We start from the raw sequence: 1057744 nt of genomic DNA on the forward strand, positions 1-1057744 counted from the left end.
GTTACCCCCTCCTCTATCAGACCCTTCAGTTCTGATTCCCTTATATCAAGGAACATGTAAGAAAGGTTGTTAAAAAAACGGTCAAGGCGTTTCGGAGTTATCGTCTTCCCCCCACCCTCTATTAGTCTCCCTTTGTCAACCCCCGGTGCTGACTGCCTGATGTTAAGGGACACGTGTGCCAAGTTTGATAAAGAACGGTCAAGGCGTTTCGGGGTTATGCCTTCCCCATTATTAGGGACCCTCCCCCCTTTCAGTAAAACTCCCTCCCTCGTTTTTTTAACCCCCCCAGTGCTGATTCTCTTATGCCAAGGAACAATTGTGCCAAGTTTGATGAATAACCGTCCGGGCATTTCGGAGTTATGGCCTCCCCCTCTGTTACGAACCCCTTCCCACATTTATTTCGGGGTTATGGACCCCCTGTTATAAGTTCCCCTCCCCCCTATGTCAACCCCGTGCTGATTCCCTGATGTCAAGGAACATGTGTGCCAAGTTTGATAAAGCACGGTCAAGGCATTTCGGAGTGATGCCCCCCACCCTATTAGGTGATCAGTGATGAATCTCTTATGTCAAGGAACATGTGTGCCAAGCTTGATGAATCACCGTCCAGGCATTTCGAAGTTTTGGCCTGCACTCTGTTGCGACCCCCCCCCCCTTTTGTCAACCCCCCAGTGCTGATTCTCTTATATCAAGGAATATGTGCGCCAAGTTTGGTGGAGATCGGTCAAGGCGTTCCGGAGTTATGGTGGAAAAACAAACATACTCACGCTCACTTTTATATATATAGATTCCGATTCATTTAAGATTTACAACCGCAAGTGAATAATGCATAGGATCAATAGGATGGTCCGTTTGCATTGAAGGCCAGTTTTTGATTCCTAATCAGCATTTCGTTTGTTTACTTCACTCTAAGCTTATCGATGCGGCAAAAGTTGAATGCTCTTTAAAAGCTCATTGATGTGGCGAAAATTTAACCCATTAAGCCCCACACTTTTCCCAGCAGGCATAGAAAGTTGAAACTTTCAGAAAAATTCTCTTTTAGGTCAACTAAGAAATAGCCGTTGACATGTATTTTTAATTTTGACACTGTGTCCCGCAATGCTACGTTGCAAAAACGCAACGCTGGGCGTTAAGGGTATACCGTTTTTGCATACCTTCATTATTATGCATATAAATGCTGCATACTTTTTTACCGTTAAATCAAATTTGGGATTTTTTTTGTGATTTTGAGTATTAATAAAGATTAAATGAACGACTTAGAGTATTACATGCTATGTTTTATGATAGAAATCGAAACATTTGGGTTGGAGACCGACTTTGCACTAGACGCATAGTATGCAGTTTGAATGCTAAATGCATGTCATCGCATATGATTAAATGCCTACCAATACGTTCCGGAAAGGTTGTAACATTAAATTTGGGTCCATGAAACTGTCGTTGCCATTACTCAATTACTCCAGATATTCCGGAGGCAAAGGTACTTTAACAATTTTATTACGCTCGTATCACAACAGCTTCTCCATCTGCCATCAGTGTTTGAAGCTGCGAATTCTATGTTATGTAAACTTTTATAATGTTTCCGGAATAATTTAAATTAGCGAAAGAGAAGATTTACATTCATTTGTTTACTAAAAAGCAACGATATCAAATGAAACTGCGCAGCGAACGAACGAAAACAAACGTTCCCGTTGCAAATTTTGAATATCGTTACTTCCTAGCGTTGCATTTTCGCAACGCAAAGCTTCAAACCTATCTTAAAATTACAAAAATAATCAAAATTATGAAACAAAGTGTTTTTTGGCAAGCAACCGATTCTTACTAACACTGACTGATAGCTCAGGCGTTAATAGAAATGACATCGAGTTTTATGAGCATTTTTCCTTAACAATCTGAAAAATAGTAAAACCTGTTGTTTTGTCACAGCTGTAATTATGTTACATGTAACATCTGACCTTTGAGCAAAAACAGGTCGATTAGATTTTTTTCCAATCTATCTTTGTTTCTCAGGGTCCCAGTTGATATCTTAAACCGGGCCTTCTCTAGAATCGAATGAAAGTGCGTTGCGTTTTCGCAACGCTGGGAGGAAATGGGTTAAGACCGTATTTTCGGAAATCGCTAGTGCAACGAAATATGTGCGCAACCAAATATCTATTAACTAATTCCAGATTACACGTTTTATGACCACGTAATGATCTATACAATCAGTTAAATTTATTTTTCATTAGCAATTATGTTTTGCTGAGCGTTTGTTGATATATAGCGGATCGATAAATGGAATGTTTTAGAATGAAAAGTTTTAGGAAATTATAACAGCACTGGAAGCACTAATTACGTGGCGAAAACGTGCTCTGTCAATACAGATGCATTTTTAAGGCACAAAACAATATATGCATCGAACGTAGCCATTTATCTAGCCATCTTTGAGCCATTTTCGGTTTCCCCTTGATAAGGTTTGCCTGAAAATCTACGTTGCTATGTTTTGTATGTAGCACTTAATTGCCAGTAGTCATCAGTGATTTATAAGTGAAGGCCCGTAGCACCAACAATGCGTCAGCCTACTGCGCTGCAAGCAACGCCTATCACACGTCATTTAAGATTTGTAGGTATAGACTGTTTCGGTCACTACTTTGCTAAGGTAGAACGAAACCAAGCGCTGGGTTGCAGTCTGGATTTATCTCACTGTTCGCGCAATACACCTGGTAACAGTTTTAGTTTGGCTACAGATTTATTCGAGAAAGTATTTCGACGGCTTGTTGTCTGCGTAGGAGCACGATAGGAAATCTAGAAAATAGTGTAAATTTTGTTGGCGCTGGGAGAAACTGGAAAGAGAAATGCGACAATTTAATGATAATGATTTAACTTCTCTTCTGCGCCCCATATGGGTGGGAATTGGGAGAGGATGGTACAATCAGTAAAGACAGCGTTAGGAGCATTACCTTCGTCGTGAAAGTTAGAAGACGAGTCTTTCATGACATTATTATCGGAAGCCGCTCACACGAAAAGCAGGAATCATTGACTCCAAACTACTTTCTCGTGCTTAGCTAGGGTGGTGTTGAACACAAAACAACAAAGATTACACTAATATTCCTTCTCCATTCCCACCTGATTGCAAGGGCGTAGCCGGCGCAATTATTGATCCATTACACACTGAAAATGATTGGCCACTCTCAACCCCATTCAGTTGATTCATGTCATGTGATGTTGAACAATTGATGAAGACTCCCATAGACGAAAGGGCAACCTTAATTGGAAGTTGGAAGTTCCAGCAACGATCTCCAGACGGACTAAGTAGTTCCAAGACGTGACTCCAATTAAAAACAAACGCTTTGGGTATTACGCCGTAGATGTGAAAACAACCTCTGGAGTTTCACAGAGACAAGTGCAGTTCTGGATATTTTTGAATCCATGATTTTATTTCTAAGCCCAAATAAATACCTTTGTTTTCTGCACAACATTTAAGATATATAAAGTGATAGGTACAATTCGTTGCAATATGGTTACGTCTTACCCGGAGCCTACGACATAGCACAGGCACATATATACTTACACTCCATTAGATGTACGAATCTACAGGTCGGACGCGTGCACATCGATCTATTAAAATCTTGGCACACCGGGAGGGTGTCCAGTAACTGTAACGGGGGGACAAGAAAGACAGACTTTCGATTAGTTTAGCTTTAATTTGCACTCGAGCCAGCGTGATGGAAGAGAAATGGTGATATATAGTGAACATAGATAGATAGATAGAGAGAGAGAGAACGAGATAGAGAGAGAGAGAGAGTCAGAGAGGTTATGTTTTTGGTTGTTGGTTCAATTATAAAGAAAAATAAAAAACAACAAAACAAAAAACGGAACGAACAAAACAAAGAAACAAAAGAGGAAGAAAAAAAACGGTTCAAGATGTGATGGTGTTTAACTCATGAGTAGGGATGCTGGGGACTGCGAAGGTCGGAGAGATAAAAGTGGATGAAAAAGTAGAGGAAATGCGATGGTGATTGAATAGTGATAGTGATTTAAATGCATTTTTCGTTTAATAGAACTTAAGGTTAAATTTTTTTTTTGGGGAGCAAGGATCGGTAGTAATCGATAGGGGATAGTTTTTGTTTCTGGCAATAGTGATTGTGATTTGGGGATAATCCACAGTGGTGTTTGCTGTTTTGTTTAGATCTCTCATAATTTTTGTTTTGGTAGGCAATTAGGAAACCGACATTATTGATTATTACAGTGGCTTGGCAGTCGTTTTTTTTCCTTCACAGTGTTTTCATTTTTTGACTACTGTCTAGCTTGAAAGATTTTCTCCCTATCATGGTGGACCTATCGAATGTTATACCGAGTTGGTTTTTACCGACAGAATCGATTAAACAAAAACACCTAAAATGATAAAAAGCCAGCATTGTTTTCTTTCCAAAAAAACAACTAAATAAGCACAGTTAGTACAAGAGAAGCTGATTTCCTCATGGTGTGTGAGATAATAGAATACTAAGCAGCAGGCAATCATTCTTTCAGCGGCAGCCCATCGAGTTGGAAATCGAAACTTTCCTGATATATGCTTGTTCTATAACAGAAAGCTGAAGGCAGTATTGAAAAGAGGTCACGTGAGATAGTAAGGGGGGTGGGAAAGGGCAGTGTGTGTGAGTGGTGTATCTATTGTTGTTTTTTCGAAATATCTATATTTAATATAAAAAAAACTCAATGGAAGTAAAAACTGTACTCAAGCAGTGCTGCTGCTGTTGCTGCCACCAAGCAAGCGGCCGAGATCACTGAAGATGCTAACAGAAAATAGAGTAAGTATACGTTTTTAAAGCTGCTGCGGCGCTGAGCGGGTTGTTTTGTTCTTTGAAAAAGCGCATTCATGTGGGTGGGTAGGTTCTGTTTTTGTATATTGGCGTGTGGGTTGCTGTGGGATGGTTTTGTTTTTGTTTAAAAAGCAGGGGGTTTGTGACACAGGGTCTGTTTGAGGGCGGCGGGTCTCTTGGCGTCCGGCGGTGATAGGCATTTCGAGTGGTTGCGCGTTGTTATTCATAGCTTTGAAGGAAATGGCTAACAACTTCAAGTTAAGTTATTGATCAAGTTTTATTAAAAAAAATTAAGATGAAACCTAATATTGAAGGGGTGCTCGAAACAAAAAAACGATTAGGTCATTAAAGGCTGTTTTCAGTACTTCGAGTGCCGTGTTAAAAGACAATCCAAGAGCAAAGTAAATCCAAAAATTATCGAGTACGGGTCCAAACCCCCCAAATAAATCCGATATTCTCGGACATCGCTTATTTTAAAAGTTCATATCTCAGAAACCAAGTATCGTAAAGCAGCCTAAAAGAAAAAATGATCTCGCTATGAAAACATAGTACCAAACCTTACGAATATTTCGAAAATACCACAAAAATTTCAAACAAAAAAAAGAGTATAGCTCGAAGCACCTACAGGGCCGTGAGACCGAGACCCCGCCGAGGAGGGGAAAGTGATTGCAAACTAATAAGCATAACGAAACCAAAAAATCAGAGTGTACTTCAAGGGAGTGTACCGGGGAGAGCTGGGGAAACGGGACAAGCAGTAGAACTAAAGAAAGTATACAGCAAAACTGTGTAGCCCCCATTCTATACTGTAATTATTATTGTTATTACTCTTATCGTTATAAACTAGAATGAAGTTTAACATAAGCTCGAAAACCTGTACCTGTCCATTGGCGTCGGTGTAGATTACGTAGGGAGCATTCAAAGGCATCGTAGGCGATGCTGGCGTTTGTTATTGTTTGGGTGGTTGGTTCGTTCGATAGAGCGGATAGAGTGAAAGGAGCGGGCGAAAGAGACACGATCGGTTTTTTTTTGTTCGGTTCGATACGCGGTTTCGATGCAACATTGCAGCAGGGTTTCGCGAAACCCGTGTGGTAGCGAGTGCAAGCCGATGCCGATGTTTATTTTTTATTACATTAACGATGGAAAGTAAACACGGAAAATGCAAGAGGCGTCAGAGCGTGGGGCGTATGAGCGTCGTGTCGAGCGCCGGTGATGAGCGGAGAGAGAGGGGGGGTTGTGTGGGGGATTTTTTTTCGGTTGTTTGTATTTTTGCAGGTGGGATCATTATTAGTGAAAGTTAGAGGGAACGACGTTGATTTTCGTGGTATTGATTCAGTACGAGTGCAGCCAATGGAAAACAGGAGCTTCCGGTTAATTGCATTTGGTCGTGGGAAGGATTTTTTACCCCGAGCCCCGGAGAAAAAGGGCAGGGTGTCGGAGCCGACAGCCGAGAGTGGAGTGATTGGCAGTTTTCCGGCAGTTGTGATAAACCAATTTGCGTGGGCGAGATAATGAGTTTTGAAAACACAATTATACCGTTGATTTTACACATTCGGTCGACGTGTGTAATTCGTTGATCGGTGCGGTTTTTCGTCCATCGTCGGAGGAAATTATATTTTTGTTCAATCAAATAAGGTCAACCAAACGGAAATCAATATTGCATAATCCGGTGAATCGATCGCAGGCGTGAAATAAAGTAATGAAAAATACACATTTAAAATTAAGTATTAATTTTAGAGACAAAAAGTTGAATCGAAAAAAATCTGCTGGGGACACTTAATTACATGTCAGAGTTCGGGGGCGGGGGAGTCATGCAAATGAAACTGAGATCTTAGCGGTTCGACGCCTGCGGAGAAAAAGGAGCAAAAGTAGGGGTATCACGCAAATTTACCATTGAAAGCAAGAAACAGAACACGGTTTAAAACACAAATGCAGAGTCAGAGCTGTGGTGGTGGTGGTGGTGGCTAGTCGGGTGCTGGTGATGACACTGCTACCTACAGTTTTGTATCATCGAAAAAGGGGAGTCCACAAGTCAACGACCGTGCGTCTCCACTGGATTGCAGATTGCTAGATGGAGACGGTCGCACTTCTTACTAACACACTACGAACAACGCGAAAGCCGAATGTATGTAGATGTAAGATCAACCAACGGTAAAACCGAACGAATAGAAACAACAAATTCTAGAACAACGGTCTAAGGGTCAACATTTTTCTAACATAAAAAAAACAATTCGTTAATAGGAATAGGGTAAGTGTTTGGGGGGGGTGTTAGCAAAATACCATCGTTTGGAGCTTTTAATCAATACGCGGTTGTACACTAAAGCCTGTGTGTATTTCTTTACCACTGCACTATCATTCATCTGTTCAATAGAAAGTATTACCAAATATATAGATGGGTAACAAAGATACTGAGCTGAAATACGAAAGTGGTTCTGTAGTGGGACGGTTAACGGTTCTAACTAATGTATATGTCTAGATTTTATGATTTATTGTTACGGTTTTTTTTTTATTTTGGTTGAAAAGCCACAGTCAATATGAAGCGGATATCGTAATCAATAGAGATACAGAGAGAGAGAGACAGAGAGCAAGATAGAAGTAGGCAAAGAGTGGAAAATGAGGCTGGGAATTTGGGGTCCAATACAATTTGCGATGAAGTTTATATAAACGAGAGAGAGAGAGAGAGTAGGAATGAAAAGATTTGTGGGTAATGGATTTGAGAGATAGTTGAAGGTCGATGAAGGCAAATTACATTGGCCGGTTGTTGGAAGGGTTGGAAGTTTGGTGCTGGGCGGAGATTGATGAAATGCTCTACGGTTCGGGCTGGTTGGGATGAACACAGAGAAGGACAATCGAGCGAACGATTATTATGAAGGGATTATGAATGAACAATTCGAATGATTGGGAAAGAGGTGTGAACAATTTTGAGCGTTAAAATGTGCTGAAAATAAAAATCAAAAATATACTGAAAATAAATATATAAATATATATATATAGAAAAGCGTTCAATACTCCAATGGTCTACAAGCAATCAAACCAAGACATTGTCATTTGCTGGTGTGTAGGTGTGTATGTGCGAATTGGCGATTACGGTTTTAGATGGTAGATTGTTTGTTGGTGGTTCGGGTGAATGGTTTTGACTAAAATTGAACTGTTGTGCGCAAAGTTTTGGCGTGGTGAGAAATTATTAAAGGCTATTGTTATAATGGTTAGCTTTTAGCGGTTGTGTGTGTACGGTGTCTGTAAATAAAACGCAAAAAGAAAATAATATGAATAATAAATCAAAAACATTAGTTTTTATTAGCGCTAAACTACAAGACAAAACAACCAAAGGACTGAGGGACGTGTCCGAGAATGGCCTCTCGTTCGGTCAGCCTCAACCTAATAGGCACACAAATAAAACTACTGGAATATGCAACGTGTGTCGAGAGTATTAGGGTTAAACTGAATGTGTGATGAAGTCTAAATAAATATAAGCAAATAGCAGTGCAAACTCTTACCTCCTATGCTCGCAACATCAGCCGAAGCGTTTTATATATAGAAATACGTTTATGGGTTGGCGTTGAATTTGAATTAGATACATTCTCAAATCAATAAGTAACAAGACAATTTTGATGTACTTTCCACACACTGGTCAACCGATTACAGAGACTCAATATAGACTAATAGATATAAAATGGCATATATGGTGAAATATATATGTAGGCGAAACGGTAGAGAAAATACGTTGCTATATTATATAGCCTAAGGAACAGGAATGCCTCGCTCGGGCAGCGGATGAAGGCAGTCTGATGGCGGTGTATATTTGTTTTTTTTTTTTTGTTTTTTTGTTTACTTTACTTTGCAGTTTGAAACAAGATCACACACCCCGCGCTTGGTCCGATAAAATAAACCAAACAACAAGTACAGACGATGAAATGTACAAAACTATCGATGAGTTTTGTCTGTGTGACACAAGGCAGAATCAGTACAAAAACGGAAAATGAGGCAGATGCATCTTGGCGCAGGTAACAAAAAAGAGCAATTAAAGTGTAAGTTATAGTAGTAGTAGGTGTAGTAGTAGCAGAAGAAGAAAAAAAATAAATGAAAGGATGGACATTCGATAGAATACTCAGACATGCAGTGGAATGTTGTTTGACTAGCGAGTAGTCTCATCAAAATATAACTAGTTTGCTTCGGCATTTGTTATCTACTCTGGCGAAAGCTAATCTTACTACAGCTAGTCAACATTGATAACTTCATGACAATTATATGATACTATCCCAATACCATTACACACCGTAACCATGCAGCTTATACTCTATAAATTAATCTACTTTTTGTGTTCACTCGAAACTGGGAACTTAGCGGAGCTGATGTGGGAGCGCCTTTTTGTGCACCTAAATTGTAGCATCTACAGTGTTATTTACATTGCATAACTTAATGATTTGTAGACTAAATCGTTATGTTTCGCGACATTTTAATCCATTTAGTATCGTTAGGCTCGCAAGTTTCACTTATAAATAACGATTGAATTGTGTTGATCAAATTGTTGAACTCAAATGTATAGTGCTATCAGAATCAACTTACTTATAATTAGAAAAAATCTCGCAATTACCTTACTTGTGCTTTAATTTTGTTTTCAGCTTTTTAAAGAAAAGCTCAACTGAAAGTATTAAAACGAAATATCAAGAAACTAGCTGTGATACACAATCAATACACGAAGGCTGCATACATAGACAAGAATTCTTTGCATTAGAAATGGCTCGTATAGCACAAATTTATGATATGTAAAACTAACAAACGATTGCACATCAAATAAAAATAATTGTATAAATCAAACACTCACTGGAGACCGTGCGCCTCCATTATGTACTTTTTGCGCATTGGCGTTCGCTTCAATCCAAGTAACACGATTCAGTTGTTCGGTTAATTTGACAACTAATCATTCGTATTGAATAAAAGAAGACGCTTAATTTTATTGTCAATTCATCTAGTCAATGATTTCTAATCAAACCTAGTCTAATTTATCATTAATAGAATCAAATCTAATATGCGAAAAATGATACAAAGTGAAATAGTTTTTCTTGTGAAAATCGTATGTTGCTTAAGGCAGTGTTGTCTGTAACCTCAGTCACTGATATCAAGTATTTTTCGGTTTATTAAGCTGTGATTGCTATAAAACCCAGTGTATGATGACGAATCATATCAGCAAGTAAGTATAGAAGTTATTCCTAGAGGCTATGAAAGACTATGCTGGTCTAACAAACCAGTCGTCGTTTGTTCGAATTTCGGCTATGCGGTGCTTGCTAGATAGAGCTGTAGGACCTTTGCACTAGCCCCATGGACCAGATTAATTCACGGCTTCCCTATATAAGCTCCAATCGCGAGGCATGAACTTATCCTTCTCGTTGGATAACAACAAATCAATAAAAGGGAGATCAAACTTCTTTATGTAGTTGACGTTAGATTGTTTAATTTTCTCATTTTTACTTTTGCCATGTCTTATTGATTATTTTTAGTACCATATACAGGGTGTTAGGTAGCTTAGTGCAGATATTTCAGGGGCTGTTAGAGGATCATATTTGACGAAAAAATCCTTCTACGCATATGGACAAATCTCAATCGTTACGGAGTTATTGAACATTTTTAGTTTTCGGTTCTGTTTACCTTAAACTAGCAGTGGTATAAAAACTGTGCTAGCTGGCTCGATTCTGTTAATTTCATTCGAAAACTGAGATTTTGTATTACAACATGGTTTTAAACCTCCTACTTCATGAGATTTAATAACTTTATAGAAGCAAAAAGCTTTGAAATACGTGTTTCTCAAGGCATTTTTATCGAATTTCTCCTAAAAATGTGTGATAAAACTGATAGCTGTTATCCACCAATTTAAAGCTCTAGTACCGTTCTACAATTCGTTCTTTGACGTAAAACGTCTATCTCTTTTAGTTTCGTTGCAATTTCATTTTAAACGTATGGTTTTGGGTGTTGAATTAGTATCTGAAAACTGCAAGAATTCATACATCACGCATAGCACACTAAATTACCGCGTGCGACGGACACGATTAAACGCATATCGAAAACAGTTTCGAAACTGACTTCTCGGGTCTCTCTGGGACGTTTCTGAAAACGATTACAGTATTGAACGCATTCTCAGTTTTTCTGATCGTCGGCTACCTAATGCAAGTAAGTGAACACAAATCCAGAAGTGTTCGTTTTGTTGCGCAATGATTTTAACTCCTGCACGTCTATGAAAACGCACCGTGCATCGCTTCCGAAAAGGAACGTTGCTTTCAATTAGGATTCGAGGGAAGCCTGAGACTCATCAGCAAGTGGCGTTACTGATTGACCATACAATTTTGCGAATCGTGGGAAATGATTTCAAGACAAGCACAAGGCAAATTGCGGCACAGTTCCTTGTCACCATGGAGGTGCGGAACGGGCTGAACCGGAAAAAACGCATCCTTTCCATACTACCGGTTCAAGAGCTGCTGCTAGCGAATAAACCTTAGCGGCTTGAGTTTTGCGGGATTATGCAAGCAAAAGTGGTAGCGAACCCTCACCCAAGTAACAATTTGGTCTTATGATGGCATTTAAGGCCAAAATTGGTCATGAAAACCGCCATAAGAGTATAATAAAACTCACATTGTTGCCTGGGTCACTTTATGAAAAACGTTGTTGTTTTTCATACGTGTCAGAATGTGTTCATCGCACGCGGTAATCTAGCGTGCTATGCGTGATGTATGAATTCTTGCTAATTCAACACCCAAAACTATACGTTTAAAATGAAATTGCAACGAAACTAAAAGAGATAGACGTTTTAGGTCAAAGAACGAATTGTTGAACGGTACTAGAGCTTTAAATTGGTGAACGAAAACAATTGATTTTATGACACCTTTTTAAGAGAAATTTGATAAAAACGCTTCGAGAAACACTTATTTCAAAGCCTTTTCCGTCTAAAAAGTTACTAAATCTCATGAAGTAGGAGGTTTAAGATCAATTTTCAGTACAAAATTTTCTCAGCTTTTGAATACCAAAATTGAGCTAGCTAGCATAGCGTTTGTACCAGAGCTAATTTAAGGGAAACAGAACCGAACACTAAAAATGTTCAATAACTCCGTAATGAATGAGATTTAGCCATATGCGTAGAAGGATTTTTTCGTCAAATATAATCCTCCATCACCCCCTGAAATATTTGCTCTAAGGTCTAAGCTACCTAACACACTGTATTTTTTAAAATCATTCTAGTTTTATAGCGAAATTAATTCTTTAATTCTCACCCACCCAACGGTCAATATCTGTTGTCACCAAATCCTATTATTTTATTCTTCTTGTATATCCGGGGATCTTGGCTTTAAAAACAAACTCGTTTTTTGGAAAGGAGGAAGTGTCTGATGCGAAGAATAATTAGTTGGATGAACTAGAAAATTTCAATATAGACCGAAAATATATCGGGGTGATGGCAGGTGGGGTTCGCAGACGCGATCTTTCAGTTGGTACCCGACTGTTTTTCTAATTAAACTACCGCCGTTTGCTATATTAGATAGTCTAACACCTAATGTTGTTTTATTCTCCCAATTCTGTCCCTCCCCGTATACGCGCTCACGCTTCCTCATACGATGATATTATTTGTATGACTGCTCTTTATTTTTACCACTGAGCAGATAGACTGTTATCTACTGGGTCAGTGTGATCTAAGACCATTGAAATTGGTTCGGTCGTTCAAAAGTTATCAACACACAGCATAACTTATGTCAGTAATTTTGCAAAATACAGTCCGAAATTTTAAAATGGTGCATGTTTTCAAATGAGGTATGTTGCTGCTTCGTTGTAATTGCCTATGCCTGTCCTGTCCAACACAAATTATTAAAAATATTAGCATTTTGATGTCACACAATCCAAAACTAGTCATTCCCTAATATTTTAGTTTGTTGTCTATCATACGCGATCAAACAAAGTAAGCTGAGATCTGTTTAAATGCTTTTTATCATTAAAGAAGTCCACATTTCCTACGTTTTTTCGTGCGACGAAGAAGACAATGTCGATTAATCGTTTTAATTTCCGTCATTCTTAGATGAAAATAACTCACGCAAGGCATTGTCGGAAAACTTTAAACCTGTTAGATTTTTTGGTCTATATATCGAACTTTTCCAAATTTTCACCTAAATAATTATTTTTAGTGTCATACATTTTCACCCTTTCCAAAAAAAGTTTACGTCATGACGCAAGAAAAAAAAACAAACACTGGTGGTGGTACATCACAAGACTTGCCGTGTGCGATGACGGCAACTGACTGCCATTTCTACCGCACCAACCGAGTAGTCAACCGTCTATTTTCTGCGCGGCAGAAACAATTCAAGAGTAACATGTGAAAAGGGTTTATGTGCCGGTTACGGTTATTAAAGAGGAGAGATATGGCTTACAAAGCGAAAAAAAACTTGGCGGCCATCTTTGATTTGGCCGCTATGTTGATTTTTATCAAAAAATCGGCGTTTTCGTTATGTTCCCCAAACCGATTCTAATTTCAAGACCACCATCGGAAAGTTGAGAAAAAGTGCTATAAGAATCATTCATCAAGTTAGGTGTGCAATGGCATTATCTAAATAAAACAATTAATTTTCTGTAGCAAGATATTCCATTATATGAGACTTGTAAACCTCGATACAGATAATTCATTGTTTCGTTTATTTAATGCCACTACACATGTAATTTGATGAAAGTTACTCATAGCATTTTTTCTCAGCTTTCCGATGGTGGTCTTTAAATTAAAATCGGTTGGGGGGATCATGGCGAAAGCGGCGATTTTTTTGATAAAAACCAACACGGCGGCCAAATCCAAGATGGCCGCTAATTTTTTTTCACTTTTTTTGCAAGCCATATCTCTCCTCTTTACATAACCGTGTCATTTGTAGTTTGTTTCATAGAAAATTTGGAAATATCACAATAATTATTTGAAAATTGTGAACCTTGCTACAAATAACTGGTTGTTTTATTCAGTTAATGCCATTGCACACCTAATTTAAAATGAAAATCGGTTGGGGGCTCATGGTGAAAACGCCAATTTTTTGATAAAATCCAATACGGCGACCAAATCCAAGCTGGCCGCCAAAAAATTTTTTACTCCATTTGAAAGCCCTGTTCGTCTTCGTTACAGAACCGTCCCATTTGTTAGTTGTTTCATGGCAAATTTATGAAATATCACATGATATAGATCTCAAGGTTTACTCAAAGTTTAACTTTTTTGAACCTGTTAGACCCCTTGGCGAACGAGGGGTACGCTATTTCGAAGTATCAAAAGTGCAATTCTTATTTTTTAACCGTTTTCAACCAATTAAGCGGAGAAGTTCCAAGTAATTACAAATTTGAGTTTGATCTAGAAAAAAATATATTAAAAATTCTTCATGCGTACCGGCTCTTTTTAGAAATTTTTCATCGCCGTGGAAAATTTTGTTGAAAAACTTTTGAGTGATAATTTTTTTCTCGGTCTGCTAAGAAAATTTTCTAATATTTTCGTTAGAAATGCTTAACGCTAATCAGGTCAAGAGTTGTAAAATATTGAAACTTATGATGTCAGTGAAAAAAAAATCATAGAAATTTTCGGAAAAATAGGAAATTTTGAAATTTTTTAATACTGTACCATCAGGACCAAACTGTACGATAATTTAGAAAACCCAAAAGATTCGTGTTAAAACGGTGTAAATTCCAAAGTTCACGGTAAAAAGAGCGCGTAAATTCTGTAATTCATAGGGCTCGTGCCAGGATCCTGTTGTTCTTTGTAGTCGCTCTCAGCCGAGATTTGTCTACGCGACGGTAAGATTGAAAATTTAAGTGGAATCTCGATTGAGATATGAGTTTAGTTTGCAAATAAGTTTGCCCAAGAGGAGCAATTTTGAATTATGAACGATCTTTCTATCGATGTAAACAATGGTTAAGGTGGTTCTAATTTGTCCAATAATTGCAAATCTATCTTTGGCTTATATTCTTCAGAAAAATTAAAGCGCAATTTACCCATAGAAAGGAATTATTCACTTATCATACATGTAAAGTATACAAGTAAAGTAAAACTTGTACTAAGGTCTAATGTGTTTTTTTAAATATAACTTTTTCAATTTCGGTTTCTCACGAAAATTGTCTTCAGTTAGCATTTAGAGTTTGTATGGACGCATATTTTTTCTGAAGCCCAAAACCGCGTAACTTTCCTACAAGAAAAGGTATGTATTCTTTTATTATAAATTAAGCATTTTTCAAATATATTTCTTTACGATGAGTTACATAACCAAAATAGACATTGAAATTCGAAATTGATCATCTTTAAGAACTGAAACGTATTCAAAATGTGCATAAACTCGCTGGATAATGAATTCATGCTCCTCAACCGAGAATGTACATTTCGGTGTTAAAAGCTTTAACGTACTATGGCAAAGTATTATTCTAATAATTAAGCACAATTTATATATATGATTGTCGCATATGTGTGTGCGTGTTACAGTCTTCATGCTTAAACCCTAAATTTGAGTTTCAAAAACATTTACCCATTTACCGCAGTAGTAGTATAACAAATTAGCTGGAAGCAAAGTTTTGGACCTAATTCTTCGGTGCAGCCATATGTATTGCTAACGATCATTAGAGTGTGCTCTGTACATTTCAGCGAAGCTAATTAAGCAAGGTTAAGGGTGTAATGGTATTGGTGCTTTAGTTTTCCACATTTGTTTTTGGAAATGCTCGGCTTTTTTATGCTTAAGTTAACTCTAATACGTAAAACCAAGGGCTTCATCAAGAAAACAACACTATTCGAAACAGATAAAACATTGTTTGTCGCTAATACTAGTTGCTAAAAACTAATCGTAACAGAGAAGGAGCTTTCGCTTACACGCGCGATATCGGCATTTTTGTCTGAGTATGTGTGAAACGGAACTTAGATTAGAATGAAATTAACAAAATAAAAAAAAAACGAAAATGAGAGGAAAGACTGGTAGATGGCGTAACATAAACGAAACGAAACTTTTAGAACACGATGATAGAAAGGTGAAAGAAGAAATATATAGATAATAGGCAGCGAATATATACGTGAGTCCAAATCTATTTACAAGCCACACTTTCATCAGGGAAACAAAATTTGTCATATATATGTAATATGTATATAGAAAAAGAAAAACCGAGTACAGCACTTGCGTTACGAAACCAAACCAAATGTCAAATAATATTGGCGTTTTTGTGTTTTCATTGAAATGTAAACAATTACTTTTTATTACATGCATTTTCTTTTTTTTAGTAATATAAACTAATGGTATAGTAATATTTTTAATGCTATATATCAATAATATAGTAATAGTTAATGGTTTGTTTTACAATTTTCAATAGTTTGCTTATCTCGAATACAAATTTTGTTTGTTGTCTAGTATTAGTTTTCAACTTACAAATACTGCCTACATTATCCAGTATGATTTTTACTTCGCTAGATTTATTTCCTTCCTCCTCATATCCCGTTATCACGTAAAATAGTTTCACAATCCTTATTGTTCGCACTTTATCCGAGAGAAAAACAAAAACAATTCCTAATCATTACAAATCATACGCATCTGACTTCTCAAGATTGTTGTTTACTTTCTCACAACTGGATTCAGAATCCTACGATTTATGTTTAAGTTCTAAAAGTGAGTTGTGAGTTACCTTCGGTCTGTCTGTTTTTATTTTTCGAGAACACCACAATACTGCACGGTTAACCTATATAGGAAACGTATTTTCTTTTTTTTATCGGAGATCCTAGCACTGTAAACGGTCCGCCCCGAACGTTAAGTAAAACTTAGATAGTTTTTTTCCTGTGTGTTTGGTGAAATTCCCGCTCGTAGAATTGAGTTCCGAGGCTGCACTAAGTATAGCGACACGGAACGCAATTCTACTTGCACGCGTGTGTCGGTGTGAGTGTGTTGCTTTTTTTAAAAAAAGCTTCGTTTCACCCTTTCGAATGTGTGTTGAAATGTTGTTGTCTGTTGTTTTTTTTCTTGTTCTGGTTATTAGGCACTTATTAAAAACACAATTTTATCGACATAAACATTTCGGTCTTCGCGACGATCGGATCAGATCAAGTTGTCTGTAGTTTTCCTTGCTTTCTATGTTATTTTTTTCTCTCTAAAAACTGAAAACTTTTCTGTGCTATTCACGGTTGGTAGAGAGGTGGTGTGGGCGGGGGGAAATTAGCTGTGTGGAAGGAATGTTGGAACGAACGGAAAACGGTAACTTTGGTTCCGAAATAAGTTGGTTGGTTTTTGACGTTCTTCGAACGAGCTTCTTCTGGTTAGCGTTTTCAATTAGACGAAACAACTACTTTGTTTGTTAAATTAACTATCAAAAATATGCTATTGCTCTATGTCCAATGTGACATTACTCTGATATGAACATACAAAATTAAAGATTTACACTAGATGTCATAACCGGATTATTGAGTTTGCTGACATTTACCTTACGTAGACATTGACGCGCGATTTGTTGATGCTGTTGGTAGATTTTGTACGTTTGTTATTGTTTTCGTTCCGGTAAAGAACCTACGGAGCGGGGGAAAACGATCAATTTTTAGGACTTAGCAATCCTAATGGAAGGATTACTGTTGACGTGGATTATGATATATGGTTTTTACATTTATTGAAAAGTTTGACGTTTGTTTAAGACTTAGATTCCGCACGTTATACTTACATAATCGCAAATTACTGTTTGGCGTACCTAAGTAATGAATAAGACGTATACAATTATTTGTTTTCAATAGCGCATGTTATGAATAGATTTTTACTGAATTTTTCGGCTTTCTAATCAAACAGGAAAAACCATTGACGTCGTCTTTTCTAAATGACACTGTTGTAACAAGCTTGATTTGTTGTGACATACGTTGTCTCTCATTTTGAAATTAAAAAAAAATATCACTGTAATATAAAAAACTATCATCAACATCAGCAAGAACATTTTTAATCTGGTTCGAAGAAACTGGCACATACAATAGAGGTTTTCCGTCAGATCATACTCCTCCTTTTCTTATTTTTCTCGAAAGTACTCCCAATACGAGTGACAATGATGCAAAAATATATTTTTTTCGTTGACTCTAGAATTTACTACGATTTTTTAAACAATGCAAATTACAAGAATGTTGAGTTTCTTTTCACCATATCACGAAAGTTGAGTTTTAAACAATTCGTTTCGACTGCACTGTTTATCAAAATTTTCAGATTTTCTGGCAGCATTGCACAACAGATTTTGGCATATGTGTATCAGGGGTTGAGTGAAAAGGACAAAACGGATGAAAAACTAATGATTACCTTCTTTTTCGTTTCGTGTGTTGCTTGCCACAAGAGTAAAGAGTGGCACAAATGGTTTCGAAGTGGTGAAAATAGAGGACACTGGTACAAAAAGGCATGTAATACATCCGAGAAGTGATGGGTTGAAATATACATATTCTAGTTTTTCATTTTTACAGTAGTTAGAGGCTTTATTAAAGAAAGTTTTATATGGGTATCATTTCTAAGAGTCAAAACCGAACATTGAATGAAGATAAAATTTGACGGAAAACCTCTATTAAAAACCTATTAAATGAACTTTGACAATGGTATTCTGAAATACGATCCGACCAGTAGACGTTCAGTCACAATCGTCATAATAACTTCCATAGTTGGAAACATGATCTAAACATTTCACTCTAGATTCAGGATAGCAATTTTAATTGGAAATGATCTGATTGAAAAGGTCTACTTAGAGATCAACCTAGCTTTCCACGAATGAGCATGATAGACAGTGCCAGCATGCTGTCAGTCGATTTTGACATTTCACGCAGGTGCAGTACACTAAATTCCACCATTAAAGTTGATGAACTTTCGATTTGGTTATGCAGTAGTAATACTAATGTAATCTCTGGGAAAGAGCGACTGAGAGCCGAGATAACTAATTTATATTTTTTCCAATAAAAACCCAATAAATTTGTAATAATCACTTTGTTTTGGAATATCAGTAGTCGCCGGCATGCTGGCATTCGTGGAAAACTGGATCGTTTTTCTTTTATGGTAACAAACAGGTCACGGTCGAAAGTGGTGGCCATCTTACTGTAATTCCGCGTCGGCTAATCTTGGTGAGTAGGTTTGTTTACATCTATAGAATATATGCACTAAAAAAGGTCAAAATGCACGCGGCTTCGGGGAACGTTTGTTTTTTCTACATTCAACCAACAAAAGGGCGTGAGAGTTTATGTCCCTTTTGTTGATTCAATCTAGAGCTGATGTGAGTGTATATGTATGTTAGTGTCAGTAACAAATTGTGTATTGTGCTGCGGGCAATAGTGGTTAGGGGGGTAGCATAGATGTAATTAAATCGAAAGTAATCAGACTGTCAATAAACAAATACAGCAGTTATGATGGAGTCTTGACTTTTTTGCAACAATTTTTTTTGCGAGATCTATACATGGTATTGAACATATGTATGATATTTATATAGATAGAAAGCGATAACAAATCTATACATAAACAGCAATTCTCTAGCTCAAATCCCATATACTTAACAAACAAAGCAGTTTTGTTTAACTTTTATTGCTAACCATCAACCATATTTTTGTTTAGAAGTTGGGTGTGTTTTTGTATAAAGCTCATTCGACTTTTTTGTTTGCGAAATGTGTAACGAAATATTCCAAAGGTACGATAGAAAAAAAGGGTAGCCAACAGTTGCGTTCAAATTCGGTTCAAAGCGGTTCTACCGAAAACTGTCTAATAAATATGCGATAATATTTAAATATAACTTATTTCTAGAACCAGGTTACTGTGGTGAGGCGAGGGGCGAGAGAATAGTATTAGTGATTGGTTGTTTGATTAAGCGTGGTAAGGGTGGTGGCAGCTTTTTCTGTCCTATAACGTTAAAAACAAACACCTCGATTGATTGTAGTACTTCGATACTGACAAAATTCTAGAACAAATGTTAAAAAGCGGCGCGTGACGGTTTGGTGTTGGGTGCGGGGAAGGGAGTTTAAGCAATTGATAGAATTTTCGAGCAATTTTGCAAAATGAAACTATTCAGATTCGTTTAGTGCTAGTAGTGGTGATTTTGGTGGTGGTGGTGGTGTTGGCAAAGGGGGATATGGTGCAAGAGGAATTCGCATCGTGAGAGGGCGAGAACAAGCTTTTTTAGGCGTTTTAGGCTACTTTAGAAATTCAATACTAGGCGAACGTTTAAGGCATAACAGAAAAAAAACTTACACTACACAACTAAGTGATACACAGTAAAAATACGCTCAAGTTAAGCAGGTTTTACTTTTAATTGTAATATTTTCGCGACGTTTTACATATGAGGCAAATAAACTTTCCGCAACCGTAAGATTTGAAAGTGACACATAGGCGAAAACAAAACAAAAACACTGGTCAAAAATCACTGTAGCATTCTTCGGTTCAATGGGTCAGATAAAAACAGCATAATTAAACAGAACAGAAGGAAAAGTTGAAATTGTGAACACGATATAGTTTCGTAGTATTTTTACTGTTACACATTTGTTTCAAATGCAGCGCAAAAGAGGAGTACAGTGAATTAGTGGTAGCATCCTAACGCTGAGCATTTTTTTACTTTGCAGATGTTGGTTTCTTGGTTTTAAACATTTATTTCTCTAGTCTGTACTACTAAACTATGCTCTTTGGCCGAACCGATTGGCTGGCGACCATTGATCTATGCAGCATTTTCAACCCTTTTCCATTTTCCGAATACACCTTCACGTGTTTACTCATGCAGTTTTGGTTTTTACCCATAATAGAGCAACGATTTACAATTTTGGGGAGGAGTAAAACTACTGTTATCATACTTTGTTTTGTTTTGTTGGTTTATTATCAATGCAAATAGTTTTCGTTCAATGATTGTTTTAGTTTTTTTCTTTTTCTTTTCTAGGTGAGTACAATTCTACAAAGTTTTTTGTTTGTTTAGCAATAGGACACTAGTGGGTTTAAACTACGATATTTTTTACTTTATCTGATAAAACACGCGTAAAATCAATTCTGCCTGGGAGTATGTATATGCTGAACGTGGTAGGCGTAGTATGTGTGTACGTGTACGTGCAGAAATTCTGGTTTATACTAAATTTTCTCAAACATGTACAAATATATACTATAATATGAAAATGTGTATGTGGGTGTGTTTGTTTTGTTACTGGTGAAGTAGGTAACTACTTGAGTCACTCTTTGCTAACACGACCGTATGTAACTCTGGCGATACTTTACAATATCCCACTGTTTCTTTATTTTTCTACACTTTTTTGACATCAGTAATAGTAGCAGCAGTAGTAGTTATAGTAGTAGTAATAGTAGTAGTAATAGCGTTGCTCGAGCTGTTCGTTTTTTTCTTGCTGGGTGAATTAAATTCACGGTTTATGGTTTTTACTCGTCAGTTTATTTTTCGTTTATAAAATTACTGTAGCAGCAGCAGTAGTAGCCGTTGTAGGTAATGATAGTAGTTTTAATAGCAGTAGTAATAGTGTTAATAGTCACTAAGCATCTCATTGGATTGGTTTTTTATCAGATTTATTTATTTTCTTTATTATTTACCAACAGTTGATTGGGGAAAAGTCGCATATGTGGTATGCCCATGGGACTTTAAAGCCATTTTTATTTATCTTTACGGATTCGTCTGAGTAGGCATTTTTTCTCCGTGCTTAGTCAACTGTTTATAGGGGATACACAACCTTTCGAATATTGTTACTCATATAATAATGTATTTTTCTCGGCGAGACGCCGATTCACTAATCCTACAATCTATGATGGATAGCAACGAACCGTGTAAGTATATTCTGCATAAAAATAGTAAGTGAATAAGTATCAAGGAACACTAAATCAATTCGAAGGTAGAAAACAATCTTATCACAACGACATTTTCATCGATCAATTCTCCAGCTATTTACAAATAATTATTCTATAAATCTACAATTCTGCCCATCTCATCCTGTCCTGGTGGGCTGCCTACCATAGAAATAATCTCCTAAAATCCTAGCTTATATCGAACTTAGCGAACTTCAAACAAAATCGTAAACAAAATAAACAAAATGCACTTCTAGGTTTGTTTTAAAAACTTCACTTTTTGCGTGAACCCAGTGCTGCTGCTGGCTGCTGGCTCAACCTACAATGACTACAATGTGTTCAAAATCTGATTTGTTACGTTAAAAGCTTACGTTTCTAAATTGTTCTCTACTAAATGTTATTCACTTTGCCATTAAACAAGACGCTATTCAGGAAGCTGTACAAGTCGTATAAATAGAGGAGTGACAAAAACAAAAAACAAAAACAAAACCAGCTAAAACGTAAACTACGATGACAGTTTAGAGTTCTGCGGCAACTCTGGCAGAACGTGTGCTGATTGCGTTGCGTTTCGTGTATGCGTGTGTTTTTTTTTCTTTGTATAAGTGCGATTTGAAGCCATCACTTCTTGCGCTTGCGTTGCTATGGTTGTTGTTGTTGCTTACAGTTTTTTTTAGCGCAGCATGTACTCGTGTGAAGCTATCACAGTTGTTTTTCATTTTGATTTTTCCTTGTTTACGCAGGAAAACCTCCAGTTTGAAACTTATTCGGCCGGTGACTATTAGTATTAGTACGTTTGTTTACGACAATCCGACGATCGCGATCGCGTATAGTAGTGGCACCTCCGCTGGTTTTCTTTTTCCTCCAAAACTACCCGTAACGTAACATAAATCTATCGAAAACAAAAATACGTAAATCGAGACGACTACAACGGTTCTTTTTTTTAAGGTTTATATAGGTAAACCGATTGTTTCGAAAATTAATTGCACTTAACATTCACTAATTTTTATCAGTACCCAAACGAGAAACGGAACGGAACGAAAAAAGAAACGAAACAAAAACAATGCTATTCTTCTTTCTCTAGACACAATGAGCTTAACCTTTTTGACCGGACAAGATTGTTCAACGTAAACCGTAGTGCGCTTCTTCCTCACTAAACCTAACCTTTGTATGCTTGATTGAACCTTACTTTGTGAGTGGGTGTATGTAAAATAACGGTATTGTTTTGTTTTGTTTTTTTTCTAGATAAAATGGTGTTACTCTCTGTTATTTGTTTTCATTTTTATATTCATGGTGATTTTACTTCCGTTACTTCCTCTCAAGTGTTTTTTTTTATATTCAGGCACTATCATCATTATTTTCTTATTGTATTAATACGATTTTCTGCTCTATTAGAGTGCGAGTTTTCTTTTTATCTTCGCTAAAACATGGCAACGAGTAGTGTGAGATGAATGCATTGGTGTTTGTGGATGAGTTTTGAGTTCGTGCGTGACTTTGACGGGCGCTTCTGTATTATTTATATGGCAATTGATGAGTTTGTATGGGTGTGTAGGTGTGTGTGTGCATGTGCGTACGGGGAATTCGTTAGCTGAGAGTTTGACAGCTTACGATGTTTTCATTTTTTTGTAGGGGTTTAGTACCATTGCACTGCCTGTTGTTGGATTGGTGGCAACTTGTTGCACTTGGGGGATTGCACCGGGAATTGCGGTAAGGTTAGCAGTCGGAATCGCCGTGTGGATTGGGCTTCCGAATTGGTAGCCCGCGGCAGCCTGGAAAGCAGGATACATCAGGCTTTGGCTCATGAGTTGCTGCTGAGCGACGGCGGCGGCAGCTGCGTACGGATTAGGAACCATGTTAGCGGGAACCTGAGGGCGGAGCATTTGTGTGTAGGCTGCCTGTGATAAAATGGGTGGAGGCGGACGTGTTAGGGCCGGTAGTAATGTTTGCTGTGGAGTTGCGGCAGCCATAGCAACAGCCGGAGTGCCAATGCGAGGTGGCGGATAAGCAGGAGCCGCGGCTGAAGGAGTGGCAACCCCTGTGGCACCAGCAGTAAGATACGATTGGCTTGGCTGAAGCATTGCCGATTTGTTCAGAGCTACTCCGGTATAGCTGAGGGCAGTTAGTGGTTTACCGGTGAGGGCACCCGATACAGCCGCCATTTTGAGAGCGTTAGCGTAGTTCTTTTGGGCGACCTCTTTGGCGAGATTAGCTGCCTCTGTGTAGTGTGCGGTGTACTGTGCGGAAGCGGCTGCAGCTTGGTTGGCCTGTGCTACGGCGGCAGCTTGGGCATGGGCGACTTGTACGGCTTGAGCCTGAGCCTGAGCCTGAGCCTGAGCTTGTGCTTGAGCTTGCATACTGGCGACGGCGGCATTGTAGCTGTTAATGTGCGCAGCAGAGGAGTAGGATAGCATGGTGCTTGTGATGGGAACTGGAACCGACTGGGTGGACGAGGTGGTTACAAGCGTTTGCGAAAGGGAACTGGCGGTCGAGGAGGTGGTCGGCGATGTTAGTAGCGAGCTGCCGTTGGCTTCGCTGGCGGACGAATCTTCCTTATCGCTGAGGTGGGTTTCGGTTTTAATGCTGAGATCGCTATCTGAGTGCATCGCCTGACCGTTGGACAGGTGATTTAGGCCCGTACCAACTGAGGCAACCGATTGCAACGAAAGTGATTTGACAAGAGTTGTGTTTTTGTTATTGACTTTGCTGTTGTTGTTGTTGTTGCTGCTATTATTGTTATTATTATTATTAACACTGTTACCACTGCTAGTATAGTAACTGCTGCTGGTCAAGTTGGTGCTTTGAGCACTATTACTACTACTGTTATTAGCAATTAGGGTTGCTGTGGATGTTTGTGGAATATAAGTAGCAGATGTTGCTGAAGGACTGGGTGTTGGGTACTCACATGATACTGGCACGAATGGCTGCTGGAGCTGCATCAGCTGCTGGTAGGTCGTTGCGCCGGGCTGGTAGACCGGGATTCCAGATTTGTCGGCGGCCGTTCGCTTGTACGGCACCATTCCCGGGAAAGCCTGTTCACATCGATTGCACACAACGTTTCATTGTTGTTGTTGTTTTTTGTGTTCACAGCGCAGTGCACAATGAGAAGAGAAGAAAAGAGGAAAAGCGATGTAAACAAGTGGATCAATTATTTACAACAATAGTTAGTTTTGTTCGCCGCTCGTTTTGTAAAAAAAAATAAACAATACAATGGAATGAAGTATACAAATCAGCACATTTTAGTCATACAGGGTCTTTCGGGGTACAGCGATGGAAAGTAAAGGAGATAGAGAGAGAGATAGTAGCTTTTCAAACTACAGCGTCTTGCATAAAGAGAGTGAGTTTTCTCGACTGCGCAGGTTATTCAAAACTTTAAGCCTTTAGCCAAGACACCAATCCTTAACGAGTCGTATTTCACTGATTCTATCTATCATCTACTGGTACAGCAGGAGATAAACCTGATAGTAAATGATAAGGAATGAACAAAACGTAGGATTCAATCGCACACACAATAGAGAATGCGCAAATTAAGAGTACAAACGTAAACGAACGGAAAAGGCAAAAGAAATGTAAAACGAAATAGGGAAATATGCATGGTTACTTACAAAGTTTTCATAGTAAAAAGATCCCATCGTTTTCATGTCCATCTGGTGGGTGCGAATGTGCAGTAGTAGTATTTGTAGTTGGGTAATAGTAGTAGTAGTAGTAGTTGTTGATGTTTTACAATGGCAAGCAGCACGCGGGCACGTGTTTGTGTGTGTATAAAAATGGGGGTGTGGGAAGGGCAGGGCGATAAACATACGGATTGGAGTTTGTTTTTTTTGTTCCCATGGTGAACCAGCGATAAACACACACACATATTTAATGTTTTAGCAGCACCAGTGCACAGTAGTAAATGAGTTTTGGGGGAAATTGTGTGATGATGTTGAAGTTTGTGTGTGTTTAGATTTATAGTTGTAGTTGTAATTGTTGTTGTTTTGTTGTGTTTGTGTATGTGGCGAGAAGAGAGAAAAAGCGAGAAAAATAAAACACATATTAGTCAGGTGTACAGATAGCGGCGCTAAACGATAATAATAGTTTAGTATATATTTGTACAATAAAATAAAGAAAAGAAAAGAAAAATAAGAGAATGAAACAAAATCAAAGATAATAGTATAAAAATAACTATTGGATGTTCAAGAATTCTGGTTGTTTGATTCGTTGCTCTGTGCAACGAATATTATCAATCCGATTCGGTATTAATAAACATCTTGCATGATTATCGTTTGCTTTTCAGATTAGTCAAGTTGCGAGGATGTTTGCTTCTGCTATGTCATATGTTTCTTCCTGCTGGTTTTGGTGAGTATAGTTTGGTAAATCACAGATTTTTTTTTCTGTAACTCTACCCTTGTTCTAGCAAATAGTATTATGATGAAAACAATCATATTTTTTTTGTATTTTGCCAAAACTAAAGATATAAATATGTAAAGAAATATTGAAAGGGAATACACTTTCACACACACGGTACTACCACAACCGAGGAGTTTGCCACGATTAGCGCATACATACACACTCACACTCACTTACCCGCTAGAAGCTCGTATGCGCAGAATGCGTGAACGATTCTGACCAGCTATAGATCATTTGCGTACAGTAAAACACTCGACAAAACTTGGTAGCGGCAACAAAAAAATATATACCAGGAAAAAAAGAGTATGCCCTAGATGTTCCGGTGTGTATGTGTTCATGTAGCATACATGCTAGCAACTTTGATCCAAAGTTCATACTTTATACACGGTAAGTTTTCTGCTTTGGTGCAAAAAACATCCATCGTTTTTTATCAGTTAAAAAGCAAACTTAATCTGAAGCATGCGAAAGCTACAGCAAGGATGAACGTTCAAAACAACGAACTAGATAAAACAGAAGAAAAAAGTTTTCTAACAGGAGGGAAAACACAAAATAAAAAACGGGGAATTGTGTTTAGAAAATTTAAACCAAAAAAGAAAAAAACAACGGAAAAACAAAGTTCTAGTTGAAACAGAATATCAGAGGGTTGGAATAGTTGAAAACAGAAAATGAAAGAACGTAACGTAAAACGTAACGCAAGTACCATTTGTATCATGTCATTATCGGCTGCACGCTTTTTACCAGCCTCCAGGGGAGTCTGGCCAATGGCAAGGGACGTCGAAGTGACAGCCCCGGATGGCGGTGGTGGCGGCGGCAGGGTGCCCATGGTAGCAGCGGCGGCGGCGGCAGCAGCGGCAACAGCGGCCGCAGCGGATACTGGTGCAGTCTAGAGATTCGGAGGTTGGTTTTTTTGTTTTTGGCGGGCGGGCGGGCGGCGTGGGTGTTTCATTTAGGGGTGATCGGGGGGAAATTCGGTGGGGTCAGAACAGATTGCGGGTGTGGTGGAGCGGAGTAATGGGATGCGTAAAAGGGGGGTTTGTTGTTGTTGTTTTGATATTGATTTTTTTTTGTTCAGTGTGGTAATGGTTCGAGAATAAGAAAAAGAAGCATAACAAGCATTTAATTTAATAAAGTTTTTATAAACGTAAATGAAAACGATACAAAGATATATAAGAAAGGAAAAGTATAATATTTATAATACATGTACTCCGTCAAACCGGAGATGAAAAGATGTAAGTGATTTGTTCAGTGGGATAATAAAAATCATAAGTGAATGGTTTTGATTAAGAAAGCGTATCTGCAAGTAAGAGCTCGATAAGAAGCTTCCAGCAGCACCTTATTTACACAGTCATTTGAGGATTTTTTTCATCTGGTAACGTTTGTTTTCATCATAATAATGTAAAAGCAGTATTCCTATTCTAGAATTTTTTTTTCGTGAGTTGCTCCGCAGATCATCGAGGTTTTCGATAGTGAATGGACGGTTTTTTATGTTTATTATAGTAAACTTACTGCTATACTTAACACTAAGTGCTTATAATTAAAATTTTTGTTTTCACTTTCAATAGTTTCAAGTTAGTATGCTGGAAAATAATATAGCCGACAATAATTCAAGCTTTCCCAGATACAGTTGATTAATATGGTTAACCAATTGAAACGCCATTGCAAAATTTGGTTTGCTTTTAAAATGTGTGAGTTAATCCAAGGGTAAAGTTTTTAGTGTTGATTAAATGGACTATTCGATTTGAGTTAAATACAGTGCACCTATGATCGTTGTTCTCAAACAAGTTATTTTCAAAACAATAAATAGAAGTTGAACGACAATGTGGATTGCTTGTTCCAAAATTACACAGAATATACAGTATTCATACTTGGAAACTAATCTGTGCTTGCAGCGCTATGATGTTTGGTGGTGGTGGCTTCAGGAAATAATCAGTCAATCATGTCAGTCCATTGGAATCCTGACGATACCGTGTAAAACCCTCATCGCTTATTACCAGAATGTCAGTGGATTACATACGAACATGAACATGTACGAGGTCGTTGTTGCGGTATATGTTAAAGAATATAACTTTTTCTTCTTGATTGAAGCTGAATAACAAAACTATATTCATGCAGGTATTTGTGCATGTCTACAATTTTTTTATAGAGACTGCCTATTTTGGCATTCGCCTCTGCCATGTACAATATATATACAGGAAGTACCGCATTCAAAAGTAGCTGTAGGGATACTATTAGATAGCATTTTTATTATGGAGAATTGTTATCATTCTTTTCCATGCTTGGTTTGGATTGACAACAACCTAAAGATTCTGCTAGTCCAAGCCGTCAGATTTCAAAATAAAACAGCTGAGCTTGACGAGAAACTGTATGAATTTAATGCTTGGCCTGTGTTATGTAGATGACATGGCCAATTAAGGTTCAATTTCAAATCCAATTTCATGTCCGGTATCGGATAATATTTCAACATCAATTTTGGGTTTATTTTAAACTCCGACTTTTTGTTAAATTTTAAGACCACTCTCACGTACGCTTTGAAGTCCAATTTCAACTTTAATTTTAAGTACATTTCATTCAAAGTCCAGCGTCAGGTAAAATTCAAATCCGGTGTCAAGTCCAGTTTCTAGCAGAGATGGCAAGAACTCAAAATCTTTTTCATAGCCAGAAGAACAAAACTCACTCATATTTCTTCCCGCTTGATCACATTCTGCTTTGATTCAACAGCTACCCGGAGCTGTGCACATATACATATAAATTCCTTGTTGAACAGCATAGGCATTCTCTCGTGCGATACGTAACTATGAGTGAGTGAATCTCTAAATAAATCGCAAAATTAGACTAAACACATTTAAATTACATGTTTATCTAATTCTTATTAAGCTTGTTACTTTCTAGTTAAGAAAATGTCGATTCCCGCGAAGGAAAAATGTAAATTCCACCAATATGTTTGCCATCTTAATTCATGAATGTGTGCTGCACTTTTCGCTGCTGATGTTTTCTGATGCTCTCTGGTTCGTTGTATGAAATGCCAGCTGTGGAAGAATGAAGCAAAATGCTCACAGCAGAATTTGGTTCACATCGCATAGCAACAGAGACATCGCGTATAATAGCGAGGGAAATTCATATGTGAGTTTCGCGCTTGTGGCGATCAAGGTTGAAATTTCATGTGCTTGAAATCTCATTGAGTTTTTTGCTGCTATGAATTTTTCAACACTGGTTTCCAGTTCAACCTAAAAGGGAAGCTCAAAGCCCAAAATCCGAATTGAACTCCAAGTTTAAATTAATTTCAAGTGCACTTTCATGTCCAATTTCAAGTTCAATTTTATGTACAATTGAAGTCCAATTTTTCATCTGTTTCAGCACAAACAGTATCGTCGATCTTCTTTTTTTTTGTTAGATTATAGTCACTTCAACCAGCTTGGGTCATTCGTCAATTGCAAATCTTCTCTCAACCATCAAGCAATGAAGCTTTGAATTCAACTGATATGGCTGCGATTCACTTCAAGGCTAGCTTCCATTAGTATCATTGAAGTCAGGAGTTTCCAATTCATCACAACGATCAACTTCAACCTTTTATTTGTACTTTTCTATCAAATATTGGACAAAAGGCAATTGGCCCCTTTAAGGTCTACATCGTTTTTAGCACAGTAAAATTTACTAAAATTGTTTTTCAATATTTTTTTCCCCAAATTTGGAAACATTTCTAAAGATCTTCAAATCTCACAATTTGTACAGATTACGACCATATGTCAGTTGGTCCCGGAGTTATTCCGGTGTTGCTTGGGGATCGTGACATGACTTTTTGATATAAGTTTATAGAGTTTTAGAAATATGTTTGAAACGTGCTGAACAAGTTGAAAGCGACTGTGATCATGCCAGTCATTTCGTTGCTGTTACCAGTTATTGAACGTGCCTGATCCAAGCCCGGTACGGATTGCAAATGAAATTTATCTGAGACCTGAAGCTGCACCTTAAGAGACGTGAAATGATTATCAAACGCTTTTTTGTTAAGAGCAGTTGAGCGGATATTTTATGACACATTTTACTAATACTAAAATGTCTTTGTATAAACCGGTTCCAGATTTTTAGCGTTCTCTGGGTTTAGATAGTGCGTATTATGGTTCGAAACTGCAGCAAAATGGTGTCAAACATAGATTTTTGGTTGAACACAGCTGTCAAGCTTTTCAAAATTGTCCATAATATATTGATAGTTTTTGAAACGGTGTTTCTACAATTGATGAAGGGACGGTACCGTGAATTCGGGTGAAATTGATCACTTTTTCGAGTATTTTTTAAATATCTTTGAATAGAAACATATTAAGGAAGATGATTCAATTTTAAAATAAGTACTGTAGTGCTGGCTACACGACAGTATCATCTATATCTTATATAAATAGTTTTATTTTAGATAAAACTTAATGTAATCGTGAAATTGAAAATTTACAAATAACGGGTGAAATTGATCACGTAGAAATCAAGACGATATTGCTATTAAACCATACGCTCTGACAGCAATAAGATAACGTGCAGTATAAAATCTGGCGTAATCGAGATATTGCCTGCATGTAGGCAACAATGTCGCGTACAGCAACTAGCACAAAAATCAAACAGTCAGCTCTACATTAGCATGGTTGATGCATCTGCTATATAAATAAGAACGATAGAAAAGATATTAAGTCAATTTTAGCATCGTAATCGTTTGTTTTTGTTTAAACATTGCTGTATATACGTGTAAATGTACGATTTACGTATACAATCTTCACCAATGTAGTGAAACAAATAATTTAATTCTCCTCATATACGGGAGCTTGACTGTCTCTTTGAATGTGTAGTTGCATTTCGCTATGTAAGCACAAACCGATCTCTTGCGCTCTCATGCAACTGCCATATGGAGCGTTTGTAAAATTTGTGCGAAGTATTGTCTATCTTTTGCACCCTTTTATAAATCTCCATTCTGCTTCACAGAAAGAATAAACTTTCGCAGGTGGCAGCTCCATTTCGCACCCATAGCGATCTAGAAATCTATGTTGCCTCAGTTCATGATGTTATCAATCGTTTTATTTCGTAAAAGGTCAAATTAAACAATTTCTGTCGCATTATTTCATTCATGAAAATTATCAAAGCACAGCCAGATAATTAGAGAATCGAACTAGTTCTATTAAAATTTCCTTCTGCAACGAAATTTGTGTTAACAGCAAGGAGTTTTATCGGGCATGTTGAAAATTGCGATTCGATCAAAATAGTAAATTTTAAAAAATCAAGCCATTTACAAGATCAATCTTGCTGAAAGCCAAGTGACTTTGACCTGTAACTCAATCTTTATATGGATGGGTGCATATTCAGCTTTATGAATCAGTATAAACGTAGAATAAAGAGTTTTTTACTCGTTGGTCTAAGGTGATCAATTTCACCCGACTGATCAATTTCGCCCGAATCGACGGTAGGTATTGGTAGCTACGCTTAACAAGTAGTCCTACCTTTTGTCCAATGCTGGAAGGGGCATGAGTCGAACCAAGCTATAATCTGAGATTATAACCGGATTCGAACCCACAACACCCGCCAGGGCATGAGGTTCGCTGGTACTTGTACCTTTGAACCACAGAGGCGCTGGACAAAAGGAGACTGCAAGACCCACTGATCAAGATAGCGACGCGTCTGGTTGGGTTCTAGACACAAATTGTGCCTCTTCCTCCGTCTATTGTAGATAACCGCCGACCGAGAAGTTTAAATCTAACTAGTTTTTACTAGCAGGACGACGACACCATGCAGGCCCTTACGACTTACAAGGTACTACACGTGACGTTGTTCGTCTGTCAGCGCGTTAGCCGCGATTCTCAGTGCGGGTGTTCGGGGGAAGGCCCCGTTAATATATTGTATAGTTATGCAAAACAATCAAAATAACGTAAAAAGTATAAGGACAGACACGCACGCAGGTTTTGAATATAACCGAGCAAAGTGGTTTCCATGACTATGAGCTGCACTAGAACCTTTGTGAACCTGACGACCACTATAAAACTGTCTTCTGAGCAAGTGGTTAATTCTTTAGAAGGTTTTTATACTCTCTTTAAGAGTCAGGCTGTAAGCCTAGTCTTATCACGCTCAAGCAGAAAGCAACAATACGACACTTTTCGCTGCTTTACGGCACCCGCTAGAACTTAATGAAGCTTTTCATTTTGTTTTACGGAGCTATAAAGCATAAGCTTGCTGTGGTAAAAAAGCTAAATCAGTCTGCCAGCTTTGTACACTTAAAAATATATAACCGTAGGAAGAAAAGCTAAGCGTTTACTGTCAGATTATCCTGATCGATTTGGTTTATAGCGACCATGATAAAATATCCGAAATAATAAATAATACATTTTTTGATAGTTTTCGTAGTAGTGCAGCATATGCGCAATAAGTTTTATCGTGCATATTGACAAAAATCAACGCGCCATCGAAATTTAGCAAATAAATATATTTAATTATTCAATCTCAATTTCTAGCAAAATCATTCTAGTTGGTTCCAGTGACTTTTAATTTTTTTTCTACAAATCACACTTTGGTTTGGTAAATGTTTGTTTGCGGGCTAAAAATATGCGGGCTAGAATATGGCAATATGGCCTCGTATGAAAAATATTTTCGGTATTGAATTCTGATTCTGCTTGGTCATGGTATTTTATTGCGGTTTGACAAGCGACCACAATAATACTAATTTTGTATTGCTGTGCCCTACTTATAGTATCAGCATCTTTGGCTCGAGCAGCACGTTCCTCACAATGGGAAATAAAGCGATTGCAATCGCAGAAAATGTATGGAGAAATTTAACCTCGAATCATCAGCTTTTAGTATTGAAAATCTTTCATACTTTTGTGATATTGGCCTAAATCTCACTTGTAGTTTAACCTGCGGTGTAGACGTGTAATTAATCGACTCACAAGAAAGTAAAGAAAATTTCTGTTCGATGGTAGTACACTACTTCATAAATAGTCAGTTGATTTTTGATCGTCGTAGAAGATATTATTAAAATGGTTTTATTCGTTGACTATGGCTGAAATTAGACGAATCCTAATTGCTGGGTAGTTACCGCTAAAGTTGGAGCTGAACTTCATGCAGTATTGTGCGAAGCACACCGGTGTATCCACCTCGGAAGTTTGCCCACGATGCACAGTGCGTTGAACGTATGGGACTGCGGGACAAAAATCAAAACTGCTAGTTTTAGACATTTTATGAAGCTAATAAAAGTAGTTTGTGATAATCGAAGCTAGTATTTGCTTAAATGTCTCAAAATATTTACATAATGGCAAAAATGTCCCAAACGCCAAATTTTTACGCAAGCATTGCAAAAGTTTTTCATCATTATATGGGTTACCGTCGGCTATATAACTACCAAAGTTGTTTGTGAAAGCAACATTTGTACTAGAAATACTTTAAATAAATTCAGCAATGCCATCTAGTGTTAGATTAAACAGCACTCGAAGATCAACCTTGGCTGCAATTTCGGTAATTGAAAAGTTTTCCTTCAGTGCATGAAAGCTTGGAAATGTTTATGGAAGACGTTTAAACAATTCTAAGCAAAATTTACTTTCGCACTAACAAATGTATATCTGTGAACAGAGCTAGTGTTTAAGTAATACTTAAGCCTTTTTTACCATTCTCAGCCGTAACGGAAAAGTAAACAATAATTTTCCGTGGCATAATTTGAGACAAAGTCTGCAACTCGACGTTCTGTTTTTGTTGGACAATTTTTGAAAACCTTTTAATTAAATCTACGAAACGAATTTCCAGCAAGAAAACCGTTATCATTGATTTTTCGTCATTATTATCAACCCGAGAAACGGGAAAAACGGCAGCCGGTATTAAGTTTATTAATTTTTTTAAAGAAAAATTTACCCGCTATATGAAATAAAATCGCTTTGAGTTTAATTTTGAACAGTAATAGCACAAAGCTTCATAAACAGTGGTTTCTTCTAACAGGGACACAAAGTATAGTAGAATCAACGAAAATCTGACGGTTTATCAGTGCTTGACGTTGATCTACAAATATTGAAATATCTTGCAGAGTTGCAGGTAGTTGCAGCCAAAACCTGTTCGATCTTGTAGAGGACACTTTAAACAATTATTCGGTGTATATTTTAGCTTGGAAGTCGGTGGAACATTTTTTAAATCAGTAATCAAAGTTAGAGTTCTGTTTTTTTAAAGGACAATATCTATGTCGTTTCTATGGGGCGATTTTTTAGGAGTGAGGCCAAAATGAATTCCTTCTATAACCAAAATTTATTCTACTAAACTTGATTGTTATTCTCCATTTTAAAGATATTGATTACACAAACTATGAAACTTTTACGAGCGTGATGAATAACCCTCAAAAATGAAAGCAAAATTTGTAAGTAAAATCCACTCTCCAACTTGACAGTTTGAACGCTTGTAATAGTAGTTGTGGCGCTTTCCCAAGCTAATACTAATACTTGTTTATATAGCAGAAGGCATCTATAAACAATTCTAAATACTTAGTATACCCGATTTAAAAAAAGTGAAAAACGATTTTTGTCTATGGCTCAACGCACTGTGCGATGTGGCGAAATCGAATTTCTATAAAATACCACTATATTGAGGCAGCTCCGGCAAAGCAACTACCGAAGTAACAACGGTAGCTGAATTGCGAGAGCAATGGCTGTTTACGGGTTGGTTTAAGGCGATCAAAGCTGCATAAAGTAAGCACTTAAATGATGTTTAAACAAGCGTTCAAGCTACTTTAAGTTTTTCAAACCAGTTCTCTCCCAAAAGCTGATAAACAAGCTTAATAGCGAATTTTTCTGCTAAACAAACTGCTCCTAAACAGCCATAAACAACAACCCGTTTTACGGCTGCTTAAAGGTGTTAAAGTGTAAAGTGGAAGCTTTCATTAGGCTCACAGCTTTCAAACTACTTTAAGGCTGCTTAAGGGTGTTGAGGTGGCTTTACAAACTTCTACCAAGTTTTCTTTCGGCTCACAGCACACATAGTGTCAGATAATAGAATTTCGCAATTTGGCTGACAGCAAAAGTTTGTCAGTTATCGACATTATCGACTACTTCACGCTAGGCGGGTTAGGTTTCAGGTGTAAAGATATTCTCAAATATGAGGCAAATGGGGCGGATCATACGGTGAGTGCTTATGGATCAAAAGATCAATGCCCGGAAAACAGATATGCATTTTTAATTAGCTAGCTTACTTATACGAATTAAAGTTATTCGAAATTAAAATTATCGCGTTCGATAATGTTTTCGGCAAAATAAAAATGACGCGTTCCATTTTTTTAAATTTAAACAGAGATTTTTTTGGCTGCATAGAGGTTGATGAGGCGTTGATTAAGCGACTGGAAAAGCAGATTGCAAAACTTTTTCTCGTTTTAAAAATAGAATTGACAGCATTGCGCAAATTGGCTATTTAAAAGTTTCTATTAAGCTTCATGGCAGCTTCGAAAGCAGCCATTAATTAGCCTGAATCTTGATAAAATCACCAGATTTAGATGTTTAAGAGCTGAAAAAAGGCTTTCATTTCCAAACTTAAACCATAGATCAGCCACAGGTTGATAAAATCAGCTATAAAAGCGTTTGATCAGCCTGAAATTGTTACTTGGGTAATGCCGCACAACCCAAATCTTTCCCGCATGCTGAATTCTATATTCACCCACAATGAAGCCTCTCGTTAGGGTAATTTTATCAAACCAGTACTGGCTAGAGGTGCGTAATGAATCCTCTTATCCATAGCCAAATTATTTACAACTTGTTCCTCTTCCTAGTTCTAGGAACGAAATTGGTGCTGCAAAGTAAGTTTCAAAGGAAAAACGCACATACACACCTCCTTTACCGACGATAAAGCCTCTAGTTGGGCCTAGTTAAAAGAATGGCCACTGACTCGAAGAGCGTAATGAAGCCTCTTGTTTAGAAAAACACTATAACTAGTCGCCGAATTTCGCAATTTGTTGAAAAGTAATAAAAATTGCAGAAGATAAAGGTGCAAAGTACCGACACTCAAGCACGGATAATAAGCAGTTACCCAGCTAGTATTTTTATATGCATATAAAAGTTAACAATCAGTTTTACGTACATATATACATGCTAATAATTCGTATATGATGCGCGAAATTGACATATCCGTGCTATTTTGGAGGCGATATACGTGATGAGGAATAAATATACGCGTTTCATCTTTATAAGCAATACGACAATATCCGATTAAGCCCGACCTGGTCCGTACTACTATGCAATTCTGTGCTGAATATTGTATGTATGTCAGCTATTATCATTATATACGACTGAAAATCAACTTGGGCGCATTTTATTATGCACTACTTACGATTCTAAATTTGTTAAGAGTTTTTTACGATAATTTTCGATTATTGATGTACGATTTGGTGCTACCTGGGCAGCTTAATTAAGTGTGGAATACAGAAAAAATCACCTGGACGATATCAATAGATCAAAGCACTGGTCGCAGTGACAATGTCCTTTAAAAAAGATTTATTAAGCAGGATTATCTGTTTTTATTCTGGCATTCTGGCGACCAGAGCTTTTTTTGCTCCAATTTCGACTTAGTATGTTTTGTTTCAATGACAGTTCAATGACGGTGTCCCCTGTACTCTGTCCCCTAATTCATGTCTTGTGCCGTCTTAGGAACACTATAAAACACATGCGTTTCATTAACTTCCTCGTAATGTTTTTGTCTCTCTTTCAATGTTTTTGTCTCTCTAATGTCTCTTTTTTCATTAGAAGGACTATTTATATAAAATATTCGAATGTCTGACTTCACTACAAGTCACGACAAAAAAGAAATGTGCTAGAATCTACACGCTCTTTGTTGGATAGCTAATGGCCCATGAAAAATTTATTATTTTTTGCTTACCAATTCTACAATTTGTTTTAAATTACTTCCGGTTTGACAAATAACCCATTCTCAATTATGTTAATCCAACTTTTTCACGCATATTTTTTTTGGAGATTTAGTGTCTGGCTTAGCATTGAGTGCCTATAAATATGTTGTATATAGGGTAATCGCTTCGCTAAAAACGACAACTAGTTTTCAGTATATAGTTGGTAACACAAACTCGAAGTTACACTAAATAACGATTTCAAAGGTTTTGTTTTAAAAATTTACTCTGACACTAGGGACAAAATTTGATAACAGCGATCATGGTGCACTGTAAACTAACTGTTAAAGTTCCATTCTGCTTCGAGAGTGAAACTTATAACGTCTTATTCTGTATTAAAACCTTACATCGAGAAAACAATTATTGATAACTGACAATATTGTTTGTTTTTTTTGGTATTATACTATATATCATACCAGTAGTGCAACAAATTGGTTAATTATACAACCCGCCGACGGGGAAACGTCGTTGGTCACTTTCGTAGCTGAACATAGGTAAATGAATTCTATTCTACAGGGTACTTAACAGAACGTCGGCCTATTGAACACTAAACTACGGGACTATACTACTAGATCTATCTCCTGAACTTCTGCCGATCGATCAGCACAGATCGGTTCCTGGGGCTCACCGATTATATCACGCGGTAACGGAATACCGGTAAGCAACAGAAAGCCGAACCGTGAGATTTCGGATTATACCGTACAGTCTAATGCGTAGGATGAGTGGTGATAAGATGAGGGCACACTTCAACGAGGATGATCTTTCGAAGAGTTTGAAGGTTATAGAACACAGAACAACATGCATGTTTTCCTTTGAGTTTTGGAAAGGGGAGCGGCGGGACTCGCAGAGGGAGGAGCTGAATACGAAAGTAGATGACACAACTTGCGACAAAACGAGAAAGAAAGAAAGGAAGTAGAAGGAGACAGCACTGACAGGAGAAAAGTGGTAATACAGAGAACGGTAAGCCGAAGAGCTTTGAATACTAAAACGCGACGAGCTTTAGTGAATTTTCAAACAAATATCTAACGTTGGATTTGACGTTGGCGGTATTTCAAACTGAACTAGCATTTAACTGCGGAAGGCAATAGCAGTAGCAGCAGGAGCAGTGGCAGCAGCAGCAGCAGTAGTAGCAACAGGAGCGATTCGCACTCGCTGACTGACGCGGTTGACTTGCTGATTGATTCTCAAGGTGAGGCGCCACCTGTGTGTCAAAGCGCTAAAAACAGAGCAAGCGTCGCTATTGGAACTACGTTGCTGGATGCTGTCGGGTGTAGATGTCTCTGGCTGCTTTTTGCGCGTGGAGGGAACTCGTGCTCAACTCTTGCTTTCTTTCTCATCTTGCTGTGTGCTGTGTGTATAATAATGACACTACAAACAGAGTTGGGACGGAATCTACTAAGTACGGTGTGTCAGTTGTTTTGGAACAAAATGGGGATTTCGTGATTCACAGCAGTTTGGTGACCGGTGAGGGGAAAAGTATACGATGGCATTACACGACAGGACTGTGAGTTTGGAGTGCGCGTGTGTTTCGTGTTAGTAGATAAAATATGAGGTAAGTTTAGACATTGGTTCGAAAAAACTGGTTTTCGAACGAAAAAGAAAAAAAAATCAAAAACACAAAAATCCAAAAACAAAAACTAAAAACAAACATTCGTTCGTTAACAAATGACAAAACAGGGTGATTAGAGAAATGAAAAGTAAAGGAAACGTGGAAGATAAGTAGGTGACGAGAGATTGTTAGTGATTTAGACGGGAAACTGAAAGTATGAGAGAAAAGAAACGAGACAAAAAGGAAAAAAATGTTTCTTTTTTTCTTGGTTTTGTATTAAAGGTAGCCATACCGCGGTTGCGCGTGACTGCGCTGCTTTTATTTGAGCCTGCAGGTGCAAAGGTGGATGGAAGTAGCGACAAGGTTCACGAGCGCATCTACCCTTCACGGCATCCATGCACACCGTGACGGAACCGTCTTCGTGTGTTGTAACGCTCTCCTGCGGATGAGCAAAACGGCATTCGGACTCCGCTCGCTTGCAGGCACCGCGCATGAATTCGCGACATACCTAAAGACATTATCTGCTAATTGATGTTTGTCTTCTTTGATTTTCAAAATGTTTTGCTAAGTTAAAAGGGTTGTGTTTACTAGTACGTTTTAAAATGGTAGTATTGCTTCATATGCAGTTTAGTAGCTTTTTTTTGGTTTGCAAAAAAGTACGCTAATTGAAAATTTTAGTTGCTTGCCAAAGAACGAAAACAAACAAATATCGAGAGGTAAAAAGTTGGCGGTTTTTAGTAGAATTATCAATAACTAATTGAAAGAAAAACACATCGATCACGGTTGCAGTGAATCGGTAAGAGATCTGGCAACAAACAAAAACTGTTTTGAAAGCGGTTCAGTAAAAAACATGTGGTTAAGTTAGTTAAAAAAACTGAAAAACTAAAATCATTTTGCAGATAATTGAGCGGTTTTAAACAGAAAAATTGCGAGCAAATATTTATAGTACGGTATCGATCTGCTGTAAGCGCAAAAGTCCTTCCGGGCCTTCGCAGCATAACCAGCCGAGCGGCGTAAACGTGGTTAGAGCGAGTGGCGCAACAAACAGAAAAAAGTAAGTTCAAGAAAATGAAAAATTCGTAGGCAGAGATGCAAAAATAATACCAACAAATGAGGAAATTCGAAAGCGCACGCAAAAAATGTTTGCAGCAGTGCTAAATTTTGATTGTGAATTTATTTTTGAAATTTGTTTTTTTCTGAGACAGTCACGTTGCTCAAGGGCTTTTAGTTTGTTTTTCTCACAGGGAGCGCGGTTTTTTGGATGGCTTTTGTTAACGCAGTAGGCGGTTCTGCCAGTTCTGCCTTCAGTGCTTATTTTTTATTGTTCGAAACGAGAAGTCATGCATTTGTGACGATACGAGAGCGATTACGAACGGTGGGATGCGTCAAGGATCCAGTTCGTGGTGGGTTTTTTAGGGGAAAAGTAACCAATAACAAAGAAGGGACAACAGTGATAAGTGGTGTTGAAGGTGGAAAATGACAAAGTATAGACAGTGGGGTTGAGGCTGAGGGGTTGGGGGGTTTGTCTCGTTGAATCAGGGAGCATAATCGAAAAATTGGTGTAGAGTAGTGTTTTCAGTGTAGCAAGTTTGAATGGAAGGACGAAACGAGAGCGGTTCTGTTTGCTGAAGTACGTGGTTTTTTGTCTAACCGTATGCAGAACAGATGAAAAGGCGGGTACGCAGAGGCATGAACTCTGTTGATCTCCTACGAATTTAGATGACCTTCGGGTCCGACGGAAGGAAAGCAAAAAAACTAGCCTTGCTTGTACGAAACTATCAATACATTGACTAATCTATTTAGGCTCGGCTCGGATTAAAAAAAAACTCATTTATATCATTCTACTACTGACTACTGGTTAGAAAATGCTTATTGCGATTGTCAGCTAATTGACACAACTGGAGATTCAGTTTGCTTCTGATGCTTGGTGTCTTCGCTATTCTAGCCAACGTTTGTTACGTCTCTGTTCGGAAGCGTTGCCGACGGTAAAGGGAATCAGTCCTCGAGCAAATTGTACTAGATTTTGACTCGTTTCAATTTGCACTCTGGGACGGTTCGTATTCATTGAGAGTCTGATCCACCCGACTTGTATCGAAATTTTGAGAACACTAATCCATTCTTAGTCGTAAATTGATGCTTAAATGACATTCAAATTTTGTCAATCAGACTAGCAACTTATTGGAAATGATAGTGTTAAATAGAAGCGGAAAGCCCTCAAGTGAACGAATATTGTCGCTGGTGTTATTACTGACCAAATAGAGTAAATTTAAAAATCAAAACAGAAAATTAGTTTCGTTTAGTTGTTATTGCTACGCACCAGCGATAATATTGACACAGTTCTGATTTGTAATACATATAATAATTGTAATCACTTCTAACCGAATGTATTTCAATCGAAGATCCCAAGTCGCTTACATAATACTGTTTTTGGTAATCAAAACATAGTTAGGACAACTTTTAAACTTATTTTAAAGGCGATTGTATTTTATTTTGGAAGTTGGTCACACATTTTTGGCCCAGTCTTTTTACGCTAAATGAGGAAAAGGTATTATTAAGCGGTACAGAAAGTTCAGGCTCGTTAAGAGTCAGTTTAAATTCGGCTAATTTATCTTAAAATTGGAACTACGTCGAAACGAGCTAACTTTGTACGATAACAGTACCAAGTTTCCAAGCAAAGCTTTCTGTTATTTGCATCTCAATTGTTTGAAAGTGGTAATTGAACCCAATTTTTCCAATCATTTTGGCAGTTTATTTTCACAAACCTGGTTACAGTTTGCAGGTTCCCCCCTCTCTGTCCGTTTCTACCTGTGCTGTGTGACTATGTTTAATTGAACAAATTGATTAAAATGGATCACTCGAATAATCCAGCTTTTAGTACGCTGTCAGCTATCGAGCTCTAATTCAGGAAAATCGAGCTTGCTGAAAACAAACGATTCCATTCATTCATTCGTCCATCCGTCGCGTCCGTCACATCCGTCCGCCGTTCGTCAGCTGCCGGCCGCCATGTTGATTCGCCATCGTCGAAGCATAGTTAATTGATGCACTTTCATGCAATTGCACTTTACGATCAATTTATCAACGAAACTTGCTATATTTTTCATCTGCTGACAGTGGCAATTTTCTGGATCTGGTTTCGAAACGATTGTATGAGCGGAAAATGTACACTGCATTTTCCGCCTCCCCTCCCGTCCAGCGATCTCCCGCAGGCTCCGACCGCCGTTCCGTTGCTGGCCGTGCTTTGTGAGTGGTGTGACAAAGAATCCTGTCAACCTGAACAAGCTACGTCGCTTCGAACTAGCAATGGCGGTGATGGCGATTCGACCCTGCCCGGCACTGTTTTGTTGGTAAACGAACGAACGAACGAACGGTAAAAAAAAACATCATCAAAAAGTCACATGCTCAACATCATTGGCGGGACGGCATGCAAACAAATTTGCACACACGGCGTGAAATATTGTGATAAACGAGCGTGCAGTGGCAGTGGCACACTGCACGATTGGTTGACTATAATACATGTACATATGCGGAATGAGCAGGTCGGTTTGGGGAAGCGTAAAATGCGGCCCATATTAAGGTAACAAATTACCCATCTCACTCACTCGCCGAAATCGAGCCGAGCACTCACTGCGGGGGTTTGATGCCGGATATCCATCCTGCTGAGCATCAAACGAATGGATCCATTAAAAATGAGGACAACAACCGGGAGCCAAACTGGTGGGCCAACAATAAGTTGATTTTCATTGAATTTCGAGAAAAGCGTTCGGAATGGATCCGGTTTGTATGGAACAACATCCGACTATGTATTTTGGTTGAAATTGTGCGCTACGGGACCGATTGAAACACATTGCGGATTTGCATAAATCTAGAATCTGATAAACATACTAATCTTCTAGCTGAAACGATTGCCGTAGACATACATTCCGAGAGTTGAACAAGTAAAACATATAATCAAATACTAGCAACTAACAGACGTGCGCTGAAGCGAACATTTCGGGCTTTTGGGCACAAGGGATCGGTCAGCCAGGTGTGTCTGTGTCTATAGTGTGTCTTCTTTTCGAGCTTTAATTTTCCACTGTACGAGAGAATCGAACGCGCACACGTCTGTTGGTCGAGACAGGTGACGACAGACGGATCCCTTGGCCTGACGGTACCGAACGGTTTTGGTTTTGTCAAAATCGATCATACGGATGCAACACAAGACACTGAGTTTGTTTACTGCTGTTTGTTTTTGGTTTGCTTATTTACTGGCGGCTAACGTTTTATTATTTGGAATTAAGTATAAGTAGATACTGAGCTGTCAGTCATTCCATTATGCGTTTTACGGGTTTCTGCCCTTCGAAGGCAAACAACAATACAATGGTACAATAGTTTCTAGATTACTTAACTAAATTATATACAGCGCAGTTTGGTTGGTTTGTTTATTGTGGTTGTTGCTAGAGGAACTCTCAAAATGCGGACAGCACAAGGGGGCTGCCCGGAGTAAATTGTTGTGGCTTTCTGTGTTATAGGGGTGTGTGAAGTCTATATATTTTAAAAACTTTGACAAATGATGGGTGAAATAAATAAGGTAGACACATTTTAAAGCGTAAACGGCTGCAAACGTAATATATAAGGCGCCTCCATCGATTCTGAAGAAAAAGGAGACGCTTGATTATTTTTGCACACCAAAAATGTGTAACATTTATAATCTACATCCACTTTCTTAGATCTTGTTCCAATTGGAGTGCAATGTGGTGAATAAATTAGTTTGACGTATTACTTTATTTGGCGTCCTTCTGAGCGAGGGTAAACCAAAAAAACATTTTTACCTATTTTAGCCCAAAGGCCAAAAGTAATGACATTCAAAACAACAAAACCAATTTAAATTATTTTTGTGTCATATAAAAAGTATTTTAATGAGCTATTTAGGAATAATATTGGATTGAAGCTTTAGAAACCATAAAAAAATTGTTTTTCTTGTGCTTCATGGTTTGAGACCTTGAGAAACAGAAAGAAACTCCAATTTTCAAACATTTTTCTAGAAAATATAACATCAGAAATAATAGTTCAATTTTTAGATTTAGATTCAATTTAGATTTAGTTTTAGATTCAATTGTTTAAAGAAATAAAGTTAAGACAATGCTATGGAGACGCATGGTGTGTTGTTTTTTACCTGTAAGGAAACGGAGATTTTAGTCAAACAGAATCTAGAATTAATTGAAAATGTCTAGAAACCAGAAACATCCTTGTCAAACGCAGTCGTTTTTTTGCAGGAGAAAAGAAAACACAATTAACCTTTTACAATTTAATTTCTATAAAAAATTAAAAATAAAGAAAAACATTTCTAAATTTTTGCTATATTATGTGAAAAAGTAACAGCTTTCTGGATATAAACAAGTATAAGAAATGACCCTAAAACCATAAGAACATGAAAATATACACATTTTTGCCTGAAATTAAAGGAAAAATCTTTTCAATTTTAATTTTAATTTGAAAAAAGTTTTTTCTTTTCTTTAACTTCAGGTTTCGTATTCTATTAAGATGCTCCAAAAGCTTCAGTCTCACATTTTTGATAGTTTTATAATTATGAAATGTTCAGCTTCAAGTTAACATTTTTTTCTGAGAAGCTCATTAAAATATCTTTTACCGAAGATAAATCGAGATAAATAGTAACGTGAAAAACTGCGTTAAAAGCAACTTCAGTTCCTCAAAGAAGCATTCCAGGTGCACATTTGTTACATTGCTGGAATATTTTCAACAATGAATTGTTGTGTATGAAGTTTGTTTGATGTCTCGGGAGGTTTACCCGCGACCTTGGAAATCGCATGTCCGCCGAGTGTGCCCGTAATAATAACAAATTAGATAAAACATATGATAAATAAGAATCTACACCGGAACTTCAGCTTCCTGAAGAGGTTCTTAAGACAGCGGTCTTTCGACACTTACTGGTTGTGGTTCAGTCAAAGAGTCGAGAAACTTCAATCAACCCGAATTGAACATACATCACTAATTACATAATAAAAGCAATGCTGCAAATCGAACTAGAAGCAAACCATATATACGCAGGTTAGAGTACGGGCCCTCGTAAGCTACCTCGTCGCTACCTCAACTGCTGAGTTGCTATGACGAGCGAGAGCGACGACCGTGGCTGGTAGCTAAATACACACTCGCAAAAACGAGAAAGCTCATTCAATTACACAGATCATACGGGTGCGGGCTTCTCAACACTGGAAAAAGTACCTGCTATCGAAATTTAAAGAGCTCCCTCTTTTTTAAAGAGCTAGGCTGATTTTCAGTACATAACCTTTCTAGCTGAATTTCGCATTATCGCAACGATGAAAGCTTTTTTAATAGCAAGTTTTAAAAGCGGTACTGTCTGAGTACCTCCTAGTTGGTCTCGAGGTGCGACGCTCTGTTCTAACAAACCCTAGTCGTCGTAGGGTCAAAGTCTCGACTGGGAAAGACTATAGTCTCACTTGCCGGTCGAGATAAATCAAAACCACGTAAATTTAAAATATTTGCCGTAAAATTAGTCACGTGAAAAACTGCGTATAAAGCAACTTCAGCGTACAAGAATAATTTTAGGTGTTCTTCAAAGAAGTATTCTAGGACCACTTTTGTTACATTGCTTAAATAATTTCTAGCAATGAATGGTGTTGATGTCTATGATGTTTGCTTGATGTCTTGGGAGTTTTTGTCCATGGCCTTGAAAACCACATGTCTACCGAGTGTTAACGTAATAATAACAAATTTGAAAAGGCCCTCAAAGAAGCGTTCTATCGCCATTTACCACTTGCAGTTTAGTCGAAGAATCGAGGAGCTTCGATCAAACCCGAGTCGAAGATACATCGATAATTCCATAATAACAGCAATGTTGTAAATGAAGCGAGAAGCAAACGATACTCACTCTTACGTGAGCGAGTGTGAGAAGCGTAGCATCCAACGCTTATTCCACTGATGAAAGGGTACGAGAAACAACCGCTGGGGTCATGTGCATATATTCTGCTGCCTATACAATTGCGAGCGCACAGCCTTGTAGCATCTAACTGCACAGCACGCACACGAGGCAAGCCAACGCCAACAGTTCGTAAGCGAAAGAGGCACACTAAAATCTATGGATACAGACTTTGCTTTACTCCCTCATTGATTCTTCATTTTCCGCCCTTGCTTACACACGCGGATAAGAGTACGGGCCCTCGCGAGCGATGAGATATAATCTTCTGTGTTGCAATAACGAACGAGAACAGAAAAGGCAGTAAATTTGTGATGAAATAAGGCAAATTCTAGTCCACAGTACAAGAAACAAAAATATGAATAAAATTTGAATTTAGGACACTTTTACTATTAGTTTATCATAAGTTTCAATGTCCACAATAAAAACTGTTGTAAACGCATTGTTCCTGCTATCAAAGTTTATTGTATTTTTTTTACTCGGGTTATGTTAATTCGAGATAAAATTATTAAAAAGATAGTGCAAAACTGGCATTAAGAGCCAGTTGATGTGCCCAGCCCGTTGTCGTTGAGAGCTTTGACAAATGCAGATCGTATATGTTGCCAGGATGGTCACCTACGTAAATCGATTTAAAAGAGCTTCTATGGCAGCTCTACCTTTATTATGGCAATGCTATTTTTCCACTTTGCTGTTTGTAATAGAGTATATTTAACCTCAAGGGGTCGATCGCGCCATTGTAGGTGCACTCCGTACTGGAAAGATCTCCATAAGTTTTCAATTGATGGAGACGCATGGTAATCCATTCACTGAGATTTAACTTCTCACTCATTATTGTGTATTTTTATTGGTTTAAATTTCAATCTCATTTCGTAATTTCGATTCGCTAGAAGTATATGACAAACTATCATTCATTCATAGGCAAAAATTTTCCATTGTTATATTAAAGTCATCTAACGAAACGCGTCTTGTCACACTTTCGACTGCAACACCCGTTCCCTGCCCTTTTGCACTGTATTTTGAAAGTTCCTCACACAACACTGCTTAGAAATATTAGGCATTTGTTATAATCTAAAAATTGTTAAAACATAGTTAAAGTCTATTCACAGCCAGAAAATTCATATACAAAAAGAAGTAATTAAAGTAGCGTTTTGGGTTTTGAATAAAATGTACATTTATAGAGACAATATATAGTAAGTACTGTAAACAAGTAGTGAGGTGCAGAAAGACAAAAAAAGTAGATACAGAGACCACAAAACATTGTCTCCTTTCTGTACAGTCAAAGCATTCGATCAATACATATGTATATAAAGGATAAAAACGAATTATCTTTTTTTTCGCTTTTTTTTTGTAGAGAAAAGAAAGAGTGTATAGTATAGGAAAACTATTGGCAGTTTAGACCAGCGGGTAGGATTGTGACCAGCTTACCTCGAGCCTGTCCGAGCGAGGGATCTTCTGTTGCTGTGCCGGGACTACGGCCTGCTGCACGACGGGCCCCAGCTGGGACACGCCGGACGGATCCGCGGGCCCCAGCAGCGTTGGCATTAGATGGCCGGGTGGAAAGTACGGACTGTACGTGCTAGCGGGCATGCCAGTCAGGTAAGGATTCGTTGCCTGTGTCGGTTGGGGAAAGAAAAGAGAGGAAAAGAAAGAAAAACGTACGATTATTATATGCGGTGAATGGTTTTTCGCGACGAACGCTGCCGGTAGATTCGGGAAAGGGAATTGCCGTGCCGTTCCTACTACACGACTGCTAGTGCTGCTTGAGCTAGACGCTTGCTTGCTGAAGGAAGATGAACGAGCTTCTTCCGGCGAGGTTGTAGCAAAAACAGCAATAGTCGCTTGCGGTTTGCGATGGCGCACTCTGTGGTTTTCTGTTTCTTCGCTGACACGGTGGGAAATTGCGGTTTAACATTAACATAAAAATGCAATTAAGCTCGACAGTCGTTCGCGGGCTTTGTGGAAAATAAATGTTCAAACAAAAATCGCTTGAAACTTTCCCGCTTAGCTTCTTCCTTGGGGGTAGCTTTCAAGCGACCGTTCGTTTGATATTGACGACGTTCGAAACGTAGAACTAGTGAAGAAGCAAGGCTTTAGGCACACAGTGGCAAACTAAATATATAGACAAAAGAACTTATGGTTTTCCACGGTAGAGAGGGAACAGGGTCATGAAAAATAAAACGAAGAAAATTATCATAAGATTAATGTACCATATAATGCAGTTGTGATGGAAAATCACGCTATACTGATTGATTCGGCCGATAGCCGGCTAACCGGGACGGCGCGGCGGCCGAATTTAAAGTTAAGCAAGTATACGCCGGGAAACGCAGTGGAAGGGATTCTACCGAGAAAGCTGGGCCTGGCAAACACAACTGAGGGCGACTGCACAAATCACGATCATGCTGCAAAATAAGATTTGTTTGCCTAGACTGAAGCGCAGAGACATTTAGGTAGCTACAACTTTTCCCCCTATTCCGCTATCATAAACGACCGATAGTGCCTGGGTACAGCTCGGAACATTCGACTGTCGTTTGCTAGGACACACGACATCCGCACGAGGAAACGGAAAGCTAGAGAGGATAACGTAAAGCGGATTCCAAAAGCTTCAAACCAAAGCAAGAGAATAACAACAGCGCCTATGTGGCTTCGGTTCCCTTGCCTCTGTTCAAATAGCACGTGCAGCTTTGTTGGTTTTCTGCTCAAATCTACTACAATCAGACTGCTAACACTGATTGATTGACGCAATTTAGTTAAAAGCTGAAGCATTTTTAGACTACACAGAGACATTTTTGTACGAACGATAAGCACAAGTGGCCAGCATATTTTTTCAAGCGACCGGCTGCATCGATTGCAAACCAAAAAAGTGTTCTATCATTAACAATGCTATCGATTTGTTCACTTCAATGCATAATAACTCGACGAAAGTATAAAGTAAAACACGCATTTAAAGTGTTTGGTTTGGCTCCAGCTGTTGCTGATGGGTGGAGTTGATTTTTGTTTAAACAACTTTTATTCATAAAATTTCATATAATTTTTCCTGACAAGTTCAATTTCTTAGGCAACTGATTTACTCAACAAAATAAGGTTTTTTTTCAATTCTACGAAACACACTTTCCGTATGTTGTTCTTACTAGTAACATTCGGATATTCAAACAATAGAAAACAACAAGCAATCAATCAAACAAACAATAATACAAGAATCTCAGCAATCAGTAAGAAAAATTGCACGTCTCTACACACTTTGCAACCAGGTCAATAGCTGCTAGAAAACCGACCTTCCGTCGGTCCGTTTGCTCAACAATCACGGAAGCAAAAGTCTCAATTAGGCGGTAAAAACGGTAAATTTCGCGTTGTCGAAAGGATTCAAATTAGGGCTAGGTATCGAGCAAAAATCAAAACCAAAAAAATCTGCAGGCAGCAAAATAGAGCAACACTTACAAAAAAAAAAAGAAAATCCGACAGACACTAATTAGAAAACCGTTCGCAATAATATATAGTGAGAGAAAAAGTGGGAATACTTGGGACTATTTACTTTGCAAGTGCCACCTTGACTACTGTTATTGGTGCTGATGTTATTGTTGTTATTGTGGCTGGGGGTGGTGGTGGTGCAGGTGTTACTGTTGTTGTTGTTGTTGTTGCTGTTGTTGGAGGTGGTAGTTAGACAACTGCTGGTTCCGTTCATGATGGCCGCCGCCGGAACACAGTTGGTACCGTTGCTGTGACTGACGACGTAGGTCGTGTAAGGCGGATGGTGCGTTCCCCAGGCGATCGTGAATCCAAGGGCTGCGGCTGCTGCCGTCGGCGGTACCCCCGCGGTTGCCACCGCCGTCGTCGTGGTTCCGTTCTGAACCGGACACATCCGTTGGCGCAAAGTGAAATGGGTTTTTTTGGTTTTAAAGTATGATTTTTTTTTGGTTGTTTTTCGAACAAAGGAAAGGAAAGATGAGAAAGAATCAAGGCAGATATCGTTTAGGCATCGGTTGCTTATCACAATCGGCGGGATTGGGTTGGTTGTAAGGGGTTTGAGTGTGTTTGATTAATCGTGGGCTATATGGGGGAGTTCGTTTGGTTGAAACTGAATCATATGGGTCGCCAAATGAGCGGTTTCGATAAAAAATAAAATAAATTAAAATATGTAAGCGGAAGTTTTGCTGATTAGATTGGCAAAGTTGTTCTGTCGATGGTATGATAATCGCAATCATGAATTTCGAATTTTCGAATTAACGCTGCCCGTGGTTTCATGACAAAAAGCTTAGGTTTTGAATTTTCAGCAAATTAAATCCACATGCATTAGGTTAGTTTCCTTAAAATGACTCCCATGGGAACTTGACCTTGATCCTTTTCATAGTTGTAGGGAGCGTTGAGCGAACTTGGAGGTATAGAATAAGGGTGACCCGTAACCGTAATATTAAAAGTATGTGATTGTGGATTTGTGTTACAGTAGAATCTGTTCGGTCGAGTAAAATCTGCACTGTCTTTGCTCCACATTCCAACAGAATTTGACCTTCGTTTTTTTCTGATCGATAGACTTGGCAGGCAACTGTTAGTGTACAGGACAATTGCGAGGCTAATGCTACGATCTTGCTGCCGCTAGCAGTCTACCATTTTAATGGAAGTAATGCTTAAATAATATCCATTTTGGTTAAAGATTTTTGTTCACTAAATTTAAAAAAAGGGTATAAAAAGTTATCTGGAATAACTTATTGTTCAGATTTGAATACACACAAAATTTGGTAGCAATAAAAGTTTAAATCGGGTTTGCACTCATGCCAAACCGGTGATTTTCCAATAAATTCCAATACGTCTACCAGATCCAAGATGATTCCCTAAAAATTTGAAAGCCATACCTTTTCCTTTTTTATAAAACCATGTCATTTGTTATTCGTATCATAGCAAATATAGGAAATATAGCATGATGAAGATTTTAAGGTTTGTTAAAAAATTATCTTTTTTGACTGCTACCTGCCCCGTTGGCGAACATCCACTTATCGAAGTATTCAAGTGTAGTTCTAATTTTCTGATTTTCAACCAATCAAGCCAATTTCAATATTGAAAGGCCTCCGTGTCAGTAGTGACCTGGTTTAAATGACAATTACTCATATTATTCTCCTTTTGATAATATTTCTGCATGAAAAAATTATTATTTTACTTATTCTTTCAATCAATTATACTAGTTGAGTACCCGGTCTGGCTCGGGATTTAAAACTGGGCTGAGCTCATGTGCTTAATGATGTTGGGAGAACTGAAAACGGATGTCGAATGTCATTTTGAAGTTCACAATTATGAACCGAATTGCAAGAAAGTTATGTAGGTTATGAAAGTAATGAAGGTTATGTTCGGCAGTGATAATTTTTATAGTGTTATAGCTAATTTGACCGTTCATTGATGGGGTGAGAAAAAAAAGACTGGTAACGATGGTGGCTAAACTAAAGCTTGGTAATAATAATGCATGAAAAACCAAAAACTTACGGCCTTTGTTCAGCTCGATAGTGAGGGAGTATGGTGTCCTTACTCGCTATCGCTCGTTCGGATTTAAAACCAAAAGTTCCTTACTTATGTTAATCTGGTTTCGGTATCGGAAAAACCGACAAAATTGTTGTTTGCACGGAACAGATCGCAAGAGAAACTATACCATTTTCCCTTATTTAGCCTTCCCCCATTATCAGATGCTACCCGCGCCCCCTTTGTCGACCACACAGTTACCGGAATGGTAACATGTTCATGTTAAAAAACACGTATACTAACTGTAGTGCAAATTAATGCGATAACAAAATTTTACAATTTTTATTTGCAAGTTAATAAAGGTAAGAAAATACGATGACCTCGCATAAAAAAATGAGTCTACCGATACCTTATTAGGCATACGGATGATAGGTTTACAGACGTCCTGGCTTAAATACGTTAGGTATAATGGACGATAGACATAATGAACGATAGGCATAATGGACGATAGATATAATGGACGATAGGCATAACGAACGATAGGGAATGGACGTACGGAAGGCATAATGTATAGTAGGCATAACGAACGTTAGGCGATCTGCCGTTGGCTTGCAGGCGGTTTAATCGACTCAGTTTAAAAATGTATTGAATATAGAGTGAGTTAGATTACATACGAATGGCCGAAACACAAATGGCCGTATCAGGAATGGCCAAAATTCAGCTGGACGAAATAACAAAAGGTGTATCAGATCTAACCTCCGAATCAAAATGGCCAAAACACGAATAGTCGTATCACAAATGATGACCGAAATGCACATGGCCGAATGTCATAGAAAATATTCGCGGCTTTCGACCTGTTCATAAATTATGCCCTGTCATAAATTATGCCTATCGTCCGTTATGCCCAAGTGTGCCTAATATCCGTATACCTATCATCCGTATGCCTAACCTCGCGCTTCCTAAAAAAATAATTTCGGTGCTGAACTCTAATATTCTTTATAATGGCAGCAATAAATCTGGTTGGTAAGAGTTTAAAAGCTGTTTAATAGCGTTTTAAACGTTTTAAATAGCGCGACAAACTGACAACTTTGATTGGTGCGCCATATTGTATTGCTAGGCCAACCTCGATATAAGACAACCTCGTTATAAAATAACCTCGATATAAGACAATTCGATATAAGACAATTTTTACCTCGATTTAACACAAATCCCTTTAACATATTTGGTGACGATACCAGAGCTAATTTTCCATTCCAAAATCAGCGCCATGGAGATGTTCATTTTTTCAAAATAACCCTAAAAATTGTAAAAAACTAATAGCTCAAACAGTAATAAATAGTGGGAGTAATAAATAGTTCAAAACACGTAAACACACAACACAGAGTAAAATTGGCGACTGCTAATCCAAAAATTGTTTGAAAAAATCATGTTTCTATATAAGACAATTTCGATATAAGATAACTTTTTGAAAAAAATCGAGGTAAGTTTATAAGTAGTAGTAAGTTTATAAGCGATGTATCGCAGCCAACCAGTTTCATCATGGATGTATAAACAAACACAATGATTTTGCTTAATCAACAGTTTTATTATAATTTTATGGCCTGCTACAAGTTGTTTTTGACTTCCTGAGAAAAAAATATCCATAATACGAAGATAAAAATTATTGTAACAGTAGGATACAAAATACAGTAAAAACAATAAAATTTATCGTCAAAAAAGGTAACCAAACCATCAAACTTATTGTAGTCTACCATAACTTTCATGGTTTTGAGAGATTCTACCATAAAAATGACGGGTTCCCGTAAAAAAATATACATTGAATTTTGTAGTAGAAACAATGCATTTACAACAGTTTTTATTGTGAACATTAAAAGTTAAGGTAAATTCAAATTTTATTGATGTTTTTGTTTCTTATTTTACGCTACAGAATTGGCCATATTTTGTCATAAATTTACTGTCTTTTTAAATTATATTTTGTTTTTTCGCCTAAAAAAATTACCATAAAAGGAGGATAACTTTTACTGTAAATGAAAATTTTTGTTCACCAAAAAATGGATTTTTTGTACTGTTAAGATACTTAACAACCAGGGAATCAAAATATCATTGTTCATACGCAGGACAAAGGAATGTCCCTTAACACCAGTGAGAATGATAACTTTCGGCGAGAATATATTTTGATACACACTCGGTCTCACAAACGCTTGTTGTTGGTGATGCAGGTATACAATAAAATGTCTTTGTCGCAAGTCGGCTGGTTAAAGACAACACTTTATCAGCAACTTGAATAAAAGGGACAAACAGCAAAAACCTTAAAAAAACGAGCTTGCTTTGATCCAAAGTCTGGCGTACAGAAGTTACCAACGTTGCCTTGGTAACTACCAAACACTGCCGCTGCCGACACAGTGTGACATGATTAGGATTGCTTTTGTTGCGTACAATACGTGTTGCATACAGCAGTTTGTCTTTTTCGCAGGCAACAACACAGTTGTCATGCAACATCTGTATTCACGATAAACAGCTACGATAACTTGTCTTTGTCCCAACTTCCATGCAATAGTGACAAACTTTCATAATACATTATCGCAATATTTTGAAGTAGGGACAATATCTTTGTCTCTTGTGCGTTCGTGATTTTTGATTCCCTGTTAACAACCCGTCATTTTTATGGTAGAATCTTTGACAACCATGAAAGTTATGGTCGATAACAATAAGTTTGATAGATTTCATTGTTTTTACTGCATTTTGTACCCTACTGTTACCGTAATTATTATCATCGTGTTATGGTTATTTTTTTCGGGTTGTTAGGTATTTTAACAATAAAAAAATCAATTTTTTCGCGAACAAAAATGTTCATTTACCGTAAAGGGTACCGTCCTTTTAAGGTATTTTTTTTAACCGGAAAGAACAATATATAATTGAAAAAGGCAGTAAATTTGTGATGAAATAGGACCATCAAATAAGCAACAAAAATATGAATAAAATTTGAATTTAGGGCACTTTTAGTATAAACCAGAAGTTTCATTGTACACAATAAAAACTGTTGTAGACGCATTGTTTCCACTACAAAATTTAATATAAATTTTTTTACGGGTTGTATCATCTTGGTATTGCGCAATACCATGAGAAAACCAGAGGTAATGGTTTATGCCGCAGTAAAACCTTTATAAAATTCAAATCAAACGGCTCTGGAATTGTTACTTGGGAGGTGGCGTCATTTTAATTATAAAGTGTGTGCAAGTTTAGCCTAGTAACAAAACAGATCAGCAGTTAGTAAATCTCTTTCAATATTTTTTGGGAAGCAAATTTTTACACAATTTTTTAAAGAAATAAAGCTATTTATATATAGGGTAATTGATCTTGAATGGACCTATTTAGCGCTTTTTAACACCACCACTCGCACTCCTGCTCAGTTTACTCGTCATTTATAAATAATATGTGGTGATGTTACTATTTGTTGGAAAGTACCACCTTTTTTCTACATTATCAGTACTTTAAAAATGTATAATTGATGAAACTTTTATTAAATATATCGTTTTTAGCCAAAGCCTATTTTTGATCTTGAATGGACCCAACATGATCTTGAATTGGACCTATTTTTGATTTTGAAATGGACCTAAATTTGGATTGTCATAGTTTCTTCCATGTAAATGAACAAAATAATAACAAAGAACTTTTTTTTAATAGTACAACTATACTACTGCTATTTATTAATAGGACACAAGGTTGAACAGCTTTTACCTTTCTTATACTCTGTTAGAAAGGTATGAAAGTCGGTTGAAAAATTTGAAATCAGTCACAGTCGCCGAGGGTCTTGTTTTTATGTCAGCCCAACAATTGAACAATATTTCAGTGACTTGATATGCACTATGTATGAATCTGTGTGTGACATTTGTATATTGGAAATTTATTATTACCTGTTGTTCAGATATGGTTGAAACGATTTCTACGTCATAAAAAAATTATGTCGCCTATTAGTTCCAAAAATTTAAACCATTCATTAAAAATATGTAATATAACTTGTATTAAACGTAGTTTATTAAGTACAGTGGGGTTCGAGTTTTTATTTAGTGACTACATAATTCGAAAGGTCAGACGTTTACTGACGTAGGACTACGTCTTACTGCAAAGTATCTAAAGGTTTGCGACAGCCCCTGTCGAACATTTTGAATATAAAACCGTTGCAATCGTGAAAAATTCGTTAATTAGTGGTAATTATTCAATTTTTGACACATTTATATGCAATTTTTTCAGTTAAAAAATGGTCTAGATTTTGCCACGGTTTCGATTTTGGCAACATAGGCGACACGCATTTGTTGTCAAATTCGAAATCATACTGTAAATGGTGCTTGAAAAAATTAGACTTGGTAATTCTACTAGGTTTAAAGGTAAGGTTATTAGGTTTTAATTAGGTTTTAATTAGTTTTAATTAGGTTTTAATTAGGTAGGTTTTAATTTTAAATGATAGTCGATGAAGAACTGTACCAGATAGAAAATAGGTGAACCTTCCTATTTTCTATCTGGTACAGTTGAATATTTTAGATCTCAGGGTCACTCAATTTCGGTGGACAAGGAGGTATTAATTTTGTCACAAGTCAGAGGGGAGAGGTGCTTAAAGAAAACTTTACATCCCCCAAGAAAAAAATCAGAGGGGTTGTGTATAAGATGCGACCACGGATGACGTAGTACAACGTTAGTCGGGTTGCATGATTTTGAATATTTTACTAAACTGATTTTTAATCGATCTGTCAATCGATCAAAAGGTGATGTGAAGTCAACCTGCTTACTTATCGGCGGAATATAAGGTCTTTGCCAAATATTTTTTAAGTTTTTGTCACCCCCCCTTTGGAAATTGGCTTGAAAAATCGAGGGGCTAAAAAAAATTTGTAGGCTATGAGTATAAAATCAATTGTCCGTATGCTCTACAGCCTGAAAAACTCGAAAAATGAGTGTACTTAACACTTCTAGCACGAAACAGAAATGGAAATTCGAATTCGTAGTTTCCGAAAATCGTCCAAAAAAATTCTCTCGTTTTTGTCTTCTTTTCGTACCTTTTTGCATGGAAAATAATAACGTATATATTAAAAGCAAGAACAGATTTGGCCCTTGCCCCTACGGCTCCTTGAAGATAGTCGTTCAAAAAAAACATGAATTGCGGTACCATGGATTGGCGCTGGGGGCTTATCTGAATTGAAAAATTCCAAAACGACATGAAAGAACATTTAATTATCTCGTGTTTGATCCATCCTTTTTTAGAATCCGAACACATAACAAAATGGCGACAATTAATACATAAAAGTATGGTTTTAAGCGAAAAAATTGACTTTAAACATTTCTAAAAAATACAAAAATTACAATATCAAGAAAAGGATGGGTCAAACACTAGATAATTGTGTTGGCTTTCAAACAAAAAAAGAATCATAAGAATTGCTTGAACCGTTCTTGAGATATTTATGGTACCGACTTTCAAAATCTGGTTTCGAGAAAAACGACGTTGAAGTTTTTACTCGTTGTTTAATCGCTCCAGACATGCGTGGTACAAATAGCTGTAACTTTGTCAATATTTGGAATTCATGCAAACGACTTCAAACACATATGGTCAAAATGTTAATCTTTCGAAATAATCAATCAAAAAATTTAGGTTTTAAAAAATTGAAAAGGTACTATGCCCCCTTAACAGAAGGCAGTTAGTATCCCTCTTATCTTTTGATCCATATTATCTTTTAATCAATGATGGTTAAAATTTTTGTACAATACCGATTTTGTACAAATTAAGTTTATATTATTTTAGGCATAAAATGACATATGTTAGCTAACTAATTAGGAAGACTTTTTAGTTTCAAAACTAGAGGCTACAATATACAAACACTATGAAGCACCTACGAAAAAGGATGAGTGATAGTTAGTTTTATCAATATAATTAAGTTTTTATTTAGGCTATAAATCAAGCCTACTTTCAATATCCCGTGCTTATAGATTAATTATAAACGGAGTTACTATAGTGACAACAAGCAGTTTTATGGAATATAGAACGGCGTGTTCGTTGGTGGTAGGCAATGATAGCTACCGTCAGTGATGTCTCGGAGCGCAAAACTAGGTCCATTCTAAAATCAATACTAGGTCCATTCAAGATCAAAAAAGGGGGTTAACATTTTTCAAGAATTTGAAGATTTTACTGGTTTTACTGAACTTTTAAATACCTAAGTTGAAATTACACATATTTTAGCATGATTTTAAGAGTATTGTTTTATTTCAAACCAGAAGGGTTCCGGGTAGTAACAGTTTGAAAATACTCTATGGTGACTGCCAAAACGCTGAAAAACAGCTACTTTTAAATACGCGGCAATAAAGTAGTTTTGGCTATAATTTTAATTTAATTTTAGTATATTTACGTTCAGAAATGATTAAAGATAAACATAAAAGCTAAATACAGTACAAAGAATTGATAATTATATCCTAAAATTCTTATTTAAAAATAGGTCCATTCAAGATCAGAATTCGACTAGGTCCATTTCAAAATCATTTACCCTAGTGTTTTTTGTGTTCACTTACAATGAAACTGATATTTCTGGCAAACATATGTAGTTTTTGTTTGTGTTTTTTAGAAATATCTGTTCGATTCCAGGTAAAACCAAAACACCATGCGTCTCCATTGGATTCTTGCAGTTTTCTGTTAAACTATTGTAACTCGTAAACTGAAAATTAAACATTTCTGAATTTTTGATAGTTTGTATGAATTTGCAGTTTTCCAAAAAATTGCTGGATATTTTCGATCTTCACATCACATAACACGATAAAACGAATAATATCGATGTTTATTTAATTATGAAAAATTCTACTTCAGCTCAAAGTATTTTTGAAAAGCTCATTGAAATAGCTTTCTCAAGCAGCACACTTTTGGCACTGTTAGTTGAAGAAACTTATTTACGACTGAAATTGGTTCTAAATCAGTTGCCATAACTGCTTTATAACAACTGTGCTATAGTAGGGTTTATTTGGTACTAAATAGTGGCCTCGTAATTAGCAAAAGCATTAATTAATTAGCTCGATTAATTTTTTTTGCGAGTGAACTCATCACTGCGACCAGTATAGTTGATCTACTGTAATATAGTCCGGGTGTATGCTGTATGACCTGCACTGCATTTCTTTATGCTATAGTCGCTAGTGAGTGAGCGATACTGATTAAATTTTATCCGTGCTTGCTTCAAAGCTTGATCAACTTTACCCACTTATTCCTCGTTGCCAGCACTATCCCATATTATAGCCGTCCATGGCGAGGACTCCTTCGTTCCTCTGACCAGTACACTTTACTATAAGGAGGGACTTTTGCACTGTCAAGAGGCTTCATCTATTCTTGCCTTTCTTATATACGTTATTATTTTCCATGCGAGAACCTTCCAAAATAGGGTCAAAATCATAAATTTTTTTTTTGCTGATTTTCGGAAATTACATTTTATTTACAATTACGTAAACTCTTTTTTTAGAATTCTTAAGGCTGTAAAAGCCACAAATAATAGATTTTATACCAAATTTTTTTACTCAAGTTTAGCTTATTTTTTTTTGCCTCCCGATTTTTAGAGCCAATTTTGAAGGGCGGGGCGATAAAAACTTAAAAAATAATTTGCAATGGCCTTATTATTATCAAAGAAAAAGACTGATTCTTAATTTTTTGTATATATCGTTATCAACGTATCGTTTTTTTAAATTATCGAAACGTTTGAAAATTTATTTTTGTAAACGAATTTATTTATATAGTCAGAAGAGTTACATTTTTGAGTATGTCAGTAGAATCTCAAATATGAGTCAATTGGAGGCTCGATGACAAGAAAGTTGAAATATTTTAAACAAATAAACTCTACTATAAATTTAATTCTGACTGAAAAATATGGTTCTCAAATTTAGGCCCAGAAATTTGGAAATTTCATGTCAATGCTGCGGCATTCTAGGCTAACTCTCTTGTTGAGCATTTTTGTATTCAATTCATAGCATTACATTTTAATTTACTGGCTATAGGTTCTTCCTTCGCCCCTAGAAAAAAATTATTTTATTGTTTGGAGTTACTTAGGATTGAATTCCACAATTATGGAATAATTACTGACAAATTGGATTGATGATTACTGGATACTGTAAAACTAGTGCTAATCTCATGTTGTAATTCATATAACAATTGATATGCAACTGGCAGAAACCAATTTTGGAGTGTAAAAAGGGCATCGAAAATGAGAGGTTAAAACAAAACATTGAAATTAGTGCTGTATAGATTTCTGATGAAAAAAATAGAGTAAAGTAACGAAATAATATGCCATTTTGCGTACGACTTAGTAACAGGTGGTGATTGATTTGTCACCGAGATCAAAAATTACTAAATTACCTAACCAAAAGGCTCAATACCTATTAACTATTGATTGTTTTTGCTGATTATACATTTTACATGGGTTATTTACTTAAACAAGTTGTTCAATTAGCAAACTATTATGTCTGGCTATACTGCTTTCTAGCATTCGATGAACTATAACCACACTCCCTCTGCAAAACACTCTCATCCTTCAGCAAGAATCAGGGCTATACTACGAAAGCATCGCGTCTTCAATTAAAATCACAAAAGCAGTTGGTAGGAAATCTTTCCCTTTCCTCCCGTTACTCATCGCAGCATGGCAGGAAACAACACTAGAGCTTGTAGCATTACGCCCTACAGTACTGGTTCCCGCTCAACCTTCTAGAAGCTGTTGGCATAGATACAATCCGGAACGGAACGGCCGGTTATGCTGCGGCTGCTGTTGCTTGCTGCTGCTGCTACTGTACGTATCGCCCCTCTTAGCACAAGCTGAAGCTCTCTGATGGGTCTTAAGGCAGGCAGGCAGTCAGGCAGGTTCTCTACTCTTTCGGTACACATTCTGGCTGCTATTCCCGCTGGCGATGCAATTCATGCTAAATAATAACAACACTTTTCTCACCTCAGAAATAAAAAAAACACCTCTCGAAACAGCCAACAGCACTCGAGGCAGTTTGTGCCTCTTTTACACTGCCTGTTCCCACGAAGGGCGGCCGCCTGCTTGCTTTCTGCTGCTGCAAAATCTCTCCCGGTTTGGTCGTCGGCGTCGGTACTTGTCCTCGCCGGTCGGTGGAGTGAAGCGGTCTTCTCGAAGCACCTTTTCTCGGCGCTCGACAAAGCTTAATAATAACTAAGGGTGTTGTTGTAAAAACTTTGCTGCACTGGCAGGATACTTGTTTGTTCGTCGCCGGGTGTGTTGATGGCGCGCGCGAATTCAGTCGCGTTCCCCCGCGACCGCTTGTTGGTAAAACGGGCGAAAACAACGAGGAAAGGAAAAAAGTTAATTTCATAACCGAAACGAAAGTTGACAATGACAATTTGCTCAACAGCCAACAGCCATCAGGAAACAGTGAGTGCAACAAAGCGGCACGTCATTCATTATTACAGCCGATGAAGTGCGGGCCGCGCGTCGCGTCAGGTGCCGCCTTTGGATGACGGAACAGATTTGTTCGCCCCGTGCGTTGTCTCTTCGGATGAATTTATGAACACAGGGATGTACGGGGTGAGTATGTTTGGATACCGGACGAGCTTAGCGGTAGGGTTTTTAGCCTCAATTGGATCGTCAACGTTTATTCAACGTTCCAGTTTAATCAATTGTGGTTTAGGGTAAAGTAAAATTCATCAAAAGAATCATAAATTCAAAAACTATGACGGAACACCTGTGCCACAATGTGACCGCTTTGATGGAAACGCGTGGTGCTTTACACTCGACAAACTAACATACATTTTCAGATTCCGTCTGCAGTTCCGTGTCGACTACATGCCTGACTTTTGGCAGTAAAAGGCTCGCGCGTTCCCCAGGTACGAACACCGGAATGCGAAAAAGCTCGCGCCCACCCTTCGATGCTCTCGAGAGGAAAAACTTTTCAATTGTTTCCCGGGCAAACCGAGCGGCGAAATGGTGTGGCCAGATTCACCGTTTGCTACACGGGCTCTAACAAGTTTGGAGTGGCGTTGACAGCTGCTGAAAATTTTCATTCCATTGGTGGGCCGGAACACAAGAACAAGAAGGCAAACGGCAAAACGCGCCTCGTTTTAATGGACATCAACTTTTAATTGTGCATCATCCAAAAGAGGTACTCTCAAGATTTCTACGCTACTAAGAGCCATAGTGCTGTGGTGGTACTGCAACTAGGTACTCGAAGCCGACGTTGCTGTCGCTGGGTTGGCATTGCTGCCGAAAGGTGGCAAACGACGCGAAGGGAACGAGAGAAAATTATTTTTCCTCGAGTGGCTTTAATTTGAGTTTTCCTTAATTAAGTTGGAATTAGTAGACATGACGCAGGATTTTGCTTGGAGTGAGACTTTTGAAAGTGTAGGCTCCGCGTGCGGTTGCACGCCCAAGCGGCCCGAAGTGATGGGGTCTGTTAGAATTTTCACGCTCGGTACTAGCAGAACTCGCGCAAAAGATGTTCGGCTGAGAAAAGACTGATTATGATTGAATGAGCAACGAAAATTAGGGTAGGCTTGGAGTGGACTGAGCAAAACACAAATATAAACCGAGGAAAACCTGCCAAAAAGCGCAACAATTAGAAGGAAAAACAATACAAGAAATTAGATGAAAATCTCGGACGCACAGGAAACTAAATAAAAAAAAAGTCGATGATAAACGGAAAAGAGTACGGAAACTAATTACTCTGTTTTTCTTCTCGAAAAAGCTTTTGTTTTTCGGGGGAAATGGTTTTGTTTTGTTTTCGGTGGAGCCCTTCCACCATCTGCTTGTTGGTTTATTGTTTCTGTTGATCTTTCTAATTGCAGGTGTTGGTTTAGGGTTCGGGTCGGGTTTGGGACTTTGGCATATACATACAGCGAGCTTTACGGAATGCAACTTACCACTGCGGGCACTTGACCGGGCAGCACCGGTTGTCCAGGTGAAATTCCCATCTGCTGCATAATGGCGTTCTTCAGGGCGAGATGGTTTCTTCCGTTTATCAGCAGTTGGTCTTTCAGATGCTGGGGTGGATGAAAGTATTTACACGGTGGTTTCTCACGATTACAGCGACCCTGTAGTTGTTTTTTGTTTTAACAGAAGGAAGAAACAGAGAACAGATAAATTACGGTTAGTTACCAGAGTTAAACACAATTGTTTAGAAAGTTTGGACGAAAGTTACGTAAAATATTGTTATTGCATCGAAAAGTACTACGTTTATATCAGGATAAGGTAGAACAGACAAATCAATGTCACTTCTAACGCTCTTTGGGATAAGGGTCCTTCATGTACTCTTTGTTCATAAACTTCATAAACACACGGCCGGTTCCTATCGTGTATTCAGTAAATGTGTAGTGAAATAATCCTGCCTGCCAAACGACATCTAGTAGTAGAATTAACTGTTCGATTTATTTGCCCACAGATGTCCTGTAAATAGCCCCGATGCAAAGAAATTTATTGTCACAAACGATTCCGTTGCAAGATTTGTCGACCTTGATACGAAACTGTGAAGCCCCCGATGGCTTAATGAACGGCCTTGCAACTAAGACGGCGGTGGCCTACTCCACCGGCGACGGAAGCGGTACAGGGACTGATTTACGTCTGTGATAAGCGACAATGTTGGGGCTGTACGAAGAAATATGTCGGCTGAAGTACGGAACAATCGGTTCAGTTGGTAATTTCCCAGGGTCGGCTGTACGAAATTATCCGTATAGGTAATAAAAGCAACTGGGCATCTAGTGAAAGTAGAATTTATTATTTTTTCATCCCCTGTGGGATTGCCAGCCAATGGACAGTATTCGCCAAATGCTGTCCATTGTTATCAGATGGAGAACGTTCAATGCGTTCGTGAAGGATTGCCGGGTCGTATGTGGTGTGATCAGTTCACACGGTATTTCCGTGTTCCGTGTAACGATGTGCCGTAGTCGAAGCGAACAATTTTCCACCTGAATCAGTTACTTACTGCTCAATTAACTATGGTATGTCGAATTAAAGTTTGAAATTTAATTGCCTCAATACTTCTCAAACTAATGGAGAAGAACAGGTAGAAGTGGTATAGATATGACAGGAAAATAGTGGTTCTGAAGATAATCAGTTTCTGTTATTTTCGACGGTGGTTTTCCTGCAGGATGTAGGTCGCTCACGTGGCCGGCTTGAATAAATAAGGTTCTGTTTCGAATCCAGTAACGTGTGCAATCAGAATAGATCTAATTTATCTATTCAGACGAAAAATACTGGCTGGAATTGACGTCTATTTCTTCAGATGTCTATGACGTGCAAATTTAAGTTGACTTGAATGGTCGTTACCGTTCCGTTCTCTGAGCGTGGATAAGATAAACGCCAATCATGGTTTAGTTTTGCGACTAGCAGGTCTATGATGCTCAATAGCACAAGCCAACCGAACTGTATAGCACGAAAAGTTTGTTTATTCTGAGCTATTAAAAATTCAATATCGTAATACATTGGTTGCTATTGAGCTATTAAACAATCAACATTGAAAAACATTGCTGACATATAAATTTCGCAGGGAAAAACAGGTAATATTCCTGAACAGCAACACAATAGTTGAAAATAATACTCCCACTATTTTTAAAATTCCTTAGGTAAAACAATTTTAAGTTTGAAAGAAATTGATAAGCTAAAAAGCGACACAAAACAGCTATATTTTTGGCCTCATATCAAAATTTCCCAGTCTCACCATTCTTCTCACCAAACGCTTGTCCGCTTTAATAAAAAATAGTTTCCAATAGATATTTTCTACTAATGGGACAAGACGTGAAACGGAATGAGCGGAAAATTAGATACCCTGGTGAGAGATTGTAGTTCGTTACTGTTTACAAAGCTACGTTGTTTATCAATTTTTGCTTGTGAACTAAGGTACGGCATGGGACTTTGCTATGGGCAGAATAGAACAAAACGATTTTTATAAGGAGAGCCTTATTGTCGTGATAAAAATCACCGCTCGCTCCTTACACACTTTGTACAAAACTAAAACTAATACATGTACCCAAACTACAGTTGATACGAGCATCTCATGAACCCTTTTTCATCGGGGGCAGGATTTGATGTGGCCCCGAAAAAGAAGAGGTCGCAAATCAGTGTTAAGAATTCATGATACAGCAATGTACAAAATCCCTACGCCACAGTCAGTGCTAGAAAAAATTGACAGCGCTGCATGAAGGCCAGTATAAAACGAATTTAGCGCTATTAGCCTGTAAACATGACTATTGAACTTCTGACAATGTTTGTCTTTCTCAGTTTCTACCCTACAAAGGAATTCATTCATGAATTACAGTGCTGAATGATTGCTCGGCTAATCTGTCAGTCAGTTTGCTTGCGTTTAGGGACTTATATCAGGTGGGGAACCTCCCCTTTTTTGGCTGTCAGGCAATGTTAGATACAAAATAAGTAACTTCTTAGTTTGACCATCAACCCTGGAGGTTGAGTGGTAGATGATCGGTTTTCGAGACTTTAGTTTAGTTGTAAGTTGGAAGAAATTTACACAAAACACAGGTTGTAATCTTCTTTTTTGAAAGTTTTTCCATCCTATTGTATCCAGATTTAAAATTGAGAAAAAAGCAAAGTGAACAATTGTAAACAAAATTTATAATGAATCATTCCAAACCAAGACACGTGTATCTGTGTCAAAATACGGAAACACTAAAAAAGCCAAAAGAAAATTTGAAACATCAAAACAATCAACTGAGAAATATAAAAAACAATTTAAAATTAGTAACTGATTACTAATAACCGACAAGGCAAATGACGTTAGATTAATGTTTTATGTAAAACAATTCCAAACTCAGATATGAATGAATGAAAACCACCTCACAAATTGGTTCAAAACGAAAAAGTTATGGGAACATTGTAATCTATACCTATAAAAAAGGATTTCTGTGTGTCTGTCTGTCCGTATGTTCCTTATAGAATCGAAAACTACTGAACCAATCGGCGTGAAAATGTTCATGTAGAGGTTTTTGGGGCCAGGAAAGGTTTTAGTGATGGTTAGAGACCCCTCCCCCACTAAGAGGGGGGGGCTCCCATACAAATGAAACACAAATTTCTGCATAACTCGAGAACTAATCAAGCAAATAGAACAAAATTTGGCATGTGGGTGTTTTTGGTGACAAAAATTTATTCTATGGTAAAATAAGACCCCTCCCCTCTTTATAAGGGGAATTATAAATCCTCTCTCCTTTAAGAGGGGGGGGGGGGGCTTCCATACAAATTTCCTCATAACTCGAGAACTAATCAAGCAAATGGAACCAAATTTGGCATGTGAAGGTTTTCGAGGGCAAGAAAATTTTCTATAGTGAATTAGGACCCCTCCCCACTTCCCCACTTTAAGAGGGGGGCTCCTGTACAAATGAAATACAATTTGCCTCATAACTCGAGAACTAATCAAGCAAATGGAACCAAATTTGGCATGTGTGTGTTTTTGGAGACAAAATTTTTTTCTATGATAAATTGGAACCCCTCCCCACTTTAGGAGGGGGGCTCCTATACAAACGAAATACAAATTTCCTCATAACTCGAGAACTAATCAAGCAAATGGAACCAAATTTGGCATGTAGGTGTTTTTGGAGGCAAGAATTTTTTCTATGATGAATTAGGACCCCTTACCTTTTTAGAAATACAAATTTCCTCATAACTCGAGAAGTAATCAAGTAAATGGAACCAAATTTGGCATGTGGGGGGTTTTGGAGGCAGGAATTTTTTTAATGATGGTTTGAGACCCCTCACCCCTGTGGTAGCGGGATAAGTACCCTCATACAAATAAAACAGAAATTTTTGCGTAACTCAAAAACTGATCGAACTCGAGAAGTTCAATAAAACATTAATCAATAACAAGACCACCAAAAACTATCAATAGTAACATTAGATAATTTAGCGCGAAATGGCCATAGGTCACGAGTGTTGCCGGTGACCTGTCGTCGGAAGCGCCGGCCACTGCGGGGGGCAGGCAGTGCTTTCCCAAGTCTTCTTCCATCGACTATCACCAATAGCCAATAGATTCGTGAGAAGTTATCAGGCCGGCATCATGGAGGGTCGGTCTACAACGGACCAAATATTCACCTTGCAAAGGTGCCGTGAATTCCAAGTCCCCACGAATCATCTGTTCATTGATTTCAAAGCCGCATATGATAGTATAAACCGACAAAAGCTATGGAAAATTCTGGACGAAAACGGCTACTACACTTATCATGGTTACGACGGATGGGATCCGCACGTGCGGTGATCGAAATGTGTGGCACGAATTTCAATAAATCCAGTCAATTTATCTGCTTTGCTGACGACGTGGATGCTGTCGGCAGAACATTTGAGGTGATGGAAGAGCAGTACACCAGACTAAAATGCGAAACAGAGATGATTGGGTTGAAGATAAATACGTCTAAAACGAAATATATGCTGGCGGGCGGGACCGAGCGCGACAGGGTCCGCTTAGGCAGTACCGTGGTAATAGATGGGGATGAGTTGAAAGTAGTCGACGAATTCGTATACCTTGGCTCACTGGCAACAGAGAACAACAATACCCGCCGTGAGATTAAAAGGCGAATTATACCCCGGGCCTGCTATGGACTCCACAAACACTTGCGATTGAACAATCTTAGTCCCGGTACAAAGTGCTCATTGTACAAAACGCTAATTAGACCGATTGTCCTCTACGGACATGAAACGTGGACATTGCTAGAAGGAGGAAATGGTTTTCGCATCGAACGCGTTTGAACAAGACGAAGAGGGGCACAGCGAGCAAAGGTGACAAGACCAGGTGCAACGAGATCTGGCGAACACTGGGTTCCCGCGGAATTGGAGACCAGCTGCCATGCACCGAATTAGATGGTGGAGTCATGCGACGCAAGCCTTGTCATAAGTCGTAAGACCAAGTAAGTAAGATACCTGATGATTAACTTAAGCGCTCTCTATAAGCCTACAAAAGCTTATGGCAGCGAAAAGGAGCGTACGCTCTACTGATAGAGATTGCTATTTTGTGGTTGTGGTTGGTTATTTCCACCAGTTTGAATAAAACCCTACAACAGCATAGTGGGGGAAATCAACAACAACTACAACAAATCGCTTGTGCGTAAGGGGTTTCTAGTACGGCGTATTAATTAGGTATGTAAGCATTGGCAATCAATACAATAATCAATATCAACGGTAATCTTAAATAATTATTGGTAATAATTAATTTTAAGTAATCACAAGAGCATGATTACCCAAATTAATGGAAATTAGGGCCTATCGGTATAGTAATCCAGGGTAAGTTTCCTGAAATTAAAGAAAAGAAGGAAACTTTTTCCAAACTAAATTCTACTATTAATATTTATTCCCGACAGATACGTATTTCGCCTACGATTTGCAGGCTTCATCAGTGTCTGTGCAGTGTCTGCAAGTCGTAGGCAAAATACGTACCTGTCGGGAATAAATTTTAATAGTGGCGTTTCCAAATTAAATGCTAAAAAGTTTTCTTCTTTTCTTTAATTTCAGGTTTCGTATTCTACTAAGACGCTAAAAAAACTTCATTTGAAGGTGAGTTGTTTACATTACTGTTGGAAACACCTTGCCTGTACGTATATGCGGCAACATATGTGTATGGTAACTCACAGCAATCTTTGTATTACTGATATAAAATGTTGCACGGGTGAAGCTAAACTCACTTCTTTAGTGGTTTGTTCACATGGATTTGGAAGATGAAATAAAATCACAGACAAATAGACAAAACACAGGAGTTAATTTCATCGTCCATGCAAAGGACACTCATTTTTAAAAAAGGCATATTTCGCAGCATGGTCACATCGTGGTACTTGAGTGTTGCTTCGAGTGATGAGTATAAAATCGTACAAATGTGAAAACCCGACAGTATAAAACCCTACAAATATAAGTTTCTCCGCAACATGCATAACAGAGGGTGTTATTGTTCAGGTGGAATGTGTAGGACGATGTTTTTAAAGGATTTTCTTCTGTGTGTAATGTCAATTCGTCAGTAGTAGAGATTTTGTTTTTATTTAGTTGAATAAAATCCAATCCGGGCGTTCCTCAGAGAACCCATTGTTGTTACACGTTATCAATGAACATCGGCTGTTTCCTACGAACGAATTTGAAACTTTGTACACCGTAGAGCTGCACACATATTATAAGGACATTTCGTACAAAGTCTCTCAGTGTCATTTACAGTGTCGCCTGAAAGCTAATCACAAAAATTCCTGGGACCATGTGAAGAAATAACGTGAATGCGACTTGAAAGTTCATGAATGGAATTACTCATCACTTTCATTTCATGGGACCAGTATTCTCACTCGACAAAACAGTAATTGATGAGATAATATACTTTAAATTTAGCGCTTTTTTGAAGAAATTATTCAACTTCAGTAAAATCGTTCATATCATTGTAACTATGCTCTTGTACTTATATTTTGGTACATGCTTGGTCAATGTTGTGCTAGTTTTTCCCGGAGCAAAAATGACTACATTTTGCAGCAATCAACAAACAATGCTAGTGAAACACGATAACGCAAACTCCACTGAACTATTTTTGTTTATTCGATGTTTTTGGTAGCATTTTAGTCGCTCAACAGAACCACTGTTTTCCTGGCTTTTTCGTGGATATTGATTTTCATTGAAACCGGAAATCATCCCAAATACCTCATAAATCATGTCTGTTTACCCACCGGGTATCGGCTGTCTCTTCCCATTGCTCTATGTAAGTACAATGAATTTTCATTTGCCTTATTACCGCAAAGCGGTTGGCAAGCAGCACGGGCGCTGCTGTTTTCCGATGTCGAGTAGGAATAGGAACAGAAAAAAAAATCGAGCGTAGAAAAACTTCACCTAGCATCATATCGATTGGAAAATGAGTTATTTCCTTTGAAGGATAGAGATTTCATTCGAAAATGGATTGGTGACATTACAGTAGCAGTGTGGGTAGGAAAATTAAATTTCCTCCTCAGTTCAAATGGTGCGCCAAGAGCAGTAAGTACACACACACAGCCATACAGAATGGGCACCGAGCTGTCATCTACTAGAAACCAGATTGGAAAACGTTCATTTGTGGCGAACGCAAGCGGGTAGAAAAAGTTTCTTCGAACTCGATTGGATTTCCCGTTTGCCGCACAAGGAGATCGATCCCGGCTCGGAACCGCTGCTGTGCTGCTGCCCGAAGCCCGAAGAGAGAACAGTCATCAATGTCACCGACATGTCATCATGGGACGCCAGCCAGCAACGTCGTTGCATTGAAAAGCAGCCTCAGCAGCAGCAGCGCAGCGGCGGCGGCACCAGCAGGATAGAAATGTCCAGATGTAGTCGAAAAATTGAATTTTGTGGCAGCGGCCATTGATTGCAATATTTTCCACCACACATAGCATTTTCTTCGACGTTGCGTTGATCGCGTTGGTCGTTTATATGATGGAGATTTTGACGTTTTGTCATTGACACATAGACCGGAACGACATGTGTACAGAGTTTTAATTATCACAGCCTTTTTGTTCGAACAGCAGTCAATGCCGAGATCGGAAGGGCAGCTTTGGTCAAACATCATTTAGCACTCACGGCAATTAGTGCTCTAAAAATAATCTTTCTCGAAAACCGTCCTTCAAAGTCAGTTGGAAACATGTTCTTGTGCGTTCAAAAACATTCGTTTCATGCCAGGCCGGAAAACTTTACTGGAAAACCTTTAGCGTTATGATACCTGGTTACATTTCTTCCGTTTCAAAGCAAGCGAAACTTTCCCCAGCAACCAACGGCTGCAGTACATGTTCCGCTAAGAGCTAATTTATGAGACAGCCTTTTAAATTTGTATCTCATTTTGCTTGCAAGGGAGGGTGTGTCAAAGTGGTTTGCGCCAAGTGGGCGGGTGGATGTTGAAAAAAGCAACACCACAAGTCATAGCCGCGTGCCGGTGGTTTTAGCACACTCTGCCAACCAGCCAGCCAGCCAGCGACGTCGGGACGTTTGTCACACCAATGTGACATTGATGGAATGCGGAAAAGTTGGCTAGTCCCTTTTGTTCTTTCCCCTGTTTTCATCGAGTCGCTCAGTTCCCTAATGGACCCCGCACAGTTAGGGCCGCATGCTGAAAGCACACTCAACAGCCATCCAACCACCGGCTGGCCACTGCCGGAACAAAAACGCGTAGCTAAGAGACTGATGATTGTCATAATCATAATGATAATGAATTTCGGTTTTATTTCGCCGCGAACGCGAACCACCCACAGCGGCTCACTTTCGGTCGACAATCGCTCGGGCATGTGAGGGAAGGGGTGCTTTCACTTTCACCGCCACTGAGCGTAAGCGTTCTCTTCAGGATCATAATGATGATTATCCTGGTATGGTGTGACGATACCGAGTAATGCAGCGCGGCGGAAAAAACGACTACCGGAGGACATGTTTCGGTTTTATTTTATTTTTCCATTAGCACGGCTCGGTGTCAGACTTTTCTTTCTTCCTTTTTTTGAGAAAAAAAAAGAAAAATTTTATCCGAGCGAACACATGCCAAAAAAGCTTATACAGAAAACACACTCGATGGTTTTATAGAGACACGCAAAGGGGATTGGGTTAACCTACTTTCGCAATATGAATTGGTATTTTTCGCGCTGGTTAGAATTATGTTTCTTCAAAGTGGTAGCTACAGTATTACGGTAAAAGGTAATAAAATCAAAAATAAACCAGGAAATATTTCGACTTTTGACGCATCTTTACCACGGGCACAGTGTAACATTAATGAATTTCCGTAAACTCCCAATAAAAGCGTATAAAGTTGGCAAATAAAACTTTGATCACACACATTTCACATTTCCCTGAATTGTGATTTCCCAGCGCCCTTTTTAATTAAACCTTCACCAGAAAAAGTTGTTCGTTTTACTGTGCGATTTTATAAGAAAACTTCCTACACCTAACGATTCAATATCGGGGCTTGTAATTAGTCTTACGATGATTTTCATGAGCTTTTATTTGTACTTGTCATGCTTTAGTACTGGAATAAAACACCTTTATGCGCTTTCGGTATTATTCAGATATGAGACATCGCTTCGTAAAATTTTGCCTGAAAATGGCAGAACAAAACTTTTTATTACCGGACCAATAAAATAAACTTTCGACACACAGCAAAAGTTATAAAAATAACCAGCCACAGTAGCGGCAGCACTGGGAAAAAAGCGCGAACAGGACGAGTTTTGTCACGTTGAAATTTCGGGTTGAGACGAGTTATATTGGAAATTCGTGTCTCAACATATAAACTGCATAGGGCTGACGGAGTCCCACACGCCATGCTCTCCTTCCGTCGGCCGCCCGTCGGATGTGCACGGAATGAAATTGCCCAAATAAAAGCAAAGGTAATCCGAGAACCCGAACCGAAACGGAACTCTGCTCTGCCGAATGGGACAATCCTAACATCGCCGTCGCCATCGGAATGGGCTCTCACGCCAGGCACTTCACTTTTATGTTGAAGGATTAATAGTACCATAAACAATATTAATATGACAGTTATGAAGGTTTTTCTTCTTCAGTTTATGCCGTAGATATTTGTTTTTTTTTTCACTGCATCTTCCGATTCCGGTTGGCTTGTTTTTGCCGGCGCTACTCCGAAGGAACCGCCGCCGTCGTTTGGAAATTTATTACGACATATGCCTCGGTGGACCCTTCGGTGGCGCGCACACCGTTCCGGGGCCGGGCTGCCAGTAACTCCAACGTCAAGTCAGATAGAAATGGTGGTGGTGGCCGTAACCGGCTTCTTCGATATACCGATAGAGCTCGGAACCTGATGTGCACTTTAAGCAGGGTACTTAATGTGAAATGTGAAAAGTAGTGCTCAAAAAAGCAAGAGCATTGTCGTACCGAAAAAAGATTCTGTACACCGATTTAACGATGGCTGCACGATTTATTCAGTACCTGTTTCTATTTTTACGACTTGTTCAAGATGATTGATTCAGCAAAAAAGTTTTATTTGCTATTGAATAGTTTAAAATTTTTCATTAAAATATCATTTGAAAATTTTACAACATTTTAACTGACATTTAGAATATCTACACTAGAGACAAATGTTATGAGCGTTACGTTTTGCTTATTAAACCTCATATTTAAAAAATGTGCAACATAATTTAATTTTTCGTCGTAGGACAACGTTATTCAGGAAGATAAGACTATAAAATCAAAATCTAACAGTGGAAAAGGGGTCAGATTATTGACGCTTATAACTCATTGATTTCTTGATGGAATAACAAAGATATCGTATAAATTTTCCATACATTTTTGCTACGATTTAGCAATTTTAGAACAATTTTCTTACGTTAAGTAATATAGAAGAGTTCATACAAATTTTCTTTTTTCGACATGGCGCCTTGACGGTTATACTTCAGGGATAAGAAAACGGAATGGACACCATGGAAATATCGGCGACAAATCCTTACCAATCATGAATAAGGAAGTCAACAGAACAGAACCCGTGCGGACGGGCCGGAATAAATTGTACAGCATTAAAGCGCTTATCTTGGTTTTGAAGATAGTCAGCGCGCAAATATACTTGCATTTGAAATTTCTTGAAGGTTTATTTGAAACTTTTTTTTGAAGAAAATCTCTTCCAATTTCGTTCTTTGCGAGGCCATAAGTGATACCAAAATCCTTACATAATCAACCTTTTCCATTACTTGACCGTTAATTCTCTACCCAGATAACACAAGGTCATAATAGAAAGTCCACATTAAGTCGTATGCATGTCAATTTTACATTGGAATTGCATAATGATTAGAGTATGTCAAATCGAAATGTACAATAAGTTGTTTTACAGTCGTGCGTGTCGTCATATACAATTTGTGGTTGTGAATTATAAAGCAGTATAGATGATTGCAATATTTAGTAATATTTCAATCGTATATTGAGGAGTATTAAGTTGCGTGTTTCAAAAACTGTTGTATAGAATGCAAGATAGAATTACAAATGCTTGTCAACATTTTGGCACGTATGTTGCCTCCACTTTGGTACTTACATGTTCTTATGTGGTGTGAAATATAACTTTGTCGGGCGGAAATGTTTTGGAACTCTGAGTTACAACCGAGATATGCAAACCAAATTGTTTGCTGGGTAAGGAAAGGTGACTTTTTTGTTGTTAGATTATAGTCACTTTAACAGCTTGGGTCATTCGTGACTTCTGCGGGGTTGGGATTTGAACCCGGGTCTTCGGCGTGAGCGGCGTGAATGCTAACCACTACGCCGGGACTGCCCCCTAAAATGTGGCTATTTGATACGGCGGAATGTAATTCCTTCGCATTTAGTAATACTAACAGCCAAACAGTTCAATTTATTCCAATTCACAAATGTGTCACAAAAGCATCTGAAAATGACAACAGTCCTCGATGTGAACGAATCGTCACGTAGATTTTAGTAAGCATCCGGATATACCAGACTGCTGCCAGTTCAAAGAGCCGAGGCTGCATCGCACAAGAATAAACTTAGCAAAAGCGGTCCTAAGCTACTCCCTTGAGGTACACCGGATTGATTTGTGAGGAATTGAAGTTGAAGCGATCGGGCGTGCTGGAGTAACCAGCCATTAGCTATGTTAGATATACATCTAGCACAATTCATTATTAGAATGAAATGCTGTTGGTATGTAAAAATAAAACTTATAACATACCTTTTCTAATGTGCTTAGATTACATAACGGGCAATTTTGTAACAATTTTGATGTGATGGATTGGTTTCAAATTACGGCGTACGTGTCTTATTGTTTTTTCTTTATTTCGTTATTTTTGTATCATTTTTTGAATCATTTTAGGTCATTTTTGTATACCTAATTTTGTGGTATTTTTGTATTGTATTTACTTTTATATCATCTCAATGACATTTTCGTATAATTTTTCTTGTTTATGTCAGTTTTATTGTAACAACCTTTTTTGGTGCATAATTTTTGTAGCATTATGAACGAAAATAGCTTTGCAAACTTTGAATGGATTTTGATGGTTTGAATATCAATCGATTCATAATAAATGTAGCAATCATGTGGTTTTTATTACAATATTTATTTTCTTTTGCCACATTGGCTTCATATTGTGCAAGAATTTGTTCGGAACGGTTGACTTGCATGGAAACAGGGCTGAAGAGATATTTGTGCATGTGACGTGACGCAGCAAATCTCAAAGCGAGAAAAATCAGCGACTGTCTTATCCGAGAATAGTCTTTGAGCATTTCATTTGCTGCTTTGCGTCAGTTAGTTGCTAGCAATTCTTTGCATAATTTCAATTGTATTTCTGTCAATTGCATACTTGACATAGCTAGCATAGCTGTAAACTAGAGTGACGAAAGGAACTAGTAAGATGCAGAGGACGTTAGCTAATTGATATCTAGCTGTCAACATGTTAGTTGTAAGACAATTATACTTCAAATCAATCTATCACAATGAATGGTGCTATCAACAATTTTGTAGAAATTGACGAATACGAATCAGTGTTATAAATGGTACCCCAGAATAGTTATTTAGTTTTTCGCACTTTTTGTGCCAGTCGCACTTTTAGACTGCGGTGTCCAGTAAGGTGCAAAATGCGGGATACAATACAGTAAATTATAAATTTGCATAACAAACTGCTGATCATTTTCAAATCGTCCAGCATTGTCGAATTGTATCCGCATTCGTAGTCCTTCGTGAAGTCTTTGTTCGTTCCCATAGACACATATCTTTATATGTTTTTATTTACTTTACTTTTATTTTTGTTCCATGTTTATTTTTGGTCTCATTTGGTATCGGCTTTCATTTTCGTGTACGATTTTTGTTCTTTTGGTATGTTTATGGAATTCTTTTAGCGTCTTGAAAATTTTTGTTTCATTATTGCGTTATTCTGGTACTATTTCTTGTATTATTGGTGACACTTTACGCATATTTCATTATTTATTCTGTTATTTTTGTACATTTTGGTGTTATTTTTATATTAGTCATTTCTGTGAGTCAACTTTTTTGTTAGTTTTGTGCCCCAAAAAAGGGTATGTTGTTGATGATGTTAGTTTTATTAAAAACCGTTTAGTTTTAAGTCACTCAGATCCACCAAAAAAGGGTATGATTGTTTCATCATTTTTCAATTATTGTGTATTGGTTCCAGTTTGGTTTTGTGTTTCTACTTTGTTTTTGTTGTTTTATCATTTTTTTATTTGGATTATACCGTTCTGATTCAAACTTCGAACATTTGAGCTATGTTGAAACTTTCTTCAAAGAAAAATGTTCGAAAACATCTTTATTCTACTCCCATAAATGGTTTATATAGCATGACAGTTTAATTATTTTCGTGTTAAAATTTTAAAAATGAGGGTAAAATGTTAATTTACATTGAAAAACACTAAAAAACTGCTGATCGGTTTTGATTCAAACTTCGAACACTTTCATGGTCGACACTCAAAGCTCGAATATTTCAGTCTCAGACATCGAACACATTACTTTGAAAAATATTAATGTTTTTAGTGTCATTTAACTTAAATAAGTGAAATTTCGTTCTTTTTCTAAACACTGTTTAACAGTATGATTTAAAATTTTCACACAATAATTAGTTTCAATCCGTACTTCTGTAGTCAATTGCTAATATTTTCAAACTCTATGTACCACATCTGAAGCAAGTTAACTTTGTACAGCTTTACAATGCAGATAATTCATTTTCCTGCAGAAAAATCCGGAAAAACCGGATATTATTCGTAGGTGTTCGAAGTTTGAATCACACCTCAAAACGTGATTCAAACTTCGAACACTTTTTATTTATCTAATATCTTTGAAATAATGCATAAAATATTGTATTTCAACTATGCTTTAGTACGTATACATCCACTTACCTAATCGCGAAGTGGGAAGGTAAATGTTCTAAAACTGGTAAAATAATGCAAACGAAAAAACAGCTACTTTTGCACGAAACGCTAAGAGTATGCGAACGAAGTTAAAATCTGAGTTCTCACTTTTTTTCAGCGCCTGCTTCTTACAAGGAGTCCTACAGTTCAATGTCATACCTCACCGGATAGAGGACATTCTAACGAACACGGTGGTGTACAATAAGCATAATATTTTATCATATTAGCGATACTATGAGCATTTTATTCTGAAGTGTTCGAAGTTTGAGACTATTCTAAGTTTGAATCAGAACGGTAATCTCTTTAACAACTTGAGCCATTCATGACTTTTGCGGGGTTGGAGTTTGAATCTAAGTCCTCGGCGGGAGGGACGGTAATGCTAACCATCGCACTGGTATAGATCTCTATCTTTTGTTGCTTCATTATAGTATTTATATTATTCGTTTTTTAAATTTTGTGTTATTTTGTATTATACCTGTCGTTTTAAATTATTCTTGTGTGTAATTTTTTAATCATTTCTGCATTATTCTTCACCCTTGTGTCAATTTTTTGTTAGTTTTGTGCAAGTTATCGCGTTATCGTACAAGAAAGAATATTTTTCACATGTGTTAATCTGTGTCATTTTCTCGGGTGCGCGACGTTGGACATACGGATATCAGGCATGATGAACGTTAGGCATAATGGACGATAGGCTTAATGTACATTAGGTATAATTCACAAAACTTCGCTTTCATATGAATACGCACTTGCACCCATGAAGTTATTTGGCATAAGGCTCTTTGGCGTAAATTTGTTTGCCCTAAAAACGTTGGCATAATCATAAGGGGTCATTCGGCATAAATACATTTCACATAACGACCATTTGGCATAATTTCGTCACAATACAATTAGAACAGGGGCTGTCCATTTAACATAAAATTATTTGGCATAATGCTGTTTGGCACGTTATGTTTGCCATAAAAACATAGACATAAGGGATCATTTTGCATAATTCTGTCAAAAATAATATATGACTTTTCATAAACGGTCCTAGCTAATTTTCTCTAATCCTCGCGTCGATTCGCCTGGCTGGTAACGAATGGCCGAAACACAAAGGTTACGAATATTTTCTGTGACATTCAGCCATTCGAGATTCGGCCATGTGTGTTTCGGTCATTTGTGACTCGACCGATTCGAGTTTCGACCATTTGGGTTTCGGCCATGCGATCCCTTACGGTATTTTTTATTTCGTTCATTTGTGTTTCGGTTATTTGTGATTCGGCCATTGGTGGTAGGTAATCCTACATTATCCCTATCATCCCTTATGCCTAACGTCCATTATGTCTAATGTATTTATGCCCAAAGTCTGTATGCCTAATGAGATACACTCCTATTTACTTATTATCCTGTATCATTTTTGTGCCATTTTTATCCTTATTAAATAATCGATTTTTGTGTATTCATGGTTTGTGGACTAGAAAGTACACGGGGTTTGCACGCAACGGAAACGCATGTTTTTTGTTTATTTTAGTTGCAGTTTAGTTCTGGCAAAGAGTTTTAGTTCCTTCAAAGAATTTACGGCTAATTGAACAGCAAAGAAGTATACAATAAATTGAACTTTAGAACAGTTCTACGGCACAATATTTGGCAAAAGTTCATTATTGTATAAAATAATAATTTTAATAGTTGTGAATCCTTTATCTCATTATTAACCCAAATTGGTTGTGATTAAGCACTTTTTTCAAAAGGACTAATTTATTCATTTATAAGAAACAAAACTGCAAGAAGCAATATTGAGAAACACAGTAAATAAACAGTTTGAATTAAACCAGTTCATAAGATTACAAATGCCTTCTAAGCTGAGCAAGTAATAACAAAGAATTCTAAACAACTCGCACTCTGTGGCAGTCGGTCTGAGCAAGCCATAATTTTCTACCGCGGTTGAAGTGATAAGATACTACTTTGCATCGAATTAAAAAATGTAACTTTTTTAACGTCATGCAAATGGCAGAGTAGAGAGCCATAGAAAGATTCAACCAAACCCCGTTAGGTAACAGTAAATTTACATACAAATTTACTACCACAGTACGTCCGTCCATGCATACGCAGTAGAGGAGATTGCAGCTATTGCGAATAATTTCTACAACTTTCCCGCAGACGCGAAACACAAAACGTTGTTCCTTCTTATACGTGCGCTCCAGTACAGACAACCCCGTCAGGACCGCCGCCAAAGGAGCAGCAGTAGCACCAGCAGCTTCGAGGTGGCATCCGGGATGGATCCCCGAGTATATAGCAATTTAGCAGTAATTAATAACAATTAAGCTCTCCTTTTTATGAACATCGCTGGAGTCCTGCCTGTGCTGCTTCTGTTGTTCCGATGTGGGGATGCGCTCTTTTTGCGTTCCATTAGTACACTGCCTCTGCAACCGGCGTAATCTTTCCCCCGCCGCCGCCGCCGGTGCTGGTGGTGGTGGCTGCTGTCACGGAAGTGCTACGGAATCCATGTTTTCACCAGGTACACATTTACACTCACGCGGTAAAAGAGACGAGAATATTTCTTTTTTTCCTCGCTTCGTTTCTAGTACCTATCTCCTGCGCCTCCTGCGGAGGATTTTGCCGATCAAAAGATCGTCACAGCTCCTTTACCACCCCCGGTTCGCCGGCAGATGACAACCCGGTGCCGGAATGTTACTTTCGCTTTGCCTTTTCATTTTGCACCGGATGGTGGTGGCGGTACACATTCATTCATCCTAGCGCCTAGCCAGGTGATTGTGCCGTAAACTGCGCTGCGGCGAGGCAGTGGAAAAACGAACGGAGGTTAGGAGTGTTATGTTTGCAGGAAATTATTTCCATTATTTGTTGATATCAGCACGCTATCGCCGCTGGTGGAATCGAAATAGTGAGGGTGTGCCGGCTTCATTTACAGGATGGAAAAGTTTTATTTGCAACTTTTTGCGATCGTTGTCGCAGCACACACAGTCATCTGAGTTGTACGTAGTGTGTGTGTATGTGTGTATGCGCTGTGGGTGGGTGTATTTTTTGCAATTTTCTCCCTGTAAATAACACACCTTGTTCATGCACCTACAAACAAACTATGGTTTGCTCGAGGCGAGCGTAATCTAGTTGATTAAATTATCCCTGCATGGGGGCCTTTCGCGTGATGTTTTGTTAACTAGATGAGTGAAGGCAATCATATCCAAACTTTTTACAGCCACACCGGTGCCGGTGCTGGTGGTGTTAAAAGTGGAAGTTATTTAATATCAAAGTTTTTTTTATAAACACAGGAGGGGTTTTAAATAAAGGTACACTTTATTTTCGACTATGGCTACGCACAGCCTGAATACCAGAGCACGTTTTAAATCATCCGTAGTGCAAATGAAGAATTCAATTCCTGTGTACATCAAAGTCAGTTATTTACAGAACCAGTCAATAACTCAATCGTCCGGAAACTGCCAACGAGTGCATTTAACAGTGCAGCATATTTCCAAAGTGCTCAACAGCTCTCGTTAAAGCTTGCAACCCCAGATGACAAACTAACCTCAATACACTCATCGGAGTAAATTCATCAACACGGATCATCACTCTTCAAATCTTTCACTCTGGCTGATATTTAGTTATCCAACAGCAGGGGCAGTTGTCCTCTTGTGGCTACTTCACTTCAGACCGAAGAATGGAATGGAGATTGAGAAGGATTCTTCCAATGGCCAAGTTTGCGTTACATCATGACACGATGAGAAACGGTCCGTTCCCTCCTTCCCGTCCGGTCCGTACGCTGTTTCCGGCCTTGGAACCGACTGAATGTAAGGATGCTTCCCTCACGGACTACGCAAACATTTGCTTATTTATTAAGCAGCAAGGAAAACATGAAAATTGTATCGTATTACCATGCGTTCTTCTTGTTCATTCGAAAGGGCGATCCGGTTTCGCTCCCCAAGCCAAGGATAGGATGACCCCCGCCCTCTCGATTTTCGTTCAGCAACATTTCAGCACGGTAAACGACAAAACTAGGAAAAGCTTCTTTGTCTGCACATTTGCCGCCTGTCGGTGGGTCGGCAGCCGGGCAGCAAAACTAGAACGAAACGAGAGTGGAGATGAATAAAAAACTAGCACCGAAGAGATGCAGTTTGCCGGTGCGGTGGTACAAATGGCGATGCTAAGGACACAACCAACAGGCAGGCACACTGTAGGTAGGTACATGCATACATGAATAACACAACGCAATACCTACTCGTATTTATGACGTCTCTGGAGGGCCATATGATTTCGGTTCGTTTGGTTCGTTTTCTAAGCACAGCCGCCCGCTCGTGTGGAAGCTGCCGTAGCGCTACTACCCGGTCCGGGCCGGGCGGTGTCGGTGTGCTGTTTGTTTTTCTTACGAATCAAAGAAAAGTCGTGCTATTGCTAAGGGAATTCGCACCGGTGGTGTGTGCGGTGTACAGTACCTACTACACGCAATCAACCAATAAAAGAGCAATCTTTTCAGCAATCACACTCAAAATGCTTGTGTTTTGAGAAAATTAATTTGTGATACAGTGCAATAGCAAGCACACATTGTCAACAAATTGTACAATTTTAGGTGCGGAATTTACGAAAAACCCATAGCCTTGCAAGATGTCAAACACATGTCAATGTAAATCCCGGCTTGTTAATGTAACAGCAGTCCTAAGTACGATCAAGAAAGTTTTCAAGAATTGAGCTTCAATGATTGTTTTTGCAATGAGCGAGGCACTAAAGCCAAGGATGCCGAATTGCCATATGGAACGACACTCAGTATATAAGCACCCGGTTATATATAAAAACAATCTGAATATTCGAAAATTTCCTAGTAAGGTCAGTAATAAGAAAAACTTTAATAAAAAATTCACTTATTGTTTATAAATTTAAAATATCAGTAGCATAAAAACATTCATATTTTGTTAGTTTATATCAGAAAATATCGTTCTGCGCAATGTTAAAATTTATTGTACCAGAAAATAAAAACAGGCACAGCGAAACCAACCAAAACAAAACCCCAGGTGTTACATTCCGTTTTAGAAACTTGACCTTGTACTTTAACTTTTATTTCTATAGACTTCACAGCTAAACCTCTCACCTCTTTAAATAAAACTTCTTCAAGAAATTTTTGAAAACAGCAATAAAACCAATTATATGTTCCGTTGCTTGACGGCAACCGTTATGATTTGATGAAACTGATCGCTTTGTTCGATAAAGCTATAAAACATTACGCTCGATTTGGTTTATGACCACCATAATAAAATATCAAATAGAATAAATAGTAAATTTTCAGCAGTCGCCGTAGTTGTGCAGCATATGTGCATTAAATTTTACCGTGAATATTGGCATGATAGGTGATAAAATCAACGTACCTTCGAAATTCAGCAATCTTTGAAAACCTATTGTTTTAACAAAATAATTATATTCAACTAATCAATCTCAATTTCAAGCAAAATCATTTTAGTTGCTCGCTGTGACATGAAACTCGATTGATAATAACTTTCTTTTTGCAACACACAGCTTGCTTTGATGAATTTTTGTTAAGGGTCTACAAAAATACTAAAATATGGCAATATGCTTAGCATACAAAATTCTTTTAGTGTTGAACTCTGGTGGTCTTATGATTGTAAATCATCATAATAGCAGCAAAAAATCTATTTGGTTATGGTGTTTTAATTTCAATAACACTATAAGACTAGCAGATTTCTTGCCGCTTGACAAACGACCATGATAAAATCAATTTTGTATTGATACGCCATATTGTATTACTACGCCTTCGCTTAAAGTATTTTACAAGACACATCTCTTGCTACAACCAACTAGTTTTATTTTGGTAATAAAGGTCACCACAATAAACATACTTTAATAACTGTTTTAGTATGGTTGAGCTAGCTATAAGTAATTTTTGACTTGTATTATTTTGGTATTGCATAGTTAATACCATGATAAAATCAGAGGTAATGACTAATACCGCAATTACACCTTTATAAAATTTAAATAAAACCAAGCAGCTTGGGAATTACTACTTGTTATTGCGTCCTATATACATACTATATAGTTATGAATTTGATAATGTTATGAATTTTCCGTAAAATTTTCTCATGATTTCCCAACTTCAAGGTATTTCTTTGAAAAAAATCGCATCAAATGTCGACATGGAAAGAAAGGTTATCATTTAAAGGGGATATTTCGGCATCTCACCAGTGGTAATTCGACTATGTCCACGTCTAAGTCTAAATCAAAAGCTAAATTCAAGTTCAAGTTAAAGTCAAATTTTAAACCCAAGTCCAAATCAAAGCTCAGGCCCAGGCCAAAGACCAAGTTCAGATCGAAGTCCATGTTCAGATCCAAATTCAGACCCAAGTCCAAGTCCCAGTTCAGACCCAAGTTTAAGTTCACATTCAAGTACAAGTTGATATGCAAGTCTAAGTTCCCAGTACAAGTTCAGATCAATGACCATTTTCCGTCCCAACTCCAAGTTTAGATCCAAGTATAGGCCCCAACACAAGCCCAATTTTAGACCCAAGCTCGATATAGACCAAAAATATAGTAAGTGGTCCAATGGTAGGTGGAGCTCACACGCACGCTTTTTCGGTTGGCACCCGAAAGTTTTACTCACTAAACTACTATCACGCGTTATATGAGGTAGTCTAATACTTAGTTTTGTTTGATTCTCCCAATTCTATCAGTCTTGTATACGCACCACGCTCTCCTATGCCACGTTATTAAATTTGTATAACTGTTTTTTGTTTCTACCGCCGAGAAGATAGATTGCTATCTACTCGGTCAGTGCAATAGAAACAAGCAGTGCGTTGCCGACAGTCGCTTCACGTTCAGATTCAAATGGAAATTCTGATCCATTTTCAAGTTCAGACTCAAGTCTAAGTTCTTATCCAGGTCCATATTCAGATCAAAATCTTAGTCCAAGTTCAGATTGAAGACCAAGCTTAAGTTCAGGTGCAAATCTAAGTTCACATCGAAGGACCAGTTCAGATGCAGGTCTAAATTTAGACCCAAGTTCAAGTGCCAAGTTCAAGTTCAGATCCAAAGCCAAGCTCAAGTTTTTACCCACGACTAAGCTGAAGTTTAGGTTAAAGTCCAAGTTCAAGTAAGTTCAAAACCAAATCTAAGTTCAGATTCACGGCCAAATGCAAATCTATCCGATCCAAATTCAGATTTAAGTTAAAATCCAAATTGATGTTTAGATCCTAGTCAACATTCAGATACAAACCCAAGTTCAGTCACAAGTCCAAGTTTATACCAAACTTCAGGCCTAAGCCCATATCCAAGTTCAGATTCAAGTCCAAGTTCAAATCTAAGTCCACATTCCGATAAAAGTGCAAGTTCAGAACTAAGTACAATTTCAGATCCAAGTCTATGTTCATATCCAAGTCCATACCCAGGTAACAAATTGGGTTTTATTACACTCTTATGATGGCATTTAAGACCAAAATTGGTCTTGAAAACCGCCATAAGAGTACAATAAAACTCACATTGTTTCTTGGGTATTTAGACCCAAATCCAAGTTTAAGTTCAGATTTAATTCCAAGTTCAAATCAAAGTTCAAAGGAAAGTCTAAATTCAGATTCATCTGTGCAGTGCAGTGCAGATCTAGGTCTAAATGCCGATCCAAATTCAGATTTAAGTTCAAATCCAAGTCCAAGTCCATATTCAAATCCAAATCATGGCCCATGTTCAGATTCAAATCCAATTCTAAGTTCAGATTTAAGTCTAAGTTCAGTTTCAAAACCAAGTTCAGATCCAGGTCTAAGTTCAGATCTAAGACCACGTTCATATCCAAATCCAAGTCTAAGTTCAAATCCAAGTTGACGTCCAGATCCAAGTCCAAGTTCAGATTCAAGTTCGAAGTCCATGCTCAGATCAAAGCCCAAATTTATATCCAGCATCTTTAGCTCAAGCAGCACGTTCCTCACAATCATGTGGAAGATTTGTGCCTTTAGCCAAGTACATACCCAAGTCTTGATCCAAATCCGAGCTCAAGATGAGATCCGAGTCCAATTTCAGATCCAAGTCCAAGTCCATATTCAGATTGAAATCCAAGTTCAAGTTCAGATTTAAGACCACCTTCATATCCAAATCCATATTCAAATCCAAATTCAAGTCGAAGTTCAGATTGAAGTCCAGGTCCAAGGTCAAATCCAAGTCCAAGATTGGATCCAAGTTCAATTTCAAATCCAAGTGTTAGTGCCGAGTCAAGTTCAAGTTCAGATCCAAGTCCCAGTTCAGATCCAAACCCAAGCTCAGTTCCTAGTCCATGTTTATATCTAAGAGCAGACCTAAGCCTTCCTTCAGGCCCAAGTCCAAGTTAAAATCCAAGTTCTATTTCATATCCAAGTCCAAGTTCATATCGAAGTCCATATTCAGATCCAAATCAAAGCCCATGTTCAGATTTAAGTCCAAGTTTAAGTTCAAACCCAAGTTGACGTTCAGAGTCAAGTCCAAGTACAGATTCAAGTTTCAATTCCATGTTCAGATCCAAGTCCAAGTTTATATCCAAGTCCAGACCCAAATCCGAGCCCAAGTTCAGATCCGAGTCCAAGTTCAGGTCCGAGTTCAAGTTCAGCTCCAAGCCCAAGTTTATAATCCACGACCAGGCACAAGTCCAAGTTCAGGCTCAAATCTAATTGCAGATCCAAGTCCAAGTTCATTTCCAAATCCATATTCAGATCCAAATTCAAGTCGAAGTTCAGATTGAAGTCCATGTCCAAGTTCAGACCCAAGTCCAAACTAAGATCCAAATCTTAGTTCAGACCCAAGGTCTTGTTCGGTTCCACGTCAAAGTTCAGGTGCAAGTTCAATTTCAAATTTAAGTGCGAGTGCCGAGTAAAGTCTTTCAAATTTCAGCCCAAGTCCCGTCGCAAAAATCTGTAGCACGTAGTACTGTTACTAGAGAGATTTTTCCCCAGAAAAACAGTTTGCGTTTGTATTGGCTTCTACAGCAAAGACGTTTAAATTCTAAAATGTTTGCATTTAAAATAGCGCTTAGCACATACTGAAAGCTATTCTTTCTATCCTATTTGCGTTGACTACTGAAGTACGCAGTTAATCGAAAATAGATCGAATGGGTGGTTGAATATATTGAATATTTAACGGGTACGGTCCGTAGACGGCGTTCGCTTTTTGAAAAATGAACTCAGAGTAGATTTCTTTACATTTTCGGCTATAAAATTACAGCATTCCTCACCATGTGTTCAAGAGTTACAATTTTTAGAAACAACAATTTAGAGAAAATGCGAAATAAACTATTCAGCCAATTTTGACACAACACAATGATTGACCTCAAACATTTGCTATGAGTAATTTACTCTTTATTTGAATTTTGAAATTTATCTGATTTGATTTTGTAATATAAACACCTGGGTGGAGCGTTGGACATGAAATATGAAGGTAAAAATTTATACTGTTTTCTACTTGACGCTTCTCCAGATAATTATCATAGCTTGAGCTACTTTTTACGGGTTCAGCTTCTTTGTTGGTTACATGAAAGATAGTCATTAGCTCGATGCGATCAGTTTTTACGATATTGCTCGTTAGAGGGTTAACAAGCGGTATGAAGAACAATGGTCCCAAATTACCCCCTTGTGGAACACCGAAGAGATGTATGTAATGCGGACGACTGTGTTTTATATCTTTATCTAGAGCATTCGATTTTACATATAGAAACGGAACCATCCTGTGAAGGTAGAGCCTACATCAAGTTTTGTAAATTTGGTTAGTAATGTACATTGTGTCCATCACATCTCTCGATCAACATTTTAAAAGGTTCAAAAATCCAAAATGTAAGCAAATTGTGTGATTGTTAGAATTTTCTGGACTAGCGTAGGAAAATGAACTCTCACTTGGTCTGTTTAGGATTGGTTAATTAGCTCGTTTCGGATGTTAGGCGAGACTTAGACCCATGTTTCGTAAGAAAGTTAGTTGCTATAAATTGAAAGAAAGAAAGTTGCTATAAATTGTAAAAGTATTTTGTAGTAGTAAAAAGTTTATGTAAAACCCAAACCCAAACTAATTATGCCTAATGGCATAATGCTTAATAAAGTGGTGAATACTTTTGGAATTTCATGTGAACGGTCAGAGAAAATTCTACATTGCATATTTTAGGCCACCTTGCGTGACGTAAATTTTGTAGGTGTTGAAACGCGCTCTAATGGCAAACAGCAACTGCGAACCAGAGAAATTTAATTTTGCAATTTACGGTACAAAAACATAGTTTATCAAACTTTTAACCTTGACGTTGTCTCGCCATGGTCGGTATAAATTCAACGTAATCCACTACAAGTATCACACCAATTTTTTTTGCCCCGACCAGAGCGGATACCTATCTACTCTGAAACGGGCAAACAAACACTTCCCGGAAAACTGGCTCCAGTATCACCATCATCGGTCGGTGCGATACCGCCATCATCATCAGGTACCATCGTCGCCATCATCGTCGTCGCCGTCATTCTCGTAAGATACTTCTCCGATGGTGTGCTGGCAGGAGCAGCCAGCGCCAGTAGTAGTGATGGCAAACTATCGCATCGCTGGCACATCGACCAAGGCAAGACGATACGGTGAAGGAGGTAAACAACAAATTTGATGACCGAGGAAAAACTATAGTTTTCCATCGCTCTCTAGCCCCACGAGAATCCTATTGTTCTCGACCGACCGGCTGGAAGAGGGGTGTGAGCAAGACAGTTTATTTAAGTTTATAAATATTTGCTCTTCTGGCTGGTCCAGTCCAGTCAGTCGCTCGCTCGCTAGCTAGCTGGCTGCGCAAGTGGCAGTCAGAGCAGCAGTTTGGCGGTCCGGGTGTAGTTATTTTTCCTGGGTCCACTTGTATCCGAGTTGTAATCTTCCGGACGGCAAGGGTTGCCCATAACTGTTTGTTCGTAACATGCAAACAAACTCATCCATGTGCATTGCATTGTTTGTATGATTGCGGTGATCCGGCGAATCGGACGGTTAGCGAATGTTGCGCTCGGTGGCGCCTGGGATCTCGCTTTCGATTCCGTTGTGGAAGGATACAGCAAACAGACAAAAAAATCACGGGATGAGGTGGGCAGTTTGTGCCACACCACCCGCACCTGGAGATGGGAAGGAAATATTAGGGAAATGAAAAATAACGAGACAATCTGGTGGGAGAGAAGAATGTTTCCGAACAACCAACGCAACGGGGTGGTTCTCGGAACCACCACGGGACTTCGGAAGTACTCGTTCGTTCGTTCGTTCGTCCCGACGCAAGCGGGCGAAAGTGTTGGCGCTGTTGAAGGCGGTATTTTAATGGGAATTTATGGCATTTCGGGTCTTTTGTTCTTCCTTCTTAAGCAGGAGAAATGCACTGAAAATGAGAGTTGATTATTTTGCTTCTGTAGTTTGAATGGGAGAAGCTTGATTGAAATGCGTTCAACCAGCGAGGAGAGATTGCTCTTTTATTGTTCGAATGGAATAATTGGTATGGAAAATTAAACAAGTACAGAGGGCTCCTCCGGGAACTGGAACTGAGTTGGTTAATCAGTAAAATTTAATATTTACGGCATACCGAAATTCATGCTGTCAGAATTCTGCTAGGATAGCCTCCGTGTTTTCGAAAGAAACAATTGCAACAAAAAAGTAAAATATGGTGACAACATTTGTATACATAGTTTTGAGCTATGCGAATAACCCTATTTCATCTAAACTGACACACTAGCTGCGGCGGAATTCCGTTGGTCGATCACTCCAGTCTAAGTCCATATGTGCATATAATGTCCCGCAGCATGATAGCTAGATGATTGCAGTGCACTGCCCTACGGAGCAGAAATACATACATTGCCAAGCTGCCTCTAACCGAGCAATGGTTAAAAGTTTTTCCAACGCTCCATTTGTGGTTTATGGCCAGCCGGCACCCCTAAAACGGCCTCCCGCAGCACCTCCGCAAACCTGCTCCGGGCCGGTAGCTTTGCGGTCTAAGCCCGTTTGAGGGCCTCCTGGAAAATATTGAACGTGGTTTACCGTTACGACGAATCCGTGTGCAGCGCTTTACGTATACGGCTCACGTTACAAACGTGATGCGGTCGGTAATGATGATTATCTTTTGGGGGAGTTTGGGCTTCCAACTGCTGGCTGGTCCGGTTAACTAGCTCGGTTGTGCTCTACTCTGCCGGCCATCGTCGTCGCTCGTCGCCGTTGTTCGAAAGGACATTCAAATAATCGGTCGAGGATGAGCAACCGGGTCGGAAGAGGTTCCCCAGCTGGACAGTGGAAAATTATATTAAACCGCAATGATATGTTTATACTGAGGGTGTTCATAGACAGATAAATATGTGTATTTTTCGAGCGGTTCAGTGAACTGGAACACTGCTAACTGTAATTTTGAGTTTGTTGGTGGTTGGTTTCGAGGAGAAAAGTTCCTATTTCTCCGTTCTCCGTTCTCCGTCGAGCTCGGAGGCGGGACAAACGACAACAAATTGGCAGTTGTCAAAGTATGGAAGCGCAAAGTCACCGACTTCTGACTACATGCCAATTTTGCTCGGGCATTGACAACGTTGAAATGTTCTAATTGCATTTTCCCATATCTGACCGCCTGTAAAGTGAAACGTAAAACCGATTACCTTGCACGGCCAGTACCCACCCTGCTGTCGAGTAATTTCCGTTGTTTAATGGAAAAATCAAACTGAAAAGGCTAATTTACTGCCAGCCACCAGCCTGGGCAACTTTCCGTTTCCAATCAGCTCGGCTATCGTGTACGGTTTCGTAACGAAATTTATCCACCTGAGAGTAATGCAGGAATATCGCTTCGAAATTTTTCGGAACCTTCATAGACTTCTGTGCTGAAACAGATTTTGTTTGGGTTGCCATGGCTTGTTGAGAGGTTTCGCGCTGTTGAACCTTGAACCACCCAGTGGCGTGCTCAGGGTGTAACACCAAATTTTCATTAAAAATTTACCTCTGTGTTGGAATAAATACATTTCCGATATTATAATGTTTGTGGTTTTGGAAAAGGTTCGTTTTTACTAATCGTTTTTACTCATTTTTATGTTTGGATGTCTACTGTTTCGTTTTGTTTGCAAGTTCTAAAAGAATAGTCGATCAAGCAGAAGATATTTCAATAGATTGTTAGGCCAGTTTTTAATTTTATTGACTTTAAAGGGTTGCAAGGGAGCGGAAAAATTATCTCCATATAAAACTTTTTTTTATTCTAAAATATGGTGTGGGTTTGTTGCATACCCGTAGACTTTCACATTACCGAGAAAAAACATTTGAAATCAGTCTTAAAACATGGTAGCAAACTCCCCTTATACCCTCTTAATTTCCAATCTCTTTCGCCCCAATTGTAGTACGATTGGATCCAAAATCGGTGTCATTAATATCTAGTTTCGCCTTAGTTTTGCTTGACTTGCCTTTATATTAGTTGGAATACAGCTTTCGCTGATTTTATTTAATTCGTTTTCATGTCATAATGCCACTAGAATGATTTTGCTAGAAATTAGGACTGACTGGTCGAATACTATTTTGACTGGTCGAATACATTTATTTTGTCTAAACAATTTGATTTCAAAAATTGCAAAATTTTGATGGCGCGTTAATTTTAGTCTCTTATCTTTTAATATGCACGATAAAATTTAATGCGCATATCCTGCACAACTACGGGAACTGCTGAATTTTATAAATCAAAACGATCAGGATGGTTTGACAGTAACACATTAACTTTTCTGCTCACGTCTATATATTTTCAAGTTAGTAAAGCTGTCTGGATGATTTAATTTTTTACGCAGCAAGCCGTATATGTACTTTATAGCTTGAAGCTTCATTAAATTATGGGGTTGCCGATAAGCAGCGAAAAACGTGATGCGTTTTATTGCTGCTTTCAGTGGAGCATTATAAACCTACCTGAGCTTACGGCTTGACTCTTTAAGAGCTTATAAAAACCTTCTGAAGAGTGAACAGAAGGCAGTATTAATAGCAGAGGCTCTAGTGGACATCATAGTTTTTTTTAGCAGTTTTATGAAATTGGTCATGAAAACTATAGAACTTAAACAATAATAGTAATAGTAATTGAATTTAAATTCCTACTTGGGAATTTGTTAACAAAATAGGAATAATCTGGCCATTTTAATTTAGAACGTTTAGAGCACAATTAGAGCACAATTAGAGCTAAATTTTGTCTAATTCATATTCAATTTCGTTTCATTTTTGTTTGATTTGTCATTATTTTGTCTTGCCTTGTCATTATTTTGCACGAACATTTTACTCACTTTTGTTTGATTTATGAAAATTATCAATTTATGAAAATCTGTTCCGATTTGTCAATAATATTTCCGTTTTATGTTATTATTTCTGAATATACTGGAAATACTTTTTATGCAAATTTTTAACGAATTTTTATCGGGGAATTTACATAGTTTGTTTATACAATTTTTGAAGTTTACGTGTTTCTACGTGATATTTTTTTAAATAATTTCTTCGAAATGATATGTATCTATCTCATCGATTTAATCACAAATACATAACTTATCCGATTATATTAATGACGCTTTTTTTTTTTGCAATCCATATATATATAAGAGGCTTGTCTGTACTGCCCATGGATTCATAGTTGACATAAAAGCCAAAATGACCAAAATGTACTTTTTCGGTCCTACGCATTCTTAACTATGTAATATAAAGGCCCACTGCTCAAATAACATTTGTTTGTTTAAAAATATTCGAGAAATTTGGGAAAATAGAGCTACTCTGCATAGTTGACGTAACTCCTCGCATATCATTTAGCATAGCAACCTGCTTTTCATGGGCTTCACGCCAAACTATGAGAATAAACAGTCTGTTTATTTGCATAAACTGGCGTATGCATTTTTTTGAATACAATGAATTCTACTAAATTGGATTATTTGATTGAAAAAGTATACAGTTAAGACTATATGGCCTTAAACATTTTTCACGATAAAAATGCGTTTTCTCAACAATGATGGTGTTGGTCGTTACTTCAACTGTGCATCCACGGGCAGTATAGCCAAATTCAGGTCTCTGACAGGACGTCATAAGAGGTTTATCGGTAACTAAAAACAGGCCCCTAACAGGACGTCATGCTTTCGTAGCAATGGGTTCTATTCTCAGTCACCTCACTGGTCGACTGCTGGACTGCTCGACTGGACTGATCAGTCAGTCGATTTGATTGCTCAACTGAACCACTCGACTGGACTGTTCGATTCGACTGCTCGATTGGATTGCTTGACTGGATAGCTTGATTGAAGTGCTTGACTCGATTGCTTGATTCGACTGCTCGACTCGATTGCTCATTTGAATCGGTTCGCAGCAGAAAATGGACGGTTCATAGCCACTCACTCAGAGCCATTTTGCCCACCTATAGAATCAACACAGGGGAGATGTTTTATTCAGTTAGCTAAAACCCAAATGCAAGCATAAAAACTATTTGTTTCAGTTTCAGGCTATGACTCTTTTACGTATAACATCATAGAGCTATTGTTATTGTAAATGTAAGATCTTCGCATGTCATTTTCATGACAGACATTCATATTTTCCGGATCGTAAAATTCGGGCTCAACTAGTAGTTAATAATCGTGTTTTTAGGATTCAGCATTACTTCGCACTCGTAGAACTGCTATCGGTCAAAATGCTGGACAAACGCAGCTCTTTTCGCTTATTTGGACATCCTCTTCATGTTTGAGATCACCTTCCTTATGTAAACCCTTTATTGCTAATTTCCTTATATCGAGGAACATCTCTACTAAATGGAGTGGAGAACGGTTCAGGCGTTCCGGACATATGGTATATCATACATACCTACATTCATATTCACGTTAACTGTTATATATTCAGATAACATCAAAAGGGATACTTAAACGAAAATTACAGCTTTTGGTAAAAAAATCAGATTTTATAACCCATATCCTACAATGTTACTCCGGCTGAACTTCTAAAAGCGGAGAGTGAGCGGCTAAACGACACAATCCACTTGAGCATTGACTGAAGTTTTAGGAGCGTCTTAGTAGAACATCGGACACTTGAGAAGTGGTCGGTTGGCTTCATTTCTCCTGTAAAAAGTGTTGTAAAAAGGACGTCGAATAGAGCGTAAAAAATATCTAGGCATAACAGCGCTCAGATCTTCTTAGAAGGTTCTCTCCCGCACCCTATTTCGTCTTAGTAGAACATCGGACACTTGAGAAGTGGTCGGTTGGCTTCATTTCTCCTGTAAAAAGTGTTGTAAAAAGGACGTCGAATAGAGTGTAAAAACCCGATTTAATCCACCTAGTGGTGAAAGGAACCTTTGTTATACGGTCTTACTTGCTATTTGAGATAGAAATCGACACGGCTTCGGAACATAATTCATCTATTGGTTATCGTTACGCAGTGCGTTGGTTTACATAAAATTTTTGAAAATTGAATAAGTTTACAAAATTTGATCAAAATAAGAACACTTTTAAATTTTGATAGATCCTTTTTTCATGAAATTGCTGAGTAAGGATAAGTAAGTTATTATTAATCTGTTGTTATTAATCTGAGTAAGTGCAAATAAAAGTAAGTTGTAAGAGGAAATCTTATTCTTTAACATATACATTGTTTAGTAAAGGTCTAGTTTATAGGTTTTTGAACTATGCATAGTTTCCTGTAATGCTATTCCACAGAGAACAGACATCCATTCACCAACAAATTTTTTGGGAATTGTTGGATAAAATTTCAAATTAAAATCACCTAATATGCTAGCGTCACCACCACTATAGTTTCCCAACTAAATGATTCTTTTGATTTGCACACTGACAACCTTTGGCTCCTCTGGCGCTAGTTTATATGGACTATAAGCGTTATGCTAGCGCCAGAAGCTAGCTGTCGTGAGTTTAGTGTAGAATTTTATGCGCCTTCAGCGACATCATCACTATAGTTTCCCAACTAATTTGACATAAGTTTTATCCAAGTGGGGACCTTTTGCTTGGATGTCTGTTCTCTGTAGCTATTCTATTTGAATCACATCAGTAGAGTTTTCTTGTATAATTTTCATCAATTTTTATTAACCTTCGGTTACTCACGCTGTTGTATTTGATACAACACGTGTAGGTTTTCCAATGCCATATTGTTATAAAGTTACAAAACGTTGTTTAACTAACGTATATTCTTCAACAAACTTATTGTGCGCAAAATGTCATAATTATTCAATGCATTAATAATTTAAACTGTTGGGAAAATGTAAGCAGCAAAACTATCAGCAAATGTAAAACGTTTAAAATGTATCCGTCTGCTGGTAGTCGAGTAATTCGGAGTCAAAATTGGGGCATTCTTTATAATCAAAGTTCTACAGTTCCTAAACAAGCAAACATACAGGTATACTATTTTCAGCAAAGCTGTGTATTTTTACTATTTGTACAATTTTGTAGTACATATAAAAGTTATACAACAATTACAAAAAGAGCAAAAATAGAAAAACTGATTTTACAAATTCATATACAATAAATAAGATTTTTCTATCTTCGCTGCAGAGATAGAAGGTTACAGTCTTCAACAAAATTTCTTGTAATAATATGTTCTATCACTTTGCAGAACACATCAATGTGTTATATTGACACTGAAGAAAAATAAATTTTTTATTTCACTTTTAGGGGGATTAATCAAAATTTAAATTCTACCAGACGATAGAGCTTTCAATTTCAAGAAACTCTTACAATGGTTTAATAAACTTAAAACCAAGTTTTCCCAGTCAAAACTCCCTTGCACACGTTTTCTTTGGTTTGGGACTATTTTGCGCGCGAGTAACTGTATTACAAAAGTTGGCGCGAGTGTTCGAGGGTTAATATCTTTTGACCTGGAAAACCAATTCTTATGAAATTTTGCATATATATTCGTAGTGTCAAAACCTCCCATTTGATATTAAAATAATTGAAATTAGGTAAATTATCTTGGTTAAAATCATTATAAATTATTGTTAAAATTGGTGTGGTCTATACGGTTGGTCATAACTTTCAAATTAAACATCCAATCAAAAAATCATTCAATAGTGATCTATTAGGATATATTATCTTTCAAATGAGATTAATAGCGCATAAATCGGTTTGGCCATCTCTAAGAAACAGGCGATAATTATTACCGTCCTAGTATACTGCCATGAGGAACTCAAGAATTGTTACTGAACCAGTAAGGTTGAGATGCATAACTAAACTGTCGTGCCAAAATAAGAGCACTTAAATTCAAACCTTGCAATCTACCTCCGAATCCGCATTAGTTTTCAATGAGTCTGTTAAATGTGGCCTCAGGTTCGTACCCCGCCTTCCTTCAAAATCTGGGCACGCCAGAGGGTCCGTCAGTGTACAATATCGATATGTTCAGAGCTTGAAAATGACGGCTCGCCATCTCACACGGGGGGGCGGAGGCGGCGATAATCATTGGCGCTATCAAGGATGCAATATTTTCCTGTCCCTGTCCTCGTGTGCGCCCCCCACCTCCGCGGTACGGGTGAGGCGGAAGAAAATGAGAAGCAGCAGCAGAAGGAACAGCCTATACGTGCTTCTCTCTCTCGGAATGGCTATCTTTCTCAGCTGCAAGCTGTAACTTTTTATGTGGCCAGACTTCCAGGTCCATGAACCGTTTCCCAGTTTCTTAACGATTATGTTTCTATTTGGGTGCCATTTGGACCGAAACGAACGTCAATGTCAGAGGAGGGAAAAAAAGCAGTCGTTAAAATAATAATGACAAACTCGCCGCATTGATAGCAGCGCATTGCCTGCCTGCCGCTTTTGAAGGATCATTGACGGAACAGAAATGTTCCACGACTTCCACCGTTGGTGCTGTCAATGCTGATGGTTGGGACGTGACGAGTTTTTAGCAGCCGTGAAGAGACGGTGGCGATGGTTTTTGGGTGAAAACAATAAAAATGAACACGATTAGATAAAGTTTCGCTAACGGTGTTTGTCATGTTGTTTGAGATCGTTTGCTGTTTTACATTTGGATTGAAGTATATTAAACCACTCTCGTCAGAGAGTATATGACACTATTTTCAGCAGCATCAGGATATTCGAGATTTTCGCTAAACATCTTTCGGCTGGGAAAAATTGATCCACCGTTGTCAGAGAAGCAATTTATGAAGCAATTGCGGACCGCAGCAGCAATTTCATTTTCCCATAAGCCAGAAAGTAAATCATTTACAGTGCGAACCAGGACCGGCGGTAATAAAGCACGATTTTTAATCGCTCCGTTGGCAAGCCAAAAAAAAGCTCTCCGGAACGAATGCAGGATTTATCGCTTAGTATAAAACGAGCACTCTTCAGTCCGCATATTGCGGCTATAAATTTTCCCATGCGAGAAAATGTGGTTACATTCTGGGATGATGACGTCCGGGCGGCGGAGGAAGTCGAAAGTCCAAAATATCAACTGACGAGATTTTAAGTCCCTGGTACACGCACACATGCTGCCTTGGCTCCGGAGGAATTTAATTAAAAAGAGCCCCTACTTTACGGGCATAGTTTTGGGCCTGTTCTTACCGATATTTACTACATAGAACTTTTCTTTTTGTTTTAGAATGAGCTAGGGGCTGAGTTGAGAGGCTGCCGTTTACCTGTAAGTAGAAGGAGAAGAAAAGAAAAAGATCGTTAGCATTTATGAGATTTCAAGCGCCACTTGTTTTAATTCAAATTGTAAGATGGACTGTTGAATCATCTCCATCGCTTCGGCCTGGCAGCCGGAGTACACTCTACAGGGAGAGGTAATTAATTCAGTTGATTACTCTTCTTTTCTTTTTCTTTTATATTCAGGTGAACCTTTTGATGGGTGGAAGCTGTATCGGCCTTGGTGTGGGGAAGTAAATTGTGAAGTAATAAAATTAAATTAGCCTAATTAGGTCTGCGAGGCCGCAGAAGGCGGCTACTGGAACTTTGGCCGTAGAGGCGATGCTTCAGTCGTCGCGTCGGTATTTGCTGTTGATTGACTCGGGGACAATTTTTTTCTTTTGCCAAAGCGGAACTAATCGTGTCTAAGGGCGGATGATAATTATACGGATGATGGATTTTTTATCCCGATAGTGACTGTGACCTTTGCAGGTCCAAAAAAAGTAACTAAATGTTTGAAAAACTCAAAACTTGGCTCTTCCAGTATAAAATGGGACATAACATTTAATTGTGCTCAATTATTTATTGGTCAGTCATTTTAAAAATAGCGTTAAAACAGACATAACCGCAGGCACACTGATTTATAAATAATCAAAAACCGTCATTCATCCAGACAGAGAAATTCAGTTGGATGTAGTCACTGGTGTAATTTATTTTAAACTCGTCTATTTCTAGTAGGTACTTAATCGGCTTCTGTCCCACAAATAATGCATTGCTGCTCTGTACTAAATACTTGATTATCCTGTCAACCAAAAACATACTTCGCATCAAATACGGTAGGTTTTTGTTCATCCGACCTAACCCCCGCGACAGCATGTTCTCGATACAAGGATCTATCACCCGTTGGTGTGCGTTTGTTTCGAAGCAAAAAACCGAAAATGAGCGACGATTGGCTGATGAATGGTAGGCGTTTTTGCGCCGACCATCCCCCTTTAATGATGATGCCATCCATCGGTATCAGTTTTCCCTATCTTGTTTTTTTTTGTCACCCAGTTCCTTTGGCTCCTGCCTGCGCCTGTAGCTAGCTACTATTGATAGTTCTTTATTTTTGTTTTGTTCCCAAGTGGCTGGGATTATCGTTTCGGTTTGATTCCACTCCACTGTGTACCGGCGGCGGCGGGAGAGAAAGATTCGGTTTCCATTAGACAATGTGACACTTCAGCATAGGAAACTTTGTTTTCCGATTGCGCTTACCCAGGCTACGTATTTGGTATTCTTTTGTTTTTCTTCCAATTAGACTTTGGGTTGTTTCGCTCTGTGTGTTTATTGGTTTGATAACAGAAAATAGAATCTGTTTTCTTACATTCAACAATGCGATTTTTTCAGTGAAAAAAGTTGTATCAATCTTAAATTTAATCAATTGTAGGATAATGTAACTGAAAATTAATTAAATATTTAAAGCAATACACACGAAGGTATGTTGTCCGAAAGCTGTCCACCGCAAAGTAACATTACTGAGTGCTAACTTTTGCACTTAATTTTAAATTTATCCCTTCTACAAGGCTAGTCATCCCACTTCAGTCAGTCATTAACAGTATTGCTGTTGACAACTGAAAAGCAAATGCCTTTCGACAGGCAACGACTGTCGATTCTCGGCAAGGAAAGCTATCTTCTTAGATCAGGGGTTCTAGATTCTACAATCTTCTTCTAGCGACACAACGATTTTATAACCTACAAGACTTAAATTAGTCATAAAAACCTTATTTTTATGGTTATGAGAATGATGCAGTAATGACTATCGCCGGCAAGCAAGGACACAATAAAGAGCTACTTGAGCCATATTACCTAAATAAACATTTTTTTTTTTTCCATGTGTGGACTCTCATTACTGCGACCAGTATAGTTGATCTATTGTAATATCGCCCGGGTGTTTGCTGTATGACCTGCACTGCATTTCTTTTTGCTATAATCGCTATTGAGTGAGCGATATGCTTATTAAATTTTATGCGTGCTTGCGTGTATTGGGGTTTACCCTTCCTTCAAAGCTTAATCTACTTTACCCACTTATTCCTCGCTGCCAGCACTATCCCATATTATAGCCATCCCTGGCGAGGACTCATTCGTACCTCTGACCAGTACACTTAACTATAGGAGGGACATTTGCACTGTTAAGAGGCTTCAGAGGGTAAATATAGAATTCAGCACGAAGGAAGGGTAAATGGAGGGGCCTGAGAATAAACCCATGCTAAAGTCACTTGACATCGAGAATGGCTTGATTCTACTAAGATTCGAACCCACGACCACTCGCTAAATAAACATTTAGGAAGGGAATATGCTCTATCTTGCCGTAAAACATTGCTTTGATAGATAAGTACAAAACATGGCGTATGTGGACCGTAAAGAACAGCAGTACCCAGTAGATATTTTGAGCGAAAATTTCACATTATCCTATATTTAGTGTTTAAGCTTTTAGGTATGATCCCGTTAATTTTAGGTTGCAAAGAAAACTTTTTTAAATGATATTTTTTAAGTCAAAAGCTTAAAACTGTATCATTAATAATTGGCCAGTGTTTTTGTTGTGTCAGTGCATCGTGAACCAAAATAGCAAAAAATTCAACTTTTTTCTTAGCGTCTTTAGTTTTTATACCAAACAAAGGTTAAATATCCGATAGCGTTACAAGGAAAGGTCCTAGAGATTTGCGACCCTTTGCAAAACCGGGTGTTTCGAGTGCTTCGATAATTATTCAGAACAATGTATTTTTTTAAAATGCTACTGACAAAAGTTAAGGATGTAAAACTGACGTTTAAGTAATTTCTAAAGAAAATGACCTATAATTCTGCATCCAGAGGCGATAGAAATGTAATTTGTTTCAAGCAAAGTTGCTTGCTTTTTTATTTTCTACAAATTTGTTAAAGTAAGCACGTCTCTATCTCCTCACACAAAAAAATGGATCAATTTCATAAAACCGCTAATAAAATTATTAGCTCCATTAGAACATTTTGATGATCGCTTTAAAACTGCGTCCTGACCGAGTGACTTACTCTTCAGAAGGTTTTCATAACCTCTTAAGAATCAGGTTATAAACTCAAGTAGCCTTATCACGCTCTGCTGAAAGCAATAAAATCGATTCGATTGCTTGACAGCCCCCGCTATAATTTGAAAATTTGAAGAAGCTTTTCGCTTTGTTCTACTTCTATAAAGTTATAAAGCATAAAGCATGCTTTGATTAAAGTCAGTCAGCTTGAAAATATTTATATCTGGCTCGAAAGAAAAGTTTAATACTGTCAGATCATCCTGATCGCTTCGGTTCATAGCGGTTGATTATAAAATATCCGAAAGAGTAAATAATATATTTTCAGTGGTTTCCGTAGTTGCGCAGCATATGCGCATTAAATTTTTTCGTGCATATTAGTGGCTAGAACCAACGCGCAGTCGGAGTTTTGCAATTTTTGAACACCAGTTGCTTATACAAAATAAACAAATTTAATAATTCTAATTTGCATTTGAAAATAATTCTAGTTGCATTCTGTGACATGAACATCGGTTGATAATAACTTCCCTTCTGCAACTCACGCTCTGCTTTGATGAATTTTTGTTTGCTGACTGGAAAAAATGCAAGAATACGGCATTATGGACTAACATAAATGTTTTCGGTGTTGAACTCTAGTATTCTTCATAATGATACGTCGTCTCAAAGAAACACTTATAGCAATTTGATAAGAGATGTGGCGCAGCGAACTAGTTTTACCATGGTCATATAAGCAACCACAATATATCTAGCCATCCCAAGCCCCTACCTAGCGCCTCCACGTGGCCATACCTGGAAATACTTCAATTTGTATAATTGAGTAGCCAAGTTAGGAGGTGCGGGGTCGTGCGGTTTTCAGTTCCTAACCTTACAAATGTAGTTTTAGGCAACCATTAAACCACACGACTTTATTTTCAAGTATTATATGATTTAAACTAATATTTTTGGCAAACTAATCTATTTTCAGAGAGCGAAATAAGGCGCTATATCCTTGGCCAATTGCAGCCTGGCTTCTGGTCTAAATACCATTAGTTCATCCCTGAGGGTCCGGAGTATCACTTAACCTTTATTAGCAAAGATACTCCCAACGATTGTAAATAAATCATTATCTATGTATACGGGAAGCGTTTGGTACGGGAGGTCCACGCTTTCTTCCTTCCCCTTGATTTCAAGGAGTTTAATGGAATTAGATATTTTTTCTGGTTCCACTTGATTCCTTGGAATTCTCTCTGCGGTACATGCTGCGTAGTTGGCCTGGCCGTTGACAAGAAAAATGATTGATTCAAGTAATCGTCATTTTCCAGGATGCCTTCAAGAATTGGCTGCGTTAGTGTGAGATTAGATTAGATTAGATTAGCTATCAGTAGTTTTTGACTCGTATCATCTTGGTATTGCATAATACCACAATAAAACCAAAGGTAATGAATTGAACCGCAACAAAACCTTTATAAAACTCAAATAAAACGAAGCGGCTTTAGAATTGTTTCTTGCAATATGCCAATGCATAATATTTTTGCCGATTTTTTGTTCATTTAAATAAATGTAAAGATGTAAGAATGTAAGATGAAGAAGGAAAGAAGAAGTTAAGCAAAATCTGTGTTGATACGTCCTGTGCATTGTCGCTCGCACTGTAGGCAGCTCACGATGTGATGGCTTTGTGAGCGGGCTGTGCAGAAAGACGCTACAATGCTGTACGCTCGAGAGTGGGCAGGTAGCAGAATGTAAGCACACAGGACCGGCGGTTGTTTATCGTACGCTTGCGTCAGTGGCATTAGCGTTGGATACTACGCTTCTCACACTCGTTGGATGTGAGTGGGCGTCGTTTGGAATCAAACAGTGAAAAAAATATTCGTTGCTAGATTGCAGAACTTCCGAGAGATTTCGCTCTCTGAATCGATTCCTTTTCATCGCTTTGTACAACGGGTTTTTTTGTACAACATACTGGAAATATAGAAACTTATATTTTTTGTTTTTGAGACTTTCTTTGAGGTTGTCTCGACTGTTCGAAAGCGGATATTTCTAGTAAAATGGAGTCGCATTTCTGATTTATTTATGCTAACACCATGCAACTCCATTGCATTATCGAAATTTCTTTAAAGAATTGCATCTCAAAAACGGCCAAAAAAATATTGCATAAATTTTTGTTTTTGCCCGATGACAACTCTTTAATGCATAATGTTGCAGTTTGCCAAAATATCAGAAAATCTGTTCTGAACACATATTTTATGAATTTCGTATGATAGCTCTGAGGCTCTAAAAACGAAAGCCGCGCTTAGACGGCCTTACCTGTTATAGTGTTAAAGTGAATCAGTTTAACAGTCAGTCACCGGAATCAACGGAACAGAACGTCATCAGTGAGGGTTGTATGCCTTTCAATGCTCGCATTCACACGAGTGGACAATATAAATTCACGAAACGTCAACGTTCCTACGTAAATGCGTGCAGTGAAAGTGTATGTAACTATAGTTGACGGTTCGATGATGTTTCGTTGATGACATTTATGTGGAAAGATTGTTTTAGCAAATATGTATTTGTATTTTATATATGTTTTCGACTAACATTTCGATGCAATAATTGTAACTCAAGAAAACCTAGGTGACTTGAGGCTAAAATTAATATGTTTTTGAATTTTCAATTTGTCTCACTTTACAACAATAAATTTACATGTTAAATAAATAAACTTTTCTTCGCTTAGTTGTAATATTCCTGCATGTAACTCAGCACAATTTTCGAAATAAGTAGGTAAATAAGTAAATAAATCAATACATCCTAACTATCACGCTTTGCGGCAAAATCGTCCCGACTTACTTTGTATTAAATTCTCATTTACCCAGTTTCAAATTAACTTCATTGCACCGGAATTTCCGTATTTGTTCCGGCTTTCCGCAATGAAGCTTGACCTAATCTGAATCTACATCCGGGTTTTACCCCGGGAAATACGACAACGGCCGGCGCCGCCTGTTTACTGTGGTTGGTATACATCTAATCTAGAATCCCATTTCAATTTAAAGTGAAGTAATTACCGAATGCCACCCGAAATTCTCCGGTCCCGGATCGGGCCGGGCCGGCAGCCAGCAGTGACAAATTATCCCATGTTGCCAAGATCAATAACATTAGTCTATCATCAAACCAGAGGGTTGTCGTCTTCCGCTCGTCCTTGCCTGTCCTGCCCGGTTTGCTAAAGTCGAAAGGCCAGACGGATTCGGCTTGACTTTTCTCCTCCTCGGGTATGTAATGTGACTTGGGATTGTTTCATATCAGTCCGGGGTGAGCGCGCGGAGAGGGGCATCATTAATCAACATCAAGCTTGTTCCCTTTTGTAGTAAAACGAACCCCCGCCTGCTTGCTACCGGGAGAGTTGAGTACAGCAGTGATATCAGAATGCGCTTTCCGTGACGAGGACGCTTGCCGGCTGTGTGGGTGCGAGCGTCTTACGGATGAGATATGTGGAGAATGTGGCATGCGATAATCGGGAAGCAGCATCTTGACTGTAACCATCAGTAGGTACCTAAGCGTAGAATCTAAGATGTTTGTGAAGTTCGCCGTACCCGTAGTTGCCTCGCCGACAAGCTTGCGCCGCCGCCGCAGGTTTCTTGCCATGCCAGGCAAGCGTTTGACGCTCGGTTCTCCTGATGCTGGTGCAACAGCTGCCTTCATCGGAGGAGACGCGTGTTATACACAGGAGTTAGTGGTTTACACCGGTTCGTACGGAAACGGGAATTTCTTGCGCAAGTAAGTGGTGATTATATGTTACTTGAAGGCTTGAGGTGCTATCCTGGCAGAGAGTGTTTTTGGAGGTCAATTCAGTGCGGAAGCTTTGCCCCCCAAGTGGCACATGAAGAGCACTTCACTGATATGACTTTGATTGGTTTACACCACTCCACTCGTAGCAGTATTCTACAGCAATTAAATCATATTGCATGTTTTGAGTAGATGCAATTAAAGTTCTCCCGCTTGCAGATGTACGTTTCCAGTAGGAGGAAGTGATTATCAACTGAATAATATTGCCGTGGGAACGAATGAATTATCTTTATCGCATTTTATTTCTGACAGGAACATGTTAAGATATTTACATTCGTTTTCATAATAGGTTTCACTTTGCAATATTCGATCCATAAATTGACCGAAACGTAATTTCAAGGGTTTTTGTGTGCTTAGGCTGTGTAGCAAGATAAGGCTTTGTCGACACAATCTACAGGAAAAAGGCGGTCTTAACCCACCTAACAGTCGATTGATGCATGCTTCATCCTTCGTAATATGTAGATCAGGTTACTACCCTCTAGTTACTCCGTTAGAAATGAATGTTTTGAGCTAAGCAATCAATTGAAAACTAACTCAATTAGCTCAGTACCAAAGCTAAGTTGATTAGCCTATTCAACTTTGTACTGAAAGCCCATTTTTGGAACGAAATCAGAGCCTTTTCCCAGCGAGGAAAGCAAAACCAATGCTCAAAGTCAAACAGAGACGCACATGGACGGGCACTCGCACATACATACAGAAACACCGGAAAGCCCCACCATCGCTTCGCTTCGCAACGGAATGGAAGTCTAACGAAAACATAATAAATACGATTTATTGAATACTGGGGATTTGTTCCGTGTGTAAGGAACGTGTACCAGAAAAATACCTCCCTTTGCAGGTGGCACATATTTTTCGGTATGTGGGTTTCCCTACTTGAACGCAAGCGGTTCGCAAGCGCTGCGAGTGAATGGAAGCGTCAGGAGGAGGGTAAGGTTGTTCTACTTATCTACCGTGGAAGTGATACCGCTCTGTAAATGGCAACAAATAACAACAACGGCCCAACAGGCGGTGTAGGTACAGGCAGTTTACGGCGTTTTTTTACTATTTTTATTTAGGATTTCTGCCGTACAGTGCCACCGAGGCTTTTGTTCGATTTTTTTTGCTACGTTAGGTATAGACAGTAATGGGATTATGGAAAATTCTGCACTCCTTCCGCTGCTATACTGTTGAAGGGCTACAATGTGTATGTACGTTGATTCAAATATGTGTCAGAATGTTTTGACGTCGGAAGGAGTTGATTGTGTCAGCAAAGTTTTACTTGCATATCAGTAGGTAATATATCTGGCAACATCGGATCCCGTTGATAATATTTCGTTGGCTTATAAATTATATATTGAAATGAATTTAAAGAACTTAATCTGGCAAATAGAAATTGTTTTAGTGCACTTGTGCAACGAGCTCAATTCTTTTGTTTTTTTTTAAATCGTTGTAACCATTGAGCCTTCAAACTTTTTCATGAAGTTAAATAAGATTTCAATGGACGCTGGATCGAGGAGGTGCTACAATATTTACCAGATTGTGCGTTGAGAAGCAGTCTTGGTTACTCAGATGATTGATTTGCTGTTGCGAGTCGATTTCACCGTATTAAGGATTCTTTAGTAGTTTCCACTATGTTAGTTCGTGGTAAGTTCGAGGAATCTTTTTCGATAGCCGTTCGCTCAAGTGGTTTTTCCCGTGAATCGGTTAAGTTGAACGGCTCATGAGCCTGTCACTCCTCCCTAAGGTAATAAGCAACTGTTAGAAAGATCCAGGAAACGATGCTGCGATCCAAAGAAAGTCGAAAAAATCGAAACTGTTAGAGCGGGTCAAACTTTACCTTACGGAGATCAAAACTACACTGAATCTCTCAGTTAGGAAACAGGAACATGAAGCAGTTCGTAAAACTTTGCCCAACAGCTCCAATATTATTCGATCTCAAATGAACAAAAGTCCAAATCTAAACTCCATTCAAAAACAATAATTTTATAACTATTTTTCGTAGTATATATTGAGTTTTGTTTTTTTGCTGTAGATCTTCTTTTATGTCGAAAAAGATTCAGTTTGGATGGTCCGATGGATGGATCTACGGAAGATCTACGGAAGGATCCGGAATACTTCTCTGTTCGGCATTTCGGAGGAGGTTTATCAATAGTTTGGATTGGGTTTTATTCTTTTGAGAAGTTGAATGAACTCGTGAGATAATATTAAAGTTTAACAGCTGCTTGCTTCCGTCTAAAGCGAAGCACATATCACTTTTTCCCTCGTCTTTTGCTTTCATTTCAGCAATATAGTGAAAATGTCAAGAGTTATAAGAAGAATAACTTTTTTGTGCTAGGAGATGGCGACATGATTTCTTCGGCAAAGTTGCAGAAATTGTAAAAATAAACAACTTTACTGAAGAAATGATATTTCTAAGTTCATCGGATGCAGAGTTATAGAGAATTTTCTTTGGAAGTATTCTAAAAATTAGTTTAACTTAGCATACTTCCATACATAGCTGAGAGCCAAAACAAGTTTTTCGGAAGGCCTCAAATCTCTACAAACTTATGTGGTTGCCTCTTGTCCCCAGCCACCTATATTAACACTACTGGTGTGCCCTGACTGGGGCACACTGCGGCACGTGCCCAACCTTCTCTAAAAAAATTAAGAGGATGTAGAAGTTTTGCGAGTTATTTCGTTTTTCGCGATGAGAAAAAATATTTGAAATGAGTCAAAAATATGGAGTAAAAACTCTTAATCCCCCTTAATATAGAACAAAATAATTCCTCGAAGAGTAACACGGGAGTCCGGAGTTGTCATTGTAATAGCTATCTTTTGTGATAAGTACATTAGCTGCGTAAAAGTACAGCCAGTCAGTCTACAATTTCAATTTCGTGTTCAAGTCCTAATTCTATTTGAAGTAGAACTGAGCAAAGCAAATTGATTCAAATTTAAGTCTAATTTCATACCAATTTCAATATCACTTTAAACTTCAATTTATAGATTAATTCGTAGTTTCAACCGTGATTTCAAGTCCACTAGATTAATCAGATTAGCTACATGATTGAACAGCTTTTTAGTTTAGTTTCGAGTTTAAGTTAATGTCTAACTTCAATTAAAATTTAAACTGCAGTTTCAAGTCCCCTTTTAAGTCCAATTTCGAGTATAATTTTAAGTACACTTTCATGTCATATTTCAGCTTCAATTTCAAGTCAAATTTAATCCTTACTTCAACTACGATTTACGGTCCAATTTCAAGTCCAATTGTACGTCGAATTTTAATCCAATTCCAACACCAATTGTAAGTCTAACATCAAGTGCAGTTTTTAGTTCAATTTAAGTCCAATTTCAAGTCGGATTAAATGTTCTATGTTAGTCCATTGTTCAAGTGCAATTTCAGACCCAATGAAAGTCCAATTTGAAGTCTAATTTATGGGTAAATTCTATATTGTATTTTAAGTCCAGCTCAAGCCGTTCTTCAAGCAATTCGTTCACAGAAGTTGATAAATATTGAAGCAATTTAAACTGCTTAAACGTATGCGTGCCGTACTCTGATATGGGTGGATTAGAGCATCAAGGTGAAGTGATTTTTGACTCCACACTTGCCCCATTCTACTCTTGGGAAGTTAAGTAAAAATAAAGCTTGAATATGTGACCACTTTGCAAGGAAAGGTCCTAGAGATTTGCAAGCTTCAACAAAGACGTGTGTTTTGAATGCTTCCATAATTGTTTGGAACAATATGTTCTTGTAAAATGCAACTCACGAAAGTTAAGTAAGAAAAAACAAATTTTGGGGAATAGACAAAGAAAATGCCTATAACTCTGCTTTTGTTGGAGCTATAAGTCTCAATTCTTCAGCGAAGTTGCTTGCTTTTACATTTGTTACAATTTTCCCAAAAGAAACCTTGTCTTTATTTCCCAGCACAAAGGAGCAATTTAACAGTATACATGTATTGAGCTTACGACGCAAGCAAAACAGATAAAACATATGCTTACCTTACTCTAAAATATGTGGGTGGGCACAAGCGGCATCTCTACGCGTTTGTAGTACTTGACTTAAGCTTCAAAGTAAAGCATCGATTTCTTGTTTCCATTTCTGTCGTTCTGTCTTACAGGGGAAGTAGAAGTTTGGAAAAAATAGAGCTTTAATACGCGGTAACTTTGCAAGGAAAGGTCCAAGTGATTTGCAGTTTTTTGTAAAACCGTGTGTTCTGAGTGCCTCGATAATTGCCTAGAACAATATATTTGTTTTAAATGCAGCTATCAAAAGTTATGTTTGAAAAATTAAGGAACTCCCAAAGTAAATGTTCTGTAATTCTGCACGCCATGGAGATACAAATCTATTTCTTCAGTAAAATTTTTTGCTTTTACATGTTATAAAACTTTGCCGAAGAAATCATGTCTCTAAATCGTCTAAAACAGAACAATTATTCTTTTGATTTTTATTACAGTAAGCCATGACTAACTTTTGACACTTTCGGATCATGGAGAGTTCTACGTAGCTACGTAGCTTTTGGGCAAACATATGCGTTGATTCACCGAATTCAAACAATTCCTTCTCCTTCGAATAAGTCCTTATGCATTCTATAATTGGCTCGTTACAACTGAGTGCAGTCCAGTGAAACTGTGTTTACAGTAATCCCGTTAAGAGGAACAGTCGTTGTAAGGCCCGGAAATCGAGCATGGATAGCAATGTTGGAGCGTCAACTTCGCCGTTGATAGTTATCAACCACAAATTTGGCCTCAAGTAATATCTGAGACGAGACGTGACAACTGGCTTCTTTGTCTTCTTTTCAGCAAACTTTCGATACTTTTCAAACGTTGCCAAGTAGTTTTTCCAAATTTATGAATATGTTGTTGTTGACAACACTGCTGAGTGTCATTTTTGTATTTTTTTATGCGTGCGAAGCAGTCTAAAGGCCCAAACACAATGCATACGGATTTTACTACGTTGCGGATATTTGACAGAAAACCCATGGAAAAACTGTCAAATTGCCGCAACGTAGTAAAATCCGTATGCATTGTGTCTGGGCCTTAATGCGAACAATCAGCGGCTGGTCCAAAAATCTGCTACAAGTTGACACGTCTCGTCTCAGGTTGCACTTTGCGTCTGCGTTCCAGTGTATCAAGTTCAAGTAAATGGCATCTATCTCCGTAAATAAGAAGGCCATGGAAGATGTCACAAAGCAAGTCGGACGAATCTTCTTTGCATGCGTTCAATCCATATGTTCCAGGGGTGCTGCTAAGGGAACCACATCGAACTACAATTACAGCGGCCAAAATTGGGCGCAATACAATGATTTTAGGCAGTGAGGATCCTCAAAATTTCGTCCAATCGTAAAGATGAATGCAAGCTGCCGAGATGTTTTAGATATAATTGGCTCACGATGTAAGTTAAGCGACAGTTTTGTGTCCAGTAAGACGCCAGGTTTACTAACTCGGTTCGCTTTGCGTAACTCAATATTATAAAATAGTGCAGTTGACGCAAATCGTATTTTTAAAGCGGTAAAAATTCATCAACTCGCGTTTGCCAATGCCCACAATGTGCCAGTTCAGGTTGCACCAGTCACCCAACAAATCGAGCAAATCTTGTAAGTGTTGCCGTACAGTAATTTGCAACCAATACCCAGCTGTAAAGCTACAAAGTTCAAGAATAACAAGAAAAGCAAAGGTCCCATGTTGCTACCATGGGGAACTCCAGACTTATTAATGAACATCAATGGAACATTCGATCCGAGTTCTACACACAATTTGATTTATCTGTCGAAACCAAGCTCCTGATCGGACGCAACACCTCATAGTTACAACATTAGAGGTACGTTTAGTCGTTTTGGTCCCGGTTTTTTTTCGCTAGAGTAAATCTAGGTTATCGCGTCAAAAGAGTGCTTTTTCACCGTAATCATTGAATATTAGTTTAGGCATCTGCAATTTTCTCTCAGTGAGACGCAAGATGACACACGTGAACTCCAGTGGTACAAATCAAGAGCGTTGCCTAATTAATTTTTGGCACGGCCATTAATGGTACTAATGTGGCCACATTACCGAAAGAATCTCACCGAATCAATTCACTTTACTGCAGTTTTTCTCGAAAAACATTGACTACTTTTTAACTGATAAATTACTAAACGTTTTATTACGCTTATCACGTAGAAATTCAACGAAATCTTAAGACCATTCGACACCTTTACAATCATAAAAACCTCCCAGTTGAACTGCTAAACTGAAACGTAAGCTACTCTCCCTCTCCCTCCACGCTATTGCACCAAACACATTGAGCGATATTGATTATCCTTGTTCCTATCAGTACGGTTTCAGGTTTTTTCCCCTCCGACCTGATTCCAACCGATTGAAGACCACTTCCTTCGTTCGTTCGTTCGTTCGTCCGTCCTCAACATTAACAGCTGAGCGGCATCGTATCATGCACACACCGCCGTCGTAGACTAGCGAAAAAATCCACACCCAGAACAAAAACAATCCTCTTCGAAAGACTGAGAAGCTAAGCAACTGGCGAGCAGCAAAATATTCGCGCTGTTTCTGGAAGAATGATAGGTATGCATTAGAGCCACCCGGGTATGACTGGACCATATCCGGGGCCCGTCATGGGTGCCGGTCGGTCGGTCGGTCGGTATGGAATGGATGGCGGATAACGGCGCAAAAAGCCGTGTCGAGAAGTGAATTATTGTTATCACTTTTTTTCCTGTTCTTGTCTGTTTGCGCAAATCTTTCGGTGGGGTGGTTCCTAAGGTGCGATGATTCGCTAGTCACTGCCATTTTCGAGCCGATCTACACCCTAACCAATCGGTATCGGCTGATAGAAAGTGAGCAAACAAATCTATAGAACGAAATAATCTCCAATCGATGAAGCTTTCAAGGAAAAAAACAACGTTTGTCTATTATTATTACTATTATTATTATTACAGTCAAAATCGATTGGAACGATCGAAAAAATCGGAGACAGAGGAAAGAAGGACCAGAAATAAAAGTTGTCAAGACATTCCATTTAATGGGCTGGAACTATGCCACTTGGCGACGGAAGTAAAGCTATTCCGAATAATTAATGATTATCGCCTTCTTAATTTTTCTGGATTAAGTGGTTGTTGGTATCAAAGTATTGAAGAACGAAATCCTCCTGATTTCGTTTCTGTTCGAATAAGATCTTTATCCTGACGATTGAAGGAAAGTTTATGTCAGTTGTTGACTACATACGTTAAAAGCCATGCACCCGAAATAAGCGAAAATAGAAACATAATACCTGACGTCAGCTTGCCGGCAGTGTTACGTTGAGTGACATGCCCAGCTCAGGTTTCCTATCAGACAATTTAACTGGAAAAAGATTGGAAAGCTTACGTGAGGCTTCGAGCACGCGCCTGCCCGGCATCCTGGCATCTATTCGGAGTTGAATGTGGTTTGCCAACTTCCGCCTTTTTTTCGAGTTCATATGCAGTTGGTACAGACTCTGACGCTGAAAGCAGATCCAACCAGACTCGAAAATAGCCGTAAATGCAACATTTTCTGATAGGGCACTCACTAGGTCGACAGCAACTGTCAGACATGATATTCTGTAGGATGGAATGAAAATTTAGTTCCAGCTCGGCAGAAGCGGCATCGTCACTAACACTGGCGTCATAAACAGATTCCGGCCGGGGTCCGTCATCATCGTCGCCGGCGTCGTCACCGAAGCTTTGGATTTTCACACAAAATCCGATACAACGATGCATTTGAAAGCAGCAGACGACAGTTGTTGTTCGATTATGAAAGGTGTTAACTTTCACCGTAAAATGATTGAATGGTGGGAAGTAAAATACAATTTTAGCTTTCCACCATTTTTCTCCGGCAAAAAAAGTAAATTTCCTTTGCTTGGAGTACTTCAAAATCCTTCTAGTTTAGTTGTAGTTAAATATTGATCCATTTGATCTAAGATTGGTCTGTTCATAATATAAATTATAATTAACGATGATTATTGAATACTATTAATGAAATCTCAGTACAAGGTACAAAAGACAAGTACTTACTTTATCGCCGGTGTCTTGACTTCGCTAGAAATTTCCAACCAATTTTCCAAACTCGTAACGCACAAAATAAGTTTTTTCCTTCGTCAGGACAAAAAAAAACTATCGGCAAAATGTACCGAGTCGAGGCAAATAAATTCGTGTTTATATCTCTAATAAAGTTCATGCTATAATAGAGCACATAAATACAGAAACGACCGATTGCGAGTTGTGCAAGTTTTCCGTCGGGGGCTTCGTCGTCCCCATCCCTGGCGCGGAGCTGAAGTCGGTAAACGCGAAACGGAAGTTTGTGGCCCCGCACAACCTACCGCAAGAAGAAAATTCCATCGCGCGAGCACGCGGAAGCGGACGCGGACGGCGGGGACGCGAGTGAGTTGCCTTCCCTGCTCGGTCAGAACAGGAAAAAATAACGAGAGAAAAGGCACGTACATGACTTTTGCTTCGGTGTGGTGCCGCCGCGAAGAGTTCCCCAAAGTCGAAATTGTAATCGAAAAAAAAAGTAATACAGCTTCGGGCCATTTCCCGGAAGATGCAGGCTGCAGCACGATGCTTACCGTGGCAGGTTCTACAAGCACATGCACATGGGCATGATTGTTTGAGGTTGGCCTGGAACAGCAGAGCACGCCAGGGAAAGCAATAAAATCGAACTGCGGTTTTTGTACTTTCGCGAAAGCGCCTTGCAGTGAGTGTGCACATTTTTTTACGACTTTACACGGGGGACTTCCGCTTGTTCTATTGACCTTTAACCCGTTCAGGGCATATTTATTGCTAAAGATAGATTCATAATAGCGTGCCATTTCTCTACGACTAACCTTGGACAATTCATATTTGATCCACCCGTCAAAAAGAAATGCTATTATTAAAGATACTTTTTATGTTCTTCTCCATTTTCATTGATTATGATTAAAGGTTGAAATCTCTTCTGAATCTGAGAATTTTACGTAAAAATGTAGTCGTACTAACTCTGATTCAAATCATCTTCATACCAAAGCAAATGCGTCGCTGCTTCGAATTTTTGGCCAATATAAATTCAATCTATATACAATATCTGCTATAAAACAATTGATAAATCACGTCGGTCTACTTTACATGGCTAGCGTTCGGAATGGGAGTCGGAAGGCTCGCCGAAAAGCGACACAGTTTTATTTTACATCATATTTGTCCCCATAAACTCGGCGAAATTCGGATGTATTTGGAGGTATGCCTGTCGCACTCCCCGTCGCGTCGCGGCCTGACGAACGGACCCAACCGAACAGGGGGGGAAGATCCCGTCGGTCCGTTGGGTTCGACCCGCCAAGTTATACCACTATTAACAATCCATAATATCATTTTTCTGGTTTGGTGCTCGTCGGGTGACTACGTCGGACGACGCCGTTTCGTAAGGAGAATTTCGGCTTCCATGGTGCACGACACGATAAATCATAAAATTTACTTATTTATTGCTGCTGTTGCTGCTGCTGGGGGCCGGGGAGTGACCCGCCGAGGCTACTGAGCACTACCGGATTCACCACACACCGACCGGGCAGCATTTAGCCGCCGATGGCAGTGTGGCTCGTCGTCTTCACCCGGGGTGTTTTGTCGTTCGATTATGTGTCCCGGAGCGGGAAGCTTGCAGTTGTTAAATTTTTCTGCTCCTTTACTATCCCGCACGGCACATTCCGAGTGCCGGTCGTTGATTGTGTGCCACACCGTATGGACTGTGAAGTGTATCTATGATCTGGCTTCAGTTACGGTGCAAGGGTTTCCTGGAGTCACACAGTCAGTGGCGTCGTCGTACTCGCAAAACTATTGCTGGCAGGCAGAACCGCTGCTGCTGTTGGAACTTTGGTGGACAAATTTCGTAGTGCTCTAGGCGAACTTTACTGTCATGCTATGAGCACTAGGAACGTTCGGCCACCGAGCACCGGGCGCATAAATCAAGCACTATGAAGTGAACATATAAACATTTAATAACATTGGCGCAACGTGACGAAAAATAACTACTGAACGATAAAAAACGGTAGTTTTTTTTGGGTGCGTAGTGACACCAACTCCATCCAACTCGATACCCGATACAACCAAGAGCTCAGCATTGCAAATAAATATAAACTCGGGGAATTTATCGGTCCTGTTTTGTTCTGAAGATATTCTGGCGAAACTTTATGTGTTAGAGAAAGTGGTGCTCAGGATTTCCATATTCACAGGGGTATCGAAGACCATTCGATACTAAAGTTTATTGTATAGTTTGTCGAAATTATTGTTGAAAACTACTAGAGAATGTACCCAAATTTTAGCACTCGATCTACTAAAGCTAACCTGTCAAATTTTACAATTTGGTTTATGGTCATTTACACGTTGTTCTAAATGTTGTCGTACCTTACTAATAAAATAAACAATCTGCGCTTCCATCCTGAAGGATTTGCAGCTCTCGCTAACCTTGATCTAAGTCAGATTTGACTCGACTTTTCTAATCTAGTTTTAATCTACCTAGTAGTAGTAGTAGTAAGGGGGAAATCCACCATCATTTCAAGGACTTGCCAGTGTATGTGGGTAGACTTACAGTAGATCCAAATTTGATTATCAAATGAATATCACACTAATGCTGTTATAGAAGGACCAAAAGGGGTTGGGCGGACCCACAAGCAGAGACACTTGTGCGCATTCCGGGGTTTTAAGATTTTCCTTCCAACATTAGGATCCTTCCATGTAATAATCAATTTCGCTGCACCAGCTTTAACCCACGTGATGGTTTGTTTGTGAGAAAAAGAACTTACATAATTGTTTCAGACCTTAAGGACTCCGGTTGGCAATCCACTCCATCATCCAGCCTTCCACAATTATGCTGTTCATGGCAATAATGTTTATATTGTAGTATATAGTAACGTTATAATAATATTCTGGTAATAGTTCAAGGTCATACCTGCATGTTTGAGTTTTACCTACATCCTTGATGTTTGAGTAATCTAGTTTTAATCTACCTCTGCTAAAACGTCCTTGCAGGTTCCAAATTACTTATTGATTTTAGTTGTGGTCTTCTGCTGTGAGTACGATGTCCATGGAATTCGTCATTCGAGGTCTAGCAGTGTGGTCAATAAACTCGAGTTGTGTACCTCAGGCATCGAATTTCCGAGGCTCTACGATGTGTCAAACTATTGATAGTTATATTCTCAGGCTGATGAAAGTAAAAGGCAAATGCTTTCAACAAGTTACCACCCTAACAACATCATCGTCTCCACCGCCTGCTCTTTGTGTACTGATTTTAGTTGTTTGACGGTATTACCTCAGCTAAGGCAAATTTTGAAAAGTTATGCATGGGGCATTTGCACAGGTGTCATATTGAAATATTATTTCACTCAAGCCGATAGTGTGCTCACATCTCATAGTATTTAGTTGACTTGACTGCTGCTTTCCATATGCCTCCAAAATGGGGACCACTTATTAGTTTGAGACACCAATGAAATCTTTCTGCCGCTAGTCAAGATTCGAATATATGACGAATGGCTTGTTTGACCAGTGTCGCATCAACTCAAAAGCAACTGGGAGGTTGGTTGACGATCACATCAGCTGCTGAATTGACTTTGGTTTCGTTCAGCGTTGGGTCCTCGTATAAGGTAGGAACCAACATGGAAAGTAAAACTAAAACAACCATCTCAAAACCAGTCTTGGTTTACTTGACTGGTACGCGTAGGCCGGTGCAGGTGCAACCATTTTACGCTAACCGATTAACAAGATATTGGAAATCTTCAACCCTCCATTACTTCTGCAGTTACCTAAATAAATAACCTACAAGACGATTTGAAAAACGTAACTTTCGTTTTGCTGGCATTGATTTTGAGGCAAATTGTACTAGATAGAAGGCGATAAATAGATGGGCTCTAAAAACTGTTAACGATCGCTGGTGCTCACCATGAACTTATGATGATGAGGAACGCGACCCGGGGTCGGGTAAAACCCGAATGCACGCGAAGGCCTCATACTGAGCTGCTTTGTCTGGAACTTTACGTCTTATGGCGTTATAGCGACCAGATTGTCGTGACCTGGTGGTAGGGGGTCAAAAACTTTCTCATTATCAATCAATAAAAAATCAAAGTTAATTACCGAGAGTCATCTTTTCGAACTTCCCTCTTCCTCCCGGTGTCCGGTAAGATCCATTTTCTCCTCTGACCATAGACCATCTATTAAGATTATTTTCGTGGCCTGGATCATGAACTTTTTCAGTGAAGAAGTTCTTTACAACAGGATCTTCCATTATTTTGCAACAATGTCCGAGTTGCTTCTCTCTGTTGAGTCCATGCCACATGTAGGCGGAGTTCTTCCACGAGGAGGTGGTGCTTAGGTTTGATTCAACAGATATGATCGATACCACGAAATTTCACGAAGATAGAACCTCTTAACCTTGCGAATAACGTGTTGCATGTGTGTTTGTATTAAAAAGTCTGAACCCCACCAATGGTAATCCTGCTTAGATATCGTTGCTGAAAACACATATAAGAAAGCTGAACAGTTTGGTTCTACTACATGACTTTGGACAAATCAAAATTATGATCCTCTTCGATTATGTCAACCATTACCCGTTTTTTTAATGTGTCTTTCTTGTTATTATCTTGTCCAGCCTCAATGAACGATGTCCGGACAACAACCGTTGCATAAGTTGTTGCGTTGAAAGTTCAATGCAAGAACTTCCGCAGTCGGCGCTAGGAAGCTTAGCTTTGAAGCTCCTCCTTTTCAAAGCAAGAACCTTTGAAAAAAGCGACGCATTTGTTTTTGCACACTTGAAACTGAGGCAAACATTTTTCTGATGTTTATGAATAATCTTCGGAAGTGCAGGAGTAAGAGCGTACACTAGAGATGGGCGAACGGCTCACGATCCGTTCAAATGAACCGGTTCACAAAAAAGAGCGTTCAAAAGAAACGGCTCTTGAAAAAGAACCACGGTTCCTCAAACGCACCCGAAGGCGACACGAAGTTTGGTTCGGGAATCGTAATTTACCGAACTGTCAATCTGCCGCTCATTTGAATCGGTTCGCAGCGGCAAATGAACGGTTCGGAACCGCTCACACAAAAGAGCCGTTTTGCCCACCTCTAGCGTACACGTGATGAAGCCTCTTTTTTACGTACAAAATTTGAATTACCGTCCTCTTCTTTTTACGACCGATTTTTTTACGACCCCCCAGTAGTGGACGTACAACGAGATTTGAGTGTACAACATAACGTGTCAATACTAATTTTATGTCTGAGTCCAAGTACAAGCTCAAACTCAAGTCCAAGCCTGAACTAGTGCCCAACCTCAAACCCAATCCCAAACCTAAGCCCAAGCCCGACGCCAAGCCCAAGATTAAGTCTAAGCCCAAGTCCAAGCCCAAGCCCAAGACCAAGCCCAAGCCAGAACCCAAGCCCAAGCCCGACGCCAAGTTTAAGCCCAAGTCTAAGCCCAAGTGCAAACCAAGCTTACGCCTAAGCCCAAGCCCAAACCCAAGCTCAAACCCAAGCCAAAGCCTAAGTCCAAGCCCAAACCCAAGGCCAAGCTCAAGCCCAAGCACAAACCCAAGTTCAAGCCTTATTCAAGACCTAGTCTAAACCCAAGCTTAGGCTCAGGCTTAAGCCAAAACTCAAGCCCAAGCTCTAGCGCATGCCTAAGTCCAAACCCAAGCCCAAGCCCTAGCCAAACCCCAAGCCCAAGCCCGATGCCAAGCTCAAGACCAAGACTAATCCCAAGTCCAAGCCAAGCTTACGCCTAAGCCCAAGCCCAAACCCAAGCTCAAGCCCAAGGCAAAGCCCATGGCCAAGCCCGAACCAGGTGCCTAGTCCAAAGCACAAGCGCAATCCCGAGGCCAAACCCAAGTCTAAACCCAAGCCCAAGCCTAAACCTAAACCCAAGCTCAAGCCTAAGTCCTAGCCCAAGTCCCAGCCCAAGCCCAAGCCCAAGACCGACGCCAAGCTCAAGTCTAAGCGCTAGTACAAGCCAAGCGTACGCGTAACCCCAAGCCCAAACCCAAGCCCGACGCCAAGCCCAAGCCCAAGTCCAAGCCAAGCTTACGCCTAAGCCCAAGCCAAAGCCCAAGTCCAAGCCCAAGACCAAACCCGAACCAGTGCCCAAGCCAAAGCTCAAGCGTAATCTCGAGGCCAGGCCCAAGCCCAAACCTAAACCCAAGCTCAAGCCTAAGTCCAAGCCGAAGTCCAAGCCCGAACCAGCGCCCAAGTCAAAGCCCAAGCGCAAGCCCAAGGCCAAGCTCAAGCCCAAACCAAAACCCAAGCTAAAGTCCAAGTCCAAGCCCAAGCTTAAGTCCAAATCCAAGTCCAAGCCCAAACTTAAGCCCAAGCCCATAGTTGGAGCGTGAATACCGCCGCTGCCCATCAGATGACATCCAGATCGTCATCGGGGATTTCTACGTTTAGTTCGGCCAGGAGAAGGTATACAAAGCGAACATTGGAGGATTCAGCGCACAGTAGATTATGGGCCCAAGATTTGTCGAAAATCTATGCCAGACTAAAAATGCAAGCTAGGAGGATTGGATTACAAATGAATGCGTCGAAAATCAAATATATGGTAGGAAGAGATTCCAGAGAAAACCACGTTCGCCTTCTACAGACAATAACTATGGAAGGTGATGAGTTCATATATTTGGGATCTCTGGTCACCGCCTACAACAATACGAGAGCTTCAACGACGCATTCAAGCTGGAAGCCAAGCCTACTTTTCCCGTCGCAAGACACATCGATTATGAAGGAAACGTTACCACACGAAGCTGATGATATACAAAACGCTAATTAGACCGGTAGTGCTCTACGGATTGTGACTTTGCTTACGGAAGAAATACGTGCACCCGCCATATTGGAACGAAAGATGTTGTGGATTATTTTTGGCGGAGTACTAACGGAAAGTGGAATGTAGGTGTATGAACCACGAGTTGGCGCCATTGTTTGAAGCGATTCCCATCGTACACCTAGCGAAAACTAGGAGACTACGATGGGCCAGCCACTTCGCAAAGATGCCGGGCGACTGTGCAGTGAAATCCGTTCTCCGCAAGAACCCCACCGGCACCGGGAATACAGGGGCCAATCGTGCTACATGGCTCGACCAGGTTAAAGCTGACTTATGTAGGTCGAAATGTTCAACGATTTGGCGACAAGTAGCTCAGGATCGAGCAGAGTGGAGAGGAATTCTTGATACGGTAAGAGCCACCTCGGCACTTCCAAGACATCATTAACGTCAGATCTCACCGAAGCGCTAACAACGACTTAGATCACTACCTAATGTGGTTAACTCTCCGTTAAGGTGCGTTTAGATTGGCAACATGTGGCATTCAACTTTTTCCAAACTGTTGCCCGATGTTTCCAAGCAACATAGCAACGTATAACAAATATTCAGGTGGCGCCAGAAGCAACGCTTACCAATAACTAGCAACATGTCGCATTCCGCATGTTGCATTCCACATGTTGCCAAGAAACTGCCCAGTCTAAACGCACCTTTATGTACAACATTCGGTATACCGACGCCAGTCTTAAATAAATCTCGTGCGACTGAAGCAGCCCAACATCGCCTCGACGTAAACTATGCGTATTCTCTCGAAGCTGCGCTTCAGGAAGAGGACTAGTTGGACGGAGTCCCTCTGGAGCAGTGCCATCAACACATAGTGGGATCATTTTGAAAAAAGACGGTCAAAAGTATTTTCTCGCTTTTCCTGACGTGGCTAAGTTTAGGTGTCTTCGGAGAAATTACTCAAAATACTCCTTTACATCTTTTCATTTTTTCTTACAATACGATATTAATATTCGATTGTTCAAGCGGTGTTGACTATAGCTGTCAGTAGGTGCCTATTAACGAAAATAGTTAAATTTTTGGTTGAAATCAGTTTATAAGGCAAATAGAGTAACTTACGATATTTATATCTTCTAGAAAGTTATGTATTTCGATGATACCAACAAGTTTGTAGAATATGTCAAACTAGTTAGATAAGGTTTTGTGTGCAAACAGGTTAATAAACTGATTTCAAGGGGTCACAACAGGAATACAATTAGGTATATCTCGCAAACTATACGACGTACATATACTAGGTATGTACGTCGTATAGTTTGCGAGATATAATTGTATTCCTGTTGTGACCCCTTGAAATCAGTTTATTAACCTGTTTGCACACAAAACCTGGGCACAAAAATTGGACAAAGTTTGATAAAATTTATAATTCAAGAACTTTGCTGAACACTTGAGCTTGCTATGTAAGTGTGGTATCCCCTTAATATCGAATTGTAAGAAAAAATGAATAGATGTAAAAGAGTATTTTAAGACCTCTAAGCTCAAAAACGTCAAGAAAGGCTAGAAAATACTGAAAAATAGCGACCAGACTCGTATGTCGATGGATGTATGAATATGGTGGATAAGGAAAACCATTAGAACGTGTAAAGATACAGATCGCAGCTACAAATCGAAGTAGAGGGGGGAAATAAAGCTATCTTGAGGAGGAAGAGTTTGAGGCAGCATTATCCTCAGGAAAAGCAGAAATTCTGCATTAAATTCAATGAAATACTCTAAGCTTTTATGTCGCGAGCCGAAATGTGCCTAAGACCTGTTAAAAACCTGTTTAAAAATGATTCTACCAAAAATCCAAATACATCAATAGCTTACTAAAAGCCATCCGAATACAACAATAGCCAATGTACATAATCGGATATACCAAGTATACTTGATTCACACTGAATAAAGCCATCTTTTCAACAATGATCGTTGAACAAAACCATATCAATGGTCGCATCAAGTAACTTTAATCGTCTGTAGACGATTCACTTTATTCAATATTGATCGCACTGAAGCATTTTACTTATAAATGGTCGTACCAAACCATTTAGTTCATCTATGGTCGTACCGAACCATACACTTCATTGAACAATGATCGTACCTAATCATTCAATTCAATGAACAATGATCGAATTGAATCATTAAATTCATCTATGGTCATACTAAACCATACACTTCACTCAAGAATGAACATATTGAGTCTCCTTTTTTTTAAATGGTCGTACCGAACCATATACTTGATGCACCAATGAACGTACTAAACCAACAGACGAGTAATAAAAACGATTTAAATCTACTTTGAACTCAGTATCCAAATAGTGATTAAAACTGGACAGATACCGTGGGCAGAGTATATTGTCAGAACTCCGGACAATTACTCTGCGCCGATGGCGTTTGCTTCAGATTCGGTAGGCAATAAAATGACTAGGAGCACAGTGAGCAAAAAGGTTAGACCAGCTAGAGCAAGATTTGACAACACGGAAAGAAATTTGATTCCGATACCATGAATGAAATCATGAAATGTGAATTCATGTCAAATCATGACTGAACTGCCATATCAGACAGCACAAAATCATGAATAATAGTTCATGGTTTTGCGTTGTGTTGTACTGCAAGAAGCTTGTGATATCATGATTTTAATTCATGGTGTATTTTCATAAATCATGAGCTAGAAACCAGGAATCATGAGTCATTTTGCTCGTTTTGGAGATCAAATTTCTACCCATGAAGTAGTCATGGTGTCCAATGCATTCGGGCTATATCGTGAGACTGGGAAAATGCGAGATTTGGCGAGCAACTTTTTCGGTACTAATATCTCAATACTCTGAAGCATGATGCTAATTGCTAATTTTCAATTTACCTTGCGTGTACATGAGAATAATTATTGTACATACCTGCAAAAAACAGAGAAAAAAAGACGAATTAGTCAAGTTAATCAATATATTAATGTGTTGCTTAGTTAAAATAGAGTTGTGACTGTATACTGTTGTTAACAAAAAATAAACAAATACCACAACTCTGTCACGTCGCTTCCTACAACAACGTGACCGACCTCGTGAGCTTTCGTGACAAAGCCAATGCGGGCAAAATAAACATTTTGAAGAATGAACGTACAGTCAGCAGCGCCGTCCGGAATCCATCTTCTCGCTCGCCGAGCTTCTTCTTGTGCTTGAGCTTCTCGAAAAATGGAACATAACATGGTCGCACACAGCAGGAAGTGTTCGTAAAGCACAACCGCCCCGCACCCCCCCCCCCCCTCCGCCTGACGCAACGAATAGTAATCACCTATGCAGATGAGTTGACAATATTTCCATTCCAACTTCATCAGCAGCGCCCGGCACTGCCTGCACTCCGTCCTGGCAGCTGAGTTGACTAACTGCTTGCCTAGCCTGTGCAGTGTCACCGGACCGAAAAAATGGTACCCAACAACGTCGTCGTTCTAAACCATGTTCAGTTCAAATAAATGGCACCGTATACCTGCAATCAGTCTGCGTGTTTGAAAAATTGCTCAGGTTGACGAGTTTTCACATTAACTGCCATGTTTGCACCGCATTGGATGTGTCACACGAGTGAGCGACCGAGCGGCGGCGGTGTCGCTAGTTGGTGTTTTTTTTCGCTCTCTATTTCTAGACAACATAAAAAACAGACCCGCAACAGTAGATTATTTTGGAATCATATATCACCACCGCCCAGTGTGCCCCTTGCCTGGCACCTCCCGGCAGCAAACTGACAGGTAAACTGACCAACAGAGGGTTGAAGAGCATCTAAAATACAAACATCCAGTCGTTCGGTGACACACAATTACAGGGTTGTTTGCTCGCCTGGTTGGTGTAAAATTGCACCGCGGTTTATGACATTTCAAATATGTGTGCTTGCAATGCAGTACCAGATGTATGTATTGATGGTTTTTTTTCGGATTTCATTAATTATAGCGATGGCGTGCATTTTTTCTGGCTTAACGAGATGTTTTCGGCTATTTTTATAATGAGGTTGCGTTTCTGAAAGTGACTGAATTACTACTAAATTGTGCTTACTTCCGAATTCAGTTTGACTTCACGAGGATTTAAAGAATTTTCAGTAAAAGTTTAAAATTGAAAAAGTGCTGTGTATAAATTGCGCGAGTGCTTTGCATCCTTTTATGCTCCGTATTTACGTTTAGGGGTATGAAATTCATCAGTGTACACAGAGCAAAGTGCAATGCGAAAATGTCATTTTTCATTCACCGAATGCCGAATGGTTTGCCTCCGGTTTTCATCATACCATCGTCAGTGTCAGCGGTGATGTGAGCGAGTATAAGTGAGTGCAACTATGCGTTCCCCCCGCCCAGCCGTTCCTTGCTACATACGCCGAACGCGCCGGTTGTCACTATAAGCCCGACGGAATTCATTCCGGTGGAAAATAACACTAAATGAGTTTAGTTGAGTGGAAAATATTTCCTTATTCTCCGGATGGTGCTTCTACGGTTCCGACTGTTGCTGCCTCTGCCGGGGCGGTGGTTGACGGTGCTGGTTGGAAGGTATCATTGAGTCTGCAGTGCAGAGAGCGTGCACTTTCGAATGTTTGCCGTAGAGTTTGTGTGGTGTATTTATCGGAACGACCGTATAAGGAAGAGAAACGAGGCAAACAGTCAAGGAATGGTGTTGAAGTTTCGATCTGCAGACAAATCTACCGGGAGTGGTTCCAAAGGATGCCACGGTTGTGTGTGAAAACGAGCGAGCGTACAAGCAAAGGGTACCAAATTCCTCGGCAGAAGATATTAAATTCGTGTGACAAGTCGTTATTGTTATTGTCGGCTTTCGTCTAGTCTTCCACACATGGCCATTTATTTTCCAAGATATGGTTTGTTAGAGTTTTTGGGATAACCAGAGAATTGTGCAAAGTTTGTCTCGAATTAAGATCGGGCGAATTCAGAATGCTGCTTTAAAAGAATACGATCTATTTCAAGTAGACAATTTGTTGGAAAATTCCAAATGCGGTTCAAAGGCGATTCAATTTGTCAAACTCTAGAGCAATTCAGACATTCGTTATTCCTATTCCATTTCACTGCATCGACCTTGAGCCAAACTACTTACCCACAAACCATGGAAGAAAAAAACCCCTTCACCAAGCGTCCTTATCTTTGCTTGTCAACAGAGCGGTCTCTTTCAGCTTCAGCTTCACGAGGAAATATTAATTTCAAATTATTGAGCTCAGTTTTCTCCGCAGCAATTCTCGGCATTCGCCATTGAAAAACCCAAACGAGTGGCGAAACAGTTTCCCGTTTGAAGAATAAAGCAGGAAAACAGCAATAATTATCTCCGTTGAGGGTTGGTCCAACCAGCCAGCGAGCGCACCGAGCACCACTGATGCCGCACAGCCAGCCAAATGACCATCGCCATCGTCGTCGCCGCCTGTGGAGTGTCAACGGAGAAGGCAACGAAAAACGAGGATTCGAACACGACACTCCTTGCAACCCCCTGGTCGCAATTGGAGTATCCCATTTTTCGAAACTGCTGCTCGTTCAGTTTGTTTTCGCCACCAACACTGTAGTCCTACTAGTGATACTGCTACAACCACTACTCCTGGTACAATCACCACTATAGAACTGTTCAGCTCCGGCCGATTCTGGTTCCGTCGTCGTTTGTCCGTCCGTTCGCCCGTCCATCCGTCGGTATTATTGCTCCAGGGGACAAATATTGAATTCAGCACCCTCTTCATCACGTTTTATTGTCTTTATTTCTTTTCCCGGGGTTTTCGAACGGGCATTTCAACTTATCGTTCACCCACTCCACTGCGTCTCCCCGAGGATTCGCTAAATTGCCTTTACTTCTTGGCACGGGAAAGGGACGCAATAATGACGGTATCAATGAAGAGAGAAAAGTTCTTCTGTGAATCTTTCAGGCGTTTTGAGCAGCGTTGGGGGAGGGAGGGGGTGGGGAACACGCTGATAAGAAGGAAAACTTCGGTTTGCTATATTTCTCACGGTAATAAGTATTTTTAATGAAAACTTTCTCACTCCTTCGGCGAAGGATTGTCGTTCCAGTCAGTGGCGCTAACTGGTGTGGTGAGTTTTGTTTCTTTTTTTTTTGTGTGGGTGTGTATGTGCCTTTGTTGGCGTGGCTGAAAAGAGCCCATCTTCGAGGCTGAACTCGCTATCGCGTTTCCCCCATCTTGGGCTCTCCTTTTTTGGGTTGGCATGTTGTGTGCCTTCCGGAAGCCCTTTTCTCAACAGATGGCGCCATCATTTAGTGATACTGTTTTCATTACGGGACTATGTCGTTTGTGTATCTGTATCTGTTGTATCTGGTGTGTTCCTTGTGTGTTTTTCGCTTCGAAACCATCAACAAGGAAGAACTCTTGGCGTTATTGCTTTGTTTTGCGACAGCCTTTTCGAACACTGTTGATACTTTGTGCTTGCTGCCATGTGTCTAGGCCGTTGATTAAAGTGCGATAGATTCGCAGCCGTATTCTTTGTTCGCTTTAATGGAGGCGCAGCTAGCTCGCAGGGTTGACCTATAATTTTCCTATCGATGAATTGTGTCTCCTTTGGATTTTGCCTATCCGTGGTCGATGGTGCGATAGAGTGGAGTAATGCGGCACATCGTTGCGCACTGAAAAGACGTGGGTTTAGGCTGTTCGAAGGGATTAAGGAGCCGTCCATTGGCTGATCGACGTTGACACGTGAGAATTTTGCCTTATGGTGTAGCCAGGATTAGCTGAGGCTGCAAAATGTCGGATGACTGTGACAGGTTTTGAAATTTATTTTTTTTAAATATTCTACTTCGGCTGTCTGATGGGTTTTAGTAGAGAGAAGTTGCAGTTTTGAACCATTTACAGTTTAGTAATTGGTTAATTGCCTATGGAAAACTTGTTACTTTCAATACATTTGAAAATGTTGATAGACTTGAGCATTGTAGTGGCAGAAAAGAAATTCACAATTCACGCTATATTCACTGATAAAAACAATCAAATACAGCACTTTGACGTAAAGTAGCATAGGAATTTGGTATGAACTGAAAGCTTGGATCAATCTTGCTCTGATTTTTTTCGTGAAGGGCATTACAGTTATAGGGTTGAGTCTGAGATACATGATCCTGTATGTTATTTTAAATTCATTTCTGACGAGTCATTGGCGCTGGTTAATGATCACTGATAGAAAACTGTTTATGGCAATAACGTGAGTTTAATTAAAGTTTTTGGACTGCTGCACTCGTTGAACTGGGGTGAGCGATGCCCAAAGTACAATTTTCACAGCTGTGATGGTACTTGGCGATTCGACTGCTGATGTTTTATAAAACTGAACGAACCAGTGTCTTTGCCAGTATCTCTCTCTTTCGCGTTCGTGGAATTTCGCACCTACTAAAAGGAAACTTATGTGGTAATTTTTCTATGGCAAATGCTTGCTTAGAAATGTTTAAGTTAATAACATATATTTGTGTTGTAATCTTTTGGAGTGGTGATAAGATCGATATTTATAGATTTATTTAAAAGCCTAGCAAAAGACAACCGTTGGGTGGTGTGTAATAATAGGCAAATTATCCTAATTGTCCGGTTGGCTACTGATATTTAATAAAAACCGAACGATTGAGCGTCATTAGGAGAACATTACCTTAAGGCAGCACAATGACGAATGCAGAACGTATTTTCGTAACTTTTATTTGAAATCTCTCTCTTTCTCTCTTTTGTCTTAACAGAATGCTTAGTTAAAATAATTTTCATAACTTCCAGTTGTAACAGACAGTTCTGTTATTCTATAAAACATAATTAGAGGGTCTTTCCGAGGCAACTTCAATTCACGGCAGTGCAGTGACAAATAAGGCAAAATTTTCTAATTAGGCCATTACAAATATTTAAAAAAGTTTTTGTCCCTCCGGTGTTGGGCCACTGAAGGGGGGGGGGCGAAAAAAAACAAAGGAAATTTTTGACGTAGGACTACGTCTTACGGCAAGTTTTGAGATAGGGTGTCATTCCAAAAAATCGAAAAATGTGAGCGTCACGAAAAATGAAAGGTTTTGAGCGCTAATAGCTCAGCGGTTTTCCGATCGATTTTCAATATTCTTACACCAATCGATCGGAAAATCTTCTAAGAATTAATCCAAATGAAGAAAAGTATGGATTCTTGAAGTTGAACTATTGAAAAACTGAAAATAATGAACCTATGTTTTACCAGAATTCTCGCTTTGTGATTGGTTGGAAGACTTTACGATGATCTAAACCTATACCAATTCGATATCTGTGTTTGGGAAGTAAGTCAAAACAAGTGACAAAGTTCCCTCATTTCAACAAGATTTCTTAACACCGCGGTTCAACCTAGACCATTTTGATGTCCTTGCTTGGGAAGTTTGCCAGAGAGAGTGACAAAGCCCCCTCGTGCCAACAGATTTCTTACGAACGTAATTAAACCTAGTCCAATTTGATGTCTGTGTTAGGGAAGTGTGCCAGAAAAAATGACACAAATTCGTTGTCCCAACAGAGCGCAAATTCTTTACTGCGAGACGATTAAACCTCGGCGAACTTGATATCTGTGTTGGAAAAATGTGCTACAGCTGTACTGTTCGGTTATAATACGACTCTGTATGAATACGCATGCTTGCCGTTTCATTAGAAGTGTAGTGAAAAGATGTGCTGTTGATAAAATAGGATTGAATTGATAAAATCGCTTCAACGTGGGAAACTTTGGATAATAAAATCAATCTTTAATTTCAGTAAGGTAGCAGGAAAGTAATAGTTTGTGTTCTAGATTTTGTTAAATTGTTTTCAAATGCACAACCTTTTGAGAATTGAACGTACGCAATGTTACTACTTTGATAAATGTTACATACAACGCATGTAGCATGTATATATGTTGCATATACCATGTATACGGCTGGTAAACGGCTGAATAATGCGTACCGTCGGTGCCTTGTGCACGTGTAGGCATAAAATAGACCCTACAGTGGTTCATAGCCTCTTATTCAGCAACTCCTATTCCTACCGCCTCGTGGTACCAGCCGGGATACGAGCAACTTTGGTGGAGATCGGGTAACCAACCCCGGTGGAAGCCAAGGTCGTATGCTGACAGGAAAGGAGGGCTCTTTCGAGCTTCGTTGGCCCTCCGGCGAAACAGGGGGTTGGTGTAGCAGGCTTTGCAAGCCGTCACCACGAAAAATATTAAAGCATGGAACGAAGAACAAATATATTCTTACTGGAACAATCGGAATAGACCCACGCGACGAAAAAGGACTATGGATTGGAAACTCGGGACGTGGAACTGCCGATCTCTCAACTTCCAAGGGAGCACTCGAGTGCTCTCCGACGTATTGAAGAGCCGCAAGTTCGACGTCGTAGCGCTGCAGGAGGTGTGCTGGAAGAGCTCAACGGTACGTACGTTCAGAGATGGACATACCATCTACCAGAGCTGCGGCAACACACACGAGCTGGGTACAGCTTTCATAGTGATGGGCGAGATGCGGAAACGGGTGATTGGGTGGTGGCCAATCAATCCTCGAATGTGCAGGTTGAGAATCAAGGGCCGATTCTTCAACATAAGCATCATCAACGTGCACAGCCCTCACCTCAGAAGTACCGATGACGACAAGGATGAATTCTACGCGCAGTTGGAGAGTGAATACGATCGCTGCCCAAAACATGATATCAAGATCGTCATCGGGGATTTCAATGCTCAGGTCGGCCAGGAGGATGAATACAAACCGGTGATTGGAAGGTTCAGTGCACACCAGCGAACCAATGAAATGGGCCTAAGACTTATCGACTTTGCCGCCTCCAAGAATATGGCCGTACGTAGTACCTTTTTCCAGCACAGAATCCACCATAAGTACACCTGGAGGTCACCAAATCAGACAGAATCACAGATCGACCACGTTTTGATCGACAGTCGGCACTTCTCAGACATTATCGACGTCAGATCCTATCGAAGCGCTAACGTTGACTCGGACCACTACCTAGTGATGGTTAAGATGCGCCCAAGACTCTCCGTTGTGAACAACATTCGGTACCGACGCCAGCCTCGGTTAGATCTCGCGCGGCTGAAGCAGCCAGACGTCGCCGCAAACTACGCGCATTCACTCGAAGCTGCACTGCCGGAAGAGGACGAGCTGGACGAAGCCCCTCTCGAGGACTGTTGGAACACTATCAAAACAGCCATCAGCAGTGTAGCGGAGAGCTCCATCGGGCATGTGGCCCGGAATCAGCGGAACGATTGGTTTGACGATGAATGTAGGAGGGTGATGGATGAGGAGAACGCTGCGCGGGCGGCCAAGATGCGCAGTGCCACACGTCAGAACGTGGAAAGACACAAACAGAAGAAGATGCAGCGAAACCAAATCTTTCGGGAGAAAAAGCGCAACCTGGAAGAGCAGGAATATGCGGAGTTGGAGCGGCTGCATCGTTCTCAGGAAACGCGGAAGTTCTACCAGAAACTGAACGGATCCCGCAAAGGCTTTGTGCCGCGAGCCGAAATGTGTCGGGATAAGACTGGCAGTATTCTGACGGACGATCGTGAGGTGACGGATAGGTGGAAGCAGCACTTCGACGAACACCTGAATGGCGCCCAGGCGGAAAACCATGGCGGCGGAGAAAGCGATTTCGACGGTGCAGCAAACGGGGAAGAGGTGCCAGCCCCAACGATAGGCGAAGTTAAGGAGGCCATCATGCAGCTAAAGAACAACAAGTCAGCTGGAAAAGATGGCATCGGAGCGGAGCTTATTAAAATGGGACCAGAAAAGCTGGCCGTTTGTCTACACCGACTAATTGTTAGAATTTGGGATACGGAACAGCTACCGGAGGAGTGGAAAGATGGGGTTATCTGCCCGATCTACAAAAAGGGCGACAAGTTGGACTGTGAGAACTATCGAGCGATCACCGTTCTCAATGCCGCTTATAAAGTGCTGTCCCAAATCATTTTCCGCCGTCTATCACCAATTGCGAATAGATTTGTGGGAACTTATCAAGCCGGCTTCGTCGAAGGTCGGTCTACAACGGATCAAATATTTACACTGCGGCAAATCCTCCAAAAGGGCCGTGAATACAGAGTTCCCACGCATCATTTATTCGTTGACTTCAAAGCCGCATATGATACCATCGACCGGAAAGAGCTATGGAAAATCATGGACGAGAACAGCTTCCCCAGGAAGCTCATCAAACTGATTAAATCTACGATGGATGGTACGCAGTGCTGTGTTCGGATTTCGGGTGGATTGTCAAGTTCATTCGAATCACATAGAGGGCTTCGTCAAGGTGATGGTCTTTCATGCCTGCTGTTCAACATAGCGCTACAAGGTGTTATGAACCGAGCGGATATCAACACGCGGGGCACTATATTCAACAAATCTAGTCAATTCGTCTGCTTTGCCGATGACATGGATATTATCGGCAGAACATCTGCGGCGGTGGCTGAACAGTACACCAGACTAAAGCGCGAAGCAGAAAAGATTGGGTTAAAGGTAAATACGTCTAAAACAAAGTACATGCTGGCCAGCGGAACCGAGGCCGAACGACACCGCTTGGGCAGTAGTATATTGATCGACGGCGATGAGTTTGAGGTAGTCGATGAATTTGTCTACCTTGGCTCACTGGTAACGGCGGACAATGATACCAGCCGTGAGATTCGGAGGCGTATTATCAGCGGAAGTCGTGCTTACTATGGGCTCCACAAGCAATTGCGGTCGAGCAGACTAAGTCCCCGTACAAAGTGCACCCTGTACAAGACGCTTATTAGACCGGTTGTTCTCTACGGGCATGAAACATGGACAATGCTCGAGGAGGACCTGCGAGTGCTCGGAGTTTTCGAACGACGAGTGCTAAGAACGATCTTCGGCGGCGTACAGGAGAACGGAGTATGGAGGCGGAGGATGAACCATGAACTCGCACAGCTCTTTGGCGAACCCAGTATCCAGAAGGTAGCTAAAGCTGGACGGATGCGATGGGCAGGGCATGTTGCAAGAATGCCGGACAACTGCCCTGCAAAGATGGTGTTCGCCTCAAATCCGGTAGGAACAAGACGACCAGGAGCGCAGCGAGCAAGATGGTTAGACCAGGTGGAGCGAGATCTGGCGGAGAGTACTCGGTGTCCGAGGAATTGGAGAGCGGTAGCCCTCAACCGAGTTACATGGAGAAATTTTGTTCAACAGGCTCTGTCTTAGGACGGCAAGCCACCTAAGTAAGTAAGTAAGTAAGTATACCATGTATACATGAAGAATCGAATGATTACAAGCATGAATACATGCTACTATCACTACAAAGAGACTTACGTAGTCCTGCGTAACCTATATATGCGGTCGTGTCCTGTACACAACCCCTCTGATTTTTTATTCGAGCAAAAAATATGGATTTTTGGCATTTTTACTTAAAGTTTACACGTGAAAACCAAATCTATTCTTGCTTTTAATAAATACGTTGTTATTTTTCATGCAAAAATCTACAAACAAAAAGACAAAAACGAACGAAAAATTTTTTGACCGATTTTACGGAAATTCCACTATTTGAACTTCCATTTCTATTTCGTGCTAGAAGCGTTAACTCAACTCGTACATTCATTTTTCGAGTTTTTCAGGCTATAGAGCCCACAGACAATTGATTTTATAAAAAAAATTAACTCATAACCAACAAATTATTTTTTTGCCCGCTTTTTCAACCCAATTTCCAAGGGGGGGGGGGGGGTGACAAAAATTATGAAAATGATTTGCAATGGCCTTATAGCCAGTGGACCAGCTGCTGGACTTTAATGAGACAAAACTGCTTGTATTGTAATGTTTTCAAGTTTAAATTCACCCTTTTTATAGTTCTAGCTTATGATAGCGTGGTAATAAGGCCATTGCAAATTAATCTTAAAGATTTTGTCCCCCCGCCCTTCAAAATTGGCTCTAAAAATCGGGGGCTAAAAAAAATTTGTCAAACTTCAGTAAATTTTTTTTCCATAAAATCTATTATTTGTGGGTTTTATAGCCTAAAGAACTCGAAAAACGATTAACGGAGTGTTAACGCTACTAGCATGAAACAAAAGTGGAAATACAAATAATGTAACTTCCGAAACCCGACAAAAAAATTTTTTTTTCGATTTTGACTCTATTTTGGAAGGTTTTTGCATGGAACATAATAACTTATATATGAAAAGCTAATATAGATTCTGGCTAGTATAGATTCGGGATTCGGGATTAAACTTCAATTCCTAAAAATTTTAATTTTTTTTGCGTGATCTCTTTGTTTTTTGCCACCTCCCCTTGAGTTGCCCAGCATCCGAAGGACAAAAACTTTAAAAAAAAATTGTAATTTGGCTTATATTACCGCACCCAGAACTATTGTGGAAATTTTCTTACCAATTAGATAGTTTTACTGAAACAATCTGCAGAATGTCTACCTCTCTTCTCGGCAGCATAATGCCGAATGCTGAAGATAAATTTTACTGTTTCTTCTTGTAATTTCCGCGTTAGCTGCAAATTGGGTGAATTATTTATTTTGGAGATGCATGACGCTTACTCTATTTTGGACATTTACGGCAAAAGCAAGTGGAAGTGTCCAAAATAGCGTACGTGTAACATCTGTCCAAAATACAGAAATCACCCTATGTAATGATGATAAATAAAAAATGCCAAAAAAGATTAAATTTGTGGGTGCATGACGTTAGGCACACGGGCGATAGAAACACGGTCGTTAAGCATACGGACATTAGGCATAATGTATGATAGGCATAATGGACGATAGGCATAATTTACAAAATTTCGCTTTCCTATGAATACGCACTTGAGTCAATCATCGCTGCGTCACAATAATTCGATGAGAACCGGGGCCGCCCATTTAACATAAATTCATTTGGCATAATGCTGCTTGGTATAATGTCGTTTGCCATAAAAATATGAACATAAACATAAGAGACAATTTGCCGGAAAAGCATTTGGCTTAACGGCCTTCTGGTATAATTTCGTGAAAAATATTTTATGACTTTTCATAGACGGTTCAGCGAGAGACGGGCGCCCAACATTTGAGCAGGTCGAGGTTTCGCGGCCCTCTCGCCCTGAATCGTCTAGGAAAGCGACCATTCTGTAGGATGACCATATCCGTACAACTAAAAATCACGACACTTTTCGCCCAAACATGCAATTTAAGATTTAGATCATACAAATTAATCAATCTACTCCCACCCCCTGCTTGGACTAAGTAATATTAAGGTTGGATATAAGGTGTATAATTCTAGATAAATACCAAGATCGTGATGGCTAACCTCTATCAGTCTATTCTACAATCTATTAAGTGGTTATCGTGATGACATCGTAGCAAGAGCAGATCCACCAGCAGCGTATCCCACTTTTTTCGAGTCTTTACCAATTTAAGAACAGAGCAAAAAAGTCGACCTATTCTGGAATAAATCTTGGGCACTGCTTGGATGTTGAAGCCCGCAAACAAATTTTCAACGCATGGTACGATTATGAAACCGAACGTGTAAAATCTGGCATCAAAATTTCTAAGAAGACGAGATAACTTGTTAATTGAGGGATTGATAGCACCCCACTAGCATAGGACTTTTAAACCATTTGTATGTCAACTCTTTCAGTAAAGCAGGATTGCGTTTGAAAATCACCATTTTTCGCTATAAATCAGGACAAGCCACGCGAAAACAGCAGAAGTCCTGACAAATAACAGCGTGTGGTCATCCTACCATCCGGTCTCAGAATAACTGGAAAAGTTTTCTTTTTAATTTTATTTCAGGCACAAAATGATGTATGAGGAATTATGCTAAATGACCGTTATGCCATATGGCAGTTGTGCCAAAAGGTATTATGCCAAATGACCCATCATTATGCCAAAGGAATTACGCCAATTGGCGTTATGCCAAATTGCATTATGCCAAATAGGTGGCCCCAATATTTTCTATGACATTCAGTCATGTGCGTTTCGGCCATTTGTGATTTGGCCACTCGATTTTGGCCATTTTGATTCGGCCATTAGATCTACTACACCATTTGTTGTTTCATCCAGTTGAGTTTCGGCCGTTCGTGTTACGGCGATTTGTGTTTCGACCATTCGTATGTAATCTGTCTCATCATACACGCAATGCAGTGTTGAATTAAGTCGATTAAACCGCTTGCAAGTTTAACAGCAGATTGCCCAACATCTGTTATGCCTACCATACATTATGCCTTCCGCGCGTCCATTTTCTATCGTTCATTATGCCTCTCGTTTATTACACTTATTGTCCATTGTGCTTAACATCCATTATGCCTATCGTCCATTATGTCAATTGTCCATTATGCCTAACGTATTTATGCTTAACGTCCATTATACCCAACGTCCGTATGCCTAATGGGGTATACTTGAAATTTGTGGCTAATAATCGTAGCTTACACGCCGGCAATGATTAATGCCAATGAAACACAAACTGCTTTAGTTTGAGATACATGAAGTTGTTTAACAAACATTAAGCAATTTCAAGCAGCAAAGTACTAACGAAATTTAAAAGTAGTCGGATATTGTACAACGTTTCAGATCTATATTCGACGCTTGGGGTGCCGTTTTCTGAGGAATGGTTAATCCATATCATCATTTTTTGCTTTTAAACCTTCTAAAAGAAAGTTCTTAACTTTCGAAAATCCATGACTTTTAAACCACAAAACCGATTTTAATAATTCTTGTATCAAGGCATTCTAATTCACTAGCGGGCAACATAGTAATATCATTGCGATTTAGCTAATGACTATTTTTTCATGAAAATACGCTTCAAAGAAGCACAAGTTTTGATTTCCATGGCAAAATAGTCATCTGGATGAGGGCCAGGCAAGAAATAGTCTCAAATACAAACTAATTTTGATGTCGATTGTTCGAACTGTCGTTTAACTTCAAATGTAAAAATGGCAAAATTCCTCGAAATATTTTTGTTAACAATTGTTATGAATTATTGTTTTTGAAAGATGATAACTCTTGGACGCAAGGACAGAGTGTAGTAATATTAGTACCAAAATGTAAAGAAATATTTTCTTAACATATTTCTCTTGTTGTCCATTGAAAACAAATTTCACATGTGGCTCTGTGTATCTAAAATTGAACGACGGCTGCGTACGGCATTACCCGTTAGACTTAGACGGTTAATGTGTTTTTCGAGAAAAAATAGTTTGAACCTTAAATTTTTTATAATTTTATAAAAAATATTGTTTTTTTATGTTTTACTACCTAGAGAAATTCTATTTTTTAATTTTATTGCATGTTTTTGGACACATTAAATTTATCGTTTGGGATAAAAATGGTCCTGAAATTAAATCATGCGCAAATGCTTTTGTTTAATTTCTCTATAGAAAACTAGGTTCTTTCGTCGTATCCAAAGAAAAAGTGGACGCGTGGTAGTTGTTTAACTTCAGTTAAAGGCGATCAACAATTTTAACTCCAGAGGTGGGAGTTAATAGTTAGGGGCCGAATTTACTATAATTTGAACGTAAAACCATACTTACGTTCAATAATATAGTTTATAAACTATTGTTCGACAATTATTCTATGTTCCTTTTCATTTTTGCCCTGTTTCGTGTACGTGTCTGTTACCGTCATCCGACTCCGAGTTGGCGTGTAGATTTTTTGTAGGATTTAGCAATAACGTGTACTAACTTTATACCTATCCTTCAATAAGATTTTCTGTATTCCGCCAGAAAAAAATATCGAACAGCCGAAGCAAATTTGCTTTTCACTGGTCGATCGTGGTTGAATCTTAAATCGGTATATTGTTAGCAAAAATTCGAATATTCAGCACTGCAAATCGGGTCGACTTACTTTTCTTAATTTCTGTTTGGAAAGTTTGCCATTTTTTTTATTCCGAACATTAATTAGCGAAACATCTGAAAGTGTTTGCGCAATGCTAAACGTGTTTATTATCCTAGATCATATACGTTTACTCTAATTATCATTTACCTAGTTGATTAGACTACTAATTTTCATCCAAAAGTTTTAACATGATTTTTAATTTTCTGCATTTGAATATAGTTGTCATACTCGAATAACAGAAGTTTTTTTTTGCTAATTCAAGTTGATTGGAAGCGCCAAGTTAGAAAACAACGAGATAAAAAAAGGCTTTCGTTTCCATCTCAATCGTATGTAGAAAACATCCCGCTTGATGCGGCACAGTGCGTACGCTTTGTTCTCGTTTCGACTATAGGTTTCACATACAGAACACACTCACACACGCTGCTGGTGGCTCCACATGGACATAAGCAGTCTACTTAGCAGAGCAAAGAAAATGAGCGTACAAAGCACCGCGCACCTCCACCAAGCGGAGTGGCCCACCCAGCGCCAAGTGAGTAGACCAGAAACAGAGTCAGGAAAGGAAGCTTAACGAGTTGGAAGAAACTTGTTCATTCATTTCATTTTAAATGCTCTTTGCCTTGGTGGCAACGACGCCGACGACGACGACGACGCCGGAGTCGGCGGCATTGTCTGCACTCACTTTCGACGCTAGGCTCCGGGAACTTTATGTGCGGCCGGGAACTGTTTCCTTGAGCAAGCGAAACACTGGCGAAAAAGAGGCAAAACTTTTGTGCTACTATAACAGATGCAATATGGTACGATTACGAGTGTTTACTAGCGCTTTTTTGTGCGCCCTGGCCTGACCCGAACGGAGGGGGGAGAGAGCGCGAAGCCCTGTGCTGTGCTGTGCGGTGCGGTGGTGGCGTGAAAGCGGAGATGCAATTTTATGCCGTTGGCTCCTTAAATTGTACAAGTTGCCACAACCGCCCGCGCACACGGTGTGGAGCGTTTTCCACAAAACGGAGCAGGAAATTAAAGTTTCTTTACCACGCAGGCAGCGCCTCCATCGGTTCGGTATTGCCTCTATTCGCTTAATGATTTTGATGAATCTACGTAAGGATTGTAGTTTGAGTCGGAGGAAAATAGTTTGATAATAATTCTTCTTTTATCGATGTTTAAGAAATTACCAGAACTTAAATGTTTCCGTCAGATTTAAACGTCCTGAGATGAAGGAAGGCCCGACTGCTCACGAGGAGAATTCATAACACGTGAGAATTAATTAAAAGCTGCAACTATATCCTATGCTTACCTATTCCCAATGAAATACACAACGAAGTTTATTCCAACAAGCAAATGTGTTCAATGTACCGAACCCCTTGTGACATTGCGAGGAAATGCTTTTCATTACGGTAGGAGATGCAGCCGATAACTTTGTTTGCATGTGTCGTCATTCATGGACATATCCGCCGTTAGACGTTGGTGTGCAATCGCCTGAAACGATCTCCACCTGCTTAGAGATGCAATTTACCAGCAAATCTTGTCCGATACTGGTTCAAGCTCATGTCGAACAAGATACAGATCCCCCATCGAATGCCCCATAAAACGGAGCGATACCTTTTTATTCTGTCCATTCTCACTTTCACTGGCGGTTCGGTCAGCACCATCAGCTTAACCAGTACCGGGCCGGGCTTCGGGCTTCCATTGAACCTTATGCCTTTGACACTGGCCATAATAAAAGCCCATAATGGTGGCAATTGCGAACCAACCGTCAGGATATGACATTGTTTGTCGCCGGTAGAGCTGTTATCATTCTCGTTTTTCTTCATTTCATCCACCTGTCTTTCGAAGTCACATTATGCCTTAACAACCTCCAACCCGATCCCGGGCTTCCAGCCTCACAGACACTTCATCCGTCGTCACCGAAATGAGACCAGCAGTCGTCGGAGAATCCAATGTCACCCAGCCAGCGAACAAATTGCCATCCGTCGAATGAAATTAGCTTTTCCGTCTTGCTAGTTTTACGATCCAGCGACGACAACATCTTGTCCTTGTATCCACATGTTCGGGGATGGGCGCGCACATGTTCCGCATACACACACACATACACACACATACCGACACCCACTAGTAGCAAACGCATGGAAACATCGTCGCCTTGCTAGGGCCTTACGGCTAAGGGACCAACGACGATAGCGACGACGCACAAATTGGCGTCAATTTTCCTTCGGCCATCAGAACGAGTGAACAGATTTGTGCCAAGACAATGGCAGCCGGCAGTCGATGCCGGGCCAGACCAAGCCAAGCCAAGTAGTCCATTCGCATCCGTTGTCCTTGGGCACCGTTCAATACCCTCCGGGGCGAGCTGAGCGGAACGGCAAATCAGTATCGAAAAATCAATTTATTATTTCATCTATTGCTCATTCGGAAATGATAAGTTTTATTTGCCGTCGTTTCCTCGTTCCTTCGTAAGATAAATAAAATTATCAGAGTTACCTACCACCAGCACCACCAACACCAGCTACCAACAACAGGGTGTGTAGTTTCAGTTCAGTTTGGTCCGCAAAACCGATATTGCGACAAACGATTTATACCGAGCGACAGTTTCGAGTTAAGTAGTAGAGAGAACTTTCGGTTCGGAGGAGAAAACTGTTTGTCTGCAAACAACTGTAATTGCCAATAGAAGTGTTCTATTTATTAGCACAGAGACAGAGTTTGATTTGGGTAGTCAAATGTTAGATGAAGTATCGGTTTGTACGTTTCAGTACTGGCACTGATGGAATAAATTTTAATCAATTGTTTAGAAAATTTACTACAAGTTTTTTTTTCTGATCATTAATGCAACACAATCTTGACCTGTCTTTGGAAAAGCAATTTAATGCTGATCTATTCCTTTAAGTATGATTATCTATTCCATCAAACATTTTTTGGCTGATTGAAATCAGTAGATGTTTACGTTTTTTGCAGATTTCGTATTTTAATATTTTGTCAATTTTCAGGTCATTTGAATTTAATCATTTACTTTTTTCTCTTAATAAGTATAATTTTGTCTCAACACCCCAGGGAAGTCACATTGGTCCTCTGTTGTTTACGTGGTAAAATTTGTTATCTGTTTGACATGCGAATTTGTGTTACGGGACGATATGCCAGGGCCCCGCCAATTACTAAAATGAAATCCTAATCTTGTTTTCAGCATTCCAACTATTGGTCGATAAAGTGTAAAGCATACCTACCCTCCTTAACGTGTGTACTAATAATTTGGATGTAGCTTAAACTTAATTGAAACTACTCATAACGACCTTAAAGTGAACAAATTCAAAATTTGAGTATAAAATTTAGTCAACTTCGGCTGAAATACTACTCAGAACTTGAGTATTTACTCTTTAAGGGCAAGCTCAATAGTTTTATTGAGTTTTTGGTTAATCCAATCTATTTATAGGTCAATACTATTAACGGTGTAGGACCGATGAAGCTCTAATATAACAACAGCAATTTACGTTTTATTACGTTCCACTGCTGGTTTTCATAACCAATTTCATAAAACCGCTAGTAAAACTATGAGCTCCACTAGAACATTCTGATGAACGCTATAAAACTGCCTTCCGGCCAAGTGGTCCACTCTCCACAAGGTTTTACTGTCAAATCCTTCTGGTTGATTTGGTTCATATACCATAATAAAATATCCAATAAAATAAATAATATCTAAAAATAAAAAATAAGAAAACTTATCCAATTTAATTCTACTATGTGTATTTTATTCAATGACAGATACGTATTTCGCCTACGACTTGCAGGCTTCCACAGACAGTTCGAAAACAGACAGTTCGAAAACAGACACTGAGGAAGCCTGCAAGTCGTAGGCGAAATACGTATCTGTCATTGAATAAAATACACATAGTAGAATTAAATTGGATAAGTTTTCTTATTTTTTATTTTTAGGTTTCGTATTCTACTAAGACGCTCCAAAAACTTCAGTCATAAATAATATATTTTCAACAATCTCCTTAGTTGTGCAGCATATGCCCATTAAATTTTATCATACATTTTGGTATAATAGGTGGGTAAAAATAACGCGCGATAGAAATTTTGCAATTTTTGAAAACTAGTTATAAACAAACAAAATAAATATACGCATTTATTTATTAAGATCAATAAGATCAACTGCCATAGTGTTGTGCTGCGTTCACCCATAGCCCCCAGCCAACTAATTTTATCGTGGAAATATGAGCAACCACAATAAATTTGCTTGAATATTAGTTTCATTACGGTATTATAGTTAACTAGAGGTGTGTTTTGACACGTATCATCCTGGTATTGCGTAATACCATAATAAAATCCGAGGTAATGATGTATAGCGTATAACTCCTCAACCCTGTGTTCAAAATTTCCTCCCGCATTTTATTTCATAGACTGAATCCGCTACAGCTCAAGTAACAATGCAAATTATATTACACACTTTTAACAGTTTTTACGACCAAAATTAGTCATAAAAACCTGCTTAAAAGTGCAATAAAACTCAAAAAGTTGCTTGTGAAGAATCGTTTATTGGCAAATACCAGTGCGGATTTCTGGAGGGATTAACCTGTGTTAACCTGTTGCGGCAGATCCTCGTCAAATTTCGAGAATTTAATTTGCAGACTCACAGTTTGTTCATAAACTTTAAGGCGGCGTACGATTCAATGAAGCAATGGCAGATTGTGTTTGAACATGGTTTTTCAACAAAACTGACTTGCTTGATACGTTTGTCTCCCCGGGATGGTTCAACGTCAAGCGAGAAGAATAGCGGGTGGTATATCGGATTCGTTCGTGACGTTAGATGTTTCGAAATAAGGCGTAATATCCTGTGAACAATTTCTTGGCGGTGGGGTCGTTAAAGGTACTGGTTGGTGACGCAAATGTGAAAACATTTGCGATTTTTTCTTGCGCCTAATAGTGCGGCATGTTTCTAGTACACAAGTACCGGAAAGAAATGCAAGAACAATGAAAATATCTGTTGTTCTTCGTGTCGTACACCCTTTGATGTGGTAGAGAACTTGTCTCCACTTGTAAGACACGGTTTTTAATAGTCTCTTTTGCTGTTGCGCACATAAGCATAATATTCAGCTTTCCCCCAAATAACGCGGTTTTAAATAAGAAGGTTTCCAATAACTTCGAGTAACAACTGCTCTTTATGCTATATCGCTTGTCCATACTATTCCAGCTAGAACTGTAAACAAATAGTAGCGAATGCGTGTCATTTCTATATGACATTTTTTGTGACTGGTCATCGCACATAAGAGAATGTTTGCTTACTATCATATACGTATTCGGGCTAGTTTCGACGCTAACAATTGATAGGCACTGTCGATACACAAACAGTGCGGAGCGATGGTATTCTTTAAGAGTCTGACATGGTATTGCAAGCTGGTAGCTTGGTTCTATAGAAAAAGTGTCAACAGTTTCAGTGCCTGCTTGGCGGCAAATAAAGAGAAGGTGTGTGGTACAGGCATTTGAATTACGGATTGCGGATATTGTAAACTGAATAAAATACGACAGTCTTGGTAAGCTCTCAGATTTTGTTGCGTCGTCTATCCCCAATACCAAGAGAATTCGTAGGGCAGTATCAGGCGGGCTTTATGGGGGCCCGTGCTTCTACGGATCAAAATTTTGCTCTCCGAGAAATCCTCCAGAAATGCTGGAAGTACAACGTGCCCACACATAATATTTTCGTGGATTTCAGAGCAGTATACGATACAGTTGAACGCGAACAGCTATGGTAGATAATGCACGAGTACGGTTTTCCAAAAAAACTGGCGCGGCTGATCAAAGCTACGTTGGAGCAAGTGATGTGCTACGTGCGCGTTTCGGGGACACTCTCGAGTCCTTTCGAATCGCGCAGAGGGTTACGGCACGGGGATGGATTGTCTTGTACGTTATTCAATATCGCTATTGAAGGTGTCATCCGGCGAGCGAGCATCGAAATGAGAGGAACGACCTTTGGCAAGAGTAGCCAACTCCTAGCCTTTGCAAACGACCTCGACATCATTACTAGAGACCTTGGGACGGCTGAGGCAATTTACGCCGGACTAAAAACGAAGGCTATGAAAATAGGGTTAGAAATCAATGCGTCGAAAACCAAATATATGGTAGGCAGCGGCTCCTGGGAAAGCAACGTTTGCCTCGCACGTACATTGACTATTGACGGTGATGAACTGAAAGTGGTTGATGAGTTCGTATATTTGGGATATCAGGTCACTGCTGACAATAATACGAGTAGGGAGATCCAACGCATCTGTCGCAGTGGTCTTTTAACCAAATACCCTTCTGACGTACAAAAAAGGAGATTCAACGCCACATTCGCCGTTGAAAATCGAGCCTACTTTTCCCTCCGCAAGACGCTTCGATTAAGGAGCATATGCCGCCGCACAAAGCTGACGATGTACAAAACGCTAATCAAACCGGTATAGTCCTCTACGGACTTGAGACAGTAACTATGCTTACGGAAGACATACGTGCAGGGATGGCACAATCACTTTGACTCAATTCACATTCATTTAACAGTATCGTCTCAGTCAAGCCGAATTTGAAAAAGTTATATATGAGAAAAACTAGTTATTATATGCCCCTTTTCTGCATAAAATTGGGCTGTATCTTTTGTAGTTACGGTGCTACAATGCTAGTAGCTCATTAGTAGCTAAGTGAACGTTCATGTATGATGGTTTGATCAAAATTCATCATAAGTACCACGATAAGAGTGGAATAAAAGAAAATCAAATTGTCACTTACCACAAAAGTTCATATCGCACTTTGTCTACAAAACCACTAAAAGAGTCCATTCAGAATTAGTTGCGGACTTATAGATCGAACGAATTGTGCAGGCTGTGAGATACTGTTTTGCTTGGTGACAAATGTTTACCTCGCTAACGGAACAATACAAACAACGGCATTTGAATCCACTCGATGGTACCACATTTTGGCGGCTTGTGGGAAGCGGCGATTCGATCGGCTAAATTTTTCCTTCTGCTTTAGGTGTTCTTGGAGGAAATACGATAGATTTTGAAAATTTGACACACAATTTGAACTCTGGACCCTTATCAGTATTATGAGATGATTCTACGGAACTTGAACCTTTAGCTCCAACGCACTCGTGTGTTGTGGTTTGCACCGTGGTTTAGTGACCTATGTGTTATATATTCAGTATATGAATCAAGAAACTGCAATGGTATTAATATTCTCAGCTTCTGATGATTTACTAATACACGAGTTCGAAAACAAGGTGTGAAAATTTTTAGTATTTATCAGATATTTTAACATTTGTTTCAAAAATCGGAAAAATATCTAAATATTTCTCATTGACTCAACACCGCAGTACAACCTATTCAGAACGTTTAACTTCTGTTGTAGCACGGAAATACAGATCTCGAACGACGAATCAAGGGTTCTTGTTGGTACCATTTTCCCACATACTCTGCGCTGAAAACCCTCGAAAAATTCCACTTCACCGCAACCTACTTTCCACCGAAAACCGCACCACATCGCACACCCCGCACCAGTGTTGACGCCCGCTGGACGTAGAAAAATCCGAAATAACGAAGACTAATGGCGGGCAGGCTACCGTGTAGCAGCAATCCGGAGCGGAGCAAAATTTTCAAGTGTGCATTATTGCAAAAGTTGAACCCATTCTTCCGGCCAGCGACGGTGCCTTCGGGGTTCGTTCGAACTCTTCTAACCGCCGCCATCACCGTCACCGCCACCACACCGGCAATCAGAGCTTATGCTCGGCGTTCGTTCGCTCGCTAGAACTGGGGACTTTTCCGGGTGGCGAACACTCACTGCTCACACAGTTGGATATACTTTTCTGCTGACACCAGCCCAACGCTGTTGGCTGTTATTTCTCGTTCACTTCTTCAAATGCTTTGGCTCGGCAGCGGCACACACAACGTGGAAAAGATGGCAACTGGAGGGGCAAATTCACCGAAACGGAAAGAAAACTCCGCACAGAACTTTAAATTCTCATCTGTCGGAAATAAATTCAAACTTTTCTATTCCAATTTCTCTAATCCTGCCGGTTGGTCAGAAACGAACGGAAACGAGTGGCTGTGTTCTACTTTCAACATTCGTTTTGGCAATAGTGAATGTCGACCCTCCGAACTATAGTACCAAATCCCACGTGAGTGATGCATACGATCGCAACTCACCGGTTTCCTGGTTCGGCGGCTGGTTGGGAGGACTCCGGCGATGATGAGCTTTCGAGAGCTTAGAAGACATGGCTGCTGGCGGTGGAACTAGCTGGCCGGCGCCGCCGTCGTCGTCGTCGTCATTTTGAAAGCGGGTGGAAAATGGTGATGAAGCTCACGGGTATCATCATGGTAATAAATAAGTTCAATGCTGAACATGGCGGTATGGAGCGTAGGTACGGTGTTGTACTTCGGTATAGGGCGCGCTACTCTAGCTCTAGCTCTAGAATCCTAGTAGTAGTTGCGGCGAACCTCTTCCGAACATTAAGTCCGGAAAAGAGGAGGCGAGCGGCGGCTAGCCCGGCGCGGAAGGTTCGCGTAACGGAATTCTCCGTGCTACGGGCCGGGCGTTGCGGATGCGATAATGTAGAATAGTGTGTTTGATATATCGCTGGGAACATCTAATTTTGTGGCATAATCGTGTTATTACAGAAAACGAATGGGTTTTCGGCGAGTTCCGTACGGTGAGGGTCGGAATAACGAAGAAATATTTTCAATTTTGTAGGTATTTTTATGTGTTTTATGATATGTGTTATGGAATGAAGCGATTTTCTTCGTAAAAGATTCATTCAGTAATAATAAATAATAATAACATACCAAACCTCCTTTGCTTAGGAACGCAGCTCTAAATTATATTTTTGCGGATTTCGCATAAAAAGAATATTCTGAACATATATGAAAAATAAAGTGAACTTATTTCTCATTGCATCGAACAAGAACAATCAATGTGGATGAAGCAATTCTACAAAAAAGAACATGTTCCTTAATTCTCTCCTCAAACAGTTTTCGATTTGGCATTCGGTTTAGTCTACCGGGCGTCTCTTTTCCCACATATATTCTAATCAAGCGTTTCTGGTCGAAAAAGGATGAAATTCTCTTCTTGCTGTCTGCTCTGATAGCATTAGATGTATTTGCTTTGGATAGACAATTCCACCAACCGAACCGGGTGGGAAGCTATGTGTAAATATTTGATGCTAGTCAAAGCATTCCGTTTCGTACGTATCTACTCCTAATGCTGGCGCTGGCTGGTGTTTTGTTTAGCTTCTAATTCTGGAAACAAGTGATTCCGGTTTATGGAAGGAAAAATGTGTCTGGCAAATAAATAAATTCCAATGACTTCAATACATTTTTAATGCACAGAATCGATGCAGGAAAATTGACTTTACCCCGTTTGTTTGTAGGTACTGGTTAGCTGTTCATTTTTATTTTTGTTTCGAACGTGTATTTCGCCAATTGCATGCTAGAAAATTACAATTTAAATATTTAAAACATCCCGGCTACTTAGCAGCGATGCCCCGTTTCTATTCGGCCAGACACAGCTCACTCGCCAATACAACAATCTTCCGTTTCATCAGCTGACGATGGCATCTGCAGAGAGATTATCATCCGGTACCGAAAATTAATCAATTGGAAAACCTATTAAAACTTCGTGGAAATTTGTGCTACCTTTTGTTGACTGCGAAACCGAGAAACGACTACCGAAACTGTCCCGGACCAATTCAAAAACTTTCCCCTAGAATTGCTCTCGCAGTGACTTGATACCTATATAATCGGCAAGTGATAGAATCCATTAGTTGCTGCTGCTGTGATCAGTTTTATTATGAAAAGTTTCCCTGCCCTCTCGATAAGTCGACGGAAAGCACGAAAGGATGGGGAATTGACTTTTTTAAACAATGACAAAAGCTCCACAGCAGTGCAGTTGCCTCAAACCGATATAAACTGAACCTAAGGCGAGTCAGAGTTCATTGATTGAATCTACGATAATGATGATAATATTGGTAGAACGAAAAAAAAAAAAATTCTTCGAGAGAAGTAAAAAATGTATAAAAAAAAACTTCTGCTGGGCCATATCTTTTCGTTTATGTTTCTCTCGCTCTGGACCGAAGCGGAACATTTACCGACGGGTTTCCGTCAGGTCCGTATTATTTTTCCTGTTAAGCGACTGTAGCCGATGTTGCCTCACTATCGAAGCAAATGATGCTCCCGCCCCGGTGCGTTGCGTGTAGGTAGTCTGCATCGATCGAATTCGGGTCGAAAGAAGGCTTTTGAAAAATTGTCCCCAATGTAGGTTTTTTTTTCTTTTTCTCAATTTTCACTGGCATTCGGCGACGTGACACGAATGTTTATCGATCATATTGGCAGCAATCGATGCGAACAGGAGAAGGGGACAAATTTTTTTTGTCCAAGTTTCCTGTCGGGTTTATACGCTACACGTAGAGTGGAAAAAAAGAAAGGGTAGAACGAGTCAAGCTCGTGAATTTTTGCGTATCACACCAGGCCACGCTGGTGAAGACAAAGGGAAATAAAAAAATATTTGAATGGGAGAGTTTTGGTGAGAAACAAAAAAATAACATCCAGATCTATAGAATGTGAGAGCTAATGGATCTGAAAAATTTATGATTCGATATGCCAGAAGTGATATCTGCGTCAGAAAGGATTGAGAAGGTATTAGGTGCAAACGGGTTACGCTAGTGCCTAGAGCCGCACGAGAATTTATGTTATTCGATGTCATACACAGCTTCAGTCTCTTAAAACGAGCAACAGCTTGAATTTATGAAGGTATGTTGTTCTTAACACAAGCTCCTTTTTGAATGCTTTAACCTAACGTTCAATCAGAAATAGTCCAAAAAAAATATAACATCCTTCAGTTTAGTTTCCTACCGCTACAGCAAACGAAATAAACATCAATGAGCTAAAAACACACTCCAATCTCAAGCGACTACTTTTTCCGCTGGCAGCGGAAAATGTCAACCCGTTTCCGAAAACCAACGACCCTCAGCGTCCATCAGCCCCAACGACACACCGTGCGTCTCCGCCGCCGCCATCGTACGGAGCAAGAGGAATAAGGAAAAGTTCGACACCAGCCAGCCCATCCAGACCGCATCAGGCCAGGAGACGACAACAACCAAGGTCGGAAAACTCGGAAGCAAGGACGGCGACGACGACGACGACGACGTGGAAAAAAAATCTCATCAAACTATCTTTGTGCTACAGCAGAGAGAGCATCTTCTTCAAAAGGATTCGGGATTCAGGTTTCACCTCTCGTCAAAGGGGTCGGTCGTTAGACCGTACCGTTCGTCGTCGACATTAGTCGTAGTCGGCCGAGTTACGAGAGCTACGGCAGATCTTTAAGTTATTTAAGGGCCAGCATTTTGGAGAAAGTTTTCCATTTTTTCTCGGGATTCTGGTTGATTGCTGGTTTGTGATGTAGTTGACCCAGGGGAAAAAATGACAATAGCAACAAAGTTATTCCAGTCTTCCTTACTTATCAGGGCTGGTATGGTAGAAATACGAATCTTCCAATTACTGTGAAAAATGTGTGCCACTGGAACCAAGTTGCAGATACTGATTGAACAGAATAATGATGGATTATCGCTAGTCAGGATATGTGACGTAATTCTAAGTGTTTGTGGTTGTCATATTGGTGTAAAAAAAATTGGAAAACGATTTAAAGCGTTCCTTTCAGTGCTTAGAAATTTTATATTTAATTTCTGCAATACTAATTGAGATCTAAAATATCAGTAAAAAGCAAGAAAATTGACTGACAGGTTAGTCGAGCAATCAGTCTGCAATTTACGAATGAATTGTTTTGAAAGCTAGACAACTGAGTAAGACAAACACTGTCAGCAGCTCAGTAGTCATGTCCATGGGCTGAGAGATTAAATAATACTACCAGAGGTAAAACTGTTTGCGCTGAAAACGTTTTATATTTGCCTTCATGCCTGGTTGTCAATTTTTTCGAGCAGTGGTTCCTTTGATGGTTATTAGCGAAGAATTATGCAGGAAGTTCTGCCACAAAAGACGATCATTAAGACTGTCACAGTGGCCTTTTAACCCAATGCCCTTCTGGCATACAAAAAAAAAAAAAAAAAATGCAGGAAGTTCAACACAATTTTATATTGCTGGACGAAGAGCAATAATTTAAAGATTATTTTTGCTTGATTATTTAATTATAGAAGTGTAATTTTAGTTTAATTTTTCTGTATTTTGCTCGTTTATTTGTTTGAAATTAAGTTTTACTTCGTGTTTTTAATATTTGCTTGTCAAAATTAAAGAATGTCGAAAAGACAGTTTGCACTCACAAGCAACCCAAGCAACAATGTGAGTTTTATTGTCCTCTTATGGTGGTCTTCAAGACCAATTTTGGTCTTGAATGCCATCATAAGAGTATAATAAAACCCAAATTGTTACTTGGGAATGCTTGTAGAGATTATAATCGTCAGTTATAGGCAGCTAGTCGTATATCAATGTACGAAAATTATCGTTAATAACCCCTAATAAATTCAGAATCGTAACCGAATAAAGTACAGTCAAGTTGGTTTTCAATCGAATACAATGATAATTACGGACACATATTGTAATTGTATAGCGGGACCGAGCGAGTCGCGCTTTATCGGATATTATCGTATATAACTACTTATATAGATGAAACGCGTATAAATATTCCTCATCACGTATATCGGCTCCAAAATAGTACGGATATGCCAATTATGCGCATCAAATACGATTGATTAGCATGTATATCTGTACGTAATGCTGATTTTTAACTTTTATATGCATATAGAAAGGCTACCTATGGGCTTCATTATTAGTCCTAGCGCCTATATCCACTACAATCATTCATATCTTCAATGAATAGCTACATTAACTATATTTTTAGCGCATATTGATTGTAGCATAGGATAGAAAAGCTCCTAGAAAATCGTTTATCATTGCAGATACAAATTGTTGTAGTGAAGGTAGGATCAATATAGTCAATAGGACTAATAATAATCACCCTACGAAACAAAATGAATCTCTTGTGATCAGAATGAATTTTGTCCTAGAAGATCTACTGTAACTAATGGGTATGAAATGGGGAAGGCAAATGAGGAGCGTCCAATATAGCTCTAGCCATCCCAAGCCCGTACCTAGCGCCTCCACGTGGCCATACCTGGTAATGCTCTTTTGAGTAGCCAAGCTTGGAGGTGCGATGCTGGGTGGTTCCCGGCTGCCTGATCTCAAAATCGAGGTTTTGGGCAGACGGTGGCTCCACACGACCTTGTTAATAGGTGAGCATAAAATAAATTATTTTAATTATTTTTTTCGTTTTAGCTTCTGAAGCACCTCCTGCTATATAAAACTTTGGCTAATACGAGTGTTAATACTGTACATGGATATTGGATACCAGAAGAGAAAATTAAATTAATTATTAGAAGCAGTTATGGAAACCAAAAGGCCGCAACTCTATTCCATTCCAAGGACTGCTGGTGAGATTGTTCTATTTTTACTCATATATACCACATTTCATAAATAAACTAGAATCGGGAAGAGGGAGGGACCATCAGAGCACTTGTTTGAAGCGGTGGGCCTAGGGAGAGTGAAACAGTCAACTTTCTAGGGTTAATCTTGGCCCGATTAACCACACATCGTGGATAATGAGCGGGCTCTTCTCCCCACCTGCTGGAGTCATTCTGCATTAAGTCGGTTTATTCAACGATTGACTCAGGCGACTTAGCCCTTGGAAGGAGATTCTCTAAATCCATGGTACGTGTAAGTGATGTTGCTTATCGACCAATTCCCTTTTGGCCCTTCATACAAGGGGTGGGAAGCATGACCAATCGTTGAATATCTTCAACTCTTTTTGACATGATAGACTCATTGCTATGAACGGATGTTCTGCTAAGGCAGGTGGTAGTACCTTATATTCATATTCATATATGAATATAAGGTACTCTCATAGATATGATTCGTATCATCAGATATGATTCATAGAAGATCTACTGTAACTAATCTTACGAAATTGACATCATATTGTATACGAAAAATAGAAAATGAGGTTCGAATCGACACAGTGTGCATTGACCCATGAAGCTACCTTTGACCGCGTGAATCACAGTCTGGTTGAGCTTCGAGATTGAAATTAAATTCAGTGTATCGCCGCCTCTCAGTAACACTAGTTCTTCTAGTGAATGTTGCTATCAATCCGGCGTGCCACAAGGAAGCAATCTTGGACCCCGACTGTTTTCAATATTTTACAACGTCGTATGTGCTGTGCTTCCCAGAGGATGCATATTGGTCTACGCTGATGGCCAAAAATATTGCGGTAAATAGCAATATCACCTTCAGCTTCCGGAAGCACTTCTCCTATACAATATGCAAGGCTAATCAATATTTTGGATTTCAAAAAAGATCACTATCGCTATTGTTTACGCGCTCTGTACTATTCTGGCGTGCTTTCTGTTCTAGAAAACGCTGCTGTAGTTTGGAACACTTACACTGGACTTTAGTCTTTCAGATCGGAAGCAGTCCAACGCAAATTTTACTGTACACATTGTTCCTTGACACGCCCCCTCTATTATTTTCGCTGTATCAAAACCACCGCAAACTACCCGATATGGAAACTCTTGCTAAAAGAAAAGTTATTTGTAGAATACTTTTCATCATAAAAGTTTTGTTCCTGGTGAAATATAAATGCTCGCCGTGCCTTTCAAAGCGTGAAATTTTCTCGGCCGAATTTCAGAAGAACCGATGCCGGACAAAATGAGTCAATTAGAGCTACGAATTGTATTATCAATCGTGTATATTATTTATAATGATAATCCTTACAATAGCGAAGTAAATAGTAGAAGACAGTATTGAAATTAAAGGTGTAAATAGTATCCTTAGGGTAGGACAAGACTTGAAGGGAAAAGAGAGGAAATTTAAATGATTGCAGAGCCATTTGAAGCACGCTTACTAGGTGTGTAGTTCGTAGTATGCTAAGTAATGAGTTCTCCGGATTAGAACTAGTTAATGATTCGAGCCGTTTAGCACCGGATTCGAACCCAATACCTTTAATGTGGCTTGCAAATAAGTTGGATTTTTGCTACACTACCTTCTTTTTTTATTTATTTTTTTATGCTTACTTAGACAATTGTTATGTCTTATTTGCATTCTTTCAAACGATTTTTTTAAGTTGTTTTGTAGTAAAGTTTAATAATAAACTCGTATTTTTGTTTTATTGAAAAAATCAAAGCAGTTTTCGAAACTTCGAACGAACGATGTTTCATAATCAAAGTATCAAAAGCATCTCAAAGACAATAATTGTCTATCGCAGCAGAGACTTCTGTATTCCCTAGACATACTACGCAGCCAGCTGTTAGAGTACACGACAATGGCGGCGCTAGTTCTACGATTCTATCAGCTGTTACAGCCTCTTCCAGTCCGACAACATGACCATGTAACTTATCGAAACTCTGGTTACTGTAGAGAAGCAATTGAGCATTTAATCATTTTGATACTCAGCTAGTTCTATTTGCACTGGAAGTACTATTTTTGGACATTGTGCTGCTAACTTTAAGTTAATGCTAGCAGAACATTATTTTTTCTTATAAAACACCAGAGCATTTAAAACGCCGTTAGTAACATTAATTAGCATCAATTGAGCATCAATTAATCGAATAGTTCAACTTAAGCTCTGCTAGCTTTGCACGGTTAGTTGAAAGAGACAGCTCAGAACCTTAATTCCGACGGATTTATCCTAAGTGCCAAATGAAAAATACGGTTCTAAAGATTTCCAGAAAACACAAGATTAAATACTCAGCGTTTCTCAATTATTTCCATTCTGTTTACTATTGTTAAACTGATAGCTGCCATTTTCAGTCAGTTTTTTCAGTCCTTAGAATCATTCAAATTTTTTCCACATATTTGTTGCTTGTTAGACGATTTCAATAACTTATTTTCTTATATTGACTAGTTTATCCATTAAGACCCAATTGTTTTCTATTTATTTTTAGTTTCTTTCACCTCTTGTTCGCTTGAATAGACGTAAAGACGTGAAGACGTAAACTTTTTTCGGAAAATGATGTATCTAGTGTGAGGAATGTTAAAATTGGATGAACTAGAAGGATAACAATTTAATGCAGTTAGGCAATCAAAAAGCTAATAAGGAGCAACATGCAGTATAATATGCCAGATATCCCAATAAGCGGTTGATTTACTGCTTATGTTGATTCTTATTGGTTACTTGGGTAGATCAAAAATATATTAAGTTATTCAATGACAGGTAGGACTCGCACCCACGCTCTTTCGGTTGCCGGTCGAATGTTTTACTAATTAAACTACTGCCTCACTCTTATTTAAGGTAGCCTAATAGCTAGTTTTATCCTCACAATTCTATCATTTCCACTCATGCGCCACACACTCGCTTCGGCATTTTTGTATGATTGCTTTTTATTTCTGCCGCCGAGAAGATAGATTGTTACTTTATTTTTATTTATTTATTCAAAATACTTGTAGAGTAAGGACTTCTCCTACTACTACTACTCGGTCAGTGTGATAGAAACAGGTACTCTGTTGCCGGACATCTCTAGGGAAAGTTCAGCGATTCTACCACTACCGGGTGTATTTTTTTTCTTTTTGACTTGTATTTGATCAACGGAATTAGGAACCGGAGCATGCCTACTCCTGTTATAAGCAACGACATGGAGGGGAACCTGATTACCGATAAATCGCGGATGACCATGCGTTGGAAATTACATTTCGATGAACTGTTGAATGGTGAACAAAATGCAGCTGTCAAAAGAAACAGGATAACGATTGAGGATGATGGACAAGCTGTGGATCCCTCAACTTTGGACGGGGTTAAAACAGCACCTACAGAACTGAAAAACGGACGGCATCCCGCCGAATTTTTGAAACTCGGGAGTGAACGGCTGTATTGTGCAATCCATCAGGTTATATTGAAAGTATGGAATGAGGAGAAACTACCTACGAACTGGTTGGAAGCTCTATGCCCTACTTACAAAAAGGGCCACCGACTCGAATGCAGCAATTATCGAGGCATTACTCCTCTCAATTCTGAACAAAACAAAGTTCTCTCCCGCATCCGGTTTCATAGACTGAGGCCTTTGCAAGATACCTTTTTTGGCGAATACCAGTGCAGTTTCCGAGAGGGACGCTTCACGATGGACCAAATGTTCACCTTGTGCCAAATACTCATTGAATTCAGAGAATTCAACCTGCAGACTCGCCATTTGTTTATAGACTTCAAGGCGGCGTACGATTCAGTTAAACGAACTGAGCTGTGGCAGATTATTTTTGCTTGTTAACCATTTTGTGCTCGAAAACAGCGTACGAATTATTTTAGATTTCACTTATTTTAAACCGTCTTAGAAATTAGCCATGCTAGCTTACCACTGTCTGTTATTTTCTTTCTTTTTCTCTCTGAGTACATAAAAAAGGATTCTTTTTTTCAAGGCATCATGACTGATAGACCGCAATAACCAAAACAACACATTGTATATTGCGTAAATGTATTTTCAATCATTACCAGATGCTTCGCTCAAGATTGACCGGTAATAAATAGGGAGAGATATGCTTTTCTTATCTTGCTTGCCACGTGAACGAAGATGCGAACAAACAACATACGAATATGCTCTGTTACTCCCCGAAGAAATCGCAGAAAAGTAAAACCGATGCACATTTCACCAAACTACGGAAGCGAGGACGACGTCGACGGTACTCCTTGTAGTGTAGAGCAATAGCAATAGAAAGTAGACTTGGTTGGTGATAAACTCAAGCAGGAAATTCTCACGCTCTCCAGACAGTTCCGGATGCTGTGTTGAACACGGCAGGCGGGGCGAGGTGACTGGCGCCTTAATGCGCATAAATATCGCAACGAAGAAAATAATTACGCTGAAATTTATAGTCTCTAATGATAATTACGACTTTCGAGTTTGGTTATAAATTTTACGTTTCGTTGCAAACGGCTGGAGCACAGAATCAGCTGAGAAATGGCAGCGAAGGTTCGTTCGGCATGGTAGGACATTAAAGTTTTACGGAAGTTACCGAGGGCTTATCTTGCTGGCAATGTTTCGCCTTCTGGCACGTGTTTCTTCCAGACGAAGACTTGACCGAATGGTTGAAGGGCGACGACACTGGCGGTGCCGGGCTGCCGGGGCGCGCGATTGGCTTCTCGTTGAGTTTCGGTGATGGTGCCTAATGGTGAAATGTTCGTTCTAATCTTTTTAAATAGCACGCGAAAAGCTTGCCGATAATATTTTATGGTTCGTTGTGAGGCCCGTAATTACCGTCATATCGTAAAGGTATTGCGTGCACCGTATGCTCCAAGGTCATGCACAAACAAATGCTTCAGTGCGTTTTGAGTTAAATATAAACATGTTGAATTTCAGTTTACATAGCAATAGAGCAATCCTCTAATTTGATTCCTTTGCAAATAAGGTCCAGTTTAGTAAAAACTGAAAAAAGACAACTGCAAGCTGAAACGATAGCTTCTCTAATGAAGTCAACTTCCAGACATTGTCCGATTGTTGTCCAATTATATGAAAATTTATGCCATGCAAACGACGCTGCGTGAAGAGCTCTAAAGCTGCACACACAAATTTTTGCGCACATGCAATTCTACATATGAATTGTGAATCGAGGAATTTCGTTGTCCATATCGGAGTAAATATTTTCCATTTGCACTGGCATTTTCCGTGCTAGTTAAATTGCGAATAAATTGGAACCCGTCGAGTCTGCCTCATTTCAAATTTGGCCTTCGCAGTCGAATGCTGATGATATGGTAATATTTATTCCAATAATCTAGAAAACACAGGCTGAACTATGCTCTGCAGATAGATAGGAATGAAGCTGGGGTATGTGAAAATTTTGAAGACCAAAAAAGCGGAAAGTCTTCTGTTCTTCTGCAGTTCTGCCAGACCACTCGCTGGCTGCTGCGCTGCTATCATCGGCATGAAACAGAGTCACTCTCGCTTTTTCCCATTCACAGTGCGGCTCAGAAATGGAAAGCGTATGGCACTTCAGAGGGAAAGAATATGTGGGCGTGTGTGCCTTTTGTCGCACTTTAGCCTTGGCAACTCGCAGCCTTGTAGGCAGTCAGTGGAAGTGACGTAGCGTAAAGCTCTTTCTCTGTCTGTCTCTCTCTCTCTCGCAATGGTTCACCTCTTCCTGTGTTAATGAACCGGTCGGGCGCCAGACCAGAAGTGTGCTTCATTACACGAGGAATCAAGAGTGCAGGCAAAGTGTGCGAACAGGCGAACCGGGAACAGGCAGGATTGGAGTCCGTAAGTGTGTTATGTCGTAATGAATGACATTTGGGTGGGTCAAACAGGGAAAAAATAACAGCACAATAATGGTTGTTTCGCAATGTTTTTCGTGCGGTTTATTGCCCGGTGTTGCGGCACAAAAAGCGAGAAAGTTGAGCATCGATATGGAGGGGCGCAAAGAATTATGTAGTGTACTTTATTGTAGTAGCGATACAGGTTAATGCATATCTGCAGTGGTGGCCTGGTAGTGGCGCTGGGTTGGTTGGGAATCAGTGCGAAATTGTTGATTGTAGCTGTTTTTTGTAACACCGAAAAGAGTGTTAAGTTTAACACGTTATACTGATATACAATGGAGGGGATTATTTTTTGATCTCATGAAAATACATTTTTATTTGATCTGGATCGCAAAAGTAATGTTTGAAATGGATTTTTTTGCCGCGTAGAACCACCTTAAATTCTAACAAAAACCTTAATCAGATAGACTTTAAATGCAACAGAAGAAGGCAAATTATTGATATTATAAATCAGGTGGACTTAAACTGTGCATGAAAAAAAAATCTCATTTTATTTTAAATTATAAATAAGATTTATAAACAAATGAATGGACCACCTATGGGGAACCCTCGTTCACTTTGTTCATGTGAACCTTTTGGAACAAACATAGGAAATATATTGAATGATAAAAATCTCGGTTTAAAATTGGGTTTGAAATTACAATTATTATCAAAGTTGAAAATGGAATTAAATTTAGTTTGGAATTGACTTTAAAATGGGACTTGAAATTAGATCTCAATTGACTTTCAAATTGTACCTAAAATTGTGCTTGAAATTTCACTTCAAATAAATATTGATATTACACTTGAAGTTCAATTGAAATTGAATTAGATATGAAATTGGACTTAAAATGGAACATTACATTGGGCTTAAAATTAGACTTACATTGAACTTACGATCGGTGGTAAAAATTGAATTAAATTAGGCTCGGAATTGGACTTAAAATTAAATTTAAATTGAACCTAAAATTTGACCTCAGTGAGATTTGAATTTGTACTTGAAATAGGGTTTATTTCTAATTCCCGTCGTAGTAAGTAAAGCCATTCCAATTTTCATCATTTGTTGGATGGATTTAATTAATACTCCAAAAGTTCTTGTGCTGATTTGACTAAAACACACTTACCTTCCGATCCGTGAACTTTGAAATCGCTGAAAAACGATTATTGAAGCATATTGTTAAAATTACGCAACTGACTTTATTTCTTGAATTCGTCGTACTGTTTTAAAATCCGTCCATCAAAATTTTTCATCGTCCGAACTAAAAGTCACAACAATGTTTACGAAGCTAACGCGCATTTATTTGTGTAGGACGGCATGACAAATGTTATTCTGCAAAATTTCTGCAGGTCAGGCAAGTTGTCCTGGCTGTAGAATAACGACAATGCCTTGCGTGAGTCATTTTCATTTATGAATGACGGAAATTAAAACGATTAGTCGACATTTTCTTCTTCGTCGCACGAAAAAACGTAGGAAATTTGGCTGGTAGGACTTCTTAATGATAAAAAGCATTTAAATAGATCTCAGCTCACTTTGATTGATCGCGTAGGATACACAACAAACTAAAATATTAGGGAATAACTAGTTTTGCATTGTGTGTCATGAAAATGCTGATATTTTTAACAATTTGTGTTGGATAGGACGGAAATAGGCATTTACGACGAAGCAGCAACATACTCTAAGTTGGAAATAGAAATTTAATTAGATTAGAAATTGGCATTAAAATGGGATTTTGAAATTGGACTTCAAACTGCGCTCGAACTAAACTTGAATTTGGCCTTAAAAGCAGACATTAAATTGGCCTTGAAATTGTACCAAAAATCAGAGAAACTAAATTAGATTTAAAATGGGACATTGAATTGGACTTGAGATCTGAGGTGACATTGAAATTAAGTTAAACTTAAAATAGGCTATAACATGGGACATTGAAATTGAACGTAAAAAAGGCTTCGAATTTATCTTAAGATCGGAGATTACTTTGCCCTTGAAATTGGCCCTGGAATTGGAATTAAACTAAATTTGAAGTTGGACTTAAAATGGTACACTAAATTGGGCCTAAAATTAGACAATCAATGGTAAAATTGACATTAAATTAGACTTAGAATTGGACGCAAAATTTGATTTAAATTAGATTTTTTTGTTTGATTATAGTCACTTTAACTGCTTAGGTCATTCGTGACTTGTGAGAAAGAATTTAATTAGATTAGAAATTGGTTTTAAAATGGAACATTGAAATTGGACCTCAATTGGATTTCAAATAGCACTTTGAATTATAATTCTAATTGGCATTAAAATTAGTCATTAAATTGCATTTGAAATGGAACCCAAAATCGGAGCTAAAATTGAAACTAAATTGGATATGAAATCGGGCCTAAATTGGACATGAAATCGGATCTTAAAATGAAATTTGACTTGAAATCGATGTTGAAATTAAAATAAAATTAGACTAGAAATTGGCTTCAAAATGGGACATTGAAGTTGGAGTTCAACTGGACTTGAAGCACTTGAAAATAGACATGAATTTGGCCTTAAAAAGGATATTAAAGTGTTCTTGAAATTGTACCTTAAATCGGAGGAACAAAATTAGACTTGAAATCGGACCTAAAATGGGACATTAAATTGGACTTAAAATCGAAGGCAACATTGAACTGAAATATGGACTTCAAACTGGACCTAAATTGCAAGATAATTAAACTTGTAATTGAACTTTGAGTCAAACATTATTTGGAATTGAATTAGATTAGAAATTGGACTTAATGTTGAACTCTGGTTAGATTTGAAATTGTATTTGAAATCAGACTTGAAATTAGAAATGAATTTGATGTAAATCACACTTAACAGTCTATATAAAATTGATTTCGAAATTAAAATTGAAATCGGAGTTGAAAATGGAACTAAATTTGGCTTGGAATTAGCTTTAAAATGGGACAGTACATTGGACTTGTAAGAGAACCTCAATTAAACTTCAAATTGTACTTAAAATTGCGCTTGAAATTCAACTCCAACTAAATCTTGATAATGGACTTTACAACTTTGGAATTAAATTAGGGATGATATTGGACTTAAAACCCTCCTAGTTGGTCTCGAGGTATGATGCTGGCCCAATAAGCCAGTCGTCGTATGTTCGAATCTCGGCTGGGAGAGGTTGTTGGAATCAATAGGATCTAAGCAACTGGCCCTGCAATTGTCCTGTATTCCAGCTGGCTACGAAGTCTGTCGTATAAAAACAGAAGGTCAAGTTTCGATAACGGAATGTCGCACCTAGGCTTCGCTTTGCTTTTATTAGACTTAAAATGGGACATTTGTTGTATTGTTGTATTGTTCTTGAATTGGATTGAAATTACGATCGGAGGTGAAATGGGCATTAAATTAGAGTTAGAATTGGACCTAAAATTGGACGTAAATTTGATTTGAAATTTGATGTCAATATGATTTGAATTTGTACTTGAAATTGGCGGTGAAATTGAATTTAATAGGACTATTGGCTTTAAAACGGGACATTGAAATTGGACCTCAATTGGCTTTCAAATAGCACTTTGAATTAGAATTCTAATTGGCCTTAAAATTGGCCATTGCATTGCATTTTAAATGAAACCTAAAATTGGAGCTGAAATTGAAACTAAATTGGATATGAAATCGAGCTCAAATTGCATATGAAATTGGACTTGAATAAAATTAGACTAGAAATTGGCTTAAAAATGGGACATTGAAGTTGGACCTCAACTGGACTTCAAATTGCACTTGAAAACAGACATGAATTTGGCCTTAAAAGAGGACATTAAAGTGTTCCTGAAATTGTACCTGAAATCGGAGGAACTAAATTATGCTTGAAATGGGACATTAAATTGAATAGAATAGAAAATTCGACTTCAAACTAGACCTGAATTGCAAGTTAATTAAACAAGTAATTGGAGTTTGAGTCGTACATTAATTGGAATTAAATTAGATTAAAAATTTGACTTGATGTTGAAAGCAAGTTGGACTTTAAATTGTATGTAAAATCACACTTGAAATTAGAAATGAATTTGACTTAAAATTGGAATTGAAATTAAAATTTAAATCGAGTTTAAAAATGGAACTAAATTTAGCTTGGCATTAGCTTTAAAATGGGACAGTACATTGGACATGAAGTTGAACTTTAAAATGGATTTGAATTGGACTCGAAATTTGACCTCAATAGGATTGGTATTTATACTTGAAATTGGTGGTAAAATTAATTCAATTAAACTAAAAATTGGCTTTAAAATGGGACGTTATATTGGTCTTCAATTAGACAGATTAGACTTAAATTCAACTTACGATCGGAAGTAAAATTGGCATTAGATTAGACTTGGAATTTGATCTAAGTTGAACTTGAAATTTGACCTCAATGAGATTGGAATTTGCCCTTAAAATCTGTGGAGAAATTGAATTTAATTGACTAGAAATTGGCTTTTAAATAGAACATTGAAGTTTGACCTCAATTGGAGTTGAAATTGCACTTGAAACTAGCTATAAATATGGCCTTAAGCGCGGACATTAAACTGCTCTTTAAATTGTGCCTAAAATCGGAGAAACCTAATTAGACTTACAATCGGACTTAAAATGGGACACTGAATAGAGCTTGAGATGGAGATGGAGATGGAGCTTGGAAGCGACATTGGAATTAAATTAAACTTGAAATTGACTCTAAAATGGGACATTGAAATTGAACTTCAACTGATCTCCAAGTTACACGTAAATTAAGACTTCAAATTGGCCATGAAATCGAACATTATATGGCATTTGAAAGTGACCCAAAAATCGAAGGTGAAATTGAAATTAAATTAAATTTGTTGTTGGACTGAAAATGGGACATTAAATTGAATTTGTGATTGAATGTAAAAATGGTTTTGGAGAGAGGGGAGGAGAGAAAAAAGAGATGAGAGAGAGCGAGAGAGAGCGAGAGACCGAGAGCGAGAGAGAGAGAGAGAGAGAGAGAGAGAGAGAGAGAGAGAGAGAGAGAGAGAGAGAGAGAGAGAGAGAGAGAGGCAACTGATGGACGCGTTTCCAGTCATAACCAGAAGGATGGATCCCGTGTTTTGCAAAATGTTATCAAAAATTGAATTTGAAATTGCTACTTGCATCAGCCATACACATGAAATTGAGCTGGAAGTTGAACTTTAAATTGAACCTATATTTGAACTCGAAGTTGGACATGAATTTCAATTTCTAATTAGACAGGAATGGGGCTTTAGTATGACTTGGTGGACCAATGTTTGGCTTGGGGACCAATTTTTTAATAAAATTAAGTTTCGGTAATGCAATGGAGACGCATGGTGTTTGCAAAGAAATAAACATGTTTGGTTTAGGTTTGCTGGAAATAACCGTTTTCTTTCCACGAAAATCATTATACAATGTATGAATAGCATCGAGCTCAACTTCAAACCATTTTCACAACCCACATTTGACACAGGAAGGTTTAGAAATAATCTCAATTTATGCTTGTTACTGTACTGTTCTTCGTAAATCGTTCCCATCCTGAACCGATTCGCTTTATCGACGATCGTATGTAACGGCAAGTACAGCAAATGTGCCCACAGATGCTGCGACACCATCTCATTTTCGATTCGTTTGCCGTACTGTGGCGCTTACCATTCTTTACCAATTGATTTAAACCAGGGATTTGATTCGATTTATCTGCAATCCGTCCAGATTACAGCACATATTCTCCCGTCTCTTCCCGATGAAGCCGTATCAAACTTTATCCGTAAACATCTACCACTTGCGTTCGATGGATGTACTACGTCGGGTGATGTCAATTTTGCGGATGGGGGGGGGGTTGTGGTACCTTTTGATGATAAGACCTCTGATAGAGACAACTTTTACCCCGGCCACAGCCCCTTTTCTGTTTGGTGGCAAATCAAGGGTGGTTGACGAGCACAAAAAAGCTCGTGAAATTCGATATGAAAAACTTTTTTATTTATTTAATATTCTCTGTTTATCATCGGTTGCGGATTGCTTTCTTGGTTAGGATTGTGGCGGAAAAGAATAATAAAAAGAAACCAAAATCTCATCCTAGCGAGAGGGAGCGAGAGAGAGAAAGGAAACTGTCTTTATGGCAAAATTGGTCTTTGTGTATCATTTCTTTGTTTGCAGCCGCCGGTCGTGTGCTTGTGCTTTCCACAAGCCATACAAATATCCTTTTCCGATTGCTGACCCAGGAAAAGGCTGCCGGCTTATCGATGGGGACAAGCTTGATAGAGCGGATGCGTTTTTTTTGCGGATCTGTTGGTTGAAAGTTGTGTAATTTGGCCTGAGAAAACTCAATGGCTTTCTTCTAGTAACGAGTAATTCTTTCGACAGAGCTGAATAGTTTTAATCGTGCTGCGAATAAATGTACTTTCGAGATAAAATTAACTTACTCTACACGTACACTATTCGCTTGACAGTTTTCCGTCAATACCTTCGTCCGCCGGTCAGCCTCTGCAGAAGGGTTTTGTTGTTAGCGTTAAGTGGAATGTGAAACTTTTCCGACGAATCGATTTATATCGATACTGTGCGAGACGAGCTTCGTCTCGTCGGTGCTGATGCTGCAGTGGCAGAAGGCTTACCACTGCAGCACAGATAAACTCTCAAATTCCCGGAAGTCAAAGTTATCACACATCGAGGAATTCCAAATGGGAATCGATTTGAACTGCAGCAGCAGCAGCATCGTTTCGAATCAGAAAGGTCCAATAATGCTTTCACCCTTGCAGTTCCTGTACAGAGGAGAGAAAAAAAGGAAACCCAACGTTTTCGCTTCAGTTCCAGACGATCCGATAGTAAAACAATGGAAATCTCTTTGGTATACGGTTGAATGAAATATTTAATTCTACCTAAGGTTTACTTATTTCGATGGATGGGGGGCTTGGTAAATTTCGCTTGTATGCAAACACCGGTATGTCTGGAGGGTGATGTCCTAGAAGTGACAACATTCCTGCATAACATTCCCCTCGAATTGTTAAGTGTATTTTTGTAGCACAATTTGCTAGCTCAAAATAAGAATTAAAATCATAATCCAATTTCAACTGTAGAAAATTTCCTACTGACCAACACTTCAGAACAACAACCACGAAAATTCAGTATACACATCGCTCTACTAGGAAATCCGACTGCCAATTTCGAAGGCGCCAATTTTTACACTCAATTACCAGAACCGGTGCCGTCGACGATTCGTCGAGAATCCGGTGTGGTGGCGAGAGCGCGGCTGCTGTTGCTGCTGCTGCTGTAATGGTTGTGATCCTCACGCCAGCAGACAAAAGAAAAACGTCGAGTTTCTTTAATTTATCTTCGAGAGTACTTGTGCAAAGTTACTCCTCGCATTGCTGCTGCTGCTTTTCCAGCACAGCAAAAGCAAGTGAGGAAAAAATCGACCGCAGTCAAAAGTCACGAAATGAGCTTGTTGCTGATGCTACTGCTGCTGCTGCTGCTGCTGCGGTTCGTTGGCGGGAAAAGTGTGTGATGCTATCAGTGAATCGAAGGTAGCAAGCATGCGGACGGTAGGTAGGTATCGGGGAAAAAATGGGAAAAATTGTCTGATCAACAATTGGCTAACGATGATAGTGCTCGCGTTTGGCCGAGTCAGGACCGGTTCCTGGAGGACGTTTCCGTCAGCTGGCTGGCAGGGACGGCTTGGGGGGGATGGGAAAAACAATCTATTTCTCGACTGCAGAAGAGTAGTTCGCGGAAGAATCGAGCATCGACAGCAGGACCCGGAGTTCTCGTTCATTTTCTGGAAGCGTAAATTTTCCATGTGCACTCACCCACGGTTGGCGGATTCGGAAGCGGTCAGATGATGACGGCGCTGCTGCAGGGGAAAGCGTTTCACGTACCACTTCCGAGCTCGTTCCGAGCGTTGATTGCGAATCGAGAAAAATTTTGTTCGCATGAATGCTTACCTAGAAAGGGAGAAACGGAGAAAAAAAGGAAAACGTGTGATTATTATCAATGTTTTCGAGGGCAATGGTGATTTTGTGTTTGTGTATGTGTCTGTGTGTGTGAATGTGTCGATGCTATTGACTGCTCGGAACGGAGGCTGGTTGAAATTGAAGGAAAACCTCAAAGGAGATAAATTTTCTCATTATCATTCGTGCTGGCACTGCTGCCGGAGTTCGAAGAAAACGGCAGTGGCAGATTGGAAATTGGAGCTTGCGTGTGGAAAGAGTTCAATCAGGGGCTAGGGTGCATCAGAAGGAAAAGTAGGGAAAAAAACTGCAAATCATTCCTTCTATTGATTCGATAAAATCTTCTCTTGACTTTTACATGTTATCAACTTTTTACTGTCGGGGAACGTATCTGCGGATGGGCTACTAGGGTTGGAGTGTTAAATTGTCAAGTGAAACTTGACTTACAATTAATCAAGAAAAAGCAGGTGCGCGAATTGCATCATTTGTTGAATATGTAGTTGGTTTCAATAATTAATCATATTTTTAAGGGAACATTTACTGCCGCTACCTTTCGAGTTCAATCAGTTTATGATACATTAGAGATTTTACCTAAATTATTTAAGGACGCTTAGCTTGACATTCATTTCAAATCTTTCATCAGTCTTGTTTTGTCTTTGTTTTTTCACCTTTCATCTTTTATTTATCGTCTTCTGGTCGTTTTTTGTCTATTGTCTTTAACTTATTGTCTTCATTTGTTGGGTGTACTCTATCTCCGTTTACTGTCGTCTTATTGGCGTTTTTTGCTGTCTATTTGACGTTTGTTAGTAGTTTTTCGGTCATTTTCTTGTAACTTCTGGCTTTCTTGCATCTTTACATGACCTGCTTATTTCTTTGTGGTGGTTTGTTGTCATTTTTGTATTGCCATTTGTGCCATTTTTGGTTTGACAGCGTCTTTTTATCGTCGCTTGTAGTCTTTTTTGATATTTTGTGGCGTCTTTTTGTCGTTATTTGTAGTGTATTTTGACTTGTCTTTTTATCCTCTCTTTATCGCCTTTTCTAAATCTCTTAATACCTAGTCTTTCTGTCGTTTTTATTGTCTATTTTTGGTATTTTTAGTCGCTTTTTTAGTTTTTCTGGGTCGTTTTTCGGAGTCTTTTCATGGTATATATGCCACCTTTCATCTTTTTTTCAGTCTTTCCGTCTATTTGTCATTACTTTTTCGCTACCTTTCCGTCAACTTTTCGCAGTTTTTTCATCGTCCTTTTGTCGTTTATTTGCTGCCATTTCGTAATTCTTTCGTCTTCTTTTCTTCATCTTGTTGTTTTTTTTTCAACGCTTTTAAGTCGTCTTCTGTTAGTCTTTTTGTCCTCTCCTGTTGTCTTTTCAACATATTCGCTGTTTCGTACGTCATCTTTCAGTCACATTTTTATCGTTTTTCTTTTCTTATTAGATTTAAATTGACTCTTTTCGGTGAATTATTGAAATAACAGTATTGTTAACGTTCCCGCTTACTTTATTCAGCCATCGTCAGAAATTTATGACAAACAACTTATAATTTAAATTCAAACTTGAACGTTTGTCGCCGCTATCGTTTTACTGTTTACGTTTTTCTTTTATTATAAATGTCGTTTTGGTCGTGTTTTTGGCGTCTTTTCTTGTTTCTTTGGCAACTTTTTATCATCGTTTCGCCGTTTTTTTTTTGTAGTCTTTTCCTCACTTTTTGCCATTCGCCTGTTGTTTTTTATCAAAACACCAAAACGTTTATCTTTTTACCGTCTTTTCGTCATTCCTCCGTTGTCCATCTCTGTGATATATTCGTCAACTTTTCGCGGTCCGTCTTAGCGTATTTGTCGCCTTTTTGACACTTTTTAAACAAAAACTTTTTTGTCGTATTTTTTTTCTTTTCTTAGGCCATTACAAATATATTAAAAAGTTTTCGTCCCCCGGTGTTGGGCCACGGAAAGGGGGGGTCGCGAAAAAAACAAAGAGAATTTTTTAATCAAGCAAAAAAAATGGATTTTAGGTATTTTTACTTAAAGTTTAAACTTGAAAACCAAATCCTTTCTTGCTTGTATATATACGTTATTATTTTCCATGCAAAAATCTACGAAAAAAAAGACAAAAACGAAAGAAATTTTTTCTTTTACCCGTTTTTGATGTTTTGGCGTCTTTTCTTGTTTTTATGTCATCTTTTCATCGTCGTTTCGCCGTTTTTTATGTGTTTTTGTCACTTTTTGCCATTTTTTTGTCATTTTGTTTGACAACAAAAATCTTTTCGATTATCTTTTCGTTTTATCTGTTTTTCATTCGTCAACTCTTCACGGTCCTTCTTTACGTATTTTTCCGCCTCAAAACTTTATAAATATTTTTTTCTCGTGTTGTGTTTTGTTTTTTATTGTCGATGTTGGGTGTTTTCATCGTACTTTATTATTGTTTTCGTCGTATTTTTGTGGTCTTTTGTCCTCTTTTCGTCAACTTTTCATCGTAATTTTGCTATCGTTTCATCGCTGTTTCGTCATTTTTTCATCGTATTTTCGTCGTCTCTACGGCGTTATTCCGTCGTCTTTTCGTTCCCTTTTCTTCATGTGTTGACCATCGCCTTTTTGTTGTGTTTTCTGAATGTTTTTTTCGGCTGTCACCTTTCATTTTTCGTCGTTTGGTATTTTCGTCTGTTGTTTTTAATTCATTACCTTTTTTTCCTGGGTGTACTCTGTCGTCCTTTGCTGTCGTCTTCTGGTAGTTTTCTGTTGTCTTTTTGACGTCTGTCAGTAGTTTTTCGCCTTCTTTGCCTTTTAGCATCTGGCTTTCTTGCTTCTTTAAATCATTTGTTTGCTCTTTTCAGCGGTCTGCTGTCATTTTTTATAGTCTGTAGTGCCATTCTTGGTTCGATAGCGTCTTTTTGTCGTCGTTTATAGACTTTTTTGACATTTCGTGGCGTCTTTTTCCCGTCATTTGTAGTTTACTTTGGCCTGCCTATTAATAGTCTTTTCGACGTTTTTTATTGTCTTATTTTGGCATTTTTAGTCGCACTTTTGGTGTATTTTGGCGTCGTTTCGTCGTAATTTTATCTTTTTATCATCGTTTTTTCATCTACTTAGGCCATTACAAATATTTTTTAAAGTTTTTGTCCTTCGGATGCTGGGCAACTGAAGCGGGGGGCGAAAAAATCAAAGAGATTTTTTTAATCACGCAAAAAAATTGAGATTTTTAGCAATTTTTACTTGAAGGTTAATCGTGAAAACCCGAAAACTCTTCATACCCAGTAAACCATTTGGTTTGTATATCTCGATTGCAACTGAGATATAAGAAATCATATCTGAACGAAAAAGTTATATTTCACGCCATATAAGAACATATATGTACCAAAGTGGAGGAGATATACGTGCGAAAGCTTTGACAATTATTTGTAATTCTTTTTTGCGTAGTTTTTATAACACGCAACTAAATACTCCTGAATATATGATTAAGATATAATCAAATATTGCAACTGTCTATCCTGCTTTATAATTCACAGTCATGAATTGTATATGAAGGCACGCACGACTGCAAAACAACTTATTGTTCACTTCGATTTGACATACTCTAATTATTATACAATTCCAATGTGAAATTGACATGAAAACGATTTATTATGAACTTTCTATTACGATTTTGTGTTATCTGGGTACATACGTTATCATTTTCCATGCCTAAACTTTTTGTCGATTTTCGAAAATTACAGTATTTGTACTTCCACTTTTGTTTCGTACTAGAAGCGTTAACACTCCGTAAACTCTTTTTTCGAGTTCGCTAGGCTGTAAAACCTCCAAATAATAGATTTTATACAAAAAAAATACTCAAGTTTTACAAAATTTTTTTGCCCCCCGATTTTTAGAGCCAATTTTGAAGGGCGGGGGGACAAAAACTTTCAAAATAATTTGCAACGGGCTTATCTTAAACTTTTTCGTCATCTTTCCGTCAACTTTTCGTTGTCTTTTTGCCGTCTATTTGCTGTCTTTTCGTTTTTCTTTCGTCGTTTTTTTAGTCATTTTATTGTTTTCTTTTCAACGCCTTTCAGCCGTCTTTTTTACGTTTCCTCGTGTGTTTTCTACGTATTTATCACCTATTTGTAATCTCTCGGCCAAATTTTTAGGTAATTTCATGGTCATTTTGCCATCTTTTAGTCGCATTTTCGTCGGCCGTTGATAGGCATTAGTTTTTGGCAGTTTTGCCGTTTTTTCCAGCGTCTTTTACCCGTGCTTTTCGTCTTATTGGGGCTGTTTTGGCGTCTTTCCCTAATTTGTTATTTTTTCAACGTCTTTTGTCGTCGTATTACCGTTTTTCTGTTATTTTTTTTTTCACTTTTGGACCTTTTTCGTCATCCAATTTGTTGCCAAGAAAACAAAAGTGTTAGTTTTACATTATTTTTGTCGTTTTTTCCGCCATCTTTGTGTCATTTATTCATCATATTTTGGTGATTCTTCTTATGATACTTTTTGTCGTTTTTAGGATTTTTTTGTCACTGTGTTTTTTCGTCGCCATTTCATCGTATTTTATTATTATGTATTTCCGTCGTCTTTAGCCGTCCTTGCGGCAACTTTTCATTGTATTTTCTTCATCTTGTCATCACTTTTTCGTGATCTTTTCATCGTATTTTCGTCATCTTTTCGCAGTCTCTGCATTATGATCACCTTTTTGTTGTGTTTTATTTAAGCCGTCAGATAAATGTTTAACAATTTCTAATTATCGCGTAAAAGAGTAAAGCTAAAAAATGCTACCAGCATAAGAATTCCTACTACTTGGTTTTAAAGCATAACCTTATTTGTATAACAGTATTAACGGATCTTGCTAATTCTACTATAACATTACTACGAGTAGAAAAAGAAACGAAAATATTTCGCTTTTTCCTGCACTACAACCAGGAAAATTCTATCTGATCCACAGGTCCATAAAAAAATTGAAAACCTGGAGAACTTCGGATAAACCTTAGAACTTGCATCACTGATTCACAGTCGACCAATGTTCTTCAATATTTTAGCATCAGGGTATTGGTCGGATCCCACTCCTTGGGAACTACAGTGACGCCATTGGCTTTGTACCACTTGTCAAATGAGTTTCCGAAATCGGAGTTGAGTTTTTCTCTATTTCCAACGAGGTAATACGATGGTAAGATGCAAAGTTTCCCAAAACAGTAAGCTGCTAACACTTTATCAGGCAACTGCCTATGGCTATAAGGCACGAAAAATATTTGCTGCATCCAACTTTGTGCTGCCGTGAAGAGAGCTTTACACAGTGATACATTTTGAATTCATTTTAGGAATATTATTTTCGGTATTCGGCATTGTGATTCCAACAAATTGTATGATTGTCCTATTGAATTTCAGCATGATGCACGGCCTTTTGAATATTAAAAAAGAAAACTGAGAAAACATGTTGCCTTCGTCTCTACGGTTAAAAGGTAACACAAAGTTAAATAGTTCCATTGTAAAATAAACTAAGATAGCTCAAAATATGTTTTCGTGCAGAAAATGATTCAAAACGCAATTAAATATATTACTGAGTATCTTTTTGCAGCCTTGAAAATTTTTCTTCTTCATACCATGTATAACAATCATTTCTCGCTTCGTTGGACTTCGCCATCGCAGCGTACCACACAGTCCCGGCATGAATAATTCAACTATTCTTATTTCACCTAATGGCATCATTATTCCTAGATTACTACACAATCAATTTCCGATGACATGTGATCTGCGTTTGTTCTTCGTTTTGGTGTTTGGCGTTTGGCAGAAATGGCAAAAATAGCGTGCGACAGTCGCAGTTTGACCCGGCACACTAAAACGAAGTGTTTCGTTTATCAGAAACCCCGCCCCATCCGCCCCATTCTGATCCGGAGGTGGTTCGTTGAGGATGATATTCAAATTTGTTTGTTGGATCGATTCCATCTAAAATTTTGCCCCAAAGTCGCTGAGCTCAAATGAAAGCAGTCAAAAACACGGAGACACGGTGCGGCATTTTTTTTGCTGTTGTTGTTTTTACTTTCGTGCTAACGGGGAAACTGAGGAGAACATGTTCCGCTCATTGACTACCACACTATGCACTCCGAAAGGAAACGACGAGTAACTTTGTCAAGTATCACTAATATTGAAACTTTTCAAGTACTTTACGCTCTGGTACGTATGGCAAAAGCCAGCAGAAACCTCCAAGGACTTCCAATTTTAAAGTACCTGCCAGACAACAACGACTAAGAATGAAGGGAAAATGATGATGATGATGACGATGATGATGATGATGAGGAAAACGATGGCGGTGAAGTTGATGATGATGTTGCTGCTTATTTCGGAGTGTCGTCTTCCTACGTGCGGCGGCAGAAGCAGCGCAAAACTTTTCGATCTTGTAAATCTTTTCTAAAATGTTTGCGAAAGCACCCCTCGAATTCCACAGCTGCCACCATGCATTCCCACTAGTCGACAAGTACGACGACGACGACGACGACGATTCGTGTGCACCATCACCGGTTGGGTGATAGGAAAATAAGAAAATGCACATCCAGCACGGCTCAACCCACGGATGGGTGTGGAAGGAATGTGTTTCTCAAGAATGTGGAATTGTCTCTCGAGAAAAGTCGAAATTTGTCGTTGTCTCATATAAAGCGGAAAACAAAGAGCACTCGTTTTCCCGACCGCAAATAATCGCGCCCAAGATAAGGATTGCTTCGTTCGCGTCTGCCGGGACAGGATCAGGACGATTCCGTTCGGCTTGAGTGGGAATGCTTGCCAAGTGGGTACACTTGTGGGTTACCCTTCCCGACGAACTGAACGACCGACCAGCGCGCAGCGGGGGCTGTTGCTGGTAGTTCCTCCGTGGCAAAGGTTGAGGTTTGCAATTGTTGTTTGCTTTTCTTTCGGTTGACAGGATGTTCCTGCAGCCCAGCAGCATCATCCTGCACGAGTGGAGAGTTTTATTATGCCATTGCGATGTGACCAACCCTTCCTCGGCCCAACAGGCTCCGCCCCAGTGGCGGCGCGATACAAAGATCGGTCGGTAATGTTTGTTGGGGCCAAAATGGCAAATAAAAATTGATTTCGTTTGTTTGTCATAGAAGGAAACAATAGCGATCAGCAGAATGCAGCTGGTTAGGATGGGATGGGGCTGGCAGTGATTTGGAATCCGCCAAACAGCCAACTGCACTAGATATAAAATGTTCGTGTGCTTGCAGTCGTTGAGCTGAAGAATCTTATTTTTGCACCATGATTGTAGCATCCATTGTCGAGGCGCTGTCAAATAACAATTTGAATTGAGGATGAATCAAATTTGTTTGTTATGATTTTGAACAGATTGAACGTTGCTGTTCGTGTCGTAAATGCACTTCCATTTGCGGTTATCATAGGTAACCAATTTTCATCTAGTAAGTACTCATGAAAGTTAGAAATTAATTAAGCTGTACTACAAATCAGTAAGCAAACGTTTGATTAAATCAAGGATATTTATACACCACTAATTCAAGTTCGTTCGCATTGCACGATTAGGTAGGAATTTTATTTGTTTTTTTTTCATCGTCTAACGCTCTAAAAAAACGCAAAAAACTTTTCCATTACCAACTTTTTTCTCGGCTAAACTTTGATTACGCGTAAACCAGACCGGTTCAGGCTCTACTTTGTTTGCGTGACAAAGGACCCTCCAACAGCAGCAGCAGCAGCAGCAGCAGCAGACAGTGGCGACCGTTAAGGTCGTAATTAACGTCCCCGCAGCTCAGTTTCATTTTTAATGCAGGAAGCCGCCAACCGACTCCAATCACGAGTTCATGCTGGTCGTCAATCTTGTTATTTAAACTAAAATTAACATTATGCCGCGGACTGCTCGTTTGGTATCCTCATTACCGCCCTCGCTGCTCGCTCGTAGCCTAATATAATTCGTATTAGCAAATATTCCAATGAGCTAGCTACTGGGTGTCCATCGTGAACGCGAGCTGAGAGGGAGAAAGCAAAAAAAAGTTTCACATTTTTCTTTCTCACTAAGACCAGACCAGCAAATGCAAGGTCCACTCAAGCAGGGGTAGAAAACTCATTTGTCATCGTCACCTGGCTATCTATCCGCACTGCCGAGTTATTCTTTCCGGCTACTTTTCAACTTTTCTTTTAACCACCTTCGGCTGCTCCCGACCAGGGTGCGGTGGATTCGGCCTTTTTTTTTTGCTCTCATAGTTCCGGTGAGCCTACCGTCCTGGAAGATCAAAGTATGGCAAAAAAAGTTCGGTTGCCTTTCCGGACCTAACGAATTTAAATTAAGTGATAGCGGGGAAATGCTAAGCATGACTCCAAATCGCGGCACAGTGCGGAAGGTGATGGACAAAAAATGTTGTGAAGTGATTTGGCTATAGAGTTGTTATAAAGTTAGGTAACTGAAATTGTTAATCAAAGGAAATTTCAGAAAATTCTTGAGAAAAATCGGGAACTTTTTTACCAAGGCAAATTTTGACAAATTTATGTGAAATAAACATAGTGCTGACCGAATAAAGTTCTCGCTTTAAAAAAAAACTTCCTTGGCTGCCAATTGTCCAACCCAGTCCGGGTTGGGAGGGGTAAATTATGCAATTTATCCTGAACAGCATCTAACTTTTGATATTGGGGAAGTACCGGGGTCCGTACAGCATTCTGACCAAGTTTAGAAAGTTTGGTTAACCCGAAAAAACATTGACATGATGGTTGTTATTATCCCTAAAAAGTTTTGTTAGCACTGAAGATTGTACAGCGACAAAGTCACACTTAGGGTAAGGAATTGTCAGCGTTACAGCAAAAAATTGTGAAACAAAGGCAACATCAAGATTGCCGACATACGCGGACAGCATGAAGACTGATCTGCTTAAACGAACAATTGACTTCTCCGTTTCTCGGCCTCTGATTGAAAAAAAAAAAAAACAGTTTAATAGGATTTAATAGGGTTTTAATCCAAACTCTATGAAAATTGAGACTGGAAATGTAAATGGGTGTTAACCGCACTAAAACTGCCGCTACTCGCATAACAGTCCCATTTTATATGGAGTTCGTTTATAAATGGGACTGTTATGCGAGTAGCGTCAGAAAAGGTATGGGGGAAATATTAAAAATAATTGATTGTTGCGTATTATGGATCCTAAATTGCAATTTTACAACCCAAAATTTTTTTATGTATGAGTATCGAGATACCTGCCAATTTTATTTTCAACTTTCTTGTTCATTTACTGTGTACAAAATGGCGAATTTTCTGAATTACTTTTTGTCTTATTTTAACAACTTCCTCAGCGGAGTTCATTATGACGTAGATCATTTGTGCTTAATAGTTTCAGAACATTCCAAAAACTTCCTCATTTTTTGGAAATATTCTGCAAAAAACTACAACGCTCGAATGTGACAAAACTAATGTGAATAAGAAAGAAAACAGCCAATTCAACGCATTCCAAACAGGGATGACAAACAAACGTCAAATTCATATGCCTACTGACTCAGTAGTACTGAGTAATTGGTCCGCCTGATGTTTTGATCTAACTAATAGCTCCTCCTTCTTGTCTATTAGCTCAGTGCCGAGGGACCTCAGACTGTATCAAAAACTTGTCTCCACTGTACTCGATGTTGGCTTATTTGTCGCCAATTTGTTGAAGGTCTCGACACTCGCAAGTCGACTTCAACCTCGTCGCGCCATTTAGCACGACGGGTCTCTCTATTCCTGGTTCTGATGGGGTTCTAGTACGGTGCAGTATAGTAACTTTCGTTCAAATACGGCGAGTATACCTTTGGTAAGCATCTTTCACCATGAAAAGTTTCTAGAAATGATGTCTAGAAAAGATCCTCTGCAAAGGCTACGAGTCGGTTACTTTTGCTGAAGATTGTTCTCCTCATTTCGATGTTCGCTCATCGGATAATATCGTTACTCGCTCCAAAGTAACTTTGATTAGCCGCGTTAGTCTATTCGCAAATCCTTTTGCGTGCGCCATAGCTGTATGCACTCGACTGTATCGGATGCTGCCTAGAAATCCACGAAAATGTTGTACACGTTGTACTACCGTTTGTGGAACATTTGTCGCACTGTGAAAATTTAATCTGTAGTAGTCCGGTTGCTTATAAAGTCCACCCAAAACTGCCCTAGGAAATCTATTACTATTGGGGATAGACGACGGAACAAGATCTGAGAGAGCATCTAGTTGGCGTTAACCAGCGTAGTGTCGCGGTAATTACACTAATCGAGCCTCTTGCTCTTTCCATCTATTCCTCCAGTAGTTTTTCTTCTTCCCAAATCCAGGAAATTTAATCCATGTTACTGGGTGTTTCAGACCATGTTTGTAGAGTTTTACTGAAAGTCGGTCCTTTTTAGCGGTTCTAGTAGTCTTCAGTAGTTCGATTCCTCGCCGAATCTCTTTAAGATCGGGAGTCGGGACGTTGTTATCGTTTGTAGGCAATCCTAGGCTAACTTCCGTTCGACCTCCTTCTGTTATATCGACATTGAGATACTCAACGAAGAACTGCTTCCACCTGTCGACTACCCCGAGCTCCTTGGCGATAAGGTTTCCCTCCTTGTCCCTGAATACATCAGGCTTTGGTATTTACTCAGATAGGAGATTGGTTCACCTTCTCATAGAACGTGCTCGTCTCATTAGCCCAGAAAAGTTGTTTTAGCTCTTCGCGTGTTTTGCGATCCTTCTGGCACTTTTTCGAGCTATAGATCGCGATCAACTCATTCCGCGCTCGACTATGCTCCTTCTGGCGCTTTTACGAGGTGCGCGATGTTAGGCATACTGATGATAGGCATACGCATAATAGGCATACGGACATCAAGCATAATGGATGATAGGCCTAATGGACAAAATATATTCTATCGACTGGTGTCTGTTTGATGTTAATTTTTACTTTTAATATTAGCCTCGATAAAACACACAAACATCCATCGGAAATACAGATTCCCTCCCACTCTAGCCCTCAGTTAGAATACCACAGCCACAGTGCAAAAAAGTAGTGTGTCGAATTGCTTCCAAGTATGAAAATAATTCAAACGTTCAATAGGTTTTTATTAAGAAATAATGACATTAAGTTTCTTATAAACGTATACCTCTTGTAGACGACAGATATGCAACAAAAACCAACAGAAGACATTTGATTCCTTAACACTAAAGACAAACGACAAAGAACGGACAACATTGTAAGTACAATCCAAAATAATAACTTACAAGACACATTGTAGCAATCCTTGAAAAAGGCTTAAATACAAGCCGAAACGTCGGAAATAATTTAAAAATCTGATCTGATTTCTACAAAAGACTGAAAAGCCGGACAAAAAGTGAAAACTAACGGCATAATGAACGGTAGGTATAATGGACGCGAATCATAATGGCGGGAAGCATAATGGATATTAGGCATAACTCACAATACTTAGCTTTTTTATTAATACGCACATGAGCCAATTATCGCTCCTTCATAATACAACAAGAACCGGGGCCGCCTATTTAACATAAATTTATTTCGCATAATGCTGTTTAGCATAACGTCGCTTACCATAAAAATATTAGCACAAAGATAAGTGTCCATGTGAAAGAAAAACATTTGGCATAAAGCAAAGCCTAGGTGCTAAATTCCGTTATCGAAACTTGACCTTCTGTTTTTATACGACAGACTTCGCAACCAACTGTTATAGTCTAGGACAATTGCAGGGCCAGTTGCTACGATCCTAATGAATCTAACAGCCCCTCCCAGCCGAGATTCGAACATACGATGACGGGTTTATTAGGCCAGCGTCATACCTCGAAGCCAACTGGGAGGCAGGACATTTGGCATAACGGGAAGCTAATGACAAAGTGCCTATGCCTTTATGCCTACTGTTATGGCTACCACACATTATAACTTCCGCACAATATACCTATCGTCCATTATGCCTGCCATCCATTTTGCCTAAAGTCCAATATGCCTAATGTATTTATGCCTAATGTACATTATGTCTAACGTCCGTATGCTTAACATCCGTATGCCTATCGTCCGAACGCCCGTATTAACACATCTTTGGCGTCAGTTCCTATCAAAGTTCTAACGTTGACTCGGACTACCATCAAATAGTGGTTAAGATTCGCCCAAAACTCTCCGTTGTGAACAACATTCGGTATCGACGCCAGCCTCGGTAAGATCTCGCGCGGCTGAAGCCGCCAGACGTCGCGTCGCCGCAAATTAAGCGCATTCACTCGAAGTTGCGCTGCCGGAAAAGGACGAGCTCGACAAAGCCCCTCTCAAGGACTGTTGGATCACCATCAAAACAGCCATCAACAGCGTAGCGGAGAGCTCAATCGGGCATGTGGCCCGAAATCAGCGGTAGGATTGGTTTGACGATGAATGTAGGATGGTAATAGATTAGAAGACCGTTGTGTGGCCGACCAGGATGCGCAGTGCCACACGTCAGAACGTGGAAAGAGACAAACAGAAGAAGTTGCAGCGAAACAAAATCTTCCGGGAGAACAAGCGTTACCTGGAAGAGCAGAGTTGGAGCGACTGCATCGTTCTCAGAAAACGCGAAAGTTCTACCGGAAACTGAACGGAGTCCGCAAAGGCTTTGTGCCGCGAGCCGAAATGTGTCGGGATAAGGATGGCAGTATTTTGATGGACGATCGTGAAGTGACCCAAAAGTGGAAGCAGCACTTCGATGAATACCTGAAGGCAGGCGAAGAGCCGTGGCGGCGCGAAAAGCAAATGGACGGCGCCATCCCCAACGATAGGCGAAGTCAAGGAGGCCTTCATGTAGCTAAAGAACCATAAATCGGCTGGGAAAGATGGCATCGGAGTGGAGCTTATTAAAATGTGACTAGAAAAGCTGGCCACTTGTCTACATCGGCGAATTGTTAGATTTTCGGATACAGAACAGCTACCGGAGGAGTGGAAAGATGGGGTTATCTATCTGATCTGCAAGAAGGCCGTCAGATTGGACTGTGAGAACTATTGAGTGATCATCGTTATCAATGCCGCCTACAAAGTGCTCTCCCAAATCATTTTCTGTAGTTTATCAGCGAACAGATTTGTGGGAATTTATCAAACCGGTTTCGTTGAAAGACGGACAACAACGGATCAAATACTTACACTGCGACAGCTCCTCCAAAAAGGGCCGTGAATACAGAGTTCCAACGCATCATTTGTTCGTTGACTTCAAAGCTGCATATGATAACATCGACCGAAAAGAGCTATGGAAAATCATGGACTAGTTTCTCCAGGTAGCTCATCAAACTGTTTCAATCTACGACGGATGGTACACCGTGCTGTGTTAGCATTTAGGATTATCGAGTTAATTCGAATCATACAAAGGGCTTCGTCAAGGTCAAGGCCATGCCTGGTTGAACTGTCCACCATACTGAAGCACGAAGCTGAAGAGATTGGATTAAAGCTTGCGTTTTTCGCAAGGTCGAGTTAGTTGCTTACTCTGTTCCTGGTAAAGGACAGTTGGTTTTCTTCACTGCAGATTAACACCGTCAACATAGAAAATTTTAATGAAAATTAGAGAAACCAATAACCTACAAAAGTTGGTACAGTACATCGGAAAGCAGATGACTTCCGGGGTAGAACTGTAGAGTGCTATGTAACCGATAAGTACGCTTCTTGGGGACTAATGGACGTAGAGTTGAAGCTGGAATCGAAACTCAACGGAATATTGTTGGATGTTGGAGCTTCTGCTTCATCTATGGTTCTAAATACGTCACCGGGAACTAAGGAGCTGTACGGATTAGCTTCCCGATCGGACGACGCAGTCTGAAGCTAAACCGGCAAACTGCAATCTCTGGCGTCTCAGTCGAGCTATTCTCTTCCACGAAGGCAGACGTAGTGTGTCAACAGGGTTACTTTCGCGGTGGGGCCTAAATACTCCTTTTTGGCTCCCGGATTGGTAGAAGTCGGACTTCTACTTTAATATGGACACAGCAAACCCATTAAAGTTTATTAAAAGAACAACTGATTGCCGTCGGCAATTCCTGCCACAATGATACTCGAGCTCCAGTTGAATGGAATATGGCAGCAAGTGACCTGTAATGCAGGATCACGAATAAGTATTCCTCAAACTGCCCGATAAACATGGATAAAGTTAGTAATGATTGTTTAAAACATTTCCGCCCGGGCACAAACAATGAAACATTAACGAATTTCCTCCAAGGATAGGCATTATCATCGACTACCTGCCCATGCTCGGTCAGAATACCAACCGGAGGCATTTTATGGTGCGCTGTCCACTGTGCGATGATTTGACGAGGGACCGGGTGGCCAGCGGCCAGCAGCGGTCGGGCCTTTACCGTTGGGTCCGGCAATATAAAAAACAGCCATACTTTTGGGGCTTTGCCGTCGTTAGTTTCGAGTTGGGGCAAATGTAATAAAAGCGAACGAAAACCCAACCACTCGAACGTGCATCTTTTTGCATCGTCATCATCAACAAACGAGCACACGAGACTGCACGTACTTTTTAAAATTGAAAAATTTCTTCGTCCACACCCAACAGAGCATTGCAGAGCAGCGCACCGGGCTCGAAGCGGCCTGGAGAACCAACCGATGGAGGTGCGCAAGGATGAAAGATTCCAATTTCCCTCAAGTGCGGTCACATTGGTTCACCCCAAAAGCGAGACGACGGCTCGGAGCAAGGGTCGCTTCGACAACGAGTATTGGGCATAGAGTAGGAAACTCTCTTGCTTCGGAGCAATCGTTATTGCTAAAACATAAAGCTCTTTATTAGTATTCAAAAGGCATTTTTCAAATATCTGCTTCCCGTGTGTCTGTGTCTCTCTGGCGGCATCGTTCCAGGGCACGAAAGTTTCCAGCAAGTTTCGAGAGCCACGTCCTTCACTATGTGCGCTCCGAAAGGAGACAGTGAGCTTCAGTCAGCGACTGCCCATTGAAAGACCCGGGACGCTTTTCCGGAAGGAAGGAAAAGTCATTTTGTGGCTGGATCGTTTTTGCGTCCCCCTCCCTCCAGCCTGCCGGTGTGTCGGTGTTGACGACGGTGACGACGACGACGATGATGATGATGATGATGATGCAGACACGACCCAGTTGGGGAATTTTCGAAAAAGAACTGGAAGCTTCTTCGGAAAAATTCTGCAATATGACACGAGCGGGAGAAAAAGATTAAATGAAATCCTCTGGAGAAAATTGGCACCGAGAATCGATGAACGCAACGGCGGGCTAAATCGTTAATATCGTAACAACAGCGTCGGCATGTATAATAAATGGATTAGACACCAACCTTGGGAGTTGAGAGTTCACAAAGTTGATATTCTAATTAGATATTTTTTCTGGGTTCCGCTGTGGGTGTATTTCGTGTTTGGTAAAATTCAACAAGAAAAGACTTGCTTGTTAGTCACTCAATTAGAAATAAATTGGACCACGAAAAAAGAAGATTTGCTAAACACAAAAAATGGTCGTTTTCTTTCCAATTATCAGCACGTGATTGTGATTGAAACATTGATTTTTTCTTATCACATTCAATGAAAAAGAACTGAACAATGTCTTCCAACATAAAAAAGAACAGCTTCTGAGCGAGGAAAGATTTTTTTTAACATGTCATTAGTTCGTTCGCTTGGAAACCACCCATCCATGAGGACACAATGCTGCCGGCTTTACACTTATCGCGTGGCTTCTGCTTGTTGGATGCAAATATGCGCACACATCGTGCCGCATTCCTCGACTGACATTTCCGTGTAATAGATTGAATTTTTAACTCGTGGCTCAAATTAAGCTCGAATTTCCACGTAAAGCTTACGGCACCCGGTAGGAGTACTCTGCTAATTTCATTCGTTTTTCTCCTCTCCCCGGCTACCGACCTCCGGTCGGGGAAATAATGCAGCAAAACCAGTTTTACTGCAGTAATTTAGAAAAACGTATTCCAGAATTTCTTCCATGGGATTTATCTTCACTTTCTACCCTTCCTTGGTCCGTTTCTCCATTCTCCCACACCCTCGAAAAAAGGGGTGGTTTCCACTATGCTGAACTTTATGGTTTTCTGAACGTCACGAAACCAGCAGCAGAAGAATACAGTGCTGCAGCAGCAGCACCAGCAATCGTACCTGCGCCAGTCGCCATTGCTGTCGGACCTCCGCCACTTACTTTATTGTTTCTTCTGGCTGTTCCGAGGTGGAGGAGGAAGGTGAAATAAATTCATTTATTTTATTAAATTACAAATGAATTCCATTGTAATAAGTTATTTGCTTTAAGTTTGCCTTTTCCGGAGGAGGGCAGGGGAGGATTCGCACAATGACAGAGTTTCCGAGCTGTCGCAGCAAAATCGGAAAACATTCGCTTTCAGGTGGGATGGTGTCGGAACCTGTAGAGAAGGTTAATGCAATTAGAAGGTGACGCCAACTGGTTGTGCGCCGAGAACGGAACGGCAGGCTCGCTGCAAGGAGTAGTAGATCAACCCGGTAGAGTTGGCTGGTTCCATTGGCACGAGTGGTCCCGGCTGCACGTATGAGTATGCTGCTGTCGGTACGGAAGGGGGTTTTTTAGGGACGCCGGCGGTAGATGTCCGGACCTTTAATTGTCGAAGTGAGCGAGTAAAGATAGAACCCCGGGAAGCAACGACCGACCGACCGACCGGTGTGAACTGCAGTACCAGAAAGGTGAAAGGTTTTGTTTTCATTCATTCGCGCGTTCCGCAGTGCCACGGTCGGTCTCCATTAAATTGGTCGAATAAATTACAAAGACTGGGCCAACAAAGCGACTACGAGCTCTGTTTGCAGATTTGATTAATTTATTACTTCAATTAGGTTTGCTTTGTCTCGCTAGCTGGCTGGCTGGCTGGCTACTGTGTGGGGGCGGGGGGCTGATAGGCGTATTATTCGGAAGCTCGAGCCGTGTCCGTATGGAACTTGGCGTAAAACGAGGATTTATTGCGACTGGGATGAAGCCGGGCTTTAAAGCTGGTTACATCGGCTGGCTGCGTTGTAATTCGTTTGAGTAGGAATGCGATGATTTGTTATTTCTTCATTAAAGTAGAGGACGATTGTGCGGAAATTAGCCCCACTTGATACCGGAACAATGGGAGAAGTGGGATTCGGGCTTCATACGGCTAATGAATAGCTGATTTTGCCTACATATTTTCGCCTTTAGATTGGATGGAAACTTTGTGTGACCTTATTTTGCTATCAGATGATAACAATTGTACAATACAGACTCACATTAAAAGCCTCTAGCACGGCAGCACGCAATTGAAACACAGGTGTTTGGCATATCAGGGTTTGCATTTTAACGCTGGACTACGTCCTACGGCAAAGTTTACGATAGGATGTCATTCCGAAATATCAAAAAATGCGAGCGTCACGAAAAAATGGAAGCATTTACGCTAGCAGCCCTGCCAATTATGACTGGCTTTTGATGGTATGAGTAGCAAGCGATTTTTAATAAATGTAGCAGTTATGTGGTTTTTATTACAATTTTTATTTTCAATTTCTAATATAAGTGAAAATTAACAAAAAGTTTCATGGTCAAATTTCCCCACACATTTTTCTCATAATTACCTTGCATCGCAGGTTGGGACGACAGTTGAACACACCATCTGTTTAGTGTGGTTTCTTTTTACAAAAAGTAACAAAACTCCTAAGTCCCAGCAGGTCGAAGATTCTTTACAACGTTTAAAGCTATACCATTTTGATATCTGTGCTTGGGAAGTACGCAAGAGTGTTTGCAGAAACCCTTTTCTTCAACCGATTGCATCGTTTGAACATTTAACCTAGTTCAATTTGATGTCCAGAAAGTAAACACTTTTGTTAAAGAGTAAAACCACGCCTTACCTTCAGCCGATTTTATCTTTAAACATTGAATGTAGTCTAATTTGATGTCCTAAAAGTGAAAAGTCATAGAAAAGTGAGCGGGCAACCTTGCCTTTTGCCAGATTACATCCACATACTGCAAGATTTTTTTCGGAGCTGCTGTTTTGCACGGAAACAGGACTGGAGGGATATTTGTGCATGAGATGTGACACAGCAATTCTCAAAACGAGGAAAATCAGTGACCGTCTTATCCGGAAATAGTTTTTGAGCGTTTCATGTGCTGTTTTGCGTCAGTTAGTTGCTTGAAATTCTTTACATAATTATAATTGTATTTCTGTCAAATATGCAAATAGTTGTAAAGTAGAGTGTCGAAAGGAAGGAGTGAGTGTAGAGTAAGTTAGCTAATTTGGCATCTCGTACGGTCTGACAACAGAGAAACCAACAAAATCAATCTTTTATATTGACAGCACAACGTCGAATGCATGTTTAATGAAAAATAGAACCAACAATATGCTCAATATGCTGCGAAACGATATCGTTTACAAATAAGACCATTGCATATTTACGACGCTCTTTTAATGATTGTATATTTATAAGCATGCAGCGTGCTTCGTATGATGGAAGAGGAAATGTTGTCCAACCTAATTTACGAAGGGCATATAAGAGAAATTGTTTTTGTACTGATTCAATTCTCTCTTCGTGCGTGATGGAAAACGGTGACCATACAATGCTGCAGTATTCCAGTATTGACCTTACATAGGCAATGTATAATGTTTTGATTGTGTATGGATCCAAAAAATGTAGCTAAAACGTTTAATGAAACCTAGCATGTTATTTGCCTTGTGTATTATTGCGTTATAATGGTCGATAAAATTTAGCTTGGAGTCTAAGATAATTCCTAAATCCCTAACTTTTTCACATTTTTCTACTGTTTGATTTCCTAATCTGATTGAGAGTTCTGGTGTAGTTCTTTTTCTGGTAAATGTTATTAGATTGCATTTTTTTACATTGAGTTCTAATAGGCTTTTTTTACACCATGTGTAGAATATGTGTATTTCATTCTGGAATACATTGATGTCTTCTTCATTTTTTACTTCCAAAAAGAGCTTCATGTCATCGGCATATATTAGCACTTTAAGTTTCTTGAGAATGAAGGAAATGTCGTTTACATACAAAATGAAAAGAAGAGGTCCCAAATGAGAGCCTTGAGGGACCCCAGAAGTGACTTGAATTGGATTCGAGTTCTTTCCGTTAAATTTAATTATTTGTTGGCGATTAGATAAATACGATTCAAGCCATTTCAGGAGCCCTGGTTGAATTCCAATTTTTTGCAATTTGAAATGCAGCATTGGTATGTCAATGCGATCAAATGCTTTGCTAAAGTCCGTATAAAGTGCTTCTACATGGTTTCCATTATCCATTGCATTCAATGAATAGTCAATAAATTCCAGTAAATTTGTCGTAGTCGAGCGTCCTTTGAAGAAACCGTGTTGCATTTCTGTAATTCTGTTTTTAATTTGCAGGAATAATTTTTCATTAATAATTGCTTCGAAAAGTTTTGGAATGCAAGAGATTATGGCAATACCACGATAATTACGTACGTCAGATTTCCTACCTGATTTAAAGACAGGTACTAGAAAAGAGCTTTTCCATATTTTTGGAAAGATTCCGGATTCCAGTGATAAGTTAAAAAGCCAAAACAAAGGAGCTGTAAACTCCATTGCAAGATTTTTTATGAAAACTGGAGGGATTCCGTCGGGTCCAGGGCCTTTTGAGGCATCTAAATTTTTTAAGGCCTGCAAAATGTCCTGGGCATGAAGTTGGTTGACACCTATGTCCACTGAAAATTCCGGATAAAATGCAAAATAGTCGCGATCGCGATCTTCTTCAGGAAATGTTGTATAGATTTCTTGAAAAAATTTTGCAAACAGATTACAAATCTTTTCCGAGTTATCCCCAACACTTTCATCAAGATGCATTATGGATGGAAAGTTGTCAGATTTTAGTTTGGTTTTCACGTAATTAAAGAAGTTTTTAGGACTGGACTTTATTTCAAGTTCAATTTTTGAGTTGTACTCTTCAAATGCATTGCTGATTGCTAAATTAAGCTGGTTGCATATGTCCAAGTATATTGCTAAATTTTCACTATTGGCGTGTTTTATGGGCTTTTTGTTTGCGATTTTTTAGATTCTTAATTTGGCTGTTATACCAGACTGGGCTTTTTGAATTTTTGTGACGTCTTCTTTTCTTTGACGGTATGTTCTATATCATTATTTCTAACAAAATTTTATAAAATATGTCTACAGCAGTGTCGACATTTTCTTCATTCTTGAGAATATGTTTCCAATTAACACAGTTTAATCTACCTCTAATACTTTCATAGTTAGCTTTATCGTATTCAAAAACTTCTTCATATTCGCAATCGTTGGGTCTTTGGTATTGGTGTATAAATAAAGAATATTCAATTGCTGTGTGAAATGCCTCATTTTTCCAAAGTGGGTTTAATGATTCAGTCACACAGAAGTCTTCGTAAATGTTTGTGAACAAAAAGTCTAGATAGCAATTTTGTTGGTTTTTAATTTTATTAATTTGGTTCAGACCCAAATTAGCAGTTTTGTCAAAAATGAACTGCAAGGTTTCTTTTTCCTCAACGATTGGAAGTAAGATACATTCATTTTCAGAGTCCGGATTTCCCATGGGCGCTCTTTCGATTTGTTCATAAAAGTATTTTTTACTTTTACTTTTACTGAAACAAAAAAAATAAAATTAAGTCGTTCAAGACGGAGTTAGTATCGTTCGCCCTTAAAGTTTGCCTTTTCAAGTGTTTTTGCTCTGCTGGGAGGAGTATTGAAGGAGACAATGGGTTTCGTGCACTGGAACATTAAGGAAAAACGCTTCGTCGTAATTGCCTATTCCCGTCCTATCCAACACAAATTATTAAAAATATCAGCGATTTTTATGACACACAATGCAAAATTAGTTTTTCCCTAATAGTTATTTCGAAGCTTTTCTCTTATTAATTGCGTCAAATAATTTTAAGTCTACATTCATTTTCGATTCGAAAATAGGCGAAAAATTGCTGGTAACTTAATGGCTTTTATTGCATCCGAAGTACTGTTTAATTGTTCTGTAAACATGACTGAGATGCTGTTTTAAATCAACTATAACTTTTGAGGATACAAACAAATACAGTCAATTGTAACTTGCTTTTACAGGTTTTTTGTTGTACTTTTAAGTAGGAGTTGTTTGATCTGCCACCATTTGCCACCTTGGAAAATATTTAAGCTCAAAGAAGTACTATTTTTCACCAAAAAAGCTCAATATCTCCGAAACTTTAGAAAATAACATATAATAATGTTCCACAGAAACAACAAGGTAAACAACTTTCTAGAACACTATGAACACGTAAAAATTGACCAGAATAAGTCAGGGTTTAAAAACTGTTTTAAAGTTTGTCCTCGAATAACGCTTCATAGATAATATCTATGAAGAGGTACAAGTATAGTGTCTTTGACAAGGTTGTTTGTATTAATTATTACTACAACTTTGCCGAAAGTACCAAACCTGTGTCTCGAATATAAGAGAAAATAAATTTCGTATCTCACTTTTAAGGGAATTACTCACCTAAATATTTCTCTTACAAGAAGGGGCTTGTTATACCAAGAAATGTTCCTGAAGACACTACACGCGAAAACTTCATGTTTCGGCGCAATTTCACACAAGCACGAAAAAAACGTGACAAAAACTGGACTAACAGGTCAGAAACTTGGGAGAGAAAAGAACAAAAACTGGCATGAAAAAAACGAAAGAAAATTCGTAACAGAATAAGAGCAAAAACGAGGCAATAGCGAGAAAAAAGTGGATGACGAGAAAACGGGAGAGTAAGCGAGGCAAAAAAAGAGGAGACTGGAAAGAAAAAGATCAAAATCGAAAAGAATAAGAAAAATATAAGAGAAACGAAGAAAGAACCCTAAAGAAAAGAGGATAAATTGGACGGAAAAAGTGAAACAATGGGATAAAAAAGGAGAAGCAGGAAACGGAAGGAATATAAAAGAAAAGGAGAAAATACGGTACCAGCAGAATACAGAAATAAGAACAGGAAAAGAGGAAAAACAGGATGGAAATGAAAATAAAATGGAAAGAAAAACTGTCAATGGAAGACAAGAGGGATGAAACGGAAAAGAAAATCAGAAGCTGACAGAAAAAAAGGAAAAGCAGGACATAATTAGAGGAAGAACGAAACAGGCTAACGAACAACGGGATGGAAAAGGAGTTGAAACAGCGACGACGAAAATAAGATGCAAACTTCGCAATAAAGAATAAAGTCGAAAGAAGACAGAAAATGACCAAAACGAAACAGGAAAAGAAGAGAAACGGGCATGAAAATGAAAATAAAAAACGGAAGAGAAGAGAAGAAAACGGTGAAGAGAAGAAGAGAAAAGAAAAAGAGAAAGAGAAAACAGTGGCAGAAAAAAGGAAAAACGAGACAAGAAAAGGGGTGAAAGAAGAGAAGGAAAGGTAACAGTAAACAACAGTAATCAAATGGGAAAAGAAAAATAACACGAGAAACAAAAATAATAAGGAAACGAGAAATGTGGTAAAAAGAGGTATATAAATGGGAAAATATGCGACAAAAACCGGAAAATGGGATAGAAAAAGAAGAAAAACCAGGAAAAACAGACTAAAGAAAAAGGTAAAATGGAAGAGAAAAAGACAAAAAACAGTAAACAAAAAGGAAAGCCAGGGAGGAAAGGAAAAGAAGGCAGTCAACAGAATAAAAAGACAGGAAAAAAACAAAGAATGGGACATCAAAAAGAGGACAAGGGTATAGACGATGACGAAAACCGAGAAGAAACGGAGATAGATAGAGTTAGAAAGTAAGGAGTAAGGAGAAGACAAAACATTGAAAACTGAAACATAGGACTGAAAATAAGAAAAAATGAAACCGGTGAAATGGGACAGAAAAAGGAAAACGAGACTTTTTCTCTCGGAGCGGATGGAAAGTGGGTGCAAAAACCAAGGAAACGGTACAGTAAAGGATAAAAAATGGAACACGCAAAGGAAAAACTGGACTGGAAAAGTGGAAGAGCGGAACTGAAAAGAGGTAAAACGTGTGAGACAATAAGGCGATGAATGTCAGTTTTAATTTTAAGTAGAACTTTGTGATGATTTCAAGTCCACTTTCAAGTACAATATAAACTTCAATTTCAATTCCAATTTCGATCTTAATTTCTATAAAATAGCATACTATTGAACTGAAATTGGTACGGCTAGGCATGCAGTAAAAATGCCAGAAGAGATACGCGCAATAAACACCCAAATTACAATTAGCATGTTATGGAACACTGAGCTTGTTTAACTTTGGGTTAAAATTTGTTTGTCTCAGTGACCAATATTGGTCAGTATCCTTGGTATCCTAAAGGTAATGAAATTGTTGTTTGAATCTGAAGGAGGTAAGATTTTCCGGATTCTGATAGGATTAGCCAAATTAATGTTATAATTAGTCTTGTCATGTGTAGCAAATAATACTCTAATTGGTAGCTTTACGCTGTGGTCAATTTCATTCAAATTGTAACTGTGAACATTGCAATTTGAAGTGCCTAATCAGCAGATTTCCCACCGAAGATTAAGCCTTCAGCGAAATACAATCATTCTTCGAAAGCCCAATTCAACAGCCGTCAAGCTGGCAGTAATATTTCAGTTGTAGTAAGGCCCGGAGCATCAATGAGCAGACCAGCAGATTGACCGGCGTTAGAATCTGCGATACGGCAAAGCGGCAAAGCAGCACAAGCAGCAGCAGCCAGCCAGCAGATATGCTAATCATGCAATATTACGATAATAACTATATCATGTTTCAAAATTAAATGCACATAATCTTGAATCACATGCTCCGGGCGTATTGTCCTACATGAACTACCACGAGCAAGGTGAAAGTGGCACCCCTTCAATCATCTTTCGTCTAAACGTAAACGTACCTTTATACCACACACCACCGCACCGACAGACACTTGGCGCGTTGGCGCTGTTTTCCACTGCCTAGAGCAAGGAAACCAACCAACCGACGGACGGTGGTGTTATTTTCTTTGTTCTAAATAGATCCAACTTGACGCTCTGGCTGCCACTCCCCCCCGGGTTCGTGCTATCCGACACGTCGGGCGGGCAGAAACCCATGAAAGGATGGAACAAATCATGGCGCGGATAATTATCTTTCCTTTCTCTGTTTTACGAGCTTCGTATCCCAGTGTATAAACCTCGCCTCCAGTTAGTTGGAAGATGTTCTACTACCTTCGACGTTGGACGCAGCCGTGGCAAATATATCCGCAGCTCGATCGTAAAGTTCATCCGCAAGTCGTAAACAAGTCTCTGGTTATCTAGGATCCACGGACGAGGTGCTTCCGCCGATTCGCACGAAAGAACGGACTCGAGAAATGGCTCGTACGCAAGCCGCAGACTTAGACGCACTGCCACTATAACGCAAAGCCGGTCTCGGGGGATACTCAACGGGAGTTGAATTCGAGCCTGTGTTAATGATGTTGGAGTAAGCAAGTTGTAAATTGTGACCTTCGCTAGGGTTTTGGCGAGGGTAGCTTTGAACTGTAGATTGTTGATCAAAGATTCAAGGATAGCCAGCGGTTTATTTAGAACTTCTACATTATGCATAAATGTAATTCGAAATAGAATATAAAACATATTCACTATCTAGATTAAGACCGCAGGAACGATGAACTTTTAAAAGGTTTCCATATGTTTTAACGTCTGGCCTTCGGCCCACAGAATCTTCGGTATTCCAAAGGCCGCCCCCTAGAACCATCAAATCACTCTCACTTGGCGGTAAACAAGATTGACCTTTTTCTCCTGAACGTAATTTTATTTTATTTCCCTTTCACATGAGATTACTTTCTTCTGCCCGACCAGAACAAAGCTCGTAGACTGTTTTTCCACTCCTCAATCAGGTACAGCTATTTCTGTTATTTGATTAGTCTCGCTCAAAGCTAGTCCATCTGGCGCAATAAAACACACCAATATATTTCTTCATGCATGAGGGATTCTCACACACAACAGACAAACACGTATCCAGCAGTGGAATAACAATAGTGAAACAAGTGGAGAACGTGCGGTTGTTTTTTTTCACGAGGTTCTCTACATTTTCGACACACTGTTAAAAATTCAGTTCCTTAGTGCGGTACCTCAATCCCGCCGTCAACAGTGGGCTCAAGCGCTCGCTGCGGTAGGTACCAACCAACCAAACTAGACGACTGAAACATTAAATTACTGGTCGTAATTAATCTCGTGCAAAATATGTAAAATATTACAAATTTTCAACCGGGGAAAACCCCAACCGACACTAATTGCAGTTTTCGCTTTTTTCGGATGGTGGCAGTAAATTACCACTCGGGTACCACCCACCGGTGCGGTGCTGGTGCCGGTGCCGGTGCCGGTGGTGCAGTGCTTGTTGGTTGCGAACTCAACCCGAAGGCAGCCGGCCAGCCAGCCAGCCAGCCAGCGCAGCGCCAGCAGCAGCGGTATGCTGGATGCAGTTGCTATAGAGAAAAAAAAATGGACAGGCAGCTTTCTATTTTGTTCATTAGAATTGATTGGAAAGATTTAGCCGTTCTGGGAGGATCATATTCCCTAGCAGTTTTGAAATCTTTATGAAACTGGTTTACCAAATGACGCTAAAAAGTAAAGTTTTTACTACATAAACATTTCGGAGGCAACTTTTTTAAACAAACGATAGGAGTTCCAATGGGGAATCCCCTATCATCATTCTTATGTGAATTATTTATGACTGTGGTGTATTGAAAACTTTGACACTATCTTGGAAATAATCAATAATCTTTATTTTTACAAAATTGTTATGTGTGTGAGCAACGAGCCTAGTATGCACTGCCTGTAGAGCTCGAAAACAAACTTCGAAAATAGAGTTTATTCGCTGTTTATTTCGATGAAAATACCGTTACCGCAAATTTGACTGCCCGCTGCCTCAGCGTACGTGTTATCGAGTGTGATTGCATCGTAATTTGGAAGAATTTCGTAGTGAAACATTTTCGTTCGGCATCGCTAGTGCTTATTGTGATCTGTTACTTTGTTTGGCAATCCACACATACCGATATTCAGAAGCTTTAATTGTTCTCCACACTCGCTCAACGATGTCCAAGGTAGTGAGAACACCCCCTGGAGCTGAGCATGTCAAAACACCTGCTACCAAAAGATCTCGGGTTGAAAACGAAACCAATGCACTTTCTCTCGATTCTGCTGTACAAATGCTGATGAATCAGTTTGCCGAAACCAAGGGAATGATCGATGAACTAAGAAGTGATATGCACAGGAAAATCGATGCTGTTAAATCGGAGCTGGATGGTAAACTTGATGCTGTATCGCAAGATATACACTCGCTTAGAGAGCAATGCAGCACCAAGTTTAATACGTACGATGGCGCTGTGAACACGTTAAATGAGAGAATAGACAGAATTTCGGCAGCAGTTGACAATTTGGAAAACCGAAATGATTTGATCATTAGTGGTATACCGTACATGAGCGGCGAGGATTTATGCGCTTATTTTAAAGCGATATGCAAGCAACTCGGTTTCAGTGAATCTGCTACTCCACAAGTCGACGTGAGACGCATGCAATCAAGAACAAAACAGGATGGGATGGAGAGCTTGGTTGTTCTTCAGTTTGCGTTGAGGAATGAACGTGATCATTTCTACGGTGCCTATCTACGTAGACGGAACCTACAGTTAAACCACATAGGAATGAATTCATCGCGTCGAATATATGTGAATGAAAATCTGACTGTGGCTGCTCGTAAGGTGAAGACTGCTGCGTTGCGCTTGAAAAAGGCTGGCAAGATTTCTTCGGTGTTCAGTAGACTGGGGATTGTGTACATCAAAACAACAGCGGACGGTCCAAATGTAGCCGTACACTCCGAAGAACAACTGCACGTTTACTCGTAAACAAATTCTTTAAAATTCTTTTACTCTGTTTTTGAAGTTTGTTAATTATTTGTAATGGTAGTCTATTTAAAATGAATATTTATTGTATGACGCAGAATGTAAAGTTTTATATATTGATCCCATCGCAGCCCTCTAAAAAATGCTTCTTGTCTCTCAATGGCCCAACCTAGAGTTAGTAATCACATCACTACAACAGCGAATATTCCAGGAGCGGTAATGAATGCCGTTCTGCTTTCTGGATCATTGAATATTGTTCACGGCAATGCTCAGAGTCTTTGTGCACGCAGATTCAATAAGTTTGAGGAAGTTAAGCTTGCACTGCAAAGTTCCAAAATTGGGATTGCCTGCTTCACGGAAACTTGGCTGACTGAAAGGAAAAGTGACACCTGTATATCTGTTCCGGGATATTCTATGTTTCGCAACGATCGCAGTTACAGACGTGGAGGGGGTATAATCGTGTACTTTCGCTCTTATTTACACTGCACCAAATTGTTTTCTACTGAACTCACATGTGATGCGGAAGATAAAACGGAATGTTTGGCCCTTGATGTTAAAGTGAACAACGGAAAGATATTACTGTTAGTGATTTACAACCCGCCTGAGAATGATTGCTCTCGATTCATCGCTGATAAGTTGTGTATGTTTTCAGACTCTTACGAGAATGTTGTTTTAATTGGTGATCTTAATACTGATCTGTTGCGGTCGAGCAGAAGGCAGGAAAATCTAACATCGGTATTTCAATCATTTTCTATGACAAGTACAGGCGAAGAACCTACTTTTTTCCACGACTCTGGCTGCTCGCAGCTGGACTTGCTTGTCACGAACGACTGCTCGAAAATTCTTCGTTTCAGCCAGGTTGGCTTCTCCGGGCTTTCACAGCACGATTTGATATTTGCTTCCTTGGACTTCGTGGTTACCAGAGAAGAGCAGAAAATCACTTTCAGAGACTATGTGAACTTTGACGCGCAAGCCGTGTCCAATGCAGTTCTGTCGGTTCCATGGAATGAATTTTACGTTTTGACAGAAGTTAACCAGCTAGCAAGTTTTTTCACTCACCAGATGAAAACGATTCACGACGAGTATATACCGCTTCGAGAAGCAAAGGCTAACAAAAGATCTAATCCTTGGTTCAACGCTGATGTACGACGTTCTATCTTGGAACGGGAGCTAGCATATAAAGAATGGCAACAATCTCCTTCATACTTGAAACATGCAAAACACCAGCACTTCAAAACACTGAGAAATCGTACCAATTTATTAATCCGGCGAGCAAAAGAAGCTTACTTCGAGCGATTTTTGGGCGATTATGGGAATATTGGAAACTTGTGGAAACGGGTGAAAAGCCTAGGTGTCTGTCGCAAAGTGTCATCAGCCGAGTGCAATTTTGATCCTGACGAAGTGAATAATACGTTTTTGTCTAACTGTACACCTGTACAGCACCTGTACCAGCAAGCAACCGTTGGTGCATCTCCGGCGGAAGCATTTCGGTTCAAACATATTGAAACATGGGAAGTAATTAATGCTGTCTGGGACAGTACGTCAAATGCTGTTGGGTCTGATGGTATTCCAATAAAATTCATCAAGATTCTTCTTCCGCTGGTCGTCGAGCAGATCTGTTTCCTGTTTAACAGAGTTATTGAAACTGCAACCTACCCTGATGTCTGGAAGCAAATAACCGTGCTGCCGCTTCGGAAAAAATCGCACCTGAATTCGCTAACTAATCTTCGACCAATTTCTATCCTGTGCGCTCTTTCTAAAGTTTTCGAGAAACTTATTGGACAACAAATTTCTGCTTTTCTCAAGGATAATAAATTATTATCCGAGCATCAGGCTGGATTTCAAAAAGGACAAAGTGTGAAAACTGCGGTTTTAAAGGTCACAGACGACATTGGCCGCAAACTGGACAAGAAATGCGTAGGATTACTGCTGCTACTGGACTTCTCAAAAGCATTTGACACGGTTTCCCATTTTACACTGTGTAAGAAGTTAATTACCCAGTTCGCATTTTCTGCCGAGGCTGTAAGCCTTATTGCATCATATCTTTCGAAACGTATGCAAACTGTATCATGTGCGGGTCGATTCTCACGATGTGCTGAAGTTTGTTCCGGAATTCCACAAGGATCTGTGCTTGGCCCTATGCTGTTTTGCTGTTATATCAACGACCTTCCTAATGTGCTCAAGTACTGCTCCATCCAAATGTATGCCGATGACGTTCAGCTGTACGTTCTCCGAAATGGTGTTCCTGCAGCAGAAATTGTTAGTATTGTTAACGATGATTTGTGCCGTATATCTGCGTGGTCTAGAAAAAACGACTTGCATATAAATAACTCCAAGAGTAGCGCGCTGTGGATGAGATATCATAGAAATAATCGTTTGAATTCATCGGAAATACCTCCGGTAATCATCGATGGCCAGCCGATCCAATTTGCTGCTAGTGCGATGAACTTAGGGTATCTCTTTCGTGAAGATCTTTCCTGGGATAGCATGATTAATCAGCAATGTGGTAAGATTTATGCTGCTCTGCGAACATTGCGTTGCACCACTGCTGCAGCACCGACTGCTACCAAGATGAAATTATTCAAGGCGCTAATCTTGCCGCATCTACTTTTCGGTGATGTAGTGCATGTAAAACCAAGCGCCGCTGCCATGAATAAACTGCACGTGGCATTGAACAGTTGTGTACGATATGTATACGGCTTGAATCGCTACTCTTCCGTCACCCATCTTCAGCGAAACCTCCTCGGATGTCCTTTGGACCGGCTCTTCATTCATCGTTCGTGTCTGTTTTTACACAAGCTCATCATCTCGCAATATCCTGCACCGCTTTACCAGAAGTTAAGTTTTCTTCGAGGACAACGGCATCAAAATTTAGTAGTTCCTGCGCACACTACCTCTGGTTACTCTAACTCGCTGTTTGTATTTGGTGTGGTTAAATGGAATATTCTTCCTAGATCAGTAAAGCAAATACCGTCAGAAGCATTTTTTAAGAGGGGCTCTCTAGATTATTGGAACCGACATTAGTTTATTACAAACAAATACAAATTAGTTTATTAGTATTAGATATAATAATAGAAAACTGTACAATACTGATATAGTAAGATCGGAGATAGTAGATTTAAAAAAGGCTTGCCTTACGCTATCGGACAATAAAAGAATTGAATTGAATTGAATTGTTATAAGAAATTCTACAAGTTTTGAGTTTGATATTTTTAAGAAATACCCTCCCAGTTGGGTTCGAGGTATGATGCTGGTCTAATAAGCCAGTCGTCGTATGTTCGAATCTCGACTAGGAGAGGCTGTTAGAGTCAATAGGATCGTAGCAACTGGCCCTGCAATTGTCCTGCACTCTAACAGCTGGCTGCGAAGTCTGTCGTATAAAAATAGAAGATCAAGTTTCGATAACGGAATGTAGCACCTAGGCTTTGCTTTGCTTTATTTTTAGGAAATACCAATACCAATACGGGTGATATCTACCACTCTTTTCAAGACAAAGTGGCCTCTTTGAAAAGCACCTCAAAAGAAATTGAATTAAAATATATTTCCGAAATCGCTGGAAACCATTTGAATGAAAAAGGAAAATACTATACAGAAATTTACACTAACTTCATACGAAATTTAAAAAATATTGGATGGATATTGTTTATAGTAGTAGAAATACCAAGCTCCAATCACGATTAGGGTCCACAAAAGATTCTATTGATAAATTAGGCGAGGCAGAAGTCTACAAAATGTCGTGTAGTCACTATACTAAAATCTGTATTTGTAAAACGAGAATTTTAGAGAATTTTAGGAATTTTAGAAGAAAGAGCATATTTTAGAAGTAACAGAAGCGAAGAGAGGAGAAAGAATTTTACCATTTGAAATCCAATGTAGTCGAGCACATTTTTATGGCAGAATAATCCCATTTCTTCTGAAAACATCAACCCTTACAGCTGGATGTTGTTTTGTGGCAGTTAAAAAAATGGCTGACGGTTGTTACGTTACTACAATCATAATATTTTTGTTAATTTCAAGGCAGCATACGATAAAGTTGAACGAAAGCAGCTTTGGCAGACATTGCACGAACAAGGATTTCTGAAAAAACTTATCGCGGCTGTGCAAAGTTACTTTGAAATGTGTTTTTTATTACGTACGCGTTTCGGGGTGATTCTCACATCCTTTCAAATCACGAAGAGGGTTAAGACAAGGGGATTTAATATCCCAAGTGTCTTTAACATGAGGGCGTCATTCGGCTAGTGAGTTTTGAAACGACCAACACCTATTTCAACAAGTGTAACCTCTAGATTTTATAGACGACTGCCACGTTATTACAAGAAACTTTGGGACGACAGAGGCAGTCTACGCCAGACTCCAAGTAGAAGCAAGGAGGATTGGGCAGTGAAAATTAACGGTAACGAACTTGAAATAGTTGATGAGTTCATATACTTGAGATCTCTAGTCACCACCCACAATACCATGAGTAAGAAAACTTAACGACACTTGTAAACTGGAAATTGAGCCTTTGCTTTGCCCTCCGCAAGCCACTTCGATCAAGGAGTGCCACCGTACAAAGCGGACGATGGACAAACAGTCCGGTATTTAGTCATCTATGAACTTGAGACTGCAATTTTGCTTATGGAAGACATACGTGACTTGCCGTATTTGAACAAAAGATGTTGCGGATTATTTTTGGCGGAGTACAAACGAATCATGAGCTATAGCCACAACTTGGAGGGATTCCCACTGAGTACTTGAAGAAAGTCGGGAGGTCACAGTCAGAGCCGTGGCGTGACACTATGACGCCCTTGGCGAAGACCCGATTTAGCACTCTCTCGTTTCTTAAATCTGTGTTCCTTTCAAGTTTATTATCTGAACCTACGCTAAATTTTTGATCACATTTTCTGTTAGATTTTGTTTCAAATTTTGTACTTGGACTAGATTCCACCAACCAGATTTTGGATCGGGTTTTGAATCAGATTGCGGACCTGGACCATATTTTTGACCTGGACTAGATTAGGTACTGCATTTTTTTAATCAACTTTGTTTGAGATTTCGGACCACATTTGGGCTAGATTCTGGACCAAATTTTTAGCAACAGTTTTGGTCATATTTTTAACCAGCTTTTAAATCAGACTTTGGAAAAAATTTGGACCCAGATTCTAAACCCGGCCTGGACTACATTCTGGATCTGTAACAGATTCTAGACCGCATTTTCATCAGATTTGCACCAGACTTTGAATATGATTTTGGACCACATTTCTGACCAGATTTGGCACCACGTTTTTATCAGATGTGTACCAGATTTTGGACAATAGTTTGTGATCAAATCAAATTTTGGACCAGATTCTAGACTTTGAATAGATTTTTACCAGATTTTGGACCAGATATTATAAACCAGATTTTGGGCCATATTTTTAATCAGTTTTCAAACCACCAACCAGATTCAGAACCAGCGCTAAATTCTGGACCACATTTTTCATTCCATTTTGGGCCAACTTTTTTTAATCAGTTTTTAAACCACCAACCTGATCTTGAATCAGGTTTTGAACCAGATTCCGGACCTGAACTAAAATTACGAACCGCATTTTTTTTATCAATTTTGTATGAGATTTTGGAACAGACCTGGATTAGATTCTGGAACAAACATTAAATCACATTTTTGATCAGATTTTTGACCAGGTTTCAAATTAGACTTTGATTTAAACTTTGGATCCAGATTCTAGATCTGGCTTGGACCACATTCTGGATCTGCATTAGATTCTGGACCAAATTTTTGTCACATTGTTATCAGATTTGGACCAGATCGTGAATGAGATTTTGAACCCCATTTTTATCAGATTTGGACCAGATTTTGGAAAATATTTTGGACCACATTTTTCATTTAATTTTGGACCAGTTTCTAGATCTGAACCAGACTGTGAACCTACTCCGAATCCGGACCATATTTTTAAGCAGATTTTAGACTGGATTCTGCATCAAATTTGAGTCCAGATTCTGGAACCGGACCGGAATAAAAGCCAGATTTTGGGCCACATTTTTGATTAGATTTTACACTGCTAACCCGATTTTGGACCAAAATTTTGAACCAGATTATGAACCTGGACTCGAGATTTTGTATCAAATTTTGAAAAAGATTTGAATTGAATTCTGGACCAGATTTTGGACTACATTTTTGTGTTGTTGTAACTTACGCGTATTGTGTTTTTAATTAGATTTTGGATCAAATTTTGAACTACATTACCCAAGCAGCAATGTGAGTTTTATTGTACTCTTATGGTGGTCTTCAAGATTAATTTTGGTCTTAAATGCCATCATAAGAGTGTAATAAAACCCAAATTGTTACTTGGGTATGGACCTGGACTAGATATTGTATCAAATTTTAGAAGTCATTTGAACTAGATTCTGGATTACTAGATTAACCGCCCAGTTAGCTTCAAGGTACGATGCTGGTCTTACAAGCCAGTCGTCGTATGTTCGAATCTTGGCTAGGTGGTGCTGCTAGATAGAGTCAATAGAATAGTTGCAATAGCCCGGTAACTGTCCTGTACTGTAACAGCCGGCTGTGAAGTCTGTCGATAAAGAAGGGTCAAGTCTTACATAGACGTTTAAGCCCAAGGCTTTGCTTTGCTGGGCCAGATTTTGGACCACATTTTTGTGTTGTGTTTTAATTAGATTTTGGCTATATTTTGGACCAGATTCTGGTCTTGAATCAAATGTTGCAACTCCGTCAGATTCTGAGCCAGACTTTGGACCACATTTTTATCAAATTTGGACTAGCAATTGGATCATATTTTGGACCACTTTTGTGGTCAGATTTCAGTTCAGATCTGAGACCAGATTTTGAGCCACATACTGGACTAAGACCAGATTTGGATCCTGGTAATGACTCTGGAGCACATTTTTTATCAGATTTTGGTTGTGGTTTTGGATCAAACCAGATTCTCAACCTGGGTTTGATTATAAACCAGATTTCAGCCCATATGTTTGACCTGATTTTAAACCTGCAACCAGATTCTGGACCTAGAACGGGACTTTCATACATGAATCGTACAACTCTCTTTATCCAGTACATCGCTTCAATCGAGCGTGCCTACTGAGGCACAGGCCTATTTTTGGCGCCCCCGAGAGCTAACGTATTTGGTGGGGGCCAGGCTGGTCAACTACAGGCTACGGCGTCGGTTACAGTATGCCAGGCACGTCGCGAGGGTGACGGGGAACAGTGCGACAAAAACTATTCTTTTCCACAGGGTTCCTCTGACTCCAAGAATAGAGCGGCCCAACGTGCTAAGTGGTTCGATTAGAGGTAACTAAGTTTTGGTGGTGTCTGTCAGTCATAAAGGTGTCGAGCTGTCCAAAGAATTAGCTACGAGTAGCTAAGTATCGTGGAGTGGAATGGAGATGAGATATTGATACAGCACGAACCACCTCAGCTGTAAGTTGCTAAAAAGAAGAGGAATAATCGTCCATCAGAGTAATTAACTGAAACAACCATGGACCGTTTGCACACTACTTTTACTCTACTACGTATCATACGGATCGTCAGGGACGGTGTACAGTACGTACTGGAGAAGCCATTGCCCTTGTATGCTGAACAGACATAATTTTTGGAAGAAAGTCCTGCAAAAAATATCATCGCGCACATTTTGGCAGATGCACACTGTCACCATCTATGATCGATTTTCCCAAAAAAAAAATTTACACCTTGCTTAAGTAAAGGTTTTGCAAATGTCCTTGCACTCTTTTCGTTAAAAAACACCACTATAACGAATACAGAGACATTCCCAACCAAAATCAATTTCGGAAAGACTGTTACAGTGAACGAAAAACGAAACAGTGAGTGTTATGTCTTTTTGTCTGTGACGTATTGTTGGTGAAGGTCCAAATGATGTCGACCAGAACGTAATAGTTTCCGATTACCGCTACAGGGGCATGATTACAGACTTTTTAGTACCGTAATTGAATGCCTTTTAATGTGGAAGAGTTGTGGTTTCAGCAAGACGGCATAACATGCCGCACCACACGTGCCACAATTGATTTATTAAAAAACACGTTCGATAAACGAATAATCTTGCAAATTAACTTTCAAAGTTATGCGATTTAGCTCCACTGGACTACTTTTCGGGGCCTCCGGTCGAGTCGCAAACGTTTGATGCCTTGAAAGTTATCATTCGCCACATTATTACTGATTTAAGGACTACATTGCCGCAAAATGCGATCGAAAATTAGACGTCCTGCACCTCCGTGTAACCAACCGAGGTAACCGAAAAAAACAAAATTGATTTCACCATAATTCCAACGTTTTGCGCACCGTGGTCAAACCATCAGGACGCGAACAGGGACTCGTGTGTATTGTGTACGTCGGTAAGCTTAACGTATGGGCAACTAACAAAACAACACTATACGTATGCACACGTAGAGCGCTTGAAAGCTGTACGTTGAATAACTTCCGGTCGTTCCCATTCGCCAGGCGCTGGCATGGCGATGCGATGAAGCGGTAAGCGGCGACGACGACGACGATGACTACGCGACGCGACGGCAACGGAACGAAATCGTGAAACAAAAAGCATATTTTCGACCGTCGAGGCCGGCAACATCCTCCGGCCCTCCGGTTTGTCCGCTGCAGCAGTCCAGAAGGTGGACTCGTGGTTTGTTCGTTAGTAATAAATATCCAATAAAATAAACTCATAAAATCTAATATAGTGGTTTCCTCTTCATCGCGTTCGGTAGAGATTCATTGAGTGCAGGTGGGTGTGACGCGAGAGTTTAGGCGATGTGAACGGAATGTTATGTGCAGTTTCACTTGCGCCCATTGCAGAGTCTCTGTTTACAATAGAATACCATATAGCGATACTAATTTGCGATGGTTTTACATTGATGTTAACAACCACGTTCTGTTGTTGTTTAAACTGTAAATCAAATGACGCTACTTTAATAACGGAAAAACTTTCAATTCTTCTGGCTAACCGCAACAAAAACCAGCGCTGAAATCCTTTGAAGGCAAAAGCCAAGAAGTGGAAATTATATGCAATTTATCACCCGGTTATCTCACATTTCACTCAGTCTAAGCTAGAGCCCCCCGGGCAGTCGGAAACAGCTACAAAGGGTGTACACTCGTCCACCTTGTTGATAGCCCCACTTAGGGTTAGTGCTGCCCTACTTCGCTCCCGATCCAGAAGCCATACTGCGCTTGACATTTTTTCCGAGGTTTGTTTAAGGAACGTGTCCTTCGACTGCTTCCAGCAAGAGTCAAAACAGTTTTTCTTTTAATCTTTTTTCTTCCTTCCCTGAACTGTCACAAAACCGACTCGAGGCCGGTGTCGCGGTGCCACGGCAGTGCGGGGCGCAGAAGAAAATGTTGATGCAAAACCGTATTGCGGAAGCCATTTTTTGCTGCTATACTGCTACTATTTTGCTTCGAGAAGCCCAGCGAAGCTCGGCTCGTGCGGGATGGAGTTCTGTGCGGAGTGGAGCGCGGCGGGTGAGTAAAATCCAGTGCGACAGGAAGGCAAAATAAAGAAGCGGAAAATGATAAATACCGCCGTCCCAAAATAAGCAGCGAGAAAATGGCACATAACATTTGAATAATTTATTGCCTACCTGATAAACATGTGGCTGGGGTGTGTAGTGTTTGGCTTTTTCGTCGCCCACTCAACCACCCACCATGTCAGTTGCGGGCGACACTTTGTTCTATTCTTCACCGTCGTCGTCCTCGTCGTCCTCGTCGTAGCGGGCTCGTTTCGGAACACCGGAAGAGCGCTTTGCGCTCAGTGGAGAGAAGAAAAAAATCCGATCGTCAAATGCATAAGCGCATGGTAATGCTTCTTGACATTCATATATGCTCGGGAAAGTAAACGAAAAGTACCTTTACCGGGCTGGAAGCTGATACTTTCACTCTAGTCGTCGACTGCAGGATTGTACTCCGGTGAAGTGGGTGGGGGGTTGGTAAATCTCGACAAAAAAGACACCCGAGTCTGCCGAGTCGAACAGGAGAATGATCCTTAGGGTGGTCTTACGAAATCGAAAACATGTTAATATGTTTCATAGGAATATTGTGTAAAAAAAATCATTACTCGGAGATTTTGGTTAAACTTCCGTTCGGTGGTTTTGTTTGGGCCACCTTCCCCAAATGTCACTGCAGTCATACGACGCGGATCGGCGGAAAATGGAGACATGTCCGGATCGGATTGAAGTGCCATTCTTTTGCCTCACTGCAGAATGAATTTACACTCGGGCTTGGCTCGAGTGACACTTAACGAGAAAATTTGGCCTGGTGTAGTGAAATATGCAGCGAAGAATGCTGCTGCTGCTGCTGCTCCAGAGCAATCTGTCAGAATTGCAACGGTGACGGGTGAAAGCCGACTGGAAATGCATTCAATATTTATCGAGCGCATACACCCCACATCCACTGCAGCTTGGATGCGTTAAGATTTGTTAAATAAATCTAGATTCAAACAGAATGCATATGTTTAGCGAATAATTTTTTGAACAACTTTTTATTTTAGATTTTGTCTGTCATCTGGCTAAAATTGCAAGGCCAGGCAATTGTAATTCCACTCGAAACGATATCAATCCCCAAAATTTGACATCCTGAACAGTCCCCTAGAACGAACGTCACACTGGAAATGCACAGAACTTATGCTGAACGAACTTCAGTCGAACTTATGCGGCATATCGCTGCTTATAACTGCAGTTTTGCGAAAGTTGCCGATTTAATATAGCTTGACAGTTTGTACAACCATTTAATTTCATCCTTCTCGCCGCTTCCAGCCACCTGGCGGCGCGTTCGCTCCCCTGCTGGCTGCTGCAGTATTGACTTTGTGGTTTCCGTTTAGCAAGCGGGCATCAAGGGAACGCGCGCATTTGGCAGCTTCGCTTTTGGCGATACTTTAGTTATTAAAGTTTCTTTGTCAAATATACCGAGCGACACTTGGTAATAATGTTTTTCCTGTGTTTTCCGCCGTTTCTCCCATGCGCTCGCTCGTTGACAGCTAAAGATGGCTTTAACGGAAACCGAGAGTGGGGCGGAAAGTGCGGAGAGCATCATCACCCGATATGGTTTCATAATTAGAAAAGTTTGCCTCCCAATAGTGGTAGTAGTAACGAAGATGATGTTGATGATGATGGCTAATTCAATCTTGTACACGCTGCTGTTGCTCTGCTTATGCTGCCAGATTCTGGCGCCGCGTCGTTGATGCTATGACATCGCATCGTCGTCCCTTCACGTCGTTCGCATAGTGCATGTGGTGTTGAATGTAAGTTACATGTAGCGACGTTATGTTTTCCCACTTTATTACAGTCTTCAAAAAAGTGCTATAAACTTCGCGTCTGTTCGGAGCCATTCTGGACGACGAAAATGTTAGGATTGTTCAAATTTTGTTGATTGTTGTTTAAAAAGAAAATCATTGAACGTACAAAATTTTTCCGAATAGGAAAGAAAAACTAACAGCAACTTCCATCAACCGTCCACGTATTGAATCATATCTTGCCAGTGGAGCATCGCAATACTTTCCGAGCACCCGGGACCGGGAGCCCGCAGAACAACTTTTTTTCGGAACCTAGGGGTTGTTTTCCTGTACAAACTTCTATAACCGGGTCTCCCACACCCGCTTTTTCGATGGAAACGATTTTTCGTTCCTGTTACATTTTCGCTTGATGTAATTTTCTAACAAACTTCCTTCGTGCTCTCCTTCGACACCTCGGTTGCATTCACTCCGATCTCGGTGCGAAACTGTTGCTGTTTGTTGCCGGCGTTGGTTTAGCTGCTGTGCTGGAAGCAGAAATAAAAACCTGGGTACTACCCTTTTCCATCGTCGCGCTTCGTGTCCTATCCCCGCATATATGAATTATTGAATTAGCCTTAATAGTCTAACGAAGCGTGATATGTACGAACAAACACAACACTCACTGGCTGGCAGAAAACAAGACTTAACACGACGTAGAGCGATGAGAAGAACGAACTGAGGAGCTGAGGTCGGAAGAGGAAAAACGGCGGAAAAGCGGAAGCAAATCAACGACGATGTTAAGGCGAAACACAAGGGTGCAAAAAAAAATTTGGGTTCAAGGAGCTTGTTGTTCCAAACGGCAGCAATATTTGACGTTGCCTTCATGATGCTGAGCGTTCCAAAGCACAGAGGGAGAGAGCGCATAACAAAAAAGTTGAAAAAAAGAAAACAAGAAAACGACCAGAGATCGGTGCCATTTCTGCACTTTCGGAGAAAAGCACCATGGTGCATGCACACACACCCACATCCAGCGGAGAAAAGAAAGAAAGCGTCGGCGAAATCCACAGGGAAGGGTAGATAAATAAAAAATTTATGTAATCTGGAAGAGATACGAAACTTCTTTTATATTTTTTAACGCTAGAAGGCTGCTGCTGCTGCTGCCTTCGTCTGGTGCCTGGATTCGAGCAGCACTGTCGGTACTATTTGTTTCCGCAGGAAACATTGGTAAATGGAGGTGTGCGCTGCTTTAATATTCAAATTATAGCCGTAATCCTTTCAAATATTAAAATCTTCATTTCTTTGCGTACGCTGGTGGAAAATTGTATTGCAGGAAAACTGGACCTGGACTGTATCATTGGATAAGCGAAATGGTGTTGAACCGGTCTGGGGTTTACAATGGCGCAAGAAAAAACAATAATAAAACAAATTATAATCTCAGATACATACCTACCTGTGAAATCATTAAACAACAATTTAATGGCCAGGAAAAGTTGAACTTTCTGTTGCTTGGGAAGCAGTGGAAATTAGAGCTATCATATTAATAGTTTTGGAATTGTTTGTTGGCAGTGGTCGACCGCCAAATAGTTTTGTTAATTGTCGTAATAGTGATTTTTCATAATTTTCATGAATTCTTAGTTTTGAAAAATGATAACTCCTGAACGCATGGTCAGAATGTTGCCACATTAATATCAAAATGTCAAAAAATCTGTTCTGACTACAGTTTTCATATTGTTAAATCAAAACAAATTTGGTATGTGGTTTGTTACTTGGAAAGAATTGAATAATTGCTGATAGTTTCGAAATAAAAATATTTCTGGTAGGGCATGTTGCTGCTTCGTCGTAATTGCCTATTCCCGTCCTATTCAAGACAAATTATTAAAAATATCAGCATTTTTATGACACACAATGCAAAACTAGTTATTACCTAATATTTTAGTTTGTTGCCTATCATACGCGATCAATCAAAGTAAGCTGAGATCTATTGAAATGCTTTTTATCATTAAAGAAGTCCTACCAGCCAAATTTCCTACGTTTTTTTCGTGCGACGAAGAAGAAAATGTCGACTAATCGTTTTAATTTCCGTCATTCATAAATGTAAATAACTCACGCAAGGCATTGTCGTTATTCTACAGCCAGGAAAACTTGCCTGACCTGCAGAAATTTTGTAGAATAACATTTTTGATGCCATCCTGCACAAATATATACGCATTAGCTTCGTAAACATTGTTGTGATTTTCAGTCCGTTCGATGAAAAATTTTGATGAACGGGTTTTAAAACGGTACGACGAATTTAAGAAATAAAATCAGTTGCGTAATTTCAATATGCTTTAATAATCACTTTTCAGTGATTTCAAAGTTCACGGATCGGAAGGTAAGTGTGTTTTAGTCAAATCAGCACAAGAACTTTTGGAGTATTCATTAAATCCATCCAACAAATGATGAAAATTAGAATGGCTTTACTTACTACGACGGGAATTAGAAATAAACCCTGTTTAAAATAGATTCTTTTCGGTGCAAGATTTTAATTTACTATATTGAATGTTTTGTTAGGTTTTGTTGGAAAATCGTAGAAGGTAAGGATCTATTATTCATTTTTTGCGTCTTCATTTTTGTGAAAACAATCATGGAGTTCGAATGAAAGTATAAGTTACTAAATCTAGTACATAGGGGTAAGGGGTCCCAGTATAAATTACTTTCTCTGCGCTACTGAACATTAAAATCGGCCGATCGGTTTCTATGAACCTATACTATTGCAAAAGAAGGTAAGCATCACAAGTAACATGAAGAAATCATCTCATCGGATCTATTATCGCATTCTGCTACGGAAACTGCATCGTTTGGGTGCTTCGCAGCCTGGCTTGACTTAATTAATATTTTCGCGATAGAGTTTTGTTGCACGTCAAGTTAGAATCTACTGTTTCATTTACAAATAAGTCTGGTGTTTCTCAAGGAAGCGTTATGAGCTTCTTGCTGTTTATATTATTCATCAACGATGTAGTTATGCTATTGCAGACACCTGATGCGTACTTACCTACAGCAGTACAGTGAGTACAGCAAAATCTTATCTTCTCTTACTCTAGGGCACCTTTACCGTTTTCCACTAAACTTGGCATACATGTAAAGGGGGGAGCCTCTTACAAGAAGGGTAGTTTTGCATATAGGTCGATAGCAGTTGTACAAGTGACTGAAAAACAAGGGCGGTTCTTCATCAAACTTGGCAAACGTGTTGCTTAAAAATAGAAAATCGGCACAGTTTGGTTTGACAAAACGGGGTGTCCTCAGCAAAGTGAAGAGGCCCAAATAAGGAAAAAAAGGCTTTGTTTGTCTTGCATTTCCGCATCGGAAACAGATGTATAACAGGCGGGAGACAAGAAGAGATTCCGACAAGAATAGAGACGGAATGACCATTGACAAGGGGCAGGCTCAAAGGAAACAAACGCGCATCTTCCACGGACGGTAACCGTTGACGACGACGAACTAGAAGTGGTAGAGGAGTTCGTGTATTTGGGATCGCTGGTGACCGCGGACAACAACACTAGTAAGGAGCTCCAGCGGCGCATCCAAGCGGGAAATCGGGCCTACTTTGCCCTTCGTAAAACGCTACGATCAGGAAGCGTACGCCATGTACAAAACTCTTATTAGACCGGTAGTTCTTTATGGACTTGAAGCCGTGACGTTGCTCACGGAGGACTTACGCGCCCTTGCCGTGTTCGAGCGGAAAGTGCTGCGGACGATATTTAGCGGAGTACAAACTGAAAGCGGAGAGTGGCGGAGGCGTATGTATCACAAGCTTGGGGCTTGGCACTGCTTGGGGAGACTTCCATCGTACATCTAGCTAAAGTTAGCAGACCATGGAGGGCCGGACACGTCGTAAGGATGCCGGACGACAATGCGACGAAAATAGTCCTCTTCAACAACCCCACCGGCACCAGGAACAAGGGGGCCCAACGTGCACGATGGCTCGACCAGGTCGAAAGCAATTTGCGACTTCTGAGACGACTAGGAAATTGGCAACGAGTGGCCCAAGACCGAGTTGAATGGAGACGAGTGCTTGAAACAGCACGAGACACCCCGGCTCTATGCTGAAGATGAAGAAGGGGGAGGATCAAATAGTTCTTTTTAAAATTTTTAAAAAATTTTAAAATTTTTGCGGAAAAAATCATATACAGAAGCCTTGGAGACAAAGGAAAGGATCTGATACGTGGAGAGGGACGCCCAAATGAGCAAAAAGTGTTTTGTTTCTTGTATCTTGGGAATTTCCACTACTAAAACAGAGGTGTAAGAGGGGACTGGGAAACAAAAGGATCCCAAGTAAGATCAGGCACTCATCTAGTTTTTTATAAAGGCGCCCTCAGAATTACAGTTGCTATTTCGGAATCATCTACACTGAAGTCTTTTTTACACTGTTTATTTTTACGATTTTCGAATCGACGCGGTTTTTTTCGACGAATTTTGGACCGAAAATAGTTTTTTCAGGATTTTTAAACGATTTTCTTTTACACACCACGTATCCCCCGTGTATTAATTTATTGAAACGTTGCTCGAGAGGTTAGCTCCTCCGAACTCACGGAAAGCGTTTTCAGCATATGCCTCACAAAAATGGACTGATTTTTGGTGATTTTTCATACTATTACACTGCCACCGGATGGTAAATTCTCCTATTCATCGCCAATCATAGCAACTCTGTTGTGCAAATCAAAAATTTGGCAGTGCTATTAGTTGATTTGCAGCAGCCAGGTCAAGAACAGTAAAGTAACTACGCTCTATACTTTGTTCGTACTGTCAGCTCCCCCTCGGAGCGAAGGTGTGGGACTTCATGAGGCCCTTCGTGACTGCCGGCCGGTCCGGTATTTATAACATCCTCTCCCATCTGGAGAATGGCGAGAGCGTCGAACGGTAGCCTGGTTCTGGCCACCAGATGATTCTGCGCGACCGTAAAGTGTAGCAAAAACTGAAGAGGAAGGCCGAGAGTAAGGTAGCCTCAACGTTCCGCGCCTTGGATTGTGAAGTTGAAGCAACCGGATAAGCGCCCAAGCAACAATGTGAGCTTTATTGTACTCTTATAGTGATTTTCAAGACTAATTTTGGTCTTAAATGCCATCATAAGAGTGTAATAAAACCAAAATTGTCACTTGAAGTACCCGGCCAAAATTATGTCATTTTTATGTGGAAGCGTCAGTCGAAGGCGACTGTGTCTGAGTGGCAGGCAATCATTCAGAAGGATGTAGCAGATCTTTCAGGCGACGCCTTGTTCATAATGGGTGACGAAACCTACCGCCCGCTAGACAGCTACGACCGGTTGGGAACCGATTACTTTACGCCCACTCTAAGAAGATAAGCGAAGATGTCAAATATATCAAGTGTACTGCATTAGGCATACTGACGATAGAGATAATGGATGTTAGGCATAAATGAATTAAGCATAATAGACGTTAGGTATAATGAACGATAGGCATAATGGACGATAGGCACAGTGTGCAGAACGTGCGTAACGTATGGCAGGCATAATTAACGTTAGGTAATTCGCCGTTAGCTTGCAAGAGGTCTAATCGACTCAGTAAAAAAAACTTTGCATATAGGGTGAGTTGTACTCGGTACCAGCCCGGTGAGTCAATGCAATGGCTAGAAAAACAACTAAAAAGGGTCGTTAGACCTAGGAAAGTGTATAAACCTATAAAGGTGGGCAACATTCCGCAATGGACGGCATATCCGACAATGGGTCGGCGACAAAACTCGCGGGCCGCGGACGTCTCATAAAAAGGTCATTAAATATTTATACGGCATTATGCCGAAAGATCGTAATGCCAAATATTTTTTACCAAATGGTCGCTTATGTTTATGCCAATGTTTTTATGGCAAACCAAGTTATGCCAAATAGCATTATACCAAATGGACTTCTGTCAAATGGGCGGCCCAGCTTCTAATTGTATTGCGATAGAATGGTGATTGGCCCAAATGCGTATTCATAGGAAAGCGAAGTTTTTTAAATTAAGCCTGTCGTCAATTATGCCTACCGTTCATTATGTCTATCATCTACTATGCCTAGCGTTCATTACACCTAACGTCTATTGTCATTGTACCTAATGCCCGTATGCCCCTACTAACACAGTTGTTAGAAAGTAATTGTGGCAACCGATTTATGACTAACTCTGGTCATAAATAAGTTTATGTAACTAAAAGTGCTAAAATTGTACTGCTTGGACCTAACGTCGCGTAACCAAAACAAATCTTCCTACTGAAGTTTCCGAAGAAGGTCCTTCTATGTCCAACCCGCTATTCTTTGCTTTGCAATGATATTAAAATTATCATTGAAATTCGTTCCTCGACATTCCGTTGGTTTCTGGCACGTGCCGCCAGCAAGGAACTGTTTTATAGAAAGTATCTTTACGCCTAGCTGCGAAATGGATAATAACCACTAATGTAAAAAATATTTTCAAATATACCTTAACCAATAACTAAAATACCCTAACGCTTAACTTCATTTCCAACCTCCGAAAAAAATTTACGAAAATCCGTTATTTTTCGATCCCCCTTAATAAACGTAGCACTTAAAGTAAATTTGTTCCATTGAATTATCTTTTGTAGGTTTTTACTTCATCGCCATCCGAAATTAGTCCAGTTTCTTAATGCAAGCATTATTTTTCAATATTTTGTTGCTTTTCTCTTTGTCTGCTATTAGCTTTTATTTTTCCTTTCTGTGTTTTATACAGCATTTTACCGAATGCATGCTCTCAAAGTTTAAAGGAGCTAACAAATTTATCTCTTATCGTATCTTATCTCACACTAATGCAGCCAATACTGGAAGGCATACTGGAAAATGACGATTACTTGAATCAATCATTTTTCTTATCAACGGCCAGGCCAACTACGCAGCATGTACCACGGAGGGAATTCCAAAGAATCATATGGAATTAGAAATTATACTTAATTCCATTCAACTCTTTGAAATCGAGAGGAAGGAAGAAAGCGTGGACCTCCCGTACCAAACGCTGCCCTTGAAGATATTGATTTATTTACAGTTTACATTATGCAGTATGCAATCGTTAGGAGTATCTTTGCTAATAAAGGTTAAATGATACTCCGGACCCTCGGGGGCGAACTTAGGGGTTTTAGGCCAAAAACCAGGCTGCGCTTCAGTTCGCCCTCTGAAAAGAGATGTAACAAAAAAACAAGCAAACAAACCAACTGCAGAAATATGGTATAAAGTAATCTAACTAACTATAAATTTATAAACATTTTTTTAAACGAAAAATTGAGTTAATTCCCAGCTAGTTTGCTTTAAACCTAATGACGATTGGAACACATCAAACCAGTTAAAAAATTAATAGAAAATAAAGCAAATATTGCATGAAAAATGTCAATGCCTACTGAAATATCTTGAAAACAAGGGTTCATGACATTTTTTATACTTATTACAAATACGATTGCTTTCAGGTAAAAATTAAAGCAACAAGAAAGTTTTGGGAATTTCAGAAAGTATTCGTATCTTCTCTGTTTTCAAACGCCTGGCCTAAAAGTTTCACAAACAAATCCCATTTGTCTAAACATTGTCTGTACTTTAAATGATTAAAAAATTCAAAATTAAAAAAGGTCCCCGGGAAATATACAGAGAAGATAATGGTTCCATTCGGTGTGGCAGCTTTGTTACCGGGTATTCCAGTGAATGAAACCACTTTCGGCATACGACGCTCGTGTGTGTAATCGTAATGCCACCGCAGTAAATTATTTTTTAATGTAGTTTGTGAAAACATTAATCTTTAAAATGTAAATTATGAAATAATAGATCCCCTATTTAAAAAATGGCTTGTTTCTGACCACAGTGATAGTATAGTAGTCAATAAATATATGCAGTGAGTCAAATTATGTATGGGAAAAAAATTTCACATTTAGGAGGAAATTATATAAACAAACGTGGGGAGCACCCATGGGAAACCAGAGAGCAGAGGTTTATTAAATTGTTTGTAGGCACTGGGAAAAAGTTTACATTGGACAAACTAGAGGAAATTTACGTATCCATCGTCTCTGAAGTAATCAAAGTAATCATAGAAGTGGATAAACGGATACCTCACCATTTTAGGTTCAAAGCAACAACGCATATCGTTAATGAAGATCATTCAAAGTTTTAGGAATTGCGATCTTTTAAATTTCATTGTATTTGGTTACTGCGTAAAAATCTTTAACCGAAACACTAAAAAATGTACGACGAATCAGACCTGATTGTTTCCAATATTACTGGAGGTCATCGCTCATTCGACTGACAGAAATCGACTGTCAGCTTTGACACAAAAACTAGTTTAAGTCTACAATAGTCCCCTAAAAGTGGTTTTAATTAGAATGTAAATACCAATCACATCTTTTCACCTGCCTCTGCTGGAAGTTGGCATTTCTTTAAATATTTCTGATGTGTGTGAAAGTTTCAAACAGCTACCAATTTTATATATTTTAAGTAGAAATAAAAGGGGAAGTCATCGACTCAAAACTACATAAAGGACCCCATATCCGGTCGACTTTGGTTTACTTGCTACCTATTTATGAATACTATAAATTTTATGAAATCATTTGCAAAAAATTAATTTTTCAAAATTGGCGCATCAAATATCGAAGCAAAGTAGATTGAACTGCTATGATTAATAGGAATTTCATCTAGGTAGGAGTAATATTTCTCGAAAAGCAAAAAAACATCTCCGGTTTCAAGTGAATTTCCCAACTAAATCTGTACTGCCGACAAAAGCAATGTTACAATGTTGCGTACACAAAAACACAAATCTATTGATCAACCAAAAATGCGTCGTCTTGCTACCAGCTTGTACACAATAAAAGAACACACAATTCCCAAAGTGCCAATCGGGCGAACAATTCCGCTGCGCCTTCGAAGGAATTGCAAACGCTGCTACTTGCTTGTCTTCACCAACCTACAACTGAAGATTACTGCGGTGTTCGTTTGCTTTTAATCAAGCCAATCGGGCAAAAGTGAAACAGAAGTGGCAAATATTGCACTGATTAACCCCTTCCGGAGGCACGCCGTGCCGTAAGCAGTAGCAGCCGGAGCAGCAGCAGGGAAGAGTAGGAAAGGCTTTGTCAATTTCCGACGCAAAAATCAGAACATAATTTTCTCCGTTGCCCGGAGGAGTACGAACCGAAAGCGAAGAGAACGGTTAGGAATTGGTTCGAAAGTGAAAAGTCTTTGGTGCACGGTACGGACTACGGGGATTTTTTGGCTAAGCTTTCCGAAGCGTGAAACTGAGCGAGAGAAGGGGATTAATTTAAAATCCAATTCGTTGGATACTCTCGGTCTCGGGTATCATAATTTGGCGTGGGCGGGGAGGGAAACCGGCGCGCGAGCTGCTGCTGCGGCGTGGTGGAATTGGTGGTGATTCAATAAAATCGTGAAGGAAATTAGGCAAGAAGATTGTGCTGTCTTTAACGATTTTTAATTTAGACAGCCAGTCGGAATTATAAATCGTTAAATTAGACACAAACCAGCACGCTTTTGAAGGGTGTTAACAGGGGTAATTTTTCCTAGAAACAGAAGCGAATTTCGAGCTTGAAGGAGGAAGGCAAACGATCGCGCCACTGAGAGTTTTCTTTTATTAAATTTTAGCCGTTGGTTATTGATGCTTGCTTACGACTTGTTTGCTGGAATTTGTTATTCCAACGCGCCATAAATTAACATTGGTTGATCGATGGAAATGCTCACACTGTGTTTGTTGAGACGACAGAAGAAGAACTTGATCTGAATGTGATAACTCACAAACTAATGAAAATGTTTGTTTAAATTATGACACATAATTATTTTAAGAAAAACTTCTATAGCATTGAATTAACGAGCGTGCAGAATTGAGTAACATTTTTTTTATTCTACCCCCCTTTCATATCTAGAAAAAAAAACTTTTGTTATACCCTAGCAATCAAGTACAACTTTGTACATCTCAATTACACAAACTAGGCATTTATCTAATGTAATATAAATTAAAAATATTATAATCTTTCCGTCGCCCCCTCTTCTAACTGCATGCCATCAACATTCCGGTTCATTCAGAAAAAGACTCATTTCTTTCCGTCCGGTTTGTATTAAGATAATTGGCTTACCAGAGTTTTCTCGTCCATTTTATTCCTTCTGGTTGTTGTGTTTTTTTTCTCTACTTGTTGTCCTGTCCTGTGTACTCTCACTAGCTTTCCCGTGCACACCGCACAGATCGAGATACGGCGCGAGGAGCGAAAAAAAAGTGGAAACAACTAGTTCACTTTTTCCCCTGCTGCTCTCCAAGTTTCACTTAAATCTTGGAAACAATCTCACTTCATGAAACTTGAGCACAGTACAACAGATCGCACTGGGAGTGGGTTCATGAATGGGGCCGACGAAGAAGGGGTGAAAAAATGCACCGCGAATGGGGCGGCGGACAGGGCACAAAACAGCTTATCTCCGGCTACTACTGTGGTGTTTGGTCAGCGGTTCTCCACTACTGCTGGCACCATAGAAACTACCTAACAGTATAGCTTTTTGTTGAGCTTAGCTTGCCGAAGCCGAAACAGAAATGCGCTTCTACTTTCTTTCTTTCTTATCCTTATCGGGGTAATTCACTTTTCCAACCGACTTTTTCCCCGTTTTTCTTGGCGGCGGCGTGTTCCAGTGTGTGTTTAATTTAATTTCCTGTCAGAGCAGTTTGGTTCATCAGGGTTGCTTACCTGTGAGGGAGAGAAAGAAAAAATACAAATTAGATTGGTTGATTGTTTCTGAGGTCGGATTAGATCCAACTGTAATCAGACTTGATTGGAATATGCGCAGAAATTGAATGCGACAGCCGTGGAGGAAAGTTTCAACGATTTTGATTGGTTGGTAAAGTTATGTGCAAGCAACAAAATTGCTGCAAATTGTTCGTTCCGTCGACATTAACTTCATCAAGAGACTTCGGCATAAATTGTTCTGAAACTGTCTGAATAGTCCTTGTTGTCAGTGAGTTTATCGACGATTTGGAACCGAGATTCTATTGGCACAATTTGCATGCTACTAGTCGATAATAATTGATTTGTTCCAAGGAATCAACACAGTACCTACATGATGGGTACATGCGTGGGTTGGGCATGTTTTGGGCGGGGAGTACCTACTACGGTATCATGGGGTATTGCTTTTCGAAATAGTGCTTTTGCAAGCAAACAACATAAAAACGAGACTGCATACCATTACTGCGAAATGCGATGCAAAGCCTGAAGCGGAGAAGATAAAAAAATGCGCGGCAAGTTTGATAAAAACAAAAACCCATTCTTCACTGTGAGCAGCAGCAGCCAGTTAGCTGAAATAGTTCGATCAAACCTGGAAGAGCGTTCTCGTGTAGGTATATGTGCCAGAATATGGAAGGGTTGAAGGTTGTGACTTTCTGCAGTTGAAAACTAACTTTTTTGACTTTTTCAAAAGTCAAAATTTAATAGTTTGGGAAACCAATGAAGCTGAGTACCTGTCGATTTATTAATACTAACTAATCGAAGAGTCCACCCAAAAGAACCCGAATTCGTAAAACTTATAAGAACTTAGAACTTATTAATTGCTGGGAATCTTGTAGTGTTCAAATAATTAAGGATGTATTGTTCGAGAATACCATAGCATAGTTTAACCGCCCGTGAGTTCCTTGCGATTGGTCTAGATCAGCTGAAATTGCACAAAGAACCATCTGAATGATCATTCTCAGTATGTACTTTCTGGTGATCCAATTCTTTGTAATGATCAATAGCAAATTGGCCACGTCCAACGCAGATCAATTTGGGAGGGAGCTGCTACTAGAGACCGAGCAGAATCCCCTGCATTATCCACAAGTGTCACAGGAAGGAGTTGTTGTTAGTGGAAAAGAATTGATCTACGCCCACCGAGACAGGAGGTGCGATCACTGGTTAAAAATGAAAATGGTTTAATCTGACAAGGAACCTATCGATCGTACTGTTGTTGAGGTTATGTTGCATCTGACGGGTTGTCCTGTATAACGCTCACAGATTGCCGAGTATTCGATTTTGTACTGTTTGGGTCCGGTGACCAAGCTGAAGAACGTGTGAAACACCGAATGCTTTTCGCCACGTGGGTTTTTCCTCTTCCTTACACTGAAACACCGCGTGAGACTTCGATGATAACACGCTTTACGTTATAACTCACGAGCTTTGCACGACGGTTTTATCTTTTTCATGTCTTTCCGTCAACGTAACTAACGGGATCTTTCAGGTACTTATCACTCCTGACTACTTGAGTTCAGAACACCCGTTTACTGGCACAACTAGCAAAGAAGAGAACGTCGATAACCACGTTGGTCGGTGCGAGTGTAAATCCAAACGTCAAAAGGATGGTAGTTTTTCGTGTTTCTTATGTTTGCGTATTTCGCTGCGTACACGCTAATTCCGATTAGCGCAAAGTACTTTGTTTCATGTGTTAGGAAGTAGCGTTAGCGCGTGTCTTGTATTTTGTATTTGACGTTACGTATTTAGATTCTTACTGTCTATGGTGAGCTGTACAAGTGTACAATGCTATTGTCGGCTAATTTGAGCATAAGACTTAACACGTCGCAAGATAGAAGATTCAGTAGGTTCAACGTTCAAATTCAAGAATAACAACTTTAAAGATTTAGAGATTTTAGAGATGGCAAATAGGCCTTTAACTTTGCAGAATACCACAAGCAATATGCTGTAGTGAGTTGTTCAAATGCAATCGCTGAACCAACAAAAGGAAAAAGTTTGGGAATGGTACATGCAAATATGGCATTCGGGCTCTATTTTCATATCGAGTAGAATTTGTTTGACATACTCTTTTTACTTCCTTCATTTTTACTGAATTAGCACCAGGAACATTTCGTTAGTATACTTGTTCAATTAGATCGCTGAACCAACGCACAGAGGGACCATTCTGAAAAAAGACGGTCAAAAGTATTTTTTAGCCATCCCTGACGTTTTAGAGCTAAGATGTCTTCGAAGAAGTTACTTAAAACACTCTTTTACATCTTTTCGTTTTTTCTTACAATTCAATATTGAGGTGATGTCACACTTGAAAAAATTAACTTTTTGTAGAAACTAGGTAGCAAGTTCATACGTTCAGCAAAATGGCAGAACTATAAATTTTATCTAACTTTGCCGAATATACTAGGTATCTACGTCGAATGGTTTGCGAGTTATAATTGGCTTTCTGTTGTGATCCTTTAAAATCAGTTTATTAACCTTTTTGCACACTAAACTTTATCTAACTGGTTTGACATATTCTATAAACTTTTTGATATCTTCGAAATACATAACTTTCTAGAAGATACAAATATACTTGCATCGTATGTTGCTTTATTTGCTGTATAAACTGATTCCAAGCAAAAATTTTATCATTTTTACAAGTAACTTTTTTCGTTAATAGGCACTGACTGACTGGCGCTTCAACCGCCTTAGAATATAGTAGGCCGCCGCGCAGGCGCCTTACAATATAGAATATAGAAGGAAGGGAATTTAATCACAAATGAGCGCGAGGTGGTCGACAGATGGAAGCAGTTCTTCGATGAACACCTCAATGACGAAGTACCAGAAGGAGGCGGAACGGAAATTAACCTAGGAGCGCCCATGGAATATAGCAATGTCCTAGCACCTGATCTCCAAGAAGTCAAACGAGAAATCAGGCTGCTGAAGACCAATAAAGCCGCTGGGAAGAACCGCCTACCGGCAGAGCTATATAAACATGGCGGAGAACCGCTAACAAAGGCTCTACACTGGGTTATTTCGAGGATTTGGGAGGAGGAAAAGTTGGAGGAATGGATGGAAGGAGTGGTTTGTCCCATCTACAAAAAGGGTGATCGACTAGACTGCTGCAACTATCGCGGCATTACGCTGGCAAATGCCGCCAACAAGGTACTCTCCCAGATCCTGTTACGCCGGTTATCACCGATAGCACAAGGTTTCGTAGGGAATTATCAGGGGGGGTTTCATGGGGGCTCGCGGAACAACGGACCAAATTTTTGCTATCCGACAGATCTTGCAAAAATGTCAGGAGTGCAACGTACCCACGCATCACATCTTTATTGATTTCAAAGCAGCATACGATACAATCGATCGAGACAAGCTATGGCAGATAATGCACGAATACGGTTTTCCGGATAAACTGACGCGACTGATCAGAGCTACATTGGATCGAGTGATGTGTTTCGTACGCATCTCTGGGACACTCTCGAGTCCCTTCGAGACGCGACGAGGGTTGAGACAAGGTGACGGTCTATCCTGCATGCTGTTCAACATCGCTCTTGAGGGGGTGATCCGACGAGCGGGCATCGAAACGAGAGGCACGATTTTTACCAAGAGTAGCCAACTTCTAGGCTTTGCAGATGACTTCGATATCATTGCCAGGAACTTTGCGACGGCGGAGGCAATCTACGCCAGACTGAAAGCGGAGTCTAGGAGAATTGGGCTAAAAATAAATGCATCGAAGACCAAATACATTAAAGAAAGAGGCCTAAAGGAAACAAACGCGCGTCTCCCACGGACGGTAACCGTTGACGGCGACGAACTAGAAGTGGTAGAGGCGTTCGTGTGTTTGGAATCGCTGATGAACGCGGACAACAACACTAGTAAGGAGATCCAGCGGCGCATTCAAGCAGCAAATCGGGCCGACTTTGCCCTTCGTAAAACGCTACGATCAGAAAGCATACGCCGCCGCACGAAGCTAACAATGTACAAAATTATTAGACCGGTAGTTCTTTATGGACTTGAAGACGTGACGTGCTCACGGAGGACATCCGCGCCCATGCCGTGTTCGAGCGGAAAGTGCAGCGGACGATATTTGGCGGAGTACAAACTGAAAGCGGAGAGTGACGGAGGCGTAGGAATCACGAGCTACAGGCACTGTTTGGGGAGACTCCCATCGTACGTCTAGCGAAAGTTAGCAGGCTACGGTGGTCCGGACACGTCGTAAGGATGCCGGACGACAGTGCGACGAAAATAGTCCTCTTCAACAACCCCTGTTCCGGTACCAGGAACAGGGGGGCCCAACGTGCACGATGGCTCGACCAGGTCCAAAGCGATTTGCGACTTCTGAGACGACAAGGAAATTGGCGACGATTGGCCCAAGACCGAGTTGAATGGAGACGAGTGCTTGAAACAGCACGAGCCACCCCGGCTCTATGCAGAAGAAGAAGAAGAAGAAGAAGAAAGTAAATAGTCACAAAAATAAGACGGTTGCGTTGCATAAATATTAATTTTAAGGGTATTTTGTATTAAATATATCCATAACATTTGTCTTAAATCAGTCTAATCTTTCTCCCTTTTCTTTAATTACCAGTCGCAATCGTTGCTGAAAAACGTGCTGAAGCACGATATCCTGAGCAATTGCATCCCAATTTCCTAACGTTGCTTGAAACTGTCCACAGGCAATCCTTTGGTGCTCCTCAGTTTGCCTAGCATCTAACCCCATGCATAGAAGTCAAGAGGATTCAAATCAGGCGAAGGGGCAGGCCGCACTCTTTCGAAAAAATATAATACGGAAAATTGTTCTCACACCAAGCGTGTGTAGTTTTCGCCTGGTGAGACGGCGCAGAAACTTGTTGGAAGCAGTGCGGTGCCTTCTTGTAGTGTTTTTTCACGATGGGAAGCAAATGGTTCTTCAAAATATTATCGATGTAATATTTAGTATTGATTTTAACACCAGGTTTAATGAACAGTAACGGAACCATCAAATTTTTGGAGAAACATCTCCATACCATCATCCTGGAAACATTCTGGGACCTTTGAATAGCTAGTTTGTCCCGAGGAATCGAACCCAAAAGAAAGGCGAACGCATGGTTGCTCACGTAACTTGAATTTCAACAATTTTACTTCAATTCTGATAAACTTTTGTTAATTACTCTAATATGATGTAAAACCTTCACGAATGCAGATTTAAGATCTGATAACACGTTACGCTATTTTTTTCTTTGCTGAAATTAGTAAATGTTAGAAAAATAACGCTTAAAATGCTTCGTCATATTAAATGACGACGCAAGCGATTTTTATGCTAATTGATCTGCAGATTTGATTAAATTAGAAACATTTAAAGTTTCCAACAAAACATTCAACACAGAGTGTGATACTGCCAGCCAAACTTTTAATTGTCTTCCACGGAATCAACCCTGATCCCGACGGACGTGGCACACTATTGATGCTCGTGAATTTTTCCACTTGCTACTGTTCTACCACCCGCCATCCTCATTCGTTGGCTGATCGGCTGGCCGATGCGATGACCGATTGGACTTGCCTGCCTGGACATGCTCTGCTGCCTATCCGTAGTCGTCGTCGTCGTTAGATGCGCACCATAGTTGATGCAAATGAAGGAATAAAGGCTAGTAGTACCAGTTGTAGTTGCAGCAGCATCAACCGGCCAGCCGGATGGAGCCAGTAGAACGTGTTGTGGCAGATCCATGTGTTGCCCTTTGCCGGAACGAGCCGGAAGCGCACCCGGGAATAGCGTGAGGTGCGCGCGTTGGCACGGTTAAGTGTTAGGGGCGTATGTTTTAAGCCTATAAATTTCCATGTTTGTCAAATAGGTTAGGCACATGAGGGAGAGAATGATGTACCGATGTTTTACTTTTTTCCTATGGAAAGGTTTTTAAAGTTGCAGATTTCTGTATAAAATTTTAATTTTGAAAAATCTTTTTTCAATACATTATGTTTTAAAAATTATTTATACTTTAATTAGGTATGTTGTAAAAATTAATAGAAAGGTCAGGCAACCATAGTAGGGCAACCAAAGCGTGCTCCGTCTGATGTTTTTACCGATTCGGTACGATAGTGAGAGTCAAAGAACCAGCATCAACGGTCGCAGAAACACACGGTTGCTACACTGCTGCCTAGCGGAGGTGGTGTAGTGACCGATGGCTTCTTTTTTCCCATCGGTAGGTACTCCAGTGTTTGAGGGTTCGCATCCGCGTGTGCTTCCGGCTGGGATGCACGGGCTTTTGATGCACGATGCCTCGCTGCACGGATGCTGGTTGGGAAATGTTTTGTGTTTATTCGGGGCGGCGGCAACGATTCGGATGCTCTAGCGCGTGTGTGTAAACCAGTATTTGAATAATCAATCGATATCCATTTAGGCACACGCGATGCCTGCGTCGCGACGTAGGAATGCATTGCCAGTGGCACTGGTAGTAAGCAGGATTGTCGACTTTCTAGATAGATGTACACACAACTAAATGGTTAGTGTTGAAGTTTACTGTTAAGTGTCAATGTGCCAGAGTAGTCTATTTGCTGAATCGGCTTATGTACTCTGCCGGGGTGCGGTGGATGGAAACTGTTTCCACCTGCTATGGAACGCATGGAACTAAACCCATTCGAAAGCGAGCAGGAAAATCAATGCAAATAAATGGTGATGAAAAGTCTGCTCTAATTTTAAAATTGCCGTGCCACCATCAGGATGCTCTGCTATTTCATGTTGGATCGTTATGTTATCATGATAAGAGTAGGTTATCCAGGTCATTCTAATATTGTATCGTTGTGAAAAGTCGGTGAAAACTTTATTTTGAGGGTTTACTCGAAACAGATTAGAAACTGAAGCCCACCCAGAAGGTAAGTAGATAATGGGATAGAACAAGTAGAAGTTGGCAACCTTATTGCGGTTTAATCATCAAAACTGTTTCTAAACATAGGATTAATTTACCCAAACAAAATTATTCAACCGGCTGCATGTTGCTTATTAATCGTGACTTCATAAGCCCTTAAATACCAATCCAATCTAAATGCTGTATCATAGCAAAAAGCCACCTGTCAAATTAAATCCACTTGGCAACGTTCAAATAAATCACTTTCAATCAATTTTAACTCTGTTTTTCCTGGCTAGCTGGCTGGCTGGTGTGATGTATATGCTCGGAAAAGATACCAGGGAATTGTGCAAGAAAAAGAACCACATCAACAGTGACAGTAAGTTCTTAGTACTTGAACGTTTTTCACCGCCCCGTTCCAGACTGAGTTACTGTCTGTCTGTTGACTGGAGAGCCAACGAGCGTTTCGTCGGCCACACGCGTTCAAACCAAGCATATACCAAGGGAATAACGACAACGAAATGAAACGACGAGGTGACAGACGCTGTTTCATACAAAACGAACGAACGGAGGAACGATGATCGGTGCAGAGTGGGCAGAGGCGGCGTTGATGGGAGCGTTTCATTCCTGTAGATAGAAGGGTGACAGCGATAATGAGGATTATGAAGAGGATGATTAATCTACACACATACACACACACTCACTTCTCGTGTGTGGATATCCAGTTGGAACGGAGCTGGATTTGATAAACAGGGAACAGTGATGCAGGTACAAATCCGGCGAAGGCAGTGAACGGCCATCGAGGAGGGTGGAAAAACGTGCGGTGAGAACCAGGATATTTTTTGTACCTTTCATACGCTTGCGGTATTGATGCTGCTGCTGCGGTGTGAAGTGAAGAGTCTAAACGGTGAGACTGTGGATATTCTTGGGCAGTATGATAAAGCGATAAGTGATGAAGCTCACCGAAGAGCACTTGCCGGTGCTGTGCTGTGATGGATAACTGATTAAATATATCGCGTTGCCACATACCGGGGGGTTGTTTATAGGAAACGATGAATCTGAGCAATCCGATTACGGGAAAGCAATGATTAGCGGAGTTTATTGAGTGTTTTTATCTTACTCAATGACGATTTAGGTTATTTTAAGTCGCAAGTAAATTGAGCGAGCCTTACCAAAACGTGTTCAATGGGTGGCTTTCGAAATTTTGTTAAAAGAATTTTGAAGCACAGTCCCGGCAAAATGTCGTCATTTATGTTATTTTCTGATTCACCAGCAGTAGTTAGAGGATATCCTAAGCAATCAATAAGCACTGTTGTCGGTATCGCTTCATTGTAGTATGACATTTCCATTCCTTTTTCAGAGTATCTATGTTTGTAAGTATAATCGAAACATCGAAACTCAGTAGCTATAGTAGCTATAGGAAGCCGGTTTTTACAACAATTTTTATTTTCAAAAATTTACACGGTTGCATTCAGTTTTTTTATTCACTTGTAGCGATTGCTACAATTCAATACAATGTGCATTCTGTTTCGACCAAGATAGAGGCGAGTCAAGTGAAAACGCGTGGAAAATTGTGTACGCTCATATGGAAACTCCGGAGCTATCCCATCGTGTGTTAGGAATGTAGATGTAGATCTCTGATTCAACCATCTCAAGAGTATCGATAAGGTTCAAGGTTCGATTGATATTAGATCACAAACCATGGGCCGGAAGAAAACTAAGAGCAGCGTGCAGGAAAACGGAGGGAAAGGTCATAGTTTATTTCTCTCTAAATCCCAATATTTCACCACGTGATGTTGCCAAGAAGATCAGCGTTTCACAAAGCTTCGTCCACAATGTCAAGGTAAAAGCTGGATTGCATGCCTATAAGGTTTAAAACTTTCCAAATCGGGATGAACGCCAGCAAACTGTTGTCAAAGCCCGCGCTAGAAAGCTCTACACGGAGCTGTTGATCAGATACAGCTGCTGTGTGATGAATGACCATCAAATCCCGGGATAGGAGCTTTACACGGGAAAAGATAAGTTCGAAGTGGTTTATCGTCTCAAAAAGAAGAAAATGACGAAATTCGTATCTTATTTGGCAGGCTATCTGCACCATAAAAAGGCACCCCCAATGGAGAAATTTACAAGATTGAGTACCTCCAAAACGTCTTTAGCCATTTTTGGAGCAGCACATTGAAAATTTCCTGTTTTAGCCGGATTTAGTTTCATGTCATTATGCTAAAAGTGTGTTGGAATGCTATGAGGCTAATACGGTGCATATTGTCTTCAAGGACATGAACCTACCGAACTGCCCTGAACTACGTCCAATTGAAACCTATTGGGCCAAGGAGAAAGTAAAAAATCCAAAGAACATGCAACATGGAAAAAATGAGAAAAAGGTGCCGAACACGAAGGTACAAACTATTAAGTACGGCGTGAAGCAAAAGTGTGGAGAATGGTTGTGTTTTTTATCGACTGGATTCAATTGTAACTGTTAATATTCGGCAGGGCAGTCTTCGGAGAAATTTATGAAGACTGAAGTTTGATGTTTTCCCGACGTTTCAGCAAAGTGAAATTTATGTAAGCAACTTAAAAATAACAATAAAAATGTATTTTACCATAGTACCCCTTGAAAAAGACACCAACAAAGTGTCGAAACGTCGGGAAAACATCAAATTTCAGTCTTGATAAATTTCTCCGAAGACTGTCCTGCCGAATATTAACAGTTACAGTGTGGAGAATTTTACCAAACTGCTAAAAAATGGCAAGAAAATCTTTACATTAAACATGCGCCCATAAAAGTGTCATTTAGATTGAATCGTTTCCATATCTTCGGTGCACTTTTCCGTTATATTTCATGCAATAAGTGCGCCGAAGACACCGAAACGATTCAAGCTAAAATAGCTCTTTTATGAGCGATTGCGCACTTTTAAAAACTATTTTTTGTAATCTGCAATACGAAAATTGATCCTTATGCAATACAAACGGCCCTACAAATTTAGTTTTAATCTGATAAATACAAGACAATTGAAAGTAAATTTACTGTGTTGCAGTAATTTCGTGTTAGCCCTTTACAAATAAAAATATTTAGGATTTAGCATTCGCCAAAGAAGGTCTACATTATCGTGTTATTAGTTGTTCCTCCTCGGACTAAGCTAGATATTTAATATAATTACATTATGCGCCTGGAAGGATGGAGGTGGATCAGTCAGCGCATAGCTCAGGTTATGTGCACGTATTAGTCTCAGTTGAAAATAAAATCCAATTTCAAGCCTAAGTCCAAGCCCTAACCCAGGCCACACCCAAGTTCAAGCTCAATTTTAAGCCCAAGATCAAGTCTAAGCCCCAGTTCAAACCAAAGCCGAAGCTAAAGACCAAGCAATAGATCAAATTCAAGTCCAAGTCCAAGTCCAAGTCCGAGTCCATGTCCGAGTCCAAGTCCAAATCCAAGTCTAGCACCAAGTCCAAGTCCAAGTCCTAGTGCAAGTCCAAACCCAAGGCCAAGTGAACGTCCAAAACTCAGTCCAGCGCCAAGCTCAAGTCCAATTTCAGTTTACACAATGCCAATACACATGATTGTGAAGAACATGCTGCTCGAGCCAAAGATGCACAAGTCTAAGTCTAAGTCTATGTCAAAGTCCAAAACCAAATCCAAGTCCAAGCCCTAGTCCTAGCCCAAGTTTAAGTCCAGATCCGAATCCAAGGCCAAGTCCAAATCCGCCAAGTTCAACGCAAAGTCCTAGTCCAACTCCAAGTCCAAGTCAAACGCAAAGTTCAAACCCAACTCCCCCAAGTCCAACTTCATGACCAAGTCCAACTCCATCTCCAAGTCCCAGTACAAGCCTAAGTCCTAGTGAGCCCAAGTCGAAGTGTAAGTCCAAGTCCAAGTCGAAGTCCAAGTTCAATCCCAAGGCCAAGTCCACGTCCAAATCCCAGTCCAGCGCCAAGCTCAAGTCTAATGTCAGTTCACACAATGCCAATACACATGATTGTGAGGAACGTGCTGCTCGAGCCAAAGATGCAGATGTCTAAGTCGAAGTCTATGACCAAGTCCAAAACCACATCCAAGTCCGAATCCAAGGCCAAGTCATAATCCAAGTCCTACGCCAAGTCCAACGCAAAGTCCAAGTCCAAGTTCAACACTAAGTACAACGCCAAGTCCAAGTCTAAGTCCAACGGCAATTCCAAATTCAAGTCCAACTTCATAGCCAAGTCCAACTTTAAGGCCAAGTCCAGCTCGAATTCCTAGTCCCAGTACAAGTCTAAGTCCTAGGGCAAGCCCAAGTCGGAGTGTAAGCCCAAGTCCAACTCCAGGTCCAAGTCCAAGTCCAAGTCCAAGTCCAAGTCCAAGTCCAAGTCCAAGTCCAAGTCCAGGTTCAAGTCCAAGTCCAAGTCCAAGTCCAAGTCCAAGTCCAAGTCCAAGTCCAAGTCCAAGTCCAAGTCCAAGTCCAAGTCCAAGTACAAGTCCAAGTCCAAGTTCAAGTCCAAGTCCCAGTCCAAGTCCAAGTCCAGGTTCAAGTCCAAGTCCAAGTCCAAGTTCAAGTCCAAGTCCAAGTCCAAGTCCAAGTCCAAGTTCAAGTCCAAGTTCAAGTCCAAGTCCAAGTCCAAGTCCAAGTCCCAGTCCAAGTCCAAGTCCCAGTCCAAGTCCAAGTCCAAGTCCAGGTCCAAGTCCAAATCCAAATCCAAGTCTAGCACTAAGCCCAAGTCCAAGTCCCAGTCCAAGTCCAAGTTCAAGTCAAGGTCCAAGTCCAAACCCAAGTCCAAGTCCAAACCCAAGGCCAAGTCCAAATCTGATTTCAGTGCCAAGTCACACAATGCCAATACACAAGATTGTGAGGAACGTGCTGCTCAAGCCAAAGATGCTGAAGTCGTAGTCCAAGTCCAAATCCAAGTCCAGGTCTAGGTTCAAGTCCAGGTCCAAGTCCAAGTCCAATGCCAAGTCATACAATGCCAATACGTATACATAATTGTGAGGAACATGCTGCTCGAGCCAAAGATGCTGAAGTCCCAGTCCAAGTCTATGTCCAAATCCAAGGTCAAAACCAAATCCAAACTCAAGTCCTAGTCCAAGTTTAAGTCCAAGTCCAAATCCAAGTTCTACGCCAAGTCCAACGCAAAGTCCAAGTTCAACACCAAGTACAACGCCAAGTCCAAGTCCAACACCAAGTCTAAGTCCAACGCCAATTGCAAGTACTGATCTAAGGATATTAGTAACAAGACAAATACCACTGCTTTTCAGTTGCGTTTTACAATATAAGCGACGGTTCAAGGCGAGGACTCGAAAAACACAGGACAGGAGGTCAGTAGACTTGGGAAAACGCACAAACCGGTTGATAGATGTGATTTCTGTGGGGGCTTCTGTGGCCTGTGGCTGTTTTACACTGAATCATCTATACAGTGTTTGCGACATCGATTTTCCCACAGTTATTTATGTGATTAATGAGAGGTGAGAAATGAAAAATGAGTAGTGAGTACTCTCAAGTCTCGTTTTACGCTCACTATTGGGAAGATGTAAGAAAACCGGTCGTAAAAAAAGAGGACGTAATTCTAATTTTGGACGTAAAACGAGTGGACATTAGTTCGAATTTTGGACGTAAAAAGAAACGAGCTGATTTCGTTTCTTGACATAATCTCATGTATTTAACGAGGACGTTGCTTCAAAATTCGGACGAAAAGAAGTGAATCTATACCTATAAAGAAGGATTTCTGTCTGTCTGTCTGTCCGTACGTTCCTTATAGAATCGAAAACTACTGAACCAATCGGCATGAAAATATGCATGTAGAGATTTTTTGGGGCCAGGAAAGGTTTTAGTGATGGTTAGAAACCCCTCCCCCCACTAAGAGGGGGGGCTCCCATACAAATGAAACACAAATTTCTGCATAACTCGACAACTAATCAAGCAAATAGAACAAAATTTGGCATGTGGGTGTTTTCGGTGACAAGAATTTATTCTATGGTAAATTGAGACCCCTCCCCTCTTTATAAGGGGAATTATAACTCCTCTCCTCTTTAAAAGGGGGGGCTTCCATACAAATTTCCTCATAACTCGAGAACTAATCAAGCAAATGGAACCAAATTTGGCATGTGAAGGTTTTCGAGGGCAAGAATATTTTCTATAGTAAATTAGGACCCCTCCCCACTTTACGAGGGGGGCTCCTTTACCAAAGAAACACAATTTTCTTCATAACTCGAGAAGTAATTAAGCAAATGGAAACAAATTTGGCATGTGGGTGTTTTTGGAGACAAAAATTTTTTCTATGATGAATTGGGACCCCTCCCCGTTTTAGGAGGGGGGGGATCCTATACACATGAAATACAAATTTCCTCATAACTGAAGAACTAATCAAGCAAATGGAACAAAATTTGGCATGTGAAGGTTTTCGAGGGCAAGAATATTTTCTATGGTAAATAAGGACTCCTCCCCACTTTAAGAGGGTGGGCTCCTATACAAACGAAATACAAATTTCCTCATAACTCGAGAACTAATCAAGCAAATGGAACAAAATTTGGCACGTGGGTGTGTTTGGAGACAAAATTTTTTTCTATGATGAATTGGGACCCCTCCCCACTTTAGGAAGGGGGGCTCCTATACAAATGAAATGCAAATTTCCTCATAACTCGAGAATTAATCAAGCAAATGGAACCAAATTTGGCATGTGAAAGTTTTCTAGGGAATGAATATTTTCTATGAATTAGAACCCCTCCCCACTTTAAGAGGGGGGGCTTCTTTACAAACGAAATACAAATTTCCTCATAACTCGAGAACTAATCAAGCAAATGGAACCAAATTTGGCATGTGGGAGATTTTGGAGTCTTGAATTTATTTTACGATAGTTAGAGACCTCTCACCCCTGTGGTATGGGGAAATGGACTCTCATACAAATAAAACAGAAATTTTTGCGAAACTCAAAAACTAATCGAACTCGAGAAATTCGAGACTCTTCCATAAAACATTAGTCAATACAAGACCACAAAAACTATCTATAGTAACACTAGATCATTCAGGACGAGACGGTCGCGAGTGTTGCCGGTGACCCGCCGTCGGAAGCGCCGCCCACTGGGGGGCTTGCAAAACTCGAGATTGTGACAAAGATCATCCGAGATTCATGATTTATGTACAACACAGGTTAATTTGTGGCAATACGAAGTTTGTCGGGTCAGCTAGTGTTAAAATAAATCACGTGAAAAGAATGCACGTAAAAAACTAGTGTATTAAGAAGTGAGGAAATGAGTGACAAAAGAGAAGAGTGAAATGAGCTGTGAGAAATAAGACATAAAAAATGAGAAGTGGGAAATGGGAAATGGGAAAAAAGGGAAGTGAAAGATGAGAAGCGAAAAATGAGAAGTTAAATACAAGTAGTGAGATGCATGTAGTGAGATGCAAATAGTGATATGTAAGTAGTGAGATTCGAGTAATGGGATTCAAGTAGTGAGTTTCAAGCAGTGAGGTTCAAGTAATGAGAAGTAAGAAGAAAAAAGTAAGAAGTAAGAAGTAAAGTGGTTCAATACCACTTGGTATCATGGCCTTATCCATTCGGCTACACGGTTATTTTCAGGTTCATTCGTATAGATTTTCGATACGGGAGTCATCGACCATAAAACGACCACATCAAATTTCTTTATAATCTTTTTTACCAGAAATTAAGAAATTTACATATGTAACTTTGCACATATCAAATCATTCATTGCAGCTTAAGACACAAGAAAACTCCTCCTTTGGATAATTAACAAAGGACAACCAAACCGTTCTCATGATATTTAAGGATTCCATACCGAGAAACAGAGAGGATCGCAAACCGAATTCCGTGAAAAGGTCCCGTTATACATTTCCGTTTCGCTTTTCATTATCTCGGGCTGACGACGATTTACGGTGTATATTTCTGTTTTCTTTTCTTTTTTTGTTTCGCCGAATCTCTTATCAAACCGACCGACCCATCCCCGATTCCATCAGAACCGTTTTCTTTCGACGACGACGACGACGACGACGCCTGTGACGGTTTGAATAGCCTCGGAAGGGAAGGGAGATTAAATATTTTACTATCTTTATTACATCAACTGACGACATTTACGCTGCCGGTTTCTGGGTTGCAACGAAATTTGGTTGCCGAAAAGTATTTTATGTGGTACCCCGGTTGTAGATGCGGTTAAGAAATTTTAAATTTTTATCACTTTGTTTGTTTCCACCCTGAGCTGCCGGGGAATTACGGTTGCCGTTGAAGTGAGAGAACCCACCGGCTACCTACCGCCGAATGGGAAAATCGCTACCCTTTACCCCCGTGCAAATATTGTTTCAGTCGAAAGATGTTTGGCGCTGTTTCAAAATGCCTTCATTTGCTCTAGTCTTCGGTTGCGTTCATTCAAAACGGCACTGACTTACGACGGTTAGCTGCGCTGTGCAAATACCTACTCATATCCGGGGTTGGATTTCACAAATCAGCAAACAGCAAACTGTTTTGCAGGACCAACTTCAGCATGTTTTCGAGTTGGGAAAAATAAATAAGTCGAGCGCTTCGTTTATGACTCTTTAAGAAGCTACTGAAAAATGAGAACACGTGACAACAGAGTTATAAATTTTACCGGTACCTCCTTTCGGAAACACACTGTCCATGGTACGTGACGTGTGTCTGTCTCGCGCACCACTGGCTTCCTATTTGGTCCGAGTTCCTATACTAAAGCATAGCACCCACGGATCCGGTTATCAACAGTAGCAATTTGTTATCTTGGCCGGCTACTCGATGGCTTGTTTTTCCGCCGAGTAGGCACTTAATTCCAACTTTTAATCAACATACCCCATAATTTTCGCGGTCGCAACACGATCCTTACCTGGCTCAAACCCATTCCGCTTTTTTTGGGGGGAAAGGACCTTGATTACCAGTGACTGTGTAAATGAGAGGTTTTTAGGATACGCGATAACCAGTGCAGGGTTGCTGGCTGGTGATGAATGTGCGCTCCAATTTTCGTTCGTTTAAGTGCAACTTTTGGCACGTAGTTCAGCGAGGAGCCAGCACCAAAAAAAAAATCCTTAACGACCTATGGCAAGTCGAAATGGTAGTTTCAGCTATCGAAGCATGTCGACGGTGTGCATGGTCTCTACGAGCGGCAAGGGAAGCAAATAATGTGCATTAAATGTGCTCATAAATTTTATTTCATAATATTGTGTGTGTTCTCGTGTTGTTTAATTAGATCTGTGCACAGGAACGATGACAGCGCTCGAGCTTGGCAAAGATAAATACGTGGGAAAGGAAGAATACAACAGAAGCCAGTCTCTGCTTGTTACCGCCGGTAATCATGCAATAGTTTCCTCTCTCAAGCATCCTAACGAAGATGTTCTCCGTGACAAACACGCGTGCTGCTGCAGTAAGGAAACGGAGCTTCCGAGTCGTGTTGATAGTCCGGGTTCTTCGTGTTGTAATACCTACATATTCTTTCGGTCCAATTCTTCACCGAGTACCTACGGCCTAGGGCCGTTAGTACTTTGCTATCCTGTTATCACTTTTGCACCTAGAGAAGAACCGCACGAGTGGGTCGTTGTGTGGTCTCGGAAATTTAATACCTGTTTATATTGTGCCTATAGTTAAGGTTAGATACTAAATTGTTTTGTCGCACAGCAACATCAGACACACACACACACGCGCACTCACGGAACACAGGTTATTACTGATTTTATTCGTTCAATAAGATTATGATCTTATTATATATGGCAGCCTTTCACTGGTGATGTAGAGATACGGGTCTTCGTGATGGTTGTAAACTGAGTATAAATCTCGGAACTAGCATCCGATTATACGCTATAGTACCAACAACCAACCGGATTGAAGTGCTAACTTTATTGCTTTATTAGAGCGGAATTACTTTAGCACATCATCAACGGACGATATATTACAGGCGCCGTCAGCAAATTTCGTGCTATTACGCAAGACTTATGGTTGTTCGTGAATTATTGGGCTTGAATAATGCTGTACTGTGTAGAGGAACAATTAAATGACTTTTGTGCCAACTCGCGACAAGTCAGTGGTTGCACTTTGCGAAGTTCTGGTAGATGAGAAGACGGAAAAGTTGGCCAAATAAAAAGCTAGTTTTTCCTCCCTTTTTTATATTTTTTAAATGGTTTTCATGAGGCATTTTGTAAAAAAAAGTTATGGGGAATATCTAAGGCATGACATCATGGTTGACGTAGAACTACAAAAGCATCGAGTTTGATTCTGTAGCTTGATTTTGCAGTATGATGTTTTTAGCCCGGACCGGCTACTGATGTTCACAGCAGGTGGCAGGAAAGTTCGAAGCTGGAAATAAGTTCCTGATTTTAGTTGCTGGACCGGCTATTGATGTTAGATGACAGCAAGTATATTATCCTCCCGATACGGTAGCACAATGCCGAATAAATTGAAATAAAAACAAACCAGGGGATCGTAAAATTGTTTTAATTGTAGCTGCCACAGAAAATTCAATGGCACATTCTTCTCAAAGTAGATACTAATTTGATACGAAGGTTGTCACCTTCAAATTCATATCCCCTGGACTCGGCTTCTGTCGGCAATGGCAATTCAAATAAGCTAAGATTCCGTGTGTATGGATAACAATGGATTGCGTCCTTATCCCGGTTAACAAGCAACCAATTTTCCATCCAACCAACCAGAGCGCAGCGGCATCACGTTGACACCATTATCCACCGCTCTCCGGACACAAAAGTTAAACCAACAAATGTATATCGCACAAACCGCGAGGTTATTGTTATGCAGCAGTTGTGAAACAAAAGTTCCGTAACAATAACCACTCTCCAAGAATCGCAAAAATACCCGCCATGCAAACCGACGACTGGTTGATTCTGGTCGTCAGTGTCAGGACTTCCTCCGATTTCTCATCCTTCCCATTCCCTTTCCCCAGTCACAACACTTCCGATCCGACTCACACTGGACTCAGACCGGGGGAATAAACGGATAACAAAAAAAAATGCAAGTGACAATATCAAGTCACAGAAACTCTCCTCGTGTCGTGGCAGCCAGCATTGTCGACATAATTCCTGCCGCGTGCTTTGACACAGCCGGTTGCATTTACAATCTCGTGCACCATCCCCATTCAGCCCCCCACAATCAACCGAAAGAGCCGAACAGAAGGAGATGAATCTACATATCCTGGGCCCGCACAGGAAGCCTCTCGAAATGTTTTTAGCCTCTCAAGTGCACTCGCAGTTACTTGTCCTGTTGTTTTGGCTCCATCATACCCTTGCCGGTGGGACTGTGGCAGTCTACTTAGAAGCGAGCGTGGATTCTTCACCCCTTCCCACCCACCGTCGTCGACGTCGTCGTTGTCGGCGGAAATGATTCCAATATCCTTTCCCGGGCGAGCAAATGCAAACATTCGCAGGAATCTCAGCAAGAAAAAATCCGCTTTCGCAATTGTTTACTTCTCCCGGCATTCGGCGTGCAACGTGGGGACATGCTTCAACAAAAGATGACACGAGGTGGGCGGGGGAGGGGGTGGGGGTGTGTACGAAGTATTGTTTTGCGATCATTTAAATACGATTCAACCGGGTAACATTTCAACTTGTGCTGCAGAAGAATGGAAAGAAAGGGAAAAAAGCAACGGAAGTGAAAAAAAAGTAAAAGCCTTTATCACACTCGCAACCGACAAGTCGGTGGCTGTTGACAGCTGAATGCTGAAAGAAAGTCAAAGATTACTTAAGAGATAAAATATGCAAAGTACTTGCTATTTACTTGCTAGAGCTAGGATTCGTTCGGTTTGGAACGCCTCCGGATGAAGTGCCGTGTAAGTAAACAACCCCTTTCGGGGTTTAAAAATATTCCGTTTCACGCCTCGTTCCACCTATTGACACTGCATGATTAAAAGGCACTTCAGTGTCAAATTTTCGATGTTTGTCGACACGAGGTTGATTGATAGTAGCAGATTATTTTTGTATCCGGGTGAAATCGTGCTCTGCCGCATGGCACTACTACCTGAAAAACTCACAGCAAAACCAGACTTTCACCCTAAGCCTTGGAGATTACAATAACTGTTTCAGCTGGACATTTGGATACATTCGTTCGAATCTCCCCGAACGCAGAAACTTATACGTGATTACCTCGAACGTATCAAATAAAATGAAATCAAACGCAAGCATCCAGATAGAACAAAAGGTTGCATAGGCAAAAAGTCCGGTCCATCGCAGCGAGAACGCGCGCTCAGCATCAAAGGTCACTTGAGAAAACAAAGGACTTCGCTAAACGGCAGTACGTGTGCACAGTGACCACTGCTGCAGGACCGTCCGGACCCGTTACTGGACAGGAAAGTCCTAGCTTTTTTGGTCATTCAAGCAGGAAAGAAAAAAAAAGTATCGAAACGATTGCCCTCTACCCATTCGGCCATTTCGATTGGGAGATCTCTATAAAACCCCGAATTGAGAGATCGAAAAGAATGCCTTTCGGAGCCGGAAAAAACGGACAAAACATGTTGCAAATTCCGACCACCGCACACGAATTCGTACGCTCCATTGTGGGACCACTTCTTTTGGTCTGCCGCTGGCTGACTGTGTCTCTCTCTCTCTTTCTCTACTTTCACATCAGGATTTAATACGATCCGGACTGATTGTGCGATGTTTATGCTGCCCGGGGGCAACTACAATTCTGCCGGCTGACTGCGGATGCTGCTGCTGCTGCGGCTGCTACTGTGGAACGTCCGAACGTCGATGATGATGATAATGATTATGGTGATGATGGTGATGATGATGATTATGCTCGGTCAAGCGCAGCGAACCGTTCGTAATCTCATAAAGGAATCGTAGAATCGGAAAACATACCCGGGGACCGCGCTGCCCAATTTTTCCTTTTCGGTGGAATCGTCCTGCCGTGCACGGCACGGTCGGTCTTCTTGGATACGTGAATGGAAGTGAATTTTGGTTGAATGAAAAAAAAAACGCAGAGAGAGAGAGACAGAAATGAAAAAGAAAAAAAGAAATCCCCCAAATCCGGTGATCACAAGGGGTGAGAAAATTGCTTTCATCTGATAAGCATCGGACCGAAAGGGTGGGTGAACGCAAAAAAGGGTCAAAATATGTTTTTATTGTTATCGATGTGTGCCGGATGCGCTGTGCAGTTGTTGTTGTTATTGTCTAAATTGTAGGAATTTTTTTCCCTATTCGTAGATGTAAGCACTGCTGGATTGGATTTATTATTTTTTGATAGAGGTAATTACGTTTATGCGAGATGGAAGTTCTGATATTTAAATCATCTACATGACTGTGATCTTATTCGATAAGTGAATTGCTTTTGTCTGGATTTGAGACGGACAGCCATGTTTTACACAACACTACGCTGGACGTTATTTTAAAATTAAGATTCACATAAGTGGGCAGAATTAAATGGAATTTTCTACTAACTTTCCGGTTGATTCGGGACTTCAAGAATAATATATAATTATTTTGTCTTTCCTAGTTTTTTTTTCGTCATGTTCCATTTAATGTACAACTATATCATTTAGGTTATTTAAAGGAAAACACCTGCAAATTGGATGCAAGTATAGCTGCAAAATAAACGGGAAGTGTGAATACTAAGTGACTTGTACGCTTATTCGTACGACACAACTGTAGCGTTCGAAGAACCTGCCTAATTTAGTGAAAAATTAATTGAAAATTATGCTGGTGAAATCTTACCCTATAGACGTTTTCCTGACGATGTACCAGTAAAAAACCAAAATAGTAATAGCAATAGAATTCATTGGCAGTATTAGGCGGGTTTTTAGGGATCCGTGTTGCTATGGATAAAATTTTTACTCTCCGACAAAACTTCAAATGTCGAAAGTACAACGAACCCACACATCATATCATTTGTGGATTTCAAGGCTGCATACGATACAGTCGAGCGCGAGCAGCTATGGCAGATAATACACGAGAATGATTTGCCGGACAAACTGACGCGACTGATCAAAGCTATTCTGGAACGAGTGATGTGCTACTGGCGTATTTCGGGGACACTATCGAGTCACTTCCGCATCACGTAGAGAGGGTTGCATGATGCCCTATATGATATTCAGCACCGCCATTGAACGTGTGGTCCGGCGAACGGACAGCGAAACGAGAGGAGCATTTCTCGCCGTTAGTAGCTAAGGCTTAGCCTTCGCAGATGACCTTGACGTCATCTAGAGATCATGGTACGGCCGGCGGTGGAAGTTTGAAGAATTTAATAATCCTATCCAAAGCGTCGAAAACAAAATATATATAGTAGGTAGAGGCTCCAGAGAAAACAATTTGCGTCTCCCACGGACAGTGACTATTGATAGCGATGAGCTGAAAGTGGTTGATGAGGTCATACATTTGGTATCCCTTGTCACCACCGACAATAATACTAGTGAGCAGACGTATTCGACTCGGAAGTATGACCTGCTTTTCCCTCGGCAAAGCGCTTCGATCAAGGAGCGTACACCGCCGCATGAATCTGATGATGTACAAAACGCTAATCAGACCGCTAATCCTCTACGGACTTGAGACAGTAACTTTACTTACGAAGACATACATGCACTTGCCGTATTTGAACGAAAAGTGTTACGGACTACCAACGGAAAGCAGGGAGTGGCGGAGGCGTATGAATCATGAGCTGCAGGCCAAACTGCGAGAGGGTACTACGGTGGCCGGTAACGTCGCAAGGATACCGGATGCCGATGCAGTGAAATCTGTTCTCTTCAAGAGCCCCATCGACACCACGAATCAAGGGCTCCAACCCCAAGCAGCAATTTAAATTTCATTACGTTCCTCTAGTGGTTTTCAAGACCATTTACATAAAACCGGTAATAAAACTATGAGCTCCACTATAACCATCTGATGACCGCTATAAAACTTCCTTCCGACAAGAAGGTTTATTACGCTCTGCTGAAAGCAGAAATTAACTGATATCACAGACTAACAGACGTAACACTGAAGCCTCATTCCATCGTCAATAAAAACGATCATTTCAAATTCTTGCTTAAGCCGAGACTCAAACAACAGTCGCTGCGCGAGAACGCCGCTCGCCTGTGCAGGCGCTGTTGTCAGATAATATACAAGTAAATTTATAGCAATGCTAAATTTATAGCAACCTACTCTGGCGTAGCACGAAGACGGCACCAGGTGATGCTAGTGTTTTTTCCATGTTTTAGGGGTGTCATTGAAACGATGTTTTGTTAGAAAATTTGTTCGAAGTGTTACGTCTGTTAGTCTGTGCTGATATTTTTCGCTGCTTGACGGCAACCGTCATATGAAGCATAAAACTTGTTACGTAAAACGCTATGCCGTGAGCACAAAAGGTAAAGTGTTACTGTCAAATCATCCTGATCGATTTGATTTACAGCGACCATAATAAAATATCCGATAAAACAAATAATAAATTTTCAGCAGTTTTTGTAGTTGTACAGCATATGCGCACTAAATTTTATCGTGCATTTTGGAATGACAAGTGGCGGTTGTCTAAACAAAATAAATATATTCGATGAATTAATCTTAAAAGCAAAGCCTTGGGTTTAAACGTCTTTCTAAGACTCAACTTTATCGACAGACTTCACAGCATACTACTAGAGTACAGGACAATTACGGGGCTAGTACAATAATCTTAGTGATTCTAAAAAGCAGCACCGCTTAACCGAGATTCGAACATACGACGACTGGCTTGTTAGACCAGCATCGTACCTCAAAACCAACTGAGTTAGTCAATCTTAGTTTCTAGCAAAAAAATGTATTTTCCCTACTTTCCTCGGAGTACAGTACTGATCTTTTCTCACCACAAGAAAGCTATTTTCAAGTGGACTGCCGTGGAAGGATGTTCGATCGCGGAAAGATGAGTAATTTAACCCTAATGTGCTCAACTAATGTCACGAAAATAACCAAAATCGGTGTACTAAGAGCAGGACAACCCTATGGGAAGCTGAGAAATAATGGGGAAACTAATTCCAAAGAAAACTTTAAAAAATTAAAAAAGCTCTCCAAAAAGAATTTCAAGTAAATCCTTAGAAAGTTTCACGTAAATCTTCAATAATATTCAAATAACTGCATTAAGTCAACATTACGATGCTGGCCTAACAAGCCTGTCGTCGTATGTTCAAATTTTGGATGGGTGGGCCTGCTGGAGTCAGTAGGATCGTTGCACTATCCCCGTAATTGTCCTGTACTCTAATGACCGGCTGTGATAAAAGTCGATAAGGAAGGGTCAAGTCTTAATGACGTTTATAATCCAAAACTTTTGTTCCAAAAGCGAACTGTTTTTTCTCATTTTTATAGTAGTTTTATTAGAGCATTACAGAGTCTATCAGGTTTTATAATGATTTTCTTCAATTTGAGTTCTGAATTATGATTGAATATCACTAAGAACACTTGAATAAACATCCATGAAACTGCATTATCAATAAGTGAATTCACCTTACAGGCCGTTTTAGAAGAATACTTGATTTCGTTTTAGAAACGAGATTGATTCCGTTTTCTGAAGATGGATTTATCTTAGCAATGCTGCCAGAAAACTCCCTTAAAATCGTATATTCTTGAAAAAGAAATCATACTCTTAAGAAAGAACATTCTAACGGGTGGCAACTAAAATTTTGAAATTTTTTCGCAGCCCCTATACTCAACAACATAGGAGCTCAGAGAGAAATGAGAGTATGTATACTCTCTCTCTCTCTCTCTCTCTCTCTCTCTCTCTCTCTCTCTCTCTCTCTCTCTCTCTCTCTCTCTCTCTCTCTCTCTCTCCGTGTCTCTCTCCTGTTTTTGTCAATATTTTTTGTTTTGTTTATGCTTGACCAGTTTTGCTTAAAATGGCATCGAAACAAGAAGCATGTCGGGAGCGCGTTGTACACTTCTACGACCTGCCACAGAAATCTCGACAAAAAGTATACAGTACTACTTTTAAAAAGCAAATATGTTGCGATTTCAACTGTTTACCATATCCTAAGATGCCCAACAACTATTCGCAAGCAAGGTTGTGGAAGATCAGCCAAAATTATGGACGCAGAAGGACATCGTTCTCTTTCTCGTGCCTTCAACAACAAGCCCTCTGGTTTGGCTATCAATTAAGATGCACCAGACGAATGTTTGAAGGAAACTTTGATCCCGTTTCTACAAAAACATCATGCAGATGGATAATACGTGTTTTGGCCGAAAAAAACCAAACGCTCCTGAATACCCATTCGATCCCATTTGTACCGAAAAACCAAAGTTGACACGACGGCCGTACAACGCTCCTGTTCCGACATCAAACGGAAGCTTCGCGGACCGTTTTCAAATGTACACTAATTTTTTTTTTCAACAATGGATTATGTATCTTTAATTTCGGTAAATCATATCTTCTTTGTCTTTTTTTTTGACAGCTTACGAAAACAAAAATCCAAAATTTTAGTTGCCACCCGTTGCACTATGGGCAAAAACGAGAGAAAAAACGGACGCAATTAAGATACGGCCTGCAGGCTTATAAAATATAGGCGATCTTATGTAAACTTTTCCGGAGAATCGCGTGGTGCCCACCCCTTTCCTGTTTGTCATCGGGAAGTGCCCCATTTTGCACATTTTCCCCTATTTTTAACATTTTTCACCCTTATTGCATTATTCCATCTCTTAATAGCGAAAAACATAGGGTAAAATGCCTTTCTGGCATAGCCTGTTAAAAACAGTTCCGTGAACAAGTAATCTTTATAAGAAAATATCGCTCTTTTGACGTTACAAGATTAAATCTAGCTCTGCGGCGTTTAAAAATATTGAGATACAGGAATTAATCGCAAACCAACATTTAAACAAACACGCCAGTGATGCGGCACACTATGGAATGAACCCCAAATCTAGGTGGACAAAAGTAATTACGCTAAAACCGTTGGTCCTAGGTATATAGTATCTTCGGAGAAAATTTGTAATTTTAACTTTCGCATTTTTTGATGTATTTGACATTAGGGTGAAAAAATATAAAAAAAGGGTCGACCTGGACCGATGCGATCTCAATTAATTTAGGTGGTCAATATATCACTAAACATCTATACAAAATTTGATTAGCTGCTTTTGAGCAATTTTTACGTTATTGGCATTTGAAAAATGCATATTTTTTTAGAAAAAATGCCAATAGCTACAGAATCGAAGGAGTTAGCGACTTGATTCCTTCATACAAAATGTGCGTTTTCATTGGATGTGAAAATCCTCAGAAGGCACGATTTGTGAGAAATGAACACGAAAGGAGATATTAAGAAAAACCGGATTTTTTAGGTTCACCCCGTCCACAAAAAACTTTAAATTGCTCCATCCTATCAACCATAAGAGATAGGACTTTCATTTCTTTAACAAAGTACCGAACCCCCACTTGGTTTATTACATAGAATCGTCAAACAAAACTTGTAACACTTATGTTACTTTATCAGTTCGACTGTTGCCACCTGAAATATTTGGATTATACATTCTTGCGGAATATTATATAAATCACTTCACAGCATTTACATTCTTTTACACCCTGAAGAAAATTATTTTAACATATTGTTCATAATTTGTTAGCACATATGGTATTGCTTACCTCCCAGTTGGTTTCGAGGTATAAGGCTGGCCTAATAAGCCAGTCGTCGTATGTTCGAATCTCGACTGGAAGAGGCTGTTAGAGTCAATAGGATTGTAGCAACTTTTGCGTCAGCGATTCTTCACGAGCGAATAGGATAAGAGAGTGTTATCAACTGTTAAAATTTAAATCACTAATGAGATGGCGACGAGCAATCATCGCGATGAAAATTGAAAAGCAGCATTGGAAAGAAGTATCTTACATCTATACTTTACTGTTTGTACTACAAATGATTACCAAAATATCATTAAGAGCGAATCGGAGTACATATCCTATTTTTATATTATTTTCACGAAAAACTCTTTTTTGTTGTAATAATTTAGATTATCTATAACAGAGTTAACCATATCTATGAAATGAAACTACGTTACTGACGCTTGTTTTAGGTGGAATTTGGCATAATTTGCTTAAATTTATAAACTGATTTGGCACTGGTTATTATGGTGCTGGGATTTTAACCAGGGCACTTGATATCTGTGCATCATTGTACCACGAATATTGTATTGTTTAACCTCAATTACAGATTTGTGCTAACGTAAGAACTGGTATGAATGTTAAGCGAATAGGACACTTTGCTTTTTGTCCTTACAGTAAGCATAAATTACCTCTTTGCCCCCTTATTGTAGGAATAAAAAGTAAAGTTTCCTATTTGCTTGATTGTAACGTTTGTAACAAGATTGTAACGTTTGTAATATTAATTTCTTTTTCGAGCCCACAGCTGTAGTTACTTGTTGCACACGTATTAGTTTCAACTATCTGTAAAGTATTTTGGAAGCAAGGTGCGATTCTAGTTACAAAAACATGACGTTCTGTCAGGGGTCTGGCTTTAGTTACAGACAGAATAAGGCACCAACGGGTGGCAACTAAAATTTTGGAATTTTTTCGCGGCCCTTATGCTCAACAACAAACAAGCTCAGAGAGAAATGAGAGAATGTATGTGTTACCGTTTTTGAATGTACACTAATTTTTTTTCAACAATGGATAATGTATCTTTAATTTCGGTAAATCAGCTCTTCTTCATGTATCTTTGTCTTTTTTTGACAGCCTGAGAAAAAAATTCCAAAATTTTAGTTGCCACCCGTTAAAACACACAAAAATAGCTTTGAATTATTTTGATAACAGGTTAACAAGCTTAGTATTGTCCCCCTTAAAACGCTATTTTCATCAAAATTACTCGAGAAAATAGTTTTCGGCGAGATTTAGCCAAGTAGGGGTTCGGCCTTTCGTGTTTTGGCTGTTTGTAGTTGTAGACCGAATAGTACATTTGTTATTCGGCCAAATACAATTTCGGTCTTCGGTACCAGCCCGGTGAGTCGATAAGAAACTAGCAAGAGTTGGTACAACAAGAGAGCGTATATGAACCTAGTCATGTCGGGCAGCCCTCCACAACGGTAAATGGTCGCATATGTTTATGCCAATGTTTTTATGGCAGACCACGTCCATTATGCCTCACGTCTATTATGCTTAATGACTGTATGTGTGCGGTTGGTTGGTAAAATTTATTAGAGACACTTTACACCGGGCATTTCGGTGCATTCGTGTATGTACGCGATATATGCCAAATAAACTTTTTATTTCAGTTTTTTCGACTGGATATATTTGACGGCCCTGAAAAGAGTCGTTTTGAATCATGCCACCAAATTGGATTGCTTTTACTCGTCTCGTCTAAATACAAAGTTTGAAAGTGTAAGAAACGTGTGCAAATTTTTATCTAACTCGAAGATGCTCGCATGTAATAGATCCACAATTTGATGTCGAGTTCCTTCTTGGAGTATTAAAAATGTCGAATGCTGGCGCTGTCAATCCCCTAAATAAGTAGATTGTCAGAGGATAAATATTCGTCGAGGAAGACCCTATTGGGGACCCTCTAGACTAGAGTAAATCACCATTATTGTAAGTTGTGAGACAAACAGACTGATTTTTTCTCAAAAACCGCGATTTTTAAAATACGCTTTTTTATTACTAATAGTGTAAAATGAATAAAAGTATTGTATTTAGATTGAAGGAATATTTTGTTTCCGAAGTATTAAAATCGCGTGAACTCCAAAATGCAAATAAAAGTTACATAAAATGCTACTCTAGCAAGCAGTACACAAAGCTTTGATTTAATAAGCATTTAGTTTGACTTTGGGATGAAGTGTAGTGGTCATGTAGGCTTCGGAAGCTAGCCGATTTTCTGTCTTGTATCCAACTTTGGTAGTAATCCGAAATAGACGTCAGTATAGTGAATAAAAACAGTGCAATGGGATCTCCGGAGAAACAACACCGAAAATCCGAAAATTGCATCAAAAAAGAGAAAATCAACAGAACTTTCCAAGACACAAAAATCTTCTGGAAAGCGTCGAAAAATATGGTCTATGTTGTAAAGTACCGTGTGCCCAAAAAAGTTTTTTTTTCTGGCATCGTAAAATTTTCAATTTCTGATCAACTATGAACAATCCAATTTGAAAAAAATAATAATTTTTAACTTACGATGTCGCTCTTTATGAATAGCAAATCGATATAAGAACCCACTAGGCCATACGGATAAAACAGTTTGTTTTTTTCCGTGTAAGCCTTATGGCAGAAGTAAAGCAAACTGATTTATTCATACGACCTAATATTTAGTACTGGTTCAGTGATCAAGTCAACTGCACCAATGATCACAGCATAGGTACTCTGATCCTGTTATCGTTATCGTTCCACCGCACCAGATTCACCTCGACTCGGTTATCATAATTTCCCGTTTTTCCCATCACTCACAGCGAAGAAACTGAATTAACTCCGGCACCCCTCCTCCCGTTCCCGTACCGATCAACCGCATATTCTCGCGATGCGAAATCACTCTTGATTAAGAGCTGATGCGGCGCATGAAAATTTTTCCCGTGGCTTTCCGATGCGACACCTTTCCTTACCGTCGCGTCATCGTCGTTGTCTTCATCTTCGTCATCTGCTACCACCAACTTTCGACAGCATAACGACTTACCTCGGAAGTGGAAGTCAAACGGTGTACAAAGTCTACAGTTCCACTGTACTCTCTATATGTACTCTACTCTACTCTACTCAATCTAAACTTTTCTTTTTGGCCCATCATGAATTTTTCAGTCCGGCCGTCTTGGCATGGATCACTTGCAGCAGCATCGGCAGCAGCGACAGCACAGAGTGAGTAAGTGTCTGAGGTGGCGAGGAAGAATTTCATTAAAGTTGAAAAACCTTTCAGTATGATTTCGACAGGCAGCCGGTAGTCGAACAGCCGAACTGGAGCACAGTTGAAGCGACATCAGCCAGCGAAGCTTTCCTGCATTATTCATGACGAGTTTTTCCTACTTTCAACCCATCTTCGGAAGGTTTAAATTTTGCTCTGTTTTCCTTCCCATCCATTATTGGAGCATACTTGCGCGGGGGTAGTCATCAACGGAATATTGAAAAGAGATCAGTTTTCCTGGTGGCGGAACATGAAGGTGCGAAAATGTACCGAAAATCTGGCAGAATTCCTAAATAACTGTGCGGGCGGGAAATCGAACTCCTTTACGGCGGCGTTCCGCGAAAGCACGACCGTTTGAAGGAAATGTTCTTCTCGCAGTTCTCGGTGTATAGTGTCGATATGGTTCCGAGCGAAAGCCAACCAAGCTGTGGCGGAAGTGACTAAGTGCGAGGGTGTCCCATCAGTGGGGTGTGTGGTACACGTGTGATATGGGGAAACGGCAGCAGCAGTAGAAAGGGTAACCGTACACATGCGGAGCACGATTATGATGATGATGACGTTCATCTTCTACCTCCAGCAGTGTGTGACAACAGTGCTGAACGGCGGAAAATGGTGATGCGATGTGCCATTGGAAAATGTCGTAGAAAATTGCCATAAAAGTATGAGCGTCTGTTTGGGCTGCTCCTAGCAGCTAGAGTGCAGGCAGATAGATAGAGAGAGCGTGTGTCAGCCGGTGTTTCATTGAATTGAACCGTTTGGCTTTCGTTTGTTCGATATCGGGTCGAGACTCGATCCGGTTGGAGAAGGTGACTTTCCGATTGAAATGCGGAGAAAACAAATTGTTTCGATTTGGAAAAATTTGAAGTCCTTTGGGTTGTATGGAAATTGGCAGTGCGAATTTTCATGTGAAAATAGTAAAAATTTAGTTGATCCACTTTTCCACCATCTTAAATATTAAAGCTATCAAACTAAAACGTGAAAGCATCCTGCTGCCGAGAGGATTTCGCACTGCCAATAGTCTTTATCAAACTTGCTGGAGCTGCTGCAGGTACTTATAATTTCGTTACACGCATGTAATAGAGCTTGTTAACTTGCACAGTGGGATTCCCTTTTGGGGTTGAATCTTTCAAATCTCCCATTGAACCGAAGCCAGTAACTGGAAATGGAACGATCAGTGGATGGGAAAACTTTGTCCACCAACCTGCCAAGTTTTCGGCATCCTGCTGGGAGCCAGCAAGCTCAAACATATCGCAGTTAGACTTTGTACGCCGAAACTCTTCCGTGTGCTTGTTGAACTCGAGCAAAGTGTCGCATGCGACCCCTGCTCCGACATTAACTTATTCCACTTGACTTGCGCTGACTCCGGCGTTTATTTGCCGGAGCTTTAGCACAGCGGTGGCTTATGCTTTCGGCGTAACTTCTGTCTCATCTTTTTTGTCGTCGGAAATTTAATTCTTGCTCCGAATCGTAAATAAGCCTAATTATTACGTCACTCGTCGGTGCAGATCCGGAAGTTCTTACTCGGTTCAGTGTTTATCCACGGGATTTAACTGCAGAGCAGTCAGCCGCGCTGAACATAGAAAGGGTAGATACAAAAGCGAGGACCGAGGACTGTATTTTATCAAGGTCGCTCGGTGCGCCATCCTTTAAGTCGTGGCTTCTAAAGTGCCTTTATTATTCGCAAGCACAAATGTGGCAAAGAACGCCTTTGTTCGCTGTCAAGTTTACAATAAACAGTTCTGTCGTGAAAATAGGTTTCATTGAATTTAATTTTTCATTATACAGTTATATGTTTTCAACATGGGAGGAGAAATTCAATGCGATTAAAAAATAATTGAAACCATGAAGCTCCTTGCTAAGGCACACGGCTGAAGTTAGATTCTGAAAGGCACCAACCAACGTAAATTAAAGTGCCGTGTAAAACACACGTTCACGGTGGGCGTCAATTGCTAACAATAACCGTTAACATATACGCGAGGCGCGAGGGAAATTGGCACGTTAATGCTGTTTCTTTCGCTTCCTTCCTTCCTTCCTGGTCCTGGGTGATGAAGGCGCCGCCGTATATCGCGCCCGCCGTCGGTAACCGAATAGAGGAATATATTGCTGCGGGAAATAACATCGCGCTCTTATCGCACCGAAATGCGACGACCCGGCTCTTTTGTTGAACGCTTTTTTGGCTTTTCACGCAGACGGTGACTGTTTTTTCTTTCTCTGCTACTTACACATTTGTGTACATAATCGGCGGATAAAGTAACCCTTTTGTACTGATTTTCGCGCGGAGATTGCAAAAGATGAAAGTTGAGAAAAGCGCTTGAGAAAACGAAAAGTCACACTCATTTAGAGCTTTGAATTGTGGGGTTTTGAGGTGGGCTTTATCCTGCCAAATTGTGTTTGATTTGGCAGAAATCCTTTCATGAGCGGTTTAGTATTTAGAACGTTGTAAATTAAAAAGTAGAAAAGGGAAAGATTATCTTGCTTTTAATGCCAAGTTATATTTAGAATTTATATCTGCAGCAGAAAAAAAAATTAATAAATAAGGCCATTACAAATATTTTAAAAAGTTTTTGTCCCTCCGGTGTTGAGCCACTGAAGGGGGGAGGCGAAAAAAAACAACGAGAATTTTTGAATCGAGCAAAAAAAATACGGATTTTGGGGATTTTTATTTTAAGTTTAAACGTGAAAACCAAATCTATTCTTGCTTTTAATATATACGTTGTTAATTTCCATGCAAAAATCTGCGAAAAAAAGACAAAAACGAAAGAAAACTTTTTTGGCCGATTTTCGGAAATTCCGCTGTTTGAATTTTCATTTCTATTTCATGCTAGAAGCGTTAACTCTACTCGTGCACTCATTCGAGTACTATTTCGGTACACTCATTCGAGTTTTTCAGTCTGTAGAGCCCACAGACAATTGATTTTATAAAAAAAAATGTAGATCATATCCCACAAATTATTTTTTTGCCCCCCGATTTTTCAAGCCAATTTCCAAGGGGGGGGGGGGGTGACAAAAACTTTTAAAATGATTTGCAATGGCCTAATAGACCCCATACCGATGTTAGAAATTTGGCTATTTATAATTGAATTCACAAACATTGTCAGCTGTATGATGTTCGATCGATTTAATTTTACAATATTTAGGGTAGAGGATCCATATTTCGCCAGGAGCCATATTTTGTCAGTTTGATTAATCTAAAGCTTTTAAACATATTTTTGGTAGACTTAAATGAAATTATCTGTCGAATTGGTAACAATAAGGTCATGTACTACCAAAAATAATTAATATCTTTGACTTATTACTAATTTATCAGGTATTACTTAAAATTCTGGAATTACCCTCTCATATTAAGTGTATATTTTTTACAAAATCAAACCGAGCGGCAAAAATACTATTGGGGAAATATGTAATAAAACTGTTTCATTATTTAATTATTCTTGACTAATATGATTCTATATTCAATATTTCAACTAATTTTACACCGATTTCATTTTAACCTTTGGATAATTTTGGAAAAATTCATCAAAATTAAAGTGGCGAAATATGGTATCCATTTTTAGTCATGGATCCAAATTTCGCCACTTGAATTGTTTTGAAGCTGTTTTCGTTGGGTGGTCTCTAGTTACGTCATCTATACCTATAAAGAAGGATTTCTGTCTGTCTGTCCGTATGTTCCTTATAGAATCGAAAACTACTGAACCAATCGGCATGAAAATATGCATGTAGAGGTTTTTTGTGGCCAGAAAAGGTTTTAGTGATGGTTAGGAACCCCTCCCCCCACTAAGAGGGGGGGGGGGGGGGCTCCCATACAAATGAAACACAAATTTCTGCATAACTCGACAACTAATCAAGCAAATAGAACAAAATTTGGCATGTGACTGTTTTCGGTGACAAGAATTTATTCTATGGTAAATTGAGACCCCTCCCCTCTTTCTAAGGGGAATTATAACTCTTCTCCTCTTTAAAAGGGGGGGCTTCCATACAAATTTCCTCATAACTCGAGAACTAATCAAGCAAATGGAACCAAATTTGGCATGTGAAGGTTTTCGAGGACAAGAATATTTTGTATAGTAAATTAGGACCCCTCTCCACTTTAAGAGGGGGGGCTCCTGTACCAAAGAAACACAATTTTCCTCATAACTTGAGAAGTAATTAAGCAAATGGAACCAAATTTGGCATGTGGGTGTTTTGGGAGACAAAAATTTTTTCTATGATGAATTGGGACCCCTCCCTGTTTTAGGAGGGGGGGATCCTATACACATGAAATACAAATTTCCTCATAACTGAAGAACTAATCAAGCAAATGGAACAAAATTTGGCATGTGAAAGTTTTCGAGGACAAGAATATTTTCTATGGTGAATAAGGACCCCTCACCACTTTAAGAGGGGGGGCTCCTATACAAACGAAATACAAATTTCCTCATAACTCGAGAACTAATCAAGCAAATGGAACAAAATTTGGCACGTGGGTGTTTTTGGAGACAAATTTTTTTTCTATGATGAATAGGGACCCCTCCCCACTTTAGGAAGGGGGCTCCTATACAAATGAAATGCAAATTTCCTCATAACTCGAGAACTAATCAAGCAAATAGAACCAAATTTGGCATGTGGAGGTTTCTGGAGGCAAAAATATTTTCTATGGTGAATTAGGACCCCTCCCAACTTTAAGAGGGGGGGCTCCTATACAAACGAAATACAAATTTCCTAATAACTCGAGAACTAATCAAGCAAATGGAACCAAATTTGGCACGTGGGTGTTTTTGGAGACAAAAATTTTTTCTATGATGAATTGGGACCCCTACCCACTTTAAGAGGGGGTGCTTCTACACAAATAAAATACAAATTTCCTCATAATTCGAGAACTAATCAAGCAAATGGAACCATATTTGGCATGTGGGTGTTTTTGGAGGCAACCATTTTTTCTATGATGAATAGGGACCCCTCCCCACTTTAGGAAGGGGGCTCCTATACAAATGAAATGCAAATTTCCTCATAACTCGAGAACTAATCAAGCAAATAGAACCAAATTTGGCATGTGGAGGTTTCTGGAGGCAAAAATATTTTCTATGGTGAATAAGGACCCCTCACCACTTTAAGAGGGGGGGCTCCTATACAAACGAAATACAAATTTCCTCATAACTCGAGAACTAATCAAGCAAATGGAACAAAATTTGGCACGTGGGTGTTTTTGGAGACAAATTTTTTTTCTATGATGAATAGGGACCCCTCCCCACTTTAGGAAGGGGGCTCCTATACAAATGAAATGCAAATTTCCTCATAACTCGAGAACTAATCAAGCAAATAGAACCAAATTTGGCATGTGGAGGTTTCTGGAGGCAAAAATATTTTCTATGGTGAATTAGGACCCCTCCCAACTTTAAGAGGGGGGGCTCCTATACAAACGAAATACAAATTTCCTAATAACTCGAGAACTAATCAAGCAAATGGAACCAAATTTGGCACGTGGGTGTTTTTGGAGACAAAAATTTTTTCTATGATGAATTGGGACCCCTACCCACTTTAAGAGGGGGTGCTTCTACACAAATAAAATACAAATTTCCTCATAATTCGAGAACTAATCAAGCAAATGGAACCAAATTTATCATGTGGGTGTTTTTGTAGGCAAGAATATTTTCTATGGTATATTTTCTATGGATTTCCCCACTTTAAGAGGGGGGGGGGCTCCTATACAAATGAAAAACAAATTTCCTCATAACTCGAGAACTAATCAAGCAAATGGAACCAAATTTGACATGTAAGTGGTTTTGGACGCAAGATTTTTTTCTATGGTGAATTGAGACCCCTCTCTTCTTTAGAAAGCGAGTTATGGCCCATCTCCCCTTTAAGAGGGTGGGCTCCCATGCAAATGAAATGCAAATGTCCTCTTATCTCGAGAACTAATCAATCAAATGGAACCAAATTTGGCATGTGGGACTTTTAGATGGCAGAAATTTTTTCTATGGTGAATTACCACCCGTTCCCCTTTTAAGAGGGGAGCTCCCATACAAATGAAATTCAAATTTCCTTATAACTTGAGAACTAATCAAGCAAATGGAACCAAATTTGGCATGTGGAAGATTTTGGAGTAGGTGTAGGTGTGGTAGGGGGATATGGACTCTCATACAAATAAAACAGAAATTTTTGCGAAACTCAAAAACTAATCGAATTCGAGAAATTCGAGACTCTTCCATAAAACATTAGTCAATACAAGACCACAAAAACTATCTATAGTAACACTAGATCATTCAGGACGAGACGGTCGCGAGTGTTGCCGGTGACCCGCCGTCGGAAGCGCCGCCCACTGGGGGGCTTGCAAAACTCGAGATTGTGACAAAGATCATCCGAGATTCATGATTTATGTACAACACAGGTTAATTTGTGGCAATACGATGTTTGTCGGGTCAGCTAGTTTCTCTTATAAAATGCAGAAATCAAAGCAAAATCAATAAAAAAAGTTACTAAACTAAATATCGATCATATCTTGAATATTGCAGTTTCCTTAAAAAAGGTTTTAAAAATTGATTAAGAGTTTTATTACTTCATCAGTTGGACGTCATCAGTTTATTGACTCCACGAAATTCATTGCTAATTGAATCGCCAAAGAGACAAGTGAAATATTGTTGTGGAATTTTTGAAAATACAAAACACGTTTTCAAAATTAGACGAAGAGTTTCATAGGAAATATCGTGACTGAATAAAGAGCAATTGAAGTCGGCGAAGTTTGTAACAGACAATTTAATGGCGATTTCGTATAATTAAAAAGGAAGTGCTTTTCGAGATTTTACAGAGTTTGCAGATTCCAGAAATTTGTATTACAATTGGAAATAGCAAAAAGAAGAAGACATAGTTTTGTGTGTGCCATTCTTAACCAGCATTAATACAATGATGCCATTTGGCATCACTTGACACATTTTATGCTTCCCGCAATATATAAAATAAAAGAAATTAATACAGTAATGTTCCGATTTTGTCAGCTCCCGATTTTGTCTACCCCCGATTTTATCAGCTTTTTAACCCGATTTTGTCAGCCTGTAACTATGTTTAACTTTTGTGCTTTTAAACATTGATTTATAAAACTTCAGCCTGCTTAAAACTATTCTGATTCTCTGGGAAGAGTTTAAAATGATGCCTTCTTGCGAGTAATTCGGGGTCAAAATTAGGGTATTTTTATTGTAAAAGTTCTATAGTTCCTAAACAAGCAAAGATAGAGGTATACTATATTCAGCAATGTTGTGTATTTGTACTATTTGTACAACTTTGTAAAACATGAAAAAGTCATACAATAACTATAAAAACAGTTAAAATAGAAAAACTGATTTTAACGATTTTTCATTTATGAGAAATAGGATTTTTCTATCTTTGCTGAAGAGATAGAAGGTTACTGTCTTCAGTAAAATTTCTTGTAATAAAATGCTGTAAAACTTTGCAGAACACATCAATTTGTTATATTGAAATTAAAGAAAAATAAATTATTTATTGCAGTTTTAGGGGGCTTAATCAAAATTTGAATTCCGCTGGACGATAGAACATTTAATTTTAAGAAAGTCTTAGAAAGGTTCCATAAACCTAAAACCAATTTTTCCCGCTCAAAACTAATGCGCACCAAAAAAGGTTCTGGACCAGTGTGCTGTGCTCGGTTCATTAAGCTTTTGGTTGACTAATTGAGGGTTAAAATTTAATTTTTAGTAGAAGTCTTCGATATTGCAAGGTCTATTGCAAGTATTGAATTTGAAAAAAATTTCGAAAAAAAATTCCCGCTTTTGTCAGTTTCTCTGTTTTGTCAGCCCAAAATTCATTATGGGGCTGACCAAATCGGAACATTACTGTATTACCGTTTAGTTAACATTTTTTCGAAGGATAATTAATGCAATTTGACAGAAAATATTACATCAAATATTATTGATTTTTGTCCATTGATGAAATAGCATCTCCAAGATGAAAATTGGACTGATTTTACGAGTTAATCCTGGGCTGATTCGGGTTAAGGTACAAATATGCGTTATTCATTTCAAGGATTTCAAAAACAGTCCTTATGCTTAAAAAAAGTTATATTCATGAAACTGCACTCACTTCAGTCTTTCTGTCTATCAGATCACGCACAATCAATATACTTTCGTCAACATAACGCTTGTTTTAAGCATAAAAACTTTAAACCGTTACATCCAAGAAAACGTTAGCGTGGCTAACTTTCTCAGTCAAGTAATGGGTACGGAATAATTACAAAATAAAACAAAATTTCTTGCTTTAGCATAAAACAATTACACAAGAAAATGAACTCAAGGACTATGGCCATTTAGAAATGAATAAATACAGTGGTTTCTTTTAAAGCAACGCAAAGCCATGGGTTTAATCGTTCTTCAGAACTTGACCCTTCTTTATCGACAGACTTCGCAGTCGGTTATTAGATTACAGGAAAATTACGGGATTAGTGCAAAGATCCTCGTAACTCTATGGCGGCACCGCCCAGTCGAGATTGGAACATACGACAACTGGCTTGTTAAGGGGACAGGAACGACTGAAAATTTTGAAAAAATAATTATTTTTTTATTTCAGATTTTAATTCTGCGGTCTTTTCCGCTTATTTTGATACTGAATTTGTAATGATCCGACTACGGGAAGTGGCCGAAAAACGATCATACACATAAACATTCCAGTGCAGCGTGGAACAACTTCGGCAGAATAAAACACCCCTCCTGGAAAACCACGATTTTCAAACTTTATGTACCTTTTTCTCAGAAACTACACAACGTATTGGAACAAACTTTGTTTTGTTTTGTTGGTAGTAGCTTGGCAAAGACTTTTATAACTCTATAATTTTTTTATAATTTATTTTTTTTAATTATAATTTTGTGTAGTTTCGGAGAAAAAGTTACATAAAGTTTGAAAATCGTGGTTTTTCAGGAGCGGCGTTTTATTCCGTCGAGGTTGTTCCACGCCGCACTGGAATGCTTATGTGTATGTATGATCGTTTTTCGGCAAAAATATTTCTCCAATTGTTGTGCCTTTCATTGGTTTATTTGTGGTTTTATTGGTATTTTTTATTGGTTTTCAAAAACGTTTCATAAGCAATCACTTGAAAACGAAGCAAAGTCTATTTAACAACTGAATTTATTAAGAGTAAAGAGAATTCATTTATAAATTTAACATTAAAATCTACTTAAATCAAGTTTTTCTAAAGCCGCGAAATTAGGGTCCTTAGGCTGGCGGAATTTGGCAATTGGGTGGCGAAATTGGGGCTCAGAATATACATTTTTTCTCTTTTATTATCGAGATTTTCAGCCGTGGGCTGGTTCATCTCGTTGAGAATATACATTAAAATAATCAATATAACGAGAAAAATACACAATTCAGTATGAATATGATGATTGAATCAGTAAAAGAAATGTCCGAAGTATAATGTTCTCATGTTATCAATTATCTGAACTTACAGAACCTTGATCTATTTCGTTTCATGTAAATTTTTTAGATAAAGGTAGCGAAATATGGGTCCGTCACCCTATTCTACGTAAAACATATGAAGTGCCGTTGAATCCGAATATTTAACTTAAAACCATGCAACACTGAAACTTGTCTAAAGAGCAAAGCCTACCGAATCATTATTATCATTAAAGTTCATGCCCATCCTCCTTGCAGCTCATTATGTTGTGCACAACTAACTAACGCATCTAACGTTTGGATAGCTAACGACCCGTATCAACTCGACGACCATCCCTGGTCCCTGAAGGCGTCCTCGTCGGGGAACACAGTAAGCAACACCACACCGGAAATCAAGTGGCTAAAAGTGAAAGCCTTTCTAGCCTCTTCTCCTAGCTCCTAGCCGAGCGACAAGAATCGGGGAAAGGTCCAATAATAAATATGTACCAACACAACAATCGGACTACCTGACAAAGATTCGATGTTGGGTTCGTTCGTGCCGGTCTGGTTGGGCTGTCGGGAGGGATCGGAACCGACAGATGAGCCCGGATAGTTTCCGATCCCAAGAGGGTGATAGACAATTTGACATTGTTTTGAGGCTTTGCATAATTTGACTTTTCTATAGTGCGGTTACCATATAGTACAGCAAAAGGAACAACGTAGCACAATTTTCATCATCATTATCGTTAGAGCTGAGTAATGCTACACTCCTTGGGACGAATTTCTCGGGACTGTCTTCCGAATCAAACCAATCGAAGAGATTGCTTTTCTTACCAGCCCGCCGTTGGAAGACGAGAGGGTGAAAAGGCCGTATCCGTACTCGATTCGTTCCACAAGTGAATATCAGTCCCAACCTCAATGGCAATCACCGGCTCAGGAAGGGATGCCACTCCCATTCGGGACCTTTGCGAGTGAGGGGCTCGAAGTGCACCGCAATCAAGTGTAATCGTTGAGAAGGATCCAAACACACAGTTTCTGTGGCAGAGCAAGACCGAACACCGAACGATTCGAACACGTGCTCTGAAAGTACTGTTTTCGTTTCGTCTTTACAACCCTAATAATAAAGGAACAAGCAAAAAAAATCAAAAGACGATTACACCAATTGGTGTGAAGTGATTTCACTGTAGACGAATCGGCGCCGAAAAAAAAATGTGTGCTCTGAGAGGTGCCAACTTCGCATCCCCTGTTGGAACGGAACCTTTCACCTTTTCCTGCTGTGGCACCGTGTCGCCGCAAGTTAATTTCATTTCGCATCTTCTTTCCTCTCATGTCTCCATTTAGGGTGCGCAATAAATCGCTTATACCCGTGCCCAAGCACACCTAGGTATAGGTAGTACGGAATCCGGAAGAGCGTAAATTTAGAGGAACAGCCCATCCTAGAATGGTTTGACCCCATTAGGCACAAGGACCTGTGTGTCCGGAATAGGGATAGACGTCTTTTATTGGTGATTAAATTTTCCAGTTAGGATGATACCTGTTGGTTTACAGCCAATAATCGTACGTTTACGATTTCGAGGGGTAGAATAGTGACTCTAATTTGTTTGATGGATCCGGTAATGGTAGGGTCACTTGGGACAGGCTAGAGGTTGGCCGGACCGTCTGCTTTGAATACTCAGCAAAACCGAAAGTGCAGTTGAAATGAGTAATTTCAAACAACTAGCAAAATATTTTTAGCCTCAATTCCCATCGCGCGTGGGGTTTGATCGAAGATCATCAATACCGGTCAATCGGCACCACACCGAAACCCGAACCAAGATTGTCCCGTTTGTTCAATCACCAGTACGCCAGGCTGTTATTGACAAGGCACGTGGCCTTATCGAAATTCACTACGCCTAGCACAACTAAACATAACCGAAAAACAAGCCCAATTACTCTGTCAGTTATGTTGTCAAAATGCGTACATCAAGCAGTAACCCAACCCCGTGTTTCTTATCTAATGGCTGTCACGTGCTCGTCCCATTAAGGAATACCTCCATCGAGGCAGAGAGAAAAAGAGCGAGACACGAAACAGTAAAGATATCCTAATATTTGCCTTGAACATTGTGCGACACAAAAGAAAGTGACTGAATATCATTTGTCCTAACCCCGATGACTTTATATGTGTGTATGTATGTGTGCGAGGGTCTGTGTTAGTTTGTCTGTGAATTCTAAATGAATAACACCACAGTGCAATAGTGTGCTAATGGAACCGGAATTCCTCGGGGATATAAGGTTTCGCTGGTAGTACAAGTGCGAGGGGTTACCCCGGGAAAAAGGATATTGAAAATACTCAGGGGAAACACACATACGGGGCAACGTACTTTGGCAGGGACGAAAGAGTCCTGTTACTTTGTTAGTTTTTTTGTGTATTACTTCTGCTGTCACACTCAAACGTGTCGCAGTGTTTGTATACTCTCAACGGGCGATTATTCCTGTCGCGGAAGAAAGGTGTTCTTTCTAGCCAGGAAGAAAATAGAACATACTATGGTTGGTTGCATGTGGTGGCTGGGGTTGGGTGGTTCGTCCGAGGACGCACGGTACCGAGACTTTTAATGGGCTTGCTATAAATCAATTTGACGGCAGTTTAGGTAAAGTCTCCGTCGACGACGGCGGCGGCGGGTTTCGAGCCTCCAGTGGGAACACTTACAACTTTTGACATTGTCTCCGGGCGAAGGATGTCTTGGATGCCGACAGGCGGCGCCGACATTTCAGATGTTTCGGTTCGGTGCCAGCCAATGTAGGTCGGGGATTTAAGGTCCTTAAAGTAGCGGATGGTAGGTTACCATTGACGGTAGAATTTCTATGAAAAAAAATTCAACACAAAAAGTTTTGAAGAAACTCTCTAAAGTTTGATTAATAATTTAGTGCAAGCTATTCTGAGATTAAATTTCTGACGTGAGCTTTGAGTCACAAAGTGCTTGATGCAGACTAAAGTTGCTTCTGGCAAATTTTTAATGAAATAATTAACACTTTCATATTAGTTAAACGATTCGTGACAAATTCGCCATCATAAGTGATAAGTATCTTGAGTCAGATAATAGTTCGAAATTAGCAAAATAATACAGGCTGAGCCATTGTGTCACTTTCAAAATAATCATCAAAACAGTCGCTGTAGTTTTAATAACATATTGCAGATTTGGTCCTCTATAGAACCTTCAATTTAGATTAGTAAAGGTTAATTCCACTACCTCTCACCCTAATTATGTGGTGTTTTTGTCGTGAAAAACCTTTATAGCTTGCACGCACGGCATCTAGCAGTATTTTATTTTATATTTTTATCAAATATTTCCTATGCCACTGGTGTGCCTAGACTTTAATGGAAGGTTATATTTTTTTTAAAATGCTGCAGACTGTGTTATGTGATTTGTGTTGTATTATTTCAATAAAATTCTGAGAGGGACACAATCAAATTGTTGTTCCCATTTTTTGTATGTTTTATTTTAGCTCAAATAGATAATTTACTTTGCCATTTTCAGTTTTGTTTAAATATTTTTTAATTTTTTTTACTTTTTTGTCTTCATTAGTTTGTTCAATTGTTTCTAATTAGATTAAATTTGCTCAGTTGTTTCTAATTTGTAATGTTTAGACAAGTCAGGGATGATTCCTCCTCAGAATAAAAAAAGAGAAGAGAAAAATTCACACTTTACTCAGTCGCGATTTATGTTGCTCCGTTCTGTTTGAACTTTTCTCTTTTTTACTGATCGCGATTGCTCAGCAACCTGCTCATTGTTCTTCTCATTGAGGAATAAACTGAGCAACAAAGTGTTAATACACTTTTTGGCTGCCTATGATATGGCACAAAACAAACTGTTTAGATTTCTCGCAGCGGCAACAGTGCAAAAAATGTTGCATATGACGATGGTGGATGATAGATATGGCAACAATGTAATTCCCGTGCCGTTGCCTGCTCCAGTACGAGCGATTTCGAAAGTTTCTCATTTTTCGCACAATGAGAATCTGAAGTTTGTTTATATTTCTCTTTATTTTTGGTGTGTTTCTCATTGCGTGGATGTATTTCTCATTTGTGGCGGCAGTTCTGCTCATTGTGTTGAATGAAAAAAGTTGCACTTTTTGCCCAATGAGTGAGGAAATGGCAAGCCTGAGACAAGTTGTCGAATTTGGCAACAAATGTGTGTCGTTTGTGTTGCCAAAATCGAGACCCTTTTTTAACATGCAAAATTTAATGAAAATGGGTCAGAAATAAGCTAAATATAATCAATCAATGATTTTTCTACGATTCAGGTAGACGCAAGCAAGTTTTTGACACCTTGCGGTAAGACATAGTTCTACGTCAATAAAAATATTACCTTTCGAGATATTTTCTAACCACAAATTTTTTTCATGTTCGTACTGATGTCACCATTTTGAGTCATTTTGAACATGTATGCGGAAATTAAATGATGTTTAAGCATATTTTTTGGAAGCGAAATACTTCCCATGGCAAGCTTAAAATAAAATCGGTGAGTGCACTGGCGAAAAAGGCGATTTTCCGAAAAAAATCAATATGGTGGCCAAATTCACGATTGCCACATAAAATTTTCACTTCATTTAAAATCTTTACATCATCCCCTTTACAGAACCATGCCATTTGCTATTTATTTCATAACAAATTTAGGTCACATCACATGATAAAGATGACGAAGTTTGCTAAAAACGCAACTTTTATGACAATTGTCCCGCCCCTTGGCGAACGAGGGGTTCACTATTTCGAGGTATTGAAAGAGTAATTCTCATTTTTACCCAAATAAGAACAGTAGTTTTAATATTTCAAGACCTCGTGTCAGTAGTGGCTCCGTTTCAACAGTTTGATACAATTTACGAATCAACGAAAGTTAAAGGAACATTTTATTCAATTGTACTATAACTAATTTATAGCAGAAGTAAATAAAATTTTGCTATTTCTTGTTGATGATTCCATTTCTCTAACGCACCTTCAAGGGCAAAACAACGGTAACGCAGTTTCACGTTTTAACAAAAACTTTTAGTTTCATTATGACCAGTTGAGTTAAAAAAAAAGTTCGTCCCTAAGAAAAGGACGGTTTTCGCTAATTGATGAAACACTGTTACGGTTTTTGTCTTGGTTGTTTTTGGAAGAAAAAATGATTTGAATGTTCAATTATATACCACCTGCGACAGTGCAGTAGTAAGTCCAATCAGAAGTTTGCTCAATTGTTTGTCGTTGTGGGTGGCTAGCTGCAAACGACATAGGATGACTCAAGTCCAGGGATGCTTATCTCTGTACGGTTGATGACAAACAGTGATCATAAGATTGTGTTCTTGTATCAATTCTCAGCAGTCGATCACAGTGTTACATTTCGTCTTGCTGCGAGAAAGCAGGTTACTCATGTTGTTTGTATCGAGATCCACGCACTGCCGATCGTTTGTTATATTTGTTGATTGATCTTGTTTGATTTGTTTGTTGATCTCTGTTATATTTCGCAATCAAGAAATGAACCTGATGTGATATGAGTTGTGTCATAATCTGTACAGTTTGCTACAAAGTATTTGTCACTTACAAGTAGTGATATCAATGAAGCTGAAAAGCTCCTATGTTCTGATCGTTATAAGCGGTTTTTCCATTCCTGCTCAAGTCTACTTGTAGTCACGAGCGGCATAACCTGCCTGTTCCAAATACTTTATCACTAGGTAGACGGATGCACTAGCACTAATGGGCTCAGCATAATTTCCCTTTGCCAGCAATCGGTAAATACGACCTACCAGAAACTGGAGAACAGGACGACTCGTACTTTGTGACAACGAGCCAACCTCTTCTTCTTCTTCTTCTTCTTTTTTTTCTCGTTTGATTTCCCCTGGCTTACGGTTCCGTTCCGATGGTTTGCGGTCACTTGCTCCGCATCAACTGATAGCACCGCAAAGAGGTAGTCCTTGTTTTATTTCAACACATTTCAGGTACAATTTAAGTCCATCCCATTTTTAAACTTTTGCAATTCCATCACTTAAGCAGTCGAGCCTTTCATCGATTATTGCATTGCTAGGCTCCAACCTGGGCACCGGTTTAAAATTAGTATGAAATTGGGCTCATATTTTGGTCAATTTAGACGTGAAGCCTGACCTCAAATTTAACTGGAAATTGGAATTGGAATTGGAATTGAACTCAAAATCGAACCTGAATTAAGACTTCCTATAAAATTACATTTGACTTCAAATTGGACCTAAAACTAGATTTAAATTCGCTCTTGAAGTTGTTAAAACCAAAGCTGGGCATGAAATTAGTCATAAAATTTTATTCGTAATTGAACTTAAAACTTGGTTGAATACAAGACTTAAATTGGCATGAAAGTGGACCTAAATTTTAACCAATTTAAACAAGACGTGACAAACTTTTACTTGAAGGTTGGTAAACTTTCAATTGACCTTAAAATTGAATTTGAAATTGCACTTAAATTTGAACTTCAAAACTTCCCTACTTTGGACTCCGTAGGACGCTGCGATCGAACAAAATTCGCCACCGGACGAAGTTAACAATCTACAAGACGCTGATTAGACCGGTAGTCCTTTATGTTTACGGCCATGAGGCATGAACTATGCTCTATGTGTTGCGCACCATCTACGGCGGAGTGCGGATGGAAGACGGAACCTGGAGGAGGCGAACGAAGCATGAATTGCATCAGCTGCTTAGGGAACCACCCACGTCGTGAGGATGTCGGACGACAGCCCGGTTAAAAAAGTTCTCAATAACGATCAGTTCTGGAACGAGACGGCGGAGCGTGCAGCGAGCAAGATGGATCGATCAAGTGAAAGGCGATCTGCGGACCCTTCGCAGACTACGTGGCTGGCGAATTGCGGCCATGGACCGAGTGGAATGGAGACGACTTCTTCGTACAGCAGAGGAAACCTTGGCCTGGAGCTGATTAAGCTTAAAGTGAAATTAGCAGTCATGGATTCCGTCAATTTCAAAAGCAGTTTTTTCGTTTGAAACAAAAATTCTGTTCATGAAAATATATTTGCTGCGTTCATATTGGAAGAAGAATGCAGTATTTACATTTTTTGCAAACAGAACCCCGCTTTTGAGCCCAAAAACTGCTTCCGAAATTGGGCTCTCCGATGAAAAGTTAATGACTTCTAATTTCCCGTTAAGCTTGAACTTCAAATTGGTCTTGGAATTGGACTTGAATTGGACGTAAAATTCGTCTTGATTTGAAATTGCAATTTAAATGTAACTTAAAATTTTACTTGAAAATAGAATTAAATCAGACTTAAATTGAATTTAAATTTATTAGATTAGACTATTTTTAAGTTTTTTAGACTTAAAACCAAGACTCCTTTATCAAGGAGACTGGCAGTTCTGCTCATATTCGGGGGACATTGATTGTAGCTCGCTCTGCTGGCCAAGGTGATCGCTGCATGCATCTGTGTGAGTGAGTGCTAATATTCATACCACCATATCAACATACATAAACATACACCAATGCAGAATTCCGCAAAACGCACTAACACTCATAAAAAAATTACTACCTTTGTTAAAAGAACCGCGAAATAGACCTCTAGTATTTAATTAATTCTACAAAGCTTGGTCTGTAAAATGGCAACACGAGGGATCAGATATATTAAGAATAAATAATATTTAAAAAAAAGAACCGCGTCCAATAGTAACGCTTACCGTTTATATGAAAAAATAACAGAGATATCAGTCTTATTCTAGAGGTCTTCGGTTAATATTAGTCATGAGATTGGATTTGAAACAGGACATAACATAGAATTTGAATTTCGACATGATATCGGACATCAAGCTTAACTTGATATTGGATTTTACTTGAAATTGAATTTCTGGATCAATTACGATGATTAATGACAGGAACCCGAAATTTTCGATATAGACTACAAAAAATATTGTGTTCTGCAGTGACACGGGGGGCTAGTACCCAAGCGCACCCAGTTTTGGTTAATCAAAACAAAAAGCAGTCATACAAAAATAATATCGTTGCATAGAAGTGTGTGGTGGGTATACGGAATCATAGAATTGGAAGAATAAAACAAAATTAGGTATTAGACTACCTAATATAACGAGCGGCAGTAGTGTAGTAAGTAAAACATTCGGGTACCAACAGAAAGAGCGTAGATGCGAGCTCTACTTGTCATTGCACAATCCAATATATTGGTGGTCTACATCGAAATTTTCCAGTTCATCCAACTAATCATTCTTCGCATTAGACACTTCCTTGTCCTTGACACTTCCTTCCAAAACTTGTCATGCACTTCACCGCCATCATTGAGCATTTCTAGGTCAATCAGTTCTTAGTCATTGCAAAGTTAAACGACAGTTTCGAATCGAAAAATCATAGGGGACGCCTTTCAGTTACGAAAATTCATTCGATAAAAGTAGGAAAAAGTATTTTCACGTTTCTGACTTGCCGATTCCTAATTTATTTTGAAGTATTTTTTCTACAGTTGGTTGAAAATATTTTTATGAATTTATTGTAATACAGTAAATTGTAAATTTCTGCTGTAAGTTTTTGAGGAATTGGAAAATATTAGGCATTGTTTAGTAAGAAATAATTTCATTAAAGACTTTAACGTGCGTAGGTTGGTCAATAGTTAGGTGCTGCCCATTGGGTATTTTCTCTTGAAGATTTGAGTAGAAGTAGCGTAGAATGTATTGTTTACACTCTATTTTAATCGCGGTCAGTTTTCCGAAAATTGGAAAAAATGGCGTCACTCGAAAAGCAATGTCACGAATTTACTTTGCGCAAACACCTGGAAAAACCTCAACTCACTCATCATGAATGATGAAACTTACGTCAAGGCGGACTTTCGGCAGCTTCCGGGGCTACTGTACTTCATCGCCCAGTACAAGTTTGATGTTCCGCAGGAAGTAAGGATGCAGAAACTTTCAAAGTTTGCCAAGAAATATATGATTTGGTAAACCATCTGCTCATGTAGTAAACGGAGTGCACCGTTCGTGACTACCGGGACTGTAAACGGGCAGATCTACCTCAAGGGGTGTCTACAGAAGCGTCTGCTTCCTCTGTTGAAGCAACACGAGGGCCCTATGATCTTCTGGCCGGACCTAGCTTCGTGCCATTGTTCAAAAGATGTTCTAGAGTGGTACGAAGCCAACGGCGTCACTTTCGTACCCAAGGACATGAACACCCCAACGCACCTGAACTAAGGCCCATCGAAAAATCCTAAGCTATTATTAAGCAGGCACTACGTAACCATTCCAAGAAGTTCAAATCTGAGGAAGACATGAAGAAAAAGTGAGTTTCCGTACAGATGAAGCTGCAGGCAGGTTGTACAAAACTTTTTGAGTGTAGTTAAGCGTAAGGTGTGAGCATACGGTTATGGTATTGAAGTTAAATGAAATAAATTTGCCAAAAGCTATCCTTGAAAAAGACTAAAATAAATAGTCGAAACGTCGGAGTGAATTGAAAAAGCCTAAATTCCAAAAAGACTGAAAAGGCCAAAAAAGCACGGTAAAAATTAATATTTTTGCATTAAAATGTGAGTACAAAAGCATTCTTATATTTCTTATCCTTTGAAGGCCTGAAAAAGCTATATTTTTTACAAACAAAATTGCTTCGGTCGTTTCAACACTTCCTCCGTTTTAGAGTAGCTAATCTCATTTAACTAACCACCCAAAAATATGCCCCAGAGTCCTGATGCCCATACATACACAAGCTCACACTACGTTCGAAGCCTGATTCTCATCAACCGACTGTGGTTTCGCATTAGTTATGCGGCGTTGATGACGATCCTTCTTCGGTGGCCGACCCAATCGGACAAAAGCGAGTGCTAGCTAGCTAGCTAGCGAGTACACATATCCTGCCTTGATAGCCAGTAGGCAGTAGTTGGTTGGCAGGACATATTTAGCCGGAATCTAGTTCATCCCAGTGCCCATTCGAATGGGCCCCTGCCAGAGCCGACCGGTAATGAACGGAATAATATGGAAATGCTACCTGGCCAATTTATCTTCGGAGTAGCGACGCCGGTGACGCGACTGTTCCGAGCGATAGCCATCGGGGTCAAATGAGCGGACCGAGATACAGAACGAGCCAGCTGCTGAGTGAGAGAACGAGAAAGAGAGATGCAGCTCATCATTTGTCGTACGGTCGGTTAAGTGTGCTGGCTGGCAGGCTGACTGACTGGCTGGCTGGTGCGGATCGTGTCCGTGTGCGCATGTAAAACTGCCCATCAACCGCGTGGAGCATTCGTTTGCATTACAGGTTGGCAGCCTTCGGGTCGCCAGCGGATATGTTCTGGCAGCTGACATGTTTGAGTTGTTTTTGCACTCAATATACCTACCGGTTCTATTTCGAACGGTGTGTATGTGTCGCAATATGGGACATTCCAAAAATAACAAAGGAAAACTGATACAGAATTCATTCATATGTGTGCGGTGAATTCCGAAAATTTCAACACTTTCGCAAATCATGAAGGATTAGCCCACTATATGTGGGGGCTCGGTCGACTTCCTGACACGTTCAATGATTATTCATCATTAATTTATAATTAGCAGTGATTGAATTTAGTTATCAAGAAGGGACGAATTTGATCAAATGCGAACGGAAACGAGTGAGTTTTGATTAAAATTTATGGGTCTACGGTGGATGACCGACACCAGAGCAGAACCGGTCCTTCGCCTGGTCGCCTAACGATAATGTATGAAATGGTCAAAAAGGGACTACCCCGGCCGACCGACCGGAGGCCGGTTCGTAGGGGCATCTGATTGGTGTTATTCAACGAGCAGGCCAGCTGGTTAGCCGGTTGGCTTTCGGTGCTCGGTTCGTTCATCAAGCCAAAGATAGATGATCCTTGAAGACCGACGTTTGCTGTTCGGATGTGTTCTCTATCCAACAGCAGCATCAGCCAGCAGCAGCGGCCTGCTGGTTGGACATTTTATTGATGGTCAAGATTAAAAGCAGAGGCTTTGAAGGGGCATGAGTGTTCATTTGTGGGCCGGAACGGGAGGTGCGTGTGATGCCGCGTACGGCACTGTGTAGTAGTGATATATCAATTAGTTTCTAATCAGAGGATAACCTTCGGCCTCCCACGGATGATCGCTCGCTGATGGTGTGTGGCTTGCGAATCGGAATTCGAAGGTACTCTAGCGTGGAGTGTTTCGATGCAGTAAAGCGTTTGATTAATCGCCTTGATGATGGTGATAAATCGTCTATTAGGGGGTGGTGATCCGTTTGATCCCGCTCATCGAGCGGGGGTTCACCGACTCGGGCTGCGCGTTCAAGCGGATTGAAAAATTCAAAACTGTTTAAGTATATTTAAACAGAGTAATATTAGCCGAGTGCTTCAATTAATTTCAGGATTTGTCTCTGTATTGTCAATATTCAAATTTGTTCATTGACACAATTGTATATTTCTGTTGGCTATCTAAAGATTACATTGTCAGAACACTTTACATTTTCATTGATAGAATCAATCCAAAGTTTTAAAAGATTTTTAAATTAAACTTTACATTTGCTCACTTTCAACCAGCAGCATCACCACCACCGCTGAACATCGCCGGGGATTGAAACAACAATTTCAGAAACTAAGCCACCTTTTCAGCTTCGTCTGGCTGCCTTTAATCACTGCCCGAATGCATTAGCTTTAATCGCTCGAACACCTACACCGTGCTGCAGCAGCAGCAGCAGCAGCGTGGCAGGACCACACGAGCGTTTCTTATGTTATGTTATTACGTTCGCACTCCCATTCATCCCGATCATTAATGGCCGTTTTCACACCGGCAGTAGAGCCGTAAATTTCGACTTATAAATAACCCGTAGCATCAAAGACCCTGCAGTGGCGGACCGAAACCCGAAAACCATGCGCCATGTTTATGATACAATCTCACCGTGATTAATAAATGTTTAGATTAGTCGACCAGACGGGGCGAAAAAAAAGTTCAACCTTCCACAACTCGTCAGAGAATGGCTAGCACACAGGATACAGTAGCGAATATAAAACTCTGGAAGGTGCGAAAATCGTTTGCCAAAAATACTCACAGCACTATTTTACACTGTCCGGCTGGCCAAATAAAACACACTCGCGAAACGGTGAAGATCACTGGCAGCACTAAGCTCGAACCACTTTCTACTGACAGTTTTCCGAGTTTTCCTCTTCGGTGCGCGCGTACATCGCCGTACACAGACACTGAACCACCGCCACCGCGTCGCTCCGAGCTAGCTAAATGGTGAGAACGGCGGACTGAACAGAACAGAATAGGACAGTAGAAATGGATGCCACGAACAAAAAAAAAAATCGCGACTATTGGGTATCTATTTGAAATTGAGAATACAGGAGCAGCCCATCTAGAAACAACTATATCGAATGGATCTATCCGACACTGCGTTGCATTGGTTGAAAATTGTACACACATATGGAAAAAAACGCCCTTGCCGCCACGTTGTCGCCAACGGTCGCTGGAAACTGCTCCGCTTTTCGGGAAGCCATTTCTCTTCTTTCAATAGTTTTTTTATTCCTTCCTAGTCCTACAGGCTGGTGCGTCTTTACCACTCCAAGCCCCCGGGCCCTGCGGCTACCATTCGTGGATCTCCGTTCCGGTTCGAAGCCAACACCCACGCCATTGAATGGTTCGGGGGTTTAAAATAGAACCATCAGTTGGGGAAAATAAGTTGAATAACGGCGCTGGAGTTGTTCGCATTGCTGATTGATGTAGTTATCAAAGTTCGCAAAAGACCAAAGCAGGAAATTCTGCTGATTTCGACATTATCTGAAAACTATGCTGGTTGAGACCACCTCAAATGGTGCCGCATAAAAACTTTTTTTATTTTGATGTTGATCGAACGTCACCGATGCGTTTCTGAGAAACTGAAAATCATTGCTTTCCGGAGCATCCCCGGTAGGACACTCTTGCGGTTTCTCTGCAAGCCGATTCACCACAACGGTTTTCTTTCCTCCACAACCGCACCGGCTCCGCACCAGCACCGTTCAGCCCTCGTCACGGCGATGACAACTGTCTATGTGACCGATTTACAGAAGAACTAGAAATGCAAGTTGGTATTTTCTTCCAATGTGTCGGTTTTGTACTACTTCGTTTCCATTTCGCAGGAAACTGTCCCCGTGCCTCCACCATGGTCTCCATGGTGGTCCCCTTGCGATCCTCCATGTACCAGAAGACCAGAACTGCGCAGCGAGTGACCATCGTTGATTTATGTTAATTCAATTTGTCCCAGCAATTTTCGAGTTATGTCACACTCACCCGCTCGCTCGCTCGCTCGGAGAAAAGTCCTTCAGCACAGGGTGCCTCTGAGCTGAATTTAATATTCAAAGCATACTAACAAACAACTATTTGCAGCGCAGCACCTTGTGTGTTTAGCGTCAACTTGCACACAGGATGCACTCCCGGGGTCGGCTACTAATTAGAGGTGGTACGGGTTTTCGGTTACAAGGTGCTGTCATTAGCTTTTCGAATGGATGATGCGTCGAAAATTAGAAAACATTTTCGGTTCGGTTTAATAGCTTAACGGTCTCGGTTACAGTGCGACACAGAAAGTAGCCGGGAGGACGATGCCATCAAAAATAGAGCACCCTTTCTTAAATCTACCGTGGTTTATGGTGCAATGAAAATCAATCAGTAAGGAGATAAACTGTGCGAGTGCAGTAAAATGTGGCGCTGCGTTATGTTTGCGCAGTTGCTTGGCAACCAAATTATTAGACGGATCGAAATGTAAGCGAAAATTTATAGCAGGAAAACACTAGACATGCCAGAACATATTTGTGAAGAAAAAAAAACGATTTGAAGCAACGGCTAGAGGCGCTTGTAGGGTAGATGCTCCATTAGTTGCGCCACCAAGCACAATATAACTTCATTTTTCTTGTTTATTCAGGTATATGCTTCAATTAATGCTTGAGGGATATTAATTTATCAAATACAAGGTATTTGTCACAAGGCAAGACAATTGCTTTCGTTGTACGAGAAGCTTTATAAAGAAAAAATGAATTTTCCGATTCAATTATATTGTACCAACAGTTGCGCTAATGTTTCCTTAATTAAGTTTGATGTTCCTTTAATTATGTTATTCTATATACATTGCTAGGTTGCAAAGCGAAAAAACATCGTAGCAAAACTATAGAAATGAGAGCCTATAGTTGTGCGCCCCAACTGCGCGTATAGTTGCGTTAGATTTTGGAAAATTGGCATTTTAACTAATAATACTTGAATTTCAAATGGTGTAGTCTAACTACCAATACTTCTAAGAACCTGTTTTATATAATGAACGTAATTGTTTTATCTAAAATGCTACGGTGACGAAAATATGCATTAATAATTAATAGTAGCGCAACTATTGGTACTACCACAACTATTGGATCAACTACCCTATAAAGTCGATGTTGTGATTTATGAGCTAAAGCTTTTCCTGTAGTGGTTTGGCATTGTAGTAACAATTACTTAATCTTTTATTTAAAGCTATTTTATAATTTTTGAGCTAGTTTAAAACGTTATGGAAATTAGAATATTTTTTAAAAATATTTTAGCGGGGCAAAAGTGCGAAGCTCGAATCCATAAAATTAGCACAACAGCGGCTAATGAAACCATATTACCTCCAATCTGCGGTATGTTTTGGTAAGGAATATTCTCAATTTGCAATTTTCTATTTTGCGCTGGTATATTGAAGCCTCCGTCAGATCGGAACTTTTCCAAACGTTTGTTTTTTGTTTCATCAGCGAAAAAACATTGTTTTCCTTCGGCCAACATCTGTAGAGCACACCGTTTTCTGCAGATCTTCCATTTCTAGTATCTGTAATATTGTGCCTAAAGTTATACATAATTAGCTATACATTTTCGCCTCGTCAATGAATCGCACTTTTGTCCCGCCTGTGAATCGCACTTTTACCCCGCAAAGCGCTTGACGTGGTTAGATTAGATTACGGAAAAGCAAAATATATTTTGTAAATTCTTTTCACCGTATTTTCAAAACAGATATGTGAGTGATGTAAAACGCTGCTACAAATTTTCAACAAGTAATATCCTCCTGTTGATATCGTATTTGCCGTATAACGAAAAATTACGTCAAAACCGCCCTAAAATAAAATTTGCACATATCTCAGCAACTATGCTTCGAATGCAACCAAATTTTACGTTAGATTCAAGCTGTCTAAGTAGTCACTCATCCATGCCAATGTAGTTAATTTACTCGAAATCTGCACCGATAAATCATTGAATCGCACTTTCCCGTATCGCACCCCAAGTAACCAAAAGTTCCGATAAAAGGGGATTTTTTGGCTTAATCAGCCAACGAAATGATCATGAATAGAACTCTATTGAACTTCATTTTTAAGTAATTAACCGTACTTTCAAGTTCGTATTTGATGCTTATTCGAAGGGAATACAAAGTAACTTCTAACAGAACTAGAAAGTTCGCGAAAAGTTCACTTAACTCGCTATATAGAACACTGTTCAGCCCAAAAAGAAACTCCAATAATTTTCAAAATAAAAAAGATTGGGGGAATATTTTCCCACTTCTTCCTGTTTTGCAGATTCATGACATTTCTCATTAACTAAAGTATTTAATTTCGGTTAATAATCGACTGTTTTTTATAAATATTAATTTATTGTAACTTACCACACACCACTTGTAACTTACCAACATAAACCTTGGGGATTTGAACTCGAGTACTTCTTTTTCGGTGACTTAGACGCATACCACTGCTCCGTTGCTGGAATAAGCGATTTGCATCGTTTTTACTCGATGTGCTAATTTCTCAATTAGTACAGCCCCGAAACGAACTTACACTTAAGAACAACTCATCGGCAAAATTCATGTCACTAGCGGCGTCAGAGATGGCGCAATGCATCAGGATAGGCTTGCAACGAGGAACGCTCGGGTTCAAATCCAGTAGCGGTTGGTGTTAGTTAGGCTTTTTTTAAATGGTCTATCTTAATCGCATGAACCGAGTTTACAAAAGTTAGGAGGAAGCGGAAGTAGAAAACGGAAAAGTATAAAAATAAAACTACAAGTGCTGTTTTATAAACTTTTGCCAAAGTTTCTTCAGAAGCTGTTTAGCGCTCTATGCAGCGAACTCAAGGCAACTTTGAAGTTTGGTTAATTATATGTAAAGCTGCTTAGCAAGCTATAGCTCCATAGACATAAAGCTTGTTAACTTTCGTTAGACACCATTATCCGAACTCTAAGTTACTTTCAAGTTGTATGTTGAACTTTCAAGCTGCATGTTGGACTTTCAAGCTGCTACAGATATTAACGGTACTTTAATGAGAATGAAGTTCGGTTTACAAATGTAGTGTCTAGTTGTTCAGCAAGGAAGTTCTGCGGAACTAAATTTGAACCAAATATGAACTTTCAAGTTTGTTCCTTGAGTGAAATTCGAACTTTTGGTTGCTTGGGACATTTACCCCTCCTTACTCTATATACAAGGTGTTAGCAAACTCGGTGCAAATATTTTAGGCGATGATAGTGGACCAAATTTGATGAAAAAAATCCTTCTACGGCTATGGACAAATCTCAATTTATTACAGAGTTATTAAACATTTTTAGTTTTCGGTTTTGTTTACCTCAACTAAAATTAGCTCTAGTACAAAAAGTATGCCAACTAGCTCAATTCTGTTGATTGAATTCGAAAGCTGAGCAAATTTTGCACTGAAAATTGTTCCTAAATCTTCTACTTTATGAATTTCAGTAACTTTGCAGAAGCAAAATGCTTTGAAAGTAGTGTTACTCAAAGCGATTTCATCAAATTTCTCCTAAAAAAGTGCGATAAAGTTGATTACTTTTATCTACCAAATTAAAACTCAGGTATCGTTCTACAATTCGTACTTTGACGTGAAACGCCTATCTATTTTAGTTTCGTTGCAATTTAGCTTTAAACGTATCACTTTGGATGTTGAATTAGTATCTGAAAATTGCACGAATCCAAACATCACGCATAGTACACTAGATCGCCGCGTGCGACGAACACGTATGTTTGTATGTTCCGGCATAACTCCAGAACGCCTTGACGGTTCTCCACCAAACTCGGTGCACATGTTGTTTGACATAAGGGAATCAGCATCGGGTGGTGGGTTCTAAAAAGGATGGAGGGGAGCGGCATAACTCTAGACCGCTTTAATCGTTCTACGCCAAACTTGACACACATGTTCCTTGATAAAATGGAATTGACATTGGTGAGTTGACTGGCGAGGGGATGGTTTCTAACGAGGGGAGAGGGGGGAGTTAAAATAAGTAAAAGGGGTTGTGTTTCTTATGCCTTTAGACTGATCGCAGCTGCGCAAGTTGCAGGGAGACATAAAAAGGCGGGAGGTTATGCGGGTGGGGTTAGGAAGGGAGGGAACGATGAGGGATATTTAAAAAAAGGCCTTATTTCTCTTCCGTTATCAGGATTTTTCAAAGAGCAAATAGATGCGTAATTGGTCACGTGACAGAATGGGGAGTTAACAGGGGAGGGTACGACAAACGTGAGTATGAATGTATGTTCGGACATAACTCCGAAACTGCTGGACGGCTCTTCACCAAACTTGGCACACACGTTCTTTGACATAAATAACATAAAAGTGATCCCCAACAAGGGGGGGGGGTCCAAATAGGCAAAAGGGGTTAGGTTTCTCTTGCATTTAGACTGATTGCATTTATGCAAGTGACTGGTAGACAAGAAGGAGGGGTTATAGAGGGGGGGTCACGTAGTTGGGATATGTGAAAAAAAACCTTTGTTTCGCTTCCGTTACTAGGATTTTCAGAGAGTAAACTGGAAGCAAACTGACTGGGAAGGTCAATGTCAACACGGGAGAGACGAAGAACGTGAGTATGGATGTATTTTCCGCCATAACTCCGGAACGCCTGGACAGTCCTTCGTCAAACTTGACACACATGTTTTTTGCATAAAAGAATCAGCGCAGGGGGTTGACAAAAGAAAGAGGTGGTCTCTTGCAAGTAGGGAAGAACTTTCAAATGGGTAAAGGGGTGCGTTTCTCTGGCTTTTGAAATGATAACAGTTGTACAAGTGGCTAAACGACAAGAAAGGATATCTGAAAGAAGGAATAGGATGGCAATTGACAAGAGGAAAGTTCAAAAACGTAAAAAAAAGGTTTGTCTTACTTTATAGGGACTGCGAAGAAGAAGACAGATTTACGAGTGGCTGGGGGATAACAGAAGGGGGAGCTGACAAAGGATAGACACATTCAAATGAAGAAAAAGGGTTTTATTTCTTGCATTATGAGAATTACCGTTACAATAACTAATTTACAACTAGCTGAGAAACAAATGGCCTCCGAGTAAAATCGGTTAATCAACTAGTAGGGAATAAACTAAAATTAAATATTCTCCATTTGGTAAAAAAACTGTAGATTTGTGTTAAACTTGAGGTTGACCTTAAGCTTGGGCTTGGACTTAGGCTGAGGCTTGTGCTATGGCTTACTTAATTTATCATTATTTTGACGTAGGGCTACGTCTTGCACGGTTTTTAACGGAATAATAAGGTGTAAATTCTTCATACATTTTCGACAATTCGACCGTTTTCAATGGCTTTTCTGATTTTTTCAGTATTTTCGCTACATTGTCTATAGTTAATAGTCGAATTTGATCCCTACTAGCACAGTTGTTATAAACTAGTTGTGGTAACCGATTATTGACTAATTTCAGTCATAAATAGGTTGCAGCAACCAGAAGTGACAAAAGTGTGCTACTTGGGATAGTTTCGACTGTTCTTCCATTCAACTTTGGCATTCTGCTAAGATGCGCACAAAACAAACTCCAATTAAAGAATTTCAAGCCTCAGATCCATCAACGACTTTTGACTGAAGAATTTATCAAAATGCAAAATGCAAATATTAGCCGCTGTGAAAAGATAATGTGTAATATTTGGTTCAAATTTATTGAATCATTGGACATAGTTTATCCTGATATAACAAAAATATCAAAAAATCATATTTTGTGTTTCCATCATCCAACTTTTCTGATTCTCAATCAGATGTAGGTCACATTACAGTAAACGCAAATATACGTGTACCACCCTGTGCCGAGCAGTGTGCGCATTCGAATTTCCTGTTCGCGGAAAGCGTTTTTCGACAGACACGAAGTTGTTGGACGGACCGTCAGTTAGACATCTACTCACTTGTCATATGTGTGTACGGTTAATTATAGAAAATGAATATAGCTTCTCCGTTTTGGCCGAAAAATCAACAAAACAATATCAACACACGCGCTCGCGCGTTTTCTGCTGCATATCGCAGCAAGGGGACGAGCGAAGAGAAGACATTTCCCGTCCGTTCGGTCGGTGGGCTGTTGCCTACTTGACTTACATATGTGCGCTCGGGTGTTCACTTCGCTGCATCAACCAACCAACCACCCACCCACCCACCGCTCGTTAACGACGTGTGGGGGTCAAATGGGCAGTAAAATGACGCAGTTTTTTTCTGCTCACTCTACGGGGTGTGAGACACATGACGATGGAAGTAATTTTAACGAATTTTATTGCTCTCGTTAAAATTAAACACATGCGGAAATGAACTTCAAATTTGTGAGACGTTGTCAACGAACTTCGACTTGTTTTGAAAACAATTAAACGTCACAAAAATAATTTTTTTTTCAAATTTAAGTTCAAACCACGCTTGCCATCTTGTATCCCCTCTAAAAATTCAATCGTTTACCTTCCTCCATCGGAAACCATCATCATCGCTGGAAAACGGTTCAGTTTACCTGCAAGAAAGCGGAAAGAGAAAAATGAAAAATTAGTACCATCAGTGATGAAATCTACCGGAAAAATCAGGTTGATTGTTTAAATCAAGTGGAATAAAAGCCGTCCCCCCAGCCCGTTTCAGAAATCTGGACCGGACCGGACCAGACCAGACGAATCGACGTCGTTGGACGTCGACCGGACTGGTTGTGTGCTTTCGTTTGCCGAATTTAAGTCAAAAATCTGATTTATTACCGTTGTCGGCCCTTCCAGTTAGGGAAAGGCCCACTTTCCGACACTCACCACTCTGCAGTAGTGCACTGTGCTTCTGTGACGAGAAGAGTTTGATGAAGGCAACCAACGACGTTGCAACGACGACGGTTGTCGAAGCGAAACGGGAAGCCCTAGCATAAATATAACTGACACATATTTTTTACCATAAATTTTTTTTTCAAGGCAATTCTAGATTCCTTCGCTGCTTGTTTGAATGTTTACCCTTATTTCGGTCATCGTTTCGACTTGGACGGCGCTCCGCGCCGGTGGCAGAAGAGAAGAAATTGAAAACGTTTTCCCCTTTACAGGGTATACATATTATTGGCAATCGAAGGATAGGATCTAGGTACGACGGACGTGTTGATCCTACTTTCCTGACTGCTTTTGTTGTGGCAAACACAATAATAATAACAACAACAGCAACAACAAGAACCATTAAAGAGCGTAGGTCAAATGTAAACAAAATCCAGTGGGTTTCATATGGTCGGTAGGTATGTATGCGCTAGATTGATTTCTTTCCTTAGGATAAATTTGCGGATCAGAGAGCAATGGATGCCGGAAAGTGGTTCTTCGACAGCTTGATATTTATTGTCGTGCTGTTGTGATGCTGTTGATATTTCGGTTCGGAATGAGCGTTCTTATTTGGGGAGAAGCAACAAAAAAAAAGCGACGCTTGAGTTGGGTGAAAAAAATATTTGGGGAATTGGCTACAGAGGGAACTTGCGACATGAGGAGGTTGTTCGGGTGTGATTTGTGTTGAGACGGTCCAAGTTAACTGTTGAAGGTACTTAAGCAGCTGGAAAAAAATCACTATATTAGCCAAAAAACTCAGTCTTTTTTGGTAGGGGATTTCTGATTAAGAGTTAAATGATATAGTGGAGAAATAAAATTGTGATAACAGCGTATGATGTATGTATATGTGATCATTAGCGTAACAAGAACACGTTTTCCCTAATGCTATTTTCCACAACTACAATTGTTGAACCAGTAATGTTTCCTACTTTAAATTAGTTGCTTATTTTGGATTTCTATTCCGAACACTGTCGAAGATAAATTGTTTTCAAAAGATGTTATAGATATCTTACAGAAAATTGAAGCGGGAAAATATCTGAAACTGGTCAGGATAGTCTTAGATTGATGAGATTTTTGCATTGAGACAGTATTTCAATTGCTTCAGAAGCGAAATTTTATACAAAGTTGATTTTATCCGCCTATCATATCAATATGCACGATAAAATTTAATGCGCACATGCTGCAAACCATCGAAATTGTTTAAAATTTATGAAATATTCTATGGGTTTCGAAGTTTCGAAATCAAATCGATAAGAATAGCCTGACAGCAAAACTGTAACTTTGCTGCTCACGCATGCATTTGCAAATTGATAATGCTGGCGAACTTATTTAGCTTTCACCAGAGGCGAAAAGCGAAAAGCTTTATTAAAATAATGGCGATGGCTGTCAAGCAGCGAAAGCTTAAGCAATTTTATTGCTGCTTTCAGCGCAGCGCGATACGACTATTTGAGCTTATGACCCGATTCTTATAGCGATTATGAAAACCTTTTGAAGAGTGGGCCACTTAGTCAGAAGCAGGTTTAAAACGGTCATCAGAAAGTTCTGGTGGAGCTCATAGTTTTATAAGCGGTTTTATGAAATTAGTCATGAAAACCGCTATACAAACGTAATAAAACTTGGAATTGTTATTTGGGTAAGATACTTGAACTGGAACACTGGGACACTTAGATTGCGACACTAAGACATTTGTACTGGGATACTGAGACGCATGGACTAGGACATTGAGACACTTGGACTGAGACTCTGAGACACTTGGACTGGGACATTGAGACGCTAGAACTGGGACACTGAGACGCTTAGATCGGGACACTGAGACACTTGGATTGGGAAACTAAGACATTTGTACTGGGAAACTGAGACGCTTAGACTGGGACACTGAGACACTTGAACTGGGGCGCTGAGACACTTGGATTGTGACACTGAGACGCTTCGATTGGGACACTGAGACACTTTGACTAGGAAACTGACACACTTCGATTGGGACACTAAGACACTTGGATTGGGGCTGGGACTGGGACACTGAATCTGGGACACTGGGTCTGAGACACTGGGTCTGGGATGCTGGGTCTGAGACACTGGGACTGGGACTGAGACATTGGGGCTGGAACACTGGAACAGAGACTGGGAGTCTGGAACTGAGACACTAAAATTGGGACTCGGACTGGATTGGAAAATAAGTCTGAGGAACGAAAAAAAGTCTGCGAAACAAACAAAAGTCTGTGGAACAACAAAAGGTCCAAGATACAGAGTGGGATTTTTGCAATTAAAATGACACTTGAACATGAATTTCAAGTTTTTTTTTAAGTAATTCCGAAAAAGTTTGACAGCACAATTGTAAAAGTAAAACTTTTATTCGGGTACCTTAGTTAATTTGCCTAACACTGGCGTGCTCAGACCTAAAGAGAAGGTGAGGCACCAAACTTTCAGAAGCGCTGTTTTGGTCTAGAAAAATCATTGTACGCAATTTATTTTCTCATCGCAAAAGTAATGTTATTCGGCCGGAAAAATTCCAGTAAAACGGTCGATAAAATTTCGGAAATCACACTCCCGTGGTCTAATTTTCTCACACACGCGTAGTAATTCTAACGAACATGACAGCATAAGCACCCCTTTCGGACTCTCGTTCTTATTTATTCATACACTGCGACGAGTTTTTGCGAGTGTGTATTTTAGCTAATAGTTATATAAATAGCTTGCACTCCCGCACGTGAGTAGAATCGAGGGCGAAGATGAAGAAGAAAATAAAATAAATCCGGAGTGATTCGCGATAAGGGCGCAACTAACAAAGTGTAAACAATGAGGAATATCGCTGTGATAATTTGCCATTACATTTTCAAGTCTTAATTTAAATAAAAGTTACAAAAATCAAGTTTAAAGACATAAATTGGTGTAGAATAAATCAATCTTATAATTTCACAACAATACTGCATAAAATTTGTGCATTTGTGCAATTTGTGCCTCAAAATCCAAGTTTTATAGTTGAACCCCTTGGAATGAGCCTCAAAGCATTTTGACAATGAGATTCGCCCAGCCCTGTTTCGCCTTGTTTTGATTTTTTTATTTAGTTTCGCCTGTTTACAATGCACCTGTGTTTTGAGAACAACGCAGCTTCGCTCTTTACTATCGCCTGTTTACAAAACGATCTGCAAATAAGCCTGTCACTTCATAACAATGCAAGGGGCTAAACTGCAAATTGTCTTTTGTTTTTATTAAACACTTCTATCGCCCATTACTAAAAACTTGTTTTAAATAATTCTAACGATTAAAACAGAAGAAAGGATTCTTGCTAAGGATATTATCAGTCTTTTTAAGGCTGATGGTGTAATAAAACGATTTGTTTACAATTTGCCAGTTGAGCCCCAATCGCGAATCACTCCGAAAATAGTAATGCAAAATCGGTATCCCAGTTCGCCATTAGGCCTCACGGGTAGCTGGTTTCTCAAGAGCTATTTGACTCGGGAGTAAGCTATGAGAAAAGAATATATGAGGCTGTGCTTTCGCGGGTGAGTAGGTAGCAGAATGTCTGCACACAGCAACGGCGGCTGTTTGTTTTACGCTTACGTGAGCAGCGTAAGCGTTGAAAGCTATGCTTCTCATACTCTCTCGCGTGGAAGTAGGCATTCTCGAAGGCCAGTTGACTTCTCGCTCGATTTGCAACATCGATTCCAGATTGCACTAAATTCAAATTTCTAAATTGAACCAATTTTAGCCCATGATTAAGACTTCCAGTTTCACTTGAAATTATATAAGAAATAGGATTTGAAGGGACACATAATATTGGACTTGAAATAGGACTTCGAATTGGACTTGAAATTTTATTCGAAACTAGGCTTGAATGAGTTATCAAATTTGATGTAGAATTATACTTGAAGTTGTATTTGAAATTTTACTTGAAATCGGAATTAAAACGGACTTCAAATTGAATTCAAATTATCAAATTCAAACTAGACTTGAAATTAGACATGAACTTGGATTTGAAATAGAACTTCCAATAGAATTTGAATTTTTACTTGATATTGGAGTATTGGACGTAAAATTCGACTTGAAATTGTAAATCAAGTTAAATTTAAAATTTTACTTGAAATTGGACTTAAAATTTGCTTTGTGACTAGATCTATTTGTACGCAGTTAGTTCCCCGAAAAAATTTTACATTAAATTTTGAAGTAGAAACAGTGCGGCTAAGACAGTTTTTATTGTTATATATTGTTGTATAGTTTCATTTTATTCATATTCTTGTTTTTTATTTTAAGCAATAAAATTGGCCATATTTCATCATAAATTTATTGCACTGTTTAATCATATTTTGTTGTTTCGCTTTAAAAAATTACCATATAAGGACGATAACTTTCACTGTAAATGAAAATTTTTGTTCGCGAAATTTTTTGTTGTTGTTAAGATACTTAACAATCCGTCATTTTTATGAATTGGTTTGATGGTTTGTTTATCGTTTCTGACGATAAGTTTTATTGTTTTTACTATATTTTGTATCCTACTGTTACAATAACTCTTATCTTCGTGCTATGGTTATTTTTTCCGGGTTATTTATCACAAAAATGTTGTGCTGTAAAATTAGTCAAATTTTATAGGGAAGGCATGGCATAAATCTGAAGACACATTGGTTTGGGAGAAGTCCAATCGGCACAAGGACAATAATTGTATTTTTTTGCCAATCAGCATCAAAACCTGTGATATTTATTTTTCAGCCTAAAATGAATAATTCTCTCGAATTCGAGTAGGTGAATGACACGTTTGAACTTTTTTTCGGACACTTCTCGTGAATTGATGTAGTTATTTGATTAAAATTATTAAATTCAATTGGTTAGAGTATGTTAGTTAGCCTTGTTAGAGTATGTTAGTTTAGATTGGCAACACGTGGAATTCAACTTTTTCCAAACTGTTGCCAAGCAACACATCAATGTATAACAAATGTTCAGGTGGCAATAGAAGCAGCATTGAGTAACAACTAGCAACATGTCGCATACCAAATGTTGTATTTCACATGTTGCCAAAAAATTGCCCAGTTTAACCGAACCTTAACCTGTTACGAAATCTGTTGAATAAAAGCAGAACGTCAAGTTTCGTAAACGGATTGTAGCACCAGTACCCGAACAGGAGCGAAGAGCAAAATAATATCAAAATGTGCTATTGGAAATCGAATAACTCATATCAAAATTTGGTCTTGTTTTTGCTGACATAGTTGGTAAAATAACAAAAAATCATATCAAAATTTTACTCCTTTAAGGCCAAAAGAATAACTAGTTGTGATATTTGAATAACAAAGCAATAACATGATTGTATTCAGAGTTTATAATAACATATTTTAGTATTATTAAGGTATTGAATATCAAATGCAGTAGTATATGAGATATTAAAAAATCATTTTATAAAATAGTTATAATCAATAAAAAAAATTGTATGAAATATATCGAATGTCATTTTAAGACCAAAATAAGATATGAACAACATCAGTTATTAAATTCATCTTACAAACACTGTTTTAAATATCTACTCAATAACAACATGTGTTATCAATGTATCTCCATATCTATTCAATAACAAAATATACCATTATAACACAGTATGATATTGTTTTTAAATTATTTTGCTCTTCGCCCTGCTTGGGCAGGCTTTGCCATGCTTTGGATAATGCAAATTTGTCAGAAAATTGAATAGTTAAGCTTCGTAATAATTTCATTCCCTTGGGCTCTTCTTACTGGGCTCACAGTTACTTTCGAAGTGCTGCACAGTGTTTGTGTTTAAGTTCACACCATACGTACATTGGTTATGTTTTTCTTTCATTTGGCCTTCGTCATCAGGCCAATTGCGCTGATCTCGCTGTAAGCTTAAAATTATAGTCTTGTAGCTTCATTTCGATTCCATTTGATTATTGTTTTCTAGTTATAGAAATAGACCAAACTCGCGTTTTTAGTCTTTGACCTTGAAATGCGGTCAGGCAGTAATATTAGTACTTTTTTTGAAACGATGGTTTTACAATTGATGGAGGGACGGTAGGGGAAAGTAATGATTTTTTTGGGAATTGCGGGGAAGAGTGGAAAGGAAGGGGGGGAGGGGTAATAGGTAGCTACGCTTAACAAGTTGTCGTTGTGACTCCTACCTTTTGTCCAATGCTAGAAGGTGCATGGGTCGAAACAAGCTATAATCAGTGAGTATAACCGGATTTGAACCCACAACACCCGCCACACAGTGGGACGGTTTTAAAAATAGTGAGACATAAGTATTAGCATCGAAACCTTAAGACATAGCATAATAGTTGCTTCAGAAAAGTTTCTTCATTCAAAAAGCACTTTCTAATGGTGAAAAAATATTCGAACTTTAGGGTGTCCCTAATCAGATACAAAAAATATTTTCTCTATTTTAAGTCAGAAATGATTGTTACTTACAGAAAAGTTGTAGCTAAACTATTTTCAAGAAACTTTGTTGAATACTGAAGATTTATATCTCTTACATGAAAGAAGTTATAGAGCCAAACTCTTAGGGACACCCTTCTAAAGAGTTTTTTCGATCTAACTCTTTAATAGCGCTTCGCATGCTTTTCAAATGTTCTAAGAAATTATTAATCACATTAATTTGCATGTTTTCGTCGAAGACAGTAGAGCTCTATCTTTTTCCATTTAGCAGCTGTCACTGGTTTTTTAATTTTTACATGTAATCTTTAAGGGGGTGTATCTTGGGGGAGAGCAGCTAAAGCAGCTAATCTCACTTATCTTTTGTGAATCAATTTATGCTGTATCCCACCATGTACAACTTAGGGCGGAACACTGTGGAACATCTGAGAAAAGTTACCATGAAGGCAATCGCTTTTAAAGCTGAAAACTATGGAAACCATAGTTTTGTACCGCTTTCGCATGTTCTCTGAATTAAATTAGCAAATTTTGTAATGGTAATCTGGTGACCATATACAAAACTTGTTTAGTCAATTGTTTTTTTCGCGAAAAACTAGTGATCGTCAAAATATGTAACCTACGGCAAAATGTGTAACCCGCCAGCGCACACCGCATTTTAATCCATGAGGCAGCAATCGTAGAAGCTACCGTTCTTCCGATTAGTACATTGTCTCAAGATTGTCTCAAGAAAATGTGCAATTTAAGGTGATTAATAATTTCTTAGAACATTTGAAAAGCATACGAAGCGTTATTAAAGAGTTAGATCGAAAAAACTCTTTTGAAGGGTGATTTAAAATAGAGAAAATATTTATATATATCTAATTAGGGACACCCTAAAGTCCGAACATTTTTCACCACTAGAAAGTGCTTTTTGAATGAATAAACTTTTCTGAAGCAACTATTATGCTATGTCTTAAGATTTCGATGCTATTACTTATGTCTCACTATTTTTGAAGCTGTCCCACTGGGCGCCAGGGCGTGTGGCTCGCTGGTACCCGTATACCTTCGAACCATAGAGGCGCTGGACAAAAGGAGACTGCGCAACCCCCCTTATTGATGTAGCGACGTATCTGGTTGGGTTATTTTAAAACACAAAATTGTGCCTCGTCCTCCGTCTACTGTAGAAACCATCGACCGAGAAGTTTTAATTTAACTTGTTTTTACCTTCAGGACGACGACACTATGCAGGCCCTTATGACTTGCAAGGTACTACGTATGACGTTGTTCGTCTGTCAGCGTGTTAGCCGTGATTCTCAGCGCGGGTTTTCGGAGAAAACCGGCGTTCCTATGAAATTGACCACACTCGTGTTTTTATCTTTGACCTTGAAATGCGGAAGAAATATCTACGCTTAGTCGATGCAGCAGACATTTACTGTTCGAGAGAGAAGAGCTTCTGAAGAATAACAAATTTACGTTAATACGTGAGAAAAGATTATTCTCATTGATACAAAAAAATTTTTTTTTGCTTAATACCCGTAAAAGGTAATTCGACAGTACACTCAACTTTACATCCCTCCCCATAATCAATATCTGCAAGGACTATTTGGAAGGTTTTCAAATTTTATCCATTTCCACTTCCTTTCACTCGCCCCACATAAAATGCAATACCTTCTTCCTGGCCCGGAAGGCCACCGGAATAAATTTGTTTAAAATTCAAACTCTTAATTGTTTCCCAGAGAAAAAGCCGTAGGTACAATCTAGTTCCGTTTCTGCTGCAACGACGAAGACAACTATTCCGTTGAAGCAGAACCGATTAATTCAAATACACTGTAGACCAGCAGCACCACCGTAGACCGTAGACCAACCGCACTCTGGCATTTGTATATATGCTTGTTTCCGCAGGGGGCTGTTGATTCATTTGCATTTTGCGTGCACAACGACGATTACGACGACGACGACGGCTACGATGATGATGATGATGATGATGATGGTGATGCTGATCGGTGGCTCGGTTTTACTGGATTTTTATACCCACTGTTAGTTTGCTTTCGGGACCCCAGCGAGCGAACTAGCCAGCTGCTTCAATATGCCAAAACTATTTCATGGTCAGCAGGATGGAACAGCAGAAGTGACAGTTTTACTAACCTGCAATGAAACGATGAAAGCAGAGTTCGAGCCAATGCCGGTCCTTGTAACCCATATAAAGGTGTGCGCTGCTGCGAGGCGAGGGTCAAGTTCCAGTCACAATCGTAATACCTTCGGATGGGATGCGGGACATTGAAGTGTGAGGTGAAATTGCTACATTCTCCACATCCATCGGTACATGCTACACGTGTTTCTGTGCTGGTCCGCTACTGCCGCTACCGGAATGCTGCGCTGCGAGTCCTGTGACCATATTGGAAATGTTCTACATTTATTGATGTCCTACCGTAGCTGCTGATGATGGTACGACGACGACGACGACGATGGCGGCGGTAGTAACGGTTGGTACCGGTGGTCAATTTGCATTGCTTTGCGGTCAGCAGTACCTACCCGTATGTGTACTTGTATAAACGATACAGATCGTCTCTAATGGTCTTCTTCCATGGAAGGGGATTTTTCTGGACCTTCTTTGTTCATTCTAACAAAGCGATAAAAATCACATCCATGTAACATACTTTTCATTGTTGAAAAGAATGAAATCAATTTTATCTTGCTTGCTTATAATTCGGGTCAACATTTTAATACCAGGACACGGGCACGTTATGTTCTATTCAAATAGATCGGATTGGAACAATGCACTTACTTGCAAACAATGTACTTTACATACATGAGAATGTAACCAAAATAATCTCGTCGAGCGAGCAACAACCACGTAGTGCAGCACTACTGTTATAAACTCGCACATACGACGAAGCACATCCCACCCAAAGAGCAGCAACAGCAGCAGCCGGCTGATAATCCTCCAATTATTTTCAAGTAATCTTTACCGAAACCGAAAACCCAAGAGCCGCCACTCATCCAAGTAATGAATTCCTAATTTGTTGACGACGATCCTCCGACGCTCTCTCTCTTCCTAGTGGTGGCAACAAAACCCAGCGCAAAAATAGTGCACGTCGCTTCACCGCCACCAACGCCATCACCACCATCCGGCGGTGCTGCGGTGGTGAGTGGCATTGGAGCGAAAAATTGACATGTAAATCTTCGCTCTTTAACCTCCCATCCGAAGCCGAACCGGTGCGGAACGAGCAGTAATCCGCCCTGAAGACGTTTGCGAGTAATAAGTTGCCAGCTTTAAGTTCCTCTTAGAAGGAGTCCTTCAGCAAGGCGAGCACTCAGTCATCTTCTTTCGGGGTCTCGCTCCCGCTTCCGGTCCGACGGTAACGAGAGCTCTAGCCAGGACGAAGCAGAAGAACAGGATTCAATATAAATCAAACGAGTAGAAGCACCATATTAGAATATTAATCAGCTGGCGGGATCCTTCACACCCGGGAAAGAAAAAGAAAGAAAGCAAGACATAGTGTAAGGATGTGCTCGCTGCGGCAAGTGAAGCCACAGGAAAAAAAAAGAGCGAACAAAGAAGAAAAAACAAGTAGTAGACAAACTGATCCTGGATCCTTGCAACCCATCCGACGCCGTTAGTGTGTTCTGCCGCACAGAAGACGGAAATTATTTGCCGTACTCAGCCAGCCACACTGTATTATTTATGTTCCAGCTGAGGGGAGCTAAGGCAAGTCGGATCTTCGTCACGGAACCGGAACGGAACGGATGGGCTCACTCGTAGTGGAAGACTACGCCCGGCTACGGAGCTGGTGACAATAGCGGGCTGAGCCAGGAACCTTGCGATAATGTAATATGAAAATAGTCTCACATAAATTCATCTACGCTCGGCTGACAGTTGTGGAGGAGCTTGGCCGTATCGGAGCGTCGGCGGCGGCGGCTGCGGTGCATGTGAGTGCAGTGCAGCAACAGCGGTAGAGGAGGTGGCACGCACCGTAGCAGATATGTCTGTTGGGCCGATTTCCGAGGATCTGTGCGAAGTGCCAGGCGTATGTGTGTTCCGGTATTAAGGAATGTGTTTTTCGCATTTTCACTTTTTCGTCTGCACACTTGTGCGCATACACGATAAGATGTCGGAAAAGGAATGTCTTTTCCCCGGGATGGCGTATAAATCTTGGATGAGATAGGTTAGTCCCCGGGCTCGAATGAATGCGGGATTGATTTCGTTCCTTACGATTTGCAAATGCTGTGGTCAGGAGCAGTGCACATTTGAATGCAGTGCCATCTGTAACTGTGCAGATTAACATTTTCTGGCTTTTAAATAGGAACTAACCAACCTTCTCTTGCTCCTTTAGTGTTAGTCTCGGATTAAAATTCAAATTAAACACAATTTATACAATTTTGAGACCATAAATTTATTCACACCAAATTGACACGTAACTTGTGTTAACTTATTTGCTTTTCAGATTTTCAATAAATTAGTTATTTCATAGGAACAATGAAAGTTATTTTGCTTGCAATCAGTTCGGACGTTCAAGAAAATTAAATTCCAAGTGTGATTGGTAAAAGCAATCAAAGAATTGGTGTTTTTGCTTATTTGTCCATCACATCTTCGGTTATTCCACCTAGCTGAATCATAAATTCAACTCAACTCGAATTAGTAACAATTTATTGCTCATCAAAGACAAAGCAAAACACACCGTTCGGTTACTCCGGGCAATCCGATTTGCAAAGCAAAGTGCTTCTCTGCCAGATCGTCTATGTTTCTTGATTAAACCTAATTAATCCGAGCTTTCTCGTGCTCGGTAACCTTATTAACACCGAATCCGATTTAATCCAATTCATCGAAAATAATTCGAATTTATTCGAGCATCCGGTTCATTACTTTCAAGAAATCTTCCCCGGTGCTTCGCATCCTGTGTGTGATTGCGAGTGTCAGTGCACGCACTTTCGTACCAAAATCGCACCACCATACCATACCGTACCGGTTCACTGGCCGGCTCTTGTGTGTGACCCCTCGAACAACATCTTTGCAAAACATTTCCATTGTCCGATGAGACCCGTTGCAGCCTCTCCCGCTCCCCTTTTTATCGTCGTTTTCCCCGAATTCAGGTAAACCCTCGTGCATTCACATAATGCTACTACAGCTTGGACACTTTCTTACGATATGAAATCGAGCACAACAGTCCACTGTTGTCGGTCGAGCACAAACATATTGACCATCCTGCTAGAAACGCTCTCTGCGGGGCAGATGCAGGCAGGCCCTTAAGGCATGCCGACCGAATCGCAATCGAAATCGAAGCACACCTGGGGAGATACTATCCGTTATTGAATATTTGATTCTATTACTTTCCTACGATACGGCAGTTCTGCTGGCCTTCGGAGTTTCCCGCTTCGCCCGCTTTTGGGCCCGGGTTTTCTAGATCGCTCTGGTCTAGTTGGCGTCAGCAGGACGCACTTCCTGATGGGATTTTCTTCCCAGTTGCCGTTTTTCCCTTTTTTCCGCAGGTTCAGGAAATTTTCTTCTTTTCTTCTGCGAGCAGTAATGTGCTGCTACTGGCTGTGATGGCGGGTTTGTTTCTTTGTTTGTGGATTTCATGTTTGCTTAGAGGAGAGAATATATACGTCTTTAATGTACACTGAAGTGGACACTTTTCAGCGGTTCGAGTTTCGTTTTATGGTTCAGATAAGATGTGTTTACTGTGGGAAGAAGATACGACGACAACGGGGCCACGGTCAGCATACAAACGGAATACGGTGCCTTAGGGGGTGAAAGTTGATTACGGATTATTTCTTTGCTAGGGGGACGGCATTTTATCGATGTTTTCCAGCGGCTGTTGAATATTCTTCGAAGCTGAGTTAATTCTCTAGAAGAGTGCAATAGTTGAAAAACTAGTTTGATGAAGGCTGGATGCAATAGGCTTAAATTCTTGCTTTTAGAAGCGAAATGTTACTGCTTTAATTATTAGCACAGAAGGGGGGATCCAGAGATAAATAGTAGGTACAAAAACTTTAGTTTTCAAAACCTTATTTTTACATTTGACAACAAATTCCATATTCAATTTGTAGTCTTTAAACCGTAGAGCATTAATATTTTACAAGATTTGATGCTCTAGCATTAATAGTTTACTTTTTCCTATTATAGAATGATAGAAAATAAAACAACCCGTTGCTTTCCAAGAGATGGGCCTATTCTGGTGATGGTTAAAATGATTTTTTCATTAAAGTGGAGGAGTGTTTGGTAAGAAGAATAATAGACATGATGGAATTGCGAAACTTCGATATGAGGACAAAAATATATTGCGCAGTTCAAGTGGTAAGTGGGACTCTAACCCACAGTCTCTCGGATGGCGCCCGAGTGTTTTGACAATTAAATTATCACCACACGACACCCTATATTTTGTGCCTAAATTGTCCGACACTCAACCATTTTCTCAAATCGCAAGCTGTCCGAATCTGACCTGCCGGTATTTTGACCCGCTGACGGACAATGCCTTACTCAGCGTCTCGCTGGTGTATTTTTTAGTTTAGACCATGTACTTTGAAATAGCTCAGAGGGGATAGTCTATTGAATTTGCCTCTGATGATTTCGAGAGCCGGAACGATGTTTTTCAGTCATTCTTGGCTCGCTCGTGCTTTGTGAGACGGTGCCGAATTTTGTTGAAATGTCCATGGTCAACCATTATTTGTGACGGGTGCTGCTTCCTGGTAACAAACTAATGGCTCACATTCTCATTGGAACGTTCGGTCAAGTAAACTCATATCATATTGAGAGTTTCCGAATTATTTAATTGAAAATTTTTTAAACACGATGTTCGGAGATTTTCTGATTTCGACCAAGCGAAGCTGCTTCCGTGTAAGATCATGCGCCTTTTCGAACCGGAAGGTAGCTTGAACTTCAGCTCATTATTCAATATGCGTCGCGTGGCATCCTGGTGGTTTATACCATATTAGAGGATTTGCCTAGAGTGTGTAATGTGCATTGTTTACACATTATTTGGGTAGTTATTGGTAGCGTGTAACTGGGATAGGAAGAAAGTATCGAAGTTGGTTGACAGTATGATGAGTTACAGGATTTTACATTGGCGATCCATTGCCAAATTGAACTTTCGGGGTGAATTTGCAGGTGAGAAAAATCAAATATATTTTACAGTGTAATATATTGGTCATTCAGGTGCTATTCCGAATAGATTTGCGGATTTGCTTTTGCTGGCGTTTGTTTGGTGAAGTTGTGCGCACTAAGAGTTTTTTAGGCAGTGCTTATTAGAACATTTGGTGGCACAATTGCTGCTGGGCGGAGCAGTGTTGTGTTTATCGAACTTCGTACGTTTTGCGTGAAAAAGGGTAGAACAGTAAACGAAGAAGGCCGGACTCCATTCGTAATTAGAGTGATACAGGATAGAGGGAACTATCATTAGTTAGATTTGAACGTATATTAAGATTAAGCCGGGAAAGCGCATGACCAACGCGTATTAAAGTTGAACCAGGCAAGGCCAATGGCCAATTAGTATTTAATTTTGGCCGGCGAGAGAGCCTTGGCCAATGTATGATAAGCTTGAGCCAGGAAAAGCCCATGGTCATTGTATATTATGGCTGAGCCGGCAAAAATGCAATGACCAATGCATGCTAAGGTTCAGCCGTGCGCGAAGAACACATGGCCAACATATATTAAAATTTAGCTGGGAACAGCTCTTGGCCAATGTATATTAATTTCGAATGTTTGGATCACTGTTCAATTATATGTTTGGGTTTAGTTGATTTTTTTCCGGTGAAGGAATGAAACAGTATCAGATTTTCTGCGTTACGCGTTTCAGCCTACTATATTTCATTCAACCATCTTCGGACGCCTATTTAGAGGAAGAATTACAGAAATTATAAATCGTCAAGTATTACTAACTCAAACTTTAGATTTAACAAGAATCGTGGCAAGGAAAAAGTTCAAAATTTAATGTTAAATGTTGAATGAATGTTAAATAAATGGTTCATTTTACACAGGGGGAGGATGTGGCATCCTGGTATTTATTAGATTATCAGACCATATTAGAGGATTTGCCTGTAATGTGTAATATGTGTTGTTTACACTTTATTTTTGGCCTGAATTTTGAAAAGGTTATAACTGCAAATGAGAGATTCTCTTTGTGTCTCCGCTCTTACGTCTATCTCGACGCTGCAAATGACGGCATCTTTTTCGCACGATATGATTCTTGGCGTCATATGCTCAACTTGCTGCTTCACTTTTCGAACCATGTTGTAGTCTTTTTTGATGACCAGCTTTGTCACATGAGTAATTCTCGCTGAAACGGGGCCACTACTGACATGAGGTATTCAAATATTGGAACTTTTGCGCTTAATTGGTTAAAAATGGTTAAAAAATAAGAATAACACTTTTGATACCTCGAAATAGTGGACCCTTCGTTCGCCAAGGGGCCTAACAGTTTCAAAAAAAAGTTGATTTTTGAGCAAACCTTGAGATCTATATCATGTGATATTTCATAAATTTGCCATGAAACAACTAACAAATGGCCCGGTTCTGTAAAGAAGAAGAACAAGGCTTTCAAATGGAGTAAATTTTTTTTGGCGGCCATCTTGGATTTGGTCGCCAAGTTGGATTTTATCAAAAAATCGCCGTTTTCGCCATGATCCCCCCAACCGATTTTCATTTAAAGACCACCATTGGAAAACTGAGAAAAAATGCTATAAGAAACATTCATCAAATTAGGTGTGCAATGGCATTAACTGAATGAAACAACCAGTTATTTGTAGCAAGGTTCACAATTTTCATATAATTATTGTGATATTTCTAAAATTTGCTATGAAACAAACCACAAACGACACGGTTATATAAACAGGCAAGATAGGGTTTATAAACGAAGTGAAAAAAAATCGACAGCCATCTTGGATTTGGCCGCCAAGTTGGATTTTATCAAAAAATCGCTGTTTTCGCCATGATCCCCCAACCGATTTTAATTTTAAGACCACCATCGGAAAGCTGAGGAAAAATTCTATAAGAAACATTCATCAAATTACATTTGTAGTGGCCTTAAATAAACGAAACAATTTATTATCTGTATTAAGGTTTACAACTCTCATATAATGGAATATCTTGCTACAGAAAATTAATTGTTTTATTTAGTTAATGCCATTGCACACCTAACTTGATTAATGTTTCGAAATGAATGAAAAATGATTAACTATTTCGAAATATCAAAAGTGTAATTCTTATTTTGACGTAGGACTACGTCTATGTTTACTTTACTGGGACTGGTCGCACTTTGTGAAAACGAAAATAGAAGTGAAACGTTTGAATGAAAGACTTCAAGTGCTATTAACTACTAAACTACTGAACGAAACTAAACAATTTATATGTCGTTGGATAGATAAAATGACCAGCAATTTTATAGGGGGATAAGAGAACAATTTTAAGGAGGGTGTAGGAGGGGGGCTCGCATTCAAATGAAACACAAAATTTCTCAAAACTCGAGAACTGATTAAGCAAATGAGACTAAATTTGGCAAATGGAAGGCTTTAGAAGGCAGGATTTTTTTCTATGGTGTTCTAAGACCCCTTCCCCTTCTAAGAGGGGGGGCTCCCATACAAATGAAATACAAATTTCCTCATAACTCTAGAATTAATCAAGCAAATAGAACCAAATTTAACATGTGGGGGTTTCAGAAGGTAAGAATTTTGTCTATGGTGAATAGAGACCCCTCCCCTCTTTAGAAGGGGAGCTCCCATACAACTAATATAAAAATTTCTTCATAACTCGAGAATTAATCAGGTAAATGGAACCAAATTTGGCATGAGGGGGTTTTGGAGGCATAAATTTACTTTGAATTTATGGATGGTTTGAGACCTCTCACCCCTGTGGTAGGAGGATAAGGATTCACATACAAATAAAACAGAAATTGGTCATTCATTACCATTTCAACCTTTATGATGCAAACGAGTGATTTTTAAAAGAAATCTCTATATCTCAATGGTTGCTGGCGTTGTACTTATGAACCCCCATCCACGTATTTCAAAGTCACCATTGCATTCAATGAAGAATTGAATCTGAATTTTGTGCTCTTCTCTTTTAAACATTCACTTAAACAATGGCACTTACAGGTTCTTATAAACATATATGCCAGAAATGCAGTTTACATTAGTCTTTGATCTGATGATCTGATATAGTCCTACGTCACCCTTTCGTACAACCCTTAGGGCTGTATACCTTGTAGTTTTTTAACCATTGTCAACCAATTAAGCGCAAAAGTTCCAATATTTGAAGACCTCGTGTCAGTAGTGGCCCCATTTCAGCGACAATTACTCACATTTTGTAATGCTACCAGTATAATTATATCAAAATATGGTACGATAAACAAAAACTGTATTCACATTCAAGTTGTTTGAGCTCCTGATCAATCGCTGGTTGAGATTTTCTAGCTAAATTTTACACTTTTAAACAATACTTTTTTTTAGTAAATTTATTGACAATGTGACAGTTGCGATAACTGTCTATAGCTGGTGAGACTTCGAGAGACACACACTGTATTATTTCATCTTCTTCAAATGTTCTGATTATAAAACTCCTAACAGAAATTGAATCATTTACAGTACATCACTAATACTAACCCATAATGCTGAGTTACGAAAAGCAGAAAGGCCTCTTATTCAGTAGATTCTACATGATGTTTTCTCGGAGAATATCGAATGATTTTGATTACACAGGTCTACATCAAAAAAACTGCATAGGATTTTTCAACTGATTCTTATAGATTTTTGTCCACTGAATTCAGAAATAATAATAAAAATTGTCCATCACGTCATGCTTTCATGCAATACTTGTTGAATAATCTTGAAAGTTGGTTTTAGACATAAAGTAGTAGAAATATACCGGATGTAATTTATATTAAACAACTAATTTTTACATCAGAATTGTATTTTTTAATCTAAACCCTTTCATGTTTTGGAAGAAAACCGTATATGATGGAGAAACTACGGAGAATATTATTTTAAAGTAGATTTGGTGCGCTCAAATACACCCACTTGCGCTCAGTCGACTGTATTGCCTTATAGAAACAAATTCGGTAAAAGTCATGTATGAAACATTTGTAGATCTGAATACAATCTACAATCTTTCTGAATTGAGTATTCCATTATTTTTTGTATTTACGCAGTAATAATGTTGCAACTTTATCCATAGCCCAAACAAACGTTTTATTTATATAACAAGATTTAAAAGCCGTTTCTATTATTAATGGAACAAATAATGCACTACTCTATTCAGCAAAATTGTAGATTATATTCAGTTCTACAAATGCTTCATACATGTGAGGCACTGCAGTTGAATGTGCGTAAGTGAGCGTACGTGAGTGCACTAACCCTGTGTTGAAGACAAAAATAAATAGTAAAGATAAAATATTTCAGCCCAGTAGTACTTTTTCTGTGTTTATTAGGTAAAAATTTAAAAAATAATCAAAAAAAATCTTATTTAGGTTTTTTATGACGCATCTGTGATAATAATTTTCCACCTAATTTGTGACTTTTCCATATAAGAAGCATAATTTGCAAAAAATCTGTACGTGATAGAGAAACACGGAAATCAGTTTTGGATTCAGCACCCCAAAAAACATATAATTCACCTAAAATATCTCATGCACCTGAAAAAAAAATTTTTTTGCAGACCTGTGATATCAATGGGGCGAGTCCGTGTCACGTAATTTCTTAGCAAGGTGGATCAATCCAGATTTATCAACAATACGAGTTTTATAGGCATTGCGCCAGAAAAAACAAATCATCGAGCCCACTACGAAGAACTCATTTCGCCTCTAAAAAATGGCAGCAAGAAGTTGTAACCTGTGAGAAATTCAATGGCATTTCAACTGCACTTCGGTGGGCTATGGAAAGCTGCCGTTCGTTCAGCAAAATGCTACTTACTATCACTCTTATAACAAAATATGTTACTTGCAAAAAAATAGTGTAATTAATATGATTATTTCAACAGTAAATGAATTTCGTCGCATAACATTTATTGTATTTGTTAAAATATTTTTATTCACTGTCATATTTTTGAAATATCTGGAAATTTTGAAAAATAATTCTTAACAAAATGTGTTACAACCTGGATAAAACCATATCAAGGTCTGTTCGGAATCAGATATTGACTAGAATAAATTTTGTTAGAATTTTTGTTATTTTAACCACTAACCGTCGCTCATTTATATATCAACGGTTGTTATTATTTATCTAATTTATAACAACCGTTGTTAGAAAACTTGGTAACAAACTAGTCCATTGGTAACATAACTTGTTATAATTTTGTTAGCTCCTCCTGAACGGGTTATTATCTGAAAAAATCTAATAAGAAATCTAACAAAAATGGAAGCTAAATTCCAAACCTTCTACCTTTTACGGATACTTTACCAAGGAAACTGGCGGCAGATAGAGAGACTTTTTTCCACGAAAACACACGATTACATTTGAAAGCATGTAAATAGCACCGAAAGGAAGCGGGTGTTTTGCTCATGACATGACATTGGAGCTGTAACTTATTTCTTTCTTTGCGAAAGCCTTCCAAAAGATTATTATCTCATGTATCTCCCTCTTTAAAAGTGATTTCGAGTTATTACGCTCGGGTTATTTAAAAAACATCTTAATACTCCGAATCTCTCTGAAGCATGATTATTCCTATTTGCTAATTTTCAATTTACCTTGGTTCGCGTGATTATGTAAATAATTATATTACATACCTGCAAAGAAAAACAGAGAAAAAAACGGTTAGTCATGTCAATCAATCGAAAGGAAAAAATGTTCGCAGTTGCCATATCGCTTACTATGACAATGTTGAAATGATTTAAAAAATGCTGGAATGTCAAAAATTATAGGTATTAGATACTCAATGTGGTGTAGTTTTAAGCTGAATCGATCGCTGCAGCCGATGTCGATTGGTAGCATAAGATAACCTAATTTGCTAGCGTGGGATCTCTATTTATCAAATTCTATAAATTAAGCTAGGTAATACAAAATCATTGTGCGTGTGTTATTCCTTGTGGGACCCCTTAGGGACCATTACTTTTCTTATCACATTTAAAAAAAACCATTTTTTTTTTGTTCTAACCTTTCATTTATATTTAGATTTCAAAGAAAAATGCAACGAAACTCTTGCAAGTGTTTTCCAAAAACTAGAATTTGGTTATGCTTCCTGATCCTTGAAATCAGATCAAAGCATAATCGTCCATTTTTACTAATCATAATACAAATTAGAATGATTAGGAACTACTGTAAAGCACTACATCGGAACACAAAGCTAGTTAACATACTGAGCTGCTGAGTTACAACCGTTAAACGGCATCAATAAAGCGTCGAACAACAACAAAAAAAGGAATCAGTATCCAGTAATCGGTAATAATGCAAATTACAGCAAACATAGCACGAAGCTGTTATTTCGATACACGGACATCAATGACCTGATTGTGGTCATATAGCGAGCGAATGTGCAGTGCTGCAGTGCACGCGTGTGTTTGTGTATGCGTGTACGTGCGTGTGCAGACACAATGCCCGGCAGCTCTGTTGTTTCAATTTCGCAAATAAATTACATTTTAATTTTATTGGAACAGCGTGAATTCAATAACCATTCACTTCCAGACTTCTGGTGGGTTTGCAATAACTGTTACCCGGAGTGAAACAAACAAAAAAGCTGAACCAACAAACCACAGATAGACCGAAACAATGAACGCCTGCCCCCACCACCTGCACCATGCTCTCCCATCACGGTTCTTCTGCCTCCACTCCTTCACTATCCTCGGCACTTCTTCCGGCTGAAGGTGGCGTCCACGGCGTACTCTATTAACGGAATGGCAATTATCATAACGCAGGTAGCACAATCGCCCTTCTTCTTGTGGCTGCTTCGAGTCCGGGGCTTGTGTGTGTCCTGCCTGCCGGCAAACAGGACTGTTTGCGAGCTTCCTGTTCGGCCTGCTGCTGCAGTAGCAGAGAAAGTAACGAACAGCGATTGAAATAATCCGTAACACAAAAAGCGAAGCCAGCGGGCAGGGTTTGAGTCGTGGTCTTTGGCCACGCGGCGACGGCGGCGGCGGGTAGGAACTTAATTACGTTAATATTAAATTACACTTTTTTGCCTGTCCGCGTGTTTCCGCTTGTTTGGTCGAAAGCACGTACGCGGGGGCTCGAACCGGTCCGGAGCAGCACCCCATCATTCGGAAGGTTTGTCGATTGCCGGGGCGCAACATTGCAAAATTTTCGGCAGGCAGGCTGGCGTTTTGGTAAATGAAATAAAAATTCGAAACTGTTGGCCTTCGGCAGACGGTGGCCATAAATCATTATGAATTATGCTTAATCAAATATGTGTAGCTTCGGTTCGGGTTTTAATTTATAATGCAATTGAGAAGTGCAGATTGGACTGATCACGAGTCATGCTGGGCTTGAAGGCAACCCACACGCATCGCATGCGGCGAGATTTTCGGCTGGCTAAAGTCGATTGTAGAATTTTGGCAAACAGTTTGTGATTAATTTTTGTCACTCGTACTGATTACAAATGCACGGATGCTAAATTAAGAACCCCTAAAGCCGATCCCAGATCGTAAATCATCCTCGACTGGACTGGCCTCATACTCGTCAGAAGTTGCAAGCAAACACATAAATATACTCCAGTCCTATCTGCATTCAAAACCCCGGCGAACAGAAGCGTGTCCCTGTGCGTGAGTTTACAATTAAAAGCCTTCCAGGAGTTAATCATATTTACATTTGCAGGATTATGTTTTATTTATCGGATCAGTGCGTGAGGCCATTGAATCGCAATACACCCACCTACGGGCGCCCATAAATAACCGCTCTTGATTGTTAATATGTGAATGACATTCTTCTTTGACACTATCACTGACCGTCTACGGTCCTGCCGTTCCGGTTAGATGGCTTCAGGGTGCGCTCAACCGATAGACGCATCGGCACATGGACACAATGGGCACCATCGCCGTACCATAATCGCCGTTAGGCACCGAGATACAATTCTATCGGCTGCCAAAGCCCCTCTTTCCGGCACCACCGTTGGCTGCTAGCCGGAACCGAAGGATTTTCAAATTTATGCTTGACCATGAGGAATGGATACGGAGAAGGCTTTTGTTTCCATCGCTGCACTACCCTTTGTTGTGAACCGAATGCATACTGTACTTTACTGCGGATCCGTCCATCGTCCTCGGTAGGCGACAAGCAGCGTGCAGTATTAAGATGTAAATGATATCCTCTTTCATCTCGGTATGGCCTCAATATGTCCCGGAGGCAGCAACAACCACATCAATTTTCATCCGTCCCCCCCAGTGTGATGCCTGCTGCTGCGTACCTAGACGGTACGACGAGATGAAAACAGACCCCAGCGCCGCCGCTCATCGGACGGTGATGTCATGCTAATACTTCCGCCGTTTACTCCTTCGCTCCGGCTACGTCCTGATCCTGGCATGATGGCGGCGACGGTGTGACTGGAAGCGGTGGCAGCAAGTGTGGGTTGCATTATAAATGGATGAAGCACTTGTCACCGGGATGCATTTATTGGAGGAACGCATTCGGTACGTTTGTGCTGGCCTAAAGCGGTATTTATTTGCCATTGTTATCCAATCTACCCAACACCGATTACCAGTGGCGTGTGCATACGACGGTGCTGGAGGGTTTCCATTTGGTTGGCGTTAACGCACAATTAAGTATTTATTCGAAGGCAATAATCTTTTACGACTGTTCAACTATTATTGAATGAGTGTGTTTAGATGGTGAGGAGTTTCAGATGGCCTCTGTGTGTACTGAATATTGAAAGGAAAAGTTAGCTTCCAGTGCTGATATCCGACGAAACACATGTATTTAGTCAGCTACGTTGACAACAAAAATTATCCCGTCCTTCTCCTCAAGTCATTGTTAGATATTACGACCACAGACAAACTTACATAAAACCTTGAGGAAATCTCACAAAAATATCAACTAGCAATAAAAGTTTCCCTTGGATAAGTAAGTTTGTTTTAACTGGTCCTCTTTTATTTTTGTCGATTACGGAGTCATTCCCAACCAACACCAAATTTGAAATGATTGCCACACAGCATGTCAAACAATACGCAATGGAAAACCAAAAAGCTCGGAGTCAATCACGGTGTGGTGGTTAGCATTCACGCCGAGGACTTGGGTTCAAATCCCAACCCCGTAGAAAGTCACGAATGACTCTAGCTGTTAAAGTGACTATCATAATAAAAACACCAGACAAAATTCTGAAATAAGTGATCATATGTAGAAATTTCCGGAAAATCGCAGTGTATTCATCCTTTTCCTTAACCCATTTTGCAAATTGTTTGGTTTTAAACGTTTGAAGGCACAAGTTGTATTAGACCGAAATATGGAGAAAAATTAGGAGACACGGAAGGACACAAGGAAGCTCTACTACGTTTGGATGTGGTAGACTCTGTCGACCGTTAGTTTCTTAACTTTTACCGTGCTTTTTTGGCCTTTTCAGTCTTTTGCGGAATTTGGAACCGACTTTTTCAATTCACTCTGACGTTTCGACTATTTATTTTGGTCTTTTTCAAGGATAGCTACAGTATTTGGTCATGTTAGTTTTAGTTATAAATGCCTTTTGTTTAGATTGTACCTACAGTTGTCTCAGTTTCGTCATAAAAATCTTTAATTTTAAGAATGTAAATGTCTTCTTTAGTTGTTCTGTGCATATCTGCCGTCTGCAAAATATTAATATTTCTAGTCTTTCTCAGTTTAGTACAGTTTGTTGGTAAAAAAAACGTGTCCAACAACTTTGCTACTATTATAGTTGAACCTAATTTTTCAAAATTCACACACTAACTGTTCTCACCATTGCTATCTAATTGGGAGGGGTGGTAGGGAAATTGTATTTCTGAGTGGGTTTTATGGAGGTTAGTATCCCTGTATATGTATGGTTTAATCTATCTACGTCGCTCCATCTGTTGATCGTATTGGGTGTATTATAGATGTGGCACGTTTCTAATATTGGGAGATCTGTAACTGCGATCGACTATCTTGGTGTTGAGTAGATCAAATCTGTAGTTGTTATCTATGTAGTGTTCTACGAGGTAGACGAGTTAGTAAACAACGTAACCACAGACAAACAGACATAACACCCACTATTAGATCGTCTCGTACGCTGTAACAGTCGATTCAAATTTAATGTTGGTTAGGAGTGTCTCCGTATTCTTAACGACGGCACTGTGCCCTGCTTTAGCTTATAAAATACTTGCTTGGGTTAATATTTTGTAATATCGATCATAGCTGGCACTAGAGTTCAAACAAGGATTACTTGCGAATGGCTGAAAAACAAATGGCCGAATAACGAAAAGCCAAAATGCAAATGACCGAAATAACAAATGTCATAATAGATCTAATGGCCGAAACACGAGTATTCGGCCGAAAATATTCATGCCCTTCAACCTGCACAACTGTCCTTACTCGTTTGGACTCACCTCTGGGATAATCTCCGCTGACAAACCTAAGAAAATGCATTCAGCTAAATAGAAATAGTTTCTGCGGGGGAGTAAATGTAAATGCTCGCGAAATAAGCACCTAAAATTTTGCTTACGCGCAGCTGCGCTTTTAAGTGTAAAAAAAGTGTTTTTTTTTATTTTGAAGTAAATAGCTGCATTGCTTATTTAGTTTTTTTTTGTTCGTTTAAAGTTATTTGTTAACTCCTTTCAATTCCTGTTTTTCTATTGAATAGAACATTTTCTGTTGAATAGTTATTTAGGCATTCCGAGAAAATTCGTCTTTTGAAATTGAGCCTGTCGAGGTGGTGAGCGGTTCGGTTTTTCGTGATTCAGCCAAATATAATTTCGACCTTTTGTTGGAACAGTTGTTGGAATTCGGCCATTTGAATTTCGACTATTCGTTATATGGCCACTTGTGTTTCGACCATTCGGTATTTGCCCGTTTCCTGCGTGCGAAAATAAGTCTAGCGAAAGGAATGACAATTGCTTGTAAACAAACCAGGGGACTGTCAGGAACCCACATATCCGCACAGGTCGTATTTATTATTTATTTATTATATATATAATTCATCTGACCTTAAAATTGTCTACATGAATAAAATCTTATTCTAAATAAGCTCTACGCAATCTCTGTGCAAACAAGTGTGACGGTAAACCAAAGTCAAAAAGTTCCTCTACATTAGAAAAGGTCCTGATACATTCAGTTATCGGTTCGCTATATCCGAACGCCGTCCGATGAAACTGCGTTTGAACTAGTCCAGTTGATCGCAACGGTCGTTGTGATGCGCGAAAATTAATCATGGAAAGCAAGTTTGGAGAGTCGATTTCGCCATTGATAGTTTTTGCTACGAATATTGCTTGTTGCATCTTGCGTCGGTGTTCAAGGGTGTCCAAGTTGAGTAAACGGCACCTATCTACGTAAGCAGGTAAGATATCCGGATGTTCCCAGGGCAAGTGTCGCAATGCTAGTCGGATAAATCTCCGTTGCACACGTTCAATCCGAAGATTCCATGTTAGCTGTTTAGGAAACCAAACAAGAATTGAATACGAATACGTATTGAATACGGCTCAAAACGAACATTTTTCATTGCTGATTTTTGTGTTGTTTCGATCATGGTTGTGCGTTTAAGCTGCCATTTGAAACTGGCAGAACCGTCAAGTATCAAATCGGAAGCACAGAAAGGAGCAGGAACGTTTACTATGTTATGTTTTTATCGACATGTTAAATTCGAAAATATGGCTACCTCTCAGCTTCCTGAAACAAACCGAACAATTTCTATCCCATCAGTCAGGAAATTGAGTTAGGTTCGAGCTAGGATGTGCCAAAGTTACAATGCCGTAAAGCATCGTGAATAGTAGAAGTTGATCAGCAACAGCATGATCAGTTGTCGGTAGATGTGACATCTTATAATTCGCTATCTGTACGACTGATCACCGACCTTATTTACGCGGGAAACTGTTAACTAACTCCGACACTTTCTCTCTGTGCCCGTGAAACGCTACCAGTAACTACCCAAATAATGTGTAAAAAACGTACATTAAACATTACAGACATATCTTCTAATATGACATGAATACCAGAATGCAACATCCTCCCCATGCCTAAAATGAAGAATACAGTAAACACTATTTCAGGTCAATTCTAGATAATTTACATTGCTGGAACGGTCGTCAAATTATTCTTGCTTGTTATATTGAAAAACCTTACATTCCTAACGCAAACAGTCGTGATATCTATCCAACGTTTTAACGTTTTCAAAATTTTGGCCTAAGACTCATCCCGACTCAATTTTTACAGGTGTAGGCCTTAGGCTTTTCTCGACTCAACACTCAATCCGAAAGAATATTTTTCTAAATCAACCTCCAATTGCTTGGCTATTAACTTTTCCCGGCTTAACCTTTATATGGTTTGGCCCCCTCTTAATCTTAATTTGCATTGGCCATTCTCTCACTACACCTTTAATACGCTTCGGCTTAGGCGTTTTGTCGGCTCAACCTTAATATACATTGACCATGTTCTTTTCACGGCTCAATCATATTGTACAATGGCGATGACACCCTCTTTGGATCAACTTTGAAACCAAATCGCCTAATGCTTTTCCCAGCTCAATCTCAATATATCGTTGGTAATGGTGCTTTCGGTAGCTCAACCTTAATACGAATTGTGTAAGGACTTTTTCCGGCTCAATTTTAATAAACGTTCTCAGGAAAAAATAATCGTAACATGCAGATAAGAATTATTGTAACAGTAAACTACAAAAACTGTTAAAATTTTAATATTGATTGTCCAAAAAAATAACAATACCATCAAAGGTTTGAAATGGGAAAGGCAACTAGGAAAAAGCACCCAACGTAGCTCTAGCCATCCCAAGCCCCTACCTAGCGCCTCCACGTGGCCATACCTGGAAATACTTCAATTTTTATAATTAAGTAGCCAAACTAGGAGGCGCGGGGTCGTGCGGTTTTCAGTTCCTAACCTTACAAATGTAGTTTTAGGCAACCATTACACCACACGACTTTATTTTCAAGTATTATATGATTTAAAGTAATTTTTTTGGCAAACTAATCTATTTTCAGAGAGCGAAATAAGGCGCTATATCCTGGCCTTCTGGTCTAAATGCCTTTAGTTCATCCCTGAGGGTCCGGAGTATCATTTTATTAGCAAAGATACTCCCAACGACTGTGAATAAACGATTATCTACGTATATGGGAAGCGTTTGGTACGGGAGGTCCACGCTTTCTTCCTTCCCCTTGATTTGAAGGAGTTTAATGGAATTAGGTATTTTTTCTGATTCTACTTGATTCCTTGGAATTCTCTCTGCGGTACATGCTGCGCAGTTGTCCTGGCCGTTGACAAGAAAAATGATTGATTCAAGTAATCGTCATTTTCCAGGATTCCTTCCAAGATTGGCTGCGTTAGTGTGAGATCAGATTAGATTAGAAAAGATAACAATACCATCAAACCTATTGTTGTCCATTATAAGTTTTATAATTTTGAGAGATTCTACCATAAAAATGAAATGGTTTATTAAGTGTAATAACTATAAAATAAACCTTTCTGTTCGTAGACAAAAATTTTGTGGTATGGCAATTAGCAATAAAAACTATGTTAAATTTAAATTTAATGTAATTTCTTTTTCGGGTTGGCCATGGCCTTTCGCCGGCTCATCTTAAATACGTATTGACCCTGGGCTTTGCTCGGCTCAATCTTAAGTTTAACTCATTAGGTCCTAGCATATAAAATTTAATACGTGATTTTAATAGGCGCCAGGGCCGGGTCATAATGGATTAATACACATTCAAATCTACCCAATGACCATTTCCATTACCATAAACGCACCTAATTCTGCGCTCCGCATATTTTCCTTAAAAATCATAGCATCCTCAAAGGAATAGCTCTCACATATTTTCCTATTTGTGTTAAATAAGATAAAAATTTGCAGGAATTTGGAAGTTTTGACCCATGTTGCAAATCGAGCGAGAAGTCAATGATGCCTACACTCACGCGAGAGAGTATGAGCAGCATAGCTTTCTAAGCCGCTCACACAAGCGTAAAAAAACAACCGCCGTTGATGTTTGTAGAAATTCTGCTACATACACGCTCGCGAAAGCACAGCCTCATATCGTCTTTCTACATAGCTTAATCGCGATTCAAATAACTCGTGAGAAGTCAGCTAACCGTGACGGCTAGTGGCGCACTGGGATAGAGATTTCGCATTATTTTTTCTTTTCTTCCTCATCTTCGCCCTCGATTCTACTCACGGGCGGGGGAGGGCGAGCCCTCACGAGTAACCGGTATCAGTCGCTCGGATTGTAATGACGAACGAGAGTGACGACCGCAGCTGTTAGCTAAATACACACTCGCAAAAACTCGTCGCAATGCATGAATAAATAAGAGCAAGACTCTGGAAGGGATGATTTTGTCGGCGTGTACGTTAGCATGAGTACGCGTGTGGGAGAAAATTGGACAACATGAGTGTGCTATTCGCAAAACTGGTTTTGGCTGAAATGTGTGGTGCGCAGAATCAGGCACCATGCGCAGAACTAGGAGCGTTTACGGTATCATATATAGCTTTATTCCCAAATGAAGTCCGGCCAGTTTCGTTTGTTGTCGCAAATGCAATTATCTACCTCTTACCATGCAAAACGTTCGAAGCTAGAAGAGTACAACACTATTCTGCCCAGGAGCAATGCTGCTACCAAATCGTTTAATCAGCCCCAAAACTAAAAAAACTCGTACTGCGTTATTCGCAAAACAAACGTCAACCGAAGTAAATCCGTACTTGCTTTCAGAATTCCGTCCGAATGACCTATATATAACCCTACAAAATATTTTACATTTTTACTACCTCATATTTTGCCACTAAATTCACCACCAAAGCTCCATTTGGAAATAGATCGCCAATGTAAAATACTATAATTCGCCCTCTTCACGACTCATCACCGACCTTGTTTACGCGGAAAACTGTCAACTAACTCCGACACTTTCTCCCTGTGCCCGTTTCACGATACCGGTAGCTACCCAAATAGTGTATAAACAACACACATTATTCTTCAGAAATATTCTTTTGGAATGATTTTGGAAAATGAAATTTGCGTCCAACAACAGCAGCAACAAATCACATATCCCTGTATGTGGCGAAGTACACGTGAACGTGAGATAGCTTAGCAATCTGTATTGAGAATAGCGAGCGGTTCAATTCTGCTTTACGATGAGACACACACATTTACGCTTTATATCGTTGCTTACCTTAAATTGTTTCCCGAAGCGTATTATGAGAATTACATGCGTATTACACAATTTCAATTAGTTCAATCAATTCCCTGCTATAGGCAACTGAGTAAGCAGCTCATCCATTTCATGGTATTGTTGTGTACCAGGCGCTTCCATTTAAACTTGTTTTTATCGATAACATTTGAGCTACAAGCACGATCTCTAGGAAGCTCAGCAAACAGCTTCAGGACAATAACAAGTATTTACTTGTTTCTACCAACAACGAGTAAATCGACTGAGTCATTTCGGAGAAGCTTGTTTATTGTTGTTAAATGAAACTTCTCTGAAGTGTTAAGCTGCACTACAGTAAAAAAGTGAAATATAACACAAATAAGTTAACAAACTTGCAGCACTCCGGGTTAGCTCTTCACCTAAAAATCATACATCTAATTATTCCCGCTGCTATTACCATTAGCAGCTCCTCTTTTTACCATCTATTGGCTACGCCCCAGTCAAGCACGCCGCCGCTGGCGGTTTTCCGAACGGATATACTAGCAACGAATGGAAAACGCAAAAGCTGGCATATTTTCGCAACCAACACTGCACTGTAGTGCCGTGCCGTGCCGTGCCGCACCGAAGTCAGCAGGTCCATTCATTTTTCCGATGCCATCGAAAGTCACCCCGCGGGAAGCAAATTTGAGACCGCATGTAATCAATTGTAAATTGTATAAAATGAATCATTGTGAGAGCGTACCGGCCTGCGCTGGCCGTAGGAAGGCAGGCAGGACTCGCAAAGGGGATGATGACACCGCCGTGGCAAATTGGCGATTGTTTGTGCCACCAGTGGCAGTCAGGGTGTGTGTGTGGGTGCGTTTGTGCGATGCCGGATCGAGCGAGCTTAATCGACCGTTAAATTGGGTCCGAATGGTTTTGTCAGGATGGTAATTAGACCGGCTGGTTTGACGTGTCGGGTTGTTGCGGAATGCCATTTTTTTTATTCCGGTCTTAGATTGGAGCAAATTCCCCATCAAAATTTGCAACCAAAGCAATATTCAATTTCGCCATGATTTATGGGTCCGAGTTTTATTGAACTTTCCGACCAGCGATCCGTAACCGTTGAAAACTTCTCCCCCATTACTTTGTTATGATAATACGAACCATAATAAGATTTATACATTCAACTCTCCATCTTCGTCTGATTTATGTAATCGGTCGATGTGGGAGCAATCGATTCCCGGCAGCATTTCCAGCAGCAACCGCGCGCATTTTACCGCAGAAATAAAAACGATATTATAAAAGATTTTATTGTTCAACAGCATTATTGCGCTTTCTGGATGGGAGAAAATATGAACGCCAAAAAAGTCCGGTACGGGATAAGGGAAAAAAAAAAGAAAACTCCGGAAAAAGATTGCATCAATATAACTGAAACTTGTTTCCTGTTGCCACCACAAGGCTAAGATCAGCCACAATCGGTAGAGCAGGTTGGGGTAGAATATATTTCAACCGAACTCATCATCGTGAGCCATTCATCGAGGGGGGTGGTACATTTTACCCCTACATTTCTGCAACCAGGACCAACCCATGGAACTAAGTTTCCACCAAACTAGCATCGGTTATCACAATTTTGATATTTTTCCACTTTCCTTACAGCCAGCCTCATCCTCTTCGACAACATCATCATCGGCTTCCGTGCGATTGGCATCGCGAAGAGGATGTAGTTGGGGCGCGATGGTGACGCACAACCCGAGCCGGTTGCAACCCGGGGAAGGCAACGTTATTGCATCAGTTTCAATTTGAAAAGTTTTTCTTTTCCTGCCTCAAAATAACGCGGCATCGTTTTGGGCTACCCGTGTTTTCGTCGACTTCTTTCCGCTGACAGCTCGCCGTCCCGGTGTTTTCCCGAGTTCCAGCGAACGTTGTGCAGCAGTAGCAGCAGCGGCAGCCGCATTTCACAGGCTAATTTATGGGGTTCTGGTTGATTGCGAGGAAAATGAGATGAAAGCGAAACCTTTTTCTCCACCTGTGCGCGCTCGGACGAGTTTGGTTTGGATGGGGTGCTGCACAGTTTCACGGCGGGGACGAACGTACGAACGAACGAACGAACAGAGGAAGGCTCAGCCTGATAGAAAGTTGCCTTATTGATGTTGGTTGGAGTTTTTCCTCTCTTTACGATCAATCAGCACGAGTGGCGTATCGCTGTTTCAGAGTAATGACTTGTTTTCGCCGCCATGGCTGCATCGCACCGCACACAGTGCGCCGTTGCTGCAGAACTGCAGGCGAAGCACTTTGTCGTCGTCGTCGTCGTCGACGATGACGATGTCGCCGGTGGAAGTGGATAGGATTGGGTAAAGTAGCACAGTGCTGTCTTGCTTTCAGGATGTCGCATTTTTGCTTCAATAGTGTAGTCATTTTTTGTAGTTTAAGAATGAAGACTTTTATCTAAATGCCGATAACTCAGGTTTTAAAATTCTCGATTATTCTAAGAACTAATTGGTGGCATACACATTCCTCTATTCATGCACCCTAAACTACAAGAAAACGGACACGAATTGCCTACATGCAGGTGGGTGGTTTTCCCTTCACAGTTTTATGTGCAGAGCACATTAAAACCTCGAAAAATCTAATTCGTTCGGGTTTATTCAAATACGAACATTGTTCGTACTAGGAACGCCAAGCATGCAATTAACCCCCTCTAACTTGCTGAATTCCGAAACAAATTTTCGGAATTCAGCGTGCAACAAAGTGCCTATATTAGAAAATGCAACAGATTGACACTTTTGCACTTGCCGCTGATAGGTCAACGGAGCTGTCGGATTTAACCAATGCGTACGCCGTACGATGCTCAGAGCTCTCGCCTCGCCGGCTTGCCGGCATTTGGCCAATCCATCGCCACCGGCGACCGTCTCACAAGGCAGGGAACAACAATTTGTCACTCGTTAAGTTAATTCAATTTATTTTTAGCAAACCGGGAGAATGTCGCCTCGTGCCTTCACCATCACCTTCGGGTGTGGGCACTCGCATATCTGTAGCATTCTCAGTAGCAGCAGTGGTAGCGGCGCCGGCGGTGCGTCACCTCTGCCACTACTAAAGTCAGACTTTTGATTTGGCAAATACTTTAAAATAGACAAAGTTGCTCCAACCGTTTGAGGAACCGATTTGGGTTACGTAGCTGAATGTAGCTTATGTGCATGGTTAGCAGGGGGAGCATCTTTCGTCGCCACCTCGTAACCACGGGTGCCGATTGACTGCATGCCGATATGTACGGCGCGGCATGGTTGAGCTAAATTTAGCTGCGGAAATATTTTTACTACGACTGCACGAATACACACACCCATGGGCGGCGCGTTTTTCCAGGTTGAGTAAAATGAAGTAATTTCCCCAGTTGCAGATTCCCGAATGGAGCAAGCGGACGGGTCCCGGTGTGCGCTGTAGCGAATGTCGTCACACTTGTTTCGTCTCGATTGTGGGCAGCCTCCCCCCCCCCCCCCCCCCCCTATTTGCTGCTGCTCGGTCCGGGGTGGCAGCTGGCAGGGGCTGGAAAATATATGGCAAATTTATGAATTATGGATGTGTTACAACTGGCGCATTAAGTGCCGCATTTGATTCACCACGTCGTCGCGTCGGATGGAAAGGATTTCGGTAAACGTTTTCTTCATGTGGTAGCGTTTTGCCGTGCGCACCAAGGCGCATGTAGTTAAATGTGGGTGCTTATTTCGGGAGCTACAAATTGGGTGAATGAATTTATTTGATATCCACTTTGCGGAATGTCACTGCGGTTATTCATAGGTAAATTAGGACTGTTTGAGCGGAATATGGTGCGGTTCGCCATTGGGACAATTTATGCGCTGCTGACATAGATAACACATTAGGCAAACTGTTTATTTCTGCGGATTTGTGCTCCTGTGGCGGTACAGAGCAACAGAGATCCCCAAGGTTTATGACAATATGACTACTTTGTATGACTGTTTGTGATAGAACTGAAACTTTTCGTTAATGAATTTTTACGATAATGCCTCATTTTATAACAATTTGATCACACGAGTATCGGGGCGGCAGCTCAAAATTAGTGGCATTTTTATTCTGCATCTGATTTAATTTTGTTTCAAGATTTACATTCGACAGAGGGGTCGGTAGAAGAAAGTAATGTCTCTTCTTCACCTGTTACAGTCAATTCATCGGCGCTCTTTTCCCTTCACGCCTTGTCCCACTCTATTTGGATACTCTATAAGTACCTTTGTTTCATTATCTTTCTTCAACCGTCACTTCCACCGATTGTAAAAACTACCGGTATAAAAGATTAATTTAATGACTGATATCATCATAAAGGTCAACGCAAAAACATGAGTTTAGTCTATCATATATTGAATTGTTAATTTTACGCAGGGGGAAGATGTGGCTTCCAGGTATTTATACCATCATGGAGGATTGGCGTAGAATATGTAATGTGTGTTGTTTACACATCATTTCGGTAGTAGCCGGTAGCGTGCAACTGGCACAGAGAAAGTGACAGGAGTTTGGCTGACAGCTTCCCGCGAAACTAGGAGTGCGAGTTAGTCGCGCAGGATACCAAATCATGGAATTTTACAAATATTACCCCGATAACTCTCTTGAAAAAGCGCAAAAAGTCTCTAGAACGATTTAATCTAAATGATGTTAGGAGACTAACGACACGTTCAAAAATGTTCCCACGGCACTGGCATGATGTCAACAAGAAACTGTGAGTTGGAGTGACCTCAAATACGCCTGGGCCTGACGGAATATCTTCCTATGCGCCGACGTTTTCTGTGTGCTTTCAAGATACATGCTGAACGAAATCGGTTATATTCCCGGTACTAAAAAAGATGGTAAAAAGAGCATATCCATTTAATTAGTTACCGACCCTACTATATGCTGGAACAACCCAAGTAGCACACTTTAGGTCAATTTGGTTGAAGCAACCGGATTACGACTGAAATTAGTTACAATTCGGTTACTACAACTACTTTGTAACAACCGTGCTAGTAGAACTTTTTCGAGTTGCAAAACACTACACTTCTCATTTTGAGTGGTAGATCTACCGGCACCAATTTCGTCTAGTTCTCATCGCTTAATATACATGAATCACGCCAAGTTGATGTGATTTATACCGAACTAAAGCATTCGATAGAAGCAATCACCATATTATGCTTGAGAAAGTTCACCATCAGGATGTGTTATTAAACCCTATCTAGTGGTACAAATTGTACCTGACTGATTGTTAACTGAGCACCAAATTGGGATCAACTGAATCAAAAGAATTTCTCAACCGTTCAGGTGTCCCACAAGGCAGTAATTTAGGAGCAACTATGAATTATCAAAACTGCCACTGATTAACAGTTGCTGCGAATGGTTATCGGCAAGTTTCACGACTGGTGCAAACGCTACGTTAGGGTAATTAACGTAGCAAAAAGCTCGATAATAACGTTCACAAGGAAAAAGTATCTAATTGTATGGAGGTACAGCATACTAAATGAAGTCGTAGAAAGACCCGTTCTATACCATTTACATCGAAAAGGTGGCGAAACCCAGATGAGAAATCGCCTTACGAAGCAAGCACGTTGTCAACTCCTGGGAATGACCACTCTTGAAAAGTGACGAAACGTCCAAAGCATGACCTTCGTCTGCAAAATATTACTGGGAGATATCGATTCACCGTATCAAATCGTGAGCAAAATTGATCGAAAAGGGCTATATCTTTTCGAGTTTATCCACTTCAAATTTTAACATGAATTTTTTAAGAAGACTGTAATGAAACGAAGGTGTTTAAAGCATCTAAACAGATTAGGAGATTGGGACGATACGTGAAGGGGAAAGAAAAGAAAATTAGGTAAAAGAGGGTCTAGTGTTGATAAAATTACAGAAGCAAAAATCTCATTGAGAAATTTTAACCATGATTAGAAACACCAAACTCACATACGAATTTCTCTCGTCTCATACGCGGTGCTTCGGTCGCTACGCTAAATTCAACTGTGAACATTTTCCATTCTTCCACAACCGGCATTGCGGTAACAAACTGGAGAGCAAAGAAGTATCTCTCATGACAGGAAAAATCAGCAGCAAAAAATGCCGCACGTTTTCATTAGAGAAAATCCAACCAAGAGGATTGCCAAGGTATCTCAGTAACTTGAGACTCCCAAGTCGGAAGTGCTTGTTATTATTAAACCAACGACACGCTTTGACGACTGTTCTTTCTAACGAGTGTTCTAAAGAGTGTTGGTGGGTTAATAATGCTGGTACTTCTGGGGTATTGAGTTACCTTGACCATTCCCTTAACTGAATTTCTCTAGTTTTCATTAATTAAGATGGCAAACAAATTGACGGCGGGGTCAGTCCCGGCGTAGTGGTTAGCATTCACGCCTCTCACGCCGAGGACCCGGGTTCAATTTCCAACCCCACAGAAGTCACGAATGACCCAAGCTGTTAAAGTGACCATAATCTAACAAAAAAAAGTTGACGTTTTTCTTTCTTTATAGTTTAGTTCTTTTAGTGTTTTAGTTTAACTTTGCGATTTAGTTATAGATTCATTCTCTCACGCTCTCTCACAGCTACGTATCCCGGGAGAGAAAGCCTGTGCTGCTCAACATCGACTTTGTATATATGTGTGTATAGCACTGTCAGAAGTTGAAGCAAAGTAGAATATAATCAAGCTGGAAGAAATATGTAAGAGGCATGTGCCGACGACAGACGAACTCATGCGAGAGCTATTCTGCCATAGGATTTGGCAAGACATGATTCATAGTTAATTTTGATTTTTGATGAGTTTTCAGATTTTGAGATTTTACCATCACTAGGTGTATCATTAAAGCAACGCTTATCAAAAGTATATGTACCGTTCCTCTTTACCCAAGCTGGGGTATTCGCTGATCGAACCAAATTTTGATGGGAGCCAATTATAATCGGATTCGCACTCAACTTTTTCTCCCAGGACCCTTTGAAAAAAGACCAGGCCGTTCAGGGCCGCTAAATGTACTGGTTTGTGACACAAAAATTGTAGACATTTGCCATTTTTTTCCTGCGATTGCTCTTGCGGCAGGGTTCTAGTAGGGTATGTTGCTACATCGTCGTAATTGCCTATTCCCGTCCTATCCAACACAAATTATTAAAAATATCAGCATTTTTATGACACACAATGCAAAACTAGTTATTCCCTAATATTTTAGTTTGCTGTCCATCACATGCGATCAATCAAAGTGAGCTGAGATCTATTTAAATGCTTTTTATCATTAAAGAAGTCCTACCAACCAGCCAAATTTCCTACGTTTTTTCGTGCGACGAAGAAGACAATGTCGACTAATCGTTTTAATTTCCGTCATTCATAAATGAAAATAACTCACGCAAGGCATTGTCGTTATTCTACAACCAAGAAAACTTGCCTGACCTACAGAAATTTTGTAGAAAAACATTTGTCATGCCGTCCTACACAAATACATGCGCGTTAGCTTCGTAAACATTGTTGTGATTTTGTAGTTCGGACGATGAAAAATTTTGATGGACGGATTTTAAAACGGTACGACGAATTTTAGAAATAAAGTCAGTTGCGTAATTTCAATAATATGCTTTAATAGTCGCTTTTCAGTGATTTTAAAGTTAACGGATCGGAAGGTAAGTGTGTTCTAGTGTTCAAATTAGCACAAGAACTTTTGGAGTATTCATTAAATCTATCCAACAAATGATGAAAATTAGAATGGCTTTACTTAGTACGACGGGAATTAGAAAAAAAACCTACATACGCACCGTATCGTACACCCATTGATGCGGTAGAGAACTAGTCTTCACTAATACGAAACGGTTTTAATATCCTCTTTTGCTGTTGCGCACCTAAGCACAGCATATAGTTTCCCCTAAACAACACGGTTTTAAATAAGAACGCTCCCAATAAGAATGGGGGTATGAAATGGGAGAGGCAAATAGGAAAAGCGCCCAACATAGCTTTAGTCATTGTAAGCTTCCACGTGGCCACACCTGGAAATACTTCAATTTGTATAGCTAGGAGGTGCGGGGTTGCGTGGTTTTCAATTTCTAACCTTACAATTGTAATTTTAGGCAACCATTGAACCAGATGACTTTATTTTTAAGCGTTATATTGTTTAATCTGTTTAATTTTCTGTAGACTAATATATTTTCAAAGAGCGAAATAAAGCGCTATATCCTTGGCCAATTGCAGTCTGTCATCTGATCTAAGTGCCATAAGTTCAACCCCGAGGGTCCGGAGTGTCACTTAAGCTTTATTAGCAAAGATACTCCCAAAGATTGTAAATCTATCATTATCTTGATGGGAAGCGTTTGGTACGGGAGGTCCACGCTTTCTTTCTTCCCCGTAATTTCAATGAGTTTAATGGAATTTGACATTATTTCTGGTCCCACTGGATTACTTGGAATTCTCTCTGCGGTACATGCTGCGTAGTCGGCCTGGCCGTTGACAAGAAAAATTGATTCAAGTAACCGTCATTTTCCAGGGTGCTTTCAAGAATTGGCAGCGTTAGTGTGAGATTAGATTAGATTAGATTAGAACGCTCCCAATAAGGATGGCTTCGAGTAATAATTAAACTTTATCGTTTATCCATACTATTCCAGCTAGAACTGTAAACAAGAAGTGACGAATGCGTGTCATTTCCATATGACATTTTGTGTGACTGATCATCGCACATAAGAAAATGTTTGCTACATGATACATGATACTAGTACGTATTTGGACTAGTTTCGACGCTTACCAATGGTAGGCACTGTCAACACACAAACAGTACGGAGCGATGATATTGGTTAAGAGTCATGGCATTGCATGTATAGAAAAAGGGTCAACCGTTTCACGGACTGAAACTAAGGGTGCGCCTTCTAAGTTAGGGTGGGCTCGAAAGGCATCACTTTTGGTAACTCTTGCCTTTAGACTACTTTTTTTTATTAATTAGTAAGCTAAATTATTAGTCCGATATCGATAATTTTAATATTAAATGAGAGAAATTTTAAAAATGATTTTAGGAAAAATAATTTACTGATTGTTGACTAGGCCTAACTCAAAAGGGGGCAAGCGTCGAATAAAAAAAACCGGAACTAAAATTTCAGAAAAGAATCTAGTACCTAGTATCTAGTAAGTTTCAAACAAAATTGTAGCACGTTTATGAAATTAATGCATAATAATTGGTGTCGACATTAGTACACGACTGATAATGTGGATTTCGATTTGATTTTTTTCCGACACTATCTGCTGCAATCCTTCCGTGATAGTACGTCATCATCACACTCTAATAGTTTCAATCCATGATTACCAACACCTGGCACTAAACAAGCATCCTCCCCCAACTGTGGTTACCGGCGACCGTCCCGTTCTACCCATGAGCCCACCGAGGACAAATATCAATTTCTTATGTCCGCTCACACGTTGAAGATTTAGTCTCGAAACCTGCCGATGCCAGATGAGCCTAGCAGCAGCAGCACCAGCAGCAGTAGTCCATATTCCCGTTGCTCACATCCATGCTTACTTATTTATGACAGAGTCTCCCCGAGCAATCCTTCCCAGCAGTACGAGTCCACGGTCGCTTGGCTCTGCTGACATATCCGTGCCGTCCGTGGTAAATGGAATGGATTCACTCGTGTTCTCTCTATCTCTCGAGACTGGATCCGTTGCTTCTGTTGATGTATAAAAGCGCCGAGCAAAGCATAAAGTAAACGAAAATATATTGAGATGAAGGCTTTTTAATATTACAGAAAATCGTGACGTGAATACGGCAAATGCCGCATACACTCCGAAGGAACCAGTACTACAAGCGCACCGTATTATCCCGTTCGTTCGGTTTGCTTCGGATTGTTGAGCCTTTTCTCAAATTTCCGCATCTCGTCCGTAGACAAGCCGTCGGTAATGGCGTCTACCGTTTCGCAGTCGACAACGTGACGGTATGTTCGGGGACGATCGGTGTTGCGGAATTTGTACTGTTTCTTAGATCCCGGCATGCTTACCACGTGCACCAACCGAAAATAGCACCAAGCACACATATCGCCATCGACTGTATATCCTTTCGTTGTGGCGCTCACCAGAGGCCCATCGCAACCGAGCGGTGAAAAACGATAGAGTATACAAAAGGAATGCTGGTAAAGTAGCAACGATGTCTATCCGGAGTTCTGTGGAGACATTATTGACAGGCATCAGATGGATTGAATTGACGCTTGGTACACAAATTCAGCAAAGTTCGACATCAGAACCAAAAGCTGGGGCTCAGCATTACTGTACACACACCTGCAAATGGCCATCCTCGGGCGTAGTTTTACGAGCGTATTCCCATACATTAATTAAAGCAATCGGTTTAGGCTTTTAAGGTGTACCTCACGTCGTTGTCCTCTGTGGGCATCAGTCGAACGGTGGCTAGGTCTATAAAGTATCGGAGCTGCTTGATGCCACTCACTTACATCGTTTCTTTGCGAAAGTCAGAACATCGCATAAAATATTCATCTGTAACGAGAGCTTCTGCTCGCTCGCTCGCTCCTTATAGCATCGGATATAATGCCACAAGGGTACCCACTGAAGAAGGATTCATGACCATAGCATATCGGTTTGAAAAACGGTCACTTGAACTAGAGTACTCCGGAGCCATTGGCAATCCAATCGAACCGAGTGGAAAATGTGGAGTTGTAAAATTTCACCGATTTATTTTTAGATAAATTGGATTGGTTTGTTGCTCCTTTGAGCCAGCATCGGCTGGTGCCTTTCGGTGAACTGAATTCTACCGACAAAGGATGTGTTCAAAACATTTAGTTGTTTAATTAGTTACAATTAACGACGCAGTGAAATTTTGGTGAGCTTGTGGATATCGAAAACGATTGAAATTAGCCTAATTTTACGCCTTCGGCAGTAAAACCAAACTAATAATGAAAATCAATACGCATACTTACGTACTTAGTGCAGAAAAGGGCTTTAAGATCAGCCAGGCTAATGGGTGGCACAACAAAACCGGGTCGATTTGATTCTCGTTCCCCGAGGTTCAGCAGCCGGGAGTAGCGATCCGGCCTTTGCTAAAGCTGCCATAATCCAATTTATGCTGCAAAGTGGCTTTCTCGCAAGAAAGGTTTCCCGGCTGTTGCCGCCCCAGCCAACCATTCGCCCGGCTACGTCGAGGGGCCGCTATCGGTGGGATGAGATCGGGCGCGTTAACATGGATAACATCACATGAGGACGCGCTGAAAGGATACGCTGCTGTGTTTATGTGGGTTTGTTAGGCGTAGATGTTCAGTGTGAGTCAGAGAGAGAGACCGGTGCGGCGGCGGGCGACGCGCTACAACTGGCCTGGCAGGCGACGACGGTTGTTCGCGTTACACGAGATAGGATTAAGGCGACGAGATTTTCGTCTTTAATGCGATGAAAAATGGGCTGCCGGGGATGAGTGCTGGCGCTGCGCTGGCTGGTGGTGTCGAGCTCCGAGCTCGTTCGCTTGCTCATGCAGCGAAAAATAGCAACATGCTCGGTGGGTTTAAAGCCGGTTAACTGGATTAGCGAAGCATATCAAGTGGTTGCGATTTATGTTTTTCTCGCGTCATCCGGAATTTATTTTTCGGCCAAGAGTGCCGTTAATGAAGAGATTAGGATGCTGTTGGCTGGTGTGGTTTGAGCGATTATTGTCATGACTAAGTGGGTCAGGATTCAGCCTTTTGTCTGAAGGGCTTAAGCATGGAGCGTGATGCTGGAAGTTACTTTCAGAAAGAATGGTGAAGATAGCTACAATGAATGTACAGAAAATTCCCAAAATTTACTTGGTGTTAAGGGGCTATAATCCAATTACCCACTCTATTATGGTTATGAAACGATTACTGGGTTTGGTAATACGAGCGACTAACTAGATATACTGCTTTATTATTCGACCGATGCATACATTTGATTGAGCATAATGATAATTGATAATGATTTATTACTTTTTAAGGTTTACTACAAACAGCGTCCGGCCACAAAAAAGATTTTTTTCGTTTCAAAATATGTGAACTGGATGTTTGTAAGATACTGACAAATTCGAGGAATTCCAACCCACCAGAGAATATTTGATGCGTTCTTCATGGCTTTCAAAGGCCATTCCACTACCTCAAATTTATTGGATTTTCATTATTTACAGTGTTGGGTTCACCAGGGTTCCTACTTAGAGCCTCTCATATGCGAATTACATGTGTGATGTGAATGCAATTCTTCAATACAAAAGATATCATTTTCAGAATTACACATTTAAAATTTATTCTCTCAGTTCTTCCTTTATACCCTTGATCGTAAAACTCCAAAAATGAGAAAAGTTGTCAAAAATTCGTATGTTTAGAAAGAAAACCGTTTTTAAAGTTTAATTTTAAATTCGTATGGCGTTTTTGAATGCTTTGTTTGTTCAATCAATCATTTGTAACCACTGCCATTTGAAGAAGGATAGAAAAACACAAACACGAGAAGTCCTATGTTGCTACCTTGAGGAACGCCCAAGGTATTAGTATACAGAGAAGGGAAACAAGAGTCAAATCACCCACATGGAGCTTTGTTGCATTGGTAGGAATTGGCCTATTCAATAAAATTCCGAGATGTGCGAATTGTAAATTTGTTTCTCTGCTGCCTTACAGATAAATTACTAACATAACTGGACCCTACTAATGTGAACACCATTTTTTAAGACTAAGCGGGTTCGTCTATCCAACTTAACTATCAATTGTGTATGACGTTTAGTTACTTTAGAGTGGGGACGCACTCAAATTCGCTATTTTTTTAAACGTTAACAACTGCTAATCATTCAACAAGTTAATCATTCTGTATTTTTATTTTATGGTTATATGTAAAGGAAAATAACTGATATATAAATCGAGGTATCACTGATAGACATATCAACACAAATGACATCAAATCGTGACGCACCATAGAAAGCATTTCGGAAGCCTTCATCAACTTCAACTCAGTTGAGCTTATCGTTCATCTTACTCGTTTCGGATCTGTAAAATGGAGGTTTTCCATCTTGCTCGCACAGGTATACGGTAAGAGTTTGTCTCTGTGTGACCGTTTACACAGCACTCGAGCTACTACGTGCTCTACTCTTCAACGTCAACTTGGTTTAGTTGAACTTTCAATGACACAGACAGAAAGCAACAATCTGAGCATCAAGAACATCGAAGTCCTGCCGATGCGTGCAGCTTTTACTATCAAAATGTCAGAGGTTTACAAACAAAGATAGTCCATATTCCTGTTTCTGTTATTTCGGAGTTGTGGCCAAATAATTCGGTGTTCTTGAATATTTACCTGATTCAAGAATTCTTGTCTCATGAGCGATAAACAGTATGCTGTACGAGCAAACAGTTTCTTATGCAAAAAGAGCAAGGGGAAAAACTAGACAAAAACAGGACAAACGAAAAAGATAGAAGAAAAGCAAGAGATAGAAAACAAATGCGAGAGTGAAACGCTTAGCATAGTTATGATAAAAAAAACACGGGTGTTAAAATAAAAAAAAAAAACTAATATGAAAAAACGAAGAACAAAAGAAAAATCATGACACTATAAAAGGAGAAACTGTACAAAAAACATAAACAGTGGAAAATAAGAAAACCCGAGGTAAAGTAAGAGGAGACTGGACGGAAAAAGAGGAAGAACGTAACAGAAAAGAAAAAAAAATGCGAGAAAATGAGGCAGAACGATAAAGAAAAGGAGGAAAACGAGAAAGAAAATGAGGACAAACTGGACAGAAAAGGACAAAAAACGAAAGAAAAAAGGGAAACCCGGGATAGAAAAGGTGGATAGGCAAGGAGGCAAGGAGCCAATACAGGAGCTGGAAAATTGAGAAACGAGAACAGAAAACGAGGAAAATGGAGAGAATAAAATGAAAACAGAGAACAAACGGGATAAAACGCAAAGCAGAATGTTACATAAAGGGAGAAAAAGCAGTACACTCAAGTCGCTTTTTACGCGAAGGATACGTCCCGCGTAAATCAAAACCGCGTAAAAAACCGCGTAAATTCCGAAATTCGCGTATGAAAAACCCCCTACTAGCACGGTTGTTACAAAATTGTTATAGCAACCGAAATATGACTAATTTCAGTCGTAACCAGGTTGATTCAACTAAATGGACCTAAAATGTGCTACTTGGGCCGCGTATATTCCGAAATTCGCGTAAAAAAACCGCGTAAATTCCGAAATGCGCGTAAAAAAACGCGTAAATTCCAAAATTCGCTTAAAAAAACCAAAATTTCGCCACATCCGCGAAAGTTCTGAAAATCGCGTAAATTCCGAAAATCGCGTAAAAACCGCGTGAATTCCGAAAATCGCGTAAAAAACCGCGTAAATTCCGAAATTCGCGTAAAAAACCGCGTAAATTCCGAAATTCGCGTAAAAATAGTCGCGTAAAAAAACCGCGTAAAAAGCGACTTCAGTGCACATACTAAGAGGAGGAACCAATCAGATGAAAATGAAAAAAACAAAAGGAGCTTAAGGGGTAGAAAACAAAAAAGAGACTGAAAAAGTGGCCTAAAAATGGAAGAAAAAAGATAAAAAGTGGAGCAGAAAGATAAAAAAACAAGGAAAAAATGAGAGGCGAAAAACGGAATAGGAAAGGAACAGAAAGAAGAAACAAAAGGCAAAGCCTTGAGTATAACCGGCACAGCGACGGACAGCGACAGCGGGCAGTAAAACGATAAACGAAAGAGATAAGGAGGGAAAACGAGACAAATAGAGGAAAGACGAAATAGGAAAAGAAAAAAACGTGAATGAAAAAATTGGCAAAACGGGAAAGAAGGGGAGGCAAAACGAGACAAGAAAAGGAAAACGGAACAGAAAACAAGAAAAGCCTGAAGAATGACGAAGAAGAAAAATGAAAACTGATAGAGGATACGAGGGAAACGGGAAAAAGAGAATGAGGGATCAAGCGGGATATAGAAGGAGAAAGATGGGACGAAATGGAAACAGGAAATGAGACAGACAAAAGAAAAACAGGAGAAACGGACCAAAGAAAAATGTAAAACTGGAGAGAAAAAAACAACAAAAAACGGGATATAAAAAAGGAAAACTGGAAAGCAAAGGGAAAGTAAATAACCAAAAACGGAATAAAGCTGACAGAAAAGATGAAAAACGGGACATCTAAACGAGCAAAAAGAAAACGGAACAGATGGAGATGAAGACCGAGAAGGGGGAGAGTTAGAAAAACTGAAAATGAAAAAAGGCGAAGAGAGTGGCAAAAAGCCTGAAAACGGTAAAGAAAATTACAATAAAATGAGTGAAAACAAGATATAAAATAAAATTGCAAATTAAGAAAATGGGACAGAAAACGAAGAAAAACGAAACAATGAAACAGAAAACATGAGACAGAAAATAGAGCGAAAAAGGGGACAAACGGAAGGAAAAAGACGAAAAGTGAGAGCAAAAAGCAACAAAACGGTACAGAAAAGAAGAAAAAACGCAACAGAATGTGGAAAAATGGGACTGGATAAAGAGAAAAAAAAGAATAGAAACGCCGTAAAATGTTTGAGAGAGTAAGTAATTTTCGTATGTCAAACCTAATTTCAAATAAAACTTCGTGTCTAATTTCGTGTCCATGTCCAAATTCAAGTCTAATTTAATGTCCAATTTGAAATCAAATACAAACTCTATTTTCAAGTTTAATTTCTAGTAAAATTTGAATTCGAATTTCAAACCTTTGGCGAATTTGTGATAAGTAGAATTAAATGGAAAATTCTTTTCACTCATATTTGTGAAGTTTTACTAAGACGTTCAACAGTCAACACTAAAAATTTTGATTGTTTTCTAATTTCAAATGTAATTCCACGTCTAATCTCAAGTCCATTATAAATCCAATTTACGCCCAACTTAAACTCTAAGTTTTAAGTTCCATTTCAAGCATAATTTCGTATTCTTAAGACACTTCAAAAACTCATATATTTTCAAACCCAATTTCATGTTCAATTCTAAGTTTAATTCAAGTCCAATATCAAGTAATGTTTCAAATAAAAAATTCAAATTCTCATTTGAGTCCAAATGCAAGTAAAACTGCTAGTCCAAATTACTCCAAATTAAGTTCATTTTCAAATCCAATTTTAAGTTCAATTTCTGGTTCAATTTGAACCAAATCTTAAAACCCAAATTAGTCCAAATTCAAGTCAAATTTAATACCCCATGTAGACTCCGGTTTCAAGTGCAATTACAACTTTAATTTTTAGGACAAGTCTAATTTCGAGTCTAATTTTAACTTTGATTTTAAATCCAATTGCATCCAAAAGTCCAAAAATTTAACCTAATCAGCTGGTATTTTTGTGCTAAGTCGTAGTTATCTATTATAGCCATCTTAAGATTACTTGATTTTCTAGGCCAAAACATTTTTCTGAAAGGTCGGATGGCCCACCTCTTGATGTGTGCACAATTCGGAGAATCCGAACGTTTCTGTCACAAATGGTATCGATCAATCGTATAAATAATCAAAACATTCGGATCCAAAATCAATAAAAGCGTCGATGCACATTAAAATTTCACTGCATACAGAAAAGTAAAAATAGAATGTAGCAGCGAAACAGGCACACTTTTCCGCAAGATTGTTGCGAAATATTTACAACCGTTCGGTTCAAACGTGTTTGAACCATTTTTTTTTTTAAATATTTACACTTTGTGGTTTACACTGGTTTGACCCTCCTGCACCCTTTGATCTCGTTTCGGTTTCGATTCAATATTTATGCAAATCGTTAATTTCGATTAGACGTCTTTCCCCGTACATTTTAACCCACACAAACACGCCGTCCTAATTGAAGACACACACATATTGGTTGGAACTTGGAAAATCATACTGGATCAGCAAATCGATTCGCTCTTTCATGTGTAGATTCGCATCAGAAAGCGTGCTATCAAATTCCTTTCTCGGAAGCGCATAGTGGGGTAAATCAAGCATCAAATACGGTTTAATTTTTTCCTCTGAACTTGCAAACCGAGCAATTAGAAGAGTTTAGAACATTTCCTTCAAGTATTGTTCAAATCTACCCCACCGTGCTTGGCTTGTGATGTCGTTAATATGCGGGCATAAAATCATTGGTACGATGAGGAAATATCCTACCTCCCAACAACATCAGCATCATCACCATCATCATCATCTTGTACAACATCATCGGCATTCATGCTCGGTCGGATCGGACCATCCGAAGATCCGCAGGATATTATTTATCGGAGAGTGCGAATGTAGTAATGCGCGCTCGATGTAAATCATTTTTATAACTGTCAGCTGTGAGTGAGGAGAGGAGAACCGTTGCTGATGCTGCTGCTGCTGGTGAGCCGTCTTGCACGGAACGGATTCGCGCATGCAACGCCCGAAAACCCCAAACCGAAAGCATGTCTACTGATTTATTGGCGAACGGTGCAGAAAGTTCGTTCCGCCCGAATTTCGGAATGTGGAATGTAGCGGGAGTATTAAAATTTCTATTTAAAGCTGACATTTGCGAATATACAGAGAGAAGTTTGGTAGGTATAGGGAATTTATTTCCGAAATGTTCCGATTCAGGTTTCAAATTGGCGAAAGATAGCATGTTTTATGAGCGAAATTCGCGGTTGTGGGTAGACGGATTTTTTTTTCTTCGCTGATGGAGTCTGTTGGACTCGTATATCTTTGGTGTGCCGTATCGATTGAGGTAACATCTGCCGTTGCGCATATTCCATTACACGGTTGGAATTCCCTAATGCTTTTATGATCTTTATGGCAAAAAAGAGCGTTATCTTTGACATTACTCGATAGTTATTTCAACCCTTTTTTTCTGGTCTCGAAGAACCCTCTACAACTTGGTATTCAAAACCAACAACTTAAAAAAATCATATTTCTCCTGATGGCTTCCGGCACTTTACCGACGCCATTAAAAGCCTCCACCACCCCCCTCGGGTCCGGTCAGTGGCATTAAGGAATCACTGCCGCCGCATGTGACTTTACCGCTAATGAGTAAGCTTTCCACTCGGCCCGTTCTTTGGCCATAAACCAAAAGTTTCAAAATTCTGCGGGCTGCGGTCGAGTTTTATTGCTCTAATTTGCTGCTGCTTGGTGTACCGCGCGAACCGAGAGCAGTCCTATCCTTTCCCGTGAACGTGCCCGAGCAGGATGTAAAATTTGATACCTCCATTTTGCGGACGAGTACATGACAACGATCGGCCGGGGATAGCAGCTCAACCTCGAGCCAGAAAGCTACCTGCCGAGGTCGAGAGACTGGCAAACTGTCTAGAAATTGTAAACTTTTTAGCTCGGATTTGGTTTTACTGACTTTCTCCGGCTTCTTCCCCGGCTGGCCCGGGAATAACTAGCTCAGGTTTGCAGATTGTTAAAGACCAGTGCACTGGTAGTATGTATATTTCGTCGAAAGCGGAGAAAAATCTGTTTATTCCGCTCCTTTAGCTCTGACTGAAATTGGCTAAATAGTCAAAAAGTTGAAAGTACCCTGGCTGAATGGTTGGACGACCGGCTACCGGAATGATTTCTGTCTTTATAATCGGATTAAACTGGCAGTTGCCTCGGAGTTTTCCTTGGTACGTAGTTCCGGTCCCACTGGAACCACGGTGTGGAAACTGGGTGCAACCTGCCTCCGTCATGCTCTGTGCACCGCTAGATCGGAGAAGATGGTATTATTTATGGCTGATGATTGTACATTTTATTCCGCCTGTCGTCTTTTTCCGGAATGCATGCAAAACTTGGTTCTAGAATGCAGCGCTCAAAACCGATTCTCGGTTTCCCAGATACATTCACACCGAGACGAGGCGGCTTTTTCACTTGGAAACAGTCGAAAGGAAAACGAGTGCGAAGTGCCACGGTTTCTTTTTATTAAAGTAATAAATAATCGTTCCTTTTCTCCCCCCCCCCTCTCCGGCCCGGTTGTGGCGCGCTTAGGAGAAATTGTAGCTCAAAACCTCACCTACTTGGGTAGTGGGTAGATTTTCCACCCACTATATGCACACCGGCGCTGATAAGAAGCACTTTTCTCGGAAAGTTGGGGAAGGGATTACAGAGCGAAAGCTGTTTGCATGCAAAAATAATGCTGATTTAGTTGCGGAATTTATAAAAACAAAAATTTTGTGCACTGAAACGAAATGCGACTGGGGACTGCACTTTACACAGAATTGATTCAAGCATTATAAGATTTGGATCCTTTCATCTGTGAGGGGAATGTAATAGCATTTCACCAGTATTTATTAATTTTTTCTGGTACGACAATAGGTCCTATGATTCATCAATCACCGAAAATAATATCCTATTGTCGCTCTCAATTAAGGTATTTATTTGACGAACCATCGCTGATTGTCCTTTTTCTTTCTTTGTTCCCTTTCATTCCAGGTAAATGTTACTTGGAATTCAATCAACATGAACCGAAGCCGCCCGTGTGCTGTGGCACGTGATTCACAGCAAACAACTTACCGGGAAATAAATTCCCCTCCGCATTAACTCATCCGCAAAGGATGATGAAGGTGTACCGCAGCAATGAGTGTTATTTGATTTTCAAAAGGTTTCCACCTTTTGGGAACACATTTCAAATCACTCGCCGCAAACGCAAAGCAGTACATCGAATGGGCGTGTTTAATAAACTCTAGGAACGGACTTGGACAAGCGAGCAAGCAAGCAATGTGAGAAGTGGTTCACGTACAGTGAAGTAAGCCTTCAAGCTCAACTTTAGGCTTACAGTCGGAGCATCAGAGCCAGTGAACCACAACCACCCACCCAGCCAGCCAACCAGCTAGCCTGCCACGTCACTAGAGTAGACCACAGAAACCAAACACCTAAACGTGCACAACGTCTCAAGCGAATGTGGCAGTCACATACTTGCTACGGCACGGCCGGCTGGTTGGCACAGTTAGGAAGAAGTAATGTCCTTACGGGATAGCACGCCGCACCGGCCCCGGGCTGCAGGCACACCCAATCACGCCGCACCGCAAGCAGGTGTACATATTGACAGTCGAAATGACAACAACACTTGATGTGGGATTAAGGTTTTCCCTCCAGAGGACGGGAACACCGTACCCTCGGCAGACTATTATTTCAGCCTATACAAAGTGAGAGATTGTGATTAATTGCGTATGCAGATTGAATTTGAAACCCACCTACGGCGGACGGAGGCCGGCCAAACGCTTCCATTGCATTGATTTGTGGTTTGCGACGGTATAGTGGTCGGTTAGAGAAGCAACTCACCCTCTCTATTGCCGGCTGGTACATTCGTATATCCGGGGGTTCAGTCGGACCTGCTACCGAAAAGGTGTCGTGATTTGCGTTGCTTTTACGGAAATTGAATTCGTTTTAATGTGTTAAAATGTTTGAAAAAGAAAATCTCAAATCATTATGCGACTAAAAGACTGCCACATAATTTATGTTATTATTTATTTGAGTGTCAGATTAGATTTCCCAAACAAACAAAACCTAACTCAAAACATTTCAAATCCTCCTTCGAAACTGTGAGTAGTAAAGTATTTTAAAACTTTCCGTAAATCTTGCCAATAGCCCGCAAATCTACCGATCCACGTTGATAACTTAGAATTGCTGCCTAACGTTGAGGCCCTACCGCCGACCGCTGCCTTTAAAAAGAAATGATAAACTGTGTCGATGTAAATGTGCGGATCGTGAATGACCACCGATCAATTCCTTCCGGAATTAAAATCCGGGTTCAGATTATATTAAAGTAGGCCGTGTGGGGTAGGGGCACTACATCCCCCCCCCCCCTCTTGAACAGAACTGCATGTTATCTCAGAAGGAAGTTAGTTATTTCAGATCTCCAACTCCGGTCATCGGTTCAGGTCATCGACTCCATGGATTCCATGCGTATTCAGAGGTTGCTTCGGCTTTGATTGACTATGATGACGGTACATCACTCATCAACCGCTTCGACTTCATCGCCGTTTCTTTCTACTATTTTTTTCTTTGTAGGAAACTGAACCACTGCGCCCATTCTGAGAGATCTATTAAAGTATCACTCTTTCTACTATATATTTGGTTTCCAACCCATGCAGATCAATTCTCCTAACCAGTCCTCGAAAAAATTGAAAATGTGACCAGTCTTGGAGACACTGTTTTGTATTCTCTTTTTCTGCAGCGCACGTAAACCAGCTAAACATACAGCTTTCCCCCAAAAACTACGGTTTTAAATAAGAAGGTCACCCCAATACACCTTATTCTCTATTACTTCTACATACTATTCCAACTACAACTGCAAGCAAAAAGTGGCAAATACATGTCATTTCTGCACGACATTTTGTATGAATGGTCAGCTGACGTACGAAAATGTTTGCTTATAATCATGTACGTATTCGGGCTAGTCTCGACACTTAAAGATAGGCACTGTCGATACAGAAGCAGTACAAAGCGATGCTATTGGTTAAGAGTCTGACATGGTATTGTATGCTATTAAATGTATAGGAAAAGTGTAACCATTTCGGTCCCTGCCCTTGGTAGTATTGTTTTATCTGTCAGTCCATAGATATGACTACAGAGCTGCTGACAGTGTTTATCTCTCTCAGTTTTCTACCTTTCAATACAATTAATTCATGAATTGCAGTGCTGAATGACTGCTCGTCGAACTCGTCAGTCAATTTTCTTGCTCTTGACCGATATCTTCTTCTTCTTCAGCAGCATAGAGCCGGGGTGGCTCGTGCTGTTTCAAGCACTCGTCTCCATTCAACTCGGTCTTGGGCCACTCGTCGCCAATTTCGTAGTCGTCTCAGAAGTCGCAAATCGCTTTCGACCTGGTCGAGCCATCGTGCACGTTGGGCCCCCCTGTTCCTGGTGCCGGTGGGGTTGTTGAAGAGGACCGTTTTCGTCGCACTGTCGTCCGGCATCCTTACGACGTGTCCGGCCCACCGTAGCCTGCTAACTTTCGCTAGATGTACGATGGGAGCCTCCCCAAGCAGTGCCTGTAGCTCGTGATTCATACGCCTCCGCCACTCTCCGCTTTCAGTTTGTACTCCGCCAAATATCGTCCGCAGCACTTTCCGCTCAAACATGGCAAGGGCGCGTATGTCCTCCGTAAGCAGCGTCACGGCTTCAAGTCCATAAAGAACTACCGGTCTAATAATGGTTTTGTACATTGTTAGCTTCGTGCGGCGGCGTATGCTTCCTGATCGCAGCGTTTTACGAAGGGCAAAGTAGGCCCGATTTCCCGCTTGGATGCGCCGCTGGATCTCCTTACTAGTGTTGTTGTCCGCAGTCACCAGCGATCCCAAATACACGAACTCTTCTACCACTTCTAGTTCGTCGCCGTCAACGGTTACCGTCCGTGGGAGGCGCGCATTTGTTTCCTTTGAGCCTCTTCCTTTCATGTATTTGGTCTTCGACGCATTTATTTTGAGCCCAATTCTCCTAGACTCCGCTTTCAGTCTGGCGTAGATTGCCTCCGCCGTCGCAAAGTTCCTGGCTATGATATCGAAGTCATCTGCAAAGCCTAGAAGTTGGCTACTCTTGGTAAAAATCGTGCCTCTCGTTTCAATGCCCGCTCGTCGGATCACCCACTCAAGAGCGATGTTGAACAGCATGCAGGATAGACCGTCACCTTGTCTCAACCCTCGTCGCGTCTCGAAGGGACTTGAGAGTGTCCCAGAGATGTGTACGAAACACATCACTCGATCCAATGTAGCTCTGATCAGTCGCGTCAGTTTGTCCGGAAAACCGTATTCGTGCATTATCTGCCATAGCTTGTCTCGATCGACTGTATCGTATGCTGCTTTGAAATCGATAAAGATGTGATGCGTGGGCACGTTGTACTCCCGACATTTCTGCAAGATCTGTCGGATAGTAAACATTTGGTCCGTAGTTGCGCGAGCCCCCATGAAACCCGCCTGATAATTCCCTACGAAACCTTGTGCTATCGGTGACAGCCGGCGTAACAGGATCTGGGAGAGTACCTTGTAGGCGGCGTTTACCAGCGTAATACCACGATAGTTGCAGCAGTCTAGCCGATCACCCTTTTTGTAGATGGGACAAACCACTCCTTCCATCCATTCCTCCGGTAGCTTTTCCTCCTCCCAAATCCTCGAAATAACCCAGTGTAGAGCCTTTGCTAGCGTTTCCCCGCCATGTTTATAAAGCTCTGCCGGTAGGCGGTCCTTCCCAGCGGCTTTATTGGTCTTCAGCAGCCTGATTTCTCGTTTGACTTCTTGGAGATCAGGTGCTAGGACATCACTATCTTCCATGGGCGCTCCTAGGTTAATTTCCGTTCCGCCTCCTTCTGCGACTTCGCCATTGAGGTGTTCATCGAAGAACTGTTTCCACCTGTCGACCACCTCGCGCTCGTTTGTAATTAGATTCCCTCCCTCGTCCCTACACAAGTCAGGTTTCGGTGTGTAGCCCTTCCGAGTTTGGTTCACCTTCTCATAAAACTTGCGCGTGCCATTAGCTCGGAATAGTTGCTCTAATTCTTCACGATCTCTGTCCTCCTTTTAGCGCTTTTTTCTCCTCAGGATCGTGGTCAACTGGTTCCTAGCTCGTCGGTACTTGGCCAGGTTCTCTCTAGTGGCAATACTTAGATAATTTTTCCAAGCATTTTTTTCTCCTCCACCGCTTGTTGGCATTCCCCATCAAACCAATCATTTTGTGTACTCCGAGGTTCAATACCTAGTGCCGCGGTAGCGGCCTCTCCGATGGCCGAGCGTATTCTGCCCCAACCGTCTTCGAGGTTTGAAGCACCTAACTCCTCGGAAGAAGGCAGTGCCTCATTCAGTACTCGCGCGTAGTTCTCGGCAGCTTGTGGGTTATCTAGCTGCCTGATGTTCAGCCGAGGAGGGCGGCTTTGACGTGTCCGGTATACGGTGGACAGCTTTGAGCGCACATGTACTGCTACTAGGTAATGGTCAGAATCAATATCCGCACCCCGACGGGAGCGTACGTTCGTGATGTTAGAGAAGAACCGGCCCTCTATGAGAACGTGGTCAATTTGGTTCATTGTACGTTGGTCAGGTGATCTTCAGGCGGCTTTGTGGATATCCTTGCGCGGGAAAAAGGTGCTTCGGATCACCAGGCCTCGGGAAGCTGCGAAGTTTATACATCGTTGGCCGTTATCGTTTGTGTCGGTGTGCAGGCTATGGGGTCCTACCACCGGTCTATACATTTCTTCCCTACCGACCTGAGCGTTCATATCCCCGATGACGATCTTGATGTCCCGTGACGAGCAGCTGTCGTACGTTGCCTCCAGCCTCGCGTAGAACGCTTCTTTCTCATCGTCGGGTCTACCTTCGTGCAGGCAGTGCACGTTAATGATGCTATAATTGAAGAAACGGCCCTTTATCCTCAATACACACATTCTCTCGTTGATCGCCTTCCAATCTATCACGCGATCCTGCATTCCGCCCAGCACTACAAAGCCCGTTCCCAGTTCGTTGGTAGGGCCACCGCTCTGGTAAAACTGGGCCTTTCCGCCACGGATCTTCCATACCTTCTCTCCTTTGCGACACATTTCCTGCAGAGCTACGATGCCGAGTTTGCGGGGTTCCAGCTGTTCAATCAGCACCCGCTCGCAACCTGTGAAATTTAGCGATCTGCAGTTCCAAGTCCCGAGTCTCCATTCGTCGTCCTTATTTCGTCGCCTAGGTCGATGCCGAATATTCCGCTCCGAATATGCTTGAATGTTGTTAGTTTAAGTTTAGTTTAGGTGTGTAGCCGTACTGGGGCAACACTACCGAGTCTCGCGATGGGGCTGCCATCTCATAGTGCCGAGACGCACTATACCTCCTTCCCGGTTAATATACGACCTTAGTTTCCACCGGGGTTGGTTACCCGATCTCCGCTAAGGTTGCTCGTATTCCGGCTGGTACCACGAGGAGGTCGGGATCGGAGTTGCTGGATAAGAGGCTAACGACCACTATGGGGTCTATATTCCGCATTATCTAGCCGATTCTTGACCGATATCTTAGGTCTTAAAGTCTCTTCAAGACTCTCGACCGATATTTAAGGTCTTGTAAACTGCTTGCTTGGATGGTGAATGGTTGAACAATGCGCTCCAGAACCACTACGAAGTTCCATAGCCTCTTATTCAGCAACTTCTATGCCTACTTGCTAGTTATACCATCCGGCATACGATCCGTAGTGGAAATCGGACAACCGGTGGAAACTAGGGTCGTATGCGGACAGAGAAGGGGGCACTCATGCGAAGGCTGAGTGTAAACTCTACGCCTGCAGGACGGTTCTTGTAGGAACCAAAGCATAGGGTCCAAAGCCCCTAAAAGAGATGGTTTTAATAGCTGTTATCCATGGCTATTATGTAAAAACTTGAATGGATACCCTAATACAAGGTGTGACACGACCCGTGCCGAGGGATGAATGGTGGAGGGGGTTCTATAAATTCTCTCGCCGCAACGGAGCCTGTGGAGTACCAGGGCGCCCTCCACAGTAGTCTGCCCCCCCAAGTAACAATTTCGGTTTTGTTACACTCTTGTGATGGCATTCAAGACCAAAATTTGTCTTGAAGACCACCATAAGAGTACAATAAAACTCACATTGTTACTTGGGCTTGCTGCATCAAGCCGGTCACTGATGCAGTGGGCGATTTCTTACCGTGCATTCTCCCTCTGCCGAAAAAAAACAAAGTCACAATAGAGGTGGAGGGGAGAATAGGAGCATATGGGAGGAACATCTAGCCCTGTTCCTAGTCTATCCTCAATACATCGACTCGTAGTGAGTCGTAAGACGAGATGACTCCAACTCTGAAGGGTGAGCCGAACAGTCATGGCCAATTGGATGGCCGTACAATCGCTCAAACATTCTAACCATATATAGCGTCGAGTATTAAGGTACTCAAAAGTTGCTGAGTCTCAATAAGAGAGATATCAGCACGCTTACCGGTCTTGTGACAGGACATTGTCCGAGCAAATATTATGTTCGGAATCTTGGTTTCGTACAAGAATATTTAACCACGGAACACTTACTTTGCAATTGCGGAGCACAAATAGCACGCAGACTGCAATATCTCAAAAAGGGGAGATATGGTCTGCGTCGCCGATCAGGATAATAAGGTTCAAAACCAAGTCACCTCTGATTGTCACCTGCCTCGCGTCAGCTACCAGCCTATCACTTCCTTAATAAGTAATAGGTTAGCTTGAAGCGTACAGAATAAATAATAAACGGGGCATACCACAATAGTTCAAAATAATGGACGCAGTGGTAAGGGTGCTTTTCCCGTAATTTCGTGAAAATTATTTTGAGTGTATTGTAGTTTTGTTTGCCGTTGTTGGCAGTTCAAAATAAATAAATGATTCAAATTTGATTGCATTCACTATTGTCGAGAAAGAATTAATGTAGAAAACAACACGACACGAACATGGACGCAAGTGATTCACTCTAATCGTTGGTTTCAGGTTGGCAGTGCTGAGTTCATTTCATCTGTACTAGAAATAGCAAAGAATGAGCAGTATATTGCATCAATTCATGCGTATTGCCTAAATAGAATATGAGATTTCTAAGCACTGCTCCTAGCCTCCTAGTGCGATTAAAAACGAGTGCCCTCGAAACATGCATGTAGCACTCGCTCTAGGGTAGCCTAAATTAACCACGTCTGTTGATTAGGAAAACCGTTCTCGTGGTATCATGCTCTAGCTTTGTACCTTCTAAGGCAATGTTGAAAATCAGGTTGGAGAGCGCATCCCCTTACTTTAGGCCATCCAGCGTAACGAAAGTGGATGAAGGCCCTATTAGGGCGCATGATTCTGACCCAAACTTGCCCGTATGAATCAGTTACAGTAGCTTCGCCGGAAAACCATGATTTAGCACTATCTGCCACTACTTGTTCCGCTTGACTGAATCGTATGCTGCCTTAAAGTTAACAAACAGGTGATGAGCCTGCAAGCTGCATTGTCAGAAAAAAAGGGTGCTGGATGGGTTCGTCTACGGCGGGTCTTCGGTTTTCCAGACATATCGACAAGAAACCAGCATTAGAGTGGGGCGGGGTATAAGTGCGATGTTTGAAGTTGTCATCAATTTTCGTGAGATATAAAGAAGGACAACAACATAATATATTTTATAGTGATGTAGTAACTCAATGTCTTTACATTCAACTATAAATCATCTGCGGTAATAGTGTTCTGCAAAATAAATTCTTCTTTCTTCTGATCAAGTGCCGATTCGCACTTTTACCCCACTAGCGGGGCAAAAGTGCGAAACTCGAATCCATGAAATTAGCACAACAGTAGCTAACAAAACCATTTTATCTCCAATCTACGTTATGTTTCGGTAAGGAATATTTTCAATTTGCGCCTTTCCTATTTTGCGCTGGTGTATTGCAGCCACCGTTAGATCGAAACTTTTCCAAAGGCTTGTTTTTTGTTTCATCAGCGCAAAAACATTGTTTTCCTTCGGCCAACATCTGTAGAGCACACAGTTTTCTGAAGATCTTCCTTTTCTAGTATCAGTAATATTGTGCCTAAAGCTGTATATAATTAGCTATACATTTTTGCCTCGTCCATGAATCGCACTTTTGCCCCGTCCGTGAATCGAACTTTTACCTCGCTAAGCGCTTGGCGGGGTTAGATTAAATTACGGAAAAGCGAAATATATTTTGTAAATTCTTTTCACCGTATTTTCAAAACAGATATGTGAGTGACGTAAAACGCTGCTACAAATTTTCAACAAGTAATATCCTCCTGTTGATATCGTATTTGCCGTATAACGAAAAATTACATCAAAACCGCCCTAAAATAACATTTGCACATAACTCAGCAACTTTGCTTCCTAAGCAACAAAAGATTACGTTAGATTCAAACTGTCAAAGTAGTCACCCATCCATGCCAATGTAGTTAATTTACTCGGAATCTGCACCGATAAATCATTGAATCGAACTTTTACCCGCATCACACTTTTACCCCTCCTTACTCTATAACCAATTTCGATACGAATTACTGTCAAACCAACCTGGTATTGATATTTATGGATTGTCTCTTCGATATCAAGGAAAAGATTATGTTAGAAAATTACTATATTTCAATATTTGTTAAAAAAATAGAAATCCTCGTGGTCTACCAGTTTTGAGTGTGACGAAGAGAAGCTTGCATATGACGAAGAGTAACTACTTGAAATTTTGAGCTGTGCTTCAAACTATTTCCACTCTTTTTATAGTAGTTTATAGTTTATAGTAGTTGGGTAGCTCTTGGACACGGCTCAAAGAATACGTGCATAGATTTTTGCAAATAATTGCTGTCTGTCCATGATAAACGAAAGAAATCCTGTTAATGACGAAGTGAATTTTCGTTTGACGAACTCTCGCTGGAGCATGAAAAATTGTTCCTCTGAGAAATGTAAGTTCCGAAATATTTTTTCAGGCTAAATGGGTATTATACATGTACAGGCAAGATGTATCAGATTTAGCTGGTGCAAAAAACTTGAGTACTTCTGGATTCATTCTTATAAAAACTCGCAATAAAGTCTGGATCGTGTTTAGGTATGACGAAGAGTCATAAATGTCAGGTCATTCAGAACACCCAATATCGTCTCTTATAATTACCTAGTGGTATGTAAGATTCGCGCTTGGGCTTTCAAGCATAACAAATTCCAGCAGGCAGAAAACTATGCGGCTGAACATTCAGCGTCTATCGGCTCAGGGTGTGGCCACAGACTATGCCTAGAAGCTTGATGAGAGAATTGAACAACAAATGAGTGAAGACACTTTGGATGTGAGGTGGCGACTGGTGTTAAAAAGCACTGTGGTACTGCCCTACTAGCACAGTTGTTATAAACTAGTTGTGGTAACCGATTAATGACTGATTTCAGTCATAAATAGGTTGCAGCAACCAGAAGTGACAAAAGTGTGCTACTTATTTTGCCAGGAACGACGGGGAGTTTTTATGAAATAGTTAACAGTACGGCGAATAAGAGCATCCGGGTACCAGTGATGGGCAACGACAAGGATGGGAACCTGTTGACTGACGAGGGCATGGTGGCTGACAGGTCGAAAGAGCACTTTGAAGAGCTTCTAAATGGTACAGGTAATGAAGAAAGCGTCAGACACAGAATATCTGGATCTGGAAAAATCTGGATAGAAGAAGAAATGCCTTCAGACTGGCTTGATGGTCTCATTTCTCCGATACAAGAAGGGACTCGATTGTAGTAACTAGCGGACATAACACTTTTAAATTCCGCCTAAAAGGTACTCTCCCGGTATTCTGTTCAACAGATTGAGACCGTTATCAGAATCCTTTGTCTACGATTACCAGTGTGGTTTTCGAGAAGGAAGATCGACTACGGATCAATGTTCATCTTGCATCAAATCCTTGACAAATTTCGAGAATACAACTTGCGAACTCACCACCTGTTTATGGATTTTAAGGCAGCGTATGATTCAGTGAAAAGAAACAAATTATGGCAGATAATGTTCGAACACGGTTTTCCGACCAAGCTAATAAAACTGTGTTGTAAAACGCTAGACAAATCAAAATCAAGCGTCAGAATAGCTGGTGAAATATCAGATGCACTCGTGACGTTAGACGGATTGAAACAAGGCGATGCACGCTCTAACCTACTGTTTAATATTGTACTAGAAGGGGCGATACGAGGAGCAGGTGTGCAAAGGAATGGAACCATCATCACTAAATCGCACATGCATCTAGGCTTAGGGGATGACATCGACTTTATTGGAGTTGATCGTAGAGCTATTGTAGAGGCATTTGTTCCTTTCAAAAGAGCTGCTGTTCATAAACACTGCCAAAACGAAGTACATGGTTGCTTGCAGAGAGCGTGGAAGTCTGAATGATGTTGGATCTGAGGTGGAAATAGATGGGGAACGGTATGAGATTGTCGACGAATTCACATATCTGAGAACTCTAGTAACATGCGACAATGACGTCACTAAAGTCACGATGTTTGTGGACGCGTACAAAATTAGCTATGTAAAAAACATTGGCCCTCTACGGTCACCGGTTCAGAGAAGCAGATCGGCATATACTTGGTGTATTTGAACGAAAAACAGTGCGTTACAGTGGGCTGGACATGTAGCCCGAATGCCAGAAAAAAGGGTCATCGAAAATAGTGTCCAGCAGAGAACCTGGGCGAGGTCGATGGCTTCGAGGTAGACCACGCACTCGTTGGGTATGTCGAACGAGGAAGATGCACGCGCAACAGGAGTGCAGGGTGACTGGAGACTGGCAGTCCAAAACCGGATTCCTGGAAATCACTGAAACATTCGGCTAGGATCTGCCAATATGGTTCTAAGCCCCCAATCACGTTCGACTATACCCAGGTAACGAATAAGCATTAAAATAAGCAATAACTCAGCCGCTTATTAGCATATCTGATATTTTACACTGCACGTTGCTGTTTATTTGCTTTTTGACTGCCTAACTGCATTAAATTGGCATCCAAAATTCTATTCAAATTCTTCTTGTCGATAATCAGTTGCAAATAAGCATTGTTAGCACTATAAAAGGATTAGGAAGTAAAGTAGCCGTCAGAACTTAACCTTCTGGTATTCTGTTCGACAGATTTCTTAGCCATAAGGATCAATGCGTCTAAAACTACATATATGATAGGAAAAGAATCCAAGAAGAAAACAACAGTTGCCTTGTATTTGAACGAAAGGTGTTGCGGAGAGTGACGCAAGCGTAAATAGAGGGGTCTAAATGTACTAGATGGCTCGACCCGGATGAAGCTGACTAGCGAATGTCGAGCTGTTCAACGAATTGGCAACGAGCATCCCAGGATCGATTACAATAGAGATAAGTTTTTGATACAGTACCAGCTGCCTCGGCTCTAAGCTGTTGAAGGAGGAGGAGTAGGGAACTTTGCAGCCAGTTGTTAGAGTCACGACAATGGCGGGGCTAGGGCTGCGATTTTATTGACTCTAGCAGTTTCTCCCAGTTGAGATTAGACTGACCAGTAGTTGAGGTCAGCTGTGACCACAGAAGGAGACACCGTTATGATTCTGGATGAAAAGCTACCAAGGAACAGTTGGCTGAAAGGTCGTATGGCTCATACATGTCTCACCAAAGATGGACTTGATTAACGCGCAGTTGTGCAGACCAAACGTAGAGTTTTCGATAGGCTAGTGGTGAAACTTGCAGCGTTGGGTGTCTGTGCAAATATTTGTGCGTCGGATTATTGATCTCGAAATGCAGATACACCTTCTTGAGCATTACATTGGAACCGTAATCCGTAAGCGTAGTATTAACGAATCAGTGGATCTAAACTTAAGGTGATAAATGGCAGTGGAAGGAGGAAAAAACAACAACAACAACAAGCGCTTGTGAGCTAACGAAAATCTAACCCTCAAAATTAATAAAAGTTGGCAAAAACTTGATTTTCCAGAAGTTCCAAAATTGGGTATCTGTGAGGAAATTTGTATCTCTAATCAAAAACCCACTCGGCGGAAAATCCAACTACCATGGAAAACCATCAAGCCACTTTGAACTATTATCTGTTTCGAATCATTTGTGCTTACTGTTTGCCTTTCAGATTGACTGCCCAATTTAATTCGCCTAATGAAACCATCTGCAACGGGAATTTATTGAGCACTTTTCGAATCCTACCATGCAATGAAAATTTCCTCGAACCGCCATTCAGAGCACCATAACATAAACAAGCGCACGAATTTGATAGCTTCTTCCCATTTTCATAACCGTATCGAACGCTGTGCGATAGATCTTCTTTGCCACGGATGCGATGCTGCCGCCTTATGCCTCCCAGTATGTAGGTATGTACTTTAAAATACCGACGAATATTACACCCCATTTGAAATTGAACGCTCGTGTGCTTGCCGCATCGCTTCCAGCCCATAAGAATGCCGCAACCCTGCCCGGTATTACTCACGGGTGCATGGGTGTTAGTGAGCGATTGAGCGAAAAATAAAAAAGAAACGAAACACGCACCAAGCCACCGCACCGTGCCGATCCGATCCGATACGGCTCGACAGATTTTCCCTCCCATTAAACCACCGACGACGGAGACGACGACACAACCTGAGCAGAGCAGCCGGTTTCAGCCAAGCAACATTAGGTACGAGTGAAATTCCTCGCCGCCTGAAAGCGTCTTCTTTCACACGGAAGTACAAAGTCAATTTTCCTCCTCGCCCTTCTTTTCGCCGCGACTCGCAATCGTTGCTCGTTGGTCTGAATTTCGCTGGAAGATCGCTCATATTGCCGCATATTGTATAATCACACAGAACATGAGACTGACTTGCGTCTTGCGGGGTTCACCGCAGTCCTTGGCCTCTTCCGCAAGCACATAATCGGGCGCGCCAAACACCGTTGGATCCTTAGGGGATGGGCGAGGCAAGGATTCTTCCGGAGTGAAAAAACCGGTTCTCTAGATAAAACCTCACTGCCATGCATGCCAAGAAGCAGCGACAGTAGCAGCAGCACACGGATGCGTTACAGTCACGTTTCTTAATAAATCAGCATTAGAAAAGAATTTCCAGTTCCGTCGTAGCACGGCTTTTCCACTCGGTCCTTGGATGGGTTTCCATTTCACACCCACTATCAAGTGTTTGGATAGCGAAAGCGTTTTTTTTATTTTATGACGCCGTTAAAAAAAATTGAATGAATGTGTTTGGTGTTTTGAACATTCCGGAGAGCTCTATTTCATATCTAAAAACGATAGAGCAGCACAAAAAGAACTCGCTTCTGCTAGGTGGACAGACATTTATCCGCCACGGTCTGCCGGAGCCAGTCGGTGAAGAAACGATGGAGACACATGGTGGGTGGTTCATAAAACGTTTGGAAAACATTCTGAATCGCTGTGGCACACTTCAATAAAAAGAAGTGAAAAGGGAAACAAATTGAATAAATTTATGACTTTTATGACTTCATACCGGAGCAAGCAGGAGCAGCAGGAGCGGAGCAGAAAAGCGTATACATAGATTTCAATCGATGCTGCTGCAGTGCATGATTCGGTAACTCCCCGGCAAGGGAATGCAGATCGAATCGGGTATTATCCCCTTCGCGCATGAATATCGAATAGTGATTAATTTATTGAATGCGGTAATCGCTTGGCTGCGCGTATATGTGTGTCTTGAAGCTATCGGATTATGGTTGCAGAAGCTCACCAAAGCGGATGAACGGAAAAATAGCTCTAAACGGTGAGATGGGGACCGAGTGTACACGTGCGTCAATGACCGTGATTCAAATTACACCAGAATACGTGTCGCGTCAATATGTTCAATAAATTTACAGTTTAATCACACATCCAGTTAACTAGGCGCGACACATTATCCCCAATGCAACCACAAATACCGGCTACTTTCGAGTGTTGGAACGGGTGCCGGCTGGTAGGTTGGGAAACGGTGGCCGCGGGTATCCGTGTTGCAAACAAATTGAACAAATTAAGCAATTTCCCATCGATTTAATCCACAAAGCTTCATCATCATTATCAGCTCACCGATTCACCTGCGGATGCGAAATGCGCCCCGGCGCTAACGCTATTTGTGTTCCAGGACTCTGCGAGTTCACGCCGCTTTTTCGCCCGCACCCTAGCCCAGCCTAGCCCCGTTCTGTGGTAAGACTATCTCTTCCGGATAATTTCCGATCGAGTCGACGTCAGCCCGAGCGACCGAGCGGCCGACCGGTCGACTAACTGCCGGTAGGTATAACTATCCTTTTGATGCACCAGTATTGGAAAGGTGGGCGTGAAATTTCCGTAAATAAATAATACTCTGATGTGATATTTGAAGCGCCAGCAGCAGGGTTGAAATTGAGGTTCGAACTGGGCTGACTAACGTTCGAAGTGACACTTTTTGTTAGTGCAGTAAAAATTTCAACAAGCAGAACTCAGGTAAAGACTCTCAGATAAAACTGTACAAAGTCGATTGGTTGGGGTGTAACCGAAGGATCTCCCAACGTATTTTTTAACTTAATTAGGGTGTAGAAAGCACGAAAATATTCCTATTACCACAAACGACAATGACACCGTAGCCGCAGAGAAAACAGAGCAAACAGAGAGGGGAGAGAGCAGATAGTTAAAGGAAATAGAGAGATGAGAGAGGCCAAGAGGATGGAGAGAGCATTCTAGAGAGATCAAGAGGATAGAGAGCAAGAGGATAAACAGACCAAGAGGATAGAATAATCGAAAAGAGACTTCACCGTTGCAAGAACCGCCAACACTTTTATCGTGTTCTTGTGGAGGCGGAGAATAATTCTAACCTGCGCGACACAAGAAGCTACTTTATAACGATCAACGGGATCGATCAATTCTGGACCATGGTAACTTATGTTATGTGTAATGACAAAGGAGTGATTACCGAAATTTCGAAGGTGGCCAGGTGTACTCGATTAGGCATACGAACTTTAGGCATACGGGCGTTATGCATAGTGTACGGTAGCCATAATGGACGATAGGCATAATGGAAGGTATGGGCTATATCTAAAATATGGTCCAGGTTTATAATCTAGTAGAAAATCTGATCCAAAATCTAGTTGCTGGTTTAAATTCTGATCAAAAACTAGCTTGAGAATGTGGTCCAAAATTTGTTCCAAAATCTGATGTGGTATGTGGTTTAAAATGCAGTCCCACATCTGATCAAACATTTGATCGAAAATGTGGTCCAAAATATTATCCAAAACCTGGACCAAATGTGATAAAAATGTCGTCCGAAATCTGGCCCAGGATCTGATGTAGGTCCAAAAGCTGGTTCAGTTCCAGAATCTGGTATAAAATATGGCCAAAATCTAATTAAAAATATAGTTTAAAATATGGTCCAGAATCTAGTTCAAATCTGTTCCGAAATTTGTTACAAAATCTGGAATTGATAAAAACGAGATCCGCAATCTGATCCAGATCCAGAGTCTGGTTTAAAACCTGATCCAAAACCTGGTTGGTGGTTCAAAATGTGATCAAAAATGTGGCCCAAAATCTGGTTTACATTTCGGTTCAGTTCCAGAATCTGGACTTCGATGGAAAATCTGATCCAAAATCAGAAAAAAAATGTTGTCCACAATCTGGTCCAATATTTGATAAAAAATGTGGTCCAAAATATTATCCAAAATCTAGTCATCTGATAAAAAATATGGTCCAAAATCTGATCTAGCAACTGTTCCAACTCGAAGATCTTGTTCAGATCCAGGGTATGAATCAAAATTTTATAAAAACTGAGGTCCAAAATGTGGTCTAAAATGTTATTTAAAATCTGATCCAAACCTGATGCAGATCCAGAATGTGGTCCAGACCCGGTCTGGAATCTGGGTCCAGAATCTTATCCAAAGTCTGATTCAAAACCTGATCAAAAATCGGATTAAATATATGGTTCAAAATTTGGTCCAGAATCTAGTCAAAACCTGTTTCAAAACCTGTGTCAAAATCTAAAACAAATGTTGATAAAAAATGCAGTTCGCAAATCTAGTCCAGCTCCAAAATGTGGTCCAGGCTCAAAATCTGGTTCAAAACTTGATCCAAAATCTGGTTGGTGGTTTAAAAATTGATCAAAAAACGGTGGCCCGAAATCTGGCCCAAAATCTGGCCCAGAATCTGATGAAAAATGTGGTCCAAAATCTGATCCAAAATCTAGTACAGATCTGTTTCAAAATTTGTTTCAAAATTTGTTACAAAATTTGGAACAAAAAGTGGTCTAGAATTTAGTGCAGCTTCAGAATCTGATTGGAGGTTTAAAATTTTATCAAACACAATAAACATGGAAGGAAGAAACGAGAGAATTCGCCAAGGGCGCCACACAATGTCACGCTACGGCTCGGCGAGTCAGTAAACCTAGGGAAATGCACAGTGACTCTACAGTGACCGACGTTTCCGATGGCCATCTCGCCTTGAATCATGTAGGAAACGTTTGTCAATGAAAAGTAAATAGGTCTCGCAGTTTATAATGAGCGTAACTTATTTATTCTTTATTGATTTCAAAGCAGCATACGATGCAGTCGATCGAGCTATGGCAGATAATGCACGAACATGGATTTCCGGGCAAACTGACGCGACTGATCAGAGCTACCTTGGATCGAGTGATGTGTTTCGTACGCATCTCTGGGGCACTCTCGAGTCCCTTCGAGACGCGGCGGAGGTAAGACAAGGTGACGGTTTATGCTGCATGCTGTTCAACATCGCTCTTAAGGGGTGATCCGACGAGCGGGCATCGAAACGAGAGGCACGATTTTTACCAAGGGTAGTCAACTTCTAGGCTTTGCAGATGACTTCGATATCATTGTCAGGAACTTTGCGACGGCGGAGGCAATCTACGCCAGACTGAAAGCGGAGTCTAGGAGAATTGGGCTTAAAATAAATGCGTCGAAGACCTAACACATGAAAGAAAGAGGCTCAAAGGAAACAAACGCGCGTCTCCCACGGACGGTAACCGTTGACAGCGACGAACTAGAAGTGGTAGAGGAGTTCGTGTATTTGGGATCGCTGGTGACCATGGACAACAACACTAGTAAGGAGATCCAGCGGCGCATCCAAGCGGGAAATCGGGCCTACTTTGCCCTTCGTAAAACGGTACGATCAGGAAGCATACGCCATCGCACGAAGCTAACAATGTACAAAACTCTTATTAGACCGGTAGTTCTTTATGGACTTGAAGCCGTGACGCTGCTCACGGAGGACATACGCGCTTTTGCCGTGTTCGAGTGGAAAGTGCTGCGGACGATATTTGGCGGAGTACAAACTGAAAGCGGAGAGTGGCGGAGGCGTATGAATCACGCGCTACAGGCACTGCCTGGGGGGACTCCCATCGTACGTCTAGCGAAAGTTAGCAGGCTACGGTGGGCCGGACACGTCGTAAGGATGCCGGACGACAGTGCGACGAAAATAGTCCTCTTCAACAACCCCACCGGCACAAGGAACAGGGGGGACCAACGTGCACGAAGGCTCGACCAGTTCGAAAGCGATTTGCGACTTCTGAGGCGACTAGGAAATTGGCGACGAGTGGCCCAAGACCGAGTTGAATGGAGACGAGTGCTTGAAACAGCACGAGCCACCCCGGCTCTATGCCGAAGAAGAAGAACTTTTTTACGGGAAAGATAAAAGTATCAATCATATATTACTCTACTGTTTGTACTACTAATAAAATTATTAATGTAAAAATAAGGTGCAGAGATTTTCGTGAGACTAGACTGCCGTTTACGAATTGGTTTTTTTCTTCATTATTTGATGTGTTTAGCAAAGCACGGAAATATTTTTTTGATGATAGCTTAACCAACTTAATATTGGCCTTAAAGCATTATTTTTATCAATATTAGTCGAGAAAATAGTTTTCAACGAGAATCAGTCAAGTAGCAGTTCGGTCTTTTGTGATTTGTCCAAATATAGTTTCGGCCTTCTGTGACAGATGCTGTAATTCGGCCATTTGTGTTTTTCTGCCATTCAGTACCAGTCCGGTGGTGAGTGCGAGGGCTAGGGAAAACTCACTCGAGTGGGTAAACCTAGGAAAACGAATAAACCTAGACAAATGCGCGTTCTGCTGGGGGACTGCGCCCCGCAGTGGCTGGCGCTTCCAGCAGCGGGTCACCGGCTTATACTCACGGCTTGCATCCGTCTCGCCCTGAATCATTTATGAAAAGTCAAAAAATATTTTGACGGAATTATTCCAAATGGTGTCTAATGATTATGCCAATGTTTTTATGGTAAACGATGTTATGCCAAAAAACTACCTTACGCCAAAGAACGCCAAATTATGTTCCAGTATGCCTACCATCTATTATACCTAACGTCGATTATGCCTAAAGTCCGTATGCCTAACCTCTGTATGCCTGACATCGCGCATATATTATTTCAATATAAAAGCGTCAAGACAAGATTAACACCGTCACTTGAAACTTTTATTGGTGTGTACCAATACGTGCAGTTTACGAGATGTTCATTTTGTGACAAATTCCGTAAATCTGTAGACTTCAAAGCGGCGTACGATTCAGTTAAGCAAAAGTTTCAGGTTTAGTGATGGCGATTTATTTGCTTCTTGTGATCGGCGGTTTTCGGCGAAAATAAATATCAACTTAAGTGCCAGTTTGTCCGTACGTTTCGATATACTTACTGGCTTTCACTCATCATCTGCGGACAAAATTTTGTGACTTTACACTATACACTCTAAAGAGTAAAGAGATAGAGTGTATAGTATACGCGGGGGACCGAGACGAAGCGCTCAATGAGAGGAGAGGTAAGAAAAAAGCTTATGGAAATTTTATGGCTTATGGAAAGTGGCTGGAAGAGACAGAAAGGGGCAGGGGGTGACCTCTTTTTTATAAGGGGAGGTTAAGTCCCCCATTGAATTATTGTTGAATTGTCCATTGAATTGAACTTTTGATAGTAACTCTGGCTTTTTATAAGATGGGAGGTCATATTCAAGTACGGGAACTGGGGGTAAAATGAACACCCTTAGCAATTTCGCCGTTTGCTCCCCCAGGAACCAACCAAATGCTGAACGCACTACATGAATTGAAAGCTGGATTCATATTCCACGCAGCAAAATATAAAGATGTTTGAAAAGGACGATTTGTCATGAAAAATTCCTTATTTTCGAAAGCGTCATATTTGAGCCGTTTTTTTCGATGGTTTTTTTCGTGTGGGTAAAATGAACATGCAGTGAGGGCAAAATGAACATGTCATGGAAAACTAAAGTTAACATGCAGTTTGGATAAATTAAACATTATTTTACTTTATCATTGTTCTACATAAGCTGTAGATATTCAACAAGGCTGTTGGAATTAAAATAGGACTCCACAAAGTTAACATAATGTATCTTCGCCACGTTCATACAATGCTTGACTGTCAACTCGTTTCATCGGTCATTTTCCGACATTTTTCGAGATACTCGATCATTTTTATTGGTTGAATTGTAATTAGGTCGTGGTTGCTGATAAATGGAAAATAAAACATCATTATACACACTGTTCATTTTGCCCCCATAGTGAAGTAATCATTTTGCCCCCAAAACACCAATTGTTTTCAAGTGTTTATTATAAACAAACAGTTGATAAAAATATTTGAAATTTTCGACAGATCCGCAGGACACTGATAAGCAAGCAACACTAAGTGATACCAATATTCGAAATTTAATTTGTTTCGCCAAAAATTATATACTAATAGTGAAAATTACCATCGGCGTCAAATTTCAACAAATATTTTTTACTTTTTCATTTTTTTTCACATTAGAAAGCTTAGGATCACCACATATTGTCTCAAACAGCTTGAAATACTTCTAGGAGAAGATACTTATTGATCTGGAACAGATCTTAATCGGTTTACTGGGAATTTGGCTACCTGTTCATTTTACCCATCCTGTTCATTTTGCCCACAGTTCCCCTACCTATATAAAAGTGAATGTATGTTTGTATGTGTGCATTGGATTCACCACCACCCCTCTGGAACGCTTGGAAGACTCGTCATCCGTACATGTTCCTTTATATTCCTTCATGCTCCATTTTTTTCTAAATTTTGTCGTAGTTTTTTTTCAGATATAGAGCCGACAATCGTAAAAATGAAATAATTAGTTGAAGCTAAGTTTATAAATTCTAAAAGATTGTAATTGTGTTAATCGTGAAAACTATAGTAAAATATTATTTTTATTTTGAAATAAAGATTCTGAAGATGGCTGAATAGGAAATCAGTAAGCCGAAACGTAAAGAAAAGGGAATGTTTTTTCATCATATTCACCGAAAAATATCAATTTTAAATTGTACACACAATTTTGCTTCAGTTTTTAATTACTTTAATTGAAATTTGTTCTAAATTCATTTTAATTTATTATAATTTTCCCATAACTTATTTTTGATGCTATTTAAAAGTCATGTCTGCCGTAAAATTGAGCCAAAACAAAAAGGAAAATAAGGACAATGGCTATTTAATTGTTTATTCCTCGGAAAATGAAGATCATTTGTCCCTAAATGGTTTATCAAAATTAAATTCATCAGTAAAACAATTAAATTGTAGTACATATCATGGAGACAATGGAAGACCCGGTGCATCAAATTCGCTTGTTAACAGCTTGCAGGCAAATGGAGCTTGCGAAACTTGTCTGCGTCCGCTCAAAATACCTTAGCCATTAAACAACATTAAATATTGCTGATCATTCCGTGGAAGTTGACTTAAAGCATAACGAACAAAGTTTCGTTGTACGTTCTCTAGTCCACCGGTCCACATAAACTCGCACGGGTTCCAAACAATGATTGCAGACCCCCATGGTCACCTAGGGTCGAACGAGCAAAAAAAGCAGTGGACCGAGAGTACTACCTTGTGGTACACCAGAAGTTGTACAAAACGTGGCCTATCCATGAGGTATGTTTTCAACTATCTATCAAATGATTTGAAACATCGAAATTTGTCTGACTTTCTTAAAAGGATCACAAGGTTAACGACGTCAAAAGCACTCAAATACGTTACTCAGAATGGTAACTAAATTTGTTCCTACGGATCGTGAGGTAAGCATCTATGTTGCGCTGTGCTTATCTAATGCTAGCAGGCTGCAAATAAAATGTCTTTCATGATGGCCTTTAATCCCGTCTATTCAACATTAGTGTATATTTCTCTTATAGCTTATGAAGTTACATTCCTGTTTCCCCTTGATATACCTAGAGTGGAAACTTATTTTAATTAAAGGAAATACAAACAAAACGTCGAGGCCAACTGATAGGCTAATATTATTACAAGTGTTTAATTACAGTAATTATTCTGTCTTCTACGATATTTCAACATATGCGAACAAATTATATTATTTAAATTAACTTGCCAATTGGGTTTTGTTACATATGGTTTATAACCAGGATCGGTCATTAAAATCGCAATTAGACTATTATAAAATTCCAATTGTTATTTTAATTGTGCATTTCACATCAATCTAAAACTAGAATTTATGTGAATTAATTAATGCTTTAAATGAAAACTTGAGGTTTTTTTTGGCGTTAACCTTTTCTTTTTATACAAACATTTAGTTGAACGTTTTACAATACATACTTTACTGGTCATGAGTTTCAGATAGACATGGGTATATTATCGAAATTTGTAACCAAAAAAGGATATTTCAAAATAATCTCCCAGTTTCATCCCTTTCGCTGATAGAGGCGGGTACCGTACCGCCGGGGCAAAGCCAAAGGCGCGTTCGCTCTCTTCGTTTGATGCTCATTTATGAAAATCATCGTACAATCATCGTTGTCACAACTCGCGCGCATATTCTGGACGGGGGAAGAATCCATCCAGCCCCAAACCCGCCCGCACAATAAACCAACCAGGCCAGCAGGGCTGGGATCGGAATAGGAATCGTGCATTTTGTCGCGCGCAAAACCGAAGGGGCCGGAGTTAAATGACAATCACCCGCGCCCGCTGCGCCGCTCAGCCGAGGCAGTCCGGGTAGTTTGTTCAACGTTTTTGTCAGCATTACTATTGGAACTGCTGTCTGCTGCCAGGGGCCCGCTCCCAGCTGATGGGAAATGACTATACGCAAGCAAATGACAAAAGTGTAGTTCAATCGGTTTTCTGTGGTTTTTGATGGAATTCGGCCATTGCGTTGTGATGCTACAGCTGTCTAACGATGTACCAGGACGAATGGTTGCCTCCACTGACTGGAGACTTCTGCGTTAAATACCGGGAATTAGTTGAACGATTAGGTTTGCTGTATATCTACAAAACAGTAACCGAAAATGATGGGTGTGACTTTTGTCCTCAACCAGAAAGCGTCATAATTGCTGTTAATCATAAATGCGTTATAATTCATCAGTATCGAGGCCCATTAAGTGGTTACGACTTCTTTCCTGCTATTTCGTGACAACAGCCACTCCTAGCCAATTTGCGAAGGAACTTTGACAACATGGTTGTCCCATTCCAAGCGACTGAAATCAATTTTGCCGTAATCGTTCGAATTGAATTAATCTTTCCTGTGGGAGAAAGCTCTCTAGCTCTGCAACTGTCGCTCGAGTGACACCAGAACGCAGGATACAGCAAAACACTCCGAAAGCAATTCCATTATATGCGGAATCAGCAGCAGCGCTTTCGCAAAGCCAACTCGCTAAAAACGTTAAAAACCGAGATAAACTCGGGGCTCTGTCTAAAATGGAAGACAGTTTGCCCATCCGCTGCACAGACACATCATCCATCATCCTGTCGACCCAGGAGGGTTGCGAGTCGAGACGGCGGAGCGCGTAGGACGCTGCTGCAATCACTCCATTACGTCATCAGGAATTATGGCCCTATACCGACAGCTGAAGGTTGCCAGTTCGAGTATCGAGCCGATGACATTGATGCCTTGCATTAGCCGACAAAAGATGCTACTCTGTGCTGTTCGGAACGGAAAACGATTGCCGGATTTTGTCTGCTCCTTTAACCATCCGTAGCTCTTCGAGCAGTTACCGTTTTATGGGTGCTGCCTTTTAAATTCGTTTCGCCATCATAGAAGAAAATGAACCGAAGTTTTTCATTTAATGATAAATCATATCAATAACAATTTCATGGGTTCATCGAAGGATTCCCGTTAATTAAGACAAATTAGACGAAAGCAAATAACTGCTTTATCATTCGGAAAACATCAGTTCATCATTACGGCTTACCAGAAGTAATTACAAAGTTGAAATCTTTTCGAGACCAGTGAAAGATGGTGCCGTCGGCTTGTTTAATGCAACTTTGAGGTACTTTTGAAATAAAATTCATTTAATCTTCTTACGGAGCGTGCGGGCATCGGCAAATGGATGTAACAAGCGTAAACAAGTACGTGCAGTTGTCTTTTCCGAAGCAGGAGTGAGAGACAGAGAGAGCAAGGCTGGAAAATGAATAAATATTTTCTTAAGAGAATTATTAATTACGAAAATTTGTTTTAATTTAACTTTTTCCTTTTTCCGCCCCGAAGTCTCCACCGGATTCCAGCGGGAGCATTGTCACTAGGTGCCTTCGCAGGGCAAGCGCTAGTAGCAACGCGCCAGCTTCCGCCTGCGAGGGGTGGTTTTGCTTTCCGTCATGCCGCTTTTATCTTTTCTATCCTGCAAACCCACAACGGCCGTCAGAGCACTGGCAGGCAGACCTATCGTTGGACTTTTGAGCAGTGTCTGTTTCTCAAAACTCTTCCCCAACCCTGTGCGCTGTCGAACAAACGTTCTTTCGACCATCTTCGTTCGCCAGCAGCCAGAAGATCTGCTCATTTCGCAGGAATAGCGCAATAAGAAACAAATGTTTTGCGTACTTAAGCTGTAATTAAGCACAAATTATAGTATAATCGACCATCCGTCCCAGGCTTCGCGGTCGTCAGTGGCAGTCGCGACCGTTTATGGTGCGATCCGGTAGCAACCGGCTGCGAAACAGGATCCGATGGCACTCGCTTCACTGCAATAAATAAAAATGCGACTAACTTTTGTCGTTTTCCATTATATTTTTTTCTCTGCTGGCTGGTCCGGGAGATCCTGTTGCGCGTTGATATCAGCTACCGGACGCCACCGCCGTTCGAGGGGCGACTATCGGATACTGTACACCAGCCAGCCCAGCATAGGATGCCACAAGAGTACTCCACGCCACGTACCGGTTGATGACGGCGCGCGATGGCAGGAGTCACCGATGCGTCGACCGCTCTCGAAAGGCGATCCCATCCGGATGCTCGTTCGGGTGGGGATGGCTGGCTGCTAGTGCAACCGGTGCTGGCCGGACCTCGGACCGGTTCCGGTGGGGAATGGGGAAACGGGGAAAAGCCCGGACTGGGTGCGGCAAATACAATTATAATTTGCATAAGCTTTTACGAGCGTTTTATTACTGTTATTTTGCCCATCTATTTGGGTTGGTTTCTTACTTTTTGCTATTGTTTGGAAGTGTTAACGGGACTCGTTGCGTGATGGTAACGATTAGAATAGTTTATGTCATTTGCTGCTTTCTTATGCTTAAGCGAGGTTGACGTATTTTAGAAGGTGTTAAGAGGAGCAAAATTTGACGTTGTTGCCGGTAGAAGATCTGCTAGAAATTTTGAATATTATATTTGTTTAATGAGTTTACGAATAGAATTCGGAGTAAAACATTAAAAGTGACAGTTTTGTTTTCTCGGAAGGTTAGACCACTGCGACCATTATTTTGGTCTATTGTGGTCTTGACCGTGACAGCTCAAGTAACAATTTGGGTTTTATTACACTCTAATGATGGCATTACAGAAAAACTGGTCATGAAAACTGCAATAAAAATACAATAAAACACAATTGCTGCTTGAGAGTTCAAAGATACCTTATAAATTGAAGCATTGGAGAACATCTCAACATCATTCTTAACAATTTGAATGTCGATTAAATTATTTGGAAAAAACTAAACATGATACTAGTGTAATTTTGTTAATCTTTCCTGTGTTCAAGTTTTAAGCTCGCATTTGTAGAATCGTAGCAGCCACAGACTGATGCCTCTGAAATAAAAATTCTAATCTAATCTAAACTCACATTTTTTAAATAGGACGAACTAGGTGGCAATCGAAGGGAAGATAATAAAAATAAAAGCCTTTTTATCATTTTACAATTGTTTCCAAACATACATACAAAAATGTGGATGATCCTGGTCATAAAAAATATTAGATAAATTTGAAATATGCAGAATTTCTGCCCATTCAGTAAAGGCACAGTAAAGGTTCAGTGCAGCAAAGGCGTTAAAGAACGATATTATAGAGTGGTTCCAAGCTACTCCCTTGCGGGACAGCATATAATGAAGCAATGCTTTAAAAATTAAAAATCGTTTTCCCTTTATGGTGTGGTTGCTTTCTTGGTTTAAATTATACTTACTTTCAACAGATCAGATTCAGATACAATAGAAATGTTTATCTATTGTCTGGTAAATTTATTGCAGCTTACCTGAAAGTAAAAGAAAAAGTATTGTTAATAAACTTACTGCAATTAATAATAGAATAAAATGTTTGTTTATTTCTTTAACTCCATCAAGATCAATAGGTAAAATTACACTAAAACAACAGTTAATAAAATAGCTGAAAACTAGAAACTGAAAACTAACTTAACTTGAAATTGGAATCCAAATTGAATTTTAAATTGACTTTGGACTAATTTTAACTTGAAGTCCCACGAAATAAGACACATGAAATTAGAAATGACATTTTTCGTCTTATTCTCTCTCATGTCAAAGACGGGACAGAAGTCGTTTCTCTTTTCCAGTCCCTCTTTACACTTTTTGTTTCGGTTTTTCTCCTGACCTGTGCCGTTTTCATGGAGTTGCGCTTACTTTCTTTCCATTGTTCCTCTTTTTCTCTTGATAATAAAAAGTAATTTGTTTTGTTTTGTTTTTTGTTTCACTCGTCTGTTTTTCTTCGTTCCTAACCCATTTCTAATTATTTTCTGTCCTGTTGTACCTCATGTCTTTCACTCGTTTTTTGTTATTTTGTTTCTCGTTCCTCTTTTTTTAGGTTTTTGTGTTTGTCTTTTTTATAGCTCTGATCATCTCCTTTCCTTCTCGTTTTTCGTCTAGTCTGTTCCGTTTTTTCCTTATAATGCTCCATTTTCCCGTATCTTCTCTCACGGGAGGTTTTGGCTCCTTTTTTCCCTTTCATGTCTTTTTCTTTTTTTAATTACTATTTTTCGTCATATTCTAGTCCGTTTTAGTTCTAGGTTCAATCCGTTTTTCCTTCTTCTTTTTTCTGTTCCGTTCTTCCGTTGTTTTGTTCATCTTTCACCTTTTATATCCTGCTCGAATGGAGAAAAAACATTATCTCGTTTTTCGCCCTAGCTATTCTACTTCTTATTGTTGCACTTGCTCTTGTTTTCTGCTCCGTATCCCTTTCTCGTATTGGTTTTCTTCTTTTTCTTTTTCATTTTTCCTTTTTTCTGGTCGCTATATCCTCATTATCTGTTCCTTTTCTATTTTTTACCTATATAACTTTCGCCTTTATCCTGAGTCTTGATTTGCTTCTGTTCTTTTTGTTATTTTCTATCCCATTTGGATTTTTTTCTTTCTCCAGTACCGGTTTTCATCTTGTATTGTTTTAACTCCTTTATCATCCCGTTTTTAGTTTTCGTCTATTTCGCTCTTCTTCTTATTAGGTCCAGTTTTTCCTCTTTTTCTGTCACGTTTTATTTTCATTTACGGTTTATACATTTTAGTCTTCCAGTTTCCTCTTATTCTCTCCATTTCTTAATCTATCGTTTTATCTTTTTTTCTATCCTCGTTTCTTCATTTTGCTACTACCGCATCTTCTCCTTTTCTTTTCCTCTTTTTCTATCCCATTTTTTACTCGGTTTTCTCCTTTCCTGTGTAGTTTATTCTCGTTTTTTGGTTTTCTTGATGGTTTATTTCTATCTCAATGTTCTTGTTTCCTCTTCCGTTTGTCACATTTGTCTTTTGCCACGTTTTCACTTCTTTCGCTCCGGTTTTCTTCTTTCCCACTTGTTTTTCTCATGTAATGTTTCGTTTCCCTTGCTAGTGAGTGTCACTTGCTATTTCATTTTCTCTCTCTCTCTCTCTCGTACACACTCGCGCATACACACACACACCTACACACACACACACGTTTTCCTATCCCATTTGTCCAGTTTTCGTCATGTTTTCCGAAGTGCTTTTTTCCATTTTTTCCGGTCCATTTTTCCTTTTGTCTCATTTTCTTTTTGCCTCTATTACTGCAGAAGATGGCCTACCTTTAGATCCATCGGTAGTCCATCTGTGAGTATGCTAAGAAAATATGGAATAAATTCTGTGAATAGGTTAATTAGTGGATGAATTGGAATGATTTTCGTCGGAGAGCCCAATTTCATAAGCAGTTTTTGGGTCCAAAAGCGGGATTCTGATTGTAAAAATGTAAATACTGTACTTCTGTTGTTAATCTGAACACAGCGAATATATTTTCATGAACAAAATTTTTGTTTCAAACAAAAAAACTGCTTTGGAAATTGGCAGAATCGGTGACGACTAATTTCACCTTAATTGAGCGCACGGAATAGTTTCGTCATAGAACAAAAATATGCCTTGTTATGCAATGCCAGGTGGAGTTCGCACCCACGATCTTTCGATCGGTACTCGACTGTTTTACTGACGAAACTACTGGCGCCTGTTATATCAAGTAGTGCAATACCTAATTTTGTTACTGTTCTCCCGATTCAATCATCCCACATACGAATCACACATTCCTCTATGACGGTATTATTTTTTGTTTCTGCTGCCGAGAAGGTAAACTGCTATTTACTCTGTTAGTGCGATAGAAACTGTCAGTGCTGTTGCCGACGTCGTCACGGCAAGTCTCGTGTTTATCTTGCTGTTGCTGAATATCCGATCGCCTTGGTAAGTTAGCCTTACATTATCAGAGTCGACCCTAAGCGCAAGGACATACTATAGTACTTATAGCCGTGCTAACCATTTGAAAAGAGGCAAGTGTTGCCAACCCTCACCAGATCACCGATGGTGTTAATCGAGGTTTATGTTCTGATCGGTTCTCGACCGGACTGTAATAAAGGTGGGGCACGTATATATTCCAGGTTGCCACAGCTTGGACACGCCAATGGTTAAGACTAGAGACTAGAGACTAGACACTAAAGACCAGACACTAGAGACTGGACACTAAAGACTGGAGACTGAAGACAAGAGATTGGAGACTAGAGACTAGAGACTAGACACTAAACGCTGAAGATTTGAGACTGTATACTAAAGACTAGATGCAAGAGAGTAAAGAATAGAGACTAGAGGTTAGAGGCTGGAGACTGAAGACTAGAGACTGGAGACTAGAGGCTAGAGACTGGAGACCAGAGGCTAGAGACTGGAGACTAGACAATAAAGACTGGAGGCTTGAGGCTGCACACTTAAATTTTTTTACCGAACTCTGAGCAGCCGAACGTTCGGTAAAATTCAATGGTGCCAATCGACGTTTACGGATCATTAGTAATGTTTGGCATCATAAATTTTTTTTACCGAACGTTCTGCTGCTCAGAGTTCGGTAAAATTTACGATATTTTACCGAACTCGGTACTTTTTTTTAAGTGTGTGGAGACTAGAGACTGGAGACTAGACTGGAAACTAGAGACTGGAGATTACAGACTAGCGATTAGAGACTAGAGACTAGACATTAGACGCTAAAGACTGAAGACTAGAGACTGGAGACTAGAGGCTAGAGACTGGAGACTAGAGACTAGAAATTAGAGACTAGAGGCTAGAGACTGGAGACTAGACACTAAAGATGGGAGGCTAGAGGCTGGACACTAGACTGGAAACTAGAGAGTGGAGATTACAGACTAGCGATTAGAGCCTAGAGACTAGACATTAAACGCTAAAGACTGAAGATTCGAGACTAGAGAGTAAAGACTAGAGACTTGCGACTAAAGACTAGAGGCTAGAGACCGTAAACTAGAGACTAGAAATTAGAGACTAGAGGCTAGAGAGTGGAGACTAGACACTAAAGACTGGAGACTAGGCTGGAGACTAGACTGGAAACTAGAGACTGGAGATTACAGACTAGCGATTAGAGACTAGAGACTAGACATTAGACGCTAAAGACTGAAGATTAAAGACTAGAGACTAAAAGCTAGAGACTGGAGACTAGAGACTAGAAATTAGAGACTGGAGGCTAGAGACTGGAGACTAGACACTAAAGACTGGAGGCTAGAGGCTGGAGACTAGAGGCTGGAGACTAGACTGGAAACTAGAGACTGGAGATTACAGACTACCGATTAGAGACTAGAGACTAGACATTAGACGCTAAAGACTGAAGACTAGAGACTGGAGACTAGAGGCTAGAGACTGGAGACTAGAGACTAGAAATTAGAGGCTAGAGACTGGAGACTAGACACTAAAGATTGGAGGCTAGAGGCTGGAGACTAGACTGGAAACTAGAGAGTGGAGATTACAGACTAGCGATTAGAGCCTAGAGACTAGACATTAGACGCTAAAGACTGAAGATTCGAGACTAGAGAGTAAAGACTAGAGACTTGCGACTAAAGACTAGAGACTAGAGGCTAGAGACTGGAGACTAGAGACTAGAATTTAGATACTAGAAGCTAGAGACTGGAGACTAGACACTAAAGACTGTAGATTAGACTGGAAACTAGAGACTGGAGATTACAGACTAGCGATTAGAGACTAGAGACTAGACATTAGACGCTAAAGACTGAAGGTTAGAGACTGGAGACTAAAGACTAGAGACTACAGACTAGAGAGTAGAGGTTAGAGACTGGAGACTAGAGGCTAGAGACTGGAGACTAGAGACTGGAGACTAGAGACTGGAAACTGGCGACTAGAGACTAGATACTAGAGACTAGAAATTAGATACTAGAAGCTAGAGACTGAAGACTAGACACTAAAGACTGGAGACTAGAGGCTGGAGTTTCGACTGGAAACTAGAGACTGGAGATTACAGACTAGCGATTAGAGACTAGAGACTAGACATTAGACGCTAAAGACTGAAGATTAGAGACTGGAGACTAAAGACTAGGGACTACAGACTAGAGACTAGAGGTTAGAGACTGGAGACTAGAGACTGGAGACGAGAAACTAATGACTAGAGACTAAAGCCTAAAAACTAGAAACTGGAGATTAGAGACTGGGGACTAGAGACTGGAGATTAGAAACTAGCAACTAGAGACTAGAGACTATTTGTTTTTACTGGTACTGACTTTTTCGCGGTCAAACGTAAATTCTTTTTTGATTAGAGCAGAGGATTAAAGCAGAGGAGTGCTTTAATCAAAAAAGACTAGAAACTAGTAACTAGCGACTAGAGACTATAGTCTAGCGACTAGAGAATGGAGACTGCAGACTGGAGACTGCAGACTGAAGTCTAGAAACTAGAGACTATCGACTTGTGACCAGCGACTGGCGACTTGTGACCAGCGACTATTGGCGATCAGTGCAGGAGATAAGAGAATAGAGATTAGACACTAGAGATTGGAGATGAGAGACTAAAGACTAGAGACTAGCGACAGGAGACTAAAAATTAGACACTAAATACTAGACTTATTAAAACCCAGATATACGAGTCCGAACTGTAATGACAATAACAGAGCCGTCGCATGGTTGGACTTTACCAAAAGCTATAGAAGCTAACTAGGGTCGCAAACAGGAAACGAGAATCAAAATGACTGGTTGAAATCTGGCAGTCATTTTGTCTGATTGAGAGGTAGTTTTTGCGGAAACAATTCGAAGGTTTTACTAATCGTAAATGTAAAATTTTATTTTAAATGAAAGTTGATGGCCTCACTTTACGTACGACTTTATGTCTGTGTTTGGGAAGCTGATAAAATGTATAGAGCATTTGCATGTTCTCATCTATGAACGATTTTCGCTATTTAGCGATCAAAACGCAATTATTTTTCTTCCATTTAAACCAACTTGCGGAAAAATTTCTATTCAATAGTTGTTGTAAATTGTAATCCAAAGCTCTATTCAGATCCAGAGTTCAGAATAATCAGCTATAAATCTCATATTGTTGGCACTATAAAAGCATTAAAGTAGTCGTATATTTCGCCAAAGTAGTCTTTAAGCAGCATTTCACATGACCTATTGGCTTGCCGTTTTATTATATTGGTAATGCTTAAGCTTCTATCGATAACAATTTACCCACCAAGAGAAATAAGAGCTGCCACACAAAAACAACCTTGTCGCTGAGTAAGCAACAAAACTAGATATTAGACTACATAATAGAAGGATGTGGCGGTGGTGTACTTGACCGGCAAAAGAGAAACCCATCGGCCATCGGTTTCCAAAAAAGAATGCTTATTAGTTAGTTCTACATTACAGCAGAATAGTTATGTTTAGTTTATATTTGTTTAGGTAAGCCATCAAAGTTTGGGGTTTTTTAAATTTGCAAAATCACCCAAGGTGGGAGGGGTACGTTAAATCAGGGTCTTCGAAAAAGTTGTTTTTAATAACACACGCTGTTTTTAAGAGCAATCCTCCCAATAAAATGCTAATCTGGACCACCATAATGGTGTCAAAGCAGCATATGGGAATTGACTTTTTCAACATGGTCTCGTGATCCTAAGCATTCAGAGATATAGTGTCTTCGACAAAGTTGTTCAGTAGAGGCCTTTCGGATGGAGGATAGTAGCTCAAGATCTACTCGTTGCACGGTTGTAGTATATACGTAATATGCTTGTTTATGTTATACCTTGTGATGCCAGCCATATAGATTGATGTTTTGTATAGAAAATAGTCCTAGATTTTCTCGCTATGCGGCGCTAACGTAACTGTGAGCTTTTAAATACGCTATATTTTATGATGTTGCCCATCCAGCAAGTCGCTGTGTTTGGCACGAATGTTCAAGCAAATGCAACCTACCAGATAGTATGGTAATGCCTGCAAATGAAATAGTATTTATTCTGCTGTACAGAAAGTAGCGAACTCCTTATTATTTTGCACGTACCACTTGCCGGTTTCCATGAACATCATTCATTTAATTGAACATCGAAGTCCGGACCGACAAATTCGTAATTAGTTTTCGTTAGTAGATTCTAATGGTGACTGTCAGCCCGTTGACGATGGGCAGCTGATGTAACAAATTACAGAATCAGACAGAATTTTTATAGTCACACGCCACAAACATGAGGCCATGCCCCGAACACCACGTCGTCGTGATATTTATTTGGTAGATGTAAGGCCAAGGCAAAGAGATACATGAGATTAAATCGCAATAAAAACCGCCCAAGTAAATCTCGCTTGCATTTCATTATTTTTACTGTCGTGCATATTAAATAAATAATAATGCATTTCCCACAAAATATGATGCAGTTTAATTTGTTAAAAGTAATTTGAGTGAAATATACATATCACGCTTTCCTCAAGCAACAGCTGACTGCGAGTCTTAGGATTGATTTATGACGACAGTTAGTAATTATTAGTCCTAATATAAACATAACACACTGAATAATGCCGTTACTGCCTCACTGCGATTTAGTACGTTGTTATTCAAAACAGGTGTCATTATTTAAAGATCTATTCCATAAACTTAGAGTTATATGACATTTATTTAAATTATTTTTTCTTGGGTACCTGAAACTGTATATGCTATTAAATTCTATTAATAAAAATTTTTTATAGTTGCTAATCCTTGTGTGTCTATTAAATGATCTCAATTCATTGTTCATTTTTTGTTCAAATTTTTATAGTTGCTAATCCTTGTGTGTCTATTAAATGATCTCAATTCAGTGTTCATTTTTTGCGGACGTAATCAGAGAGTTGAAATTCCGCAAAGGGTTAAACTTCTGCCTTAAATTCCAGCGGGTGTGTTCTCTCGAGTGGAGAAAATCTGGTCACGCCCCCGTCGGATGACAAAGTGGAACTAATGTTGCCGGCCCATTAGTGATAGGTCCCAGGGTGAAAACCCTCCGCTGGTCGTCGATTTTCAGCCCAACAGCTGGAGATAAATCAACGAAAACTAAGCAAGAAAACATGAAAAAAGAAACCCTCTTAAGGGAACATTAGATTCGAACAGTCTCCGGTTGATTTGAAAAGTTACACACAAGCACACAATGGCAGTTGAAAATATGTCCTCCGTCTCCGGCTCTGTAGTCAATTTGCTGCTGCTCCTCAAAATCGCATCGCAAAGTGCCCCATCATCATCAGCCCAAAAGTATCGCAAGCCGCCGCCGGGCCGCCTTCACCGAGTTTGCGGGTTTGCCACCGGAACTTCAATTCTTTCGCCGGGACGGGCAAACTTTTCCTCAAGCTTTCAATCGTTGCAAACTCATTCAGTAACTTGTCAAAGCCATCCAATTTTAAAAATTCTCTCAGAGCTTCTTAGCAAAAGCTAAAAAGATGTCAGCAAGTAGAGAGGAAAATAAAACTTTGAGGAAAAATTGCACCAAGACACGTGACTTTATCAAGTACTTTCGTTAGCTTCTGCACCGTACAAAGGAGTGCTCTTCTCGATCCCATTCTTGGTGCGTCCTCTGTCGGGGTTTGCTGGCTGTAGGTAGTCACATCTTCGGACCGTGCAGTTAGGGAAAAGTTAGCCCGAATAGATTCCGATCACGTGCCGAGTAAATACAGCAAGTGACGGAACGAAAATTATATGACAGGATGCATCGGTCGCATTTTTTGTTCCGCTCCCGTTCGCCAACCAACCAACCAGCCAACCGGAGCAGTGCGTCGTACGGAGTGGTTTGGCCATCCTGGACAAAGCGGTATCTGCGATTTTTTCGCCAGCAGTTCAACGATCAGAGCTTGACGTTGAGCACGCTGGGAGTGATGCACGGAGAAAAAGGTCACTCAGCAAACCATCACCATCACCATCAGCAGCAGCAGCAGCAGTATCCAGGATCCAGCCAGCATCCGCCCGACTTCTATATGCAGCACGAAGTCGCAGGCTCTGACTGGAACTTTTCCAATTAGATTTCCTTGTGGTACGCAATTACGATGCTCTTTGGAAAATTTCCAGATATCTACTAAGCAGTCGGATAGGAGCAGCAGCAGCAGCAACAGCAATTGGTTCGATCTTTTGCCTCCCTGTTTATATGGCTATAACCTGTCTTCAGAGATAGAAACGGAATACCCAACCCCCGATAAGTGCCCTCCATGTCGTACAGTGCGCATAAGTTAAAAAGTGCAAGGCTTTTATTCCGGATTTTGTTATCCTCCTAGCATTCAGCCGCTGCTGCCAGCAGAGTTGGCAAAAGCGCTCGACTGTGCTGTGAAAGAAAAGGAAATTTTTATTCCCTCTTTAGTCCTACGACTTATGCTGGAATATGCTGGAAGCAATTAGTTTGTGATGAATAAAAAAAGTTTACTTAACACCTAAAATTACGCAATTTTTATTGCCACTACTAGCTAACCTCTAGCTGAGGCACTCGAACGATCTAAATCTTCGTGTTGAGCTGCGATTACCAAACGAAATCCACCTCGAAAATCAACATGCAAAAGACCTGGCACATCCCGTCGGGGAGCTGCATTGTCCTATCGCTCTAAGTGGCTTGTCGAAAAAATAAACCAGCAGGACTTTCGAAGTTTGGCTAAAACCATGTGTGCATGGCGTACCTACTACTTTCCATGACACCGACGGACCGACCGAACCGTGGAACAGAAGAACAGAACAGAAACGCAGAATCCGTTCCGCTAGAGTTATCGATGCTTGCGGCAGCGGAAAATCCCAACCGCTGCTATATCGATATGTCAAAATAGAGGACACGACATCGCGTTACTCTGCTTTCTACTGCCCCCTTCGGGGATAGACCGGACGACAACAAAATGCAAACGACGGACGGAGAGAAAAAAAACCTCCGAACAGCATTGCTGTGACGCATAAAGTGGAAAATAACTTCCAATCGATTCATTTCAACAGATGCATTCAGTCCGATCTGGTACAGAGCCGAATTAAGGATTTTTGAACCCCAACTTGGGAGAGCAATGACTTTTGTAATAGGATCCTCCTTGTCGTACGAGGAATTATTCCACTTAAGATAAAAATCATCATTTTCAACGTTGTTCCAAACACGTTAAAAAATCAAAATAGTCCTTCTTCTCCAGATTCAAATTTAAAACCACTTATCTCGTGTTACATTTTCAAGTAATTCACAAGCGTCCATAAAATCCAACGCACTTGGCAAAATAAAAAGCAAATGAATTTCGACCATTTACATTTTCGACCACCGGCACACAGTCCGCTCAGCTGCACTCGGACTCGGGGAGGAAAAAAAAGTTAAAACGAACTTTTGAATAATTAACCAGAAATAAATCAACTTTATGGGAATGAATTTGTTAAGCTGATAGTTCAATTATTTATTCAAACAGGTTGCGGATCCGGGTTTCCTCCTTGCTGCTGCAATTTTCCACCCCCAAGCACTTCACCGAGCGGGGCGTGTGACGGTGGGAGGGAGGGGGGGGGGTTGAGGTGGAACTTTGCCAACGGTTACCACATCGGTACTTTTCCCCCCGAAAGCAAACGGCATGCGAAAAAGTTTTCCACTTCCTGCCGTTTCTCAGTGGAACGGATTCAGTGACAATTTTGCATTTTACCTCTAATTGAATCAACATATTAATTTAAATGCTCTTTGATACCGCCATAACGAAGAATCAATACAGTCAAAATCCCAGCTTGTTGACTCGGAAATATTAATCCATCGTCAGAATGCAAAACCTAATATCATGATATAACAGAAGATAACCCGGGTGGCACGTTGAATTACTCTACTTTCCGTATGCATTTCTACCCAAATTTTTTTGTATTATTTTCATTCAAGCCACTGGTCCACTAACACTGGTACGAGCCACCGGCAAACCATTTTGCCCAAAATACCGGCTCTCTGCTTTACACGGTTTTCCACTTTTCCACTCTATTTAGCGCGCATCACTGGCCGCATCCCAGTAGTGTCACTGAGGGCGGTCCCCGGATCATTGGAACGCTCGTTGGGGGTATTACTATGATTTATCATTCGGCATTTCGTTGGCTTTTTTTTCTGCCCGTAGTTCGACGACGTAGTTGGAGACATTATCCGAAATCATTTGCCGTTTCATGGGCACATACCTAGTAGGATAACAACGCGGGTTTGCGCTTGCTGTGTAGCTGGTAGCTGGCAGAGCATAATGGATAAAATCAGCGCGCTCCGCTCGGAGGAAAAAGGTTCGCAGCCATTTCCGGGACCACTTTTCTACGTGGTTGACTTTTTATGAAACGATGCAGGATCAGATCATTTGCACCTAAGGCATCCAATCGAGATTAAGTGTTTTCTATAATGCTTTAGGTTTACTGATTGGGTTATCAGTGAATACGGAGTCTAAAGTTTATTGTTATTTTCGTTACGAAAAATTGCCTAGTCACTTTTACATTATTGATCATCAAGAATTTGTATTAGATTCTTCTTTAACGGTTATGCTACTGTTCTGAAAAATATCATTTTCATTAGAACCAACTAGACCAAATTTTCAAGTAATATTGGCAACAGTGTACGGTACTTGTGGTTGTCTGAGAGTTATAAGTAGCTTCTGTGTCGGAACTCATGGGAACAAACCGCGTTTGCTCTTGCGCTCCTTCTGAGCACGAAAAGTTCTCACGGGATCATTATGGCGAAATAGTTCGAAAAAGTGAAATTCAATAAATACCCTTAAGTAAGTCAATCCTAACTGATTTAGGATTCTTCGATTATTTTTTCTCACAAAAATTCACTTAAATCTAAGTGATTCAAAGACTCCGGTCTCTATTCGATTCTAAACTTGGAAGAAAACTAATAGTTTTTTTAGTGCCGGATCTTATTTTCTAGTGACAGTGGTGTGATACCGAAAATATCATAAAACTGAAGTCCACATAAACATTTCAATTTGTTCACAATTCTTGCATTGTCATAAAATGACAATAACAGCACGATCAATTACACTGACTGGGGAACGCGCCCCACTTTCCCAACCAAAAATAAAGAACAAAATAATTTCTGTAACTCAGAAGTCCGTAGTTTTTAATTTAATCGGCCACTAGTTTTGCGATTAGAAGATTAATTGCGTAAGAATAGTTCAAGTTTCAAGTCTAATTTTAGTTCCAGTTATAATTAAAATTCTGAATTTAGTTTCAAACCTAATTTAAGCTCATTTGCAAGTTCAAATTCAACACTAACGTCATGTCCAATTTCAACGTCGATTTCAAACCAAATTGTAAGTCTAATTCCAAATACTTTCCTGAAATCGAAAGTTTAATTTCGTGTCTATTTCTCAAGTCTAATTTCCACTTCTATTTTAGATCCGACTTTCAAATCCATTTCAAATCCATTTTCAAATCGAGTTTTAAGTCCAATTTAAAACCAAATCACTCCCATTTTATGTCCAATTTTAAGTTAAGTGATGGTGGAGAACTACAAAGAAAAGTTGGAAAATTATGGTTTTTTTCGGAAAAGGAATCAGTGTCTGATTGGAAGAATTATTAATTGAATGAACTGGAAAATTATTTTATTTTTACCGGTTGTCAGTCTTATTTAATCGGAACAGATTTTGTGCTTTCTCCGAAGTTTCGACAATATTTTATAGTCTTTATCAAGGATTTGATACTGTTTGAACAAAGACAATTGACAAAGGACAGACAGAATTAAATTCTTGATAAAGACTACAAAATATAGTCGAAACGTTGGAGAAAGTACAAAATCTGTTCTGATTTAATAAGACTGACAACCGATAAAAATAAAATAGTGAATTTCACAGTCGCCAAATCATACTCAATTAAGAAAGGAACTGGAAAATATAGACTAAAAATAAATTGGGTTGTGCAATGGTAGGAGGAACCCGAACCCACAAGCTCTCGGTTACTGGTCAACAACTGCTTTGCCTTTAAACTACCGCCGCACCCATCTATTTGGTAGCTCAATACTTAGTTTTGTTTCAATGTCCTAATTCTATCATTCTACACACGCACCTCACACTGCTCGGCGACGATATTATTTTTGAATAACTGTTCTCTGTTGCTGTCGCAGAGAAGATAGACTGTTATCTACTCGGTCAGCGCGATAGAATCAGGCAGTTGGATGTCGTTAGTAGCACCAGACACTTACTTCCTGTCCAAAAAGAGTTTACGCGCATGGAGCCATACACAAGGAAAAAAAGAAAAAAAACACACCAATTGGTAGTAAACTAGACTTGCCGGAGCGACTGACGGCAACGAACTGCCTGCTTCTATCGCATTGACCGAGTAGTTTTTTTTGAAAATTTAAGTAAATCTTAGCACATTCACAGATGGATTACCGAAAGATCGAGAGGTAGTTCGTCTCCTGCTGCTCTTCAGAAAAAGAAACAAAAATGGAAAAATGGGACAAAAAAGAAAATACTGGAAAGAGCATGAAAGAAAACGTGATAAAAACCAGATAAACGGCTTAGAAAAAGTGGTAAAACGTGAGAGAGAAAGAATAAAAACTGGTACGAAAAGAATGGAAAATCAAAAGAAAAAACGGGACAAAATGGGAGAAAAATCAGAGAGGTTGTGTACAAGACACCACCGCCTATATAGGTTACGCAGGACTACGTAACACGTAAGTCTCTTTGTAGTGATAGTAGCATGTATTCATGCTTGTAATCATTCGATTCTTCATGTATACATGCTATATGCAACATATATACATGCTACATGCGTTGTATGTAACGTTTATCAAAGTAGTAGCATTGCATACATTCAATTCTCAAAAGATTTGAATTTGAAAACAATTTAACAAAATCAAGAAAACAAACTATTACTTTCCTGCTACCTTACTGAAATTAAAGATTGTTTTTATTATCCATGGTTTCCCACGTTGAAGGGATTTTACCAATTCAATCCTATTTTATCAACAGCACATCTTTTCACTACACATCTAATGAAACGGCAAGCATGCGTATTCATACAGAGTCGTATTATAACCGAATACTACAGCTGTAGCACATTTTTCCAACACAGATATCAAATTCGCCGAGGTTTAATCGTCTCGCAGTAAAGAATTTGCGATCTGTTGGGACAACGAGCTTGTGTCATTTTTTCTGGCACACTTTCCTAACACAGACATCAGATTGGACTAGGTTTAATCGCGTTCGTAAGAAATCTGTTGGCTCGAGGGGGCTTTGTCACTCTCTCTGGCGTACTTCCCAAGCAAGGACATCAAAATTGTCTAGGTTGAACCGCGGTGTTAAGAAATCTTGTTGAAATGAGGAGACTTTGTCACTTGTTTTGGCTTACTTCCCAAGCACAGATATCAAATTGGCATAGGTTTAGATCATCGTAAAGAATCTTCCAACCAATCACGAAGCGAGAATTCTGGTAAAACATAGGTTCATTATTTTCAAATTTTCAATAGTTCAACATCAAGAATCTATACTTTTCTTCATTTGGGTCAATTCTTAGAAGATTTTCCGATCGATTGGTGTAAGAATATTGAAAAGCGATCGAAATACCGCTGAGCTATTAGTGTTCAAAACCTTTCATTTTTCGTGACGCTCGCATTTTTCGATTTTTTGGAATGACACCTTATTTCATAACCTGCCGTAAGACGTAGTCCTACGTCAAAAAACGGAGCCTAAAAAGTGAAAAAATAGTTGAAAAGAAGAAAACAGGAGGGAGAAAGAGGGAAAACAAGGCAAAAACGAGGAGACTGGACAAAAAATTGTGACGAACGGAAGTGAAAAGAATAAACATAAGAGAAAAGAAGGTAGAACCTAAAAGGAAACGATGGAAATGAGGATAAGTAGAAAGTGAGAATAATGGGACAAAAAAGAAGAAAAAAGGAATAGAAAAGTACGAAAAGAAAAGGAACAAACACGGGTGCTGAAGAATGGAAAAATGAGGACAGAAAAAGAAAAAAACGGGACAAGAAAAAACAAAATGGAAAGACAAAATATAGACCAACCTCGTGATTTTTGTATTGACCTTGAATGAGGTCATGAATGAATGAGTCTATAGGATTTAACAAATTGTGATCAGGAGTGGGGAAAAGGGGAAAGAGCGGAAGATGATCACTTTTTGTTTCATTACTTTCTTCTACCGTTCCCTCCGTAAATTGCAAAAAAACACCGTTTTAAAATCTTAAGAAAAAAATGAAATGAAAAGGAAACGGGAAAGAAAAATAGAATGACACAGAAAAGGAGGAAAAGCACGACATAATGAGGATGAAAAGAATAGACAAATGAACAAAAACAGGATAGAAAAGAAGTAAAACTGCCAAAACAAAAACGAAAAAAAGGAAAAAAGTCTAAAAGGAGTAGAAAACTGCAAAGAACGAGGCATGAGACATGACAAAGAGAGAGATGAAACGGGCTTGAAAACGGGGAAAGACCGAAGAAGAAAAATGAAAAACGGAATAGAGGAAATTTAGGACCCAGAAAAAGGGCGATAAATCGGACAGAAAATAAGAGAAAAGGAAGGTAAGGAAAACGAAAGGGAAAAGAGGAAAAGCTACGAACAGAAAACTTGGGAAACCAAAAAGAAAAATAGAAATAAGAGAGGAAAAAGAAAACCGATAGGAGAAAAACTGTAAAAAAGTATATAAAACAGGATAGAAAAGGAAAAATGTGACTCAGAATTCGGGTAAATGGAACAGAAAAAGAAGAAAAGTAAAACAAGAGAAAAAGATAAAACGGAAGGGAATTAGAGGAAAAAAAGTCGGAGGGAAAAGGGAAAAAAGGGAGCCAAAAACAGAATATGAAGACAGCTAAGACGGAAAACCGGGGTATTCAATAGAGAAGAATGGATCAAACGAAGACGGAAAACGAGAAGGAAAGGAGAAAAAAATGTTAGAAAAGTACGAATACAGGAATTGCAAGAAAAGGAAAACGAGAAGAAAAAAATACTGAAAATGGGTAAACAGATAACAAAAAATGAGTGAAAAACGGGACTAAAAATAGGAAAAATTAACTGGAAACGAAAAAAGAAAAACCGTAGCGAAACGGGGGAAAAGAGAGCCAAAAACAGAATAAAAAGACAGCAAAGACGGAAAACCGTGGCCATCAATAGAGAAAAATGGCTCATACGAAGACGTAAAACAAGAAGAAAAGGAGAGAAAAGAGTAATGGAACAAAAAAAGTACTAAAAAAAGGAAAAAGAGAAGATAAAATACTGTAAACGGGAAAGATGATAACACAAACCGAGTGACTAACTGGACTGAAAAAAGGAAAAAGATCCGGAACCGAGGAAAAACGGAACAATGAAACAAGAAACATGAAACAGAGAAAACGAAAATGAGAGAAAGGGGGGAAAATGGTTATAAAGTGAGAGCCAAGAAAACCAATCGAAAGTTACAGAACAGAAAAGAAAACGGAACAAAAGGTGGAAATACAGGACCGGAAAAGAGAAAAAACAGAATAAAAAAATTGGTAAACGTGTGAGAGAATAAGATGAAAAATGAAAGTTATGATTTAAAGTAAAACTTCGTGTCTAATTTCGTGTCCGTGCTTGGTTTGAAGCCAAATTTCAAGTTCAAATTAGATCAAATTCAAGTTTAATTTAATGTCCAAGTTCAATTGCATGTCCAATTTCAAGTCCAATTTGAAGTCCAGTTTTAATAATTCCTATATTAAGTTCAATTTATGAGTCAAATTTCAAGTACAATTTGAATTCCAAATTCTAGTCTAATATTAAATCTTATTCCAAGTCTGATCTCAAGTAGAATTTACACCTAATTTTTGTCCAATTTCAAGAACAATTCCGATTCCAATTTTAAGTTCAGTTTCGGTCAGGTTCGGTTTAACAAAAAGGTCAGTACGGGGATCTCTGATAATTAATAGATGAATGTTTCTCGGGGTCATCCCTATTTATCACTAATAGCTGCGAAAAATGTCGAATTGATTGGACCGGCCGGGGGCTTAGGGTTAGTAAGGAGATGTAAGCGGGATACCAGACCTGGTTAGAATGCCGAAGGAGCATTTTACAATGATTATGTGCATTGATAAAAGTGCTAAGATAGCATTGGAAAAATTAAGTGAATTCTTATACAGTCAAATTTCGTTAATTGGGCTAAGCTTATCACCGATTTTCACAAAAACTTTCAACAATTGGGCTGTGCTGTGATAGGTAACAGTTCAATTGATGTTCATGTCATCTTTATTAGATCAGCCCGATTAAGGAAAGTTTTTCTCAAAATCGGCGATATCCTTAGCCCAATTAACGAAATTTGACAGTACTATATTGAATTTAGTTCACAATAATAATATTGCTAGCGGTTGATTTTTGGGGTTTGGTGACGGATTTTCATTATAAATACTGTGCACTAGCTCTTTGGTCTCGAGGGTTGGGGGGCGAGCGCGACTCTATGAGTTAAAGCTTCTATCAACTACCGCGAACGCCCTGGTCGTGCTGCGCTCAATTTACTTTGTAGACCTGTAGAGGGCAAAGCACATTTACATCTATCATTTTACCTCATCATCATCATTATCATCATCATCATCATCATCATCATCATCATCATCATCATCATCATCATCATCATCATCATCATCATCATCATCATCATCATCATCATCATCATCATCATCATCATCATCATCATCATCATCATCATCATCATCATCATCATCATCATCATCATCATCATCATCATCATCATCATCATCATCATCATCATCATCATCATCATCATCATCATCATCATCATCATCATCATCATCATCATCATCATCATCATCATCATCGTCGTCGTCGTCGTCGTCGTCATTATTATATTTAAAACATAACCTTCCGTCCTTTGGCAGGAAGATCTCAAAGTCAGCTCGTGGAGTCCGCATGCTTCCGCCTTCGGGCATAGGCGCGTCGGTTATGCTTGGGGCTCCTTTTGATGTGACTAGGAACGAATTTTGACGTAGGACTACGTCTTTGTTTACTATACTGGGACTGGGTAGCACTTTGTGAAAACGAAAATAGAAGTGTAACGTTTGAATGAAAGATTTCAAATGCTAATAACTACTAAACTACTGAACGAAACTAAACAATTTATATGTCGTTGGATAGATAAAATGACCAGTAATTTTTTATGGGGGTAATAGAGCAAGTTTAACGGGGGGGTAAAAGGGGGCTCCCATACAAATGAAATACAAATTTCTTCATAACTCTAGAACTAAACAAGCAAATGGCACCAAATTGGGCGTGTGGGGTTTTTTGGAGGCATTAATTTATTTTGAAATTATTTATTTTATGATGCTTTGAGACCCCTCACCCCTATGGTAGGAGGATAATTCATTACCATTTCTACCTTTATGATGCACACAAGTGATTTTTAAAAGAAATTTTTATGTCTCAAAGGTTGTAGGCATTGTACTCATGAACCCCCGTCCACGTATTTTCAAAGCCACCATTGCATTGAATGAAGAATTGAATCTGAATATTTCGCTCTTCTCTTTTAAACATTCACTTATACAATGGCACTCACAGTTTCTGATAAACATACATATGCCAGAAATGCAGTTTACATTAGTCTTTGATCTGGTGATCTGATATAGTCCTACGTCACCCTTTCGTACAACCCTTAGGGCTGTATACCTTGTAGTTTTTTTAAATATACCTGGTGCTCAATTCAAATCATAACTTTCAATCGAACATATACAATAATTAAACAATTAAAGTTTAAACCAATTAAAGTTTAACTAATTCTACTTTCAAAAGGATTTTAAATTTTTGTGATGAGATCTGTGGAAATGCTACTGAAAATAACTTTTTAAAAACAACAATTTTGCAAGAGAAAATATACTTTCCCCTGAAATAATGTATCAATAGAACATACAATTGCTTCCATATTTCATCCTCGCGAAAATACCACGCCTATGTTTCTCACAAATCGAAGCACACTCACACGGAACCAAACAACTGACTTCCAGCCTAATGAACCATCGGCAGTTGGGAAAATTTATTCATACCCTTTGAAATAATAAATTCATTAACATTAAATAATAATTATTACAACAATTAGCCACAATATGGAATTTCGCCCACCGGAGGGCCCCATTTGCTGCTGGTCTCATCACGTACCTCTCCGTTGCGTTGCGTTGGATTGGTTGGAAAATTTGAATTCCATGCATAACGCATGGACCACCCATTTTCGGCAATAGTCGCTGCCGTGCATAATATTTTACCCCACATTCGCCGCTGCCGCGCTGCTGCTGCTGTTCGCTCGCAATGATAATGTGTTCGGTGATCGCGATGACACCACACGGTCCGTGATGGCTCGTATTTCGTGCACGTTAATAGACTGCCGGTCGACCGGGTGCTTCGCCGCTCGGAAAACCAATGGCGGCCAAGCTCGGACATGCATCCCCCCTCGAGAGACCGACGGCGGGAAGCGCGGTCCGCTGAAGTGGCGCAGTGGACATTCAAAATCCGCGGTCAAATTAATTTATGTCCATTTGATACTGTGCGACCGAAATGGCCACACAACAGCCAACTCATTTTTGCCTCTTGATGTAGTTAAGCGTGCAGGTTTGATTAAAATATACGTTAGAGCGGTGCAGAATATCGATCCGACCGGGGCAGTGGTTGCATCGAGCGGACCGTTCTACTGCAGCCGGGCAGCCCCCGCGGGTTGAGTGATTGCTAGCAATTATCTCATGCAGATTATTTCATGTGATTATTTCTAATCAGTTTTCTTGTTTCCGACAGAAAGCTTGATGAGTGAATGTCATTTAATCTTTGTTTTATGCTTTTTTTGCAAATGTTGACAACTCTTCGATTTAATTACTTCTTCAAATAGTGACTGTTTTAGCTTTTCGATTCCGTGAGCATTCAACACTTATGAACCGTTCTAAAACTTCTGCACACATACAGCTGGCTCTGACCAACCTAGCACTAGCATCGGGCACGAAAAATGACCTATTCTAGCTAAATTTGTTGACGTGGTTTTTCGCCGTTCACAATGGTTGATGCTTGCGAAAAACAAACACCATCGTTTTATCTATTTCCGTAATCATCATTAAAACCCCTTCTCATTATGTCGGCATGAGTGTTTACCGAGTGGTTTAAACCGGTCGAGTCTGTGAGTGTGTGTATGTGTGTGGTATGTGGCACACACTGGATAGAACTTTTGACAAGTGTGGTCATTACAAACGGCTTTGGCCTCGGAGTGCGGTGCTAACGCGGGTCGTACTTGCCAACAACGCAACGCTTTCGGTTCGAGTCATAACTTTGTGTAATTATTGTATGGTAACATTCATTATGAGATCAATTTTAAAGGGTGTGATAAAGGTTTGGATTATTGCTTTATGCAGTATGTCAACAAAACGGGACGATAGATAGATTTAATTATACAACATAGTGCGAATTATTTACTGCTACAATTAGATGAATGTTGCAACCGGAGGCATAAAGAGTGCATAAGCTGTATGGTAGAGTCAGTGGGTGTTCTATTCACAGACATAAATTATTGCGCCATGGAAAGTGAATGGAATAGAAAGGGTTCATGAGATACTTGTTTAGTATCCGTAGAAAATTTAAAAATGCACCGATTTTATATAAATCCTGTACATGTTTTTTTTCGGAAAATTTCACAACCATATTTTTTTATGAGGCGCTTAAAATGCCCCACTCTGAGTCAGTATGGTCCAGTCAGTCACAAGAGCTATGGCTCTCAAGCCCTTAACTAGCGCTTCCTCGCAGATCTAATCCAATACATGACGATTGATAGCCTTACTTGGGAATGCTTTAGGTACGTTCACATTGTCGGTGATTATTCCTCTGAATGCTGCTGTCGTGTACAACCAGGACGCATTGCCCACAGTAGTAAGGGAGTCCCCGAGCCACCCGACCAAGTCGAGTTTCCTGATGCTTCTTGTCTACATATTTGTCAAGTTCCGGATGGTTCCTGCCAACAGAGTCGTCCTAGTCCTTCGGTCGTGGTTGGTGACGGGATCTCCCGACAACCACTCTCAGGCAAGTATGGTGTCGTTTTGGACGTGACTCCTCCTGATCTTTCGAACGCTTCCAGCTCATCTCAACTTTCTCCTGGACGATCATTACCTGTAGGTCATACGAGGCGCATTGAATCTGACATTATAGAAGCCTCCGAGTTTCGGCCCGCGTTTAGCAGTCGTACTGTTTTTCCTGCGAGCAGCTCGGGATCTCTACGTGAAAGGAGTACTTTTTTGGAACTATCAACACACACCAGTGACACGGATGGTATTAGAGCGTACTATCAGAATGTGCGAGGTCTAAGGACTAAAGTAGATGACCTGTTCCTTGCATCTAATGACTGCAGCTATGATCTAATCATGTTAACTAAAACCGGATTAGATGGCTGCATCAATTCCCTTCAGCTGTTTGGATCCGCCTTCACCGTTTATCGATGTGATCGTAGCTCAAAGAATAGTCACAAAAGCTCTTTTGGTGGCGTATTGATTGCCGTTGCCCAACAGTTTCTTAGTTCGATGGTCGATCTAAACCGTGGTAGTTATCTCGAACAAGTCTGCGTTTCTGCTGTTATCAGAGGCACGAAGTTTTTGCTTGTATCAGTTTACATCCCTCCCGATAGAAGCAAGGTAATCAGGTTCATAGACGAGCATATCCTCTCGATTCGTGAGCTACGTGCGAAAGAGGTTTCTGACCACAGAATTTTGGTTTGCAGTGATTACAACCAACCGCAAATTTCCTGGTTTAATGGGGAGGATGAAGTACAATACGACAATTCCCTCATGCTTCCTGCTGCTAGTGCTGCTGTGGTTGATGGATTCGAATTCCTAAATTTAAAACAAGTAAATCCACTGAGTAATTACCTTGGACAAACACTCGACCGCGTGTACTGCCTACCTGATCAAGAGATCTCAGTGATTTGCGCAATATCTCCGCTACTTCCAGTCGATCCTCACCATCCTCCATTGGATTTATTTTTGCCCATAGTGGTAGATCCCGTTGACGCTCCTGCTATCAATGTCGGAATGGCACCTCTAAATTACCGTCGTATAAACTTTCAGGCACTTGATGAATACCTTTCTTCTCTGGGCTGGGCAGTATTATTGGGCGAGATGGACGTGGATGATATGACATTGCAGTTTTGCAATGCTCTCTGCACTTGGCTGAATGGAAATGTACCTAGAGTTAAACCTCCTTTAAAACCTGCTTGAAGTAACAATGAGCTGCGCAGATTGAGCCGGCATCGTAACGCTAAACGGAGACTACTTCGTAAGCAACGAACACCGCTAAATAAGCGCGCTTTCAAAAGATGCCATTGACGCTTACCAATGACGTTTGTCAATCATTTTTCTTCTGTGTTCGCGTGTGGCTGTACTACACAATCTGATGCTGAAATAGCTGCGACGGATGTCCCTGATGGTGCAGTTGATCTGGATGTTTTTGACATCACTCCAGATATGGTTATTGCTGGTGCCAAGAAATTGAAGAGCTCCTACTCACCTGGTTCCGATGGAATTCCAGCTATTATTTTCAGTCGCTGCGCTACTGCTCTTGCCCTGCCCTTCAGTCGGATTTTTAACAAATCGTTTGATCAGCGGAAGATAATCCTGAACAACACCAGAAACTATATTTCAGTTGACCAGCATGGCTTTATGCCGGGTCGTTCTGTGTCGACTAACTTGATCGAATTCACCAGTACCTGCATCTCACAAATGGAAGCCGGAACGCAAATCGATGCTGTGTACACAGATATTAAGGCAGCGTTCGACACAGCAGATCATCAAATACTCTTGCACAAGCTCTCTAAACTGGGTGTTCCTGATAGACTGACTTCGTGGTTGAGCTCATATCTTACAGACCGTACTTTACGTGTCAAGCTGAATTCGACAGTTTCACGTGAATTTTGTAATACTTCTAGTGTCCCGCAAGGTAGTAACTTGGGGCCTTTGCTTTTCGCCTTGTACTTTAACGATATTGTTATTCTGCTGGGTTCCGGATGCGTACTGGTATATGCCGATGATCTGAAGATCTATCTAGTTATGAAATCTGTTGACGATTGCCGCCGATTGCAAACACTGCTGGACATTCTCGCTGATTGGTGTAACGGAAACAAGCTAACAATAAGCATTGCCAAATGTGTTGCAATATCATTTCATCGTTGTAATGTGCCTATCTCATTTGACTATCAGATAAACGGAGTTGTTCCAGAACGCGTCTTGGAGTTCTGTTGGATAACAAGCTCACGTTCAACCAACAATATGCTGCTGTCATCTCAAGAGCTTCGCAGCAATTGGGATCATCACAAAAATCGCTCGTGACTTTAAAGATCCGCATTGCTTGAAAGCATTGTACTGCGCATTAGTACGACCAATACTTGAAAACGCCTGCATCATCTGGAATCCCCAAAACTTGTGCTGGACAGCTAGAATAGAACGTGTGCAACGAAGATTTGTCCGTATCGCTCTAAGGCACTTGCCGTGGCGTCTACCTAATAATCTTCCCCGCTACGAAGACCGTTGCCAGCTTTTAGACTTGGATACGCTAGAGAGTCGTCGGAAGAATCAACAAGCGACTTTTGTAGCCGAGCTTCTCAATAATGAGCTTGATACCCCGGTTTTACTGTCTCAAATTGACTTTAGAGCTTCACGTAGACAGCTTCGTTCATCGAGTCTGCTAACAACTAGATTCCATCGGACCACGTACGGATTTTATGAACCATTGACGTCATGCACTCGCATCTTCACGCTAGTCGAAGACTTATTTGACTTCGGAAATGTTACCTCACGCGCTTTCAGTAGGAGAATAACAAGACCCAGGATGCTGCATTAGTCTTAGTTTTAGATTTAATTTTCATGTAGATAATATCAATTATCAGATGATTCGACCAATATAATACCAATACCAATACAATACAATACGTTCTGGAGCAGATAAGTTAGGAGGTGCGAACATGAGTGCCTGTTTCCCAGGGGCGGCTCAAACAGCGTCTCTCTCGGAGCGAGTGATATGAATTACTGTCTCTTACAAGCTATATCTAAGATGACAGAACCATCGGCCAGAAGTACGTATCGCCGGGACGATTTAACAGGTTTAGAACAAGGAAACGATTAATGAATAACGGTTAAAACTTGGTACCTGGAATATCCGAACTCTTCATTAACTAGCATGTGATGGGTTGTTTGCTCGAGAGTTACATCGACACGGAGTGAAGTTAATCGCTGCTATTCAGGAAGTTTAGTAACTAATTGTCGGAGAAAGGGAGTTCCGGGCAGTACACCGTATTACAGGAACTTCTTTTAAATACCACATCTACTACAGTGGCAATAGAAAGACGGAACGTGGAGTCGGTTTCGTCTTTAGATATATAAATGCGCAGATCGGGGGGATGGGGGGTGGGAGTGGGGGGAATTCTTTCGTCCTGTCATTAAAAGACATAGAGTGATCGAGTGCGAGTGGAGTCGGCGAGTACCCATCTGGCCTTCGTGACGGACACTCCACGACCGATCCTTGCGTCAGTTACTAGACAAGTTGCACAAGAAGTGCAACTTGCAGATTCATGAAGACTCTGTTTGTGGATTTTAAGGCAGCGTAGGATTCAGTCAAACAAAGACCAGGGAGAAAAGGTATGAATTGACAATGACGAACACTTCCACTAATAGTGTTTCGTCGGTAACAAATACCTGTACATCAGAAGAAGAATACCTCAAGAGATCAAAATAATGGTCGCAGTGGTAATAACCTTCCAAAAAAAAAAAAAATATTTTCGGCAGAGAACCAGGAAAAGGGCAAGGACTCCTAGGAAGACCTCGCACTCGATGAATGGGCACTGTTGAGAAAGTTACACGTTGAGCAGATATTCGAGGGGATTGGACAGCTCAGGACCGACTGGTACTGGTACTTGAGAACCATAATTTGTTCGCACCGGGAATAATAATGGTAAGCTGAATAATGAATTCAAAAGCCACCGTGCGCCCCCTTTGTTTGAAGAATCGTCGAAGATGACTTATTCACTGCCTCTGCTGAATTTTTATTTGGCGACGATACAATATAGTCAAAACTGATTCATTTACAATTATCGCGTATTTTGAGGGGGTATATGTGATCAGCAATATTTTGTTTTTGTTTTATTCTTTGCGGTGCAGTCTAAGTTGAAGTTGTTTCTTTCGAATAGAACATTATGACTCACCCATTCCATGGGTGAGTACTTATCTCCCAACTCAATCGACCCCACACGCACACACAACCGGCTGTCCGCGAAAGAATACTAACTCAGCTCGTTCGGGGGCCGTTCGCTATTCGTGCGGCAAGGCAGCAACATTTCCCTCAAATAGCGGCGTAATTTCCTTCGCCAATCGTTTCCAGCGAATTCTGTCTAGTGAACTTTTTCCTTACATCCTCAAATCGAATCAACCCCGGCCGACGACGCAAACGCATCGAATATGTGGCGCCAGGCTGGTGAAATGTGAATTAGAAGCGGAAGCCGGTCCTAACTGGCTCGGTCGGTCCGGCGGTAGGATGTCAGAGGTCGGAAGCCGCTGCCGTTTCGGTCCCTTCAATCAGCTTGTTGGTGGTGGCAAAAAAAATCAACCCTCAATTGCAAACCCCACCAGACAGACGTTCAATAACAACAGTAGGGAAGTACTTTGCTGGCTAGACGAATATAATTACGGGCCGCAAGTTGTAAGTGAATAATTTATGTACACAATCTTGACCCCTCCTCGAGTGCTTGCAGGCGCCCTTTTCCATCCACATTGAAAAGGATAAATCTAAATACTGCTATAAATGATGCATAAATGACTCCTTGCTCACAAAGCAAGGCCTTTCATTGGAAAACTTACTGCACCGTGTTCAATCGAACGGATAGTAGTTGTGTATTGATTACCCACACTGCTGCTAAGACACCCAGCACTGCTGATGTTTAGTAAATAGATATAGACAGCACACGCATTTGCCAACTTCTAATTGTTTTAATAACATTGTCAAGAAGACATTAATTCCTCATCAGACTTAGTCTTCTAGTTGCAAGAATATGCGCGCAAACATACCAGCTTGCATTCTTGTGATTTCGGTAAACAAGATCTTGGCAGCGTTTATTTGATATCCTGTTTGCAATATGCTTGCCAGCATGATACGGCAGCTGATAGATAGAAAGTGCACTCCAATTTCTCCTCAAACGTATGACCGACCGAGAGCGCGCACCCTGACTAAGGAACGACTAAGGGAAATCTTACCCTGAACTGAAGTGGAAGCAGTTTCGGAAAGTCGACTCCAACCGGGGAGGATCCATGTGTCATTTTACTTCGTCGCAATCGCAAACGTAGACGAAAGCTGTGCTAACGAAGCAGTTTCGAGAAATGAGCGACGCTGCTGCGGAGGTGTTAAATTGCTTCGCCATTTGCATCGCTCGGAGTTCATTCTGGCCACACTGACTGACTCTGACTGACTGACTGACTGGGTCGGATCGGGTGGTCGAAGCTGTGACGAAGCAGAATGTGTAAGAAGTTTGATTTGGAATGCAGCTAGGATGCACAATGTGTTTAATTGCTGTTATTCACAGTACGAGACAAACGAGTGTCCAGTATATGCTTAAATCTCTGCCGGGAGCAGAGCTGCCACAAATACAGATATTTGTGCATGCATAAATTTGGGACCCATCAATTATTTCAGTTGCTGTGATTTCTGGCTCTACTAATGTTCCTGAATTTTAAAGTAGTCCATAAACTATTTATGTTATTTAAAAGATTAGATCGAGAAAATTAAATACTCCGGAGAAAACGGTAGGGTCCCAAATTTATGCATGCACAAATATCTGTATTTATGGCAGCTCTGGCCGGGAGTGTTGCTGCGGCAGGAGGTCCTGGTTGGGTAGGTTTATGGTAGCATGAATTGCCCTTCGACTATATGAAATATATCTCGTATTTGACAAACCACACATTTTTTTCAAATAATTACTTACTGGATATTTGCTTCTAAAATTATTAGATGTGTTTTCATAGTATTTTTCATTTAGATCATGCTTTTATAATCATGAAGTAGGTTAAATCCACACTTTCATATTAAGCTAATTCAGTTTTAAAATTGACCTCCAAAAAGGAGAAGCTAAAGTAAAAACCAAAAATCGAAATTGGACCAAACAAATCGTTTCATCAGATAACAATAGTGCAAATCCGGACAACAAACATCGACCGAACAAAAACTGAAAGTTTCCACTTTCCAATTACTAGTTGGGGTTAGAGAAAAAGGCCAACTGTAACTGTAATACTACACACTCACCATTCGGGACAGCAAACAGCATAAAAAACCACCCTTTTTTATTACAAAGCAAATCACTTTGTCGGCTTATGTTGCCCGGTACAAACGCATAAATAAATTAAATTCAGGCAATAAATAATTTTCCGTGCGAACTTTCGTTCGACCAACTCAAACATCCCAAACGCCCCCCCACGCAGGCCTTACGGCTGGCGTCCCAACCCGACACGTTAAATACGTCGTCGTCGTCGTCGCAAGTGGCGGCAAAATGGCTGGCTGCACGGGGGACCAGCTAGCTCTCGTTCTCGTTTGGGGAAGGGTTTTTCGACACTGGGCTCTGGACATGATGGATACCAACACGCGCGGAAGTGGAAATAAAACTTTTACGAGATTGTTTCCCGAACTGTGCAGTCCTCCTCCTTCTACTACTACTACTACTCGTGTCCCTTCCTGGATGAGTTTGACCTAGCAGTCACTAAACGAAATTGTGTTAATTTTTGCTTTACTCTCATTTTTTCCTCCGTACCGGTCGGTGGCACACTGGTTGCTGATCATCGAGATTTTTGGTTTTGATTTTTCACTTTCTTTTAGTTTTTATCAATAGTCAATAGCTGAAACGCTAATCAGAATCAAAATTGCTCAAAGAACAATAAAGTTTTGTTTTGGTTTATTTTCTGACAATCAAAGTCTATGGCCAACAATTCGAAACAATTGTCCTACTGTTTTCGAGCGCGTCACGCACAAACATTTCGGATGTTCCCGTTTCACACCAATGACCGAAAAACAAACCGTCGCCCACTACCACTGACCGTCGCCGCCACCACCACCAGCACCAGACTAGAATGACAAATTAAAGTTGCCGGTCAGGATTCATGGTTGATGCCCATCACTAGGAGTTACTTTCGGTTTAATTCGGGGGCGTGTGTGGTTTGGTTGGTGCCGGGGCGGGCGAAGCGGAAGTGGGATTGCAGGGATTGCTGCCAGAATAATTTGGAAATGATTTGAAAAATGCCTCCTGTGTTGAACCGCTTGCGGACTGCTAACCATCACAGGGTGCGCGCGCGCTGGTCAACCGTGACAAATACGCACCGGACACGCACTAGCGCCAATTCGATCATCCAGCGGGGTGGAAAACATTCGGTTCGAAATCTAGTCCGCGCGGGTTGGCTGAGCTGCCGAGAGACGAGGGATGGTTGGAAAAGAATGTTTTCAGATGGCCATCTAAGTTATGTTTGTGAATTGCGGCCACAGTCACATACCGGGGGAACGATTTCCGAGTGGGAAAATTCCCATTTCATGGTGCTAATCGTCGGCTTCGTAGGTTCGGTGACGTACGAAATTACCTAATGGTACTGTGCTTTTGATGGCATTTTTTATTTTATGCTATCGACCAATCGAAACGTAAGTTTATGCGTCTGACTTTCGAGTTTGGTCGAAATATATTCGGGCGAATTCGACGCTGAATAGCTAATGACCGTTACATTCACAAATTTACAAGTGCTGCGGAATGTTTTACGAAAGAACGGTAGGTCTCTTGAAAGGGAAACCACTAAAATCAAATGAAAGTGTCTAAATAATGACAACTGCAGTTGGGGTCCAACATAGGTTGATTACCCTACCTGTTATTAAACTTAACTTTCTTCAAGAGGGATGCAATAGGTCTAATATTTTCTTATACACCGCCGATACACCAATGCCGCTGTATTAGTATTAGTGCAACATTCATTTTTCATGGATTACTGTATTCGTGCGTCTGTCGCATCTGTCAAAAACACGTGCTTTCAATAAATTAGCTCTTCATTCGCTATAGTCGCGCGGAAAGTTTGCCATGTTTTTCTACGGTTAAATTGATTCTCGAAATTTTGCGCCATCTGTATCGCCGGTGTCCTTCATCTATCGTGTGTTCCTGCCATCGAAGTTGTTTTACCCGGAGAGACGGAGATCTTCCAAAACCCCCTATCAAGCGACTATTCACAAGCTGAAACACGTGCCTGATGAAACAGCTGCCTGATCTGCTGTAATTTCCTGTAATTTCAGTCCTTCAACTGATGACTACGGAAACTCTGAGCTGTGAACTCCCGCAGTCAGAGATACCACCGAAATCGGAAACCTTCTGACTGTGTACTGCCTGAATGTGCGGGGTTTACGAACCAAAACGAGCGTTTTTGAACTACTTATCAGTGATCTCTCGAAGGGTGCAGAAGTGCTTGTTTCAGTTAAAATCAATCACGAATGCATCTCAGTTTCGCTACCAGCCCCCAGAAAGTTTGAGCAGATCGCTGTTCTAGTCTGACAGCTAACTCCATATCTGTGATCGGCTGGACTACACCGGGTTTGTTATAGTGTTAGGAGACTAGAACCTTTCAAACCTTGTATGACAGTTCAGCGAAGACCTAAATGGATATCTACCCATTAACAGATTTTGCGAACAAGAGATAATAGAAGTCACAGAATTCACTGGATAATTTTAAGGATTTGGAATGGAAGGTATGCCCAGCTAGCATTTTCAAATGTATAAAAAAGGTAAAAATCAGCATTACGTACAGATATACATGCTAAATAAATCGTATTTCATGCGCAAAATTGGCATATCCGTACTATTTTGGAGGCGATATACGTGATTACGAATAATTTTGAACGTTACGACTATATAAGTATTTATATACGATTATATCCGATCAAGCGCGAGTCGCTCCGTACTACTCTACGATTTTGTGCTGAAAATCGTATGTATGTCAGTCATTATCGTTATATACGACAAAAAATCAACTTGATCCCACTTTATTCAGCTTTAGTTACGATTTCGAGTTTGTTAGGAGATATTTACGATAGTTTTCGTAAATTGATATACGAGTTGGTGCTAGCTGGGTGGTGTGTCCCATCTATAAAAGGGCGATTAGCTAGATGAGGCTGTAAACTGCTGGTCAACGCCGTCTGCAAGATGCTTTTCTTTACGTCGTCTATCTCCAACAGCAAGAGAATTCGTAGGGCAGTATCAGGCGAGCTTTATGGGGGCCCTGCTACTACGGATCAAATTTTTACCGTCCGACAAATCCTCCAGAAATGCCGGAAGTACAACGTACCCACACATCATATTTTCACGGATTTAAGGCAGCATACGATACAGTTGAACGAGAGCAGCTATTGCAGATAATACACGAGGACGGTTTTCCGGACACACTGACACGGCTGATAAAAGCTACCCTGGAGCGAGTGCTATGTGGGCGTTTAGTGGGCACTCCCGAGTCTTCTTGAATCACGCAGAGGGTTACACCAAGGGGATGGACTGTCCTTACATTGACTGTTATTCAGCATCGCCATTTATGGTGTGATCCGGCGAGCGGGCATCGAAACGAGAGGTACGATCTTTAGCCAGAGTAGCCAACTCCTAACCTTCGCAGACGACCTCGACATCATTACTAGAAATCTTTGGACGGCGAAGGCAACCTACGCCAGACGGAGGTTAGTAGCATTGGGTTACAAATCAGTGCGTCGAAATATATGGTAGGAAGAGGCTTCAGAAAAGTTATTTGTCTCACACGAAAAGTGACTATTGACGGGGATGAACTGGAAGTGGTTGATGAGTACGTATATTTGGGATCTCTGGTCACTGCCAATAATATTACGATTTACGACTTAGGAGACTCAGCAACGTATTCAAGCTGCAAGTCGAACCTGCTTTTCCCTCCACAAGACCCTTCGATCCAGGAGCATACGCCGCTGACACAAAGATGACGATGTACAAAACGCTAATCAGACCGGTAGTCTTTTGCGGATTTGAGACAGCAACTTTGCTTACGGAAGACATACGTGCACTTGCCGTATTTGAACGAAAGGTGTTGCGGGCTAGTATTGGCGGAGTACAAGCGAACAGCGGAGAGTGGCGTAGGCGTATGAACCACGAATGGCAGGCACTACTTGGAGAGATTCCCATCCTACACCTGGCGAAAGTTGGGACACTACGGTGTACCATTCGCGTCGCAATAATGCCGTGCAGTGAAATTCGTTCTCTTCAAGAATCCCACCGGCACTAGGAATAGAGGAGCTCAACGTGGCTCGACCAGGTTGAAGTCGACTTGCGTGTGTCGAGACGCTCAACGAATTGGCGACAAGTAGCCCAGGACCTAGTACAGTGAAAAGGAGTTCTTGATACAGCAAGAGCCACCCCGGCTATCGGCTAGTAGAAGTAAGTAACAATCACTGCTTGTTGATGGACTGTTAGATATTCTTCCGTTCATAAACTTATGTGGACACTGTCTTGATTTAGTAAGACAATGTGGAATTAGTTGAAGCTGCCTACGCCACATGAGGAACACACTTTGCAAATTGATAAAACAGTTCTTCAAGTCAAAGACTACAGTCAATCTCAACTTAACGTAATATGGACTGTCTTTGGAAAGCACGTGAAGTCATTGAAAGCAAGCTCTAGAATACAGTGTTGGGGTGTACCGTAGAACAACTTGAATAGTTTATCTTTGGGTCTGTATAATTTCATATCGAAAATAATAATACATTGTATTGCGGATTTTCGGCTTTTCAGTCAGCATTATATTGAAAATGGCTTTTTTATACTGCATGACGTTTCGGCCTTCGGTTTTGGCCTTTTTTTTTCAAAGGTAATATGGTAATAATCCGAAACGTCAGGCAGTATAAAAAAAGCCGTTTTCAATATAAAACTGACTGAAAAGCCGAAAATCCGCAATACAATATATGTACTTCAGTCGATCTTAACAGCAATAATCTTATATATAAAAATGGATTTCTGTCTGTCTGTCTGTCTGTCGGGATGTTCCTTATAGAATCAAAAACTACTGAACCAATCGGCGTGAAAATTTGCAAGTGGAGGTTTTTAGGGCCAGGAAAGGTTTTATTGACGGTAAGAGACCCCTCACCCCACTAAGAGGGGTGGCTCCCATACAAATGAAACACAAATTTCTGCATAACTCGAGAACTAATCAAGCAAATAGAACAAAATTTAGCATGTGGGTGTTTTTGGTGACAAGAATTTATTCTATGGTAAATTGGGTTCCCACCCCTCTTTAGAAGGGGAATTATGACTCCTCTCCCCTTTAAGCGGGGGGGCTCCATACAAATGAAATACAAATTTTCTAATAACTCGAGAACTAATCAAGCAAATGCAGCCAAATTTGGCATGGGGGGCTTTTAGGGGGCAGAAACTTTTTCTATGATGAATTGAGACCCCTCCCCTGTTTAGGAGGGGGCTCCCATACAAATGAAATTTAAATTTCCTTATAACTTAAAAACTAATCAAGCAAAGGGAACCAAATTTGGCATGTGGGAGATTTTTTAGTTTTGAATTTATTTCATGATAGTTAGAGACCTCTCACCCTTGTGGTAGGGGGATATGGACTCTCACACAAATAAAACAGAAATTTTTGCGAAACTCAAAAACTAATCGAACTCGAGAAATTCGAGACTCTTCAATAAAACATTAGTCAATAACAAGACCACAAAAACTATCTATAGTAACACCAGATCATTCAGGACGAGAGGGCCACGAGTGTTGCCGGTGACCCGCCGTCGGAAGCGCCGACCACTGGGGGGAGGCAACTCCCCGCAGAAATCACTACTGTCTAGATTTATTTGTTTTCCTAGGTCTATCTGGGTTTCCTGGAACGAGCCACAGCGAGTAAGGAGAGGATCGGGAAATGGTACTTTCCACAAAAAAGTTTTCCGTGAAATGGTACATTCCACTTAAGGTTTTTCGCAAAATGATACTCGGCGAAATGTTGTACAATCATGGCGAATATTACTATCCGCTTTCTGGCTATGCAATGAGGGGACCGGGGAATTGTTTTCTACTTTACTGTGAGGAAAAATTGCAAATCTGTATATTAAACTGCCCATTCCTGGTAACTAATAAGCATTAACATAAGCAGCAAATCAGCGTATCTGGCATTTTATACTGCACGTTATTGTATGTTAGCCTTTTGACTGCATAGGTGTTGTAATTTGCATCCAAAATTGTATTCAAATTCTTCGTGTCGGTAATTAGCTGTAAATTAGCATTGTCAGCACTATAAGAAGGTTATCAGTAAAGTAGCTGTATATTTTGCCAAAATAGCATTTAAGTAGTATTTAAGGCGACTTAAATGCTTATTGGCCTACATTTGAATAGCATAGGTGATGCTTATTGGTTACCTGGGATGCTTTCATAGTTACGTAACAGCCAAAATGAATCATCTAAGGTTGAACTCCTCAGAAACTTGCAAAACTCGAGATTGTGACAAAGATCATCCGAGATTCATGATTTATGTATAACACTGGTTAATTTGTGGCAATAAGAAGTTTGTCGGGTCAGCTAGTAATACAAATAAATAAATATCTCTGATCGCTTGTAGTTACTCAGTCGATGATAGAAATCTAGACATACATCGCCAAGAAATGCCAACCATTGACGTCTAATCTGCTGTCACTGGAACGCACGCTTGCACACGTGTCGGAAGCCTCCGACCATTAGTTCCTGATTCTATATCAGATCGTTAGAGGTGGCACTATAATCACTCAATGGTGGTATTACTGAGATCCGTCAATCAGTCTTCATTCTCGGGGTGGAGGTGTACTATTTGGCGGTAAAAATCACCTAAAATTTTACGTTTTATAACACTTTCTACGGAATCATGAAAGATTTTGCCCTGTACGGAAAACGAAGATTCAACCCATCTAACAAGGAAACATGATAATAGTTCGATAATGGTCAAGGACCATTATCAAGCTAGTCAAGCTTTGTGCAGATCATAATTACGTCTTCGACACATTATCGTGCACCATGCGTCTCCATTGATCTACATTTCCACACAAATGTCAAGTTATGTTTTCTCAAGCAGTTTCCTCAGGGATTCTCGAGGATTCAGTGTAATGCTAAACAAAATCAAAATTTAATCAATCAACTGTGGCACGCGCGGTGCGGCATATTGTACCGTCATGTTGAAACAACTGCTCCTTCACATTGAAGACACTCAATTGTGGTATGAAGAAGTCGGTGATCATCACGTCTGTCCCTGTAACGGTCACCACTGACTGTTATCAGGGGGACTGTTCGTTTTGAAGAAAAATGAACGGTTAGAGTGCACCAAACAGTGACCTTTTTCGAACCCCAGGTGTTATCGTGTAGAGTAAAATTGGTGTGCAAGGTTGCTTGAATTAATTGCTCTGATGAACGATTAGTTTGACCGTAAAATGGACTAAAATTGCGATAAGTCCCTAGAACTGAATAATGTTTCTAGTAAAAACAATCTACATATTTTGCAAGCGTTTTTCAGATCTCACGCATTAACGTATCGTGAAGAAACCAGTTATTGTTTTTTCTTGTCATGATGCAGTCAACTCGAATAGAATCCAAATGTATGGAACACTCAAATGCGCGAATGGAAAGTATAAAAGCCGGCATTATTCAATTACTGCCTAAAACCAGGACACATTTAATGCACTTCATATAGTGATAAAAGAACAATAGATACCAACGTTACTGGAATCAGTTCCGCTTTGGCATTATGAATATATTGAACCATCAGTTTAGTTGATTCAATTTCCAGTCAGCGATAATAATAAGCTACGCATTTCAATCGTTGATGAAATTGTGTATTTAATAACATTACACAATAGTGCTATCTGCTATGTATGACATCGGTAAATGATGAAATGCGGTTTAGTCCAATTAAATTTATCGACACTCTTTGTTTTCCACAATCACCTATCGAGTTAGTAGCAGATTAAATGAATCCTTCCCACTGTTTGAAATTACGATATATACCCAACAATGGATGCGGGAATTTATTAGTTAAATAAAATATTTCGAAGCTGAAATGATAGGTATTCAATACCGCAAAACATAATTTTCGTGATCAATCAATTATGTTTGGAGTTTTTCAAAATTTCAGACTAACAACTGTGTGGTTCATACAAGTAAATATTTGACTATAGTTTTCGGATAGCGCAAGATTCGACGAACTGCCGATGAAAATTAACTAAACACAGGCAAGCATTGGCCAGATGAAGCTGGCAGGACAAATATCTCCATAAAAACGCGCACACCACGCGAGCGAAAACAAAGAGAACCAACGTCATTACAGTGCTAATCTTTCAACAAGCGTGATAAATGATCCAGTTGGCTTTAAATAATTTATTAAACACCATAAAATGTCCACTACTGTACCGCATTCCCCCATACAAAGTGGTGGCGTTCTGTTCTGCTGGGAATGTTTCCCGATGCGCCTTGTCGGCGGCAATAAATTGTTCCACAGCAACAGCTGCAGCAGCACCAGCAGCAGCAGCGGCGACTCACAATTAAAGTCCGCTCGTCAGTTCAGTTTATTTTCAACGTTTTTTTGTTCGGCCAATTTTTACATGGACCCAGAGCCACGATTACTTCCGCCCAACCCATTCGCTCGGTCGAGCAACTGTCATAAATTTTATTGACATCGCCGCCGAAAATTGTCGATTTTCTCGCACCACAAACAAACTCATGAATCTTCTTCCCTCGGGGTTGGACAATTCGCTCAATCAAGGAGTCGCTCCATTCCGCGACTGAAAAGGGTCGGGATCAATTGTTGTAATGTCAAAGTGTTCGTACACCGAAAACAGCACGATATCCATCCCATCGCATCGGGGTTCTGCGAAAAGCAGAGCCTACCGACGGATCGTAAAGATGGGCAAAATAGTAGATTAATAAATTTTACTGTTATTTGAGGAAATAAAGTTCTACTTTAATTCTTCGAACTCTTGGCTATTACCGAGCGGGGTTGTTTTGCAACTAGAGCATAACGTTGCTGCGGCCGAGCTGCCATCGTCAGGCAGGCCGTAGGTAGGTACGACTTTAACTGCCGCAGGAAGTTGGCTGGCTGAAACCGGCTGAAGTGGCGCGTCCTAAGGAGGTCATCATTCGTTCACTCTGGGTATGTAGGTGAGAGCTGGCGTGCGCGTGTGTGTGTCTGTATGCGCCGTATTTGATCGATCAAATGCCTTCGCGAAGGAAAAACTTTCTTAATCACGGAAAAAACGAGTGGAGAAGAAAAAAAGCGACGCTGAAAGAAGATATCGACCAAACGACGAAGGACCACCGCCGCCGTGCCGCCACCATTGACTGCCGTCGTCGTCGATTGTGAATAAATCCTTTAAAGGTGAAGCTGAACTCTTGCTTGAAAGTAAACGGTGGTTTTCGTGGTGGAGGGAAAGTTGTAATACCGTTAAGATGGCTGATAGGAAACTGCACCATCAACGGTAGTTTCGGTTTCGAAAAGAACACGGCATGGCAATTGGGTCATTAATAACTATTTCGGTGGATGATTTGTTGTTTCGCTGTAAATTTTGAAGGTGTAATTTATTTTATGCGCAGTTTTAAATGATTACTTTTTGTAAATATCATTGTAGTCCTCAATTACAATTTGAAACCACAAACTGGATGTTGGCCAACAAAGACACTTTTGGTAAAATATCACTGCTTCATCGCATCCAAGAGGATAAGTTTCCTTTCTCGCTAGCTTGTAAACAATTTTGCAAGCCAAACTCATCCCGTTCGGGACGTATTTCCCGCATTTACGACCGCTCATTTGTTCCTATTTTGCGACCCATCAACGCGACGGCAATGACGAACGACGACGAGGCCGACAGCAACAACAACAACAACAACAACAACAACAACACACCACACATAAATGCATCAAACAATCATCGGTTTGGCTGTGGATGGACCCGAACAGCCGTCAAACAAACCGGGAATGAAATAATCGGGTGGAACCCAAAGGGATTCGCCGTCGTATAACAGCAACCACGACAAAACATCCGGAGAGCCGCGCGGCAGTAAAAACGGCAATCCCTCGACGACAACAGCAGCAGCGCAGTGCTCGGTAAAGAACGCCACGACATCGTTACCAGCCATCCGTAGAGGTTATAAGAGTTTTACAACGTCTAATTTTATGATTCTCGCCAGTCTTTTTTTTTTTTTGCTTGCCTCGTATGTGTCCGCTCGTTGAGCCATCCTTCCCAATGATGCGGGATCCGTCGTTGAAGATCTGCTAAATTTCGCTACGTTTGACACCTTCTAAGCCGAAAAAGCTCATATAAAGAAACGCGGCATTGTTCTTGAGAAACATCAGAACAGAACGGTCGTTTTGCCTTTTTCAATCTACATTGGATTCTTGTGGTCTGTTCCCTCCCCGTTCACGTAGATCCCGTGAGCCGTTTGATGTCGAGACTTATCAATAAAATATACGCGACACAATCCATTTTGGATGAAGCTGTAAACCGAATCGCTTCCGTTCCCTGGCTCTTTTGTTTGGAACAATATTTCAGTGGGAGATAATAAAAACGAAACAAAAAAAAAGGTCAAATGAAAAGTGGCCGTTTATTTACCCAAGGGGTTACCTTTTTTCCCGAGGATGTGTTCATGTTCCGGTAATTGAGTGGATGAATACTTCAGCAAGGTGCTTCGCAATTGGATTTGGCCCGATAAACTCGGATAGCCACTGCTGCAGTAGACTGTGTGTGGTAGAATCTCCAAATTAGTTTATGCGAATAGATAACCTCCGTGATCACCGCTTTTTGTGTAAACAAAGAAAAATGGTCAACTGTGCTGTTTTTGTAAGCTTTCCTCGAAGTCCGACGGGGAATTTAAACTAAGTTCGTGTGTTGCCTTCTATCTGTTCTACTCTAAAAGTGAGAGTCGAGGGTGAGTTTTGCATTTTGTTTGCGAAAAGGATATCACACACAGATACGTACCGATTGCTGTGCGGTTTTCACTTGTGAATTTGATTCGGAAAGTATCCCTTTGGTCTATTGGATCACAAAGGATTTTTTATTATTAAAATTAAAAAGAATGTGGAGTGTGAATACAGTGGTACCGTTAATGAACTGTTAATATGACCTTTGAGGAAATAATTTTGGATTTTTGAGATATCTTATAAAGGGGGTCACATAAACTTGACGTATTTTTTTAAATTGTGCAGCTAAAAAACCTGTTATCAAAATCAAAACTTGTTCAGTTATCAAAATGGCTTCCAAACAAGAGTAGAGAGGCATCAAATTTTTTCTCACGCAATGCGAAAATCCGAACTAATCGCATGTCGTCCTAGCGAAATCGTTAAAAGTGGCCAAACTAACTGTCCCCAACGTAATAAAAGTGTTCGGGAAAGGTTTGCCAATAGCCAAGAAACCTGGAGCGGGGGCAAATCGAAAGCCGAATCTGCGTTGCCAGACAAGCTGAAGGAAAATCCATTTTTATCTCCGAAGAGAGGGTTAGATTTTCGTTCTAATACTAAGAAAGAAGCGAAATATAGTCAAATTTTAGTTTAAATGAAAGTTCAACCGACATTTGCGCTTCATTTAAAGGATTATTGGTTTTGCTGAAAAGTACTTCTATTTACATGAAAAAACTTCGCCTTATTTCAAATAAACGTATTATTACTATTCGTCGCATTTGTTTTGAAGATGTTGTTTCTGTATTTGATATTGATATTGTTTCATCTGCCCCTGCGTCTTTCATTTTCAATTTTTCCTCGTCTTGTTGGTTTCTTCGTCTTTTGTCTTTAATTACAGTATTGTTCCGATTACTATATATCAGCCCCTCCGTGAATTTTAGGCTGATAAATTGGAAAACTGATATGACCGAATTTTTTTTTATTTTGCTTAAAGTATGCCCAGTTCACTAATGAATTATGCTCTTTGTTTGCATTATTAGGGTGGGCTATATTTCTACATATTAGGGTGATTAAAAAAAAAGCTTTAAATGCGTACCAAAAATACGATGTCTTTACAAAAGTTGTAGAACATACGAAAATAAGTAAATTTGTTGAATATAGTAACTATCTATCTCTTAAGGTTGTCGAAAAATAATGATTTGCATGGAAAAAGCGCTTAAAAAGCACTTTTTAAAATAACTAACTATTCAGGGTACAATCAAATACAGATAACTGATACTTGCTTCAACAAGTTTTTTATTGTACTGTTATGTGTGAGATAGTTGATCTGCCACCAATTACCACCTTGGGAAATATTAGAGCTCAAAGAAATAAATACTATTTTTCACCGAAAAAGCTTAATATCTCGGAGAATCTAGAAAATAACGTATAATGATGTCCGACTAAAACGTGGATTTTAGAAAGACAAATAACTTTCTAGAACACTATAAACACGTAAAAATTGACCAGAATAAGTTAGAGACAAAAAAAACTGTTTTTAGGGGTTTGTCCACAAATAATGCTTCATAGCTAATATATATGAAGAGATACAGCTATGATGTCTTTGACAAAGTTGTTTGTATTGACATTTATTACATCTTTGCTGAACACGTCAAACCTGTATCTTGAATATGTGAGAAAATAAATTTCGTATTTCATTTTTAAGTGGGTTAATCACATAATGGTTCTTGTCAAATGAAGGTTTTTTTATACCAAGAAATATTGCTAAACACACCATATGTGAAAAATCTTTCGTTTCGGCGTAATCTCACGCGATTACGTATTTCGCTGTTTGGACCACTGTGCAGCCTGGCCCACAACGGGTTCAAACGGCTGAAACACTCATTTGGTTGTTCATATGACCTCAAAGCAATGCACCCGTCGGTTAAACCACTCCATAATAAACTAAACTAAACCTCAAAGGAATCATTAAATAACTTAAAAGGAACCAACAAAAAATGTATTTTTGGGGCTCGGAAAAAGTTGATATTTTCGGCATTAGATATAATTGGGTGTAGATATTATCGGGGGCTGATATAATCGGAACCATACTGTATTCGTGTTTTTTTGTTATGTGTTTTCTGTCGCCTTTTGCTGTTGTCTTCTTTTCATGTTTGTTGTCTTTTTGACGTCCCAAGTAACAATTTGAGTTCCATAATACTCTAATGATGGTTTTTATGAATGAAATTGGCAATAAAAACCGCAATAAGAGAATAATAAACTCCTATTGTTACCTGGGGTTTGTTAGTCGATTTTTGTTATCTTCAACATCTTTTTTTTTGGCTCCTTTACATCGTCTTTTCTCCTCAGCACTTTTTGATATCTCTTGATATCTGTTGCCGTCCTTCTATCGTTTCTTTATTACATTTTCTGCGTCTATTTATGGTCTTTCCGTTGTTTTTCAATGTATTTTTTGACATTTTATGTCACTTGTTCATCATTTTTTTGTCTACTGATCATCACTTTTCGCTATCTTTTTTGCTCCGTCTTCTTCGTCCTCTAGCTGTTTTATTGTCGTTCTTTTGTCGTCCTTATGTCATTTTATTGCTGTCTTTTCAACGGCTTTTCGCTGTCTATTGTCATTTTTATTAACTTTTTGTTATCTGCTCTTCTTTGCCTTTTTAGTTTCACTTCGTAGTATTTTTGTTGTCTTTTCATGGTCTTTTTGCCATCCTTTCACTGTTTGAACTCTGTTTTTGGCATTTTTTGTTCCCCTTTTCGCTGGTTTTCTGCCGTTTCTGTCTTTTTCATATTGTTTTGACGTCTTATTTATTACTGTTTTGGTTTTTTCGACATCATTTAGTCGCCATCTAGACGACTTTTTTTTCGTTTTTTTGTCATCTTGTCATTGTTCTTTGTTGTCGCCGTTTCGCCTTTTTTTAATATCTCATCTCAGTATCATTTTTTACCATTTTTTGTCCTCCTGTTTGTTGTCAAAACAAGAATGTTACCTCTTTACTGCTTTTTCGCCATCTTTCTATCGTATGATCATCATCTTTTTATCGTCTGGTCTTGCATGTTTCGTTACCTTTTCGACGCTTTAAAAAAATATTTTATCCGGTTTCTGTCGCGGCTTTTGTTTGCTTGTCGCTGTTTTGGCGTTATTTCTTCGTCTTTTCATCAAATTTTCATGTTATCTCCTTCGTTGTTTTGACGTCTCTTACGTCGTCTTTTTGTCAACTTTGCATCGTATTTTCCCTTTACTATTTATTTGTCACTTTTTCTTTGTCTTTTTGTATATTCTGTTCATCTTTTCAACGGTTTCTTTTTAGTGTATTCTGAAGGCCTAAATGTTCAAAAGTTTTTAATTATCGCGTAAAAAGAGTAAAGCTAATTAATGCAAATAGAGTAAGGAATCGCTGTATTGTCAGTGTCTGTGATGTCGCAAAGAAGCAGCAAATATCTTCTCTAATCGTGCATCGAGTTAAAAAACGAGTCTGGTTGTCGTCTTTTAGTGACAGCCAAGACAGCCAAAACACGATCTCGAAAGTTGTTTATAACGACGCTGTTGTTTACGGGGCTGACGAAGTTGGATTGCGTGGAGAAACACGACGAAACCTACGTCAAGGTAGACTTGAGACATCTTTTATACGGCATTATTTAACCGGGTAAGGCAGGGTAGCAGACATTTTCAAGCATATGAAACTGTCGTCGTTCGTTAACAAATGTCTGGTTTGGCAGGCTATCAGTACTTGAGGCTTGAAAACTAATATTTTCCTTGACATCGGGGAAATTTACGTGTCTGAAAAACGTTTACTGACTTTTCTGAGGCAACACTTCCGTGCTGTTTTGGCTGGATTTGACATCCTGTCACAAAGCAACACCCCAAGCAGCACACTTTTCGCACTTATGGTTGCAGAAACTTATTTAGGACTGAAATCAGTCATAAATCGGTTGCCACAACTGGTTTGTAACAACTGTGTTAGTAGGGAAAGGTCATGTAGTGGTATGCCGCTAACAAAGCGCAGGTGGTGCGCAAGAAAAAACTCCTCCAAACACGCCTGCGCCCCGTCCAATCTGTATATATTAAGCCATCATAACCTAAAACCTGAAGAAGATACAACAAACTATTGAAAGCGAGAAGTAATTTAGGGTAAACTGGCGTTCTTCGGCAAACAAAATAAATGAAAAGCCCAGCAATTTGAATTCAGCAAACTACTAAAATCCGAACCGCACTTCCGGAACCATTCAGTAGGAGAGATAAACACGGAGATCAGCAGGAACAGATTAAGAATTGAGAGTGATGGCCTAGTTGTTGAGCCACCAACGTAGAAGAAGGTTAACAAGACAATAATCAGTGAGCTGAAAAACGGTAAGGCTGCTGGGAAGGACGGTATCCTGGTTGAACATCTTAAGGGGATATAAACGACAAATTTTTTTGTAGAATTCATTTTTTTTTATTTCAGATTTTGATTCTGCAGTCTTTTCCGCTTATTTTGATATTAATTTTGTAATGATCCGACCACGGGAAGTGGCCGAAAAACGATCGTACACATAAGCATTCCAAGTGCGGCGTGGAACAACCTCGACGGAACAGAACGCCGCTCCTGGAAAACCACGATTTTCAAACTTTATGTACCTTTTTCTCAGAAACTACACAACGACCGTTCGAAGCAATCCACCGCAATTTTGTCAGAATCTGGGAGGAAGAACAAGTGCCGGAGAAGAGGTTGGATAGCCTCATTTGCTCTTGTTTTAAAAAAGGACATCGACTCGAGCGTTAAATTATCGAAGGATTATATTGTTCAATTCTGCCTATAAGGTGCTCTCCCGTACTCTGTTCTGTAGACTGAAGCCATTAGTGGAGTCCTTCGTCGGCGAGTACCAAGCTGGTTTTTGTGTGAGTCGCTCTACTATGGATCAGAACGATACCCTGCGTTAGTTACTAGCCTAGTTGCGGGAGTAAAACTTGCAGTTTCATTATCTCTTTGTGGACTTTAAGGCGGCATACGATTCTGTTAAACCAAATGAATTGTGGCAGATAATGTTAGAACTATCCCGATGAAACTAGTAACGCCGATTCGTGTGACGCTTGATCGGTCAAAATCTTGCATCAGAATAGCGGGTGAGACATCGGCAGCCTTCGTGCCGTTGGATGGACTAAAGTAAGGGGATGCACTCTCTAATCTACTATTCAACATTGCATTGGAAGGTACAATACGAAGGGCAAACGTGGAAAGAAACGTGATTATCATTACGAAATCGCACATACTTCTAGGGTTTGTAGATGATGTTGATATCATCAGAATCACCGGAGAGCAGTGTAAGAAGTCTTTAGGAAGCAGCGAGTCTGGGTCTTACCATTAACACCACCAAAGCAAAGTACATGGTTGGGGTTGCTGACAGAGAACGTGGGAGTCCAAATGGTGTTCGTGCCGAGGTGAAACTGGATGGGGAACGATATGAAGTAGTAAAGAAATTCATATGTCTCGGTACGCTCGTGATATATGTCATGTATTTGGTTAAAAATTGATATGATCAAGGCACCTTTTAGTTTGTTTCGTGGTGCGCAACATTTCTTTAAAATTAAAAATTTAACTTTGGTACCTTCGTGTGACGAATCCTCTCAAACCAACATTGCTAATGTTTCAAATTAAACTTGCACGGTGATGTCATGTCCGTTCACATCTATGAAAAAGATGAATCCACCAACCTAGCGTAGGGGCGCAGGTTGTTTTAGAATTTCTCGCGACACGATGAGTACGGTGCGGCTTTGAGTTGAGAGCGCACCCTTTAACAGATCGTCCCTGAAATGGTCGTATTTTTTTGCTTTTCCACAGTACACAACCACCTTTTCATGTAGATTTTATGGTAGGTACCTGTCACTGCACTGGCAGTTCAGCACCCCTTTCGACCCCAAAGTGGAAGGCATTCCCGGTTCTTTTCTCCTTTTTTTGTTCACCATTATGACAACATTCATCTTGCGTCTTCACCGTTACGGCCGGCCCCCCGAAATGGCCTGCCGGAACCGTACAGGTGTGCGAATAACAATCTCGAAAGTGAACGTTACGTTTATCCTGCAGCCGTCTATCGGGTACGGAGAGTTGAAGGAACACAAAAAAAATTAAAACAGCAGAACCATGGTACAACCGTACCGACGACTGCCGTAGGGCGATATTAAATTTTCCCATGAATGAATGAGCAAAACCTATGAATGGATGCGACTCTTGCCTGGTTGGTTGGGGAATTCAAATGTAGACACAAAACCGAAAAGCAGGTCAGATCAGATGTCTTTAACCTGACGCAAAGAAGAACGTGGTTAAGTCGGCATTCAGAATGGAATCTGCGGTGTGTGTGCTGTACCAACATAGTATTTGGGTCACCAGGAATGCCCTCTCTGTTCTTGCGTGGTAGCAGCATATCACCGTCTTGTACCAGGAGCAGTGGAGAATCCTCGCCAGCATCAAGTGGCCCGATGTGTCTGCGAATCTGTGCATTAATCATGGAATGCTTTCGCACGCATTTTCAATGGTAGAATGTAGTTTTTGTGCGTTGTCTATTGGGGCTTCTGCTGACAGGTGAAAACGAATGCCGATAGACGATGTAGCGTAGCAACTGAATGGGTTGAAAAAAAAAAGTTAGAGACAGGTTCTTGCTTCCGTTTTGTGTATGATGAGAAAACCCCGTGGGAAACGGATTTTTCGAATCAATAGGTAACACAATTCGGTTCCGATAGGACGATGGATAAATCATCTACACTAGAGTGTAGGTTCTTGCATAGGCACCGTAGCAAGGATGGTCATAATATTTGTACAGTTCTAAATGCAGAGAAAGAAAAAACTTTATCAGTGCATCATTGTACTACGTATGTAGTGGTGTGTGTAGTGTGCATTTTACTTTCCGTAATAACTTGAGCAGACTTGTAATTGTTCTTCGTTCAAAGTTTGTACTGCCGTTTTTTTACCTTCTGTACATTAGCAAAAAGTGTTACTAAAAATATCTTATTACTTAGGCTGTGAACTGTAAAGTTCACTTCAAGAAGGCATAGTTCAAATAGCTTTAGAAAGTATAATATGAAGAAGAAATATGAGAAGTTTCTCTCTACCCGGAGCCATAAGAATAGTATTGGTTCGAGATGCGAATGAAGCCTCTTGTTTAAGGGAAAATTATAACTAGTCACCGAACTTCCTGGCTCTAGAGAACGAAATTGGCTGAAGAGTAGTAAAAAGCATAAAAAGTAACAAAAATGGTGAAAACACCGACACGTTATCACGGATAATAAGCAGTTTCTTCACTCAATAGCGATACTACAAAAAGAACGAAGTGCGGAACACAGAAGAAACACCTGAACGATATCATAATAGCACAAAATACTGGCTGCAGTGAGAATGTCCGTAGATGATTCTATTGACCAGCGTATCGGTGTCATTGGTCCGTTTTCTTGGTAATATGTTTATTGCAGGTCACCGCGGTTGACTCGACCATTGCCATTGTAGAAGAAAAACACCGGCACTCATCGCTTTTGCTTGCTTTTTTTTTGGCTAAAGGGATTGATGACAATAACGCACACTGATGTGAGCTGGTACCTTCCGTGTGCAGGATGTAGATAAAGCACATGCCAGCGAGTGTTTAGTTAAGTATTTTTCAACCAATAGTTCAAAACGGAAATTACTCATGTGAATCCATCCTACCCAGCGAAAGTTCATGATTTCCCCTTAACTACTCCCCTTCTCGATCCTTCTCCATTAAAGAAATCCCCAAGAAAAAAAAACAAATAAATTTTTTCTGATCTGGTTAAGAATTATTCTGCTGTGGCCAAAATTTTAAAAACTCGCTAAAATAAACTGCCTATTAGTGTATTAGATCTCAAAAACAAGCAAATGAGATTGATGCTTGTGAATTTATTATGCGTGAGTAGCACTTTTACATTCCTTCCCGCATAGTGGAGATTGACAGTATAGTCAGTGATCCTAGTCTGACCGTCAAGAACCTACTGGACTTTGGGATTGGCCGATTCAATGATTCCAATATTAAGTCGCTAAAGATACTGAACGTCAAACAAGTGTCACACGGTCACGGCTAGGTACTAAGATTCTAAGAAAGCTGATAAAAGAAAGTATTGTAGAAAATGTGAAGCAAATTCGTCAAGGGCTTCATTAAAGTGATGAACTGTACAGGCTGCCAATAAAATTAGTAAAACTCTACAAATTACTGCCATAAAACTTAGATTTGACGGCAAAGCAAAGCCTGGGTGCTAATTCCGTTGTCGAAATTTGACCTTCTGGTTTTATACGACAGACTTTGCAACCAGCTGTGCGGGGTCAGAGCTACGATCCTATTGACTTTAACAGCCTCTCCCAGCCGAGATTCGAACTTACGACGACTGGCTTATTAGAACAGCGTCTTAGGATTTGACGGACCAGGATCATATAAAGCGTATACGTCGCTAAAGCTTCTACACCAACGGTTTGGTGGGTTATTGTGACCGTAGTTGAGTTGACATTTATTTACGTAGAGTGGTAGGCCTTTTTGTAAAGTCTAAAGGGCGTAGCGAAGAAATCTCTGCGGGACTTTCACCAAACGGACGCACTGCGTGGTGAAATATGAAGCCCAGACGTGGGCAATATATTTCAGCACGCATCAAATGATAGAGAAATACAAAGTTTGCAGTTTGTAAATGTGATCGAAGTCGGCAGTAATCCGCTTAACAAATCGAAGCACTGCGAATGCGTTTGCAATAGTAACAAACATGTGTTCAGCGAATCCTAGGTTGCAGTTGCTTGTTTTTGATTGTCGTAGCTCGTTTAAGCAGATTTAAATCAAGCTAGTTGCGATTGTGACTAACTGAAACTTAAGACTTTGGGCTTACTGGCATTTGCTTCCATGCCATTCGACCGGCACCAATTCCCAATCCATCAACTCAAATTCCAAAAGCAGCACTATCCAAAGCGGATGATATGACAAGAAACGCTTTCAAATCGTAAACGTACATTAGTATATTGAAGCACAGACGTGAGCACACATTGTTGATGCATATAACGACGATTAGTAGCCCAAGCTGGCCAAGATGGCTTCCTTGGGGAACGCAGGAAGATGCACAAAATATATTGCATCCAGGAAAATCAATCGACGCTGTTCTACTACACAAGTGTAGCGAAAAACAAACGGCCTTTTACTCCACGATGGGGCCGAGAAAGAGCTCCGATGTCTTCGTGGTGCAGTGAAAACTTTGAACGATATACGGCGGTTATTGGCATCAGCTCGGTAGCTAAACTACTAAACATTAACTTTGAAACATGGAAGAATACAAAATAGAAAAGTGATTTACGATACAGAAGAGTCTTTGAACCGGCAAATTTTTGCTTTTGCCTGAAAATTGTATTCCACCCTACTAGCAAGGTTGTTACAAAGTTGTTGTGATAACCGGAATATGACTGATTTCAGTCGTAATCCGGCTGCTTCAACTAAATGGACCGATGATAATAAAAACGACCGTTGGTTTTGTTATAGATGTGGTACTGGCTTTTGGTCACGGGTTTCGTGCGAAAATATTTATATTTCGTTTAATGTCGACGTTTCGAAGGGTATCCCTTCATCCTCAGGACAGCTATTGATTTACAAAAAAAAAAAATTTTTCTTGAAATTTCGCCATCTCACACAGCGATTTGAAAAGTTTCATTCTACAATCTGTGTCCGATGTGCCCGGGTAAAATCTGTGTGAGTTCTTCTTTTTTAAAGTCACTAGTTAGCAAAAATCCACACTATAAATGTGCTGCTTTTTCAGTGTAGAGAAACCGACAACTTTATATACACAAATGACACAAATTACTTGACAAAGAAAATATTTGCATACGTTGTGAGTAGTTAAATGTTAAATGTTAGACTTGTATAACAATGTTAAAAAATTTTGTAAATCAATAGCTGTCCTGAGGATGAAGGGATACCCCTCGAAACGTCGACATTAAACGAAATATAAATATTTTCGCACGAAACCCGTGACCAAAAGCCAGTACCACATCTATAACTAAATGGACCTAAAGTGTGCTACTTGGGCAATGCATAACTAATCTTGACCGAAAATTTTTCGGGGAAAACCCGGATTAGTTTTGAAACAATTCTGAATTGCGCGTACGTTTGACCGCACTGACAATATCCAAAAACAAGTTCTGTTCCGTCCCGTCCAAATGCATTCTGTTCGGTATAGTTTTTATTTCATTCCTGAGGCAGGAAAATTGATTTATAGTAGCGAATCCGCGAATGCATGTGTCGTCTGCGGTTGGGAAGCATCATAATTTCGTGGATTTCAGCGCAACATACGATACAGTTGAATGCGAACAGCTATGGCACATAATGCACGAGTACGGTATTCCGGACAATTTTTTGTTAGATTATAGTCACTTAAACAGCTTGGGTTATTCGTGACTTCTGCGGAGTTGGAATTTGAACCCGGGTCCTCAGCGTGAGATGCGTGAATACGTGAACCACTACGCTGGATGGGGTTAGTTCTAGTTCCTGGACAAATTGACACGGCTGCACAGTAAGCACTCTCGAGTCCTTTCGAATCGTGGAGAGGGTTGCGGCAAACGGATGGGCTGTCCTGTATGTTATTCAACATCGCGATTGAAAGTGTGATACGGCGAGAGGGAATCAAAACGAGATGAACGATCTCGATGTAGGCGTATGAACCACAAGTTGCAAGCACTACTTGGAGAGATTCCCATTGTATACTTGACGAAAGTTGGGAAACTACGGTGGGCCGGTCACGTCGCGAGGATGCCGGACAACTCTTAGTAGCACATTTGTTACAAACCTGTAGTGGCAACCGATATGTGACCGATTTTGATCATAAACGAGTTGCCGCAACTTAAAATGCCAAATGTGTGCTGCTTGGACTGTGCAATGAAATTCGTTCTCGTCAAGAACACCACCGACACCAGGAATAGACGGGCCCAACGTACCAGATTGAAGCCGACTTGCGTGTGTCGAGATGCTCAACGAATTGGCGAAGCAGTTTTTCGAAAATTGGAAAAAATGGCGTCACCCGAAAAGCAACCTTGCGGATTTATTTTGCGTAAGCACCTGGAAAATCTCCAGCTCTCTCATCATGAATGGTGAGATTTACGTCAAGGCGGACTTCCGGCAGCTTCCGGGGCTACTGTACTTCACCGCCCAGGGCACAGCATAAATTTGATGTTCCGGAGAAAGTAAGGATGCAGAAACTTTCATAGTTTGCAAAGAAATACATGATTTGGCCAAGAAACAGATCATGTGGCAAACGGAGCGCGCCGTTCGTGACTACCGGGAATGTAAACGGGCAGATCTACCTCAAGGAGTGTCCACAGAAGCATCTGCTTCCTCTGTCGAAGCAACACGAGGGCCCTACGATCTTCTGGCCGGATCTACCTTTGTGCCAATAGTCAAAGGAAGTATTGGAGTGGTACGAAGCCAACGCAGTACTTTCGTATCCAAGGGCATGAACGCCACTAACGCACCGGAACTAAAGCCCATCGAAAAATACTAGGCTATTATGAAGCATGCACTACGGAAGCATCCCAACAAGGTCAAGTCTGAGGAAGACATGAAGAAAAAGTGGATTTCCGTACAGATGAAGCTGCAGCTAGGTTATACAAAACTTTTTGAATGGACCCGTCAAAAAATTTACATTAAAATTTGTAGTAGAAACAATGCGTCTACCACAGTTTTTATTGTGAACATTGAAACTTATGGTAAATTTATTGTAAAAGTGGCTCAAATTCAATTTTTATTCATATTTTTGTTTCTTATTTTATGCTATAGAATTAGCCATATTTCAGCATAAATTTGCTGCCTTTTTAAATTAAATCTTATTTTTTCGCCTAAAAAATTACTATAATAGGACGATAACTTTTACTGTAAATGAAAATTTTTGTACGCAAAAAACTAGATTTTTGTATTGTTAAGATACTTAACAACTCGTCATTTTTATGGTAAAATCTCTGAAAACCATGAAAGTTATTGTGGACAACAATGGTTTAATGGTTTGGTTATCTTTTCGGACGATAAAATGTATGGGTTTTACTGTGTTTTGTGTCGTACTGTTACCATAATTTTTATCTTCGTGTTATGGAAATTTTTTTCCGGGGAGTTAAGCGTAAGGTGCAAGTATACGGTTATGGTATTCAAGTTACATAAAACAAACATGTCAAAAGCTTACTAATGGATTATATTTTGTTGTCTGAAAGTTTGAAAAGGATCGACCAGTTAAATAATTTTCCACAGTGTTTGTTGAGTGGTGCAATTTGATGTGGGACACCCTTTATGGAGGAGCTACATGTATGCTAGTTACGCCCTAGTAAGAAAGTACCTGGTTTACTCAGACGTAGCGTATATGTGAATTCCAAAAATCCTGAGTTCAAATTTTGTAACGCTCACTATTATTTCTTCTAGTTCATAATGACTACATAGGCACTCTGTCGTTGAGACATTATAAATCAAGTAGCGACACTGTACATTGCTACCTTTGGGAACTCTAGCATTGTTGGAAAAATGCTATAAGTATAAAGTATAATAAGAAATTGTTTCTACTTCCGAACACGAAGTTGATCATTTGATCTATAGCTATGTACTTGTGATATGGATAATATTATATTGCTCTACGCTCGTTACTCCCTCCGCCTGAAAGTTTCTCATGGGACTGCTGAAGTCACTGCGTCAAAAGCATTAAAAAAAGTAAACAGCCAATTTCTACCGAGAATACTGCTGCCAAATATGCAAATAAATACCTCCCGCCGTCAGCCCCCACGCCGTACTCAATACCATCACGTTTCATTCATCCCCTCAATGGCTACCGGATATGGTAATTGAGTCGTCTTTGGGATAATAATAAATTTCGAAATAAACGTAATCCTGATTATGTTGCTAAACATAATAATAAATTGGATTCGATTGTCGAACTTCTCGCCCTCTCTGCTCAGCCCGCCGGCTGGCAGGCAGGCAGGGGCGTGTAAATTCATCAGCGACAAGCAGAGCTTAGCGGACGATTTAATCGTGCACCAATCCGCTCACTATCGATACCCGCTAAATGACCTCGGGGAAAACACATCCATCGATGTGGATGCTGTGCAGGGATGAGACGCGCTGTTCTGGCATCTGATTTAACATTCGATTTCTCGCCAATCCTTCCTTCTGTGCACCACCAACTACCGAGTACAGAACATAGTTGTTTGTCGGCTCCTCACGCAGGGTGCTGACTTCTCTCGAAATATCATCATCTGCAGAATGACAAACTTCCGACCGGGCTGACATACCTAAACGAATCAGGAGAACTCCCAACACGAACACTGGCAAACTTCCGATCCGATCAGATTACATCTATTTTAAAATTCAAAAACATTTCTTCCTTCCATTGTATAGATTTGCTTACATTTTACCCACCTGCCTTGCCCACTTCTGGTTCCGGCTTCTGGATTGTCGCTATCGTTGGCCAAACAGCTCCGGACGAAGTCGATTCACCGTGTAGTGTCGGCACCATGGGACAAAGCAGTAACATATGGGCAACTTTCCGGCAACTTCTAATGCACACAAATCGTCAACCGAGCAGTGAAAAGTTACTTTTTTCCTTGTTTGGAGCTTTTCCTCGCCTCGTCGGATGGCATGGCATGGCGGTGGGAAAAGTACCACATCTCGAACCAGCAGGCAGAATCGAGCAGCTGCCGTTGTCGTTACTCTACCGAGGAATACACTTAACGATTTACTTAACAAAATAAATGATACAATCGATGATTTTCGTCTACTTGCGAGCTCCATTATCGAGTAGTAGCTTTGCAAGGAGCCACCGTCAGCATATACTGTTCGAAACAGATGCCGGCTATGGAGAGTGAGAGGGAAAAAAGTCATCCCAACCAGCAACCAACCAAGTGAAGCTTTATTATATCGCTTATCTTGGTAGGTATACGTAACCGAGCTACTGGAAATGTTCGATTTTTACCTCACTTTGACGGGGGCACTTTTCCTCACACTTAGTTTCAGCACAGAAGAGCGGCGGCTTTTAACGTGAATTTTTGTTGGGTTTCCTTTCTATTAACAGGAAAGTCGCAGACATATTTTTCCTCGGATAACCACTTATCGGAGTGCGTTACTGCATGTCCCATAAACTTGCACATACACACACACACGCGTATGTAAGTACTTGCCACCAGCCAGCGCCAGTCTGACGACGGACGGTTCGGTGGAAAATGGACCCATGGAAGTCAAACCAGACCGACAAGTGGGCCTCCACTCATGGTCGCTTGACCATAGTTAATTAAACAATGCAGTCAGCAATAAATTTTCCTACACTTTTCACTTGGCGCGTCGCTCATGCATGGCATAGTTGTGCGATGAAATTTTCCCAACACACACCAACAACAGCGTCGAGTGTGGAAAGCCTGCCCTGGATACTCACCGATCCTGCTATTGCAACATAGCTATCAAAACATGCTGATGTTAAGTAGGGGACGGGAGGTTGGAGAGAAGAAAAATGTTTGGGGTAGTGCTTCGAGCGGACAAATGCGTGGCCGTGGTAGACGTCGTCGCCGCCGCTGTAGTCGTCGTCGTCGTCGTCGTCAGCGCTGCGCTGGTTCTAATTCTGGAAACCCAGGAACGCGTCCAAACGTAAAGTTGAGCAATTTTTCATTCGCAAATTAGTTTGCATGTAAGTGAGCGAAAGCGAAACATATTTTCTCCATTTACGACCGGACGCATTCGGCCTGGGGAGGAGGGTGCAGCCAAGCCCGGTAAGGTAAGGGGTAACCAGTGAGTGGTGGCTGACGCTGAACACTATAAGGATGTCTACGCCCGGCCGGGGTGCTCAGCCATGTTGTTTTAGCTTCCCGTAGAGGACGAGACAACTGTTGTGTGGTTGCGGTTTTACTTCCTGTGAGATGTGTAGGTTTTAGGATGGTATATGGCCTTGGTCGGGATTAAAAGCAGTATTTTCCTAATGGTAAACCGTTTTGGTTGGCAACGAATACAGCGTGTTTATGAGTGGCTGAGAAACCGGATTGAAGTCGCACGGAATTGCTTTATTAACGACCACCGTCTAAGCAATTCAGAATTATTATTTCAATAAACCTTAAGGTACGATTACAAGTGCGTAAAAATATAAACATTTTCCACCACTCGAGCGACCACCGTAAAATAAAGCATAAACAATTTAAACTTCTTCAATCCTTAAACGACCTACCAGGTGGCCGTTAACTGCCTGAAACCAAAAACGAGCGTAAGTTTCCTTAATTCACTGCACACTTTCCCGGTTTGTGTCCCGGTGATGGCCACAGGCAACGATTCTATTAGACTGTAATAAAACACAAGAGAAAAAAAAACTTCAAGCTGCTCATTGTCCCGTTGCTGGAATTCTCGTTATTGACTGGTTCCCGGGCATTCATTTCCATCACCAGGTAATTATCGTAAATATTCTCCAACCGTACCGGGTAAGCTGGGGAGGGGAGGGAAGGAGAAAACTTTTGCAACTTACTTAGCGCTTCTTATTTGCACTGTGGAAAATCTTTTCTTGCCCATTTTCCGGCGGGCAGAAATTTCCGTTATGGCAGTCACCCGGCTTTAGAATGTGTGCTTCCGGACGAGAAAGTCTCGCTAACGACTTTACGCTCAGAGCCATTTTGACGGATTCAGCGGAGCGTTATGATCTTCTAACGGTGTTTTGGGAACATTTTCCGCGGCCAGCCAGCGCACTTCACGGTGGTGCAGTGGATGCTGGGGGGAGCAATGTAGGCAGCAGAGTGGTTCCGTTCTCAATGAAGTGTGAAGGAAAACAAAAACCGGCGCACGGTACACATCTTGCTTTGCAGACGCAATAAACGAAGAGGAAATAAATTTTTAGTGTCACCGCCCAACCGCTTCCAAGGGGCAGAAGCAGGAACAGGAGGCATCAGTTTGGCGGTACATATAGTCAACAACCTGTGCAAAGAAGTAGATACTTAGTTCCCGGAATGCCGAGCGAGGGAGAAACTTTCCGTTTTAAAAACCGGCCGGGCTGCTCCCTCCACTAAACATAAATTAAGTATAATAAAATCGTGAAAATTTATTGACTTTACTAAGCCATGATTAAATTTCTTATCCGAGAGTTATATCTTCGCTCTTTGGTTGAGCCTAGCCTGGCAAAAAATAAATTTCACACTTCATAAAAAAGCACATTTCAGTTACCTGCGCAGTGCATGAATTACGGTGCAGTTTCTAGACAGCGATGACTCACCTGCAAATGGAAAAGCAGAACAGAAAAACGCATTGATTAGTATAATTATGAGATTCCATTTTTCACGTTTACATTTCTTGCAACAATCGAACGAACGAACAAACGAATAAGCCACCATTTTAACTGCATCGTCACTGCAGTGCTGATACAAGCTGGAAAACCGATAATTACCGGTCCACCAGGCGGGCGCCATTTCACCTGGCACTCGAGTGGTGCAGCAACAGCAGGAAACGGGATACGAGGAAAGCAAGTCTACCATCGCCGTCGTCGTGGTGCAATTCGACAACTAAGCTCCATTAGGTGTTCCACCGGACGGAGTTCCCTGGTGGACCCCGAGCCGTTCGTGGCTTTCTTTCGTTTAACAAAGCAGTTACAATTAGCTTTGACTGTGCCGTCAGCCTGTGTGTAGGGGTAGAGGAAAAAAAATGCTTCCGTTCTACCTCGGCTCGGGTGGGGAATAAATTCGGTGGCCATTATTTACACAAGGGTTGATGCAATTTTGCATTCATGAATTTAATTTCAGGTTTGTAGGTTTAAAGTTCTACCCCATTCTGGCAAATGTTGGATAAATTATACACCGTACTGTACTGTATAGTGAAGTGCCTCGATTAGCTTGCGAAATGGATAGTTTGGAATACTTTTTTATATAACTTTCACTGTATGCAATTCCTTTGAAATTGAAATTTGCGATTTTGAATAATTATTTTTTACGGCGCGTTATAACATACAATTGGTAGACTGCCAGTAATAATTGTTAGTTTTATCCTGAAACTAATTTTTAGTGTTTCCTGAATTAACTGATGAAATTAATGACGTTTCCATATTGTTGTTTTTGCTCTTGATACAATTTCTGGAAAAAAGGGTTTTCAGCAGCGTTACCAGACTTCGTTGAGGTGAAATCCGTAGTTTTATCAGCAAAGAAAAGGGTTTTATTTTCTGTATCGAAATCAATAAAGAGGTAAAATTTAGTCATTTGTTTTATAGTTATTGTCGTTTTTTAACCTCATTACTTTATTAAAACATTATGTAGGGTTTATTAAAGCCATTCTAATTTTCATCATTTGTTGAATGGATTTAATGAATACTCCAAAAGCTTTTGTGCTAATTTGACTACAACAACGTAGAATAACGACAATGCCTTGCGTGAGTTATTTTCATTTATGAATGACGGAAATTAAAACAAATAGTCGACATTTTCTTCTTCGTCGCACGAAAAAACGTACGAAATTTGGCTGGTAGGAAATCTTTAATGATAAAACGCATTTAAAGAGACCTCACCTCACTTGGATTGATCGCATATGACAGACAACAAACTAAAGTATTAGGGAATAACTAGTTTTGCATTGTTCGTCATAAAAATGCTGTATGTTTAATAATTTGTGTTGAATAGGACGGGAATAGGCAATTACGACGAAGCAGCCACATACCCTATACAACGTCAAATGGAATTTTAAGCTAGAAACATTTTGGTTTGTTTGAGGTATCTCTTTTATAAATCTATTTATACCTATAATTTATTTATATAAGAGGCTTATGTCTGTACTGAAAACCAGGAATCTGACAGGACGTCATAAGAGGCTTATCGGTAACTAAAAACAGGTCCCTGACAGGACGTCACGCTTTCGTAGCAACGGCTTGTGTATTCTCAGTCACCTCACTAGTCGACTGTTGGACTGCTCGATTGCTCAACTGGTTGACTAGACTGGTCGACTGGACTGGTCGATTAGACTGCTCGATTTGATCGCTCGAATGGACTGCTTAACTGAACTGCTCGACTGAACTATTCGATTCGACTGCTCGACTCAACTGCTTGATTGGACAGATTGACTAGACTGCTTGACTGAACAGCTCGATTTAACTGCTCGAGCGAACTACTCGACTTAGCTACTCGATTCGACTGCTTGACACATTTGCTTGACCTACTACTCGACCCGACTGTTCGACTTAACTGCACGATTAAACTGCTCGACTGGACTGATCAATTCGAATGTTCGACTTAACTGCACGATTCACCTGCTCGACTCAATTGTTCGATTCGACGCTCGACTCAACTACTCGATTCAACTGCTTGATTCACTGCTCGACTGGACTACTCGATTCAACTGCTAGAATGACCTGCTTGACTCAAGTACTCGATTGTACTATTCGAATCGGCTGCTCGACTCAACTACTCAACCCGATTGCTCGATTCAACTGCTCGACTAGACTACTCGATTTGATTGCTCGACTCAACGGACAGCTTGATTCAACAGCTCGACTAGACTGCTCGACTTAACCACTCAACCCGACTGCTCGACTCAACTACTTGACTTAACTGTTTGATTCGACAGCTCGATTTAACTGCTCGACTGGACTACTCGAATGAACTGCTCGACTCAACTGTTCGAGTTAACTGCTAGACTGAACCGCTTGACCCGACTGCTTGACTCAACTGCTCGACTAGACTACTCGATTCAACTGCGCTCCTAGACTACCCGATTCAACTGCTCGACTGGATCTTACTGACTATCTAGCAAGCACCGCCGTGATTCGATCATAAGACGACTGGCTTGCTAGACCAGCATCGTACCTCGAAGCTAACTGGGCGGTATCTAATGATAGCAAACGATCAAGAATTTTCTAAGCAACATTTCACTCTAATCAGACTACATAAATGTTGCAAACAGCCAGAAGTTTTTATTCAGTTAAATAAAATCCAATACTACCATAAAAACTATTTGTTTCAGTTTCCGGCTATGACTCTTCTATGTACAACATCTTAAAGCTATATTATGCAATATAAGAACTCAAAGAACTAATACAAAGATTAAACAACTTCGCAAACACTGGCCAATGGAACGTATCCGCAGTTTTCTGAATTCTGGACAGACATTTATATTTTCCGGATCGTAAGATTCGGGCTCAACTAGTATAATATATCTTATGATAATTTTCAAAATTCGTTCAAAATATTATTTGATTGCTTCACAAGCTGAATTTCTGGATATTGTAGAGACTTAAATGATGAATGTATTAGGAGGGTATGAAATGGGGAAGGCAAACGAGAAAGCGACCAACATAGCTTTTGCCAGCCCAAGCTCCTACCTAGCGCCTCCACGTGGCCATACCCGGTAATACCCGATTGAGTAGCTAAGCTAGGAGGTGCGATGCCGCGTGGTTCCCAGATGCAGACGGCTGAGCCACACGGCCTTGGTAGCAGGTAAGTATAATATGTTATTCTAATTATTGGTTTCGTTTTAGCTCATCAAGCACCTCCTATTGTACAATTAAGACTCTAACCGTAACAAGCTTAAATGATGCACATAGAAGTCGTAAGGAAAAATTGAATTAATTATTGGATATTAGATTGATGATGATGGAATGATGAGATGATGGAAACTGACGCAATTATTTTTCATTCGAAGGATTGATGGTGAGATTGTTCTATTTTTCCCATATATGCTTCATTTCATTTTATTGTTAATATTTTATTCATATCGTATATTGCTGGGTACAAGAACACCTATGAAGATTGCGTGAGTTTTTGCGCATCCTCTTAAAGTAGGTGGTCAACTAACGTACCCAATTCCACAATCGTAAGGACATGGCCAGGTGTATGGTGTACTTACGGGTACATCATATCAGCCACCCATGATGTGTACGGTTGTCTATGCTATGCTATGCTATGCACACAATTCTCACAGGTTGGTGTGTCTCGGCGATTTTCTCTGTAGCTCAAGTGATGGTGATCTAATTTCTCATTGCACAATAGGTAAAATACAGATTATTTGAAGCAAATTAGTACATTTTAAATTTATCCATTTCATGCAAATTTGGGAGTTCACTAAAATTACTTAAGGATGCTTACTCTCAACTTTCGTTAATGATCTTTCATCATTCGTCTTCCAAGTAACAAATGGTTTTATTTAAATTTCAAAAGTTTTATTGCAGTATGAATCTTTACCTCTGAATTCATCAAGGTAAGCAATAAGCAATATCAAGATGATATAAGTCAAGAACTACTCATAGCTAGTTACAAAACCATAATAACACTGATAAAGCAAGTTTATTGTGGTTGCTTATATTACCACGATAAAACTCGTAGGCTGCGACACATCTCCTATAAACTTACCTTTAGCAGTACAATATGGTCGCCAAACAACAATTCATCTAAGCAAACTGTGAGTTACAGAAAGGAAGTTTTTATTAATCGGTTTTCATGTTAAAATGCAAAATTTTGCTAGAATGGCTAATCGAAAATATTTATTTTGTTTAAACAACTGGCTTTTAACAATTGCAAAATTTTGATGGCGCGTGAATTTTTGCCATTTATTACAATATACTCGATAAAATTTAATGCGCATATGCTGTACAACTACGAAAACTGCTGAAAACTAATTGTATATTCTTTCGGATATTTTATTATGGTTGTTGTAAATCAAATCGAGCAGGATAATTCTACAGAAAACCTTTACCTTTTCTCCTCATAGCTATATATATTTCAAGTTAATAGAGCAGTCTGGGTGCTTTTTACGCAAGCTTTGTGCTTTATGGCTTTGTCGAATAAAGCAAAAAGCTTAATTAGATTATGACGGTTGCCGTCAAGCAGCGAAAAGCATAATCGGTTTTATTGCTGCTTTCGGCAGTGCGTGATGAACCTACTTGAGTTTGGGGCTTTACTCTTCGAGAGGTTATAAAAACATTTTGAAGAGTGTGCTACTTGGTCGGAAGAAAGTTTTATATCGGTAATCAGAAAATTCTAGTGGAGCTCAAAGTTTTATTAGAGGTTTTATGAAATTGGCCTAGAAAGCCAGTAGAGGAACGTAATAAAAGTTAAATTGCTACTTGGCATTCGTGTTTTTTCGTCTTTCATTTTCTTCCTTTTGCCTCCTTCCAACGATTTGCTGTCATTTTTTATTGTCTCTGCTTGTGTTTTTGGTAGCTTTTGATAGTCTTGTTCTCATTTGTGTTCCGTTGCGGCATTTTTTGGCGCTATGTGGCTCTCATTTGAAATCGTCTCTTTATCGTCTTTTCTGCATCTATTTTTAGTCTCTTCGTCGTTTTTGATTATCTCTCTTGCCATTTTTGTCACTTCTTTGATTTTTTCCGGTATTTTTCCATGATATTTTTGCTATCATTTGCTTTTTCCATCTTCTTTCATCTTTTATTTTCGTCAGCTTTTCGCATACGTACCATCGCTTTTTCGTCATCTTTGCGCTATCTTTTCGCTGCCTCCATCTTTTTGTCGTCTATTTGCTGTCTGCTCGTCGTTCTTAGGTCGTTTTTCTATCGTCTTTTCATCAACTTTAGATCACATTTTCGTAGCGTGTTCATCATTTTTTTATCACTGTTTTTGCGTTTTTTTGTCGCTCTATCAGTGGCAACCAAAACTGCCACAAAAGACGATCGTTTAGACGGTCTCAGTGGCCGTGCTCGAAAAAATTCAAAACACATTCAGCGCATGTAGTTTTACCCCTGGTAGTATTTTTTTATCTGTCAGTCCATGTACATGACTACTGAACTGCTGGCAGTGTTTGTCTTTCTCAGTTTTCAACCCTTCAAAACAATTCATTCATGCATTGCAGTGCAGAATAATTGCTCGACTAACCTGTCAGTCAATTTTCTTACTCTTGACTGATAGTTTAGATCTCAAAGTTTAATTATTTTAAACTGCCTGTTGAATATAAAATCAAAACCTGGTTGAAGAAAATTATTTATTGAGTACCTACATGCTTATCGACTGTGGAACTATATTTTTTGGGATGGTTTTCCGGCTTTGCAGTCGTTTGATAGCAGCTAAAACAACGTTTTCCTTCTAATACTCCGACGTTTCGGTGATTTTATTTCACCTTTATCAAGGTGAACAGCCTTTTTTCCTTGATAGAGGTGAAATAGAATCACCGAAACGTCGGAATATTAGAAGCAAAACGTTATTTTAGCTGCTATCAAACGACTGCAAAGCCGAAAAACCATCCCAGAAAATCGTTAGTTTCAGATTGACAATACGGAGTTCACTTCATCTGTACTAGAAACAGCAAAGAATGAGCAGCATATTGCTTATTGCATATTGCGACAGAGAATTCGATTTTAAACGTGCTGATTTCGAATCTCTTAACGACGCTATCTCAGCTGTTGATTGGTCCCCATTGTATGCAGCGGCGAATGTCAATGTTTCTGTGGAACTTTTGATATCAATTCTTACCCAACTGTTTCGAATTTACGTTCCGCCTCCCCGACCACGACGGAAGCTACCCTGGTCAAACGGTACACTTAGAAAATTAAAACGCGAAAGAACCGTCGCGCTCCGGAGATATTCTAGAAATCGAAATGCCTTTGCTTAACGTGTGTTCGCGACAGCGAGCACTAGATATAAAAGCTATAACCGTGCACTGTATGCTCGGTATGTTCGACGTACACAAACAAATCTCAAAAATAACCCAAAACTTTTCTGGGCATTCGTTAACGACAAACGCAAGGAAAGTGGTCTCCCGTCCACTATGTTTCTTGGCGAAGAGCATGCCGATTCAGTCGACAGTATATGCAATTTGTTTGCAAAGCACTTTTCGAGCGTGTTTGACGGGGAAATCATCAGCAATCAACAAGTTGAGAGCGCTTTGCAAAATACGCCCTTTGATGTGCTGGACTTCCACGTGGGTCAGTTCTCCAACATGGATATTGAAGCTGCTATCAGAGGAATTAAACCGTCCGCTGCTGCAGGGCCTGATGGAATCCCTACGCTTGTTTTAAGAAGATGTGCGGGAGCACTCTGCGAACCATTGCGTTTCGTCTGCAACTGTTCAGTAAGCCAATCTACATTTCCGGACCGTTGGAAGAGCTCGATCATGTTTCCAGTGTTCAAGAAGGGAGAAAAGCGGAATATCTCTAATTACCGTGGCATAACATCACTAAGCGCAGGATCCAAGCTGTTAGAAACGCTAATCAGTAAGCAGCTTATACAAGCCGTTAAATCGTACATTTCAACCGATCAGCACGGCTGTTTTCCTGCAAGATCTATTTCCACAAACTTTCACAATTCACGTCACATTGTATGGTGAGTATGGACGAAGGCATCCAGGTTGATACCGTTTACACGGATTTGAAATCAGCGTTTGACAGAGTCAATCATAAGATTTTAGTCGCCAAAATCGACCGGTTAGGTGCTCCAGCTAGCTTTGTGTAGTGGGTAACATCATATCTCGCTAATCGACGAATGCGTGTGAAACTGGGATCCCACGAATCGAATGATTTTGGAAGTGATTCTGGTGTACCACAGGGGAGTAACCTTGGACCGCTACTTTTCTCTATATTCATCAACGATGATTGTTTCGCTATACCCACTGGATGCAGGATGTTTTACGCTGATGACCTGAAAATTTACTTAAGGGTGAAGTCTATTGAGGATTGCAAGCAGTTACAATGGATGATAGACTTGTTTGTAGATTGGTGTTCTGCGAATCGCATGGAAATCAGCGTGAAAAAATGTGCAATTATCTCTTACTCTCGTAAAAAGAATCCACTACACTGGCAGTACAGGATTGGGAATGAGTTGATCGATAGAGTCTCAACCTTCAAGGACCTCGGAATCCTGCTCGACACACAACTTTCGTTTAGAGACCACTACTCTTATATTGTAACAAAGGCTAATCAGAACCTTGGATTTATCTTCAGGATCTCTAAGGAATTTAACGATCCGTACTGTTTGAGTTCACTGTACTTCTCGCTTGTGCGATCAATACTCGAAACGGCAGCCGTGGTGTGGAGTCCATATCATGATATCTGGATCAAACGGATCGAAGCTGTTCAGAAAAAAATTATTCGCTACGCTTTGAGGTTTTTGCCTTGGGATAGTCCGAACGACCTGCCACCTTACGAAAGTCGATGTGCTCTGCTTGGCATGAATACTTTGGAGAAAAGGCGCGGCATTGCAAGAGCTGTGTTCATTGGAAAACTCTTAAAAGGCGACATAGATGCTCCTGAAATTTTGAGGCAGATTAATGTGAACGCTGTTCCCCGAAACTTCCGGCTTAGGCAATTTCTCAGGCTAGACTTTCATCGAACCGCGTACGCGCAGAACGAACCCATTAGAGGAATGTGTATAGTTTTTAATTTTGTGTTTGGCCAGTTTGACTTTAATGTTGATATCAATGTATTCAGAAACCGATTGTACTTGTTTCAATTTTGACGATTCAAATAGTTGTAAGTTAATTTATGTAGACCTATGTGTTCGATGAATTATAATATATAATAATAATAATAATAATATGAATCATTGAAATTGAATGTGAAATTTCTAAGTACAGCTTAGCGGCCTTTTAATCCAATACCTTTCTGGCATTTAAAATAAGACAACCAAACTCTTTTTATTGTCGTTTCATCGTTACTTCGTCGTCTTTCTGTCCTATATTCGTCGTCTTTTTTTACGTATTTTGACATCCTTTTGACGCTTTTTAAATTATTTTTTGCCGTTTTTAGTTGTGTTTATTTTCGTTCGTTTGTGACGGCTTTTTACCATTTTTGTCGGCTGTTTTGTGACTGTTTCGACGCGTCTTTAATTTCATCGATTTTCTGTCGTATCTCCTTTAGTCCTTTTGTCATGTTTTTTTTTGTGTTTTGTTGCTGTAGCGTCTTTTTGTCATCTTCATCACATTTTCATGTTTTTCCGTCGTCTGTTCGTTGTTCTTTAACCTTCGTGTTTGGCCTTTTGCTTTGATTTTTTCGGTGGCTTTTTGACCTTTTTGTCGTTATTTTTGTTGGTGTTTTGCCATCTATTTGTCATCCTTTTACCATTTCTTCTTCTTTTTTATTGCCCTCTTTTCATAATCTTTTGTCATCATTTCGTCGTTTTTTGTCGTCTTTTCGTCTATTTTTGGAATGTTAACGTCCGTCGCTTTGTTTGTTGTCAAGACCACAAAAAGCTGTCTTTTTGTCGTTCTGTCGTATATTCGCTATCTTTTCATCGTCTTTATTGCCTGCTTTGTCGCTTTTTCGAATCATTTTTATCATGTTGTTTATTGTCACTATTTTATTGTCTTTTTATTGCCTCCTCATCGCTTTTTCTGTATCTATTAATAGTCATTTCGTAGTTATTATCCTAATTGGCAATTTTTGTTGCTGCTTTGGCGTTATTTTTCGGCGCCTTTTCATCGTATTTTTACTGTCTTTTGTCCATCGTCTTTTCGCCTACTTATCATCACTTTTCGTCATTTTTCCATCGTCTTTTCGCCGCACCTCCGTTGTCTTTTCGGCATCTCATTGTTGACTTTTCGATACCTTTTCGTCGCTTTTTTGTTATCTCTTTGTTGTCTTCTTTTGTATAAGTCGTCTTTTTCGTCATCACTTTGCCATACTTCTGTCGCCTTTTGCTATTATTTACGTATTTTCGTTGTCTGTTTTGTTGTTTGTTGACGTCTGCCTTTGGCATTTTTTGATGCTTTTTTCGTTGGCCTTTGCTGTTTTGACGCCTTTTTGCAACTTTTAAACGACTTTGTTTTCTTTATTGTTTTTAGTTATATTTTATAGCTGTTTTGAGGTCTTTCCTCCCATTTTCATTTTGTTTCCTTCATATTTTTTCGCTTTTTGTTGACTTTTCTTCGTATTTCCGGCGTTTTCTTCAGTGTTACGAAGCCCGCAGTCGTGTGATTTAATTTTCTAACACACTCTAACACAGTGGTGTCCAGGCATAGGCATGGTGCCGGCCAAACGAGATCACCCCATGATGTCGCGGGCCGCAAATTCCTCTGGTCATTCCTACGCATAACAAAAAACAAAATATGCAGCAATAAAAACCATTTTCTGCGAATTAGCACAAGATTTAAACCGGAAAGCATTCAGAACTACAAAATGCACGAGGCATTACGACTGATTGAAGTGACCCCTGTGTCACCAAAAAAGTTATTCATAAGTCCACCATCTCTCAAATCAGTCCGCGGGCCGCACAAAACATCTTGAAGGGCCGCATGCGGCCCGCGGGCCACGGTTTGGCCATGTCTAACACATCTAACGTACTGGTTCTAACAAACACGCTGGCATGAGCATTCCTTTCAGACTCTCGCTTTTATTTATTCATGCACTGCGACGAGTTCTTGCGAGTGTATATTTAGATAGCAGCCACTGTCGTCGCTTTCGCTCGTCAATGCAAGCCGAGCAGCTGATACCGATCAGTCGCGAGGGGGCTCGCACTTCCACCCGTGAGTGTAATCGAGGGCGAAGATGAAGAAGAAAAGAAAAAGTAAGACAAAATCTGTATCCCAGTGTGCCGTTAGCCCTCACCGGTTAGCTGGTATCTCACGAGTTGTTTGGCTCGCGTGTGGGCAATGCAGAAAGACGCTACGAGCTACGAGACTGTGCGTTCGCAAGTGTGTGGGCAGCAGAATATTTTGCACACAACAACGCGGCTGTTTGTTTTACGCTCGGCGTAAGCATTGAATGTTATGCTTCTCATACTCTCTCGCGTGAGAGTAGGCATCGTTGACTTCTCGCTCGATTTGCAACACTGCATGTAAGCACAGTACCGAGTGTGCTGTTGTTTGGTGAACAAAAAACAGCGAACGTTGCTGTGTCAGCCTCTGTTGTACAGCAAAAACCCAATAAAATGCTGAGTAAAATGGATTTTGTAGCTTCTAATCGACGGATTGGCTGTAAATATTGGGGGAGCTCCATCAGTTTTCGTATGTAAATTCAACCCAGCCGATTTTTTCAGTACTCGAACGTTGAGAATCATTTTTTTATGATGAACATGTGGTCATCTTTCTGAGAAAAAAAACCGTTCTATTCATTTTGCTCTTGGTGAGTTTCTCGAATACACTAACAGCGTCAGAGTGCCACAATTAAGCCACAATCGTTTCTAGAATGGCTCCCCAATGATGCCCGAATTTTGTGCACAATATACTGAGAAAGTAGAAAGTAGTCGATGCTCGATGCATTCTCTTAGGAGAAGAAAATGAGCACAGGTATGACAGGAATGGTGATTTAAACTTAAGTTATGGTTTCATCACCAAGAGATAACGATTTGCCTCGAAAGATAATAAACATTCGTTACACTCAATCTACTCTGGTCTCCTGTGGGAAGATGTTCCAATTCCGTTCATTCTGGTATGTGTGCTGATTGAGCTTTTGGCAAGCATTATCTACGAGTTTTTGGCTCGCATGCTCGAATAAGATGCAACGCCAGATCAGCGCAGCTACTGATTCTAATTCACTCGAGGCTATTAAGGAGCTCTCGACGAACGGTCGCTTGCAATTGTTCGACGGATGAAACCGACAAAAGTTGAAACGGTTGAACTTTACTCGCTAATTGGTTGCTTGCGGATGTTCGCCACTCGCTGGAATTGATTACAATGATCTTTGGCCACAGTTGCAGACAGTTGTGTTGGGAGTTTGATAGGTTGCAATTACTTTGACGATTGTTAGCTCTACAAACTATAACTATAATATTTCTACATTTTTTTTGGTGAAAGGTGAGCCATCTGAAACAAAACGTTTCAAATTTCCAACTTTCTCTTAACCAGAACTTACCGCTACGCGTAGATTGTAACAAAACGTAGTGAAGTTAGTGGATAGCTATCATAACTGAAGTTCAACGCTTCAGGGAACAACACGGGCTGCAGTCTAGCCCAACCAACGCCAACCAACCAACCAACCAACCGCCTGACAAACTAGGAAGCCACTTTCTAGTGCCAGCTCCGGTTATATAGCTTACGCGCAGTTGGAACTTTCAGGCTGTGGTTTCCGGATAGTGCCGTGCAGCAGCAACTGCACCTGTGCGGTAATTAAAAGTGACGCGCAAACACGCTAGCAGCAGAGTCGTATGCGGCCCGAATCGAAGGTCGGCGCGAACTGCACCCACGGGATGCACCATAAATTTGAAACGAAACATAAGATTTCGGAATGGGCGCAGTGCTCCGGCTCCGGCTCCGGTTCCGACCTCGGGGTCTCCAGTCTAGTTTATACAGTGCACAACTGGTTCAACTTGGTTCAAAATGTAGAGGTTCCTTCTGCTGCAATTGGAAGAAGCGAGCAGACAGGGTTGGTAAGTATATTGGCAGTTTCGTCTGGCAAAGTTTGGCCAGAGCAACTTTATCTGTACAAGATTTATGTGCTTAGGTGCGGCCGAGTACTGACTATGGCACTGCCACAGTCCGTCGGTCGGTATCGGTGCCGAATCGGTTGGAGACGAAAGGTACCAACCAGCTTTTGTTCTCTTACCGAAGATTGTGTCGCAATCGTTTGTGGATCGCTTGTGCTTTTATTTATACTCTAAACTAACTATTGACAGTTGAACAGATTTACGTGCAGTCAGGGATAAATCTGTACCGTTTCGAAATACGGGAAGCTCTCTCTTTGGATGATCAATACTTTTAACTGTTCTGTTTAAAATTTAAAGACAAAATATCTCGGCAGTAAAGTTAACTTTTTTACTAACACCAGGGCAATAATTTTCTATTTAACGCCCCTCTGTTTCCGTAGAAACCTATTGTTAGTCGGCTCACATGTCGGACCAATACATCAAAATTTTGCCATTACGTCCCATAATAATTATGTAATTTGTCATGACAAATAGCAGCCCCGGACTGGAAGAGCAAATGGAAATTCGCAGCTGGGTGGGACCAGGCCGGTCGGTGGTGGTGGCCGGTACTCTATTGTAATATCACCGTCATCAATCTAGCATGCACTCGCGCCCAGGTCCCTTCTCGGTGCTCGCAGTGACAAAAGCCGACCGGCCGCACATTTATGAAGTGGAAGGATCAACATTTCGGATGTCGTTGCCGACCGTCAGCCGAGCCAAAGGACAGCTGCTGCTGCTGCTGCCACTGCTGCTACTGCGCTGCGGGTCGTTTACGGTATGGCCCACACCGGGTTGTACTCCAAACGTACGCTTTCAATGTTGTTGCGAATGAGAACCAGATAATTTGCATATTTCTTCCTCCAGCGGAGGAAACAGCGACAACAGTTATTTACAGAGAGGGAGACGAATTGTACTTTAATTTCACAAACATTCATCATCGCTATACTTCCGGTATTTCGCACCAATTGTCCTCGCTCGGACAGATCGGGGTGAGCGTACATGTCGAGTAAGGCGCCTCTGGTGACAGTTTTCCAAGGGGGGTGGGGGTAGGGCAGATGTCCCGGTCGGTCACCGAGGGACGCACAACGTTGTCTTCCGCTTAGGCTTTCAATCGTTTCCGTGGTAAATACTTTACGCAAATAAGAGTAGCATCCGGACGACGGCTAAATTACGTGATAGGAAGTAAACGGATGGGTTTGATACTCTTTAATTTTGATTTAATTTAGTTTCGATTCAAATTTTGTGATTTATTGCTCTCTGCAAGCTACTCTACCTATACAGTTACAAAAAGCAGGGGTCAACGAAGGACCATTATTTTAATTTTAGCTTCTCAAGTCAGCCAGCCATATGAAGTGCTTAGTTTAAGCTGCACCGTTATCACATAAACGGATATCGTCCTGCGCTTTTTTTGCCATCCCGTGGGCGATTGTTAAAATACTCGATCCTTTTTCCTTCGTTTCTTCGGGCACCCTGTCCCTCTAATGTAATTTAAGAAAAGCTGCTTTTTATAATCCACATCCGTTACGATTCGTTACCTTCTTTGCATTCGAAATCCGCTAACTTTCATGTTCCTGAAGCGGGTTTCGGCAGCTCGTTCCAGCTAGCCAAAATGCTGCTACTGCTGCTGCAGCCCGGGTTAGAGTTGAATTCACTCTGATTGCACCGCACTTCGTTCGCTGTGACCCCCGGCAGCTAAACTAACGTTGCAAACAAATAACTGTTTCCTGCATCCGTTACGCTAGATGGGATCAGCACAAATAGAAAAGAAGAAAAAAAAAACTTCCAAAACATAAGTGGGCCCTTTTCTCCACCCCTGGTCGCATCGCCTTTGGAGCTGCCAGTGTGTAAGCGGCATCTGTTACCGCCGGAAAATCCGGCACTCTTCTTCGGTGGCCACGGGGCAATACCTACCTTCTGCCGGGGCAGAAGACAATGGGTGGGAAAGCACGTGGAAGTATCGCCGTACAGCCACAAAATAAATAGGATTAAAAGAGGAAGTTTCCAGCAGGTCTTGTGCAACTGCACTTTCCATTCATTTTTTTTTTATTTCACCCCGTTCTTACGAATGCCACACAGACAAAGTTCCCATCTCCGAAGTGCTCTTCTTTCTCATCACACCATCACGTGAAAACTTTAAAAATAGTGGAAAACTACTTGCCTGAAAAGGAGAAACTTAGCCGTTGCGCACGACTCACAAAGACCCGGGGCCCCGCTAAATGAAGTTCCCATTCCGTGGGCGTCTTGTCCGCTGCAGATGTAGGATCAATGCTGCACCTTCGTAGCGTACCCAGTAAGAGTGTTGAAATTTTTACCGAGATTGTTTCACGTCCCGGTCCTTGCCAGGAGACATCAGAAGTTGAAAATTTTCTGCACTCCGTGCATAGCGCGGTCGGGCTCCCCGCAGCAAAACAATAGGAAAGCGGGAAAAAACTTTTTCTCGTCCATTCCTCCCCTGTTTCACCTTCGCCGTGTACACGTCATTGTGCATTGTTCAACCTTTCAAAGCTCGTGCAGCCTGAAGCTTTTTCTACAGCGGCATTCGAAGAAAAAGGCTTTTGTTTTTCAACCGTCGCGCAACAGCTTCAACCAGTGCATAATTTTCCATTCACTCGGAACAGTCGACAATTGCTGGAAGGAGCAAATTAGGTTCATGCAATGAAACACTCGATCCGACAAGCTCGCTATTTCCCAGGCCAGGCACTGTGCTACCTTCTACTGCCGTCGCCACAGCATTCAAATTAGTAAAAACAATAAATTCGTCCCGTGTGTGTGTGTGTGAGGTGCAGCAGGATGCAAGCGCCAGCGCGCACCCTATATGCTGGCAACATTATGCTGCTCCGGAAGCTGCATGCAGTCTTTCATGTTGAAGGTTTTGTGCTACGGCAAATATGCTGTATGATGCGGCGATTGTCACTTCAATAATAGCGGGCGAGCAGCGGTTTGTTTCGAAAACATTGTCGAACACAGAAGAATGAACTTTTTCCCCGGAAAAAAGGCGAAAGTTAAGCTTCTTACTGTTCTCCCGGTTCCGTTTGACACCGCAAATTGAGAACAATTCTGAGCGAGCGAGCGAGCGAACGGCAGGACCTGGGTGCCTGGGTGAAAGAAAATGGAGCCGGGTGGAGGTGGTGGAGGGTCAAATGAACAATCGTCTTTCAGCTCTTTCGCAGTAGGTCACTCGGGGATGAAAAACAAAACGTTTTCTGAGTGGTAATCTGTTTCTTTTGGCGCAGGATTGGTTGGTCTCTTCTATTTATTGAGTTTTTGTCGCAGAGTATGGCATACTTTTTACTATGATGTTAAATTTTCCGAATAGAATATTAATTAAGCTGCTTCCTAATGAATATAATAAATACACCCTTGATGCAGATGATGTTGTTCATATAAAGTGTTTCTCACTCACTTTTTGAAACAAATTAATACTGTTTTGAATCGAATCAGTTCATAATACATTTCAAATTTCCTCTATATTATTCAAGAACGCATAATCTTGACTTTCGTCATTCGCCTTTATTTTTCTGAATTCTTTTTTGTCGTTTGGTTATTTTGTATTTTGTCTATAATTTTTCGTTTTTTCTGTTTTGCTAGTGTATTCCGTCAACTTTTCTGCCATTCCTGTCATCTTGTCGTTTTTTGTTTACTTTAATGTGATTGTTGTCATTTTAACAGCTTGGGTCATGGTTTCGTGGTTTCTATGTGACTAGGGCGAGTACTCGGCGTGAGAGATGTGAATGCTAACCACTACACCGTTTTTACCTATTGTTTTTTTGTTGTATTTTAACGTTTGTTGGTCGTTTTTGTTATTTTTAACATCTGGTGTTCTATCATTGTCTTTTTACCTTTAGCCAGGCATTTCATTGCCTGTTCGTCGATTATTTGCTGTCGTTCAATCATTCTTTCAGCGTCATTTCATCACCTTGCATTGTCTGTTCGTCATATTATCGTTGCTTTTTCGGAACCATTTAGTCGTCTTTTTGCACTCTCTTTACTGCCTTTTCTTCGTATTCGTTATCTCATTGCCATTTCTCTGTTATATTTTTATTGTCTTTTCATGGTCTTTTTGCCAACTTTCCATCGTATTTTCGTTTTATGACATTTTACCACCTTTTCTTCGTTTGCATTGTTATCTTTTTATCACCTTGCATCCTGTTCGTTGCCAAGACAACACAGTTGCATTTTTCTTGTCTTTTCGTTGTTCTTTCGACGTCTTTTTGATGAGGTATATTCGCCATCTTTTCGTAATGTTTTTTGCATGTTTTATCACCTGTTTGACAGATTTTAATTGTCACTTTCCCGTGTTTTGTCGTGTTTTTGTTGCAAATTCTTTTCATCTTTTTAACATATTTTTGCCATCTTTTCATCACAGTTCCATTGACTTTTATTCACATTTTCGTCAACATTCCGCAGTCCTTCGCCGTTTCTTCGTTGTCTTTTCTATGCATTTTGGTCATCTTTTCATCGCTTCCTGAAGGATTAAATTTCCAACAGTTTTTACTTTTAAAAAGAGTTTATTAAATACGCGTAAAAGAGAATACTTGATTATAAAGAACGACATTATTCGCTTGATTTTGAAGTTCTTTCGCACTACAGAAATCATGTTATGCAACTGCCAAAATGTGGGAAAAAATAGAAATGAAAATATTTATCCATTTTGCTGTACTCCAACCAGGAAAATATCAGTATTACTATAAATATCTGCCGTGAAAGCGAAAAATGCTAGTTTTTATTGACAGCATAACAGCAATAAAGCAAATCTTCCCTTTTTAAGACACTTCTCATTAAAGAAAGCTATTCTATTCACTTCTTTCTCTCAGGAAGAATAAAGTTATGCTTTTCGGGATATTATTCATTGCATGTAGCGTACTCGTACTTTTTGTCACTAAATGAAACTTTCAGTCTTTTCCGCAAAGTGTATGATTATCCGTAAATTTGAGAGCTTGATCCGTAGGTCCATAGAAAATTCCTAAATCCGTAGATCTGGCATCACTGGTGGATGAATAAACATATATTTAGTTTTTGATAGATTAATCGATAGCAGGTTGCAACAATTTCGTTGAGAAGCAGTTGAGATCTTGTTTGATATAGAGCTGTTTTGTGGCACAATCATTTCCTTGGAAGAAAACAGATGTATCATCGGCAAAGAGACTTAATTTTTCATGGAGGTTCAGCTAGGTTGGCTAGATCGTTGATGAATATTAGAAACAATATTGGCTCCAGATTGCTACCTTGGGGTACATCCATAGATACCGTTCCCAGCAAGCTTGTTCAGTCTCAGGCACGAACTGGGTTCTGTTTGTGAGCAGCTTTTGCAGACTACAATAATTTTCAATTGGACCGTACAACTAAATACAATTTCAGATCGTCTGCGTATACCAACTTACTACCGTCACCCAGAAGCAAAGCTACGTCATTGAAGTACAGCAAGAAAAGTAATAGGCCCATTTTACCCCCCTTGTGGTACGCCCGAGAATGGGTACAGACGTGGTAGCTGCCTTGACATCTAATTCAGACGCAGTGTTGTTGGCAAAACCTGAAGCAAAAAAATCTGCAATGACATTATTAATATACTAACGTCGGGCATCCTTCTCCAAGTATAACCTCCAAGAACTGCTCCTTCGTTTCAATTATATAATCAACTCAAATCTAAAGTTCTGTCACTAAACCACTTACTAAAAAACTTGTTCCAATTCGACTGAGCAAAAAAAAAATAGATAATCACTTTCCTCTCGATCCAAGAAACTAAAGTTTCTAGCCCACTTCGGAGTGCAACCATCGCAGCCATCAGCATTCACAGCAGGTTTATACACTCTTCACCCACAACAACGAAATCGTCCGTCCCGGTTATCGCTTTTTCGCCAAAAATAAAACAGAAAAATTGCAGACAACCAACTCGATATTATCCTCTTTTGATCTAAATCGCAGCTAAGCTTCTTTTACATTTGCTGTGCCCTGGCCTGGCCGCCTGGCAGGGCAGCCCGAGTCGCTTTCGTAGGGAATCTTGCAAAATAAAACAGAAGAATGATAACGTGTGGCATAATAGAAATAAACATTTTTCTGCTGCATCAGCCCAATCACCCGGCGTTCCTGCTCGGGCTCGGCAGCTGATGGAGTCTGTTTCGACTTGACAGCCAGCCACGGCCAGTGCACGGTATGCCATGCCATGGGTATTTATCCTTGTCGATGGAAATAGATTCACCGGTGCCGCTCGCTCGCTGGAACTTACCTGGAAAACAAGAAGAAGAGAGAAAAAATAACGTAAGAAAATTAGTAAGACTCTTGGTATAACAAGAAAAGCGCCGTATAAAATAAGGGTGACTAGAGATGGAAATCTCGCCAGGATCAGACAACTGAAATCAGCTGAAGGAGTCGGAATGGAACGAGAAAAATCAAACAACTCCGGTGGTGGATTCGCTAAGCTGCCGCCGTCAATTCAATGCTGAATACTTGATGAAGATTGCATCTGATTTTGGCCGTATACTCCAGGGCAGGCAGCAGCAGATCTTGTTTACATTTGTGAGTGGCATCAATTTGATTAAATAAATAGGAAAATGGGGATGTAAAATTGCTCTTGTATAGTACTACCAACTGCCTTCTTCCAGAGCGTGGTGCTCGTGCTTGGACGAAAGCGGTAAAAAGCGACAGATCGACAGTTCGGAATCAATACAAATTAAGTGCGAGGAGAAGGGGCCGCATGGATCGGTTGATTTCTCATAGCGCAAAAGGAACAACTTTTCAATCGAATTTAGTCGAACGGAACTGGCGGCTGTCTGGAAACCTCGGGGAATGGCTTTCAAGTTTTGTTTGGTTGCGTTCTATTTTGGGAGAACAGTGATGGATGAGATGCTTCATATCATTTTCTTTTTCTTTCGCTTTAGGTTTCAATGATGTTTGACTTTCTAACTGCAGAATCGAGTCCTGAATAATGTTTTTTTTTCAAGAAAATGTTTTCATCACAAAGCCAACTTTTATCAGCAGACGCCATAACAGGTAAACCCTAATATCTCCGCTGCGCTGACGTCAAACCACCTCTTCGACCGTGACGGGGATCCTAAACTTTTCACCACAATTATTTTGTATCACACAAACACGTCACAAAAAAGATTAGCAGCCGAAGAAGCTACCAACGCTGCTGTATACACTACATGTTTATTGCTATAATCAACTCCACTTCGTCTACGACGTACCCACCTACATATTTTGGGGCGCAACGGATGGAGCAACTTGTTCCATTAATAGTGGCAAGTTTCGTGTAGGACCGCCCACCGCTCTCGACGACCAAAGCTTAAGTTTTATTTCTCCCGTCAGCCGTATCATGCCAAAACCGAGACGAGACTGGCTCAGCATCTTCCTTCCGCAATGCAGATGGGATTGCTGGTGTGGAACGGAAATTTCCGTAGGCACTCGTTGCCTGCTCTATACCTGTCTTCGAGGCTACCCGGTCCGGAGGAATCAAGCCGAGTTCTACCTACTGCTCTGGCTTTTCATTTTGGCCGGAACGAAATAATAGCTAACATGCGAGATACAGCTGAAAGTTTCGTTAGGGGTAACAGGATAAATAAAAGTCTGTTGGTTAGGGAAATGTTTGGTTAGACACGAAAAACCCATCCACTGTGCATCATGGGCTCATCTCGCCGGCATGAAGAGGTTATAGTGGTTCAACTGTTTGTTAGTTTCCCGACACCGGTGAGATGCAGTTTACAGTCAAGGTTCGATTGTCGGAATAGCAAATTGTGCTAGCTTCATTCGTTTCCGGTTCGAATGAAATGAGCCGCATTAGATCTGCAAAACAAGACCGGACTATGGAAATAAGAAATGATATGATTGTTGTTGCGAAGATGCTAGAAACTAGAATATGTGATGGTGGCACTGCCCACAAAAGTGGAGGTGGCTTTAAACTTTTCCGACCAAAGCACAGAGCTAAAGCCGTAGCTAAGTGTGAGAGTGTCAGAGGTAAATGCCAAAAATTTACCACTTCAATGTGTTTCCAGTTAGACCACATCGAGCATACGGAAGTGTACGAGAGCAGATGGAATGCCTTGTGGAACGAGAGTGGTCTTCCCCTTGGTTCTTTATTACCAAACCGACGACGGCAACGACGACAAATACGACGACCAGAAGGCAAAGATGAATGTCATGAAAGTGCTGAAGATGCACGATACTGCCAGATAATAGTTGAATCAAAATATGCTTAGAAAACATTTAGTACGAGTCAAGACCCGAAATAAACATCCTTCTAATGGTCTTTCATCCCGGCAGTTGATGAGTTGGGGACGGGGGTGGGTGATAAGAAATGGGATTTTCAGGACCACTTCCTCTCACATCTCATAATCCGAACGAATTCATCGCTCGTACACGGCAAACTGCATTCATTGGCCAGTTCAGCTGCAGCAGCGGTTCAGCGGTAGGAGGGAAGGCGAAAATGGGTAAAAGTTTCTGTTCTAGCATCAGCAAATAGGAGTTTTGAATTGTGCCTTCCATATTAGATTACCTTTATGAGATCACCCACACATGTACTCGTAAGCACAGAAGTCACAGAGAGCGATTAAGCTCTGAGAAAATTAGGCTTCATTCGAGTTCAAGGAACGGAAAGGTACAAAGAACAGGGGGAGAGGGACTAAATTTAGCTTACCAAGTTTGATTAACGATTCTGACGCACTTTGCTAGACCTTAATTATGGTCGGAATTGGCCTCTCACTTAGCCTTGTGGTACAACACTGGTCTAAGAAGCCGTTGCATGTTCGAAACTCATCTGAGACAGGCTGTAGGAGTCAATGGAATGGTAGCACTATTTCCTGAATTGTCCTGTACCGCTAGCTAGAGCGGCATTGAGCCAAAAACCAGCAATGTTTATTTGTGAAAATATATTGGATCTATGGAAGCTTTCACCTTCGCTATTTTTCTTTCTATCCTGGGCATTCTTTCTCACTCATTGTTATTCTCTCATTCTCATTCTCAATCTCATGTTCATTTCCATTCTCATTCTCAATCTCAGTTTCATTCTCAGTCTCAGTCTCATTCTCAGTCTCAATCTCATTCTCATTTTCATTCTCATTTCCATTTTCCGTCTCATTCTCATTTTCATTCTCAATCCCTTTCTCATCCTCAGTGTCATGCACACTTCCATTCACATGCTCAATCTCAGTCTCAGTCTCATTTCCAATCTCATTCTCAATCTCAGTTTCATTCCCAGTCTCAGTCTCATTCTCATTCCCATTCTCATTCTCATTCTCATTGTCATTTTCATTCTCATTCACATTCTCAGTCTCATTCTCATTCTCATTCTCAGTCTCATTCTCATTCTCATTTCCCGTCTCATTCTCATGCTCAATCCCATTCTCATTCTTAATCTCATGCACACTTCCATTCTCATGCTCAGTCTCATTCTCGTTCTCATTCTTAATCTCATGCTCATTCTCAATCTCATGCACACTTCCATTCTCATGCTCAGTCTCAGTCTCATTTCCATTCACATTCTCAATCTCAGTTTCATTCTCAGTCTCAGTCTCATTCTCAGTCTCAATCTCATTCTCATTTTCATTCTCATTTCCATTTTCCGTCTCATTCTCATTTTCATTCTCAATCCCTTTCTCATCCTCAGTGTCATGCACACTTCCATTCACATGCTCAATCTCAGTCTCAGTCTCATTTCCAATCTCATTCTCAATCTCAGTTTCATTCCCAGTCTCAGTCTCATTCTCATTCCCATTCTCATTCTCATTCTCATTGTCATTTTCATTCTCATTCACATTCTCAGTCTCATTCTCATTCTCATTCTCAGTCTCATTCTCATTCTCATTTCCCGTCTCATTCTCATGCTCAATCCCATTCTCATTCTTAATCTCATGCACACTTCCATTCTCATGCTCAGTCTCATTCTCGTTCTCATTCTTAATCTCATGCTCATTCTCAATCTCATGCACACTTCCATTCTCATGCTCAGTCTCAGTCTCATTTCCATTCACATTCTCAATCTCAGTTTCATTCTCAGTCTCAGTCTCATTCTCATTCCCATTCTCTTTCTCATTCTCATTGTCATTTTCATTCTCATTCACATTCTCAGTCTCATTCTCATTCCCATTCTCTTTCTCATTCTCATTCTCATTTCCATTCTCATTCCCATTTTCCATCTCATTCTCATGCTCAATCCCCTCTCATTCTCAGTCTCAGTCTCATTTCCATTCTCATTCTCAATCTCAGTTTTATTCTCAGTCTCAGTCTCATTCTCATTTCCATTCTCTTTCTCATTCTCATTGCCATTTTCATTCTCATTCTTATTCTCATTCTCAGTCTCATTCTCTTTTTCATTCTCATTTTCATTCTCTTTCCCATTTTCCGTCTCATTCTCATGCTCAATCCCATTCTCATTCTCAATCTCAGTCTCATTCACAGTCTCATTCTCATTCTGATGCTCATTCTCATTCTGTTTCATTCACATTCTCATTTTCATTCTCATTCCCATTCTCAATCTCAGTTTCATTCTCAGTCTCAATCTCATTCTCATTTTGATTCTCATTCTCCTTCTCAGTCTTAGTCTTAGTCTCAGTTTCAGTCTCATTCTCATTCTCATTCCCATTCTTATTCTCAGTCGTATTCTCATTCTCATTCTCAGTCTCATTCTCTTTCATTTTCTCTCATTTTAATTTTCTCTCTGATATTTTCTTCTTATTCTCTCTCCCTCTCTTTCTCGTTCCCCTTCTCACTCATTCTCTCTCACTACAGGGATACCTCGATATAAGACAACCTCCTTATAAAACAACCTCGATACAAGACAATTCGATATAAGACAATTTTTACCTCGATATAAGACAAATCCCTTTGACATAGTTGGTTGCGACACCAGAGCACATTTTCCGTTCCAAAAGCGGCGCCATAAATTTGTTCATTATTTCAAGAAGAAATAGCATGTGAATAGTGAATGATATAACGACTGTTTTTGTGGGGTTTATATTAGGCCCGTCTTGTAAGCATTATAACATGATGGTGTTTAGAGCTCTTAACAAACAACTTGACAGTACTGCGTTGAACTTTTCTCTGACAATAAGTTCTACGTTGATGGCTTAAGCAATACTCTTATAACAGCTTGATTATCAGGGAGAGAACTCCTTATGGACATTCTTTGATCAACGAAATCGAGACCGACGTATCTTCCAGTGATGTTGTCCATTGCTTGAATCTAGCTCATTGAGTGTGGTGAATTGCGTTTTGAAAAAGAGCCGTAATAATTGAAATGAACGACGTGTAATCGAAAGCTCCTTCAATATCAAGGAAAGCACAAAGTGCCTTCTCCCGATATTTTAGTGATTTTCTGTAAAAAAAATGGATAGAATGGATCCGCACTGGAGGTTTCATTGGTTCAAAAGATCTAAGTGCCCATTTTATCTAAGCCTCTGTAAACAATCGGCGTACAAGCTGAGCCGAGTCGTTTGGCACTTTCATCGAATTTTTCTTGGCACTACACTCTGCAGTTAAATAAAAGAGAAAAGGAAATAATGGAAATCATGCAAATATATTCTGAATAGCCAATTGTGTTGTATACAGCCGCTAGGGATTGAGTTTTTTTAACATTTTTCTCAAGTCATCACCAAGCGCGAGGCCCCTCCGAAGCGCGAGACTCTGTGTGACCGCACGGGTTTGCCGGTCTAAACGCCGGCTCTGAGGGAACCTATCTGAAGGCGGGAATTAAGGCGGTATCATGGTGCTCTGTATCACTCATAAAGCACTCTGAAAGGTGATCCTCAATCGAATCCAGAAAAAAACGATGCTAATCTTCCATAGTGCGTTCTTAAATGATTGTACTTGTAAATAGGTCGCATTTAGCTAAAACTACCGATAATTGAATTATTCTCTGTGACAAATAACACCCTTTTAAGTTTCTACTACCTGTTTTGTTGTTGAAGAACTACTGAAAATCTGAGTTTGTACACTTTAAAAGCATTTTGAGTAGTTCTAACGAAGTTATAGCTACCAACCAATTTACGGGTAAACTCATCTATGCAAGCTGGATTCTGTGCCGGCCGATCATGTGTGGACCGGATCACGACGCTTAATATAATATTCGAGTAAATCATCGGAATCCAGGACTGTCTTCTTCTAATGCTTGTTGATTTCAAAAAAGCATTCGACAGCCTAAATCACGAAAATATCCGGGGCGCACAAAAGTGTAGAAGAGTTCCTGGTAAGCTAGTCTATCTTATCGGCGCTCATTATGAGACCTCCTGCCGGTTTGCTGCAGGAGTGGGACAGGGTTACATACTTTCACCGCAACTGATCCTCGTCATTATTGATGAAATTTTAATTGGAGCCATTGATAGTAAACTTAACCGAAGATTGCCCTGGAACCCTTTGACAAATAAGCAATTAATTGACCTTGACTTGGCCGACGACATTATCTTGCTCTCCCAAATGCAATTTGATGTGCAGGGAAAGCTTGATGGTCTCCTTATGTCCTGGTAGCAGATAACCCTAGGCGGTGGTACCAAGATGTAATGTATTTCATCGGACACAACCGCAGGTCTTCGTCAATCGTTACCTGGATCATGTTTTGAGGAGAGTAGAGAACAAAATCTACAGAAAGACAGTCAACTGGAATCCGCAGGAACAACACACAAGAGGCAGATCTAGAGGCTGTTGGCGGTGTAGCCTAGTCGACTGTATTCAGACTATTGATTCGAAACGCTCCTGGCGACAGATCAAGGCCATGGCGTATTACTGTCATTATTTGGGAAATGAAACATTTTGTTCTGCCGAACCAGCGGGCATGGACGCATAAGTAATTAAGTCGTCAGCAAGCATTACAATTTTTTCCTGGTTTTGGATAAAAATCCCTGGTTTTTTCCCGGTTTTTCCTTGTGATATAAAATTCATGGTATTTTTCTGGTTTTCCTGGTTGAGATGGCACCCTGACTATGGGGCTGCTACCCCGTTGGGAGCAAAAAGAGCGCTTATTTGGCTACCAACGTGGTAGATGCCCCATTGCGTCATAAGAACGAAAGATAGAACTATATTCGCTTCTACAATATCATAGATAATAATCAACTCAATAATTTTTACCACCCCCCACTCTCCTTTGAAATTGGCTTGAAAAATTAGGGGACAAAAAAAATAATTTGGTGGGAAATCAGTAAAAACTGTTGTTTAAAATCAATTGACAGCATGGTCTACAGCCTAAAGAGCTCGAAAAACGAGTGTTAACGCTTCTATCACGAAACAGAAATGGAAAGTCGGACAATGAAATTTCCGAAAATCGGAGAAATAATTTTCCTTTCGATTTTATCTTTGTTTTTGTAGGTTTTTGCATGGACAATAATAACGTATATCTGAAAAGTCATTTTTATCATCATTCATCGTCATTTATGAGACGAGGCATGTCAACTCGTAGCAGATTTTTATAAAAGAACACAAAAAAGGTCACTCAGCAGCGTTGTCAAGCACAGCATATGCATAACTTTTGATAAAACTGCTAGGCAACGAGTGAAAAGTATTGAAAGTTTGCTGAAAAGAATACAAAGAAGCCAGTTGTCACGTCTCGTCTTAGATTTTTATATTTATTTTTGTAACTCATCCGCATACAAAAAATTAGGTTTTCTGTTGTCCCAGAAAACTCCAATAGACCTTTTTTGATATTCTCGGACATTGGTGTTTTGAAAAATTCCCAAGTTTTTGCAAGTATCATAAAAAGTGTATGTAAATTTAGGGGGTGTGATGAAAAAGCTCGCCATGGAAAATTTTTAAAGCATTTTTTAAATTACATATTCATAAAATATTCTTTAAAAATTTTATATGAAATATTATTTTAGAATATTATAAAATATTTTAGAATATTAGGCTTATACAAATTTGAAAAAAAGTTTATGTCGCCCCCATCTTCCAAAATTTTCGAAAATTGAAGGGGCAAAAAAATAAAGTGTAATACATATTATGTTGCATTCTTTAGTGATAAGCAGATTTTCTACAGTTACCGAGTTTACATCTCTAAATTACCCTATATGTGCAAAGTTATTTAGTAATTTAGTTAGTAATTCTCCGCTTAGTCTCGATCAACTTTTCTTCACCAACTAGACCTTTTGATTCCTGCTACCTGTGCTTGAAATCAGACTTTTGGCTCCATTTACTTTAAATCTTATTCCATTTTATTTTAACTTGTTTTAAAAGAACCGAATTAGATTGAGGCATCAATAAACTAAACAATATATTAGTGAAATTTGGTACCGCTTTTGACGGATATATTCCGAAGTGCATGAGGGTTATTTTATGCTGTCATCGGAAGTAGATAGATTAAAATAGAAATACAACAAATTAGGCACTCCGAAATATCAGCTTTCAGTACTTTCGGGGCTCCAATTGGTCGTTTTATTCCGTAGTGTCCAAGAACTTACCCTAATTTTGGATGTTGGGGACATAAAGCTTATAATTTTACCTTACAAATAGAATATTTTACCATGCATTGAATTCATGCAGAAAGGATGTTACTGAATTGTTCGAAACTTTTCGGACTATTGTCATGTTGTGATTATCATTGGGATCAATTGTGACCTCGACCATAAACATCAAATCAAATCATGTTAAGTTATATTGCTTTTGTACTGTGCATCTTCTTCTGCTTTGAAAATGGAGTTTTAGTATGGATTATGGCAATGTGCGAAACTGGAATTAAATTGGAATAACATTTTCATTGCTAGGCAGTCGTAACGGTTTATCTCTCCAAACATTTCAATGATTGGTTCGGTTTTGAACTAAAATTTAAGTACTGTACAACATTTTTGTATTAAATATGCATTAATATGGAAAAATAAACACTGGTTTCTCCTTGTTGGGATGCTTGGAAAGCTCTGAGGTAGCAAAGATATATATTTTTGGATAGAACTAAGTGTAAACTCAATTATCTGAACAATTTTAGGTGAAATTAAAGCAAAATTGTAATTGTGCGGTACATACATATTGTACCGGGATGTTGAAACTAAACATACTGTCGATAATTGTAAGCGGTAGGCACCATACAATTGTCCTAGAGTTATCGAAACATCAGCATTCAGTCTAGATTTGAACCCTTTTGACCATCTTTTTAGATAATTTCATTTCTAAATGAGAAATCATTCGATTTCTTATCACAATGACTTAAACCGTGCTCTTGTAAAAAAATGGTCAGCAATTCACAGAGGGATATTTGAAAAATTGTTAATTTTATCCCAAACAGATTAAAACAGGTCATCTAGATTGTAAATGGTCCTACGAGGTAGTAGATGAGCGAGAAAGGACATTTGTTTCAACTAATAGTTAACTGTCCGAATACTTTTTTGGCTGCATTTTTGAGGAATTCAAACTATATGTACCCTATCTTCAAAACGGAAAGCTTTTCCCCGAATTTTTGTTGTGCATCTAAATATGCTTTAGTTTAACATTGTTTTAAAAAATATGTGTTACCATTCTTTGCAAAAATACTGTGCAAAATTACTAAAAGAAAATTTTATGCGCTGCTGTCCGAATACTTTTTTGGTTGACTGTAAGCCTTATTATGTATAGTAGAAACATAATTATCGCTAACCGAAAACTAAACGAATGCTCTCCGTCGATGCTTTACAGTTGGCACGCTCTTACCCATATGCCTCGCCGAAAGCCAAAAAACGCTTGCCAACGACGCCTTCGCCATTCCAACAGGTCATCAGCGCCATTTTACCCTGACGACGACGACGACGAAATCACCATCGCCAACTTAGCTAATTAACAATGCACACACGCACACCACGCACTTTGGTATTGTAACACACACAAGTTTTAGCGACCGGAGCAAAGAGCATAAAACGATATTCTTTTTTATGATCAACCGCGTCACTTTCCTAAGCTTCACTTTTCCTTTAGATTTTTTACATTCACCTTGTAAACTTTTCTTCATCATTAAAAAAACACCTAATTAACGACCATACAATCACTAACTTTCTTTTCATAGTCACCTTTTCACCACATTACTTTTCTCCATGTAAGATTGTGTCGTAAAATAATAATATACAGTTTTCTTGGAGATTAGAAACTTTCATTCCAAACAGCACTATAGAACTCTTTACGTGGAAAGAAATAGAATTTTATGGTCTAACTTTGACACATGCTCGCCTGCTTGCCGAAATAATTAACTCCTATACCGCACTAAATCGCGCACTTATTCATACTAGTATGTTCTAGCTGCAACCTGCAACTTTCACCAAACCACGCGAACCGAAGAATTTTTTCCGACATCGTATCAGCCAGCGTCACTTGAAATGTAGGGGTGATAGGGGCATAATGGGCACCTTAACTTGATAGCTGATTTAAGCATCCAAAATGACTAAATTTTTAAAGTGTCATCAATGCAAAACATGAATTAAGTATCGATTACTAAAGGCATACTGTTTGCAAGTTATAAAATAACTGCCTTATCATGAAAAATGTGAGTTAAAGTCATGCTTCAAAAACTACAAATCAGTCAGTGTGTGGGGCAAAATGAGCACCCCCCTGGGGCATAATGAGCACCCCACTGGGGCATAATGAGCACCCTTATAAACACTTGCTTGAGAGGTGTATACAAGTACAACAAGCACATCACACATATTACACATACACACGCATACACACACACACACACACACACACACACACACACACACACACACACACACACACACACACACACACACACACACACACACACACACACACACACACACACACACACACACACACACACACACACACACACACACACACACACACACACACACACACACACACACACACACACACACACACACACACACACACACACACACACACACACACACACACACACACACACACACACACACACACACACACACACACACACACACACACACACACACACACACACACACACACACACACACACACACACACACACACACACACACACACACACACACACACACACACACACACACACACACACACACACACACACACACACACACACACACACACACACACACACACACACACACACACACACACACACACACACACACACACACACACACACACACACACACACACACACACACACACACACACACACACACACACACACACACACACACACACACACACACACACACACACACACACACACACACACACACACACACACACACACACACACACACACACACACACACACACACACACACACACACACACACACACACACACACACACACACACACACACACACACACACACACACACACACACACACACACACACACACACATTTCTTTCAGTATTATGAAGTAAAAATCTGTAAAAATAGCTAGAAACCTTTTTGTTATATTTTGGTACTGCAGCAAATATATAACAAAAACATGTTCTGTTAGCTCTAACAAATTCAAAAATTAAAAATTAAGTCAACAAATTCAACAAATCAATTTGATTAGGCATAATAAATTAATAAAATAAGGCATAATTAAGTGGTAGAATAATAAAAGGCAAAACACAGCAAGATATTGCACTTATGCGAAGTCACATGATGTGCATCGGGAATCCTCCTGGCATTCATGGAACCACAAGAAGCACTTCGAACACTTAGACCAGTCTTGGCCGTCTTCTGACAAACTGAAGCAGCTGCCGCAATGTTCACAAAGCGAGTCTTGCATGATGGTAGTCTTCGCTTGGTTTTTAGCTGCTTTTGGTCGACCTCGTTTGCGCTTAGCGGTTTCGAAAACATTGCTAGAAATAGATTTCTGATCCACCTTCTTGGCTTTCTTCAGGTTGCCTATATCCTTCAAAGCCTGCAAGGACTTCAGCTTATTCCGATAAGGGCTTCCTGTAATATTGCATGCCTTTTCCCTCTTTCTACCACAAACGATTTTTCTGGTGCTTGTTTTCGGTAGAGGCATGATGTCAGAAGGAGAAACCGTGAGCAAGCTCGCTCGCAACGATACAGGTGTCGAAATGGTTTTATTTGCAATACTGCCAATCGAACTGTTCATGTTCTGGGAAGAGCCTGGCTGACAATCCAGAGCGTTGAACTCGGCAGTTGCATCGTCTTTACTGCTTGAGGGCGCGTTGTCTGAGATTGGATCAGATTCTTGGAGGACATCTGTAACATCAGCGGGGGCAAAATCTTTATCTTCGAACACGAATCTGTTCAACGGAACAATGCCGGTTTTACTAAATCCGCTTTGGGCCGTTTTTGCATTGGCCGTTTGCATGTATGCAAACCCAAATAGCTCGCTGATTTCGTTGAGGGTAACAACTTTACCAGGATTCGCTTTCAGATAATTTTCGACTGCTTTCGAAAAAGCAGTTTTCAGTGGTCCCATGAAACTCACATCAAGCGGCTGAAGCTTGTGACTGCAGTGGGGGGGTAAAGTCACAACAGTCACGAAGCATTCACGTGCTCGCTCAAGAAAGGACAGATTTTTAGTGTGTGAGTTGTGCCCATCAAGTAAAAGGAGCACCGGAGAACCAGCTGTTGGACGTGTGTGGTGCAGGAAATGCTCGAACCAAGAATTAAACTCGGTCATTGTCATCCACCCCGACGAGTTGCAAACAAAAAGCGTGTCCGGAGGGGCACCCTTTTTTAGGGCCTCGGTCAGTCGAGCTCTAGGGAATATCATCATCGGCGGAATGAAGGATCCGGAAGCAGACATGCAAATGCATGCCGTAGACAACAGCCCTCTCTCAGCAGATGTTACCGATCCGACTTGTCGCCGACCCTTCAAAGCAAGCACCTTGGATCTTTTCGTTTGCACCTAAAAACAACATGAAACCTAATTTATCCGAACTTTAACTTAGGACAATATTGCTCAAATTACGGTAAGCACGGATGTTTCGTCGACGTTGAATATTCTGCTTGCAGCAAAGTTGCCTTCCGCCATCGTCTGGATCAAAACATCAAAAAAATTATTGACCGCTACCCGATTGAAGCCTTGCAATCGAGCCGCTGAGGTTGCTTCTGGAGCACGCAACGAAAGTTCCGGATGACGCTTTCGGAAGCCACGCAGCCAATCCCAGCCAGCTAACTGTATTTTGGTGTTGAACACATGTGCTTTTCCGTTTTTCTCCGCCAGCTGATATGCGAGGCTTCTGATTTCACGGGTAGTAATACCGTAGCATCGAACTTCCATTTCCAAAATATGATTCACCAGCTCTTGTTCTTCAGCTGGAGTGAAAACGGTCTTAAAAGAACCGATTTGGAACACTTCAGGCCCCGATAATGCTGCTTCATATCTCTTCACATACCGAGCTAGCGTCTGCCGTGGAATCCCGTGGTACTTGGCGGCTTGTTTCGTGGATGTTCCGTCTCGCCTTACAGTGGTCAAGGCCGCTTGAAGGGCCGTTTTTGACCAATTCTGTCTTCCAGAATTCCTTTTATATGTACGCACCATCACTATAAACAAGCACTGACGAGATAAGCAAGAAAATTGACAAGCCTACTAAGATGAATTTGAGATTAGTTTGTTCGACATAGTGTGCTCGTTTCACCCCACATAGAAGTGCTCATCTCGCCCCTAGTCAATTAGTTAAAGTAAAAACGAGTTTTTACACTAATTACAGTATAAAATCAAAACTTTAACGAAGTTGAAATGTGAGGTATAATGTATACATCATGTTGCAGTGTTCGCATAATTGATTAAAATGTTTAAACGATTGTAAAAGCTTATTTGGTAGTGCTCCAAAATTATAAGTTTTTCATCGTTTGAGAACCACTTTAAGTTTTTTAATATATCTCCGTGTTTTAAATGGAGAGATCACCTTCGTTTTGAAAAATAGATACTATAGTACCTACAGTAGTGTATCGCGTATCATGTTTTATGACAAATTGCGTACTTTCGTAAAAAAGAGGGGTGCCCATTTCGCCCCGTGTGCTCATTATGCCCCTAATCCCCCTACCGTTATACGTGAACGGCGAAGATCAGACGACAAGCGCCGACGAGAATCAACTAGAATTGGCGTTGGGTTCACAAATGAACCCAAGTTTCATTCAAGCAATGCAAATTGAAAACGATCTGCACATCGCACGATCTGTTGAGGTGGAGGTGGATGGTCAACCACACTTTAACGATACGATCAGCGTCACCTAGAGGTTTGACTTTATGGAATCCATTCTTTCCGTATTACAATATAGAGTAAGTTAACCTATAGTGGACCCTTTACCTATAATGGACCTCGGGTACAGTTTCGGCGTTTATTAGCTTGTGCTTCTTATTTCCGATGATATATGACATGAAAGTACTAAACATACTACACAGTTCAGTTTATAAAATTTTAACTGAATTTAATGATTAATGCCTTAAAATCGACATTTTCAACAATTTAGGGTCACTTTAACGTTAACAATGCGAAATGTCGTCATTAATGGACCCTATTTATGCAAAATACACTAGAATTCCTATAATGGACCCCGTCGCTATCCTATTATAAACCACAAGGGCCATTAAAGGAAAACGGACATTCCAATCTGTTTTAAAAAATGTGTAAAATATAGCAATTTTCAGCATAAATTGATATGACTCTTGCAACCTTCTACTTTTCAGTCAAACCGTGCTCCCTTTGTTTTTCCGTATGGAATAAATCGAAGATCATTTTTCAAAATATTCTATACGGTTGGCTGCGAAATTTCCAGTTTCTTGGCCATCTTACATCCAGACTAAAGTCGATCATTTACTCGTTTAATAGCTGCCGGTGTCCTTATTGTGCGTTTACGGCCAGGTTTGGAGAGCATTTTCCAAGAACCGCTTCCCTTGTATCTCCGTTTCAGCGAAACTGTCACACCAAGAAAGTTTATTTTGGCCGAAATTATGGAAAAATAGGATTGGTACCTCCGATTTCAATTAGACGTAGTCGATTAATTAATTAATTAAAAAAAAAGTCGAAGTCAATTAATATTCGTCATAGTGACAAACAGTCTTTAAAGACAATGTGTATTTTACTATACTGAATAACTTCGTGGAACATTGGAAAGCAATAAAAAAACATGTGCAAAGTTATTGATTTTTACCTGCTCTTTTTAAATAAACCATTATATTTTACAACCAGTAAGAGATGGATAGTTACTATATTCATCAAGGTTGCTTATTTTAGTGTGTTCTGTAACTTTCTTAAAGCAACAAAATTTCTTATACGAATTAAAAAAAAAACAAAAGTTTGAATTACTCTAATAGGTGGACCGCGAAGGTCACCCCAATTACCGACGCCACACAGTCGATTTTACGCGACGCATTTCTTAAACAAAAGATTAATTTGCAAACATTATTTTGCAACTTTTATCGTTTCTGATCAATAACGGAGTAACATTACACCGGTCCGGCGGTGTCTTTTATTTATACTTGTGCTTGAACAATGGCAATTGCATCTAAGGCATCAACAATTAGAAATTTGACAAATATTTTACGACAAACGGATTTTATTAGTTTCGATGTAATAGAATTGATTGAGGTAATTGGCAGTATGCTCTAAACATAATGCTACACCGGTGCCGTAGACATTTACAGTTAATTCATGTTGAATGTTCGAGCTCCAGGTGGTGTCGTTTTCCTGATTACTGGTTCAGCATCAGTGCAGCAATGGTGAAGAAATAATGACAGAAGTAATTAGTACGTAATAAACGTTAGAGACATAAAATTGTATATGCCCTTCATGGTATACATTCTTTGTGTTTATTTTACTAACGACATTCAATTGGTTAATCAGTGTTTTCATAGATTGCATGCGGTCAAACCTGCAGAGAGTGTTTAGGTTCTCGCAAAATTTGATGAAAAAGAAATCATTAAATTTTATTTGATGAAAATAACCGGTGGTGTTTTATTGGAAGCAACACTTTTTAATTTCACCACAACTTCTACGTGTAAATTAAAATTAAGATCCCAATCAATCTATTTGTCGAAGCGAGGGAACCGGATGTTAGCACAATAAACCGAGCAGAGAGTTTTCCTATCAATGCCGTACATAAAGATTAATTTTGATAGAGTATCACGCACCAAGTATAACATATCTGGGCAGTAGACCACTTTCAGATAAACTTAAAAATTGTAATAAAATCCTTCGTATCAGTTTTTCTGAATTATTATTCCTTGCTATATAAATTAAATTATTTTAACATAAATGCAACATAAATAACAATCATTCGTAAAGGAGCGTTGTTTGTCATTCGAAAGCTTGTCACTGAATGTATCATTATTATTTCATTGCTGTCAGTCATTTAACGATCTCGTTTACGGAGAAGTCGCCATCACAAATTACATCAGACAAATGAGAAAAACTAACATAATCACAATCAAGCGCGAACATCAGTAATTACCAACGAAAAACTTACAAACATGTCGATAGTAGTTACGAGAAACGAGATACCTTTTACCATAACCAAACAAAAACTTCAATGTAAACAAAATGCGGATTTTCAGTCTCCCGGGCCGGGGTAAAACTTTTCACATAATTTATGCAGAAAGATTACCACGAAAAAAAAAACACATTTCGTAAATGTGTAAACCGCGGGGATGCTGCTACCGGGTGGGGATCCGGATTCCGGGTTCCGGGAGATGCGCCACGCGCGGTACCTACGGCACTATTCGATTCGGCTCGCCGCACACACCTTCTTGTCGTTACTTTGGTGGAAATGAAATTGAATGATTAAATATTTACCCTCGCCGGTATTCGCGTCACGTTTCTTCGGCTGGTGGAAATAATTCTCCCTGCCTGCCTGTGCTGCTGCAGTGCCAGTGTGGACCGAAAAAATGCAGAAGAAGATGCTACTTCCCTCGCAACTCTGACGGTAGAGTGTAGAGGAACTCAACGGCAGCTTTTTCCCGTCACGTATCCTCCCGGTCGAGATCATTCGGTTTTTACGAGCTTTTCACGCTAATTAGAAGGGATAGAAATTAAATGAGTAAAACGCTACCTAAGCTGTCTGCCTGTCGGTGAGCAGCAAGGACCAAAACCGGACAGACGGAATGAAAATGCGTAGAGCACATCCCTGTATTCTGCGCGTCGGCGGTGCCGGTGGTGCTTCTCAGTGGCTCCAATTATGACCGCTATTAATAAGGGATAAACGTTCTGCAGTGCTGCTGACAAGGAAAATTCCTTGGGGTCGTGAAAGCAATTTCGTGCTGCCCTTGCGATCTGCACACTACTATCGACGGGGGAAGGGGAAATTAATGAAGATAGATTAAGAAGGTGTCGACCGGTCACCTTGAAGGAAGCAGCATCGTTCGCTTCGCCGTGAGGGCGGTTGACTGTTTCCAGGGACGCACGGCCACCAAAGATCAATGTTTCGTTTCATCAGTTTGCCTCTACTAATCTGTTGATAACAACAGAATGTTGAAAATCGTAAAAAAAGTTGATTCGTTAAAATTCTACATCATTTCTAATCTTTTATAATGTCAGCCAACCATCGCGAGACAACCTGCCTCAGTCGAACCATTTAGGGACGTTTCAGACAGCGCCATTTAGAGATTTTTTATGACTTCTTCCAACGAAACACAGATAGAGGATACTCCACTTTCGCACATCAAGAAGACGCTCTAGTATTTTACATATAAATTGTTATTCATTTGCATGCATATATGTAAAAACACACCGACTGTTGGTCTTCTTAAGCGCATTGGAACACACACACACACACCGAGGCTCACTCCTTACTGCCCACGTTCACGCTCCTCTCGCAAACAGCGAGCTTGATTCTAAGCTGTCGAATTTCGACTTCATTGCCGGTTGTTTCGTCACGGTCGCCAAAATGGAAGATTTTTCCTGTCGAGCTCGGCTTTTCTTCCTACCCAGTCACGGTCTGACGCTTCGGGTGTATGTTGACGCGCACAGCTGGGAACGTGTGTCTCAATATCTGATGAAATCAGACCAGGAATTACGACCAAGACACTGACAATAATCTTACGTTCCACAATGGCAGCAGAACAACCGGCGCGGCGGTTTGTTCCCCTATTATGCCTCACATACTGCCTGTCTCCTACTTATGTGGGAAGAAAGTAAAGTGGCCGCGGCACAGCAATGGGCAAACATTATTAGAAATCAATTCCGCACCACATGCGGCCTCGAATCCTCTGCGGAACACTGAGCTGCCGTACACGGTATCGGAGTTTTCTGTTACACGAAACAGTCGCATTCGGAAGTAATCTTTTCACTAATGGCAGGCGCTCTTTCGTACTGTGTGACTTGGAAAACGAGAAAATCATGCCTTAGTAAGAGATCCTTTGTTACGAAGCTTTTCAACATATTGGTTCTGTTGCGTTGAACCACGAATTTTTCAGGTTTTGTTTTATCAGGTTTCCATTTAGTTAATGTGAATCATTTTTCCTGATTAGAATATGGTCAACATTTATTGTGCTATTACTATCGACACACCTGCCCTTTGTTTGACATCACGCACACACACATACGAAATCCCGGTGTGGTTTTTGAATAGAAGTTAACTCTCCAATTACATCGACCACCTGCGCCAAACCAACTGCCCATATCCGCTAATTATTTCCTGCTGGATCCCTAACTGGCATCTGGCCGATTTCAGTTGATCGCATTAATCGGATGCCACTGTCGGTGCGGTGCGAGGGTGCCGCCGGTATTCGCGTTCAACCCAAAAATCAAAACAACCCGCTTCGGGTTCCCAGATGATGGGAACGATTAACATAACCTGGACGGGGCGGCGGCAACTGTCCGGCAGGTTGGATGGGGGATTCGATATGGGCTGAAGTGCGATTTGGCCGTCGGTTTTGCGGTAACCATTGATTGCGTATATCAGCGATTTTACCGAGCAGCAGGCAGCAGCAGCTGCTGCTTCTGAAGCCTGATGAAAATTCCATAAATGAGTGTGTAACACTCTGTCTGGAACCAGCAACTGCCTGGCTGATTCGGTGCGGATCTACCAAGCCGGGCCAAAATACATCGGCTATCGGCTGGCGTACGAAAACGACGGTGAATGCCATCATCAGCCAAGCAGAAAACCACCGGGATCAAAATTCGATTATTTCCAGCGATGGAAATTACCTCTGCATCATCAGCTTCCGAAACGGACTGCGATCAGGATGCGACAATTTTGCCGCGTTCGCTTCTTGAATGTTATCTGGTGCTTTAATGGGGATATTTTTTTTCCAATCGTTGGTAACTTTTCGGATTCATGGTCTAGTAACTTTCATGGCCAAAAACCATACGTGTTTTGCAAACTACTCACTGGTTTACTTCTTGTGTGTTATTATGGCATTGAACATTGATAACGTGGCTATTCAGTCGTTTGAAATGACCATTTTCGTATCTTTTATCCCCCAAATTGATGAAATTTGGCTTATGATATGAAGGCATAGGAGGAATTCTAGACTAAACTAGCTTGTAGAGGTAATAACTTTGCTGTGAGAGAGGCACAAAGGCAAACGATGCTAAACCACGGACAAACAGACATAACTCTTGGAAGAAAAATTAACAAAAATTATCGTACCTCATATTTAGCCTGAACACTAGCACCATCTATAATCGACATTCCCAAATATCAAATAACAACAGGAATATCCCACGAAGTAGCAAGAATTTTTTATGGGGAATTCCCCTTCTTTCGTCAAAAAGCGCCCCTTTGACCAAAAGGGAGACATTCCCAACTAAGCCCAAATTTGAAATGATGGTTTAATCGGTACGAAGAATGGAAAACGAGTGTTACGTCTATTTGTCTGTGGCTATACGTTAGTACTAATGAATTGTGTTCATATATCGAACAATTTCATCGTGAAATAATATTCAGAAATTGAAGAAAAATAAATCGACGGTTCCTGTTTTTCTAGAAAATATCAACGGAAATTTTCAAATCTTTTGGAAATAGCATACTTCCGAATTTTATAACTTTCGAACCAAACTACTCAAAACAAAAATTTTTTTCATTCAGCAATTTTCCGCGTAATTCAGAATAAAATATCTACAAAATAAATGTTTTTCACACATTCTTCATCGTGGTGGAAAGCTCCAAAGAAGGACCCGAAAATTCAGAAGCATTGTGCGAAACACACGAACCACGTGGTAGACGTAGGACTACTACAGGCGTTTTTTGCTATAAAACTTTGAATAAAAGCACTTTTTCCACGACTTTGACCCATCAATGTAGTCAATAACAATAAAGCAAGTGAAAAAAAAACAAGCAAATAGCATGAATTACATTTTGCTCAAACAATCAAACCTGCAGTCTATTGTTTATGCTTACTACAAATTTATGAGTTTTTGTGTAACTTAGAACTAGGGGTTGCTGCACTTAGTTACACTCGGTGTAACTGAAATATATCAGATTGGGGACTATAACTTTCTTATTGGTGAACACATGTTCATTTTTTAATAACATGGTTTTCAGACCATCAGTAGCAGAAATTGAAATACTAATGCAGTACTCAATTGAAATACAGTAATGTTCCGATTTTGTCAGCCCCATGTTGAATTTTGGGCTGACAAAATGGGGAAACTGACAAAACCGAGAAATTTTTTTTTGAAAATTTTTTCAAAATTCAAGACTTAAGACCTTGCAATATCGAAGACTTCTACTAAAAATTAAATTTGAATCCTCAATTGGTCAACCGAAAGCTCTATGAACCGGGCACAGTACACTGGTCCAGAACCTTTTTTGGTGCGTATTAGCTTTGAGCGGAAAAACTTGGTTTTAGGTTTAAGGAACCTTCGAAAGAGTTTCTTAAAATTAAAAGTTCTATCGTCTAGCGGAATTTAAATTTTGATTAATCCCAATAAATGCAATAAAAATTTTATTTTTCTTCAGTTTCAAATTAACACACATTGATGTGTTCTGCAAAGTTTTACAGCATATTATTACAGGAAATTTTGCCGAAGACAGTAACCTCCTATCTCTTCAGCAAAGATAGAGAAATCATATTTCTCATAACTGGAAGATCATTAAAATTATTTTTTCAATTTTAGCTGTTTTTGCAGTTGTTGTATGACTTTTTCCTATTTTACAAAGTTATATAAATAGTAAAAATACACAACATTGCTGAATGTAGTACACCTCTATCTTTGCTTGTTGAGGATTTATAAAACCTAAACTATAAAAATACCTAAATTTTGAACCCGAATTACTTGCAAGAAGGCATCATTTTATTCAAAAACTCTCCCAGAGAATCAGAATAGATTCAAGCAGGCTGAGAAGTATTATAAAGTACAGAAGTTAAGTCAAATTTACAGGCTGACAAAATCGGGATAAAAAGCTGATAAAACCGGGGGTAGACAAAATCGGGAGCTAACAAAATCGGAACATTACTGTATACTATAGTTTGTATTCAACTTTACAAGTGTTTCAAGTTCAAGTACAAGTTTGCCAAAAAAAAAACTTTTACTAGAGACAAATATGAGTAATGACAAAGTAATAATCTATATTATTTCATTGTATAAATGAGCCCAGAATGTAAGCGGCAATAATAAAGAAGAGTTTATAAAAAAATACAGTTTTGAGTACAATTTTGTCGTTCGTGCTTGGGAAGCTGAGAAATCGTAGGGGTAAAAAGATACCCAAACATTGAGCTAAATTTTCAAAAGGGAGTTCAAAAGTTTATTTACTCTTCATCCAAAAAGCGCACGTTTGTCTGTAGCCGTACTGACAGTGATCAAAACGCAGCATGGTTTTCAACTATTTAATGTTGTTCCGATACGTCCAAATAGGTTTTGCCATGTCTCCTGAGCTTCAGCCATCATGGTTCCAACAGGATTCACAGCGAATCGCAGCGATAACTGTTTAATAACAGCTGCAGTTCCGACATTTTAGTACGCAAACCTCTCACATTCTGATAGTAAATCGAGAAAAAACAGTTGAATAAAACGTGAACATGTGAAATTTAGATACAATTTAACGGGAATGCGAAACACAGCCTAGGTGCTACATTCCGTTATCGAAACTTGACCTTCTGGTTTTATACGACAGACTTCGTAGCCAGCTGTTAGAGTGCAGGACAATTGCAGGGCCAGTTGGTCCTATTGACTCTGACAGCCTCTCCCAGTCGAGATTCGAACATAGGACGACTGGCTTATTAGACCAGCGTCATACCTTGAAGCCAACTGGGAGATACATGGTTATTAAATTAACCAAATTAACCTTCCATCAAATTAATCTTCTATCTATTATTGATGTAGATGATGATTATTGTAGATGTCAATATATTAGTATTAATGTTTACGCGTCAATTTCAATTCCCAAGCAACAATGTGAGTTTTATTGTACTCTTCTGGTGGTCTTAAAGACTAATTTGGGTCTTAAATGCCATCATAAGAGTGCAATAAAACCCAAATTGTTACTTGGGTTGGTACCAGCTGACCCGAAAAACTTCGTATTGCCACAAATTAAACTGTGTTGTGCATAAATCGTGAATCTCGGATGACCTTTGTCACAATCTCCAGTTTTGCAAGTTTCTAAGGAGTACAACCTTAGATGATTCATTTTGGCAATTACGTAACTATGAAAGCAAGGGTAGTTTAATATACAAATTTGGAAGTTTTCCTCACAGTAAAGTAGCAAACAACACTCCCATATGCCAAATTTGGTTCCATTTGCTTGATTACTTCTCGAGATGTGAGGAACTTTGTATTTCATTTGTACGGGAGCCCCCCTGTTAAAGGAGGGAGGGGTCATAATTCCCCTCCTGAAGAGGAGAGGGTTCTCAATACACCATAGAAAAAATTCTTGCCTCCAAAAACATCCACATGCCAAATTTGGTTCCATTTGCTTGATTAGTTCGCTAGTTATGCAGAAATTTGGGTTTCATTTGCATGGGAGCCCCCTCACTTAGGGAGTAGAGGGGTCTCTAACTATTATAAGAACCTTTCCTGGCCCCAAAAACCCCTGCATGCAAATTTTCACACCGATCGGTTCAGTAGTTTCCGAGTCTATAAGGAACATACCGACAGACAGACAGAAATCCATTTTTATAGGTATAGATAAAATGTGCAAAATATACGTCGAACGCTTGCCTGCTCCGTACAGGTCACTTGATAAATTCCCTTAAAACTATCGACATCTGTTTTGATCTTTTCGGTTTCAAAGAGTTTGCATTTAACTAAAGCTCAGTACTTTTCAACTGAACAAAATTCTGGGTAACCTATGGTGGATTGGATGATTTGGGAATGTAATTGATGTCTGTTTGCATGATATTATACCACAATTCCAGGACTGATTTGATGTAGTGATATGAGGCTAAAATAATTTTGGAATTTTGTGGTTTGCAATGAATGTGTACTCTCAGACACAACACTCAGACACCTGAATGTTCAGGTACTCTCTCTGATAAATGTCTTTGGAGGGAGTCAATGGAGATCTCCAGCCATAAATAGAATGTGGCGCATTGACCTTTCAGAAGCTTGTTTTGGCCTATAATAATCAAGCAATTGTAGGATGGCGGATCCATTTTTACGCAATTAACTTGTTTATAGAGAGAGCGGAACACGTGCCCCAGCTTGGGCACCCCAGCGAAATTTGAATTGGATTGAAAAGTTGAAATTTCACTTGAAACTGGGCTTGAAAATTCGCGTTGAACAAGGAATGGGACTTAAAATTGAGCTCGGATTTGAAATTGACCTAATTTGAAATTGAACCTTATTAGATTGAAATATATTTAATCGTTTTATCTATTACAACGCGATAATTTGACTGAAAATTGCGAGGGATGTATTGTAGAGATTAATGCTCCCACTTTGGCGGAATGTGGGAAGCTGTTATAACATCAGTTAAATATTATCCGAAATACGTCGTTGGAGACAATATGTATATTTTCTTAGCATAATGTGAGGCTATCTTAAGCAATCGACCTCCATTCTCTATTTCGAATGTTTCCAATGATATCAAGGTTTTGATGCCGTCGCACTTTCCCATCCAGTGCTGAGCCCTCCGAAACCATCGTATGCTACTGTATTTATTTAATACATACATCAAAATCGCGTAAATTCCGAAATTCGCGTGAAAAACCGCGTAAATTCCGAAATTTGCGTAAATTCCAAAATTCGCGTAAAAAACCAAAATTTCGCGGTAAAAAAACTTCGTAGATCTCAACACTACGCGAAAAAAAAACGTTTTGAGCACTTCCGCGTAAATTCCCAAAATCGCGTAAATTCCGAAATTCGCTTAAAACACAACCGCGTAAATTCCGAAATTCGCGTAAAAATAGTCGCGTAAAAAACAAACCACGTAAAAAGCGACTTCAGTGAATAAGGTCTACAAATAAAAAAATATATCGGTTTGGTTCTCGGCATTGAGTCGACTTCAAATTAAAAGAAAATACCTTGGACTACAACGTCTTTCTAAGACTTCATCCTTCTTCATCAATATATAGCCGGCTATTAGAGTACAGGACAATTACGGGGCTAGTGCTACAATTCTATTGACTCTATCTAGCAGAACCGCCTAGCCGAGATTCGAACATACAATGACTGGTTTGTTAGACCACCATCGTACGTACTTCGAAGCTAACTGGGCGGTTACCAAACTCGAAAAGTTCTTCTTGAATGTTTGGACTCTGCAGTGTGTGCAGTCTTTGGTTTCCAAACGCGCTGTACCAAAGTGTCCCAGCCAAGTAGCGGACAACCTGCTTGATCCGGCAGAAGGTTTGAGATCGTCAGCGTAAATGAATATGTAGTTCAAGTAGTATAACCATCTCGTTAAAGAATAAGATGAAGAGTTAAGGTACTCTCATACTCATACTACTTCCTTGGGGAATATCCGATTTATTTTATGAGTCAACTTAATACAATAGTCATTGCAGAGCACTTAGACACTGGAATTTTCGTAGAAGGGTCATTTCGATCTAAAACAGCATTCAAATCAGTGTATACTGCATCCACTCATGCTTTTTCTCAAGTTACGCGAGGAGGACGTGAAATCTAGTAAATTAGTTGAGACTGATGGACCAGACATGAACCTGTGCTGTTAAACGGATATATAATTCTTGCTACGCTTAGGAATTGCGGTGCTGACAATAATTTCAAATAGCTTGGAGGCAGCAGACAAGCTTGCAGTCTGTTTGTAGTTTGATAGTTTGTATTTGTGCAATCGGGCCCTGCAAGTGAAACTTGCAGTTATTGCCCCCATTTACGAATGATTCAAGTGTACCTCAAGGTAGTAATTAGGGACCATTTTTGTTTATTTTATTTTTCGACAACGCTGTCTCTGTATTCGGGACTGGCTGCAAAATGGTATATACTGATGATCCTAAAATCAACTTGACGTTGCGTTGCATCGAGAACGTTGTAGTCTTTTGGACCCTTTTGTGAATTAGTGTGTAATGTACTACAATTACATTGACTATTTGATTAACTTGACATGTGAGGGAATTACATGCCACCGCATTAAATCGCCGATTGTATTTAACTATAAAACGTCAGAAAAATGAAACGATGACCAGAAAATGGTATTTGATCGTCACCGTGCTATGATAATTTCAACTGGACTTTAACAAACTAAAGCAGATACTTACGCACTAAGTTGGCTTGTTGGAGTTTGAGAAAATCTATTCCGTGACCTATAAATTAATGGAGATAAAGATTTTTGCGCATTTGTACAATGTAAGTGCTACGCCAAAAGCTTTTAAATGAAGCCGATTTGCGTTAAATTGTAACGGCTATAGAGAATGCTTTACTCCTTACCGTGAGCTGCCACCGAATACAGAACAATTTCTGCTACCTTTGCTGAACTGAAAAATGTAATGCAATAGTCCAGCAGAATCACGGGCACAACAGGAAATTAAAATCCTTGCCGTAATACAATAATGGTTTTAATTAAAAAAGCATAAATGGGTTGCTCGCGCTGGACAGCCTTATGGCATGGCACGGGAGAGGCACAGCCACACGGGACGGATGAAAAGAAAGGCCATCTCGCATCTCACTCGCTTGTGGCGGAAAAAATATGTGTATCGTACCTACAAGCAAGCAAATGATTCGAATCCCGTGTGTTTGGAGCTCGCTTGGTGGGTATAGCTATGATTCGCCTATTTAGGCGTTCCGCCGATTATGGGAAATTGAATTTCACTTGTCCGCATTCAGCCAGAACTATCCAATGAAATGAACGAGCCAGTGATCAAAACGGTTACGCTGAAACAAAACAGTAAAAAAACAAACAACAAAACATCGAGCTATTATGAGTTCTTTCGTCATAGATGCGAGTTTTTTGCTTTGCAAGCAAATTATTACAGTTGGATTGGGCAAACGATTGCTTTGTAGTAGGAAAAAAATGGATCAAAAGACCGGCAAATGCTGTAGGTAGGCCCTGGGGGCCTATAAACGTATAGATAAGAACCAGCAAGAGAAACAAACAAAAAAAAACACTGTGCCCATTTGTACTTTGGTTTTTCTCCAATTATTGTTTTAAATTGAAAATTTACACTAATTTTAATTTTCAATTACAAAGCGAACTGCCGTCGGTATCCGGACGGTAGTTGGCCATGTGAATCGGACAAAAATTACTCCAGCGGGGTTTGAATTTTTAATGAGATTTTCGCTGCTCAGTTGATACGGACACATGGAGAGTCAAATCTGCATCGCATAGTTTCACAGCGATTTGCAATATTCAGTAGCTTTTTAGCAGGGGTGACGACTTTAGACTTTCGAGCAGTTGCGTCCGATACCGCTTCCAGCAGTATGAAAGCTATGATTTGTGATCTAAAATTTTTCCTGACTACGCTTATGTTGCCTATCTTATCGCACGCCATTGTCGAAATCGTGATAAAACACCACATCCCGATAGCATCCGGTGGAATGCGTAGGTGAAAATGCGAACATCATTATCCGCAGCGGTGATCGATACATGATTCCGATGGTATGGAGTCAATCTAGTAGTGGACCCAATTCGGCAAATATGGTGGTTGTAAAAATCGTGGAAATTTATCACAATAATGATTGTTTTTTTTACGCGCACTGTTGCGATCCAGTGACATCGTTTGGTTTTGCGTGAGGTGCGTTCCGATACGGGATGGATGGGAAAAACGTACGATGATTGCCAACCGCAAAACCGCCAAGGCTCGGAAGTTAAAGTCCGGTCCCGCTTCGGGGGCAGGTCAGGTCGTTTTGTTGGAAAATTTCATCTTTTTTTCTGTCTCATTGCTGGCTGGCTGGCTGGCCGTTGTTCGGCGCGGTGCATCGACTGACAAGCCGCGGAGTATCAGATCTAGTATTGGGCATCGAAACAAAAATAATCGATGTTTTTGAATCGATGTCAATAGTCTCAAAAACATCGGCACATCGATTAAATCGAGTGTGAGACATCGATGTTAATTGAATCGATGTTCGATGTTGGCAAATGAAGGAAACGGAACGGCCGATGCTCGTATTTATTCAGCATTATTCCGATTTTTTTGCGTGTCTACTGATATGCTGACAAATCCTTATGTTTTGGCTGATATTGAGAAAAAATCCTGATTTTTTCTGACTTTAACAATGAATATATTGTTGCAAAGAATAAAACAAAGTGACGGTATGATGTTGTACCTTCTCGCCATTCTCCTTAATAGTCCGGTCTGTCGGTTCGCACATATGCAAAGTTTCGATAAAATTTAGAAAAGTATTCATACTTTTACAAAAAAAAGCAGGACTTTAGCACAAAAAAAAAACTATAGAAATAGCAACGCAGTCAACTGCGTTAATTGCGCCAATCTGAGTTGTGCTGATTTCAACGGATAAATTTTATCGGGACATCGATTTGAATCGAAAAACTAACATCGATGTGACCGATTTTCCTGTAAGCTCACATCGAATCGAAACATCGGAAAATCGATGCTGGAACATCGATGTTTCGATTTATCGATGTGACATCGCCCATTACTAATCAGATCAGAGGGTACTACAAAGGCATGCAATGAGACCGCAATCACAATGATTAATTGTATATACCTATTGTGCCCGGGGATGTTGTTTTAATAGCATTTTTTTCTGCTGCTGCAGCCATCGATGACGGTGGCGTGGAAAATTCATAATATTTTCCGATAAAATGAGTGCAGCCACCGATAAGTGATGCCACTGTATGCGCTCTGCTCTGTCAGACTTGGCCAGTGCCAGTGAGTGGGTTGGTTCGTGCGTCGGCGGAATGGAGGAAAAGTGGGGTATTTCGAACGGTGGAATTAATCATCATCAGCTGGAAGCCAGGGCTTAAATCGATTTTTGGAGTCCTATTGAATTTGCTGCTGTTATTTTTACTTTATTGTTGTGGCATTTTCATTTGTCTGTCGCGATGCAATAAATGGAAGATACACCTATTCATTAAAATTTGTTCAGACATTTATGCACTTCTTGACATAATTATGAACACGATTTAATACGATAAATGAATGGTAGTACAAAGGGTTCTACTATAATAGCTATCAATTATGAACTCGTGAAATGGCCAATGCGAACCAATTGATGTAGCTGATAGGAGCCTCCCATGAATAAATTTAAAACATTTGCTGACTCAGCGTAACCCAGTATAACGCATAAAATAAATCTCAATGAACTAACGCGTATTTGGGTGAAAAATATATAGTTCAGTTGATCACTAACAGCTTTAAGGTATTTAGCAAGAAGAGAAACAATGATTTGCTCGAAGTTTTGGTTGAGCATTAGAGTAAATGTCATTATTATTTCAACAAACTGCTAGTGACGACCAACGTTTCAACAGGGCCCAAATCCAACATATAAACAAACCGAGTGAGGGTTTTTTTTCGTATGCTGGCCAGGCAAAAAAGAACCCACAATCATTTTATGCAGATTCCATGCCAGCTGATAAGGACACCAAACTATGCACGCATTTTCGATCAGTGCATGTACCAGGGAACAGTATAGCGACTTCAGACAGTGAGGATCATAGATATCACGAGCAATCTTAGCGATGAAGCCAAGCTGTCGGCAAGCTTTCAACAGTGCAGTGCTGCAATGTAAATTGAACATCACCTTGACATCAAGCAGTACTCCGAGGTCATTGATTTGGTCGACTCTCGACATTACCTGTTCAGCATTACCTGTTACCTGACTAGCGATGCAATGGAAAGTCATTACTTGGCACTTTGGGATACTTATGACCAGCCAGTTTTTCCTGCACCAGTCAGCGAACACATCCAAAAATCTCTGAAGCCGTATGCAATCATCTATAGAATGACCTGGTGAATACAATTTCAAATCATCAGAGTACATTAGCTTGCATCCAACTCCAAGCAGCGGCGCGATATCGTTGAAAAACAGCACAAACAGCAGAGGTTCCGTGTAGCTGCCTTGAGGCACACCCGACAAACGTTAGCAAAGAAGGAAACAGAAACGTGGTCTGGGTGATGCGTACCAACAAGCCTAGTCGTGTCATTATTTGTCTGGTTTACAATTCAGTGCTATCGGAATTAGTTTTAAACAACCGGCCCTTTTCAGGGCCATTAAAATGACAGGAGAGCTAAACGAAATTTCTCATAATGAGTGCTATAATGAGTCGCATCACCGCTGGAAACACAGCCAATCAGAGGTAATACGGTATGGGTTTTCACCAATACTGAGGGCGACGTGCCTTAAGCGGAATCAACGTTGTATTCAAATACATCATCAAAGATGTCCTGAGGACGTTGCTGAACGAAAAATCGTTTACAACATTATAGACCGGCCTTTCCAGGGTTACCAAATTATCTTAGAATAGGTTTTTTTTCCTCTGTATATATTTATCACTGCGACTAGTATTTTTGAGCTATTGCGTTATCGTCCAGTTATTTTTCTGTATTCGGCACTTCATTTTTTTTTTGCAGTGGGTGAGCGATCACTATCCGAGCTCAAATGTCACCCTATATTTCCTTTCATGCTTTTGCTACTTTTCAACCAATCACGCTTTGAAGAGCCAGGAAATGCGGAGACTAGTTATAATTTGCCATAAACAAGAATTGCGGTGCACGCACGAGCCAGTACTAGTCTTCTAAGCTGCTCTTGCAAGAATACTCCTCAATATACGCTTAAGATATAACTAAATGTTACAATCATCTATACTGCTATCTATAATTCACAGCCATAAGTTGTATATGATGACACGCACGACTGCAAAACAACTTATTGTACACTTTGCTTGGACAAACTCTAATCATTATGCAATTCTAATGTAAAATTGGCATGCATACAACTTAATGTGGACTTTCTATTGCGATCTTGTGTTATCTGTGTGGCGTCTATTGCGAACGGATTTATGGGAATTTATCAAACTGTCTTAGTTGAAGGACGGTAGAAAACGGATGAAATATGTGCACTGCGGCAGATCCTTCAATAGGGCCGTGAATACAGAGTTCCCACGCACCATTTGTTCGGTGACTTCGAAGCCGCATATGATACCATCGACCGAAAAGAGCAACGGAAAACCATGGACGAAAACAGCTTCCCTGAAAAGCTCATCACCCCGCTTTAATCAACGATGGATGCTACATAGTGCTGTGTTCGAATTTCAGGTGGATTCCCAAGCAACAATATGAGTTTTATTGTACTCTTATGGTGGTCTTGAAGACAGTTTTGGCCTTAAATGCCATCACAAGAGTGTAATTAAACCCAAATTGTTACTTGGGTTGTCAAGTTCAACATAGTGCTACAAGGCGTTATGAATCGACTGGATAACGACACGCGGAGCACGATCTTCAACAAATTCAGTCCATGGCAAGGCAGTTCAGGCGATAGCATGGACATATCGGCAGAACATCTGTGGCGGTGGCTGAACAGTACACCAGACTAAAGTGCGAAGCAGAAAAGACCGAGGCCGACTGACGCCGTTTGGACAGAAATGTGGTGATCGACGGCGATGAGTTTGAGATAGTCAATGAATTTGACACTGGTAACGTTGAACATTGATACCAACCGTGAGATTCGGAGGCGTATTATCAGCGGAAGTCAGGCGGTAGTTCTCTACGGCCATGAAGGGTGGACAATGCTTGAAGAGGACCTGCGAGTGCTCGGAGTTTTCGAACAATCAGAGGAGTTGTGTACAAGACACGACCGCATATATAGGTGACGCAGGACTACGTAAGTCTCTTTGTAGTGATAGTAGCATGTATCCATGCTTGTATTGTAATCATTCGATTCTTCATGTATACATGCTATGTGCAACATATATACATGCTACATGCGTTGTATGTAACATTTATCAAAGATTTCTCAAAAGATTTCGGAATTATTTCTATGTGCATTTGGAAACAATTTAACAAAACCAAGAACACAAACTATTGCTTTCCTGCTACCTTACAGAAATTAAAGATTGTTTTTATTACCCATAGTTCCCCACGTTGAACGGATTTTACCAATCCTTTTTTATCAACAGCGCATCTTTTCACTACACTACACTACACTACGGCAAGCATGCGTATTCATTCAGTCATATTATAACCAAACACTACAGCTGTAGCACATTTTTCCAACACAGATATCAAATTCGCCTAGGTTTAATCGTCTCGCAGTAAAGAATTTGCAAACTGTTGGGACAACGAACTTGTGTCATTTTTTCTGGCACACTTCCCTAACACAGACATCAAATTGGACTAGGTCTAATCGCGTTCGTAAGAAATCTGTTGGCAGGAGGGGGCTTTGTCACTCTTTCTGGCGTACTTCCCAAGCAAGGACGTCAAAATGGTCTAGGTTTAATCGCAATTAGTGATGTCCGAAATTTTCAATTAATCGATTACCGATTAATCGGCGAGTGTTGTCTGCACTAATCGATTAATTCAACTATTCGTACTAGTGGTATTCGATTAGAAATATTTGGATACTTTTTTCATTAATTCGATTAATCGAACGATTATGAACGATTAGCGGCCATTATTCGGGGATTATTCGCATTCATATTATTTCCTTTGAACTATTCGATTAATTCAACTACTCGTGCTGGCAGCATTCGATTAAAAATTATTCGAATATTCCATGTGTTATTCGATTAGTTGAATTAATCGAACGATTAACGTGTGAGCGACACGCCCTGGCAGGTGTTGTGGGTTCAAATCTGGTTATAATTTCTGATTACAGCTTGGTTCGACTCATGCACCTTCCAGCATTGCACAAAAGATAGGAGTCACAACGACAACTTGTTAATCATAGCTACCTATTACCCCCCCCCCCCCCTCCTTTCTACCCTTCCCCTTCATTCCCGGAAAAAAAAGTTCTTCTTCATTACTTTCCCTTACCGTCCCTTCATCAATTGTAGAACCATCGTTTCAAAAAAAAAATATTAATATATGACTGACCGCATTTCAAGGTCATGACTAATGTCACGAGTTTGGTAAGAATATTGAAAATCGTTCGGGAAACCACTAAGCTATTAGCGTTCAAAACCTAGCCACTTTTCGAGAAAGATTTTTTGGAATTACCCCCTATACCAGCTACCTTCCTGAAAGGCATAGTCCTACGTCAAAACGAGAACGATCTAAGGAAACCGGATCGATCGTGTGCAGGAGACCGGACTACGGAGGCGAGGGCTAGTACCCGGAATGGCCGAATAGCAAATAGCCGAAATCCAAATAACAGAATTTTGACGACTGTCACAAAAGACCGAAATTATATTTGGTCGAATCACGAAAGGCGAATTTTGAATTTGACCGAATCACGAAAGGCCGAACCGCTAACTGTGGAAAGTCTGAACATGAAAAGATGAATTTTTTCGGAATGTCTAAATAGCTACTACATATAATAATACATGGATTGGAAAACAGGCTTTGTTTAGCGCTTTGCAATAAAATGTTTGTTGTTAATATCCTTTTTGGGAGGATTAAACTAAAGTTTTTTGCAACCATTTTCAGGTAAAATTCAATAGCAACCAAAATGATGAAAAAGGTATCACCGTAGATGACTTTCTCCTAAATCTAAACCTATAAAAATGGATTTCTGTCTGTCTGTCTGTCGGTATGTTCCTTACCGAAATCGAAAACTACTAAACCGATCGGCGTAAAAATTTGCATGTAGGGGTTTTTGGGCCGAGGAAGGTTCTTATGATAGTTAGAGACCCCTCTACCCCCTGAGAGGGAGGGGGGCTCCCATACCAATGAAACACAAATTTCTGCATAACTAAAGAATTAACCAAACAATTGGAACCAAATTTGGCATGTAGGGGTTTTAGGAGGCAAGAATTTTTTTATGAATTAGAACCCCTCCCCAGTTTAGGAGGAGGGGGGGGGGCTTCCATACAAATGAAATACAAATTTACTCATAACTCGAAAACTAATCAAGCAAATGAAAACCAATTTGGCATGTGGGGCTTTTAGGGGGTAGAATTTTTTTCTATGGTGAATTATGACCAACCCCCCTTTTAAGAGCGGGGGCTCCCATACAAATGAAATACAAATTTCATCATAGCTCGAGAACTAGACAAGTAAATGGAACCAAATTTAGCATGTGGGACTTTTAGGGGGCAGACATTTTTTCTATGGTGAATTATGACCCCTCCCCCTCTTAAGACGGAGGGCTCCCATACAAATGAAATACAAATTTCCTCATAACTCGAGAACTAATCAAGCAAATGGAACTAAATTTGGCATGTGGGGGATTTTGGAGTCTTGAATCTATTTTATGATGGATAGAGACCTCTCACTCCTGTGGTGAAATTTTTGCGTTAGCAATGGGGGAGTTGTTTTCTACATTACTGCGTGGAAAAATTACAATTTTTTGTATTAAACTACCCATATTTTTGTAGTTACATAAGTGCCAAAAAGAATCAACTAAGGTTTGAGCTCCTCAGAAACCTGCAAAACTCGAGATTCATGATTGATGTACAACACAGTTTAATTTGTGGCAATACGAATTTTGTCGGGTCAGTTAGTGATTTTTAAACTAACCCAAATGGTTATGAATCACATTTCTCAGTCACAGAATAAAAATACGAAATATGGGAGTTTAGACAGCATCAAATGAGAGGTTCTAGCAGTTAGAATAGCTAGAACCTTCAAATATAACATATTAGTTAAGTGAATTCCACAAGGAAATAACTTTGACCCATTTCTTTCGATTATATACTTGAACGACATAAGTGTAGCAAAACCGTGTGGATGCAAACAACGCTTCGCGATTGATTTGAAGATGTTTTTGTATATAATCTACGAGAGCTTGCCCGTCCAGTTCCCAAAATTATGTCAAGTGAATAGTTTTCTTCACTTTTTGTCATTTTCAACATGGAGTGCCAGTTCCCGGTGTGTACCGTAATTGCTCAAAGCTTTCACCGAACATTTCAGGTTATTTGTTCTCGACAGATATCATTGAAGTTAGCAAAGGTAGAACCAAACAATACCGCAAATTGTTAAAGCGGAATAATTTGTTGTTCTATCCTATAAACCTTCACAAGTGAACGCTTCTCGGCAAAGCGCTTGCAGCTCGATCGATTCGAGTGGAGTAATTTTTGGTGCCAACAAACCAGTATGTGTGCATGGATTATTTTTCATCCCTAGCAAGAAGGAGGATCGACTACGGCACGTTAACCAACGATCCGTAACTAGGTATAACCCAATACGAAATGGATCTGGTTACTCGACCGTAGAAAGGGATGACATACAAACGGTGCCGGATCCAATCGATATCAGTAATAGTCTCGAACGGCAAACTCTAATTTATAAAAAACATGTCATTTGTGTGGGTTTGACAAGAACTTTGGTTACTTCCATGATTACTTAGAATAGGGTAGAAAAACTGTGAATAGGTTCACTGGAAGTAAGTTAAAACTGAATTCATTTCTTCTCTGATCCTCAAAGTAACACAAAAAGTCAGTTAGTATAACTTCATTAGGAGAACGGCTCAACCATTTTAATTACAGGTTCCGTTTCTTGTCTTTTTTTCTTTCGAAATGCCTAGCACAAATCATTCTAATTTGATTCGCCGGCAGCAACGTCAGGCTTTATCATCGAATTTGCCATCGTGGAAGACAAATTCTGCCCGAACAAAAAAGCACAACTGTCACGAATCGGCTGGCAGACCCAACAGGTCTGCTCCGTCAGAATTAGTGTCCTATCGGACGGAATCCAGCGAAAAGATAATCCTTTACAAAATCTCATTTCGGTATCACATCCAGCACATCCCGTCGCGCACGGCGACACATTCCCATTGTTGTTTGATGGGTTGCCTCCTCTTCGTCCCAGTCAGTAGGAACGACCGACGGTGCAGCAATAACGCTCACTGGCACACAACAACATGGCACTGTTCAATTCAGCCGAGATTTCGTTCGCTCGCTGGTCTGTATCTCTCTACACAGCCATATGCGAACTCTTCATCTTTCTTCTTGTGCCCGAGCTCGAATCCAGCCCGGCTTTGGCCGTTTATATTCGAGTGGTTCCTGCAACCGACCGGCTAGCGGCCCAACAGCAACGCAGAAACGAGCAGGATACCGACCGTTGTCGTCATATGACTTGTCGACCGCACTGCCTCCCTTTCCCGGCCAGGGTGTGTACTTATACGCTTGTTGATAATAATAACGGCATATAAATGAATGACCGTATATCTTCATACGGACCAGTGACTACATATTGCAGGACACATTTATAAAATAATGTTATTGTTCAGTCCCTTTCTTCCGCCAACATCACTGCTGATGACGATCCTTTACCTATGGTTTGTTGCTACCGCAATTTTTGCGGTCCTTTTGCAGCAGTGCACGGACAACAGCGGTAGTAGCAGCCGGATGGCCGACCTTATGCGACTCCTGGACTTTATTGAGGCCAAATACAGGGCTGTACTTTGCGTTCGAGTGCACGATTTTTGCTCATTTCCAGTTCACCTAATTGCATCTCTTGCAAATTTCGCCCAAAGTCAGCAGCAGCACCGCTAGTCTCCGACAAGTGCGGGAAAGTCTCATTCTTCATTCATGAGAGCCAATGTCAACGGAAAGCAATGATCCGTCGAATGAACAATGAGATTTTTTTCTCTCCCAACCCGGCCGGTTGCATATCAGGAGATTTTCCATCCACCCGATCTTGACTTGTGGCGGCGCTGGTCCCAAGCGGTGGCGGATTTGGCAGCATCATCCACCGGAGCTGTGGCGGCAGTAGCAGCACATCATCGAGGTTTGCAATCTGATGTTGTGCCGTTCCTGCCGCTTCTGTCCTGTTTTGTCCTACCCTGCTCTGCTTCACTCACAAAATCTATACGATGATGATGATGATGCTGCTGCTGCAAGTGAGCGGGAAAGGTTTCGGCTTCGGCATCGGGTTGGTTAATTATATTCATGAATCAAAATTTAGGACGTGACTATGAGTACGTGGCGGATAAGCTTGGTATGCCCCGGAACACACTATGTATGTGTGCTGGCATTTTCGGTACGGACGAAGGTTCGCAAACGTGACGCAAAAGCAACGGCCTTTCGGCAGGATTTGCTCCATCAATGCGAACCGTAAAACACTGCCGGCTGGCGTCGGACCGCCCGGTGCGCATGTGAGGAGTGTCGTACGGCCATCCTAAATGAAGTAATTTTTCGATTATAAAGAGAAGTTTATTAACATATCACGTTCCGGTCCCTGCCAAATCATTGGTTATGTTTGTTGTTTTTGGTGAAATACGGCACTGCGGGCACTGCTGCTCTTATGGCGTCATAAAGGGAGTTTTTTTTACTGTTTTGCACGCTGTCAGTGTGTTTTAATTTTGAAGAACTGAATTACGAGTGAATCAAATCATGTTATGACTCTGTACTGACGGATGCACTACATCAAAATGCATCGTTTTATTTCATCCAGCTGTTACTGTTGAATAAACGGAAATTCATTACGATTGTCTAAAAACCGCTTCGCGCCGTACGACCAACCAATTTAATGACAACCAAACATGTATCACCAATGTAAACAAGAGCCAACATAATAAAATATTCCGCAAAAACTGTTGCCCACTCGACGATGACGACGACGACGACGACGATGGCGGTGATGGTATTTACCATTCAAAACAAAACAAATACCAATCCTGCGAGCAACCAAACCAAACCTTCCCAGCTCAGTTCACCCGAAATGTCATTGAGTCGACCGACGCCTCCCTCGCGTTGAACCAGAACGTTAGAAACAACCCGGTTTCGCACGGGAACCGCCTACGAGTGCGACGACGAAAATTGCATTAACAAATTGCCACTTTTAGCCAATTTTCGGAAAAGCGCGCAAACGGCAATCACCTCGGCCCCGCCGCCGGTCCAAACTGCGTAACTGTTACGTGCTCCATTAGAAGCAAGCTAGTTTCAGCACTCATTCCACTGGTTCACACTAGTACCGACCGGCGAAGTGGAACGGAGGCGGGCTTTGGAAGCTTTTAAGTGGATTATAGTTGAACTAATATCCAAGAGTAGCAAACTGCACTTTAGAGCCTGTATCAGGGAAGAGAGCGGGAAATTGTTTTCACTTTTTTTCCCTTCGACGTCGGCAGCAGCGGCGGAAAGCGCAAAATGGGCGGATGGGTGTCGGTTTTGCTACGGGCTGAGCATAAAAATAACAATAAAGTTTGATAATAAACAAAAATTCATTAAACTAATCCCGGCCGGGTTCGTCGAGCAACAGGCAAGGTAAAGCCGTGAAGTTGCAGCAGCAGCGGTGCGGTGCGGTGCGGTGTGTTTCGACAGCCAGGATAAGCAGTCAGCTAGACTCTCCTCGGTAAATGCAAAAGTTTTCTCTTTCGATGTGTTGTTAGCAGCCCATTTCTGCAGTGGAGGTGTTTTCCTCTCCCCGAGAACTAATTTCGGAGATGTCGGTCGGGGAATGACGATTATGCCATCGCATCGCATCGCATCGCTTGGTTTGGGCAGCCCCGTGTTGTTTTGCACAACAACAACAACAACGACGACGACGGCCAAAAAGACATAAAACAGAAGGGAACGGCATAGCCAATCGTGCCCCCCGAAAAACGGAGGAGGCCAATCGCATTCACCCACCAATGAGCTGGAATGAAAAGTAACCTCAAACTACTTGGGCCTTGTGTGGTTTGTGGCTAGAATTTACGGTTATGATTTGGAAAATTATCGATTTTAGCTTTTCGATTGCTGAAATGAACCGGCTGGTTGATTTTCTCGAACGGGATTTCGGATCAGGGCGGTACAAGAAAAGATTTCTACAAGAAAAAAATTCTTTTGAAAAATATTGGATAAGACTTTAAATGTTGACAGATGTGGAAGCAGGAAAAAAGTTTTTTACTCTAAGAGCCCATGAAACGGTTCAAGGATATGAAACAGGAAAGAGCGTCCAACATAGCTCTGGTCATTCCAAGCCCTTACCTAGTGTCTCCTTGTGGCCGTACTCGGAAATAGTTCAATTTATAATTGAGTAGCCGAGGTGGAAGGTGCGAGGCCGTGTGGTTTTTGGTTTCTAATCTTACAATGGTAATTTTAGACAAACCAATGAACCACTATCCATATGGAAAGCTTTTGGTACGGGAGGTCCACGCCTTTTTCTTTCCCCGTGATTTCACGGCCTCACGATTTCACGTTTCCAGCACTTGCTTCTTAAAAGGAAGGAAAAGCAAGGAAGTGTATTAGGGCCTCTTTTGTTTATAATGTATATAAATGACATGAAACGAGTTTTACGGTTCTGTGACATGAATTTATTTGCTGACGACACTGTTCTATTCATTGCGGCTAAGGATCCTAATGAAATTGTACCACATTTAAACCAAGAACTGGCTAAAATTTAAACAACTTAAACATTAGCAAGACAAAATATTTGATTATTTCGGCCAACTCCAGACCAAACGTAAATGTTGAAATTGATGGTGAGGCAATTGATCGCGTAAACGAAAAAAAGTATCTTGGAGTAATCATTGATGACAAGTTAACCTTTAAGCCTCACATTGACAATGTCATCAAAAAAATGGCGAAAAAGTACGGTGTCTTGTGCCGTTTAAGAAATGAATTGACGATTAGTAGTAAAATTCTTTTATATAAGTCAATCATTTCACCACATATAGATTTTTGTTCATCCATCCTGTTCCTCGCAAACGATACACAAATATTGAAGTTGCAGCGCTTACAAAATAAAGTTATGCGATTAATTTTAGGATGTAATAGGTACACTTCTTCATATATTATGCTGGACGCATTGCAATGGCTTTCTGTGAAGCAAAGAGTTTATTTTTTGTCAATGGTGTTTCTATATAAAATTCTTAATGGAATGCTGCCTCGATACTTGTGTGATCGAATTGAAAGGGGAAGTGATTTACATGCGTACAACACTAGAAACGCGGAAGATGCAAGAACACCACACTTTTTGTTTGTAAGATCACAGAACTCTCTGTGGTACAAAGGAATGAACTATTTCAATTCGATGCCTAGACAAATAAAACGTGCAGCAACAATGGCGGAATTCTTAAGGCTTTGTATTTCACACATAAAATCTACTTTATAGTCACAATTCGATTTTTTTGTATTTTTTAAGAAGATTGTATATTTATTTATTTTTTGTATATTTAGTGGATATAGTAAGTTATCATGTTCACTGATGATGATGGATTTGAAATTGTTATTATTATTAATTAAAAACGTTTAGAGAAGGCTACACATGTTTGAGCCACGCGCGCGGGAACAGACATACACAATCTGGAAATTGAATGATCAGGTTAAAGTCCTGAACAAAGGGTTTGGAGCGGAAGCTGGACAGGCTTGGGTTTGCTTGTGGACTTTGGAACTCGTATACCATCGCTTTGTTGCGGAGTTGTATATCGAGCACCAAAGTTCTGCAGGATCTCCCTCGTAGTTCTAGATCGTTATCTAGAACCAACTCTGATCAGCTTGTGCTCCTAAATATTAGGTTCAATCCTAAATATTAGGTTCAATAATCAAGTCCAGATAATTTTCGGGTTGGAAACGTTTTGGACGAGCCTTGGACAGTTACTGAAATTTTGATATTCGTTTGAAAGTTTGATATGTCTGTATTAGAAGCCAGCTCGTTATTTGCTTTTACCACCTGGCTACATTGTTATATTATAAATATCTTAAGTAGATAAACCGTCCTGCTCAAACCGTTGTAGGGGTATGAGGTGAGACCATCATCATCATCATTTTTTTTATCTATTAAAAAAAACCGATCATTAAGCTTGGTACGCTACAAAACTACGATAAAACGGCCATAAAACTCCTATAAAACTTGAGAGGCACACACTGCAGAAGGCCCGCAAGGATATTTGCAGACTTGCAGAGGTCCTCTTAAAACTTGTAATTTCATTCAACATCTGTTTATAGTCAGTTCCAAGAGTCCCTTAAAACCATAATAAAACCACCAAGTGTTGATGGTTTTATGGTTCTCTTCTTAAAGAACACTTGCGAGGCATCATTAATTTTCTATAAATTTCACACCGGTTAAAACCTTGTTGATACAAAAAAACACGTTGGTCCGTGGGGGCTTTGTCACTCTTTCTGGCGTGTTTTCCAAGCAAGGACATCATAATGGTCTAGGTTTAATCGCGATGTTAAGTAATTTTGTTGAGACGAGGAATCTTTGTCACTTGTTTTGGCTTAAATTGGAATAGGTTTAGATCGTCGCAAAGAATCCTCAACCAATCACGAAGCGAGAATTTCCAGTTGGACAATACTTCACTATTTTAATTTTTCAATAGTACGTACTATAAAATCAATAATGTGGATGCGCAGAAGATTTTCCGATCGATTGGCGTAAAAATATTTAAAATCGATTTGGAAACAGCTTAGCTATTAGCGCTCAAAATCTTTCATTTTTCGTGACGCTCGCATTTTTCGAATTTTTGGAATGACACCCTATCCCAAGCCTTGCCGTAAGACGTAGTCCTACGTCAAAACGAATAAGTTATTCCAAAAGTGCGATGAGATTATCTGTAGTGTTGGGAGGTACACGGCTGGAATGCATTTCGAACTTGAATGTACTCATGATTTATCAAAAACGGCTACTTTCTACTGCCCGACGTTTCGGCCCTCGGTTTTGGCTTTTTTCAAAAGTAACCGTAATTCGAATTTATTTTATTCCCGATGAGGGATATATAAAAAAGGCTTTTTCCTTTTCCGTTATTGGGATTTTCAGAGAACAAAGAGCTACATATGGGGGAGCTGACTGGGAGAGAACTAACAGGGGAGGAACTCCCCTCCGAAGCGCCTGAACGATTCTTCTTCAAATTTGGCATACATGTTTTTTGACATAAAAGAATCAGCGCAGGGGCGCTAACAAAAGTAGGAGACGGTCTCTTACAAGTTGAGAGATAGATAGGGTCCAAAGGGGTGCGTTTCTTTGCACTTGGAACGATAGCAGTTGTACAAGTGGCTGAACGACAACAGGAGATTTCTGAAAGGGGGAATACGGTGGCCATTGACAAGGGAGAGGATCAAAAATGGAAGGAAAGCTTTGTGTCGATTTATAGGGATTACCAAAAAGAACTCAGATTTACAAGTGACTGAGAGATAAAGGGGCCCCGAGTTAGATTGGATAATCAGATAGTTTATAAAAAATACGAATTACAGTTACCTTTGAAAAATGACCAAACCGAGGGCCGAAAGGCCAGGCAATATAAAATAGTGGTTTTCGACAAATAACCGACTATACAGCCGTTATCTACACTTATTGTATTCTTGAAGAAGACAACTTATTTAATTTGTACTGAAGTCGTTTATACGTGGTTTTTTATCCGCTGTTTTTCACTCAACTATTTTTGCGCAAATTTTGGAATTCACATAATTTATTACGCGAATTTTCGATTTCACGCGGTTCTTTTCTGAAAATTTTGGAATTCATCGCGATTTTTATTTGCGCGAATTTCTGAATTTACGAGGTTTTGTTTTACGCGGAACGTATTTTTTGCGTGTAAAGCCACTTGAGCATACATAAAGTAACCAAGTTTTTTGCGAGATACCAATTCCTCCTCTTAGTATAAATAAAGAAATGTTTGGTTGGAGTTTATACTTGTGATACTGTGCGACATTATCCTGTACATCTTCGTCGTTTTGAAACTTTGTTGACTGTCTAAATGAAGGAATGTTTAAAGTATTGGACAGACTTTTGCATAATCTACATTCAAAAGATTTACTTTTATCCACATTCTCCAGGTTTTGGCATGCATTTTATACTGGAAAACAAAAGTTTTATTAACGCGAGTGTCTTATCTGTTTGGCTGTGTTAATAGCTTTTACGCTCACATTGGGATTTGTTTAATTTAGAAAATAATATCTATACTACAGACGACCTGACATAACAATGCTATAAAACATCGTTCTACACATTCCGCTAGCACACCAGCTCCTTCTTTCACGCATTTTCATGTGCAAGTTCATTTAAACAAACCACCGATAAACATCAAAGAAGTGAGATTAGTTTCTCTCGTGCAACATTCAATAACACCAATATAGAGATTATTAACAGTATCCGTACGCATACTTTGCCGCATATATGTACACGCAAGTGGCTTTCAACAGCTATGGTTACAACGCACTTTTAAAAAAAGATAGTTTGATTACTTTACTGATTACCTCTGATGATTACAAAAGTAATTTCTGCTTATTAGGCACTTATACGCCTTACTGAAAGCCTCTTGCACACACGCGATTTGTTGGCGAATGTACCACTGTGCTGTTGTAGGGGTTTCAAACTGAGGAAAAACAAACCGCACTTTAGCAATCTTTATCAGCAGAGAGTACGCTCTCTTTCGCTGCTATAAACTTTCTTATGCTTATAACGAGCGTATCATTGCGTCTTAAAATTATATTGAAAATTATATATAAATATAGGATGCATATGACAGCTATACATACAGATCTCACAGATAAATATTACATACAAAATAGTCAACAGAGAACGCTTGCGTATAAACATCAAATGATGTGCACTCTATTATTTAATATACACTGAGACGCTCCAGGGTTTTAACCAGGGCTTGTAAAAGGAACGGTTAGTTGACTGTGACTGTATGAATGCGTACGTTTTCTGCATTGAAAAAAAAAACTATTATTGGATTGTTTTTTTAATCCACTCAATCTGCCGCTTGCGAAGACTAGCGCCTACAATCCTTGTGGCCTCTCAAGAGAAGCCAATAGTCGTTTTCCCGCTTTGCGTTCACATTGGAGAGTGTAAGCTGGGAGCATAAGGTGACGTATTTGTTCGTTTCTCTTTTAGTCTCCAAATCGGCTACCCACAGTAACAGCTTTTTGCCCGGTATCGGTCTAACGCAAGGAAAATGTTCGTTTGTGTCGGACGGCGTAGTAGGTTATTCACTTCTCCAAACAGTAAAGGAAACTTGATCGAAACGAACATGTAAAACAGGATCAGAACGCATTCGTTATGCTGTACAATCGGAGGTATGACTGAGCGAACTGCTGGTTGTGTTATACGTAGTGTTCGTATTCCACACTAAACGGACAGTGTGAGTCTGAATGCGCGATGGAATGGCTGCGGTAGAAAAAAAAGGATCGGTTAAAGCCCTGGTTTTAACCAGGCTTCTAACATCTGCATCTGCATGAGCATCTCTTTCGGACTCCCACTCTTATTTGATCACGAATTTTGCTTTCATTGCATTCGATTGCTCACGAGGGCTTGCACTCTTGCCTGCCTGTGTAATCGAGAGAGTAAGGAAAGAAAAAATAATGCAAAATCTGTATCCCAGTGTGCCGTTTTTTGCTGCTGGCTGCTGGTTGCTCACGAGTTGTTTGCCTCGTGAGCGGGTTGTGCAAAAAGACACTACGAAGTTTGCGAGTGTGTAGGTAGCAGAATGTAAGCACACAGTACCGGCTGTTGATTGTCGCGTACGCTTGCATCAGTGGCGTAAGCGTTTAGCTACATACAGATTGTGTCCTATCAAGTACAAAGTTAATTCAACAACAATTCAACCAAAATTTTCGGTGTTATTCCTCGAATACTTTTCTACGAAATAGGTATGTCAAGCTGTTATAATTCATCTAATTTGTGGTAACTTACTATTAAAAGAAAATTGCATTTGATTGAGTCAAGCTCAATATTTTAAACTGATTATTATCCTTACTGAGTGGTCAGTGCTTCAAAATATTGTTGACCGCTTCTTGGCAATTTTTTTTTACAAAAAATCGCTTTGACTGCTTTCAACTACGATTTGTTACCACCCCAGTCGATACTAGGTACGCCCATAGCAAAGCTAAAAAATTCCATTAACATGAAAATCAATGTTTTCCTTTCGCTTTCGTCCGGTGTGTAATCTAAACGAGCAATCCAAACGTGCATATGTTTAAATGTGCCTCACTTTTTTTCTCCCTCCCCCCTTTGCTGCTGCTGTTTTTGGCACCTCACCGCTTTTTGTAGGTGTAGATAGGTTGGTATGTGCGCAATTGTATACTTGTTCCGAGTGCTGTTATTTTGGTACGGGTCAAATGGAGCCAAATAGTAAGACAGCGTGGAAAACCATATTGGCATCTGGCTGATGGGTTGCAATCGACCGGGGTTAGAATGAACGAGAGCAAAAACCCTGGTAGAAAGTTCCATTCCAATCAGAAAAAGGCTACCAAAAGAAAATAGCAGAGCGCAGGAAAAGTTATCATTATGCAAACGATTTTCGGTGCCTGCCGTCGTCGTTGTTGTAGGTAGTTGTTGACGCTATGCTATAGTGCTTTCTCTGCTTCTCCGACAGCATGGAAGGAAAAGAGCTGTCAAGCAGAAGCAAACTACCATCAGCTCTCGGTCAGGGAAATGTAAAAGTGTATTATTTTTATTTCGACAATATCATTGTGAACTTGGGCACATCGGGAATGCTCGCCCGTCGTACTCGCCCGTCGTCATAGAAGTGGAAATGAAAAAATTCCATCACCAGCTTCATTTCCATTCTAATTCAGTTTTGGCCCTGAGTTCGGGTGTATTGCAGTCAAACTGTTTATTCTGAACAATTGATTAAATGGACCATATCATATGTACGTGAAAATGTATTTAAAATCTTCAGTTCCCCAGATGGCTTCTTCGTTTAATATAAATACCTTTAACAGGAACACTTCTATGTTGACACCTTCAATTACCTGAAATAAAGAGATACAAGTGAATGATTAGTAAAAGCCATTTACTTTCACTGAATATTGTTTTGAAAAATAACGTTTAATTATTATAAAAGCTTCAACCAGCTTCTTCCGAGAAAAATGTTCAACAATGTATTCAACAATGGTTGATAACAACAGCAATTGTTACCACTGGGATACCACCCAGATAACACAAGATCGTAATAGAAAGTGCACATTAATTCGTATGCATGTCAATTTTACATTGGAATAGCATAATGATTAGAGTATGTCAAGGCGAAGTGTAGGGGAACTGTGGGTAAGACGAACAGGTTAAGAAGAACAGCTAATATAATACAGAGAACTTATGATTTATAAAACCTAAATACAGTTTACTTCAGTTCAACATATTGTTTTCAAAAGGAGCTAGTGAAATATTTAACAAAAAATGTTTTTCAATGTGTATTTTGAGTTTTAAAAATGGTCCGAAAAAGTGAACTTTTTTAGTGCTGCGGGTGAAACGGACAATGTGTGGGGGTAAGATGGACAGGTATTGTGAATCGCCCCAACTGAGCGCATTTTATTATTTTTGACCCTTAACAAATTGAATACGTAAAATATGGTGGTGTAGCGTGCAAACAATGAAGGGGGCAGTCCACCCCCTCCCACTAGAGGCAGCCAATAGAAAGTTGTTTGGCAGCGGCAATATGAACAAGCATTCCAAAAACTGTTTCATACCTGGCTGCTGCTGATTTGTTTGAAGTTCACGTTTTCCGGTTAAATTTTCATTTATATGCTTGAGATATCACTAAGAAGCAAAATCAACAATTTTAATACAATATGTTCACTGACCATCTTACCCACACTAGCAGTTGTCCATTTCACCCCATCATTATACATTTTTTTAAAGCGTTCACAATTTTTCATACGCAAATGAAATTACGTATTATTTCAATGCAAACGTTACTTGAAAAGGTATTAAATCGAAATACTTCATGCTATGGGCAACATTTTGGAATTAAACCACTCAAAAAGCTTAATTCCGACGGAAAAAAAGTTACATCCAAACGCAGAATCAAGTCCAATTTTTACTTTTTCTGTACTTTATCAAAATTGGAAAGTTTTAAATGATGATTGAAACGTTCAGACATCATGAGATAGCAAGCTGGTTGGATTCCCATTAAAACATTTACGAATTTTAATGCTTAACTGGTAGAATCAACCACCTGTCCGTCTTACCCACCCTGTTCGTCTTACCCACAGTTCCCCTACAATAAGTTGATTTGCGGTCGTGCGTGTCGTCATATACAACTTATTGCTGTGAATTATAAAGCAGTATAGATGACTGTAACATTTAGTTATATCTTAATCGTATATTGAGGATTATTAAGTTGCGCGTTCCAAAAATTGTTGTATAGAATGCAAGATAGAATTATCAAAATTTTTTCACGTATATTGCCTCCACTTTGGTACTTATATATTTATGTGGTGTGAAATATAACTTTTTCATGCGTATATGATTTCGTATCTCTCAGTTGCAACCGAAATATACAAACCAAATTGTTTACTGCGGCAGTGTATCGAATGCTAATTTTTCAAGCTAAAGAGTTTGTTTTGACTCAATGAAAACTGTACTACTTAACTCAATTTGCCAAATAAACCATAATTAGCTTCATACTGTTTAAACAATTTGGTTGGTTGGGAGGCTGATTACATTACAATGAAAACTGAAAATTTTCAAAATACATTCAGTTACCGGAAAGCAAAGAATTAAATTACATCCCCACAAGCGAAAAGTAACACACAGTACCGATTCATAATAAAATAATAAACGTGATTATCGGACAGGAACTCATTAAGTAGAATCAATTTACGTCGAACCACGATGCCAAACTGCGCCCGGGACGTGGTCAATCAAAGCTAATCGGCGGTCGATCAAATGTAGAACTTTCAATCCATATTAGACCGCACACATGTCGAACGGCACGTTCGTTCGTCCTTTAACACGGCCAATTACGCGTCCGGTTGCGGATAATTCCACAATTCCGGACGCCATTATGCTCGGTTATAAACTGGATGGTGGTGGCGTACTGGCCGCCTAGGCCAGCCCCCTTCCAACACCAACAACCTACTCGCTTTAGAATTTTCTTTTTCTACCCTGCGGCGGCCGTCTTTTAGAGCTTTTCCACGTCAGACTGCTGCTGCTGCTGCTGCTACTGGCAACTACCACTTGGCGCCATCCAGGCAGGCCATGTACAAACATTGCGTGACGTATTTGTCGCGATGTATGTGTGTGTATGTGTGCGCTCTACCAGTACTGCGACAAAACGTGCGCTTCGTGTAACGTGTAACTTCGTCTGGCGACAGTAAGTCCCTTGCACCTCGCACCGACGGAAGTGAAACACCAGCCAGCGCACCTCTCGGGCCGAGCCGCTCGTACCGTTTTGTGGCACATTTTTTTCACGGATGTGGAAATTCCGGGAAATCTACCGTGGTGGCGTTGGATCGTGCAGCCGAGCCGAGCAAGAGAAACGAGAGACGGCGAGAGGGATGATTACAACAATGCAGGAGGTGCCTCACAGCAGCAGCATAGTGATGCCGTTTTTAGTGGGTACCACCCACTATTACTATTATCGGGAGGGGGGGTTGAAGCCACGTCGTGGTTGTTGGAATATAATAACCGAGTAAGCGGTTATTGGAGCGGTTGCGGAGGAGCTGGTTTTTACCGTTCTTTTCGCGGCAGAAGGATGTGCTGTTTTAGTGAATCCATTGACCCGATCAATAGAAAATTGGTACATAGTATCTGAAGTAAAGATGTTTCATGTAGTTTAAAAAAAATATTCGAAATGTCATTGATATGCACGATTGTTTGGTGTTCTAACAAAGGAGATACACAAAGCAAATGTAATTTAGATTAGATCTCCTCTAGCTGGATTATCAGCCGCCTCGTTAGTAAAACCAGTGTTAGTGGAAAATCCGGATGGGGCAGTCAGGCCAGGAACCTAAAAAAATCGTAAATCGAAAAATCGTCTATGTGGTCAAGTAACACAATCCCAATTTATTAAGAATAGCGATGGATCGACACTTTACGGTCCTCATCAACACCTGGCAGCTACGACAGTGCGAAATTTGTTTATTGAGGCTTGATTTGTTCGCGATTATAACGACCATGAAAGCATGAAATAATAAAATTCAAAATTACTTTTTGCTTGATGCCATTGGTCTCATTAATCCTCCACCTACCGAACCCCGACCTACTCGTGCTGCGAGTAACCGAGAAGATCAAGTAACCGAATGCGATATGACCAGGGATGGCACGATCACTCTGGCTTAATTCACATTCATTTGACAGTACCGTCTCAGTCAAGCAAAATGTGACAAAGTTATATATGAGACATTTGTAGAACTAGTTATAATCTACAATTTTGCTAAATAAAGTTGTGCTGTATCTTTTGTCTTTACGGTGCTACAATGGTAGTACCTCTTTAGTAACTAAGTGAACGTTCATTTAGTCACTAATGAGTAACTAGCATTGTAGCGCCGTCACTACAAAAGGTACAGCAAAACTTAATTCAGCAAAATTTTAGATAATAACCAGTTCTACAAACGTCCATATACCGCTTTGTCAAATTTTGCTCGGCTGAGACGGTACTGTTAAATGAATCAAAATTGAGTCGAAGTGATCGAACCGTCCCTGGATATGACTGCTGGTCGTATGCCTACAGGAGAAGCAAGCAACTTTGTAGGCTTTGACCAAATCCTCGGAGTGCTCGGAACTTCAAACAGCAGTATTAATAGGGTAGGGTAGGGTTTGTTACGGGCCTTGCAAGCCGGTACCAGTAAAACGATGACTGATATAATAAGTATTTTGGATCGATACAATCGGTAAAGGCTCAGGTGGTGAAACGGACTTAGAACATGCAACTGTAGCTCATTGAATTTTTCAGAGGACGTACAGAGCCACAAGTTCGACATCGTATTGCTACAACTAATTAGAGTAGGGCGGGGCATAAGTGTGATGTTTGAAGTTGGCATCAATTTTCGAAGAACAACAACATAATATATTTTATAGTGATGCAGTAACTCAATATCTACACATTCAACTATAAATCACCTGCGGGAATAGTGTTTTGCAAAATAAATTCTTCTTTCTTCTGATCAAGTGCAGATTCGCACTTTTACCCCACTAGCGGGGCAAAAGTGCGAATACCGCGGGGCAAAAGTTCGAAGCTAGAACCCATGAAATTAGTCCAGCAGTAGCTAACAAAACCATATTATCTTCAATCTGCGTTATGTTTCGGTAAGGAATATTCTCAATTTGCACCTTTTCTATTTTGCGCTGGTGTATTGCAGCCTCCGTTAGATCGAAACTTTTCCAAACGTTAGTTTTTTGTTTCATCAGCGGAAACAGATTGTTTTCCTTCGGCCAACATCTGTAGAGCACACAGTTTTCTGCAGATCTTTCATTTCTAGTATCTGTAATATAGTGCCTAAAGCTGTATATAATTAGCTATACATTTTTTCCTTGTCCATGAATCGCACTTTTGCCCCGTCCGTGAAACGAACTTTTACCCCGTCAGGCGCTTGACGGAGTTAGATCAAATTACGGAAAAGCGAAATATATTTTGTAAATTATTTTCGCCGTATTTTCAAAACAGATATGTGAGTGACGTAAAACGCTGCTACAAATTTTCAACAAGTAATATCCTCCTGTTGATATCGTATTTGCCGTATAATGAAAAATTACATCAAAACCGCCCTAAAATAACATTTGCACATAACTCAGCAACTATGCTTCGTAAGCAACCAAAGTTTACGTTAGATTCAAGCTGTCAAAGTAGTCACCCATCCATGCCAATGTAGAAAATTTACTCGGAATATGCACCGATAAATCATTGAATCGCACTTTTACCCGCATCGCACTTTTACCCCTCCTTACTCTACTAACTTGATATAACTGAAAGTATCATTCTTGAATTTTTTCTCGGCTTAATCAGTCTCAAAAATGTCAAAAACGAGTTTGTTCTCTACATCCGACAGTTCCGATGATTGTATCATAAATATGCTACTTGGGAGGATGGAATGTCAAGATCATCGTTCAGGAGGAGGATTTTAAACCTGTGATTGGACGATTCAGTGCAGACACCAAAGAAGGATTTATGGACTTTGTCGCCTTCAGTAACACCCAGAGACCATACGTCCTGCCTTCTTGCAGCTCCGCTATCGGTACATCCGGGTACACAGTCACGTTTTGACAGATGGTTGGTATCTCTCAGACATTACGATAACATCAATTCGCACTACTGCCGAGCGAAGGTTAAGATACGCTCAAAATATTAGATGTTTACAACATCTTGTGAGCGGTAAATGGCCCTGGTAAAGAATATCGCTTATCCCAGCATAAGAACATGCCTCACGCAATATACCATCTCGGCAGCCTGCCGTTGCGACGAACTGCATGAACTGATGTCACCGAAAACTACGCGACATTACTCGAAGCTGCGTTGCCAGAAGAGGACGACCCGATCCTGTTGAAGCACTGATAACTTTGGCCATCAAAAGAGCAGCGGAGAAAGTCCAGACACGTAACGAATGGTTTGATGAGAAATGGAGAAGATGCGTCGCCGTCTCATGAAACACGGAAATTCTGTCAAAAGCAGTGGCAACTCGTCCGCATGTACAACCTGTTCATTGAACAGGTGACAATATTCAGCCGGATAAAAATAATTTCGTTACTTGTTCGTGCTTTCTCTTGCCACCGACACACACGCAATACGAATTGTATTCAGACAGTATACTTTCTTATAGGAATGCTCGTTATTTCTTTGTTGCAAACACGGAATGGAATTTCTTGTTAGCTGATTCATGGATTTCACTGAACAACTTATTACTACATACTGATGAATAAAACGTTCAACACCATAAGAGCGTTGGTTCAGCGATCTCATTGAACAAGCATACCAACATAGTGTTCCTGATGCTAATCCAGTATCAATGAAGGAGGTAAAAAGAAAATGTGAAACAACTTCTATTGTAAAAGAAAATAGAGCGCAGTTGCCATTACTGCATGCATCATTCTCATCAATATTTTCTCATTTGCTGGTTCAGCGATACCATTGAACAACTTACTACCACATATTGCTTGTGGTATTCTGCAAAGTATTAAGCCTGTTTGCCATCGTGTGCATACATCGCAGTAGGGTTGTTATTCTGGAATTTGGTTCAATAGGTTCATAGAACAAAAAAAAATTCGGTTCAAAGTTAACGACAATGGTGGCAAACCGACTTTTAGGTTTGATGGTGATAGCAGTAGAGGGCGAGTTACTCAGAATCAAACTGATCATGGATAACGTACTTTACTTACTTATTCAGCCGAGATCCGGGGTGGCTCTAGCCGTATCAAGAATTCCACTCCATTGTACTCGGTCCTGGGCTACTCGTCACCAATTCGTTACGCGTCTCGACACATGCAAGTCGGTTTCAACCTGGTCGAACCATCTAGCACGTTGGGGCCCTCTATTCCTGGTGCCGGTGGGGTTCTTGAAAAGAACGGATTTCACTACACAGTCGTCCGGCATCCTTGCGACGTGGCCGGCCCACCGTAGTCTCCCAACTTTCGCCAGGTGTACGATGGGAATCTCTCCAAGCAGTGCCTATAGCTCGTGATTCATACGTCTCCGCTACTCTCCTGTTTCGGTTTGCACTCCGCCAAAAATAGTCCGCAACACCTTTCGTAAAAAATACAGCTAGTGCACGTATGTCTTCCGTAAGCAAAGTTACTGTCTCAAGTCCGTAGAAGAGTAACGGTCTGATTCGCATTTTGTACATCGACAGCTTTGCGCGGCGGCGTATGCTCCTTGATCGAAACGTCTTGCGGAGGGAAAAGTAGAGTTGATTTCCAGCTTGAATACATCGCTGGATCTCCTTACTCGTATCATTGTCGGCGGTGACCAGAGATCCCAAATAAACGAACTCATTAACCACTTCCAGTTCTTCGCCGTCAATATTCACTGTCCGTGGGAGGCAAACGTTACTTTCTCGGAAGCCTCTTCCTAGCATATATTTGGTTTTCGACGCATTAATTTGTAACCTTATCCTCAAAGCCTCCGTTTTTAGTTTGGCGTAGATTGCCTGCGCCGTCCCACGGTTTCTAGTAATGATGTCGAGGTCATTTTCAAAGGCTAGGAGTTGGCTACTCTTGCTGAAGATCGTTCGTCTCGTTTCGATGCCCGCTCGCCGGATCACACCTTCAATAGCGATTGAATAACATACAGGACAGTCCATCCCCTTGTCGTAGCCCTCTGCGCGATTCAAAAGGACTTGAGGGTTCCAGAGTAGCTTTGATCATGGATAACGTGGAAAGTACGAACACAAGCACTGAATGGATTACTGTAGCCATAGTTTGTTTAATAGCGCAAAAGAAGTGCATCATGAGCAGTGTTGTGAAACGCACACTCGTGTGATCTCATTTTCTCACCCTCGAGTATTCGTTTTAACGAACATACTGTCATACTGGCATGGGCATCTCTTCCGGACTCTCTTTCTCATTTTGCCAAGCACTGCGACAAATTTTTGCGGGAGTGTTTATTAGCCACGGTCATCGTCTTCGCTCATTCTTGCAACTCAGCAGTTGACGTAGGACTACTCGCGAGGGCCCGCACGCTTACCCCGCGTATGTAAACCAAAAAGTAAGACGAAGAAGAAAAAAAGAAGTTGTCTTTCCGTTCACGCTCACTGGTTGTTGGCAACTCGTGAGCTGTTGGCTTCGTGATCGTGAGCGGGTTGTGCAGAAAGATGCTATTTTTTACAAGTAGGGAAATCTGCTCAGCATCTTAGAAGATACGGTATTATCAGACACCTGAGAAGATAACTCAGGGAGTGGAGTTTTGTATCTCCCCTAATGGGGCGTGAGGATCCAGACCCACTAAAACCCTGCTCGAGTCTCCAGCCTCAATCCCCCCTGGCACCACCTTATCGGTATTACTTCAGGGAGGGGCTATTGTCTTGTGTCCCTATTGTGGGGCTATTGTGCTTAACTCTTAGATAACTATACTGGACTATGGTAGTTAGGCTATTTACTCGCCGTTGATCGGCTCTCCAGCGGTTTTGTAGCTTAAGTACAATCTGGGTAGCTGCCGCATTGACCACTCCCCAGACGTCCGAGCTAGAACACATCCTTTGGACTAAATTATTCGGAGTAGTGTCCTTTCCGCTCACTGCCTGCATGTTGCTTTTCGCGCCCACGAAACGAGGGCATATAAAGAAAACATGTTCTGCAGTTTCTTCTACATGCACGCATTCGGGACATGCGAGGGACTCCGCATGCCCCAACATGTGCAGATACTGTCTAAAACAACAATGCCCTGACAGAATCTGTGTCAGGTGGAAGTTGACTTCGCCGAGGGGCCTGTCGACCCACCCGGATACCTCCGGGATAAGTCGATGTGTCCACCGACCCTTTGTGAAATGCTTTGTGGAGATGCTATGAGGCAGCACGCTCGCGAGTGTGTATGCAGAATGTATGCACACAGCACCAGCAGTTGTTTGTCGTACACTTGCGTCAGTGGAGTAAGCGTTGGATACTATACTTCTCACACTTATTCGCGTAATGAGTTAGAATAATGCGAACAGGAGTGTTTATATTAATATTTGAAAGTGATGATGAATAGTCGCTGTGATTTGTAAGAACATCAAAGATGCAAGTTTAAGTTTCTGGCGAAGAGCGGTGCTAATAGCCAGTAGTTAGCGTGAAGTATATGGAGGTAACGCTGTAGGGTTAGTCCAAGGAAGCTGACGAAAGGTGAATTGTATGAAGTAGTGTTTTTGAACTCGCTCTAATTTCATGGCGCATGCGTGAAATTCAGCCACTCGATGATGGTCGATCCAATAGTCCATGGAAATTCAGAAGTAGTTAGGCAGCGAATAAAAGCTATTGCCTTGCATTTCTTGATGTTGCAGCTGGTTGCCGCGGGCACCTAGTGCTCGCCAGATCTCGCTCCACCTGGTCTTGCCACTGTGCTCGCAATTCTTACCAGGATAGTTATCCGGCATTCTAGCAACATGTCCTGCCCAACGTTTCTGTCCAGTTTCAACCACTTTCTGAATACTGGGTTCACCTTAGAAACGCGCGAGCTCGTGGTTCGTTCTTCGCCTCCATACGCCGTTCTCTTGCACGCCACCAAGGAGGGTTCTTAGCACCCGCCGTTCGAAAACTCCGAGTGTCCTTCGGTTCTAGTAGTGTCCACGTTACGTGCCCGTAGAGGACAACCGGCCTAACCAGCGTTTCGTACAATGTGCCCTTTACACGGGGGCTTAGATTGTTCGACCGAAAGTGTTTATAGAGTTCGTAGTAGACACGACTTCCGTTGATAATACGCCTTTTAATCTTACGGCTGATACTGTTGTCTTCTATTGCCTGGGAGTCAATCTATACGAACTCGTCGACTGCCTTGAACTCATCACCGTCGATTACCATGGTACTGCTCCGCGTCTTAGTCTAGAGTACCGATCTTCCACCGCCTGAAATGTTCTGCTAACAGCATCAACGTCATCGGCAAAACAGATAAATTGACGAGATTTATTGAATACCGTGCCCCGCATTTCGATCGCCGCTCGTCTTATTACACCTCCAAGCGCAGTGTTGAATAGCAGACAGAAAAGACCATCTCTTTATCGAGGTCCTCTGCGAGATTCGAATGGGTCCGACAGTCCACCCGAGATTCTTACACAACACTGTATCCCATGAATCGTAGCCATGATAAGTTTAGTAAGCTTATCCGGATAGCCATTTTCCACCAAAATTTTCCTTAGTTCTAGTCGTTTTACACTATCATACACGGCTTTGAAATCGAGGAACAGGTGATGCGTGGGGACTCAGAATTCGCGGCATTGCTTGAGGATCTCCTGCAGGGTGAAGATTTGGCCCGTTGTAGACCGACCCTCCTTGAAACCGGCTTTATATTTTATATTTATTTCGCTGCCATCCGCGTTTTGTTCGGTATTAGTGGAGTCGAATGGCAGTGCAATGAAATTTGGTCTGTGACGTCACTTGTTTCGCAGAATAGATCCCAAGAATTCTGCGTAATCTTGCTCGTGCTCTGTTTCAGGCAGCCGTATCCAGCCAATTTTAAGTTACTCGGCGCCAATTTCCCAAGCATCTCAGAAGTCGTAAGTCGTTGCCGATCTGGTCGAACCATCTCACACGTCTGGTCCCCCTGTTCTTAGTGACGGTGGAGTTGTTGAAAGGTACCGTTTCCGCCGCACTGTTGTCCACAGTATCCTCACGATATGTCCAATCCACCGTAGGCTGTGATGGGAATCTTTTCGAATGCTTGTAGCTCGTGATTTATTAACCTCCGCCACTTGCCGTTTCCAGTCTGTACTCCACCAAAAATTGTCCGTAGCATCTTTCGCACGAACATGGCAAGGATTTATTTTTAGCCCAATCCTTCTAGACTCCGCTTTCAGTCTGGCGTAAATCGTTATAGTTGGTCTCGATCGATTGTATCGTATGCTGCTTGGAAGTCAGTAAAGATGTGATGCGTGGGCACGTTGTATTCCTAACATTTCTGCAAGATCTGTTGGATGATAACAGTTTGGTCCGTATCTGGGACCGTACAGTAATCTGATTTCTCGTTTATCTTGTAATTCTCATCATGATGATATCATATTAATCTTTCGGTAACCATATGCCCAGAGAATGTACGCATAATTTTCACCGGAACAAATATAAAGAGTAATGGATGAACAACGCGTGATTATCTTCATTATCGTAACAATGCAATGCCTTCAGGAAGGAAATATTTTCTGTTACCAACTACATTCCTCCTACTGTGGTTTCTAATTGCACCGAGTGTTAGACTAACATATTATTATTTCCCTGAACTGATGGGAATGTTCTGTGACCAGGGTCGTTATTGGTTCTATTTCGTGTCGTGTTCAATTAGCTGTGGATGATCTTCCTAAAATTAGTATCAGCATCAGGACTAACCCAAAGTTTATTTTTATACAAACGCAATTCTGGCAGATCTAATATAATTCTGCAGTTGGGAAACTTCAAGTTTTGTTTTACCAAATTGTAAAAAAATACATTTATTTTTTCTAATCTTGTAACAGCTTTAGACGGCTTACAGGATAAACAATCTAGCTAAAAATGCGCGCCAGAACGTTTCCGCCACCCCACTAGGTAACACACAAATCCGATACAAACATTTCTTTGTCCCAACTGGGGAACTGAAAATAATCTCACTAATGTCAAACCGGAATGGGCGGGGGGTTGTTTTTGTGCCGTTTGTTGTTCGGTTCCAGCCTCGACAAAGCACAAGTAGAGCCGGCCGGGGCAAAACATGATCCCCGAACAATATTTCGCCTTTGGTACACGCTCCCATACACTCACAAGAGCCGGGCGCGGTGTGCGCGTGTTCGCGGAGTGACTAGTTTCCGCCCGGGTTATGGTCGTCCCACAAGAAGTGAACTTTGGGGTTTAATGGCGTATGCGATAGTATCGACGATTTCTTGCGAGATGCGAGGGAAAAAGAAAGGATAACACAAAGGCAGCACCACTTCGCGAGCGAGTGTTTGCTGAGTGCTAAGCTAAGCAGGGACTTCATTACGAGTAATAATCAAAAGTTTTAAATGTAGGCCAGAGGGTTCAAGTTTTCGCACTAGCGAGAGTTTGCGACATTTTACGCTTTTTCGGAGGGTTACGTGTGCGACGTGATAACGAGTTTAATTAGGAGATAATTCCGCTCAGGTACGAAATGTTGCGAAGTGTGTGGTTTCACTATGTTGCAAGGAGATGTCTCCAGCTACGAAGAAGTTGAAGATAATTTTCTTCTATTAACCTTATCTGATAAAATGCACAAATGTCTGATAATATTGTTTGTTGTTTTGAGCAAAACGATGATACAATTTAAAATCACTTAATTTCATCAAATTGAAAACTTCACAATTGACAATATCTGTTTCGTAAAAAACACCGACGAACTTCCCTGTCCGTACGTACGCTCGAGTTCCTTTAAAGTTTTCTATCTCATATTTCACTCGAGCAAGATTGTGGCTTATGGCTTTTGCAAGTTCCTCAAAGCCCGACGCTCATTCATCTGCTTTTCTGCATCATTGCCCCGAGCAAATGTTCCCATTCACTTTCATCTCGATAAAGATTGAAACAAAATGCATATCTGCTTTCCACTCGACGCTTTTCTTTCCGTTACTCTTGCTGTGACTTCGGTATCGATTTTGTGTTGAATAGAAAATTCCTTCCATGATATGCCCCACAGTTTCGTTTCGCTCGTCGGTCGGTCGGTCGACTTGTTGGTTAGTCACTTGGCTTTCTTCCTTTGCTGTCAAGAAACATAGTCTTCGGGTGTCCTTTCAAAACAAAGAATTCGATGTTGTACGAACTTTGCGAACATTACGCAACCAATGGGCACCCTAACCGTCACCCCTGTCCCGAATCCACTTTGATGATGACGACGATATGGATAGAGTCAAAGATTCCCTACCAGCAGAAGCCATCACTGTAATCATCAATTGCGATTACGAAGCGTGCTGCTGAAGATTGACTTGCGGTTGAGCCTTGTGCTGGAAGCACAAGCTTTAAAGCAATATTACTTTATTTTAAATGGTTCCATTCACTCTCTGGGCCGATTGGTGCTCCGAATAGGGGGGATAATCTAGGTTAAACGTACATAAATCGAAAAGCGAAAGCAATCTCGGTTGCGGTCTCAGCTGTCACATCATCGAACACCGCATCACCGTGTTGTAGTCGTCGTCGTCGACGTCGTCATTGCCTTTTTGTTGACAGGGCGGGCCAGGAAGTAGGAGGCATTGCAACCCCGCCGGGTTGCCTCCCGGGTAATGATACTGAAAAACACGCCAATAGACTTAAGCGCTGTATGACAGATACAACGTCGGTGATCCGACTGATGACGACCCATCCGGCATCGGGGCGACCCCAAGGTGCGACGAAAGAGTTGTATCATGGTTCGAGGAAGCCATCCGGATAATGGTGACACATAACACCCGACAGATACGGGTGTGCCCCGTGGCAAAATCGAAAAATGGAGAAAACAGAACGCAAAATTTAATCAATTAACGACCTAGCGCGACGACGATGGCCCGGAGTTTTTCCCCGGTAGATGGCGGATTTGCGTTAGGAAATCTAATAAAAGTGACAATTTAGGCAGTTAATTAAACTTTTGTTGATTTAGGGTGCGGTTCTCAGGGTTCGGAAAGCGGAGAAAAGTCAAATATCGTTCGAAAGGATTAATATCGGTGTCACTTGAAGGCGACGTCGTAAAATTAAAGTGTATTGATGTGACATTTTGTGCTCCCAATCGAATTCTGTCCTCTTACGAGTCAAATTCGTGTTAACCTGCAATAGAATCACAACCATCAAAAACGAGTCAGTTGATTGATTCTGCTGTGGGCGCTTGGTATTTCAACTCATTCAACATTTATCCTAGAGCGTCACGAAGGCCATCAGCGTTTGCTGCCAAATTTTTCCTACTCATCGAAGTGGTAAACGAGAATTAAATAACACACGGTCACGGAATTTGTCTAATCATTGAGAAGTTAGCATCAGATCGGGCAAATTACTTCCCCATCCATCTTCAGCTCGGCCGGCAAGCCGAAAGAGCAAGCGCTCCGAAGTATGTAGTCTATAATGTCATAATAATTGTCAGCCTGCACCATCCATCTTTCGTGCTTCGTCACGCGTTTGACGCGTGCAAAAACTGTGCCATGATTAATGAAGAAATCATACACTGCAATGCTGCGCTGCTGCCGCAGCAAGGAACGACTTGACTGCATCACCTAGAGCCAAAACACGACTGGTGAAGCGCAACTAGTTTCCCTGCCGACTGCATCGGCGAAATCGGCATTTCTTTTCAGCCACCACCTCCCAGAAAGTGGGTGCATATCCTGAGCCATTTGCCAACATCACACGTTTGTCGGTTGTTTTATTAACTCGCAGGAGCGTGCCTTTTCTTGGCACGAGAAAGAAGGCACGACGAAGGCTCAAGGCCGGGGAGTAATTCTGCACTCGCTCAAACTCACACAATTTAAGCGGAACTGCGGCAGCAAAATAATATAAATAGTGTGCATTTTTCGCTCGGGAAATCGTGACACGGAACGACATGTCCTTACTCTGCACTACTGCTGCCAATGCAGCTTTTCTCGCCATACACAGCTCAGCGCGCCTTCGAGCAGGTCTCTGGAGGAAGAAGCCGAACGAATGAATTCCATCTGTCACGTCGGTACAAGCGATGCAAAATATTTTCCACTTTTTATACAGCCTTCGAGCGTTGGTCTCAATTTATCGTAGCAGCAGCAGCAGTACTGTAGCAGTAGGCTGCGCAAAGCAAAAGGACACCACGCTGGCAGAGGTTTCTGTTTTTTTTGCTTCAGTTTTCTCCTATGTGCTTCTTCGATTTCCAGCTCAATTTTCTTTTGTTTCATTTGATGGCGAGCACGCGACTCCATTAGGCTGTGCGCTGGTGCGCTGCCCATTTATCTTAGTTTCTTATAGGATTCCGACAAGCCTTGCTCTGTCTGCTAGTGGCATCGGTTACCGCTAGGCCGTGGCTGACGTAATGATAGTGTTACCCACTGTTATCGATCGAACACGAAGAGGATGGGTTTTGTTAACGGAAGCGATTTAGGTGCCCCTCACTCCAAAGATGCCTATGATTTGTCAATCAATCAAATTCAAAATTATTTAAGTTTAAGTTTGATTGATAGATTGCAGTTGACCTATTAGCGGAAGTACAATTGAAGCTTCCAAGCACGATTTCTTCGTAATTTAATGGTACTTTAAATATTTATTTATTCACTGAAGGCTGCAAAGCTGAATTTTTATTGATGTATCGTGAATAGTCATTAAAACAAGTCAAAGTCATGCATTAATTTTTATTGAGGTATTTGCACCAGACCCGTCAGATCAGAATAAATACCGCTAATTAAAATTTTCATTTAGTTAGACTCAATTAAACTTCAATGACTTCTAGTTAAATGTAGTCTCCTATGATTGTTTTAAACAAACGTAAGTTATTTTACTCCTTTATAGGTTAGTGGTTAACCATTTATAACTTAATCTGTAATAATTCAATGGCGGTTATGTGCCCTTAACCAATAAAAAACACAGTCATAAAATTATAGAGATATCAATTAATCACCTGGAGACAATTCAATTGCGAAGGGGTCGAATCCAAGTGTATCAAATCGGCCTCGACTCTCGTAATCCGGCAATTGGAACGGATGTCATCATGGTAGATGACGGAGAGGGAAGCGTAAGAAGCGACATTAACTCAACTCAATTGTTTCTATCCCGGTTTGGTAATATGGATGCCAGACAATGGAACCGTATTCCAGAATCGAAGGCATAGGTGAATGCTTTAGGACTATACCCGTTGCCGAAGTCCATAGCGATGATGTCGAAGGCGAACTCTAAAGTTCCGGATGCTCAAGTCTACGTGGTTCTAAACGAGTTGTTTAGACGATAACTAACTGTCCAAATAACGATGAAATCCTCCATCTGGACGTTCGATTTATGTGAGAGAAAGAAATAATGGAGTATTTTTCAGGATTGACGAGCATGCAATTCGTTGCACCGATCCATAAAGGTTGCCAGCTCTAATTGAAGACTAATTACATCAGCGTTGCAGCGAATCCTCAAATAAATCTTCGCAGCGTCGTCGAAAGGATACATAAGGGCTTCTAAAAACACGGATGACATCTTACAGGAATACAGCAAGAAGATTATCGGTCCCAAATGGTTACCCCATAAAATTCCAGGTGAGGCACATTTGATTGAATAAAAAGCTTCCGGTAATGCAATACGGTTATCATTTGATTTGCGGCAGCAATGGCGAAAACAGTAAAGCGACTACGCTCGATGCTGTGTTCGTACTGCCAGTTCCACCCCGGAGTGAAGATGTTGGACACCGTGAGGTATTTCGTGTCCATCTGGTATAGGCCGAGCCGGCATTTACTTCGTAAGCACTTGTCATAATGGATGACGAGTCCTAATTGACCTGGCATGGGATCAGATACTTTACGTTTTTACAATCGACGCACAATTGGCAAAAACGAGCTCGTTATCTCACGCCACTGGTTTGGAATCTTACAAGATACCTATTCTTATGTAAAAAAAATGCAGGAAATCGATTGGTGATGGTTTAATCTATCTTGCACATACTTCGATAAGTGGTCCATTTTTCCCTATTTTCCCCAAAAAATCATGTTAAAAGCTAATTAAACAGTATAAAAACTAGAGGTGTGCGCCGGTCAGATTATCGGCGGCGACGGCGCAGGAATCATTTTTATTCGGCGGCGGCGTCGCCGGCGTCACGCCGTTCGTTACTATCGGCGGCGGCATGCATCAGCGTGCGAGTTTTTTACACCGTTAAATTACCGCATTTCGTATAAGTTTAAGCAAAATCTTTTTAAAAATCAAACTAAAGTTGAAAAGTAAAATAAAACTTAATACTGCTTATTATGTGAATGATTTTTAATGACCCTTAAATCTTTGAATTATTTTTCATTTGTATGTTTGCGAATACGCGATATGGTAGACCCATCCCATCTTTCGATTTTATGTCATACATATGAACGTCCGATTGCTATAGATCGAATTTAAATTCCAGTTTTCTGCCAATGTGTTTTTTTTTAAATTAAGGGATATTACATGCATTGCGTATAATAGATGGCGCCTAAAACTTGGCGTGTGAAATCGGCAATGTTGCAAATCGAGCAAGAAGTAAAGTATACCCAGTCTCATGCGAGCGAGTATAAGTAGCATCCAGCGCTTACGCAACTAACGCAAGCGTACGATAAGCAACCACCGATGCTGCGTGCATACATCCTGCTACCTACTTACTAGCGAGCGCACAGCATCGAAGTGTCTTTCTGCACAGCCCGCTTACAAAGCCAACCACTTGTGAGAAGTCAACAGCCCGTGCGGGCTTGCGGCATATTGGGATATATGGATACTTATTTTGCATTTTTTTCTTTTTTGTTCACCTTACTTACACACGCGGATAAGACTGCGAGCCCTCGCGAGTGATCGGTGTCAGCTGCTTGGATTGCAATGACGAGCGAGAGCGGCGACTGTCGCCGATAGGTAAATACACACTCGCAAAAACTTGCCGCAGTGCATGAAAAAATAAGAGCGAGAGTCCGTAGGAAATACTCATGCCGGCGTGTTCGTTAGAACTAAAAAGCGCGTGTGAGAAAATTAGACCACACGAATGCGGGCTTGCAACACTGGAAATCAGTATGGGGGTAAGACCGGCACTTAATTTTGGCACCAGTACATAAAACTTGAAAATCGAGTTTTTGCAAGAGCGGCGTTTTATTCCAGCGAGGTTGTTCCACGCCGCAGTGGAATGCTTATGTGTTCGGTCGTTTTTCGGTTACTTCCCGTGGTCGGATCATTACAAAATTAGTATCAAAATAAACGAAAAAGACTGCAGAATCAAAATCTGAGATAAAAAATTTAACTTCTTCGAAAATTTTGATCGCTTATGTCTCCTTAAAAAGTAATGAACTCCGGGAGGCAAAACAGAAGTGTGACAGAAAACGTCATGCTAAAGTTCGTTTACGTTAGGTCTTTTTGATTCGCTCTTAGTTCGACGCAAGGTAACACTCATGGTACAGCAACACGGTAGTTTAATTGAATCTAAATTAAAGGTACATTATAAGAATGAATTCACAAAACGGGTTCACTGTGTGCTGTCAACATTTTGACCCGCATTTTTGTCAATGTTGGGCTATATCATCGGCGTGGGTGAATGGCTTCGGCGGCAGCGTGGGAAAAAGAACCTAGGCGGCGCGCCGGTTCTAAATCATCGGCGGCGGCGCGTGCAAAAGTGTCGGCGGCAGCGCACACCTCTACTAAAAACTTATTTGCCGCATGTGATTCGAAACTCAAACAGCTTCCAAATTTTGTCAAAACATCAGAAGAATCAAATTCCATCCATTCCATACTGTGCGAAATGCAGGTATTTTCCATTTTGCCCAGTTCACCCCTAAATACATAGTAAAACCTAATTAGAGCGATTAAAACTAATTCAAAGACAGGGGAATAATCTCGAATAGTACCAATTTACTCGAAAGACATCGGGAGGTAGATTGTCGTCGATTTAGTACCGCGATGAATTCACAGTCGGTTCGTTTTGCGTGATTCTCTCCTAGATCTACAAAAAAACGTTCATTTGCTATTGCGTAAAAAGAATCGTAATTTTTCAACGATGGTGTCTTTGGAGAAGTTTATCAATAAAACATAGTGCATCTTTTCAAACTATCAAGGTGATTTTATATTCATCTATGCTACAAACTTTTGTTTTTTGAATAGGCCCAAAAAAATTTTTTCTTCAGAAAAATTATAGAACAACTAAAATGAGCAACTTTGCTGAATGCTACAAACTTTTGTTTTTTGAATAGGCCCAAAAAAAATTTTTTCTTCAGAAAAATTATAGAACAACTAAAATGAGCAACTTTGCTGAAAATAGTAACTATTTATCTTTTGCTAGTTGCGAGATATAATGATTTATTTGAAAAATGCACTTAAAAATTAATTCTGCACAATAACACCGCATCCAATTAATTTATTGCTTTCAACTGTTCTCCAAAGTTAGGCTTATACAAATCTGAAAAAAAGTTTATGTCGCCCCCCCCTTCAAAAATTTTCGAAATTTGAAGGGGCAAAAAAATAAAGTGTAATATTATTATGTTGCATTCTTTAGTAATAAGCAGATTTTTTACAGTTCAACGAGTTTACATCTCTAAATTACAAAATATATGCAAATTTAAAGTAATTATCAGGTTAGTCTCGATCAACTTTCCCTCACCAACTCCTGCCACAGGTCACAGCCGACTATTGTGCTTAACCACATGCAAAAATGCAAGGCCATGAGTATAAACGTTCTTAAGAACTTGACCCTTCTTTATCGACAGAATTCGGAGCACAGCAAATGCGATCCAAACAAAAAAGTTATAGGGAACTAAATTGCCATTTTTACAAGATGATTAGATTCCGATACTATTTCGTGGACACGAAGTTCTGAACTAGTAATTGACACAGATTTGTATTATTCTAAAATGCAAGGTAACTAACCGAGTGACACGCAAGTTCTAAGCAAAATTCAAATGAAGGTCAAGTTACACGCATGCGGCTCTTTATGGTGATGCTGTGGCACTCCATTGTTATCAAGCTGATTCATCTCTACCACAATGCTTACTTTAAGTGCTTGAATCGAAAAATTTTGAAGGTTGGTTCGGTTTGAACTAAAATTTAAGTACTGTACAACATTTTTGTATTAAATTTGTATTAATATGGAAAAATCAACACTGGTTTCTTCTCCTTTGTTTAGTTATTGAAGGTTTGATGTTATTATTTTTTTGTTGTCCCCCCCCCCCTTAAACCATAATTCGAGACCAGGACATAAACTTTTTGCCAAATTTGTATAAGCCTTATTCAGTATGATAAAATACACATTTTTTTGAAGACTGTTTTTACCTTTGAGTTAGTTTTAATCGAGATAACTTGGTTATCTTTGTATAAGGGGGTGAATTGGGCAAAATGAACTATTCTTGCATTTCGCACAGCAAGGAATGGATGGAATTTGATTCTTCTGATGTTTTGACAAAATTTGGAAGCTGTTTGAGTTCGTTTCACGGCCGGCAAATAAGTGTTTATACTGTTTAATTAGCTTTTAACTTGATTTTTGGGGAAAGTAGGGCAAAATGGACCACCTCGAGGTCTGCGCAGTATGAAACCACCACCAATCGATTTCCTGCATATTTTACATAGAAATAGGTATCTTGTAAGATTCCGAACCAGCGGCTACTAAATCTTGGGATTACTAGCTCGTTTTTGCCCATTGTGCGACGAAGTGGACGTAAGAAGACAACAATGAAACAAAGGTGTTGATAGTATACAAACAGAACGGGACAAGGTGTGAAGGGAAAAGCGTGGGAAATTAGCTTATGGAGGATAAGGGAGTTATTTTTAAAAAATCAGTCGCCCAACATCGGAAGGATAAAACTTTATTAAACATTTGAAATGACCTTACTGACTCTAATCATGGATTTGTTGGAAACCGATCAACTGAGTATTGCAATTAATTTGGTAAAACAAATAGAAAATCCTCAACAAATTGATGCAAGGAATGTATACTTGTTCGTGGTTTTCGATAAGCTTTCAATACAGCAACAGTGGCGCACTGCCCTACCTGGATGGACAATCAATCTTGTTTAACAGGCTGCAGTACCTCTGTGAATCAAAAATTATATTGTATGGGTATACTTTTTAGCGTACCTCAAGGTAGTATTGTGGGACCATTATTTTCCGTACTTTTCGTAAACGTACGGGAGGGTATTTTCAGCCCATTAAGCGATGGCATCTATTTTTTCGACCTATGTCCTAGTTCTAGCGGAAGAACACGTGGTTTTGACGTTCTTTGAACAAAAAATGGTAGAGTACTTACAGTCTACAGACAGACAAAATAGCTATAACATATTAAAATTGTATGTCAGCAAAGCATTTTTATTGGCGAAAGAAAAGGCAAATAGGCTGAATTTAGAAACCTGCTGAAAATACCTTCCCGTGCATTCCACGTTTACGCCACACATGCAAGCGTAAAACAAACAGGCACCGTTGCTGTGTGCAGACATTCTGCTATCTACACACCAGCGCACGCATATTCTCACATCGTCTTCCTGCATAGCTTATTCATACGTCAAATAATCGCTGAGCAATCAGCTGCCCGTGAGGCATAGTGGCGAACTGGGATACAGGTTTTGCATTTCTTTTTCTTTTCTTCTTCATTCTCACGGGCGGGAGTGCAAATCCTCGCGAGTAATTGCTTTCAGCAGCTCGAGCTGCAACGAACCGTAGCTCCAGCTACCTAACCAGCTAACAAGCTAAACACACACTCGCAGAAACGCAATGCGTGAATAAGTACGATCGAGAGTCCGAAAGGGACGCTAATGCCTGCGCGTTCGTTACAATGAGTACGCGTATGTGAGAAAAGTAGACCATACGAGTGTGGGCTTTGCAACGGTGGCCCAAATGGGGCTATGGCCGAAATAATTTGATAAATGTCCGTAAAGCGTAGTGAGAAGCGGGAAGTGGAAAATGAAAAGTGACAGGTGAAAAGTGAGAAGTTAGAAGATAGAAGCGAGTAGTAAGAAGTTAGATCTGAGAAGTAAGAAGAAGGAAGTGAGAAGTGACAAATGAAAAGGGCCATGCTTGGCATACACTTTTCGCTTCGATTTTGCTCTCTTGATTACTGCAGCTCAGCGAAGCATAATTTGAAAAAGTGGTGTATGGGGCATTTGTAGAATTAGTTATTATCTGCAATGTTGTTGAAGTAAGCATTGCTCTATCTTTTGTATTTATGACGCTATAAGGCTGCTACCCCGTTGGTAGCAAAAAGAGCGCTCTTTTGGCTATCAACGGCATTGCAGCCCTACAGATAAGTAGTAAGTGACAAGTGACAAGTGACAAGTGACAAGTGGCAAGTAACAAATGACAAGTTACAATTAAGTGTAAGGTGTAAAATAGAAAATGAGAAGTGAAATTGAGAAGTGCGAAGTGAAATTGAGAAGTGCGAAGTGAAATTGAGAAGTGCGAAGTGATAAGTGAAACTTACTGACTAAATTAAAACAGTCTCCAGGTAACTACCATGCCGGTTTAGCAAACCAGTCGTCGTATGCTTGATTTCTAGTTATTTTCTAGTGGGAGTGCATGTTATAGATATTGAAAATCAAATAGTAGTTTTTTTCCTGTGTGGAACCATCACTGCGACCAGTATAACTGATCTATTGTGGTATCGCTCGGGTGTTTGCTGTATGACCTGCAGCATTTCTTTTTGTTATAATCGCTATTGAATGAGCGATATGCTTATTAAATTTCACGCGTGTTTGTGTGTATTGGGGTTTTCCCTTCCTTCAAAGCTTGATCTACTTTACCCACTTATTTCTCGCTGCCAGTACTATCCCATATTATAGTCGTCCATGGCGGTGGCGAGGACTCATTCGTTCCTCTGACCAGTACACTTATACACGCTATATAGGAGGGACTTTTGCACTGTCAAGAGGCTTCAGTGGGTAAATATAGAATACAGCATGAAGGAAGGGTAAACGAGGGGCGTGAGAATAAACCCATGCTAAAGTCACTTGACATCTAATGGCTTGATTCTAATAAGATTCGAACCCACGACCACTTGCTTGTCAAAGCAGACCTTACAGCTACGAAGCCCGCCTAAATAGTAGAATTAAAACAATTAGATTGGAATAATTCTGATTTTGGACCTTCTACTCCTTTATTCGTTGCTTGGAACTTAAAATGTCCTCTTCAAGCTCAGTAGCATGGCGCTGAGTCGGTGACACCACTCGGAACGGGGAAAGAGGAAAGAGTGTGGAACACGAGGAGGTCACGACAAGATTCGCACAGGTGTTATGATTAATGACACATCACCACCCACCGGAAGTTGAACCCTGTGAACAAAGGGCGGCAGCAGCAGCAGCAAAAAATAGGGTAACCGAAGAGAAAATTGACTGCAACGGAGCGCCGCCGACGTGCGCCGTAGGCACACAAAGTGGCTTTTAAAATCTCTTAATCGACATTTGATTGAACTTTTATGTCGTCTCGCCGGCGACGGGGCTGACGTCCGACACCGGAGCCTGGTATTGATCATTTTTCACATTGGCAAATTGACAATTTTGCGCTCCGACAACGACAACCAACGGCAGCGGGATTGGAGATGTCGAAATAATGATGTCGGCGTTGTCGGAGCTCTCTAGGGCGAGTTGCTGGTGATAATTTGAACTTTTTTTAGCGTTTTTTCCGATTTAGAATAGGTGCGAATAAGTAAATGAATATTCATGAGATTTCATCATTGGTAATGACAAGCCGTTCACAAACTTAGTAAAGATGAATAATTTTTGATTATTTGTTCATTCCTGATGGCTGACTGATGTTTAACAAAACTCAACATTGTGTCTTTTCGGTATTTTTAAACGGATGCCGATTCTATTTAAATTTTTTTTGTACTATTGTTTATTGTAAACTTTTTTGGACAGACTTAACTAACCTCTCTAATTTTAACCGGCGAAACATTTTAATTACACTGCTAATGAACACACTTCCGGAACAATTGAACTCCAGCATAATCTTTAACCGGAACGAAGTCATATCCGCTTCTGAGCTCTATTAATTGAACTCTGCCTATCGAATGCCTCAAACCGGATGCAGCACGCGGAATAACTACCATTAATCATAATACCGCTGAAATATTGTACCGATTCGCATTCCAGCGTACGATGACGGCGGCATTCCTCCTCACCCGCGCGCGTCACGTCGGTCACGACGCGTCGGTCAGCCAACCAGTCGGGAATTTCACTCTCGCAAAGTTAAATTTTCCGAAAAGCCCAACGAAATACCGTCATGCTTGATCCATCTGCCAACCGGTTGCAACCCTCGTCACCTCGCGGTTCATTGCCAACTGGCCCGCAATAGTGCCGCCGTACGAATACTTTACACATTTCTCCAAACTTTACACCGGAAACGCCGACAGAGCGAACGTAATTCAGGCGCGGCGGGCGCCGAGTGGTGACGGCGAAGGAGACTGCCGGTGAAATCAAACCATCACCCGGAGGATCTCTTTCGCTCCGTTCAGCGTCAAGCCCCGAGCAAGGGTGGTGAACAAAATATGTGTGGCGGAAAATGACTGATTTATTGCCGCAGATAACGTCAACGAAAATGACATGCTCGGAGGAATTTTTCCTTTCGTTCCCGGTTGGAACGGGCTGCTACTGCTGCTGCTACTGCCGCTGCTCACTTGGGATTTTGTTAGGTGGAAAATTTCGAAGTGCGCTGTGCAACAAAGGCGTCCCGCCTCGGTGCACAGCTTCCTCTACTTGGAGAAAGTATGCTGGGGGTGTGGGTGGACTAAAAAGGGATACAGCTGAAAATAAGGACTTCGACAGTCAGACAGCGGGATGGGTTCCCGAGAGGTTCCCCGAAAGTCGTGGATAATTGAGTGGGAGATTTTATTATTTGCTGCGCTCGTTGCGGCGGCGGGGCAGGGCCGCGTACACCGACCGAGGCCGTGTGCAACGGTGCGTGAAAATATTTAGAGGCAGCAGCAAAAGCAGAAGCGATGATTTCGGTGCAGTTTTCCAGAGGATTTGTAGAGACTTAACAGGATAGCTGTGCCGTGCTGTGCCCGTTATGTTTCCTTGGGCTGCTGATACAGTCCGGGTTCAGCGCAGGCACGAAGGCACGAGGGATAATTGCGAAAATGGAATTAAAAAAATGCTGATTTGGCTGCCACTCAAGGCGGCTTGGCTGGCGGGCGATTGCGGGTGATGTGTATTTGCATTGGAGAATTAACCTACACCGTTTTTTAGTAAGTCAGTGTTTGGGAACAAAGACGTAATTATTGAAATTATCGATTTAATAGAAAATTTGCCCGATCTAGTGGTTATATTAATAGAATAGAAGTTAATTTGATCACTGAACTGCTTCTTTGGTACTAAATTGCACTGTGTCGATTTTACTTCACGGCGACACAACTTTAAAAGCAAAACAAAGCCTAGTTGCTAGAATCCATTATCGAAACTTCTGTTTTCATACGACAGACTTCACAGCCAGCTGTTAGGAAACAGTACAATTGCGGGTTAGCGGGTTATTGAGTTTAACAGCCCCTTCCGACCGATTGGCTTATTAGATCAGCAGCATACCTCAAGCCCAACTGGGATGCCACAAATTGTTTCATAAAACAAAACCAGTAAACGTCGCTGTGTCACATCCTATATCTTTACTAGCCCAATCCTGGTAAAATAATATCTACTTTACTCTACTCTACCCTACCCTACTCTACTCTACACTACCCTACCCTACCCTCTCTACCCTACCCTACCCTAGCCTATCCTATCCTATCCTATCCTATCCTACCCTACACTACCCTATCCTATCCTATCCTATCCTATCCTATCCTATCCTATCCTATCTTACCCTACCCTACCTTACCGTACCGTACCCTACCCTACCCTACCCTACCGTACCGTACCGTACCCTACCGTACCCTACCCTACCCTACCCTACCCTACCGTACCGTACCGTACCGTACCCTACCCTACTCTACTCTACTCTACTCTATTCTACTCTACTCTACTCTACTCTACTCTACTCTACTCTACTCTACTCTACTCTACTCTACTCTACTCTACTCTACTCTACTCTACTCTACTCTACTCTACTCTACTCTACTCTACTCTACTCTACTCTACTCTACTCTACTCTACTCTACTCTACTCTACTCTACTCTACTCTACTCTACTCTACTCTACTCTACTCTACTCTACTCTACTCTACTCTACTCTACTCTACTCTACTCTACTCTACTCTACTCTACTCTACTCTACTCTACTCTACTCTACTCTACTCTACTCTACTCTACTCTACTCTACTCTACTCTACTCTACTCTACTCTACTCTACTCTACTCTACTCTACTCTACTCTACTCTACTCTACTCTACTCTACTCTACTCTACTCTACTCTACTCTACTCTACTCTACTCTACTCTACTCTACTCTACTCTACTCTACTCTACTCTACTCTACTCTACTCTACTCTACTCTACTCTACTCTACTCTACTCTACTCTACTCTACTCTACTCTACTCTACTCTACTCTACTCTACTCTACTCTACTCTACTCTACTCTACTCTACTCTACTCTACTCTACTCTACTCTACTCTACTCTACTCTACTCTACTCTACTCTACTCTACTCTACTCTACTCTACTCTACTCTACTCTACTCTACTCTACTCTACTCTACTCTACTCTACTCTACTCTACTCTACTCTACTCTACTCTACTCTACTCTACTCTACTCTACTCTACTCTACTCTACTCTACTCTACTCTACTCTACTCTACTCTACTCTACTCTACTCTACTCTAAATTGGACTAAAAATTTAACTGAAAAGTGGGCTTCAAAACGGACTTGAAATTAGACTTATAATTGTATTTGGAAATTGGAAATAAAATAGATTTGAAGTATGACTTCAAATCGGACATAAACTGGAAATAAATTGAAGTAGAAATCGGACTTAAAATATGATATGAAACTGCTATTGAAATTGGACTTGAAATCAGAGTTGAACATGGAATTGAACTTAATTTGAAATTAGACATGATATCGGTCTTGGATTTGAAATCAGACATGAAGTTGGACTTCAATTAAAATTGAAATTTTAAATACTAAGTAAGATATGAAATGAAAAAGACTTGAGAACAGAGATGAAATTGGAATTAAACAAGACTTGGAATCAATCTTTTAAATGGGACATTAAATTGAATATGAAATTCACTTGGAATAGCACTTAACTTCACTGAAATTGAAATATGAAATTCACTTGGAATAGCACATCGAACTTCAAACTGTAATTAAGGTAGATTTGAAACGGGACGCATGCTTTACAACTTTAAAGTAGGAATAAAGTTAGACTTGGATTTATTTTCGAAATGGGACATTACAACGATCCGACTGACTTAAGCAGCACCGCCCAGCCGAGATTCTAACATACGATGACCAGTTTGTTACACAAGCACCGTATCTCGATCTCGAAGCACACTGGGCGGTCAAATTGGATATGGAATTGAACTTAAAATGCGACACTAAATTGGTATTGAAAATGGGTCATTAAATTGGATTCGAAATTGAACCTGAATTGGACCTAAAATTGAACTTGAAATCAGAGGCAAAGCTGGAATTTAATTGGACATGAAATTATTTTGAAATTGCTCTTGAAATTGGGTTTGAAAATGCATTTGAAATCAGACTTCAAATTGGATCTCAAATCGAAACTGGAATCAAATTAGATTTTAATTCGGACTTCAAATGGGACATGGATTTTATATTTTTGAATCGGAAATGAAGGCAAACTAAAATTTGTCGTTAAAATGGGACATTAAATTGGACTTGAAATTGTTCCTGACTTGAACTTGAAACTGCACATGAGATCGGGGGTGAAATTGGAATTAAATTAGACCTGAATTTTCACTTAAAATGGGACATTAAATTGGATACGAAATTAGACTTGAAATTACAGTTTAAATAAGACTTGCAACCGGGTTTGAAATCGGAGTTCAAAGTGAATTAATTGGACATGGAAATAGGGAAATCCTTGGGTATAAACTTCTTCAAGACTTGACCCTTCTTTATTGACAAATTGCCCAGCCGATTATTAGAAGAATACAGGACAATTAAGGGGCTAGTGTAACGATCGACGTACTGGCCTGAGCAGCGTCCAACCACGATTCGAACTTACGACGACCGGTTTGTTAGACCAGCATCGTATCTCAAAGCTAACTGAATGGTCAAATTGGACATAACATTGAAGTTAAAACGGGACACTAAATTGGACTTGAAATGGGACACTAAAATGGATTGGATTAGGATTGGGCTTGAAATTAAACTTGAAACTTTACTTACAATTAGACTGGAAATTGGTTGAAATTGTACCTAGACCAATATCCATGAAATTTGGTTTGGAATTAGTCTTATAACTGGATATGAAATTATTCATGATGTTGGATATGAAATCGACGCTAAAATTGGACGTGGAATTTTACCTTAAATTTAAATTAACTTTGACTCAAAATTAAACTGGATATCTGGATATACGCTGAATTCTGTTTTAATGCGGTTTTTTAAGCGACTATTTTTTCGTGAATGTTGGAATTTACGTTTTTTTTCACGTAATTCTACGCGATTGTGCTCTATGCGTCTATTTTCACGCAACACTATGGTGTTCACGAGGATTACAGAATTAGCGCGATTTTCGGAATTAACGTCGCGTTAAGTTTAATTTGAACTAGAAGTTTTTCATTAAATTGGACACGAAACTGGACTTAACTTCAGAGTAAAACTGGTACTTGAAAATGTATTTTAAATTACAGTTAGCATTAGAGATGAAACTGGATTTATTTTTACGCAATTAATTTACTTGTCGCGAAAATATCGAGTTATTGATTCAACTACTCTGGGCTTCCCGATTACGCCTGAAGGATTGTTTGTACATTTAATTTCTAAGAGAAGGTAGGTGTGCCCCAGCCTGAACACCACAACTAAATTGTGAACAAACATACTAAAAATTCTCAGCTGGATAAATTATGGTACAAACATCGGTCGAAGAGAACCAAGAATTTTATGAAAATTTCAGCAGCGGTGAAAGAATTGTTTGGAATATTTTGTACAGCATTTTCTATGTTGGAGGCAGACTACAGAATATTTTGATTCTATTAAACTGTTAGACTTCAGAGTCTATTTAGTTTCTTGATCGTCAATTGCTAATCTCTTAATGGCAAAAATTTCACCGCTGGGGTTTTAAACAGTGTGAAAATTTATACTACCAAAATGTAAGAGGAATGTGGACTAAGATAGATTGGTTTATTAAGCTGTAAGTGGATACGATCAAAAATTCTATGCATGTCGATTTGTGGACACAAAGCTGTTACAAAATCCAACGTCATCGGTACGATCAGCGAAAAAAGTGCCAATATAATTAGGAAAATAATCAATATAAACCGAACGATTCACAAATTATTCCGACTTTTCTAAAGGGATTGCGTATAATTTGATGTGTTTCATCGCAAAAGTAAACCAATTGAGTAAGCTAATTTCATTTCCGGACAAGTAGCTAAGGGTGCTCAGTAACAGTTTTAAAGCCGCAATAACCAAGATGATACAAGTCAAAAATACTACTTTAAGCTAGCTATAAACCTCAATAAAACTGTTAATAAAGAAAATTTATTGTGTTTGCTTATATTTCCTCGAGAAAACCAATACGAGAAAACTGGTTGGCTGCATCACATCTTTTATAAACTTACTATAAGTTGAGTGTGGCAATACAATATGGCGCACTAATCAAAGGCTCTTATTGTGGTTGCTAGTCAAACCGCAATAAAATCGGTAGTTTTATGGTGCTATTATGGAGAATATTAGAATTTAACACCGAAATTAGTATTTCAGGCAAGGCCATATTGCCATTTTCTAGCATTTTTTTAGTCAACAAACAAAAATTCATCAACACAAACTGTGAGTTGCAGAAAAGAAGTTATTATCAATCGGTTTTCATGCCAGAATGCAACTAAAATGATTTTGATAGAAACTAAAAAACTAAAATTGACTAATTGAATACATTTATTTTGTTTAAAGAACATCAAAAATTGCATAAACATTATGGCGCGTTAATTTTACCCACTAATCAAGATCATTCCAATATGCACGATAAAATTTAATGCGTATATGCTGCACAACTGATGAAACTGATGAAAATTTCTTATAAATTCTTTTGGATATTTTATTATGGTCGCCGCAAATTAAATCGATCAGTATGATCTGACAGTAAAACTTTATCTTTTCTGCTCACGGCTATTTATTTCAAGCTTCAAGGTAATAAACAAAGCTGGCTGGGTGATTTAGCTTTTTACACAGCATGCTTTATGCTTTATAGCTTTGTCGAACAAAGTGATAAGTTTGATTAGCTTTAGCGAAAAGCATAATCGGTTTCGCTGCTGCTTTCAGCAGTACGTAATAAACCTACTTGGCTCTTCAAGAGGTTATAAAAACAACCTTGGTCGGAAGGCAGTTCTATAGTAATCATCAGAAGGTTCTAGAAAAGCTAATAATTTTATTGGCAGTTCTATAAAATTTGTCGTTAAAACCACTAGAACGTAACGTAATGAAACTTAAATTGTTGTAAATTGTTGCTTCTGCAGGTTTATGAAATCGCAGATTTGAAAGTTACAATATACTTATTGATTGAAAGATACACTTGAGTTAAATATTACTACAACGACATCTCCTGAAGACTTCCGCGATCTGCATCCGCATGGGTATTATGACTTGGGGGGCTCACACAGATAGTACCACCAAAACCGTGAACAAATTTTTGAGTATTATCAAAAGAGAAATCAGGCAAAGTCAAAAAGAGTATCAGACGGTGATTGAAGCATTTATCCACCAGTAAGTCATAACAGGTCTGCCTTGACAAGCGAGTGGTCGTGGGTTCGAATCTTAGTAGAATCAGGCCATTCGCTGTCAAGTGACTTTAGCATGGGTTTATTCTCAGGCCCCTCCACATCCTTCCTACTGCATTCTGCATTAACTAACAATGAAAGCCTCTTGCCAGGGCAAGTTATAAGAGTGGTACTTGCTTGAGGTGCGAATGAAGCCTCTTGTTCAAGGGCAAATTATAGCTTGTTCCACTTCCTGGTTCTAGGAACGAGATTGGTAATGCATAATAAGTAGTAGTAAGGAACACATACATACACACAAAACACACCCTCACTCTGTGCTGAACTCTGCTTTACCGACCATGAAGCCTTTAGCCGGGGCTGGTTATAAGAATGATACTTGCTCGAGGTGCGAATGAAGCCTCTTGTCCAAGGACAAATTATAACTAGTCTCCGGCTCTAGAGCTAGATTGGTTGAAAAGTAGTAAGAAGCGTAGAGGGAAAAAGGGGTGAAAAACACACCAAAAGCACGGATAATAAGCAGTTCGCTCACTCTATAGCGATACTGCAATAACAACGAAGTGCGGAACAACACCTGGATAAAATCACAATAGATCAAAATGCTGGTCGTAGTGATAATATCCACACAAAAAAAAAGTCATAACAGTCAGCGGATAAGGACATGGCTTCTGTATTTAGGAACATGCTCCTGCATGGAAGGACCGAATTATCAACAGCGAATTACTGGATCGATAGGGTGACACAATTAACAGCAATTCCATAAAATGAAGATAGACCAAAACATAAAAAACCTACAGATGTCGGCTTGCTTCGCCATAAATAAATAATAAATCATTATTTTTGTCCAGTTTTTATCCAGTCCAGACGTTCGGCTGTTGAAATTTCAGCAAAATTTTGCCGAATTCGGTACTTTTTTAGTGTGATAGGCATGCTATAACCTAAAAGAATTCACTCGACTAGTACGTGGCATTACTTATGGTGAAAACTTATGAAACTTTTTCCACCGTTTGAAAGATCTTGGTGTGCGGGTTAATTTTGCTGAAATTTTGCAATTTTCGTTTTTGCTGATCCCAAAATATACCGAGATAAAGTTAGCGGTTCACAGACGTTGTACAAAGTACAAAACCGCTAGTAACGGAGGGTTAATGATTTTAGTATCAAATGGGAGGTTTTCAACTTTTGATCCACTTTCTAGAAAAAATAATGGCTTGAAAACAAAATTTTTTTTAATTGTAAAAATATTGATGTTTGTTTTTTTTTATTTTCATGATGTAAAGCAAAAATAATCCACGCTTTTTATATATTTTCAAAAGAGCTGATATTTTTTAAGTAACGCATCGAAAATTCAGGAAAGTCTACTTTTTTGTTTTTGACGAACTATCTTTAAAAGCAATTAGGTTCCTAAATGCAATGGAAACGCAAATAAAATTAAATTCACCCTATGGTAAACCTTTAACATGCAAATTGAACTGAATAAGAGAAGTCGTCTTACAGATCATTAATTTAAACCTTAAAATAAGTTCACTGGTTACCTCGAAAATCAGTTTCCAATGTATTACTGGACATACCTGAAAGTAGAGAAAAGAAAATATTTTAATGAATCAGCTTTTATTCCGGGAGTCAATAACAACTTTTGAATACTCCAGAAATGAAACAAACAAAATATTATCCTCTTTCGGGAGTTCCAGGGGATCCAACCAGCTTTCAGGGGCAAAGCCCCTGGTTGTTGTTATCAATTGAAGGGCTCATAACCAGAAATTACAAAACAACAACAAACCAATTGAGTGGTGGGAGCGAAAGAGAAACTGAAAGAGAGAAAAGATAACCAACAGAAAAGAGCAGCACTACTATGTACTATTGCTCTAGTGTGCTATCGGAAACGGCAGCGCTAGCGCTGGCTCGGCTGGCAGTAATACGCAGAAATTGTGCTCACCGTACCGCATCAAATGAGATTAAGTTCTATTTAATTTGTTGTTTTAAATTCGTTTTCCCTCCCAATCATTTGTGCTCGTCCTTATTGCTGACTGAGCTACCACCACCTCTCGGCGTGCTGGCAGCGGCGACCTGCACCACACACTACTAGGCGATATCGAAACCAAACTGGAAGCATTCAACCCATCCCCCTCCTTCTCCTTCTCCTCCTTCTAAATTTCCCCCGTTCCATCCGCAGTGGGGATGCAGCACACAAACCGTTTTGTATTCATAATAAGGATTACAATAAAAACAATTTACTGACTGACAGGCTGTTGGCATTTTCGTCGTTTTCCTCTTAGCGGCTACCGAAAACTTCACCCTCTCGGTGCCTCCACAGTGCGCTCGCAAAAATTGATACGCTCCATATCGATACAGAGAGCTGCACGTATGTTTTTCCTGCATGGACCGTCGAACCGCGAGACGTGGCGGATACGGATGTATATGATAGTATGTGCGGTATGTGCGCATTTCGCTAATGGAAAAAATCATTCGGGCGAGTAATAATTGCCGCTAGCTTTACTTCTTATTTGGACCCAGTTTCGGATCAGTAGAATTTTACCCGGCAGTTCAATCATCTCAACGTTCAATGTTGAGCGCATCAATGAGATGATGGCATGGCAGCAGCAGCAGACGCAGCAGCATCCAATAGCAATCACTATTCGCACCTTCAGAGGCCGTGCCAGCAAAATTTCCATTCCTCGACGATCGTCTAACTTTGAATCATCGTAAGTAATATCGGGATTATAGGATTTTTGGAAGATAGGTTTCTGCTGTGATGAACATCGCAACAGCGACGATGTTAAGGCTGCAGAAGATGATGATGATGATGATGATGATGACAGTTACGATGTGCACTTCAAAATAGTGGAAAAAATGAAACGTAACCACCCCTTCCTATCGTGTACTTGCAACTACTTCGTTACCGTTCATTTCAAACCGGTCCACTGCAAATATAATACAATAATCCGCTCGTCAGAACGTTTAACATTTCGTAGAGTCAATTTAATCCCATTTTCGGAATCACATTCACTTGTGTTTGGGCGGGTTAGGACAAATGCTAGCAGGACATAGACGAGAGCCCTCCAGTGTGCACACGTTTTCGGATAGAAGTTTTAGTCATGTCCCGTGAACTGGTTACGACTTGGCCAACCGGCCGTCCGGTGTCGCTCTCTTTCTCACATGTAACCAAGTAGGTGTGAGTAGCGAACTGTTGAAACTGTAAATCCTATTTTAATTTCATAAGTCCATGTTGAAGTTCATGTTACGTGGCAGTTGCCGGCTGCTCGGTGCTGCTGGGGGAAGGTGCGGCGGCGCGTTGGGGTGTGGTGTGCGCCGGAACCGATGGCCGTACCAGTCGGACAAATGCCTGCCGTTTTAATAGATATAGGAATGCAATGCACGACGTACCAACACAGAGCTCTACGGGATTTCGTTCGGTTTTACAGCGCACACGAGCTGGCCCATCCACGCGGTTCGGCTGATGTTCCATGCCTCCACCCGGGGGACAAATTGGGACAGGTAAAAGTGGATTATGCCCGGATATGAGGTTATTTGGAGATTCAGTTCTATTGGACACTTTTACTGTTCCTGTAAATTGTCTGCCTGTAGGCTAATTTAGCTCGGTGGATTGCACGGAATCGGAAGAGGAATCGGCGTTTAGGATATTTTTAAAATTTCATTTGAATACAGTACCGTTTCCCAGTGAATCGCAAAACTTTTTAAATCATTTAGTGCAAAGATTTCAGAATGGATGGAATTGTCAAAACCTATCTTCAACGAATAATGGTCAGTACGATGCTACAATTTGAATCGTATTGAGCATTATCAAGTGAAATCTAACAAGAAAACGGAAAATTTTGTATGACGCCATCCGACATGAAATTTCAAATTGGAAGAAATAGAAGAAAAAATAGTAGGTAATCAATTGGATTTCATGAAAATAATATAAACCAAAAATTTTTTTTTTTTAAGATTGAAACAAGAAATCACTTGTGACAAATTTGCTAGAATTAGCTATTTTCGAGAGAACGGTTATTTTAGATATAAATTAACCTAGAAATGCTTCATGTTCATGCCTAGAAACGTGAACATGAGCGCCTGTTGTGCAGGTAAGGAGCGGCTCAAACAGCGCCTGTCTCGGAGTGAGGGGCTGAATATGAAACGCTGTATTTCCGCACCTCAATGGCGAAGTTGCAGAAGAAGACGGAACAGAAGTTAACCCAGTGGAGCCCACGTGATATAGTAATGTCCGTGAGATAGTAATGTCCGTGAGATAGTAATGTAATGTGTTGTACTTGATCTCCTAGAAGGCAAACGAGAAATTGGGTTGATGAAGTACAACAAAGCCGCCGGTAAGGACTACCCACCGGTAGGGCTCAACAAACGTGACCGAGAAACGCTGGCAACAGCTCTACACTCAACTAGAGATTAGGATCTGTGAGTTCGACTATCACCTTCGCTAAGTCTATATTTTTGGCCTAATATCTAGAATTTTCAGTTTGCCTGAATCTACATTTCTCGCATTAAGCATTTATTCTTCCTCAACAGTTCTACACTGGGTTATTTCCAAGATTTGGGAGAAGCAGAAGCTACCGGAGGAATGGATAAATGGAGTGGTTTGTCTCGGCTACAAAAAGGGTGATCTCGACTCGACTGCTACAACTCCCACTGCATAATACTGGTAAACGCTGCATACAAGGTATTTTACTGAATCTTGTTAGACCGGCTATCACCGATAGCATAGGGTTTCGTGCAGAATTACCAGGCGGGCTTCATGGGGGCTCGCGCTACTTCGGATCAAATGTTTACCATCCGACAGATCTTGCAGAAATGCCGGAAGTACAACGTGCAGAGCCGTAGCGTGACATTGTGGCGTCCTTGGCGAAGACCCGATTTAGCACTCCCTCGTTTCTTCCTTCCAAGTTTATTATGTTTGATGAGATTTTAAACCACCAACCAGAATTTGGATCAAATTTTGAACCAGATTCCTAACCTGGACCATATTTTAGACCGAGATAAGATTGTGAACCGCATTTTTATCACCTTTTGTTTTAGATATTGGCACAGATTTGGACTAAATTCTGGACCAAATTTAGAACCACTTTTTTGATCAGCTTTTGAACAAGACTTTGGATAATATTCTGGACCCAGATTCAAGACCGGCTTTGAACCAAATTCTGGACCTGCCTCAGATTTAGACCATATTTTAAACAAGATTTTGGATCTCACTTTTTATCACATTTTGGACCTCAGTTTTTACCAGATTTTCAATCAGATTTTGGACCTGGAAAAGATCTTGGAACTGCATCAGATTCTAGATCAGATTTTGGATTACATTATTATCAGATAACAAGATTTTGGATAATATTTTAGACCAAATTTTTATCAAACCAGTTGGACCAGTTTCTAGACTTGAATCAGATTGTGGACCTTACCCCGATTCTGGACCACATTTTTCATCAGATATCCGACCAGTCTTTGCATCAAATTTGTGGTTAGGGCTACATTTTTGATAATAATTCTAGACCTGGACTAGATTGCGGATCACGTTTTTTATCAATTTTTATTCCAGATTTTGTAACAAATTTCGGAACAGATTCTGGACCAGATTTTGGACGACATTTTTATCACATTTGCACCAGGATTTGGATAATATTTTGGCCGCATTTTCAATCAGATATGAGACCACATTTTAAACCACGTACTGAATCAAAGCCAGATTTGAGCCTGGAACAGATTCTGAAGCACATTTTTATCAGATTTTGGACCATATTCTCAAACTAATTTTTAATCAGCTTTTAAACCAGCATCCAGATTGTGAATAAGATTTTGGACCAAATTGTGGACATCTACTATATCGTTGAACACATTTTTTATCAAATTTTGTTTCAGATTTTGGAACAGATTTGGATTAGATTGTGGGCCATGTTGTAGGCCTCATTTTTTATCAAGCTTTGAACCAGATCCCGATCAAATGAAAAGTACAAGTTTATAACAGAATGAACTCTAAATAACAAATTTGTTATAACAAAATCTCCTTTGCGTTTTGTTATAAACTAGAACTCGTTAGTAGTTAAAACAACAAAAGTTGTTTTGGGTATATAAAAAATATATCCAAATATGTTATCATTTCATCTAGCTTATATCAATTTTTTTTTACAAAAACCAACATTCTGTTCTGGTTAATAACCAAAATATAACAAAACGTGTTACAAATAACAGAACGAGACATAATCTTTTAAAGCATTTTGTGTGTCATTTTTCTATCAAATTTATAACAAACGTTGACAGAAATATCAACTTGAGCTACAATGCTGTTATATTTTTGTACGAATCATCTGATTGGGATTTTAGACCTGATTCCAGAGCATCGTAGCGTTACGTGGCGGCCTTTGCAAAGACTCGATTTTGTGCCTCCTCGTTTCTTAGAACAGGGTTCTTTCAAAGTTTATTAGTTTTTAGAATTATTCTGTCCCAATACTCCACTACACTCGAGAGTGCCTTACTGAGTTTCAGGCCGTTTTTCGCGCCCTTGGCGGGGGCCAATCTGGTCACCTGCACGCTACGGTGCTGACAACGTGTTCACGTATCACATCCTTATTGATTCCAAGCGGCATACGATACAGTCGATCGAGACCAGCTATGGCAAATAATGCACGAACACGGGGTACGAGTAAATTGACGCTTCTGATCAGATCATTGGATCCAATGATGTTTTTCGTGCGCATCTCTGGGAAACTCTTGAGTCCCTTCAAGACGCGGCGAGGATTGAGACAAGGTGAAGGCTTATCCTGCCTGCTGCTCAACATCGCCCTTGAGAGGGTGATCCGACGAACAGGCATCGAAACGAGAAGCACGGTTTTCACCAATGGTAGCCCACTCCTAGGCTTTGCAGATTACTTTGATCACTTGATCACTAGCCAGGAACTATGCACTTGGCGGAGGCAATCTACGTCAGACTGGAAGCGGAGTCTAGAAGGATTGGGCTAAAAATAAATGCATCGAAGACTAAATGCATGAAAGGAAGTGGCTCAAAGGAAACAAATGCGTGCCTCCTACGGATGGTAACCGTTGACGGCGACGAACTAGAAGTGGTAGATGAGTTCGTGTATTTGGAAATCGCTGGTGACCGCAGACAGCAACACTAGTAAGGAGATCCAGCGGCGCGGCGCATTCAAGTAGAAAATCGGGCCTACTTTGTCCTTAGCAACGCTTCGATCCAGAAGCATTCATCACCGTACGAAGCTGACCATGTACAAACCCCTTATTAGACAGGTAGTTCTTTATGGATTAGGAACCGTGACGTTTTATGGTTTTGAAGGACTTAAGCACCCTTGCCGTTTTCGAGTGGAAGGTACTGCGGATGATATTTGGTGGAGTACAAACTGAAAGCCGAGAGTGATGGAAGCGTATAATCACGACCTACAGACACTGCTTGGAGAGATTCCCATCGTACATATCGCGAAAGTCGCTAGACTACGGTGGGCCGGACACATCGTAAGGATGCCGGATGACAGTGGGCCAAAAACAGTTCTCTTCAATAACCCCACCGAACCAAGAAGGCACGTGATAGATGTGCACTATCGAGGACAATGCATGTTCAACTAGTATTCATTGAATTGGAGAAAGGTAACCCAGGATCCATGATTGTTTATAATCAGTACTATTAATCTTTTGAATTAATTAAAAATAGGTAGATTTTTGGTTATAGTTTTCGCTATTACTTGCCCTAGTAGATAATTTTCGAGTATTCAAATAGGGTATGAAATGGAGAGAGTTAACTGGAAGGAGCGTCAAACATAGCTCTGGCTCTCTCAAGCTCCCACCTGGCGCCTCCACGCAGATCTAAGTCAAATGATGACGGTCGATGGCCTTACCCGGAAATGCTTCATGTACTTACTGAAGCAGCTAAGCTAGGAGGTGCGAACTAGATCGCCTGTTCTCCAGGTGAGGGGCGGCTCACACAGCGTCTGTCTCGCAACGGGCGGCTGAATATGAAATGCTGTATCCCGCAAGCTATACCTAAGATGGCAGACCCATCAGCGGGATGTAGGTATCGCGACCCCGGTGGCGTAGTGTACCGAATGTACTCAATTACCACGAACAATGAACAAAGAAATTCAGGACGGAACAATCGGTATAGGACACGGCAAGGGACAAGGAAACAATTAAGGGATAACGATTGGAAACTTGGTACCTGGAATGTCCGAACTCTCCATGAACCGGCACGGGCCGGCTTGCTTGCTCGATACCTGTATCAACTCGGAGTGGAGATCGCTGCTATTCAGGAAGTTCGGTGGCCAAATTCCGGAGAAAGGGAGTTCCGTGCAGTAGACCCTATTGCAGGCACTTCTTTCAAGTACCACATCTACTACAGTGGCAGCAAAAAAGCAGAACATGGAGTCGGTTTCGTAGTGTTGGGAAAACAAAAGCAACGAGTTATCCGGTGGAGGCCCGTAGATGACCGTATATGCGTGTTGAGGATTAAGGGCAAATTCTTCAACTATAGCCTGATCAACTTATACACACCGACAAATGATAAATCCGATGATGCTAAAGACGAGTTTTACGACAGGCTTGAGAGGACCTATGGAGAGTGCTCAAAATACGACGTGAAAATCATCATCGGAGATGCAAACGCGCAGATCGGGAGGAAGGACTTCTTCCGTCCAGTTATTGGAAGACATAGCCCGCATTTGTCGACCAATGATAACGGTCTGAGGCTCATAAATTTTGCCGCGGCCAGAAGGATGGCCATCTGTAGCACCTACTTTCCACGTTTGAATATTCGGAAACACACCTGGAGGCATCCAAATGGAGACTCTAGCTCTCAGATCGATCATGTCTTGATTGACGGTCGACACTTTTCGGATGTTATCGATGTACGGTCTTTTCGTGGACCAAATATCGACTCTGACCACTACCTCGTAGTGAGTAAGATTCGCGCAAGGCTGTCGAACACGGCGAAGCTCGCACTGAGAGGATGCTGCGTTTCAACATCCAGCGGTTAACGGCAGACGGCGTAGCAGTGGAGTACGCCAGGAAGCTTGACCAGTGAATCGCAGAACAGCAGGTAGAAGAAGAAGATATAAATGGGCTGTGGAGGAACATCTATGGTGCCATCCAAACAGCAGCGAGAGAGGTGGTAGACACGACGCGTGGAAGACAGCGTAACAGCTGGTTTGATGCCGAATGCTAGAGAGTGACAGATGAAAAGAACCAGGCCAGGAGTTGCATGCTCACTGCGGCAACGCGTCAAAGCAGAGAGAGATACAGAGAGACTAGAGCTGCGGAAAAAAGAATCCATCGTCTAAAGAAACGCGAGTACGAGGAGAACGTGCTTGCCGGCGCAAAGGAGCGATATGCCAGCAACGACACACGGAGTTTCTATAAAACGGTGAAATGCAGCAATTTTGCCATGCCTGTGATGTGCAATGATAGTGCTGGCGACCTGCTTACCGACAAAACGGCGGTAGCAGCCAGGTGGAAGGAGCACTTTCAGACACTGTTGAATGAAGAGGAAAATGCGGAGATCAGCAGGGACAGGATAGAAATTGTAAGCGATGGTCAAGCTGTGGAGCCACCAACACAGGAGGAGGTTAAGAAGGCAATCAGTGAGCTGAAAAACGGTAAGGCTGCTGGGAAGGACGGTATCCCGGCTGAACTTCTAAAAGCGGGGAGCGAGCGGCTGTACGAAGCAATCCACCGGATCATTGTCAGGATCTGGGAGGAAGAACAAATGCCGGAGGAGTGGTTGGATGGCCTCATTTGCCCAATTTTCAAAAAGGGACATCGAATGGAGTGTAAAAACTATCGAGGAATTACATTGCTCAATTCTGCCTACAAGGTGCTTTCCCGTATCCTGTTCTGCAGACTGAGACCGTTAGCGGAGTCCTTCGTCGGCGAGTACCAAGCTGGTTTTCGTGAGGGTTCGCTCCACGACGGATCAGATGTTTACCCTGCGTCAGTTGCTAGACAAGTTCCGGGAGTACAACTTGCAGACACACCATCTGTTTGTGGACTTTAAAGCGGCGTACGATTCAGTTAAATGAAATGAGCTGTGGCAGATAATACTAGAACATGGTTTTCCGACGAGACTAGTTACGCTGATTCGTGCGACGCTGGACGGATCCAAATCATGCGTTAGAATAGCGGGTGAGACCTCAGCTGCTTTCGTGACGTTGGATGGACTGAAGCAAGGGGATGCACTCTCTAACCTGCTATTCAACATTGCCTTGGAAGGTGCATTACGAATGGCAAACGTGGAAAGGAATAGAACTATCATCACGAAATCTCACATGCTTTTTGGTTTTGCGGATGACGTCGATATCATCGGAATCAACCGTAGAGCAGTGGGAAGCTGCCAGATTGGGACTTACCATTAATACCGCCAAAACGAAGTACATGGTTGCAGGTAGGGAACGTGGGAGTCCAAGTGGTGTTGGTGCCGAGGTGGAGTTAGATGGGGAACGATATGAAGTAGTGGAGGAATTTATATACTTTGGTACACTCGTGACATGTGACAACAATGAAAGCTGCGAAGTGAAACGACGAGTTGCAGCCGCGAATCGGGCTTTTTACGGATTACATAGCCAGCTGAAGTCCCGTAGTTTGCAAATTCGCACAAAACTGGCGCTCTACAGAACACTAATCCTCCCGGTGGCCCTTTACGGACACGAAACATGGACACTAAAGGAAGCTGATCGGTGAGTGCTTGGGGTTTTTGAGCGTAAAATTCTGCAATCTATACTTGGTGGCAAAATAGAAAATGGATTGTGGCGCAGACGCATGAATCACGAGCTGTACCAAATATGCTGATATAGTGAAGGTAGTGCAATGTGGCAGGCTGCGGTGGGCTGGACACGTGACCAGAATGCCCGATGAAAGAGTAGCCAAAACTATTTTCAGCAGAGCCAGGAAGAGGCCGTAGACTACGCGGCAGACCTCGCACCCGGAGGGTGTGTGCTGTCGAAGACGATGCACGTTCAGCTGGTGGTGGCATTGGAGAACAGCAGCCCATGACCAACGGTACTGGAGGACCATAATTCGTTCGGCGCAGGATCGGTAACGGACCGTTGCCACTAAAGTAAAGTAAGTATTCAGATTAATTTTAAATAAATTACTGGGTACTTATATACTGAGTGCAGTTTCATATGGAAATTCAGCATCTTTTGCTTTCGTGCCTCGTTCGTTGCAGAAACAACCATTATTCTAGCGGCAGTTGTTTTTGAAGGCCAATTTTCTTGATTGCAGTTAGTACGGGGCTTACATTAAAGCCTACTAAAGGAGATATTTCATCCATTCGAAGTACGTGCATGTTTTTGACAAATATTTGGAATTTTATTAGCAGAATTTGGTTAGCCTGCGAATGTAAATAACTCCATGGAACTACCCTTGAGACGAAGTCCTATGTTAAAATTATAAAATAATTCTGTTCAGTTTGTCAATTGGCTAGTTGAAAGAAATAAAAGACTTGAATATTTAAATTGATTTTTTATATCGTACACATGCTCTAGAAATGATGTATAGAACAAAGACTTGGAATTGGTTCTATTTATAAAAATTAAACCTCTAGCATTCGTACACTCTCACGGATATCCATTCTGCTGTGCTGCTATTTTTATTTCGAAAGCTTGAATTTATACCGCAAGGCATTAAAAACGGGCAAGGCTCCTTCGTAGCACGGCACCGCTTCAATCCTAGGTAGATTGAAAGATTTTATTGACCAAGATTCCTGGCATCCGGATCGGAAAACCTCGATCAACGACTCGAGGTCGAGTGAATTAGAATGAGAAAATCCGCTTTTAATAGTCCATTCTGGCTGCTGTTTTCGAAAGCACGACGACGGCTGGTCGGTCGGTCGTGTCTCGCCAACTGACCAGGAGCCTCGGATTTTTATACTTCACCATTCCGGTGAGTAATCAGTTTTAATTTTACGATTATGGCCGGAGCGATTATCAAACTGACACCGGCTGCCCGTATTGCTCGTTGAGCTGAGTGTGGTTCTTAAAAAATAGCAATTAGACCTAATGATTACGCTGAGTGACTGTTGCCAAAGCCGTTCAACATTCAAATATACCGTCCAAAGCGCAACCAAATTACTCTACTCAAGTAACATACACAAAATTGAGGAGATAATCCCTTTTTGATACGATGGAAAAACAGATTGTACCATTTTGTTAGAAACGTATTTACATAATGCTTCTATTCATCCAGAACAGAGTAAACTTCTTGGCTCAGCTGTTCGAGGAAGAATATGAAAAAAATAAACTCTATTCAACGACGATGGGAGGCAGCTTTTTCAATCTGTTCCACTTCCGTCACATCCAGCTAGCACAGGAAAAGCTCTTCGCAGCTGAACACACTGCCACACAGTTTAGGGTAGGTACGTCGGTGTAATATCCAACAATCGGCTCATTGGAATGAAAGTTTCTTCAAACGTTGCGGTTGAGGTTTGCCTGCTAATGCAGAGGCCTTGAATTTTGTACTGGAAGTTGACTAGACTTTTCATCAAAAATGATCCATAAAAACCACTCTACCCTAGCGGCGCCAGGCATAATAGCTGCTGGAATTTCATTTTGCGAAAGAGCCTGCTCTGCACGGACTGTATTGTACAAAAGCGGATATCCTCATGTGTATAGCTTTTAACTATCGGGGCAAAAAAAAGCCTGACAGAAGAAAATATAATCTAGCGCAAAATATAAAACCATACCGGGCTGGGAGACGAAACGTCGTCGTTCGTCCGGTCAGTCCTGGGGATCAAAGCCATATCCGTCCGCACACACACAAACACACACACACACCGCACCGTTGTCGTTCACCGCAGAAGAATGGCCTCCCAGCTGGTGGGCTTTGAAATTTGGTCACTAAGCATAAACTGTGCACACTCATATCAAAGTACCCACGTGCTCGTGTGAGTGTGTGCATGTGCATGTGCACATGTGCCTACCGATGTCTGTGCATGGAGTGCTACGACTGGTGGACGGGGGGGTGTTGTACCTATATCTATTTATAGACCTGAAGCGATGTTTGACGGTAGGGAGCATTGAATTCACATTAGAAGAGTAAATGTCACATGCCGGGCTGTTGAAAGGATGAATCTAGATTGGCAGAAAATTGCCACACGGTTTGAAGATTTCAATTCTTTTAGTCGAAATTGATAAATCGATGCATTCTAGTGGCCAAATGACAAATCGTCCTTTTGAATTGATCTTTGGAACCTTTATTTTAAGGCCAACTAATAAAACTTATTAAACTTTCCAACAATTTAAATCACTGCTAAATAGCTGCTAAAATTATCTCAGGGGAGCAGTTTACCAAGCAATGCTTCCCCCTAATGAATACCTTAATCGTCACGGTATTACCGAAGGTCATTTCTAATATCTGAACCTCTGTCATACCTTTTAGCAGAGATAATCTTACCAATTATCTACACGCACACATCAATCAACCGCTTGTGATAGGTTTCAACCCACCCACCGCAGCGCATTAGGAGCCGAAAATTAGTAGGTCACAGCATGTCCACGTCCGGTCCGAGGACGCAAAGCACAGCGCACCAACCAACCAACCAATTGTTGCGCCTCAAACTCCCCGACAGCTGATCTCTATCATCATCGGTCGGGATGATAAATGAGCTGGTTTCCTAGTTTTTGCACCCCCTACACGCTCTCCGCTATGAATCATGATTGTGCCGAAGGCACGAAACAATTTAGGGTCATAACTCGATCTACAGACGAGGACGACGACGACGACGACGACAACATCGCCCGAGCTGGACTCCCACACCGTAAGCGACCGTGCTAAAGAGCAGGCGGGTGGACAGCAGGAGTAAGCTGAAACGCTTCAAGATATACCGGTTTCTTTCAGCTTCGTGGTCGCCGGACTTGCTCCTAATATGGACATCGTTTGCTTCAGAATTATTCTTATGTATTGGATTTATTCTAATACCACCGCCAAATGGGTGCGTTATTTACGGATTGAAGCCATGAAAGCGATTTACGGGTGGTGGCGGCATTTGGAAAAGCAATATGTTTTATTGAGTTCGCAGAATTCTAATTTTAAATTAAATACGATCCGCTTATGCCACGCAGGCTGCTTGTTGGATCCGATGGAGGGTGGTTCAAATTTTCGAAAGCAGAATTCCCCATTCAATGGATTCCCGTAAAGAAACATAACTAAAGCAAACAACCTAATAATTCCAGCGAAGTGGAACCCTCTTAAAACGTATTCTAGAGCAGATTATTATAACCCACATATGTCTCGGAAACTACTCACTCGTCCTGATACGGTTGCAACCCGAACGTTTGCCGTCAACATTTGCTCATCCACGCGTGTCACGTATAGTACTTTGTAAGTAACTTTATTCGTACCAGTTTGCAAATAGCCAAAACCAGTTCGGTGAGTATTCGCAGACGGCGCTCGGCGCTCGGCACGGCACGGCACGATATCAGTTTCCAGAGGTTGTTACTGAACTAAATTAATTTAGACAATATTGTGTTGGTGGACAGATTGCACCAAAGCGTCGTCGTCGCCTCCTCGAGCGGGAGAAACGTCAAACAAAACCGTATTCGATTCGAACGATGACACTGCGCGATCGTCGTCATCGTAGTCATCGGCCGGCGGCCCACTCTCATGGCGCAGCGCATCAGCATCAGCCAACAGCAGGGGGAAGGATAAAAACCAACCCGGGGGCAACCGTGGGTGAATAACACTTTCAACGGGCTGCCCCCACCGGGCACGATGACACGATGACTAATGGAAAAGTATGACGGCAGGGTAATTATTGGCAGAGAACTCGGACGCGTCGCGCCGAAGGAATGATGTAACTTCTCCGGGTCGCGTGTTCTAGCCGCGAGACCACTACGGCACGACTCGACTCGACTACGCGGTCGGAACAATGACGAAGCTCGAAATTGTGGTGTTCTCTTCGGTGCGCGATGTGCGCGATGATGGCGGTGGCACGCGTGTTAGATCCGGTCGAGTAGGATGAAAAGGCTAAGAACCGATGACGATGTAATTATGTTGTTCGACTTGTCGAAAGCAATCCCAAACGGGTAATTGGATTAGCCGATTACGGAACGGGGCTAAAGTTGATTATGATATTTTAGGAAAGAGTTGAACAAACAGGGAACTCCGCTGTCCGAGAGAAAGTTTTCCTGTTTACTTTGATAATCGAAATGATTGTTGGAAATGTTTTTCTTTCCTTCGATGTTTCTTTATCAAGTAGGAGCATGCCTAGGATTTGTTTTTTTGCTTTCCTTCCGAAGTAGATAAAGATTTTAATTTCGTTCCAGCAAATACTTATAAAAGCGGTTGAGTTTCGTGAACTAAACACACAGCCTTAGCGTGACATTGTAGTGTGGTGTCCTTGGCGAAGTCCGAAATTAGCACTTCCTCGTTTCCAAAATCAGTGTTCCTTCTAAGTTATTTGTTTTTGATAAGATTTCATATTCCTCACCAGATTTTGTACTAGGACTAAATTCTGGACATTTTTGATCAGATTTTGGATCAGATTGGACCTGGACCACATTTTGATCCACATTTTCATCAGATTTCAGAGCAGATTTTACATCAAATTTTGGAATAGATTCTAAATCTGAACCAGGTTATAAACCAGATTTTGGAGCGCATTCAGATGATCAGATTTTTCAGGTCAGATCTTGGACCAGGAGCAGATTTTGGGCCACAGTTTTTAGATCAGTTTTTAAACCAACCAGATTTTGGATCAGGTTTTGAACCAGATTACACCAGTAGGGTAACAAGGGGTAAGAAGGCCCGGCTAGGTAAGAGGGACCACATCGATTTCACCAAGAAAGCCTTAAATTTTCTACAAATACCCCAGTATGTTTTGTTTATTAGACTATCTAAACACTTTCGAGACAACCTGAGGCACTCGGCCGCATCCAACGTCAAAACTAGAATCAAAACAAACTTTTCGTTCGCAGTGTCTTCATGCGATATAATTTCAGCAGCAACAAATTTAAGGTTATTCAGCAAAAAAAGCTATGTATTTTGTCGTTTCTCTTACCACTGACTTTAATTGGGCAATTCTTGTTCTGTGTGTGGCGGAAAAGGTATATAGAATAGTACGGATTGAGAGATAAAAGCAAAATAATGTAAACTGTTAACTAGGGGTAAGACGGGCCATTTTTCAAGGGGTAAAATGGCCATACGTCATAGTGCTCATAATTGCCTAAAGTTCTTCTGTTTAGTGTCTTAATAGATTTTAAAAATATTGAATGAGAAAACCAACTTTTTTCCTGTTGTATTTGACTAACTTTTTTATTATTCTGACAGATACGCATTTCGTTTACGACTTGCAGGATTCATCAGTGTCTTTTTCGAAATAGAGTATACCTGTAATAAAAATTAATCCTGAATCTGAGATCATCCTGTCTAACACAGAGCCTCCCACGTCAAAAGAAGCCAACAAGTGCCATTCGAATAACAAAATCAATGTAAATTTGGATCTAACGGAATCAAAATTCGATGACCCCAAGTCAGTTAACGGCTCATTTAATGTGCTGCCTTCTTTGCCTTCACCTAAAGTGAAGCGTATTCAAAGAGTAAAAGTCCTGCTGACAAATCAACAAAATAACGCCAAGAAAAGAGTAAATAAAATCCAGTGGAGTAAAATAACGTCTACTCTTATTTTCAAAATTGAACTAGTAGTAAAATTCCTTCTTTTAGCAGGTCTCTAAATTAAACTATACCTTCTTTTAGCATGTACCTAAAACCCCTTAAGAAATTTGGACCTTTCCCCGATTTTGGACCACATTTTTTATCAAATTTTGAACCTAAACCGTCATTTTGGACCTGGATTATATTCCGTACCACGTTTTTTACCAAAATTTTGTTTCATATTTTTTAACAAACTAGTTGAACCCGAATCTTACGATCCGGAAAAATATAAGTGTCTGTTCAGAATTCAGAAAACTGCGGATACATTCCATTGGCCAATGTTCGCGAAAATGTTTAATCTTTGTATTAGTTCTTTGAGTTCTACCATTATATAATATAGCTCTAAGATGTTGTATATAAAAGAGTCATAGCTGGAAACTGAAACAAATAGCTTTTATGGTCGTATCGGAGTTTATTTAACTGAATAAAAACGTCTGGCTGTTTGCAACATTTATGTAGTCTGATTAGAGTAAAATGTTGCCAAGAAAATTCTTGATCGTTTGCCATCATTAACTCATTATTTAAAATCTTGCGACTTGGTCCGGTCCGATTTAACACCGACCATATGATATCGCGACAAGCAATCGAATTGAGCAGGCGAGTCGAGCAGTCAAATCAAGCAATCGAGTTAAGCAGTTGGGTTGAGCAGTCAAATCGAACAGTCAAATCGAGCAATCGAGTCATGCAGTCTAGTCTAGCAGATGAATCATGATGTGCAGTCAAGCAGTCCAGTCGAGAAGTCGAATCGAACGGTCCAGTCGAGCAGTTCAATCGTGCAGTTAAGTCGAGCAGTCGGGTCGAAGAGTAAGTCAAGCAAATGTGTAGTCTAATCGAGTAGTTAAATCGAGTAGCTAAGTCGAGGACTCCACTCGAGTAATGAAATCGAGCTGTTCAGTCAAGTAATCAAGTCGATCTGTCCAATCAAGCAGTCGAATCGAACAGTTCAGTTGAGCAGTTCAGTTAAGCAGTCCAGTCAAGCAATCCAATCGAACAGCCTAGTCGACCAGTCCAGTCAAGCAGTCTAGTCAACCAGTTGAGCAATCGAGCAGTCCAGCGGTCGACCAGTGAGGTGACTGAGAATACAACCCATTGCTACGAAAGCATGACGTCCTGTCAGGGACCAATTTTTAGTTACCGATAAGCCTCTCATTATGTCCTATCAGAGACCTGGTTTTCGGTACAGACATAAGCCTGTTATATAAATAGATTTGGGAACAGATTTCAAGTGCATTCTGGACCAGATTTTGATATGCATTTTCCATTAGATTCGGACATATTTTGGACCAGATTCGAAACCTAAATCAGATCTTGAATCTTCATCAAATTCTGGGCCAGATTTTGGACCACATTTTTATTAAATTTGGACCAGGTTTTGTATAATATTTCGGACCACATATTTGATCAGATTTTAAACAAGCAATCCGATTTTGAAGCATATTTAGAACCAGATTCTGAAGCTGGACCATATTATGAACCTGGACTTTATCGTGGACCACATTTTTTATCAAATTTTATTCCAGACTTTGAAACAGATTAGATTGTGACCCATGTTTTGGACCACGTTTTTATTAGATTTTGTTGAGTTTCGATTCTAGACCTGGATCCAGAGCCGTAACGTGACAGTGTGGCGACCCTGGCAAAAACCCGCCCAGCTAGCATTTTCATATGTATAAAAAAGGTAAAGCATTACAGCATTACGTACAGATATACATGGTAATAAATCGTATTTGATGCGCAAAATAGGTATAACGTACTATTTTGGAGGCGATATACTTAATTACGAATAATTTTGAGCGTTACGACTATATAAGTATTTATATACGATAATATCCGATTAAGCGCGAGTCGCTCCGTACTACTATACGATTTTGTACTGAAAATCGTATGTATGTCAGTTATTACCATTATATACGTTAGAAAACCAAGTTGGTCCCACTTTATCCAGCTTTAGTTACGATTTCAAGTTTGTTAGGAGATATTTACGATAATTTTCGTACATTGATATACGAGTTGGTGCTAGCTGGGCGTCTTGACGCCCCCTCGTTTTTTAATCTGTGCTCCTTCGATTTTTCTTTATTTTTTGGATTAGACTGTCAAACATGATTCGTGCAACTCCCTATATCCAGTATTTCGCTACAACAGAGAGTACGCTACCAAGGTTCAGGCCGTTCTTGGCGTCTCCTAAAGCTAGCGCCATTGATCGGGACCAATCTGGTCCACTGCGCTACGGCTCTGACAAAACGTGTTTGTTTATGTGTACGTTCCAATACACTGGCAATTCACTAGAGCTTCTCAGTAATAGCTACCCGATCAGGAGGCCATAACAAGATTATATCTGTTTTATAACACATGTTGATATTTTTAACATATTATGTTACAAATCGAAAATAAACTAATTAGGATGCAAATTCAAGTTTGTAACAGATTCAGATACAAGTAGCACATTGAGTTATGAATGAACTATATAGATTCCACCACTAAGAATGACACATTTCGCTTTAATAACAAAATATGTTACTTGCAAATTACTTTTATAACAAAATATGTTGCTTGCAAACTTTATTTTAATTACCATCATCATTTTAAAAGTATATTAAATACGTCACTTCACAGTTACTAATACTTGCTAATATATCTTTATTAGCTGTGTTATTTTTCGAATATCTTGAAGTGCTGACAATTAACCTTTAACACAATGTGTTACAATTAAGATAAAATCATTACATGGTTTGTTATGAATCAGGTATTAATTAGAGGCAGTTTAGTTATAATTTTTGATATGTTAACCACTTACGGAGGCTAATTTATATTAACGGTTGTTATAATATGATCAAATATATCAAATTAATAACAACTGTTGTTAGTTACGTTGTTTTATAATTTTGTGAGGTCTTGCTGATCGGGTACCCAGTTAACTTCAAGTTATGATGCTAGCCTGACAAGCCAGTCGTCGAATCTTAGAGGTAGAGTCAGTAGGACCGTTGCACTAATCCCGTAGTTTTTCTGTACTCTAATAAGCAGCTGCGAAGTCTGTCGATAAAGAAGGGATATACAGTAATTCGCCATCCTGCGCGACTGACTTGTCCTCCCGTTTTCGCGGAAAGCTGTCAGCCAAACTCCTGTCACTTTCATTGTACCAGTTACACGCTAGAGGCAACTAGTGCCAACTAAGTACTCACAAAGCGCTAAATTACAAACCAAAATGGAAGGTCTCATCATAACTAAAAGCTTTTATCCATTTTGAGTCAAAATTTAGCTCATTTGGAGTGCCTTGACACCTCCAAATCCTACTAGTACAGTATTAGTTTCAGAGCAAGCTACCATTTTAGTCACGAAAGTATGGCTTCCTGTCAGGGGATTAGTTAATTCAAAACGAAAAAGCCCTGTTTAGCTCTAGCAAAAATAGAGAGCATCACCGACCAATAGTGTACCCACAGAACAGAAGTGGAAGTCCGAACGATTCGGCGATCAAAACTGGTAACAGAGTCCTTTTTGTTTTTATTTTTTTTTTTTGGGAAAGTTTTCGCATAGAAGCATATAACAGCAATATAAGCAGAACGCCCGCTGCCAATCGCAGCTTTCACATGCTTTCATGTGCATTCGTAAGCGTTCGTGTGTTTTCGTGGAAAAAAGTGACTCGCTACCGCCAGGTTCGCTAGTATCTGTAGAAAGTAGCATGTACGTGTTTGGATTTCTACTTCCACTTCTGTTCTGTGGTGTATCTCTTCCGACATAATTGATAAGGCTATGTTTAAATGCAGTAGCGAAAGTAGTTATGTGTGCTCTTTGTGGCACTATGAGCACCTGCTCCCCAGGTGAAGGGCGGCTCAAACAGCGTCTGTCTCGGAACGAGCGGCAGAATATGATACGCTGTATCCCGCAGCTATATCTAAGATGGCAGACCCATCAGATCCAAATTGATGACGTTTTGATTGACGATCAATACTTTTTGAACGCTGTGTCGATGCACGGTCTTTTCGGGGACCAAACATCGACTCTGACCACTATCTCGTTGTGTGTAAGCTTCGGACAATGTTAGAACGCTGCGTTTCAACATCTAGCGGTGGACTACAGAAAACTTAATCAACGAATCGCAGAAAGAAAGAGAAGATATAAGTGAGCTGTGGAGGACCCCCTATGGTGCCATTGAAACAGCTGCGAGGCAGGTGGTAGTCTTGACGCGTGAAAGACAGCGTAACAGCTGGTTTGATGCCGACTGCCAGAGATTGACGGATGAGAAGCGTCAGCTCCGAGTCGCATGCTCACTGCGGCACAAGTCAGCACAGAGAAATGTATAGAGAGACTAGAGCTGCGAAAAGCATAACCCACTGTCTAAAAACGCGAGTACGGGGAGGAATGCTGCACATGCTGCAGGAATTTTGCCACGCGTGTGATGTGCATTGATAGCGCTTACTGACAAAACTGTGGTAGAACGTAGAACCCAGGTGGAAGAAACACTTCCAGATGTTGTTGAATGTAGAAGTAAACTTAAGCGATGGCCAAGCTGTGGAGCCATCAACACAGGAAGAGGTTAAGAAGGCAATCAGTGAGCTGAAAAACGGTAAGGTTGTTGGGAAGGACAATATCCCGTCTGAATTTCTAAAACCGGGGAGCGAGCGGCTGTACGAAGCAATCCACCGGTTCATTGTTAGGATCTGGGAGGAAGAACAAATGACGGAGGAATGGTTAGATGGCCTCGTTTCCCTATTCTTAAAAAAGAACATCAACTCGAGTGTGAAAACTCTTGTGGCATTGCATTGCTCCATTCTACCCGTAACCTGTACTGTAGGCTGAGTCCACTAGCAGACTCCTTCGTCGGCGAGTACCAAGTTGGTTTTCGTGAAGGTTGTTGCACGGTGGATCAAATGTTTGCCCTGCGTTACAGAGATCATCTGTTGGTAGACTTTCAGGCGGCATACTATTCAATTAAGCGAAATAAACTGTGGCAGATAGTACTGGAACATGGTTTTCCGACGAAACTAGTTACACTGATTCGTGCGACACTGGATGGGTCAAAAACATGCGCCAGGTCAGAATAGCGGGTGAGACCTCAGCCGCTTTCATGACGTCGGATGTACTGAAGCAAGATGATGCACTCTCTAACCTGCTATTCAACATTGCCTTGGAAGGTCCAATACGAAGAGAAAAGGTGTAAAAGAATGGGACTATCATCACGAAATCTCGCATGCTTCTTGGTTTTACGGATGCAATACCATCGGAATCAACCGTAGAGCAGCGGAAGAGGCCTGTAGGTCTTTAAAGCGGGAAGCAGCGAGATTGGCACTTACCATTAACAGGCAGGGAACGTAGGAGTCCAAATGGGCTAGACGGGGCAGGTTGTGAAGCAGCTAAAGTTCCCTAGTTTGCAAATTCCCCCTAAACTGGTGCTCTATAGAACACTAATCATCCCGGTGGCCCTTGTCAGATATGAATCACACTAAAGGAACTTAGTGACGGTCGCTTTCCGACGGATCAGATGGTTACTCTGCCTCAGCCGCTGGACAAGTTCTGGGAGTACAACTTGCAGACTCCCTATCTATTTGTGAACTTTAAGCCGGCGTACGACTCAGTCAAATGAAATGAGCTGTGCCAAATAATGCTAGAGCATGGTTTTTCGTCGAACTTTAGTTAGGCCGATTCGTGCGACGTTAGATGGACCAAAACATGCGCAGACTCATGAATCATACAGCTCGCAAATACACAAATATGCTGCTATAGTAACGGTACTACAATGTCGCAGGCTGCGGCGGGCGGGGCACGTGGCCAGAATGCCCGACGAAAGAATAGCCACAAATAAAAAAAAAGAACCAGGAAAAAGCCATACACTTCGGGGAAGACCCCGCACCCGAGGGTTGTGCGCTGTCGAGGACGACATACGTTCAATTGGTGTTCGACGGAATTGGAGAACGGCAGCCTAGGACCGACAGTACTGGAAGACCAAAATTTGTTCGGCGCAGTATCAATAACGGACCGTCACCCCTAGTCCCTAGTAACAAACTTTACGTACTACGGTAGTACTTCCACCTCAGCCTAGAACCAGGAAAAAGCCGTACACTTCGGGGAAGACTCCGCACCCGGTGGTTGTGCGCTGTCGAGGCGTGAATGCTAACCACTACGCCGGGACTGACCCCCTACACATTATTATTATTTTGGAACATCTTGGAGGCAATTGAAGAGTATGGCGTTAGAGGTTCGCTACACGTATCTGAAGCAAAGAGTACAATTTGTAGAAATTCGAGGCAACAAATCGTGCTCGTTTATTGTATACTCTGGAGTGCCACAAGGTAGTCACTTAGGACCGTTGTTGTTTGTGATTCTAATGAACAAATTGCCTGAAGATATCTTCCACGCAGGAAATCCGCAGACGATGTAAAAATCATTTTCCCCAACAAGCTCATGGATGATTAGCTGAAATAACATCTCGACCTAGGATAATGTAGAATAAAACTGCTTTAAGTATAAAAATGCAAATGGAAGAGATTCTAAACAGGTAACTCTAATGTTATTCAGTTACTAATTTCGTAATGAAAATCATTCTAATCCGTTTGCTGCAGTGATGATATCATAATTATCGCCGTTTCGGCGAAACTGGACAAAAACTCTGAACCGCCTTTACCAACTGAGACATAATATCCATCGGCACGGCCAACGTGTTTGGTTTTCAATTCGTACTGGAATTCTACAATCCGGTGAATTCACGCTCTAAAATTCAATCCGAAGCTGGCCAGCTGCCAGCAGCCCACGACGACGACGACGACGACGACGGTTGTCGGTCGTCGATTGGGAACTCTCCTTCTAGGAATCTACCCGACGTCGGCCAGCCGGCTGGCTGTGTGGCAAAGCCAACAGATTTTATAATTAGTGGTGAGATGAAAGTTTAAATCGATCCCGGGATCGGTCGCATGCAGCGGAAGGCTGCTTTAAGCAGCGTACGCCGCCCGGCCGCTCAGTAACGGAAGTCAAAGTTTCCGAATTCTGGGAAAACAGTTTTTGACACCTGTACGATAGTCAGCTGGGATTTTGGGATTCTGCAGTAGTTTCCGGGTGGTTTACCAGACTGACACAGTCAGTGCTGAAATGTTGCTCTCTAACATTGTAAATCCGTTCGCTTTTGCGAGGGTTTGCTGTGGATTGCATCCCAAACGGGTAACTTTTCGTATGAAGATAATGAACCTGTAACGACAGTGATGATTATATTGCGAACGGGTGTTTTAATAGGTCAGCATTTTGGATTCAATCAAAATGAAACCAGTGTTAGATCGGACTACGAAACGTCAATCATTTCACACAATTTATGCCAGTAGAAAAACACCTCAGGAAAACAAACACGTCGACCGTCATAACTGGCGTAGTCAGCAAGGTTTCAACTTTAAAAAGTGACTCTCGATTTCCACCCGACAGTCGGTTGTACACACACTGGGATTTCCTCGAGCAAAACCTCCACCTACTTTCTGCTTGAGCTAGTATTATTTCCCTATGCGCTCGCCACCCGATCAGATAAAAAGAAGCTACAAATGTTATAATTCAGCAAAACACGCCTACGAAGGCTATACCGGATGTCGTGGTAGTCAGACAGATTGTAGGTGTGGAGGAGGAAGCATGCGAAGGCTGAGTGTACTGTATCCCTGCGGCAAGATTTTTTCCTGTTTTCTGGCCAAACAATAGAAGCAATTCACATCTCACACCCTGCTAACAATGTGGAAATTGTGTATTCTGGCGAGAAAACAATGCCACGCTAAAGTGGGGGAAAATCAAGGTTTTGCAACTTTAACTGTGACCGATTTGGTATTTATTAAATTTTAGATTCCACCACTGCTTGTGTGGAATTTTCTACGTAAAATTTGAAAATCAAGGTTATAAAAGTGCAATAGACTGCATCGGCTAAGCTCCTTAGATAGTAGGATCAGCCTACAATCCTTTTTCTGCCGAGTGACAGAAAGAAAAACAAGCCCTACGCAACGAACCAAAGGTGAAAAGTGCATCGAAAGTTGTTCTTCAAAGCGAAAGCCCTGTCCGGCATGCAATTTGCTGCTCATATCAACCGTAGTGGAAGGACCAAGGACCGGAAGGACAACGATTCGGCGCAAGCTGCTCTCGTTTTGTTTGATCCGATAATAGACTTTGTGAGTGTTTTCATTAGATTATCGCTCGAGCGAACAGCTGCTGAAGTTCGGATTAGGCACATCGGCATGATGAAGGCTTATATGCCGTACACATGACCACATGTGATACTGGTCGCGTATGGAACCGGAATCAACCGAGCAATGTTCAAACGATTGCTAAAAGAGTACCTCTAGGCCTGGGAAAAGTGCTTACCGTACCGGAATAGATCCGCTGGCACAAAAAGCACGTGTTTTCTCCCATGCTTGATTGGGTCGATGAATGCGAATGAAATGAATAGAATCACCGACCGAATGAAAGAGAAATCCTTGCAAAGCCCAATATTATTTCCCACAGTGCGCTGATTGGGTGTGGGATAAAGATTACTCAGATTGGCTGTTTGATTAATTAGCAGTGAAGTGAAACCAAGCCGGACCACCACCAGTTAATCGTCTTCTGCAGGGCTGCAATTTGAGTCCCAGTAATTCTAAAATTATGCAGAAGCACGCAAAAGTGACGGTCTGTCAATAGCAAACATTCCTTCGGCAGACGAATACGATAGCGCCGGGCTCAAATTATCTGTAAACATTTAGAACAAACAACAGAATTGCGATGATTGTAATTGACTCCGACCGGAGTGCTGGCTCAAACTCACTCACTCACTCACTCAGCTCAGCCTGTTCAGGTTGCTCGAGTCATCGACTGGTACATGTTAATTTACTTTCTCGGCTTGGCAGTGTTCACACTAACGCACGCATTTGGCACAAGTAATCAAATTGTGGCTCGCTCCTCGATTCGCGCCAGAACCAACCCTACTGACTGCTATAACAGTCGTCGAGCGTTGTGAAATCAATCGCCGCAACACGCCAGCATTCTCATTCCGGTGGTGGGCTGTTTTGGCGGTGGGCCACAACAACGCGATGGAATTGCTTTCTGACGCCGCGTCGCACAGTGCGTTGAGCCATAGACAAAAATCATTTTTCACTTTTTTTTAATCGGGTATACTAAGTATTTAAAATTGTTTATAGATGCCTTCTGCTATATAAACAAGTATTAGTTTGCTTGGGAAAGCGTCACAACTACTATTACAAGCGTTCAAACTGTCAAGTTGCAGAGTGGATTTTACTTACAAATTTTGCTTTCATTTTTTAAGGTTATTCTTTACGCTCGTAAAAGTTTCATAGTTTGTGTAATCAAAATCTTTAAAATGGAGAATAACAATCAAGATTAGTAGAATAAATTTTGGTTATAGAAGGAATTCATTTTGACCTCACTCCTAAGAAATCGCCCCATAGAAAAGACATAGATATTGTCCTTCAAAAAAACAGAACTCCAACTTTGATTACTGATTTAAAAAATGTTCCATCGACTTCCAAGCTAAAATATACACAAAATAATTGTTCAAAGTGTCCTCTACAAGATCGAACAGGTTTTAGCTGCAACTACTTGCAACTCTGCAAGATATTTCAATATTTGTAGATCAACGTCAAGCACTGATAAACCGTCAGATTTCCGTTATTATGTTATCCCTGTTAGAAGAAACCACTGTTTATGAAGCTTTGTGCTATTACTGTTCAAAATTAAACTCAAAGCGATTTTATTTCATATAGCGAGTAAATATTTCTTTAAAAAAATTAATAAACTTAATCGGTATTAAGTATTGCCAATTTTTCCCGTTTCTCGGGTTGAATAATGACGAATAATCGATGATAACGTTTTTCCTGCTGGAAATTCGTTTCGCGGATCTAATTAAAAGGTTTTCAAAAATTTCCCAACAAAAACAGAACGTCGAGCTACAGACTTTGTCTCAAATTATGCCACGGAAAATTATTAATTACTTTTCCGTTACGGCTGAGAATGGCAAAAAAGGCTTAAGTATTACTTAAACACTAGCCCTGTTCACAGATATAGATTTGTTAGTGCGAAACTATATTTTGCTTAGAAGTGCAAACGTCTTCCATAAACATAGCTTTCCAAGCTTTCATGCACTGAAGAAAAACTTTTCGATTACCGAAATTGCAGCCAAGGTTGATCTTCGAGTGCTGCTTAATATAACACTAGATGGCATTGCTGAATTTACCAAAGTATTTCTAGTACAAATGCTGCTTTCACAAACAACATTGGTAGTTATATAGCCGACGGCAACCCATATAATGATGAAAAACTTTTGCAATACTTGCGTAAAAATTTGGTGTTTGGGACATTTTTGCCATTATGTAAATATTTTGAGACATTTAAGAAAATACTAGCTTCTATTATCACAAACTACTTTTTTCATTACACTAGCTTGATAAAATGACTAAAACTAACAGTTTTGATTTTTGTCCCGCAGTCCCATACGTTCAACGCACTGTGCGTCGTCGTAGTCGTCATCGTCATCGTCGCGGTATTCCAAATCGGAAACCGGTCGGAGTATGCAACGCTTTGCTGCCAGGATAAGTCCTGACCAGAGTTAGCGCCTCGTCTGTGTGTCGCATTGTTCACATCGTGAATTTTAAAGGAAAATTGGTCACAACAGGCTACGAATTGTTTCACAAATTGCTTTTTATTTATAGAAAACTCTACCAGTGACATCAATATTGCATAGGCAGAGTTTTTCCAGATTTGCCAAATTTCTGAGAAAATTTGCTTAAATTTTAATGAAAAAGGTTTATTTGACGACGATTGGTTCAAGACTTATATGTTATCACTAACGCATCAGACATCTTCCAGAAGAATCTTTTGACCAGGAAAAATCGAGTAATCGCAGCATCCTGCGAATCGCGAAACTATTATTACTTATCATGAAAATACCAGACGACTAAGCTCAAAGCTCCTGACTGAAAATCTCAGGCGAGCGAGTGTGAAAAGCATAGCATCCAAAGCTTACTCCACTGACGCAAGCCTACGACAAACAACTGCTGGTACTGTGTGCATACATTCTGCTACTTACACACTCGCGAGTGTACAGTCTCAAAGCAACTTTCTACACATCCCGCCCGCGAATCCAAAGCTCACGTGCTGTCCATAGGTCGTGAGCACGAGCGGCACACTAGGATGTATGGATAAGGATTTTACTTTACTTCTTTTCTTCTTCATTTTACACCCTCGCTTACACACGCGGGTAAGTGTGCGGGCCATTGCGAGCGATGATATGTATCAACTGCTGGGTTGTAATGACGAGCGTAAGCAACGACCGTGGCTGATAACTAAATAGCAAAGCCTAGGTGCTACATTCCGTTATCGAAATTTGACCTTCTGTTTTTTTTTTATACGACAGACTTCGCAGCCAGCTGTTAGAGTGCAGGACAGTTGCAGGGCCAGTGCAATAGAAATTTAAAATTAGTTGAAATTCGACTAGAAATAAGACTTGGAACTGAACTAAAAATTAGAATTGAAATCGGACTAGACATAGCATAAAATAAGCCTTTAATTTGGACTAATTTGGGCTTGAAGCTTTATTTCAAATTGAACTGGAAATTCGACTTATAATTGGATTAAAATTCGACTTGAATTTGAAAGTTTTATTTGGAATTAGGCGTGAAGTCGAACCTAAAAGATAATTTGAATTTTTTATTTGAAAATATACTTGGAATTGGAATTAAATTAAACTTGGTATTAAACTTGAAATTGGATTTGAAGTTGAGCATGAAATTTGATCTGAAATTAAGCATGAAGTTGGAATTGAAATTGGACGTAAATAGGATTAAACTAGGACTTAAAATTAGATTTAGAATTTCATTTAAAATTAGACTTGAAATTGAAACTCAAGTTATACTACAAATTGGACTTGTAATTACACATTTTTAATATAGATTATCTAAGGCCATTGCAAATCATATTTAAAGTTTTTGTCACCCCCTCCTTGGAAATTGGCTTAAAAAATCGGGGGGCAAAAAAATAATTTGTAGGATATGAGTCTAATTTCTTTTTATAAAATCAATTGTCTGTGGGCTCTACAGTCTGAAAAACTCGAAAAATGAGTCTCCGAGTTGAATAACCGCTTCTTGCACGAAACAGAAATGGAAATTCGAACAATGGAATTTCCGAAAATCGTTCAAAAAAATTTTCCTTCGTTTTTGTCATTTTTCGTATTTTTTTGCATAGAAAATAATAACGTATATATTATAAGCAAGAATAGATTCAGTTTTCACGTTTAAACCTAAAATAAAAATTCTTAAAATCCATGTTTTTTTTGCTCGATTAAAAAATTCAGTTTGTTTTTTTTTCGCCACCCCCCCCCTTCAGTGGCCGAACACCGGAAGGACAAAAACTTTATAAAATATTTGTAATGGCCTAATATAAGGTGACGTGTGGTGATAGCTTAATTGTCAAAACACTTGGGCGCAAACCGAAAGAGTGTGGTCCCACTCAGCAATTGAACTACGCAATATATTTTTGGCCCCACATCGAAGTTTCACAGTATCATCCAGTTTACAATTCTTGTTCACTAAACGCTTCTCCACCTTCAACCTCCTCCACCTTGGGTTTGAAATCGTACATGCAATAGGATTTGATGTTAGAAATTAAATTAGGCTAGAATTTTGACGTGGACACGAAATTAGACACGAAGTTTAACTTGAAATTAGGATTGACAATAGTCATCTTCTCTATCACACGTTTTACTTCTTTTTTGTTCCATTTTTTCTCATTTCCGGTCCCGTTTTATACGTTTTGTTCTGTTTTTACTTTTTTTTTCTGTACTCTTTTCCTGGTTTTTACTCTTTTTAATTTTTTCTTCAAGTTTTCTTTTATTTCTCTTGTTTTTCTTTTTTTTCTGTCATGTGTTTTCTATTTTACAGTTCTGTTTTTCTAAGTTTCCTGTCCCATTGTTTCCTATCTTGAGTTCTGTTTTTCCTCTTCTTTCTATTTTATTTTTTGGTAATTTTCTTTCCATTTTCTATCTTTTCTCTTCCCTTTTTATTTTCATCTCCTTTCTTTTCGTTTTTCGTCTTCCACTGTTCCGTGTTTCCTCTTTTAGATACCCCGTTTTTTCGTCTTTTTCTCTCCAGTTATACCTTTTATTTTGACCTATTTTCTTTCTTTCTTTTTCTGTCCCATTTTGCCTTTCCATTCTGATTTTGTTCGAACTTTCTCCTTTTATAGCAACCTCTATTCTTATACGTTCCCTCTATTGGTTCTCTCGCTATTCCTCTTTGTTCCTTTGTTTTTTGTGCCATTTTCTATTTTACCGTCTCCCGTTTTCTCACCTTTTCTGTTATTTATTTTTCTTTTTCTGTCCCATCTTCTCCCTGTTTGCCTTGTTTTCTCTTCTTTTGTCTCTCGTTTGTTTTTTTTTCTACTCGTTGTTTCCTCTTTCTCTTCTTTCCATCCCAAGTAACAATTTGGGTTTGAAAACCAGTATAAGAGTACAATAAAACTCACATTGTTGCTTGGAATGCACCGTTTTTCGCCATACTAATTAAATTCTGATTTTCCTCTTGTTTTTACCTTTTATGTTCCATTTTTCCTCTTTTGTCTTAGGTTTTTTCTAATTTCTAGGCCCGTTTCTCTTTTCCTTCGTCGTTTTTTGTTATTTGCTGTCCCATTAACTCCTTTTCTACTTTTACTTTCTCGTCTGTTCCGTTCTTCCTCTTATTATGTCCTGCCTTTTGCTGCTTTTCCGCCATCTATTTTTGTTTTCCATTTTATCACACTTGTCTTCCGATTTTTTCTATTCATTTACCTCCTTTTCTGTTCTCGTTTGTTTGTAATTCCTCCTTTTTATCTTTTCCTTCTTTTCTATTCTGATTTTTTCTCCCTTGTTTCTCCTTTTACATTTTGTTTCTCGTTTTCTTTATCGTTTCGCCTTTCTTCTCAATTCTTTTCTTTTGTCTTTCGTTGTTTTTTCTGTCTAGTCTTCTCTTTTTGCTTCGTTTTCTCTATCTTTTCTGTTTTCTTCTTTTCCACTCTTTGCTTTTTATGTTCCATCTGCCCTCCGATTCTGTAACGATTCTTTTGTGTTTTTCTTTATTTTAAGCCGGTTGGTCCTCTCTCTTTCTCTCTCTCTCTCCTTCGTAATTGCCCTGTACTCTAACAGCTGCCTGCGAAGTTAATGAACAAAAACAGAAGGTCAAGCCTCGCCAGTGCGTTAAAATAATAACCGATGTCCGAGAAAATTTGAAAATTTCTTTTGGAGCGTTTAATTCTTTTAGCTGATCTGGTATGGTCATTTTGAAAAACGGTTTTAGAAACGGAACCATTCGCTTACTTGGTAGTTTGTAATGAACAACGAAGATTTTTAATATGTTTTTCTGATGTCTGTGTTAGAAAAATAATAAACTTTACTATACTATACCGACTTTTTATGACGATGTTTTTCTTAAATTTAACATCATCGTATAGAATTGTATTCCCAAACTTATTGGGAGTTCTGAATTTTCCATTACTATCACTAATATTACTCCCGAAAACTTGCATCTGCTCTTCCTGCACATTCGCCAAATGTCTGTTCCGGCAGACATCCGGCTACCCTTGAAAATTCAACCTTCACTTTTATCGTAATCGTCTTCCGGAACAGTATATCCTCCTCGTTAAGTTGCTCCTCGCCGCGCCTTTCACTTTCCATAACTTCCACCGTCGTCAATATCGCCGTGCAACACTTCCACAACGGCGAAACACTTGAGGGTGAATTGCATTCCGGTGTAAACACCGTTCGTTGGCACCGATGGCACCGAAAAAGCGAGGTTCTAACAAAATAGAAACACTTCTTATGAATTTCGCTCTCCAGCGACTACGAGTGGGGAGAGGGGGCTGTGGAGGAGGATGCAAACCGGAGCTTGAGCTCGTATGAAAAAATTCGAAAGATAAAAAGTATGCTTCCGTGAAGCCGTCTCACATTGCCTAAAGGGTTGCGCTCTTGACGGCCGTCGCGATGCTGCTGCTGCTGCTGCTGCAATGTTTCCTCGGATGAAAGGTGGCAAAAACCACTGTGCTTCTTTTATTTCTTTGTGCCGTTGTTGTTATCTTGTTTCCGGTTGTAACCCCACCTAGGTTTCTGAGGCAGAGAAGCTCACTGTCACCTGCGTTATCTTTCGTTATCCCAACCCAGCCTCTGAGCTCGGTAAGAGAACAAGAGGAAAGGCTCTTTTACCTGCTACGTCCGTTTCGTCTCGTGATGGGACACCAGAACGGCAAACAGCGGGACAGTGATTGTTCCGCACCGGAAAGATAAAGGTTCAGAGCAGAAAAGCTTTCGAAAGAAATTGTTTCATTCTGTTTTGAGCCCGCGAACCCATTCACAAAAAGTTGAATTGGTTTTGCTGGTATGTAACTTTCGTAGTTTCGTAGTTTGGAATGAGTTGTCCCAAAATTTAACGCCACATTTTAGATTGAATCACCCTCCTATCTGCATACCACATATTTGTGTACGTGCAGTGAATAGGTTTCCCAGAAATGGCCTCCTTGTTAAACACATAGTTATGAAGACGTAATCATTCCGAGTCGCACGCCTCGAAGCGGATTGGGCGATAGCGACTGCCACTTCATTTGCCCGTTCGAGCCTGAATCGAGATTGCTCGGAATATTTGCCTAATAACTTAACTCCTTCCCCCGATCCGGGGGGAGGGGTGGCCGGAATCAGCACGCGCAGACACTCGGTTCGTATCGCGAATGAACAATCTCTCGGAATGGTGCCCCGGTTATGTACTACGACGAGCGGGCACGGCCAAAGACTCTGTAATCAACGCACGGGTGCGTAGCGCTGGCAAATGTTTTCGGCATATTTGGTTAATTAATTTAATCGAATTGAGTTCTCAGTCGATGATAGCTAGCCGAGAACTATCCAGCGGTGGTGCTATCGTCACCAATAGTAGCGGTAATGTAGAAACTTCGATTGTGGCAGATGAGGCAAGCGCTGGTGATGTGATTTGATCAGCAAACACCAGTAGGTAGGTACTTATAGCTGCCACGGAATAGTGAGACACAGTTAGGCAAAGTGTGGTTAAATTCACATCTTTTTATATACTACATGTTATTAGTGTCACCGAAAAAAATCAACAAAACCCTAAATTAAAATGTTAATATTACCCAGCTAGCATTTTCATATGTATGAAAAAGGTAAAAATCAGCATTACCTACAGATGTACATGCTAAATAAATCGTATTTCATGCGCAAAATTGGCATATCCGTACTATTTTGGAGGCGATATACGTGATTACGAATAATTTTGAGCGTTGCGACTGTATAAGTATTTATATACGATAATATCCGATTAAGCGTGAGTCGCTCCGTACTACTCTACGATTTTGTGCTGAAAATCGTATGTATGTCAATCATTATATACGACAGAAAATCAACTTAATCCCACTTTATCCAGCCTTAGTTGCGATTTTGAGTTTGTTAGGAGATATTCACGATAGTTTTCGTACATTGATATACCAGTTGGGGCTTGCTGGGTATTGGTTGTTGAAAAATAGAAATGAAAGTTTGGAGTCTAATTGTACTGGAAATTATCAAAACACTGAATTCAAAATGGCTCCGGTTTTGATCATATTGCGCATTTGATCCTTTTTTATGGACCCGATTTTTTAATTTGGCACTTAAGGTGCTCCTTCCTTGAGTTACGGTGGATACAAAAATCGTCATTTTTGTCAACCTTTCTATGCTTGACAATTGATAACTTGTGAACCATTGCCATATTGCAACACAATTCAATTAAACGACAAAGTAATTTTGCAATAAACCAGTGGAGGTGCACGGTGTTTTGTTGAGTTGGACCCCGTTATAGCGCGCTAATCAACGTATCTGCAATGAAACGAGTATTGCTGACAAACAGACGGGTATTTCTGGTTCGTCCTTGCCAAAACTATCAATTTTTTTGCAGCTAAATACAAAACACCTGCATCGGTTGGAGCAGTAACCTTTTAAAACGAATCGAACCAGCCGCAGGCTGAAATGTTCTGAAATAAACAATCTATTCTAATCTATCCTTTCAATTGCCTGGTCTGAAAAAATCAAGTATTCGTAGGATTGTGGATCTATTTTAAGCAATTAATTTACTTATCGTGAAAATACCGACCGATAAGGTTGAAAAAAAAAACTCCAGTCTTGTGGGATACACCACGAGGATTTTTCACGTTAAATTTTATGGGAAAGGCAGACTGCACTTACCTCGCCACCGGACTTGAAATTGGATTCGAAATTAGCCCTAAAATTGAACTTGACACTAGATGAAAATTTGGATTAGGATTTGGATTCGAACTTGCACTTGAACTTGAAGTATTAATTGAAATTGAACTTAAATTGGACTTAAATATTTATTTTGAATTGGACTTGAAATTAGGCATGAAATATAATTTGAAACAGGATTTGAAATAGGACATGAACTTAGACGTAACATAGGACCTAAAATCAAATTTGAAAATGAATATGGATTGACATTGGTCGTGAAATTGGACTCAAATCGAACCCGATATCAGAAAATTGGACTTCAAATTGATCTCTACTTCAGAGTATTATTTGAATCAGAATTTGATTTCAAACCTAAACTTGAAATTGAAGTATTATTTGAAATTTGACTTTAAATCAGACTTAAATTTGAAATTGTAACTGGAATTAGACTTAAAAAATCGCCATTCATAATTTTATCATTCAGCTCATTTACGGGATATAAGCAGTCATTAACTTTTCGTCGGAGAGCCCAATTTCGGAAGTAGTTTATGGGCCCAAAAGCGGGGTTCTGTTTATGAAAATGTATTCACTGCATTCTTCTTGCCAATCTGACTGAACAAAAAAAAAACAAAAAAAAACTGCTTTGGAAATTGGCAGAATCGATGGCTATTACTTTCACTTTAAGTTACCTTTCTGAAACATCTAAAAATTCGGAAATCCATCAAATTTTTGCTGAGATAGGCATTTGAATGTTGGGGTCAAATTGATTCCAAGGTACAGACATCGTTAGTATTTTTTTGAACAGACCGAAAGTTCATACTCAATCTTTTGAGCCTCTGAAACTCCTGCCGAAACTTTCGATTCCTGACGTGGCGAAGAAGGCAAATATTTCTATCTGGTTTGTTCAAAAGACAATGAAAGGTGCCGGACTCCATGTTTTCTAGATCCGGAAGGCATCGAGCCGAAACGACAAACAAAACATGGTTGCCAAAGCCCGTGACAGGAAGTTGTACCGAGAGTGACTGACCAAACCAAGGTACTTCGTAATGGACGACAAGACTTACAGCAAGAGGCACACAAAGTAGCTCCCAACTAGTTTCATTTTCGGTTTTTTGCTCAGTATATGCACATTTGACTACAGCGCACCAGCGAAACAGATTTAGAAAAAATAGTGAGAAGGGCAATTGTAGAGTTGTAGGGTATTATCTACAATGTTGTTGAAGAAAGTATAGTTTTATCGTTTGTATTTACGGCGTTATGCAGCCACATAGCACCATAACTGCAAAAGAAAAAAACTATAGCACCGCAAGGCAGTCATTTGATACCACTTCTGTTTCTGTTCCTACTGATAAAAATCCGATAGTAGTCGGCTACAATTTGAATGGAAAAGGCATCAAATGAATAATCAGGGTTAAGGATTTAGGCCTAGTCGCAGCGTTAACTTTCAACGATCCTGCAAATACGCTGATTCTCAGGTGTCTAACACTGTTAGCTAGATAACCCGTTTGTATTGAAGTCTGTTACGATAAAAATTAGAGTGCGCAAATATGGCGTGCAGGCTAACGCATGCTAATGTATACATGAATAAAGTAAAGTGAATAAAAATTCATTCAATTCGTCATCGAAAATTAGCATGGAGAGGAAATCAATCTTCCGGCACAATAAAAAGACATGCGCTATCTACTGGATATGGACATCCAGGAAAATAGGTACCGGATGTAAGCTTTTTTTCAGTCAGCAGAGAGGATGATACGATTATTTGAAATCTAGAGAGTCATTCTCGTTGAATCGGAGCCACAACTGACACCAGGTCTTCAAACTTTTCAACCAGGTTCAAACCAGGTCTTTCAAGGAACTTTTATTGGTTGAAAATGGGTAAAAAATGAGATTCACACTTTTAATAGCTCGAAACAATGGCCCCTCGTTCACTAAGGGGCCCGACAGTTTAAAAAAAATGAGAATTTTTTGCAAACCTTGAGATCTACATAATGCGATATTTTCTGAATTTACAATAAAACAACTAACAAATCTCACAGTTCTGTAAAGAAGAAGAACTGGGTTTTCAAATGGAGTAAATTTTATTTTCGTGGCCATCTTGGATTTGGTCGCCATGTTGAACTTCATCACAAAGTTGCCGTTTTCGATGTGAGTTCCCAAACCGATTTTCATTTTAAGACCACCATTGGAAAGCTGAGAAAAATACTACAAGAAACGTTTATTAAATTAGGTGTGCATTGATATTAACTGAATAAAACAACCAGTTATCTGTAGCAAGGTTCATAGCAAAAATGGCGATTTTTTTATCAAATCCAAAATGGCGGCCAAATTCAAGATGGTCACCAATTTGTTTTTCACTCGATTTGAAAGACCTATCCTTCTTCTTTACAATATCGTGTCGTTTGTAGTTTCTTTCATAGCAAAATTAGGAAATATCACAATAATTTTATGAAAATTGTGAACCCTGCTATAGGTAACTGGTTGTTTTATTCAGTTAATGTCAATGTACACCTAAGTTAATGAATGTTTCTCGTAGTATTTTTCTTCAGCTTTCCAATGGTGCTCTTAAAATAAAAATCGGTTTAGTAACTCACATCAAAAAGGCGATTTTTTGATAAAGTCCAATATGGCGACCAAATCCAAGATGGCCGCCAAACAATTTTTTTACTTCATTTGAAAACCCAGTTCTTCTTCTTTACAGAATTGTGCCATGTGTTAGTTGTTTCATTGCAAATTCAGAAAGTATCGCATGATATAGATCTCAAGGTTTGCTAAAAATTTCACTTAGCTTAGTTCACTTAGTTCCTTTAGCGAACGAGGGGTCCACTGTTTCGAGCTATTAAAAATATAAAAAGTATAATCAAGTACAAAATTCCTAATATTTGAAGACCTCGTGTCAGTGGTGGCCCCGTTTCAACGAGAATTACTCATATGGAACAACATTTTGAAAGTAGTCAAAACAGCCTTGTTCGCCATGTTTTCAACGGTTTTATCTGGAACTACCATAAAACGCTAAAAAAGCTAGTATACACAGAAGATTTTGCTAAGAACTTGAACCTATCACGCTCTATATCTATATTTAATGCATTCTTCTATTGCAAGATTGGCCTCCACCGAAAGAGTTAGCTCCTTGGCGCGCCACCAAAAAGGGCATGAACTTTAGTAAAACACAAAGCCTAAGAGCTAAATTCCGATTTCGAAATTTGACCATCTGTTTTCATAGCCAGCTGTATGGGCACGGGACAATTGCGGACTAGTGCTACGATCCAATTGACTCTCTTACTGCCTCACTCAGTCTTATTAGACCAGAAACACTGATTTAAGAAACGAAGGAGCACCAAATTGGATTTTCGCCATAATACCATGCTACGCCTCTGCTTAAGGCAGTAAGGTTTTTTACAAGAGAATTTTAATCCATCTTGCAAAAGAATGCCATAAAACTTTGTCAAAACTATTCCCAGTTAGTACCAACTTGTATATCAATGTACTAAAACTATCGTAAATTTCTCTTAACAAATTCGAATTCGTAACTAAAGCTTGATAAAGTGGGTCCAAGTTGATTTTTTATCGTATTTAATGATAATAACTGACATACATACGATTTTCAGCACAAAATTGTATAGCATTACGAAGCGAGTCGCGTTTATCGGATATAATCGTATATAAATACTTATACAGTCGTAAGGCTTATAATTATTCTTAGACACGTGTATCGCCTCCAATATAGTACGGATATGCCAACTTTGCGCATTAAATACGATTTATTAGCATGTATATCTGTACGTAATGCTGATTTTTATCTATTATCTATACCTATAAAAATGGATTTCTGTTTGTCTGTCGGTATGTTTTTTATAGAATCGAAAACTACTGAACCGATCGGTGTGAAAATTTGCATTTAAGGGTTTTTGGGGCCGGGGAAGGTTCTTATGATAGTTAGAGATCCCTCCCCCTTCTAAGAGGGGGGGCTCCCACACAAATTAAACAGAAATTTCTGCATAACTAGAGAAATAATCAAGCATTTGGAATCAAATTTGGCACGTGGGTGTTTCTGGAGGCAAGATTTTTTTCTATGGTGAATTGAGACCTCTCCCCTCTTTACAAAGGGAATTATGACCCCTCTTCCCTTTAAGAGGGGGACTTCCATACATATGAAATACGAATTTCCTCATAACTCGAGAACTAATCAAGCAAACGGAACCAAATTTAGCATGTGGGGATTTTCGGAAGCAAGAATTTTTTCTATGATGGATTAGGACCCCTTCCCTTGGTTAGGATGGGGGGCTCCCATACAAATGAAATATAAATTTCCTCAGAACTCGAGAACTAATCGAGGAAATGGAACCAAATTTGACACGTGGGGTTTTCGGAGGGTTTCAAGAGGGGGGGGGGGGCTCCTATATAAATAAAACACAAATTTCATCTTATCTCAAGAACTAATCAAGAATTTGGAACCAAATTTGGCATGTGGGTACTTTTTGAGTTTATTCTATGGTGAATTGAGACCTCGCTCCTCTTTAGAAAGGAAATTATGACCCTGTTCCCTTTAAGAGGGGGGGGGGCTCCCATATAAATGAAATACAAATTTCCTCATAGCTCGAGAACTAATCACACAAATGGAACCAAATTTAGCATTTGGGGTATTTTGGAGGCTTGAATTTATTTTATGATGGTTAGAGACGGTGTGAGGTCGCGATTAAATGCTTATTGGCTTGCGTTTGAATAGCATTGGTGTTGCTTATTGGTTACCTGGGATGCTTTCATAGTTACGTAACTGCCAAAATGAATCATCTAAGGTTGAACTCCTCAGAAACTTGCAAAACTCGAGATTGTGACAAAGATCATCCGAGATTCATAATTTATGAACAACACAGTTTAATTTTTGGCAATACGAAGTTTTTAAGCGGGATCAAATATCTTTTCTTTAATCATACTTTAGAAGTGTTAATCAAATAAAACAAAATTTACTTGAGAAAAACCATTAGAAACCCTGATGGACTCTGCAATGCAATCAAATACTTTAGTGATAAAATTATCGCATTTGATTTAGACCATCATTGGTAGGTAAGCAGCTCTCGTTGCCGTTGCCAAAATCATTCCGCTTTTGCCATCATTCAAATTCAAGAAATAGCTTAAGTTTTAATATACTCTTATTATGGTTTTAATAACAAACTTTGGTCTCTAGAGTCGTAATAAGTGTGTAGTAAAACCTAAAATTGTTGCTTGAAAATACTTGGTTGCTGAGCGGACGGCGGTAATGTCCAATTTTGGCATTTTTAGTATTGCTAAAGAGGACGGCATCGATTGACTCCAGAGTGGATTACGTTCTGGACACTGAAATAACATCAAGCGTTCTAGTTTAAAAGCAGAGTGGCGCTGTAAATTTTGTTGCATTTGATATCGCACAAGGACCTGACGACCGCACTCGTTCGGTAGCCAAATAAATGTAAATTCCGCTGCTTTTCTAAGAATTTTAATCAGTTCTATCCAGAAGTTTTAAAACTGAAGATATATTGAGGTTTCTACACTTTTGGTTAGGTTTGAGCATAGGGAGACGAATTTCCTTGAAACAGCAATCACTCTGGAGAAAATCACAGCCTTAAATTCCTTTGCTCTATTTTACATATGCACTTCCCGGTAATTTCTTGGAGTTGTTCAACTGCTCCAAATTGACGTAATTTGACACAAAGCAAAGCCTTGGTTATAAATGTTTTTAAGACTTGTCCCTTCTTCATTGACAGACTTCGTATCCGGTTATGAGAGTACTGGATCATTTCGAGGCTAGTGCAACGATCCTACTAGTAGCACCGTCCACCAGCCCAGATTTGAACCTATGACGACTAGCTTGTTAGACTAACTTCATACCTCGAAGCTAACCGGGCGATTCCGAAGCAACTGAATACAATTTATTGGTTTGAAAAGTATCGACTAACGTAGGGGATTTTTCTTTGTCTCGAAAAGAAAGTAAGAATATAGTATTTGGATTATCACGAAGAGCCACCTACCTTAATACTGTCGTAGCACGCAGTGACGCGTCCGTTTTGTACTTCGACGTTGGCCGGCGGATGGGCAAACTTGCACTCGGTGTCCGGGCGGGAGCACTTGTTGCGCTGGAACTCGCGGCACACTTCGAGCTGCAGCCAGCGGGAGTCCTTTCCATTCAGTAGATTCGTCATGTTCATCATAGCGGCCATACGCGAGGGTAGGTGTGTGAAAGTAGCTGTCGCTGGGACTCACTGGTAGCTTAACAGTTGTATGCTGTGTGTGTGTATGTGCGTTTAGGCCTTGAACAACAGGGTTGATAAGTTACTCTATTCTTTTTTTTTTTGCTTAAATCTTTTTTTTCTTTCTGAGGAGTAGGAACTAAACGCGATCTCTATTTCTCTTCTTTTTTTTCTCACTCAGGATAATCACAACACTATTATTTTTATGCAATTTATGTTCCAACTACCGGATACTGGATTCCAGAAACTAAACGATGAGGAGCGTGGGATGGAGTGCAAAATTGGTAAACAATCTACACGCACATTCACTACCGGAACGATAAACACTAAGAACGCTACGAAGTTGAGACAACGATATTCTACGAATGCACTAGGAATCTCTTTCTCTACTGTACACACAGTGTGAACCACCGTTCGGCAGAGCTTTTTCCCGCCGTCTAGTATCACAAGATAAGTCGATGTAGATGATTCAGCTTTCCGTTTTCGCTTTGTTTGCTTCCGCTAACTAATTCCTATGGCAATTAAAACGAAGACTAGAGAGGTACTTCCGCTTCTCTTGCTCCCTCGCGCTAAGATTAAAAAATTAATTCCTTCGTGAGTTACTCAGGAACGGACGTTTTTTTGGTTTCTCTGGTGTCTATCAGTAGTGTCCGGGCGATACCGAATGGCGGCGTTTGCAGGCTGGTCGACTGACTGACTAACTGACGACGGACTAACTGTCTCAGCTTTTTGCGAAGGATAATATGCTTCCTGTTTTCTTGCTTCTTTTTTTTCCTTCACTGCGTGATGGACGCTAGCGTTGATTGTCCTTTGGGAAGAGTTGTGCCGTTTCCTGGTTCGCGCTGTTTGGTAACTTCTAATTACTCTTGCTTCCAGCTCTCGCCTTGGATTTCCTGTGGCTGAGCGGTTGCGGCGTTTGAGGCGTCAGACTTTTATCAGCTTTCACAGTCGTGAAGGAAATCAAAAAGTCTGTCAGTGTGGTGTTTTTTCTTCTTCTTCTCTTTCGCTCGTTTCAAGCTTCCTTTCGTCCTTTCTGCTCTGTGGGGTAACGGTCGTAATAGTGTGTTGTGTAACCGTTGCTAGGATGTAATGAGCTGCACGATCTTTTTTTTTCTCTGCTGGATGCGGTAGAAGATGCAAAAAGCACAAGCACAAACTTAACTTCGCGGGGGTGACAGTGGCGGCGCGCGGTCGGGATTGGTGACGACGATGGCAAAGGGGGCTGCTGAAGCGGCTAGAGCGGGCGGCTTGGCTAGGCTAGGCTAGGCTATAGGTGGCTAAAGAAGCGGCGCTGGCAGGGCGGTTCCGGGCGGTTCGTGTACGGATGAAAAGCTGCTACAGCGCGCACTAAGCCGGGCTGGGCGTTACTTGGGTGATGGGGAGGGACGCCGTCTGGAAAGAAAGAAGCCAGAGAAGAGAGAGAAAATAAAGATAGAGATCATTGAGAGCGTTAATCAGTGGTAAAGCTACTGGAATTGGATCAAAAAGGAATGGATTTAGCTTGTCAGAAGAAAACTGCGCTTGGTCGGGCTTGCCAGACGAAGATGTACGACGAGCAGGCAGCTGGGGGTTGCAAGGATAGCAGCCAGTTGCGGTAAGGCAGCGCAATCATTCAAGACTTATAATTACTAGCATAATGTTTAAATGAGTGCAGCTATAAAGAAAACAGTGTGAACAAAAACTGTACAATTAGTTTTAGATTGTGCAGATGATGAGAACCAGTCATGGCGATACCTAAAAAATGAATCAATTGAGACCAGAAATATGTAATTATAGGTTTTTAATGAAATATGACATATTGTCGATCAAAGTCGCTCAAAATTATAACACTCAGAATTAAACACCATCTACAACTGGCAAAACGGATAACATTACGTTCTTGTTATAAATCCTACCGGTCACATACCGGACTCATTACAATAATGGCGAGTTTCATTTAGTGGCTGTCACACAAACACGAGACCTGCTTACCATAAACATCGTTCAGTGCCTGCTCCAGTTTGTTTTTTCCCTTCGGCAAGTGGCACCAACGCTGTTTACAAAGCCATTAGCCTTTCAAATTGAAATTGATTCCATTTCTCAATTAAAATTAAAGGCCCACCCACCCACTGGGTCTACCTTCCGGTTTGGCTGACGAAGTGTTTATGTTTAAAGAGTTTTTTTTCCTTCGTTCCCTTTCTCCCGTCTGTTCCTTCGTCGTACCGCGCTGTTCGCGCTCTATCACCGAAAAACTAACACCCCAAAAACGTTTGTGCCCTTTACTCCCGTTTCTTTATTTATATTTACATTGATTTTCTGCGGCGCTTTTCCTTCCGCGTTGAACGCAATGAAAATGTACGCAAACAGCCGCAGCAGCACCACCCAACCACGCACACAAAGGCATTTGCTGTTGCTGCGGCTAAGCTGGTGCGCCGCCATAACAGCAACGGTGGTTTGGGTCGAAAGAACCACACCACAAGTCGTTGGGAAAGAATCAACAAAGACCCGGCACATACACACACACACACACACACACAGACAGAAACACGAACACACGAACAGAGCGATCATCGGCCCAAGTAATTGGATTACTCGATTTCACGCACTTTTCATCCATCGGTGCCGTCAAACGTCGGGCGGTCGGAAAACCGCTTTTTGCTGCATGAAGCCCAGTGTGTGCTCGTGGGTTAGGATGGCGTGACGGCACGGTTTTTCGGTATCCCCGAAGGCAGGGATGAATCCTGCCAAGAGATCGAAGACTGCTGGCTCGGTTGGGTCGACTGGCAGCCGCAGCACGGTTCGACTCTGACTTCTGCCTTCTGCCTTCTGCCCGAAGGCATATCCGTTCAATAAGCTGCCAGGGTGTTCATTGCTCATCGTTATTGACTTTCGAGGAAGTTTTATTGTTCGTGGAAAAGTTTCCCGTTTGTTGACGGACGTGATATCAATCGCTTTAAGGTTGTTGCCCCGGCAGCCAAGATATCGGAAGTGGCAAGCGGAATTAGCAGCTCAATCTTACGCGGTTGTTTCGACAAGGCAATCAACAGTTACAATGGCCTTTTGTACCATATTTAGCCCCGTAAGATTACTGTTTCACGATTCTATCATTATTGTTATTTGGATTGAGACACTTATTGTTTCAAGTAGATTTCACAATCGTGACGAAATTTCCTCAATATTGAAAACGTTTGCTTGCTCATCAATTACATCACTATTAAATACGGACTCCAAGAGCTCACTTTAATCCGATTCGAGCTCGCACAGCTTCTGATCCGCTGAAAGCAATGAAAATCATCCGAGCGTGTATAAGTAAGTGTCAGATCGGGACAAATTTCGCACCCCCGCCCGCCGGACCCAACCGAACCGTTCACAGTTCGTCAAATTTATTCCGGATCTAATTCAATAGTGACCTCATCGTGGCAGCAACAAACCGACACCACCGAATGTCGCATCATTCAGCAAACAAAAGCAGTACGCAGCCTACGCGTGTCATTTTCAGAATGTTCTCTCCCCGGTGCTGGCCGCTGCTGTGCTGGAGGTTCGTAAATATTCAAGCGGGTTGTGCCCGACCGACAACAACGAACGGGGGAACGGCTCATCGGCTGGTCGCCTAGTAGTAAAACGCGCATTTGTTTGGATTTCATCCCAAGATCAACCACTTCATCAGCACGAAGCACGTTGTTGGAACGAACGCTGAATTCCAGGGGTCGCAACGACAACACAATGTTGCAACCACTGGCTGGCTCCCGCCAACCAGTAGTAGGGCAGTGCTGGAAAGTGCTAGCTCGCTCGAATGGCCATGGCCGTCATCACCATCACAATTATCATCACCATCATCATCAACAACAACAACATGACAACGATTCAACGCTACTGGTTGCCATAAAATATTGCGTTTGTTGCCTATTTGTTCGCACGGAAGAGTTAAATGATATTTGCATTTTATTATGAACGGGTAGTTTTCAGATGACACATTGCACTGTTTTCGTTAGCGACAATTGGCTTTTTATTTTTGCTATTAAGGTATATGAGTTTGTGTTTTTTTTTGACTAACAAGGAAAGCCACAACAGCTGGGATTAATTTTTATTCGAAAAGAAAGCTCGCTGTTTGCCACAGGGCATGAGCCTTTGCTGTAAGCGATGAATAGCCTGGTGCTATGTTCTGTTTTTGGAACTAAACCTTCTGTTTTTATTCGACAGACTCAGCCACCAGCTTTTACAATACAGAACAATTGCGGAGTTCCTTTAAACGTTTAAACGGAGTTCGTTTTTGTGTTTAAACAACTGGTTTTCAAAAATCGCGAAATTTTGATGGTGTATTCATTTGCCACTTATTCCAATATGCACGCTAAAATTTAATGCGCATATGCTGCACAACTACGGAAACTGCTAAAAATTTATAATATATTCTTTCGCATATTTTATTATGGTCACTGTAAATCAAATCGATCGAGACGATCTAGCAGTAACATTTTACCTTTTTTGCTCATGGCTATATATGTTCAAGTTAATTACGTTGTCTGATTAATTTGGTTTTTTATGCCGCCATTTTCATACTTTACAGCTTTGTCAAACAAGACGAACAGCTTCATTGGATTATGGTGGCTGCGGTCAAGCAGTATAAATCGGTAGATCGGTTTTATTACTGCTTTCAACAGAGCGAAATAAACCTACTTGAGCTTATGGCCTGATTCTTCAAGAGGTTTTAAAAACCTTCTGAAGAGTGAGCCTCTTGGTCGGAAGCGGTCATCATAAGGTTCTAGTTGTGCTCGTAGTATTATCAGCGAATTTGTGAAAGTTTTGATTTTATAAAAAAAAAAATTGGCTGCGCCTTAGCCGGTCTAAAGCTTGCAGGCTTGTATGAGATTTAACTTGTAAATATTTCTCACAATAGATTGTTTAATCTATTACAAAATTTACAAAAAACAGGAGTAATAAAACCCAATGCAATGAAAAAGATACTGATCTCTAAAAGGAATGTTTTAGCTTCAAACTTTAATTTCATAAACCTCCAGGAAGTCTCCAGGCATAATAAAGAGCCAAGTTTACGGTAGTGGTTTTAGCTTTAACAATTAAAAATCATGACTAAATTTGCAACAGTGTCTTTCTCTGTGTATGTATTTCTCACAATCTCGTTAATTTTCAGTGGTTAAAAAATGAATATTGAGTGAATGAAAAATGAATCTACGTTCTCACAAATTACCAAACTTGATTCTTTCTAATCTTAATTTTCTCCATGCAAAATTCTCTCCAAACTTCGTTCTCTCCATCCTTTATTCCAGGGAATCAAAATATCATTGTTCATACGCAGAAATAATCGACAACAACGAAGAGCGATAAACCAGTTATTATCTGCCTATAAAACAAACATATGTAGCAACCAGAATGTAAAACGATAACAAAATATTAGGGCCAATGTTGCTATTCATCGATAAAAGTACTGATTCGGTTCGAAACACACTCAAAGGTGATTCCAAATGGTCAAATTCTCTGGCAATGCTTTTCCTGCTGAGCATTATTTAATGAGAGTGAGAGAATTATCTTTCACTCTTTTTCATTCATGATTTGATCGCTAGTGATGCCAATCAAACACGAATAGCTCGCATTTTGACTCATCGCGATGAGTAGCGATGGTTTATCAATTTTTGAAAACAGGCAAAAGCGCTATCGGATATTGAATTACACCGTCAAAAAAACTTGTACCTAACACTTATGTTGGTTTTTCAGTTTGTCTATTAGCACCTGAGATACTTGGAATATACATTTTTGCGACATAATACATAAATGCACTTCAAAACATCAACGTTCTTTTACACCCAGAATACTTTTAATCTCATAAAATTATTTTAACATGTTATTCATAATTTTTCAACATTCACGTTAAGTGCAGCATAAATCTTTTTTTCGTGACAATGACAAGCACCAGCAACGTTTGCAAATGTTTACAAGATTCAAGCGATTTTTCAGACATGTTAGCAGGATCAAATTTTGAACAGTGGCCGACGATATTTTTATTATCTGCCTTCATCGTTAGTCACACAAGAAGATGGATTATTTTTCATAGCTTCGAACTTCCGAGGTACCAATTAATAATAATAATATTGCCCCAGGTTTGCATTTGATTGAAACTAAATCTTGAAACCATTCTGTTTGTCCGTGTGCCGCTTGAAGTTACTGGTTGTGTATGGCGTCGCAAGTATATGTTGACGTTTGACAAGTGCTCAATTATATGTGATACGAATAACGTTTTATATTTGAACGAGCAATATTTTTTTCTGTAATTTGCCAAAAAATATGTTTGTTTACGTTTCATCGCAAAATACATTCTTGGTCGGATGACAGCGATTAACGATGATTAACGATGAGTGTGAGACAGAGATACCGAGCGAGTATTTGCGAGCGTAATCAATTCATATTTTGCTCACCAGTTTTTGCGTTGGCGATTCATCACGAGCAATCAGAATACGATAGAGTTGCCAGTAGATGAAATTCAAATCGCTGACGAGCAGGTGATGAGCCTTCATCGTGATGAGAATTTGCAACAGTGATTAGGACAAATGAATATCCATTCACACCAGCAAGCAGAACAACCTTCGATGAGAATATATTTTGATACACACTCGATCTCACAAGCGTTTGTTGTTGGTAATGCAGGTATACAATAAAATATCTCTTTGTCGCCAGTCGGCTGGTTAAAAACAATACTTTATCAGCAACTTGAACAAAAACCTTAAGGAAAAGACCAGCTTGCTTTGACCTAAAGTCTGGCGTACAAAAGTTACCAACGTTACTTTGGTAACTATCAAACACTGCCGCTGCCGACACAGTGTAACATGATTAAAACCCAGACACGAATTTACGCGGTTTTTTACGCGATTTCGGAATTTACGCGGATGTGCTCAAAACGTCTGTTTTTTCGCGCAGTGTTGAAATACACACAGTTTTTTTTACGCGAGATTTTGCTTTTTTTACACGAATTTTGGAATTTACGCGAATTTCGGAATTTACGCGTTTTTTTTACGCGAATTTCGGAATTTACGCGGTTTTGATTTACGCGAGACGTATCCGCTGCCATGATACATGATTAAAACCCAGACACAATGCATTTTACTACGTTGCGGCAATTTAACAGTTTTTCCATGGATTTTCTGTCAGATATCCGCAACGTAGTAAAATCCGTATGCAATGTGTCTGGGAATTTAAAATTACTTTTGTTGCGTTCAATACCTACGTATTGCATGTGGCAGTGTGTCTTTTTCGCAGACAACAACCATCGTCTTTGTCCTAACTTCTATGCAATAGTGACAAACTTTCATCATACATTGTTGCAACATTTTGAAGCAAGGACAACATGTTTGTCTCTTGTGCGTTCGTGATTTATGATTCCTTGTCTCTAAGTGCTTCGAACTTCGGCTCTAAGTCGATCTTCGAACGTGTGACGATTGGCTTGCTAGATCGGTGTTTACTCACAAGAGACTCCATTTAAAAGAGAATGAACAAATTAGTAGCTAAGCGTTGTGATTTTAAATCCAAAAGTCCAACAGCTCTTCCCTCTCAAATCCCAAAAGGTTAACTAACATTTGTTTTCTTCATATTTACAGTTTTACTTAAGCTGGTAAAGCTTTGGATAGCTTTGTCAGTCTTTAATTTTAATAGTACCTTTGTGGAATTGAAGCCTTGCCGAAAGCACGAAATGTGGAAATAAGATTAGCAGCCAGACAGCCTTGACACGCTCATTTTGATTCGCTTTTACTCTTTTGACTATTTGAGTATTGGAAAAAGTATTTTGTGGGCACTTGTACAGACTAAGAGTAAAGGCCCAGACACCATCGATACGGATTTTACTACGTTGCGAAAATTTGACAGAAAACCCACGGAAAAACTGTCAAATTGCCTGATTGAAAAAACTGACAATTGGAAAAATTGTCAAATGTGTAAATATCCTTCAAATGGGTATTAAAATTATTGTCTAGATGCTAACAATCCAATGAAAAAGTTATCAACATCCAGACCGCCAGCTCCAGGAAGTTCTCATGCATAATAAACAGCCAAGTTGTCAATAATAGCTATGGCTTTAAAACTTTTAGAAAAATGATTTTTTTTTGTTTGATTATTATAGATTACAGTGATTATAGGCTTGGGTCACCCATGACTTAACGTCAAAATTCATTCAAAAATCCATGTTCAACGGAGCATTTTGTGTATATATAAATTTAAGGTTCATTTGTATGGGAGCCCCCTCTTAGAGGAGGGAGAGGTTTCAACAAACATAGAAAAAATCCTGACTCCAAAAATCTCCACATGCTAAATTTGGTTTAAGCTGCTTGATCAAGATTAGTTCTCGAGTTATGCAAAAATTTCTGTTTTATTTGCATGAGAGACCCTTCCCCTCTTCCAAAAAAGAGAGGGATCCGAACCAACATAGAAAAAAAGTCTGCTTCCAAAAACCGTTAGTTGCCAAATTTGGTTCCATTTGCTTGATTAGTTCTAGAGTTATACAGAAATTTGTATTTCAATTGTATGGGAGCCCCCACTCAAATCGCCATAGGAAAAAAATCCTGCCTCCAAAAACCCCCACAGGCCAAATTTGGTTCCATTTGCTAGATTATTTCTCGAATTATGAGAAAATTTGTATTTCATTTGTATGGGAGCCCCCTTATAGGGGGGGAGGTATCTCAAACCATCATAAGAATATTTTCCGACCTCAAAGACCCCTGCGTACAAATTTTCACGTCGTTCGGTTCAGTAGTTTTTGAATCTGTAAGGCACATATAGACAGACAGGGTATGAAATGGGGAAGGCAAATGAGGAGCGTCCAATATAGCTCTAGCCATCCCAAGCCCCTACCTAGCGCCTCCACGTGGCCATACCTGGTAATGCTCTATTGAGTAGCCAAGCCAGGAGGTGCGCTGCTGGGTGGTTTCCGGCTGCCTGACTTCAAAACCGAGGTTTTGGGCAGACGGCGGAGCCACACGGCCTAGCTAATTGGTAAGCCTAATGAGTTATTTTAATTATTTTTTTCGTTTTAGCTTATGAAGCATCTACTGCTATATAGTAAAAACTTTGGCCAAAACGAGTTTTAATACTGCACATGGATACCAGAATGAAAAATTAAATTAACTATTAGAAGCACTTATTGAACCTCAAAGGACGCTACTTTATTTCATACGAAGGACTGCTGGTGAGATTGTTCTATTTTTACCTATATATACCACATTTCATTTTAATATCATATTATTAACAGTATTATTATTGAAATCATAAATGTGGAAGGCTGGATGATGGAGTGGATTGCCAACCTGAATCCTTAAGGTCTGAAGCAAATATGGCACTTCTCAATTCAAAACAAACAAATCATCACGTGGGTTAAAGTTGGTACAGCGAAATTGGTTATTACATGGAAGGATCCTAATGCTGGAAGGCGACTCTTATAACCCCGGAATGCGCACAAGTGCCTCTGCTTGTGGGTCCGCCCAATCCCTTTTGGCCCTTCTGTAAAAGCATTAGTGTGAAATTCATTTGATAATCAAATTTGGATCTACTGTAATTCTACCCACATACATTGGCAAGTCCTTGAAATGATGGTGGCTTTCCCCTACTACCTACTACTGTAAGGCACATATAGACAGACAGACAGAAATTCATTTATATATACGTTATATATAGGTTGTATACGATAATAACCGATTAAGCGTGACTCGCTCCGTACTACTATACAATTCTGTTCTGAACACATGAGTGTCAGTTATTATCATTATATACGATTGAAAATCAACTTGGGCGCACTTTGTTAAGCATCGTACATTGATGTACGCTTTGGTGCTAGCTGGGTCTCCAATTGTTGTTCTACCTAATCTATAATCCCTTCAATCTTCATTCTCTTTAATCTTGATTCTCTTGAATTTTTGTTCTCTTCAACCTTTATGCTCATCAGTCATCATTTTATCCAATATTTCTTCTCGCCGATTTGCATTCTTTTTGCTCTTCATCCTCTCGAATTTTCATGTCCATCATTCTCCAAATCAAATCAATTTTTAATCTTTGTTTTATCCGAAATTATGTCCCTCCAATCTTAATTCTCTACAATCAAAATTCTCACCAATCATGATTTTCTCCATCCTTCGTTTTCTCTAACCTTATTCTTTCCCATTTCCATTTTATCCTAGCTTTATTATCTTCGCTCTTCATTCCCTCCAATCTTAATTCTGTTCAATCTTCCCTCTCTTCGACTTTTATTCTCTTCAATCTTAATTTTCTCCCATTATGATTCTTTCCAATCTCCCAGCTTCGTTCGATCTAACCGTTTTATTGTCCAGTCTTCATTTTATCCAATCTTCCTTATCTTTCCATTTTCTCTCCAATCTCCGATCTCTTCAATATTTGTTCTTTCCAGTTAGGTAATTGCGAATATTTTATTAAACGTGGGTTAAAACCATTTTCGATATTAAGCAACTGAAAGGAAGAGCGAAAAAAACGATGAGATTTTTTTAATAAGCAAAATAGATTTTTTATATATGTACTAGCTGTTTGCCCGATCTTACTCGGGGACCCTTTGTCTCTCAGTCACTTGTACATCTGTTCTTGTAACAAAAATTCTCATAATGCAAGAAACATTGCCCTTTTTCTTCATTTGAATGTGTCAACTCCCTTTATCAGTTCCCCTCCTGTTGTCCCCCAGCCACTTGTAAATCTGTCTTCTTCTGGATAATCCCTTTAAATATACATAAAGCCTTTTTTACGTTTTTGAACCTCTCCCTTGTTGACCCTTTAAAGCCCAGTGGCAACTATATTGCCAGCAATGAAAAATATTTGTTTTGCGTTTTTAATAATATCAATATAATTACAGAAGTTTCCACTGCACAGAGGAGTATTTGGACCAAAAAGCTGGTCAAAATGAGGAAAGTTGAAACTCGTTCAATCCCCTCCAATTAAACTTCACTGTCTTCCCAGATACCTATCACACAATGTAACGTTAATTTTGAAACCATTTGTCTTGTTTACATCTTGCATAGAGCTGTCAAACTTCGAATAAAAATGGGCCATATATTTTCGCTCATGTAGGTAAGGATGTTGCTTTTTACATTTCTAAGGCTATACATATCCTATCGACCAGCTGTAAAAAAGCTTTTGAAACTCAAAGATTTAACAATAATTTGTTGATATAGACTTTAGATTTCAATGAATATAATGACGTCAAGCGAGCAGTATTTATTATAGCAAATTAGCACAAATAAGTTGGAACTTTAAAGTGATATTTGTTTATGTTCTCACCTTTTCTCAGCACAATCTTTGATGCCATTTGATAGATTGGAGTCCCGGGAAGAGCGTTGTGAGTGAAATTTTTGCAACTTTTTGCAATTTCATGAAATAAAAACTTTTTACTAAATGATGAAATATTCAATTTCGCTGCATTTTTCTTATGATAAATTATACTATCATGAAATTTCAAGCATTTGAAAGATAAATTTTATGTCATTGTGCTTGTGAGACACCAGAGGAATGCTCTATAAAGTAATTGAACAAGAAATTTTAGGTATTAAAAGAGAAAATCGCCAAATTTCTTTAATTACTATCAAGTTTGCGCATGCTTTGAGTCTCTTCATTACGCAAATCATTCGATAAGCGTGTTATCATTTAAAAGGCCTGTTTTGTAAGAAGAATAAGTACATTCGGGATCTGGATTAGGTTTTCCTGTGATAATTTTCGGAGGGTCACCCATCGAAGGGATTCAATAATGGACCGAGAGAGAAGCATACGCAGGAAAACGAAGACAAGTGTTTAAGATCTCAACTCTCTCTCTCTCTCTCTCTCTCTCTCTCTCTCTCTCTCTGTCTGTCTGTCTGTCTGTCTTTCTCTGTCTCTCTCTCCACAGTTTTCCATACACCTCTATTTCTCACCTCTCTCTCTAACCTCACACCTGTCTTTCTCACCTCTCTCCCTCTCACCTCTCTCTCTCTCTCTCTATCTTACCTCTCTCTCATATATATCTCTCCCTTTATTCATACAATTTCTAAAAAGTTTACATTCTTCAATTATCAGTAAAAGCAATATCAGAAAAGTTGTGCTACACTACTAGGTAGATACAAACATAATTCCATAAAAAATTGCTTCATAGAACTAATGATACTATTTTTCACTCATTACCGCTTGTTTACTCTACTAACAATACTTTTGACCAACTTTTCGGCTCAAATACTCCTATGTGCACTGCCTTTTAAAGGGTTAATGGCCACCCTATTCCCCCTCTCAAAAAATCAGCTACTTGCTACACATCCCTTTCCCATTTGAACCTTCCTCACCACTTGTAAGAGACCGTCTTCCTCTTTTGTCAATTCCCCGTGCTGTTTTTTTTATATGTCAAAACATATTTGTTTGACGAAATTTGATGAAGAACCGTCCAGATCCAGAGTTTCTGGCGGAGTTATAGCGGAAAATACATTCATACTCACGTTCCCCGACCCCCTTCTGTTGGCTCTCTCCCAGTCAGCTCCTCCTTCTGTCGCATTGATCAAGGCGTTCCGGAGTTATGACCCCTTTTAGAGACCTCCTTTTGTCAACCCTCCAGTGCTGATTCCCTTATGTCAAGCAACATGTGTGCCCAGTTTGGTGGAGAACGGTTAAAGCGTTCTGGACTTATGGCGGAACATACAAACATACTCACGCTCTCTTTTAGTTATATAGATAGCGAAGATTCGTCTCAGTAAGACGCTTTTTTCAAAAAATTGAAAAACTTTTGGTGATAGCTAGCAACGAGCTCTTCAAGGTAAAGTAAAAATGCATAAATATATGTACTAATTTTTTGCGCGATTAAAAGAATTTCTCCCCCACCCGCAGTCGTCCAACATCGGAAGGACAAAAACTTTAAAAAATAATGGCCTAATTGGTAATATAGTACAAAAGCTTGGGACCCCACCTTCTAACAAGCTATCAGAAAGCTAGAGTGTGTACTAATTTCTACTTATCAGTTTTGTTTTAACAAATTGTGTCATATTGGAAGAATTACCATTGTTAATAGGTTGAATTGATTACAACCTATAGTTCTTAGACTTTTTTTAAGAGGCGAACCAGCCGCAAGCTGAGAAGCTCTTAAATAAAGAATAATAATAATAGACTTTCTTTCTTATACCTACTTTATAAATTTAAACATTGCTTTTCTTCTGCACCATCGATATTTTGAACTGTCAAATATTCCATAAACATTATTCCTAATAGAAAGTGATAATTTAGTTCGATAGAATTTTCTCTCTCACCAACCTACTCAGTTTGAGGCCGGTAGTCTGAATGTTTGCGTCAAATCTACTAATATCACTTAACCCGACATTGAGACCTTCCCGGTGCGGTATGTGTCACCGTGTTTGTGTATGCGCGGCCGCCCGCCCGCCCGCTACTAACCGTACTAGCCTGTGAGGAAAGGCGCTCGCTGGCCACCGACTCTGGTGGTTGACATAAAATGCAAATGAGAATCTAATTGAATACAAACGAAAAACCTCGTCCACGTCCGCGTGTTTCCTCATCCTTGGCACCGCCCGGACCATCCGCTCATCATGAGCCATTGATGTTTCGCCAAAGCAGCAGTAGCGACCACGGCTGGCCGAAGTGAAGCATCGCGATGCACAGTGGGAAAATTGAGTGACAATAAAATATTAACAGAATGCTTACGGTAATTGACCTTTACGGATTTAGTTTTATGAGTTTTTCAAGTACGTCTAACAACAATTGATTGATTGTTTAGCTGAATCAGCAGTGTTAAAATTTCATGTTAAATTTTCTTGTTTTACAGTTATTTAACATTATAAAAAAAATTTCTGAAAATCAAAAATAAAACAGCTCCACTTACTGTGTCAAGAGGGTATCGACAGCGGCTAAAGAACCAAGTGTCAATCACTTTCTTTCGCCAGAGAACAAAAGTATAGAGAAAAACACCACCACCGCCAGCCACCCAACCCCAACAAGCAACTTGAACAAACCACCGCCATCTCAAGGGTCAAGGCTGCTGCGGTAGACGCCAACGAAAACTCACGGTAGACAAAATCCAGAAGCAATTAAAGCAGGCGCCAACCGTCACGAAGAAGGATGGTACGGAAAGCCTGGATAGAAATAAAATGTAGTAGACTGAATGCTGAAGTGAAGCAACCGGGCAAAGAAATGCGAGAATCGAAATAAGTAAACAATAGGTAAATTCCCCTTCTTCCTTACCCAGTTGCCATTGTTCGTCCGTCCAGTCCGTCCAATGCCAATCGTTTATTAATTGCCGAACAAACTGCCTGGCGAATTGAATAATCAATATCACTGTCGGTGGTGGACTGGACGTCGAGCGGATCATCGAGAGGCAAAAGGAGGAATCAATCGCGCGTGGCGTAAGGAATAGAAGAAAAAACAGTTGCAATTAGCAAATGGTAGGTATACACGCGGAAATAGGAAGATGTTTTAAATTTGGCCGTAAATACGCGAAACAGAGCAAAAGATAAGTATAATAAGATGGAACAAATCGATCAATTTATAGCGAATTTGCACCTATTGAGCCCCGTTTGCCGAAAGTGGTTTAATTCGATGATTGCTGGGTAAAATTAAATACTAATTAAACAGATTTTTTCTTTAATTTATAATAGTTTTGTAATTTTGGCAGTCCAAATACCTTCAAATACCTTTCCTCTCGCGTGTGTCTAAATACGTGTGCGTGACCTTTTTCACGGTACCGTTCCTAGCAACAGTGTTGCTTTCCTCACGATCGCCGCGCGGATTTCGTCGACCAGCAGGAGAGCATTGCTCAGTCACCTCATCTCTTTCACCAAGAAGGAGCTGAGCCGTGACCAGTTTCCTCACTTCATTAATTTTTATAATTTTAATTAGTTGTCTTATCGCTTGAGCAACTCGGCACGTCTGTCTCGCCGGTCGGTTTGGATCCACCGGTTTTCGTCGGTGCACCGCTAGCCGGCTGGCAGGCTGACTGGCTGACTGGCAAGAGTGCGTCTGGGTATTTCACCGGTCCGTGGTGCGATAAATTTAATGGTCCATCTGTAGTAGGTACAAGGACTGTGAGTTCGTCGATCGATGGAATGCGCGGAAGGAACGGTGGATTGAGCGGTATTTGCGTCAAAAGGTTTTGAGTATTAGGAAAACTGGGAAAAACTTATAATTACAAAGTTTTAATTTAAATCATAGGAGAAAGTTATTTTAAAAGCTTTCAAACTAAATTCAATTAACACATTTAAAAAGAGTTGAAATTTTTACCCAGCAGATAATAAAAATACCACGACAAAAATGACTGTTTAGAAAATAAACACAACCAGTAGATACTGCCTTACCCCAACCTGCCAAGATTGAAGGCAAATAAATAAACATTTATTATTACCAGATGTTTATCGCTATCACTCGAAGATGCTTATCGCTCGTGACATCGAGCTCAATTTTCAAGCAGGTGATGATGACAATGATGATGATGCTGGTGGTAGTGCGTTTATTTGAGATGTGTATAATTTGACACGGGTAATTTGATTAAGGTTTACGAGTGCGCGATGTTGCTCTCTGTACCTACATTGTGTCGTTAAGTTGATTATATTTGCTGTGCACACCCGAGCTACGTCTTTTACACTTACTTCGAAAGTAATCATTCTCAATAATATAGCCAATGCATATATGCTATATGCAGAGCTCATTAGAATGATGCACAAGTGGTCACATTTGATCTGTTTGTTTTTAATTTGCTGGCCCACATCAACTCTTTATTCGTATATTTCTAATTCTTGTCGTAGTAAGTAAAGCCATTCTAATTTTCATCATTTGTTGAATGGATTTAATGAATGCTCCAAAAGTTCTTGTGCTGATTTGACTAAAACACATTTACCTTCCGATCCGCGAACTTTGAAATTACTGAAAACCGATTATTAAAGCATATTATTGAAAATACGCAACTGACTTTATTTCTTAAATTCGTCGTACCGTTTTAAAATCCGTCTATCAAAATTTTTCATCGTCCGAACAAAAAATCACAACAATGTTTACGAAGCTAACGCGCATGCATTTGTGTAGGACGGCATGCCAAATGTTATTCTGCAAAATTTCTGCAGGTCAGGAAAGTTTTCCTGGCTGTAGAATAACAACAATGCCTTGCGTGAGTTATTTTCATTTATGAATGACGGAAATTAAAACGATTAGTCGACACTTTCTTCTTCGTCGCACGAAAAAACGTAGGAAATTTGGCTGGTAGGACTTCTTTAATGATAACAAGCATTTAAATAGATCTCAGCTCATTTTAATTGATCGCGTATGATAGACAACAAACTAAAATATTAGGGAATAACTAATTTTGCATTGTGTGTCGTAAAAATGCTGATATTTTGGATAATTTGTGTTGGATAGGACGGGAATAGGCAATTACGACGAAGCAGCAACATACCCTATATGGGTCATACCACGCGAATTGTCCGAGACCCGTGTAATCGACCTTCACCGATTTGAACCAAATTTTGCCAGATTGTTTGTTTTCTAATCTTCGAAGGATGATTTTCTCTAATAGCGGTCAGAAAGTAAAAATCCAAAATTTGGTATAACTTTTTCTTGAATCAGCGATTCTCTACGCAATGTAAAAATACCTTGGTATATCGGGAAAGCATTTATACAGTATATAATAAATTTTTTCTTAACAGTGTTGCTAGCTTTACAGCTTTTCGTATGATTTATAGCGCTAGATGAGGCAATAATACTTCTAAAAGGCGTAAAATAGATGTTAGTTGTTTGATCATAGCCTTGTAAAATGCTTTTCAACTCGCTAATAGACATGAGTTATTACCACAGACAAACAGACAAGACACTCGCGTTAATTCCATCGTCCATTCAAAAACCACTTATTTTTCAAAAAAGCATGTTTCGCAACATGGCCACACCGCGGCGCTCGAGTGTTGCTACGAGTTTCCAGTATAAAACCATACAAATGTAAAAAACCTACAGTATAAAACCCTGCAAATACAAGCTACTTCGCAACATGCATAACCGAAGGCGCTAGTGCGCAAGCAAAACGTGTAGGATGATGGTTTTTGAAGAATTTTCTTCTATGTGTCATGTCAGTTCGTCAATGTTATTACCTTCCTTGTTTATTGTTCCTAGGAGACTAATATTCCATTATTTAATGTAACTACCTGAATATGAAAATCGATGTCAGTTGATCAATCTAAGCACTTTAGCTGCACGACGAAGACTGTTGCAAAGGCTATTTATTCGCGATCTTTTGATGGGAACAATTGCCAGTAGTTCATTACTGGAGCAAGTCAAGTTTCACGCACCTCAACGTCGACTACGAAATCCCTCACTGCTATGGACACCCACGCATCGTACTACATCCGGCCAAAATAATCCGCTAAACTTTTGTTGCAGGCTTTTCAATGAAGTGTGTTATTTATTTGACTTTAATTTAAGTAGAATTAATTTTAAAAATAATATTATATACATTAACTGAATCTAGTCTGAACAGCATTAAGCTGAAGACAGTACGAAAATAAATAGATAAATAAATAAACTAATCATGCGGAAAACTGAAATGTTGGCAACAGTTCAGAAAAACTTTGTTATATACTGTATAAATGCTTTTTCGATATGCCAAGGTATTTTAAGGAATCACCTTGGCATGTAGAGAATGGGTATGAAATGGAGAGAGTTACCTGGAAGGAGCGTCAAACATAGCTCTGGCACCTCCACGCAGATCTAAGTCAAATGATGACGGTCGATGGCCTTACTCGGAAATGCTTCATGTACTTACTGGAGCAGCTAAGCTAGGAGGTGCGAACTAGAGCGCCTGTTCTCCAGGTGAGGGGCGGCTCACACAGCGTCTGTCTCGCAACGGGCGGCTGAATATGAAATGCTGTATCCCGCAAGCTATACCTACGATGGCAGACCCATCAACGGGATGTAGGTATCGCGACCCCGGTGAGGTAGTATACCGAAAACTCAATTACCACGAATAATGTCATGAACAAAGAAATTCAGGACGGAACAATCGGTATAGGACACGGCAAGGCACAAGGAAACGAATAAGGGATACCGAATGGAAACTTGGTACCTGGAATGTCCGAACTCATGAAAACTCGTGACTCGTGAAAATCATCATCGGAGATGCAAATGCGCAGATCGGGAGGGAGGAATTCTTCCGTCCAGCCATTGGAAGGCATAGCCTTCATCTGTCGACCAATGATAACGGTCTGAGGCTCATAAATTTTGCCGCGGCCAGAGGGATGGCCATCTGTAGCTCCTACTTTCCACGTTTAAATATTCGGAAACACACCTGGAGGTATCCAAATGGAGACTCTATCTCTCAGATCGATCATATCTTGATTGACGGTCGACACTTTTCGGGTGTTATCGATGTACGGTCTTTTCGGGGACCAAATACCGACTCTGACCACTATCTCGTAGTGAATAAGATTCGCGCAAGGCTGTCGAACACGGCGAAAGCTCGCACTGAGAGGACGCTGCGTTTCAACATCCAGCGGTTAACGGCAGACGGCGTGGGAGCGGAGTGCGCCAGGAAGCTTGACCAACGAATCGCAGAACAGCAGGTAGAAGGAAAAGATATAAATGGAGTGTGTAGGAACATTCATGGTGCCATCGAAACAGCTGCGGGAGAGGTGGTAGACATGACGCGCGGAAGACAGCGTAACAGCTGGTTTGATGCTGAATGCCAGAGAATGACAGATGAAAAGAGCCAGGCCAGGAGTCGCATGCTGACTGCGGCAACGCGTCAAAACAGAAGGAGCACTTGCAGACACTGTTGAATGGAGAGGTAAATGCGGAGATCAGCAGGGACAGGATAGGAATTGTAAGCGATGGTCAAGCCTGAGGAACCACCAACACAGGAAGAGGTTAAAAAGGCAATCAGTAAGCTGAAAAACGGTAAGGCTGCTGGGAAGGACGGTATCCCGGCTGAACTTCTAAAAGCGGGAAGCGAGCGGCTGTACGAAGCAATCCTCCGGATCATTGTCAGGATCTGCGAGGAAGAACAAATGCCGGAGGAGTGGTTGGATGGCCTCATTTGCCCAATTTTCAAAAAGGAACATCGACTGGAGTGTAAAAACTATCGAAGAATTACATTGCTCAATTGTGCCTACAAGGTGCTTTCCCGTATTCTGTTCTGCAGACTGAGACCGTTAGCGGAGTCCTTCGTCGGCGAATAGCAAGCTGGTTTTCGTGAGGGTCGCTCCACGACGGATCAGATGTTTACCCTGCGTTGGTTGCTAGACAAGTTCCGGGAGTACAACTTGCAGACACACCATCTGTTTGTGGACTTTAAAGCGGCGTACGATTCAGTTAAACGAAATGAGCTGTGACAGATAATGCTAGAACATGGTTTTCCGACGAAACTAGTTACGCTGATTCGTGCGACGCTGGACGGATCCAAATCATGCGTTAGAATAGCGGGTGAGACCTCAGCTGCTTTCGTGACGTTGGATGGACTGAACTAAGGGGATGCACTCTCTAACCTGCTATTCAACATTGTCTTGGAAGGTGCTTTACGAAGGGCAGACGTGGAAAGGAATGGAACTATCATCACGAAATCTCACATGCTTCTTGGTTTTGCGGATGACGTCGATATCATCGGAATCAACCGTAGAGCAGGGGAAGAGGCCTTCAGGCCCTTTAAAAGGGAAGCGGCGAGATTGAGACTTACCATTAATACCGCCAAAACGAAGTACATGGTTGCTGGTAGGGAACGTGGGAGCCCAAGTGGTGTTGGTGCCGAGGTGGAGTTAGATTGGGAACGATATGAAGTAGTGGAGGAATTTATATACCTTGGTACACTCGTAACATGTGACAACGATGTAAGTCGCGAAGTGAAACGATGAGTTGCAGCCGCGAATCGGGTTTTCTACGAATTACATACCCAACTGAAGTCCCGTAGTTTGCAAATTCGCACAAAACTGGCGCTCTACAGAACACTAATCCTCCGGGTGGCCCTTTACGGACACGAATCATGGACGCTAAAGAAAGCTGATCGGCGAGTGCTTGGGGTTTTTGAGCGTTAAATTCTGCGATCTATACTTGGTGGCAAAATGGAAAATGGAGTGTGGTGCAGACGCATGAATCACGAACTGTACCAAATATACAAATATGCTGATATAGTGAAGGTAGCCCAATGTGGCAGGCTGCGGTGGGCTGGACACGTGGCCAGAATGCCCGATGAAAGAGTAGCCAAAACTATTTTCAGCAGAGAACCAGGAAGAGGCCGTAGACTCCCCGGTGGGCGACTGCTGTCGAAGACGATGCACGTTCAGCTGGTGTTCGTGGGGATTGGAGAACGGCAGCCCAGGACCGACGGTACTGGAGGACCATAATTCGTTCGGTGCAGGATCGGTAACGGACCGTTGCCACTAAAGTAAAGTAAAGTAAGTAAGGAGAGAGTAGTCAACAGTGATGTCGGGCTAAAAATATTAGCTAAGGTGAGAGTTGAACTCACAGCTCTCAATATCTAGTTGTGCGAGTTAAACTATGTCATATAAACCAATTACACCACTGAGCTGTCTGATTTTCCATAGTCTAACATCAAGGTTTGTTGCGCTTATTTCACCTTCCCTTAGTTATACACGTTCCCGTAAAAGCGTATACGTTCCCAAAATAAGAAGAAGACCTAGTAATACTAGCAAAATGCAAAATTTAAAAAAAGACAGGAGAATCGACATCACACTCGAGTGACAACGCAAATGACATAATCTGAAACGGATTTACTTCTGAACAACAACAGAAGCAGCTGTTCCAGAGAAAAAAGACTGTTCAGTCATGTGCACAGTTAGTCAAACAAAGATGTGTCAAAATGCAAAACAAATTGAGCGAATTGAGTGCAAAAGATCGAAGCCTTAGCTTGTTGTTAGTGATATCAATCAACGACACGGTACGATGCAATAAATTTTATCTCACACCCATCATCTCAATGTCCCAGAGTGTGTGTGTGTGTGTGCGAGTGGTGTGCGTTACTTCATATCACAGCAAAGCTTGTATTCATACGACACGGTGCCTTTGGAGCCTGGTGCGAACATCCTATTCCTATCCTCAATTCAGGTTTGCCTCTCAATTAAACCCAGATTGACATCAAACAAATAGTAGAATCCGAAAATCTCTTTTGCTTTCTCGTCGCAATATTGAATCAGGAAAAACAGACCTGTACCCCGTGTGTGCATGTGTGCATGCATATGTATCTGCTTCTATTTTTTCGTCTGTTTGTTGAATGGTTTGAGAATTGCCCTGTCGAGAGAAAAGACTTGCCACAGTTTTTGCATCGTTTCCTTGTTTTTCGTCATTGCTGCCCCGCCGCGTCACCTTGGAGCCAGTCAAACACCCGATGAATGAGCGGAGATTAGCCTTTTCCGAGTGCATATGACACTTGTTTCGCCAGGACAGTGCACTGTTTTGGAGCAGTGTCCTCTGGATGGCCCTTCCTCTCGGGAACAGGCTACGAACCGGTGATGTGTCGGCTGGGCGCCTAGTCAGGGAAAACATAGCAGGGAAAAAACAAGCAAGCATATCAGTTTTCAGTGCGGTCCGGTAGTGAAGCTATGAGTGGTGTTTTGCTTTTCCGAATCAAAATGCAACATCTCGGGTGCAAAGAAAAGATTCACTATTATGACCCATAGAGTACTTCGGTCAGTGTATGAAAGTGTTTGCGAACGGAAGTGAGGAAAACCACTTTTTCTCAGCTATCTTTGTTTGTATATATATTGGTCTGTGTATGTGTATGTATGTATGTGTGTGTGGGTTGTCTTTACCACTCTTTATTTAAACTGACACTTTTGATAATTAGTTGAAAACTGTCCATCCCATGTGCCACAAAGTGGGACAGTTTCAATTGCATCCAGTTTTTCATCCTTTTTGGTGAGAGCTGGCACCATTCAGCAGCAGAAGCGTATGGAGTGAAAGATAAACTTTAACTTTTCATCTGTTATCTGCATCAGCATCGGTAGCCTCACTCACCAACCGACCAGTGCCAACGTCACCGCCAGTGCCTGGTTTGTTTTTCGTTGGTCGGACACTGGTTCTGTCAGGATTATATTTCATTAACATTAATTGAAGTGCACAAACAGATTACACAAGGCGGAAACACACATCATGGCTGCTGCGGTACGGCACGGTACGGTGTTGTGCACCGTACGTTATGACCGGGGTGTACCCGAATGGTACCAGGCCGGCCAGAGCTACGGAGGACACAGCTCAGTTTGATAGTATTTTGGATTTTCGTCAAGTACGCTACGAGCCGGGCGGGGGTTGTTCGCCAACAATTCCCTTGAAACCATTGAAATTGACCCGGACAGCCGTCATCATTTGGGTGGTTTTTAATTTTAACACTTTTAGTTTTTTCAAATTCTGTCATTTTTGGTGCAGTAGTACACAGTATGGATTGCTGTTGGAATTTTCCCATGTACAAATCATCAACTAAGCCTTCTTAATTTAGTGTAGGTATTTGATTTAATCTTTAATTTTTCTGCTGAGGAAAATCAACCAAACCAGCATGTTATCGTTAACTTAATTTAACCACTAACAACCTTACTACGATCGGAAAATATTATGCCGGCTATGCCGTTTATTTTATACTTACATCTGTCATGCCACTCAGCTTATTAGATACTTTCATATATGACATGGATTTTATTGTTCTATCTTAATTAAATCATTCCAACCATCATTACAAAAAATATTTCAAATCATTAGAACTTTCTCAATTCTAGATGCCTAAGAATTGTACTTCCTTTATCTGCTTAATACCGTTTCACAAATGTCAAAATCGCCTTTACACATTAACACTAGCGTACCCAGGTTTTTACCTTTTAAAAACAGCGGTAGCCAAAAGTTCTTTTTTTTCGATCGATTTTGTCCATTATGGCCCAATGGGAGGAAAGAAAGCACGTAAAAAGAGAAAGCAATGCAAAGCCATGGGGGGCTCCGTAGTCGCAAGGTTACCGAGTCTGCTTTGACAAGCGAGTGGTCGTGGGTTCGAATCTTAGTAGAATCAAGCCATTCGATGTCAACTGACTTTATCATGGGTTTATTCTCAGCCCCCCCTTTATTTACCCTTCCTTCATGCTGAATTCTAAGTTTACCCACTGAAGCCTCTTAAAAGTGCAAAAGTCCTTCCTATAGTTAAGTGTACTGGTCAGAGGAACGAATGAGTCCTCGCCAGGGACGGCTATAATATGAGATAGTACTGGCAGTGAGGAATAAGTGGATAGAGTAGATCAAGCTTTGCAGGAAGGGTAAAACCCCAATACACACAAGCACGCATAAAATTTAATAAGCATATCGCTCATTCAATATCGATTATAGCAAAAAGAAATGCAGTGCATGTCATACAGCAAACACCTGGACGATATCACAATAGATCAACTATACTGGTCGCAGTGATGAGTCCACACAGGAAAAAAAGGCATGGGTATAAACGTCTTTGAGAACTTGACCCTTCTTTATAAGACAGACTCTGCAGCCGATTTTATTAGAGCACAGGGGCTAGTGACTCTTTAATGGCACCGTCCAGCCGATATTCGAACATAAAACAACTGGTTTGTTAGACCAGCATTGTACCCCGGTGCTAACTGGTTGGGTAAAAAGTGAAAAAAGAAAACAGGAGAAAAAAACAAAAGAAAAAACAAGACCAACATTTTTTTTATTTATTTAGTCGTCAAATCATAGTAGACCTTTTACATTAGTTATTACATTATATTAGTTCTATTACTACAATACAGTCTACAAAGAAAACTGAACAGTGCAACTTTTAAGTTACATAATATTGCTTACATTTTTTGCATCTAACGCGTAGAATTAAACTATTGTTTTAATTTTAATTTAGACATAGTAAAGTCAATATTTTCGCAATGTTGGTTATAGGCGATCATCATCTGATTTAAAGGCCCGAATTTGGCATAGTTTGTGCGACAGTGACTTATGCTAAATATATTTCGGTTCCGCAATTGACGGTTCGGTACATAAAAGCTGAGTTTAGATAAATTTTCCATAGAATCTATACGGTGTGAAACAATATCGTTTACAAATGACACTTTGGCGAACTCACGTCGCTGTTTTAGTGTCTGTATATTTATAAGCAAGCAGCGGGCTTCATAAGAGGGAAGAGGAAAGCTTGTCCAATTTAGTTTACGCAAAGCAAACAGCACGAATTGTTTTTGTACTGATTCTATTCGTTCCTGGTGTATTAATGAAAATGGTGACCAGACTATGCTACAGTATTCTAATATTGACCTCACATATGCAAGATATAGTGTTTTTATTGTGTATGGGTCACGGAAGTCGTAGCTAAATCTTTTTATAAATCCTAGCATACTATTAGCTCTGTTCATAATTGTGTTATAATGTTCAATAAATGTTAGTTTTGAGTCTAATATAACTCCTAAATCTCTGATTTTTTCACACTTTCCAACCAAATTATTTCCTAGAGAAATTATAATGTTTGGCATGTTTCTTTTTCTACTAAAGGCTATTGATCTTCATTTATGAGTGTTAAGTTGAAGAAGACTTTTGTTATACCAAATATAGAAAACCTGTATTTCGAGCTGGAATACTCTGACGTCCTCCTCGTTTGTTATTTCTAAAAAGAGCTTCATATCATCGGCATATATTAATACCCTAACATTTCTCAGCAAGAAAGAGATATCGTTCACAAATAAAATAAACAAAAGAGGGCCTAAATGTGAACCTTGGGGAACTCCAGAGGTTACTTCTAGAGTAACCTAGAAGGGTAGGGCGAACGGAAGAGAAAAGAAGAAAAGTGAGACAATAGAAGAAAAAGCGGTAAATAAAACGAGGAAAACGAAAAAGAAAATGAGGACAGAAACGGAACAAATAAGGAAAAAACTGAATAGAAAAAGAGTCAACACGGGGGCATGCAAATTGAGAACAGCAAAAGAGAAAAACAGAAGGAAAAAATTAAAAGGGCAGACAAAAGGGATAAAACGAAAATCAGAACGTGACCGAAAAGGGGGAAAAGCAGGATGTAATAAGAAGAGACGGAATGGAATAAGAGCGGAACGAAATAAGCAAAAAAGCAGAAAAGGCGCTAACGAGACAAAAAACAAGACTGTAAACGAGTAAAAACGGACCTAAAAATGGAAGAAAAAGACGAAGAATGGGCCAGAACGGAGATAAACTTGAGAAAAAGTAGTACTGAAGAAGGTGAAATACACACAGGAAAAAAAGAGGAACAGAAAATAGAAACAATGAGAGAGAGAGAGATGGGAATTTGAGGAAACGAAAACGGAACAGAAAACAATAAAAACCAAAAGGAAAAAGAAGGATAGTGAATGAGAGAGAAAAGAAAACCGATGTAGAAAACGAGCAATATGGAGAAAAATGGTAAAGGACAACTGGATGAGAAAATGCGACTCACAAAGAAGAAAAAAAGGAAAAATGGACCAACTAAACAAGAAAAACTTAGGAGAAATTGACGAAAAACGGGACATAAAAAAGGAAAAACGGAGAGCAATGGGAAAATTAGACCAAAACAGAATGAACGTTACAAAAAAGAAGAGGAAACCGGACATCTAAAAGAAGAAAAGCGGAGCAGACGAAGACGAAAAACAAGAAGGAAGAGAGTTAAGAAGAGACGTACACTGGAAACAAAAGCAGGAAAGAGAAAAGAAAGAAACGGGAAAGAACATTACAAAAAAAAAATCAATGAAAACCAAGAGGAAACACAGGACTGTAAACATGAAAAAAAACTCAACAGGAAACGAAGACAGAATAGAACAATAAAAGAGAAAATACGGAACAGAAAAAAGAAAAACAAGAGGTAAATGGGAAAACGAAAAAAAAAACAAACGGAAAGTGAGAGTATAAACCAAGAAATCGATACGGAAAAGTACAAAAAGGAAAAAATGGCTGACGGGACTATAAAATAGAAAATGAGGAACAGTAAGAGGTAAAACGTGTGAAAGAGTAAGACGAAATATGTCAATCCTAATTTCAAGTAAAACTTCGCGTCTAGTTTTGGTATCCGCATCAGGTTGGAAGTAAAATTTGAAGTTGAATTTAGTCCAAATTGAATGTCCTCTGGCAAGCGCAATTTCAAGTCAAATTACAATTAAATTTCTAGTCTAATTTAATTCCATTTTTAAGTCAAATCTGATTAGACGTCCGATTTCCACCAAAATTTGAACTCTAATTAATTCAACTTTCATTTCAAATTAATTTCAAGTCCAATTCCAATTCTAATTTAGCACCAATTTCAAGTAAAATTTCATGCCCAAAAATCAAATTTCTAAATTCTTCCATCCCAGAAATCTTTAAATTATCTTTTAAGGCCGATTTCAAGTCCAATTTTTAACTATAACTAGCTGATTACCCGGTCTTACTCGGGGCCCCTTTGCCTCTCAGTTACTTGTGTATCTGTTAGTGTAACGAAAATTCTCATAATGCAAAAAACAGAACCCTTTTTTCATTTCAATGTGTCTACTGTCTTTGTCAGTTTCTCTCATTTTGTCCCCCAGCCAGTAGTAAATCTGACTTCTTCCCAGTAATCCCTATAAATCGACAAAAACCCGCTTTTGAACCTTCCCTTTGTTAATGGCCACCCTATCCCCCCTTTCAGAAATCCAGCAACTTGTATAACTGCTATCATACCATTGGCAAGAGAAACACGCCCTTTTACTCATTTGAACCTTTATTTCCCCTTGTCTCCCTCTTTTGTCAACCCCCCTGCGCTGATTCTTTTATGCCAAAATACATGTGTTTGACATACGACGTTTATTGAAAAATAGTCCAGAAGTTACGGAGCTAAGGCGAAACATACATTCATACTGGCAACCTCCCAGTGCTGATTCCCTTATGTCAAGTGTGCCAGGCGTTTCGGAGCTAGGGCCTCCCCCCTGTTATGAACCCCCTTCCCTGTTGTCAACCCCTTTGATTCTGATTCCCGTATGTCAAGGAACATGTATGCCAAGTTTGATGAAGAACCGTCCAGGCATTTCGGAGTTAAGGCTTCCCCTCCCTGTTACGAATAACCCCCACTCTCCTCTTATCAACCCCCCAGTGCTGACTCCCTTATATCAAGAAATATGTACTATATGTGTGTCGACTGTTGGGATTTGATTCTTGGATTTTTTCTCGGCCTAATCAATCTCAAAAATGTCAAAAACGAGTTTGGTCTCTACTTCCGACAGTTTCGATGATTTTTTTTTATCTTTTTCAGAGGAATAAATCTTCTATTCCTTTGAAAAAGATGAAATAAATCATCGAAACTGTCGGATGTAGAGACCAAACTCGTTTTTGATATTTTTGAGACTGATTAAGCCGAGAAAAAATCCAAGAATCAAGGAATATGTGTGCCAAGTTTGGTGGAGATCGGTCAAGGCGTTCTGGAGTCATGGTGCAACATACAAACAAACTCACGCTCACTTTTTTATATATAGACTAGCTGACCCGACAAACTTCGTATTGCCACAAATTAACCTGTGTTGTACATAAATCATGAATCTCGGATGATCTTTGTCACAATCTCGAGTTTTGCAAGCCCCCCAGTGGGTGGCGCTTCCGACGGCGGGTCACCGGCAACTCGCGACCGTCTCGTCCTGAATGATCTAGTGTTACTATAGATAGTTTTTGTGGTCTTGTATTGACTAATGTTTTATGGAAGAGTCTCGAATTTCTCGAGTTCGATTAGTTTTTGAGTTTCGCAAAAATTTCTGTTTTATTTGTATGAGAGTCCATATCCCCCTACCACAGGCGTGAGAGGTCTCTAACTATCGTAAAATAAATTCAAGACTCCAAAATCTCCCACATGCCAAATTTGGTTCCATTTGCTTGATTAGTTCTAGAGTTATGAGGAAATTTGTATTTCGTTTGTATGAGAGCCCCCCTCTTAAAAAGGTAAGGGGTCCTAATTCATCATAGAAAAAATGGTTGCCTCCAAAAACACCCACATGCCCAATATGGTTCCATTTGCTTGATTAGTTCTCGAATTATGAGGAAATTTGTATTTCATTTGTGTAGAAACACCCCCTCTTAAAGTTGGGAGGGGTCCTAATTCACCATAGAAAATATTTTTGCCTCCAGAAACCTCCACATGCCAAATTTGGTTCTATTTACTTGATTAGTTCTCGAGTTATGAGGAAATTTGAATTTTATTTGTATAGGAGCCCCCCCTCCTAAAGTGGGTAGGGGTCCCAATTCATCATAGAAAAAATTTTTGTCTCCAAAAACACCCAGGTGCCAAATTTGGTTCCATTTGCTTGATTAGTTCTCGAGTTATGAGGAAATTTGTATTTCGTTTGTATAGGAGCCCCCCTCTTAAAGTTGGGAGAGGTCCTAATTCACCATAGAAAATATTTTTGCCCTCGAAAACTTTCACATGCCAAATTTGGTTTCATTTGCTTGATTAGCTCTCGAGTTATGAGGAAATTTGTATTTCATTTGCATAGGAGCCCCCCCCTCCTAAAGTGAGGAGGGGTCCCAGTTCATCATAGAAAAAAATTTTGTCTCCAAAAACACCCACGTGTCAAATTTGGTTCCATTTGCTTGATTAGTTCTCGAGTTATGAGGAAATTTGTATTTCGTTTGTATAGGAGCCCCCCTTCTTAAAGTGGGGAGGGCTCCTTATTCACCATAGAAAATATTCTTGCCCTCGAAAACTTTCACATGCCAAATTTTGTTCCATTTGCTTGATTGGTTCTTCAGTTATGAGGAAATTTGTATTTCATGTGTATAGGATCCCCCCCTCCTTAAACGGGGAGGGGTCCCAATTCATCATAGAAAAAAATTTTGTCTCCAAAAACACCCACATGCCAAATTTGGTTCCATTTGCTTAATTACTTCTCGAGTTATGAGGAAAATTGTGTTTCTTTGATACAGGAGCCCCCCCTCTTAAAGTGGGGAGGGGTCCCAATTTACTATAGAAAATATTCTTGCCCTCGAAAACCTTCACATGCCAAATTTAGTTCCATTTGCTTGATTAGTTCTCGAGTTATGAGGAAATTTGTATGGAAGCCCCCCCTTTTAAAGAGGAGAGGAGTTATAATTCCCCTTATAAAGAGGGGAGGGGTCTCAATTTACCATAGAATAAATTCTTGTCACGGAAAACACCCACATGCCAAATTTTGTTCTATTTGCTTGATTAGTTGTCGAGTTATGCAGAAATTTGTGTTTCATTTGTATGGGAGCCCCCCCTCTTAGTGGGGGGAGGGATTTCTAACCATCACTAAAACCTTTCCTGGCCCCAAAAAACCTCTAAATGCATATTTTCATGCCTTTTGGTTCAGTAGTTTTCGATTCTATAAGGAACATACGGACAGACAGACAGACAGACAGACAGACAGACAGACAGAAATCCTTCTTTATAGGTATAGATTTTAGTACAGTTCCAAGTTTGATTTCCAGTTCAATTTCAACTTTGATTTTATATCCAGTTGCACCGGAAAGTCTGGAGTTTTCAATCAAAAGGGTGTCCCACATCAAATTGCACCACGGAAAAAACGCTGTAGAAAATTACCCATTGGGTATTTTCTCTTGAAAACTTGGGTAGAAGTAGTTTAGACTGTATTGTTTGCACTGTATTTTTATCGCGATCAGTTTTTCGAAAAGCAACGTCGCGAATTTATTTTACGCCAACACCTGGAAAATCTGGACGCCAAGGCGGACTTCCGGCAGCTTCTGGGACTATTGTACTTCACCGCCCAGCACAAATTGGATGTTCCGGAGGAAGTAAGGACGCAGAAACTTACAAAATTTGCCAGGAAATACATGATTTGGGAAGCGATCTGCTCATGTGGCAAACGGAGTGCTCAGTTCGTGACTACCGGAACTGTAAACTGGCAGATCTACCGCAAGGAGTGTCTACAGAAGCTTCTGCTTCCTCTGTTGAAGCAACACGAGGGTCCTACAATCTTCTGGCCGGATCTAGCTTCGTGACACTATTCAAAGGATGTCCTGGAGTGGTACGAAGTCAACGGGGTTACTTTCGTACCCAAGGACATGAACCCCCCCAACGCACCGGAACTAAGGCCCAATGAAAAGTATTGGTCCATTATCCTAAGGAGGTCAAATCGGAGGAACACATGAAGAAAAAGTGGGCTTCCGTACAGACGAAGCTGCAGCGAGATGTTGCACAAAACTTTTTGAGTGGAGTTAAGCGTATGATGCGAGCATACGGTTGTGGTATTAAAGTTGAATGAAATAAATATTCCAAAAGCTTACTAATGGGTTATAATTTATTATCTGAAAGTTTGAAAAGGATAGGTCAATTAGGTAATTTTCTACAGCGTTTCTTCGGTGGTGCAATTTGATTTGGGACACCCTTTAGTCGGTTGGTATTTTTGTTATAAGTAATAATAGATTCACCATTCTATGATTACGTACTTTTCCAGACCAAAATATTCTTCTAACAGGTTGGGTGTCACACCTTCTGTGTATGTCTGTGTATGGTAGTGCATATTACACCGATAAAAATTATCTCCGCAGCTGAATTAAATGTATCTCTCTATTCTAGTTGCTTCTATTCTAGTTATTTTGACCAATAGATGCGTTTAATTCAATAGAACCCACCAAATAGTAAACAGCTGACTTCAATACAAAGTACCATATCTTATCGATTCCGTTTTATGAGCTTTCAAAACCGATTCGATCAACGAATATTCAAATGAATTTATATCCTTTCCTCAGCGAGAAAGGCAAAAAGCACTCCCAATGCCGTTCAGGTCAATCATCTTTACCGCACCGACTTACGAGAGATTAATGACAAATTTATTCTCCATTTCGCAGAGAGGAGTGTCGTTGAAGCGACAAAAATCTAATAAATCATGACATAATTCACTCGTTCAGTCAGCGCCTGTTACTGCTTCTCACGTAAATTCTGGCGAAATAAACTGAAGAATTTGGTTATCAACACAGTGCAGTGGCGTTTCGATTTTGGCATGAGCAAAAGGAAAAATTCCCAAGAATAACTTGAAACTCGAAACGATTGAGACCAGCTGAATTTAATATCAAAAGAATTCGACGGTGTTTTTTTTTTTGTTGTTGGTAAAATTGAAACGTCGCTGTATTTTATATTTGTGCCATCTTTGTCAATATATCCTTCGGGCAAAAAAGAAAAAAATAACTGTATGTTCATTCCCATTAACAATGTCATTGTCCTGCAGTATTAATTCAGCCAATTGAAATTCGATTAAATTCCTTTTCACGGGATCAGATGTGTGTGAGTAATAAAAAATTCTGAAAAAAATCAGTCAGTCTTGAGGTTGAATACTTCATTGGCAGCTCCCCGTTCTCATAAAAAAGCAATAAACAGGAAATGATGAGTAACAATTAAATATAATTTATTAGCACCGATGTCTCAAAAGTGGAAAAAAGAGTTAAATAATCATTATCTGGGACAGCCAAAACTTACATCCCAAAATCAGCATTTTTGTTTCGAGAAAACCCGCTTTCTAACCATCTAACAACGGTAGCGGGTGGTGACGGTGCGGTGGTGCGCGGTTAAACTTCACAAAGAACAGCTGCGTCGCCGGCCAGGAAGGTAGCGTCGTTGACATTTAAAGAAGCGTAAAACATTTAGAATTTCGCAGTCTTCTCCGCTTAAAATGTTGTCATCGTTTCGCCCCACTTACGCGACTGTTCAGTACTTTTTGCAGCTGCCCCGAAATGGGGATGTGCTGTCATAATTTAGAGCAGCGAGCGTGAGTGTGTGCGTGTGTGTGAGTGAGTGTGAGTGTGTCAACGCTCCACTCCTACCTAGGCACCTGTTACCACCCGCCCCCGCCCGAACACCGCCCACCGTTATCTCTCACGCAAACCCCCCACCGACACGTGCCGCGTTCTGTTGGAAGATTTTAATTTTCATTTCATTCCAATGTGAATTACCTCTACTGCTAGGACTGGGTGCGGATGGAAGACAGCCGACAAGCGTTTCATTTCGCGAGAGAGGAATGTTATTCCGAGCCGCGTTGTTTATGTCAGCATAAAAGGGGTCGTCCACCGGTCGGTCGGGCGGTGGAAATTAGCCAACCGAGTGAAAACGGAGCGAACGATGCCAATGAAGATGCTGGAATTTTAGCGCGAGAAAAGCCTGTTTTTCCTGTCTAATCGCAGCCGTTGCCGCCGCCGGGAAAAATTAATTCGCCGGTACAACACAAGAAAGCTGACATATTAGCTGTCAAAATATGACTTTCAAAACGTGTTTAATTAAAAGCTGTGTCAATGCCAAAATTAACGTTTTTCGACGAATAAACTCTTTACATGACTGGATAAAAATGAGTTCACTGTCAATTATTTTGCTGAAACGTGCGATTTTTCATCCTAGAGTCTACCGTTTTCAATTTACTAGGGTCAAACGAAGGGAGACCCCACCTGTCAGTCAGTCAGTGCGTAAGTTGCACCATATGCGCGAGCGTCTTGATCTTCCTCGTCCGCCCACGCACAACCAAGTGCGATCCTCCTGCGAGAACGTCCCATCCCGTGCTGGGATTTGCAATTAGTTTTACAACCAAGTCCATTAGCCAGTTCGGGCGAAAAATCGTAACCGCAGACAGACGCACACACAGCGTCACACGTTAATTCGCACAAAAGTGGCGAATCGTTTTGGCAGACCATTATGAACTTCAGCGTGGATAATTTATGCAGATCCCGGTCCGTCCTGGGTTTCGTTTGGTTGGTGTGAACTACATTAAAAAGTCAAGGATCTGCAAACTGCTCTCTGAAACTCGAAGACGTCAGTCACTCGTTTTCCTTTCCATTTCTTCATTTTGAATAGCGAGAGAGTGAGAAAGAGGAAGCAGCAGACCCCGGTCGATTGAATCGATTTGCAGTTCATTTAATATGGAATTGTTTAAATCTAAGATTTATTCCCTATCCGGTGCCGCGCTATTGCCAGCCTCTCGGTTCGGATCGGGCAAATCCTGCCGGGAATTGAATTCCCATTCGTCGCCGATTGAGAGCCAGTGTGTACGACGCTGATGCTGACAGGCTTTTACTCCGTCCTGCCGGCCGGACGAGTAGGGCCTGCCCGACGGGACCGTGATGGGTCATTTAGAATTTCGCTCGAATTGGACGCCCCAGCCGTTTTGGCTTTTGCCGAAGGGTAGCTATATACTAGTAGGTATGTGTTGTGAAATTGCTCCGGGCAAATGTTTGGAAACGATCGTGCGCGAGCAGTCCGGGCAGTGAGTGGAAATGAATGTTTGCCTTGGGAAAACTGTCGTCATCGCCGTTTTCGTGTGCTAAATTAATCATCGACATGGGGGGGCGAGACTGGCTTTTAGGACAGACTTGTAGTCTTCCGAATCAAGACAAGTTGAGAGGTTATTTTTTTTTTGGCTGAACATTTAGAAGGGGCGGAAACGGTGCACCAGCCTGTAGTGTCGTAAGACATTACTAGCAAACGAAGCAAACGAACAGATTGAGTGACTTTTTAATTGAAAACCATTCTGACTCAATGACTTTAAATTTTGGGTCACAATTAAAGCTATTAATTCCGAATCTAACTCATGAACAACAGCCGGCGGCTGTAAATATCATCGCAATCGTAAAATTTTTATTCAAACCATTAAACACGGAAAACATACACCTCGCTGTTTCTTTGTTTTGACTAAATAAACGTGCAAGTCTGGGCTGGTTCCTTTTCCTACCGGCAGACCGGCAGCTTAGTAAGCACATTTAGAGAGCCGTCCGCCAGAAATTGCCTCCGCACAATAATGGGCGACATTCATAAAAAGCATGCGGTCGGTTTGGAATTATTCTATAATTTTCGTGCGTCGTCGCTCTTCTAGTCGGCAGGTTGGGAGGTCTCTGGAGGGAGATTTTTCGAATCATCATCAGCCAGCGCAGAGCAGCCAGCGCGGTAGGAATACGGCAGAATGTAGAAACAAATAAGGTCACACTCGGTAATAAATCTCCTAAAAGCGTCGTTTAACATGATCATAAAAGACTCCCCCAATCGGTGTGGAAAACCGGTGGCGGTGGTGAGCTCGAAAAGCTGATGAGGAAACGAAGAACGGGCGGAAAACAACCGACAGCGGAAAGGCTAGGCCTAGGACAATTTATTCGTTCGTCCCTACGCTTCGATGCTTCCGGGCATGTTTTCTCAGATTACCTACTGGAAATCGAATACGTCGCACCCGCTCCCGGGTGGGTGGCTCGGAAATATGGCTCGGTGGAAGCGAATCAAGTTAACAATAAATGAATAAAAATGGATTTGATTGTCGATATTACCGTTTTATTATCGATGAATTAAAATAGAATAATAACAATGGCTGCTCGCTGGAAACGACAGCGGCGTATGGTGCCGGTGATGGTGATTCACGAACATGTTTTCATTGGATTCAGTTGCAGTTTTGAGAGCGTTTGCGTGGGTGCAAGGGTGCAAGGAATGCGGCAGCGGTTCTTTTACGATCATTGAACCTTGTGTGGTGCAGAATTACATTGGTGGGGTCTCTTATATTTAATAGTTTTATTGTTAAATCCTTGCAATACTGTGCATAGAGTTGCTTTTAGGTTATTTAAATTTGCAGCTGACGCCCATCGAAATGTAGTGAATCATGCCACTAAAAATATCAAATTTATTACTTGTTTTATGGTTCCCTCCAAGCAACATAGTCTGTTTCAAAGAATGAGTTAATTACCTGTATGCTTGCAACTAAGGGTAGAACCAGAGTAAAATGCAAAATATCGGTGACAATTTATTTATTAGTAAGTAAGATCAAAATAAAACAACCCAGCCGATGCAATACGAACAAATGCTTTTACTTGACTGAAATAAAAAAAAATATCACAACCGTAATAAACTTTGTCAGGTAACCAATCTGCAGTTAATCAACCGTTTATTGGCATTTCTGGTATTTTCCATTGCAGGCTGTTGTATATTAGCTTTTTGACTGCATTGCTGTTAGCTATAAATTGGTATTAAAAATTCTATGCATATTCTTCTCGTCAGTAATCAGTTGCAAATAAGCATCGTTAGCACTATAAAAGGATTAGCACTTGTTCGCGCAGTATCTCTACGTGATTCCCGGTTCGAGCAGTTATGCCTATGCAACCAATACCCAACTTAAATATTTTGTATCACCGCACCTAAAATTGGCATCTTGTACTTCCTTCGCCTTAATAAAGCTAGTATAGAAAATTGTTAACCAAAACCACACGCGTTTTTTTTCTGCTCTCGACCATAACGAGCAATCCCTTTCGATTTCGCGCGTTTTCGGGCTCTGGCCACTCTATAAAGTGGTCCTTCGAGCCGGATCGGACCGCCGGTAACCCAAAAGTGCGTTATTATCCGCTTTTTTACCGTGCCGCGATTCGCTAACGAGTGTCAGAGTGAGGTTGGAATAGCACCTCCGAACGCGCTACATATCGGTTAAATCGAAATTTCCTGCTACAATGGATAAGCTACTACGGGAAAGAAAGTCACTCGACGCGCGGTTGAAGCGAGTGTCTCAAAACTACCAGCAGCTTGTTAGAAACACGGACTTGGACGAAATCGACATCCAGACTGAGCTGGATAACCTCCTGGAAATTTGGGCAACTTACCTGGCTGTTCACAAACGGATGGTGGAATGCTGTCAAGAGGAGGAAATGGATGAGTTACTGGAGCATCAATCGACGTTCGAAGAAAGCTTTTGTGCACTGAAATGTTCCTTGTTAAAATTGCGTAAAAGATTCGACTTTTCATCTACGCGCCATGAGGCAGTTTCGCAAGACAATGGCGACGCCATTCGTATATTGACGGAACAGCAAGCGGAGTTCATGCGCCTTGTTTCCAGCGGGCTCAATGCATCAGTAAAGGGAAATAATCCACCTTCTGTCACCCACCAGAATATTACACCCCATACGGACGTCAAGTTACCGCGCATGAATTTACCAACGTTCGGTGGTGAAATCTTAGAATGGCCGTCTTTCTTCGACCTGTTCGATAGTGCAGTGCATAAAAATACCGCTCTCCAGGATAGTCAGAAGCTCTATTTTCTAAAAACAAATCTAGTCGGGGAAGCAGCTGCATTGATATCACACCTACGCATAGCAGATGTCAACTATGGACCCGCGCTAGATAAGCTGAAAGAAAGATACAACAAACCGCTTGAGATAGCTGAACACCACATTCATCGATTTTTGTCCCAACAATCAATGACGTTCCCATCTGCCGCCGGGCTACGTTCGTTACACGACGTGTCCGATGAAGTGGTCAGAGCATTGAAGGCCATGAATCAGGAAGGAAGAGACATTTGGTTGTTATATTTGCTAACCGAAAAGCTAGATCCAGAAACCAAGCAACTTTGGAGCCGTAAAAGGTCAGAATTAAAGGATGAAGAAATCACCTTGGAAGGATTCCTGCGTTTCGTAGATGCACAAAGCTGCGCGCTAAAATCTGTTGCAGTGTATCGCCCGAAGAAGCCGACATACGCTATGCCCAATAAATCATTCGTGCGAGGACCAACAGCGTTAGTTGCTACCGGACAACCGTTACCAACAACAGTGTGCGTTTTTTGTATGAAATCGCCACATCTTCTGTACCAATGTGGTAAGTTTTTGCACGCAAAACCTAGTGATCGACTCCATTTTATTCGTAGGCAGAACCTGTGTGAAAACTGCCTTAAACAACACACCGACGAGCCTTGCCGGTCCGGCAATTGTCGAATATGTGAGCTGCCACATCACACTCGCTTACACGATGCTTTGGAAATGAATGCCATTCCTGCCCAAACTAGCAATGTAGCAGTCCTAAGCAACACACATGAATCAGCATCAATGTCACAAACGCTGATTTCCCCACTTAATTTCACGAGCGATCTAACTGATACGAATGTTCTTCTACTAACCGTCACCATCAACGTATTCGATAAATTTAGACGTCCATACACATGCCGAGCGGTTCTAGATTGCGCTTCCCACACTAGTTACATCACCGAAGATTTGTGTGCAAAATTGGGTCTAAAAACATCAGAAGTTGATTTCGAGTTTGGTGGAATTGCTGGTTCCTCTAATCGCGCAAATAAGGGAGCACTAGTAACATTCGCCTCGCGCTGCTCAGACTACCAAAATGTCGTGCCGTGCATTGTTCTGCGACGTATTACGTCTGACTTACCGCTTAAGCCAATCAATATATCTAATTGGCCAATTCCTACAACGATCAATCTGGCTGACCCTCAATTTCACCACCCGGGAAAGATAAGTATGCTACTCGGCAATAAACTCTTCTTTCAGCTACTGGAATCAGGAACAATTAAACTTGATTTGGATGGTCGTCTACCCGTGCTACAAAACACTAAACTTGGTTGGGTAGTTTCTGGTGGTTACAACGACAGCAGTGATCAGTCACAATGCACTCTGTCGTCATGCTTACTCACAACCGCTAATGATCCTTTGTCTGATCAACTACAGAAATTTTGGGAATACGAAGAATACGAAAGTTCATCACCACATTATAATGACGAAGAGATTAAATGCGAAGAGCATTTCGCAAAACACACCACTCGTGATATCTCCGGAAATTTTATTGTTCAGCTGCCGTACTCTGAGAGCCCCTCTTCTCTCGGTGAATCAAGGGAAATCGCGGAGAAGAGATTCTTTCACCTCGAGCGTAAATTAGAAAAAAATCCCCACCTCAAGGAACAATACCACTCTTTTATGCGGGAGTACATTGACCTTAACCATATGTGTCTCGCTACTACAGCATTGGAACACTGCGTTTTTCTTCCCCATCACTGCGTCATAAAACAGGATAGCACCACGACAAAATGTAGGGTGGTATTTGACGCCTCATCCAAAACCAGCAGTGGTAAATCCCTCAATGACATTCTCCTCACTGGTCCTGTGCTTCAAGACTCTTTGGTGGATATTCTATTGCGTTTTAGATTTCCATCGATCGTATTAGCGGGGGATGTGAAACAAATGTACAGGATGGTGCGGCTTTCTGATAAAGATCGAAATTCTATTCGGATTCTTTGGCGCTGGTCTAAAAATGATCCACTTCAGGAGTATTGCCTCAACACTGTTACCTATGGCACTAAGAGCGCCTCATACCTGGCGACCAAATGTGTTCAACAACTATTACTATCCCACCAAAACCAGTTTTCGACAACCGTAGAGAAGGCGACTAAGGGCATTTACGTGGACGATGTCCTTACTGGAGCGGACACCATTGAAGAAGCCAAGCAACTTCGACGAGAGCTTTCGCATATTTTTTCGACTGGCGGTTTTTACTTGCGTAAGTGGACTTCTAACAGCATTGAAGCTTTGGAAGGTGTACCTGAAGCGGACCTTGAGATGAAGGTTCCCATCGAGCTCAACGAGTCGAGTACCGTCAAGACACTTGGCATCAACTGGCAGCCGTGCAGCGATGAGTTCATGTTCAGCATTCAACTACCTCAGATCCTTCAGCCCACAAAGCGCAATATTCTATCCAGCATCGCCAGCCTATTCGACCCTCTCGGTCTTTTAGCACCAATCATCGTCCAAGCAAAGGTGATAATGCAGCAATTGTGGGAGCTGAAGGTGGACTGGGATACTACTCCCCCTGGTGAGTTGATTCATTCTTGGCAAGTTTTTGCGCAAAATCTGGTTCTTCTTAACTCCTTTCAGATACCGAGACGAGTCATCAGCTTGAACGAACCATCGAAAATATTCCTGCACGGCTACAGTGATGCCTCGGAGAAGGCCATGGGCGCCTGCATATATATCCGAGCAGTCGACGACAAAGGAAATCTAAGCTCACACCTCCTCTGTGCAAAATCCAAGATCGCGCCCGTTGGGAACAAGCGAAAAACGTTACCTCGTTTGGAGCTATGTGCAGCCGTAATACTCGCACGGCTGATCAGAAATGTGTCTAAAGCCATCAACCGACCTTTCCATGAGATACGTGCCTGGGTAGATTCGACTATCGTATTGGCATGGCTGAATGGCGGGGCTTCTCGGTGGCGAACCTTTGTTGCCAATCGAGTAGCAGAGATCACAACTTGTCTTCCAGCTATAAATTGGAGCCATATCGAATCGGAGCAAAATCCTGCTGACATCATCTCACGCGGAGCTTCGCCAGAGCAAATCCAGTGTAATACCCTGTGGTGGAATGGCCCTCCCTGGAGCTTCACACACGATTATCTTAAGCCGATCAACATTTCGGCATTAACCACTGCCGAACAACAGCACATTGCCAAAGAGCAAAAGGCAATACCGATTTCTCTTCTCTCTATTTACGAAAACCGTTTTCTGGATGAGATGCTAGCAAGGTACTATCCAAATCTCACCATGCTACTGCGAGTAACAGCTCGCATATATCGTGTTTTTTCTTCTGAACATCAATCACTCACACGTCTGCTACCAACCGAACTTGAACGCGCTCAAACGGTTTACATTCTTCACATTCAGCAAAAATATTTCCATGCAGAACGAGAGCGTCTCGAACAAAAGGGAGAAGTAAGCACCAGCAGTAGTCTGCACCAACTCAAGCCGTTCTTAGACCAAACTGGAGTGCTCAGGGTGGGCGGAAGGCTGCAACAATCGGGCCTCAGCTACGACCTTCGCCACCCCATACTGCTGCCTCGTCACTCAATTTTTACTTCGCTGGTTTTGATGCATGATCACCTTACTCATCATCATTGTGGTCCACAAACACTGTTGGCAGTATCCCGCAGAAAGTTTTGGGTACTCAGGGGAGCCAGTGCAGCTAGAAAGATATACCGTCAATGTGTGACTTGTGCACGTGCTAAACCAGTACCGTTAGCTCAACAAATGGGTCAGCTACCGTTCGATCGAATTCAACCGAATCCGCCGTTTGCAATTACTGGCGTTGACTACGCTGGACCAGTCAGCATTGTCAGTCGCCGGACTAGAGGGGCAAAACAAAGCAAGGGATACATCGCACTATTTATTTGCTTCTCCACAAAGGCAGTACATATGGAAGCTGTGTCAGAGCTCACCACTGCTGCGTTCCTGGCTGCATTTACTCGGTTTTATAGTCGCTACGGTTTACCAGCAAAAATGTACTCGGATAATGCAACGACCTTTCGCGCAGCAGCCAAACATCTTCGTGAAATGTACAATCTTCTCAATGCGTCGCAGCATAATGAAATGGTAACCGACTTCATGACTAACAAGGGCGTGGAATGGAAATTTATCCCTGCTCGCTCCCCGCACCATGGAGGACTGTGGGAGTCAGCAATTAAGGTTGCCAAGCAATATTTGGCAAAAATAATTAGAAATTACATATTCACCTTCGAAGAGTTGTCCACATTGATTGCCCAAGTAGCTGCTACCATGAATTCGAGACCACTCACGCCGATATCGGATAGCCCAATGGATTCACAGCCTCTCACTCCTGCTCATCTGCTGATTGGTCGAGCGCTCACCACTATTCCAGAAATTAACATGCTAGAATGCCAAATATCGTCCATGTCACGTTGGCAGTTTACTCAATGCCTCGCACAAGAGTTCCGAAGCAGATGGCAGAAGGAATATGTGCTTTCTCTGCAGCGAATGAAAAGGTGGCAGCGATCGTCGGTAAACGTTTCGATTGGAGATTGCGTTCTTCTGGTGGATGATAATTCGAAACCAAAACAATGGCCATTGGGAAGAATCGTCGAGCTTTTTCCCGGACTTGATGGACTGATCAGGGTTGTAGCCGTAAAAACCTGTAGTGGCATTATGCGACGTGACATCCGTAAAATAAGGGTCATACCATTAGACGCAGATGAATTTTGTCCCATGAGACTTGAACCTGAAATTCCCAGAGGCAATTTGGTGGGCGGATTATGTTCGCGCAGTATCTCTACGTGATTCCCGGTTCGAGCAGTTATGCCTATGCAACCAATACCCAACTTAAATATTTTGTATCACCGCACCTAAAATTGGCATCTTGTACTTCCTTCGCCTTAATAAAGCTAGTATAGAAAATTGTTAACCAAAACCACACGCGTTTTTTTTCTGCTCTCGACCATAACGAGCAATCCCTTTCGATTTCGCGCGTTTTCGGGCTCTGGCCACTCTAGCACTAAACATATCACCAAATTAGTTTTTAAGTAGCATTTAAGGTCACTTTGTAAAAAAACCATAAAGTACCATATCGTTTCGCTTCCTACAGCTTTCATGTTCAGTGCCACTATTCATGTAGTTCAAAATAATGCGCGCGATTTGCAATGTACAAAAGAAATGATTCGTTTAATGGGAACGAGACCTTTACTTGAATGAGCACTCGCTAAACCATTACACCAACAAGGCATACTCTGGCAAGACAAGACTTAATCGAGTTTAAAGAAACAAAAGTCGAAAGTGTTTATTCTCAAACTGAAGACTGTGATAGTAAAATTTAATTGATATAAAGTTACGAATTTGATTGATCAGTAGACAAGTTCATCTGAGATCAAATGAGGACACATTTTAAGATTTTCTTTCACAAATCAGCATCAGCATTTGGAATGAAGACATTTATTCCTAAAACTTGAACGTTAACTAACACTCTCCCTAATGTCCCATGACAAGTAGGCATCTCAATCTCAATTTTTAGGATTGCTGCTGCTTTTGGAAATGCTGCGCTTGTGAGGACTTGCAGATGAAAAGGTTTTCCCTTCGGTTGAGTGTGAGTTGGCAGTTTGGAATGTATTGCAGAATGAAAATTATTTAAAATTACGATTAATTCTGTATGGCACACCTTCCCCCTTTTCTGAAGAATGAAGTAATCAGCTGGAGAGACCAAAGAATACTGCACTGGATTTGGGCTCACAATAATTCTCAATATTCTAATTATTTAGCATTCTATTAAATTATTTTACTAGCTGACCCGGCAAACTTCGTATTGTCACAAATTAAACTGTGTTGTACATAAATCTTGAATCTCGGATGATCTTTGTCACAATCTCGAGTTTTGCAAGTTTCTGAGAAGTTCGTGGGTGTTTTAATATACAAATTTTCCTCACAGTAAAGTAGAACACAATTCCCCTCATTGCTTAGCCTGATAAAATAAAGTGGATAGTATTAAAATGTTCGCCATGATTATGTAACATTTCGCCGAATACCATTTTGCGGAACACCACTTCTCGGTTGACCATAATGCGGAATATAGAGTTTCGCGAAAAACCTTACGCGGGATGTACCATTTCGCGGGAAATTACCATTTCGCTGAAGTAATCCTCTCCCGACTCGCTGTCGCTTGTTCGGACCCAGTTGAAAAAAAGTAATAGAGGTCAGTAGATCTAGGAAAATAAATAAACCTAGATAGAGGTGATTTTTAAGGGAGGCTGCCCCCCGCAGTGGCCGGCGCTTCCGAAGGCAGGTCGCCGGCAACACTCGCGGGCTGCTGTCGTCTCGCCCTGAATCATCTAACGTTACTATTGATAGTTTTTGGTGGTCTTGTTATTGACTAATGTTTTATGAAAGTTGTGTTTTTTGTCGACTGGATTCACTTGTAACTATTGAAATATTGGCAAGGGCAGTCTTCAGAAAATATCAAGACATAGATGTGATCTTTTCCCGACATTTCGACACTTTGTTGGTTGTAAAAGACACCAGGAGGGATCTCTAACCATCATAAGAACCTTCCGTGGCACCAAAAACCTCTACATGCAAATTTTCACGCTGATCGGTTCAGTAGTTTTCGATTTTATAAGGAACATACGGACGGACAGACAGACAGACAGACAGAGAGACGGGTCAAACAGACAGACGGGACAAACAGACAGACGGGACAGACAGACAGACGTGACAGACAGACAGACGGGACAGACAGACAGACGAGACAGACAGACACACGGGACAGACAGACAGATGGGACAGACAGACAGACGGGACAGACAGACAGACGGGACAGTCAGACAGACGGGACATACAGACAGACGCGACAGGCAGACAGACGGGACAGATAGACAGACGGGACAGACAGACAGACGAAACAGACAGACAGACAGAAATCCATTTTTATATGTATAGGTTTGCACTTTTTGAGGCTTTCGTGTCCAACACCACATTTATAAAACTCAATATGATGCGCTTTAATCTTATTTTCGTTATCCACAAGTTTCAAAAGAAGGACAGCATTCGAAGAAATGATTTGAAGGCACAGTAAACAGCATCGCTTTCAACTATCCTTATAATCTTTTTCGTCGGCAAAGATGACTGCGAGTTATCAATCAACTTGATCCGGCCATGTGCTTAAATACAAAAGGCGATCAGCCGAAATATTCTCTTATCTGTAAGTGCTAAGTGCTGTAAGTGCTGTATCTTTTTCGAAACAATACGAAGCCAACAAGAGTAAAAGGAAATGTTTCACATAACGTGTAATTTTTACAAACAAACATAATGGACAGCAATGGGCAACCAATTCCCAACCATTCGTTTGGGAATTATTCATGTTAGTTGATGATTTGACTGCAAACAACGTAATGGTTATTATATTAGCGCAGCGTATATTATTGCATATGTTATCGTCAGCATAGAGCCGAGATGGTTCACATTGTTTCAAGCAGTCGTCTCCATTCCACTCGGTCTTGGGCCAAATGTCACCAAATTTTCAGGTTTCTTAAAAGTCGCAAGTCGCTTTTAACGTGGTCAAGTATCGTCAGCCCCCACATGACCTCGAGGTACGAAGCTGATCCAACAAACCAGTCGTCGTATTCGAATCCGCAGTATCAACGAAGTTAGAGTCAATAAGAACGTAAAACTAGCAAGTGTCCTGTACTCTAACAGCTGGCTGCCAAATCTGTCGAACAAAAACAGAAGGTCTAGTTTCGAAAACGAAATGTAGCACTTAGGCTTTGCTTTAAGTATCTCGCTCGATGGGCCCCCTCTGCACCTTTTGCTGGTGGGGTTGTTGAAGAGAATCGTTTTTAGCCTACCGACTTTCGCCAGATATGAGTCTCCATGAGCAGCGTCACAGTTTCAAGTCCATACAAAACCGGTTGCAATGAGGATTTTGTGTATTAGGCTGTAGGAATGTTACTTTACTGGCTCCGTAAGATTTACACAGGTAAAGTAAAGCAAACTTCGTATGGCGGAGATGCATTCGATCCAACGAACGTAGGGCTCTGACCAGCCGCGTCAGTTTTTCCGGTAAAACACGTTCGTTGGTCACGGTCACGGTCACGGTCGACTGTATCGTATGCTGCTTTGAAGTAAATAATTATGTGACACGTGGCGCGTTATATTCCCGACATTTCTGCCAGGCTTGGCGCGAGCTCCCATGAGGTTCGCTCGGTAATTTCATACAAAACCTTTTAGTATCCATGATAGCCAATGGGTTCTGAGAGAATTCTCACAGGCTTTACAGGCTGTGTTTATCAGTGTTATGCAGCGATAGGTGCACCCAAGCCGATCATCCTTTTTGTAGATGGAACAAACCACTCCTTCCATCCATTCCTCCGGTAGCTTCTCCACCTTCTAAATTTTGGGAAAAAACACGGTGCAAAGCCGTTGCCAGCGTTTCTTGGCTGTGTTCATATGGCTCTGCCGGTAGGCAGTCGTTAGTGGCGGCCTTGTTGGTCTTCAGTAACCCGATTTCTCATTTGAATTGTTGAAGATCTGGGACATTATAATCTACCTTGGGCACTCCAAGGTTAAATTTCGTTCCGCCTTCTTTCAATCTGGCTAAGATTGCCTTCAATGTCATCTGCGAACCCGAAGAGTTGGTTACCTTTACTAAACATCGTACCCCTCGTTTCGCAGTCTGTCTTTCGGATTCCGCTTATTAAATAAAAATTGTACCTTGGGTTGTTGTAAATTTGGATTCATCAGAATAAAAACCGTTACTTGCGGGGTTTTGATCTGTCACGGTCGCCATATAATATTTTTGCATAATTCGTTGGAGAATTTGCACATTCAGCGCAATCTGTTTTGCGATGTTGCAACCAAATGAAGATGACTATTCATGTAATATGCTTCGTAATTGACAGTTTAAAGTTTTTTATTCGACATTGTATTTCAGTTAAGAAAAAATATTAATCTTATTAGTTATTTTGTCGAGATTCGAAAATGCGACGACTGACTTGTTAGAGCAGAGTAGTAATTCGACTTTCAACTGGGAGGCTATTTTACTTCATGTGGTCTTAGTGCCTCTATCTCTTTATCTTACTCTCTCTCCCTTTGTTTTTTCTCTCCCTTTTACTTTATTTCTCTTTTATTAACTCTCTCTAAGAAACTTTCTCTAAAAATAGTCGGGGTTTTTTTCTTTTCATAGATCCAAAGTTAAATTGTAAGTACATTAACCGAAATTGACATTGTTGCGAAAAAATACAAGATGGTCGAGAGCGGATCGTATCCCAAAGTTTTTTATTATTTGCTTCCAATGTGAGACAGTATTGAAATATTAAAGTGACAATAAAATACAATATTTGGTCAAGCGACATAGTATGTAAATTTTTAGCCAAATCTTAAAAGGTTCATTCGCAAATTTAGTTTGTCAAGGTTTAGTTTGTGGAACCCCACCGCTGCTGGTGCCTCAAGAGGTTGAAATTGTATCTGCCAAAGTTGACATTTTAGCGACTACCCACCGTTTTATCTACTCTGTGACGATGATGATGGACCAACTGAAACCTGCACGGAAGCAGCGTGACCTTTTTTTCGAACAGTGCAATCCGCAAAAAACTAACAATTATTATAGCATATTTTATTATAATGAATAAATATGATAATTCTCAGCGGAACATGAGAAGGTCGCTTCGAACGGATACGCAATCTCGCTTGAAACGAACGTCTCGCTTTCTTAGCGAGCGACTGCTGTGTGGACTGGACACCATCGTAAAGAAATAAAATATTCCAGCAGCGTTTGGAAATTGATCTAAATTGGGTTCTATCAGGTAACTGTCGAGTAGATGCTAACGGTGAGCAGTCTTATCTGAAAGATAAGACTTCATTCTCCTCAGCAGGAGACCTGAATCATGACGACAGCAACAACAACGACAACAACGCAACGATTTGACTGACAAGGATTTCCATTTACCTTAAATTGGTCACGATCGGATTCCGGGATTTCATCTGCGTTCTTCAAGCAGACTGGTGACCCAGCTGTTCCGACACACCGAAGGCAGGATTAATTTATTTGACTTTGGCGGATTCATTTCAACACAGATTTACTTTAGATTAAAATCAGACGTTCAAACATCAAACTGCGTCTAGAATTATTATAATGTTATTATTAATTTTAATTTCGTCAATTTCTCTTTAATTAAAGATCATGCAAAGCGTTTCAATCTGCACGTATAATTTATTGAATGATTAGTCACCCTAGGATAGATTAAAACCGGCGAAGATTCCCGCGCAGAAGATGGCATTTAACAATTAGTTCGGTAATTAGTGGTGCGCTGCCGGACAGCATTCAAGCACAGCGGAATCAATCAAAGCGCCATTCGATAGAATGTCACTTATACATAGTAAAGAACCAACCAAGCGGAAGCGAACTTAAGGCAACTAATTATCTTCTCGTGCTTCATCGATTGATAATTATAGCCACAAGAGCCTGCCGATGACGCAGCAGCGGAGGAATGTCGTCACTTTAATGTCCTTAATGTTCCTAGCGAGAGGAAAGGAAAAACTCTTCCGATTCTTCACCAATAGTTACGCAGCAGAAAATGGCAGAAGATAATGTTGACCCAATTTTTGCGCCACTCTGCCAGCATTTCCGTTGATGAAACCGCACAGATGTCGGTGGCAAAAGCCTACGCTGGCACCGCGACGTGTAAATAAATCATACTTTCCCACCACGGCACGGCGCGCCGTAGTTGAAGTCGTCGGTTTTCCCGGGTGGTGGGTGGGTGGCGACGCGACGGAGCGACGGCATTCGCCGCTAGGAGGTAGCACACCTGTTTGTCTGCACTGACAGATTGGACGTTTCGCCTGTGGATGGAAAGTCGAAAACGGTGTGCAGTGCAGTGCGCGGAGCGGCAACGCCAATCGCAGAGAAACGCGTTTTGGTTATTTTTTTTTTCGTTGCCGAGGGGCGAGAACTTTATGCTACCGAGGCAATTGCAACCGCTGCTGTAATTATTGTACTATTTATGTTTTAATTAACATTTTTCTCTGCTAAATGCTGACTACTTCTGGGCTTTGCCAGCTGGCTGCGAGTCCGTTCGGTTTCTTTTGTTCGAATTATGACATCGAAATGATATTATTGTTCGTTAAAATGGAAATGATTAAGGAAAAACAGACAAGTTGGGAATTAGCTTCGAGTTGTGAATGCCAGTTAAAAATAAAAACAATGAACTGAATTAGTGACTTCTACACCATATAGCATGAACATTTAACTTGATCGAAAAATAATTGACCTCATTACGTTTTGAATAAGATGCTGAGAAAACAAAAGTCAAAAAGTTATACCACATACTTTTGTGTTCATCATGGCATGTTTCCAAATTTTCCAATTCTTTAAACAGGTCTAATCTGACAAGAAAATTTCTTTCTAAACCCTTTTAAAACTCTCTTTCTCTATCCTTTTAACTTTCTTTCTCTATCCTTTTAACTCTCTTTCTCTATCATTTTAACTCTCTTTCTTCATCCTTTTAATTCTCCTTCGCTATCTTTTACTTCGATCTTTTTCTTTATTCACAGCCCTAGCCCCAGCCCTAGCCCTAGCCCTAGCCTTAGCCCTAGCCCTAGCCCTAGCCCTAGCCCTAGCCCTAGCCCTAGCTCTAGCCCTAGCCCTAGCCCTTGCCCTAGCCCTTGCCCTAGCCCTAGCCCTAGCCCTAGCCCTAGCCCTAGCCCTAGCCCTAGCCCCAGCCCTAGCCCTAGCCCTAGCCCTAGCCCTAGCCCTAGCCCTAGCCCTAGCCCTAGCCCTAGCCCTAGCCCTAGCCCTAGCCCTAGCCCTAGCCCTAGCCCTAGCCCTAGCCCTAGCCCTAGCCCTAGCCCTAGCCCTAGCCCTAGCCCTAGCCCTAGCCCTAGCCCTAGCCCTAGCCCTAGCCCTAGCCCTAGCCCTAGCCCTAGCCCTAGCCCTAGCCCAAGCCCTAGCCCTAGCCCTAGCCCTAGCCCTAGCCCTAGCCCTAGCCCTAGCCCTAGCCCTAGCCCTAGCCCTAGCCCTAGCCCTAGCCCTAGCCCTAGCCCTAGCCCTAGCCCTAGCCCTAGCCCTAGCCCTAGCCCTAGCCCTAGCCCTAGCCCTAGCCCTAGCCCTAGCCCTAGCCCTAGCCCTAGCCCTAGCCCTAGCCCTAGCCCTAGCCCTAGCCCTAGCCCTAGCCCTAGCCCTAGCCCTAGCCCTAGCCCTAGCCCTAGCCCTAGCCCTAGCCCTAGCCCTAGCCCTAGCCCTAGCCCTAGCCCTAGCCCTAGCCCTAGCCCTAGCCCTAGCCCTAGCCCTAGCCCTAGCCCTAGCCCTAGCCCTAGCCCTAGCCCTAGCCCTAGCCCTAGCCCTAGCCCTAGCCCTAGCCCTAGCCCTAGCCCTAGCCCTAGCCCTAGCCCTAGCCCTAGCCCTAGCCCTAGCCCTAGCCCTAGCCCTAGCCCTAGCCCTAGCCCTAGCCCTAGCCCTAGCCCTAGCCCTAGCCCTAGCCCTAGCCCTAGCCCTAGCCCTAGCCCTAGCCCTAGCCCTAGCCCTAGCTCTAGTTTTAGTTCTAATTCTGTCTTATTCATAATTTTTAGAAAACTGATATGTTTAAGATTTGCTTCATGATTCTTATAACTAGTAATTTTCAAAATTATCATAATAATAGGCCGAGCGGTTCCCGAGTTTTATAAAATTTCGTACACGAGCATAGCTAATGAATTCTTGAATGAAAACTTGAATGAAAACTTTAAATAAAGTTTCAAAAGATGACCGACAAAAATCGAAAATTTTTCCAGAGCTAAGCTTATATCTTGGAAAAATAGAAGATTATGCCCATCTCAAGAAGCAATTTGAGTTTTATGGCATTTCTCAAGTGATTCTCATGACCAATTTTATACCCAAGTAACAATTCAAGGAAGTTTATAAAGGTTTTATTGCGGTATTAATCGCTACCTCTGGCTTTGTTACGGATTACGCAATACCAAACATACCTATAGCTAGTTATAAAACCATAATAAAACTGATAATAAAGCATGTTTATTGCGGTTGCTTATAGTACCACGAGAAATTTAGTTAGGTGCGGTACAGCTCTTCTGTTGCTCAAACCAGAAATGCTCATATATCTCCTATAAACTTTTCATAAGTGGGGCGTAGCAATACCATATGGCGTACCTATATGAAATTGATCTAATTATGGTTACAAAATTGCAAAATTTTGTTGGCGCGTTGATTTTATCCACCCATTATACCAATTGGCACGGTAAAATTTAATGCGCATTTGCTGCACAACTACGGAAACTGCTGAAAATTCATAATTTATTCTACCGGATATTTTATTATGGCTGCTATAAACGAAATCGATCAGGACGATATGACAGTAGAACTTTCAATTTTCCTCCCAGAGCAATATATTTTCAAGTTAACGAAGTTGACGGACCGATTGAACTTCTTTGTTATGGCCTGACTCGTAAGGAGGACAGAAAAACCTTCTGAAGAATGGGCCACTTGGTCGAAAGGGCAGTTTTATAGCGGTCATCAGGAAGTTTTAGTGGAGCTTATAGTTTTGTTAACGGTTTAATGAAATTGGTCATGAAAATCACTAGAGGAATGAAATAAAATTTATATTGCTGTTTGAGTAAAGCTGGTAATAAAACTATGAGCTTCACTAGAACCTTCTTATGACCGCTATAAAACTACCTTCCGACCAAGTAGGTCAGTCAGTAGTTCAGTAGGTTTTCATAACCTCCTTACGAGTCAGGCCATACTTAAGTAATCTTATTACAGTTTGCTGATAGCAGCAATAAAACCGATTATGCTTTCCGCTGCTTGACAGTCACCGCCATGACTTAATGAAGCTTTTCGCATAAAGCTTGTTTTGGCAAAAGCTAGATCAATCAGCTAGCTTCGTTAACTTGAAAAGATATATCCGTCAGTAGAAAAGTTAAAGCATCACTGTCAGATTATCCTGATCGATTTGGTCCATAGCTACCATAATAAAATATCCGATAAAATAAATAATAAATTTTCAACAGCGACCGCAGTTGTGCAACATATGCGCATCAAATTTTATCGTGCATATTGGTATAAGTGAATAAAATCAACGCGCCACCGCAATTTTGCGATTTTTGAAAAGCAGTTTTATTTAAACAAAATAAATTTATTCAATTAATCAATCTCAATTTCTAGCAAAATCATTCTAGTTACTTCCTGGGACATTAAAACCGATTGATAATAACTTTTTTCTGTAATTCACGTTTTTCTTCAATGAATTTTTGTTTGCGGACTGAAAAAAATACTAGAATGTGGCAATATGGCCTCGCATAAAAAAATGTTTTTAGTATTGAGCTCTGGCTACGCCTCACTTACAGTATAGTATAGTAAGTTTTTAAGAGATGTATCGCAGCCAACTGGTTTTATGATGGTAATCTAAGCAACCGCAATAAACTGACTTTATTAACAGTTTTATTAGGGTTTTATAGCTAAGTATAAATATGTTTTGACTTCTATCATCTTGGTAGCTGGTCATCTTGGTGTAATAAATACCGCAATAAAACATTATAATTATAAAATTCAAATAAACCCAGCCGGCTTTGGAACCTTTCAGCCCATGCCTTTAAATATTGAAATTTCTGTGCTTGAGTGGTTGAAAATGATCGAAAAACAAGAATCACACTTTCAAAACCTCGAAACAGTGAACCCCTCCTTCACCAAAGGACCAAATAGTTTTCGTACAAGTTGATTTTTGTCACCTTTTTCGTGAAATTTTCTTAATTTGCTATGAAATTAATAACAAGTAACAAGGTTTTGTGAGGAGGAAGAGTAGTGCTTTCAAATGAAGAAAAAATTGAATGGCGTTAATCTTAAATTTGGCCGCCATATTGGTATTTACCGAAAATTGTATTTTTTTTTCTTGCCATGAGCGTAACAACCGATTTTAGTAGCTTACAAACAGCTGAAAAATGCTATAGGAAACATGCCCGATAAAACAAATATGTAGGATGTATAAAATACCATGCGATAAAAATATAAATAAATATTTTAATTGAAAACTGCCTGACCCCTTAACGAGCAGGGGGTTCACTGTTTCGAGGCTTTAAAAGTGTGATTCCCATTTTTAGCCACTTTTAACAAATTACGCACAAAAATGTTCAATATTTAAAGACGTCGTGTCAGTTGTGACCCCATTACAACGAGAACAGCTCTGCTGTTGTGTTTTATAACATTTTGATTCTTTAGTGATCCTTTATTTTGAATCTCATATGCTTTATGCCATATTGTTTAGGTTTACAAATTAAGCTACATTGTGATTTTTTTTTTCAAAACAGTTGAAATTTAATAAAGGGGTAGTAAATACTACTATAGTGGATGGGGAATTTCCTACATCTAGACTTATCTGTAGCTCTATCAACAATATCGAATTGTTTTTCTCTATCGTGCCATTACCGGAGGAAAAAAGGGACCGAATTGGGCTAGAGACGACGAATCAGCCGACCTCAATTTCCCGTATGACACAAACCATTGAGCTGAACCCAATCGCATCATGCAAACACACAAAAACGCCGCCCAATGCCAACGCCATTCGTACGCCTTCCAAGTTAGACGTCCAGCCGGCCGACCGACCACCCATACATAATGCCAAAGTCATAAAAATAAAATAAAAATTTGTGATTGTAAAAATTTCCTCTCGAAAAAAAAGGAAAACTATGAGATATCATCGTTTTTGCTGAGGATTCCAACGCTGACTTTCTTTCTTGGCTGAAGTCTGGCTGGCAAGCAAGGATAGTACGGGCAAGAAGCCGACGACGCGCCGAGTCATCCGGCGGCCAATCGGTCGCGGTCCATTTAGTATGGTGGACATACACCACACAACCTTCCTCGTCTCGTCCTCGGGCGATATTGGATCTATCATTCGGTTGCGGTTTTTTCGGGAAGCTTTCGGTTCGTTGTATCGCCTAAATTTTTGTTTTTCAGCTGGATGAATATCCGGCCGCTGCGAAAGGGATTTCTTTTTAGGGACACATTGAAGCGCTTTTTTTTAAATCCTGTTGGTAAAGTTACAGGATCCAAGCGCTGGTCAATTTGATTGAAACAAAGACTGACTGCAGATTGAATTCTTCTGGTCGGTTGAAGTTCAAGTTACTAATTGAAGTCAGCTACAAGCAGTGGCTCCCATAAAGTGCAGCTAAGAACACTTTCTTACACCGCAACGACTGTTAGCCCTGGTAACCCCCGGTAATTAACCCATTTAATAACTTCTGCTGTCTAGTTGGTCGGATCAAATCTGTTCAACGAGCTGCGAAATCATATTAGCTAACCACTGATTGGGCGCGCTTGAGAAGTTCGCCAACCCCCTCCCATATCGATGCCAACTGAAGCGCAAAGCAAGTCATTTATCCAATTAGATCTGTTTGTCCAAATGGCAAAGTTGAAAGATCAGGAGAATTGATTCTTTTCCGCCAGCTAGTCTGAAATCCTGGCAGCTGGAATCGAATCAGCAAACTTTCAAATTTGCCACTGGTGGCGGCGGGCGGCTGCCCACTACTGACTGTGGTAGGCTCGAAGAAGCTGCTTGCAGCAAGCATTTTTTCCTAGGAGCTATGATGTACGTGCCTGGGTTTTCATTGTGCTCCCAATTTGATTTTTTTCCTGCGGCAAAAGAGCAAAAGGGCACAAACTGTGCTAGGCTGGAACATACTATGCTCCTAGTAGTATTTGGCTACGAAGGCTTCCCTGTGGGCTGGGCTAGTGGCAGGCGAAAAAAACTTGCTAAATCACGTCTACTGTAAGCTAGTTTGACTTCGTTTGGTGGTTGGATGCATGGAAGGCAATGGTGGCAGAAAATCATTTTCTATGTAACACAAGTTAATGCATCAACCTTTATGAACCCCTTTTCTAACCTCGAGGGTAGCTGAAAGGAGGTTGGACGGGTGTATTAGAATAGTTTTCGCTTAATTTGTTTTGAAGTTTTAAGATAAGTACAGAAGTCATTTGATTTGTAATCCTGAAATTTCCAAAAAAAATAAAATAGCAATTCCAAAACTTCTATGGCGAAAGAAAATAACAACAATTCCAGTAAATTTTTCACTATTTCCAACGTAGACCACTCACTGCTAGCTGGATAGTACACGATCTTATTTTTGGTTTTCCTTCCAGTTGCAGGCACGTGTTTGTAGTGCACCGACAAGCAGTAGGAGTGGCAGGGGGGTGGTAGAGAGAGAAAAAAATCCAAATACTGAACTCTGTTACCAGCCGGCATTACCAATGAGCGGAGGAAAAATTAGGCCAATCAGCATTTCAAATGCTGCCAGCCGGTATGCTTTCTTGGCGAGCTTGCCCCACCTTTCGTCCGTCCGTTGGACCTTCACGGCCTCGGCACTGGCGTTTGGGCCAGCCGAGAACCAACGATTTGCTTTCTCCCGGTGCGGTGGTAAGTTTAGTAACGAAATACGGTTTCGGGGTGCACACTGCTCCCTTCTAAATTTCGTGCAAACACTGCTCAGCTACGAACATGCTATTGATCGTAACCGAGCGATTACTGATAGGCGAGCACGTTTCTATCAACGAACGCCACGCTCTATATCTGTGTAGGTACAGCAAACCGAGGTTTGTACAAGCAAATTAAACTAGAACGGCAGGATCAAGGGTTAACCCCTGGACTGCCTGAGCGGTCCGTAAATTCGAATGTCGTGACGTAAAGCTACTCATTACTCATCCAGAATTTGTATCGCTCCTGTCCTCACCTGCGGGCGCTGCATAACCAATGTTACGTTACGAGAGTTGGTGGCGCAACTTACCTGAAAAAGAAACAAAAAGGTGGAAAAGGTTAATCGATAAGTAATTGTTTAGTTAATGCTAGTGAATGATTTAAATAATGTTAGTTTATACTGGAAAGTACAATCCCATTTGATGAGGTGGGTAATCAAAGGCTTCCACCCGAATTGGAATCGATTTGACAGTAAACAAGTTAAATGTTGATAAACGATAAAGACAAATGGAAATATTGAACTTTTTTTCACTCATCTAAAATTGGATAGATGAAGATGAACCACTTTAATACCATGTTCACATAGGATACCACACATTCCAGCAAGTTCAACCAAAACCGATGAATCGCTCCAAGTGTTTATCCTTCCTTTTTACAATAACAGAGAAAAAATATCGACCAAAATTGATTGTACTTTATCGATTTCTTGCTCCGGCAGTCAGCCAACCAACCAGCCAGCCAGCCAGCCAGTCAGTTGGCAGGATAAAAAGCAACCCAGCCACGACGCTGGCTGTGCGTTCTCAACCCTCGAGAGCTTACTCACTCGGATCATTTTTCTTCATACAACTTCGACAGCCAACGCTAATCTTCGATCCAAGCCCGAATCCAACCCGCGTCACTGCCGCGCCGATTCTGGGCTTATTTTCGAGTTTCCTGTGCTCTCTTTCTCTCCGTCAGGACGTTTCCGATGCAATGTCGAGCAACACATCGACAGCACAGCACGGCACAGTTCAGCACAGGAAGACGCCAGTCACCCAGCGCAAAACCCCCGAAAGAAAACTGCATCCTCGCTTCCAGTGCTTCCAGCTTTCCGTCGTCGTCTTGTCATCTCTGTGGATTGCCTTTCCACCCAAAAACCGAGAGGAAATGGGAAACTGCACCAGAACTGGTGGCGCACAGGCAGAAAGCGTTCTCGCTGTTCAGTTTGAATGGCATCGTGTACTTCGGAGGGTTTTTTTTTGCTGCGCTTCGTTTTGGTACCCAATTGCGATTCAAATTGATTTATATCGAGATTTAGTTTCAGCGACGACGACGATTGGATAACTGCTGCCGGAGCCCCAGCTCGAACCCGAAGCCCAGCCAAGATGGTGCACGCTCGTGAGGGCAAGATTTTCGAGATCGAGCGGCGAGGGTGTAGTAGGTACAACTACAGCAAAATGGTAACAGGAAAGAAAAACAGTTTAATCTCCCAGCAAAGTGAAAGACAGAATAACGATTACCTTACAGTTTAAACACAGCCCGATCGTTGAATTTTTTAACAACACTATTACGATTTAAAGCGATATCTCATTGTGCACAGTGACAGATGGGGACAAATATTGAATGTCTTATAGCTAAGTCAATATCATAAATTAAAGTTTTTTTGTTTGGTACATTCCAGTTTAGCGTTAAAAACGCATGAATAGCAAAATGGTGCCATTACTTGACATCTGACTAACTTTAATGGAATTACGTACTGTCTGCTACCAAATTTATTTCGAGATTCATAATTAACTCAATTACCGTTCCACACCATTGTTAGTGTGAGAAGTGAGAAGCGAATGGTAAGTGATGAGAAATGAGTAATAAGGCATGAGCTGTGTATTTTGGAATGAGACGTGAGAAATAAGAATTGAAAAATGAGAAGCTGCAAGTGACAACTGAGAAAGAAACGCAAAAGTTCTACAAGAAACTGAACGAATCCCGTAAAGGCTATATGCCGCGAACCGAAATGTGTAGGGATAAGAATGGCAGTATTTTGACGGTGCGAGGCGGGGAACCATGCTGGAAAGGAAAGTATTTTCACGGTGCGACAAACCGAGAAGAGACTATCACTTTTTTTTGCTTCCGTCCGAGAGCGACAACCGATGCTGTTAGCTAAACACACACTCGCAAAAATTCTTTGCAGTGCATGAAGAAATAAGAGCGAGGGTCCGAAAGAATGAGGACGCGTCTGTGAGGAAATTAGACCACACTAGTATGGGCTTCGCAACACCGATCCGAAAATAAAGTTTGGGTTGTACACTCCGTACACCTTCTGTTTTTATACAACAGACTTCGCAGCCTGCCGATTCTGCAACCTTGCGGGTAAGGAGCTCCTAATGTTACATTCGGGCTTGTGTTACATTCGTGCTGGTATTACATTCGGGCTCGTGCTACATTCGGGCTCGTGCTGCATTCGGGCTAGTGTTACATTCGGGCATGTGTTACATTCGGGCTTGTGTTATTCGAGCTATTTGCTTTCGGGCTAGTGGTTTTCGGGCTAGTGGTATTCGGGCTAATGTTATAGAATCGTGGCGGTGGACCAGACTAAAGCGCGAAGCAGAAAAGATTGTGTTATAGATAAATACCTGTTGCAGGAATGCCTGACAACTATCCTGCAACCTCAAATTCGGTAGGAACAAGACGACCACGGGCACAGCGAGCAAGATGGTTAGACCAGGTGGAGAGTACTCGATGTCCAAGGAATTGGAAAGCAGTAACCAACAACAGAGTTAACTAGAGAAACTATGTTCATAAGGCGTTGTCTTAGAACGCCAGGGCAACTAGGTAAGAGAAGTGAGAAGTAAGAAGATGTGAGAAGTGAGAAGTGAGTCATGAGTAGTGAGACGTAAGGAGTGAGGCGTGAGAAGTGAGAAGCAAGAAGAAAGAAATAAGAAGTACAGAGTAAGAAGTAAGAAGTAATATGTAAGAAGTTCTACAAATTTAATAAATGTTACTTCGAGAAACCTCTATTACTGCACTTTCTGTTCTTTTCTTTTCACGCCTTGTTTCCCATGAGATGCTGTCAACACCTTTCTTTCATTACCTTTTTTTACCGTTCCCTCCATCTATTCTAAAACCATCTAGGGGAACAAGGGGTAAGAAGGCCCGGCGTGGTAAGAGGGACCACATCGATTCCGTCAAGAAATCCTTAAATTTTCTACAAATGCCCCAGTATGTTTTGTTTATTAGCCTATCTAAACAATTTCGAGACAACCTGTGGCACTCGGCCGTACCCAACATCAAAACTAGAATCAAAACAAACTTTTCGTTCGCCGTGTCTTCATGCGATATAATTTCAGCAGCAACAAATTTAAGGGTTTTCAGCAAAAAATGCTAAGTCTTTTGACGTTTCTCTTACCACTGACTTTAATTGGGCAATTCTTGTTCTGCGAGTGGCGAAAAATATATAGAAAATAGTATGGATTGAGAGATAAAAGCAAAATAATGTAAATTGTTAGCTAGGGGTAAGACGGGCCATTTTTCACTGGGTAAAAGGGCCATACGTCATAGTGCTCATAATTGCCTAAAGTTCTTCTGTTAAGTGTCTTAATAGATTTTAAAAATATTGAATGAAAAAACCAACCTTTTTCTTGTTAAATTTGACTAACTATTTTATTATTCCGACAGATACGCATTTCGTTTACGACTTGCAGGCTTCATCAGTGTTTTTTTCGTAATAGAGTACACTTGTAATAAAAATTATCCCTGAATCTGAGATCATCCTGTCTAACACAGAGCCTCCCACGTCAAAAGAAGCCAACAAGTGCCATTCGAATAACACAATCAATGTAAATTTGGATCTAACGGAATCAAAATTCGATGATTCCAATTCACTTAACGTTGCCTCCTTTACCTTCACCTAAAGTTAATGGTATTCGAAGAGTAAACGTCCTGCTGACAAATCAACAAAAATAACGCCAAGAAAAGAGTAAATAAAAACCAGTGGAGTAAAATAACGTCTACTCTTATTTTCAAAATTGAACTAGTAGTAAAGTTCCTTCTTTTAGCAGGTGTCTAAATTAAACTATACCTTCTTTTAGCATGTACCTAAAAACCCCTTAAGAACTTGTTCTTACTTAGTTAATATAATATTGAAATTGTGTTTACAACTCAAAGAAACCTTCGAATCTGCCACAATCCGCCATGGTCCGTCTTACCCCGCCTGGTTGTGAACGAGTAATTTTTAGAAGTTTCGAAAATTGATGAAAAATCACGGAAAAATAAGCTAATTAATTCTTTATATAATTTTTAATGGTAGATAAATGAATGCTTTTCCATATGTGGAACAAGAAAATGTGAATTTTCGTACACATTTTATTCTAGCAATTTATTCGCTTACGGGGGCCGTCTTACCCCGTCTTCCCCTACAAAAATCAAACAATCCCTCGCCTTATAGAGGTCAGACAATAATACACAAGGTTGGTCTATTAAATTTCATAAAAAGCCGGTTTTGTTTTCAATTCGATGAAGTAAATTATAGACAAAAATAATGAATCAATAGTGAACTTAAAAAAGAAAGTGTTGTAAACTTTAGTCTATGGATTCTATAAGACGCTCATGAGAAAAACAGTAGATATCTATACCTATAAAAAAGGATTTCTGTCAGTCTGTCCCTATGTTCCTTATAGAATCGAAAACTACTGATCCAATCGGAGTGAAAATTTACATGCAGGTGATTTTGGGGCCAGAGAAGGTTCTCTCGATGGCAAAAGACCCCTCCCCCCACTAAGAGGGGGGGCTCCCATATAAATCTATACCTATAAAAATGGATTTCTGTCTGTCTGCCCGTATGTTCCTTATAGAATCGAAAACTACTGAACAGATCGGAGTGAAAATTTGCATATAGGTGTTTTTGGGGCCAGGGAAGGTTCTTATGATGGTTAGAGACCTCTCCCCCACTAAGAGGGGAGGGGGCTTCCATACAAATGAAACACAAATTTCCTCATAACTCGAGAACTAATCAAGCAAATAGAACAAAATTTTCCATGTGGGTGTTTTTGGAGACAAGAATTTTTTCTATGGTGAATTGAGACCCCTCCCCACTTTAGTAGGGGGGCTCCTATACAAATGAAATACAAATTTCCTTATAACTCGAAAACTAATTAATCAAATGAAACCATATGTGGCATGTGGGTGTTTTTGAAGGCATTAATTTTTTCTAAGATGAATTGAGACCCCTTACCTTTTTAGGAGGGGGGGCTCCTATACAAATGAAATACAAATTTCCTCATAACTCGAGAACTAATCAAGCAAATGGAACCAAATTTGACATGTGGGTGTTTTTGGAGACAAGAATTTCTCCTATGGTGAATTGAAACCTTTCCCCACTTTAGGAGGGGGGGCTCCTATACAAATGAAATACAAATTTCCTCATTCTTATTCTTATTTCTTATTAATACCATCACAGCCACAATAAGGATTCCTGGAAATAATTTTAACTATTTCTATTCATAGAAATATTTCAAATTATTTTCTTATCTGTATTAACATTTGCATAATATCAGTGATATATTGCAAATGTTTAATCGGCCAGGCCAACTGTGAAGTATTGCCGCGAAGACAATTTACGAAATGAATCTTGTGTGAATAAGTTATTCATACATAGATGCATTTCAAAATCAACAGGGGAAGAAGAAACGGGGACGTCTCGTACCAACCGTTTCTGATTAATTGTAACTTTGTTTCGTTGGGAGTATCTTTGCTAATAAAGTTTAAGTGATACTCCGGGCCCTCGGGGATGAACTTATGGTATTTAGACCATAAGCCCGGCTATTGTTGGCCAAGGTTATAGCGCCTTATTTCGCTCTCTGAAAATAAATGAAACACCATCTACCTAGCTACCAAAACATATTATCATAGATAAATTACTTGGTTACCCGTCAAACATTGAAGAATAATGAAATAAATGAATAAAGGAAAAGCAAACAGATAACAAATGAAGTTATAAAACGATCTCACCGAGATTTCCTATTTCTGTTCTCATCCGTTCCATTTTTTGAAAATTTGTGAACTGTCACATAAGGCACTGAATATGTTCTGGTGTTCCGTCGGATCCATTACAATCTTATGGAGGCTGGCTCCGGGTATTGTTGAACGATCGCTCCGAAATTAATGGACTAAGATAGTACACTATCTGCTTCTTGGTGGTCATGTCGCAAGGAGCCGCAGGTTCCAGGCTAAACGATCATAATCTATTTCTGGAACTCTCCTGTTTAGTACGTTGATGCTTCCGGTGTAATGTCCGAAGAGCTGTAGCTGTTGTTGTTGGTATATTGATGGAATTCGCAGGATAGCAAAGCGTAGATGAACGAATTCGCGGCATAATTTTATAATCCAATCCAGAACATTATTTGTTACTTCCATGGCGTCGCCTCCGGTTTAGTAGTTTCACTTCAAACTAACTAAATGACCCACAAACTGGATTAACTGGCACGAAATTTTATTCACTGTATGCAATCTTTTGGCAATTTTTATATTAGGAACAATTTTCCTCTTCAAAGAAAACGAAAAAATTTTGACAAGAAAATATTTCATGTCCGTCCGCGGTCACAGTTTGCTTCGATCTTTTCAATTCAGACTGAAAATTTATGTATTTTTATAAAAAAAAACATCAGAGTTAAAGATCGCAAATTATTTTCCATCTGCTTCCTGTTGTTGTTGTTCGCTGGATTTTGATTCCACCGGACATTCGTCACATTTGTTTTCAATTTCCTTTACTTTCTCGCAGTGATTTTCTTCAGGTTCCTCCACAATGTAAGGTAGATACTTTGGCGAATCAGTAGGTTTTTTTTGTATTGGAAACGTCCTCGATGTGAAGCGCAGCAGGTTTAGTTTCCAGTTCGATTTCTTCGATCACCGGTAGAAGGACTATCGAATCCAGCAGCCGAGGGTACGTCCCCAAAAGAGCCGGAGCAACTTCCATGTAATGATGATGGTGATCCAAAGCGTACGAAATAGCCACTCGGGGCAGCGGCACCGTTCACGGGGAGTGAAAATCTTCCGTGTAATCCTCTTCTACGCCGTCCCATGACGGGTTCACCTCGGAGGAATTATCCATTTTAAAACTGCACGAACGAGACTCACAAAAATGTTTCTGAAATACAAATTTCCTCATAACTCGAGAACTAATTATTCAAATGGAGCCATATTTGGCATGTGGGTGATACGGCGGGTGATACGTACGAAAAGATTTTCCGTGAAATGGTACATCCCGCGTAAGGTTTTTCGCGAAATGGTATTCTGCGAAACTCTATATTCCGCTTTATGGGCAACCGAGAAGTGGTGTTCCGCATAATGGTATTCGGCGAAATGGTTTGTAATGATGGCGAATATTTAAATGCTATCCGCTTTATTTTATCTGGCTAAGCAATGGGGGGAGTTGTTTTTTACTTTACTGTGAGGAAAATTTGTATATTAAAACACCCATGAACTCCCCAGAAGCTTGCAAAACTCGGGATTATGACAAAGGTCATCCGAGATTCACGATTTATGTACAACACAGTTTAATTTGTGGCAATACGAAGTTTCTCGAGTCAGCTAGTAGTACAAAAATAATGCAAAAATCTATATAAACAATATAACAAAATTCACAGAAATCACACAAATGAGAAAAAAAACAACAATGAAAATGATACAAAAATATCATCAAAAGAATACTAAAATGGTTGAAAAATAGTGCAAAAATGTCGCAAAATCCCTGCAAAAATGTCGCAAAATCCCTGCAAAAATGACGAAAATAATATGAAAATTACATAAAAATGTATTACTCATGCCTGAACCCTCTAAAGCGGAACATCGCAAGAATGATGCCATCTAGCTAACGACTATTTTTTATGAAAGTACACTAAAAAACCTCACAGTTTTTTGCAAAAATAATTGTCTGGAGTGGGGTCAAGTAAGTAATAGTCTTATTTCTCTTTTTTTCATGTCCTATTTTCACCAAAAATGAGTTTATAAATTCATTTTATTTGCATTCGAACAGTTCGGTGTTTGATCACAACACCCGTTTGTATCTTCTGGTTTAGGTTGAATAAAGACCATAATATTTTAATTTTGCCATGTTAAATGAGAAAATTAGAGTAAAATGACTAATTTTTTCGCGACCAAATACTCTGCCATCGGAGGCTACATAACGTTAGCTTTCTTGTGGCGAAAAAGATCGGTTTTATTCCAGCGGGTTCCAGAGTTATTGATGATCAATACATTTTATACTCTTAGACGAGTAGGGTAAAATCCTCTTCATTTGACCAGAGCTGCTAAGAACAGACGCATGCCGTAAACAAGGATCATCATTGGAATTCCCATAAAAATATCTTTTTCTTTATATCAAAATATTGAATGCAGCTCAGCGGCAATTGGAGATATTGACATAAACCATTTTTTGGCAAAAAAATCCCCACTTTGCATTACTTTGCTATTTTTTTTTTTTTTGAAACGATGGTTCTACAATTGATGAAAGGGACGGTAGGGGAAAGAAATGAAAATTTTTGATGAAGGAGGGGGAAGAGCGGAAAGGAAGGGGGGGGGGGTATTGGTAGCTATGCTTGACAAGTAGTCATTTTGACTCCTACCTTTTGTCCAATGCTGGAAGGTGCATGAGTCGAACCAAGCTGTAATCTGAGATTATAACCGGATTCGAACCCACAACACCCTCCAGGGCATGTGGTTCGCTGGTACTTGTACCTTTGAACCATAGAGGCGCTGGTCCAGCGCCTCTATGGTTCAAAGGTACAAGTACCAGCGAACCACATGCCCTGGAGGGTGTTGTGGGTTCGAATCCGGTTATAATCTCAGATTACAGCTTGGTTCGACTCATGCACCTTCCAGCATTGGACAAAAGGTAGGAGTCAAAATGACTACTTGTCAAGCATAGCTACCAATACCCCCCACCCCCCCCCCCCCCTTCCTTTCCGCTCTTCCCCCTCCTTCATCAAAAATTTTCATTTCTTTCCCCTACCGTCCCTTTCATCAATTGTAGAACCATCGTTTCAAAAAAATATTAATATATGTATGACCTCATTCCAAGGTCAAGACTAAAATCTTGAGATTAGTCTATTACTTTGCTTCCAACACACTGACCGAGTCTATTTTCCCGGCGGTAGAAACAAATGAACAGTCGTACAAAACTAATATTGTTGCATTGGTATGTGTGTGACGTGTATGTATACGGTAAGTGCTAGAATTTGGAGAAAAAAAAAACAAACCTTTACCACAAAAAAACCTTATTTGAACACATCCTGTCGGTATAACCACTAACTTATTTTCTAAACTTTACGATGACGATAGCTAAACCGTATTATTTTTCCTAAAAAACGAGCATAAATTTAGTACTTTATTTACTCTATAAATTCTGCATTAATTTTCCACCAGCGCATTCTAAAGTCTTTCACCATTTCGCCAAATATTTATGCCTGTCTGTTGCTTCGCACCGTGTGCCAATATGGTACTGCCACAAACAACAAAAGGCCAATCCCTCAGTTGTTGTTCCTCGGTGATCGTATTTACCTGTTCGTATTTGCCTTTTGTTCTGGAGTGTCTAAACTATCGGTTTGTTGACACGCACCACAGAATTCTGAATTCATTTCTGCCGCGCCGCCATCCCACGCCCAGGCCAATGACCTGCGCTGGGAAGAAATTCTTACGGTTGTTCTGACACCAACACGCGATTCGCGTATTCTCAGCCTTAAAATCTTCCGTACTACTAAAAGCTTCTAAAGTGTTGCCTGGTGCTAAGCCGGTTCCAATTGAAGAACCGGGATTATCTCAACCTTACATTTAAGCTACCACCACCGTGGACACGGCGGTGGACAGACGCCTAATCGAACGTGATCAACTCACGCCTACGGCAAAACCCAACGAACGGTGATGATTTGCGTGCTTCCTACCGGGGCAGATGTCATCGACTCTTTTAGGTCTCGCACATGCTCTACTATTCTGGAGGAGCGAGCGCAAGATGCTTCCGCCACACACGCATTTTATTGTCCAACTTTGTTAGATGACCACCCGAAGGGTGGAGTGGGGTAAAGGAGTGCTTTGTCTATCTTCTTCTCTAAGAAAAGTCCCACGCAATAACTCAACTTGGACGTGTTCTAGAAAAACAGGAAGCTGGGGAATGAATTATAACGTCACGACACATGTTACCTGCTACGAAGTTGGTATGAAGTCTTTTTCCTCCCGGTTGTATATCGACAGATTAACGAGCACGCGCTCGACATGTTTTTGGCGAAAAACGTGAACTCGCACGTACGAATGATTTGTTTACTCGCTCGGTTGGCTGCCTCCGACCAACCAACAATCTCTCCCAGGGCAAGGGGGAACTGTGTTCCCCCAATGTACACTAGCGCAAAAACAAACGCATCAAATCTCGGAATTATGCTCCGTCTGTTTACCAACACAATATTTAACCTTAAATTTTGAATTTTGAGCCATGCAAACCGGAGTGCTCGGGAACCACGAACCTATAGAACCAGGTGTGCCCGTTTTCGATCACTTGGACGACGAGACGGCTGTTCGGATGGGGTCGCTTCCCGGCCGGACCGATTGGCCGCGACCGGGTAACCTGTCCCGAATCGGACCGATTTCGATGCAAATAGGTTCGAATGCTGGCGAAATGAGTCCGACGTGCATCAGCAAAGGGCAATTATGACACTTTTGTTCACCATGTGGTGCTAGCTAGCGCCGCGATGATGATGATGGTGATGACCGTCGCGCGCACTCTAGCGGGAAGCGGGCGCAGTTAGTTCCAAACCAGACGTTGTTGTCGCGGTTTGTCATGTTAGTGGCATGCAGGACGCGGAGTTGGATCGTGCCAATCGGCGTGGTGGTGGCGGCGTCGGCGGTGGCGGTGCATTATGTGTACGGCTTATTGAAATTGGCGACAGGGGTTGTTGCTCGCCTGGAGCATGAGAAATATGGAAGCAATTTTGTAAGAGAAGCGAGTTCATCGGACCGAACAAGTTTCCGTATATGGTACGGTAGTACGAACCATCCACTCGGCCGGTCGGTGGTCAGGGTTGAATGGGAGGTGGCAAACTTTGCTTGCGGGCTAAGGTGAAATAAGTTCGATTTGACTTTTAATCTTCATTTGTTGCATTTGTAGAAACGCTTGTGCTTGTGGTTGGTGCTAATTTACTATAGCTTTGGGCTGTACGAATAGTTGCTCTAGGATTTTAATACAGTCTAAGTCATAAACTAGTCTGTTTTATTTACTTCTAACGACAACCGTGCGCTGCTCCAAATAAGGCTTCACTGACAGTGAAAGGGCAAAAGCGTGATACAACGTTTCGTTTCCCTCTCGGTTTTATTATCCACGCTTCCCACTCGAAGGTAACCGATTGCTAGCCTCTAGACGGTCTAAACTTTCACTTTCTTGTAGCCCTTTTTTAAATTAAGGAGAAAAAAACTTTGTTTTTTCTTGTTACCTAAGTGGTCGCCGTCAGATTGGTCGATAACAGTGCCCTAGATTGTCACGTGGCCCTGACTTCCGAATACGTTATCTGCTTACTTAGAAATCAAGGCAACCGCCAGACGGAATTAAAATCGACCACTTTATCTGAATCCGTCAGCTTTGCCGCCATCGCGATAAAGTCTATTTCAGTCGATTTCAGCTGCATGTCTATCTGTCTGTCTGTCTGTTTGTCTGTCTGGAAAAGTATTCCATTAGCCGCCAGCGACAAAGTCATTAATTTATTTCACACCCGAAAACATGAAAAATAACAACCGTCAAGATACAGTCACTTCCACCTACGCAAAACGGTGCCATCCGTGCTCGGAGAACCACCAACCAAATGTCTTCTTCGAGCTAGCTAGGCATGCGCAGTTATCCCCCGGGGCGTTTCGGGTATCGTTTTTCCGAGTGGATTTTTTCTAATCGCACATGGTGTAATCATCGTCACGATCACGATCGCATCTGACTTGATTCGACAGCATATAATAATAATAACAAGATGCGCAACTTAGTGTAAACGGCGGCGGCGGCGATGATGCAATCGCACCACACAACCAAACGCACTGCTCCGGATATCAGTTCGGTGGTCGACACTAGTGTGGCTAGAGTGGAATACAGGGGGTCACAAGTCCCAACTTCTGTTTGAAAATTGGGGAACGTGATGAAGCTTGGGAACTTAAATTTGAAATTCGAATTGATTTATTTATTCCCAAAATTTAACTATATATACTCGACTAGTAACGATGGTTGCAATGTAACATATCGATATTTTAAATCGATATTCATTGTTTTACAATAATTTAAGGAGAAACCGAAAATGGCAAACGTTATTGTGTTAGAGCGACAAACACTGTACTGTACAACTCATGTGTTCGTTAAAAACCTAAACGTTTATTTGAATGTTGCATTAGTATTGGTAATATGTGTCAAATAGCAGAGCTTGCAAACATAAACACAGCTGATCCGCAAGCAACCGCACCGACTACGAACGTCCCGAAATATGGTTTGTTTTCTTTATCAAGACATTCCGATTCATTTAGGATATGCAGTTGCAACTGAATAATGCATAGGATCAATAGGATGGTTAATTAATTCGTTTGCATTGAAGACCCGTTTTTGATTCTTGGTCAGCAGTTCGTTTGTTTACTTCACTCTAAGCTTATCGATGGGGCAAAAGCTGAAAGCTCTTTAAAAGTTCATTGATGTGACGAAACTTTGAGACCGTGGTACTGTTTTTTTTTTCGAAAATCGCTAGTGCAACGAAATATGTGCGCAACCAAATATCTATCTAACTCCATATTATACGTTTTTTAAACACGTAATGATCTATATGATCAGTTTTTCATTATTTTCCAATTTATTTTTCATTAGCGATTATTTTTTGCTGAACGTTTGTTGGTATATAGCGGATCGATAAAAGGAATGACAAGTTTTAGGAAATTATAACAGCACTGGAAGCACTGATTACGTGGCGAAAGCGTGTTCTGCCAATACAGATGCATTTTTAAGGCACAAAACACCGATACATGCATCGAATGGTAGCCGTTTATCCAGCCATCTTTGAGCCATTTTCGGTTTCCCTTTAAGCTAAAAAGATACAGACTGTGGGGTCAGCCCCGGCGTAGTGGTTAGCATTCACGCCTCTCACGCCGAGGACCCGCGTGCAATTCCCAACCCCGCAGAAAAGGGTAAGAAAAAAAGGTCAGTGAAACATGTGCACTTGACTGTACATGCTTTTGCCGGTCTTTGCCTTCGCGGCCCGTTTATGTGCCAGAATAAATAGTGAACGGACGAGTGTTATTTTGTTATTTTGTTGTAGTTTAGGTTTCAGGTAATGGAGTGTGTATAGTACACCTCCTCCTTTTTGAAAATGCAAGTAAAAACGAATTTATTCGAAATAAGGTAGCAGAACTGAAAAAAAACTAAACAATATTAAAATTGGAAAATTAGATTGGAGAGCTGCGCATTTTCAATTTCAATATCAAAATTCCAATGAAAATGAAGGCAACTATTAGTCAAAATCGATTTCGATTGAAAATGAAAATCTCGAGTTTGTAGCCAATCTGATCTTCCGCCGATCAATGTTGCCATTCCCTTTTTTGTAAATCCTGTCATTCTCTTTTGCTTAGATTTCCAGAAATATTGTTTAGGTTTGGAAACAAACCCTCATTCCTTTCCAAACTGCACGTTTTGCCTTTCTACTATATAAATATATAGTATATTGCCTTTCTACTATATAAATATATAGTATAAAGGTATAGAAATCACTTGGAAAACCGGAAATGGAAAGAAGGTCCTGCGGGCCGAATGTCATATACCATTCGACTCAGTTTTGAAAACTGAGCATTTTCTGTGTGTGTGTATGTATGTGTGTGTGTGTGTGTGTGTGTATGTGTGTGTGTGTGTATGTGACGCTTTTAATCTCACTCACTTTTCTCGGAGATGGCTGGACCGATTTTAATGTTCTTAGTGTCAAATGAAAGGTCTAGGTGTCCCATTGGTCGCTATTGAATTTCATACTGATCGGACTTTTAGTTCAAAAGTTATGTATAAAAATACGAAAAATATGGTACTTCATTATCTCATAGGTCCCTTAACCGATTTGAACAAAGTTGATTGCATATGAAAGAGGAGCCTTGCAAACCCTTAACTTCCAAATTTCATGATGATTGGACTTGTAGTTTGAAAGTTACATAAAGAAATGTGAAAAAATAGTATTTAAAACATATTTTTGTAACATATAAGCATTAATTCAATGAAAAACATCACACATTTTATTATTATTTGAAAATTACTGCTGAGATCTATCAAACAAAACCGAGTTATTGAAAATCGGACGGTTCATTCAAAAGTTATTTAAACTTTAACATTTAAGCACCGTATATTAAACCGTTAAAACGTGTGAAATCAAAACAAATGTTGATAGTATTCAATGTGTGTGATATATGAGTGCATGTATGTATGTGTGTATGTATGTATGTATGTATGTATGTATGTATGTATGTGTGTATGTATGTATGTATGTATGTATGTATGTATGTATGTATGTCTGCATGTATGTATGTATGTATGTATGTATGTATGTATGTATGTATGTATGTATGTATGTATGTATGTATGTATGTATGTATGTATGTATGTATGTATGTATGTATGTATGTATGTATGTATGTATGTATGTATGTATGTATGTATGTATGTATGTATGTATGTATGTATGTATGTATGTATGTATGTATGTATGTATGTATGTGTGTGTGTATGTGGTGACAATTCGCAATTTTTAAATTTGCATTTAAATTCAAGAAAAGTAAGAAACATGTCAATTGTCTGAAGTTTTTGAAGCCTCTTAGTGGAATACGAACTTTGAAATTAAAGAAAAGAAAAAATTTTTACCGACTAAATTCCACTATTTAATATTTATTCGCGACAGATACGTATACGCTTTGAAATAAGACACTGATGAAGCCTGCACGTCGTAGGCGAACTACGTATCTGTTGCAAATAAATATTAAATAGTGGGATTCAATCGAAAAGTTTTTTCTTTTCTTTGATTTCAGATTTCAATTGTCATTTTGTTCACTTGCTGTTACACACAATAGTACAAGAAAAGCAAAAAGCGAAGAAAAGAAGTTAAATTAAGCATGTAGGTATAGTGGTATATAGGATTAAAAATACTAGTAAGTTGATTTTTCCAAATAAATTTATACAAATTTCAAACAAACTTTGCGCATTAATAGATGCTCTTTTCAATCCATAGATACTAGAGCTTAGAAATGTTATATGAAAAATAGGAAGTAAACGTTGCACGGTAGTAATTTTGTAAGATTTGTTTCCGTTTGTGACATTTTAAAGGACAGATGTCTTATGTCATGTATCATGTTTTATCATGTTTAAATAAATCAAAAATGACAAGCACTGGAAATCATATCGATCATATTTCCCATTCTCAAGCATGTTTGTGACGCAACTTTTGCACTATTTTTCGACCTCATCTTGTTTTCCCAACCCTCTAACATTGTAAAAACGATGCGATCAAGCTAATGATTATCTTTGCATGAAAGTACATTTAAAAGAAGCTTAAGTTTTGATTTTCATGCAAAAATAATTATCTGAATGAGCGCCAGCTAAGAAAAAGTTCAATTTCTCTTTTTCATATCTAATGCATTTCTAATCTAATGCATATCTATTCACTTATTTTTTCTAATTCAGATATATTGCAAAATTGAAGCGAAGCAAACTAATAGTAAAATTTTTAGATTAGTCATTTTGTTGTCGATATCCTTTTTCTTCAAAAGCGAAGTATAATAATAATTTTTCTGAACTCTTGTTTTTCAAAGATGCTAGCTTTTGAACGCATGGTATTAATATCAAAATATCAAAAAATCTGCTGTGAACACATATTTTATATAGTCAATTCAAAACAAGTTTCATATGTGGCTCTGAAGCCCGAAAGTTAACGCCGACCGATTATAAAACTAAATAAGGTGTTACAAGTATTTACGCACCCAAGGAAAGAAAATTTAATTATTCTACGCAATACGTTGGGAATTTTACTGGCAAATAAGGATTTTGAGGAATACGGAACGGATATTTAAAAATATAGTCAAGTTAATTATAAATAGATGTTCCTGAGAAATTAAATAATGATTATTGTGGCAGTAGAAAGGCTAGGTCACGCCGCTAGGTGGATTAATTCGGGTTTTTTTTTTAAATTTTGCGGAAAATTGTTACTACGAAACAACTACTATGCGTTTATGTTGAAACGGACTTTCTGACGTATAATCCAGATATCTTCCATTGGTTTGTTTGGGCAGCCAATTTGTCCGAACCGAGAATGCGGGAATTTCAACGACACATACAACGGACTAATGACTAAACTACGACTACTAGAAGAAAGGAAGAAATGATAGGTTAGTTAGTAATAGTTATAAAGGACGAGGCAGTGAGAATAGATGTTCAACGTAAGTTTGTCTTGACAATAGTAAATTGTGTAAATATTTAAATAAATGTGATCATGTTTTAGGCGTAGTAAATTACTGAAGCATAGTAAGTCGAAACGTCCGCTGAAAACATTTTAGTTCTTATTTCTCACCGAAAAAGTCAACAAGAGTAACATATAGAATTCTACGGTGACAAACCCCAACAATAGAAGTTTGTTATTGACTCTTGGGGCTTGAGTTTAGATTTATTAATAAGTTATCAATGTTGGTTATTTTCTGGCCTTGCCAGGCCACAAAAATGGATAATAACAAGTATATCTCGCACGAACACGTGTTTGTTTACCACCTGACAACCACGGTGATAAAATTGCTAGAGATAGAACGTGGTATCGACCGATGATCGCAGCAGTCATTGACACGGAACTTATGATGCGTTACAAATTTTACATGAAAAACTAAATTGTCGGGTTTTTCAATCTTTCCTATAAATTTTCAAATTTTTCTTGCCGTATAAACAGTGCAGTGATGGAACGAACACAACAAAAAAAGACAGCTCAAATGGGATGCCCCGTTCTCTAGTGCTACGCGGTAGAACTTTTTCACTCTAATTTATACATTTATACATAAGATGGTGGTTAATCACGAGACTTGCCGGAGCGACTGTCGGCAACGCACTGCTTGTTTCTATCGCACTGACCGAGTAGATAACAGTCTATCTACAGTCGCATGGGAGTGTGTGGTGCGTATGCGGAAGATATTCATTTTTCTCTCGACGAGCATGATTTTATCTTTAAAATTCCATTGCTACTGTATTCCCCAGGTATCAGCTTCTGTGGCTCAAGCAGCACGTTTGTCACAGTTACGTGGAAGAACAGAGGGAATAGCAAAAAAGTCTTGTGCGCATTCCGGGGCAATCCAGAAGTCACCTCCTCATCACTCTGATTGTTCCGAATAGGGCTTGAAAAGGGATAGCAAAACGGCTGTGACAGCGTGAATGCGTACGCTTTCTGTATTTAAAATGCGTTACAAAAGCGAACATTTGACTGTTTTCCATGTCACATTTATTTTGCTTCTTGTCGACTGCTTATGTGGACCGTTACTGTCGCATCTCAAGAAAAACCGTTATCCCGTTTAGTTTACTTTTATCTTCTAGTAGCGTAAATCCGGGGTGATTCTTGCCTTATCAAGAATTCTTGACTAGCGGTCTGATTAGCGTTTTGTATATCGTCAGCTTTGTGTGGCGGCGTCGTATGCTCCTTGATCGATGCGTCTTGCGGTTGGAAAGGTTGCCTTGACTTCCAGCTTAAATGCGACGATGAATCTCCTTAGTCGTATTACTGACGGCGGTGACCAAAGATCCCAAATATACGAACTTATCAACTACTTCCAGTTCATCACAATCAATGAATGGTCACTGTCAGTGAGAGGCAAACGTTGCTTTTTCTGGGTCCTTTGGTTTTTGTCGCATTGATTTGTAACCCAATCATCCTAGACTCCATTTCAAGTCCGGCGTAGATTGAATCTAGCCGATCGCCCTTTTTGTAGATGCGACAAATCACACCTTCCGTTCATTGCTCCGGTAGTTTCACTTCCTCCCAATCCATGAAATTATCCAGTGAAGTGTCGTTGGTAGCAATCTTGGCCATTTTTGTAAAGTACTGGCTCTGTTATTCGTCAGCTGACCGATTTCTTGCCGGATCTCTTCGATATCGGGAGCCGGCACGCTGTTATCTTTTGTAGGCAGTCGTAGGTTCCGTTGCGTCTCCTTCTGTTATATTGAGTTATGATGCTTCCTGACCACTTTATCGGGAAACCGTACAAAAGTTATCAAACTTTTGATAAACTGTAATCATGTCAGGGATATTAATCGCAGGAAATTTTCAAGTAACCAATTTTCATGAAAGACACTCGTTAATTAAGCTGACGCGGACAAACTTTTCGTTGCTTCACGAGTTCTACAATGAAATACTAGCAAAAAGACTACGATTTGAAACCGCTGGCACAAAAGCGTGGTTGGAAATCCACCAGACTTTCTTGTTTTGTTGAACGTTTTGACAAACCAACTCATTTAATTCTAAATTCATACATTCAAATTTATCATGAACACATGAATACATCATGAACGATCTGATTTATAACACTTAAATGTAAGTACCGGTTTGTAAACGCGTCATTGCTAATTGCGGCCAAGAGAATTCAAAATGGCCTTAACACAATAAACCGCTGCCGGAAAAATGGTTGTTTTTGTAACAAGCCGGACACTAAGGCAAGCGATACTAAATAGCCATAGGAAACATCACTTAGTATGTACCGCTTATACAAGACAAATCTGAGAATTGTAAAATTGTAAGGTACCTAATTGCCGAAACTAATAATTAAAAATTATTTAAGTTTTACTTACTAGTTAATAAAGAACACATATGTTGTAAAAGCTTGATGTCCCCACCTTCTTTCAAAGCACTAACCACGCCAGTGGTTGCAACGCACCACGACCGAACACGCTCAATAAGCCACGCGAATCTTGGAATCCCACTGCGCCGGCGCTCTCTATCGAAATCAAATCATTGAATAAATCAGATATGTATTTCGAAATCAGGCCATTCTTCGTCAAAAAAAAGTAGGAACCTACTCGTTCCGCTCCGTTTGGATCGTCTCCGATGACGGTTGACAGGCTTGACAGTTCAACAGCTTACCCAACGCTTACGTTCATATCACTTACACACTTCACGTACGTAAGGTACGCTTCGGTTCGGTTGACTGTTGTCTGTTGGTTTGTTGCTTATTACGTGGGATTACATCGCCTGCCTGGAAAAGGTCGTTAACTCTTCGCATTCGTACCTACATATACGTAACGGAGACTATCAATTGTGGAGAAGTTCGATTTGGCCGGCGGCCGGCGCGGCTGGTTGGTTGACATTTACTGCGACGACGACCGCCCGCCCGCCAGCCATGTGTGCGTACGTGGGAAAACAAATAAAAACAACACCCGTCGTCGTCAAGTTCATTGTCGCTGTTAGGCTGACACTGCAGCTGAATTTTTTCAATAAACCTGCCTCTTTCACAGTATTATACAGCCACTAAAAACAGGTGACAGTGTGATTATTTTTGGCAAACGTTTTAATTACCTACGATCGCACTTGCAGGGTTTGCCATCAAGTGAGTAGCTGTCGACTTAGTCAGCATTTTGCTGTTTACTTAGCTCTAAAACGTTTTACACAAGCAAAAATCTATTCATTAAGAATTGTCTATCGTCCAATTTCGTTTGAGTTGGCTCGACATCCAACGAATATCTCTTAACCAGGACGGTAAGGTTATTGTACAGAAACAGGGGCAAAGTTTAGGTTTTCCCCCGTTCGGGATTTCGGTATCGCGGGTGGATCAGCAGCAGCACCACCTCTCATCTTTGCTCTGACTGAACAGCGAATAAATCATATTGTTTGCCGGCAGTTGTTCTCGACATTTGATTTTTATTTTGGAAACTGTGTTTCCTAGCTGCCGTTCCCCGCAGGCGATGGCGACGTTTTCAACTTTTACACCAATAGTCGCCTTTGCACCGGTCGAAAATGACACTAATGAAAGTTGAAAAGTTTGAACCTTTTCTCTTTTTACTATCAAGCAGCACCTTCCGAGGCGGGCGGTGTTGCTTCTGAGTCCGCTTACAAAGTCCGATCGGTGGTAATGGTTATTTGACAGAAAAGAAAATTGGTAGATTCAGATTTCACACAGCAGTTTCCAGCGGAGCAGTTCACAGATTTGCAGAACGTTTCGTTAAATTTGTTTAGTACATACCTATTGTCCCCGGGTTTGGGACCCACACAATAGCTGTTTCCCTGCGAACTGAAACAACTTCACCGATCCTTGGGGCGGCGGGTTGTCAACTGATATTTCGACGGATATTTCCGCATCAATCGTCACAACTTTATTTACTTTAACCACCGTTATGCTCATTCGCCCCGGTAGGTTCCAGGTCCGTACGTGTACGTTTTATGGAGACTGATTCTGATTGGCTTGTTGGCTGTTTGCCCAGAAAGAAGAAGTAATAATATGCAAATTAAGTTTGAAACTCATTCCGTGTGCTTTAGTTATTCCAAAACATTTCTGCAGGTTTTTCCAATGTTGTTTCGAAATGGTTTTTCCTTGTTCTGCTTTCGGTAAAATATGTCGCGGATGAGTACATATAAATATTTGTTCGATATCAACGTCCCCCAGGATAAATATTAATCCTATTTAGGAGATTCAGCTGAAACTATTTAAATACTTTTGACCAGGAATTTGGGGCGGGGTTGTTATCCGGCATTCTCACCACATGTTCCGTCCCAAGTAACAATTTGGGTTTTATTACACACTTATGATGGCATTTAAGACCAAAATTGGTCTTCAAAACCGTCATAAAAGTACAATAAAACCCACATTGTTACTTGGGGTTCATTGTACCCTTCCAGCTTTAGCAAGTTTCTAGATACTGGGTTTGCCGAAGAGCTTCGCCAGCTCGTGGTTCATCCTTCTCCTTCATACATCGTCCTCATATATACCCGAATTTACCCGAAACCCGCACGCGTACCCGTACCCGCCGGGTTCGGGTATTGAAAAAAAAATAATTTGCGGGTTCGGGTCGGGTACGTGCGGGTTTTTAATTGTTGTTTTTGACACCGGGTACAGGTCGGGTCGGGTATCTCTATTGACTCATTTAACACTAAAGATTGTCGGGTACCCGAGCCCGTACCCCTGCCCGCGGGTTCCGGCCGGGTTCGGGTATCAAAAAAAATAAACTTGCGTGTTCGGGTCGGGTACGGGTTTTTAATTTTTTTCTTAATCGTGTACGGGTCGGGTTCGGGTATTCAAATTTTTATACCGACCATCTCTACCGTCCACCATCCATCAAACCAGTCCGCGTCAAGAGCCCCCGGGTCGCAGTTTGGCCATCACTGCTATAAACCATACAACTTGGTCTGGTAAAAAGCTAAGACACTCAGTTTGGTTAATTTGAAAATACAACTGTGAGTAGAAAAGTTAAAGTTTTACTGTCAGATCATTCTGATTGATTGGGTTTAATTAATTTTAATAAATTAATTAATTAATAATAAATTTTCAGTAGTTTCCGTAGTTGTGCAGCATATGCGCATTAAATTAAATTTTATTTTTGTTTGCGAGTTAAAATAATATTCGAATATGGCAATATGGCCTCGCATAAAAAATGATTTCTCTAATATTCTTCAGGATCGCAGCAATAAATCTGATTAGACAGTGTGTTACCGTTTTAATAAGGCTTGTTCGCGACAAAATTTGGACACCCCCAAACATACACGGCTTCGGAAATACATTAACAATGAGTGAAATATTTTGCAGAGTGGTAGACGTATGTCTGTTCTTTCTGAAAATATAACACTCGTTTATATTACAAGCGCTCGACGTAAAATGGCGTCGAGAGAAGAGCAGGTGCGAAAAACAATTGTCTGCGGTCGCAATGAAAATCCGGATCTCTCGTTAAGAAAACTTGCCAAAAAGCTTGGATTTCCTCCAAGCACTGTTCACAGTGTTTTAAAATCGTTCGATACTCGCTTGACAACCAGCTAGGAAGAAGAGAAGTGGAACAAAAACGGATCCGGGGAACCACCACAAGGATGCGAAGGTAAAACAAATATTACGGAGGAGGCCAAATCTTTCCGTACGTACCATTGCTCGTAAAATAAAAATGTCACCAACATTCGTGCACACTTCTAAGCAACGACAAGGCATGAAGTCTTTCAAGGTGAGGACTGTGCCAAACCGTAATGATAAGCAAAATACGATAGCCAAAACACGCGCTGGTAAGCTTTATGGCGAATATTTAACGAAGTTTCCATGCGTTATAATGGACGATGAAACGTACGTCGTATAAGACTTTAAACAGCTTCCTGGTATGTGTAAAAATGCCATGAAACGGAATGGCGTTGCAGAGCATTTTGGGAAAAAGAAGAAAGTCAAGTTCCCCCAAAAATATGTAGTATGGCAGGCCATATGCAGCTGTGGTCGAGCAAGCAAAAGTTACATCACTACGGGAACGATTATTAACAAAGAAATATACCGTGAAGAATACCTGCAAAAACGATTGTTACCGTTCCTACACAGCAATGATATACCCTCGCTGTTTTGGCCTGATTTGGCATCCTGTCACTACGCCAAAGATGTTTTGGAATGGTATGATGCTAATGGAGTCCATATTGTACCGAAGGAGGCGAATCCACCTAACTGTCCAGAGTTACGCCCCATCGAGCGGTATTGGGCTTTGGGGTGAAGAGAGTGAGCTGTCCCAGCACAAACAACAAGCAACAACTATAGACGAATTTCGAAAATCTTGGACAGACGCAGCTAAATTGGTTGCCAACAAGTCTGCACTGACCGCCATGGCAAGGGTAAACTCCAAAGTTCGCCAATTTTTCATGCAGACCAAATAAGTAATGTTAATTTGTTTGATAATTATTAACGATACACACATAAATGATATAAAAATTTTTCATGGATTAAACTTCTAGCAAATTGGTTTTATTGCAAAAGTGAGGTGTCCAGATCTGGTCGCGAACAAACCTTAGCTCTACAAAACTAACAGATTTAAAGCGGTGTGACAAGCAATCGTAATAAGTTCAATTACGAGGGTGCGCCTGTCGATCGCGAATGTATTGCTACGCCCCGCGTTTGGTAAGAGATGCGTCGCAGCCAACTAGTTTTATCGTGGCAATAACATGGTAATATGATTAAGATGATTAAGGTTGAGCCGGCGAAAGGTCGTGGCCAACGACTATTAAAATTGAGCAGGGCAAACCCCATGGCCAATGTATGTTAAGGTTGTGCCGCCGATAACCCATGGCAAATGTATATTAAGATTGAGTCAGGAAAAGCCTATTGCCAATGTATATAAATGTTGAACCCGCGAAAGGCCATAACCGACGTATATTAAAGCAGACCCGGGTAAAGGTCATGGCCAAGGTAACTAGGATTGAGAGAGGTGAAGTAAGATTGTAAGAAGTAGTAAGAAGAACAATTGAGCCAGGAAAAGTCCATGGCCGATGTATATTAAGGTTGAAACGGCAAAAGCAATGACCATCGTATATTAAAGTTGAGCCGGGAAAAGGCTATGACTAACGTAAATAAAGATTGAGCGAGATCCTTGGTCCAACGCTATTAAGATGGAGTTGGGAAAAGCCCATAGCATACTTGGAAGGTTAAGTCACAAAAAGCCTTAGGGCCACACAAATGAAGATTGAGTCGAGATGAGTCTAAGGTCACATAAAAAATTCGGTAAAATTTACCAAAATTTCTACAGCCGAACGTTCGGAAAAAATGTCGATGGTGCATATCGACGTTTACGGATTTTTAGTATACCAAACGCAAAAAATTTTACCGAATGGTCGGCTGTTTAGATGCCGGCTAAATTTTGCCGAATTTTGTGCTTTTTTTAAGTGTGAATTTTTTACAAAAGTAAAAAGTTCGATAGGTAGAACATCATGACCATCGGCTTCAGGAAGGTAAGATACATTGACGCCCACCATAACGCCTTGACCGATCTCCACCAAACTTGGCACACATATTCCTTGATATTTTTTTTCCTTGTTGGGGACCTTGGACCACTGCGACCAGTTCTTTAATCTATTGTGGTGTGTCCTCTTTTGCTGTATGCCTTTACTTATGAACAGCTATTATGTTGTTTAGTAATTGTTATTTTAATTGAAGGCATCATCCCAACACGGTAATATGTTGAGAATAAATTGTACTACTTTCTGAGGAGAACTAGCCCATATTTCCAAGGCTCCAACAGTCCTTTATCAAGAAATTTGCGCCTTTTATTGAATAATGCCGTGCATTCGCACAGTATATGATGAGCACTTTCACACTCTAGATTGCAGAAACGACATCTATCATCATTAAGCTTTCCTATTACCTTCAGATGATATTTGCTTGGACAATGACCAGTAACCACTCCGCTAAAAGTACTCAAATCTTTTTTTGAAAGATTCAATAGCTTTTGCGTGATTGAGGCATTTGGTTTAATAAACCGTTTTGCATGACGGGCTGATAGAGTATTATTCCAGTTCAATATGACCTGATTCTCTTCCCATTTTTTCAGTTCCATCTTGCACGTACTACTGGATACCCCTTGATATAAAGGAATCAGTATTGGGTGGGTTGATAAAAGGGGAGAAGGTCGTAACAAGGAGAGGGCGGGGGCATAACTCCGAAATGCCTGGACGGTTCTTCACCAAACTTGGCATACATGTTCCTTGACATAAGACAATCAGTACTGAAGGGTTCACAAGAAGAGAGGGTGGGGGTTCATAACAGGGGGAGGCCATTACTGCGAAGTACCTGGACGGTTCTTCATCAAATTTGGCACACATGTTCCTTGGGATAAGGGAATCAGAACTCAGGGTGTTGAAAAAAGAGAGGGGGTTTTAACAAAGGGGGAGGTCATAACAGGGGGGGGGGGGGTCATAACAGAAGGGTGACCATAACTCCGAAATGCTTGGACAATTATTCATCAAACATGGCACAAATATTCCTTGACATTAGGGAATCAGCACTGGGAAGTTGACAAAAGAGAGAAATCCTTAACAAGGGAGGGAGAGATCAAAATAAGTAAAAGGGGCGTTGTGCAACTGACTTTGAGAAAAAGGGGGGGGGGTTCACCGAGGAGAAATATATGGTAAATAAACCTTTGTTTCTTTTCCATTATAGCGATTTTCATTGAGAAAACCGATGCATAATTAGTTACGTGACAGAAGGGGGAGCTGACTGGGAAGGAACCGACATGTATAGGGACGAGGAACGTGGGTATGATTATATATTCCGTCATAGCTCCGAAACTTCTGAACTGTTCTTCATCAAACGGCGTTTGTCAAACACATGCTTTTGACATGATTCTTTTATGCCGGGGGGTTGACAAAATAGGGAGACGGTTTCTTACAAGGGGAGAGAAAAGTTCAAATGGGTAAAGGTGTGCGTTTCTCATGCATTTGGAACGATAGCAGTTGTACAAGTTGTTATGTTTCTGGAAGGGGGAAGACAGTGGCCATTAAAAAGGAGGAGATTCAAAAACGTAAAAAAGGCTTTGTGTCGATTTATAGTGATTACCGAGAAGAAGACAGATTTACAAGGGGTTGGGGGACAACGTGAGAGGAACTGACAAATCTGTGGTTGGTTATCTGTGTGTAACTTTATGGTTTCAATTTTTTTTAATTAGTCGTCTATAGTCGTGGATGCTAACTTAAATATACAAATAAATGTATATTGTGCATCGAAACAACCAATCAAAGCATCGATCTCAGTCCTAAATTACCTCTTACAGCAAACACCAAAACAAGCGGAATTTTTCTTCAATCTATAAAAAAGAGCTTACCCCAAAAGAGACGCCTGCAGCAAACACCCATCCGTGGAACGTACCGATCGTCAATCAAACTCTCAGCAAGAGCAAAGCGTTCCACAAAAGCCACCCAAAGCAGTAACCGGTTCAGTAACGTAGTTTACGCGAAAAAAACCACCTCAAAAGCACCACGCAACAACGGTTTCCTTCGAGCGTCAAGAAGTGCCCTAGCCGAACCACACCGCACCGTGGTGGTTGCAATAATTGTCAGTTGCATCACCGCTAGTCACCGGTCGTAATCTCGTAAACCGTACCTTATCGTCCTGTTCCCACCCTGCCACGATCGGCGCCAGCAATCACAAAATATAACAAAGATTATAAATCAACTACAAGACCGCTGCGATGATGAAGAGAGCCTGAGCTGGGCAGCAGGAAAAGAAAGCAGGAAAATAACAGAAATCGAAGCACGTTAAAGTCAACCGCCATATTGGCAGGCAGTCGGGCTCAGCGCTTTTACCCAGCCACCCCCCGTTGGCGTTGGTTGCTCCTCGGCGACGCACCCGTCAGGTCAGTCCGAAATCGAAAACATCAAGAAACGACCACACCAGACGTCGAACCGTTTACCACTGGTTCCGCTGCATCCGTAGCGAGCTACCGTTTGCAGCATCTACCAACAACCAACAACGCCCCGTAGTCCACCCCGAAATTGCAGGATGTAACAGTTTGTGAAAAACGACAGCCAATACCAACCAACCTATCGGTTGTTACTGTTGCCTGATTTGCGCAGTAAAAGTCCAACGAAATCCCGCTGCAGCAGAATGAATGAATGAATGATTCGCCGCTAGCTATAGGTGTGGAGAAGATCGTTTCCGTCGATTGTTGTCCGACTCGGACTTACTACTTTCAGTTAGTTCAAAAGATTGCAAAACCATCACTCAACCAGCCAGCCAGCCAGCAAAGGAGTCGGAGTTGGACATCAACACAGGGATTCTCCATAAGAAAGCCTGCTGCCGCTGCTGTTGTGGCCAGTTGTGGTCTGCTGGACTTTGACCGGAACATCGTGTAGGTAAATGTAGATGTATTCGACTGGACGTCGCAATGCGACTCCCACTGGAAAAGACGGATTGATCGCTTTTGTGACAACACTGTGACATCCATCCTGTTGAGATGTTGATTTGGAATGACATTTGAGGCACAGGAAAAAGAGTTTTTTGAATGATTTGCTGCGGGATATTTCAGTAAAAAGTGCAGTGAAGTTGTTCAATACTGAAAATGTGCAATAAATAAATAGAATTTATATATTCTCAACAACAAAAAGTGATAATGCTTTGATAACAGGACGAGGAAGTACCCAAATATACCAATCGACGACGCTGCTGACCCCGGCTGTCGACGGTGAGGATGACGATCAATTATGCCATTTGCCGAGCCGAGTTTGCTTTCTTTTTAATCATCCTCCCCGGTCTCGATTGCCGTAGTTAGTCACAATTGACCTCCAAGCGGCATCTACTGACTGCTGCTGCTGCTGCTGCTTCTACGTATCGCTTCCGTAGTTTTCGGGGGCAGATTTGCGAAGAATAGCGTGCCGAAATTGGATTAAGCTTCTTTTTTTTCCTCGGGATTGAACCGATTTGAGCAAACAATGTTCTTTGTAGCTAGGCAGTTGGCCAGCTGGTCTGGTCCGTAGGTGGGCCTGCAACATACCAACCCAATACACACAAGCACAGACGGACGGACATATGCACACATCCACCAAGCCTCGGTAGTGAAACAATCAAACTGATTTGACTTTGCAGCTCTCCATGTTCCATCGCATTGCTGCTGCTTTGCTGCCTGATGCCCAATGGTATCTGCACCAAACCTGGGTCGTGCGGCCATTGTTATCCCTATACTATCAGTCGACTTTCGAAATGAAACAGCTTCGCTAGATACGCTCCAGCTATCCCCCTTTTCATCCTCCAGCCAGTGGGTGGTTGGTTGTAAAATAGGGTAGTAGCTATTTGCGAGCAAAACGGAGAACAATATGGAGCAGAAATAATCGTTACAGTAAACACAGCTGGATAGCGGGAAGGATAGAGAGCCAGATAATTGGTTGGACATTGTATTTCACTCAGCTCAACCAATATGCTGGTTTTGTTTGCTCAAGGCGGAGCTTGTCGATTTCAGTTCATTGCAGAGACATTGTGGAGGAACCGGAACTGTACTCCGTAATAGCAGGACCCGGGGAGTTTAATCAACGGGAACGGCGGCAGTGCTTTCCCCAAGTTTTATGTTCTGTGCGCTGCCGTTACAGGTTTATCGCCGTCGGAAGCGATTGCGGAATTGAGCTCCGTTCGGAGTTGATTATTTTGTAGAAAAAAAAAAGAACTGATCTACACCATTCAAGCGCTTCCCCGCGGAAGTACAGACCGAGGAATTTCCTAGCGATTTAGGCTGGTATGTATTAATCGTAATGTTTGCATTCGGGCGTACCTATTCGGAACTCCAACGTTTAGTTTGTTTCATTATAAGTACACAAGAATCGGAAACAAGAGCAAATTGGGGCACCACTGGTCATTAAACTTTTGTAACAACAATTTTCACCATGGAGCCATTGGCCATAACTACCCAGCAAGCCCAGCCGAGCCGGCAGATTAATGAGTACTAGAATCTCACTGTTTTTATGGCGCACATAAATGTATAACGAGCTCTAATAGTCCCATCACCTGTGAAGGCAAACTATTCGTCTGCAAGGTTGTCGGGCTGGAGTCGGAAATATCGGTATTGTGCTTTATGGAACATTCTGTGGAAGCGGCTTATAACCAAATTTTCGCTGAATGGTACCGCTTCCAGGTGGGCCACTATTCACAAATGTGAGACACAAATCTCATGAAATACATGGCAGTAGGAAGAACGACGATAAAAAGTTGCTCGTCTTTCCAAAAGCGGTGCTAGCTAGCGGGCAATCCGGAAAACGGAAAACGACGATTGCGTCAGCATGCACTTCTAGGGCAATAATTTATGACCTTTGAACGTTTTTTTCTTCTTGCTCACTTGAAGCGGGCAGTACACCTTGTTTTGGTAAAAAATAATTAAATTTACGAATGAACAACAAACTACACCCACCGAAGCAACGAACGTAGGTTTGGACTTGGCGAGATTGTTTGCTAATAATACGCGAACGAAAGTCATTAACTTTTTTGCAAAAGAAATTAATTACGGCACGTCTCAAACGGCCTGTGAAATAAGATGTATATCTCGAGAGTCACATTGGACCGACGGACGGCACCTTTACTGTCACCTTCTCGTGTGCCACGCGTTCGTGTGGGGTTGTGTTGGTAGAATCTGACGAGATGATACCGTACGACACCCACACCTTTTGGACGATCGACTCAAAGCCATTCTGTAGCTCAGCGATGATGGCTAATGTAGCTTTCAACAGCAAGCATACGCGTGTAGGTACTAGACTACACTACAGGGCCTTTAAGCCACCCACTCACGTGGGCACCAAGTCATGTTCGGTACGAGGTACTCGTGTGCTCTTTGCCACACCGCCGTAGCCGCACCGCTCTGCTAGAATGATGATGGATGCTGTCGCTCTGATTTCCATGAGGATCGCGCTTCACATCTTCACCTATGCGGACCATGAAATATCGTCGTGGTTTCACGGTTGGCTGGCGCCTCAGACTGGCAGCCACAAGTGGTTGCCGATCTGTGACAGATGAATTTGTTTTTACTTGGTGACACATTTCCATTGATGTGTGGCTTAGAGGTAAACTAGATTTGTTGGCACTTTTTGGCGTGAAAGACTTCGGATATGGTGCGTAAGAAATCCGAAACCCGAAAAGTCACATCTTGTATATGTTTATGATGAGTAACAGTTAAATGGTAGATATTTAAGTGAAAAGCAAAACTAAATATTTTTGTATATCGATGAATTAAATTGGAGAGACAACCTATTTGTATGTGACATTATTTCCCAATGGGTACAACAGTCTAGAGAATTGCTATCCCAATTAAACTTTTATGTACCTAGTCGTAGCTTAAGATTTTGGAAAATATCTTTGGAAAACTCTAATAAAACAGGCAGCGCAATAAATAGTGCCATCAATCCAACTATCCAAAAGGAATAATAGGGTATTGTCGTTTTCGTCGGGCCACTGTTATGGTCGGGCCATCACGATTTTACAGTTTTAGTAACTCATGATATCTAAGATACAATCATTGCAGAATTTCTTACTATGATAGCTAACTTTTCACAATATTGTGAGTTTCAATCGTGTAGTCAAAACACCCGTACTGAATTCAGTGACTAAATCTTCCAAAAAAAAGTTTTCCAGGCGCAATGAACTTTTCTTCAAGAAATGATTCATGAAATGCAATTATCGAGATAAATTTTGAAAATGTATGAAATGTGTTGCGCTGCACACGAAGATTATAGAAAAATCCCCTCCAGTAAGGTGTTTGAGAAGGCTAAGGTGAAATACTAGAAAAGCGCTATTTGTACAGGTCGGGCCACTTGAGTAGTCGTGGTTGAGCCACCATAATTTTAAGCGCAGAAGCGCAATAATCGCTAGAGAATATCAGTCACGTAAAATGTGATGAAGTAAAATTAATACGTTAAAAACCTAGATTTTTGTTGTTTTTTTCATTGAAGTTGTACAATTCGGAAAAGGCGATTGTGGCAATATTGATTTTACAAGATCGCAGAAATTTCGCAAAAATGCAATTAAAAATAGGGTATTTGTACCTATATAAGCCGTTGTTCACGGAATTCATTCTTTTCATGTCTCTATATACAATTTCAATACGTATGTCTTAGATTTTCTGCGGTGGCCCAAGCTGTACAACATGGCCCGACTGTGACAACATTTTTTGTCTTCACGGAAATGCCTATAACTTTTTTATTTTTCAAGCAATCAGTTCAAAACTTTCTGGAAATATACCTTATTCTTAAACCTTTGTAACGATGTATTTAGATTTCCAAAATTCCTTTTGAAACGAAAGTTATGGGCGAATTCCAAAACGTGGCCCAACCACGACGACACTCCCCTACCTCGAAGTCGACTGACAAATTTTTGTGACCAACGTTCACTCTCGGCCTTTACAAACTCGTGAAAGCTTCCTTCAAAGATCAGCATGGTACGAACCATAGATCAGTAGAACAATATAGTAGTTCGATAGTTGGTAGCTAGTGACGCCATATTTTTCTACTCTCTGCAGCAGCTTATTCCTCACACAGCAGTTGCTAAACAAATCCAAAAATTCTCACAACTTTTCTCCGTCCGGCAATACGTCTGACTACCTACATGATAAATCTTCTTGCTTTGTGCGACCTCAATTCTTTTCTCCGTTGAGTAGGAGCTGTGCGTCTTTGATGTAGATGAAAAATAGAGCTGAACTCAGATTACTACCTTGCGGTACAACTTAAACCATTGGTAAACGGAGTCGATGGTTATATAAGGGACCGCGGTTGCTTCTCACCCACTAAACTAACAGGAAGAGCTTCTGAAAGTAGGATTTCAATGGATTGGAATTAAGCTTGATAAGCACTGGCGTGTTAATGGCTGGATAACGCGTACCAGTAGGCATAAAATAGATTCCGCAGGGGTTCTCAGCCTCTTCTTCAGCAACTGCTGCCCCTATCTTCCCGTGGTGCCAGCCGAGATACGAGCAACCTTAGCGGAGATCGGGTAACCAATCCCGGTGGAAACTAAGGTCATATACCGACAGAGGTACTCATGCTTCCGCATGAAAAAGAAACAGCGTTGCCAGCCGGGAGTGGCTGTCTCCAGATAAGAGCTCATGACGCACGGTGGATCTTCGTGTCCTTACCGGGTACGCGGCTGTATCCTAGGTTAGGGGCGGCGTATAACAGCGACTGATCCGGCGGCTGCTTTATGAAACACTGTCTCACCAGCTATACGAAAAACGGTAGACCTGTCTGCGAGACTAGGCATCTTACCCCCAGTAAGATAGGAACAAGTAGGAAGTGAATCATCAATTTAGGAAGCGCTGGCGTGCCCAAACAAAAACAGAAAAGTATGATTTCTTTTTACGTAATTTATTGGCTTATCACAAAAAATACAAGCCCAATAGCACAATACTAGAATTAAATGCAAACAATTCTTCTGCTCATATTTTATTTATGGGTTACAAACGTTAGACTTTTGAGTCCAGTTTCGATATTTTTACTTAAATTTTATAGAGAAGGCAGAAAACAAGCGCCAGCCTGGCCCCACCAGCGGATTTGAGATTGGATTTGTAATTAAATTTAAAATTGGACTTGACTTTAGATTAGAACTTCAATTCGGACTTCTTCCACTTCACGTTTTATTTTACACTGCTCTTAAAACTAAACAGGAAATTGGACCTTCAAATTGGGCTGGAACTTGAAACATGGCATAGGACTTGAAACGGGAATTGAATAGGACCTAAAATGTGAACTTGAAATTGGACTTACATTGAAGCTGCGCTTGAAATTGTGGTTGAAATTGAATTAAATTGGCATCAAAATTGGACCGAAATGAGACATGAAATTGGACTTAAATTAAACTTGATAAACTTGGTATTAGACTTGAAATTTCTGTTGAAATAGGACTCACAATGAACTTAAAATGAGACATAAAAAAGCAAAGCCTAGGTGCTACGTAACGTTCCGTTATCGAAACTTGACCTTCTGTTTTTATAAGACAGACTTGGCAGCCAACTGTTAGAGTACAGGACAATTGTGGGGCTAGGCCTACGACCCTATTGACTCTAACAGCATCTCCTAGCCGAAATTCTAACATACGACTAAAAGTTTAGAAGCCAACTGGGAGGGAAAATGGCAAAAGGGACATAATGAAGTTGAAACCGGACTAGCAATTGGACTTAAATTAAGACATGAAATGAAATTGCACTTAAAATTGGACTTGAAGTCTGAGATGAAATTGGAATTAAATTAGATTTGCAATTGGACTTGATACTGGACTCATATTAAACTGGAAATCGGACTTGAAATCAGACTTGAAACGATAATACTCATTGTAACAGTAGGATACAAAATACAGTAAAAACATTAACGTTTATTGTTAGACCAGATAATGATACATTCAACTTATTGTAGTCCACCATAACATTCATGGCTCAAAACCATAAAGATTCTGTCATAAAATATTTTAAGGTTCTCAAGTATCTTAACAAAGAAACAATCTGTTTTTTCTCAAACAAATATTTTCATTTGCAGTAAATGTTACAGTTAATGTAAAATTTATCGTCGTGTTATGGTGATTGTTTTAAACAAACAGTAAAAGATGTATAAAACGCACGAAATTTGTGATGATATATGGCCAATTCCAATATGGCTGTTAGAGTCAATAGGATCGTAGCAACTGGCCCTGCAATTGTCCTACACTCTAACAGCTGGCTGCGAAGTCTGTCGTATAAAAAAAAATAGAAAGTCAAGTTTCGATAACGGAATGTAGCATCTAGGCTTTGCTTTATATGGCCAATTCCATTCCATAAAACAATAAACGAAAATATGAATTAAATTTAAATTTGTGACACATCTACAAAAAATATACCGTAAATTGCAATGTCTACAATAAAAATTATTGCAAGCACCTAGTTTCTACTACAAAATTTAAAGTAATGTTTTCTCGGGAACACGAAACGGATCACAAACCAAATTATTTGAATTCTTTTCTATTCTCTATCCGTTGGCAGGAGCATACAGCGGCAGCAACAGTAGTGAATGGTTTCAAGAAGAAGAAGAAGAAGAAAAAGAAGAAGAAGAAAAAGAAGAAGAAAAAGAAAAAGAAGAAGATGAAGAGCCAACGAAGCAGCCTCAGGCCAACTGTAGCAGATAAAGTAGGAAAGTTAAACTGTCACGACAGACAAATTTCGGGCAGATTTAATTAAATCTCACACTAATGCAGCAAATTCTTGAAAGCATCCAGGGAAATGATGTTTAAGTTAAGACCAATTGCGCTGTCTGTAAGTGAAGTAAGGACAAAAGCGTGGACCTCCCGTACCAAACGCTTGCCACCTAAATAATATAGTAATAATCTTACAGACAAATTAAGAAGAATAACTGCCAATCGCAGTAGGCAAACGCTGATTCTTTTCTGTCACGCAGCGCAGCAGTCGTGATTCTGTTGCTAACCAAAGCTGTCATTTTCAAGACAATTGACGGCCATTTTGGTTTTGAATTGTTCTCTTGCTTTTGAAGATTTCTTTCGTGTTGTGTGTGAAAGTTTGAGTTTTGAATATTTGAGAGCCATGTGCATTTGAATCCTATGTAGGCGTGAGTAGTATGTACGTGCGAGTTGTGCATATGCCGGCATTGTTTGTATGCGTGTTAACGGGTTGATATGTGAGCCTAGTAGGTTTTTTTTTGTATGCCAGAAGGGCATTGGGTTAAAAGACCAGGGTTAAAAGGTGGTTAAAAGGAGTCGTATGTATTTGTAAGTTGTACGGTGTGAGTAAAACTATAAAAAGTGAGTCTCTTTGGTAATCAAATCATGGAAACTTGGAAAACCGATTTTTTTTTTGTTCAAAGAGTATATGTATCCGTAATAACCGCGAATCAAGACGAGGAGAAAAATTGGGTTCAAGTCCAGTTATTATAGACTATAAACTAGATGGTTCGACCAGCGGATCTTTCAGTTTGGCAAAAAAGAATGACCTACGAACCTAGCAAGTGCAGCTCCCTTACCAAATTTTCACTCTTCATTACTTATCCTGCCCTAGAGATACTGTAAGCACCCATATTTTATTATTTTCTTGTACTTCGTTTGTTGAAAAAACTATTTTCAAAAAAAAATATTTAAATGTCTGTCTTCATTATAAGTCAACACAAAGTATCAGGTTGATTTATTGAATATTTTGTTTTAGCAATTAAAAATATTTAATTTTCAAACCAATATCTCTCCTAGAAAACTAATTAATATAGTTTTCATTTGATATCATAGTCCTTAACATTAACGATGGAATTTCGGAAAGGGAAGAAGTGACTGATACGAAGAATGATAAATTGGATTATTGCCCCTTTTATGACTATTTAGACTACTGTGATAATCATTTAATGAAACATACCGCATTTTGCACTGTCAATCTGACATTAGAGTGGCGTTTAGTTTAATCAACTTATGAGTTTGACTTCTTTTTCTTTCTTGCCCTTGTTTTTTACTTCATTTTCCTTGAGCGAAATCGTGTGCGAGATTCGACTGTGATAATCGTGTAAATCGGGGCAGTCTAAATAGGGGCAAATGTCGCAATATCTGGAAAATTTCGTTATAGACCAAAATTATATCGAGTTGTACAATGGCAGATGGAGCTCGCATCCACGCTCTTTTAGTTGGTACCCGAAGGTTTTACTCACTTATACTACTGCCGCCATTTATTGCACGAAGTGTTGAAACATTCAAATATGGTTGAAATTCCAACCCTTATATATTTATTGACATAACAATGACTGAAAAAGCGCAAGAGGCGGAACCTAATTTACTAATTTATTTTTGAGTCTATTATTATCTTATGCAATTCAAAATTTATCTTGTAAAATATAATTTTGCTTTGTATTATTGCGTGCGCCTCGTGAAATTTAATAATTTTCAAATTTAAAGAATTAAACCAGCCAGATTAAGAATTCGTTTACGATGCAAAAATGCGGTGTAAAATCAAACTAGATAAAGTAATTAAATGATATTTTAGTAGATCCAATGGAATCCTGATGAATTTTCATGTAATTATTGTTGAAATATAAATGTTTCTTGGATGCGTAATATTTTCTCATATAAAATATGGCAGAATGGGATGTTACATTTATTGTTTTTTTATAGATATATCTATACCTTAGGGCTGTCGGTATTGGGCTCTTTTGGTGAAAACCGGTATTTCGGTATTGGCGTAGAAAATACCGGTAGTACCGGTAAAATACCGGTATTGGCAGATCATTCAGAATCACTAGAAATGTTGATGTTTTTCAGTAAATGTTTTTATTTTCAAACTTTAGCTTCAGTATTGTTGTTTAGAATAGTAGAATTTAAGCAGATATAGTACGCTTAGCGATTTATTTCTCTTGCTAGAACGGATTTTGTTGCCAACACTTCCAACAATTGAAAAAACTTCCGCTTTCATCTAGGTCTAACGAACGGCTCTAAGTGCATCAGGAATTTCCTTTTATTTCTTCAAATTTATAGTAGGGAAAGCTGCGCTTAACTATATTTTCAAATTGTAGCTTCCACTATAATGAATGCCTCGGTTTCCTACAATCTCTTCACGAATTTTTCCTCCATCCCCAAACCGAAACTCTTGATAGCGTCATCCTCTTAAGCATCATTCACAGGTACATTCTGTTCTCTGTTATCAATCCCACTATTCGCAGATGATAGTGGCTTGGAGAGTTCATCTGCTTGTTCAATCAAAGTATCACTCGAAAGACTTGAAAAGTATTCTAAATTCAGTCCTGGCAGATTCGTGCCATTTAACACGATTGCTCAGAAAACGCAAAGATCCCTGTGTTCTAATCACGGCCCGGAATCGTCGAAACAAATAAATGAAGCTGACTTTCTCGTACCTTCGCTTCATACATGAAGTCACTTGTTTCATTCGGTGAACAGAACGTTTCAAGTAAACTTCAGCAGAAGTTAGGAACTGTAACAAATGACGACGACTGGCAGTAGGTTAATTATAATATGCATTAAATTGTAAGAAATATTACTCAAATTCAATTCAATTGCATTCAAAGTTGTTGGCCTTCTAGTGAATATTTGATAGAAGAATACAAATGAAACTTTAAAACCGGTCGTCATGGTGAAGTGAAAATCGTTTCATTTTAATCTGTTCTTCTGATTGAAGTTTTGAAACGAATCGGCGTTGCTGCAGTTGAAACTGAAGTTTCATTATTTCATTGTTGAGTGACTATTGTATTTACTATTGTTAGCGACGTTGCCGGGCCCTGATCTTGATTCCTAAATTCATTTTTTGAAGTTTCGAATAATTTGGTGGCTTGTAAATATCAAGTTGTTCAAAAATAAATTGAAACATGACGTCCGGCTTATACAAAGAAACATTTGCACACGGTGGTCAAAATACCGTTATTAAAAAATAAAATAGGCCATTTAAACGGAAAATGCCAGTTGGTTTGTATTGCCATCCTACACGTCTGAGCCAATTTTTAAAAAAATCGATCGACGAATTTTTGAGTTACGCCCTTTTGAAGTTTTAAAGGGCAAATCTATACCTATAAAGAAGGATTTCTGTCTGTCTGTCTGTCTGTCTGTCTGTCTGTCTGTCTGTCTGTCTGTCTGTCTGTTTTGTGTTCCTTATAGAATCAAAAACTACTGAACCAATCGGCGTGAAAATTTGCATGTAGAGGTTTTTAGGGCCAGGAAAGGTTTTAGTGATGGTTAGAGACCTCTCCCCCCACTAAGAGGGGGGGCTCCCATACAAATGAAACACAAATTTCTGCATAATTCGAGAACTAATTAAGCAAATAGAACCAAATTTGGCATGTGGGTGTTTTCGGTGACAAGAATTTATTCTAGGGTAATTTGAGACCCCTCCCCTCTTTATAAGGGGAATTATAACTCCTCTCTCCTTTAAGAGGGGGGGCTGCCATACCAATTTCCTCATAACTCGAGAACTAATCAAGCAAATGGAACCAAATTTGGCATGTGAAGGTTTTCGAGGGCAAGAAAATTTTCTATGTTGAATTAGGACCCCTCCTCACTTTAAGAGGGGGGGCTCCTGTACAAATGAAATACCAATTTCCTCATAACTCGAGAACTAATCAAGCAAATGGAACCAAATTTGGCATGTGTGTGTTTTTGAAGACAAAATTTTTTTCTATGATGAATTGGGACCCCTCCCCACTTTAAGAGGGGGGGGGGGGCTCCTATACAAACGAAATACAAATTTCCTTATAACTCGAGAGCTAATCCAGCAAATGGAACCAAATTTGGCATGTAGGTGTTTTTGGAGGCAAGAATGTTTTCTATGATGAATAAGAACCTCTCCCCGCTTTAGGAGGGGGGGGCTCCTATACAAATGAAATACAAATTTCCTCATAACTCGAGAACTAATCAAGCAAATAGAACCAAATTTGGCATGTGGGTGTTTTCGGTGACAAGAATTTATTCTATGGTAAATTGAGACCCCTCCCTCTTTATAAGAGGAATTGTAACTCCTCTCTCCTTTAAGAGGGGGGGCTGCCATACAAATTTCCTCATAACTCGAGAACTAATCAAGCAAATTGAACCAACTTTGGCATGTGAAGGTTTTCGAGGGCAAGAAAATTTTCTACGGTGAATTAGGACCCCTCCCCACTCTAAGAGGGGGGGCTCCTGTACAAATGAAATACAAATTTCCTCCTAACTCGAGAACTAATCAAGCAAATAGAACAACATTTGGCATGTGGGTGTTTTTTTTGGTGACAAGAATTTATTCTATGGTGAATTGAGACCCCTCCCCTCTTTATAAGAGGAATTATAACTCCTCTCCCCTTTAAGAGGGGGGACTTCCATACAAATTTCCTCATAACTCGAGAACTAATCAAGCAAATGCAACTAAATTTGGCATGTGAAGGTTTTCGAGAGCAAGAAAATTTTCTATGGTGAATTAGGACCCCTCCCCACTTTAGGAGGAGGGGCTCCTGTACAAATGAAATACAAATTTCCTCATAACTCGAGAACTAATCAAGCGAAATGAACCAAATTTGGCATGTGTGTGTTTTTGGAGACAATTTTTTTTCAATGATGAATTGGGACCCCTCCCCACTTTAGGAGGGGGGGTCCTATACAAACGAAATACAAATTTCCTCATAACTCGAGAACTAATCCAGCAAATGGAACCAAATTTGGCGTGTAGGTGTTTTTGGAGGCAAGAATTTTTTCTGTGATGAATTAGGACCTCTTCCCACATTAGGAGGGGGGGCTCCAATACAAATGAAATACAAATTTCCCCATAACTCGAGAACTAATCAAGCAAATAGAGCCAAATTCGGCATGTGGAGGTTTTTGGAGGCAAAAATATTTTCTACGGTGAATTAGGATCCTTCCACACTTCAAGAGGGGGGGCTTCTACACAAATGAAATACAAATTTCCTCATAATTCGAGAACTAATCAAGCAAATGGAACCATATTTGGCATGTGGGTGTTTTTGGAGGCAACCATTTTTCCCATGATGAATTAGGACTTCTTACCTTTTTAGGAGGGGGGGGGGGCTCCCATTCAAACGAAATACAAATTTGCTCATAACTTTAGAACTAATCAAGCAAATGGAACCAAATTTGGCATGTGAGAGTTTTAGATGGCAGAATTTTTTTTCTGTGGTGTATTACGACCCCTTTCCCTTTTAAGAGGGTGGGCTCCCATACAAATGAAATACAAATTTCCTTATAATTTGAGTACTAATCAAGCAAATGGAACCAAATTTAGCATGTAGGAGATTTTTGAGTCTTGAATTTATTTTATGATAGAGACCTCTCACCCCTGTGGTAGGGGGATATGGACTCTCATACAAATAAAACAGAAATTTTTGCGAAACTCGAAAACTAATCCAACTCGAGAAATTCGAGACTCTTCCATAAAACATTAATCAATAACAAGACCACAAAAACTATCTATAGTAACACTAGATCATTCAGGACGAGCCGGCTACGAGTGTTGCCGGTCACCGCCGTCGGAAGTGCCGCCCACTGGGGGGCTTGCAAAACTCGAGAAGTGACAAAGATCATCCGAGATTCATGATTTATGTACAACACAGGTTAATTTGTGGCAATACGAAGTTTGTCGGGTCAGCTAGTTGCTCATAAAAAGTAAATAAAAATCTTCAATGACACTTCCAAAATGAACGTAAATCACAGCAGGTATTGATTTTTTATGCAACATATGCCCATTGCCGATCATTTTAGGAGTTTTACGCTGTACTGGGACTAACCGGAAATGTTCCGGATTAAGTTATCGCTGTGGGAAATAGCCAGTATCGAACATGAACAAATACTTAGCATGCGACACCTCTAATTACGCCAGAATTTAAAAACTAGATCACTGACAGTCAGATCAACTACCTAGCGCCACGTTGATTATATCTGGACAAGTTCCGGGGACCTCCGGGAACACCCAGACCAGTGGTCAGTTTGGTCATAAACGAAAACTTATCGTGCGGCACCTTAAATGATACTAGAATTCAATTACTAGATCAATGGAAGCCAAATCTGCTATCTAGGCTCAGCTTTGGTCATATCTGGACATGTTTGGGGGACTCCGTAAAACCCTAGGAAATGACCAATTTCGAACATGAACAAAAACTCATCATGCGACACCTTAAATCACACTAAAACTTTTAAAATAGATCCAAGTAAGCCAAATTGAGTACCAAGAACCACAATGGTCAATTCCGAACATGTCCTTATTATCATAAATGTACCACATTGTGTTATTGACTTCCCAGGGGTTCCCGGGGTCTCCCAAATATGCCCAGACATACCAAAACTAGCCCTAGATAGCAGATTTGGCTTCCATTGATCTAGTTATTGAATTCTAGTGTCATTTAAGGTATCGCACGATAGGTTTTTGTTTATGGACGAAATTGGCCACTTGTCGGGGTATTCCCGGAAGTCCCCGGAACTTGTCCAGATATAACCAACGTAGTGCTAGGTAGTTGATCTGACTGTCAGTGATATAGTTTTTAAATTCTAGCGTAATTTGAGGTGTCACATGGTAAGTATTTGTTCATATTCGATACTGACTATTTCCCACAGCGATAACTTAATCCGGAACATTTTCGGTTAGTCCCAATACAGCGTAAAACTCCTAAAATGGTCAGCAATGGGCATATGTTGCATAAAAAATCAATACCGGCTGTGATTTACGTTCATTTTGGTAGTGTCATTGAAGATTTTTATTTACTTTATATGAGCAATTTGCCCTTGAAAACTTCAAAAGGGCGTAACTCAAAAATTCGTCGATCGATTTTTTTTAAAAATTGGCTCAGAAGTGTAGGATGGCAATACAAACCAACTGGCATTTTCCGTTTAAATGGCCTATTTTATTTTTTAATAACGGTATTTTGAACATCGTGATTGCATGAAACATTCAGCAAAGATACTGTACTGTGCCTTAAACGGGTTCAAGAGGTATAATTATTTGGTCCACAGTTTCACCCTCTTCATTGCTGGTAATCGAAGAATCTCGTTAGCATTAACACGAAGTTGTTTTTCTATGAGTTTTACAATCTTCTATCCAACTTAGTTCTTCCCTGAATAAGGAAACTAAAGAAAAACTAAAATATTACAAAATACCGGAAATACCGGTTTTTTGCCTTTACAAAACCGGTATTTCGGTATCCAAAAATTGGCCGGTATTACCGGTTTCGGTACTACCGGTACTACCGGTTAGACAGCCCTACTATACCTATAAAGACGGATTTCTGTCTGTCTGTCCGTATGTTCCTTATAGAATCGAAAACTACCGAACCATTCGGCATGAAAATATGCATGTAGAGGTTTTTTGGGGCCAGGAAAGGTTTTAGTGATGGTTAGAAACCCCTCCCCCCACTAAGAGGGGGGGCTCCCATACAAATGAAACACAAATTTCTGCATAACTCGACAACTAATCAAGCAAATAGAACAAAATTTGGCATGTGGGTGTTTTCGGTGACAAGAATTTATTCTATGGTAAATTGAAACCCCTCCCCTCTTTATAAGGGGAATTATAACTCCTCTCCTCTTTAAAAGGGGGGGCTTCCATACAAATTTCCTCATAACTCGAGAACTAATCAAGCAAATGGAACCAAATTTGGCATGTGAATGTTTTCGAGGGCAAGAATATTTTCTATAGTAAATTAGGACCACTCCCCACTTTAAGAGGGGGGCTCCTGTACCAAAGAAACACAATTTTCCTCATAACTCGAAAAGTAATTACGCAAATGGAACCAAATTTGGCATGTGGGTGTTTTTGGAGACAAAATTTTTTCTATGATGAACTGGGACCCCTCCTCACTTTAGGAGGGGGGGCTCCTATACAAATGAAATACAAATTTCCTCATAACTCGAGAGCTAATCAAGCAAATAAAACCAAATTTGGCATATGAAAGTTTTCGAGGGCAAGAATATTTTCTATGGTGAATTAGGACCCCTCCCAACTTTAAGAGGGGGGGGGGGCTCCTATACAAATGAAAAACAAATTTCCTCATAACTCGAGAACTAATCAAGCAAATGGAACCAAATTTGACATGTAAGTGGTGTTGGACGCAAGATTTTTTTCTATGGTGAATTGAGACCCCTCTCTTCTTTAGAAAGCGAGTTATGGCCCATCTCCCCTTTAAGAGGGTGGGCTTCCATACAAATGAAATGCAAATTTCCTCTTATCTCGAGAACTAATCAATCAAATGGAACCAAATTTGGCATGTGGGAGTTTTAGATGGCAGAAATTTTTTCTATGGTGAATTACGACCCCTTCCCCTTTTGAGAGGGGAGCTCCCAAACAAATGAAATTCAAATTTCCTTATAACTTGAGAGCTAATCAAGCAAATGGAACCAAATTTGGCATGTGGGAGATTTTGGAGTCTTGAATTTATTTTACGATAGTTAGAGACCTCTCACCCCTGTGGTAGGGGGATATGGACTCTCATACAAATAAAACAGAAATTTTTGCGAAATTCAAAAACTAATCGAACTCGAGAAATTCGAGACTCTTCCATAAAACATTAGTCAATACAAGACCACAAAAACTATCTATAGTAACACTAGATCATTCAGGACGAGACGGTCGCGAGTGTTGCCGGTGACCCGCCGTTGGAAGCGCCGCCCACTGGGGGGCTTGCAAAACTCGAGATTGTGACAAAGATCATCCGAGATTCATGATTTATGTACAACACAGGTTAATTTGTGGCAATACGAAGTTTGTCGGGTCAGCTAGTTTAATATAAAAATATGCCTAAATCAACAAGATGCAACATCATGTGACATTGTTGTTTAGCAATGACATTGTAATATTGTAAACATTGATTTTTTTGCAATTTAAACAAGATTTAATAGCAATATGGAAGATGTTGCAAGTACTGCTTGGGCTTCCGCAGAAGCCAATCAGCATTCTTGCTGCTCTACCTAAATTCTACTAAGCAACTACTACGGAGTCCCGCAGGGGTCAATTTTGGGACCAATTTTGTTTACTATGTTCATAAAGGATCTGCTGCAAATCATCAGCACTGCAAATTTCACCTGTACGCTGACGGTTTTCAACTAAATCTTTCTGGAAAAACTAATACGGACATTAGTAAAATTACGGAGTGAAGCATCTCCAACGGCATTTGATGAAAAGCGGCAAAAACTCAAGCGAACATTTTTAAAGCAAAGAGAATGGTTCTTGATGAGGTTGCTAATATAGTGATTGAAGACAAAATTATCGCCTATTCTACAGTGGTCAAAAACTTGGGTATATTCATGGACAGTAACATGAAGTGGGGTGCCCAAATATCAGCCGTATGTAAAAAAGGTAACGGATCTATGCAATCATTAGTTGCAATGCGCCATTTCACTCCTCAAGCGGTTACAATTAACTAGGACCCTCATAATTCCACTATTTTACTATGGTAACGGCTTGTACGCAAAGGTTTCTAACGAGAACTTTGCAAGACTCAAAGTGGCATTTATTTGTGTCACAATGTTCGCCAATTCGACCACATTTGAAGCCTCCAGACAGACTTGTGAAAGCACGCACCGCTCCGGTAACCGTGCTAAAACATTTCCCTCCGTTCATAAGTCACACGCTCCCGGTTTCGGTGTATTTTACCTGCTCTCGTTCGAACTAATATGATACCGCACCTCAGTGCCGATTTCTTCTTTTCGGTACAGTATTATATGTGTTCGGTGCGCTCCGGGCCAAAAAACGACGACGAAGGACAGACGCAAACAAAAGTTTCACTTGTGTCGAACAAGGTCTGACCGACAATTTTTACTGAGCAGCTTCAGCTGATATGGAACACCAACACGGCATTGTGGAAGGCACCCGCTACCGTATACGTTACCGTATCGCACTAAGCAGTCATTTAGGTTCTTTTACTTTGCTAGCGATACCGTGCCAGCTTACACCAGCTGGCACCTACTAGAGCACGGCTAGAACACGGAGTCCGAATGTCATGACAACTCAGTCACGTACACCGAATACTAACGAATAAGAAAGAAAGCAATGAACGAAATCATGCAAGCCGTCGTTGGTACTGTGCTCGTCGGTGCCTAGCCGAAGACAAAGCTCCTCGATCGGGTTTTTGTGTTGTTGGGGAGCGTGCCAATGCCAGTGCGTTGTATTGTCAAAAGCACCCGCTGCCGTGCGTATTTGGACGTAGCAGCCGTGCCGCACCGGACGGTGTTTAGTCTGTTAAGTTAAGTCTGCTCCAGAAATCTCTAGTTGGGCACAATACTATTCGATGGAACAGCTTACCTGTTGTCTGACTTTTACTCTTTTTCTCTATCGTCTAGAACAAATCTTCTTTTGTTAACCAGTTACGCAACTAATGTTGACAAAAAAGCTCTCCGACATCGTAGGGTTTGTCTGTGAAACCGTCTACCGACCGAGTGTGAGTAAAAATACTAGAAGTTATCATTTTTTTAAAAACTCATGTAAATCGTTCTTTTCCATATAATGGTGGTTCGATGATTGAAAATTATGAATTATTAATTGACTGAAAAATAATTTTATTCCCATGCCTCTTTGTACAATCAATAAGTTTTCAGAAGACATTTGATCATATTACGGACCCCAGAAAATTTACAGTATATAAAATTCTACAGTTGTTTTAAATTAAAATATATACTATATTTCGTAACTATTGTGATGAATGGCATTGTGGCTGTAAGCCTATGAGTCGCCTGAATGTGAGTGGAAATGGAATTTTGAGTGATCTCTAACTTGATCATTAAGACATAGATTTCTCTAGCATACACTCATGTAAAAAGTGCTTGCAGAAGGGCATATCTCTGTTCGCATCCATACAGTATTTGACAGGATTTGAAAAGTTTAGGAATAACAAATTACATAAAAGTTTATTTCATGACAGTCTACCGCATCTTATCCAAAGTCCTCTCACGTTCTGATAATAGATTCTACACGGTTTGAAATCAAGTTGTTCCATGAGCATTGTTTGAATAAAGCAAAAAATGCTGGATGTGGTAAGTAAGTTCTAGCCAGCCAGGTAATTTGTTGTCAAATAATGGTACATAGGCAGTAACTCCATGAGAAATTCATCATCGAAATTTCGAAGTGCTCCAATTTTGATCAAATCTTGTGTATTTGCAGCCATTCCGAAAATTTTAGACTCATGTTTTTTATATGGCATTTGGGATGCCCCTTTCTAAGTTAGAACGATAATTTTTTTCAAACTTTCTTTCTTTAAAAAACTCTCTTTAAAAAACTACCAAGAAACAGATGTTACTGGTGAGGAAATGTATATTTTTCGGTTATACGCTTCTCTTTACGTAATGACGCGCGTTTCAAACTCAAACTACCTATGAAACCCCGATTCAAAGAATTCAAACGTCACCTTTAATATAGCCGGCACCTATGACATTGAGCGCACCGGATTGCAAACGTCAAATGAATCTATTGGGATCATTTCGCAAGATCTAAATTGCATGAAATATTACAAGGTACATATATCAAAAATTCATCAACGGCGTAAACAACATTTTTCACGAATATTTGAGCATGAAAAAGTTAATCGCTTGATTGGTGCCGCACTTTCTCGCCTCGGGGGGAAAAAGCAAAAACGTTTTAACAACTCCGAACGCAGTTTGGCTTTGTTCCAACATTTTAATCAAAACGACGCTCGGATGGATCCACCGGCATTTGCCGTAGTTCAATCCGTAAAGTGTTTAGAAGCTGGACCTGGTCCTTTCGGGCGATGAGTTCTTATGGGTCACATACTTCTAACTTTTATTTCTTGAATGGAAACCCATAACTTTGTTTGACCGCACATTACTCAGTGGTAAAAAGTGCCGTTCCACGATGACAACGCCATTTATCACGTTAAAAGCTACATCGTTAAAATTGCACTCAGCATTGGTGTCGGTACCACTCTTAGTATTCTCCAGTTCCGGTACCTCACCAGTAACTGTCTAAAATAGCGATATCTGATTTCTTCCCGTGCAATTGGCAGGTTTAATTGGGCAGAATAAAATCTATAAAACGCAGCTAATTTAAAATTATCCGCGTAATGAACCAAATAAAACAGCTCGTCAATCCAGAATATAAAACAGACACGTGCTTCATTAATCTTTCGAAGATTCCATGCGTTCGCAGCTTCTTCCATTCCAGAAGCACTGGAGCACTGGAACGAGCTAATTACTCTCCCGTTAATCAGAAGTAAACATTAGCTGATAATATCCGTTGCAATTTTGAAATGGCTCCAAATGTTTGCAATATTATGCGAAATACCACCACTTTCACTACCAAGGATTTCCCCACTTTCGAACCGTGGGTAGATACGAGGGCCATCTAATTTTAGCTGAACCAGAACCAGGCTTAGACCCTGAAGCGGCATGCAGGGGAGTGTACATATGTTCGATGCAACGCTGAATGCGATTATAAATAGAATTCGGGGAAGAAAACACGTTCGCTTATTGCAATAGCCGGGCTAGGCAAGTTTCCGACAGACAGCTGATACTGACTGGCATGGTGTGTGTTTGTGATGCTCAACGCAGGGTGGCAGGCAAGCAGACAGGCTGGAATAGTGGGAGACCAGTACGCCCGGCCCTCGAAGTTGCAGTGGTTGTAAATCTATATACAGCACCCAGGCGGGAGTTTTCACCGCTCGGAAATCTATGCTTCTTTGCACGAAATCGTGATCAGAGGAACGTAGGAGTAAGCCTTTCACTCGCTAGCACTGATTTTCGATGCATGCTGGCGAGACTGATGAGGGAATTTGGCACATTAGGTCACTAAACAACTTGAAAGGCTAATTCTATTCGGCTGGCTGGTCCGATGTTCGGCAAAAGGATCAGTGAACGCCGTCCCAACTTACCCCACGTTGCGGTATGCACTTTTTGCCGGAGCGCGCGCGAGTATCAACAGTGCATATAAATTCAAAAACCTCATGGGGCATATGGACGTGGAGACAGCCAGAACTGGTTGTCGAATCGCTTGAGGATAGTGACATGAAAACTTTCGCATTCGTTTCAATTCGAACCGGGGAAAATCCACGCGACTGTCGACCGATGACGTTTCGACGTCGAGCTAGCTCAATTGACGCAGGGTGGATCGAATTAAATATATAGAGATGCATCTGCGATGGTGCGAAAGTGGCAGCTTCGGTTCGATTCCTTCGACGGCACGGAAAGGATATCCCCGCATCCGCACCCGCTCGCTGCAACGAAGCTGATGGTGGGTGCAATCGTGTGTGATAGATTCCAATTTGCGAAAGCCAGATATGGGTGTGATTTTAACGTTATTGAAACCGTTTTGTACAATCGTACATAGATTGCTTCTACACTAGATTGTTATTGTTCGACTTAGCAAACATCTATTCAATAGTTTATTTTTCTCTCTATAAACTGACCGTTACGGGTCGTCTTTTTTTGTACTATTTAGTATGATGTAATATAATACCCTTTAAAACCATTTCGGTGTCACGCCATCTATTGGTCTGGCAATTTTCACCTACATTGCCTACTTTTCCTGCTCGGCGAGCTCGTTTTACGACTCGCGTGCTTTCTTTGTCCTCTAGCCCACTGAACTGTCGCCGTCGTAAAAACGCGACAAACGACACACGCAAGCCAACACGCGTGGGTCTACGTCCCTTGCTGCCCATGTCCTAGTCCTCCCGGTCCTGCAGTCCTGCCTGCAGGGGACTGCCCTAACGAGCCATCATCAACGCGCATAATTTTGATTCCTAGCTCTCGTGGGACCATCAACACCCTTTTTCTTACCGCCGCCCGGCCATGGAAACCGGCGGTGCCGGCTAGCGACGACACTGACGGCTGCATGACGTTGCGTGAGCACGTCGTGACGGTTTCGATTATGTTTAACAAGGGTTGACGGTGGAAGAATAAAAACGCGTTGAGCACTTCACGATACTTGCAAGAGTTACGAGGCAGTTCGGTTGGTTTTCATTAAAACCATACTACAAAATGTAACTCATGGACTGGAATATTCGCGGAGGGAGATTACGTTCGTTAAAATGACTTTGTTTAAAACCAAAAAAAAAAATGGAAAAATTACAAGTACGTGGACTAAAAGCATAGTTTAGACGTAGAGGTACGACATTTCGCTGAAATGCTCAGTAAAATGTTTTATGTGTTTGTTTTAGTTTTAGTTTTTCCGATGTGAGTAAACTGCCCCGAATGCGGGTAACCGAAGCGTGCACCTACCCGATGATGACCTACAGGAAAGGGTAACTGGGTGACAGTTTTAGCGCCTAAGTCACGCGAGGTGCGAATGGGTACAACTTTTAGGTTATCACCGGCGTCCAAGTGTCGCACGTATGTGAACAGTAGAAATAAAACATATTGAACCCGGAAAAGAAATAAACATGAATTCAATTAGTAGTTCCTAACGCGAACGACACCGTGGTTGCATTAGCATTTAGCATACGCGTGCGCTAATTTTAAAGTTTTGCAGTTTTAAAATTGGAAACGGAATGCTTAATGATAAAAATGCAACCTTAAAAGTTATAGTCCGTTAAATACAATTAACCACTGTTTGCGTTGACGGCATTAAACGATCTTTTGAATGAATGCGGGGGAACATTTGTCCAAAACATTTCCATCTTTTTAACTCTTTAACAAGTTCACGTTGTTGCTTCACAAATAAGATTTAAATTTTGTTGATGATAATAATAGAACGATTTTTGCTTGTAAATCCATATGAATTACCAATTGCCAAATAGACTAGATGAAACTACGAAACTTCGATATCCTGGTTCGCGCCCAAGTGTTTTGACAGTTAAACTACCAGTACATGACACCCTATATTAGATAGTCTCGCATCTAGTTTCGATCATTCCAGTCTAACCATTCGTACGCACACACACGCTCCAGCCGCCGACGGTAATCATTTTTTGTATGATTGCTCTTTTTGCTTCTACCACCGGGCTACATCGTGGTAGGAGTTAGCAGTCTACTGCCAACCTGTGTTATATCACACCGCACCGTATGTGCGCGTACGAATGGTTAGACGGGATTGATCGAAACTAGATGTGAGACTATCTAATATAGGGTGTCATGTGCTGGTAGTTTAACTATTAAAACACTTGGACGCGAACCGAGAGAGTGTGGGTTAGAGTCCCACTCAGCGGTTGAACTGCGCAATATATTTTTGGTCTCATATTGAAGTTTCGCAGTTTCATCCAGTCTACCATTGTTCCCTCCAAACGCTCCTCCACCTTTAATAACAACAGAATTTACGTTGGCCCACGAGTCAGAGACAAGTAAAACAAAAAAAGCCAAATAAGTAGAACTTTCCAGAACTATAAAATAAGGTTGTGAAAGGAACCTTATGTTCAATGTGTAAATAGTATTGGATTTATGCACTTTTCAAGCCAAAACTTACTGTTTGATAACTTGCCAGAAGATTAGTATGGACCGGACCAGATTTAGCTAATTTGGAACTTACCTGAAAATAGAAATAAAATAAGTGGTGTTAGAATTATATTTTTACGAATACTGAACAAGTATTTTATTTGAACAGTAGCTTGTTCAACCGGTATATAGCTAATGTCCAGGAAACAAGCACTTAGTAAGCATTATTGGGTACTAAAGCATAGATCATTTAGAAATGGGCCACCTACTTTTGGCGATAGCGGTGCTCGCAGTAATCGGATATGCAAACTTTTGATAGGGTTTTACTGTTTATAAATAGTAGTGTTCAATTTATTTTTTTTTTCGCAGTTTGAAATTCATTAGCTTCAACTCGAGATATTTTTCTCTGGCAAGAAAACCAGCGATTCCATGGATGGATTCGAAAGCATTCGAAAGAAAGGTGAGAGTGAGTGTGTCACCAAACGGACTTCATCCTTAAATACGATGGTTGGATTTTTCCCATGATGATCCAATAACGTTTTGGCCAGATCTAGTCAGCTGCCATTACAGCACGGACGATGTGTTGCAGTGGTACAACGACAATGGAGTCGAGTCCATCCCGAACAAGCTGAATGCACCAAACTGTCCGTCCAGTTCCATCCAATAGTTCCACTGGTTTCGAAGGTCACGCTACGGCGAACCACGTAAGGTAATGAGGACAATTTTTCATTTTTCAATTTTCTCAATTCCTAGGCATGAGACCTAAGCAATCTCCACAAGAAATGTATTTTCCAAGATAGGTTGAATCAAATTGAAGCAATTTTTATTATAAAAACTAAGTTTCATCAAAAATAGTAGATCGAAGATTGGCTAAGAAAAGCTACGTATCCATTAATATTGCTAATGCTAAGTCACTTATTTCTTCGACCCCCCTATTAAGTTTGGCTTCTTTTTTGTGACAGTCAAAACACAGTTGGCTGTAAAATACGTTAGCCATAATAGAGCATTTTAGGATGCTGTCAATCAGTTCATAACCTTAACACCAGTTGACGAAAATGTTTAACAGCTCTTGTAAATAATAGCAGTCACACTACGTATCACTTCAAAGTACAGTTTTAGTTCAACAGCATAACCAAGTTTGGAAATCGAGCAAAGACGAGACATCATTGAAAAAGATTGTGAATAACAGAGATCTCAAATTGATTCCGTGGGGTACTCAACTCATGTTATCAAACGGTACAGAAGGTAAGCTTCGGTCAAATTTGTAAAGGGTTTGGAATTCTAAACGTAAAAAAAGGTGGATTATCTTCTACTGTGTTCCTGAAAAACGACGAAGCGTCCATCGTAAACCATAAAATTTGTTCGCCGAAAATTTCTGGGATGTTTTCGCGAATGACTATGAGCGTACTTCATCTTAAAGCATGGCAGCAGCTCTACGTTTTGTTACTTGCAATCAGATTGCAAGTCAAACATTTACAGTTACTGAAGCTGCTGAAGCCGTTGGTAAAATGAAACAGTGTTATCGCCCTGGATCGGATAGGACACCTGCTGTACTAGTGAAAAATGTTACGAAATCGTCAATGGCTTCATTGTTTAATTTCCAGCAATTTTCTTGCAGTTGGAAGTCGGATTTCTACTTCATAGCTTGATTTTTTCCAAGAAGACTAGCGTGATCAGGCAGATACAATCTGCATTGACTTAAGGGCCGCTTTTGATCACGTCGATCACAGAGTTTTACTGGCTAAGTTTAATATCTCGGCTGACCTAACTGCAGTTAGGCTTGATTCTTATTTTCAAGACCGCAGGATGGCTAACGCATTTGGAGTGTCTCTATCATGTTGGTTGCGAAACAATTGTAGAGTACCGCAAGGTAGCACTCTAGGGCCTCTATTGTTCTCTTTGTTCATTAACAAAGTATGCCGACTATTACCGCCTGGTACAAAACTACTCTATACAGATGATTCCAAAATTCGGTTTGTTGAAGGAATCCCAATGATTGCCATCGTATGAAATCCTTCTTCTTCTTTTTCGCTTAAAAAGAACGCTTAAAGAAAGAATATAATCATCGAAGGCAAACCTTTGTTTTTCAACATTTTGTTTATATGTAATTTGTCATGGTTGTTATGGTTGTTATGTTATCGATAGTTTGGGTAATATAAACTTGTGAAAAGAAAGATGTTGGATTTTTATGCCATTTTAAGGAAGCGTTTATGGTGCCATTCAAGATGGTTTTCCCAGCCACTAGTCATATTTTATTAAAACTTTGAGTCTAATTCAATAAGACGTATACGTATAAGTAAATACGTAAATAAATAAATACATATTTCCAATTTTACACGTTGGATGAGGGCCAGGAGAAGCCGGGTTTCAGGGACATTTGGCACCAGTTAGCAATAATTAGGAGAGTTCTGAGCGTATATTATCCCTCACTAGGTAGTGATCCGAAGCAACATTAGCACTTCGATAAGATCTGACGTTAATGGCGGCTGAGACGTGCCGACGGTCCCGGTCAATCTGTCAATTTCGTTTGATTTCGAGACCTCGTAAGGTGTATTTGTGTAAGAGTTTAAGCAAGAAAAAGTAGCCCAACTGACGAACTGACATGACATATAGAAGAAAATCCTTTAAAACCATCGTCTTCCACCTTTTGCTTGCACACTAGCACCCTCTGTTAAGCATGTTGCGGAGTAACTTGTATTTGTAAGGTTTTATACTGCAGAGTTTTTCCATTTGTATAGTTTTATCACTGAAAACTCGAAGCAAAAAATGATTGATTTTCACATGGACAATAGAATTAATGCGAGTGTCTCGTCTGATTGACTGTGGTATTACATATGGTCATGTTCTTGGAGGCTGTCTAGTCGATTAGTCTTAGGCCCATTTCGTTGGTCATCGGGTGTGCGTAGAAACTCCTGGTCGAACTTAGTGGTGTTGAAATTCTCGACGACGATCTTGATGTTATGTCCTCGTCATTGGTACTTTAGAGTCCAAATAGCACACTTTAAGTACTTTTAATTGAACAACTCGAATACAACTGAAATTAGCCACATATTAGTTACCACAACAGCTTTGTAGCAAATGTGCCAGTAGAAAGGTGGGGGTCATGCCAATAGATGATGCTTATGTTTAGGAATAGGCCCTCGGTTTTCAACCGGCACATTCGAGGATTGATTGGCCACCACCTGTTTTTGCATCTCGTCCAACATTATGAAAGTTGTGTCACTGACGAACTGACATGACACATATGTAAAAGAAACTCCTTTAAAAAATATCGGCATACACATTTTGTTTGCACATCGTTCCTTGTTATACATATTGCCAAGCAACTTACATTTAAAGGGTTTTAAACTGCAGAGTTTATACATTTAAAGGGTTTTAAAATCAACACTCGAGCCCTGCCGTGTGCCGGGCTTACGAAATATCCTTTTTTTGAAAAATGTATAAAATAGACCCTACAGAGTTAGTCTTATTCGGCAATACATATCCCTACTGTCTCGGGGTGGGAACAGTGTGGGAACCAACTCCGATGGAAACTAAGGTCATATGCGGACAGGGAAGGAAACACTCACGCGGATCTAAGTATTAGTATGGGGAATAGCCTTGCCAGCCAAGAACGTCGCGCCCTATATTAGGGGTGGCTCTAGACGGTCCAACGTTCTTCAATCTAGTGAGCGCTCACACTGCAGGTTAGGAGCGGTTCACGACAGCGTCTGACCCGGAGCGGAAGCCTGATTTAAGAAATGTGGTGTCTTGACACTAATGTCAAGGCTGGGCTGGCAGCCCCATACGAATATTCAGTCTAACACGGATAGGAAGGAACGAAAGGAGGTGTCCATTGAGGATAAAAGCATTTCTATCAATTTCAACATCATCAGCATCATCAGAGAGAACAAATAGAAAGACAGAAATATAAATATTAAAATAAATAGATAGAAAGATAGCTAGAGAGCTAGACTTCAATGTGGGGCCAAAATATATTGCGTAGTTTAATTACTGAGTGGGACTCTAACCCACACTTTCCCGGTTTGCGCCCAAGTGGGTTGCCAATTAAACTATCAGTACACGACACCCTATTCCTGCAATTGTCCTGTATTCTAACAGCTTGCTGCGAACTCTATCATACACAGAAGGTCAAGTTTCGATAACGGAATATAGCAACTAGGCTTTGCTCTTTTCTTACACGACACCCTATATTAGATAATCTCACAGCTAGTTTCGATCATTTCAGTCTAACCATTCATACGTACACACCATACGCTCCACCCGCTGACGGTAATTATTTTTATATGATCGCTCTCTTTTTTTCAAGAGAGTGTGGGTTGGAGTCCCACTCAGTAATAGAACTATGCAAATCATTTTTGGCCTCACATCGAAGTTTCGCAATAACATCCAGTCTACCATTCTTCCTCACGAACGTTCGGCTGCTTGAAATTCGGTAAAATTTGCCGAACTTGCCACATTTTTTGAATTATATTGGAATCGTGTGGTTAGTTTTTCAGTTTTTTTTTGCGGATTTATCTATTTATTTTATTTAATACATTCATCTCACAATGATCTGACATATGATATGGGCAAATATTTTTTTTGAAAATTTCTGTAAATCTAGTCCAGCGTTTGATTTTTTGTTATACATTGAGTTAATAACATCAGTTTCACAGCTGACATTGGAATAGAGATTGTTTTCGTAACTCGGCAGTACATTTTCATTTTGATTGTAACATTCGTCCAAAGTAAAGTTGACGTTGATTTCATAGGAATTTAAGCTCGCTTTTCCGTCGGCCATAGAATTTAGTCTTTCTCCTAATACTGGGATGGGTAATTTAGGATCGAGCTGAACTGTGAAGTAGTTTTTCCTTGCGTTATGGGTTAGTTTATTAGACTTTATTGATTGTAATCATCAACTAGTTTGGAGTCTTTCCACACTAATCGTACAATTAAACCAAGAGTATCTTTTATTTTATTTCTTCAAGCAAGTTGGGATATATTGATCCTAGAGATATGCCATAGCAGAGTTTAAAAAAAACTCTGCTAGGTGATACGAGTCAGTGAATTGACAGAAGGTTGACCACTTAAGGACATTATAAGAGCTCAACAGTCCATCTACATCGATAGAGTTTTAGTATTATGGAAGCCGGTGCCAAGAATTTCCATCACAAGAGACATTTTATTGAATTTAAACCAAATATTGTGCTATGCAGTACTGTTTGTATGCATCTGTATGATAAAGTTCAATTAATAAACAAAAACCTCTAGAACTAAGTATCACTCTTTTTCATTCTTTAAATCCAATTTATCCTTTAAATTAAAACGAACCTATTTTTACCCAATAAATTAAAACATGTCGTTATATGGTATTACCTGAATTCATCAAACGGCAAATACCCCCTATCAGTTCCCATACAACAAAGTTCTTATTGTCCAATCTTGCTATCACACGCTGCTAGCCGTACATTTACAGGAACGTCCGTCCATCGGTTCCATTCAGGCGTTCCATCCCTGCTATATAGACACCATACCCTATTGTTTTCAATCAAATTCCCACCTGCCTTGTCCCCGGGGAACGTACCTGCTGGGTGTACGTTCAATGGAAAAATACTCGCACACACCCACCCTTCGGGGATCCGATCACTATTATTTTTCCGGGGATCAATCCGGTAAATTCCATCATTCGTTCCGTTGTTCGTTCCTGTGCAGACTCTTCTGCTGCTGCTGCTGCTGCTACGATGATGAAGCTACACCATTGTGTTCGGAAAAAGCGAAAGGCCCAACCAGCAGCAGCCCAATGGCCATCCTCTCGGTACACATATGGTTCCCAAGCCCCAGTGAGATATCGGCTTAATTTTCCAACCAACCTCCGACCCACCGCCGGCTGCCACTCCCGCTCCGAGCCGCTCAATGCATCCGCACATGCCGGCACATAAAAGGTGTGATTCGGCAGTTTTTAATCACACTATAAATTACACATTCAATGCCGAAAATGGGCTTCTCGGTGCGCACTATCGCGATGCGACGCCAGCATGTGCCTTCAATGTGGGTTCAATCAGATTTTTTTCTACGTACTATTCGACCACCTTTGCCGACGTAGAATCGGAATATAACGCAGCTCGAAATGTTTTTAAGAAACTTGAAAAACGATTCAGAATTTTATTGAGACAAATTGCTATTATTTCTACTTGAAATTTTCTTGGAATTAGTTAGAAACTTTCAAACCTAGTATCATCTAACAGTTTTTGTGTTCAGGAAGTTCAATTTCTCAAGTTTGAGTTAGTATTCGAAGAAAATGAATTCGTCACGGTAGTTGAACAAAATAAAGTAACTTTTTATTTTACCACCCCACAAGCTCTGTAGTATTGCGAAAAAAAGCTTCGGCCTTAATCCTTTGTGTTGCACAGTTCTTTTTATTTCTGCTTTTGCCCATTCATTGCTTTCGTTAAAATTGATTTTTCGGGAAAACTTAATCCTCTGGCCATCATCATTGTCAATGACGCCAGTGCCACTCACTACCTACCACTGGCATCACACCTGCATGGCAATTCACAAAAGCGTAACTTTTGCACTGAATATTGATGCACCAATTGTGGTGGCAGGATAGAGCAACAAGCAGGCAAGCAAGCGGGGAATGAAATTGCGACGGTTGTCTTCTCGTGTTTTTTTTCGGTGGCCTATTCCCTGCGACCAAGAATCGGTCATCCGTGGCGGTGATTGGTTTATAATTTAATCACGGCCGTAAAGTAGAAAGCACTCGGCCGGTGTTATGAATTATGTATCAATTTGCGGTATTGATTTAAAGCTAGCGGTGTGTGTGCAGTGTCGCTTCTGCCGCAGTGTGGCTTGCGAAAAACCCGGGGTTCGATTCAAACTGTTGAATCCACCGTCAATCAATTGGTTGTGACAGGTGGCTGCTGCGCTGTGCAGCATGACTTGCAGTGTGGTTTGCTACGGCAGATTGAGTCGAAATGTTCGCTTTAAGAGGCTCATATTATTTGATACCAAATGATGTGATCATTTTTTTATAGTCAAAAGTGTTTTCAGTGAAATTTCATTGAAAGATTTTTTAATGAACACATTGAATGCGGTTTAACTGGAGCAGAAAAAGTAATCGACCTTTAATCCAAAAACTATTAAACTGATTCCCTACAGTAAGCAATTGATAATTAACAAAAACATACAATAATTAGAACTTGTAATTAAACATCCCTCTAAAAACCTTAAAACAGTCCGACTAGTCACTAAATAAGCTTTTATTAAGCTTACACTCCATCTCCATCTTTTACTCGATTCAGCCTCGAACACCTTAAACTAGCCATTAAACTGTTAATGCTTTGCCAGTTGCAATATTGTGAGCATTTTGTTATTACGTAGACAACCTTTCAGCGGCTATAAAATCGATTTGATTCGAAGATGGATTGACTTCGCTTATTAGAGGTGTATCATTTAGTTGCAATATCTGTCATTAGGCTCATTAACCGACTTTGAGGAGAAAGCTGTTTTAATGAACTTAAAACAGCCTAAATAATTACTATTCTAATACCATTTCTGCTACAAATATTATACCTGTGAATAATATTTTTATTCAATAGTTATACGGTAAATATCCGCTCTACAATCTTTTAACAAGCTATTATACAACAACAAAATCTTTGTGTTCTTTTTCATCTCTCAAAGCTTCGAAGTAAACAGTAATTGCTTCCACAATTCGGTATTCATTGCTTTATTTCTAGAATATCTAGAGTATACATTTTCAACAAGTCCTTTGCACAAGGAAAGTTTCCTAGTATTTGGAAACGCTCCTTTATATTTCCCGTTCATAAGAGTGGTGATTGCCGTCTAGTCTGCTGTGGTGTTCCTTAAGGGAGCATTATGGGCCCCTTTCTGTTCATATTATTGTTCAACGATGTAGTACTAGAAGCCGGATGCGCACTTATCTACGCCGACGAGCTTTAATTGTTACTCACTGTGCGTTCCATCGACGATTGTCGTCGGCTCCGAGAATTGTTAGATACCTTTGTCAACTGGTGCAATATTTTTTTGAAACGATGGTTCTACAATTGACGAAGGGACGGTAAGGGAAAGTAACTTCATTATATAGGGAAAGTAACTTTCCCTTACCGTCCCTGCATTTCAAGGTCAAAAGACTAAAACACGAGGTTGGTCAACTGGTGCAAGTTCAACTACTTGATAGTGAGCACAGCAAAATGTAAGGTAATTACGTTTCATCGCTCCCAGAGTTCTATCAGCTTTGACTACAATATTAATGGAAAAACTCTCCGGAGGGCAGAGCAAGTTAGCGAACTCGGCGTCTTACTCGACCATAAACTTATGTTTAACGCTCATCGTTCTGCTAATCTTTCCAAAGCTGTCGGGATACAGCTATTATTTACTGCTGAAATCGAAAGAGATTTTAGTGATTGTTACTGTTTGAAATCTGTCTAGTGTGCATTAGTCCGTTCTTTGCTTGGTAACCACACCAGCTCATCTGGGTTCTAAGAATTGCACGCATCCAACGACAATTTATCGGAATTGCCCTTAGAGATTTGCCTCGGAGAGACTCAGAGAATTTTTCTTCTCATCATAAACGTCGTCATCTGCTTGGTTTGAACTCACTGGACCAGGGCCGAAAAGTTCGGCAGCAACGCTTTATGCCAAAACTTTAAACAACGACATTGGCTCGCCGACGCTGCTTTCTAAACAGAATTTCGACCATTGTAGAGATCTCTGCGAACTAAGGATTTATTGCACACAGAATTCCATCGAACCACGTTTGGGTACAACGAACCAGTGACAGCCTGCATCCGGATATTCACTGGGGTTGCATAACTGTACAGGGATTAGAGGGCCTACTCGAATTTGTTTGTTCAAAGATTGTTAGGAACTGATGCTTTATTAAAGGTTATGTGAGCTTATAATAAAGACTCATATCTCCAATTCCTTCATTCTAGCCTAATCCAATATTCCTCCAATAAAAAAGTAATCCTTCTATGATTCCATCGACAATATACGTCCGAGTTTTCCGTCCATTTTGAGTTTTCTATCCCAAGATTTTAAATGCTTGTTGAAACTACAAATATGTCAATACGTTGACATAACAATTATATTGAGCCTATCCATTAATCGGGTTACCGAATAAAACACAGTCCAAAACGGTAATGTTAAAAGTTTTCTGCGATATTTGAATTTAAAAGTTCGAACGTAAACTGTTTTGAACGGACAATATTCGTCATTCATTCGTTTCTATGTCTTCGGGAGTACCACAACGCTCTAGTCTTGGCCCTATTTTGTTTTTCAATCACATTAACGATTTGCCTAGTGTACTCCAGTATTGTATATTTGTTTGCAGAAGTTCATTATATTTCGCTTGCTCAGGACTTTCTGCAACTTAGACCTCCGCGAAATTAATGAAGACTTATAATCAGACTTAAAACACAGATGCTATTCTCTGTAGCGGCAGAGAAAATCAAACAACGAAACCCACTTTAATATTTAACGACAAACTCATCGAATTTAAGGAACAAGCTAAAAGCCTAAAACTAACCATTCAAGATAATTTCCTCTTCGACAAATATATTTACCTTTACATATATAAACCTGATTTGCTTTTTCCCTACTATGGATTCCAAGATTATATTATTTAAAAGTTTACTATTTCCTCACTTTATAGCATTACTAGTGCTTTACTAGTTTGTTTGTGGCATTACTAGTTTATTTGCTGCTTCCATATTATTCAAAATAATTGTGAGTGCCGCATTTGCTCAACGCAATAAAGGGTGTCCCACATCAAATTGCACCACGGAAGAAACGCTGTAGAAAATCACCTATTGGGTATTTTCTGTTGAAAACTTGAGTAGAAGTAGTTTAAAGTGTATTGTGTACACTCTATTTTTATCGCGATCAGTTTTTCGAAAATTGGAAAAAATGGCGTAACCCGAAAAGCAACGTCGCGAATATATTTTGCGCAAACACCTGGAAAATCCTCAAATATATGAGTATTTCATAATTGAAACAACCAAACCGATTGGTGGAAAATCCAATGTGCCCGAGCAGACCCGCCCGAGATTTTTGGCACACTTCTACTCTATTCTATGGCGGTTCAAGCGGTGCTAATTATAGCTGCCAGTAGGTGTCTATTAACGGAAAAAACTACTTGTAAAAATGATAAAATTTTTGCTTGAAATCAGTTTATTAAGCAAATGAAGCAACATACGATATTTGTTTCATGTCATATATCCTCAGAAATAGTATAAGCTAATAAATACCGAAATTTTATCCGAGGGTCAAGGGTTACAGGTAGAGGGTTTACTATATACTACTATCTGCTTTAGTGCATTCATGCAAATTTTTTAATTCATTAGTTTGGCAGCAAAAGGATACGAGTGGCGAGATAGGCTATCATCGACCTCAGCCAAATCCTGGCAGAAGGCACAAAAAATAACGAGTAACTGAAAGAGTATAGCAATCTGTTTATCCTGCAAACACGTATCAACATGTTCGACTCTAAATAAACAAAATGGAGGCTAGTTCAATCGAGCAGAAAGTCCTACCGAACATATTCTACTGCCAATTTGACTTGAAACAGAGCTAATTGGGACAAAGCTGTTAAGTGGTCGCCTTTACAATGTCCTGAATACCCCTTATCGACTCCAATCACGATCGCGAAAGGCCGAATCACGAATGGCCGAGTTACGAAAGGCCGATTTTTTTCGGAATGCCTATTCATAACTAACTATTCAACTAAATAACTATTCATTAAAAAATTTGAATTCTTTCTTTCCCTAAGCGCAAGAAATTTAAAATGATATTTAAAATAAGTATTTATTTATAATGCACCACGCCTCAACCTATTAATTACTGGTAATTTATAGGTTTTCTTCGCTTTGCTGCTTCTTTTTATTTTTCTTGTTTCCTTTGCAGGTGGGACTTGGTCGGCTAATGCCATTCGTGCAGCGCAATTCTCTAGTGTGCTGGCAGCCGCATGTTTCCCTTGTTTACGGTACAAGGTGGCAAGTTTCCTCAAAGTCTCCTGAACCGTGGATGAGTTTACCATGTCGATGCGGTGCCAGCTTCCATAAAGACTGTATGGCGTATTATCACGACTCAAACCCTTGTCGACCTCGCGTTGCTCTGCCATCTGCCATATTGTCTTGTTGTCCACAGTGATAGGACCGAATTTCAGCTCATGTACCCTCGTCAACACGGTTTTGTACAGTACCTCTGCATCGTTGAACTTGCCTTGGGTTACGTAACATATAGCCAAATTGTTCCTAGTAGCGTCCGTATTTGGGTCATCTGGTCCTAAAACTGTTTCATAAATCTGCAACGCTCGTTCGTAGTAAAAGCCTGCCTTTCCAAATTTCTGCTGACTTTGGCACAGGAATGCCAACACGTGAAGGTTCTTGGCTACGTCCGGATGACTTTCACCCACCAAACGAACTTGCATATCCAAGGCTTTCGAACAGAATATCTCTGCTTGCTGGGAATTGCCACAGTTATCGTACAGTGTAGTGAGGTTGTGTAAAGTTGCGACGACATCAGGATGAACTCCAAGAGTTTTCTCTCTGATAGCTAGCACGTCGTGTAATAGACGTCTAGCCTCCTTGTAGTTGCACTGATCGCGGTAGATTTGCGCTAAGGTGCTCAATATGGTCCCAACATCAGGATGATCATGTCCAAAAGTTCTCTCCAGTTCATCCACAGCGTCCGTGCATAGAAGCATGGCCATTTCGTGGCGATCTTGGGACACATATTTGAGCACCTGTTGTTGAATTTTATCCGGTGAGATAGCGGAAATTGTTGGTTTTTTCACATATTGTTTTTCATGTTGCAGCTGCAAAATGGTCGACTCCGCTGCAAAAATCTGTTGTTGAATGCCTTGTAATGCATTGCGTAACAGAAGATTCTCTTCGGTGAGCTGTTGATTTTGGCATTGTAACTGGCGTTTCTTTGTTTCAAAGTTCTGAAATTGCGCCAGAAACCTCATCATTAGCTCGCCATTTTCCGATTTTCGCTCCAAGTTGTTATTCATGATGTCGATGAATGAAAGTATAAATGTACTTGTACTTGCTGTTCAAACAATAGTTACTAATAAACTGATGTCAATTTGTCGGCGCGTTAGAATTTATACTGTATAGAAAGGGTAGGTAGTTTTAATTAACAATGCTTACCTAGCAAGTTATTTGCTACTTCAGGTGTACTCAGTATAGGTCGATCAATGCTAGGTAAGCTGAATCAGAGCTAGGTAAGGCAAATAAAATGGCCAAGTCAAATTCTAATATGGAGTGAACTTTACCTGATTCGTTTAACGTGGAGTACCTAGTGATGTCCGAAATTTTCAATTATTCGATTACCGATTAATCGGCGAGCGTTGTCTCCACTAATCGATTTATTGAATTATTCGTACTAGTGGTATTCGATTAGAAATAGTCGAATACTTTTTTCATTAATTCGATTAATCGAACGATTATGAACGATTAGCGGCCATTATTCGGGGATTATTCGCATTCATATTATTTCCTTTGAACTATTCGATTAATTCAACTACTCGTGCATGTACTTAGACGAACGCCTGCGATAAAACATCACTTATGGAAAGGTGTGTCCAACTTATAATGCAAATTGAAAATGAAAATTAACCCTCTAACGGGTAAGACCGTCTGTGGACAGCCTTCGCTTTTGGTGCTCGCCGCAAATTTAAACAACGTGTGAAAGAGCATAAGAATGCAACTGAATCTAGTGTCGCGATGCATGCTGCCAATCATCAACATAAAATAAACTGGAACAGTGCTAAACTAATAAAACCAGTGAGGAAGTCATCGCATTTGAACGCTTGGGAGTCGCTGCATATCACCACAGCTGAGCAATGTTTGATGAATGAAGACGATGCTCCGATAGTATCGCCGCTCTTTCATCTAACAAAGCTTGAGTTGTAACTACTCTCTTATCAAAACCAGTTGGACCTAGCCCCGATGATGGGTAACATCTACCCGAAACCGGTTGGCGAATAAGTAAATGCTTATTTTATTTTGTAAGAACAACAAGTGATAGTGTCCAGTATATACATTACATTAATAGTTCAATAGTTCTTACGTTGCACGAAGATACGAAAGTGAAAGCAATGAGATAAGATTTTGTAAATAAAAAAAGTTAAAAAACTGATTTTAAGCGAGTCACGACAGAAAGCTCATTATATATCGCAAACCATAAGACGTAGATCCTTAGTATATTCGGCAAAGTTTAATGAAATTTATAGTTCTACAAGTTTGCTGAATACATGAACCTGCTATCTAGTTCCTACAAAAAGTTAATTTTTACAAGTGTGACATCCCCTTAATATCTGATTGTATGAAAAAATCAAAAGACGTTAAATGACATTTTAAGAAACTTCTTCGAAGACACCAAACTCAAAAACGTCAAGCAAAGCGAGAAAAGACTTTTGACCGTCTTTTTTCAGAATGGTGCCACTGTGGAACGGTCGTTGCAAATATTCCAAACGGATTTTTTACGATAGTTTTCACAAGCGACGGATTGAACGGTAGAAGAAAGTAATGAAAAACAAAGCTGTCGATCGTGTCTCCAAGACAAGACTAGACGTGAAACGTAAAGAGCGGGAAATTGGGTAAGGCGGGGTCATTGCAGCAACGCTTACTAAGTTTGTATAACATTCCCCTTTACCCAAGCAGGAGGATCTGCGGATCGATCCAAGCTTGAATTGGGTTCAAATCGAATCAGAAAAAAATCCTACGTCAAATGTCGGCAATTTGGTAAAAAACATATCAGCACAATATTTGAAAACTTCAATCTAAAGAGAAAAAAACAAAGTTTTTCGGAACCATTCGGGTCATGATTAAACAGTTCACCAAATCAACAGAATCATCAAAATAAACTCCAGTGAAATGATAACATTTTTTTTTGATTTCATAGAAACTAGAATAAAAGTGCTAGTCAACAAGTATGATCGTCAATCTCTGGTGTTATTTGTTTTAGACCACCAATGCGTATTGTTTACTTTATAACGATATTGCCTACTCAAAATTTTTGTTATCGACTATAAGTCTAATGTTTATAGTTTGCATTTTTTGGCTCGTCAGTCATCACTCATGACTAATGAGTCGCAATAAGTCAGATTTGTACATGTTGTCAACATTTAGATGTAGTGTTCCTAAAAGATCAAAATGCTCATTTCATTTTGACAAAAAAAAACACTATTGTAAAGCAAGCATCTAATTTTCATAAGAGCAAAATTAATAGCGGTCTCTGCATGATAGCAATCATCACGATTTAACGTTGCCCACTGTTTACTGCCTCCGAACATTACCAACTACCTACTAAATTGTCGCAAATTATTCTAATTACCAATGCCTTCGACCTCCGATGGAATTGCGCACTGATACTGCTCGCCCTTCCGATAATTGACTTTTCCACAAAACAACCAACTTTCACACCACCCAGCTAACGCGACTGCCGCACCAACGCGTCGTCCGTCCGTCCGTCCGCCGTCAGCCGGAACCGCGCAGAGGCTTAGAACTCGACAAGGGGCAACGTCTCGCCGCCGCCGCCGCCGCCGCATCCGTCAATGCAGAGCAGCTCGAGCAACGAGCAACTTTGTCGGCACGATCCAATCCAACAACGCCGGCACCCGCAGCACCCGAGGTCACACACATACACGGGACTCGCACCCGCACCCGTTTTTGCCGGCTTCTCTTCCTTCCCGGTTCGCTGCTATAGCCCACACTGCCTACTGGCGCGTAACAAAAGCGGCCGGCATAAAAAAGGAACTGCTAAAACAATACATATTATCGCAACGACATAAATTAAAACCGTTGATGCGAAAAGTTGACTCGCGCGACATTGCGCTCATTTTCCTAACCGCGCACCACCTTCATCAACAATCGAGCGTGCACGAGCTGAAGGCACGTAACACCGTCCTCGTGGTGGTGTTCGTTAGCTACCCCGACATCAGCAGAGCTAGCAAGTCAAACCCGCCAGCCAGCCAGCCAACCAGCCAGTATGTGGTTCTATATGCCACAGACCTTCATCAGTTCTTCCCTGCCGAACTGTCGGAGTCTAATGTTGACCCGTTTTTGCTCAGTCAGCGAGAATATGCCGACGACGTAGACGTCACCAAAAAAGAGGTCCGTTCTTCCTGCTTCCACCAACACGCCTTCTCCAGTTCCCATACAGTCTTAGATGCCTTTGGACTATAAAGAGTAACATTTCGCAGAACCGCATTGACAACCGCGCGACCGCGATTCCGCTGACTCCAGCCGATTTGCCGAACCGCCAATGAAATCCAGACAAGACCGGCTCGTCTAGTCTAGCCTAGAATGATTAGTCGAAGCTGACTGGCGGACGGCCCTGTTCACTCATGCAATTGTGGGTGTAATTTGTTGCAGTAAAATCCTGCATTTGCAGTATCCGGTGCGTGAAAGATTTGATCGAAGCAATAAATCAACGAGGTTAATTAAAAATCGTTTAATTTTCCGCACGTCAACACACGCACCGACACAGATTGGTCTGCAAAGCGGGCGAACTCTAATTAGATGTCGCGTCATCAAATGATTACTGTTGGTTGGTCTGAGGCCAAAGGCACACTGCAAATCTTAGAATTGTCATTTTACGCATGGTTGCATATCAGGGCGAAGACCAGGTTGCACTGGGGAAAGATCGCGATAGCATTTTCCTCTTTTCGTGTGACCTCTGGCTTCGATTCGCCACACCGCAACGTAGCGAAGCGAGGTTTTTGTCCTTCAACTCTAAACGAGACGCCCCAGGGGGTAGTCCACGATATTCACTTCGCCACGCAGTTACGTCGAAAATAATCTATGTAAATAAGTTAATCAAATTTACATGAAAACATATTGAAAATATATGTTAATGCTGACCGCTTCACCGAATTGCCACTCTGCTTCTGCTGCTGCTGCTGAGTGGTTGCCTTCGGCAAGCTGGCTTACTGACTAACTTCCACAGCCCCACGCGGCAAACAATGCAGAGGAAAAGTGTTATGTTATTGCCACTGCTACTGCCGCTGCTGCCCAGCAGCAGCAACTCATTCCCGCCTGTTGTTTCGTATTGTAATTTTGGCGTCTTTCCTCAGTGCGTCCGCTGCCAGGCAAAACGCGCACCCAGCGGATGGCCAAATGAATCCACATTATGTTCTTGGCGACAAGAGGCCTCCCACCCGCGACGTGATGAGGCTGCGGCTGCTGCGAGAGGAGTAAATGAATGCAACGATGAAGGTTTTGCAGCTTTATGGGAACCGGAGGGAAAAAACCCCGGTCGATTGTCCACCGAACCGCGGACTAAACGTTGAGACGGAAATGATGATTTCACTTCTGCTAGCGACCGGCCCCAGCTTCCAACGCAACGTGCAGAATCTGGAAAACGCGCGCCAGACCGGACCGGGGACGGGTGACGACGATCAGGGTTCGGCGGTGGCGGTTCCCATATTTTAGTGGTTTCATTCACACGTACTTGCGCTTTCTGAATAGGTTGCGGCCTGTTATATTAATTCGAACTTAATGGTTTCGAAGTTTTAATTGTTCCGTCTGCTTGAAGAGAGGATTGTTCACGGTGATTGCAGTTACTGACTGTAGTGCAGTGGCTGGCTGCGAGGTTGAACTACACCGAGAGTCATTCTCGGCGCTGTGCGCCGGCCGATGATTGTTGACTGATATTCACGCAGTGAAATGAGTGCGATTCTTTGAATGCAAATTTCAGACCCGTTGAAAAACTTTGATGACATTGAAAAATGGCTTGCAGTGAGAGGTTTTCTATGTATGAAAAAGAATTATTTTTGAACCTATTCTCTGATGGTCACTTTAGAGCTTCTTTTTCAAAATAAACGGGTTTCGTGCCAAACTGACTACTGGTTGGCAACAATCTTTCACAGCATAATAAAATAAAAAAAATAAAAAAAATACTTGGTACCAAGTAGCATGTGTGTAACCAACAAAAACAAGAAGCGCAAGTAGACACAATATATACAGATCTCAAAGCTGCTTTTGACTGCATTGATCACTAAATTCTGCTTCCGAAACTGAACCGTGTAGGAGCTTCTAATGGCTTCGTCTGCTGGCTTTACACTTACCTAACAAATCGATAAGTATCAGTTAAATTAGGCTCGGCTGAGTCGTGCTGCTTTTGCAATCAATCCACAATGCCACAAGGAAGTAACCTATGACCATTACTATTAATTATATTTTTTAAAGGCATGTGTTCTGTAATCCCTCTGGGCTGCCAGCTACTGTACAATGATGATCTAAAGATATTTCTTCGGCCTTCTTCTGTTCACATTGTTCTTCAACAATGTGGCAGCTTGGTTGGAAGTTGGCTGCAAGCTCGTTTATGCAGATGATCTTAAAGTGTATGTTTCAGTTTACTCGATCGAGAACTGCTATCATTTTCAAGTTATGCTGAACACTTACTGGTAGACTAGTAGACTAGTGCCATCACAATAAACTTAGTAGAACAGTGTTCCAATGCAATGTGGATGACGTTTCACCCAATCCTATACGATTATTCCATTGACAATGTTGCGCTTCTTAAATCGTGTGACAGAGCTTGATATTCTGCTAAACCTGAAGCACAAACAAACAGACGAGACACTCGCGTTAATTCCATCGTCCATTCAAAATCCACTTATTTTTCAAAAAAATCATGTTTCGCAACATGCTCACAACGCGGCGCTTGAGTGTTCCTTCGAGGTTCTAGTATAAAACCATACAAATGTAAAAAACCTACTGTATAAAACCCTGCAAATGTAAAAAACCTACAGTACAAAACCCTACAAATGCAAGCTACTCCACAACATGCATACCAGAGAGCGCTAGTGTGCAAGCAAAATATGTAGGACGATAGTTTTTGAAGAATTTTCTTCTATGTGTCATGTCAGATCGTCAGTGTCTGAAGTAAGACTTCATCCTTGACAACCCTTCAATCGTCCGCAGAGCAAATCGACCGCTGGGATTCATTTCTAAGGAAGCGGCAGGTAAAAGTCATGACAAATGCTCGTTAATTTGTAAATATATCGTTAATTTGAAGTTATTTTCTATAGGATTTTTTAACTTGCCAAATCCAAACGCCATATGCATACTGTGGATCAATGTTCATTCATAGATGGATGCAAGAACAACGAAACCTACAAGACAGAACACGTTCGGATGGGACGAAACAGAACTGAATAGCTTCAAATGGACGAGTGTGCTTTTTAATCGTTGTCAGTGGGGACGAACATATACTTGATGAAGATTTATTTGAATTTTCCTGTGTTGGAAAACTAATTTGAAATTTTCTTTGAAGTACCGCCATCCGGGGTGAGATTGTGCCAAAAACCTAAAATGTTATTTGTGAAAATTTATTATATCTATAGAAACTAGTGACCTAAATTCAAAATAATGATGAACATAACATATTTATTCATTACTTAGAATGAAACACAGATAATATTAGCAAACTATTTAGCCTAAACAGGGTTTCAAAGTTTGCGATTAAAACTACGCGGAAATAACGCTTGTAAAAAATGTCCCGCATAAACCAACCCAAACAAGAAATCGTATCAACTTGCTATCTTTAAGGTATATAAACTAATCATTTATAATGTAGTGAAAGGTTATTATGCGTTGGATAAGTTTTGATTACGAAAATAATATTTTTCGAAACTTTGTACTTTTCGAGCTTCACGGGGGTGAGATTGTGCCAAGCCATAATGATCGATCCAATTTGTGGATTTCACATACACAACAAAAATACGTCAGTATACACCAGTACACTCACATTCCTTACTATTGAGCGCAATATTTTGATAGATTAGATTGTATCATCCATTTTGGAGCAAACAGCATCACAGGTCTGCTAAATAATTTATACTAATTTTTACTTTTTCTCTGGAAATTTCAGATACTTTGAATAAACACTCTAATATAAGACGATTATATTATACCGTGTATAAACTGCCAGTTTTAAGGAGAGGGGAGGGGGGGGGATGGTATGGACCACATGTTCTGCGGCCGCGGGTTCTCGAACGAAGTAATGGTTACTTTTGTTAAATGATCAAATAGGTATGCCCCCTTAGGATACACCCCTTCATATATCTCCCCCTTGTTAACCCTAGAATAAAGGCTATATAAAAGCTGTCCATTGACTGCGTACTCATTTTTAGTTATTTCAGAACTCTCCGGGTTATTTTCGTTCATACTTTTTGTATGATGCGTTGTTTTTGGCCGACCCCCTGCCCCTGTTTATGTCCATTCAGTTCATGGACGGCCCCACATGAACTACTTTATACTGATATTTATGTATATTGTTTGCAAACATGGTAATGTTCACTGTTTAGGTTTTTAGCCTAACTTTATGTTGTTGGCACAATGTCACTCCCTAGAAGGGGTGAGATTGTGCCAAAGTTCATGCACTTCCAGTAAAATTAGGTTTCATTGTAACTAAACCATCTTTACGGTAGTTGTTAATTGAACAATTTAATATATATTGACAGGTTTGAAATCAACTTAGTTCCAAAATTGTGTGTATACTGAGCTAAAGAACAAAAATATATGCATTTTTGGCACAATCTCGCCCCGGATGAAGGTAATTTATTCCATTCCATGGGTACAACGCCTAGCTACTGAGAATACATGTTCGTACAAGGAATACTACAAGGGAGTAAAAAAAGAAAAAGCTATCTGTCTTTCTTCACAGCTGATGGAGCAGATAAGATAGCACAGAACAGAATTTGCGATTCGCAGACAGTGTCGAATTGAACTGGCTTTAATTAACTATGCATGTATTCAGAATACTTGAACGGTCCATTTGTCCGATCAAAAGTTTAGCATCAAACAAAACTTAGGCTGAAATACGGCTATCTTCAAATGTTTGGAGTCCCAACAATTCGCAACGTGTATCGTATGGAGGTAAATTCGGCAAGTTGCATCATGGTAGCATCCAAAGGACATAGCGTATGAACTTTTTGTGCTATAAATGGAAACCAAACTATGAAACCAGACACAAGTATTGTGCGTCCTAAAACACAGTAGAGTGGCGATGCCGGAACTCATCAGCAATATCGAAGATGAATACTAAACAGTTAAGATTTACTTCTTGATCACAAATGGAATCAACCAGCTACAATGTGTGACCTAAAATAGAGTAGTAGAAAGTAACCGGGTTCAGTTTGCGGTGTAATATGTCGGCATTACAATTGAGGGCACCTGATTGTTAGCAAATTGATTGTGTACCACTTACTTTCAGACGGCCGAGAACAGTTATTACACGCAGGCAGGGTTGTCCTGGCAAAATAAAAAATTCGAAAATGTTATGTATGGGGCATTTATTAAGCTAATTATCATCTATAAGATTGCTGAACTAAGTATTGCTCTATCTTAAGTATTTATGGCGCACTCCCAGTTCACACTGGGTGGGGCCCAAAAAGTGCACTTGGTGGTAGAAGTGATTTATAGTGTGAAAAATACAGGGCGTATATTGCTTCCTTGTGAAAAACCAGATGGATTGCAGGATTGCAGCACATTTCCGATTCTTCTGTAACGATGTTACCACGTAAGTTTATGTGGTAATTCTGAAATTCGCGTGAAACAGAGTGCGGGAATTTGCGTCAAAAAGCAGCGTAAAAATGGACTTTAATTTGCACTGAGTTTATGAGCCGATTTAGACGGGATAATCGTCTGACTTTCGTATATAGGCATGCATAAAAATTTCTGCATCTAATATTGCTGAATAGAATAGAATTCGAAAAGTAAAACATCTTCCTATCTGATTTCCATTTCAACGACAGTGAATATGATTTTCAGTAACAACACAAGGTAGATTACAGAAGGTACATTTAGAATTCAGATAGCTGTTTTCACCCTCGACAACACCTCGAGATGGAACTGGCATTTTTAGTTTTGGTTAGTTTCCACACCAAATTCGTTGACATTGATCTCCAATATTAATTTTTAGAGTGGTATTGAGCAGTACTCAAAAGATAACACCTATCATTATACTTGAAAACTAATAAAATAGATTTCGTCTTCGAGTAATATCTTTGCTACTATATATTTGATATAACAGAAATACAGGTTGTGATACGGCGTAAAATGTATTAAATTTTTGCTTAAAGGTAATACGACTTACTCCTTCAGTGTTGGCCGTATTGGTTGCTCAACTGGTAAGTATTTTTCTTTAAAATCAATTATCTATTAAAAGACTCGCTAAACTCGCTAAAGAAGTGTCTACTGTGGGCTCGATAAGTAAGATTGTTTTCTCACCCAATGAAGACAAACTTTAACATACCATAAATAATCTTGGCCAGCTGCCAATTTTCTAAATGTTATTCTGGTTAGCTTCGCAACAAACAGCATAAATTATGCATCACAAGTACGCAGACTGCCAAAAACACGAAAAATAGAGCCATTAGATTTATATTTGTATTTGCCTGCCGGAGAGTTTCTATCATCCAGTCTTGAGTGGGCTCGTTTAAGCTATGTTGAAGTTTCACCCTTTGACATCGAAAAAATTCCGTTTTTTTTTTCTATGATTAAAGAAAACAAAAATTAGACCATCTGTCACCGGGCATCTTTTTCGGATTACTTTTCTTCCCAGAATGATTTCAGCGAAGATCGAGTTTCGCTTCCTCACCGATCCGGCAATCATTCCACTGAAAAAAAAACCGGATCACACCAACTTACCCGAAAGGTGACCGATGCCCGGGGCATCGCCTAGACGCATTAGCTAAAAATTGTTTCCTTCCTGCCTGCTTGCCTGCCTGCCCCCATGCTCACCCGACCCGAGTTGTACCGGTTAATTATTCAGTCCGTTCGTTCTCAGAGCTTCACAAGCAGCAACAATTATGCTCGACCTACAGAGAGAGAGAAAAAAAACTAGAACCTAAACCTGACGACCACCTCTCAACAGCTCCGGACGGGGATGACGGTCACATGTGGCCATCCGTCGTCGTCGTCGTCGTCGTCGTCTTCGCTGGACCATTTCCAAAATCAGCATCCTTCGCCTAACTCAAGTTTTTAGTTAAAAAAATCGGCTCAGGCTCAGGTATGTCTCGGCTGATAGCCACACACGGCCGGCAACCGGTTTTCCGAGAAAAGCGATCGTCGTTGAAACAGAGGCGGTAGCAATTCGGTAGAAAAAGCGGTTTCATACGTACAAAGCACCCAATTTATTCCTACTCTTTATTATAACTGCCCAAGCAGGGGAAAATATATTCATAATTTTGTGCCACAGTACGGTTCGCTTTTGTAGGACCCGCAGTTTTTTTTTTGCTTGTGCAATTTTGCAGTTCGTCCACTTCCCCTGAGACGAATGACTGGTGGGGCACGAGGGGATTTGGTGCCGAAAGAGTGAGGTTATCTTGTCATGCTCTTTGCCATCGGACGGTTATTTTCCAAGCAAGCAGAAGGCTTAGCTTTGGCTCTGCTCAACTAAGCGAAGGTTGCTTGCGATGGCTAGCCAAAAAAGGATAAATATTCCAAATTTTGTACGATCTAACACGTCGTCCGTCGGTTGGTTGGTCGGTGTGATGACCGTCTGCCATGTCGGTGTGAGTATGTTTGTATGTGGCGGCGGCAGTGTGTACGTGTGTTTGTGTGTGCAAAATGCAAGTATGTGGCCGGCCATCCGGTAACGGTCAGTCTGCTGGTGGTTTAAGCGATTGTGATACGATTTCAAAACCCGAACCCCGAACATCCGCCAACTCTTTTGCCAGCTTTTTTGAAAGGCATGTGTTAGTGTATAAGTTTAATTAGAGGCTTAATGTTTTCATTAGGGTTATTAAGGAAAAGTTTTTACGATATTCGGTCATGAGCAGATGGTGCCCACTTTCACTCTTATCTATCTAGAGGCGAAGTGAAACGAGAAAATGAAGAGGTGTTTTATGAAAATTTAGAAGGCTCATAACCGGCACCACCGCACCGCACCGTTGATGAAGAAGGCTCGAGCTGTCGTGTTGGTCCTGCCTGTCGTGTCGAGTCGGATGAAATTGTGGTGATTGAACGAACCGGCTGGGCTGGGATGCGGAAACGAGCGGCAGATGATGTCGAACAGCGAAAGATTGCTCGGAAAAAAGGGTCATGACTGGAATTTATCGCGCGGTTTACGGCATCAGTTTGAAAAAGTTTTGTCGCGGACCAGCTGCGGGGAATGTTTAGTATTTTGTACATTTTGCTGATTGATTATTTGTGAGTACTGATACAAAAAAATTAATTTGCGGCTAAGAGTTAAATTTTCGAAGATGGTTAACTTCATTGCAGTACAGTTCTTGAGTAAAAATGTGACCAATTCATTGTTTGCGAAATATTCAATTTAAAACTTTTCCTATGAGCTGACGGAATGCAGTCAAATCTACAAAATCAGTCAAATGCGGATGGCAATAAACTATGAGAGTTTGTGCCGGTGGATTAATTTTGAAAAACTTCTCAAATTAATTGAGAGCATACACTGGCGTGCTTGGGCGAGGATACACTCCATGCCGTTTTTTCCACTTTTTATTCCGTTTTCTACTTTTCTGTGCTGTTTTCTTGGTTTTCACTCTCACTTTTCTTTTTTACCCTTCCGTTTTTTCCCCTTTTCCATCGTTTTTCTTTTTTCCTGTTCCGTATTTCCTCCATTATTCTTCGTTTCCTGCTCCGTTTTTGTTCTAATTTTTAATCCTGTTTCACTTTTTTTTTCACCTTTTTTTGCTATTTTCTTTCTCATTTTCCGTCATTTTCGTTTCCAACTTTCGGCTTTTTCTAACTCTTGTTCTCTCCTTTCCTTCTCATTTGTCGTCTGTATCTGTTGCGTTTTGCCTCTTGTTGATACTTCGTTTTTTTCTTTTTCTCTGGTAATTTTTCCTGTTTTTCTTTCCTTATTGTTCTGTCCCAATTTCCCGTTTTGTGTCCAGTCTTTCTGCTTTTGTATCTCGTTTGACTTCTTTCTCCCAATTCCTTCGTGTCCTCTATCGGTATTTCATTCCCTCGCTGTTCTTATTTTCCCTGTTGGTTTCTCATACTACAGTAATGCTCCGATTTTGTCAGCCTGATGTTGAATTTTGGGGTGACAAAATCGGGAAATTAGTTTTTCAAAATTCAACCTTAAGACCTTGTAATATCGAAGGCTTTTACTAAAAATTAAATTTTAACCCTAAATTGGTCAACCGAAGGCTCAATGAACCGGGCACAGCACACTGGTTCAGAACCTTTTCTGGTGCGCATTAGCTTTGAGCGGGAAAATTTGGTTTTAGGTTTATGGAACCTTTGGAAGAGTTTCTTAAAACTAAAATTTCTATCGTCCAGCGGAATTCAAATTTTGATTAATCCCCCTAAAAGTGCAATAAAAAATTTATTTTACTTCAGTTTCACACATTGATGTGTTTTGCAAAGTTTAACAGCATATTATTACAAGAAATTTTGCTGAAGACAATAACCTTTTATATCTTCAGCAAAGATAGAAAAATCGTATTTCTCATAAATGTAAAATCGTTAAAATCAGTTTTTCTATTTTAGCTCTTTTTGTAGTTGTTGTATGACATTTTCCAGTTTTACAAAGTTGTACAAATAGTAAAAATACACAACATTGCTGAATGTAGTACACCTCTACCTTTGCTTGTTTCGGAACTATAGAACTTTTACTATAAAAATACCCTAATTTTGACCGCGAATTACTCGCAAGAAGGCATCATTTTATTCAAGAAGTCTTCCCAGTGAATCGGGATAGTTTCAAGCAGGCTGAAAAGTTTTATAAATAATGTCTAAAGGCACAAAAGTTAAACAAAATTTATTGGCTGACAAAATCGGGATAAAAAGCTGATAAAATCGGGGGTAGACAAAATCGGGAGCTGACAAAATCGGAACATTACTGTATATGTTCCGCCTTGTCCATCTTTCCTCTTTTCCTCTTCCGTTTTCCCATAGAATCTTTTCCATCAATTTTTTTTCTTGTTTTGTCCCATCTTCCTTCTATTTGTCTCGTTTCCCCTTCTTTTATCTGTCGCATTTCTTTTTTCTGTCCGCTGTTCCTCTTTCTGAGTTCCGTTCTTCTATTTCTGTCACATTTCTCGCCCTTTACAGTCCTAATTTTACTCCACTTTATCTCTTTTCTGCGCTGTTTGCCCTCTTCATTTTAATCGCCTTTTTTCGGTCCCAAGTTTCGTATTTTCGTTTCGGCTGTTCCGTTCTTCCTACATGTCCTGATTTTACTCCTTTTCTGTCACATTCATATGAAAGAGAACCGAAAAAAAACCTGACCGAATAGTAAAGAAAGCCAGGTTAAAAAGAAGTCAAACTGGACAGAAAAGAAGAATAAAATACGACTGAAAATATGTAATAAAAAACGATAATCGAAAAAGACAAAACAAAAACTGAAAACAGAACAAGGGCGAGGACAGACAGAAAGAGAAAAAATTGAAAACCGATAAGAAAAGGGATAAAACGGTAAGGAAAAACAATAAAATAACGAAAAATGGAAGAAAAACTAGGGAAAACGAAGCAGAAAAGAGAAGAACAAGAAGAATAAAATCAAGACTGAACAGGGCGAATCGAAGAACGAAACATAGAACAACAGCGGACAGAAATAAAACGAATAAGGCCATTGCAAATCATTTAAAAAGTTTTTGCCATCCCCCCCCCCCCTTGGAAATCGGGGGACAAAAAAATAATTTGTAGGATATGAGTTAATTTTTTTTATAAAATCAATTGTCTGTGGGCGCTACAGCCTGAAAAGCTTAAAAAAATGAGTGTACGAGTTGAGTTAACGCTTCTAGCATAAAACAGAAATGGAAATTCAAACAGCGGAATTTCCGAAAATCGGGCAAAAAAATTTTCTTTCGTTTTGTCTTTTTTCGTAGATTTTTGCATGGAAATTAACAACGTATATATTAAAAGCAATAGCAATAGATTTGGCTTTCACGTTTAAACTTAAAATAAAAATGCATAAAATCCATATCTTTTTTGCTCGATTAAAAAATTCTCTTTGTTTTTTTTGCACCCCCCCCCCCCCTTCAGTAGCCCAACACCGGAGGGACAAAAACTTTTCAAAATATTTGTAATGGCCTAAAACGAAGAAGAAAAACGGGTCAAACAATGTGGAAAAGCAGAAGAAAAAATTCGAAAAACGTAACGGAACAGTGAAAAATAAATGGAAAATCAAGACTAAAAACGGCGAAAAACGAGCATTTCTACTCTATTTCTTAGAAGCAAAAACGAAAAACTAGCAAGAAAAACAGACAAATAGAGAAAACGGGACAGAAGAGATAAAAAACGGGAGAGTGAAAGAGGGAAATTTGAAAGAAATGAAACAAATAGTAAGAGAAAAGAAGAACAGTGAGAAAGGAAAAACGCGATAGAGGATATGATGGAAACGGGAAAACGAGGTCAAACGAGATTACAAAAGCAGAAAGACTGGACACAAAAAGAAGGAAAAACTGGAGAGAAAAGGACGAAAAATGGGAAATAAAAGAAAGCGAAACCGGAAAGTAAAGCTAAAAAAAGCCACAAACAGAATAAACGTTACAGAACCGAAAGAAAACGGGGTGTCAGAAAGAGGCAAAACGGTACAGATAAAAACGGCAAACGTGAATTAAAGGAGATAAAAAGAGCTAGAAAAAGACGAAAACGAACACAAGGGAAACGAAAAAGAAAGAACGGAAAAACAGAAAGAAGATAACAAAGGAACGAGTGAAAAACAAGAGAAAAATCAGGACTGAAAAGAGCGATAAAGGGAACAGAAATAGAAGAACGGAACACGGAGAGAGGAAACTGCGGGCAGAAAAATAGGAAAAGCGAGAGAAGAGAAGGGTAAACGAGACAAATAAAGGGAAAACGGGACAGAAAATGTAAAATAACATGAGGTAAACTTGACAAGAGAGGGAAGACGGAAAAGATAGAAAGAGCAACCAACAGGGAAGAAGTATAGTGAGGAAGTAAAAACCGATAGAGGATATGAGGGAAACGGGAAAAAGAGGTCAAACGAGATAGAAAAGGAGACAGATGGGACACGAAACGGGAAAATGAGACAGGAAAAGAAGAAAAGAAAAACAGGAAAGATGGACTAAGGAAACAGAAAAAACTGGAAAGAAACGGATGAAAAATGGGAGAAAAAAAGCATGTGATAAAAAAGTAATGGGAACAAAAGGGAGCCAAAGCAGAATAAACGATACAGAAAAGGAAGAAAAACTAGGTATCAAAAGTCCAATTGTTTGAAGTCCAATTTCATGGCTGATTCCAAGTAAAACTTCCAGTTTAAATTACTCCATATTTAAGTCTAATTCCAGATCCCATTTTAAGTCCAGTTTCCAGTTCAATACTAAAGCTTCAAGCCCAAATTAGTCGAAATTCAAATCCAATTTAGTATCCGATTTCAAGTCCAATTTCAACTCTATTTCTAGTCCGATTCAAAATCTAACCTAAAAGTCTATAAAATCTAGTCCAATTTCAACATTGATTGTAAATCCAATTGCTGTCGAAAATCCGTAGTACTCAATCTTAGCGGACGGTATTTTTGTGATAAGTTATAATAGACTCGCCAGCCTATGATTACTAGATTTTTCCACAACAAAACATTCTTTTTAAAAGTCGGATGTCCACGTTTTGTTTATGGCTGGGCGGACTAGTGAGTGCATATTAAAACAGATGTTTGAAAAAATTTACAATTTGCCCAACGAAAAACTCTTAAACTTGACTAATATGCTTCATTTAGTTCAATCAGTTGCAAAATATTTACCCCTTCATTTTCTGATCCAAGACTCCAAACAGCATTACTCAAATCCCAACCAAATGTTTTCTGTGAAAATCGTTTATGTTTTACCGAATCAACGCGTTCGTTTGCTTCTTTCTGCATAAAAAACCGACATGATTCGAGGGCAATATAAGCACAAATCGGCACAAAAAATATATCAAAATCGGTCACCTTTCTGCTAGCTTCTCTTACAAAAGCAGCAGCAGCAGCAGCGGCAACACAATCAACAAACCAAACTTGGGCACCGGAATGCCAAAAGGGGCAATCCAGTCAGTAACAACAACAACAACAACAACAACGGCGAAGAACAAAACACTGTACCAAGAAAAGACCAAAGTTGATGCTGGTTGACTGGCTCGGCTTGGCTCGGCCTGGCCTGGTTGCTTACATAATATTGCGGCACCCTACTAGCATAGAAGCATAAGGAACAGCCACAGTCGAGCGCGCACACTCACACACACATGTTTGTTGCAAACCCCCTTGGCCATAATCAAGCATCGAGCATCGAGCCAAAATGGGAAGAAATCCATCGGTGCGCTTTCTTAAATTGGAATCTTGCCGAATTCGAACGGCGAAACCAGAGCCAGGGTATATGTCTTGCCGACAACAACAGGGCAGGGTAGGGGTCCAACGAGAGGTCCTGTCCTGACGACGCGTCGGGTGCAGCAAAAGGGGAAGGGTTTTCTCGCACAAACACATCTCCCCGGTTCGGTGCCGGTATCGTTTCTGTTCTGTTATGTTTCGGGACGACACCGCGCCGTGAGTGAACGGAAAGGCGATTGTCTGGAAACGATTTCGAACCGTTTCGCCAATCGGGATGCACCGTCCTGTTATTGGTTGACGTGTAGGAATCCGAAAGGACCCTCGTCCGACCCGGTGCCGGTAGATGTGTCTGTGTAGCGTTGAAAGGTGGGGGAAAAGCGGTCATCGCACAATGATTAATTCGATTTTGTTACCTTCCCGCAGTGGGAAACCGAATTTTTCCTCTCTACAGATCGCCCATACATTATCGGCCGATGATTTGAAATTTAAATCAAGTTACGAAAAGTTCAAGCATCCAAAGTCCTAAACTTTGCCGGTGAGCCGCAGAGAACAATTTCGAACGCCAAGCAGGCGCGCGTTCCGGCCTTCCTTCGGAGAGTGACTGGACGAATTATTTTGAGCAAACAATTTTACTTTGTAATTTGTGCCAAGTTCATCGGGGTTCAGTATCGAGATCGGGGAAAGGAAACAAAACAGGGCACGCAAGTTGTCTGACTTATCGATTGGGATGCTTCCTCGCCTTCCTGCCATATCGCACCGGCCGTGCTGATTACGCTGCTGCTGACCGAGCCGACCGGAATCCGGATTTCGCTTCGGCAGCCGGCTCTGACTTGTCACGTAATTCACAGCGAGAGGCAAAAATTTATTGTTTTTCTTTGCCCTTGTCATATCTATGCCCGGCGCGCACCCACCCCCGTACCCGGAGCAGTCTATTTTCGAAGGGGTGTGGAGCGGCTCACGATAACGACGCGCGGAAGGAAAAATATTTCCCCGAGCAGTATGATGGCCTTATTTTCCCTCCGGCACCATTATATCTACGCACCCTGCAATGCAATGAAACAAAAGGAGTAGGTACGCAGGATTTGGCTTTCGTGCCGTTCTGTCGGGAAGTTTTTTCCCCTCCGGGGAAAAGCCAATTGTTTTGCGAAAACACATAAAAACAACCAAATTTACACGCAAAACTCAATTAAGGTTGGTTCGCAACGTGGCGGATGCTTTGCTGCCGGGGGTTGCCAGTGTGGCGGGCTGATTCGTTTGCTTTGAAGTCTAGGAGAATAGTGTTTAAATAGCTGGATTTCTTTTTTTGCTGAATTACAAGTGGATTGTCGGTTTTTTTTTTTCAACGGAATCGACGTCCAAATCAAGTGCCATACCGATATGCACATTGCAGGTTGCATCCAAGTGCAGAGCAATTGACATTGGATAGTATGAGTAGAAGTGCAGTTTAAACTGCGAAGGGAGTTTGCAGCCTATAGAAAGGTTGTTGACGTGTTTGCTCTTTTTGCACGGAAAGGGGATCCGTAATGAGTTTCAATGAATTGAAACCGTGATAATTGAATCTTTTCGATGCATGAAGCACGTGTGTCAAAGGAGTTGAAAAAAGCGGGAAACATAAGATCTACTTCTTTCACCAACAGTAATTTTATATAGGACAACGATGTGATTTCTCGCGATGATACAGATTACCGTCATCCGTGGCAACTTGAAACATTTTTTGATTTTAAAAAGTTCAAGTCCAAGTAGGTACAAGTATTCAAAAGAAGTTGGCCTGTTTACATTATGAAATCGAAAAAAGTATCACGCAAAATTGAAGAAAACAATGAACTCCGCCGTTGGAGGTATATACATATGACCGTACGTGTATATTTTACAACCCTTTAAAACTTTACAATAGCATAATCCTAGACTGGTGATTCAAGAAAAACGGGTATTATCTTCAACGGTATTCAACATCAAAATCAATAGCAAAATAGTTGTAGAAAACGTTGTACTTATGCATGTAAAGAACTCACTTCAAAACTCACAAAATATGCCGGTATGAGTATTTATACATAGTTCAGCGCCACTTACCTGAAAATAAATAAAAAGAATTTGGAACGATTAGTCGAGTGAATTGTAATGATTAACAAAGCTAAACGCAGGAGTCATATTTTGCAACTAATACTAGCCTTTGAAATAACATCTAATAATATAAGAGACTTATTCTGTCTGTAACGAAACCCCAGCACCGCAGTGGTAGCTAATAAATGATTTGTAATTTAAGCGATTCGCCCTTTGGTTGAATGAAATACATTCTGAATTCTGATTCAACATTCCAAATTACTGCAATGTCACGGCCCGACTCACGGGTATTTTTTGATTCCATATATATTTTCATGTCGTCTGCATGTATAAGTATTTTTGAGTGGTCAAGTATGAAAAAAATATCATTTACGTGTAAAATGAAGAGAAGTGGCCCTAAGTGGGAACCTTGGGGAACCCCTGTGGAGACTAGAATAGGGTCACGGAGAGCATTTTGAGAGCGAACAGTTTGTTTGCATTCCGTTAGATATGACTGAAGCCATTTCAAGAGTTTCGGTTCTATTCCGATTTTTGTGACTATTTTGTCAAATGCCTTACCAAAGTTCAAGTAACTAGCTTCTACATGGTTGCCATTGTCCTTTGCATTCAGAGTGAAAGATGCAAATTCCAGATGATTTGAAGCAGTAGAGTGGCCTTTAAAAAGCCACGTTGCTGACTTGTAATTCTATATTTGCAGATATATTTTTCATTTACAATTCTCAGGTCCTTTTTTTGTCGGAAGGTTTGACCACTGCGACCATTATTTTGATCTATTGTGCTAATTTATTCCGCTTATTACGGCGATACAAATGCATTTCTACCAATCAACTATGCATGAATCGGTTGCTACCGTTAGCAGTTAACTAAACGTTGAGCAAAATTTCTTCAAATTACATCTGTGTTGTCGTAATAATCGGAAGAGAGAGACACCAAAGAGAATCTCTCAATTTTACTAACGACGAAATGAAAAAGTAGCCGAGGATTGATTCAAATAGTTAAGTAATGAAGGTGTGCGGTGTCAATTTTCAAGTAATTACTGTAGTAGACGAAAACTAAAATCACTTCAAAATCATAAATAAACCAATAAAAAACTAAATTAGTACAGCAATACTCCGATTTTGTCAGCTCCCGATTTTGTCTACCCCCGATTTTGTCAGCCTATAAATTTTGTTTAACCTTTGTGCTTTTAAACATAATTTATAAAACTTTTCAGCCTGGTTGAAACTATTTTGATTCTCTGGAGAGAGTTTTTGAATAAAATGATGCCTTCTTGCGAGTAAGTTGGGGTCAAAATTAGGGTATTTTTATAGTAAAAGTTCTATAGTTCCTAAACAAGCAGCTAAAGCTAAACAGCTAAAGTAGAAAAACTGATTTTAACGATTTTTCATTTATGAGAAATAGGATCTTTGGTGAAGAGATAGAAGGTTACTGTCTTCAGAAAAATTTCTTGTAAAAATAGGCTATAAAACTTTGCAAAACACATCAATGCGTTGTATTGAAACTGAAGAAAAATAAATTTTTTATTTCACTTTTAGGGGGATTAATCAAAATTTAAATTCCGCTGGACGATAGAACTTTTAATTTTAAGAAACTCTTCCAAAAGTTCCATCAACCTAAAACCAAGTTTTCCCGTTCAAAGCTAATGCGCACTTGGTTCATTGAGCTTTCGGTTGACCAATTGAGGGATAAAATTTACTTTTTAGCAGAAGTCTTCGGGGTCTTAATGATATTGGAAGGTCTTAAGTCTTGAATTTTGAAAAAAAAATCCCGATTTTGTCAGTTTCCCCATTTTGTCAACCCAAAATTCAACATGGGGCTGACAAAATCGGAACATTACTGTATTTGAAAGTTTGATTTTAATCAAAAACATTCGTTGAGCCATTATACATGTGAGCAGTGAGAAGTAAACAGACAGAAATGAGTAGCGAGAAGTGAAAAATGAGTAGTGAGAAGAGAAAAGGTGAGAAATAAGAAATTTAAAAAAAGAGAAAGAGTAGTAAGGGGAATGAACAGTGAGAAGTAAAAAGAGACCAATAAAAAGTGGACAAAGCAAAGCTCGTAACTGTAAGATGTAAGAAGTAAGTAGTTCAGTGGCAGTAACTCGCGGCTTAATGCGTGTTCATATGGTTTTTGCCTTATTTTTTGCCCATTGTGTCCAGACGTCGTATCCATTCGGCCTGGTGTCCATAATACCTTTTAACGATATGCCTTCCATCCAGTATGCGTCGTGTCCAGTATACCTGACGGGCATACAGCATTAGGCACACAGACGTAAGAAATATGGAGCTCAGGCATAATGGATGATAGGTATAAATACATTAGGCATAATGGACGTTAGGCATCCCAAGTAGCACACTTTTGTCACTTCTGGTTGCTGCAACCTATTTATGACTGAAATCAGTCATTAATCGGTTACCACAACTATAACAACTGTGCTAGTAGGAATAATGTGCAGAAGGCTTAATATTTAATGTTAGGCATGTATTGTACCAGCACTGGATGAAGCTCTGCCTTCCTCTGTGAAGCGAGATGCTTCGACCCTTGACCCTTGACCCTTGAACGGATGGAGTATGATACGCTCGGCCGTCAACGAGGCCGCAAAGGGAATGAGTTGACCAAGATCCTGAGGAGGGAAACGCGCCAGAAGGAGAACAGAGATCGTGAGGAGCTGGAACAACTATTATATGGCAACAAATCAATGCGTCGAAAACCAAATATATGGTAGGAAGAGGCTCCAAAGAAATCGAGCCTACTTTTCCCTCCGCGAGACGCTTCGATCAAGGAGCATACGCCGCCGCACAAAACTAACGATGTACAAAACGCTAATCAGACCGGTAGTCCTCTATGGACTTGAGACAATAACTTTGCTTACGAAAGACATGCGTGCACTTGCCGTATTTGAACGAAAGGTGTTGCGGACTATTTTCGGCGGAGTACGAACGGATAGCAGAGAGTGGCGTAAGCGTTGAACCACGAGTTGCAGGCACTATTTGGAAAGATTCCCATCGTACACCTGGCCAAAGCTGGGAGACTATGGTGGGCCGTACACGTCGCAAAGATGCCGGACTACTGTACAGTGAAATCCGTTCTCGTCAAGAACCCCGCCGGCACCAGGAATAGAGGGGCCAACGTACTAGATGGTTCTCTGTTGGTAGAAGTAAGAAGTACTATAAGTAACTTTTCTGTGTTAGAAGATAGAGAAATAGTAACTTCGGATAAGTTGTAGAAATTGTAAAAGCAAGCAACTTTGATGAGGAAATAGAATTCTTATATCCATTGAATGCAGAGTTATAGAACATATTCTTAGGAAATTTAAAAATTTAAAATTAGTTTTTCGTGCTTAATTTTTGTTAGTTGCATTTTACTAGGACATATTGTTTTAATCAATTATCAAAGCACTTGAAATATACATTTTTGAAGTAAATCATAAATCTCTTACAGAAATCCGGAAATTAGACCAGGGAAATATTAATCCAAAGTAGAAAAGTACAAAAGACAGCGGGGTATTTGGGTTAACAAGTTATAAAAATATACAAATACGACTTTAAATGATTTAGCATTCTATTATGTCTACCTAAAAGTAATATTCATTCTTTTAAAATTGTTTCGTTTGAGAAGCAACAAATGATACCGGAACTCTAGATTCAATTTAATTGGAAAAATAAAGCTAAATTGCGGTAAAAGTGATTTGCAACTAAATACCTGTCACGGAATGAATAAATTGATCTGAATGTGATTATGCACTAAATAAAACGAAAGTCTACATTCCGACGGAATTTTTTCTTCTACTTTTTATTCAACAGACTTCGCAGCCAACTGTTAATGTCCAGGACAATGGCAGAGATAGGGCTACGATCCTATCCTAAGTAACAATTTGGGTTTTGTTTAACTCTTATGATGGCATTTAAAACCAAAATTGGTCATAAAAACCGCCCAAAAGATATAATAAAACTCAATGGAACATTCTTGAAATCTGCAAACTTTGAAATGGAAACATAAAATTACTCCCAGTCCCGGTATTCGTCTGGTTTCAGCCTTGATGTAGATTTCAGCATTCATCACAACGCACGGTTTAGTGAGCCACTCCTTGTACAGCTTCCTTGTGCCCTCCTCCCTATATATTAATATTTTTTGAAACGGTGGTTCTACAATTCTCGGGTAATTTTTCAAATAGATCTATGTGACAATGATAGATTTTCTTCGCGTCTTCTCTCTTCCGCTTTTCACGACTACATAAATGCAAAGACAAGATTATCTTCAAAACATTTAGCTAACTAGTAACTCCGGCAACCAATTCATACATAGCTGATGTGTTAAAATGCATTTGTATTGCCATAAAAGGCGCAAGAGAGGAGACACGAAGAAAATCTCTCATTGTCACATAGGTCCATTTGAGAAATTACCCGAGAATTGATGAAGGTACGGTAGGGAAAGAAATGAAAAGTTTTGGTAAAGGTGGGGAAAGAGTGGAAAGGTAAGGAGGGCGGGGGGTATTGGTAGCTACGCTTAACAAGTATTCGTTTTGACTCCTACCTTTTGTCCAATGCTGGAAAGTGCGTGGGTTGAACCAAGCTATAATCTGAGATTATAACCGGATTCGAACCCACAACATCCACCAGGGCATGTGGCTCACTGGTACTTGTACCTTTGAACCATAGAGGCGCTGGACAAGAGGAGACTGCACAACCCACTAATTAAGATAACGACGCGTCTGGTTGGGTTTTAGATACGAATTGTGCCTCTTCCTCCGTCCATTGTAGATAACCGCCGACCGAGAAGGATAAATCTAACTTGATTTTACTAGCAGGACGACGACACTATGCAGGCCCTTAAGACTTGCAAGGTACTACACGTGACGTGACGTTGTTCGTCTGTTAGCGTGTTAGCCGCGATTCTCAGCGCGGGTTTTCGGGGAAAGGCCCCGTTCCTATGAAATAGACTAATCTCATGTTTTTAGTCTTGACCTTGACTTGGTCTTGACTACTTGTTAAGCGTAGCTACCAATACCCACCCCCATCCTCACCTTTCCGCTCTTTCCACTCCTTCACTAAAAATTTTCGTTTGTTTCCCTACCGTCCCTTTATCAATTGTAGAACCACCGTTTCAAAAACTATTAACTTTATGTCATTGTTATTTGCACAAAACAAACCGCCTTTTTTGATGCATTGCAAATCGAAATGTTGGATTGCGTTTGAGTTAGTTAACTACCATTCTGGTATTCTTTAGGACTTTTTTTATAATTCGCTATTCTTTCCTGGTTTGTGGTGCCGCTGGTTTTACCACACATTAAATCTTGAACATTCAAATCAGTTGGGAAACGGTTGAATATGCGATTTACCGAGCATTTGGGTTTTCGAAGGAAGCGCACTTTTTCTTGTTTCAAAGCTATTATTGTAACCGTTCCATTATGTTCTGCCGGTGTAAAAAACACTTTCTTTTTCTTACCAGAAATTGTATGGACAAGGTGAAATAACACGAATAATATATGAAAACGGTGTATTTAAAATAAAAACCAAAAACAATTAAACTTTTTATTCAAATACCTCGAAAACGGCTACATTTGGAAGAAAAATTAATATGATCATTTTTGTTGTAAATCACATAAGTAATTGTTGTTCATATTAAAATTCCATATTATTATTAGCTTTAGGTGTGAAAAAATTCATGAAAGTCGTTGTTCTACAAAATTCATTATGAGTATTATTCCATCTCAGAATAAGTTTTAAAAAATAGTTCTATTTTTTACAAAAACAAATAAAAAATTAAAGAACTGAAGATACTAAGTACTCACACTTTTGTGCATTCGGCTTTAGAAGAAATAAATAATTGTATTTACAAGTAGATTTCGTATGTTTGTTTTTAAAAAATGTGTTAATTAGTTTTGAAAATCATAAAAACCAACAACATTAAATATAACTGTAAACAGAGGAATAAAACTCCAATTAAATCTAGAAATAAATCGAAAAAAATTATAAGCCCGCTGCCTACTAGCAATGTAGAAACATTCTGCTCATTACAAAACACTGCCAACATTCCATTTCCGCAATCCACGGATTTCCCTTTTCAACGTAAATTAATAGTATTAATTATGCTGTTTTTGAATTTGTCTCTCATTCAATAGATCGTTTTCGCAAACACAACGCAACGGCACAACAGCGCAAAGAGAATGTAAACCAAACAACGCAAAACAAAAACAAAAGAACTTCGAAAATACACGGCTCAGCTTGTCAGGAAATGATTCAACTAAAACTAAAAATCCATTATCAACGATCGTCGTCAACAATGTAGCAACTGTGGGTACGTACGTAGAACTGTGCTGCGAGCGCAGAGCGGAAGAGTGCCGCGCGCCAAGTTGAGCGGCCGGCCGTCTGTTTGCAGTTGACGTTTCGAAGCTGCGAGAGATGCGAAAATGAACTCACAGCAGCTTATTCAGCAAAACTCGAAGCGAAAACCCCGCTTTCAGCACAAACCACCAAACTTTTCAGTTGTTTCGATACATTGTGTTGGAAATCGGTTCCCGGGGCTCCGTAGGCATGCCAGAGTGAAAATCGAAACACTGCTCTGCGCCAAAATCTCCCTACACACCGACCGGGGCCAGACAAAGAGACGTCGTCGCTTTCGTTTTTAGCTATTCTGGTTTTATTTTACTGGGGAAAACTGTTATCTAACTCCCCTTGCCGACCGGCTTTCCCTACACCCTACAGAAAAACTCATTACGCCATCTAGGTTTCGCCGCTCGGCTGTCGTGACGTCCGTCGTCGTTGTCGAGTTTTGCATTCGGTCGTTTCCTGGGCCGTCGAAAACACACAAATTTTCAGTAATGGTTGGCAAACAGTATAATTAAGCACATTTCTATTCTAAGCTAGTTTCTTTTATTTAGCGGCCAGTTACGTCGTTGTATTGTTACACTAGCAGCAATCGCAAAAACTCTCACTTTTTGTCTGGTCCGGCGTGCTCGGCAAGCGATAGCGCGCTGCGCTGGTTTGGGGGCTGGCAGGGCGCGGGGGGGGGATCCATTGGCTGGTCACAAAACATGAAAACGAAAAGGAAGGCTCGTGACTGTCAACCGGTTTTGCTGCTGGCTCCTCGCGTTCTATGAGAATGCCGAGCTGTCGACCGAACGCGGTGCGGTGTCACCATGCTGAGGTCCATTTTCACCGTATTAACTATACGGTTGCGACGATGCGATGGTCAACAGAAGAAAATATGATTGAAAATCAAAAATCAAATCACGGGCTAAATTTCCAAATCGCTTCCCTATCGTATGACAATAACACACCGGTTGGGCATGTGCTGTTCCAGAGCAGGGTTGTGATTATGTTAACTTATGCCTCAGGTAATAAAATTGTGAAAGGATTTACACAGGAACAGTTGATACAGCCCTGAAAGTATCGAACACTGATCGGACAACAGAACGCAAAAATGGATTAAGCACGAGCAACTTCTACCATGGAAAACGATACAACCAAATGCTCTACACTGCGACCAGTGACGTGCCTAGGATGGGGGACACTGGGGCACATGTCCCGCTTTTTACTTTAAGTTTGCTGTCATCATACCCTAGACTGTTTTATTAAATAACAATTCTCTGTGCTATAAGTTAAGTTATTTGACGGTTCTTTCAAGGCCTACGAATCGAACCCAATGTTATTGTGGATTTTTCGAAATTATCACTTAACTTGAGTCGCCAAACGAAACTAAAATTGACCATTCTCTAAAATGAGATCAGCAATTAATAAGTTTTTCATAACGGCAGTCTCTCTAATAGACGGAGGGAATGGTAGAAGAAAGTAGATGTTAAAAGTATCTCCAGAGTGAGACAAAAGGCGAAATTTAGTAAGGGAGGGTCATTGAAGTAACACTTATTAAGTTTGTATAGCTTATAACTTCCCTTCCTGTTTCATGCTAGGAACGTTAACACACCGTACGCTCGTATTTCGAGTTCGGCATTCTATGCTGTTTAAAGAGAAATGATTTTACATAAAAGATTGTTACTCACATCCAGTTATTTCATTTGTTTTCCCCACCAGCCACCACTAACTTAGAGCACTTTTCGGATGCTAAGTAAAGGGGGATGGGGAGGTTACAGAAACCTCAAAACTAGTTTACAATAATCTATATAATGTTTTATATCTATTTTGGTATATGACGGTTCTTATCTTTTTATAAGAGTATGTTTTACATTAATTTCCTTACAAAAATGGTACCAAAATGATACAAGAATAACAACAAAATGATGTAGAAACGATAGCAATGTGACACAAAAATGACAAGTTTCTTCTTCTTTTTCTTGAAGCAGCAGCAGCGGTAGCCACACGGTTGATGTATGTAATGGTCGTCCGTGCCTAAGAAGCTTAAAAAATGTTAGTTAAAATATCATCAATTAGCTGACGTCCTCTGCACATTAATAGGTCTTTTTGACTCTCTGATTGTCAGTTATTTCGCACTTGACCTCAATATAATCGAATGTATGTAAAGTTGCATGCAACTAATTGTAAAGTAACAAATCAGACGCCAAAAACCTAGTTTCCGGTCAGACAGTCGCTAATTCTTCCTCTCTTTGAACATTACTGCACGTGACGTGAAGCATGAATATTCCTTCAACCCCTTTTCCATATGAGATATCAGTTTGAATAAATTCTTACAGTATGTGCAGTGGTTCGAGAATTCGCGAAAAAGTGATCATTCGAATCGATGAACATTCTTCATGAACATACACTACTCGCGTGCCTCGCCGATAATGCATGCATCGGTTTTGAATTTTATAACGAACAGAACCTCATTGTGAACATCACAATTCGTTCAAAAATTGAATATTGAACATTGAGTGTGTTCGATTTAGCGGATATATAGGATGTCCGGGGACACCGGAAAGTATTCAAAATATTATTACCACGAAAAGGGTGTTGTATTACCAGAAGAAGGTGTTAATTCGCACTTTTGCGTTGCACACGATATTCGTATATTCAGCGATGCTATGAAGCGTGAATATATGTGACTCATTGTTATAGGCGAATTGAACCACTCACTCGCGTCGATGTTTTCTCATGATAAAACCGTTTGCCGATGCTCGGCGTGTATTTTCATTTTGCGAGTTTTCCAACCTCTGAGTATGTGGATAGAACCGGGCAAAAGATAGCCTTTATTGCTCACTTTTGACGTAGTACTGCGTCTTTCCGCAGGGTGTCAATCCAAGTTTAGATTCAAGCCAGCAGCGTCACGAAAGAAAGAAAGATTTTGAACATTAATAGCTCTTCCAATTTAGAACGAATTTTGATGGTTCACATATTATTCGGTTCATAAAAGATGCAGCAATTATTAACCGTTGTTATAAATGAGCGGTTAGAGGTTAAAATAACAAAAATTCTAACTAAATATATACTAGTCAATATCTGATTCTGAACAGGCCTTGATATGGTTATATCTAAATTGTAACACATTTAGTTAAGAATTATTTTCCAAAAATTCAGATGTTTCAAAAATATGACAGTAAATAAAAATATTTTAAGAAATACAATAAATGTTATGCGTCGAAATTCATTTACTATTGAAATAATCCTACTAGACTAATTTTTTTGCAAATAACATATTTTGTTATAAGGGTGATATTTAGCATGTTACTATATTACTCATTTATATCTAAATGAGCTACAACTGTCAGAATCTGGTACAAATTAAATTTTTTTTGTTATTGTTTCTTGATCAATTGTTACCGATTTGTACCAGATTATGTTATAAATATCATAATGTGTTAAAACTGATATAACCTTGTTAAGGTCTCCAGTACATAGTGAAAATCAACGGCAACTTTCAAGTTAAAATTTTCCCTTACATTTTCCATGTCCATGCCTTGCTTCCCAGGCACGGACGACGATTACATTCACCAAGCTTGTGGTTGTAACTATGTGTGGGTTGTGGTAATTTGCTACTTCGATCTAAAATTAGACCCTACCAGTGGTTATTCGACTTAGATATCATCGTTTGTAAATTTAATGTACAAGCTTCACTTTCGATGGTGTTTTTTGCTTACTACAAAGCGCAGCAAATCCTAGCGGCTATATTCCGATTTGGAAACTTGATGTTCTGTTTTATACGTCCAGGCTTCATTTTGGGTTTTTACTCAGTAGCTGCTCATTTGACTACTGCGCCTCAACGATACAGGATTCGAAAAAGTAGCGTAGAAGATAACTGTAGAAATATTTGTTATCTATAATATTGCTGAAGAAAGTATAAATTTAACTTTTGTATTTACGGCGCTATGGGGCTGCTACCCCGCTGGTAGCAAAAAGGGCGCTCATTTGGCTACCAACGGAGTAGCAGCCCTACAATGCCGTAAATACAAAAGATAAAACTATGCTTTCTTCAAGAATATTGTAGATGATAATTGACTCTACAATTGTCCTTTACACAGTTTGTTCGAATAGGGTGATTTATATATTTTGGACAGGCGTTACGCGTACTCTATTTTTTACGGCAAAATTAAATGGAAAATGTCCAAATAGATAGATAGATAAAATGAACAGCAATTTTATGGAGGTCGTAAGATTGGGGGCTCGAGAACTATTCAAGCAACATGTTGTGGGTTCAAATCCGGTTATAATTTCTGATTATAACTTGGTTCGACCCATGCACCTTCCAGCATTGGATAAAACATAGGAGTCACAGCGACAACTTGTTAAGCGTAGCTACCTCTTACCGTCCCCCCCCCCCTTCCTTTCCACTCTTCTCCTCCATTCCCAAAAAATCCTTCTTCATTACTTTCCCTAACCGTCCCTTCATCAATTGTAGAATCATCGTTTCAAAAAAAAAACATTAATATATGCCTGACCGCATTTCAAGGTCATGACTAAAATCACGAGTTTGGTCAAGCAAATGGAACCAAATATGGCATGTGGGGGTTTTAGAAGAAAGGAATTTTTTCTATGGTGTACTGAGACCCCTTCCCCTTCAAAAAGGAGGGGGGGGGGGCTTCCATACAATTCAAATACAAATTTCCTCATAACTCTAGAACTAATCAAGCGAAGGGAACCATATTTGGTATGTGAAGGTTTCAGAACCTTTGAGATTTTTTTTATAACTGTTCACTTTCAAGACATCAAACGGAACAAGGTTGATTGTGGTCCTAAGAAATTTCGCTAGGACGACAGGACTTTGTCACTTTGCTCAGGACTTTGTTCTGGCGTGCTTCCCGAACACAGATATCAATTTAGTATAAGTCTGAACGTCGTAAAGAATCTTTGATCTGTTAAGCCGAGAGGGGGTTTGTCACTTTTTTTTCTAAAAATAAAGTGATCCAAATCACAGTAAACAGATGGTGTATTAAACTGTTGTCCCTGCCTGTGAAGCAAAGCGATCACGAAGAAAATGTATGGGTGTATTTGACCTTGAAACTTTTCGTTAATTTTCTCTCATTCAGTGATTGACAAGGAAAATTATAATAGAAATCATATAATTGCCACATCTTTTATGAGGCGATCGGTATCTAAACGCTGAAAATCCATTCATAATTGGCAGAGCTATTAGCTATCAAAATCTTTCATATTTCCGTGACGCTAGCATTTTTTAATTTTTTGGAATAACATCCTATCTCAAACCTTCTACGTCCTACGTCAAAAGAATATTGAATCATCAATACATTTGACATCAATTGTTCCGAATCTATCAGCCCCTCCCTGAATTTTAGGATGATATAATTGAAAAACTCATATAAACATAAAAATTTTGTTTTGCTCAAAGTATGCTCAAAGTTGGGGTGGTCATGTTTCTACATAATAGGGTGATTCAAAAAAAAAAAAAAGTTTTAAATGGTACCAGAAGTGTGGGATATTTACAAAAGTTGTAGAATATACTAAAATAAGTAACTTTGTCGAATATAGTAACTATCTATCTCTTATGGTTGTCGAAATATAATGATTTGTATGTAAAAAAGCACTTGAAAAGCACTCTTTTAAAATAACTGTAACTTTTGAGGGTACAATCAGATACAGACAACTAATACTTACTTTTACAGATTTTTTGTTGTACTTTTACGTGTTAGTTATTTGATCTGCTATCAATTACCACCTTGAGAAATATTCGAGCTCAAAGAAGTACTATTTTCACCGAAAAAGCTCAATATCTCGGTAAATTTAGAAAATAACGTATAATGATGTTCCACTGAAACGTGGATTTTAGTAAGACAAATAACTTTCTAGAACACTGTGAACAAGTAAAAATTGACCAGAATAAGTTAGGGACAAAAAAACTGATTTTAAGGGTTTGTCCACAAGTACCGCTTCCTAGCTAATTTATATGAAGAGATACAGCTACGATGTCATTGACAAAGTTGTTTGTATTGACATTTATTATATCTTTGCTGAACGCATCAAACCTGTATCTTGAATACGTGAGAAAATAAATGTAGTATTTCACTTTTAGGGGGATTAACCACATAATGGTTCACGTCAAATGAAGGATTCTTTTATACCAAGAAACATTGCCAAAGATACCATATGAAAAAAATCTCGCGTTTCGTCCTAATCTCACGCGATTACGTATTTCGCTGTTCGGATCACTGTGCAGGCTGGCCCATAGAGTGTTAAAACACCTGAAACACTCATTTGGTTGTTCATATGACCTCAAAGGAATCATTGAATAACTTAAAAGGAACAAACAAACAAAATATTTTTGGAGCTAATATAATTGGAAAAAAGCTGATATAATCGGGAGTAGATATAATCGGGGGTTGATATAATCGGAACCATACTGTATAGTATCGGTACCCTTCTGCTGTCAAAGCCTGGAAACGCCAGTGACTGCGGTCTTCATTGATATAAAGAACACAAGCCAAACCAAAGCAAAACGTAATCTAATCAGGAGGATTTGAGTTTGAGTTTCTGATACGTGCAGGATTCAGTCGGATCCATCAGTGTACCTGAAGTCACAGAGAATAAAGCCAAAAATAGAAACAGAAACGTCATCTCGTTCAGAGGGGATAATTGTGATAAAGGTGTAAAAATTACCCTGTATCTATCGGAATGCCGAATTTAGCAGCGACATCTGTTCATTCAAAAACAACAGCGACAAACAACAGCGGTTTGCTCAAATCCAGAAGCCACTAACTATTTTCGCTTAACCCTTCCCGACAGCGAAATTGCTCAATTTATTCTCCCTATGCATTTAATCCTTCATCCTATCAATATCCACACCATATCGTTATCGGTGCTTTACCTTCCCTCTCCGCTGCTAACGATCGAACACATTCACGCACACATTCCATTCATTTTCTCATTATCCGTTTACACCGAGTTGAGTTTTTAATTGCACTTTGCGCTTCGATTTCCTCCGCTTGGATTGGGTTGTTGGTACGGGATCGCCCAAGATCGGCACGCGGCTGGCTTCTGCTGCTGCTGCTGCTGCTGCCGCCGCCGAAGCCGAAGCAAATAATTGAAAACAATTATGATTATGCGATTACTTCCAATCACGCCATAAGCTACAAAGCGGCGCTGGCGGTGGAAGGAAAAGCGCTACCACTCCTTCGCCGCACCACTGCGCACCGGTAGGTGGGGGAAAATAGGTGTGTTCATTATTTTGGTTGCACCATCATTATTTTCTACCAGCCACCCATTCCTCTTCTCACACCACATTTGGGTAGCATAAGGCGCGCACAGGCAGGATTTGAGTGGGTGCGTGCCAAGGATGAGCCACCGCTGATGCTCTCGTGCGGTCTGGTCTCAAGTGAACGCACAAAATTATTGTTTTACGCCCGAATGAACTGACATTCATTTGACTAACTTTTGTTTTCATTTCGGTGGCTTACGTTGAGTTGTGCTCGGCTTCGGTAAAAACCATCTGACTGACGCTGGTCGGTATCATCCATGGTCTGGGAGTCCGCGTAATTATCCTCATTTATTAATTTCTATACTTGTTCCTGATGGTAATCGATTTCGATTGGCTACAGTTTGAAGAGTTTTAGTAATCGGCTGGTTGGGAAAAGCATGCAGAAAATGCATGTTCATCTATATTACTAACAAAATTAACACGTTAAAATTGAATGACTCAACCAAACGGGTTTAAATCTTCCTGATCACAGCCAAAAGCGTAACAGATGCCAACGATAACATCGCACACATGTGGTGGTGGTGGTTCGTTTGAATTCCAACTTTTGCGCGTTTCAGAAAACAAAACTCGACTTCCGCTGTAGCTATTTTGAAGCACTGCTTGAAATCCTGCCACCATTGCCTGTTTATACACCCATTAAATGCATTAATTTCCAGTCGGTAACTTTCCTGACATTCAACTTTCATTTTTTTTCGCTGTAAACCAGCGGAGTCAACTACTTCCAGGTGTCAGGTCTACCGCTGCCTACCCACGTAGAACCAGATCGCAACCCCGCGGCTGACATTTAGCCTTTCGCTGCGCTGGATTCAACAGAAACAGCGGAAAACGTTCGGAAAGCGAAACACATTCACCGCTACGCTGCGCTGGTAGGATAAAGTTTCATCAATACATATTTTCACCTCATCATTCGGAGCGAAATAAACACGAGTGCAACTTTATAGCGCTTGGCGCGCCGCGAGTGTGTTTGTAAAATAACATCGGAGGAGAATCCGCGAGAGAATGCGCGTGCGGATGAGAAAACAGAGAGCGCTGCTGTTCACCGCGCTTTGAACCACATTCTTCGAGGATGGTCCTGCCTGATGGTGCTGGTCTTAAGTCTGTGGTGGTTGGTGTGATTTTTGATTCAGGTTTTGTTGAATTCGTTTTGTCATTATTTGCGCTGCGCGTTCCGGTCATTCGGCAAACCGTGCAGGGCGCGCGGTCCGTTCATATGTTTGGGAAAGATTATATTTTCTTGTGGCAAGGGTTGGAGTAAGGTTCGTGCTCTGGAGGAGGGTGGGTAAATTTGAGGGTAAAAGTTACCATTTACTCGCCCTAACAAGCTGAATAAATGAGAATTTTACTGACCACAGAAAATCTGTCACAACACGTCAAAAACGTAGCCAAAAGTACTTAAAAAATAATTACAGAGTTAAATCATTTTAAAGCTTTCTGAAGCAATTTCCTTCCACCATATAATTTTAAACTTGATTTTTCGGGTTCTAATTGGCAATTCCCAAAACACAAGCCAGCCAGCCCCTCGCGGTCACCTTCGGGTTCCTCCCTAGTGACCTGCTTTCGGATGCAACCGGGCTGCTGCTGCTGCTGCTAACCAGAACCAGCAGCAAATATGGTGTGCAATTTTCGTACGTGATTGCTGTCCAATTCAACGGCGCGGCGGTGGTGCTGCGTCAGCCGAAATGTCTCGATCTCGACGTCGTTGTCGACGACGACGACGACGAATGTGTTGGTTAATTAATAATGCTACTCCGCCGCCGCCGCCACTGCGTTTCGAAGCCGTAATAAGCAAAGAAACCAACAAAAAATCCAAAAGATTGCGACTAACTTTAGCCGCGAGTTGTATTTGTGGGTGAATGTGTGCGTCTCTGTATGCGCCACATGTGGAGCAAACCGGTCGATAGTGGTGTGTTTATATATCAGCGACGTGCGCCACACACCGTCGAGGAAAGCACGTTGCGCCGACGCTGACGGAAGATAAATAAGTCCGCTAAGTCGCGCGATACGCCGCGCCGGCCGACAGTAGTTGTGATCGCCTGCACTTAGTACCAATACTAGCGGAAAGATAAACTAACAAGTCGCAGAAAGCATGTGTTTTCTGGTTTTCTTCGCTTTTTTCACCTCTTCACGGGACTCATAATGATAGATCATATCTGACAATTCTTTTTTTCCACTCCAGCAGCCAGTTGGTATCGAGAAAACTTCACTGATTAACAGCTGTACCGTGGTTGCAGGTATTGTTTAAGTTAGCAATTATACACCCATACTGCATGCGATATACACTACGAGCGGGTCACCGCTGGACCATGATAGAGATCCAAGGTGAAACAGCGGCCAGCGGCAGTTATGGCTTAGCTGCTAGCAATAATGACAACCTTGCTTTAGGGGCCAAGTCGCGCGTAAGCGCTCAATCGGAACTAAGTATGCCACGAGCGTACTCACTATGTGAATTTTCCTTTCCACAATAGCTGCTACCTTGCCGGTTTTCACGGAACGTCAGTCAAAATAAGGCCAAAGTCAGACACCACTGGATGGACCCGCGGCCAGTGGAAAGTGTTGTAAACTAGACGTGTTATTGTTAGTATTAGTGATAAATTTACTTGGTTATGAGTAATTTTTTTACAATCCAACTATATTTGTGTGATTGTTGGGTGACTATTTTCACCGTTAATTAGCGCAAGCGCATCCATAGTGTAAGTAGAAACTACCACAGCAAAATGGAAAATGTCGTTAGAAATGCACACAGGGAGATTAGGGTTGCTTGCTAGTAAAATAAACAACAACAGAACAACGTCAAAAAATTGTGTATAAATAATGTACAGAACCTCGATTGTCACTAAGAAACGGGTCATGCTATCCCTAATTTATACGGAAGAAGTCGACATGATGGACATAGCAGAAAATCCCATGGAGGCCTCTTCTCAGATCGACACAGTCCGGCCGTTTGCTGCTAGCGCTCATCAAAGTCGTCGCGATGCTGCTGTCGAGTCTACAGTCGAGGTCCTCCAATCTGCTTTCACAGGCAAGTATGTTGCAGTATCTTCCGGCTGCTCTACACCTACATCTGCATCTTTACCTGTCAACCGCACCTCGACTCTGTGTTAGACTTCAAGACAGTTAAGCTTATCGTCATCCGGTCCGGGACGCCTATCACAACGCAATATGGAAACCCCTGATCCACCTAGCTTAGTCGAGCCTGCCGTAGTCTCCGAATAGCAATCGCAATTGTCTCGTTCCTGCCATCCTGTCCCGGCCCTGAGTCTAGTGCTGGCAAAAGGGGTTTCCAAGCTGCCCTCCATGGAAAGTCTCCTAACAGTATCGGAAACCATCGCTCTGATGAATTTTCAATTGCTCGGACGGCCCACCAGCCACCTCGAATGTCCTGATTTATTATCAAAACGTTGGCGGAATGAAGAGTAGAGTACCCTGGCCGAGTACCAGTCAGCCCTCAGCGACGCCTGCTATGATGTCTACCCTTTCACGTGGTTGAACGAAAATACGTTGACGAACCAGCTGTTCAATGTTCAATATCGACAGGACCGGTCGTCTTTAAATAGTTTCAAACGCACAGGAGGTGGTGTACTGTTAGCTGTTCGTTCAAGTTTCAAACCTCGTAGGGTTAATCCTCCAAATTGCTCAGCGGTTGAACAATTATGGGTCGCAATTTGCTACTGCTGACGGAACACTCTATCTATGGGTGGTATATATTCCTCCTGATCGACTAAACGATGAAGCTCTCATTGAAAAACATGTTAATTCACTCAACTGGATTGTTTCGCAACTGAGGTCTCGAGATAAAATTATCATGTTTGGTGATTTAACTTTAAGCGCGATTACTTGGCAGTGCAACTCTTACGGATCTTTCTTTCCGGTCACTTCTCTGCCCTCTATTGGAATAGCCCCGCGAAAACTGCTCGATGCATATAGCACCGCTGGACTCAAACAGATGAGTGGAATTGTAAACGAACGAATCATCGTACGCTTGATCTATGTTTCGCTGCCGATGAATTTTGCGCGGACTGTTTGGTTATGGAGGCTCCGTCTCCGCTCGTAAAGCTTTGTAGGCATCATCTTCCTTTGCTTACGCAATTATAGATTAGCCTACAATTCCGCTTTCGAAACACTTCTGAAAGCCTCTCGTACGGTTTCACTAAGGCAAATTTCCACGACATGAACGATTTTTTTACACCTTTTGATTGGGACGAGGCCCTCCGCGATCATGACGCCAATCTCATAGCGTCGACTATCTCTAGCATTATCCTTTGTTCTATCGACCAGTTTGTACCCGTAAAAACTAAGCGTGTATCATCTAAACCAGCCTGGTCAAACCGCGATCTGAAGCATCTTAAAACGGTGAAACGTGCTGCCCTTTTTTCCATGTTGGGTATTTTTATCACTGCGACCATTTGTTTGATCTATTGTGATATATTCCCCGTTTTATTATAGCTATGTTGTCAAGATGACGCACCACTATCAGAAGTGATTGTCATTGTTTGACTAATAGCATTTGTCCAGCCCGGTGATGCACTTCGGATGAAGTGCACTACTGCGCTGGGAGTTGTTTTCCAAATATCAGAGGGTTCTAACAGCCCGCGTTCGAAGAACCTTAATTTTTTATTGAGAATTGCCGGACATCGGCATAACAGGTGTTCCGAGTCTTCTTTTTCTATGCCACAGAAGCGACATATATCATCATGAAGTTTTCCCATTAGCTTCAGATGATAGCGGCTCGGACAATGTCCTGTTATAAAACCAGTATAAATGCTTAGATCTTTCTTCGAAAGCTCCAGGATTTTACGAGTAATTGAAACGTTTGGAGAGATGAAACGTTTCGACTGCCTAGCATTGAAAGTGTTTTTCCAATTTGATTCCACTTTCGTACATTCCCATGCTTTTAGCTACATTTTTAAATCAGAAGCAGATAAGCAACAGAAGAGCTCAGGTCCTGCAAATTAATGAGATGATCCGAGTCTTGCTAGTGCATCAGCTCTTTCATTTCCATCAATTCGACAGTGACCTGGGACCCAGTACAAGTTGATTTGGTTACGACAAGACAATTTTTGGAGTGATTGAATACATTCCCAGACAAGTTTTGATGTGCATGTCGCCGACTTTAGAGCGTTTAGAGTTGCTTGGCTGTCGGACATGATGCATATATTTGAATGTTTCTAGTTCCTGCGCAAGCACATAGTCGTACATTCTAGAATTGCTTGTATTTCAGCTTGGAATACAGTTGGCCATCTACCCATAGAAATTGACATGTCTATTCCTGGGCCAGTTACTCCTGCTCCCACTTGATTGTCCATTTTTGAACCATCTGTATAGAAAACTGTCGAGCATGTACGAATATCGGGACCACCATCTTGGAAGTTTTTCCAGCTTTATTTGGGTAGTTTTCTCTTTCGTTTTTGGCCACCAGACCAACGAAGCATAGGTAATCCTGGGTCTGACAATGGCCGAATAGATCCAATGGATCTTCTTCGGTTTCAGTCCCCATTGCTTACCAAACGTTCTTTTACATATCCATAGAGCATTTGTTGCTTTGTTTATTGCTTGCTCTAGATGTGCGTTCCAATTGAGTTTTCTGTCAAGAAATACTCCGAGATATTTGACAGTGTCAAATCTAATGCTCTAATGCTTAAAGATGAGCTTCCCAGGCTTGCTGATATCTCCCTTTTTGATAACATTTCGCTAATCTAGTCGATAATGGATATATCGAAACCACGTTTCGCCATAGCCGTAATCATTCAATTATGAGATGAATTGTCAAATGCGCCTTCTATGTCAAGGAAAGCACCTAGTGAAATTTCTTTCGCTTCAAAAGACTTTTCTAGTTTTTTGTAGTTTGTACTGCTCTTATTGAAGATTTGCCTTCTTGATGTGCGAATTGATATTCGCTCAAAGGATCTTTGGCTAAATATGATGATTTTATATGCTCATCAATTATTTTTTCCATTGTTTTTAACACAACGGACGATAAGCTTATCGGCCTGAAGGATTTTGGCGAAGTCTTATCCTTCTTATTAGCCTTCGGAATGAACGTGATCCGTACTTGTCGCCATACTGCTGGTATATGACCTAGTATCAGGCTTGATTGAAAAAGGTTTGTTAGAATAGGTGTTAAAAACGCCTTACCCGTCTGTAGTAGTACAGGAAAAATTCCATCCCTACCCGGTGATTTGAAGGGTTCAAAAGTGTCAATCGCCCATTCAACCTTGCTTCTTGTGCTGCCCTTAGACAACACAGCAAGCATCGCACTGAAGCCACGAAGACAAGATATTTAGAAGCAAATGCTAATTATAAGCTACTTAATGATCGCCTGCATAACGCCTTCCAGAACAATCTGCAATGCCGCCTCAAGGCAAGCCCCAGAAGCTTCTGGTGCCACGTGAATGAGCGCAACGGAAAGAATCAGGATTGCCTTCTATGATATCCAATGGCTTCTTCGAAGCCGACTCCACTGCTGACATCGCAGACTTGTTTCGTACTCATTTTAGTCACGTGTTCACTAATGAACGTCTCGAACCGCAGGATGTAATTGTTGCTACTGGAAACGTTCCCCGACTTTCTGCACCCGCATTGCCGTTTGTTATCTCCGTTGACATGCTAATAATAGCTGGAAAAGCCTTAAAAACATCTAAGGGATACCGCTCTGACGGTATCCTGTCAGTCGTTCTGAAACGCTGCATGGAGACACTGCATGGAGTATTCCCAAACTGCTGGAAACAATCGTATGTCTTTCCTAGTTTTAAGAAAGGTTGCAAGCAAATCGTATCAAATTATCGAGGCATTGCTGCGTTAAGTGCCACTTCTAAACTGTTCGAGTTATTTATTCTTCAAGAGCTAGTCCAAAGATACAAACATTACATTTCGCCTGACCAGCATTGGTTTCTTTGGGGCTCCAATCTTACCTAAGCAGTCGGAGTATGTCTGTTAAAATAGGTGATCATATTTCATCTCCGTTCTCAGTTTGGTCCGGCGAACCACAAGGGAGTCACCTTGGGCCACTTTTATTCTTGTTATATATGAACGATGTCAATTACATTTTGAATTGCATGCAACTCTCGTACGCTGACGATTTAAAGCTATACTACGCTATAAAGCAACCACTAGATACACTTTTCCTACAAAAACAGCTGGACGTTTGGTATAATACTTTAGTTTGATGTAGTTTTGGTATTATTTTGCTCTTCGCTCCTGCTCGGGCAATGTTGCGCAAACGTATCAGCAACATCGCTGCGAGAAAGTATGAAATGAAAGTGGATTAAGTGTGGAATGAATGATCAGCAGTTCCCATCCCAGTTGGCTTCGAGGTATGACGCTGGCCTAATAAGCCAGTCGTCGTATGTTCGAATCTCGACTGGGAGAGGCTGTTAGAGTCAGTAGGATCGTAACAACTAGCCCTGCAATTGTCCTGCACTCTAACAGCTGGCTACGAAGTCTGTCGTATAAAAAAACAGAAGGTCAAGTTTCAATAACGGAATGTAGCATCTAGGCTTTGCTTTGAATGATCAGCAGCATTGCAGACAGCAAGTGTAGAATAATAATGAAAAAAAAAAACGCTGTGCAAACGAATTAGCAGCATTACTGAGAGCGAGTGCGAAATAAGAATTGAGTAGACATTACTCAAACATACCAGCCTTAATGCAGAGAGCAAGTGTGAAGTACGAGTCGAATAATCGTCGTATAAACGTAGCAGCAGTTCGCCAGCAACGATACACGGAGTTTCTACAAAACGGTGAAACACAGGTATTGTGCCATGCCTGTGACGTTCAATGACACTGCTGACAACCTACTTACTGACAGAAAGGCAGAAGCAGCCACGTGGAAAGACCACTTCCAGATGTTGTTGTTGAATGGAGAGGTAAACACGGAGATCCGCAGAACCAGGATAGGAATTGTGAGCGATGGCCAAACTGTGGTGCCACCAACACAGGAAGAGGTTAAGCAGGCAATCAGTGAGCTGAACAGCGGTAAGGCTGCTGGGAAGGACGGTATCCTGGCTGAACTTCTAAAAGCGGGAAGCGAGTGGCTGTATGAAGCAATCCACTGGATCATTGTCAGGATCTAAGAGAAAGGACAAATGCCGGAGGACTGATTGGTTGACCTCATTTGCCCTATTTTCAAAAGAGGGTATCGAATCGAGTGTAAAAACTAACGCTCACGTGAAAGTGTAAAAAACCTAACGACTGTAAAACCATTGCTCCATTTTGCCAATAATTTCTTTCCCGTACCCTATTCTAAAGCCTGAGACCGTTAGCGGAGTCTTTCGTCGGCGAGTAGCAAGCTGATTTTCATAAGGGTCGCTCCACGACGGATCAGATGTTTACCCATCAGATCAGTTACTAGACAAGTACCGGGAAAACAACTTGCAGACTCATCATCGGTTTGTGGACTTTGAGGCGGCGTACGATTCAGTCAAACGAAATGAGCTGTGGCAGATAATGCTAGAACATGGTTTTCCGACGAAACTAACTACGTGGATTCGTACGACGCAGGATGGGTCAAAATCATGCGTCAGAATAGCCGTTTTCATGACGTTGGATGGACGTTGGAAGCAAGGGGATGTACTCTTTTACCTGCCATTCTACATTGCCTCACAAGGTGCAATACGAAGAGCAAACGTGGAAAGGAACGGGACTGTCATCACGTCTCACATTCTCCATGGATGATATCGATATAATCGGAATAAATTTAAAAGCAGTGGATGAGGACTTTACGCCTTTTAGACGGGAAATAGCAAGATTGCAACTTACCATTAACACTGCCAAAACGAAGTACATGGTTGCTGGCAGGGAACGTGAGATTCCAAACGGTGTTGGGGCCGAGGTGGAGCTGGATGCGGAACGATATAGGCTAGTGACATGCGACAACAATGTGAGCAGCGAAGTGAAACGATGATTTACAGCCACAAACTGGGCTTTCTACGGATTACATAGCCGGCTGAAGACCCGTAATTTGCAAATTCGCACAAAACTGGCACTCTACAGAACACTAATCCTTCCGGTAGCCCTGTACGGACAAAAATCATGGACGCTAAAGGAAACTGATTGACAAGACCTGAGGGTTTCAGAGCGTAACATTTTGCAATCAATGTTTGGTGGCAAAATGGAAAATGAAGCATGGTGCAGACGCATGAATCACGAGCCATGTCAAGCACAATCTGGCAGGGTGCGGGGGGCTGGGCGCGTGGCTAGAAAACCCAATGAAAGGAAAGCCAAACCAACAGAACAGAGGAACCAGGAAAAGGTCGTAGACTTGAAGGGCAGGCCGCTTACCCGACAGATTTCGTAGCCAGCTATTAGAGTTAGCGGACAATTGCAGGGCTAGTACTATGATCCCATCAACTAAAGGCCTCTCCAACTGAGATTCGAACATACGACGACTGGCTTGTTAGACCAACGTCACTTCTCGAGGCCACCTGGGAGGCAGTACATTAAATATTATTGATCGAACGTTTCACCTTGCCTGACTCCTAGAAATACGCAGAAGTTATACCGCTGATCCTAAGTATCCTTTGTGCGTTATCGAAGGCCTTTGCGAAGCTGTTTAAACAGCAAATGACAGCATACATAAAAGGTTAAGGTTTGCTGACGTACTGTCAGGAAATGGTTTCCGTAGAGCATCAAACCGCAGTTCAGCGAGTGTATGAAGATTTAGGAACCATTTTTGATTAGGAAGGTGTTGGTATATTGTTGACACTCGATTTTTCGTGTTCCGCAAGGCTCATTACTCGGCCCTCTACTGTTTTGCAGCCATATCAATGATCTATCGACGCTTCCGGTTAACACCGATGATGTGCAACTTTACGTCGGTGGGTCCTTGTGCGTGTGAGTTATTCGAGATGATGAATGCTGATTTAGAATGCATTGCGAATTGGTCGCAATTATCACACTGTTCGCCACAAGCTGACGTCGCAACGCTGGAAGCATCATTCTACCTGCAGCGTCTGGATTTTCACACCCATCGGTGCACAAAGAGCGCTTTTTGTGTTGCACTCAGTGTAAACTGGGTGTGCGCTGGGTGTGGAAGATAGAGCAACACTCTTTTTAAGAATTTTGTAGATAATAATAAACTCTATAAGTGTTCCATACATAAGATCTTTAAAATTAGCTTGGCGCAGGTGGTGCGGCCAAATAAGAAAAAATAAGTAAAATCGGAGCACAAAGAGCAGGCCAGCCCTAGGACCTAAGTACTAAGGAACTAAGTACCTAGAACCACAATGGACTATTTCGGACGTGTTTCTATAAAAAAAATGTTACATATCGTGTCATTGTACTTCCCTTGGGATTCCCGGAGTCCCCTGAATATGTTCAGATGTAACCTACGCCACTCCAGATAGAAGGTATGGCTTCCATTGAACTACTTATAGAATTCTAGTGTGATTCGGGATGTCACACGATGAGTTTCCGTTCATATTCGAAACTGGCCACTTCCCTAAGGGTTCCCCGCGGGTCCCTGGGTACATGTCTAGATGAAAATCTACGAGCCCCAAGGTAATTAATTTTTCTTCCTTTGATATAATTTTGAAACTCTAGTGTGATTCGAGGTCTCGCCTGATGTGCTTCTCCTGGCGGCAGCTCAATCAGGAACATTTCCGGACAGCCCCAATATGGCTGAAAGCCCCTAAAATGGCAGCCAATGGACATTTGTAGTAAAAATTTTATACCAGTTGCCATTTACGTTCATTTTGGAAGCGTTATTGAAGATTTTTATTGAATTTATATGGGCAATCTGCCATTTGACAACTGACATATACTGTTTTGATGGCTTATTTTCTTTTTTAATAATTCTCAGAGGAGCACCATGCAAGCAGTAATTTGAATTTTACTGGTCAAGCAAAACCGTGCTAAGTACACAGTCACTACTATAATTACTAACTGCACAATATTACTTCGGATACCCTCAAGCGTTTAAAAAACCCTGCTTCACATCTTAAATTCTGGATGGCATGATTCATATATTACATTAGCAATGTAAAGAGTGTTTCGAGTATTTTTGTCCAAAGAATCTTACTGCCTAAATTTCATTCTAAGCATTAAAATTAACAGTAATTCAACCGTTCATTGGAATTTCTGGCATTTTTCACTGCAAGTTGCTGCATATTGGCATTTGGTCTGTATAAATTGGCAGCACTGTAAGAGGGTTAGTAGTAAAGTAGCCGTACATTTCGCCAAAGTAGTTTTTAAATAGCATTTAAGGTGACTTTAATGCTCATTGGCTTGCACTTAAATTTCATTGGTAACGTTTATTGGGATATTATGAACCTGGGATATTATGAAAGTGTTGAGCTGCAAATTCTTCCAACTCAAAGTTTAAACCACAGTTGAACAGGAATGCTGGACATAAAGCCACTGCGCAAATTACCATTTTAATTGAAACTGCACGTTTCCATACGTACTGTGATCTGATAATGATAATTAACTGTTATGTCACTGATAGTCGTCGTAAACTTGCACTCGGCGAAGCACGAATCCATCGGCTACCGTGACGATCGATGAAGTCGATGCAATTTCACCTTGTTGCCACCGTCGGTTCGCCGTTGTTGCTCAAACCAGATAACTTTTCCCGCTACGTGTGCACTCCAAACCTGTCTGCTCTGCGCCTGCCTGTACGCAGCGGTGGCGGCGTACGGTGGCCCCAAAAAATGAACGGCTCATTACGGATCCTACGGAGACTTCCTCCCTTGCCGTGCGTTCCAAGCGGTCTCCGTCTCTTGGAGCAAGTGAACTTTCGCTTGCCAGTGTTGAGTGTTGACCATGCCGCTGAATTTCACTGCCGTTGGAACTAGGTTTAATTTAATATAACTTCCACCGGTTGACGGGGATCAATCTACGTAACAGTGCTGGTCAGCAGCTTAACAAACTGCCTGTTTGAGTTCGTGCCAATCGCCACGCCAGAAGAAGCATACCTTCGCACCAATCTTCCCCATCAATCGCCCTCGACTCGTTCAATTTCGAGTGTCAGAAACAATCCTGAACCAGTTTGGGGCTGAAAAAAAAATCATGCTCGCTTAGGCGGTACTTTAAAAAAGCAATAACAAAACGCTCCGGCTTCATATGCACCTCTATGCGAGCGATGCGCATGAAACGCCGACTTGCCGGGCATACGAATTGTTATGAGCGCACTTTTTTCCGCCAAGAGATATTAATATGCCAAAGTTGGAATCGCTCGTCCATCCTTTCGCCGTCTCACACGTCTTGCCCCTAGCCTAGCCGCCAGCTTGATACTTGCCGTACGTACGTACGTACGTATAGGGACTTGGGAAATGCTGTTCGCACTTCGCCTTTCGGTTTCATTAGGCTGGTTTATTAGGCGATTGCATGATGAGCATCCAATAGTTCAATTGGCAGCGTGAAGCATCATGCAAACTAAATAGGAGTTTTGTAGTGCGCTTCGTTGCCTTCAACGTAAATAGAATGGGTGTTCGTGAAAGTGAAATTGCGTTTTTATTTTGCAGTTTTTTTATATAACACTTTGATTTGAAGCTAGGAGGTTCTAGGAGGTTGAATGCTACATATTTATGATCGCCGGAAGAAAAGCTGGCATTTCGATTGCTTATTCAGCTAAGACAAAACTTATTTTACGCAGTTGTAATTTACCGCAGTCCTGAAACGTTTTGGTTGGTCGACTCGTCCGAGCGAATATCCCGTTTCACCTCACTTTCCCGGTTCATTTACATGGCACATTTGACTTTCATCATACTCCGTGCTGTGAAGTGCTCATTCAGCTCTTACACTTCGCAAGGCGCTGCCGCCATCGCCACCTCCATTGCTGCTGCTACTTCTGCAATTGTAAGTGATTATTTTTCCTTTCTCGCTTAGCCAGTCAGTGTGCGGGCACCTTATGATTTTCTTATTCATTTCATATTCATTCCAAGTCCGACACACAACCTGCCAGCCGAGGTCTACGACGGCGATGCGATGGAGTGTCGTACTTCAGCCTGCAAAGACAGCTCTAACATATTCATTCCAACCGGCAGCCTGAAAAGGGGAAAATCTGCCCACTCAGCGCGATTCAAAGCCAGCACGTAGCACCACGTGGCCGCCTAGGTGCGAGATCATTGAGGTGGGCAAACCTAATTCCACCCCAAGCTCTGCAATCATTTAGGAAACGGTTCGAGACGATGAATGCGTCGACCTTATCCTGGTAGCTTCTCTCCGGTACGATTGTGGCTGGCTGACCGAGTCTGTTGTGTGAAGAAAAGATTACACCTTTGCTGTACCGTGGCCCTCCCACTAGCGGCGCTAGTTTCGGTGACATTCGTTTCCCAAGATGCTGCTCTTGGGTAGAGGCCAAAAGAAAAACCCAGCCAACCGTTTGGAATGGCGTAGGTCATCGCTTAAGCGATTTCCTCTTATACTGCATCGCCGCTCCGCCTCCGCTAAACCCGAGACCCGAGACGGCTGCGAATTTTCATTTTTGACAGTGGCCTGAAAAATTTAAACGAAAGAACCAGGTGAAAAATGCCGGGGAAAAGTCGAGCAATTTCATCGCCCTGTTTTCGGTTATTTTGAATCGCATCGCTGCGTTCGTATTTTGCGCCACAATCAAGAGGTAGGATCACCACTGGATTTGAGACAAAGGCAAGCTTAGGTTGAGTCCGAAGGAAAAATGCGACTAACGACGGACGCCAGATTTGCATAACTTTGTAGCGACTTAAATACAAACGATTGTACAGTTTCGTATTCGAAGTGATGAACGCGCGTTCGAAATTCTAAATCCGCCCTCGTTCTGGGTGTTTTATGCTCGGTTATCACTTGGACCCAACTGAAAAAAATATGTTGTAAATAAACATAATAAAAATAGCGGTTTAAACACCGTGTCCCGGGAAACTCGATGAAATACAAACCCAACTAGGTAACTGTCACACTGATTTTGCTTCATTCATCGAACGAAATTTCCGAATCGTTTTGCCATCTGTCATAATGTGTTTTTTTTTGCTCGGTTTGTTAATTCTAAATGTCGTCGAATTTAACCGTTTTATGGCGAAATCTATTCCGCAAATAGCGAACAACAGCATAATCCCGTCGAATAACTTCCTGTCAAACAGAGATTCCGAGTTTAAATTTATTCACAATCGTCCGTGCCACCACCCAAGCGCAAATCGCCACCGGGTGGGTAGGCGGTAATCATTTGTGAACGGATTCGCAGTCCTGCTTGTCTCCTGTCCCTGTGCAATGCCCCGTCGTCCGTCGTCTTTCAGAGGATGAACCATGCAGCATGCAGATTGAATATGAACACACACAGTACAGAACACAGAGTCAAATTAGTTTGACATCCTCCCGCTGGCGGTGTTGATCTGAACTGAACTGAACCGCGCACACCTAGGTAGGACAAGAGCTAAGCAAAAAAATATCGAAAGACAAAAAAATGACAGTTTCGATGTTCTTTTGTCAGACCGGTCGCCACGGTCCGTGGTACCGGCTGCTGACGAAACGATTCATCTTCATCAAAAGAGAGTTGTTGGGCGGTGTTGTTTCGGGCTGCCGCCCCCTGGTTGCCCTGGATTTCGGGTGAAGTTTCCGAACGACAAACCGTATCTATTCCGGATTAACAAACTCTCGAGTAACTGCCTGCCTGGGCGTAAAGCCAACCGTGGTGCCATCCCCGGCGAGGTCAACGGGCTTTGTAGCGTGGTACGCCATTATAATTACGGCCGCAGAGCTGACAAATCGAATTAGGAGCTGGCATTGTTTTTGGTATGGTCTATTGTAGAGTGACAGCGATGGCACGATGATGAGCGATGGCGGAGCGGTGAAGTAAAGTTTCCAAACTGTTACCAATAATGATGTTTTGTGAAGAAAATATCATGAATTAATTCGTACTGACAGATAAATGCCACAAGTTTGGTTTCGTGTGCGGTTCTATAAAAATTTCATTTTTTTTTCTTGCGATGAAATCGTGCTCGGAACTGACGTAAAGTTCGAAACACGAACCGCCCAGCACGGCGGTGCCAATAAAACTGGGTTGAGGGGCGAGATGACCCAGAAAATTTTATAGCCAAAGAACTATTTGCGGCAGAACCCGAAGACAGAGCAAAGTGATTTATCATATCATGTTTCGCCCATCCGAAATGGATTCGTAATTGGAGGACTCGAAAAGTTTTCCACCAAAGTTTTGCAGTTTACAGCGGGGCACGAGAAGAACAAGTGTACCCACAAAAAATAAAGAAACAACCAGTTTTAAATTCATCGCTAAATTACGTGGGAACAGTATTTGTATGCACCGTAATTAAGATAACTATTAAAGGCAACGGAACGAAAAAAAAAATTAAATCCACCTAGAAGTAACAGTTTTACTTTTTAGTAAGCCGTGCAATGGCTGTCGTCGAAGTTCACGTTGCTGAAAGTCGTCTACCACCCATTCCAGACAGACAAAACTCAACCAAGCAGCAAAATTAATAAATTAAGATTACGAGATTCGGAGAACCCTAAAAAAGCTGTTACCAGCCAAAGGCTGGCATGCTCTCCGTTTGTCCGCGGTGACCGCGCGGTGACGAACGCTATGGTGACACACCACCGACGACAGCCAAGGCCACTGTGCGTCTGTTTGGACCATTGTTTTTCGTCCGGTTGTTCAGTTCAGACACAGAAGCACCAGCAGCTAGATTCATTCACTACAATTGTTTAACTACAGCTCGTTAAAGGAATTCACAATCCACTGCGCCCACTTAGCCCGTTGGCTGGATGGGTTTTGTGTCCCCTAATCTGCTCCGAACGGCGGCGGTGTGAAGTCGATTAATTGTTGGCCGCCGCCGCCGTCGCCGGTGCAAGGAACGTTAATGGAAGGTTTTACTTTTAAAAAGGTAATTAGGTACCTACCGGAACAATAATCAAATATAGGACAAGATATTGCCAAATCGAACCGACGGCGTTGATTTCTTGGCTAGATAAATAAAATTTGAAGCGTGTTCAGTTAAATATTCTGTACGTTAAAATATAATGAAACTGCACTTTAAAATAAGATTTTAATATAATCCATCAGGGAATGCTGCAGAGTAATTCTCGTTGAAACGGGGCCATTACTCACACGAGGTCTTCAAATATTGGAATTTTTGTACTAGATTGGTTGAAAATAGTTAGTAAACTAGAATTACACTTTTAATATCTCGAAACAGTGGACCTCTTGTTCGCCAGGGGGCCCGACAGTTTTTAAAAAAAGTTGAATTTTTAGTAAACCTTGAGATCTATAGCTCACCGCGATTTTTCGTTAAACTCCAATATGGCGACCAAATCCAACATGACTGTCAAAAATTATTTCACTCCATTTGAAACCCCCGTTCTTCTTTACAGAATCATGCCATTTATTAGTTGTTTCATTGCAAATTAAGGAAATGCATGCATGGCATAGATCTCAAAGTTTGCTAAAAATTCATCTTTTTTGCAACTGACAGGCCCCTTGGCGAACGAGTGGTGCACTGCCTCGAGGAATTGAAAGTATAATTCTTAGTTTTTAAGCATTTTCGACCACTCAAGTAGAAAATTCGACTGCGGTCCACAAATGGATCGGGAAACACCTTGGAATTCATCATTAGACGGCGTCCCTAGTAGTAAAGTCTATCAATGCAACCCAAACGATTCTGCGGCGATCAGGCAGCGACCAAAAACCGAAGACAGACAGCCTAGCGAAGGCCAGAAAGGTTCTTGAGTCTGATTCAAGCGTCGGTCGAAACTTTTGATTTGCGACGCGGCTGTTTGTCCGAAAACGATTAAACGTGTCAACCTCGCTAACTTTAAAATCCTGAAGGTACCGAACCGGAACGACAAACACAACATGGCAACCAGGATTCAGGTCAAAAAACTGTGCCGCGATTGGCTGACGAAACTGAGGTGCGTTGTGATGGATGACGAGGCATACATCAATGCGGACGGGGCAGAAGTTTTACGTTGCAATATCATAACTGGCCGTTTCCGGGGATATAAGTAAGAACAAGGTGGACAAATTTGCCAAAAAGGTCTTGGTTTAGCAGATCTACTGTGGGTGTGGCAAGACCATTACGAGTCCCACCGACACTCACAGACACAGCGGCGAAACGCGGTTTTAGCCAGATTTGACATCCTGACACAACCTGCGGCCAGTGTTCGACCGCAAATAATATTGTTTTTGTACCAAACGACGTCAACCCACCGAACTCGCCAGAATTTCGCCCGATTGAGAATTTATGGGCCATCATTCTTAAAACTAACACCAACAAGTAGATTGCTGGAGAAACAGCATTGGGTAAAAGTACTAGAAGAAGTCAGTTCTACCATTTCCCATAACCTTATCGCAGGTGTCAAGGGCAGTCTGAGGGCATTCGGTAATAGAGAGAAGATCCAGCAAAGCAATCAATTAGAAACCTGATAACTTAACCAGAATGTTGCAGTATATTTCGTGAACATTTGAACAATAGAGCAAACAAAATCGACTTGTTTAGCAATTAAACTTGACGATGAAGCTTTATAATATCCTACGAGAGCAGGACTTGTAGTCAACACCTTCAGTAAGGCATTTTGTCTTGAAAATCAGGATTTTTTTAGGTCATTCGTGACTTTTACGGGGTTGGGATTTGAACCCGAGTCCTCGGCGTGATAGGCGTGCCCAGATAACACAAAATTGTAATAGAAAGTTCACATTAAATCGTTTTCATGTTAATTTCACATTGGAATTGTATAATGATTAGAGTATGTCAAATCGAAGTGAATATTAAGTTGTCTTGCAGTCGTGCGTGTCCTCATATACAATTCATGACTGTGAATTATATAAAAACTACGCAACATAGAATTACAAATAGTTATCAAAATTTTCGCACGTATATCGCCTCCACGTTGGTACATATATGATCTTATATGGCGTGAAATATTGCTTTTTCGTTCAGATATGATTTCGTATATCTCAGTTGCAATCGAGATATACAAACCAAATGGTTTACTGGGTGAATGTTAACCTATACACCGGGACTAACCCCTTTCAGGAATATTGAGAATCCAAAAAATTGTCTTATATCGAGTTAAAAATTGTGTTATATCGAACGACCCAGACCTAAACAGAAAGTCGGGCACCGATCTTTCAAAAGCAACTCTGATAAAAATCAAGTAAACGTAAGATGGCGGATTTATTTCTACACAATTAATTAACTTATCACAAAAATGCCGTAAAATGGGTTAAAAACTTCGAACTTCCGAATCCGGTAACGACATGTTTTCACATTAGCATAGCATAGGGCCACCATCAAGCTCAAAATAGGGTTTGACATTAGATTAGAGCATGGATTTCAATTTGAATTCAGACTTCAACTTGGACTTACGTTTTATTTAAAATAGGGCTTGGAGCTAAATAAACTGCAAATTGGACATGAAATAGAGCTTGAAATGGGACTTGAATTACAGCTGAAACTGGAATTAAATTAGAATTGAAATTAGAATTGAAATTGAAATAGAAGTCTAATACTTAAAATGGGACATAAAATTCGACATAAAAAAGGACGTGAATTGAACGTGGAATTGAGTTTGGTATTAGTGTGTTGAAACTGGAATTACATTAGACTTGAAATTGGATTTAAAATAAGACATGAAATCGGTTTAAAATGAGACTTGAAATCGAAGATAAATTGGAGTTAAACTAAATCTAAAAATGAACTTAAAATGGAACACGAAATTGGAGTTACATTTACCTTAAAACCCGATTTGAAATAAGACGCAAAATGGAACATGAAAATGGACTTAAGAAGTTACATCTAAAATTACACTCTAGATTTGACTTGAAATTAGAGCTGAAAGTGGACTTATAACTTAACTAGCAATTGTCACCACTTTAATTTGGATTTGGTTCTACTTCAAACTGAGTTAGGAATTGGATTTAAAATTGGACATGATATTGGAACAGTGGTTAGACATTAAATTAGATTAGACTTTTGGCAAAGCCAATAAGTTGAATCTGTCCAAATCTTTCGTTCAGAGAGTCAAGGACCGGAAGGGACTGCATACGTACGAAGTGCAGAACGCTTCAAATCGTGACGAATGGCAAAATACGGTGTGAAAGTCGCGGGTCCGGAAACTGTACACCCAGATGCTGGCGAAGCCTCATTGACGACTTACATCAAGGCGGACTTCCGACAGCTTCCGGGGCAACTGTTCTTCACCGTCCAGCACAAGTTCCATGTTCCGGAGAAGGTAAGGAAGCTGAAACTTTCAAAGTATGCCAAGAAATATATGATTTGGCAAGCGATCTGTTCATGTGGCAAACGGGGTGCGCCGTTCATGATTACCGGGACTGTAAACGAACAGATCTACCTCGAGGGCCCTACAATCTTCGAGTTGGATCTAGCTTCATGCCACTATTCAATGGACGTCCTGGAGTAGAACGAAGCCAACGGGGTCACTTTCGTACCCAAGGACCATCGAAAAATACTGGGCTATTATGAGGCAGACACTATGGAAGCATCCCAAGGAGGTCAAATCTGAGGAAGACGTGAAGAAAAAGGGGGTTTTCGTCCAGAGGAAGCTGCAACCAGATGTTGTACAGAGCCTTATGAGTGGAGTTGAGCGTTAGGCACGACCTCATAAACTCATAAACTTTGCCGCGGCTAGAGGTATGTCCATCTGCAGCACCTACTTTCCATATTTTGAATATTTTATTCTAATATTTTGACATATTCGGAAACATACTTGGCTGGAGACTTCTAAATGGAGACTCTGCTCTAAGGTCGATCATTTCCTGATTGATGGTAGACACTTTTCAGATGCCATCGATGTATGGTCTTTTCGAGGACTTCGTTTCCTGACATTTATACTAGGGTACCGGAGGGTATTTCCAGCATGCTGGTAAATTCAGCCTACATTCCTTTTCATTTGCTGCGCTTTTTCGAATAACTTTGCCACCACCGACAACTAAACCATCTCCCTTTTGGTCTACTGTTGAAGTACAGCAATCCACCGAATAGGCCCTTGAGTGGTGTTGTTTGCTCATCGCAATTTCTCAGGCTTCTTCAGATAGATATAGCTGGTTTTTGGTAGGTGATAAGCCTTAGATAAACCCCAATATTATGCCATAAAGCAATATTATTGTTAATTGCGCACATAAGAAATTACAGTGGGCACATCCACGCATAGAGTTGTTCGGGCGATTGCTTTATAACTGTTACGGTTTGTACCATACAGGCGCGTTTGGGCTGCTGGAAATTCAAACCACACAGACACCATAATAAAAAGTGGGGCTAATATAATCACAGCAACCTAAATTTAACAACGTTTTATTAAGACCAAAATGCACTCAGATATTCAGTAAATATTATCCAACCAATTGGTGTGAAAATCCCGTCTCGAATAATTATAGTTTCAACGTAATTCCTGACCCACACGAACCCTACATTGATAGATTTACCTGAGGTGTGTAACAAGTAATGTTTAGGCAACGATTGTCACCGGTAGCGTGTAACTGGCAACTCGCACTGAGATCCTGTTCTGTAAACTCTCCGTATATCTTCGTAGCTCTTCCATATATCCTCTTCTGTAGACTGAGACCGTTAGCGGAATCCTTCGTCGGCGAGAACTAAGTTAGTTTTCGTGGGGGTTACTCCACGACGAATCAGATGTTTACCCTGCGTCGCCTACTTGACTAGCTCCGGGAATACAACTCGCAGACTTATCATCTGTATGTGGATCTTAAAGTGGCGTACGATTCAGTCAAGCGAAATGAGCGGTTGCAAATAATGTTACAACATGATAGACGCATGAACCAAGAGGTGAAATATAGAAATATGCTGATATAGCGAAGGTAGTACAAGGGGGCTAGCTGCGGTGGGCTGTGCACGCAGCCAGAGGCCGTAAACTTTGGGATGGACACTGCACCCGATGAATGTGACCTAACGAAGTCAATGCAAGTTCTACTGTGTTCGAGGGAATTGAAGAACGGCAGCTCAGGTGCGACATTCGTTGAGGACCATAATTCGTTCAGCGCAAAATCGATAACGGACCGTTGCTACTGAAGTGAGTAAGTAAGTTAGAGCAGAAATAATGCTCAATGACAATCGGATTTGCTAGGTTCTTTTGGCTAATTCACATACAGCAAAATGACCGTCACCATTTCTGAAATCTGATATTTGAGAAGATTAACAGATTCGGAATCTATTCACAGTTCACACATTTGTCTCTTATATCAGAGATAGTTTGCAGCGTTACAATTGCAGCCATTTAAAACAAATTGTGAAAAGTTTAGATATATTACTCATATAGTCAGACATAATTTCAAGTGATGTCTTAATTATGAGAAGATCATGCATAATGTTATATATAATGTTTTATTAAATAATAAAGCATTCTACTTAATTTTAATCTGGAGATCACATGACTTTGTTGCATCACCTTACCAGCTCTTGCAATAATTGGCTTTATAGTGCTAACAATAACATCAAGTACAATTTACAAATAATTTATAAATTAGCAACGCAGTGAAGATAGTAAAAATAAATTGTTTGTTGCCAAGCCAAGTTTTTTTTACTACTGTTATTATGTTTAGAAGTTCAATCATAAAAGATCGACATTTAAGCAAGCAATTTCGTTAACTCAGAAACATACAACCTCTGCATAGCCAGACATGTTTTTTTTCTAAATCGTTCAACATTTTCTTTACGCAGAGAAAGAAGTGACAATAAATCATTGCAGACTGTCTGTGGGGCTTAGGCGGAAAGAAAAAGAAAAGTAACAACCTTTAGAGAGTAGATAATTTATTTAACACGTATCTACGGCATATTGCTATTCTTATGACAACGTAGCACGTAGCTGTTCTGTATCTATGTGTTAGCTCTCGCTCTAGCTTTCTCGAGGCGAAGAAAAATATATGCTGACGTTTCACCTAAGCTGTGGGTGGATTGAGTGGAAGAGTCAAATGACTGATTCAAAAATTATTGTAAATCTAATCTATTTGGAAAGAAAATGTATTACTTCTGGAAACATAAAAAATGGTATGGTGGCATGTATACGACTAAAATAAACAAAGCTAGCTCCCCAGAATGTAAAAACCAGCATCGGCGTCACAAAAAACCATGGATGGCACGTGTTTCGGCCCTGCCAAAATCATTCTTCTATCAAATATCATGTCATAAATTTAGCAGGCAATGAAAATCAGTCGACCACTTCCAATCGCAAACCGGCCGGCTGTTTCCCGTGCTGGCAGCTATGATGCTTTAAAGACACTCTAAAATAGCAAACCGAAATGGTGGTGCAACACACATCGTCTAACAGTACCGTTGCGAACAGCTGAAAATCCTCCTATTTACAAGCTGCTCCAGATTCGGGCAGCAAACCGCAAATACCACATAAATCTTATTCGCCGGAAATCACTTGATCCTAACCAAACAAACCGCCCCGTCGCTCGGTGCCAAAAATTGTGCCCTGCAGTCGTCCGTCGTCGTCGTTGTCCTCAGCGCCCGTTGCACACGTTGGAAATCTAGAGGACCTGACATTCGAACTTTGACCCCTTGAGAGGTATTACCGAACCGAACCGAACCGGACCGGCCCGGACCGGTGTGGTCCGAAGGACGTCCCGTGTCACACACTTCTAGGCTACATAGGATGATAGTTCGCGCACCCCGTCGCAATTTTACGGTGAAAATCATGACGGACGGTGTGCGTGCGGCCGAAGCATGACGGTTCGAAGCGCAGCGACGAGGGGATCATGCACTTGTCCCGAAATGGATGGCCGGTGCTCTCGGGGTCCCTAATTTATATTCCGCTCGGTGCCGAAAATTATCTTGGCCATTAATCAGTGCTCTATGCGGGACTTTCTGCAGGACTGGCGCGCCACATCTTTTGTCTCCCTCCGGTAGGTAGGACTTTCGTCCTGGCAGAGGGGTTCGCAACAACCACTTGCGGGACAACGGAAATACAGTTGCATTGGCTATCGTCGCACTGTGCTAATTCTCTCTCGTTGACAGTTGAAATGCGTGCCTGAACCACAGAAATGGAATAAATCCTGCTGAAAGTGTACCAATTTATCTGCAGCAAGCAGCATGTGAGAAACCGGAAGAAATTCACAGCAACAACTGAAGATATCTAAACAGCTTCGCGCCAAAAATCTACTGCATCGCTAATGGACGGCATTTTTCCGGTCACAGAATCACAGTCCCGGACTGTGTCCACAGAACAGCGGCAAGCGGGAAAAAAATGCTGCAAACCCGACCGCCAAACTGTGGACAATCTGCACGAGGGTACTCAGGGTTGGGCGAGAGCCGGTTGAACCGGTTTTTTCGTCGGTCGTGCAACCTTTCGAGTTTGCTGGCTGGTTTGTTGGCTGGTTGGCTGCTGGCTGGCTGACTGTGTGCTTTGTTGCAGCTCGGCTATAACTTGAACGGGCTTCCGAGCCACCATAGACGGCCGGAGCTATAAATGCAGTTCAAAATGCTAAATTGAACACTTTCAGCGAAAGCGAAAAAAGGGATAGGGAGAATTACATCGCTTCATTATCGCATCACCTTCGTTGTTGTCGCCGGCTACGGAATCGCTGTTGTACACATAAACCTTGCTTCAGCGCAAAACCGAAGGGTATCGGTTGCAGTTTTGGCCCACGGGACTTCGGGTGCAGTTTGCGGACGGTATCAGATCAAAAACGTGACGGGGCGTTTCCTGTGATTTGTTTACTCGACTATGGATTTGTTGTTGATTCAGCGACTATTTCATGTGCACCTTCGGGATCACTTTACGGCCAACTCGGTAGAGGTATGTATCTGCATTTCCCATCGCGCGGCTCGGCTGACTCAGTCCGGTAGACTCGACAGTGGTAGGTATCCGAGAACAATGAGATTTAAAAAGGTGTGGCAGACGAAGACATGTGATGGTATTAGTAGCGAAAAATCTGCAAACGACGTCAAACTACAAAAACAAACCGTGTCAGACAATGGGGTTTGTTTTTGGAGTTTGACGTCACGCTTCATCGTGATTGGTCGATTTACGATTCCACCTACACCATGATGAAATTTCTTCATTGCACTAACACCACTTAACCAACTTTGCCACACCTGTATATATCACATTGATCCGAGAACCCGGCAGACGACGACGGACGGTGTGTGTGGGTTTTCGTGATCTTTCACGACCGCACGCTTTGCTGTTTTCTCGGCCCACTCGTTTCCAACACACTCACACGTACAAATACATAGCCACAGACACGCTCACTTTCTTCGGTTCGTTTGGATTTCAAGTCGTGAGTTGGTGCTGCATTTTGATAGCCGATTTGACCGTGTAAATTTAAATAAAATTATGATATAGGATTGAAATGAAGCGAGGAGAATTGTTGGGTTTCAGGTAGTTCTGCCTTCTGCGAATTATGCAACAAACACTTCAATGTGAGTAGCTGATAAATGAGTGATAAAAATAACCAAATGGAAACCATTTGTTTCGTTATAATTGAAAACTATTACTAAAAATATGTATCCAAACCGTACATATCATGTTGGAGTATTCATTGTTCATAATGGAAATTAATCGTTAAAACTAGGTTTATTATAATCGTGCTGTCCTCTCGGACTCTTACGAGCATGATAAAGGCTTCGCAATAAAACTATACATTCGAGGTAAAACCTTAGTATAGTATTATACCTTTGTAGATTTATAGAGAAAAAAGAGAATAAATGCCACTATAAGTAAAAACACTTCTACGTTATTTGCCTCTTTTTGTTTTTTTCAGAGTGGCTTCTCGGGTCTATCAAAATTGTATGTTTTACCGAAGGACCATCGTGCACAGTATTGTTTACAGTCCAACGCTGGTGCACGAGGACGATAATCGGCCGTCCATAACAACGAATATGACGCTATTTTGTGCCACCCCTTATATCGAGATCCGATGTTTCAAAGCTCGAAAATTCATTCAAACTTCGAACAGGGTTACGGCAAACAAATGGGCCTGCGTGCCTGCTGTTTAACGCTCTATTGACTGGCGTATATGCTGTGTACCCATGCCGAGTATTTCGAGTTTCCAGATCGATAATAGGCTCCACATCTTCGATAGATTATGAGTTGATTTAGCGCAAGCACTTGGAAAACCCTCTAGTATCTTATCGGGACATCGGAAAACAACTCGGAATCGTACAATCAACTGTGAGTCGCGTGGTTAAGCGTTACTACGAAACTCTGAGCTTCGAATCACAAGAGTGTCGTGAAAGCGTTTAAGCGAAATCCCAATACTTGGGGATGGTCAGGGTTGTGGAAAAGTTGAATCTGTCCAAGTCTTTCCTTCAGAGTCAAGGAACGGGGGGGGACTGCATACGTACAAAGTGCAAAAATCTCTAAATCGTGACGAACGGCAAAATACTGCAGGAAAGTCACGGGCCCGGGAACTGTACACCCAGATGCTGACGAACCCTCATTGTCATGATAAGACTTACGACAAGGCGGACTACCGGCAGCTTCCGGGGCTACTGTTCTACTGTACTGTTACCGCCCAGCACAAGTTTGATGTTCCGGAGGAAATAAGGAAGCAGAAACTTTTAAAGATTGCCAAAAAATACACGATTGGGCAAGCGGATCTGCTCATGTGGCAAACGGAGTGCGCCGTTCGTATTATTTCTGGTTCCACTTGATTCCTTGGAATTCTCTCTGCGGTACATACTGCGCAGTGGCCTGGCCGTTGATGACAACAAAAATGTTTGATTCAAATAATCGTTATTTTCCAGGATGCTTTCAAGAATTGGTTGCGTTAGTGTGAGATTAGATTAGATTAGATTAGAAGAAGCTGCATCCAGATGTTGTACTGAACCTTATGAGCGGAGTTAAGCGTAAGACGCGAGCTTATGGTTATGGTATTGAAGTTGAATGAAATAAATATGCCAAAAGCTTACTAATGGGTTATTTTTTATTGTCTGAAAGTTTGAAAAGGATCGATCAATTAGGTAATTTTCTACAGCGTTTCTTCCGTGGAGCAATTTGATGTGGGACAGTAGCTTTTGTATTAATAACCGAGTCCTCGGATTTTATTTGACGTTTTGTCACTTAATCTACGATTCAGGCACGAAGGCCCCTCTGTTTGCCGTAATAGCGGATATAGACCGGAAGTCAGTCCAGCTCATCGATATTTACATCATGGCGTGCAATTTTCAGATAATGAAATAAACGTTTGTCAAACAGGAGGCTCGCCAGGAGAGTTACGCTAGTCATCGATACGTCGAAGGCAAAATATATGTAAGAAAGATGCTCCAAGTAGACAACAAGAACCTTAGCCTCTCAACAAGAACTCGGATTGACAGTTAAGAAATTGAAGTGATGGACGAGTTAGTTTGTTTGGGTTCACTGGTGTCCGCCGACAACTGTGAATGTTATAATATCACCACAAGAGAAATACGAAGTATCATTTTAGCAGCAAATCATGCTTCACTTGGACTTCGGAAGATGCTGCGGTAAAATTCGCCGCATCACGAAGTTGACACTGATGAGACCGATATTCCTCTGTGGCCACGAGACTTGAGTTGTATTCATAGAGAAACAGCATGCTCTTGGTGCCTTTAAACGGAAATCGTTGCTCACCAGCTGCTGGGAGATCCACCCTTGCTCCATACCGCAAAAATTGCTCAGCTATAGTGGACTGGATACCAGATCTATGGATTTATTCGCAGTTTTACAAATTTAGGTATTTTCTACAGATCAAGCACTCATATGAACGGATTTCCAAAGACTTTACGGAAAAGGTTATAAATTTTAATAGTAAAATAAAAAAGGATGATTTGCGTTTATACAGCCATGCTGTCGATAAGAACTTGCATTTTTTACTTTGACGGCAGATAGAACCCTTGACCTTTATAGGCATTGGTGGTATAATCCTCACTTTCAGGGTTTCGCTCCCTGACTGTTGTATATTTACATTAATAGTGATACTAATATTTTTTAGTCGGATTACAGGAAAAAGATGAAACACTCTCGTTTCTATTTCTTCGCAAATTTTGTCAGTTCTCAATATGTGAAATGAGTAGTAATAACTGTCAGTGTTTTTTTTTTTGACGTGTTTAATTAAAAATGGGTTAATTACAGAAGCGTCTGAATAACTTTCGTTTAGAATGTATTCAAATGTCAACACAGCTTGCAAGTTTGAAATGCGTGCAAGAAAATCAGTGATTTTGATTAAATCTGTGAGTTATCGCCACACACACAGATCACGATCAGTACACTACATGACAAACAGTGAATCTTTAGCATTGATCACAAGATTTTGTTCTCTAAGCAGTCTAAGCAGTCGATCACAGTGTCACATCTCAACTAGCAGCTAAAAACAAGGTTACTCGCGTTGTTTGTATTGAGATTCATTCGCTGCATACAACCGAACGTCTGTATCTGTTATATTTTTTAGCACAATCATGCAATGAACATGATATGATATGAAGTTTATCGTAATCTGTACAGATCGCGACAAAGTATTTGTCGCTTACAAGTAGTGATGTCAATGAATCTTTGTCTTGATTGCTAGAAGCAATTTTTTCCATCCCTGGTCGTGGTTATCATAGATACAAAATAAGAACTTGTAATAAGCCAGTTTTTGAACATTTTTCGACCTTGTAATATTTTAAAGAAACTGAAGCCACTCGCAATAAACGAAAGATTCATCTTTCGTACCGTCAAGCGATACAAGGAAACCGATTCTTGGAAAATACTCCCGAAATCTAACCGTAAACGCACTGTAAGGCCACCGGAAGCCATCAAACGAGTAACAAGATCAGTCTGGACGTACGATGCCTAGGGAACTGGGAATCATGAAGAATATTTTGAAAGATGATCATCGATTGGTTCCATACAAAAAAAAACAACAAAAGCATGACGGTTTAAATGAAAAGCAGAAGGTTACAAAGAGTCGAGAGACGTCGGTAGGTGCTCAAGCTACAACGTGATTGTGAAATTTTATTTTCGGACGAAAATATGTTCCTGCTACAGGATCACCACAATCAACGATCGGATATTTGCAGCACATTTTGCTGATATTCTTTTGGATAAACTGAATGTTTAAAGAATCCAGAATATTTGCAGTGTAATGGTATGAGAATGATTCTCCAAAACCAAACAAAAACCAATCAATGCGGAACATTTTCCGGGACAAGTGGTCAGTATATCTTAATATGATTTCTGTAGTACAGAACTTTTAAATTCCCAAAGGTTGTTGTTTACATCCAAGTAGCTATTTGATATTCGTACGCGATTTACGCGATCAAAAACTTTTGAACTAAAGATTTCTAAATATGAAGAAAAGAGAACAAAGAGACGGCAAAAAGACGGTATAGAGACGACGAAAATGCGATGAAAAGATGACGAAAAACGTTGAAAAGTGAACAACAGAATGTCAAAACAAAACAAACAACAAAAGGAGGTCAAAAAATGACGAACAGACGACGAAAATCCGATGAAGAGATGGCGAAACGGCCATGGTAAGACGACAACGATGCAATCAAAAAATTGCATTAGACAAATACGAAGAAAAGACAACAAAGAGGCCAAAAGGCCAGCATAGTAAAAATTACAAAAAAAATAATGTGCTCCGAACTAAATGGGACAAGCCTTAATCGATTCTACGGACTTTTTTACACAAAATTAACAGGTTTTTAAGTTTTGTTTTCTCAAAGCCTTGCTTGGTACATTCCAATAGGAGCATTCCAATAGGAGCATTCCAATAGGAGCGATTAAAAATAGGTGAAAATGAGCGAAATGGGACACTTCCCGATGATAAAAAGGAAAGCACCATGCGACTCTCCGATTTTTTTTGTAAAATCATTTATGTTTTATCAGCCTGCAAGCAGTATCTCAATTGCGTCATAGTGCAGTGATGGCCAAACTGTGTCCCTTTGAGGTAGTCTGTGCGGTCCGCAGACTGATGGGAGCAATTGTAAAGCGAAATTTTAGGATAAATCTGTTAATGGCTAAGGAGGCATCCAGTTTACACGTAATACCTCGTGCATGTTGTGCAGTCGAATACTTTCCGATGTGAATATAATGGTATTATGGTATGAATATTATTAATCATAGGAAAGGATGGTTGATGCCGTTTGAGGACATTTTGTTGTCAGCAGTAATGGTCAGAATGCGGCCTTTCATGCGAAGATCTGGGATTCTTACCAACAGCAATATGCTCAGTACATACTCTGTGAAAACGGGTCAAAGGTTTCAAAGCTAATAGACTAACATTCGAAATTTGTCTACTGTGGCAGGAAGGATTCGCTCACTAGGTCGATTATGACAATCAGAAAATGTTATTTGTTTACGAATGCTCATGTGAAAAGAACGAATTTTGCTAGTGACAATTTACAAAAAGATCTTTGCATAAAACCATGTAAATGCCACTCTTTCGTTTTACTGAAAAAATCTGTGAAAAAGCTCATTTCTGGTTGAGTTTTTCCAATAGGTATTAGATTTCGCCATCTCGGAGTATATCTATCAAAATAAAATTACGCTGAGGTCAACTGAATACGGATTGCGAATAAAAATTACTATTTCGCGTTAGTGTTCGGGTTAGGTTGGAATCTAAGTTGATTTTTATTGGACCAGTTCACCGCCACAAAGCTTACATTTTCTGCAAATGCAAAATTTTGTATTTTATAACAATAATACAATTAGCTTATTTCATGTCGTTTCAGACAAAATCTTCTCGGTTTCATTTTTTAAGAAAAGTATCCGATTTTTTTTTTGAGACTTCAGTGGTCAATACATAATTTATGAATTACCTATCCCAATTGATGTTAGTTGCTTTAAATAAATGGATATGTTCTTAAAAATTTTGCAAAACTCAAACAAGTGAGTTTCAAAAGTTTTGAAAATAACGCATCATTCGTACCGGCAATACAGAATTCACGTAAGTTTTATACCATAAAATCCCAGAAAAAGAAGATTGTTAGAAAATGACACACGAATTTCAAAAAATCCAATCCATGATTTTCTCATCCTACCACTATAATTCAACTAGGGAAGACTTTTTTTCTCTTAGATATTAACCAGAGTCTATACGAAAGTTTTGGGACTTTTTTTCTCTAACCCTCCACTGACCTCCACACCAAAGAGCTCATATCGAGAGCCCTCTGGTTGTGGACACTTACTAACAAAAATTAACGCAATGCGGAGTATTAAACTACAACAAGAAAGACAATGAGAAATTCCAATCGAACATTAGCTCCTTTGAAGGGATTCTAAACTAAGTATTTAGTATTTAGTGATAACGCTTATGGTACAAAATAAAATTTGATGCAAATAGTTGACACATTATATGATATATACGTTTACATTTACATCAAAAGCTTTCAGCTTGCTTTTCATGAGAGTATTACTGAAGCTTTAAATTTCCCATATCGTTAATGAATACAGTAATGACCCGATTTTGTCACCCCCATGATGAATTTAGGGGTGACAAAAACGGGACAGTGACAAAATCGGGTATTTTTTCAATTTTATATTTTTTTGCAGATAACTTAGAACGAACTACATATATTTCATTCTGATCACTTTTAGGACCTTTCGCACTTCCTTATACCTCTCTGTGGACATTTGTCACCTGTGCTGTGAGGTCCCACAGGTATGAAAACACGCGTTTATTAATTGCGCCGAAATGGTTGATTATACTGTTTGACTATGTTCAGAGAAATGTCACAGCGTAAAAAGCTCTTTCTTATGGTATGAACGATTCTTTGATTAACCCCCCTAAAAGTAAGATAGAAAATTTATTTTTCAAGCAGTAAGAGGTAGAGCAAAACAATGTTCTACAAAATTTTTGAGAAGATTATTATAAAGAACTTTGCCAAAAAAAGTGACCTTCTAGCTATTATAGTTGTGAAGATAAGAAACAACTTTTGTGGAAACTCCACGAAAATCAACACAGTTCTTTTCACAGTGTTTTAGCACATTTGACATGTTTGAAAATGATTTTCAAACTAAGCTTTTGATAAATCAAAAGCGTGACAAAATCGGGTAAAAAACGTGACAAAATCGGGGGTGACAAAATCGGGTCAAAAACGTGACAAAATCGGGGAGTGACAAAATCGGGGAGTGACAAAATCGGGGAGTGACAAAATCGGGTTACCACTGTATTAAGAATAAAAGAGGACCTATATTGCTTCCTTGTGGAATTCCGACATCAATCGGGTGCAAGGTACTATGAACACCGTTTATACCTACGAATTGCTTGCGATCTGTTAGATAGCTTTTGATCAAGTCGTTAGCGACTCCTCTTATTCCGTAACGCTCAAGCTTTTTTAGTAAGATTTCGTGATTTATGGGGTCAAATGCTTTTTTAAGGTCGATTTAAGCTACGATTTTTTTTTATCAATTTCATATATTAACTTATCGATTAGCTATATAATAGCAGTTGATGTTCCGCAGCCTTCCCGGAAGCCATACTGAAATTTGTACAAAATATTGTTAACACAGAAAAGTTTACAAGCCGGTTTGTTAGCAGTTTTTTGATTATTTTGTTCAGAACTGATAGCGTTGAAATTGTACGATAGTTAGAGGGGTCACTGAACACTGGAACAACTTTTGCGATTTTTAAGATATTAGGATAAGTCCCGGATTCTATTATTTTATTGAAGATATTCGCAATAATCTCAGAAAGCCGAGCTGAGTTGGCTTTCACTAAGTCTGCAGGTACATTATCACGCCCTCTTCTTTGCCTGACATCAAGTTGACTAATCAATATTGTGACTTCGTTGACACTGGCGGGTCTGAGAAAGATCGAGTTATTAACACATTTCACAGGCATCAGAAAATCAAAGTTCGATTTTGGAAGTGTAACTGCTAGGTTGTTTCCAATAATGGCAAAATAACTGTTGAATACTTCGGCAACTTCGCGATTAGAATCTTCTACATTTTCATCAATTCTCAGTTTTAGCTGTTCACTAGTTTTCGTTCGACCAAACACTTCGTTCAACTTTTTCCAGACATTAGAATGACTCGAGCTATTAAGTATATTTTAGTAATATTCCCTTTTTTACCGTCTCTTAGCAACTTTAAGCTTCTTCGAAACATGAGACAGCATTTCGATAAGATGTGTGTTATTAGGGCTTCTTTTGACTTTATCAAGGTAATTATTTTTCAATTAAATCAATCTCCAGAGGCTATAGGTCATCCAAGGACAATGCTCACCTTTTATTCTAACAGTTTTTATTAAGGAATTGGTGCATTCAATTAAAAGATTGTTATAGGTTGTAATTAGGGTGTTCAGTGTAACGTCAATATCATCATTAATCGCAAAATCACATAAAAACATTGAAAATTTATGCTGTAGCTTGACTCGATCGACTTCTGGCGATACAAGATTCAGTTTTTTAGTTAAGACGTTGAACAGTTCAACAGTTAATTATTGCTGATTGAATTGAAAACTTGTAAACGAGTGGAATTTCTGATAAAAGTGCGATTTTACGTTGAATTTTCCAGTACCTTCGGTGTATTTATTTCTGCATTATTGAAAAGTTGTTCGCCGAAAATACCGTAACAATTGTGAATAAATATGTTTTTCTAATGCATTTTATCGTAAATTTTCTAAAATTGGGACTATGAAAAGCTTATTTGAAAGATTTCTTTGTCGGCCGGGTACTGCGTTCTCAATTATATATTCAAAAGGAGTTGATTTTGGCAATAAAGGGGTGAATTTAAATTTGCTAAAGTATGATATTCTGCACAGAAGGAAAAAATGAATCTTACATTCGACGTAAATTGAAATCCGATAGATTTTTTTCATCAAATAAAACGTAAATAAAATGTAAACCGTTTTGAAAGATACATTTTTACATCGATCCAAACGTAATAAATAAGACAGTTAAATAACACGTAATTTTATATGTTTTGCGAAGTTTCATTTATATGCATGTCAAAAGACGTAAAATTACAAGATTTTTTCGAAATAAGTGAAGAAATGTGTGTATAAGAAAATTCTTCTTGAATATTTTTTTCTGCATCTTTTAACTCTTCATATTTCATATTAATCGCGTGGCAATTTCTATTGCCCATGATATATTGATCAATCTAAAGTTCAAGAAAGCATCGACCAGTGTGCCAAGCTTTCTGAAATTTATTAACATTAACATATATATTCTTTTTGCAAAAATTTCAACCAATTGGACATTAGCAAAACGGGAAATGACTAAACTGGACACTGCCAAAATAGGTGACCGACATTGATGTTGGAGATTCATGCAACCTTGAACGAAATTCATATAAGGAGAACCCACTTCTGACTGCGACAAAAAACTTGGTGCGTGATATTGAAGAAGCTTTAGCTGTGTGTCACGCAAATTTTGCGACAAACAGCATATTGATAAAAGAGAAAGAACATCTGCTTTTGAATATGCTTTACTTTCAAGACGTCATTTGACATCGTTTAGTTTCTAGACATCAGCTAGCATGATTGCCCCTGATCTCGGAGAATATTAGACCCACATATTAATGCTGATATGCTTGAAAATAATGGGTTGATATTAATTGAAAAGAACGGATTTGGAACATACAATGCCGTCTTTGCCTCTCGAAATATTTAAAATTTCATTAAAAAATCGCGTAAATCCTATACATACTATCATCCAACTATAACATTATCATGATGCAAACACAAAACAGTTCTGCACCAATTTCCAACCGCAATCTCCTGAAGCCGTCAAATTGTGGTGTTTGTGCTCAAGAATGAGAAAAAATGAACGAAATAAAAATCAAGAAACAAACTGGGCAGAAACTGACAAAAATATTCATATATCCAACACTTGGCATTTCGTCCACCACAAGTAACGGATCTACACAACACACAACTGGCATGTATTCCGTCCGAAGAATATTGGTGTGCCGCTACGGCAAGGCAAGCAAAACGACTCGGATTTAGTTACTCATTTTCCCTTTCGTTTTGACCCAACTGGCAGCCGAACGTTAGGAGAGTTTGGAGTCCCCCCGTTCCCCCCCGTTAAACGTGTCCACCATGATACCACCACGAATCGCCGTTCATACGTACGAGCGAGATTCTGCGGGGGCTTCGAGGTACCCCGTGCCGTGGTGGTTTTCGATCTTGTGGCCTGTGTCGCGCGAACTCAAATACATACATACAATATGCTACGGCCGTCTTGTTGGCCGTTGTCTTGCTACGTTCAGGTTTAACTCCGTATAATGCTCGGTTTGAAAGTACCCGTTCCTGCGCTACACATGACCGCTTTTGAAAGACGGTTTAATTCACCAAGTTCGGCATGCTTTCGGTCGACAGACAGAGGCCACAAAAGTGTAAATAATTACTCTATAGTGTTAGTGCCGAGAGCTGAAAGAATCGAACCGTTCAAGACGAAAAAAAAATAAATATTACGTTCCACACAGCCAAACTGAAATTGTATCGCGGAAAAGTTTGCTGTCGGTCCTTATCTCGACGCAAGTTACTCCTTTGCTTCGCACACTACACAGGCAGGCAGGCAGGCAAAAGGCGCATTTTATGCAATACATTGCAGTAAATTTTTCATATACATATGTGGCTACCATTATGGGAGAAACCACTTTTGGAGACAGTGCAATGAATGCAGCAAAAACAGCAACGTAAAAAGAAACAAGTTGAATAAACATCAGATAAAGTCGATTCACTCCGAAAGCGACGTTTGACAACACGGTTAAAAGTGGTCCGCTTTTCGATCGGCACGAAACTTTCCTTCCTGGGCTGGAAGTCGTCGCCATTGCTGACCAAAGTTCGGCTTTTCACGAAACTTTCATATTGTTACTGATGCATAAGAATTAAATCAGTTGCAAAAAGGTAAGTAGGTAGTTGCAGTAAGGTAAATTTAAAAGAAAAACGACACCTACTTATTTTGCGAATTCTGCCGGATGGTTTCACGACGACGAGTCCGTTGGATCCGTGTTGACGAACTGTATTTCGACTGTACTTTTCTTCTTCTTCTGCTCGACGACCTCTACTACTGCGCTGCCCTGCCGAATATTTTCGCCGTCAAATTTATCGATACAGATGGGTGATATACTATACACTCTACTTCTTTTTTTTTGCTTTTTTTTCTCCGTAACACACCTTTGCGCTCCGTCACACTTTCTTCGGCTTTTGTGCTATGACTGTGTCGGCGAAGGCCTCTTTAATATATTTACGATTTTCTTGGAAAATTGATTGGAATAATTTTTCACACACTGATTCTCCTCTGCGAAAGAGATTGGATGGGCCGATAGGTTTTCTTCTACGGTGTGCCGTCTTCCTGGAGCCGGCGCTGGCGTTGGTGAGGGTAGAGTAAACTTTTGTTACTTGAATGAATTTTCATGAGATTTTTTTTTCACGAATCACTCTTACACACTAACAACACTTTTTCAACTGTTACTAAAAGCAGTGTACTCTGTTGGCCACATGTACTAATTAGGATCTATTAAGCTATGACGACCAACAGAGACCGAATTTCGCCAAATGGAAGTTTGTCTGCTGTTAATTTCCTGAAGTGTTATTTTCAGGCTCTAGTTGTGAAAGCTGTCGGCATGTAGACGTACGAATATCGTCTACACAATGACATCGGTGTCCATAGGGTGCTCGTAATGAAGTTGTTTTTCTCTGCTATATAACGTTATTGTTTATGTCACCAGTATCGACGCGAAGCTGCACGCTGTCTCAGCAAACGACGGAAGCGGAACCAAAGTACGGATTAATAGGAAAACCGTGGGGGCGGGAAACAAATAAAATCGAATCGACTAAGCGGCTTCTTGTTTCTGGGCAAACTTTGCGCAAAAATCACGACAGTCAGTTTTTTTTTGTCCGGTTAAGATGTAGCGTTTTCTTTTTTCTTGTTTTCGCGAGTTTATATTTTTTATTCTCTAGCCGGCAGAATAGTTGGAGACAACGCACTAGTAACTTTTTCGGCTTCGTCACGATAACTTTTTTTCTTTCTTCGCTATCGTCGCACTACAATTTGCTTCCTAGAGACGGTTCGAAGCGAAGATTTCCTGGATTTGCTTTATCCTCGGGGCAGAACGCGGCTCGGTGTGTTTTCCACGACACGGCACAGAAACTTTCGACGTTTTTCCGTTCTTTACTCGCTTCGCTGCGACAGCTAGGTTTCTCCACCGGTTCCGAATTGTAAATATTTACTTTTTTCCTTATTATTTGAATGCGGTAAGAGAGATTATATATGTGTAATATTTAGTAGTATATATAATTCACCGGATTTACATTAATAAGCAATAAGCGGCAAAAATTTCTGCGGGGATGCGAAACAGCGCGACCTTCCTTAAACGTTGTCGCTCGTAGACTGACTTGTACGGAAAACTCTAAATTTATAACCGAGCGCAAAAAGTCTTGCTAGTCTGTGGCGAAGCTCCAAGCGCACGAGCGCATACACGTCGTCGTCGGGGTCTCCCTTTTGGATATCGGCCGCGGTTGTGTCGTACCGTACGTGTATGATTCACACACCGGAGTCTGCTGGCTCACTCAAACGTACGCGAATTTTCTCTCCGCACTCTCACCAGGACTGACGACGGCGACGGCGACGACGACGACGACGACGATATCCAGTCGCGCTCGCTGCATCACAGAACCGAAGTGGCCATGGCCATCCATTCGTGTGCCAAATGTACCGTTGTGTGAGTGTGTGTTTATGTTCAATCGCGCGGTGTAATAAAATTTATCCATCTTACCGAAAAAAGAGTGCTCTCGTGAGATATCAACGAGTCGCGGTGAGATAACAGTAAAAAAGGGGAAACGTGTTTTCTCGGAGCGATTCGCGTCTCTTGCGCTCTCGCTCTCTTTTCTGTTGAACACAATGAAACCACGTGTGCGTATGATTGCTATAATAACACACACGTGCGCTGGGTTGTGGGTTACGTTTACTATAAAAAGGGGGCCTCCAGTGATGTTTGCTTTATGAGAGCGCAAGAGCAGAGTGTGGACTTTGTGTTTCTTGAATACGCGGAAATTTCATATTTGATTTTCAATTTATGGTATTCTAGTTTGAAATTATTGGTGAATGTTCGATAAAAGTTGATAAAGCTTGTTCGATTTGCATGTAACATTATCATTGCCTGCCTGAACAAGTCGAACGTTTTGTATCAGTTAGTAAAATGCTTGACAATAATATGCAAGTGAAATTAAATTTAATAAATAATATAAAAAATAAAACAAACTTTTCAATTTAAATAAAACAAATCAAGTTTAACGATGTTGTGTTCCAAAGCTGATGCTTTGGTTTGGCGCGATGTTTACTCAGTTCTCGCGTTAATGTAAGTTTTCTTTTGTAAGGTTCAATTGTCAAGACAAACGTTATCTCAAATCCCACAGACATTTCTCTTGGTTCAAATTAAGACATTTTTTTTGGATATGATTGCTATTTTTTGATTATCTTTAATTATACAGTGATAACCCGATTTTGTCACTCCCCGATTTTGTCACCCCCGATTTTGTAACGTTTTTGACCCGATTTTGTCACGTTTTTTACCCGATTTTGATTTATCAAAAGCTTAGTTTGAAAATCATTTTTAAACATGTCGAATGTGTTAAAACACTGTGAAAAGAACTGTGTTGATTATCGTGGAGTTTCCACAAAAATTGTTTCTTATCTCCACAACTATAATAACTAGAAGGTCACTTTCTTTGACAAAGTTCTTTATAATAATCTTCTCAAAAATTTTGTAGAACATTGTTTTGCTCTATCTCTTACTGCTTGAAAAAAAAATTTCTATCTTACTTTTAGGGGGATTAATCAAAGAATCGTTCATACCACAAGAAAGAGCTTTTTACGCTGTGAAATTTTTCTGAACATAGTTAACCAGTATAATCAACCATTTCGGCGCAATTGAAAAACGAGTGCTTTCATACCTGTGGAACCTGTGTTGTGAACAGGTGACAAATGTCCACAGAGAGGTAGAAGAAAGTGCGAAATGTCCTCAAAGTGATCAGCTGAAATATATGTAGTTCGTTCTAAGTTATCTGCAAAAAAATAAAAATTGAAAAAATACCCGATTTTGTCACTGTCCCGTTTTTGTCACCCCTAAATTCATCATGGGGCTGACAAAATCGGGTCATTACTGTATTCCTATTCAATTTGAAAAATGAATTGAAGTAATCTTGACACAGTTTAAATGATATATTTTAAAAAAAGTTCCAACATATTCTCTACTTTTACTTTAGAACAACTTTTTTCCAGTAGTGGTAAAATTGTACGTCAATGTAGCTTAATTTTGTTTCATTTCTATTTTCGTTTTAAATTTTCCTAAACTTAGAGTCCAATACTGTTTGAATGTTATGCTGTTTTTACTTAAATTTATCATAGTTTGCTCAAATTATTCATTTCTTTCAATTTTATCCTCATTTTTGTCTTGATCATACACACTTTTGTTTTGATTTACATTCAGAACTAGAATTCTTCATTTTCTATACAGCCTCAGTTCAATTCGAATAAATTAATGAAATTAAATGATAAACCGGAAATCAGTTTTTAACATTTGGGTATTTAGGTGACATTAAGATGAAACACATTTAAAAACTTCAAACGAATGAGAAGTCAAGAAAAATTGAGGAAAAATCATTATCAACCGATACCAAATTAAGAAAACAAGGATCTTAGTAAACATTACTCATTCAAAAACATTTAAAGACAAATTTTAAATAAAATATTTGCTATTTGTTTTTATTGCTTATTTATAGTATTCATCGGACTACGATCTAAATGAGCACTTAAAATTAAACTGATTTAATATTACCAAGTGCAAGAACTCGACGGTCCACGCTATGTCCGAAGGTACTTAATATTTAAACTTCATGCGCCTCAGATTTTACTTCACAGGATGTTAAAATTGGTCAAAATAATTAATTTAAAAAAGGTCTTAAAATATTCTATCTTGGGTTTTTTACAAAATTCAATTTTCAAGGTTATATAGGGGTCATTCCCTCTCAAATGATCATATCCGTTGTAATCGACCGCCTCCGATTTCAACCAAATTTGGTATAATTGCTCATTCCGACCCCACAATCAATTTCCCAAGGTTTTGTACGGATTGATCAATCCCCCTTGCAGTGACGCTTCACCATTTTTTTTAGATTCGGGAAATGGGAAAAACAGTGTCATTTAGAAGCCAAATGGCAACTTTACCATCGGTTCTGGAACATCCGGTACCTGGTTCTGCGGGACATTTTTGGATTTTGAAATAACTCATCGTGCGGCACATCGAATCACAACGCCTTGATCAAATAAGACAGTTACAAGAGGTTTGAGGACAATTTGGAATTTTTCCATTGTACTTCCATTAGTGTTATTTTATCAAGCCAATGTGATTTGATGTGTCGCATGATGAATTATCTTATCCAAAAATGTTCTCATAAACCGTGCACCCGAAGTTTCGGAACCGATGATGAAATGGACATTTGTCTTCAAATTGTCCTCAAACCTCTTGTAACTGTCTTATTTGATCAAGGCGTTGTGATCTGATGTGCCGCACGATGAGTTATTTCAAAATCCAAAAATGTCCCGCGGAACCAGGTATCGGATGTTCCAGAACCGGTGGTAAAGTGGCCATTTGGCTTTTAAATGACCTTATTTTACTTCCATTAGTCTTATTTAATCAAGCCGATGTGATTTGATGTGTAGCAAGATGAGTTATCCTAAAATACAAAAATGTGCCCAAAAACCGGGTACCGAATGTTCCAGGACCAAAGCTGATGCGGCCATTTGCCTTCAAAATGTCTTTATTATACTTTCAATAGTCCAATGATATCAAGCTGACATAATTTGACGTGTGGCAAGATAAATCATCCTAAAATTCAAAATTGTCCTCAAAAACCAGGTACCGGATATTCCGGAACCAATGGGAAAATGGCCGTTTGAGTCCAAAATGTCCCCATTGTACTTCCATTAATCTTATTTTATCAAGCCAATGTGATTTGATGTGCCGCAAAATGAATTATCTCAAAATATAAACATGTCCCCCGGGACCTGGTAGTGGGTGTTCCGGAACCGACGCAGAAGTGGCCATTAGTCTACAAATATCCCCTAACATACCTTGGGTGCCAGTTTTTGGCCACAGCTTTCAAATGAGGTAAAGAAAACGAAATTCGGATTGAAAATGGATGAATGAGGGCAATTTCAAAACTTGGGTCGTTTTCGACCCCAATGCATAATATGTAACTTTTTTCTAATGCTTTAGGAAGGTTAAAATTGTCTGTCGTCATCTTTTTCGGGAATTCAACCGCCATCTTCTGATCCTTAAGCACTCATCGTATGATCCGCCCCATCTGCATCTGCAGAACATATAGTGAAAATATCTTTATACTTGAAGCAGTCGATAATGTCGATAACTGACATATTTTTGCTGCCAGCCTAATTGCAAAACTCTATGATCTGACAGGATGTGTGCTATGAACCGAATGAAAGCGTGGTATTAGTTTGTAAAGCCACTTTAACACCCTTAAGCTGCTTTAAAGAAATTTAAAAGATGTGAGCCTGATGAAAGCGTCTACTGATTTATAAAGCCACTTTAACACCTTTAAGCAACCGTAAAACGGTTCTATGTTTATGGCTGTTTAGAAGCGGATTGTTTAGCAAAAAAGCTTGTTTATCAGCCTTGGGAGGAAAGCGGGTTTTGGAAAAACTTAAAGTAGCTTAAACATCGCTTGCTCAAATACCATTTGAGTGCTTACTTTATGCAGCTTGGATCACCTTATACCAACTCGTAAACAGCAATTGCTCTTGCTGTTTACGGGTTGGTTTAAGGCTATCCATTATACAAAATTTTTCGAAAACAGACGCTGATGAAGCCTGCATGTCGTAGGCGAAATACGTATCTGCCACGAATAAATATAAATAGCAGAATTTATTTGGAAAGTTGTTAATTTCAGAAGATGGCGGTTCAATTCCAGAAAGATGACGACTTGCATTTTTAATTAGCTTGCATATACGAATTCAAGTTATTCGAAATTTAAAATATAGCTTATGACGCCAAAGCAAAATAAATTTGACGCGTTCCATTTTTGAAATTTAAAATTAGATTATTTTTTGGCTGCATAAAGGTTGATGAGACGTTGAATAAGCGACTGAAAAAGCATTGCAAAACTATTTCTCGCTCTAAAAATAGAATTGACCGCATTGCGCAAATTGGTTATTTAAAAACACGCAAAAGCCTTTATTAAGCTCCATTCCAGCTTTGAAAGCAGCTACCCAAGTAACAATTTCAGGCGGATCAAACGTTTTTATAGCTGAATTTATTCTACCTGTGACTGAACTATGGTTTAGTTTTAGAAATAAAAACCTTTTTTCAGCGCTTAAACATGCATATTTAGTGATTTTATCAAGCTTCTGGCTTGCTAATAGCTGCATTCGAAGCTGCAATGGAGCTTAATAAAGGCTTTTGCGCGTTTCTAAATAACCAATTTGCGCAAAGCTGGAGACAAGGCGCACAGAGGTTATATAAAGGGCGATATAATTGCTTAACAAGTGTTTTTCTACCTCAAACGAAATAGGTTGTATAAGCTCTCCAATTTCGGCTGAATAACTGTTGTAGAATTGTTTACATAAATTTTATTCGATGCATATTCAGCTATGGCTGAATAATAATGACTGCTAAAATATTTAATCAGCGCATAAATGCTTCGTGGGAGGGCTGTTTATTAAGATGACAAATCGTTTATTCAGCTAGTATAGCACAATTATTGAGAATATTAACGGGTTGTGGAGAGGTTGAAGATGCGCCTAATCTGCTTGTGACACTATTATGTGAAGCAGGTGATTTACAGCGCATTCGTTGACTGCTTAAACACTTATAGAATATAGATGCCTTTACTTCAATTTATTCAGCGTCTACCACCTGTATTCAGAGTTAAATCAGCTGTGACCAAATCAGTAGCATTTTAATTCAGCTTCGGTGTTTGTTGGGACGCCCAAAAACTATTCTCGGATAAGACAGTCGCTGATTTTCCTCGCTCTGAGAATTGCTTCTTCACGTCACGTGCCCAAATATCCCTTCAGCTCTATTTCCGTGCAAAACAACTACAGTTCCGAACAAATTCATGCAGTATATGGAAGCAATATGGCAAAAGGAAAGGATAACCGCTCACTTTCTATGACGTTTCACTTAAAGATATTAAAAATATATTAAAGATCGACTGAAGAAAAGGGATAGCTTTACACTTTAACAAAATTGTTCACTTTCAGGCCATCAAATTGGACTAGGTTATATGTTCAAACAATAAAATCGGTTGAAGAAAAGGGATGGTTTTGCGCTCTGCCGTACTTCTCATGCATAGACATCAAATTAGTATAGATTTAAACGTCGTGGGACGGGACGTTTTGTTCCTTTTTTGTTCAAGGACACCACTTTAAACAGATTGTGTGTTCACCTGGCGTCCCTGCCTGTGAAGCAAGTTATTCACGAAAAAAATGTGTGGGGAAATTTGATCTTGAAACTTTTCGTTATTTTCCCTATTTAGTGACCGAAAAAATTTTTTTTCATAAAAACCGCATAATCTATTTTGAATCGATGGGTATTTAAACTATCAAAATCCATTCGTAATTGGCAGAGTTATTAGCGTTCATAATATTTAATTTTTTCGTGACTTTCGTGACGTCACGTCGTCTTTCGTGGCTTCATGCTTTAAAGCTTTTTTGTAGAACTAAGTTTCATTAAATTATAGCGGAGGCTGACTAGCATTATTTGCTGTTTTCAGCAGACTGTGATAAGACTACTTGAGCTTATAACGCACTGGCAGCTGACTGAAGTTTTTGGAGCGTCTTAGTGGAATACGAAACATGAAATTAAATAACAAACAAAAGTTTTCCAATTAAATTCTACTATTTATATTTATTCGCGACAGATACGTATTTCACCTACGACTTGCAGGTGAAACCAGTCGTAGGTGAATGAATATAAATAGCAGCATTTAATTGGAATTGGCCTGCATCCACGTCTACAGGACTCGGGTGGCACCGAACCGGAATGACAAACAAAATACAGAGACTGATTGCGACCACACCCAGGTGCGTCGTGATGGGTCGCGAGATTTACTGTGAGTGCGATAAGATGAGCCAGCTGTACGTCACGACGGGTACCATGTACCATCAATAGGCACATTTGCTACCCTTTCTGCGGTATCACAACCACAACACACTGTTTTGGCCGAATTTGTCATCCTGCCAGTACGCTCGGCACGTATTAGACTGCGGCAGAGATAACAATATTGTTTTTGTGCAAAAAGACTCAAAAAAAAATCAAGTACAAAAAAGGCTCTACAGACTAAAAACCTCGAAAAAAAGGTGTACGAGTGCAGTTAACGCTTCTTACACGAAACAAAAATGAAAATTCGAACAAAGGATTTTTTTCTTTTTGTAGGTTTTTGCAAGAAAAATAAGAAACGTTTATATGAAAATCAGATAGATTTGGTTTTCACATTAAAACTTTAAGTAAAAATGCTCTGTTTTTTTCGCAAAACCCCCCCCCCCCCACCCCTCCGGAAGGACAAAAACTTTATAAAATATTTGTAACGGCCACATTATTTCACATTAGTTTGCCTCATAATAAGTTTGGTTATGATGATGAAACTATGTTTAAGTTTTACCTGATTATTTAGATCATTTGGTTCAGTTAATTTTGAAGAAATTGCATAGAAGAGAGAATAATTGGATAATCTTTGCAAACAATGAATTAATTTTCACAAATTGCGTACTGTTGATAGGTTAGAAGTTTGCATCGTTGACATCGCGACATTGTACGTATGTACGCTTGTGTCGCGAAACTGATTTTTTCCGCTTATTCTCAAGCACACTTTTTCGAAAATCCCCATGCTCTCACGGCTAATAATCCTCTCTAAACCAAAGTTTATATATCTGTACGTTGTTCCTCCTAATTTCACCCTTGGAACATCCTCTGCTGTGAGTCTTATCTTTTCTCGACGGCTGTTCGATAATCTTCCCATAAACATGCTAAATTCCGGCGATTACGCGACCAAATTTTCAGACTTTCCCGATTTGTTTTCCTCCGTTCTACTCGACTCCTCCCGTCCCGAGTCGCATCATATCGATACTTATGGTGGTGTCAAAGGATCCGAAAAATTTTACCGCACTCATCAGACCGGTCCTTCGCCGCCTGTCGCACAGCTGTGCTGCAAGGAGCTTTTACACAGCACGCAAATTCAAATTAGAAAGTGAAGCTCGTCGTGCTTTGTTCGCATGCTAGAAGAACATCGTCAAGCACGGAATAACATTCCCCCCCCCCCCCTCTCTCTCTCTCTATATATCTCTCTGGGGGAGACAAAATAAAACAAAATCCTAAACCAACCACCCGGGTGCGCCCGTTTCAATCTTTGGCACTGCTATCATCTGTTTTCATCATTTCCTGACATACCTTTATTAGCGCTTAAGCCGCCGGTCCTATTTCTCACCTTTGGTTTTTTTTCCGGTGTACAATCAAACCTCGCACATCCCTGATAATCCAATCTACCGAAAGCAATGTCGCCAAAATCACTTTTCTTACTTTCACTTCGATGCGAGCTGCGTTGTTTGTTGATGGGTGGTGGCAGCGCGGCAGCAGTAATCAACCAGAGTGGGATGAAACAGGGGATGGGAGGGGGAGGGGGGGTGTGAGTAGAGTAGAGTGACTGCGGAGAATTCAAATTTTCCAGCTCCAGCACCGGAGACATCTGCATGTACGTCTCAATAAACTCGTCGCTTTATGCCGGCACATGCCGAATCGGCCCATATACAATCAAGAAATTGCTGGTTTCGAATGTAGCAAAAAAATACAGAAAAACCCTCGATGTGCATACGGAACCTGTGACAAAATGCTTTGGTCGTGTTGGCAATAGGAAAAGTTTAACCCAGGCAAGGCTTCGGTTGTTGCGGAACAAAAAGATGACCAGATGGATGAAAGTGTTGCCAGTATGTCTCAAAAGGAGCTTGATCCGTGGCTTAAATCAATAGCATTTCCTCCGTCAAAAAGGAAACTCCTCCGGGTTGAACTTTCATATCATTAGTTCGGAATTCGACGCTGCTAGCAACGTTGTCAGCGCTAGTTCGGCCAATAACCGGCAGCGGAACGCATCGGAATTGACAACAGCAGCATGATTAGACAGACACTGCCGGTTCCAATCGCTGCGGTTGTCACCGAAGGAAGCACGCTCGGAAAAACTCTCCGGAACCCAATCGCCTGGCCAATGGTAGAGGGAAGGGGAAGCAAAGAAAAGAACTCGGCATTTGTTGATGCGATACCCTCATCGACTGTGCTCTACTATAGTGTACGGATAGCAACGACGACGCGGACGACAGAAACACAGAGAGAGAGCATGTCCTTGAACAGAAGAAAATGAACCCGAAAACCGATTTATCCATTGCAAACAGTGCAGAGAAGCCGTGGAACAGAAGAACGACATCGTGCTCCGAGACCAGGAGGAGAGACAGACAGAATGTAAAGGAAAAGCAGATTCCAACGATCTGACGACAGAAGATTCGATAATGTGGTGTGTGCCGAAGGGAGGTCGGCAGAGGCAGCGCTTCTCGGGAAATCATTATCAGTTGGGCAGTGCGGTGATGGGAGGTTTTGCCGGGGGTTTGAGTCGGATCGGTTTTTTTTCTTCTCTGCTCTACGCTCGTTTCAAGTCGAGACGGAAGCTCAAAGCCAGCCAACGCTGATGATGAGCTATGACGATAATCACAATAAGTGGCTGGCATGGCAAAGGACGACTTATCGGTGGGGATTATTCAGGAAAAAGGAACTCATTGTTTTCAATTCATACGCTAAACAAATTCCGAACACGCTTTCGGGTCACCGTTAGTTTATCGGCGTAGAAAGTAAAAATGATTATTTTTGTGGCTGAAATGTTTTCCATTCTGAGCGAGAGCGATTTGTAATCTAATAGGTATTTTGACGCGAATAAATTTTCATCCGAAACGATTGAAATGTTATCGCAATGTAGAATCTATGTTTATCCGATCCGGATTGGGCGAGAAAGTTTCACATCAGCAGCAGCAGGAAATTTCTGCCGAAAGCTGTGCCCAGATAGACTCAAATCACTTGAGATTGTGTAAGAGCAAGAATACCTACTATGGAAAATAATGGAAGATAGGCAAACGAATAATTGAACATTCCGAAGAAAATTTACTTTCCAACACGAAATCAGTTGTTTATGGCATATTTTTTGCACGCGAGAAACCCGTACAGCTCGGGCGAGTGCTGCACAGGACATTCTTCCGCTGCACAGAGACTAGGCTGGTTCATGTTCTGGATTTAATCCTGCAAATTATATTATTAGAAAAATCTGGTCTAATCCTGTGTATCATTTCAATTTCTTAACTAAGTATATCAGATAAAAGTGCTACCTACGATTTAAACAGATTTGCTTTAGATTTTTTATCAAAACTTTTAACAGTCTTAACAATTTTAACAGAACAAAACCGCCCAATTAATCGCATTGAGTAGAATTAAATATTTACCTCAGCTCTTTGAGGCTTGAATCCCGTTGTTATTTTTCTTCTCCATGTTTTGTAACTTCGTTCAAAAATACAACAAAAAATAATAAAGGTCACAGGTCAAAGGTTTTGCATATTTATGAAACAAGTGCTTCATAAGTTATTTTTAAATTAATTTACAACATTCATCTAGTATTTGTGTCTAAATGAACAAACCAGTTAAGATTAGTTCTCTCTATCAGTAGTGCACTAGTGCTTAGTATTTAATTGCGTGCAAAATCAAACGTTCTGTATTTGATTCAAAATTAAAACAAATGCAGAAGCTTTGCTATCTGAAGCTGAACCATCCTAGTCAGTACACGGCAAACAAATGGAAATATACTTCAGCAAGACGTGAAAGCACTTCTGCCAGCCAGTCAGCAGGCAGCGACCGAGAGATTGGCGGAAAATGTGTCTGACAATGCGTTTCTATTCGATTTCAGTTCGATAGCAATAATTGAAAAATTCAAAGATAAATAGGTTTCCCCCGGGGGCGTTAACAGTCGATTGATGAAAGATTCTGTACATCCTGGCTGGTTGGCTGGCTGGCTGTTTGTAGAGTTGTTGGTGATACGATTGAATACACATCGTTAGCGTTCGAAAAACAAACAGCGAAGAGGTATCGAATTTCGTAATAACTTTGTTTGTTAAAACATTTTGTTTTTGGTGAATTGTTGAAATTAATCTCAATTATTTTAGCGCTGCAATTTAAATTTACTCAAAAAATCACCTGTATGAGTGCACTTTGTTTAAAGTTAAATTTTACGTCAGGAATAAATTTAATATCAAAATAATAAATTATCGAATCATTAAGCGATTAATCGGTAACGCTTTATTCATGTGTATATTTATATAGATAAATCACTGGAGCACATTCATGTTGCTCTAACTGTAGGTTTAAAATGACATATTGCATTTCATTTTTGACAGAACTTCATAGAAAAATTCGAGAACTTCGACGTGAAAAATTAGAAACGCTGCGATCGCACTGTAAGGTATATCTCCGTTGATTTTTGTTCAATTTCTATGCATCTTGTCTCACATGAACCGAATTCAATGTTGGTTTAATGAAAAATATTTAGGTAAAACTTGATTCCATTTTCTCGAAGATTTTAAATAGAAGCATAGCTGACCGTGTAAATGTTATCAATTTCATTCTCACTCTATAAGAACGATTCTTACAGTATTATGTAGTTTTATTTGCATTTGTTACGACTCACTGAGCTGTCGTGCTTTTACTAATTTTAGGACAAATATTACAGATATTTTTCATATCTTGTGTATTTCGCGTAATATTTTTTCAAGTTTCACAATTTATTTTTCTACAAAAAAATATTAAACGAATTGAAAAATATATCTTGTACACCGTGATTTCCCTCCCCCACTACAGGCGCGCCGGGGCATCTCCCAGTGCCAGACAGCAAAATGTTTTACTTAGTTTTGTGAAGTCCTTAAATCGAGGTCAAGCAGCGTAATGTACAAATGAGCAAGCCAATGAAACCAAGGCGATTACAGAGAAATTTAAACAATATATCGTAATCTGGGGGCAAATCGTTTACGTTTTTGAAAAAAAATTGCTATTATTTGCGACTTTTTTAGGTTATTTCCTCCTCAATTCTTTTAAAAACTATAATGGAAAGCGTTGTCGAAATGTTTTGTTGAGAGATAGTTTACTAGAAAATTTCAAATCATTACTTTGGGTGAATAACTTCGTAATATTACATTACTGCTGTGCAGCAAAACCGATTTCAATTTTAAGTTGACTTTTATTGGTTCAAACAAGAACGTGATCAATATTTGAGCAGTTAACAATAGTTAATATTTCGTTTGCTTTCCGTTATTTTAAATTGTTTCGAAAATCCAGTTCGCCATTTTTAGTGAGCTTTTACAGCGTTGCAACAAAAATGGATCTTTTAGATTCTAGGGGACATAAGCAACGAACAATTTTGAAAAAAATCATTATTTCTTTATTTCAGATTTTGATTCTGCAGTCTTTTTTGCTTATTTTGATACTAAATTTGTAATGATCCGACCACGGGAAGTTGCCGAAAAACGATCATACATACAAGCATTCCAGTGGAGCGCGAAACAACCTCGGCGGAACAAACCGTCACTCCTGTAAAACCACGATTTTCAAACTTTATGTACCTTTTTCTCTGGAACAAACTTTTTTTTGTTTCGTTGGTAGAAGCTTGGCAAATACTTTTATAACTTTTGACCTCTGTAAACGAAACACAACCAGAGAAATAGGAAAAAGAAGAAAAAAAAATTTTTTTAGGCATCTTTTCTTCTTCTTTTTCATTTTTCTCAGGCTGTGTTTTGTTTACAAACATGTTTCGTACCATGAATCGACACAAAGAAACCGGTCCTTGGAAAATGGTTCCCAAACCTGACTGTTTGCGCACAACAAAGACACCGAATATATGCAGCACATCTTTCTGACATTCGTCGGGACAAACTAGCTATTCAAAGGTTCCAGAATATTTCCAGGGTGATGGTATGGGGATGTTCAACCAAAAATTTGTAAGTTCCTTTGCTATTCATTTAACCTGGTATTAACATCAACACTAAATAATTTGCTTCCCATCGTCAAAAAACACTACAAGAATGTACCATACTGCTTTCTACAAGATTCTGCACCGTCTCACCAGGCAAAAGCTTCACAGGCTTGGTGTAAGGACAATTTTCCGGATTTTATTTTTCCGAAAGTGTAGCCTGTCTCTTCGCCTGCTTTGAATCTTCTCGACCTCTATGCATGGGGTTACATGCTATGCAAACTTTCTAGCAACGGTTGGAGCGATTAGAGATGTAATGCCTCATGATATTGTGCGTACCAGCTGTAACGTTTTTCAACAACGATTGCGAATGGTAATTAAAGCAAAGGGAGAAAGATTTTAATTGTAATATTTTAAGACAAATGTTTTGCATCTACTTTACACAAAATACACTCAAAATGAAAATTTATGCAAGCATCTTATGCAAACCTCGAGTGCACGAAACGATTGGTTTGACGGGGAATGCCAACAAGCGATAGAGAGGGAAAAAGGGCTTGGAAAAACTATCAAAGCATATTCACGAGAAATAATTTGCCCAAATACCGACGTGCGCGGAATGAGTTGACCACGATCCTGAGGAGGAAAAAGCGCCAGAAGGAGGACAGAGATCGTGAGGACCTCTAATAACTATTCCGGGCTAATGACACGCGCAAGTTTTACGAGAAGGTGAACCAAACTCGTAAGGGCTACACACCTAAAACTGATATGTGTAGGGACGAGTGAGGAGATCTAATCACAAACGAGCGCGAGTAAGTCGACAGGTGGAAGCAGTATTTCGATGAGCACCTCAACGGCGATATAGCAGAAGGGGACGCAATGGAAGTTAACTTACAAACGAGAACAGCGTGCCGGCTCCCGATCTCGAAGAGATCCGGCGAGAAATTCGTCAGCTGAAGAACAAAAGAGCCGCCGGAAAAGACCGACTCCCGGCAGAGCTCTACAAAAATGGCCAGGAACAACTAGCAACGGCACTTCATTGGATAATTTCTAGGATTTGGGAGGAAGAGAAACTACCGGAGGAGTGGATGGAAGATGTAGTCTATCCCATCTGCGACCAAAAATGCGACCGGCTAGATTACTGTGATTACCGCGGCTTCACGTTGGCAACGCATCCTACAAGGTGCTCTCCCATTTTGTTGCGTCGTCTATCCCCAATAGTAGGAGAATTTGTAGAGCAGTATCAGGCAGGGGGCCTGTGCTACTACGGATCAAATTTTTACTCTCCTACAAATCTTCCAAAAATGTCGAGAGTACAACGTGCCCAGGCATCATATTTTCGTGGATTTCAGAGCAGCAAATGATACAGTTGAACGCGAACAGCTATGGCAGATAATGTACTAGTACGGTATTCCGGAGAAACTGACGCGACTGACCAAATCTACTCTGGAGTGAGTAATACGTTGCGTGCGTGTTTCGGGAACACTCTCGAGTCCTTTCGATTCGCGCAGAGAGTTGCAGCAAGGGGATGGACTGTATTGTATGTTATTCAATATCGCTATTGAAGGTGTGATCCTGTGAGCAGGCAAAGAAACGAGAGGAACGATCTTCAGCAAGAGTAGCCAACTCCTAGCCTTCGCAGACGACCTCGACATCATTACTAGAAACCTTGGGACGGTGGAGGCAGTCTACGCCAGACTAAAAACAGAGGGTACGAGGATAAGGTTACAAACTAATGCGTCGAAAACCAAATATATGGTAGGAAGAAACTCCAGAAAAGGACCGTTTGCCTCCAACGGACAAAACATTATTGCATTTTATGGTATTTGAAAACCATAACCCTATAACCAAAAACAGATTCAATGACAACCGGCGAATTTTGTTGCTTAACGACAAAATCTTGATAAGCAAGACAATTATTCAAAATGGGATCTATCATAGACCATTTTATCCGCAAATTTTAATCTATTCCGCTTAATAAGTTTGTGTTAATGAACAAATTGAGTGAATTACCAGTCGATAAAAGATTGTAGTGCACAAATGTGTACAACAAAAATGAAAAAACCAATTTATCAAACAAATCACATAAATGAGGATTTAAGTTTCATGTTCTATCAGACTCTAATGGTTTTTCAATGGTTACAGTTTCAAAGCATATTATGGTGTAGGCAATCCTGACTTGGGAGCAGCTACTAATGTTGTTGTTCGTCTTTCTAAAATTTTACCGGATCTTTACACGGACAATGACTATAGACAACGATGAACTGGAAGTGGTTGATGAGTTTATATTTGGGATCTCTGGTCACCGCTGACGCTCCTTACTGGTAAGGAGATTCAATGATGCATTCAAGCTGGAAGTCAAGTCTAGTTTTCCTCCGCAAGACGCTTCGGTTAACCCCTCTAAGGTCTACTTCATTTTTAGCACCGCAAAATTCACTAAAATGGCCGTAACTTTTTTATCTTTGAATATTTTTTCACCAAATTAGGGAATTTTTCCGAAAATATTCTCTATTTTCATAACACCTATAGCCATATGTCATATGGTCCCGGAGTTCCTTGGGGTACCGTGACATGGCTTTTTTAGATAAAGTTGCCAAATATTTAAAATTTGTTTGAAATCTGTCAATTTTCGTGAACATATCATCGACTGTGGACATATCAGTTACTTTGCCGCAGTTATGAGCCATGGTGCGCGCTTTCCAAATCCTGGGGGACACTATAAATCCGGAACCGGATCCCATAAAGGGACATTTCACCATCAGTAAAGTATGTCGTGTCGCATGTCAAAAAACATCAGCACTCGACAAAATAGCGATTGGCGATCATCTCATGTCTCTCAGAGGCCGTATAACCGGCTCAGGACCCGGGGAGGGTTTCTTTTCTGATTCAAGCACGGAAGGGATTTCGAAGGAACTTGTCCGGGACCTGGAATCAGCCATATGGCCAAAAATTTCAGTTGAAGCTTATTATAACTAGTTCCATAAATACTAGCACTGTTATAGATGTTCTGAAATGGATGTCCCGAATTAAATCGAAAAATTTGATTTCGCAACTTTTTTGCGCCCAGATGCCCAACCCCGCCAATTGGCGGGTTACGAATTTTTATAAATAATCAAACTATTCCTGAACTTAGCAATTAGAGAATATTTTTTCCATTATTCTGGCCACGAAATGAGCATTTTAAAATTTTTTCAAGCAAATCAAAAATTTGGGCACTAGAGGGTTAAGTTGCGTGTTATAAAAATCGCTGTATAAAATGCAAGATAGAATTACAAATAATTGTCAAAATTTTCGCACGTATATTGCCTCTACTTTGGTACATATATGTTCTTATCTGGCGTGAAATATAACTTTTTCGTTCAGTTATGATGTCTTATTTCTCAGTTGCAATCAAGATATACAAATCAAATGGTTTACTGGGCACGGGATGGTTTTGTTATTTTGACGTTTGAATAGAGATCTTATCTCCGCTGGTTGCCGCAAATTCTTGCTTTCTTTGTTAAGCCATAAGCAAAAATTGGCGTGAGTAACCTTATTTAAATGCGTTTCTGTGGTTTTTTTCCTGTATAAACTAATCACTGCAACCAGCATAGATGATCTATTGTGATAACGCCCGGGTGTTTGCTGTATGACCTGCAATGCATTTCTTTTTGCTATAATCGCTATTGAATGAGCGATATGCTTGATCTACTTTACCCACTTATTCCTCACTGCCAGTACTATCCCATATTATAGTCGTCCCTGGCGAGGACTCATTCGTACCTCTGACCAGTACACTGAACTATACGAGGAACTTTTTGCACTGTCAAAAGGCTTTAGTGGGTAAATACAGTAATCCCCCCAATAAGGACGCTAATAGGGACCGCGTTAATGGAAACCGTGTTAATGGAGTCTATGTAGCATATGGGAATTGACTTAATTGGTTCCAACACGGAATAACTCGTGATCCTGACCATATAGACGGTTGGTGTCTTCGACAAAGTTGTTCAGTACATCAACGGGTTTTCAGTAAATTATAGTATTGCGGAATTGTCTCACTACGTGGCGCTAGCGTATACGTAATATTTTTGTATAGGCTGTATCTCGCACTGCAGGCTATCTAGAAAGTTGCGGCCTTCGGGAAGGTTGCTCAAATGACTGCCACCTTCAAGATAGCATGGAAAAAAGCGCAGAACTGACTCACTACGTGGCGCTAGTGTATATGTAATCCTCTTATGCAGGCTGTATCTCGCGCTGCTGACTATCTAGCAAGTTGCGGTCTTCGAGAAGGTTATTCATATGACTGAGACCTTCAAGAAGGATGGACAATATTGCAGAATTATCTCACTACGTGGCGCTGGCATATATGTAACATTCTTGTATAGGCTGTATCTTGCGCTGTTGACTGTCTGGAAAGTTGCGGTCTTCGAGAAGGTTATTCATATGACTGCCACCTTCAAGATGGTATGAAAAATATTGCAGAATTGTTTCACTACGTGGCGCTAGTATATATGTAACATTCTTATACAGGCTGTATCTTGCGATGATGACTATCTGGAAAGTTGTGGTCTTCGGGAAGGTTACTCATATGACTGCCACCTTAAAGATGGTATGGAAAATATTGAAGAATTGTCTCACTACGTAGCGCTAGTGTACATTTAATCCGCTTAGGCAGGCTGTATCTCACGCTGCTGGCTATCTAGTAAGTTGTGGCCTTCGAGAAAGTTATTGCAGAATTGTCTCACTACGTGGCGCTAGTGTATATGTAATCTTCTTGTGAAGGCTTTATATTGCGCTGCAGTGAGTACAAAATATCTGTTAAAACCATGCAACCAATTCACATTCTAATAATAAGTTTAATAAAGCTTATACAAATTTGTAAAAAAGTTTATGCCCTACTAGCACAGTTGTTATACACTAGTTGTGGTAACCGATTAATGACTGATTTCAGTCATAAATAGGTTGCAGCAACCAGAAGTGACAAAAGTGTGCTACTTGCGTGTCCTGGTCTGGAAATTTTTTTGAAGAGGGGGGCAAGAAAAAGATAATAACATCAGACCTTCAATAGCTAAACAAAAAAGAAAAAAACCAGTGTTTATTTTTCCATATATTAAAAATTAAATACAAAAATTTTGTACAGTACTTAAATTTTTGTTGAAACCTAACAAACCAAAATTTTTCGACTCATCCTGGTAAGCATCCTGGTAGAGATGAACCAGTTTGATAATAGTGGTTCAACGGTAACCACGAAATAGTATCGTGATCTAATCATCTTTTGAAAATGGCAGTTTAGGTCCCTACAACTTTTTTACATGGAACGCATCTGCTCACCGACGTGCCTAGAGGAGGGGCTCCACAATTGCAAATCAATGTTGACCTTTATGTTTATGCTATTATGTTCAGCATGCGTGTTTTTAGAAGAAACTCGTATATCCCCCACAGTCCTCGCAAAAATAATCCATCGTGTTAGTCTACCATCTATCCGTAAATGCTACTTCCTAAATGGCCAGAAAAATCCCAGCGTCATTTGAATAATCTTCTCGAAGACCGCAACTTGGTATACAGTCAGCAGCGCGTGATACAGCCTGCTTAAGAAGATTACATATATGCTAGCGCTACGTAGTGAGGCAATTCTGCACTTTTTTCCATCCCTTAAAGGTCTCAGTCATATCGATAACCTTCTCGAAGACCGCAGCTTGCTATATAGTTAGCAGTGCGAGATACAGCCTCCATAAAAAGATTGCAAATATGCTAGCGCCACATAGTGAAGCAATTTTGCAATATTTTCTATCCCTTCTTGAAAGTCGCAGTCATGAATAACCTTCCCGAAGACCGCAGCTTGCTATATAGTCAGCAGCGCGAGATACAGCCTGCTTAAGAAGATTACATATATGCTAGCGCCACGTAGTGAGGCAATTCTGTAATATTTTCCCTTCTTGAAGGCCTCAGTCATATGAATAACCTACCCGAAGATCGCAACTTTTTAGATAGCCTGCAGGGCAATAGACAGCTTGGTTAAGAATGTTACATATACACTAGCGCCACGTAGTGAAGCAATTCTGCAATATTTTTCATACCATCTTGAAGGTGGCAGTTTTATGAATAACCTTCCCAAAGACCGCAACTTTCCAGACAATCAGCAGCGCAAGATACAGCCTGCTTAAGAAGATTACATATATGCCAGCGCCACGTAGTGAGGCAATTCTGCAATATTTTCCATCCCTTCTTGAAGGTCGCAGTCATATGAATAACCTTCTCGAAGACCGCAACTTGCTAGATAGTCAGCAGCGTGAGATACAGCCTGCATAAGAGGATTACATATACACTAGCGCCACGTAGTGAGTCAGTTCTGCGCTTTTTTTTCATGCCATCTTGAAGGTGGCAGTCATTTGAGCAACTTTCCCGAAGGCCGCAACTTTCTAGATAGCCTGTTGCGCGAGATACAGCCTATACAAAAATATTACATATACGCTTGCGCCACGTTGTGAGACAATTCCGCAATACTATAATCCAATGAAAACCCGTTGATGTACTGAACAACTTTGTCGAAGACATCAAGCGTCTATTAGGTCAGGATCACGAGTTATTCCATGTTGGAACCAATTAGGTCAATTCCCATATGCTACGTAGACTCCAATAAGGACGTTCGACCGCGTTAATGGAATCACTCGAGACCGTCCTTAATGGAAACGTCCTTATTCGAAACCGCGTTATTCGGGGGACTGCTGTATAGAACTCAGCATTAACGAAGGGTAAATGAGGGGCCTGAGAATAAACCCATGCTAAAGTCACTTGACATCGAATGCCTTGATTCTACTAAGATTCGAACCCACGACCACTCGCTTGCCAAAGCAGACTCGGTAACCTTACGGCTACGGAGCCCTCCATTTTGTGGTTCATAGAGCTCAAGTGTTTCATTTACTTGATTTCGAGCTCAACGTAGCGTAAGAATTCATCCTTCCATTTTGTAATGTTTTCGCTTTACTTGGGCTTCACTTGACTGGTCAAGTCGTTTCGCATGACTTGGTCATAACCCTGCTCAAGTCTTTTTGACATAAGGCATACGAACGATAGGCATACCGCATATGTACATCAGGCCTAATAGACGTTAGGCATAACGAATTTCGCTTTTTTACGAATACGCATTTGAGGCAATCATCGCTGCGTCACAATACAATGAAAACGTGAAGCCGCCCATTTAATATAAATTTATTCGGCGTAATGTTGCTTGACATAACGTCGTTTGTCATAAAAACATTGGCATAAACATAAGAGACAATTTACCAGAAAAACATTTTGATATAATTCCGTGAAATATATTTTATAACTTTTTATAGACGATTTAGGAAAATGCGTGCGCAGGCCGCGTGCGACCCGCCGTCGGAAGCGCAGTACCAAATGGTCGAATAACAAATATTCAAACTACAAATGACCGAATTTAAGCAACTGTCACAGAAGGCCGAAATTGTATTTGACCGTAGCACGAAAGGCCGAACCCCTATTTGTCCGAACAACAAAAGGCCGATACACGAAAGGTCAAGCCCCTACTTGAATGAATTTCGCCGAAAACTATTTTCTCGAATAGTATCGATAAAAAGATTGCTTTAAGGTCAATTTAAGCTGGTTAAGCTTTTATCAAAATGATTAGAACATATTTTCATGCGTTTTAGAACAATGTTAAATAATGAAAGAGAAAAGCATTTCCTAAGAACAACAAGACACACATATTCTGCATCCTTTTTTTTATTTTGGTCAGTTGTATGATCAGTATTGATGATTGATATTTTTTTCTTTCTCTTATGCGCAAATGAGTTAAATACGCTCATAATAAGGTGCGAGACTAACCGTGTCACCGTGTTACCGTGTCAGTAGCAAACGTTTCCTTGGTGATTGAAGGCGAGGCGGCCATATGTTACGAGCGTTCGCCGGCGCCATGCCGTCGAAAGATATATCACCACTATTTAGGTGCATGCATTTTCTTAGGTTTACTGACTAGTTGGGGTTATCCCTTAGTTGAGTCCGAACGAGCGGTAACGAGTAAGAACAGTATATATCCAACATTTGAGCAGATCGAAGGACGCGAGTATTTTCTATGACATTCGGCCATTCGTGTTTTGGCCATTTTGACTCGGTCATTAGATTTACTACACCATTTGTTATCTCGTTCATTCGTGATACGGCCATTTGGGTTTCGACCATTCGCAGGTAATCTGACTCACCTTATATGCAATGCATTTTAAACTGAGTCAACAAAACCACTCGCAAGCTAACGGCAGACTGTCTAAGGTCCGTTATACCTACTATACATTATGCCTTCCGCACGTTCATTCCCTATCGTCCATTATGCCTAACGACCGTATGTTTATCGTCCGTATGCCTAATGGGGTACACTCCATCTCATCGAGACCCAGAGCAAGGCGTTCTCGTGCAAGATGTTGTACAATAGCGGCTTGTCCGACCATATAACGTTTACTGCTGGTGGGATACAGGGCTGCATATTACCACCGCTGGTGTTTCTCATTGTTATGAGTGAGATACCAGTCGAAGCTTATGCCAGTAGACCGATTCGAGGATTACCTTGGAATTCTCTAACGATGGAGCAGCTAAATGACCTTCACCTAGTCGACGACATTGTTTGACGTCGTTGTCATCAACGGCCGATAGCAACAGATAATGGAGAACGTAAGCGCTCGACTGGAAGTCGCAAGGACATCGTAGAAGAGGCAAACCCAAAGGATCATGGCGGCCGTCGAGAAAGCGACACATTTGTGTTATACCACACAGGGTATGTTTTTTTCTGTTTTACTTGTATCTGACTCCGTCGCTGTCGCCGTACAACGAAAACTTTTCTGTTTGTGAGGTCGAAGCTGTAGTTTAATTGCCAAAACACTCGGGTACCAACCTGTAATCGACTTTTTCATCTAGCAAAAAACATGCAATTTCAGCTTCATCTCTGCACTCCCAGTTAAAAACTGATTGAAAGATTTTGAACTGCAACTGCTCTGACAACGGAAAAAGATACCTAAATTGTTAATTGGCTCAAAGATATGAAACAGAACTGATCCCTGTAGTACAATTATAGGAAAACCAAGATCGATTAAAGGAACATTAGCGCAACTATTAGTGCAATCTAACTGAACCGGAAAAATTGATTTATTTTTTTCTTTATAACTCGTTACGTTACGTTATCGTTTTGCCTAGTGACAAGTACCCTGTGTATGGTAAATTAATATCTTACAAACGATAATTGATGCATACAATCAAGTGAACAAGAAAAAAGGAATTACGTTATGCTTAGCTGCGCCATTTGTAGAGCGACTACCCTAGTTTCCTTGTTCCCTTTCGCATAAGCTATAATTTTCCTTTTCGTATCACACTTCCTTCTTTCACCCTGGCTCTTGCTTTCTTTTGCCTTTTGGTTTTACTGATGGATTTCTTTTGTCAAGTATGTACTTACGACTGCTATTTGCGCTTTGGATATTAATTCTTTCTTTCTCTTTTCAGGTTAAGGAACGGCAACGACGGGATTCGAGCGCAGTCGAATAATCGGTCTGAGATTTAATGTGTATTTTTGCAATCGGTGTTCGAGATTTAGCCATAAATTAAATTGTTCTTTATAACTCTCACGTCGTCAATAGATCATCACTTTTAAAACTCTCTATTGGACCATAAATACTGGTCGTTTCACTAAGGCATTGAGGACTATTTTAACGATCTACTTTTAATATTGAATGCCTTTTTATCATTTACAACCGTATAAACTTTTTATCATGAAAAACTCTGAATTAATCACCTTCGGTATGAATTGGTGTCTTTTAAATTAACGTAATGATCACACTTTCATCGATTTGAAACACAACGTTGGTTTTGGGTTTTCACTGCGCAGTCAGTCAAATTACGTCGTGGTTAATTGCAGTGTAACATCTACTGACGAAAGTCTCATAATTAATTTAAATTAATTTGAAATTAATCATTTGTTTTTCCTTTCTTTTTAAGAACTGCAAAGTAAACACTCAAAGCTATTGTAAATTATACAATACATTTGATTTGGAATGGTAATCAAAGTCATGGTAATCGTCACTGCAATAGAAACCATTTGACTTGATTACGACTAGATCTCCGATCGGTTCCGAAGTATAATTTACAGATTATGTACACCTATCGATTTATACCATTAGAGACAAACGGCTCCACCACTTCCTCCAAGGGGTCTTTCAACACCACGGGTTCAGTAAAATATCGCCCGGTATGCACTTGCACACTCGACACACAGCGCTCTCAATGTACTTTCATTTTCATTATGCACGTATCCGAGCCGTAGTTACGGGCGGCTATTTATGCACACGAATTAAACACTGCCTATGAAAAGTAAACTGAACCAAGCATGAATCAGCACCTCTAGTCGGCCTCTGGCCGCAGTAACCCAATACCGCCGACCGGTTTCTAAGTCTTGCAGCACACCCCGCTAGACAAGCCCGATCTGGTTACCGATTTGCTGCATGGCATAACGACATCTCATTGCATGCCTTCCAACGTAACCGTCCTGGCGCTGTTCGGAACGTCGTGTTACCTATGCCAGACTGCGACTCACTAATCGTCCTAGTAGCATTTAATTTCGCTAGAATGTAACTTCCCATTACTCTATTCAGAGAAAATTGAAATGAAATTCTAATGACAGGAAGTAATGAAGAATTTCTTTTTTAAAGAATTTATTATTTGCCTCCTGAAAGAAACCATAGATTAAACTCGCCCACTGCGGATGATTCCATTTGCACAAGAAGGAAGCGTTTCACGGCAAATAGTAATATAAATTATAAACCATCCTGTATGGCGATCTACGCAGTCGGTATCAGTGCAGCTATACATCATTTTTACTAGCATCCAAATGACAAACCTGGTCGCGCCAACCAAAGCGAACCCCACGTAACTGTCCCCGAACGATGAGGACACTTTCCCCCCCAGAAACTAGGCAGCGCGTAGGCAAGCTTAAATCATCTTCTCCGACTAGAGTCCAAGTGAAATAAAAAATCAGTGACATTTTGCGTGTGTGGCTTCTTTTGTCGTCTCGAAGATGACATTTAAATTCTGACCAACGCAACGGTTTTACTGCACCCCGACATGGCTTCAGAGCGACAGCGCCAGCAGCATGCGACAAATAAGGAGGCGCCAACGAATCTGCTGAGTGCATCAACTAGTGCTAGAGGCAACCTTGTCGGCCTGCAGACAAGAACAGGCTTCCATGGGCAAGTAGCCACCATCATAGGAATAGAAGGCGACAAAAATACTAATCCACACTCACTCACTGCGCCTTGCAGGCGATTTAATTATTGCCACCGTATAGTTTACGGTGAGTGTTAATTGAAATATAATGTAACATTTGGCATCGTTTCTTCTTTCTTACTCTGATAGTTGTTATTTTTTCGTACGCTTGGCAGCCTCAACAAAACACTACACACTGTGATTGGTGCGATTTCGAGTGCACTTCCAGCATTCACTAAGAGGGTCGACTATGAGATATGGCATGGATTGCATACGTGTTTGTTTTGCAACGAAACGTAGGCCAGTCACCGATGCTGCTGGGTGGGGTGATGGGGTTGCACTTTCAGTAGCAGCAGCAGGAGAAGGTGTGGACGGCAGGCGGACAGGTTGGTTTCTCTCAACAAGTTGCTAATGATCCTGTCGACGTTATGAAATGAATGTTTCACTTTTGCTTCCTCTTAATTTGCATATCAATGATTTGTTACAGTTTGGCAATGGCACTGTTGTCCATTTCTTATCTTTTTGCACCCTACATCAAGACTTGACCTATCTTAGGTATGAAAACAAAAGCAATAGAAAAGAGTACAGACTTACCAAGCATTAACTGAAGCGATGAAACATTTTTGCGTTATCTGAAAGCAGAAAATCATTTTTAAGGTAAGGACAAAAATATTTTTAATTGAATATTTATTCTTTATTTATCCAGCACCAATTAAATTTTTCTTAACAGATTTGCTTAATTGAACCTATTCTATAAGCATTTATAATTTACTCCAATATTAATTCAAGAATATGTCAGTTGGCATTCGAGACAAGTATTTTACTTTGTGATCAGTCTCACTAATGCTAGCGTGCCCAAACATAAACAGAAGATGGAGCACCCGACCTTTCAGCAGAAGTATGTTTTCGTCTGGGAAAATCAAATAATCGTAGGATGGCGCATCTATTTTCACCTATCACAAAAATACCGGCCAATTAGGTTGAAAACCTGTGACTTCTGAATGCAATCGAACTTAAAATAAAGGTTCGATTTGGATTAGAGTGTAGGCTTTGAAATTTACTTGAATTTAGAGTTAAAATTGGATCCTAAATTAGGCTTGAATTTGTACTAATTTTGACTTGAGGCATTACTTCATATTGAACTGGAGAATGGACTTATAATTGGACTTGACATTTGACTGTATAATAGTAGATTAATAATGAAATTTGACCATAGAATAATCTAGACTTGCGTCTATACTTCAAATCGGACTTATAATCGGATACGACAACAGACACGAAGAACTACTTGAAGTTGAACTAATTGGACTTGAAATCAGAATAGCAATTGACAATGAAATTGTACTTCAAGTTGAACTTAAAACCATAGTTGAAATCGGACTCGATACTAGATATGAAATTCGACATGGCACTGGACATGAAATTACAATTGAATTTAGAATAAAGTTGACTGAAAACTTGAATGTTGGACTTGAAATTAAACTTAAATTTGAATTGTGAGCTATAGGATTACACGATTTATTTTGCTTTTCATTAACTTTCACAAAGAAGGTGAGTTACAGGTATCGAAAGATCGATTCATTCCGTATAACTTTTCAATTACTAGAGGAACGTCCAATTTAATCATGATACCTTACACATATTATAAAACTTAATTGTAGAGTGACTTTTTTGACCAACGTTATTAAATTTTGGTTTTGGTGATGGCGTTTTGGTCATCGGATTTCTGATAAACTAGTTCATCTGCTGTTTAGATCAACGTTTAAAGGACTTATTTTCTCGTCATTAGGGTACCCCGAAAATACAGTTTACAATTACATTGAGTTACAAAATCAATTTTTCACGCGCAACACTTACAAACATTTTAAACTAAGTTTTTATATATAAAAACTTAATTGAATGTCTGACCTCATTCAAGGTCAAGACAAAAATCACGAGGTTGGTCTAGTTAAGCTAGTTTTTATCAAGTTTGTTTGGGTGGATTTTTGTTATATAGGTCGAACTACACTATACGAAATAATAGAATTTATTATAGACTAACTACTTGTTTCGTCTATCTTTGAAAATTTAAAATTGGAAAACCAACGAGCAATAACTTGCACAGTCCATTCCTGTACACATCACAGTAGGGTTATGACTTCCGGGGAGCTAACTAAAACTAAAACCATAAAACTTTATGCTTTTTAATTCAAACGTTGTAATGAGTCATCGTAAGTACATTAGATTTGCTTTTTACGCGACGAATACAATCCGCATAAATCAAAACTGCGTAAAAAACGCGTAAGGTCGCAAATTCGTATGAAAACAGTATTGATTTGAGTAAAACTGCATGCGTTACGGAGCTCTTGAAATTTCCAGAACTTGCGTAAAAGTAGTCACGACTTCAGTGTAGTTATATTAAGCTGTCGCTAGCTATCAATACTATATTTCCTCAGATCGGCATGGCTTATATCCAGAACGTTCAATCTTCACGAATCTCGTCCTCTTCGTCTCGTGCTGCTTGCGCAACATGAATGAAGGAGTGCAAATTGATGCATGTGTACACGGATCTGAAGGCAGCGTTTGATCGGATGGATCACGGCATCCTGCTTGCTATGCTGGAAAAGCTAGGAGTTTCCACTCCGTTCTGAAAGTGGCTACACTCGTCCCTAACTCACCGTAGGCTGAGTAAAGGGTGTCCCACATCAAATTGCACCTCGGAAGAAACGCTGTAGAAAATTACCTAATTGATCTATCCTTTTCAAACTTTCAGACAACAAAATATAACTCATTAGTGAGCTTTTGGCATATTTGTTTCATTCAACTTCAATACCCTAACCGTATGCTCGCACCTTACACTTAACTCCACTCATAAAGTTTTGTACAACCTAGCTGCAGCTTCATCTGTACGCAAATCCACTTTTTCTTCATGTCTTGCTCAGACTTGACCTTTTCGGGATGCTTTCGTAGTGCCTGCTTCATAATAGGCCTAGGGTCTTAGTTCCGGTACGTTGGAGGCGTTCTTGTTCTTGGGTACGAAAGTGACTTCGTTGGCTTCGTACCACTCCAATACATCCTTTGAATATTGGCACGAAGGTAGATCCCGCCAGAAGATCGTAGGGCCCTTGTGTTGCTTCGACAGAGGAAGCAGATGCTTCTGTAGACACTCTTTGAGGTAGATCTGCCCGTGTTCAGTCCCGGTAGTCACGAACGGCACACTCCGTTTATCACATGATGTATTTCTTGGCCAAATAATGTATTTCTTGTCAAACTATGAAAGTTTCTGCATCCTTACTCCCTCAGAAACATCAAACTTGTGCTGGGCGGTGAAGTACAGTAGCCCCGGAAGTTGCTGGAAGTCCACCTTGACGTAAGTCTCATCATTCATGATGAGAGAGTTGAAGATTTTCCAGGTGTTTGCGCAAAATAAATTCGACACGTTGCTTTTCGAGTGACGCCATTTTTTCCAATTTTCGAAAAACTGACCGCGATAGAAATGGAGCATAAACAATACACTCTAAACTACTTATACTCAAACTTTCAAGAGAAATTACACAATGGGTAATTTTCTACAGCGTTTCTTCCGTGGTGCAATTTGATGTGGGACACCCTTTATAAAGATCGGGTCCAAGTTTACAAACTCGTTCCGAAACATTTCTGGGGTACCACAGGGGAGCAACCTTGGACCACTGCTTTTTTCTATTTTTAAAAATGAACTGTCAGCTCTTCTGCCACCGGGCGTTCGGTCTTTTCGCAGTCTTCTATAGTGCGATCCGAGAAACCCTTCGTCATTTGAGGAACGCTGCTTTTTTGCCGTTTTTGGCAAAGTTTATTAACTTTAGGTAGGGGTGTTACTGGAAAATATTCTTAGGGAGTGGGAGTAACAAAAAAAAACTGACATTACCTAATTTTGATCGTTTTATTCAAAAAATAGGGAATTACTTTTAGTAAAAAGCTTTTTGTGTCGAAATTCTTAATAAACGAATGGTTAATACTAAACACTCCTACATTTGATTAAAAAAGGTTAACCACAAATAAATGAGCATAGATGCAATTTTTTGGATCGTTTCAACTGCGAAGACTGCAAGCATAAACTCAAAGGTTGAATTTCGATGGTGATAAACTGACTTGTTTAGGTTATTTATTATTTTATTAACCTAATATATGGTCAGTACCAAAAACAGGCTTGAGGAACTGCAAAACAAGTGGGAGTAGTTGAAACAGACTTGGACTTGATCTTGGACTTGGACTTAACCTTGGACTTGGATCTAGATATGGACTTGGACTTGGTCTTGAATTTGTGCTTGGGCTTCGATATAGACTTGAACTCGGACTTGGGCTTGGAGTTTGAGTTGGACTTGGACTTCGACTCGGACTTGGACTTGTCCTTGAACTTGGACTTGAACTTGGATTTGGACCTGGACTTGGATTTGGACTTTGACTTGGCCTTGGACCTGGATTTGAACCTGGACTTGGACTTGGATTTGGACCTGGACTTGGACTTGGATTTGGACCTGGATTTGGACTTGGACTTGGATTTGGACTTCGACATGAACTTGAACTTGGACTTGAGCTTAGACTTGGATTTGGATCTGGATTTAGATTCGTACTTGGACTTGTACTTGGACCTGGGCTTGGAATTTTACTTGGACTTGGATTTGGACTCGGACTTGGACTTGGACATGGACAAGCAGATGGACTTTTACATGGACTTGGAGTTGGAGGTGGATTTGTACTTGGGCTCAGTCTTCAACTTGGACTTAGACTTCGACTCGGACTTGGACTTGAACTTGGAATTGGGCTTTGACTTTTTTTTCCTGTGTGGACTCATCACTGCGACCAGTATAGTTGATCTATTGTGATATCGCCTGGATTTTTGCTGTATGACTTGCACTGCATCTCTTTTTGCTATAATCGCTATTGAATGAGCGATATGCTAATTAAATTTTATGCGTGCTTCTGTGTATTGAGGTTTACCCTTCCTTCAAAGCTTGATCTGCTTTACCCACTTATTCCTCACTGCCAGTACTATCCTATATTATAGCCGTCCGAGAACTCATTCGTTCCTCTGACCAGTACACTTAACTATAGGAGGGTCTTTTGCACTGTCAAGAATGGGTAAATTTAGAATTCAGCATGAAGGAAAAGTAAATGAGGTGGGGAGGGGGGGGGGCTGAGAATAAACCCATGCTAAAGTCACTTGACATCGAATGGCTTGATTCTACTAAGATTCGAACCCACGACCACTCGCTTGTCAAAGCAGTCTCGGTAACCTTGCAGCTACGGAGCCCCCCTTGGGCTTTGACTTGGGCTTAGACTTGAACTTGGACATAAGCTTAGACCTGGATTTGGACCTAGGCTTGGAGTTGGTCTTGGATTTGGACTCGGACTTGGACTTGGACATGGACAAGCAGTTGGACTTATACATGGACTTAGAGTTGGAGGTGGATTTGGACTTGGACTTGGTCTCAGTCTTGGACTTGGGCTCGGTCTTGGACTTGCACTTGGAATTGGGCTTTGACTTTGACTTAGACTTGAACTTGGACATGGGCTTGGACCTGGGTTTGGGCCTGGGCTTGGACCTAGGCTTGAAGTTGGACTAGGATTTGGAGTCGGACTTAGACTTGGATTTGGGCTCGGTTTTGGACTTGGATTTGGACCTGGGCTTGGTTAAACACATGGACATGAGCTTAAACTTGACCTCAGGTTCGAACTTGAACTTGGACTTTGACTTGGAATTGGACTCTGACTTGGACTTAGATTTGAACTTAAACTTGGCGTATTTTGGTTAAGAAGGAATGAAAAATCTTCTAATCAAGGATCTATCTTCACGCAATCTGCCGAACTTGGTAGTTACATCACGAGCATTTAAATATTATAGAGAAGGTATAAGAGTTAGAGTTAACTTCGTGGTACAAAACGACGTCCCATGGCTTGAACACAAACTGGGATTTATTGAACTGGAATTAAAAATAAAACTGAACCCTAACTCGAAGTTAAAATTGTACTTTAAAGTCAAACGCCGAACTTCCAACATATAAAAGCCAAAATTTTAGTTGAAAGTCAACAGTACAAATGGAGCAACCTCGTATTTTTGTCTTGATCTTTTACTGAAGTCATGCGGAGGAGCGATACACAACCGAAGAATCGAAAGTCGAAAGGCAAACTAAAAAGTCAGAGCCAAAGTTTGGATTACAGAAGTCAAAAATTAAAAATAAGAGGTAAAATCTAGACAGAAATTCGAAAGCAAACGCTGAAGTCAAAAATCAAAACGACAATAAAAATTCAAAACACAAACACCAAAAGCCAATACAAAATTCAAAAAGCAAAACCCAAAAGAAAAAGGTAAAAGTCAGAAGTCATGTCAGAAGTTGAAATTTCAAAATCAAAAGCCAAGTGTTAAAAGTAAATTTACTTAAAAGCCGAAAGTCCAACTTTTAAAAGTGATATCCAAAATTTAAATTATTTAGTTTTTTTATTTTTATTTTAATGTGGTTTTACCCATTGGTGATTCACCAAAAATATAAAATAAAAATTTAAGGCCAGAAAGCAAATTTTAAAAAACAGCAAAATTTAAAGCCGAAACCAATGACAAGTCAAATCAAAATTCGACATTTTAAAGTAAAAATTTATTTTTTTAACCGACACACACACGCGACAAGCCATGAAATTTCACCTACCTTGGGCGGATACCAAAAAAATTTTTTTTCTTTTTCGAACGACGTACTAATGTCGGCTTACTTTTTCTGTTGAGGAAGAACAAACGCTTAATGCGAAAAATGTAGATTCAGGCAAACTGAAAAATTCTTGATAATAGACCAAAAATATAGACTTAGTGAAGGTAAGAGTCGATCAGATCATTAGGTCAAAGACTAATGTAAACTGCATTTCTGGCATATGTTTGTTTATAAGAATCTATGAGTGACATTGTTTAACGGGTGACAACTAAAATTTTTTCGAGGCCCCTATACTCACCAACAAACGAACTCAGAGAGAAGTGAGAGTATGTATGTGTTAGCTCTCTCTCTCCTCTTTTAGTCAATATTTTTTGTTTTGTTTATGCTTTCCCAGTTTTCCTTAAAATAGCGTCGAAACAAGAAGCATTTCGGGAGCGCATTGTACACTTCTGCGAACTGCAACAGAAATCTCGGCAAAAAGTATACGGTACAACATTTGAAAAGCAAATATATTGCGGCTTCGACTGTTTACCATATCCTCAGATGCCCAACTACTCGCAAGCAAGGTAGTGGAAGACCAGCCAAAATTATGGACGCAGAAGAATATCATTCTCTTTCTCGTTTCTTCAACAACAAGCCCTCTGGTTTGGATATCAATTTAGATGCACCAGACGAATGTTTGAAGAAAATTTTGATCCCGTTTCTACAAAAACATCTTGCAGATGGACAATACGTGTTTTAGCTGGATAAAGCATCATCGCATTACGCCAAAAAAAAATACAACCATTCCTGAATATCTATTCGATCCCATTTTTGCCCAAAAACTCTGTCTCAGTGCGCCCAAACGAAGATTTCTTCGGGATTTTGAGTTCCTTGGTGTACAAAAATAACTCGAAAGCCACGAATTTCAAACAGTTGATTGGTAGAATCAAGAGATGCATTCTCAAAGTTGATATGACGGCCGTACAACGCTCCCGTTTCGACATCAAACGGAAGCTTCACCGCACAGCCAATTACGGACCGTTTTCAAATTTACACTAATTTTTTTCAACAATGGATAATGTATCTTCAATTTCGGTAAATCAGATCTTCTTCATGTATCTTTGTCTTTTTTTGACAGCTTGAGAAAAAAATTCCAAAATTTTAGTTGTCACCCGTTAAGTGAATGTTTGAAAGAGAAGAGCGAAATATTCAGATTCAATTATGCATTGAATGTAACGGTGGTTTTGAAAATATGTCGGCAGGGGTTCATAATTACAACACCTGCAACCATTGAGATTTAGAGATTTCTTTTAAAAATCATTTGTGTGCATCATAAAGGTTGTAACAGTAATGAATGGGGCTGGTAATTATTGTATTAAATATGATTATATGTAGCTTAACATGTTTCAATAATCTTACTTCAACTCGCTTGTGGCCTTTAAAAGGACCAACTTTCAAGCCAAAGCGCGTTCATCGCAAGTATGACGTGCCATTCGAATGTCCTTCTCTTTTGACATGAATGGCAACAGTTTACTTTCACAGCTTACCGCTTGTTATATAGCAGAAAATATGGCACATAAGCAAAAATTTCTGTTTTATTTGTATGAGAGTCCTTATCCTCCTACCACAGGGGTGAGGGGTCTCAGACCATCATAAAATAAATTCTTGCCTCCAAAAACCCCCACATGCCAAATTTGGAGTAAATTTGTATTTTATTTGAATCGCCTTGAAGTGATTTGATATTTATGGCTATTAAGAAGTGGATCACTTAGCTGAAAACCTGAGCAGATTTAAAGAACATGAAGTAGTTTAAATTTCGCTTATTCAAACATCATTTTATTGCATACTTTATGCAGATTTGATCACTTCAAACCAACCAGCAAGCAGCAATTGCTCTTGTAATTTAGCTGCCGTTGTTACTTGGGTAGTAAAACATGCTTTTTATAGCTCATTGTTTAAACATTGTTGATTACAATGCGAATATTCAATAACAGTGAATAGAGCCTCCCTCTATCAAGAGAATATAAGCTACGTTGTTGTTAATCACTGATGTATTCTGGTCGGAAATGTTTAATATAATATTTTATCATCTTGCTGAACAATGCCAGTTAAAGCAAACACGGTGCGGACAATTAAAATCAGATCCCGAAATTGGGCATTCTGATCTCGACTCATCGCCTGTTGATTCATTATGTGATGCTTTCATGAGCATGGTTTTATTATATTACGAGACGCACACCCCATTATCCTGTCGAGCGGGCGGCATATCGACACTTGTGTCCTCTTTGCGATGGATGCTGCAGAACTATTCTCAGCAACTAACTCTCCGGACGACCGACGACGGAGGACGTGATTCACCGGGCAGCAGCGCCAACCAGTCCAACATAGTTTGAATTTAACAAAGCAGACATATATTAGTCAGCCGACAACAGACTGCTCGAGAGAAGATGACGAAGATTTGCAACGAGGGCGGAATGTGTGATTTCTCGGCGACGACGGCCGGCGTCTTCCCGATTCTTGCGGTAGCAACGGTAGCAGTGCAGCAACAGAAGGCATCATCATCTTTTCCCATGTTGCCACCTTCGACCAGTGTCCTGGCCCGCTGTCGCTACCGCTACCGCTACCGTTACCAGATCTGCTGCCGTATTTCGCCTGTCTTCGGTGAAGCTTTTTCGCTCTTTTTGCACGTACCATAAACTATTCAATGAAAGTGATGCTGCAGATGCGGAAAATTTTCCCCCGCCCCGGCCCGGCCGATGTGCAACGCACCGGCGCCGGGTGGAGTGTCCTGGGCGACTTAAAGATTCGTGGGGAACGGATGGCGGAAATAAATTGGAATTAGAACTTGCAACGGGCGAACCAAAAGTTCAGCAATATAATACTACTTGCCGTGCCAAGCAAATGTGCCCACCAGGCGGGCGCACGAGGAACGGACGAGTTTGAGTCGGATTTTGTTCTGGTGAATGGGAGAAAAGAAGAACTCCTTCGGTAGGTCGGTCGGTTTGTTCCGATGCAAGTGCATTAGACGCGTGGCTTGGTGGAGGCGATGGGAAGGGACGATGATGATGATGACGACGACGTCAACAAAGACGATGCAATCGGTATAAAATTTCATAATTGGAAAACATGACTTAAATACGTTATGCGTTGGAAAAATTGCTTGGAGATTTAGTGGCAAATACGGGGAATTAGGTATGGCTGTGTGTGCGCTCTGCTTACTGTGTGCCAAATGGGAGCCAATCAGAACGGCACGATTGAAATCTCCGCTTGTTTTAGCTTTAGGACTTAGATTCGTATGTTTCGTGTCAGGATGCTTTTATAAACTGATATACTGTTTGCAATCAAGCCGGGCTTCACGGGACGCCACAGTTTGTTAACCCGGGTGTTGCGAATAGTGCATAGAACCATATCAAAAGAACATCAATTACTATCATGGCATCTGAAGGGAGCACGATGCGACCGAGGACATTTCTTTTGGGCCAAAAACGTCAACTGTGTTTCGTTGCTGTCTTTGAAATTCGTCCTTTCACCAACCAACTTCCATCACAGCAGTTACACCAGGCCAGGCAGCACGTAATGCATTTGGACCGCTAGGCTCCTCGGCAGCAGCGGGGCCGAACGAATTGAACCCCATTGCATTAGCAGAAGTAGAAACCATCAAGCGACGGCGGCAGGATCTCCGGCCAAACCAAACTACTCCCCGGTGGAATCATCTGATGCATGCATAAGTCAAGAGAGCACTTCTTTTTCCGAACGCTTGTCGGTCGGGGTCCCTCCTTGAGGGTTACCACCGGCAGCGAAACGTCTTGCAGTGGAACATGTTTCATGTAGTGTACGAATGTGGATGTTTCCAGTGCAACATAGCTTAGTGTACTGTACATACATTCCGTAGAGTTAAAGGAACGAATTGTAGAGATTCGATATAGCAATTTTATTTTTATTTTATTTTACCCTTTTGGGTTACAACTCTTTGTTCTATTTATGCTAGCAATTTCCTATTATCGATTTGCACCAGCTCCACCGGATAGGCATTCACTGTGGTGAAAAAGAAAGTAGAAGTTATGGGAATTCTGTTTGGGATTATCTTTGACTTCAAGATTCGCATCATGCCAACCAAACTCTTTGTTTTTTCATTGGCAATTTTCCCTACTCGATTGGAACCGAATTTATTCGTAAACATGAAGTTGATGAACGGGAACGAACCAACTGGTTTTCCGTTTTCGAACGAACGGCAAAGAAATACCGATTGCGACACACTTTATGGCTGTTTTACATAATCCAGGTTGAGTTCTAACAAACTGCACGAGTGTTCTAGACAAGTGTTGTCGTTGCAAGTATTTCGAAATTTCCAACGACAGAAAAGGTCGCGCTCATTTATATTCGGAAAGAAAGTGTAGAACTCTTTAAAATACATATGGCGCCATACCAGCTCAGCAGCAGCTTGTAAACTACAGGCCGAGTCAGAGGCCAGCAAGCGAAATATGTATACGATTAGCCAATGCGCGAGAGCCCTCCCAGATTCGAGGACGAGGCCATATTGTGCCTAAAATCGTGCTGGCAACCGATGGCTTTTCCCGTTCTGCTTTCGGCAGTACGGTGCCTTCTTAACTACACATAGTCCAATGTTATGTCGAGGTTATCAGCATTTCCGTTTCCAGTCAGGGATGAATTCCGAGAAATCCTCCTACTTTACTCTTAAATTATAAATTTGTTTATACATGACAGCTGAATGCAACCAGGAAAACTCAACCTGTTTCAGTCCAGCCCATCTGAGACTAACCATATATGGCTGACCGGATAGCTCCTACAACCCTGCTCAACACCAACCAATGGACGGGTCGGAAAAACTCACCAGACGATATTCCGAGCCGCTTCTTCGTGTTCTTCCTCCTTTCTCCGTGTAGCAGCAATTCGGACAAACATGCATGAATAATACAAAAATCAACATTATGCAATATTTTCTTTATTCGCTGCCCTTCTGCTAACGTTTTCGGGTTGAATTTCTTTTTCCCACACATCGCGCGCTCTGCCTCACACTTCCTCCACCGCGACGACGATGAACGCTTTGAGGACATGAGACTCCGAACGAGGTCCTCTCCTCTACCCTACCTACCTACCTACCTACCTAGCGGTATAGTTTCAAAATACAGCAGATACATTTTATTTCATTTTATACTGCTGAGTTTTCCCCTTTCGCATCAACAACCGTGCGTCGAGTGTGCCTCCCCCTGCCGGGATTTTCACCGACAGCAGTAGAGGAAGAAAAAGAAAAAAAAACCCGCGAAATGGTCATGCCGAAGCAAAGACCAGAATCGTCTCAGCGGCTGTGTCACCTTACTGTTCATGTTCACCCCTTCCTTCGGTTCGGTTTGGGGTTAGCCGAGTTCTTACCGCTGCTGCTGCAACCGATGCTTATAATATATTTATGAATAACTTTGACTATATTGGATTTTTTCGCTTTACAGTTACGTTTTTCCCCGTATTATTAGAAACTGGAATCTGTTGCAAAGGTCGGCTGATGGTAGCATTTTTTCCGCTTACGCGTGTGTGATTGGCCGTTTGGGACCAAACTCGTAAAATTGAAATTTATCGACACCCGCGACTGTCTGTGCTGTGCGTCCGAGTTTCGGTCGACGTACGAACAAGACACAACATCGGCGGTTAGGTGGATTAAGAAGTCGTACGGCATTTAGATATGTTTTTTTTCCTCTGAGATGTTCGAATATGTTTTCTCCGAAGGACATAGCTACTTGTAGTTTGTTCGCTCTTCACGCTAATTGACTTCAAACAATCTCACTGCCTAACAAGCGCCGGCCGGCTCGACCGTTTGACACTTAACTACATGTTTTTCAGTATTCGTTTACGCATTCAAGACGTTATGACAGAGTAATTACTTATCAGCACCAATTACCGTACATTTGGTATGATTTCAACATATTACAGAGAAAATTTTCACATGTAGGTATAATCATGAGTATATTTCATATTAAACTGAGATCAACCGATTATAAACTTCATAGTGCAAAAAGCACTGAACATAAAGAGTGTTAAAAAACTGCAGTTTAAATAATTACTATTGATTATTAAACTATCTAACCCAGCAACTATGTTTACGTAAAGGTTTCCACTAATTAGAAGCAAAAATTGTTCCAATTGTCGATGCTTTTTTTCTCAAACTGCTATGTTAACCTCAATTTTTTTAAACAAAGGAACTACTTGCAGCTCGTAATGCTTTATTGTCCTCTGCTTTGTGTATGGTACCATTGGTTAAATCCCAAAGTTGGTTTGGTTACGGTGCTAAAATTGCAATATGGGCCCGCGCTGCCGTTGCGACAAGTTGAGACTCAACTGCGATCTGCATACAACCCTGCATATATCCATTGTTGGCAAATATGGACCGTGAAGCCCACTCCATAGTTAATTGGAACGCTTGCTCACTGACGATCAAGCATATTGCGTGATAACTGCTTGAGTTTCTCAACGTGAAGAAGATCGACATCGCCGTCATCACGGACATCCACCTTAAACCAGAGGTTAGCTTCCACCTATCCGAATTTCGACTATTGGGACTCGATCGAGCAAATACAGGAAGAGCGGGTGTAGCCGTTGCTATGAGGTGCAACGTAAAATGCCGCCTGCTACCGAGCTTCAACCTAAAGGTCATCGAGGCCATAGAAGTCGAGGTTAGCACGTCGATGGGCCCAATCGACATAGATGCGGCCTACTGTCCCAAACATACCAGGGCCCGGGACGGTACTGCCGCTCAATTACGATCCGGATTGGAAAAATTGGTGACCTCACGCCCGGCATGAAGTGTGTGGTAACCGAAGGACAAATCAGTTTGGGACCATATTGGTAGAAGATTTTGAAGCCAGCAACTATAACATCTTGGCGCCGAATAGTCCGACAAGAACCTCAAGAACGGGGTCCACTCCATTTTGGAATCTTTATAACGAACGTGGCCATCTCTACATTACCAGAAGTCTTCGAAGAACGATCCTCCAACCACTACCCTGTGATGCTGAAGCTTACTGCCTCTACCAATACGGTGGACAGTCGGCCCCGATGAAACTCCAGCAAGCGACACCGGCGCCAATACCAGCGTTCTGGTGACCGGTAGAAAACATCTATGACAAACAGGCTTTATAGGGTTATCCAGGAACGAGTTCGAAATTTTAGAATTTCAACAGAAGCTGCAACAAATTCCGTCTCAATCAAAACCTTTCTGGTTCAAGACTAAGGTCCTAAAAAGGAAGCCAAAAACTTACCCCTCCTCTTGTCTGGTCAGGAGGCTCAGGCAATGGAATTTACTGATCACTCCAAATAAAAAAGCGGACGCGCAGGGTCAGCGGTTTGTAATGCCTCACCATCTGGGACATAATATTGTCAGCCCACATGAGTACTCTGTTGCCTAGGGAGTAGCCGAGCTTGAAAAATCAGCGCTAACGCCGGAGCTGGGAGCTTGGCTACTTCCCTTCATTGTGAAAATTAGCTAAAGTTATGTCAGTGCTGAAACCGGGTAAAGATCGCGCTGTTTCCAAGAGCTATCGACCCATTAGCTCGCACTCTGCCCTCTACAAGCTGTTCGATAAGTCCATCCAAAACCGGATTCTTTCGTTCGCTGATTAGAATGATGTCGTCCTGGAGGAACAGTTTGGATTCCTCAAAGGAAGGTCCACCATTCATCAACTCCATCGAATTACCAACATAATCCGGCGAAACAAGTCGGTATCCAAGACGGCAACAAGGGCGCTCTTGGTAATCGAAAAGGCATTCGACAATGGGTGATACGACGACCTGGTGTTCAACACAATTTTCCGATGTATCTTATCAAGATCATCAGAAGCTATCTGTCTGGCAGAGTGTTCCGGGTGAATAGTGAATAGTGTCTGTTCGCAAACAATCAACATTCCAGCAAGGTGTGCTTCAAGGAAGTATGCTAGGGCCTCTCTCTCTTTTTTCTATCTCCTTTCTTTCTTTTTTCTATCTCCTTTCTTTCTCCTTTCTCTCGCCTTTCACTCGTCTTTCTCTCTCGTTTCTTTCTCTTTTATCTATCCTTTCTGGTACGAGAAACTGGCCGACGAAGAAGTTTTGGAAAATCAGAATTTTTTATTGCATATTTGGTCGGTGTTAGGGGGACATAAACGACATTTTTTTTCTAAAGTCATATATTTTTTATTTCAGATTTTGATTTTGCAGTCTTTTCCGCTTATTTTGATATTAATTTTGTAATGATCCGACCACGGGAAGTGGCCGAAAAACAATCAAACACATAAGCATTCCAGAGCGGCGTGGAACAAATGCGTCGGAATAAAACGCCGCTCCTGTAAAACCACGATTTTCAAACTTTATGTACCTTTTTCTCAGAAACTACACAACGTATTGGAATAAACTTTTTTTTTGTATTGTAGGTATAAGCTTGGCAAAGACTTTTATAACTTTTGAGTTTTGTAAACTAAACACAGTTTGAGAAAAAAGAAACAGAAGGAAAAAAGAGTCTTTGCCAAGCTTCTAACAACAAAACAAAAAAAAGTTTGTTCCGATGCGTTGTGTAGTTTCTGAGAAAAAGGTACATAGAGTTTGATAATCGTGGTTTTTCAGGATCAGCGTTTTATTTCGTCAAGGTCGTTCTGCGCCGCACTGGAACGCTTATGTGTAGCTCTAGCTCTAGCTCTAGCTCTAGATCTAGCTCTAGCTCTAGCTCTAGCTCTAGCTCTAGCTCTAGCTCTAGCTCTAGCTCTAGCTCTAGCTCTAGCTCTAGCTCTAGCTCTAGCTCTAGCTCTAGCTCTAGCTCTAGCTCTAGCTCTAGCTCTAGCTCTAGCTCTAGCTCTAGCTCTAGCTCTAGCTCTAGCTCTAGCTCTAGCTCTAGCTCTATGTCTCGTTTTCATGGATTCAGGTCTCTCGTTTTCATGGATTTTTATGGTTTTTCCATGGATTTGCTGTCAAATTAACGCAACGTATTTAAATCCTTATGCATTATGTCTGTGCCTTTAAAGTACAGGAAAATAGCGGGGCTAGTACTACGATTCCATTGACACTCTCAACAGCCTCTCGCAGCTGAGATTCGTACGAGGACTGTGGTTTGTTAGACTATCCATGCTGCCATCTGAGAGGCCCTAGGTTCTGGAGTTTGCGCTTCTTCGGTTTTGAGCAATTCATCGCCAGCTTTAATCCGGTCAAGCTATCTAGTACGCCGGGCCCCTTTATTCCTGATACCGAAGCTATTCTTGAAGAGAACATATTTCTCTGCACAGTCGTTCGACATCGTTGTGACGCAGCTTCCCGATTTTCGCCAGGTGTACGATGGGAATCTCTTCCAGTAGTTAGTGCCCGCTGCTCGTGGTTCATACACCTGCGCCACTCTCCGCTTATCGTTTGTACTCCGCCAAAAATAGTCCGCAACACCAGATGGTTTCCTTTACGGTAAGTGAACGGAATTTGCTTATTTTTGCATGCTTTTGGCATATTTTGCAACACAACAACTGATAAATGTCAAAATAAGAGCAAATTTATGACTCGTATGACACATATTTGCATTTAGACACGCAGATTAATTTTGTACAAATCGTGCTCCAAGTGCATGGAGAAACTTATATTATAGAGAATTTACCGTAAACCCGACGCAGAGACCGATCCGAGGGACCACTGGACCGAAATAAGGAGCTTAAAGCAGTTAACCTCCTAACATCAAATGTGACACTTTTTGTTCGTGATATTGCAAAAAAATTGCACAAGCATCGGACGGACGAAACGTACGTCAAATTGGGTCTACAATATTTTAGCTCTATTCAAAGGATGTACAAGCAAAGCCATGGGTATAAACGTTCTTAAGAACTTGATCCTTCTTAATCGACAGACTTCGCAGCCGATTATTAGAGTACAGGATAGTAATAGAGCTGGCGAAACGATCCTACTAACTCTAAAACAGCACCGCTCAGCCGAGATTCTAACATGCTTCGACTGGCTTGTCAAGCCAGCATCGTACCCCGAAGCTAACGGGCGGCTGCAAAGGATGTAGGGTATGTTGCTGCTTCGTCATAATTGCCTATTTCCGTCCTATCTAACACAAATTATTAAAAACTTTATGTTTTCGGCAGGACAGTCATACGGCAAAGCAAAACGACACTTATTTATTCTATGCCCGACGTTTCGATGTATTTAACATCTTTCTCAAGGAGTTCTACAACATAAAATAACATAGTTAACATCATTTCTAAGATATAACAATAGAACGTCATACAGAACCACGTATCGTATTTTGTCTGGTGGCTTCTGTAGAAGGTTTGAACTAGTCACATTGATAAGTAATACTAGCATTAACCGAGTGTATTCGAACGAAATTCTTGCGGATCGTTTTAACATACACCCTGGCTGAATCGGTACACTATTTGGCTATGGCTACTGTGATGGTTGAATATTCTGTGTAAAGGGGTGTTGTGTATTGATGCTGTTGCTTGTTATTGCGTGTGTGCATGTTGAGTGAGAAGTTTGTTTTGATATGTTAGTTTTGATAGTGTGTAAGATTGCAGCGTATGTGGAGCTAAGGCAGTCAACATCTGATCGCTTGTTAACTGTATGATCGGTGTTTGTTATGTGACAAACTTCCAAAATCGGCAGTGCTGTTTGGCGACGATGTTGATCAACTACTTCGTTTCGTCTAGCGCAAAACGGTGCTGAGTGTCTACGCAGTGCGCAAGCAAAGCAGACAAAATACGATACGTGGTCCTGTATGACGTTCTATTGTTATATCTTAGAAATGATGTTAACTATGTTATTTTATGTTGTAGAACTCCTTGAGAAAGATGTTAAATACATCGAAACGTCGGGCATAGAATAAATAAGTGTCGTTTTGCTTTGCCGTATGACTGTCCTGCCGAAAACATAAAGTTTGGAATCATAAACAGTCGATAGCTCCACTTCGACAAATTATTAAAAATATCAGCGATTTTTATGACACGCAATACAAAATTAGTTATTCCCTGAAATATTAGTTTGTTAACTATCATCCGCAATCAATCAAAGTGAGCTGAGTTCTATTTAAATGCTTTTTTTCATTTAAGTTTCAATTTCCGTCATTCATAAAATGAAAACAACTCACGCAACGCATTGTCGTTATTTTGCAGCCGGGAAAACTTGCATGACCAGCAGAAATTTTGCAGAATAACATTTGTTTTGCCATCCTGCACAAATACATGCGCGCTTGCTTCGCAAACATTAAGCCATATGAATAAAATAGTTTGCTTTACTTCTTCCATAAGGTTTACATAGGAAAAGCAAAGTAAACTGTTTTATTCATACGGGCTATTATTGTGATGTTTAGTTCGGACGATAAAAAATTTTGATGGACGGATTTGAAAACGGTACGACGAATTTAAGAAATAAAGTCAGTTGCGTAATTTCAATAAAATGCTTTACTAATCGCTTTTTAGTGAATTCAAAGTTTACGGATCGGAAGGTAAATGTGTTTGAGTCAAATCAGCACATGAACTTTTGGGTATTCATTAAATCCACCTAAGAAATGATGAAATTTTTAGAGTGGCTCCTTACTACGACGCGACGGAAATTAGAAATAAACCCCATGATACATCAGAACAGAAAAGTTTAAAAAGAAGGTCTTGGTAAGGCAAACAATTTGTTCGTGTGGATTGAAAAGTTCTTCGTATTTCACAAAATTAAGTTTGTAGCTGCTCTCATCAACATAATTAGTTGGACTCGGCTCAGTAGATGGGTAACAACTTACCCGAAACCAATCGGCAAAAAGGCAATAATACTTATTGTATGAACAAAAAGTGAAGTGTCATTTTTGCGTAAGGTTCATACCACTTCTTGCCCGCCCAGTTAGCTCTGGAGTACGATTCTGGACTAACAAAGCCGGTCGTGGTATGTTCGAATTTTGACGGTGGTGCCGCTATAAAGTTTATTAAAGATCTATGTACTAGCCCCGTAAGTTTACTGCAGTCTAATAAGCGGCTGCGCAGTCTATCGATAAAGAAGGGTCAAGTTCTTAAGGACGTTTTATATACCTATCAGTAATTGCAGCTAGCGAAAATGCTTTCGGTGTTTTCTTTTTTCAGGTAATTATTTCTGGATTGCTAAGAAAATTTGTTTGTCATTTTATAAAATAAAAAAAGTGTATGTTCTACGATGATTCGATTAAGAATAATAAATTCTTTTAATTTTTTAAAGTTTCTGGGAAAATAAAACACCCCGTGAATAATTCAACTAACTATGCCCTCGTATAGAAAATTTCATGGCGTTTTCGGACCCTTCGACCAATTATGAACGATAATTTAAAAAACTGGCCATTTGTGATATTTTTCCTGGTAAACAGCTTATTGACATTACAATTGCGTAGCGAGTTATCAGTTCATTGCAATCTTCCTTATCGTTTTAGCAGAAGGTGTAATTTTTCACCGTACGCAGTAATGACATGTTACCGGAGTGAATGAAAGGGTTCATGGTGGTGCATAATTAATAATGTCCAGTATTGCACAAAGCCTAGATGCACATGCAGAAAACCGCATTCCACCGACTGCCAAAAAGGGGTACGCAGAGGTTTTACCAAGAAAACTCTGTATATGAGGGTTGAAGGACTATCCAACAAAACAATTAAATTTCACCCATTTACCGATTGGGGATCGGGCTGAAACAAAGAACAGTTGTGAACCCCTGTCGATAGTGGCTTTGTGATAAAAGCTATTTCTGGGAAATCAATAATTAGCTACATTGTCGATTTTAATGCGGATCGGCACGAGTGCGTCATGCCACAACGCGATGGGGATGTCCTTACGAGTTCTGCTGATTATTATGCCTGCTGCAACCATTTCGTTGGATGCTCAAATCGAGCGGGCTTTACGCTGATTGATGGACGGATATAAGCTCGTACGAGAGATGTTCAAAATTAGTAATAATTTCTACAAAAGCATTATTTGATATTTCAGTCCCTAATTTCGCTTATTATTCCTGGTTTGGTGAATCTTCACCAAAATCAAACTATTTTGTGACAAAACGCATTTGATAAAAGCATCATCCCTGACGGAAATTCTACTGTACAGATGGATCTGTCGAGTGCTAAAATGCAATAGATGCAGTGATGATGAGTGAAGCGCACCTTGTCATGTGGATTTCCCCAGCTGTGGGTAATTGAATTCGCTATTCCACCGACTGCTTCCATACTAATTTACAGACCGGGCCGGAACTTTAAATCTGATCTGGCCTGACACTCGGGAGCGATGGCAGGGATTCATTTGCTGTCCTCAACAGTTGAGGTTTATTTCCGGGTAGCCTAAATAGCAGAAATTGATATTTACGAATGCCCGAGGAAATGGCAAAAACATGTTTCGTCCGTTAATGAGATGTCATAGATTGTGGAAATGCGGTTGATGCGGTGTCAAAGTCGAGCAGAGTGATTGAATTTTTATACATTTACAAAAGAATTTTATGGATGTTTATCCGTCAGTTGAGAGAAAAGTTTCCGAGATCTTTTTGTTTTTCAAAATATAAAAAAAATATTGTTAAAGTTGCACTTAAAGTTAACTATGGTATAATATAAATATTTTTAAGAAATATTACATTACTTTTGGGGTTGCATTAAAGTTTTCTCCTCTCAAAAACTTCATCAATCATCAGCTGGCCAGCAACAATCGAGACATACCGGTTCAAATCACGGCCATCTCACCCGTAATCAAAATCCACATGGCATTAGCCAGCAAGCAAAACCCATTTCAAACCGTGGGAAGTCATCGAAAAAAGTCTAATTTGTGAATTCTTTGTCAACTTCCAGGTTGAAGTTCAACCAGTTTCAAAAAATTAAAACTCATCTCGCCCTTGTGTTTCGCCTGCGAGCGCAAAGCTGTGGAACCTGAAATAAAGAAAGCTACTTTATCCTGCCACCCGATTTTTCCCGATGGACCAGCAGATGATGTCGCTAGGCTAATGCAGTCCAGACGAATTCAAACCCTCTTTTTTGGCTCGGCAATCAACTCTAGACCAAACATACAACCGAGAGGAAATAAAAAACTAGATTTAAAAGGTCTCCCTGATTTTTTTTTGGCATTAGACGGTGAACAGGTTTGCGACAGGGTTTTGTAGTCCAGTGCAACACGGTTAAGGACAAGGTATTAGGAGGGTTTATTCCGAAAGGAGACGGATAAACCCGGCAAATCGTCTTGACTTTCTCTAAACATCTTTTTTCTTTTGTTTTGCAAACCACGTCGGTCGTTAAACGATCCCGAGCCGGGATATGGGCCTGTATCGTTCCGTTACGGGACGCAGGTGAATTTAGTGATTTAAATGCAACAAATCTACCCCTTTCGACGGGAGCCTTTCTCCCTCATTTGTTTTAATTTGTTCAGAATTTAAATGGACACTGCTGCGCTGCTGATGAAGGGATGAGATAGCTGTGCCATTACGGGGCCGTCACCGCCAAGAAATACGTCCGGAACGCCACCACCGTGGGCTTCGGCCCGACCGGCTCGTAGATATGCAACCGAAGCCAGAAAAAGGGGTTCCCGTCGTATTAGCATTTTTAGTTTGGCTCATATGCTACTCGAGGCGGATACCGGAAGCGGCATGCCTTCCGGTATTGTAATTTTGCGAAATATTAAAGTCAAAGTTACGATAGCAATTTACGGTCGGGGATGTTTGCAGCTGGGGTCGTTCAAAGCAATTGCAAAAACAGAGAAAAAATGGTTTAATCCGATTTTTCGTTTGCATTGTGCCCGGCAACGTTGGCATAAAAATGGAAGTAAACTGCTTAATAATGAACATTTTAAATTCACTGTAGTTGTTATAACTTGTCAGAAAAATGTAGCTGCTGTAAGTTGTTAAGTATGTGATAAATCCTCACAATTGAAAAATAAATTAAATTAAATTTATTGAATTAAATGAATTTAAATTTTAATAAAAATCTAAATTAAAAATACTATTTTTACAAAAAATTTTACGGTAATAGTTTAATTTTTTATATTAATTTAAATGAAGTGAAAGCTATCACTTTCATTCCTCAGCAATGTTGAAGTTGTACTGTTGGGCCATAAAGAGGTTGTTTCGTATGACTCACAGGTCTGCTAAGAAATCAAATGAAATCTATACCTATAAAAAGGATTTCTCTCTGTCTGTCTGTCCGTATGTTCCTTATAGAATCGAAAACTACTGAACCAATCAGCGTGAAAATTTGCATGTAGAGGTTTTTGGGGTCAGGAAAGGTTTTAGTGATTAGAGTGGTTAGAGATCCCTTCCCCCACTAAGAGGGGGGGGGGGCTCCCATACAAATGAAACACAAATTTCTGCATAACTCGAGAACTAATCAAGCAAATAGAACAAAATTTGGCATGTGGGTGTTTTCGGTGAGAAAAATTAATTCTGCGGTAAATTGAGACCCCTTCCCTCTTCATAAGGGGAATTATGACTCCTCTCCCCTTTAAGAGGGGGGGCTTCCATACAAATTTCCTCATAACTCGAGAACTAATCAAGCAAATGGAACCAAATTTGGCATGTGAAGGTTTTCAAGGGCAAGAAAATTTTCTATGGTGAATTAGGACCCCTCCCCACTTTAAGAGGAGGGGCTCCTGTACAAATGAAATACAAATTTCCTCATAACTCGAGAACTAATCAAGCAAATGGAACCAAATTCGGCATGTGCGTGTTTTTTGAGAGAAAAAGTTTTTTTCTACGATGAATTGGGACCCCTCCCCACTTTAGGAGGGGGGGCTCCTATACAAACGAAATACAAATTTCCTCATAACTCGAGAACTAATCAAGCAAATGGAACCAAATTCGGCATGTGCGTGTTTTTTGAGAAAAAATTTTTTTCTACGATGAATTGGGACCCCTCCCCACTTTAGGAGGGGGGCTCCCATACAAATGAAATACAAATTTCCTTATAATTTGAGTACTAATCAAGCCAATGGAACCAAATTTAGCATGTAGGAGATTTTTGAGTCTTGAATTTATTTTATGATTGTTAGAGACCTCTCACCCCTGTGGTATGGGGATATGGACTCTCATACAAATAAAACAGAAATTTTTCCGAAGCTCAAAAACTAATCGAACTCGAGAAATTCGAGACTCTTTCATAAAACATCGGTCAATAACAAGACCACAAAAACTATCTATAGTAACACTAGATCATTCAGGACGAGTGTTGCCGGCGACACGCCGTCGGAAGCGCCGCCCACTGTGGGGAGGCAACGCCCCGCAGAAATCACTACTGTCTAGGTTTATTTATTTTCCTAGGTCTACCTGGGTTTTCTGGAACGAGCGACAGTGACTAAGGAGAGGATCGCGAAATGGTACTTTCCACAAAAAAGTTTTCCGTGAAATGTTGTACAATCATGGCGAATATTACTATCCGCTTTCTGGCTATGCAATGACGGGACAGGGGAGTTGTTTTCTACTTTACTGTGAGGAAAAATTGCAAATTTATATATTAAACTTCCCATTCCAGGTAACTAATAAGCCTTAACGTAAGCAGCAAATCAGCGTATCTGGCATTTTATACTGCACGTTCTTGTATGTTAGCTTTTTGACTGCATAGGTGTTGTAAATTGGCATCCAAAATTGTATTCAAATGCTTCGTGTCGGTAATTAGCTGTAAATTAGCATTGTCAGCACTATAAGAAGGTTATCAGTAAAGTAGCTGTATATTTTGTCAAAATAGCATTTAAGTAGCATATTGGCTTACATTTAAATAGCATTGGTGATGCTTATTGGTTACCTGGGATGCTTTCATAGTTACGTAACTGCCAAAATGAATCATCTAAGATTGAACTCCTCAGAAACTTGCAAAATTCAGGTTAATTTGTGGCAATACGAAGTTTGTCGGTTCAGCTAGTTTAATATAAAAGTAATATGCTGTATCTCTTCGACCTCGACCCACCATAGAGACTACGAAACAATGTTAGAATCAACTTTGATGCGAATCGTTTTCAAGCAATTACTGAGCATAAATGGACTATTTATATTTTATATTTAATATTTTCTCTCTTGATTATCATGTCATTTTTCGGACTATTTAATATTTTGTCTTTCCATTATCGAAAAAAGTTAACGTACGTAACATAAAAATAACTACTCTAGATTATTTTTGACCAAAAAGGATCTGCTCGATCACTCATAGTAAGAACCTGAAATTTAGAACTATGATTTATAATTACGTATCGTCAAACGGGGTAACTTGCAACAGTTCTCTATGAGTGCAAGTTAATCTGCAGTACATTTAAGGACGTTTAATTTATACGAAGAAATTAGGTCTAGGATAAAATAATTTTACACGTTGAGAAAAAATATGTGATCAGGTTGTTGTAGAAATATTAAACTAGTTTGATGCTGGAAACCCCTTCAACGGGGTAACTTGCAACAAGCAATATTTTTTGGAAATTGAGTGAATTCAATGAATGAGTTTCTTCGGACTTGTATATGCAATTGTGTATCCGACTTAAGATTTGCTTTTTTGGTTTTGCTATGAATCTATACCTATAAAAAAGGATTTCTGTCCGTCTGTCTGTCCCCATGTTCCTTATAGAATCGAAAACTACTGAACCGATCGGCGTGAAAATTTGCATATAGGGGTTTTTGGGGCCAGGGAAGGTTCTTATGATGGTTAGAGACCCCTCCCCCACTAAGAGGGCGGCTCCCATACAAATGAAATACAAATTTCTGCATAACGGGAGAACTAATCATGCAAATGGAACCATATTTGGCATGTGGTTGTTTTTGGAAGCATGAGTTTTTTCTATGGTGAATTAGAACCCCTTACCTTTTTAGGAGGGGGGGCTCCCATACAAAAGAAAAATAAATTTCCTCATAACTCCAGAACTAATCAAGCACACAGAAGAATGTTTTCTATGGTGAATTAAAACCTCTCCCTTCTTTAGGAGGGGGGGCTCCTATGCAAATAAAATACAAATTTCCTCATAACTCTAGAAGTTGGGAGAGTTGTTTTCTACTTTACTGTGAGGAAAATTTGTATATTAAAACACCCATGAACTCCTCACAAACTTGCAAAACTCGAGATTTGGCAAAGGTCATCCGAGATTCACGATTTATGTACAACACAGTTTAATTTGTGGCTATTCGAAGTTTGTCGGGCCAGCTAGTATACGAATAAATATACGCACGTTTGTGAAAACGGATATTACGAATTTAAGTTAAGTTACCTCGTTTGACGGTAAGTATGAAATAAAATATGGATCGTGTTAAATATGGCAAAAGGGACTTGGACTTGGTCTTGTACCAAGACTTGGACCTGCACTTGGACTTGTACCTGGACATGGACTTGGATTTGGACTTGTACTTGTACTTGGACCTGTACTTGCACTTGGACTTGAATTTGCACTTTAATTTGGACTAACTAAGACTTGGACCCGGCTATAAAACCCCACGGATTTTTAGAACTATTCGATCCAAACCTGTGCAATTATTTTGAAAATTTCGAACGAGCGACATTGAGTAAGGATAGCATACGCCCTTGACGATCGAGCCAGTCGAACACTAACGTTGGATCACACAAAACAAAACAAAACAAACGTAAAAGTGTAACGTATGACCGGATGATCCTCAGAGAAGGCCAAAAGAATCCACCGATATCCGGTTGACGTAAAGGTTCACTGCGGCGCATAATGCAGATCAGAGCATCTTTATCATGGCTTATGATTTTCGGTATAATCAAAGGTCGTATACCAACGGGAAAGGAGGCACTCGCTGAATGTAGCATCGAGGAATAGCCTTGTCAGCCTTGAGCGTCTATGCGCGGTAGTAAATACTACAGGTTAGGAGCGGGTCATGACAGCGTCTGATCTGGAGCGGGCGGCAGAATTAATAAATGTGCTGTCTCAGTAATACTGCTAAGATGGCAGCCCCATCACGAGACTCGGTAGAGTGGCCTTAGTCAGGCAACCTACCTAAATCTAAAAATACTACAAACAATCGAGGAAACACGACTAGGAACGTACGGCATAGACAAGGGCGACGAAATAAGTACATAGAATGGACGCTTGGTACCAGGAACTGCATATCACTGAAGTTCGTGGGAGGTAACAGGATGCTGCTTGATCAGTTAGAACCCCGCAAATTTGGCATGGGAGCATTGCAAGAGATCTGTCGTAAAGTTGAGAAGGTGTAGATGACTCGGGGTGGTAAGTCCCAATTTTACCAGAGCGGTGGAGTGATCAACGGATTTTGTAGTGATGGGCAGAATGCAGGATTGTGTGATGGGCTGTAAGGTTATCAACATGAGAATGTGTATGTTCAAGACTGACAAGACAGACTGCTTCTTTAACTACACCATCATAAACGTGCATTATCCGTACGAAGGTAGACTCCATCATAAACGTGCATTATCCGTACGAAGGTAGACTCAACGACGAGAAAGAAGCATGCTGTTCGCAACGTAACATCAAGATCGTCATCGGGATATCAACGCCCAGATAGGCAAAGAAGCGATGTATAGACCGGTGATCGGGTCTTATAGCCTACACACCGACACGAACGATAACGACCAGCGATACATCAATGTTGCAGCTTTCCGAGGCCTGGTGATTCTTTGGTTCAGCGTAAAGATACCCACAAAGCTACCGCAACATCACCTGACCAACATATGTTCCCTACGGGGTCGGATATCAACGCGGTTCATTGCCTAGTAGCAGTCCGCTTGGGTTCAAAACTATCGACAGTATGCACCTCGCGACAAAGTGCCCTCCTCGGTTGACGGCCGAGCGTGTCCTACCAAAAGGGCCGCAAAAGCTGTGGTAAGTGAAGAAACCTCGAGTGCCTCGAAATGATTGCTTATGTGTCGATAACCCAACCAAACGCGTCGCTATTCTTGAGAAGTAGATTTTGCGGTCTCCTTTTGTCCAGCGCCTCTATGGTTCAAAGGTACAAGTACCAGCGAACCACATGCCCTGGCGGGTGTTGTGGGTTCCAATCCGGTTACAATATCAGATTATAGCTTGGTTCGACCCATGCACCTTCCAGCATTGGACAAAAGGTAGGAGTCAAAATGACTACTTGTCAAGCATAGTTACCAATACCACCCCCCCCCCTTCCTTTCCGCTCTTCCCCTCCTTCACCAAAAAAATTTTCATTTCTTTCCCCTACCGTCCCTTCATCAATTGTAGAACCATCGTTTCAAACAAAATATTAATGATTGCTTTGACGGGGAGCAATAAAGCCATGGCAACAAGAGAGAAAAAAAGCTTTAAAAAAGCTTTAAAAACTATCTAAGGATTGCCACGAGAGAGAATTTGGCCAAGTATTGACGAGCACGGAAAGAGTTAACTACGATCATGGGGAGGAAAAAACCCCTGAAAGAGGACAGAGATCATGAAGAACTAGAACAACTATTCCATGCTAATGAGACGCACAGGTTTTATAAGAAGGTGAACCAATCACATAAAGGATACATCACAAAGCCTGATAAGTGTATGGACGAGGAACGAAACCTGGTCACAAACGAACGCGAGATGGTAGACAGATGGAAGAAGTTCTTTGATGAGCATCCCAATGGCAATACAGAAGGAGACGAAAAGAAAGTTCGCCTAGGAGTGCCTACAAACAGTAACAACGTGAACCGCTAGTAACGGCACCTCACTGGATAATTTCAAGGATTTAGGAGAAAAAGAAGCTATCGGAGGTTTGTTCCATGTATTCAAATGGTGATCGGCTCAATTACTATTATTACCGGCATTGCACTGATCAACGCCGTCTACGAGGTGCTCTCCCAGATTGGGTTACGTCATCTATCCAAAATAACAGAAGAATGTGCAGGACAGTTCTAGCCGGCTTTGTGCTACTACGGATTAAATTTCCACTCTCCGTCAAATCCTCCAAAAATGTCGGGAGTACAACTTGCCGATGCATAATATTTTCTTGGATTTCAAGGCTGCATACGATACAGTCAGACGCAAACAGCTATGGCAAATATTGCACGAGAACAGTGTTCAGGATTAACTAACGCGGCTGGTTAAAGCTACCCTGAAGCGAGTGAGGCGTTACGTTTCGAGGGCACACTCGAGTAACTTCCGTTGCGGCAAGGTGAAGAGCTGTCCTGTATATTATTCAACTGAAAACCTCTTAAATAAAGAATAATAATAATAATCAGTACTAGAAATCTCGGAACAGCGGAAGCAATCTATGCCACAATACAAACGAAGGCTAGGAGAATAGAGTTACAAATCAATGCGTCGAAAACCAAATATATGGTAGGAAGAGGCTCCTGAGAAAGCAACGTTTGCCTCCCACGGACAGTGACTATCGACGTTTTAATCGACGTTTTTCGGCGAAATAAGTATGAAGATTTTTAAATACCAGTTAGTCCGGACGTTTCGAGCTACTGCTGGTCTTCGTTCATCATCTGCGGACAATTTTTTCGTCCATTAGGTTCTACTTGATTCGTATATTTGGAATCTCTAATACGAGTAAGGAGGTTCAACAACCCATTCAGGCTGGAAATGTACAGCCTACTTTTCCCTCCGCATGACACTGCTGATGATGTATTAAACGCTAGTCAGACCGGTAGTTCTCTACGGACCTGAGACAATAACTATGCTTACGGAGGATATACGTGCACTTGCTGTTTTTGAGCGAAGGGTGTTGCGAACTATTTTCGGTGGGCTACAAATAAAAGCGGATTGCGGAGGGTAACGCAAGCGTATGAAGGACTACTACTAACAAGGATACTTGGAGAAATTCCCATCGTATACCAGGCGAAATTTGGGTGACTACAGCGGGCCGGCCACTTCGCAAGGATGCCGAACGAGTGTGCAGTGAAATCTGTTCTATTTAAGAACCCCGGCGGTATCAGGAATAGAGGGGCTGACCGTCCTAGATCGTTCGACGAGGTTGATGCTGACTTGTGTGTGTCGAGCCCAGAACTAGGAAAAAGAAGAAGCCAAGTTCCGCTGGATTAAAATTTTGTTACAAAAATCTATTTAGGGAAAAAAATTTTTAGGCAAAGCTATTGTTAGGGTATTCTCATTCAATTTTCTTTTACCGAATTCCAACGATTTTCAAATTCCATGCTTTTATTTTTCAGAAAATAATCAACGTAGGGTTTTTTCTAATTCCCGTCGTAATAAGTAAAGCCATTCTAATTTTCATCATTTGTTGGATGGATTTAATGAATACTCCAAAAGTTCTTGTGCTGATTTGACTAAAACACACTTACCTTCCGATCCGTGAACTTCGAAATCACTGAAAAGCGACTATTAAAGCATATTATTGAAATTACGCAACTGACTTTATTTCTAAAATTCGTCGTACCGTTTTAAAATCCGTCCGTCAAAATTTATCATCGTCCGAACTAAAAATCACAACAATGTTTACGAAGCTAACGCGCATGTATTTGTGTAGGACGGCATGACAAATGTTATTCTACAAAATTTCTGCAGGTCAGGCAAGTTTTCCTGGCTGTAGAATGACGACAATGCCTTGCGTGAGTTATTTTTATTTATGAATGACGGAAATTAAAATGATTAGTCGATATTGTCTTCTTCGTCGCACGAAAAAACGTAGGAAATTTGGCTGGTAGGACTTTAATGATAAAAAAGCATTTAAAAGCATAATTTAATAAGATCTCAGCACACTTTGATTGATCGCATGTGATAGACAACAAACTAAAATATTAGGGAATAACTAGTTATGTAATGTGCGTCATAAAAATGCTGATATTTTTAATAATTTGTGTTGGATAGGACGGGAATAGGCAATTACGACGATGTAGCAACATACCCTAATAGAACAATCTTCTTTTGTTTTGTTAGTAGTGGTTTGGAAAAGATTTTGTAAACGAAACATAAAGCTGTGTTGAAAAATGGAAAAGTAGTTAAAAGATGCGGAAAATTTAAATGTTTGTCTTTTTTGGCTGTGCTTTGTTGTCTGTCAAAAAGCTCAAAAGTAATAAAGGTCTTCTCCAATCTTCTACCAACAAAACAAACATATTTGTTACAACACGTTGGTTATTTTTCTTGGTCGGATAATTACGAAATTAGTATCGAAATAGGTGGAAAAGTCTGTAGAATCGAAATCTAAACCTAAAAAATAGTGGTTATTTCAAAATTTTAAGGGGACATGAACGACTAAAAATTTTGGAAAAAACATGATTTTTTTTATTTCAGGTTTCGCTCCTGGAAAACCACGATATTCAAACTTGATGTACCTTTTTCTCAGAAACATATTGGAACAAACTTTTTTTTGTTTTGTTGGTAGTAGCTTGGAAAAGACTTTTATAACTTTTGAGGTTTGTAAACGAAACACAGCCAGAGAAAAAAGAAAAAAGAAGACAAAATTTTATTTTTTCAGGCATCTTTTCTTCTTCTTTTTCGTTTTTCTCAAGCTGTGTTTTGTTTACGAAACTCAAAAGTTATAAAAGTCTTTTCCAAGCTACTCCCAACCAAACAAAAAAAAGTTTGTTCCAATATGTTTCTGAGAAAAAGGTTCATAAAGTTTGAATATCGCGGTTTTCCAGGAGCGGCGTTTTATTCCGCCGAAGTTGTTCCACGCCGCACTGGAGTATTATCGTTTTTCGGCCACTTCCCGTGGCCGGATCATTACAAAATTTGGTATCAAAATAAGCGGAAAAAACTGCAGAATCAAAATCCGAAATAAAAAAATTATGATTTTTTCCAAATTTTTGGTCGTTTATGTTCTCTTAAGTCATTTATGTCCTCTAAGTACAATTTCAAACCAAATTTTAATTCCGATTTCAAGCTCAAGTCACTTTCATTAAGTACAATTTCAACTCCGATTTTAAAACCAATTTCCAATGCAATTTTAAGTCCAATTCCAGTTTTAAGTAAAATTTCAAAATCAAAGTTTAAGTCCGATTTTAATTTTAAATTCAAGTAAAATTTCGTGTCTAATTTCATGTCCAGTTTCAAGTTCTATTTAATTTAAATTGCATGTCCAATTTCTGCTCAAATATATTTAAAGTTTTGGGCTTTTACTTAGCCCAATTTCAGGCCTAATTTCTGGTTCCGTCTTGGCCTGCTCTCTTCGATTCTATTTTCCTCTTTTGGTTACAACTCTTCAACTATACAGAATTCGAAAAATACTTCGAAAAAGTGGTGTATAGGGTAATTGTAGAGTTAGTTAATATCTAAAGTCTTGCTGAAGAAAATTTAGGGTAATGCCGTTATCGTCGGGCCACTGTTATGGTCGGGCCACCACGGTTTTTTCAGTTTTAGTAACTCGTGATACGTATATACAAGCAATGTAAAACTTCTTACTGTGACAGCTAACACGCGTACTGAATTCACTGATTGAATCAATACAAAAAAAGTTTTGCAGGTGCAGTTAACTTCAAGAAATGATTCATGAAATGCAATTATCGGGATAACTATTGAAAATTTATTAAGTGTGCTATGCTCTATTCGAAGGATATTGAAAAATCCCGTCCAGTTAGGACGTAACTCCTTACGGGGGTAAATGCCACAAAAGCGCTTATTGTAAAGGTCGGGCCACTTGTGTAGTCATGGTTGGGCCACCATAATTTTAAGCACAGAAGCGCAATTTTCGCTAGAGAACGTCTATCGCGGGAAATGTGATGAAATAAAGCAAAATTAGTATAATAAAAACCTAGATTGTTGTTGATTTTTCATTGCAGTAGTACACTTCGGGAAACGCGATGGTAGTAATATTGATTTTACAAGGTCACCAAAAATTTCGCAAAGATATTATTAAAAATAGGATATTTATACTTATAAGGGCCGTTGCTCACGAAATTCATTCTTTTGATGTCTCTACATAGAATTTCAATACGTATTTCTTATATTAAGAGCGGGTATGAAATGGGGAAGGCAAATGAGGAGCGTCCAATATAGCTCTAGCCATCCCAAGCCCCTACCTAGCGCCTCCACGTGGCCATACCTGGTAATGCTCCTTTGAGTAGCCAAGCTAGGAGGTGCGATGCAGGGTGGTTTCCGGCTGCCTGACTTCAAAACCGAGGTTTTGGGCAGACGGCGGAGCCACACGGCCTAGCTAATTGGTAAGCCTAATGAGTTATTTTAATTATTTTTTTCGTTTTAGCTTATGAAGCGTCTACTGCTATACAGTAAAAACTTTGGCCAAAACGAGTTTTAATACTGCACATGGATACCAGAATGAAAAATTAAATTAACTATTAGAAGCACTTATGGAACCTCAAAGGACGCTACTTTATTTCATACGAAGGACTGCTGGTGAGATTGTTCTATTTTTACCTATATATACCACATTTCATCTTAATATCATATTATTAACAGTATTATTATTGAAATCATAAATGTGGAAGGCTGGATGATGGAGTGGATTGCCAACCTGAATCCTTAAGGTCTGAAGCAAATATGGCACTTCTCAATTCAAAACAAACAAATCATCACGTGGGTTAAAGTTGGTACAGCGAAATTGATTATTACATGGAAGGATCCTAATGCTGGAAGGCGACTCTTATAACCCCGGAATGCGCACAAGTGCCTCTGCTTGTGGGTCCGCCCAATCCCTTTTGGCCCTTCTGTAACAGCATTAGTGTGAAATTCATTTGATAATCAAATTTGGATCTACTGTAATTCTACCCACATACATTGGCAAGTCCTTGAAATGATGTTGGCTTTCCCCTACTTCTACTACTACTACGTATTTCTTATATTAAGAGCGGTGGCCCAACCTGTACAACGTGGCCCAAGTATGACAACATTTTTTGTCTTCACGTAAATGTCCATAAGGTTATTTTTTAAGCAATCAGTTCAAGATTTTCCAGAAATATATCTTATTCTTAGACCTTTCCAACGATATATTTAGATTTTAAAAATTCAATTTAAAAGTTTAAATTCATTTAAAAGTTTTGGCCGAATATCAAAAAGGCGGCCCAACCACGACGACATTCCCCTACTTTTATCTTTTGTATCTTAGCATTATAGGGTTATAATGCCATTGGTAACAAAAAGAGCGCGCTGAGATGTTCAATTTCAAGTTCAATCCAGTTCGGCATTTTCTTATTTCAAGTCAAATTTCAAGTGCAACTTCACGTCCATTTTCAAGTGCAATATAATTCTAACTCCCCCTACACCAATTACAAACCGAATTTCATGTGCAATTTTAAATTCTTGTGGAGTAATCCGGAAGTCCAGAGTTTTTAACCAAATCGGTTGGTATTATTGCGAAAGGTAAAGATAAAAAATATCATAAAAAATGCTGCCAGTACACCAAAGATAGAATGGTATTTATAAGCAGAAAGATGTCAATTTTATTGAAAATAGTATTAATACGCACTCTTAAATAAAAAATGCCCCGATTTTCGTCACATCGACGTTGGGCTAACATCAAACGTACGTTGAAGAAATGTGGCACAACAATCAAAACGGCATCTGATTTGGAGAAATAGTGGACAAAGATAAATAGATTAGATGCGTCATGAGTATGATCAATGGATGTAGTGTGATAAAATCAGTTTCCGTCAAGGACCTCATCACCACCGGCGTGAGAAATAGTGAAACTCAAAGTCTGAGGTCTCCAAATGGATTTGAAAAAATAAAGAGTAACCTTGGAAGAACTCAGATCCGAGTGCAGTCGCGACGGTACTTGCTACGGAAAAGCCACCAAGCCTCTGTTCTGAAATTTGTTAAATAAACAGCTATAATAAGAATACGAATAAGTATTCCCTTATGTTTACTTACATGATCCATCAACATTGAACGACAATTGCTTTTCGCAAAAGTAATAGACTGAAAAAGTAAAACAACAACAAGAAACAGATTTTGGAAAAATTTTCAACATCGATTTTGTGTCAATAAAACACTAAATCGTTAGGGAAATGTGTTAATTTTCTCCGATTCCGAATAAACAAATTTCTTTGTATCATCAAATTTGCAAAGTAGCTAACTTATCGCGAGCGCATACATTTATGTCCGCCGCAAAACACTGAAACCGAACAACATTATTAAGCAAGGTCGTGTCAACAATTACCTGTTTGGATAAATCGTTTTCCGCTGGTTTCTTTTGTAGGTATATTTTTCTGGGTAGACCGAGTGTCGATTAAAAGCAGCAAAGGAAAACCACCGCCAGACGAGGAAATTGGATTTCCACTTATTTGGCAGGTTTCAGGAAGTGTTCAAATTTCCCGATGGTTCAGCATTGTCTGTGCCAGCTTGTTAGCTGGCATTTGTTTTGGACTTTTCGCACGCGTTGTCAACTGTGTCACAGTACGTAATCTCCCGGAAATGGTGTTGGTGTTGTGCACAGATGATTTCGCTTTTGTTAGCTGTGCTAGTGGTGGTCACTGCTGTCAGTATTGGTTTAGAAATTCTATGTTATGGCTTTCCTTTTCACTGCACAGATGAACAGAAACACTTCCTTGGTAGCAGTGGACACGATTGGTAACCGTATATTTTCTTGCCACAGTTTGAATTCACTCACACTAAAGTGGGTTTTCATAACACAAACACGGGAAAAACATTACCGAAACGGTGTGTGGGTGGAATTTCCTTCTGCTGTTTCGTGTGCATGTATTCACGCGTTTCACGTTTTTCTTTTTTCACACCAACCGAAGAAGCTATCCTTCAAGATGCACGGCGTTTTCCTCGAGAAGCTAGATTCGATCGTCACACTTTCACTAATCCTTGGTTACACCGGATCCCGCTGGGGTAGCCGATTGATCAAAGCGAATAGACAGCAGGGAAGGTGATTAACAGCGCAAAAACAAGAACATTAAAAGCGGAGAGCACAAATAGCAGGCAACAGTAGCGCGAGCAGAGCGAAAAGGTGGCGTAATTAGGACCGAAATTTTCTGATTTCCGTGGAAATTCTCACATGCGTTGTTCACCCTACTGACCTAGCTCTTTCTCTCCTGCATTCACTAGTGAGGTTTTCTTTCAGTCACTCTTTTCCGGAATAGATCCGCGCACCAACAGCACACGTAACATAGCCATCACACATTTCCGCGAGAGAAGTAGCATTCTCCCCCAATTTCTTTATAAACAACCAAAAGTGAGAGCTGTACAATTTATGATATGAGGAACAGATAGGCCAATGTGGCCGTTTCCCTTCTCGCTCGCGCTCACATTCGCTGATGTCAGAATTTCCCGATCTGGAAAGCGTGCGGCACACGCTAGGAGCTACAACTGCAGGGGTATGATTCAATTGCTGGCCTGGAAGCAACGGGGTACTGCGCAGGAACAAACAGAACCATTGGAAGGTTACCATGACTTGCTGTCAAAATAAATCGTTATCTTTTGAAACTCTACTGTGACGTGGGATTCACCGTGATAAATGATAAAATATATTTACTTGAATTGGATAGGTAATATCAAACGCGATGAATAAGTTTCTTACGTATCGGTTTCTCATACAGTTTTTAAATATATCAACAAATCATAAACTATTATTCATATTAATTAGCATTTCCAAGTAGGGATATTGTTATGGAACAACATACTACAGCAACAAAAATCTACAGAGGCATTAAATAGATAAATTTGGATCTGCGCATGATTGAAAGAGGCCTGAACCGGTCGCTGTTATAGCATATATTGAAAGATTAATATCTGAAATATTTCATGTTAAATGGAATTTTAGTTGAAAATTTTCACCTTAATTTCTGATCAGATACAAAGAATCAAACGGTTTAAGCATTTTTACTTAAAGTTTAAATGTGAAAACCAAATCTATTCTTGTTTTTCATATAGACGTTATTATTTTCCTTGCAAACCTACGAAAAAAAAGACAAAGAGGAAAGACATTTTTTGCCGATTTTCAGAAATTTCATTGTTTGAATTTCCATTTCTGTGTCGTGTTAGAAGTGTTAACTCTACTCCTACACTCATTTATCGAGTTATTTAGGCTGCAGTGCCCACAGGCAATTGATTTTATAAAAAAATCAACGTATAGGGTAACGGAACCAGTTTTCGCCACCCTACGGGTTCACAAGTGTTTTGTTGATATTTGGAATATCATAATTAGCATAGCATATTCAATTATCTTAACCCTTTATAAGGCAGTGACAACTATATTGCCACCAACAAAAAGTTTTTATTTTGCTTCTATAATTATATTGATGTCATTATAGACGCAAAACAAATATTTTTCGTTGGTGGCAATATAATTGCCACGGCCTTATAAAGGGTTAACATAGTTATATACTCAACCAATGCAATATGACTCCAAACTCAATGGTTATATAACTCAAATTGACATTATTTTTGTTCGTCATATTGATATGATTGCAACGCGATCCACTTTTCGCCATTGGCAAATTTCAATGGACCATTCCTAAGCACCCGTGATGCGGTTGATTCTCAACGAAAATCCATTCTGTTTTCACTATTCAACTGAAAATTAATTCTATTTTTCGGAAAAATATGATTATAAATGAATTTAAAACTAGAAAAAGATACCAACGATACTTCTGGGGGTGGCGTAAACTGTACCGCATAATTGGCGAAAACTGGCTCTTGGAGATCGAAAACTTCGACTTTTTCAAATATTTGGGTTTTAGTTTTACTAAGCCGCTTAGTAGGCTTCGAGGTACGATGCTGGTCTAGCAAGCCAGTCGTCGTATGTTCGAATCTCGGCTAGGCGGTGCTGCTAGATAGAGTCAGTAGGATCCTTGCACTAGCCCCGTAACTGTCCTGTACTCTAATAGCCGACTGCGAAGTCTGTCGATAAAGAAAGGTCAAGTTCTCCACAGGACGTTTATACCCATGGCTTTGCTCTTTGGGTTTAAGTTATATGCTGAAAACGTAGCAAAAAAGTTTCTGTTTAATGTATGCTAAACAATTCTCAACGACGTGGAACTATATGGCCTGGAAAACTGGCGATTTCTGGTGTCGTTACCCTAAATAAAAGTGAGTTTTTATAACACAAAATGCCGATAAATTTGTAAGTTAAATATTTGGAGCAGCGAACGACACTCCTTCCAATTTTATTGCACACGACATAACCCCTTTATTTCTTCATCACGTATGAGATGTGATAGTTTACTTCTCTCTGAGAGATTATGTAATATAGCGTGTCGTGTATCGATAGTTAAATTGTCAAAACACTTGGGCGCAAACCGAGAGAGTGTGGGTTAGAGTCCCACTCAGTAATTGAACTACGCAATATGTTTCTGGTCTCACATCGAAGCCTTCCATTCTTTCATTCTTTCTCACCAAATGCTCCTCCACCTCTAATAAAGAATTATTTACGTTGGACCTAGGGATGCTATACCGGTTTTACCGAAACCGGTTTTACCGGTATTACCGTGCTATTTTCCAATACCGAATTACCGGTTTTTGCGCGATCAAAAACCGGTATTTTCGGTATTTGTTTTACATGGTCAATTCAATGAAAAACAACTCATGAAGCCTTAATTGCTGTTCAGATTGTTAATGTTTGTTCCATCATGAACAGAGATTTAATAAAAAACTGAAAATTAAGTTGTCAACTTGGACCACAGGCCACATGTTTGTATATAGATGGCACCCAAATCTACGTGCTCCGAGCCACGGTTCAAACGTCTCTGAAAAAGTTCGATCGTTTTTATAATTAACCGAGCTATTTATGTTCAGGAATTAATACCAACGTAGCACTCTCTTCTCTCACGCCGAGGACTTGAGTTCAAATGCCAATCCCGAAGAAGTGCTGAGCTAAGCTGTTAACCGTTATGTGTGCGACAGGGTACCCGGGTACCTTTTCAGTTTTAAAATAGTTATAACTCATTCAATTTAAAACCTACGTCATTGAAATTTTGCAACATCGTAAAACTCGTTGATCTTAAGTAATTGAGGTTTTTTTGGTGCATATCCATAAAGGGGTTTAGCAATGAGAGTCACTTGAATTTTTTTATTACGTAGGAGGGCGACAAGGGTACCCGGGTACCCATGATTTGCAATGCTCATAACTTTGGGTATCTTGAACCGATTTGGCTGAAACCAGTGGCATTTGATTCGTACATTTATCTAGTTTTGATTAGATAAAGCATTTGGCCATCAAATGACATGTAGTTCCCGGGAATCGGTAATTCCGGAGCAACGTCCGGTAAAACGTGGAAAGCCGCTTGTTTTGAAAGAATATCAGCCTTCAGTAAAGCTATTAGTTTTGAGCTTGACATTGTGGACCCTTTTTTCATCTTATTATATAAATTGGTGACTTTAGATCGCATTGGCCATTCCAGAATTGGGTCCCTGTAGGATTACAGATGGCCAGTTGGGTGCCTAATCCAATATTAGAATTGGTTTAGCGGATCTTTTAGATGTTTTGAACGGATATGGCCAGTTTAGTACTGATTAATAATTTCGGAACTGGTACCAAATGTATAACGGATGGTTCTACGTTTTGAACGGTTCTGATAATGCTAAGCATTATCTTGAATCCTGCGGTATCATCTGTGACCCCGTAGAAACCATTTTCGAAATAACCAATCAAAATACATCGAAATGTAAAAAATATCACCTACCGAACTAATTCCAAGAACTTTGATACCCATATTGCTAGGTTTTACCTCCAATCCTGGACTGGCCACCCATGACCCCACAGGAACCTACTTCGGAATGGCCAACCTGATTCATCTCATTATATGAAATAGTACATTGTACGAATCTTTAGAGTTTTTATATCCGCATGACTGATTTTGCTGCAATACAATCATTTCTCTTCCTCACAGCGGACACTCTGTCGGAATTCCGGATTTTCGGGCTCCGTATGTCTTTTAGTGGCCAAATGGCCAAATGATTCAAAACTAGATAAATAAACGATTCAAATGACACCTATTTCGTCGAAATCGGTTTAAAATTGTTGATGTTATAACAATATCAATTTTGGGTACCCGGGTACCCTTGTCGCCCTGCTAAAGGTGTTTTTTTTGTCGCACACATAACGGTTAAAGTGACTGTAATAAAAAAAAAACAATTCGTGATAAAATAACAAATGACGTTGGAGAACGCATCAAGACATCAAGGATGTATTAATAATGCAATATATTTGACGTGGTGCAATATATTCTGTATGCTTTTATTGTTTTTAAAATTAATGGAATAAATTAAGAAACCGAGCAGGTAGAGGACCCATTTTAACAGGACCTTCAGTATTAATTCAACATAAAAGTCTGCATCTTTATTGAAAGTTTGTTTAAGAAGGGATTTCCTAAGTGTTGATGCTGGAAAGAAAAACGAGTGAAGATGATTTACCGCTCGGTACTGTATACCATGGACTCCGAAGGCAGATTTTATACCTCTGGAAGCTCTCTCAGTAAAGTCTATCTCGTTGAGGAGTTGACCCGATAAACACTTTTTCAATACTACTATCTTTTTAATTGAGCTAGTCGCTTAGCTGTTTCAAAAAAATGAGTATCATTGATTATTTGAAACATTTTTTACAAATTTTACAGTTTTCCAATTTAGTTTTCATGCATTGGTTTATTTTTCAAATATTGTTTTTTTACCGGTTTTACCGGTATTGAATTTATCAATACCGAAAAACCGGTTTTCGAAATACCCCCTCGGTATTGGCATCCCTAGTTGGACCGCGACAGAGTCAAAGACTAGTAAAACCAGAAACATACGAAACAGTCGCAATAACATTTGTGATAGAAAAGAAGCTTACTGCTTCTCTCTCTCTCTCTCTCTCTCTCTCTCTTATCTATCTATCTTTTTCGTTCCGTTTCGCTCTCTATTTTTCTGCCTTTCTCACAATTAGGTAATCGTCAACTACCGTGGTGTCTCACTACTTTGTTGCCTTAGTAAGGTATTAGAAAAACTAGTCCACAACGCGCTATACAACGCAGTTGCACCAGTCATCTCTGAAACTCAGCACGGCTTCATGTGTAGCCAGTCAACTACCACTAATCTGTTGCGCTACGTTACTACTTTATCCAGAGAAGTCGGGCCTTCCGAATTGGATTACAGAATGTCTCAGTTCATATCGTCGGAGCGCACGGCATACACTATAGTGAATTTCGCTTGCTTTCGAATGTTTCTTATTCCTACAGGCGTACCCCAAGGAGTGTACTCGGACCATTGCTATTCAACATTTTCGTAAACGACCTGGATGCATTTATGTCATCTCCTGTACTTTGGTGCGACGACAAAGGCATACGCATCAACTACAAAAAATGCAAAACAGTAACCTTCACTCGAAGAAATAATTCTCTACACCTTCAATACTCATTGAGATTAGACATTATAGATCGCGTTTACTCAATCTGCGACGTAGGCGTCACAATTGACTCGAAAGTCGGATTAAACGAGCATATCGGAATTTGCACCGCGAAGGCATTCATCAAACTAGGATACATTCGTCGTAGTGCTTCCAGCTTGAGCGACGTTTACGCACTCAGAACGCAGTATTGTGTGTTGGTGCGTAGCATCTTGGAATAGGCTTCTATCGTTTGGTGCCCGCATCAGGTAACGCAAAATGCAAAGTTTTTACATTTTGCTCTGCGCAATTTGCCCTGGAATGATCCATTCAATCTTCCTCATTAGCAAGCTCGGTGCCAACTGATCAAACTCGATCTATTGTCGGATAGGCGTACCAATCAACCAAGAATGTTCGTGTTTGACAGGGAAACATTGACTGCCCAGCATTATTACAGCAGGTGCCAACCCAATCAGCATTTTCATATGTATGATTAGATTGCAAATTAGAGTTACGTACTGATATGTATCCAATAAAATCGTATTCGACGCGCAAAAGCCGCTTATCCGTACTATTTTGGAGGCGATATGCGCACTGTGGAATAATGTTGAGCACTTATATAGGTATTTCAATACGATAAGATCCGATTAAGCGCGACCAACTTCATACAGCTATACAACATTGTGCTGAAAATCGTATGTTAGTCAGCTACTATCATTATAAACGATAGAACATAAACTTGTGCGCGCTTTATTGCACTTTATTCACGAATCCGAATTTGTTAAGAGATATTTATGATAATTTTCGTACATTGATATACGAGTTGGTGCTGGCTAGGAGTCAACGTACCTCCTCGCCGGTTTCACAATACAATTACAGTTACTTACAATACCTTCCCGGATTAGGGATGGGAACTATCATTAAATATCGTTACTGATAACTATCAGTAGTTTTCAGAACGTTACTGATAATTATCAGTAAATATTTCATATGTATATCGTATGTATATATAAACAATTTGAATTGCGGCGATCAACTCAATGGAACAATAAAATATTTCAGTAAATATTCGTAATATTTCGTTTCGTGCGCATCTCGGGAACACACTAGAGTCCCTTTGGACGCGGTGAGGGTTGAGACAAAGTGACAAGTTGACTGGTATCATTGCCAGGAACCTTACGACGGCGGAGGCAATCTACGCCAGATTGAAAGCAGTAGGCTAGGAAGATCATTTTAAAAATGAATGCGTCAAAGATCAAATACATGAAAGGAAAAGGCTCCAAAGAAACAAATGCGTGCCTCTCAGGGATAGTAACTCCTGGCGGCGACGAACTATAAGTAGCAGATGAATTCGTGTATTTGGAATTGCTGGTGACCGCGGACAACATTAGTAATGAAATCCAGCGCGCCATTCAAGCGGGAAATCGAGCCTACTTTGCCCTTCGCAAAACGCTACGATCAAGAATCATACGCTACCGTACGAAGCTGACAATGCACAAAACTTTTATCAGGTCAGCAGTTCTTTATGGATTTCAAGTCATGAGGTTACTCACGAAGGATATACGCGCCCTTGACGTGTTCGAACGAAAGGTACTGAGGATATTTGGAGGAGTACAAACTGAAAGAGAAGAGTGGTGGAGACGTATGAATCACAAGCTACAGGCATTGTTAGGAGAAAATCCCATTGTACATTTGGCGAAAGTCAGCAGGATATGGTGGGCCGGACACGTCGTAATGGTGCCGGACGACAGTGCGACAAAAACAGTTGTCCACAACAATCCGACCGGCACCAGGAACAGAGAGCTCAACGTGCAAGATGGCTGGACTAGGTCGAAAGTGATTTATGACTTCGAGATGACTGTGAAATTAGCGACGAGTAGCCCAAATTCGAGTTAAATGGAGACGACTGCTTGAATCAGCACGAGCTACCCCAGCTTTAGGCTACTGACGATGACAACGATATATTGTGTCATCATGTTTATCGTATGTAACTACCGACCAATAAGTTTAATCTAACTAATTTTTCTAACGGGACAACGTAACTTTATCAGTAAATATCAGTAATAGCGAAAGCTTACTGATACTTAATGATATTTTTGCTTACTGATAACTATCAGTAGTTCATGATAGTTTTCCCATTCCTGTCCCGGATGCACTTTGACCAGAACAGCGCATTAAACTCATGTCTTCAAGCCTTCAACGCTGTTTGTAACATTTTCGACTTTGACATGTCAAAGTCAGTTTTCAAAAAACGAATCAGCGAAATCACAAAGTAGAAACATAGCTTATAAGCATATTCAGTGTGTACGATTGTTTGTCCAAGACGGTGTTAAATAAAATAAATAAAATGATTCATAGTACGAACGAAAACGAACGTTTGTTTTATGAATTCTTTCGTTGTTTTCTACCACGAAGTAATTCGTAAAATCAGTCTTGAATGTTTCGTACATATAAACAAAGCTTTATTCGTACGAATTATTGTATTTTAAAATATGATGCGTGCATTATACGATAATATAATACCGACACCTATCGGAAAATAGCAAAATCTCTTTTTGTACCGAAAAAACTGACATGATCGGGAATCGAAGTTGAGCTCCTTTGTCATATTTCCGTAGAAACAGCCGACACAGAACCCCAACTACCGCATACCAAGCAGGTCATTATTCACATATCTGTTTTCTCTTACACACAATCTTCATAACCCGTTCTCGTCGATAACGATGCCAAAAATCGTTTATCAAACGTGTTTTGATGCTAGATATGCTATGAAGGTGGACTTGTACTAAATACGAACCATGCGTAATAACAACAAATAGCCAAGAACCGCTAGCAACGTTACTTCACTGGATAGTTCCAAGGATTTGGGAGGAGGAAAACCTATCGGAGGAGTGGATGGAAGGTTTGGTTTGTCCCATCTACAAAAAGGGCGATGGGCTAGATTGCTGTAATTGCCGCGGCATTACGCTGGTCAACGCCGCCTACAATGTGGTCTCCCAGATATTGTTACGTCGTCTATCATCAATAGTAAGAGATTTCGTAGCTACAAATCCTCCAGAAATATCGGGAGTACAACGTACCCACGTATCATGTTTTTATGGATTTCAATGCAGCATATGATACAATCGCGTGCGAAAAGCGCTAGCAGATAATGTACGGTTTTCCGGACAAATTGACGTGGCAGATCAACCCTGAAGAAAGTGAGGTGAGTAATGAGAGGTACGATCTTCAGCAAGAGCAGCCAACTCCTAGCCTTTGCAGACGACCTTGACATCATTACTAGAAATGTTGGAACGGTGAAGGCAATCTACGCCAGATTAAAAACGGAGGCTAGAAGAATTGGGTTACAAATCAATGCATCGAAAACCAAATAAATGGTAGGAAGAGGTTGCAGAGAAAGCAACGTGTGCCTCCCACGGACAGTGGTTATTGACGGCGATGAACTAGAAGTGGTTGAGTTCGTATATCTGGGATATCTGCTCACCGCCCACAATAATACGAGTAAGGATACACACCGACGCATTCAAACTGGAAATCGAGCCTAGTTTTCCCTCCGCAAGACGCTTCGATCAAGGAGCATACACCACCGCATAAAGCTGACGATGTACAAAGTACAAAACGCTAATCAGACCAGTAGTCCTCTACGGACTTGAGACAGTAACTTTGCTTACGGTGGACATACGTGCACTAGCCGTATTTGCACGAAAGGTGTTGCGGACTATTTTTGGCGGAGTACAAACGGAAAGTAGAGAGTGGCGGAGGCGTATGAATCACGAGCTACATGCCCTGCTTGGAGAAATTCCCATCGTACACCTGGCGAAAGTTGGGAGACTACGGTGAGCCGGCCACGTCGCAAAGATTAAGAACCCCACCGGAACCAGGAAAAGAGGGGCCCAATGTACCACATGGCTCGACCAGGTTGAACTCCACTTGCGTGTATCGAGACGCGCAACAAATTGGCGATGAGTAGCCCAGGACCGAGTACAATGGAGAGGAATTCTTGATACGGCAAGAGCCACCCCGGCTTTCGACTGGTGAGCAGGGCCCGACAACGTCACCTTCAATTGTATAGTGTCACTCAACAATGAAACAGTGAAGCTTCGGTTTCAACAGAAGCAGCACCGCTTTAGTTTTAAACTGGCTTCAGTCAGCGTCAGCGAAACGGGTTTCACTTCGACTTCATCATGACTATCGGTTTCAACTTTTCATTTGTACTTTTTTTTTATCAAATATTCAGAAGAAGCCCAGCAACTTTGAATGCAACTAAATTGAATTTGAGTAGTATTTCCAACAATGCAACTCATATTAAAGTTAAGTTAGTCAATGTCGACAAATCGTGCCTGACTTTCTGCCGTCGTCAATTGAAATAGCCACTAACTTCAACTGAAGCTTGCTTGAAACGTTCTGTTCAACAAATGAAGCAAGTTACTTCATGTATGAAGCGAAGGTAAGAGAAAGTCAGTTTCATTTGTTTGTTTCGACGATGCCGGGTCCTGCTGGTGAGGTAAGTAAGTATTATCGTCAACCGTGAACATTTTTACATTTTTTCACAAATCGCTTTTAAATGATGGGAAAAGTTAAGTTTTATACTGCGTGATTTATGAGGTATTAATTTGGTTCTATATTCTAAGTTCGGAAATATTAAGAAATTCAATCTATACCTATAAAGAAGGATTTCTGTCTGTCTGTCCTGTGTTCCTTATAGAATCAAAAACTACTGAACCAATCGGCGTGAAAATTTGCATGTAGAGGTTTTTGGGGCCAGGAAAGGTTTTAGTGATGGTTAGAGACCCCTCCCCACACTAAGAGGGGGGGCTCCCATACAAATGAAACACAAATTTCTGCATAACTCGAGAACTAATCAAGCAAATAGAACCAAATTTGGCATGTGGGTGTTTTCGGTGACAAGAATTTATTCTAGGGTAATTTGAGACCCCTCCCCTCTTTATAAGGGGAATTATAACTCCTCTCCCCTTTAAGAGGGGGGGTTTCCATACAAATTTCCTCATAACTCGAGAACTAATCAAGCAAATGGAACCAAATTTGGCATGTGAAAGTTTTCGAGGGCAAGAAAATTTTCTATGTTGAATTAGGACCCCTCCTCACTTTAAGAGGGGGGGCTCCTGTACAAATGAAATACCAATTTCCTCATAACTCGAGAACTAATCAAGCAAATGGAACCAAATTTGGCATGTGTGTGTTTTTGGAGACAAATTTTTTTTCTATGATGAATTGGGACCCCTCCCCACTTTAAGTGGGGGTGGGCTCCTATACAAACGAAGTACAAATTTCCTTATAACTCGAGAGCTAATCCAGCAAATGGAACCAAATTTGGCATGTAGGTGTTTTTGGAGGCAAGAATTTTTTCTATGATGAATAAGAACCTCTCCCCACTTTAGGAGGGGGGCTCCTATACAAATGAAATACAAATTTCCTCATAACTCGAGAACTAATCAAGTAAATAGAACCAAATTTGGCATGTGGGTGTTTTCGGTGACAAGAATTTATTCTAGGGTAAATTGAGACCCCTCCCTCTTTATAAGGGGAATTGTAACTCCTCTCCCCTTTAAGAGGGGGGGCTTCCATACAAATTTCCTCATAACTCGAGAACTAATCAAGCAAATGGAACCAAATTTGGCATGTGAAGGTTTTCGAGGGCAGGAAAATTTTCTACGGTGAATTAGGACCCCTCCCCACTCTAAGAGGGGGGGCTCCTGTACAAATGAAATACAAATTTCCTCCTAACTCGAGAACTAATCAAGCAAATAGAACAACATTTGGCATGTGGGTGTTTTTTTTGGTGACAAGAATTTATTCTATGGTGAATTGAGACCCCTCCCCTCTTTATAAGAGGAATTATAACTCCTCTCCCCTTTAAGAGGGGGGGCTTCCATACAAATTTCCTTTCGAGAACTAATCAAGCAAATGCTACCAAATTTGGCATGTGAAGGTTTTCGAAAGCAAGAAAATTTTCTATGGTGAATTAGGACCCCTCCCCACTTTAAGAGGAGGGGCTCCTGTACAAATGAAATACAAATTTCCTCATAACTCGAGAACTAATCAAGCGAATTGAACCAAATTTGGCATATGTGTGTTTTTGGAGACAATTTTTTTTTCAATGATGAATTGGGACCCCTCCCCACTTTAGGAGGGGGGGTCCTATACAAACGAAATACAAATTTCCTCATAACTCGAGAACTAATCCAGCAAATGGAACCAAATTTGGCGTGTAGGTATTTTTGGAGGCAAGAATTTTTTCTGTGATGAATTAGGACCTCTTCCCACATTAGGAGGGGGGGCTCCAATACAAATGAAATACAAATTTCCCCATAACTCGAGAACTAATCAAGCAAATAGAACCAAATTCGGCATGTGGAGGTTTTTGGAGGCAAAAATATTTTCTACGGTGAATTAGGATCCTTCCACACTTCAAGAGGGGGGGCTTCTTCACAAATGAAATACAAATTTCCTCATAATTCGAGAACTAATCAAGCAAATGGAACCATATTTGGCATGTGGGTGTTTTTGGAGGCAACCATTTTTCCCATTATGAATTAGGACTTCTTACCTTTTTAGGAGGGGGGGGGGGGCTCCCATTCAAACGAAATACAAATTTGCTCATAACTTTAGAACTAATCAAGCAAATGGAACCAAATTTGGCATGTGAGAGTTTTAGATGGCAGAATTTTTTTTCTGTGGTGTATTACGACCCCTTTCCCTTTTAAGAGGGTGGGCTCCCATACAAATGAAATACAAATTTACTTATAATTTGAGTACTAATCATGCAAATGGAACCAAATTTAGCATGTAGGAGATTTTTGAGTCTTGAATTTATTTTATGATAGTTAGAGACCTCTCACCCCTGTGGTAGGGGGATATGGACTCTCATACAAATAAAACAGAAATTTTTGCGAAACTCAAAAACTAATCCAACTCGAGAAATTCGAGACTCTTCCATAAAACATTAATCAATAACAAGACCACAAAAACTATCTATAGTAACACTAGATCATTCAGGACGAGCCGGTCGCGAGTGTTGCCGGTGACCCGCCGTCGGAAGCGCCGCCCACTGGGGGGCTTGCAAAACTCGAGATAGTGACAAAGATCATCCGAGATTCATGATTTATGTACAACACAGGTTAATTTGTGGCAATACGAAGTTTGTCGGGTCAGCTAGTAAAAAATAAAAATGGTAAAATTTTAAATTATTAAATTTCTCAATTTGTTTTCCTTGTCATAACCTCATAAGCAGCTTCCATGGAAAAATAAAATGATTTTATCTAGAACGATTTGCTTCAAACCTATACAGTAATAAAATTTCACTAGTAGCGCAATAAAAAGAAAGAAATATATTTACATCAATTTATACAAAATTTTCTTATAAAGCACTTAACGACAAAGTCGTCAGAGTCCATTTATGGCAGTCAGTATGGCACCGAATATCACCCTTCCCTTCCCTTTTTCAGTGTACCAACATGCTCACACAGACCCGGGAAACTATCACAAAAAAATAAAATAACCTGCTATAAGATCTTGCAACTCGAAGCACTAAACATTGCTTTCTATAGGTTCTATTACTTTTTGGGGCATAAATCACACTAAATGTACTAAGATTTCTGCCCAATTAAAATTCATTACTATATTTTCACTTTTTTGCCGTCGATTTTTCATTATTTTTTTTCAGCCGTTCCAGTCGTTACGTCACTCGCGAAACTTAACTTGAGACACAGAAAACTTTAATTTACCACCCGAACAGTTAATATTTGGTAAGATATGATAATGATTTTGACCAAATTGTTCACTTGAATTGAGATGAAAAACGATTGCAATTCCGAATCCGCAACCGTTGCTGTTGTGCGCTGCCAAGGAAACGGGTGTATATGTGCCATATTTACGTGGGTGGGTGAAGTGATGCCATATTTACGTTGAGCATGAAAGTGACCGACAATTTCCGCTATTAAATTAACGGTCGAAGTGTCGAAAATCTATACCTATAAAGAAGGATTTCTGTCTGTCTGTCTGTCTGTCTGTCTGTCTGTCTGTCTGTCCTGTGTTCCTTATAGAATCAAAAACTACTGAACCAATCGGCGTGAAAATTTGCATGTAGAGGTTTTGGGGGCCAGGAAAGGTTTTAGTGATGATTAGAGACCTCTCCCCCACTAAGAGGGGGGGCTCCCATACAAATGAAACACAAATTTCTGCATAACTCGAGAACTAATCAAGCAAATAGAACCAAATTTGGCATGTGGGTGTTTTCGATGACAAGAATTTATTCTAGGGTAATTTGAGACCCCTCCCCTCTTTATAAGGGGAATTATAACTCCTCTCCCCTTTAAGAGGGGGGGTTTCCATACAAATTTCCTCATAACTCGAGAACTAATCAAGCAAATGGAACCAAATTTGGCATGTGAAAGTTTTCGAGGGCAAGAAAATTTTCTATGTTGAATTAGGACCCCTCCTCACTTTAAGAGGGGGGGCTCCTGTACAAATGAAATACCAATTTCCTCATAACTCGAGAACTAATCAAGCAAATGGAACCAAATTTGGCATGTGAAGGTTTTCGAGGGCAGGAAAATTTTCTACGGTGAATTAGGACCCCTCCCCACTCTAAGAGGGGGGGCTCCTGTACAAATGAAATACAAATTTCCTCATAACTCGAGAACTAATCAAGCAAATAGAACAACATTTGGCATGTGGGTGTTTTTTTTTGGTTACAAGAATTTATTCTATGGTGAATTGAGACCCCTCCCCTCTTTATAAGAGGAATTATAACTCCTCTCCCCTTTAAGAGGGGGGGCTTCCATACAAATTTCCTCATAACTCGAGAACTAATCAAGCAAATGCAACCAAATTTGGCATGTGAAGGTTTTCGAGAGCAAGAAAATTTACTATGGTGAATTAGGACCCCTCCCCACTTTAAGAGGAGGGGCTCCTGTACAAATGAAATACAAATTTCCTCATAACTCGAGAACTAATCAAGCGAATTGAACCAAATTTGGCATATGTGTGTTTTTGGAGACAATTTTTTTTAATGATGAATTGGGACCCCTCCCCACTTTAGGAGGGGGATCCTATACAAACGAAATACAAATTTCCTCATAACTCGAGAACTAATCCAGCAAATGGAACCAAATTTGGCGTGTAGGTGTTTTTGGAGGCAAGAATTTTTTCTGTGATGAATTAGGACCTCTTCCCACATTAGGAGGGGGCTCCAATACAAATGAAATACAAATTTCCCCATAACTCGAGAACTAATCAAGCAAATAGAACCAAATTCGGCATGTGGAGGTTTTTGGAGGCAAAAATATTTTCTACGGTGAATTAGGATCCTTCCACACTTCAAGAGGGGGGGCTTCTACACAAATGAAATACAAATTTCCTCATAATTCGAGAACTAATCAAGCAAATGAAACCATATTTGGCATGTGGGTGTTTTTGGAGGCAACCATTTTTCCCATTATGAATTAGGACTTCTTACCTTTTTAGGAGGGGGGGGGGCTCCCATTCAAACGAAATACAAATTTGCTCATAACCTTAGAACTAATCAAGCAAATGGAACCAAATTTGGCATGTGAGAGTTTTAGATGGCAGAATTTTTTTTCTGTGGTGTATTACGACCCCTTTCCCTTTTAAGAGGGTGGGCTCCCATACAAATGAAATACAAATTTCCTTATAATTTGAGTACTAATCAAGCAAATGGAACCAAATTTAGCATGCAGGAGATTTTTGAGTCTTGAATTTATTTTATGATAGTTAGAGACCTCTCACCCCTGTGGTAGGGGGATATGGACTCTCATACAAATAAAACAGAAATTTTTGCGAAACTCAAAAACTAATCCAACTCGAGAAATTCGAGACTCTTCCATAAAACATTAATCAATAACAAGACCACAAAAACTATCTATAGTAACACTAGATCATTCAGGACGAGCCGGTCGCGAGTGACCCGCCGTCGGAAGCGCCGCCCACTGGGGGGCTTGCAAAACTCGAGATAGTGACAAAGATCATCCGAGATTCATGATTTATGTACAACACAGGTTAATTTGTGGCAATACGAAGTTTGTCGGGTCAGCTAGTATACTTATAAAATTCACTGATAATTAAAATTCAACGTATTATGTGATAAAATTACTGTTGGATCTCGTTCAACAGCAAAAATAGATACGCGATTCTACGTTTCATAATTGTTCATAACAGATTATTACCTACTACTAGCAACTCTGTTCTCGTCGTGAAAGTACTGAAATCAGTAAAAAATGCAACTGGACTCTGACGACCTTCACCTTAACATCAACATTAGAAGCTGCGAAAAAAAAATTTGAGAATTTGTGCCATTTTTTCTGTAGAAGAAAAAGGACATATCTAGAAAAAAATGATCGACATCAAATTTTTGTGTGAATAATTTGCATGCTTTATTTGAATTTTGAAATACTTCTGATTTGAAAATATATCTGGGAAGAGCGTAGGACATGAAAAACGAAATAACTATTTGTTATCTGGCGCTTGTCCAGATAATTATTTTTGCATGAAAAACAAAATATGAACTTCTTTTGAGTGAACTTTAATAAAAAATAAGGCATTATCGTAATCGCATTGTTTATAATATGTTGCCCTTTTCAGGATTAAAGTGTAAGTTCCGTTGTGAACTTCGTTACAAATCAATTTGACCACATGTGCGAAACTACTATTCGTATTTGGTCTAAATTATGAAAATCTAGAGAAAATAAACTTACTTGGAACATTTCTTTTTTGGGAAAAGTAAATGCTTCCTGTGACAAATGAAAAATTGGATGAACTGAAAAATTTTGATCTAATAATATCGACTAAATGAAGGCGAGAGTTGAACTCACAGCTTTCAATCTCTAGTTGAGTGTGTTAATTTAACCAATTACACCACTAAGACGTCTGATATTCTATAGTCTAACAGTAAATTTTATTATGCTCAACCAGTTTTATCATCCACCACGCATTTATTCCTCACTTTAAACTATTTTGCTGTAATTGTATTGATTAAAAATGCTCGAAAGTCTGTCAAATGCAAAGGTTCGCTCAAAATACTTAGATGGGTTCACTTTCATTTGTCGTTGCAGAGATTCTAAAATAATCGTCACAAACGAAAATTGCTAAATTACCACTTTAGCAACAGTACTATACATTCAAGCTTAGATTCAACAGTCGAGCATCATCCTTTAACTAAGCACCATTGTACTTATGAATCTACTCCACGAAAGTGGTAGCATTAGGGAATGGCCACAAAGCTGTGAGAGAAATTTGGACGCAGTCCAAAGAAAAAAAAAACTAAAATATCCGCGATTCAGAGTAGCGTAGTGCCAAGGGTTGTTACTTCCCGGACTTTTTCCTCGTCCGAAAGCAGTGTTTTTCCTTTCCAGAAAACGTCTCGCTTTGCGAGTTTGTCCTTAGGATAATTTATGAATAGTTTTTATGCACGCAAAACCGATTCGAGGTAGAAGATTAATCTACTTAACTTTCGAGTGGCATCACCGAACGAAAGTGGCTCAAGATAGCAAAACGATGGAACATTTATATGTACTACGAGCAGGAAAAACGAATATCGTGTTGGCATAACTTTTCGTAAGCTAATTTACTCTTTCAGCTTATATTTTTTTTACACTTCGAGATTTCATCCTCGCTCGGTTCAAGCCAAAAAAAATATGTATAAAGAGTTGGTTTCGCTTTCACGCACACTGGTCATAATTTATTGGCTGCAGATATTCGGATCGCTGCTTGTTCGCTACCCGTTCCGCGCGTTTCCAGTGAATGTTTACTAAATTTGCCGGAAAATTATAACGAAGAAGACTACGCACCTGCTGCTTAGACACCGGGCGGCAGCAGCAGCAGGAAGTTTGTTATTATAAGTTGTCAACGCGATTTTCCACTTGCTGCCAGCAGCAAACGCGACGAATTCATTGCAAAGGAATTAACCTTTTCATTACTTCATTCCCCGTGCGCTATAAATCTCCCGAAACGAGAACCGACCGCTGTCCAACTGGAACGGGAAAACTGTCATATTTTCTCCCCGCCAGCCAGGGAGCTAACTGTGAGGAGGTGAAGAAGGGAGGAGACACCTCTGGATGATTAGTTTTTGTTCATGTATTTAGTGTGACACTGCTCTAGGTCAGATTGGCTGGGAAACCAGAGTCTAACCAGCAGGTGTGCGTCACACGACTGATAATTTATGAAACTCGTGTTTGAGTTTTTGCTGTTCATGTGTCGAATGTTTTGAATTCTACTTAGAATATGTAGATATGTCTGAGATTTTATCCGATATGTGTCATACAGGGTGGATTAAGTGGATTGTAAATGGAAATATCTACGATGTCAATCTGTTTGACGGGAACGATTCAATTCATTGTTACATTTTGAGAACATTTCCATACAAACAATCATCCAAATTATTACTAATGATACCTATCCACCCCGAAATTGCAGAACCACTTCGTAGGAGGAGCAAATGCCTCAGCCTCGATAGCGTAAAATGGCTCGATTAATCTCAATCAAGTCGAAATAGAGAGGACCATAATGTCCGGGTGACCGAAAAGAAGACGGAATTGGAATAAAAAAAGCCCTACTGCTCTGACAGCGTTAGCAGCTGCTACTACCGTCTAGGCAGCTCATTGCTTCATATTTTATTCATTGCATGTTCTGCAAAATTTACTTTCGCTTAAACCGAATTACGGCGCATTATCCTCGCATCCAAAGCCCAAATTTGTTACACCAAGAAGAACAGCCAAATTATGAATTATCCAACAAGCTTTTCACTTAAATACAATCCTGATTATTTTCCAATTTTCCCATACATTACATCGTTTTGTAGAAACTTCCACTAAATCTATGTCAACATATTTTTCGGAAAACTTTCGCTCTTGAGGGATTTAGTCATAAAATTATAAATTATCCTTTTGTGAAACTTTCCAGTAAGACTCCCTCTGGGTCCTACATCAAAGGGAACCGCCATTCCATCGCCTTCGCACGACTGACGTAATTTACACTTGACAGAGCGGAAGTGGAAACTTTTCTTTTACCTAAATGCATTGTAACTTCTTCAAGTGTCTTTTTGCAAATGTCACTGGTATGTGCCGGCATGCATAAAATGTTATCACGCACCATCCTTATCCTTATACACACAGTAGTGAGTGGTATGTACAGCGGTATTCAATATCCTATTTGTTCATGCTTCCCCTTCCGACGACCGACGACGATGCCGAGTGGGAAAACTCACTTAGAAACACTCCAAAATTGCATTACGCAATTCAAACTTTAATGTTTTTTCCCATTCTTCCCGGCGCGCTCGCTCGCTGCTTGAGGTGGCGAAGCAAAAAAATTCGTACGTAGTTGAATTCAACTTGTTGGTTTCAAAAGACAGAACACGTAACTTTTGGTTTTAATTCACTGTAAATCAAAATTTTAAGTGAACCCGAAAAACAAACAGATTGCTTTTGATTACACTCTTAGGGATACAGTGTTGCATTTCTGGGTCGCGGAAAACAGGTTTTATTTCTTCACATAAAATGATTATATAAATATTTTAGAAGAGGTTATTTTAACAACCAATCATTTTTAACCTTAAGTTTAGCATTATCCCAGGGCAAATTAGTTGATTTTGTTCCAAACTTAGGCTGATCAGATGTGCCGGTTTTTGATGACTTGTCTCGAATGGTCAAATGTCCCGTAAAGTGTCTTGCATTGATTGATTTTCGTGCCAGTTAAATACTGACACGTTTAAAGAAATGTAACAGTTGAGACAGAATTTTTCTGGAAATTGCAAAGAGTGTTTCAAGAACATATCTGCAAATGAAGAATTGTTAAAACAAGTATATTTAGCTTAAAATTACATAGAATGTTGAATTATCAAAGATAATTCTGAACAAACTTGTGCACTAGAGATCAAATTTTCTTTTTTATTACCATCCAACATTTCCCGCAAACATCTCGCAATAATCCAATCCAAACTCAATTTCCAATATAAAAAGTAACCTATCTGTGAAGATTGACAGACGAAAATAGAAGAAACCATTTTTATTACCTTGTAGTTTAATCACAGTCTGTTAGAATACTATACAAGTATCTGGGTAGAATTCGATGTTCAAAGACAAATATAATAATGAAAAATACCATCGTTATAGGTATTAGTCGATTATGTACAATTAAAATTTAAAAAAAAACTTACTGTCAAGTTGTCAGTTTTAGAAAAATTTAGAACAAAAGCTACATTAAGAAGTTTTTAATACTTAATAACGAATATCTGTTGACGTTTGGCCTACACAAAATAAGCGTGTACATACGGACAGGAACGTATAATGTTCTCATCGCATTGGTGGCGCTGCTGCTGCTGCTGCTCGTGCATATACGCCTGAGGCCTATGCAAAGTTACATTGCACCCATCAGGGAAACCCCGTCCGTCTGTTGGTCGGCTCGGCCTGGCCTGGGTCAGAACAACGGGCCCGGATTGTATGCAACACACTCGATGCGGTGCCGCTACGTCGATCAGCTGGTGCCGACGCGTCTCTTCGGCGCCGTCGATGCCTAGAATTGAAGGCAAATTGAAGCATAAACCTCCGGCATAATGAGCCGCTTTCTGTATACGCTGCTGCTTGACGATTGGGTTAGAAGCTGTTTTTTTGTTGTTGCTAGAATGACATGCTGATTACAAAGCTATTTAGATTGTAGTAAATATGATAGTGAGTGGCTATTTTTTTGGATTTGATAGAAGTTAGCAAGGTATACTGCCACACCCAATTGGGCACAGTTTGTAGTTCGAAGTAACATTAAAGATAATGACAGACCTATAAGACACCTGTATTAGCTGCATTATGACAATTAATTTGCCAACTTGCTGTACTAATGCCCATTTTGAAACAAAATGGCAGGCTTCTCTGGAAACCAAAAGTGTAATGCAACGGAAATCTTTCGATTCCGAGTGGGAAACTTTAACCAGTTAAGTAATAAAATTCTTAACCCTCTAACGGGTAAGACCGTCTGTAGACGACCTTCGCTTTTGGAGCTCCAGAGCCACATACGAAATTTGTCTTGAATTGACAATATGAGAAATATGTTCAGAACAGATTTCCTGACATGTAGATACTAACATCACAACATTCTGACCATGCGTTCAAAAGTTATCATCTTTCAAAAACAAGAATTCCGAAAAATTCCAAAAAAAAATTATGGTGCGAATATCTCCTTTTTTACGTTTGAAGAAAAAGGACATCTAGAACAAAATGTTCGATCTCATATTTTTCCTATGAGTAATTTACATGCTTTTTTTCAATTTTGTGATATATTTGAACTGAAAAAATATTTGAGTAGAGCGTTAGGCATGAAAAACTAAAAAGAGAAATTGGACTATTTCATACCTAGCGGTCCTCCAGATAAATATTTTCCTATGAAAATCAACACTCGAGCTTCTTTTGAGTGTTCTTTCATGATAAAGTAATCATTTGCTCGATCGCATCGTTTTTACGATGTTGCCCGTTAGAGAGTTAAATGTTTGATGGGCATCAAATCCCTCTGGTATCTCATAATGTGTGAGCCTTCCAATTATCATCAATAACTTTCAAATTTTGATAACGTACAGGAAACTGTGCTCAGATTGACAAGAAGAATGCAGTGAATACATTTTAAATACAGAACCCCTTGTTTTGTGCCCAAAAACTGCTTCCGAAATTGGGTTTTCCCGTTAATTGTAAGATATATTTTTTCGATCTAATGACTTTCCAAGTGACGTCTGCAGTTACTTACGTGTCCACGTCCACCGGTTCGGCAGAACATGGGAGCGGGATGAAATCAGAGATCTCCACTGCCGATGACTTTTGCCTGTCAGGGTCTGCCTCTGCTACGCTGTCCTTGCGAGTTCCAGTCGAGTGTTTCTCTGCAGATCTTGTTCGATCCTTTCCTCCAGGTGTGTCCGATATTTTCCACCATACTTACTTTTTCGGCCGCAATCCGCTTCGTCGAAATACTGCGTTATTTTGCAAAAATCCCTTAAATTTGTTACTGGTAAAATTAGATTACACGAAGTCACGACGAGCGAGTACAGTCAAATTTCGTTAATTGCACTAAGCTTTTCGCCGATTTTGACAGAAGGTACGGTAGCGTAATTGCCAAAAAATTAAGGATTTCTATTCGAAATCGATGTGGTCCGTCTTACCCCACCTTACTCTACAAGGGTTAGACAAAATGATCGGGACAGGCGAAATTTTGACGAAATTCAAACGGCCGTAACTTCTACAAAATAAGACATTTTTAGATGAAACCAATTGCATTTGACGGGGAAATTTTTCTAGTTTTTCTAAAATATTTCCAAATTTACAGTAGCCAGTGGACATTGGAGATATTTCGGGTTGCCCGAGGGTATGTCAAAAACTGTTTTTTCATAGCTTGTATCTTTTTCTGCCATGGAAATTCAATGATATTCATATTTTATCTCAAAACTAGATTTCATATCCAGTCGATTGGTGACAAAAGAACGGAGATTCTTGGTTGTATATTTCATGATTCATGCGCCTGCGCCACACTCCTTCGTCTAATATGCCGCCAAGACTTAATCCACAGAACAGAAGTGGAAGTCCGAACGATTCGGCGATCAAAACTGGTAACAGGGTCTTCTTTGTTTCTATTTTTCTTTGGGAAAGTTTTCGCATAGAAGCGAATAACAGCAATATAAGCAGAACTCTCGCTGCCAATCGCATAGTAGTTTTCACATACTTTCGTGTGAATTCCTATGCGTTCGTGTGTTTTCGTGGAAAAAAGTGACTCGCTACCGCCAGGTTCGCTAGTATCTGTAAAAAGTAGCAAGTACGTGTTTGGAATTCTACTTCCACTTCTGTTCTGTGATTAATCGCAGGATCTTACGCTCAAAAACACCAAGAGCTCGTCGGTCACTCTCTTTCAACGTGCACGCTTCGTAGCCGTAGAGTACCACCGCACAGTGGTTCTATTTGTTAGGACGTGAGGCCATAAATGGACTTTTCATGACAATGTAGTCCAGCATCATCAAAATGGACGAAAATAAATCTCTTTTAACCAAAACACACGTAAAAGTTGTATGTCTACGATTTCGTTACAATTATTTCAATTTGGATGATTTAATACTTCTAACTTAGGAGCACGGTTACTAGACACTTTTTATTGCCATTCTCTAAATAAGCTAACATTACGTTTCTCTTTGTTTTGACTTAAAGGGTAGTTCTAAAATACTTATTGTACTTATTTTGGATGAGTTTTGTAAGTTTATTTTTGCTACAACAAAAAATTGCAAGCAATATAATGATAGTATTTAAAATGCAAATGTTTCTATGTTATTTATCCAAGATTTGTTTTGTCGACTGTAGAATTTAATATTCTCGTTGTTGAAACGTTGGAAAAATTACAAAATCTGTTCTACTATCAATAAACTGACAGCCAATTAAAACGAAAATATTTATCCAAGTATTTTACAAACTTCAATCTAAATATGTAATAGCTCCAACATTTCTTGAGGTAATTTTGGTTTGTTGTATTTGAAGAATAAGTTTAAACTTGCAATGAATGAATTTGAACTTAGCAATAATCATTGCAAAAGATTTTGGTAGCTACCCGTGGTGGCTTCTAACGGGTATGAGTCAAACGAAAACTTTCAATATATTTACTATTCGATTCCGCTGTTTCTTTAGACAATTTTGCAGTTGAAACGAGTACGTGATAAATCACCAAATGATTATAAATGAGCAATTTATTAATAGATAGAAGAAGATAATATTATGAGTATTCATCTACCAGCATTCGAGCAGTTTATAGCTTATTCCTTAAATTTTACCGTATTGATTGCGTACCCAGAGGACAAGCGCTACAAAATAGTTCTACAACGTTCAAGTAATTTTACTTTTAAACCAATTATTTCTAATCTTAGAGCATTTCAAGAATTTGTTCGCTATTTTGCCATCGTTAGTTGTCTCAATTCCTCTTCTCAACTATCAAGCATGGCGCACTCACTTTGGCTCGACTTTGATTATTTGAGTGTACCGCTTCAGCGTACCGGCGAGTGTACCGGCTCCTATCCCGTTGGTAACCAGTGAACGTATATTTGGTTAGCAACACAGTAGCGGCATTGTAGCACTGTAAATACAAAAGATGCAGTAAAACTTTGTTCTGCAATATTGTACACAATAATTAGCTCTAGAAATTCTTCTTACATTACTTTATCAAATTGTGCTTGACAGAGGCTGTATAGTAAAATGAATCAAAATTTGATCAAAGTCATCGTTCCATGCCTCTCAACTATCAATACTTAAGCACCGAATATCACCCTTCCCTTCCCTTCTTCAGTGTATCAACATGCTCCCATAGGCTCGGGAAACCATCACAAAAAAATAAAATTAGTTTACTAACCTGCTAGCCGTAATCAGATCTTGCAACTCGAAGCACTAAACATTGCATTCTATAGGTTCTATTACTTTTTGGGGCATAAATTACACTAAATACTGAGATTTCTGCCCAAATTAAATTCATCACTATATTTTCACTTTCTTGCCGTCGATTTTTCTTTAATTTTTTCGGTCGTTCCATTCATCACATCACTCGCGAAACTTAAGTTGAAACACAGAAAACTTTAATTTACCACCCGAACAATTATCTGGTAAGATATTATAATGATTTTGCTCAAACTGTTCACCCGAATTGATATGAAAAACTTTACTTAGTTTCGGTTGCAATTCCGAATCCGCGACTGTCGTTGTGATGCCATATTTACGTTGAGCGTGAAACTGGCCAATAATTTTCACTATTAAATTAACGGTCGTAAAGTGTCGAAAATATACTTATAAAATTCTCTGATAATGAAATTCAATTCAATTTGTATGTTTTAGATTTTCTGTAATTACAAAACTTCTGTTTCACTCACGCACAACAGTGAATTAAATACTACTGAATATCTAGCTCAACTTGTAAGAAATAGATGCTTTTCAAAGTTCCTTGATGAAAACCAGCAGTGACAATATACTCAATCCAAAAACCACGTGCTTTTCAAGCTTATATCAAAAATGTCAATTGCTATATCACATCTCACGCTGAAATGTGAACTGTCGCTCAAATATATTGGATGAAAATGTTATTTTTGCCTTCTTGGGTTTATAATAGATCCGGAAAATTTGTAGAAACCGTAAAACAAAACAATTTTTTTTCGATTATTGGCCTATGGCGGTACCACAGTGCAGCGGGAGAATTAGAATATGAGATTTCGGTGATGAGCGGTGATGATGGTACCGCTTCTCTGCACACCAGCCCTTCGAATAGCACCTTCCAATGCAATGTTGAACAGCAAATTCGATAGTCCATCACCTCGCTTCAAACCATCCAACGTCACAAGCGGATCCGATGTCTCACCCGCTATCCTGACGGTTGATTTTGAACCATCAAAGGTAGTACGCTAGGACAGGACGTGCCAACTGGCTTCTTGTTCTTCTTTTTATTATGACCGCCATCCCGATTGAATATTCTTTGATACACTCTGCACCACTGTTGCCTGCACATATTATTTTAAGAATAACTTCGTTTGCCGAACAACAGCTCCCGAATACGAATACAGTTTATGCGATCAAAATCATGTTTTGCATTTCATGTTGAAAATTAAAATTCGTGTACAAACAAAACTAATGGTGAACCAAGCATAGAACTACAGAATACAAAAGAAATCAAAATTCGGAAATAATAACTTATTGTCGTATTTCCACTAACGAGTTTCAGCAACACTGAAAGCGATACCGCGTTATATTTTCCAGTCAACGGTTGCTCATCGCTTTCAGCCAATCAGAAATTGGGTCAATTTTGGGTCAACGTCGCGGTTAACACTTGGCACGTCCTGTCCTAGGTAGTACGTATCAACCTAGTCAGTTTTGTTGGAGAACCCTGTTCAAGCATAATCTTCCACAGCTCATTTCGTTTAACTGAATCGTACGCCGCCTTAAAGTTTATAAACAGATGGTGAGTTTGCAAGTTGAATTCCCGGAATTTATCGAGGATCTGTTGCAAAGAGAACATTTGGTCCGTCGTGGAGCGTCCCTTTCGAAAACCGCACTGGTATTTGCCAACAAAGGTTTCCTGCAACGGCCCCAGTCCGTAGGTAATTCCTCCTCAGTCCATACCTTTAGCATTACCGGATGAATTGCACAATACAGCCGTTCGCTCCCGACTTTCAAAAAATTCGGCGGAGATGCCGTCCTTTCCAGCTGTTTTGCCGTTTTTCAGCTCTCTGCTTGTCCATGATCCTAAATCGTTATCCTGTTTCTGTTGATCGCGCGATCTTGTTCACCATTCAAAAATGCATCGAAATTTTGTTTCCAATACCCAGCCAACTCCAATCTTTCGGTAGCCAGGTTCCCCTTCTTGTCGTTGCACATTACAGGAGTTGGGATGGTCCGGTTCCTAATTTCGTTGATTGTATTAAAGAATCCTGTAGGTACTGGTCTATGGGGAAAGAGCGATCCACCAATGACCATGTTGTTATTACCACGTAATTCTGTAAACAGTTCCCCGTTTGCGCTCTCCTAGGTCTTGGCGTCCCATGCCGCGTTCAAGGTCCGCATTGTTTGAGCCAATCTTCGCGTCGAAGCCGCCCAAGTCAGTTTGGATGTCCCCCTTCGGGATTTTCTCAATCACGCTGTTAAGCTGGTTGTAGAAATTCTCTTTCTCCTGCAGAGCGACAGTATCTGTTGGCGCATAGCACTGGATTACTTTAAGGTTTCTAACCCGCGTTCTAAATCTGTCAACGATTATTCTTTCGTTTATCGGTTCCCACTTAATCGGGGCCCCTGGGCTCATTAGAAATTCAACACCTCTTTTTCGAGAAGCACCAGAATAGAGCAAGACTTGCCCGGATGACGTCTTGTGTTCGCCAGTACCCGGCCAGCGGAACTCGCCCAGCCCAGGACTTCAGGCGGCCAGCTTCTCTTGCAAGTTGAGCCAGCTTGCCATACTGAGCAAGTGTCAGTATATTCCATATTCCGATTCGTGTCCGTGTTTTCATACTAAAGGTCGTTGCCAATAATCCAGATTGATTTATTCTTTCGTTTTCATTGACTTTTTGTTTTCGGATACAGTAGGTTGTTAACCTAAGGTCCTACAATATGTAAATTCAAAAGTAATGACGAAGCTTAGAGAGATTAATCCATTACAAACATTTTCAATGTAAACATTCAGCACTTTGGATACTATAGTATTACAATATTATAATATCACAGTACTAATTACTCTAATAAAGATCATAATCTTTTTACTATGGTAATGGTAATAATTTTTATAGTTCAATAACAATGGAGCACGAATAAAACGAGAAAAGTAAGAAAAACCAAACTAGTTATCGTCATAATTTATATGCGGCTGAATCATTTTGATGATGGCACGTGCCCTGCATCCCAGGCTGCAGCCCAGGAACGAATAACAATCAAGCAAAGCCAACTAATTTGGGCTACCGGCCCAATCCAACTGTCAAAATGGCTTGTTTGGCCGGAGTAAAACCACTCAATTGCTCAATTAGCCAACAAAAAGTTCAGTAGGTACCATACCAGCAGCCTCCTCGACCGTAGCTACCGGGGTGGGCATGAAAGTTATTGCATTAATCAAATTGATTCTTTGCCACTTTAATCATTATAACTTTTCCCCAGTCGGCTGAACTGGTGGACGAGTCTTGAAAGGCTATGATTTCACAGAGAGGAATCAGTTCATGACGAAAAAACCCGTTTCTATCCAATTATCGGTAGAACACCAGTCGATAACATCTGACATTAACAATGATTGGTTATAGTCTTAGTAATGTTTTGCTATTTTATAATGAAGCTCATAATGATAATAAAAGCAACTATTATGTATTTTTAATTTGTTTTGGAAAATAAAACAATTTCATTAAAATTAAATTAAATTAAATTTTCAATATTCAGTTTTTCTTTTTTTGTGGTATTTACGTATATCTATTTAAATTTCTTATAACATAACATGCATTGGTACAGAACATATCGTGCTACTACTAAACTACTGGTGTGAGCACTTCACGAACACTCTCTTGTGCGGGGCAGGATTTGTTGTGGGCACAAAAAAGAAGAGTTCCAAAATTGGTGCTAAAATATAACAATATTCTTGATACATAGTTTTACAGATGTCAGTAACCTGGTTAAAAACCCAGCGTCATAGTTAACAGTGGCAAATAAGTACATAAATTTAAGCGAAGACTCAAACAAATTATACCAGTTTGTATTTAAGGCAAGCATCAGTATCGTAGTTGCATCTCATAGAGTTATATGGCGTAGCGTTATAGGCGTTTTGGTCATATATTCCGATTATCTCCGTTATAGTGAATCTAAATGATCACATCAGAAAAGTGTTTTTTTGCCGAAATTAAAGAATGTTAGGTTGGGTATTCCCGATTCACTCTCAATTACCCACGAGGCGACGCACGCGGGCTACAGCTAGTGGCGGATATATCGCAGTAGAGCAAATGAAAGGTCGTAGTGACAAAGATAGCCTACCCAACTTGAAAAAATAGCAACAATTTGTTTGCAAAATTCACATATGTCGACGACATTTTTACAAAACGCTCTACTGTTCAATCCAATATCTCACGGACTATACTCGGATCGAACGCTACAACAGCCTGTTTTTCACCAATGCGTGTCAAAGGCACAAAGCTGTTGTCATCAATCATTCCGGGATGTACACCATAAATCGCAACTTTTACGCTGTGAGTTTGGAAAACTCGAAACGGGACGAGCAACCTCAATTTGTTTTCCAAACGGTTCACTTATTCTCGCTCGATCAACGATGAATTTTACCTGCTCAACCTGCTTGCTGGTACCAATTATATTGTTTAGCCGCCGCCATCACGACTGGTCAGATTGACGCCGTTTGCTGCAGAACCTAACAATGGAGGCGCAGGTCGTCGCCTCCTGCGCTCCGATTAGCTGGCGTAGCGTAGCGTGATTTGGGGTTTCCAGAAAATTAAAAATTGCTTTGGTACAACCCCGGCGCCATTGCATCCTCCGCGTGCATGCAGTTGTGTACGTTGAAGGTAAAACGTTCCCGGCCACATAGATGACAAGGGATATTACCGCACAGGAGCAGTGCGCTTGTGGCCTGTCTCCTCGCTGTGATATGCGATTCCTCGACGGCAATCTAGCTTAATAGCTGCACGTTTCGGGATAGCAAACTATAATCAAATGAACGAAAATGTGCACGGAAAATGCAACACTCGATGCCATTTAGTCCAAACGCGGTATTACCTGGGCAATTAGCGAAATTAAAATTTGAAAAGTTTTCCCCTTGTTTGTTTACCGTTGGTTTGAAACTTGAAAATATATATTGCCACTGTTGTTCGCACTGGATGTGGTGACAATTTTTTTTTTCGTCATAAAAAATTCAATGAAACACTCTCGGGGTACCGGGCGTCGCAGTGCTGTGGTGTCCTCATTTACGTTACGAGTTGGCACTGGCGAGCCAGTCATATGTCCGAGATGGTGATTCATCGCTTGCAGGTATGTCAATGGTAAAGTTACGGAACACTGTTATTTTTTAGTAAATTTTTTAGTTTAGTAAAGTATTTTTTAGTTATTTTTTAGTAGTAGTTGATTTTTTAACTTCTACCGATGTTACGGCTTCTCTCGCAGTGATGCCAGATCTACGGATTTATCCGTAGTTCTACGGATTTAAGAATTTTCTATGGATCTAAGGATCAAATGCTTGTATCTACGGATTTTCAAAAACTTCACAGAAATTTTTACATCTAAAATTAAATAAAAAACTCTTTCCAAGTTAAATTCTACTATTTTTATTTATTCACGACAGAAACGTACTTCGCCTACGACTTGCAGACTTCTTCAGTGTCTGTTTTATTGATTCTATTCGAAAACAGACTTCATCAGTAGCCTGCGAGTCGTAGGTAAAATACTTATCTGTGTATTTATTTAATATCTGGTTTCGTATTCTACTAAGACAGTCCAAAAAAAACTTCAGTCAATTTTTACGCGACAATCGAAAAATATTGAACATTTAAGCCTACAGAAAACACAACAAGGCAACAAAATGAAATCTAAAATACGAAGAAAAAGTAAGAGAGAGGCGACGAAGATGCGATAAAAAAAGGAATAAAAAAAATGGCGAAAATACGATGAAAAATTGACAAAAAGACAACGATAAGCGACAGGAATACGACGGAAACAACATGAAACTACAATACTAAGACGCCAAAACAGCTAGAAAAAGAGAAAAAACATGACAAAAAGAGGTTTAAAAAGCGTCAAAAGGGTGACGAAATATGCTTCAAACGACAATGAGAGTACGACGAAAAGATAGAATGACGACAAATTTACAAGAAAGTGATGAAAGCAAAGCAAAGCCGTAGGATTAATCGTCCGTTCTATGACTTGACCCTTCTTTATCGACAAACTTCGCAGCCGGCTATAAGAGTACAGGACAATTATGGGGCTAGTGCAAAAATTATACTGACTCTACCTAGCAGCACCGCCTAGCCGAGATTCGTACATAAGACGACTGACTTGTTAGACCAGCATTGTACCTTGAAACCAACTAAGCGGCGATAAGTAATGAAGTGACAACAAAACCATGGTTAAACGAGAGCAAAAGTCGATAAAAAGATGCCAAAAACTAAGAAAAGACGACTAAAATACGACGAAAAGACACCTTATATCAAAAACGTCGACAAAAATGACCCAACGCACGAACAAAAATACGACAGAGAGATGACGAAAAAACGACGAACAAGAAAAAAGGACAACAAAAAGACGACGAAAAGGTGTCAAAAAATGAATACAATGACAAAAAGAAGCCAAATCAGCGACAAAAAAATGACTTAATACGATAAGACAAACTAAAAACACGTCAAAAAGACGTTTGAAAGTGTTAAAATAAAAAAGACGATGATAACGGCAAAATCCGATGAAAAACAAACAAAAATGTTTAAAGCAGAATTTAAAAAACGACGAACAGACGAAAAAATACGTTGAAATGGTGGCAAAAACACCATGAAAAGACGACAGAAATGTGGCAGAGAGAGGACAAAAAGACGACCGACGCTTACAAATAGAAGAAAGCAAAGAGATAACAAAAAGAAGTCGAAAAGATAACAATAAAATGACGAAAAGACTTCAACTAGTTGTAGAAAAGTCGATGAAAAGACGTTAAAAAGACGTAAAAACAGAGACAAAAAGCAACATGATAAAAAGTAATTAAAAAGCTTCGAAAATCGACAAAACACGCAAAAACCTTAAGGAAAGGTGGCGAATATATGACAGAAAGATGAAGCCAGAACGACGAAAAGACCGTAAAAAGACAGCTTTTTGTTGTCTTGATGGCAGGATGACAATAATACTGCAAAAATAGACGCAGTGACAACAAGAAAAATGGCGAAAAGATGATAAAAGGTAACGAACAGATAACAGTTTTAATCGAATAAAAGACGACAAAAAAGCCAAAACAGTAACAAAATTAACGACAAAATGCCAAAAACGCTCCAAAACAATACAACAAAACGAAGTTCGAAAAAACGACGAAAATAACATGAGATGAAGACGATTAAAAGAAGCCAAAACAGCGGAAAAAACACGATAAAAAAACGTCAAACAAGATAAAAAAGATGCAAAGAAATGATGAAAAAATGACGAATATACAGCAGGAAGCCTTTGGCATAACGATGAAAAGCAGCCAAAACAGCGACAAAAATGGCAAAAAATCCGTCAAAAAAAAACCAACAAAAACAGAATGATTTAGAATGCGTAAAAAAGATGACAAGGAACGACGACACGACAGTAAACAAAACAACGTGTTGGTTGCTTTTTTGTCTGCCAGACGGGCATTGCGACAGTCTTAATGATCGTCTTTTGTGGTAGTTTTGGTTGTCTTCAAAACAAACAGGATAACAAGAAAGGTACCAAAAAGGTAATGGAAAGACAACAAAAAACGATGGAAAGATTAAATAAAACGAAAAAAATTGACAAATTGACGATGCCAAAATAGCAACACAAAAGACAACAACAACGGTAAAAAGCCCTTGAAAAAGGAGGTGAAAAAAGCAAAAATGGAGTCACAAAATTACGAACAGACGATGGAAGTGTGACGTAAAGAATGCAAAAGGACCGTGACAAAAATACAGACAGACAGATAATAAAAAAACGGCGAAACGCGTGTTATTTTTTAACAATACAAAACCAAAAAGCAATATAGGAATTTCGAAAAGACAGCAAATAGACGATAAAAAGATAGTGAAGAAGCAGCGAAAAGGCAACAAGAAAATAGAAATTAGTCAAATAGACGAAAATATGAGGAAAATAAAAGACGAAAAACGACAACAAATACGATGAAAGGACACCGAAAAAACGCCAGAGAAGTGACAAAATTATCAAAAACGAGGTAAAGATTAAAAATAGATGCATGAAAGGTGATGAAGAGACGATTAAACGCGAGCCAAACAGGAACAAGAAATGCAAAAAACAGATGCAATTAGGGGCAACCAAGAACGCAATAAAAGACAATTAAAAAAACAGAAAATCGCTGAAAATAGACAGAAAGGCAATGTAAAGTTGGCAGATGTTAAAAAGAACAAACCACACGAAAGAAAATAAAAGATAAAAGACGGAAAAACTTAGATGAAAGAAGAATGATGAAAGATCAATAACGAAAGTTGAGTCTAAGTGTTCTTAATTAATTTAAATCAAATCAGAAATGTACATGAAACGGGTAAATTAAAAAATATTATTTTTCCAAATACAATCAAGGACAATAAAACTTATAAAACAGATGTGATAAAGAGTGATTACACATTTGGGCGCATCTCTATTGATTTTGAAACGAAAGTATAACCCATTCTTCGGTGATAAAACTACGGATTTTCCTCAGCAGAAACTGGCAACGCTGTTTATTTCCCGGTGGCCGGCCACCGAGAGCTGTTACGTGATAAGTTTGGTTTTATTTGGCAAAATCGTGTAGTGATGGTTTTACCTACGGTATTGCTATAAGTTTTACTACAAGTATTGTAACCAACAGTCGTTTCTTAATTGAAACGCTAGCCTTTATAGCAAAAGTGCACTTTTTTCACGCTGATGAAGGCAAAAATATTATTTGTACAAAATAACCATTACATCAGGTTGATCCCAAACAAGCCCGCCTGGGAGTGCATTTTTATTGAGATGCTTAATCAAGCACACACACTCGAAACGCCCAGAGCAAACATTTTTCCCGTTCCCCGAAATACTGTTGTTTACGAAACTTGATGAAAAATTTATGTAAGAACCATATCCTTACAATGCAACCGCGCTCTCATAGCCTCGTAGCTGCGCTGTGTTGGAGTGAGTAAAAATAGCAATAAAACGGCATTGCTTTCGGTCGGATTACCGGCAAGCTTGATAAGAGTGCCGGAGATGTGAACAATCAAAAGTCGCACAAGTATCAACAAATTCAAGAATCGTAGAGTAGAGCACATCGAGTATGAATGCATAAAGTGGGTACCTCTACATACCCACCTACCCTGAGCTATGTATGTCGCATACAGCAGCAGTGGCATCGACGTTTTCATGGCACCCAACTGAAGCAACAGCAAAACCTCAATCCATATCTAGAACACTTTGGCACGTTTCACTTCCTTGGAAATATGCAATGCATCTTTTCCCATATGCTCGCACGGATGTTGGCAAAGTAGGGTGATTTCTTGATGCTTCATTCTTTGTTAAGATGCTTCCACAGTGAGTGGAGCTAAATGAGATGTTATTTTTTCCGCCAGAAGTGCTTCAAACGGTTTCATCGATTCGTTAAACTTAATGACAAAATGTGCCTGTGAATTTGAGGAATGTTTTTATTGGTAAATATCCGAGATAATATAAAAGATCTATTTCTCTATTTTCTATGACGAAATAGAAAAATACAATTTTCATTTTGCCATCAAAAATACTGATATATTGTTCTATTGTATTCACAAGTCACATATAAACACTACCAACGTTTTTTTTGTCAATACTTGTTTAGTATTCATAGGGCTAACCGAATTAACATAATTTTAATTAGATGTTTCGGAACTTTTTCCTGGCGAGTCTCCACTTTTAATTAACTTCTCCGCTGGGCAGCCCGGGTTACACACATTACAAGTGACAGTTGGAGACGGATGACGAACGGGAGAAAAAAAAAGACAATAGTCAGTCCGTCCTGGAAAATCTATAGGATATAAAATGTGAAAGTCACATCCCACCGAATTTTGACTGTGAGCCGGAAAAAAGGCGGCAGTTCATTCGTAATGGGATGCCTCCGGAGAACACATCCTAAGAGAAGGAATCCTGCGAAGCAAGAATACTAAATGAGGACAGCTACCCCCTCCCCTTCTCTGTCTCCCTCCCTCACGTCTCGCACGATGCTCTTCTGTCCGCACTGTGGGTATTGTTAATGATGGTGTCACGCTAAATAAGTTCCTCCGCTTTCAGAGTTAACAATGCGTGAACGGTGACTTATTGGCTCACCCTTCGCTGTAAGGTAATAAAGGTAAGAAAACAAATGAAAAACGTGCCTGTTCCGTATCTCGTTTTCGGATGTTAATCTGAATATTTTCGCAAATTGTCTGAGAAGACAGCAGAGCGGTACGCGACAGTATGAAATAATTTTGGGGGTTGTCCTGTTAAACATCAGACTCTGATGTAGACAAATATCACCTGTTGCAATTCGTTGAAAAAAAAAATAAAATGCTTTTAATGAATAGCTCACAATTTTCACCATGAATCAAACTGTCGCCTTGCGACGGAGAATTACGTTTAGGTAAAATGTTCATACACGACTTGACAACTTCGTAACAAATGGGAATTGAAAACAACCTTTGATGAGAACCAAACTAAAATTACATGCCGGTTTGTTACTGTTAAGTCTAAATTGACGCCATATTGAAACTGAAGGTGGCTTATTTTAGCATTAGGAGTTAACCTTCAAGCCATTTTCAAGCAACCGCATGCGTGGGAAATGATTCAAATTCGAGATACTTAGATACCTTTTGATTTGAAGCCAACCGTCGTTAAACGTGTGTTTTTCGTCTGTAAACTACTGCTTCAGCGGTAAAAAGAAAAGGCTTTCTTCATCGCATCGTGATGGGTGAAGAAAAAGCCAAAAAAAGCGAAACTCATAGGGACTGCCTGGTCAAGCTTAGGTAAGTATTTCCGCTACGAAGTTTATACTTGTGTATTTGGTGGAACCAAGTCGGTGTGAATTGTGAAGTTTACTGTGAATCCGAACGAATCCATTACTGAGGAACGGGATCAAATACAATTGATGCAACGAAGGTGAACGAAACGGTGATTCTACAGCAAGACAACGCTCGGCTTCACGTTGCAAAACCCGTCAAAATATACTTGGAAACATTAAAATGGGAAGTCCTACCCTACTTGCCATATTTTTCAGATATTTAATCGTCCGATTATTGCTTGTTCCGTTCGATGACACATAGTCTGGTTGGTCAGTAGTTTTTTTCACACTAAAGTTGTCGATTGGTTTCGACTTTTCCTAGTCATCTTATACGTTGGGCTCCTCTATTTGTGGTGAAGGTGCGGTGGGGTTATTAAAAAGAACCGTTATCATTGCACTGTCATGCGGCCTCCTTACGGCGTGTCTGGCCCCCCGTCGCCTATCGACTTTCGCCATATGTACAATGGGAATCTCTCCCAGCAATGACTGTAGCTCGCAATTTGTATGCCTCCGCCACTCTCCGCTTTCAATTTGTACTCCGCCAAATATCGACCTTCCACACGAACACGGAAAGGACGCGTATGTCCTCCGTGAGCAACATCACAGTTCCATAAGAATTAAAGTCCATATAGAACTACCAGTTTAATGAGTATTTTGTACATTGTCATCTTCGCACGGCAGCGTATGCTTCTTGATCTTACCATTTTGCGAATGAAGGGTGAAATAGGCCCGATTTCCCACTTGAATGCGCCACTGTATCTCCTTACTAGTATTGTAGTCCACGGTCTGTGCCGTCTGCCGTTGCCGTCTGTGGAAGGTTCGCGTTTAACTACTTTGAACCACTGCCATTCGTGTACTCGTTCTTGGACGCATTTATTTTAAGCTCAATCCTCCGTGACTCCGCTTCCAGTCCGGCATAGATTGCCCCGCCATCGGAAAGTTTCTGGCTATGATATCAAAGCCATCCGCGAAGCTAAGGGCTCGTTACTTTTACTGAAAATCATACCTCTCGTTTCGATTAACACTCCGTCGAATCACCCATTAAGAACAATGCTAAATAGCATGCAGAATAGGCTGTCACTTTCCGAGCCATCTCAACCCTCACCGCGACTTGAAGGTACTCGTGAGTATCCTCGAGATCCACATCACTCGAGCTGCTCTAATCATTCACGCTTGTCCGGAAGATCGTGTTCGTAAGTTATTCGCCATAGCTGGTCTCGATAGATTGCATCGTATGCTGCTTTGAAGTCAATAAAGATGTCATGTATGGACACGTTGTACTAAGGACAGTTCTGGGATTTGCCGGATAGTTAAAATTTGATCGATAGTGGTGCGAATTCCCATGAAACCCGCCAAAAAATTCCCTGAAAAACCTTGTGCTATCGGTTGCAATCGACGTAGGATGTAGGAGAGTAGGCGGAGTTTATCAGCGTTACACCGCGGTAGTCAAACCGATCATCCTTTTTATAGATGAGGAGGAATGATTTCCTTCCATCCACTGCTTCGGTAGCTTCAAACCTCCTAAATATTAGAAATAACCCAGTATAGAGCTTTTAACAGCATTTTCGCCCATGTTTACATGTCCTCACAATTTCTCCTTTGACTTCTTAAAGGTCAGGTGCAGGGACATTACTATCTTCCAGGGAATTCCTAGGTTAACTTCCTTTCCGGTACCTTCTGCAGCTTCTCCATTGATGTTGGTATCCATCAAAGAACTGCCTCCAACTGTCGACCACCTCGCACTTGTTTATGATTCCTTCTTCGTCCCTACACATGTCATGTTTCGGCGTGTAACTCCTAACGAGTTTGGTTCACTTTCTTGCAAAACTTGCGCGTGTCATAAGTTCGGAAGAGTAGTTAGGTATAATTCTTCACGTACTCTATACTGCTTCTGGTGATTTTAATTACTCAGAATTATGGTCAACTGCTTCCTTGCTCGTCGGTATTTGGCCAAGTTCTTGCAAGAGGCTGTGCATAAATAATTTTTCAAGAATGGAGAAAAACAATGTTTTTCCGCTGATGAAACAAAAAACATACGTTTGGAAAAGTTTCGATCTAACGGATCTAATCTAACACCAGCGCAAAATGGGAAAGCTGCATATTGAAAATATTCCTTACCGAAACATAACGCAGATTGAAGATAATATGGTTTTGTTAGCTACTGTTGTGCTAATTTCATGGATTCGAGCTTCCTCTTTTTGCCCCGGGGTATTCGTACTTTTGCCCCGCTAGTGGGGTAAAAGTGCGAATCGGCACTGGATCAGAAGAAAGAGGAATTTATTTTGCAAAACACTATTACCGCAGATGATTTATAGTTAAATGTGAAGACATTGAGTTACTGCATCACTATAAAATATATTATGTTGTTGCCCTTCTTTATATCTCACGAAAATTGATGACAACTTCAAACATCGCACTTATGCCCCGCCCTACTCTATACATTGGTACCTACCTGCCCGGATCTTTATCGAGATGACAAATACACTAGCGTATTCGTAAGAACTTTCGAAGTCTCTTTGGTTTTCTGGTACCGTACATCGTCCCTGCGTTTCGCAGGCAGTCATACAGCTAAAACTTGGTGTCAATAGCTCCTTCGTCTTAGAGGGCTTCCAATGACTGCGGTTGACAAATATACAGATAATAGTAGTAGTTGGGGGAAGCCACCGTCACTTCAAGGACTTGCCAGTGTATGTAGGTAGAATTACAGTAGATCCAAATTTGATTATCAAATGAATTTCTCGCTAATGCTGTTACTGAAGGGCCAGCAAATATAAGGTAAACAGAATCGAAAACTAAAAATGTTCAATAACTCTGTAACAATTGAGATTTTACCATATGCGTAGAAGGATTTTTTTTCGTAAAATATGGTCGGTCCTCTATCACCCCCTGAAATATCTGAACTAAGCTACCTAACACCCTGTATAGCTAGAGGTCCCTCATAAGCTAAAACGAAAAACTAGAAGGTATACAACCCTAAAGGTTGGTCGAAAGGGTGACGTAGGACTATATCAGATAATCAGATCAAAGACTAATGTAAACTGCATTTCTGGCATATGTATGTTTATAAGAATCTGTGAGTGCCACTGTTTAAGTGAATGTTTAAAAGAAAGAGCGAAATATTCAGATTCATTTCTTCATTGAAAGCAATGCTGGCTTTGAAAATACGTGGACGGGGTTTCATAAGTACAACGCCTTCAACCTTTGAGACATAGAGATTTCTTTTAAAAATCACTTGTGTGCATCATAAAGTTTGAAATGTTAATGAATGACCAGCCCACAGATTATTGTATTGAATATGATTATTAGAGTGTCCCAAAATAGCACTATGTCTGAAAACCCGGAGTCAAATGATAGCTTAGGGTGTCACAAAAAAACTTTTATATGACGTCAACATTGGTTGCCGTGATTTAGGGCACATTTGAGTTTTATGAAAAAATGGCACTTTTCAGGAGTAAATTCAAAAAAATAAATTTAGGGATGTAAAGTAGGTGAAACAAGATACTTAATTATTTTTTTCACAATCATTGAGATCTGATACATTAATAAAAAAGTTATGGTGGCATGTTTGCAGTCATATTTAGTTACAAATATTTATGGAATACGGAAAAAATTTAAAATTTTCGAAATTTCATTTAAAACAGGGTATCGAACAGTATCTCAGAGTAACGTACGTACACTGTATAGATAGGATATTTCGACGACGAACAACTTTGCCGAAGAAAGTATGGTCGTATCTTCAAATCTCGCTGAGGTATTCACGTTTTTCTGAAGGCGGAACAAAACATATTTTCGCAATTTTTAAATTTTAGCAGTTCCGCGTGAAAAGGGTAAATGATAAAACTTGAACTATTTATTCTAAATGTTACGTACGTGTTTGATAGGAGACAATATCCCCCTTCCAAAGAATTTACACTAAGAATATAATTTCGTATTCTTTTTGAAAAAACATTCGTAAAACTATATTCGTAGCTTATAGAAATAATTTCGTACAATTTAAAAACATTCGTAGGCTTATTGTTTACCGCAAATGTTGTTATTACGAATGGTTCTTATTTTCTATGAGAGCACATTCGTAGCTATCTTGCATCAAAACCCATTTGATGCACGGTTGTTGTCTGGCATCGTTATCGACGAAAACGGGGAGCGAAGATTGCGGCCAACATCTGCAGGGCACACAGTTTTCTGCAGATCTTCCATTTCTAATATCTGTAATATAGTGACTAAAGCTGTATATAATTAGCTATACATTTTTGCCAAGTCCATGAATCGCACTTTTGCCCCGTCCTTGAATCACACCTTTTACTCCGCTAGGCGCTTGACGGGGTTAGATTACATTACGGAAAAGCGAAATATATTTTGCCAATTCTTTTCACCGTATTTTAAAAACCGATATGTGAGTGATGTAAAACGCTGCCTCCTGTTGATATCGCATTTGCCGTATAACGAAAAATTACATCAAAACCGCGGCAACATATGTGTCGATAACACAACCAACACGCGTAGCTATCCTTGAGAAGTGGATTTTGCGGTCTCCTTTTGTCCAGCGCCTCTATGGTTCAAAGGTACAAGTACCAGCGAACCACATGCCCTGGAGGGTGTTGTGGGTTCGAATTCGGTTATAATCTCAGATTACAGCTTGGTTCGACTCATGCACCTTCCAGTATTGGACAAAAGGTAGGAGTCAAAATGACTACTTGTCAAGCATAGCTACCAATACCACCCCCCCCCCCTTCCTTTCCGCTCTTCCCCCTCCTTCACCAAAAATTTTCATTTCTTTCCCCTACTGTCCCTTCATCAATTGTAGAACCATCGTTTCAAAAAAATATTAAATATATGTATGACCTCATTCCAAGGTCAAGACTAAAATCTTGAGATTAGTCTACATCAAAACCGCCCTAAAATAACATTTGCACATAACTCAGCAACTATGCTTCGTGAGCAACCAAAGTTTACGTTAGATTCAAGCTGACAAAGTAGTCACCCATCCATGCCAATGTAGTCAATTTACTCGGAATCTGCACCGATAAATCATTGAATCGCACTTTTACCCGCATCGCACTTTTTCCCCTCCTTACTCTACTGATGTGAATGGGAATTATTGAGCGATGCTTAATATTAACAACGAAAAACTACGATTAACTCGCAATGGATAGCCACACTCGTATCCTACATTTGCGCTCGTCTCCAATAAAGAAAATATGACTATTTGCGAATACGTAGTCCACAATTACCAGGATCAAAGTTCCGCCCAACTTCGCGTAAAAGTCCAATAGTTTTCCATGCTGTCTTTGGGACGTTTCATCGGCGTTAGTTTTTTCGGCCTCTCGGTACATGCTTGGCTGAATCCCACTCCTTAGCATGAACCGTCATATCTAGCCACTAAATCCGATCACAAAAGATGCTCTTCAGTTTTGCTGTCATGGGATGACGTCTGTGACCGACGTCAAGTGTTCTCTTGCGAAGAGGCTGAGGGATTTTGAACTTGCTTAGCGATTTAGGCCAGGTTCTCGTTTTGGGAACCTTCGTCCTTCGTTTCGTCCTTCGCAGTAGCGTTTTCAACTTCGGTTTCCGTCAATATCGCTGTGCTTATTGGTTTAATCGTTCACTCTCTTTAACGCCCTCTTAAAATTTTCGCGGTCACGATTGAGAATAAACGTGACACTTTGCGTGTCCATACGTAACACAAAGTGACGTCCTCACAGGAAGTACGAAAAGTGCGACTCCCCATACTGGACTCAGGGCTTCCCATTGATTCTGTGCATATCAGTTTTCGGTGGAACTTAACGTTTTAGAAGCGAATCTTATTATGTGAGGTTCCTCATGGCTGTTTTCCTGCAGCAGCACTTCTTCTAAAGCGCCAGGCGAGGCAGCCGTCTGATAGTATTTCGCAAAATATCCTAAAAGAGTCAACGCAACGTACAATTCTGTCGTACATGGCTTTAAAATCTTTCTCCTGCTGCAGACCCCATTTCGTAGTTGGTACTGACCAGAGAGAGTCTGTAATTCCCGCGAAATTCAGAATATAAGGGCTGATAAATGACCCCATTCCCAGGAAACTACGAAGTTCTCATACTCCTCGTCAACGTGGAAACCATATTGATCGAGTTCATGTCCTAAGAATTTGATGTGAGTTATGTGTAACTCGCACATTCCTGGATGCTCTTCAGTTCAGTAATAGCGTAATTATTATTTTTTTTAATTATTTTAATTTCAATTGTAATTATTTTAAGTTTGAATCGGGTGTTGTTTCGATATTTTAGGAATTGGTAAATAAGCTAAGTTCTTATTATGGCAGAGTAGAAGACCTATTCTCAGTCTATGAACCGATTGCTTCTGTTTCTTCAGCTTAATTAAGTTCTAATGGAGGAACAGGCATTGCTGCCAGCTACAGGTGCTATGATCGTAACTCTTACAGCCGTTCTCCAGTCCAAATTCGAACATGCGATGATTGGCTTGTTATATATCAAAGTCTTACCTTGAGACCGACTGGGAGGGCTCATAGATAATTTGCTAAGCCAGATGTTTCATAGCAAGCTTGAACAGTTTCATATGCCTGAAAATGTCTGCTACCCTTTCCTTTGTGATTGCCGCATAAAACGTCAGCCCATGAAGTTGTTTAAAGTCTGCGTAGACGGGAATGTATTTTGGCTGCAGCTTGGCTGCGATATCTCGGACAGTTTGGGGTTCCGCTTGAAAGCACTGGCCAGTATCTTTGCCGTCGCTAGTAGGGCATTTTGATAACTGAAAAGCAAATGCCAAAATCAAAGTAGAGGCATCATTCTGCACGTACACACCTACTGAATGATGGATGGTGTATACTTTTTAAATGTATAAATCGACCAAATTTTAATCGTAAAGCACTTCATACACTAACTATTCAAGATACAAATAAGAAGAAAAAATATAACATATATACTATACAATCATATCTGGCTTTTATCCTACTTTTAATCATCAGCTCGTCACCAAGCGATGAACGACTTGTGGCATTTTACGTTCTTACGATTAAATCAATTATAATTCAAATTTAATAATGATTAATAAAAATCAAACCATTCCACGCTATTTCCATTCCTTACCAGCAGCTGTGATTATTTTATTGCTGTGATATATACTGTACAGCAACAAACATTTTAACTGATGGCCGAAGAATGCAATTTAAAATGTTAAATACCGCCCGTCTCCTTAATTTTACTGTACCCACTTGAAATTTTCCCAGCGCTGACGGGTGTTATTACAAACGAAATTAGCCATTTCAAAGTTTTTTTTTTATACTAATGTCTGATGCCTTTTGCAGTGACCGCATTGCTTCGGTATGCCAAAGAATTAACCGAAAGGGCAAACTTTCCAAATGAATAATACGTGGTGGTCCAAAAATATGGGCTCATAAAAAAACTTTCCATTTCTGGACTGCGGTATACAATTTCTCCGGCCCTCCTTCCCCTTCCGTCCCATTACGTACGCTCTTCGTCGAACCATAAGAATCACGTCAGAAGGCTTCAGTTTTATTAACTGCGAAAATCGTGCGCCTTCGAAATTATGACACTTTAGCCGAATTAAGATAAGATAATGCTGCGGATATTGCTGCCGGATGTGGATGGTTTCGAGCTGCTGGCTATCCGGCGCTAGGCATTCCTGCGTGAATAACGTCTCGAACCAGCCAAGGGGGTGGGTGCGGAAATAAATAGGAAAAGCCCTGCCCTGATGCCTGACCAGCTGAGTAGACGAGTGAAAATGTGAATTGGTGATTCGCTGGATTGCAAGGCTATGGCTCATTAGATATATCGCTCACGTTCGCAGTCGAGAATTACGTGTAAATTTCGGACGAAAAAGAATTGCCTTTGTGTTCTCTAATTATTGCTGTTCGTTTTTGTTCCGAACGCGCTGCGACCACCACCACCAACCGCGAGCCGGTCGAAGAGCCATCCTGCCATCCTGCCTGCCTGCTTGCCTGTCCGGTGCCGCGCCGCTCTTTGCTAGAATTTTGTCTGCACTTTTACGTGTCGAGCCTTCCAATCTTGCTTGACCGTGAGTTTTTGGGGGTATTCGAATGAAATTATCCCAACGAAATGGAGCATTCTGTGCAATGTTGTTGCTGTTCGTAGAAATTTCTCTGGTGCTTACAGTTTTTTGGATCTTTAGCACAGTTAACATTTATGAAACAGATAAATGACGTAGATAAGTACTGTAGTATTAGCATAATCGTTTCTATCTTTTTCGTTATGGTGTATGAGACATAAATGTGGAAACAAATAATTTTGAGCTTAATAAATTTATTGTGGCTAAATTTAAATTGTTGTTGAATTGCGCCATGTGAATAACGAATTTTGATAGAATAGCTCGTACTCATTTCTTCTGGAGGTAGAAAGCTACAGAAGAAGCTACTTAATCAAACCACTAAACATATTTTCATACTTCACCTAAGTCAATTATCACTTACGAATAAACAAGACAAATCACAGCTTGTAAATAAGGTCGAAACGGAACCTTCCGGAAGGGAATGACGCTCAGAATTTCAATTAAGACTCCATTAAAACTAAATCAATTCCGGTCCCCGAAATATCACTCCGTACGAGAGACAAATCCGAGCTTAATTATTCATCTATAAAAGGATTACAACACGCAGTTGTGGCTTCGCAAACCATCCCGAAGAAAGGCAGTAAGTAACCAACTGCCGGTCAAACCCCTTTAGCAAACTACCGGACATGGCTTGTAAATCATCTTTCTGGAGTTGACCATCCAATCCAACCGACCGACCGACCGCTCGCTCACTCTGGCACTTTGCCGAAGACTTGGAACGGGGCGGCAAAGTTGCTCCTTTCGAGGCACGAGAGTGCTATCCTATTTCTTTCAAATTAATTTATTTTCTTATTCCAATCACATTTCGGTCACACACAAGAGAAGATTTATCCCTCAACGAAGGGGTAATTAAAGTTTACCCCTACGCGCAGCAAGCACATTCGGAAAAGTTTGTTTTCCACTCTTTCCGTGGTTGTCTGTTTTTCTCTCACTTTCCATTTCTCGCCTTGCTTCCTAATGGCCAGAATGGGTTTAAATTCTGCTGGTGGCTGTTTGTGTTGGTCCAGGGAAGACACTGTCCTGCGGTTATCCCATGATTATTTTATTAGCTAAGGGATCAGTATAGGCAAACCGTCCGGTAGGCAAATGGTGTTGGAAGAAGCTGTTAATTGTTTTCATATCTTGAGGGACCACTTCAGGTTGGCACGTACGAGCCGATGGACTTTTCAAGTGGAAACCGAAAGCAAAGTTGTTGATGAGAGATGAAAGGTAAGCCGGTGCGGAATGCAAACTTTTGGGGAAGTTTGTTTTGTGAGGTCGTTACAATAGGTGATGTAGATGTTGTCCAGTTTATTGGACAATGTAGATAAATGGCAACTGAAGATGCTGCCTTCTAGAATATGCAAGAGCATGCTTATTTCAGTTTGACTTTATTGATGCTTCATCACACCTGAGTTCAACTTTTTTTTCTAGCACTCGATTATTGAATTCAAAACGAAGGCGTCCTAGTAGAACTTACGATCGGCAGCTGCGTTCGGAAGTTTTGAGATCCATTGCAACCATCCCGGGACTATCAACCGAACTCGGAAGCTGTACAACAATGTTCTGACGAAGTACCTGGGATGCTTGCTTATAGACTATCTTCTCAAAGATCTTTAAGAGACCCACCTAATTGTTCCCAATGGAGTGGAGTAAAGTGGTAGCTCAGATTGACCATAAGTCATTCCCGAAGATGATGGAAGGTATCCGAGCTAAAGTTCGTAGCTTTGTCAAAATTAATTCGGAATAAATTGCAGAAGTTACCCGGTAGTTGCAGAAGTTACCCATTGAAGACAGTAGTTTCCCGGCACCTGACCTCCAAGAGGTTGAACGAGAAATCGAGTTGCTGAAGAACAACAAAGCCACGAATAAGGTCCACGCCTATCAGTAGTGCTCTATAAAAATGACTGAGAATCATTGGCAATGGCTATATATTGGGTTATTTCCAAGATCTGAGAAAAGCAAAAGCTACCGTTGTTGCTTTGTCGTAAGTTATTTGTCCCATCTACAAAAATGGTAATCGACTCTACTGCTGCAACTATCGCAGCATAACATTGATAAACGCCGTTTAAAAAGATCCAGATCCTGGTACGCCGGCTGGTACCTATAGTACAAGGTTTCGTTAGGAATTATCAAGCAAGCTTCACAGGTACTCACACCACTACGGACGAAATTTCCACCATCTGTGCCCACGCTTCACATATTTATCGACTTCAAAGCAGCATACAATATGGTCAACCGAGACCAACTATGGCAAGAGTCATCGTGGAACCGCTCATTGCGGTCGTCACAGGTCTAAAGACGAAGAAAGTGCCTGATCTTGACGAGATACCGAACGAGACACCGAAGGCGACGGTTCACACATACCCTGATATGTTTGTAGAAAAGCTTGCCTTGAGGCAATAGAAAATCCAAAAATTGATACTACTACCAGCACCGAAGAAACAACTAGGAGATCCCTCATCATACAGGCCTATGTGCCTGCTCGATACGTTACGGATTTTATTGGAGAGGGTAATTCTAAACAGTCTTACGCACTATCCTAAACAGTCTATGGACAGCGATAGAGAGGGCCGGGAAGCCAATACGGTAAAAGAGACAGGTGACAGATATTATTCCAAAATCATGATTGATGTCAAAAAAGGCTGTAACAGCTCTAGTTGGGGAGCGACTATCGCTGCCTGAAGATGACGGTTACAACCTGTTAGAGTACAAGGCAATTGCGGAGCTAGTCCTATTGACTCGATCCTATTGACTCTAACAGCCTCAGTTGACTCAGTCATCTATGCAGGGTACTTAAAAGCTACTTCGAAAACCGGACGCTAGTGTACGATATGGCTGATGGTGCGGAGAAATATAAGTAACCGCAGGTGTTTTACCGGACTCCATTCTCAATCCTACGATGTATGATGAGGTACCGTCGGTTGCCCCCCAGAGATATCATATTTGTCTAGATTTATTGGTTTTCCTAGGTCTACCGAGGCTAGTGAGTTTTACCTAGTCCTTACGACGTGGTCAGCCCACCGTAGACTCCCGACTGTCCACAGGTGCATCATGGAAATCTCTCCAAGTAGTGTCTGTATCTCGTGGTTCACACGCCACCGCCATTCTCCGCTTTCCGTTTGTACTCCGCCAAAAATAGTACGTAGCACCTTTCGTTCAATACGACACGTTCACGTATGTTTTCCGTAAGTAAAGTTACAGTCTCGAGTCTATAGAGAACTACCGGTCTGATTAGTGTTCTGTACATCGTCAGTTTTGTAAGCGGCATATGCTCCTTGATCGAAAGATTCCGCATATATGAACTCATCAACCATTTTCCCGTTCGCACCATCAATAGTCACCATCCTTGGGTGGCGCACATGTTTTTTCCTTGAGCCTCTTCCTACCATATATGTGGTTTTGATGCATTGATTTGTAATTCAATCCTTCTAGCCTCCGTTTTTAGTCTGGCGTTGCTTCCTCCGTTCTAAGGTTTCTAGTAATGAAGTCATGGTCATCTGCGAAGGCTAGGAGTTGGCTACCTTTGCCGAAGACTGGTCCTCTCGTTTCAATCACACCTTCAATAGCGACGTTAAATAGCGTACTGGACAGTTCATCTCCTACTTTTCCGTCCGCAAGACGCTTCGATCAAGGAGCATTCGCCGCCTCACAAAGCTGACGACGTACAAAACGCTAGACCGGTAGTCCTCTACGGACTTGAAACAGCAACTTTCCTTATCGAAGATATACGTCAACTTGCCGTATTTGAGCGAAAGGTGTTGCGGACTGTTTTTGGCGGAGTATAACCGGATAGCGGCCCAGCTTGCACCAACTCGTATATCAATGTACGAAAACTATCGTAAATACCTCCTAACAAACTCGAAATCGTAACTAAAGCTGTATAAAGTGGGATCAAGTTGATTTTCTGTCGTATATAATGATAATGACTGACATACATACGATTTTCAGCACAAAATCGTAGAGTAGTACGGAGCGACTCGCGGTTAATCGGATATCAGGGATGGTTTGATCACTTTGACCCAATTTTGATTCATTTGACAGTAGCCGAGCCAAATATGACAATGTTATATATGAGATATTTGTAGAACTAGTTATAATCTACAATTTTTCTGAACAAAGTTTTGCTGTATCGTTTAGAGTTACGGTGCTACAACGCTAGTAACTCGTCACTCGACTAAATGAACGTTCACTTATCTAGACGTAAAGCTCAAAATTATTAATTACGTATATCGCCTCCAAAATAGGACGGATATGCCAATTTTGCGCATGAAATACGGTTTATTTAGAGCATGTATATCTGTACGTAATGCTGATTTTTACCTTTTTTATACATATGAAAATGCTAGCTGGGAGAGAGCGGCTAGCTAGAAAACCATTATAAAACTATTAATAAAGCAAATTTATTGTGGTTGCTTATGTTACCACGATAAAACAAGTTGGCTACACCACGTCTCTTATAAACTCACCATAAGTGTGGTGTAGCAATACAAAATGGCGCACCAATCAAAATTGATTTTATCGCGGTTGCTTGTCAAACCGCAAATAAATCTGTTAGTGTTATAGAGCTATTAAATCGGTGACCACACAGTTTTTTTGCTATTATTATGAAAAATACTAAAGTTCAACACCAAAATCATTTTTGTATGCGAGGGCATATTGCCATATTTTGTTTTAGCTCGCAAACAAAAATTCATCAAAGCAAAGTGTTTTGCAGAAAGAAGGTTATTATGAATTGGTCCTGTCACAGGAAGCAACTAAAATGATTTTCCTAGAAATTGAGATTGACTAACTGAATATACTTATTTTGTTAAAACAACCAGTTTTAGAAAATTGCAAAATTACAGTGGCACGTTGATTTTATCCACCTATTATATGAATATGCACGATAAAATTTAATGCGCATATGTTGCAAATGAACTAAGATTGCTCAACATTTTGAATAATCAAAATAATTATTCTATGGGATATTTTATTAGGTCGCTATAAAACAACCCAATCAGAATGATCTAACAGTAAAACTTTAACTTTTATGCTCACGAATGTATTTTCAAGTTGACAAAGCTGGCGAACTGATTTAGCTTTTACCAGAGCGAAAAGGCGGTAGCTGTCAAGCAGCGAAAGCTTAATCAGTTTTATTGCTGCTTTCAGTAGAGATATGTGATACGACTACCGTGAACGTACCATATTCTGCGCAGTAAGACATTTTTATGATTCTTCCGCTATTATAAGTATTCTAGACTTAAATTAATAACGTTGATAGCAGCAACGTGTAGTGCTACGGTTTATAGTTTCTGGTAAAATAACATCGGAATCAAAAGTCGACCAACAATGGCGTATATTTTTTGTTTTGTAAACTTATCAACTGTGCCTAATTCTGCGCACTCTCTTGCCCATGTTCCTAATTCTGCGCATGTTTGTTCCTAATTCTGCGCATGTTTGTTCCTAATTCTGCGCACCTAAAAAGTAATTATAAACACTCATACCATGTTGTTTATGTCTTTATACGCTAAAAGCATGTCAAAAATCCGGTATTAGCCATTACCATAAATAAATCCATGATTTGGCGTTTTTGTGCTGTCCAGGTGGTACAGCAATATTGTTATCATTTTGATTGGCTTACCTTAAAAATTTTATTGTCGATAACATGAAGGGCGAGTTGATTCGGGGTTTCTGCATACTGAATATTACATTTTAGACAAATATTAAAAATTATGATTTGGGATTGCTTGATTCTTTTCGGTGAAATGATAACTATGTTTGTTTTATGCGTGACGCGTTTCAGCCTACTGCATTCTTTCGGCCATCTTCGGACGCAAAACAGGCACGTCTAGTAACTTTAAGCGTTCAATGTCTATTCCATTCCATTCCATTCCATTGTTCTATTCCATTGAACGCTTAAAGTTACTAGACGTGCCTGTTTTGCGTCCGAAGATGGCCGAAAGAATGCAGTAGGCTGAAACGCGTCACGCATAAAACAAACATAGTTATCATTTCACCGAAAAGAATCAAGGAATCCCAAATCATAATATTGCGGTGATTTAACGTTCTAACTAAATATTAAAAATTATGTTTTCATGTAGAAACCACTTCGCCACTGCCTGACAGCTCCTTGAAGTTGGACATTCAAAAAAAAATAAGAAAGCATAGTTCCATAAATTGGCGCTCGTATGGACCCCGAGTCACAACACAGGATTCCAATCAATGCAAGTTAAAGCTTAAAGGTTCTACTTGAATTTTAATGCCTCTATACCTCAGCCATTTGGGTGAAGTATTCTTTTGCGATTTCTTCGAAGGATGCATTACTGCGCAGAATTTGGAACATGAATAAAAAACCTGTGCCTAAATCTGCGCACTACTGCGTCGCATTTTTCCAACGAAACCAAGGCATGCAATCACTCTTTTTGTCTAAAACATGACTAAAACTTATTATTCCTTCTAACTATGCTGGGTAATTTGATCATTGCAAGGAATTTCGATCATAAATTTGTTATTTTCTAGAATGACAGTTTTAGCGTTGGCGCTAACGACGTTGTTTTCTGACGTATAAAATACTTTCAGTTTCAGTTTAATTTATTTCGCTGTCAAATATTATGGCCCTTTTGTGAATAATGGCGTGGTATTCAACAGGCATTTATAAAAAAATAACACAATGGTCATAGTTATGCACAATGTTGAAATATACATATATTAAGAAAAATGCGCAGAATTAGGAGCGGTCACGGTACTTCAGCTTATAACCTGATTCTTATAAAGGTTATGAAAACATTCTGAGGAGTGGACCACTTGATCAGAAAGCAGTTTTGTAGCGGTCAACAGAAAGTTCCGGTGGAGCTTATAGTTTAATTAGCGGCTTTTTGAAATTGGTAATGAAAACCACTATACGAACGTAATAAAACTAGGGATTGTTACTTGGGTAGGCACTCCTGCAATTCCGTTTCTTTCTGTTCTAGCTCTTCACGATATCTGATCGAATTGTTTCTCGTTAGATAGTTTTTCTAAGCTTGTTTTTTCCTCTACATCGTTTGCATGAATTTCTCGACAATATTTGTTGGTCAGATGATCTTCAGGTAGGTTTGTGTATGTGTTTGCGAGAAAAGAAGGTGCTTCTGATAACCAGACATAGGGAAGCTGCATATACTATGCATCGTTGACCGTTATCTTTCGTGTCGGTTTGCAGGTTATGGGGCCCGGTTACCGGTCTGCCCTGCCGAATTAAGGAATTCATATAATTACGTATTAATTACGAATAATTTTGAGCGTTACGACTATATAAATATTTATATACGATAATATCCGATTAAGCGCGAGTCGCTCCGTACTATTTTACGATTTTGTGCTGAAAATCGTATGTATGTCGGTCATTATCATTATATACGACAAAAAATCAACTTGATCCCACTTTATCCAGCTTTAGTTACGATTTCGAGTTTGTTAGGAGATATTTACGATAGTTTTCGTACGTTGATATACGAGTTGGTGTTAGCTGTGGACGCTCACATACGCGCCATTGTCGTGTTCGAGCAAAAGGTGCTTCGGTCGATTTGTAGGCAAACTGAAAGATGAGAGTGATGAATTTGCGTCAGTCACTGGCTATTGGCACTCTTTGGAGACACCCCCGTTGTATATCTAGTGAAAGTTAGTAGGCGACGATGGACCGGGCACGTCGTAAAGACTTTGGACTGCAGTGCGGCGAAAACCGCTACCTTCAACAACTTCGGCAGCAGATAGAGATCAGGCTCAACGTGCGAAATAGCTCCGCCAGGTGAAAGCCGACTCACGGTTTCTGGGACGGTTAGAAAATAATTGTAATTAGTGCAAAGCCAGGAGCGAATAAATTGGAGTTGATAGCTTAAAACAGCACGAGTCACACCGCTGCTGCTGAGCAACAAAATGTTAGATGAAATAACAAGAACAAGAATTTCATAATTTGTGATAAAATAATAGCGCCATTTAATACCAGTATCTTTGTAATACTCTATGTCAGTAGTTTCCAAATGGAGATGCGCAAAGATTTAATTGTTTGAAAATAATTAAAGGACAATGTTATGGAAATCGAGTATTCTATTGAAGAAAAAATTTGTCTTGCTTTTTACGAAATGATTTTACCAATATATTTTCAGCAAAATATTGCATATAAAATCCAACGAATCTAACACTTTTCGTGGAGAGTAGTTGTTGTGAATTATACTGAGTACCTATGTATTGCAATTGAGGTTTTTTTATTTTTATTATAATGTGGTTTTAACCAGTTGGTCATTCACCACGCTGCAATTGGGATGTTTACGGACAAAAAATGTCGCACTTTTGCATAAAACAAGCCTTACCTTGTAGTAATCGTGCCCAGGTCCTTTGTTTTTGACAATTTTTTGACAATAAGGGAGAGCACTGATTTCCAAAATGAATTTGAATTTACAAAACCGTACGTCTGTTTCCGATTCCAGCTAGTAGCAAACTTCATATATATTTTTTTTATTCGGTGGTTTAATATCGGAGAAATTTCTTGTGGCAACATTCATTCCGAGAAAAGAATATAGTTCGGGTTGATCCACAATAACTACAGCATCGATATCGAAAATCGATATTTCATTTAACTTGTAAATCTAAGCAACTGATTGTAATATGCGACAAAATCGTATCATCGGAATTACTGTCCACTCGTCCGAGCCGAAATTGAGATTGATGCTTGGATTCCTCTCTGTTCACTCCGATAGAGAGTGAAGAAATCCATCATCATTAGCATTGGGATTATTGCGAGTCGTTCTTGGCTAAAGGAAGCCAGAAGGATGCATGATTTATATCGAATGAAATAACATCATTGCACCTAACCCGGTTCGATACTCGTCCAATACACATCCATCCAGCCGGCTACCGATAGTTGACCTGATGACACAACGGCTTCACTGGGCTGGCTGCTGGCTGCAGGGAAACTCGAGGGACATGATGTGGCATAGGTACGTGTGTGTCCTGACTAGCTAGAGTATACAATAACTGTGCTAACAGAGGGTTCATTCTGTTTGGGTACATTGGCGTATGTCGAAGCAGTAGACAATGTTAACCTAAACTTTAAATACCTGAATCGCAAACTTTTCCAACGTATGAATTTTATTTAGTTGATTAAGAAACACATCTAATCGCATATTGTGTTGTGCAACGGTCTGGTATAGGATGAACGAAATTTAACATCTGTGCATTTTTTATCATAAAAACAAACAGGCCTTATGGTATATAGACATATTGCAAAATTAACGGAAAAAATAAATATTATGGAACCTAAAATCCTTGAAACGCTTCTGTGTTCAACACCGCGTCACGTTTGTCTTATCTTGGTGACATCGCTCGTGCAAATGCTACTGCTACTGCTCTGCTGCTGCACTCCAGCGATTGTGATGAAGTGCAGAATTAGCATAATAAATTGATTAAATTTTAAGTTCTCGCCACCCGACCCGTTTGGTGCAGTTCGACAGGTACAAAATTGTACCTACATATTGTGTCATCTCTGCGCAATGTGAACTTCAGATCCGAGTAATTAGTTTTTCGCATTGAACCATTATGCTGGATTTTCTCTGGACATGAAAAAATGTGCCTACAGAGAATATATTCTTCGAACAGACTCGCCGTACCGGTACGCAATGCTTCACTTATGTTTGTTGTGGGGAAGTTTCGAATTACGAATTTCTTCAATTTTTCTATCCCTTAAAATTACTCAGTAGTCTGCAACGGTTCTTTAATTAGAACAAATTTTCTGCGGTCTATCTTCTGTCTACAGAACAGTCCGCCGCATTAGAAATTCAATTGACTGCAGGAAAGTGAGAACGAGAAACGCTATCAGCGAAACCATCACGTACCATCACCGCGGCGGCGATGTCTACCTAAATAATTCATTCTTCGAAAAGTATTCTAATCTCAGCAGCCACCTTAATCAAAGTAAAAGATCTCCTGACTGTTGCTTACCGGTGCTGGTGCTGCCGTAAGACAGACTTAGCGGTCGAGGGGATAAAAATCTTACACCTCAAAATTTACCCTCGTCCTGTTTCAGAGGGCGCGCCGCGTTTCTCACTCCCACTAGCATAGCTTACGTTGAATCTTGTTTTCATTTTCCAACTGGAAGGGACAGTATCACGCTACCGAATGTTTTTTTTTTTCGAGAAAGTAAGCTGAAAATATTTGCTCAGTCTTATTTGCCATTTTGATGAATTATAGAACTCATTTGCCCAGGCAATTTTGGACGACGTAACAAGGTGTGTTTGGTGTACTGCTTCACCAATGATAATGATAAAAGAAAGTTAATCGATGGAAAAACCTATTAATTAAATGATTATAAGTTTTCTCTGTAATATATGAGTGAAAATGAAATGAAATATCTTAACATTTAAAAAACATTCAGACCTTCTATATTCCTAGAAATTTTCTAAAGAAATCTCACGACTTTTTTGAGCACCGCTCTGAAAATAAAGTGATAATAATCACTTTCTGAAAAGATCTGTATTGTAATTTATTAAAAATCGATATTTGAACAAACAAATTTTAAAGCTTAACTATTGAAGGATGTTAAATTTCTCGGTAACTCCATTTCAGGGAGTTTTCGATGGCACTCTGGCGTACCCAAACACAGAAGGTGGAGCTCCGGCCTTTTACAATCATACTTTGGTTCGAAATAAGCAATCAAGCAGTACGGTGGATCTATTTTTACACAATCTGCTGAACTGGGGTTTACATCTCGAGCATTTAAGTTTACATTAACTGCCCATAAACGCATAACAGTCCTAAGTGATTTTTCACTACTTGTTTATTCTTTCATTATTTCAAACAGTTAAGTAATGATTCTTCCCCAAATTTTGAAAAAAATATCAAACTATATCAGTCACAAGCTAGCAAGCTGTCAGCAAGCTCATTGCCCTCGATTCAGCAGTGTCCAGGCACCCAGAATAATGAAACTTTGTTCTGGCGGAAGATCTCCCCTCAACGTTGTGCTGCACTCGCAAACTAATTTGGATGCACATTTGGTCTTCCTCTTTAGCTTCTGCTGCACTTTACAATCGCGCATCACCACCGGACAGCCAGAACCAGGTTTCCGTTCAAAACTCTCGACTTTCTTCAGAAAAGAGAGAGCATTGTAAATGCCGGATCGGCCTATATTTGGCAAACACCAAGCGCCTCACGATATCAAAATTTCTCGCTCCGGGGTGGAACTGGCAGCACCAGTCAAGCATCGAGCGTAGTTGCTTGACTGATTTCACCATGGCTGTCACAAGCCGATGAATAACACTATCAATTTTTTTGTACAGGTCCAATAAAACCAAGGAAAATTGATTCCATTAAATTATCTTTTGTATTTTTTGTCTTCGCCATCGAAAATCTGTCCCTTTTTAATGCAACCTTTATTGAAGAGAAGATAAGGGGCCCAGCTTCAGCTCATCAGTGGATTGATAATTCAACATAAAATTGGACATAAAATTGGTTCAGTCCAATTATATTATATTATATTTTTATTATTTTATTATATTATTATTATATTAACATTCTTGCATGAAAATGGACTTGAATTGGACTTTAAATCAGAATTGAAATTGTGTTTTAATCGACTTTGAAATGGGCTTCAAAGCGGAATTGACATTGGACAAAGAATTTTACTTAAAATTGAAATTAAACTAAACCTGCAATTGGACCTATTGTGTGGAAATTTGTTGACACTAATGATGAGAAAAGATAAGATAAACTTTGTCATCAAAGTTCTTCAAAGAAATCTCGGGTGCTTTTTCATTTCGCCGTATCTGCAAATGAGAGATTCTCTTCGTGTCTCCTCTTTTTCGTTATTTACGGCGATACTAATGTATTTTGACACAACATCTTTGCATGAATCGGTTGCTGGAGTCACTAGCTAGCCAAATGTTTTGGAAATTTTCCTTTCAATGCATTAGTATCGCCGTAAAAAGCGGAAGAGAGGAGACACGAAGAGAATCTCTCATTTGCAGATACGTCGAAATGAAAAAGTACCCGAGAAATCATCCCTATAAAACGATGCATTTTCGCGACATGGAAAAGCATGTAATTTTGGGGCTGGTACAGAATGGCCGAATCACGAGTGGCCGAATTTCAACAACAGTCACAGAAGGCCGAAATTTCGTTTTGCCGAATCACGAATGACCGAATGACGAAAGGCCGAATCATATTTCCTGATTATAAATACTTCATAGAGAGAATTTTACATTCATTGAAAAAATATAAATTTGCTTTAATATCAGTGAATATCAAGCAATGAAGGAAAAAAGCATTTCGTAAATTTCTGCACCGTAGTCTCAGAAAATCAAGACACTCTGCACCTTGTTTTTGAGTTTGGTAGATATAGAGTGTGGATGTAGATGATTGACAGTTTTTTCTTCCCCCTAAGCCGTGGGAAGCGCCGGCCACTGCGGGGAAACCACTTTACCACACCACACCAGGTTTACTAACTAGTAGGGATTATCCTTTAGTTAAGTCCGAACGAGCGGCAGCGAGTAAGGACAGCATGTACCTAACCTTTGTGCACATTGAAAATAGTGAATATTTTCGGCCGAATGTAACGTTCCACCATTCGTATTTCGGTCATTCGTGATTCGGTCATTAGATATATTATGCCATTTATTATTTCGGCCATTTGAGTTTCGGCTATTCGTGTTTCAACCATTTGTGTTTCAACCATTCGTACACTCTAAAAAATCGACACGTCGCATCCACATGAAAAATCATAATTCAATAATTCACGAGAATGTTACATGAAAAGTGTGATGGATGCGAATTACCTTTGTTTTCACGTAATATTTTTTGAATGCACGTAATCCGTAATTCTGACAGGTTGCTCCAGGGGGTCTATGAAGTGGCTGGTACCGAATGGCCGAAATACAAATGGCCGAATTTCAACAACAGTCACAGAAATTCCGAAATTCCGTTGGGCGAATCACGAAAGGCCGAGTTTTATCGGAATGCCTAAATAACTTTTCAATAAAAATATGAATTGGCAAGCAATTAACAGAAAACTTAATGAAACAAGAAACAAAATAATGTAGTTGATATCGTTGGGATGTAGAACTTGCACGTATGCTTTTAAACAAAAGATATTCGTCACGTTTACTCTCGAACCAACTATTTTTATTTTACTCTGTGAACGGCATGTGTAAAAAAGCAAAGCCGTGGGCTTAAACCGTCATTAGACATTACCCTTCTTTATCGACAGACTTCGCAGCCGATAGGAAAATTACGGGGCCAGTGTAACGATCCTACTGACTCTATCTAGCAAGCACCGCCTAGCCGAGGTTCAAACATACGACGACTGGCTTATTAGACCAAGGATGACATTGCGATTCTCGTTTCGAGTGATTTTGGTTCGTTTCGACCACGTTAAACGAATGGGCGAAACGAACCAAAATCACTCGAAACGAGAATCGCAATGTCACCCCAGTATCGTACCTCGAAGCTAACTGGGTGGCAACGGCAAGTGTTCAAGATTTCATACGAACAACTAATGACTTCTGGTTATGAAAAAAACAATATCTGCTACTACTATATAACAGGAATGTACAAATTCAGTTTCCTTACCTCAGGGTTGTTTTGACGTAGGACTACGTCTTTGTTTACTATCCCAGTATAATAGCACTTTGTGAAAACGAAAATAGAAGTGTAATGTTTGAATGAAAGATTTCAGATGCTAATAACATCTAAACTACGGAACGAAACTGAATAATTTATATGTTGTTCGATAGATAAAATTACCAGCAATTTTATGAAAAGGGTGAAAGAGCAATTTTAAGGAGGACATAAGAGGGGGGGGGGGGGCTCCTATACAAATGAAACACAAATTTCCTCAAAACTTTAGAACTAATCAAGCAAATGGTACCAAATTTGGCATGTGGGAGTTTCAGAAGGCAGAATTTTTTTCTATGGTGTACTGAGACCCTTTCCCCTTCTAAGAGGGGGGGCTCCCATACAAATGAAATAAAAATTCCCTGATAACTCTAGAACTAATCAAGCAAATAGAACCAAATTTGGCATGTGGGGGTTTTTGGAGGTAAGAATTTTTTCCACGGTGTACTGAGATTCCTTCCCCTTCTAAGAGGGGGGGGGCGGGGTTTCATATAATGAAGTACAAATTTCCTCATAACTCGAGAACTAATCATGCAAATGGAACTAAATTTGGCATGTGGGGGTTTTGGAGGCATGAATTTATTTTATGATGGTTTGAGACCCCTCACCCTTGTGGTACGAGGATAAGGACAAATCTCTTACAAATAAAACAGAAATTTTTGCGTATGTGCCATATTTTCTGCTGTGTAACAAGCGGTAAGTTGTGAAAATGACAGTGAATCGAGGCCGCTAACTTACGTGCCTGTTGCCATTCATGTCAAAGAGGGAAAGGACATTCGAATGGCACGTCATATTTGCGTTGCGATGAATGTGCTTTGGCTTTAATGTAATTTATAACCAATGGCCCTTTTAAAGGCCACAAGCGAGTTAAAGTAAGATTATTAAAACATGTCAAGCTACACATAAACATATTTAACTCAATAATCTGTGGGCGGGGCATTCATTACTATTTCATTCAACCTTTATGATGCACACATGTGATCATTCAATAATGACGTCCACAGTTTATGGGGGGAGGGGCTGTCAATTTTGTGACAGGTTGTTACAGTAGGGGAACGGGTTTAGGTAAATGTGACATCCATAAAAAAAATTAGAAAATGACTACAAAAACTTTGGGTTTTCAGTCATTCATTACTCATCAATTGATTGTCCGTAACAAGGCTTGACATCGTCGAAACAAATAAATGAAACTGATTCTCTCTTATTTTCGCTTCACGCACTAAGCGACTTTATTTTTGTCGAGTTTGTGTGACATTCAAAGGAAGGAGGGAGTTTCAGATTTGTGGCACAATCGTGAAAAGGGGGGAGGGGGGGGGGGGTCTAAATAAGCCGAAATTTGGTGGCGTCATATTTGAACGTCCCCCAAGTGATTTTAAAAAAATCTTAATGTCTCAATTAGAGATGGTCGGGTAGCGGAAAATTTGCCCGAAACCCGCACCCGTACCCGTACCCGCCGGGTTCGGGTATTGAAAAAAAAAATGATTTGCGGGTTCGGGTCGGGTACGGGTTCTTAATTTTTGTTTTTGAAACCGGGTACGGGTCGGGTCGGGTATCTCTATTGACCACATTTAACATTAGAGATGGTCGGGTACCCGGGCCCGTCCAGTACCCGACGGGTTGCGGTCGGGTTCGGGTATCAAAAATAATAAATTTGCGGGTTCGGGTCGGGTACGGGTTTTCAATTTTTTTCTTGATCGGGTACGGGTCGGGTCCGGGTATTCAAATTTTCATACCCGACCATCTCTAGTCTCAATGCTTGCAGGCGTTGTATTTATGAACCCCCGTTCACGTATTTTCAAAGTTGTTTTTTTGTTATTAGTTTATTAGGACTTTTTATATTTTCAAAGTCACCGTTGCATTCAATGAAGAATTGAATCTAAATATTTCGCCATTCTCTTTTAAACATTCAAAAATGGCACTCACAGATTCGTATAAACATACATACACTCAAGTCTCTTTTTACACGGTTTTTTTACGATTTTTGAATTAACACTGTTTTTTAATATTTTTTGAATTAACGCGGTTTTTTTAAACGGTTTTTTGAATTAACACGGGTTTTTTTAAACGATTTTTTGAATTAACACGGTTTTTTGAATCAGCGCGATATTTATGTTTTCTGAATTTACACAGTATTTTTTCGATGGTTTTTAAATTATAATTTTTGTATATCGTTCGGAAATTTTCTAAGAAAAGCCAGTATATGAAGTACCAAGACCTGCTACGGCTAATACGTACATTCCCAGAATAGAATAGCGCAGAACAACGTAAGTCAGAGGGAATGGATATTACGAACCCCCTAAAACACACTCACATTATTAATAATAAAAAATAGTGTTCAATCAACAAAAAACTATCAATTTTAATCACGCGGTTAGGCGTCCCGCCAGGGCCCTTTCGTCGATTACGGAAAGGAAAAGCAACCTACAACCCGACAAGCTCGACGCGCACGTGAGCTGTAGCATATCTGCTCGACTAGTACCAGTCGCTCCCCCGAAAGCGGTAGCGTTCCCCGCCAACACTAGCTCAAGCCGAACGAAGCAGCCAACGCCATCTAAATTGAAAGTTCTTCCTAAGCCGCCGTGTGTCCCTGAAGCCGACCTCGAGAAGGAGACTCTCTCCCTCTAGATCGAGCTAGCCAAGAGAAAAGATATCGTGAGTATCCACCCCGGAAGTCCCCAGTGGTTCGACCAGGGACTTGGGGTAGTAGCGGGTTATTTGCTACCAATAATTGAATAATGCATTATGCAACTGTGACAAATAACACAGTTTTGTGTTCCTACTACCACTTTTTTGGTAGTAGGAGCACAAAACTTCGAATTTAATTACACGTAAATTCATTTAAGACTGTACGAAACTGTTTCGTGGTAGAAAACAACGAAAGGAATTCGTACATTTTATGCTTCATGGTACTGATACAAGATTTTACATTTTTACGACGATTTTGGAATTAATACGGTTTTTTACAACAATTTTTGAATTAACACGTTTTTTTTACAACAATTTTCGATTCAACACGGTTTTTTTTATAACAATTTTTGAATTAACGCGGTTTTTTTTAAACGGTTTTTTTACACGGCACATATCCCCCGTGTAAAAAAAGACTTGAGTGTATACCAGAAATGCTGTTTATATTAGTATTTGATCTAATGATCTGATATAGTCCTACGTCACCCTTTCGTACAACCCTTAGGGCTGTATACCTTGCAGTTTTTTTCTGTCAACTACAATAAGCAACACAACTATTTATAAAAAAATTACAAAACAAAAAAACATGCGTTTAGAACGCCTTTTGCACCTGTTTAGCGCTCATGAAAAGCGTTAAAAAAATTTTGTTACTCATATTGTGAGCATTTACACACTTTGAATAGATTTTTTAATCTATTTCTCTCGGCAAATTTGGAACATCCCTCTGAAGAACCCTTTAAAATTTCCGCTCTATTGCCTTTTGTTTCACTGCGAGACCTATTTACCGTGTCAGAAGTAAATGATTTCTGGATGATTCAGGGCGAGACGGCCGCAGGCCGCGAGTGTACGGCGGTGACTCACCGTTGGAAGCGCCGAAACAGAAGGTAGAAACCACTTCTATTTAGGTGAATACATTTTTCTGTGTTTACTGACTAGTAGGGATTATCTCTTAGTTAAATCCGAACGAGCGGCAGCGAGTAAGGACAGCATGTACACACCATTTTAGCAGGTTGGCCATTCGTGATTCGGCTATTGGATATTTTATGTCATTTCTTATTTCGGCCATTCGCGATTCGACCATTACTAGCTACTCCCTATAAACTGTTGAAATAATCTGAAACATTTATTTAATAGCCTATATGACCGAAAGAGAATTTCTTAAAGAGAATTTCAGAAAATATCTGAATATTTTCCAAATAATAGTGGCTGAAAACTTAAGCTAGAGGTCGACGATAAATTGAATAATTCAGCACTGTACTGCTCTACGTATACTAAGTGGATTAAGATTAAGCCTGTTTTATAGCTCAAAATATACTAGACAAATAAGTTTTTATGACTATTTCAGCAATATTTTATAAGAAAGTTGGATTATTTTACATGTACAGTAGAATTTCCACGAGTAATAATGCCCGTTGAATCACTATAATAAGTGTGAACATTGTTTATTTGGTATTTGTTGTTGGATCATCTGCTCGGTCTAAAACACATTGTGGGACGTTAGAATAATTTACCACCGTAGATCGCACCTTTGCTATGGGTAAATTGTTGACATAGTTCCATCTGTTGTTAGTGCAAAATATCCATCGAAAAGTTTTATTTTCAATCCGTAAAAAAAACGCTCCGGTTCACACATAAATCAATCTGAACGAGCTGAATCTATCGGAGGAAACTAAATTTTCTCGGAATTTCAAGCACGAAAACGGAGAGACGTGTTAGGTACCTACCACGTACGTTATAAGTGCTTGCCAGCCAGGAAACCACCGCCACACCACTAAGCAGTAATTGTTCTAGGAGGACTAATTTCATTTAGCTGCTTTCGGTATGCATCAACCAGCACTCTGGTTTTTGCAGCCTGCTCTGGAAGGTAACGGGCGGAATGGAATGTGTGAAAATCATCTCGATAAAGTTTTCCCTTGGTGGAGGGATAAAAGCATGTTATCGAGATTTATGCGAAATTTTTACAATGGAAAACCGATGCATGCGGAGAATAACGGGTCCGTTTAAAAATTATTGTTTATTTTATTTTCCGTGAAAATATGTAATTCGTTTTACCACTTTTTGTTTTATTACTTAGTAACTGAATTTTAATCTCAAGAGTAATGTTACGTAAATTGTTAACACTACAAGTGTCGTAAGATAAGGCGTGTTTGAGAAGCAATTTCGCTCGTACTTTCCTCAATAATCGCATCCTTGAAGTACACCTTAGTGTGTATTACGTCGAGGTATTATGTAATGCTTTCTGTTTTACACATGTGTAACAGAAACGCAAGTGCGTGAATGTCTACCTCTTCTACAAGGTTAACGGAAAAACGCAAATTTCAGCTCCATCCTGGGGAAGCTCATTCGACAAACATAGAACATTAAATAAACATTGCACGCGTGGTGAAGCGACGAGCATCCCCTGAGCTTCCCTTTCGTAGGCCTGTCACTGTCAAACGACAGCATCGATATGCCTAGAAAGTCTTTGCTTGCTGAATGCCTAAATAACTGCCCCGGTGGCAGTACAAAAACTTCGCATCGCAGCGACAATTCGGTTACAATCGGGAATGTCGGAAAGCATAACGGAGCGCTGCATTAAATAATGAAACTGTGCTGATGTGTTGCCATTAAGATACAATTCTCCATCGCCGAACTTCAATGAATAGCAGACTTTCAATTAATATATTTACAGTAATATATATTTACAGTAATACAGCATTTTGATTTTGTCCACCCTTGACATCCGTTAATTGGTACCGAACCAATTTTTATTTACTAGTCAAAAGTTTGTTTTACAAACCTGTTCAGGATTTTCCATCCAGTTCTGTTAATAATGTTTACATTTTGGTGATCTATCAATTGCAAGATAAAATTCATACGAGTAAAGTTAAACGAACAGAATGAAACTGTTTTATCTAAATCGGTTTTATCTAAATTTTCACACAAGGAAGAATGTCATCGCTTACCTTATCAGTGAATTCACTCCGTCCCCTCGTTCCGTTTCCTTTATGCACATATTTAGGGAACTTTTCACCCACGACATTCTTTCAGAGCAGAAGGATGCTGCACATTCAGATTACAAAACACAGTTCGCTTCGGTAGGTACTGCTTTTCGGGCCTTTCGTTTGGATAGGCAAAGTCCCTGCCTTTGTTCATTTAGGGCATTTCCCCTTCTCACTCTCTATCAGTCAGCTCACATTACAGCAGCAGAAGTAGGTACTCCCGAAAGAGCTTAAACTGCACACTTGTGGCTTCTGATAAATGTCATCAAATTGATATACGGCTTTTGGTGAAAGTGTAACACCCGGGAGAAGACTCTTATGTGTTATGCAATGCTCGGAGTTGGCATGCCAGGTGTGAAAATTTCATGCCCAAATAGAGTGCCCTTATTGCTTTTGTAGTGTAAATTAAAAGACGTGAAATGGAAATTAGAAGACGTCAAATTGAGCCAGCAACGTGGATAACTTGTGATTATTATGTACGTTGAAGCCTCCTCTTGCTAGAATAACTAAGGTGAGTGAAGAGTGTGCCTGTGCCCCACTTTCTCTAAGATCTGTTTAAAAAGAACAAATGACTTAAGACGTAATCCAGAAGTCCGCAGAATTCAATTTGAAACGCAATATAATTTGCAATTTAATTTGAATTTAAGTCCAATTTTAAGTTCAACTTACAATCTGGTTTCAAGTAAAAGATCAAGATCAATTTTGAGCTCATTTAAAATTCCGATTTTAAGTTTAATTTTAAATCCACTTTTATGCCCGATATCAAGTCCAATCTCAATTCACATAATTGAAAATTTTATTTCAAGTTCGATGATGTCTAATTTCAAGTAAACTTTCTTGTCGAAATATATAAAACCAATTTCAAGTTTAATTTAAGTCAAATTCAAATTTCAAATTTAATTGCTATTTCAATTTCTAGCTCAAATTGAAGTAAAAATTAAATTAATCTAAATTCAAGTTTTAAGTCCATTTTTATGCGCGATTTCAAATCCACTTGCAGGTTTAGTTTAATTACAATTTCACGCAAAATTCTTTGTCCTATACACTCAAGTCTTTTTTTACACGGTTTGTTTTTTTCGATTACTCGAAAACGGTGCAGTTAAGGAACTATTTACAATCTACGTAAGGAATGACGAGCTACTCCCAAAGGTATTGAGAAATAAATGAATGGTCTCTAAGTTACCCGTTCTTAATACTCAAAACACCAAACCATGTAAAAAAAGTAAGGGTAGACGGGGCAAGACCGCCCCCTTAAGCAATATCACCAGTCTAAAAAAAGTTGCAGCTCAATTTCTAATTTATCTGCTTTAAATGAACAATTGATCTATTACCTACATGTAAAAAATAAAAACATAAATATCTGTAATGATTTTCAATTTTTTATTGCGATTTGGAAACACGTCCAAAAAAAGGAGTATTTTTCCATGCGGGGTGAAACACGCCCACCAACGGGGTAAAACCGCCATAGCGTATAACTTTAACAATATTCAACCGATTTAAACGAAACTGGTGGCATTGGATTCGTGAATTTATCTAATTTAAACAAATTGAATCAATTTGCCATCAAACAATCCAAGTTTCCCCGAGATTCGCAATTTCGAAAGAGTGTCCGGCAACCACTCGTATTGGAAGAATATCAGTAATATAGGTACCAACAGTCACCAACAGTAACAGATTGATACCGTGTAATTTTCTTAGACAACAAGATGGATCGGGTTAGGCATCCTGGAGTCAATCGTTAAGGACTAGAGAGGATCTAAGATAAAATATAACAATATGGGTATTAAAGTTCTTGCAATTGATCCGGTGGGTCATTTTTTGACATTTCAAATTGTTCTGATTGATAAACCAGATTCATATTATTTTTGCATTGCTAAGAAAATTTGCTATATTTTCATAAAAAAAATGTTTATTCCAGGATATTTGTTCCAAGAGGGAGGAATTATTGAAAAAAAGCTATATCCGAGAAAACAAGAAAATGGCCATTGCGCCCGCTGGGAAAATTGGCGATTTAGATTTTTTTCATACAGTCTACTAGCTACAAGTTAAGCACATTTACATTGTTTTATGTAAATCTGAGATTCTTCGGTCTAAACTATGCAATTATTTTAAAAATCTCGTTATCGCACTAGCCTTATGCACGACGGTCTTGCGCCGTTCGTTGTGGGCGGTTTTACCCCCAAATGACCGATTTACACATTTCACTATTTATTTCAACAAAACTGCATGAAGAGTTACCTAATTTAGGTACTGTCGGATGAAGACAGGATCAGAAATACGATATGGGTTGGATTTACTAAAAGTTTTAACGTTTTGAATAAAATAAACCCTAAGTTCTGCGGGAACAAAGTTATAAAAAACGAAACGATTTAAACGAAAAACCTGTTTTTATTTATTTCTTCGATAGTTTATTTGATAATGCTGTACAAGATATTGTACAATATTGCGTACGCATTCAGTAATATGACTTTTATCAACATTTAACACCAAGGCCCTGTAAAACCATGGTGGGAGGTTTTACCCCGGCGGGCGTTGTTACCCCGTTTACCCTTACTTGAGTGTATAAACTCTCGGAGGAATCTATTTTTGTACTAATTTTCTGTGATGATCCGACCACGGGAAGTGAAGTGGATGAAAAATTAGCACATAGCTATTCTAGTGTCGAATTTACGAAGTGGGTGTCCAAAATTAATTTTTGATTTGCGGTTTCCATCAAGTACAACTGCTTTGAAACAAATTTGTTTCGAAAACGCTTTTGTTTGACTGCTGTCAAACAAAGCGTGGTATACAATGCAGACTTGAAAGTTGCCTTCAATTGTAGCAAACATTGCATATAAAGGGTGTTCCACATCAAATTGCATCACGGAAAAAATGTTGTAGAAAATTACCCATTGGGTATTTTCTCTTGAAAATTTACGTAGAAGTAGTTTGGAGTGTATTGTTTATACTGTATTTTTATCGCTGTCAGTTTTTCGAAAATTGGAAAAATGGCGTCACCCGAAAAGCAACGTTGCGAATTGATTTTGAGCAAGTACCTGAAGAATCCTCAACACTCTCAACGGGACATCGAAAAACAACTCGGAATCGTACAGTCAACGGTGAGTCATTACTATAAAATTCTGAACATCGAACAAAGGATAAATGCGGTCATAATGTATGTTCTATTAGTGATCAGGATCACAAGCGTGCTGTAAAAGGATTTCAGCGGAATCCCAATGCTTCGATCAGGAATGTGGCCAAAAAGTTGAAAAGTTGAAAAGTTGAAGTCTTTCGTTCCGAGAGCCAAGGACAGGGAGGGACTGCATACATACAAAGTACAGAAAAGCTTCAGATCGTGACGGACGGCAAAATACGGTGGATAATGAGACATACGTCAAGGCGGACTTCCGGCAGCTTCCGGGGCTACTATTCTTCATCGCCTAGCACAATTTTGATGTTCCCGGGGAAGTAAAGAAGCAGAAATTTTAAAAGTTGGCCAAGAAATACATGATTTGGCAAACCATCTGCACAAGTTGCAAACAGAGTGCGCCTTTTCGTGACTACCAGGACTGTAAATGGGCAGATCTACCTCTACAGAAGCGTCTGCTTCCTCTGTTGAGGCAATAACAGGGCCCTATGATCTTCTGGCCGGATATAGCTTCGTGCTACTATTCAAAGGATGTCCTGGAGTGGTACGAAGCCAACTTTCGTACCCAAGAGCATAAACTCCCTCACCGCACCGGAACTAAGGTCCATCGAAAAATACTGGGCTATTATGAAGCAGGCACTACTAAAGCAACCCAAGGAGGTCAAATCTGAGGAAGACATGAAGAAAAAGTGGGTTTCCGTACAGAAGAAGCTGCAGCCAGATGTTGTACAGAACCTTTTAAGTGGATTTAAGCGTATGGTATGAGCATACGGTTATGGTATTGAAGTTGAATGAAATAAATATGCCAAAAGCTTACTAATGGGTTATATTTTATTGTCTGAAAGTTTGAAAGGGATCGGTCAACTAGGTAATTTTCTACAGCGTTTTTTTCGTGATGCAACTTGATGTGGGACACCCTTTATAGCAAGCAAGCTACGATTCTATTGACTCTAACAGCCTCTTCCAGTCGATTTTCAAACATGTGACGACTGGCTTGTTAGATCAGCGAAGCCAACTGGAAGGCATTACCTCGAAGCCAACTGGAAGGCTCATCGCATTGAATATTGCTTGATAAAATATCACGACCTTGTGTTTTGCAACCGTCTATCACATGGTTACACTCATATTTGTGCGATAAGGTCTTGCACGTAAAACTTGGCTCGAAGCTATCGTCCCCGTTCACAAATAAATTTGGTGTACCGCAAGGCAGTAGCTTTGGACCACTCTTGTCCGTTTTATTCCTTAACGCTACCTCTACCTCTGAGGCTTAGAGCTCCTTGTATACGACTTGACAGCATTGCGTTAAATTTACCTCTGACAATAAGTACTACGTCGCCGGCGTACGTAATGACCTCATAACCCTGCTGTGATAGTTTGTGCAAGAGTGCGTCGACCACCAGTGATCAAAGCGGGGGGAAGAGAACTCGACGTATCTCCCAATGAGGCTGTGATTGCTTTGCTAGACAGCGTTATTGGAATTCAGCTCATTGTCGGCTGGTCTGTTTCTTTGGTAAGGAGAGCATCATTAATTGAAGCGAACTACGTGTTATCGAAAGCGCCTTCAATGTCAAGAAAAGCACAAAGTGCTGTTTCTTAGTATTGTAGCGACTTTTCAATCAACGTCACTTAATAACGAAGTACGGCTTCCGTAGATTTATCGCGTTGCTAAGCATGTTCATTGCCTTTCAGAGGAGACTTCTTACAGAACTCATTACAGATGCGATTACCCAGGATTTTTTCCATCAATTTGAAAAGCGTTTAACGCGTTTCCAACCTGATCCAAGATCAGCGGTTTCCAACCTTTTTTGGTTCACGAATCCTCTGGCTGAATTCCCTATACCATTCTGCTGCGAACTAAATTTGAGGCGAATCTCTTGGAGTTCACGAACCCACATTTGGGAAACGCTGCTCTACACTCTTAACTGATTCTACCTGTAAATAGGTCGGATTTAGTTAAAGCTAGGTTGAAACTACTCAAAATGCCCTTAAAGTGTACAAACTCAAACTTTGGGTAAAAATTTCAACCAATTTTGGCTACTCGCTACCGATAATTGAATTATTCTCTATGACAAATAACGCAATTTTAAGTTCCTACTAGGACCAGGTTCTGTCCCTTCCATCTGTCCGGGAAGTGGCCATCTTCCAGGCCCCGAAACGCTATGGTCTGAGATACTGAAACGTTGGCCGTGGGACGACTCAGCGGCCTGAGGCCAGGGCCTTGGCTCGTGGCGCGGAAAGAGGCTCTCGATGATTCGCTTCAGTATCTCTGGCGATTACTCTGCGTGCGGCATCACGCCCTTGGTCTTTGTCATTACGACCCTGTAGGCATCACACCACGGGTTCGCATTGGCACTAGCACATAACCTTTTAAAGCAGGCTAGCCTTTATCCCATTCTTAAGCGCTGCGCGTGCACCAACAAGTGCTACTCGACATTCTGCCCTGCCTTCGTCCGAACGAGCTCTTTGCAGAATTGTGCTCGCACGAAAGCACGCTCCGCGCAGTTCCGCAATTTCTTCTGTCTACCAGTAAGCCAGTGACCTACCATACCTAGGTCGGCTTTTCCTAGGCATGGTGGCGTCACACGCTCGCGACGGTACCTCAACCAAATGATCAGGATCTTTTTAGATCGCTTCCACAAATACTTCGGAATCGAAGTATGATGTCTTCCATCCGCGGGTGGTTGGAGTGTCGGCTCTACTCGCCGCCTGCCGCCTCGTTATCTGACCGACATCATAGCGGACCGCCTGATGGTCACTGTGAGTGTAGCCATTGTCTACCCTCCAGTCTCCTATCAGACCAGGACTGGCGAATGTCATGTCGATGATAGACTCTGCACCGTTCCTACTGAAGATACTTGTGGTGCCGACGTTGACCAGGTCTACGTTGAGTTTTGCGAGAGCCTCAAACAAAATCCTACCCCTATGGTTCGTGCGACGACTTCCCCACTCTACCGCCCAAGCGTTGAAATCACCCACCACAACCACCGGCCTTAGACCAGTCATCAGAACTGATACTTGGTCTACCATCTGCGTAAACTGCTCGATAGACCAACTCGGAGGAGCATAACAGTTGCAGTAGAACACTCCACACACTTTGGCAACCGCAAATTCATCTTCTCCGGTTGACACAACCTCTTGAACCAGGTACCTGCTTGTCGTCCATATAGCCGTCGTCGCGGACCTATCCGAGACCCAGTTACCGTTTCCGGCAGGGCTGCGGTATGGGTCCGAGATTATGGCACTGTCCGTCGACGACTCAGTAACTGCTTGGTAGAACAGCTGCTGGGCCGCGTAGCAGTGATTCAAGTTTAGTTGTGTTACCTGTACTACGCCCGTATCTTAGTCGCCGGCACGCCTGCCGGGCACTTTGGGCCTCCTGTTGTGTGCTTAGCGTCCCGTTGGCCGGTACGTATCAGGCACTTGGGCGGCGTAGTACGTAGTCCCTCGCTATATGGCCCGCACCGCTACATCTCCTACACAGGTGGTTTCGGTCTGGCCCCTTACAGCTCCAAGACTTGTGCTTTCGCTCAAAGCACCGGAAGCAGGCCTCTGGCTACTGGAACACGCTCAGTGGGCATACGGACCATCCCACCTTCAGCTTAGCCACTTTCAGGGCTGCATTTCCATCTACCAGTGGAAATCTTATAGTTGCTACTTGGGTTCACGCCGGTCCCTTACGCAGACGAACTGCCTCGGTAGTCACCAACACGTTACATTGCTCCTTGAGAGCTCGTACTAGTTCGCGCGCTTTAGTGATCTCGTCCAGGTTTTTAAGCTGGAGAGTTATCTCGGGTGTTAGTGCGCGAATCTGTACGCTATCGCCGAGGACCTTTTCTGCCAGCACTTTGTAGGCAGAACCCTTCTCAGTGGCATTCTTGTTAAGCTCAAGATCATGTCGCCTGTACGAGAACGGCGGATACTCCGCACATCCGCGCCAAGACCCTCCAACTGATCCCTCTCACGGCCTTCAAAGCTTCTGAACATTTCGGACCCTCAGTTTTGAGGATAAGGGCATCGCCGTTAGTCCTCTTTTTTTCTGACCACTTTCGGTGAAGCTCGATCCTCCTCTTTCTTCCTGATCTTCTTTTTCACTAATTCCCACTGATTGTCGGACGCCAACTGCATCTCGTTACCCTCAGTGAGTTTTTCGGTTGGCTTGCGACTTTTTGCGATCAGGCGCTTCTTCGGGTCCGTGGCGGTTTCTGCCCCTGGGGACTGCCTTGCACGTTTGGTGGATACCTTGTTGTCGTTGGCCTGTTCCGTAGTCGCGAGGGCCACGATGTGGTCAGTCATTGACGGGCAGGCATCCGTTTGTGCAGACCTCGATTTAAACGCCTTCTCGGTCTCTTTCTCTGCCACTCATACTCGCGCTTCGAGTTCGCTGTGCTCCTTCGTCGCAGCACGCATGGTGCCCCGAAGCATGAGCAGACTTTGTTTCGGGTCCTTCACCAGGGTGCTGCGACCTGCCACGAACTCGATAATGGCATCGGTCTGATGAGACTCCGCTACCACTCTTGGTAGCATGACTCTCTTTCCTTCCACTGCTTTTATTAGTAACGGGCCGTTCAGCGGCAGGTGTGCCGCTTCCCTTTCCGCTTACGCTTGCGCTTTGGCTTGTATCCATGATTTACGAACCTCCGACCACTGGAAGTGCCCTTGACATGATGAAGGTTCGTTTACACGCAGCGAAGGCTACCTACTATGTTTGAGGTTTGCCGTCTTTGGAAGAATCATTAGACTCGGAGACACAGCGGACGGCGGCCAAAGGCGTGAACGCCTTATAGATTAGCCTGCTTTCCTACATCAGAAGGCTTCAGTGGCTGAAGACTGAATTACGAACAACGCTTTTCGATGGATTCTGAGTGGTGCGTTTAGTGGTTGGTGGTTGATGCAGAGCTCTCTTACACCCTTACAGACTTTTGCAACAATCGCTGAGTGCGAACGTTGGTTGACGGTTGATCTGGCGTCGCCAACGTGCCAGAAGCAAGTGGTTGTGGAACTCCCTTGGGAGATTGCCTTACACGTACTTTCGCTGCTCCCGGTATAGAATCTTTTAATCGGAAGTTGTCCACTCCTCGGTAAACTTGTCGCGTGCGAACCTTGCCGAACATTTAGTTCAGCATTGAAAACCTGCTTGACAATTAGGGTAACAGATTGAGGGGATATCCCCAACGTCACTTCGACGGTGTTCCCTGTCACGCTGCGACGAAGTGTAGAGAAGCCGTCGTTCTGATTTTGGAGCAGACGGAGGATTTTCTTGCTCGAAGTATCCACGCTGCTCGAAAAATACCCCATGAACACACCGGGACTCGGGTGTATGTTGGTAGCAGCGTTTCATCACACGGCTTGAGGGTTGGTACCGTAGTCTCCAGCCATTGTACTGTCTCCTCGTCAGCACAAACGAGGAGCAGCTGGCCGCTCAGCTCCTAAACTTCGGCCGTTTGGTTGGAGAATCCTGTTCTGCAATGCAGTTCAGGATTTCGTTGCGAATAGTCGTTAGCGAGTTGTGAGTTATGGTTAATTATTCTCTTGCATATCAGTCTTTATTCGACTACGAATTTTGTATTGTCTGTGTTTAGGAAGAAGAGAATTCGTGGATAAAATGGGCAATTTTAAGATCATAATAACTTTTGTCAACTGAAATTTCATCTAGAAATCATGAAGATTTAGACAATAATCTAATCTAATCTAATCTCACACTAACGTAGCCAATTCTTGAAGGCATCCTAGAAAATGACGATTACTTGAACCAATCATTTTTCTTGTCAATGGCCAGGCCAACTGCCCAGCATGTACCCCAGAAGAGAATTCCCAGGAATCAAGTGGAACCAGAAAAATACCTATATCCATTAAACTCCTTGAAACCAACGGGGAAGGAAGAAAGCGTGGACTTCCCGTACCAAACGCTTCCCATATTCATAGATAATGATTTACTTACAGTCGTTAGGAGTAAAAGCAAAGCAAAGCCTAGGTGCTACATTCCGTTATCGAAACTTGACCTTCTGTGTTTATACGACAGACGCTGTTAGAGTGCCAGCCAATTGCAGGGCCAGTTGCTACGATCCTTTTGACTCTTACAGCCTCTCCCAGTCGGGATTCGAACATATGACGACTGGCTTATTAGGCCAGCGTCATACCTCGAGGCCGACTGGGAGGCAGGGATGAACTAATGGCATTTAGACCAGAAGCCAGCCTGCCATTGGCCAAGGATATAACGCCTTATTTCGCTCTCTGAAAATAGAATATTAGTCTCTGAAATAGTTTGAAAATAGAATATTAGTTTAAATCATTTAATACTAAAAAATAAAGTCATGAGGTTTAATGGTTGCCTAACGCTACATTTGTAAGGTTAGGAATTGAAACCCGCACGACTCCGCAACTCCTAGCTTGGCTACACAATTACATAAATTGAAGTATTACCAGGTATGGCCATGTGGCGGCGCTAGGTAGGGGCTTGGTATGGCTAGCGCTATGTTGGGCGCTTTTTCCTAGTTGCCTTCCCCATTTCATACCCTCATGAAGATTTATACAACAAACTGTTAAATACTTTAAAAAATAACTGTGTTAATGATGCCAAACCGTCCCGAATTGATCTGCGAGTTCACTTCTAACTGCTCATTTTAATGTTAACACTAGATATACCAGACCAGTCATTTTGACTGGTCATGCAATTTCAATTTGGAATTTCTACAACATATAACATTTGCTTTCAGAAACGATGTTATGACTTTTGTAGCTATAAGTAGAGAATACATTTTATGAACTTAATGTTACTTTATATATATTAGTAACAAATATAATTTTTGTTTTTGCCATTTATACCAGCACCAGTCAAAATGACTGGTGCAAGATTCTATGAAGAAATGTAGCATTTCGGGAGAACGGTGAGTCCGAAGCATGAAATTATTCAGTGAAATGCCGTTCCTAATGGTTCTTGGCCATTTTTGTAGTTTTGTCGAGAGTCGGGCCTTTTCGGCGGTTCTATTCTTCAGCTGACCGATTTCTCGCCGGATCTCTTTGAGATCGGAAGTCGAAACGCCCTTAACATCTCATACGGAGTCATATGTTGACTTTTGCTCCATTTCTTTTTGCTATATCAGCAATTGAGAACACTATCAAAGAACTGCCTCCACTCACCAACCTCCTCGCGCTCGTTTGTGGCAGGTTTCCTTGCTCGTTCCTACACATGTAGGCCTCGGTGTGTATCCTTTACGAGATCGGTTCACCTTCTCATAGAACTTGTGCATCTCACTACCCTGAAATAGTAGTGCTAGTTCTCCTTCTGGCGTTTTGCGGCCTCACTGATGGCCGAACGTACCCTGCTCCATTTATCTTCGAGGGTCGAAGCACCTGGCCACAGAGGAAAGCGAGTATTACGCGCGTAGTTCTCAGCACCTTGCGGATTGTCTAATTACCGAATGTTTAACCGAGGAGGGTGGCTTTGTCGCAAGGTATATACCGTCCATAATTTTGAGCGCACGTGTATTGCTACTAGGTAATGATCTGAGTCGATATCCGTACCCCGTAGGTAGCGTACGTTGGTGGTGTTCAAGAAAACCCGCCCTTCGATGAGAAAATGATCGATTAGGTTCAATGTCAGTTGGTCAGGTGATTTACTGGTGGTTTTGTGGGTCTATGCGGGGAAAGAATGTGTTTCTGATCCTCAGGCCTCGGGAAGCTGCAAAGTTGATGCATCGCTGACCATTATCACTATTCATTGCTTCCCTGTCGATCTGAGCGTTCATGCCCCCAATGACGATGATATCCTGTAGCGAGCAGCTATCGTATGTTGCCTCCAGCCGGGCATCCAACGCTTCTTTCTCGTCGTCGAGTCTACCTTCGTGTGGCGAGTGCACGTTTATGATGGTGTGGTTGAAGAAACGGTTTATTATCCTCAACACACACATCCCCTCACGAGCCTGCATTCTGCCTATCACTACGAAGCCCAGTTCGTTGGTTGCTACACCGTGTTGGCAAAATTGGGCCTTGCCGCCACGGATCCCTCACACCTTCCCGCCTTTGCGACAGATCTCCTGTAGTGTCACAATGCCGAACTTTTGCGGTTCTAACTGAACGAGCAACATCCTGTCGCCATCCACGAAATTTAGTGATTTACAGTTCCAGGTAGGAAGCATCCATTCCAAATCCTTGTTTCATCGCCTTTGTCCATGCTAAATATTCCGAGTTGAATTTTCTTGATTTTTCGTAATATTTTAGGTAAAAATAGCTTGCCTTACTAGGGTTATGCTACCGAGACTCATGATGGGGCTGCCATCGTATAGTGCCGAGACAAGACAGTGCCTCCTTGCCTGTCGGTATACGACCTTAGTTTCCACCAGGGTTGGTTACCACATCTCCGCTAAGGTTGGTCGTATTCCGGCTGGTAGGGTAATCAACCTACTTTGGATCCCATCTGTAGCTGTACATAATTTGGACACTTACAGCAAAATCAAATGGAAGTGTCCAAATTATGTACAACTGCAAATGGGGTCCAAAACAGGTTGGTTACCCCACCACGAGGAGGTGGAGATAGAAGTTGCTGGATAAGAGGCTAAGGACCATTATGCGGTTTGTGTTGCCATTATTCAGTCGTTCACCAAGCATTTTTTATCCACCAGTCATTTTGACTGGTTTTGGTATAAATAGGTATATTCAAAATGCTGGTATATCTAGTGTTAAAATCCAGCGCAGCTTCTTTCCTCTGTGTGCACACACACATACGAGTCAATAACCTATTGACTGGGAAAGTCGCGCCAGAATCTAAAACAAATTTAAAGCTATAAAATGAACCGAAAACCCGAAAATGATAGAAATTAATTATTAAAGGTAATTTCGACTTTATCTCGACCCATAAACTTTCACCTTTTCTTCCATTCTACGCCATGACCCGGGAGCGGAAGCGGTTGCTGAAAACACGAAATGGTCACGAGGTATGCACTTGTTCCGGAATCCGGTCGATTATATGCGCTCCTTCCCAGACACCGATTTCAGCACGTACCGCCTTTATCGAGAGCTAGCGGTGGAACACCAGAAAATAATCAGGATAATCACATCATATATATTGGATGTTTACGGTGGCGGTAATTTTATTACAGAGATTAACTGTTCCACATTTTTGGTGGCGGCTGATGCCAGCAAAGGTGAGACGCAAATCGCGATGCGCTGCTGGCTGGTGCAGCACAGACGGTTCCAGACGAAGTAGCATCGAGCGAGAGCCTCCAGATTTTCCATGTTCGGCGTAACTAGGTGATCCTCGTAACTAGGTGAGTGTCTGTTCGAGAACGACCAGTTTGCGTGTGGGTTGCTCTCGGAACCGGGGACGAAGGATAATCAACCGGCTGGTCCAGTGCACACCGCACCGGTGCGGTACGCTGACGTTGATAATGCTTGGTGCTAAATAATCATCCAATGTTGTGTGTGGTCCTGGAAAGTTTCGTCAGTGTTGAAATTTTCCATCGCTGATGGTAGATAGTGGTTAATTTCGGTTGCTTTCACTGCAAACAAGCACCAAAAAAGACAACTAGAGATGCATTCGATAAATATAATAATCCTCGTTTACGTGATAATGCTGGGATAATTTTCATAATTTTCAATTTGGTTTGTTTATTTATTTGCAACTTTTTTGGTAGAAACAATTCTGAACTTTATATCATAAAATGACACGTATTTACTAGTAAGCAAGAATGAAACATCATAGCAGTGGAGAAAACTAACGATAACAAATGTTAAATGGAAAGCGAAGAAAAATGGATCCTTTTCAATATTTATGCCTTCAAGAGAGCTCGTCTTTGCAGATAGCTTCATTGGCTGGTATTCTTGAACGCGGCAGCGTGGTGGCACGTATTGGTTCGCGCAAAATACGTTATTAGTTTTCTCTCGTGCCATTCTTTTTCTCGACGACGGTAAGCGTTCGATAAGAGCAAACATCGAAGACCATCACTGAGCGATCGATGAGTAAGCATATCAAAACCAAGAGAGTAAACGACCCACGACTGGAATAGATGCCTTGTAATATTGCTTTTCCTGATAAAAGACTGCACGCACCTGGCATCTAGAGTTTTGGAAATTCAAAATTCGGATGTTGTAGTGGACACATCCATTTAATATTATTTGCTTTCAAACTCCTGAATATTGCTGGTGCCGAAAAAATGAGGGAAATGTTGCCAAATGTAACACTAGATTCATATTTATTTAGAAATTCTAGAATCAGATATTGAACACTTATATTTTGCTTATACTGATAAAAAATGAAATGAAATAAGAATTAGAATTTCTTCTTAGATTTTTAGAGTTAGTCAGGCTGCAATGATGTGCCCTTAATTCGAATTCACCTTCCCCATTCACTCTGTTATGTAGCTTCTGGATTCCGAGAAATTGTGAAACTTGTCATTTATAATTACAACATAATATAAACGTGACTTTTTATTTACTTTCGAGAACTCGGACTACTAGCTTTCCCCACTGTGCCGTTTCAGCAGAGTAAGTAAAGTTTTTTATTTCCATTTTTATTGCTGGAACATAATTTGATCGCACTTACCAAAGCAGAACAGAAAACGACGTCGCATTGTTGTCGCGCCATTTATAACTTCATCAAATGCGAGTTGACGTCCATATTTTATTGATAAGATGACAAGATTCGCTTTCGTCCACTCGCTCGGTTCGATGTCATGAATCTTGTGCCCTTGCTGTTGATGATGTTCGAAATTAGCAGCACAGTATTGCAAACAATGTGTAGCGCCACAAACCGAGAAGTCAATTTCCTCATTGGCTAGACAGAAGCGATTGCGATACTTATCGCAAACGACCAACCGACCATGTCGGGGGTCATCGAGGTTTCGGGAGGATCGATTTTGCGTTAAAGTTTGTCGTTCTCTGTGCACTTGAAGATTAGTTGCTGCTAACGTCTGCTGATTTATCACAAATGTAGGAAATCAATATATGTAACTCCATATGATTCAGAAAAAATACACAAAATGTATTTTTTCGTCACCATTTGTTATATTTCTTTATTGTTCAATATTCGCCTTAGACGATCAAAATCTGTATGACGATATTATCAAATTGATATTCAATTGAAATAATTGAACTGTTGAACGTTTTTTTTCTAATGGAATTTATTTTCGACGTCTCCGAAAAAAAGTAGCGACGACCAGCAAATCCTGCAGCTTGTTCTTAGCAATGGCAGGCATAAAATAAAATAAAATAAAAAAAGAAACCCATACCCACATACATGCCGACCGTATTCTCCGAGCGGTAGCAAAGGTGCATATAAAGAGCTCTCGCCGACCCAGGGTGCATAAATAAATTATTACAACTCATAAAGTGCAACATTTCCTCAAGCCCGGCAGTATACAGAAACGGCCGAATATCCGGCAAGACCGTGCCGAATTGCCGAGCAAACGAGGGAAAACGCTTTCCAAAGAAGACAAAATTTATGCTCATTCGTATTCCGTTTCCCGAATTACTCCAACGTGATGAGTTTCGCTGAGTTTGGTCGGTCGTAAAAAAAAAGCTAGACAACTAGAGAAGGGATAACTCACCGTCCGGAGAAGGAAAGAATCTTCTACCGACTCTGTACACACACCTCCGTCGTTCGTCACCCATCCGGTGCCACCCACTAATGCAACTCCTGCCTGCACCAAGCCTTCGCAGAAGAGGAACGAAACAGCATTCGTTCGCAGCTCCACACTCATAACAAATTGAGTTGAAATTTTGTTGGCTCAGCGCAAATACCACTCGCGCCGGGTCTGCCAACCAGTTGGAACGCGCCTTCTAACTTTGCTGTGTGGTCGGCTGCCGGCCAATACTTACTCAACGATGTTGGAATAACATTTTATGCTGCGAAAAACTAAATTTTACATCTAAGCATTTGCTTGTTTGGGAAATAAAAGCCGGTGGCAAATGGAATACCAACCAGCGCAGTGGTGAATGCTGGATTTTAATTATTGGTCTAGTGTTTGAAATAAAAAATTAACACTCTATTTCTGTAACAAGATAAATTGTTTCAAACTATTTACAGAACTTTCAATTTTGAGTGGAGTATACAATATTAAACATAATGCGCTTTATTCTGCAAACAATTGCCAAAGACAGCATTCAACGACGTATTAAAAGCTTATAAAGTCATTTGGTCACAAAGAATGTTCATGGCCATTCTTTCAATTTGAACCAAGTCGACGCGGTCGAATTAGATTGAGCTACAAAACTTAATGTTTTTAAGTTTTAAAGACCCAACAAAAAAAAGCATACAGAAAAATATGACGTGAAAAAAAAACACGAGAAAGTATTAAAGAATAAGAAGACATGAAGAAAATAAGAATTTAAAGCAAAATGACAACAAAACATAAAAAAAGGAATGTTTGAAAGAAAAAGACACGAGCACAAGAAGAAATGAAGAAATAAACATAAATAAGAAAATAAAATACTTGAAGAGATTTTAAAATTCTTATAATTTAGAGACATGGGAAAATATAGCACAAATGAAAATATACGTGGAAAAAGACTTGAGGAAAAAATATACTAAGAATACTTGAAATAAAAACGACATGAATGGTAGATAAAATGGAATATAAAGAAACAAATGATATGCACAAAAACGGCATAAAGGTTCAAAGAAAAAACTAATATGAAAGAAAAATAGACATAAAGTGAAATGGAAATGAAGCAACAACACAGAGAAAAGGCATGACTCAATAAAATAAAGATGCAAGGAGAAAAACGAAATGAAGAATATTTTTAAATAATAATAAACAAAAAGACTAGAAAAAAGCACACAGATAAGATGAAATGAAGGAAAAACACAAATGAAAAAGGAACAAATAGATAGCATCCATACAATATGATGTGAAGAAAACATACATAAAAATTAAACATGATGATAGAAAGAAATGGATAACATTATATGAGAAAAATGAGAAGCCAATGAAGATAAAGAAGCCCTGGTCTTTGACCCTAAAACTAAAATTAAAATTGCTATATCTCAACGAAAGCTTTACGGATTGCAAGGTTTTTAGATGTTTTGGAAAGGTAATTTAGTGGACTAAATGATAAAATTATGGCTAGCAAGTTAGCTGGGGGGACCTTTTACAAGGAGGAGTTTTAGGAAAAATAAATCAAAAACATCGGATTTTATCATGTTTGAGACGTTTATAGCAGGAAATCTTTAACACCTAGACTGATGCTTCATTCTACAAAAATATACACGAGTACGGGATCGCAAGTTGAATGTGCCTGCGTGAATGCGTACGCTTTCCGCATTCAATCTGCGCTTTTCGAACGATCATTTGGCTGTTGTTTGAATCCAGTCAATAAATCATGCGGCCTCTCAATAAAAGCCAACAATCGTTCTGCCGCTTTGCGCGTTGAGATCGAAGATTCTAAACTGAAAACTGACTGGAAGCATAAGATGACGTATTTTTTCGTTTCTTTTTTGTCTCCAAATCGGCTGCTCACAGTAATAGTTTGTCACCCGGACGTCGGTCCGACGCAAGCAAAATGTTCATTTGTATTGGACGGAGTCCGACCAACTTCTTCCATACATATGTAGTGGTTGTTTTTTTGACGTAGGACTACGTCTTTGTTTACTATACTGGGACTTGGTAGCACTTTGTGAAAACGAAAATAAAAGTGTAACGTTTGAATGATAGATTTCAAATGGTAATCACTAGTAAACTACTGAACGAAACTGTACAATTTATATGTCGTTGGATAGATAAAATGACCAGCAATTTTATGGAGCGTGTAAAAGAGCAATTTTATGGAGGGCGTAAGAGGGGGGGCTCTTATACAAATGAAACACAAATATCCTTAAAATTAATCAAGCAAATGGAACCAAATTTGGTATGTGGAGGTTTCAGAAGGCAAGAATTGGTGGTGAATTGAGACCCCTCCCCTCTTTGGGAGAGGAGGCTCCCTTACAAATGAAATGCAAATTTTCTCAAAACTCTAGAACTAATTAAACAAAAGGAACTAAGTTTGGCATGTGGGGGTTTTGAGAGCTAAATTTTATTTCTATGGTATAATGAGACCCTTATTCTTCTAAGAGGGAGGGCTCCCATACATATGAAATACAAATTTTCTCATAACTCGATAACTAATCAAGCAAATGGGACTAAATTTGGCACGTGGGGGTTTCAGAAGGTAGGAATTTTATATATGGTGTACTGAGACCCATCCGTCTTTTAGCCGAAGGGGCTCCTATACAAATGAAATACAAATTTTCTCATAACTCGAGAACTAATCAAGCAAATGGAACCAAATTTGGCATATGGAGTTTTTTGGATGCATGGATTTATTTTATGATGGTTTGAGACGGACTCCTCACCCCTGTGGTAGGAGGATAAGGACTCTCATACAAATAAAACAGAAATTTTTGAGCATATGCCATATTTTCTGCTAAGTAACAAGCGGTAAGCTGTAAAAGTAAACTAGTAAGACCTTCTCGGATCAAAAGACAATGAATCGACGCCGCTCACTTCATGCCAACAGAAGACATTCGAATGGCACGTCATATTTGCGATGAACGTGCTTTGGCTTTAATGTTATTTGTAATCAATGGCCCTTTTCAACCTTTTCAACCTTTATGAAGCACATTTCAACCTTTATGAAGCACACAAATGATTTTTAAAAGAAATCTCTATGTATCAATGGTTGCAGGCGTTGTACTTATGAAACCCCGTCCACGTATTTTCAAAGTCACCGTTGCATTCAATGAAGAATTGAATCTGAATATTTCGCTCTTATCTTTTAAACATTCACTTAAACAATGGCACTCTCAGATTCTTATAAACATACAGATGCCAGAAATGCAGTCTTTGATCTAATGATCTGATATAGTCCTACGTCACCCTTTCGTACAACCCTTAGGGCTGTATACTTTGTAGGTTTTTTTTTAATAGTATTGAATCATACGATAGCGCGGTTCCCAGCTAGCAATTTCATATGTATAAAAAAGATAAAAATCAACATTACGTACAGATATACATGCTAAATAAATCGTATTTCATACGCAAAATTGGCATATCCGTACTATTTTGGAGGCGTTATACGTGATTACGAATAATTTTGAGCGTTACGACTATATAAGTATTTATATACGATAATATCCGATTAAGCGCGAGTCGCTCCGTACTACTCTATGATTTTGTGCTGAAAATCGTATGTATGTCAGTCATTATCATTATATATGACAGAAAATCAACTTGATCCCACTTCATTCAGCTTTAGTTACGATTTCGAGTTTGTTAGGAGATATTTACGATAGTTTTCGTACATTGATATACGAATTGGGGCTAGCTGGGTTGCTTTTCGTTAGCGTGGTGACTGCCAGTCATTTGACTGTTTTGCAGTCATTCGCTGCTCCAAACGGTAAAGGCAACTTGATTGGAACGAAAATGTTAAAAAGGTTTAGAACGCATTCGTTCTACCGCGTTCAATCGGCGTTATGACTGAGCAAACTGCCAGTTGTGTTATGCATAGCGTTCCACCATTCCACCACTAAACGGACGGTGTGAATTTGAATGCACGGTGATGTGACTGCGGCAGAAAAAAGGATCGGTCGAATCCCTGCTTATGGCATTTGACCTAGCGCTCGCTAGGGGGCGTTTATTCGGGAATAATTAATGTCTTTTAGTCTTAAATTTTTGGGTTCTACTCGTGTAAATCGTTCCTGTTCACGTTAAAGTTGATTAGATAGACAAGATATAAAGTGAACATGGTCCTATGCTAGATCAAACCTTCGTGAACGGGTCATAATTCATCCACTAGGTCGTGTACGTGTACCATTTTATAAATCTTGGTTTTAGTTACACATGTTGATGACACACAAATTTCTTGTCTTCGGCAAGGTTGGTCAGATGTAGTAAATTCATTCTATGATAGACAGTTTAGCACAGAATTTAATCCCTAGGTGGCGCAAATGTGCTTTTTAATTAGATTTTTTATTGCATATGAACATATTGTTTCGACAAGAGTATCTAACAAGACAAGAGTTTCGACAAGAGTAGAGTATTCAGTATCTAACCGTAATTCATTGGGCGTAGTGCCGATAGAAAATGTATACGTAACTAGCGCCACCTGGCGAGTGAATTTTGCACCAAAATATTCAACATAGAATAGAATTTGAAAAATTATGCCGTAGACAAAAATCTTACATCTAGTCAGTATTTTAAGCCGCGATAAAGAAACTTAAAAACAAATGGAGCACCATTGCCACCTTTTTCAAGGCAAAAAAGTGTGATTGTTCTCGCATTAACGCCACCTAGCGAGCAAATCCTGTAAAATACCACAAGTAATTTTGAAGAACTCGTGTTCGCGTATATTTTTGTGGAAGTTCTAGGTACAAGCATTTCGTGATAGAAACGTCACAAGAAAGAAAAATACGATTTTTTCTTTTTTTATTTTTACTAAAACGCCCCTTTGTAAAAGGTCTCCCCGCCAAATTGTCATTCATAATTTCATCTTTTAGTCCAATAAATTAGCTTTCTGAAACATCTAAAACATCGGATATTCCTTAAGTTTTCGCTGAGATATAGCAATTTGAGTTTCGGGGTCAAATCGCAGTCATACGAATACAGGACAATCGCGAGACTAAAGCTACGATCTTGTTAACTCTAACAGCCTCCCCCAGCCGAGATTCGAACGAACAACAAAAGGCAACAATAGAGGCCAACAAAAAGCCACCTACAGAAAAATCGTAATATAAGAAGAACAATGCATGACAGAAATGAAATAAAAAACAAGACAAAAAATGACATACAGAAAGAAAAAAGAAAACAACTCTTAAAGAGAATATGGCATACAAAAATTGCTCGAAGCATAAAAAACAAGTAAGAAACTTATATGAGGCAAAAATACTATAAAACTTGAATATATCTTATAATCCAATCCTTTACGGAGACATAAGAACCAGAACACTTTAAATGACGAAAGAGATATTAGGGTAATGAAGAAAAAAGGCACAAAACAAAAACTACATGAAGAAAATGACACGTAAAAAAACGTACACCGATGAAGAAAAACCATGTAAAGGAAAAAACTACAAAGTAAAATTTAAAAAAAATATGAGAAATTTTAGAATTATAGAAAACAAATAAAGAAAAATTGATATACAAAAAAAGGCACGAACGGAAAAGAAAAGAAAAAAGTGTAGATAAAAATTAATCCTCAAAAAAGAGTCGTGAAAATATAGTGAAATGAAGAAACTCTGACGTGAAGAATAAGACAAGAAGGAATGAACAAGATGAAGAAATAAGCATGACAGAAATCTGACATGAACAAAAACCATGAAGAAAACATCACGTACCAAATATGACAGAAAACAAATAAAACTTCAAGAAAGTAAGAGAAACCAAAGAGAAATTAACAAAGTCAAGCACGAAGAAAAATGACTTGAAAGAAAAGATAAAAAATAGAAAACCTGAAGCTATAAAGACATTAAGAAAAACATGGAATTCAAAGAGTGGGAAAACAACTCTATAAGGGAAAATTGGCTTGCCGTAACTGGACTGCGACAGTCAAAGATGTTTATCATATCTAGTGGCGAGAAAACCCTGTAACTGCTTAGCTTAAACAAAAAAGAACTAATGACTAATGACAGGATTACTTACAGGACACTGCTCGAGTGAATACCATTTCATCTCACGAGGATGAGCATGCTCCGTGAAGATACATGCCGCTTTTGCGGATATGGCACCGAAACATCAGCACACTTTCTATGCAAATGTAGAGCGTTAACGAAACGCAGATTAAGATTGGAGCCGTTGGATATTTGGACTGAAAGTCCCAATAAGGTAGGCTGTGCCTAATTGCGATAACTGTGGATACTGAGTACTGACAACCACTCGAACTACTGGTGGTATGTCAAACAAAGCACACAGATTAAGGATGGAGCATACCACTACATGCTGGTTGCAGTGGTCTCATCTTCTATAAACAAAAAAAAAAGAAAAATATGCATGGGAAACAACCTGGAATAAAGGCTTGAAAAAAAAAGACACGAAAAAAAACACAGGAAAGAAAATAATTATATTTTTCTTAAGAAGAACAAATAATACGAAGAATGCATAAATGAAGAAAAAGAAGAAAAAGAAGAAAAAAAGTAAAAAACAGGTAGAGAAAAAACAAACAGTTAAATGTGTTAAATAAGTTAAATGATAGGAAATGAATTGATAATCTTGAGGACAAAAACTTTAAGAAAATTACATTAAAAACAAGCACGAAAAAAATACATGATGAACAAAACGAAGAAAAAAAGACCAGAAGAAAATAAGATACAAAAAAACAACATGAAACAAAGTGTGCATTTACAAACATGTGGATAAACAGCATGATAAAAAAGTACATGGTAGAAACAGGACACGAAGAAAAATAACATGAGAAAATTGAAATATAGCGAAAAAGAACACAAAAGTAATGCATAAGGAAAAGATGACATAAAATAATTTGAAGTCAAATAGACATGAAACGAAACAAGAAGAACAAAAAGAGCAACAGGTACTAAAATAAAAACCCGAATTAATCCACCTAGCGGCGTGACCTAGCCTTTCTACTGCCACAATAATCATTATTTAATTTCTCAGGAACATCTATGTATAATTAACTTGACTATATTTTTAAATATCCGTTCCGTATTCCTCAAAATCCTTATTTGCCAGTAAAATTCCCAACGTATTGCGTAGAATAATTAAATTTTCTTTCCTTGGGTGCGTAAATACTTGTAACACCTTATTTAGTTTTATAATCGGTCAGCCTTAACTTTCGGGCTTCAGAGCCACATACGAAACTTGTTTTGAATTGACAATATGAAATATGTGTTCAGAACAGATTTTTTGATAATTAATTAATACCATGTGTTCAAAAGTTAGCATCTTTGAAAAACAAGAGTTCAGAAAAATTATTATTATACTTCGCCTTTGAAGACAAAGGATATCGACAACAAAATGATTAATCTCAAAATTTATTAGTACTCAAAATACTATTAGTTTGCTTGGCCTTAATTTTGCAATATATCTGAATTAGAAAAAATAACTGAATAGAGCATTAGATATGAAAAAGAGAAATTGAACTTTTTCTTAGCTGGCGCTCCTTCAGATAATTATTTTTGCATGAAAATCAAAACTTATGCTTCTTTTGAATGTACTTTCATGAAAAGATAGTCATTAGCTTGATCGCATCGTTTTTACAATGTTGGAGGGTTAGGAAAACAAGAGGGTTGCAAAAGCTGCGCCTTAAACATGCTTGAGAATGGGAAATATGATCGATATGATTTTCAGTGCTTGTCATTTTTGATTTATTTGTTGAAACATGATACATGACATAAGACATCTGTCCTTTAAAATGTCACTAACGAAAATAAATCTTACAAAATTACTACCGTGCAACGTTTACTTCCTATTTTTCATATAACATTTCTAAGCTCTAGTATCTATTGATTGAAAAGAGCATATATTGATACGCAAAATATGTTTGAAACTTGTATAAATTTATTTGGAAAAATCAACTCACTAGTATTTTTAATCCTATATACCACTATACCTAAGGAAAGAAGGAAAGCCTAGGTGCTACATTCCGTTATCGAAACTTGTCCTTCTGTTTTTATACGACAGAGTTCGCAGCCAGCTGTTAGAGTGCAGGACAATTGCAGGGCCAGTTGCTACGATCCTATTGACTCTAACAGCCTCTCCCAGTCGAGATTCTATACTATATCTGCATGCTTAAATTAACTGCTATTCTTCGCTTTTTGCTTTTCTTGTACAATTGTGAGCAACAGCAAGTGAAGAAAATGACAATTGAATTCTGAAACCAAAGAAAAGAAAAAGCTTTTCGATTGAATCCCACTATTTAATTTTTATTTGCAACAGATACGTAGTTCGCCTACGACGTGCAGGCTTCATCAGTGTCTTATTTCAAAGCGTATACGTATCTGTCGCGAAAAAATATCAAATAGTGGAATTTAGTCGTAAAAGTTTTTTCTTTTCTTTAATTTCAAATTTCGTATTCCACTAAGAGGCTTCAAAAATTTCAGACTATTGATTCAGAAAAGTGAGAAACATCTTTTCTTGAATTTCAATGCAAATTTAAAAATTGCAAATTGTCATCCCAAGTAACAATTTGAGTTTTATTACACTCTTATGATGGCATTCAAGACCAAAATTGGTCTTGAAAACCACCATAAGAGTACAATCAAACTCACATTGTTGCTTGGGATCACATACATACACATACATACATACATACATACATACATACATACATACATACATACATACATACATACATACATACATACATACATACATACATACATACATACATACATACATACATACATACATACATACATACATACATACATACATACATACATACATACATACATACATACATACATACATACATACATACATACATACATACATACATACATACATACATACATACATACATACATACATACATACATACATACATACATACATACATACATACATACATACATACATACATACATACATACATACATACATACATACATACATACATACATACATACACACATACATCACACACATTGAATACAATCAACATTTGTTTTGAATTCACACGTTTTAACGGTTTAATACACGGTGCTTAAGTGTTAAAGTTTAAATAACTTTTGAATGAACCGTCCGATTTTCAATAACTCGGTTTTGTTTGTTTGATAGATCTCAGCAGTAATTTTCAAATAATAATAAAATGTGTGATGTTTTTCATTGAATTAATGCTTATATGTTACAAAAATATGTTTTTAATACTGTTTTTCACATTTCTTTATGTAACTTTCAAACTACAAGCCCAATCGTCATGAAATTTGGAAGTTAAGGGTTTGCAAGGCTTCTCTTTCATATGCAATCAATTTTGTTCAAATCGATTAAGGGACCTATGAGATAATGAAGTCCCATATTTTTCATATTTTTATACATAACTTTTGAACTAAAAGTCCGATCAGTATGAAATTCAATAGCGACCAATGGGACACCTAGACCTTTCATTTGACACTAAGAACATTAAAATCGGTCTAGCCATCTCCGAGAAAAGTGAGTGAGATTAAAAGCGTCACATACACACACACACACATACACACACACACACACACACACACACACACACACACACACACATACATACACACACACAGAAAATGCTCAGTTTTCGAAACTGAGTCGAATGGTATATGACATTCGGTCCGCAGGACCTTCTTTCCATTTCCGGTTTTCCAAGTGATTTCTATACCTTTATACTATATATTTATATAGTAGAAAGGCAAAACATGTAAAGTAATATCGAGATAAAAAAGCCATAGAGCGTCCCATACGCTAATATAAGAAAAAGAACTACGTCAAGAAAGAAGCCATATTGAAAAATATGAAGTAAAACAGACACGAATGGAATCGACATGAAGGAAAAAAACACGAAAAAATAGACTAATCTCAAGATTTTAGTCTTGACCTTGGAATGAGGTCATACATATATTAATAATGCTATGACTTCCTTTCCGCTCTTCCCCCTCCTTCACCAAAAAATTTTCATTTCTTTCCCCTACCGTCCCTTCATCAATTGTAGAACCATCGTTTCAGAAAAAAAACGAAAAAATAGACAAAAACGAAAATAGACATGACAAAAGTCGTGAGGATATGAAGCCAAGAACCTTTAAAAACAACATATGAGGCATAGAAAATATAAGCCAAGCCCTTATAAAAACAAGCACTTCTATAGACTACAACTTGTGCAGACAACCCATTGAAACAAAATATTATAGAAAAAACCATGATGACAAAAATTTATGGAGACGAAAACTTACAAAAATAAGGATATAGACTTTACACAGGTATAAATTTACGAAGGTATCAAGAGAAAAATATGTAAATATTAAAATGTATAAAGATAAGGAGATTAAATTGTACATTGAGGTATAGAGATATAGAGATATCAAGATATCAAGATATAAAGATATAAAGATATAAAGATATAAAGATATAAAGATATAAAGATATAAAGATATAAAGATATAAAGATATAAAGATATAAAGATATAAAGATATAAAGATATAAAGATATAAAGATATAAAGATATAAAGATATAAAGATATAAAGATATAAAGATATAAAGATATAAAGATATAAAGATATAAAGATATAAAGATATAAAGATATAAAGATATAAAGATATAAAGATATAAAGATATAAAGATATAAAGATATAAAGATATAAAGATATAAAGATATAAAGATATAAAGATATAAAGATATAAAGATATAAAGATATAAAGATATAAAGATATAAAGATATAAAGATATAAAGATATAAAGATATAAAGATATAAAGATATAAAGATATAAAGATATAAAGATATAAAGATATAAAGATATAAAGATATAAAGATATAAAGATATAAAGATATAAAGATATAAAGATATAAAGATATAAAGATATAAAGATATAAAGATATAAAGATATAAAGAAATAAATCCTATTTCAGTATAAAATTTAATGAACTGAAGATATAAAGATATTTTATACTCGACGACATGCTGTTCAGATATGCAGTTTACCAAACGGATTTTCCAGTTCAGCATCACCAATAAAAATCATACACTAAAGAAGTCATTTATTTGCCTGTAGAGTATCTACGCTCAGTTACAAGACCACCCCATCATCGGTAGAAGGAAATAGCATGTTACACTATGTCTTGCACAATTCGGACACCATTGCCAGACCATGTGCTGCTACCGAAACTGTTGTCATCGGTCATAAAAAACCTGTTGGAGACTACCCCCTGGAACAACCCTCTGGCTGTTCTTACATCGTAAATTTTCCTAAAGCCAATTCGGGTCCAGTCGGAGTTCATAAATAAAAGTATTCCCACTCACCTCAGCTTACCTGCGCGTTTATGTGTATATTAGTATTCAGCATTCGGGACGTATTGCTGCTGTCCGCTTGCCGAATCCTATTTCGGATGATGCAGGGTTTTCTTTTTTATATTTATTACGACTACATCGTACTCGTGACTGCAAGTTCGTGACAATTTGGACGAGAATTTGGCTGGCATCCGTAACCGACGAGAAGCGTTGTGCGCGCAGAGATGCGGATATCCGAGAAGTTGTCAACCAGCCATCAGCCAGAGTGAGAAAATGATGCTTTAACAACCGACCCAAAGCATCAGTCGGCTGAGCCGAATGAGTCACATTAAGCAAACAAGTAATTTATGAATTGTAATAAAACATCATAAAAGTAGTAATAAAATCGCTACGAAACATGATTTACGCAACTGAGGCGTTCTTGCGATTTCAATATGAGAATGATGTTCTTTGTTTTTATATACGTACAATAGACAGTATAAAAATCATGGACAGTTTTGCTTTTTTATAATTTTATTATCCATTTGCATGAAAGGAAGAAGTTCACTGTAGCAATTTTGGAATGTTTCGCGAAATTGATTTGATGAAATATCAGCTTTTAGAAGTCTTATTTTAGTATTCAAATGCATTCATACAAAGTCGTCGCATGTTATACAACGCTATACACGTAGACATCATAGAAGAAAACCGTATGCAATCTGATAAGTCTGTCCAATAATATCAGTGCCGTTTTAGCTTTGCATATTCCATTCTTCACCGTCTCTGCACGGTACTTTTTGCACAAATCTCGCCCTCTAATATGGTGAGTCACGAACCTCCAAATCCACCGATGATTAATTACCGGTACGGTCAGCAGTCAAACTCCCTGTCGTAGTTCATACACCACCGCTCCTGGCTGCCACAAGATGACAATCTTATCCCATTTCGCATTGCTCCGGTTCGCTGCAACGTAAAACAATGCGTCCCGTTTTGCACTCCAGAAATGATTTATGGGCGAGGCAAAATTAAATACGACGCTCCTAGTTATGTGACGGTACCGTTTAGCCCCATGTTTCCTGCACTTTTCTTTCGGTATCATATGAAGTATCCTAGTGGATAGCTCACTGCTCCTTACAGCGCCGTGGTGGCTTACCTACTTTTGCTAACATTTTGTCAAAGTCCAACCGAAAACATCCGCATGCAGAAATGGTGCTCGTTCACTGCACCACGCACTCGGCCTCACCGCAACGGCTCGTTAAACAATGATCGCTCGCTACGGTTTGGGTTTTCAAATAAACGAAAAAATATTTTCCTCCAGCTGTTTGGGTCACTGTTTTCTTTTATTTCTTAATCAGAAAGAAGTAAAATGTTGCATTGCTTTTAAAATAATAGACACCTTCTCTGCTAAATGACTGCGGCATGACGGAACCCCTTGAAGGACGATAAACGACTGAGCTGGCTGTCACCATCTCAAGGCCGGAAGTCGTGCTGAAAAAAAAAACAACCAACAGAAAATGCTCTAGTTAAGCATGAACCAGAGTTATATTTCTATCTGGGTGCAATTTTACAGCAACCGTCAATTTATCACACGGGACGAGAATTCAATTTAAGAGTTCATTTTTTCCTGCCCTATCCAACGGCTGGCCGATGGTGAGCTTCATTTCTTCCTAGATTCCATGCTTTACGCATGGAAACTTATTCTCTTTTCCGTGGAACTATCTCAAGCAATCAGATACGAGTTTGTTTTACGACATTCTTCAAATGGAATGAAATGAAATATACTGCGAACGTTGTATACTATGATAGAGGGTCAAGGGCCAAAGAAAAGAAAATATAAAACCACGTAGAGATCACTAATGAATCCGGACTCAAACTCTGCCCGTTCCTTCACTTATAATCCTTTCATTATTTCAAGTAATGAATTATTGCACCGAATCCTGTCGGCGCGGAGTGGAAACATACTGCTAATAAATTTAAAAGTTTTTCTTCAAGATCGCACTATTAGCAACAGATCCGAATGCCGGCTGGTGAACCATCAGTACCAGTACAAAAAGGCAAAACTTCTCCGGCTGATTCCCGGATTCCATCCATTGGGTTCAATGGCGAAAGTTCGCGGTACACTGTGTTATTCGTATTTAGGTTTAAACAGTTTCTTACACGGAGAAGTTCAAAAAATTCGGAAGCGAAACTGAAGCGAAAGTGCATATGATGCATTAAAACTTCTGAATAGTATGTACTTATTTCGGTTAGTTACAAAGAATATTTTCGAGTTTTTCAGGTTATAGATGTTCCGATTTGGTTTTGTTCTTTCTTCCAACTTCCAAGTTGACTGTTTTATTACTAATTGTATTATATTAACTATAAGTAACAAAAACAAATTGTTGGGAATGCTGAAGGAGCTTTGGGTAAACAAGGGAAGAATTTTAAGATAAAATATAAACAAAAATGTAACGCTTCTAAGGAATGACATGACCGACGAAAAAAATTTAAAAAAATCAGGTTTTTTTTTGCTATTTTCGATCTTATCGAGTTTACCACATGTTTTGATACTAATTTTGCAACGATCAATCCACGAGAAGTGGATGAAAAAGAATCATACATCTGAAAATTCCAGTACATTGTGGAACAAATTTGACGCTTTTTAAAGCCGCTCCTGTGAAAACATATAACTATATATATAACATATAATTTTTTCTTGGAAACTAATCAATGAATTGGAATAAAAAATTTTATTTTGTTTGTAGATTTTTGAAACTTTATAACAAACTATTGGCGTCATACTTTTGTTGAGAGCGGCACACAGCATACAAAAAAAAGTAGAAAAGTCTGTGTCTCAGGAGAGGACACAAATGCGGACTTGGCGTTGGACTACGAATGTATACATCTATAGGTATGGTCCCTCCCCTTAATATTGATACTCCGGACCTTCCTATAGCTTTCATGACACCAAATTTGAGCGTCATTAGGTCGAAGTGTATACAACAACTCGATACATCTGCAACAATCTGTGAATTTCACTCTTTAAATAATCTAAATGATGGAACACTATTCGCCCTGTATTAAAGCTACGTTCGTAACTCAAGACTGCCTAACTTTTGGTTTTCCAATCATTACCTAATTTTGAAAGATTTATTACAATCTCTGTTTTGATTTATTGTCCGTCAAGTTTTAAATTAAGCTGTAAATGCCACGCATTTTTAGTGACTAGTTTTGAAATAGCGATATAGATCTGTGTAGTTTCCATCCAGCTAGCACCAACCCGTATATCAATAGTCGTAACGCTCAAAATTATTCGTAATCACGTATATCGCCTCCAAAATAGTACGGATATGCCAATTTTGCGCATGAAATACGATTTATTTAGCATGTATATCTGTACGTAATACTGATTTTTACCTTTTTTATACATATGAAAATGCTAGCTGGGCAGTACTTTGCATAGTCAAAATTCAATAAATAATATGCAAATGTACACAACTGAATGTAGCGATCCTATAACCTAGAAGAAAATTGAGAGTACACTAAAGTCGCTTTTTACGCGAAGGATACGTCCCGCGTAAATCAAACCGCGCGTAAATTCCGAAAATCGCGTAAAAAACCGCGTAAATTCCGAAATTCGCGTAAAAAAAACGGGGAAATTCCAGAATTCGCGTAAAATAAAAACCAAAATTTCGTGTAAAAAAAACTTTGTGGTTTTTAACACTACGCGAAAAAATAGACGTTTTGAGCACATCCGCGTAAATTCCGAAAATCGCGTAAAAAACCGCGTAAATTCCGAAAATCGCGTAAATTTCGAAAATCGCGTAAATTCCGAAATTCGTGTAAAAAAAAGCCGCGTAAATTCCGAAATTCGCGTAAAAAACCACGTAAATTCCGAAATTCGCGTAAAAATAGTACGTGAAAAACCGCGTAAAAAGCGACTTCAGTGTATTTAGATCACATAAACGAACTAACTTCTCCTTCTGCCTTCCAACAAAGCAAAAAATAAACGTTTTATCGTGAACCCAGCAGAAGAGTAAAGGAGTAACTCGCTATTTTCAGCCAAGTAGCGGCAGTGAAACAGCCTTCAGAAGGTGTTTTCCAAATCATTGCTCAAAAAGATAAAAGCATACATTGGATTTGTAGATTTAAATGCGCCCTTTTTAGCCTTGATGTATAAAGATATTCGAACAAGATATTTGTCAGTATTCCTGAAGTTTGTGTCACATTGACTGTGAGACCTGCTGCTTGGAAGCTCTCGAAGAGGTTCTAGCTTGCTCTACATATCGTTTCGGCGTTATGCAAGCAGGACAATGTCGTCGGCTAGGTCGAGGTCATCAAGCTGATCCATCGTTTGAGGATTCCAAGGCAATCCTCGAATTGGTCTACTGTCAATTGCTCCAACTAATGTCTAATCTATAACGATGAGTGATGATAAATTGCAGCCCTGTCTCACACACGGACAAGACGCCGTTGTGCAAAACCTTGCACGAGCACGCCTCATTCCGAGCTTAGATGAGATGGACTAACTTATCTGCAACTCCTTTATGCTTAAGTGCGCCCCAGATGTGTTTGTGGTTGAGTCGGTCAAACGCTTTTTCGAAGTCAACAAACACCAGCTGAAGAGAGTCCTGGAATACGTTGATTTGCTCCAGTATAATGCGGAGCGTTGCGATATGGTCTACATATGACCGGCCAGCTAGGAATCCAGCTTGCTGCCGCCGTAGAGTAGCGTCGATCGTCTCCTGGAACTGGTTGAGGATGACTTTACCTAAACCTAAACCTTACAGAAACATAAACCTTACAGAAACATCAACCCAAAAACCAATACTTTACCTTATAGTGTACTTTGAGAGTAATACAGAGCAACGTAATGATACACCAGTTACCGCATTTAGTAAAGGTTCGCAGCAGTAGTGGTGAACTTCAAGAATGCCGTGCTGTTCTCGATTCGTGTGCGATGTCGACGTTTATGACAACTGCGTGTGCAAAGAGGTTGCGACTTACAACCTTTTCATCGAACGTGTCTGTTGTTGGATTTGGGGGAGCAGGAAGGCAAATTACAGAATCAGTTGTCGCCCATGTTAGTTCAAGGTCATCTTATTTCGAATCGATGGCTGAATTTTTGGTTACCCCTCGAATCACAAATAAATTACCGTTGCGATCTTTTGATATTGCCAATTGGAATATTCCCGACTGGATAGATCTTGCGGATCCACAGTTTAATAAAACAGCGAAAATTGATATCCTTTTCGGAATCGTTGAATGGGACAAAATGATGCTGTTTAAGTCCTATACACTATCGAAAGAGCTTCCGACCTTCCGACAGACAGTATTTGGCTGGGTTGCAGGTGGTCATGTAAAGGAGAGAGATAGTTACCCTCAAGTGCAAGTGCTCTCAGTGACGAATGAACAATTAGACAAACAAGTTTCGAAATTCTGGTGTATCGAAAATTACGGTTCCGAAAATAGTTGGTCCGTCGAAGAACAAGCCGCGGAAGATCATTTTGTATCGAACCACAGTCGTGATGTTACAGGTCGGTATACTGTAGCGCTACCGTTCAGAAGCATGGAAATTGACCTTGGAGACTCTAGACATATGGCTCACCGCAGGTTCCTTCTTTTGGAGGCGAGACTCACGAAGGATCAGAAACTTTACGCTGATTATAAACAATTTATGCAGGAGTTCATCGACCTGGGCCATATGGAACAAATTGGCACGTTCAACCCAGTAGAGTTGCAATCGGAAAAGCAATATTTTTTGCCGCATCATGCTGTCAAACGCCCAGATAGTAGTACGACGAAACTCAGGGTGGTGTTCGATGCTTCGGCTAAAACTAGCAATGGAAAATCGCTGAATGATCAACTTATGGTGGGACCAACGTTGCAACCCCAGCTTGTCGATACGCTGCTTCGCTTTCGAACGTACAAGGTCGCGGTCACATCCGATGTTTCGAAAATGTTCCGACAAATTTTAGTACGCAAAGAAGATCGACGTTTCCAGCAGATTCTTTGGAGATCCAGTACCAAGGATGAAATCGGTGTTTATCAGTTAACGACAGTTACCTATGGTACTGCCAGCGCCCCGTTTTTGGCAGTCCGGACACTAATGCAGATTTGTGAAGATGAAGCAGAGCAGTATCCCCTTGCAGCAGAAGTTGGCAAGAAATCGGTATATGTCGACGATGTTTTATTCGGTGCTGATACGGTAGAGGAAGCACGAGAGTTGAAAGGGCAACTAGCTGCTATGCTCGAAAAGGCAGGATTCGAGTTGCATAAGTGGTGCTCAAATAGCAAAGAGGTGTTGGCTGATATTCCCGAAGCCAGGCTGGAGCAAAAGGTACTGCTGAACAAAGAAGGCCGAACTAAAACCCTTGGGTTAACTTGGCAACCCGATGAAGATGTATTCAGTTTCGAAGTTATGTCAATTGCCTTTGACGAAGGAGTACCGACCAAACGAACAATTCTCTCAGACATATCAAAGTTATTCGATCCACTTGGCCTAGCAGGACCAGTTATTATGACAGGTAAACTCATCATGCAAGAACTATGGAAAGAGAAACTAAATTGGGACGAGCCGCTGGAAGCTGGTATAGAAAACATGTGGAACGAGTATCGACTACAGTTACAGACGATGAACACAATTCGGATTAGTCGCTGTGTACTTCCATTGTTGCAAACAGAATTTGTAGAACTTGCTGGGTTCTGTGATGCATCGCAGAAGGGCTACGGAGCATGTTTGTACTTAAGGTCGCGAAATTCGCAAGGTCAAATCTCCATTCGTTTACTATGTTCAAAATCTCGCGTCGCACCTATCAAGGGAAATCGAACCACGATTCTGCGCCTAGAGCTATGTGGAGCTCGTTTGCTCGCTCAATTAGCAGATAATGTAAGACGATCCCTACCAGTTACCGTGAACCGAGTTCGTTTTTGGTCCGACTCCACTATTGCTCTCAGCTGGATCAACACTTGCCCCAGTAAACTGGATGTTTTTGTATCAAACCGTGTCGCTGCAATACAACAGCTGTCCGACCCAAGCGAATGGTGTCACGTCAGCACGCATGACAATCCGGCAGATTTGGTCTCACGTGGAATTATGCCCCAAGAGCTTCATTCATCTAAACTTTGGTGGTGTGGACCGCCATTCCTACGTAAAAACGATATCGTCTGGCCAAAGGGAGTGCAGCTGGTTGACCCCATGCAGCTGCCAGAATTGATCCAGGTTACCGCCATGCCCGCAGTGGTCGAAAGGCTGCATTTATTCGACAATTGCAGCAAGTACAACATAATGCTTCGAGTCGTCGCGCGTATCAAGCGCATGTTCCAGAATCGTCAGCGTAGTGCAGAGAATCAACGTCGTGGAGAGTTTAGTGCAGAGGAAATGCGATACGCCAAGCTTACAATTGTTCGTCTCGTCCAGAAGGAGAGCTTTCCGGAAGTATTCGCCCAATTACGAGAGGAGGTAACATCGAAGAACCATTCGCTAATACCGCTTTCTCCGTTTGTAGACAACCACGGACTACTGAGGGTCGGTGGACGTCTATCGAAATCGGCCTGCTCATATGATACTAAACACCAGATGATCCTTCCCAAGAACCATCCCGTCACAGGTGCAATCATCCGGTCTTTCCATGAGTCCAACATCCACGCCGGCATTCAGGTCACACTTGCTGCAACCAGAAGGGAATTTTGGATCATCAGAGGAAGAAGCGTGGTCAAGCAGGTCATCAAGAGCTGTGTCGTTTGTTTCAAGAGCAATCCCCGTCCAATTCAACAGTACATGGGTGATTTGCCAGCTTGCCGTGTGGAAGGACAGTATCCGTTTTATCGAGTCGGTATCGATCTCTGTGGACCAGTATTCTTGAAGCAGCGCAATAAACGTTCCACCGTCGAGTATAAAGGATGGATTGTGCTTTACATTTGTCTGGCAACAAAAGCGATCCACCTCGAGTTGGTCAGCGAGTTATCAACCGCAGCATTTTTGGCATCATTCGATCGTTTCGTTAGCCGTCGAGGTAGACCTATCGCAGTTTGGACCGACAACGGCACAAATTTTGTTGGCGCCGCTAATTTGTTGAAAGAATGGGAGAAGTTTTTTAAGAGTTTCGACAACCAAGACGACATTCTACGAGCCTACGGCAACAGTGTCGAGTGGCACTTCAATCCCCCAGAGGCACCGCACTTCGGCGGTATTTGGGAATCAAACATCCGTCAAACCAAGGTGTTATTGTTGAAGCATACAGCAGCAGCAGCTCTGAGTTTCGAAGAGTTCTCAACCGTTTTGTGTCGAATTGAAGCGGTTTTAAATGCGAGACCGCTCACCCCGCTATCGGACGATCCAGAGGATTTTGAGGCGTTAACTCCGGGACACTTTTTGGTATTTCGATCTTTGAACGCTGTCGCACGTCCCGTAGTCATCGATCAACGTAAGCATCCTAGGCAACGAAATGAACACATCACCGCTATCATTCAGCACTTCTGGAATCGTTGGCAATCGGAGTATCTTTCGTCGCTACAAGTACGATACAAGTGGCACAAGAAGGTAGAAGTCGAAGTAGGTCAACTTGTGCTCATCAAAAAGGACAACATGCCAGTTCAGAAATGGCTACTTGGCCGTATTATCGAGGTCATCCCTGGTACCGAAGGTGTTGTACGAGTCGTCGACGTCAAAACAGAGAATGGAATTTTGCGAAGACCTGTATCGAAGCTGTGCTTTCTACCCATCGACCCAGAGCAGAGTTTCGAAAGGGACACCTTTCAACGGCGGGAGGATGTTCAGAATAATCTGATCGAATCGGCATCACTGCAATAACGAGTGAAAGATGCAACAGCGCTATCGTCCTATCGTCTTATCGTCGTGTTTCGAACATTGCACATCGTAGCGATTTTGTCCCGAGTGCGCACATATACATTGCTGCAGCAAGTCACGAAGAACCGAAGAACAAAATATACATGCTTATGTACCGATATACATTGTAAACTGTAGATATAAGTGGCCACTAGTTTTAATTTTCCGACGAGTTATCGTTTGACTATCGATTAAATCAGACCAGGATAAAATTAAATTATTTTTCTAATTCGAATCCTCCAGTCTCGCGTTAAAACCGGTGAACCGGAAAACCCTTCAGGCTCCGCCGACGATAAGGAGCCGGACCGTGTCGAGTCTCGTACAGTCTCCTTTTTTGAGAACTTTGACTTTGGGGATATGCCCTGCATCCACTCCACCGGTAAACTTCCGGTTACCCATATTTATATTGCTGAAAAGCTGATGCATCATCTGGAATGACAAAGATGGGTTAGATTTCTGCATCTCGGCTGAAATACCGGGGCCGTGCTACTACGAATCAAATTTTTACTCTCCGACAAATACCCCAGAAATGTCGGGACAACGAGCCCACCCATCATATTTTCGTGGATTTCTAGGCAGCATATGATACAGTTGAACGCGCACAGCTATGGCAGATAATGCACGAGTACGGTTTTCTGAACAAACTGTGCACGCTCGATCATGAATTACCAACAACAATAACAGCAACAAGACATCGAACCGCCGCTGCAAAGTAAGCCACACCTTTTTTTCATCGTCTTCCATTCTACGTGTTTCTAGCGAGACGAGCGGCAACAGCAGCAGCGAAGAAGAAGAAGAAGATGCCATGCTATATAAGCAGTGCGCTGCTTCACTGGCATAGTGTTGCTGCAGCAGACTCGCGGACCAAATCGTACTTTTTAGGACAAGAAAGTTTTCTCTACACTGTTATCCGCTGTGGCCCAAGCAAAACAACTATTCAATCTCCCACTGCTGGTTGAGTGCTTGCTGTTGACGGACTTGCGGACCAAACCCGTCTTTTTAAGGATAAGCATGAAGAGTGAAATTGTTATCCGCAAGTGCCTGAACATTCTTTTCTCGACGGCTTCTAGTTTGAACGGCACCGTTCCTGTTCGGTCTTGTCAAGACATGTTTGCTCATGCCGCAACAACGCTAGGAAGTCATTTCGTTCCATCCCGAGGAGTCAACCACGGCTCCGACACAAACTGACGCGGTTGATTAAAGTTACGCTGGAGCGAGTGATATGCTACGTATGCGTTTCGGGGACACTCTCGATTCGTTTCGACTCGCGCAAACGTTTTCGGCAAGGGGATGGACTGTCCAGTATGTTATTCAATATCGCTGTCGATGGTGTGATCCGGCGAATGGGAATCGGACCGAGAGGAACGATCTTGAGCAAGAGCAGCTAACTCCTAGCCTTCGCAGACGACGTAGGCAAATTGCACCACGGAAGAAACACTGTAGAAAATTACCCATTTGGTATTTTTTCTTGAAAATTGGGGGTAGAAGTAGTTTAGAGTGTATTGTTTAGACTGTATTTTAATCGCTATGTTTTTCGAAAATTAGAAAAATTGCGTCACCCGAAAAGCAAAGTCGCGAACTGATTTTGCGCAAGCACCTGGAAAATTCTTAACTCTCTCATCATGGATGATGAGACTTACGTCAAGGCGGAATTCCGGCAGCTTCCGGGGCTACTGTGATTCACCACCCAGCAAAAGTTTGACGTTCCAGAGGAAGTAAGGATGCAGAAACTTTCAAAGTTTGCCAAAAAATACATGATTTGGCAAGCGATCTGCTCATGTGGCAAACAGAGTGCACCGTTCGTGACCACCAGGAGGGTAAACGGGTAGATCTACTTCAAGAACTGTCTACAGAAGCGTTTACTTCCTCTGTTGAAGCAATACGAGGGCCCTACGGTCTTCTGGCCGGATCTAGTTTCGTGCCACTATTTAAAGGATGCTTTGGAGTGGTAAGAAGCCAACGGGGTTACTTTCGTACCCAAGGATATGAACCCCCCAACGCACCGGAATCCGGAACTAAGGTCCAACGAAAAATTCTGGCCTATTATGAAGCAGGCACAGCAATACGAGTTAGGAGATACAACGACGGTTTCAAGCTGGAAGTCGTGCTTACTTTTCCCTTCGCAAGATGCTTCGATCAAGGAGCATAAGCCGTCGCACAAAGCTGATGATGTACAAAATGCTAATCAGATCCTCTACGAACTTGAGACAGTAACTTTGCTTACGGAAGACATACGTGTACTTGCCGTATTTGAACGAAAGCTGTTGCGGACTATTTTTGGCGGAGTACAAACGGAAAGCGGAGAGTGGCGGAGGCGTATGAATCACGATCTACAGGCACTACTTGGAGAAATTCCTATCGTATCACCTAGCGAAAGTAGGAAGACTACAGTGAGCCGGCCACGTCGCAAGGCCATCGAACGACTGTGCAGAGAAATCCGTTCTCTTCAAGAACCACATCGGCACCAGGAATAGAGGGACGAGGGGCCCAGCGTGCTAGATGGCTCGACCAGGTTGAACTTAAGCTGTGTTTTGTTTACAAAACTCAAAAGTTATAAAAGTCTTTGCCCAGCTACTACCAACAAAACAAAAAAAAGTTTGTTCCAATACGTTGTGTAGTTTCTGAGAAAAAGGTACATAAAGTTTGAAAATCGTGGTTTTCCAGGAGCGGCGTTTTATTCCGCCGAAGTTGTTCCACGCCGCACTGGAATGCTTATGTGTATGATCGTTTTTCGGCCACTTCTCGTGGTCGGATCATTACAAATTTTGTATCAAAATAAGCGGAAAAGACTGCAGAATTAAAATTTGAAATAAAAAATTAATGATTTTTTCAAAATTTTTGGTCGTTTATGTCCCCTTAATCAATGCAAGCGTTTCTACGTTTCAACAATTGGGTGTGAGGTGTGCAATAATAAGATTCGAAGGTTTTTTTGGCCTGCAATAATTGGGTGCAGTGTTGCTATGCAAAACATGTATTTGACACGGTTTTTTAAGGAATTCCACACAGATGGCTATGTTAGCTCCCATATTTTATATTAGTCTATCGGCATAGTAAGCGATTTTGCCAAAAAACTGTTTTCATTTGTTCCAAATTATCAAATTGCTGTAGACGAGTGTTTAGCAGCAACAATTGGCAAATTACCCTATAACATTTCGTAACGAGAATAAATCACTACACAAAAATTTTTCAGATACTTAGTGCTTTGAATAATCACCAAAGTCGAAACCTCACTGTATATGAATAGCAAATCCAATATCAATTATTAAATTTGGCAAAAATAGTTTATACAAAATTAGTAAACGGTTAGTTGAATAATTTGGGTTGAATAATAATTGAGTTTAAGCTGAAATCGAATTAAAAATCGAAAAATTTGCAGGTATACAAGCAAAATTGGTACATGCTTGATACAAAAAGTGGATTCACTCAAAAAAAGTTTTAAAAAAATTACTGTGAATTAAAACAAATCAAAAAATTGTCTATATTAAAACAATAACATACACTGCTCTTGTGGTATATGATCACGTTTTTCGCTCGACTTTTTCATTTTGCTTTCTGTATAGCAAAATGAAAAAGTCGCACAACGGCACAAAAGTCATATCAATGTATTATTTTTGTATTGGAATAATCTGTACAACACAAATTACTATCCTTTCAGACTAATGCATTAGCCCTCGTGCAAATAGCCAACTAAACCGTAAGCACTATCTCCAATTGGCGGCAACTGCGAACTGCAGCAACACACTGCCGTTGTTGTACCGAACTGCAGGCAAAGCAATAATGAAATCAACCATAGCAAAACACTCTTGATAATTGTGCTAATTAAATTGACAAAAAAGTAGAGCGCTGAAAAGTTTGTCTTGCTTCCGCTTCCACACCACATCCTACATCCTGCAACCTACATAGTCCGATTTGCCGCTTTCAACTGGTCTGTTTCGATTTTTGTCCTGCGGAACGGAACCTGGTTTGTTGCAATTGTTCAGCCGATGAGATGAAATTAAACTTAACTTTTACTGTTATTGTGCACTGAGTGGATTGTTGATTGCCTGGCAAATTTCCATCGTTAAAATTCTGTAGGCTGCTACAGGCTACAGTACCTAAAATGATTTGAAAGCGGTGAGCTTGTGTATTTTGTTCTTTTAACTGCGAATGCTTTTAGGCAAATTCAATTTTTGTTTTATTTGTCATTTAACCGAGAACCTCTAACTTACGTCCGGTAATCAGTATCGCCCTGGAACGAAACTTCGCCGGATTCAGGCTTGAATCACGTCGCAACTATAAACAATCCATTTAGTGCTACAATTTTCGCATTTGCTGCGATGGCAACTTGCGCTAGATAAGGAAGTAACTTCGTGGCCCCAGCGACGGTTGGCGAACATAAACAATGACTCCTTGCATCAGTCCGAGGTTTTTATGGATCCAATATGTTCGTTCTAGGATCGCCGCATATTTCTCACATATACGGAGGATACATTCAGTGTTATTTCGTTCAACACGCCATCCACTGTTATGACCTTATTAGCCGAAATGACAAAATGTAATGTGTACCGTGAAGGGCGCAGCCAGACGGCCAGAAGTGTAAGTGCAGCAACTAACTTACCACGTATATTCTCGCTGTTTATAGGGAACCATTCCCGAAGTAAGACCAACTTGGCAACGGCGGCGGACGGTACCAGCTTTTCCAGGTCGTAAAAAAGCTTATCAAAGGCACATAATAAATTTTCCGACAAATCCTTCATCGTCACGTACGACACTTCTCGGTGGACTTACGGATTATCCGGTGACAATTACCATCATACTTTGTCCCGCTACGGTTGACCTGTCCGTTTGGGGAATGAATATAGTTACGATTTTTTCCCCTTCTAAGTCGCACCAATAGGGAAGAACATTTCTCTTAATTTGATTGACGAACGTACTATTTATTGACACGAAAAAGCAAGGCTAATGGTTGCTTGATTTACTATTAACAGGAAAGATTGCAATACGATTGCTAGTGAATAAGCGATATGAAAACTCAAAGAGAGTTTGCCAACAATTTTGTATTTCAGATAATAATTCAAAGTTTTTGTCATTAATTTTCAAAGTTTTTGTCACCCCCCCTTGGAAATTGGCCTGAAAAATCGGGGGGCAGAAAAATAATTTGTAGAATACGAGTCAAAATTTTTTTTACAAGATCAATTGTCTGTGAGCTCTACAGTCTGAAAAACTCGAAAAATGAGTGTACAGGTTGAGTTAACGCTTCTAGCACGAAACAAAAATGGAAATTCAAACAATGGAATTTCCGAAAATCGTCCAAAAAAATTTTCCTTCGTTTTTGTCTTTTTTTCGTAGATTTTTGCATAGAAAATATTAACTTATATATTATAAGCAAGAATAGATTCGGTTTTCACGTTTAAACTTTATAAAAATGCTTAAACCCAAGTTTTTTTTTCGACCAGCCCCCCACCCCCCATCCCTTCGATGGACGAACACCGGAAGGACAAAAACTTTATAAAATATTTGTAATGGCCTAACCATATAGACATGACTTATAAAATCCTTACGAAGCATATTTTAAATCGAATTGATTGCCACTGAACTCGCATAGATGTTTTGAATCGAATATTATAGGAACTTAATCTCCAAAATTTGAGTTATTAAAACATCAGATTAATCTGTTTAGCTTATTAAGCAGTGTTCTTAAAACCAGCACAAGAATTTTGCTGATAAAATTTTGGAAAAACCTCAGAAAGTTAATCGTCAACACAGGACGTTACGGCAAAAGATTCCATTTCAGATCCGGCAAATATTTACTTTGTCAGGATTCAGGTGTAATAAATATTAAAACTAATTAATTTTCCCAACTCAGTCAGGACAGGAGCCATCTGCCGTCTCCGAACAAGAAGAAACAATGCGTGCACTGCGATGACACTTTAAAAAGGCGAAATATACCATTGCTAAACAGTCGACATGTTTCCACGAATGTCGGACAGTCTGCAGACTGCGAACTAACCGTTCACGTAAACATGTTTTCCGGATGTGGGTGTAATGACTCACGGTGAAATTTGTGCAGTCGACGTTCTTAACATCATCGTAGTCCTCGTCGGCGACGACGACGACCGGCGGTGGTTCGTGTTTTCAGTATGCGAAACTAGTCTGGCTGGCTGGCTATCTTTCTAAGACGATCAAATTTCCTCGTTGGCGATGAAACAGATACCTACCTTCTCCGTCGAACCCGGGCGCAGTAGGTACGAAGGTTCGAAAAAACCGCGCCGGGAAACGATGGGAAACACATTCCTGTAGACAGGAAAATAAAAAGAACTTTTCGAAATTTATGAAGGTGAAAGCAGTTTCTCGAACCAGGCTAGTGGTACCGGTCGCGCTTTCGTCCTTCGCGTCGTTTGCGAAAAGGTTGTTTTTTTTTCTTCTATTCCGCGAACCTAGCCGCTTCACATCTTGTTCGAAATGGAAAGCAGAAATGCATATGCAAGCGCGTCGGACACGATGGCTTTCCGCTGCTCTCTGCTGATGGCAAGTGTTAAAATTTAATTACACCATAAATAATGCTAATTGCATACTTAATGGTGCATCTTTGGCAAGCATTTCTTTTATTGCCACTGTGGTGGCTCGCGGAATCTCGCCAGAAAACAGCAAATCTAGGACCCTAGCTCTAGAATGTAAGCAGCAACTTTCGAAACAGAAAATACCGTGTAAAGTTTTGAGCTGTGAATGAATTAATATTTTCTTTGTATTCATTTTCGTTAAGAAGTTTCGAGAACCACAAAACATCCAATATATTGCGTTTGAAAATTAAATTCAACTCTAACATTTTTTCAGAATGTCCTAATTGACCCGTTACATTTCGTGCGTCATTTCATTTTTATTATTTGATGTATAAAATTATTGTTCTTTAGAAGAGTTTCTAATTGATTGATCTAATTTTGTAATTTGATGAGTTGTAAGTGATCAAAGAATTACTACTTTTTCAATTTGGATTGAAAATTTTACTCCACAAGTTTCCAATGTATTTTTTTAGCTATAATTTGAGCACTTTTTTTTAACTTGAGCCATTATTTTTTTTTGCATAATACAGAATTAATAAGAGCATTTCTTGCTTTCTATTACAACAGCATAGCATGGCATAGCTTAGTTTGACCTCCCGCTGATCTAGATCAGCTAAAATTGCACAAAGAACCATCAGAATGATGCTTGGGAGTAGCATATCATTCTCAGTGTGCATTTTCTGGTGATCCAATTCTTCGTGATGATCAATAGCAAAGCTGGCCACGTCTAATGCAGGTCAATTTGGAAGGAAAAGGAATGTTAGTCCGACACTTGCTGCTACTAGAGACCGAGGAATTCTCTGCATCATCCACAAGTGTCACAGAAAGGAGTTGTTGTTAGTGGAAAGGAATTGATCTAGATCCACCGAAATAGGTGGTGCGATCACTGTTCTTCTAGCTCGCGTACGATTTGAGGACTTGTTTGGTTACGTGGCCATAATGAAACAGGTAGTGCAAATCCGAGATATCGATATAAGAAAAACTACAAGAAATTAGTTTACCGACACTATTATGAAGAGCATGTGCTATCAACTTATTCGATCCATTCGAAATCGCGCGCAGTTATTGGATAAAACATACTTAAATTTTATTAGATAAAACACTCCAGTTCACTAACTGCGGGTTGTTCCTGTGTGGAACTTACATCCCCCCCGATCGAGTACGAGACGAAGGTCTGATCGACGTTCACTCCCGCTCGGTAATGTCAGTGATTGATTTGGCAACAGCAACGGACGAGCTCATTATTATCAGTGATTTCAACCTACCAGGACTTTTATGGCACCCATCCAGCAATAGTTTTCTACCTCCGGATCTAGATCACTCCACTGTGCATAGTGCAGCATTACGACTTCCAAACTGGTTTAGTTCTGTCATTTTGAGACAGATCAACCACGTGACCAACGAGAATATTCGCTGTCTGGATCTCTGCTTTACTAGCGCACAGGATGTTGCTCTAGTGGTTTCGCTCGCTCCGTCGCCACTAAGTTAAACAAGTGAGGCATCACCCTCCACTAGTGCTTACTCTCAGCAAACACCACTCGAATCTAACAAAAACTAGCCCCCTCCTGTTTCGTATGACTTCCAAAATGCAGGTTACCGAAGCTTTGCCGAATTCTTCGCCACTATCAACTGGTTTGATGTTCTCGACGGAAACGATGCCGATAACGCCACCTTGACGCTTTCGCACATAATTGTGCACGTACATCGATCGTCACGTACCCTAGGTAGTACATTCGTCAATCAGCAAGCCCTGGTTGACCCGCGAGCTTCGCATGTTGAAGACTGAAAAAAGGGCTGCACTTAGGATATATTCCAAGTTTCGCACCCGCTCACTGCGTGATCAATACATAAAGTTAAACACTGTATACAAAAGAACCAGTCGGACATGCTTTAAATGACCTGCAGAGAATTCAGCGCAATCTAAAGATGAAACCAAAAACGTTCTGGAAGTATGTTAGCGATCAGCGCAAGGAATCGGGCCTTCCATCAACTATGATCTTCAATGGACAGGTTGCTTCGGAGCCCCAGTATGTCTGCCGGCTCTTTGCCGATAAATTTGCCAGAACCTTTTGCGACAAAATCATCCCGGATTACCAAATTACCCAAGCTGCTTGCAATGTTCCGCTAATGACTGTGAATACTCTGTGTATGCTCAACATCTACGAAGAAATGATCTCTCGAGCCGCATCAACGTTAAAATCATCGACTAAATCCGGCCCAGATGGTATTCCCTCTGTATTTTTAAAGAAGCACATTGAAGACCTAACCCCTCTCCGGATCGTGTTTGGTCTATCAATCACAAGCGGGGTATTTCCGCTTACATGGAAAACCGGCCAAATGTTCCCTGTGCACAAAAAAGGGGATCGGAAAAATGTCAACAACTTCCGAGGAATTTCGTCATTATGTGCCATTTCCAAGTTATTTGAGCTTGTAGTCATTACTCCGCTGCTTTCGCACTGTATACATTACTTGAATGATGACCAACATGGATTCATCGCAGAAAGATCAACCACTACGAACTACCACTACCTCCTTTGTCCCACAACACCTGTTGCCGAAAGTCTAGCGGATCGTGCTCAAACGCATGTCATCTATACTGATTTGTCTGCGGCGTTTGACAAAATAAATCATGCTATTGTGATGGCTGAATTGGAAAGACTCGGTAGGTCGCCAACTGATTGCGACAGTTGCAGGTTTTCAATCAAATGCATTTCCGGCCTCATCTGGAATCCCACAGGGTAGTCATTTGGGACCGATAGTCTTCCTATTGTACTTCAATGATGTCAACTATGTACTCAGAGGTCCTCGTTTATCCTTCGCCGACGATTTTAAGATGTACTTGAAGATACGTTCCAAGGACGATGCAATTTGTCATCAACAAGAACTTGAGACCTTTACGAATTGGTGAAATCTGAACTGCATGCTCGTCAATCCTGAGAAGTGTTCCATTATTTCTTTTGCCCATATCAGAGAACCCGTCATTTTGAACTACAAGCTACGCGGTACAGAAATCCAACGTGTCGACTAGGTAAAAGATCTCGGCTTTTTTTTAGATAGCCAGCTATCGTTTAAACGGTATATTTCTTACATTGTGGACATGGCATCCAGAACATTAGGATTAGTCTTCCGCATCGATAAGAGTTTCACTGACACCTCAAGGCATTATACTGTGCACTCGTCCGTTCGACTCTTGAGTACGGTTCCGTTGTCTGGCATCCATGTTACCAAAACGGGATGCAAAGGATTGAATCAGTTCAACGCCGCTTCTTACGCTTTGCTCTCCGTCGTCTACCATGGCGAAATCTTTTTCAGTTGCCAAGTTATGAAACTCGATGCCGATTAATACACTTGGAGACACTACAGACACGAAGGAACATCGCAAGAGATCTGTTGGCTGTCGCCTCGTTGTAGGGAAGAATTGATTGTCCTGCTATTCTTGGGCGATTGATCTAAACGTGCGTCCCAGTGCACTGCGGAACAATTCAATGCTGAGGGTATCTTTTCAACGCACCAACTACGCACAAAACAGCACATTGACTGGTACACAGCGAGTTTTCAATCGGGCTGCATTCGCATTTGATTCTAATTTATCACGTGAAACGATCCGTCGTAACTTTTCAATGTTTTTTTTCCACAAATGACGACTAAGAAAATTGTTAGTGTTTGTAATTGTAATTTCTTGACTGTGATTGTTATTAGATTAAGCTTCTTATCCTTGCGACTATAGTCTGTTGATGTCGACTTAATAAATAAATAGATAAATAACCGATTTCACGACTCGAGCACACGAGATATCTCATTTATAACACTGTAATGTAAGTTCCGGTTTGTAAACGCGGCATTGCTAAGTGTGCCTTAATGAATTCAAAATGACCATCAAAAACAACCGCTTTCGGGACAATACAACGAGCGAGGCACGAAAGTAAACGATGCTAAATTGCTATTCGAAATGATACTCAGTATGTAAGCGTCGGATATATGAAACCAACCTGAATATTCAAAAATTAAGATCAAAAATACACTTTTATAAATTTAATATCATGGTAACGGTATTACATAAAGAACTATAATTTAATAATTTATATCAAAAAATCCTATGCACATGCGAGATTTACGGGTTTCGAAACCACGTGATAAACGTGAATTTTTTTATACCTAAAAGTAAAAATCAGGTCCAATGAAATGATCTAATATAGTCCCTAAGTTGATATGCATTTCCTCTTACAAACGCTAACATGCAGAGATATAGCGCGCTACACGCTTAGCATTTCTTGCTTTCTATTGCAATAAACTATTTAATCAAGATCTTGGAATCAACTATTTTCAGTAAATGTGATGTTACGAGCGTGACGAAAAAACTGAATTTGTCCATTCATGGTATCTGTCGTCACGAAAGGTGTACTCCGCTTTTCGCATGAACAAATTGCTTGTCAAATCAAGAATTTCTTGGCAAACTTCGGCATCTTCAGTTTTTGGAGGTTCTCTGGAACATCAAACTTATCCTTTGCAGTGATATGGTAGTTCCCCGGTCTCGTCGTTCAATACGCAGCAGAGTAGTTTCAACAGCTTTTGATCGAATTACTTCCGACCACGGCTTTTCGCGATCGTATTTTATTGGGACATTCTAAACCTTGAACAGTCCGTGGGAGGCAAACGTTGCTTTCTCTGGAGCCTATTTCTACCATATATCTGGTTTTCAACGCATTGATTTGTAAATCTATCCTCCTAGGCCACGTTTTTAGTCTGGCGTAGATTGCCTCCGCCGCCTCAAGGTTTATAGTAATAATGTCTAGGTCGTCTGCAAAGACTAGCAGTTGGCTACTCTTGCTAAAAATTGTTCCTCTCGTTTCGTTGCCTGCTCACCGGATAACACCTTCAATAGCGATATTGAATAAGCATTATCTGCCATAGTTGTTCGCATTCAACTGTATCGTAAGCTGCTTTGAAATCCACGAAAATATGATGCTTGGTCACGTTGTACTTCCGACATTTCTGGAGGATTTGTCGGTGAGTAAAGATTTGATCCATAGTAGCAAGAGCCCCTATAAAGCCCGCCTTGTACTGCCCTACGAATTCTCTTGCTATTGGGGATAGATGACACAACAAAATCTGGGGGGGGGGGGGCACCTTGCAGGCGGCGTTAATCAGCGTTATTCCGCGGTAGTTAGAGCAATCTAGCCGATCACCCTTTTTGTAGATGGGACAAACTACACCTTCCAGGAGAAACTCTCCTCCCAAATTCTTGAGATTATCCAGTGAAATGAGTTTATAGGTAAAACAAGGTGAATAATGAGAAATGAGTAGTGTGAAGTTAGTAGTTGTGTCATGTGTGTCGTGGGAACTGAGTCGTGTGTGGAAAGAAGTGAAATGTAAGAAACGAGAAGTGAGAAGCGAGAAGCAAAATGTGAGAAGTTCGAAATGAGAAGTACGAAGTGATAAATAACAATTTAGAAACGAGGAGTGAAAAGTGAGAAGTGCAAAGTGGAAAGTTAAAAGTGAAAAGTGAGCAGTTAGCAGTTAGAAAAGGGAGAAGTGAGAAGCGAGAAGTGAGTTTTCCTCAGGAAAACTCTTTTACGAAAATGAATTGCATCGACAATCCAATAAAGTTAAGTTGTACGATAAACATTATTTTCATCACAAAAATATGAGTAATTGCAGTTTCGGATAGAAATGTTCGAAGTCGGTATGAAACATGCCGATCAGAACATTATAAAGAAGATTAAAGAATGCCACCGTAATATTTTGATGAACAACATCCAGGGAAGAAACAGATTTTTTTTTTACAAATGTAAAGAAAATCTGCAATTGAAGCATGTAATGTGGTCTAACAGAAAATCGTAGAAATTGTGGAATAGTTTCTATAACCTAGACCAGACCCCAGAAGACGACATTCCACCAGCAGCGATGAGAGCTATCTCAGAAAAAAGTCTCCAGTCTAAAAAATGTGGTGATCCGAAGCACCTTTTTCCCAAGTAAAGATCTCCACAGAGTCTGGAGACCTCCGGACCAGCGTACAATGAACCGGATTGACCACGTTCTCATAAATGGCCGATTCTACTCTAACATTACGAACATACGTTCCCTACGGTCCTACGGAGTACGGATATTAACTCTGACCAGCACCTAGTAGCAGTATATGTGGGCTCAAAACTGTCAACCGTATACCAGACCCGTCAAAGCCGTCTTCATCGGTTGAATATCAGGCAGCTAGATAAACCGCAATCTGCCAAGAAGTTCGCGCGAATACTGTATGAGGCATTGTCGTCTTCCGAGGAAGTGCTTCAAACTTTGAACACGGTTAAGACAGAATTCGCTCGGCCATCGGAGAGGCCGTAACCCTGACACTAGGTGAAAAGCTCCGGAGTATCCAAAACGATTGATTTGATGGGGAATACCACCGCTAATTGGTTGGAGAGAAAAAATGGTTGGAAAAATTATCTGAGGATTACCGCTGCTAGGGAGAACTTGACCGAATACCGACGTGTAAGGAACCAATTGACCACGATCCTGAGGAGTAGAAAGCACTGAAAGGTGGACAGAGATCATGGAGAATTAGAACAGCTATTCCGAGCCAATGACACGCGCAAGATTTACGAGAAGGTAAATCAATCTCGTAAGGGCTCCACACCGAAACCTGACATGTGTTGGTACGAGGGAAGGAATCTAATCACAAACGAGGTGGTCGACAGGTGGAAGCAGTTTTTTGGTGAACACCTCAATGGCAAAGTTGCAGAAAAAAGCTGAACGAAAACTAACCTAGGAGTGCCCATGGAAGATAGTAATGTCCCAGCATCTGATCTACACGACGCCAAATCGGGTTGCTGAAGACCAATAAAATCGCTGGTTGGGACCGTCTATCGGCAAAGCTTTAAAAACGCCGCCTACAGGATACTCTCCCAGATCCTGTTATGCCGGCTTTCCCCGATAGCACAGATCATCCAACAGATCTAGCAGAAATTTCGGGAGTACAACGTGCCACTCATCACATCTTTAGTGATTTCAAAGCAGCATATGATACAGTCAATCGAGAAGCACGTACGGTTTTTCGGATAAACAGAGCTCGATTGGATCGAGTGATGTGTTTCGTGCGCATCTCGGGGACATTCTCGAACCCCTTCGAGGCGCGGCGAGGGTCGAGACTAGGTGACGGTTTATCCTGCATGCTGTTCAACAGTGCTGCATTCATTGCAACATTGAGGGAGTGATCCGACGAGCGGGCATCGAAACGAGAGGCACGATTTTCACCAAGCGTAGCCAACTCTTTGCAGATGACTTTGATATCATAGTTAGAACTTTGCAACGACGGAGCCAATCTGTACCAGGCTGAAAGCGGAAGCGGAGGCGGATTGGGCTCAAAATAAATGCGTTAAAGACCATACACATAAAAGAAAGAGGCTCAAAGGAATCAAACACGGGCCTCCCGTGGACGGCATCCGTTGACTGCGATGAACTAGAATGGACTTGAGCACACCTACGATCAGAGGACGATTTCTGCAAGCTAACCTGTACGTACGGAGTCCCGGAAAATACGGGTTTTGACCAAATGACATGTTTTAGTTTGTCAATTTTATTGTCAACTGTCAACTGACCCAAAGACAAATGGCGAAATGTGTTGTGGACCGATCAGTCCAAAATAGTGTTCAAAAGGCCATCGGCAGTGTGTGAGACGTCCATTTGTTATAGAGTACTGACGAAGCCGCCCATTTAGCATAAAGTCGTTTGGCAGTTATTTGGCGTTAATTCATTTGGCGTAATCTTAAGGGACCATTCATCTTAATGGTCATTCGACATAACGACCATTTGGTATAATTCCTTAAACATTACTTTAAGATGACCATTATGCCAAATAACTTATTGACCAAAATACCGTTATATTATGCAGGTCAATCTCCACACCAACTACAATACATACAGTAAAACAATAGAACATGGTGGAGCTAGAATAATAGAATGAGGTTGTTTTTCCTGCAAAGCATCGATCCAATTTACCGTATAACTAGCATAATGGATCAACATGAATATGTTAGAATATTTAATGAAGTTATACTACCTTAATATGGGTAAGTTATTTGCGAGCTTAAATTGTATGCTAAACTTTTTCTAGTGCTTTAAAAAATATGTCTTGACCATCAACTACTTTCGGGATTTATTAATTTTTCACGTTGCTTTTGTTTGCTAAACCACTGAATTATATCAACAATTCTATTGTTCCAGAAAAAAGTTACTTTTAATCGTCAATAGCACTCTCAATATCAAGCCAAGCAGTAACATAAGAAAGTGGAAACATTCAACCTGTTGCAGGTACATATTTTCCGAACCGTTCCTCAAGTTTCCCAGAGTTTTCACTCGAGTGACTAACCTAGTGAATCCACCGACATCGATAGCATTAGAAATTTATCAATGGTTTCTCAACAATACCCTCGACAAGTAGTAGGTACCTTTCGGAAGTCGGATATGCACTTCCCAGTATGGCACTAAATGGGGGGTAGCTTGATTTTGTGTACCACCAACCAACCCATGCATAAGAGATAAGACTTACCCTGCAATATGTTCATCTTTTATTACATATTTCTACCACTTGTAGGGTGCAGGAGCACAGACTGAAGCGCAGAGTGGAAAATGTGTTGCATCCGCAGCCGAAAGAAGCTTGCGAGCGCGACCCGGAAGGTTACGAGGGCCGTCATGGTAGGGAAAATGCACAAAGTCATTGAGCCAGAGCTATAAATTTTCGCTAGTTTATGTTTATATCCTCCAACATAAATCCAGCATATAGATACGAAAGGGCTTTGAAGGCGAGTCATTCTGTATGTGTGTGTATGTGTTTGATAGTGATGTTGTGCAGTTCCATTGGCAGCTGCTTAAAGGATCGACAGCCGGACGCTCGATGTCGTCCCGGGAGAGCCTCTGGCCCTGCGGTAGCGTTCCGGAGAAAAAGCAGTGAAAAAATAATGCTGAACGTGGACACTACAACCGGAACCAGAACCGGGCTACAAGATGGTGGGAAATAAAGTACAATTCAATATAATTTTACAATCTAGTTAAACTTGCATTAAGTATGTTTTATGTTGGCAAATTTTATGACTGCTGTTGTGTCGAAACCATCGAGGCTTTCATGGTGGTTTTCCGACTTTCTTGGCCGTCTGCCGTCAATATGGGGAAATTGAATTGATGCGGCCAACGTTCCGCCTGGACCGCATCCTTTTTAATCTGCACGGGGGATTTAAGGAACCTACTCCGGTGGCAGAGGAAATAATTAAATATTTAGCGAGCGTGGGCCACATTCGACAGTGCGCTGTGTGGTTTACAGCACATAAGAAAACGAGAGATGTTTCCCTGTTTTTATGACGGAACAAATAACTCCCTGAAAGTCGTGAAATTGGATAGAAATTTGAAAGTATCCTGAAGGTGGATGTTACAAAGTATGGTAAGCTGTTAAACTATTGCCGTAATAATAACTACAAACTAAGAAACGTAAGGGTAATTCATCTTCAAAGTAGAAAAAATCCACTGAAAAGTGCCTGTACGTGATGTGCTTGGTCTGCATTTTAAGATTTTTATCTGCTAGCTCGAGAAAAGCCGGACTGCGGTAAACACGTTTTTGACACCCCGATTCTAATCTGCATTCAGTCCGGCAGCTCGAGGTGATGAATTTCATATTTCTCATCATCAGAAGCCTTTAGAAGTAGTAGGTACCGGACCCATATGAGTAACAACCAGCGAACATCAACATCGGAAAGTGCACGTTTGCTTTATCATTTTCCCTCGGAATGCCGCAAGTGCTGCGGTACAATCGAAGACCAGCTTTGAGTTCCTGCTACACTACGCCACCAAACGGGCATATATTGCATTAATAAAAAATAACTTTACGTTTCGAACCTTTTAGTATCAAAAATTCAATCAATTTTGTAATTGGAAAAATCGATCGGAATTTTATTACTATAGTTGACAATCTGCTTAAAATGATACTTTGGTATAAAGGGACGTACCAAACAGTAACCGGTGCTGGTAAACGAGACTGCAGACTAATTTGCTCTCTAAGACAGAACATGACAGGAATCTTTCGTGTACCTACATATATTCATGTGCGAGAGGTTGCCACCGTTGGGATTTGAGAGGAAAACTCATATTTCATTCCACACACTCGAAGTTTAATGAATGAATCAAAGCATAGATTCCCTGGCGCTTTCGGTGCCAATAACGTGTCCAGATGAGCCGAACTAGAGAAGACACACAGGTCCACCGGACGGGATACACTGGACATACTGAACGCTGTTCTCTGTACGCTGCTTCACAAGTACGTGATTGTCATTTTTATCAGCTGCTTTTAATTGCTTCTGTATAAACTTGGATAGTAACAAATTGTTTAAGCTAGTATCATAATAAGAAAAAAAAACTAGTCTTGATTACTGGTTTCAATTAGCGCCGTACTTTGCAATCCTTAATCTTTCCCTAGAAACGAAATTATTTTTATAAATGTATTTTTTTTATCAGACCGGATTATGGATGAACTACTGCTAGCATCTTCAAGTAATTTATTGAATTACATAAATCTGAAATAATTTGAAACTGTTCAATAATTAGAGCGTGTCAACACAAATAATACAAACTGCATTTGAAATGCAACACTGATCCACCCTAAAAGCGTTCTGCTTATTTGTTCAAACATGTTCTGAGCTTATGTTCATTACGATGTAGTCAATTAAAGTGGATGAAAAAAAAACTCAAACTGTAACCGCTGTGAAGAGCCATACGGCTTGTTTTCAAACAATTGCTGGTTTTGTAAAATCACTATCTTCTATGATTTCCAGCCTTGATTTGTGTACTTCAGTCAAACTGAATTTGAAAAAGTTAAGTATGGAATACTTGTGAAGCTAGTTAATATCTACAATATTCCTAAGTAATACAACAAAGTAATAAGCCTCGTGTTTTTTAACGAAGGACTACGTCCACTATCTACTACTATCTGGGACTGAAAACGAAAATAGAAGTGTATGTCCAATACTGGAAGGTGCATGAGTCGAACCAAGCTGTAATCTGAGATTATAACCGGATTCGAACCCACAACACCCTCCAGGGCATGTGGTTCGCTGGTACTTGTACCTTTGAACCATAGAGGCGCCCTTCCCTTCTTTAGGAGGGGGGCTCCCATACAAATAATAAACAAATTTCCACATAACTCGAGAACTAATCAATCAAAAAGAACTAAATTTGGCATGTGGGGGTTTTAGAAGGTAGGATTTTTTTCGATGGTGTACTGAGACCCCTTCCCCTTCTTAGAGGGGGAGCTCCCATATAAATGAAATACAAATTTCTTCATAAATTTTATTTTGTTTTATTTATTTTATGTACCATCTCTGACACACTCGTACAGATTACTAACTTATTGCTAATTTAAATCTCTTATTCCAACACTGAACACATTTCTAGACATCGTAAAATCAAACACATTACAAACATCATTAAAAGACCGTAGACAAAAACTAAAACAATTATTATAGCCGTAGTTTGTTCTGTGAAACGGAATTACAAATAATGGCGGATTACGAAGCCGCCGAGGAGGTACATACCATCGCATCTGACCCAGGAGCTCGGAGCATTCAATGTTTCCTGTTATGAGATCAAAGACAAACAACCGCTGCTGTTTGACTCGCCTGGCTTAGAGTATCTCCAGGTTAATCAACTGACAACGTTCTGGATAACTCTGGAAAGATTAACTGGGTCATTCCAAGGCAGCTGACGCAAGGCGAATCGTGAAAATTTCTTCTGGATACGCTCAATCGCATGGGATTGCGTAATTTGGGAAAACGTCCAAACAGGGGATGCATACTCCAAAATGCTTCGGATAAGTGACAAATACAGTGCCTTGAGGCAATAAACGTCCGTGAATCCAGAACCATGACGCCGCACAAAACCAAGCACTGTGTTAGTGCTCGTTAAACCTCAGCTTCGAGTCGATTGTAACTCCTAGACCGCGGATAGAGTTGGCATGTTCCAGACAATCTGATCCCATGTTATACTGATGTATAGAAACAGTATTGCAGCGATTGTAGGAAACTACTTTGCATTTTTTACTGTTAACATGCATGCCGTTGTCATCACACCAAATAGGCTGTTGGTTGATATCTGCTTGTAATGCGACAGGAGTGGCTATCACACGAAAAATTTTTAGATCATCGGCAAAAGAAAGTTTTGATGATGAAAGCAGTTCCAGCAAGTCGTTCATATAGATAATAAAGATGAGAGGGCCAAGCACACTGCCTTGGGGTACCCCAGATGATAAGCAGAATATTTTGGAGTGCACAGAATTCACTTTAACGAAGGCCCTGCGGTCAGACAAGTATGAGCCTAGCCATCCAGTGAACCATGATGAAAATCCTATGTGGTTCAATTTGACGATGATTACAATATGTGGGACAGTAATCTAGAACTAATCAAGCAAATGGAACCAAATTTGGCATGTGGGGTTTTCTGGAGGCAGGAATTTTTTCTATCGTGAATTAGGACCTTTACCTTCTTTAAGAAGGGGTGATCCCATACAAATAAAATACAAATTTCCTCATAACTCGAGAAGTACTCAAGTAAATGAAACCAAATTTAGTAGGGGTTTATGGAGGCATGGATTTATTTTATAATGGCTTGAGACCCCTCAATCCTGTGGTAGGAGGATAAGGACTCTCATACAAATAAAACAGAAATTTTTGCGTATGTGACACATTTTCTGCTATGTAACTAGCGGTAAACTGTGAAAGTATACTAGTAAAACCTTCTCGAAGCAAGAGGCAGTGAATCGACCCCGTTCACGTTATGCCGTTACGTGTCTGTTGCCATTCATGTCAAAAAAGAAGAGCATTCGAATGGCACATCATATTTGCGATGAACGTGCTTTGGCATTAATGTTATTTGTAACCAATGGCGCTTTTAAAGGCCACAAGCGAGTTAATGCCGAACTTCGCACAGATTTAATACAATAATCTGTGGGCTGGTCATTCATTACTATTTTAACCTTTATGATGCACCCAAGTGATTTTTAAAAGAAATCTCTAAGTCTCAATGGTTGCAGGCGTTGTGCTTATGGACCCCCGTCCACGTATTTTCAAAGCCACCATTGCATTCAATGAAGAATTTGTAACCAGAAGTTCCATTATTAATTATTTGTGGCTCCACCACAGAGCCAATTTACCCTATTTTGAAAACGAGAGCCACCAGTTATCACTCAGAGAATATACATTCCATACTCCTAATACAAGTTTATATCGTTTTACTGTCAATTTCCCCTTTCCCCACTCAAATGCTTATAAGTAGTGTGAACGGAGTCTAAATTGTTCCCTACCATAAATTCGGTGGAGGGAATATTCATCGACGACGTTACAGAAACGATTGGTTTGCTATAAAGTGGAAAATAGACAAATGTCAGAATTCGGTTCGTTTCGGCTACTGCTCAAGAGTTGGCCGGTTGATAAGGTACCCGTCGCGGCCGGCACGCTTCTTTCCGTCTGGGACTCTTGAACGTAGAGAAGCGCGCGTGATCAAGTCCTCGTAATTTCGGAGGCACATGGAATTGAAAGTGGCAGATAGAAGTTACAAAACAGAAAGTGGTTAGTCGAAAGTCTAAGTTAATAAGAAGTCAAAATAGAAAGTGACAAATGAAAAGTAGTTAATAACAGTAGATTAGGAAAAGTTTGATATTAACAGAGGAGGTAGCAGAGTGAACCCTTTTAAAAGGGAATATAATAATTTATTAACGTCGGCCATCTGAAAAAGGTCCAGTAGGGCCTTTTTCTTTGTTTCTGGACAAATCCCAGAGAACTCTCTTCCGGCAGGCTTTGTTCGCAGCGACACAAAAGGCAGTGGACACGTGTACCCGCCATTGCGATACCCTGGCAGTCCGCCATTGTATATACCTGGCAGGCCGCCATTGTATATTAGCGGCGAGGACTCGAACGTCGGCTAGTGGACCCACCGGAAGAAGTATCTATACCTGGTGGCGTTGGTGTGATATCGGCCGGAGACACATTCACCGGCAACACGGACAACATCGACAGCTAATACAGTAAGTCATCTCAGACGGAAAGCCGTCCCAGCCGACAGTTCAACCATCGAACCGTTTACGAGCCGCAGACCCGGTACAGGTTTCCACTGGTTGGCTCTGTCCTTGCCCAGGGGGCTGGGATCGCATCGGCTTCATAGCCAGCGTAGTCTCAACATCGCTATATTCGTCGGAGTTCGCCGGAGTTGCCATCGTCATCGTAGTATTTCTCATCGCATCGTCATCGTAGTGCATCGAAAACCAAAAGTCGCTAAACCGCAAGTACCACCCTCTTCCCCAATACACAGTTGTTCATCATTGCTATGCCCTGTAGAGTAGAGAATAAAAATGTACAGTTTAGGAAAGATGGTCTTTTGCTAGATAAAACAACCTTTTCCATTGCATGCGCTAAATTAGTATCGGTAAACGGATTCAAAAAGGAATCGACAGTCTCCGTCGTTCGAAAGTCTACTTTGTTGACCGTGGTCCAATAGTGAGCAGTTTCCCCTATATGAACCAACGCGACAAACTATAAATCCGCGTTATAGCAACATCGTCGGTGCTAATATGCTTTACATTTTCCATGTTCCACGTTCCTACTAAAAGCATTTGAGTGTGCATCCCCAACTGACAGCATAAAACGACCCTAGGAGTGTCCGCGAGCAAGCGCGTGGTTACAAATTGGATCTGAATATTTTGCTCTTCTCTTTTAAACATTCACTTAAACAATGGCACTCATAGATTCTTATAAACATACATATGCCAGAAATGCATTTTGCATTAGGCTGTGATCTAATGATCTGTTATATTCCTACGTCACCCTTTCGTACAACCCTTGGGGCTGTATACCTTGTAGTTTTTAAAATTTTTGTCCCCCCCGCCTTGGAATAAGTTTATGTTGTTGTATCATAATGATGTATTAGGCCATCGCAAATCATTTTTAAAGCTTTCGTCTCCCCCCCCCCCCCCTTGGAAATCGGGTTGAAAAAACGGGGGGCAAAAAATAATTTGCAGGATATGAGTTAATTTTTTTTATAAAATCAATTGTCCTTGGGCTCTACAGCCTGAAAAACTCGAAAAATATGTGTACGAGTTAGGTTAACGCTTCTAGCACGAACCGTAAATGGAAATTTGAATAGTAGAATTTCCGAAAATCGTCCAGAAAACTTTTCGTCCTAAAAAAATGTCTGAATTTACCTTATTCAAAATAGTAAGGATATTGACCATGTATAAGTGTATTTAACTCTGCTAGGTAGATAAAGCGAACAAAGATGTTATATACAATGAGTAGTTCTCGCTGAAACGGGGCCACTACTGACACAAGGTCTTCCAAATATGGGAACTTTTACGCTTAATTGGTTGAAAATGGTTAAAAACGAAGAATTACGCTTTTGATACCTCGAAATAGTGGACCCCTCGTTCACCAAGGGACCTAACAGGCTAAAAAAAGTTGAATTTTGAGCAAACCTTGAGATCTATATCATGTGATATTTCATAAATTTGCCATGAAACAACTAACAAAAAGCCCGGTTCTGTAAAGAAGAAGAACAGGGCTTTCAGATGGAGTAAAAAATTTTTGGCGGCCATCTTGGATTTGGTCGCCATAGTGGATTTTATCAAAAAATTACCGTTTTTACCACGAGCCCCCAACCGATTTTCATTTTAAGACCACCATTGGAAAGCTGAGAAGAAATGCTATAAGATTCCGATGGTGGTTTAAAAATTAGAATCAATTGGGGGGACCATGACGAAAACGGCGATTTATTGATAAAATCCAACATGGCGGCCAAATCCAAGATGGCCGCCGAATTTTTTTTCACTTCGTTTATAAACCCTGTCCCTATATTTGTAGTTTGTTTTATAGCCAATTTTGAAAATCTCACTACAATTATAGGATATTGTGAACCTTGCTACAAATAACTGGTTTTTTATTCAGTTAATCCCATTGCACACCTAATTTTATGAAAGTTTCTCATAGCATTTTTTTCTCAGCTTTCCAACGGTGGTCTTAAAATGAAAATCGGTTGGGGGGCTCATGGTGAAAACGGCCGTTTTTTGATAAAATCCAATATGGCGACCAAATCCAAGATGGCCGCCAAAAAAATTTTTACGTCGCCGTAGCAAGCGAAAGAGAAGAGGTACAAGGAGAATCTCTCAATGGTCCCTAAGTTGCCCCGTTCTTAATAATCGAAAAAACAAACCGTGTAAAATAAGTACTCGAGTGTACATTGTTACTGATGCTAATTCAGTATTAATGAAGGAGGTAAAAAGAGGAAGTGAAACAACTCGATGTGAAAATAAAGCGCGGTTCCGATATCTGCATACATTATTCGCAACATTTTCTCATTTGCTGGTTCAGCGATACCATTGAACAATGTACTACCGCATATTGCTTGTGGTGTTCTGCAAAGCTATAAATCCATTAGCGTAGCCAGGAAATTTCTCTAGAGAGGGCCTAGGGGGTGCAAAAAAAAATCATTATGATCTTGCTATACTGGGTGTCACCGAGATAGCAAGGTTTAAAGGGAATTAGCAGGCAGGATATATCCCAAGCAACACAGCTTGTTATAGAACAGTATAATATTACATATATCAGAACTTCTCTATTACATGAAAAGCGCAAAAATTTGAAGTTTAATAAAACAAGAATTGAAAGAAGTATGTATCAGGTTATTTCATACCAATATAAAACGTTATAATAGCATAAGCTACAACTTGTTCTTCCAGTAGTTTAAATTTAGTAATGGAGACATAATAAAAACTTCGTGTTGACATGTTGACAAAACAAACATTATACATTTGATATGAGCTGTCAAATAAATTCATGTTATCCCAAAACATCTCAAAACCTTAATAATAACGACATATGTTTTCAAAGTACGTTTATAGTACTCTTAAGTGACTACTTTCCACGAATATTATTTCCTAACTTGTTTTGTGTGTTACTTGGGATGGGGGTCCGCGCCACTACGGACCAGATGTTTACCATCCAACAAATCTTGCAGAAATATTGGGAGTACTACTTGTCCTCGCATCACATCTTTATTGACTTCAAAGCAGCATACGATATAGTCGATCGAGAGCAGCTATGGCAGATAATGCACGAACATGGTTTTCCGGATAAACTGACGCAACGGATCAGAGCTACATTGGATCGAGTGATGTGTTTCGTGAGCATCTTGGGAATACTTTCGAGTCCTTTTGAGATGCGGCAAGGGTCGAGACAAGCTAATGGCTTATTTTGCATGCTATTCAACATCGCTCTTGAGGAGGTGATCCTAAGAAAGCGGAGTCTAAGAGGATTGTGCTAAATATAAATGCGTCGAAGACCAAATACATGAAAGAAAGAGGCTCAAAGGAAACAAACGCGTGCGTGCCTCCCACGGACGGTAATTGTTGACGGCGACGAACTAAGGCAGATGAATTCGTGTATTTACGATCGCTGGTAAAAGCGGCCAACAACACTACTATGTTACCTGACTCATAACGAATATACGTTATATACGGGGGAGGCTCTCGTAACTCACTAACTTTGTGGTTTTTCGTTTAATTGATCATAAATTCGAATAGAGCATACAAATATCAACTACCGTGAATTCGGGTGAAATTGATCACTTTTTCGAATATTTTTTAAATATCTTTGAATAGAAACATATTTAGGAAGATGATTCAATTTTAAAATAAGTACTGTAGTGCTGGCTACACGACAGTATCATCTATATCTTATATAAATAGTTTTATTTTAGATAAAACTTAATGTAATCGTGAAATTGAAAATTTACAAATAACGGTTGAAATTGATCACGTAGAAATCAAGACGATATTGCTATTAAACCATACGCTCTGACAGCAATAACCTATCGTGCAGTATAAAATCTGGCGTAATCGAGATATTGCCTGTATGTAGGCAACAATGTCGCGTACAGCAACTAGCACAAAAATCAAACAGTCAGCTCTACATTAGCATGGTTGATGCATCTGCTAAATAAATATGAACGATAGAAAAGATATTAAGCCAATTTTAGCATCGTAATCGTTTGTTTTTGTTTAAACATTGCTGTATATATGTGTAAATGTACGATTTTCGTATACAATCTTCACCAATCTAGTGAAACAAATAATTTAATTCTCCTCATATACGGGAGCTTGACTGTCTCTTTGAATGTGTAGTTGCATTTCGCTATGTAAGCACAAACCGATCTCTTGCACTCTCATGCAACTGCCATATGGAGCGTTTGTAAAATTTGTGCAAAGTATTGTCTGTCTTTTGCACCCTTTTATAAATCTCCATTCTGCTTTACAGAAAGAATAAACTTTCGCAGGTGGCAGCTCCATTTCGCACCCATAGCGATCTAGAAATCTATGTTGCCTCAGTTCATGATGTTATCAATCGTTTTATTTCGTAAAAGATCAAATCAAACAATTTCTATCGCATAATTTTATTCATGGAAATTATCAAAGCACAGCCAGATAATTAGAGAATCGAATTAGTTCTATCAAAATTTCCTTCTGCAACGAAATTTGTGTTAACAGCAAGGAGTTTTATCGGGCATGTTGAAAATTGCGATTCGATCAAAATAGTAAATTTTAAAAAATCAAGCCATTTACAAGATCAATCTTGCTGAAAGCCAAGTGACTTTGACCTGTAACTCAATCTTTATATGGATGGGTGCATATTCAGCTTTATGAATCAGTATAAACGTAGAATAAAGAGTTTTTTACTCGTTAGTCCAAGCTGATCAATTTCACCCGACTGATCAATTTCGCCCGAATCGACGGTATATAACATAAGAAATTACATGTTTACTCCAAAAATAAAAGCATGAGAGATTTTAGAATTTCGGAAATAGGGGTGCGTTATGAGTCAGGTAACACAGTAGTAAGGAGATCCTGTGGCGCATTTAAGGGGGAAATCGGGCCTACTCTGCCCGCCGCAAAATGCTATTATCAAGAAGCATACGCCGCCGTACGAAGAACAGTAGTTCTATATGGACTTGAAGCCGTGACACTGCTCACGGAGGACATACGCGCCCTTGTCGTGTTCGAGCGGAAGGTACTGCGGATGACATTTGGCGGAGTACAAACTGAAAGCGGAGAGTGGCGGAGACGCATGAATCACGAGCTACAGGTATTGTTTGGAGAGATTCCCATCGTCATCTGGCGAAAGTCAGTAGGCTACGGTGGGCCGGACAAGTCGTAAGGATGCCGGACGACAGTGCGACGAAAACAACTCTCCACCAACTGCACCGGTACCAGGAACAGTGGGGCTCAACGTACAAGATAGCTCGATTGGCTTGAAAGTGAGTTACAACTTCTGAGACGAGTGGGACATTGCCGATGAGTGGCCCAAGATAGAGTTTAATGGAGACGATTGCTTGAAACAGAATTAGCGGGATGGCTACTATTTAGGCTGACGACTACTGACGACGACATCTATGCGTTTGCGATGCCTAGTGAATACGCCTACGCAGTGGGAATTGTCCTGAATTTTTGTCCGGTTTTAAAATTCCAATTGCGGAAAATTTCTAGAAGGGGCCTGGTCCCTCAGGCACCCCCTAGCTACGCCAATGGTGAAATGGTTGGTTGGCTTGAATTTTGTGGATGATATTTTCCAACGATCTTTTAGTATCATGGAATATGGAAGACAAATTGATGTTGATGTAAAGTGCAGTAGGTGCCACGTCCCGCAATGAAGGAACAAAAATCTATATACAAATTTAAGGGAAATGTGTTGAATTGAAGGGAAAAAGCACTCACAAGTCGCAACTAGATTTTATAAAGTTTTCCAACATAAAAGTTAAAACGAAATTATAATATGATTCAAATTTTTTATACATCGATCTAAATAAACTAACTGAAATGATCCGGTAGTCTTGTGTGTAAATCATATTTGAACTAACCAGTAAAGAAAAGCTAGTAATCTGTAATTACAATATAAAATATTGCAACAAAATCACACGCTGCTCTAAAAACTAAAGTTGTATTTATAATTAGATGATAAAAGTTTCACACTTGACATAAGTCCAACTGGCTTTGTGTTACGAGTTTGTCCTGTCTGCAGAAGCGTTACGATCTATATGTGTATCTCTAATGCAGAAACAACGTTCGTCAAGTCCTCACCGGTTGGCCATATAGTAGGTATGCAAAACAGGCTATTCCATGATGACTCTTTCCAGGCAGGCAGGTAACGAACAGGGGCCAACGAATGTGCGAGCCAATAAACCTTCCTAATTTATTCTAGTCACATTTGCAGCAATGGTGCGGTTTTCTTACGCCAACTCACGACGAATTTCCATGCAGGACATGTGTTCTAATGTTGATAGTATGCCCCACGCTTAAGACGACGGAATGGCCGGTGTAACTGTAAAACTACACAAACAGCAGTAGAATGCAACTCAAAGTGGCAACTACTTCCAGTGCCCCAATAGAAAGTGACAGAGAGACGACGGTACCTCTTTCCCCAGTAGATTTTAGTGTGTATTTGTAGCCACACGATGGTGAAATGAAACAATATTAGAAACAAATATTTCCATGCAGAGTTCTCCATTAGGCCGAACAAATTATTATCAATTCAACGAATAATGTGCTATTTCAAAAATATAATTTTTCTATAATCTCACGTTAATTTCTGTTTAAAAAACTAAAGATCTAGTTATATCTAAAAACAAAATATAGAAAGAAAATCATTTTACTTGCCTACATCCGACTAGAACTAGAGAACCCTAAGCATTGCAGACAGTCATTCTTTTGGCAAATGGTAAAGTGTCTCCGTTGGTGATGTCTCAGCTGCAAAACTGCTTGCACTTATGGGATTTTTATGTTGCTCCAACCGTACGTACCTACATACGGAATATATGTCGTCCGAAAGCGACGAATAACTGTTACAAGACGGCCACACGTAAATTCACCTTTACTGTTCTGCTTAGGTCCTTTACGAGCTACGGCAAACACAGGTTAACTTCTTCACAGCCCTTTCACTTCATTTCAATGCAAACCTGCTGTGTCGTCTCGGTTTCTTGCAATCATTTTTCACCGAGCTGGGTGGAATTTTCTCTACGACACAGGCACCGAATTCGGGGACTTTTCGAAGCTGACGGGTGCCAGGGAACGTATCATATTCGGCGGAATTTTATTTTCTGCTCCCGTAGATGGTGCTCATCCTTTGGACAACTTTTCAAATCACCTTTTTAGGTTCGTAGCATTATTTATATCCCGACTGTCAAATGTACACGTTTATGTTTCCCGTTTTCTTCGTGACCGGAAAGGGAAGTCTAGATTTGCATATGTAGCATATTTATTAATTCAACGCTTGGTTCCATTCTGCTTTGCAGTCGCGTAAGCAAAGCCAACTGAATGTATATTATGAACGACAATGTATCATATCATTTCTATAATAAGTATTAGCGGTTGAAACTTATTTTAAAGAACAGTCCTATTTCTTATTTTCTATTTCCCATTTGTAATTTATTACTTCCTAATTCCTTTTCCTGTTTACGATTTAATGTCCTTCCGGTTTCCTATTTCTTATTTTCTGTTGGTATCTTCTTCTATTTCCTACTTCATTTATCCTATGTTATAATACCTTTTCACCTATTTTCTCATCTTGGCTGATAGGTGTAAAATCTTAAATTTATTTATTTTTTTCATTTATTTATTATAGTTGTAATACTTTGACCATGCTATGTTCAACTACTCTGCTATTGTTCATTATTAACCCCTCTAAGGTCTACATCATTTTTAGTAGCGCAAAATTCACTAAAATGGCCGTAACTTTTTTATCTTTCAATATTTTTTCACCAAATTTGGGAATTTTGCCGAAAATATTTTCTATTTTCATAATATCTATAGATAATGGCCATATGTCATATGGCCCCGGAGTTATTCCGGAGTTCCTTGGGGGACCGAGATATGGCTTTTTTAGATAAAGTTGCCAAATATCTAAAATTTGTTTGAAATCTGTTGATTTTTGTAAACATATCATCGACTGTGGACATATCAGTTACTTTGCCGCAGTTAGGAGCCATGGTGTGCGCCATCCGGATCCGGGGGGACACTATGAATCCGGAACAGGTTGCCGTAACGGGACATTTTAGCTTCAGTAAAGCATGTCGTGTCGCATATCAAAAAACATCAGCATTCGACAAAATAGCGATTGGTGATCATCTCATGTGTCTCAGAGGCCGTACAACCGGTTCCGGGTCCGGGGTGGGTTTCTTTTCTGATTCAAGCACGGAACGGATTTCGGAGGAACTTGTCCGGGCCCTGGAATCGGCCATATGGCCTCTGAAAGACATGAGATGATCGCCAATCGCTATTTTATCGAATGCTGATGTTTTTTGATATACGACACGACATGTTTTACTGAAGCTGAAATGTCCCGTTACGGGAACCGGTTCCGGATTTATAGTGTCCCCCCGGATTAGGGTTGCCAAGTCTGAAAATTACAAAAACCGGCCGGTCGGTCCTGCCTTCAAAAAATGCAGGGGGGGGGGGGGTATGGGGTAGCCTATTTGTAGAGGATTTGCCTGGAATGTGCGTTAATGACATATTATTTGGGGTAATAGCCGGAAGTCGGTCGACAGTTTCCCGTGTAAATGGGATGAACAGTCAGTTGTGAAGATAGCGAACGGTAGAACATCACAGTCGAAACCACAACGAACATTGAATGGATTATTGAAGATAGCTAGTTTCAGAGTGAAAACTACTTGCTTTTGGTACTAGTGGATAATTTAATGTATATTACCACCAGAAATTTATCAGAAAATTTACAAATCAAGCAAAAAGTACAAATCCGGCTTCATGTGTCGAAAAACCGGCCTTTTTACAGGATTGACCGGCCGCCGGCTTTGTAAGTAAAAAACCGGTCGGGCCGGCCAAAAACCGGCCACTTGGCAACCCTACCCCGGATCCGGATGGCGCGCACCATGGCTCCTAACTGCGGCAAAGTAACTGATATGTCCACAGTCGATGATATGTTTACAAAAATCAACAGATTTCAAACAAATTTTAGATATTTGGCAACTTTATCTAAAAAAGCCATATCTCGGTCCCCCAAGGAACTCCGGAATAACTCCGGGGCCATATGACATATGGCCATTATCTATAGATATTATGAAAATAGAAAATATTTTCGGCAAAATTCCCAAATTTGGTGAAAAAATATTGAAAGATAAAAAAGTTACGGCCATTTTAGTGAATTTTGCGGTGCTAAAAATGATGTAGACCTTAGAGGGGTTAAAGGAAATTGTTTTTTGAAATTGAAATTTTTTGAACCAATGTCTTTCCTTGGAATATTGTAATCTAGGAATACGATTTTTATTTCCAAAATATAAGAAATAAATGTAACACTAACTCACTAAAACAATCGCAATATAAGAAAATGATACTCGGCATCTTTGTGTTTTTTTGAAACAAAAATCGTTATTAAACTTAATTGAATGTTTGAAATTCGAAAAACACTTCGCCTTGCACAAAATTCCAAAAGGCGTAGGAAAACTGTGTGCGTAAAACAAAAAAGCAAAGAAATCTTATAGTTTATTCCCCACCACAGTCAATTAGTGATTCCCCATCTGGCTGACTCCATTCAATTATTACCATTCTCCTTGGAGATAATTCTCCGACGAACGCCATGGCCGCTGCGTCCCCAAACAATGTTCCAGGGCGATCGAACTGCATTAATTGTACCGCTGATCCAATTATGGGTCGGAGCAGCTTTTCCACTTGATTTACAGACTAAATACCCGCACTGGCTGTGCCAGGAAAAGAAGCAGCTGGTTGAGCTGCGCTCAGCGAACGCCAGCCATAGCCGTAGAGACCAAATTGATTAGTGAGTTTTGGTGGGTTGGGGCGCACGTCCTATAAATCAAATCTCTTCCGTACAGGACGTACAAAGACTTGATATCTACGTGCGAGAGGCTATTAAGATGAGAAGTCATTCTTTACCGTTTTCGACCGACATCCTTCGATCAAAGTCCGGTCGATTGCAAGAATTCTGGTTCCTGCATGTCTGTTGGCGTTTCACTGTGCCGTCAGCAGGATTTTCCCCATCGACCAACAGCTCCGGCAAACAGCTTAATTGAACGTTCCAGCGAGCGACGAAGGATGCTGCTGCAATGATAAAGTTTCTGCTGATTGTTGGGAATATATTTTGCGAGCCTTTGTTGTGCACACTCGTTGGGCGCTCGCTGTGCTGCTTCTGGCTCTGGAAACGAGCAACACGTTTTTCATTTGACGAACATCACGAACCGAACAAATAGTGGCACACTGGTGAAAGCGTGTAATTCAATAAGTTACGCAATTTGTTTTCCTTCTTCCAACATGTTCGCTTGGCTGTGAGCGAGCGTGACAGAAAGAGAAAAAGGGAGCTGTAAGAAACTGACACCATGAAATGTCTGGTTAAGAGCTAGATGGATGAAAATATCCTTCTTATATGCATATGGCTGTGAACCAATAATAAGTAGAATTAACGGTTTTTTTTATTACACGGAGGTTAAAAATATAGAACATTAACTTAATAATTTATGTTATGCTCATTTCTTTTACGGATACGGATGTTAACCATACACTTCCAATTTTTCTATCTTCGTTATGCTTTGTAACTTATTCTTTTAACTAGATTTCTTCATACTCCATTTTGCCATCCTAACTCCTTGTATTTGATCCTTTTTGCAACTTTGCAAATTTCACAAATTAACTTTTCGAGTTTATGTATTTCTGTCATTTTTATTTTTCGACTTTTCGGGTTCATATATTTTTTAATTTTTGACTCTTGGATTCTTGGACACCGAAGGCTTGGATGCTTGGACTCGTTGAGTTTGGGATTCTAGGAACCTAGGACTCTTGGGCTTTTGAATTTTTGGACCGTAGACTATTGGACTATTGAATTGGACACTTAGACTCTTGGCCATTTGCACCACTGGACGAATGGACTCTTGGACTGTCGGACACTTTTAATGCTTGTACATGTGTTCTTCAGCGTTTTGATCGTTCGAACTCGACTTGTTGAATTTTTGACTTTTATATTTCAACTTTTAGACATTTCCATTTTGAGATAATACGACTTTTTTACGGTACCATACTTTTTTACCATACCTTTGCCTATCTCTAAATTTTAACTTCCTGACTTCGATTTTTCGACTTTTTTTTATTTTTCGATTTTTCGACTTCAACTTTCCGTCTTTTCGATTTTTCAACTTTTCTACTTTTTGACTTTTGAACGTATCGACTTTCCGAAAAGTTGTCAAAGACTTCAATCCGATGAAGACCTGGTGGAATAAGCCAAAACGATGGACGAAGAAAGTGTGCGCCGCCTAATGAACCATATTACAGGAAAAGTTCGAGAATTCCTTCGAAACCGTGACGAATAACTTTATTCGTTTTTTTCCTAAAAGTATGAAGCAACTGCTACATTTGTGTAAGAAAAGATCTTGAATTCAATTATTTATTACCGAAATACTGTTCTGATTCAAACTTAGAACAGTCTCAAACTGCGAACACTTCAGAATAAGATGCTCGTTAGTATCGCTTATATGATAAAATATTATGTTTATTGTACACCGCCGTGTTCGTTAGAATGTCCTCTATCCCGACATCGAATTGTAGGACTCCTTGTAAGAAATCAGCAGGCGCTGGAAAAAAGCGAGAACTCAGATTTTAACGTGGTTCGCATACTCTTAGCGTTTCGTGCAAAAGTAGCTATTTTTTCGTTTGCATTATTTTACCAATTTTAGAACGTTTTCCTTCCCACTCCGCGATTATCAGATAAGCGCAAGGTATGTATGTACTGAAGCATAGTTAAAATACAATATTACATGCATTATTTTAATGATATTAGATAAATTAAAGTGTTCGAAGTTTGAATCACGTTTTGTAGAGTGATTCAAACTTCGAACAGCCGCGAATAATATCAGGTTTTTCCGGGTTTTCCTTAGGGAAAATGAAGTGTCTGCATTGTAAACCTGTACAAAGTAAACTTGCATTGGATGTGGTACATGGAGTTCGAAAATATTAGCAATTGACTACAGAAGTATGGATTAAAGCTAATTATTGTGTGAAATCTTTAAATCATACTGTTAGGTGGATGTAAAAAGACAGAAAAAGGATAACATTTCACTTATTTAAGTTGAGTGACACTAAAAACATTAATACTAATCAAAGTATTACAAGTGTTCGCTGTCTGAGACTAAAATATTCGAGCTTTGAATGTCGACTTTCATGTTCGAAATTTGAATCAAAATCGAACTGCAGTTTTTTAGTGTTTTTCAGTGTAAATTATCATTTTATCCTCATTTATAAAATTTTCCCATCAAAATAAAAAAATTGTCATGCTATTAAACCATTTTTGGAGGTAGAATAAAGATGTTTTCGAACATTTTTCTTTGAAGAAAGTTTCAGCATAGCTGAAGTGTTCGAAGTTTGAATCAGAACGGTACACGCATTGGCGTAGCAAGAGGGGGTGCCTGGGGGACCAGGCCCCCTCCGGAAATTTTCCCCATTGGAAGCATTAGTCTCCATTCAAATTAGACCTCTCGTCGCCAATTTCCCAGTCGTCTCAGAAGTCGCAAACCACTTTCGACCTGGTCAAGGCATCTTGCGCGTTGAGCCCTCTGTTCCTGGTGCCAGAGCAGTTCTTGAAGAGAACTATTTTTGTCGCACTGTCGTCCGGCTGATCGTAGCGTACTGACTTTCGCCAAATGCACATGTCCACCACTCCCCGCTTTCAGTTTGTACTTCGGCAAATATCATCCGTAGCTTTCGCTCGATCACGGCAAGAGCGCGTATGTCCTCCGTGAGCAGTGACACGGCCTCAAGTTCATAAAGAACTACTATTTTCCGTACGGCGGCCTATGCTTCTTTATCGTAGCGTTCTGTGAAGGTCCAAGTAGATCCGATTTCACGCTTAAATATGCCGCTGGATTTTCCGCCAACCCGTGTAAACAGAATAGCTCATCAGACCAGTTTCCGTCGTGGGAGGCACGCGTTTCCTTTGAGCCACCTTCTTTAATGTAATTGGTCTTCGACACATTTCTTTTTAGTTCAATCCTCCTAGATTCCATTTTCGGAGGATAACCCCCTCAAGAACGATGTTGAATAACATGCAAGATAAGCCGTCCCCTTGTCGCAACCTCAACCGCGACTCAAAGGGACTCAAAAGTCTCCGAGATACGCACGAAACCCATCACTCGATCTAATGTAGCTCCGATCAATCGTGTCAGTTTATTCGCAAAACCTTGTCCGTGTATTATCTGCTATAGCAGGTCTCGATCGACTGTATTTTATGCTGCTTTGAAATAAGTAAAGGTGTGATGCATGGGCACGTTGTACTTCCGACATTTCTGTAAGATCTGGCGGATGGTAAACATCTGGTAGTTGCGTAGATCCCCTTGAACCTTGAAGCCCGCCTGGTAATTCCTTACAAAACCCTGTGCTATCGGTGACAGCCTGCGTAACAGGATTATAATGAAATTGTTTTGGAAGGCACCTAGGCCCCTTCCAGGGAAATTTCCTAGCTACGCCAATGGGTACACGCAATTGGTTTTGTTCCAATACTATCTGAAGCAAGCTTTATGCTGACGGGTGTGACCGAGCGCAACTGGGCCTGCTTGGGCAGTACCGTGGTAATCAATGGGGATGAGTTTGAGCTAGTCGACGAGTTCATATACCTTGGCTCACTGGCAACAGAGGATAACAATACCAGCCGTGAGATTAAAAGGCGTATTATCAGCGGAAGTCCGTCCCCTACTATGGACTCCACAAGCACTTGTGGTCGAACAATCTGAGCCGCCGTACAAAGTGCACACTATACCAAACGCTAATTAGACCGGTTGTCCTCAATGGGCATGAAACGTGGACAATGCTAGAAGAGGACCTACGAGCACTCGGAGTTTTCGAACGGTGGGTGCTACGAACCATCTTTGGCCGGCGATCTTGGCGTGCAAGAGAACGGTTCGCGCGTCTCTACGGCGAACCCAGTATTCAGAACTGGACGGATACGTTGGGCGGATAACTATTTTGTAAAAATGGTTTTCGCATCGAATTCGGTAGGAACAAGACGAAGAGCGGTACAGCGAACGAGATGGTTAGACTGGGTGGAGCTAGATCTGTCGAGCACTGGGTGCCCGCGGAACTGGAGATGGAGACCAGCTGCCATGGACCGAAATAGATGAAGATGAAGACCTAGAAATGGCTCTTATTAATGTCGATAACATATTATATTTAGAAGATTTAATTTTTTTCCTAGAATGTTGCTAATAGCTGCGTGAGGAAGATTTCTATTTTAAAATACTTCGATTTTGGCACTGGTAAAAATATTCGTTTTTGGCATCACAAAACACAAAATGCATACAATCATTTGGCACTCTACTTAACGCTATTTTACGCCACTCATAGCTCAATATAGTGTAAAAAGATTACTATATATAATATTCAAGGATTCTTCGCAACAACCAGCCTAACGTAGTTCTACGCCAGCTACGCGGTTGTATCTGGAACAAAAACTTTCTGATGTTTTAAATTTGAATTTCAAATTTCATTTTGAATTCACTAGCTTACGATAAATGTTACGATTGTAACATCGTGTGACATAATGTCTTATATCTAGTTTGGAGGGACTGTAACATTATTTTAAATTGTGTTTAAGAATTGTTAACAACGTATTTTTAAAGTACAAAATTAAATATGTAGAATATAGATTTACAAATTAACTAAAATGAAATCACGAGAAAACGCAAAAGAAATATGAAACATACCCTAATCACCCGGTCCGGGTTAATCCATTCATGATCCAGTTCCAAATTCATTGCAAAATTACGCAAAAAAGGCGTAACCCTGATTCAACAGCCATTTTCTTTTAAGCTACTATCAGAGCTACTATTTTGACCTTGATTCGATAGCAACTGCATTGAGAATCAACACCATTAACGTCCGTTAAAACACATTTTAAACTATTTTCACAATAGGCATTTCACAACGGATTAAAACAGCAATTCTCTTTTTTTCCACTAAAGCATAACACTAATCACCACAAAATTACGGCTAACATGAGTGAGGAACCAGTTAAAAAATCATAATGATAAAAGCATATCAGGAATAAATTTTTTTCCAAATTTGTCGGTCCAGCATTCGATGCACTCGCGATTCAGCCGTACGTTCAACACAAAGTTACAAAAAAGGGTAACTATCATTGGGCAGGATTGCAAACGTAGAGAGGAACATTTTAAAACCTCTTGATTCTGCGCCTACCAAAACTTCTATCTTGATTTTGATGAGATAGGAGTAGGGCACCACTTGTCGTAACATAAAACATTTGCACAATATCTCGAAATAAGTTAAAATCATAATACTAATTTTCTTTAAACCAACGCGGTGATCACGGGAAACGAACAGACGCAAGAATAAGCATCATTGCAAACCGAACCCGAAGCCAAGCTAGGGCCAACTGACCATCGGTGACCGTTAATTTTGGCTTAGCTTCTAATGTAGTCATTTTTCGCGTTCGGGTCACGCACACCACCGCCGTCGCCGGGTGATCGTGCACATCGACTAACGGTACCGACAACGGTACTTTTCACTTTCTCCAGTTTCCGACAATGTCAGCTTGCGCTTTAAAATAGCTGCAGCTGTAATGAAAGAAATGACAAAGTAACTCGCCTGTCAAATAATGAATACAACGAAACCATTCGGGCATGAACCTGTGCAATTAGATAAGAAGTCCTCATGATCGATTGGTTTCGTCAAATACAAAATGAATAACGTGTCATTTCTTTTATAGCCTCTTTAACTGCGCAGTGCGAAATTTTGTTTTTGAATGGAATTTAGAATTAGCAGAACTAGGAACGTATACAAACACAATGATTACGGTATATAAGCGTACCATATTCTGCCCAGTTAACTCTAAACGGGTAAGGCCGTTTGTATACGGTTTTCGCTTTTTGTCGTAGGACTACGTCTTACGGCAAGGTTTGGGATAGGGTGTCAATATTCTAGTCAATATTCTTACACCAATCGATCGGAAAATCTTCTAAGAATTAACCCAAATGAAGAAAAGTATGGATTCTTGACGTTGAACTATTGAAAAATTCAAAATGATGAACCTATGTTTAACCAGAATTCTCACTTCGTGATTGGTTCTTGGAAATGACGTCATCAAAGTGGTAACGTGTTTTCACATTTCGGTTTATAATTCAGTCAATTTTCAATAGATTTCCTAGATATTTACACCAATTGATCGGACAATCGAATTGGAAAATATAGAAAATACAGAAAACTATTGAATTTCAATGCGCGTCATTGAAAAATTGAAAATAACACTAACTTGGTCGTACGAGAAATTGTCGCTATGTGATTGGTTGGAATAATTTCCAATTATTAACGAACAAGTCTTGGTACAATTCAGGAATTAACGAGACAGTCGATGGAAAATTCCATTTAATTCTACTATAACAAAGTTACAAAAGAATTAAACGGAATCCTACCCTTTCTCGTTGATTGCAAATTGATTGATAATTCCTTTATGTGAGGTACCAACAACGGCAACACGTGCGGCGCCGCAGCAATTTTAATTTCAATAATCGTCACATGGAAAAATTGTCTGCAGTGAAGAAGTGATAGCAATTAAAACCAAGTTAACACCAATCTAAACACTATTGACCGCAACAAATGTGTAGGAAAACGCTTTAACACTAAACCCAATATTTTGTTTTAATAATTAGGCCATTACAAATATTTTATAAAGTTTTTGTCCTTCCGATGTTCGGCCACTGAAGGGGGGGGGGCGAAAAAACAACAAAGTGAATTTTTTAATCGAACAAAAAAAACATGGATTTTAAGAATTTTTATTTAAGGTTCAAACGTGAAAACCGAATCTATCTAAAAAGAAATTTGACTCATATCCTACAAATTATTTTTTTGCCCCCCGATTTTTCAAGCCAATTTCCAAGGGGGGGGGGGGGGGGGGTGTGACAAAAACTTTAAATATGATTTACAATGGCCTAATTGCTGATCCAATAAACTTTATTGTGATCAGCGGAGAACAACAACCTTTTATACCTTCATATAAGCAGTATTAGTATTAACAGTTTTAGTGACATCTTTTGCATCTTCATATAAGAAGTTGTTCGTTTTTAAAAGAACGGTTTTCGGTAATTGATGAAACTTAGGAAATTTGGAATTTAGGGCTTTTCACTCAGTTTTCTTTAGCAGCACAAATTTATCCATCACCAATGCTACAGTAATACGTAGTATAAGTTTTCTTTGGCAGCAAAAGGTGAACGGCTCATTGGTAACTTTGCTCTTTTTATTAGACTGAAATTAAAATGCTTCAGTTTGTTCAACGAAGATTATGGAATGATGGACCATGAAAAATAGGCGGGACCGATTCTTGTTGCTTACTCTGGTGTATAACACGAGGTAAGCCGGCGAGCAGTATTATTTTAACGCTAGTTGAGCTACTGCCAACGTCTTATTAGCATGACTGGACGCGACAAAGGAGGAAGCATCTAGGGCAAGCGACAGTCACGCTCGAGTCGTGCACGTCGGCAGTTCCCGGTCGATATTCAGCGGCTGCTGTGGAAAGGAAACTATTGAAGCTGGAACTGGCAGCCGTGATGAAATAATTAGCTGCGAAAACTGCTTGACCTGGCAGGAAATGCTGGTCGCGACAACAAAAAAACCAGAATCATCCCATGTCACTTGCAGCTGGCCATCTGAACTCGTATTTCATCGTGACTCATGACCATACACGAACAGCTTCGTCGATCGCATAGCTGTTGAGGATTTGCGGTTGGTTCGTTGCTTGGTTTGCGGTAATCGGTACTCCAATTTACCGAAAAGAAAATTACGTTAAGTGAGTTAGTGCAAGTTTATTGCAAGCTAGAGTTATGATAATCAAACAATACATTATTGTTGGGTATAGTTGAAAATTACGATTGTTGAGGATGACCGCTTTTCACAGCAGGTACAGGTTCTGATGAGTGGCAAGCTTTAAACTGCACATGCATTATATTTTAGAACAACTTTTCGTGTTTAGATTAAGTAGCCACTTACAGTTATTACGGTCTTCCAATTGGTATTAAGTAGAACAATTTTAATTAGAAACAAATTTAGGTTAATATAATCAATTTTATCTTTTTCTACTTCACTAAACGGCGCGTCCTTCTAACTCGCTGCTCATCGAAAAGTGTGGAATGTTCTCCTCCACAGAAGTCATCTCGCATGTAATGTCAGCCGATATTTTGCGCTCTGTCGCCGTACACGATATTAAAGCAGTTGCTACCCTGGAGACTGATCTGCTAATAATAAGACCTCTGTTTGTTTGAACCAATGCCTGATGAATTCGACCGTCATACCCCGTATAGACCTTGCAAATTCGACTTCGTACCCAATCGTTTCTTCTCGCATCCTCAACGATGAAGATCAGATTTCCAACTGCGACAGGTTTTGCCTCGCCAAATCATTTTCTTCGCCACATTAGAGTTCGTCGGTACTCACGTGTCCAGCATGTCCAAAACGTATTCATCTGCTATTGAACTTGACCCCAGATATTACTTTTTCTTCCATAGGCTCCGCTGCCAGTAGTCGTATACCACTGGAACTGTCCAGGAGCAAGTGGTTGGCGTAAGCGCTTTCGCCTCTTCGGGATCCAGTAGTAGGTACTTTAGTAGTCTGGTGTTGACGATTCCTTTTGCCTCTATCGCCAAAGTGGGTAAGCCTTCATCATTCAGTTCCTCCGTCCCTTCACGGAACGAACCATCCGCTCCCACGATCCTCCCATATGCGGTGCATTCGGTGGATTGAATACCAATTTCATAGATGTGTTACAGCCATCGTCCCATGGATTTTCCGCACTTGCTTCCGTAGCATCCTGTCGGCTCCCCGGAAGTACATCCCGTTGTCACAGTGGATTTCCAGGGGTGCACTCCGGCGGCTTACGAATCGACGTATGTTCATAATACAGGATTCGATTGAGAGTGTATGTACAACTTTACGTGTATAGCACGAATTGTCAAGTATTTAAATAGGGAGATCAATCTTTTGGCATTGCTACGTATGAGCTTAACATTGAGTGACCCGAACAGATCCACCCCTCTATGTAGCTGAATGGTCTCCCAACCGACGCTAGACCAGCAAGCGGGAGTGAAACCATCGGTTGATCCTGGAGTTCGTGGTTTTGCATTGCTTATACCTTCCGGCAATCATTCGCACGATCGTGTGGAGCTTTGGAACGTAGTACTGCTGTCTAACCTCGTTTATTACGGTTTCTGAGTTATAACGAGGCAGGTTAATGAATGTTTTCGGGGTAGAATTGCAGGAAATTTGGCATTCCTTCAGCAACATCGGCTGCCTGTATTCTGCTATCCACGCTCGTTGATGAACGAGTATAGAACGCAGCTCGTCTCCAGCATCTTCAGCTCATGGCTCAAATTTGGCTGGCCACAGCTCTTCGATACACCACATTAACTTGGGACCCCTGAAACATTCACTATCGGGCATGTGCTCTGGTACTTTTCACCATTTGGTTGCGGCATCTGCTATGTTCTTCTTTGTTGGCACATATCTCCATTCGTCTACGTTGGTTTCGGTCTAAATACGCCCTTTTTAAAAGTTGCTTTTGCTAAAAAATATGTTTAATGGAAAATCTTTACGTGGTATCCAACTTAATAGCAAAACTTCATTCCAGTCAAAAATAGTGAAGATACATCGATTAACTATTGGAGCTGGAAATGCTTATATCAAATGAAAAATAAGATGGTATAACAAAGGTTCCATTTACTATTAGGAGGATTAAATCGGGTTCTTATTTTGACAATTAAAACTGCAGTACCTTGGTAACTATTAAGAATAAATACTAAAACCCATGTCAAAGCAGAAAACATACACCATTAGGTGGATTATGGAAAGATTGCAAACAATTTTTCCTTCTCCTGTTATATACTATTCCACGATTCAAATGAAACCAATTGGTGAATTTTATGTCATAGAATCGTCCAACCGTGATACATCACACACCTATCATCAAAGCTAAATCACACCCACATACTAGTCTTCATTCTAGCGAGAAAAAAAAAGTTAAAATAAACAAGACAAATCATTACGATTCGACAAGCATAAATTTCCATCAACGCCCGATCTACCTGACTTGTCACTGGATTTGTAAACCCATTGCCATCGCGGGAGAACCTAAAGCGTGTTTCTATCGTTGCCACTGGTAACGTTCATCCCAGAAAAAAGTCGTCCTTTTCACCGTGAAGCATGATGGTCCTTTCTGGCGATACTATGTACGAACTTCAAAACATTTTGTCACTGGCAAACATTTTATGAGATGATATTTAAAATACAATCGAACTGATTAGGTTAATTTCAAATAAGCTGTAGATAGCAGAATTTTCCCGTCAAAAAGGTTTGCAACTATATTGTTTTCAATAATATTATATCAGTGTTACCATCAATATTGTGTATGTTTAGCAAAATTCCAAACGATTACTTGACTTTTCCACTCAAGAGCTCCGTTTACGCATCGCATCGCTCGTTTTGTGGGTCTCTCGCACCGTACACTCGCTATGCTCCTCGTCTACCGTGGCCGTGGTAACTATGTACAGCCCACATAAGGCGTCGGCCGGGAGAAGGAGGGCCATCTCTCCCTATTCGCCGCGCACGGGAAAAGCGACGGCAGCAACAAGCGATACGGCGAAGGCTGGAAAATTATGTGTTGCGCAACATCTCTCGGCTGACACCGGTTCGTGCTGCGGGATGCTGCTTCTGATGCTGTCGCCGGTTCGTCGTACATAAGGTGCCGTTACGTTACGAGTTTCCGCCTACTTTTTCGGTGTCCTTTTTCCGCAAAGGCGTGCACGATACTGTTAATTACTCAGCCTGCCGAAATTGTACCCCCGTCAGTCTAGTGGAGCACTTTTCGGAATAAAATGCTATTTCACCGACATCAACCACGCATTAAATCATGAAATGCAAAAGGGGTGTGCACAAATTAATTGAATTGCTTTAACAATAATCATAAATATTGCTCACAATTAGAGTAACTAATTTGATTACTGCCCCATTTCTTGCATTCAGAAAAGTTTTGGAATTGCGATGAAAATTAATGAAACGCAAAAACTATGACGATAGCTTTTGCGTCGTGAATGTACATAACCAGGGGTCACATAATAAAGTTGTAAGTGCATTTTGTTGAAATAAGTGCTTAAATCAAGGTGTGACAGCCCAATTTTGATTTCTTTATTGCTTAACAGAGGTCAACTGACAAACATTTGAACATTCTTCTTGCGTGATAAAATGACATGAATATTCGACAGAAAACTTTCTTGGGTAATTATGACATCCGCTAGAAACAATTTGATTGAGACGAAAGCAATCTAACTGTAATTATTTCATGACAGGAGTTCCACATGGATCTCATTTAGGACCTCCAATTTTCACTCTATTTGTTGACGACTTAACCTTCATTGTACATCAATGCATCAGTTAACCCATTATGACCCGGGTATACCTAAATTTGGACCAAATGAAGTGAAACCTCCCAGTTGACTCCGAGGTATGACGCTGGCCTAATAAGCCAGTCGTCGTATGTTCGAATCTCGACTGGGAGAGTCTGTTAGAGTAAATAGGATCGTAGCAACTGGCCCTGCAATAGTCCTGCACTCTAACAGCTGGCTGCGAAGTCTGTCGTATAACAACAGAAGGTCAAGTTTCGATAACGGAATGTAGCACCTAGGCTTTGCTTTGAAGTGTAATCCATTATATTATGGCTCAAATGTGTCGGGAAACTCAAAATCGTGCTTTGGAATGGTTTCATGGCCAAAATATTGCAGGTTTTATATTGCATACGCTCAGTTTCAAACAAACAAATTACAAAGTTGTTTACATTTTTTTATCGAATTTTGTGATAGACTTTACATATGAATACCAATTTACATTTTAGGTAATGTTTCGTCACAAAATGTAGACTTTTCATGTGTTTTGGAAACAAAGTTTTTTTCGCCATTTTTTCAACTTTTTTCCCGCCATTTATCACAACTTTGCACTGTTGAAAATACCTATGAAATGACAAAAACTGACAGATTATCTCACACACGCGTCAGATTTATGTGTTATCACTCTTGTAGTTATATATTAACAATGCTAACTATTGAAATTCAGCAGTAAACAGGTTTTGAAGACGGGGTATGATATATCATACGCTAGGGTATAATGGGTTAAGTTGGAATCTATTTCCTTTTCTTTCTTATGAAACCATGACAAACTAATTACAATTCAAAAATGAAAAGAACGTCGGGAATATTTTTTAATGAGTTTCAGCTTGAATGCGTCGTTGAATCTCCTTCTCGTATTATTGTCGGTGGTGACTAAAGATCCCAAATATACAAACTCATCAACATACCATCCAATTCATCGCCGTCAAATAGACACTGTCCACGGGAAGCGAACGTTGGTTTCTCTGGAGCCTGTTTCTACCATATAATCGGTTTTCGACGCATTGATTTGTAACCCAAAAGTGCCCCCGAAACACGCACGAAGCACTCGCTCCAGGCTAGCTATGATCAGCCACATCAGTTTGTCCGGAAAACCGTACTTGTGCATAATGTGCCATAGCTGTTCGCGTTCAAATGAATCATATGCTGCTCTGAAATCCATGAAAATATGATGCGTGGATACGTTGTGCTCCCAACATTTCTTGAGAATTTGTCGGAGAGTAAAAATGTGATTCATAGTAGCACGGGCCTTTATAAAACCCGCCTGGTACTATCCTCTTGCTATTGGGTATAAACGACGTAACAAAATCAGGGAGTGCACCTTGTAGGCGACGTTGACCAGCGTAATACCGCGCTATTTCCAGCAATATAGCGGATCACTACAGCGGACATAGATGGGACAAACCACACTTTCCATCCATTCCTCCGGTAGTTTCTCCTCCTCCAAAATTCCAAATCTTTGAAATTATCCAGTGAAGTATCGTTGCTAGCAGTGTTTGGCCTTTTTGTGTAGCGTTTTGTCGGGAGTCTGTCCATCCAAGTGGCTCTATTATACTTTAGCTTCCGAATTCTCACCGGAACTCTTCGGGATCGAAAGCCGGTACGCCGTTGTCGTTTGTGGCATTTCTAGGTTAACTTCCGTTCCATCTCCTTCCGTTATATCGCCATTGAGATATGCATCAAAGAACTGCTCTCGGCAACTCGCGGGTTATCTACTTGGCGAATGTTCAACTGAGGAGAGCGACTTTGTCGCGAAGTATAAAGCGGCGATAGTTTCGAGCGCACATGTACTGCTACTAGGTCATAGTCCGAGGCGATAACCGCAGCCCGTAGGGAGTTTACGTTGGTAATGTTCGAGAAAAACCGGTGAGAATCTGGTCGATTTGGTTAAACGTTCGTTGGTCAGGCAAACTCCTATTGGTTTGGTGGATATCTTTGCGGGGAAAGAAAATGGTTCTGATTACCAGGCCTCGGGAAACTGCAAAGTTGATGCATCGCTGGCCGTTAGCGTTCGTGTCGGTGTGCAGGCTATGGGGCCCGATCACGTTGCGTCCCTGCCGACCTGGGCATTCATTTCCCCGATGACGATCTTGATGTCCCGTGGCGAGCAGCTATCGTATGTTGCCTCCAGCTGAGCATAGAATACTTCCTCCTCGTCGTCGGGTCTACCTTTAAGTGGACAATGCACGTTTATTGATGGTGTAGTTCAAGAAACAGTCTTTTATCCTCAACATGCACATCCGCTCGTCGATCCTTTCCAGTCCATTATGCGATCCTCCATTCTACCCATCGCTTTAAAGCCCGTTCTCAGCTGGTTGGTCGCTCCACCGCTTTGGTAAAATTGGGCTTTACCACCACGGATCCTTCACACCTTTGCGATGGATCTCCTGCAGTCCCACGATGGTGCACTTTCAGGATTCTAACTGATCGAGCTGCACCCTGTCGCTACGTTTCGCGAAATTTTGCGATCTGCAGTTCTAGGTACCAGGCATCCATTCAATGTGCTTATTTTGTCGCCTTTATCAATGCCGAATGTTCCAAGTCAAATTTCCGTGCTTTTTCGTAGTAGTTTGCGATTTACGTAGGTTGTCTTGCTAGGACCACGCTACGAAGTCTCGGGACGGAGCTGGCATTTCGTAGTTTCGAGACAACACAGTGCATTGTACACGTTCTAGGCATAGCGTCCAGGATAGATGATAAGGATACCACACACCAATGAAGCATTTTCGAGGATGCAGTGATTTAAGGCGGTAAGGCTTCGTAAAGTCTCTAGAGAGCTTAGCAATAAATCCTAGTTGCCGATTCGCTTCTGCAACTATCGCTGATCAATGCAGATAGAATGATAATTTTTGTACCAAAACCACGCCAAGACCACGCTCACTTGGTTTGCCCTTTGTGTTACAACACCATCGACTCTATAGTCGAATATAATAGGGAATTGATTGCGGTTGTACGCCATGTCAACACATTTGGGAATGCTAATCGTAAGTAAATTTCGGTTGCAGTCCACGAAGTTATCCAGTTCTTGTAAATACGTGCAACCTTCAGGAGAACGAACTTCTTAAAACATCTTCAAATCATCCGCTTATGCCAACTTGCGACCTGGGTCAAGCATAAGTATAATGTCGTTGATATAGAGAATAAATAGTAGCGGGCCCAAGTTGCTACCCTGTGACACACCGAATGCATTGACGAATGGTTCCGAAGTGCGAGAATACAGTACACGTACACGTACAGAGTATACGTCTAGGGACGTGCGATATTTTATCGATACCAGAGGTATCGATATTTTCATTCGATATATCGAGTATACGGCATCGATATTTTACCATGCGATATTATCGGATATCGATACCTTTTTATCCGATATTATAGGTATCGAAAGCTACAAAACGGCCAGTTCTTCACGCATAACATTTTGCCAAATTATCGAACTCGCATTTTTCAGTTTTCAAGCTTCCAAACAGGCATGTCTAAAAGCTGAATACTGCATGCCGCATTTGAAAAAATACAAAGTTTACAAAGTTACAAAGTTTATTTGAGGCGAAACGCTGCTGCCGTGCCTGATAAAATGAACTGCACTCTCAAACAAAGCCAACAGCAACCCGTTTCGGTGTTGTTTTTCATACGCCGGTTTTTAGCACTTCGGTAACACCCGGGATTGCGTATGCTAGCTTCGTAAAAGATCCTCGGATATATGCTGGATGTGTGTCTTTTTGCTAGCGTTAGGTTTTCGTATTCCCTTATCTATTTCATTGACTCACACGGCCAACTGAAATAAATATGAAGCACCTTCATGTGTGTTTTTGCAAACTTGAGAATACTCTTCTACGGTGGATGCCGATATCAACGGACTGTTAGGTTAATTATTTCCTGAAGCCACCACCGAACATCGTATCGCTGCAAGCGCAGATTGATTTGCAAGAACCATTTATAAAGTGAACTGTGAAGCGAGCTACGTATGATAATTTGCTTTAAACCGAACGTGCTCCTGAGCAGTTCTTTATATTCTCAGCCTAAAAATGCGAATCTCGTAATCCAGTCATGCCTTGTGTCACTCAAAATATTTCAGAAAATCGAAAAACTTTTTTATTGCTTAACATTAGTTTATTAGATTTGTTGCGTCGTTTTAGGAAACGGTACCGACCGTATAAGCTACGCTCGGTGCTTTGCCAATGTCTGATTCTAATTTGGAGTTTTATTTTTTGAGATGTGGATTATCTTTAATATTTTCCCCCCTAAAATAACACAATGTGAATAAATAATATGAGAAGGTAAACTTATGCGAATCTAAATTACATCTAACACTTTTCTGATTATAGGAGTTAATGTAAGCATTTATGATGCTGCTTCTGTTGGAATATAACAAACCATGCAGCAAATCAGCGAGGTTTTCAAAACAAAATCTTACCCGAATATTTTGTTGCATTTTAGACCAATCTATTGAAAAATTGTTTGAAACTGATCAGTTCTAGTCCTAGTGTTTCTAGTTAAAAAGCGCCCGCCTAACCAACAAATCTGCAGCGAACATTGTCGAGTGGAACGTATACGGTATCTTGGAGGTGCGGAGATGCCGGCGACATAAACGAGGCAGGTGGCCGCATCGCAAGCCCGTGACGGATCGTATCTGAAAACTTTCTGAATATTTCGGGTTTCGATATCGGTGAATATCGAAGTATCGATATTTTGTTGCGATATACTCATTACTCAGTATCGGATCGGTCCGATATATTGCGATACCTGATATCGATACTTTGGCTTTCGATTCCCATCCAGGGATGCCAGGTGATTTTTTGAAAAGTCTTCACGAATCAAGGAAAAATGTCTTCATTTGTCTTCCTTCGGCTTTCCGCCCATTTAAACTGCATGGTGAAGACATGTCTTCACATGTCTTCAAGTGAAGACATATCACTTTTTTGTAACAAAAATGTCTTCAAAATGAAGACATGTCTTCACTTCTGGCATCTCTGTTCCTATCCCTAACGTACACGAAGTACCGTACCGACCTTATCTGGTCATAGCCAACGGGTCAAATCAACAATAATCCCAGGTGTTTAAATCAATTCAATTCGGTCGAATGCAGCTTTCGGATCGGATTCTCGAGGTGTTTAATGCAGGTCGATGTGAACTCCACCAAGTTAGTGGTAACTGAGCGGCCTGGCATAAATTCATGCTGCTCCGGAGAAATATAGTTTTTATTTTGACTACATTGTCAACAGTAAACTCAAAGAGCTTGGATCCAGTCGAAAGGTTTATTATTCCTCGGTAGTTTCTTACGTAGCGCTTATCACCGGTTTTAAACACGGGGGTTATAAATGTTTTCCATGCGCTAGGCAATGCACGCTGAGAGCTAGTGTTCGACATCGGAACGAAAATTGAAGTCCGGGTTCCGGTTCGGTCCGGTCTTAAAAGTCAGCACGAACACTGTTATTCCGACTATAAAGACTAATAATCCAGTCCGATTTGGCACTATTCTGGTTCCGGAGCCGGAACAGAGCCAAATTGAACCGGATTAAAGTCGGAATAACAAAGTTCGTGCCGATTTTAGCCGGACCGGACCGGAACCCGGACTTCCAGATCTTGGAAATGAGCTTCTTAAATTAGTCCATAGTGCTCACTTTATGTTCGCTCTGCTTGGCCAGCATGTTCGACCATACATAAAAGTCCTGGGGATTAAGATCTGGGGAGCTAGGAGGCCACAAAGTCTTATCGAGAAAATCAGTGAAATTCTCCTGACACCACGCTTGGATGATATTCGTCGTGTGGGCCGGTGCGCCGTCCTGTTGAAAGACGTAATGATCTTTCCCGTAGAGGTCACGAAGTGCCGGAGCCACAACCTTCTCCAGAACCTCGGTCTTATAGTACGCGGCGTTGATTTTCACGTTTTTCTCGATAAACACCATTGGAAGCTTCCCACGCTTGGATACGGCCCCCCAAACCATCACCGACGCGGTGCTCTGGAACCACGGGATGTTTGTGTGGGACGGGGGGATGCTGGCCAACGTCGGCGCCCACAGCCGATCATTTTGGACATTGTGCTGCTTTTGCAAAATAAAGAGTTTCTCATCAGAAAACACGAACTCCTGGCCAGCGTACCGCGAAAGCACTACGCCGAAATATGTCGCCGGTTCACTCGCCTCTCGCAAACAACTTAACTACGACGTTGCGGTACTACTTCATCGCACGCGGTAAACAAATAACAAATGACATCAAGTCGCGTCGGTTAGCCTATATATAAGGCTAAAGCTGACACCAATACCAATACACAGAATGCTCATGGTGCGCACTTATACAACGATGACAAGTTGTATTCGAACTTATTGAACACCCTGTATATTACTGCACACACGCTTAGCGTTTACAAAACTCCAGAAACTGCGGGGGTTACGTCGTTCTTCTAAGTTACTTCTTCATCAAAATTTCATGAAAAAAGTACTACTGATATTTGAAAGTGCTCCGAGTATGTTCAAATTTTATATACTGGTTCATTTTTGAAAAATTTTAGAACTGTATTTTTAAATTATGATGCTTCTTTCTGAGATAAGATAGTCCCAAAAGTTTTAAACTGCTAATCCGATTAATATTATTTTGCCATGTTGAACTTGATACACAAAAAATCTGTTCTGTCCCAGATTTGGGGATGTAAGAATCAAAAACAAGTAATCAAAATAAAGATTTGCTAATACACTTTCATAAAAATGTATCAAACAACAATTCTTTCGAATATGGTTTAGATTAAGCTATGAACTTTTCCTCAAATACCTAATATTTTTTTGAAACGATGATTCTACAATTGATGAAGGGGCGGTAAGGGAAAGTAATGAAGAAGGATTTTTTTTCCGGGAATGAAGGGGAAGGGTGGAAAGGAAGGGGGGGGTAATAGGTAGCTATGCTTAACAAGTTGTCGTTGTGACTCCTATCTTTTGTCCAATGCTGGAAGGTGCATGGGTCGAACCAAGCTGTAATCAGAGATTATAACCGGATCCGCTTAACAATTGCCTAATATTTCTCGATCGGTCGGTTATAAGCTTTACAGAAGAAAATAAAAGAAAAATTATTCTTCGTCTTTTCTAGTAAACTTTCAAACTTTTCGCTGAGTACCTCCTTTCTACACAGTGACATTATCGGGCGTATCTGCCATCTTTTCCCACCACTTTTGTTGTTTTAATTGTTTTGAAACACTTCTTCCGTTTACGCTGTTTACACTTAACAATTGCTCAATATTTTTCAAACAAAAGTCTGGATAATTCACACCTACCAATTCATACTTTTGACGTAGGACTACGTCTTTGTTTACTGTACTGGGATAGGGTAGCACTTTGTGAAAACGAAAATAAAAGTGTAACGTTTGAATAAAAGATTTCAAATGGTAATAACTAGTAAACTACTGAACGAAACTGAACAATTTATATGTCGTTGGATAGATAAAATGACCAGCAATTTTAAGGAGCGGGTAAAAGAGCAATTTTATGGAGGGCGTAAGAGGGGGGGCTCTTATACAAATGAAGCACAAATATCCTTAAAACTAATCAAGCAAATGGAACCAAATTTGGTATGTGGAGGTTTCAGAAGGCAAGAATTTTTTCTATGGTGAATTGAGACCCCTCCCCTCTTTAGGAGAGGAGGCTCCCTAACAAATGAAATACAAATTTCCTCATAACTCGCGAACTAATTGAACAAAAGGAACTAAGTTTGGCATTTGGGGTTTGACATGTGGGGGCAGTCACAGATTCTTATAAACATACAGATGCCAGAAATGCGGTTTACATTAGTCTTTGATCTAATGATCTGATATAGTCCTACGTCACCCTTTCGTACAACCCTTAGGGCTGTATACCTTGTAGTTTTTTCAATAAAATTAATATTTTTCTGCTTATATCATTCTATGACATCCCGGCTGTAATTCGGAAAAGGCGATCGTAGTACAACATTCTTCAAATATGTAATTAAAGAAAACAGGGTATTCATACTTATATGTGCCGTTTTCCGTGAAACTCATTCCTTTTATGTCTCAATATAGAATTTCGATACGCATTTCTTGGATTTCTAGCGATGGCCCAACTTGTCCAACATGGGCCGACTTTAACAACATTTTTTTGTCTTTAGCTTTAGCATTTAGCCTATAACTTAATTATATTTTAAGCAGTTCAGTTCGAAAACTATACCTACCTTGTCCTTAAACCTTTGCAACGATGTATTTAGGTTTCCGAAATTACTTTTGAAACGTGAATTATAGGGGAATGCTAACCACCCTACTAGCACAGTTGTTATAAAGCAGTTGTGGCAACTGATTTAGAACCAATTCCGGTCGTAAATAAGTCTCTTCAACTACAAGTGCCACAAGTGTGCTGTTTGGGTAATTACCCAACCACGACGCCAGTCCCCTATAAATGTTGTATTTGGTCAGAACTTGGCCGTATAGTTTTTTTTGCATGGTTTTTGGCAACCAACGTTTCAGCGTCCTATTGGGATGTTAGCTGGCAATCCTTCTATCATACAGATTCGCCCAACTGCACTGTGCGTCGCAGTGAACCTTCTCGCCAAATCTAGTGCAGAGAGCCTACACTGATAAAAAAAACTTGGTTTATAATACGAAAACGAACGTTTGCTTTACGAATTCTTTCGTTGTTTTCTACCACGAAGTAGATTCGTAAAATCAATCCTGAATGTTTCGTACATATAAACAAAGCTATATTCGTACGACCTATTGCATTTTACAAAATGATTCGTAGATTTTACGAATGCACGAAAACACTCACGATAAAAATAATAATAGATTTCACTATTGCCCAATAGATGTCAGTATTCTATATTACCGACACCTATCGCAAGGAGGACAGAGATCGTGAAGAATTAGAACAACTATTCCGAGCTAATGACACATGCAAGTTTTACGAGAAGGTTAACCAAACTCGGAAGGGCTACACACCGAAACCTGACATGTGTAGGGACGAGGGAGGGAATCTAATCACAAACAAGTGCGAGGTGGTCGACAGATGGAAGCAGTTCTTCGATGAACACCTCAATAGCGAAGTCGCAGAAGGAGGTTGAACGGAAATTAACCTTGGAGCGCCCATGGAAGATAGTAATGTCCTAGCACCTGATCTCCAAGAAGTCAAACGAGAAATTGGGCTGCTGAAGACCAATAAAGCCGCTGGGAAGGACCGCCTACCGGCAGAACTTTATAAACATGGCGGAGAAACGCTAGCAAAGGCTCTACACGGGGTTATTTCGAGGATTTGGGAGGAGGAAAAGCTACCGGAGGAATGGATGGAAGGAGTGGTTTGTCCCATCTACAAAAAGAGTGATCGGCTAGACTGCTGCAACTACCGCGGCATTACGCTAGTAAGCGCCGCCTACAAGGTACTCTCCCAGATCCTGCTGCGCCGGTTGTCACCGATAGTACAAGGTTTCGTAGGGAATTATCCAGTTTCACGGGGGCTCGCGCAACTACGGACCAAATTTTTACTATCCGGCAGATCTTGCAGAAATGTCGGGAGTATAACGTGCCCACGCATCACATCTTTGTTGATTTCAAAGCAGCATACGATACAGTCGATCGAGACAAGCTATGGCAAATAATGCACGAACACGGTTTTCCGTACAAACTGACGCGACTAATCAGAGCTACATTGGATCGAGTGATGTGTTTCGTACGCATCCCTGGGGCACTCTCGAGTTCCTACGAGACGCGGCGAGGGTTGATACAGGGTGACGGTTTATCCTGCATGCTGTTCAACATCGCTTTTGTAAGAGTGATGCGACGAGCGGGTATCGTAACGAGAGGCACGATTCTTACCAAGAGTAGCCAACTTCTAGGCTTTGCAGATGACTTCGATATCATCGCCAGGAACTTTGCGACGGCGGAGGCAACCTACGCCAGACTGAAAGCGGAGTCTAGGAGAATTGGGCTAAAAATAAATGTGTCGAAGACCAAATACATGAAAGGAAGAGGCTCGAAGGAAACAAACGCGCGTCTCCCACGGACGGTAACCATTGGCGGCGACGAACTAGAAGTGGTAGAGGAGTTCGTGTATTTGGGAATGCTGGTGACCGCGGACAACAACACAAGTAATATTTTTTTTTTTTGAAACGATGATTCTACAATTGATGAAGGGACGGTAAGGGAAAGTAATGAAGAAGGATTTTTTCCGGGAATGAAGGGGAAGTGTGGAAAGGAAGGGGGGGGGGGGGGGTAATAGGTAGCTATGCTTAACAAGTTGTCGTTGTGACTCCTATCTTTTGTCCAATGCTGGAAGGTGCATGGGTCGAACCAAGCTGTAATCAGAGATTATAACCGGATTTGAACCCACAACACCTGCCAGGGCGTGTCGCTCACTGGTACCCGTGTACCTTTGAACCACAGAGGCGCTGGACAAAAGAAGTCTGCACAACCCCCCTTATTAACCATAGCCCATGGTCTATTTTTAGACACAAATTGTGCCTCTTCCTCCACCTGCTAGAGTAGAAACCAACGACCGAGAAGTTTAATTGGACAAAAGATAGGAGTCACAATTATAAATTATGAATGGTATGAAATTATTTTTATCAGCTACGAATATTGTTTTACGAATGTTTTTTCAAACAAAATACGAAATTATTTTTTCAGTGTAGGATTATATCGGACTGCCTTGATGACCTTCGTTTGTAATTTCTGGTCATATGTTCTATTGCTACGTCTATTTTGCTTTCGGCGATCCGACGTCAATGTTTTAGAGGAACGTGTTTGAGCATGGTATTTACAGTCTAATTTAGACAGCCTCATCAGTGATAAGTCATCACTAAGGCTTCCTCCTGATCACAGAACTTGTGCAGCTTCCAGATCAAAACGCTCTCATTAGTTTCTTGGCACGACAGCTAGAGCCGCTCCAGTAACTAGAAAGACACGATCAAATTCTAATTGAAACAGACTTTAAACTAAAAAGTATGAGACGCATTAGACGAAAAGTTAAAAAAATTGATGTAAATATCGAATGATTGAGGTTTTGGCCGTTCAGTCATTAATTTGTAGTAGACGCTAGATTTTACACTTTGTAATAACAAACAAATTATAACCCAGACAACAACAACTAATAATAATACACGCTATAGAAGCCCTGATGAAGATCCAATTCCGGATCGAAGCATTGGCGTAAAAAGTAAAATCTAGCGTCTACTATAATTTAATAACTGAACAGCCAAAACCCCAAACATTCGATACATATATATATATATCAGTCGAAAAATATCAGTTAATTGATGTAAATAGTTTCGGCGTTCGACCGATTAAATTAATAGTACAGAATAAATATTCATAGATACTTTAGCAAAAAACTCATATCTTTCATCACATTTATTTCGCGCACTTTTTTCTGATATTCATGGTAATTTTTACCCCCATGAATAAACATAAAAACGCACTTCGTCTTCTTTTCATAAAAATGCATCACAACAAACACGGTAGAGTAAATAAAAAAATCCATTGCTCATCGCTAGTAGACAACGTTATTGAATTGAAATTGAGAACGAGCAGATTATTTTGAAGGGATGAACTGAAAATCATTATCATTGATTGACCGTAAAACAGTGGAAGGAAACTTTGCTTGAAAGTTTACTGTTATTAATATGATTATTTTATTACGTTCTTGCAGCATCAGTGGCAATATCTGCTACGGTGTCCCGAAGAACGTGTTGCGAGTTGGGGGAGACCAAATTAGATGGAATCGAATAAAAATTATAATTTACAGCCCTTTTATCCACGGGGGAGTATCTGGAGGCGAATAGTTTTCTTCGCAATCGGTTTCTGCATTTCACCACTATAAGATGATGTGTAAATTTACATTGAAATTATTTCTTACGCAATCTCGCAGCCATTTGAATGAAGTGTCAAAGTTGTGCCCTTCCATTCCTTACACTCGACATATAATGCAGTCGAAGAAAAGAAGTTCAACATCAAAAAGGGCAGAGCATTCCATCACCGTTTTAATTTCCCCTAGGTATTTTGAAAATCTTGCAACGTCGACGGCAGCCAGCGATCCTTGGCGCGGAGACGGATAGTCGGAGTTATTCTTAACACATCACCCACCGTCACCGGCCGAGCCCGAGATCTCATTATTCGTCTTGCCTGTTCAACATATCTGCAAATGACATTCATTATTCCCGGTTCGTTTCGGTGGCCTGTTCTTGGGTAATGATTACCATATTTATTACAATATCTGTTGACGTGTCAGCCATACTCTGCTGGGCTCGTTCGTCATCATCTTTCTTGGGAGATTAAACTTCAAGCGGTGAACTTTTCTCTGGAATGGTACCTAGGTTTGACTAGACTGAAGTTTAACGATGACACGTTGCAAAACATTGAAATTATTCGAATGCGGCCCCGATTCCAGCTACCAAATAATACTTCCTGATGGCTTTGGCTACCTGAGGCCAACTGGAAGATCAAATTTTGGTTATTGAATAAAACCTATTCTGGGGGCAAAAAGATAAACCTTGTTGTTGAGTAATTGTTTCAGCATGAATAAATTCGAACAGTTTCCCTACAAATACATGTCGACCTCCAGCGAAAGTTTTACCCTCGACATTAAATAAACGAGGCCTCTTTTTTATGTCTCCGTAACAGTCGCTATCATCCGAAACATAAAATCTCCAAAGCTCGGAATGTTGCATTCTTTTAAAACCGTACTTAAAGAAACATTCTACAACGTTTTAAATAGCAATTCGCCTTATTGCTTCGCTCTGGCGACATAAAATTTAACGACAAACAAAATTTTCACTAAAGTTTGTTGCAACACATTCGATAATTGCCGATCGCAGCCGGACAGCTCGGTTCAACCACGTTTCGTTCGCAGCCAGGAAACATCTGCAGCTAATGGAATGTCATTCCGTCAGTCTACGGTTTCGGCGTTTTGTCGCGCGTCTTTCGATATCGATGTCGGCGGGACACAGAACTTCGACCCTATCACATCCTGACCGGGGCTGATCCGGAGCGAATTTACCAACTTTTCTAATAAGAACTTTGTCTCATCAAGTTTGATAACCGGCTCGTAACGAACGAGAACATCTTCCGTGATTAACCAATTATGCTTGGACGCTTGGGCGCTTCTCGTGCCATGCTGGTGCGTCATTGGGTCGCCATGCTACCGCAGTAAGTGAGCAGTTTGTTCGGCTGCATCAAAACATCGTATCGAATCCGCTCGACGCATTGCTTCGCTTGATTGGCGGAAAAAGTTTGTCTATCGGAATTAGCTTTCTCGGCACATAAAGGGAAATTAAATCTTGTGCTTTACGGCCTATCCAACACGCACTCCGAACGAAGCATCATAATAAGCTCGGAGAATGTTGCCATACAGCATTTGTAACTCGAACAGAATCATTTGAATGAACTACGAATTTTATCGTCGCTCGTTCTCGCAAACATCCCCAAATTATGTCTTATAATGTAATCACGTACAGCGAAATGCTCGCAACCAGCAGTTTGCGATCCGCAATAGGCATTATTTCGTTACCATAATTTGGTTATTTACACCAGAAAAGCATCACACATTTTGCGACAGCCACCAGAAAAAAATTCTCTAACTTTATTTATTCAAACTAACAAAATTCCTTGCAAATTTTATTCAATTTCGCACACACACTGATGATGGTGTTTCTCGGCGAGCTGGCACGCGCTTCAAACAGAAATAAAATTGTCCAAAGACGTGCCACCAAATTTTTCTCGCTGCCTGCGAAAATATGTAGGTATCTGAGACGCATTACAAATTTTACGAGCCAACCTATCATGCCACCCTCCACCCCTCCCTTCGCTCGCATGTGTGCTGCAGTCCAGCCTTAGTAGTTGGGCTGACAAGGAAAAGCGAACGCACCCTTCATATCCCGACCAACGACAGACAGGAGCAACCGATGGAAGAAAAGTATTAGAAACGTACACCTTCTATTTAACTTGAGTCTATCGAATGTTTTTGACCATCATAATCAGTAGTATCGGTAGAAGGTATCCAGCACTCTGCTAGGTGATTGGGCCACTGCCGAACATTTTCGCACTAATGGTAGGCGGGTTAGGAAAATTATATTGTCATTCATGTGCATGCTCGCAGCCCGGTACATTTTTGCCTGCCTTGCAAGGGACAGGTTCGATATTTTTCTTATTTTTTGCAGTTCCGTTTCCTGTGGCTGGTTTCCCCTCCCGCTGGCGAAGAATACTTTACCTTCAAATGACGAGTGGTAAAAACTTTATGGCAGGACGCACAAAACGAGCAGTTTCTTCTCGATTTCCTCGTGCGGCGGACCCGACCGAGACTCCTGCTGCGGCTGGGCTGGAGCAATAGAGAGCCGCACACACATCCAGCGCTCACGCAGCATCTACAAATTGAATTTCGACGTCTTTACCTAATATGCGTGATGCTGTAAAAATTGGCTTTATTGTGTTTTGACATCCTTACCGCTGGAGTATGCTGTCTATCTCGAGAGGGGGCTTGCAAAGCCTAGTTTATTTAACACAAACACGAAAAATATGGTCCCAAACCATTGCTGGTATTTCGTCTGTTGGCATTTACAGAGCATCCATCAAATTGCGCAACGATGCTTTTAGTACTTTTGCAGCAATGAAGAGATTAATTTATTTTCAACTGAAGCCATTTGTCGAAGAATTCCATTCTGCAATATTAGGAATGGTTATTTGTATCATTTATTGACGACGAAACAAGAAAATGCAATCCCTGTCAACATTTGAACTTCAAGTAATGAAAAACTGTTTTAAAAATGTGTTCATCGCTGCGAATATTTGAGCAGAAGAGGAAACAGCGAAGAATTGTGGGTAGTAGGCATATCCAGCCTAAGAATTGAAAAATCAAAAAGTGCTTACTTTTCTTTATTGACGACGGTCCGTTATCGATGTTACGTTGAACCTCCAATACTGACGATCCTAGGCTGCCATTCTCCAATCCCCACAAGGACCAGCTGACCGTGCGTCGTCCTCGACAACGTACATCCATCGGATGCGGAGACTGCCCCAAAGTCTTCGGCATCTTCCAGGTTATTTGCTGAAAATAGTTTTGGCTACTCTTTCATTGGGCATTCCGGCGATTCGCGGATGCAATTCATCGTTTCACTACGCGGCTTACATCGTTGTCACATGTCACGAGCGTACCACAGTATACACCTTTTAGTTCCGTTCCTTTCCAAGTTTGCTTTTTGTATTGCACCTTCCAAGGCAATGTTGAATAGTAGGTTAGAGAATATATCCCTTTGCTTCAGTCCATCCGACGTCACGAAAGCAGCTGAGGTCTCGCCCAGTTTTCTGATCCATGCAGCGTCGCACTAATCAGAGAAATTAGTTTCGTCTGCCACAACTCATTCCGTTTGACTGAATCGAACGCCACCTTAAAGTCCACAAACAGATGATGAGTCTGCAAGTTGTATTCAAGTTGAGTCCAGTGTTTATAATGGTAGTTTTTTACAATTTACGGTGGGAACGGTAAAAGAAAGTAATGAAACAAAGAGTCGATAGAATTTAACAGATTGAGAGCATGCGTGAAGGGGAAAGAGTAAGAGATTTGGTACGATCCATGGAATCCCCCAACTTGGATAAAAGGTTGCGGTACACAACTTCTTAACCGTGCTTCATACCTCCCTTACCCTCAACTTCCGTTCTTTCCGCTTCACGTCTCAATCTGTTAGATCCTATCGCCTCTTTGTTTTATTACTTTCTTCTACCGTTCCCTCCGTAAATTGCGATAATTTGCAACATTGCCTACCACCTCTCTGGTAGTTGTTTCAATGGCACCATGGAGGTTCCACAACAGCCCGCTTAAAACTTTCTTTTCTTCCTACTGTTCTGTGAATCGTTGATCAAGCATTCTGCTGGATATTGAAACGTAGTGTCCTCTCAGTACGGGCATTCACCGCGTTCGACAACTTTGTGCGAATGTTACACATAACGAGATAGTGATTAGAGTCGATATTTGGTCTGCGAAAGACCGTACATCGATGACATCCGAGAAGTGTCACCCGTCAATCAAGGCATGATCGATCTGAGACTTAGAGTCCCCATTGGGAGTAATCTAGCGCGACTGAAACAACCGGATGTCGTCGAAGGCTACGCGTTATCTCTCGAAACCGCGCTGCCGGAAGAGGGTGAGCTGGATGAAACCCCTCTTGAGACTATTAGAATGTCGCGAAAACAGCCATTAACAGCGTAGCGGAGAACGTTTTAGGCCGTGCGACACCGAGTCGGCGTAACGAATGGTTTGATGAGGAGTGCCAGCAGATATTAGATGAGAAGAACGCAGCGCGGGTACAAATACTACGCAGAGCTACCCGTCAGAATGTGGAGCGATACAAACCGAAGAGGAGACAGCAAACACGACTCTTCAAGGAAAGGAAGTGCCACCAAGAGGAGAAGGAGTGCGAAGAACTCGAACAGCTGTACCGCTTTCGCGACACACGGAAGTTCTATCAGAGACTCAACGGATCTCGCAATGGCTTCGTGCCGCGGGCCGAAATGTGCAGAGATAAAGATGGAGGTATCTTGACTGATGACCGTGCGGAGATCGAAAGGTGGAAGCAGCACTACGATGAACACCTAAATGGCGTGCAGGCGGAAGACCATGATAGCGGAGGAAGTGACCACATTGGTGCAGCAAGCGACGAAGATGTGCCACCCCCATCGATAAGGGAAGTTAAAGAAGCCATCCAGCGGCTGAAGAACAACAAAGCAGCGGGAAAGGATGGCATTGGAGCGGAACTTATTAAAATGGGCCCGGACAAGTTGGCCGGCTGCCTGCATGAACTTATTATCAAGAATTAGGATAAGGAACGACTACCGGAGGAGTGGAAAGACGGGATTATTTGCCCTATCTACAAGAAAGGCGATGAGCGGGATTGTGAGAACTACCGAGCGATCACTATCTTAAATGCCGCCTACAAAGAGCTGTCCCAAGTCATCTTCCATCGACTATCACCATTAGCCAATGGATGATTCGGTCATGATGGTCATGTATGGTAGGTCTACAGCGGACCAAATCTTCACCCTGTGGCAGATCCTCCAGAAGTGCCGCGAATTCCAAATTCCCACGCACAACTTGTTCATCGATTTCAAAGTCGCATATGATAGTGTAAACCGACAAGAGCTATGGAAAATTTTGGATGAAAACGGCTTTCCGAGTAAGCTTACTAGACTTATTATGACTACGATGGATGGCATTCAGTGATATGTGAAAATCTCGGGTGGGTTCTCGGACGCATTCGAATCTCACAGGAAACTTCGACTCCTACCTGCTATTCAACATTGCACTTGATGGTGTTATAAGACGAGCGACGATCGAAATGCGCGGCATGATTGCAATGTGCCATGTGAAGAGAACCTTTGAACACTCGGAGTTTTCGAACGGCGAGTGCTAAGAACCATCTTTGGCGGCATGCAAGAGAACGGTGTATGGAGGTAAAGAATAAACCACTAGCTCGCGCGTCTCTACGGCGAACCCAGTATTCAGAAAGTGGTTAAAGCTGGACGGATATGTTGGGCAGGACATGTTGCTAGAATGCCGGACAGCTATCATGTAAAAATGGTTTTCGCATCGAATCCGGTAGGAACAAGACGAAGTTAGGCCAATTAAGTTAGTAAGTCCCCATCGGGATGCCTCCAGGTGTGTTTCCGAAATTCAGACGTAAAAAGTAGGGGCTACATCTGGCCATTTCTCTGCGCGCGGCGTAATTGATGAACCTCGGATCGTTATTATTGGTCGACAGATGAAGGCTTTGTCTTATAATGACAGGACGGAAAAATTCCTTTCTCTCGAACTGCGCATTTGCATCTTCGATAATGATTTTTACGTTATATTTTGACCACTCTCCATATAGGGTACGTTGTTGCTTCGTCGTAATTGCCTATTCCCGTCCTATCCAACACAAAATATTAAAAATATCAGCATTTTTATGACACACAATTCAAAACTAGTTATTCCCTAATATTTTAGTTTGTTGTCTATCATACGCGATCAATAAAAGTGAGCTGAGATCTATTTAAATGCTTTTTATCATTAAAGAAGTCCTACCAGCCAAATTTCCTACGTTTTTTCGTGCGACGAAGAAGAAAATGTCGACTAATCGTTTTAATTTCCGTCATTTATAAATAAAAATAGCTCACGCAAGGCATTGTCGTTATTCTACAGCCAGGAAAACTTGCTTGACCTGCAGAAATTTTGCAGATTAACATTTGTTATGCCGTCCTACACAAATACATGCGCGTTAGCTTTGTAAATATTGTTGTGATTTTTAGTTCGGATGATGAAAAATTTTGCTGGACGGATTTTAAAACGGTACGACGAATTTGAAATAAAGTCAGTTGCGTGATTTCAATAATATGCTTTAACCTTCTAACGGGTAAGGCCGTCTGTAGACGGCCTTCGCGTTTGATGCTCCAGAGTTGCATACACGCTCGTTTATTTAAACTCTAAATAGAGTAAAATTGTACTCATTTTCGTTAAAAGTGGATCTACTCTGAATAGAGTGGTTATGCTGTTACTCATTTTTGAGTAGCGCAGCTACATGGCAAAACCTGAGTACTTCTTACTCACTTCTCATTCTGCATGAATTAACCAAACTGAGTAGCTTTTACCCGTTTCTGTTATTTTGAAGAGGAAAACTAAAATGGATTTCGAAAAATACATATCTAAAAAAGAATACGTACAATAAAGTTTTATTTATTTTCAATTAAAATTTGAGTGATTATGTGGTACAACCTAAAGAAAAAAAATTGTTCATTTGCTATTTTATTTCACTGTCAGTAAGCCGTGCGCTACTGAGCGAGCTGATATTAGAAGCCTCCGTGTCCGCATCGTTGCCACTTCTTGGTGATTCTATTCGGGTTAAAATTTTCTTCTGGCGGGCACGGTGAAAGATTTGCTGGTTAAGTTTCACAATCTGCACTGTCTGATTTAAAGATTAGGAAAGCTAGCTGTAAAACTCTTTCAGCTGTTTCCGATCAAGTACGAAAATATTTACTATGGATTTGTGAGCCGAGCCAAAACGAGTTGCCGAGTATGCCGAGAGGTTCCTTGTCCTTACTAAGACTTGTCAAACACTAAATTCCATCCTTTTTCCAGCCGATAGTAGCATACAGTTTTCAAGTCGTTTTCTGGTATCATGCTGGATAATTCACCGCTTCCCTGATCGTAAACAAGGGAGTTCGTCATGAAGTCCTTGCCACGTTCACCGCGAAAAATGTACAGCATTCGATGTTTCTGTGAATGAAATAAGAATGGAATGTAAAATATGAATTCAACTCTTAATGTTCTACGGTGCAACAGGTAACCCATTACTTTCGATGCAACATTATTATAACACCGAAATCACGGTAATATAGCAATACATCTTAAATGTTACCATCTGTTCACCGCAAATAGTTAAATTAGTTGATACTTACGTCATGTGGACAAGAATCCGAATTTATAAAGAGATTTGTTTCCAATTCTTGCATTTTCCCATGATTGGCTTTTGCAACTTCGATTAAGATCAAGAATTTGCTTTGATTTCAGCTTATTGCCAATTTTCGCCTAATCTTTTCGAAAATTCCAATATAGGAATCTGGTTCTTTACCATCTTCAATCGACGGGGCAAATTTCTGTGAATGTACCGTACTGTAGCTATTTCAAGCTTCTTCCAATTTCTCGCATAATTTTGCGTTCAGTAAAAGTGTATCTTTGTTGTCATCGCAGATCTTAGCATTAGCCGTTGTCCATTGTAGTGGATCTGCTAGGTTACCCCAAGCTGTCTTAGATGCCTCGGACATTTACACCGGATACTCCAAGTAAGGGATGATTAAATCTACGGTTTCTGGATTGTTGAAGTTCGTCTGAGAGCGAACGATCGCATTAAAAAACGGAATCCACTATATGATGCTTCCCAAAAAGCGAACTTTGTAGAAAAGAAAGAAATGATTTGGGAGTATCATCAGCCTGGCGTCAGAATCTTTCGCAATACTCTATGCACAGCTATCCGAACGACGCTATGAGCTGTGAGTAATTCGGTATCGTATCAAAGCATCCTCTGGCCTCCGTTGGCATCGATCGATTGTGTAGCCTGATAGTAAACCCGGGTATTTGTGCGATAGGTTGCGCAATTTTCCTCTATCTGAAAAGGAAAAATAAGAAAATTCTTTTTTTTGACATCCGGAATAACTCACTGGAGAGTGTCACAAAGCAATAAGCGGATTTGTCTTGCGCTGGGACTCATTGGGTGCGATTTCATGACAGTTTTCTGCTCGTTGGTGGCTTGATCTAAAACGAAATTGATGAGTAAGTATTGTTCTGTAGTAGATTTTAGATTTATGAGTAGTATTGTTCTGATAAGTTTTTTTAGATTATACCAGGCCAACATTTTGTTACTCTTTGGATCTATATCTATACATTTTCTATATCTATAAAAATGGATTTCTGTCTATCTGTCTGTGTTGGAATACTCCAACCAGTACTAAGCGTCGACTCGCTGTGAACCAACGGTGAATTACTGCTAACCCAAGCGCATCAGTTCGCGCGCCATTGCTGTCTGAACAGCAGCAGCAAGAGTGAGTTGAAAGTCAGTAGGCATTCAGATGCCTTATAGTCAGTAGGTATTTAGATGCCAAATCGTGCACGTCGTTCGGTGTAAATAGTGTACATAATTTTAACTAGTCGCTATGTTAAGATAAGTGTTTGATAAATGTAGACTCTGGACGAATACTCGTGTGTTATCTATTCCGAAGAAACATATCCATGCAGCGGCATAGACTCCTCCACACCTCTCCGCGCTGTACTGAGCCACTCGACAGTCTGTATGTTTCTTATAGAATCGAAAACTAGTGAACCGATCGGCGTGAAAACTTGCATGTAGGGGTTTTTGGGGCCGGGGAAGGTTCTTATGATGGATAGAGACCCCTCCCTTAACTAAGAGGGGACAATACAAACCATACAAACAAATGAAACACAAATTTCTGCATAACTCGAGAACTAATCAAGCAAATGGAACAAAATTTGGCATGTGGGTGTTTTTGGAGACAAGAATTTTTTCTATGGTGAATTGAGACCCCTCCCCTCTTTAAGAGGGTAATTATGAGCGGAGACTCCCATATAAATGAAATACAAATTTCTTCATAACTTCAGAACTAATCAAGAAAAAAGAACCAAATTTGGCATGTGAAGGTTTTTGGAGGCAGGAACTTTTTTTATCATGGTTTGAGGACCCTCACCCCTATAGTAGGGGGATAAGGACCATCATACAAATAAAACAGAAATTTTTACGTCATTCAAAAACTAATCGAACTTGAGAAATTTTAGGCTCATCCATAAAACATTAGTCAATAACAAGACCACCAAAAACCAAAATCTGGCACTCTTCTTGCAACACTACCGTGCTTTTTCTTTCGTTTACGCAAAAGAAGGAGAGCAATAGTTTTGTTTACATTTCGCACATTTTTGCTGTCCTTCTTTGGCGAATGAATTATCCTCCTACCCAAGCATGGAAAACTTCATTCACTCACAATATTCTTGGTGAATGTATTGCTTGCTTCGAAGTCTTGCTTTCAATCATTCTCTCTCGCATGCAGGCTCTCGAACAGAACCCTACAAAGAGAATTCACCGATGAATTGCCGACCAACAGCAGAAAGAATGCGAATGATTCAAACAAGATCGGAACTGTTTTATCGAGGTTCATTTTGAATCATTTGAATCAAAAGATTGTGTTGGAAAGAATCATCTGCGAACCATGATCGCGAATCCAAACGAATGCGTTCAACGATTTTCTTACTGAACGAAATAGAGGAATGTTTGCTGTGCTAAAGCGCAACGCAAACCGCGCAACACGTAGCAATGGAAGGAATATTTAATGCAGTTTTTCAACTAAGGCGCTGACTGAAACTTACATTTTAGCAGATTTGGAATTATATTGACTGAATAATCCAGCCATTTTTGTTGTATGTTTTTAGGTTGTCGCTCATCATTAACAGACTAAATAAGAATGAAATGATGCAAATTAGTCGTGTGGGCTTAGTGTGACCAAACTAAAAATTGTTTTATTTTATGTTCTGTTGTCGATGTTGGTCACGTTTGGCATTACGTAAAACATCTTTTAAAGTGACTTTTGCTGAATAAATTTACAGTGAACAGTACAGTAGACTCTCGGAAAAGTTAATCGATTGGGGATTGGGTCGACGAACTTTTACGAAATATTAACTTTTCTGAGTAGTCCTAAAAGTTTAAAAATGATAAATAGAAAAGTAACAAATAGATTCACGGACATGGGATACACATTTTGATGTGATTGATGTGGAAGTTACAATGTAAGGAAATATGCAGGAAGTTTTTTATAAAATACAGTGGGACTTCGATTTTGGCATGGTTCGTTTTTGGTAACAAAAGCAACACGAAGTATTTCGCTTCCAAAAATATGCTTAAACATCAATCAATTTCCGCATACATGTTCAAAATGACCTAAAATGATAACGTCAGTACGTGCATAGAAAAATTGTAGTTGTAGAATGTTTCTAAAGGTAATATTTTTATTGACGTAGGACCACGTCTTATTTCAAGGTGTCAAAACTTGCTAGTGTCGGCCTGATAGCTCTTGTCGGGCATTTTGAGTATAAAATGGTCATTGAAAAATCATTCATTTTTCAAATTCAAATTCAATCATTTTTGACCCGCTTTTATTAATTTCAATAAGGCCATTGCAAATTATTTTTAAAGTTTTTGTCCCCACACCCTTCAAAATTGGTTCTAAAAATCGGAGGGCAAACAAAATTTGTTAAGCTTGAGTGCAATTTTTTTATATAAAATCTATTATTGATGGGTTTTACAGCCAAAAGAATTCGAAAAAAGAGTTTACGGAGTGTTAACGCTTCTAGCACGAATCAAAAGAGGAAGTACAAATAATGTAATTTCCAAAAATCGGCAAAATTTTTTTTTGTAATTTCCAAAAATCGGTAAAATTATAATGGAAAAAATTAAAATTATTAATAAAACATAATTGTCATGATCAAAAGAAATTAATTTTTATTAATCATTTTTCTCGCTCATGATTTGAGCAATCTGAGGTAAAAGATCCGCATTGAGCTTCAGTAGAAGAGAATTTTCCACTGATTCTGCTCTCAAGTTCATACGGCGATCATGTAGCATCAACTTCAATGCACTAAATGCACGTTCAACTGCAACTTGTGTTGCTGAACTTGCAAGGACTATCATCGCAACTCTATACAACTCTGGGTTTGTGAATTTTTGGGTTTCCCAGTATTTCAATAGATCGAAGGAAACGGATTGCTCATTGCTCTTAGAAGATCCTGGACGTGATGCTTCAATAATAGGTACCTTCTCACGTATTTCAAGCTGCTTGATTTTCTGAGCAATGGAACTGTTGTTACTCGTCGTTGGGTTGGTTTGAGAAGCTTCATTGAAAAAATCTGACAAGATTTTTTCAAGTTCATCTTCGTTCAAGTCACTAGTTTCGTCGATGGTTTCATCGACCATTTTTTTATTTACACTTCCATGAAGTTTAAGAAGAAATTCCTGAAAACATATATAACACCATTAGTTATGAAAAGATATCACTTCAAACTGATTGCATTTTGACACCGCACTAGAAAATTTTGTGAAAAACTACGTAAAAAATTAGGAAAATTGAGTTCTCCTTCCATAACTCAGGATAACAAAAACTGCTATCGTAAATTTTTTGTCACTATAAAAATACAAATTAATAACAAAAAAAAATATTTTTCAAATTTTCGGAGAATCAAAATAAGGTTTTTCGAAGTTTTCTTTGGAGTTTGCTACTGCCGTGGGAAATTTAGTGAAAAACTGTTTTCAACAGATGTTTTTTATAGATTGATGAAAATTTTTCTTACATTTCTATCCAAACATTTTAGTTCTGCGATGCTTGATTCAAGAGTTATGCAGTTTTAAAATAAGCGATGTGCGTTAAAATTTCCCTTGGGGATCATTCAATAATGACGTCCATTGCTTATGGGGAGGAGGGGGTCTAGGCAAATGTGACATCCGTCGAAAAAAATTGCATTTTCATCAAAAGGCAGCAAAAATATGTTTCTCAGTCATTCATTACTTATCGATTTATTTCAACCATCGAACTTATTGTTCCAGTTGACGGCGCTTGAAAGTCAGGCACAATTTGTCAATGTTGACAAGATAGACCACGAGTTACATTGAAGGATATATGTAAATCAATTTCAGTTCATTTGCAATCAAACTGTCTAGCTTTTTACTAAATATTGGATAGAAAAGTACAATGAGCTCTTAAGCTATCGTTACGATGTAGTGAAACCTGCTTCGCCGACGCAGATTGAAGCTTGTTTTGAAGCGGAGCCGTGCTACTTCAATTGAAACCAAAGCTTCATTTCTTCATTGATTTGTAACAATTTGCAATTGAATGTTGTTAGAGACCTTGTTCGCAGTTATTATTTGTTATTAATTGTTATTTTCTATATTTTTTTAATCATACACTAACTCTTAAAAGGTTAAGCTATTTTTATAAACCACTTTTTACTTTCAACACGCTTTTCATTTTTATTTTGAGTTTGTGTGACGTCCAAAGGGGGGGGGGGGAGGTTGAGTTTTGTGACGCAATCGGACAGAGGGGGGAGGGGGGGTCTAAAAAGCAGAAATTTGGTGGACGTCATATTTGAATCGTCCCTTGGGATTTTTTGGTTTTGCGATATAAAATAATTTTTTAAATACTTTATAAATAAATTTATAAATAGCAACCTGATTAGGACCCTATCAGCAGCTGTACATAATTTGGACAATTCTATTTGATTTTGCTGTAAATGTCCAAACAACGTAAGTACAGGTGCGGATGGGGTCCAAAAGATGTTAGTTGCCCTAACAAATAATAAAAGTAAATCAGTAGCACACTCCAATTTCAAGTTTTCGAATCTATAGTGAGGATGCATCAGACTTGAATGCTACGTATAAAATAGAGTATAAAATTTAATACTTACCTGAATTTTTTCTTTATCAGTCGAAGAAATTCTTTTCGATCCTAAAAAATTGAAGCGCGGGTCTAGGTAGACGCACGCCTTAAACTGATTGCTATCGGTGAGTTTTTGTAATCGTTGTTTAAAGGCTTTCAATAGTTTTTGAGCTAACGAGTTCTCGGCCAATTTTGTTAACTTAGCCTGGCATACGAGCCAACACGCATAAAACTCACTTAGAGTCACGTGATACTTTTGCAATTGCAGTGTGAGCAGAAACGGCGGTTCAAAGGCTTCACAAAACTTTTCCACGAATTTCCAGTGGAGAGTTAAGTCTACAATTAAAAGAAAAACAAAAAAAATGCAAAAGGTACAAAGTTACAATTTGATACATGTACATATACACACTTAAACACATACATCAAACACAGTAAAAACCATGTATATAAACATCCTTAAGAACTCGACCAATCCTTACCGACAGACTTCGCAGCTGGTCACTAAAGTACAAGACAACTACAGGGCTAGTGCAACGATTCTACTGACCGCCCAGTCGAGATTCGAACATACGACGACTGACTTGTTAGGCCAGCATCGTACCCCCGAACTAACTGGGCGACATATACATAAGTTTCTCTATATTTTGTAAAATACAATATTTTGTAGGCCTGGGCCAACATCAAGGACATTTCTCCTGCTTACCAATTTCTGGATATGATTTTTTAACTAAAATAAAAAACGACTTCTGCGTCAACAAGGACTTTAGCATGCCAAAGGTGCTGTTCCAACGGGTTTTGTTGTTCAGCGGCGGTAGATGAGCCTCGTGAAGTTTGATGAATTTGTAATATTCTCGTTGGCGCAGTTTTATAACAAGCTTTTGGATTTTGGCCAAACGGCGTTCATACGGTTTCAGTACGTCCCATACAGCAAGTTGTGCTGTATGGGCAGCACAGCGCACGCTGTCCAATACACCTGACATTGTTGTTTCGAAAGAGTCGTCTTGTACCGCTACTTCTTCGGAAGATTCTCCAGCTTTTCCATTTGAAAAGTCATCAATTTCCTGCTCCTCATCTGAGCCTTCGTCAGTCTCAGAAACATTCGTCTCCTCTTTATCATCAATCTCTTCTTCGAAGTCATAGTTTTCTTCGTCAGCTTCAGTAGCATCATTGAGGCATTTATCGTAGCTGGTAATACGGGCCGCCTCAAAAAACTTTTTTATCTCTCGTACTGAAGCTACCATATTCGCCCCGTTATCGTGTGTTACTGAATATAGTTGAGATAATTTCACCCCAAAGTTGTCGAGAATGTTCTCGATTAATGTTTTTAGATGTTCCTTGGTTTGCTTTTCTGATGATTCCTTGATTGCTAAATAGACACAAAATTATCAGAAAAAATAGCTGTAGATCATTATTTTTGTTTTCAATTAGTCATATTGGATTTTTTTTGAATAATGCTAAAGGTCTGAGATGTAGTGTCCGAAGTTTTGTGTGCGGGCATAGTTCATGGACTTATTAACGAAACCAATGGATATAAAATTCGAGGGTACCAGTTATTTTAGATAACTTAAATGGATTTTTTTTTAGATTTTGTCAAACATCGCATTTTCATGAAATTAAAAAAAGTTTTCTTTGGATCTACTCTACACCGAAACGGAAATTTTTATATAATGCTTTTGCCAGATAAATTCTTAATTAATTATTTAGTGATGCCAAGTTACAGAAAATTTCCATTGCAAATCTTTTTGAAATTTGATGACCTTCAATTCATTAACCCATTGTGGCCTAGCGTTCAAAATTTAATGCGTGATTTCAATGTACACTGATCATAATGTGTTAATAATTGTTTTCGTTAATAGGTCGAAAAACTATACCAGTGTACACAATTCCATAAACTTCTGGGACGCTTTGGCACATAATGTACGGTAATTTTGGTAAATTGGCATTTTATCGAAATTATCGTACAGGTTTGGGTCGAAAGAGGGTCCGAATTTCATAACATTTTGTACCCGGATATAGTGGATAAATAGTGCATAAATGCATTAATCCAACTATCGATGTTACTTAGCCTATTTGCTAAGCCAGTGGTTCCCAACGTTTTTTGGTTCGCGAACCCCCTGGTGGAATTCTGTATACTATATTGCTGTGAGCATGCCTCCATTTGTGGAACGCTGTACTAAACCATGTTTTTAATTTCTAAGTACAAAAAGGTTTTTTTGTGATATACAGTAGGATTTCGAATTTGGCAACAAATGCGTGTCGCCTATGTTGCCAAAATCGAAACCGTGCCAAAATCGAGACCATTTTTTGATATGAAAAATTTGAATGTAAATGCGTTAGAAATCGACTAAATATTATTATTCAACGATTGCAGCCATTTTATGTCTAAAAAATTCGCCAAGAGCTATCGTCCGGCGCAAGAAAGTTTTTGTCAACCTGCTGTAAGACGGAGTCCTACGGCAATAAAAATATTATTTTTCAAAACATTCAATAACATCAAACTTTTTTTCAAAAGCACACTGAGGGCATCATGCCAAAATCGAGGCATGCCAAATTCGAAGTCCCACTGTACTAATAATGGATAGTTTCTTTCTTAACCTAATATTTACAGAGATATAAGCTAAAGTAAATAGGAGGATTAGACAAAAGGAGGGTCTTTTTACCTTTCTACTATATAAATATACATTATAAAAATATAGCAATAGCAAAATATAGCAATGACTCGGAAAACCGAATTTCGAAAGGAGGCCCAGTGAGCCGAGTGTCTAGTACCAGTCGACTCAGTTTCGAAAACTGAGCATATTTTTTTCAACATATTAGCAATAATGCAATGATAAACTTTCTGCAATTTTTTATTTGAAAATTGCGACTCAGATCCATCAAAGGAAACCAAGTTGTTGAAAATCGAACAATTCATTCAAAAGTTATTCAAACTTAACACTTAAGCGTCATGTATTGAACCGTTCCGTTGTATTCAAAGTATGTGTGTATGTATGTTTGTATGTGTGTGTATGTACAGTGGGATTTCGAATTTAGTATGGTTCGATTTTGGCATGCCTCGATTTTGGTAACAAAAGTATCCGTTTTTGGCAACACAAAATATTTTACTTCCAAAAATATGCTTAAATATCAGTCAGTTTCCGCATACATACTCTAAATGACGAACAAATATTGCCCTAAGTGTGTTCATGAAAAAAAGTTTGCGATTTCGAACAATAATATTTTTATTGCCGTAGGACTATGTCTTACCGCAGGACGCCAAAAACTTACTTGAACCGCACGAATAGCTTTTGGCGGATTTTGTAAACATAAAAAGGTTGCAACAACTCAATTTATAACGCACTTATATTCAATTTTTGCATATAAAAAAAAGGTCTCGATTTTGGCACGGTTTCGATTTTGGCAACATAGGCGATACGCCTTTGTTGCCAAATTCGAAATCCAACTGTATGTGTGTGTATGTATGAAGGGAGGGATGTATGTATGTATGCATGAATGTATGTATGTATGTATGTATGTACGTATGTATGTATGTATGTATGTATTTATGTATATATGTATGCATTCAGGTATGTATATTTCTGTGTATGTGTATGTGATGTATGTATGATGTATGGGTGATGTAAGTGTGTACAATTTATTTGCAATTTGCATTGAAATACAGGAAGAGTGATGAAACATAATCGTCAATTTTCAATGCAATTTATTTCATTTCAATTTTTTAAAATTGTAATATAATTTAATTTTATTCACTTGCTGTTATTCGCAATTGGACATTTATACGAAGAAAAGCAGTTTGTTTAACCCATGGTTACTCGCCCTGTTGTAGAGCTCGTTGGTAGCTATTATGAAATTATTTTGAAATTTTTTTTTTAATTTTTGGAACAAAAAGTGTCCTACTGTAGACGTCTCTCCCCTATTTTGTACAACGGCTGCGGAACGTTAGTTTTATCTCTAAATATCTCGCGACTTTGGCAATAAAGAAAACTGTTTTCAGCAAGGTTGATCCGCAGACCAAGATTTCATAAGTTTTTCGCCAAGTAGCGCAAGTATTCTAGTGAATTCTGTTCTGTTTTAGCATGCTTAGGAAGTTAAGTTCGTACAAGATTTGAAAATGCTAATAAAGGTTGATTTTCCCATATGAATTTATACAAAATTCAAACAAATTTAGTACTTGAAATACGACCCCTCATGCCATCAGAAAACATTAGCGCTGGAAAAATTAACCTTGTGAATGTTGCTGTGAAATGACGGTTTTAATAACTGATAATTAAAAATATAGTCAATTTAATTATAAATGATCCTGAGAAATTAAAAAAAGATTACTGTTACAGTAGAAAGGTCAGGTCACGCCGCTAGGTGGATTAATTTAGGTTTTTAAAAGGAGGTTCTAAAGAAAAGTCGTAAAAACCCAGTGACCGAAAACCCGATTTTCGTAAATTTACTTATTTCAAAAATTTTTATCACCAAGCATTGCTATAAAATATTTTCTGGAAATTTGTTTGATAGGTAGGAAAAAGTATAGTCTGGTTTTTTAAAAAGTATGTTTTTCTTGTTTGCCAATTGGTCTTCTTGTAACAAGCTTCGCGATAGCCAAAAATCTAAAGTACCATACCAGTCATATGTTGTCGTTAATTCAGTTTTTATAAATACTCCAAAAATTAAATCATTGTTTTTCTGACTTTTCTTTAGGGTTTTCCATCGTCGTAAAAGCTTCGAATTTTTAAAATATCGTTTTCATTAATATATAACCGTATTTTAAGCATTATGAAATTCTAAGACCCCGACCCAAACCTGAGTTTTGAAACTGTCCACAATTCTAATTCGAAACATGACTATAATTTCGCTACCTAGATTGCGGACGATAATTTTCCCATCAATAATTATTCGCGCATTCAAGCCAATAAAGTGGCGACTCCCTCTGCTTGCGCCATCAATCTCAACGGATATAAACGGTTGTTGTTGCAGCTCCTTGGAAATGAGCTCCCGGGCCTTCAACGCAGCTTCATCGACCATTCCTGCGACAATTTTTCGGTTAACGGTTATTCCTGCTGCTTTATAAACTGGATCTAAAAGAGTTCTAAAACCTTTCATCTCCGGGAATGCATATGGCAAGTGATTCACAGTGGCAAGTTGGAGAGTACCAAGAATAATATTTTCTTTTGTAAGATCGACGTGTAGTTTCTGGGATCTCTTTCTGGTTGGCTCAAAATTGTCTTTCGGTGGTGGTAGATCCAACGCACCATAAACAGCCGCATGTTGCTTCATGATATGTCGTTTGAAATTGCTAGGCATCAAAACATCTTGCACATACCTGCAGTTTTCGTCCGCTTTACAAAAATACCTGCCTTCTTCCTCCCGAATCACTTGCAGCATAGTGTCCTTTTGAGTGCAACGTCGTTTCATTCTAAAAAATATAATATTATTGTCCATGTCTTACTGCAGATAGCTGCTGATACTGCAGAATAACTTAAAGTGAATATTTACATACCTGACAAAACAAATCAAATGTGGTACACAGGCAACCAAATCAATCTTAATCGAATACAATGTTAGGAAAAAACGCTCAGACTATCTAAACCAGCAACGTTCGAACGAATGGCTTGCGAACAATCATTGCGAATGAATGAATGCATTCAAGAACGAATCTTTTGCGAACGTTCATAACAGAATGAACACTCTGCACGAAAGATCCATCGCATGAACAAAACCACCCATGAATGCTGTCACATGTTTTTCTCTGCTTCGCTTGTTCTGCTTCGCTCGTAGGAATGCACAGCTCTCCGCTGAGACAGTCAGTACGATCGAAACCTTACGACGAGCAGGTTCGTCAATGATTTCGAAATGAATGATGCATGATGCGATTTTTTCCATGCTTGCTCCTACCACAGGGGTGAGGAGTCTCAAAGCATCATAAAATGAATAAATTCAAAATAAATTCATGGCTCCAAAAAACCCCACACGCCAAATTTGGTACCATTTGCTTGATTAGTTCTCGAGTTATTAAAAAATTTGTATTTCATTTGTATGGGATCTCCCCTTCTTAAAGAAAGCAAAGGTTTTAATCTACCATAGAAAAAATCCCCCCCCCCCCCTTATAAAAAACGGATGGATCTCATTATACCATAGAAAATATTCCTGCTTTCTAGAACCCCCACATGCCAAATTTGGTTTCATTTGCTTGATTAGTTCTAGAGTTATGAGGAAATTTGTATTTCATTTGTACGGGGGCCCCTCCTCTTAGAAGAAGGGGTCTCAGTACACCATAGAAAAACATCCCAAGTAAAACCGCAAGCATTAACGCATAACCCCATATTGGCTGTAGCTCGGCATCGCTAATACCAGACAGCGGCATATCAGCATTTCGTATGGTTATAACACTTATATAAACATCGCTAATGCGTTTAAGCATTACCGTAAATTAGCATTATTAAAAGCAATATTTGGACAAATCTTTAAAATGTACCGTAAGTGTTAATAAAATGCTTATACCTGACTTCGTTTTTGCTTATTTACGGCCACTACTCATGCTCTGTTTCACCTAACAGCCGCTATCTCTTTTAATTTAATTTAATAAACCGAACTACGATGGTTAAGTACGACTAATTACAACCCAACTCATCTATAACAGCTGTGGTTGAGATATCAAAGGCGCCAGCAAATGAACGATGCAGGGATACGCAACCCGGTTCGAGTCTCATGAAAGGTAACATTTAAAATGTAAAACAAAACAATTCATTCATCGTAAATAATCGAGTAACGCATAGCCTGAGAAGCTGCTAGAATCTGCGGTTTTAAAAAAATAAATATGAAAATATATTTATTTTTGTCTTTTGACGCTCCGGCCGAATTGATGTTTTTATATTTTTTCGCAAACAAGCTAAAAATAACGATATGTCGATAATGCAATTGAATTGATATAAAGCTTCGTGGTTACTTGGGATCTTACCTCCAAAAACCCCCACAAGCTAATTTTGGTTCCTTTTGCTCGAATAGTTCTTGAGTTGAGAAAATTTGAATATTACTTGTATGCCACCCCCCCCCCCCGTCCTAACGAGGGGAGGGGTCTTAATTTACCATAGAAAAAATTTCTGCCTTCTGAAAACCCTACATTCCAAATTTGGTTCCATTTGCTTGATTAGTTCTCGAGTTTTGAGGAAATTTGAATTTCATTTGTAAAATCGCCCCCCCCCCTCTTACGCTCCCCTTAAAATTGCTCTTACCCCCTAAAAAATTGCTGGTCATTTTATCTATCCAACGGCATATAAATTGTTCAGTTTTGTTCAGTAGTTTAGAGGTTATTAGCAGGGCCCGACGTCACCTTCAATTGCATAGCGTTACACAACAATGAAGCAATGAAGCTTCGGTTTTAACTGAAACAGCACCGCTTCGCTTTCAGACTGGCTTCAGTCAGCTTCAGTGAGACGGGGTTCACTTCATCATGACTATCGGTTTTAACTTTTCATTTGTACTTTTCTATCAAATATTCAGAAGTAGGCCAACAATTTTGAATGCAAATGAATTGAATTTGAGTAACATTTCTTATAATGCAACGCATATTATAATTAACCCGTTCAATATCGACAAATCGTGCCTGACTTTCAGTCGTCGTCCATTGAAACATTCACCAACTTCAATTGAAGCTTACTTGAAACGTTCTGTTCAACAAATGAAGCAAGTCGCTTCATGATGAAGCGAAGGTAAGAGAAGATCAGCTTCATTTATTTGTTTCGACGATGTCGGGCCCTGGTTATTAGCATTTGTAATCTTTCATTCAAACGTTACACTTCTATTTTCGATTTCACAAAGTGCTACCCAGTCCCAGTGTAGTAAACAAAGACGTAGTCCTACGTCAAAACAGAGGTTCATGTGTAATAGAAGGGATTGCAAAACGATTTCTGAGTCGGAACAAAATCCGGACCAAAAAGACAAAATCGAGAATCCATCAGTTGGAATACTCCGCGCTTTCGTTCGTAGCATTATGATACCACATGCATTTAGTAGGGTTACAGAGTTGTCATCACTTTTTCTCTCGACAATCTGTCCATGAACTAGCGTCAATATCCGCGTTTGTTTTACTTTCATTAAGCTCTTCATATGCCTCTCAATAACCTCGTACTTTATGAGCAGATACATCGAACCGTGTTTTCGAAAGTCCTTATATGTACATCGAAGACTTTCGCATGTACAGTTCTGAGCACTCTTTGTGCCACCAGTCGTCCATCAGGTTATTAATCGAAGAAGATAGATTATTGAGAATTAAAATCTCCCAATATTAGAGAAGGTGCGGGAAGCAAATCTGCAATATCATAAAGTAGCTTCTGCTCAATCCGTGCTGACGGAAGGATATATATTGAAGCGATACAAAGGTCCTCTTCATTTATTCTACTAGCTTGAATGGTGTCGAGGTCTATTCGGAAGAAATAAGTAGTACTCCTTCGTTATGTGATTAAGTTGAAGATCGTTACTTGAATTAAGAAAAATTTTACAAAGCGTGAATGCGTTGCTGTTATAGATATTCAGTAATTGTTTAAAAAACCTACCACTTGCAGGCTTCAGTTCGAAAACAGACACTGAAGAAGCCTGCAAGTCGTAGGCGAAATACATATCTATCGCGAAAAAATATAAATAGTAGAATTTAAATGGAAAAGTTTTCTTTTTTATTTAGTTTCAGGTTTTGGTTTCTAATAGCCAGTCCACAATATCAGAGAATTTCAAAAATCCCTTTCCCGTTTTGATCTCTGTATTTGAATCGGGTGCGCCAGGTATATTGGGTGCCCCTGGAAGTGGTGAGCATTCCTGGTTCAATTTTACATTCTGAACTCTTGGACGGACCTGCTTCGGATTTTCCCAGCTTCTTTTCTTTGATTCTGAAGTATTTTAGATTCCGTTAGGGGATATCTTAAGCCCTTTGTGAGTAAGTCCAGATTTTTTTTATTTTGTTCTTCCTAGAGCTTTCTTGCATGACCGCTGGGAGCGTTCCCTGAAGGAGCGCTTAATTTTATACGCGACTATTTTTTTTATTTCATCATTCACGTAGATAGTAGTCCTTCACCTAAAAAGCCCTTTGAGTTCATTGAAGAACCACCGTATTAATCAGCTTAAAACAATGATTAACATCGATTTCTTATAACATTTTGCCACTAGAATACAATTTTTGAATACTTTAGGATGCTTATTTATAACATTTTTTTTCTTTCAAGTGCACACAAAACTATAGCACCCCGAGATAAATTCTGGCAGTAAATTTTAAATCGCATGGGTAGGAAGCGAATTCGAAAATTCAGCATTCAGCATTCTGTTTTATTTGTATGAGAGTCCATATCCCCCTACCACAGGGGTGAGAGGTCTCTAACTATCATAAAATAAATTCAAGACTCAAAAATCTCCTACATGCTAAATTTGGTTCCATTTGCTTGATTAGTACTCAAATTATAAGGAAATTTGTATTTCATTTGTATGCGAGCCCACCCTCTTAAAAGGGAAAGGGATCGTAATACACCACAGAAAAAAAAATTCTGCCATCTAAAACTCTCACATGCCAAATTTGGTTCCATTTGCTTGATTAGTTCTAAAGTTATGAGCAAATTTGTATTTCGTTTGAATGGGAGCCCCCCCCCCCTCCTAAAAAGGTAAGAAGTCCTAATTCATAATGGGTAAAATGGTTGCCTTCAAAAACACCTACATGCCAAATATGGTTCCATTTGCTTGATTAGTTCTCGAATTATGAGGAAATTTGTATTTCATTTATGTAGAAGCCCCCCCTCTTGAAGTGTGGAAGGATCCTAATTCACCGTAGAAAATATTTTTGCCTCCAAAAACCTCCACATGCCGAATTTGGTTCTATTTGCTTGATTAGTTCTCGAGTTATGGGGAAATTTGTATTTCATTTGTATTGGAGTCCCCCCTCCTAATGTGGGAAGAGGTCCTAATTCATCACAGAAAAAATTCTTGCCTCCAAAAACACCTACACGCCAAATTTGGTTCCATTTGCTGGATTAGTTCTCGAGTTATGAGGAAATTTGTATTTCGTTTGTATAGGACCCCCCCTCCTAAAGTGGGGAGGGGTCCCAATTCATCATTGAAAAAAAAATTGTCTCCAAAAACACACATATGCCAAATTTGGTTCAATTCGCTTGATTAGTTCTCGAGTTATGAGGAAATTTGTATTTCATTTGTACAGGAGCCCCCCCTCTTAGAGTGGGGAGGGGTCCTAATTCACCGTAGAAAATTTTCCTGCCCTCGAAAACCTTCACATGCCAAATTTGGTTCCATTTGCTTGATTAGTTCTCGAGTTATGAGGAAATTTGTATGGAAGCCCCCCCTCTTAAAGGGGAGAGGAGTTACAATTCCCCTTATAAAGAGGGAGGGGTCTCAATTTACCATAGAATAAATTCTTGTCACCGAAAACACCCACATGCCAAATTTGGTTCTATTTGCTTGATTAGTTCTCGAGTTATGAGGAAATTTGTATTTCATTTGTATAGGAGCCCCCCTCCTAAAGTGGGGAGAGGTTCTTATTCATCATAGAAAAAATTCTTGCCTCCAAAAACACCTACATGCCAAATTTGGTTCCATTTGCTGCATTAGCTCTCGAGTTATAAGGAAATTTGTATTTCGTTTGTATAGGAGCACCCCCCCCACTTAAAGTGGGGAGGGGTCCCAATTCATCATAGAAAAAAATTTTGTCTCCAAAAACACACATGCCAAATTTGGTTCCATTTGCTTGATTAGTTCTCGAGTTATGAGGAAATTGGTATTTCATTTGTACAGGAGCCCCCCCCTCTTAAAGTGAGGAGGGGTCCTAATTCAACATAGAAAATTTTCTTGCCCTCGAAAACTTTCACATGCCAAATTTGGTTCCATTTGCTTGATTAGTTCTCGAGTTATGAGGAAATTTGTATGGAAACCCCCCCCTGTTAAAGGGGAGAGGAGTTATAATTCCCCTTATAAAGAGGGGAGGGGTCTCAAATTACCCTAGAATAAATTCTTGTCACCGAAAACACCCACATGCCAAATTTGGTTCTATTTGCTTGATTAGTTCTCGAGTTATGCAGAAATTTGTGTTTCATTTGTATGGGAGCCCCCCCTCTTAGTGGGGGGAGGGGTCTCTAACCATCACTAAAACCTTTCCTGGCCCCAAAAACCTCTACATGCAAATTTTCACGCCGATTGGTTCAGTAGTTTTTGATTCTATAAGGAACACAGGACAGACAGACAGAAATCCTTCTTTATAGGTATAGATTGACCACCTACGACAATCAAATGGAAGTGGCCAATACCATATACGCATAACGCTCTAGCCAAGACACATCTAATAATATTTATATTGCACTAAAGTGTACTTACATTAAGCACCGTTTTGATTCTCAGCGGGATTTCGATTGGTGGTATTGGATTGGTGACATACTCTGCTAAATAGAAGGTAAACGCTGAGGGCGAAAACGTAATGGCATATCGTCGGAAACAGCACCGGCGCCGTGCTCCTGAAAACAACGGCCTTTCATTCTTATCTTGTGTCTAATGTTGTGAGCTACAATAAGCATTCCAAGTTATTTGTCAGATGGCAAATTAAAATTACTTAGAAGATATTCTGCAGTTGTCCGAAATACAGATCAAACCGCATAAGCCGGAAACGATATTTTTTTCTTACTTCACCGGCAATTGTCTATAGATGATCAACCAGCAGTTTTAGAAAATTTTACTGCTAACACCATTCGGTTACTTGCCACTGCCATGAATGCTCATGCCGATTGTGAAGTCAGGTCAAGCTTTTGTTCAGGAAAGTTGTCACATCTAATCATGAAAAAATAGTGAAATAAATAAATAACAATCTCCAGAGGAATAAGTAACAATTTACAACTCACCCTGCCAATTACCTGGATTGCATGCTGCGAATGTGGCATAAGTGAATTACCGATACAAATTTTTGATTTGGACAACAGTTTACCGGTGCATTCTTTTCATCGGCAGCGGCTTTTTACCTTTTGCTTTACAGCAGCTTTTCCTTCCCTTTTCTGTTTCTGCTTTTTATCAGCCGTTTATTTTAACAGGCCGTGAGTTCCGCCTCTCCTGCTATTCGTATTCCTTGATTACCTCCGGATTGCCGGGGTCGGCAATGCTTTGGTAGCATGTCAGATAAATACAAAAAATATCACCACCCGGAATGGAAAGCCGTTGATAGCGACTTTGAGTCAAGGTTGTAGCAATTTTTCCAGTAGCCGGCTGCGAAATCTGTCAAATAAAAACATAAGGCCGGTTTTCGAAAAAACAATGTAATTTTAATTTAAAGCATTCCAGCTTACTTACCTTGCAACTTGAGAAATGATTTTTATGCAGTACTACATCTGCTGCATCTATTTTCACTTCACTGATGGCTTTCTTTGCCTTTTCATTTCATTTATTTTTTTACAACGCGCTTGCACGGTTACTCATAATAGGCCAAGTGAGAAATTAAAGAAACTGAGTAAAATTCTACTCACTTTTGTTATTTTAAGCTACTCATTTTTTGACATTTTGCATGAAAGTACGAAACTGAGTACATTTTACTCTATTTAGAGTTATCCTGAACGAGCGTTACGAAATTTGTTTTGAGTTTACAATATGCAAAGTGTGTTCAGCAGAGGTTGGAAAACTCGCAAAATGAATAGGTACGCCGAGCATCGGCAAACGGTTTTTATCATGATAAAACAGCTACGCGAGTGGTTTAGCATTGGGCGATACTGTATCTGTATCGAAAAAATCGATACTTTTGAGCCGATACATCGATATTTTGGATCGATACTGAGCGTCCCGATACCGGCCAGTATCGATGCTAAAACGACGATATTTGTATCGATACCTTTATAGTAAATGCTAGGGAAACTAAAATACTTTATTTATCCTAATGCGATGTCCATTAGGATTTCACCTGCATAACAATGTTCCGCCAACAAACTCGATCCTTGGCTGTCTTCCTCCAATTTCTCGAATGTCCCACACTTTCCAGGACTTGCTCCATATGGTCTAACCGTCAAGCACGCTGCGTACCTCTGCGCCTGGTACCAACCGAATTCGAGGCAAACATCATTTTTACGGGATTGTTTTCCGGCATTCTCACATGTCCCGGCCATTGTACTCTTCCAGTCTCAGCAACTTTCTGAATACTGGGTTGGCCGAAAAGCTGCTCCAGTTTGTGGTTCATGTTTTTCATCCATAGACCGTACTCACATACACCACCAAAGATAATCCTAAGCACACGACGTCCAAAAGTGACCAGTCTCCGTCGAGCATTGTCCACGTTTTGTGCCCGTAGACTATCGGTCTTATTTGCGCTTTGTACATGGTACATTTGGTACAGGGATGAAGCTTGCCAGATTTTAGGGTCTTGTAGAATCCGTAGTAAGCACGACTTCCGGCAAGAATACCTCTGCGTATTTCTCTGCTGCAGATGTTATCCGACCACCTCGAACTCGTAGAAATTAAAATAAGAGGTGTACCTAATTAATGCGGCAGCTAATTTTTTTTTTCGATAAATAAACTCTGCAAAAATAGATGCATTCCTAGTTCCAGTCTTAAATCAAATTTTAAGTAAAACTTCAATTTCAATTTGACACCTAATTTAAAGTCGGATTTCTTGGGTGATGTAAAAAAATCAAATTCAATTTCAAATCCTATTTCAAGTCCAATTATAAGTCCGATTTAACTCCAATTTCTGGCAAAGTTGTAAGTATAATTTCTAGTCAAATTTTTCATCCAATTCACTATTAGTTACTAGTAAAATTTTAAATTCTTTATTATGTCATATTTCAAGTTCAATTTCATGTCTCATTATAAGTCCTGTTTCATGTGTAATTTGAAGTCCAATTTATATATTCTAGTCTGAATTGGTCCAAACTTGAGTTTAACTTCGCGTCCAATTTTAAGTGTGATTTGAAGTCCAAATTCAAGTTCCACTCCAAGTTTAATTTTAAGTTAAATTTAAAGTCTTACTTCCAGCTCAATTTAAAGTAAAGATTCAAGTTGAAATTGATTCAAACTGAAGTCCAATATCATTTGATCATCAATAACAATTTGAAGTACAATTTTAAGCATAATGCCATGCTCAATTCTAAGTTAAATTTCAGTTTCCATTTCAAGTTCAATATCAAGTTTAATTTCAGGTTCAATTTTAAGTAAAATTTCAAGTGCAATTGGGTATTTTAGCGGTATTTAAATTCTCACATATTATGATAATATATGATGTCACCGTAAAGTCACATGAAGACTTTTTCAAATTTGACGAGTAAAAGTAATAAAAAAAGCATTTTTTCATTTAAAAAATTTTTTTAGGATAAGACGATAGCTTATAAGTAAACTATTTTTCTTCTCAGGTCGCCTTAGACAACACAGTGGATAGATAAACTATGGTCATCAGCCGATACAGGTTTCATATGGGAGCTGTCAAAATGAAAAGCTCTATCAGAAAGATAGAAGAGAGGAAGAGAACTTCTGACATCATTTCAATCAATCGGTTTGGTTGATATCTGTCAAACAGCAAATCATTCTATTTTTGATTTTTATTAATTTTTTCATCAAATATTCACTTAATTGAAATAAAAAAAGAACTGTTAGATTCAGAAAACGACGGGCTATCAAATGAGGCAAAAAAGCAACTTTTTTGGGAAAATTAAAATACCCAATTCCAGCTCCGATTTTAAAATTAATTTCAAATGCGATCAATTAGACAACTCGCAAGTTGCTGAGTGAAGCTCTGCTTTCCTCAATGGAGGTAGCTATCTTGGCACTCGAAGATGGATGTGGTTGGATACGCTAGACCGTCAATGAAGCCGCAACTGCGTTGTTAAGTGAAGAAACCCTGAGTGCATGAAATGACTTTTGACGGAGATGAACTGGAAGGGGTTGATTAATTCATAAATTAGGGATCTCTGTCAACCGCCGTCAATCATACGAGTAAGCAGATTCAACGACGCATTCTAGCTAAGTCAGGTCTACTTTTCCCTTCGTAAATCATTTCGATCAAGGAGCATAAACCGTACGCAAAATATAAAAGCATTTGCTAGCGCTTGGCTGAGTGGTCGATTTCTGGTCGGCCCGGCCGGTTTTTCACTTGCAAAGCCGGTGACCGATCAATCTGGCAAAAAGTCGGTTTACCAACTTAAGAAAACGGATTTGTACTTTTTGTCCGATTTTTAAAATTTATTTTTCATTTCCATCATTCCACTAGATTTTCTAATAAATTTTGTAGCAATCCTGACCAATTCGTTGCAGTTTCCGGTCAAAAGAGTTTAAAACCGCAGGCCTGACCAGTCCGACATCAGCTATTATTTCGTTCCTAACGAGATTTCGTATGAGAACGAAAGAGAATCAACAGTAGTAAAAGCACACGCATACAATTTTCTAAAAAATTATTGTCATTTGCAAGGAAAATTGTACCATCCAAAGTGCGATATCGCTCATAAAAGTGCTATTTTAGCTTAAATCGTTTCGGTATCTTCGGCGCACTTTCTCGTTATCTTCCAAGCAATAAGTGCGCTGAAGAGACCGAAACGATTTAAGCTAAAATAGCACTTTTATGAGCGATATCGCACTTTGGATGGTACAATTTTCTTTGCAATTCACAATAAGCTAAATAATAAACAAAAGTGTGGTTTTCGTTGCACCCTGTCAGTGTATCGACACCGATATCGATACCACTGGTATCGATACTCGCCGCCCGATATTTCAACGGAATCGATACCTTTACAAAAATTGTATCGATATTCGAATATCGATGCTTTTCGCAGTATCGCCCAATGCTAGAGTGGTTCAGTTCACCTATAACAATGAGCATCATACACTCACGCTTCGTAGCATCGCTGAATATACGAATATCGTGAGCAACGCAAAAGTGCCAATTGACGCTTTCTGCTGCTTGTAAAGCCACTAACACTACTTTAAACTATTCCCTTTTCGTGGTAATATTACTTTGAATACTTTCCGACGTCCCCGGGCATTCTATATCCGAAAAATCGAACACACTCAATGTTCAATATTCAATTTTTGAACGAATTCTGATGTTCATATTGAGGTTCTGTTCGTGATAAAATTTAAAGCTGATGCGTGCATTATCGGCGAGGCAGGCGAATAGTGTATGTTCATGAGGGATGTTCATCGATTCAAATGATCACTTTTTCGCGAATTCTCCAACCACTGGTGTTCAGAATAGATTTCTGGACATTTTGATATTAATATCACAACATCCTGACTATGCATTCAAAAGTTATCATCTTTCAAAAACAAAAATTCCGAAAAATTTCTAAAATAATTAATGCGCGAATATTCCCATTTTTATTTTTGGAGAAAAAGGATATCTAGTACAAAATGATTGACCTTAAATTTTTTCTATGAGTAAATTTCATGCTTTATTTCAATTTTGTAATGTATATGAATTGAAAAAATATCTGGGTTAAGCGTTAGACATGAAAAACGAAAAAGACAAATTGGACTTTCTGTAAGCTAGCGCTCCTCCAGATAATTATTATTGTATGAAAATCAGAACTTAAGGTTCTTTTGAGTGTACTTTCATGATAAAATAGTCATTAGCTTGATCGCATCGTTTTTACGATGTTGCCCGTTAGAGGGTTAATAATCGCTTTTCAGTGATTTCAAAGTTCACGGATCGGAAGGTAAGTGTGTTTTAGTCAAATCAGCACAACAACTTTTAGAATTAGAAATAAACCCTAGGTCCTCTCGAGACGGTCGTAGCGCTTGTCCTTAGATTTATCATTTATCGTTACTGTGGCATCCTAGTATTTATTAAGGTGGACCAAATTGATTCCTTCAAAACTGTTTTCGCTCCCGCTACAGAACAAGAGCTGGTGGTGCATATTTTGGATAATGGTGGTTCAATGCTACGGTTTTAATACCCGTGAAATCAGAAGTCTCGTATACCTGGTGGCAGAGAGGAACGGAAAAGCTTATGTCTTCAACACCAAAACACAACTAGCTCAAGCGTCATCCGAAACATTCTTTGTGTGCTCCCGGGGTAATCTCCGCGGCTCAATTGGCTTTAAGCGGCTAGCGGTCAATAGTTTTTTCGACGTTTTGACACGGTTAATGTTTGTGTATGTATGGGTGTGTGGTTGTTGCACTTGGATACACCCTCCAAGCATCTATTTATATAAGAGGCTTATGTCTGTACCGAAAATCAGGTCTCTGACAGGACGTCATAAGACGCGTATCGGTTACTAAAAACAGGTCCCTGACAAGAACGTCATGTTTTCGTAGCAATGGGTTGTATTCTCAGTCCTCACTGATCGATTGCTCAACTGGTTGACTAGACTGCTCGACTCGACTCAAGTGCTCGACTAGACTACTCGATCCAACTGCTCGACTAAAATGATCGACTGGACTGCTCGATTTAATTGCTCGACTTGACTGCTCGACTTGACTGCTAGACTTGACTGCTCGACTCGACTGCTCGACTTGACTGCTCGACTCGACTGCTCTACCAGACTACTTAACTGAACAGTTCGATTCAACTGCTCGACTAGACTGCTCGATTTGACTGCTCGACTCGACTGTTCGACTCGACTGCTCGACTCGACTGCTTGACTCGATTGTTTGATTTGACTGCTCGACTCGCCTGCTCAACTCGATTGCTTAACGCGATATCATATGGTCGGTGTTAAATCAGACCGGACTAAGTCGCAAAATTTAAAAAAATGTGTTAATGATAGCAAACGATCAAGCAACATTTTACTCTAATCCGACTAAAATTGTAAAATTGTAAATTCTGACTGACTCTGACTGTTTAGAGTTAGAAAATGATTTCGAATGCAGCAAACTTTGAATGCGTTTTTCTCGAAGCCAGAATTTTGCCACTCGGTTCTAACTGACTTAACACCGACCATATGAATCGGTTGGCATATAATAGACGGTTCAGAGCCACTTACACTAAAGAACCATATTGCCCGCCTATAGAATCAGCACAGTGGAGATAATGTTTTTATTCAGTTAAATAAAAGCCAATACCACCATAAAAACTATCTGTTTCAGTTTCCGGCTATGACTCTTTTACACTCAAAATAATCCACACGTCCTTTCCACGTGAAAAATCACGTAAGTGTCTCTATAGGCAGTTACGTGATTTTCAGCTGACTGTTATTAGAAAAAATAATAACATCTATCTGATTTTTACGTTAACGCATTAGTATGCGTGCGAAGTATCTGAAAATCACGTAAATAGTACAGGAAAAGCTGGATGGAAAATATTCACATAACTTTTCCTATGATTTCTACGTGAAATTTATTTTGAGTCAACATCTTAGACACCATCTTAGAGCTAAAGCAAAGCAAAGCAAAGCAATTTTCGAAGCATGAATTCAAATTGCAATTTTCATCATCATGTTAATTATTTTTTAGTTTGTTAACAGTATGGCTTTAATTATCGATCGTGAATGTATGTCCTGCAATGACGACACTTTAAAAATTCAGTAATTTTGGATGCTTAAATCAGCCAACAAGTTAGGGTGCTCATTATACCCCTAATACCCCTATATGAAGCTAAATTGCAATTTAGAGCTAAACAAAAGAAATTCGCATATTTTCCAACAAATTGTTGAAGTTCTTTTTGTGCTTGTCTAGTTTTATACTTGTACAAAATTGTGTAAACTAGTATAAATTGTATGTACTAGTGTAAAATTTAAAAAATACAAAATCTTTTTCTGCAGTTAATTCTGAGGAGCAGAGTAGGTATTCATTTATTATTTCAAAAATGTTCTGCAGAACCAGCATGACACTTTTTTCACATCGTAACTGACCGTTTATCTAACATGCGCAGAATGTACAAGCAGCGCGACATCTTTGGTTTGCTAGTGGTAACGCTTCCTAAAAAGCTTCCTTTTCCTCAGCACTTTCGAATGTTAACTTTTCTAATAAAGACCGGGAGGTTTATCGCATTTTAATTTCTTCCGTTGAATTAAGTTCTTGCCCACATTTAACAGTATCAATTAGAAAGTTGATAACAAAAGTTTGTTTATATTATTACCCTAACTATTGTGAACTGTATTTTAGTTACGTCTGTTACGATAATTTCACGACATGCGAAATACCGACAAAATACGTAGTAATAGTAAAGCAATATTTAGCGGTAGCACAGTTTGGAGAGAAAGTGATAAAAAACATCCCCGATTGCTGCGCGTGTAGACGGGTGGTGGCCTTTAGATAAAGTTCGGCACCACCACAGACGGCGGACTGGCTGATAGTAGCTATCAGAAAAGCTCACACTGAGGATGGCCATATCGAAAACCGACGTCGAAATTCGCTCACAGAAACGATGACCGTAGTGCGCAGAAGACGACGCAAGCTCGCGATCCGTGTAGCGTAAGTGCGGTTTTCATTTTTTTTTACAAGGACAACGCTGACCGCTAAGGATAAGTGCAAGCATAATGAGCTCCCGATATCGAAGTTTAACGGAAATGTTACATTCAACATCGAAGGAGAGTGAATCAGAATCTCCTGTCAAAAGTCAGAAAAATTCGAAAAAAGGTCTGTGTGAAGTGTATAAAAGTGTATTTTAAGGCGATGATGCAATTAAAACCAAATTGTTGACCAACTTTGTGATACGCATTTGTTCGTCCGTTTTTAATTTACAGAAAATGATAAAAGGTTCAGTGTGCGGAAATTGGTACACCAATTTGAAGCCAGCGCAAGTGAGCACTTTGAGCGCACTTTCAGCAGTCGATTTTCGTCCAGATGGAGGAAACCAAAAGCATCCAGCGAGGATGCTGAGGCGGCAGCAGCAGTAGAAGAACAAAAGTGTTCATCGGGCACGACGCTTTGGTACCTGGACAGCAGCGATAAGATAACGGAAGATAGCGATGAACTACGGTGAGCGGACTGCTTTAATGCTTGCTTGGTACAAAATCCCCACGATTTTACGTGTTGTTGTTGTTGTCGTCGTCGATTCTTGATAATGACACCGTTGATTTTAGCTCGGAGTTCAATATCAGTGATAACAAGTTCGGGTCGACAGTTCTCGTTGATCGGTTTCCAGTTTACGTTCATTTTTCAAATTGATTACCGTTTCCGCCTTTATAGTTTTTTCTTTTGGAAGAAGTGTAACGTAAAGATACGAATTGAAGTAAGTACAATCGAAGATTCCTGCAAGAACAAAACAAAGGAATGATGAAATGTTTTTTTTTGCGCAAAGTGAATATTAACTGGCTTGCGGCGGTATAACACTGCAGTATCTTGATGAATATGAACAACTGTTAATGACTTGCATTGACGTAATTTAAAATCGCTCATCTTTATCTGCTGTCGAACACTCTACGTTAACTTGTGTTGCCTTCAAATGTTTTACATTGTTTTCTATTAGCAAATAATTAGTTATGGCTTTTAAAGTTTGCTTGACATAAGTGTCCCAGGAATAATTACCATTACTCTCAATCCAAATCAAAACGGTAAAATGTAAGTAAAACTAACTGTTACTGTACAGGACAAATGCAGAGAATGCAGTTTATAGAACAAATCGGTACGACTAAAATATCCTGCCATTTTTCACTTACTTTCATTTAAAGAATTTCTAATTTTCTGTTAGTTACATGTCAAGTCAATTCGATATATTGAAAGTCAGTAGAACGTTGAATAACGGTTTTACGTCAACTGTGACAATTAACTTAATATCACAGAACAGAAGTGGAAGTAGATATCCAAACACGTACATGCTACTTTCTACAGATACTAGCGAACCTGGCGGTAGCGAGTCACTTTTTCCCACGAAAACACACGAACGCATACGAATGCACACGAAAGCATGTGAAATCTGCTATGCGATTGGCAGCGAGCGTTCTGCTTATATTGCTGTTATTCGCTTCTATGCGAAAACCTTCCCAAAGAAAAAGAAAAACAAAAAAGTCTTTGTTACCAGTTTTGATCGCCGAATCGTTCGAACTTCCACTTCTGTTCTGTGTTAATATATTGAAACAATATTGTTTCATTTTCTAAGAGTTATTTCTACATTAGATAATACAGAACAAATTCTTTCGAATATTTCATAACAATTAAAAGCCGCATCCATCAAAATAAATTAAAGTGTGAAAACTATAATTCAAATCTCAACTGGGAGTGACTGTTAAAGTCAATAAGATTACAGCACTTCCACCACAATTGTCCTGCGCTCTACTGCAAGGTTATTATCAAGTCTACATTGACAAGCGAGTGAGGTTGGTTTTGAATCTTAGTGGAATTAGGTCATTCGAAGTCAAGTGACTTTGGTATGGGTACACTCTTTGCTTTCTTTCTTCCTTTCTTTCTACTGCATTTTTCATTACCAACAATAAAACCTCTTGCCAGGGAAAATTATAAAAGTAGTGGTGATAGCAGGATCAGGCCTCTAGACCATAGGCAAATTATAACATGTTCCACTTGCTGCTTTTAGAAACGAGATTGGTAATGTAAAGTAGTAAGTTTCAAGGAAAACAGAAAAAGCCATATACATCTGTGCTGAATTCTGCTTTACTGACGATGAAGCATTTGGTCGGGAACCGTTGTAGGAACTGTGGTACTGGCTCGAGGAGCAAAATGAAGCCGCTTTTCTAAGAATAAATTATACCTAGCTTTCGTACCATCTGGCTCTAGAAGCAAGATTGGTATTGAAAGTAAAAAGGGTAACAATTCGAACTCTCGCGAACCATATTCTGCGCAGTTAAGACATTTTTATGATTCTTCCGCTATTTTTACTATTCTAGATTTAAATTAACAACGTGGATAGCCTCAACGTGTAGTACTACGGTCTATAATATCTGGTAAAAAATATGGGAATTCTAAGTCGACCAACAATTGAGCATATTTTTCGTTTTGTAAACTTATCCACGGTGCCTGATTCTGCGCACTTTCTTGATTCTGCGCATGTTTGCTCCTAATTCTGCGCACCCAAAAAGTGAAAATAAATACTCCTGCCATGCTGTTTATGTCTACGCTGAAAGCACACCAAAACAATCCGGCATTAGCCATTACCATAATTAAATCCATGTTCCGGCCTTCTTGTGCTGTCCGGGTGGCAAAGGAATATTCTTATCATTTTGATTGCCTCATTTTAAATATTTTATTCTCGATAACGTGAAGGGCGAATTGATTCGGGTTTTCTGCATACTGAACATTGCACTGTAAACTAATACTAAAAATTATATTTTCATGTAGAAACCACTTCCCCACTCCCTGACAGCCCCATGAGGTTGGACATTAAAAAAATAGAAGACGTGGTTTCATGAATTGGCGCTCGTAGGTTCAGACCCCGAGACACCGCACAGGATGCCAATCAATGCAAGTTAAAGATTCTACTTGAATTTTCATGCCTCTATACCTCAGCCATTTGGGTGAGGTTGCGTATTCTTTCGCGATTTCTTCGTAGGATACTTTACTGCGCAGAATTTGGAACATGAATAAAAAATCTGTGCCTAAATCTGCGCATTTTTGCATCGCATTTTTCTTAGGAAAGCAATGCATGCAATCACTCTTTTTGTCTAAAACATGACTAAAACTAATTATTCTTTCTAATTATGCTGGGTAATTTGGTCATTGCAATGAATTTAGATCATAAATTTGTTAGTTTTGTAGAAGGACAATCTTAACGTTGGTGCTAACGACGATGTTTTCTGTCATATAAAATACATTCAGTTTCACGTTAAATTATTTCGCTCTCAAATATTATGGCCCGTTTGTGAATAATGGCGTAATATTCAACAGACATTTATAAAAAAAATAACGCAATGATCATAGTTTTACACAATGTTAAAAAATACTTATATAAAGGAAAATGCGCAGAATTAGGAGCGGTCACGGTACTATGATTTATTTCCCCTCAGAAGCTTTATTTAGCAGGCATCATGCTACAGCATACCTATTTTATTTAATAATAAAACGACCATGAGGGGCTATTTCTTTTATTCTGATTTACTGTTTTTATTGGATAATATATTTTAAATATTGTGGTTTTATCTACGTTTTATCGAAAGGTCCGAAGCTAGATAAATAAAGCGGAAGCTACACGGAGCGAGAGTGATAGTGATAGAGATAGTGATAGTGATAGTGATAGTGATAGCGATAGCGAGTAATAGCATAATTCGTTGTACTGTCGTCCGGCATTCTTACGACGTGTCCGAACCACCGTTTGGTCCGTCATTTGGTCTTCGACGCTTTTTGATGCATTCTAGACTCCGCTTTCAATCTGGCGTAAATTGCTTCCCCAATCGCAAAGTTCCTAGTTAAAGTGGATAAAATTGCTACACACAAAGTTAATTCGCTAAATTCGAGTTTTTATCCGATGGACATTAAATTTTCAGGGTAATAATTACGATAAATTACACTTTTGTTAGTTTTAACATCTTTATTTTGCTCAATTTCGCCGTCGTATTCGGATATCCGTACTTTGGCCTTAATCGCATCCACGAAGATTAGCACAACCTCAAAGTTGACATGTTTTTTGCATATTTACCCATGCTTTCTTCATTTCTTCATTTGTTTTGACTACTTTAGGATGTTTCAGAAGATTTTTCGTCATAATAGCCTGGTTCTTCTCGATTGGTCGCAGCTCTGGTGTATATGGGGCATTAATATCTTTTGGCACGCTGCATGAAATCGACATTATTTGCCTTATACCACTCCAGCACGTCCTTTGCGTAATGGCATTAAGCCAAATTCGGCCTGATAATCGTAGGACAGTTATGAGACTTCAGGAGTCGTTTTTGGAGACACTCTTACATGGTTCATTCATGGTATGTGTGGTCACGAAAGCTGCCCGTCGAAGGACCCAACTATACGGGTATGATCCTTATTAGTATGCTGACGACTTTTTTCTCCACATCTTGACTCACAAAATCGACAGTCAGATGTTCTTCGAACCGTTTTATGACACGAGAAACCGTAGAACTCGAAATTCTCAACTTATTACCGATGACACGATGTGATAGATTCTCGCTATCGATGTACTTGTACAGAATTTTTTCGCAAATGAGCTGATCTTTCGACACCTGATGGAAAGACTCACACAGTATAAACAATACGCTTTTGACTTTCTCCATACAAAATTTCACTAAATTTTACCCAATGGTTCAAAATTTAGAGCAATTTGAATGTGTTGCAATCTTATCGTGGATACCCTTTATGATATCAAAGTCATCTGCAAAGCCTAGGAGTTTTCTACCCTTGGTGAAAGTCATGCCTCTCGCTCATAGGATCACACCCACAAGAGTGATGTTGAACAGCATGCAGAACAAGCCGTCACCTTATCTCAACTCTCGCCGCGTATCGAAGGGATTCACGAATGTCATCAAGATGTAGACGGAACACATCACTCGATCCAATGAAAATATGATCCGTTGAGTTAGTTTATCCGGAAAACCGTGCTTGTGCATTATCTGCCATAACTGGTGTCGATCGGTTGTATCGTATGCTTCTTTGAAATCAATAAAGATTCGATGCGTGGCCACGTTGCACAGTTGTCCAATAGGACGAAAAGTGGAACTTTTTTCCTAGTGTCTTCTGCTTTCGTTTTAGCATTTCGGGTGTTCAGCACTTTTGTTCATATAAATACCCTTCATAATCTGGGAATGTCAAAAGTTAGTCATGGCTTGCTATATTAAAAATAAAAAATATCTTATATGTGTTTGTAGTTAGAGACATGGTTTCTTCAGCAAAGTTGTAGAAAATGTAAAAACTAGCAAATTTGCTGCCGAAATAACATTTCTATCTCTATCCGATGCAGAACTACTGAGCATTTTCTTAGAAAGTTATTTAAAAATTTGTTTTTCATTCTTAACTTTTGTTGGTTGCATTTTACAAGAACACATTTTTCTGGGTAATTATCAAAGTACTCAAAACACTCGTTTTTGCAGAAGACCACATATCTCTAGGACATTTACTTAATAAGTTATCGCATATTCAAGCTTAATTTAATGGGTGGCAACTAAAATTTTGGAATTTTTTCGCGGCCCTTATGCTCAACAACAAACGAGCTCAGGGAGAAATGAGAGTATGTATCTGTTAGCTCTCTCTCTCTCTCTGTCTCTCCTTTTTTTGATTTGTTTATGCTTGCCCAGTTTTGCTAAAAATGCCGTCGAAACAAGAAGCATTTCGGGAACGCGTTGTACACTTCTACGAACTGCAACAGAAATCTCGGCAAAAAGTATACGGTACAACATTTATAAAGCGAATATGTTGCGCCTTCGACTGCTTACCATATCCTAAGATGCCCAACAACTATTCGCAAGCAAGGTAGTGGAAAACCAAAAAAAATTATGGACGCAGAAGGACATCGTTTTCTTTCTCGTTTCTTCAACAACAAGCCCTCTGGTTTGGCTATCAATTAAGGTGTGTACCAAACGAATGCTTGAAAAAAATTTTGATCCCGTTTCTACAAAAACATCATGCAGATGGACAATACATGTTTTGGCCGGATAGAGAATCATCGCATTACGTCAAAAAAACACAATCGTTCCTGAATACCCATATGAGCCCATGTTTACCAAAACGCTACGACCCGAACAAATCTGTCCCAGTGCGCCCAATCGAAGATTTCTAAGGGACTTTGAGTTCATTGGTGTACAAAAATAACTGGAGAGCCACGAATTGCAAACAGTTGATTGGTAGAATCAAGAGATGCATTTGCAAAGTTGACGTGACGGCCGTACAACGCTCTTGTTTCGACGTCAAACGAAAGCTTCGCCGAACAGCCGATTACGGACCGTTTTCAAATGTACACTCATTTTTTTCAATAATGGATAATGTATCTTTAATTTCGGTAGATCAGATCTTGTTCATGTATATTTGTCTTTTTTTGAGAAAAAAATTCCAAAATTTCAGTCGCCACCCGTTACGTAAAATACATACCTATCTCATATGGATGAGTGGGGACAAACGGAACCTAGGCAAGTCTTTAGCACCTGACCTAAGCTTCAAAGTGAAGCACTGATTTGATATATACCGTGGACCCCCGTTTGTTTGACCGTTTTTAATCTGAACACTTTTTAATTTGAACCCCGCTGGTTTGCACGACGTGCAAATTAAACATGGTTCAAATGTCATTCACAACATGACATCATTTACTTATGCAGGCAATGCACATAAACACGATTTGTTTGTACTTACCTTGCGTGTGTAATTTGTTTCACATTCCGTTTTACCAACGATTATGATAGAAATCCGATCGCAGAATGAAAATTCGCTGCTAGCAACTGCAAACAAATCAAACCACCAAAACAATAACAAAGAGCAGGGCGACTAGTTCACACAAGTTTCTGCATATTTAGGGTTACCAGTTGTTCAAATTAAAAATTAACCCCGCCAGTTTGCATGAGTAATCGTTCAAACGAACGGGGGTCCACGGTATGCTTGCCCCATTTTATCCAATAAGTTCATGAAGTTAAGGAAAAATAAACCTTAAATAAGCGATAATTTTGTAAAGAAAGATCCTAAAGATTTGCGGCCTTCTGCAGAAACGTATGTATTGAGTGCTTCGATAATTGCCTAGAACAATATGTTTTTGTGCAACTAACAAAAGCTATACATCAAAAAATAATTTATAAAGAATTTTCTATACCCGAAAGTGATAGAAATATCATTTCTTCAGCAAATTTATTTGCCTTTATATTTTTTACAACTTTGTCAAAGAAACCATGTCTGTGTTTCCTAAAATAAAAAAGTTATTTTATTATTTTTATGATAGTAAGTCATGAGTAACACATGATAGTTTCACATTATAGGTGGTACTCATCTAACAAAAAAATTCGAATTCATTATATTGCTAAAATGAAAACAATAGACTCTTGTACAATTGACAGTTGTAATCTCGACGTTTCTAATAAAAAAAAACTTTCTATACATGATCAGTCAGATGCTGGTTAAAATTAGGTCCGTAGTTGGGCTCGCGCATGAAGTCTGATAATTCTTTGCGAAAACCTGTGCTATCTGTGACCGTAGGCTGGGAGAGTACCTCAGCTTGTAGGCGGCCTTTACGAGCGTTATGCTGTGACAGTTACAAAAGTCTTCATAGATGGGACAAATCACTACTTCCATGCATTCCTCAGGTAGCTTATCGCCCTCCGAAATCTTTGAAATTACCCTGTGTAGAGTCGTTGCCAGCGTTTCTCGGTCACGTTTATAAAGCACGTCCACCAGGCAGTCCTTACCAGCGGCTTTGTTGGGCTTCAGCAACACGATTGCTAGTTTGATCAAATGTCTACATTCTGCTCAATGTTTTCTCTTCACAAAAAGTTCCAGAACAAATCAGCGCGAGCTTGAAACCGTGGCTGAGCAGCCACGAGCCAAGTTTTCGAAGCAAAAATCAAAAAATTTGCGTAAATGAAACAGTACAACACGGCTATTTGTTTCGTACGTTTCACCCTGCCGGGCGGCCATACAACTGTTGGCTGGAATCGTAGCGATCGCCTATGTCAATATGTTTTTCAACTTTTTGGTGGCTTTGGCGATCAGCTACATTGCTGTTTTGACTTCGAAATTATTGGGGTAGATCCTTCGCTTGAGGTTCGCCCGAAATTTTTATAGGTTGCAGCTGAGGAACGTTGGGAGGGTTGGTGGTCTTCAGTACAACTTTTATCTTCAATTGGTCCATTAATCTCCAGTAATCTCTTGGTATAATGGGCCAAGGTCACATCCGGCCAAAAGATACTTCTTGATGAGGATAGTAACTTCCGAACGGTACTTCGTCAACGCTTACCTCCTAGGTTCCCTCCTACCAGTCATCACCTTCAGCAGCTCCTTCTGGGTAATTGCCTGCTGCTCAAACTCGATCGCCCTCGAGTCACGTTTCCGCATAAAAATGCCTATTTTGACCAAGTACTTCTTCATCATGTGGTCGGTTGCTCTTCAGTTTCTACTGCTCTTTTCGGTCGATCAGCATCGTCGGGAGACCAGAACCACGCTTCTGTTCGATGCTCTCGCCTGTGTTTAGAAGAAAGAGGATATTGCAAATCGTGATGAGTACATAGATCGGCTGTATCCGACGGACATAAAATGCTTCACGATTTCTAATTTCTCTGCTCAGGATTAGAGCTGGTAGTACGAACAAAGCACCGAGCGTAGTTGCTTGAGTGTTTTCGCCATGGCTGCTGCAAATCAATTGATAACACTGTCAATTTTTTTTCTATACATAGCATAGTTACTACAATTGGCGATTCATTAGTGGATTCTCCAACAGGCGGCAGGGTAATCGTATGAAAAATGATTAAAATCAGCAAATCATCTATTGGAAAGACTACCGTTGTTAAAAATTTATTACAAATTAAGGCAAACGACGAGTTAGATATTTCTTGAAAGTTGTAAAACTATAAATCCGTAATAAAATTAAAGAACCATACTCGCCAAACGGTGGTGAGTCTAATCCTATAGCAATAATGTTTTGTCAGTATTATTAAAGCTATCTGCCGTTTTATTTTCAGATTACACGAGACTCCTCCGGAGGATCCAGCGAGTATGGGCGCAGGTTTGGACGATTTATTTGATCGGATATCTTTTCCCGATCCTGATGACATCTGCGACAGCTACAATGAGTTCATTTACTTGCGACTTTCGGCGGAAAAAGCGGAATATTTAAATTCGTATGATTCGTAAGTTGATTTAGTTTGTGTGTAGTAATGTAGTAACAATACAAGATATTTGCAGAGATTTCGAAATAGATGAGAACGAAAGTATAACCGAAGCTAGCAATACGGTCATTGCGTTGAAGTTTCCGGGAGATTATGTACACTATTTAATTTATGGATATTATCAGTCAAAAAGCATTTCCTACGGGGATGTTACGGTTCAATATGAAGAAGACGACGGATTTAGTGAGTCCGAAGCATCTGTTTTTTCAGATAGCGATAATACCTCAACTAGGTCCTGCAGAGAACACAATTACTGTTACGGTGAGGAACACAGCGGTAAAGGATCGAAAACTGACGTGTCAATTAAATCTATTAAGTAAGTTTTAAAAATTGTAAACACATTACGTTTCAAGTTATGGTGTAATTATTTTTAGCAAAACTATTTACCTTATCGAAGAATTACTCGACACAGAGCGTAACTACATTAACACTCTGGAGAAGGGTATATCGACGTACATCAATAACTTATTTAACAAAGTGCCCGTTCCTAAGGAGCTAGTCAACATGAAATACCATCTCTTTGGTAACATTGAGTACATTCACCAATTTCACAAATCCATTCTCCTGCCAAAATTGTGCGCATGTGGAGACGATTCCGGGAAGATAGGAGATGTGTTTAGTAAATACCTGGAAAATGACTCATTTTATGGCTATGTACTCTACTCTTTATACCACCCAAAATCGCAGCGATTGTGTGAGCAATTTGCAAGATTTTTTGAAAACCACCAGAACAGCAGCGGTGATAGACTGGGAGTGAAAAGTTTCATCCTTCAACCGATTCAGCGACTGCCTCGCTATAAGCTACTGCTAGCTAACCTCGCCAAGGCGCTTCAAGCAAACGAATCTTCGTTTGACGAGAAGGTTGCTACTCAGCACCAACTGGTATGCAAGGCGGAACGCCTTTTGGAGCATTTCATCAACACGATGAATGAGTCAATGCAGGTGAACGATATCGTGGAATGTGAGCAAACGGATGACGACGAAATCGAGATGGGTTTTGGAGTACCCAAACCGGTCACGGTACTGAGAGAGCAAAATAGCGAAAACCAAATTCTTTTCTTGTACCCAAAGGATCACGACCGTCCAGAGCGGAATAAACCGGTAAGTTTGCGATTTGACCTGGCTGGACGGTTTAGAAGCTTGTTTTAATAATTTTTCAGTGCAAAACTCGTTTACTCAATATATTCCAAAAATTTCAGATCAACATACTTCACCAAGGAAAGTTCAAAAAAGTTTTCCCAGTGTTCCTACACGATCTCCGCCTGATGCGGCAATATCCGGGGAAACTCTTTCTCTTTGAACGGTGCGTTATTTACACGGAACAAACAAAGCAGAAAACACTATCCTATCGAGGACACTTCGATCAGAAGGAGGTTTCGTTCGATTTCAGTAACCATCAAATACTGAAAATCGCTTCGGAGAAGGACAATCTACATTTGATTGATGTTAAAGTTGATATTAAAAATCCCGAAGCTACTGATCTTTCTGTGATCGTAGATTTACTGCGTGCTATTATCGAGAAGCGCCGGAAAAAAGAAGGGTTCATCATCGAAAGCACTGAACTAGCGATCGTGAGGAATGCCATTATGAACCGAGACAGCGGCAGCCGAAGCAGTTTCTCGAGCATTACCAGCAATTTTAGTTACTACAATACCTGTGGTCCGGACTCCGTTGCGGACGAATCTAGCTTGGATTATTATCCGACAATACAGTTTGCCAGTAATGGTCCATCCATGAACCATATTTTAAGCTTTCATCAGTATTACGAAAAGGCTCTCAAAGATAGCATCGATTTTTATATTCATCCACTACCGAATGACGTTCGGCAACAGCTGGTCGATTTGAACGAAATCCTTCTAGGCATGCTAAAATTTCAAAGGAATCTAAACTATCGCCTCTTCGAAGAGGAAAGATTCGAGGTCTCCGAAACCGAAATGAGCATTTTCTGTGATATTTTTCATGACAACCTTAAGCAGTCAGAGTTTGAGATTTTTCTACGCTATGTTGAAAAATCCAAATGCGCTGAGGCAATTTTAATGAGCTTCGAACAGTATTTTTCCGGTCGTCCCTGGGAGGAGAACACAATCTGTTTGTCGATCGATGCGTTTCTTTTTCTACCGGTGGAGTATATAAATCGGTGCTGTGATTTCTTCGACGTCGTTTGGCGAGATGTCCACGGAAGCAGCGAGCAGGTGATCCTCAGAAATACGGTTCTCGACTACAAAATCAACTACGTGCGGAGCCAGTTGTCCCAACTGCGACAGCGTGTCAATGAGAATTATTACATTCGGCAGTTGATTATGGATACCGATTTTTTGAATGAAATCCAATTAGCACAATACTCGGAATTAGTTAAATTGGAGGGTTCTTATGCCAGCTATCGCTTGTTCCTCACCAAGACGGGACTACTTTGTCTCAAAATCAAAACTGATAAGGTTAGTAACTTCCTATGTATCAAAAGTATTTAGTGTCACCATTTATTTTTAATCCCTTAGACAGAAAAGCCGGAAAACTACAGTAGCGTCACGTTTTACTGCCCGTACACAAAATCGTCGGCAAGAAATAGTCATCGAAGCCACACGCGATGGTTCGTCTATCTGGACGGGCGAAAAACGACGTTGATTTTCGATAGTAAAACTAGCCGGCACGTACTCAACGAACGGTACACCGTATTGGCGGAACAAATGCGGGCAAAGATGCGTGTAAAAAAACGATCCTTCTTCAAAGGTTCCGAGTGAAATAAATTATTGTTGGGTGCTCATCTACTAAGTCTTCACATCGATAATCCGAACCATTTTTTATCTACTTTAAATAACAGGTAAACACCAAGATGATTGTACAACCGTGAATGACGAAACATTCCCATTTAATTGATGCAGGACTACGCCTTTTGTTTGCTATACTGTTTTTTTATTCCCAGTTGGCTCCGAGGTATAACGCTGGTCTAATGAGCCAGTCGTCGAATGTTCGAACCCCGACTGGGAGAGGCTGTTAGAGTCAATAGGATCGTAGCAACTGGCCCTGCAATTGTCCTGCACTCTAACAGCTGGTTGCGAAGTCTGTCGATAAAAAACAGAAGGTCAAGTTTCGATAGCGAAATATAGCACCTAGGCTTTGCTTTGATTTTACTGTTTTTTTTTTGTATGCCAGAAGGGCATTGAGTTATACCCTAGACAGACATACAAGTGTACTAGCGTTGTACGTGTATAAATTTATACCTGTATAACGGTACCCAAGTAACATTTTGGGTTTTATTGCACTCTTATGATGGCATTCAAAATTAGTCTTGAAGACCGCTATAAGAGTACAATAAAACTCACATTGTTGCTTGGGAAGGGTGACAGACATATTGTTGTACGTTGACTCATAACTGATATTCTCTAATTACCTGATCTAAGCGTTGGTTTTTGTTCCTATTCGCGAAATGTAAACACAAATTTCAAGATGGCGAGCGTTTAGCGTTAAATCTTTGCCAGAATCTTACAAAATAATAATTAATTAAAAATTCTGCTTAGTTTTTGTTATCACAACTACCAGTCCTTGGCGCTGCGCGCAATAAAAATCGAGTAGTTGTAGCACAGAGAACAGACATTCATCTTAATCCCGCGAGCTGTGTAAACCTCCAACCCGCCATATTGAATGTATGTGGTAATGCTCCCGCTACGTGACGCTCGCATCGCTGACGAACCGGTTTTTGCTTTGATTGTTCTCCAAAACATTATAACTAACTGCGTTGCTACAGTAACTACAGTCTAAATTTGACAAAATAAACAATCACTATCATCATTCTTTGAAACTGTATATTTGGTAATATAAAAAATGGTTCTTATTGTGCAAATTATGCTTCAATGCTACCGCTACCTTCAGTTATCTTCGATTAAGATCACTTCCGTCTATGCTCGTACTGCTCGTCGATATAGGGTACGGGAGGGTATTTTCAGCCTATTAAGTGGTAGCCTAAACAATATTCAAGAGTTACGTTGAAACTATATTCATTCCAGACAAGATGTTTATACCAGTTGATAGAATGTTATTTACGGAATATCAGCGTTTATTTTGTTCTTAATGAAATGGTGTCTGTGTTTTTTAAATCCGACTCCCGAAATAGCCTGCACAGGGATTAGATGCTTTTCAAAAACAGATCAAAAGAGAGACCGATGGATAACGTGTCGGTATTGCCTAGATACCGGCTCTTTAAAGATAACTAGTTTGCAGTGACAATAGCTTGCTGCGGGCGCTAGTGTATCATTGAATCGTACATATACATTATCACCAGAAGCAAGTGGTTGTCACTCAAATTCTAGCTATGTCAACACGATAGAAGAGTTTCAGGGGCAACTGCATCAAATCTTGGTAGTTGTTTAAATAAAGCACCATATGCTGAAATTCAAAGCAAAATGCTGCAGATTGTTAGTGAATGAAAATTGATTTATATTTTCATATCAGAGGGGAATTTGTGTGTTCTTCCGTGATGAAAAGAAGTGGAATTGTTCTGTGATACCTGTAGTAGATAAGACATGAATTGGTATAAAGTCGATATAATTAAGTTGCAATATGAATAACCACAAATTAGAGTGTAGAATTAAACTGCTCGAAAAGTGTGCTGACAGCACGGTTCGAGTGTTCGCGCAATATCAGTGCGCTAAGTTCTGAGTCAGACTGAGATAGCGCGACATCGGAAAATGATCCCATAGTTCGTCGAGTAAGCGAACTATCCATCATTTTCCGATGTCGCGCTATCTCAGTCGTCAAACTCATCGACAGGCGCTTCTAACTTCACCATTTCATCATTAGATATGGCAGCATTGAAGCAGCGCAAGTGGTGCACCCTGAGATAGATGTCGCGAGTGTTTTATTCAAAATTTTACACACCATTTGAATGAAATTTTATATGAACAGTAGCTGACCCGACAAACTTCGTATTGCCACAAATTAAGCTGTTTTGTACAGTCACAGTTATAAATTGTAACAATATACCTTGTTACATGTGTTTATGTACGTTGAAATTTAGGTGCAAGTTCGAGTTAGCAAATGATAAGTTAGAAAATTTTCGAATGAAACGTTGTGTGGGCACGACTTGCATCGTTGCATATAAGATAAAGCGACACCTAGCGAGGAATAGTAAAACGTTAGATAAGACAGAATACACAGTGTTACTGGATGGTATAAATTGAGGGGGATTTCTGCCACGTTGTACCGACGTTATGACATCATTCGGGAAACTTCCAGAAATTTCCTATATAACTGATTGAGTAGTAGGTAGCGGGAGCAAGTAAATAGAAAACGACCAATCAGAGCACAGCACGCTAACACCTTTCGATCGCTTGTGAGGTGGAAAGCGTGATCGACTCGTTCACTTTGGTGGAGACCGTACTCGAGTTAAGTTAAACTTTATCGAGCAGTGTGAATCATTTAATTTGAATAAGTTAATTTGATATTTAAGTTGATACGCGAGTGAATATTTAATTCGAAATTGTATTGTGAGTGTTTGAAACATTTAGGACCAAGATGTGTTTTAACTAGTTTTTTAACTTTGCAGTACGCGTTCGGAAAAACTATATAGTTAAAGTTTTAGAAAATTATTTTGAAATTTGTGCTGATTCAGGTAAGGATAAAAGTTGTCGAAGTAAGTGAAAACCAACTAATGTGAACACGTTGAATAGGTTCACCCACTAATTCAACGTGGGTGCTAGTCTAGGCTGAAACTCGAGGGTGGATTGTGGTCGTGCTGTCTGGCAAGCCGCTGGTTCTCCACCGACAGTGTTCCGGGGACGCATTTACCCCGACGAATTCTTGGCCGTCGTCAACATCGGCCGCGGTGCCGCCACCCAGCGCATACGACCTGCCACTGATACTGCTGCTCGCCTAGAAACCACGTGGGATGATCTCGACCACCGTTGGACACTTGTTAATCCGTCCACGAAAGCAAGTAAGCACGCATGTTTGAGCTCAGAAGAACGAAAAAAAGTGAAAGTTGGTTAGAAGCAAATAAAAGTAAGCTAGTGGCGCCAAAAGAAAAGCTAGGAAGAATCTGCACAAATTATTTTGAGTCGGGTCGAGTTAGATGTGAATAAAACACTTGAAGTCGGGAAACTAAAAAAAGGCATTTTGGTTAGTGCGATTAGTAAAAGTTGACCCTGTTCGATTAACGTAACGATTGTGCGCCTCCATTAGAGTGTTAAAGGTAAACGTGGTGCTGATTTGGTCTCGCGCTCCCTAAACGATTTTCGCAGTATTTTGGTTAGACTTTGTGGTTTGGATTTCGTTACACCCGCCCGGTGGTAAGAGTCTTTGGCCGGACATCGACGTGCTCTAGTGGCCTTCTCTGGCTTAGGGAAGTGGCGCTTAAGTCACTAGAGTGTAGTAAACTGCCACAGAGTTCCGAATACGAACGATTGAGTCGGAAGGAACAAAAGGCGAAGTTACATTTTGGCGCCCAACGTGGGGCCACGTTCTTTAGTCGAAAATCTGCAAAGTGGGAAATTTTTTTTTAGTAAATTTGAATTTTACATTTGGGATAAATTTAAGTGGGTTTCGGATTTGTATATATATAGGTAACGTTTAGTATAGGCATTCGTAGGTGTAGGATTAGGTTTAAATTGTATTATCTTTTCATTTTTCTATATTTCTTTTTACTCTACAAATTAATATTTTTACAATTGTTTTCTTTACCTGAACTAAATATTAAATTTGCTTTTTTCGAGTCTAATAATGGCTGAGGCTCAACCTGAGGTTGCCCAGTGTGGGAAAGCCCAGGATGTGGCACATTTTTATCGGATGAATGTTTCGCATTTAGAAGAATACGAACTCGACTATGAACTTATCTTACGCGGATCCTCAATCGAGGGAACTAGGCAAGATAAGGAACGTCGGTTACGAAATCGGTTACGTGATGATGAAAAGGAAAAACGACGGTATAGTAGTTCGCGTACGGCATCAGAAGAGTGCGCACTTATTGAACCGCGTTTAGTGGAAATTGAAAATTCAATTTTGAACGATTTCAATCCCGCCGCGAAAGCAAGATTGTACCATTACTATAATAGATTGCGTTGGTGTTTTGTCGATACACCCGAACAAGAAGAAAGTCGGAGTATTTTGGTAGATATTATTAAAGTTATGCTGTCAACGTATTTCAGTGAGGTAGTGAGTGATAGTGATGAAATTTTTGAATCGATTCCGCCGCTGGCTGATGAATTAGCGAAAGTGCAACAAGAAGGGGAGAATATTCCAAGTACAGAGAGATCGAGAGAAGAATCAGGACCATCGGGTGCAATAGTAGTGGAACCTTTGAGACCGACAGGGACCACCCCGAAGAACTTAGAACTGCGACGACGGGTATCATTCTCGGAACGTACAGTAAGCGAAAACAGAGCTGCTCAGTCACCACTAGGACCACCCTCGGAAAGAAGGGACAGAGTAGAACGAACCCCTGCTGGCTTTGGAAATAGCTACGTGAATCGGGACGTGCCTGGTCGACCGCCAACACGGGAGACAAACGAATATGTGCATGTTTCGGAAATCAACGAGTATGTAAGGAAATGCATCGAACAATACCTTTCAAGTGAACGGAGGCAAATTGTGGTACAGGAGACCGTTGACCGCCTAGCTGAAGGACTTCTAAGGACGAACCTTCGAGATACGGAAGTGATGAACATCTCTAGAGCACCAATTCCAGAAGCACTACATCCGGAATCTATTATGGCAAAGAGGAGTCAGGAGTTACGACGTTGGTCTGTCGTTCCTGGTGAACTTAAAGTACCACCATCGGCAGCACGCAGTCGCATATGTACAGATGCAGCGTTCAATCGAACTGTACCGCGTGAGTCGGATTTCTCACAGCCCAGAAGTACCCCGCTGACTGACATTAATAATATAGCGGAAAATCCGTTTGAACCGCGACGATCGTCGTCGAATGGACAAAGACGAACGGAACGATACCCGCATCAAATTTGTAAAATTATCGGGACTTGGCCGAAGTTTAGTGGAGATAACAGTACCGTTCCTTTGGTGTCTTTCCTAAGAACAATCGATATGTTATGCCGATCGTACGAAATTGAAAAGGAGGAACTTAAGCCGCATGCACACCTGCTGTTCACAGGCGATGCATACACCTGGTATACGACCTACGTGGACAAGTTTAGCACTTGGGATGCGTTGCTATATTATTTAACCATGCGGTACGATAACCCAAATCGTGATCGGTTTATTAAAGACGAGATGAGAGCTCGGAAACAGAAGCCTAACGAACTTTTTAGTGCGTTTCTGACGGATCTGGATGCTTTAGAACAAAGATTAATACACCCCATGTCTGAATTTGATAAATTCGAGCTTGTAGTGGAAAACATGAAAATGTCGTACAAGCGACGATTAGCCTTAGAGGACATTCATTCTGTGGAAGATTTAGCACAAAAATGCTATCGTTTTGATGCGCTCGAACAAGCCTTATTTAATCCTCGTTCGAGGGGAGTTGGTCAGGAAGTGCACGCAGTGGTAGCAGAATATGATGAAGAGTCGGACGGAGAACTGAACGCGATCGAAGCGAAAACAACACGCAAGACAAATCAGGTAAAAGTTGGTAGAGAGTTTGAGCAAAGAAGTCAAAATGAAGTATTCTGTTGGAATTGTCAGAGGAAAGGACACTTTTGGCGCTTTTGCCCAGAAGCGAAACAAGTTTTTGGTCATTTGTGTGGGCATACCGGAAGAGTAGTTGCTAATTGTCCTGGTAATCATCAGATGATTAGTAGACAAGTAAGTGAATCAAAAAACGTGAGGAAAGAAGATGCTTAAGGAACCAAGCTTCTTCTAACGTCGCAAATACGGTTCCAACAAACACTCAACCATGGCAATTCTCACAGTACACTGAAGTAATGCAGATCGACGTGAAACCTCACAAATGTCCGCGAATTAAGGTCAAAATATTAGGTCACGAAATAGAGGCATTGGCAGATACCGGAGCGGCAGTAACAATATTAAATTCTTCGGAATTAGTGCGTAAACTTGGTTTACAAATTCATCCAGTTCATCTAAAGATACGAACAGCTGACGGAACCGCTCACCGATGTATAGGTGGTACAAATGTGCCATTTACGTACGGTTCGAAAACAATAGTGGTATCTACTGTAATAGTGGAAGGGATCTCGCAAAAACTAATATTAGGAATGGATTTCCTCAATGCGTTTGAATTTGAGCTGCGTAGTCCGCTAACAGTGAGCTCGGAAATTGATTTGATAGACTTTAATTATGTCGAAAACTACTTTGGCGATAATGAAGAGTCGATTGTGTTCACGATAATGCCGGAAAATGTACACGACCCCACTCAAACCTGCGAAAATCCTGAAAGGGATTACAGTCTTGAGCTGCCTACGCTAGATTACCCTGAAGATTCTGTTAACGGCCCGGAAGATATCAAAACCGAGCACCACCTTACTGAGGCGCAACGTTCAATACTCTTCAAAGCGGTGAAGAAAATCCCGTGCACGAGTGAGGGAAATTTAGGGAGGACAAGCGTGCTAAAACATAGCATCGAACTGATACCCGAGGGAAATTTTAAAAGGAAATACCCCATGTATAAATATTCACCTGCGGTAGAACGCGAAGTGGATAACGAAATAGAACGCATGAAGTCCCTTGGTGTGATAGAGGAGTGTCACGGACCAGTCGATTTCCTGAATCCCATCCTACCCGTCAAGAAGGCTAGCGGGAAGTGGAGGATATGCTTGGACTCTAGGGGACTAAATCAGGTGACAAAACGAGACGATTTTCCATTCCCGAGCATGACGAACATTTTGCACCGAGTAAAAAAATCAAAGTACTTTTCGATCATCGATCTATCGGAGTCTTACTACCAAGTTCCTTTGGAAACGAACTCAAAAAACAAAACTGCGTTCCGTACAGGAAAGGGATTGTACCGTTTCACTGTAATGCCATTTGGTCTGACGAATGCACCGGCTACAATGGCCCGCCTAATAACCAAAGTATTAGGACACGACCTCGAACCGTATGTGTATACGTATCTCGACGACACTATAGTCGCTACAGAGACTTTTGACACACATATTCGAATGTTGGAGAAAATCGCTGAAAGATTCCATGCTGCTGGTTTAACAATAAACATACAGAAAACGAAATTTTGCCAAACTACAATAAAATACTTAGGGTATGTTCTTTCTGAAGATGGCTTATCAATCGATCCTGCAAAGATTCAACCGGTTTTAGATTACCCGACACCTAAGACTGTGAAGGATATTAGAAGGTTATTGGGACTTGCTGGCTTCTACCAAAAGTTCATCCCGAATTATTCGGACATTACTGCACCAATATCGGACCTCCTAAAGAAAGGTAAAAAGGTTTCATGGTCAACCGAAGCTGATATCTCCTTCAATAAGCTTAAATCTGCCCTAGTATCGGCGCCCATTTTCGCAAACCCTAATTTTGACTTGGCGTTCATAATCGAAACCGACAGTTCGGATCAAGCAATCGGCGCAGTATTAACGCAAGTCCAGGAAGGCGAACGGAAATGCCTTGCTTTCTTCTCGAAAAAGCTATCGGGAACGCAACGACGGTATAGCGCAACTGAGCGAGAGTGTTTAGCGGTTCTTTTAAGCATAGAACATTTCAAGCACTTTGTAGAAGGAACTCGGTTCGTTGTACAAACTGACGCAATGAGCTTAACCTTCTTACAAACAATGTCAATCGAATCAAAATCACCGCGAATAGCTCGATGGGCTTTGAAACTATCCAAATACGACGTTTCGTTTCAGTATAAAAAGGGAACGGAAAACATTTCGGCAGATTTTTTATCGCGGGGCGTTTATCAAATATCAGCCGATGTGCCGGACGAATACATATCTGGTTTACGCGAGCAGATTGATAAATATCCCCAAAGATATAAAGATTTCCAAATTGTCGATGGGAAAGTCTATAAATATATCACAAACACATCAGAATTGGACGATGGCGGTTTTAGATGGAAATACGTCGTGCCAGCCGCAGAGAGGAAAGCCATCGTACAACAAACCCATCAAGAAGCCCACCTCGGTTTTGTCAAAACTTTAGGAAAAGTTCGAGAAAAATATTATTGGCCAAAGATGTCCATTGATGTTAAACGATACTGTGCAACGTGCGAAGTTTGCAAGGAATCCAAAGTAGATAACGTCAAATGTACACCACCATGCGGAAAAAGGAAAATCTGTTCGAGACCCTGGGAAATGATATCGCTAGACTTTCTAGGTCCATATCCACGTTCCAAAAAGGGCAACATTTGGTGCTTGGTAGTATCCGATTTCTACTCCAAGTTCGTCATGGTGCAATGTATGCGGTCAGCTACAACGCAAGCAGTCTGTACGTTCCTAGAAAACATGGTGTTCCTCGTATTTGGTGTCCCATCAATTTGTATATCAGACAACGCATCAGTTTTTACGTCGAAATTGTTCGAAAAACTGTTAAATTCATACCAGGTAACGCATTGGAATTTGGCCGTGTATCATCCGGGACCAAATCCTACTGAGCGAGTAAATCGCGTCATAGTAACGGCTATACGATGCTCACTAAACAAAAAAGACTCTCATAAAGAATGGGACGAAGACGTTAATCGTATTGCAATGGCTATACGAACCTCCGTACATGACTCCACAGGATTTACCCCGTACTTCCTTAACTTTGGCAGGAACATGATCAGCAGTGGAGAGGAATACGAAAACGTGAGAGAAGCGGAAGACGAAAATCGCATCACGAAGTTCCGGGACAACCAAAGAAAATTGCTAGAAGTTGTTCAAAATAACATGAAAAATGCATATCGTAAATACGCGCATCACTACAACTTGCGAAGCAACCCAAAAAGACAGTTCGAAGAAGGCGAAATAGTTTATAAGAAAAACATTCATCAGTCTGATAAAAATAAAAACTTTGTTGGCAAATTTGCTAACAAATTTACAAAAGTTCGTATAAAACAAAAACTAGGATCTAACACTTTTGCCCTAGAAGACCTAAATGGGAACAGAATCTCAGGGACCTATCATGCCTCATTCTTGAAAAAAGCCTAAACCTAAGCTCCTAAGCTACGTCGGTAAGTGTCTGTGGTTAGACCTTACATAAACAAAAATGCCTAACCGGTAAAAAAATACACAATGTGGATATTTCATTAACAAACCTAACCCGATGTCGACGTCGAGCTCGCTCCGTCCATCGTGGCCAAAACTGCTCCAGCTATGTCGGTGAGTGCTGGGAACCTAGCCTCGCATAAACGAGAAACATAAATCCGTAGCAAATACTCTTTAGAGGAACCTAAAATAGAAAAATAAAACGAGCATTAGAAAAGAAAAGGTAAACAAAGTCGGACTGATGCGATGTTGAACCATCTCCATCAATCGCGACACGAACCTGAAAAAAAAAACAAACAAATTAGTTATTTGTTCGAACTAGAGGAATAATATAAATATGTTAGTGTAATTAGTAAGAGTAATATGTGAGCCGCAAATTTAGTGGTAGCATGCAAAATGTAGATACAAAATACTTAGCTCTGAGTAACACGATAAGCAGCGACCTTGACCTTGTGAATCGGGAACCTTAGCCTTAAATTGAAGCGGGTCCAGGTTGTAGTACAGTAAGAGAGGGCAGTCATCACACTACTGCTTAAGCTCGAAGACGACAACATACGGCAAAATGGTTATTCAAAGCTGTAAGAAATAAGAATATTTCAATTAAATTTTATCAATAAGTGTATAGAATCGTTCAACTTACCTGCAAAATTAATTCAATTTGCAAAAGCAAATTTAACAGCACATTTCCACTTATAATCAAAACAAACTTTGACAGAATTAGCCAATGTTCGAAATTAGTTCGAATCACATAAATTTCGAAATTGGAACTTACATGAAAGCAATAGCCCAATGCATTCGAATACGTAGAGTGAATGAGGTAAATACGAGCAGAGGATGAATAAGTAAATAAGTTAGATTTATGATGTTCCATTCATTAATGGAGGAAAAAAAAAACACTAGGGCAGAAACATGTTTTGTACCCAATGATAAGGTACAGTTATTAATTTGATGGGAATAATGAAGCAATTGGGTTTTTCACAATTGTGTGAAGTAATAAATATGAGTAAGAAAAGTTATTGGTTTTTCACAATTTTGTGAAGTTATGAAGTAGGAGAATAGAAGGACTTGTTTCACAAATTTGTGAAGTTATATGAATTGGGGAATTTGGGGCGAAGTTTTATTCTGGAGTTGGAGGGAGCGAAGTAAATTTTTCACGTATATGTGAAGTTTAAAGTATAAGTAACAGTTTGGATTTTGTTAGTGGGGGGGGAAATTGCGTGCATACGTAGATGCAAGCAATAGGGATGAATGAGATTAGAGTGACTGAAGTATTCGAAGGCACAAAACACGTTACAAATGCAATAGACCGGTTTTAAAAATGGTACGCAGATTAGAACGAAAAGTGATATAAAACGTACTAGTTTATTTTAAGATAGAAAAAAAGGTTTTGAAAACTTTTTTTTAAAGTTAGCGTGGGCGAATGTAACAATATACCTTGTTACATGTGTTTATGTACGTTGAAATTTAGGTGCAAGTTCGAGTTAGCAAATGATAAGTTAGAAAATTTTCGAATGAAACGTTGTGTGGGCACGACTTGCATCGTTGCATATAAGATAAAGCGACACCTAGCGAGGAATAGTAAAACGTTAGATAAGACAGAATACACAGTGTTACTGGATGGTATAAATTGAGGGGGATTTCTGCCACGTTGTACCGACGTTATGACATCATTCGGGAAACTTCCAGAAATTTCCTATATAACTGATTGAGTAGTAGGTAGCGGGAGCAAGTAAATAGAAAACGACCAATCAGAGCACAGCACGCTAACACCTTTCGATCGCTTGTGAGGTGGAAAGCGTGATCGACTCGTTCACTTTGGTGGAGACCGTACTCGAGTTAAGTTAAACTTTATCGAGCAGTGTGAATCATTTAATTTGAATAAGTTAATTTGATATTTAAGTTGATACGCGAGTGAATATTTAATTCGAAATTGTATTGTGAGTGTTTGAAACATTTAGGACCAAGATGTGTTTTAACTAGTTTTTTAACTTTGCAGTACGCGTTCGGAAAAACTATATAGTTAAAGTTTTAGAAAATTATTTTGAAATTTGTGCTGATTCAGGTAAGGATAAAAGTTGTCGAAGTAAGTGAAAACCAACTAATGTGAACACGTTGAATAGGTTCACCCACTAATTCAACGTGGGTGCTAGTCTAGGCTGAAACTCGAGGGTGGATTGTGGTCGTGCTGTCTGGCAAGCCGCTGGTTCTCCACCGACAGTGTTCCGGGGACGCATTTACCCCGACGAATTCTTGGCCGTCGTCAACATCGGCCGCGGTGCCGCCACCCAGCGCATACGACCTGCCACTGATACTGCTGCTCGCCTAGAAACCACGTGGGATGATCTCGACCACCGTTGGACACTTGTTAATCCGTCCACGAAAGCAAGTAAGCACGCATGTTTGAGCTCAGAAGAACGAAAAAAAGTGAAAGTTGGTTAGAAGCAAATAAAAGTAAGCTAGTGGCGCCAAAAGAAAAGCTAGGAAGAATCTGCACAAATTATTTTGAGTCGGGTCGAGTTAGATGTGAATAAAACACTTGAAGTCGGGAAACTAAAAAAAGGCATTTTGGTTAGTGCGATTAGTAAAAGTTGACCCTGTTCGATTAACGTAACGATTGTGCGCCTCCATTAGAGTGTTAAAGGTAAACGTGGTGCTGATTTGGTCTCGCGCTCCCTAAACGATTTTCGCAGTATTTTGGTTAGACTTTGTGGTTTGGATTTCGTTACACCCGCCCGGTGGTAAGAGTCTTTGGCCGGACATCGACGTGCTCTAGTGGCCTTCTCTGGCTTAGGGAAGTGGCGCTTAAGTCACTAGAGTGTAGTAAACTGCCACAGAGTTCCGAATACGAACGATTGAGTCGGAAGGAACAAAAGGCGAAGTTACAAAATCAACTAGAGCCTATTTCACGCTAAATTATAGAATAAAAAAATTAACTTAAATATCACCTTAGCTTTGATAGCAGAAATATGAAGCTAATTGTATGAGCTCTCAAGATAATTATCTGTTTTGGTTGAATAATAACCGTAAAGCCACAATTTAAGCAGTTATTCTACCTTGTCTACCTTGTCTAACCCACAATTATGGATTAATGCGATAAATGGTCACAGTTATGGATAAAACTGTTACATATTATGAATCAACGGAAGCAATTAAATCAAGTTCGAAAGATTTTTGCTGTTAATAGCAATAAAGTAATATCAGTTACTTTGCTGCAGTTACAAGCCATGCACAATTGGCAGAAATGAGCTCGTAATCCCAAGAATTAGAAGCCGCTGGTTTGGAATCTTACAAGATATCTATTCTTATGTAAAAAATGCAGGAAATCGATTGGTGATAGTTTCATCCTGCGCAGACTTCCGGAAGTGGTCCATTTTGCCATTTTTTTCCCCAAAATCATGATAAAAGCTAATTAAACAGTATAAAAACCTATTTGCTGCCCGTGAAACGAACTCAAATATCTTCCAAATTTTGTCAAAACGTCAGAAGAATCAAATCCCATCCATTTCATACTGCGCGAAATGCAGGTATAGTCCATTTTACCCAATTCACCCCTAAATACATAAAAAGCAAAGCCATGGGTTTATACCGTCTTTAGACATTACCCTTCTTTATCGACAGACTTCGCAGCCGGCTGTTAGACCCCTAAATACATAGTAAAACCTAATTAGAGCGATTAAAACTAATTCAAAGACAGGGGAATAAACCTAAATAGTACAAATTTACTCGAAAGACATCAGGAAAGTTTATTGTCATTGATTTAGTACCGTTATGAATTCACAATCGGTTCGTTTTGCCTGATATTCTCCTAGATTTACAAAAACGCATTCATTTGCTATTGCGTAAAAAAATCGTAATTATTCAACGACGGTGTCTTTGAAAAAGTTTATCAGTACAGCCCATCTTTTCAAACCAACAAGGTGATCTTATATTCATCTATCAGGGTGATACAAACTTTGGTTTTTTTGAATTTAGTCCAAAAAAATTTTTTTCTTCAGAAAAATTATAAAACACACTAAAATGTGTAACTGTGCTAAATATTGCAAATATATAAACTATCTATCTTTTGCTAGTTGAGCGGTATAATGATTTATTTAAAAAATACACTTAAAAATCAATTCTGCACAATAACTTCGCATCCAATTACAGTCACCCCAGTATTACGGGCCACCCAGTATTGTGGGCCAGTCTATACTTTACGTTAGTTTTATACATAGAAAACTAATATTTAACCATCGAGTATGAGTTTAATAGACAGAAGCAACATTCCGCTGCATGCTTGACAGCAATACACTTAGTTCCAATGCGCCAATTTTCCTAGTTTTCCGATAATTGTCAGTAGGCTCCAATCGACCGTTGATTTGTTGTTATTTTTGCAGTTGTTATAAAAAGTCGGTAGTGAATTATAAACTGAATAGCGGCGTAAATTTTTATGTCTGGGCGCAAAATGGATGGGAATCGAGGGAATAGGTATTTATTCATTGAATTACGGTGAAACCACCTAGAAAAATTCATTTTCCGCCTTAGTATACGATGGCCCATAATACTGGGAGCAAAATTAACTTTTCCCAGTATTATGGGTCAAGCATATAGATCAACAGTACTCGCTGATTTTGACTAAAATTGTAATTTGTTTTCAGTTAAACGAAAAAATGTGCAAGGAAAATCAATATACAGAAATTGAAGCACTATGATCCTGATATATTGCATCACGCTCTTGATCTAGCAATACAAACCAAAAAGTTCAGGAAGTTGCAAGGGATCACAATCTATCGTACAGTACAGTTTCGCGTTAATTTTGGAAACCATCCAAAACTAATACGCTAGGACCAAATACTTTTCCTCTTACTGACTTACTTTGCTTACTTACTTACTTACTTACTTCACTTAGTTGGCTAGCCGTCCTAAGAAAAAGCCTGATGAACAAAGTTTCTCCAATGCATTCGGTTGCGGGCCAACACTCTCCAATTCTTCGGACACCGTGTACTCTCCGCCAGATCTCGCTCAACCTAGTCTGACCATCTTGCTCACTGGTCATCTTATTCCTACCGGTTTTGAAGAAAATATTGTCTTTACAGAATAGTTGTCCGGCATTCTTGCAACTTGTCCTGCCTATCGTATCCGTTTAGCTTGTCGCTTTTTTATACTTGGTTTGTCATAGAGACCATTACGTTGATGAAGCCCTCTGTGTGATTCGAATGAACTTGACAATCCATTCGAAATCCGAACACAGAATTTAGTGCCATCCATCATAGTGGATCATCTCATCAGTTTGATGCGCTGATCCTGAAGGAGAAGCTAAAATTGAATCTAACCTTACCTCACTCAGCCAGTTGCTGAGCTCAGTACAAGATACAATAAGATCTCTAAATCGCGAGAATTACACACACACACACACACACACACACACACACACACACACACACACACACACACACACACACACACACACACACACACACACACACACACACACACACACACACACACACACACACACACACACACACACACACACACACACACACACACACACACACACACACACACACACACACACACACACACACACACACACACACACACACACACACACACACACACACACACACACACACACACACACACACACACACACACACACACACACACACACACACACACACACACACACACACACACACACACACACACACACACACACACACACACACACACACACACACACACACACACACACACACACACACACACACACACACACACACACACACACACACACACACACACACACACACACACACACACACACACACGAGTGCGCGCGTTTTTCTCGAAATAAAACCAAATTTGTTTCACTGACCCATAATACTGGGAACATTGACCCATAATTCTGACCAAGTTTTAAAGTGGCCCATAATACTGGGTATGAAATATGCTTACATTTTGTTGTTCTGCAAAAAAGTATGGGATTTTGGAACAAGATTGCCTACAGGACATCAATTTATGAAATATTTATAACCAATTAAGTTATAAATAAACTGTAAATTATTTAAATCTGTGTTTCTACCAATAATTTTATAGCATCACCACTGACCCATAATACTGGGATGACTGTAATATATTGCTTTCAACTGTTCTCCAAAGTTATTCATTATGATAAAATACACATTTGTTTTGAAAACTGTTTTTACCTTTGAGTTAAAACTAACTTCGCTTTAATCGCTTTAATTAAGTCATTTATGTATATGGGGGTAAACTGGGCAAAATGGACTATTCTTGCATTTCGCACAGTATGGAATGGATGGGATTTGATTCTTCTGATGTTTTGACAAAATTTGGAAGCTATTTGAGTTTGTTTCACGGGCGGCAAATCAGTTTTTATACTGTTTAATTAGCTTTTGTCATGATTTTTGGGCAATATAGGCAAAATAGGGCAAAATGGATCATTTCCCGAAGTCTGCGCAGGATGAAACCATCACCAATCAATTTCTTGCATTTTTTTACGTAGAAATATGTATCTTGTAAGATTCCAAACCAGCGGCTTCTAATTCTTGGGATTACGAGCTCGTTTTTGCCCATTGTGCCATGGTGCACACTACCCTGATCCGGGGGGAATCCGGAACCGATTCCCATTGAAAGGCATTTCAGTATAAGTAAAATATGTCATGTCGCATATCAAAAAACATCAGCATCATCACAAAATAGCGATTGGGGACCATCTCATGTGTCTCAGAGGTCACATGGTCGCTTCCGGGTCGCAGGGAGATTTTCTTCTCTGATCCAAGCACGGTACGGATTTCGAAGGAGTTTGTCCAGGACATAAAATGTGCCATATGGCCTCTGAGAGACATAAAATGGTCAACAATCGCTATGTTATGAAGTGCAGATGGTTTTTGATATGCGACATGACATATTACTGATGCTGAAATGTCTCTCTATGGAAACCGGTTCCGGATAGTCTCCCCCCGGATCCGGATGGCGCGCACCATGGGTTGTAACTGCAGCAAAGTAACTGATATGACCATAATCGATGATTTGTTAAAAAAAATTTCAAATACTTAGCAACATTATCTAAAAAAGTCGTGTCGCGGTCCCTCAAGAAACATCGCAATACCTCCGAAACCATGTCACATATGGCCATGATTTGTAGATATTATGAAAATAAAAAAAAGTTTTCGGAAAAATTCTCAAATTTGGTGAAATTGAAAGAGAAAAAAAACTACGCCCATTTTAGTAAATTTTCGGTTACTAAAAATGATGTAGACCTTAGAGGGGTTAAAAGAGTAAATTAAAAACTTCACGTTGTTAAGTTCTATGCCTTGACCAAAAATAAATACGTCAGCCAACGAAGAATTTTCATTATGAATCATCAACAACTTCCTTTACCTAGAACATATAGAGAAGAGTAGAGTTTTTATTGATTCATAATTGTGGGAATATATATTATTCTTCACAATTATGGATTATATATATTTCGCTTGATATCCTAGTTTTTTGTGAAATGCCTATTAATATAGAAGTATTTTCTGTTGAATACTAATTAAATCTAATAAAAACTTTCATTGTTATGAGTTTCGTGGTTGATAATCAACTAATAAACATCTTCTGAAAATGGAGCTCTTTCTTGGCGTAAGCCAGCAAAAGGCGATGAAATCGAACCGCAACAGATTTCATCAAACAAATCGGCCTCTCAAGAAACACATGTAGACCTAAGTAGACCTAAGAAAATAAATAAACCTAGATAGAGGTTATCTCCGCCTCGCAGTGGCCGGCACTTCCGACGGCGGGTCGCTAGCAATATTCACGGCCTGCGGCCGTCTCGCCCTGTATCATCTAGTGTTACTATTGATAGTTTTTGGTAGTCTTGTTATTATCTAATGTTTTATGGAAGAGTCTAAAATTTTCCGAGTTCGATTAGTTTTTGAGTTACGCAAAAATTTCTGTTTTATTTGTGTGAAAGTCCTTATCCTCCTCCTGTGGTAGGGTGAGGGGTCTCAAACCATTATAAAAAAAAAATCCTGCCACCGAAAGCTCCCACATGCCAAATTTGGTTCCCTTTGCTTGATTGCTTGAACCCCCCTTCTAAAGTGGGGAGGGGTCGTAATTCATCATAGAAAAAAACACCCACATGCCAAATTTGGTGACTGCCGGGTTTTTAAATGGGCAGATCTACCTCAAGGAATGTCTACAGAAGCATCTGCTACCTTTGTTGAAGCAACATAAGGGCCCTATGATCTTCTGGCCGGATCTTGCTTCGTATCACTATTCAAAGGATGTCCTGGAGTGGTACGAAGCCAACGGAGTCACTTTCGTACCCAAGGACATGAACACCTCCTCCCCCCCTCAATGCATCCGGAACTAAGGCCCATCGAAAAATACTAGGGTGTGGTTTGAAGCAGGTACAACGAAAGCATCCCGTGGAGGTCAAATCTGAGGAAGACATACGAAAAAGTGGGTTTCCGTACAGCAGAAGCCATACCCATATGTTGAATCAGAACCTTATGAGTGGAGTTAAGCGTAAGGTGCGAGCATACGGTTATGCTATAAAATTGAATGAAATAAATATGCCAAAAGCTTACTAATGGGTTATATTTTATTGTCTGAAAATTTGAAAAGGATCGCTCAAGTAGGTAATTTTCTACAGCTTTTCTTCCGTGGTGCAATTTGATGTAGGACAACCTTTAGCACTTTGTCAAAACAAATACACCAATATCATTTTTTTGAAACGATGGTTCTACAATTGATGAAGTGACGGTAGGGGAAAGAAATGAATTTTTTTTTTGCGGAAGGAGGGGGAAGAGTGGAAAGGTGAGGAGGGTGTGGGGGGGGGGATATTGGTAGCTACGCTTAACAAGTAGTCGTTTAGACTCCTACCTTTTGTCCAATGCTGGAAGGTGCAGGAGTCGAACCAAGCTATAATCTGAGATTATAACCATATTCGAACCCGCCAACACCTGCCAGGGCATGGGGTTCGCAGGTACTTGTACCTTTGAACCATAGAGGCGCTGGACAAAAGGAGACTGCAAAACCCACTTATCAAGGTAGCGACGCGTCCTCTTCTCCATCCTTCACCAAAAAAAAATTCATTTCTTTCCCCTATCGTCCCTTCATCAATTGTAGAACCATCGTTTCAAAAAAATATGACCGCATTTCAAGGTCAAGACTAAAACCATGAGATTAGTCTACACCAATAACACTTTTTTATCACTTCATGGAACTCCATTGTCATTATGGATAGAAAAAATGTCCAGCAATTTTGTTATGGGATGATTGTGACCATTACATGCAATAACTAAACAGTCAAGTCCACTAACCAGCATTCTGCAGTCCTCTCATTAGCAGATGACCTAATTGGTTTATCCTTTATCGCCAATACGTCATAAAATAGCTCATTTCGTTGACTGGAATATGGGTATTGTAAAGTTTTCAAAACAAGCGTGGATCGGTTCGTTATCATTCGACTGCTCTCAAAATAGATTTTGCTGGTATATTTCATCACTTTTTGTGCGATTATTCACCACTTTATTATTTTATCGCACCAATTTGAACAACAAAGGTCAACCAGTTATACTTTTTCAATGATTTGAAAATTTCAAAACAATATAGGAAAAGTTAGATTATAGTCACTTTAACCAGCTTGGGTCATGTATGACTTCTGTGGGTTTGGGATTTAAACCCGGGTCCTCGGCGTGAGAGGCGTGAATGCTAACCAGTACGCCGGGACTAACCCTCGGAAAAGTACTTCGAATATTGGCAAAAGTCTGGCGGAACACAAGGAGTAATGAATATTAAGAATAACTATGGAAAATAAACTATGCAAGTGCTTCACGAATTTTATGCAATTCCCGTGAATGAGACAAAGAAAGTGCTTTCCCTACCGTTATCTAGTGAGTTAAGTGAACATGATTTAAATAGATCATGTTGAGCGACGTAACAAGATCTGAAACGGCACCTTGAAGGCAACTTTGATCAGTATAATGCTGCGGTAATTATAGCAATCGCCTTGTCGAAGTCCCCTACATGTTTCAAACGGGCTTAATAACGCACCCGAAATCGTCACACAGCATCGAACACCGTCCATCGTGGTCCTAATCAGTCTTGTCAGCTTTCCAGGAAAGCCGCTTTCGTCCATAATTTCCTATAGTCCTTCACGGTCGATAGTATCGTAGGCAGCCTTGAAATCTATGAATAGGGAGTGCGTAGGGACCTGGTCCCTTCGGTCCATTGTCGATCGCCCCTCTGCATAACCGGCTTGATAACTTCCCACGAATCTACTTGGTAGCGGCAATAGACGACTAAAGATGATCTGAGAAAGCACTTCGTAGACGGCATTGAGAATGGTGATTACTTGATAGTTCAACAATCCAACTTGTCCTATGTATTGGGCATATTATTCCCTCCTTCCACAGCTCCAGTAGCTGTTCTGTTGCCCGAATCCTGACTATCAGCCGGTGCAGATAAGCAGTGCTGTAGCGTGACATTGTAGCGCCCTTGGCGAAAATCTATTTTAACGCCCCCTTGTTTCCAAGATTAGTATTTCTTCCAAGTTTATCATTTTTCCGTATTCGCCCTTTATCCAATATTTTGCCACTTAACGTATGTATTGAAAAAAATTCGGATTTCGGATGGTGATGAAAAAATACAAGAGATAATGCAATAAAACAAATTATCCATAAATCCTACGTTTATTAAGCCTTCTATAAAAATGATTTGACGCCCTGCCAGGTGGCTTTACGGCGGTTCACTGGAACCTTCTTGGATGCTAATCAAAAGATAGATGTCGGTATATTATTCAACTCTTTCGTGGCCTTGGTGGTCAGCTCCTTCTCGATTTTTGTCACATGCTCCGTTTGAGCTTCGCTTAAACATTTTTGATTGGTAGTAGTTGGGGAACGTTCGGAGAGTTGGTGATCGTCGGTACAACGTTCCGGTTCATCTCCTCTAGTGATCTCTTGTCATGAAGGACCAAGGCCAGAGCCGGCCAAAAGACTTGCTCGTTCTTTGCGCGATACTTATTGAAGAAGACGGCAACATCCGGTAGATACTTCGTACTGTATCTTCGTATCTCATTGTTCACCATAAACTCCGAAAAAACAACAGCGGCTTAAACATTCTCTTCTCGCTGATCGTCAGCCACAGAAGGATCTTCTTTGTAAAGATTTTCTTGACGTCGTCGCTTATTTTCTTGGTGGACGTAAAGTACTCGGTCCTCTGCCAGTCGTTGCCTCTCAACGTCAAGTAGGGTATGTTGCTACATCGTCGTAATTGCCTATTTCCGTCCTATCCAATACAAATTATTAAAAATATCAGCATTTTTTTTGACACACAATGCAAAACTAGTTACTCCCTAATATTTTAGTTAGTTGTTTATCATACGCGAGTAATCAAAGTGAGCTGAGATCTATTTAAATGCTTTTTATCATTAAAGAAATCCACCAGCCAAATTTCCTATGTTTTTTCGTGCGACGAAGAAGACAATGTCGACTAATCGTTTTAATTTCCGTCATTCATAAATGAAAATAACTTACGTAGAACATTGTCGTTATTCTACAGCCAGGAAAACTTGCCTGACCTGCAGAAATTTTGTAGAATCACATTTGTCATGCCGTCCTACACAAATACATGCGCGTTAGCTTCGTAAACATTGTTGTGATTTTTAGTTCGGATGATGAAAAATTTTGATGGACGGATTTTAAAACGGGTCGACGAATTTTAGAAATAAAGTCAGTTGCGCAATTTCAATAATATGCAATAGTGGCTTCCTCGCTTTTCAGTGATTTCAAAGTTCACGGATCGGAAGGTAAGTGTGTTTTAGTCAAATCAGCACAAGAACTTTTGGAGTATTTATTAAATCCATCCAACAAATGATGAAAATTAGAATGACTTTACTTATTACGACAGGAATTAGAAAAAAAAACCCTACTTTTCGTCACCCATTATGAACGCGACATTTTCACCAGCACCTTAATGGATGATTGCATGCTACTCAGACATAACCAACATTGACTGACGCTTTCGCAAAAAAATGTCCTTTCTGGCCCAGTACCTCACTGTTTAACCGGTTGCTCTGACCTTCCGGCCCAAGGCGCGGAACTATGAGACCACCTTGTTCTCGATCTTCAGTTTCTGATGCACGTTACGACCGTGCAGCACTATCGGGTGGCCGGAACCAGATTTCCGTTCAACGCTTTCGCCTATCTCGCGTGGAATGATGTTTTGCCAGATTGGATTTATTCAGCGGATTCGAAGTGCTCCACCATGTCCAACTTTTTCATTACGGGGTGAAACTGGCAGTACGAACAAAGCATCGAGCGTAATTGTTTAACTTTGTGCAATGGCTGTTGCATGCAAATCAACTGGTAGCGTGGCATGAAAATTCGCTCAGCCCAGCGTTTAATGCATATGTTATTGCTAATGGTTTACTGAAACGCATGCCCTTTTTTGCGCCCTCAAAAGCTAGCGCCCTAGGCGGGGGCCAGTCTGGCCAACCGCACGCTACGGCACTGCAGACAGGTAGCCAACCTATCCGGGCCCATCTTGATAAGCTCCGCTACGATGCCATCCTTGTTGTTGTTGAGCTGCTTGATGGCTTCGATCATTTCACCTATTGTGGGGGTCGGCACATCACCATCATCCGACGTACTGATTAAATCTTTCTCCCTGCTGTCTTGGTATTTCGTCCCCGCGTCATTCAGTTGCTCATTGTAGTGCTGCATTGTAGACCGACCTCAAAGCGTTGAGGTTGACGTAAATCCGAATCAACGGCGATTGATTTGCTAGACACCGAAACAGGGGCGGATTGGTCCACCGGGCAATCGGCCAAATGCCCGGTGGGCCCCAGTAAAAATTTCGTTGTTACACAAAATGAGATTTTCCAAAATTTTTATTTCAGTTAAACTCTTTCTACGACTCACGAATGTTCAATTGCTGGGGCCCCATGATTTATGAAATCAACCGATTTGATTATTGCAAATTCAGCCTCAAATGGGACTGTTGGGGCCCTGACCTTTAAACCAAAATTTCTATTTCAATTAAATTTTTTCTATGACTCACGAATGTATGATTGCTGGGGCCCCATGATTCATAAAATCAACCGATTTGATGATTGAAAATTCAGCTTCAAATGAGACTGTTGGGGCCCCGAACTTTGAACCAAAATTTCTCTTTCAATTGAACTTTTTCTACGACTCACGAATGTTCAATTGCTGGGGGCCCATGGTTCATGAAAGCATTTAATTTGAGCTGTTGGGGTCCAAGCTCCAAAAATATGAATAGATTCAATTCTGAGTATTTAAAAGTAGAATTAGTATTTCATCCGCAGTTATTTGACTACTTATAAATATTGAACTGTCGGCTTAAGCTCCATACTCAGTTTACTTCACTGGCGACGGTCCGTTATCGATCCTGCGCCGAATGAATTATGGTCCTACAGTACACAATCCTGGGCTATCTTTCTTCAAACCCCTCGAACACCAGCTGAACGTGCATCATCCTCGATAGCGCACATCTGTCAGTGCGATGTCTACTCCGAAGTCTACGGCCTCTTTTTGATTCTCTGCTTAAAATAATTTTGGCTACTCTTTTGTCGGGCATTCTAGACACGTGACCAGCCCAGCGCAGACGGCCACACTGTACTATCTTCATTATAACAGCATCTTTGCATTCTTAATTTAACTCGTGGTTCATGCGTCTGCGCTACACTCCATTTTGGGTTTTGCCAAACTTTACGCTAAAACTCCAAGCATTCGTCGATCAGCTTCTTTTAGCGTCCATGATTCATGTCCGTAAAGGGCCACCGAGAGGATTAGTGTTCTCTAGAGCGTCAGTTATATGCGAATTTGCAAACTAAGGAACTTCAGCTACAAAATGTAATGCCTGCGTAAAGGTCAATTCGCAGCTGCAATTAGTCGTTTTATTTTGCGACCTACATCGTTGTCACATGTCACGAGCATACCAAAATATATTCAGTTCCTCTTCGACACCAACACCATTTGGATTTCCACGCCATGTACTTCGTTTTGGCGGTGTTAATGGTAAGTCCCAATTTCTCAATAAATGAAGCCTTTAGTTCTTTCGCTGCTATACTTTTGATTTCGGTGATATCGACGTCATCCGCAAAATCAGAATTATTCTGATTATTATTCTGACTCATAATTTTTACTCATCCAGCGTCACACGAATCAACGTAACTAGTTCTGTGGGAAAACCATGTGCTAGCGTTAACTGTCACAGCTCATTTCGTTTGACTGAATCGTATGCCGCCTTGAAATCCATAAAAATATGATAAGTCTGCAAGTTGTACTCGCCGACGAAGAAATCAGCTAACGGACTCAATCTAAAACACAGGATAGGGAGAGCACCTTAAAGGCAAAATTGAGCAACGTAATGCCTCGATAGTTTTTACTTTCAAGTCGATGTCCGTTTCTAAAATTATGGGAAATGAGGCCAATCAACCACTCCTCCGATATTTATTTTCCTCCCATATGTATTCTGTTCCTGACAATGAGGTGGCGAATTGTTTCGTACAGCTGTCTGTTCCCCGTTTTTAGAAGTTCAGCCAGGATACCATCCTTTACAGCAACCTTACCGTTTTTCAACTCACTGATTGCTCTTTTGACCTCCTCCTGTGTTGGTGGCTCCACAGTTTGGCCGTCGCTCAAAATTCTGATCCTGTACCTGCTGATCTTCGTGTTTACTTCTGTATTCAACAGCGTCTGGAAATACTCTTCCACCTGGCTGCTATCGTCGTTTTGTCAGTAAGCAGGTTGCCAGCACTATCATTGCACGTCACGGGCATGGCAAAATTCTTGCACCTGACCGTTTTGTAGAAACTCCGTGTGTCGTTGCTGACGAACCTCTCCTCTGGACTAGCGAGCACGTGCTCTTCGTACTGGCGTTTTTAGACGGTGGTTTCTTTTTTCCGCAGCTCTACCAAGACGAACCAAAAAGATTCGCGTAGAGTCTCGAGCATTTCTCACAGTGGAATCGTGTGAAGAAATTCTACAGAGGATTCGGACAAATTACCTTGCTTATAGGAGAATCCAAGAGTTTAATCCCAGGAATAGATATAACTCGGCACGGGAATCGCCTACACTATGAACTGTTCTGTTCTGACGTGTAGACGCAGTAAGCTACACATATATATTGAACTATTGACATCCTATCATTTATCACGCAAATCAAATGAAATATTCACGCTGCGGCATATCCTCCAAAAAGGCCATGAATACAGAATTCAACGCACAATTATTTCATTGATTTCAAAGTTGCGTATGATACCATCGACCGTAAAATCATGGCCATTCTAACCTCGCAGGGGACTTTATCAACGTGATGGTCCCTCATGTGGGCTGTTCAACATGCCGTTACAGGATGTTATGAAAGGAGAAACATACAGGCACAATCTTCAGAAACTCTAGTTAGTTCGTCTGCTTTTCCAATGAAATGGATATTGTCGGTAAAACAGCATCTGTGGTGGTGGCTGAACAACCTAAAACTCAAAGTAGCGAAGATTGGGTTGAAGAAAAATGCGTCCAAACTAAAGTACCATGAACCGCTTATATGACGCACACGCTAAAAGCTGGTAACTCGAGCCGCTATGCTGCCCGTTCTCCCAATACTCGACACTCGACAGTGCCTGAGTCGAGTCGAGTTGCACGACATGACTTACAAAATAGAGCCCATATTTATTCGATTTACTGTCCTTGTAACGCTCCCAGTCCGCTTCTGCACCGGAAACGTAGCTCTATCTCTGCTGAGAGGATAATAAGAGGCAATGGATTGAATTTGCCTCCCAGTTGGCCTCGAGGTAAGATGCTGGCGTAATAAGCCAGTCGTCGTATGTTCGAATCTCGGCTGGGAGAGGCTGTTGAAATCAATAGGATCGTAGCAACTGACCCTGCAATTGTCCTGTATTCTAACAGCTGGCTGCGAAGTCTGTCGTATAAAAACAGAAGAAAACCTAGGCTTTGCTTTGCTTTGGATTGAATTAAATATAAGGCGAGATAACCATGGTCTTAGCAGTCCTCGAGATAAAACTAAAAATCAAGAGTTATTTTTAAACTATACCACTGACCAAAATTAGCCAGTGACAAAAATTACAGTATTTACCAGGGACAAAAATCAGATCAAAACAAAAAAGTGCATTCCAAAGAGAACCCGTGAAATTCATTGAGCTAACAATCAATGAAATTCTCTGTTAAAAATCATTGGACCCAATTTAATGAACGTTAATTTTGGCATATTGTGCCCATCGATGGCGTTTTAGTGTACACCTCGAATGAACTCGACCGTGTTATCAGCTAATACATCAGTACAACGTTAATCATAAGACAAACACTGATGATAGATATACTTATATTCTATAATATATTTTCATCGTTGTGTTAAGCGGTATGATGATATACGGTTTGCGGCAATTGTAAAAATCCAATCTGTAGCAAAAACACCAACATCGGCAAAGTTTATCAAATTCCTATGTTTATAACATTAGGAACAATACAATTTAAGTACAATTTGCGTTTAATACCACCACTGAAAGAAAGCGAAACAATCAGCCTAATGGCCTTAAAACTGTCCGAAATTCAATCAATTGCCGATGATGTATGTATGTAGCAAAAGCAACCCCAAACACTTAGAAACTGATAAAAGTGATTACGTTTCAATCGGTTGCGGTTGTAGTGGAAGCTAGCTGGGTAGGTACATACGAACATTACGAAGCATATCAGGTGTGCTTTGGCTTGTCGCAATTGCATTAGTCACTCGTTACCCTTGATAGCCTGAACTCGGTTCGGCCGCGTCGTGGAGAGCTTCGCGAAATTGCAAACCATTTCACCTTCCACACGGTTGAAGGTCTGTTGCTTCTGCTGCAGTTTTGTCTTTGGCTCCGCTCGATTGCAACTCATTCAACAACACTATCCGCTTTGAGCTTGGTCCGGTCTTGGCCTGGCACGTACGTACGAACGTACGTACATATGAACAAAACGAGGAAGTGAGCCAGTTAATGTGAAAATGGACTAATTTCGCTGTTTTCCCGTTTCGGAACTGTATCGTTTGTAGCGTTTGCTAGCTGCCCGCTGAGGCAGCGCAGTGGCCCGTAGTAGAGTAGTCAAGTGAAGTTGTGCACACAATCGACAACCTGATCCAGCGCTGGTGATAACGAGGAAAGTCTCTAAACAAGCTGCTACTGCTGCTGGTATTCTGTATTGTCAGCGATTGGAGAACTTTCTGTCTTTCTGACGTGGTTGCGCGCTGGTTCCGAGTTACTAAACACGTTCGTGACCGAAAAAGACAAACATACAACAGTGGCTGTAAGTGTTCGGACTAGTGCTGGGGATGTTCAATTAAGTGTGAATTCATCCGTGATATCCACGATTTTGTGTTGTGAAATTGTGAGATTTTTTGGATTGTAAACTGTTGTTATCGTGGTATTTCTATTGAAAAGTGACTAGTTATGTGATGTGAAACCGTAAACATTAGATTATTTTTATGAATCATGACTTATTAAGTAAAAATGGCGTTAAAATCTTGTTACACTAGTGTAAAAAGTTTCCCTTTCCGAAAAAAGATTAGTGCGCTGAAGTGAGGAAATTGAACTGAATTTTTCATATTGGCATTAGGATCGGAACGAGTTTCACGCTCTTATATTGTATCATTGTCACAGAAGTAACCATTCTTGAAGGATTTACTGGTTTTGGCATTTATTGAGTTGAAGCAGATCTAACAATGTCGTAATGTGCTTCGTATTTTTTAACCTCATTATCCATTTATTGTGAACGAGTGTAAATTTTTATGCGTTTTTAGCTATACCATCTTTATTGCGCATGACTGATCTTCTTTTGTATATGCAAACACAGCTCCATTCAACGATTTTTTGCTTTTCAGCCAAAAGTCATTATAGTATGATTCTTAAAGACACCGTGATTCATCGATTCTCGTCTGTAAATACTAGTACAAACAGTTCAATAGTGAAGACTTGGAAGTACGCAACAAAAAGCGTAAATAAAAAACGGTAACTGTCTCAAATACTGAATAGTATCTCTTAGAACTTATTTATGCACTTAACGATATTGGCATGTTGCATGTTTTCAATCCATTCTCGTGCTAAACTAACAGTTTTTAGTATTCCGTGATTCATAATTGAACACCCCAACTGTTCTGCCAGCAACAAAGAAACAATTCATTCTCAGTTGTTACATAAATCAAATAGAGTAAAATAATTCTTTCTCCGCCTTCGCTTCTGCTTCGATCGTTTACAGTGTGTTTCGGTTCTACGGAGAGCTTCGAAGCAACAACCACAACAACAATAACAACCACTGCAAAATAGTGCTGCTAATTACTGCATACGATAATGAGCAAACCGGCAGGCACTGCGATTAAGTCAAATCGCATTTCGCGCGACAGCGGCATTTGCGTGGAAGACGGCGGCCGGAGCAAATCGCCCCTGGGCAGTGATAGTGCGGTGAAAAAGCGATTTCCGGCTGGAGGAGGCGGTGCACTGCTAGTTGGCAAACCGGCCGGACGGTCGTCTTACGTTCGTCGGTTAACGCAACATTTCGAAAATTTGACCTGCCACGATGAAAGCGACTGCAGCACGCCGACCTCATCCACCTCCGAGGAACAACGCTTGTCGGGGTCTTATCATTCCGACTGGAATTTAACCGCACCGACGGGGGGCGTAAGAGAAAAAGTGAAGGCAACAGCGGAAGTTGAACAGCAAGTGCAAAGTGTTGATGAGTGTGATAAGAAGGGTGGTCCGAAAATGGATGCCGCAGTGGCAGTGATTGAAAATATTTACGAAGAAATTTTAGTTGGTAAGAATGCTTCCTCCAAATTTAGCGTTAGGCAACAGATGCAATTCACATCGGCGGTGGAGTTCGACGATATCGATCGGTCGGGGGTTCACCTTGAGGGCGATACTAAGGCCGAAAACGTTCACCGTACAGATAAGATAATGAAGGCCGTACACCACAGCAAAGCGAACAGGTAAGAAACGAGTGTCACCGTAGTCCTGAACTGATAGCGTGCTATCGGTTGGAGTTTATTTGGGTTATCAATGACTTTGCCTATAGATATAGTTGGTTCACTATCATTAATATTTGACCCATTGAAATTCAGTATCGAAATAATTAAGTTTTAAATATTTTGAATTTTTGCAAATTTTTAAATCCAACTCTCTACTTAGTTTTTTTTAATTAAAAGCTCAAATAAAACATGCTAACTGCTAACAGAAAAAAATTGCAGTCGATCATTTGATTTTAAATGTGCTTTTTTCGGGGCGCGCCACTTTGAGGCAGCAGCTATGTTCAAAAATTTGGAATAAATAACATAAATATAAAGTTTCGCATGTCTCAGTCACCAACAGCGTAATCGCAATGCAATGCAAAATAAATATTTATTTCTTTACATATGCACATTTTTTGCTGGATATACAGTCAATCCACAATCATGGGTCACACACAATTGTGGGTTAGCTGCTTATTTCCGTTTAAATATCACCTAATAATTGATCAAATTATTAGTGCTACTCATGAGCTACAATTTTGTCAATCAATTAGTAAAAGATTCATGCATAAAACAGCAGTTATAGTTAAAATGACCCATAAAGGTGTGTGACCCATGATTGCGGACTGACTGTATAGAGGAATTAAAATGAAAATGCAAAACGCAAAGTGTGTCTTCGGAAAAACCTTCGTTTGTGAGGCTGATGATGATGTTGATAATAGCCCGCCACTTACCCCGTACATGGGAATTAGGCGAATTTACCTTATTAGATATGCATATCGTGCTTTCTTTCATTTGTTTTATAAACACTTGTTTTTACACTTGTTTTCGTTTGCCATGTTGTGTTGCACAGCTGGCTCGAATTAATCATTATTATCCTCCTCTAGCTGTATCGATATCTTTTTCTGCTGATGCTACTACCAGAAGTATTGACACCAGCACTAATTGAGAAAGGAATCTCAACCTCCACCAAATTGATTTCTTGACTTTACTTGTCGGCAATGTTGCTATTCATCGATACAAGCACTGATTCGGTTCGAAACACACTCAAAGGTGATTCCATAACGTAAAATTCTCTGGCAATGCTTTTCTAGCTGAGAATTATTTAATGCGAGTGAGAGAAAAGCGAATTACCACTCTCTCTTTTTCATGCAATGATTTGATCGCTAGTGATGCCAATCAAAAACGAATACATCGCGTTTTGACTCATCGCGATGAGTAACTTTGATTTATCAATTCTGGAAAACAGGCAAAAGCGCTATCGGATATTGAATTATACCGTCAAAAAACATGTACCTAACATTTATGTTGGTTTTTCAGTTCGACTATTAGCACCTGAGGTACTTGGAATATACATTTTTGCGACATACATAAATGCACTTCAAAATATCAACGTTCTTCTACTCCCAGAAGACTTTTAATCTCATAAACTTATTTTAACATGCTATTCATAATTTTTCAACATTCACGTTGAGTGCACCAGGATCAAATTTTGAACAGTGGCCGACGATATTTTTATTATCAGCCTTCATCGTTAGTCACACAAGAAGTAGATGTATTATTTTTCATAGCTTCGAACCTTCGAGGCACCAACTAATTATAATAATATTGCACCAAGTTTGCATTTCATTGAAACTAAATCTTGAAACCATTTTGTTTGTCCGTGTGCCGCTTGAAGTTACTGGTTGTATATGGCGTTGTAAGTATATTTTGATGTTTGACAAGTTCACAATTATTATATGTGATACGAATAACGTTTTATATTTGAACGAGCAATATTTCTTTTGTAATTTCTCAAAAAATATGTTTGTTTACGTTTCATCGCAAAATACATTCTCGGTTGGATGACAGCGATTAACGATGATTACCGATGAGTGTAAGGCAGAGATACCGAGCGAGTATTTTCGAGCGTAATCAATTCATATTTTGCTCACCAGTTTTTGCGTCGGCGATTCATCGCGAGCAATCAGGATACGATAGAATTGCCAGTTGATAAGATTTAAATCGTTGATGAGCAGGTGATGAGCCTTCATCGTGATGAAAATTTGGAACATTGCTTGTCGGTTACTTGACAAGATTAATGTGATTAATTAGAAACGCAATACTGAAGAAGGTTTTTGCTTAAACATTGGTGAATAAATGCCGTCGAATGTACCGATTAGAGGACGTACCTGCTCACCCGCATGGAACACTTGCAGGTGGCATTGGGAAGATTGAAACGAGTAAGATTCACAAACATGACGATTTTTGTAGCCACTCTAACTCAGAAAGGGGCATCTTTAACTTCCTCTTTTTACCCTGTCTTAAAAAATACAATTTTTTTAAGTTTTATTATGGACAAGCCAGAGAAATTAATAAATTCCGCTTTTGTCAAAATTTCAAAGTTGTCCCCTCGGCTCAATGATTTTGAATGATCAAAATATCATAACTAGTTCCCTGTATATCCATATACAATGTACGAGAGGATGACCTGGAACTATATAAGGTACCCCGGGGTAAGTAGGAATACAGGGTGTATGGGAACGGAGATCAATAACTCGCTTCAACCATACTTTCTCCAACTGAACCATTCTAGAAATTAAAGATACAACTCCAACGCCTATATTTAAATTACAGACTATTTATAATTGGTATTCTAAACGCGTTGTATGTGTATACGTTGATGCGGAAATGCGTTGTAAGTAGGGCGGTACTGGGCGTTTTTTTGGTGAAAACCGATATTTCGGTATTAGCGTAGAAAATACCGGTAATACGCTCAGCGATTTATTTTCCTTGCTAGAACGAAATTTTTGTTGCCAACGTTTCCAACAATTTAAAAAACTCCCATTTTCATCGAAGTATGACGAATGGCTTTAAGCCGCAGCAAAAGTTTTCCTTCATTTCCTTCAAATTTGTAGCAGGGAAGCCCACTTTTAATTATTTTCAAAACCCCGCTATTCTAGCTTCCAGCGGTTCCTCAGTCTCTTCACGAACTTGTCCAGAACCCTTGCATAGCTTCATCGTCTTTATCATCGTTCACATATACCTTCTCTTCTCTGTTATCAATCCCACTATACGCAGATATTGATTTGGAGCTACTTGTTTAATGAATGTATCACTCGAAAGGCTTAGAAGTATTTCAAATTTTTTCAGGGCCCAGCATCGTCGAAACAAATAAATGAAGCTGATTTTCTATTACCTTCGCTTCATACATGAAGCGACTAGTTTTATTTGTTGAACAGAACGTTTCAAGCAAGCTTCAGCTAAAGTTAGTAACCATTTCAAATGACGACGACTGACAGTCGGACACGGTCTGTCGATGTTGAGTAGGTTGATGATAATAGGCGTTAAATTGTAGGAAATGTTACTCAAATTCAATTTAATTGTATTCAAAGTTGATATAAAAATATAAAACTTTAAAACCGGTCGTCATAATGAAGTGAAACCCGTTTGATTGATGCCGATGAAAGCCAGTTTTGAAACGAAGCGGCACTGCTTCAGTTGAAACTGAGCTTCATTGTTGAGTGACGATTTACTATTATAATTGACGATACCGTGCGCTGATCATGTTTCCTAAATTCGTAATTTGAGAGTTTGGAATAATTTAGAAACTTTGAAATACCCAGTTGTTCAAAAATAAATTGAAACGCGACGTCTGGTTCATACAATGAAACATTTTTACAACAAAGATGCTCTACTGTGCCTTAAACAAGTTCAAGAGCTATAATTATTTGACCCACAATTTCACCCACATTTTGGACCTGGAGAAGATTTTGGGTCACAGAGTTTTGATCACAGTTTTTAACCACCAACCAGATTTTGCATCAGATACCGGACCTGGACCATATTTTAGACCTGGACTATATCGTGGACTACATTTTTAATCAACTTTTGTTTCATATTTTAGAACATATTTGGACTAGATATTGGACCAAACTTTGAATCACATTTTTTATCATAATTTGGAAGGGTCTTGGAGCTAGATTCCAGACCTACAACAGATTTTGGATCAAATTTTGGACCACATTTTTGACAGATTGGAACCAGCTTTTGGACAAGATTTTGGATCATATTTTTAAACCACATTTTAAACCTTATTTTTGATCAAATTTTGGATCAGGTTCTGGCCCTGAACCAGATCTAGGAGCTGCCTCAGATGCTAGACCAGATTTTAGACCATATATTTATCAAATTTAGATCAGGTTTATGATAATGTTTTGGATCACATTTTTCATCAAATTTTGAACCAGATTCTGGACTTGCACCGCATTCTAGACCTTACATGTTGTGGCCCTTACTTTGATTCTGGACCACATTTTTTTCAGATTTTGAACCAGATTTTGAATCAAATTTGGGCCTAGATTCTGGACCTGAACCGGAATATAAACCAGATTTTGGGCCTCATTTTTGATCAGATTTTAAGCCACACAGCACACACCCGGTTTTGGATTAGGGATTGAGCCAGATTCTGGACCGGATTTGGACTACATTTTCGATTAGATGTTAGCCATGCTGCATCTGAACCAGATGTTGCACCTCCATCAGATTCCAGATTTTTGGCCACATTTTTATCAAATTTGGACCAGATTTCGGATGATATTTTGGATCCCATTTTTGATCCGTTGTGAGACCTCATTGTGAACCACATTCTAGACCAAGGCCAGACTGTGGGCCTGGACCTGATTCCAGCCCACCTTTTTATCAAATTTTGAATAAAATTTTGGACCAGATACTCAATCTGGGACAGATAATAAGCCAGATTTTTAACAATATTTTTGATCACCTGGTGCCGATTTTGGACCACATTTTTAATCGGATTTTAAACCAGCAACCAGCCTTTGGGTTGGATTTTGAACCAGATTCTCGGCCTATTTTGCATTTGAATTATATTTTATCAAATTTTGTTCCAGATTTTGGAACAAATTTGGACTAGATTGTGGACCATGTTTTAAACCACATTTTTATCAGACTTTGGATCACATTTTGGACCCACACTCTAGACTTGGTTCCGGATCTGTAGCGTGACGTTTTGACGGCCTTGGCGAAGACCCGATATGGTACCCCCTCGTTTCTTAAATCAGTGTTCTTTAGAAGTTCTATTAGACTGTCGGATATGATTCGTACAACTCCCTATGTATAGTGCATCGCCAAACTTGAGACTCTTGAGAGTGCCTTACTGAGATTAAGGCCGTGTTTAGCGCCCCCTAGAGCTAACACCCTTGGCGGGGGCCAGTCTGGCCAATTGCACGCGGGAGCCAGTCTGGCAATTGTGCGTGGGCACGTTGTACTCCCGATATTTCTAGAGGATTTGTTCGAGAATAAAATTTTGATCCGTAGTAGTACGAGCCATATAAAGCCCGCCTGGTACTGCCCTACAAATCCTAGGGTATGCTATATTCAGTAATGTTGTGTATTTTTACTATTTGTACAACTTTGTAAAACAGGAAAAAGTCATACAACAACTACAAAAACAGCTAAAATAGAAAACTGATGTTAACGATTTTTAATGTATGAGAAATAGGATTTTTCGGTCTTTACACTTAAGTACTTTTTTACACGGTTTGTTTTTTCGAGTATTAAGAACGGAGCAACTTAGGGACCATTCATTTATTTCTCAATAATTTTGGGAGAGGCCCGACATTCGTCACATAGTTTGTAAATGGTTCCTAAGTTGCACCGTTCTAGAGTAATTGAAAAAACTCTAATGCGCATCAAAAAAGATTCTGGGCCAGAGTGCTGTGCGTCGACCAGCGTGATACTGCGAAAATGTTATAAATTCTGCCAAAAATTTGATGTACACCTAATGCACCTGTTACGTTTCCTTAACACTATGCATTTCAACCGATTTTAAATTTGTTTCGGATTAGAGATAGTTCCGACTTCAAATTTATGTCGGGTTGTTCGGAAATAACTCTTGAGAATGAGCGCTTCCAATTCATTCTGGAATGTAATTCTTCACTTTTAGAATTACTGCGTTTTAGGACGCAAAATATTCACATGACATATGAAACTATTTCTTTCCAGAACGCTACGTTATTTATTCGGCAGCGTCGGACAGCAACATAAATTTCTCTTTTGAGACAATTAAACCTTTTCAAAGGCTGTACAGTAATTGAAAATAGAATTAGATTTTCTCACCAAACAGGCAAAGCAAAGCTAAACCTAGGTGCTACATTCCATTATCGAAACTTGAATTCCTGTTTTAATGCGACAGACTTCGCAGCCAGGAATTAGAATACAAGACAATTGCAGGGCCAGTGCTATGATCTTATTAACCCTAACAGCCTCTCCCAACCGAGATTCGAACACACGACGACTGGCTTATTAGACTAGTATCGTACCTTGAGGCCAACTGGGAGGCAAACATTAATTGATATCAAAACTAGATGAAGGATATTTTCCGATAACTTTTCTGTCACAGACTTCGAGTTTGTACAAAAATAATGCAGAAACCAGACCACCCACCGTCGTGACGTAGTTCTACGTCAACAATGGCGTCGTGTCTTTTATCACAACCTATCTGATTTTTAACATTTATTTAATCAATATTTTCTTTAAAATTTCTTTTTACCATTATTATGTTTATGTTCTCTTTTATATACTTTTCTTTCCTTAAATCGTGAAACAATTTTGAACCGGTAAAATTTCCATTTCGTGAGATATCCGTTTTCCGTTCATAAACGTCAAATTGAGGTTCTGCAGGTATTAGAAAATGTGGGACCTGCCACAGTACAAAATTTTTCTGACTTGGGAATTAATCCACGATCCATTGTCATGGAAGCTTCAACTTACGGTTGAGTGTCAATATATGATTCCAAAGATTTCGACTCTTCGTAAAAACACCACTCTGAGTCTTCTGAAGCAGCCGCTCCTGACCGGGCATTTTCTTCCGCTCTCTTGTGTTCGTGAACAAACCGATCGTGCAAGCTGCTCCATCGTTTTTTCACTTCTTCGACTGAAATAGAAAAAAATGAAATGTAGGAAAATAAACACAATCCAAAGTTACTTTCTGTCTCTAGCTCTGCAGCAATTTTACACCATTTTTGTTCCTTCGATGAAGAGATTTTATATTCACCTGAAGATTTTGCGTAAGTAATCAGGTTCGATAAGTTTCACTTCGAAACAATCTAGGTATTTTAGCTGCATTATTTTTTCCTGTCATTTTCGGCGCTGTGCTAAATTCCAAAGATTTAGAAAATTAGCACAACGTCAGCGTTTTAGTAAAGGGTTGTCTGTCCAAAAGCGCTTTATTGTGAATGTACGCATACTAACGTGCCGCGTTTCAAACAAGAGGTGAATTTTAACGCTGACACTGAAGTCGCATTTTTTGCGCTTAAAGTTATGAATTACATAAAGAACTACGGTCTATTAAGGGTTTTGTGCCTTGTAAACTTTTCATGGCAGCGTATGCTCCTTGTATAGCTTGTAGTGAATGACAAAGTAGGCTACATGAAAGTACCGACGTAACCGTAAAGTTTCTGTTTATAATCTCTACATAAAACCAACTAAAGGGCGAATGTTACCAATATAAACAAAATGAAGGAGACCAAGATTAGTATAAAAGAGGTTTGCTAATGTATCAAATTTGTTAATCGGTCATACTGGGTGTTACCCTTGATCACCTGTTTGTTAATATACAAATTAGAAACATGTTCCGTTTTTTTTGACTGCTCACATTCACTTAAAATAACACAATCCCGGAGGGATTCTGGATTCACCCTTATTTTTGTTTTTGTTCGAATGATATTCGTTCGAAACTTAAACCAATTCATATTCTTGTTTGAATGCTCGTTCCTTTTGTTCGTTCGAATACGAGAATAGTGCTTCCCGATTCGTTCGAAGCAAACTATTCGTACGAATGCAGGATACGGCCGTAAACAAGAATAGAGGTGAGGGCCTCGATATCCTTACATGTGATGGGCCTACCATCTCGGATTTAGCGTCCTTCACGAGAGAGTTGATGATTCCGTTACCCGTGGCGAGTCAAACGCTGTCATGAGGCGCTGTCAAACGCTCACAAGGTCGAGGAAATTTTGCCCACCTTGTAGTGGAATCACCGTCAACAGGCACTCCTGGTATGGGAGCAAACATTCAAGGCCAGCGAGGTTATTGCTCTTGCCAACACTTATCGTCTGCATGAGTGCTTTCTATCTTGTCAGCGTAACCCTAAAAGTGCCGAGCCAACCGGAGGAATTCATAAAGCTAGCTGCCCTAGGTAATTGATAAAGCAAAATAGATCTTGTTAATCTTTAGCATGCCTTTTTAGTGTTCGACATCGGAACGAAAATTGCAGTCCGGGTTCCGGTCCGGTCCGGTTAAAAGGCGTTATTCCGACTATAAAGACTAATAATCCGGTCCGATTTGGCTCTGTTCAAGTTTCGGAACCGGAACAGAGCCAAATCGGACAGGAATAAAGTCGGAATAACAAAGTTCGTGCCGATTTTTACCGGACCGGACCGGAACCCGGACCTCAATTTTCGTTCCGATGTCGAACACTTTGCCTCTTTTCGAAATACTGACGTATCCTTCCTTTTAATGCGTCACAATTACAGAGCATAGGTTTCAAGATTTCGCTCTTGGCATTACTCAAGGGACACATACTTAGTGTATTGTTCGAAACCGAGTTTTCAAAGACGATTTCTTTGAAGGACATTGTCCAATCCCTGAACTAAAACTGAAATAAAGCTGCTAATTCATTGAAGTTGTTCAACTTCTAAATTTCAGGTTTGGAGTTTAGTTACCATTAACGAAATTAAGATAATTTGAAAAAGCATTCGATAGCGCCACGATAATTTGCCATTTATTATTCCCAGTCGAAATGATTCATTCGCATTTCTACGAACCGCGCTCGGCAGCTGTGACGAACGTGAGCTCCACCCTTAAGTTCCAAGCCTTATCACAGCGCAGCGCGACAGTCTGTGAGGCGATTAATTGTTATCAGGAACATACCATGCGGCAGGTCGTATTTGAGGAAGCTTTTCTTCTGTCCTGTCTGGATATTTATTTAGTATTTATCATTTGTTTTGCACTCTGAAACTGCAGCTTAGAATTTTTTTCTGTACCATATTTTCAGGAATATAGAGTTGGCAAAGGAAGCTACGGAATCACTAATAGTGGCGGAGGCGAGAAATGTGCCTCTAACAAGCGAACCCGCTTATGACGATCACTGTTACGACGATGATGATGATGATGATGATGACGACGATGACTTTAGTGACTCGGATTCTTTCGATTCAACCGATGATGAGGAACATGCAGTCATTGACTCTAGACCCGACTCAAACTCTTCTATCAAATCCGAGTATATGATCACAATTAAACAAAAATTATATTTGAAAATGATTTTTCGACTTTGAAATTGTAGACGCATTACCAGCATTATGAGGGAACTACTGGAGAACGAAGAAAATTATGTCCAAACACTTGCCAAAGGTATCGAACACTATGTTAGTGTAATGAGTAAGAATGACTTGCCTCTAGGATTGCGTGGACAACGGTTTCACATTTTCGGTAACATCGAAAACATCTATAAGTTCCACAAAGAAAAGTTCCTACCAAAGTTGCGTGAAAACCGAGCGAGTATTCAAGGAATTGCCGAAACTTTTATCCAATTCATCGAACAGGACCGTTTCTACTGCTATATCCTGTTTGCTCTCAATCGTCCGAAATCGGAAAGGATTTGTAACAAAAACTTGGAGTTTTTCCAAGTAGGTAGACCAATGTTTTTCTTGAATTTTAATCAATTACTAACGATACTGTGTCAATTTTAGGAACGCCAGAACGAAGTTGGTGATAAGTTGGGACTGAATAGCTTTCTCCTGCAGCCGATTCAACGGCTGCCGCGATATAAGCTACTGCTAGCGGAGATCAACAAGGAAGTGCTCAAACTGATAGCCGACTGTTTGCTCACCTCAGTCAAGGATGAAATCGGTATCCTCTGCAAGGCAGAAAAGAGGCTTGAACGTTTCATTGACGTAGTCAACGAGGCTATGAGTATCAACGATATTAAAGAGTGCTATGAAGTAAGTGTTCCTTTTTTTATATGTTACCTTCGATCAAATGGTAGTGCCAATTGACCTTCTACGTGCTGGAAGCAGGAGACAAATGCGATGCAAAAGGAACTGATGAACCCATTATCATTAGCTTTCAATATCTTCAACCAAGTCGTAGACTTGCCTCCGGTGTTGATTCTTAGGGCTAGGAATAGAAGAAACCCGGCGAAAAATAAGCCAGTGAGTTGTAGATTCTGTGTAAATACGATCATTGTCAGTGTCAGTGTATGTTCTGGTTTCGTGGTCAAGGATTGTTACGTCCGATGAATTTAATGATTCGAAAAACAATGTGCTCTATTTACTGAGTATGCTAACGTATCTTCAAAGTGAAATGTTAAAATTTTGATCGAGATTTTCATCTGATCAGCTCTCCGTTTACAAAAAATTTTCGAAATTATTTTCGAACTAAAGATTGAATGGTTTTCTCTGCAGTGTGTACAGTGAAACACTTTTTTCCAAAAACTTGTATTTTTTTATGATTCCCATTGACTCACTGTTCCTGCTGTCCAGTGCGCGGAAGCCATTTCATGGGAAACCTATCTGTTACAACTTATTATTCACTAGCTCATAAAAATATTTCAAGATTTGTTGAGGAAATCATTAACTAGGTGAACAATAGATATCTCCTGGCATAGTATTATAACTGTGTTATATTTTATGTCAATGACAAAATTTATCGTTAACAGATACCTGAATTTTTGGTTAGAGCTGTGAATTTTTGAAATTTTTTATACTTTTGGATATCTTATAATTATTTAGCATAGCATAGACAACCGTACACATCATGGGTGGCTGATATGATGTACTCGTAAGTACACCATACACCTAGCCATGTCCTTACGATTGTAGAAATGGGCACGTTAGTTGACCACCTACTTTAAGAGGATGCGCAGAAACTCACGCAATCTTCATAGGTGTTCTTGTAACCAGTATATATGATATGAATAAAATGTTAAAAATAAAATGAAATGAAGCATATATGGGAAAAATAGAACAATCTCACCATCAATCCTTCGAATGAAAAAAAAATTGCGTCAGTTTCCATCATCTAATATCCAATAATTAATTTAATTTTTCCTTACGATATCCATGTGCATTATTTAAGCTTGTTACTGTTAGAGTCTTAATTGTACAATAGGCGGTGCTTGAGCTAAAACGAAACAAATAATTAAAATAACATATTATACTTAGATGCTACCAAGGCCGTGTGGCTCAGCCGTCTGCATCTGGGAACCTCTCGGCATCGCACCTCCTAGCTTAGCTACTCAATAGAGTATTACCGGGTATGGCCACGTGGAGGCGCTAGGTAGGAGCTAGGGCTGGCAAAAGCTATGTTGGTCGCTTTCTCGTTTGCCTTATCCATTTCATACCCACTTTTGGATATCTTATAAGGCCATTGCAAATAATTTCAAAAGTTTTTGTCACCGCCCCCCCCCCCCCCCCTTGGAAATTGGCTTGAAAAATCGAGGGGCAAAAAAATAATTTATAGGATATGAGTTAATTTTTTTTCATAAAATTAATTGTCTGTAGGTTCTACAGCCTGAATAACTCGAAAAATGAGTGTACGAGTTGAGTTAATGCCTCTAGCACGAAACAGAAATGAAAATTCGAACAACGGAAATTCCGAAAAACGGCAGAAAATTTTTTTTCCGTTTTTGTCTTTTTTCGTAGATTTTCGCATAGAAAATAATAACGTCTATATTAAAAGCAAGTATAGATTTGGTTTTCACGTTTAAACTTTAAGTAAAAATGTCTCAAATCAATATTTTTTTTGCTCGATTAAAAAAATCTCTTTGTTCTTTTTTCGCTCCCCCCTTCAGTGGCCCAACACCGGAAGGACAAAAACTTTATAAAATATTTGTAATGGCCTAATTATTTCGCCGAGAATTTGAATGGCGGCGATTGTCTCAAACCAACACTTTTGGATATCTAGAATTAATTGAATACAATTATTGTAATGTATCGCAAAAAAAATCTCTCATTTTGAATTTGGCGATTTCTTATGAGCTTCTTCTTTTCATTATGTGGTTTTCGTATCTCAGTCTCCAGCTTCGCAATTTAAATTGATAGAAAATTTCTGTAAACAAACCAAAGGTGCACCCATGAGAACTATACTTTTACTTGTTCAATATAAACTTTTGAAAAGCATAGAATGTACTATTTTTTTCCTTGTTGGGGACCTTGGACCACTGCGACCAGTTCTTTGATCTATTGTGGTGTTAGAATGTACTACACAGTGAAGTCTTTATTACGCGGGGAATATGTTTCCTATGAAAATGTGTGAAAAATGCTCCAGTGTATATTTTAATTTAGATTTTTACGCGCATTTTGGAATAATACGTAACCATTTATCGAGGGATTGCTTCGTTTGTGCTGGTGGGAAGCTTTTTGAGCTTATTGTTCTCGATTTCTTATCGTTTAATTTTTCCGGCTACATTGATGATACTCAGCACGACTAATGCCCAAATGATCACACTGCCCTTAGTGTCCTACACACCTTTTGTAGCCTATTCGTCGCAAACACATCTTCTAGTTGATGCAATCCTCTAGTTGATGGCGCACCAATCAAAATTGATCTTATCGCGGCTACTTGTCAAACCGCAATAAATCTTGTAGTTTTAAAAGCTTTAAAAGCTATTTAAACGGTAACACCCTGACTAGGATGACCACACATTCTGATTTACCAGGACATGTCCTGTTTTGGCATGCGTTGTCCTGGTGTCCTGATTTACAGTGAAAAATCCGTATTTTCAAAATGAAATCCTTCTTTACTGAAGAAATTGAAGGCAAAAATCATTTATTTTTTAAGTCCTGTTTTCGTATGATGATGTCGGTCCCTCACGAAACAGGTTATCTTGTCCTCACAGATATCCCGATGCTCGATTTTACATATTCAGTTTCGTAGCATATTAGCATTGTAGCATAGTTCTGACTGTCTGACGGAGATAGACCCAATGACGAGAATGAAGCCATCTACGTGCAGCTGGAGGTACATACATGTTATTCGCCAAGGGACATCAGGATTGTCATTGAGATATAAAATAAATGTCCAGGTCGGTAGCGAATATTGGCGTAGCTAGAGGGGGTTCCTAGGGAACCAGGCCCTTTCAAAAAGTTTCACCATTGGAATTTGAAAGCCGGAAAAATAGTTCCCTCCTAATTTTTCTCGCACAAAACGCAAACGCACTGACATATGATAGGGACGAGGGAGGGAATCTAATCACAAACGAGCGCGAGATGGTCTTCAAGTGGGAGCAGTTCAACGGTGAATACCTCAATTGCGAAGTTGCCAAAGGAGGTGGAACGGAAGTCAACCTGGGAGTACCCATGGAAGATAGCAATATCGCAGAACCTGATCTCTTAAAAGTCGAGTTACTGAAGACTAATAAAGCCGCTGGTAAGGACCCTCTACCGGCAGAGTTTTATGAATATGTCCAAGAAACGCTGGCAACGGCTCTATTCTGGGTAATTTCCAAGATTTGTGAGGAAGAGAAGCAACTGATGGAAATGGATGAAAGGAGAGACCTAGCGTTGGTAAAGCCGCCTACAAGGTATTCTCCCAGATCTTGTTACTCCAGCTGTCACCGATAGCATGGTTTCGTAGGGAATTACCAGGCAGGCTTAAACGGGGCTCGTGTAACTACTGACAATATTTCTACCATCCGACAGGTCTTGCAGAAATATCGGGAGTACAACGTGCCTACGAATCACAACTTTATTGTTTTTAAAGCAGCATACGATACAGTCGATCGAGACCAGCTATATGGCAGATAATGAAGAAACACGATTTTTCGCATAAACTGACTGAACTGATCAGCGTTACATTGGATCGAGTGTATGTTTCGTGCGCATCTTGGAAACACTCTTGAATTCCTTCGAAACGCAGCGAGGGTTGAGACAAGGTGACGGCTGATCCTGCATGCTGTTCAACATCACTCTTTAGGGGGTGATCCGATAAGCGGGTATCGAAACGAGAGACACAATTTTTACCAAGGGCCAACTTCTAGTAAGGAGCTTTGAATCGCAAAACACTATGATCAAGAGGCTACGATCGTCGCCGTACGAAGCTGACAATGTACAAAACCATTATGAGATCGGTAGTTTTTTACGGAGTTTAAGATGGAACGTTGCTCACAGAGGACGTACGTGCCCTTACCGTGGTCGAGCGGAAAGTGCCATAGACGACATTTGTACGAACTGAAAGCGGAGAGTGGTAGAGTCGTATGAATCACGAGCTACAGGCGCTACTTGCACATCTAGTGAAAGTCGGTAGGCTACTGTGGTCCAGACGCGTCGTAAGGATGCTGGACGACAATGCGACGAAAATAGTGGTCTTCAGCAACCCTACCGGCACCAAGAACAAGGGGGTTTCACGTGCAGGATGGCACGACCAGGTCGAAAGTGATTTGCGACTTCTGAGATGACTGGGAAATCGACGACGAGTGGCAAGTTCGAGTTGAATACAAGGTCGACTGCTTGAAACAGCACGAGCCACTCCAGCTTTATGCTGCTGACGACAATGACGTCGATGGCGCTTATATAAGTTTTCATACAAAGTGAAATTTTTTTTGGAAGGCACCCGATAGGCCCCTCCCTTTCCTAGTTACGCCAATGGTAGTTAAGTGATTTATCGAGACCGGTTATCGGGTCCATGGCCTGCACACCAGACAACCGATAACTTTAGAGCTTCCCGAGGCCTGCTGATCAGAATTCCTTTTTACGAACATTGAACCAAATCTATCGAATACTCATCGACGGTGTTTCTGAAATATCAACATACGTTTCTTACGGGGTGTGGATATGGGCATGTATCATTGCCTAGCTCCAGTACATGTGCGCTCAAAACTACCGACGGTCCTCCTCAAATAAACAATTAAACAACCTGCAAGATGCGCACCTGATAAACGAGACTCTACCTTCCTCTCTGGAGCTAGGTGGATCAATACTCGAAGATGGATAGGGCGGGATACGATTAACCGTCGATGAAGCCTCAACCACAGTGCTAAGAGAAGAAACTTCAAGTGCACGGAATGGTTGGTTTGACGAGGAACGCCAGCATTCGTTGGAGAGGAAAAAATAACTTAGCTTAGCTTAGCTAGGATCAGGATTCACCTTGATAAATGATGTGATCGTACAAGCGATGTAGAGGAAAGAGCTTAGAAAAACTTGGGAAAATTTGGCAAAGTATCGACGAGCGTGGAGTGAGTTGACCATAATCCTTAGGAAAAAAAGCGTCAGGAGCAGGACAGGCATCGTGAATAACTCGATCAACTATTCTACACTCAGACAATTCCTTCCGAAATGTCGGGAATACAATATGCCCACGTATCATATTTGCTTGGATTTCAAGGCAGCATACGACACAGTTGAATGTGAAGAGTTATGACAGTTAGTGCATAAGAACGGTTTTCCGTAAAAATTAAATAACAGGGCTGATCATAGCTACCCTGAAGCGAGGGATGTTCTACGCGCTTGTTTCGGTAGCACTCTCGAGTTCTATCGAAACGGTCGATGGACGGTCCCGTATTCTATTTGCCATCGCTATGGAAGGTGTAAGCTGGCGTCAAAACAAGAGGAACGACCTTCAACAAAAGCAACCAACACCTAATAGAGGACCATGACATCATTACTAACAACCTTGGGACGGCGCGGCAATCTACGCCGATCTAAAAACGGAGTATCGTACCCCTGGTGAAAGTTGGGAGACTGCGGTGGTCCAACCATGTCGCAAGAATATACTACCGATATCAGGTATAGAGAGACCCCGTACTGGATAACTCATTCAGGTTGAAGCTGACTTGAAAGTGTCGAGATGCTCAACGAATTAGCGACGAGTAGCCTAGGTCGAGTACAATGGAGACAAGTTCCTGATAGCTGCTTCTGTAATCTAAACATATGATGTAATTTTTCGTTATACGGCAAATACGATATCAACAGGAGGATATTACTTGTTGAAAATTTGTAGCAGCGTTTTACATCACTCACATATCTGTTTTGAAAAAAGGGCGAAAATAATTTACAAAATATATTTCGCTTTTCCGTAATTTAATCTAACCCCGTCAAGCGCCTAGCGGGGTAAAAGTTCGATTCACGGACGGGGCAAAAGTGCGATTCATGGACGAGGCAAAAATGTATAGCTAATTATATACAGCTTTAGGCACTATATTACAGATACTAGAAATGGAAGATCTGCAGAAAACTGTGTGCTCTACAGATGTTGGCCGAAGAAAAACAATGTGTTTCCGCTGATGAAACAAAAAACAAACGTTTGGAAAAGCTTCGATCTAACGGACGCTGCAATACACCAGCGCAAAATAGAAAAGGTGCAAATTGAGAATATTCCTCACCGAAACATAACGCAGATTGAAGATAATATGGTTTCTTTAGCTAGTGCTGGGCTAATTTCTTGGATTCTAACTTCGAACTTTTGCCCCGCGGCATTCGCACTTTTGCCCCGCTAGTGGGGTAAAAGTGCGAATCTGCACTTGATCAGAAGAAAGAAGAATTTATTTTGCAAAACACTATTACCGCAGATGATTTATAGTTGAATGTGAAGACATTGAGTTACTGCATCACTATAAAATATATTATGTTGTTATCCTTCTTTATATCTCACGAAAATTGACAACAACTTCAAACATCGCACTTATGCCCCGCCCTACTCTATATATTGATATTCAGTTATACGATTCAGATCACTTCAAATAGCGGTGGTTCCATTGGTCAATTTATTACAACTGTTAATAACCTTCGAACAACTTACTTGCACCAATCGGGAAAAATAGAATAATAAGACACTACATTCACCTCAGCACGCAACATATAACTAATTCCTACTATCGACGTGGCAAATGGTAATGGATTCACGGTCATGAAATGCACCCGGGCTTCGAAATAACCAATTGCACTGTCTATAGAGCGCAACAACTCATCACCCGTATTATATTTTTTTTGTGTTCAGATAAATCTCTTTCACGTGGGCAAATTCCGCAAAATGTTCGAAATGGACATTTACGATTGGGACCGAAGGCGGCGCTACCCGAGCAAGATATTCTTCTTCGAGAAGTGCCTAATCTACACGGAGAAGTTCAAGGACTATCTGGAGTATCGAGGCCACCATGTTGACTCCGAGGTAGCCGTCTACAACGAAGGCAAGAGCAAGCTGTGCGTGTTTGCTCGGAAGCGAGGAATTCAGGAGGTGGAAATTTACGGAAGTGAAATTGGACTGGTACAGAAAATGGCCAGCTACATCGAGAATATGATGAGGGGCTACGCCGTGCAAGAACGACAACGAGTCAACGATTCGAATAGCAAGAAAAACTACCAGCACGAGCAGCGAGTTCCCAGTGTGAAGACCATCAATCGAGGGAGTATGGCCAGTACCATGAGTACCATTTCGTTGGTCAGTAATGCTAGTAGTCGTAAGTACACCGGGGAATCATTGAGTTATAGTTTAAAAGTAGACATAAAACGAAACTTGCATTTTTCAGGTGATAGCTACGAATCCACTTCTCAAACTACATGGTATGTTGTACTGTAAGTAGTGAGCTAATTGTGTCCACCGTTTATTAATTGATCTGTCTTATCGTATGACGTAATTGTAAATAACGGACCTAGAAGAAACACTTAAAAATTCCAAATAATTAAATATAAATTTGCTTAGATCAAACTGGCCTTGTCTTTGATTATTTTTCCCCCGTTCTGTATTCCAACGGTTCTTAATGTCAAACCAAAGTGTTTCGATCGAGTTGTTTGCCCAATTGATTTTGCGCGCGGAATAAAGAGTGCCAGCCTCTTTCGGTCAAAAAACGTTCCGTTGAAATACAGAATAAAGGTGTTAATGTCGCAATCCACTTGTAACTGTTTGTGACGTGCGGAATGGTTACTTTATGTTGGTAATGGTACTAAAATTATTAGGTTTGGGTAAAACCTAAAACAGTTTAGTTTATTTCTTACAGGGATGCTGAGAAACCCGTCCAGAGTCTGGTATCGTCGCAAAAGCACTTTTGTCAGATCATGCTGGCAAACCGGAAGTACTACTTCAACGAACTTCCCGAGGAACTTTCACAGGGTATATGCGCATTCATAGAGGTGTACGACCGAATTTTGGAAATTCATGTCAAGCGAGTCAACACAGATTTTGCCTCCCCAGATATAGACATTGACCAACTTTGCGAGTTGTTCATCGGGTACTTTCAGGTATGTCCTGCAGCTTAACGTACGTTAAAGTTATGAATTAAAAACGCTTAATAAACTATTTCAGGAATCTTTATTCGAACCATACAACACATATTTGATTCATTTTAAAAAGGCTGGAGGAATTATGAAAAACATACATCGTGCATCGGTAAGCAATTATTTTGATAACTTTTGCCCAAATAACTTGAACTATTGTTATTTTTATGTCAGCGCACTTCCCTCACTGGAACGATGGTAGCGCAAACGATGGAAGACTTCACCTTCCTGCCGGTGGACATATGGAATAAATATCATAACTTTTTCAAATCGCAAATCGTACGCATGTCGGAAGCGATGAACGAAAACATCGACAGTTCGGATAAGGATCTGTTCCGCAAGCTTGCATTCGTCGAAGTCCAGATAAATAGCTTCCGTAAAACATTGGTGCAGAACTATCGGCTGTTCAGTTTGGATGAAAATGTTTCCCCATCCAGCCTCGGGCTGGTGGTTTATTCCGATCGGGTTCGATACGGAAATGAAACACTAAGTTCACACAGAATTTTGCTGTGCGAGAAGGGAACCGTTTGCGTTAAGGTTCAACAGGTTAAGGAAATCGATCGGCAGATGGAAAAATATACCCGCATTGTGTTTGTCGATAAGTTCCGACGACCAGAAATGGTGGCAAAGCAAAGCCGAAAGTCGGAACTTAGAGTAAACTTTGAAATCAACGGATCGAAACATCCGGTCGATTTCGGCAACAAAGCTCACAAGGATAAGTTTTATGGGAACTATTGCATGCATTATGAGAAATGCGTTAGGAAGCGGTTGTGAGCATATTTGTTTATGAAAAAGACAAGTAATCAATGAGAGGAAACGATTTAAATGAATTATGATTTTTAATAGAAAACTGGTTGATACCGTTGGTTGCAATATTTGACAAATAAAAGAATTGTAAAGGATGTGTGCATTCTAGTTTTGCCTACCTGTGGATCACAATTTAATCATTTGTTAATCTCACAATGAAAAAAATACTATAAATTGACGAGGCAACTAATAACCAGCGCCATGAGCCATCGATCCATTATTGTTGCAAATCGTGCTAAAAGTTCAAACTTTTTAGATACTCGCCGGTGAAACCGGGCCAGTGCAATGGATTCTACTAAACTCTAGCAGCACCACCCAACCGCGACTCGAACATGCGACGACTGACTTGTTAGACCAGCAGTGAAACCCTCGAAGCTTACAGAGCGGTTCATCACACCCTCAATAGCGGTGTTAAAAAACTCACAGGACAATATATACATTCCTTTCCACAACCCTCTGCACGATTCAGTCGTTCCGGAGTAACCGCATCAGTTCATCCGAAAACCCGTACTCGTTCGTAATCTGTCAAAGCTGTTCCCGTTCGACTGTTTCGCTTGCTGCTCTGAAATCAACACGAATATGAGATGTGGCATGAGGGCCCCTTATACTCATTCCATATCTCATAAATATGTCGACGTCAAGAACTTTTCACGATTTTTTTTCTTTTCAGCATTTAAAATGAAACTATCAATTCTTAATATAGCTAGGAAGGTTTTATGAAATTCCGAAAGGTGTCATGTGACTTTTGTCCTTGTGTACGAAGTTTCTAATCGAAGTTAAAGTCTTGAAATATTGGATGAAACAGGCATGATCCGTGGTATTTATGGAAGATTCGCTGAATTGGATGCCTCCTATAAAGTGAATACTAAATCAGCACTTCCTCTTAATTATCCCAAGCTACGGTAATGATGGACGTAGCCAGCAAAAGTAACTTTCAGGGCAAGGCTCCATCTTTGACTAGAGTAGTGTTATTCCCAAACATTAGCCCTCAAGCGGTTAGAATAGGAATTGAGAGTCATTAGTATGCAAGCTACGAAATATACCGTGCCTTTGCTATGCAATGTAATTACAGCAACCGAGCCGATAACCCTTTTTGTAGACATTTCAAATCATTCCTTAGGTCATTACTAGTGGTCATACCATGTTTGTAGAGTCCTGCCGGGAGACGGTCCTTATTCCAAGTTCTATTAGTCTACCTGGCTGCCCTATTTCTCATCGGATTTCCGCGAAGTCGTGAGCCGAGATGCTACTTTTATTTGTGGGCATTCCCCGGTTAACTTCCATTATATCGCCATCGTTACAAATCAAGCGAGATGCAAATGATGCCAACCCGTACGCGAGCAAGTGTGAGGAGCCTACCATCTAACGCTTACTCCTCCGATGCAAGCATGCGACAAACAACCGCTGGTATTCTCTTACCGACACACTCGTGAGCGCACAGCACAGCGTTCTGCGCAGCCCGCTCATGAAACCAACAGCTCGTGAGCAGGCGACAGCCCGCGAGCGTGAGTAGGATGTATGACTGCATATATTGCCTTACTTCCTTTTTTCCTCTACATCTTACGCCTTCGCTTTACACGCGTATAACAGTGAGGGCCCTCGTGAGCGTTTGGTATCGTCTTCTCGGGTTGTGTTACCGTTCGTAACATTTGTATACATATATACAACCGGTTCAAATTCGGTTCAGTTTAGTCCAGGAATCAGTAAAAGAGATAGCAATTGAGGGGAACAGCAAGGACAGACTCTTCGGTGGAGATCGTTTCTAACCAACCGCCGAGCGAATAACATCCAAACGAACAAGTGGACGTGAAATTAGAAGTACATAGCTTAAAGTAGTTGTAGTACAGATAGAACAAAAATTAAAAGTTTAAATTAAGAAGAAAGTTAAATCAGGTAAATAGAAAGCGGAAACGTGAAGCTTATATCTAGAAATTCTGGCTACAAAATGAGTATTACGTTTCTCAAATAGGACCCGTCTAAATAGGCTGAGACCAACACTACCCGACCACGGGTTCACGTGAGACTCGTCGGATTTAGGAAAGATCGAAGTCTTGTCTAAATAAAGGCTAAACTCTTGGCTAAACTTGGAAGTCCGAGAAGAATTAAGAACATACGCGTGCCGTCCACCTGACTTACTTTACTTTAGTGGCAACGGTTCGTTACCGATCCTGCGCCGAACGAATTATGGTCCTCCAGTACCGTCGGTCCTGTGCTGCCGTTCTCCAATCCCCACGAACACCTGCTGAGCGTGCATCGTCTTCGACAGCACACACCCACCGGGTGCGGGGTCTGCCTCGGAGTCGACGGCCTCTTCTTGGTTCTCTGCTGAAAATAGTTTTGGCTACTCTTTCATCGGGCTTTCTGGCCACATGTTCAGCCCACCGCAGCCTGCCACATTGCACTACCTTCACTATATCAGCATTTTTGTATACTTGGTACAGCTCGTGATTCATGCGTCTGCGCCACACTCCATTTTCCATTTTGCCACCAAGTATAGATCGCAGAATTTTACGCTCAAAACCCCCAAGCACTCGCCGATCAGCTTCCTTTAGCGTCCATGATGCGTGTCCGTAAAGGGCCACCGGGAGGATTAGTGTTCTGTAGAGCGCCAGTTTTGTGCGAATTTGCAAACTACGGGACCTCAGCTGGCTACGTAATCCGTAGAAAGCCCGATTCGCGGCTTCAACTCGTCGTTTCACTTCGCGGCTTACATCGTTGTCACATGTCACGAGTGTACCAAGGTATATAAATTCCTCCACTACTTCATATCGTTCCCCATCTAACTCCACCTCGGCCACGTTCCCTACCAGCAAGCATGTACTTCGTTTTGGCGGTATTAATGGTAAGTTCCAATCTCGCAGCTTCCCTTTTAAAGGGCCTGAAGGCCTCTTCCACTGCTCTACAATTGATTCCGATGATGTCGACGTCATTCGCAAAACCAAGCAGGAAGTGAGATTTCGTGATGATAGTTCCATTCCTTTCCACGTTTGCCCTTCGTAATGCACCTTCCAAGGCAATGTTGAATAGCAGGTTAGAGAGTGCATCCCCTTGCTTCAGTCCATCCAACGTCACGAAAGCAGCTGAGGCCTCACCCGCTATTCTAACGCATGATTTGGATCCGTCCAGCGTCGCACGAATCAGCGTAACTAGTTTCGTCGGAAAACCATGTTCTAGCATTATCTGCCACAGCTCATTTCGTTTGACTGAATCGTACGCCGCTTTAAAGTCCACAACAGATGGTGTGTCTGCAAGTTGTACTCCCGGAACTTGTCTATCAACTGACGCAGGGTAAACATCTGATCCGTCGTGGAGCGACCCTCACGAAAACCAGCTTGGTACTCGCCGACGCAGGACTCCGCTAACGGTCTCAGTCTGCAGAACAGGATACGGGAAAGCACCTTGTAGGCAAAATTGAGCAATGTAATTCCTGGATAGTTTTTACACTCCGTTCGATGTCCCTTTTTGAAAATTGGGCAAATGAGGCCATCCAACCACTCCTGCGGCATTTGTTCTTCCTCCCAGATCCTGACAATGATCCGGTGGATTGCTTCGTACAACCGCTCGCTCCCCGCTTTTAGAAGTTCAGCCGGGATACCGTCCTTCCCAGCAGCCTTACCATTTTTCAGCTCACTGATTGGCTTCTTAAACTTCTCTTGTGTTGGTAGTTCCACAGCTTGACCATCGCTTACAATTTCTATCCTGTCCCTGCTGATCTCCGCATTTACCTCTCCATTCAATAGTGTCTGAAAGCGCTCCTTCCACCCGTCTGCTACCGCCGTTTTGTCGATAAGCATGTTGCCAGCACTATCATTGCACATTACAGGCATGGCAAAATTCCTGCATCTCACCGTTTTATAGAAACTCCGTGTGTCGTTGCTGGCGTATCGCTTCTCTGCGCCGACGAGCACTTGTTCCTCGTACTCGCGTTTCTTTAGACAATGGATTCTTTTATCCGCAGCTCTAGTCTCTCTGTATCTCTTTCTGTTTTGACGCGTTGCCACAGTGAGCATGCGACTCCTGGCCTGGTTTCATCTGTCACTTTCTGGCATTCGGCATCAAACCAGCTGTTATGATGTCTTCCACGCGTCGTGCCTACCACCTCTCTCGCTGCTGTTTGGATGGCACCAGAGATGTTCCTCTACAGTCCATTTATATCTTCTTCTTCTACTTGCTGTTCTGCGATTCGCTGGTGAAGCTTCCTGGCGTACTCCACTGCTACGCCGTCTGCCGTTAACCGCTGGATGTTGAAACGCAGCGTCCTCGCAGTGCGAGCTTTCGCCGTGTTCGACAGCCTTGCGTGAATCTTACTCATTACGAGTTAGTGGTCAGAGTCCATATTTGGTCCCCGAAAAGACCGTACATCGATAACATCCTAAAAGTGTCGACCGTCAATCAAGACATGATCGATCTGAGAGCTAGAGTCTCCATTGCCTCCAGGTGTGTTTCCGAATATTCAAACGTGGAAAGTAGGCGCTACAGATGGCCATCCCTCTGGCCGCGGCAAAATTTGTGAGCCTCAGACCGTTATCATTGGTCGACAGATGCAGGCTGTCTTCCAATAACTGGACGGAAGAATTCCTCCCTTCCGATCTGCGCGTTTGCATCTTCGATGATGATTTTCATGTCGTGTTTTGGGCACTCTCCATAGGCCCTCTCAAGCCTGTCGTAAAACTTGTCTGTATCAACATCGGATTTATCATTTGTCGGTGCGTATAAGTTGATTAGGCTATAGTTGAAGAATTTGCCCTTAATCCTCAACACGCATATACGGTCATCTACGGGCCTCCACCGGATAACTCGTTGCTTTTGTTTTCCCAACACTACAAAGCCGACTCCATGTTCTGCTTTCTTACCGCCACTGTAGTAGATGTAGTACTTGAAAGAAGTGCCTGCAATAGGGTCTACTGCACGGAACTCCCTTTCTCCGGAATTTGGCCACCGAACTTCCTGAATAGCAGCGATCTCCACTTCGAGTTGATGCAGCTCTCGAGCAAGCAAGCCAACCCGTGCCGGTTCATGGAAAGTTCGGACATTCCAGGTACCAAGTTTCCAATCGTTATCTCTTAATCGTTTCCTTGTCCCTTGCCGTGACCTATACCGATTGCTCCGTCCTGAATTTCTTTGTTCGTTGTTCGTGGTAATTGAGTTTTCGGTATACTACCTCACCGGGGTCGCGATAACTACATCCCGCGGATAGGTCTGCCATCTTAGGTATAGCTTGCGGGATACAGCATTTCATATTCAGTCGCCCGTTACGAGACAGACGCTGTGTGAGCCGCCCCTCCCCTGGAGAACAGGCGCTCTAGTTTGCACCTCCTAGCTTAGCTGCTTCAGTAAGTACATGAAGCATTTCCGGGTAAGGTCATCGACCGTCATCATTTGACTTAGATCTGCGTGGAGGCGCCAGGTGGGAGCTTGAGAGAGCCAGAGCTATGTTTGACGCTCCTTCCAGGTAACATCCATTACATACCCACATACATACAGGTCTCCTGCAGTGATGCCAAATCAACTGCCACCATGTAACAAAAGTGTTTAGGGAACGTTTGTCGACAGCCAAGAAGCTTGAATCGGAACCGCAGCAACGACAAACAGAGTAACCAGTGTTTACAAAGGGAACCAGGGTTTATTTCTAACTCCCGTCGTAGTAAGTAAAGCCATTCCAATTTTCATCATTTGTTGGATGGGTTTAATGAATACACCAAAAGTTCTAGTGCTGATTTGACTAAAACACACTTACCTTCCGATCCGAAATCACTTTGAAATCACTAAAAAGCGATTATTAAAGCATATTATTGAAATTACGCAACTGACTTTATTTCTTAAATTCGTCGTACCGTTTTAAAATCCGTCCATCAAAATTTTTCATCGTCCGAACTAAAAATCACAACAATGTTTACGATGCTAACGCTCATGTATTTGTGTAGGACAACATGACAAATGTTTTTCTGCAAAATTTCTGCAGGTCAGGTAAGTTTTCGTGGCTGTAGAATAACGACAATGCCTTGCGTAAGTTATTTTCATTTATGAATGACGGAAATTAAAACGATTAGTCGACATTTTCTTCTTCGCCGCTCGAAAAAACGTAGGAAATTGGGCTGGTAGGACTTCTTTAATGATAAAAAGCATTTAAATAGATCTCAGCTCACTTTGATTGATCGCGTATGATAGACAACAAACTAAAATATTAGGGAATACAGTCACCCCAATATTATGGGCCACCCAGTATTATGGGCCAGTCCATACTTTACGTTAGTTTCATACGTAACAAATTAGTATTTAACTATCGAGTATGAGTTCAATAGATAGAAGCAACATTACGCTGCATGCTTGATAGCAATACACTTAGTTCAAATGCGTTAATTTTCTTAATTCTTCGATAGTTGTCAGTTGGCTCCAAACGACTGTCGATTTGTTGTTATTTTTGCGGTTGCTATCTCCACGGTCGGTTGTGAATTATAAGCTGAATAGCGGCGTAAATTTGTGTGTCTGAGCATAAAATGAATGGAAATCGAGAGAATAGGTATGTATTCATTGAATTACGGTGAAACCGCCTAGAAAAATTCATTTTCCACTTTAATATACGAAATTAAACATTGGCCCATAATACTGGAAGCAAAATTGACTTTTCCCAGTATTATGGGTCAAGCATGTAGATCAACAGTATTCGCTGTTTTTGACTATAATCGTAATTTGTTTTCAGTAACACGAAAAAACGTGCACCGAAAATCAGTATATAGACATCGAAGCTCCATGATTCTAATATATTGCATCGCGCTTTTGATCCAGCAAGACAAATCGAAAAAGTTCGGGAAGTTGCAAGGGATCACAATCTACCGTACAGTACAGTTCCGTACTACTTTTTTTACAGTACTTTTTTTCTTCCTGAATTTACTTACTGTACTAAGTTGGCTTGCTGTTCTAAGATAAAGCCTGATGAACAAAGTTTCTCCAATGCACTCGGTTGTGGGCCAACGCTCTTCAATTTCTCAGACTCGCTCCGCCTAATCTAACCATCTTGCTCGCTGCGCCCTTGTTCCTACCGGATGTGAGCCAAATACCATCTTTGTAGGGTCCGGCATTCTTACAACAAGCCCTAGCTATTGTATCCGTTTAGCTTAGGCCGCCTTTTGTATACTTGGTTTGCCAAAGAGACCATCACTTTGATGAAGCCCTCTGCGTGACTCGAATGAACTTGACATTCCACTCGAAATCCGAACATAGCACTGAATGCCATCCATCATACATTGAGTCAGTTTAATGAACTTCCTGAAGAAGAAGCTAAAATTGAATCTAAACCCAACTCACTCAGACAGTTGCTGAGTGCAGTACAAGATACAACAAGATCCCTAAATCGCGAGAACCACACACATACACACACACAAACAGGCGCGCGCGTGCGTGCGATTTTCTCGAAATAAAACCTATGTTGTTTTACTGACCCATAATACTGGGAACATTGACCCATAATTCTGACCAGATTTAAAAGTGGCCCATAATACTGGGAATGAAATATGCTCACATTTTGTTGTTCTGCAAAAAAGTGTGTAATTTTTGAACAAGATTGCCTACAGAACATCAAACAATGGTATATTTATAACCAATTAAGTTATAAATAATCTGTAAATTATTTAAATCTGTGTTTCTACCGATAATTTTGTAGCAACATCATGCTTAACTGGCCCGTAATACTGGGATGACTGTAACTAGTTTTGCATTGTGTGTCATAAAAATGCTGATATTCTTAATAATTTGTGTTGGATAGGACGGGAATAGGCAATTACGACGAAGCAGCAACATACCCCAAGACCTTTCCATCCGAAATGACACAAAGAAGCTAGAAATGCCATTTACAACCGCGCATAGTGACTCTAAGTTACGCTGATAAATAAAAAACAAGACGGCCTATCCCAAGTATTATCCCAATAGCTGTACAAAGACGATGTAGACCAACTTCGATTGCTCTGGAAATTTACATGAGCGAGTATCTGCAAAAAAGACAACTGTTTCGTCTGCTTGGGCCGAAATTAGCATCCTGCCATTGCATAATAAAGGCCACAGAATGTTATGCCATCCAACAACGTACAGATGGTGCCCAAGGCATGGAACTCTTACAATGCGCAAGAGGTAGGCCCCATCGAGAAATATTAAGCCAAAGTTAACACAACCTGGAAAAGACACAAAACACCGTTGGTAGCGGAAACAGCGTAAGGTAAACTGGTGAATTAAAAGGACCAGACAAAGTGGATGACAGGATCTAATGACAGGAGTGCAACGAAAGACCCGGCAGTCCGGATTTGGTTCACCGGTAGCTTACCTGAGTATTTTCTGTATTTTGTACAAATTAAACTTTAAAATTTAAACTAATTTGAATTTTTGAATAGAAAATTTATCAATTTGCTCATGCATACTCATGTGTGACCAAACTTTAAACGCGACACTTGTTAAATGAACTCGGCTACAATTTTTAAAGTACACTTTTGATTAATCAGCATCCAATGTGTCACCCAAATGAGGTTTGTTGGTTTTCAATCGGTGCGCAAGATTAAATTATACGCTGCCTTGAAATCTATACCCAGATGTTTCTTCTGCAAGTTGAATTCTTAACCTCGATGTCAACGGGACTGTTCTATTTATATTGCAAATATTGTCTACTCAGAAATGCAATGGACCTGTACACAAGAAAGTATAAACAATCCAAATGAAAACTATTTACTGATAAGAAACACGTGTTTTTTTCTTTCAGCAACTATACTTTTTGCTTTGATAACAAATACAATCTTTAACTTCGTTGATTTCCAAAACCCCATTAGAATATCCAGATCTATTATCGTGTAACGTACCAAAATTCAACCTTCAACGGATCAACCAGCAAAGTCTATGTTCCCTACAGAAGGTCAAACAAAAACGTTCAAGTGTGTGCAAACAGTTAATGGTGCGTTTCATATCTCTCGTTTCGAGACAATGAAATCTTTATCAGCCGCACATACATACCTACGGTCTGATATCGAGCGACTAAATAATGCCGTACGATAAGAAACGCTCAATCGAATGTCGATTTTCGACAGTAGCAGACATGAAGTTATATTAATTTTGACATATTGGAGTTTCGTGTAAGGGCAGCATAAAGAAAAAATGAAGAAAAAAGGTCCTCCGACTCCTCCGAAAACCTATCAGCGCGTGGATAAGCCAAGACCATCGGAAGAAGCGCATCAGTGTTACGATAGTGGTATTTCCGTAGACGGTACACGTTCGAGTGAAAGTGAAGCAAAGAGTGTAAAAATGCGTGCCCAGAGCGTACGAGAACTGACGGAAAAGTTTTCCAAAATGGATTTCATTCCCATGAGAGTTTCTTCGAAGCCCCCGGTAGCTCCACCGAAACCTCCGAAAAGTGAAACCATACCGACTGAGAATGGATACGACTCTATGTACAATGAAGTATTTGATGACGGAAATATTTACGATGCGGTTTCGATTAGGTAAGTACTTTACTACGCTGCCGTGGAGTGTGTCGATTATTATAACTATAAGGAGTATATTAGTTGTGGAACTTACATACTGGAAGAAAAGAATACTATTTCAAACTATCGCTTGCACCGTGCTTGATATTGTTTCATAATGACATAATGTTGTTATGTCACATTCAACTACAATCACACTTTGTCTATGATATTACGGTAAATCAGTGATTGTTCGCAGGTCCCTATGCTGTTATGCTTTTAAAAAGCTTTTATTTGAGTGAGTCACCATGGAAATTTTTGAAAAGTTTAGAATTATGAAAAGACATATCAAAACTCTGAATGCAAGTGTTTATTTCTTAGTTAGGTAGCTTTTATTGGCCCTCGGCAAGTATTTATGTGAGATAAAAGGAACGTATACACTTTATTGGTGGTGACTCACAGTCTGCTCATAAGATAAAGAAAATAATCATAATGAATGAAAACTGATTGGAATGTAAATATCTATTACTCATACGATCATGAGCTTAGCTGCTTTTAATAAAACTTGACGCTTTTTTCAAATTGAAATCTGCTTACGCAAGAATGCATGCTGGATAAGATTAGTAAAATTGGTATACATTTATACATTAAACAATCCTGTTTATGTTTGACAATGTTATCCGTGGAAGTCATCGGAATTTCTCATGTTTTGATTTAGTGGAAAGTTATCTTATAAATCTTTTTTTTTTTTTTCTTGTAACAGCAGCGACTACGATGAGGGATGTTACGATCTTGTATCAAACGACGAATGCTCAAGCTGCGATCATCCCAAAAACGCCGTTGAAGAACTGCTTCAAAACGAACGCAAATACGTAGACAGACTACAACACAACATAACCAAACTGGTGCCGCTTATGTACCAACACAACATACCGAACGGCCTGAGATTCCAAAAGAACAACATCTTCGCTAATATAGAATCCATTCACGCCATGCATCGCGATGTATTTCTGCCGGCAATGGAAAATTGCGACAACGATTCAGAAAAGATAGCTCTCACATTCATCCAGTTGATTGAAGACGATACCTTGTACTGCTATGTGCTGTATGCCCTTAACAAGCACAAATCTGAAAGGATATGCGATTCAAATATGGATTACTTAAAAGTATGAAAACTTCTACCTTTCACTTTTCATCACTGATATCAAATTGCTTTCACACTTCCAGCACGTCTACTCCGACCTAACTCAGTTTCTGTTAGAACCTGTCCAGCGATTACCAAGATATAGGTTACTTCTGAAGGAAATGAGCAAGGAAGCAAACCGAACCGGAGCAAACATGACAGCTCTGGACAAAGCCGAACGCTTGCTGTCCAGGTTAATTGAACTGGCGAATGCAGCGGTAAATCTAAGTGACATTCTACCCTGCCCGGAGGTACAGATTCAGCCAGGACGCACACCAGAGCTTAACTATCACAATGATTTGCCCTTGACGCTAATTCTCCGTCCCGAATTGTTCAAAAACGCTGTTCAAAGAGATCCCGTAAGATTAGGTTTTGCAGTTGGAATTGATCCCACTCTAAAGTTTAATTTGCTTTTAACTTTTGCAGATAAATTTGTTATACCAAGGTAAGCTGCAGGATTATTACGAATCGAAAATCTACGACTACAATGAGCGTCGAAGGTACCGGTCGAAAATATTCCTCTTCGAAAACCTTCTGCTGTACACCGAAATTGTAAAATCAAAGCTGGAGTATAGGGGCCATTATTTGGATTGCGAAGTTAATTGTTGTAAAGAAGAACCACTCAAACTGCAAGTGTATTCCAAACTGTATACTCAAAAGATTGCAGTGCATTTTAATACCTTTTCCGAGCTGAGATCTCTAGAGGACTACATAGAAAAAATGCGCCGACGATTCGTACGTTCACAAGCTGAAGAGTTACTCACTGAGAAGCAGAGAAGCGTTCAAGGCAATGAAAGCCCAAAGAATGATGCACGACAAATACCTGAAATCGAGGAAGATACTGGATGGTGAGTATGCCGAAGCAACCAATTTTCAGATTGAGTTTATAACGTTTTTACATCCTTTAAATACAGGTTAACTAATAAGCTACTGCGCGCATTAGTTCTAAATCAGCAACAGTTCTGCAATATACTGCAGGCAAACTACGAATATTATCTAGCTGGTGGCATACCAGAATCTTTCAGTGCGATTTACGATCTACATTACAGACGGGTTTTGCCTGATTTGTCAAATTCCGGAGATCTAGGACCAATGTGTGATTTATTTCTGTCCTACCTCGCGGTAAGGCTAACCAGTATACTCAATCATAGCAGATGAATGCTCTCAACTGTTTCTATTTTTCTAGGATAACGTATTGGCACCAGTCTATAATGAATACTTAAGAGAGTTTAAAACGGTTGCAGCCAGCATCAAAATGGATTATTTGCCAATGGTAAGTTTGATCAAACATTTTGTACAGCATAAGGAACTAGCGAGTATCAAATTCAAATTTATAGAAATCAAATTCATTGTTTTAACTCCAAATCCTTGGAGAGTAGCCCGTGTACTTCGTCTAACTATCTTGCTTATTGTGCTCCTGGTCGTTTTATTCTTATCGGGTGTATTCGTAAGGCATTCTTGTCAGATGTCCTGCCCACGAGGGGGGTTCCGTAGCCCGAAGGTTAGCGAGTCTGTTTTAGTAAGCGGGCTCGAATCTTACTAAAATCGGGCCATTTGATGTCAAGTGACTTTAGTATGGGTTCATTCTTTTCCTTAGGCTTGCCGTCCTAAGACAATCACCCATATTCTGTACTTCGAACGAGTTGAAATATTTCGATCGACTTGGCAAATATTTCGTTCGAGTTGTTTTTTCATATGAAGAATGAAGATCTTTCGTTCGAGCCGCCGTTTTTTCGAACGAAATGTCAGTTTCGAACGAAACATAAACCCGTCCGAAATACACAATAGGGGTGAATGCCTGAGAACAAAGTTTCTCCAATTTACTCGGTTGTAATATACTGCTTTCCAAGTTCTTGGACACCGCTCCACCTGGTCTAACCATCTTGCTCGCTGCACCTCTGGCAGCGTCTTGTTTCGACCGGATTTGAAGCGAACGCCATCTTTGCAGGGTAGCTTACCGGCATTCTTGCAACATGCCCTGCTCATCGTATCTGTCCAGCTTTAGCCACCTTTTGAGCATTGGGTTCGCCATAGAGCTGCGTGAGTTCATGGTTCATCCTCCGCTCTCCTGTACACCGCCGAAGATCGTCTTTGGAACTGGTTTTTCGAAACTCCGAGCACTTGCAGGTCCTACTCGAGTGTTGTCTACGTTTCATGCCCGTAGAGAACAACCGGTCCAATAAGTGCAATGGTACACTTTGTACGGGAACTTAGTCTATTGGACTGCAATTGCTTATGAAGCCCATAGTGAGCACGACTTCCGCTGATAATACGCGTCTGGATCTCACGGCTGGTGTCATTATCCGCCATTACCAGTGAGCCAAGGTAGACAAGTTCATCGACTACCCCAAACTCATCGCCACCTATTATTACATTACTGCCCAAGCGGCGTCAGCCGGCCTCGGTTCTGCTGGCCAACATGTACTTTGTTTTAGACGTATTTACCTTAACTCATTTTCTCTGCAACGCGCTTTAGTCTGGTGTGCTGTTCAGCCATCGCCACAGATGCTCTGTGGATAATATCCAAGACATCGGTAAAGTTGTCGAACTCCCTGCTCCGCGTGTTGATATCCGCTCGGTTCATAACATCTTGTAGCGCTATGCTGAACAGCAGGCATGGTGTTTCGAATGAACTTGACAATCCACCTGAGATCCGAACCCAGCCCTGTGTACTATCCGTCGTAGATTGAATCAGTTTGGTGAGCTTTCTGTGGAAGATGTTCTCGTCAATGATTTTCCACAGCTCTTTTCGGTCGATGGTATCATATGCGGCTTTGAACGTCAACGAACAAATGGTGCGTGGGAACTGGATTTATTTATTTATTTATTATTCGATTATATCAATCCGACCTGTCAATCACTTAATTCTAATTAAACTAAATACAAAAATTACAATCACATTATATAATACCACAATTAACAATTTTTTGATAAAATTTGTTTGAGGATTCACCAAATTTTTATAAATATTCCATCGAAGAAAACGTACGGATGCATGCAGTGATTGATCCATTGAATCCAAATGCTGTACGATGCGAGTCAAGTTGCAGTAATCCAACGGAACGAAGAGAACGCTGAGGAGCGCGAAAACCAAGCAACGAAAGAACATTTGGCGAGTCGATTTCTCCGTTCAACACCTTGGCGACAAGTACAGTTTGCTGGATTTTTCTGCGTCCTTCTAAAGTATCTAGACCGATAAGGCGATATCGTTAAGAATACGAAGGAATATTGACAGGATCACGCCACGGGAGATCACGAAGTGCTATGCGAATAAATCTCTACTGCACTCGTTCAATTCTCAATGTCCAGGTTACTTGGTAAGGAGTCCAGATCAGACAAGTGTTTTCCAATATTGGTCTCACCAGAGAACAATACAAGGACTTTAAACAGTACGGATCCTTAAAATCACGTCCAATCTTTCTGATGAAACTGAGCTGCCGGTTTGCTTTTGAAATTACATTCGAACGATTCTGATTAAAGCATAGCTTGGTACCGAGAACGACGCCCAGGTCGTTAACATGTTCAACTCTCTTAAGTACTTGACCATCAATATTATATTCGAACAATATAGGGCTGACAGTTCGATGGAAGGTCATATTCTGACATTTAGCCGTGCTGACGATGAGCCAGTTCTTACAACACCAATTAACGAAAGCGTCAAGCAACTTTTGCAAATTTCGACAATCTTCAATGGAGCGAACAGCGAGATATAGTTTCAAATTGTCCGCGTATATCAACTTACATCCGTCGCCCAAAAATAAAGCAACGTCATTAAAATATAACGAGAAAAGCAATGGGCCCATATTGCTGCCTTGTGGTACCCCCGATCTATTTGTAAATGGGGAGGAGAGACATGAATTGGGTCCTAAAGCCCTATGTCGTTTTTAGCTTGAATCGATGAGGTAAGGGTTAGGAACACATATTTTGATATTCAATTTTATATTTTTAGGCTATTGCCGTTAAAAACCTTTTTTTTTAATTTTGTGAAATTTTGAACAAAAAAATCAGAGGGGTTGTGTACAGGACACGACCGCATATATAGGTGACGCAGGACTACGTAAGTCTCTTTGTAGTGATAGTAGCATGTATTCATGCTTGTAATAAGGTGTTTGCCGAGTGCATATGTGTTGAAGAGCTGTTGGGCAGGTAAAAGTGACAGCTCCATATAAACTGTAAGGGTTGGAAAGGGCGGGATTTTTTAAATAATTAAATTTCTTCAGTGAAAACAGAAATTACTATTTGCGTTATACGTATAGTAAGGTAATATATCTGTTTACTAAATAACAAATCTATTTTCAACAAACAAGCTAAAACGCGGTAGAATTGATCAAAAATGTAACTATTAACTATGTTGGCGGGATAAACCTGACCAAATATCTATAACCAGCGAATTCTTTCGGCCAAGAAAACAATAAATTATACTAAAATCAATGCAACATTCAGTTGTTTCGAACTTGGCCTATGCGGCATGCTACATCCGAAAATCGTATTTTTGGGTCACCGATTTAATGCTAATTCACTGAAATATTAGTTGCTAAATGTGAACATATATATCGGGATACATTTCTTGGTTGATTTAAGCATTAACTGTTTCGAATGTATAAATAATTTTAGAAAAAATGAACATTTTATCCAACGCGTTTTTACTGCATCGAATAGGAAAAGATGCAATGTGTGCCTAACAGACGTCTTGCATGTGTGTGTAGCAAAGCCCTATCATTCGATTCTTCATGTATACATGCTATATGCAACATCAAAGTAGTAACATTGCATAGTTCAATTCTCAAAAGATTGTGCATTTGAATACAATTTAACAAAATCAAGAACACAAACTATTGATTTCCTGCTACCTTACTGAAATTAAAGATTGTTTTTATTATAATGGGTATACCCATGGTTCCCCACGTTGAAGGGATTTTACCAATTCAATTCTATTTTATCAACAGCAAATCTTTTCACTACGCTTCTAATGAAATGGCAAGGCAAGCATGTGTATTCATACAGAGTCGTATTATAACCGAATACTACAGCTGTAGCACATTTTTCCAACACAGATATCAAATTCGCCTAGGTTCAATCGTCTCGCAGTAAAGAATTTGCGATCTGTTGGGACAACGAACTTGTGTCATTTTTTCTGGAACACTTCCCTAACACAGACATCAAATTGAACTAAGTTTAATCGCGTTCGTAAGAAATCTGTTGGCACGAGGGGGCTTTGTCACTCTTTCTGGCGTACTTCCCAAGCAAGGACATCAAAATGGTCTAGGTTCAACCGCGGTGTTAAGAAATCTTGTTGAAATAAGAAAACTTCGTCACTTGTTTTGGCTTACTTCCCAAGCACAGATATCAAATTGGTATAGGTTTAGATCATCGTAAAGAATCTTCCAACCAATCACGACGCGAGAATTCTGGTAAAACATAGGTTCATTATTTTGAATTTTTCAATAGTTCAACATCAAGAATCCATACTTTTCTTCATTTGGGTCAATTCTTAGAAGATTTTCCGATCGATTGGTGTAAGAATGTTGAAAATCGATCGGAAAACCGCTGAGCTATTAGCGCTCAAAACCTTTCATTTTTCGTGACGCTCGCATTTTTCGATTTTTTGGAATGACACCCTATCTCAAAACTTGCCGTAAGACGTAGTCCTACGTCAAAATAAACATTTGGGCAACCTTATATAGACAAACTATAGTTGTGCATGGTTGTGTCAAGCGGTGTCTAGACAACACGAATTATAAAAAGAAACCATAGTATGTCTTGAAATGTCACGGAAAACTTTTTGATTACCTTCACGCTCATGTGATAGTGTGTCAAAAAGTCAAAAGTTGCAAAGTCAGGAAATGGCTTGGCAATCGCGACCCAGGCGTATGAAACTGAAGGGTAAAGAAGTAGCTAACATCTTTTTACGCTTCCTACACGTCCGACACAAAAAGAAAAAAAGCAAAAAAGTAACTTTGTTCGGGAGCTTACCAATACTGATTCATCCGAGGCTGAAGTTAGAGCGGGCTACTCACAAATACATTTTGTCCGAGGCAAAGTTTGTTGTGGGCTAGATGAGATGTTGGCTACACGAAAAATGTATGGGAATGACATTTGTGACAGCGGGGTGTCGCGACCTAAAACAGTTTCTGAGTTTACAGCTCATTTTCCGGTTCCGGTCATCTCAGTTTAATTAAGGCCTTTGTCAAAATCAGCAATAAGCGTAGTGACTGCACTTGGTCGCAGCGTGGATGGCTTCAGTTTTCGGATGCAACACCCGCCATCGAGATGCGACCGTGTTTGGTTAGAAACGCACAGAAATTTTTGGTCTGCCGTTCGCCCTACTGCTGATTCACATCGGAGTAGCAGAACATACCAATCTGATTGATAATACGGTGCCAGTTTCGGTTGACGTTTTTTTTTTTCATACTGTTCTGCGGGGTCGATTGTACCGAGAATATACTGTTGGCCATCAGTTTGACATCGTTTAGTCATTCTTAGCGCAAACTAGATTTGGACAAAGACTAGCACCGTGAATCGATGGATTGGAATACATTGCCCGAATCAAAACTTTTATCCGATAACTAGTACAAATTTGATGTTCCACTTCCTCACGACCAGCAAAACGCAGACAAGCACAAGAGACAACTGCGAAGCTGTAACTGTCAAAACGATCAGCTGCTCTAATGTCAAACCAGAGTTGTCAGTGAGAAAAAGTTATCATTGTTGCCAAAACGTGTTATTTTCGTTATGTCAAGGAAGATCTCTAATGTCAAGGGAGAATAAATTACAATATTTTTGTTTTTTTTAATTTTTTAGTGCTCTGCATCTTTTTAAAAAAGAAAAAACTATACTCTGGTAGTCATAATGGGAAGCTTTATCGTTCCTTCTAATAAAATCATCTTTTTATCACAAATTTTAGGACCCAATTGAGCTGCACGCGTAGCGTCCGATCACTTAAATAAGAATATAACCATTCAACAAAGTGTGGTTCGCTGCGCCAAGTCTGGAAAGTTTGCGTAAAAGTATTCGATGATCTATTCGGTCAAACGCGGCCTTCAAATCTGAGTAAATTACATCAACTTGAGCCTTCTGCTCTAGATGCGAGATGCAAGTCGATGTGAAATCCAGAAGATTCGTACAAACAGGCATACATCCGTGCTGATCGAAGGGAATATAGCTTTTTGTACGAGTAAGAACAGCAGTGCTCACAACTATCTCAAACAGCTTACACGACGCAGAGAGGCTAGTTATACCACGATAATTTCTTATATTTTGCCGGTCACCAGATTTGAAAACTGGGAACAACTCGTTTGAGAGCTATTAAATATTCGACATTGCGGTTCCGCCACTAAAGATGCACAGCGGGAAAAAACAATTGAATCCCGTCGGGCCAATGAAAAACGAAGCCTTTAGTTTTTTTGCGGCGAGAACTAATAGAAAATAAAGCATAGCCTTTTTGAAAACTTCAACCTACTCATATCAGAATATCGTTGATTTGGAAACACAAACAGTACTAATTTATTTAAGAGAATCAAAAAATGTTGGTTTCTGATTTATTTTATTGTTGTTAGCAATCTTCCAAATTGGTAATTTGGTTGAATTTCCTGGCGGAAATTCAGGGAATCTCAATTTACGCATATTTATTTCGCGTTTCTTGTACCTATTCGCTTAATAATTCTATGGGCAGTTCTGTAGCCTTAATAATATTTGCGGTTAGTGTAGCCGAAAAGTCGCTAAAAATTTCCTAGAAGTATTCCCGTCAATAGAATCCTCCAGGCAGTAGTTCGCCAATTTGAATCTCTGAAATAAATTAGTACCTACTGTTTGCAAAGCAAAGTCATGGGTATAAACGTCTTTCAGAACTTGATCCTTTTCTATCGATAGACTTCCCAGCCGGTTATTAGAGTATAGCAAAATTACGAAGCTAGTGCAAAGATCCTCTTAACTCTGTAGCGGCACCGCCCAAGCGAAGCGAGATTCGAACAGACGACGACTGGCTTGTTTGGCCAGCATCGTACCCCGGAGCAAACTGGGCGGGCCACCTACTGTTTATGTTTCCAAATCAACGATATTCTGATATAAGCAAGTTGAAGTTTTCGAAAAGGTTCTATGCTCTATTTTCTCTTTTGCTTCTTTCGACATACCTAGTTACTTGTGATTCAAAAATAACATAAACCATTGAAATAATAATTTGTAATATTACGTGTGGAATAACCAACAAAAACTTGCAGCTGATGCAGATAGAAAACTGATGTTATATCCGGAATTCGAAGACTATTTGGTCGGTGTTAAGTCAGACTGAACCAAGTGACAAAACTCTGACTTCGATAAAAACGCGTTTAAAGTTTGTTGCTCTATATGGTTTATAGCTATTAATTTTTCAAAATCATCTCAGAATTCTGGCTGTTTATAACATTTATGTAATCTGATAAGAGTAAAATGTAGCTAAGCTTGATCGTTTGCTGTCATTAACTAATTTTTTTAAATTTTGCGGCTTGGTCCGGTCTGATTTAATACCGACCATTTTACGTGACAATCAGAAGAAATTATGTCATCGTACGACAAATTTTATTTTTACCATTAACTTGGCGATGGCATTAACATGGAATAATTAAACTGAAATTACTCGAGTTAGAGAAAAAACAGTTTTTAATTTTCACATATGTTTGAAATAAAATTTCAAGTTTTCAGAATAGGTCAAGTTTGATTTTTTCCGTTTGCCTCTTTTTGAGATATTCTATTCTGAAAAAGACTAAAAAAACACAGGAAAAACGATAGAACTCGTTATATGTATGAGTTTTCAACATATAATGTTCTACAAAAATATGTCTTTTGATAAGAGAAACAACTTTGTAAAACATTATGATGCAATAAAACCATTAAATTTAAAGTAATTAATGGAAAAGTGATTTTTGAAAGGTCTTTATATAAAACGCCATGTGAGATAGAAACTGTAAAAATACGCCTACTATGACTTTGGCAAAGTTACTTATATAATCTTTAGTTACAACTTTGTCGAAGAAATTATCCTTTTATCTCTTTTCTACAAAAAGTTATTATGTGTTATGTGTTTACAAGCCAAACTGGAACTGGAGCCGTTGATTTCACATTAATTGTCTTTTAGATTTGAAAAACTTTGCTGAACATTACAGGGAGCTATTTTGAACTATAATCTTTTACCGACTGGTAATTCACTCAATGGATTTTTTTCGGCTTGCAGTCTTAAAAAAGCAGAAAACACGGTGTTTTCTCTTTCACCAACGTTTCAAGTAATTTGTATTTGTATTCTTTATCAAGGCTCTAAAATAATCAAAAATAATCAAATCATTTTTCAATTTGTTCTTACAAAATTAATATAAACTTTTTACCGAGAATGGACCATTTCTTTGTCAAGTGGTTCATCATTGAACGGTCACTACCGTGGACCCCCGTTCGTTTGACCGTTTTTAATCTGAACACTTTTTAATTTGAACCCCGCTGGTTTGCACGACATGCAAATTAAAAAATGGTTCAAATGTCATTCTCAACATGACATCATTTGTTTATGCAGACAACGCACATAAACACGATTTGTTTGTATTGACCTAGCGTGTTTAATCGGTTTCACATTTCGTTTTCCTAACGATTACGATAGCAATCCGATCGGAAAATGCAATATTTGCACTTGCAACTGCCAACTAAAACAAACCACCAAAACAATAACAAAGAGCAGAGCGGCCAGTTCACACAGGTTTCAGCCTATTTCGGGTTACCAGTTGTTCAAATTAAAAAGTAACCCCGTTAGTTTGCATGAGGAATCGTTCAAACGAACGGGGGTCCGCTGTATATCATCGCATATGTGAGGTGCATGCAGGACTCTATATATAGTCACTCTACTTCCCCCTTAACGACGAAAGTGTTGGCAACTCTGTCATGTGAAGCTGTCACAGTGCGCGATTATCATTGGCAACATTGCTCGCGTATCGGCCGCTTTTCCAGCAGACTCTTGGACAGGTAAGACGTACTTTGTTCACACAGCGCTTCTCCACGTCGAGTGATTTCTACAGTGCGATTTATAATGGCGTCTGGCATGAAACCTGTTATGCCATTGAGTATTCACAGCATATACATATTAGCCTAACAATATTTAAAAGAAAAACAATATGCTATTTTGAACCACAAAAAAATTGCCACTTAATTTTCGGTGCTGGACCACTGTGCAATGGCGTAAATAACTCAATTTTTGGCAAATTGGCGCTCGGTTCGTTTTGGCAGAACCCCGACCATATCATCTATTCATGGGCGTAGCGACGGGGTTGGGGTTCAAACCAACCGTCGTCTATTTCCGAGGCGTTTCAGAAGGCGCAAGACCCAAGCTAAGCCATCTCGCACGTTGGGTTTGGGTGCCCGTGGGGATGTTAAATAGAACCGTTTTCCTTATGACTGTTCGGTCCACCGTAACTTACCGCCTATCATCAGATGCCCGATGGTAGCAGTGTCTGCTGCTCGTGATTCATATACACTTAAGTTTCGTTTTATGTCCACTATTATAGGACGTAAAATCAATCGGTCGTAAAAAGAGTGGATGTTTATTGATGATGATCCCACCTCATACCCCTACAACGGTTTGAGCCGGACGATTTATCTAATTAAGATATTTATGATATAATAATGTAGCCAGCTAATAAAAGCAAATAGCGAACTGGCTTCTAGTACAGACATATCAAACTTTATTCAAATTTTAGACGTAAAACGAGACGACTTTTATTCAAATTTCGGACGTAAATATATTGAAGCAAAAAGAAATCACCTAGAATGAATGGACGTAAAAAGAGATTCTAGTGTACCTCCGCCGCTCTCCGCTTCCAGCTATTGCTCCGTCAAATATCGTCCGGAAAGCTGGTATGTCCTCCGTGAGCATCGTCCAATCCATAAAAACTACCGGTTTAATAAGGGCTGTGTACTTTGTCCGCATCGTACGGTGGCTATCGTTTGCTAGCGGATGGAAGCGTTTTGCGAAGAGCAAACTAGACTCGATTTTCTGCTTGAATGCGCTGCAATTTGTGTTATCCGCGGTCACCAGCGATCCCAAATACACAAACTCATCTTCCGCTTCTTGTTCGTCACCGTCCACGAAAAGTGCACGTTCCTCTCTTTGAGCCTCTGCCAATCATGTATTTGGTCTGCGACGCATTTACTTTTAGCCCAATCCTACTAGCCCTTGCTTTTAGTCTAGCGCGTCTGCTGTTGCGAAGTTTCGGCCTACAATATCAAATTCTTCTCCGTAGCTAAGAAATTTGCTACCTCCCCTGAAAATTGAGTCTCTCGTTTCGGTTTAGCTCGCCGGATCATCTTCTCAAAGGCGATGTTGAAAAACATGCAGGATAAGCTGTCAACTTGTCTCGACTTCTGCCGCGCCTGGAAGGAACTCAATCCTATTGACTCTAATAGTCTCTCCCAGCCGAGATTTGAATACACAACGTACCAAGATGCCAACTGAGAGGCGCAATTTCAACATTTACCTTCTTTTATATCAATTCGATTTTTTTGTCAAATAAAGAACCCTGAATATAAACCAAAATTGCTTCTGATGATTGAAAATAATTCCCCATTTCCTGAATAATCTCTTTAAGGTTAGGCTATGTCAGATTTTTTTTGTAACCCCCCCCCCCCCCCTAAGAAAAATTTCTGGCTACGCCCCTGCATCTATTACTTCTTAGTACTGGACCGAGGAAACCCTTCCGAGGTAAATCGTCGAAGTCTATTCTTTGAAATTATTCCTCTCTGCTTTGAAATATGGAATGCTACAACATAACCTTTTTGCCTTTGGTTTTATATGTTTTATTTAAGTTTGCCTCAAATGTGAATCAAATTTTTAACGGACTTTTAATTTATCTCCTTTACAGACCTACAAAAACCAAGTAGCACCAAGGGTGAAGGATTTTGTTGGCCTGTGCATCGATCAGCTGAAGGCGTACAGCCGTTTCTTCAACGATATAAGTACTCGAATGGCCGAGGATAGCAGCGCAAACCGTCCGATCGATATGGAGCTCTTCCGAAAGGTGGCCTTCACTCAAAAGGAACTGAACCAGTTCGTACATAACGTTGGGCAAAACTATAAACTGTTCAACATGGACCAACAGACCGTTGACTGCGGGTTGGTGCAGTACAGTGAAATGGTTCAATTGCAGGTGGAGAACGAAACACCGGAGCATTGTCGCCTGTTTATTAACGAACGAGCGGCAATTTGTGTCAGTATTCATTTGATTCGGAAAAATGACAAAACCGTAGAGCAGTATGGTCAAATAGTGTTTATCGATAAGTTCTCCGGCCGTGGCAAACCCATGCGCATGCGGAGAAGCAAGAAGACTGAAACAAGATTGAACTTTGTGATCGATAGCTTTAAGTACAGAATAATTTTCAACAACCGACAGGATACCGAGAGATTTAGCGAAAAATATATTGAAAACTTTGTGATTGTGAAATAAAACCGTGCTAAGATTCAGAGCAATTTTTTCAAACTTCCACACTGCCTTTTGGGTTTATTGTCGTGTGGCACAGTGGACACGACTTTCGCGATGTGATTTCCAGTGGATTGGCCACATGGTGGCACGTCGAACACTGCCAAGCACCGGTCGGGTTTGTTAGTGGCTGACCGGAGGCAATGCAGGGAGGAAAGTGACTTCCACAACTTGGACAAAATGTGCTGCAATCCATCACCGGAGTTTCGCATGTGAAACAGGTGACGTGTTTCGATTTGCCATCCCGAGGATCATAGCGGGAAAATATAGTGATTGCTAGCTCTTCGTACTGCTGCCGGCGAGCTTCCGCTATCGATTCGAGGCCCTCCAGTTTGATGAAAGCTTTGGAGCAAGTGCCTAAAAATACAGCTTGGATAAAAATGCGAATTTTTGGATGATATTTGAGCAACTTACCAAAAGATCGATCTGCACAGCTCGTCAACGCTAGTAACGAGTACAGTGATTCAACATCTAAAACATCCTCGTATTCTCGAAGTCGTAAAGCAGTGATTACAGCACTATGCAGCAGACCAGATCTCAACTGCCTTTGAGCCATCAGCATGTAGTGATAAGCTTCGGCATTATGCCATATATTCTCCGTTAGAATTGAATCCTCCGGATTCATTTGTGATAATACCGAAGCTCGATTTCCCCCGGTTAGCGAAATTTGCTTCTCAATATGTTCTTCAGCAAGCATCCCAGATAGAACGTACAATTGTTTGATTCTAAGAAAAGCGGATTTCTTCTCCGCTTCGCTTTCTGCCATTTTGACCAGTAATCTTGCAGCATCTAGAAATCTTCCAGCTTTTTTCTGAAGCTCGATTGCCTCCGGCAGTTTACCTTCTTGCAGTAAATGTGCTGCATGTTTACTGAGAAGGGCACTAATCTGAGGCATTTTGTACTTTTGAGCAAGCTCGACGGCCAACCCCCACTGGCGCAGGCCGATACAGGTGGAAACAGCCGATTTGACATCTCCGAGCTTCAAATAGGCAGCGACCGACTGTTCACACATTCCAACTGTTGCCAGCATCTGACCAAGCTTAGCTAGCTGAGGATTTTTCTCGGGAAGCTTATGCATACAGCCCACCAGTTCGTCGTATTGCTCGAGGTGATACAACGTATCCATTAAGCCTTCAATGTAGTGCGCCTTGTCGTAGTACTCCTTGGCACTTTCCCAAGCTCGTACGTTCATAAAATGGTGTCCGATCTCGCGCCACGCAAACTCCATCTGCTGGTCGGAAATACCCGGACCCATCTTGTACAATTGAACCGTACGAAACCAATCGCAAAGAGTTTGTCTCAAACTTATCGCCAGATCTCTTCTGTCGACGTCAATGTATAATTTCTCTGCCTCATCGAACTCGCCGAAGAAAGCACAAATTTCTGCCTTCTGCAGTGCTTCGACTTGTATGTTTTTCAACCTTTTAATTAACTGGATTCCTGGATAGTTACTGCAACGTACAAAGGCGGCTTCCGCCGTTTCTAGATCCAACTTCTTCAAAGAAGCTTCCGCCAGCAATCGCCACAAACGAGGATGTGCATTATCCTCAATGAACTGCTTCGCTTCCGTAATACCAACATGCGACAACAAGTCTTCGGTATCTCTCAACGATTTCACCCGCAACTGCAGAATATGTTCTTTTACGTTAGGCGTAGCTCCGCCTTTGATAATCTCATCTAGCAGCACACCGGTAATTTCTAAATCAACAAAGTTACAAATATACCCAGAGCACGCGATCGGTTCTTCCGGATCGGCGCCTTTCAGAATGTACATTCGGGTTTTTTCCATGATCGCCAACAATTGCGGATTATCACGCGCCCAGCAGATCGCCCAAACATCCTTGCGTTCGATTTTACCCTCCGGTGGCTGGCTATCATCGGAATCCTCTCGCAAAACTAGGGTCGTTAGTACTCCATTGCAGTCAATCAAAGCTGCTCGTGTTGAATTACAATTGATGGACATCTTGTAACCGCGAGTCTGCAAATAGTGTCGATTTCGAAGCACCAAATGAGGCAGCGTATATTCGTGTATCATGCCCGATTCCCGACCGATCAGCAGCAGGTTCTCCGATGCGGTCATACAGCAGATCGGATCCTGACTTGGTTCGGTTTTGGACGGTATGTCGTAGGTGTGATTCGAATCCAGATCATTCAGCACGTCCAGCGCCGGGGTATCATCTATGTGGTACTTTTTCTCCTTTTTAGCTTTGACAGTCGCATGCAAACTGGAGGCACCCTAGAAAATTAAATTTGTGTTTTTGTCATATACGGTAAAGTGCGTGAGAAATAGATTCACCTTTGGAGTGTGATAATGCCAAAGAAGGAACTGATCTTTCGAAGCCACGATAACATGGGTGGAGTTCATTGCAATGAAGTTTGGTCTAAGATCAACATATTTTGCTGAAATGAAAGAGACCTTGAAATCACGTCTAGTCTAGCTATTAAAATATACTTACAGTCCACGGTTGTGCTAATCGAATTACACACTAGCAGCTGATACATGAAGTCCTTACTTTTGTTGTCGCTCATGAAACTGAACTCTTTCGCATTAATCTTGGTTTCTACTGCCAAAACACAATGATCTGTGGTGGCAGTTATCGCAATAACGGGATCTACATGCTTCAAGTAGCACTGATTGGAATTCGTGTCCCAGAAAGTAACCGACGATGTTTCCTCGATTGCGGACGTTTCCAGAAAGCAAACCGTTTTGTTGAAATAACACCAAGTGTAATCGGGACGAATGTTGGCAAAATAGATGAACGAATCTACTGAGAGTGCTATTCTGAGCGATTTGCCTTCCCAGGATAAGGATGTGATTTCTTTTCCCGGAATTTTCAGTGTTCTGATATGCTGGAAAGACGTATAAAATTAAGTTGTTGCCAAGAAATATATGAGCTGTGTTAGTGAATTCGATTACTTACTACACCATACGGTGTATAAAATTGTACTTGATTGAACTCCTTCTCATTAAAACTGGTCTTCATACCACAAACAGCCATTATAGTGCCGTCATGATTCCACATACAGGATATTGCCTGCATGGCGCAATCTACAACGACCGGATTATCATCGTTTTCATTCCTCATAATCTGCATCTTTCCATTTTCGTAACAAACGGCCAGTACTGGCCGGTTGGCGGAGACTGCATCGTGATACCAGCATAACCCGACCACTGTCATGCTTTTCGAGGGTGTCAAATAGACACACTGAATGTTTAACTTCATCACGAAGATTCCCTGGTTATCGTATAAATGCAGCTCACCGGTCTTGATGCTAAACAACAAAAGGCGGCCATTCGGGCTCCACTGCACTCCTGTAAGTGATACATTCTTAAGTTCTTTTCCCCATATCCTATTGCCATCCACGGAACCTTCAAATAAATCAAATATTTTATACCACTTAAGACTGTTGCATTTTATTTCAACTCACCAACAATGACGGTGCCATCCTCGTAAACGATGCAGATTTTCTGTCCATCGCTGGTCCAGGTCATACCTTTCACCGTCGATTTCTTGCGATCGTTGGTCATTTCCTCGTACCAGGATCCTTTGTACATCATCCAAACCATGATCACTCCATCCTTATCGGAGGAGGTTAGCTTCTGCTGGGATTCATTCCATGTTACGACCTGAACGGACGATTTGTGTCCCTCAAGGGTTTGATTCATGGACAGATTGCTGGGTTGCATAGCTTTTCCCGTTTGCGCTGGAACCGCCGATGCTTGTTCCAGCTTGAGAACCTTCAGCAGGCCATCTTCGCCCCCTACGGCAACGTAGCCCTGCTCTTTGTTCCATGCTATACAGTTAAGGCGGGTGTTGTTCGGGATAGCGATCTAGGAATCAAATTTGATTGTTAGATGTTAACGACTGAACTAGAAAATCTCAACCTCAACAAGCCGATTATTTTAACAGAATCCCCTTTGTGTGTGTTTCTTTGTGTTATCTATCGGTGATTATTTATATACTTTCTTATACAAGTATTTGTGTTAATGAGACTTTTAAAATTACTATGCAACATTTATTCAACATAATTTTACATAACATTATCGATACACACTATAATTCCTTATTTATATATTTAACCTCATCTGACGTTGTTGTCTTGACAAAAAAACACGTGGTTGGTCTATTCCATAGGAACGGCGCCGAAGATCCGCGTTTGAGAATCGCGGCTAACACGCTAGCGGACGAACAACGTCACGTGCTGTGCCTTGTAAGTCATAACTGCCGGTACAGTTTCGTCGTCCGGTGAGTAAAAACAAGTTAGATTAAACTTCTCAGTTCGGTGGTTCGATTACAATAGATGGAGGAAGAGGCACAATTTGTGTCTATAAATAACTCAATCCACCTCACGGTGGAATTTGTAGATACGTCGCTCGCTTAATAAAGGTGGTTGTGCAGTCTCCTGGCGGGTGTTGTGAGTTCACATGCCCTGGCGGGTGTTGTGGGTTCAAGTCCAGTAATAATCTCTGATTATAGCTTGGATCGAGGTAGGAGTCACAATGACTACTTTGTTAAGCGTAGCTACTAATAACCCCCCGTTATTTTGGTAACAACACAATAAACAACGCAACCGCAGTTATCAAAGAGAACACGGTAAAATAAAATTGGCATGATTTAGATTTGTAGTAGACTCATTACTACCTGTGTATAGGACAAAGCAGGTCCGTCAAACAGGGGGGTGGGGGCTTCTAATCTTATTCTATACCTTTTGGGAAATGAAAATATAATATTTTACGTTACATTGAATTGTGGTTCGCACAGATTGTATTGTGTCGCCAGTACTAAATTGAAGCATAAATGTTTCTCTCCCCCTTTCTGCCATGAAAAAGCTACAAATTTATCTGCATTGCCAGTAGGGCCAATTAAAACACATATTAACGTGTCTCCAAGCGTATCCCTTGGATGGTAAATGGTAGAATAATGCGCTCCAGAACTACCACGAAGTTCCACAGCCTGTTATTTAGCAACTCCTATCTCTACCTCCTCGTGGTACCATCCGGGATACGTTCCTTAGTGGAAATCGAACAACCGGTGGAAACTAGGGTCGTATGCGGACAGAGAAGGGGGCACTCATGCGAAGATTGAGTGTAAACTCTCCGCCTGCAAATGACGGATGTCGGAAGAAGCATGTTCGATGAACCTGAAAATACTGAGAACCTGAGCAGAGGGTCCAAAGCCCCCAAAGGAGGATGGTTTTAATAGCTGTTATCCATGGCTAAAAGTAAAAACATGAATGGATAAACCCCTAATCCAAGGTGTCATGCGACCCGTGCCGAGGGATGAATGGTGGGGGAGGGGTCCTATAAATACTCAGCCTCAAACGGAGCCTGTGGAGTACCAGAGCGCCCTCCACAGTAATCAGCCCTTACCGCATCATGAGGGGCTCTGATGTGGCGGACTTTTCTTTCCCCTCAACTCGTGGGATTCTTATGGAAAACAAAATCAAAAATACAACAAGTGTAGATACGATGGAAAACCCGTTCGCGAGAGGGGGCATCCTGCGTTCTCCACCAAGGGTGGAGAAGGATGCAACTAGGAGCGCTAGTGTGGGTGGCAAAGACAGCGGTATGCCTACCACGCCGGACACAGCGATGAACGGCCCAGCGCTAATCAGGGCGATGGAGAAGAATAGAGACGCTGTACCTAAAGTGGTAGCAGCGTCACAGCAGCTCGATGTAATAATCGAGTTCACGTCAGGTCGCGGCAATTTCTCCAAAGACCTGAAGCAGAGCTTGCTCATGCTTCGGAGAACCTTGAATGCAGCGACCAAAACGCACAACGACCTCGTGGCGCGTGCAGGAGAGGCGAAGAAGGTGACCGTGAAGGTATCGAAGGCAGTACAGACCGACGCTTGCCCGTTGACGGAGTGTCGCAACGCGGCCCAGGGGGCCACGGAAAGCGCTGCCAGCAGCGGTAAGGCGTTCGCCAAGCGGCTGATACAGTCCCAGGGGGATAGCACCCCTGGTGGACCGAAAAAACGTCTGATCGGTAAAAGCCCTCAGGCTAGCGGGTTGGCAGAGCTAACCGATGAACCAGCGGGAAGCCTCAAGACGGGTGGCCCGTGAACCGAGGTTAAGGCCAAGAGAAAAGGCGGAGGAGGCTCCAGTAAAAAAAAACTGCTCCACCTAAACCGGCAAGGAAGCAAGCGAAGAAGGGCGACGCTTTTATCCTGAAAACCGACGGGTCAAAATACTCGGAGGTTCTAAAGGCCATGAGAGGAGGCGCCCTACTCAAGGATCTGGGCGCGGACGTGCGGAGCATCCGCCGCTCACGCACGGGCGATATGATCCTCGAGTTAAAGAAGGACGCCACCAAGAAGACTACCGCATACAAGTCCATACCGGAAGGAGTGCTCGGGGACAGAGTGCAGGTACGTGCTCTCACACCAGAAGTGACTCTCCAGCTTAAGAACCTGGACGAGATCACCGAAGTGCGCGAGGTCGTACAAGCTCTCAAAGAGCAAAGTGGAGTGGTGGTGGCAACCGAGGCGGTTCGCCTACGCAAGGGTCCGGCCGGGACCCAGGTAGCCACCATACGACTTCCGCTGACTGACGGAAACAAAGCCTTGAAAGCTGATACGCTTAAAGTGGGGCGGTCGGTATGCCCACTGAGCGTGCTCAAGCAGTCGGAACTGCAAGGGGCCAGATAGGAGCCAGTTGTGCAGGAGATGTGGTAGTGCTGGCCATAAAGCAAGGGACTGCGCGGAGCCTCCTAAGTGCCTGATCTGTACCGGTAAACGGGACGCAAAGCACGTAACGGAAGGTTCAAGGTGCCCGGCCGGTGTGCCGGTGACTAAGCCACGTTCATAGTACAAGTGACACAACTCAACCTGTACCACTGCAGCACGGCTCAGCAGCTGTTACACCAAGCAGTTTCTGAGTCAGCAATGGACATTGCCTTAATCTCGGACCCATATCGCGTCCCTGTCGGAAACGGCAACTGGGTCTCGGATAAATCTGGGAAGGCGGCTATATGGACGACAAGCAGGTTCTCGGTTCAGGAGGTTGTGTCAACTGCAGACGAGGGATTTGCGGTTGCCAAAGTGGGTGGAGTGTTCTACTGGCAGATCTGGCCAACATCGGCAACACAAGTACCTTCAGTAGGAACGGTGCGGACTCTATCATCGACGTGACTTTCGGCAGTCCTGGTCTGATAGGAGACTGGAGGGTAGACAATGGCTACACTCACAGTGACCATCAGGCGGTCCGCTATGGTGTCGGCCAGATAACGATGCGGCAGGCGGCGAGTAGGGCCAACACTTCAACCACCCGTGGATAGAAGACATCATACTTCGATCCCGAAGTATTTGTGGAAGCGATCCGGAGAGAGTGAAGTAATACCGATAAGGTGGTTCCAGGGGGGATTGAGGCTGGAGACTCGAGTAGGGTTTTAGTGGGTCTGGATCCTCACGCTCCATTAGGGGGGTCGTGATACCAAACCCCACTCCCTGAGTTGTCTTCTCAGGTGTCTGATAGCAATTTCCCTACTCGTTAAATAAAACAAAAAAAAAGAAAAGCGTGTCGTATTTGAATTTTGTTTGATTAATACACTGGGGTAGCAGCGATGACAACTGCACTAGATTTCCTCATTTGTACTGGTAACGTGTTATATAGCCTCACACCTTTATAGAACAGCGAATTTTTAGTGCTTGCTAGCAGAAGCCAGCCTTTCGCAATTCTTTTGTGCATCAGTAAAACATTGAGGTACTTTACGCGTTGTAGAGACGACGCATTTACTGATCATTGGCGAGAAACCGGATAGAAGGGCATTAGTCTATATGACGCGAAATCAGGGCCTTGCATAAGCGAATTAAACTCCACTGTGACAACTCCTGTTTTAGCCGACAGAGTAGTCCAAACTTTTTCGCTACCTAACTGAATACTGACAAACAACTCAAGAGCGTTGTCGATATTTTGTACATTCGAAAGAGGGCACCAATCAATATTGGCAAACACTAAATTGAAAGCTTTAAATACTGCCCTACTGAAGGCAAATTCAATCATGTAGTCAGCTTCTTCGTACTGTACAGATTTTTTACCCCTCAATAATACAGGGAGGGCTGGATGTCTGGGGTTCCTGCTTATTAGAGGATCATCTACAGCAAGGACTGAGCACTTTGAGGTGGCATCGGCATTGATTAATACAAGTTCCAGGATGCGATCACTAGAGTTTTTGATAAGATTTATCCGATTAGTGTCTAGCATCAACATCAAGATGGCAGCAACTTGCTTTAGAGTAACCATAACCGTACAAGTATCCTGCCGAAGTGGTTGACCATACAAGGTCAGGCTGTTTAAAATCTCCTAAGAGAAGATGGTTATCGCAGGACTGCAGGTCAATGTCTTACGAATACACTTTTGCCTCTGCGATGAGTTTCTTAATCTCCATTTTTTACCAGCGAATCAATCTTCCTGTGCTACAGATTCACTGAGTATCAATTATTCTGCCAGAAACTCTTTGGCCCTTTCGCTTTACCTTGCGTAGGTTTAATAATTTTAGAATTCATCGAATCTAATAAGAATTAATTGAATCGAAAACAAACTCTGTTCGCTAAGCATTGAACATTTTTCCCCACCGTTTCAGGTTTTCGTAGCATATCAATTGCGCTAGTGCATAACGGTACAAATGGATCATTGCGCCTCTATTTTTATCTCCCTGTTAACCTATTAACACAATAACCATCTTCATACTAACCTTCTTACTCAAGTAAATAAACATTATGCACTGAGTTTGCGGTTTATTCTTAAATTAATGCCACACTTCAATTAACTTTTCATTTTCAATCACTTTTTCACCTGCCATAGCTGATTGTTTACTCCAACAGGTTGCCATAGCAATAATGGCGGCTTCTTTTTCACGGCGGCGCTCGCTGACAGAGAACGACGGTGAACGGTGCTAACCAACACCGATAAAATTCCTCCACAAACATTGATGTACGTGCAGCACGTGCTTTGCTTTGCACCGCGCACGTCTCGACGATACGAACGACGAAACGTAGTCAAAACAATCGACCAAAAAACAGAGAAATTCAAGTTCACCGAATCGATGAAAGATGAAACGTTGCACACTGTTGCAGCATGTTGCACAACGGCATCATGAAGGGTGAAATATTTCAATAAATTGAAACACACTGGGAAAGCATCAATTTTTCTCGTTATTATTTATTTTTATTATTATCTTCAGTTTAATTGATTAGTAAACATTTTCTGTTACTAGTCGATAGTTTATGTGGTTCTCCCTCCTCGGTGGCTAGCTATTATATTTAACTAAGCGGATTTTGCGGCTATTACCTGACTAGTTCGAGAGTAGTGAGTTATCAAAATCCAAAACAAATCCGAATTTGAAGAATTCGATTATTTTTGTTTGTTTGTTTGTTTGTTGATGTTTGATTCAAAGATTACGTTTTGTCCGTTTGTTACATGGGATTTATAAAAATCAAAAAAAACTTGTTTTTTTTGCTATTGGTTGTTTTGCTACTACATTCAGAAATGTATCGAGATTCTGACTAGTTCCGGTTATTCCAGCCGAGGAAAAGATTTTTTCGTTTCCCTTTTCGCCGCGAAGGGATTCCGGTTACGGTTTACAGAGCGGTCGCCTCTCCGCCCGGATATTCAAAGTTACTCACTGATGCTATTCAATGCAGAAGGAGAAAGTTTGATCAAAATATCTGCTTTTTAGCACGGTTATAACTTTCAAGTAATTAACTACAGAGTTGTGGTCGACAATTTCACTACGGTTTATGTGTAATTAAAATGACACAAGATTAGATTAGTTCGTATTGTAGTACAATATTGTGTAATAATACTTGGATTCACTTTACGTCCTTTACTCATTGCGAAGTTCACTCACAATCACCTGTTTTGCTACACATTCAAAATACCTTCTACGTGCTCTTATAATGGTTCCACTCGTTGCTAAACTTGTTCTGTTTTCTGTAGGTCATTTCTGCTACAGTTGGCTTTCATACCGCTCTGAAAACATTCCTATAAAACTAGCTTCTCTAATTTTTAGTATTTATCTCTGACCTCAACCCAGTTTAGTGTGTGTTCAAAAATCGTAGAAAAATAAGCAGATGGAATGCAAGTCTTCATTTGTTTTCTTGTTTCTGCCATAAATGTTTCGCCTTGATTGTAGTACTTTTTTTCTGGGTTTAGTTTGTGTAAATATCTGTTTGTTTACTTTTGCCTTTGGTTTTAAATTATATTCTGGATGTGGTTGTTTGTTGATTACTAGTGTATAAAATTGTGTTTTCGAAATTTGGTACACAGTTTTGCGATGTCTGTCTGAACGCGACCCGAACTCGACGTTACTAGTGAAGTGAGTAAATATTAGTGTAATCACAGAAGAATATACGCACAAATAAATTCGTATGAGATTGCATCTAGAATGTACCATGGAAACATTGCTGGGAAGAATTTTAAGAAGAAAAGTAAAAAGGATAAAACAAGATATTAGAGAATATGGAATTTTATTCGAGAAATTAAAAACTTATATTGGGTGTAGTCTATTAATATTTCCAATCAATATTTAAATATCTATTTTTCGAAAATCGTTCCAAGCACACCTTCGGAGAAATGTTCAAAAACACCACTCCCAGTGACTCAATCGAGAAGACTCTTATGAAGTTTTGTCATCTGATGAGTCAGAAACTGACGATCCAAAGGGACCTTCTTTTGCCATTGCATGAGTCCAAGAAGAGGATAAGTCTTTCGTCTCCTAGACTTCTCAGGAACGGATTAAAACTTTTTCACTTGGAATGGCGAATACTAAGGCATCGCGAAATTTAAAAAGTTTGGTCAGGAATTGCTAAATAATATTCCCCTGAGGCACTGGCCCTTCCACAAACACCAAAAACCTCCAATGTTCCTTCATTGCCATCTAAGATTTGGCCGGAATTTGGACTTATGAAACTTTCAGATATGGTGGACTGGATTCTAGACGCTTTCAGCGTTACTGATCCTCTTAAAATGATTCTTCTGCAATTAAGAACGTTTTTGAAGCAATTGTTTGCAAAATGACCCCTCATTGTAGCGAATATATCTTTCGATGGTTAGTTCGTTGGCCGATGTAGGAGATTCATACAGTGGAATCGTAGTATTACATATTTCGAGAAGTATTCACTGCAGAGTTTTAATTAACGAATTTAAATATGATGCATTTTTGCTAAACCTGGCTTACATTTATTCGCAACAGATCTTGCAACAATAGCTTGAAAAATCTGCCCAGCCCTGTCCAGAGACGCTAGTTGTTTTTATTTAACAAGTTTCACCTTATTACCCAAGAAACATTTATGCGCTGATTAAACATTTTAGCCGCCATAATTATTCAGCCATAGCTGAATATGCATCGAATTAAATTCATGTAAACAATTCTACAATACTTATCCAGCCGAAATTGGAGAACTTATACAACCTATTTCGTTTAAGACAGAAAAAAACACTTGTTAAGCAGTTATATCGCCTCTCTGCGCCTTGTTTCCAGCTTTGCGCAAATTGGTTATTTAAAAACGCACAAAAGTCTCTATTAAGCTACATTACAGCTTCAAAGCAGCTACCCTAGTAGCACAGTTGTTACAAACCGGTTGTGGCAACCGATTTGTGACTAAATTTAGTCATAAATAAGTTGCCGCAACTAAAAGTGCCAAGTAAGTGCTACTTGGGTATTAGCAAGCCCGATGCTTGCCTTAGATGTTTAAGAGCTGAAAAACGTTTTTATTTCTAAATCTTAACCATAGTTTAGCCACAGGTTGAATAAATTCAGATAAAAAACGTTTGATCAGCCTGAAATTGTTACTTGGGTAGCTGCCTTCAAAGCTGCAATGGAGCTTAATAGAGGCTTTCGCATGTTTTTAAATAACCAATTTGCGCGATGCTGTCAATTCTATTTTTAGAACGAGAAATGGTTTTGCAGTGCTTTTTCAGTCGCTTAATCAACGTCTCATCAACCTTTATGCAGCCAAAAAGTAACCTATTTAAAATTTAAGAAAAAATAGAAAGCGTCATATTTATTTTGCTATGGCGTCGTATACTATATTTAAAATTTTGAATAATTTAAGTTCGTATGTACAAGCTAATTAAAAATGCATGTCGTCATCTTTCGGGAATTGAACCTCTGGAATCGAATTGAATTGCAGTACACTCAAGTCTCTTTTTACACGGTTTATTTTTATGACTTTTGAATTAACGCGGTTTTTTACAACATTTTTCGAATTAACGGGGTTTTTTTAAACGGCACGTATCTCCCGTGTAAAAAAAGACTTAAGTGTACATATTCGCGACTGCGAAAGCTAAAGAGATTTTTAATCCTGTTCGTACTTACACGAAAACCCACTGTTAAAACTTGCGTGAAAACAAAAGCAAAAATACTTCTTTCACTTTTTTCTCACGCAAAAACCAAACAAATATTAGCAACTTCGTAGTCGCGAATGTGGATACAATCTGGCAAAAGAAAAGGATTGCTGCTCTCTTTTCTGTGACGTTTCACCTTCAGGACATCAATTTGGACTAGATTCAAAATTCAATGTTTAAAAACAAACTAGGTTGAAAGGGAGGGGTACCTTTATGCTTTAACAAAATTGTTTTCCTAAGAAATCCTAAGAAATCTCATTAAGACGAGAGGACTTTATCCACCACTCCTTTCTGGCATACTTCCCTAGCACAGATATCAAATTAGTAATAGTCTAAGCGTCGTAAAGAATCTTCGACCTATTGGGACGAGGGGATTTTGCTGCTTTTTTTTGACGTAGGGCTACGTTTTTTGACGTAGGGCTACGTCTTACGGCAAGTTTTGAGATAGGGTGTCATTCCAAAATATCGAAAAATGCGAGCGTCACGAAAAATGATAGGTTTTGAGCGCTAATAGCTCAGCGGTGTTTTCCGATCAATCTTCAATATTTTTGCACCAATCGATCGTGAAATATTCTAAGAATTGACCCAAATGAAGAAAAATATGGATTCTTGATGTTGAACTATTGAAAAATTGAAAATAATGAACCTATGTTTGACCAGAATTCTCGCTTCGTGATTGGTTGTTGGAAATGACGTCATCAAAGTAGAAACGCGTTTTCACGCTTCGGCTTATAATTCAGTCAATTTTCAATAGATTTCCAAGATATTTACACCAATTGATCAGAAAATCGATTTGGAAATTATTGAAAATATAGAAAACTATTGATTTTCAAAGTGCGTCATTGAAAAATTGAATTATTTTCATATTTTTGCCTTCCTTTGTCAGTGCTTCCCTAGCACGGATGACAGAAATATATACGATATGAGCTACGGGTTAAGCTTCCTTATGATTGTATTTAATTTACGCCCTACAGAATCCGATCGAAAATTGTTGAGCTTCAGCTGTTGCTGCTTCCCCGGATAAGGCAACGAAGACATCCAAATTCACCAAGCGAGACGCCAACAAACTGAAGAATTCATCGACTCATCCGCCAGTGCACGATATTGTTTTAGCTGTTATGCCTTTTACTGCGCCTGCGCATCGTCAGTCGGTCAGCGGCTTTCGTTGGCGACACATCGGGCAGGTAGCTTTCGAGTCACATCCGTGGCATAATTTTAAAGGTTGAAACATTTGAAACATTGTTTGCCTTACGGTGCACATTGTCGTCAGTTGGTCGTATTCATCGGCTGCTGAGGAAAGGAAAGTATGCTGAGCGTGTCGGAGCTGGAGCATTCGTCTCGCTGCCGTAATGGAATATCTGGCTTCTGAAGTTCTGGAATTGGCAGGAAATATGCTGCTCGCGACAGCAAAACGACCAGAATTATGCCATGTCACTTGCAGTTGGCCACCTGGCCTGCACTGGTATTTCATCATGACTCATGATCATACACGAACGGCTTCGTCGATCGCATAGCTGCTGAGGCTTTCTGGCTTGTCCGTTGCAACAAGCCGTGGTGCGTTAGTGCAAGTTTATTACAAGCTAGAGTTATGATAATCAAACAATCATCCCTTTTAAGGATCACACAGCGATTGAAGAGTTTATTATATTTTCTTGCCCAGTTAATACCATAATAACATAGGCAACGAGGGAAAAGTAGAACTTTTCGCCGTTGCGGACGACCAACAAATGGCGGGAATAAGTTTACTGGTCACGGGCGACATTTTCTACCACTTCCAAAACGTTTGCAACTTGTACATGCTTTATTATCAGTGTTCTTCTTTTGTAAACTGCAGAAAAGTTTTGCGCAATTTTTTCAGCTTTTTGAAAACTCGCGCGTACCGTCATCAGAGGGAATGCACTATTCAACGTAGAAACAGTTCATGAAAATTTATTTACTGTTTGGTTTAGTGTGACTTCGATTCGTTATAGATTCAATCAATTTATGGATATGACTCCAAAATCGGTTGAGGATTGAACGTATACAATGTTACTACTTTGATAAACGTTGCGTATGTCGGTTGCATGCATGAAGAATCGTATTACATACAAGGATACATCCTACTATAGCTACAAAGAGACTTACGTAGTCCTACGTCACCTATGCGGTCGTGTCTTGTGCACAGCCCCTCTGATTTTTATTTTTCTTTGGGAAGGTTTTCGCATAGAAGCGAATAATAGCAATATTAGCAGAACGCCCGCTGCCAATCGCATAGCAGCTTTCACATGCTTTCGTGTGTTTTCGTGGAAAAAAGTGACTCACTACCGCCAGGTTCGCTAGTATCTGTAGAAAGTAGCATGTACGTGTTTGGATTTCTACTTCTACTTCTGTACTGTGCTTGAACCTGTTCGGTAATTTTTACAAATTAGTGATTGAAAAAGAATGTTACAATAGAAATCACATAATTGCTACATCTTTTATGAGTCGATCGGTATCTAAACTATGAAAATCCATTCATAATTGGCAGAGCTATTAGCGTTCAAAATCATTCATTCTTTCATGACGCTGCTGGGTTGAGTCCAAATTTTGGATTGACACCCTGCGGTAAGACGTAGTTTTACGTCAAAAAGTGACAGAAACTCCCCGTCCCAACAGGTCGAAGATTCTTTACGACGTTTAAACCTATACAAATTTGATATCTGTGCTTGAGAAGTACACCAGAGTGTAAAACCACGCCTCTTCCTCAACCGATGTTATGGTTTGAACATTAAACCTAGTCCAATTTAATGTCCTGAAAGTAAACCATTTTGTTATAGTATAAAGTATGGTTAATCGCGATGGCGACGACGCGACGTAACTGCGATGGCGTCGATTGCAACGATGCTCTTTCAGCTTCGGGGTGGATGGAAGTGGTGGCAACGGTGGGAACTCAGCACATGTTCAATTGTAACGGGTAAGCTCCGGGCCAAACGTAGGTAAACTTCGGGTAAACGGGCAGGGTAGACACATGAAACTCAAAAATCCTAGGAGCGAAACGACTTTCTTTAGCGTCCGGTTCAAGGCGGTCAAGGTCAAGATTGGGGTCGAAGACTTTATAAATAGCCATAACTGACGCTTGCTTTTTTCATTACTGAATCCACAGCTGCTGTGGCGAGTTTCAAGAAAATCGAGAAGAACTTTGTTCAAGTTTAGCCGGATGACCGTCGCTTCCTCAACCACAGACCTTGAGAAGAAGTAGTGGGTTCGAATCCGGTTGTAACGCTCCGATTATAGCTTGGTGCAATCCGCGGATCCCCCAGCTTGGACAAAAAGGAGCGGCACACAACTTCTTGAGCATTGCTTCAATAACCTTCCCTTACCTAATTGTTCTCTTGCCTCTTTCCCCGTCACGCCTTGTTCCCGTTTTGTTTGGAACACTATCTATGTTGCATTTATTTCTTGGTCGAAAATTGAGCAAATAAGCGCCATTTACTATTAAGAGACTACAATGATTGAAGAAGTTGAGACTTTGTAGATGATGTAAAAGTAATGATTTTGACGTTTCAAACCGGTAAAATCAATAGGAAGCAACATTGTATTTCAAATCATTGCAGGTTCTTCGATCATAACTGGACCCAACTTTAAACACAATTTTTCGTTTGAGTTTTTTTTTTTGAATAGAAAAACTGTCGATAAAACTTAACCCAGCAATGTTTCCGATTCAGCTAAAAACTAATAATCCTTCACCATGTTTATTATCTTCTAAGTTCAACAGATTTTTCCAACATCCGAAACACTTCGCACGCCTTAACCTAATCTCCCAGTTATCCATCGCTCTTCGAAGCACTCTTTCCTTTTAATCACAAAGTTTTAGGTAGTTTCACATCGCTAGGAAACAACAAATTATCTGCTTTTACTCACAATTTCCAGTCAACGACCGTACTCATTCTTGCTCTTGTCTTCATTTAGTATCATTAACTTCTCTACTAGATATAGGTTCTGGATAGTATTCGCATTCCAACGCACGACGTTCTTCAGGTTTATATCACAATTGCACATCAATCGATACGGCTTTTTTCTCTCTCTCTCGCGTGTGTGTCAGTGTCTGTATGTATGTTTGCTTGTAAATAACGATTATCTGAAGTGCTTTGCTAGCGTGTTTTGCTGCGAAAAAAATCATGTTTTTTTTCGAACGAATCCTAATTGTAGGCAAGTACTTACACAAAACTCAGAATGCCTTTTTTTCAATCTTTAGCTTCTTTGGGTAATAGAAACCTCAACTTTTGCATGTTTTGCCATTTCAGTCGGTTAATTATTTTCGTGATACTGAGTGAGATGAAAATCAATGAAATCTTTGTTAGAATGAATTAGAGATCTAAACGCAAAACTTAACATACCAGATCCTGCGTGTTGTGCCTAAACGTAAACTGTGCGTTTGAATTTCCTGCTGCTTGCTAGGTAAAATTAATTTTGATATCATCGTACTGTTATTGTTCATTCCAAACTAGCTGTTCGGTGTTTTGCCACGAACAGCAGAGGTGCTCAGTGTGCTCTACTGGCCAGATTACTTCCGGAAAACACAAGCCTCTGGGCAAGCTGGAATGACGACACGAATAAATTGAGTTGAGTGTTTCCTTTTTATTTGTTTTTTTTTTCTTGTGTATATGGCTTGTCCTTCAAAATATGACAAATTTTGCTAAATGTTTGCTCGTTTTGTTGTAAAAATCGACGCGTGTGTAAAAAGTACACCCAATATTCTACAGTTTTACTAATAATGAATTGTTTTTTTTTCGGGCCTGAGCTGATTCTAATGGCTTAAATTAATTAACGAATTTACAATGAATATGCAGCATGAAATTTACATACTCGTTTTTTGATCTGTTTTTTTATTATAAAGTAATAGTCCAGTTAATAGATTATATCATTGTTAATTGAAAAGGGATTTGCAGCAACAAAAAAATAAAACAACTAATAGCGCCATTTTAACAGTTAGGATTTTTATTATTTTTTGTTTTTTTTTCTTATTTTTTTAAACTTTTATTTCGCTTGTATAATTGCCTTATTGCCTACAGTGTATATAATAACCATTTGAATTCAATAATAGCAATAATAATACACATTGTAATTTTCGATAATAATCACTTACAAAAATACTTCTTACTTAGGGTTTTATTGGTTTGTTTCTCATCTTCTATTGCGAAATTAAGTCCGAGAACCCTACAAACTAATGTAGAACTTAGTAAATATTTCACACACAGCTTTGTGGCCAGGCGAAAAAAGAAGACAATAAACAAGAAAAATTGCATTGATTTGCATTTCTGTTTTTTATTTGATTTTTGACGCTTCCATCACAACAACGGTTAGTTTCCCTTTACAACTTAATATCAATTCTTCAATCAACGCTTTATCACGAACTCTTTTCTCGTTTCAGTTAGTTTGCCGAACTCACAAGTTACATATCACATCGGTTCACATCATTTTGCATTTTTTTTTGTTTGTTTGTTTTGTTATCAGGTTTCTTTCGTTCACTCCAGTCAGTAGTATCTTGCACACTGCAATCCATTCCACCACACCGACTTCTGGTAGGACTGGGAAGCGCACCACAAGCACGCTCTCAAACAACACCCAAACTCCAGCAATCGCCTTTCAATGCACAGTCAAACTCACGCCATCACCGAAGCTTGCCTATTCCAAAACCGAACACTACGTTAATTTTTAATTAATTATTCAAATATAGAGTGTGTGCCCGATTTTGAGATTTGCAATCTTCGGCTAAATGTAGGTGGTGTAAAGATAAAAACTGAAGAAAAAAATTTTTTTTTAACAGATATCTTTACCTAAGCTACGAAACGAAATTATTATCACAACGTATACGAACTTAGCGACGAATCGCGACGAGGAAATTTAACCGATTTGTGGAACCTATTTCCCTACTACATTTCGTTAGATTTGATGTATATTTTTCCTAGTGTTTTAGGTGTTTACAGCTGACGAGAAGGAACGCGTCTGGTCGACCGAATCTTCTTCTAAACTTTTAACTGTTGTTTTATTTTTTTGCTGATTTTTTTTCATTTCGATTTATTTTATTGTAAAATTATTGAATGATGGTATCGAATAAGTGCGATCGGAGCGTTTATTCAAAGTCGAAAGAGCCAAAAAATACATAAAAGACAAAGTTACATCTCCAGAGGCAACCAGTTATAGTTGTACGTAAATGAAATGAGAAAATGTGCACAAAATAACAGAGATTTGATTAAAAAAGTGTTGGTTAACAAACGCCACTGGAATTAGCACCCTAAAAAACCTTAAAGTCTAGGGGAGCTGGAAGAACAGCAAGAAATTACCGACTAATACCATGTGTTCACAGAAAACGTTTCAAGACAAACACATGAAAAATTAACTTAACCTTCTATTGAAAATTAAAGAGAAAATGGTGATCAAATTTGAATATTCCAAATTAAAAATTTATAGCAAGCGGCTTGCTCGAGTTTTAGTGTATGATCCAGCATCGGTAAACCAAGCAATACGGTTTTGTTCGAAGATCATATACAAATTACGACTGGCACTATTATTAATTGAGTAACATAGAATGTGGACACTTAATTTTTTATTACCGAATACCGCAATTTATTGACGAAATTAGCACTGCTTAAAGTTCGGTAAAAATTTCGGTGATGCCAAACGTTACTGAAGATCCGAAAACGTTGATATCCATCACCGAACGTTCAGCAGTTCTAATTTCGTCAAAAAATTACGGTGTTCAGTAAAAAAAATTAAGTGTGTGATTTTTTTAACTTTGGATCGCCAGGTGACACAATCTTAACCTTACGTTACTTGCGCCATCTTCGATTTTATGGAATGCTAAAACCCAACAGAATTCACTCGAATGCTAATGTCACTTGGCGAAAAACTTATGAAACTTTTTCCACCGTTTGAGAGATCTTGGTCTGCGAATTAACTTTGCTGAAAACAGTAATTTTCTTTATTGCTGGCATCCCGAGGTATACCGAGATAAAGTTAACCGCTCACAGGCGTTGTACAAAATATAACAGCGTTAGTAACGGAGGGTTAATGAAAATTGTGCGTCCCTCCCAAGCAACAATTTTATTGTACTCTTATGGTGATCTTCTAGACCAATTTTGGTCTTAAATGCCATCATAAGAGTGCAATAAAACCCAAATTGTTGCTTGGGCTCTTTTTAACCGAAAACCTATACACTCAAGTCGCTTTTACGCGAAGGATACATCCCGCGTAAATCAAAACCGCGTAAATTCCGAAATTCGCGTAAAAAACCGCATAACTTTCGAAATTCGCGAAAAAAACCGCATACCGTCAAACGGGGTACCTTGCAACAGCGGGGTAAAATGCAACAACGCTATATCGATCCAATTTATTGTACTTTTAGATCTGTTACTTCAATTTTTGATCTATATCAGTCTCTGAATCCTGTTGTTAACAGTTCAAAGAAGCCATAGATACTGTTACGTTGGTTTTCTGCTGTTTTGGTGATTTTTAAAAAATCCCACGAGATGCTGTCAAATTCATCGTCAATTTTTCGTCCGTAAAACGTTTGTGTCGCCCACAAACAATTCAAATAAAAGAAGCCTAACATATATTTTTTATAGTACAAAGAATAATAAGGAAACAAAATAATTGATTCATGACTAGTTTTGTTTATCCTGCTTGTTCCCACATTATTCGTAAAACAAGTTCTTAGACGGGGTAACTTGCAACAGCTGGTAGATATAAAAAGCTGTGTTCCGTTAACTTCACGAGGCAAGTTATCATTCATTTTGCATCAAGCAATACTAAAGCACACCTGAAGAGTGTAAGATACTTTCGGTAAGTCGGAAATATGCCAGTTTTTCTCTGGATATACTGAAAATGGCCATCGAAGAGGTCAAAAAGAAAATATCCTCACTGAGAGAAATCGACCAGCAATATGATAGTGTCTAATTACGATCACTCGTAACGTAATGAACGTTCATATATTACGTAACCAAGATATCTATGATTTTTAACTCCCCCGCTCCATTTCGTGACGCGATTTTGCATAGTGGATTTACGACGAGTAATGCGTTGTCACACAACTCCCGTTCTCCTAAGCGCGTTAGGTAATATGTGAATGGCCCTTAAAGAAGGCAGCTCTATTACATCCAGGCACGGAATATCAACTGCATGAATAATATAAAAAGTTTATTTCGTAATTTCCATTACGGGGATTATAAATTATTTTCACTAACGTGACATAGGACATTTATGCATATATTCATAGCAAAAGCTATAATATATATATTGCTTGTTGCAAGTTACCCCGTTTAGGGAGTTACTAGTAACAAATTAGTTGAAAAATTCTACAACAGCCATTATTAATCGCATATTTTTTCTCAATATGTAAAATTGTTCTATTCTAGACCGAATAACTTTGTATTAATTAAATGTTCTCAAATGTACTACAGATAAGTTTTAACTTGCACTCATAGTTGAGAACTGTTGCAAGTTACCCCGTTTGACGGTAAATTCCGAAAATCGCGTAAAAAAAACGCGTAAATTCCGAAATTCACGTTAGAAAAACCGCGTAAATTCCGAAAATCGCGTAAAAAAACCGCGTAAATTCCAAAATTTCGCGTAAAAAAAACTTTGTAGATTTCAACACTCCGCGAAAAAATAGATATTTTGAGCACATCCGCGTAAATTCCGAAAATCGCGTAAATTCAGAAAATCGCGTAAAAAACCGCGTAAATTCCGAAATTCGCGTAAAAAATGCGTAAATTCCAAAAACCGCGCAAATTCCGAAATTTGCGTAAAAAACCGCGTAAATTCCGAAATTCGCGCAAAAAAACCGCGTAAATTCCGAATTCTGTGTAAAAATAGTCGCGTAAAAAACCGCGTAAGACGCGACTTCAGTGTATTCGTTTTCCTATAGTCCTCTAGTCGTCCAAAATATAGTCGAAATGAGAGATCTTCTGCAGGTTAGTGGAATTTAATGTAATTCTTTCAGAAAAACAGCTATATTGCTATTCCTGCTGGCTTTAATCGAAATTCCAAGTGAAAGATAACATTATTCTAACTTTTACCGTCCGCTAATAGATAAACAAGTGAGAAAATGAGCGCGTCTTTGAGTTCAAAATTGAGATAACCAACCTCTAACAACCTCTAACGAAGGACCAAACAATATTTTAAAGATGTTCCATCAATGAAGTGATTTCCATATTATAAGAATATTCAGGGGAATAGAAAGATTCTAATAGCGGCCACAATGACCAAAATTGAACAAAAAAATCATTTTTAGAGGGGAAAAATATGAAAACATGATCAATTTATTAAGAGTCATCATGGAAAGCTTTAAACTTTATTTAATTTATCATTTCATCATTTCATCACGGAAAGTGTTGTATGGAGATAAAATTATCTGTCAAATTATTATGAAACATATATGTTTTTGTTAAGAATAAATGTTTTAATCTGTCACCCTCTTTCTGTTTCTTTCGCCAACCTTCTGACTCTTTTTTTTGTCTTCTACTCTACTGCTTTCTCCCTATTTTGCTACAATCTATTTCGTAATTTAACAGTTGGAAAAGCTCACATAAAAAACCTAAATTCAAACTTTGTGTCTTCTCAGAAACTCGTTTCCTCGTTATCTACAGACTTCGTAGCGACATGGGGTGGGTGACAGCAAAATTTTAAATGACGATCGTACTGACTATAACAATATTTTTTCCTATAGTATACTTTCTGCGACGGGCGTGATTAGTCCCAGGTAAGCAATCAGCATTACCAATGCTATTCAAATGCAAACAAATAAGCATTCAGGTCGCTCAAATCCTACCCAAAACCCACTTTGGCAAAATGGCTTTTTTGGTTCTTATAGTGCTGACAATGCACTATATGGGCAAAACCGACCGAAAAACGAAACTTTTTTTGCCGCTGTTTTTAAGGGGTAAAAATTGACTTTGCTTATGTAAAAAGTCACTAGAAATCGATTGGTGATAGTCTCAACGCGCGGAAATGACGGAAATTAGCCAATTTTGCCGCATTCACCATTATTTTTCAATAGTTTTCAAAGAATCGTGTACAAACTCTCTCTAATTTGAGATTCTATGGCAAGGAAAAGAAGCAGAATGTTAAGTAAAACGTATGTGAACAATCTTATTCTAATGCAACCTAACCTATAAGTTCGTTTTGCTCCATTTTACTCAAGGTTTTTGTCCTAAGGGCGAAATGCCAATTCAATACTGTTACCAGAGATTTTCCACAAGGCGTGCCTGTTGAGAAGGTTCAAAAAGTCAAAAGATCGAACGACGATCAAGCTTTTCACAAAAAAGACGCGTAAGGGAATGTTTTACCTTGTTTTACCCTACAAATTGTACTAAAATCTATAACTATAAAAGTGCTCCGATTTCGTTCAAATTTGGTGTGTTTATTCCTAGTCGAAAAATCTTAGACCCGTACTTGTTTATTGGATGCTTAGGGTGCCGCTTTCTGAATTAAGGTGGCTTCAAAAATCAACATGTTTCCTATTCCCTCTTTCTTCAAAGTTTGAACGTTTTTTGTGGTCCGAAATGCTTTGCGCTACCGTAGAATATATTTTCTGAAAAGTTGATTAAAATATCTTTTATTTGGAACGAAAATCATTAAAATCGGTTATGTGCTCTAAAAGTTATGAAGTTTTGAACGAAATAAAATCGGAAAATCTGACTTTTTTGTGAAAAGCTTGATCGTTGTTCTATCTTTTGATTTTTTTCAATTTTTCCAACAGGCATGCCTTCTTGAAAATCTGGTAAAAGTATCGAATTGGCATTTCACCTGTAGTACAAAAACCTTGAGTAAAATGGGGCAAGACTGACTTCTAGATTATGTTGTATTAAAACAAAATTGTTCATATACGTTTTTCATATCATTATTCTTCTTTTCCTTACCATAGAAAAGTCACGTTTTACCCCTTAAAAACAGCGGCAATAAAAAGTTCCGTTTTTTCGGTCAGTTCTGCCCACTATGCTTATTTGCAGTTGATTACCGACAAGAAGAATTTGAACTGAGTTTCGGATGCCAAATTCATGCGAATAGGCTTTCAAAACGCTAATAAACAACATGCCAGATATGCTAATAAGCAGCTAATTTACTGCTTGTGCTAATGCTTACTGGTTATCTAGGATGCTTGTGCCGTATTCTAATGTGGGTGAGTAGGGATATGCATCTTTGTTGTACTTGATCTAAGCTAAGGTGGAGCATTAAAAGCTAATTTTAAAGGTGGTTGCAAAGAAAATGCTCTATAACTCTGCACCCGGAGGAGGTAAAAAAAATTCTACCAGCAAAATTCAGCAAAATTGTAGATAAGAACTAGTTCTACAAAAGTCCCATAAATAACTTTGTCATATTTGGCTCCGCTGAGACGGTACTGTCAAATGAATCAAAATTGACTCAAAGTGATCGAACCATCGCTCGTTCGCATCCAACTGAAGGAAAGTAATAGAGTAATAGAGTAATGGAACCGCTCCCCCCCCCCCTCTTAGGGGAGAAGAGGCGGAAGGGATCTCTCCCCATCATAAGAACCTTCCCTGACCCCAAAAACCCCTGGATGCAAATTTTCGCGCAAATCGGTTCAGTAGTTTCCGAGGCTATAAGGAACATACGGACAGACAGACAGACAGAAATCCATTTTTATAGGTAAAGAAGATATCCTCTGAACAACTGAACTGATGTTCATGAAGTTGGTATCAAATGAAACGTATTTTATGAACTCTATGAATCTTTGAAATGTTATAAAAAGGTAAAAAGATGTCAGATATTGAGAACAAATTTAGCATACACTGATCGGAAAGTTGTGTCTGATCGTGTTAGCCATATAATATTGTTGTGTGGAATCGAAAAATTCAGAATTTTGCCACTTTTACGAGATGGACAAGGTCTTACCGGATTGGCCGTAGTTTATATGTTAAGATTGGTACAGAAAAATCAAAATTATTTTGCAATCTGTCGTAGAGTTCCCCAAGGAAACAACTTAGGCCAATCGCTTTTCACACTGTTAATCAATGAACTCTCTGTACTGCTGCCACCTGGATGTCGCTTGTTTTATATTGACGACGTTAAGCTATCCTGCGTGTAAAAAATCGTTCTCAACAGTCTAAAACTACAGTAGCTCGTTAACCTCTTTGAAGCGTGGTGCACGAATAATTGATGAATAACCAGTGTTCGCAAGTGCTGTGAAGTCACATTTCACCGTAAACTGAACCCGATTACTTTCGACAAGGCTATTTTGGGACCAGTTGATTACATTTGTGACCTACAGCAGTAAATCTTGATTGTGGGC

The 1057744-nt window shown here is 40.1% G+C and overlaps 8 protein-coding genes across 17 annotated transcripts; 5 read left to right on the forward strand and 3 right to left on the reverse strand.

The window, feature by feature from the left end:
* Positions 1 to 16112: 16112 nt before the first annotated feature.
* LOC128738214 (uncharacterized) lies at positions 16113 to 709186 on the reverse strand. 4 transcript variants are annotated; one of them, XM_053833183.1, is made up of 7 exons: positions 707811 to 709186; positions 526346 to 527956; positions 61635 to 61805; positions 46739 to 46924; positions 26652 to 26834; positions 25168 to 25209; positions 16113 to 24594 (listed from the first exon to the last, which is right to left on the reverse strand). In XM_053833183.1, the coding sequence occupies exons 2-7, from the start codon at positions 526532 to 526534 to the stop codon at positions 23170 to 23172; spliced, it is 2196 nt and encodes a 731-aa protein (XP_053689158.1). In that variant the 5' UTR covers positions 526535 to 527956; positions 707811 to 709186; the 3' UTR covers positions 16113 to 23169. The 4 variants fall into 4 exon arrangements, with proteins under 4 accessions (XP_053689158.1, XP_053689160.1, XP_053689159.1 ...); XM_053833185.1 differs by lacking the exon at positions 26652 to 26834; XM_053833184.1 differs by lacking the exon at positions 25168 to 25209.
* LOC128735452 (uncharacterized) lies at positions 561884 to 567271 on the forward strand. The gene has a single exon (XM_053829935.1). The coding sequence runs from the start codon at positions 561884 to 561886 to the stop codon at positions 567269 to 567271; it is 5388 nt and encodes a 1795-aa protein (XP_053685910.1).
* Positions 639965 to 641170, reverse strand: LOC128735453 (kinesin light chain-like). Its single transcript, XM_053829936.1, has one exon. The coding sequence runs from the start codon at positions 641168 to 641170 to the stop codon at positions 639965 to 639967; it is 1206 nt and encodes a 401-aa protein (XP_053685911.1).
* A 151814-nt stretch (positions 709187 to 861000) lies between the features above and the next one.
* On the forward strand, positions 861001 to 864213 carry LOC128735454 (uncharacterized). The gene has a single exon (XM_053829937.1). It carries the CDS (start codon positions 861001 to 861003, stop codon positions 864211 to 864213), a length of 3213 nt encoding a protein of 1070 aa, XP_053685912.1.
* An 86420-nt stretch (positions 864214 to 950633) lies between these two features.
* Positions 950634 to 962587, forward strand: LOC128735455 (uncharacterized). Its single transcript, XM_053829938.1, has 8 exons — positions 950634 to 950733; positions 950841 to 951075; positions 951208 to 951212; positions 959672 to 959810; positions 959866 to 960081; positions 960224 to 960950; positions 961049 to 962284; positions 962354 to 962587. Exons 1-8 carry the CDS (start codon positions 950634 to 950636, stop codon positions 962585 to 962587), a joined length of 2892 nt encoding a protein of 963 aa, XP_053685913.1.
* Positions 962588 to 988728: 26141 nt separating this feature from the next.
* On the forward strand, positions 988729 to 1010462 carry LOC128738906 (triple functional domain protein-like). 7 transcript variants are annotated; one of them, XM_053834379.1, is made up of 12 exons: positions 988729 to 989256; positions 989831 to 989957; positions 990205 to 990931; positions 1000002 to 1000229; positions 1000293 to 1000635; positions 1000699 to 1000950; positions 1001023 to 1001160; positions 1007942 to 1008401; positions 1008471 to 1008516; positions 1008939 to 1009179; positions 1009244 to 1009327; positions 1009390 to 1010462. In XM_053834379.1, exons 3-12 carry the CDS (start codon positions 990297 to 990299, stop codon positions 1009987 to 1009989), a joined length of 3027 nt encoding a protein of 1008 aa, XP_053690354.1. In that variant the 5' UTR covers positions 988729 to 989256; positions 989831 to 989957; positions 990205 to 990296; the 3' UTR covers positions 1009990 to 1010462. The 7 variants fall into 7 exon arrangements, with proteins under 7 accessions (XP_053690354.1, XP_053690355.1, XP_053690352.1 ...); XM_053834380.1 differs by lacking the exon at positions 989831 to 989957 and having other exon boundaries at positions 988729 to 989354; XM_053834377.1 differs by lacking the exon at positions 989831 to 989957.
* Positions 1010463 to 1019154: 8692 nt separating this feature from the next.
* LOC128735456 (uncharacterized) lies at positions 1019155 to 1033094 on the forward strand. The gene is made up of 7 exons (XM_053829939.1): positions 1019155 to 1019498; positions 1020223 to 1020625; positions 1020687 to 1021001; positions 1021069 to 1021490; positions 1021557 to 1021764; positions 1021829 to 1021915; positions 1032513 to 1033094. The coding sequence occupies exons 1-7, from the start codon at positions 1019155 to 1019157 to the stop codon at positions 1033092 to 1033094; spliced, it is 2361 nt and encodes a 786-aa protein (XP_053685914.1).
* A 28-nt stretch (positions 1033095 to 1033122) lies between these two features.
* On the reverse strand, positions 1033123 to 1041918 carry LOC128737678 (WD repeat-containing protein 35). The gene is made up of 7 exons (XM_053832369.1): positions 1041824 to 1041918; positions 1036557 to 1036959; positions 1036049 to 1036497; positions 1035584 to 1035977; positions 1035424 to 1035527; positions 1033542 to 1035363; positions 1033123 to 1033484 (listed from the first exon to the last, which is right to left on the reverse strand). Exons 1-7 carry the CDS (start codon positions 1041845 to 1041847, stop codon positions 1033123 to 1033125), a joined length of 3558 nt encoding a protein of 1185 aa, XP_053688344.1. The 5' UTR covers positions 1041848 to 1041918.
* Positions 1041919 to 1057744: the final 15826 nt, after the last annotated feature.

The sequence above is a fragment of the Sabethes cyaneus genome, chromosome 2, assembly GCF_943734655.1.
Source record: "Sabethes cyaneus chromosome 2, idSabCyanKW18_F2, whole genome shotgun sequence".
In the NCBI taxonomy this organism is placed as follows: domain Eukaryota; kingdom Metazoa; phylum Arthropoda; class Insecta; order Diptera; family Culicidae; genus Sabethes; species Sabethes cyaneus.

Excerpts from the sequence above, each read along its gene's own strand:
- LOC128738906 (XM_053834380.1), top strand. The coding sequence starts at position 990,297 with ATGAGCAAACCGGCAGGCACTGCGATTAAGTCAAATCGCATTTCGCGC. Across the intron at positions 990,932-1,000,001 it reads CACCACAGCAAAGCGAACAG|GAATATAGAGTTGGCAAAGG; the intron begins GTAAGAAACGAG and ends CCATATTTTCAG. Across the intron at positions 1,009,180-1,009,243 it reads TGTTCATCGGGTACTTTCAG|GAATCTTTATTCGAACCATA; the intron begins GTATGTCCTGCA and ends AAACTATTTCAG.
- LOC128737678 (XM_053832369.1), bottom strand. The coding sequence starts at position 1,041,847 with ATGTTTATTTACTTGAGTAAGAAG. Across the intron at positions 1,036,960-1,041,823 it reads TTATTTACTTGAGTAAGAAG|ATCGCTATCCCGAACAACAC; the intron begins GTTAGTATGAAG and ends TTTGATTCCTAG. Across the intron at positions 1,035,528-1,035,583 it reads GATTAGCACAACCGTGGACT|CAAAATATGTTGATCTTAGA; the intron begins GTAAGTATATTT and ends CTTTCATTTCAG.
- LOC128735452 (XM_053829935.1), top strand. The coding sequence starts at position 561,884 with ATGGATAAGCTACTACGGGAAAGAAAGTCACTCGACGCGCGGTTGAAG.
- LOC128735456 (XM_053829939.1), top strand. The coding sequence starts at position 1,019,155 with ATGAAGAAAAAAGGTCCTCCGACTCCTCCGAAAACCTATCAGCGCGTG. Across the intron at positions 1,020,626-1,020,686 it reads CAAATATGGATTACTTAAAA|CACGTCTACTCCGACCTAAC; the intron begins GTATGAAAACTT and ends TCACACTTCCAG. Across the intron at positions 1,021,765-1,021,828 it reads TATTTCTGTCCTACCTCGCG|GATAACGTATTGGCACCAGT; the intron begins GTAAGGCTAACC and ends CTATTTTTCTAG.
- LOC128735455 (XM_053829938.1), top strand. The coding sequence starts at position 950,634 with ATGAGCTCCCGATATCGAAGTTTAACGGAAATGTTACATTCAACATCG. Across the intron at positions 950,734-950,840 it reads TCAGAAAAATTCGAAAAAAG|AAAATGATAAAAGGTTCAGT; the intron begins GTCTGTGTGAAG and ends TTTAATTTACAG. Across the intron at positions 960,951-961,048 it reads GTCCAGAGCGGAATAAACCG|ATCAACATACTTCACCAAGG; the intron begins GTAAGTTTGCGA and ends CAAAAATTTCAG.
- LOC128738214 (XM_053833183.1), bottom strand. The coding sequence starts at position 526,534 with ATGGCCGCTATGATGAACATGACGAATCTACTGAATGGAAAGGACTCC. Across the intron at positions 61,806-526,345 it reads CGTGCTACGACAGTATTAAG|GGTCGCTGTAATCGTGAGAA; the intron begins GTAGGTGGCTCT and ends AAACAACTACAG. Across the intron at positions 46,925-61,634 it reads CCGGTCAAGTGCCCGCAGTG|GCAACGAATCCTTACCTGAC; the intron begins GTAAGTTGCATT and ends CAACCGACACAG.
- LOC128735453 (XM_053829936.1), bottom strand. The coding sequence starts at position 641,170 with ATGAATAACAACTTGGAGCGAAAATCGGAAAATGGCGAGCTAATGATG.
- LOC128735454 (XM_053829937.1), top strand. The coding sequence starts at position 861,001 with ATGGCTCACCGCAGGTTCCTTCTTTTGGAGGCGAGACTCACGAAGGAT.